The sequence below is a fragment of the Bos grunniens genome, chromosome 8 (assembly GCF_055505025.1).
Source record: "Bos grunniens cultivar Pamir isolate PY7600 chromosome 8, Bosgru_T2T1.0, whole genome shotgun sequence".
Taxonomy (NCBI): domain Eukaryota; kingdom Metazoa; phylum Chordata; class Mammalia; order Artiodactyla; family Bovidae; genus Bos; species Bos grunniens.
In genome coordinates, this window is record NC_141172.1 from 50,200,018 (window position 1) to 51,111,103 (window position 911,086).

Consider the following 911,086-nt stretch of genomic DNA (forward strand, 5'->3'; position numbering starts at 1 on the left):
GTAGTTCAAACCTGTGTTGTTCAAGGTTGTCCAATTGTATAATTATGTGGGGCTAGTGTTTTTCATTAAGAAGTGAATACACACACAATAAAACAGGCTCTGTGAAAGCAAGAATTAACCTAGTTTTCTTCTGCCTGGACAACTCTCCCTGTCACTCTTCCCTGCTTTCCTAGTCATCCTCAGGTTCCAGCTAAAGAACATGTCCTCTGAATAAGTCTTTTCTAGTCCTTTAAAGGTCAGATCCCATCTGCTATACATTTCACAGCATCATTTCCCTGAAATAACAGGAGAGCAAGGTGTTTGCACCTTGTCTTATCTGGCACATATGAGGTGTACACTGGATTTTGACTGATTAATTTATTAGCAAACACCCCAACAGGTGTTTGCTAATTTTAAAAGTATTTAAAAGCATACTAGAGTCTTTTAATATTGATTGTATTTTTGTCTTCTTAAGGTTAATAAAGGGTGAGCAGATACTCAGCCACATCAAAGGAGAGATCTAAAGTCTACATGGTGACCTGAGAAGAGAGCAATGCCTTTCAGCCTTATAATCTTAAGAACTGTTAACCAAATGATCACTTGAAGTTTTTGTTCTTGGCAACACCATGATGCTGCAGGAGACCTGAGTCCAAAGTTCACCTGTTTTATTTCAGGTCAGTTGAGCAAGAAGCAAGTGAGTATCATTGACCTAGCAACATACACCAATGGCTTCTCACACACACTAAAGGCTCTGGGGGTTTATTTGTTATCTCTATTTCTACTGACGTGGTCCTTTATAACAAGTGAACTAAGACATTTGTCTATGGCAATGGTTTTCAAATTATCACTGGGGAAGTATCACATTTTGAATTTCCAAATGATTGAGAAATACCTTTTTAAGGTTTCAGTAAAAAACAAATTGCTAATAATAGTAAACTAAAATAAACAAAGCACTTACCTAAGTTTTTATAGGTGAAAAAAATTTACTATGTCAAGTTGCTTAAAAATGTTTTAAACACTCTAAAATTTGCACTTTTCTTGTTTATCTTGGCAACCTTACCTACAGTCTACAACTGATATGTTGCTATTTGCAATTGCAGAAAAGTCTCAAGACACCAGTTCAGTTCACACATAATGTGTGTGGAGCTTCTAGCAAATTATCATCTCTCTTTCTCACCAAATGAGTCTTTAAAGGTCAGAAAGGCGGTATCAAAAGATATACTTTCTATTCATACACGACAATTTGAGAAGGTAACGGTCTTATTATAATTTGGGGTTCCACGTGAATAACATTTTTTCTATCAAATATTAAATATTAAAAATTCAGCAGAAACATGGAAGATACCTAAAAAGGAATATGAAATGAGTGAAACATTTTTTTTTTATTTGGCAGTGTTTTAAAACTCATTATGTACTTCAAAGTGTATACTTCCTTAAAAATGGGGCTCCCATTTCTATTACCCTGGAATTTAAATAAAAGAAGCAGGTGGAGTAAAGCACTATACCATATTTGCCGTCTGACAACAAATTTCAGATCATAAGGATGGTAAATGTGATGGTGTTAAAATGATTTTGTTAACTTGTGACCAGTATGACAAGACTTTCGTTTCATACTGTTTAGTTTTATAGACAAAATATACTACTGGGATGAAATCAGATTTCCCTTGACAATCTGTAGGAGAAGGAAGGATCTATAGGAGAACTACATTATCATAATTGTGAGATTAAACACACACACACACAGCATCCAAGTTATTCAGCACTGGGAGATTGTAAAACTTGATTATTACAAAGGTGGTTTGGCATATTAATTAAAAATAAGACTGACATTTGAAGCATATTTTAGATTTCATGGCAAACTTCATCATTCTAAATATAGTTTCAGATAATTATGACACATTGATGCTAAGCTATTTTAGAATTCAAAACATTTCCATCTTGGAATGGTTGCAGGAAATCAGGGTGTTTCATTAAGAGTGCAGAGAAAAGAGAGTGGATTTATGTACTGGGTCTCTTCATATTCTGCTTTTAGCTTTTGCTTTCTGTGCAGGTTAAGTTGATAGAGTTATGCAAGGTGATGGCATTTTGAGTGCAAATGGGATTTGACATTTTGAGTATAAATAAGAATGGTTTGTCTTCTTGGAATATCAGTCACTTTTCACCAGCAGTTAAAGTGAAACCCACAGAAATGTGGGGTTATTCATTTTCTTGTAAACACACCAAGGAATTTTATATTCAGTTACATTGCCATGAACATTATCTTTACCCCTTTCTTTTTCAATTTATCGCCTCATTACAGGATTGATAATGATATTTCTTCTAAATAACTATTATAGACATAGTTTTTTTCAACTATGGCTAGCAGGTGGAGATATAACTTTTATCTCCCCTTTCGGGGGCTTCTGCGGTGGCACTCTTACCCTTCCTAAAGTACATAAAACTTGAGAAACTACTATTCGTCCTCACTTTTTTTTCTCCTAGTGGTTTTATTGAAGTACAGAACAAACCATGTAAAATGCAATTTAGTTTTCTCTCTAATCCCAAAATATGAGGGGAGGAGTCAGGAGCAAACTTAGAAAGGAAGAATCAGATTTCTGAGCTGGAAGGAATGATTAAATAATGCCACCCAAGATGTCCCAGCTCCTTTTACAGATAAGGAAAATGAAGGACAGAAGTAATTTGAGTAAGCTTACCAACCTAGCTAATTATAGAACTGGCCATATAATACAGGTCAAAACAAATGACTTGGATGTGTCATTTCGCCATCCTGAGCTTCATTTTCTTCATTTGTAAAACCAAGCTGTTAGACAAGATAATATCCAAAGTCCCTTCCAGTGCCAGCATTTCAAGGATTGTGTTGTCAGACATTTGGGTTTAAGTCCTGACTTTGTCTCTTTAGTCCCTGTGTGATTAAGGGGAGGCTGCTTAAACTCTCTAAACCGCAGTTTCCTTGGTTATAACATAGGGGTTAAATAATTAAGTCAACACACATTTATTGAGTTTCTCTCTAGTGCTAGGCAATGAGGACACTGATGTGGGTGTGGCAGAAATGGTCCCTGCTCTTGTAGGGCATTCATCCATTAATCAATTCATTTGTTCAAAAAGCATTCTTGAATACCTACCATTTATTGGGCAGTTGGTAGGTGCTGTAGATACCTGGGGATTAGATGATATTCCTACAGTGAAGGCAGATGGCTAAAAAGTCTTAGCAGATAGCAATAGGTACTGTGATGGAAACAAATATGAAAGTGAGAGAAGGACAAGGCAGGACCTATGTCCTTTATAAGGAAGCCTTTCTTATAAAAGTAGTATTTATGCTGAATCTTTGTTTTATTATTATATTTTTAAATTGGAGAGAAGTTGCCTTACAGTATTGTGTTGGCTTCTGCTATACATCAACATGAATCAGCTTTAGATAGACATATGTCTCCTCCCTCTTGAACCTCCCTCTCACCTCCCACCTCATCCCAACCCCTCCAGGTTGTCACAGAGCACCAGGTTTGAGCTCCCTGTGTCATACAGCAAATTCCCACTGGCTATCTATTTTACATACATAATATATATGTTTCAATGCTACTCTCTCAATTAGTCCCTTCCTCCATTGTTACGCTGAATCCTGAAGGAGAAAAAGAAACTATGTAGCGTGAAAGAGAAGAACCTAAGTGTACCTGAGTAACAAAAAGAACATTAGTGTAACTGGTAGTAGTAAGATTAGATGACCATTGGAGAAACATTCAAAGGCTGGACATACAAAGACTTTATTTGAGATTGCTTATAGCCCTGGGATTTCTTTGGAAGGAATGATGCTAAAGCTGAAACTCCAGTACTTTGGCCACCTCATGCGAAGAGTTGACTCATTGGAAAAGACTCTGATGCTGGGAGGGATTGGGGGCAGGAGGAGAAGGGGACGACAGAGGATGAGATGGCTGGATGGCATCACTGACTCGATGGATGTGAGTCTGGGTGAAGTCCAGGAGTTGGTGATGGACAGGGGGGCCTGGCGTGCTGCGATTCATGGGGTCACAAAGAGACTGATCTGATCTGATTCTTCGGTTCAGTTCAGTTCAGTCACTCAGTCATGTCCAACTCTTTGCGACCCCATGGACCGCAACATGCCAGGCCTCCCTGTCCATCACCAACTCCTGGAGTTTACCCAAACTCATGTCCAGAGAGTCAGTGATGCCATCCAACCATTTCATCCTCCTTTGTCCCCTTCTCCTCCTGCCCTCAATCTTTCCCAGCATCAGAGTCTTTTCAAATGAGTCAGCCCTTTGCATCAGGTGGCCAAAGTATTAGAGTTTCAGCTTCAACATCAGTCCTTCCAATGAACACCCAGGACTAATCTCCTTTAGAATGGATTGGTTGGCTCTCCTTGCAGTCCAAGGGACTCTTAAGAGTCTTCTCCAACACCACAGTTCAAAAGCAGCAATTCTTTGGCGCTCAGCTTTCTTTATAGTCCAATTCTCACATTCATACATGACTACCAGAAAAACCATAGTCTTGACTAGATGGACCTTTGTTGACAAAATAATGTCTCTGCTTTTTGATATGCTGCCTAAGTTGGTCATAACTTTCCTTTCAAGGAGTAAGTGTCTTTTAATTTCATGGCTGCAATCACCATCTGCAGTGATTTTGGAGCCCCCCCAAAATAGTCAGACACTATTTTCCACTGTTACCCCATCTATTTGCCATTAAGTGATGGGAGGATGCCATGATCTTAGTTTCTGAATGTTGAGCTTTAAGCCAACTTTTTCACTCTCCTCTTTCACTTTCATCAAGAGGCTCTTTAGTTCTTCTTCACTTTCTTCCATAAGGGTGATCTGCATATCTGAGATTATTGATATTTCTCCTGGCAATCTTGATTCCAGTTTGTGCTTCATCCAGCCCAGCGTTTCTCTGCCTGTATTGCTTATTCTAAGTTCAGCTAAAAGCTACTGAAGACCTTCTGATAGTAATGGCAAGATAATGTACAGTCACGTCACCTAACATATTTAACATCTCTCTGTTTGATGGAGCATGGATTGATGGGTAGCAATGAAGGAGAGCAGACCAGGCAGTAGCAAGTTGCAGTAGTTCAGGCAAGAGATCATGGCATATGGCCCCAGTAGAGGCAGAGGAAGTGGGAAGATGCAACTGACAGTGGAAACGGTCTAAGATAGAGCAATCGGAATTTGCTAGTGAATTTCATATGACAATTTTAACAAATGGCCAAATTAAGGATGCTCCCTAGTGTTGGGGACATAAATTTAGGGATGAGAAGCAGGAGTTCCATTTTGGACATTCTGTATTGGAATGCTGCTGAAGAAAGAAAGTAGAGCTGTCAAGTCATCAGTAAGACATGAGTCTGAAGCTCACAGAAGAGCACTGGACTGGAGAAAAATAAGTGTAGGTATCATGAGGAAAGGCCACAAGAATAGATGAGATCACTAGAGAGAAGAGAGACAAAAATGCTTTAGTTCTTAACTTTAAGGACTCGTTTATTCGTCCATCATAAAAACAGATCCCCTATGAAAAACTGTCAAAAGCAGAGAGGGAAGAGGGCATAAAGACATTATGCTGTTAGAAGCTCCCAAAGAAGAACAGTTCATGAATGAGGGGACTCAGCAGTGTTGAAAATTGCTAAAGGATAATGGAGATGAGAGAAAAACATCTACAAAAACAGGCAAGTAATATTTGCTGGTCAGTTTGTAAAAAGAAGGTTGAGCTTCCTACTGGGGGAGAAATCCATTCTGCTGTGGGTTGAGCTGGGGTATGGGGGATGAGGGAGTGGAGACAGCACTTCTGAAAATTTGGGCTAAGAAGTGAACAAAAAATAAGTAATAACTTGAGACAAGTATGGCACCTGGAGTGTTTATTTTCCTTTTTGAAGATGGAGGTGTTGTACAGCATTGGTCTGCAGGTAATATTGGTTTGTGGATAGTAAACAGCTGGTGGAGAAGGAGTGGGCACAGTCATGGGACAGAAGTCGATGTTATGAAACATAAAAGAGGGAACTGGAAAAAGGAAAGTCCTTGAGAAGCAGAGGCAGGTTGGAGCTTGGAGCACAAGCAGGGGAGCTTAGTTCAGTGTTGATGATGGTGGTGGCTCTAAGGGGCTTTTCCTCGCCTCTGTACTGGCTCTGCCTGAGATGAGGCTGCAGTTGGAGAGAGGAGTCCTGGGAGTATAGAACAGCAGTGGGGTCACCACTTCTCAGTGGCTTCCTAATATAAAACAGCAAATTTAGGGGAAAACATTCTTGACAATAGAGACTTAATCACAGAGCTATCCTGGACAGGACAAAGAGGTTTGTAGGGACATTAGCAATGTACTGCCTGCTCCCCACACTTTGCCACCTAAAACTATTTCCTCTCTTGAGTGCAAAGTGGAGAAAATTTTGGCAACACCTAACATGACAGAGGAGCAGGGGAGCTCCACCAGGGACAGGGGAGCCTGGTGGGCTGCCGTCTATGGGGTCGCACAGAGTCAGACACGATTGAAGCGACTTAGCAGCAGCAGCAGCAGCAGCAACATGACTTCTCATGCATTTGCCTTTTTACAAAGCACTTCCCTACTGGAATTTTACCCAGAAGATACACTCTATAAATATGAAAAACAAAAATGAAAACACATGCAGAAGATTCACCACTGTGGCATTATTCATTTAAACCCAGTATTGGAAACATAAATGTTCATTCTTAACAGACTAATTGAATAAACTATGATACAGTCACATAGTGCTGTAACTATGCAGTTTTGCAGTTGTGGAATATAATGAAGTGATAAACAGTGATTTCTAGGATATATTGATAAGTGAAATATAATATGAATTGTATATATATATATATACATAATTTTTTGATAAGAAATTGCACCTGGAATATAAGCCAGAAAGAAATGAAAATGATTATGGGAGATGGGTAGGCATACAGGGATAGAAATGGGATAAAAGTAGTATCTTTTTGAAAATAATTTTTATTTAGTTGACTTCTTAATTATGTAAATGTTAACAATTTTCTAAATGGAAAGCAAAATAGATTTGGATAGATAAAGTGTTTCCAATTCTAATTTTTGTCAATTTTTATTATAAATCCCTTCCTTTTATTCCTTTTATGATAAATCCTTTCCTTTTATTCCTATATTTATTCTTTTTATCCCAGTGCCTCAGCTCTGACCCTAATTTTGTCAGTTTAAAGATACTGGGTCAGTATTGTCCTGCATTGTACTGATCCTGAGAGCAATTTGATTATGTCCAGCTTGCAGGCTGCCATTCACTGCCATATTTCACTGTAAGTTAGTGACATTGCTGTCTTAAAACACACTGTTAAGTAGCTCTTAATACTCTCTCTTAAGTGGGACTCGACCTCCTAGACCCAAAGTCAAGCAATGTCATGGTCCTTCTGCCTCAGGTTTTTGGGGCAACCTGTCAAAGTGACCCTTGGAAAAACTTTCAGCTATTAGAAGGACAGGTAATTTTCTTAATCTGGAAGACCTGTCTCCTTTTCCTGAGCACTGGAAACAGTGTGTCAATGTGACAGCCTCTTCACTCATTCCAGAAGTAATTTTATCAATTTGACACTGTGGCCTGGGGGGTTGGGGCTATGAGAGAGTAATAGGATTTAAACTCCAATTCTTTTCAGCTGCTGGCTAGGATTAGCAAATAGAGATAAATAGAACCCCTTTGCTATTTTTATGAATCACAGCTTTGATATAGGTTTAGATTTGAAACATCTGAAATTTCTCCAGAGATGACATATAAAAACTGCCAGTGGAAAGGTACAGAAAACTTATCTTTGGTTAAGGAATCTGGCTCAGTTTCTTTCCCAGACAGCATTTGGGAAAATGATCTCCATAAGGTTTTATTATTACTGATCACACTATACTCCTTCTTGGGCATTTGTCAACAAATTGCTCCAATAAAAGCACTTGTAATAAATCCCATGTGCCCTGTGGATTCATCGCCTTGTAGGTACAATCCTTCTTGGAGATTGCTGCTTGGTGGTTCAATGACTTTGCAATTTAAACAGTAACCAGTAGAAGGAAGAAAACAGCCTCATCTTCTCAAAGTAATGATTTAAAGCTACTATGCTGAAGACGTGAGAGTTTCACAGCTCTGTTGTTTCTGTCTTGTTTCTGTGTTCATTAGAGTGTGCTCAACTGAGGAGGGCATAGTTAGGTCTGAGAACGATCTCAAATAAAGCAACTGTGTTTATTCGCATTGGAGAAAAAAAGACATAGGGGACACATGCTTAAAATAGTCAAACATTAGAAGGAAATATCATTTAGAGGAAACAGGCTGATTGCATTTCCAACGAAGCTGAACTGTAAGCATTGATGAGAAGATACAGGGAGCAGGTTTGAATTTAATAGAAAAATAAAATTTCTAACAGTATCCAACAGTGGAACAGATTGCCCAGCACTAAAAACGTCCAGGTAGAAGCTAAATAAGTCTGTCAAGGCTATAATTTAATCTCCAACACCTCTGTCAATTTTAAGAGCCAATTCATTCATTCCACATTCATTTACTCATTCAAGTATTAATTATTATTGATGAACTGTCATGTAAACTAGGTTACTGCCTAGACATTGTAGAAACAATGATGCATAACAACAGATGTAGCACTTAATGTCAAAATCCGGTAGAGAGAGAGACAATGACTAAATAATCACATAAGTGCATGACGTTAAACTTGTGATGAGCGTCTTGAAGAGAAGGAATATGGTCCGATGAGGGCATAGGACAAAGGAAACTTCCTGAACTTAGTGGTGGTAGAGTGGGATTGTGAAGAAGGGCTTTCCTGCTGACATCATGTGCAAGTGGAAAGTTGGGAGATGAGTAAGAGTAATTCTGGTATGGAGGATAGGAAGACAAAGGAAAAGATTTCCAAGGAGAACAAACAGCATTTGAAAAATCTTGTGGAAGGAGAGATCATGGTATGTTTTTACCATTATTTCCTGGTGGTAAGAATGACCTGAAGCTCTTGTGAAGTATAGCATTTCTAGCCCTTCCCCTTAAAGTATTATCTAGTGGGCTTGGAAATTAATGTATTCAATAACTTGAATGGTTCCTATCATCAGAGAAGTCTCAGACCTGATGTTAGAGGAACTTTTGAAGGCAAGTGTGGCTGAAGCCTAAAGGTTACGGGGTTGTTGGATGAGAGCAGGACATGTCCATGTATTGGGCATTATCTTAAGAACAACAGGTAGATTTGTGGAATTGGTAACTGAAAACTGAGGGAAATCTTTCTGTTAGCTTCAGTTTTCTCTGTGATGGAAGGAAGAGAGATGGTTGGCCATACCCAGTAGTGGGAAGCTATCAGGCATCATCACAGTTTTGAGGAAAATGTAGACATGAGAGGGCCAGTTAGCTTAGAGAAACTGGTGGGATCGATGGGCAGTGTTGAGGGCTCGCTTGAGGTTAGTGATTATGGATTTATAGTGGTGAGTTTGCCCTGTTGTGTTTTTCTCCAGAAATTAATAAATGCCTAAGTGTTACCAGACAGAAAACCCAACAACAGGGTTGATTCCAAGTTAAAAGTGGCAAAATACAAAGATATAAAGGAATTCAGGGTATCAATGTATTTTTTAATAATTAACTTTTATTGAAATATAATTGATTTACAGTGTTTCAGGTTCAGTCAGTTCAGTTGCTCAGTCGTGTCTGACTCTTTGTGACCTCATGAATCGCAGCACACCAGGCCTCCCTGTCCATCACCAACTCCTAGAGTTCACTCAAACTCATGTCCTTGGAGTCTGTGATGTCATCCAGCCATCTCATCCTCTGTCATCCCCTTCTCCTCCAGCCCCCAATCCCTCCCAGCATCAGGGTCTTTTCAAATGAGTCAACTCTTCGCATGAGGTGGCCAAAGTACTGGAGCTTCAGCTTTAGCATCATTCCCTCCAAAGAACACCCAGGGCTGATCTCCTTCAGAATGAACTGGTTGGCTCTCCTTGCAGTCCAAGGGACTCTCAAGAGTCTTCTCCAACACCACAGTTCAAAAGCATCATTCTTCGGTGCTCAACTTTCTTTATAGTCCTACTCTCACATCCATACATGACTATTGGAAAAACCATAGCCTTGACTAGATGGACCTTTGTTGGCAAAGCAGTGTCTCTGCTTTTGAATATGCTATCTAGGTTGGTCATAACTTTCCTTCCAAGGAGTAAGTGTCTTTTAATTTCATGGCTACAATAACCATCTGCAGTGATTTTGGAGCCCCCAAAAATAAAGTCTGACACTGTTTCCACTGTTTCCCCATCTATTTTCCATGAAGTGATGGCACCAAATGCCATGATCTTAGTTTTCTGAATGTTGAGCATTAAGCCACCTTTTTCACTCTCCTCTTTTACTTTCATCAAGAGGCTTTTTAGTTTCTCTTCACTTTCTGCCATAAGGGTTGTGTCAGGTTACAGCCAAGTAATTTAGTTATGTTCTTTCACATTATTTTCTACTTCGGTTATTGTAAGATATTAACTATAGTTCCCTGTGCTTTGTAGTGGGTCCTTGTTGTTTATTTTATATACCATATTATGTATCTATTAATGTCAAGTTCCTAATTTATCCCTCCTATTCTCTTCCCTTTTGGTAACCATAGTTTTGTTTTCTGTGTCTGTGAAACTATTTCTATTTTGTAAGTTCATTTGTACTTTTTTTTTAGATTCCACATATAAATGATGTCATATGATATTCACCTTTTTCTGTTAGGTTTACTTCCTTTTGTATGGTAATCTCAAGGTCCATCTGTGTTGCTATAAATGACATTATTTCATTCTTCACTATGCCTGAGTAATATTCCATTGCATATGTGTACCACATCTTCTTTGTCCCTTCATCTGTTGATGGATGTCTAAGTTGCTTCCATGTCTTAGCTGTTATAAACAGTGGAACAATGAACATTGGAATGTATGCTCTTTTTGAATTCAAGTGTTCTCTGGATAAATGTCCTGGAGTAGAATGACTGGATCTTATGGTAGCTCTATTTTTAGTTTTTTAAGGAACCTCCATACTGTTCTCTATAATGGCTGTACCAATTTGTATTCCTACCAGCAGTGTAGGAAGGTTCTCTTTTCTCCACACCCACTCCAGCATTTATTATTTATAGACTTTTGGATAATGGCCATTTTGGTCAGTATGAATGAGAGTAATTTTGAAATGAATGATTATGGCATATAAACTGGATAAGGAAGGAAGTGAAGAAATTAAACAGGCTGAAGGATTGCTTAGCATATAGGGGTGAATATACCAGAGGTTCTGCTGAGTCCAAAGTGGAAATAGTTGAAAGTACAATGTCATAGTCAAAGGCATTTAATACAGCCAGGTTCATGATTTGGAGATGAACAGTCTTGTGTATTATGGGTGTGTATAACAGTCTTGTGTATAACAGTATTATGGGTTTGAGATAGATTTCTTAGGATTGAGTGGGGGAAAATTTTATTGGAAAAGAAGCAGCCACATATGTGAGAGAGAAAACCCTCTCATCTCTGCTACTATGATATAGGAAAATTAAGACTGAGGATTTTATTTCAAGACATGAACTGTTTTTGCTTCCACTCTGCTAGTCAATGTCAGGGTGGCTATAGGTCAGGAAACTGTTTGGATGATGATACTGTTTTAGATCATCATAAACCACAAAAACCTCAGGGATCAAGATAGCAATATCTCAGGGTTCAGAGTCAACAGAAGTCAGGAGGACATAAGTACCTGAGAACAAAACATGGCAAGTGGTCAGAAGGTGGTGGGGATGATTAGCAACTGGAAGACCTATAGGCACTGAGTAAGAAGCAAAAGGCTTGAAAAATAAGCAGAAAGCCAAGCAAAATTAGAAACTGAGGTGAAGGCAAGCTAGGTGAGAAAGCAGCACACCGGTAGTGAAGAGCCACCTGTTTTGACCCATCCTGAGTGTGTCATGTCATTCCTGTGACCCTGGTGCAAACTGATCTAGGACAAGCCTGGCCTGCAGGTGGTGGTAAATGAAGACGGCCAGTGGTAACAAAATGTCTGGTTGAAGCAAATGCTTGGAACACATGGTCCTTTGTCTTTGAAGATGGTCCTATTATACTTTAGACTCAAAATCGGGATTTTCAGCCAAAAAGAATTTCTATTTTCTTTTCTCTAATGTTAGCTCATTAGCCTAGTAGCCTATATAGCGGAGAAGGCGATGGCACCCCACTCCAGTACTCTTGCCTGGAAAATCCCGTGGACGGCAGAGCCTGGTAGGCTGCAGTCCATGGGGTCGCTAAGAGTCGGACACGACTGAGCAACTTCCCTTTCACTTTTCACTTTCATGCATTGGAGAAGGAAATGGCAACCCACTCCAGTATTCTTGCCTGGAGAATCCCAGGGACGGGGGAGCCTGGTGGGCTTCTGTCTATGGGGTCGCACAGAGTCGGACAAAACTGAAGTGACTTAGCAGCAGTAGCAGTAGCAGCAGCCTATATATGCGTTGGAAAATAGGATTGTAATGCTTCACAAGTCTAGAAATAACATTTCTTCAAAAATTCATCAGGTGGAGACTGAAAAATCTAGTGAACTTATCCCACTCTTGACCCAAATCCGTACATCTGAAGCTATAATGCTGCATTTTTAGATGATTCACCTTGAGGAAAAGGTGATGACAAAGGCTGATAAACTCTGCATTTGACCCAGACAAGAAAGTGACTAAGCCTCAGAAGCTCTTGCAGTAGATCATGTCTGCTGTGCCTCATCCTTTTTATAGGCCAAAGAGTCCCTGGAGCCAGTGGGGTGGGCCTACCCCAAGAGGCACCCCCTCTAAACCAGACTGATATCTGGGACTTTGGGATTCCTGTGTAAATGGCTTTGACCCAACTTTCAGAGCCTGGGTGAATCTGTTGTTTCAGTCTTTGCTCCTAAAGACAGGAAGGGCACCCCTGGTGGGTACACTCTAGCCTAAGTAGTGACCGAAGGACACTGTTTATGGAGGCTGTGGCTGGAGTTTATACACACCACCTGTGTGTCTACTTGGGAGAAAGTTTGGAAAGAAGCCAAGGATAGGAGGGAAGAAGGCCAAAAGCCACAGGCCTGGAGCCATGGGCCATCTTTCCCTGCCTTGCCATGTTCTCAGACTCTGAGAATTCCAAATTCAGACCTGGCCTTTCAGGGTTTTTTTGAAGTTCTGTTTGTCACAGAAGAAGAGTAGAACATGTTCTATTTAGCAGTCTGTTAGTTTGATGTATCCCTTTTAAATATTTAACTATTTAATTTAATTTAATTTAAATATTTAAATATTTAAACATATGTTACATGGGCCTTCAGTTTTATTCTTCCTAAACCCCAAATAATTGGGATAGACCTGGGTTGATGTGTGCAAATCACTCTAACTTTTTATAGTTCTCCAATAAGGCATTGTCTTATGCCCGTTTTTGTATTTGTCTCTCCTGGATGTTTTGCTCCTTAAATCATCTCCTATTTATCTTTAAATTTCCCAAAATATAGCTGCTCTTTGCTGGAGCAGCCTTGAAGAGATACCCCACAACCAAGGTAAGAGAAACCCCAGTAAGACAGTAGGCGCTGAGAGAGGGCATCATAGTGCAGACAGACTGAAACCACAATCACAGAAAACTAGCCAATCTGATCAGACTTAAATTGAAGAAAGTGGGGAAAACCACTAGACCATTCAGATATGACCTAAATCAAATCCCTTATGACTATACAGTAGAAGTGAGAAATAGATTTAAGGGACTAGATCTGATAGACAGAGTGCCTGATGAACTATGGATGGAGATTCCTGACACTATACAGGAGACAAGGATCAAGACCATCTCCAAGAAAAAGAAATGCAAAAAAGCAAAATGGCTGTCTGAGGAGGCCTTACAAATAGCTGTGAAAAGAAGGGAAGCGAAAAGCAAAGGAGAAAAGGAAAGGTATACCCATTTGAAAGCAGAGTTCCAAAGAATAGCATGGAGAGATAAGAAAGCCTTCCTCAGTGATCAGTGTAAAGAAATGGAGGAAAATAATAGAATGGGAAAGACTAGAGATCTCTTCAGGAAAATCAGGGATACCAAAGGAACATTTCATGCAAACATGGGCTCAATAAAGGACAGAAATGGTATGGACCTAACAAAAGCAGCAGATAAGAAAAGGTGGCAAGAATACACAGAAGAACTGAAAAAAAAAAAAAAAAAGATCTTCCCGATCACCAGATAATCACAATGGTGTGATCACTCACCTAGACCCAGACATCCTGGAATGTGAAGTCAAATGGGCCTTAGGAAGCATAACTACAAACAAAGCTAGTGGAGGTGATGGAATTCCAGTTGAGCTATTTCAAATCCTAAAATATGATGCTGTGAAAGTGCTGCACTCAATACACCAGCAGATTTGGGAAACTCAGTAGTGGCCATGGGACTGGAAAAGGTCACTTTTCATTCTAATCCCAAAGAAAGGCAATGCCAAAGAATGCTCAAACTACTGAAAAATTGCAGTCATCTCACACACTAGTAAAGAAATGCTCAAAATTCTCCAAGCCAGGCTTCAGCAATACGTGAACCGTGAACTTCCTGATGTTCAAGCTGGTTTTAGAAAAGGCAGAGGAACCAGAGATCCAATTGCCAACATCCGCTGGATCATGGAAAAAGCAAGAGAGTTCCAGAAAAACATATATTTCTGCTTTATTGACTATGCCAAAGCCGTTGACTGTGTGGATCACAGTAAACTGTGGAAAATTCTGAAAGAAATGGGAATACCAAAGCACCTGACCTGCCTCTTGAGAAACCTATATGCAGGTCAGGAAGCAACAGTTAGAACTGGACATGGAATGATAGACTGGTTCCAAACAGGCAAAGGAGTACATCAAGGCTATACATTGTCACCCTGCTTATTTAACTTACATGCAAAGTACATCACGAGGAACCCTGGGCTGGAGGAAGCACAAGCTGGAATCAAGATTGCCGGGAGAAATATCAATAACCTCAGAAACGCAGATGACAACACCCTTATGGCAGAAAGTGAAGAAGAACCTAAGAGCCTCTTGATAAAAGTGAAAGAGGAGAGTGAAAAGTTGGCTTAAAGCTCAACATTCAGAAAACCAAGATCATGGCAGCTGGTCCCATCACTTCATGGAAAATAGAGGGGGAAACAGTGGAAACAGTGTCTGACTTTATTTTTCTGGGCTCCAAAATCACTGCAGATGGTGATTGCAGCCATGAAATTAAAAGACACTTACTCCTTGGAAGGAAAGTTATGACCAACCTAGATAGCATATTCAAAAGCAGAGACTACTTTGCCAACAAAGGTCTGTCTAGTCAAGGCTATGGTTTTTCCAGTCATCACATATGGATGTGAGAGTTGGACTGTAAAGAAAGCTGAGCACAGAAGAACTGATGCTTTTGAACTGTGGTGTTGGAGAAGACTCTTGAGAGTCCCTTGGACTGCAAGGAGATCCAACCAGTCCATTCTAGAGGAGATCAGTCCTGGGTGTTCATTGGAAGGACTTATGTTGAAGATGAAACTTCAATACTTTGGCCACCTGATGTGAAGAACTGACTCATTTGAAAAAACCCTGATGCTGGGAAAGATTGAGGGCAGGAGGAGAAGGGGATGACAGAGGAATAGATGGTTGGAAGGCATCACTGACTCAATGGACATGAGTTTGAGTAAACTCCGGGAGTTGGTGGTGGACAGGGAGGCCTGGAATGTTGCATTCCATGGGGTTGCAAAGAGTTGGACATGACTGAATGACTGAACTGAAGTGAACACATAGCTATTGCCTCTTGGCACATAGTGTTTTCAATGTGGCTCAGTGCTCCATCCCCTTGTCCTGGAAACTGAAGATAGAGCTGCAATGTACATTGAGATTCTATGGTATAAAACAGAAATAAATGCAAAAATGCAGAACCCCAGAGATCAGGAATACTCTGAGAATAAAATGCTAGCTTTCTTGAAATTTTGTAGAACTTCCAGAGAAAATTTTGTATTTCCATGGATTGGGGAAGGAGTAGGAGTTCAAGAGTCATATCTAGAAGGTGAGGTATATTAACCATATCTTATACTTTCTGAATTTAGATGCTTTGACATCCCTCCTCACCTTGGAGGGACTGCCCCTCTCAGGGTATGCCAGTTCCTAAAGAGTAAACAATTCACCCATAAGTATACCTTTCAAATGCAAATCATAGTTTTCCTTTGCCCCTCTGTTTTCTGACCAACTTCCTTCTGTCTTCCTTCTGTGTCCTGCATGATGGGGTGTACTGTCTCTTCTTGGGATCTAGGAGTACACCATTCATCTTTCCTATGGTAGTGTCTCCTGATCTGTTGGCTTTACTGTATCAATAATAACAAAACATGGGACAGCTTGAACCTCCCCATTGCAGCCCTTTCTCTGCTTTCAGTACCTCTCCTGACTTCCCTCTGGTATGATACTTGTAACAATTTGTTTTTAAGGCTGCTGCCCAGACTCCTAGTAAAAATTGCTTCTAGCTTGTAAAGAGGATTGAAGTGAAGTTTGTCTGCAGAGAATTCACCTGGTTATCTAAATTTATTTTTAATTTATTAGTGCTATTTACTTATAAAAGTAATAAACATTATAAGAAAAAATTAGTACAGAAATTTCTAGAGTAAATGAGTTTAAAATATACATATAAAAACAAATGCAATATTTATTACATTATCACTGTACTTTAGGGTTCTTATTTGAAAGTAAAGAAGTCTATTCTTGCTAACTTAAAAGCAAAGCAATTTATTGGAAAAAAATTCAAGATATGATATCTATAAGTGGGGGACACAAAGAATGCCCACTTATGTCCTAAAGCATATTTCTTCCTTAAGGAAAATTGAATAAAATGTTGAAGAGCTAGGTAAAGGTATTTAGAAAGGACAGGAATCAGAGTCATTCTGTGCACTGTGGTAGCAGGAACCCCTGTTTTAAGTATGCAGCAGCTCTGTTGAGATTCAGACTCCCAGGGAAATGTCAGATTGCTTAGCTTGAGTCACAAGCCTTCCTCTTGGCTGGGGTACCTTGATTGACAAAGGGGAGAGATGGTCTCTAGATAAAACATTACCAGAAACTGAGGGAATGGATTTATACAAACTTCAGATGTTCACTATAATTTTTTTTATGTCAACTGAAAAAATGTAAGTTAAGTTTCATTTGGCAAAATGAGGGCCATAGCCTGGGAGACAGCATTTCAGATAGCTCTAAGAAACTGCTCCAAAGAGGAGGAAGGTTTATATGTGATTTTGGTAAAAGGGAATTAAATCATACAAACATACACTTTTTCAGAAGGTTACTGCTAGTCATGAGGAGCAGATGTCACTATGAAGGATTTTAGTGCTTTTCTAGATATGAGGTGATGCAAGAATTAGGCTCATAAAATCTAAAAATGTCTATCTAAAGACTCTTTCTGCTAGTTTTCCCCAGAACAGCGTGCCTTATTCCTGACCTCCACCCTGAACTCCTTTCAGGGGTGCTGAAGGTCAGCAACTGCAGCAGTTCATGATTCAGTCTTTGTAGAGGTAGATGAGTTCAGTTCAGCCGCTCAGTCAGGTCTGACTCTTTGTGACCCCATGAACCGCAGAACGCCAGGCCTCCCTGTCTATCACCAGCTCCTGGAGTTTACCCAAACTCATGTCCATTGAGTCGGTGAGGCCATCTAACCATCTCATTCTCTCTCGTCCATTTCTCTTCCTGCCTTCAATCTTTCCCAACATCAGGGTCTTTTCAAATGAGTCAGCTCTTCACATCAGAGGCATGTAGAGATAGATGCCAAGTGCCAATTTGTAGTTAGCACGCACATCTGTATGTCATGGGCCTTCATTTACAGCAGCACATATAGATCTACTTTTTAAATAAGATGCAGTGTTTTCTGAGTATGGATGAAGTATCCAGAGGACAAAACTTTTTCTGCGCAAAGAAGATTATCCTTGAGCTTCCTCTTATCAGATTAGATTAGCTGATTTCAAACCATTAAGGTTTTATTTGACTCCTTATTTTCATATGCTTTGCTGACCTCAAAGTCTCTAACGTGGCCCACACTGCTTAAACAGCATTGAAAGTTGACTCCTGTCCTAAAAACTACATTTTTATTTGGAGCCAACTTCTTGAAATAAAACTAAGTTTGCATCTGGGTGCATGGAGTGTCCATTTTGCATTCTAGGTACAGTTGCAAAGTGTTCAGTTTACAAACATGCAGCTGCTAGCTATTTCCGTAATAATAACTCCTATTTATTAACCATCTACCACGCACTGGGCACATTACCTACTTTATCTCTATTTTTATAGCCACCGCAGGAGCTAGGTGTTGCTAACCTCTGCTGCTGCTGCTGCTAAGTCGCTTCAGTCGTGTCTGACTCTGCGCGACCCCATAGACGGCAGCCCACCAGGCTCACCCGTCCCTGGGATTCTCCAGTCAAGAACACTGGAGTGGGTTGCCATTTCCTTCTCCAATGCATGAAAGTGAAAAGTGAAACTGAAGTTGCTCAGTCGTATCCGACTCTTTGCGACCCCATGGCCTGGAGCCTACCAGGCTCCTCCATCCATGGGATTTTCCAGGCAAGAGTATTGGAGTGGGGTGCCATTGCCTTCTCCGCTGCTAACCTCTAGAGACATACAATGTGAGGCTCAGCAGGTGTTAACTGTTTCCCCAAGGTCACGGAAGAGTGGAGCTTGAATTTGAAATCAGCTGCTGTGCATGGCGGAGAAGGCAATGGCACCCCACTCCAGTACTTTTGCCTGGAAAATCCCATGGACGGAGGAGCCTGGAAGGCTGTAGTCCATGGGGTCGCTAGAGTCGGACACGACTGAGCAACTTCACTTTCACTTTTCACTTTCATGCATTGGAGAAGAAAATGGCAACCCACTCCAGTCTTCTTGCTTGGAGAATCCCAGGGACGGGGAAGCCTGGTGGGCTGCCGTCTATGGGGTCGCACAGAGTCGGACACGACTGATGTGACTTAGCAGCAGCAGCAGCTGTGCATGGAAACCTACACTCAGCAGTTCAGTTCAAGCCCTTTCCCCAGATTCCTCTTAGTGTCTGTGGACATATCTACCTCCAAGGTTATACTGGAAATGCCTCTGAAAGTACAGATTATTTTTAATTCTTATTGTATATCCCACAGCAATCATCATGGTGCTTAACATAAAGTAGATACTCTTTCTCTCACTGACGTCTTCTCTATCTCTCCTTTCTCTTTACAAACACATGTGTGCATGCGCATACATACACATACAGATTATTGGGGGGAAATGAGTTTTTTAAGATGATAGATAGCTATTGAATCTTTTCATTTTCTGATGAGCCAATTTCTAAAGTTAATTACTCAGCCATCTCTTCTTGTAGCAACTGTCTAACTAAAAAGATTGAAAAGCTAAGTATCGCCTCTTTATAAAGCACAGGAAACCAAACTTTAAAATCTCTAAAGGAACTACAAATGCTCCTTCAATAGTTTATCCACTTTGTTCAGGCTCAGAGGGAGAATAAATGAGCCTAAAAAGTCTTGAAAGACAAAAACACTTAATAAGTACAGAAAGTAGATTTCACGGAGCCAGCAAAATTGTAATCTATGCAAATACAATAGGTTTGTGCAAATTAAAAATGAGGTTAGTGACCTTCAGCAGGAAGATAAGTGCTAGTAAAAGCCAAAACTTGAAAAAAAGCTGAAATACTCATGACTTCTCATCCTAGGATGAGAAGAAGAAAGGAAGGCACTGTCGTAGCGGTGGTGAGGAGCCAGGGGACAGAGGATCATCTGAGCAAAAATATCCATAGGAAATTAGTGTACTTAAATTTACTTGTACTTGTACTTAAATATACTTAAATTCTAACTTATAATGCAACTTTTTGTCTCTCTTAAATAAATTTGTTCTTTTTTTTAAGAGCCAAAGTTTGCCTAGGGAAATGGAAAATCGGAATTGAGGAAACTTTTTTTGTTTTTTGATGACTCAGACCCCAAATTTCTGATAGTAAGATGGGATTTGAATGTGTAAGGTAGAGAAACGGAGATTGAATTATCCAACTCTCCATCTGAATTTGTTATAAAGATGAATCAGTGATAAATCCTATAGAAGTAGGACCATTTTAGTATTTCAGGGGGCCATTGGTTGAATAGTTTTTGTTTATCTAATTTTGAGTTCATGTATGCATTTTAAAATACATATTTTTTTAATCCTGTAACTTAAATACCTGGTTTTCCTTGTTTATGGGAATTAAGATCATTTATCTTGGGTGGTTTTTTTTTTTTTTTTGGTGCAAAAGAAAAAAATAGCTTTATTGCTTTGCCAGGCAGAGGGCCACAGCAGGCTAATAATAATGCCGTCAGAACTGTGTGTACCAACCTGGAAGGGGTAATGAGGAGTTTTTAGTAATGGTTCAAAGAGTCTGTGATCAACTTGTGGATATTCATCTATTTGTTTGGTGGTGAAGTAAGTGGGAGTCAGCATCATCAAGCTCCTAGTTCTAGTCAGTCTGGGGTCTACATGCTTGTGGGCAGCATACAGTTAACTTCTCCTACCTGGTGGGGTTTCACTACCTGTGAATAGCACAAAGATATTGTTATGAGTTTCTCTGGAGGGGGCCCAGGACTCTGCCCCAAGGCTGCACTATTTATTGTTTTTTGATTGTTCCTTCCTTGTTTCTGCATCCCCTCACTTCTCTCTGCATCCTCTTACTTCCCTGGTCAGCAACTATTTGAACCTGCCCCTGGAACTCAGGGGAGGTCATGAAGGCAGCCTATTTCCTATAATCACGAAATGGGGGACACAGAAAGGCTTTTGTGCCTAGGAGACCCAGAGGGTCCTGCTCAGTTTCAACCCCTCCTTTTCTTTGGTACTTCTCAATCTTGAGGAGAACCAGTGTTGGACAAGAAGGGGAATAATCATTTTGAATAAAGATTAATCATAAACTCAGCAGAGGAACTCAGTTTTAGGGGGACTCAGTTTCAATGTCCCATTTTCTTTCAACCTTCCTCAAATTTTTTGGAGAATGGGGTGACAACCTCTCTGTCTACTTCTGCTGAGATGGGGCATTGCTTGCTTGCTCATTAGTCGCTCAGTCATGTCTGACTCTTCTGAGACCCCATAGATAACCCACCAGTCTCCTCTGTCCATGGGGAATTCTCCAGGCAAGAATATTGGAATGGGTTGCCATGCCCTCCTCCAGGGGATCTTCCCTACCCAGGGATCGAACCCAAGTCTCTCTCATTGCAGACTGATTCTTTACCTTCTGAGCCACCAGAGAAGCCCTGCCTCAATTTGGGAAACAGACACCTGAGTTCCAAGTCTTGGATCTGATTTTAATATGAAAGATGGCTTTCAAACTATCCTGTATGTAAAGACTCCCTGAGGAATTTCTTTAAACTGTGGATTCCCAGCCCCTCACTCCCACCTCAGTCTAAGTCACTTGGGTGGTAGTTTCATCCTGGACTCAGTGCTTTGAATATAATCCTAAGAGATTCAGATGTAGGATCCTAAAACTGTACTTAAAAAATATTGGTTTATGTAATAATGTCAATAATATGATTAATGAAACATCTAGATGTAAAGTATCTTTAAACAATCTTCCCGGGTGACTCAGTGGTAAAGAATTTGCCTGCCAATGCAGGAACTGCAAGAGCTACAGATTTGACCCCTGGGTTGAGAAGATCCCCTGGAGGAGGAAATGGCAACCCATTCCAGTATTCTTGCCTGGGAAATCCCATGGATAGAGGAGCCTGGCGGGCTACAATCCATTGGGTCTCAAAGAGTCAGACAAATTGGTATATTTTCCAATTCATTTTTGGTCTTTATAATTTGATTGTTAGATAGCCTATATTCATGGATATGGTAAAATAAAGCAGAGGATGTTCTAATACCATTTGATTATAACTCTCAGGGAGGAGTGATGGATCTTCAAACATAGTGCTCATGTTTGAATGGATATGAAGAACAAATCAAAGTAGGGTCAGGGAGCTGTAGCCCACCTCTCCTGAAAGGGGGAAAAGGAGGGCTCCAATTATATCCCTTTTGGTCTTTTTCACATTCTAAAGAAGGCTGAGTGCCAAAGAACTGATGCTTTTGAACTGTGGTGTTGGAGAAGACTCTCAAGAGTCCCTTGAACTTTCAAGGATATCAAACCAGTCAATCCTAAAGGAAATCAATCTTAAATATTCATTGGAAGGACTGATGCTGAAGCAGAAACTCCAATATATGGCCACCTAATACAAATAACTGACTCATTGGAAAAGACCCTGATGCTGGGAAGGATTGAAGGCAGGAGGAGAAAGGGATGACAGAGGATGAGATGGTTGGATGGCATCAACAACTCAATGGACATGAGTTTGAGCAAGCTCCAGGAGATGGTGAAGGGCAGGGAAGCCTGGTGTGCTATAGGTCATGGTGGGGTCTCAAAGAGTCAGACATGATTGAGTGACTGGACAACAGTGAACACTGACATGGTCAAATGATTCTCAGTGTTGGTAGAAATCTGGTTTTATTGGTAGACATTGCTTCAGTCTAGTAAGGAGAACATTTCTTGTCTATGTGAAGGTAGTCACAAATTTATAGGCAATGGCTGAGAAACAGTAGCATTACGTGGACAGAATTAATATTCAGAAATGGGATGTTAGGTTTATAAGATATACTCTGAGTAGGAGGAGCAGGGTATTATGTAGCAGACTAGGGCTTCATTTGAAATCCATGACTAGAAACCCAAAATGGTTACTCTCTGGCAATCCTGTTACAATCCTTTCACCAAGTATGACAAGCTTAATGAACAGACTTTCTTCCATAAGGATGAAGCAAGAAATCTCTTTACTTAGAAGAATGACCAAAATTTGCAAAGGTAAGTTCAAACCACAGAACGATTTTTATATTTTGGAAGAGAAGAAAGCCCTATGGATTCCTATAATTTTTACCATCCTTATAATGTGTTCATCCACTTAATAAAACTTTGTATTCTGTTCAGAAGGAATCTCTAGTGGGACTATTCCTCAACTTTAGTATGGATTTTTTATATGAAGTCAATGTAAATATGTCACTATAAATCAAAATTAACCTTCTAAGCCACTAATCAAAGTAAAAAATAATAATACTGTATAATTTAATGTAAATTATTTTATTTTGTTTTTTCATGGTGTATGATTCTTTTATTTATTTTGTTGAAGTATTGATTATTTTCACTGTGTTCATTTTTGCTGTTGATCAAAGTGCTTCTGTTATACATATATATTCTTTTCATTATGGTTTATCACAGGATATTGAATATTGTTCCCTGTGCTATGGAGTACCCACTCCAGTGTTCTTGCCTGGAGAATCCCAGGGACGGGGGCGCCTGGTGGGCTGCTGTCTATGGGGTCACACAGAGTCGGACATGACTGAAGCGACTTAGCAGCAGTGCTATGGAGTAGGACTCTGTTGTTTATCCATTCTATATACAATAGTTGGCATCTGTTGATCTCATATTCCCAATCCACCCCTCCCGGGTACCCCTCCCACTTGGCAACCATAAGTCTGTTTTCTAGTCTGTGAATCAGTTTTGTTTAGTAGATATGTTCATTTGTGTTGTATTTTAGATTCCATATAAAAGAAGTACCATACGGTATTTGTCTTTCTCTGACTTACTTTACTCAGCATTATAATCTTTAGGTCCATCCATGTTGCTGCAAATAGCATTATTTCATTCTTTTTATGGCTGAGTAGTATTCTACTATATATATGTACCACATCTTCTTTATCCATCCATCTATTGATGGACATTCAGGTTGCTTCCATGTTTTAGCTATTGTAAAATAGTGCTGTAACATATGTTGGGATGCATGTATTTTTTCAAATTATAGTTTTCTCTTGATATACACCCAGAAAGTGGGATTGTTGATCATTTGGCAACTCTATTTTTAGTTTTGGGGGGAACCTCCATACTGCTTTCCATAACAGGCACACCAATAAAATAATTTTAAATTAGGTAAAACCAGTTCACATGTAGTTCATAGTAGGTGAAATCAATGAGATATAAAATTAGAAACGGATAGATTCATTTGTTCAGCATTAATCAAACTAGTTTAAATTGAAAAAAAAAATTGGTCCAACTCATTTAAACTAACTCAAACTAGTTCTAACCAGTCTGCAAGATGATATTTTTAACCTTCTCAGTTACTTAACTACCTCATCTCTCACAAAATTTTCACTCAGTCAATCTTACCTGAAATCTTGCCCTTATCAGAAGTTGCATAAGCTCTGAAATTTCTGTTTCAAGTAATAAATCACTCTTGAATCATTGCAGTTTATTCTTCTGGTTGCTTCCTGTAGCTTCTTAACTATACCAGTTCTTGCCTCAGTGAGTTTTTGCTCCATAATTCTACTCCCTTTACACTCTTCATACTTCTGCTGTCTCTGTTTTCCTCCTCACTCAACTTGGATTCCATTCATAATCCATCATTGTAGTTGCTTCCTTGAAAATAACAATAGTTTACTTCTCACTCCCTTTTTATGTATTTGTACAGCAAAATTCTAAAATTGGTCAAATCAAATCATTCACTTCTTCTGTTCCTATTCTGGAGGAGCAGAATACATGGGGGAACTATCACAATGTAGCTGACTGGCTTCACTTGAAATCTATAATCAGTTCAGTTCAGTTCAGTCACTCAGTCGTGTCTGACTCTTTGCAACCCCATGGACTGCAACACACCAGGCCTCCCTATCCATCACCATCTCCCAGAGTCCACCCAAACCCATGTCCATTGAGTTAGTGATACCATCCAACCATCTCATCCTCTGTCGTCCCCTTCTCCTCCTGCCCTAATCTTTCCCAGCATCAGGGTCTTTTCCAATGAGTCAGCTCTTCGAATCAGGTGGCCAAAGTATTGGAGTTTCAGCTTCAACATCAGTCCTTCCAATGAATACTCAGGATGGATTGATCTCCTTTAGGATGGACTGGTTGGATCTCCTTGCAGTCCAAGGGACTCTCAAGAGTCTTCTCCAGCACCACAGTTCAAAAGAATCAATTCTTCAGCACTCAGCTTTCTTTATAGTCCAACTCTCACATCCATACATGACTACTGGAAAAACCATAGCCTTGACTAGATGTACCCCACCAGCTCCACCAATACCATGAAAAAATATGCACCAGCAGCCTTTTAAATTTAGAGTTCCTTCAACCTTAAAGACAAAAAATTCTTGGACAAAGATGCTATAAAAATATTCATATCTGACTCCCCTCTACGGTGACTACTTGTATCCTACAATAAACAGTACATATCCTAGGTCTGCTGGATCAACACCTTGATCTGGACTCTTTTCTTGTTCTCTTATTATGATCAGGTAAAAGCAAGGATCATGTGTCTGTAGCGCTACATTTTTTTTCCCTTGAGACTCCCTCTAAAGGCTCCCTTGGAGCACTACCTACCTTCTACTGTCTATGGGGAAGGCAGTAATATTATTTTGAATGAATATTATGAATGAATATTTTCATTCAAAACTCTGTCTTTCCTCAAAACTCCCTTTCCAGCAATCTTCCTCTAAGAGTTCTAGTGTGTGTATGCTTAGTCGTCTCTGACTCTTTGCGACCCCACAGGCTGTGGCCCACCGGGCTCCTCTGTCTATGGGATTATCCCATCAAGAATACTGGAGTGGGTTGCTATTTCCTTCTCTATAGGGTATAGAATGTGATGATTACTAGGCCATTTTGCTATGTTTTTGTAGATCCTTCATACAACCTGTCAGCTCTTGGGCTTTAACTGAAATTCTGAAAATATCACATTCAGAATTCTTTTACATCTGTAATTTCTTTCTTTTAGTCTTTGAGATGACTGTTTTATGGCTTCTTTCTCTTCATATCTGGCACTCATTTCTTTCATTTCCTCTCAGCTGTTGACTTTGTCTCACACTTTGTGAAAGAACAAATATTGTGATAAGGAAACTAAAGAGGCAGATGTAGCTATATTCTCTATTTTCCTTTTTGATTCCAATAATAGGTATTCCTTTCAACTAGAGTTTATTGTGGTGAAATTTCTGAGGTTATCAGACTTGAGGGCAAGAACTTGGGTAAAACTTGTCTTGGAAGACAAGAATCAAAGTGGAAATAAAGGAGAGAATAACTGGGGCTTGAAACCTGGCCACCAAAATTGAGAGGACACAACTATTTAAACACAGATTTTAGAAATACTCCTCTATTGTAATAGAATGGAATTAAGTACAGCTTTATTTTATTTTCAGTTTTCATAAACATATTAACACAAGCAAATGTTTGTTTATATCCTCAAATACACAAGGACTTTTATCTGTTGTTTTTTTCCAAGAACAAATAATAGTAGCCCTTAACTCAATGAGTTGGAACAAAAAGGAAAATTTATGTCATGTACAAGACATGTTGAGATAGGGTTATTTAACTAAGAGCTCAATGATGTCAGGAAAGTTTCGGGTTCTTTCCACGTGCTGCATTCTGTGGATGTTCGTTTTTTCCTCAGTTTAGCTTCTTGGTGGTTGTCTCAGTCCAAGCATCAAATTCCAACAAGTCAGTTTCAAAAGAAAGAAGAGGAAGGCAATCTTCCAAGAATCTCCTTTCATATCTCAATGGACAGAACTGGACCATAAGATATCCTTTAACCTAGTCACTGGCTAGAGATCATAGGATTACCATGACTCCTTAGAGTAATTAGGATTTACTCCTTGGTTGCTGCTGCTACTGCTAAGTCACTTCAGTCGTGTCCGACTCTGTGCGACCCCATAGACGGCAGCCCACCAGGCTCCCTGTCCCCTGGGATTCTCCAGGCAAGAACACTGGAGTGGGTTGCCATTTCCTTCTCCAATGCATGAAAGTTAAAAGTGAAAGTGAAGTAGCTCAGTCGTGTCAGACTCCTAGCGACCCCATGAACTGCAGCCCACCGGGCTCCTCCATCCATGGGATTTTCCAGGCAAGAGTACTGGAGTGGGGTGAGAGATGGTCAAATTCCCTGTGGAGTAGAAATCTGAATTCTGTTTGTAAGGAAAGAGGGGCGGACAGAACCATTGCAGGTTTATAATGAATGTAAAAAGCAATGTCAAATTCCCTCACCTCCTCTCTCATTCCTGCACAGTATTCAACAAATTCATTCTTTCAGCCGGTATTTATTGAGCATCTACAATCAGTCAATTGCTGTTCTAGGTACTGGGGACACAGTAAGAAAGTTCTTCAATTTTTACTTCTGGTGGTTACTCCATATGTCTAAATTGTGTACTTATGATACAGTTTCTTGATATATCAAAACTAGACATTGCCCATTGAGTTCCTGTCATGAATCATGAGAATTTAGCTATCTTGTATCACTACTGACATCCTCTATGTCACTCCTACTCTCATAGTCCCTCAGTGAATCTTCAAATAGGATTTTTAAAGCTGTTTCTTATTTCATAAATCACAGACAACCTCTCCCCCAACCCTCAACACTTAGCAAAAAGCACTTTAGCTACACAAATGTGAAATCTTTCTTCTATCTTTTCCTTTCTTGGAAAATATTTCAATGGCATTTTCAGTTGCTTTTATTTTCCACTTTTGGTGCCTTGGAGGTGGTTCTCTTTTTCATATTACTTCTCTCTCAGTCACAGACCTACAGAGAGTGAGACTTGATACTCAATTTCTTTGGGAATTCAGTAGCTGAGGGCAATGGCAAAATCTGAGAGAAGGCTCTCAGTTTATAGACAGTGTCTCTTGGTTCCCCAATTTGTAAGATAAGGTCACTTAGTCCTCCCTCCACGATCCTCATCCTCCTTTTACCTCTTAGTTTTTATCAGCTATTGGGTTGGCCAAAAAGTTTATTTAGGTGTTTCTGTAACACCTCACAGAAAAACTCAAACTTTTTGGCCAACCCAATATAATCTTTCTTTTAATATTGTCAATACTAAGAATATTTACATTTTATATCTTCTCCCTTGATTTACCCTTATTGACTCTAAAAGATGAAAATCAATACTATATTTTTTTAGAAGGCTTTTACATTTTTAATTTAAAAATTTCTAAACATATTTGTTATTATAGTGCTACCAAAGTATGGTACAGCAATCTGCATTTTAAATCTTTTAATCTCATTGTCATAATTAATTTTATAAATAAACAGTCGGTGTTAAGGTTAGGAAATAAGCTATGGTATTTTGTTTTAATTTTTAATAATTTATTGTGGTTTAATTTACATGCCATAAAATTCATTAACTTCAATATGAAACAATCAATGATTTGTGGTAAATTTAGAAAGTTGTGCAACAATATCATATTATGATTATGTAAATATTTTCTGTGCAGAGTCAAATAATGTGCCCAGATTACATTTTTTCCTCCATGAATCATACCAAACAAATAAATCCTGTCAGAAGTTAGATTGGATTTTTTTCTTTCTCTCTTTTAAAAAAAAAAGACACCAATTATCTTATATTATCAAGTTATTCCAAGCTTTTAACCACACTATAATTCAGAAATTCCCAACAACCTTTTGGTTTTTTATAAAGGCTTCATTTCATGGGTATGATTGATTACATCACTGGCCTTTACAACTGGTTCAACTTCCCAGCTCCTCTTTTCTTCCCAGATTTTGGAGGTGGAGGTGGGACTGAAATGATGGAGGTGGAGATGGGACGTTCAGTTGTGTCTGACTCTTTACGACCCCATGGACTGCAGCATGCCAGGCTTCCCTGTCTTTCACCATCTCCCCGAGTTTGCTCAAACTGAAAGTTCCAGCCCTCTACAAGGTTAGCTTTCCTGGACACCAGCCCCCATCCTAAAGTGGCTTCCCAAAATCAGTCCATTCACATAACAAGACACCTTTTTTGTTTTCATCACTTAGGAAGGGTTTTAGGAGCTCTGTGCTAGGAACAGGGAAGGAGGCCAAGTGTGTACTACTTTAAATCACAATATCACAAGTCTATCTTCAAATGACTTCCTAGAAATTATACTGGGAGACAAGCATTCTGAGTCCTCCATTTCTCTAAATATCTTTATTCTGCCTTCACACAGGATTGATAGTTTGGCTGAAGATAGTCTTCTCATAATTTTGACAACACTGCTTAGTTTTCTAGCATTCAGTAATTGATGAAAAACTGGTTCCACTATCCTATTTTCTGGTACATAACCTGAAAGCTTTTAGGGTCTTTGGTTTATCCTTGATCTTTTGAAATATCACAGTGGGGAGTCTGTAGAGCCATATCCATTCATTCAGTTGGGCACTCAAGGGACCTATTCATATAAATATCCATGTTCTTCTTTAGGTCCAGAAAATTTACTTCTGTTTTTCTGAAATTTTCCCTTCTGTTTTCTCTATTCTGTCTTCCTAAATTTTAAATCAGATCAATATCAGGCCTCCTCAATAAATCTTCACTTTCATCTTTCTTTACGCTTATATTTTTCTTTTCATGCTGTTCTTGGGGTTTAGTGAAGGACATAGTGAAGGACAGGGAAGCCTGGCGTACTGCAGTTCATGGGGTCGAAAAGAGTCGGACACGACTTAGTGAAAGAGCAACAATAATATTTTTCTGTTTCTTCATCTCTTTGTCCTATATTTTTGGAAGTTTCCTCAACTTTTACTCAAACATGGCTATTTAAACCCCAGAGCAAAGTCCTCCTTACTCTGAAATTTGGGGCTGTTCAAGTATAAAACCTGGTTCCTTATTGTTCAACCTAAAGCAAAACCTTCTAATTGGCAAACCCCACTCACATACAAATAACTTCTGCTCAGCCTTTCTATCACCTATTTTTCTTGTTTGTTTTTTAGATTTTCCTGAATGGTATTTTGATTATTTTTTAATGGTACTTTGATTATTTTTTAATTGAGCTATAGTTGGTGTATATGTTACAGGTGTACAGTGTAGTGATTCACAGTTTTTAAAAGATTATATTCCATTTATAGTTATTATAAAGTATTGGCTATATTGTCTGTATTGAACAATACGTCCTTGTAGCTTATTTTATACATAATAGTTTGTACCTCTTAACTCCCTACTCAAAAATTCCCCCTACCCCATTGGTAACCACTAGTTTGTTATCTATTTCTGTGAGTCTGCTGCTTTTCTGTTATATTCACTACTTTGTGGTATTATTTAGATTACACATAGAAGTGATATTGTATAGTATTTATCTTCCACTGTCTTATTTCACTAAGCATAATACCCTTCAACTCTATCCAGGTCACTGGCAATGGCAAAATTTCATTCTTTTTTTTTTTTTTTTAAGGCTGAGTAGTATCTTATTGGGAGAAGGCAATGGCACCCCACTCCAGTATCTTGCCTGGAAAATCCCAGAGGACCCTGGCCGGCTGCAGTCCATGGGGTCGCTAAGAGTCGGACACGACTGACTGCCTTCACTTTCACTTTTCACTTTCATGCATTGGAGGAGGAAATGGCAACCCACTCCAGTGTTCTTGCCTGGAGAATCCCAGGGACGGCGGGGCCTGGTGGGCTGCTGTCTATGGGGTCGCACAGAGTCGGACACGACTGAAGCAACTTAGCAGCAGCAGCAGCAGTATTCTATTGTGGAGAAGGCAATGGCACCCTACTCCAGTACTCTTGCCTGGAAAATCCCATGGGCAGAGGAGCCTGGAAGGCTGCAGTCCATGAGGTCGTTAAGAGTCAGACATGACTGAGCGACTTCACTTTCTCTTTTCACCTTCATGCATTGGAGAAGGAAATGGCAACCCACTCCAGTGTTCTTGCCTGGAGAATCCCAGGGATGGGGGAACCTGGTGGGCTGCCTTCTATGGGGTCACACAGAGTCGGACACGAGTGAAGCGACTTAGCAGCAGCAGCAGCAGCAGTATTCTATTGTGTGTGTGTATCTCAATACTGCATTTTCTTTTATCCATTCATCTGTGGATGGACTGTTAGGTTGTTTCCATATCTCAGCAATTGTAAATAATGCTTCTTTGAACACTGTGGTGCATGTATCTATCTGAAATAGTGGTTTTGGTTTTTTCAGCTATGTACCCAGGAGTGGAATTGCTGGGTTATATGGTAGTTCTATTTTTAGTTTTTTGTTTTTTGTTTTTTTGGCTGTGATGGGTCTTCATTGCTGTATGTGGGCTTTCTCTAGTTGTGGTGAGCAGGGGCTACTCTTTGTTGCGGTGTGCCAGCTTTTCACTGTGGTGGCTTCTCTTGTTGTGGAGCAGGGGCTGTAGGCATGCAGGCTTCAGGAGTTGTGGCATGCGGGCTCAGTAGTTGTGGCTTGTGGGCTCTAGAGCACTGGCTCAGCAGTTGTGCTACATGGGCCCAAATGCTCCATGGCATGTGGGATCTACCCAGACCAGGGACTGAACCTGTGCCCCTGTGTTCTGATGTGGACTCCTAACCACTGAACCACCAAGGAAGCTCTATTTTTAATTTTTTGAGAAACTTCCATACTGTTTTCCATAATGGCTGCACCAAGACTATAAAGAAAGCTGAGCACCGAAGAATTGATGCTTTTGAACTGTGGTGTTGGAGAAGACTACTGAGAGTCCCTTGGACTGCAAAGAGATCCAACCAGTCCATTCTGAAGGAGATCAGTCCTGGGTGTTCATTGGAAGGACTGATGTTGAAGCTGAAACTCCAATACTTTGGCCACCTGATGTGAAGAGATGACTCATTTGAAAAGACCCTGACACTGGGAAAGATTGAAGGCATGAGGAGAAGGGTACGACAGAGGATGAGATGGTTGGATGGCATCACCGACTCAATGGACATGAGTTTGGGTAAACTCCAGGAGTTGGTGATGGACAGGGAGGCCTGGAGTGCTGCAGTCCATGGGGTCACAAAAAGTCAGACACAACTGAGCAACTGAACTGAACTGAACTGAACCAACAGTATACTGGGATTCCTCTTTCTTATTTGTGTTCTTTTTGATGATAGCTGTTCTGACAGATTTGAGGTGATATTACATTGTTGTTTTGATTTGCATTTCCCTAATGATTAGTGCTGTTGAGCATCTTTTCATGTGACTGTTGGGCATCTGCATTTCATCTTTGAAAAAATGTCTATTCAAGTTTTCTGCCCATTTTTGGTTTGGGCTGTTTCTTTTGATATTGCATTGTGTGAGCTGTTTGCATACGTTGGATTTTAACCCCTTGTTGATTGTATCATTTGCAAGTATTTTTACCCCCATTTGATAGGCTGTTCTTTTTTTTTTTTTATTTCCTTTACTCAGCAAAAGCTCACCTATTCTTGACTGAGAAGAGATAATCAAGAATCATCAAGTATTCATAGAAAGCCTGTAACATGAAATGTAAATAAGCTGCTGCTGCTGCTAAGTCGCTTCAGTTGTGTCCGACTCTGTGCGACCCCATAGACGGCAGCCCACCAGGCCCTGCCGTCCCTGGGATTCTCCAGGCAACACTGGAGTGGGTTGCCATTTCCTCCTCCAATGCATGAAAGTGAAAAGTGAAAGTGAAGGCGCTCAGTCGTGTCTGACTCTGAGCGACCCCGTAGACTGCAGCCTACCAGGCTCCTCCGTCCATGGGATTTTTCCAGGCAAGAGTACTGGAGTGGGGTGCCATCGTCTTCTCCGTAAATAAGCTAACTAAAGTCAAACTATGGTAAACTATCAGAAGATTTGATTCCAATGAAAAGAGAGAGTTCTGAAATAAAAAGAACACAAAAATAAAAACTAGAAAAAGTTAATTTTTTTTTTGTAGGGGTTCAGAAGAGTCTTTAAGATGTGTCACTTTGGCATGTGAATTATTCTGAGAAAAAGAAAGAAAGGGAGACCCTGTGGGGTTAAGAGAAACTACTGCCCCTCCTTTAACTATCTAGAAGAATTTAAGTTGGAAATTTTTCCCAGAGAAAGAGCTATTACTAGAGGGATATTTTATCTGAGTGGACCCATCTATATGGCAGGGTAAGCTTCTAATTACCAAACATCTGCTCTTTTTATCATTCTGTTCTTGGAAGCCTCAGGCCCCTACTCCATTCCTTAGCTCAGGCTATCACAGAGACATAATTTTACCTTTCTGATTTTGATCCTCTCATGTGTATGGACTCTCAGACCCTCTCGTGTATGTAGGGTTCACATACATACAAAATTAATTTTTATTTTCTCCTGTTAATTTGGGTCTTGTCAACTTAATTCTTAGACAAGCCAGAAGAACATAAAAGTAGAGGAAAGTTTCTTCCATTCCAGCACTTTCTTGAAGAAATACCATTTTATTTAGCTTTACCTGGAGAAAGATAACAGGTAGCAGTTCATTGCATAGATTTTCAATATAATCTCCCCTTTTGCTGCACTTTTTCACTTTTGAATCCACAGCCTCTTTGGGATTTTTGCCTGACTCCCTCTTTGGCTGAAGTTCCCACTGAAAGTATAACTTCCTCTATTTGTTTCCACTGGTTTTTTTTCTTCAGACGGTTTTAAAAACTCTCATCCATTAGTGTCGCCCCACATCTATTTCCTTTGTTATTGGGAAAAATATTTTTATGTATCTCTGCCATCATTTTAAGGGATATCTGAGAGAAGACAATATGTGTTCCATTCAAGATCTTGTACAATGAAACAAATTTCAACTTTCAACTTTTTTGAAATATTTTTCATTTCATTTACTGGTTGAAGGTGCATATACTTCCCCAAAGAGACTGCCTAGTTATTAAGAATTGATTAAAATATTATAATATCAAATGTCCCATAAAGTTAATCATCTCCATCTATTAAATGCATCCTGAATTATGAAGTCATAAAGTTCATTTATATGGTTAATTCTGGTCAGTGTTGCTAGTTACTACTCCAACCAGTTTTAGCATGCCAACTAAGATTAGTCTAGGTGATGAGTGACCTTATTCAGCATGTACTTTACTCTTAAGAAAATTATAGCATAGAATATTCCTAAAAGGATTTTGTGAAAGAAATAAATATTTTTATATTGGGATGACTTTGCAGATTTCTGACAACGATAGACAGTGAGAAGGCTATTTCAACAATGTTAAATTTTTGTTTGTGAAACTTCTAAAAAGAGTTGAAAACTTGTTTTTGATAAATACCTCTTTTTATATTTTAAGTGTGCAATTGTATTTGTCAAAAGAGAGAACAAGTTTATTTAGAGATACACAATGTGTAGACAGAGGGCAGACCATCTCAGAAATTGAGAGTGACCTGTTAAAAGATTAAATAACTGCAAAAAGTACAAGTATTACATGTAAAATTAAACTATTACAACACTTTAAAAATTTATCCAGTAGAATCTAAATATAATATGAATTTGTACCTATTATCATCCATTTAAAAACACACGAGCAAGCTATCTTTAGTAGTATATTTTCATTACATTTCCCCCTCTGAATTTTATCCTAATGTAATATATATTTAGGTTTAACATCCTTTTTAAAAAATAACATTGTTTTTTTTTTTTTTTTTAATTTTTGGGCACTCTGCTCAGCATGCAGATTCTTGACTAGGGATCAAACCAGTACCCTTGGCAGTGAGAGTGCAGAGTCATAACCACTGAACCACCAGGGAATTCCCTGGCTGGAAAGTCTTTGATTGTCTTTATTGATTAATTCTATGTAAAAATGTATATGAAAGTAAATTGAAATAGCAACGTATTTCCTGCAACTCGATGGCTATAACGGTTAAATTTATTTTTATTGATTTATCATTATAATCATTAGTAACAGCCAGTTGCACTCATCTCCCATGCAAGTAAAGTAATGCTTAAAATTCTCTAAGCCAGGCTTCACTAATAGGTGAATGGTAAACTTCCAGATGTTCAAGCTGGTTTTAGGAAAGGCAGAGGAACCAGAGATCAAATTGCCAACATCCGCTGGATCATCAAAAAGCAAGAGAGTTCCAGAAAAACATCTACTTCTGCTTTATTGACTATGCCAAAGCCTTTGACTGTGTGGATTACAATAAACTGTGGAAAATTCTTCAAGAGATGGGAATACCAGACCACCTGACCTGCCTCTTGAGAAACCTCTATGCAGTTCAGGAAGCAACAGTTAGAACTGGACATGGAACAACAAACAGACTGGTTCCAAATAGGAAAAAGGATACGTCAAGGCTGTATATTGTAACCCTACTTATTTAACTTATACAGAGAGTACATCATGAGAAAAACTGGGCTGGAAGAAGCACAAGCTGGAATCAAGATTACCAGGAGAAATATCAATAACCTCAGATATGCAGATGACACCACCCTTATGGCAGAAAGTGAAGGAAAACTAAAGAGCCTCTTGATGAAAGTGAAAGAGGAGAGTGAAAAAGTTGGCTTAAATCTCAACATTCAGAAAACTAAGATCATGGCATCCGGTCCCATCACTTCATGGAAAATAGATGGGGAAACAGTGGCAGACTTTATTTCGGGGGGCTCCAAAATCACTGAAGATGGTGATTGCAGCCATGAAATTAAAAGATGTTTACTCCTTGGAAGGAAAGTTATGACCAACCTAGACAGCATATTAAAAAGCAGAGACATTACTTTGTCAACAAAGGTCTGTTTAGTCAGTTCAGTTCAGTTGCTCAGTCATGTCCGACTCTTTGAGACCCCATGAACCACAGATCGCCAGGCCTTCCTGTCCATCACCAACTCCCGGAGTCCACCCAAACCCATGTCCACTGAGTCTGTGATGCCATCCAACCATCTCATCCTCTGTTGTCCCCTTCTCCTCCTGTCTTCAATCTTTCCCAGCAGCAGGGTCTTTTCAAATGAATCAGCTCTTCACATCAGGTGGCCAAAGTAATGGAGTTTCAACTTCAAAATCAGTCCTTCCAATGAATACCCAGGACTGATTTCCTTTGGATGGGCTGGTTGGATCTCCTTGCAGTCCAGGGGACTCTCAAGAGTCTTCTCCAACACCACAGTTCAAAAACATCATATCTTCTGTGTTCACCTTTCTTTATAGTCCAATTCTCACATCCATATATGACTACTAGAAAAACCATAGCTTTGAGTAGACTGCATAGGGTATTGCTGAAGCCTGGCTTGGAGAATTTTGAGCATTACTTTACTAGCGTGTGAGATGAGTTCAATTGTGCGATAGTTTGAGCATTCTTTGGCATTGCCTTTCTTTGGGATTGGAATGAAAACTGACCTTTCCCAGTCCTGTGGCCATTACTGAGTTTTCCAAATTTGCTGGTTTATTGAGTGCAGCACTTTCACAGTATCATCTTCCAGGATTTGAAATAGCTCAACTGGAATTCCATCACCTCCACTAGCTTTGTTCATAGTGATGCTTCCTAAGGCCCACTTGACTTCACATTCCAGGATGTCTGGCTCTAGGTGACTGATCACACCATCGTGATTATCTGGGTCATGAAGATCTTTTTTGTACAGTTCTTCTGTGTATTCTTGGCATCTCTTCTTAGCTTTCCTGGTGGCTCAGACAGTAAAGCGTCTGCCTTCAATGCGGGAGACCCAGGTTCAATTCCTGGATCGGAAAGATCCCCTGGAGAAGGAAATGGCAATCCACTCCAGCACTCTTGCCTGGAAAATCCCATGGACGGAGGAGCCTCATAGGCTACAGTCCATGGGGTCGCAAAGAGTCGGACATGGCTGAGTGACTTCACTTTCACTTTCTGTGTATTCTTGGCACCTCTTCGTAATATCTTCTGCTTCTGTTAGGTCCCTACCATTTCTGTTCTTTATTGAGCCCATGCTTGCATGACATATTCCCTTGGTATCTCTAATTTTCTTGAAGAGATCTCAAGTCTTTCCAATTCTATTGTTTTCCTCTATTTCTTTGCATTGATCACTGAGGAAGGCTTTCTTATCTTTCCTTGCTATTCTTTGGAACTCTGCATTCAAATGGATATATCTTTCTTTTTCTTCTTTGCTTTTTGCTTCCCTTCTTTTCACAGGTTATTTGTAAGGCCTCCTCAGACAGCATTTTGCTTTTTTGCATTTCTTTTTCTTGGGGATGGTCTTGATTCCTCTCTCCTGTACAACGTAAGGAACCTCCGTCCATAGTTCATCAGGCACTCTGTCTGTCAATCTAGTCCCTTAAATCTATTTCTCATGTCCACTGTATAGTCATAAGGGATTTGAACTAGGTCATACCTGAATGGTCTAGTAGTTTTCCCTACTTTCTTCAATTTAAGTCTGAATTTGGCAATAAGGAGTTCATGATTTGAGCCACAGTCAGCTCCCAGTCTTGTTTTTGCTGACTCTATAGAGCTTCTCCATCTTTGGCTGCAAAGAATCAATCTGATTTTGGTGTTGACCATCTGGTGATGTCCATGTGTAGAGTCTTCTCTTGTGTTGTTGGAAGAGGGTGTTTGCTATGACCAGTACATTCTCTTGGCACAACGCTATTAGCCTTTGCCCTGCTTCATTCTGTACTCCAAGGCCAAATTAGCCTTTTAGTCAAGGGTATGGTTTTTTCCAGTGGTCATGTATGGATGTGAAAGTTGGACTATAAAGAAAGCTGAGTCCCGAAGAATTGATGCTTTTGAACTCTGGTGTTGGAGAAGACTCTTGAGAGTCCCTTGAACTGCAAAGAGATCCAACCAGTCCATCCTAAAAGAGATCAGTCCTGGGTATTCATTGGAAGGACTGATTTTGAAACTGAAACTCCCAATACTTTGGCCACCTGATGTGAAGACCTGATTCATTTGAAAAGGCACTGATGCTGGGAAAGATTGAGGGCAGGAGGAGAAGGGGACGACAGAGGATGAGATGATTGTATGGCATCACTGACTCAATGCACATGGGTTTGGGTGGACTCCGAGAGTTGGTGGTGGACAGGGAGGCCTGGCATGCTGCAGTTCATGGGATCGCAAAGAGTCGGACATGACTGAGTGACTGAACTGAACTGAACTGAACAGCCAGTTAACTCAAAACTGTATAAATGTATCATAAATTTTGAAATGTGTTAATTATAAAATGTGGAAGTGTATTGAAAATTAATCTTTTAATGAGATGGATAGAGCTATTTTTTAAAAATTCACATTGCCATGAATAAGTATTTCTCATTTCCAGAATGAGAAAAAGTTCAGTGTATTTTTTATTCTTGTTTTTACTTTTATAGATATAATCACTAATGGTTTACGTACACACACACACACACATGCCTATCACCTTTCTGTGCCGAAACAGCAGGCTTATATATTATCTGAAGATCTTGCAATCATAATAAATTACCATTGCCTTATAATAGTTTTGGAAGACTTTGAGTAAAGGTAGACTGACAGATTATTGTTTTGGGGACAGTGGCTTTTATTCCTTTTAAATACAACTTACAGTAAAACTCACAGGAAAATACAAGTTACATCTGTATAACTGAAATGAGAGTTCTGTCAAAAAAATTATACTTACCCTTACAATGTGAGATATTCCCTGATATTTTCTCTTCCGTCCTCTATTTTTCTTGTCTACTAAATACAGTGCTGGCCAAGAATCACCAAATTTATTTCACAACCCACTAATGAATAATGATCTGTAGTCTGAAAATCATTGCTATAGCTTAGTTCAGTTCAGTTACTCAGTTGTGTCCTACTCTTTGTGACCCCATGGACTGCAGCATGCCAGGCATCCCTGTCCATCACCAACTCCCGGAGTTTATTCAAACTCACATCCATTGAGTCGGTGATGTCTTCCAACCACCTCATCTCCTGTTGTCCCCTTCTCCTCCTACCTTCAATCTTTCCCAGTGTCAGGGTCTTTTCAAATGAGTCATTTCTTCACATCAGGTGGCCAAAGTACTGGAGTTTCAGGTTCAGCCTCAGTCCTTCCAATGAATATTCAGGAATATCTGTAGTCTGAAAATCTTTGCTATAAGGTCCTCTGAAAAACAACATTATGTCTTTGTATTAAATATTTATTTTTAAACAATCTTGTAAAGAAAAGCACTTATATTGAGTTCATCTCTGCTTAGGAAAACCAAGCTGTTCGTACACAAAGGGTAAAATCAAGATTCCTTTGGTGGCAGCCAACCCCAATTGTAGGCACTGTGCCTAGAATGAAGTAGTTTCTGAAATGCTACAGAATAGCAGTAAATAAGAAAAAAAAATCAGCTTAATAGAGAATCAAAGGCCTCATAAGTCAACCTTTTAGATGATGTAAGCCTTCTGTTCGGGGATGATAGAAAGGAGGGCTGAATGGGAGTGGAGGAGGCAGGGAGGCTGGGAAGGAGCAAGATTTGAGAGAACAGATGATGTAAGTGGAAAGTTACTGGATCCTCTTCACACAAATGATCTTCCCAACAGAGTGCTAGATTATCTGTGTTCCACACATCTTGTAACTGATAACTGTCCTCATTTGCCTTTTCTCTCTAAGAGAAGAAATGTGTGGAATTAAACAAAGGCATCAACTGCCTAAGAATGTGCTATTGGAGTTGGCTCGAGTCTGAGGATAATGAGAGAACAAACACATCATTAGGGTGCAATCCAAGCAACTCAAGAAAATGAACACAATAGCAAAGAGCTGTGGGAAGACTGGTGAAGACAAGAAATGCTTTTTTTTTTTTTCTTAAGGGAAAATATAAATTTCTAATTTTCCTATTACTCTAAGGAAATATTTTAAAGGGTTATTTTTACAATAAGTTAAAGTTAAAGACAAATGAAACAAAATATCTCTGAGTTACAGTGTTATCACTTCCAAATCAAATTACAAAACAAAAAATTAAACAAGATTTATTATACAGAAATGTGTTATGATTGAAAAAATACCCAGAATACCTAGGACTCTGAACACTTCAAACACCCGAAACTATCAATAGAGAATTTATTGGTGGGATTAATTAAGAAAAAAAAAAACATTGTCCTGAAATCTATCGGCAAACCAACTGAAATGACCTTCAGTGGATTCCCAAATGGAACTACCTGAGAGAGCTTTGAGAGCATCAGAAAACACAGTCCAACCCAGACCAATTAAATCAGTGTCTGGGAATGAGACCCAGGCATCAGCACTATTGAAAACTAATATGCAGCCAAAGTTGAGAACCACTGCTTTAGACCCTTCCTATTCAGTGTCTTCTGTGGACCAACAGTAAGATTATCCCCTGGGAACTTCTCAGATGTTCAGAGCCTCAAGTCTTTCACCAGACTTACTGAGTCAGAATCTGCAGTTTAACAAGATTCTCGGATGATTCTTATGCACATTAAATACTGAGAATCACAAATTTAAGATACACACTATTAAATTCTGCTGTTGACTGCTTCCTTAATACTGAACTGTTTCTTGAATGATGCTGATCTACATCATGGTATTTGGAGTGAGCCATGTGGCAGCCCTTGCCTTGTTTTACTACCTCTGACTTCTCTAATTACTCAGAGTTGGTGTCCTAATTCCTAAAACCGGAAAGGCCAATTCCTGTCTTGATGCTAATTGTAAATAGCCTTGACCCTTCTCGGGTGGGATCTGAATCTTGCTAGTATCCAGTGTCTTTTGCTGAAAACCATATCCAGGACAAAATCCTGTTTATTTATTTATTATTTAGATTAGGCATCTGAATTAACACTCAGACCTTGCTCCTGCCTTCCCCCCCTCATGGTTTTCTCTTTCAGTTTCTGTTGCTAATTCTATTTAGAACCCTCCTCTGAATCCAAAAGAGTGATTGTTAGGGCAACTGGCCTTCCTTGCTTACTCTGTTTTTCAAAAACGTGTCTAGAATGCTGAATCCATATGTACAACTGGATGATGATGCTACCCAATTGGTTCTGCTGGTACTGGCTTTTCCATGTATATGAACTTTCTGTGTCTTTTTGATTTTATTGGTCCACCAGGCTTCTGGAATGGACTGATGGCCATTAAAATAATTTCCAATATGACCTGGTCCCTTTGCTGTTCACCTGAAACTATCATATTGTTAATCAGCTATACTCCCATACAAAATAAAAAGTTTAAAATAAATAAAACGCAAGGGCTCATCCAACTTAGATTCACACAGACTTCTAGTCTGAAGAACTTTCTAGATTACTTTCTAGACTAGTCTAATCTAGCCTAGCCTATAAAAGGACATTTGGGTCCTGAGATTTAAACAAAGGCTTCTTAACAAGTTTCTGGTTAGAATGTATGTTCAAGAACAACAGTGTAAAATGGATAACCAACAAGGACTTACTGTATGGAACAAGACTCTGCTCAATATTCTGTAACAGCCTAATTAGGAAAGAATTTAAAAAAGAATGAAAGTGGAAGTATAAGTCACTCAGTCTTGTCTGACTCTTTGTGATTCCGTGGACTACAGCTCCTCAGGCTCCTCTCTCCAGGGAATTCTCCAGGCAAGAATACTGGAGTGGGTTGCCATTCCCTTCTCCAGGGGATCTTCCTGATCCAGGGATCAAACCTGGGTCTCATGCATTGCAGGCAAATTCTTTACTGTCTGAGCCACCAAGGAAACCTGTGCATGTATAACTGAATCATTTTGCCGTACACCTGAAACTGGCTCAACAGTGTTGATAAACTGTACTCCAATACAAAATAAAAAGTTAAGAAAAACAAACCAGAAAACAAACCAAAGAAAAACCAAAAAGAAATAACTTCTAGAGTAGAATTCTTCCTACATTCCTCTGAAGATAAGCTCTATACAGAAATCCTTCAGTCCCTAGCCCTGGAACTGAACTTGTATAAAGTCCCAGCTCTCGTCTTCCTTTCTTTCTACCTATATTTGGTTGTATATGAACCATAAAACTTCATGTCTCATATCCAACTGACTTCTAACATCGTGTATGTGGTAGATAGTCAATATATAGTCATCTCAGGTTCCTAAGACTTATTATAAGGAAACCACAGAAGGTTTCTGTGTATAGGGACAAAGAAGGAAAAAAAATAAAAGAAGAAATGCAAAAAGGAACCTTTACTCAACCATAAAAGTCTTTTTTACTTTGTTTCTGGTGAACCTCAACTTATTCCTGGACATATTGTTGGATGGTACTTGTGTAGACATACTCTGAGATCCTGGGGAAAACGTGTCTCCAAGCACTAGAAGTGAAAGCCTCAGAGGATTCTATGATGACTTATTCCTGTAGTAATAGACTGAATTTAGGGACGTGTGAAACTCTGGCTTGATGAAGAAGAATTGATTTCTGAAAAGTAAGATGTGAAATCCCTCCGAAAAAGAACATAAAGTTTCATATGGCATTCAGATCATAAGAACAAGATAAGTAGTTGGTTTAGAATCAGGAACTTTTAAACTGAACAGCTGTAACCCATTTGGGCAGTCGTGCAAAACAGAAAGTTGGCAGACCAGATAGTCTTTTCAGACATTAAACACAAGATGCTTGGGGCCAAAAATTGTGATTAAGAAATCAAATGTTTTCTTTTTCTCCTTCCAACCTGTTCTCAGACTGTGGAAAGTTATACGATTTTTCTTCTCTGACTCTCTGGTTGTAGTTATTGAGAACTCTCTATCTCTTCAGCCACTGGAGGTCAATTCACTTCAATTCGGTCCAGTCCAATGCAATCCAATCCAGTCTAATCCAGTTCAACTTCATCTGTCTTTCTTTGGGGGAGACCTGTAGAGTGAAAGAGGAGAGTGAAAAAGTTGGCTTAAAGCTCAACATTCAGAAAATGAAGACCATGGCATCTGGTCCCATCACTTCATGGGAAATAGATGGGGAAACAGTGGAAACAGTGTCAGACTTTATTTTGGGGGGCTCCAAAATCACTGCAGATGGTGATCGCAGCCATGGAATTAAAAGACACTTACTCCTTGGAAGAAAAGTTATGACCAACCTAGATAGCATATTGAAAAGCAGAGACATTACTTTGCCAACAAAGGTCCGGCTAGTCAAGGCTATGGTTTTTCCTGTGGTCATGTATGGATGCGAGAGTTGGACTGTGAAGAAAGCTGAGTGCTGAAGAATTGATGCTTTTGAACTGTGGTGTTGGAGAAGACTCCTGAGAGTCCCTTGGACTGCAAGCAGATTCAACCAGTCCATTCTGAAGGAGATCAGCCTTGGGATTTCTTTGGAAGGAATGATGCTAAAGCTGAAACTCCAGTACTTTGGCCACCTCATGCAAAGAGTTGACTCATTGGAAAAGACTCTGATGCTGAGAGTGACTGGGGGCAGGAGGAAAAGGGGATGACAGAAGATGAGATGGCTGGATGGCAAAACAACTCGATGGACGTGAGTGTGAGTGAACTCTGGGAGATAGTGATGGACAGGGAGGCCTGGCGTGCTGCAATTCATAGAGTCCCAAAGAGTCAGACACGACTGAGTGACTGAACTGAACTGAACTGTATACACATAAAGAATTTAAGTGCCACGAGGGCTGATATACCAGGTGGTGTGCAGCTCAGTTCATGAAATGTCTTGACTATGGTGCAATATCTGTACTGCTCTGCTTCCACTGAGGACCTAGAAATATGGTTTCTAGACACTTTTCTGCATCTTGGATTCTGTCTCCTCTGTATTTCCCATTTGTCATTTGCTTTTGGTTTTTCTAATTATTTGGTCCTGACCTGTTGCATTTGTGCCTAACAGGCATAATTGACATTCCAACTCCCTCCCGACTCTCCCCCTCTTTTTCCTGTGCCTGTCTGTCCCTCTGTCCTTCATTCCAATCTATCAGGCTTCATTTTCTTGTCCCACAGCTTGGCCTAGCAGAGACTACTTCCTTTCAAAGGGTTCCCTTTCAAGAACACATGCAGGAATATGCATGAGCATCTGGTGTGAGCCTTTTGTTCAAATTCAGCCCCCTAGTGAAATACAGAGACAGAGAGAGACCCTAAACAAAAGAGAAAGAGGCAAGATTAATGAGAACAAACATCAGAGAAATGCCTTCATGTCTAGAAAATGTTCAGAGCCTGCTTTGGCCACATTTGAACAGTTGTGTGTCTGGATTTCAGCCGCTTATTTTCTGGTGTACCTGGAATGGATCGAACTTCCAAGAGGCTTGGTGGCAGGATGTATGGGGGTATAGTGAAAAGGAGCTGCTGGCTTCTGACTCTCAGGAAAGGAGAGAAGTCAGAGCTTCTAGTGAGCACGCGAACACCAACAATAGTCATATTGGTTGTTAAAATATGGGAATGCTACTCTACTAATTGGTAAACAGCCTCTGCACACATCTTCCACCTATTCCTTTCTTTGCTCTGGCGGCCTGACTGCCCTCACAAGTTCTTCTCATGCATAAAACAACAAAGAGGCTCACACTTTAATTTGTGGATCCTGGGCTCACCCTCTGATTAAATGTTGTAGAAAAGAAAAAATATTCCTGGATGATAACTCTTGACTCTGGGAGAAATTGAATGTTTGGAGCTTCTTTAGGAACCAAAAGAAAGGAAATAATTTTTTAGGATCATCCTAGGAAGTACTGTGCTTTTAACACCTCCTGAGCCCTGAGGCTGCCTAGATTCATCCAAATCCTTTTGCTTCAACCATTCTCCTTATTGATTTGGTATTTGACTGTCTGATGACTTAGTCTTCCTTTTCCTCTGTCCCCCATCCATGGAGCAGGTTCCTTGGAGCCTGCTGTCTCCATTAAGCACTACTTGAAACTCTTTTTCTTCTTAGAATCATCTCGTCATTTTTTCTGGACAGGAACTGGTCGGTTCCAAATCTGATGAATAGTTTCTTCCCAAAAGTTCACTCCGTAACCCCATGCAGCCATGTGCCAACTTCTCTGCTGCTGCCACCAGAGGCAATCAGGTAGCAGTGAAGCCTAGAATCTCCTGCCATTATCCTCCCAGACAGCATCATGGTAGAAGAGAGAGGGAGCTATGGAATGAGATAGACCTGGGTTTGAATGCCAACTTCTCTTTACTAACCAAGTAACTTGAACAAATGACTGACTTTTATAAGGGTATATTTTCTTCTAAAAAATAAAGGTAGATATTACTTCCTAAGAATGAGAAGGAGGAATAAATGAAATGATGCTATTATTGTGATCTGTTATTTTCTTGGTCTGCACAGCATCTCTTTAGGGAACCACCCTTTCCTATTTTTATTCTACATGGTTTGGGAATAGGAATGCTCCCACTACACAGAGGACCAGAGTACTTGGCCACAGTGGTTGCTGCTGATATAGGAATATGACCCAAGTCTAGCCAATTAGTATCTTCCTTGAGAATTTATTGAAACAGTCTACAAAGAGGTAGGCTCCTTCCATGAGTACATTTTGAATAGGCAGTAGAAGGAAAAAAATTATCTTTTAAATTATTTGTATCCAATGTATTGTGTATTTTGAGGATAATGATTACAACAGGGTTCTTTCACTTGTCATCTAGAGTTTTCATATGCATAAAAGTTCCAACTCTACATATTTATTTCATATCTATATATGGTTTAGAGCATTAAAATAGTTCTCCATAAATGGTAGCTATTTTATTTAATCCTGAGATTAGCTTAAGAAAAAATGGAATTTTTTGGTTCATGTGTCATGGAGCTAAAATGGGGTGTTGAGGTAAAGGACTGGCCTTAGAGGCTCCAGGAAGTTTGAGAGTGTTACCTCTGCTTCCCTGATAGCCATTGGCTTTATGACCACTACTATAAATGAGTTATTAAATGGGAACAGGGACATGACCAGAGATAATTTTAGGTCTTCATAATTTCAGTTCAGTAACTCCTGAGGAAAGAGAAGACATCTTTTTCATTCAGTGTCTATGAAGTATGTTACAGTGTCTTTGAAGGCAACTTCCCCAAAGCAGAAGTTCCTAAAACTCAGGTTGGTCTGACTTGAATCACTTGACCATTGCTGAAACCATCTCTGAGATATATATGTATATGCATGAATGGATGAGTGTGTTGTGCTATGTAATTGACATTTTCACCAAAACCATTTGGATAGGGAGATAGCAATTCCTAAAAGAAAAGGAGATATAGCTACAAAAGAATGGTGCGAAGGAATGCTGAGTAAGCCGAAACAGTAAATGTCTGCTATGATAGCATCATCATTGCCTTCATTCTCACATTACTAATTACCATCATTATTATTCTTGCAGGAAGTGTATATGTAACAGTGATTCACTGTCAGACTGATATTCATAGGACCTTTGAAAGCAAAGAGAGAAGATGAGTGTAGTAAAAGGTCCTTCGACAAAATTGACCTGGCATCTCTGGCAACAGAATGTATGGATTGTATTTCCTTATTAAGAGGAAAAAGCTATAATTCCTAATTTATAGTAACAGATTGTCTATTTAAAATATTAGTGTCAGTAGGAGTTGAAAATAAGTTTTAGATATGCAGAAATTTTGTGGATCAAGTGTTCCTAGAAACAGTGTTCTCACCCAAAAGACACATCCCTATAATACGGCTCACTCCAGTACTCCTGCCTGGAAAATCCCATGGACGGAGGAGCCTGGTAGGCTGCAATCCATGGGGTCGCTGAGGGTCAGACACGACTGAGTGACTTCACATTCACTTTTTACTTTCATGCATTGGAGAAGGAAATGGCAACCCACTCCAGTGTTCTTGCCTGGAGAATCCCAGGGGGAGCCTGGTGGGCTGCCATCTATGGGGTCACACAGAGTCGAACACGACTGAAGTGAATTAGCAGCAGCAGTAGCAGCAGCAGTACTTTGTGGCTTTTTGATGAATATGAATTCAATGTGATTCTTGAACCAGGGGAGCAAAGGCAGTATCTTTTAATAGTTATTTCCTGCATGTCACAACTTTGGTAATAAGGTGCCAACAGGGATATTTGTTGGAAAAGGAAATGACAACCCACTCCAGTATTCTTCCTTGGAAAATCTCATGGACAGAGGAGCCTGGTGAGCTATAGTCCATGGGGTTGCAAAGAGTTGGACATGACTGAAGCGACTGAGTACACACACACACACACACACACAGGGATATTTACGGCTAAGGTTGGTTAGTCTTATTCCATGTACATTAGAAGACATGCTAAATCTATTTCCCTATTTTCTGCAGCAATGTTTATTTGACTTTATTCTGTAATTGACTTCATTAAAAATTAAGAAAAAGTAAAATATTCTCAGTATAGCATGTGAAGGTTGATGTGACAACCAGTTCTCTTAGTATATTGAGGATTTGGAAATTCGACAAATGCAGATGTATACTTAGGCAAATTCAAAAAGCACATTATAGAATTTCTACTTTATATAAATTAGAAAGTCATTTGGGGCTTTGTGGCTTTTGGTGATAAACTATATTAAATCAGCTTTGGAAGAAATAGAGTTTATGAATTCTAAATTGTATGCATTTGGGCCTTCATCATGTCATATTAACATGCTATCCTTCTTACCAGACATCTAGTACTTAGTAGCATTCATATTCCTTACTAAAAAAAATCTAATTTTTTCAAAGCAGAGTGACAACCAGTAACACTACCAGAATTATGTTCTGATTTCAGAAATGAAATAGATACTGCCCATTTGACACCCCTCTTGCCTATCTTTGTTTGACTCTGTGTTAGGATCACCAGACTTAGCAAATAAAAATCTAGGGTATCCAGTTAAATTTTAATTTCAGATAAACAATTTTAGTATAAGTATGCCCCACGCAATACTTGGGACATATTTATGATAAAAATTATTTGTAGATGTCCATCAGCAGATGAATGGATAAGAAAGCTGTGGTACATATACACAATGGAGTATTACTCAGCCATTAAAAAGAATACATTTGAATCAGTTCTAATGAGGTGGATGAAACTGGAGCCTATTATACAGAGTGAAGTAAGCCAGAAAGAAAAACATCAATACAGTATACTAACGCATATATATGGAATTTAGAAAGATGGTAACAATAACCCTGTGTACGAGACAGCAAAAGAGACACTGATGTATAGAACAGTGTTATGGACTCTGTTGGAGAGGAGAGGGTGGGAAGATTTGGGAGAATGGCATTGAAACATGTATAATATCATGTATGAAACGAGTTGCCAGTCCAGGTTCGATGCACGATACTGGATGCTTGGGGCTGGTGCATTGGGACGACCCAGAGGGATGATATGGGGAGGGAGGAGGGAGGAGGGTTCAGGACGGGGAACACATGTATACCTGTGGCGGATTCATTTCGATATTTGGCAAAAGTAATACAATATTGTAAAGTTTAAAAATAAAATAAAATTAAAAAAAATAATCAAGTTGACATATGTTGCCTTTATATTACTGAAATTCAAAAACTTAATTTATTTTAAAATATTTATCATTATTTTTCTTTCTACCATTTTTGTAGGTGTGCACTTATTAGCTCAGTGATTTCTGTTTTCTTTCATTTCTGTCATGTAAAAAAACAAAACGTCTTTGACTTGTAAATAGCTGCACCCATTGAATGTGTACAACTTGATGAGTTTGGGAATAAGAAAGCAAGGGAGGCATGGATAAATTGGGAGGTTGAAAATGACATGTACATACTACTATACATAAAATAAATAACTAAGAATGATCTATGATGTAGCACAGTGAACTGAACTCAATACTCTGTAGTGACCTATGTGGGGAAAGAATCTTGAAAAGAGTGGGTATATGTATGTGTCTAACAGATTCACTTTGCTGTGCACCTGAAACTAACACAATATTGTAAATCAATTGTATGTCAATAAAAATTTAAAATAAAAGCAATTAAAAAAATTATTTGTTGTGTATCTGAAACTCAAATCCAACTGGACATCCTAGATTTTTTTATTTGCTAAGTCTGTCAACCTTACCCAAAAATGCATTATCTGACTCCTCCATGATTGAGTGCCCTTCTATTATTTTTTATTGTCTTCCTGCTAAAATATGCACAAGGCAAAGGATCCCAAGCTCATTTTTCTAAGATATAAACCTGTAGGCAACCCTCATGGTCCATCTTAGCTTGCTAATATACCCAATAGAAGCATTAATCTGACTCAAAATTAGCCTTTATGGGAGGCAAATCTTTCCTGGTAGTCCCTCGAGGTTATAAAGCACATCACACAATATATCGTCTTAGAGAATGTCTCCTTTCCCAGTCTTTCTCCAAAGTCTTACTATGTGAGGAATTTTTTCCCACTCTCACTTTCTTTTCTCCCCAGCTTCTTTATCAAACTCCCCTCCATTATGTTCAGTTACTTGATCTTCCTCAGGCTTCAGCCATTTGCATTCACACTCATATCCCAGCAGATTGAAGGAGCTGTTATTCAGTCACCAAGTCGAGTCCAACTCTCTGAGACCCCACGAACTGCAGCACTCCATGCTTCCCTGTCCTTCATTATTGGAGAAAGGCAGAGGTCAAAAGAGGAAATGCCGTGGGTAAAAACTACTATAGATGAGATACTTGTAAATATCTTATTGACTTGGATTGAGTTGGATTAAATTTAATCTCCCTCTAACTTACCTTCCAAAACTAAGATGGTCTAACTTTCTTAAAATAGACCCCCCCTTAGCATTGTTTGCAATTATATTGTCCTTCAATGTTTTAAGTGATGACTTCTAGCATAAAAGATAAAATAAGAATGCCCTTTTCCTTCTTTTTTAGCTAGCAAGTTCATATCAGAAGCCCAGAAATTATTCCAGGCAGGCAGAATTCCATATTCTGCCCTCTCTCTGGATAAATTGAGCTTGTTTGCAGTAATTTCTCTGCATTTCCATACCCACACTTATTACAGCTGCCATCGTCCAGCAATATTTTTCCCCACTCATCATCATAACAGTTTATAAGTATTTGATGAGATTAAACAGAGCCAACCTAATTCTGTCACTTAAGCAGCCAAATTCATGAGCCCAGTCATCAATATATAGTGATACAATGTCCTGAAACCCATTCTTGCTGGCTATCATCTGTACAGTGTGTGGGTGGGTCATCCTGGTTTTAAGTTTTGGGGTCAGCTAGATAACCTATACAGCAAAGCAAGTGAATTGTGATATTAATAGTTGAATCAGCTGAACCACTGAGCCACCAGGCTATACAATAGTTGAATCACTTTGCTAAAATCTTCCCTTGAATTTTTAAAGTTTTATCTAATCAGTCCTTGGGAACAGTCAAGTGCATGCTTGAAAACAACTGTTTACCTTTTAACCTGCCCAGAATAAATAATGATTATTTCTTGGTATGGATAAAAAACTATTTGTTTACTTTATCTTGCTAACACTAGGACACCCACACCCCAACAACCACCAGGGAAATGTAGCTGGAAAAACATTTCTGAGAAAGAAAAATAACAATAACAACAATAATAATAATTTAAAATTAGCAATGCATGTTCAGTTGCTTCAGTCATGTCTGTTTGTGACCCTGTGGACTGCAGACTGCCAGGCTTCTCTGTCCATGAGATTCTCCAGGCAAGAATACTGAAGTGGGTTGCCATGCCCTCCTCCAAGGGATCTTCCCAACCCAGGGATTGAACCTTTGTTTCCTTCATCTCCTGCACTGCAGGCAGATTCTTTACCACTGAGTCACTGGGGAAGCCCATTATTAGCAATAGTATGTTCTATATTTCAAATTATCTGCCTGATGCATTTGTACAAAGACAGTTTCAAAGTGTGATTTTAAAAACTATTGTACCGGACTTCCCTGGTACTCCAGTGGTTAAGAATCTGCTCTGCAATGCAGGGGGTGTGGGTTTGATCCCTGCTCTGGGAACAAAGACCCCACATGCTGCAGAGCAACTAAGCCTATGTGCCACAAGTACTGAAGCCCTGGAATCACAACGAGAGAGTCCATGCGTCACAAGTAAAGATCCCACATGATGCAAGGACGATCCTGTGTGCCATGACTAAGACCCAACACAGCCAAATACATAAGTAAAATAATGTTTAAAAAATTAAAAATATTGTACTACTAAAAGCTTGATCATACACACTTGGAGGATAAAAAAAATGTTATTAACTATAACTAAAGCAGAAAGAAAGCTATCCTGCCTCTTTATATGCAGTTTCTCATTTTATAAATGATGTGCCTCTAACTTTGTAAGTGAAACAGGTAGTATGTACAGAGTGAAAAAACACCCAGTTGAAAAATTGTTAATTTAGCCCAGTGATATTTAAAAATATAGTATAGGGCCAAAAAACTAATGGTTTCATATTATTTCATGGACCCGTAGCATATTCTTGATCAACTGTTTTCCGGATGACTCACAACTGGCTCTCCTATAGCTAAAAATTACCTTTTAAGCTGGAACACATATTTGCATGATGCAAAGATATTATGCGACTCTGATTTTATCTTTCTAACATGTTCTAGATTAACTGATAGAATACTGAGCCATACATGGACTGTAGTGTTGGGGCTCACGTGCATATAAAAAAAGCATTAAGTCAAACATTTAAAAGCTGGATCCAAAAGAAAATGCACATATTGATTACAACTACGTAAAAGTATTATACACATTAGCAAAGAATAAAAATAGATTTGGAGGGTAATCATCTAAAGTTCACTAGGAGTGTGTGCATAAAGTTTGATTTATAATAGTTAAGAAAATACAAAGCATCCTAGAAGGAAAAGTGCCAAGGCAACACTAGCTTTAAAATAATGTTTTGTACTATTAAAACATGCATGTGTAGCCAAGATAATTTATTACTAGGGATGGATTAGAGATATAGTATTTTAGTCTTTAAAAAAAACAATAGCACAAGATTAATATTTTAAAAATTTACTTAGAAACAAAACACTAGTGGCCTCCAGGATACCCTGTGCCAATTTTCCCCTCTGAGCCATTTTTACAGACAACTTACAACCTCCCTAAATTATAGGTTTATGTGGAAAAATAGGGGGTTGTTGTATAATAAGGAAGCTGACAAATCTTTAACTCTAACAGTACTAGTTATTGCTACTGTAATTTATGCACAGATACTGATTCTAATTAAGTAATAGCAGAGGTTGCCTTTGAATTTATGAGGCTATAATCAGCTCCCTTGTGCTCAATAAATGCCACAGCTACAGTCTGTGGTGTTAATTTCACACTACAGTGGGAACTAGTGGTTGTTGCCAAATACACTCATAAGTCACAGGCAATTTGGATTATTACTGTAGTGTGTGCTGCATCAAGCAATGCACCACTCATAATCACTTTTTAAAGTCATTATTGAGTGTGTGTGTGTGATAAGTCTTCTGACATTGACAAGGCAGAGCACAGTAGCTTTTCTTTCCCGGAAATCATTTCCAGATAAAATAAATATGCTGAGTCCTCTGGAAAAATAATACTATAAGAAGCTCCCACTTCCTCAGCTCCCTAGCTATTTCTGATACATGAGAGCTGGGTACTTAGGATTTTTCCTATAAACTACCCTGTGTGTGATGTGCCCCAGAGGAGAGCACCTGATATGGGGTCACTTCCCTTTGGGAATTTCATGAATTCATGTGATAGGATTTCATTAGTGCCTGGAGCTGAACTTGCTGGCAGAACTGCATTCTGTTCTTTTCCAATTTCCTGAAGCTGGTTGTGAACTAGAGACTCTCACTATGAGCTTTAATGTTAGTTACTTTCCTCAAAACATCATGTAAGAAACGAGTTGCCAGTCCAGGTTCGATGCACGATACTGGATGCTTGGGGCTAGTGCACTGGGATGACCAAGAGGGATGGTATGGGGAGGGAGGAGGGAGGAGGGTTCAGGATGGGGAACACATGTATACCTGTGGCAGATTCATTTTGATATTTGGCAAAACTAATGCAATTATGTAAAGTTTAAAAATAAAATAAAATTAAAAAAAAAAAAACATCACAAAGAGGATGAGAAGTAAGCAAACCAGCACACATAAACACAGGATCTCCCTCTTTCTTTGTTTTACTTTCTCCCTTCTATTTTATCAGAGTTACTCTTGACAGTTGGGATTTATGAAGTTCCACCCAGGACTATGTCACATTCCACATCTTATGCCTAAATCCACAGCACTGGAGTGGCTCCTTATCGTCCAACAGTCAATGGGTCCAAATGCCAGCTGCCAACAGTAGGGGTCTTCTTTGTGACTGAGTACAGTTTGCATTAATCACAGGAACAGCATGTTCTGACTGGTGGCAGGGGCCAAGGTTTCTGTTTGGAATATGGTCGCATCATTTCCTGAGGAACCCAGCAGGCTTCAGCGCAATCAACAACACAACAGGAGAACCATGTTTTCCTTTAAGGGGCAAGCACAGAAGTCAGGCGGCTCCCCAGGCGACATTGTTTTAGACCTGCAAAAATCAAGATGCCAAGAGAGACTGAAAGTAGTCAAGGAGCTTCACTGTCCCATTGTATTCTTCCAAATAAAATGACACAAAATATTAAGTATTTCCAGTATGGCTTTTCATTATTTGCCAAGAGAAGATTCTTTAGACATCTGAAAGACTAGGACCCTGGAGTTGAAGCTGCTCCTTTGGTGATGGGCTATACAGAGCAGGGTGGCTTCAGCAACCTACAGCCAATATGCTGTGGAGATAATAGATAATCATTATAAAAGAATGTGTGTGTGTGTGTGTGTGTGTTCTGATCCTTCTTGTTAACTGACATTCCAGGGGCAGAAATTGTGGTCTCAAAGTGGCACATACTGGAGGAGGGCATGGCAACCCACTCCAGTACTCCTGCCTGGAGAAGCCCATGGACAGAGGAGGAACGTAGTCACAGAGTCAGACACGATGGAGGTGACTTAGCAGCAGTAGCGGCGGCACATAGTCACAACTTTTCTCCACTTAATTTGTGACACAGGAGGACAAGTCTCTCTTCCAGTGTTGCATGGACACATGCAACAAAAATTCAGGTCAGTTGCTTTATGAACAAAAAGGCTTTGGGAAGAAAAATTTCAATTTTATATTCTCCTCATTCTGTGCAGATGTGCAACTTAGCTTTTTGGAAGGGAAATGGAGACCTTTAATAAACTCTGCTTAATAACACAGTCATAGTCTGTTTGTGGTGGCCACAGAGGTCCCTTCTAGAAGGAAGCTCTTGAGAGCATTGTCAGCGCCTCTGTGTATGGGCAAATGGGGAGACTAGAGAAGGGCTGTTCCAGCCTGATACAGGACTCAGAGGAGCAGGATGTGCACAGGGGCTCCTCATCAGCCTGACCACAACTTTTCCAGAGCTGCCTTACGTCTGAGGCTCATTCTACTCAATCCGCCTTCCTTCCCTTTCCTTTTTTCACAGTTGTCAGACCTGTATCATCATTTGAATTCTCTCTGCTGTCTAGTCCTTTTGCCATACATGTCTCCAGATACCATCAAATGTCCACTGGTTGAGAACCACTGTTAGAAAGTGAGAACACATCCGTAAGGAGAGCAAAGCACTTGCTCCCTTGGGCTCCTGGGCACTTAGGTTCACTGAGCACTTTTTATATTTAACTGTCACTGTATAGCTATCGGTTTCTCCCACAAGATTACAAGCTCCTTTTAAGGAACTGTCTTTTGTATTCATTGTATTTTTCCAGTCTTCTTTTGGTTCTGTTTAAAGGGCGCTGACTTTTGTTGACTAAGGGAAGAGAGTGAAGGTAGCAGTAAGAGAGGGGCAGAGAGGGAAGGAGGACAAAAGCAAGTAGCTAGGCAGCCAAGGAGGCAGGAGAGAATGACTGCAAGGTCCACCTTTCCTCTGTTGACCAAAGAGGACTATGATGAGTTTATATACTTAAGCCTGTTCATTCCAAGTTCATTGCTTCCCATTTGGGCCTTCGTGCATTCTTTCTTTCCATATTTTTGTTTGTTAAGGAACCACTCATTTATTATACTCCAAGTGTTGAAATTCTCTTTGATTTTTGGACCTTCTCATGGTCTCGTCTGCCCACTTTGAGGCCGTTACCAGGCAACAGCTGGCAGCTTGTGGTCCCTCTCCAGTAGTTGACAGCAGTTAGCCATCAATAACGTGATCTCACATGCCAGGGCACCACTCCAGAGGGTGAGTACTTTTTGTTTTGGATTAACAAAAAAAAAAAATTCTGAACAATGCATGGTCCCAAATGGAAAGGTAGAGAGGAATGCGATCAATTAACTTGGATGATGTCATAATCCACGAGTGGCAGAAGGTTGGAATTCCAGCCCTTTCCTTGCTCAGCTCTTCTGGGGCGATTAGCTCTGTTCCAAGACCTTCAGCAGGCCATCGTGTTGTGTTTCTCTAACAATAAAATAGGCCTTGGAGACTTGGAAACGAGTTTGCTTATTAAAATTATTTAAAACTCAGACTAGCAGGAATGAGAACGATGCTGGTAGGCAGAGCAAAATCATACTAATGCCTGTGTTGGCTCATCTTGCTCTCAAAGCCTGCGTTCTTCTATACAGCAGATGTACATGTATTCAACAGAGAGGCAAAGGATCTTTCTGTCCAGGCGTGGCCCAAGTATCACAGCCAATGCTCGAAGTCCTCTTAACCCACACACTGACTCCTTCTAAATTTGTCCTCTAGACAGAGGTTTGCCAAGCTTAAAAATTTTTTTCTTTTAACTTTTTAGAGTTCTTAGTCTTTCATATTTTTCATAGCCTTCAGAACAGCTAAAAATATCCTTTGTCATCTATCTTTGACATTAAGTAACGCTTTGCCACTGTCAGCCAAATTGGAGTTTTATGGAATCCTAAATTTGTAAGGGATGAATAAATGATTAAACTCAGTAGTTCCCAAATTTTAGTGAATAAAACATTCACCATAGGAGCTTATTAGAAATTCAGATTTTAATAAGGTCCAGGAATTTGGAAATTTGGGGATAAAATATAAGTTTCCTACAGTAAAATCCATTCACTTAAAATGTACACTTTGATGAATTTTGGTAATTGTACACAGTTCTGTCACCTCCACTGCAATCACAGTAGAAAACAGTTGCATCACTCCCACAAAGTTGTGTTGTACCCCGTTTTGCAATCCATCTTTCTCCTCCCTTACCCACGGCCTCCAGGCAGCCCTCAGTCTGCTTTCTTTTCTGTAACTTTGCCTTTACTTCAATGTCATATAAATGTAATCACGTAGCATGGCACCTTTTGTGTTTAACTTTCTCCTTTAGTATAAAGTATCTGAGGCTCATCTGGAAAGGTTTTAAGTTTAAATCTAGAAACTCTAGATGATTCTGTGCAGGGAGTTTCACGGTCATAGGTTGAGAAGCACTCGTCTCTTCTGAACTTCATTTCATTGATGAGGAAACTGAGGTGTAAATGTAAGTGCATTGTCTGAAGTGAAATATACTGATAAGCCATTAGAATTCTGTCCTTGGAGAGACCTCCTTGAGTCAATTTTCCTTGACCTCCCTGTGATGAGAGATTGGGTCCCTGAGGAAGCACCTAAACAATCATATAAAGTACTCTCCTTATTTTGGATTCACTTGACCAATGATATGAGATCCAGTGTATGAAAGTCCTTTGGATTTTCTTCTGGGTTACAGGCATGTTATTGCAGGTTGTGAAAATCCTTTGGATTTTCTTCTGGGTTACAGGCATGTTATTGCAGGTTATGAAAATCCTTTGGCTTTTCTTCTGGGTTACAGGTTAGTTATTTCCAGGCCTTTCCTCAAATTAAGAAACATTTACTGAGAGACAGGTGATGTAACAAAATCTTTCACAAATGTATGTTCAAGAATGTACTCTTTAACATTCTTGATTATAGTGTTTGCTTTTGTACATGGTAAAATGTGATGAACGAGATCCCTAACTTGACATTAAGAAGCCTTCTCAGGTTCCTCTAAAGGAACTGTGTCTGACTGGCTGAATAGACTTCTTCCTCACCTGCCTATTCCATGCTTCCAGCTGGAAGCTGGTTGCATTGATCCTGTAGATCTGGCAGAACAAGGATTTCCCCCCACTTTTTTTTACTGGATCATGGTCACTTTGGGAGTTTAATGAAAGACCCAGAGCCTCTTGGGGGAAGATGATGTTGAGGGACACACAGGCAGGTGATGTGGGAACTAAGCAGAGGATCCAGAATCAGGCAAACCACAGTCAGGGAGTAGCCTGGAAGGTCCTTGTGGGACTGGTTATAGCTCCCGAGGGCACACTAAGAATGTCACAGCTGTAAAGTCATCCCTGCTGACTGAGTCCTATGATCTTCAGGCGTTCAGGTCTACCCCATGAAAACTACTGCTGCTGCTAAGTCGCTTCAGTCGTGTCCGACTCTGTGAAACCCCAGAGACGGCAGCCCAGCAGGCTCCCCCATCCCTGGGATTCTCCAGGCAAGAATGCTGGAATGGGTTGCCATTTCCTTCTCTAATGCATGAAAGTGAAAGTGAAGTCGCTCAGTCGTGTCCAACTCTTTGCGACCCCATGGACTGCAGCCCACCAGGCTCCTCCGTCCATAGGATTTTCCAGGCAAGAGTACTGGAGTGGGGTGCCACTGCCTTCTCCAATGAAAACTACACTCAAGCCTAATTTTATAGAGGAAGAAAATGAATTTCTAGAAAGACAGAAATCTGCCTGTAGCCAGTGCCTAGCTTAGTTATGCAGCCAGAATGGAACTCAGGACATTAAATCAGGTCAGTATACTCTATCACCCATCCTGTGCTGTCTCTACTATTTGCTCTTAAACTGAATGTAGGAGAATGATGTTGAGAAGCACATCAGCTAGTGACCATTTATAGGCAGAGCAAAAGTCTTCAAGGCCCTCACCATCTGATCATTTATCCACAGGACCATTTTAAAGGACTAATGATAGTTTACAAGGCTATTTTCCTTTTTTATTGTTTCTCTAAAAATTGGAAGTGAAACCAATGCCATAAAAATAAAATGAGTAATCTTCCTTCAAAAATTGCAAAAGAAGGGGGAAGCAACCAGAATATATCTTTTAAAGTAAGCAGACAATTCTAAAGATAATACTCTTGATTTTCATGCATAATATTCTTATACAAATGCTCAGTACTCTTGACTGAGCATTTGTAACTTATGGATCCTGGAATAGAGTGCTCAGTCTTTGTCTTGAAGAGATCTGTGATCTCCCATCACACCCCCAGGTTTGAGGTGAGATGGATGATCCTGGAATGACTAGCTTCTGTAATCCTTTTTCAGAACTCCTGAGAGCTAAAAAATGTGAATGCCAAGAAAATAAACAAACTGAAAGTGTGAATTATCTTTATAATTAAATTATACATTCATAAATATATATTTGTACATTGCAACAAAAATAAAAAACCTTGAAAGAATTTCTAAATAACACACAACACATGCTAAATGTATTTTAAAAGTTATCAAAGTAATCAAGTTCCTCCACTGTTCCTAGTCTCTGTCTGCTGAATCTCTCTCTCAGTGATTGGCTGTGATTGTGTTCTCCCTTCTACTTTGAGTTCTTTTCCTTCTGTTTTCACCTGCAAAACTCTAAATCAATTCAATTTTAAGCCTTACCTTCAGTACCTGCTACTATGACCTCCTAAGCTTGTTGTATTAAACATTAATTAAAACACATACCTTATTGTATTATAATGTTTGTTTCCCTGTTAGGTTATGGGACTGTCTTGCTCATCTTTGTGTTCCCTGCACCTAATGTAGTGCCTGGTAAGCAACTGATACTCAGTCCAGCTAGACAATAGAATTAGTGAATGCCAGCCGCCCCCCTCCCCCATTTCCTTCTTATTGCTGGGTCTACCAACCTCTAGTTCACTTTCCTATATTCATTGACAGTTTTACCATCTTGTATCTCTTATTCACTTCACTCCACTCCCTCAGCTCTTACTATGATCCTGAGAGACTTCTATGTGGTCAATATATCCATCTTTAATATTAAATCAAATGGAATTTTCATTTTGATTCTGCTTCATAAATTCATTTCCATGGTTCAAGAATGATTCTTCATTTTGCCAAAGTATTTCCCTACCAAAACATAAATTTCAATATACTGTCCTGTGATCTCAATTTTGTATCCTTCCACTTTTATTCTTTTATTCTTTCCCACTCAATGAGATTTCAAATATGTTAGGGCTTCCAGTTCATTTCTCTGATTATTTTGGGCCCACCCTGAAATATGATTCCTTGTTTGCTATGTCCAAATTTTATGATTAGTCACTTCATTTCTCACCTATAGCCTCACCTCCTTTCACCTTTCATTAATCCTATTCCAGAAATCTTTAGTCATATCAGCAGTGTAGTTACATCCTTCTCATAGTAGGACCACTGAATGTTGTTGGAGAATAATGCAACATGACTTTGTAAATTATTGCCAGTATGAATATTTGTATCCAATATGTCTTCCATGCTGCTCAAATTCTTAGGAAACCGATGATTTTTAAAGTCTTACTATTATGGGCGAGTTAACTTCCTATTTCAGGTACCTTTTCCACATAAGACCAGAGCCTCTTGGCCTTACCTTTTCCAACCATTAACTTTGCCCCAGATGCACTACAGTGATCTGCTCTACATGGGCTGTTTCCAAGTAGAGCTTCACCTACTATCTGCATGTGGGCACAGTAACTCACCTTCCGTCCTGGGGCTTCCCTGAGAAATTGCAAGGCACCCAGATATTAGAAAACTAGCAAAGTAGACTTGATGCTTTCTGGGGCAAAACTTTGACCAGTAGAGATAGGAGCTACTGGAAAAATTCTTCTCCATTCTTACTCCTTCCCTGGACTGTCCTGCAGTCTTTCACAAAGCTTTCTTCATATCTACCTCTGTTAAAAAGATCTACTTCACTTAAAAAAAAAAACACACAAGAGAATCTGGTAAGGCCATGGTTTTCAAAGTGTGGTTTGTGGTCCCCTGGGAATCCCTGAGACTCTCCCAGGGTGTCCATAAGAGCAAATATACTTTCATGATAACATTAAAGCATTATTTGTTTTTCTAACAAATTGACATTTGCACTAATGATGCAAAAGCAATAGTGGACAAACATCTTGATGCTTTAAAATGAATCAAGACAGTGACACTAAACTGGTGCTTGTTGGATTCTTCACTTCCTCCTGTTCACAGTAAAGAAAATTTCAAGATCCTTGAGAATGTCCTTTTCGAAATAATAAAAATTATTAGTTTTAAATCTCAGTCCTTCAGTGTAGGTCTTTTTAATAGTCTATGTGACCACATGAGAAGTAAACATAAAATACTGAAATATAGTTTTTATCTTCAGGAAGTTGTGTAATTATTGTGTAATTTGTCCTTTTGTATCTGTTAGGGGGCTTCTCTGGTGGCTCAAAGATAAAGAATCTGCCTGCAGTGCAGGAAACACAGGAGACATGGGTTTGATGCCTGGGTTGGGAAGATCCTCTGGGGGAGGAAATGGCAACCCATTCCAGTATTCTTGCTGGGAAAATTCCATGGACAGAGCAGCCTGGTGGGCTACAGTCCACAGAGTTGCAAAGAGTCAGACATGACTGAGGCAGCTTAGCACACACACACGCATGATTGTTTTAAGTGGCTGGTCTCTTAGCTTCAAACGCATTTTTAAAACCCAGCATTTGCACTCTCCTCCCATCATCATTAGTATTCTTGATGTCGTATCTTATGTCTGACTGTTTCATGTATCTCTTAACTACTTATTGTAGATACCGGTGATTTTACCGCTTTTGTCTTTTAGCCTCCCTACTAACTTTGTGTGTGGATGATCTCCTACCTTTACTATATGTTTGCCTTTGCCAGTGAGCTTTTTTCACTTTGTAATTGTCTTGTTTCTGGTTCTAGCCTTTTCTTTTCATCTGAAGAATTTCAGTTAGCATTTATTGTAAATCTGGTTGGGTGTTGAATTCTTTTAGATTTTGTTTGTCTGTAAAGCTTTTGATTTCTCCATCAAAATCTGAATGAGAGCTTTGTTGGGTAGGGTATTCTTGGTTGTAGGTTTTTCCCTTTAATCACCTTAAATATATCATGCCATGCATTTCTGGCTTGCAGAGTTTCTGCTGAAAAATCAGCTGATAGCTTTATGGGAGTTCCCTTGTTTGCTACTTGTTGCTTTTCCTTTCCTGCTTTTAATATTCTCTTTTCATCTTTAATTTTTTTCATTTGGGTTCATCTTGTATTGGATTCTGTGTGCTTCCTGGACAAATATTTTCTCACCCTGACTCTTCTCCTTCTTGAACCCCTATAATGCAAATAGTAGTCCACTTGATATTGTCCCAGAGGTCTCTTAAATTGTCCTTTTTTCTTATCATTCTTTTTTCTTTCTGTTCAGCAACAGAGCTTTCCATTACTCTGTCTTCCAGCTCACTGACTCATTCTTCTGAATCATTTAGTCTACTATTGATTCCTTCTAGTGTTTTTTTCATTTCAGTTATGTTATTCTTCATCTCTATTTGGTTGCTCTTTATATTTTCTAACTCTGTTAAAAACTTCTATCTTCTTGCTCTGTGCTTCTATTCTTCTCCCAAGTTTTGTGATCATCTGAACTCCTTCTCAAATAGATTGCCTATCTTCATATCACTTAGTTCTACTGGGATTTTATCTTGTCCTTCATCTGAAATATGTTCTTCTGCAGCCTCACTTCGTCTAAGTTTCTGTTTGCATGTTTATGCATGTGGTAGGTTAGTTACATTTCTTGACCTTGGAGAAGTAGCTTTCTGCAGGAGATGCTCTGTGTCCCAGCAATGTCTTCCCTTCTCATCACCCAAGTTTTAAGGTCTAGGGTTCCTAGACCCTTAGGGTTCCCCCTAAGAAGGCTGCGTGGGTCCTTCTGTTGTGGTGGGCTAACTATGTGGGCAGTCTGGTAGGCTTGGTTTGTCCCCAAGTCTGGTAGATGGTTGCCAGGCTCTGCCTTGTGTGTATGCTGCTGGCTGCTGTTTAATGGGGCCTAGTCATGAGGCGGCTGGCTGCATAACCCCAGGGGGATCTGGGGTTACCACTGACTCATTGATGGATAGAGTCAGGGTCCCAAAGACTCTGGAGCTGCTGCCCACCCACTGGCAGGTGAAGTGAGGTCTTGGGGTTAGTGCTGGCCTACTTGTGGACAGATCTGGGTCCTGGAACATGGGTGCAGGGCCCAGGTTATCCTAGAGCTCATTGGGAGGCTGGTTCATGGCACAGTTGGGTATGGGGTTCAGGGTATTTTGAAGCTTGTGTTGACCTGGTAGTGGACAGGGCCAGGGCCAGCTGGCCCCAGGGTAGGGTCTGGCTTGCTATCTGTGGACTTGGTCTGCAGGCTGTGGGATCATAGTTTTCTTGCTTTTGGTATCTTCCCCATGTTGATTGAGGCTGGTCTAGAGATTAGTGCAGGCTTCCTGGAGGGAGAGGTCACTGCCTGCCCACTGGTGATTGAACTGGGTCTCTGCCCTGAGGTGGGCAAGATTGTGCCTTGGGGAGTGTCTAGAGGTGGCTGAGTGCTCAAGAAGTCTTTAGGTAGTCTGTCTGATGTTGGATGGACCTATGTCCCTGTCCAGTTAGTTGTTTGGCCAGAGGCATTCCAGCACTGGTGCCTACAGGCTGTTGAGTGGGGCCAGGTCTTGGTGCTAATAAACCAAGATGCTCATTGCCACCAGTATAAGTGTTGACAAAGTAGAATGTTCCCAAATATGTCTGAAACCAGTGTTTGTTTCCCCAGGCTAAGCTGCAGTTGCCCCCCATCTCTCCAGGAGACTGTCTAAGACCAGCAGGTAGGTCTGGCCCAGGCTTCTATCAGATTATTGCTTTGGCCCTGGGTCCCAGTGCATGTGAGATTTTGTGTGTGCCCTTTAAAAGTGAAGTCTCTTTTTTCTCAGGCTTGAAACTCAACGTTGAAAAAAACTAAAATTATGGCATCCAGTCCCATTACTTTATGGCAAGTAGAAGGGTGAAAAGTTGAAGCAGTGATGGATTTTATTTTGGGGGGGGGGGGGTTCCAAAATCACTGCTGACAGTGACTGCAGCCATGAAATTAAAAGACACTTGCCCCTTGGAAGGAAAGCTATGACAAACCTAGATAGCGTATTAAAAAGCAGAGACATCACTTTGCTGACAAGGCCGGTATAATCAAAGCTACAGTCTTTCCAGTGGTCATGTACGGATGTGATAGTTGGACCATAAAAAAGGCTGAGCACTGAAAAATCGATGCTTTCTAATTGTGGTTCTGGAGAAGACTCTTGAGATCTCTTGGATTGGAAAGAGATCAAACTAGTCAACTCTAAAGGAAATCGACCCTAAATATTCATTGGAAGGACTGGTGCTGAAGTTAATGCTCCAATACTTTGGCCACCTATTTCAAAGAACCTCCTCACTGGAAAAGACTGTGATGCTGGGAAAGATTGAAGGCAAAAGAAGAAGGGGATGGCAGAAGATGAGATTAGATAGCATCACTGACTCAATGGACATAAATCTGAGCAAACTCCAGGAGATGGTAGAGGACAGAGGAGCCTGGTGAGCTACAGGCCATGGGGTCATAAAGAGTCAGACATGACTTATGACTGACCAACAATAAGTTTTTTCCCATAGTCTTTTGGGGCTCCCCAAATTAAGTCCTCCTGCACTCAAAGCCACTGGGAAGTTGGGGACTCAACTTCCCAGTGTAGGACACCCAGCCTGGAGAGCCTGATAAGGGATTCAGAACTCTCACTCCTGTGGGTGAACCTCTACATTACAATTGTTCTCTAGTTTGTGGGTTACCGACCCAGAAGTATGGGATTTGATTATATCTCCAGTCTTCCCCTTTAACCCGTCTCATTGTGGTTCCGTCCTTATGGAAAGAACCTTTGGTTGTAGATCTTTTCTGGTAAGTTCTGGTCTTTTCACTGATGGTTGTTCTTCAGATAGTTGTGATTTTGGTGTTCTCATTAGTGAAGATGAGCTCAGGGTCTTTCTGCTCCACCATCATGGTCACTCTCTGTTGTGCAGTTGTTGAACTGTAAGCTAGACTAGTTGCTGTTTGTGAAATGCCATTTTACTGGAATTAATGATGAACAGGCTGCACCAAGGAAGCCAGATGTAGACTTAAGTATTTGGCAAATATTTCCTAAAAGTGAGGGAGTGAGCTTGTCACAGAAAATGAGTGTATCTGTTGCTAATGGTAAAATTCAAGTTTACAGGTGAAAATTAGGATTTTGGAAAACATATCCACCTGTAAAATTTGAAAGCTTCCTCATATTTAAGGTTTTTCTGAGATTGACTGTGATATTAGCAATGTAATTTTAAAAAATATGTATTATGGGATGTGTCAACATTTGGAAGATCTGCATGACTTCATGAACCAATGTTTTCCCAATAACCAATGCCTGATGTTAGAAAGGCATGCATAAATAAAAGATCCTTTCAAAGTGAAAGACAGATCAATGAATTTATAATTTAATAGAGTATGTAAAGCTTATTGAAGTGGTTTTAGATCCCATATTGCAACTAACCTTTAAGAAGCTACAACTTGGCAAGTTTTGATACAGTATTAATAAGAATATACACAATTATCTGAAAAGGATATTAAAATACTCCTCCCTCTTCCAACTACATATCTCTGTGAGGTCACATTTTCTTCATATACTTCAACTAAAACAACATAAGTACAGGAGATTGAAGGTAGATATGGGAAACCAGCTGTCTTCTATTATGTCAGACATTTAAAAGATTTGTAAAAGTGCAAAACAACTCTACTTTTCTTACCAGTTTGTTATAAAAATACACTTTGTTAAAAGATAATTTTTTTTAAGTGCAAGTGAAATCATGACTTTCATACAGGCATAAAAATGAACACAGGTTAAAGATTTTACTCTACTTGCTAATTGGTAAGGAAATCAGGCAGATACTATAAACAGTTTGAAAAAATAAGTTAAATTCAAATTTATATGGAGTGAAGGTATATTAGTCAATTGTAAATGAAGGCAAAATGGGTTTTACAGTCTAAAGTTTATCAGACAGGATATAATTTGTAAGTCTATTAGTCATCTATAATTATAGAGTTATAAAATGGCTCATAAAAAAGGACAAGTTTAGAGTTTGGTAACCCGGAAAGGGTGTCTTCTACACAATACATAGTTTCACACTGAAATAAAATTTTCTCAACGAATTAATTTTTATGAAAAAAAATTAGTTGCGTTAACAAGAAATAGTATCATTCTGGATTAAAAACACTTTCCATTACCTGACTTTTTAAAGTTTAATGACTTCTACTCCATTTTCATGATCAGACCCTAAAACTTGTCATTACCAGGAACTCCTTCCCTCCATCCACATCTCACATTTCTTGACACAGTCACATGTTCCTTCTGTTCCCTCAATCTCACTATGTCTGCTTTCCAGTCTCTTTATGATCTCTGCTCCCTTTTTCCTTCAACTGTTCTCACATCATCTTCAGTCCCATCACGACTATAAAGCAAGTTTCCTAAGTCAGCCTCTTGTCAAAGTCTTCAATTCTCTGTCTTCCTTTCATCTCCTACATCCAACAAACTCCTAATTTTTTAGATCTCCAGTTGATTGCCTTTTCTGCCTCTACTCACAGGCTTCTCAGTGATACATATAAAGCTTGGTGCTCCTACAAATTCACCTTCTCTAATTCTGTGCAGTCTTCAAAGATGCCTTGAATTTATACATTTTATGAGTCATCTCTCTCCAGCTTTTTCCACACCTCGCAAGCCCACTCCGCCGCTCCTTTCTCCTCCTGTGCATCAGGAATCCATTTACCTCCTTCCTCATACACACACAATAAAAGGATGCCCTCTGGTGAGAACTCCCAACTTCCTGTCACTCCACCCCATGGCTGTATTCAAAAGTAGCTTTGCTTCCTCCTCTCAGATCACAGTGCCAGAGTCAGGAAGTGTCCTTTCTAAAGCTAATCCCTGTGCTTACAAGATGAAGCAGACAGGAGCTGCGCCCCTAGTTGAAGGACGAAGCCAAATTCCAGTGACCCCACAGAGAAGGACTCAGGAAAGAAATACCTCAGTCTCACTCACTTTCTGTCTTTTTCTCTTGCTCGTGCTTCCCATTGACTGAATCCAATTGGAAGGAAGAGAGTAAGGGAGCCCATTGATACAATCCATAAAAAATTTCAACCTCCCAGGACCCAGGGTAGAGGGGATATGGTGGAGAGTAGATCTAGAAGCCAAAAGAAAATGTCCTCCTTTTTCAGAGCTGGGAACCGAGAAGGATCTTTTAGCACTTTTTTACTCCATTGGAATATGATCTCCATGGCACACCCAGAGTTCCAGCCATTCAACGTGTCTGTGTGGCCATGGGAGGAGGGGCAGGCGGAGCAGATTGGAGTGGACTCGGACCCCTCTTCTGTATTCTGCTGTACATCAGGTCCTCTAGCTGGGAAAGAACTCAGCATTCTATCAGTAATGCCCCTAAGAGGGAGGCAGCAACCTCACACCTTTCCCCTCATGTGCCTGCTCAAATAGCACCCTGTGGTGGACATTCTGTGGCTACATCATATGTCCCTTTTCCTTAACTCCATTCTCAGTTTTTGGCGACATCTCCACTCCTCCACATGAAAAAATAACCCAGAGGACATCTCTCATGGTTTAGAAGACTCAAGCCAGGAGTTAAGAATTAATTACCTAAGGGCCCTTGTTGAGATCACCTCTTTCTGTCACCTGCAGTGGGGAGCTGGGCTGAATGCACAGCAGATGAGTTCAGAGAGAGGTATGATGACCATTTGCCATACTTTCCTATGTGGCTGACTTCATTCCTCCTAGCTCTTCCATACTTCAGATCACATTTAAACAAAGCCAACTGTTGTAGCAAGAAATTGCTTTTGATGTTAAGCATGTATTAGGCATAAAAGTTAATCTGTGTTCAGTCATTGTGTGTAAGAAATTAAACCAGAAGATTTTCCTAGGTCTGAGCCTTGTCGCAAATAAATATGTGCAAGCTATGTTAATGCCATGCTTAAACACACTGCAATAGAATGAGGAAGATGAATATCTGCCCTTCTTCTTTAGATTTGAGGGCAGATTGGATGGGTCTGTGCCAGAGCTATCCTGATCAAGACAGCAAACAAATCACCTTTGCTGAGATCAAACCTGATAATGGAAATGAAGTCGCCCAGCTAAAATGTGTTGAGCCTTACAACGGATTTGCTGATGCTCCTGTTTATTTAGGCAAATTACCCAACCCCGTGGTTCCTAGTCCACTGCACTTGCCGAGCCTCTACCTGCTATTTTTGAACCAGCGATTTATCACAATGAGAGTTTTATTTAAAAGGTACCCTCTGCTCTTCAGAGAACAAATATGAAAATCCGGTTTCTGAAGATATCAGAACCATTTATTTTTGAAGTTGGCAGCATCAGCTGTGAGCACTGCTTCAGGATGGATCTCTTCTGTGGAAGGAGGAGTTATGTATTTTTCAGAACAAGGTTTTCTCCTTTCATCCACAAGAAACAATGAAATATTAAATATGGTATAAAAAATTAAAGCATTTTGAAAGGGAAAGAGCAAGCAAATCACATACCCTTGACTGGCAACCACTGCAGGGAGCCTCCCTGACAATAGGGGAGAGAAAGTGGTTGGCACCAGGGCCCTCTGATCCTGGCCTCTGTTCCCCAGCTTCCTGCAGAGCAGGCTGCCCCATGCTGGGTGACAACACTGGCTTCTTCCTGGCCATAATGGGGAAAGGAACAGATGGGGCATCTTTGAGGTGGCTGTCCAAGCCCAGCCAAGACTCACTATTGGAACACTAGAACAAATAATTGAAAAGTGAGAAAGTCAACTGGCTAGCTCATCAACTGCTTCCTATTCACAAGTAGGAAGAGATGGCCTGGAATGAGAAAGAGTTGTTTAGGATTTGTAACTCAACCATTTATTTACTCACTACCTGATCTTGGAAAAATCACGTATGTCCTCAGAAGTCCATTTCCTTTTCAAGGAAAAGAGAGACAATATACATCACCTACCTGGAGGAATCGATTGCAATCACCAATGTAAAGCACCTGGACTAGAGTAGGAATTTACCACAGTCGTGGTAGCTGGCACTTACCCAGCACTGTTCCTTGCCAGGCTCTCTCTCAAGCTCTTTATAGTTTAGCTTATTTAATCCTACAACATCTGTATGATATAGATACAGAAGTTGTATAGATACAACTTTTTTTTTTTTAAATTATTTTAATTGGAGGATAATTACTTTACAATACTGTGATGATTTTGTTATACATCAGTAAAACTTAGTGATGGGTGTCCCCTCCATCCTGAACCCCCTTCCACCTCCCTCTGCACCCCATCCCTCCAGGTTGTCACAAAGCACAGACTTTGGGTGCCCTGTGTCATGCAGAAAACTCACACTGGTTATCTATTTTACATATGGTAATGTTTCAGGGCTGTTTTCTCAAATCATCCCATGCTGTCTTCTCAAATCATCCCATGCTGTCCTCCCAACAAGTCCAAAAATCTGTTCTTAGGTCTGTATCTCCTTTGCTGCCCAGTGTGTAGGATTGTTGTTACCATATTTCTAAATTTTGTATATATGTATTAATATACAGTATTTGTCTTCCTCTTTCTGACTTACTTCACTGTGTATAATACAGAGGTTCATCCATCTCATTAGAACTAACTCAAATGTATTCATTTTTACAGTTGAGTAATATTCCATTGTGTATATGTCCCACAACTCCCTTATCCATTTATCTGCCGATGGATATCTAGGTTACTTCCATGTCTTAGCTATTAAATAGTGCTGCAATGAACATTGGGGTACATATGTCTTTTTCAATTCTGGTTTCCTCAGAGTATATGCCCAGCACTGGGATTGCTATGTTATATGGTAGTTTTATTCCTAGTTTTTAAAGTAATCTCCATACTGTTCTCCATAGTGGTTGTATCAATTTGCATTCCCACCAACAGTGTAAGAGGGTTCCCTTTTCTCCATACCCTCTCCTGCATTTATTGTTTGTAGACTTTTTGATGATGGCCATTCTGAGTGGTGTGAGATGATATCTCATTGTGGTTTTGATCTGCATTTCTCTATTAATGAGTAATGTTGCACATCTTTTCAAATGTGTATTAGCCATCTGTATGTCTTCTTTGGAGAAATGTTTGTTTAGATCTTCTGCCCACTTTTTGATTGGGTTGTTCATTTTTTGGTATTGAACTGCATGAGCTGCTTATATATTTTGGAGATTAATTCTTTGTCAGTTGTTTCATTTGCTATTATTGTATCCCATTCTGAGGGCTGTCTTTCACTTTGCTTATAGTTTCCTTCATTGTGCAAAAGCTTTTAAGTTTAATTAGGTCCCATTTATTTATTTTTATTTTCATTACTCTGGGAGGTGGATCATAGAGGATCTTGCTGTGATTTATGTCAGAGTGTTCTCCCTATGTTTTCCTCTAAGAGTTTTATAGTTTCTGGTCTTACATTTAGGTCTTTAATCCATTTCAGTTTATTTTTGTGCATGATGTTAGAAGGTGTTCTAGTTTCATTCTTTTATGTGTAGGTGACCAGTTTTACCAGCACCCCATTAGATACAACTTAATCTCCATTTTACAGGTAAAGAAATTTAGGCACAGCAACTTTAAGTAACTTGCCCTAAAACATACATTTGCTTATAAGATACAAACCCAGGCAGTCTGATCATGGTTCTTAATCTCTAGACTTGTGCTCTTCACTTTAGAAGAACCTTATATGGATTAATGTTAATGTCCCCCTACCCATAGTAATGGGCTTCCCTGATGGCTCAGTGGTAAAGAATCCACCTGCCAATGCAGGAGACGTGGATTTGATCCCTGGGTCAGGAAGATTCCTGGAGAAGGAAATGGCAACCCACTCCAGTATTCTTACCTGGGAAATCCCATAGACAGAGGAGCCTGGCAGGCTACAGTCCATGGAGTGGCAAAGAGTCAGACAAAACTTGGCAGCTCAACAACAACAACAACCATAGTAACAGTGTGGATTTTCTATCCACAGAAATAAAATGGAATTTTGTTTCTGTTATTTTTGTTTAGACATGGCTGCCATGAATTTGAGAGAGCATCATAGGACTTTGCACTTCTTTTTTGCAGTGAATGGCCTCTCTTTTCACTGTTTAAGAAATCTAGTACATGTCAGGTTGAGACTATTCAGTTTAAGTCTATGATGTTCCAAGAGAAACCTACTGATTCAGTTACAATGATGTACAACAGACAAGTGACTGGTTATTTAGGTAGTTTTAATTTTCATCAGGTTGTCAGGGAATTGTGGAGATGGTATAAAGCTGGAGAATCCAGACCATCAAGATGCAATCCTAAAGTTATGATGTTGATGATAAACATAGACATCAATCGCCAATCAGTAGGCCCAACCAGTAATGCTGAATAAGTTGAAGTTGAACAGTTCTATGAAGACCTACAAGACCTTTTAGAACTAACACCCCAAAAAGGTGTCCTTTTCATTATAGGGGACTGGAATGCAAAAGTAGGAACTCAAGAAACACCTGGAGTAACACGCAAATTTGGCCTTGGAATATGGAATAAAGCAGGGCAAAGACTAATAGAGTTTTGCCAAGAAAATGCACTGGTCATAGCAAACACCCTCTTCCAACAACAAAGAGAAGACTCTACACGTGGACATCACCAGATGGTCAACACCGAAATCAGATTGATTATATTCTTTGCAGCCAAAGATGGAGAAGCTCTATACAGTCAACAAAAACAAGACCAAGAGCTAACTGTGGCTCAGATCATGAACTCCTTATTGCCAAATTCAGACTGAAATTGAAGAAAGTAGGGAAAACCACTAGACCATTCAGGTATGACCTAAATCAAATCCCTTATGATTATACAGTGCAAGTGAAACATAGATTTAAGGGACTAGATCTGATTGATAGAGTGTCTGATGAACTGCGGTCAGAGGTTCGTGACATTGTACAGGAGACAGGGATCAAGACCATCCCCATGGAAAAGAAATGTGAAAAAGCAAAATGGCTGTCTGGGGAGGCTTTACAAAGAGCTGTGAAAAGAAGAGAAGTGAAAATCAAAGGAGAAAAGGAAAGATATAAGCATCTGAATGCAGAGTTCCAAAGAATAGCAAGGAGAGATAAGAAAGCTTTCCTCAGTAATCAATGCAAAGAAATAGAGGAAAACAACAGAATGGGAAAGACTAGAGATCTCTTCAAGAAAACTAGAGATACCAAGGGAACATTTCATGCGAAGATGGGCTCAATAAAGGACAGAAATGGTATGGACCTAACAGAAGCAGAAGATATTAAGAAGAGGTGGCAGGAATACAGAGAAGAACTGTACAAAAAAGATCTTCATGACCAATATAATCACAATGGTGTGATCACTCACCTAGAGCCAAAAATCCTGGAATGTGAAGTCAAGTGGGCCTTAGAAAGCATCACTACGAACAAAGCTAGTGGAGGTGATGGAATTCCAGTTGAGCTATTTCAAATCCTGAAAGATGATGCTGTGAAAGTGCTGCACTCAATATGTCAGCAAATTTGGAAAACTCAGCAGTGGCCACAGGACTGGAAAAGGTCAGTTTTCATTCCAACCCCAAAGAAAGGCAATGCCAAAGAATGCTCAAACTACCGGACAATTGCACTCATCTCACATGCTAGTAAAGTAATGCTCAAAATTCTCCAAGCCAGGCTTCAGCAATATGTGAACCGTGAACTTCCTGATGTTCAAGCTGGTTTTAGAAAAGGCAGAAGAACCAGAGATCAAATTGCCAACATCCACTGGATCATGGAAAAAGCAAGAGAGTTCCAGAAAAACATCTATTTCTGTTTTATTGACTATGCCAAAGCCTTTGACTGTGTGGATCACAATAAACTGTGGAAAATTCTTCAAGAAATGGGAATACCAGAACACCTGACCTGCCTCTTGAGAAACCTATATGCAGGTCAGGAAGCAACACTTAGAACTGGACATGGAACAACAGACTGATTCCAAATAGGAAAAGGAGTACGTCAAGGCTGTATATTGTCACCCTGCTTATTTAACTTCTATGCAGAGTACATTATGAGAAACGCTGGGCTGGGAGAAACACAAGCTGGAATCAAGATTGCCGGGAGAAATATCAATAACCTCAGATATGCAGATGACACCACCCTTATGGCAGAAAGTGAAGAGGAACTAAAAAGCCTCTTGATGAAAGTGAAAGTGGAGAGTGAAAAAGTTGGCTTAAAGCTCAACATTCAGAAAACGAAGATCATGGCATCTGGTCCCATCACTTCATGGGAAATAGATGGGGAAACAGTGGAAACAGTGTCCGACTTATTTTGGGGGGCTCCAAAATCACTGCAGATGGTGACTGCAGCTATGAAATTAAAAGACACTTACTCCTTGGAAGAAAAGTTATGACCAACCTAGATAGCATATTGAAAAGCAGAGACATTACTTTGCCAACAAAGGTCCGGCTAGTCAAGGCTATGGTTTTTCCTGTGGTCATGTATGGATGTGAGAGTTGGATTGTGAGGAAAGCTGAGCGCCAAAGAATTGATGCTTTTGAACTGTGGTGTTGGAGAAGACTCTTGCGAGTCCCTTGGACTGCAAGAAGATCCAACCAGTCCCTTCTGAAGGAGATCACCCCTGGGTGTTCTTTGGAAGGAATGATGCTAAAGCTGAAACTCCAATACTTTGGCCACCTCATGCGAAGAGTTGACTCATTGGAAAAGACTCTGATGCTGGGAGGGATTAGGGGCAAGAGGAGAAGGGGGCGACAGAGGATGAGATGGCTGGATGGCATCACTGACTCGATGGACGTGAGTCTGAGTGAAGTCAGGGAGTTGGTGATGGACAGGGAGGCCTGGCATGCTGCGATTCATGGGGTCGCAAAGAGTGGGACACGACTGAGTGACTGAACTGAACTGAGGCTTTACTTAGCAAAAATGAGTCACTGTCAATTTTATATATGAAAACAAAAGGATACCATGTTAAATCAGGATCTTGGCCTGTCCTGATTTATATATTAGTCTTATTCTACATTAACTTATGTGTTTTTGTTAATGTGAGTATGAAAGTGAAGTCGCTCAGTTGTATCTGACTCTTTGCGACCCCGTGGACTGTAGCCTACCAGGCTCCTCCGTCCATGCGATTCTCCAGGCAAGAATACTGGAGTGGGTGTCATCAATAGACATTTTTATAACTGATTGAGTTTACCTCAAGTCAACTTCCCAGGTGGCCAATGCAGGAGTTGCAAGAGACATGGGTTCAATCCCTGATCAGGAAGATCCCCTGGAGTAGGAAATGGCAACCCACTCCAATATTCTTGCATGGAAAATTCCATGTCCAGAGGAGCCTGGTCAGCTACAGTCCAAGGGTTTGCAAAGAGTCAAACACAACTAAGCGACTTGGCATGCATGCACACTAGCACTGCATGTATTGTGCAGATTCTGATTTTATTAAAATAGAAAGTTGAACTGCAAAAAAAAAAAAAAGGACATGGGGAATATATTTCTTAAACAAATTTTACATTAATAGGAAAAACCATTTAAAAACCATTTAATGGAATGAAAGCCTCCTCTGTGATGGAAATGTTTGGGTTAATGTATGTGTTCAATAATTCAAGTTTTGGTATGGTGAGATTTCTAAATCTGAAATTATGTATGTGTGTGTAAATGTGTATATAATCAGCAACAATGACACAGAACATAACTCTGAGCCCCTAAAGGGCACTGAGGTTTGAGAATGGGGTTCCCATGGGCGCCATGTTTGGTTTTTCCTTAAGTATACACCTATAAGTTATTGGCAGTAATCCAACAGTAATCAGACACCATCTGTGATTTCCTCTCTGTTTAATATCAAAATCTCACCCAATATAAATACCCTCCTTCTTCCCATCACCATGCCTCTCTCTGCCTGCCCCAACCCCCACCACATCCTCCCAACAGACTTCAGGGCTGCATCTAATCAGTTTATTTCAGTGAAAGAGGCACACAAGTTACAAAATAATGGCAAGATGGATTTTCCAAATGTCTTAGTGTAAACCTTACAGTCATCTATCAGTAGTGATATGAGCATGAACTAAAGCATAAAAACATCAAATTCCTAAACTAGGTTTATCAGCAGTTCAGCCTGATAACAATTTTATGTTTCTAATTATAGCTGATGATGCAAACATCAGACTAACACTAAAAATACATAAGTTCAATGGTATTTGAGGGAGTATGAAGGGGATTTCTAACCACATATACTACAGCTTTCATAAGATCTGGACTTGAGCTAATGTGATCATTCAGATAATATATGCACTGGTAGTGTCTTATTTACATAAAAGAAGGAAAGAGATGGGATGGGGCTGGGACTTTATCAAAATGACTGCAAAGTAGGAGAGACTGAAATTCGTTTGCTGGACTTAAAACGAATTTGGGGTATAAGAATATGTGCATTTGGCACCCAACTCTTAGAAAATGCTTATAAATTCTTCTCTGTGACAAATACAATTTGTTTTCTTTAAATGTTGACTAGGTACACATTTTTCTGCTCAGTTGCAGTATCAACTGTGCACATATGTGTGAAGGAAAAGATAGTGCTTGGTGCTAAGTGATGGCTCCTTTGCCTTTCTCCTGGCAATGATGCAGCCAATGTACCTATTACTGCTTTTAGTCCCCTTTATTTTCTAGGCCCAAGGTAAGCTAAAGGAGAGAATTCACTCCAAACAAAGAATAAAATAGAAAGGAAGAACAGAGAGGATTTAAGTGTTCATTACCAATGAAGAAACAAGGCAAAGAAAGGTCGAAGACTTGCGTGAAATGTTCTGAATGTGGAAAGAGCCTGCAGAACGATCGAGTGGGCCTGTACTGTTGGGAAAGAAGGTCTTCATGGGGAGGGAGGCAATAAGAATAGGCCTGGATTGGTATAAATTAGGTAAAGGAAGACAGAGAAGTGGGAATGATCAGCAAGCACATGGAGATATGGAAAGATACTGCATATAGACTTGAGAAGTATCTCCACTGAAGGGTCACCTGATGCCTTAAAAAATGAGTTTGTTTTGGTAATATCTTTAACTATTATATTTAACATCTTATCTTGTTTTTCCTAAATAGATTAATGTACTTTGGGGAAAAAAAGGAAAGAATGTATATTCTAATTTAAGATACATTGAACATACATATTCACCTCCCCTCCTGTAGAGACTACATTGAAGTGAAGTCGCTCAGTCGTGTCCGACTCTTTGCGACACCATGGACTGTAGCCTACCAAGCTCCTCCATCCCTGGGATTCTCCAGGCAGGAATACTGGAGTGGGTTGCCATTTCCTTCTCCAGGAGATCTTCCCAACCCAGGGATCAAAGCCGGGTCTCCCGTATTGCAGGCAGATGCTTTACCATCTGAGCCACCAGGGAAGCTCTACATTGCAATGATAATAAAAGTTTTTAAAGGAGTGGAAAGAGTGTAGAGAGGAGGAAATGAGTAGATGAGGGACTTCAAGAAACTTGTAGACAATAGTAGTTGAAGTGGTTGAAGTATTTAGGCAGATGAAACAAGGGTAGAAAAACCATATCCTAGAATGTGCTATGATGGTCTGCAGTACAGAAGAGCACTCACCTGTCTGGATGGGCTAAAGACTTGGAGCCACAGGAATGATAAGAAAGACAGGGTAAACAACCTGTAAACAGGGGGAGGTTGTTTGAAAGTCTGTGTCTGGCAGCTCTGCTTGCTCCCTGACCACCATAGCAGAGCTGCAGGCCACCTGGCCATTGTCTCCAGGATCCTTCTCCAAAGATACTAAGCCAGGGAAAGCCATGACCTCTTTTGAGAGTGTTGACTGTTCAACCAAAAACATTCTTCCTTCTGGTCTTTGGATACCACTGAACTATCAGGGAGCTCCATACCTACTTACCATAAAGTTGGTCTTTCCACCTCCCCTTACCTTCTACACAGATCTTCCAAGAAGACCCCCAAGCAAGAAAAAAAAAATTTCTATTAAACAGAGAAGGAAACATACACCTTCATTATTATATTAATAATAATGTCTTCTCAGGAGGATCAAACATGAGGAAAACAAGTAGCCTGAAAGAGAAAGACTACAATTATCTGAGAAAATAGATATAATTCAGAAAATAGAGAGGGACTTGTTCAAAATCCTCTGGTATTCTCAAAGAGATGTTAGAAGCTATTGTATCCTAAAATCAAATCAAATTGTTATGAAACAGGAACACAGGATAAGTAAGAGTGCTTAGAAATGAAACATAATTGCTGTAAGATAAAGCAGACAGAAATCTATAAAACAAAGCAAAAGGACAAAGAAATTATTAGAAAATGAAAGCAAGAGACATTGCAGCTTAATTTAAAAAGTCCATCTTCTGACTCACTGAGGTTCAAGAACAGTAGATTTTAATAAAAGGAAGAGGTGAAAATTCTTTTAAAAATTAATAGAAAAATGACCCACAGATAAAGATAGACATGAGTATTCAAATTGAAAAGTCATACTGAGGGGCATATGGGATGAATACAAAAAGGACTCCTATCTGGAGACATCCTCATGGAACTTCAGAAAATGAAGGTTAAAGAAAAGTTCTTAAAACTTCCAGAGAAAATAAATTTAAACTTCAAAGGAGTGAGAATCAGACTGGCACAAGACTTCTTATCATTACCTGTGGATGTTAGAAGATAATGAGGAAAAGTTTTCAAAGTACTAAAGGAAGGTGGTTTTCAACCTAGATATTTTTCTTTTTTTAAATAGCTGAGGTATAGTACCCATGGTGAGATGCCCAGATCTTAAGTGTAGTGTATGTGTGCTAGGTTGCTTCAGTCACGTCCGACTCTTTGTGACCCTATGGACTGCAGCCTGTCAGGCTCTCCTGTCCACTGGATTCTCCAGGCAAGGGTACTAGAATGGGTTGCTGTGCCCTCCTCCAGGGGATATTCCTGACCCATAAATCAAACCTGCATATCTTATGTCTCCTGAATTAGCAGGCAGGTTCTTTACCACTAGCGCCACCTGGGAAGTCCAGGTGTAGAGCCTGATGAATAACCACCATCCAGCTCAAGATACAGCCTATTTCCTTCACCCCAGAAAGCTCCCTCGAGTCTTCTCTCAATCCATACGCATTACCTTCTCCCTCAAATAATCGATATTTGAATTCTAACCCTGTATATTTGTTTCTGAGCTTTCTATGATTTTAGTCATAGAGTATATACAGGTATGTGTAGCTTCTTTTGACTGATATAATTGTTTTAATAACGTCCAAGTTGTTGGGTGTGGTAGTGGTCATTCTTTTCTATTCCTGAGAAGTCTTCTATTGCATTATTATGGTATGGTTTCTTTCTCCATTCTCCTTTTGGTAGGCATGGAGTTGTTTCTACTTTGAAGCTATTTTGATTACAGCTACTGCAATCATTCTTACACAAGTTTTTGTGAATTGTTTGACAATTTCTTTTGGGTGGATTCGAATTGCTGGGTTGGTAATGTGTGTTTAATTTATTAGAAACTGCTATAAAGCATTTAAAAGAGTTTTACCCTCTGATAAGCAATGTATTCTGAAATTTCTGTTTATTTATTTCTATTATTATTTAATAATAATTATTAAAATTTTATTATTTTATATATATTTATTTATTTCTATTCAATGTATTCTGTAGTTTCTCTACATCTTAGCCAGTACTTGGTATTATAAATCTTTTTAACCTAAGCCATGTTGGTCAATGCAAAGTGATATCTCACTATGAGTTTCATTTGATTTTCCCAGATAAGCATTAATACGCAGCAATTTATCACATACGTTTAGCCATTTGGTTATTTTATTTTATTTTTTTAATTGAAGGATAATTGCTTAACAGAATTTTGTTGTTTTCTGTCAAACCTCAATAAGAATCAGCCATAGGTATACATATATCCCCTCCCTTTTGAAACTCCCTCCCATCTACCTCCCCATCCCACCCCTCTAGGTTGATACAGAGTCCCTGTTTGAGTTTCCTGAGACATACAGCAAATTCCTACTGGCTATCTATTTTACATATGGCAATGTAAATTTCCATGTTACTCTTCCATACATCTCACCCTCTGCTACCCTCTTCCCATGACCATAAGTCTATTCTCTATGTATGCTTCTCCATTGCTGCCCTGTAAATAAATTCTTCGGTACCATTTTTCTAGATTCCATATATATGTGTTAGAGTATGACATTTATCATCTCTCTCTCTGGCTCACTTCACTCTGTATGATAGGTTCTAGGTTCATCCACCTCATCAGAACAGAATCAAATACATTCCCTTTTATGGCTGAATAATAATCCATTGTGTATATATACCACTACTTCTTTATCCATTCATATGTCGATGGACATCGAGCTTGCTTCCATGTTCTTGCTATTCTAAATAGTGCTGCAATGAACAATGGGATACATCTGTCTTTTTCAATTTTGGTTTCCCCAGGGTATATGCCTAGGAGTGGAATTGCTGGGTCATATGCATCTGGTCCCATCACTTCATGGGAAATAGATGGGGAAACAGTGGAAACAGTGTCAGACTTTATTTTGGGGGGCTCCAAAATCACTGCAGATGGTGACTGCAGCCATGAAATTAAAAGACACGTACTCCTTGGAAGGAAAGTTATGACCAACCTAGATAGCATATTCAAAAGCAGAGACATTACTTTGCCAACAAAGGTCCATTTAGTCAAGGTTATGGTTTTTCCTGTGGTCATGTATGGATGTGAGAGTTGGACTGTGAAGAAGGCTGAGTGCCGAAGAATTGATGCTTTTGAACTGTGGTGTTGGAGAAGACTCTTGAGAGTCCCTTGGACTGCAAGGAGGTCCAACCAGTCCATTCTGAAGGAGATCATCCCTGGGATTTCTTTGGAAGGAATGATGCTGAAGCTGAAACTGCAGTACTTTGGCCACCTCATGCAAAGAGTTGACTCACTGGAAAAGACTCTGATGCTGGGAGGGATTGGGGGCAGGAGGAGAAGGGGACGACAGAGGATGAGATGGCTGGATGGCATCACTGACTCAATGGACATGAGTCTGAGTGAACTCCGGGAGTTGGTGATGGACAGGGAGGCCTGGTGTGCTGCGATTCATGGGGTCGCAAAGAGTCGGACACGACTGAGCGACTGATCTGATCTAATCTGATCTGATTTGATGTTGAATAATAGTGGTGAAAGTGGACACCCTTGTCTTGTTCCTGATCTTAGGGGGGATGCTTTCAGTTTTTTACCATTGAGAATAATGTTTGCTGTAGGCTTATCATATATGGCCTTTACTATGTTGAAGTGGGTTCCTTCTATGCCCATTTTTTGAAGAGTTTTAATCATAAATAGGTGTTGAATTTTTTCAGAGGCTTTCTCTGCATCTATTGATATGATCATTTGTTAATATGGTGTATCACAATGATTGATTTCTGTATAATTGAAGAATCCTTGCATCCCTGGAATAAACCCAACTTGATCATGGTATATGAGCTTTTTGATGTGTTGCTGAATTCTGTTTGCTAAAATTTTGTTGAGGATTTTTGCATCTATGTTCATCAGTGATATTGACCTGTAGTTTTATTTTTTGGTGTTGTCTTTGTCTGGTTTTGGTATCAGGGTGATGGTGGCCTTTTAGAATGAGTTTGGAAGTGTTCCTTCTACTGCAATTTTTTGAAAGAGTTTTAGAAGGATAGGCATTAGTTCTTCTCTAAATGTTTGATAGAATTCTCCTGTGAAGCCATCTGGTCCTGCACTTATGTTTTGGGGGAGATTTTTGACCACAGCTTCAATTTCAGTGCTTGTAATTGGGTTGTTCATAATTTCTATTTCTTCTTGGTTCAGTCTTGGAAGATTGAACTTTTCTAAGAATCTGTCCATTTCTTCCAGGTTATTCATTTTATTGCCAGATAGTTGTTCGTAATAGTCTCTTATAATCCTTTGTGTTTCTGCATTGTTTGTTGTAACCTCTCCTTTTTCATTTCCAATTTTGTTGATTTCTCTCTTTTATTCTTGATGGGTCTGGCCAAAGGTTTGTTAATTTTGTTTATCTTCTCAAAGAACCAGTTTTTAGTTTTATTAATCTTTATATTGTTTCTTTCATTTCTCTTTCATTTATTTCTGCTTGGATCTGTATTTCTTTCCTTCTACTAATTTAGGGGTTCTTTTGTTCTTCGTTTTCCAGTTGTTTTAGGTATAGAGTTAGGTTGTCTATTCGATTTTTCTCTTATTTCTTGAGGTAGGATTGTATTGTTATAAACTTCCCTCCTAGGACTGCTTTTGCTGCATCCCATAGGTTTTGACTTGTGTTTTCATCATCATTTGTTTCTAGAAATTTTTTGATTTCCCTTTTGATTTCTTTAGTAACCTGTTGGTTATTTAGAAACCTGTAGTTTAATCTTCATATGTTCGTGTTTCTTACAGTATTTTTCTTGTAATTGATATCTAGTCTCATAACATTGAGGTAGGAGAAGATGCTTGATATGATTCCAATTTACCAAATTTACTGGGGTTTGATTTTTGACCCAAGATGTGGTCTATCCTGGAGAATGTTCCATGTGCACTTGAGAAGGTGTATTCTTCTGCATTTGGATGGAATGTCCTGAAGATATCAATGAGATCCATCCCATCTAATGCATCATTTAAGACTTGTGTTTCCTTATTAATTTTGTTTTGATGATCTGTCCATTGGTATGAGTGGGGTCTTAAAGTCTCCTACAATTATTGTGTTACTGTCAATTTCTCTTTTTATGTCTGTTGGTGTTTCTCTTATGTATTGAGGTGCTCCTCTGTTGGGTTCATAGATATTTACAATTTTTATGTCTTCCTCTTGGATTGATCCCTTTATCATTATGTAGTCTCCTTCCTTATCTCTTGTAATTTTCTTCATTTTAAGGTCTATTTTGTGTGATATGAGGATTGCTACTCCAGCATTCTATTGCTTCCCATTTGCATGGAATATATTTTTCCATCCTCTCAGTTTCAGTATTTGTGTTTAGGTCTGAAGTGGGTTTCTTGTAGACAGCATATATATGGGTCTTGTTTTTTTTTTATCCATTCAGCCAATCTGTGTCTTTTGGTTGAAGCATTTAATCCATTTACATTTAAAGTAATTATTGATATATATGTTCCTATTACCATTTTATTAATTGTTTGGGGTTGATTTTGTAGATCTTTTTCCTTCTCTTGTATTTCTTGACTATATAAGTATTTAACATTTGTTGTAAAGCTGGTTTGGTGGTACTGAATTCTCTTAACTTTTGTTTGTCTGAAAAGCTTTTCATTTCTCCATCAATTCTGAATGAGATCCTTTCTGTGTCCAGTAATCTTGGTTGTAGATTTTTCCCTTTCAGTACTTTAAATGTATCCTGCCATTCCCTTCTGGGCTGCAGAGTTTCTGCTGAAAAATCAGCTGTTAAGCATATTGGGTTTCCTTTGTATGTTACTTGTTGCTTCTCCCTTGCTGCTTTTAATATTCTTTTTTTTGTGTTCAGTCTTTGTTAGTTTGATTAGTATGTGTCTTGGCATGTTTCTCTTTGGGTTTATCCTGTATGGGATTCTTTGTGCCTCTTGGACTTGATTGGCTATTTCCTTTTCCATGTTGGGGAAATTTTCAACTATAATCTCTTCAAAAAATGTCTCATACCCTTTCTTTTTCTTTTCTTCTTCTGGGACACCTATAATTCAAATGTTGGTGTGTTTGATATTGTCCCAGAGGTCTCTGAGACAATCCTCAGTTCTTTTCATTCTTTTTACTTTATTCTGATCTTCAGAAGTTATTTCCACCATTTTATCTTCCAGCTCACTGATTCGTTCTTCTGCTTCAGATATTCTGCTATTGATTCCTTCAAGAGTATTTTTAATTTCACTAATTGTGTTGTTTGCCTGTGTGCTTATTCTTTGATTCTCCTAGGTCTTTGTTAATTGATTTTTGCATTTACTCCGTTTTGTTTTCAAGATTTTTGATCATCTTTTCTACCATTATTCTGAATTCTTTTACAGGCAGTGTGCCTATTTCCTCTTCATTCATTTGGACTTCTGTGTTTCTAGTTTGTTCCTTCATTTGTGCAGTATTTCTCTGCCTTATTATTATTATTATTTCTTACTTATTGTGTTTGAGGTCCACTTTTCCCAGGCTTCAATGTTGAATTCTTTCTTCCTTTTGATTTCTGCCCTGCTATGATTTGTCCAGTGGTTTGTGTAAGCTTCATATAGTGTGAGATTTGTGCTGAGTTTTTGTTTGTTTGTTTTTTCTCTGGTGGGCAAGGCTGAGTGAGGTGGTAATCCTGTCTGCTGATGATTGGGTTTGTATTTTTGTTTTGTTTGTTGTTTAGATGAGGCGTCCTGCACAGGGTGCTACTAGTGGTTGGGTGATGCCAGGTCTTCTATTCTAGGGGTTTCCTTAGTGAGTTCTCACTATCTGATACTCCCTGGGTTAGTTCTCTGGTAGTCTAGGGTCTTGCAGTCAGTGCTCCCACTCCAAAAGCTCAGGGCTTGATCTCTGTTCAGGAATGAAGATTCCACAAATGGTTTGTTATGGCATTAAGTGAGATTAAAGCAAATATCCAAAAATGAGAAACCAAAGATGAACCCCAGGCAAATAGCCATACAAAATCAGGCAAATAATAATCAAAATAATGGAATATGCATATATACATATACACCCATGAACAAAGTCAAAGCAGTCCAACAAAAATAAATTACAATAGGTTGGCCAGGCTAACAAAGGAAATCAAAAATTATATTTACCCGTTAAGAACAAAACTAACTAAAGCACAAACTAGAAAACAAAACTAAAGCAAAGTGCCAAGTGGGGAATAAAGCAATGAAAACATAACTAAAAAAATATGTTGAGAGGAAAGGAAAGAAAGAAAAAGAAAGAATAGACATGCAGAGTTAGTGAAAGTGAAGTTGCTCAGTTGTGTCCAACTCTTTGAGACCCCACAGACTGTAGCCTACCAGGCTCTGCCGTCCATGGGATTTTCCAGGCAAGAATACTGGAGTGGGCTGTATTTCCTTCTCCAGCGGATCTTCCCAACCCAGGGATCGAACCCGGGTCTCCTGCACTGCAGACAGATGCTTTACCATCTGAGCCACCAGGGAAGCCCATAATAGAGGTAAATGAAGAAGATTTATATACATTAAAGATTAACTGCAAGGGCAAAAGAGCAGTAAGAAAGGCAAAGAAAAGAATAAATGTAGAAAAAATATAATAGATTTTAAAATTAAAAGTTTTTTAAAATTTTGAAACAGAAAAAGTAGAAGAAAAAAAGAAAAAAGGAACAAAAGCAAAAACTCCACAGAACTGCAAAAGCCCAACACAGATGCAGAGGTTTATAACAACAATAAAAAGTGTGACTGAATATGCACATATACATATACAACCATAAGCAAAATTAAATCAGTCCAACAAAAGTAAAGTACAATAGATTGACCCTGAGAACAAAGGACACCAAAAGCTATCTACCAGTGAAAAGTAACTAAAACACAAACTGGAAAACAAAACTAAAGCAAGGTGCCAATTGGGGAATAAAGCAATTAAAATAAAACTAACAAATATGTTGAGAGGAAAGGAAATAAAGGAAAGAAAGAATAAATATGCAAAGTTAAATAGAGGTAGATAAAGAAGATTTATATATATTAAAGATTTACTGCAAGGGGAAAAGAGTAGGAAAAGCAAGCAAAGGAATAAATGTAGAAAAATAATAATAGGTTTAAAAATTTAAAATAAGAGAAAAAGAAAACTCCCCAGATCTGCAAAAGCCCAACATAGAGGCAGGGGTTTATAACAACAAAAAATGACTAAGAAAAAAAAGAAAAAAAGCTTAAAAGCTTAATTAGATTTCATAGTATAAATAAAATTGACAACTAAAACAGAGGGGAGAGAAAAAGGAAAAAAATCCAAAAGAATCTACAGAACAAGTCAAAATAAAAGAATAATTGCTTTTTTTGAGTCATTGCTGTCAAAGTCCTTTCCCTTGCTGAGAGTCACGGTTAACCTCACCTCCCTAGGATGCCACATAACACCCTGCTGATCTCTGGACCTACTGTGGGGGCAGCTCAGATTCTAATCTGGTCCTACTCCTGTGTGTTCTTGCCTCCAATGTCCGCAGCTATCAAAGCTAGTGCGTTTTCTTTTGCGGGAGCTCTCAGTGACCTTTTATATATTCCATAGACACAGAGTCTGCCTAGTTGATCATGTGGATTGAATCTGCTGCTTGTACAGCTGGTGGGAAGGTTTGGGGTCTTCTTCCTTAGCCACACTGCCCCTGGGTTTCAATTGTGGTTTTATTTCCACCTCTGCATGTGGGTTGTCTACTGGGCTTTGCTCCTGAAGCTGCCCCGGAGGGCTTGCGTTTTCCCCTGTGAGGGCCAGGTGTGGAGGTGATGCAGCTGCTTGGGTCACAGGGCCTCTGGCAGCACCAGGTACTCAGGGGAGTTGGCAGCTAGGGCAGCAGGAAATATAGTGCTCTAGAAGGGTATGGCAACCAGTATTGGCCAATACACTCCAGTATTCTTGCCTGGACAACCCCCCTCCCTGACAGAGAAGCCTGGCAGGCCACAGTCTACAGAGTCAGATGCTACCAAAGAGACCCTGTGCGCACAGGCATAAGACTTTTTTTGCCTGTGGCAGCTCTGCCCCAGTGAGAGTTGAGCATGAAGATGGCACAGCTGCTTGGCTTGCAGGGACCCTGGTGGCATCAAGTGTGCAGGGACATGGACTGCCTCCACCGCAGGAGTTATTACCCTATCAGAGTCTCTTTTTGAGCCTCTTGTAGCTGGTGATCAGGATGCCTCTTTGGCCAGTCTTTCTCTGTAGCTCCGCCCATTCAAACAGTTAGAGGGCTCCCTTGCCTTGGATCCTTCTCTGTTGTTTGGCACCTCAGGCACATAGAGGGGCTGCCCTGACTGGGGTCCTACTCTGTTGTTCAGTGCCTCAGGCGTTTGATGGGCCTATTGTTCAGCTGCCAATGCTGGCGTGTGTGGGGGCGGAGAGAGGCTATGGTGATGGCTCTACACACTAAGCATGACTCAGCAGTATCGCCTTGCTTCCATGGCTGCCTGGCTTTCCTCCACAGGCATTTCCCACCACAATCTCCTCCCTCACAGCCCCTCAATCTGTTTCTCCGCAGTCAACTGCAGCCCTCGCCAGGGGATTGCTCCACAATCCCTAAACTCCAGCTCCTAGCTTCTGCAGTCCGGGGTATGTATGGCTGCGGCAAGGACGTCTGAATCTCATTCTGTTTAGGCTGCCACAGATTAGCTGTTTCACTTTCATCCTTAAATGTCCTCTGACTCAGACAGTTGCCCCAATGTGGTGATCGGAGCCCTGCTTCAGTTCCTCCACCTGTCCAGTCGTACTAACAGTCCAGTTTTCCACCCTAGTTCCTTCCTCTTCTTTTCCACTGGTCAGGTACTCCTGTCTGCTCTCAGCTGGTGTTCTGCATGCACTTCTGTGTCTGAAGGTGTGTTCCTGATATATCCACGGAGAGAGATTTACTCCGTGTCCACCTACTCTGCCATCTTGTTCTCTCCTCTATTTTCTTTTGCAAAGTTCCTATGCAGGTATTGGCCCATTTTTAAAAATTGGGTTGTTTAATTTTTCTTATTGACTTTTAGAAATTGTTCATAAATTCTAGATCCTGGCTTTTTTCAGGTATGTGTGTTGCAAATATTTTCTCCTAGTCTGTAGCTTGCCTTTTAAATTCTTTATTTATCCTACAATTCTGCACTTGGTCAAATTGTCCACTGAATATGAGAGTAAAAATAAAGACTTTTTTTAAGGTATACATGTCCCAGGATCTCCTAATAGCCTTTCTTAGTAAGCTATTTTGGGATATCCTCTAAGAAGACAGGGGTGAAAAATAAAAAGGAATAGATAAGATCCAAGAAACAGTAGATCCAAGAAGAAATGAGAATAAAAGCTATACAATAGGCTTAAGCAGCAATACTCCTGAGTGGAGCAGGAGAATGCAGAGATGAGGGAGTTCTGTGGGAAAAGATGAACTCCATACACTGAACAGCATGACTGATAGTCTAGATAATCCTGAGGATAAGGTGAAGGTGAATTATTCTTCTATGAATAAGAAAAGAGAAAGCAATTACTAACTTCAGGAAAAACAAAAATCTATGTAGGAAATTCTAGGTCAGATATTATGAAATAAAATGTGTCATGATTTTTTTTGGATGTGGGATGCCATGATTTTTAGCATTTAATTGATTTGTCATAAGAGTGGGAAATTTGTTTGATTTGAGTTATTAGGATATAAATATTTTCCTTTAAATTGCTCAGGGTTATGTCATTAGACCTTTTAGAAAAAATATATAATTCTAGCTTATTACTTGTCTTTGTAGTCATTCACATGTACATAGTTATGATAATGTAAATCTATTAATAGATTTTTGACTTTTAGAATCAACCTATTTACGTTTGAAAAACAGAATGGAAACATTAAAAATCCTGATAATGTGCAAAATATAAGTTCAGCTATAAAAGAATTGGGCACCATTAGCCTCATGTTTGGAGAAGGCAATGGCACCCTACTCCAGTACTCTTGCCTGGAAAATCCCATGGACGGAGGAGTCTGGTAGGCTGCAGACCATGGGGTCGTGAAGAGTCGGACACGACTGAGCGACTTGACTTTCACTTTTCCCTTTCATGCATTGGAGAAGGAAATGGCAACCCACTCCAGTGTTCTTGCCTGGAGAATCCCAGGGACGGGGGAGCCTGGTGGGCTTCCGTCTATGGGGTCGCACAGAGTCGGACATGACTGAAGCAACTTAGCAGCAGCAGCAGCAGCAGCCTCATGTTAAAAATAAGGAGTTAGTTGAACAATGAAAAGCCTGTGCCCTGTATTAGAGAGTAGACCATGCTAGCCGCAACTAGAGGAAGTCCTCGAGGAGCAATGAAGACCCAGTGCAGCCAAAAATAAATAGATGATAAAATTTTTAAGAAGATAAAGAGTTAGTTGAGACACTAATTAGGTGATGGAGCAGAAGTAGGAGACATAATGCAAGAATGTGAGTTCTTTGAGGACAAAGTTTTTTTTTTTTCAGTAGGAATATCTCTTTACTGTTGTATTTCTGGCACCTAGAACAATGCTCAACACATAATTTTCCCTTAACATAAATTTGTTGAGTAAAATGCATATTCAATGTAACAATTAGAAGAACAAAATATAAGCAGCCTGCTACTTGATTTCCACCTCTTAAGTCTTTCCTTAAGAAGGCCAATTTTGTGGTTCCTGATCTTGGCCTCACCCCTGGAAAGAATATTTCACATGTCTCTTAGTTTCTGTCACTGCAGCCCACTGTCCTTTCTATCTTAGGTTCTCGCATACAGCCCAGTTTAATTCAGGGTGGTTGGTAAGCAAAAGCTGGACAGATGTCACTGGCCTACTCCAGTTCTGTTTCCAATGAGTTCAGGGGCAGGATCCAGGGGCTGGAAATGTGCCCAGTGGCCAGCACAGGAGAATAGGGGCCTGCCATGTGTATGCAGGATGGAACGTACACTTCTAAGGCACTAATACTGAAAGGGTTTATATGACTGAATGAAACAAAGAAAACATCAGTTAAACCCATATCTTTGAGGGGCCAAACTATTTGCTGCCAAGAGTTAGGAAATGTATTAAATTGGATTGCCTTCAGTTTAGTTGCTCAGTCGTGTCCGACTTTTTGTGACCCCATGGACTGCAGCATGCCAGGCTTCCCTGTCCATCACCAACTCCCAGAGCTTGCAAAAGCTCATGTCCATCAAATTGCTGATGCCATCCAACCATCTTATCTTCTGTTATCCCCTTCTCCTGCCTTCAATCTTTCCCAATATCAGGGTTTTCCTAATGAGTCAGTTCTTCGCATCAGGTGGCCAAAGTTTCAACTTCAGCATCAGACCTTACAATGAATATTCAGGACTGACTTCCTTTAGGATTGACTAGTTTGATCTCCTTACAGTCCAAAGGACTCTCAAGAGTCTTCTCCAACACCACAGTTCAAAAGCATGAATTCAGTGCTCAGCCATCTTTATGGTCCAGCTCTCACATACATACATGACTACTAGAAAAACCATAGCTTTATACAAACCTTTGTTGACAAGTAATGTCTCTGCTTTTTAATATGCTGTCTAGGTTGATCATAGCTTTTCTTCCAAGGAGCAAGCATCTTTTAATTTCATGGCTGCAGTCACCATCTGCAGTGATTTTGGAGCACAAGAAAATAAAGTCTCTCACTGTTTCCATTGTTTCCCCATCTATTTGCCATGAAGTGATGGGAACAGATGCCATGATCTTAGTTTTTTTGAATGTTGAGTTTTAAACCAACTTTTTAACTCTCCTCGTTCATTTCATCAAGAGGCTCTTTAGTTCCTCTTTGCTTTCTGCCATAAGAGTGGTTTCATCTGCATGTTTGAGGTTATTGATGTTTCAAAATACAAATTTTTGATTTGTACACATTTTTGATTGCCTTAACAAAATACAGTAGACTGAGTGGCTTAAACAGCAGCATTCTCTGTTAAAAGAGAGCTCTTCTTTTAAGGGGTACCTGAACTGAACTGAACTGAATCCCACCTTGGGGGTCCCACACTCATGACCTCATCTAAACCTCCCAAAGGCATCAGCTCCAAATACTATCATCTTTGGAGGCTAGGACTTAAACACAGGACTTTTTAGAAGGACACAGATATTCAGGCCGTAACACCTAGTAAATTCAGTTTGATTTGGTTTTTGGTGCTCTCCATTTTCATTTTAACTTGAGAAAAGGGAGTTTGTTACACTGATCAATTTGGGACTTTAAGGACTAGATACATATGGACAAAACACTGGAAAGTGTCAGATGGGAAATGTAGTGTTTTGACAGGAAATCTTTAATTGCGATTTCCCTTCATTTATAGAAGAAAAAATAAATAGGATTTTTGAGCGGTTTTAAGACTTGATTGAGATCTGGATGATAATATGGTTAGAGAGAAAAATCAGAATCCACTTAAATCTCAACCAGTGTCTTCCTACAGTGTAACACTACTTCTCTCATTCTTGCCAGTGTTCGGCCATCTGTGGCCAGCAGTAAGGACTTTGATTTCTGTTGGCTAATTTTAAAAATCATGGCTTTTGCCATCTCTATCTAGAAAACTTTGAAAAATTATTTTTAGGAATAATTTTAAGGAATGGCTGAGATAAATGAGCATCAGTGAGAATGTTTAAAGATCATAATAAACTGGAATAAGAGGGAAACTTCCCTTGATGAGAGACACAATCCCATGAACAGTAAAAGGAACAAGAGGAAGTCTCCCACTGGAATTTATCTGGTATGAATATTGGATACATACATTGTTTCTTAAATCATTTTTAGTTTGGGGAGTCATTTAATAACATGCTACTACTTTTTAAATGTCTGGTTGAATCTAGTAAAATAACCATTTCATCAAGTCGTGTAAAAATTATTCATGTCGTCAAATGCATTATCTTTTTAAAATTTAACCTTTTTGGGTGAACCCAAAAAAAGCCCATATAAGAAGCAAAATAAAAGGTTTATATAGGGTATGCTTGTATATGCCTTAGGATTCTGGAAGAGTCTACAAGAAAAAGGTAACAAGAACTGCCTCTAGGAGGGGGAGTAGACTGGAGAGAACGTGGCGAGATCTGCATTTCAGCACAAACTTTTTGCAGCTTTTGAATTTTGTACCATGTGCATAAATTACCATTTAAAAGCTTTAAGCATAAAATTTGCTTTTAAAAAATAAAGGCATTTGAGTTTTTACAAGTTAAATTTGGAGAACACAAGGAGCTGTCTTGCTGCTGCTTGGAATACAATGTCCTGAAATATCCTGGCTGAATTTCTAGAGTCATTTTGTCTGAGTAGTTCAGAAGGAGGGCCATGGCCTCCATGGTCACTGTACTGTTTTGCTTTGTTATTTACTGTAGCTGTGACGAGGTGGTGTGCAGAGCCCCAGAAGAGAAGCCTGCACCTTAGTCACTGGCAAAGTGCTGACTTGAGAAGTTTTGTTCTCTGTCATGTTTTTTCAAAAAAACTGGCAGCATACTCCACTATCTTTTTTTTTTCTAAGTCCATACAAATGTCAAAATTGCATTCACATTTCCAGCTATAAAGTTAACATGACCAGCAAAAGGGAAACTGTCCGCTTCCAGGACTTGACTTTACTAGGGATTTTTCAAGCATGAAGTTTTTAATAAGCCCTCTGCATGCAGTATTTCATTTCCTTCAGACGAGACACTACCTCACGGCCTCCACACGGCCTCCCCTTGGCTCCCAGCAGCTGCTCTCTGTGTGTAACCTGCCCAGGGGGCTGTCCAGCCTCCTCCCATGGAACATGGCATGTTTCTAAAGAGATATGACAGTTAAAATTTTTTTAAAAGAGGTTTCTGTAGCTACTTCACTCTAAAATCATGAAGTTGCATGTTTATGCGGTTATGGAGAGTACTAGGGACCTGGGCAAAAGCCACCAGTGCTCCAGGGACTACAGGTTTTTTGAAGAATGCTGCTGGAGAGTTGTGAAGCTTTGGGACTTGCCACTCCTGGGATATCAAATATTTTCTCTTTCTTGATTTCCTTTTTTTGGACCCCCAGAACAACATTTTTTTTTTTTTTCTTCTTGGAACAAATATGGAATTTGGAGATGAACCTATAACCCTTTGGACATTAGTTTTTTATTAAGTGTTGGGTGGAGTAAGGTCAGCATTTCCAGAGACAACTCGCCAAGAAAGGTGGTAAATCAGCATTTTTACAATCTACTATGAGAGTTTGAAAAAGCAAGAACTTAAATGACACTACTGGGAATTACAGACTCTACTATAATTGAACACTGGGGCACATGCATATGGAAGGGAAGTTTTTATTTATTCTTCTAGTCATCTTTCCTCTGGTTGGTTGGGCTGGAACTGGGCTGTGTGCTGCCTGTGTAACATCCAGGACTGATGCTCTCAAATGTATCATCCATGGAGTGAGGTCAAAGGCTACCATTTATACCCCCACTGGTACTGCTTCTCACTGTTTGTTTGATGGGGAAGTGGAGGATGAGAAGAATTTAGAAGCCATGGAGAGATGGGCTCACTTGGGTGGGAACAATGAAGAAAATGTAGAGATGGTAGACCTAATACGCGAACTTTTATGTGTATTTTTGGCCTTTGCCAAAATATCAGGCTTGGCGTCCACTTGGGTGAGATCTAATTTTGGTTCTTTAAAATAAGCAACAAAATAGAAAGTTCAGGACATGGAGAACCTTAGCAGAGACCCTGTGACTATCCAGAGAGTTACCTACTTCTCTTTAATGGTTTATCTCTGCACTCCCAAGATTCTTTTCTTTGGTACTGTTATTTTCCTTTTATTTTTGATTGTCTAAGATGTAGGCCAACAACCTTTTTTAGAGGAAAGAGAGGATTTTATTTTTTCAGCAAACTCATGTTTGCTTCAAAGTGAGGGTGAGTAAGAACAGAGGCTTATATACTTATATTTTATATGCTTATATCTTTCTGGGGTGGGGAATGTGGAAGGCGAAATTGATTGGCAGTGCTGTCAAAAGCATATTGACTGTTTTTAATGTGGCTTCCCTGGGCAACATTAAACAAAAACAAAATCTTAGTGTGAATAGAAAAACTTCTCTAGGGGAATTTGTAAGCATCATGTGTTCTGTTTATTGCAACAGTGTAAAATTTATCTTTCTGAGAAAGGTACATGAAGATCTCCATGTGCTTTTACTTTAGTAAAAGAGATAACAGTTACAATTTGCAAATCCCATTTGTTTCCCAAAAGAAGGAAAAAAATCACTAATTTTACAGCAAGTATCCCATATTTCATGGAATATAATGTCACTGACTGCAAGAACCACCGTTATTTTACAGATTGCTGAATAAAGAAAAAATACTATCAATTAAATTTACATAACATTTTTCTCTCACTTAGAGTTTTATTTCCTTCTTATTGAATGAGCTGTTTAGGAGTTATTTAGACATAGATTATTATAATATAGAACTCAGACTTTTCTTAAAAAGAAAAACAAGCAAATTAAATTGGTTGAGATATTCCAAAAACTTCTTCACATTTAGATGTTGTCTCTTCTACAAACTTTTTCACTCAAAGCAGTAGATACTGTGATTTTCCACGTACTATTGCTACTGACCCGGGTCTTAGACTCTTTAATCAATAGAAATTGATAAAAGGTCAGATGAGAGATTCAGGCAAGGCTTTATTAGGATTAGGGCTGCAACACGGTGTGAAAACAAATGACAGGTGCCCTTGCTCACCCCCTAAGCAGCAGTGAGCTTTTCCTTGAATGGGGTGAGTGTAGGGGTGAGTCTGTAGGTTGAGTGGAGGGATGGCTCAGGTGGTCTTCCCACCCCCTTGGTGATGCTGCATGCAGGGATCATGTGCAGTACTCTGTTTTGCTCCCAACATATCAGAAGTGGCAGTTAGATTCTTGGTCTTTTTGCATCATGTTGTTCATAATTTGCCCTAACTGCCCATGCGTGCATTTGTGTTTAGCCCCTGATATGTGTGTGTGTTAGTCACTCAGTCGTGTCTGACTCTTTGCAACCCCATAGACTGTAGCCCTCCAGGCTCCTCTGTCCATGAAACTCTCGAGGCAAGAATACTGGAGTGGGTTGCCATTTCCTTCTCCAGGGGATCTTCCCAACCCAGGGATCAAATCCAGGTCTTCTGCATTGCAGGCAGAAATACTTTACCATCTGAGCTACAAGGGAAACCCTAGCCCTTAATAGCTTCTTTGTATTCTGTTGCTTGAGGAGATGTTTGTCCAGGTACAAGCACTGCAGCAAAGGGTTCCAGGTCCCAGGTCCCAGCCTGTCCCACTGTTATCTTCCGTTGTGTCAGGAGCGTTGGTGATGTCATATTTCTTTAAAACCATCCTTTGTCTTTTCCATGAATTCCTTCAAAACCACTGATACCCACCTCACTACTTTGGATGTGTTGTAACAACACATTGTGACAACCATATCCTGACTCTGCCCAAAGGGCCTAGGAGATGCCTCACTGTTGCAGAGAAGTAAAACATGCAGGAAAAAAAATCTGTGATGTAGAACTGACACCTCGCCCTACAAATTGGAGTTTGTTGGAGGTCTTCGGAGTACACATGATACTTTGGAAAGGACATGTAATGATCTTTTACATGTATATTCCATGATACCCCAGTCCAGTTGTAGGATTCATTCATTTATTCAACCATCCACCCATCCATCCATCTAGTACTCAGTCATACAATACATTTATTGAAGGCCCAGGCATAATGCTTGATACTGACAATACAATGATAATTAATATAGTAGGGTCCTGAACCTTAAGAAACTTGCAGAAAAATTCAGAAATAGACTTAAACACAATAGTTATAATATGATACTATTTGTGAAGCAACAGAAATACATGGCATCTGGTCCCATCAGTTCATGGCAAATAGATGGGGAGACAGTGGAAACAGTGTCGGACTTTATTTTTTGGGCTCCAAAATCACTGCAGATGGTGACTGCAGCCATGAAATTAAAAGACGCTTACTCCTTGGAAGGAAAATTATGACCAACCTAGATAGCATATTCAAAAGCAGAGGCATTACTTTTCCAACAAAGGTCCATCTAGTCAAGGCTATGGTTTTTCCTGTGGTCATGTACGGATGTGAGAGTTGGACTGTGAAGAAAGCTGAGCACCAAAGAATTGATGCTTTTGAACTGTGGTGTTGGAGAAGACTCTTGAGAGTCCCTTGGGCTGCAAGGAGATGCAACCAGTCCATCCTAAAGGAGATCAGTCCTGGGTGTTCATTGGAGGGACTGATGTTGAAGCTGAAACTCCAATACTTTGGCCACCTCATGTGAAGAGTTGACTCATTGGAAAAGACCCTGATGGAGGAGAAGGGGCCAACAGAGGATGAGATGGCTGGATGGCATCACTAATTCGATGGACATGGGTTTGGTTAGATTCTGGGAGTTTGGTGATGGACAGGGAGGCCTGGCGTGCTGCGATTCATGAGGTCACAAAGAGTCGGACATGACTGAGCGACTGAACTGAACTGAACTGTTACAAAAAAAATAAACAAACTTCTTTGCTAGGGAAGGCTGAACAGACCTAGACCTGCTGTTTAGATGGAGCAGGGATATTCCTGGTCCCCAAAATAGCCTCACACATTTCTTAGCCAAACTACACTCAAGCAGAGAGTGTTGTCAAATGAAAAGCACTGCTGTCCACCTCTGACTGCTGTTGGGTTGTTTCTGGTGTAAATGCCTATCACTCCATGGGCCTCTGAGGATTGGAGAGCTGTAGTCTTAGACAGGAGGTGTGCTGTAACTTCAGTAGCACACTAGTAGAAATTGGAGAGGAGGTTGGAAACATGTGGGCCAGAGCCAACAGGGCTAACCCAGGTGTGCTACTGGCCCCAAAGAAGCTAACACATAGTACACATGACACTAAACCAGGGCTGTGGTCAGCTTGGGGCTGACACTCAAGAGATGATCCTAACATTTCCTGGCAGGCAACACTGTTATGACTAGCCAGCTGGCAGTGTAGTCTTTGCAGTAAGATCCAATCAACTACTGCAATGGAAAAATAGGTTCTTCTGTTGAGCCAGGGAAGGAGTGACACTGCAGTTACAGAGGTCTCAACCTGGGGAAACTGGAACGTGCTTACGAGATCAGGGTAGAAGCCAGTCTTGGGAAATCACAGTAAGATTTAGAGAGAAATGTTGTTCAATGGGCCTCTGAACTCAATAGCTTACCCCAGGCACACAGACTTTATGCTGTAAGACTTATTCTACACTTTTTTCTTTGCATCCTTCCTCTTCCTTCCAGGGATAAGAGACCTCTAAGAGATTCCTTGACCTACTCAGGATTGGCCCAGAAAATTCCGTGGATAAACCAACAGGGAGAAGGCCTTTATCACAGCTAGTGGGGTATGACACCCACATTTTTCAGAGGGAATTGAGATTTCTAGGTGACAAAGAACTGCCAACATTTTTCCAGCTAGAGGGTGGTGAAGGTGACAGCCTTTGCCTTGAACACAAGCTTTCTGTTTCCAAAGTCCCTGAGGGGCATGTTGATAACCTAATAGGAATGGAGAGTCCTTCTCCCCTGGGCTTAGCCTCTGCACAAAGGAAAGCGATTCCTGCCCGTGCATCTTTTCCCCAGTTAGAGGACTCCAGAAGGAAATGTTAGTGGTTGCAACCAGATTTCCTAACCTGAGAGAAGGATTTCCTCTTTTTGTCCAAGCCTGACTTTCATTTGGTCACAGTTCACTAACGGGTGGGATCATCACATTGAGAGCAGACAAGCATCTTCTGCTCACAATGGCAGTTTTCTCAGAGCAGACCCTCAGCTCACACTTCTGCTTCCTGCATTCTTCCCTTGGGCCTTCTGTTCTCACACAGGAGGGCCACTTGGGCAGAACTCTTGACCCACCTTGCAGAGGCGGGCTCTACCAGGACCCTTTCTCCCCAGAAAGGCAAGGCCTCTTTTGTTTGCTCTCTTTCGTCTCATCTAACAGCTTCCTATCAGTTTGACAGCCCAGATAGTGGGGTCTGGGGAGCCTAGGCAGCTCAACAGTATGCATTGGTGATAACTACATGATTTTTTTTAAAACTTCTTTCTTGTTTCCTTATTACTGGCACTGGTGAGTGTGTTTTGAATTGACTTTCCAATGTGGTGGAAGTTACTAGGTGTTAAGAGACTGAGACTTACTTAAACCTTTTGGTCTTAGCCATGCTATAGAGCCTTTTCTAGAGGGGTCTTGATTGTTGAGTATTTTCTAAGATATTTGACCTTTCTCACTTCTGTGTTCTGTGTTTAATACTTTTAGCATATAACCTGGAGAACAAAAGAAGTGAGAAACAGGATTTGAGCCCTAAAACCCAAATTCCACCTTGAACCCACAACAACAGCTTTGATCCATGATCAGTGATAGGTACCAGTCAGTGATAGGTGCTCAGTAAATGTTTAATTTTATAGAGAAATCAAGTGCCTGTGCATCATTAGTGTGCTTCATCACAGAAAATATTTTCACATTTTCTAATCAATTAGTCCAAGGACCTTTTCTATCTTGTCCTAACAACTAAGAGCTGCCATTTAGCATATGCTAAATAAGTTTCCATATGAGGCAGTGACATTTCTAAATGAAGCCATAAACTATTATGAGTTATTTTCATTCACTAGAATTCAAGACAAACAGTGCATCTTATGCCTTTTGACAGCAATTGTTTGTTTGGAAGAATCTTTTCTAGGGTAATGCAGCATGAAAATAAAATTACTACAATCAGAAAGTTTTGCACACTAAAGAGGAGCAGACAATGTAGAACTGAAAGGAGGTAATGAGTCACACTGTAGGTTGGAACACAATTCCTAAAACACTTGTGAAATGCCAGCTAAAGAGACATTCAGCTAAGGGATAACCGTTTCATCTAATCAGAATTTTTGGCATGATATGAAATTATTTTCTATGATTAGTGCTTCCTACATGACAGAAGTATCCTTTATATCCAAAATTATATTAAAAATGATGCAAAGAGTCAACTCATTAGAAAAGGCCCTGATGCTGGGAAAGATTGAAGGCAGGAGCAGAAGGGGATGACAGAGGATGAGATGGTTAGATGGCATCATCGACTCAGTGGACACAAGTTTGAGCAAGCTCCTGAAGGACAGGGAAGCCTGGTATGCTCCAGTCCCCGGGGTCGCAAAGAGTTGGTCACAACCGAGCCACTGAACAACAAATATCAAAAATAAAAGCATTTAAAAAAAAGAAACAGAAATATTTCTTTCTGTGGCAGTGTCTTTCGAAGAGTGATAAAATATTTCTTTAATTTAAAATAATACTTTGAGTTAAAGTTTTAGAGCTAGAGAGAAAGATTTCTTCTGGTGATTTGCATTGTCTTCACAATGCAAAGTTGCTTAGCTAAATTTCTGTTTCTTAAGAATTGTGGATAGTTGAAATCTATGAAGAAATCACTTTTGGTTTTTGTCAAGGTGATAATCAGTAACTGATTCAACTCAATTCTTTTGGCCCATTATGTGATGTTGTATAAATCCAAAATTAAGAGAAAAGAGGTCAGACCTGTGAAATGGCCACTGAATATTTAACTGGTTAATCTCCTTTATGGTTTCGGATAAGTGAATTACATTTACTGAGCCTTAATTTTCTTATTTGTAGAATTAAGGGAGTAAATTAGAAGACCCTGTTGGAGGTCTCTCTGTTTTATTCCTCTTTCCTTACCTTCCTTTCACCACTTACTTTACTTGGGAAAAGAAGTCTGTATTTTATAATACTGCCAACCAGTTACAACTATTGCATTTACTCAGACATTTATTTCCAAACCTCTTATTTTATTGCTTCTATTTGTAGGAACAAAGAGATATAGACAAAATGCTTCATGTGTATGAAATAACTTCAGCTGGAGCCTTACTCATCTCTAACATGCTGTATGACTTTTAACAAGGAATCTGGCTTTAGCATTGTGTACAGGCTCCCCTGGTGGCTTAGTGGTAAAGAACCCACCTGCCAATGCAGGAAACACAGATTTGATCCCTAGATTGGGAAGATCCCCTCGAGAAGGAAATGACAACACACTCTAATATTCTTGTCTGGAGAATCCCATGGACAGTAAAGCCTGGTGGACTACAGTCCATAGAGTCTCAAAGACTTTGACATGACTGAAACGACTTAGCACATACAAGGGCTGATAACATGCCATTTGCACTACACCGTGGAGTAGAAAAAAGAAACCATGTATTATGGAAAATCCTATTAATTTTATCAGACAATGTTGTGCCAACAAGAAAACAATACAAAACTGAGTTCTCAGACTGTTTGGCTGGGTTTGCTTATCTGAATGTATATACTTTGAAATATCATTTCCAGGTTTATAGTTACTGCTGGAAAGCCTTCTAAGCAAGATGTATTTCTAGTTTGCACTAGAAATGTGGCCATCCTCTACACAGTCCCCCAGTGATCCTCGCCCACTCTGTTAAATAGGGTTGACCACTTATAACTAATAAGGTATTGTGTAAATGATGGCATGTGACTTCTGAGGGTAAATAATGAAAGACATATGGCTCCCACCTTGTATTCTTTGGAATTATATTCTTGGAAGGAAGTCAGCCACTGTGTCATGAAAACACTCCAGCAACTTTATATAAAATTACACGTGGTGAGGAATTGCTGCTTCCTGCCAATAGCCAGCTCCAACTTGCCAGTGATTGAATGAGCCATCTTGGAATCAGATCCTCCAATTTCAGTCCATCCTTCAGATGATTGCTCTTCCAATCATCATATTTACAGCAGCCATGAGACACCCTGATCCAGAACCACCCAGGGCCAGCTAAGCCACTCTGGAATTCTTGAACCACAAGAACTATGTTAACTAAATATTTAGAGTTGTTTTAAGCTGCCACTTTTGGGGGCTGCCACATCTTGGTGGCTCAGATGGTAAAGCTGCTTTATGAGGGTCACTTGTTACTCAGCAATAAATAACTAATATACAAATCAAAATGAAAGTGTAATGGCTTCTTACTCATGTGTAGGGAAGAAAATGTTATTTATTTTCTGTAACTCAATGTAATCTCCATTTTAAACTTCATGATATCTGATTATGGGAAAAAATAAACAACCCATTCTGAAGTAATTTAGTAACTTCAGATTTTAACACAGGTAATTCAGGATTTTTCCTCCCCATCTGGCTAGGAATCGCACCTATGATCAGTGGAAAATAACTTACCTGGTGTCATAGTATTAGAAGTACGGATGGAGCTCTTATCCCTTGTCTTTGCAAATGTCCTCAGTGCTCTCCATTAGAATATTAACGGCCAAACAGGTGATATATTATAAAAGTGGACTTTTCAGTATTCTTTCTAGGTCAAATGCTTTTCCCTGTTTTATCATCTCTGATATTTCATTACAATCCAAGGGAATTGTATAAGATACAGAAAAAAATGATAATGTCTCACCTTAAAATTCTATGGCTTATTGTGGCAGTAGAAGGCCAAAGTTAATTTGAATGTGTGAAAGTGAAAGTCGCTCAGTCGTGTCCAACTCTTTGCAACCCCATGGACTATACAGTCCATGGAATTCTCCAGGCCAGAATACTGGAGTGGGTAGAATTTCCCTTCTCCAGGAGATCTTCCCAACCTAGGGATCGAACCCAAGTCTCCCACATTGCAAGCAGATTCTTTACCAGCTGAGCCACAGGTGAAGTCCAAGAATAACTGGAGTGGGTAGCCTAGCCTTTCTGCAAGGAATCTTCCTGACCCAGGAATCGAACTGGGGTCTCCTGCATTGCAGGTGGATTCTTTACCAGCTGAGCTACCAGAGAAGTCCTTTGAAAGTCCTTTCCTTTTCTCTGTGTCATGAGTTATCCATGTAGTTTTAATACTTGAAAGCTCTCCTGGAAGGGCAGAAAGTGAAAGAAGCTACTTCAACATTGCTTGATTCTTTAAAGTGAATGATCATTTGGGGAGCTTTATACTGGATGCCTCAAACTGTCTTCAATATTTTAAGATAATTTTTTTTTTTTAACCTGCAACTCTTTGGAATAGCTGTCATGTCTCTCTCCTCCAGTCAGATAGAAGTGAGTGTGTTGAATAAATAACTAATAAAACATGTCAGTGATAGAATGTGGATTATTAGCCTTCTGGACTGGAGTTGCCATCTAGTGAATCACATACTTAGGGGCAAGATTCTTTAAAAGAAATTACCTATGACAGTCCATCAGGACAGATGCTGCAAGGTGGCATGTCCCGTCACATGGTATGCCTCAGAAATGAACAAAATCGACCCTTATGTTACCTCTCATTTGGTGTTTTTCCCTTTGTTTCTTAGCCTTTGTTTCAGTACTAGAATTTAAATGACTTTCCCCATGTTCTGTGTTCAGTGGTATCTCCAGGTTTAGGCTACCTCATCTAAGTAACAGCCTAAGACACATTCCTGCCATACAACTCTCCTTCTATTTTTATCATAGCAAAAGCAATCCTCTTGTTAGCCTCTATAATTCTCATATAAGCTGAAGGATAAAAATAGTACATTGGGCGGCCACTAGTAAGAGAAATTCTCTCCTTTTAGGAGATACAATTTCAAGACCCAATTGTTCTTTTGATTTTTCTTGCCATTTCTTAATCCCAGGGTCAGCGTTGCTTGTGAAACAACCTGAGTCCTTAGAATATATTACCATGCCGTCAGTAGATGTGTATTTATTTTTCTACCTTACATATTTTATTTGTTTTTTGGTTGCTTATCTATTTTGGAGTTGCTTTATCATTTTATAGTATTGATTTTTGATTCATTGCATGTCTTTTGGTATATGAAAGCAAGTCATAAAGGAATATCATAACACAGTACAAAAACTGATAACAGAACAATAATATGGAGTTCTGAAATAATGATTAAATCAAAGAAAGAAGAAGAAAGACTGGTGTGATAGTAAGCACTATAACCAAGGTCTTAAAATGAGATGATTCCTGTTGTAGTTCATGTATAAAATCAATTTGAGAAGCAAACATAAATTCTGATGTTTGAAGCAAGGTGAAAGGCAAGGTATATAAAGAGGACAGTGAGTGTAATTATTATAGTAACAAGTGACACACTGAATTGTAGGAACAGTCAATTACCTTGTCCCTTTGAATTTCCATTGCAGCATTAGGGACTCTCAGTGAAATGTATTCTTGGAGAGACAGGCTAGTCTATTTAAAGTCAAGAAATTCTACGCTGTGAATAAAAACATCTCATTCTCCAAAATAATTTTCACTTTTATACTTCAGAAGCTTAGAAATATTATCCTGCTTTGAAAATATTTTTATTCTCTGTTGGCCATTTCAGTATTATTTGGAGATCTGTGGACTTGCTGTGTTAGTGTCTATGATGGACTCTGTAATCAGAGACTTTCTTTATCTTCTAAACTATAGTCTTAAATGGACATTTTCCTAACATAGAAATGCACTTTGTTAACTCTCAGACAGGCAGTTTCTTAACATAGAAATGCACTCCGTCAACTCTTGTATGTTCATCATCAATATCAAAAGGATCTGCTAAGTGGCTATTAAGTATTTGTCATTACCATTGCTGTAGTGAACCAACAATACATTCTAACTGAAAAATACAGCCTGGTAAATTGTTGATAACCATATTACTTTTCTGTGTGAATATAGAAATAAAAAGCCTATGCAAAATACTATCAATCCAAAATCAGCAGCATATACATAAGCAATTGCATCACAGATATAACTAAGTTTATCTCAGGGATGCCAAGAGTGGTTTCACATTGGAAAATTATAAATGTAATTCATTATATTAATGAATTTTTTAAAAACCATATACCAATTCCATTTAAACAGAAAAATCACTTGATAAAATACAACACCCATTCAAATTAAAAATAATTTAGTAATCTATGAGTAGAAGAAAATATTTTATCTTGATAAATATTATTTTAAAATATCTAGAGAAAACTTTATTCTTAATGGAAAACCATTGAAAGTATTCTCTTTAATGATAAAATTAAGATAAGGTGCTCACTGTACTGCATACAGTTAACTTTTATTGAAGGCTCTTGTCAATTCCATAAGACACACACACATACACACACACACATAAACTAAAGGCATGGAGATTAGCAAGGGAGTAATAAAATGGTCATTATTTGAAGATTGCTGATTTATGTTATTTATTAGAATAAATAAGAGAATAAAGCAAATTGAACATAGATTAAATCAATATACCGACATTAATTTCATTTTAAAATACTAGCTAAACTTTGTTATTTTTAAAACTGCACAATATTTAAAATGACAATGAAAATATAAGAGCCTTGGAAGTAAATCTAACAAAAATTGTGCAGAATCTGTTTGGAGATATTATAAAACTTTATGAAGAAACATTAAAGAATACTTAAATTGTGAAATTTATCAGGTATACATATAGGAAGATCCACTATCATAAAGATTTTAATTCTTCCCAATATGATCTATAAATTTAATGCATTCCAGTAAAAAAACAAAACAGCCTCGATAGAATTTTTAGAGACATTCGAAAAGTTGCTTCTGAAACATATCAAAGAACAAAATGCTAAGAATAGACAATGGGATAGTCGGATATGTTCTGCCCACATCAATGTTTTTTAAAAAGCTTTACTCACTGTAACAGTGTGGTGTTGGTATGGTCTCTGTTAAAAACAGAAGAGGAAAGTCAATAAAATAGGCACATACATTTATCAATACATGATATATTACAGAGTTACTGTCTTATAATGTTGCTCAGACAATTAGTTATCTATGTGGGAAAAAATTAAATTATGTGCCTACCTCTTGCGATAATCCTGGATTAAAGGCTTATATGTGAAAGGCAAAACTTTAGAGCATTTACAAGAAATGACAGAAGAATATCTTTTTGACAGTGAAATAAGGAAAAAATTTCTTCAATCAAGAGGCACTAAACATCAAAGAAAAGATTAATGTTCGCTTATATTAAAATTAAGAACTTCTGTGTTTCATATAGTACAATATAAAAAGTGAAAAAACTAACCACCCTTCCCCAAAAAAAGGTAAGAAAATATTTGCAACAAATATAACAAGTATATAAGATCCATGTATTAAAAAATAAAGAAAAAGAACCAAATAGATAAAAGGATAAATGGTATGAATAGGTATTTCCAAGAAGAAACCTGGGGCTTCCCTGGTAGCTCAGCTGGTAAAGAATCCGCCTGCAATACGGGAGACCTGGGTTTGATCCCTGGGTTGGGAAGATTGCCTGGAGGAGGTTGAACAACCCACTCTAGTATTCTTGCCTTGAGAATCCCCATGGACAGAGGAGCCTGGTGAGCTACAGTCCATGGGGTTGCAAAGAGTTGGACATGACTGAGTGACTAAGCACGCACACACACACAGAAGAAATCTGAATGGCCAATAAACATTTGAGAAGGTACCCAGCCTCATTAACAACCAGGAAAATGTGAGTTGAGACCCCAGTCAAGTATTATTTTCCATCTATTAACTATCAAAAAGAAGTCCGAAATACCACGTGTTGACAAGAATATGGCTAAACAGATACTTTATGTACTACTTCTTATGCATGTGTGCTCAGTCGTTCCAGCTCTTTGCAGCCTCTGGGCTGTAGGCCACCAGGCTCCTCTATCCATAGGATTTCCCCAGCAAGAATACTGGAGTGGGTTTCTATTTCCTTCTCCAAAGGATCTTCCCGGCCCAGGAATCCAACCCACTTCTCCTGAGTCTCCTGCATTGCAGGAGGATTCTTTATCAGAAAGACACCAGGAAAGCCCCTTATGTATGCTAATAGAATATAAAGAAGCAAAAATTCTTTACAAAACAATGTGTCATTATCTGATAAAATAAATGTTTACAGGACCTGAAATCCAACAATTCTACTTCTAGTTATATTCTCAGAGAAACTCTTGCATGTGTGCACCATAATAGAATTAAAAGTGTGCTCATTGCAGCACAGTCTGTATTAGGATAAACTGGAACCATCCCAAGTGCCTGTCTATGGGACAATGGAATTAGGTCATATTCACACAATGAAATGTTATGCAACAAAATGGATGAATCTTAAAAACCCAATAGTAAAAAGACAGGATGTATCTTTATGAACATTGGGGTACAAGTATCTCTCCAAATAGTTTTTGTTCTTTTCAGACATATACCTAGGAGTGGAATTGCTGGATCATATGGCAGTTTATCAGGGCTTCCCTGGTGACTCAGATGGTAAAAAAATCTGCCTGAAATGTGGGAGACCCAGGTTCAATCCCAGGGTTGGGAAGATCCCCTGGAGAAATGAATGGCTACCCACTCCAGTATTCTTGCCTGGAGAATTCCATGGACAGAGGATCCTGGTGGGTATAGTCCATGGGGTTGCAAAGAGTTGGACACAACTGAGCAACTGAACACTTGAACAACACACACACATAGCAATTCTCTTTTTAGTTCTTTTGGGAAACCTCCATACTGTTCTCCATAGTGGTTGCACCAATTTACATTCCCACCAACAGTGTACAGAGGTTCCCTTTTCTCCATGCCCTTTCTCAAACTTGTTATTTGTGTTCATTTTGATGCTAGCCATTCTGGCAGGTATCAGGTAATATCACATTGTTGTTTTGATTTGCATTTCCCTGATGACTAGTGATGTTGAGCACCTTTTCATGTGCTTATTACATCTGTATTTCCTCTTCAGAAAAATATCTGTTCAGGTCTTCTGCCCATTTTTTAATCAGGTTTTTGTTCTTGTAATGTTGAGTTGTATGAGCTGTCCTGTATGTTTGATATTAACCCCATATTGGCCACATTATTTGCAAATATTTTCTCCGATTCAGTAGGTTGTTTTTTTATTTTGTCAATCCTTCCTTTTGCTGTACAAAAGCTTTTAAGTTTCAGTAGGTCCCATTCATTTATTTTTGTTTTTATTTCCTTTATTTTAGGAGATAAATCCAAAAAAATATTGCTATGAGACATTGGTGACCTAAAGGAGCAAGGAATGTGGCTATTTTGGCAGGGATCCTTCTAGACAAAGGTTGATCAAGAACAGGGTACATAGATTGATCATAAGTGTTGGCCTAAGCAACAGAATGAATGGAGGTGACATTTAATAAGATGAAGACAGGTTTGGCCAGATGAGTGGGACAGGAGTCTATGGGAAATTAACAGTTTGATTTTAGTTGTGTTTAGCTTGAGATGTTCTTTAAGCCTCCAAACTGAAGGGCTGAGTAAACAATTGGGTAGATGAGTCTAGAAGCCAAAGTGCATGTTGAGTTATATGGGACTGCAGGTCAAAGCACATATGCAATTATATTAAAAATAGGTAGCAATACAGGTTAAAATAATACTAAATATTCCTTCCTAACATAGTCCACTGATTTTGAAATGTAAAATAAATCACAAGAATAGTTTTATTCCTGAGCAATTTACTCTTTCAATTTGTGTCCAAGAAGAAAAGCTTCTGATTCAGAGCTGTGGTCTATCATCTTTCTACTGGCCATTTGAAACAGCAAAGCAGGGTCTCGTCAATAAGGCTCAGCTGAGCAGAGGTGAGGTCCTTTGTCTCATTAGTCTGGTGCTTGCTGGCCTGGTTGTGCACAGCATCATGCTGTACCCAGCATTTTTCAGGCATGAAGGCCATGCAGGTTGAAGAGCCACAGCTCCATTGAAGCCAGTGCTTTGACAAGCAGGTTTGCTCCTTCAGTGGGTTTTCAATGGAGGCAGTATAACAAGGAGGACATTCTACCAATTAGTGAATGATGATGGGCTGCAGGGCAAGCCATGCCAAGACTCAGCAGCAATTGTACCTAGAAACCAGAACATCCCATTTCCTCTTCCCCTTTGCCTCACATTCCTCAGATACCAATGTTTCATGTGGTTATAATTCCCCAGCAGCTCTCCCACAGCCCAGCAAGGCCTTCCTTCTTCCTCCTGTCTCTTGTGTCAACCATAGCTAACACTATGGTTGTGGGAGGGATCCACGGGTTTCAATTAGGCTCAGCATTGTGGTCTCTAGCCCAAATCTGCCCCCAAACAACAGTCAAAACTTGAGATCTTGGGACTCACTTAATTCAGAATATGGGATAGTCTAGTTCTTTGTATCTAGAAAGTGAGCATTATTTCTTCATGCCTCTTAAAGATCCAAAGATATATGTCTCAAATATTTGTAATCACAAGGATGTTTAAATATATGAGATCAATGATAAGTATGCATGACTCTTTTGGAATCAAGAAGCTATACATTCTGTCCAGTGTGCAGAATTTATAAATAAAACTCAGATGTAAACTGAGGTTTCCATGACCCTTGAAGATCTCAGAGTTGACTCAAACTCAAATCCTCCCATTCTATGACCAGTGACAGTCCAAAGCCTTCCTTCGTGATTTCAGTTAGTCCTAAAAAATTAAAATGCTTCTTGATCCCCTCTATCCTTTATGGTGTCGTTCAGTCGCTAAGTTGTGTCTGACTCTTTGTGACCCCATGGACTGCAGCGCACCATGCTTCCCTGTACTTCAATGTCCCCAGAGTTTGCTCAAACTCGTGTCCATTGAGGCAATGATGCCATCCAACCATCTTGTTACTCCCTTCTCCTCTTGCCCTCAGTCTTTCCCAACATCAAGTTCTTTTCTAATGAGTCAGCTCGTCACATCAGGTGGCCAAAGTATTGGAGCTTCAGATTCAGCATCAGTCCTTCTGGTGAATACTCAGGGTTGGTTTCCTTTAGGATTGACTGGTTTGATCTCCTTATAGTCCAAGGCCTCTCAAGAGTCTTCTCCAGCATCACAGTTTGAAAGCATCAATTCTTTCATTCTCTGCCTTCTTTATTGTTCAACTCTCACATCCATACATGATTATTATAACCCTTATATCTGTACCCATCTATGCTGTGTCTCCCTTCTCCCATATCCATCTATACTCCAAACTAAAACCTTATACTGATTTTCACACACAAAAAGACTCACTCCTGCATCTAGTGGGTTTGGTAACTTTCCTAGGAGTTTGAATGGGAACATGGAGGGGGTCCATGGTGCACTGTAGGACTTTGGTCGTCACTACAGCTTTATCCCTCTTCTCTTCTCCTTCTTCACCTCCAAGGTCACAGGCAGTCTTTACTATGTTCATAGCAAATTCTGGTTCTGACAAAAAGTATGGCCTCTCTGGACTCTCAGCAACTCCATTTACACAGTCCTTAATATAAATGCCTGCCTTTTACTGACTTTGAGTCTCACTGAACTCATTCATGATAGGTTCCCCAGAATGCTATGTTGATATGTAATCCTCAAATACAAACGGAGACCCAAGGAACACAGACACACATGTGTACATATCTCCTCTGCTCACACGTGCTCCCTGTTTCATCGGACTTTACTTACAAAGCACAAGTTCAAAGATAACAAGTTATATAAGAATATCAAGATGGCAACAGCAGCGCATTAAATAAAGTATGTGAAACCCTTCCGAGCATGGTGCTTGTAAGCCTGCACAAACTATATGCCCCCAAAGCAGACCTGAAAGTGGATCTTCCTGTTCAAGTCAAGTCTTCACATTTCTGCAGCCCTGACTGATATCTAATAGAACGTTATGTAATAACAAACCAGAAATGCTCAACTAAGCTTCTCCTGAATATCTGACCTGCAAGAACTGTGAGAGAGAATAAATATTTGTTACACAGGAGCAGATAATGGATATACAAGTCTCCGTAAAATGCATACTCATTGATTCTAATTCAGGGTCAGGTCATAAGCCAGGAATATGTATTTTAATAATAATCCCAACCATCAGGGAAGTACAAATCAAAACCACAATGAGATACCAATTCACAGCCACTAAGCTGGCTGTATTCAAAAAGATAGATAAAAACAAGTGTTGGCAAGGATGCATAGGAATTAGAATCTTCACACACTGCTGGTGGGATGGAAAATGGTGTAGCCACTTTGGGAACAGTCTGGAAGTTCCTCAAGTGTTGACATAGACTTGCCAGATGAGCCAGCAATTCCATTCCTAGGTGTGTACCAAGAGAACTGAAAACACATGTCTATAAAAAACATTGTGCACAAATGTTTATGGCAGCATTATTCATAATAGTCCCAACGTGAAAACAACCCAAATGTCTGTCAACTGATAAATGGATTTTTTTTTTAATGTGAAGCACAGTTCAGTTGTAGAAAGAAATGCAGTGCTTATACATGCTACAATGAAGATAAACCTTGAAAACATCTTGATAAATGAAAGAACTGAGTCACGAAAGGCCACATATTTTATAATACCATTTATATAAAATACACCAAATAAGCAAATCCATAGAGACAAAAAGTAGATTCGTTGTCGCCTAGAGATGAGGAGGCTGGAGGGAAAAGGAGAGTAACTCCTAATGGGTGCATGGTTTGTTCTGGAAATGATGGAAATCTCCACAATTGATTGTGTTGATGGTTGTGTAACTGTGAATATGGTAAGAATCATTGAATTGCACACTTTAAGCATGTGAAAAATGAATTATTTCTCAATAAAGCTGTTATACAAAATAATAATCCCCAGATGATTCTAATGCCAGCAGTCCAATTTTCATATTTTGAAATGTAAGTCTAGTCTTTTAAAGTTGATATTCATTTAAAATAAAAGCCAACTATAATAATTCTTATTCTTTTTTGTTGTGTTCACCACTTACACCTTCTTAGAGAGAAAATAGGACACAAGTGTAGAAAAACTGGGAATAAGACAGATCTTTAACTTCAGTCTGAAATTACTTTTAAACTACCTAGCTTTCTTGGCAAAGAACAAAAAGGATGACAGTAGCTGTAAGGATTGAAATGAACTCTTGAGAAGAGAACAAGTGTGTCAGTAAGACAAAAAAACATTAATAGTTCCTCTTTATAGGGTGTAAAGAGGAGCTTTAATTTCTCCACCAAGTGGCTTCTTTGCTTGTTCTCAAGACACTCTGGCTAGGCCTGGCCACCATGAGTGTCATTCATTTGGCTTTTTCTCTGAGGTTAGTTAGGGTCTCTTCTCTCAGCTGGGATGAGATGACAAGAAACAGGATAAACCTTATAATTTCAGTGAAAGCAGTTTTTAATTCTGATTTGGTGTCTATTGATGCCTAGCATTTTGCCTTTTCTCTATAGAGCTAACAGACACAGTAATTATTTAATTGCTCCAGCTCTATCTGTCATAGGCAGGGTTTGAGCTCTGCTGAAGCCGGGGTTGAACTTGCAGAAAGGAAAGGAAGAGGCTTTCTGTGCCCCAGAGCTTCTGTCTGGCAGTGTGCACAGTCCTCTAGTTCTCTTACAAAATGGGAAAGATCAAAACCTCCCTGATTTCCACCCTCTATTCCTTAACCATAAAATCTGAACTCTTTAAAAAAGTATGATCTTTTAAAAAATTTTGGCTTCTATATAATGTATAGAAACACTTACATGATAATAGATAGTAGATGAGTAGGTAAATTTCTCATATAACTCATTAACTGAGAGTCATTTGTTAGGAATTCTAAATATCTAAGATGACCAATATCATTTGAAAGACTATGAAGTAGAGCAGTAACTAGGGAGAAAAGCTGATTCTCATGATTGTACTAGTTATATCAAAGATTGATTATGGATTTTCTAAGTTTATAATAAATGCTACTGTATTCATGATTGAAATTTCATCTGAGAAGAAAACAACAAAAAAAAAACAACAGAAAAAAACTTTGATTTCAGTCCTGAGCACCTCCCAGGGAGGGACTCTGCATTGTTTGTGTGTGTACGAAAGTTGCTCAGTTGTATCCAACTCTTTGAGACTCCATGAACTATACAGTCCATGGAAGTCTCCAGGCCAGAATACTGGAGTGAGTAGCCTTTCCCCTTTCCAGGGCATCCTCCCAAACCAGGGATCGAACCCCGGTCTCCCACATTGCAGGCAGCTTCTTTACCAGCTGAGCCACCAGGGAATTGTTTATGCTTCCACTAAGCCCAAAGTTCAGCACAATGCCTGGAATATAGCTGGCGCTCAGTAAATGCTGGAGTTTAGATTTACCTTGATAGCTTCCCTACTTCCCTCTGGGCACCTCCCTCTTGCTTCCATCCATTCCAAATCAGGATTCTCCAAGTGTTGCAAGTCTTGCCTTGTGTGGCCTTGTCTCTGCATAACCTCCTCCATGTCAGGATACCTTATAACAGGGCCTCACTGCATTTCATTGAGCACTGTGTGCTATGAATCATGAGGCAGCAAAATCACTTTTTAGGAATGGCTAGAATTTACCAGTTTTTCAAACTCTCTTGCTGGGAGAGGGGTTATACCCATCCCCAAAGGGTTAAATCAGTTCCATCTAGCTGTAGAGCCGTTAATTTGAGGAGAATTCTTCAGTCTTCCTAGTTCTGCTTCAGGAAGCAAACTCTAGAGCTCATGAAATAGTCTAGTGGGTTGAGGAAGGGAGGAATAGTGGGGCTACAGAAAGTAAAGAGCCCCCACAAGCAGCGCACAAAACCCTGGAACATATCCTGTTCATTGGTAAGATCTGAGCCAAGAGCAATGCAGAGGACTATGGGATTACATATAGCCCAATATGGTGGACCTCCCAGTCAATCTATTAATTTTAGTTGCCTGCGAGCCTGCAGGATAAATTTTCTTCTTAAAGACCTCTTGTCCCTCATGAGGAGGATTCCACAAGTAGGCTTGTAATAGTTGAAATTTACAAAGGTAATGGAGAGCGAGTAACAGTTAGAGGCTGAAATAGAATTTGTCAGCTGCCACCTTTTCTCTCTGCATCAGTTTATTAATGAGATCCTCATTAGTCCTCATCAAATGGGAGAGACCTGGAGAGTGGCTGATTTTCTGGGATTCTCCTAAGTCTCTAAAACTGGAAAAATAAGTCACCACTTCCTTACTAGGGGAATCAAGTGGACTGACTGGAATGTTTAAAGTCATTTTTTTTTTTTTTCTTTTCAGGAAAACATAGGGCAAATTTGCCACATAGTTCTAGAGATATACTATTTAAATGAACAGGAAGAAATCAGCAGAGTTTAATTAAAAAAAAGAACAGCTTTGGTTTTAAAAACTTTTCAAAGAAAGCAAAAACCACAACAAAATATGTTTTTAGTACCATTAGTTCCTACAGGTAAAAGATAATGCAGTCTTTGTACAGATTTCCAAGTCATGCTTTGCACTGCATGAGGCTGGCTTCAGTGTATTCTTTGTTTATTTTCTCAGAAGCCCTTGTCTGTAGTCTTTTACCTGGACACTTGAAGAATTTACCTGATGTTGACTGTGGGAGTGATTCTTATGAAGCAAAACTGGAAATTTTAGACACAAAATGAATCTTGAAGGGCCAAGCTTCCCCTCCCTGAAGCTCGGCCTCCTCATTTATGAGACTGAAGAGCCATGCAGTATTACTAGGTGACCTTTGTATTCTAAGCCTAATGATGACGATAGAACTACGCCTATTAGTTTAACTTTCCCAATTCACCTTTAACTCCCATTTTATTCTTTCACTGGGGTACATTGTAGAGAATGTGGACTTCGAAGTCAGTAAACCTATGTTTAAATCCTCAGTTGGTTCTTTGCTAGCTGTATGACCACTAATGAGTTATATAATCTTTCTGAGATTCAAATCGCCTCTTCTGCAAAAAAGCAATACTAATAGGGGGTGAGGATTGAACAAAATGAGCTATATATGGTCATCTTGTAGCATCCTCAGGGGATTAGTTCCAGACCTGCCTCGGATACCAAATTCATGATGTTCAATTAACATATTTGTGATTCTGCATCCATGGATTCAACAAACCTTTACTGGTGTAGTCGCATGGTACTTATTGAAGAATATCTGTGCATAAGTGGACCCGAGAGCTCAAACTCATGTTTTTAAGAGTCAAGTATACTGTGTTGTGAACTGAATTCAACCTAAAATTCATATGTGAAAGTTCTAACCCCCTGTACCTCAGAGTGTAACCATGTTTGGAGATAAAAAGAGGTTAATAAGTTCAAATAGGGCTCTTGTGGTGGGACCTTAATCTGATATGACTAGTGTCCTTATACGAAGAGGAAGAGACACCAAGGAAAGGGCCATGAGGACACAGCAAGAAAACAGCCATCTGTCAGCCAGGGAGAGAGGCCCCAGAATGAAACAAATCTGTTAACACCTTGATACTGGACTTCGAGCTCCAGAACTGTGAGCTGTTCTGCTTTCTGTTGTCAGAGCCACCCAGTCTGTGCTATTCTGTTATGGCAGCCATAGCAAACTAATACAGCTTTTTTTACAGTAGCTGTGCCACAGTCCACTTTAAAACAAATAGTAGCAATTATTACCATCCAACAAACCTCAGTTGAGTGCCTACACTGTGCTGGCCCCCTAAGAGTGGAGAGCTAGAGAAGTAATGAAAAAAAAGGCAGACTTTCAAGAAGCTCATAGTCTACAGAAAGATCATACATTAGCAATTCATACATAATAGTACGATTAACACTATAATGAAAGAATGTTTTTGCTTTCCAATTTTCCTCCTTTACTGTGAAACTTCAATGTCATCCTTAATTTTATTAGAATATCCAGCCAGTCCTAATTACTTTTTTCTCATTTCTTCTTTTCCTATTCAACTCTACATGTGCCTGAAGGGATTTTCTTGTTTTCTGCTTGGGACCACCTGAATTCTCTATTCCGTACCTCCATCATTCCAATCTCTATTTGTCATTTTTAGACCCATCACTAACTCATTTACTGGTTTCTGAGAGTTATCTTCTCAGTCAATTCCAATTGTTCTAAATAGTATCTGTACCTTTCAGTGTGATATAGCTAAGCAGTGGCTTTCCTGGCTCCTCAATTACATTAGGTTTCCATGACAACCTTAGCTTCCATTGATAGTTTTAACTTCTTTAGCTCTGAATTCCAAGTTGTTCCCTGCCCTGCTTTCCTCATTACTGTACTTGAGCACAATATTTTACTGTGCATTGTTGTGTAATTCTTTTCTGCATGGTTTTCAGCCAAAGGTGTTTTGAATATGCAGGTGAGGTTGTTTTTAGACACAAAATTAATTTTATCTAGTGTGGGTCATTTAGATCCTTGACAACTGTTGACAGATGTGCAGGGATGTGCTGACTGAAATTGCCTACTCTTCAGCTTTTGTACCCTCACATGGTCACATTCACATTCAAAGATAATTGATGGGTGTGTCACAATGTTCATTAAAATTATGACCCATCTTGTCACTTAGAAAGGGCCTGACACATATCTAGGAACAAACCTCTGTTTTGAGTACTTTATGACGTTTCTATAAAGGAATTATTGTGGATTGAGAAGCCCAGAATGTCTCTCATTTCAGAAACATTTTTTCCCACTCTCTTTCTAAACTGTAGTATCAATTTTTAATTATTTCTCCTTCTGGGAAGTTGAGAATGATCTTTATTTAATGGTTTATTCAATGAGTCACATATGGATTCTGTAGCATTTTTGCCTCTTTGGTGTTTTCACATGTACTTTGTAGAATTAGTACCTAAAGATGTGGTGCAAATTGAAAAATCAAAAGAGCAACTGTGTCAATTTTAAGGATGAGTGGAGGAAAGCAACAACTGAAAAAACAACCAAGGGTCTTGAAGCATGTGCACGTTGTCAAGAAATGCAAAAGGCTCAGATGAATTCCATCCAACAGTCACACAAAAGCTGTGAACGGCTAGAGGGGAGAGGGAGCTGAAGAACTAAATCAAGGTTGACAAGAAAGGGGAATTGTCAGTGGAAAGTTCTCTTACAACTGCTGTTCATCACTTTTCATCTTAATAGGGGAACCATATGCTCTAGCCTTCTGGTGTCAACTACTGTGACCCTTTTCTCTCATTTGTCCTCATTCCAAGTGTCTACCATATTTCTCCATCTCTCTCTGTAGCCACCATGATACTCAGGCTTCTTATCTTCCCGTGGCTGCCTTCCTCCCTTTGCCTCTCAGCTTTCCTTGCACTTCCTCTGTAGTATCATTAACTGAGATAATGCTTAGTGCACTTAGAACAGTGCCTGGTACATAGCAAGTGTCATTAAAGTTACTGTTAGTCATCATCTCCAGCCTAACCATCAAAAACATTTCTTCTTTTATATTTTCCACATGATTGTGAATCTCGGTTAGTCCATACTCCAAACCCAAACTCTTGAGCTGAATATCTGAGGCTTACTGTTAATAGGCCTCATTGCACATTTAGAAATGTTTTACACATTTTGTAATTGTCACTACACATTTTGTCACAAAAAGTCAGACACGACTGGGTGACTGAACTGAACTGAACACATTTTTAAGGTCATCTTTCAGAGTTGTATCCCTTAACCCCATTAGATTAACATGTGGCTTCTGTTTAGGTATTAATTACCCCTGCTCTGGTAACATTTATGTTATCCTAGCTTTCATGCATTGGAGAAGGAAATGGCAACCCACTCCAGTGTTCTTGCCTGGAGAATCCCAGGGACGGGGGAGCCTGGTGGACTGCCGTCTATGGGGTTGCAGAGTCAGACACGACTGAAGTGACTTAGCAGCAGCTAACATTTATGCATCATCATTTTATTCCTCTATTTTATTGCTCTGTGCACACTATGTAGTAGGTATAATCACCCTAATTTTAAGAAATTTAGCCTTAGAGAAGTTAAGCAATGTATTAAAAATGACATAGCTAAGACGTGGTCTAACCAAAACTTGGACCCAGATCTACACAAACTGTTTAAACTTCCCCAGGTTTTCTTGACTAGTTTCAGTCTTCCTCTCTGCTAATCCTTTGAGGCCATAGTCTTATGTTGTCTTTTTTTTTTCCATGTTGGATGGTTTGCTATTCTTATTATAACCTCCTCAATCATGTAGTCCCTTATGTGGTGGAGACTGGTGTATCTTTCTTTTAATTGTCATAGTTGTCTGGATTAGCACTTGGGGTGGAGGGACATGACCCAATGATTAGTATTAGGCTTTCAGGTCTTTTTTTTCTGAACACTCAGCAAAAAGACTCCTACTAAACTCAATGACTAAGTGTGGGGTGAAAATGCTTAAGTGCTGAACCAAATTTTCTGTCTGGTGGAAATCACCAGTCATAGCTAAGTATGTTGCATTTTTACAGAGCATATAAAAATATGCTATAATTCATCTAGCTTCCCTGAATTATAGAACAACATGGGACTGGAGACCAGAAGGAAGGTCTTTATAATGCATTACCTTCCCATGACTGTTACAGGGAACAGTCAACTTCTTTGCAGATCTTGGTGAGAATGCAACTGAGGCTTCAGTACTAACTGGAGACTGTGAATTAAACAGCAGACCACTCAGGCATGGGCTTTGTTTCCTGCCATAAATTGAGCTTCTCCAAAATCTTACTTCTATGTAAATGTCACTAATCTAGGATATGCCAAAAATGTAACCTATAAGATGGGATATTCTATGTAGAGTTTGACTTGCTGTATTGTCAGCACAAGAAAGCAAATGCAAACTTGTGGGGTGAAGGTAATACATGCACGTGAATGTACTAAAGAGATTTTAGTTTCACACAAGGCTAAAGGGCAAACTTCACCCCTGCCACCTGAGCCAGGATTTCTAGCTTTGCTGATTTTGGTGCCCCCAGTATCCTATAGCAGGTCAGGAAAGACTGGCTGTGAGCTACTGGGAACAAGGCTCATTGCTCTGCTTCCTCCTCAAGGGACAGAAAGAATTCTCACCAGCTTTGCATCTACCAGGTATGTCCTTTAAAAGGAAGAAAGAAGAGGTCAAGAATAAGCATTAAATCATATTAAAGTCACACCCCTTTCAAAGTGCAGGTTCTGACTTGTGATGATTAACTCCACTGACGATCAATTTAAATGGACTCAACCAGACAGGAAAAGAGAATTTAGATGGGATCATTTAAACAGTAAAAATTTCAGGAGCTGCCATATGAATTTTAAAGGGAACTTGAATGCTTAATATCCTCAGAGCATTGCTTTGCTTTCTGCTGCTGTTGTCTTGGTCCTTTGGAAGATAAAGTGAATGCTTTGGTCATGTGTTCTAGTCCCTTAAAAGTTGGGTTTTATCTTTGTATTGCATACTGCTGTGAATGAAAATAAGGAAATCTATCTTGCTTTTGTGACTACAAATCAAGAAAAATTTTGGACTATGCATCTCATCAAGAAATATATATAATATATATTTATTATGCCAGCTGCTTCTAACCAGCTACCCTGGGTGCTTACCTTACCGTTCTCTTATAATGCTTTCTGTTCTCAGCTTTTAATTTTTTCCTTTTGTAGGCTTATGTGGGATCTCTTGTGTTATTGGAATGTTTCTTTTTGTGTTTATTTCTAAAGGATTCATAAGTAGTGTGTGAAGTAAAATCAGAATACTAATGCTACTTATTCTATTTTTACTCACTCATAATTTTCTTTTGGGCTGAGCCTTTGTATTTTGATCAATTTTTGCTTTCAAATTCTCAGCTAAATCTATTCATCTCTTTTGTGCATGAATAGCTCTCTAGTGGGAGATGTAGCTACATACTTGAGAAGGACGAAAGCTTTTAAACTTTCGGTACTTCATGGTTTCGTGATTATGAGTAGTCCTAGTGGATTTGTCAAATCCTAAGGAACTCTTGTAGGTTGTATATTGCATGGACTGTAGCTCACCACACTCCTCTGTCCATGGAATTCTCCAGGCAAAAATACTGGAGTGAATAGTCATTCCCTTCTCCAGGGAATCACCCCAACCCAGTGATTAAACCTGGGTCTCCCACATTGCAGGCAGATTCTTCACCATCTCAGCCGCCAGAGAAGCCCCATATTGTTTTTAGGACACTGATTTCAAGTGAAGATATACTTGATCATTTTAACTCACTGGCTTCAAACGGCACTATAAAAATTTCATCATGACCCACTTATGTTTGTAAAAGACTGTGACACACCGCATTTGGGCTCTTAAATTGACATCCTTATGACATTTTATATCACTATTGCCATCCTCCTAATTATTCTCCAAAACTAGTGTCTGTCGTTATTTGTTCTTTATTAAAGAAATACAGCAGAAAGTGAAGGAATTTTTATCAAACATCCCTTTTTTATTCAGCCAGCTTTTCCAAGGGTCATTTTCTCCCCCTGTGCTTTTGGTTGCTCTTCACTTCAACTCTGAACAGCACCAAACTGAAACAAGGTTTTCCAGGCTAAGAACCCATAACTCACAACCAGTTGTACACATCTCCTAGTCGGGAGACAAATCTGTGAGAGATGAATGGTCCAGCAGAAGGACAATTACCATTGAACAAAGGGAAGAGGGAACTAAAGAGTCGCTATTACGGTGGCATTACATATATTAAATGAAGCGAGCTGTCCTAGAAGCATAGATCTTCCCTGGCATTTCTCTTTGATGATTTATGATATGGTTACATTGAGTGTCCTTGTGGCCTCATATGCAGCAGGCTTGACTTTGATTTTTTTTTGAGCTTCATTTCATTCCACAGAGCACAATCAAAGAAAGCCAGAGAGGCATCTGTTCAATGCACTGTACTCCATTTAAGCTAGCTCCCTTCCTGTTGACAGAGAAGAGGGAATTGGACTGGCAAATTTTATCTGGTAGAACAATGATAAACAACACTAGACAGTTATTGCCTTTACTGGAATACTCCTTAACTCCCAATATCACATGATACTTTTTCTTTCACATGCTTTTTATCCACACTTACAGAAATCAGACAACTATAATCTTTTTTTAATTTCTTTCTCTCTTCAACTGAGCTAGATATTTTCAAATACATCATTCAGTTCAGCTCAGTTCAATCGCTCAGTCGTGTCCGACTCTGCAACCCCATGAATCGCAGCACACCAGGCCTCCCTGTCCATCACCAACTCCCGGAGTTCACTCAGACTCACATCCATCAAGTCAGTGATCCCATCCAGCCATCTCATCCTCTGTCGTCCCCTTCTCCTCCTGACCCCAATCCCTCCCAGCATCAAGGTCTTTTCCAATGAGTCAACTCTTCGCATGAGGTGGCCAAAGTATTGGAGTTTCAGCTTCAGCAATCAGTCCTTCCAATGAACACCCAGGACTGATCTCCTTTAGGATGGACTGGTTGGATCTCCTTGCAATCCAAGGGACTCTCAAGAGTCTTCTCCAACACCACAGTTCAAAAACATCAATTCTTCAGCGCTCAGCTTTCTTCACAGTCCAACTCTCACATCCATATGTGACCACTGGAAAAACCATAGCCTTGTCTAGACGGACTTTTGTTGGCAAAGTAATGTCTCTGCTTTTCAATATGCTATCTAGGTTGGTCATAACTTTCCTTCCAAGGAGTAAGTGTCTTTTAATTAGGGTTATTTAAATTTCAATATTCCTAAGAGGTAGATATAATCACTAAATTCACTACAGAAACTTACATATATCATATATGTAGTAACTGGTAAGATTAGAATTCAAGCTGGAGCTGTCAGGAATGAAACTCAAAAGTTATATACTTTCATTGCTGCTGCTAAGTCACTTCAGTCGTGTCCGCAGCCCACCAGGCTCCCCTGTCCCTGGGATTCTCCAGGAAAGAACACTGGAGTGGGTTGCCATTTCCTTCTCCAACGCATGAAAGTGAAAAGTGAAAGTGAAGTCGCTTAGTCGTGTCTGACTCTTAGCGACCCCATGGACTGCAGTCTACTAGGCTCCTCCATCCATGGGATTTTCCAGGCAAGAGTACTGGAGTGGGGTGCCATTGCATGATGCTAAAATCTTGCTGAATTTTCCTATTTCATATACACCATTAATGAAAAAGAAGATATTTTCTATACCAATAACTCATCTGGGGCACTCTACTTTTAAAAGCTCAAATCCAAATTATATTTTTGCATTCTGGTCCTTACACTCATTCTGTTCCCAACTGTAGGATTGTATTCAAGCACTAGGATAAAGGAGGTCATCTTAGGACAAAAAGAAAGGGACTGTGTTTATTTTAACTGATGTAGAAACATTTCATGTCCAATTATAAGCCACTATTGAAGCCAAAGGGGAAAAATAGTTATTGTTTTGATGGCTTACTGTGACATTATGAAGGAAATCATCAAATCACATGACTCACAAAGAAAATGGCATTCTTTTACCAGATGGACGGTAGCAGCATATAATCACAATTCTGAAATCAGATTTTTCTCTACTTTGGAATGAAATTATGGGTCTGAGTCACATTTGTTTTTAGTTTCATCTTACAACTTCAAAGATTCTAGTCAGCAGTTTAACATCTAAAGTTTATGAGTTTCTTTTTCACTGAGTAAAAGAGAACATTTTAATTTGTTTATTGACAGTACTAACCCCTCCAATTAGTGTTGTATTTGATACTTTAGTTGGATTTCCTTGTGTCTTAGACTGGACTCTTCCAGAAGCAGACTGGAGGAAGCATTTGAGCTCAGGTAGTTTATTTGGGAGGTGATCCCAAAACACACCAGTGGAGAGGTAGAGAAGTAAGACAGGGAAGGAAATAAAGCCAGTAAAGTATATGCTTAGGAAACAGTTATTACAGTGAGCAACCTGCAGAACCCTTCATGAACTATTTGTTACCAGTTAACAATGAGATAAATCCAAAAGATGATATCAAACATTTATATACACTTAAGCAAGTTGACATTGTCATGAAATACACATTAATTTTTTATGATATGTTACCAAAATATTGGCGAGAGACAAACAAAAACTGGTACCTCACAAATCTAAGAGAATTCATTGCCAACAGAACTTCAAGATAAGATGCTAAGAGAATTTCTTTAGTCTGAAGGGCAATGATATAAGAAAATGTGTATCTTTGAGAAGGAGTAAAGAATATTAGAGGGCTTCCCAGGTAGCTCAGTGGTAAAGAATTCGCCTTCCAATACAGGAGATGCAGGATCAATCCCTGAGTCAGGAAAATCCGCTGAAGAAAGAAATGGCAACAGACTCCAATATTATTGCCTGGGAAATTCCCATAGACAAAGGAGCCTGGCAGGCTATGGCCCACGGGGTCGGCCACAAAGAGTCAGACCTGACTTAGGGACTGAACAACATCAGTAAAGAAATGGTAACTATCTTGGTAAATGTAAAATATTGTTTGTATTTAATTTTAAAAAACAAATGGACGATTAAAAACAAAATAGAGCATTATCCTGTAATTTCAAAATGCATTTAATTTTAATATATATATCAATTATAGCACCAGGTTTGCCAAAATTGCCTATGTGATTTCAAAGTTTCTATGTATTAAGTAAAGTATTACAATGTTAACTTTATGTAGACTGTGAGAAGTTAAGGATGTATACTATTATTGCTGTAAAGACTACTAAAAAATACAGAGTTGCAACTCTGATAATAAGTACAATTTAAAGGATTTATTAATAATCTCATTTACTAATGTCCCCAAGGTCCATTCATGTTGTCACAAATAGAAGAATTTCCTTCTGTCTCATGGCTGATTTCCTCCTTTTTCATAAACCAGCTGTTGGTTTTAAAAGGAAAATTCATGTTGAAACTTTCTAAAAATTGAGAGCAGTATAGTAAAATGCCTAGAAAACCAGAGAAAAATATTCATTTAGTAATAATTTTGAAAGTTTTTTTAATAGCAGGATACATGTAATTCTATTTTGTTTTAGATATTTGTTTTGTTTTAGATATTTAGATATTTGCCCCAGATCTATAAAGTTTATTTATGAAGTCTTGTGAAGTATCCCCCAGAGCAGAATTTTTTAGACATGGGACTAAAAGAATTTCATGTTATCTATACATTTTTAATTTTATTTGAGGAAAATGGAGTTGAATAAATAGCTAATATTTTGAGGTGATAAAGTGGTTTCGAGAGAGTTTTCCTGTCTTTGCATTCTGATTTAAAAGGTTCTAAATATAAATCTTAACAACACTCCTGGACATCAGCATAAGAAAGATAAAGTGAGTGTCTTTATTTAGTAACTGCGGACCCACACTTTGAGTTAGAAAAACATCCTGATATACTGTAATTTATTTTGTAATTTTAAATTTAATATTAGATGCAAAATTAAAACCACATGTGCATAACATTCTGTTGTTCAGTTGCTCAGTTGTGTCCGACTCTTTGCGACCCCATGGACTGCAGCACGCCAGGCTTCCCCATCTTTCACCATCTCCCAGAGCTTGCTCGAACTCGTGTCCATTGAATTAGTGATGCCATCCAATCATCTCATTCTCTGTTGTCCCCTTCTCCTCCTGCCTTCAATCTTTCCCAACATCAGGGTCTTTTCTAATGAGTCAACTCTTTGCATCAGGTGGCCAAAGTATTGGAGCTTCAGCTTCAACATCAGTCCTTCTGATGAAAATTCAGAGTTGATTTCCTTTAGGGCTGACTGGTTTGATCTCCTCACAGTCCAATGGATTCTCAACAGTCTTCTCCAACACCACAGTTCAAAAGCATCAATTCTTCAGTGCTCAGCCATCTTTATGGTCCAACTCTCACATGCATATGACTACTGGAAAAACCATAGCTTTGACTAGATGGACCTTTGTTGGCAAAATAATGTCTCCGCTTTTTAATATGCTGTCTAGGTTGGTCACAGCTTTTCTTCCAAGGAGCAAGCGTCTTTTAATTTCATGGCTGCAGTGACTTTGGAGCCCCCCAAAATAAAGTCTGTCACTGTTTCCATTGTTCTCCCATCTATTTGCCATGAAGTGATGGAACTGGATGCCAGGATCTTAGTTTTTTGAATGTTGAGTTTTAAGCCAGCTTTTTAACCACATGTGCATCGTATTATGTATGTTTACACAATGGAAGCATAAGAAAGAACTTTCTTACGATATGAGGTGTCCAAATGTGGACATTGTTACAATTTACCAGCTGTTTAAGGGTATGAGAGAAGGTTGTAGGATTTTAGACCTCTGGGGGCTCACTCAAATTATAAAATTAAAAAACTAAATGACTATTAATTCCAAGTTTGCCTGACTCCAACATGGACATTTTCACCATTACACTGTGAATGTTTATTTCTCTGCTGCCTTCTATGTCCTCTGCCCCCAACACCTCTGTTCTTCATGTCTGGTTGTCTTTGTGGCTGGGAATATTTGATCATCTGTCCCTTGCTCTCCCTTTCATGTCTAGTGCTTTAAGTCTCCTGCTCAAGCCCCATGATGGACAAACAAATCCAGAAATGACCAGCAGAAGCAGCAGGAAGTAAGGGACGTAGGAGGGGAGCAGTAAATAGAAGTAGCCTCTTTTAACTTTAAAGGGTATTGGACTAATCAAAATGAGATTAGACAGGCTCCGGATGGAGCCCCAGGATCTCGTAACCACATATCGGTAGTTAGTGAAAAGGGAGGAGTCTGTCTCCCGCATGAAAGTAGTTGACTTCTGCAAGGTTTCTTCTGACTTTCCATTTGCCACCTTTGTACAGACACTGACAGCTCCCGTGCTGCTTCCTGGTTGTCCAGCCTTATTTACTGACAGAGTTTACACATCCTGTGTCCTGTTCCTTTATAATCCTTATGTCACATGTTAGCTATTTTGACAAACTGTCTTAGCAATGCATATGTATAGTTACGGTAGCATCCTTTCTCCAGAAACATGTTGGCCTCCCAGAAACAGGTCTTATTCTCCTCTCTGCTCTTTGGAGGTCAGGCCACTGAGGGAGGCATTTGGAAGCCCTCCGAGGAGCCTTGATTGCATTGCATAGGTAGTTGCTGCTCCTGCCTACTTTTAGGTACCAATTTGAGGAGTGTACACCTTCTCTGCCCACCGCTGCTTCTTTTGAACTGTCCCAAATAACAGTGCTGCCCAGTGGATGGGTGAGGGAAGGATCTGACTTGCCAAGGATGCCCTTTTCTAAGTGGTATTGACAGTGAGTGTGGTGGCGGAGAGGACCCATGAAGTATGTGTGCTTCCTAAGAACCGCAAAACACGGCTCTAACATCAGAGCACAGGCTCTAAAGCTGGTAAAGGCAAAGCCTAGATTGCAAACCAGACTTATCCACCTGGAGGTAGCAGCACATCTGGTTGCCCATACTATTGATTTATTTTCTCTATAACATTGGAAAAGCAGTAAGAGAAGGGTAGGAGGAGAGCAAGAGAGAATGAGTCTGGGAAGGGTCTTGGGAAAGCAAGAAAGGGTCATAAAAGTAGGAGAGAGAAGCTCTTGGATATTCAGATTTTTCAACAGATCAGTAACAAGCATTGTTTTAGACAGCAAATCTTGGGAACTAAATAGCCTGCTAGTAAGTAATATTGATTTTCAGCTTTACCAAAGAAACGGCATGCCCTCCAGTCCTCATCAGTGGTAAAGCCAGGAGCAGGTGAAGACCTCTGTCATCTTATCTACATGTGTGGGAGGTGGCAAAGCCACCAATGCAGGGCAGCAGTCCCCAGGACTTTGCAAGCATAGCCCCTCTGGTGTAAACAGGTTGGCTGTTTTCCCCTTATGTGCTAAGACAAAAATAAAACTACCTAACTCCCTCCTAGAGCCCCATGTCCAGCTGCCTGCCATTTATTAGTGGGAAAGACTGGGTAAGAAAAATGACTTGTGCTTCCTGTTTTGATCAAAATGGCCTGAATTTAGATTTTCAAGTTCAGTACTGTATAGTTACTTCCCTACAGAGAACTCTACTCCAGGCTCACTTCTCCCTCCCCTCCTGTCTGTCTTCTCTGTGTTTCAAATGAGGAGATAACACAGAAGCACCAGGAATGGATTTATGGGACTCACTATCACTATGACTTCAAGATGCAATTAATTTCTTGAAGCCCTGTGGTCACCTGGGAGCAGGAAAGGCTGGTCAGTGCTGAAGAACCATAACAACCTTGTTTCCTTTTTTTTTTTTTTTTTTATGGGACTGATGGAAACCTATTTCCTTAGCTTGGCCGAGGAGGATGTTGTTAACAACTAGGTTTCCCAATATGGATTCTGTCTGTATCAGGTCAATATTGTCCAAATATTGTTAAGGCCTCCAAACCTACTGATGGCCTTCAGTCTGACGATGACACTGCTGGCAGAGTCAGCTTGTGACTTTCAACCAGTTCACGAGTTGTGTGGAATCTGATTTCTACCTGTTTTCCTGCCCTCTCTCCTAATCCCATCACCAACCCTCTTCTCCACTACTCTGTTCACCAACCCTTAGACATGTTGGAGGCAGTCCTGGCAGCAAACAGTTGTTCACTGCTATCTAGGCTGCCTTTTTTATTCTCTTCTGTCTGTCTTTCTGCTTCTCTGTCTCTGATGCTGTCTCTCTCCCCCTCCTCCCTTCTCTCTGTGTGTCCTCTGCTTCTTTCTGTTGTATTTACTCTTTAGGTCTTAGCTTGATTCTGTCTTTCCCTGTGAAGCCTTTCTTTCCCTCCCCCTCTTTCCCTCTGTTTCCTCAGATGAGGTCCACATGCTCATAGCATCACTATGGAAGCTTTGTTAGAAGGGCAGATTCTCTGGCCCCGCTCCAGATCTGTGGAATCATATGCTGCAGTCTGATAGAACCCCAGGAAATTTGTATGAACATTAATTTTAAGAAACACTTATTGCCTAGTTCCAGTGGCATTTTATCAGCTGTTTCCCCAAATGGATCCCTAGGTCTTGAAGAGATGTGGGTTCTAACAATTTGCCATGCTCACAATGGCTAATGGTTCGCTGTCATACAGTCACTCAACAAACATGCAGTGAGGCACTGAGCTTGGCTTCAAGGATATTAATATAACAGGACAACATTCTTTTAAGTTTCCAGGTATATTTGTCCACCCAAGTTAAATTGACCTGGGGTTTCTACATCAGTTAAAATGGTCAGCTTTAGTGATGTATGAGAAAAGTGGATTCCTCTTTTGCTAGAAAATTAGAATATTTTCTGTGAGCATTGCAAGATGACCAGTTGGATTTTCTAAATTCCTTTATGTTCTCATTAGCACCTGAGGCTGGCTTAATCATGGAGCCCTTTTATAAGCTATGTGCTTAGTCACTCAGTCATATTCGACTCTTTGCGGCCCTATGGACTGTAGCTTGCCAGGCTCCTCTGTCCATGGGGATTCTCCAAGCAAGAATACTGGAGTGGGTCGCCATGTCCTCCTCCAGGGGATCTTCCCAACCCAGGGATCAAACCCAGAAAATTCCAGGTATAAGGTAAGGTAAAAGGACACTTCTAGTTCCTACCAGTCTCAATGAATTATGGGAAGAAAAAGTTGGAGGTAGCGAAACAGGTTGTGAGACATCTTGGCCTCAGTTCTATAGCAGGGAGGTGGTATAGATAAACCCAGGGGAAATCCAAGATCAGAGAGGCTTTTGTTCACTTCTCACTTGTGACCATGTAAGCAGGAGGGACCACAGTGTCACTTTGCCCTGCAGGATCAGGAACAAAATAGAAATCTTAGCCTTCCTTTAGGGAATCTGCCACTTCAGAGCTAAGGAGGGTTGCACTGAGCAAGTGGACATGAGGTCTAAAGGAAACAGGCCTTGAGGTACGTGAGCAGTGCACACAAAGAGGACACCCAAGGATAGGACTGAGGGATAAAAACCAATGAAAGATTTTAGTAGTCAAGCGTTGGTATATGTCTTAAAGTTAGACTAACTCTTTACCTAAAGTAGGAAGAATCCACAGGAAGTTTATAGGAGGAAACTCCCTGCTTTGTTGCTGGAGATTTTTATTCTGCACTTTGCCATCCTTGAGGAATAGAAACTGGTATTTCCAAATCCCTCCATTCGGGGTCATTGGTTTGGGCACTTGTCAATCACCTGAGGTGCTGGAATGGAAATTCAGTTACTATAATACCTCTCTAAGACCTTCCAGTGAAGGTCTGATCTAGTAAGAACTTAACAAGCATGAAAAATATATTTGGTCATTTGATGAAATATTTTTCTTTGTCCTTTTTAAAGATACAGTTAGTAGGCAGTAAGGTTTAACAATTAATATTCTGTTAAATTAAGAATGTCATAAACCAGAATAAATCTTATTTTAAAATGGATTATGCATGCATATAGAAAAAAATGAAATGAGTTAGATGTGGAATAAGAAAGAATGACATATTTTAAATGCAGCCCAAAATTTTGGTTTGTGGACAAAAATTCAGATGTCTGAAATGTTTTATACAAACTTGGCTTAGTTCCTAAGAGACACAGAAAATTCAGATAACTCATGTTTAGCTTCTGTAATGTTTGGGGAGGAACAAAGTCAACAGCAGATGCCTCGATGGTGTGCATGTGATGAAAGCTGAGTTACAAGTTCACAAGATGGCAATCTGTATACCTGAAATTAAACTGCTGAACCACATCAAAGTCAAAAACCAATAATCCTACAAAACTGAAAATAAATTGCTGATCCTTTATTATTTTCTCCTGAGAGACCCTATAACAAACCATTATTTTTTCCACCCATCTTCCCAATTTTTGCTCCTCTTATTTTCATAAATTAATAGAGGAACATCTCATTGGTGTCTAAACTAATTTGGTTTTGTGGTTGCATAGAAGATTAAATAGTCAACTAATATAAGAGTGATTTAAAGGCCATCCCATCCCCTTTTGTTTTCCTTGGTGAATCATTTGACAAGATGTCACCAAGGCAGCTCAGTTTAAAGAACAATATTAGTGTGGACACAAAACCAAGAAGCCCAGAGACCACTATCAGCCAAAGTGTGTCTGCTTTTCAAACAGCGAACACATCCATTTCTAACAGTTCCTAATTGTGTGTGACATGCTGATATGAGGTTTATTAATGGAAAAGGTGAATTTGACTGGCCTCCTAATATAATACACATAACCAATTATATAGAAATGTATTCAAACAACACTCCTGTTTTGTTGAGAATAGAAAAGGAAGAATGAAAATTAAAACTGGGGGATAAAGTACAGTGGGATAGTGAATAAGACAATGTCCTGAAACTAAAGAAAAGCATATGCAAATAAAGCAGTGACCGCCCCCCTTCCCCTCTCCTGCACTCCAAGCCATCAGGAGAGAATAGAGAAGATGGATAAGGGCTATTTCCACTCCAAGCCATCAGGAGAGAATAGAGAAGACAGATAAGGGCCATTTCCAATATCAGGATCTACTTGATGATTGAAAAAAAATAACAACAACCAATAATTATATTAAAAGAAAAGAAAATCACAGAATGACACCAGTTAACAAATTAAAGATCAATACTCTGACCCACTATATTATGGGATGTGTTAAATTTCAAAAAAGTACCTGACAATCTCTGATGTGGGTGGGGAATGGATATTCTTGCCAATAGATCTCAAGCATTTCAATGTGATGATTTAAACACCCTCAGTTTTGTTTATTTTATTCAGTTGAAGTATCAGAAACTCCAGCTCATCAATGCTGAAAATACAACTGGGTGTAGTGATGCTGAGTCACACAAACTAAACTCAAGGAGGCTTTTATAACATGTGCTGTGTTTTAGTCACTCAGTTATGTCACACTCTTTGCAACCCCATGGACTGTAGCCCACTAGGCTCCTCTGTCCATGGGTTTTTCCAGGCAAGAACACTGGAATGGGTTGCCATGCCCTCCTCCAGGGAATCTTCCCAACCCAGGGATCAAACCCAGATCTCCTGCATTGCAGGCAGATTCTTTACCATCTGAGCCACCAGGGAAGTCCTATTTATAACATAATGACAACTTCATATTTTACAAGGAACAACGTAACTCACACGAGGAGTAGATTATTCATCTTAACCTGGAGAGTCTATTTTCTTCCCACAGAAAAGTCATACAAAGAAGCAAATAAAATTCAAAAAGTTGCTTCACAAATATGGAATGAAAAAGTTTAATGTCACTAGAAATTTAGAGCCCAGTACATCTATATTCACAACAGGGATTAACTGCAAAGTAGATCTCTTCTTGCCAAGATGCTGTACTTTTTTAGACATTGCTATTCTGACTTTTTTCTTTTCTGAGTCTCTTTTGTCTCTATATTATTCCTGCTGACTTTCCTCCCTATCCTTCTGATTGATATATTCTTTCTTTAGATATGATAATAACATGAATGGGGATGTTACTTTTGTTGTCATCATTGTTAGTCTGTTCTTTAGACTATTATTATTTTTTGAAGTATGCTGAAGCAACTCACCACTCAAGTATGGTTTAGGGACCAGCAGCATGGGTGTCGCCTGGAAGCTTGTTCAGTTCAGTTTAGTTCAGTCGCTCAGTCGTATCTAGCTCTTTGCAACCCCATGGATGGTAGCATGCCAGGCTTCCCTGTCTATTACCAACTCCCTGAGCTTGCTCAAACTCATTTCCATCGAATCAGTGATGCCATCCAACCATCTCATCCTCTGTCGTCCCCTTCTCCTTCTGCCCTCAATCTTTCCTAGCATCATGGTTTTTTCAAATGAGTCAGTTCTTTGCATCAGGTGGCCGAAGTATTGGAGCTTCAGCTTCAATATCTGTCCTTCCAATGAATATTCAGAACTGATTTCCTTTACACTTGTCTGGTTGGATCTCCTTACAGTCCAAGGGACTCTCAACAGTCTTCTCCAACACCAATTCTTCAGTTCTCAGCTTTCTTTATGGTCCAACTCTCTCATCCATACATGACTACCAGAAAAATCATAGCTTTGACTAGACAGACCTTTGTCAGCAAACTATTGTCTCTGCTTTTTAATATGCTGTCTAGGTTGGTCATAGCTTTTCTTCCAAGGAACAAGCATCTTTTAATTTCATGGCTGCGTTCATCATCTGCAGTGATTTTGGAGCCCAAGAAAATAAAGTCTGTCACTGTTTCCACTGTTCCCCTTCTATTTGCCATGAAGTGATGGGACTGGATGCCATGATCTTAGTTTTTTGAATGTTCAGTTTTAAGTCAGCTTTTTCACTTTCCTCTTTCATCTTCATCAGGAGGCTTTTTAGTTCCTCTTTGCTCTCTGCCATAAGGGTGGTGTCATCTGCATATCTGAGGTTATTGATATTTCTCCCAGAAATCTTGAATCCAGCTTGTGCCTCATTCAGCCCAGGATTTTGTATGATGTACTCTGCATATGGGAGAAGGCAATGGCAACCCACTCCAGTACTCTTGCCTGGAAAATCCCATGGACGGAGGAGCCTGGTAGGCTGCAGTCCAGGGGTCACTAGGAGTCAGACACGACTGAGCGACTTCACTTTCATTTTCTTGCATTGGAGAAGGAAATGGCAACCCACTCCAGTATTCTTTCCTGGAGAATCCCAGGGTTGGAGGAGCCTGGTGGGCTACCGTCTATGGGGTCGCACAGTCAGACACGACTGAGGCAACTTAGCAGCAGCAGTAGCAGCAGCAACTCTGCATATAAGTTAAATAAGCTGGGTGACAGTATACAGCCTTGACATACTCCTTTCTCAGTTTGGAACCAGTCTGTTGTTACATGTCCATTTCTAACTGATGCTTCTTGACCTGCATACAAATTTCTCAGGAGGCAGGTAAGGTGGTCTGGTATTCCCATCTCTTTAAGAATTTTCCAGTTTGTTGTGATCCACACAGTCAAAGGCTTTGGTATAGTCAATAAAGCAGAAGTAGATGTTTTTCTGGAACTCTTTTGCTTTTTCTATGATCCAATGGATGTTGGCAATTTGCCTTTTCTAAATCCAGATTGAACATCTGGAAGTTTTTGGTTCATGTACTGTTGAAGCCTGGTTTGGAAAATGTTGAGCATTACTTTGCTAGCCTGTGAGATGAGTACAATTGTGTGGTAGTGTGAACATTCTTGGCATTGCCTTTCTTTGGGATTGGAATGAAAACTGACCTTTTCAGTCCTGTGGCTACTGCTGAGTTTTCCAAATTTGCTGGCATATTGAGTGCAGCACTTTCACAGCATCATCTTTTAGGTTTTGAAATAGCTCAGCTGGAATTTTATCATCTCCACTAGCTTTGTTTGTAGTGATGCTTCCTAAGGCCCACTTGACTTCACAGGATGTCTGGCTTTAGGTGAGTGATCACACCATCATGATTATCTGGGTCGTGAAGATCTTTTTTGTACAGTTCTTCTGTGTATTCTTGCTACTTTTTCTTAATATCTTCTGCTTCTGTTAGGTCCATACCATTTCTGTCCTTTGTTAGAGGCTTGTTAGAAATGCAAAATCTTGGGCCCTACCCCATACCCACTGAATCAGATTGTGTATTTTAATAAGATCATCAGGGATTTTGATGCACATTAAATTTTAGAATGAACTTCCCATCCCTACCTCTGCTTCCATCTCTGTCTTTCTGCTTTTGCCTTTACAGTTGGGTTAACTCCAATTCAATATGGAAAATAATCTCAAATATAAACTCTTTTCTATGCTGGCCCAGTGTGTTTTGAGTTTATATCTTAGTCTCAAGGAATACCTTCATGTCAGACTTTGGGGACTACTTTACTATTGTACCCATAGAAAAAAGCTCTCTGAAAACAGGGCCTGACATTGAACCCAATAGCCTCAATGGTGTACTTGGAAGAAGCAAGCGTACTTGAGACATAGCTCTACCATTGAGTGAATAAGCTAATTTCCAACTAAAATCTCCTTTGAGATAGTCAGGATTCTACCACTTGGAAGGTACAGAAAAGTGACGACAATGGCTTAGGTCAATAGGAGAATTGTTAGCTCTCAAAATGTCCAGGGTTGGGATTTGTGTCATCAATGATGCAGGAACCCAGAGCATCATGTTGCCAGGATCTTGCTCCCCACCGCTCATGCCGGTCTTACTCCCTCTGAGGATGGTTGTCAGCACTTAGAGATTCAGCCCCAGAGTAGCTTACAGACTGATTTGCAGGATATTGCAAGACAACTTCTGTTCCTGCTACTTGAAAGGCTAGGGTTCGGATATATTCCTGCTCAAAATTAGGATGGGGAACACATGTATACCGGTGGTGGATTCATTTTGATATTTGGCAAAACTAATACAATTATGTAAAGTTTAAAAATAAAATAAAATTAAAAAAAAAATTAACGAATTCATTTACTGCTAAAGCCAACTATGGAAAGCTGGGGAAGGCAATTATTAAGAAGCTTAAGAAGGAGAAGCAGCAGAAGGTAGGCAGGCTCAGTGGATTTGGGCTCCTTCCTCATCCTGTATTACCTCCAGGAACTGGAGGACCCGCCTGGTACTATCACAAGATTAGTGGCCGCCCAGAGAGACTGTCTCTTTTTCAATTAAGTGTTATCATCTTTACCTACTTCAGTTTATAATCTGTTCATTATTTAGGTTTATTTTTCCAGTGAGAGTCAAAATGCATATAAGCTAATCTGGCGCTTCTAAATTGCTTACAGTATATTTAAGATTGAAAGCAAAAAAGAATCCTTAACTTTATTCTAATCATCACATCATGGAACTTGCTCTATTGATGTTTGGGTGCGATTCCCAAAACATAATTTTTACATCTGTATGAAAACAAGAACAAACCACTTTGGGGGAGAAGCTTGTCAAGTTTAATCTTGTTTCATATTTGGAGTGATGTCTCATTTAGGGACTATGAACTTTATAGTGCTATTTCTCCATTAAAAAAAGCTTCATAAGGAATCATAATAAAAGCCCAAACTTTATGAATAAAATTAAAATCAATCATCCTTGGAAGGAATTACTTGGACTGCTTACTAATAAGAGCAAGTACAGAAAATGGATCCCACAGTGGCTAATGTTAATTTTTTTCTTCCTTTTTCTCCCCCTAATCAAATATAGCTTGCTTTTAAAAGTATTTGCCTAAGATTAAGACAGAAGTTTATACTCTGTGGTAGAGAAAAAAAACAACAACCTTGATTTGGGAAGATTGAACATTCCTTAATTTGCTGAACTGATGCTGTGCTTAGTCATTTTTATGATTGTCTGTCCTACAATAGGATATGAATTATTCAAGATAGAACTTAGAGACAATACAAGCATCAGCCTTTCATGAAGGACAGCAGTAGTGCATCTCAGTTGATCAAGACAGATGCTGGGAAAGGTCATCATTTGAATAGCACTTTTAAAAAATGATAGGAACACAGGGCCATTCATGGGAGCAGATTGTCCCATCAAAATAATACTGAAGATGACTTATTTCCATAGGTGTGGGCAGAATGTCAGGGAAATGAGAGAAAGCACGGTGCCTTGAAGCTGATGACACTGGAGCACCTTAACTACTGCTAGATACAAAAAGATGGGGATCTAGAGACAGAGCTAAGTATGGCCAGAATGAGGGTAGGCCAAGTGAGATGCTTAAGGTGCAAAATTGAAAGAGAAACCCTCAGGGTCCCTTCTCTGGCTCTGCCCCTTCACCCCTGCCACACTCCCATCCCAGTGGGCAAACATTAACCCTGAAGGTTTAATTTCCCTATAATTCTGGTTCTCTTACATCATTGCATATAGCCTTGAGGCAGAAAGTGGGAAGACTAGCAGAGGAAGCTTGTCATTTGTCACAGGATGCCACCACTGTAAGATGAGTCTGTGCCTGCTCACTAAAACAGCTCCTGCAGGCAAAGGTTAGCTGCAGGGACCTGACCCCAGGCCCCAAGGCTACACAGGACAAGTCCTAGGTGGAGGAGCACTGAGACACAGTCCCCAGTATCCTACTCATTTGCTTTGCTTTTGACTCTCCCACCCCCATCCCATCAAGTCCAGACCTTTATCACCTTGGAGACAGGATTATACACAATATTATGTCATGCATTTGAATATCTACTTTTCTAGTGGCAAAGATTAAAACCTTTTCTTTTAAGCTAATGTCTCTATCACAATTTATAACCTATATTTTGAAGCTCAAAAGCTGAGCATTGTATATTTATTTCTCCTTGTATTTCTGCTAAGACAACTCTAGCCTGAACTGGGGAATGTGGGGAAAAAAGAATTAGGGTAGCAGAATATGGCAGCAAAAAATATAGGTTAAAATTTCAAAACATAATCTGCCTGCCACCTCCCCCAACAACCCAGTATTGACTGGTAAAAATTATTCATTTTTGGATATCCCAGTCTTACCACAAGGCATTGCTTACTCAAGAGGATGATGGCTTGACCTTCTCAGTCTGTTCGCTTCCCAATAGCACCCTCCACCTCCTACCCCAGTGAAGGTCCTGATGTGATAAACTGATTCTGAAATTGTCCTAGTTGAGAATCTGGAGAAAGGAGAAAAGAGGAGCATGGAAAGAGGCATAGAAATAGAAGAATAGGAAGGGCTTGGGAGGAATCTCAAGTGAGGAAAGCAACCGTGGCATGTGAAGGCAGTGTTTAGGGCAGGAAAAAAAACATAGGAGCTTTAAACAAGTATTACAGGTGTTATATATATTTATCTGTTGGTGTTCAAGAGATATATAATAGACGAGTTATTTTTAAATTGCTTCTGATTACAAGGACCATCTTCTTTTAACTGTTGGCTTTTCTCTGGGACTGAAGCATGTGACTCACGTTAAATATCATTCATATCGTTCCCTGAAAACACGTCCCTGCCACTCTCTCCTTTCTCCATTCTTTCTCCTCCTAACCTCTCCCCTTCTTTCTCTCTCCTTATCAGCTGTATAAAGTGGGTTTATAGATTTATGGGCTATAAGGGCTGAGATATTATCCTACCCACAAGTTTAGACCACCGTGGTAATAAAAAGAAAATCATGATCTCAGATACTTGATCTTCAGTTTTTGGCTTTTGAATAATATTATATGTCATTTATTCTGTGCTGTATGTTACAGTCCTGATGTGCTCAGTTGCTCAGTCATGTCCAAGTCTTTGTGACCTCATGGATTGTATCCTGCCTGGCTTCTCTGTCTATGGAATTTTCCAGGCAAGAATACTGGAGTGGGTTGCCATTTCCCACTCCAGGGGAATCTTCCTGACCCAGAGATTGAACCCACGTCTCTTGCATCTCCTGCATTGGCAGACGGATTCTTTCTCACTGCACCACCTGGGAATCCCACAGTCCTAATGAGTGTTGCTAAATCTTTCTTGATTCCACTTCATTCTCTCTGTCATGAGCCCATAAGCTCTAAGGGCCTGATTTTGTCCTGAACTTGTCTCCAGCCCAGTATTGCAACCCTTCTCTTTTAGACTGCAGCCTTCATTTCTATCTGTATTCATTTCCTAGGTTGGCCTTAAAAGTCATTAAAAACTGGGTGATTTCAACAATAGAAACTTTTTCTTCCAAAGTTCTGGAGGCTAGAAATCTAAAATCAAGGTGCTAGCAGGGCCGTGCTCCCTCCGAAGGCTTTGGGGAAGAAACCTTCCTACCTCTTCCCAGCTTCTGGTCGGTGCCCGCAATCCTTGGTGTTCCCTGGCTTGTGGCTGCGTCACTCCATGCCTCCACCTGCACATGGCCTTCCCTCCTCTGTTGTGTCTCCTTTGTATGTATGTCTGTGTCTCTCCTGTTATAAGAACACCACTACAGTTGACCCTTGAACAATGTGGGAGCTAGGAGCACAGCCCTGTGCAGGTGAAAATCCACATATAACTTTACAGTCAACCTCTATATCCATGATTCTGCATTGATTCAACTTACAACAGATTGTGTAGTATTGTAGTATGTGTTTAGTGAAAAAAATCCATGTTCCTTTACACAAAGTTCAAACCTGTGTTGTTCATCAACTGTTATTGGATTTAGCGTCCACCACAATCCAGTATGAGCTTCCCAGGTAGTAGGGTAGTAAAGAATCCGCCTGCCAACGAGGAGATTCAGGAGACTCAGGTTCGATCTCTGGGCCAGGAAGATTCTCAGAGAAGGAAATGGCAACCCACACCAATATTCTTGTCTGGAGAATCCCGTGGACCGAGGAGCCTTCTGGGCTATAGTCTATGGGGTTGCAAAGAGTCAGACATGACTGAACAACTGAACATGCACACATGCACACACATAAATCCAGTATGACTTCATTTTAACTTTACTCATTACATCCAGGTTTCCAGGTGGATGTGAATTTGGGAGGGCACTATTCAAGCCAGCACACAATTGAAGGCAGTGCAACAGCATTTCCTCTCCACTTCACCCAAGGCATCACGCCTACCCAAGATTGCCAGTCGAGTCTGTGGCCAGGGCTAGACACTGGACTTGGATTTGCATCCCAACCCTGTGGGTTGCAGCTATGAAAATGCAACCCTGGGCATTCAGCTTGCTCTGACACTTCAGCTGTCCATTTTTCAGAAAGAAATTCACCCCATAGGCTGTCAGGACATGTTTTGGCATGGGAACAATTTGATTTGGTTGCAATGATGGGGTTTGAAGCTCACTGAGTGTAGGTAGCTATCCAGACAAGGCACATCAACTCGAATGCACAATCCAGTTTATCCTTTCACAAAACACTTCAGAGAACAGGGACAGATATTACTTTTACAATGTTTAAACATTTCTCTAGTGCCAATAAAGGCAGAGCCTAGTTCTTGAGAGTCACTTTGACTTATTGGCATCTTTCTGTTTTATGGGCTGCCTTGTAACGCAGATTTATGGAACTAGAATGAACTCCAAGTCAAAGCCACAAAGAGGAGGCCAGCAAAGGGCACAAGAAATTACCTCTTGCAATATGAATTCCTGAATTGGGAAATGCAAGTAAAATCCAAGTTTTGAAAATTAATTTAAAAATTGAAAAAATAGAACAATACACTTAGCATTTATTTATTAATATATATAAAGACTCATATCCTGTATCTATGGACTGTGGTCAGAGAGGACTTTAGTTGCTGTGAGACTCCTTGACCACTGAATATTATTACGGCCTGGTGTGGGGCCTGAATTATTGATACTCTGTGTCTATGGCTGCCTTGCAAAACCACTGGAAGGTTGAGATGCCCAGTATAATCTGTGCTGGGTGATAACTAAAACCAATCATTAGGAAGTAATTTTATAAAATTTAAGATATATATACACGTACTTGCATGCAAAGTTACTTCAATCATATCTGACTCTTTGTGACCCTATGGGCTGAAGCTCACCAGTTCCTCTGTCCATGGGATCTCCAGGCAAGAATACTGGAGTGGGTTGGCATTTCTTACGCCAGGGGATCTTCCTGACCCAGGGATCAAATCCACATCTCCTCCATTGGCAGGTGGGTTCTTTACCAGGTGGGCTTACCACTTGGGAAGCCCATATATATAATTTCCTAAAGGCCAAGAAGGTAATATAAATAAAAGAGGTTAGCTGGGCGAGGGCTGCAACCACTTAAGAGTGAGGTCTCTGCTACTAGAAGAAGCAGATACTTCAGTGACTGTTGCTCCCTTAGAAGGTGAATTTTAGTAACAATACAGCCAGACATTATAAAATTCTTTAAGGAAAACAAAACATCCCAACTTTAATGTAAATTCCTACTTTTAAAAAAATGTAGATGACTGGTTAAATTGTTTTGAAAACCCAATTCAAGTAAAATCATTGTTATCATCATCATCATCATCATCATGATTGAAGAAGCCTGGTTTCTGCAAGTATCCACTGATTTAAAGTTTCCACCACAAGATTAAAGAGAAAATACCTTTTTTTTTAGGGGAAAAAGAGATGAGGAAATTTCTATCCTCGGCCATATTTTTAACAATAGGTCTACATTTTTACATAAGGAGACTTGGGTTGTATTCACAACTCTGCTACCAGTAACTCAAAACCCTCCAGTAAGTTATTTTCTGGACATAAGTTTCCTAATGTGAGGCCAGATGACTTCTGAGTATTTCTGTTGCTCTCGTTTATTCTTTGATTTTTGTGATGAAGCACCTTGAAGGCAAACATTGTATTCGTTTTGTCCAGGGCACAGTGGCTGGCATGTGGTCAGCGCTCAGTGAGTATTGTTCAGTGCAGGACTAAATGCACGAGTGAGTGAATCAGTGTTATCCCCATTTTCAAGATGAGTAAACTGAGTCCCAAAGAGGTTAATAAACTGGAAAATTCTGAAAGAGATGGGAATACCAGACCACCTGACCTGCCTCCTGAGAAATCTTTATGCAGGTCAGGAAGCAACAGTTAGAACTGGACATGGAACAACAGACAGGTTCCAATTAGGAAAAGGAGTACATCAAGGCTGTATATTGTCACCCTGCTTATGTAACTTATATGCAGAGTACATCATGAGAAACACTGGGCTGAAAGAAGCACAAGCTAGAATCAAGATTGCCAGGAGAAATATCAATAGCCTCAGATATGCAGATGACACCACCCTTATGGCAGAAAATGAAGAACTAAAGAGCCTCTTGATGAAAGTGAAAGAGGAGAGTAAAAAAGTTGGCTTAAAACTCAACATTCAGAAAATGAAGATCCTGGCATCTAGTCCCATCACTTCATGGCAAATAGATGGGGGAACAGTGGAAACAGTGTCAGACTTTATTTTTCTGGGCTCCAAAATCACTGCAGATGGTGACTGCAGCCATGAAATTAAAAGACGCTTACTCCTTGGAAGGAAAGTTATAACCAACCTAGATAGCATATTCAAAAGCAGAGACATTACTCTGCCAACTAAGTTCCGTCTAGTCAAGGCTATGGTTTTTCCAGTGGTCATGTATGGATGTGAGAGTTGGACTGTGAACAAAGCCAAGCACCGAAGAATTGATGCTTTTGAACCGTGGTGTTGGAGAAGACTCTTGAGAGTCCCTTGGACTACAAGGAGATCCAACCAGTCCATCCTAAAGGAGATCAGTCCGGAGTGTTCATTGGAAGGACTGATGCTGAAGCTGAAACTCCAGTACTTTGGCCACCTAATGTGAAGACCTGACCCGTTTGAAAAGAGCCTGATGCTGGGAAAGATTGAAGGCCAGTTGAGAAGGGGACGACAGAGGATGAGATGGTTGGATTGCATCACTGACTCAATGGACATGAGTTTGGATAAACTCTGGGAATTGGTGATGGACAGGGATGCCCGGCGTCCTGCAGTCAATGGGGTCGCAAAAAGTCGGACATGACTGAGCAACTGATCTGAACTGAAAGAGGTTAAATGATGTATCTAAGTTTGTACTGTTAAAACAGGCAGAGACAGTATAGGGAACTTTGGTCTTTCTGCCCTTGAGGTAGTGACAGGTAAACACTGAACACGAATGAGGACATACCAACTTCAAACTCTCCCTAGATTATGTTGCCAGTCCAGCTGGGTCCAGTGCCTTGCTACTGGTCACTTCTCCCTGACCGTTTTTTTAAAAATTATCATTTACATTTCATAAAGTCACCCTAATTTTAGTGTACAGTTGGAAAGTTTTGAGAACACATAAAATCATATAACCACAACCAAAATCAAGATATAGAGAAGTTCCATCAAAATTACACATGTATTGGGTATACATAAAGTTGTCCTATGAGTGGTGTTTATTATTTTTCAGACATTTTCTTCTCTGTGTTTCATTTTGGACAGTTTCTATTCCTATATCTTTAAAATCACTGATATTTTCTTCTTCAGTACCTAGTGTATTTTAATTCCATTCTATATATTTTTCATCTCAGACTTCATGTTGTTCATACCCAGAAGTTCAATCTGGGTCTTTAAAAAATATCTTCCATAACTCTCCTTACTGTGCTTATGTTTTTCTCTACTGTCTTCAACCTATAAGTAACAGTCATAATAACTATTTTAATATACTTGGTCCTAATTCCATTGTCTTTGTTATTTAGGGGTCATTTTTGATGGGCTTCCCTGGTGGCTCAGAGGTTAAAGCATCTGCCTGCAATGCGGGAGACCTGGGTTCGATCCCTGGGTTGGAAAGATCCCCTGGAGAAGGAAATGGCAACCCACTCCAGTATTCTTGCCTGGGGAATCCTATGGACAGAGGAGCCTGGAGGGCTACAGTCCACAGGGTCGCAAAGAGTTGGACGCGACTTCACTCTTTCACTTTTCACTTTTTGATAAGTTGATTTTTCTATTCTTTGTGCATCATATTTTCCTGCTTCTTTTATGTCTGATAATTTTTGATTGGATGCCAGATGTCTTGAATTTTTCCTTGTTGGGAGCTGGCTTTTCTTTCAGTGAACTTTGTGCTGGGATCCAGGTAGGTTACTTGGAAATTCTAGGATCCTTTTAAGACCTTCTTTTTACTTTGTAAAGTGGGATTAGAGGGCCTTATTGTAGTGTTAACTTCGCCCCATGATGAAACAGCCCGTTGAGTCCTTGGCCCAGCCCCCATGGGCCTCAGGGTTTGCCTTCTTGTGGGCAGGAATAGGAACTATCCCAGGCCTGTGTGCGCCCTGGTGCTGTCTCCGCCTGCTCCTTTTCGGGTAGTTCACTCCCTGGCCTCGGCTAGTTCCTCCACACGTTTAAGAGGCGGTTAGTGTGCAGATCTCTGGAGCTCCTGCTCTGTGTACTTCTCTTCTCTCTGCTCTAGCTGCCTGGGCCTTCAAAAGCTCCCATCTCCGTCTCCCAAACTCAGGGAGACCTGGAGGACTTGCCTGGGTTTCCCTTTCCATGAGGAGGCCTGGGAGCACTCTGCAAGCAGTAAGTGGGGGTGACAGCAGACGTCTTCTTATTGTGTCCCCTCTCTCAAAGGCCATTACCCTGTACTGTTTGTTGTCAACTGCCTGAAAAAAAAATTTTTATCACTTATTTTCTGGTTGCCTATTTCTTTAAGAATGTGTTTTGGGGGAATATAAGTCCAGTTCTCACTGTACCACCTTGGCAGGAAGCAAGCCATTGGTCTCTCTGATTTCCTCTTGTTCAGTCACTCGTGAGGTGGCTCTTTCAATGTCTTCTTCTTTAGTCTCTTAACAATGCCTGATTCAGATTTCCTTCCTTGTCACGTTGTCTCTAGTTTGTAAGTAAATAGGCAATGGGAATAACTTTATTATTTTATTTCTAGTCAATAACCATGGCTAACTCACTTTTTCAATCTATCTCTGTTGCTTACAAATTGCTGCATCAGCCACTGCTTCAGTTTAGTATTGATTCCTGGCACAAACACCCCACTCCTGAGCTGCCAACCTGTCTGAGCTGTGTTCCCAGCATTTGAATTCACTCAAGACACCACCCCTAGTGTCTCCACTGTTCCATTCACCTCCAAGGTTTTTATGATGCTCATATTCATTCAAAAATTGTTGTGGAGCATCCACTAGTCTAGTCCTGTGTTGGACTGGGAGAGCAGTGGTGAACAGAGAAGCCATGGCTCCAGCCTTGATGAACTCATCACCTAATGGAGGGAATACATGTCAGTCAAATATTCATATTTGTGAGAATACAACTCAGGAGCTATGAAAACGATGGATAAATTTGTTTTTTAAACATTCTTTAGAAAACCATAGCTGAGTAGCAGATATAGAGGGGAAGAAGTGATTGGTTTGATATAAAAATAGTAATTGCTTCAGAATAACCTAAAATGGACATCAAGGTCCATATCCGTGGGGTCCTCAAGGCTTGTTTACAACAAGCTACGAGTGAGAGGAAGCAAGCCAGGAGCTACAGAAGACAGATCAGGTCAGAAACCCTACTGAGGGCACACCCTAGGGAGTAATCATACGGTAGTGAGGCAGCCAAACTCCATCCCACAGATGAGTTCATTTCAGTCTCACCCTCATCTCTGGGTGGAGCAGAATGAAACAAAAGGAAAACAGGCTCCTCTGAGACTCCATTACTATAGCCTTCAATCACCTGATATTGAGGCTTGAATTTAAATGTGAAGACCAAAGAGCTTGAGGCCAAAATTGTAATTTAAGGTGTTCCCAATAGTTCATAGGGAAAATTAATGCAAAGGACTATTTAGCATACAGCAAGATGATAAACTTCAGTCATAATAAAAATACACTGAGATAATACTTTGCAGCTACCAAATTGGTAAAAAAATACCAAAGTGTCTTATTTTCTATTGCTGGGAGGTTGCGGAGGAAGACATTTTCATTAACTACTAACGAGTCTTACAAAATGCTCTGACTTCCATGGAGGAGACTAGTAAAATCACATATACATCCACCCTTGCACACATGGGTCCTGTTTCTAAGGATCTGTCCCAACTATCTGCCAAAAAAAATCACAAGTTGATATCAGCAAGTGGCTAAAAATTGCAGCTCTATTTGTAACAGCAAAAATCTCAGAACAATGCAAATGCTCATAGAGCAGGAGATGAATAAATTACTATAATAAACTAAGAAGTTGATTATCAATAAAATACTCTGTTGTATACTGTTTGTGAGACATATTTCAGAAATAAAGGAACTTAAAATGATTGAAAGTAAAATGACAGAAAAATATATATAAAGCAAATGTAAACCACAAGAAGTGGAGAGGGGTAAAAAAGTTTATTTTAGACAAAATAGAGTTTGACAAGTTATTATAAGAGAGAAAGAAGATCAAAGCATATTAGTAAGTGGTAATTTCATCAGAAAGATATATTTCTAACTTTGTCTATACCTGTACTATAGCTTAGAAATATATAAAGCAAAACTTAACAGAACCCAAGAAGATATTGACAAATCCACTAGCTTAATAGATTTTTAAGATTTCTGATTGCTAGTCAAGGAGAGAAAAATCAAAAGGATTATAGCAGAGAGCTGCTGCTGCTGTTGCTAAGTCACTTCAGTCGTATCCAGCTCTGTGCGATCCCATAGACGGCAGCCCACCAGGCTCCCCCGTCCCTGGGATTCTCCAGGCAGGAACACTGGAGTGGGTTGCCATTTCCTTTACCAATGCATGAAAGTGAAAGTGAAGTTGCTCAGTCGTATCCGACTCTTCGCAACCCCATGGACTGCAGCCTACCAGGCTCCTCCGTCCTTGGGATTTTCCAGGCAAGAGCTACTTTCCTCCAATATCTGGGGTTATTTCCCTTTTTTTTTAAAAATGTACTTCACATCCAAAGGCTGTATTTCCCAACTTCCCTGACACCCAGGTGTAGTTCTGTGACCAAGTTCTTGCTAAAGGAAAAAATATGAAAGTGACAAGTACACGGTTTGGATCATGCCTTTTAAAGAAACTGGCTAGGCTGGAACTATGAAGGTAAGAGCTAGAGATGGACCAGGAGATGGAGGTCGTGTGTTGAGGAGGAAGAGCAACAGAACAAAAGGAATGTGGGCCCTGGACACTGTAAATGCTTGCATGGCTTGTATCCTAACTGCCGTGTAAGAGGGAAGTAGACCCCTCTCTATCTTAAGCACAGTTTTTGTGGATCTTTGATACAATAGCTGCTGCTGCTAAGTCACTTCAGTCGTGTCCGACTCTGTGCGACCCCATAGATGGCAGCCCACCAAGCTCCCCTGTCCCTGGGATTCTCCAGGCAAGAACACTGGAGTGGGTTGCCATTTCCTTCTCCAGCTACATCACAACAAATACAAAGTTAGTCCCTGGAGATAGAGCTACAGGAACAGAATCTGGGTGACATTTGCTTGGAAGACACCCTACAGGCTCCGAGAATGCAGTCAGGGCAAGCTGAAAATCTGGAGGCCTGCACAAATCACTTGGTAAATCTGTCTCCTCTGATGCTTTGGCAGGTCTTTCACATGCTGACACAGCCTTTCTTCTCAACTCCTTTATTTTGAATGACTTCAAGGTAGCTGCCAATAAGTTGAAGCAGAATAGGATTGGCAGAGCATGGAGATCATTAATAAAACTCCAGAAGTGAAGAACTGCTGAGATTAGTGCTTTTCAACCTTGTTCACTCAAGCACTCAAAATATACTTTAATATTTATGTAGACCATAGGGGTACATCAGTGAGGCTACTTATAGCCAGTGGTGACCAAGCTGCAGGCTCCAGTCATCCCAAGTAGAGCCCAAAAGGAACAATATCCTGGATGTATTTGTGACCTATTTGTGGCTACATAGTATGCCCAGTGCACCGCTTGAAGAGTTTGGTTTTACATGCGGTCTTAGGCTATGGCCACTCCAGCATGGAACCAACCAGAAGCAAGCCTAAGAAGCCTAAGGAAGTTTCAAGTCTAACTTAAAAGATCTGTCCTTGTTGACCTCTCAAAGTAGTTCTCAAGTCCCCAAGTCTGGAGAGGCTGGAAATGCCTGTAATAATACCATTGCCTGACAAAAGAGGTGCACCGTCTCACAGCCTCTTCAATGTGCCACCGGACAGGAAAGGGGCAGGAAAACTCCTTCTAATGGCAAATCCAGAGGACAAAGGATTCCTGCCAGACCTGAAATGACACTGCAACATGGGCTAAGCAAGAATCTGTCCCCACTGTCAGGACAGCAAATCTTCACATGCCAGTAGCGTTGAAATCTTCCTATGAAGGCATGATTCCTAGGTGTTGCTAAAATCCCCTTTTCTCAGTGAAGAGTTTTTATTGCCAAAATTCTATTCATACTCCACAACTGTGTAGGAGGCAGACAAGGGCGAGCATATAAACAGCCTACAGTCCTCTGCAGGACCCGACCTGGCTGGGTCGGGTCCTACAGAGGCAGGCCTAATGAAGTGACTAGGGCCTCTCCCAGCAATTCTGCACTTCTGCAGGGGATTACAGGGACAGATTGTTATCTAGGGAGGAAAGGTTGCATTATGTGTAGTGAGAAGTATACATTGGCATGGTGGATAGGCATACTAATTATCATAACAGCCCAGAATTGCTTATGCTCGGACTGCTTTGGGAGAAAAATATACTTCTCCCTTAAGTCACAGACTTGTTGGGCCTGTGCTATTAATATATCTTAACCACTGGCATATAGCTTAACTACTAGAGGGACAGAGCAGATTTGAAAGCACAACCAAAAAAGCCAAAGGAAACATGCATAAGCATAGTCCTAGAAGCTACTTTTAGAATTGTTAAAAAAAAGAAAAAGAAAAACTGAAACAATTCAAATATCCATCAAGAACAGAAAGGATAAATGTAATTTGTCAGACAGTAGAATATAAAATAGTGGAGGAAAAAAACCAGGAAGAAGCATGAGTCAACCATCATAAACATGATGTTTAATGAAAGAAAATCACAGAAAAATGCAGGCAGAATGATTCCATTTATGTAAACTTTTAAATGATACAAAACTAGAGACTTATTGTTTAGGTATACATTCATAGGTGGTATATTCGACTCTTTGCTACCCCATGGACTGGGGCTCTCCGGGCTCCTCCATCTATGGGATTTTCCAGGCAAGAATACTGGAGTGGGTTGCCATTTCCTTCTCCAGTCGATCTTCCCAACCCAGGGATTGAACCTGGGTCTCCCGCATTGTAGGCAGACACTTTACGGTCTGAGCCACGAGGGAAGTTCATATTCATTATGGTGGCTAATTTTATGTGTCAGTATGACTGGGCCACAAGATGCCCAGATTTTTGTTCAAATATTATTCTGGGTGTTTCAGTGAGGGTGTTCTTGGATGAGATTAAACTTTGAATCAGTAAAGCAGATTTCTCTTCCTAATGTGTGTTCAGTTCAGTTCAGTTCAGTCACTCAGTCGTGTCTGACTCTTCGCGACCCCATGAATTGCAGCATGCCAGGCCTCCCTGTCCATCACCAACTCCCGGAGTTCACCCCGACCCACGTCCGTTGAGTCAGTGATGCCATCCAGCCATCTCATCCTCTGCCGTCCCCTTCTCCTCCTGCCCTCAATCCCTCCCAGCATCAGAGTCTTATCCAGTGAGTCAGCTCTTTACATGAGGTGGCCAAAGTACTGGAGTTTCAGCTTCAGCATCATTCCCTCCAAAGAAATCCCAGGGCTGATCTCCTTCAGAATGGACTGGTTGGATCTCCTTGCAGTCCAAGGGATTCTCAAGAGTCTTCTCCAACACCACAGTTCAAAAGCATCAATTCTTTGGTGCTCAGCTTTCTTCACAGTCCAACTCTCACATCCATACATGACCACAGGAAAAACCATAGCCTTGACTAGACAGACCTTTGTTAGCAAAGTAATGTCTTTGCTTTTGAATAGGCTATCTAGGTTGATCATAACTTTCCTTCCAAGGAGTAAGCGTCTCTTAATTTCATGGCTGCAGTCACCATCTGCAGTGATTTTGGAGCCCAAAAAAATAAAGTCTGACACTGTTTCCACTGTTTCCCCATCTATTTCCCATGAAGTGATGGGACCAGATGCCATGATCTTCATTTTCTGAATGTTGAGCTTTAGGCCAACTTTTTCACTCTCCACTTTCACTTTCATCAAGAGGCTTTTTAGTTCCTCTTCACTTTCTGCCATAAGGGTGGTGTCATCTGCATATCTGAGGTTACTGATATTTCTCCCGGCAATCTTGATTCCAGCTTGTGCTTCTTCCAGTCCAGCATTTCTCATAACGTACTCTGCATATAAGTTAAATAAGCAGGGTGACAATATACAGCCTTGACGTACTCCTTTTCCTATTTGGAACCAGTCTGTTGATCCATGTCCAGTTCTAACTGTTGCTTCCTGACCTGCATAGAGGTTTCTCAAGAGGCAGATCAAGTGGTCTGGTATTCCCATCTCTTTCAGAATTTTCCACATTTTATTGTGATCCACACAGTTAAAGGCTTTGGCATAGTCAATAAAGCAGAAATAGATGTTTTTCTGGAACTCTCTTGCTTTTTCCATGATCCAACGGATGTTGGCAATTTGACCTCTGGTTCCTCTGCCTTTTCTAAAACCAGCTTGAATATCAGGAAGTTCATGGTTCACATATTGCTGAAGCCTGGCCTGGAGAATTTTGAGCATTGCTTTACTAGCATGTGAGATGAGTGCAATTGTGCGGTAGTTTGAGCATTCTTTGGCATTGCCTTTCTTTGGGATTGGAATGAAAACTGACCTTTTCCTGTCCTGTGGCCACTGCTGAGTTTTCCAAATTTGCTGGCATGTTGAGTGCTCTATGAAGACCTACAAGACCTTTTAGAACTAACACCTAAAAAAGATGTCCTTTTCATTATAGGAAACTGGAATGCAAAAGTAGGAAGTCAAGAAACACCTGGAGTAACAGGCAAATTTGGCCTTGGAATACGGAATGAAACAGGGCAAATACTAATAGAGTGTTGCCAAGAAAATGCACTGGTCATAGCAAACACCCTTTTCCAACAACACAAGAGAAGACTCTACACATGGACATCACCATATGGTCAACACCGAAATCAGATTGATTATATTCTTTGCAGCCAAAGATGGAGAAGCTCTATACAGTCAACAAAAACAAGACCAGGAGCTGACTGTGGCTCAGATCATGAACTCTTTATCACCAAATTAAGACTTAAATTGAAGAAAGTAGGGAAAACCACTAGACCATTCAGGTATGACCTAAATCAAATCCCTTATGATTATACAGTGGAAGTGAGAAATAGATTTAAGGGACTAGATCTGATAGATAGAGTGCCTGATGAACTATGGAATGAGGTTTGTGACATTGTACAGGAGCAGGGATCAAGACCATCCCCATGGAAAATAAATGCAAAAAAGCAAAATGGCTGTCTGAGGAGGCCTTACAAAGAGCTGTGAAAAGAAGAGAAGTGAAAAGCAAAGGAGAAAAGGAAAGATATAAGTATTTGAATGCAGAGTTCCAAAGAATAGCAAGAAGAGATAAGAAAGCCTTCTTCAGCGATCAATGCAAAGAAATAGAGGAAAACAACAGAATGGGAAAGACTAGAGATCTCTTCAAGAAAATTAGTGATACCAAGGGGACATTTCATGCAAAGATGGGCTCGATAAAGGACAGAATTGGTATGGACCTAACAGAAGCAGAAGATATTAAGAAGAGATGGCAAGAATACACAGAAGAACTATACAAACAAGATCTTCATGACCCAGATAATCACAATGATGTGATCACTGACCTAGAGCCAGACATCCTGGAATGTGAAGTCAAGTGGGCCTTAGAAAGCATCACTACGAACAAAGCTGGTGGAGGTGATGGAATTCCAGTTGAGCTATTTCAAATCCTAATGTGGACCTCATCTAATCAGTTGAAGGCCTGAGTAAAACAAAAAAGACTAACTCTCCCTCAGTATGCATGCTAAGTCACTTTAGTTGTGTCCAGTTTTTTGCAACCCTATGAACTGTAGCCTTCCAGGCTTATCTGTCCATGGGATCCTCCAGGCAAGAATACTGGAGTGGGTTGCCTTGCCCTCCTCCAGGGGATCTTGACAACCCAGGGATTGAACCTATCTCTCTCTGGCTTTAGCGGGTGGGTTCTTTACCACTAGCACCACCTAGGAAGCCCCAACTCTGTCTCTAGTAAGAGGAAATTGTATCTGTGTGATGATGTTTGAACTGGGATATTTGCTTTTTTCCTGCCTTTAGACTCAAACTGGAACGTTGGGTCTCAAACCTACTGGCCTTCAGGCAGGAACTACACCACTGGCCTTCAGCCTTGGACTAGAACTCCACCAAGCCTCTCCTGGGTCTTCAGGTCACCGACTCAGCCTGTGGATCTTGTGACTTGCCAGTGTCCATAATCCCATGAGCCATTTCGTTATAATAAATAATTTTCCCAGGCTTCCCTGGTGGTTCAGTGGTAAGGAATCTGTCTGCCAATGCAGGAGACACAGGTTCCATCCCTGATCTAGAAAGATCCTACATGCTGTGGAGCAACTGAGCCCATGTGCCACAATTATTGAGCCTGTGCTCTAGAGCCCAGGAACTGTAACCACTGAGCCCACGTGTCACAACTACTGAAGCCTGCTCACCCTAGAGCCTGTGCTTTACAACAAGAGAAGCCACTGCAATGAGAAGCCCACAGACCTCAACTAGAGGTAACCCCTGCTTGCCTCAACTAGAGAAAAGCCTGCACACAACAAAGACCCAGCACAGTCAAAAATCAATAAAAATTTTTTAATTCTTAAAATTTTTAAAAATTTAAATTTAAATGGTTTCTTATCCCTATAGAACCTTATACAACTGTTTGAAAGAACAAAGCAAGGATGATTAATAACAAATTGAAGGCAGTGGTCACATCTTTTAGGGACAGGGAGGAAAATCCATTCAGAAGGGGACACACAGGAGACTCTAGTATTCATGATGATGCTCTTTTGCTTCATCCAAAGTGGTGAACTTCATGGATGTTCACCATATTATTAGCCTTTCAAATGTATTTTTATCGTATATTCTTTTTATATGGCATGTTTCACAGAAAAAAAATGACAACAAATTGTTTTTTATTTAAAAAAGTTGCAACTTTGAGAGTGCTGAGAAAGAGGTGAAAATGTCCATGGGTACCTATAGAAGGTTGGTCAGGGGAGGCGTTACTGATTGTTCCTGTCAGGACTTCTGGTCTATAACTAACATTCATTTACTGATCGCATGAAGGACTTCCAAGTAAATACTTCTTTCTCAATATGCAATTGACAAAGGCAAGAAAAGGTCAGTCGCCTTTAAAAAGTGCCAGAGTCCAGAGCCCCTGGAAGCTCACTGGGATACCACTTTGTGCCCAGGCACACACTGAGATAATGTGACACCCACAAAGAGGCAGGTATTGGAAACACACCACTCCCCTAATTTGGTTCTATGCTTCATTGGTTAATTCCACTGGGATTATCTCAAAGAAGAAAACTCTTATTCCCTGAAAAACACAAATGGTCAAAAGAAAGCACACAGGAGATCGCTGAATTGAGTGTCAAGGGAAGTAAATTCAGTTCATTTGGTTTTGTTTTGTTTTTGTTTTTTTAAGTATATTAATGCAAAGAGATCCAACCATTCTGAAGGAGATCAGCCCTGGGATTTCTTTGGAAGGAATGATGCTAAAGCTGAAACTCCAGTACTTTGGCCACCTCATGTGAAGAGTTGACTCATTGGAAAAGACTCTGATGCTGGGAGGGATTGAGGGCAGGAGGAGAAGGGGACAACAGAGGATGAGATGGCTGGATGGCATCACTGACTCAATGGACGTGAGTTTGAGGGAACTCCAGGAGATGGTGATGGACAGGGAGGCCTGGCGTGCTGCGATTCATGGGGTTGCAAAGAGTCGGACACGACTGAGCGACTAAACTGAACTGAACTGAACTGAATGACTCATTCATGGAAAAGTTTAAAATCCCAAAAGCATTTATCATGCCACTGCGGAATGTGGAGCTGGATGCTCTAGTTTTAGCTGGATGCAAATTTTTCTTATACCTTACCTTGGAGTATGGAAACACCTACCCTTCATAGTGGAAGATGGTAGAAGGTGAATTTAACATGAAGAAATGTATTATGGACCAATCTATTTAAGTGAAAAACATCTTAGTAAAACAATAAAGAAAACAAGAAAAAGGCAATTGTGCTTTATGTGGCAATTGGAGTGGTTGTGTATATATATGTTCAGGGTTTTGAGAGTTGCTGAGACAGCAAAATAAGAGTATCTACCGTTTATTAAATGCCTGCTGGGCATGTTGGACACAGTGTCTCTTTTTTGTTGAAGTATAGTTGATTTACAATGTTGTGTCAGTTTCTGATTCAGTTATACATCTATATATTCTTTTTCATATTCTTTTCCATTATAGTTTATTATAAAACATTGAATGTAGTTCCCTGTGCTCTACAGTAAGACCTTGTTGTTACCTGTTTTATGTGTAGCAGTGTGTATATGCTGATCCCAAACTCCTAGTTTATCTCCTGCCCCTTTTCCCCTTTGATAACTGTAAGTTTGTTTTCTATGTTTGCTAGTTGTTTTTGTTTCATATATAAGTTCATTTGTATCATATTTTAGATTCCACACATAAGTGATGTCATATGGTATTTGTCTTTCTCTTTCTGCCTTTTGTCACTTAGAATGATAATCTCGAGATCCATCCATGTTACTGCAAATGGCATTATTTCATTTTTTTGTAACTGAGTAATATTCCGTTGTATATATGTACCACATCTGCTTTATCCATTCACCAGTCAGTGGACATTTAGACTGCTTTCATGCCTTATTTCTTATTAATAAGCTTATTATCCCCACTTGACAGGTTCAGCATCTCTCCTGGAGCTGAGAAACATCCTTGGATTGAAGCAGAAAGTACAGGAAGAGCTGCCAGCTCTTGCCCACCTTGGGGTGGAGCACTGAAGTGGTGTGATTCTGTCTTTCCTAACCTGGGTTAAAAAGGTAATGCCTGCTTATTCCTAAATAACTTGTCCAGCATCTTCAACAGTTTGAAGGGTGGGAAGTCTCCCTGTTCTTCCCTACTCCTTGTCTGCAATCCCTGTTGTTGCCTTTCCTCATACCCCTTCTTTCTGTGCTCCATCCTCCTCTGTTGGATCCTGCTTCTCCTTTGGGTCCTGGTGGAGGCTTCTTGCTCTGGTTTCCATTTGTCATTTCTCTGGACCATCCTTTACCTTCCAAATGGAGTTTTCTGCAAGCCCTTATATATGACCCTGGAAAGGATGGTCTAGGGTCAAGATTTTTGCTCCTTCCTCTCATTTCATTTGACAGTAATCTATTGAGAATAGCCCTAGAGATAAAATTCAAACTCCTTAACATGGTTTATGTAGCACAAAAATTCACTTAGATATCACTTTATTGTCTTATGTTAAGTATACTGTAAGAGGCTCAAAGAATGAAAAACTAAACATTCTTTCCACTTGTATCCTGGAAGGACAGCCAAGCCTCTGTCTCCTGGACTCCTTGTCCTAGTAATGTGCTTGTGCTTAGTCTCTCCATCATGTCTGACTCTTTGTGAGCCTTTAGACTGTAGACTGCCAGGCTCCTCTGTCCATGAGATTTTTCAGGAAGAATACTGGAATGGGTTGGTTGCCATTTTCCTCCTCCAGGGGATCTTCTTGACCCAGGGATCGAACCTGCATCTCCTGTGTCTTCCGCTCTGCAGGTGGATTCTTTACCTGCTGAGCCACTGGGGAAGCCCCAATGGAATAGTGAGGATTAATAATTCCTTTGTTTTTCCATAATATCACTAATGAATGCCTTTGTTTAGAAGGCCTAAGAAGGATAGAAAAAGATACTTTGATAAGGAAAATCATGTGACCCAGTCCTAGAGGGAGAACCAATTCTTCATTCCTGTGAAACCAGAAATACAGGTGAGTTGTGGGTTTCATGAGTGTGGGACCAGGACTCTGCTTATATTTTTGGCTGTAGTAGGTAGCAAGACCTCAGATATACATACATTCTGGGATGCTAGGCCTTAAGGCCTACATTTTGGAATCCATGGAAAATGGATGTCTCTGCACTGTTCATCATGGATGGAATGATGCTGCTGGCTTTCAGATGGAAGGAAGTTCCAGCCAGGATACACTGGAGCAGCAGATAGGATAGAGGAAACATTACAGGTTCTCATCAGCTTTTCTGGAATATGAATACTCCATAATTCCCAGAGGAAATGATCACAAAAAGGTAACTGAGAATAGATATCCCTTAATCCTCAGCAGAAGTAAATAGCCATTTGCTAAAATTAGAGATACATAACCTCTCCAGAGACTAGCACAAATTTATTTCTCCCCAGCATTGCTTTACCCCTTTAACAAATTGTGTTTTGCCTTACTCTAGTTAAAAGTCTTTCAATTTTAAAAATACACCATTAGTTCCTTTGCATCCAAAACTTTGTATTTGTCATTATATCTGCCTGAAATACTTCCATCTCCTGTCTTCCCACCCCAACACATATACACACCGTTAGGTGAACAGAAATTTGGAGTGGGACCATGTGACCCTAGGGTTGATGGTAAGCCTGCCTATTTTGATTCATTCATGTAGCTGACTGAGGATTTGTACTTGTTTAGTTTGGTCACTGCTAAATACAGTACAGAAAACTCACACAGAAAAATGCAGTTTGTGTGTAGCCCTGATTTAGAAAGGAACACGAGTGCTAGCAGAGTTAAAAGAGTCCTGCACAGAAATATGTTTCCAATCATCACTGAAAACACCAGGAACCTGAAGACTGTCACCTGCCTTCTATTATATATCTGATGCACTAGCAAAGGCCTTGAATTGTTGAGCTCTGGTTACAAATCCATGAAATAGTCTTCTCTAAGGAGGTGTTTACCTTTCTTTATATAACACTCATTATAAATTAATTCTCTCTGACAACTAACTAGGGAAATATTTGAATAGACAAAAATCATACTGTTCTAAGAAGTCACTGAAAGGTCTGTGTTCACTAAAAACAATTTTATTAAGGTTCAGGAGTGATTTGCAAACTAATGTTGTTTTGATGTGTCTAATACACAGTATAGTTGCTGAGTTTACCTACTGAATTAGTCCCTCTTGGTACACATTACATAGGGAGCAGTCTTGAAGAATGATAGTGAAATTGAACTTAGTTTCATGTTTTGATTGTCTATTATTATTACTTCCTCCCTTGAAAGACTTAAAAAAAAAAACAAAATTTGGGGGGAGTAGAATGAAAGCAAATATTAGTCTGCTGTGCAGACATATAAGTGTGAAAATAACACAAATGGTTCAAAGAAACCAAAGACAACTCTGCCCAGGGGGAGGTTTGTCCTCTTGTCAGAAGCCTATAGACTAGGTTTGCTACATTAAAATCAAATAATACAAATTTCAGTCCAGGAGATATTGAAAGTAGAATTATATGTCTGTGTTCCACACATAAAACATCAGCAAATAATTCAGTGGTTGCAGAACAGTTGTTTCTTTGGGTCAGGATTTTGCCAGCATGTTTTGCAGCTTTGCAATTCTCTTGAGCAAAGTGATAAAGGTGAGGAATGTCTATTTTGAATTAACTCCCGTTACAGCGAAGTGCCAGTTGATCCAAGCTCTTTCAGTCATGACAATTCAAATGTATCTCGTTCTTTTTATAAAAATCTGAGCAATACCTTCTTGAAAAGCAAAAACAGACAAGAAGTACACCTCCCTGGAGATAAAGGATGGATGAGAATCATTGAATGGATTTGTGAAATGTCCCTGTCAGACTGCACTGGACGCTCTGCTATTGCTCAATTGCATAGTTGCTCCCCAGCCTTCCTCTGTGTTCTCAACACCGATTCTGTCCAAAGCTGAGTCTTTGGAACTCACCCAAAAAGAAAAAGGCATGGCTTTTTATGTCTTCCTAAATCTATTTATGAAATAGCTGTGACCATTCTAAGTAGAATGTGAATATTACACTTTTGTGATAATACACTGAATCAGAAAATGATTCAAATGATGCCTGAAAGATCATCTTTACTGTAAGGAAATGCTGGCCATAGTAGGTGGCATAACCTGCCAGTTAGTCAGTAGAAGACCCTGAATTGCAACTTTGCATAATATATGATATAGAATAGCTATTCAATCAGTTTTAGCTGAATTTAATTGGATTGGAATATACTCTAGCTCATAATGCAACAAAGATGACATCACTTTACAGATGCTGAAGATAGCTCACAGTCATCTCTGGTTGAGAAGGAGAACTAACATTTCTTTAATTTATACTATGTGCCAAGCTTTATGCTAAGTGCTTTACATACATATTATTTTTACTGTTCAAACAGGTATATCTTTTGTCCTTCTTTTTGCTTCACACAAAGAAGCCAAGGATCAGGGAGATTAAGTAACCCAGCCAAAATTATCAAGCTATTGAATAAAAGAATAAGAAGTCCAACTTGGGACAATCTAACTCCACACCTTGTTTTTTTTTAAACCACTGTGCTATAACCAAGTATTTTTATTGGCCAAGAAAAAGAATTGAAGTGTCCATGGAAGGGCTCCAAGTGATGCCTGTCATGAAATACAGACTGTTGATACTAAGGGAGTTGAACTGAAAAATGCAGACAATAGTCTAATTTGATTTCTAATTCTGGTAACTTGGCAAACTAAACTATTCAGAAACTCTCATGTAACAACTACTTGGAGAGCTGGATGAATTATTTTCAAAGTTATATCTTTGAGGCACTTAGCAGGAAATCATATATACACATGTATGCTCATGCACACACATATCACACACACATACACACACATAAGAAACATACAGCTACAAGCAAAGATGAAGGATTTGTATTTGGAAAAGGAACCTTGTTGAAATTTAATTCTCATTCAAAATTACAAAACATATTTGAAAAACTCCACTTGTGTCAGTTATCAAGCACAATAAATAGCAGTTTAATGGCTCCCCAAACTTGGGATAATTGAACAATATTTTTTATACACAGACACACACACACGTTGTTGTTGTTGTTTAGTTGCTAAGTTGTGTCTAACTCTTTGTGATCCCATGGACTGTAGCCTGCCCAGCTCCTCTGTCCATAGGGTTTCCTAGCCAAGAATACTGGAGTGGGTTGCCATTTCCTTCTCCAAGGGATCTTCCCAACTCAGGGATCGAACATGAGTCTCCTGTATTGTCAGGCGGATTCTTTACCACTGAGCCACCTGGGAAGCCCCATATACATACATATATACACATAAATACATATATATATATATATATACATACACACACACATATACATGCATATATGTATAAGACACATATCTGAAATAATGTCAGAAATAGAACCCATTGGAAAATAACATGACACTGAAAAAAAAAACAGGCAGATGTCAAGAAAAGAAAAATCAAACTTGAATTTATAAAAATGAAAAATATAGCAATTTAAATTAAAACCTCAATCTATAAGCTAATTAGCAGATCAGACCTGGTGGCAGAGAGAACTGGTATGATTAAAGAGAAATCTGAGCAATTTTCCAGACAGTAGCTCAGAGATCTGAAGAAATGAAACAAATAAAAGGAGAGTCTAAGCGCCATTGAGGACACGGTGAGAAGATTAAACATTATCTAATAGGAGTTCAGAAGGAGAGAAAAGAAAACGGTTGTTGGCAATGTTCATTATAATACAATATTCAGTGATCAATGCCATTTGTAGAACAAGCAAAAGACACATCTTTTCAGGTGGAATGTGTGCAAGTCTCAGAGAGTTTATTTGGCCAAAGTTTTGACAGACTCTGTCTTCTATGCCAATATTCAAATCAATTGTCGAGTTATCTTTTGTAAGGCAATAAATAAAAAACACAGAAATCCAAGAAAAAGTCATTAATAAAATGTTTTTTCAACAAGTCCATTTACCTCTACTCAAAATAACTAATCATCAGATATTATTCTCGTTGTTTCTAAATATTACTTTTATAGTTTCATAACCTTCTGTGGTTGACATCTGTATCTTTAAATTGTTTCCTACTTTCATCCATGCAGAACTGCCATCATAGCAGTGACAGATCAAAAGAAGTTTGTCTTCGGTAAAGCTTTGTGGACATAATCCAGCTAGTGCTTTTCCCAGGAAGACCACACATTTCCGAGAAAAACTAACAAAATTCATAAACATTTACAAGCTTTCTAACCCCTCAATGAGCAGGTATAGATGGAAGGGAGGAAAACTCAAACAAGAGAAAACAGGTAAAGAAACCTAAGAAAAAACATCATTCAAAGAAAATACAAAGTAATATGGAAGAAATAAATTCAAGTGTACCATTAATCACCATAAATGCCAATGGGCTAAACTCACCAATTCAAAGACGGAGTCTCAGCTTGCTTTTTAAACAAGTAATGCTTTATTCTATTTAGAGAAGACATCTAAAAATGTAAGACGACAAAAAGAAAAAACAAAAGGATGGAAAACATAAACCAGCCAAATACTAAGCAAATGTTATTATAGTGAGTAATGCTTAATACCTCCAGTTGAACATGGCCTAAGGGCAAAGAGCATGTGGGCAGCAGCTAGCAGACACTAAGCATCAGAATTATCACATCAGTTTTCCTGGGATGTGAATATTTCATAATTCATGTACAATATGAGGAAGAAAAATAACCATTTTATTATTTTTTCAACTTATTTTTGAGTTGGAGCCTTATCTCATTTTTCAGTTTTCAAAATTTCTGTTTTCAAGTATACATATGTATATTATGTGCTGTAAATTTCCTACATATTGCTACATTCCATGAATATTAATATGCAGTGTTTTCATTGTTACTTCTAAAATTTCAAATTTCCATTATGATTTCTTCTTTTGAGAAGTGAGAATTTCAATCTTCAAATATGTGAGTGTGGCTTTCTTTTCACTTTAAATCATGTTTTATGTTTAGGTATAAAGAACAGATAATGACAACAGGGAAAAGTCCTTTTTGTGAAAATAATAATTCTGAGTAAAGTCTATTGGACTAGCTGAATCTTTTCTTAGATTTATTATATAAATATTTAAAAGGACATGAAAAGATGTGCAACTAAGCAACCTAGCTGTCATTTTTATATACTTCAAAATTATTTAAACAGATGTTTATTTTAATGTTTCACTAATTGCAGTGACATTATTGATGCCCTGCCCATGTCCCCTCAAAACACAAAAATTCTAGTATGGGCCATTAACTACAAGCAGCTAAGTGCTTCCGCTTGATCCATAGGTGAGAGGAAAGCTGAAAGTGCTAGGGATTTAAAGCCCTTGGGAGCAGCCCTTAATCACTGATGAATGAGAACCATAGTCTTCTTGCTCCCTGGGTGAAATAGCTTCTTAGTGGAAACCATGTTCTCTAGTATCTCTCAGAGTGCCCCAGTGGGACCAAGCTCCAGTAGCCTACCTGCTTTATAACACTTGAATTTCTTGACTTTCAATCTTTTCTTATCTCATTTCCCCATCCCTTGTTGCTGCTGCTGCTGCCGCTGCTAAGTCACTTCAGTTGTATCCAACTCTCTGCGACCCCATAGACGGTAGCTCACCAGGCTCCCCCGTCCCTGGGATTCTCCAGGCAAGAACACTGGAGTGGGTTGCCATTTCCTTCTCCACCCCTACCCCTTACTGGTGCTCCTAAGAAGCCAACCCAAGACACCAACTGACAGCTTTGAAGAATCCAGTGTTTCTGAAAGGAACAGACTTTGAGGATAGAAGCTTTGATGCATTGGGTTACCATCAGTGTCATTATTTGCTTTTATCACAGATTAGAGGAACTTTTGGAGAAGGAAATGGCAACCCACTCCAGTATTCTTGCCTGGAGAATCCCATGGATGGAGGAGTGTGGTGGGCTACAGTCCATGGGGTCGCTAAGAGTCGGACATGACTGAGCAACTTCACTTTCACTTTTCACTTTCATGCATTGGAGAAGGAAATGGCAACCCACTCCAGTGTTCTTGCCTGGAGAATCTCAGGGACGGGGGAGCCTGGTGGGCTGCCGTCTATGGGGTCACAGAGAGTCGGACATGACTGAAGCGACTTAGCAGCAGCAGCAGCAGAGGAACTTTTTAATATTTATGAAATAAAGAACTATAAGCAAATCAAGAAATGCATTTTATCCCAGCAGAGAGCTTATGATTCCTCATTCTACCTTTGGAAAACTTGAAACTCTTTTTAAAAATATATTTCTGTTGTTTATAAGGACCTAGTATAAGGAATTCTGTTAGACAGCCAGGACGGAGTAAGACAAGGACTTTTTATCCTAGAAATCATGGGTGACCAAAGAGTTAGTGGTTAGAATTCAGAGAATTCAACTTGGCCATAGACAGACAGATCTAGATAGACACAGATATAGATAGATATCTAAAGATATATCTATATTTTAACTTCAGTAACTTTTAACTGAAATTTAATACATCCTTCAATTGAGAGTGTAGGTAACAAACCACACAGTAGAATTGGCAATACCTGTCATTTTATGACCTGTAAAAATTCTTTTTTGTGTCACATTATAATAATTGTTGTAGACATCTTGAAATATTTACACTCATCACAACTTCAAAATTATGATAGTTATTACACCAGTTAATGGAGAAGGAAATGGCAACCCACTCCAGTATTCTTGCCTGGAGAATCCCATGGACAGAGGAGCCTGGCAGGCTACAGTCTGTGGGGTCGCAAGAGTCGGACATGACTGAGTGACTAAGCACAGCACAGCAGATGACACCACCCTTATGGCAGAAAGTGAAGAGGAACTAAAAAGCCTCTTGATGAAAGTGAAAGTAGAGAGTGAAAAAGTTGGCTTAAAGCTCAACATTCAGAAAACGAAGATCATGGCATCCGGTCCCACCACTTCATGGGAAATAGATGGGGAAACAGTGGAAACAGTGGCAGACTTTATTTTTCTGGGCTCCAAAATCACTACAGATGGTGACTGCAGCCATGAAATTAAAAGACGCTTACTCCTTGGAAGGAAAGTTATAACCAACCTAGACAGCATATTCAAAAGCAGAGATATTACTTTGCCAACAAAGGTTCGTCTAGTCAAGGCTATGGTTTTTCCTGTGGTCATGTATTGATGTGAGAGTTGGACTGTGAAGAAGGCTGAACGCCAAAGAATTGATGCTTTTGAACTGTGGTGTTGGAGAAGACTCTTGAGAGTCCCTTGGACTGCAAGGAGATCCAACCAGTCCATTCTGAAGGAAATCAGCCCTGGGTGTTCTTTGGAAGGAATGATGCTAAAGCTGAAGCTCCAGTACTTTGGCCACCTCATACGAAGAGTTGACTCTTTGGAAAAGACTCTGATGCTGGGAGGGATTGGGGGCAGGAGGAGAAGGGGAAGACAGAGGATGAGATGGCTGGATGCATCACTGACTCAATGGACATGAGTCTGAGTGAACTCCGGGAGTTGGTGATGGACAGGGAGGCCTGGCATGCTGCGATTCATGGGGTCGCAAAGAGTCGGACACGACTGAGCGACTGATCTGATCTAATAATATACAAATACATATAACAACTATATCTTTTAAAATATAACTCTTGAAAAATATATCACATCTTTTGGAATCCTGTTGTATTTTATTTTATTTTTTTGAGAAGGGATCCAGAGGTTTAATCAGACTGCTAGGGGTTCAAGGCATAGATAAGATTAAGAACACCTAATGGGCACTACTGGGCTTCCCAGGTGGTACTAGTGGTAAAGAATCTGCCTGCCAATGCAGGAGATGCCAGAGAGGTAGGTTCAGTCCTTGAGTGGGGAAGATTCCGTGGAGGAGGAAATGGCAGACCACTCCAGTGTTCTTGCCTGGAGAATTTCATGGATAGAGCAGCCAGGTAGGCTTCAGCCAATGGGGTCACAAAGAGCTGGACACGACTGAGCACACAGCACACAACAGGCACTATTACCCATTTCATATGTTAGGAGACTGAGACAAAGACAGCTTAATCAATTTGCTCAAGATCAGAGTTAATAAGGCACAATTCTAGGATAGGAACCCAGGTGATCTGGCTCCAGAGTTCACGCTTCTAACCAAGACCCTGTAGCTGCCTCTCTCAGAGCCTATGAAAGCTCCTCCACTAGACTATAGGCATGCCCCAATCCCCACCACTGTCATCTCAGCCACGCATGCGCGTTTCACCTAGCCGCTGCTGCTGCTGCTGCTAACTCGTGTCAGTCGTGTCCGACTCTGCGACCCCATAGACCGCAGCCCACCAGACGGAGAATCCCGTCCCTGGGATTCTCCAGGCAAGAACACTGGAGTGGGTTGCCATTTCCTTCTCCAATGCATGAAAGTGAAAAAATAAAGTGAAGTCGCTCAGTCGTGTCCGACTCCTAGCGACCCCATGGACTGCAGCCCACCAGGCCCCTCCGTCCATGGGATTTTCCAGGCAAGAGTACTGGAGTGGGTTGCCATTGCCTTCTCCGACCTAGCCGCTAGGTGCGCTCAATTAAACCCTCAATTGGCGTCTTTTTTCTACAGTCTTGCTGGTTCTAATCTTGGTCTACCTCTTCCAGCCTGTCTCCTGTGTTTTCCAGCCACACTGCTCTTTGAATTCTCTCTTCTTGCTAGAATGCTTTTCCAACCCTTCACTTCTTTTTCATCCTGTGACTTAGGCCTTCGTGTCTCTGCTGCACAGAGGGCTCCCACAGTGAATTTATCAAAGTAAGTTCTCTTCTTTGTTTACTTTGTATGTTAATCCTTTTTCAGTTCTGGATATTGCAAATATGTTCCCCAATTTGGGACTTATATTTTGGCTTCCTTAATAGAATCATTCAGTGAGGAATGTTCTTAATTTTAATGAGTCAAGTTTTCCTAGATAGTTTGTGCTTTTTGTTTCTGAAGCAGTCAGATTATGTACCTCCGAGGTCATTGGGATATACTTTTTTATTTCTTCCTAAAAGCTTTAAAGTTTTGCCATTCATATTTAAGCTTTTGAACATTTACAATTGACTTAGTTGAGTATTTAGGTTTTTTTTTTTTTCCATATGGAGCTGAAACAATTTTTTATAATCCTTTTGTTGTAGGATATTTTAATTACAGAATACTGTATTTCCTAATGATAGAATTTGGAGTGCTTAACAAAAAGAGAAGATCCTGATGATCTCTGTGTAGAAGTTGCTAGGATTTGTGGTGTGGAGGAATGAAGAAAGCATTTTTCTAGTTTATGCTAAGTATTTTCTAAAGAAAATTAAAACTGGCCAATTTTGCTTAAGTATTCAAATTTTAAATTCCTTAAGAAGGAAGAAATGGGATTATAGAATTGTCAGTCATCTCTATGTGTTTCCAATGCTATTTCTTAAGGTAGTCCTACCTAGCACTAGGTCCAGCAACTTGGCCCTTAACATTCAGCAAGTGAAACTTCTAGAAAACATGAGATCAGGGGGAATACTTATGCATACCTGTATGCATACTTAGGTGTCTTTGTGTGTTTGTGTTGGTATTTGCATGTTTGCATATGTATGAAGTAAGGGGAAAAGCACAGCGATGGTAGTGTGGCATTTCATCCTGAATAATGTGCCCTCCCCCAAATACAATGAAAGGTGACAGAGAGAGGAAGAGTCCTGGTAACAACACGGGCTGCAGTTGTTGCTTTTATAAACTCATTAGTTTAGCCAGTCACCTCTCTTACTCTTATCAGGTGTAGGAAAAAGAAGGGAAGCAGGAAGGAAGTGGGAAAATGGCAGAAACTTCTGCGGTGAGATTTGCGTATACAGCCTTAAAAATTTGTGAGTAATTCTTGGCACACAGCAAGACATGTCAGGGCCTGGACTGTGGACTTGGAATCCCTAAAGATGAATGAAAGGTCACAGCTGAACATCTGGAAAGATAACTGGTTCCTAAGAGTACATGATTATGACTGTAACTTCCCTACGGAAAGAGCAACAGCTTAAATTTTCTTTTTCCCCCTTAATTGGGCTTTAATCTGAAGATGGCACAGCAAGACTTTATACTTCAAAGGAAACACAGAGGGAAAAAAATCCTTTTCCAGACTTTTATAGAAGGATATTATATAAAATAAAACTGGATAATTGCCACTGATTCTCTTACTAGGGCACCCTAAGTACTGTGACTAGGTCTAATTTTCAATATATTTTTAGGACATAGTTAAGAGCTCAGATCCTGGAGCGAAATACCTAATCCTCCAGCCACAATTTATCACTTGTTTTTTCTTAAGTGACTGTATTTTTATGCCTAAATTCCTTTATCTGTACAAATGAGGAGAGAAAGTAAAAAATAGTATCTGCCTCATGGATTTCTTCTAAGGGTTAGATGAATAAATATGTATTAAATGCTTGGTCAGAGCCTGCTTGATAATATTATAGAATTGATAGACCCCACTATCCCAAATTTCCTGTAGCATCTCTGTGTAACCACAGTGTGCTTGCCAACACAGCAAACTGAGTTAATAAGAAATAAAATGCTCACTGGTTTGATTTTCTCATTGCTACTTTACCTCCAGGGAAGAAACTTGACATTTTGTTTCTCTAAAATGCCCCAGGATCTAGAGTTTGGTAGTTTGTGTTATTGTTCCCAATGCTTCCATGTTTCTCCCAGTGAGTAGTTTACTTCCCTGCCCATCAGCTTGGCCATGTGATGTGTTTTGGATGATATATTTTGAGCAGAGTTGATATATGCCACTCCCAAACAGAAACCTAAGGAGCATTTCATAATATGGTCTTGCTTTCTTCCCATGAGGGCAGTTATGGGCAGCTCCAACAACCTGAATCCACTAATGAAGAAGTTATGAATTAGAGTCATCTCCAGCTTGCAGCTGACATGAATATGGGCAGAAATAAACCTTTGTGTAAGGTTTAAATAAACCTTTATGAAAGTCTCTTAAGAGTTTATTTCTGCAGTATAACTTACATAAACGGATACAAGGGAGACAGAGAAGTGTTTTAGTTTGGGTAGTAGAGGCAGAAACTGTCAATCTGGGGGAGGGAGAAGTTGTCCAACACCAGAAAAGAGTATGTTTCCAGGGACCCACGCCTACTTTCCCTACCATGCTACTTTTCTGCCTAGAATAGAGGACTAATCTGAGAAAAACAAACAGCTTAATGCATTTAAGTGAGAAGAAATGTTAGTTATATGAGCTTCTAGCCTCCTCAAAAATGCTCTTGAATACACATCTTAAAGGGTTCAACCATGTTGACTTTTCTACGTGAGCAATCATAAGGACCAGCATAAATTTAGGGGCTTCCCTGGTGACTCAGATGGTAAAGGATCTGCCTCCAATGCAGGAGATCCAGGTTTGATCCCTGGGTTGGGAAGATCCTCTGGAGAAGGGAATGACTACCTACTCCAGTATTCTTGCCTGGATAATTCCGTGGACAGAGGAGCCTGGTGGTCCATGGGGCCACAAAAAGTTGGACACTGAGCCACCTGAGAAACCCTCTTTTACTATTAAATAATCCCAAGTTCTTTTATTCTGTATAAAGCATTAAACTATTTGCTGTGTAGATAAAGTTATTCCTGGTAAGACAAAATGTTAATAGCAGAGTGCCAATGCAGAATAAGCCCATTGGCAAAAGCCAGTTCCCATCAGCACAGAAACACACTACAATTTTTTCCAGGCTTTACTTCTCTGATCTTATTTTAAACTATGTTTGTGACCTTGTTTTGGCTAAAAGCCATAGTACCATTTCTCTAACTTTCCTTTCATTCAAATCTCCTTTAAAATTTTGTCTATTGTTATTTCCCATTCTTGTTTCTTTCTTAATTCCACTCCCATCTGGCTTTTACCTCTCACCTGACTCCACTCAAACTGTTCTTACCAAAAGTCACTGATGGTCTCCACATCCTTTAATGTCCTAAGGCAGGGGTCCTCAAACTCTGAATCATCCTAAAACCACTACTTCCCTAATTTGTGGGAAAAGTATCTTCTACAAAACCGGTCACTGGTGCCAAAAAGGTTGGGGACCGCTGTCTAAGGGACTCTCAGTCTTCATCTAATTTGATCATTAGATACATTTGGTATCTGATCACTCCTCCTGGAAACTCTTTTACTTGACTCTTTGATAGCACATTTCCTTGGTTTTCTTTGTGTGGGTTCCTCCTCTTCATCTCTTGCTATCGGAATTCTCCAAGCTTTAATCCTTAGATCTCTTCTCTCTCCTTTTGGTGATCTTATCTATAATAATTTCATATAACTTCTTTATGTTGATGTCCAAATATGTATATTCAACCTGGATTCTCCCCTGCCTCTAGACTCATATATTTAGTCACCTTCTGAAAGTGAAAGTTGCTCAGTCGTGTCTGACTCTTTGTGACCCCATGGACTATACAGTCCATGGAATTCTCCAGGCCAGAATACTAGAGTGGGTACCCTTTCCCTTCTCCAGTGGATCTTCCCGACCCAGGGATCGAACCCAGGTCTCCTGCATTGCAGGCAGATTCTTTACCAGATGAGCCACACGGGAAGCCCTCAGGATCTTCAATTAGAAGTCTTATACCATCTCACATTTATCCAAAATCAAAATTGGGGTCCTTATCCTAAAATTGCCCTCATCTGTATTCATTCTCATCTCAGAAAATGGAAATGCCCATTTTCCGTTCACTCAGACCAAATATCTTAAGGTTACTTCTGACTCCCCTCTATCTCACCCTGTATCTAAATCATCGGGAATTCTGGCGGCTACTTTTAAAATAGATTCAAGAATACAACCACTTTCCATCACCAGGGTGAGCCAGTCTACTATCATCTTTGGCTTAGTGTGTTATGGTAGCCTAACTTGTCTCCCTGCTTTCACATTTGCTCCTTGCTATGGTTGCTATCAACAAGACAGCCAGAGTAGTCCTGCTAAACCTGGCACAGATGACTTTGAAATTTCACAGTGGCTCCTTATTTCTTTCAGGATTTAATCCATGGTCTCTCACCTCTCTGACTACATTTCCTTACCTATTTGCTGTTTTTTAAACACATTAGGCACACTCTTGTTCAGGGCCTTTGCACAGACTGTTCCTGATGTTCAGAATGCCTTCCCACCCAATATCTGCCTGGCTTACTCCACATGTACCTCAAGTAATTGCTTAGATGTGTTCTCGCTGATGTCCAGTTGTTGTTTAGTCTCTCAGTCGTGTCTGATTCTTTGTGATCCGCCAGGCTTCTCTGTCCATGGGATTTCCCAGGCAAGAATACTGGAGTGGGTTGCTGTTTGCTTCTCCAGGGGATCTTCCCGACCCAGGGTTCAAACCCAGGTCTCTTGCGTTGGTAGGTGGATTCTGTACCACCTGAGAGGCCCATGTCCACGGGTCCTCATAAATACAGAAACCTCCATCTAAAACTGTAGCTCTTCCTGCCACTCCTGGTTTCCCTTATCCTTTCTCTTTTTATTTAGCCAGAGTACTTAGCCGGTTCTGACATACCATTCTTTGTCTTATTTATTATGTTTGTTTTTTGTTGTTTGTGTTCCTTTCTGAGAATGTGAGTGCAGGAAATTTTGTTACTTTTGTTTATCGAACACCAAGAGTAGTACCTGGTACATATCAGATGCTCAATAAATATTTATTGAGTGAATAAATAGATGAAAGAATGAAGTGCCGTACAAAGTGCTAGTGGTCACAGGCCAGAGCGAAAGCTCCATTCCGGTTTCACTGAGCTGTACTGAAGTGAGGTGGGTCCCTGTGGTTGTGTCAAGCATTGCATGATTCTGAAAGGGAGAACCTCCTTAAATTTTGCACCCTACCAACTTCCTTACTCATCTCACATAGCACTGGCCCTGGCCGACCCTGACAACATCTGTTTCTTTTTTTCAATTAATTCATTTATCTTGGCTGCACTGGTTCTTCACTGCTGCATGTGGCCTTTCTGTAGTTGTGGCAAGTGGAGGCTACTCTCTAGCTGCAGTGCTCAGGCTTCTCATTGCAGAGGCTTCTCTTGTTGCGGATCAGGGCTCTGGAGTGCAGGCTCAGTAGTCGCTGCTCACAGGCTTAGTTGTTCCACAGCATGTGGAATCTTCCCACACCAGTGATCAAACCCATGTCCCCTGCATTGGCAGGCAAACTCCCAGCCACTGGACCACCAGGGAAGTCCAACATCTGTTTCCTAACTGAATATTTCTGAATAAAGAAGACGATAAGGCAACAACAAAGTATATCTGAGTGAAATTTTAAATTTTGTCCCCCATAAATCCAGGCACATTTTTTTCCTTTTTTTCATTGAGTGCCCTACTGATCACAACAGAAAAAGGGTGGGGGAGGAACCGTTTTCTTCTCAGGAATGCAGGTATCTTCAGGAAGAGAACTGTGATTACCATATATTTTAAAGGTTATTTGAGTCTACTACAAAAAAAGTTGTGAAGTCATACATTAATCTTTGAAAAAACATTGTAATATAATCATTTACTGCTACCAGTTAGACTTAATATTTAACTCTAATTCAGTTCAGTTATTAGCATTTTCCTTGTCAAATATGCAAACATGGTTTAGTTATCTGGGAAATTCTTCCTAGGCTTTAAGAGTTCATATTCAGAAGACTTCTTGAGAGGCAGGAAGCTGCTGGAATGTCATTCACACATTCAGAAACCCTATGCTGCAGCTCTAACTGGCATAAACTCTTTAGTATTCAGATCATAATATTGCTGTTTGTTTAGATTTTGATATAGAATTCACAAAAAAGCCCCCCAAAAGGATTCATTTTATAACCCAGTACCTCAAATGTATCCAAAATGCTACTCCTTACTTCTTGGTTTAAAGATTTCCAAGGAGGAAAGGAACCATCCTAGATTTTTATTCATTCTTTTGCTTGTTTCCTGCTGTAGTAGCAATTGCAGAGATTTAGAACCTTAAAGAGAGGGCTTGCTCCTTAACCAAATTAGAAGTTGTTCTGACTGCTTTAATGTCGGATTTTATCATTTTGCTTTTCTTTAAGTCACAGACTGAAATTGACATTTAAAGTGCCACAGCATTATAATTAACATTAATTATAATGGCTATAGCCCAGGAGCCAGGAGGTGGTGTGGGGGGAAGCACAGTGGTCTATCTTCAGGACACTCTTGTTAAAAGTAACCTGTTACACTCCTTCCTCCCTTGTGGCTACAGTTCAGTTTAATTCAACACTGAGCAGAAGGGGACACCTCTAATGTGAAGAGCTGTGAGCTCCTTTTTCGAACCGCAGTCCCTCATTAATATGTAACCTAATCAGCTAAAAAATTAATCTTCCATGCTTTCTCTTGGCACTGCCTTTAACCACGCATGGAATATTTCTGTCCTTTGCAAGTGACACACCAGAGATGCAGGCTCTGAAAGAGACCGTGGGCAGTTGTTTTTGAAGTGTCTTTTTGGAGCAGGCCACAAAGAAAAATCCGGCAGGAGCATATGTTTGTAGATGCTTTTTATATCTCAAATGGAAAAAAAAAAGGACGAAGGCACTGTAGGGATTGCAATTTACATTTGGATTACTTATTTATATGTTAAACACAGACTCCCTGGGAGGAGTGTTGCTTTTAATGCAGGCCAAGATAGCCAACCTTAACCTGGTATTCCTTCCTTCTGCGCAGGCTTGGCCACTCATTCAACCAACTATCAAGCAAGGGGTTTGCCTCCTACCTAACTGAGTATTCCCAGGCTCCCCCAGACTTCTTCACTTTCTTAAGTGAGTGCTAATCTTACGCATTAAGGGTAAAATTTGCTTGGATATAAATTGCTCTGCCTCTTGCTAACGTCATAACTTCAGACACATAGTGTCATGACTCTAAATCTCAGTTTTGTCATCAGTAAAACAGGTAATGATAGCTCTTATCTCATATGGTTTGCTTGGGACCAAATCTGTGTAAGGCATCTGACTCAGTGCTTGGTATAGAGTACTTGTTACAAATACTACCCATTACTATTATTATTATATTTCTTATTGGCACCATAAAATAAATACCTCTCAGGTAATTTTCATAAAGAAAAATATAAAATTCGAGTACATCCTAAAGACTTCCCGGGTTCTGCCCAGTTTGAGCTCACCTGAAAGTAGACACTGAAGCCAAGATGTAGGTGGTACATGATCATAATGATGATTTTTATTCTTCAGTGTGTTAATGTGGTGTATCACATTGATTTCTTTGTCAATTTGTCAAGGATATTGAACCATTCCTGCGGCACTAGAATAAATTCCACTAGATCACAGTGTATGATCCTTTTAATGTATTGTTGAATTTGATTTGCTAATATTATGTTGAGGATGTTTATGTCGATGTTCATCAGTGAAACTAGACTGTAATATTCTTTTTTAAGGTGTCCTTGTTTGGCTTTGGTATCAGAATGATGCTGGCCTTGTAGAATGAATTTGGAAGCATTCCTTCTTTAATTTTTTGAAATAGTTTGAGAAGAATAGGTGATAATTCTTCTATAAAAGTTTGGTAGAATTCACTTGTGAAGCCTTTAGTCTGGAATTTTGTTTATTGAGAGTTTTTTCATGGCTGATTCAATTGATCTGTTCATATTTTCTATTTCTTCCTGATTCAGTCTTGGGAGATTGTATGTGTTTAGAAATTTATGGATTTCTGCTAGGTTGTCCAATTTATTTGTGTTTAATTATTTGTAGTAATCTGTTATGATCCTTTGTTTTTTGTGTGTGTGATGTCCGTTATAACATCTCTTTCATTTTTGGTTTTATTGTTTTAGGCCCTTTCTGGTTTTTTTTTGATGGCCCTAGCAAAAAGTTCATTGTTTTCTTTTATCTTTTCAAAGAGCTAGTTCTTAGTTTTATTGATCTTTCATATTGTTTTCTTAGTCTCTGTCCCATTTATTTCTGCTCTGATCTCTGTAATGTCTTTCCTTCTACCAGTTTGGGGTTTTGTGTGCTCTTCTTTCACTAGTTCTGTTAGGTGTCCGTTTGGTTTGTTGCTGTTTAGTTGCTAAGTTCTGTCTGACTCTTTTTGTCACCCCATGGACTGCAGCCCGCCAAGCTCCTCTGGGATTTTCCAGGCAAGAATACTGGAGTAGGTTGCCATTTCTTTCTCCAGGGAATCTTCCTGGCCCATGGATCAAACCTGCATCACCTGCATTAGCAGCCAGATTCTTTACCACTGAGCCACCAAGGAAGCTCTATATTTGGTTATTTATTTGCAGTTTTTCTTATTTCCTGAGGTAGACTTGTACTGCTATAAAATTTCCTCTTATAATACTATTTGCTGTGTCCCATAGAGTTTTGATTGTTGTGTTTGCACTTTCATTTGTCTTCCAAGTATTTCTTGATTATTTCTTTGCTTTCTTCAGTGACTCATTGGTTGTTTAGTAGCATACTGTCTAGACCCATATGTTTGTGGTTTTTTTTTTTTTTTTTTTCAGTTGTTTTTTCTTGTAGTTGATTTGTAGTCTCATAGTATTGTGGTCAGAAAAGATGCTTGACATGATTTTAATTTAGGTTTACCAAGGTTTATTTTGTGATGTAGTATATGATCTATCCTGGAGAATATTCCATGTGCACTTGAAAAAAATGTGTATTCTGCTGTTTTAGAGTGGAATATTTTCTCTGTCTCTGTCTCCCCCCAGTTACACAGAGAGAGAGAGAGAGAGAGAGAGAGAGAAAGAGAGAAAGTTCGTCTGCTTTAATGTGTCATTTAAGACCAGCATTTTGTTATTGGTTTTCAGTCTGGATGAAGCATTCATTGATGTAAGTGGGATGTTAAAGTCTCCTACTAGTATTGTATTACTGTCAATTTCTCCCTTTATGCTTGTTAATATTTTTGCTTTATATATTTAGATGCTCCTATGTTGGGTGCATATATTTGTACAATTGTACTTTTTGTTGGATCAATTCTTTCATCATTATATAATCTCCTTTTTTTGTATCTTGTTACAGTTATTGTTTTAGTCTGTTTTGTCTAAGTATTGCTATCACAGCTTTCCTTTATTCCCACTTGAATGGAGTACATTTTTCCATTTTTCATTGTCAACTTCTTAACTTTAATGTGAAGTGAATCTCTTGTGGCATCATATATACATTTTTAAATCCATTCAGCCATTCTATGTCTTTTGAGTTGAAGCATTTAGTCCTTTTTCACTTAAAATAATTACTGATGAGTATGTACCTATTTTTCAGTAATCATGTATGGATGTGAGAGTTGGACTATAAGGAAAGCTGAGTGCCAAAGAATTGATGCTTTTGAACTGTGGTGTTGGAAAAGACTCTTGAGAGTCCCTTGGACTGAAGGGATATCCAACCAGTCCATCCTAAAGGAGATCAGTCCTGAGTGTTCATTGGAAGGACTGATGCTGAAGCTGAAACTCCAATACTTTGGCCACCTGATATGAAGAGCTGACTCATTTGAAAAGACCCTGATGCTGGGAAAGATTGAAGGTGGGAGGAGAAGGGGATGATAGAGGATGAGATGGTTGGATGGCATCACTGACTCAATGGACATGAGTTTGGATAAACTCTGGGAGTTGGTGATGGACAGGGAGGCCTGGCGTGCTGTGGTTCATGGGGTTGCAAAGAGATGAACATGACTGAGTGACTAATCTGAACTGATGTACCTATTGCCATTTTGTTAACTGTTTTCTGGTTGATTTGTAGTTCTTTTATTTTTTCCTCTTCTCTTGTAATTTGATGATTGTCTTTACTTTTCCTAACATTATACTTAGTCTCAGGAGCCTAATGCACATGTAGGCCTGTTTCATTTTTCAGCTATTAATAACCAATAATGCCATTTCAAACTCCTATGCAGCTCTTTCCCTAGAGACACACCCAAAGTGCCCTGGTAAATGGGACCAGGAGAAATCCAGACAATATACTCAGGACCAACTCTTCTTCCATCAGCATGGGCCTTGTGATTAAATCTAGCTATTCAAATGAAACTTCCCCTTTCTAGATGATGAATTAAATATGAGAGTGGGATGGCCTGTTTTTAGATGTAAAAGCTATGCTGCTACTACAGCATCTTTCATTTGATTCTGCAGTTTTTTAAAAAGATGAAACATCTCTTATTAGTTGTAGCATAGAATTCTGGTGATGTCTCTTAAATGTATGGTCCCAGCTCAGAGACTCAGATATATACATGTATATATAAAGGTACCTGTTGAATATTCTACTTGGATATAATATGAGCCCCTCAAAATCACTGTCAACTTCCTAAAATATGCTTTTCTTCTATGTTTCCTACTCAAAATAGGAAATGCAATAATCACTTACTCAGTTCCTCAAGTCAGAAACTTTAACATTTTCCTTGGAGCTTCCCTTCCCCTTACTCCTATGTGTGATCACTCACCAAGTCAGGTGTTTCTATTGAATAAACCTACCTCTCTCCATCCCCACTGCTACTGTTCTATTCTACTCCATATCTCATTTCAACTATGAAAAAAGCTTTCTAATAAAACTCTAGACATTCCTTCTTTCAATCATTCTTCATATTATAGCCAGTATGATGCGTCTCAAACACACAAACCTAATCGTATCTCTCTATACTTCTTATAATACTTCAATGTCTAGAATGCTGATGATCTGGCATTGCTTATCTTTTAAGCCTCTTTTCAGCCCACTATCCCCCTGACAACCTGCTGTTTGTACACTAAATTTCTTTCAGTTCCATGAGTGATTCAGGCTCTGTTTCACTTATAGGATGTTGCACAAATATCTCCTCTACCTGGAGCATTCCCCCACCACTCTTCACCTGACAACTTCTATTCATCTTTGCTTCTCAGTTTAAATGGTAGTTGAAGTCTGGCACTCAGATTTGAGTAATTTCCTTTCCTGTGTACTCATAGCTCCTTTATTTATAGTTATCACTTTACTCTTCTTCAATTCCCAATAGATTATAAATCCTGGGAGAAAAGATCCTCAGTTTGCATCACCTTGTAAAACTAGCTTCTAGCACAGTACCTACTATGTGATCAGAGTTCAACAAATATTTGTTGAATAAATGAATAAATGAATTGTGGAGAGTCTTTATACACAGTTCATGACTCTCCTACTTCTATCATTATCAAATAAGCATCTAGGCAGTCAACAATAGAATCAAGTCAAGAGGTGCCCAGGATGGAAACTGAGTTTCTAAGTGTAGTTCTAGAATTTACAGTTCTGTAGTTATCTTTTCTTTTTACTTTTTCTCTTTCTTGATGGTATTTAAAGATAACTCTGTTTTTAATTATGTGCATAATCACTGTACATAAAATATTAATCCATTCACCCAAAATAATACTTGTTTTGTTTCTATACCGATTGCAATTGTGATCACACTGTGTTGTTTTTAAAAACATTATTTGTAAACAGCATTTTAATGAACCATGAGCTGAAGTAACTCATATTTTGATTCAGTTGTTAAAATTATCTCTAGGAATATTAAAGAAATTTTAACTGCAATTAATATGAGCTTGAATTTCCAAAGAAAAGTATTTTGCAGTATATTGCTCTCAGCTAGGATTTTTCCAAATGGATAGTTTCCCAAATTTTCTGATCAGGAATGCCCTGGCACTTTTTAAGGCATCAGAGTCTCAGATCCCATCTCTGTTGCTATAGAATCCTCACAGTGAAAGTGAAAGTTGCTCAGTCGTGTCTGACTCTGCAACCCAGAGTAGCTCACCAGGCTCCCCTGTCCATGGGATAGATTCTCCAGACAAAAATACTGGAGTGGATTGCCATGCCCTCCTCCAGGGGATCTTCCTGATCCAGGGATCGAACCTGCATCTCTTAGGTCTCTCCTGCTTTGGCAAACAGGTTCTTTACTACTAGCGCCACCTGGGAGCCCATCAAGGGATATGATATCTGTAGTGCCTTTGCTTGTGTCATGAGATGCTAGAGCAGTAGAACAAACATCAGGCTAGGAGTTACTGAGACAAGAAGTTTAGTCCTCACTAACTTTTCCCAAACTCTGAGACTGTAAGAAAGCTATTTAATGTCTCCAGGCCTCAAGTTTTCTTAACATAAAATGCTGATTCTTTTTCCTATGCTATTTACTCCAGAGGAATGTTGACCAAATTCAATGCCAAGATAAATATATATAACTGCTTTGAAATTTACACAGCCCTACACTGACTTAGGCTTGATTAGTATCAGAGGAAGGGTGCAAATTTATCATTTCTATGTGTATGGTTTAATCAATAGTATCACACTTTTGCTTCTTTCCAGTTACAAAGTTAAACCAATTCTAGGTGATTTTGAGTGAAATTTTAAATCAGACAGTGGCAAAGCTTTCTATTTAGATAAAGTCTCAGTTTTCTCTATCTTATGAAAATAACATTTTGGCTAATCACTGGAATCTGCAGGAGGAGCAACAGCTCATAAAGGCAGTGTTTAGAAGATGGTCAGAAACTGGCTTGCATGCAGTCAGGAAATTCTGTTTTTCACAGCTTTGATGTGGTTCTTTTCCCAACTCTCTCAAACAGCTTTTCCAATTTTTTGAAAGATTAACCATTTTAACTTAAAGACAGTCTTTTAAAATACTAGAATTATTTAATTATTTGATTAGTGTTTACAATTGTTTTCATATTTTTTATTTAATATACCAACATATTGACGAATAAAGCCATTCTTATAGTTCTGTTTTACTCATGATTGTTTCTCAAGTTCTTATGCATGAAAACTTGCTCTGGGATCCTAAAACTTGACTGACTCAATATCTATTCATGGTATTGAGTAAGCAAAAAAACATTTATCAAATATATCATATTATATAACATATAGGTTGGGGCAGGGGGGAGAAAGATTGAGATAAAAATAATACCCTGATTGACTCTTAGTTCTCGTGGATACAATACATCATAGTAGAAAGAACACAGGATTGAGAGTCAGATAGACAAGGTTTTGAAAGTGGAATCTGCCATTGCTAACTGCAATGATTTCAGGCAAGATGTCACATCTGTAAATATCAGTATTCTCATCTGTAAAATACGAATAATAGTGCCTTGCTGGTAGAGTTTGGAGAGAGAACATAGAGAAAGTACTGGCATGAAGTAGGTGATCACCAGAAAACACCTGGTTTATTTCTCCTGTCACTGGAGCGATAGTTGATGTCTTTCATTTACCCTCCACATTCTTTTCCTGTCATCAAGTGGCAACTTTCATTCAATTTTGCTGATGTGTTGACAAGGTAGATTTTTTTTTTTCCTATTTCACATTTCAAACTTTTGTTTGGTATCCCAGCCCATTGCTCAGCTGTGATTGCATTGCCCTTCAGTTTATAGGAGAAAGGAGTTATAATACAGGTTAAAGAATTTTAAAAATAATAATAAAAGTGTCTGAAGCATGAGCAAGAAGCAAATATCAATTAATACGGCCCAGTAGAAGTGAAAGTGAGGCTGGTGCTGAGAAATAGTCATTACCTCACTTCACAACATCACATTTGTTGAGGGCTTTTAGGTGTGTGGTACTGTTGCAACTGTTTTCAACACTCTATGTCATTTTTAACACTGCCCTCCTTCCATGTTCAGCACAACTGTCCCTTTAATTTTGCTTAGCTTGGTTCTTTCTATCTTCTACTTTCTTTCCTTGGTCTGAACATCCTTCTGTCTCTCCCCTCTTCCTACTCCATCTATTTAAATCCCATTCATCCTCCGAGGCTATGACTTCACTAACATCCTCAATGAGAATGTTCTGTCTGCTTGAAACCCACCAAGGCATTCCTTCCTCTGCATGCCTCAGTTTCCATATTTGTGAAATGGAGGTAATAATAGAACCCATCACATAGAAGGATCATGAAGACTCTACTACACTGTATATAAACTGCTTAGCAGAGTACCTGTCCTTTAAAAATGGAACTGTTCTATTATTGATATTTTATCATCACCTGTAGCATCATCATCGTAATCATTATTGCTTCTGAGTGTCCATAGTATTTTGCCTATGCTTTATATTTGATGTACGTTTTATTCTGCCTGATACTGGTGGAAGCTCCAGTGTGTTTCCTCCTGAGGAATGTACATTGCTTGCAGAGAGCAAGGCTCTTCCCTAACTGTAACCCCAGAGCCTTGCCCAGTGCCTGGTGAAGAGTGCAAATTTATGCTTCCTGGGGAGAAGTGGACAAATCCCTTGTTTCCAGAAAGAAAAATTTTAAGACATCCTTCTCTGTGGTTTCGGTTTAGCAGTTCTCATCATGAAAGCTGTCTCAAACATGCAGTGTGATTAAAAGAGGATTTTCTTTGTTGTCTTTTCTTTATTAAATGTTTAATGGTAAATTGGCATTTCCTTTTGCAAGGTAGTCCCCTGAAGCCAAGGGTTTAAGGGAAAAAATATGATTATGCAGATTATGCAGCTCAGGCCCCGGCTCTTATACCCGGGGCCTGAGCCTTGGGAGTTGGTAAGGCCCACTGGGAGGCTCAGTCAGGCATTGAGGTCCCTGGAAAGTCATGTAGCTCTGTACTGTGAGACTAGGAGCTTGATGCTGGGCTGAACAGTCTTGGAAAAAAAGGCTTGCCTCACCTCATTTCATTAAAACATCTCAGTCTTTGGAGTTTAAGTTATTTTTTAAAGTGATGGTGTTAGAGTAATATTTCATTACTAGATTGTATTTCTCTGTGCAAGCCTGGTTTACAGGGTTAGCAATTATAGTTTTATTACATGTAGGAGGAAGGGGCTGGATCATTCTATGCTGGCCACTTCTCTTAGGTTTGAAGATTGAAGGTGGCAGAAGAATCCATCTCTAGCTACAGGGATCTTGCTTCTATAGAGGCTACCAGTGGAGGACTCGCTCCCCTAGGGGTTTGCTGTGGAAGTGGAGGCTGATCTGTCTGCGTCTCAGGACTGCGTTCTTACATTTGGGAAGCTTTCTTCTTGTAGAGACTTCTAAAGATAAAGGCATTTTAAAAAATTGTACTTTTATGAATTGGAGTTTTGAAACCTTAATAGAAAAAAATGTAATCTCAAATTTTCAAGAAGTTGGGGGCTTGGATTTGCTCTTGAGGACAAATAGTTCTTTCTGAAAAGTCTATTTCTATTGACTTTTGGTGGTAAAAAGGAAAGCAAAGAAAAAAGAAAAGAATCAAATCCATTAAAATATCAAATTTATCTTATTTGTGGTAAGTTTGATCTCTAGATAGCACTTCTTTTAGGATTATTTTTTCCAAAATTGTAGATTAAGATTTCACTGCCTCTAAAAAATTGCTTTTAAAAATGTGTGTATGTGTATAATTTTCTCATTCAAGCAGTTATCCACACACAAATAGAATTAGAAACCAGAAAATGATAGAAAGAGTTCTGGGACATGATCTCATCTCATGCTGGTGAAAGATTTGATTACTGACACCCAACAAGAACCATGTCAAGGTTGTTAGTTGCAGCCATGGACTGAATCTCCTAGATATTGATGAAAATACTCTTAGTAGTTATTTGTGACTGACATAAAATCCTGAACAAGATTGTAGGGCAAAGCCAAGAGTAACTACCAACGATAGGGAATGCTTTTTTTTTTTTTTCAATGAAAGTATTGAGCATTGCAAAAGCCAATCATCTCAGAAGGTGAGGGATGTGGGATAGAAAGTGAAGATTCTGGGAAGCAGACCTGGAACAGGTGTCTGTGGCCTGTGATGCCACAGGGAGCAGGCATGGAGTTCATGTTCTCTTTTCTCTCTCTCTCTCTCCACCCTCACCCCCTCTGTTCAGGGAGTATGGCAGACTTTCTCCATGTGGAAGCAGGCTCAGAACTAGACTGTGACACATCCAGGGGATCATAAGGTAAGGAGTTGGGCCCTTGTGGCTATGAGATCAGTTATATCTAGTATTTGAGCTTGAGCATCTATGAAATGTAATTCCCTTTTGCTACACCCCAGTTTTCAGTAAAGTTCGCTAAAGGTTTTGGCCTGGTTTGGGCAGCATAGTATGGAACTAGCTGTGTCCATGTTTAGCATGTTGATGAAGACAAAGCGGTTTTCTTACCCTCACTTCCATTTCTTAATTCCATCTTTTCTGAAACCATTATTGTGGCTTCTGTTCAAGGAAAAATTGACATCTTGAAAATTCCTGAGGTGACTGGGAGCAAAATAATTGGTCTAGGGCCAAGGAATGAACAGTGATATGGAACCAATCATTGCTATGAAAACAACCTGTTTCCTAATCAGATGACAAGAAATCGTTACCAAATGGTTAAGAGAGAGATTTGCTCAGCTCAGTTTAGTCACTGAATTATATTATCTGAGATGTTTTATCTGGCTATCAAAGGACTCTGCCTTAATGCTTTGATTAGTGATTAACCAGACAACAGAGATAATTTCTATCATATGTGTTTTATACTAAAACCACCCTCAATAATTTTGATAGATTTATCACTATGTTTCTAGGAAAATGCTAAGAATTTTGTAAAGTAGGGTGATATGGTAGTAGATGAGAAAGAACATCCCTATTGTTTTAGAAAATGACTCAGTCCTATAGCTGAAAACAAAGAGGACTGAATGCCTCATGATTATTTGAGATAATTCCTCAAGTGTTGGCAATGAGAGATCATTTCACAGGTTTTATCAGGAGATGTCATTTCGCCAGAAAGAGCACTCCCACCACAACCACAGCCAACAACCCAGTCAGTATGCAGAATGGCTGGGGAGGTAAAACAGCTTTGGGAGAAAGTACAGTATCTCCTCTCTTCTTCTTCCCACAAAATGTGCAAGAATTCTCAGCAACCACTGCTCCCCACCCCCACCCCACATACATACACCATCTTGAAGATAAGGAAAAGGACATACAGGATAACTGAGTTTGAAGTTTGATAGTTGCTTCATGGAAGGAGTACATTCTTACTCTATGATGGTACGACTTCCTTACTAGTAAGACTGGTAACCATTCCCAGAGCAGTGCAAAGACCACTGCAGGGTGTGGAATGGTAGTATGGACAGAAAATGAGGAAGCAGTACTACCTGCCATAGTATTCTTGGGCTTCTATAACAAAATGCTGCCGACTGGTGACTTAAGCAACAAAAACATATTTTCTCACATTTTTGGAGTCCGAAAGTCCATGGTCAGGGTATCAGCAAGGTTGGTTTCTCCTGAGGTCTCTCTCCGTGGCTTACAGAGGACTACCTTCTTTCTGTGTCCTCACGTGGCCTTTCCTCCATGTATGTGCATCCCTGCTGTCTCTTCCTCTTCATAAAGCCCCACTCTCATGACCTCATTTAACTTTTACTTACTTCTGTTTACTGTGCTATGGAGGTTCTGAGTACCCTGTAGCCTCCAGGCTCATGAGCCCTCTATGGCTCCAATTCTGGAAGGAAAACAGATTTATCTTTTATACTTCTCAAGAACATAATTTTGGGAGGAGTGGTATGAAGGACTCGATTGTGTTCCCCACAATTCATACATTGAATCCTTAACCCTCACTGTGGCTGCATTTGGAGATAGGACCTGCCTCAAAATTTTATACTCGTACATTACATTTGGAATTTTAAATATATTTTTCTGCAGTGAATCTTTGGATATCATTAAATGAAAGTGCTGTTTATTTTCATTAAAGAGGATCAAGTAAATGTTTCATTTGGCGAATCTTTAGCTTTCAGTTACAGGTGTCTTCTTGTAAGAGAGGAGGTTCTTGGGCCACCTGAATCTGTCATCTACTAATGATTTCATGACATTCATGCATCTGGGTTATAACTAGGGCTTGATGGAAGAAGAAGAAGGACAGGGAGCAATGAAGTCACCTCACCCAGGTGCCAATATGGAACACCTCTCTGGCTAACATCAAATGGCAGATTATAAAGGGGGGTGAAAAACACTTATTTGGATTTGTCTGACCTCTCATATTCTTAAGAATCATAACCTCTAAGAAAAGAGACATCATAATAACAAAACCATAGTTTAAACAAAGTCATAGTAATAATTAGATTTTCAAGGTCATGCTGCCAGCCAAATGAAGAATTTGAAATGGATTTCAGACATCTGCCCAACGAGACTGATCATAATATCCTTGTTATTTACCTCCAAAAAATGTCCTGCTGTGATGAATGAAGAAAGTGATAGAAACATGGGACGAATCATCAGAGGTTAAAAAAAAGGTGTGGGGGGGAACATACAAGATAAAAATCCTTCCAAATGCGACTGTGACAAAAAGACATCTCTGCAAGTCAATCTATAAAGCGTCTGTGATAATTCAGAGAAATTATTTAGCACTCAGGAAAACATTACCATGGAATGATGGAGGGGTCTGGCAGGAGAAATTGTCAGAAGATGGGCATCAATCACAGTTAAGTGTGGCGTCTCTGCTGATTACGTGTACCCTGCAGTGAGCCTGCCAAAACAGATCTCTGACACGGCGATGACACACTGATAGGTGCCTGCGAGAGTGATTGATGCGGTGGCCGCTAGCATCTGGGATTAGAAGGAGCGGGTTGCCATCACTGAGTGTTTTGAATGCAGAGTAATGCTTTGTGATCCTGGCGTTACATCCTCGAAGCTCAGTGTACACAATGAGAAAGAAGTGACTCCCTGTGGATTGGCTTTCTATGTGTATGAGCCCATCCTCATTATTTGCTAGAGAAACCAAAGGTTTGAAATGCCCCAAGATTGGTCTGAAGTATCCCAAGAATCTGCAGAGAAACGCCTTTAGAATTTTTCTCATCAAAGCTTGTGTTCATTGCATTTTCCTCGTACTTTTTAATGAACCCAAGAATAACACCAACAGCAGCTACCACATTTTGAGGGTCATTTATACCCTGTATACTTTATGCCTTATTTCAGCTCTAACACTTGCCCTCAGTTCAGTTCAGTTCAGTTGCTCAGTCATGTCCGACTCTTTGTGACCCCATGAATTGCAGCACTTCAGGCCTCCCTGTCCATCACCAATTCCTGGAGTTCACTCAAACTCACGTCCATCGAGTCAGTGATGCCATCCAGCCATCTCATCCTCTGTTGTCCCCTTCTCCTCCTGCCCCCAATCCCTTCTAGCATCAGACACTTGCCCTACCAGGTGAATATTGCAAAGCCCTCTATATAACTGTGGGACTTGAGGTCCAGAGGAGTTATGTCCTTGGACTGAAGCCACCCAGCCTGTAAGTCACAGACATCCTGCTTAAGTTCAGGAATGTCGGGCTCCAGTGACTATTCTCTGCTCATTCTGTCGTATCCGTTCAGTTCAGTCGCTCAGTAGTGTCCGACTCTTTGCAACCCCATGGACTGAAGCACGACAGGCCTCCCTGTCCATCACCAACTCCCAGAGTTTACTCATACTCATGTCCATTGAGTTGGTGATGCCATCCAACCATCTCATCCTCTGTCATCCCCTTCTCCTCCCACCTTCAATCTTTCCCATCATCAGGGTCTTTTCAAATGAGTCACCTCTTCATATCAGGTGGCCAAAGTGTTGGAGTTTCAGCTTCAACATCCTTCCTTTCAATGAACACTCAGGACTGATCTCCTTTAGGATGGACTGGTTGGATCTCCTTGCAGTCCAAGGGACTCTCAAGAGTCTTCTCCAACGCCACAGTTCAAAAGAATCAATTCTTCGGCGCTCGAGAAGGCAATGGCACCCCACTCCAGTACTCTTGCCAGGAACATCCCATGGGCGGAGGAGCCTGGTAGGCTGCAGTCCTTGGGGTCGCTAAGAGTCGGACATGACTGAGCGACTTCACTTTCATTTTTCACTTTCATGCGTTGGAGAAGGAAATGGCAACCCATTCCAGTGTTCTTGCCTGGAGAATCCCAGGGACGGGGGAGCCTGGTGGGCTGCCGTCTATGGGGTAACACAGAGTCAGACATGACTGAAGTGACTTAGCAGTAGCAGCTTTCTTTATAGTCCAACTGTCACATCCATACATGACTACTGGAAAAACCATAGCCTTGACTAGACCTTTGTTGGCATCTGTCATATTACCATCTCCCAAAAAACAGCTTACATGGTACTAGACACTGGGTCTGTTAAGAGATTATATAACCACCACATGAGCAGTGGTGCCTTAGTTTTGAACTCATTGTTTAGAACAATTAGGTTTTCCATAGATAAGAAAACTCATAAATAATAGTTCAATTATAATAGTTCAGTTATAACTTCAGCCCTTCCATCATGAGGCCAAACTTAATCAGGCCCAGTCGAAGTCCTACATGTGCAAGAAAAGTAAGTAACTGACAGCTTGCATGCCTAGTAACTACCTATCAGATTTATCATGATCTAGATCACTGCTGCTGCTACTGCTAAGTCGCTTCAGTCGTGTCTGACTCTGTGCTATCCCAGAGATGGCAGCCCACCAGGCTCCCCCAACCCACACTAGAGTGGGTTGCCATTTCCTTCTCCAATGCATGAAAGTGAAAAGTGAAAGTGAAACTGCTCAGTTGTGTCCAACTCTTAGCGACCCCATGGACTGCAGCCTACCAGGCTCCTCCATCCATGGGATTTTCCAGGCAAGAGTACTGGAGTGGGGTGCCACTGCCTTCTCCAGATCTAGATCACTACTGTCCAATAAAAATAGAATGCAAGTCACAAATGCTAGTCCCATAATATAATTTAAAATTTTCTAGTAGCCACATTTTAAGAAGAAACAGATGAAATTTAATAATAGATTTTATTTAACCCAATAATTCAGAGGTTATCATTTCAAAGTGTGATCAATATATTAAGAAATGATATTATTTTTGGTACCATGTCTGAAATATGATGTATAGAATGTCTCAGTTTGGACCAGAAATGTTTCAAATGATTGATAGACACATACTGAACAGTGTAGTTTTTGACTTGGCTTAACTGACCCAATGCCTTGAATTCAGACCAGATGTCTTCTTTAGCTATTGATACATCTCTCTCAACTCTCTATCAACTGATTCATTTATACAATATTCATTTATAAGAGAATGTGAGGGAGCTGACATTCCTCTTAATATCATCAACCTCACCTACTGGTCTGTAAGTTCTTATCATCTCAAACTTTGAAACCTTGGCTTTGATCTGAAGTTCAGATCCCTTCCTCTTCTGTCTTCTGGAAATTCTGCATGGCCCTGAGAAAATTGTTCACTAGCTTTTCATTGAATTATCCTTTTCTGGTAATGTTCACAAATCATACATAGACAGCTTAACGGATTCTCACTCAGAATTCAGATCAGAAAATCCTGCTAACATCCCCAAAGCCCTCTTTCACCTTCTTATAGTCATCACCCCCTTCAAGATAACTACTATACTAATTTCTAACACAAAGATTAATTTCGCCCATATTTTTAAAAATTTATTTTAGTTTTGGCAGCACTGGGTCTGCATTGCTATGTAAAGGCTTTCTCTAGGTGTGAGGAGTAGAGGTTACTCTCTAGTTACAATGTGTGGGCTTCTCTTTGAGGTGGCTTCTCTTGTTGCAGAGCTTAGACTCGCATGCAGGCTTCAGTAATTGTGCATGGGCTTAATTACCCCCATGGCATCTGGAATCTTCCTGGACCAGGGCTTGAGCCTGTGCCGCCTACCTTGGCAGGTAGATTCTTAACCACTGGACCACTAGGAAAGAACAGTCTTGCGCATTTTTCGCATTACATAAGTAGACTCTTCTAGGGCTTACTCTTTTCTATCTGCTTGCTTTCAGCCCCGTTATGTGTGCACGAGTCATTGTGCTGTTGCGTGTAGTGTATGTGATTCCATTCTCACTGATGTGAAGTGTTCCACTGGATGACTGTATCACTGCCTATCCACCCACTCTACCATTGATAGATATTTGGGTTGTTCTAGTTTCTGACCATTACACGCCATGCTACTATGAACTTTTTTTTTTTAACATGTCTTCTGGTAGAAAAAAAAAAATGAGTGTATGTGTATGTAGAATTGCTAAGTCATAGTAGATTGTGCCTGTGGTAAGTAGAATAAAGCACCACCACCCCCCGCCCCCCGCCAAAGATATCAGGTCCTGCATCCTGGAACCTCTGAATTTTACCTTGTAAGAAAAAGGATCTTTGCTGATATGATTGTTAAGTATCTTGAGATGAGGGGAGGTTATCCTACAGGTCCTAAATGTAATGACATGTTTCCTTACAAGAGGGAGGCAGAAGGAGATGTCACACACACACACACAGGAAAAGGAGATGTGAAAACAGAAGCAGAGAACTGGCATGACGCCACCACAAGGCAAAGAATGGGTTGGACAAGGGAAAGACTGTTCTCTCCTAGAGCCTCCAGAGGGAGCACAACCCTGCCAGCACCTTGCTCCCAGCCCAGTGGTCCTGATTTCAGACGGCTGGCCTTCAGAACTGTGAGAGAATTAATTTGTGCTGTTTTAAGTCACCCAGTTTGTGATCATTTATTACAAGACATTAATAGTGCTAATTTGTTTTCCCAATTGACAGCTGTTTAAAAGAAAAATATCTTAGTTCTCAAATTACTAACAATATTAAAATGCAAAGTATAAACTCTAAACAGCAAGTTTCAAAAAGAAAAGTCTACTCTTGCCATTACCATGTTTAAAAGAAAACATCACCATCCAGAGGGCTCAGAAGAAAAACATACTCTAAAAATAATTTCCAGAAAGACACAGATGAAAATTTTGGTAAATTGTCTAGCACCCTTTGTAAAATACGAATAGATATAAACTCTATTAAAATAAAAATAAACTAAACTAGGTAAAGAGAATCCAAATTGCTGCATGTTAAAGAAAGTAGCACAGGGCTATGTGGGAACTCTCTGTACTATCTTCACATTTTTTCTGTAAATATAAAACTGTTCTAAAATAAAATGTTTAGGTAAAAAATCAGAAGAATAGTAAACACAGAATTCAAGATCAGGCTAACCTCCACTGAAGCCACTTTGTGGCTTCTCTTTGGCATATTTGAATGACCAGCATCACTACTCTTGCACTTTGGGACTGTTATTAAGTAAAATAAGGGTGACTTGGACACAAGCACTGAGATGCTGAGATAGTTGATCTGATATAGCCAAGTCAGCCACTAAGTGACTAACACACCAGATAGACGGAGCAAAGCAATGATTTCATGTCTTCGGCAGGATGAAGTGGGATGGCATGAGGTTTCATCACGATACTGAAAATGATGCACAAGTTAAAAGTAATGAATTGTGTATATCTGGAATTTTCCGTTTAATATTTTCAGACTGCTCTTGGCCACAGGTAACTGAAACCGCAGAAAGTGAAACTGAGGGGGAAGGAAGGGCTACTGTAGAGAAATGAAGAGCGTAGAGCCTGGAATGAAGGTACTGGCAGAAAATACTCTCTTGTATTGAGGGAGCAACTATACATTGAACAAGTTCACTCTAGGCAAAACTAATTAAGAGACCTACTTCCAGATACAGACAGGAAAAGGGACACAGTGTCTTACTGGTACTCAGACCAAATAAAAGAAGCCATTTCTAACAAAGAAGCAGTAATCAATTTACCACTGAATTCTTTTCTGTAACATTACATTCCACACAAATCATGGAATAACACTTGGAGTTCTAGGAGAAATACTATGGCCCAATGATTATATAATTTAAAAATGCCATCCTTATACAAAGGTAATAGAAAGACATTCTCAGGTATTAAAAATCCCAGGAAATAGGCTGTCCACATCCCCATCTTGGAAAATATATGTCTTACTTCAAGGAACTGAGATGAAGCAGTACTAAATACTCCAGGACTTGGAAAATCATAAAAGGGCTCAGCAATATTCATATTTAAAATATTTCAATAGTATTTTAATTCTGTTTTAAAATGGATTGGGGAAACAGAAGATAATTATGAAAAGATATATAATGTATAGAACTAATTTCACAAGTATTATCTAGATCTTAAAACTAACATATATACAAACACATATGTATCAGTGACTGCTAGGAAGCCTCCCTTCTGCCCACCTGATACACCGTTGACTAGAACCCTACTTGTCCCTCCCTGCCGGTACAGACAACCTCAGGAACATGACCTGCCCAAGAGACTGTAAGAAATGACCTTATTAAACTCCATTTTTTACCTGAGTCGCTTTGAACAGAAGCTCAACACTTGGAGGTTGTATTTCTTTACCTTGACCTTCATCTCCACCTGCAAATTCCTTGCTCTGATCCAATTTTCTATTCTCCCCACCTTCACAAAACCTTGCACTGTCTGCCAGTCCCGATATATTCAGCTCTTTTCTGAATGATTCTTTTAGCTTTTTAGTCTGAGACCTGATTCTCTCCTCTGCACGTTGTTTCCTGTCATCTGTCCCCACAGTAACTGTCTTCTCTTCACCACCTGTCAGGGCCACTAGAGTTAGGGCAGATATCCTCATTAGTACTCATTCCTTGAAGATGTTATAAGCTGGCTCCCTGTCACTTTTTCCAAAATTCAACCTGTCATGATCATTGGTAATATCGATATCAATATCTGTATAAATCAAGCCAATAGACTGTTCTTCAGTAAATGTTCTATCTCTGCCTTAGCTCATATGGTAACCATGAGATACAAGTGCTATTAAGCATTTGAAATATGACTGAGGAACTGCAACTGCAACTGAGGAACTGAAGTTTTACTTTCATTTAATTTTAATCAGTTTAAATAACCACATGTGCTAGTGGCTACATGTGGGCAGCACAGACACCAGCGAAAAGTTCAGTAGCCAGTACTGTCAGTTTTTCGTCCTGTTTTCTTCCAAGTAGCTTATCCTCGCTGCTACGCCATGTTTTACTAATAAGACAAAATACTGCCCTGATTTTCCACAGTTTATTGTGATCCAACCAGTCCATTCTGAAGGAGATCAGCCCTGGGATTTCTTTGGAAGGAATGATGCTAAAGCTGAAACTCCAGCACTTTGGCCACCTCATGCGAAGAGTTGACTCATTGGAAAAGACTCTGATGCTGGGAGGGATTGGGGGCAGGAGGAGAAGGGGATGACAGAGGATGAGATGGCTGCATGGCATCACTGACTCGATGGACGTGAGTCTGAGTGAACTCCGGGAGTTGGTGATGGACAGGGAGGCCTGGCGTGCTGCGATTCATGGGGTCGCAAAGAGTCGGACACGACCGAGCAACTGAACTGAACTGAACTGCCCTGATTAAATCAGCACTTAGGTGACTAAATGTAGCTGATGAAAAGCACACAATCATGCCAATCTGTCTCACTTTATATCTACCAGCTTCAAGAGGGCTTTTACCTCTCGCAGTTTTACTATATTTCTCTAGTCCATTCACTCTCACTCTCCTAGACAAATGTGCTATGTCCAATCAGACTCCTCTAACTCTGGACACCTCATCTCACTGTGTCTTCTCTGCCAAAGATTTGGTTCCCATTCCACTAAGAAAACAGAATTAATGAGCACAGAGTTTCTATAATGCTTCCCCTGATGCATCTCCCAGCCCACCTGCACCTGTCCCCAAATATTCTGCTTCTGTTTGTGTGGAAAGTGCAGTGGGTTCCAATCCCCTATAGCAATTAGGCCCCATATCTCCTGCATCATCAGTTTCTCCCTCTCTTCTACATATGCTCATAGTATGCAAACAAGCTACAATACCTCCCCATTAAAAAATAAAAGCTTTCTTTAACTTATTTGACTGATATTCCCCTTTAACTATAATCTCATTTCTCTCTTCTCCCTTACAGCAAGACATGGTGAAAAACTCTCTTCCTCACTCAGCATGATTAATCATCAGTATTAGTATAGTTACCACTCCTTCATGCTGAACTTTTAAAAAAATCTATATTTATTGATGGCTTTCAATGTTAATGGACTGAATGTTCCAGTCAACAGACATAGGGTGGATAACTGGATTTAAAAAAAAATAAGACACAGCTATAGGTTGCTTACCAGAGACTCACTTAAGAGCTAATGACACATAAAGACTGAAAGTTAGGGGATAGAAAAGCTATTTCGTGCAAATGGAAATGACAAGAAAGTGGAAGTAATAATACATCAGACAAAATAGTTTAATATTAATACAAAGTCTATTGTTGTTCAGTCGCTAAGTCATATCCAACTCTATGTGACCCCATGGACTGCAGCATGCCAGGCTCCTCTGTCCTCCACTATCTCCCCAAGCTTGCTCAAATTCATGTTCATTGAGTCAGTGATGCTGTCTAACCATCTCATCCTCTGCTATCCCCTATTCTTTTTGCCTTCAATCTTTTCTGGCACCAGAGTCATTTCCAATGAGTTGACTCTTTGCATCAGGTGGGCACAGTATTGGAGCTTCAGCTTCAGCATGAGCCCCTCCAGTGAATATGAAGGGTTGATTTCCTTTAGGATTGACTGGTTTGATCTCCTTGAAGCCCAGGGGACTCTCAAAAGTCTTCTCCAGCCCCACAATTCAATGGCATCAATGTTTTGGCACTCACCTTTCTTTATGGTCCACCTCTCATAGGCATTCATGACTACTGAAAAAACCATAGTGTTGACTCTATGGCAAAGTGATGTCTCTGCTTTTTAATATGCTATCTAGTTTTGTCATAGTTTTTCTTCCAAGGAGCAAGCGTCTTTTCATTTCATGGCTGCAGTCACTAACCATTGATTTTGGAGCCCAAGAAAAGAAAAGCTGTCACTGCTTCCACTTTTTCCCCTCTGTTTGCCATAAGTGATGGGACTGGATGCCATGATCTTCGTTTTTTGAATGTTGAGCTTTAAGCTAGCTTTTTCACTCTCCTCTTTCACACTCATCAAGAGGTTCTTTAGTTTCTCTTCACTTTCGGCCATTAGAGTGATATCATCTGCATACCTGAGGTTGTAGATATTTCTCCTGCAATTTTGATTCCAGTTTGTGTTTCATCCAGCTTGGCATTTTGCATGATGTACTCTTACATACGTTAAATAAACAAGGTGACAATATATAGCTTTGTTGTACTCCTTTCCCAGTTTTGAACCAGTCCATTGTTTCAGGTCCAGTTCTACCTGTTTCTTCTTGACTGGCATACAGGTTTCTCAGGAGGCAGGTAAGGTGACCTGGTATTCTCATCTATTTAAGAATTTTCCACAGTTTGTTGTGATCCACAAAGTCAAAGACTTTAGGGTAGTCAATGAAGCAGAAGTAGATGCTTTTCTGGAACTCCCTTGCTTTCTCCATGATCCAGTAAATGTTGGCAATTTGATCTCCAGTTCCTGTGCCTCTTCAAAATCCGTGTTATTCTCTGGAAATACATCTGGAAGTTCTTGGTTTATGATCTGCTGAAGCCTAGCTTGAAGATTTTGAGCATTACCTTCTAGCAAGTGAAATGAGCACAATTGTACAGTAGTTTGAACATTCTTTGGCATTGCTCTTCTTTGTTATTGGAATGAAAACTGGCCTCTTTCAGTCCTGTGGCCACTGCTGAATTTCCCAATTAGCTGACATATCGAGTGCAACACTTTAACAGCATTATCTTTTAAGATTTGAAATAGCTCAGCTGGAATTCCATTACCTCCACTAACTTTGTTTGTACTAATGCTTCCTAAGGCCCATTTAACTTCACACTCTGGGACGTCTGGCTCTAAATGAGTGATCACACTATTGTGGTTATCTGTGTCATTAAGACCTTTTTTGTATAGTTCTTCTGTGTTTTCTTCTCACTTCTTAATTTCTTCTGCTTCTTCTGGGTCCTTATGGTTTCTGTCCTTTATCATGCCCATTCTTGCATGAAATGTTCCTTGATATCTCCAATTTTCTTGAAGACATTTCTAGCTTTACCCACTCTATTGTTTTCCTCTATTTCTTTGCATTGTTTACTTAATAAGACTTTCTTATTTCTCCTTGCTATTCTCTGGAACCCTGCATTCAGTTGCGTATATCTTTCCCTTTCTCCCTTGCCTTTACTTTTCTTCTTTCCTCAGCAATTTATAAAGCCTTCTTAGACAACCACTTTGCCTTCTTGCATTTCTTTTCCTTTGGGATGGTGTGGGTCACTACCTCCTGTATAGTGTTATAAACTTTCATCCATAGTTCTTCAGGCACTCTGTCTACCAGATCTAGTCCTTTGAATCTACTTGTCACCTCCACTGTATAACCATAGGGGATTATAACAAAAGAGAGTATTATATAATGATAATGATAAAAGGATCAATATAAGAAGAGGCTATAGTACCCATTAACATAGATGCACCTAACATAGGCTGCTGCTGCTGCTAAGTCGCTTCAGTCGTGTCCGACTCTGTGCGACCCCTGAGATGGCAGCCCACCAGTCTCCCCCATCCCTGGGATTCTCCAGGCAAGAACACTGGAGTGGGTTGCCATTTCCTTCTCCAATGCATGAAAGTGAAAAGTAAAAGTGAAGTCGCTCAGTTGTGTCTGACTCTGAGCGACCCCATGGACTGCAGCCTACCAGGTTCCTCCGTCCGTGGGATTTTCCAGGCAAGAGTACTGGAGTGGGGTGCCATTGCCTTCTCCAATATAGGCAGACATTAATATATAAAGCAAATATTAACATACAGGAAAGGAGAAACTGATAATAATAAAATAACAGTAGGGAACTTTAACACTTCACTTATACCAATGGATAGATCATCCAGACAGAAAATCAATAAGGAAACAGTAGTCTTAAATGATATATTAGACCAGTTAGGTTAATACCTGTCTATTATATGACTTTTCTTCCAAAAACAGCAGAAAACACATCAAGTGCACATGAAACATTCTCTGGGATAGATCACATGCTGGGCTACAAAATAAGTCTCAACAAATCTAAGAGGATAGAAATTATATGAAGCATTTTTTCTGACTACCACAGGATGAAACTAGAAATCAACTACAGGAAGAAAAATGGGGGAAAAAACAAATACATGGAGACTAAACAACATGCTACTAAAGAGCAAATGGGTTGATGAAAAATTAAAGAGGAGATCAAAAAATATGTTGAGACAAATGAAAATAAAAGCACAATTTTCCAAAAACTATGAGGCCTTTAATTAGCATAGAGAATGTAGCCAATATTTGATAATAACTTTAAATGAAGTATAATCTATAAAAAATTAATCATGGTATTGAATACCTGAAACCAATGTAACATTGTAAATCAACCATATTTCAATTTAAAAATTAAAAAGAAAGTTTATATATGTTTATATATAGAATATTCAAAGAGAGAGAAGTAGTAGAAATTTTATGGTAAATTTTTTTACAACTAGAACGTCTATAAATGAAGACCATGGGCTTTGAAAATTAAAAAAATAAGGGGTTGAACAAAGAAGTCAGAAGAGATAAAGATATGAAAATTATGGAAAAGTATAGAGTAACTAATAACAAGCTTTAATATATATATGAGTTTCCAAAAAGAAAATAACTGGAGAGGGACTAGTGAAGATATAATATTATAACAAAGAAAGCTAGCTCACAGAAGAACATAATTTTTAGATGGAAAGCTACAGCAGATCCATAAAGCCAAATCCAAATCATAACAAAAACTATAAAATATAAAAGGGAAGACTCATAATAGCTATCAGAAGTAAAAGGCCCATTCTCTGAACAAATACAATAATCAGAAGAACAGCAGTCTTTCAATCAATATAAATAAAAGTCAGAAGTGCACAGAAGGTTCAGTTTCTCCATATAGTTACCAACACCTATTGTGCTTTTCTCTGTTATTAGTATAACCATTCTAGTGGATGTAAAGTGATATCTCATTGTAGTTTTGATTCACATTTCCCTAATGACATGATGTTGAATACCTTTTTCTGTGCTTATTAGGCCATTTTAATATCTTCTTTGGAAAAATATTTATTCAAATTATTGCCCACTTAAAAACATTTTTTTGGTGTGAACCATTTTCAAATCTTTATTGAATTTGTTACAACATTGCTTCTGTTTTGGCTCTGATGCATGTGGGATCTTAGCTCCCCAACCAGGGATCCAACCCATACCTCTTGCATTGGAAGTCAAAGTCAACCACTGGAAAACCACTGGAAAGCCAGGGAAGTCCCTGTTGCCCACTTTAACTAAATTATTTGTCTGTTTATTATTTACTTCTAAAAGTTACATATACAAGTCTCTCACCAGAGACATGGTTTGGTATGTGTGCTCCCATTCTGTGGGCTTTTCTTTTTACTTTCTTCTTGATATCATTTGAAGCACAAAGATTTCTAATTATAGTTTTAGTTGATTCCCTAGGATTTTCTTTTCTTTTTTTTTTTTTTTTTGAGAACATTTCTTTACTGTAACTTACAAAAAATAAATACAACTGTCTCTAATCTTTGTGAGCAATTTCTCTAAAAATCTAAAATCTGTAGGATACTTAAATTGTTCTTGGGCTAACCCTAGGATTTTCTAAATGCAGTGGGAGAAAAAAAGTCATGTCACCTACAGATAGAGAGAATTTGACTCCTTCCTTTCCAATCTGAAAGTTTTTATTTCTTTAGTTGCTTAATTGTTCTTATTAGAACTTCTAATACTATACAGTGTCGAATAAAAGTGGTAAGAATGGATGTACTTGTCTTGTTCTTCATTTTAGAGGGAACGCACTCAGTTTTTCACTATTAATTATGATATTAGTTTTAATTTTCATATATGATCTTCATGGTATTTATCAGGTTAAGGAAGTTCCTTTCTATTCCTAGTTTGGATTTTCTCAAATGCTTTTCTTGCTTCTATGTTATTTTTTCCTTTAGTCTAGTAATATGGTTTATTACATTGATTAATTTTTGTACATTAAGCCAACCTTACATTCCTGGGGTAAAGCTCATGTGATAATGGTGTACGATCCTTTTTATATGTTGCTGGATTCTTACCAAGATTTAGTTGCTTTTGTTGAGTGAATATTTCCTCACTTGTTTTATGTACTAAGACAATTTCCAAGGACTTAAAATTTTTATATATTTAAACTTTCAATAGTTAAATTGTTATTTTGCGAAGGATATGGTCCACCAAACTCTTTATTCTGTAATTGTGAAAGATTTCATTTCATTCTTTCCTACTGTCATATAGTATTACATTGTATAAATGATATACTAAAACATTGTTTTCTACTCTGTCTATATTTGATTTGTTTCCAGTTGTCTTAGTTATTATACATTTTCTGTTCATTATCTATTGAAATAAATGTGTAAGAGTTCTTTTTTTAAATTAATTTATTTTTTATTGAAGGATCATTGCTTTACAGAATTTTGCTGTTTTCTGTCAAACCTCAACATGAATCAGCCATAGGTATACATATATCCCCTCCCTTTTGACCCTCCCTCCCATCTCCCTCCCCATCCCACCCCTCTAGGTTGATATAGAGCCCCTGTTTGAGTTTCCTGAGACATATAGTAAATTCCTGTTGGCTATCTATTTTACATATGGTAATGTAAGTTTCCATGTTACTCTTTCCATGCATCTCACCCTCTCCTCCCCTCTCCCCATGTCCATAAGTCTATTTTCTATGTCTGTTTCTCCATTGTTGCCCTGTAAGTAAATTCTTCAGTACCATTTTTCTAGATTCCATATATACATGTTAGAATATGATATTTATCTTTCTCTCTCTGACTCACTTCACTCTGTATAATAGATTCTAGGTTCATCCACCTCATTGGAACTGACTCAAATGTGTTCGTTTTTGTGGCTGAGTAATATTCCATTGTATATATGTATCACAACTTCTTTATCCATTCATCTGTTGATGGACATCTAGGTTGCTTCCATATTCTAGCTATAGTAAATAGTGCTGCAATGAACAATGGAGTACATGTGTCTCTTTCAATTTTGGTTACCTCAGGATATATGCCTAGGAATGGAATTGCTGTATCATATGTTGGTTTTATTCCTAATTTTTAAGGAATCTCCATACCGTCTTCCATAGTGACTGTATCAATTTACATTCCCACAAACAATGCAAGAGTGTTCCCTTTTCTCCACACCCTTTCCAGCATTTATTGTTGTTGTTTTTTTTACTTTACAATATTGTATTGGTTTTGCCATACATCAACATGAATCCCCCAAGGGTGTACACGTGTTCCCCATCCTGAACCCCCTTCCCACCTCCCTCCCCATACCACCCCTCTGGGTCATCCCAGTGCACCAGCCCCAAGCATCCAATATCGTGCATCAAACCTAGACTGGTGATTCGTTTCACATATGATATTGTACATGTTTCAATGCCATTCTCCCAAATCATCCCACCCTCGCCCTTTCCCACAGAGTCCAAAAGACTTTTCTATACATCTGTGTCTCTTTTGCTGTCTCGTATACAGGGTTATCGTTACCATCTTTCTAAATTCCATATATATGCGTTAGCATACTGTATTGGTGTTTTTCTTTCTGGCTTACTTCACTCTGTATAAGAGGCTCCAGTTTCATCCACCTCATCAGAACTGATTCAAATGTATTCTTTTTAATGGCTGAGTAATACTCCATTGTGTATATGTACCACATCTTTCTTATCCATTCATCTGCCGATGGGCATCTAGGTTGCTTCCATATCCTAGTTATTATAAACAGTGCTGCGATGAACATTGGGGTACACGTGTCTCTTTCCCTTCTGGTTTCCTCAGTGTGTATGCCCAGCAGTGGGATTGTTGTGTCGTATGGCAGTTCTATTTCCAGTTTTTTAAGGAATCTCCACAGTGTTCTCCATAGTGGCTGTACTAGTTTTCATTCCCACCAACAGTGTAAGAGGGTTCCCTTTTCTCCACACTCTCTCCAGCATTTATCAGCATTTATTGTTTGTAGACTTTTTGATGAGGGCCGTCCTGACTGGTGTGAGGTGATATCTCATTGTAGTTTTGATTTGCATTTCTGTCCTGGCGTGCTGCAATTCATGGGGTCACAAAGAGTTGGACATGACTGAGCGACTGAACTGAACTGAATAATGAGTGATGTTGAGCATGTTTTCACGTGTTTGTTGGCCATCTGTATGTCTTCTTTGGCGAAATGTCTGTTTAGGTCTTTTCCACACTTTTTGATTGGGTTGTTTGTTTTTCTGGTATTGAGTTGTATGAGCTGCTTATATATTTTGGAAATTAATCCTTAGTTGTTTCACTTGCTGTTATTTTCTCCCATTCTAAAGGTTGTCTTTTCACCTTGCCTATAGTTTTATTTGCTGTGCAAAAGCTTTTAAGTTTAATCAAGTCCCACTTGCTTACTTTTGTTTTTATTTCCCTTACTGTAGTAGATGGGTCATAGAGGATTTTGCTTTGATTTAGGTCATCAAGTGTTCTGCCTATGTTTTCCTATAAGAGTTTTATAGTTTCTGGTCTTACATTTAGGTCTTTAATCCATTTTGAGTTTATCTTTATGTATGGTGTTAGGATGTGTTCTAATTTCATTCTTTTACATGTAGCTGTCCAGTTTTCCCAGTACCATTTGTTGAAGAGGCTGTCTTTGCCCCATTGTATATTCTTACCTCCTTTGCCAAAAATAAGGTACCCATAGGTGCATGGGTTTATTTCTGGGCTTTCTATCTTTTTCCATTGGTCTATATTTCTGTTTTTGTGCCAGTACCATACTGTCTTGATGACTGTAGCTTTGTAGTATAGTCCGAAGTCAGGAAGGTTGACTCCTCCAGCTCCATTCTTTCTTCTCAAGACTGCTTTGGCTATTCAGGGTCTTTTGTGTTTCCATATGAATTGTGAGATTTTTTCTTCTAGTTATGTGAAAAATGTCATTGGTAATTTGATAGGGATTGCATTGAATCTGTAGATTGCATTTGGTAGCATAGTCATTTTCACAATATTGACTCTTCCATGGACTAGCTCTCCATCTGTTTATGTGGTCTTTGATTTCTTTCATTAGTGTCCTATAATTTTCTGTGTACAGTTCTTTTGTCTCCTTAGGTAAGTTTATTCCTAGATATTTAATTCTTTTTGTTGCAATGGTGAATGGGATTGATTCCTTAATTTCTCTTTCTGACTTTTCATTTTTAGTATAGAGAAATGCAAGTGATTTCCTGTATTGATTTTGTATCCTGCAACTTTGCTAAATTCACTGATTAGCTCTAGTAATTTTCTTAGACTATCTTTAGGGTTTCCGTGTACAGTATCATGTCATCTGAAAACAGTGAGAGCTTCACTTCTTCTTTTCTGATCTTGATTCCTTTTATTTCTTTTTCTTCTCTAATAGCTGTAGCTGTGACTTCCAGAACTATGTTGAATAGTAGTGAAAGTGGACACCCTTGTCCTGTTGCTGATCTTAGGGGGAATGCTTTCAATTTTTCACCATTGAGAATAATGTTTGCTGTAGGCTTATCATATATGGCCTTTACTATGTTGAGGTAGGTTCCTTCTATGCCCACTTTTTTTTGAAGAGTTTTAATCATAAATGGGTGCTGAATCTTGTCAAAGGCTTTTTCTGCATCTATTGAGATGATCATATGATTTTTATCTTTCAATTTGTTAATATGGTATATCACATTGATTGATTTGCCTATATGGAAGAATCCTTGTATTCTTGGAATAAACCCAACTCGATCATGGTATATGAACTTTTTGATGTGTTGCTGACTTCTGTTTGCTAAAATTTTGTTGAGGATTTTTACATCTATGTTCATCAGTGATGTTGACCTACAGTTTTCTTTTTTTGTGTTGTCTTTGTCTGGTTATGTTATCAGAGTGATGGTAGCCTCATAGAATGAGTTTGGAAGTGTTCCTGTGCAGTTTTTTAAAAGAGTTTTAGAAACATAGGCATTAGCTCTTCTCCAAATGTTTGATAGAATTCTCCTGTGAGGCCATCTGGTTGGTCCTGGGCTTTTGTTTTTGAGGAGATTTTTGATCACAGTTTCAATTCAGTGCTTGTAATTCAGTGCTTGGGTTGTTCATAATTTCTATTTCTTCCTGGTTCAGTCTTGGAAGATAAGAATCTGTCCATTTCCTCCAGGTTATCCATTTTATTGCCATATAGCTGTTTATAATAGTCTCATAATCCTTTCTATTTCTTCATTGTCTGTTGTAACCTTGTAATCTCCTTTTTCATTTCTATTTTGTTGATTTGATTATTCTCTCTTTTATTCTTGATGAGTCTGGCTAAAGGTTTGTCAATTTTGTTTATCTTATCAAAGAAACTGCTTTTAGTTTATTCAGTTCAGTTCAATTCAGTCGCTCAGTCGTGTCCAACTCTTTGAGACCCCATGAATCGCAGCACGCCAGGCCTCCCTGTCCATCACCAACTCCCGGAGTTCACTCAGACTCACGTACATTGAGTCAGTGATACCATCCAGCCATCTCATCCTCTGTCATCCCCTTCTCCTCCTGCCCCCAATCCCTCCGAGCATCAGAGTCTTTTCCAATGAGTCAACTCTTCGCAGGAGGTGGCCAAAGTACTGGAGTTTCAGCTTTAGCATCATTCCTTCCAAAGAAATTCCAGGGCTGATCTCCTTCAGAATGGACTGGTTGGATCTCCTTGCAGTCCATGGGACTCTCAAGAGGCTTCTCCAACACCACAGTTCAAAAGCATCAATTCTTCAGCGCTCAGCTTTCTTCACAGTCCAACTCTCACATCCATACATGACCACAGGAAAAATATAGCCTTGACTAGATGGACCTTTGTTGGCAAAGTAACGTCTCTGCTTTTGAATATGCTATCTAGGTTGGTCATAACTTTCCTTCCAAGGAGAAAGCGTCTTTTAATTTCATGGCTGCAGTCACCATCTGCAGTGATTGTGGAGCCCAAAAAAATAAAGTCTGACACTGTTTCCACTGTTTCCCCATCTATTTCCCATGAAGTGATGGGACCAGATGCCATGATCTTCGTTTTCTGATGTTGAGTTTTAAGCCAACTTTGTCACTCTCCTCTTTCACCTTCATCAAGAGGCTTTTTAGTTCCTCTTCACTTTCTGCCATAAGGGTGGTGTCATCTGCATATCTGAGGTTATTGATATTTCTTCTGGCAATCTTGATTCCAGCTTGTGCTTCTTCCAGTCCAGCGTTTCTCATGATGTACTCTGCATATAAGTTAAATAAGCAGGGTGACAATATACAGCCTTGACGTACTCCTTTTCCTATTTGGAACCAGTATGTTGTTTCATGTCCAGTTCTAACTGTTGCTTCCTGACCTGCATACAAATTTCTCAAGAGGCAGGTCAGGTGGTCTGGTATTCCCATCTCTTTCAGAAGTTTCCGCAGTTTATTGTGATCCACACAGTCAAAGGCTTTGGCATAGTCAATAAAGCAGAAATACATATTTTTCTAGAACTCTCTTGCTTTTTCGATGATCCAGCAGATGTTGGCAATTTGACCTCTGGTTCCTCTGCCTTTTCTAAAACCAGCTTGAACATCAGGAAGTTTATGGTTCACGTATTGCTGAAGCCTGGCTTGGAGAATTTTGAGCATTACTTTACTAGCGTGTGAGATGAGTACAATTGTGCGATAGTTTGAGCATTCTTTGGCATTGCCTTTCTTTGGGATTGGAATGAAAACTGACCTTTTCCAGTCCTGTGGCCACTGGTGAGTTTTCCACATTTGCTGGCATATGGAGTGCAGCACTTTCACAGCGTCATCTTTCAGGATTTGAAATAGCTCAACTGGAATTCCATCACCTCCACTAGCTTTGTTCGTAGTGATGCTTTCTAAGGCCCACTTGACTTCACATTCCAGGATATCTGGTTCTAGTTGAGTGATCACGCCATCGTGATTATCTGGATCATGAAGATCTTTTTTGTACAGTTCTTCTGTGTATTCTTGCCATCTCTTCTTAATATCTTCTGCTTCTGTTAGGTCCATAGCAATTCTGTCCTTTATCGAGCCCATCTTTGCATGAAATGTTCCCTTGGTACTCTAATTTTCTTGAAGAGATCTCTAGTCTTTCCCATTCTGTTGTTTTCCTCTATTTCTTTGCATTGATCGCTGAAGAAGGCTTTCTTATCTCTTCTTGCTATTCTTTGGAACTCTGCATTCAGATGCTTATATCTTTCCTTTTCTCCTTTGCTTTTCGCTCTCTTCTTTTCACAGCTATTTGTAAGGCCTCCGCAGACAGCCAATTTACTTTTTTGCATTTCTTTTCCATGGGGATGGTCTTGATCCCTTTCTCCTATACAATGTCACAAACCTCCGTCCATAGTTCATCAGGCACTCTATCTATCAGATCTAGTCCCTTAAATCTATTTCTCACTTACACTGTATAATCATAAGGGATTTGATTTAGGTCATACCTGAATGGTCTAGTGGTTTTCCCTACTTTCTTCAATTTCAGTCTGAATTTGGCAATAAGGAGTTCATGATCTGAGCCACAGTCAGCTCCCGGTCTTGTTTTTGTTGACTGTATAGAGTTTCTCCATCTTTGGCTGCAAAGAATATAATCAATCTCATTTTGGTATTGACCATCTGGTGATGTCCATGTGTAGAGTGCTCTCTTGTGTTGTTGGAAGAGGGTGTCTGCTATGATCAGTGCATTTTCTTGGCAAACTCTATTAGTCTTTGCCCTGCTTCATTCTGTATTCCAAGGCCAAATTTGCCTGTTATCCAGGTGTTTCTTGACTTCCTACTTTTGCATTCCAGTCCCCTATAATGAAAAGGACATCTTTTTTGGGTGTTAGTTCTAAAAAGTCTTGTAGGTCTTCATAGAACCGTTCAACTTCAGCTTCTTCAGCATTACTGGTTGGGGCATAGACTTGGATTACTGTGATATTGAATGGTTTGCCTTGGAAACGAACAGAGATCATTCTGTCGTTTTTGAGATTGCATCCAACTACTGCATTTCGAACTCTTTTGTTGACCATAATGGCTAGTCCATTTCTTCTGAGGGATTCCTGCCCGCAGTAGTAGATATAATGGTCATCTGAGTTAAATTCACCCGTTCCAGTCCATTTTAGTTCACTGATTCTTAGAATGTCGACATTTACTCTTGCCATCTCTTGTTTGATCACTTCCAATTTGCCTTGATTCATGGACCTGACATTCCAGATTCCTATGCAATATTGCTCTTTACAGCATCGGACCTTGCTTCTATCACCAGTCACATCCACAGCTGGGTATCCTTTTTGCTTTGGCTCCATCCCTTCATTCTTTCTGGAGTTATTTCTCCACTGATCTTCAGTAGCATATTGGGCACCTACTGACCAAGGGAGTTCCTCTTTCAGTATCCTATCATTTTGCCTTTTCATACTGTTCATGGGGTTGTATTTACTGTTGTTTCCTTATTTCTGCTCAGATCTGTATGACTTCTTTCCTTCTACTAATGTTGGGGTTCTTTTGTTCTTCTTTTTCCAGTTGTTTTAGGTGTAAAGTTAGGCTGTATTTTCGATTTTTTTTCTTGTTTCTTGAGGTAGGATTGTATTGCTATAAACTTCCCTCTTAGGACTGCTTTTGCTTCATCCCACAGGTTTTGAGTATTTTTGTTTTCATTGTCATTTGTTTCTTGAAATTTTTTGGTTTCCCTTTTGATTTTTTTAGTAACCTGTTGGTTATTTAGATACCTGTAATTTAACCTCTATATGTTTGTGTTTCTTACAGTATTTTTCTTGTAATGGATATCTAGTCTGATAACATTGTGGTTGGAGAAGAAGCTTGATATGATTTCAATTTTTTAAAATTTACTGAGGTTTGATTTATGACCCAAGGTGTGGTCTATCCTGGAGAATGTTCCATACGCACTTGAGAAGGTGTATTCTTCTGCATTTGGATGGACTGTCCTGAAAATATCAATGAGATCCATCTCATCTAATGTATCATTTAAGACTTATGTTTCCTTATTAATTTACTATTTTGATGGTTTGTCCATTGGTGTGAATGGAGTGTTAAAGTCTCCTACTATTATTGTGCTACTGTCAGTTTCTCCTTTTATGTCTGCTAGTGTTTGTCTTAGGTATTGAGGTGCTCCTATGTTGGGTGCACAGATATTTACAATTGTTATGTCTTCCTTTTGGATTGATCCTTTGATAATTATGTAGTGTCCTTCCTTATCTCTAGTAATCTTCTTTATTTTAAGGTCTATTTGTCTGATATGAGAATTGCTACTCCAGCTTTTTTTTTGCTTCCCATTTGCATGGAATATATTTTTCCATCTTCTCACTTTCAGTCTATATGTATCTTGAGGTCTGAAGTGGCTTTCTTGTAGACAGCATATATATGGATCTTGTTTTTTTAATCCATTCAGCCAATCTGTGTCTTTTGATTGGAGAATTTAATCCATTTATATTTAAAGTAATTATTGATATATATGTTCCTATTGCAATTTTCTAATTGTTTGGGGTTGATTTTGTAGATCTTTTTTCTTATATTTCTTGAGTACATAAGTCCGTTTAACATTTGTTGTAAAGCTGGTTTGGTGGTAATGAATTCTCTTAACCATTGCTTGTCTACTGCTGCTGCTGCTGCTAAGTCGCTTCAGTCATGTCCAACTCTGTGCGACCCCATAGACGGCAGCCCACCAGGCTCATCTGTCTCTGGGATTCTCCAGGCAAGAACACTGGAATGGGTTGCCATTTCCTTCTCCAGTGCATGAAAGTGAAAAGTGAAAGTGAAGGCACTCAGTCGTGTCCAACTCTTTGAGACCCCATGGGCTGTAGCCTACCAGGCTCCTCTGTCCATGGGATTTTCCAGGCAAGAGTACTGGAGTAGGTTGCCATTGCCTTCTCCTTGTCTGAAAAGCTTTTTATTTCTCCATCAATTTTGAATGAGATCCTTCCTGGGTCCAGTAGTCTTGGTTATAGATTTTTCCCTTTCAGCACTTTAAATATATCCTACCATTCCCTTCTGGCCTGCATAGTTTCTGCTGAAAGATCAACTGTTAAGCATATGGGGTTTCCCTTGTATGTTACTTGTTGCTTCTCCCTTGCTGCTTTTAATATTCTTTCTTTGTGTTTAGTCTTTGTTTGATTAGTATGTGTCTTAGAGTGTTTCTCCTTGGGTTTATCCTGTATGGGACTCTTTGTCCCTCTTGGACTTGATTGACTATTTCCTTTTCCTTGGTGGGGAAATTTTCAACTATAATCTCTTCAAAGTTTTTCTCATACTCTTTCTTTTTCTCTTCTTCTTTTGGGACCCCTATAATTCAAATGTTGATGCATTTGATATGGTCCCAGAGTTCTCTGAGACTTTCCTCAGTTCTTTTCATTCTTTTCACTTTATTCTGTTCTTCAGAAAGTATTTCCACCATTTTATCTTCCAGCTCACTGATTCGTTCTTCTGCTTAAGATATTCTGCTACTGATTCCTCCTAGAGTATTTTTAATTTCAGTAATTGTGTTGTCTCTGTATGCTTTTCTTTAATTCTTCTAGGTCTTTGTTAATTGATTCTTACATTTTCTCCATTTTGTTTTCAAGGTTTTTTTTTTTTATCATCTTTTCTATCATTATTCTGAATTATTTTTCAGGTAATTTTCCTATTTTCTCTTCATTTATTTGAAATTCTGTTTCTAGTTTGTTCCTTCATTTGTGCAGTATTTCTCTGCCTTTTCATTTTCTTTTTTAAGTTATTGAGTTTGAGGTCTCTTTTCCCAGGCTTCAAGGAAGGTTGAATTCTTTCCTTGAAAAAGGTTGAATTCTTTCTTCCTTTTGGTTTCCTTCCCCCTAAGGTTGGTCCAGTGGTTTGTGTGAGCTTTGTATAGTTAGATTTTTGCTGAATTTTTGTTTGTTTGTTTTTCCTCTGACGGGCAAGGTTGAGTGAGATGGTACTTCTGTCTGCTGATGATTGGGTTTGTATTTTTTGTTTTGTTTGTTGTTTAGGTGAGACATCCTACACAGGGTGCTACTGGTGGTTGAGTGATGCAGGGTCTTGTATTCAAGTGGTTTCCTTTGTGTGAGTTCTCACTATTTTATACTCCTTAGGGTTAGTTCTCTGGTGGTCTAGGGTGTTGGAGTCAGTGCTCCCACTCCAAAGGCTCAGGGTTTAATCTCTGGTCAGGAATGAAGATTCCACAAGTGGTTTATTATGGCATTAAGGGAGAGTAAAGTAAATATCCAAAGATGAGAAACAAAAGATGAACCCCAGATGAGTAGCAATTACAAAATCAGGCAAATAGTAATTAAAATAATGAAATATACACATATATGTATATACCCATGAGCAAAGTGAAAACAGTCCAAAAAAATAAAGTACAGTAGATTGATCTGGTGAACAAAGGAAATCAAAAATTATATTTACCAATTAAGAACAAAAGTAACTTAAGCACAAACTGGAAAACAAAACTAAAGAAAAATGCCAACGGGGGAATAAAGCAATGAAAACTAACAAATATGTAGAGAGGAAAGGAGAAAAAGAAAAGAAAGAAAGAATATATAGGCAAAGTTAAATAGAGGTAGATAAAGGAGATTTATATATGTTAAAGATTAACTGCAAGGTGAAAAAAACAGTAGGAAAAGCAAACAAAAGAATAAATGTAGAAAAAATAATAATAGTTTTAAAAAGTTAAAAACTAAAGTTAAAAAAAGAGAGAGAAAAAGAGGAAAACTCCACAGAACTGCAAAGGCCCAACATAGAGGCAGAGGTTTATGACAAGAATAAAAAATGTGACTGAGGAAAAAGAAAAAAGAGAGAGAGAGAAAGAGAGAAAAAATCCAAAAGAATCTACAGAACATGTCAAAAAATAAGAATAATAAATGTTTTTCTTGAATCCCTGCTATCAGTGTCCTTTTGCATGCTAGGGATCACAGTCCACCTTACCTCTCTAGGATGCCCTCCAACACTACTGATCTCTGGACCTGCTGTGGGGGCAGCTCGGATTCTAATCTGGTCCTACTCCTGTGTGTTCTTGCCTCCAGTGTCCACAGCTATCAGAGCTAGTGTGTTTTCTTTTATGGGAGCTCTCAACGTCCTTTTATATATTCCATAGACATGGAGTCTGCTTAGTTGATCATGTGGATTTAATCTGCAGCTTGTATAACTAATGGGAAGGTTTTGGGTCTTCTTCCTTAGCCACACTGACCCTGGGTTTCAGTTATGGTTTTATTTCCTCCTCTACGTATGGGTCATCTGCTGGGGTTTAGCTCCTGAGGCTGCCCTGGAGGGTTTGGGTTTGCCCCTGTGAGGGCTTGATGTGGAAGTGGTGCAGCTGCTTGGGTCGCAGGGGTTCTGGCAGCACCAAGAGTTCTTTAGGATATATACACCCTTACTAGTTCTTGGGTATGTACAATTTCATTGGGTAATGTCATAGTACTCAACTGTAGGTTGTGGTAGTAAGAGTTCTTGACATTACTGATGTTCCCTGCTGCTGCTGCTGCTGCTAAGTCACTTCAGTCGTGTCCGACTCTGTGCAACCATGGAGACAGCAGCCCACCAGGCTCCCCTGTCCCTGGGATTCTCCAGGCAAGAACACTGGGGTGGTTGCCATTTCCTTCTCCAATGCATGAAAGTGAAAAGTGAAAGTGAAGTCACTCAGTCGTGTCCGACTTTTTGAGACTCCATGGACTTCAGCCCACCAGGCTCCTCCGTCCATGGGATTTGCCAGGCAAGAGTACTGGAGTGGGGTGCCATCGCCTTCTCCGACTGATCTTCCATATGAAATGGTATTCTGTTATAATTTTATTTTACATATATGAATACTACTGAAGTTAAGTATTTCTTTATACCTTTATTGTAATTAGCTTTCATTTCTGTTTTTATATCTACATACTCATAATTTATTTTTCTATTGGATTATTTGGGTTTATTGATTTGTGTTTTCCAGTTTGGAAGTCTCATTTAAGAAATCCTTTCCTACCCTAAAGTAACAAATATATGCTCACACATTTGCTTCTAAAATATAAGCTTTAACATTTGTCTTTCAAATTAAAATCCTTAAGCCATCCAGAAGTATTTTTTGAGCATGGTGTGAGTTAGGAATTAATTTCTTTTTTTGTTTGCTTGTTTATGTTTCTCTTTATGGATAGTCAATTTTCTTAGTATAAGCTATTCAATATCACTCTTTTACCCACTTATCATACCCGATTGGTGTATTTGTCTATCCTTAAACCAATATAATCGGAGAAGGCAATGGCACCGCATTCCAGTACTCTTGCCTGGAAAATCCCAGGGACAGGGGAGCCTGGTGGGCTGCAGTCCATGGGGTCACTAAGAGTCGGACATGACTGAGCAACTTCACTTTCACTTTTCACTTTCATGCATTGGAGAAGGAAATGGCAACCCACTCCATGTTCTTGCCTGGAGAATCCCAGGGACGGGGGAGCCTGGTGGGCTGCCGTCTATGGGGTCGCACAGAGTCAGACACGACTGAAGTGACTTAGCAGCAGTAAACCAATATAATACTATATGAATTATTATAACTTTTTAGTAAAGTCTTGATAATCTTGTAGGATAAGTTCCTCGGTCTGGTTCTTCTTTAAAATTTATTTAGCTATCCAAATGAGATTTTTATAAATTATAAAATCATGTTGTCATATTCCAAGAAAAATCCTTTTAAGTTATGATTCAAATTGCTTTGACTCTTTATATTAAAGTTTGGAATAATTGAATCTTCCTACATATGAATATGTTTCTCAACTAAGATATTAAAAATATAATTTAGTAAAGTTTAAAATTTTATTTGTCTGCATTTGGAAATATTTGTATTGTTTCTTCATAAACATTTTGCGTTTCTATTCTTTTTCCAACTTATATCTTTTTTAGTCCATTTTCTAACTCTGGTAAAAGTTAAGAATGTCATTGACTTTTACACACTGATCTTTTATCTATTAGCTTTGCTAAACTCCCTTATTGAGTCTACTAATCAGTCTGTTTTGGTTTTTTCAGTAAACAATTATGCCATCTAGCCTTCAATTCACTTTTCTTTTTCAGTCCTTATACATTTTATTTCTTTTTCTCTCTCTTCTGTTGTGTTCATATGAGGTTGTGATCTTTTTCATTCTTCTTCTTATTATTGTTTTGTATTCCCTTTTTTCTTGATTATTCTTATTAGATGTTAATCAGCCTTGCTGTACTTTTCCAAAAAAATCTATTCTTTTCAAATACCTATTAGCTGTGCTGATCTTCTTTAGTCTGTCTTCTCTACTTCATTAATTTATGCCCTTATATTTATTATCTTCTTTATTCTACTTTTTTGATGTTAGCTTTGTTGTTATTTCATAAGTTGAATACTTGGCTCATTAATTTTCAGCCTTTCTTATTTTCTAATGTAAGCATTTAAGACCAATAAATTTATTTTTAAGTTCTGCTGTAATAACATTCTTCAAATTGTAAGTGTTATTTTCATATTACTCACTTTTGATAATTTATTTTTATCTTCCATTGTGATTCATTTAAAAATTTTCTCATCACAACAAGGTGTTTAAAGTTGATTTGCCCTGAAAATCTTTTGCATTCAAAGAAAGCTATCTTTCTAATCACTCATCAAGGATAACCTTGTAGGAAATTAATTTCCTTTGCCCTTGAAGATCTCTGGTCTTCTCCTTCAGGGCTTCCCAGGTCATGCTAGTGGTAAAGAACCTACCTGCCAGTGCAGGAGATGTAAGAGACGTGGGTTCAATCCCTGGCTTGGGAAGATCCCTAGAGAAGAGGATGGCAATGGACTCCAGTGTTCTTGCCTGGAGAATCCTATGGATAGAGGAGCCTGGTAGCTACGGTCCATGGGGTCACAAACAGTTGGACACGACTGAAGCAACTTAGCACGCATGCATGCACTTCAGTGCTGCTTTCCTTGGCTTTTTCTGTCACTCATTGACTGGATGAAATTCACACACTACTCTACTTCTGGAGAGCATCTGTAACCAAATGTCTTGAGGTCCTCACACAGTCTCTGAACTTTCCTCCACTGGCCGTATCTCCATCACAGTCAAAGGTGACAGGCCAGAGCCCTGCCTAAAAATCCTTGGGCTTAATCCTGATGAGTTTCAACCTTAATGGACTGTACCTCCAATCATTTTATGTTTTGAAAAGTTTTTCATAGAGTTGTAATTTTGTCCATTCTCCTATCATGGCTCCCTGCCTTGGGTCCTAATTAGGTCAACCTAACTTGCCCCATGCTAGTTTCATAGATTGTTTGAAGTGCCCACTCACCCCTTTGCCTCCCCACTTCTCTACCTCTCTCTTATCCCTCCACACACATATACTTTTCAGTTTAGCTGATTTTCCATGGCTGCTCACTGGCCACATGCTTTCTGTGTCTCCATCTTTAACCTTGATCCTAAGTTTCCACACTTTGTTCCTCATGGTTCTCCATACCCACAGTCCTTTATTCTCTTATTCTTTGCCTTCATTTCTATTCCTTTATTATAAATGGAAACTAAATGCTATAATATTTTTAAATTTTAAATTGGAGGATAATTACTTTACAATATTGTGTTGGTTTCTGCCATACAGTAACATGAATCAGCCATAGGTATGCATATGTCCCCTCCCTCCACACTCCCACCCCATCCCAACCCTCTGGATTGTCACAGAGCACCAGATTTGGTTTCCCTGAATCATATAGTAAATGCTATTATCTTAACTTTAAAAAAAATTCTAGTTCTTATTATTAGGATATACTAAGCACTACTTCCCCACTCCAGTACTCTTGCCTGGAAAATCCCACGGACGGAGGAGCCTGGTGGGCTACAGTCCATGGGGTTGCTAAGAGTCAGACACAACTGAGCGACTTACTTTCACTTTTCACTTTCATGCATTGGAGAAGGAAATGGCAACCCACTCCTGTGTTCTTGCCTGGAGAATTCCAGGGACAAGGGACCCTGGTGGGCTGCCGTCTATGGGGTCGCACAGAGTTGGACACGACTGAAGCGACTTAGCAGCAGCAGCAAGCGCTACTTATGGAGAAGGCAATGGCAACCCATTCCAGTACTCTTGCCTGGAGAACCCCATGGACGGAGGAGCCTGGTGGGCTGCCGTCTATGGGGTCGCACAGAGTCGGACACGACTGAAGCGACTTAGCAGCAGCAGCAGCAGCAGCAAGCACTACTTAAGCAATTTAAAAATTGTAATTTAGCTAATATTTATTACTACTGAGGGATAGAGTCTATTATTATCACTGTCATTTTATAACTGCAGTAACAGAGGCAAAGAAGCTAAATAAAGCATTCAAGAAGAAACAGCTATTAAGTGGTGGCATTGAGGTTTGGACCCAGGTAGGCTGATTCTGATAACCCTGCTCTCAAGTGCTACTCCACCATGCCCTTGCAAAGCCCTGTCTTGCCAGTATTCAGAATTGTTCTCTTCCTTCCCTAAGCTCCCACTGAACCATCTTTGTCCTGCTGCCATGGCATTTAAAGGAGATTGACTTTCTTACATGTTAATTTAGTGTGTATCTCCTCCTCAAGGTTCTATGTTCCCCGGGGTAGAGAATGTTCTTGGTTTTTCCATTTGCAGAACTGACTACCGGGTTGTTCAGAGTAACCCTTTAAAAAGTACTTATTGAATAAGGAAGGTCTTTAATCAAGAGGCCACTCAGAATGCAGCAGTATAGGAGAAAGGGCAGAGAAACTTTGATCAGGAAAACTGAGTTAAAACTCAGGCTCTGGTGTTTGATGGCTATATGATCTTAGGCAAGTTACTTTGCTTTCTTGCCCTTGATTCTCTTAATAGAAATAGGAATAAAGTCATCTAATTCATATAACTTCATTGTTTGATACAACATACATTTTACATGAATTATTATATTCTTCATCTATTATTCCCCCTTTTTTAAACTACAGGTCCATGAGTCTCTCCATCTTTCCATCTTAATTCTATACAGCTCTGTCCTTTCACTTAGACTCACTTCTTCACCTTTTTCTCTTATAACCTCATTGTATGTATGTGCGTAAGTCCTTAAACTTTTGAGAAGTAGCAACTATTTCTGTGTTGCTCATTGTGCTATTGTCGCCTTGGTTAGGTGAGAAGCTAGATCTCTTCTGTCTTGGTAGCTGGTTAGAATTGGTCAAAGCAGGAACCTGGATGAGATTTGGGAGACAAATTGAAGCAGCAGTTATTATTCTCAATAAGTTTTTTCACATCAGACACTGTTTTGGAAGGATGCAGTGAAGCCCAGCAGTCCTAGCCTGTCTCCAGTCTACTTTGCTCCACATGCAGTCATTTCCTGCCCATGCTGGGCAGGCTGCTGAACAGAACGGCCCCAGATGCTCCATACAGAGGTGATGATGCTCCCCTTTCTCAGTGTCTCTTCAGCAACAGCATGTGCTCACCTTCTTGGATTTCCCTGCAAGCTCCAGATTGTTCACACACGCCAATGTCCAGGTGAACTGATTAGGGAGGGACTCAGTGTCTAATATCCCAACTGCCCCTTTCCAGACCTTTGTTTCCCCAGTTCCCCTCACATTTTAACAAAGTCTAGATATACATGCACTATCTCCAGCTTCTCTTGTGTGTGAGAGAGAGAGAAAAAAAAAGACAGAGAGAGAGACAGACCTGGCATAGAATAGGTACCCAATAAATGCTTGTTAAGTTAGTAAGTGAATATAAATATATATATTTATTTAATTCCCCTATAAGATTGTTTGACCCCTAAGATTGAGGAGTAGGTAATGGCTAACGGCTCTTTAAATATCTTTTACAATTCTAAACTAGTATTTGTTAATTTTCTAAATAACTATGGAAGATCAGAAATAATGATGAACCCTGATAAAGAGATAGAAGGGACAGTTTGTAGACTTTTATGCCACATAGTTGAGTTGCAAGAGAATACAGCTAAATACTATAAATTTAAATAAAAGCACAGGGTGACTCAGACCTTAAAAAAATGTAAATAAAAGCACAGGGTGACTCAGACCTTACAAAGCTACTGTGGATACGATTAAGCAAAACAATAATTATTATGAAAGATTTTCCTTTACATGCTTTTTCCAAATAATCTAGAAATAAAATTTATATGTGTTTCATATATAGATAGATTTCATGTCTTAAGAGTCAAATCATGTCCCCTTTTTCTTGTATCTTTCTACTTCCAGTGAATAACCAAGAAGAATGAAATCTGTAATAGGAAAATGTGGTACATTGATTGAATATTATACATGTTATAAATCTTTTGAAAATTCTACTTTAAGACTTCACTGTAGTCTTTCCTTTCCCTATTTTTTTCTTAACTGTAATCATACCCACCCAAACGTTTGATCCCTGAACAAGTGTGGTATGTTCGAGAGGTATACTTCATTAAGTGAGGATTTAACAGGGGCAGTGGTGTGTAATTTTTCTTTTTGAACTACATAGAAAAGAGAAAGCCAAAACCTATGGTAATGTGACATTTAAGTTGCAAATTCAAACTGGAAAAAAAAAAAAGGAAATGCAAAAGTTATGGTTGTCATAGCAATTCTAGCTAAACCTCAGTATACAAGTGTATTTCCTGAAACTCATTTACACTATAGAATCTTTTATGTTATATATTGCAGCATATATTTTAATGGTACATGGTTCACAATTCCTACTAGCATATGCATTTATATGAACACAAAACAAGCTCTTTTTTGTTTATGTGTTTTGCTATAGTAGTTCACATAGTAAAAGCTGAATCTAAAAATTGCTCCTAAAGTCATGCTAAAATTTTAAATTCTGGGTAGAGTTTGTTGGCTATGTCTTCCTTTCTCATCACCAGAACCCGGTGTTTGGAGTACTGCATTCAACAATATATAAGATGATCTCATTTGGCTTCATCAGTATTCACATCAAAGTCCTCTTGACTTGAAAATGGAGCATTAAAAATTGTACAGAATGCTGGATTCTTTAGTCCCAGTTGACTTCTTCATCATTTCTACGTCCCGCATTGCACATTGCATGCCAGGTGCCGTAAAGCTCTTTCAGCCTGGAAATCCTGATTTCTCCCAACTTAAAGACTTCTTTCTCAAAAAAAACAAAACAAAACAAAACAAAACACCCCGTCACTTCTCCAACCACTGTTCCACTATCCCCGGATGAGCACTTTTGAAATCTCATTTATTTTTGTAAGACAAGACAAAATTGAAGGATCCCTCAGGCAACGAATAATAGCATGTATATTGTATCTTTTTTTCCCCCACTAAAAGTTGTGTTTTACTTAGGGCAAAACTTGATAGAAAAGCCAAGATTTTTATGAATAACTTGAAGGCAAATTATTATAGCTCATACTTGTAGAGCTTCCAACCATCTCATCCAAGAAAGTATATAAATATGCAATTTTGGGTATGTTGTATCAAACAAATCTAAAAAGGAAAGGATTTTTCAATTTCCCTGTTATTTTTAAGCATCATTCCAGTTAAACATTCCCCTTTTCTAAAGGAAGACAGCAGGGTTGGGCGCTCTTAGCTTAAACCAAATCCAGCCAGCCTGTGGTTGACCTTGGCATCCTGTTTGTTCATATCACTTTTCTTTGTTACAGTGTTGTTGACTCATCTCTCTCCCAAGTAGAATTCAGGGTCCAGACCTCATCCTGTTCCTCTGTTTTGCACACCATTACATTCTACCACTTCCCAAAGTGAAGCACTGTACCTAGTACATGCAGATTTGTATCTGTGGAATGAGTTAATTAATGATTTATAGCCTACTAAGCCTCCGTCTCGCTGCCGGAGCAATAAAGGATGCTATTATTAAATTCAGGGTAGGCACTCAGTAAATTTTTGGTGAAGAAAAGGGGAAGGAAAGAGGGAAAGAACGCCTCTGGTAGAACTCTGAGGCAAGCTGAAAAGTTCTTTTAAGACATCGAGGAGAGGAATATTGCTCCAAAGGAAATCACAGATGTCAGCGACCACCAGCATGTTTGTTATTTTAAGAATGTAATATATTTGGCATTGGATTCTGAGTCTCTGTTGCCTTATACCAAAATATTCACAGAAACGTCTAAATAAAATGTTTGCCTGTGGAGGGTTTTGCAAATCTCAATCCATATTTGGCTGTCAGAACCCACTCAGATATTGAGAAATGTCGTTCTCTTGCATCCAGGTGTTTGGCTGCGTCAGAGCCATTCTGTTTTCATTTGCCCTGTGTTCTCACCTGGTAACACAGTCCACAGACTGAAAAAGCACACCAGACGGAGATCATGATGACTTCCCATTGTTCAAAAGAGCCTTGGGCAAAAAGTCACCATTGCATAAATGCTCTGCAAGCATTTGAAAATCAGGAGATAAGGACATATTAGAAAAATAGTTTTCACTTGGTATAGGACAGGGAGTCACGGTAGGACATGGAGATGGTGGGGAGGGGAGGGCAGTTTATTCTTCCTTTCAAAGGCATCCTTGTGTAGTTTTTGCTCCACTCCAAGTCTGTGATTAATACATTGGATACTTCCAATATTCCTCTGTGGTTCTTTGTTCTTTATAAGTATTAACTCATTTGATTCATACAACATTATTACAACTATCTCGTGATACTATTATTTGCTTAGATAATATCCATTTCCTTCCTTTCTTCCATGTAAATAATACCATAATTTTGTTGGGGGGACAGTGTGGCCAGTTAAATTAGTAAAATCCCCAACCTTCCTTACATGGTAAATATGATGCAGTTCTGCCCAATGAGATAGAATTTTGAAATAGACTTGCATCATCAAATAATAAGATAGAACAAACCAAGACAAGACTCTTGCTTTTTGTCTTTCTGTTTTCCCCTCTTTCACATTCTGCCTAAAACATGAATATCTGTAGGTGCGGAAACCATCCTGAGATCTTGAGAATAAAAGTTATGTATTTGTTCCATACATTAAGGATGATGACACAAAGCTAAGGAAAAAGTTTGATGGCCTCTTGGAGCCATTGTTGCAGCCCTGGACTGCCTACTCCTGACTTTTTGTTACCCTAGAAAAATAACTACTATTTGAATAAGCCATTGAACTCACCTTTGTTTTGTGCAGCTGAATCTAGTCTCCATTAATAGAGGTAGCTAAGTCACTTCAGTCGTGTCCGACTCTGTGTGACCCCATAGACGGCAGCCCACCAGGCTCTCCCGTCCCTGGGATTCTCCAGGCAAGCACACTGGAGTGGGTTGCCATTTCCTTCAATGCATGAAAGTGAAAAGTGAAAGTGAAGTCGCTCAGTCGTGTCCGACTGTTAGCGACCCCTTGGACTGCAGCCTACCAGGCTTCTCCATCCATGGGATTTTCCAGGCAAGAGTACTGGAGTGGGGTGCCATTGCCTTCTCTGACTAATAGAGGTACGGACTATTTAAATCCCTGTATTTCTAGTAAGGAAACAAGGCACAAAGAGATTTAGTACCTTGGCCATGTCTGCCAGGCAGGAAGTGGAGGGACTCGGATAAGTGCCCAAGCCAGTGGCTCCTGGACCTTTGCTTCCAGCATCCTGATCTGAATGTGCACCCTCTTTCCCTCCCTCTCTCTCTCAGTTTGGTTCCTACAGATCCTCAGGACCTTTGTACATTCTTCAAACCCTGGACCAGTTGTCCTACTTCCCTGATTCCAACAAAGAAAAAGACAAAGTCAGTGTCTACGACAGGCTTCCCAGGTTTCAGGCTTAAAATAGAGCTAATTCTTCCAGAAAGAAATTACTCATATTTTTTTCTCTGAGCAACACATGAAAGTTTTAAACACAATCTTAAACTAATAGGCTACAAATCTGTCTTGCAGTGGGCTCATGAGGAATAAACTGCAAACTAATGAAAACCTCTTTCATTTCCATGGGTTAAATCACTGTCTATCATTAAGACAGTAGTTCCAAGACGGCGCCTGGAGAGCTATGGCTTAGTCATCAATCTTCAGCCGTCATGCTCTCAATCTTTTCTCTCCTAGCAAAGTTTCAGTGGATGTGCATAGGCTTTGCTCTTGATATAAATTGTTTTAATTGCTTATTAAAATTGGAAATGTACAACCATGAGAAGAAAGAATACAAATGTTCTGTTAGGAGCCTCTCTTCTGGGAAATCGCCCAGCAAGTTGCGTGCCCATGGAGATCAAACTTTATCGAACAGAACACAGAGGGAGAAATGGACAGTACATCTAAGATCTGGAAATAGGATGAATCCACCCACTGACCTTAAGAAATATTCCAGAGAATGGTCATTTGGCTGTAGGAACAACAGCCTTTACACTGCAAATTACTTTTCTATTCAAATAGAAATTTTCTGAGCACTAGGATTAAATTCTAGATGATTTTGTCAAAAAGACCTTAGAGCAGCATTTCCCAGAGGGTATAATGATCCAATTTAGGAAATACTATGCTTTGTGGACATTTACAACGTATATTAGCATATCAAAGAATTTGAAAGTTTCTGTAATACAGTGACAGGTTGGGTATCATTCAATATACTTAAATACATTTGAGGGAAATGTTAACTTATGCAGAAATTCAGAACATCACATCTTTACCTTATCAGGTTAATGCTTACATGGACACTAATAATCCTCTTCCACTACCACCCCCCACCCCAGTCATAAAGCCCTTAGCTATGTGGGAAGTTTGAATTAATTATACATAGATGTCTCTTTTTGCAGATCTGTATTCACAAATCTGCCTATTTGCCAAAATTTACTTGTAACTCCCAAATCGATATTCATGGTGCTTTTGTGATCATTTGCAGACATATGTAGAGAGGCAAAAAAATTGTCTCTCATTGCGTGTGTTCACAACTGAGGGGAGAAAGGCAAGGCTCTGCCTTCTCGTTTCAGTTCACATACTGGAAACAAGTGGCTTTTTCACAATACGTTTAGTTCCACATTTTTTTTTTTTTTTTTTTTTGCTGATGAGTTGGCTGATTAAAATAGCCCCGTGTGCAGTGCTGAAGTGTGGCCTAGTGTTCCTAAGACCAAGAAGGCTGTGATGTGCCTACAGAGAAAATGTGTGTCATACATTCAGACATGAGTTATAGTGCTGATGGCCAATATATAAGCTTGTGTATGTGTGTGTGTGTGTGGCAATGGATTAATGCTGCTGCTGCTAAGTCGCTTCAGTCGTGTCCAACTCTGTGCAACCCCATAGACGGCAGCCCACCAGGCTCTCCCGTCCCTGGGATTCTCCAGGCAGACACTGGAGTGGGTTGCCATTTCCTTCTCCAATGCACGAAAGTCAAAAGTGAAAGTGAAGTCTCTCAGTCGTATCCGACCCTCAGCGACCCCATGGACTGCAGCCTACCAGGCTCCTCCGTCCATGGGATTTTCCAGGCAAGAGTACTGAAGTGGGGTGCCACTGCCTTCTCCGAATGGATCAATAATATATCTTAAATATGTGCTTGCTAAGTCGCTTCAGTCATGTCCAACTCTTTGTGATTCCATGGACTGTAGCTTGCCAGGCTCTTCTGTCCTTAGGATTCTCCAGGATTGCCATTTCCTACTCTAGGCTATCTTCCCAACCAGGGATCGAACACTCGTCTCTTTTGTCTCCTGCATCGGAAGATGTGTTCTTTGCCACTAGCACACCTGGGAAGCACATATCTTAAATAAGGTGTCCTTAAATAGCAACACGTGTAAAACAAGGCTAGTGTTGATTGATTGACAAAAGTGTGACCGGAGGCTCACACAGATCTAGCGCTGCCTTTCTCCTATGAGCAGTGTTTCAGTTTCTCAGTGTTCAGGACAACTTTATAGAACCTAACTACCACAAACAACAAGAATTGATTGTATTTTGTCAAATGTAATTTAAAAAATTTCTTCAATACATAAGAACAAGTAACTGATAAGAAAACTTTATATATGACGCTTCTCATCCTCAGGACATTTTTATATAAGATGAGCAGGGATAGAAACAAAAAAATATAAAACATTGACTGAGTATTTGCTCTGGTTCTAGGCACTGTTTTAAATCCTTTATATGAATTATTTAAAAAAATCCATAGAACAACCTGTGAAGCAGGAACAATTCCTTGTCCATATAGTACTGAGGAAACAGAGGGAAGCTTAGTGACCTGACCGCAGGCAGGCAGGACTCAGCAGAGTGGGGATTTAACCTGGGCTGCCTGCTGAGTCAGACTCGTCAACATGTGAACTCGGGCTGTGTGGAGAGGGGAAGGCAGCAAGATGCATTTTGATCCAGAACTCAGATGGAATGCATCCAAAACATTATGTTCAAAATGATACATGCCTGCTTGAGGGTGGTGAATAATACTGGAAATGTGTGAACTGAAGAGATTCCACTGGCAGCCATGGCATCGGATGCTGGAGGATACTCTGGTTAAAGATGTGCTCGCTATGTTTGGGCTCTGAAAGTTAAAGTACTTCGATTTGGGGCAGATTTAGATCAAACTAGCTCTGAAGCAATAGCAGGCCCTGTGGATGAAGGGCCACTGGCAAATTCTTCTTAATTGCTGCTACTGCTCTCCCTCAAACACTTGGCTGCAGGGAAGCTTGGTGGGAGACTCGTGGCAATCAGAGTGAGGGCAGAGGGGTAAAGAGTTAGGAGCAGAAAGACATGTGCCTTGGAGTTGAGGGTTGGGGAGAGGTGGATAAACATGGAGAAAGAAAAAACTTTCTGAAATACTGAAGCTTTTTATAGGTGATTTAGAATCCCTTTCTCTCCCACCCTAGCAACTTCTATCTCTTCTTCAGATTTTAACGAAAACCTATGTGCTGATTGTCTTCAGGTGTCATCAGCCGCCCAGCTCCATGGTTCTCCCTTCTCTGCTGGGCCTCTGCAGGCTGTGTTCACTTCCTGGCTGCTGCAGTTGCCCTTGACTGGGCTCAGCGAGTGCAGAGAGGGTGGGAGGAGAGAGGGCTCAGAGCAGTTCCTCTCTACCCCTAGGGTGACCAAGTCATCCCAATTTGCCTGGAACTTTACGGTTTTAGCAGAGTCCCCCATCCCGGGAAAACCTTCAGTTCCAGGCACACTGGTCCACCCAGCCACCCCACCTACTCCTCTCTGCTGGGGCACCATGTCTCTGAATGCCTGCATCCTTCCACGACCACAGCTCTTGTCAGGGGAACCTGCCTCCATGCTTCCCTGTATCATGTCTCTCTGGGTTCTAGTCATTGCATTTCCTTACTTCACCTTTTTGATCTGCAGCTGGAATCTAGGTGCCACACTCCCCTTTGTTCATTCCCTAAATCCTGCCCACACCCTCACCTTCCTTTCATGAACATTTCCATGTGAACTATCAAGAGTGAATTCTATTTCTGTCATCACAATGAATGAGGCTACTCTCATGACCCTATTCAGAAATCATATCCCATCTCCTTTCCATCCCCTCTAAGAGGCATCTCTCACACTGGATATGCCCCCTACCTTCTGCCTGGACATGGCAACATTTGTTTGCATGTTATCTCTTTGTGGGTAGAGACTGTGCCTGATACTCCTCTGTAGTCCTCCTGGCATTTAGTGCAGAGCTGGACACTATGTGCCCAGTCGCTGGTTGGGGAGTGGGTTTCTGCACTGCTGCTTTGACTCCTGCATCCCTCTTTATTTTGCAGATTTGACTTGGTTGAGATGTTTTCTTCCAAATCCCTAATGTGGCACCAAACAAAAATATGAATTAAATTTTAAAAGGCTCTACTGATTGTAGTGGAAAGAATAATGGTCCTCCAAAGGTTTCACATCCTAATCCCAACCTGTGAAAATGTTGGGCTTTGTAGCAGAGGAAAATTACGGTTGTTAATTAGGTGACCTTGAGATGGAGAGAGTATTCTGGATAACACAGGTGGGCCTAATGAGATCACATGGTCCTTCACAGTAAAAGAGAAGAGAAGCAGGAGAGGCAGTGTCGGAGGCAGAGTGAGGTTTGAAGATGCCACACTGCTGGCTTTGAAGATGAAGGAGGGGACCATGAGGCAAGAGATGTGGATGGCTTCTGGAAACTGGGAAAGCTAAGGAAACAGAGTCCTCTCCTCTGGAGCCTCCAGAAAGAAACCTGACTAGCCAACACCTTGACTTCAGCCCACTGAGACCTGTTTCAGACTTCTGACCTCCAGAACTGTAGGGTAATTGGTATTATTTTAAGCCACTAAGTTTACGGTGATTTGTTACAGGATCAGTGGAAAACTAAGAGTTGGGAACCAAAAAAGTAATTGTGTTCTTTTAATACAGATATTTGTTTGATTTCATAGCCAATTCTTGTAGAATTAAAAAAAAAAACACTAAACTTAGTCATTCAATTCTTGTATTCAGCTCTACAGTGTGATTTTTAGAAGTATAAATTCATAGTCTTTTTTTTGGTGGGGAGGGGGGAGTTTAGACACCTCTGATGAATGTTAGTGTTGGGTCATCACCTTTGTAGGAAGTTGTAAACTACCTGCTCCTGGTTTTCTGATCCACAGTGGCCACCTTGGATCTCTCTTGCAAACCTGTCCTCTTTGCCCTCTGTGGTTTGCCCTCCTGTAGCTCAGCCACAGTTAGTCAGTGAATTAATTCATTGGCTTACTCCATAAACCAGAGTTTCCAGACTGTGGGATGAAGTCCTGGTCATACTCAGTAAAGCTTAACAGCACACATGGTCCACTCATACTCACCTCCTCCATCCAAAGAAATTTTATCTTAGGCTGTCTGGCCAGAGATATTGCTAAACATCCTTCAAAAAACAATTATCTGCCCAAAATATCAGTGGTACTGAAGTTGAGAAACCCTGGTCTACATGGTTTACTACTTCCTCTGTTACCTACTTCATTCATCATTTTTTAAAAACAAACATTTGCTAAATAGCTACTGCACTCCGAACCCTATACAAGATTTGATTTTAGAGAACTTAGAGCCTTGTTGGGAAGGCATTCATATTAACTGTTGTAGTTAAGAGAGATGGTGTAATCACTAAAATATAAGCTCTATGAGGCCAGGGAGCTATTTTTTTTGACATAGCCCTTGTGAATTATCAACAAATACTTGTTATTTGAATCAGATACTTAATACGGAGAGAGATACACAGGAGTCTAGGGAACTCAGAACAGGTTTGGGTTGTCTTGAACTAAGAGGATCAGAATAAGCATCCTGAAGAAGAGTGTCCAGACAAAAGAGTGGGATGTGGTGGAGGAGGGGTAGGGATGGTCATGAGGGATAAAGAGAGGTGATTTCAGAGAATACAGTTTGGGTGTCATGATAAGACAAGATGCAGTCTCATTGTTACTGACCTTTTCACATATGTGTTCATGTCATATCTCCCGCTCCTGTTATAAGCACATTGAGAGTTGGGATTGTGTCTAATCCTTTAGCAGAGTATCTCCCTTCTGTTCATCTCCCTACTAGGGCCAGAGCAATGTCTTTCAAATAGCGGGTGCTTAATAAGTGATTGTTTATTAACCAGTATAATTCACTATAGGAGGAGATAATAGCACCTCTGAATACATTATGGTACATGTATATTTGCATATATACATGTGCCATATAGCTTATCCTATGAAATAGGTGAGTTCTGAAAAAATGTAAACTAAATTTTATAAATTTTAAATTCTAAGAAATAGCCTAAAAAGTAAAGAAATCATAATTTATTGGATAATGCACAATATTTTTGTGATGGTGAAATTTTTCCCAATGTCCTGGATCTGTTTTCTGTGTGTAATTTAGCTGTCTCGTGATTCCAGGACTACAAGCTTTAAGATGGAAAGGAAGCATGAGCAAAGCCTCAGTAGGCTGTGGGACAGTATTCAGCAGCCCAATCCATACCTGTACCTTGAGTTGCAGAAGGAAAGAAGGAGGCAAAGTTGAGCAAATAATGGTTGACAGTTTCTCACATTTGAAGAAAACTAACCCACCATTCCAAGAATCTCAATGAACCTAAGCAGGATAAGCACACACATACAAAACCTACCTACTATTAAAATCAAATTGTAGAAAGCCAGTAATAAAGAGTCTTGAGTATTCTGCTTTTAGCTGCTGGTCCTCCATTTTCTTTCATTTGTAAAATGGGTATAATATCTGTCTTGACTTTTTTTTTTTTTTAATAGCAGAGCAGGTGTGTAAAGAAAACAACATGTTTTTAAGACCCCCATGACACAGTGATTTTTTTAAAGTATTTATTTATTTATGTATTTACCTGTGCTGGATCTTAGTTGTGGCCCACAGAATCTTCCGTCTTTGCTGCAGCATCTTTGAGTTGTGGCACATGGACTCTGAGTTGTGGTGTGCGGGATCTAGTTCCCTGACCAGGAATCGAACCCAAGCCCCCTACATTGGGACTGAAGACTCTTAGCCACTGCACCACCTGAGAAGTCTCACCATGGTGATTCTTAACAAAGGCTCAGGAAGAGCCTGTATCTTAAGCTCAGCTTGGCCACTTAGGGAACCTCTAGCAGTTACTTAAGCTCTCTATACCTTGGTTTTCTCATTGGTAGGACAGGATTAAAACCGTCCTACCTATAGTGATGGCTCAGAGGGTAAAGCATCTGCCTGCAATGCGGGAGACCTGGGTTCGATCCCTGGGTCAGGAAGATCCCCTGGAGAAGGAAAAGGCAACCCACTCTGGTACTCTTGTCTGGAAAACCCCATGGACGGAGAAGCCTGGTAGGTTACAGTCCATAGGGTCGCAAAAAATCGGACATGATTGAGCGACTTCACTTTCACTTTCACCTGTAGTGATATGAGGGCTAAATGAGGTGATGGCTATTAGATATAATAGTGCCTGAAAATGGCTTAGTGTGCTAGCACTAAAATGATGTCCTTATCCCCAAGTTACATTTGTAATTTCTCAACCTGCAAACCCTGTTCCAGGCTCCTTGGGTAGAGAAAGTGCTGTGTCAAGAATAGAATCAAGCATCTACTTGTGGAGGGAAACTGCAAAACCAGGAAGAATCTAGTTTCAGTTAGGATCTCCTAAAAAAAATTATCTATTTCTGCGGAGAAGGCAGTGGCACCCCACTCCAGTACTGTTGCCTGGAAAATCCCATGGATGGAGGAACCTGGTAGGCTGCAGTCCATGGGGTCACGAAGAGTCGGACACGACTGCGACTTCACTTTCACTTTTCACTTTCATGCATTGGAGAAGAAAATGGCAACCCACTCCAGTGTTCTTGCCTGGAGAATCCCAGGGATGGGGGAGCCTGGTGAGCTGCCGTCTATGGGGTCACACAGAGTTGGACACGACTGAAGCAACTTAGCAGCAGCAGCAACCACCATATGTTTAAAAATAGAAGAGCCTTTTAATAAAAAAAGACTTCTCTTTTTTCCCCTAAAGAGTAGAAGAAGTTTTTTAAACTATAATCGTAATGCCAAAATAAAGAATAAAACACTGTCTCTGGAACTTTTATAATCACTTTTGTCCCTGCCAGCTCTTGTGAGCTTCAGAATTGTAGGTTTGATTTGCATTCTCAGTCAGTATTCATCCATTAGGGTAAAAAGTCCCACATAAACAAACACAGGGATAAAAGAGAATCAACATCGCTCTTTGCACAAGAAAAAATAATTGACAATTCACTCAAAGGAGATCTGTCCATCATTCTTTAACTAAGATCCATCTTGCTTTGTTTGATTTGGCATCTTAATAAAGCCATTTTATCTTAAAAAGACCAGGGTCTAATTCAGTAAGACCTTGGTTAGGGTGTCATTTTGAACTTGTGTCATTTCATATCGTCATGGGGCAAAGAGGTCTAGATCGACATCTTGCCTCCCGCTGATTTTATTTACAACATGGAGAAACTCTTCTTGGAGGAATGAAAGTAAGTGCATTATAGACAACATGTAAATGAGAGAGGATCAGTGCCTTTCCTGGTGAAATACAAATGACTTTACTTTCAAAAATGCCTGTTTGAAACTGACTGCTCATGACTGTATACAATTGACACTTGGAGTTATTCCATCTTCCCCTAAAGTATAGGCAAACTGTCTTAGTCAAGGTTCTTTTGGTTGCAAGTAATTGACAGCAACTGAAGTTTACTTGAGGGGGGAAAATGCACTTTTTGGAACGTTCCTAAGTTCCCTTACAGAATTCAGGAGGAACTGGGCTTGCCAAGTACCTGCAGCCAGAACCTGAAAGGGAATAGGGATCCAGTCATCTCTCTCCCAGCTCTTTGTCCCTGCTTCTCTGTGCATCTCTGTTCTTCTCTCTCTACTGAGAAGTTTTGGAGTTTTTTTTTTATTATACTTAATTTTTTCATTGAACTAGAGTGGATTTATAATGTTGTATTAGTTTCAGGAGTACAACAAAGTGATTCAACTGTGTGTGTATATGTATATATATATATATATAATTTTCAGGTTCTTTTCCATTATAGTTTGCTACAAAATATTGAGTATAGTTCTCTGTGCTATACAGTAGGTCCTTGTTGGTTATCTGTTTATTATAGTAGTGTGTAGCTGCTAATCCCAAACTCCTAATTTATTCCTCATTACCTTCTGCTTTGGTAACCATAAGTTTGTTTTCTATATCTGTGAATCTGTTTCTGTTTTTTAAGTAAGTTCATTTGTATCATATTTTAGATTTCACATGTAAGTAATATGATATTGAGGGCAGGAGGAGAAGGGGGCTACAGAGGATGAGATGGTTGGATGGTGTCACTGACTCAATAGACATAGATTTGAGCAAACTCTGGGAGATAGTGACAGGAAAGCCTGGCACGCTGCAGTCCATGGAGATCACAAAGAGTCAAACACGACTAAGTGACTGAACAACAAAAATATGATATTAATTTTTCTCTGACTTAATAATACACTTAGTATGATAATTTCTAAGTCCTTCTATGTTGCTGCAAATGGCATTATTTCATTCCTTTTTAAAGCTGATTAATACCCAATTGTATTTATGTACCACATTTTCTTTATCCACTCATCCATCGATGGACACTTAAGTTGCTTTCATGTCTTGGCTGCTGTAAATAGTGCTACTATGAACATTGAAGTGCATGTATCATTTCTAATTGGTTTTTGTCTTTTCTGGATATATGCCCAGGAATGGGCTTGCTGGATCACATGGTAACTCTGTTTTTAATTTGATGAGCCTCTATACTGTTATTTACTGTGCAGTTTTTCACCGTCTCCTTTCACAGGAGAAGGTGTCCAGCCTACAGCTCCCTCAGTTACATTCATTTAGTCATGTCCACAGGCTGAAATGAATGGGTTATCTGTGACTCCCAACTCTGAGTTCAGTTCAGTCACTCAGTTGTGTCCAACTCTTTGTGACCCCATGGACTGCAGCACTCCAGGCTTCCCTGTCCATCACCAACTCCCAGAGTTTGCTCAAACTCATGCCCATAGAGTCAGTAATGCCATCCAACCATCTCATCCTCTGTCATCCCCTTCTCCTGCCTTTAGTCTTCCCCAGCATCAGGGTCTTTTCCAATGAATGGGCTCTTTGAATCAGGTGACTAAAGGATTGGAGCTTCAGCTTCAACATCAGTCCTTCCAATGAATATTCAGGACTGATTTCCTTTAGGATGGACTGGTTGGATCTCCCTGTAGTCCAAGGGCCTTTCGAGAGTTACTCTGAGTTACTAGGAGCCAAACTTTCTCAATGAGCTCAGATGGGATGTCCTCTGGTGGTCTAACAGGCAGTCAGTGTGGGCACATAGTGTGGTAGATAGGACAACATGTGACACAGACACGGATATCTGCCTTCCATTTCTGTGAGGAGTTAGGGACCATTGACTGAAAAAAACAATACACAACCTAAAAGTTGAGAATTGTGTTTTATTTTGTGGACAAAACTGAGGACTTAAACCTCGGACATGGCCTGTCAGATAACTCTGAGGGACTGCTCCAAAGAGGTAAGGGAGGAGCCAGGATGCACAAGAGGTTTCACCACAAGGACCAGGTAGTTGGAACTTCAAAAGATCACTACTAAAGAAAACCAACCATCTCAAGTTAGTAAATTTAGCACTTTTCTGAGTATGGAAGACGCAAGAGTCTGGGCTCATTGAAATCATTCCCTTGATTAGCACCTTGGCTGCCTGGGGCCCATGTCCTGCTCTCTCCCATCCTGAGTCCCCTCAGGGTGCACCTCTGGGGGCAGCCGCAGTGGCCATGGCTTGGCAGCAGGCAGCCGTTTGTCTCCATCCTGAGTTCCCTCAGGGCTCACTGGGTTGGCTGCGGTGGCTTGATGGCTGCAACACCCTTTGTTTACTGATAGGGCAGCCAACATTTGTCACTCACAGGCAGTTTTCAGAGAGAAGGGGAATATTTAGCAAATATCTGCACAAACATTAAAAGACTTGCCTTTTTTTCTTTTACATAATAATGGCTATAAAAGATAATGTCTACTCAGTGAAGAATTTAACTCTTTTATTCTACCAAAATGCATGTAAGCAGATGGTCCCATGGTCAACACTGGTCCAGCCTGAGAGAGACCTTGGTGTGGAGAAACGTGACTTGAAAGAGGCCAGACCTACAATCATAAGGAAAACGCAGCTTGCTGTCTCAAGGTCTCCTGACACTTCTCTTCCATGACCTAACAACAGAGTTTTTATAGGATTCTTTCTGCAGTTAGTGGGAATTTGAGTTCAAACTTAAATATTAGCAAAGATAAAATTTTATCTAGAACTTTGCACTGTTTATTTTTTAAACCATTAAAATTTATAGCTGAGTTGAAGTTGGCTTAAAGTATAACAAAACATGGGTTATTCCCTTGAGATAATACTTTGGGAATATACAAAACAGTTGATAAAGCCTGAAGGCATTTTCCATCTTGATGTGCTGACTTGATGATGAATTTAAACCTTCACCACAGTCTTTATCAGAATGTTGTTATATATTTTTTGAAATTATGTATCATCTGCCTCCCTCCGATTTTTATCCCCAACTCATTCAGAATAAACTGCTTCTTCAATTTGTTTGTAACTTCCCAGTTTCCTATGATGGACTCCAGGTCTCACAAAGTAGCTTTTAGAAATCATTTATGTTAAAAAATAATCCATTTGTTTTAGAGACATAGGCTGAATTATATTAGGATAAAATTACATGATATGTGAGATTTGCCTTAAATCCTTCAGTAGAGAAAAACAATAAGGGTACTAATGAAGATAATGTGATAAGGTCTATGTAATCAGTGTATAAAGATGTGCTGTACTATTTTCTCTGATTTTGTGGATATTTAAAATTTTTAGCAATAGCAGCACATCTTAATAATACAAAACAACATGATCTAGTCCAGCCATTCTTCCGATGTTAGAATTTTTCCTTAATACTCCTGGCCATGTGTTTGTTGTTGAGCGTCTGCTTAAAAATCATAAGATCAGAACAGGGACTTAAGGTCCACAAGACTAGAATAGTTACAGTCTGGTTAAGAAAAAGTTTGCAGACCTCCATTCTAAAGGATGCAAGATGACAGTAAACAGATCTTCTAAGGCAGTCCACTCATCTTGGGAAAATTGTTGACTGTTTCACACTGTATTAACATTTATTTACCTGAATCAACTATTACATCACACTTCTATGACCAACACTGGCAAAAAAAAAAAAAAAATTGTCATGTCAACATTTTCAGAACTCTAGAAATTAGCCAAAGTGTTGTAACAATCCAGGGATAGTTTGAGAGAGACAGCCAAATATCAGGAAAAGCAACAAGCTTTGTGGCATTTTAACTTGCTCTATTCCCATTCCCCACTCCATGGTTTCACAGCAGCCTTGAAAACCAGCATGTCCACAATCACATGAAAACCAGCAACTCAGCAGCCTCTGGAAATGACAGAAAGGGGATGAAGATCCTCCAAAGCCCTTCTTCCAGAGAACTATCATTTGTTCTATCTAGCATTTCCCTGGAAAACCTCACTTGAATGGCTTGTCTTTATTTCAGAGCTCTACTCATTAATAGATTTTCCTCCAGTGGTATTTGCAGAAAAAAATGATATGTGTCAATAGTTTAATGATGAAACTGCCTGAGGTAGAGATAACAGTTGGGGCAAATGGTAAGCTGACAAAAATAGTTAAAAGCTGCAGGATGAGATATCTATAAAGAGGTTTTGAGAGCTCCCACATATTCTGGGGAATCTAGAAGACTACACATGTGTAGGGATGTGTGCATGCCCAGGGCTGTGTGTCTACTTAGGAAAGACCTGAGAAAGCCTTAAGTACACATATATATGGCTGACGGTGAGACCGTCTCAGTTATAAGTGAAGGAAAAGGCAGAGCGGCACCCTGAGCCCTGAAGGCACACAACACACACCCAGAACATCTCAGCAATGGCTGGAGACCTACTTGTTGCAGACATTTTAGGAAATCTCTGTCCATGCATTAGCTGACCACTAAAGCAACCCAGTAGAGATTTTGGTGGCTGCAAAGGACAATAACTAGTCTAGAAAAGTCACTAAACAGCGACATCAGCAACAACAATGGTAACAAACTCTGGGGAAGAAGAATTTCCAGAATTGCCACACTATGTTGTTAAAAATACCCATTTTCAACAACAAATTTTTAGACATACAGACTGTCAACTTAAAGGAAAAAAATGCACAATATGAGAGTGGTGGGTTTAACTTTTATTCTGGGGACCTTTCTAAGGACTACACCTTGGAAGACAACCTCTCAGTAGCTCTGAGGGAACCGCTCCCAGAGTTAGGGAGAAGGCAGTGTATGTATGATTTTTGGCTAGAGAATCCATGCTGACAAGCAAACATCTTGAATTAAAGATGGCTGCTAGTCACAAAGAATGGTTATCTCAAGTTAATGACTTTAGTTCTTGTGTATGTATATATGTATGTGCTGCGACTGGACTGGCTTCTTCTAATGGGCCACTGCTACTCTTACTATTCTGCTGTGGTCCAGGAAGTGATTCTCCCTTGTTGTATCTTCTCATATCTAGAGTCATACTCTTATAATCATTTAACTCTTATATAGAACAGTATATTTAGAGAATCTTTCAGGTCACTTAATCATCATTATTTTTGTTGAATGCTCAGTTACACATTAGGTAATATAAGAAACAACAATCTTGCAAAATAGGCAAAATACAAGTAATAGTTACATTAATAAGGTCATAAGTAAGAATTTAAGTCAAGAATTTCAGAAACAAACCATATCCTTAAAGGATCACTAAGGCTGGAAAGATGATCACTTAAAGCAGAAACCTGATATTTTTACTGTAGGTCATTAAATGAATTATATTCCTTAGTATGACTTAATCATTTCCAACATAAAGGGGGCCGTTAAATTTAAATAACTGGAGCTTGGTGTTACCTGTATAAATTCATCCCATAACTGAGGGGGAGTCCCTCCTGATAACTGGGAAGTTATGATTTTTGATTTTACCAAAATTTAGCTTATTGCTCTGAATAAGCTTCAGTAACTTTTAAAGAAAATTTATTTTTATGGCCAGGGTCAGAGAAAATATGATTGGCTGGCCAAATGAGAGAATCTCACCTAGTAATATCAATAGTGGTTTGAACAGAACTGTAACTCCCCTTTTCTAAAATAAATTTTCTAACAGTCATCTAATCAGAGGCTTGGAGAAGAGAAATCCACCAAGGTAAACCAGAAGTACCGAATGTAGGTAATTGACCACAAACTAACAAATTGAGTTAATTTAAAAAACCTGTATAGGGTCATGCCTATGATAGAAAAATATATGCTTTGTGTACAAAAGTCCAAGAAATCAAGAAAACATAAATAATCCTTCAGGTCAGGTCCAGCATCTTGGGACAGCTATCTATTAGTATTTCTGTTGTCATTTTGTTCCGGTGTGAGTGTTGTTGGTCCTCTGAGCATTGTTTTAAAGTAAGTTTGAAGTCCACAATTCTCTCTATAGATCAGTCAGGTGCAGGGGGCCTTTTAAGTTTGTTGATCAGTTGCTCAGTCATGTCCAGCTCTTTGTAATCCCATGGACTGCAGCATGCCAGGATTTCCTGTCCTTCACTGTCTCCTGGAGTTTGCTCAAATTCATGTCCATTGAATCAGTGATGCCACCCAACCATCTCATCCTCTGTCATCCCCCTGTCCTCCTGCCTTCAGTATTTCCTGCATCAGGGTCTTTTCCAATGAGCCAGCTCTTTGTATCAGGTGGCCACAAGTATTGGAGCTTTAGCATCAGTACTTCCAGTGAATATTCAGTGTTGATTTCCTTTAGAATTGACTGGTTTTATCTCCTTGCTGTCCTAGGGACTCTCAAGAGTCTTCTCCAGCATCACATTTTGAAGGGATTAATTCTTTGGTGCTCAGCCTTCTTTATGATACAGCTCTCACATTCGTACATGACTACTGGAAAAACCATAGCTTTGACTATACAGACCTTTGTATGAGCTAGTTAGGAGTACCAGTAAGGGCCCTTGGGGCTTCACCAATGGCTCAGCAGTAAAGAATCCACCTGCAATACAGGAAACACAGGAGACACAGGTTCAGCCCCAGCATTCTTGCCTGGAGAATCCCATGAACAGTGGAACCTGATGGGCTACGACCCACAGGATGGAAAATAGTCAGACATGACTGAATTGATGGAGCACACATGTGCAATAAGGGCCCTTCCATCTATGTAGGAGAGAATGCTTTATATGGGTCATTTTCAGCATATATAATCTGGTTGTAGGTCATGGGGCATCTAATCTTCATCCAAAGATAGAATACTATGATAAGCTTCAGAAACAAGCTTAGAATGTCCTTTTAATAATTTAATTAAACTTTTGCAATATCAAGGCTATGGTTTTTCCTGTGGTCATGTATGGATGTGAGAGTTGGACTGTGAAGAAGGCTGAGCGCCAAAGAATTGATGCTTTTCAACTGTGGTGTTGGAGAAGACTTTTGAGGGTCCCTTGGACTGCAAGGAGATCCAACCAGTCCATTCTGAAGGAGATCAGCCCTGGGATTTCTTTGGAAGGAATGATGCTGAGGCTGAAACTCCAGTACTTTGGCCACCTCATGTGAAGAGTTGACTCATTGGAAAGGACTCTGATGCTGGGAGGGATTGGGGGCAGGAGGAGAAGGGGATGACAGAGGATGAGGTGGCTGGATGGCATCGCTGACTCAATGGATGTCTCAATGAACTCTGGGAGTTGGTGTTGGACAGGGAGGCCTGGCATGCTGTGATTCATGGGGTCGCAAAGAGTCCAACATGACTGAGCGACTGATCTGATCTGATCTGAACATAGCAAAAAAGAGCTATCTAGGAAGTGAGTCTTAGGCAACAACTCAAAGACAATTAACAACACTAGAACTTCATATTCACAAAAGTATATTATTCAAAGATAGTTTTTCTCTAAAAATCACTTTCATTTTTAACAAAGATAGCCAAATTAAGATATTCTCAAAGCAAGTCCAAATGGTGGCCCATAAAACAAATCTTACTAAATTTTAAAGGATGGATAGCATAAAAAGCTTATTCTCCAATCACAGTAGAATAAAATTAGAACTCAAATAGAAGAATATTTGATATATTCACAAACATATGGACATTAAGCAACACACTCCCAATAATACATCAAAGAAATCATAAGGGGCATTTTGAAATATCTTGAGATGAATTAAAACTAAAACTCAACAAAACTTACAGGATACTCTAAAATAGTGTTTAGAGATTGCATTGAATCTATAAATTGCTTTGGGTAGTATACTCATTTTCACTATATTGATTCTTCCAATCCATGAACATGGTATATTTCTCCATCTATTAGTGTCCTCTTTGATTTCTTTCACTAGTGTTTTATAGTTTTCTATATATAGGTCTTTAGTTTCTTTAGGTAGATATATTCCTAAGTATTTTATTCTTTCCATTGCAATGGTGAATGGAATTGTTTCCTTAATTTCTCTTTCAGTTTTCTCATTATTAGTGTATAGTGGTCAACCACTTGTAAAAGAATGGAACTAGAACACTTTCTAACACCTTACACAAAAATAAACTCAAAATGGATTAAAGATCTAAACATAAGACCAGAAACTATAAAACTCCTAGAGGAGAACATAGGCAAAACACTCTCTGACATACATCACAGCAGGATCCTCTATGACCCACCTCCCAGAATATCAGAAATAAAAGCAAAAATAAACAAATGGGACCTAATTAAACTCAAAAGCTTCTGCACAACAAAGGAAACTATTAGCAAGGTGAAAAGGCAGCCTTCAGAGTGGGAGAAAATAATAGCAAATGAAGCAATGGACAAACAACTAATCTCAAAAATATACAAGCAACTCCTACAGCTCAACTCCAGAAAAATAAATGACCCAATCAAAAAATGGGCCAAAGAACTAAATAGACATTTCTCCAAAGAAGACATACAGATGGCTAACAAACACATGAAAAGATGCTCAACATCACTCATTATCAGAGAAATGCAAATCAAAACCACTATGAGATACCATTTCACACCAGTCAGAATGGCTACGATCCAAAAATCTACAAGCAATAAATGCTGGAGAGGGTGTGGAGAAAAGGGAACTCTCTTACACTGTTGGTGGGAATACAAACTAGTACTATGCCACTATGGAGAACAGTGTGGAGATTCCTTAAAAAACTGGAAATAGAACTGCCTTATGATCCAGCAATCCCACTGCTGGGCATACACACTGAGGAAACCAGAAGGGAAAGAGACACGTGTACCCCAATGTTCATCACAGCACTGTTTATAATAGCCAGGACATGGAAGCAACCTAGATGCCCATCAGCAGATGAATGGATAAGAAAGCAGTGGTACATATACACAATGGAGTATTACTCAGCCATTAAAAAGAATACATTTGAATCAGTTCTAATGAGATGGATAAAACTGGAACCTATTATACAGAGTGAAGTAAGCCAGAAAGAAAAACACCAATACAGTATACTAACACATATATATGGAATTTAGAAAGATGGTAACAATAACCCTGTGTACGAGACAGCAAAAGAGACACCGATGTATATATCAGTCTTATGGACTCTGTGGGAGAGGGAGAAGGTGGGGAGATTTGGGAGAATAGGAAAAAAAAATAAAATAGTGTTTAGAGAAAATTTTATACCTGTAAACACCTATATATTTTTAAAAGATATCAATAGCATTCTACCTGAAGAAACAAAGACTATTCTAAACACAAATTAACCAGAAGGAAGGAAATAATAGATTAGACTGGAAATTCATGAAACAGAATAGGAAAACAGTAGAGAATATTGACAAAGCAAAAATTTGTCTTCAGAAATATAAGCAAAATTAATATACCTTTAGTCTTATCAAGCAAAAAATTACACATTACTAAAACTAGAAGTGGAAGAAGGGACATCCCTATTATTTTACAGAAATAAGAATTATTATAAGGGAATACCAGTATGTGTGTGTGTGTGTCTCACACAATCAGGCTGACAAGTCCCAAGATCTGTAGTCATAATCTAGAGACCAAGAGATCGAGTGATATAATTCCGGTCCAAGTCTGAAGGCTTAAGAACCAGGAAAAGCAATGGTGTCCAAATTCTAGAACGTTCAAGACCCAGAAATAGCTATCGTTTCAGCGTGAGTCCAAAGGCAGGAAAGGATCAAAGCCATCAGGGAGGGTCAACCTTTCTGTTCTATTTTAAATTGGTTGATACTCAAAAAATGTTCTATAACAGCCTACACAATGGGAGAAAATGTTTGCAAATCATAAGGGGTTAATACTCCAAATATATAAGGAGCTCATACAACTGAATAGCAAAAAGACAAACAATCCAAATAAAAAATGGGCAGAAGAACTGAATAGACATTTCCCAAAGAAGACATGCAAATGGTCAACAGGTATTTGCAAAGGTCTTCAACATTACTAATCATCAGGGAACTGCAAATCAAAACCACTTAGATATCACCTCACACCTGTTGGAATGGCTATCATCAAAAAGATGAACGATAACAAGTGTTGGCAAGGATGTGGAGAAAAGGAGACCCTTGAGCACTGTTGGTGGGAATGTAATTTAATAAAGTCACTATGGAAAACAGTATGGCAGTTCCTCAAAAGCTTAAAATGAAACTACCGTACAGTCAATCAATTCCATTTCTGTTATTTATCTGAAGGAAATGAAAGCACTAAAGTTGGATGCATCTCCATGTTCATTGTGCAATAATACAATAGCCCCAACGTGGAAACAATCAAAGAGTCCATGCACACATACACACACACACCAGGGAATTTCACTCAGCTATGGGAAATAAGGGAACCCTGCCATTTGTGACACCATTCGATGGACCTTCAAGGCATTATGCTAAGTGAAATAAACCAAACAAAGACAAATACTACATGTTATCACCTGTATATGAATGCTTAAAAAAAAAAGTCAAACCCATCAAAACAGAATAGGAAAGTGGTTGCTTGGGGTGGAGGGGTAGGGGGAATAGGGAGAAGTTGATAAAAGAATAAAAATTTATGAATAAATTCTAAGGATCTAATGTAAAATGTGGCTATTACTGATAACACTGTTATATAATTGTAGCTTGGTAGCAGTAGAATTTAAATGTTCCCATTAAAAAAAAAGTGAGACGATGGGTGTGTTAACCAACTAGATGTTGAGAATCCTTCCCCAGTATGTATCAAATCACCATGTATCAAATCACCACAGTGTACAATTTAAATATCTTATAATTGTATTTGCCATTTACACACCAAAGCTGAAAAAAAAATCTCTACAAAGAGTTCAGTCCCATATGACTTCACTTGTAAATTTATGTTTGAAAAGAATGAACACTCACTTCCTCAAAAATCTAAACACAGAATTATCATATGACTGAGATTTTCCCATCCTATGTATATACTCATAGGAATTGAAGGGAAGAGCTCAAACAAATGCTTGTATGCCATTTGTTTATAGTGTTGTTTACAGTGGGCAAAAGGTAGAAATAACCCATGTCTCCATTGACAGATGAATACACAAAATGTGGTGGATGCATCCAAATGAAGCATTATTCAGCCTTTAAAGGAAATCATGTTCTGATACATGCTACAATATAAATGAATTGTGAAGATATTATCTATGTGAAATAAGCCATTCATAGTAATAAAATAATACAAGGAGGAAATATTTCCCAGCTCGTTCTACAAGGTGAGGGTTACCCTGGCACCCAAGCCAAAGAAATCACAAGAAAAGTACAGATCAATATTCCTTGCAAATATAGACATAAATCTCCTCAGAAAAACATGAGCAAACCAAATCCAGCAACACTGAAAAAGAGATAATCATATGGTTTTTATCTTTCAATTTGTTAATGTGGTGTATCACATTGATTGATTTGCAAATATTGAAGAATCCTCGCATCCCTGGGGTAAAGCCCACATGGTCATGATATATGATCTTTTTAATATGTTGTTGGATTCTGTTTGCTAGAATTTTGTCAAGGATTTTTGCATCTATGTTCATCAGTGTTATTGGCTTGTAATTTGTGTGTGTGTGTGTGTGTGGAATCTTTGACCGGTTTTGGTATTAGGGTGATGGTGGCCTCATAGAATGAGTTTGGGTTTACCTTTCTCTGCAATTTTCTGGAAGAGTTTGAGTAGGATAGGTATTAGCTCTGCTTTAAATTTTTGGTAGAATTCAGCTGTGAAGCCATCTGGTCCTGGGCTTTTGTTTGCTGGAAGATTTCTGATTACAGTTTCGATTTCTGTGCTTGTGATGGGTCTGTTAAGATTTTCTATTTCTTCCTGGTTCAGTTTTGGAAAATTATACTTTTCTAAGAATTTGTCCATTTCTTCCAAGTTGTCCATTTTATTGGCATATAGTTGCTGATAGTAGTCTCTTAGGATCCTTTGTATTTCTGTGTTGTCTGTGATTTCTCCATTTTCATTTCTTATTTTGTTGATTTGATTCTTCTTTCTTTCTTTTTTTGATGAGTCTGGCTAATGGTTTGTCTATTTTATTTACCTTCTCAAAGAACCAGCTTTTAGCTTTGTTGATTTTTGCTATAGTCTCCTTTGTTTTTTTGCATTTATTTCTGCCCTAATTTTTATGATTTCTTTCCTTCTACTAACCCTGGGGTTCTTAATTTCTTCTTTTTCTAGTTGCTTTAGGTTAGGTTATTTATTTTATTTTTCTCCTGTTTCTTGAGGTAAGCTTGTATTGCTATGAGCCTTCCCCTTAGCACTACTTTTACTGAATCCCATAGGTTTTGGGTTGTTGTGTTTTCATTTTAATTCATTTCTATGCATATTTTTATTTCTTTTTCGATTTCTTCTGTGATTTGTTGGTTATTCAGAAGAGTGTTGTTTAGCCTCCATATGTTTGTATTTTTAATAGTTTTTTTCCTATAGTTGACATCTAATCTTACCTCATTGTGATCAGAAAAGATGCTCTAGATGATTTCAAGTTTTTTGAATTACCAAGGCTAGATTTATGGCCCAGGATGTGATCTATCCTGGAGAAGGTTCCATGTGCACTTGAGAAAAAGGTGAAATTCATTATTTTGGGGTGAAATGTCAGAGGAACCTGGTAGGCTGCAGTCCATGGGGTTGCTAAGAGTAGGACACGACTGAGTGACTTTACTTTCACTTTTCACTTTCATGCATTGGAGAAGGAAATGGCAACCCACTCCAGTGTTCTTGCCTGGAGAATCCCAGGGATGGGGGAGCCTGGTGGGCTGCCGTCTCTGAGGTCGCACAAAGTCAGACATGACTGAAGCGACTTAGCAGCAGCAGCAGTCCTATAGATATCAATTAGGTCTAACTGGTCCATTTTATCATTTAAAGTTTGTGTTTCCTTGCTAATTTTCTGTTTAGTTGATCTATCCATAGGTGTGAGTGGGGTATTACAGTCTCCTACTATTATTGTGTTACTCTTAATTTCCCCTTTCATATGTGTTAGCATTTGCCTTACATATTGCTGTGCTCCTATGTTGGGTGCATATATATTTATAACTGTTATATCTTCTTCTTGGATTGATCCTTTGATCATTATGTAGTGTCCTTCTTTGTCTCTTTTCACAGCCTTTATTTCACAGTCTATTTTATCTGATATAAGTGTTGCTACTCCTGCTTTCTTTTGGTCTCCATTTGCATGAAATATCTTTTTCCAGCCCTTCACTTTCAGTCTGTATGTGTCCCTTGTTTTGAGGTGGGTCTCTTGTGGATAATAATATACTATCTAGGTTTGTCATAGCTTTTCTTTCAATGACCAAGCATCTTTTAACTTCATGACTGCAGTCACTGTCTGCAGTAATTTTGGAGCCCAAGAAAATAAAGTCTGTCACTGTTTCCAATTTTTCCCCTTCTCTTTGCCATGAAATGATGAAATCAGATGCCATGGTATTTGTGTTTTGAATGTTGAGTTTTTAAGCCAGCTTTTCCATTCTCCTGTTTCACTCTTACCAAGAGGCTCTTTAGATCTTCTTTGCTTTCTGCCATTAGAGTGGTATCATCTGTATATCTGAGGCTATAGATATTTCTCTCAGCAATCTTGATCCCAGCTTGTGATTCATCCAGCCTGGCATTTCATATGATGTATTCTGCATATAAGTTAAATAAGCAGGATAACAATATACAGACTTGATGTACTCCTTTCCTGATTTTGAACCAGTCCTTTGTTTCATGTTGGGTTCTGTTGCTTCTTGATCTGCATACAGGTTTCTCAGGAGACAGATAAGGTGATCTGGGATTCCCATCTCTTTAAGACTTTTCCACAGTTTGTTCCACACAGTCAAAGGCTTTAGCGTAGTCAATGAAGCAGAAGTAGATGCTTTTCTAGAATTACCTTGCTTTCTCTATGATCCAACTAATGTTGGCAATTTGATCTCTGGTTCCTCTATTTTTTCTAAACCCAGCCTTTACCTCTGGGATTGCTTCACATACTATTGAAGCCGGGCTTGAAGGATTTTGAGCATACCTTGCTAGCATGTGGAATGGGCACAATTGTACAGTAGTTTGAACATTCTTTGGCATTGCTCTTCTTTGGGATTGGAATGAAAATTGACCTTTCCAGTCCTCTGGTCACTGCTGAGTTTTCCAAATTTGCTGACATATTGAGTGCAGTGCTTTAACAGCATCATCTTTTAGGATTTGAAATAACTGCTGATATTCCATCATCTACACTAACTTTGCTTGTAGTAATGCTTCCTAAGGCCCGCTTGACTTCACACTCCAGGGTATCTGACGCTAGCTGAGTGGCCACACGATTATGGTTATCTGGGTCATTAAGACCTTTTGGGTATAGTTCTTCTGTATATTCTTTCCACCTCTTCTTAATATCTTCTGCTTCTGTTAGGTCTGTACTTTACATATCAGATCAGATCAGTCGCTCAGTCGTGTCCGACTCTTTGCGACCCCATGAATCGCAGCACACCAGGCCTCCCTGTCCATCACCAACTCCCGGAGTTCACCCAGACTCACGTCCATCGAGTCAGTGATGCCATCCAGCCATCTCATCCTCTGTCGTCCCTTTCTCCTCCTGCCCCCAATCCCTCCCAGCATCAGAGTCTTTGCCAATGAGTCAACTCTTCACATGAGGTGGCCAAAGTACTGGAGTTTCAGCTTTAGCATCATCCCTTCCAAAGAAATCCCAGGGCTGATCTCCGTCTGAATGGACTGGTTGGATCTCCTTGCAGTCCAAGGGACCCTCAAGAGTCTTCTCCAACACCACAGTTCAAAAGCATCAATTCTTCAGCACTCAGCCTTCTTCACAGTCCAACTCTCACATCCATACATGACCACAGGAAAAACCATAGCCTTGACTAGACGAACCTTTAAATCAACTTTTAATACCTGATGCTAAGTCAAAAAAGGCAGATGCAAAAGGTCACATATTGTATGACTCCATTTTTATGAAAAGTCCAAAGTAACCACATTCATAGACACAAAAAGTAAGCTAAAGGGTCAGGAGAGAGGAAGTTTGGGGCAAATGAGGAGACCATATATCATTTTATTTTGGGGGTGATGCACACATGCTAGAATTAGATGGTGCTGATGATTATACAACTTTCTGAACACACTAGAGACAAATATGCATTATTTACCATTCATTAAATTACAAACCCTGTCTCTGTACTGGGCATATCATTCTTCTCCCAGTAGGCAACTTTGTAGTTTAAGTGGCATATTTCAGTATTGGAAATTTGAGAACTCCTGGTCTGAATATACCCTCCAAGAAAAACACATTCCATAGGAGGTAGGAAAAAAGTATATCACTCACTTGGAAAGAATATTTATACAAAGACTAAGAAATTTTTCCTTCTTTAAGTCTATGAGAACTATTACGGAACTAATTCTAAAGAGACATGTTAAGGTTCAGGGCCCCTATGTACTGAGGCACATAGACATTATTCTTAGTACTTGAGAATTCTCATTTCCATATATAGCAAGCCTGGGAAATAAACACAGCTTTGATTGATTTTTCTAGGAAAAGAATGCAATATGGTATAAGCACATTTCTTGTTTTCCTTTTCCTAAAGAGAATGGTTCTGAGAAAACTGCAATAAGTTAGAGAGAATCCTGGGAGCTGCTTTTCAACTTCTCCTATGGGGAGCCCCAGGGCTCATTGGAATGGAGGGATTCCTGCAGCCTCCTACCTGTGCTCTTTGAGATATAAGCCATTTCTTTCAGTTTCTCCGGTAATTGCTTTTTCCACTACAAATTTAGCAGATAAGCCTTCTCCAGTGAATTGCCATGTAGCTCACTGAGATAAAAATTAAAAACTTTGGAAACAGTATTAGATCTTGAATGTAATATACCCCAAACAGAATCATTGATTTCTAACCTTCCCAAACCTGTTCTTCCCCTAGTTCTCTTCATCTCAGTAAATGGCATCACAAACCGTCTAATTACTTAGACTCAAAACCCAGGAGACTTCCTTATTTCTCCCTTCTTTTCACCTTCATCATCCAACCCATCATCAAGTCTTATTGGCTCTGTAACTCCAAAACATTGCTTTAACTCATTTCCTTCTCTCTAAACCCTCTGCTACTATCCAAGTCCAGCCATTATTTTCCCTAATGAGGACCACTGCATAGCCTCCTAACTGATCTTTTGTGCTCCACAGTCACCCAACCACAAGCCACTCTCTCCTGAGCTACTAGATTGGTCTCAGCAGGAAATTCACTCTCCTATACAAACCCATCTCCTGACAAGTATCCCACTGGATGTAAAGTAAAATCCAAGCCACTTACAAAGCTCTGTTCTCTCAGACCCCTACCTCCCCTACTGACCGCCTCCTATTCTTGCTCCACTCACTAGACCACAGTCTTCTTTTCCTCTAACAGGCCAAGTTCACCCCACTTCAGACAGTTGCATGTCTGAAACATTCTGGTCATTTAGGGACCCAGCTTAAGAATCACTGCTTCAGAGTATCTTGAGCGATGACTAATCTCATCTATTTCCCCTTACACCATTGTGTTTTAATCATAGTGCTTTATCTATGATTATCTAATGTGTTCTTTATTTAAAAATTTTTGTTCATATTTTTATCATTTCTGAAATATAAGCCCCACACAAGGTATATGCCCAGATGAGATTACTAAGGAGGATATTGAACATTTTGACAGTTTCTTCTGTCACCATGGAGACAGAGACTATTAATGTATTTAAAGCAGATTTGCCACTTAAAAGGTGTTGGGTCGCTAATAATAACATCCTAATATATTATTATAGTTGATATTATGATTAAGGAAATAGACTCAGCACATCCCTAAATTGCTGGCCACATGGTGAGCCTGCTATGACAAGAAAGCAGCTGGTGCCTGACAGAAAGCCCCATTCACTTGGTTGGGCCAGTCTGTAGTAGCATTGACCCAAATACAAAGGCTGAGTCCAGGATGAGCAACATACTACCGGAGACCAAGCATCTCAAAGTTCTTGCCAGACTGGGCTATGTCAGGCAAGTGTCTGTAGCAGCTTGCAGACCATGGTGTGGAGTGAGAGCAGTTCATGAAGTGTTGGCTGAGTACCTAGAATGCACCAGATACTGTGCTACACATGGAAATACAGACCTTGCTAAGACATAAGGCTGGTGATGCTGAATTATGGTTCATTTATTAAAACCAGTGCTCATCTCTTATCATTTTTGAAGGTTAATTTCAAAACACTTTAATAATTTTACAAACACTAATTCATTTATTCTGTATGAAATTTCTGTGGTTATTAAATATTATCATCCCCATTTTTTAAAAAATTGAGAAAGTTATGCTACAGAGGGATTAAGTGACTAGACCAAGGGGACATACCTGGGAAGTGGTAAGCCTTGCTCAATACCACCAGCATCTGCAGCTGACTCAATGCCCTGACTCTGGCCTGTGGACTCAAACTCTGCACCTCCCCATGGATCTGATCTTACTCCTCTTGAAGTTGATCTCCTTGACTTGATATACATCTAACTTCCTCCTCTGCTTGTTGCTTTTAACATCTCAACCCTCCCTTGATGGGAGTCTGAACCAACTCGTTCTCTGATTTATGAAATATCACCCCCCACACACACAACTCCCAAGTCCAAATTGTACAACAGAAGCTGCCTGTGGGCTATGAAGACTCTCCAGATGGATTGGTTGTTTTGGATTTATCAGTTCAACAAAAAACAGGGAAACTGTGATTCCCACACAGACATCTTGGGAAATGCATTCATATAGGAAACAAAGCCTCCACAACCACAGACAAGTATCTTGAGTCTCTACAAATAAGCTGCAATATAAATGCAAGACTGTTATATTTTCCAATGACTTAATTTGCCAAAGGGACACGAACAATGAACAACAGAGGTGAGAGCAGCACTCTAAATAGACAACACACTTTAAAATGTGGGCCTCTCGTGGGGAAGTTGTAATTGTCATTTTCAATTTTTTAACGCTCTTCCATCCCATTGCCCTCTAGTCTTTTTAATAAGGCATTTCTGTGTATGCATGGGTGTGCATATGTGTTTTCTTTTTACATCTGAAGGAAATGGCTATGTACAATTGTTTTTATTATAAATAGGAGACTCCATCCACTAGTGATTATGAGCTCCACAATGAGTCATAAATATTAAATTTTGCTTGGAGCTTTTGGCACTCTGCAATGTTGTTTTTCAGACAATGTGCATATAACCTGAGTTCTTACCAGTTTATGAACCAAAGGTTAAGACCACAGTGACAGTTCATCCCTAGGTGCTTCTGGATAATAACCTCTTACTTTCCAAAGGGCAAGCACTCAGAAAACTCCCTTTGCCCTTTATTACGTTTTGCTGAGAGGCCCAAAATAGGGGGGTTATTGATTCATGTGTAATTTTCCCTGTTGCCTGTCCCTCTGCTTGTCTTCATGTTCCAGCCAGACTCTTGCCATCCCTCTCTTCTGTTTTCTGATCGCGTGACCTCAAGCACACCCTGCATTCTCCTAGGGCTCCTTATGAGGAATCACTGACCTGACCTTTATTCCTGTGCCCTGGCATCCTGTACTGTCACTGCCACTGCTGCCACTGCCTGGAGCTCTGTAACTGTCTGACCATGAATCTTGATCACCACGTGTCACCTGCCATGATTCTCTCTGCTGCCCAGACTGTCAGACCACTCCTGTAGTGTTCCTGACTTGCTCTTCACCTCTGCACCTCATGTCTCCAGCTGACGGGTGAAACTGCTTGCTGCCTTATGTCTTGCTGTTTGGAAAGTAAGAGAAGGGGGTCTTTCAGTCATGTGAGCATCTGAATGCCAAGTTCTAGTTGTGTTATTTTTCATCCTTCTCTTACCCTAAATACTTAGGTATCCCCAAGGTGCCTCGGGGTGGTTCAAATATAGCCTCACTTCATACCTTGAACCAGTGACCTCCTCAACTCACACCATACTGTTAAGTCTGGTGCAGCCTGTAATCTGTGCCACCCAGTCATCTTCTGCAAGACATCCAACATACCCGTCTATGTCTGAACTCTAATCCAAGTTTTTTCCTCAGCCCCAAGGAAGTGTCACAGCATTTAGCACTGTGTTACTCCCATTGGCCAACTTGTGACTGAGTGAGTTGAAAGTGCACAAGGTTAAGAAATGGTTTTGATGGCAGGGACAAGGAAAGCTGGATCTGGAGTGGAGTAGCCAGTGCTGAGAGGCCAGAAAACAAGGAGACTCAGTGCTTACTCCACCAGGCCATGGAGGATATTGTAGAAACAACTAGACTGGGTATCAAACGGAAAACTGAAGGGCCAGACAACAGTAGGTCAAAAGCTTGGAAAGCCAAGAGACTATAATGGCCCAAGTGCAAAGCCAATTGGAGGTCTGAAGCCAACTCACGTGGTTGCACAGAGGATCTATCAAAAAAGGCAAGAAAATCCACACACGGGACTAGCATCAGGATAAGAACAGCAACAGCAGTATCAAGGCGGGTGTCTGGAGACAGAGGCAGTCACCTTCAGACTGAACCATCTCCAGTCCCTCGCTCAGTTGAAAGCTGATTGCAAGTCAGCATGGCCCAAAGACCTGAGGGGAATGATATCAGAAGATAGCAAAGGGCAGGAGAAAGGCAGTCATTTACTTTCTTTAGAATAACCATGACATCAAGGGGAATAGACAGCTCTGTGTGTGCATGTTACAGAAACTCCACAAGCTCATGAGCAGCTTAGGTTCTGGGAAGATCTTAAACCCCAGGGACTTCCTAAACTGTCCCAAAGTCTGCTTGTCTACACATCCAAAGACACTATGTCCATGGGACCGCTGATACCATCTGCTGGTGGTGAACAGGGTAGATAAAGTTTTTCCCTGGCTTGCCTCCTTAAAATTACAAAGTTGAAAATATCTAAATAGACATGCATCTTTATAACCAAAAGCAGAGAGTAGATGGACAAAAACCTTGCATGGAAAATGAGTAATTTGGGTCTTCTGTTCCTCCTAAAGCCCTCATCTGCCCAGACCACCATCATTCAGTCCTCTACATGCTGATTAAATTCAACAAGCATTTACCGAGGGCTCCTAGAGAGCCAGGGACAGTGTTAAGCATCAGGAGAGATAAAGAAGAATGTCAATGCCTACTTTTGAAGAGCTTTTAATTTAGTCAGGGAATCAGTCAACTAATGACAAATAATCATATCTTCCAGGTACCCCAGTAGGATATAAGAGTCTTGAAGGATGACTTGGTTTGCGAATTTGAGAAAAGGTCTGTCTGAGGAAGCAATTGAAACAATGCATGAAAAATGCAAGGACAGAGGCTTTGGATAAAGGTGGCTGATTGAGTACATGCATTTCATTTCACTCCCTTCTGAAACCCTCTAAAAGTTCACAGAGATTTTTAAGGCATATACTCACAAGAACAAAATAATATGGGAGAGGAGACAACAGTCACAAAACTCTGGAATCTGGGAAGCAAATAAGGAAAGTAAAGAATGCTAAATCCTAAGCTGGCAATGGGGAAGCCAAAAAGAAAACTGATTTATTCCACAGAATATACCAAAGTCTCCAAGACTAATTACCCCAGGTATCTCCAGCTGCTGCTGCTAAGTCGCTGCAGTCATGTCCGACTCTGTGCGACCCCATAGATGGCCACCCACCAGGCTCCTCTGTCCCTGGGATTCTCCAGGCAAGAATACCGGAATGGGTTGCCATTTCCTTCTCCAATGAATACATGCATACTAAGTCACTTATTTTGTGTCCGACTCTGTGCAACCCTATGGATAGCAGTCCACCAGGCTCCTCTGTCCATGGGATTCTCCAGGCAAGAATACTGGAGTGGGTTGCCATTTGCTTTTCCAGTATCTCCAGAAGTAGGCCTTACTGGTGGTGCTGAAAGCTAGAGATAAACCTGGTTAAGAAGGGTGAGGTCCTGACCCCTTTGCCCACTCTGTCCAGTTAAGGACTAACTCTTGCCCACCCTCTTCCTAGTAAACAGAAACCAGAGAATTTTTAACTAGAGGATACTAGAGATAGTCAAGGGTGAAAGTATGATATGTAAACAGGAGTAATGAATGAATATTATGTTGAAAAATCAAGCCGCCTTCTCTCAGTTAATTTCTAAAACACTGTCAGAGCGAAGGTCACTGCAGGATAGTAGTGAGGCACTGGAGGGCTTTTCTGTGAAAGCTTTCCAGTCCAAAGGAAATGAAGAGAGTGATATGGTACCTCTCTAGTCCTGTCCCCATACAGGGAGAGTCACACTGTACTAACCTCATATCCATGCTCAGAGTGCAGCCAGGCTATAGTGCTTCATTCTGAAAAAATGAGCACTCCAAGGTCTCTGCCCAAAGAAAGGAAAACACACGTCCTCACAAATATACTTGTGGGTATTCATAGCAACATTATTTACAGCAAAAGAAAAAGGGAAAACACAAATACCCATCAGTGAATGAATGGATAAATAAAATGTGGTATATGCATACAATGGAGCCGTATTCAGCAATAAACAGGAATGAAGTACTGATACATGCCAATGTGGGTGAACCTTGAAAACATTGTGCGAAGTGAGAGAAGCCAGTCACAGAAGGCCACATAATGTATAATTCCATTTATGTGAAATGTCCTGAATAGATAAATCCATAGAAACAAAGTAAATTAGAAGTTTTTAGGGACTGAGGGACATGGGAATAAGAAGTGACTGATAATGGGTACAGGGTTTCTTCCTGGGATGATATAAATGTTCTATTATTTGATAGTGGTGATGATTGTACAACTCTGTGAATAGACTAAAAACTACTAGATCATACCCTTTATAAGGGTACATTTGTAGAACATGAATTATGTCTCAAAAAAAACTACTATAATAAACACATCTGCATATCACATACGTGCACAAAACCAAAATCACCAGACATCTGAGGAAGGATGTAATACAGAACTGTCCATTGGAAATATAATGCAAGCTACATATATACTTTTAAATTTTCTAGTAGCCACATTAAAATTAGTAAAAATTTAAAGATTAATTTTCATAATATATTTTATTTACCCCTAATATCATTTCAACATGTAACAAATATAAAAATATTAATAATATATACTAAATATATCCTTTCTTTCATTCCAATTTCTCAAAATCCAGAGTGTTTGTTATACTTACAGTACATCTTAGTTTGAACTAACCCAATTTCAGTTACCCAATAATCCATATCGAAAATGAATAATCTGGACCAAAATAAACACAAAGGAAAACAAAAACCAAGTGTTTTTTTTTAGAGAAAACGAACTACAGGGAGAAAAAAATTTTAGAAATAAGCTATCTGAGAATTCCTTGGTCATCCAGAGGTTAGGACTTGATGCTCTCACTGCAAGGGGGCCTGGGTTCAATCCCTAAGGGGGAACTAAGATTCTGCAAGATAACCTGCACAACATAGCCAAAAAAGAGAAAGAAATAAGCTATTATTAATGTGCTCAGGGAATAAGAAAAGATTTGGACTCATTAACAAGAGCAGAATACTTAAAAAAAAAGAAAAGAACAGAGGACAAAATAAAGACTATTAGAAATTAAAAGTATGATAGCGGAAACTAAGAATTAAATAGAGGTGTTCAAAGATAAAATTAAGGAAATTTCCCTTGGAGTAGAGTGAAAGGACAGAGAACTAGAAAATGAGAAAACTAGTCACAGAGAAGTGAGAAAATAATCAAAGGAATAGTTGAGAAATATTTCCAGAACTAAAGAACTAGCTTCCTAATTGAAAAGATCCAGTGATTACCCAGAACAATAGATGAAAGGAGACTCACAATGAGACACATCAGCTGTGAAATTTTGGAACACTTGAAATTCAAAATGTTAGAGCTCTTTTTCCCTAGTGGCTCAGACAGTAAAGAATCTGCCTGAAATGCAGCAGACCTGGGTTCAATTCCTAGGTCAGAAAGATCCCCTGGCAAAGGGAATGATTATCCACTCCAGTATTCTTGCCTGAAAAATTCCATGGACAGAGGAGTCTGGCTGCTACAGAGTCAGACATGACTGAATAACTAACAACACTTTGAAATGAAAAGGAGATACTACAAGCTATCAAAAAGATAAAATAAAGGTCACAAATAAAAGACCAGGACTTCAGATGGTTTGGGGACTTCTCAACAGCAATGTTGGAAGCTAGAAGACAATGAATTGAGTTCAGTTCAGTCACTCAGTCATGTCTGACTCTTTGTGACCCCTTGAACCACAGCATGCTAGGCCTCCCTGTCTATCACCAACTCCCAGAGTTTACCCAAACTTATGAGTCAGTGATGCCATCTAACCATATCATCCTCTGTCGTCCCCTTCTCCTCTGGCCTTCAATCTTACCCAATATCAGGGTCTTTTCAAATGAGTCAGCTTTTCGCATCAGATGGCCAAAATACTGGAGTTTCAGCTTCAACATCAGTCCTTCCAATGAACGCCAAGGACCGATTTCCTTTAGGATGAACTGGTTGGACTCCTTGCAGTCCAAGGGACTCTCAAGAGTCTTCTCCAACACCACACTTCAAAAGCATCAATTCTTCTGCACCTGGCTTTCTTTATAGTCCAACTGTCACATCCACACCTGACTAGTGGAAAAACCATAGCCTTGACTAGACAGACATTTGTTGACCAAGTAATGTCTCTGCTTTTTAATATGCTATCTAGGTTGGTCATAACTTTCCTTCCAAGGAGTAAGCGTCTTTTAATTTCATGGCTGCAGTCACTATCTGCAGTGATTTGGGAGCCCAAAAAAGGATTTGGGGAATGATTTCCAACCCCGAATTCTATATATGTATATTTAATCATTCTATTTATTACTTGTGTGTGTGTGTTGTGCTTGGTTGTGTCCAACTCTTTGCAACCCCATTGACTGTAGCCCACCAGGCTCCTCTGTCCATGGAAATTTCCAGACAAGAATACTGGAGTGGGTTGCCATTTCCTCCTCCAGGGTATGTTCCCGACCCAGGGATCGAACCCACATCTCTTGAGTTCTTCTTCATTGGCAGGCAGATTCTTTACCACTGCACCACCTGGAAAGCCATTTATTGGTTGAGATTTAACCCTCAATTTATTAGTTGTCATTTAACCTTTGATTTTTTTAGGTGAGATTCGGGGTTAAATGACATTGCAAGTACACAGTGCCTCAAAAAACTTAACATACCTGCCTCTTTTTCTATCAGGCATCTGAAAGATGAGTGCTATCAAAATTAATTGGAAAATCAAATTTATGCATACTCATATATACAGTAAAAAGGAAGACTTAAAATTCAGAGAGCATGGTAAGGAGAAGTTTAAGAAAGACCCCAGAATAGCAAATGTATACCAGACAGAGAGAGAAATCTATCCAGATTAGAGCATGTGAAAAAGGTCCCATGAAAGTCATCTTTAACACGAAACTGGTAGAATAAGCAGTATATCTGAATATCTTGAGAAGGAATTTGAAGAACTAGTGGAGAGTTTGGGATGAATTAATGATAAACAATAAAAAAAATTAACAACACAATTACCAGTCCAAAACTTGCCCCCTCACCACCAAAAAAAAATATATCAAGTGGAACATAGATAAAATAAGAATGGCCATGAGATTGTGATTGTTGTAGTTGGGCACTGGGTACCTAGAAGTGTACCATGTATGTCTGAGTTTTTTTGTTTTTGATATTAGAGCAGGCAAATTTGGCCTTGGAGTACAAAATAAAGTTGGGGAAAGGCTAACAGAGTTTTGCCAAGAGAACTCACTGGTCATAGCAAACACCCTTTTCCAACAACATAAGAGAAGACTCTACACATGGACATCACCAGATGGTCAGTAGTAAAATCAGATTGATTATATTCTTTGCTTCTTCTTGCAGAAGCTCTATGCAGTCAGCAAAAACAAGACCAGGAGCTGACTGTGACTCTGATCATGAACTCCTTATTGCCAAATTCAGACTTAAATTGAAGAAAGCAGGAAAACCACTAGACCATCCAGGTACAACCTAAATCAAATCCCCTATACAGTAGAAGTGACAAATAGAGTCAAAGGATTAGATCTGACAGAGTGCCTGAAGAACTATGGATGGAGGTTCTTGACATAGTACAGGAGGCAGTGATCAAGACCATTCCCAAGAAAAAGCAATGCAAAAAGGCAAAATGGTTGACTGAGGAGGCCTTACAAATAGCTGAGAAAAGAAGAGAAGTGAAAGGCAAGGAGAAAAGGAAAGATACCCATTTGAATGCAGAGTTCCAAAGAATAGCACGGAGAGATAAGAAAGGCTTCCTCAGTGATCAATGCAAAAAAATAGAGGAAAACAATAGAATGGGAAAGACTAGAGATCTCTTCAAGAAAACTAGAGATACCAAGTTAACGTTTCAGGCAAAAATGGGCAGAATAAAGGAGGGACCTAACCAAAGCTTAAGATATTAAGAAGAAGTGGCAAGAATACAAAGAACTAAACAAAAAAGGTCTTCATGACCCAGATAACCATGATGTTGTGATCATTCACCTAGAACCAGACATTCTGGAATGGGAAGTCAAGTGGGCCTTAGGAAGCGTCACTATGAACAAAGCTAGTGGAGGTGATGGAATTCCAGTTGAGCTATTTCAAATCCTAAAAGATGATGCTGAGAAAGTGCTGCACTCAATATGCCAGCAAATTTGGAAAACTCAGCAGTGGCCACAGGACTGGAAAAAGTCAGTTTTCATCCCAATCCCAAAGAAAGGCAATGCCAAAGAACGCTCAAACTACCGTACAATTGCACTCATCTCACACACTAGCAAAGTAATGCTCAAAATTCTTCAAGCCAGGTTTCAACAGTACATGAACCATGATCTTCCAGATGTTCAAGCTGGATTTAGAAAAGGCAGAGGAACCAGAGATCAAATTGCCAACATCTGTTGGATCATTGAAGAAGCAAGAGAGTTCCAGAATAACATCTACTTCTGCTTTATTCACTATACCAAAGCCTTTGACTGTGTGGATCATAGCAAATACCAGACCACATTACCCGCCTCCTGAGAAATCTGTATACAGGTCAAGAAGCAACAGTTAGAACTGGACATGGAACAACAGACTTGTTCCAAATAGGGAAAGGTTGTATATTGTCACCCTGCTTATTTAACTTATTTGCAGAGTATATCACGTGAAATGCTGGGCTGGATGAATCACAAGCTGGAATCAAGATTTCTGGGAGAAATATCAATAACTTCAGATACATAGATGACACCACCCTTATGGCAGAAGGCAAAGAGGAACTAAAGAGCTTCTTGATGAAAGTGAAAGAGGAGAGTGAAAAAGTTGACTTAAAACTCTACATTCAGAAAACTAAGATCATGGCATCCATTCCCATCACTTCATGGCAAATAGATGGGGAAACAATGGAAACAGTGAAAGAGTATTTTCTTGGGCTCCAAAATCACTGCAGATGGTTACTGCTGCCATGGAATTAAAAGATGCTTGCTCCTTGGAAGAAAAGCTATGACCAACCAAGACTGCATATTAAAAAGCAGAGACATTACTTTGCCAACAAAAGTCCATATAGTCAAAGCTATGGTTTTCCCAATAGTCATGTATGGATGTGAGAGTTGATCTATAAAAAAAAGCTGAGTGTTGAAAAAGTGATGCTTTTGAACTATGGTGTTGGAGAAGACTGTTGAGAGTTCCTTGGACTGCAAGGAGATCCATCCAGTCTATCCTAAGGGAAATCAGTCCTGAATATTCATTGGAAAGACTGATGCTAAAGCAGAAACTCCAATACTTTGGCCACCTGATGTCAAGAACTGACTCATTGGAAAAGACCCTGATGCTGGGAAAGATTGAAGGCAGGAGGAGAAGGGGACAACAGAGAATGAGATAGTTGGATGGCATTACTTACTCTATGGACATGAGTTTGAGCAAGCTCCGGGAGTTGGTTATGGACAGGGACGCCTGGCATGTTGCAGGCCATGGGGTCTCAAAGAGTTGGACATGACTGAGTGACTGAAATGAACTGAAGTGAACTAATACTGTGTTCAGTAAACTACATGGCTCAGGTGTAAAACATTTATTAAACATAGTAATGTTGGTGTTGACTATTGATATGATCAAAATTATATAACCTTATTGGGAAGGGAAGAAAATGAAAAGCAGAAAGAGTGACTCATAAAAAGGAGCTAATTCTTAATCTTCAGGGTGGCGGTGGGGATAGGGTTCAATCAGTTGTCTTTAAACTTTAACTTGTTTAATGTCATTTGCTTGTTGTTCAGTTGCCCAGTCACGTCCAACTCTTTGAGAACCCTGTCCCTCACCATCTCCCGAAGTTAGCCCAAGTTTATGTTCATTGCATCAGTGATGTCTTCCAGACATCTCATCCTTTGACGCCCTCTTCTCCTTCTGCCCTCAGTCTTTCCCTGCATCAGGGGTTTTCCCAAAGAGTCAACTGTTCATATCAGATGACCAAAATACTAGAGTTTCATCATCAGCATCAGTCCTTCTAATGAGTATTCAGGGTTGATTTCCCTTAAGATTGACTGGTTTGATCTCTTTGCTGTCCAAAGGACTTTCAAGAATCTTTTCCAGCTTCACAGCTTTCTCTGTGATCCAATGAATGTTGGCAATTTGCTCTCTTGTTCCTCTTCCTTTTCTAAAACCCAGCTTGGACATCTGGAAGTCCTTGGTTCACATAATGCTGAAAACTAACATGCCAGATTTTGCTTGTTACTCTTGATCTATTCAGTGCCATTCCCTTGCAAACTAAATTTCTCAAACTCCCTTGCCAGTTAGCTCAGGGCTAGACTCAGTCAATGAAAGGCAGCAGAATCAAGAAAGAAGCTAGGGCTTCCCTCCTCCAATTTTCCTGTGCAGCTAGAAAGATCTCTGACAATGGCTGCCTCTTCTCCATGGTTTATCTCTCCCAAGCCAGACTAACACCTCTTTCCATGGCCCTAGCTCTCATATTGAGATTCTAAATCAGTAACAAATGATTTCGCCAATCATCCTTTTTAAAAGAATACATGAAAAAGCTTTAATTTACAAACTGAAAAATTTAATCATTGCTTTCTTTCCCCTTTGGGTTTTTCAAATTTTTATTCTACTTCCTTGACATGCTTTCATATAAATGTAATGTTGAGAGTCCTTTACTAATCATTGTACCAAACAAATGTAAATCAAAATCTATACATAAAATTTTCAAATTAGTTTAATTTCCTATGACCTTAAGTCTTAATGTGATCAAATTATTTCTGGAGTAAGTTGTCATTGCAATTATTATTGGTAAATATTTGATCTTAACTATTTTATAAAATTTAAAATAAAGTAATTAAAGTAATAAGTATATAATAAAGTAATAAGTATATACTTATTATATTATACTTATATAATAAAGTAATTAAAATATAGGAAGTAGAATTTTAGTGCAAGTGCCTTTCAATGAGATAGTTTTTTTTTCAATTAGTACATGCATCTATGGATGAAAATGGCTTATGGGTCATCACTGATTATCCATTAATTCTATAACTGTAAGCCCTGAGAAACCATGTGCACACAGTATGGTATGAATATTATTTTTTCTTTTAAAAATAAATGTCACTTGATGTTTTAAAATTCCTTCCTGGTTATAAACTGAAATCCACATAGTGCTGTATCATCTAATTTTTTTTAAGATAATATGTATGATGTATCAGTTGACAATTTAATTGGATTCTTCTTTGATTTTGTGGAATGTGAAGAATTGGAAGACAACTTGAATCACAAAAATTTTTTATGAGTTAGACATTTGAGTCATTAACTTTTTATATTTTAGGAAATATAGAAAGCTTAGAAAGTTGTTATTAATTATACTTGCTACTGTTCAATTTAAAGGCATCATGCTTAGCATAAGAAAGAATTGAGGAAGAGCATAATATTGTGAACCATAGTATACTTTGCAGTTGTATTATTTTCTTATAAAATACTATTATTTAATCATAATTAAGTATACATTCATCAAAACCCTAGACCTACAGATTTTGCTTATTCAGGTTATCAGAATTCTCTACCATATAACTTAGTTAGGAAAGCTGATCTTATTTTCTACCCATCAGCCATATAAATCTATTTTCCATCAAAAAAAGTCTGATTTGATTTTTTACTTGAAATAGCATATTATTATATACTTCAGAGAATATTTTTCTAGTACATGTAAAATAATAGACCACATCTTGCAAAATACATTATTAAAAATATTCAGGATTAAATTATTATAAATTAATATAATCAATACATCCATTCTACAATATGTTTTTAAGATAATAAATCAATACCCTGTTACTCATTTTCTACCTAATGAAAATGTAAAATGTTTCTAAGATTGTGTATTTATGAAGCAAGAAGTATGATTAAAAAGAAATGAAATTTAGTAAATATATTTTGATGCTTGGCTTTTAGGAGTAATAATTACATTTTAAATATCAGAAATAACTTTACATATTCATGAAACATTACAGTCAAACTTTACTTAGGTACTTAATGAAAAAGCATATTCTGCTAAAAATTGAATATTTGACTAGCATTTTTTGTTAATCCAAAATGAAAATACTAAATATTTTATAAAATGAAATATTTATTTTTCTTGAAATAATTATTTTGAAACATATTTTTGATAAAATAGTAATTACTCTTAAATGATACATCAGAATTTTAAAGTGATCACACACAAGTTTCATCCATGGGTTTTACCCACTGTGTCTGAAACATTCGGATAATACTGATAAATATCCTAGTTTTATTTATTTATTAAAAATTTTTTTGATCATACCACATGACATGCAGAATATTAGTTCCCCAACCAGGGATCCAACCCATGCTCCCTGCATTGGAAACATGAGTCTTAACCACTAGACTGCCAGGCAAGGCCTTATGTTATACTTAAAAGGATCTACCACACCAATCTATACCCAATATGCCAGCAAATTTGAAAACTCAACAGTGACCTCAGGACTGGAAAAGGTCAGTTTTCATTCCAATCCCAAAGAAGAGCAATGCCAAAGAATGTTCAAACTACAGTACAATTGCTCTCATTTCACATGCTAGCAAGGCAATGCTCAAAATCCTTCAATCTAAGCTTCAACAGTAGGTGAACTCAGGAATTCCATATATACAAGTGGGATTTAGAAAAGGCAGAGGAGCCAGAGATGAAGTTGCCACATCTGCTGGATCATAGAAAAAGCAAGAGATTTCCAGAAAAACATATACTTCTGATTCATTGATGATGCTAAAACCTTTGTGTGGATCACAACAAGCTGTGGAAAATTCTTAGAGATGGGAATACCAGATCACCTTACCTGCCTCCTGAGAAACCTGCATGCTGGTCAAGAAGCAACAGTTAGTACAGGACATGGAACAACAGACTTGTTCCAAATAGGGAAAGAAGTACATCAAGGCTGTATATTGTCACCTTGCTTATTTAACTCATATGCAGAGTATATCATGTGAAATATCGGGCTGGATGAAGCACAAGCTGGAATCTAGATTGTAGGGAGAAATATCAATAACTTCAGATATGCACATGACATCACCCTTATGGCAGAAAGCAAAGAACTAAAGAGCCTCTTGATGAAAGTGAAAGAGGAGAGTGAAAAAGCTGGCTTAAAACTCAGCATTCAAAAAACTAAGATCATGGCATCTGTCCCATCACTTCATGGCAAATAGATGGCGAAACCATGGAAACAGTGACAGAGTTTAATTTCTTGGGCTCCAAAATCACTGCAGATGGTGACTGCAGCCATGAAATTAAAAGATGCTTGCTCCTTGGAAGAAAAGCTACGACAAACCTAGACAGTGTATTAAAAATATAAAATGCAGAGACATTACTTTGCCAACAAAGATCCATATAGTCAAAACTATGGCTTTTCTAGTAGTTTTGTATGGATATGAGAGTTAGACCATAAAGAAGGCTGAGCGCTAAAGAATTAATGCTTTCCAAACTGTGGTGCTAGAGAAGACTCTTGAAAGTCCCTTGGACTGCAAGGAGATCAAACCAGTCTATCCTAAAGGGAATCAGTCCTGAATACTCATTGGAAAGACTGATGCTGAAGCTGGAGCTCCAATACTTTGGCCACCTGAAGTGAAGAGCGGACTCATTGGAAAAGACCCTGATGCTGGGAAAGATCGAGGGCAGGATGAGAAGGGGACAACAGAGGATGAGAGAGTGAAATGGCACCACCAACTCAATGGACGTGAGTCTGAGCAAGCTCCAGGAAATGGTGAAGGACAGGGAAGCTGGTGTGCTGCAGTCCATGGGGTCACAAATAGAGGGGCACAACTTAGCAACTAAACAACACCACCTATTTATACTGCTTCAGTTGTTGAAAGATGCTTTTTGTTCTCAGCTAGTTGTATGTGAGAATAAGTTTGCTGAGTAGCTGAAATGAATTTGTATTTTGATAATTTTTGAAACTGTTTCTGTTTTCAGTATTTTCTACTTTGCTTTGCTCTTGTGGGAACTTCTCTCAGTGTTATGAAGCCTCCATAGTCAGGGACTTAAATAAATCTGTCATTACTGACATACTGTATCACATATCTGAATTCTGAATATGCCAGCAAGAACAAACGTACCCACTTTCCAAGAATAAGCTTCACCCCAAACAGCAGTTCAGTATGTATAAGAAAGGCTGTCCTACCAGGTAATGGGGGCTCGATCCATCATTAACAAGCCTTCTCCTTTAGATGGCACTGTTGAGATTTCTACCTACCAGGAAAGATTTTTCAATGAATGAAAAGAAACACCTTTGTTTTGTCAACTGAGAGAAAAACTATTGTGACCTTAGACTCAGTTTCAACTACTAAACTTTCAGGAAGGTGCGTATATGAATGTTGAAAATCTAATTCTGTGCCTGAAAAACCCTTGGAAAATCTTTGTTTGGCCCAATTTGAGGAATGCTGCTGTTACTGCTAAGTCGCTTCAGTCGTGTCTGACTCTGTGCAACCCCATAGATGGCAGCCCACCAGGCTCCTCCATCCCTAGGATTTTCCAGGCAAGAATACTGGAGCGGGTTGCCATTTCCTTCTCCAATGCATGCATGCTTGCCTAATCCATTTTGTCCTTGCAGTGTTTAGATTCAGCTAATGGTCATCTGTGTGACTTTTGCGGTTTGTATGGGTGTGATATACTTATTAACTTGCCCAAGGATTCTTCTATGAGATCTCTATCCCAGAGGAACCTGGGAAGGTTTGAATCCAGAAATGACAGTGAATAGCTAGGTTTTCAGACTTGATCTAATCTATCTTCAAAGACCTGCTCCAGTCTCTACAGTGGTACAGGAAAGGGTGGGCCTTTTAAGCTCCTTTGGTCACAGCCACTTCCTGATTAGTGCATGAGCTGAAAAATTGACCATTGTGAAGTGCCAGGATAACACTTCCTGTGTAACACAATTAGCAAACCCTCAGGGGAGATCATTGCAATGCTTTAACCACATCTAGTTCACCAATCTGTGGATTTCATTTATATAATCAAAAAACATTATGTTTAATAGTGTTAGTGTAAGTTTTAATTATTTTGTAATCTTGATCATAATTTTCAAACAATCAGAATTTCATTAATGAAATATCCTATATTTTATGTCTTCAATATTAAAACAGGAATATTTAACATGTTTCCATTCATTCATTCAGCAAATATCTATTCAAAACTTGTGTGCCAGGCAATTATAGTAGGTAAAGTGGATGCAAAGATGAAAAAAGACAGGATTGTAGACTACAGAGGTGGAGAATAGATTAGTGGTTGCCAGGGGACACAGACAAGGGCAAGAAGGTACATGCCACTAAAAAGGGGTAACACAAGAGAGTTCCTCTGTGGTAATGGAACAGTTCTGAGTCCAAAGGTAGATGAAAAAAAGACGTTGACAAATTTTGTCTTAAAGGGCCAGAGAGTCAATATTTTAAGGAAGTTATGCTTGGAGAAACAATCAATATTAACAAGAAAAAGTGTTTGTCTTGTAGATGGTTCACTTTGAAAAACTTAAAGGACTACTTTTACAGCTATGACAGAACCTCCAGATCTGAATCTACTATTTTAGGATGAAACTGGAAGCCCTAGCAACAGAGCAAAGGGATATACAAGTTTACGGAGGAGAAAGAAAAGAAGGGAGAACAGAAAGAGGGTGATTTTCACATGCTCTGCAGAAGTGGACTCTGAAAAGACTGACACAGTAAGGAAAGCAATGATTTTACATTAGAGTTGGCAAAATATGACTCAGGGGCAAATATGACCCACTGCTTGCTTTTGTAACTAAAGTTTTTTTTGGAACACAGCTCCATCTGTTCATTTATGTATTGTCTATGCCTGTATTAGCACCACCACAGCAGAGTTAAGTACAGTTGGCTCTCAGGTATCTTAGGTATCTATAGGTTTGAATCCATATCCTTGGATTCAAACAACCTTGAATTGAAAATATCTTTTTTAAAAAATCCAGAAAGCTCTGAGAAGCAAAACTTGAATCTGCTGTGTACCAACAACTATCTGCATTGCATCTACATTTATTCAGTTCAGTTCAGTTGCTTGGTCATGTCCAACTCTTTGCAACCCCATGAGCTACAGCACGCCAGGCCTCCCTGTCCAACACCAATTCCCTGAGCCTACCCAAACTCATGTGCATTGAGTCAGTGATGCTATCCAACCATGTCATCCTCTGTCATCCCCTTTTCCTCCTGCCTTCAATCTTTCCCAGCATCAGGGTCTTTTCAAATGAGTCTGTTCTTCACATCAGGTGGCTAAAGTATTAGAGTTTCACCTTCAACATCAGACCTTCCAATGAACACCCAGGACTGATCTCCTTTAGGATGGACTGGTTGGATCTCCTTGCAGTCCAAGGGACTCAAGAGTCTTCAACACCACAGTTCAAAAGCATGAATTCTTCTGTGCAGCTTTCTTTATAGTCCAACTGTCACATCCATACATGACTACTGGAAAAACTGTAGCCTTGACTAGATGGACCTTTGTTGGCAAAGTAATATCTCTGCTTTTTAATATGCTGTTTAGGTTGGTCACTACTTTCCTTCCAAGGAGTAAGCGTCGTCTAATTTCATGGCTGTAGTCACCATCTGCAGTGATTTTGGAGCCCAAAAAAATAAAATCAGCCACTGTTGCCACTGTTTCCCCATCTATTTGCCACAAAGTGATGGGACCAGATGCCATGATCTTAGTTTTCTGAATGTTGAGCTTTAAGCCAACTTTTTCACTCTCCTCTTTCACTTTCATCAAGAGGCTCTTTAGTTCTTCTTCACTTTCTGCTATAAGGATAGTGTCATCTGCATATCTGAGGTTATTGATATTTCTCCGGGTAATCTTGATTCCAGCCTGTGCTTCTTCCAGCCCAGCGTTTCTCAAGATGTACTCTACATATAAGTTAAGTAAGCAGGGTGACAATATACAGCCTTGATGTACTCCTTTTCCTATTTGGAATAAGTCTGTTGTTCCATGTCCAGTTCTAACTGTTGCTTCCTGACCTGCATATAGGTTTCTCAAGAGGCAGGTCTGGTGGTCTGGTATTCCCATCTCTTTCAGAATTTTCCACAGTTTGTTGTGATCCACACAGTCAAAGGCTTTGGCATAGTCGATAAAGCAGAAATAGATGTTTTTCTGGAATTCTCTTGCCTTTTCCATGATCCAGCAGATGTTGGCAACTTGATCTCTGGTTCCTCTGCCTTTTCTAAAACTGGCTTGAATATCTGGATGTTCGCGGTTCATGTATTGCTGAAGCCTGGCTTGGAGAATTTTGAGCATTACTCTACTAGTGTGTGAGATGAGTACAATTGTGCAATAGTTTGAGCATTCTTTAGCATTGCCTTTCTTTGGGATTGGAATGAGAACTGACCTTTTCCAGTCCTATGGCCACTGCTGAGTTTTACAAATTTGCTGACATATGGAGTGCAGCACTTTCACAGCATCATCTTTTAGGATTTGAAATAGCTCAACTGGAATTCCATCACCTCCACTAGCTTTGTTCATAGTGATGCTTCCTAAGGCCCACTTGACTTCACGTTCCAGGATATCTGGCTCTGGGTCATGAAGATCTTTTGTGTACAGTTCTTCTGTGTATTCTTGTCACCTCTTCTTAATATCGTCTGCTTCTGTCAGGTCCATACCATTTCTGTCCTTTATCGAGCCCATCTTTGCATGAAATGTTCCCTTGGTATCTCTAATTTTCTTGAAGAGATCTCTAGTCTTTCCAATTCTATTGTTTTATTAGATATTATAAGTAATCCAGAGATGCTAAAGGATATGGAGGATGTGCTTAGATTACATGCAAATACCAAACTATCTTATATAAGGGACTTGAACATCCAAGAATTTTATTATCTACACGGTGTCCTGGAACTAATCCACCTAGGATACCAAGGGACCATTAATTGTAACTGAGACAATATGGTCCACAAAGCCTAAAATATTTACTGGACTTTACAAAAGTTTCCTGATCCTTGTTTTACATTGACTTTGGACTCTGTGGCTTTCTTTCTGTCATTGTGTTAATATTCCCTCTCAGGTATCATAAGCATAACTTGGGAGTTATTAATATATTGAGTTCATCATGCAGCAGAGTTCTCTACAGATGTTAACAAAATTTTGTGTAACTTCTATATTAAATAGAGAATGAAAAAATAAATCTATGATTTGATTGAAAAAAAGTAAGTTTTGAAAGAGAAAATGTAGCCTAAAGTCAAATAAAATATAAATACACTCACAAAATAAAATACATATTTTTGTATACTTATAGAACAGTGGTTATGATGGTGAGGGTATATGGCATTATCACTCTCTGATTTTCACATTTCTGTATTTATTTGGATTTGTGTAAAGGATGTTATTTGGTAATCAGAGGGGCGGAAAAGCTCCTGAGAAAATAAACAAGTAAGAACATAAAATATTGCCAGTCCAGTTAGATTCAAAAAAGAGGAGATTACTTCCAGTTAGTTGGAAGAAAGCAAACAGCATAATAAGATAATGCTAAATCCTAGAAGCAGTGTATTGGCAACAAGGTAACTGTGTGTGTTTGAATGGAAGGAGAAGGGTTGAGTGGGCAGAGATTCTATGCTGTAAGGCCAGAGGGGAAGGAATATCACTATAAAGTCACCCAAGGAAAACTAAAGAAAAATAAATTTCAAGATATGAGATTTTAAAATATTTTGAAGTATCAGGCAATTGTTATACAATATTGAACATGAGTAAAACTTGATAACTTTTTTTCATTAATTTCTGAAATAAAGATGGCAGCTTGTTCATTTTAATGAACTGAACTGGCTTCCAAGACAATGTGTACAACATTTAATGTAAGTGGTGACTTATTATTCTCTTGACTGTATTATCCTCCTCAATACCTCTCTGAGTATAGTTTCTTACAATGCCCATAACAGATTATGATTAAAGCCAAGAGACTTATTTCTTAAACCACTATTAATTTTTGTGTATGCTGCATTCACTTTTGTTGCCAATCTTAGCAAGCATTTTTTTCTATAAGAAAAACCTGTTCTTCTCTTTTATTAACCTATGAGAGTGTCTTTGAGATCAAAATTAGTTACTAAATTACTGTCATAAATCAAAATTTCAGTTAGTTACATTGATTACAATTGTCTTCAATGGGGAACTCTCCAGGTAACAACTGTCATTCAGTCAGTCAGTCAGTCAGTTCAGTCGCTCAGTCGTGTCCGACTCTTTGCGACCCCATGAATTACAGCACGCCAGGCCTCCCTGTCCATCACCAACTCTTGGAGTTCACTCAAACTCACGTCCATCGAGTCGGTGATGCCATCCAGCCATCTCGTCTTCTGTCGTCCCCTTCTCCTCCTGCCCCTAATCCCTCCCAGCATCAGGGTCTTTTCCAATGAGTCAACTCTTCACATGAGGTGGCCAAAGTATTGGAGTTTCAGCTTTAGCATCAGTCCTTCCAATGAACACCCAGGACTGATCTCCTTTAGGATGGACTGGTTGGATCTCCTTGCAGTCCAAGGGAGTCTCAAGAGTCTTCTCCAACACCACAGTTCAAAACCATCAATTCTTCAGCACTCGGCTTTCTTCACAGTCCAACTCTCACATCCATACATGACCACTGGAAAAACCATAGCCTTGACTAGATGGACCTTTGTTGGCAAAGTAATATCTCTGCTTTTTAATATGCCATCTAGGTTGGTCATAACTTTCCTTCCAAGGAGTAAGCATCTTTTAATTTCATGGCTGCAGTCACCGTCTGCAGATTTGGTCGTAAAAGGTTGTAACCTTGCACATATTTCCATGGCAATAAATTAACAGACTGAAAGTACTGAACTGATTAGTAATGTACGTAGAAAGAGACTATTCTATAAAAGAAAAAGTTATTTTAATCTAGGTGAATTTCTTGATTTTAGGTAATAATGATTTTTTTTTAAAATTTTTAACCACACTCCAATATAGCTTCAAGACTGGTAAGCTGTGAGCTTTGGAAATATATACAAATATATACATGTCAAACAGAATTTCTTAAATTTAAAGCAAGACTGACTAAAATTTAATATTACACTATATATATGAGAAAAAGTAGTAGAAGAGAAAGAAAATTAATTGGCCAATAAATCAGAAAATCTCTCCTAGTTGCATAATCTTAGGCAAAACACTTAATTTTCTAAACTTAAGTTTCTTACTGGAAAATGACTGGAAGATAGAGTCCTCATGCTTCCTCACATGTGTGAGGGCCAAGACAATAGTATATGTGGAAGTGCTATGCAAATGTCAAACTACTGACGTCACGTGTCAAGTTGTTTCTTTCTGTTACATTCACTGTGCTGAGTGATATTCAAAACAACTGTAGCAAAGAAAATTTCATACTATTTTGTAAAATACAGAAGCATAAGATTTCAGAGCTAGAAACCATCTTTGATATCATAGAGTTTGCTATCTTAACTATTTGAAAATATCCCCCCACTCTTTGCCTCTAAGACACCCTGTCTTGATGTTCTTCCTACTGTTCTGACCATTCTTCCTCAGGCTTCATTGCCTGCACATCCTCCAAGTTCAGGCTCTTTAATATTAGAGTTCCTCCAGGCTCATCTCTAGCCCCTCTTTTCTTATGTTATATTCTTTCCCTGAGCCCTCCCACCTACTTCCAGAGTTTCTGTCTCCACCAGTATGTAACTGTCCTCTAAGATTCTATTTCAAGTCACATCTCTCTCCAGTTCTACCAACTAGCCAGTTGTCTACTTGACACTTCTGTTGGAGGTTTCAATAAAATCTTTCTAAAACTGACCTCATATTCTGTTTTCTTTCCTGCCCCCCCAAACTTGGCCCTCTTCCAATGTGCTTACCTCAGCACATTTCATGCCCATGTAACCTGTTCCACAGATGAGAACCTTGGGTATCACTGTTATCATTTCTCTTTCTGTCACTTCCCATACCCAAGAATGTACTTCAGTCCTATAGATTTTGCCTTTAAAAAATATCTTAGGTCTATCTACATCTCTCCATCTAAATAACTAAATAATTTTGGGAAATATTGAGTTCAACAAAATCTATAGACAAAAATCTCTTACTTGTGAATGCCCCAGAGACTCTATTCAGTTAATATCTATTAAAAATCTCTTCACTTATCTGCTTTCCCCTGTTTTAGAAACTGGCATTTTGGGCCCCAAAGTGAGGGTATTTCCCTGGCATTTCCTTTAACAACTGTATGTAACTTTTAGCCTCTTACTCTGCCTATATACATAGATGACTATCTCTGGTCCAGGCCACCAACCACAGGGTCTTGGCTGGGACCCACTCAGTCCACATTGATGAGCCACCATAATTCCAAGTATCAGAAAGAAGGTATGGGAAGGGAACCTGCTATTTGTACCTTCCTCCTCAGAAGAACTTTGAACTTCTCATGTGAATTGGGCCATCTCTTCCTAGGACCAGCTTTGCGTCCCAAGGACCAAGAAGAGTGGGAGTATTGATCAAGTAAAAACAGTTTTAACACTGTAGTTTGTAAAACTGAGTGGGTACTTTGGTTCTGTTCTAAATAGTGAGGTCTGCCCCTGTGACCTGCTGTTTCTACCCTTCAACACGGGAGAGGCTGGCATTCTGTGTCTTCTTAAATCCTATTTAATCTCTGCCTTAACAGCTGTCTGGTTATTTGCCTCCAGGATTGTGAGGAGCCTTAAGTGAAGTAGAGGAGTTTGCATAGTTTGTGAAATGGAATAAGTGCTCCATAAAGAGGGACTATTATTATGACTGATTATTTTAATCTCCCTAATTACCTTTAAGCACCGTAAGGACAGGGACCAAGTCTTATGTTTCTTTGTATCCTCCTAGCAATTAGCATAGCGTCTGGCTCATAGTTGGCTTAATAAATATTTATTGAAGAAATGAGGTTGCTTACTTCATAGGGTTTTTTTTTGCCAATCGATGGCCTTATGTTCCTTGGATCCCATTCAGCTAAAGAAATCATTGTAATATGAAGTAAACATTTGTTATTCTTAATACAAATTTCCTCTGAAAAACCACCCTAAAGGATGCAGAAGAATCAGAGTTTGAAAATTCCTCAAGGTCCGTCTAGTCAAGGCTATAGTTTTTCCAGTAGTCATGTATGGATGTGAGAGTTGGACTATGAAGAAAGCTGAGCACCAAAGAATTGATGCTTTTGAATTACAGTGTTGGAGAAGACTCTTGAGAGTTCCATGGACTGCAAGGAGATCCAACCAGTCCATTCTAAAGGAGATTAGTCCTGGGTATTCTTTGGAAGGAATGATGCTAAAGCTGAAACTCCAGTACTTTGGCCACCTCATGCGAAGAGTTGACTCATTGGAAAAGACTCTGATGCTGGGAGGGATTGGGGGCAGGAGGAGAAGGGGACGACAGAAGACGAGATGGCTGGATGGCATCATCGACTCGATGGACGTGAGTTTCAGTGAACTCTGGGAGTTGGTGATGGACAGGGAGGCCTGGCGTTCTGCAATTCGTGGGATCGTGGAGAGTCGGACGCGACTGAGCTACTGAACTGAACTGATGGCTACTATCTTGGAAGAGCAATTCCAAAACTGAATCAGACAGCTTCTTAGAAAGCAACCTATTTGTCTACATTGTAACATAAACTTGAAGTTAGTGCCTGGATGGAGTTTCAGTGAAACAGTTTCAACTCCAGCCTCATCCAGAAGGGACTGGTACTTCTCCAGGCTACTTTTCCTTGCTAGTGAGTGATGCCTTGACTATAACGTGTCATCTGATTGGCATGAAAATCACAGTACAACTGTGGAGCCCAGGGCAAGCCTACTGTCAGCTAGCTCAGTTGTAAAGCTGGGAGTACAGGGACTGGGATGCCACAAGAGAAGTCTGATCCTTTGAAATAGGTTAGGGCTAGGAAACTCTCCTTCACTCTTTAAACCAGCACTATCCAGTAGAATATTTTACAATGATAGAAATGCTGTACATCTATGCTGTATGATAGAGTAGCCACTATCTACATGTGACTATTACAACTGAAGAACTGAACTTTTCATTTTATTTCATATTAATTAACTTTATTTATTTAAAAAAATTTTGAAGTATAGTTGATTTGCGATATTGTGTTGATTTCTTCCATAAAGCAAAATGATTCAGTTATACAGACATTTTTCATATTCTTTTCCATTATGGTTTATCACAGAATATTAAATATAGTTGTCTCTGATTTATCATAGAACCTTGCAGTTTATATATTCTCTATGTGATAGTTTGTATCTGCTAATTCCAAACTCCCAGTCCTTCCTTTCTCACTGCCCCCAGTGTGGCAACCACAAATCTGTACTCTGGATCTATGAGTCAGTTTCTGTTCTGTAGATGTGTTCATTTGTCTCATATTTTAGATTCTACATATAAGTGATACCATATGGTATTTGTCTTTCTTTCTCTGGCTTACTTTGCTTAATATAATAATCTCTAGGTCCAACCATGTTGTTACAAATGGCCTTATTTCATTATTTTTTATGGCTGAGTAATATTCCACCGGGAATATTCCATGGGACTTCCCAGGTGGTGCTATTGGTAAAGAACCTGCCTGCCAATGCAGGAGACTTAAGAGACACATGTTTGATCTCTGGGTTGGGAAGATCCCCTGGAGGAGGGCTTGGCAACCCACTCCAGTATTCTTGCCTGGAGAATTCCACAGATGGAGGAGCCTGGCAGGCTACAGTCCATTGGGTTGCAAAGAATCAGACACAACTGAAGTGGCATACAAATATTCCATTGTGCGTATATACTGCATCTTTAGTCATTCATCTGTTGATGGATATTTAGGTTAGCTCAGTATCCTGGCTTAGGTACAGAGTACATCATGAGAAATGCCGGGCTAGATGAAGCATAAGCTGGAATCAAGATTGCTGGGAGAAATGTCAAAAACCTCAGATATGCAGATGACACCACCCTTATGGCAAAAAGTGAAGAGACACTAAACAGCCTCTTGACGAAGGTGAAAGAGGAGAGTAAAAAAGCTGGCTTAAAGCTCGACATTCAAAAAACTAAGATCATGGCATCCAGTCCCATCACTTCGTGGCAAATAAATGGGGAAGCAATGGAAACAGTGACAGACTTTACTTTTCTTGGGCTCCAAAGTCACTGCAGATGGTGACTGCGGCCATGAAACTGAAAGATGCTTGCTCCTTGGAAGAAAAGCTATGACAAACCTAGACAGCATATTAAAAAGCAGAGACCTCACTTTGCCAACAAGGTCTGTATAGTCAAGGCTATGGTTTTTCCAGTAGTCATGTTTGGATGCAAGAGTTGGACGATAAAGAAGGCTGAGCACCAAAGAATTGACACTTTTGAACTGTGATGTTGGAGAAGATGCTTGAGAGTCCCTCAGACTGCAGAGAGATCAAACCAGTCAATCCTAAAGGAAATCAATCCTGAATATTCATTGGAAGGATTGATGCTGAAGCTAAAGTTGCAATACTTTGGCCACCTGATGCAAAGAGCCAATTCATTAGAAAAGACCCTGATGCTGGGAAAGATTGAAGGCAGGAGGAGAAGGGGACAACAGAGGACAAGATGGTTGTATGGCATATATAGCTTACATTATATTTCTATTGAGTAGTATTGATTTTGAGTCAACCCAGCTGAAAGTGGTCTAAGGCTTGCCTGAACTCTTACTGTGAATATTTGCACATAGCGTTGGGTACCAATATACCTGTGAGAAGGATGAGCCCTGAAAAATGTCTGCAGCAGGAGTTGTCAAGTGGAGCCTCTCTGAGAAAGAGATTTAATAAATGCCATCAAAAGACCCACATTTCATGAAGAAGTATATTCTTGCTGCAAAAGAACCCTCTCAGTCAAGTCTTTCCAGCTTGACTGGATTCCCTATAATCTCTGAAATGGAATCTTTCCTAATATCCCTTTCCCTAAGGCTAGACAGTTTCTTTGATCCATTGAAACATATATATATATATACACACACACATACATATTATCTTTATACTTGAAATATATGTATTCACACATGCAACTCACACAGATTGCATAGCCTTAATTTATAGACTATTTGGGAAAAAGCAAGCCTTAGGGAATACTTGACACTTCTTTCCTGCTTGCTTGTTCCTGTAAGAATCTACATACAATTTTGTCTTCTCTCTGGAGGTTTCAACTCCAATGAAAGGTCTTGTGACTGGAGATTATTAGATAAAAGAAAGGATCTCTGGGACTCCTGGTTTTTGAAGACAGCTTCATGTGTTACTCTCATTTGACAACATTGTATATTCATATATGTCTATAAACTGACTGGAGATACTACTGACAATGACCATTGTGCAGGAAGCAATGATCCAAGCCTTCTTACCACCTTTACTCATGCGCTTATGGGATAGATGATTCTTTTACCAGGGGCTACTAACATAATCTTTTCTTTAACCATGGGATTCTTGAGGTCTAAAGAACTACTTCAGTGACCAAGTTAATCATTTTGGAACATAGCACTCTATGAACATTTTCACATTTATGTGTTATGTCCAAAGAAGAACATATGCATTTACAGAAGGCAGTCACCAAACCAATTTCATTTACAAAGAGAGGTTAAGCATTCACACTCCTAACATGTTGATGTTAAGTGGACAAGGGCTGTGGGTCAAGTAGTGCTGTATCTCTAAATACACTGTCTAAATACAAAGAAATACTTTCCATTTTTCATCTTTGGAGGGAAGACTTCTCAAACTCAGATGCCAGTATAAACTACATAATATTTTCCAGTCCACATTATAAACATTTCCAGAAAGAGAGGACTTTCATAGTTATTACACTTATCTGTTGCTACAAATTGAATTGTGAGCACCTACTCCTAAATTCATATGTTGAAGCCCTAACAGCAATGCAGTGGTATTTGTAGATGGGATCTTTGGAAAGTAATTAGGGTTAGATGACATCATAAGGGTGGGATTCTTCACATGGCATGAGTGTCCATTTAAGAAAAGACCCAGAGAGAGTGTCATTTCCTATATTCATAAAGACCAGGTCATGGAAACATACAGAAAGATGGCAGCCAACTACAAGCCAGGAAGAGTCCTCCCCAGGAATTGAATTGGTCAGATCCCTGATATTGGACTTCCTAGCCTTAAAAACTGGAGAAAATAAGTTTCTATTGTTTAAGCCACTCAGCCAATGGAATCTTGTTGGTCTCTCCATCCTCTTCTTCTTGTTTCTATGAGTGGGTAATCGAGAGTTGGACTGTGAAGAAAGCTGAGTGCCAAAGAGTTGATGCTTTTGAACTGTGGTGTTGGAGAAGACTCTTTAGAGTCCCTTGGACTGCAAGGAGATCCAACCAGTCCATTCTGAAGGAGATCAGCCCTGGGTGTTCATTGAAAGGACTTATGCTGAAGCTGAAACTCCAATACTTTGGCCACCTCATGCGAAGAGTTGACTCATTGGAAAAGACCCTGATGCTGGGAGGGATTGGGGGCATGGGGAGAAGGGGACGACAGAGGATGAGATGGCTGGATGGCATCACCGACTCGATGGACATGAGTTTGGGTGAACTCCGGGAGTTGGTGATGGACAGGGAGACCTGGCATGCCGTGATTCATGGGGTCGCAAAGAGTTGGACACAACTGAGCGACTGAAGTGAACTGAACTGAATCATCATCTGTGTTTCCTTCTGCACTGTATCAGAAAGAGATTTCCATGACAAACCTTGCCAACCAAAGGAATTCCAAGAATATTCAGGCAAATGGCTACTTTTGCTCCTAAAGATTCTTGTCACTCTTTCTCCTGAAATCAAACTGTTAAGTAAATAAGAAAGCCTGAAAAAGAATCTATTTGTTGTTTTTTCTGCTGTAACAAACTACTACAAACTAACTACTTAAAACAACACAAATTTATTCTTACATGTCAGATGTCCAAAATTAGTTTTATAGGATTAAAGTCAAGGTGCTGGCACAGTTGGTTCCTTCTGGAGTCTGTTCCTTACCTATTTCAGCTTCTGGAGGTTGCCTGCATTCCTTGGTATTACTTATCTTTCCTGGGCTTGCAGCCACGTAACTCTAACCTCTCACTGCCATCATTACACCTCCTACTTCTGTAGTCAAACCTCCTCCGCCCACCTTTTATAAGGACACTTGTGACTACCTGGATCATTCAGGACAATCTCGCCATCACAAGATTAATCACATCTGCAAAATACCATTTGCCATATAAGGTAACATTCACAGATTCTGAGGACTAGGATCTGGATACTCTAGGCTTTCCTGGGGGCTCAGTGGTAAAAGACACACCCTCCAATGCATGAAAAATAAGGTTCAGTCCCTGGGTCAGGATTATCCCCTGGAGAAGGAAATGGCAACCCACCCTATCATCTTGTCTGGGAAAGCCCATGGATAGAGGAGCCTGGTGAGCTACAGTCTATGGGGTCACAAAAGCGTACGTCAGTCATATGTTAGAAACTAAACAACAACTCTCTGGGAGCCATTTTTCAGCTTGCCACAAATAAATACCACCCCAAAAATGTCACCAATTTAATGGATATTATTACATAGCTTCTAACTTCCCATTTAATGATACAGTTGTTGATCCATTTCTCTCTGTGCTATATAGAGAAGGTGGCAATTTGACAGAATTTGAAACTAGTGGCATGGACAGTTTCCAGAGCAAATGATATTTTTTCCAGGAGTAATCTAATTTTCTCATGTACTGGGGTTTAATTTTTCAACAACCAGGCAAGGTGGCAAAAGCTGTCATTCTTTCTCTTGCAAAATGCAACCAATTTTCCTCATTTGTGGGCGAAATGACTTTTTGTTAGTAAAAAGGTGCAAATTATCTTAATAAATTGGATAATTTTGCAGGTTGAGAAATGTCATGCCATTTGAGATGTTTTAGATATTCCTATGAGAATAACATTGACTCAGGCAAACTTTAGCAGATGACTAGGAAAGAAGGCTGAGACTGCCTGAATATAAAGTATACCCATGGCTTTGAACGTAACAGGCAAGCAATAAATATTTGCTTCATATAAAATGGGAGAAGTGTGTGACTCAGAAGTTTTCTAATGAATCTAGTCCTCTCATTTTATAGATGAAAAAAACCAAAGTGCAGAAAGTAGTCTAAGATCACAGACCTATAAAGGCCCCTTGGGTATTTTTAAACTTCTGGAAATGTGATATATGGTTAGATGTGCAACTATAGGAATGAGCAGGTTATTTTGCTGTTTAGAGATTTTGCCTGTAACAACCATCCCCCTTAGGTGCCTCCAGTGTAAGCTCTCTCACACACTTCTACCGTGTTATCACCTGCACTCTCCTCCTTCACATGTACCCTGACTCCTGTAGAGGAAAGGAGGGCAGGCAGCAGACAGACCATGGGGAGTGGAGGGAAGAGCAGCCTGGCCAAGGAGAGAGGCAGCCTGGTCAAGTCTGTCACAGGTCCTGGTCGGTACTTTCGATCAAGTGTGAACTTTGCCAATCAGCCACCTCCTTCTAAAAACAAGATCAGAGACACTTCTCTCTGTGATGGGCCCAGGTCTCATTTGCTGGTCTATAACGTCACTAACAAAAGCAGAGCCACAGACTTCTTCCCAAACCAGTGCTTTGCAGAGGCAATCTGCATTTCTTGAAGCTCCTGGTTTACTAATAAATGAAGAGCTCTGAAAGCAGAATCACAAAAATTATAGGATATCCTATAGGCTGACATCAAAGTAACAGCTTAATATTTTTAAAAGGGTTATAATATTCTTATTTTCATGGGATAACTATGGGATATATCTTATCTATACATATGTAATTAAAATATATAAGATATAATTGTAAGATTCTTAACTTCACAAGGTAACTATAGCATATATTACATAGGATATATTACATTACATGTAATATAATATAACGTTATAGTGAAGTTTTTGTTGACTTCAGGCAGTGTATTCTGGAAGAGAGACATTTATTTTATTTTACTTCATTTTATTGTTGTTCATTCTAAGTATTATTTTTATTTCTTTTAAAATTTTATTGGAGTATAGTTGATTTACAATGTATTAGCTTCAGGTGTACAACAAAGTGATTCAGTATATTCATTCTTTTCTAGATTCTTTTCTCATATAGGTTATCACAGAATATTGAGTAGAGTTCCCTGTACTGACAGAGGTCCTTGTTGGTTATCTATCTTATATATAGTAGTGTGTGTGCATTCATACCCAGCTCCTGATTTATCCTACTCTCCCCCCCACCCCCACATTCCCCCTTTGGTAACTGTAAGTTTGTTTTTGACATCTGTAAGTATGTTTCTGTTTTGTAAGTAAATTCATTTGTTTCTTTCTTTTCCTTTTTTTTTTTTTTTGATTAGACTCCATATATGAGTGATATCATATGATATTTGTCCTTCTCTGTCTGACTTATGTCACTTGGTGTGATAGTCTCCAGGTGCATCTATGTTGCTGAAAATGGCATTATTTCATTTTTTAATGGCTTAGTAATATTGTATATATGTACCACATCTTCTTTATCCATTTCTCTGGTAATGGACATTTCAGTTGCTTCCATGTCTTGGCTATTGTAAATAGTGCCTCAGTGAACACTGGGGTACATGTATCCTTTCTGATTATGGTTTTCTCCAGATATATGCCCATGGGAGTGGGTTTGCTAGATCATATGGTAGTTCTATTTTTAGTTTTTTAAGGAACCTCTGTACTCTTCCCCATAGTGGTTGTACCAATTTATATTCCCACCAACAGGGAAGAACGGTTCCTTTTTCTCCACACCCTCTTCAGCATTTATTGTTTGTAGACATTTTGATAATGGTCATTCTGGGTGGTATGAGGTGATATCTCATTGTAGTTTTGACTTGCACTTCTCTGATAATTAATGATGTTGAGAATCTTTTCATGTGCTTCTTGGCCATCTGTATGTCTTCTCTGAATAAATGTCTATTTAGATATTCTGCCCATTAAAAATTTTTATTTATTTTTAATTGGAGGATAATTGCTTTACAATATTATGTTGGCTTCTTTCATACATCAACAGGAATCAATCATAGATATACTTCTGTCCCCTCCCTTCTCGAACCTACCTCCAACCTCCTAACCCTTCTGCCCGTTTTTTGATTTATTTGTTGTGTTTTTTGTGTTTTTTTTTTTTAACATGGAGCTGCATGAACTGTTTGTATATTTTGGAGATGAATCCCTTTTTAGTCATTTGCAAATATTTCCTCCAATTCTGTGGGTTATCTTTTCATTTGTTTATGGTTTCCTTTGCTGTGCAGAAGCTTTTAAATTTAATAAGGGCCCATTTTTTTCAGTTTTGTTTTTATTTTCATTAGGAGGTGGATCAAAAACATATTGCTGTGATTTATGTCAAAGAGTGTTCTGCCAATGTCTTCCTCTGAAAGTTTTATAATGTCCAGTCTTACAGTTATGTTTTTGATCCATTTTGAGTTAATTTTTGTGTGTGGTGTTAAAGAGTATTCTAATTTCATTCTTTTACATGTTGCTGTTCAGTTTTCCTAGCACCACTTATTGAAGAAACTGTATTTTCCATGTTGTACATTCTTGCCTCCTTTATTTTAGATTAATTGACCAGAAGTGCATGAGTTTACTTCTGGGCTTTCTGTCCTGTTCCATTGACCTATATTTCTATTTTTATGCCAGCTGTTTTGGTACCACACTGACAGAGCATTAAAAAGTAGAGACTTTACTTTGCCAACAAAGGTCTGTATAATCAAATCTATAATTCTTCCAGTAGTCATGTATGAGTGTGACAGTTGGACCATAAAGAGGTTGAGTGCAGAAGAACTGATGCTTTTGAGCTGTGGTGTTGGAGAAGACTCTTGAGAGTCCCTTGGACTGCAGAAAGATCAAAGCAGTCAATCCTAAAGGAAATCAGCCCCGAATATTCATTGGAAGGACTGATGCTGAAGCTGAAACTCCAATACTTTGGCCACCTGATGCAAAGAGTTGACTCATTGGAAAAGACCCTGATACTGGGAAAGATCAAAGGTGGAAGGAGAAGGGTATGACAGAAGATGAGATGGTTGAATGGCATTACTGACTCAATGGACATGAGTTTGAGCAAGCTCCAGGAGTTGGTGATGGACAGGGAAGCCTGGTGTGCTGCTGTCCATGAGGTCACAAAGAGTCACGACACAACTGAGTGACCCAGCTGAACTGAACTGTTACTGTTTTGATGACTGTAATTTTGTAGTATAGTCTGAAGTCAGGGAACCTGATTACACCAGCTCCAGTTTTCTTTTTCAGGATTGCTTTGAGAATCCCATGGACAGAGGAGCCTGGTGGGCTGCAGTTCATGGGGTTGCAAAGAGTTGGACACAACTGAGCGACTTCACTTGGCTATTTGGGATATTTTTTGTTTCCATGTAAGATCTGGGATTTGTTTTTTTCTAGTTCTGTGAAAAGTGCCATTGGTAATTTGAGAGGGATTGCATTGAATCTGTAGATTGCTTTGGGCACTATATTCATTTCAACAATATTGATTCTTCTAATCCAAGAACATGGTATATCCTTCCGTCTATTTATGTCATGAATTTCTTTCATCAGTATCTTATAGTTTTCAGATTAGAGATCCATAGGTAGGTTTTAATGCTCAAAATTCTCCAAGCCAGGCTTCAACAGTACATGAACTGTAAACTTTCAGATGTTCAAGCTGGTTTTAGAAAAGGCAGAGGAACCAGAGATCAAATTGCCAACATCTGTTGGATTATTGAAAAAGCAAGAGAGTTCCAAAAAAACATCTATTTCTGCTTTATTGACTATGCCAAAACCTTTCACTGTATGGATCACCACAAACTGTGGAAAATTCTTAAAGAGAAGGGAATATCAGACCACCTGACCTGCCTCTTGAGAAATCTGTATGCAGGTCAGGAAGCAACAGTTGAAAGTGGACATGGAACAACAGATTGGTTCCAAACAGGAAACAGAGCACATCAAGGCTGTATATTGTCACCCTGATTATTTAACTTATATGCAGAGTACACCATAAGAAACGCTGGGCTGGATGAAGCACAAGCTGGTGTCAACTGCATATCTGAGGTTGTTGATATTACTCTTGGCAGTCTTGATTCCAGCTAGTCAAGGCTATGGTTTTTCCAGTAGTCATGTATGGATGTGAGAGTTGGGCTATAAAGAAGGCTGAGCACCAAAGAATTAATGCTTTTGAACTGTGGTGTTGGAGAAGACTCTTGAGAGTCCCTTGGACTGCAAGGAGATCCAATCAGTCCATCCTAAAGGAAATCAGTCCTGAATATTCATTGGAAGGACTGATGTTGAAGCTGAAACTCCAATACTTTGGCCACCTGATGCAAAGAGTTGACTTATTAGAACAAACTGTGATGTTGGGAAAGATTGAAGGCAGGAGGATAAGGGGACAACAGAGAATGAGATGGTTGGATGGCATCACTGACACAAAAAACATGAATTTTAGTAAACTCCTAGAGTTGGTGATAGACAGGGAGGCCTGTCATGCTGCAGTCCATGGGGTCATAAAGAGTCAGACACAAATGAGCAACTCAACTGAACTGAGGTAGGTTTATTCCATTCAAGAGACTGATATGTTGTGTCTACCAAAAAAGGAAATAAAAGGTCAGCATTGACCCCTACAAAATCAAAAGCAATGCAAGAACTACAACTTACCTTCTAACGTCAATGCAGTCAATTCATGTTGGAATCCAGTCAGTTTATAGTCAACTTACAGATCGTAATCATGCTAATAAGGAAAGTATGGGGGTGAGGTCAGAAAACCTGGGAGGGATGAGATGGAGGTGGAGTGAGAGATTGCTTGGCTCCACTAAGCTTTGTGAATTTAGACCAAACCAGTCTACCTCTCCTTCTTTCCTTACACATCTGTTAAAGGGAAATGAATAGGATCAAGTAGCTGAGTCACACTGCACATACTGAAGTATTCTGTAATGTGTTAAAAATGAATGTTAACCTCATTTTCCACTCACTGTAGTTGTAATTGTTTTAAATGTTGTTATTCTCTATGGAACTTTGTAACCTAAGCCTGGTATTCATATGATTTTTTTGGAATAAGATAAAGTTTAAAAATGTTTGAAGACATTATTTTTTATCCCTTAAGGTGAAGGGCCAACCATATAGGCTGCTATCCAGTGCAGTAGGAAGAGAGTGCAATTTGGGAGCTGAAAGGCTTTGGGTTCAAATCCTTGTTTTATCTGGTTAGGTAGCTCTAGACAACTCACCTTGAATCACAGCACCCATATTAGAGTGGCATTTTAAAGATTCATGAGGCAAGAAAGTATAAAATGCAGTCAGAACCTAGAAAATGTTTCTTTCCTTCCCTGCTTAAGAATTTGATCTCACCCTCAAAAAAGCACAAATGACTTAGGCAGCTTCTTAAAACAATCATAGGAAAGCAAACATGCGTTGCAACAGTGGCTTCAGAGCAGCATTCAGTGTGCTGAATGCAAGCTAGAATGATGAAGGATGAGAGATGTTATGGAGAACAGCATTAACAGCTTTCAAGAAGGCTTTTCCCTTTTGGACAAAGCACTCTATCTCCCTTAATTTAATTATGTGCAACTGTGACTCTCCTTTAAAATATGCAGTAAACAAATACCAGGTCCATTCTTTTAGAAGAAAAAGCTACACATCTCCAATATGGGGACTAAGAAAGATTTTTAAAGAAGTAGAAATACATTAAAAAAAAAAAAAAAGAATTAGGAGCTTTCCCTCTTCCCACACCAAATCATATCAAACAGTATTTGTTAAATGTAGAATGAATGAACCTAGCAGGCATTGCCAGCTAGTATGTATATTTCTTCTCAGATCTTTCAGATGATTCAAGGAAACGTTGTTATTGTTCAGTCGCTCATTTGTGTCTGACTCTGCGACCTCATGGACTGCAGCATGCCAGGCTTCCCTGTCCTTTATGATCTCCTGGAGCTTGCTGAAACTCATGTCTATTGAGTCGGTGATGCCATCCAACCATCTTGTCCTCTGTTGTCCCCTCTGTTGTCTCCTCCTGCCTTCAATCTTTCCCAACATCAGGGTCTTTTCTAATGAGTCACCTTTTCTAATTCAGTTCAGTTCAGTTCAGTCACTCAGTCCTATCTGACTCTTTGCAACCCCATGGACCACAGCATGACAGGCCTCCCTATCCATCACCAACTCCTGGAGTTTACTCACTCATGTCCATTGAGTCAGTGATGCCATCCAACCACCTGATCCTCTATTTTCCCCTTTTCCTCCTACCCTCAGTCTTTCACAGCATCAGGGTCTTTTCAAATGAATCAGCTCTTCTCATCAGGTGGCCAAAGTATTGGAGTTTCAGCTTCAATATTAGTCCTTCCAATAAACACCCAGGACTGATCTCCTTTAGGGTGGACTGGTTTGATCTCCTTGCAGTCCAAGGGACTCTCAAGAGTCTTCTCCAACACCACAGTTGAAAAGCATCAATTCTTCTGTGCAGCTTTCTTTATAGTCCAACTCTCACATCCATACATGACTACTGGAAAAACCATAGCCTTGACTAGACAGACCTTTGTTGGCAAAGTAACGTCTCTGCTTTTTAATGAGCTGTCTAGGTTAGTCATAGCTTTTCTTCCAAGGAGGAAGCATCTTTTAATTTCATGGCTGCAGTCACCATCTGCAATGATTTTGGAGCCCAAGAAAATAAAGTCTGTCACTGTTTCCATCTTTTCCCCATCTATTTGCCATGAGGTGATAGGACCAGATGCCATGATCTTAGTTTTTTGAATGTTGAGCTTTAAGTCAGCGTTTTCAGTCTCTTCTTTCACCTTCATCAAGAGGCTCTTTAGTTCCTCTTGGCTTTCTGCCATAAGGGTGGTGTCATCTGCATATCTAAGGTTATTGATATTTCTCCCAGCAATCTTTAATTCCAGCTTGTGTTTCATCCAGCCTGGAATTTCACATGATGTACTCTTCATATAAGGTAAATAAGCAGGGTGACAAGATACAGCCTTTTCATACTCCTTTCCCAATTTTGAACCGGTCTGTTGTTCCATGTCCTGTTATATCAGTTGCTTCTTGACCTGCATACAGGTTTCACAGGAGGCAGGTAAGGTGGTCTAGAATTCCCATCATTTTAAGAATTTTCCACAGTTTGTTGTGATCCACAGAGTCAAAGGCTTTAGAGTAGTCAATTAAGGAAATGTGAAACCAGGAAATGGAGTCAGGAGACCCAGGCGGTGGACATTGACATGTTATGTTTCACTGGGCCACAATTTTCTTAACCAGCCATGACAATAAGGACTCTCCAACTTGTAGATTCAAAGATAGGTAGATCCTGTTTTCATCATTCCCTTTAAAAATTCTCTCTTTGGAGGGTCCTTCTCATATCTTGCCTTGATTACACCCAAGGAAGTCTTATTCTATGATTTAAACTTTGGCTTGGAAAGGAATTACCATCTGGGAGACCTTGGAAAATTATGTAGTCCTTCTTAGTCTGTTTTATCACCTCTAATATAGCAAGAATAATATCACCTCTAATATAGGATCATAGGGTTCACAGAGGAAGTATAAGGTTTAATAAGTTAGTTAATATAAAGCCCTACCTGTGTTGTGCTTAGTCACTTAGTCATGTCCGGTCATGATATGCAACCCCATGGACTGTAGCCCACCAAGCTCCTCTGTCTATGAGGCTTCTCCAGGCTAGAATACCGGAGTGGGTTGCCATGCTCTCCTCCAGGGGATCTTCCCAACCCATGGATTCAACCCAGGTCTCCCACGTTGAAGGCAGACTCTTTACTGTCTGAGCCACCAGAGAAGCCCAAGCCCTACCTGATGCATGGCAAATAGTAAATAAATATTAGCTATTGTTAGTCGGACATGACTGAGTGACTGACCTGATCTGATAATTAGTATTGAGTTAGTTAAATCTGGCCTTGGAATACAGAATGAAACAGGGCAAAGGCTAATAGAGTTTTGCCAAGAGAATGCACTGGTCATAGCAAACACCCTCTTCCAACAACACAAGAGAAGACTCTACACATGGACGTCACCATATGGTCAATACCAAAATCAGATTGATTATATTCTTTATAGCCAAAGATGGAGAAGCTCTAAAGAGTCAGCAAAAATGACTGGGAGCTGACTGTGGCTCAGATCATGAACACCTGATTGCCAAATTCAGACTTAAATTGAAGAAAGTAGGGAAAACCACTAGACTATTCAGATATGACCTAAATCAAATCCCTTATGATTATACAGTGGAAGTGAGAAATAGATTTAAGGGACTAGATCTGATAGATAGAGTGCCTGATGAACTATGGACGGAGGTTCGTGACATTGTACAGGAGACAGGGATCAAGACCATCCCCATGGAAAATAAATGCTAAAAGCAAAATGGCTGTCTGGGGAGGCCTTACAAATAGCTGTGAAAAGAAGAGAAGCAAAAAGCAAAGGAGAAAAGGAAAGATATAAGCATCTGAATGCAGAGTTCCAAAGAATAGCAAGAAGAGATAAGAAAGCCTTCTTCAGCAATCAATGCAAAGAAATAGAGGAAAACAACAGAATGGGAAAGACTAGAGATCTCTTCAAGAAAATTAGAGATATGAAGGGAACATTTCATGCAAAGATGGGCTCGATAAAAGACAGAAATGATATGGACCTAACAGAAGCAGAAGACATTAAGAAGAGGTGGCAAGAATACACAGAAGAACTGTACAAAAAGGATCTTCACGACCCAGATAATCACCATGGTGTGATCACTCACCTAGAGCTAGACATCCTGGAATGTGAAGTCAAGTGGGCCTTAGAAAGCATCTCTATGAACAAAGCTAGTGGAGGGATGGAATTCCAGTTGAGCTATTTCAAATCCTGAAACATGATGCTGTGAAAGTGCTGCACTCAATATGCCAGCAAATTAGGAAAACTCAGCAGTGGCTACAGGACTGGAAAAGGTCAGTTTTCATTCCAACCCCAAAGAAAGGCAATGCCAAAGAATGCTCAAACTACCACACAATTGCACTCATCTCACACGCTAATAAAGTAATGCTCAAAATTCTCCAAGCCAGGCGTCAGCAATATGTGAACCGTGAACTTCCTCATGTTCAAGCTGGTTTTAGAAAAGGCAGAGGAACCAGAGATCAAGTTGCCAACATCTGCTGGATCATGGAAAAAGCAAGAGAGTTCCGGAAAAACACCTATTTCTGCTTTATTGACTATGCCAAAGCCTTTGACTGTGTGGATCACAATAAACTGTGGAAAATTCTGAAAGAGATGGGAATACCAGACCACCTGACCTGCCTCTTGAGAAACCTATATGCAGGTCAGGAAGCAACAGTTAGAAGTGGACATGGAACAACAGACTGGTTCCAAATAGGAAAAGGAGTACGTCAAAGCTGTATATTGTCACCCTGCTTATTTAACTTATATGCAGAGTACATCATGAGAAACGTTGGGCTGGAAGAAGCACAAGCTGGAATCAAGATTGCCGGGAGAAATATCAATAACCTCAGATATGCAGATGACACCACCCTTATGGCAGAAAGTGAAGAGGAACTCAAAAGCCTCTTGATGAAAGTGAAAGTGGAGAGTGAAAAAGTTGGCTTAAAGCTCAACATTCAGAAAACGAAGATCATGGCATCTGGTCCCATCATTTCATGGGAAATAGATGGGGAAACAGTGGAAACGGTGTCAGACTTTATTTTGGGGGGCTCGAAAATCACTGCAGAAGGTGACTGCAGCCATGAAATTAAAAGACGCTTACTCCTTGGAAGGAAAGTTATGACCAACCTAGATAGCATATTCGAAAGCAGAGACATTACTTTGCCAACAAAGGTCCATCTAGTCAAGACTATGGTTTTTCCTGTGGTCATGTATGGATGTGAGAGTTGGACTGTGAAGAAGGCTGAGCACCAAAGAATTGATGCTTTTGAACTGTGGTGTTGGAGAAGACTCTTGAGAGTCCCTTGGACTGCAAGGAGATCCAACCTGTCCATTCTAAAGGAGACAGTCCTTTAGAATCAGTCTGGGTGTTCTTTGAAAGGAATGATGCTAAAGCTGAAACTCCAGTACTTTGGCCACCTCATGCGAAGAGTTGACTCATTGGAAAAGACTCTGATGCTGGGAACAATTGGGGGCAGGAGGAGAAGGGGACAACAGAGGATGAGATGGCCAGATGGTATTACCAACTCGATGGACTCCAGGAGTTGGTGATGGACAGGGAGGTTTGGCATGCTGCAATTCATGGGGTTGCAAAGAGTCGGACACAACTGAGTGACTGGACTGAACTGATGATTAATATTATTTTCCAAAGTATTTCTTGTAATTTCTCTTTTCTTATGACTTTATTAATACTCTCACAGCTTGACCAATGTGTTAGGAATATGAGGTAACGTTTTTGTTTCTAACTTGAAAATAAAATATTTAAGTGTGTATTTGTTGAGCAAGGTTTCAGGAAATGTGTCTGTTACTTGTCACATTTGCCACCTTGATAGTTGAATTGGACCATATAAGAATGTATTTTGTACTACAGAGCACAGATGAGTGATCAGTTCTTTAGTATGTCAAGGTTCTATTTCTAACCTTAGTTTTTTCAGTGGTATCACAGGCATCTGAAGAAAGGCTATTGTTTCTCCCACAAAGTAAGGTGGCCCAGCACTATCTGTCAATGACTTTAGCTTTCCAGCTATAAGAAATCTGCTTTTACTGTTGCTGTAATAGACTTAAGGCCATGTGAAGTTGGCTTTGTTTTGAGTCTCAAAATGGTTCAAATGGATTTTTCTTTTGTCCCCCAAAAATTGCCAAACCAGAAAGTTTTCAACAATTCCCAGATTATTCTTTGTGGGGGCGGCAAGGGAAGGTAGTTTTCAGTCTATCTTTCTTTGGGGAAATTGGCAGATCAAAAAGGAGGTACCTGGTTTCTCTCTGCTTATTGGCCAAGAACTCTGATACTAGGTGGAATTGGATGTGCTGCATGATCCATTCTGCTTCCAAACTGCCAACCTTCAGAGGAAGGTCAACCTGAGCCTTTCCCAGACCCTCGAAGTTAGTCCCTCCTCCTTGATGCAGCCTTCTCTGTCTCATACTCAGTCTAGTCCTTACGTATTGTCTTTAATATTTGGTCTGCATTGCTTTTTAATTCCAACAACTAGTAAGCTGTAGATTGTGGGCTGTGTTGATCACCATGGGTAACACGATCATGTCTCTCCCCATGGTGACCAGCACAGCCCTGAACCTATAGTAAATGCTCAAGCTGATCTATTCTGACATCTCAGCTTACTGTTCAAAACTATGCCTTTTCTCAGCCCAACCCACATGTCTCCACCTGTGGAATCTCTGCTATGGTCTAGATGACAAACACTGTGAGGGAGTCAGGAGACACAAAAGACTCAAGTCAAGAAGATCCCCTGGAAGAGGGCATGGCAACTCACTCCAGTATTCAGTTCTTGCCTGGAGAATCCCATGGACAGAGGAGCCTGGAGGGCTACAGTCCCCAGGGTCACAAAGAGTCAGACATGACTGAAGTGATTTAGCACACAAGTGAGGGGGTTAGGGGCAGGCTTATTCAACATTGCAATCCCATAGCCCAGGACAGTGGTTGCTACAGCAGACATGCAATAAATAATTGTTAATTTGAATAGAATTCCCACCATTACCTTTACTTAAAGCTTGCCTTTCTCCTTCCAAAACACCACATTGAAAGGAAGTTTCAATCAAAAGTAAAGGAACTTTACTTTTTCTTTCATTTGTTTCTGCACTTCCAAGCGTGACAGAAATTTATCAGAATGTTAAGACTCAAGCCAACACTCTAGGTGAGGAGTAGGCAGACTATAGTGTCAAATTCCACCTGCCACTGGTCTTTTTAAATAAAGTTTTACAGAAACAAAGCCATGCCCATGAGTGTGTACCTATAGCTACTATTCTCCAGCGACTATGATGCAGTTGCAATCATATGGCCTATAAAGGAAAGGTCAAAAACCTTTCCTATCTGGCAATTCAGAGGAAAAGCTTGCCTTTTCCTTGCTTGCCTTGCTCATTTAAATTACAAAACCATAGTATCTCTTCTTGTGTATTAGTTATGAACAGGAAAAGAAGCCTTTAAAATTTCCCAGTAAAGAAAATAATAATATTTAATGATAGTTTTATGATAATGGCTATACATAACATACCTACATATATAAAACACATTTATAAATTCTTTTGTATATGTAGTCTCATTTGATTCTATTAACATTTAGAAGAGGTAGACAGGGAAATTATATCCTTGTTTTACAAATGAGGAAATAAACTACTTGCTGTGGGGGATAAATTGTTTTTAAAAATTTGATTTCCAGTTGGGTCTTTCCCTAATACCCAGTCACTGAACAAAAACAAAATAATAATAATTTCACCTTATAACCTTATTCCTCTTTTACCACTAAGCTGGTGCCTGAAAATGTCCAGCGTTGAGCCTTGAAGAACGTTGCTTCATAAAACTCCCCATGCTGGAGGCACCATGGTTCTAATACAGAGATAAGGTTTTACTGCATTTAAATTTTTCTGAGCCCCATATTCTGAAAGAGCACTGCCTTTGCTGCAGAAAATACTTGTAGCATAAAAACAGGGTTGTGAAGACCTTTGTTTCCCGGAGTAACATCTGCATCTCAATATTCTTCTATCGGGAGAATAAGTAGTGCTGTGTTCTTTCATGCGCTTCTATAAATGCACCCCAATTCAATATTTTGTTACAGAAGGTTTCTGACTTTTGGTCACTTCATAGGTTCCTGAAGGGAATCCAAGAGTCCCCACGCATGCATCCCTGTGGACTGGGGCCAGAGCAAAGTAATGACAAGTTTCATCGCAATCTCCTCTTCAGTAAATCCTGAAAGTTTGAATGTTCCCATTTCAGGCACTGTCATTCTGCCTAACTAGTTAATGGCTCCTACTGGTACCTTAACCAGGAAATTAGTTACTTAGCAGCAATTATATAGATCTGTAGATGTGTGTGTGCACGTGTGTGTGTGTGCGCGCATAATTAAGCCAACAAACAGAAGCTAAGCCATTTATTTTAGTAGGACTTTTATAAAGCACTCAGGCCAAAGGGAGGAAAATGAGAGATGGTATCTGGATAAAAAACAATGTAGACCAAGTCCAACAGTTGTAGTTACAGAGATGGAGGACTTTTGAGGGCAAAGGAGTCAGAAAGTTCAGAGCAGGGCTTCTCAAATTTCATCATGCATCTGAATCACTGGGAGGGCCTGTAATAAACAGATTGCTGGGCTCCGCCCAGTTTCTGATTTAGTTGGTGATGCTGATGCCGCTGGTCCAGTGATCACACTTGAGAACCATGCTGAACTCTGAGCCAGTATTTCTCCAACTGTGATGTGACTGTGAATCTCTTGGGGATCTTGTAAAATACAGATTCTGATTCAGCAATTCTGGAGGAAAGAGGGCTGAAGCCCTATGTATCCAACAAGCTCCCAGAGCTTGCCAGTTCAGTATATCTGGCCCGTGTACGTTTGATGTTGTGTACGATAAGGGATTCCAAACTGTTCTCTAGAACAGGAGACCTGTTTTACAAATGGAAGTAAGCTTCTGAAGTTGTTGTGAAGTTACAGCTTGCTTAAAGACTTTAAGTTTGCATCAAATATTTTTTCCTGAGTCTGATATCTATTTTTCTTGCTTTTCTTCCTCTTTCCTTTCTTTCTACCTTTCCTCTTTCAAACTCAAGCGTACTCTCTCATCTTTACCTGTTAGCTGTGAATGTGTTACAGAGCTAAGGAGAGCTTAGTATAGTGAAGACAGGTCTAAGGTTGGGTAACTTGCATTCTAGTTTGGGGTATGGTTCTGAAAGGTGTGGGGTGTTTAGCAGGTCATAGAATCTTTCTCAGCCTCAGGTTCCTCTACTTCAAAATGATGGGACTGTTCTAGATGATCTTTAAGATCCTTGAAGCTCACAAAGACTCTGCTGTGTTAAATGCAGTCAAAAGCACACCAAAAAGCTACAGTACATGTGCTGCCACCTTTGGGTGGAAAACATAACTTTAACTGGACCAGACAAAACTTTGAAATGAAAGATATTATACTGAGAGTCATGGCCTGCAGCCCCAATACCAATTAATGTTTCTTCCATATGATTGCAATTCATACTGACTTCCCTTTAACACAGAATTTCAGGTACAAACCAATATAAATTTGATTTTGATGTCTTTTGCCTTTTATATATATTGAAACTTCACAGCCTGATCATTGTTCTGTGAATTTTTTTTCATGTTATGAAATTAACATGGTTATAGAAAGTTTGAATTATGCTGGTTTATAATACATTCTAATTAAAATATTGATTATTAAGTAACTGACCAACCCCAGAAGTGCACAGTAGAGGAAAAGAACAAAAATGTCAGCTTTAGAGTATAATTAACCTGGATTTAAGTTTTTGACTATTCTATTTTCTAACTCTGTTTTTTGGCAAGTCATTTAACTTCTCTGTGTTTGTTGTTGAGCGATCAAAATTTTTACCTTGTAAAGTCTATGGCAAAGTTGCTGACACTTGTGAGTGTTTAGTATACTGGAGATATTAGCAAATGACCGCTGCAAGGTAGCCTGTGACGCTGAAAACCAAATGAGCTTTAAACCAGAACAATGTTTCATTCTTATCTGTTCCACTTATCAGTTTCATGACCTGGCACAATTCACTGAACCTTTTTGAGCCAGTTTCCCCATCTGTATAATGGAAACCAAGACCTTCTGGAACTGATTAAAGATTACATGATATTGCTCTGGACCAAATTTTGTCTGCCTCCACCCACTCCCTACCTCTAGTTCCTGTGTTTAAGCCCTTACCCCTGAGGTGACTGTGCTTGGAGGTAGAGTCTTTTTAAAACAATATTTATTTATTCATTTATTTATTTGGCTGCCCTGGGTTTGAGTTGCAGCAGGCAGAATCTTTGATCTTCTTTATGGTATGTGGGATCTTTAGTTGTGGGATGTGGGATCTTTAGTTGTGGGATGTGGGATCTTTAGTTGTGGGATATGGAAGCTTGTTCCCTGATCATGGATGGAACTCAGGCCTCCTGCATTGGGGGCATGGAGTCTGAGGTACTGGACCACCAGGGAACTCCCCGGAGTAAAGTTAAATTTTTAGTAGGTAAAGTTAAGTGAGGTCATAAAGTTGGGGCCCTGACCCAATAGGATTAGTGTCATTATAAGAAAAGGTAATAGAAAGCATGCTGTCTCTCTCTTGCTCTCTCTTTCCCTCCCTTTGCTCTGTGCATTTGCACCAAGGAAAAACCCCTATGAGCAGACAGGAGGCAGCCATATGCAACCCAAGGGGAAAACTTTCACCAGACATCAACCCTGCTCATGCATTGATTTTTTTATTTCCAGTCTCCAGAACGATGAGAAAATAAACTTCTGTTGCTTAAGCTAGCCAGTCTTTGGTATTCTGTTATGGTGGCCCAACATATCAGACTAATACAATATCATAATGAAATGTGTGCAAAACCCCACTAGGGCTTTAAAAACATTCTCTTTCTCCTTTACTTTTCTCCCCTACTCAAATAAAGAGAACATTAAAATGATTAGGAATTTAGCTCACTTCTGGACTAGCTTAGAATTAGCCCAAAGTATTTTCCTCACCACTAGAAACATACTTCTGCTAGCATACTTTCTTCCAAGTGCCACAGTGACATATAACTAGGTCCATTTTTCTGGCTTTCCCATTTGGAGACAACTGTGAAAGATAACAAGATCTGTGCAAGGCAAATAAAGTTGTACATCTTCACCACTGACACCTGCAGATGGCACCCCGAAAATAGGTGACAGCTAATAACGGGGATCCTGGCACGAAAGCAAGCTATCAGTGTGAATAATAAACTGTTCTTTGTTCCTCATCCCCAGAGTCTCATGTCTTCTACCGGAATCTATACTAGAGCAGGTTAACTTGTTAGCTTGTGTGTAGGGAAAATCTCAAACCCTAACAGTTCCTTGCACTTTTTTATGCCTAAGAAACCAAGATCTTGTTTACCTTTAAGTATACTTCAAATATCTCTTCTTCATAAAGATGTCCTGGTTGGTTTTTGCTTGTATCTGTAAAATAGGAATAATAATAATAATAATCATATTTACCTATTTGGTTGTTGTGCAGCTTAAATGAGCTGATGTACATAAGCATAAGTTACTTTCTACTTTGTATGCTTCTAATTTATTTTCGTATATTGTTCCTTCTTTTTACCTGTAGCTTCATTGGAAATAAATACTCTGGTGGGTTAATTTCAATGGTCCTCAAACACCTGGCACAAAGAAGACATCAACTGTAATTCATTCATTCATGCAAAAACATATATTGATCATCTGCTTTGATCACCAAGTACTCTTCTATCATGAGTGATATATCACGAACTGTTGACACTAAATAGGAACAGGGGAAAAATACTAACCTTAAATTTATTTTTTTCTCTTTTTAGAGATATAAAAAGCAGGATTTGGGAATTAGAATTTGAGAAAAGCACTTACTTACAGAATTTGAGCCAGAATAGGAAATTGCTCTATCAGATAATGCTCAAGATTATTGCATGTAATGCTTCCTTAAAACAATCTATTTTTCACCATTGTAGAGTATGGGTGGGGAAAAAAAGGTGATGTAATTTCAAGGGTTTTTTTCCACTGGTACACAATTTGTTGATTTAGGCGATCTCTGATTTTCTCGATTATTTGAAAATTCTATGTATTTGCAGTTTCCCTTATCCAAGCCTGTCTCCTACATAGTGTCTTTAGTTCTTTGCATGTGGAGCATGAAATCAGCTTTCTCCAGAAGACAAGTCTCCCGGTTCAGTTTGGTTGGGAGACTCCACCCATTGCCAGCTTTTGGCATCTGACACTGGTAGAAAAGGTCTCAGCATTGTAAGTGTAGGAAGGGTGGGGACATCTCAATGACCTCACTCTTTCATCGAATGAATGGGTTTCTCCTGATAATAACCAGTCTGAAACATGCCAGCTGGAAGGGTAGGGCCAACTTCTAAAAATCAGTAGCCCCACTGCCATCCATTCAATCATGCCCTCAGTCCCCTGAGAAAATCATTTTCCTAAACCATGGCTCAGCTGCTCTAAAACTACTCAAAATACATTGTCATCTCCTTGAGAGATGTCTGAAAAGATAGAAACATGTCATAATTTTAATCATATTTGCCACAATAAAAATAAGCATAGATACGTGTCAGAGGAGATAGGTTTTCTTCAGCCTTGACACAGCTCTGTATTAAAGAGACAACAGCAGATATTGCCTTTGCATCCTCTTGCTGGGATCCCTTTGCCAAATATAATTTTCTTCCTGTATTTATTTTTTACTGACTCAAACAGTACAAAACATAAGAAGCAGAAAACTCAACATTTTACAAGTGAAAAGTAGTAGAACAGCTACCCAGGGAGCCATGCGCCTTCTCATATCACGTGACCAAAGAAAAGCAAAGATGGCCTGAGTGTCGAGATCCTCATCTATTTTCTCATCCTGAGAATCGTGCTCACAAAAACTTCCAGGATTACGTTTCCAAACAAAGCCAACTTTTCCAACATGCCTGACGTGTAGAGATACTATTACCTGAATCAAGCTGAAATGTATTTGTTACATTTGCAGGAATAGAGTTTATTGGTATTATAGCACATCTGGTTCTGGACTTCAGACAGACTTTGGGGGTCAGAAGGTGTCACCTTTAAACTCAATAACTCTGCTCTCTTGTTAAACCAAAGAAATGCAAGGGGCCAGCAGAGTTCCCGTGTCAGCATTTTCAAGGAGTTGCATGATCTACCTCAGTGAACAGTTGGGCACACACATAAATTAGTCAGTAGCAAGGAGCTTCCCTGCAGTCACCAAGCTCTATTTGTTTTCCAAAAATAAAGGGCTAACTTTCTGTTAACAAAAAGGATGTGCTCTAGTGAAACACCTTTTTATTGACAGAAACCTGACAAATGAGTACAAAAATAACACAGCATAGGGTTGCATCCTAAAGCAAAATGATTTTTAGGTTATTAAAATCATCCCTTTATTTAGCTGGTTAATGAATATTCATCTACCGATTAACCCTTTCTGAAGGGTAATACAGGCTCTTCCAAATCTAGAAATTTCAGAATCAAATGGAAGCCCTTTTAAGGGGGCTTCCCAAGGTAAGGAAGGAGCTTCCCAAGATAGGGAAGGAGCTTGGGGATGTAGAGTGAGAAGCCCACCTATGCATCTCTCTGGGCCACCCCACCCCTGAGAATGTACGTGGGAGTGTCCCTCTAGGCTCAGAGGCCAAGTTTGTGGCCACCCTGTCTTTACCTGCTTTTCATTCCTATAGCTCCTTTCATTGTGAGCAAAGTCCTTCTTAACAGTTTGGAAAAAATGCAAATAGTTGTTTGATGGTTGCATGGGTGTTACTTTAAATGCAATCAGTTTGTCAGCCCACAAGTGATCAAGACATCTCCTTGGGTTGTCTTGGGTTAAGATTTTTCTTGGGTTAAGAGTGTTTCTAAAGCCAAACTCTAGAGTTTAATCACTAAATACCCTGGCCACATGATGTTGCATGCTCTGAACTTCGTTTTCCTTTCTACCAAAACATCTGCCCTCCCTCTAATGTAAAGAATGAAATAACGAGTGAGAGAACACTTTAGGGGCTGTCAAGTGTGCTGCACACACGGGGATGAGGACAGCGATAGTGATTACTACTAGCGTGTGGCTCCAGACGCTTTACCCCCTTGGAGCTCGGCACCCTCTTACAAGCTGTGTTTGTTTCCCCAACTCCTCACTCCATCAGAATGTAAGTTCCAGAAAAGCAAGCTCTTTATTTTGCTGTAGTATCCCCAGGTACCCAAGGAGTATTTGTTTAATAAACAGAAGAATGAATTAATGGTTCGTGTATGCTGCCAAGTATTTTGTGTGTGTTTGCTTATTATTAGATAACAATAGCATAAAGGAATTTCATTAGCCAAAATCCTAATGAATTCAGTTGAAAATTCAGTTGAAACACCGTGTGTGTGTGTGTGTGTGCGCGCGCGCGCACGTGCACGCGTGCGCGCACACGTGCATGCTACGTCACTTCAATCGTGTCCAACTCTGCAACCCTATGGATTATAGCTCGCCAGGCTCTTCTGTCGGTGGGATTCCCCAGGCAGTGTGTAACTCAATTTCTTTGAGTGCACTTTTCAAAAATTACTGTTTGTCATATTCTGTTTTTATTGGAGTAGAGCTATTATGTAATAGAAACTACATAAAACTAGAAATGGTGAGCAAAGACAAATGCTGTGTTCCCATCTATGGGGGAGAAGTCAGAGGCGAGAGGTGAGAGGTTTCTTACTTCTGAGGTGCAATGGCAGCAGCCATGGGCTGACGACTGTGTGCTTTGCCTCCAGGAAACACTACCTCCCTCTTCTCTCAGCAGACAAGTTGGGTGCTGGGTGTCCTCTGCCATTCTAACTTCTGCTGGATGAGGAGGGCTGTCTCTGTCAAGCTACTTAAGTAGGTGTTGTCACATGACCAAGAATAAAGAGGAAAAGGAAATAAATGGGGGTTGGGGTCATATAGATGGGACATCAGCTAGTGAGAAGAAAGAGATCAAAATGGGAAAAACTTAAATAACCTAGGAAACTAACAGAGTGGTCATGCATTCATTTAGGATATACTGAGCCCCTAATATCTGCATGACTCTGGGGGAGCAAAGGTGATCGCCCAAGTTGATGTTTTGGTGGAGACTTCATGTTGTCAAAGGAACAAACTGAATTGAAAGATGAGAACTTACTTTAGCTTGGTTTTCTCATATCAAACAAAGTTGCAGCTCTAACCGGGTATGGAAGGTTTAAACTATTATATATATTATATAAAAAACTATTATATAATAATAATTTTATCACTATAATTAGCTATATGTATGTGTGTATGCTCAGTCCCTCAGTCATGTCTGACTCTTTGCTACCTCATGGACTGTAGCCTGCAAGGCTCCTCTGCCCATGGAATTTTTCAGGCATAAATACTGGAGCAAGCTGCCATTCCCAACAGGGATTGAATCCGTTTATCTTGTGCTTCTTGCATTGACAGGCAGATTCTTTACCACTGAGCCACCTGGGAAGCCCAGCTACATGTATATATATACATTTTTTTGTTGTTCAGTTGCTCAGTTGTGTTCAACTCTTTCCAACCCAATGGACTGCAGCATGCCAAGCTTCCTTGTCCTCTTCGATTTCCCAGAGTTTGATCAAACTAATGTTCCTTGAGTTGATGATGCCATCCAACCATCTCATCCTCTGTTGCCCCCTTCTCTTCCTGCCTTCAATCTTTCCCAACATCAGGGTCTTTTCCAATGAGTTGGCTCTTCATGTCAGGTGGCCAAAGTATTGGAGATTCAGCTTCAGCATCAGTTCTTCCAATGAATATCCAGGGCTGATTTCTTTTAGGATTAACTGGTTTGATCTCCTTGCTGTCATATGTGTGTGTGTGTGTGTGTGTGTGTATCTTTATATAGTCAACTGGATAATTCCACCTTATTTTAATGTATTTAAGACTAAATTTCCTCCCAAATCTCCACCTCTCATCTCTCGGCCTTTGGATCTCTTTCTCACTCCGTCTTCCACAATGTTGTCAGAGCAATCATTCTAAAATGCAGATATTACTACATATTACTTACTTCTCTGCTCAAAGCCCCGAGTGGCTCACCTTGAATTTTAGGTTAACTTTCAATGGTAGTAGCAAGCAGGACCTTTCATTATATGGCCCCTGACAGCCTGTTGTAACTTAAAAAAAAAAAAAATTGTGGGTTGTTTTTTTTTTTTATTTAATTGGGGGAAATAGGTATACAATGTGTTGGTTTCTACCATACGACACTGCAAATCAGGCATAATTATATCACCTCCTGCTTGAGCCTGCCTCGCCTTATCTGCTGTCCTTTTTTCCCCTTCCCCTCCTTCTCTTCCCCAAAGCACACACATGCTCTTTGCTCTTTGATCCTTCCAAACTGATTTAGTTTGGTTCTCTGGAGGAGTCGTGCTATCTTATATTGGTGGGACTGAGCATATGCAGTTCCTGGGCCTGAAATATTCTCTGGTCTTTTTGTGTAACTCAGGTCAACTCAGGCTTGTATTCAAGGAGTCTGTGTGGTCACAGAGTCTTTGGAAATGTCCTCCAGTTTCTGGTAGAACTGTGTCCTAGAACTTACATGGCACCCTCGTCTGTTTTCCCCACCAGATAATGAACTCCTTGAGGGAATGAACCACGTTTCAGTCAAATTTCAATCACTAAGCCTGGGAAATTAATGCATTTAGAAATGAACAAATGTACAATAAAGAAACTTTCCTCGTTTATAGTTACCTATTAAAATCTAAGGAAAACTGTTTTGGCAGTTTTGTATAGTTGTGTACATAATGTAATTGGGGAAGCTGGGTGAAGGGTATTTGGGAATCCTTTGTACTATTTTTGCAGCATCCTGTGAGTCTTAAACTATTTGAAATATAAAGTATTTTTTTAATCTAAGGAAAAGAACACTCCATGTAGCAATTAATTTCCTATAAATTACTCAAAAATCAACATGCTTCTAAAAAATTAAAATCAGTTGTTCTATTTTCTCCTAAAGAAGAATGGATGGAGTCTTCCAAGAATTTCTTAGGAAAACGCAGAAGGCATATTTTGGTTATGTCTCCTTCTCCTCCCCTCCCCACTACCAGTGTTTTGTTCAAAGACAGCCTGTGATGCAAAAAGATTTCTCTCTCTTTTCATCTGAGAATAAGAACCAGGTTTAAAAAGTATGTGAACTCTAAACACTGATCATTGCAAAGTGCTGTGCAAACAGTTGACAGCAGCATGAATTCTGATGCTATCTAGAGGACGGGAGTATTTGCAATTTTTCTTTGTATCACTCGGTGTCTGGCCCAAGCACTGCATCAGAGTCCCTGGCCAGACTTTACTTTGGGTTTGAAAAGGTTTTCCTGGGATAACAGAGAAGGCACTCTGACTCTTTCAGGCTGGAAGCAGCAGGTCAGATTATACTTACGTAGTAATGGGCTGAAGTTCATCATCATTGTCTTAGCTTGGGCTGCTACAACAAATACCATAGAATGGGTAGTTGAAATCACAAACATTCCTTTCTCATAGTTCTGGAGGCTGGGAAATCCAAGATCAAGGTGCCTGCAGCTTCAATGTCTCGTAAAGGCCTGCTTCTTAGTTTGCAGTTGGCTGCCTTCTTGCTATCAGTCCTGAATATACATTGGAAGGAAAGATGCTGAAGCTGAAACTCCAATACTTTGGCCACCTGATGCAAAGAACTAACTCCTTGGAAAAGACTCTGATGCTGGGAAAGATTGAAGGTGGGAAGAGAAGGGCACGACAGAGGATGAGATGGTTGGATGGCATCACCAACTCAATAGAGATGAGTTTGGGTAAGCTCAAGGAGTTGGTGATGGACAGAGAGGCCTGGTGTGCTGCAGTCCCTGGGGTCACAAAGAGTCAGACACGACTGAGCGACTGAACTGAACTGAACTGGCTAAGCACTGGTACTTAGGTTGTTAGTATCATCCCAAAGGCTCCTACTGGCCCCCACTCTGCACATAGAGACGGGGTACATGCCTCTCCCACATGCTCCAACAGGACCAGGTACTTTCTCCTCTTATAGGATCTATAGCACATATGAATTGTGGTTACTGGCTTGCCTGTCTGTCTTCTCCACACAGCAGTGATTACATTTCTTGCGAGAAGGGCCTATACACTGTATCACTGATGCTCTCCAATTTGGAAATAAACACCTGTTGAGAAAACAAAATGTTGTGACAACAGGTAGGATTCAAGGGATCAGTCTCTTCTAAACCAATAATTCTGTGATCCTGAAATTTCCCATTGATTTTATATTTCCCACTGAATTAAAGGAAACTATTTTTGTTGGCAGTATGAAATCCAAAGTATACGTGAAACCAACAGAATGTTTAGCTAAAACAAAATCAAAGCCCAAATCAAAATAACCTCAGAATACTATGTAAATCTGTATTCTTTCTCAAGAAGTACCCTTTGCTGTTGGCAGTGTACAATGAGTGGTCAACCAGTCTGCTTCCCTGATGGCCTTGGATAATCACTTGTCGTTTCCCCATCTAGGATGATTCCACTCTTCAATATGATGAATAATCTCTGGCACTTTTTGGAAGAGGTAATTTCCCAAGCTGAGTATACCCTGCATTGCTAGTATATTTCTTTATCTCCCTCTTGAAGACGAAAGCTGCTTATGTGACATGCATCTCCACTGAACAGATGTTCCAGTTGGCTTTACATAAATGAGTCATTCCCCCAAATCAAGACTTGTTCCCACCAGTGCAGTTAATGAATCTACCAGTTAATCAACAAATGTTTATTGAAGAGCAGGCACTGTTCCAAGCACTGAGAATACAGCAGGGAACAACACAGAGAGCCCTGCCTTCAAGGAGCTCACACAGGTCAAGTGTGATTATAGCGATTGGCGGTAAACATACAAATAAAATTATAATTTATAAAATATATCCGAGGTAATAGCAAAAGGATTTCCTGCCTAAAGGAAATAACAGGGTTTTGCTTTGTTGAGTCACTGGCTCAGGGCCAGAAAAAGCGCTATTTGTAAGGATTATTATTGGAAAGAATTTGTTGTAATTAGGTAAAGCAAGTACTATTAACTCTGAGCTACAGGGATATGGAAATAGAGAACTTCCTTTGAAATGGCATTGGCAGCTCTGGGATTTTGCCTATGGGCCATGGTGGGATTTCACATAGAACTGTATTATGTGGCACAAAAGGAATTTTCCTCTTTCTCCTGTTTGTCTCCAAGGAACAATATGAGGTATTTAATGTATGTAATAAAGTAAAAACTTGACTAGTTGCAAGAAAATTGGGGCACGTTTGTTTTTCTGTCAGCCTGACTCAAGTCACTCATTAGTTGTCAATTCCATCATAGAACCAGAGGCACAACATGTGTGAGAATTTATCACAGAATCAGAAGATAGAACTGGTGTCTATTGTCAAGTCACTCTACTTCCTGCCACCCTCTGCAGTCTTTGACTTACCTATGTGCCCCCTGTACTGTTACTTACACACTGTTCTTCTTTATGTTGATTCATTCTTTTACTTCAAAAACAAATTTGATGTCATCTGGATAGAAGAACCAGTATAATTGCCGTAAATAGAACACAGCCCTGAAAATCAATACAATAAATCAAGTAATACTATTGTATTAGAGCTAGATAATGATGTCTGCTAAAGGCTCTGGTTTTTGAGGTCTTCTCTCTTTTTGTTAAAAAGAGAAGTTGACAACTGTTAGAGGGGTTTTTGAGACATTCCAGTATGAGAACGAGGTATCTCCTTGAGACTGTGAGGAGGGATGGCCGAGAACTGAAAAGGGAATAACATTTCTCAGTGTGTGATCTAGCATAATTATCATGCCCATGCATAAGTGAAAGTCACATACTGTTCTAGGGACGGAAGACTCTCTACACTTTGGGAAACACTGGACTAGATGGCTGATGCTGAATGGCACCACACTCTGAGACACACGCTTGGTCAGGGCATGAGGAGAGATGCCATTTGAAGCCCACCAAGAGTCAGCTAGTGCTTCCCCTTCTCCCAGCCCTAGCCAAAATATCACGTCCCATTTTCTGCCTTCCACCTGTTGGAGGCAAGTCAAATGACTTCAGCCTGGAAATCTCTCTTTAACAACACAGCAAAATAGAGGAAAGAAAAAAAGGTAGATCAGTTACAGAACTCGGATAAGGCGATGGCACCCCATTCCAGTACTCTTGCCTGGAAAATCCCATGGATGGAGGAGCTTGGTGGGCTGCAGTCCATGGGGTCTCGAAGAGTCAGACACGACTGAGAGACTTCACTTTCACTTTTCACTTTCATGAATTGAAGAAGGAAATGGCAACCCATTCCAACGTTCTTGCCTGGAAAATCCCAGGGACAGCGGAACCTGGTGGGCTGCCGTCTATGGGGTCGCACAGAGTCGGACACAACTGAAGCGACTTAGCAGCAGCAGCAGTTACAGAACTAGGCATCCAGGTGATCCAGGAGGAATGGAGGAAACTCTTAGCTCCTCAACCAAGTGTGTACCCACATGTCACCTGCTGTGCTGTGCTAAGTCACTTCAGTCATGTCCCACTCTTTGTGACCCTATGGACCATAGCCCTCCAGGCTCCTCTGTCCATGGGTTTCTCCAGGCAAGAGTACTGGAGGGGGCTGCTGTGCCCTCCTCCAGGGGATCTTCCCAACCCAGGGATCAAACCCTTGTCTCTTAGGTCTCCACTGGCAGGCAGATTCTTTACAACTAGTGCCATCTGGGAATCCCCAGATCACCTGACATCAGGGTATTTGAAAACATCTCTTAGGGAGACAGTATGTTGAATCTTGATGGAATATGTCTCTTTTCATGCAAATATTTGGAATCCTATAAACAGCTCCTCTTATCACCCTCTGTGCCAGTCTATTCCCTGCCAGAATTATTTGTTGTCATTTACACACCTTGAGTCCCGTATTTAATACACAGACACACAAAATTCTAATATAAGGTCAGGACACTCCCAAGACTTGCTGATTTGTGAAGAAGGAGAAAAGCACTAAAAGGGCCTGAAATTCTTAACAAAGCTGAGGAGGAAAGTTAGAACCATTCACCTTCATTAAATTTATAAATTCTCAATCTTTGTTTTTGTTTACTGTCCCCCATCAGTCTAACTAATCTACTTTTCTGCTTTGTTCAAGCAAGGAATTAGTCACAATTTAATCTAAGTTTTAAAATGTTAATGAGCCCTTGAACTTGTTTTAACTATTTACGAAAGACCATTTAGTTCGGGATGTTCAAATGTTATGGTTTACCCAAGTCTTTTCATTAAGACAATGCACAGAATTTCTATGATTTCAGAAAGAGAACTCCCTCTTGTGGCAAGAGCAGTTTTTGCAGCTAATTCTAGAGAATCTGAGTTTCTGATGCTAAAGAACTGGGTAAGATCTTAGAAATCCCCTTGTTTTACAGAGGAGGTAACTAAAACCCAAAGAGGACAAGAAGTAAGTTTTCAGTGTTTATATCTGGTTGGTGACTGAGCCAGATTCAGTACCCAGGGTTGCTGTCTACTAGTCAGTGCTATTTCTCTGTATTTAAGAAATCTCACTGATGTGATTTTTTCCCCCCAAGGTCCTGCTTTATGCTGCCACTGAAAGCAGAGCTGATAGAGATGTCCTCATGCTGAATAGGCAATGTTCTTTCCCACATGAAAGCTGATTCTCGGTGAGCTTTCCCTATGACACAATTAACCATTTCTCAACACTGGGCTGTAAGCTACATGCCTTACACCTGAGAGCAGTTTGGCCCAGAAGAAAGGATTCTGTTCATCTCTTTGGGGATAGCTGCCATCTAGCATCACTTAGATGCTGCTTCCTGTCTAATTCTCTTTCATAGGTTTTGGCTTATTGGGGCAATGCTATGCTGTGCTTAGTCTCTCAGTTGTGTCTGACTCTTTGCAACCCCATAGACAGTAGCCCTCCAGGCTCCTCTGTCCATGGGAATTCTCCAGGCAAGAAAACTGGAGTGGGTTGCCATGCCCTCCTCCAGGGGATCTTCCCAACCAGGGATCGAACCCAAATGGTACCCACAGTACTGAGATATAGAAGGACACACTGACAACTGGCTTCCTATAAAGAGTAAGAATTTTAAGTACTAGGAATGTGATGGAACTCTCTAAAGCCTTGCCCCTCAAAATGTGTTCTGTTATCCAGTAGCAGCAACAATTTCACCTTCCAGAAATACAGAATTGTGTTGTTAAAAAGCATAATCTGATTTAGTAGATCTAGGGGCTGAAATTCTGCGTTTCTCACAAGCTCTCAGGTGATGTCAATACTGCTGGTTCATAAACCACACATTAACAGGCAAGAGTAAATTTAAGTTACCAAATTGCACAGTTCTATTTGTTCTGTAACTGTTTATAACTTGAAGTTACTTATCAAAGTGAAGATAATTACAAGCTCTTAATCTCATAAGCTTGTGAAGGGAGCGACCACTGACACAGCCTAACAAATTGTGCTTCACTCCACATCGAGTTTAATCACCAAAGAGTAGAAAGAAAGACATTCATTCTTGGATTGCCAGAACACTTAGACTATTCAGGCTTCTTACCTCTAAGTCTATCATAGAACTTCAAATAGAGAGTTTCTGTTTAGAATATCACCCAAGTCCAGCAGATCCACATACTGAGCCTCTGCTATCTGTGAATAACTCAGTGGATTTCTATGAACCAAAAGATCTATTCCTAAAAAACTTTCCCATAGAAACATACATCTGTCTTTGGCTACTTTGACCATGAGGCAAGGAAAAGCCAGGAAGTGAGGGCATTTGGAAAAAGAACAAAGCAGCATCAGAGAGCCTTAAGGGATGCCTGGTTGGTGGGGCGGAGAGGGAGAGGGGGAGTATTAAAAAACAGAGACGTTATCTTGCCAACAAAGGTCTGTCTAGTCAAAGCTATGGTTTTTCCAGTAGTCATGTATGGATGTGAGAGTTGGACCATAAAGAAAGCTGACAGCCAAAGAATTGATGCTTGTGAACTGTGGTGTTGGAGAAGACTCTTGAGCATCCCTTGGACTGCAAGGCGATCAAACCAGTCAACCCTAAAAGAAATCCACCTGAATGTTCATTGGAAGGAATAATGCTGAAGCTGAATCTCCAATACTTTGGCCACCTGATGCAAAGAACTGACTCCTTGGAAAAGACCCTGATGCTGGGAAAGATTGAGGGCAGGAGGAGAAGGGCACGACAGAGGATGAGATGGTTGGATGGCATCATTGACTCAATGGACATGAGTTTGGGTAGACTCCAGGAGTTGGTGATGGACAGGGAGGCCTGACAGCGCTGCAGTCCCTGGGGTTGCAAACAGTCGGACACAACTGAGCAACTGAATCGAACTGAACTGAACTGGGGAACGAAGAAGCTGAACAGTCTAAAAAAATACCCCAATCGCCCAGTGATTCTGGTGACATCTGAGAAAAATAACACTGATGGTTGTTCGTGATTGCTTTGACTGATTTGTAGCATATAGATAAATGTTTCTCATAGTTGTAATATTTTGGGTACATTAATTATGCATCATAGCCTCAAGTTTCTCATCTGTTATGGCTAGTAGAAATGATGAGACTTTTGGAAAAGCAGCTCTAGTCCAGTTTGGAATTGATTTTATAAATAATCACTCTTAGCAAAGCAAATATGAAGATTTCATGTCCCTGCTTGATACAGATGGGTAAGTACTGAGCTCAAGCAGCATTCTAGTGAGCCTCCAATGTTAGTTTGGTCAGAAGCCCTGAGAAACAGCCTCTGAATTGGAGCTTTCCAGGAAGCTGGTTTACTGGGAAGCATGATGCAGAACCATACCTGTGAGGAAGCTGGTTTTTCCAGAAAGGATTGGCTAGAGGGAGAATTGATTTACAGTGCTCAGTAGATCCCATGGGGAACTCTGAAGGAGGGACACCATTCAGATAGGCCCCAGGTTGAAGCTAGGGGCCATGCATCTTTACCTGTGCAGTCATTGGATAGGGACAGCTCCTGGGAGGAGTGCAAGCTTGGATGAGGTGCTTCTTTGGGTTGAGGCAAGTCCCAGGCAGGAAACAGGTATGAAGGGCACCTACAGCTGTCAACAGTTTTAGAAAGAACACTCAGGGAATGAAAGCCTTTGTGTCTCCCCTCTCATAGAGGGGAACTATCTGGGTACCAAACCATAGCAGCCACTTCAGTGACCAATTGCACAATTTTCTCTTCCTGCTCCTCTATACCATTGACATCTTGGGGCTGCTGGCTTTCGGTTTGGGAGTATTTGTCTAACAAAGTAGAATCATCTGGGGCAACTTTAAAAAGTATGAACACCCAATATCTGCTCTCTGATTGAATTGATTTCAGTGTGCAGCCAGGCTTGATATCTCTCTATCTAATAGATCAGATAGTTATTCTTGAATCTGAAAGATGATAGTATCTCTTACTGTGTATGTGCAGCATCTCAGGATTCCATTTGGTGGGCATGAGCCAAGGTTCTGAGCTGAGAATTCCAGCAGCCACTGCTCCAAAGGGATTAATTAGAGATGTCAAATGCATTTAGGGGAATGAAACAGCCAACATAAACATATATACCACCACCTCAGTCATGCTGCTGCCTCCCGGGACTTTGCAGATGAGTTTTATTGGCTAGATTTTCAGTGTTTAGAGCTTATAGTTTGTTTCTTTTTCTTTTTCTAGCTTGTAGTTTGTTTCTCTTTCTTCTTATTTTTGGTTCAATGTCTGTCTTTGGGTCTTTGTATAAAAGAGACTTTATAGCTCTTACAGTCCCACCAGTTTGGGCTGAGGTACAGTAGTAGTTGCCTTTCAGAGAAGACCAAACTATCCATGAGCCTCGTTCAAATCATGTCCCCTAAAACATAATAGACATGTGATGTAAAATCAGAAGTTCCATCAAAGAGGCCCTTCTCTAAGATGCTGTCATTATAAAGTCACTCTTCTGATGCTGTGCTTTTATATGTTATGTTTTGTGTTTGTGTTGTGTGTATATATACATTTATTTGTATTATGGGAATTTTCAAATATAACAATGGAAATTTTCAAATAGAAATGTAGGAAGTATGACATATTCGATTCCTCTTTATTTATTACCTAGCTTCAATAGTTACTAGTATTGTGGCCAATTTTTCCAGTAATACCTATAATTTCTGCCACCCCCTTCTCCACTCCCACTCTAATAAAACCTGATGTGTTTTAGGCAAACCCCAGATATATCATTCCATTCACAGATAATTCAGAAGAGACATACTCTTTAGTCCCTATCAATATTACTAATTTATCAGCACATCTCCTGGTATTGATGTGAGCCATCAGTCTAGATCAAAGATAGAAGACTCCGGAATTATTCATTCAACAGACAGATTAAGCACCACCCTATTACATGCTTGTTACTTGGAACAGAAAATAGTACTGGAAACGGTATTTGCCTTCAGGAGCTTTAAGTTCTTTGTGTGTGGTGCGTATGTAGAGGAGTGTGTGGTGCGTATGTAGAGGAGTGTGTGGTGCGTATGTAGAGGAGTGTGTGGGGGGTGCGGGTAGGCAGGTATTTGGAGGGGGAGAAAGGAAAGAAATGCATAAAGTTGGCAACAGTGCAATTTGTGATTGTTGTAGACAGAGAGGCACAAGCTTTGGGAAGAGTTCTTTGCCAATATCTTGAGTGAATCTTTGAAGATTCATCACCAAATGATGACATGAAGGTTAAAAGATGTTCTGGGCAGTGGAAAAAACCATCTGAAACTCCCCACCTCTGCTGTCTGTTAAGTGCCTATCTGCCCAGCATTGAAATTGCTCTTTCCAGTTTTCCCAGAGGAGTCATTTAGCAGCACTTAGACACTTGCTCACCTTCAGATTCTTTTTCCAGACAGAACCTCCAAAATGAATCTAGTCACTAAAAGAGAACAAGTCTATTCATCTATGACTGCTTTGACAGCTTGTACCAGCATTTTTGCCTTGGATCTCCTGTTGTTTAGTCGCTAAATCATGTCTGACTCTTTGAGACCCCATGGACTATAGCCCGCTAGGCTACTCTGTCCATGGGATTCTCCAGGCAAGAATACTGTAGTGAGCTGCCATTCCCTTCTCCAGGGGATCTTCCTGACCTAGGTATCAGACCTGTATCTCCTGCATTGGCAGGTGGATTCTTTACCACTGAGCCACCAGGGAAGTCCCTGCATCCCCTGACCCACCTGGAGAAGTTCGGTCCAGCATGGAAGGAGATGTATATGGATCTGCGGGAATCAGAAGGCACCATCTACAGAGAGTGACTTTGTGCCATCCTTTCTCTGTGCTACCCACAAGGCTGTTGGATTTGAGTGTTTGCAGCATAAAATGAAAAAGTAGATAAATGATATAGCCAGGATGCTAACAAAATCAATTAAATCAACTCTGAAGGTTGAGTTGTTCTTTTCTCACATGTGTTCCATTGAAAAACTGTTAAAATGTTTGCAAGGAGAAATTGAAATACCACTTTAGAGCATTCAGAAGTGTTTTGTAATACATAGTTCATAGACCGTTCATAATATTCACTGCTAGTTCTTAGTAAGAAACTACTATATGAAGTAACATATTAAATCTCTTTTCAGAAATTATTTTATTGAATCTTCACTACAGATTTATGAAGTAGGCCCTAGAATTATACCCTTTACAGATAAAGATACACGCACACACACACACACACACAAAAACGGTTTAAGGAACTTTCCCAATATCCTACAAGTGCTAAGTCTGGTGTTTAAACCCAGGTCATCTGTAGTATTTACACCATGTAGTATAGCTTCATTTATAGAGTTTTTGATATTTTGTGACTTCCATGTATAGTCAGGCTATATCGTATGTTATTTTGAGACTATGAACCTTGCTTTGTGAAAATCATTGAACCAAGAAAATATGCCTCTATGCAGATGTCAGTACCGTATTATCTATAATCTATAACATACTCCCCCCAAGTCGTAAATTGCTTGTATTGTCCACAGTAGAATAATGGTTATATGTGTATGGGCTTCCTTGGTGGCTCAGATGGTAAAGAATCTGCCTGCAATGTAGGAGACCCTGGTTCAATCCCTGAGTTGGGAAGATCACCCTGGAGAAGGGAATGGCTACCCACTTCAGTTTTCTTGCCTGGAAAATTCCAGGGATAGAGGAGCCTGGTGTGCTACAGTACATGGGATCACAAAGAGTTGGACACAACTGAGCACCTAACACTTTTTCACTTTCATATGTGCGTCTATACAATGTGTGTGTGCGCAGTATATTCATCTGATACACTCTTTTGCAGCCATGAAAAGACATATTTAAAAAATAAATAGGGAAATGGAGTCTATTTGGAATATATAAATGAAAATGAAACATTAAATTAGGATAAAAAGTATATATGTATATGTACATATATTACTCATATACACATGTTTAATTTGCTTGCTGCTAAGTCACTTCAGTCATGTCCAACTCTGTGTGACCCCATAGATGGCAGCCCACTAGGCTCCCCCGTCCCTGGTATTCTCCAGGCAAGAACACTGGGGTGGGTTGCCATTTCCTTCTCCAATGCATGAAAATGAAAAGTGAAAGTGAAGTCGCTCAGTCATGTCCGACCCTCAGCGACCCCATGGACTGCAGCCCACCAGGCTCCTCCGTCCAGGGGATTTTCCAGGCAAGAGTACTGGAGTGGGGTGCCATTGCCTTAATTTGCTTAATGTATAATAAAAGAGAGAGAATGGAAGAGGAGAGAATAGAGGGGATTAAAAACAAAAGCCCAGATAATGATTAGAGGTTAAAAGTATTAGGGGAAATTATGAAATATTTTTATCTATTTTGTTTTCTGCAGTCATGTATACTCATCCAATCAAAAAAGAACTTTTTGTTTGTTTTTAAAGTACAGCTATCTTGAGCTTTGAGGAAATTAAACTTTTAGTTAAAGAATGCATAAGCTAACCATGCAGTTTTACAATTGTACTTGTTTCCAATGCTACTGCTATCCCATTTTATGTTGGGAGAAAGATTCAATGAAAACTATAGTTAAATACTGTGATGAATATTTCTAGTCTTATCTTTGAAAGTGAAAGTGAAAGTCGCTCAGTCATATCCAACCCTTTGTGATCCCATGGACTATACAGTCCATGGAATTCTCCAGGCCAGAATACTGGAGTGGGTAGCCATTCCCTTCTTCAGGGGATCTTCCCAACCCGGAGATCGAACCCAAGTCTCCCACACTGCAGGCGGATTCTTTACCAGATCTTTATCTCGACCCATTTCTAAATGCTTTTAACAGAAAAGAGGGATATACCTTTACTTATATCACCTTTCTTCAAGCCCCTGAAAATCTTTTTCTTCACTGGTATTTATCTGACACAGTAAGCAAAATGGTCATTTAGTCCATATTTGCAAGAGGATACATTAAGGAAAAAGATAATTAGAGTTTGCAAAATATTCTGTACTAAATAACCTACTGCAGTGTGGTGTTGCATAATTTTCTTCGATTCTACATGGAGTCATACATCTTTCATGAATACTGCATGCTCAGAGTTGTCTTTTCTTTAAATAATGAAGTAAAGAAATTAAATAATTAAAAATAAGTATTAAAACTTTAAGCCCAAAAGAGGGGAAGAATGAAACGAAAAACATGAACATTTTTAGAGAAAATGCTTGAACCCTTACTATATTTGATATTTAATGAGAAAATCCACATGATTGAGACCTAGAGGGAGAGGGGAAATGGCCATTCATTCTTTGTTAGAACAGGAAATTGGTGATTTTTGTTGATGGTCTCATTTGAGTAAGGCCTCTGGTGTTATTGATTAGATTGCAGAGTTTCAGGTAAATTTTAAATTACTTTATAGACCCATCAAGCATCCTTCACAATGGTTGAACTTATTGGAAACAAGCCTCTGTGCCCTGGTTACTGGAGAAGTCAAAAGCTGCATTTTGTGGATCATGTTAGCAGACTGGCAACCTTTATGGGGAAGGTTAATGATATTCCACTTTCCTGCCCCTGCCTGGTTTTCTCCATATGTTGAAGGCTAGGAGATTATTTTGAATGGATTTTAAATATCTCAGAGAACAGAGCACTTTCCCCTAATCTAATCAAGAGCTCAAATCCTCCTACTTTGCTCAGAAATTGACTTTAAATCTTAAGAGAAAACAGAGAGTCATAAAGATTTTCACTGGTTGAAGAGGAATTCCTTCATATTTTTCATCCTGAAGAGTTAGAGAACTTTGATTAAAAGCATTAAAAAACAAATTCTTAAAATTTTAAGGTCCCTAAGATTTGCACTGAGAAGTGTACCAAATATTAAAATCATATGATATTTTCATTCTATTTAAATTCAACCCCTAACTCATCTTTAAACATTTATCCCAAGCTCTATTTTCTCCATGAAAATTGTTGCCTAGACCACATCAGCAGATCTTCATCCCCTCACCTTCTTTCTTAGTGTCATCACTTAGCATTACAATTAGACACACTAAATAACAATATAACAATTCAAGAGTTTCACCAGATGGCTTTTTAGTCATTGATCATGGCCCTTAGTCCAGGGTTAATAAATAATAATTTTAAAGAGCTTGTTGACTATTCAACAATTAATGGATTAGGAAGCATCCAATCTAGCAGATTAAAAGGAGCTTTGAAGAGCTGTACAAAATGAAAGATATTTATAGACAAAAATGAGCAAGTAAAAGAAAGTTATATTAGACCAAAAAAAAAAAAAAGCAGATTGATTATTGCAGTTACTTTACAATAGGGAATGGGAGGGGCTTATCAGGTAGATTGCCTAACTGCTGTGATTAAGTGATTCCTGACTGACTGCTTTAAGAGTCCATTTCTGGGAAAGTCAAAACTGTGAAAGTAAAGTCTCAGTCTGTTGATGTGGGGCTTGGCATAAGGGACTCCATTTTGGGCCTGTTGTCTTTAATACTACTTTTGATTGACGGATGGATGGATGTAGTAATACTGGTAGTCAGAGAAGTAGATTTGGGGAACGCTATCAGAGTTGAGATAAGAGCTGATTCATTTACCATATTTATTGTCCCACTTCTCTTATTTAAATTACACATACCTAATCCCTGTAAAGTCTCTCTAATTCTTGGAGTCTGAGAGATCCAAAAGGATCTAAAGAAAACGCATTAATGCATCTAAGGAAAAAAATCTAAAATACATACAACTTTTATCCATGAAGATATTCTCTGTGGTATTATTTACAATGATGAAAAAATTGGAAACAATTTAAATGTCTTACAGTAGAGCTTAGTAAATTATGATACATCAACCCAATAGAATATGGTCATTAAAATGATAATTACAAAGACCACACAGACATTTTTATAGTATATATTATGTAAAAACTGCAGAATATAAAAGTATATGTGTGTTGTGTTTATAACTTAATAAATATATAGTTGATTTCATACCAGTACTAGGAGAGAGTACATAAATATGAAAATAGCTGTGTTTCAGTAGTGGACATATTATTAGATATTTTCTTTTTTTTATAAAATATTCTAAACATATTCTCTTATTTATTATTATTTATGAAGATCAGGGTGATGAAGGACAACATGTGATAAATAGACAAATTGACAGAAAACTTGGAACAAGGAAGAAAATGGGGATATAAGGTAAAGGAGTTAAATTTACTATAAAGGGAAGGAGATTTAGTTAATGCTGCCTCGCTCCTGATAAAGCTTACTGTGACATCTGCTACTTACCTGTATACTTTTGTGTGAAACTTTCTGTTGTTCTCAAAGTTCTACTGATAATTATGTGGAGTGTGTGTGTGTGTGTGTGTGTTATGGGAGAACACAGTTTTTAAAATGGCTCTATTGAGGTATAATTGATATAAGGAGAAAGTCCAACTTTAGAAACGTACCTGGGCCATCAAGTAAACAGCTGTGATAATTGGAGCACCTATAAAAGACGCCTGTAACTGAGAACCTTAAAACCATTCTTTATGGAGAGTGTCCATTGTAATGAGTTTCAACGAGATTTAACAATCGCTTCTCCTAAAACTAGTGGAGTTTCATCATATGGGCACACTGCAATTAATCACATTCCAAAGTTTGCAGGACCTGGAAACTTAGCAAATGAAAAGGAAAGCTCTGAATTCAATCAGAAAGGAGAAAAAGCACTTGAGGCACAATGAATCCCACATCTGCTTTCTTCCTAGAAACTTTTGAAAGCGTGTTGATTTGGATATTCATCTGGGGACAGAGCTGAGAAATGATTGGACTTCGAGGTGAAGAAAGATGAGGGGAGGGGTAGCTGCTACTTGATGACCGACTTGGAAATCCCTGAAGGAAGGCCCTTAGCTGTGAGTGCTCCAGTCTCTCTCCTCAACCAACAACACAAAAACTTTATAGTGAGTGACTTGGTAAATGCACAGGAATAGGATGGAAGTATATATTTTAGGGGCTTATCTTTGTAGAGACTTTGTTGCAACTCTGGTATGGTGGAATTAGCACAAACACAGAATTCAGAAAACCTGAGTTCCAGGCCAAGTCCTCTCACTCACTAGCTGTGTGCAGCTGAAAACATCATTTCAGCACTCTCTTTTCATATCTGTAAAGTAACCCTGATGGTTGTGACAGTGTTAAAGTAATGACGAAGTCTCCACTTATTTGGCTATCACTCCAAGGAGTAAATATAATAATAACCTGAAATTATGTTGAAAAGTCTAAAGAAATGCTCTCTCAGTGCTCTATCAGAAATAGTCCTCAAGAGCACTTGGGGTCATTATTTATCCAATCAAGGAGGCAGGGTTGACTTTCACCTTGGCTATAGAGATTTCAGTTTCCTCTCTTTACTTTGATCCAGATGTTTTCAGGGAATTTTACTTTGAATTTGTAGAATGGAAAAGTCCTGTTCCCACCGAGATTCCATTTGGCAGAGAGTTCATCATTAAACATACAGAAGGCATGACTAACACAGGAGAAATTGCAGCATTCCAGGCCCAATGTAAGTCAAAAGGCTATTGGATAATAGAATATTGATTAGATCATTTGTTTCAGAGTCATTAGTTTCCACACATAAATGAACCACTTCTGGAGCCTCACATCTTTCAAATCGTGAGACTCCATCTGCTCAACCTAGAGCTCACCTCCACACAACACAATTGGGCAGAAAAAGTATTTTCCAAAATGTCCAGGGTATTAAATGCAAAATCAATTCCACGTGCATCCAATTCTTTCGTCTAGTCAATGGTTTGGCCTTGAATATTTTGCTGACCTTTAGGTGATCAGCTTTATAGTTGTTAAGTTTTTCGTCTAACATCTAGCATCCAACCCCTTTGAGCCTAGAAATCTTCACTTCCACGATACCTTGGGATTTTTCCCTAATAATGCTTAGCCAAGCTTTATAGACTGTCACTAAGTTTTGCATTGCTGACATTTTCTGCAAAATTCTTTTCATTTTTCATTTCACTGCCAAAATGTCAACATGCAAATATCCTATGAGTTTGCCAACTTGTATCTGTATGGACACACGTGAAAAATGTACAACGAAGACTAGAATAAGAAATGATTAATGATACCAAATATATTGCCTATTCTTTCTGCACCAGATTTAATCTATGTTCACCTCTCATGGCTCACTATGCCACCAGATCTCAAAACAATGCTCTAATTATTTTTTAAATAAATGAAGAGCAGTACTAGAGAAGGATGTCCTTATCCATACTCTGATTACAATGCACAGTATTTTCATAAAACTTAGTCTCATCTTCACTCACAGAAGGCAGTGTTTAGCATTTATAAGCCTATTTATATTATAGCCTTATTTAGCACATCTATGAATCTGGTTCCCCTGTTCATATTTGGAGAAAATTGAAGAGAGAAGCCTTCCTCAGGGTCTCCAATGGTTTATGGAACTCTCAGTCCTTGATATTCTGGGAGAGCCAACTAAGTCATAGGACTTAAAAGGGTGGCACTGCCAGAGTTCAAATCATAGTCAGTTTTCCTTTTTTCAGTCAGTATCTGGTTTTACGCCATCACAGGAAACCTGTAAATAAAAAGCCAGGGAAATATTATACTTTTTAAAAATTGGAAAGCCCCAAAAAAGCTTCCTGGTGAATTGTATTTTCACTGCCTTTAGATAAAATTTTATCAATGAATTATTTGTAAGCATGGGATACCTTTTTGAAAACAGAACATTGCTGCCATTCTCTATACAGAACAGCAAACAATAGTAGCTGCTTATTGTCATGTTTAAACACTTTTTCTTCCAGGCAAACTATTGCAGTGAGGTTCAGCTCTGGAGTACCTTACTGAGAAATACTGTTACCATGTGTTTAAAGTACAACAAAAGATGAACCTTTTTTTCATGCATTCCTAAAATCTGAAGCGGGTGTAGGGAAGGATGGTAGGGAGCAGAAGCTTTACAATTGTTATGTAATAACTACACCCAGAATACACTATCAGAAGAATGAAATGACATCATGCATGTGGGTGCTGAGTGATCTAGAGACACCATTTCTGGAAATGGTGAAATGTAACAAGCATAAAGGATGTACTCACACCAGGTATCTGTGAAATAATTTTGTCTTAATTTAAATTTTTTTCATTTATTTATTTATTTTTGGCTATGCTGGGTCTTCATTGCTATGTGTGGCCTTTTTCTAGCAGTGGCTTACTCTCTAGTTACAGTGCTAAGGCTTCTTGTTGCAGTGGCTTCTTTTGTGGAACACAGGCTCTAGGTTATATGGGCTGGGCTTCAGAAGTTGTGGTGCCTGGGCTCAGTAGTTGTGGCCCATGGGCTTGCTTGTCCCACAGCATGTGGATCTTCCCAGACCAGGTATCAAATTGGTGTCCCCTGCAATTGCAAGGCGGATTCTTAACCACTCTACCACCAGGGAAGCCTGTTTGTCATAATTTATCTTGCTTCAGATAAACAAGTTAGTCTTCCCAGATATATTTTGAATTACAATGCATCATTTGGCATTACTGAATGAGATCTACACAGCCTAAACTCAAAAAATATTTTAATTTCAAGTGTCAGTTCAACTTGGTCTTTCTAAGCAAGATCAAGTTGAGTCAGTAGTTATTAAACCCCCGACTCTGAGAGGCTTAAGAGTCTTGGAGAAAGGGTGCAGTGGCATTACAAAATGTCTTGAAGAAAGGGTCCAATACCATTACAAAAAGAGCAAGACTTGACTCCTGGGGAAGGGCTGCTGCCATTGTCATAGGATTCGTTCCTTTTGGTGGGTGAGGCTCCAAGACCCAAGTTTATTGCTTTGATTTCTCCCACTTCTTCTCTACCTGCTTTTCCCTGAATTAGAGTCTAAGCTAGGGAGAGGAGAACATCGCATCCATTCACCATATCTATCCTGATGGGTATACTGCTCTGAGATGAGGGATAGAACAGACGGTTGGTGTCACTTCTTCACTTCACGGAAGGAGGTCACCCACAACCTTTATACTTCGCTTCTGACTGGAAAGCTTTCTGAGAACTAGCCTGTCGGTGTAGGATTTGAATGTCCACAGAGGAAGGCACTATGTCAATCTAAATCAACTGTAAGCAGCTCAAAGAAGGAGCTAAAGCTTCCCGAAATCTACAGCATATAAGTCACTTGTCTGTATCCCACTATTTAAATATTATAACAATAAAAGGAATATCAAGCCTTGAATTAACTTTTTTCCTGGGCTTATATGTGTCAAAGGTCATATTTTTAAATGGTGGTGGTTAAACATCCAAAGAATCTGAAATGTTAATTCAAGTTTCCATTCTTCTGATTGAATTTAACACAAATTTGCAAATTAGATTAGTGTTAATCCTTGGTTCATAGTGCACCATGTAGCCCTTCCTTTATTTATATTATTCACCTATTTCTTAACTTATTTTTCCATGATAGGATTAATGTCTTCCAAATTAGTTTTTTAACATGAAAGCCAATGTAATTAACTTTTTTTATTTTATATTGGAGTAGAGTTGATTATCCTGGCTTCCCAGGTGGTGCAGTGATAAAGAATCTGCCTGCCAATGCAGGAGACGTGGGTTTGATTCCTAGATCAAGAAGATCCCCTGGAGTAGGAAATGGCAACACGCTCCAGTATTCTTGCCTGGAAAATTCCATGAACAGAGCAGCCTGGCAGGCTACAGTCCATGGGACTGCAAAGTGTAAGACATGACTGAGCAACTGAGCAACACACAAAGACACAGTCGATTTACAGTGCTGTGTTAGTTCAGGTGTACAGCAGAGTGATTTCGTTATACATATTCATATCATCTATTCTTTTTCAGATTCTTCCCCCACATAGGGTAGAGTATTGGCCTCAGTTTTCTTCTCTATTATATAAAAAAGTTAGAGTCTACAATACCTAAGGTCTCTTTCAGTTTTGATATTCTGTGAATTAGATTAAGGCCTGAAATGTATTTGGCTCAGTGCCTGGCATATAACTAGTTCTTAATAAATGGTAGTAATAACTACCATTTATTATTATTATCATTATGAAATTTGACAAATTTTGACTGCCGATTCTGAATTTGATCGACTAGAAAAGTGATTAGAATCCCCATAAATTTACTGACTCCTCTACTGGACAGTGAAATTTCTAGGAACAGTTTTCCCTCTTGGCAGCTCCAAACTGCCCATTACCAATTTATCATTGATTCACAGAATCTCAGGTTGGAAGAGATCTTAAAGGTCATTTTCCAACAAAAGAGGTAGCAGAGGAAGAAATGAGATGTCTCAAAAGGCAGACTCCTCTCAGAATAATTCCCATTTGTAGAGTTTCAAGATGAGTCCCATGGAGTACTTTTTCACTTCTCCTTGTGCTAAAATGCCTGGGTTTCTCTTCATCTCATTTCACTGAATTTTTCTGTTAAGAGCTGTGAAGGACCTTGGCAGAGAGGCCAAACACTAGTGGGGCCTCATTATCAAGTAATATGTTGCTAAGTATCAGGCAGAGTAGAACTTAAAACTGCCAGGTTTCCTGCCATATGGCATGTTACAGAGGGAGAGAGGAGGGTCAGATAGTGAGTGCTACTCTTAGCATACAAAAAGGAAGCATTTGGGGAAGACTTGGATTTCAGCTTTTTTTCCAGTGTTAGTGCTGGTTGTACTCTGCTGCTGCTAAGTCACTTCAGTCGTGTCCGACTCTGCGCGACCCCATAGACGGCAGCCCACCAGGCTCCCCCGTCCCTGGGATTCTCCAAGCAAGAACACTGGAGTGGGTTGCCATTGCCTTCTCCGGTTGTACTCTAACCACTACTATTTCATTGGTACCTTGTTATTTTGGCTACTGAGGCATTGAAAATAGGGCTGAGTTGGATAACGAGCAGAGCTGAAGGTCATCAGAGAAGGTGATTTTCTTTTTTTGCTGCAGCTATTGATCCTTATTTGGAAGCTTCATTCTGGCCAACTGGCTCTAATCAAGGAAGCTAATGAGTTCATTAAGGTAGACCCCAAAGCAGGAAGCGGTGTGTGCTTGTACACCAGTAGGAAAGGGGCTTCTTCGATATTATTTAGGTTTGAGAATCCTACTCTCTGAGAAAACACACATAACTGAAGTGGAACATAACCATGAAAGCCATGGACAGCAAGATGAATGAATCTACATTCATACGCTTGATTTGACAGATGAATGGGGGCTCCAAGTCTTTATTTTTTTAAAACAGAGCTAGAGTTTTCCCTTCTAAGTATATATGCATCCAAATGGAAGAGTATACCCTATGAGTAAGCTAAATGCTGGCCCAGGGATTGGTTTACAAAGCAGAAAAGTGGTTTACCCATTTCCTACCTGCCTTTCCAATTCTCTCTCATGCTTGGTGCAGTGAATGCTGTGTGTGTGTGTGCCAGACAGGGCACACTCACAGAAGGCAAGGGTGTTAGTGGAAAGAAAAAGAGAAACACAACATGGAGAAAAAAATGTCAATGAGTAATTTGCCCCTCTTAGGAAACACCCTCCAGGCCTCAGGAGACTTGGTGCAGAAGTGGCTCCCCATTATCTTCAGAAGGTGAAGCCCAGAGGCAACACAACTTACAAAGAGCAGCATTTGGGGGCGGCCTTTGCTGTTCTAAACAATAATGGCACCAGAGTCCCAGAGAAACCTACAGCCCATGCTACAAACTCAAGTCCTGAAGTAGTTTATATTGTCCCCACAGTGGCCACCCTCCTCTGGGTCATTACCAGACAGGCTCTCAGTCCATCCAACAGCAAATGCCTTCCTTTCTTAAAGAAAGAAAGGCTGACTGGCATATATTGGATTTTGACTGAGGTCTTCCCATCCCATGTGAAACCCATCAGTTTTCTAGAGGAATAATCCAATGTCCTTATGAATAGATACAGGTGGTCTGGGTGGCAAATGGTATGGACCTAACAGAAGCAGAAGATATTAAGAAGAGATGGCAAGAACACACAGAAGAACTGTACAAAAAAGATCTTCACGACCCAGATAATCACAATGGTGTGATCACTGACCTAGAGCCAGACATCCTGGAATGTGAAGTCAAGTGGGCCTTAGAAAGCATCACTACGAACAAAGCTAGTGGAGGTGATGGAATTCCAGTTGAGCTATTTCAAATCCTGAAAGATGATGCTGTGAAAGTGCTGCATTCAATATGCCAGCAAATTTGGAAAACTCAGCAGTGGCCACAGGACTGGAAAAGGTCAGTTTTCATTCCAATCCCAAAGAAAGGCAATGCCAAAGAATGCTCAAACTATCGCACAATTGCACTCATCTCACACGCTAGTAAAGTAATGCTCAAAATTCTCCAAGCCAGGCTTCAGCAATATGTGAACCATGAACTTCCAGATGTTCAGGCTGGTTTTAGAAAAGGCAGAGGAACCAGAGATCAAATTGCCAGCATCCGCTGGATCATGGAAAAAGCAAGAGAGTTCCAGAAAAACATCTATTTCTGTTTTATTGACTATGCCAAAGCCTTTGACTGTGTGGATCACAATAAACTGGAAAATTCTGAGAGATGGGAATACCAGACCACCTGATCCGCCTCTTGAGAAATCTGTATGCAGGTCAGGAAGCAACAGTTAGAACTAGACATGGAACAACAGACTGGTTCCAAATAAGAAAAGGAGTATGTCAAGGCTGTATATTGTCACCCTGCTTATTTAACTTATATGCAGAGTACATCATGAGAAACGCTGGGCTGGAAGAAACACAAGCTGGAATCAAAATTGCTGGGAGAAATATCAATAACCTCAGATATGCAGATGACACCACCCTTATGGCAGAAAGTGAAGAGGAACTAAAAAGCCTCTTGATGAAAGTGAAAGTGGAGAGTGAAAAAGTTGGCTTAAAGCTCAACATTCAGAAAACGAAGATCATGGCATCTGGTCCCATCATTTCATGGGAAATAGATGCGGAAACAGTGGAAACAGTGTCAGACTTTATTTTGGGGGGCTCGAAAATCACTGCAGATGGTGATTGCAGCCATGAAATTAAAAGACGCTTACTCCTTGGAAGGAAAGTTATGACCAACCTAGATAGCATATTCAAAAGCAGAGACATTTCTTTGCCAACAAAGGTTCATCTAGTCAAGGCTATGGTTTTTCCTGTGGTCATGTATGGATGTGAGAGTTGGACTGTGAAGAAGGCTGAGCACCGAAGAATTGATGCTTTTGAACTGTGGTGTTGGAGAAGACTCTTGAGAGTCCCTTGGACTGCAAGGAGATCCAACCAGTCCATTCTGAAGGAGATCAGCCCTGGGATTTCTTTGGAAGGAATGATGCTAAAGCTGAAACTCCAGTACTTTGGCCACCTCATGCAAAGAGTTGACTCATTGGAAAACACTCTGATGCTAGGAGGGATTGGGGGCAGGAGGAGAAGGGGACGACAGAGGATGAGATGGCTGGATGGCATCACTGACTCGATGGACGTGAGTCTGAGTGAACTCCGGGAGTTGGTGATGGACAGGGAGGCCTGGCGTGCTGCGATTCATGGGGTCGCAAAGAGTAGGACGTGACTGAGCTACTGAACTGAACTAACAGTTTGTAAACTTTCTAGGCTCCAGGTTGAAGAGGGAACATGCAAAGGGGCTAGCCAGTAAGGAGGCTGTATCAGAACTCTAAAGCCCAAGCATAGTACTTATGCTTTACCACCTATAAACAACAGCAACAAACCACATCTAGGCTAGAGTTAGTCAGAGTCTGAAATGCACTAGTCCTCGTTGCCCCCCCATCTTCCCCTTCCTCCTCTTTCTCAGGTATCCAGCACAATGCCTGGCACATTCTAGGTGTTGAAAAGATATGTGTCTAACCAGTAAATAACTAAAATACATGCCTTTCTGCAAATGATTTAGTTCTTCTGATCTTCCACTTCTTCAGTAGAGTGGGAATAAAGCCATTTGGTGGGTTTATTTTCAAGATTAAATATTTAATATGGCATACTTTATACGATATGTAAAATCATAAAATGATATTTTTATGATTTTAACTATGAGTTTTATAAAATTTGCATGTTTTGATTCTGCAGCTTTGGTTCCGCTGAGGGGAGGAGGAAGAAAAGTGAAGCCCTAGGCAGATAAAAGAATCATTACTCAAAGTGTGATGTGTTAATTACCTTCAAATACAGTTAAGAAAGACAATGGGGGATGGGAAGAGGAGAGAGCAAGGGCGAAGGCAGGGGCGGGGGGCGGGGCGGGGAGCGGGTTAGAGGTATAGTGAATACTTCAAAGGTCAGTTGAATTATTTCATAAGGAGTGTATTTTCTTTTCACAAGAAGTCGTTCTGTGCCAGAAAAGGCGGGGAGGTTCTTCAGCAGAAGCGGGTAAATCCGAGCTTCTTCCTGCCTGCTGCAGTCACAGTGCAAGATACAGTAATGAAGGCGGCGCAGCCACACATTTATTTCATTCGAAATTCCTCTGTGGTCCTGTTTATATCGAACTCAACACTGTTACAGGGCCGTTCTTGGAAAAGTTGCAAAACTTTTCCCTTGGTGGAGAAAAAGAAGTTCTCATTAGACTCAGTGGAACGAATGAATGAAGTTATTCCCTTGGCCCATCCACTTTCATACCAAATAGTCACAGAAACATCTTTCCCCAATTCCGCGACTGGAATTTTACTCTCCCGTGGTGTTGCCTAGTATAGGAAGCACGGATTTCGAAAGTCAGCAGGCAACACACTCGGCTTTGGAATTGCCAGTGATTGGCTTTTGCAAGGGTCGATGCGCCTTACCGTCCTGTGTGGTAGCTTCTCCCGGGAGCAGATTTTGTGAAATAAACAGTTGTTGAAAAGGATGAAGAATTAATGAAGTGAAAATCTCGGGCTATTTGTTCGGCAATTGACACGCAAGTGACCTCCTTAAATACTTACTTGTTTAAGGAGGTTCAGAGCTAGGATGAATGAATCTTGGGGCCGCTTGACCAGAACCAGCTTGTAAATCTCTTTAGTCTTTCGGGAAGTGGCGGTAAATTAATACAAATCCAGAAGGGAGAGGAGAGAAGAGGGTAAAACCCCCACACCGGAGCTCTGCTCTCAGCCCTTTGGAAAGACTCGCTTTTGCGGCTCTGGACCCTGTAGGTTACAGCCCGAAGAACCCAGCGGCGCTAGGACCTGGTTGGCGCCTCACCGTGGCCGCTTTCGGGCGGGCGGAGGAGGGAGAGGAGGAGGGAGATGTGGAAAAGGAGGGGTATAGAGGGGGGCGGGGGGAGTCATTTATGCAGAGCAGGCGCTGCTGCCATTGCCACTTACACTCCCAGCGCGCTGCTCGGAGCCGGAGGGAGCGCGGGGAGCGAGCTAGCGAGCGCTCGGAGCCCGGGCCAGCAGAGGGGGCGCCCAGCCGCTGCCTGCACCGCCGCCTCCGCCGCGCTCGGGGGCCCCGGGAGGAGCGAGGGCGAGTCGGAGAGTCCGGGAGCCGAGCCCGGCGAGACCCAACTGCGGGAGGGCGCCCGCCCCACTCAGCCGCCTCCTGCGCCGGAGCCGGGGAGCGCCGGCCGACCGCCCCGCGGGCCGTAGAGCTGGAAGCACAGGTCCCCGGAGCCCCAGGGATGGTCTAGGAGTGGGTGCGAGGCTCGCTGCTCAGCTCCCTGCCGGGGCTCGCCGCCTCCTGTCGATCTCCCAGGGCTGCGAGCCGCGGCGGCCGGGGGCTGCGCGCTCGGGCGGCCCAGGCCGAAGAAGTTAGTTGTGCGCTCAGCTTAGAGAGCGGAGCAAGCGAGCGATCGAAGCAGCAGCCAAGCGCCGGGGCCATGGGCTGGGGGAGCCGCTGCTGCTGCCCGGGACGGCTGGACCTGCTCTGCGTACTGGCGCTGCTCGGGGGCTGCCTGCTCCCCGTGTGCCGGACGCGCGTCTACACCAACCACTGGGCAGTCAAAATCTCCGGCGGCTTCCCGGAGGCCAACCGCATAGCCAGCAAGTACGGATTCATCAACATAGGACAGGTAACCACTAGCTGGCCGGGTTCTCGGCCCTGAAGCTGCGAGGGCGGGGGAATGGGGGGAGTCCCCCACGACCTCGCGCTTGTCCCTTCCTCGTCTGTCCCCTCCCCCTCTTCCAGATGTGTTCTTGCAGCTGTTGCCTTAACTCTTCTGCGATGCTCTCTCTCTCCTCTTTCTCACTCACTCATACACACACACACACACACACACACACACACACACACTCGCTCTCCAAAGTTGCTACGATTTGTGTTTTGTTTACTTGTTTCTTGCAAATCAGGAGGGACAGGTAGGGTCTCTGGAAGGATCACGAGTGTACATAAGTAGTTTCAGACCCGACTGGACTTTTGCAGTGGAAAGTCGGGGAGCAGTGGACTCTTTTAGGGGTTAGAGGGTAAGCACGCCCCTGGTGCCGGCTCCCTGTGGTTTCTGAGAGCCCGGATAAGAGGGGAGGCAAAGAAGGGAAAGCCTTTCCTGCTCGGACCTGAATTTAGCCCTGAAAAGAAGTTTCCTCTTTTAGGAGCGAGAGAACCTCTGGTCACTCAGTGAAGGCGCCAGAGGCGTGGAGGGCTGGAGCTAGACTCGAGAAAGGAGAGAGAGGAGGCGGCCGGACCCGGCGTGAGCGAAGACTTGTGGGGAGACCTCCTGGCTTCCCCTCTCAAACTGGATAAGCGTGGGGGCTTCTAGATGGAGAGTCGGAGTGGGAGGTGTCAAACTTCCGAGACCACTGACCTGGTTCTGCTTTGGAAAACAGTGGGTCTTCCCTCTGGGAGTTACGTGCGGGACCCGGAGGCGGCGGTGGCGCGGGGTTTTCGTGAGGTGCTTTGGAAGGAGTTGCCCCGCTGGGGACTCAGAATTGAGGGATGTTATGGGAATGATTGGAAGCACTACAGATTTGGAGGTACCTCCGGGCTTGGCTTCCTCGCTCTCTTTCCTGCAAGAAATGGGTGGAAGGGGCAGTGGAAGCAGGTCCCAGAAAGTGCTCCCGCATCCTTACACCCCTCCCACTCGCTTCCCCTGGCCTGGCCCGAGGAGTGGCGCTGGTCTGACTCTGATGAGACTCTAATGGGAGAGGGAGGCGAGGGTGATAGAGGCGCCCTTACAGCAGACGCGCTGCTGGGACTGCTCTGGCTGCACGCGCCCCGCGTGCTCTGCCTGGATGAGGGGAGAGGAAGATGCCGGCTGGGGCCACTGGAGCAGAAGAGCACAGACTGTTGGTTTCTGATGCTATGGAACTCCATGGCCAGGAACATGTCCTCCAGCATGGGTACTCTGGGCTGCCTGGGGGACGCAACATCCAGAGCAGGCAGAGCTGCTGTTACTGCATCTAACAGGAGCATTGGGGCTTCGGAGGAGCAGGAGGGGGCCAGGTGGGGGGATCTTGCTGCTGTTTGAGGTGCCAGAGAGTGGACATATTCTGGAGAAACCAGTCTGGTGGAGGGCTGAGACCAAGGCAAGGCGCATGGTCTGTATTTCTCGTCCCCCGGTCTAACACATACCGGAAAGGAAGCCACAGCCAGCCAGATTTTTTTGTCTGAGTGCTTGTCATTTTCAGGAGAGTTTCATCCTAATGGCTTGTTGGGATTCTACCTGCTTCTTCTATCTTCTTCTTCTGGAAGAAAACATTAAGTCTATTCAAATCTTTTTTACATAAGCTTGAAGTTGGGGGGTGCTGCATGTGACCTGGGGAATTTAAAAGGAAAGGCTAATAATAAAAGTAGTCATGTTAATAATCTTTCCAGATGCATCTTTCAGGTTCAGCTAACACTGGGCATCTCCCATAAAAAAGGCATATTTGGAAGAATAGTTCTTGACCATACACTTACTTCATAATCCACAGAACAACCATTTTTGTTGGATATTACGTCACTTACAGCAACAGGGAAACCAATATTCTGGAGAAGTTACCCATACAGGTCACCTATCTAGACAGTACAAGGGTGTGAATCAGATCTAGGACTGTCTGGTCCAGGCCTACGCTTGCCTGTGAGGATGAAAGGAAGCGGAAGAAAGTAAACTCCCCATTTCCCTGAATTCTGATTTAGTGACTCAGTAGACGGAAAGCAAATGTCCAGGCTTAATACACAGATACTTAATTTCAACCGACCTGGACTTCTTGAACCTAAGCAGCTTCAGGAATTATGAAGTGGAAAGATCTGTATCAAAATAAACTCATTCAGTAGAACTTACACATTTGGAACCTGGCAGAATGGGGGAGAAGAAATTGTCACAGAACTCATTTTTGAATAACCAAACATTGCAGTATCCTGCAACCTTGCCTGACTTTTTACCAAGGGCTTTATAGTGAAGATCTGTGGATTTTCATTTAAAAGGTAATACTAAGAAAATTTACATTCAAGTAACACCAAATGTGGTTTATTGTGGTTTTTACAATGCCAATGAGGAAATTGAGAGCTTACAGGGGTGACAGAGGACTCCTTGAACTGATACCCTAACCAGTGTAAAAACAATTCTTACAGTGAAAAGCATTTCCTCTGTAGATCAAAGGGCTAAGTCTTGAAGGTGGTAAATTGAGTTCACACAAGCAATATCATTGCACTGTAAGGGCCATCCTTTTGTTGTCCTTTCTTTATATCAGTAAGCCAGCTGTTGTTCAGTTGAGGGCAGTAACTAATTTGCAAATGTCTCTAGAATGTGCCCCTGTTTTTAAGCATTTGGGCTTGGGGTCCCACCTCATGTGTCACAGATTGGAACTGAGGTCTTTTATTGTTTCTATAGTCATTTAATATCCTGGTAGTATTTTTGAGGTCTTTCTGAGTAATATTTTAGGTGAATAAGGTAGTGACTTTGTACCACAGTAACAATCTGATTTTGAATATCTGTTCAGTGTCATGTTTTGTGTAGCATCTTAGCATTTAAAAGCCACCACAGGTAAATTTCTGGCCTGGAGATTTCTACAGAAAACCTGGCCTAAACCTGGCCTGTCATCTTCAAGAAAGATAGTACGTGGAGAGTAACACAGGAGAAGTAAGCAAACAGGCAAAAAGAACATGCTTGACATCCTGGAAGGGAACAATAATGAAGCTTTTCTTGGCTTTGGTTCTAGAGATAGCAGTTGTTTGGGTAGGTTTTCACATAATGTTTGTATTTTGTGAATGGTTATGTCTCGAAACTCTAAAATGATGCTGTAACTAGTGGTAGTTTTCATGTCATTATATATCATATTTTGCTTGGCATTACCATCAGCTCTAGAAAGTCCTGCATTTCTTCCCCTATAAGACCCAACGCCAAGCAGTCTCAATATTTATCATAATGAGCACTGCTAAGCTGGCTGAGGGTAGGTACATCTGTCTGTTGGCCCACACGGGGGTGGAAAAAAGAGGCCTAGTTTTTAGCTAGCAGTGTAGTGGTGAGAGGATGAAAAAGACATGAAGGAATAAGACCCAACATAATGTTAATTGTGAACCTTTGTTTGGCTGCAGTCTACAAACCTGGAGGAATTAACTTCTGGGTATTCAAACCCAGAGAGAAGGTCCTCCATAAAGATTGTTTGCTCTGTGCACCAGCTGCATTTATCCATCTGTGAGGTGCTTTTAATCCTTGATTCCAAACTGAGATTACCAGATTACCACCCCCCCTGCCAAAAAAAAAAAAAAGTGTGACTTATGTTGAGCAAGATTCCAGAAAGATAAAGCCAGCTGAGAGTAATACTGGGGAGAATGTTTTACCTGGCAGTCCCATTGAGAGCAGAGACTTGGAAACTCTACAGATGCCATTTGCAAGGTCTAGGAAAGCAGGAAAGTCAGTGAACTTAATGGAGCCCCTGTTCCTTCATCTGTAAAAGAATAAATGAGATAATAGAGGGAGTCGGCTCTGTACTGCTCAGCACATAGTTAAGTAGCTTTGGAAGGTTTGTTGAATCTGGATCTGAAATAAGTGAGATTCAGACTTTATTTAGGTATGATAAAAGGAAGACATTTTTATAATGGAAAATGCAACACACTGAAGATCAGGAAAATATGTTTGATGACTGAGTCAAAAAAGCTAAATCAGAGCTCTATAGACACGGAAATGGGTTTTCCATTTCAACTAACAATTTGAAATAGTTTAAAATAGTTTTCTGCTGGGTTTTAAACAATTCTGGCTGATTTCCCATGGCAGTGCTCCCCTCCCTGGTTGATCTTTGCTATAATCCATTAAATAATGTAGGATAAGCTCACTGGGCATGGAAGAAAGGGAAAAAAAATAATCTGAAGACTGATTATTTTATAAAGCACCTTGCCTTGGTACATTATGAGAGATCATATATGAATTCCTATTTCACTTAATTCTGAATGTGGTTTGCATGAGAAAGGTGATAAGAACCATTTTCCAAATCAGCAGGACAGGATGCTTTAGCAGGAAGAACCTTCTTCAGCAATGTCCTGAAGGTCTCTCACTTTCTTGGTTAGTTTTGACCTGTGAATAATGTGGGAGGCTAAACAGTGGAGGGTGAGTGCCCAGTGCTTATGGATGGCATCAGAAATAGGGGACAGGGATAGTCTGGTGTGTTGTATGGGAGTGCACTGTGCTCCCCTAGTTATATCCTTGCTGCTGCTGCTGCTAAGTCGCTTCAGTCGTGTCTGACTCTGTGCGACCCCATTGATGGAAGCCCACCAGGCTCTCCTGTCCCTGGGATTCTCCAGGCAAGAATACTGGAGTGGGTTGCCATGTCCTTCTCCAATGCATGAAATGAAAAGTGAAAGGGAAGTCGCTCAGTCTTGTCCGACTCTTAGTGACCCCATGGACTACAGCCTACCAGGCTCCTCCGTCCATGGGATTTTCCAGGCAAGAGTACTGGAGTGGGGTGCCATTGCCTTCTCTGAGTTATATCCTTGGGCCTTTGTAAATGGATGTGGGAGTCCCAGAGTGATCCCTGTGTGATGCATCTGGCTTTGCACCCGGCAAGGACCTCGGCTCTGATTTCCACACCCAAGAACCTTAGCTCTGACCTCTGCTATCCACCCTCACATGTGTCGTTCTCATGAGTGGGAGAACCTTTCAGAAGAAAAAGCAGTTCAGAGCTCTTGGCCTGCTGATGGTGGGTCTGTTGCTTTAACCTCATAGGCTAGGAATGGCTGTATGTGGCCATTGGGATTTTCGGGGTCTATTTGAAATGAAACACTGCATTTTTGTGAGCCCCAAGGCAGTTGAATTTGCCTTATGACTATCTTTAATAAGTTTATATCCAGAGGTCCTAACCTTAAAGGTCAGCCAGAGAAGCAGGGTAGTGCGCTGGGAAAGTGTCCAGCCATGTCTGACTCTTTGGTTAAGGGAGGGAGTCCTGACCCAGAAACATCCCCTGGGCAGGGAGGGGTATTTGTGTTGTCGGTTCAAGTTATGCGAAGCAGTGTCTGGGTTTTCCCCAAGGCTGAAGTATCTGCAGACATCTCTGTGCCTCGGGATTTGATCACTTGTCTAATTCAGGTTGGATTAAATGACAAAGAAGCTGACTTTGACTTCCTGGGTAGTAAAAATGAACATGTATAGATGCTCATGTTATGAATATGCTATATATATGAATTTTTATTTTTATCAGGATTAAATTTGCACGTAGTTTAGGGTTGCAAAGGGTCAGACATGACTGAGAAACTGAACTGACTAGAGTGCAGTTGCGCGTGCAACATTCTCACTAGTTCAACAGGTTACATCTCTCCACCTAAGTGTACCAAGAAGGAACTATCCAGACCAATAAACTCTTCTATTTGAGTTAACCCTAGGAGGAAAAAGAGACTAGAAAGAAAACTAAACTAAGTCAGAAGGTTTGAGTGAAACTCTAGGGTTTTCCCTTTTATTTATCAACCTGACCCTCAAGTTGGGGACCTGAGCACCTGCCCCATCTACCTCTCAGGATTGCTGTGTTATCGAGTGCCCTAAGAACAAATATGAACATATAAATAAAGACAGACATAGGAAGTATTATATGATCTATAAGGGCTCCAAGGAGATGGAGGCTGCTCCAGAGGAAAAGTAAGAGAATGCAGGAGTTACTAGGAGTTTCTCTAGTGGAGCACTGGTGAATTTCCAGGTTCTCGTAATTGCCCCTGGGGATCTACTGGAAACAGAAATGGGGAGGAGTCAGTGTGGCATCTGACTCTCCCATTGTTGTTGTTCAGTCTCTCAGTCGTGTCCAACTCTTTGAGAGTTGACTGCAGCACGCTAGGCTTCCCTGTCCTCCGCCATCTCCCGGAACTTGCTCAAACTCATGTCCAATGAGTCAGTGATGCCATCCAACCATCTCATCCTCTGTCATCCCCTTCTCCTCCTGCCCTCAATCTTTCCCAGCATCAGGGTCTTTTCTAATGAGTTGGCTCTTCGCAACAGTTGGCCAAAGTATTGGAGCTTCAGAACCAGTCCTTCCAATGAATATTCAGGATTGATTTCCTTTAGGATTGACTGGTTTGATCTCCTTGCAGTCCAGGGACTCTCAAGAGTCTTCTCTAACACCACAGTTCAAAAGCATCAATTCTTCAGTGCTCAGCCTTCTTTATGGTCCAATTCTCACATCCACAGATGACTACTGGAAAAACCACAGCTTTGACTAGACGGGGCTTTGTTGGCAGTGTCTCTGCTTTTTAATACGCTGTCTAGGTTTATCATAGCTTTTCTTCCGAGGAACAAGTGTCTTTTAATTTCATGACAGCAGTCACCATCTACAGTGATTTTGGAGCCCAAGAAAATAAAGTCACTGTTTCCATTGTTTCCCCATCTATTTGCCATGAAGTGATGGGACCATATGCCATGATCTTCATTTTTTGAATGTTGAGTTTTAAGCCACCTTTTTCACTCTCCTCTTTCACCTTCAACAAGAGGCTCTTAATTATTCTTTGCTTTCTGCCATAACGGTGGTGTTATCTGCATATCTGAGGTTATTGATATTTCTCTCGGCAATCTTGTTTCCAGCTTGTGCTTCATCCAGCCCAGCATTTTGCATGGCAAGTCTCACATTTCCCCTGAGAGCCTTGGAGGGTGGTGTAGGGCTGGGACAGCTGACCAGAGCATCAAGCAGCCAGGGCTCCCCATCTCTTGGTTGAACAGTTTTGGTTTATAAGGCATATGCGATGTGGAGGTTGCGTGATTTTTTATTTTTATATAGACAATCAAACATAGTCTTTTAAGATAGACTCAAATATGAGTTATGTGTAGGAGAGTAGTGGAAATAAAACTGAAATACAGAGAGGCCCATAAAGAATACAGACGGGACTCTTTTGAGTACATGTGTGAAAAACCCAACTCATAGTGCTCAAATAAAACCGATAAACAGGCAGATAAGGGAGCAGGGAATCTGTTGGTTTAAACAGATTCACATGCCTTTATGTGAAGTTCTAAAGGCAGAAGCTGAAACTTTTTGCAGCCAAGCCTCATCTTATCTGTACTTTCTTCAAGGCAAAAACCTACCCTGACCTAAACTGACATCAATTAGGACATTAATGTGTTTGATTGCAGAAATCTATGACTGAGTTTGATTTTGAGGATGTTGTCCTTGATCCACATAGAGTGTATATTACATTCCACTGTACTTTTCTCATCTGAAGAATTATGAATTTCTGAAACACATATAGATTCAAGTTTCAGAAAAGTGATTGTGGGTCTATCCAGCTGAAAAGTCAGAAGCAGTACTAACATTGGATTCTTATCTGTTTCCCTGTATTTGCTTCATTTTCAGTTGGGCCCTTTCCATGAGCAGTAGAGCTCTTTTGATTCATAGTACCTCTCTCATGCAGTCTTGAAATTAACCCCTGAAAAAGATTTCAGTTCTTCCCCAATTGGGTCATATCCCTATTTTCAGGCCAGTCACTTTGTTTGTGGGGGTGGTGGTGTTTTGGTGAGTTAGCTTGGGTCACTTGTCCACCCTTGAAGTGAGGGAGATGTTGACATTGGGTGGGCACCCTACCAACTGAGGAAGGACAGTTTCCTAAAAGAAGAGAGGATGCCACCACTAGAATAAAGGAAAGGACATGTAGGACAAGAAAAATACCCACCACAAACCAGATTATATAAAGCCTGAAATGCCTAGGTTAGGGAGTTTCAACATGATCAAGGAAGATAAAGAATTACATTGAAGATCCCTGAGAAGGAGGCAACACCCTACTGATTCAAAACACATGAGAATCTACCATGTAATCCATACTATACTTTCTGCTGTCAGGGACCTAGGATGTTTTTATCCATAACCAGTACTAAGGAAGGCAAGTACTGATGGAGTCTCAGGCAGTGCAGTATGGTTCAGCCTTGCCTGGTGGGGAATTCGCTGGTAGCTGTGTGCATAATGAACTGGAGGAGGTAGAGAAGGTATTGTGTTGGGCAAAGTTATTGTTATAAACACAGAACTTGGGAAAACTGAAGGAACAGATTTGGAAGCTCTAGTATAGGTGGATTCAATGTGGCTCAGTAATCCAGTGGAAGGGAACGATGAGAAAGAGTGAGAAGATGAAGAGGAAAGAGTTTATAGCTTGGGGCCAGGAACATGGGGGTCATCTGTGGCATGAGGACAGCCTGCAGGAGCCTTTCGGGGAACGACTTGGGAGGTCCAGATGTAGTGTTGTCAGCAGGTAGAGAGTCATACAGATGGAAATGTACAGTAGCCAGGAGAGAATTTAGGGCAGGAGAGAAGTGAGGACTGCTGCTCGGCCATCTCAGTGTAAGTAAAGCTGTGAAAGGATGCAGGATGCTAAGATGTGAGGCAAACAAGATAGGAGGGCTGAGAATACAACCCGAAGGAATGTCTCCATGTAGAGGGCAAGGGATATAGGGAGTAGATGAAGAGGGTGGGGAGGCCCTGAAGACACAGTCATGAAGCCACGGAGGGCTACACTAGAGAGAATCTAGGTGATGAGAATTGAAACATGGTGCCCGTGCTCTTAACACCAGTGCCTGACCGAATAGTGAGGGGACGTTTCACTGCGCATCTGCCCTCCCTCCTACGTCATCTCCCTTCATCTCTTTCTCATCAATGTCCTGGAGTATTTAGGATCATAGGTATAGAACTAAAAGAGTTTGAATCCTAATACTGCCACTTCCTAGCTGAGGCACCCTAGGCAAGCATCTTAAAGATGCTTAAAGAGGCACCCATTTGTCTTACTTTCTTCATGTGTGAAAAAGATCTAATAGTATTTCCCTCCTAAAATTGCTGTGAGGATTAGTTAAAAGTAGTTAGAATGGTGCCTGGCACATATTACATACCCAGTGAATCTCAATTGTTTTATCTTGTTTTTATAAGCCAAGTTATGCTCAGTTTCTATATACTTACCATTATATCGTGAGGCTTTTCCAATGTTACTGAATACTTTTACACACACTTTAATGGCTGCATGATTGAAGGTACCATACTAAGTTGCAGTTAGTGTGACCATACACCAGTCAGTCCTAAAGGAAATTGGTCCTGAATATTCATTGGAAGGACTGATGCTGAAGCTGAAACTCCAATACTTTGACCACCCGATTCAAAGAACTGACTCATTTGAAAAGACCCTGATGTTGGGAAAGATTGAGGCAGGAGCAGAAGGGGATGACAGAGGATGAGATGGTTGGATTGCATCACCACCTCGAGGGACATGAGTTTGAGTAAGCTCCGGGAGTTGGTGATGGATAGGGAAGCCTGGCGTTCTGCAGTCCATGGGGTCGCAAAGAGTTGGATATGACTGAATGACTGGACTGAACTGAACTGATACCACAGTTTGCAAGGGAGAGCACTGGTTTATGCCTGTAGTAAATCAGTTTATCTCCATTCAGTATTTTTTTTTTTTAATATCCCCTTCACTTTCAAACATATCTGAGTTTGGCAGAGAAATGATATGGTCAGCCTGATTGAATGTGTGTGTTTGTGTGTGGGTGTGTAATTGCATATCTGTTCTTCCATTGGCTGGGAAAGCTGGGCTGTGCCTCATTCCTATTTGTGTCCCCAGCACCAAGCACAGTGGGTGGCATAGAAGCACAGTGGGCCCTTGGGGCAGCAAGCGTAATGGGTATACCTGGAGAGGCATGGATCTGGAAAGCGAGAGGAACATGGGTGCCTTGAGACTAAAGAGGAACGAGGGTGAATGGAAATACAGGGAGTTCACGTTGGGGAGGAAAGGAAGCGAGCGTGTGTGGACAATGGCCTGGATCTCATTATCAGTTCAGAGGTGAAGGCCACCGGCAGAGAGAGGGGGAACTGGGTGAAATTAGTGGCCCAGTGCTTCAGTGTTTGGGAACATTGTTAGGAAATTCTGATAAGAGATAATGACCAATGCCAGTGAGAAGAGTTGCCAAATAGCGATGGCAATAGCTGCTTTTATGTAGTTATTGCTCAGTAAGTAGTGGTTAACAGAAAGGGTGAGAAAATGAACCAGCCTCCATTGTTTTGTGCTTTTGTCACTAATACTCAGGAACCTGAGGTTGCTGCTGCTGCTAAGTCACTTCAGTCGTGTCCGACTCTGTGCGACCCCATAGACGGCAGCCCACCAGGCTCCCCCGTCCCTGGGATTCTCCAGGCAAGAACACTGGAGTGGGTTGCCATGTCCTTCTCCAATGCATGAAAGTGAAAAGTGAAAGTGAAGTTGCTCAGTCGTGTTCGACTCTTTTCGACCCCATGGACTGCAGCCTACCAGGCTCCTCCGTCCATGAGATTTTCCAGGCAAGAGTACTGGAGTGGGGTGCCAGTGCCTTCTCCGGAACCTGAGGTTAGATAAGGACAAAACAGGGAGTTAGAATGTGAGTTAGGGTGAGAGAGAAAGGAACAAGAGACTGTGGGAAGCTGGGGGTGATGGGGATGAATGGTTCTTGAATGCAAAGGATTCCATCTTTGAAATGATAGACCACAGTGTCCAGGCAGGGCCAAAATAGGACTGGTGAACCAAAGGCATAGGGCAGTTATAAAGGCTGTAGTTCAAAATGAAAATGGAAAGCCAGTTTGGTAAGAGGAATAGAGGTGGAAAGATGGAAGTCATCCCAGAGGGTAATTTTGTTTATATAGACTAGAACTGTTCTGCATAAAGATAAGGTCCAAGGTGGGATGACCAGGTAGAGAACAGGTGAAGGTCAGTGACTTGGATGGAATCAGGAAACTGTGAGACTGATATTAGCAGGGTTATCAGCTTGGTTAAGATAAGGTTTCCAAGTATTTCGTGCTGGTGTACCCACTAGGCAGATAAACATGAAGTCTGCCCCATACTTCAGTTCTCCTTTGGTAAATTTAGGTATTATCTCTACTTTACACATCTGTGCATTACTATTTGCACTGCAGGTCCTGTGTCAACTTAAGGGATAAAGACAGACACATGAGTGATTGCTTTCAACTCTCAAATGAACCTTTCCATATTTGATTTAAAAACTGGGGGGAAGGCGCCAAGATGGCGGAGGAGTAGGACGGGGAAAACACTTTCTCCCCCACAAATTCATCAAAAGAGCATTTAAACGCCGAGTAAATTCCACAAAACAACTTCTGAATGCCGGCAGAGGACATCAGGCACCCAGAAAAGCAACCCAACTCCTCGAAAGGAGGTAGGAAAAAATATTAAAGACAATAAAAGAGACAAAGAGGGAGGGACGGAGTTCCGTCCCGGGAAGGGAGTCTTAAAAAGAGAGAAGTTTCCAAACACCAGGAAACCTTCTCACTGCCGAATCCGTGCCGAGCTTTGGAAGCACAGAGGACAACATAACAGGGAGAAAAAATAAATAAACAATTAAAACTCGCAGATTGCGAGCCCTACGGTAACTCCTCCAGCGGAGAAGCAGCGCAGACGCCTGCATCCGCCATTAGTAAGCGGGGGCTGGGCAGGGAGGCGCGGCACGGGCTGCATCGCTTAGAGTAAGAATCTGGCCCGAATACCCTGAGCGCTATCTGAGCGAAATAATTTGGGCTAGCAAACCAGACTGTGGGATATCTACCATGCGAAAAGCCAGCCCTAACCTAAGACACCGCCAGCCCGCGTACGGAACAAAGGACTAAACAGAGGTAGCCGGCTGCAAACCTTCCCCCTCCGCTGACAGGCAGCCAGAGCCGGAAGGGGGCAATCGCAGCCCCAGAGAGACATTATCTATAAAACTGGCTTCTTTGCTAACTAAAACTTATTGGGGGTCTGGACGGTCAACATCTGCCTGAGAAGGTGCGCCGGTTTTACACCCAGATAACCAAGTGGCGGGGAGGCGATAAGTCGCAGCATTGGCGCTCGCCAAACACCTCATCACCTGAGCTGCACGGACCTGGGAAGAGCACAAAACGCAGCCCCAGCTGAGTCTGCGCCTCTGAGGACTACCTGAGTGCCTGAACCTGAGCGGCTTGGACCTGGGAGGTGCATGCAACCCAGGGCCAGCCTCGGATTGTTCCCGGCGGAACAACCTAGAGCCTGAGCAGTGTGGGCAGGGAGGCTACACGCGCCGTGAGCGGGGGCAGACCCAGTGTGGCTGAGGCACTGCAAGCGCACGCCAGTGTCATTTGTTAGCAGCATCCCTCCCTCCCTCCCCATAGCGCGACTGAACAAAGAGAAGAAATACAGCTCCACCCACCAGAACACCGACACAAGCTTCCCTAACCAGGAAACCTTGACAAGCCACCTCTACATACCCACACACAGCGAGGAAATGCTACAGTAAAGAGAACTCCACAAACTGCCAGAATACAGAAAGGACTCCCAAACTCAGCAATTTAAACAAGATGAAGAGACAGAGGAATACCCAGCAGATAAAGGAACAGGATAAATGCCCACCAAACCAAACAAAAGAGGAAGAGATAGGGAATCTACCTGATAAAGAATTCCAAATAATGATAGTGAAATTGATCCAAAATCTTGAAATTAAAATGGAATCACAGATAAATAGCCTGGAGACAAGGATTGAGAAGATGCAAGAAAGGTTTAACAAGGACCTAGAAGAAATAAAAAAGAGTCAATATATAATGAATAATGCAATAAATGAAATTAAAAACACTCTGGAGCCAACAAATAGTAGAATAACAGAGGCAGAAGATAGGATTAGTGAATTAGAAGATAGAATGGTAGAAATAAATGAATCAGAGAGGATAAAAGAAAAACGAATTAAAAGAAATGAGGACAATCTCAGAGACCTCCAGGACAATATTAAACGCTACAACATTCGAATCATAGGGGTTCCAGAAGAAGAAGACAAAAAGAAAGACCATGAGAAAATACTTGAGGAGATAATAGTTGAAAACTTCCCTAAAATGGGGAAGGAAATAATCACCCAAGTCCAAGAAACCCAGAGAGTCCCAAACAGGATAAACCCAAGGAGAAACACCCCAAGACACATATTAATCAAATTAACAAAGATCAAACACAAAGAACAAATATTAAAAGCAGCAAGGGAAAAACAACAAATAACACACAAGGGAATTCCCATAAGGATAACAGCTGATCGTTCAATAGAAACTCTTCAAGCCAGGAGGGAATGGCAAGACATACTTAAAATGATGAAAGAAAATAACCTACAGCCCAGATTATTGTACCCAGCAAGGATCTCATTCAAGTATGAAGGAGAAATCAAAAGCTTTTCAGACAAGCAAAAGCTGAGAGAATTCTGCACCACCAAACCAGCTCTCCAACAAATACTAAAGGATATTCTCTAGACAGGAAACACAAAAATGGTGTATAAACTCGAACCTAAAACAATAAAGTAAATGGCAACGGGATCATACTTATTAGTAATTACCTTAAACGTAAATGGGTTGAATGCCCCAACCAAAAGACAAAGACTGGCTGAATGGATACAAAAACAAGACCCCTACATATGTTGTCTACAAGAGACCCACCTCAAAACAGGGGACACATACAGACTGAAAGTGAAGGGCTGGAAAAAGATTTTCCATGCAAATTGGGACCAAAAGAAAGCAGGAGTCACAATACTCGTATCAGATAAATTAGACTTTAAAACAAAGGCTGTGAAAAGAGACAAAGAAGGTCACTACATAATGATCAAAGGATCAATCCAAGAAGAAGATATAATAATTATAAATATATATCCACCCAACATGGGAGCACCGCAGTATGTAAGACAAATCCTAACAAGTATGAAAGGAGAAATTAACAATAACACAATAATAGTGGGAGACTTTAATACCCCACTCACACTTATGGATAGATCAACTAAACAGAAAATTAACAAGGAAAAAAAAAAAAAAACATGTATCTATAAAGCTCACTAAAGCAAAGCACAGTAAAATGAGGTATGGCAATAAAAGGCATTAAATTTATCAAATAAAAAAATAAATAAATAAAGTGCTGAAAAATTAAAAAAAAAAAAAAAAAACTGAAGATTGTGTTGAGCACTGAATATGGAGGGAAGGTTGTAGACAAAGAATGTGAAGCCAGGAATAATATTTAAGGGTGATTTTAAAATGTTTTATACGATGCCACATTTTATGCTTGCCTTTACCTTTTAGTTGTCATGTACACTACTTTCCATTATAATAAATAATTATACCTATAATTTATTCACATCATGTGGTCTGCCCTTTACATAATTATATAGTATAATGAAACTATGTATCTTTTATGTATTCTTAGTTTAACTTTACTGCCTTATAAGAATATGGATGTATTTTGAAATGTGTTTTTAAACTTATTTATAATTTGCTCTCGTATAATGTATAATATTTTTAGATTGCTCTCTACAATCTTAGATTAATCTTGTTTGCATTTAATGTGAATCAGATTGTTAGGTTAGGGTTAGCATCATACAAGAAGCATGAATTTCTAGTTGAATGTTCTGTGCATTATGCGTGCATGCTCAGTTGTGTCCGACTCTGTGACCCCAAGGACTGTACCCCACGAGGCTCCTCTGTCCATGGGATTATCCCAGCAAGAATACCTGAGTGGGTTGCCATTTCTTGCTCCAGGAGATATTCCTAACCCAGGGATTGAACCCATGTCTCCTGTGGCTTTTGCATTGGCAGGCGGATTCTTTACTGCTGAGCCACTTGGGAAGCCCTGTCTGTGCATCATCTAAGGGGTTAATTCTGTCCTGGGCAAATTGCTTTGTGGATACCCTGCCATCATTGAAACTGGTTAAGATTTATTAAAAACAAGTCCTGCCCTGCTGCCTTTCCCAGTGTGCATGTATGTGTACACACACACAAATATATATCTCATATATATTTTCCCTGAGTACTTAAGGGCTGATATTTTTGTAATAAGTACTTAAGGCCTGGTATTTTTCTACTCTGAGAAGCTCTTACAGCTGTAAAAATATACCAGTTCTCTCCATATCAATGTTCCCAGGCTTGTACCTTGTTTTCACTAGTTGAAGTTTCTCAACCATAATAAAACTGGGCAGTGCTCACGAGTTTGAATGCAGTGCAGGCGGGGAAGACAGTTTCAGGACCTTTAATCTTGTAAGTGTATATCCGTAACTACAAGTTTAGAAGTTTGCCACTTACTCATCCTGGGCCTATTCTAGGTGCATTTAATGTTTTTTGGTTTTTTTTCCCCTGTATGTGTGTGGGACCCATTCATCAATTTCAGTTTTTCAAGAGAAAACTAAATTGTAGGCCATTTAAGATTTATTATAGCCTAGTTTCCAGCAAAACCTTTTCTCTTTATTTTTTTTTAACCTTGGGGTGTCTTTCTACTTGTTTGGTGCTCATGAGCCAGTTTACCAAATGCTGCATTGTTTGACTCACGATAGGATGATGTCATTGCTTCTGGGCTGGTTGGATGATGCTGAGAATCAGTAAACAAAACTCAGGGATGAAAACAGGTGACTTGAATTCTCCTCTAGGTCCTGCCCTGCCACAAATTTTCTACATTCTCATGAACTGGTTACAGGTTGTTGTTGTTGATTTTTTCCTGTCTTAAAGGATTAGTTTTATTCATTGTTTTATTTTAAAAATATTTATTGAAGGATACCATCGAGAAAATCAAAAGACAACCCACAGGATGGGAGAAAATATTTGCAAATCACATCTGATGGGACTTGTATCCAGAATATATAAGGAACACCTACACTCAATACTAAAAAACAAATACCCCAGTTAAAAATGGGCACAAAAGATGTGAATAGACACGTCTCCAATAAGCACATGAGAATATGCTCAGCATCATTAGTCATTAGGGAAATGCAAATCAAAACCACAATGAGATACTAATTCACATCATACTCAATTGGACTGCTATAATCAGAAAGACAGATAATCACAAGTGTTGGCAAGGATATGGAAAAATTGGAACTCTCATATGCTATTGGTAGAAATGCAAAGTGTTGCAACCACTGTGGGAAGACAATCTAGCAGTTTCTTAAAAGGTTAAATGTATTAGTAGACGTACCATATGATCCAACAATTCCACCCCTAAGTATACATTCAGGGGAAATGAAACATTTGTTCACACAAAAACTTATAGACAAAAGTCTATGGCAGCATTATTCACTGGAGCCAGAAAAATGGAAACAACCCAAATGTCTATCAACTGATGAATGGACAAACAAAATATAGTGTTTCCTTACATGGAATATTCTGCAATAAAAATGAATGAAGTACTAATACAGCTTCCTTGTTGGCTCATTGGGTAAAGAATCCATCTGCAATATAGGAAACACAGGAGACACAGGTTCGATCCCTGGACCTGGAAGATCCCCTGTAGTTGGAAATGGCAACCCACTCCAGTATTCTTGCATGGGAAACCCCATGGACAGAGAATCCTGGTGGGCTCCAGTCCATGGATTAGCAAGGAGTCTGATATGACTGAGTGACTAAGAACGAATACAGCTACAACGTGGATGAACCTTGAAAACATTTTCCCTGGCTAAGTGAAAAGAGCCAGTCACAAAAGGCCATGCATGTAGGATTCTGTTTATACGAAATGTCCAGAGTAGACAAATCTACAGAGAAAGAAAGTAGATTAGTGGTCATCTAGGACTGGAGCAGCGAGGAATTGGTGGTGGTGGGGTACTACTAATGGGTTTGGGGTTTCTTTTGGGGTGATGAAAATGTTCTAAAATTGAATGTGGTGATTTTTATACAGCTATATAACTGTACTAAAAATCATTGAATAGTATACTTTGATGAATGTATGGTATTTGAATTTTATCCCAATAAAGCTGCTAAAAAATAGTTATTGAGTACCTGTTGTTTAACAGCCATTTTAATAGTCCAGTCCCACTATATCTGTCTTTAGTAAGATGTCTGCTCACATGGGAGATGGCAGTGGCACCCCACTCCAGTACTCTTGCCTGGGAAATCCCATGGATGGAGGAGCCTGGTGGGCTACAGTCCATGGGGTCGCAAAGAGTCAGACATGGCTGAGCAACTTCACTTTGACTTTTCACTTTCATGCATTGGAGAAGGAAATGGCAACCCACTCCAGTGTTCTTGCCTGGAGAATCCCAGGGATGGGGAAGCCTGGTGGGCTGCCGTCTATGGGGTCGCACAGAGTCGGACATGACTGACGTGACTTAGCAGCAGCAGCTGCTCACATGGAGCTTATATTTAGTGGAAGGAGCCAACCTATGAGGCAGTTATGACATAAAATAATTTCAAATGATAAGTTGCTATTGGAAAGCAGAATACATTGGTAGAGTCTCAAGTGCCTGAGGATGGGAGGACTCCTTTAGATAGGCTAGTTAGGGAGCCTCATTAAGTAGGGAGCACTTGAGCAGAGATCTGAATAAGGAGCTGGCTATCTGGAGGTCTAGGGTGGGGTGAGGTCCACACAGAGGTGACAACAGTGCAAAGTCCCTAGAGGAACAGAAACCAGCTGGTGTAAATGAAGTCTAGTTACCAAGGATGAAGGGGTTGAGCTTGCGATTGAAGAGGATGGTCTTAAAGCTTAATTTTGATGATGCCATTTACCTGTTCAGAAGTCAACAGTAGCCCCCATTGACCTTCTGCATTTAAACAGATTCTTCGTCTGGGCTTTTAAAGGCTCCTATCTACTTTTCTCAAAATACTTTTCCCGTCCCTTTTTTTTTCCTTTGCTCTATCCCTTAACAAAGCCAAACTGGACTTCCCATTATTCCCCAGATCCTATACGCAATCCTTTCCTGTTTCTGTGCCAGTCTTTCCACCTGGAATATTCACCTGACTCCTTGCTCTTCTGGAAATTCTCTTCTTCAAGGTACATCTCAGATGTCACTTGCACAGTACCTCACTCTGGAAATACAGGTATAGGCATAGTCACTCTGATATTTCAGTTTGTTGACTCCAATTGTATTTTGCCCCAAATCCTAAGAGGCTGAGTGTAGTTAAGTTTTTCCTTCTTTTTTCTCCTTGTAAAAGGCTTAATTATTCTGTAGCACATAACATGGTGTTGGCTGTATGTAAATAATCATTAAATATTGATCAAATCCTAAAGTATATTATGAGCCAGTAATGTATATAAGATTAAATCTGAACGCTGGAGAAAAATGACAAAAAATTCTACTACCCAGTCAAAAGGGAAGGCTAACAGTGTATAGTAAATTCTATAGGGGAGTATTTAAAGGATATAAAGAAGACATCCAGGATTGATGAGTCATATGTGTGTGTGTATTCTAAAGTCCATGGATTCCTGGGAAATAGCCTAATCCTTATCTTTGGCTATTTCAGATCTTGGCATCGTCAACAGGGTTGTTCTTCCTGGCTTTAACTTCATGAGAATTCTTAGTGGGAGAGTCAGAGTACACAGTGAGACATCTTCCACCCCGAGAGCCAAGTCCCAGATCATCCTAGCACTGGGATGGCTTTTCCAAGGATCCCAGGGAACCCTGAGGGCTCTACTGTCTGTGCTCATCTCTCTGGGGGTAACAGTGCAAGCTTTGTGTCTTTCGGACTGGGAGGAATAACAGCACAGAGGGACCCCCAGTGATGGAATTGGTCAGTAGTAAGAGGAGGTTTCAGATGGCAGGCAAATTTTAGTCTGTGTGGAATCGTGGGAGTAGCAAAAATAAGCAGATTTGGTGCATGTGACAGATCTTAAAACTCTGTATAATATAAGCCAGAGAGTCTTGTGATAGTCAGAGGCCCATGGCTGGCCTACCTGGATCAGCCGTGGCGGAGCTTACCTGGATGGGCCATTTTGAAAGGCTGAAGTTCTCAAGTTAAATCTGCATGAGAGGAGGAATTAAGGCTCCAGGACAAACAGACATAAATTAAGCCCTGCAGCCAGTCCTTAAGGAGTAGCTTCAGAAATATCCTTGGAGATAGGAAATAAACTCAGGACAAATAGAGAAACTATCCATTGGGAGTTAGCTCCACTTAATTATGAATGGAATGCTCTCTTAGTTGGGTGACATGGCCAGAAGCCAGTCTCTCAATCAAGATGGGTCTCCCCATCTGACCTTTTCACTTTGATCAGATCTAAGCCTCAAATAACCAGATAGAGGAAGGTGAGTTATATTTTCTGGGTCAGATGAAAGGGAGATGGGAAAGCTGAGTGTTCTTGTGCTGTATACGGTTCTGAAGCGAGCTGTTCCTTTCTCTCCATTGCGATGGATCTGCTGTGCATGTGTGCTAAGTCGCTTCAGTCCTGTCTGGCTCTTTGTGACCTTTTGGACTGTAGCCTGCCAGGCTCCTCTGTCCATGGGATTCTTCAGGCAAGAATACTAGAGTGGGTTCCCATGCCCTCCTCCAGGGGATCTTCCTGACCCAGGGACCAAACCCATGTCTCTTATGTCTCTTGCATTGGGAGGTGGGGTCCCTACCAATAGTGCCACCTGAGAAGCCCCTGCTGTATGTTAGCCCCCTGTTACTTCTTGTGTGGACTATCGTACCAGTCCTGCCCTGTCCTTATGTCTTCCTATGCAAAACATGTCACGTAAGGCAGTTTAGTTTTTTCAGCAACCACTCTGGTCAAAGAGACTTCCTCTTTCTCCTCTGCTCTTGATCCCTCTTCCCACCTCCCCTTCCCCTTCCCACTCCCCTGCCCCGCACCCACCATCTATTCTAGATATCATTCAGCCTAAATCTTTTGCCGTTCTTTGTGCATGTACTGCCATGCCCTGCCTTCCTTCCCCTGATCATGTGGCTCCCACTGCGTGGACAGCCTCATGTCCAGTTCTTACTTGTTCAGCAAAGCCCTTCTCAGATGTCATTTCCTCAGATGAGACTGCCTGTGGATAAAACTTTTTTTGTTTAAACTCTTATTGAACTTGTAAGCTTCTTTTTCCTGGCATTTGACGTTTTCAGTTTGTATTCCATTTATTTGTCTATCTTCTTTCCTTTAATAGATATTAATCCCCCTAAAGACAGGATTTTCTGTCTGGTTCATCTTTGTATCACATATGGTACCTAGAAGAGTGTGCTCTGCCATTCAGAGGGCCTCGGAAAAATATTCTGAAATGGAGAAATGGTTGTGAGTAAGTGAAGGTGAAAAGGAAACAGAAACCATAGCATCATTAGTACTGGCCCCTGAATATTTTTGGTTCTCCTCCTCGCCATGTGATAGGATTGTATTTCCGCATTTGGGGTATGAGTGTGCTCCTCTAACTTCTGTGGGGCAATGAAATGTGAGCAGAAATGACACACACCCCCTCTTTAATTGTCAGTGCTCTCCATCTGCCCCACTGTGATCTGCAAGCTCCAGGTGCTGGGTGCTCCATTGGCCTGGGTCCTTGCGGGCCATGCTGAGCAGCGCTCCCAGCCAACGCACAATGGACATGCAACATGAGCTAGAAACACGCTTTTGTTGTTTTCAGTCACTGAGATTCATGGGTTCATTTGTTTCTGCTGGGGAACCTGGCCAGTTCCCACTAATACAAAAGTACAATAGTTTTCTCCTTAGCCTTGCACAGAGTATACGTGGAGATCTGTTATTGAAGAGGGAGAAAGATTATGTGATATTCTGGATAAGAACCCTGTGACTTAATAGGAAGACCTCAGGGATCTCAGGTATGCATTTTGCTTATTATGCAAGTGATAATTATATGTGTTAAAAAAATCAGAAACCAGATATTAGGTATTTCCAAATGTGTGTATAGGATTCTATTCCTTAGAGATTTGCATTTCTTGAAAGAAACCCTGAAGATCCCAGAGCTTAATTGCACCTCATTGCCTCTCTCCAGGCTTGCCAGCCGACTGGAGATTTGTTTCGTGAGTTCAGATATACATTCAAAAGACCAGGGAAAATTGAGGGTTATTTCCTTTTCCAAGGGGACAGAAACCATGTATTACAGTTTGTCTTATTTTTTTCCCATCAAATGAAGATAAATGTTAGCTTTGTACCTCAATTAATTGTTTAATAGCGAACCTGCTTTCTGCTTGCCAACTGTACTTGTTTGTTTGTGCCTTGGCTAAGGACCACACCATACTCTCAGATTATAACACCACTGCTACAGAATCCACTTAAATTTGCCGCTGCATTCCATGGGCCATCGTGTCTTCATTGTTAGTGAACTGGCCTCCCAAACGTGTGGCTATACATGTTCTTACTGATTTCTGTGAGGTGGACATAGTGGAGAACATCTGAGATTTAAAATGTTATGACCTGAATTTCCAACTGTTGACATGAATCCAAAGCAGCAGATTTTTCTTCTTTGGCAATACAGAATTGAAGCAACATGCAGTGATTTGGTTCGCCAATTTGTGAGCTGTTAAAAATCGGAATAACTTAGAATGAGGAGAGTAAGCGCTGCATAATGTGAAAAATATTCTAAAGGTCACATGGCTGTGCAGCCTTAGACAAGTTAAGCACCATGAAACTAGAACTATTTTGAATAAATTTGAAACTGCATGTGAATGAACATGTGGATATTTTTTTCACTGCTAAAATATTGTTACCAAAGAAGTCAAAATCTTATTTAGTTCACCCTAAATCTGAAAATCTGAAGAGACAAAGGTTCTAATGAACCCAAGGAGGCTCTGATTCTGCCTTTTAGTCCTGCAGCAATGGAGCCATTTCTGGACTTTTTTTTTTTTTTCCCCACTGTGGCTTTTTTTTTTTTCCTTTGCTATCACTCTGTCCTTCAACATACACTGCAAATATCTTAAAATATTTACCCAATACTAAGTACACTACTGAACTCTGGAAATGCAGCAGAGCACAAAAATCTCTACCTTCTTTGAACTTACAAGGGTTTACAAGCTTGCTTCAAAATAAATCACCCAAAACCCCTATGGCTTAACATGATAGTCGTTAACTACTATGGGGCTGTGAGTCGACTGTTAGATTCTTCAGCCATCTGTTGGGTCAAGTAGGGCCTGGCTGGTCTGGGATGGCTTCACTCATGTTCCAGTGGTTGGTCCTGGCTGCTGGCTTAGATTATGGGGGTAACTGGCCATGGATCTCTCATCTTCCAGCAAGCTGGTTGGGCTTCTTCCCATAGTGACAAGAAGGTATCTTAGTGGCCAGAGAGAAATCCTCAATGTGCAAGCTCTTCTCAAATTTTTGCTTGTGTCCCATATATAAACCTAGACAGTGTATTAAAAGCCAGAGACATTACTTTGCCAACGAAGGATCATCTAGTTAGAGCTGTGGTTTTTTCAGTACTCATGTATGGATATGAGAGTTGGACCATAAAGAAGGCTGAATGCTAAAGAATTGATGCTTTTGAGCTGTGGTGTTGGAGAAGACTTGAGAGTCCCTTGGACTTCAAGGAGATCAAACCAGTCAATCTTAAAGGAAATCAATCCTGAATATTCATTGGAAGGACTGATGCGGAAGCTCCAATACTTTGGCCACCTGTTGGGAAGAGATGCTGCTGCTAAGTCGCTTCAGTTGTGTCTGACTGTGCGACCCTATAGATGGCAGCCCACCAGGCTCTGGGATTCTCCAAGTAAGAATACTGGAGTGGGTTGCCATTTCCTTCTCCAATGTGTGCATGCATGCTGAGTCACTTCAGTTGTGTCCAACTCTGTGCGACCCTATGTACAGCAGCCCACCAGGCTCCTCTGACCACGGGATCTCTAGGCAAGAATACTGGAGTGGGTTGCCAGTGGGAAGAGATGACTCATTAGCAAAGACCCTGATACTGGATCTTTGCACTGGTCATAGCAAACACCCACTTCCAACAACACAAGAGAAGATTCTACACACGGACATCACCAGATGGTCAACACCAAAATATATTCTTTGCAATTATATTCTTTGCAGCCAAAGATGGAGAAGCTCTATACAGTCAGCAAAAACAAGACTGGGACCTGACTATGGCTCAGATCATTAACTCCTTATTGCCAAGTTCAAACTGAAATTGAAGAAAGTAGGGAAAACCACTAGACCATTCAGGTATGACCTAAATCAAATCCCTTACAGTTATACAGTGGAAGAGAGAAATAGATTTAAGGGACTAGATCTGATAGAGAGAGTGCCTGATGAACCACGGACAGAGGTTTGTGACATTGTACAGGAGATAGGAATCAAGACCATCCCCAAGAAAAAGAAATGCAAAAAAGCAAAATGGCTGTCTAGGGAGGCCTTACAAATAGCTGTGAAAAGAAGAGAAATGAAAAGCAAAGGAGAAAAGGAAAGATATAAGCATCTGAATGCAGAGTTCCAAAGAACAGCAAGAAGAGATAAGAAAGCCTTCCTCAGTGATCAGTGCAAAGAAATAGAGGAAAACAATAGAATGGGAAAGACGAGATCTCTTCAAGAAAATTAGAGATATGAAGGGAACATTTCATGCAAAGATGGGTTCAATAAAGGACAGAAATGGTATGGACCTAACAGAAGCAGAAGATATTAAGAAGAGGTGGCAAGAACACACAGAAGAACTGTACAAAAAAGATCTTCACGACCCAGATAATCACAATGGTGTGATCACTCACCTAGAGCCAGACATCATGGAATATAAAGTAAAGTGGGCCTTTGAAAGTGCCACTACAAACAAAGCTACTGGAGGTGATGGAATTCCAGTTGAGCTATTTCAAATCCTGAAAGATGATGCTGTGAAAGTGCTGCACTCAATATGCCAGCAAATTTGGAAAACTCAGCAGTGGCCACAGGACTGGAAAAGGTCAGTTTTCATTCCAAACCCAAAGAAAGGCAATGCCAAAGAATGCTCAGACTACCGTACAATTGCACTCATCTCACACGCTAGTAAAGTAATGCTCAAAATTCTCCAAGCCAGGCTTCAACAATACATGAATGGTGAACTTCCAAATGTTCAAGCTGATTTTAGAAAAGGCAGAGGAACCAGAGATCAAATTGCCAACATCCACTGGATCATGGAAAAAGCAGGAGAGTTCCAGAAAAACGTCTGTTTCTGCTTTATTGACTACGCTGGAAGTCTTTGACTGTGTGGATCACAATAGATTGTGGAAAATTCTGAAAAAGATGGGAATACCAGGCCACCTGACCTGCCTCTTGAGAAATCTGTATGCAGGTCAGGAAGCAACAGTTAGAAGTGGACATGGAACAACAGACTGGTTCCAAATTGGGAAAGGAGTACATCAACGCTGTATATTGTCACCCTGCTTATTTAACTTGTATGCAGAGTACATCATGAGAAACACTGGGCTGGATGAAGCACAAGCTGGAAACAAGATTGCCAGGAGAAATATCAATCAGATATGCAGATGACACCACCCTTATGGCAGAAAGCAAAGAAGAACTAAAGAGCCTCTTGATGAAAGTGAAAGAGGAGAGTGAAAAAGTTGGCTTAAAACTCAACATTCAGAAAACTAAGATCATGGCATCCAGTCCCATCATTTTGTGACAAATAGATGAGGAAACAGTGGAAACAGTGTCAGACTTTTATTTTTTTGCAGTCAAGAATCACTGCAGATGGTGATTGCAGCCATGAAATTAAAAGACACTTACTCTTGGAAGGAAAGTTATGACCAGCCTAGACAGCATATTAAAAAGCAGAGACATTACTTTGCCAGCCAAGGTCTGTCTAGTCAAGGCTATGGTTTTTCCAGTAGTCATATATGGATGTGAGAGTTGGAATATAAAGAAGGCTGAGCATCAATGAATTGATGCTTTTGGACTGTGGTGTTGGAGAAGACTCTTGAGAGTCCCTTGAACTGCAAGGAGATCCAACCAGTCCATCCTAAAGGAGATCAGTCCTGAGTGTTCATTGGGAGGACTGCTGTTGAAGCTGAGACTCCAATACTTTGGCCACCTGATGTGAAGAACTGACTCATTAGAAAAGACCCTGATGCTGGGAAAGACTGAAGGTGGAAGGAGAAGGGCTCGACAGAGGATGAGATGGTTGTATGACATCACTGACTCAATGGACATGAGTTTGGGTGAACTCCAGGAGTTGGTGATGGACAGGGAGGCCTGGCATGCTGCAGTCCATGGGGTCACAAAGAGTCAGACACAACTGAGCAACTGAACTGAACTGGTACTGGGGAAGATTGAAAGCAGGACGTGAAGGGGATGAGAGGAGATGGTTGGATGGCATCACTGACTCAATGGACATGAGTTTGAACAAGCTCTGCTAGATAGTGAAGGACAGGGAAGCCTGGTGTGCTGCAGTCCATGGGGTATCAGAGTCAGACAAGACTGAGTGACTGAGCAACAATAAAGTATATGAACATCTCCTAAGTCAAAGCAAGTCACATGACCAAGCCCAGCTTCAAGAGGCAGTGACGTAAACTTCACAGCTCCATAAGAAGAGAGGCAAAGAGTTTGTGGTCTGTTTTGCAGTCTATCACAGGAGACTGTTAATAAATAATTGAATGATGAACCAGAAGTGTGTCGACTGGTGGTAGATGCAGTGGATAGAAAGCAGGGAAGGGGAAATGTCTGGAACAGTTTTTCAGTTGTAAACAGGACGACTGGAGAAGGTTTCATGGAGGAGGTGACATGGGTAAAGATCTGAAGAAGGTGAGCTAAAGAAATGGACCTTCCAGAAATGTTGAGGAGACACATTCTAGTAGCGGAAGCAGCCAGTGTTGAGGCCCTGAACAGGAGAGAGCTTGATAGAATGGAGCAATGGTAAGATGTTAAGGGAACAAGTCAGGTAACAGAGGGGCTGGAGAGGCAGTGGGGATGGGAAAGAGAGGTGAGGGAGATTCTGTAGATCAGTGTTTCTCACATTTAAAAGAATATTTGAAGTACATTTGATTTATGGTGTTTCAGGTGTACATCAAAGTGATTCAGTTATGCATATGTATATTCTTTTTCAGATTCTTTTCACTGTAGGTTTTTACAAGGTATTGAATATACAGTTATCTGTGCTATGTAACAGTAGGACCTTGTTTATTTTATGACTTCTCACATTTTAATATGCACAGAGTCACTTGGGGAACTTTGTCAAAATGGAGATTCTGATTAGGTCAATGGGGCCAAAGTTTCTGTGGTTCTAACAAGCTCTCCAGCGACACCACTGCTACTGGTGCTGGGACCACACTTTGGCACAAGCCTTAGGTCTCTGTAGGCCATGCCCAGTAAGGACTGGGCTTTCTCTGAGGGAAGAGGAAGGCCATTTGATAGTTTTGAGCAGAGGTGTGACCTGGTCTCTGTTACATGCTGATTTATTAATTGTTTAGAATGTTGACATCCACAAAGTACAGGAGGTGGAAACATCGTGCCATCTGATGTGGAGTGGAACTTGGTCTGGATTTAGCCTGCTGAGACTTCAGTCATCTGAGTGGCCTTTCCTCTACAGGGCTGTTTTCTTCTTTGTTGGTGAACATGAAAGAGACCTGTCTCTGAACATCCTCTCCCCAACCCCACTCCCATATGGGATTTGCTCTAGAGTAAACTGGCTCCATCTCCTTGCAGTCACCCAAGTCTTGGTTAATAGAGCTGGGCTGGACTCAGCCTTTTTCTTTCCCCCAGCTTCAGGGACCCTGACTAAGTGGCCGTCAGCCCCTGGCTCACATTCCAGCCACCTGGGAGCCTTTAACGATAACTTCAGTGCTTCTGATGAACAGACCTTGAGTGGGGTGTGGGCATCAGTCGTCTTAAATGTGCAGCCGGGGTTGACAGCCACCACTGTGCTCAGTTCTTCCTCAGCACCTGATGGCCTGGCTGTGTCCCCAGCGCTCAGAGCTTCTCTCTCCCCGAGGAGGCCACCTGTCCTCTACTCTGGTCTCAGCCTTCTCTCTTTTCATTACCATCAAAACACTGGAATTATTAGCTTGTTTTCAACTCTGTTGCACTTTGACAATTTCAGCCTCAGTAGTCAAGTTTTGCTAAATTACAATCTGTTTGCTTTTGGAGTAGGGTGGGGGTCATCTTTGGATAGCTACACGTATATAAATATTTGTTGATGTTGAGGTTCACAGATTTCTGCTTTTTGTGTGCAATTTCTGTTTAAAGGCCCTGGCCACATAATAAATTGTTAAGTGAACTCCAGGATCTTTACCCAGTGGATGGAATACCAGGAGCATGGGCTGAAAATCATTTGGCTCCTGGTTTCATGTTTATGAAATATCGCCCAAGTTGCTTATAGATGTAGTTTCATACCCTGAATACAATGTCTGCTTACTTTCATCTCATGTCTCATTACTACATTTCACAATTTATAATAAGAACACTAGAAATGAATATACATTGTGCATTCTGGAACACTGGTGGACAGCAGATATATTTTTGTATTACACATAAGCACTTAAATAAATACGCTGCTTACTTAAACATTTCTTTATTTTACAATCCACCAGGCAGTGCAAAATATAGAAGGGGCCTGGAGTCTGTCTCAACCTTTGAGAAGTCCTTCTGAAAAAATTCCTTAGGAAAGTGCTTTTATCTTTTTCCTTTTCATCTAGTCTGTAAGTATATAGGTCTTATTTGAAGGTCTTATTCTTTAATGCCTTTTTGTTTTCTAATCAGAGTAGGAAGTAAAGAAAAATGAAAGGCCAGTGCAAAATATTATCTGAAACGTGTGTCACAAATTTGCTGTATCATCATCTACCCGAAATGACTTGTCTGTGCGTTATTAACTTGTAACAGATTTACACTAATTATTAACTCAACCAGATGGGTTTACTCAAGTGTTATCATAAAGGGCTTTGTGATGTGAGAGTATGATCAAGTTCCATAACATTTATTGCTTTGAGTTTTGCTGGATCCAGCATTCCATTAAGGCACCACCTTGTGCATTATCACATCAGATTTGGCTATTCCTTATTGGAAAGAAAGGGTGTGGAGGGGGGGTGTTTTAATTAATGGTAATTTGTCTTGAAAGACAAATGCCACTTTCAACAATCTGTGGCTTTGGAAGATTCCTAATAATGTCTCCTAAAATGTAAATGCCCCATTAGGTAGCAAGACTCATCGGGTTTCAGAGTTGCTAGCAGTTGTGTCACCTAGATCTTCGTTATAAAGATGAAGAAATCTGAGGCCTCAAGAGAAGAGGTATAGTTAGAGCAATGAATGGGCATTTAGCAGACCTGAGTTATAGTATCTTTAAGCTCTGATTTTAAAAGTGTCTCCTGAGAACTGTCTTATTAATAATAGAGAGAAGTTTTTCTGGCCATCTTAATCCTTTATAGGAAGGACATATATTTCTTTAATAAGTATTGCTAATAATTTTTGTATTTATCAAGACCTATGTTACTTTAGGAGATCTGTGAGTGGGGAAAATTTATCAAAGGCATTTGCATGGATAGGTTTGTAGTGTATGAAAAAGTATCTCTATTTTGGAGGCAATATTCTTTTCCCTATTTCTGTGAAAAATCTCACATCTATACCTTTTGTTGTTGAACTACCTTGAAAAGAAATGTTAGTGTTTTTTTTCTTCCTGATTTTGGTACATCGAAAGGTCATTTTTATGGCGGTGGCTGTTTAGTAATGAGGTAAATGATTGATCTAATGGCCGAAGCATGAACACCTTGCTTGATCTCTTGAACCAGAGAGCTGTTTTCTGGGGAAGGTCACAAGGCCCATTTTGGGAAAGGAAGGAGTAGTGGTCACTTTTACAAATAGGAATATGACCATGTTATCATGGGGGTGCTTGTTCCCATGACTGTAACCTGAACTCTGTTTTCCTTGGATTTGTTAATCTGTATGATGAGGGGTAAATTGTTGTAGCCATTACATTGAGCACATACACATTCCCTTTAAGGGTCTATGGAAGTTAGGCAGTAACTAAAATAACAAAATAGAGACATTTCAGCATATCACTGTAAGAATTCAAATTAATATGATACATTTGAGATATGGGAGTAAATGCTTGTGACTGTCCAAACCATTCTCCGCCCTGGTCTTTATCACTTTAGTTTATTGCAGCTTTAAACCTATTTCACAATTTAGCTACAAAAGGTTGGCATGTTTGAACTAAGAGGGAGGAAAACTTGTGAAGCCCTGTTTTTCTGCTAAATTGCCTGCCTCTATCTAAGTGATGCAAACATCGCAATCAGGCAATATCCAGTGTTTGGAGTATTAAAATAATTCATTGGTTAATTTTTAGTCTTGTGAACACCTCACAAAATTAATATATATTAAATTCCCTTCCTTTTTTTTTTTTAAATCCAGATATGAGGTATTTGTCCAGGTAAGTCTGTGTCTTCAGTTACTGCAAAAAACTGTAAACATGGCAATGATTCTTTTGGTAAAACACTGTATTGGGTTTATCTTTTATGTCAACAGTAAGTACTTAGGACTGACAGAAGGGAAATACTTACCTCCCAAGAACATTTTCTTAAACATCACTTTTGACTTTCTATTTTATAGATACAAACATTTACTTGGTAGGCATAATGGTTTTTTAAACCCTCATTTTGGGTTTATTTGACATGTATTTAAGATCAAACAAGCTGCTGAAATAAAGGTCAATGGACTTTTTATGTTAAGAAAAAAAAATTAAAACTTCAGCTGGCTCAGGAATTGCTGAGATAAAGATATTAATCCTAGAGTTAATCAGGTAGGAGTTGAAGCTTTAAAAATAATTGAAAATAGGGCTCCAAGCACAGATTATGATTTTTTTTAAAGTCTATTTAGGATTTATATTGAATAGTGAAACTACCCCTGAGCCTCGTGTCAGAAAAATCTTGTTTCTGTTACCACTCATAGTATACAGTTGGGTAAATTGCTGGATTTAACTGGGCTTCAGTTTTATTCTTTGGAAAACTGGGGTAATAATTCTTCACTTATTTCACAGTACTCATTCATTTATTCATTTTATAAATGCTTAATGGGCAACCACTCTGTGCCAGGTGCAGCCAATGGAGCAATATTTAAAAACAGTAAGAAAACAGTTTGATCAGATAGAGAGTAACTGAAGAAGATTAGAGAACACTTTCCAAGGAAGTGATATTTGAGTTAAGATGTACAAGATGAGAAGGAATTAGGCAATCGGAAATTGGGAAAAGGGAATGCTAATTCAAATGGGACCACAACTGCAAAGGTCCTGAGAAAGGTGGCCAGTGGGGTTGGCGCATAGTGAATGAAAGGGAAAAGTGTTACAAGATGACGATAGAAAGATACGTAGGAGCCAGATCTGGTAAGCCAGATCTCCTTGTGGGCCAGATTACCAATTTTTAATTTTATTATAAAAGTAACAGGAAGTAGTTGGCTAGTTTTACAAAGGAGCATGGTATTATCTTAATTACTCATGTAGAACAATGTAAAGATGGAAATTAATATTGCCATTTTCTGGGATAAAACAAGACAAAAACCTGATAAACTATTAATCCTGTTTACAGAAGTGCAGAATTCTTAAATTGGGCAATGGTGCTAAAACATGCAGATCATCCAAAACCCTGGCATTTAAAAAAAATTATATTGGAATATAGCTGATTAATAATGTCGTGATAGTTTCAGGTGAAGAGCGAAGGGATTTAGCCATACATACATGCGTATCCATTCTTCCCCAGACTCCCCTCCCATCCAAGCTACCACATAACATTGAGCAGAGTTCCCTGTGGTATACAATAGGTCCTTGTTGGTTATCCATTTTAAATATAGCAGTGTGTACATATCGATCCCAAACTCCCTAACTATCTCTTTCTCCCATTCTTCCCTTGTGGCAACCATAAGTTTGTTCTCTAAGTCTGTGAACACTGGTATTTCTTGCAAGTATTTTGGGCCAAGTTTATGCATGGATATGAGGGGCAACAGATCTACCTTGTTGGTATTTTGCTTAGACTGATGTTTAGATGTTGTTGCCTCTGAGTATTTATCCACAGGAGCTTCCCTGGTGGCTCAGATGGTAAAGAATCTTCCTGTAATACAGGAGTCCTGGATTTGATCCCTGGGTTGGGAAGATCCCCTGGAGAAGGGAATTTATCCACAGAACTAGGGGTCACCTGGGGACTGGCATTGGATTAAACACGTGCCCCCCATGATTGAAAGAGTAGGTATTCCATTTGTGCTCAGTCATGAAGTCCTAGCCCTTGGATATCATAGACTGGTAGTGTCAATAAAGAAGGACTCCAGAGGAGATACTGATAATGCAGATAAAGCCTTGTATATCTGATGGTATAATTATGATGATATTTGGGGCTACTTTATACATCTTCTCAGTGCTTGATAAACTCTCAGATGGATGAAAATAACATTTTTCTACTAAGACAGCTGTTGAAATATCAAAACAGTTTACTTGAAAAGAGGAAGAAAAACATGTTCTGATCTTTACGGCTTGAGATAGTTATTGAAAATTTAGAAATCATTATTGATCCTCTACACAGAAAGCAGAAACTAAGAAGATATAGTCCACATTAAGTAGAATATGGCAAGACCTAATGGTTATTGTGAGACAACTTTTAATTTTTAATATTTCAATTATTAGTACATATATCACTTGTGAAGTTTTAGTTCTGAAACTTTATTCACTTGGTTATGGAATGAACTGATCCATCACAGATAACTATACCTCTCTTAGTACTATGAACATTATTAATGTTTTTAATTATCTCCTAGAATTGAGTTTGCATAAAATTCTACTTGAAATCCAATTTTATTTTAAATATAGATTGGGCTCATAGCATTTTAAAAGGGCAAAGCCTATAATTAAAACCCTAAAACTATATAGATTGTATGGGAATATGGTGGGGGTAGGTTTGTACTTCACCTTGGCTGCACAGGTGAAGATAGCAACATACTCACGTCATTTTCTGGATGTTTTTTTCATCAGTCATTCATGATGGCCGTGTCCTCACTTCTTGAACTTAGAGTTGGCCAAGAGGGAAATGACTAGATTCCGATTCAGGTTGGGGCTGGGCACGGGAGTGTGCACTTCTGCTAAGCTCCTGGGAGCTGTCAATACTGCTGGTCTGATGCCTCTAATCCTGGGGCCATACTTTGAGAACCACCAATTTATAGATTTTTGCTTATTTTCAAGGCAGTTATGTTAGATGTCGTTAACAATATTTAGGAGACCGAGACATTTATGCTTTTTCATTTTTGTTTCAAAGTCACCAGCCATATTTTCATAGTTTACAGTAGCTTCATGTGACCCCATTTTTTAGCATAATCATGTATTTTGTTGTGACTCAGGTGGTCGTGTTCGTGGAAAATAGTCCTTTACTAAGAAATGTTGCAAGACCTCATTCTTTTGATGAAAAGAAAGCTTTACATATTGTGAATGGTTCTCAGGGTTTCTGTTTGTACTGTGTAATTCCAAATGTTGAAGTGGTTGCTATGGCTTTAGGGAAGCTCTTTAATTGAATAAAGCCAATTTGGTAATATATTTTAATCCAAACAACTCCTTAACTTTTTGCCTTTCCATTTACATCACCTTTCCAACTAATTCACTTTTATTCCCGGACCTTTCCCTATACACATTTTTGGGGATCAGGTTTATTTGAGGTATTATTTGCATATATTAAAAATCTCTGTATAGTTCTGTAGGTTTTGACAAATGCATATAGTCATGTGACCACCTTCAAAATAAAGGTACAGAACAATTCTGTCACCTGAAAAGAACTCTCTAGTGCTCCTTTGTAATCAGCCTCTTGCTGCTGCTGTGCTTAGTTGCTCAGTTCTATCAGACTCTTTGCAACCACATGGACTGCAGTCTACCAGGCTCCTCTGTCCATGGGGATTCTCCAGTCAAGAATACTGGAGTGGGTTGCCATGCCCTCCAGGGGATCTCCCCAACCCAGGGATCAAACCCAGGTCTCATGCATTGCAGGCGGATTCTTTACCATCTGAGCCACCAGGGAAGCCCAAGAATACTGGAGTGGGTATCCTGTCCCTTCTCCAGGGGATCCTTCTCCTGATCCAGGAATCGAACCAAAGTTTCCTGCATTGCAGACAGATTCTTTACCAGCTGAGCTACCAGGGAAGCCAATCAGTCTCTTGCTGCACCCCAATTCTTGGCAACCACTAATGTATTTTCTGGTCGATATTAACCTCTTCCACAATGTCATATTAGTGGAATATGCATTTTTATACAACATTTTGAACCTGGTTTCTTTGCCTTGTTATAACGCATGTGAGATTCATTCCTAATTAATTAATGAGTAAACACATTCCTTTTAATCATTGAGTGGTATTCCATTGTGGGTACACCAGTTTGTGTATTCATTCACCAGTTGTAGGACAAAGGGTTGTTTCCAGTTGTTGGTGATTATGAGTAAAGCTGCTGTAAATACTCATGTACAAGTTTTTGTATGAACGTAAGTTCTTATTTTTCTTGGAGAACATATTTAGGAGGGGGATTTTTGGGTCATATCATACATGAATATTTATTTTTATAGGAAACTGCCAAACAATTTTCCAAATATTCCCAACGCTATGTGACCTTCCATTTACCTGCATCCTCACCATCATTTGGTTTTGCTGTTTTTCTTTTATTTAATCCATTCTAATAGGGCGTCCCTTATAGCTCAGTTGGGAAAGAATCTGCCTGCAATTCAGGAGATCCAGGTTTGATTCCTGAGTCAGGAAGATCTCCTGGAGAAGGAAACGGCAACACACTCCAGTATTCTTGCCTGGAGAATCTTATGGACAGAGAAGCCTGGCGGGCTGTAATCCATGGGGTCAAAAGAGTCGGACACGACTTAGTGATTAAACCACCACCACCAATAGGTACGCATCTGTGACATCTTTAATACAAATGGCCAATAGCTGTGTCCAGTGGCAGAGCTTCAGGAGCTATAAAAATGGGACCCAACCTCACATCTGCTTAGATGGAGAACTGAACACCTGACTGGACACCTCTCCCACCTCTCATACACACAGATGCTATTGCTTATTCCCTGCTCTGGGTTCTGTGTTTAAGGTCACTTTCCTGCAAGTGTTAACACGGCCAGTCTCCAGGAAGGACCAAGATAGGGACAAAAGAACAGGGCATCTCTGAACAGCCATTAGAAAGAGACAGAGCTTCTCCTCCTAAGGTTTTTTAACTGAGGGTGATGAGACCATCAACTGTCTTAAGCACACATTGTTTCTGTCATGTATTCTTAATGCTCACAGCTTTTCCCTCAGAGTCTTCCCTTTTACGAATAAACTGTGTCATTTAAAATTCTGTAGAGCTCAACATAGCTTCTGTTTACCAGTATGATAAAATATAGGAAATTCTGAATCTGGTTATACTAAATACATTTTTCTAAAAATATTTTTTGGGGGGAAGATGGCTTTTGAAATAATTAAAAGGATGAATAAAAGAACAAAACATACCAGTTTACATTAGTGCTGAAATCAAATTGATTAGATACTTTCTCATTTAAACTTACTTTAATGAATTAGATAGGAATAATTGAGCAAGGATGATAGAATTCAGAGTAAATTGTCCTATTTCTTTCTTTTTTTTTTTAATTGTCCTATTTCTGCAGAATTAGATGAATAGATTAGAACAGTGGTTGTTCACCTGTAGAATCATTTAGAATGCTTTTTCAAAGAAAATACTCATGCCCTGGCTTTAACTCATATCCTTACATCAGAATCTCTGGGCTGAATGTAGAGGGAAACTAATATTTAGTATTTTTTCTTAGCCTCCATATAATTCTAATGTATAGCAAGGGTTGAGAGTCATTGAATATAAAGAGAAAATTTAGTGTTCCTGATGTAATTCTAGAAGTGTGGCCACCTATCAGAATGTGTTTGTTTCCACGTAGTATGTGGAAATGCTTTCAAGTTGCAAAGGTGATCAGTAATGAAAAGAATAATGTAGGCTGTGTGTGCTCTTTCTCTCTCAGCCTCTCTTGGACTCTCTACTTTGTGTGTGTGTGTGTGTTTATTTGTGTGATATGTGTATTACAAGCAGGTGGAATAGAAATATTAAACAATAATTTCTTGTAGTTTCTCCAGAAATTACTTACATATGGGTTTTTAAAAACTTTTTAAAAGAATAGCTAACTATAAACAGCAGTCATAAATGTTTTTATCTGAGGAATATAGTATGGTTCCTCAGTAATAATGTAATATATTACATTAAGGGCATAATTATTCATTTTGGGAAAAAATGGATAGAAGAAAGTAAAAGCCTAACACTATTTACAGTTCATTCTTACATAACTGTTACAAACATATTATACATTGAATGTGAAATCCCATTCTTTTGTATAATAGACTAATATAAAAAATTATTTCAGTGCTCTTGGGAGAAATATTCTGATTGAATAGACAAGATGTAAATTTCCAACTTGCAATTGACGCAATGCGGTTGTCTGAGTCAGGTCAGAATGTTACCTGCATCTTAACAGGGTCTTTGTTTTGTTCACTCTGTCTTCAGTATCTTTGGATCAGTGCTTGACCTAGAGTGTGTTCTCAGTAAAGAACCAGATGTTTAGGCATGCTGTGAATATATAGAGCAAAATATAGAAAATGACATTCTATATTCAACAGAAATGTAAATTTCTATCATTTACATTTAAGAAGTTAAAATATAGACTGGAGGAGAACCAAATAAAAAGGGCATCTGAGGATTTTTTAGTTGGCCAAGTGCATTCTGCTAAAAATATTTCAACTCTAAGCTACTTCTAGTAGCAGGACATCACCCAGGGAGGTCACAGGATCATGATTCCATTCTGGCTCCACCATACCTAGAATTGAGACGTGTTATGTTCTGGGCTCCAAGTTTTCTGGGGAGGCATAGCAGATGTTGGCATGTCTAGGGGAAGCAACTTTGCGACGGCTTGTCTCATGAGGGAAGAAATGGAAAAACTCAGATGTTCAGCCAAGAACAAGGAAGACCCAGTCGGGACGTGTTGGTTGTCTGGCACACGCAAGAAGGATGACCCTATGGGTTGCCATCACAAGCTAGAACCAGGAGTGAGGAGTGGATTTAGACTGATTATCTGGAATAACTTTGTAACAAAGGTGCTGCCCCAGAAAATGCAGTGCTCTGTGTATAAAGGAAGAAGAATAGATTCCTGCACTCAGTGGAGGAAAGGCAGATCAAAATTCTGTATAAGTCTTTTCCAACTGTGTTACTCTCTGATTTGTTTTGAGGCAGATCTCCTGTCCTGTGTGAATAGTGGGGTAGATTGTAGTTTTCTCACTTGAACCTGGGAAAATCTGGTGCTTACTGTATATTCTCTGTCTTACATTTCCCTGGTGAAATTGTCATACCTGTTTCTTGCTTGCTTGGTATTTGTAGTCAAGATGTTTTTGATCACCCACTTTTATGATGAACTATAGGGATATAGATTCTGCTATGCTGAGCTGATCAGATAGCTTTAGAATAAAATAATGAGGCCTCATCTTGGTGAGGGCAAAAGGATAGGATGAGGAGTGGATATTTGAGTGTGCACATTGAATCCAATGTGGTGATAGAAAAAACCCTTTGAATAAATTTTAAATAAAAAGCAAAGTGCTGTGACTAGAAAAAGCTTAGATTTTTTGAGATCAGACTCAGACATTTTCTCACTTGGGCTGTTTTCTTCTCCATAAAATTAGAATAATTCTCCTTCTTTTGCAGGGCTGTTGGAAAGATTGGGTATTATGTAGGAAAGCATCAGCAAGTGGTGGCTATTGTTGTTAGTAGTATTAATTACATAATGGCTTTGAACAAACAAGTGACTTACTCCTCTTTTGCTGGGCAAGTTGCTTTATCTTACTTTTCAGTTTGCTTGAAGATTAAGCAAGAGAGTGCTAACAGAGGTGCTGAGCAGAGTACAGGGCTGATACTCATCACTCTCTGGCTTCCCTGGTGGCTCAGATGGTAAAGCATCTGCCTGCAATGCAGGAGACCGGCATTCGATCCCTGGGTCGGGAAGATCTCCTTGAGAAGGAAATGGCAACCCACTCCAGTACTCTTCCCTGGAAAATTCCATGGACAGATGAGCCTGGTAGGCTATAGTCCATGGGGTTGCAAAGAGTCGGACATGGCTAAGTGACTTCACTTTCATAGCTACATAGAAATTGATAACTGAATACCCAGAGTCCTGAAAATTATGAAAAATAAACAAACTCCAAATACAAATAGTCTAGTTTCATTTTCTTTGCTTCTCATGCATGTCTACTGAGATACTAGTTATATATTGTATTAGTTTCTTATTGCTGCTGTATGTAACAAATGATCACAAACTTAATGGCTTAAAACAACATAAAATTATTACCTTTCAGTTCTTAAGGTCAGAGGTCCTAACCTAAAATGAGGATGTCATCAGAGTTGTCTTCCTTCTGGAGATTCTAGACAAGATGAGATTCTAGACTCATCTCCTTGTCTTTTCCTTCTAGAGGCCACTTGAATTCCTTGACTCATCTGTCACCCCTTCCTTCATCATCAGAGCCAGCAACATAGCATCTTCAAATCTCTAGGTCTCTCTCTTTGACCTCTTTTTCTTTCTCCCTGTCTCCCCATCTCTGATCTCTGTTTCCATCTCTCTCTCTCTGACCTGTGCTTCTGCCATAACCTCTCTGATTTTGCTACCTCCTTCTTATAAGAACCCTTGTGATCTCATTGGGCCTACCCAGATAATCCAGGATAATCTCCCCATCTCAAAACTCTTAATCACAGCTGCATTGTCCTTTTTCCCATAGAGGGTGACATAGCCACCGGTTCTGAGGATTAGGATATGAACATTTTTAGGGCACCATAATTGAGCCTGTCACATGTATGCATGTTTTAGAAAGTTTCTCTAAAATCATAGAGGTAATAGATTTTCACTTGAGTATCCTGATTTTTAAAAAATGATTGTAATGCTTTTGCTCTGATTTCATGTATTCTAATACAGTTGGTTCTCTGAAGATCTGAGTGATTGACTTGAAACTTCAAGTCTAAATAAGACATTTTTCATATCATTTTGTGGCACTTCATGGCCCAGTGAAATAGCATCCAAGGTGCTTGGTACCAGGTATTATACTAATTTAACTTAGAATGCCCCTTGAACTTCAAGGTGAAGGTGTGCCTTAAAGATACTTTCTCATCTACATGAAGACACTGTTGTAAGTGTCTTGGGGTCAGTGGTAGAATAGGAAATAGAGACCAGGCTTCCTGTCTGCATAGAGGACAGGGATGGGCTCTCATTACTCTCAGGGATGCTTTTCAACACTTTCTTTTCTGTATCTGCTCAAAGTAGACAGAAATGTCCCTAAAAACATCCCCTCTGCATACAACTCTTAGGAGCACCGTCTTATGGGTAATTGTTTTAAATTCACCCTTAGAAACCTTTTATTTTAAACATCTTTTAGAGTAGTTAACATTTGCCATGGAGTTAGGCTATCTGGAGTCAACCTGAGCTCGGCCCTTTCCTAACTGTGTGGCTCTAGGCAAGTTCTTAAATTTTGTGAGCTTCTACTTTTGTGCATATGAAATGGAAACCGTGATATCTACCTCATGCTGTTGTGAGGATACAGGGCAGTGATGCTGGGCAGTTCATTTGTACTTCATAAATATTAGCAGTTCATCAGATTTCTGAAGTTACTTGCCTTCTAATTTAACATTTAATGAATTCAACAGCCTTGTTATACATACCATTTTGGTTCAGTAATTCTAAGAGGTCATTGATTATGATAAAATAAGAGAGGGAAATATAAAGGCAGATTTTGGTGATCATGTGGTTGTTCATAATAAATTATTAACTTTTGAACATGTTTGCATATGATAATGTCATTCATTCATTCAACATTTAATAAGAGTAAAGTCTGTGTTATGTTATGTGTTAATGTTATATCACAGAAAGGATTATAAAGAGATTTCCAGGAAGCCTTCCATAAAGTTTAGAGACATGCTCACTGTTGCTTTGATTACCTCAAAAGCATGGGCCATTCATTCATTCAATTATTTATTGGGATACCTGACACTGCTAATAAGAGCTAGGGCTGATCCAGCAGTGAATAAAACAAAAATTCACATTCTCTGAAGCTAACATTCTGGTAGAGGAAGACCAACAATAAATGGGACAAATACAGAGAATATATAATGTTAAGAGGTGATAAGTGTGAAGGGGAAAATTAAATCAGGGAAGGGGCAATGGAGTATGCTGAAGAGGGAGATGATAATTTCAAGTGGAGTGGTCTCAGAAATCCTCCCTGTGAAGGGGGCATTTTAGCAAACATTTGAAAGAAGAGAAGATGTGAGTCATAGAGATTTCTAGAAGAGCATTTTTTGGCAGAGGAAAAGCAGGTGTAAAGGCTCTAAATTTGGAGAGTTCTTGGTGACTTTGGAGAAAGCGATCATGGCCACCCTCTCTTTGAGTCTCCTTTGAATGTTACAAAGTCTGGAGCACAGAAGGCAAATAATAACAATGGTTTGAATACTTTCAGGGAAGTACAAAGGAGTCACCACAGTCAACATTTTAATGAAGGGAAATCAGTGTACCCTGGCACTGCTTCTGGAGCTTTCTGTCTGAATGGAATTTAGCAAGCAGGAGTTTCAAACGTTAATTGTGGGTATTAGAAAGATGTTGACCTGCAAGAAGAATAATCTTACTGACTTGGTTTCTCCCCACCTCACCTGAGAGGATGGGAGAAAATCTGGACCGAAGAGCCCCATGTCACTGGGTTCTCGCATTTCCCAGTCTCTGAATCATTCTACAGATGGGAAAGAGAACCAGAAGTCATTAGAAGAGCTACAACTTTTGAATTCACCATTATTGAGGTATAATTTAAATATTCCCCAAGGCAGCCATTTTTAACTAAGATTAGATGAGCTTTGACAAACATACATACCCCGAGGTGTGCTGATAAACACTAAACAAGTGACTTTCAGAGAAAAAAAGAAACCTTAATTGTAACCTTTACCAATTTTTCCTGATGTGCTAAAAACTTCTGCCATTGTTGATGTCAGGTTATCCTGATGTGATGTCCCTGAAGAATGTGTTGGAAAAAGATGCATTTGGATTTTGCAAACCTTCATTGAGCTAGTTCCAGCGTGCAGGAGCACTTATCACTGATGGAATTACCACCACAGTCGTGATACAGAAATTCCCCAGACTCCGAAGTTTCTCTAGGCTTTCCCCAAGGTTATCACTGATCTGTTTGTTGTTGTGATAGAGTAACTGTCCTAGAATTTCTTATCAGTAGAATCATACAGTATGTACTCTTGGTGTCAGCATGCTGTTTTGACCTTCATCCGTGTTGCTGCATACATCATCAGAGGTTTGTTCCTTCTTATTGCGGGGCATTCCATTCTATAGATATACCATAGTTTATTTATCCATTCACCTGTTGATGGATATTTGCATTGTTTCCAGTTTGGGGCTGTTATTAAGAAAGCTGCTATAAACATCTGTGTGTACTATAAACAAACAAAAAAAAACCATTTTTTTGTCTGAAGATAGGTCTTCATTTCTTTTGTGTAAATACTATAAATGAAATAGCTGGATCAATAGGATGATATATGTTTCCTAAGAAATTACCACATGATTTTCCAAAGATGTTGAATCATTTTCTCCTCCCACTAGCAATGTATAAGAATTCTGATGCTTTGCAATCTCATTAAAAATTGATATTGTCTAAAAAAAAAAAATTGATATTGTCTGCCTTTTAAATTTTAGCCATTTTGGTATGTGTATAGTGCTGCTGTTATTTTAATTTTCATTTGAGCATCTTTTCACATGCTTAGTGGCCATTTGTATATCTTTTGTGAAATGTCTGTTCAAACTTCTGCTCATTAAAAAAAAAATCTAGTTGTTGACTAGTGGTAAAAAAAAAAAAAAAACTTATCAAAAAAGAGTACAGAATTTGGGGATATATGTAAGTTGGAGAGGATGGGAAGGAAAATAAGGCAGACAAGCAGCCTTAAAGAGCTGCCAGTTCATTGAGGGGCCCGTGATCTCGGCACTTCATAACCAAGGTGACCGACTCTCCCAGTTTGCCGGGGACTGATCCAATTTAAGCACTGAAGAGTCCTGTGTCCCTAGAAACATGTCTGTACTGAGCAAACGGCATGATTGGGCACCCTATAGAACTGTCTAGAAGAAATTTGCAAACTCTATGTGTGTAATGAGTATAAGTCATTAGGCTGGTGAGGGTTTTAGCTGCCAGCACAGGTAAGTCTGTTAGTAGTGAATGAATTCTGACAGGCCACAAGCTCCTCATCAGGGGTAAAGCCAGTGCATAATATAGTCTTCTGGCTTCCAGCTCTCTGCTCAGAAGTTAACAGCTCACCTGTGACATAGGAGTTTAGGAACACTGGAAAAGTTATCTCCTACTGACAGAACAAGAGGGGGAAAAAACCCTCTGATGATTCTTTTTTATCATTTTTTTTAATGATAAAAAAAGTGATTTTTTTTAAATTGCAAGCACTATGAACTCAGTTATTTGGCTTATGTTTGAATTTTCTGATCAAATTCACTTGTCCATGGAAGAACCAGGACAGTGTCTTACTAGTCATTTACACCTTAGTAAAAAGAATTTATAAAAAGCCTTTCCTAAGAACATAATCTAGTTTGAGTAAAAGTAGTGATAGGAAAATTCTGAGTGCAAGGATGAAGGGCTGCGACTAAGGAAGAAAAAGCACAAATGCTTGACAGAATTGAGAATGAGAGATGAATTTCATCGACTTAGTGTTGTGTATACAAGTTGTGTTGCTAGGCAAGGAATAGAGTAGCTATATAAAAGAGGAGTTTCAGAAGATCAAATGGGAAGGAATTATTCTCGTTCCTTTATGTGGTATTAAGGAAAAGTGTGCGCTTTGATCTGCTATTGATCATATACTTCATCTACTCCTTTAGTTCTTGATTTATTTATAAGATGTCCCAGTGTTAGTTATGTATTGTTCCTTGTTTTACCCCTTGTTGCTATTGCATAACATATAAACACAGTCATGTTTTCTTTTACATTACCCCAGAGGATCTAAATGAAATTCCTCCTTATAGATAATATTACTGCTGTGTTTTCATACACTGTCTTTCTTTTGAATCACTTCCAACATGTTATGACATTTTTCTTCTTAGTGTTTATTAAATGCCCTCCACATGCACAGTGCTGTTGAAAGAATATAAAAGACACAACTCTTGCCAATAAGAGACATATTATTAGATGAGAGGCATAATGATGCTTTTAGATGTTTTTATATATAGATATTATTTTTATATTTATCTTAAACATATAAGAAAGATATGAAAAAATTTAATACAGATTACTTTGTTTGGATGAGGTAGAATAATTGAACTAATGCACACTGTTCCTTAGCTCTTGGCTTGCCAAAAAATGTAGAGATGTCTCACCTACCACCTTCAGAACCATAATCCCAGCAGACTTGGGACTTCAGTTAGGGTAGATATAACCCCCCCCCCCTTTTTTTTTCTTTTTTGGGGGCCTTAATTTAATAGCTCTGTGATTCTCATCCTGAAGATTTTGAATCAGATATAGCTCTAACATCTGTAGCTTTAGCAATATAAGTATTCTGATTTTCACATTGTTCATTCAAGAGTCTTTTCCCTCCTGAGAACACACTGTGTGGTGAGCCATGTACCAGGAACTGGGAACAAACAGAGGCACCTGTACCTCATAGGAACTTACAGGCATGCAGGTGGGGACACAGCTATTCAAAGAATAATTGCACTAATCCAGCTATGACTAAAGGTATATAATCTTAGGACTCTGTAAGATGATGTAATTAAGAAAGCTGACCAGGTCTGGGAGTTTGCAGGCTTCCTTCTTGTGGTGAGACCTAAAGGGTAAGGAAGAGAAAGCAAGGTGGGGGCTGCTGGTAGGGAAGGGTGCAACAGGGAGAGGGTGTATATCGGCACCATATGGTCCAGGAACTGAAGGAATTGCCCGCAAATGTGACTTGACGTGAGGCAAGAGGGAGGCAGCACCCGATCCCATAGGCCCTGCAGGTCGAAGGTGGATCGTGCTCTTTACTCCATGAGTTTAGGTAAAGCACGTAGACTGCTTCCTGGTACAACATAAATGTTGATATGATATTATTATTATTTACTTTAAAAACTGTATTATTAAATAATATCAAATCTTACTATTTATTTTAAGAGCAAAGGGAAGCCATTCAGTGATTTGGAGCAGGGGTATGACATATGACATCCAAATGTACGTTTTATACCTAACTCGAGCCACTGTATAGAAAGACTGGAGAGAGGAGTTTGGTGCGAGCAGCTGTGAGAAGCCTAGAAACCAGGGTAGATCTTTAACAGACAGGATATCAGAGCAGACACTGTGGCTCATCTGTAGCCTGGAGCTTGGTTTTGCCTGTAGCCCATGACTTCAGAGGTACATAACTTGGAGGGTCTGTAAGTCACGTGAGATTGTATATGTGTAAAATTACTTTTTCAGAAGTTGTCGTCTATCCAATTTGGAATGTTCAGTGGAGCCAACTGCTGAATCCAGTGCTTGGTCTGTTTTGGAAGACATTCACTATTGACTATTAAATAGCTTGGAGAATTCATCAGGAAGGCCAAGTTTCAGAAGAGGGCCCCAAAGCCACTACAGAATGGGCCCCCACAGAACAGCTGCTTCTGCTTCAGTGAGGCAGCTGAGGAGGGAGGAAGCTACCCTATGATACCCCTGTGAAGTGTAGTGAAGTCGCTCAGTCGTGTCCAACTCTTTGCGACCCCATGGACTGTAGCCTACCAGGCTTCTCTGTCCATGGGATTTTCCAGGCACGAGTACTGGAGTGGGTTGCCATTACCTTCTCCAGGGGATCTTCCTGACCCAGGGATTGAACCCGGGTCTCCCACATTGCAGGCAGACGCTTTACCATCTGAGCCACCAGGGAAGCTCATGATACCCCTGTAGTTCTTCTCAAATCTCTTTCCCACTGACTGACAAAACAGAATGTGCAAATCAATGCCCAGAAAGCTAGCAAGCAGGTACTAAGACCTCTACCACCACTATCGTTAAGAAACATAAATGTCTCCAAGAGCATGCCTCACAATGCTATAGTCTGCCTTTTTTTTGGTAGAACCTTAATCACATTCAGAACTCTGGTTGCATAGAATTTAGCTCTGCAGTATAGGAAGACTCACTAGAAGGATGTTGGAATGTTTCTTGTGAACCCATCCATGAAACTTAACTAAATTCACCCCTACGTGAGACAGTCAATAAAGGTATACATTTTATCACCTCACAATACCAGCTGTGTGCATTTGGACACTACTAGAGCCTCAACACTCTCCTTTATCAAATTGGAGATAATGATATTTGTCTTCAAAAGCTCTTGGGGAGATGAAGTTAAATAACATGACATGACAGGCGTTCAGTAATTGAAGCATCAGCCAATCAGTGAACACCATTCGGCAACCTATAGAGCAGTGGTCCCCAACCTTGATGGCAACAGGGCCTGTTTGGTGGAAGACAATTTTTCCATGGACTAGGGGGTGGTGATGGTTTCAGGATGATTCAAGAGCATTGTATTTACCCTGCACTTTGTTTCTATTATTACATCAGCTCCCCCTCAGATCATCAGGCATTAGATCCCAAAGGTTGGGGACCCCTGCTATGGAGGAAATGGAATCCCTTAAAGATGGATATTAAATAAAGATTACTGCTAAAAAGACTTAATGGCCCCAATAGATGTGGCCCCCTGTATCAGTCCTATGGGATTGGATGAGCATATTTTCCCCTGGAAAAGTAGATGGGATTTGGTTGTGTACTGTTTCAGATATGTGTTTGTGTTAAGTTTAAAAAAATAATGCATCCACATAAATAATGAAAAGAAAATCCTTCTTCTTCAGTTTGTCAAGTTTCCTTCTTGAAATACCCCATGCATATGAACACACATGCCCTCTACATTCTTCCTTTTTCTCCTGAAAAAATTGGGTCATAATATATGCCTCTCTGCACTTATATTTATTTATTTACCCCCTCCCTTGAAGATCAATCCATTTCAGTTCATGTAGAACCAATCACCCATTGATGGCAGCCAGTTGTTTGGCTTCTTTTGCTTTTACAAAATTTGCTCTGTCGAACACCCATTCTTGTTCATAAGTGACTATTATATCTGTAGAATTAATTTTAAGACGTAGAAAGGCTAAGTCAAAGGTTAAGTACTGTGTATAATTTTACTGATATGACCAAATTACTCTCCAAACACTTGTACCAGAGCTTTACCGATCCTGTAGAAGCTGCATTTGTGCCTACATCTTGTCAACAGTGTATCATCAACCCTTTTGATTTTTGCCAGTGAAGTAAGGGAGGTGATACCAGAGTAGATCAAGAGGAATCCTGACCAAGAGACAGAGGTGAGGGATTAATTCGAAGATAAGAGGTGAGAGAAGGTAGGATTTAAATATAAATTTAGAAAGGAAACTCATAACCTTCTGCCACTTACTGTGTGACAGGCAGTGACCTGACAAGGCAATGCACCTGCTGTTATATTCGATCTTTATAGCCATGTGAACTCATAAACACTGTCATCCCCCTTTTCACTCTGATGCCCAATTTCTGTGCACTACACTTCCTGTGTCCTTATTTCACAGTTGAGGAAACTAAGGCCCAAAGAGGTTAAGTGATGTATCCCAGATTTCAGTGAAGTTAAGTCAAGATAAGGGTTCCACTTTCCAGCTCCATGTACACACTGCATTAGGTCAGGATTCTGGCCTGTACCATTGAAGCCACAAAGGATCTGAATATATTTTCAGGGTGTATTTCATCCATGGTTTAATAGTTGAGTTGAATTCAGTCGTTTCCTATAGTAGGAGAATTTCTGTAATAGTTGAGTGGACATGATCTTAAACACACTAATATTTTTCATGTTAGTAATAAATTCTTCCTCAGAGATTCTCTGTTCCTTTTCACAAAAACTACTATATTTACCCAAGGAGCATTCTTGACAGAAGCTCCATGAGATGAAAGCTCTAAGCTTCTTGGGATTTTAAGATTTTCTGATAAAGGATTAAGCAGCCCCTCCTGAATTCTACCCTTAGTCCTTTGGAATTTTAAAATTGGCCTGTAAATCCTTCTTAAAACACCCTTACAGACTGGGACTGGCAGCTGTGCCCTCTTCCTTATTGTTTTCTATTACTTCAGAGTTCAGGATCACTGAGATGATAAGTTTTAGCTAGATTTCCTCATTTCCCACTTGTTTGCAGAGTCCAGGATCTCTTCTGTGTATATCTGGGCAGTTTCCACTTGAATCAGAAGTGGGAGACTGCAGACATTCATATTTAATGAAGATAAAAAACATTCATTAAAGCATGAAGTCTCAGTGAGGAGATGACTGTTAAATGGCACAGAAATTTGGTAAATCATCCCTATTGGAAGGGTGGGACGATGTTTGAGAATGTGATGAAAAGATGGGAATAAAAATAAACCCTTTATCTGAAAAAAGTAAGCTGAGCCAATGACTTCTGTTTTTTTAAATTAAGAAGGCCTAACTTTGGAATTGTCCTAATTGGAAAATACCCTGATCATAGTCATTCTTTTACAGTAGAGCAGTGCTGTTCTAGCAGTGGAGAAATAGACCCTTAATATATTTGCCCAAAAGCAAGGAAATATAAGTGTTAAAGAATGGAATCTGAGAGCTGTAGTGATCTTAGACATGAACTAGCCTGAAGTCCAATTTTATAGACAATGAAACCGAGGCATAGTAAGTATATGCAATTTATTCAAGAAGACATTTTTGGTGACTGTAAGCCAAATCTAGAACCAAGCTCTCCTGCATTAGCTCGTTGCATGATTTAATGTCCATTATGTGATCCATATTTCATGATCTACTGAAAGAATATGCTTGTTTGGGATTGTGTTTTTTTTTAGAATGTACAGGGATTTATTTTTACAGCTATCCTAAACCTAATTGTTTTTAACTAAAGAAAGGGGTGCATAAATGAGAAGACTAATCTGTTAAAGAAATAGTTAAGATAAGGGCAATTAAGCTATTTTCACACAGGAAGCTTAGCTGATAAGACATACAATCTTTTGTTTTAGAAATTCTGCTTTTAGTTTTGCAACGCATGAATAAAGGCTATGTATTTATACTGTCTACTGAAGTCAGGAAACAAACTAAGTAGTGTTTTCTTTGCAAATGATAAACTGCTTAGGACTTGTTTCAAATTAATGATATAAGTAATCTAACAAGGTCTTTCATTGTACATTTATCAGAGCAAACAAAATGCAATGTGTTTTTATAACCAGATAGCTATTCGATTTTTTTTTTCTTTCCCACATTTGGATATAGATTGATATAGAATTACTTAAAATGCTGCATATAAATTAAACATTAAAAAGGAGATAGGGAGAGCCTAGCCTGCCCCATTATAATCTTTAGTTCTGCAGTCACTGCCTCAAGGACACTCATTTCATATCACATGTCTTTCTTTTGAAAAGTGATCACCAAGGTTCAAGTAACATTTAAGCGTGGCCAGCAACTGCATAATTTATGGTTTTTTTGTGTGTTTTTTTGGGTTTAGTGTTCTTATTTTAATGAAAAACAAGGAAAACAAAGATTTTTCATACATTAACTCTCTTTTGTTCCTTCCCTCCTACCTTTGCAGATCGGGGCCCTGAAGGATTACTACCACTTCTATCACAGCAGGACGATTAAAAGGTCAGTTCTCTCAAGCAGAGGAACCCACAGTTTCATTTCAATGGAACCAAAGGTAAGAAGAACCAGCTGGGTGGGGACCAAGAGATAGATCTTCTGCATTTTTCATTGGTAATCTCACACTAGGAGCTGGTAACTAGCACGAAGGCTTAAATTTCAAGAGCGATCGTACTATCCAGTATCATTGTTTCCTTTTCAGACCAAAAATAGGCGATGGTTTGATTTCTTATTGAAGTGCCTGTATCATCCTAGTTGTAGAACAGCCCAGGGCTATCAGAAGTAGGAGTTGTCATAGAGAAATGAAAAGGGTATATATGTGAGGGCAGATAAGGATGTATTCAGAAATAGTGAAGTGTTAAGGAGACTATACCTTCTGTGTATTTGCATATAAATCTGAAGTTCTATCTGAGCTCCATAGAGGGGTCTCTTCCAGAAGCTTCAGGTCACCGTGATCCTTGTAGTTTCAGTTGGCATTAATACAGCCAGTCCATTGGGAGCCCAAAGACCAGACCATGGCCTAGACCATGTCTGAGACAGGAGGAATTCTGAGCACAGAATGGATAGAAGCTGGCTACTTCTCTTGGGGGCTCATCAGAGACCTTTCTTACACGTTCTCTTGACCCCAATCCTCTTGGGCTGTACAGAAAGCATAATCCTAGGAGAAGCTAGGAGGAATCTGTGTCTATGTCTAGATTCTCCCAGTCCATGTTGGTGGCAGTTCAGCTTTGACATGAGAGATAGTAAGTGGTCGGGTTGTATTAGGGACAAAGAGGCTAGTTAACTGGCAACTAAAGCTCTGGGGATGCGTTAACTGTCTGTCCTTATTAAGTTGGAGGAAGGGATTGTCTCTGACAGAGAACCACTTGGCCTCCCAGATATGGTAAGTAAGGAGGAAGAGAGGACAGGGGTACCAACCTGGTCACCTGTGGGCTCATGTTTGCTGTTTACTCGTTAGGAAGCGTTGATTTTTCCTCGTTATGATTAGGGTTTACCGTATGAGCTCATTTTCAAATAAATTGGTCAGCAAGTCCCTACCAGTGAGCATAACAATTTCACCTCGAGATTCCTCGAAAATTATATTCCTTATTAAAGCAACAAGGTCCCTATTTGAATTAATATGCAAATCAGGTTTGCAGTTTGGAGTCCTGCCCTCGGTTATGTGCCACAGTTTGCCTTGTTTAATTTTTTTCTGGAATATTATCACACAGTGTTCATGATTGTAAAATTATATCTTGGTGGTTAGAAAAAACACTTTTGTCATAGGGCCCAATTTTCCATGGGTTAGAGGAACATCCCCTGATACTTAATACTCTGGCAGCCTGTGGATTATATAAATATATATATTTCCCCTTCATCTCTATTCAGAATTAAATGTTACTGGAAAAGCAATCTGTTAGGACGTTCTTGAATTAGCAAAGTTTTTGAAGCGGAGTCACGTTTTTCATCTGTTAACTTTTCCAAAGCTTTCTTGAACTTCAGTAATTTAAATGATTTTAATTTCAGACCTCATGTGCATAGCCAATGTGAATTTGAAAATCCGAGTACTAATTGGTTTGGGAGGTTAGAACAGAAGAAAACATAGAGCTGTTTCAATCCTTAATGTTTTCTTGGGGACGCTGTCTCCCCTTCCTATCTCAATGTATCAGATTGCACGTGCAGGACCCAACCGAGACCTTGGATGCTGAACACACAGTGCTCGATGTGTTCATCCTTCCCCACCCAGCGCAGAGAAGCAGGGCTGGTTCATGCCAGCCTCAGGGTACACACTCAGTTCCTCCTCCTCCTCCTCCTCAGCGCAAGGAACAGCCCAGGGTAGGACTGTACCTTCCTCCTCATTCTGACGCGCCTGCCCCTCTTTCCCACCCAGCTGTTTATACAAGACATGCCACAGCTCTACCAACTTTGCAGATGGAGGGCCCCAAATGGGCAATTGCCCACAGTTTTTTTCAGATATTTCTTAAAGTCCGATCATTCCTTCAACTGGTCATTTCTTGAGCCTCTGGGATATGCCAGCCCCCGTGTTAGGCTTTGAGGATTTGTGGCTAGGGTGGTCCCCTTAGCGAGCTTGCGGCAGCCTCCCACAGTAGCTTTCAGATATAGTTTTTTTTAATTACAAGATGTTACAGTGCTTCTCAGTGTTGGGGATGGAGGAGCAAAGGAGATGGGGTCTACTATATTCTTCCTCCTTCTCAGTTTCCTCCTCAAAAAGCTCAGGCCTGCTGAGGCTGTTTCCTTTTTAATTAAAAAAAAAAAAAAAAAAAAAACTTTATTACAGAGAAGTTGCAAAAGCATTATGAAGAATTCCTATGTTTGCTTTCCAGATTCCCCAAATGTTAACATTCTTTACATTTTATCATGCTTACTTGATCGTTTTCTCTCTCTCCTCTCTATACACACGCAGTCCCAGGTATGTATATAAGTTTCTTTTTGAAAATATGGGTGCAAATTGCAGACACAGTGCCCCTTTAAATACTTCACTGTGTATTTACTAAAACCATGGACATTTTTGACACATAACCAGATATACATTGGCTCACATTTTGGTAAAATCTGGATATTAACATCGATTCAGTATTACTATCTAATTTACAGATTTTATTCATATCTTGCCAGTTCTCCCTTTTCTGAGCCAGGAGCACATCAGTTGTCATGTTCCCCAAGCCCCCTCGGTATAAACACTGTCATACTTCATCTTCATCTTCTTTTTGTTTTCTTTTTCCTTCCTTTCCCTTGTCTTCCCCTCTCTTTTCTTTCACGATCTAGAACTTTTGCAGAGTACTGACCAATGGCAAATCTCTCAAGTTGGGCTTGTCTGGTTGTTTGAGATTAGATTCAGGCTTGGTAAGAACCCGAGAAGTGCTGTGTTCTTCCCAGTGTATCAGATCAGAGGTACATGACATTGATGTGTTTCATTTTCCTTGATTTTAACTTCGGTTACTTGATGAAGGTGGTGTCTGCCAGTTTTTTTTTTTTTTTAATTTTAAAAATAAAGTTTTCCTCCCACCTAATTAATAACTGTTTTGTGGGGAAAGACTTGGAGACTATGTAAATTTCTATTGGCTGACTTTATATTTTTTCACTCCCAGCAGACCTCATGGGGAGTATAAAGTGTCAGTGTGACTTGTTTTCTAGGCAGATCTCCTTTTCTTTAATCTTGGGTGTGTGTGTGGTGGGTGCTTTGTGTGCCAGAGTTGGAAGCACTTTTATGATTAGGGGATGGACCATGTGAAATGGCTTGGTGGAAAACATTGGTGATGCATGAAGTTATTTTTGTTCATCATCGTCTCCAGAATAGGAAAACACACATGGGTGAATTGCAAGGAATACATACACTCAACAGATCCTAGCTTTTACTTGCTGGAGTAAATTGCATGGCTCCTTCTTCTCCCTGCTATCGTTTTTACTTAGAGGGTTCTAAAGAAGGATATGCAAAAGTAGCAATGTTGTAAGAATAACCCGCTTGGTGCTAAGAAAATGCTGTGGTCAGTTGGGGCACATGAGTGCAGAGAACAAGAATAGACTGGATTCCCATATGTTAACAGTATGTTATGATTAGCTTTCAAATGACAGGGATCCACAGACTTCTAAGATAGCATCACTATACAATAATAACACAGTTCCCCGAAAAGTGTTGGTACAGTGTTACAGCAGTTGGAAGGGTGAGTCTCATAATGTTCTTGACTCATCAACTTTTCTCCAAGAGACCTAGGTTAAATTTGAGAAATAGCAGTCTTGAGTTAACATTCCCAGAAGCCTCTCATTAATCTGCTTAGAAATCTTTGCCAGCCCTTTGGCATTTTGGTCAAAGAGGGTGTTATCTACAGGAGCTCTTGGGAATAAAAGTTCTTTACAGCTCTTTAGCTGCCCATGCAGATACAGGCGGGGGCAGAGGAGATACTTTTCTTTCATTCTTCTCCTCCTTCCCCAGAACAGAAAGTCAGAATCCTACATTTCCCATTAGAGTAGGCTTTTAAAAACAAAAAATATAAACTGTTAGTGAGCCCCCATGACCTCTCCATGTATAGTTAATATACAAACACAACTTCTGCCTTTGCCCATTAGATTTTATCTTGAAGATATTGGCCTTTCAATCTCTTATCTTTTCTAATCCCTTTTCTGTCTTCAGATATAAAGATCAATTTTTAATCCAAATCTAGGAGAGTATTACCTTCTGCTCTGGTCTCAGGGATGAGCAATTTATCCTGTCTTAGTTTTTCCTAAAGTTCATCTTATCAACCCATGGTGTTGTATGGGTGTTGTATAGCTGTGTATCTCAAATACGGAAAAACTATTCACATTGTTTTATTTACTGTGCAGTCATAGGCTCCTTGGAGAAGGCAATGGCAGCCCACTCCAGTACTCTTGTCCGGAAAATCCCGTGGATGGAGGAGCCTGATAGGCTGTAGTCCATGGGGTCACAAAGAGTCAGACATGACTGAGCGACTTCACTTTCACTTTTCACTTTCATGCATTGGAGAAGGAAATGGCAACCCACTCCAGTGTTCTTGCCTGGAGACCCAGGGACGGGGCAGCCTGGTGGGCTGCCGTCTATGGGGTCGCACAGAGTTGGATACGACTGAAGCGACTTAGCAGCAGCAGCAGCAGCAGCATAGGCTCCTTAGAGTAAGACTTCTCTCTTTCTTATTCAATAGCTGGCATACCCTCCATCATATTCCTATGAGGATCATTTTCAGATCTGTTAAACATGCCCAATGACAGAAAGCTGAGTAATGGACAAGGCAAACATTTCTAAAATTGAAGAGATTTAATGTGTTGAGCTAAAATCTGCTTGCCTGTAACTTCTACCTGTAGGATCTACTTTTACCTAGATTTATACATAACAGCTCTTTATATATTTGGAGTGCATCACTTAGTCATATAGAACTGCAATTGGTCCTCTGTCGGTGTGGCCCAGAATTAAGTTCAAAGCTTTAGTTTACAGAGAAATTGCTCATTTGTTACATTTACACATAAGCCATTTCCTCTGAAGGGAATTTTAGAGCAGGGCATTCAAACTTTGTACAATGAGCTAAAGGAGTGTAGGAAAAAGACAAGAAGGGAGAATGAAGTAATTAGAGATACTTGGCAAGATCAGATGAAATCAAACCTGTGAAGGAAGAAAGGTAAGTTCAAATTCCTTGCTAATCCCAGTTGGCACCCGTTGTATCCAGGATTTGATTTTCAGATGATAGGAATTTTTCTTTTTGCCTCAAGGGTGAAGACCATGTGATGTCCCAGTTCATCTCATTACCCTCTTCCCCTCTTAGTGTCTATATGCTTGTTCTCTGGGTCTGTGTCTCTATTTCTGTTTTGCAGACAAGATCATCTATACCATTTTTCTAGATTCCACATATATGTATTAATATATGATATTTGTTTTGCTCTTTCTGACTTATTTCACTCTGTATGACAGTTTCTAGGTCCATCCACATCTTTGCAAATGATCCAATTTTATTCCTTCTTATGGCTGAGTAATATTCCATTGTGTGTGTGTTTGTGTATATATATGTGTGTGTGTATACACACACACACTATTGATACCATGTATAAACTAGATAGCTAATGAGAACCTACTGTATAGCTCAGGGAGCTGTACGCAGTGCTCTCTGGTGACCTAAATGGGAAGGAAATCCAGAAAAGAGGGGATGTATGTACACATGGCCTTGTGGCACTAGAGGTAAAGAACCCATTTGCCAATGCAGGAGACATAAGAGATGCAGGTTTGATCCCTGGATTGGGAAGATCCCCTAGACGAGGGCATGGCAACCCCCTCCAGTATCCTTGCCTGGAGAATCCATGGATTGTGGAGCCTGGTGGTCTACAGTCCATGGGGTTGCAGAGTTGGATGCAGTTGAGTGACTTAGCACTTTTGCACATGTATACATGTAGCTGATGCACTTTGCTGTACAGCAGAAATGAATACAACATTGTAAAGCAATTGTGCATGTGTATGTGCTATATTCCAATAAAAACTAATTTTTAAAAAGGCCATGTGATGGAGTAAAGTGAGAGTACAGGAGTACTTTGTTGTACATAGTGGTCATGTTCCTGAAAAGTTGTATACACCTATTTATCAGGCAAACCCCATTTCCCATGGATTCACTTTATAATTTCAGAATCAGTTTATCTTCACTGTAGATTGATATATCACTGATCTATGGAGACAACCAGTGCATTAGTTTACTCTTTTTCTTAACTCTGAAGCAAACCATTTATAAGTTGTTGGCACACACCTGATCTGCCCAGGGGACCTTTGAAAGTAAAGAAACCTTATTCAGTTAGAAATAGATGCTCAGGAATGTCTGCGCTGCATCTTGCCCTATTCCCAGGCATGAACCGCAGCTTTGCCTCTTCCACATTCCTTCTACCCTGAGTACAAGTGCTTCCTGTTCCGGCTGCTGCCCCACTTCCTCTCACCTCACGTGCCCTCATTGCAATTGGGGCTCCCCTGGACTGCTTTCTCTGGTAGGTTAGTTTTCTGCTCTCTGGTCTGAAATTGATGCTAACTTCATGATTTCACTTTGTTCTGTGAAGTGCAGTTTTATAACAACATTCCTGGGCTTGTGCTCAGTGACTGCATGGGCAGATTCTGGGTATGTTCATTTGGACGGAGGGGCTGTCTCCTCTGGGGCAGGAACCTGAGGCTGTGTGTTCTCAGCATGTGTCATAACCCTGATGACTGCACGCTTGCCTCACAGGATCTCACCAGTGAATGAAAGTAGTTACCAGATATCTTGAGAATGCCTTGTGTTCTTCTGGAAGAAGGGTAGACTTGGGTCTGATGATAAGCAGAGAGGATGTGGATGTAGTGCTCAACAGGCGTGTTGGGGGGCTCTCTTGTTCTGGATGACCTCCTTTAACCACCTTTCACCAGTTATGAAATGTGACTGCTATAGCAAAGTCCTGGCTTCAACTTTTGATAGCATTTCTGTGCCTTTGCAAATCCTATTAGACTGTGTAGACTCCTGGGAGAAGCATTTCAGCTGTAAGTTTGCAACCTGTGATGCAGGTATAATGGCAGGATGGCTGGGAGTATAGCAGAGACAGAGGAGTGTGTGGGTACAGATGCCACTAAGTCCTCCACCTTCCCTTCTTTTCTGTCTTGTTTTCACATCTCCTAGATGTCAGAATGATCAGAAACCAGAGAGTCAGATTGTACACTGCTAGGTTCTCTGATGGGAAAGTTTGGGTCATGACCCAAATCCCTTATAGACAGGAGTGAATTCAAAAAGTAGTTTTTTAAGCTACTTTGGAAAAGTTGCCAAATCTTGATTAGAGAGCACTTGGCAGCATTTCATTTCGAAAGTTATAAACTCATATGCCCACAGTGGATTGGAGATAAGAAAAAAGTATGATGGGCCAGATGGAAAATCAGTGGGCGTAGGACAGAGGGGAGAGCCCCTGCCATGTGTGCGGGAGTAGCCACTGCCCAGCAGCATCGTGTTGGCGAGCTGGCCTGGGCTTGCCACTTCAGAACCGGCAAGTCTGGACTTTCATAGGACATTTCTCAATTTGAAATGTTGGCCAATGATTTAAAAGTTTAAACATATGCATGGGGCCAACAAAAAAGCATCCGAAGGGCACCCCAGGTTGTCATCCCTGAGATGGGCAAGGTGGGAAGGCAGGCACCTTCATAATTTGGCCTCGGTCTTATCCTGACCTGAACGCTGGTTTCATTGTGTCAGTCACGCTCCTCTGGGTGGATCAAGCGTGATTTTTCTCTATGTCTTAGTCTCTAAACCAAAATATCAAGATTTTTAAGGATAAATAATAAGCTCAGGGCTCTTGAGTTTTGAGGAAGGGGCTGCTGCAGGTGAGGACACAGTGGTGGTGGTGTGGGGAATGTTCATTCCAGCTCTTCTTATGTTTTTGACCAGTTTTCCACTGACAACAGTCTCAACAGGAAATGAAGCCTGGAGGAAACAGGATAAGTTGAAGAAAAGAACAAACAAGAAATAAAGTAATGACCATGTAAAAAGAGGAAGAGGAATTAGATAGGACAGGCATAGGGTAGATTATGGAGAAACCAATGGCACCCCACTCCAGTACTCTTGCCTGGAAAATCCCATGGACGAAGGAGCCTGGTAGGCTGCAGTCCATGGGGTCGCTAAGAGTTGGACACAACTGAGCGACTTCACTTTCACGCATTGGAGAAGGAAATGGCAACGCACTCCAGTGTTCTTGCCTGGAGAATCCCAGGGACGGGGGAGCCTGGTGGGCTGCCATCTATGGGGTCGCACAGAGTCGGACATGACTGAAGCGATTTAGCAGCAGCAGGGTAGATTATGGATTTTTGCTGCTTCAGTCACTTGAAGGAAATGTCAGATGTAAAATCTTTATTACTTTCTTAGTTTATGTAGTATTTCTAAGGTATCAGCTTTTACAACAGGGGGTGATGAAATGAAAATGGAATGAAAACAACATTCTGAATTTCTAGATAGGTCTGGTCTTAGTTCAGGTTGCTTAGGACAAGATATCATAGACAAGGTAGCTTGTAAACAACAGAAATTTATTTCTTCTTGTCTTAGAGGCTGGGAAGTTTAAGGTGATGAACTTGATCAAGTTCAAGATCAAGGTGCTGGCAGATTTCGTGTCTGGCGAGAGCCCACTTCCTGGTTCATAGACAGTCATCCTCTTACTGTAATATCACCTGGCAGAAGAGGCAGGGGAGCACTCTGGGATCTCTTTTATAACAGCACTATCCCATTTATAGGAGCTCCACCCTCATGACCTAATTACCTTCCAAAGGCCAGACCTCTAGATGCCATCACGTTGAGTATTAGGTTTCAACATATGAATTTTGCAGAAACACAAACATTTGGTCTGTAACATGTCTTAAGAAGGGAACTTTAGAGCCACAGATTCTGTTGAACTCTTGGGCAAGTTAGGATATAATAAGTAAGCAATAAGCAAAAACAGCAAAAAAAACAACAAAAGCCAGCAACAACAACAAAACTCAAAGCTGTTTTATTTGTCTGACTTTGAAGAGAAACATACTGATTTATGTCTTTATTTTAATGAATGTGAGAGTAAATAAGAGATCCAACTAAAACATCACCATTGAAAAGGCATGATTTGTTAAAAAGCCCTTGTGAATTTTGTTTCTGTGCTCAATTCTACCAAATGTCAATCAATTCTATGACATAAAAAAGAGACAATATGGTACAGCATAAAGAACCTTTGGATCCTTATTCTTGCTCTGATCTCTGGGGAGTGAGCACTTAGTTTCCTCTGACCATTGATTCTCCCTTCATTTGAAGACTCATCATTGTTCATGCATGTACTCAGGGAAATATTGATGTATAGTACAGTATAACGATTTGTATATATAAGAAAAGATCAAAAGCATAGGTTAAATTCTTATAATAAAATAGTAAGTTCTCCATTAAAATGGTGTTATAAATCTATACATACTGGTAAGGAAAAATCTTGAAAATAATATGTAAAGTAAAAAAAAAAACGAAACTGTATAGAAGGGCCTATCCTGTTTATGTTTTATGTTTAAAAACAAACAAACAAAAAGACCTGTGTATATGTGTGTGCAGTTATATGCAGTATAGGTTTGGAAGGAAATACAAACACATAAAAATAACTCTTAATAATTACCTTTCCACACTGTATGACTTTTATAAAACTGTTTCTACTGACCCTGTCTTTGTTGATATCAACAATGTTTTGATATTTCATATCTGGTGAGTTAATTTCTTTTCTCATCTGCCTGTTTCTTTCACTTGATATGGGGATTGATCATTTGCTCCTTCTTGAAAAACAACTCTTTCTGGGTGGTTCTCCACCACCTCACCTATAAATTTTAGAGAGCTCAGGGCTCAGCTTTATGCTGGTGTCCTTGCTTCTAATTTGTATCTCCTTCTCTCACCTCCCTGACATCTCCAATTAGATATCTAGTAATCATCAAAACAATTATATGACATATACAATACTTTAAATTTCCATCCATCACCATGGCACTTTTCCTTTCAAGTAGATGGCACTGTAATTTATCTAGATATCCTAGCCAAAAATAGAGCAATCTATTCTTGATTCTCTCCCTTTTCCTCGTTTCCCCTCTTGGAACCAGTAAGAGATCCTGCTGGCTCCACCACTAAAATTTATCTTGAAGCTGTGAATCTGGGCTTTCCTCTCCTGCACTGCCACCAGCCTGGTTAACCCACCCTTGTCTTTGACTTGGACCACAGCAATTGCTTCCACTTCCACTCTTGTTCTTCTGCAGTCATTCTCCACAGAGAGTAAACTTCTTAAACTGTACAGAGATCAAGTCTTGTAAAGACTTTCCATGGACTTTGGAGTAAAATCCTTTTTCTTAATGATCTTTCAGGGCCATCATGATCTGGCCTCTTCCTACCTCCATGAGCTAGGCTTTGAAATGCCTCTTTCTTGTTTATCACTTGCAGTCACATTGACCTCTTTCTATAAACACCAAACTCTTTCCCTTTGGCTGGAACAAATTTCCTTTGGTCTTTGCACAAAGGTTTCTTCTCACCATTCACATATCAAAGCAAATGTCACCTACTTTGAAGGTCCTTCAGGAGTCATCCTTGCTAATATACATCCTTAAGCTCATCTGCCCAGCTCCTGTCTAGCTTTACATATTAATTTCCTCTTTGATACCTATCTGAATTTGAAATCACATTGTTTCTTTATTTGATTATTATGGGTTTTCCCTTCCAGGATAAGACTCAGTAAGAGTAGGAGCACCATCTAATTAACTGTAGTATACCCTTGACCTGGAGTAATATCTGGCACATCAGATCAGATCAGATCAGTCACTCAGTCGTGTCTGACTCTTTGCGACCCCATGAATCGCAGCACGCCAGGCCTCCCTGTCCATACCAACTCCCGGAGTTCACTGAGACTCACATCCATCGAGTCAATGATGCCATCCAGCCATCTCATCCTCTGTTGTCCCCTTCTCCTCCTGCTCCCAATCCCTCCCAGCATCAGAGTCTTTTCCAATGAGTCAGCTCTTCGCATGAGATGGCCAAAGTACTGGAGCTTCAGCTTTAGCATCATTCCATCCAAAGAACACCCAGGGCTGATCGCCTTCAGAATGGACTGGTTGGATCTCCTTGCAGTCCAAGGGACTCTCAAGAGTCTTCTCCAACACCACAGTTCAAAAGCATCAATTCTTCGGTGCTCAGCCTTCTTCACAGTCCAACTCTCACATCCATACATGACCACTGCAAAAACCATAGCTTTGACCAGACGGACCTTTGTTGGCAAAGTAATGTCTCTGCCTCTGAATATGCTGTCTAGGTTGGTCATAACTTTCCTTCCAAGGAGTAAGCGTCTTTTAATTTCATGGCTGCAATCACCATCTGCAGTGATTTTCGAGCCCCCAAAAATAAAGTCTGACACTGTTTCCACTGTTTCTCCATCTGTTTCCCATGAAGTGGTGGGACCAGATGCCATGATCTTTGTTTTCTGAATGTTGAGCTTTAAGCCAACTTTTTCACTCTCCACTTTCACTTTCATCAAGAGGCTTTTTAGTTCCTCTTCACTTTCTGCCATAAGGGTGGTGTCATCTGCATATCTGAGGTTATTGATATTTCTCCCGGCAATCTTGATTCCAGTTTGTGTTTCTTCCAGTCCAGCGTTTCTCATGATGTACTCTGCATATAAGTTAAATAAGCAGGGTGACAATATACAGCCTTGATGTACTCCTTTTCCTATTTGGAACCAGTCTGTTGTTCCATGTCCAGTTCTAACTGTTGCTTCCTAAGCTGCATACAAATTTCTCAAGAGGCAGATCAGGTGGTCTGGTATTCCCATCTCTTTCAGAATTTTCCACAGTTTGTTGTGATCCACACAGTCAAAGGCTTTGGCATAGTCAATAAAACAGAAATAGATGTTTTTCTGGAACTCTCTTGCTTTTTCTGTGATCCAGCGGATGTTGGCAATTTGATCTCTGGTTCCTCTGCCTTTTCTAAAACCAGCTTGAACATGAGGAAGTTCATGGTTCACATATTGCTGAAGCCTGGCTTGGAGAATTTTGAGCATTACTTTACTAGCGTGTGAGATGAGTGCAGTTCTGCGGTAGTTTGAGCATTCTTTGGCATTGCCTTTCTTTGGGATTGGAATGAAAACTGACCTTTTCCAGTCCTGTGGCCACTGCTGAGTTTTCCAAATCTGCTGGCATATTGAGTGCAGCACTTTCACAGCATCATCTTTCAGGATTTGGAATAGCTCAACTGGAATTCCGTCACCTCCACTAGCTTTGTTCATAGAGATGCTTTCTAAGGCCCACTTGACTTCACATTCCAGGAAGTCTGGCTCTAGGTGAGTGATCACACCATCGTGATTATCTGGGTCGTGAAGATCTTTTTTGTACAGTTCTTCTGTGTATTCTTGCCATCTCTTGTTAATATCTTCTGCTTCTGTTAGGTCCATACCATTTCTGTCCTTTATCGAGCTCATCTTTGCATGAAATATTCCTTTGGTATCTCTGATTTTCTTGAGGAGATCCCTAGTCTTTCCCATTCTGTTGTTTTCCTCTATTTCTTTGCATCTGGCACATAAGGACCATCAATAGGAGAATAAATGAATGAATAAATGATATTTACAAATTAACTTTTATAGGAAAATAAATGATGGAGGAAATAATAAACATAGGGGCTATAACTGTCTCTCAATTTGCTTAGAAATCATCATTTTATGGTGACATACACAGTCCTATCTCATTTTGGGGCAGCCAGTTGGAGAGACTGTTTCATAAAATGAAAGAAGTGTTGAATAGAGTTGAGATATTTGGATTCTGGTCTTAGCAATTCTCCTAGCTCAACTTGCTATTAGCAGGTCACTCCTCACTGGGCTTATTTCATTTGTAAAATCATGGAGCAGGTGATCTATTTTCTGACTTTAATTCCGAGCCATTAATTACCATCTTGAACCAATGTCACTTGTGATTTTGCTGTTGGTCCACATTGCCCATCACATGTTCCCTTTTCATCTTCCTGTTCTAATGTCTTTCCACACTTCCTCCTTCTCTTTCTCCCGGTACTTAGAATATTTCTTAGCACATTCAGCTCTCCCCCTGGACCCTGTTCTACCCGAAAGAGTGAATTTTGCAATTAGACTTGAGAATAATCTGGTTAGTCTTGAGACAGATGCAGACCTTACCTATTCAGCAATGCGTATGATAAATGAGGAACAGGTAACATTGCTTCTTTGTTTTCACAGTACCTGTCTCTCACTGATACGAAAGTATGATAAAAAGAATGGTAGTTATTATTACTGATGATCATGAATTCCAAAAGTCAGTTTTGTATAGCAAGACATAGTTAACACAAGTTCTTCTAAGGAATTTAATATTTTATGTGGTTTTTGGAGAAATAATACCTTCTGAACAGACAACAACAAGGGAACAAATTTTTAAAAGCTTGCCTTGGAAATTAGAAATATATTGGGAGGGTAGTGAGAATGGTAGGTAGGAAGTAGAAATAGAAGAGGCCCAAAATAAAATCAGATTGAATAAGGGTGGGCACAATTCATGGAAACTGTTGGTGGGATATAGATTCTTCTTTAATCTGTTGACAAAGCTAAACAAGTGTTTTCAGGTTCGAATTTTCAAGCCTAGGCAGTGATGCCACACCCCAGAAATAAAAAGGGCAAAGGGCGAGCAGAGTGAGCAGATGAAGGGCAGGACTGTGTCTTAGTGCAAATTTACTTGGCCCCAGATCAAGCTGTCAGCCTTTGCTCTAGAAAGAATGTTCCAGTAATGTCCCTGAAGATATGGACAAGCTTTGCAGACTTACTCTTTGGACCAGCAGGAAGCCCCTTTTCAGATCCATCTATTCACAAGACAATATAAGAAAGATGGAGACTCCATGGAGACTTGGGGGAAAAAATGGGGTCATTACCCAATACAGGGAAAACTGAATTCTCCCAGAAATGAGATAGCATGCGAGGACTGTCTGGGGTTCAGCCATTCTTTCATTTACTTTCTCCAGGTATAATTTTGAGAGCTTATCTTGTGCAAAATACTGGGCTAGACACCAGAGCTTTTTCCCTGTGGAGCTTACCCATGGAGCTTACCACCTAGTAAACCTAAAGTCCAGGCTGGAAGCCAGAAAACCCAGTTCTTAGCATTAGTTCCTATCCTCAAATACAATTCCAACAACACTGGAAAACTGAGACTTTTGAAAACATCAATTCATACTTCTTGGGTTTTGGTTTTGGTTTTTTGGCCACACTATGTGGCATGTCGGGTCCTAGTTCCATGCGGGACCCTTGTTACCTGACCAGGGCTCACACCTGTGCCCCCTACATTGGAAGCACAATGCCTTCACCACTGGACCACCAGGGAAGTTCCCCTTAATAAAGTTTTAAAAGCTTTTCACGAACACTTTCAAGTTTTTATTTATATTTAGGCTTCCAAGTAACAGAATATATTCTTAATACCAGCATGTCCCAAATATTGTATGGGCCATACTTCTATTAAAATAATATGTTTTCACCTGAAATGGAAAGTTAACTGAGCGTTCTCTGTTATTGTTTTGTATGTCTGACAATGCTAATTTATAGGCAAATTGTTTTGAGACTATAGTTATGAAAAAGCATACTGATACTGAGACATTAGTACATGTAACTACCGTAAGGCACAGCTAAGGGTAAAAATGGATCAAAATCACCTTCTACCATGACCACAGTAAGTCAGGAGATTTCCCATGTTTCCTATGTCATGAAGTGTTCGTTATCATTATATAAGAACCTGCTTAGAGTAACCATTATTTATTTACCATTTATGTATGTTGGGACATTTAGATTGATTCCCTAGCTTATAGTAATGCCATTAAAGTTCCCCTGTCCCCACCCATGATAATTGCTTCTTTGTTGTTTGGTAGAAAATCTCTTTCAGCCCCTAGTAAAACATTTTACAAACTGTCCTTGATTCCAAGAGACAAAGCCAATTTTCTCTGTGGCTGAGCTCTGTATACCTGACTCTGTGTGTGTGTGGCGGGGGGTCACTACAGCTAACCTGAAAGCAGCCACAACAAGGGCATTTGAAATGAAAGCATCTATTTATTAGCCTTCTGATCAGCTGTGCAGATTTGTAGGTTTTGTAGATTTTAAAGCAGTGTCATTGTAACAGTGCCCCTTCACAAGAGAAAGTTCCAACTCCTTAGACATGAGTTCTAACCAGTAGTTGTTATTAACTGATAGGAACGGGTTCGGAGAAGGCAGTGGCACCCCACTCCAGTGCTCTTGCCTGGAAAATCCCATGGATGGAGGAGCCTTGTGGGCTGCAGTCCATGGGGTCGCTAAGAGTCGGACACAACTGAGCGACTTCACTTTCACTTTTTACTTTCATGCATTGGAGAAGGAAATGGCAACCCACTCCAGTGTTCTTGCCTGGAGAATCCCAGGGATGGCGGAGCCTGGTGGGCTGCCGTCTATGGGGTCACACAGAGTCGGACACGACTGAAGCGACTTAGCAGCAGCAGCAGCAGTAGCAGCAGGAACAGGTTGGAAGTCCAGCCTGGAACAGAACCTGAGACTGCTAAATTACCCCTGAGAGGGCAAAGGCTCCTGTGTGGCTCTAAAGGAAGATAACAAGATGAATCATTAGTACAGAGAGCTGGACTTTTCCAATTCCTTGACTCGCCAGCTCCACCTTTGGGGGGCATTGCGATTATCTCACTGGGAATAAAATTTAGAGTGTTTCTCCCTTTTGCATCAGTTCTAACCTCCTGCATATGAGTTAATAACAGTGGTAGGGAAATTAGGAAGCCATTCTTTAAGAGTCAATTTTCTCTTATCAGAAGTGTAAGTAGAGCCCATGTTTAGCCTTATGTGTCTAATTCAAATTTATAGTTGAGCAAACTGTGAAGTGACAAGCACAGCTCTCCGCATTTGTGGCATAATTTACAAGTTTTGAATCTGATATGTTACATGACTAGACAGAATAGTCATGGGGAAAATGGTACCTAACAGCTTTTTAAGCTTGGATATGTTTTTATTAAATCCTTTAAAATCTTCACTGTGTTATGTATATATTTTAATTCTTTATAGTTGGTTTTCCCCATTTCATTATGATTTTCAGACATACAGCAAAATTAAAGAATTTAAAGTGATCACCATTATACTTGCTGTCTAGAGTCCACCATTAGCATTTACATGCTTTTTTATCTCCTATCTATGTACCTATCCATCTTGACTCATCTATTAGTCCATTTAATTTGCATATCTATGCACCTGTCTGTGATCATTTATCCATTTATCCGTCTGGTTTTTGATGTATTTAAAAATAAATTGCAAGCATCAGCCTATTCCCTTTCAAGTACTTCAGCATGCATGCCATTAATATATTTGCTTTCTGGTTTTTTTTTTTTTTTTAATGTAAACTTCATATACAGTGAAACTCACAAATGTTAAATGTATAGTCTCGGAGATCTGACAAATGCATACATATGTGCAGCCTAAAACCCTTTCAGGATATAGATTGTTCCCATCACCACCCAAGCCTCTTCCCCAGTCACTAGTCTCCCCCCGAAGAAAATCACTGTTTAATTTTTTCCTACCGTAAATTGATTTTTTTAAATTAAGGTCTAATTTACAGAGTAAAATTTGTCCTTTTTAGTGTATAGTTCTGTTAATTTTGATAAATGTAGACAGCTGTGTAACCACCACCACAATATATAGATCAGTCCCATCACCACTGGAAATTCTTCTGCATCGTTTGTAGTCATCCCCCTTCCTCCACATCCAGCTTCTGGCAACCACTGATCTGTTTTCCATCCCTATAGTTTGTAGTCTTTTGAGTCTGGATTCTTTCACCTAGTAGAATGCATTTGAGATTTCATGCACAAGGTTGTGTGTGTATCAGTGGTTTGTTCCTTTTTATTGCTGAAAGAAAAGTGTTAGTCACTCAGTCATGTCCAACTCTTTGGGATCCCATGGACTGTAGCCCACCAGACTCCTCTGTCCATGTAGTTCTCAAGGCAAGAATACTGGAATGTGTTGCCATTTCCTTCCCAAGGGGATATTCTCAATGCAGGGCTCAAACCCAGGTCTCCTACATTGCAAGCAAATTCTTTACCATCTGAGCCACCAGGGAAGCTCTTTTATTGTTGAGTAGTGTTCTATTGTGTGGCTAGACCACAGTTTATCCATTCACTGGTAGAAGGACATTTGGATCATATCAGATTTTGGCAAATATGTATAAAGCTGCTATACACCAAGTGTAATAGATTTTTAAGTCTGCTATGAGGTGGATTTGCCCTACTCAGGTTTTGGTGTTTATTTGTAAATCCCCAGTCCTCTATCAGACATGGGACAAATGCATAGTCAGGAGTTGCTAGAAGTGTGAATTATATGATCTGGAAAAAAAGTGTTTAGTTATTTCACTCATATGAAATTTGCAGCTTGTAAATCCAAGATGTCAGTATGTGTTACATGACATTTTTCATTTTGACTTTGGAAGCCTGAAAAAAAATATCATCAACTGTTTGAATTTCATAGTTTAAAGTGTCTGTCTTATGGGTGATTTTTTTCATGTGGGTTTGGAGCATTTTTCTCTCCTTGGCAGGACAAATATTTTGATTTTCTAGTCTTGTTTCAGAAGCAAGTATGTATAATTCACCCTGATGTACTGAGTACCAAGGGCAAAGATTTGATCGTAAAGGAGCAAGAAAAGTGAGATTGGGAAGAAAGGATATGGGAGAGGAGAGGGCTCCACAGAGCAGTAAGAATCACCAATAAATATTTCACTGGGTTGCTATGTGGCAGCGGTTACACCAGGTCAAGTTGCCTAACAGTAAGTCTGCTTGATGCCGGTTTTTAGTGAGCTGAGCGACTGATGAAGGGATGAATTTCACCAGAAGATTGTGCTTTTGTTTTGGTCAGACATCCAGTGCCAAATGTGAGAAGCTGCCAGGTGCCTACTGGGATGAAACCTGCTTGTCTCTTCTTGCTTCTTGCATTTTCTGTGAAAGCAGAAACAATTTGGTCGTTTTACTTACATGCGTGTGTGTGTGCATTCATAATAGAGTTGGAAATAGCAAAACAAAGAGCTTGCTTTGTTCATTTGCTCAATATTCACTAGAAACGTATTAAGCAGCTATCAAATCCCCACACTTTTGAAATTTTAAGTCAGAATAACCAGACCTTAGTAAAAGAAAAAAGATTTCTATGTAGTTTTGTCATTATTGTAAGAATTAAAGCAGAAGTGAAATTAGGCTTATTTGCCTCAGTAAAATCCTGTGGGGATGATAAGCTTCTCTCTTTTCTCTGAGCTAAGAATCAAGAAGGAAACAGTGATATAGAAAACTTTGGACTTAGCATTGCACCAAAAGGTGCTAAACGGATACACTTCAAATAGGAATAAAAGGACAGGAGGCCATCTGAATTAATAATTAATAAGATTAATAATTGGTAATTGTGTGACTAAACAGTACATGGAAACAGAGAAAACCAAGTGATTTTGAACATACTTGGAATTTTGTTTCTAGAAACAGGCATGTTCACCCCCCCGCCCCTCTGCCACCTGCCGCCTGTGTAGTTTGTCCATGATTTCTGAGACTGTCATCAGGGAAGCACTTTTTCTTTGTAGGTATATTATCGTTAAGATTAAGTTCATCAGTCATTGTAACACTCAAGGAACATCAATAATCTGTCTTTGTGTCTGTAGACCTGGATGCAGCTTCTGAATTTACAAGTGTACAAGTTTGCTAATGATCCTCCTGGGAGGGAGGGGAAGGCATCCTTGTCTAGCTCCCTCTCCTTCTTCTGCTCAAGAAAGCTCATGTCTCACCAGGAAGACTCTGTGGTACTTTATCCTTATTATAATGATAGCTGTGTTACAAAGTTATTGAGTTACAGTGCCATGGCATATTTCAAGATCAAATTTATTCATAATTGCAGCTGTTACAATGGCAATTTGTTACACTTAAAATGCTTGGCTCTCCAAACATCACTATTAAGGCGAGTGAAGAGGGAGTTTGGCTGCCTGGATCAAGTGGATTTAGACCTGAGGAAAACCAAAGGGAAATAAATACATACATATCCCATGGAAGCCTCCAACCACTCAAGTCCGCCGACAGACAGGAGCGTGGCCTGAAAAACTGCCTTACTGTTTCGCTGTAGGGCTTTCTCAACAGGAGACCAAGTCTGTGCAGCACTTGCCAGTGAGAAAGGAAAATGATAAAAATGCATGCTAAGACCTTCCTTACTAGTGGTGGCATACAGGCCTCTGTAATGCTGTCTGTTGACATTCTATCTAAACTATGAAACATCTTTCTTTTCTTGAATACACATCTTTCTCAAAAACTGTTTTGGAAATGTTTTCTAATTGACACTAAATATTGACTGCATCCTAATAAAAACTCCATTTGTGTGGATCACAGTCATGCAAAATAGATACTTTGAAAGAAAAATTAGCATTCATCAAGCCCCTACTATATGCTGAATCCCTGTGCTATGCAATTCATGAATGTTGTCATTTAATGTTTTAGACAAACTTTGGAAGAAGGGGCATTTCTTTCCAGGAGAAAGACTTAGAGAGGTTAGGTGGTTTTGTTAAAGCATGTGCTGTTTTCACTCCACCATGCTTACTCCTGCCTTTGACAAAGATAAAAAGCAGGAGGGTAAGAAATAGCAGTTAAGAAAGTTTAACATTACTTAGGCTGACAAATCAGCTTCCCTTCTCCCAACTCTTTAAATCCCTTCTCACCAACACTCTAGTCATTTCTCATGATTTAAGTAATTTTAAATAGCTTAAAACATTTGAACTTCAGTTTTAAACAGTAACTTCCAATTAATCCAGTTATACTTAACTGAAGTCAGGAAACTACTGTTATGTCTAAAAGTAAGAAAAAAAATCATCATCGTAAATACTGATAGCCTGCTTATTATGTGTCAGGCTCTGTAGTAGTAGCTCTGTATTAATATATACTAACTTGGTGCTTTGCAACTTTTTTTTTCTTGTTATTGTCCTCCTCAGGGGTGAAATTCAATTAACCTTATTAATTTGAATTTGAATTAACTTCAATTTTACTATAATGAGAAACATTAAGTTTTTTTAAACATTAAATAAGTAAGGAATAAGTTTTTGTCAGGCAGAATTGAGCTGAGAGCACCACAAACCATTCTAACGTCTAAGATCTTTTCACCCTCCAAAGATAGTCCTCTTGGTGAGAATACGTATACTAACTCCAATCATTTGATGCTAACCCAAAAGTGAGGTCAGCCCTAAGAGTGAGGTCCTGTGATTAGTCTACCCACTTTACAGATGAGAAAACAAAGACCTTGAGAGGTTAAGTAAATTGTTTAAGTAGCTAAAGTTTCCAGGCTGTACTGTCTTAACCGTTTTGTGCTGCATTGCTTCTGACTCTTTAGTCATTCATACCAGTGGATGCCTTTCTATAAATACATTTTACACTGTCTCAAACAGTAATCTTTGTTAGCAACATGGTTGAGTCTGTCTGAGTCTGTCCTGTTTGTTACCTCCTAGTTAACATACATTTGAGTTCTGGCCTTGGCATACTTTGTAAGTCTCAGCCTGAGCCCTTTACTCTGTCCCCTGTCTCAACACTTTATTATTTTATCAACTTTAATACCTACTACTGAACTCAGCAAGCAATCCATATATTCCAAAGTGCGTGCATGTCCTGAGTCACTTCCCAGATAATCTCCCATGGCAGCATAAATTCTGGGTGGGTGTTCAACATCTCATCACACTTTTGAAAATCTATTAATATCATTTAAGTGTTTCTTTGAAATAATTCTAGATTCATGGACAAAACAGTGAGTCAGATGTACCACCTTCTGTGAAACCTAAGAGATTAATAGAATGATTTGTATATAACTTAAGGTACAAACTAGACAGAAATATTGAAATGATAGCTGGAAGGCACTGCTGCCTGAAGATCAATTAGAGACAAAGATAAAATATTTTGGAACCTGGGCAGGATTATAAAACAGATGCAGTTTTTCCTTGGTGACTTGCCTCTCACTGAAGTCTTCTCTCTCCCCTGTATCTTTACATTTTTTGTTCTCAGCATCCTCAATATTCTCTTCCTCAGCAGTTCTGAGACTGACTCTCAAAGCCTTTAATTCACAACAAGTTATAAAAGACCAATAATTGCTTCAAGTATTATTCCTTCCCAGAGGATTTGCAATTTGGCAGAAATTGAAGCTTAGACGTTAAGGGTGACAATTTCAACTCAGGGTGAGGAAATTCACAGGAGGGCTTTACTGATGCCCTCCTGGAAGCCTCCCCAGATGGCTGTAGATTGCAGATTCACCCATAGACCTGTTTCTCAGGTTCCAAATAGAATTGAGTGTTGGTTTCATGCGATTTCCTAGGTATCCACCTTTTCCAAGATGTGAACTCCTTGCTAAGTGAAGCCCACCTTCTCCTGGCTATTGTGTCTTGTTATGAAACCATGTCTTGACTTGGTCCTGGGAAAAGGCTATGGGCCCAGTGATGAGTGAGATGGATTCGGCTCTTGGCTCCTCCCGGTGGCCGTGTGGGTGGTCTTGCTTGCCTTAGTTTCTCCATCTGTTTTAGTGGAAAGGATCTTAACATTGTAGGAGATCCCAGAACGGAATGTGCTGTGTAAACACAAGGCAATGTTGTTACAATAAATAGCAAATTAGTGACTCTAGCTTAAATTTCCTACACTTGAGGACTTGTGGGTGGACCAAAGAATCAGAAATTGTCACTAGGAAAAAAAAAATTTCCTTCCTCCTATTTTCTGACAAAAACAGAATTTGAGGATTTTGGCTACCATCTGTTGAGAGACTCAATTCTGCCTCTCCCAGTGGAAGGCTGGAAGGGGGGCTGCAGTGGAGTCTGCTGCTGCTGCTAAGTCGCTTCAGTCGTGTCTGACTCTGTGCGACCCCATAGACAGCAGCCCACCAGGCTCCCCCGTCCCTGGGATTCTCCAGGCAAGAACACTGGAGTGGGTTGCCATTTCCTTCTCCAATGCATGAAAGTGAAAAGTGAAAGTGAAGACGCTCAGTCATATCTGACTCTTAGTGACCCCATGGACTACAGCCTACCAGGCTCCTCCGTCCATGGGATTTCCCAGGCAAGAGTACTGGAGTGGGTTGCCATTGCCTTCTCCAGCAGTGGAGTCTAGCATTCTCTTAATGAGCTGGCTTGTTGCGATCTGCCTCAAGTGTTCTAACCTGTGTCTCTAGCTTTTCGGTTTTCTAATTTTTACAAATCTCATTTTTTTTTTTTAATTTAAAATATCCTGTTGAAATATGTTGCTGTATTAAGATTGACATTTCCTGTTAGGCGCAAAGAGCTGAGACTGTCTCGGTTGTGATAGTCTAGCTTCCTTATGGAGACAATCGTGCACGTATAGAAAGTGGTGCTTGCTGATGGTTGAATGGCATTACTGTTTTAGGTGATTCTGTTCTGAGAGATTCTGTGTCCATTTCACATCCCTCCCTCACCCCTCCAAGGATCCATAAGTGGGCACACAGATCCTCCTTTCTCACCTGAGAGTGATAGTTTAAGAAACAGAGAAAAGGACAGCAGCTTTCTGCCCTGAATCCCAGATCTTAAGATGTGTCCCATGCAGTGTGCCATCATTTACTGGGGGAAATGATATCTGTCTTGTCTATCTAACTAGTCGTCTTTAAGCTCCAATGACATTTGAAGATGCTTTGTAAACTTGAAAAGATCTGTAAAAGTGACACATTAGCCATAGCAAGTATAAGATTGAAATTGGGGTAAAACTAGCTAACTATTTATGATGCCTGGGTGAGAACGGCCCCTGAGTTTATTGGGCCAAGAAAAAACTCAGCCTTTGACCCAGTTCAGGCTCAACCATGGTCAGGACTTGACTTTTTGAGCTCCTGTCCCAGTTGGAATAGAGTGGAGTTCAGGAGTGGAGAATGAAGCAAGTTTATTAGGACATTCTGTGTATTCCACAGTGATTTGTCCAACCTGACTGTAAACAGCAGCTGGAAGACATTCTGCTGAGTCCCCATGTGTATCCATGGATTGTGCAGCTTGGAGTTCAGGGGAAAGGCTTGAACTGTAGAGGCTTAAAAAAAGCCAAAAAACTGTGTGCAGGAACAAAGCCACTACCTTTGCGAGAGTCATGAACTTAAAACACTTTGGGACTCAGTTTATTTATGTGGCAGGGTTGTTTTAGAGATTAATTGAGATAATGCACATGGAATTTTCTTTCCATGGAAGGCTGGGCCCTTGATTTGAAGTCAGAAAAAACATTTCTGTTTTTGTTCTTCATTGACAGTGAATATTTGGGCAAATGATTTTTAGCTCTATGAGCAAAGGTTTCCTTCTCTATGAAATGGAAATTATGATAAGAACTCATGTAAAGGTTACAGAGGTTGATTTATGCAGAAGACATGTTATAAAATTGAAAACAGTGTATTCATTCATTTATTCATTCAGTCAACACTACACATCTACTTTGAATTTTTGCCCATAAAGCGTTAGCAATCTAGAGGCAGACACAGAGAAACTGACAATTACAGCACAATGGAAGTGTGCCCGTGATGGAAGTGTGCCCATGGCATGGAGGGCACACTGAGGAAAAAAGTGTAATTATTTGAGGAATCTGAAATGTCTTCCCAGAGGAGTGGTGACCCATAAACCAAACTGTATGGAATAGAAGTTGGACTGCAGGCAAGAAAACTGACATGGGACAAGGGTTTCTAAAGGAGAAGACTGGCGAGGCTTTCTGGCCTGTGACAGGAAATGATGGTACATTGATTTTGGCTGGAGCTTAGGGGTGTATGTGGGCCAGGAGGCAGGTAAGATGGGAGGTACAGAGGAAGAGTCTGATAAGGAGGAACCCTAGGAACCGGGTCTTGATGTACTGCTTATGTCATACCCAAGCATGTAGGCTTCAGCTTGCTTATGTTGGAGTGTCATGTTCTACATGTGAGACTACAAAATAGCATGTACTTATTAAAAGAGGATGTTGCAGAGCTACCGTGAGCTGCACATGCAGTCTGATACTCCTCATTACTCCTTCCAAGATGAGAGAAGGATTTTCACTAACCCAATGAGCTTCTTACCTAAGCAGTCCATCACATCCCAGGGTGGCTGGGCTTGGGGCCAACTCTGAGGCTCTGGCAAAAGTAGAGATATTTGCCAGGTTAAGCTTAAGAAACCTTCTGAGGGTCAACTCACATTGGTCTCATCTGCAACAATAAACATCCAAGTTTAAAGAGCATTTACTGGGCACTACTGTGTACACGGCTCAGCACTGTGCTAGGTGCAAAGGAGAAATAAAGACAAGTAATGACAGTAGCTGCCTCTCATCAAGGCCTCGGTGTGGCTTTGGCATGGTTGTATGTACTCTACTTGGGTTAACTCCTTTAAACACTCCTCTGAGATGGTGGTGTAATCCCTTTTCCTCATAGCTCAGAATGAGCAGTGTTGCATATACACCTAGTCTGTAGAGGAGCTGGGCTCTCAGACTCAGGTGCTCAGGACCGAGAATCCATGCTCCAGTGCCTGCTTGTGGCATGTGATGGAGACAGATGTATACATGACTGAATGGAAGATGGAGACTTGAGAGTAAAGGAAATTGTAGGAAATAATGTAGACTAGAATTAGGTTCCATTTTCAACTGGGAAATGAAAATAAAATGTTTATTACAGGGTATTAAATAAAACATAAAAATTTAAAAAAAATCTTTCTTTTGCTTACATTTCTTGAATCATAAGTCAGAAGAATCAATCAGGGCAGATGTCAGATTCTAACAGGCTTATGAATTGAAGGAGAAATGAAAGAATGGGGAGGAATATTAGTTTGAAAGAACCAAAGATAAGGGAAACTCAACAGGCTAGACTTTGGAAGGAGTGAGAAGTCTGAGAAAGCTCTGTGGGCAGCTAATCATTGAAAGGAAGTAGGGGTGGGGGAAGCAAAGCCATAGAAACTGTCACAGAAAAAACTAATTTGTAATATTCAGGGAAGGCAAGGCACGTGGTCATGGGGAAAAAGCATGATTAAGGAGAGAGCAAAAGGATATTTGAAATACTGAAGATGCAAATTCAATCTTGTAGGTCTAAAGTCGAGTTTATTCGTTTTATTTTTCACAAGTTTGCCTTTGTTTATTACTCCCCCAAATCATGTGCGTGGAAGAGAGGAAGGACAGAGTGAGCATCAGGCATCCTCAGGACTCCCGCCGTGCTGTTTGCTTATATCTTAACAGCTGTTTGCCAAGTGCATGCTAGCACCTCAGATCTCCGCGAGGTTCCATGATGAATTCTAATCTTCCAGAATTTTGAGAGTGAAAAGGGGTGCAGATGACACCAGGATAACAGGCTTGAACTGCAGATGTCCTGGTCCAACGGGGACATCTGATCACTCTGTCCATGATGATTAAGGCGCTCCACAGGCTTAAGGTATTGACTGCCTTATAGATCAAACTGCAGTCTGCATCCAATCACAATGAAAAGTGGAATGGTGGCGTGCTGAAGGACTGGGTCAGGCAGCAAGTACCAGCAAGGACAGTTTCTTGCTAATCTAAGAGAAGAGCTCTGTCTTAGTCTCTGATTCCACCAGTTACTGTCACCCCAGCTGAACTGAGTCTTATGTAATTGGACTGAGCTGGAAGTTCAGGTTTCTGTTACTATGTAGCCTTATGTCCCTGGCAAGGCACAGATGGTGGGGCTGATGTACAGCTGCAGGGAAATGATTCAGGGGTGCACTGACTTGATACAAAGTGACTTAGCTCCAGAGAACATCCAAGAGATTTAGAGCTTTTTAGTCAACTAGTGGCATTTTCTTAACAGTTTAATTGAGCAATTGGTTGATATTTTAGAATTCATTCTCTCATTAAATCATTTAAATGAGTCTCCAAAATGGCAGCCACAGGTGGCCATTGTGTACTTGGCATGTAGCTAGTACAGTGGAGTGTGTGCTCAGTCCTGTCCAACTCTGCAACTCCATGGACTATAGCCTGCCAGGCTCCTCTGTTCAAGGGATTCCCTAGGCAAGAATACTGGAGTAGGTTGCCAAGCCTCTCTCCAGAAAATCTTCCCAACTCAGGGATCTAACCTACATCTCAAGTCTCTTGCATTTGCAAGCAGGTTCTTTACCACTAGCACGACCTGGGAAGCCCATAGCTACTACAGCTGTGGACCTCAATTTTTAAATGTACTCAATTAACTTTAAATTTTAAAACTTATCCTTGATCCAATTATTGGAAACTGGATTTAGGGATCTTTGATACAATTTGGATATGTGAATCTACTATTTCTACTGCCAATTTTATGGCATCTAAGTACAGACCAAGTATTACCAATGAAAATTTGATGTCCTAATTGAGATTTGTTGTAAGGGTAAAGTACATACCTGATTTTAGAGACTTAGGACCAGAAAACAGAATGTATCTCATTAGTATTTAAAATAGCTTGTTAATAATGTCTTATATTGCTTACATGATGAAATGAGAATATTTTGGAGTAGTGTTAAAAATTATTAAAATTCATTTCACCTGTTTATTTTTGCTTTTTAATGGGTGGGGCCTCTAGCAAATTTAAAACGATACACATGGTTGCTTTCTCCTTTTAATGGGTAGCTCTGATTCAGGTGTTGATTACCTGCAGTGTCTCCAGCTCAGAGCTTCCCACAAACAGGCTTGGAAGCAGTGAGGTTCCTGCCCTGGTAGAGCCTAGGGTCCCTGTACGGAGGGTGGAAAATAAACAGATACACACAAATAAGCAGCATGATTCAGATTGTGGTGCTGCAAAGCAGTTATGCAGGATGATGCTGGACTGATTGGTGGAGGGAGGCCACGTTTAGAGAGTGTGGTCGGGGAAAGCCTCCTGGGATAAAGGGATGAATTGGCCTGAGACCTTGGAGGATGAGGAATTGCTGGGGGGATCATAGAAGGTTTCTTGGAAGAGAAGATCTTTGAGCTGAGCCCTGAAGGGTGGGTAAACTGTGCTTCTTTAGTTCATTCAGAAAGACTTCTTGGGCTACTGGGTCAAAAGGAGGATGTAGAGAAAGCGCCTGGCTTGAGACCAGGCTTGGCAACTCGGAAGGCTCAGCTCCAGCTGGGCCAGGGGCCAGGCCATCAGCCAGCACATGAGAAAGTCTGTTGGCAGATTCACCCTCCTGCAGCCAGCGGGATGTTCAAGCTAGGAATGTGACAGGGTGGCCCTTCCATAAAACTCCAGACGCTTTCAGTTTTGACAGCCGCGTATTCACAGCAGAATATGCAGTAGATTTTTTTTTAATTATTTTTTTTAATTTTATTTTATTTAACTTTACAATATTGTATTGGTTTTGCCATATATCAAAATGAATCTGCCACAGGTATACATGTGTTCCCCATCCTGAACCCACCTCCCTCCTCCCTCCCCATACCATCCTTCTGGGTTGTCCCAGTGCACCAGCCCCAAGCATCCAGTATCGTGCATCGAACCTGGACTGGCGACTTGTTTCATATATGATATTATATGCAGTAGATTTTTAAACTGTGGTTTGTGCCTGGCTTGGTTGTTCTGCCTAACCTTGGAAAGGGGTGGAACGCACTGGGATTGATAGTTATTGTGCTCTGCTCTCTGAAGTCTCAGCAGAGATTGGGAAGTGGACTGAGAACCAGCATTTGTGATGGACACACATCATAGGCCCATCTGTATAGAATGGCTCTGTCAGCAGGTGCTGTGGAACTGGTAAGACATCACCCCCAACTGGGTAGATTAGACTGAAATGGAACCAACAAAAATGATGAGTGGTGGCAGAGTCCTCAGGGCTTCTCCAGGGACTCAACACTGGTCCTGTCTTGCTTCTTAAGAAACGGTGTGTGTAATAATCATGGGTTCTTGAGGCAGGTCTTGTCTTAATCCTGCCTTGCCAGTTCCTAGCTGTGAGAACATGGGCAGAAAGCTAAACCTATCAGAGTCCCAGCTTCTTCTTGGTTGATCACACCCTTTACATAATGCTAACTGACCTCCTAGGACTGTTATGGGGATTAAGCAATAAGATATATACATAGAGTCTCGCTTATAGAAAGTGCTTGATAAATTATAGCTGTTATTATTATTGGTATCATTTTCATTATTCCCTTTTTTCTTTCTTTTATTCATTTTAAATACCATATAACAGCAGAGTTAAAGGATCAGCTCAGGCCCATGGCTCACTGGTTAGTCTTTTGGGGATACTTTATCTGAAATCAAGAGATCACTACTATCACCACTCTGGGGGAAAATAACATAGTCTTGGCTCTCATGGGCTGCAGGCTCTGGCAAACCTATGGAAATCACAGCTTTCCTCTGACATTATTCTCACATTTCCAGTTCTCACAATTTACAGTGAAAATCTAAGGAGCTTTTGTGTCTAAAATAAGCAACTTGGAAGTAGAATTATAGGGAGGCATCTTCACCTGAATCATTTTGTTGGCAATGATTGCCCCGCTGCATTCTGACATTTAGTGTTCGTGAGGTTCTCAGCCAGTTCAGAGAGTCGTGGACTCCGTGCCAGGCAAGGAAGTACAGGTAGTATCAGAGTGTTTATTCAAGTTCATTGTAACTTTGGCTAAAGAATCATTGAATGATGACTTACAATGTAGTGGAAAAGCACCGACAGAGCTGTGGGTTTGCATCCCAGCTCTGCGTGGTCTCATGGGTAACCTTGACCTTTGCTTAGCTCTTTGAATCTCGGTTTCTTTATCTGGGAAATGGAGAGAACATCCAACCTTTTGTTGGAGATTAGAGACGGTCTAGGTAGAGTACCCGGAACTGATAGTGTGGTTCTTGGTGAGCGGAGCTGTTGGCACTGGTGGCTGAATTGTTCTGTCTCAAGAGAGCACGTTTACGTGTGGAGGGTTGAGATGGCTCAGGCCAGGACACTGGGAAAATGTAAATTCCACGCTTAGGTAGGTCATATCGTAACGGTAAAAGTTCTTTGGCCAGAATACAAACAAGTGAGTGTTCCAAGAGTTTCTTATATCACCATTTTTTCTTTCTTCTTCTTTTTTTAATTTTTACCTCAAGACAGTGAATATTTACATTGCTTGACTAATATGTTTGGAACTTTGAGAGTACTCTCAGAACTCTCTTCCTGACATCACAATGTACTTGAATACTTTTACACACACCTTGGCTTAGAATCAATGAAACAAAACTTGTGTTTACAACACAGTTGTAAAAAATGCCAACAGTGGGATGAGCTATGGGGTGGTCAGCTCAGCCTCACCAGAGAGAGGCTGCGTCCACCAAGCAAGGCTTCCTTCATGCCGGGGTTGTTTGTCCGTCGTATTTGATGGTTACTAGGTGTGTGTCGTGCGTGTTTTACATATGACGGAGGGAATAAAGTCCACAAATGCCAATGCATGAGTAATAACAGCATAATTTCAGTTTGATGAGTGTCATTATTAATTATTCATGGTTCATTTCCAATTCACATGTTAACTCCTCCCTTCATATCTGCTCTATATGTTTACAAGGCTATTTCCTTGTAGGCTCACATTTTTTCTTCAAACTTTGTGTTTTGTATTGGGTTATAGCTGATGAACAAACAATGTTGTGATAGTTTCAGGGGAACTGTGAAGGGACTCAGCTGCATACGAACATGTATCCATTCTCAAACTCCCCTCCTATCCAGGCTTAGGCTCACATTTTATTTGCTGTTTTATTTTATTTTATTTTTCCCTAGGCTCATATTTTAAGTCAGTTTATTTTCAAAATTTAGAAAGCCAAGTTTGTCCTAAATTGCACCTTTGTCTCTTCCTGCCCGTGTAGAGGGGTCATTATCTGTATTGATTCTGTTGCACGTAAAAGCCAAGTATCAAGTACTGGACTGTGTAATGGTGGTCAAAGGGCAGGCCTCAGAGGAGGAAGAAAGACCTTCCTTATCACAAATAAACTCTAACCTCATTTGGATTCAGGTTCCTCATTTGTAAAATGAAAGGTTTGAGCTAGATGATTTCTAAGATCCCTAGCCAAAAGGCCAAGGATCCATGGCCGAACATGAGTCTGCTAACTGATCATGCCATGGGCCTGGATCCCATGTTCATTGGTGACTTTTTGTGGTGAGGGTGTGTCCCCCTTTCTTAGGTGTATGAAGCAAAGACTAATCGATGCAGAAAGTTAGCTAGCTTTTTGCTTGTTTAGTCACTGATTCCAGAATAGGAAGGGATTCTTGGGGAGAACAACATCCTGCGCTCTGCACCTGCCACCCGAGGGCCACAGGTTCCCAGTCAGGAAGGAGACTCCAGCCTGTGAGCTGTGGTGAGCACATTAGCGAAAGGCAGCAGAGCGTGGATGACATGCCCAGTACAGTGTGCAGATGCACAAACAAGGAGCCCGTCCCTGCCCACAGGGGGTTTGCCCTGTAATGCCATCTTGACTGCTTTTGCCTCTCAGCCCCTGTATCAGTAAGTGCGTCTAGAAGTTAACTCCAGGGTTAATGCCTCAGATGCATATCAGCTTGTACTGAGGCAGGGCTGGAAGGGGCCCTGGAGGTAGGTCAGAGAAAGGAGAAATCTCTGCAGAAGTCCTGGCAAGAGTCAGTTTCAGTGGGCTGTTTATTGGCTAGGAACTGGCCAAAATGCCTCTCAGAGATTGCTTAGACTGGTGATTGGGAAATGAAAACTCTGACAGTTTCATCCTATTCTTGATGTAAGGTAGCTTGAGAGTGAAAAATGACTTCATGCTTGTTACCTGCAGTGCTTCCCTTGCCAATTCTTTTTTTAGTAGCCACTTACAAATAGAGTATTTATTGAATATTCCACCCCAAAAGAGACCAACTTACCACCCCAGCCTGTGGGAATGTGCTCTTGAAAAAAATCTCTCCTCTTGTTATATAGTCCTATGAACTTCAATTAAATTCAGTAACTCCATGTTTGAACCCCCAGAGTGTCCGGCTAGTATGTTAATAAACATATTTGACAGTTTGGTCTCAAGATGGTGAGGGGATTGGAAAGGTACTATTTTCTACAAATACATACTGCTATGTGCCTTGGCTCTCTGCAAGCCAAGGTAACCTAAATTAGATAGGTCAGCTCACTTGAGCAAGAATGTATAGGAAGTGTTGCTCTCTAGAATTAAATCTAGAGCCATTTAGTTTTGGAAAACTACTTCTGCCTCTTCATGGCTTCTGGTTCTCTCCACGCAGGGCACAGCCAGCCTCAGTAAACAGAGCGTCTAGGGGGAAGGAGGTGATCCATTCCTCTGGAGCCTCGCTGCCAATACAAGGTGATAGTTTTTAGCCAGGGCCTGGAAGGAGCCGTGATGTGCTTCAGATGTTCAGTTTTCACCACTCCTTTGGGTGAGGGTTCCTATTTTCTTTGTCGTTGGTCCACTTCACAAGACATAGTGTAGCAGGAAGAGTGTACTGCAGCTTTCTAAAGATGCCAACATAGAACATTTTAGAACAAGGGACCAAGGAGAATCCTCTTTTGCTAAGACCTACACGCCTTGGTGTTGTAATAACTGCACCTCCTGGGCTGTAATCTCCTAGAGGGCAGACCAGCCTGATCCTTAATTGCCAGCAATTAACTAAATTGTCTTGCCTACTCTGGGAAGTCAAAGGCCTGTGGGTGGATTCACTGATGAAACACCAATGCCTGGCCTCTGGTAGGTGCTCAGAAAAGAGGCCACCAACTGGGTTGATATGACAACTTATTAGCAAGGACCACCTGTGTCAAACAAACATGAGGTCAGTCTCAGGAACTAGGCCAGCTGAGTCAAGGCAAGTCTGTTAAAAGTTCTGTTTTATTCTTTCTGTGTTTACAGGCAAATTGATTCATTTAGCAATCACTTTCGGTAAGTCCTTTGTCAGCCAGGTAATCTGCTAAATGCCAAGGACACTGACATGAGAAGTACAGTCTCTTCCTTCTAGGAATGTAAGCTTTCATTGGGAAACCCAGCAAATCAATAGTTCAAAGGTTTGTAATAATGGTTGTAGTAGAGATAAACATAGGTTTCTCAGAATACACCAGAGGAGGAAAGACACCTTCACCAAGATGTTAGGATAAAAGAATTTATCCACTGGAGTCCTCTGCCAAGAGTTTGGAAGAGGAAAGAAATGAGGACCAAACGTTATAGAAATCCAACCAGGAAATTATTAGGGAGCTCAGTGAGAAAGATATGAGAGAATGAGGATCTGAGCTAGGGTGATGGCTGTGGAAATGCTGAAAAGTGGTCAGATCTGATCCATCAATGATGAGGAACATTTGATACAGTTTGTGGAATCTTTTTGTGACCTTCTTTATCGTGAGCTTATTTAATCATTTATATTATCTTAGAAGTCATCATATACCTTACTTCTTTTCTAAACTTTACTTTGGTAAACTCTAAGACATATGCGTTCATTAGAATTGTTCCTTGGAAGGTCTGGAAACCGTCTTGAATGGGGAAACATCGTGACTGCCCTCAGTGGAATTCTGGCATCAATGTAGCTTTCCTTGGTTCTAGTCTTCAATCCCAGGCTACTGCTGATTAGTCCATAAGGAAAAAACAGTTGGAAAGTTTGTGTGCACACACAAACAGAAAAAGAAAGAAAAAATCTTAATTCTCAGAGGTTAATGCAGATTGTCCTCACACTAGACAAAAAGTAGGTCTAAAAATTTTAGAGGTTCAGTGGAATTTTACTCACCAGGTGGTATCTCGGAACCGGTGAGGGTCTCTTTTCTGGTGTGAAATAAATACTTTATTCAAGAAATGGCCTACTGGGGAGGGTGGGGAGGAAGGGATATCCATTGGCCCTACTGTTTAACCCCACCTCCTTGGCCTTTGAGGTTACTCTCTGAATCCCTAAGGCCGGCTCACTCTCCTGGCCTAACCCCTTGAGCCTGTAGAGAGAGAAATTGAAACCAAAGAGGTAAGAAGGCTGGACTACAGATCTCCTGATTTCCAGTCCAGTGTGCCTGTATAAAACTTTGGCCTTCAGTGTCACATTCTGGTCTATGGGGACTGAACTCAAGCTTGCAGCCTTTGGGCTAATGAGAGCAGTGAACTCCTTGGTGGGCATAGTTGGGCACACCAGCACATTGCCATGGCTGCGTGGTGGGTAGTCTGGTGGCAGGAACTCTGCTAAGTATCTGACATGAATCACTTCCTTTAGTCTTCAGTTTCATTTGTCTGCCCCATTTCACATTCAGAGGTTAAGTAACTTGTCTGAGGTCAGCGTGCTTTGCAGTGGACAGGCAAGCATTCTCAAACACAGGTTGCCTGGACTTCAGAAACCTCACTTTTAATTAGTGACCATCATGTTTTCTTTTGTCTCATCTTGTCCGTTCAGTGTAGTTCAGAGGAGCTGGGTAACCAGGGATTTGGTTACAGTGAGTTAGTGGGTTTTAATTTTTGTTGTTGTTTTTTAATTTGGGAAATATTTAGACATTGAACTTCATGGACTCTAAGTTACAAGTCAGAAGGTGCCCTTGAGGGGAAAAAGGATTTCTTTCATCACTGCCAGGGCTGTGCTGAGAATTCTTTTACTGATTGATATTTCTATTTTTCATTCATCAGACAATTCTCTCCTGCCATTTGCAGACTGAGTGTCTTAACTGTCTTAAAATGCTTCCAGCTGAGTAATGGAGGACCTCTGCAACATTCCTTACATTGATGATAAAAACTCCAGCATTATGCCATTTCCTGTCTTATTTTCTTCTTTCTCTCACCTTTCACCCACTAAAACTTCTAATAAAGTGATCAGATTTGACTAATCTCCAGGCATAGAAATGTTATAATGACACAAAGGGGAAGAGAAAAGTATGTTCCCTCAACCCACTCCATCAGCTGAGAAGAGATTGCAGAAGGGAGCCACCGTGTTCTATAGAAAGAAACTTGGGCATAGATTTACTTGATCAGGATTCTTGTTTCAGGTGCCTTACAATTCTGTGACTTGATCAAGTCACTTAATCTCCTTGTGCCAGGTGCTCCCCACTGGGGAAAGGATGATCATGGGACAGTTTGATGGTGTTAAAGAAACAATAAGTAGATTTGATTTTGCACAAAACATGAAAAAATTCAGTTTTACTTTCAAAAGCAGTAACCAGTGAGTTCTTTACCCACTGGAAATCCAAGTACTGGAGAAAACCACCACTACCACCACCACCTATGTGATTTCTTCCTTTGCCCAGCAGCAGTGACCTCATTGGTATATTTTGAGCCTAAATCCAGAGGCTCTGATCTGAAAATGACAGAAGATCATTTCCCCTCCTCTTGCCAGAGACTGAGAACTCCTATCCTACGAGAATTTGTTTTTTGGCTTTCTCTAACACACTGGGGGCTGAAAAGTGACTGACCTACCTTTTATTCCTTTACTGAAAGAGTAATTAAAACAGTCATTCATTCTGTAAATCCTTTCGGGGTGCCTGCTCCAGACAAGGCATGGAATGGCTGCTATGGGGGCTGAGAAAGCCTGAGATGCTGCTTTCGGCCCCAAACCTTCATGAATTCTAGCTGTCATCTTTAAGCCTGTTGCTTTGCTTTTCTTCCTCTGCCTTCCCTCCCTAGATTCTGTGCTACCAAGTGTTATAATGAACCAAGTCTCTAGGAAGTAGACTCAGCAGGTGCTACAGTTTTGATGGCCCTTTCTCGTAGCCAAGACTCAGTGGGAACTATGGTCCAGGCCAGGCTCTCACTCCATTGCTGAGAGCCCGAATGTGCCAGAGTGGGACCCGTTGGAGGAGGAGAGTGGGGCATAGAATTGCTGACAGTGCTCGGGTGCAATAAGGGCCTCGCAACCCCATGAACACTGACACATCAGACTGGGTAAGCTATCCAAAAGACACAGCAGGGAAAAAGGAAGCTGGATGGGGGAGAGCTGCGGCTCCTGGGTCTTCCCACTGAACAAGTGTCAGATTTGATGACAGTGATGAGAACGTGCTTTCTCTCTCCTCCCCTGAGCCTCAGCCCCAGGGCTCCCATAATTGACTGTGGTGGGTATGAGTTACGAGTTCAGGGAGAGGGAGGCCCAGTGGAGTGACTTGGCACTCCTCCGCGGTGACACAGAAGCCGCCAGGAAGCTGGGAGCCAGGCACTGCCTGGCCTTCACGGAGGGTAGGCGGAAGCTCCGTTGGGTGCACTCACTCATCAGGCCCCGCTCCAGACTTTTATGTGCTCTGACCTGCAAGTTTGGTCAAGTACCACCTTGCTGGAAGCCTTGTCAGTGGTTTCTGAGGTGAAAGAACAGCAGTGAAATTGAGAAAACATTTGGTTTGCCTCAGGCAACTGGATTTAGGTGAGAAAATGCCAGTCCCATTCCCGTTGGCCCAGGGATTTTGGACCATATTTTTCCCGGAGGCTGAAAGGCATGCTTTTCCCCTATCCTGACCAGAGTAGCTGTTTGCTGAATATTTCAGAGGGTGATGATGGTGTTTAAGAGCTGCCGCAATTCCAGTGTTTTTGTTGCAAAACATCCCTGCCCTCCCTGCCAAATGTAAGGTTAGAGTTCAGGGAGAGAAAGGGAAAAGAGTGGAAACCCAAGTTAGACAATTTTCCCAAAGGCCTACCTTTCTCATTTCTCTCGACCTTCTGGGGACCCAGCAGTGGGGGGTCTTCATCCAGACCTCTCCTCATCAGAGATGTCCTACTGCTCACTGACTTAACCCATTTTGAGCTCATTTTAGGTTTAAAAATGTCAGGGAGCCTCAATAGAGCATAGAACACTTGTGCAGACTTCATGCATTCACTCCTGAAGTTGTACATTTATCTTTTGGTAACAGGAGGAAGAGAAGACACTGATTTTTAGCCCAACCCCATTTGATTCATAGTGCTCAAGCTTACCAACCTAACAAGCAGCAGTTTCTTGATTTCCAGGATTTGAGACCTTGACAATAAAGAGGTTTACAGATGCTGGAAAGATTAAAAACAGAAGCTACCAAAGTATTGAGAAGACCTCAAATTGAAAAAAGAATAAAATGGATGAAATTAAAACTTTGCGTACCCAATTCTGAATTTTTATGTACTCACCCCTCCCCCTCAGGTTTTTTCCACTGTGATCAACTCATAACATTAGGGTCCATGGAAATTAGAAACAAAAGCTATTGCCATTTATATTTAAATAGCTTAGAGAATAAGACAATGTGTGCAGTGGAGCTGAATAGTCACTGGAGAAGTGTTTCTTCTCGTATGACTACAACTTTCACAATCATTGCTCATGAGCTGTGGAATTAAGTGGTACATTATATAAAGAAGTAAGATGCTGACATACTTTTGATATTTAGCATATCACCCCATGTCCTCTGCTTGGAGAAATAATGAGAATGACTGCCCTTTCCTTTGCCAGCCTTTGCCTCTTTTTATATTAATCTCAGCTGAATTGAACAATTTCTCCACTCTGTAAAAAATAATGCTCGTCTTTGTATTCACTTAATATACAACTTGAGGGCATCCAATTTTTGCAAATACAGATCTGGGAATATCTTGAATGATTTATACACAGAGTTGCAGGATTGGTCAAAGAGAATCAGAATCTATTAAGTGATTAACACTTTGTTTTAAGGTAAAATTGTCATTTTGGTAGTTATCTAAAACTTCAGCTCTATTAAGGGCAGAATGAGGTGTAATTTTAAATGCTCAATGGATTTTATTAATTATCTTGCCTTGGCTTTCAAATTGCTTAGAGGACAATTATTCAAAAGACAAATACATGTAGAATGAAGTCATGCCATGATGTTTTTAATGCTGTGATAATCTTGATCCCAGAGTGAAGCTGGAGGGAATTTTGTGCTGTCCCAATTTAATCCCTGCCTTAAGATTGCATTTAATCAAAAGTGTAAATTTAACTCCAGGTGGCATGCAGACAGTAGAATTAGTTTTAGGTACTTTAGAATTCCATTTCCTTTTAATACTTTTAAGCAATCAAAATTGTTTTCGAATTTCCTCTCATTGCTTGCACTACTTGTCCTAAAGTTTAAAATAGAAGAACCTGAAACCCAGCATAAAAAATGTAAGATTCTTTGCCATTTAAGTATCTAGTGAATGTATATCACTGGCTTTTCTTTCTACCACCTCTAGTCCATGTGCTAGGTGCATCTATGTGCTTGCATACACAAACACACACTTTTCTTCTTCTTCTTCTTCTTTTTTTAATAAAAATTGAATTCTGTTTTTATGCACTGGAAAGCAATTTGGCATGCCCAGGAATAGGGAGTTATTTTTTTCCCAAAAGGACAAATTACACTGGTCTCAAAAGACAGATATCTTATATTTGAATCAAATAAAATGTGTCATGCCCTCAAGGGATTTTAAGAAAGTTTAGGAAGTGACATCTTCTGAAATTATCTTTCCTGGAAAGGTAAAGCAAAATATATATTGGGTTGGCCAAAAAGTTCATTCGAATTTTTCTTTAACTTTTTGGCCAACAACAATATGTTTTTATTGAACATAGGGGAAAATACTATTGCTTGTGGGTATTATTACTAGTGCCTAGGATGGGTGGTCTGGAGTTTAGAAGATAAGTTTTCCTTAAAGGAGTATGCCCCAGCTTGTTTTTTTCCTATCAGTTTGGCGCCTTTTCTCATTTTGCTTTGAGTTGGTTTAAATCATTTTCTTGTTCTTATATTCCCCCTCTGTAACTGCTTTTAAAACCATGCTTCTACTGTGTGCTTTGCTTGTGGACAAGTTGTTGACCATTTAAATATCGGAGATGCTCTTTATTAATCTGAGAGAATGCTTCCTTTAGCATTGTGGGAATCATTGACTTTATTTAACCCTGGGCCCTTGTAGTTTATGAAAGACTGCTAGTTTCTGCGATAATATTCCAGGTTCTTGTCCTGTGTCAACCACTACTTCATTCATGTATGTTTATCCATTTCAATTTAGACACTGTCTTTTGTTCCTTCCAAGAGTTAGACTGGTATTGTGGAAGAAATGGCCCCATCTCAGAAGATAAAAGTCTGTATAGCAAGAGATTTCAAGTCGGGGATTAAACCAAGAAGGGTTCCATGATACCTTAAAGTATGTAGAAAGAACCATCCTATTCATTGCTAGTAAAGTAAAAACTCTTGTGCTGTCATCTTCCTTTTGTTGAACTCTGAAATACCATATTACGTTTGATGGAGTTAAGCATATTCCCTTCTTAGCACTCTCTCCTGTTTAAAATTTCCTGCAATTTTTTTTAATAGCTAGACCTAAGTGAAAGTGAAGTCGCTCAGTCGTGTCTGACTCTTAGCGACCCCATGGACTGCAGCCTACCAGGCTCCTCCGTCCATGGGATTTTCCAGGCAAGAGTACTGGAGTGGGGTGCCATTGCCTTCTCCAATAAAACATACCTAATAGAAAATATATTAATTCAATGTAAAAATATTATCTACCCCTCTACACCTATTTATTGAGGGCCTATTGTCAAGCATTGCCCTTGATACTAGGAACACTAAAACTTAGTTTCTTTCTTTCAAGAAAGTGGGGAAAAAACATGCAATTCAAATTCAAGGTGTTAAATCCTGTATGAGCCTGCATGCATTTATATAGCACAATATATTTGGAGCTTCACAGCAATGTTGTCTACAGATGAGAATATAGAAAGTTAAGATGTACATGGTTTGCTCAAGGCAGCCAGGCTAGTGATTGGTGACATTCTATCAAGAACTCAGGCAGCATATGTTCCCAGTTCATTATTCTGCACTGCCTGTCTGTGACATAGTCTAGCCTAACTCTTGTCTGTTTGCTTGTATGAAGAATACATGCTAGATACTTTTACATATAGCTCCAGAAATACGCTCCTTGCTTTTTTAATATAAACTAATTTAATGTGAAATTGTTTTTCAAAATTTGTTCCAATATGCTATCCTTTTTTTCATGGAGTTGCAGAGGTGGTAATTGATATGTCCTAGATAGCTGGATTAACTATATCTGCTGTTTTCTAATACAGTGTTCCACACCTGCTGTTACACTGAATAGCATTTTATGCCCTTTGTTGTTGTTCAGTCGCTAAGTTGTATCTGACTCTCTGCAACCCCATGGCTGCAGTATGTCAGACTTCCCTGTCCTTCACTATCTCGCAGAGTTTGCTCAGACTCATGTCCATTGATTCGGTGATGCCATCCAACCATCTCATTCTCTGTCACCTCTTCTCCTGCCATCAGTCTTTCCCAGCATCAGAGTCTTTTCAATGAGTCAGCTTTGCACATCAGGTGGCCAAAGTATTGGAGTTTCAGCATTGGACCTTCCAATGAATATTCAGAGTTAATTTCGTTTAGGATTGACTGGTTTGATCTCTTTGCAGTCCAAGGGACTCTCAAGAGTCTTCTTCAGCACCACAGTTCAAAAGCATCAATTCTTCAGTGCTCAGCCTTCTTTGTGGTCCAACACACCCGTACATGACCATGGAAAAACCGTAGCTTTGACTATATGGACCTTTCTTGGCTACGTGATGTCTCTGCTCTTTAATATGCTGTCTAGCTTTGTCATAGCTTTTCTTCCAAGGAGCAAGTGTCTTTTATGTCATTACCCTTGTCTTATGCTTGAATGCTTCATACTTGGTTTCCTTTCTATCCTAGGAGTCATTTTATAATTTCTCCTCTATTTAGATGACATCGAACCTGTGGTTTTTATATCAGTATAGTTGAAAGAACAGAGTCTTCCTCAAAGCTCCTTACTGGACCAGTTTGTAGTGGCTAAAATCACAGGAGCATTGTCAAAATGGTGTTCTGCCCAAGGCCTCATGCTTTAGAGGGCCTTATGCTTTAGAGGCCTCGTTGAACATTTTTTTCAGCTGAGTTTTTGTCCCTATCAGCTGAGGAGTTGTTGGGGTCTAGGAAACATACCCACCCTGAACCTGTGTCTTCTTCTAGACCATTTTCCCTGGTAAGCTGGAGCCCAGAGTTAGTTGACCAGATGACTGGGAACCAGTTTGCATGATCTGTGTCAATTTCTTTCCTTATCCATCCACTGGAGGGTGAAATGCACTCCTGGTATACCCACCTCTAGGCCTCAAGGGATTGCCATGGGCATCTGTGGCCCATGGATAAGCCAAAATAGAGACGCATAGTGTTTTAGGACCTTTGCATTAGTTATTCACATCTTCCTTGAGACATTTATATGACTAACTTCTTATTCAGGATTCTGTTAAAATATCACATCTTTCAAAGACCTTTCTTGACTGTCTTACCTAAAATAGCTTCTTCCTCCATAATCACTCTGGACTACCTTATGTTATTTACTTTTTGCACCATTTAACATGAAAATCTATTACATAATCTTTTATTTATTTCCATTATTATGGCCTAACTTCAAGGAGAATGGAAAGCGCCTGAAGGCAGGAAATTGGTTATTTTGCTCACTGCCATTCTGTAGCATTCAAAACAATGTCTGCCACATAGTAGGCACTCAATATAATATTTTTGGTATGAAAGAAAAGGCCTTGAAGGTGGGGAATAAATTTTGCTGCTTTAATTGGATGTAACCATTTTCCTTTTTCCCTCTCACACATCATTTTACCAGGAATGGGGAGGGGAAAAAACAGACAACAGTCTAGGAAATTAAGTGTGCAAATAAGAGTGGAATAATTTGAGGGAATAAATATGACTCTAATTCTCTCAAAGTGAGTGATACAGTTACAAACATAATGCCATGAGTTTTTCACAAAACTAAATAAAGCATGATTAAATTAATGACACATTTAAAAATTTGGGATTCTCTTGGAGAAAGCCAGCTAATTATAGAGTTTTAGGACGGTTGAGGTTTTTTACTGTGGCCTGTGTTGTCTTCTTTTACCCTGTTCTAAACACATGTGCCGAGAAGGCAATGGCACCCCACTCCAGTACTCTTGCCTGGAAAATCTCATGGGCAGAGGAGCCTGGTAGGCTGCAGTCCATGGGGTCGAGAAGAGTCGGACACGACTGAGGGACTTCACTTTCACTTCTCACTTTCATGCATTGGAGAAGGAAATGGCAATCCACTCCAGTGTTCTTGCCTGGAGAATCCCAGGGACAGGGGAGCCTGGTGGGCTGCCGTCTATGGGGTCACACAGAGTCGGACATGACTAAAGTGACTTAGCAGTAGCAGTAAACATATGTGCAATGTTTATTTCACAACTTTCTTCTCAGTTACCTTTCAAAACTGTATGATTCCTCATAGTCCTGACCTGACGATTCTCTAATATAAGCTTCTGATGCATACAGTCATTAAATAGAATTCAATGTGCCTATCTCAAAGAAATCAAGTGAAAATTCTCCTGCAGATAAACAGTAATGCTTATTTTGTTACAAATATAGTTCTTTTAAATGGCAGAATTTGATTATGGTTTTTTCAACAAAAAGAGTGACTCACATCAAATAACAGTGTCAGTATTTAGTAACACCTTGATTATTTGTTAGTGACTAGATAGCCCTGGGTGTTCTTTGGAAGGACTGATGCTGAAGCTGAAATTCCAGTACTTTGGCCACCTCATGTGAAGAGTTGACTCATTGGAAAAGACTCTGATGCTGGGAGGGATTGGGGGGCAGGAGGAGAAGGGGATGACAGAGGATGAGATGGCTGGATGGCATCACCGACTCGATGGACGTGAGTTTGAGTGAACTCCGGGAGATGGTGATGGGGACAGGGAGGCATGGTGTGCTGCGATTCATGGGGTCGCAAAGAGTCGGACACGACTGAGTGACTGAACTGAACTGAGATAGAGGAAGATTTAAAGACTGTAGCATCCTTACCTGAATGCAGACTTTCACTGAATTCTCTCATTCTTTTCACTAATTAACTCTGATTTCTTAATCAATATTTGAGAAAACTTTGGGGATATGTTGGCTTCAGATTTTAAGGTTTAGAAGTAGCTTGTCAGTGCTAAATCGTCTCCATCAGTCCCTTATGTCCAAAGGAAAAAAGTGCATAGCCAATATTCCCTTAAGTAGGACTTTTTGTTTGTTTGTTTTCAAAGTCAGAAGAAAACTGAGGAGAGAAATCCCTTTGTGCTCCGTTTCCCTGTTTTGTCAAAGCTAATAAATATTGTGAAATATGGAAGCACACATATTTATTTCCTGGCATCTGCTTCATCGAGTCATAGAAGTAGTAATATAATTTACTGTATTCCTTTCTAAATATTCATCTTGCATCTGCACAGAATGACTTAAGGTCATCTGTCCATAGGAGCACCTGCCTCACCTCTGTATTGCATTTAACACGAACTTTTTATTTTCAGACAAATCAGAGATAGACCACACACACAGATAAATATTTCAAAGCCAGAAGAGAGAGAGTGGAGAACGTATTTAGTCTGTCTTCTATTATTATAGATAAAAGAGGCCCATAAAGATTTTACAAGGTCACACAGGTGGCTGGTAGAGAATCTGAGATTATAAACCAAGTTCCCCAAATTCCAACCCATCTTCTCTTATTTACCCATCTTTCTCTATATAGTCTGTGTTATAACATACATTAAAACCACCTAAGGTACTTTTTATATACAATGTTTATCATTATTGCTTTTAAAATATGTTCTAATTTAGGCATTTGTCACATTTGATATTATAGGGTTATATAATAGTAACCAATGGAACATGTTAAAGGAAATTTAAAATCATTTGTATATGTAACATACTTGCATAGGTCAAAAGTAACAAGATATTGAAGGGTCAGCAGTAAAAGGTTTCCCTCCTGTTCCTGGACCTCAACCCAACCACCTAGTTCAACCCCCACCCCCCAGCCCCCAAGCAGCCAAGAAAGCAGCCAGTGTTATCAGAGTTCTCTGTGTATAGCAATGACCTCAGAGAGGTGCAAAACTTGTATCTTTTATAGTCTGTGGTACTTTTCCTTTTTTTTTTTTTTTCATCTTAGGCTACATCATGGAGACTATTCTCTGTCAAGATACAAAGCCCATTTCATCATCTTTTATGGTTGCATTGTACTTCACTATGTTGGTGTGTTGTTATTTAGTTAATTAATCTCTATCAGTATATATTCAGGTTGTTTACTACTTCAGTTATTACTAGAAGTGCTTCAGTAAATAGCCTTGCATTTTGACATGTGTTAATAAAAATGGAGGAGAGCAGAAATTAATGTAACATTGTAAATGAACTATACTTAAATAAAATATTTTTTAAAATGTAAGGTAAATTTCTAAAAACTGAATGACATCTTAGGATTTCTGTAGGTCATGTCCAGTTACTCTCCACAGAGTTGGATAGATTTACATTCCTGTCCCATTATGTGAGGATGACTGTTTAACATTCCTCACTGGTAAAATGTCTTCAGTATTTAGAGTGTTTATATCCAAAAGGTGAGATGTGAAAAGCTTTACCTTGGTGTGGGTTTGATTTGCTTTTTTGTATTTATATTCATGAGGTTAGGCATCTTTTTATATGTTAAAGAAACTTGATTTATATTTTCAGCTATTATTGTATCATTCCCTTTACCTGTTTTCCTACTGCTTTTTCTCTTATTGAATGTAGGAACTCTTTACATCTAAGGGAAAGAGCATTTTCTCTATGGTTGTTGGTGCTGTTCAGTCAGTTGTGTCCGGCTCTTTGCGACCCCATGGACTACAGCAGGTCAGGCTTCCCTGTCCTTTACCGTCTCCTGGAGCTTGCTCAAACTCATGTCCATTGAGTCAGTGATGCCATTCAACCATCTCATCTTCTGTCATCCCCTTCTTTGCCTGCCTTCAATCTTTCCCAGCATCAGGATCTTTTCTAAAGAGTCAGCTCTTCCAAACAAGTGGCCAAAGTATTGGAGCTTCAGCTTCAGCATCAGTCTTTCCAATGAATATTCAGAGTTGATTTCCTTTAGGATTGGCTGGTTTGATCTCTTGCAATATCACGAGTCTTCTCCAGCACCACAGTTTAAAGGCATCAATTCTTTGATGATCAGCCTTCTTTATGGTCTAACTCTCACATCCATCTATGACTACTGAAAAACCATAGCTTTGATTAGACGGACCTTTGTCAGCAAACTAACATCTCTGCTGTTTAGTATGCTGTCTAGGTTTGTCATAGCTTTTCTTCCAAGGATCAAACGTCTTTTAATTTCATGGCTGCAGTCACCATCTGCAGTGATTTTGGAGCCCAAGAAAGTAAAGTCTGTTGCTGTTTCCACTGTTTCCCCATCTATTTGCCATGAAGTGATGGGACCAGATGCCATGATCTTCGTTTTTTGAATGTGGAGTTTTTCTGTGTGTGTGTGTGTGTTTTAATATTTAGTTTTGGCTGTGCTGGGTCTCATTGCTCTAGGTGCAGTGAACAGGGGTACTCTCTAGTTGTGATGCATGGGCTTTTACTTGTGGTGGCTTCTGCTGTTGTGGAGCACGGGCTCTAGGGCATGGGGGCTTCGGTAGTTGCAGCACATGGGCTCAGTAGTTGTGGTGATGAGCTTAGTTGCTCTTGGCAATTGGGATCTTCCCGAACAGGAATCAAACCCTCGTCTCCTGCATTGGTAGATGCAGTCTTTACCACCGAGCCACCAGGGAAGCCCAAATGTTGAGTTTTAGGTCAGCTTTTCACTCCTCTTTCACCTTCACCAAGAGGCTCTTTAGTTCCTCTTTGCTATATGTTTTTCTAATTTGTCTTTACCTTGTTTATGAAGTAATTTTTGCCATGCCATATTTATGATTTAGTTGAATTTATCAATTTTTCCAAATCACTTTTTTGATTTGTATTATACATAAACATCATTCACTCTCAGGTTATTTCTTAAAATCTCCTAAAAAAATCTGGGTTTCTTATGGTACTTTTATAGGTTTGTTTACTTTTAATATGATTCATTTGGAATTGATCCTAATGATTAAGATGTGGGAATGGTTTAAATCTTATTTTTCCCCCAGTTGTTTGGTGTTTCAACATCATTTATAAAGTACTCTGTTTTTCCCCATTGATTTGTGATAGCAACCTTATGACATAGTCTAGTCTTGCATATTTTCAGTTTGTTGACTTTCCATCCCATTCAATTGATACAGATATTTATGTCGGTATTTATTTCAGTCATTAGCTTTAATATCTAAAGAGAAGATTTTTCTCACTATGGGATGCATTTTTAAAGTGACACTACATATTTTTTCAGTTGAGGCATAATTGACTTTTAAAACTATAAAATTGTACATCATTGTGATTTGATATATTTGATCTATTGAAAGGATTTCTCCCTTCTAGTTATTTATAACTAACACATCCATCACTGCCCATATTTATCTTTTTTTTGTGAGAACATTTAAGTTCTACTCGCTATTAACAAATTTCTATTGTGCAATATAGTGTTATCAGCAATGGTCACCATATTTTCCTTAGATCCTCAGACCTTATTCATCTTACAACTGAAAGTTTATATCTTTTACCAGCTTCTCCCTATTTCCCCCATTACCCCCAGCCCCTGGCAGCCACTTTTTCTATATTTTTTATCAGTTTGACTTTTATTTAGATTCCACATGTAAATAATACATGCCATATTTGTCTTTCTTGTAATACCACCATTGATTTTCTGTTTCTGTTTTGTGATTAGCTATATAATGGGCTTCCCAGGTGGCACTAGTGGTAAAGAATCCACCTGCCAACGCAGGAGATGCAAGAGACATGGGTTTGATCCATGGGTCAGGAATAGAACCTGGAGTAGGAAATGGTACCCCACTCCAGTATTCTTGCCTGGAAAATTCCATGGACAGAGGAGCCAGGAGGGCTACAGTCCATGGGGTCGCAGAGTCGGACTTGACTGAGCACACACATACTGTCCATACTTAGATAATACAGATTCATAAGATAACATCCTTTTCTCTGATAGGTGACAGATTTCCTTCCTCATGTATATAGTATCAGAAAGTTGGTAAATTCCAAAATCATGAGATATGAGTTCAGCTGAGACTGTGTAGGTAGGCTTCCCATAATCATCCATTAGCGTGCTTCGCGTGGCATATCAAACTAACAAAAGCAAACATGTTTCACCAAAAATCCTGGAGTGGCAAATGTCCACTGTTCATGTGGACCACGTCAGCAGTAAGCTCTGCATAGAGGGAGGGAGTGCCTTTAACACCATGTACCACACATGTGGTGAAATTACTGGAGGCTACACTGATCAGGACTGAAGTTTTTTTTTTTTTAATTCTGACTTTAATGTAGATTCATAATATATAGGAAATAGAACATTTAGAAGTTAAACCAGTGAGGGAAAGCAAACTGTTTTCCTTTTTTCCTGGGCTGGCTGTAGTTTTATGAAAATAAATTTCTAAGTGGCTTTTCTTTGCGTTGGGCTTCTTGTCAAGAGGTGAAACCTGTATAACGCATTACATCTGAGTTTCTTTTTTTTTTTTAAGGTCTCAAGGACAGACATATGGATAGTAGTTTAAAAATATAAATATGGTCTTTCCAGTCATAGAAATCTTCTGCCCCAAGAGGTGCTTTTCCCGCTTTCCCAAAAATGTAGGGCTCAGGACTCATAAAGCACCAAAGCAAAATACATGGTATTTGACACTAAAAAAAAACCCAACTGTGCTTTTCTTGAGTTTTGCAGCCCTGTGATCAGGCAGTGTGACTTATAGTCAAATGTAGAGGCCAACTTGCTGTGTTACCTTCTAGCCACTGAATCCTGTAACTAAGCGTTTTTGTTTGGTAAAATTACAGAAGAGACGGTGCTTGGTGAGATATTTTGTTCTATTTTCATACCTATAGTTCATTTAGGAAAATGACTGTCACTTTTCTCACATACTTATCCTATTTATCCATTTCTCTGTGTGTGTATACATAAGGAGAAATACATACAGTGTCATTGTAGAGACAGCTATTCACCCCTACTCCACTGTAGACTTGTCCTGAGCTTGAGTCATTTCATTATTGGGTCCACACGAGATTTAATGTCTGATTTGTAAATAGACATTGGCAGTTCAGAATTTATGGAGGCTCTCTTAGGAAAGACCACCACCAATATAGGGTTAGTTTGAAAACCATTCTGTCCAAATGGATCTTACCAAGTGTTCAAATATGAACTAGTTCAATCTTGTTGGGGTAAATCCTATAGACAGTTATAAGAATTTATAACTGTTAAATTAATAAATAATAATTATATTAGTATAATACATAATAATAAATGTTATATATTATAAACATTTATAATAAATGTTATAATAAATGTCTTATAGACATTTATAAGAATTATAAATATTATTTGCATAGTCAAAATTTTCATGAATGATCTGTTTAGTATAGTGATAGATCCTGCATCAGATGTCATTTATGAAGATAACATTTTTATGAAGTGAAGAACTGTAGAATACTTGCTAAATATTCTTTGGTAAAATTAAGTCCTTCAGAGGCAAAGATTATTCTTAGTCATCTTTGTATTCCCAGCCCAGTGTCTGGTATTGAATAGGCACTTACTGCATATTGAATGAATAAATGAGTGAAAGAAACTCATTTCTTAGATTGTCTGAAATAGATTAAAATGTTTCCTTGAAATAGACAAAATACATGCATGCCCATGCTTGCTGCTCTACTTTAAGAAGGAAGTTGATTTTGTTCTGTGGTTTTGGAAACATGGTCACTTTGGAAATTAGTCTCTTCATTAAAAAAATTATACACATTTTTAATGACACATTAGTTTCAATGTGATTTCTGAATAGCAGTCTCTTGAAATAAAGCAAAAACAAAATCCCTGTTAGCTTGCCTTGGAACTATTGTTCAATACTTTAAAGAAATAATTTGTAATACCTTTTATTTGGGCTTCCCTAGTGGCTCAGATTGTAAAGAATCTGTCTGCAATACAGGAGACCTGGGTTCAGTCCCTGGGTCAGGAAGATCCCCTGGAGAAGAGAACAGCAATCCACTCCAGTATTCTTGCCTGGAAAACTTCTAGGGACAGAGGAGCCTACGGGGCTACAGCTCAAGGGGTTGCAAAGAATCATACACTGAGCAACTAACACAACACATCTTTTTTTATTTAGTGTATACACGTGTGTCTGTGTGTATGTGCATGTGTGTAAGTGATGTAGAATGATTCAGTGCCAGAGAGTCACTTGGTATAGATTAATTAAAACAGTAACAGAAAACTTTCATTTTCCAGAATATTATTTTCATTTATTGACTTTGTGCTCATAATTTTGCTTAAATAACCTATCAGAGAAGGTACTTATATGATGTTGAGCTGTTGATCCTAATCATAAATAGATCTTATATTTATTTGGGAGGCTATGTGATTGTTTGCCTTGTTAGTGATATAACTAAGAATTCACTATTTAAGTTCATCTTGCACACCAAATTGTTATTCAGTCACTAAGTCATGTCTGATCCTTTGCAACCCAATGGAATGTAGCCTGCCAGGCTTCTCTGTTCATGGAGTTTTTCAGGCAAGAATAATGGAGTGGGTTACTATTTCCTTCTCCAGGGGATCCTCCCAACCCAGAGATCGAACCTACATCTCCTGCATCTCCTGCATTAACAGGTGGAGTCTTTACCACTGAGCCACCAGGGAAGCCCTCCGATATTTTGTTGAATAATATTTTCCAATATGAGAATCATAGAAATTTATTAGTTGGGCTTTTGGCCCTAGTATCCCTGGGTTGGGAAGATCCCCTGGAGGAGGAAATGGCAACCAAATCCAGTGTTCTTGCCTGGAAAATCCCATGGACAGAGGCTGGTGGGCTACAGTCCATGGGGTCACAAAAGAATCAGACACAACTTAATGACTAAACAACAACAAACCTTGTTTATAGCCGTGCATTTTGAGCGTATTCATTTCTCCTTTAATATTTCTTCTCCTCCAGTAATCTTTGAAATAGGAAGGAAGTCATTATTGAATGGTATGGGTATAGAATCACAGTAGTGGACAATAACATCTCTGTCACTCTGTTTTTAATTCCTTTATGGAGAATACAGATAAATGGTGGAAGGAAGCATTTTAGAATAGTATGATTAAATTAGCTATGGAAAGAAGAAATCAACAAAAGAGAATTTAGGAACAAATTGTAGAATGCCACCTGGGCTGATATTACATTTGAGATGCTTTGTTCAAAATGAAATATGCTTATTTTTATGTTGCCATAATGATTTCCTATTTTTAAAAATACCCCCATTCATACCCATATCATTTAGGTTACAAATCTGTATCAAACTCAGAAGTTCCCTTATGTTTAAGCATAAGCTGAGGCTAAATGTTAAGACGTTTCTCAAACGTAGAGGTTTTGAATTTTGGAGCTGGCAGAGAACCTGTGACTCAGGAAATTGAGTGACGATTCCCACTTTATTCCAGAAACAGGCCTAGTAGAGCTTTGATTTTCTGATTACCCAAATAGTGCTTTTCCCACCACTCTGTTGTGGATAGACATTTTAAAAAAAATTTGTGATCCTAGAGCATTTGATCCCTGGATAGTTTGATGTGTAATCCTAGAACATTGAAAATTTTTATACAAAATTTGGCCTATGGGTCAAATCCAGCCTCCCATGTGTTTTTATTCACTGTTTTATTGGAACATCAGTTCAGTTGCTCAGTCATGTCCAACTCTTTGCGACCCCATGAACCACAGCATGTGAGGCCTCCCTGTCTATCACCAACTCCCAGAGTCCACCCAAACCCATGTCCATTGAGTCAGTGAGGCCATCAACCATCTCATCCTCTGTCGTCCCCTTCTCCTCCTGCCCTCAATCTTTCCCAGCGTCAGGGTCTTTTCAAATGAGTCAGCTCTTCGCATCAGGTGGCCAAAGTATTGGAGTTTTAGCTTCAAAATCAGTCCTACCAATGAACACCCAGGACTGATCTCCTTTAGGATGGGCTGGTTGGATCTCCTTGAAGTCCAAGGGACTCTCAAGAGTCTTCTCCAACACCACAGTTCAAAAGCATCAATTCTTCAGTGCTCAGCTTTCTTTATAGTCCAACTCTCATATCCATACATGACCACTGGAAATACCATAGCCTTGACTAGACAGACCTTTGTTGACAAAGTAATGTCTCTACTTTTTAATATGCTGTCTAGGTTGGTCATAACTTGCCTTCCAAGGAGTAAGCATCTTTTAACATAGTTACACCCATTTATTTATTTACTGTCTATGGTGCTACAATGGCAGAATGAGTAGTTATAGCAGAGATTGTATGACCTGCAGAGCTGAAGATATTTATTATCTGGACCTTCAGAGAAGAAGTTTGCCAGCCCTTAGGATGAATAAATCAGTTGTTTTTTTTTTTTTTTTAAATTTTATTTTATTTTTAAACTTTACATAATTGTATTAGTTTTGCCAAATATCAAAATGAATCCACCACAGGCATACATGTGTTCCCCATCCTGAACCCTCCTCCCTCCTCCCTCCCCACACCAAAAATATGGAACGCTTCACGAATTTGCGTGTCATCCTTGCGCAGGGGCCATGCTAATCTTCTCTGTATCGTTCCAATTTTAGTATATGTGCTGCCGAAGCGAGCACATAAATCAGTTTTTAAAACTAACACTATCAATTTAAAATAAATTGGGAGTTAAATGTGCTTTCTGAAAAAGCTTTAAGGGGTTGGCACATTGTTGAGAAATATGAATGATCTTTCATAAAAGAATGCAAAACCTATCTACCTTAAAAAATAGAACCAGGGTTTCTAGGGACTCTTGAAGCTCCTGGACTTAGGATTCTAGTCTTCAGAATGAAACCTGTGACTGACACAGGATGGGAACTGTCTCAGACTGTCATTGGATAGAACTTGAACATTCACCAAATGTCCTTCTTGGCAGGTGGAGTGGATCCAACAGCAAGTGGTAAAAAAACGGACCAAGAGGGATTATGACTTCAGCCGCGCCCAGTCCACTTACTTCAATGATCCCAAGTGGCCAAGCATGTGGTATATGGTGAGTTCTGCTGGCCAGGGCCTGTGGCATCCTGTTGTGTGTTGTTCAGCAATGTTGGGATGAGGAAGACAGAGAAACAGTGAGCAAGGACTTTTTCCTGTTTCAGGACCCGCCACTGGTGGGTTAATGGCCCGTGCTATTTTCTGGATCTTTTTTGAAGTTAACTCTCTGGTTCTAAGGAGAAAGAGAGAAATTCTGATCCTGAAGGTGTTTCTACTTGAGATCTTACTCTGTGTAGTAGTTTTGTAAGTTTGGGTCAGAAGATGGGAAAATAACATAAAGGGCAGACACCCTGAGACTTAGCAATAGTTGTGTTCACCTCTGGTACACATCAACTCTACTCTGAAACCAGTCTGGTTAATGAATACTGGCTCTTGGAAATCATTGAAATGACTCTGCTGGTAGGTAACAGATTCCTAACTTGAGTTATCTAAATGTACCTTCTCACTTTGGGTAACAATTTTTTAAAAACTAGACTAGGAAAAAAATAGTTGAAAAGTGTTTGACTTGTAGCTAGTTCAGTGGTTCAAGCCCACTGCAGTATTCTTGCCTGAAAAATCCCATGGACAGAGGAACTTACCTGGTGGACTACAGTCCAAAGTATCACAAAGAATCGTATGTGACTGAGCACGCACACAGTGGTTCAAGCAAAAACTTTCAGCAAGGGAAACTTAATGTGTTGGGAAGAATGATCTAGAAATTCACTTGATGTTGCCTCCTTTGAAAATGTACTTCTCTAACCTTAGGGTTTTATGTTTGTGATCCCTAAAAAATTGACTAGAATATGATACTTTATCATGAAATTTATATGTTATCAATTTGCTCTATAATCTGCAAAAAGACCTTAACTTTTTAAAAATTTTTTTGAAAATCTTTATTGTAAATTATTGCCAGAATTATTTCCCCCAGTCTACCTTGTTTTTTTGCAGTCCCTGACCCTGCTTCTCTATACATCCACTGCATTCCAAATACGTGGCTCATGCTTTTCTGCCTCCTTGCACTTCATTCCTTCCCAGAGTGGCCTTCTGTCCTGTCCCACCTCCTCAGGTCAGAATTCTGCATCGCTCAGAGCCCACACCTGAGGCTGACTGTTTCATGTCTCCCATGTCCTCGTCTGTCACGGTCCTTCCTCTGCTCTCCTGGGCCTGCTGTCTCTGCCATTCGTGACATCCTCCCCTTGGTGCTTTGTTTTATAGTTTTTATTGTAGTTTTAAATCTCCTCTGTTACTTTGTGTGTGGGGGTCACTTACATCCTCCCATCTGAGAATGTAGCCTAGCACCTAGCAACACTAGGAATCTGTGTTCATTTGGAGATGGGTGAATGTGGCTGGCATTTCTCCCAGTTTCCCTCCTCTTAGTCTTACCCAGAAGTGGAAAGTTGTGGAAAGATTCTGGACCCCAACCAGAGTTTTACACAGAAAACTCTTTCACGCATAAGGGGAAATAAAGGAGCCATGAAGCTAAGTTCAAAGGGAGATGAGACTCTCATCTACTCAAAGCATCATTTGAGTAGAAATCACCTGAGGGGACCCTGATACTGGGAAAGATTGAAGGCAAAAGGAGAAGGGGGCGGCAGAAGATGAGATGGTTGGATAGCATTACCAACTTAATAGACGAGTTTGAGCAAACTCTGGGAGATAGTGGAGGACAGGGGGGCCTGGCATGCTACAATCCGTGGGGTCACAAATAGTCAGACATGACTTAGTGACTAAACAACAATGAGGGGACAGTGAGACGCTTGCCAGCTTATTAGCCCCAAGACCAAGAAAGAATGAACCACAAGGGAAGGCATTAGAGGGAGTGTTAGCAGGAGCTCAGGAGCATTTGTCTATGCTGACAAGATGATAAGGATGTAATAGGATTAAGAAGTAGAATGGAAGCAACATACCCGTAACACCTCTCTTCTTAAGGCCCAGGGGCAGTGAGACCCTCTTTGACTTGCATTTCTTTTTTGCAAGAAAGAAACACATAGCTATCTGCACATGTCCTACTCAACAGTGCAGGTGGACAGCAGCTCCCCCTGACCCTCTCATCACTCCAGCAGGGCAGGTTGGGCTGTTGCAGGAGCCATGGTCAAGGTGACTCCAAAAATTTCAGTGTGTATAGGGGAAGATCTCCTTACACCTGAGAACCTCTGCCATTTCTTCAGAAATTCTCTTTTTGATGTGAGGAAAGGTTAAGAGGGAAGAGCTTTTGTTTGGCTCTTTAAAATACTGGATGTTTTTCAACACATACTTGACAGTAATAATTCAAATAGATCACGTTCATTGAGCACTTAGCACATGCTAAAGTATAAGGTGCTTATACTTTATTCTTATATTTTTCTAATGTAGTTTAAATAGAGATGTGTGTTTAATATTGGCCCTGTGTTATAAGAGTTAGGAATCCAAGGCTTATAAAATTTACATCACTTGCCTAAGATCACCCAACCTGAAAGTGATGAAACAGAGATGCCAAGCCAGGTAGGTTGATGGGAGTCCACAGGATGAACATGGCATCGTATCCCCACCCTTCTACTATTCACAAACAGCTGTAAGCGAGACACTACAGCTCTCCAGAAACTTCTAATCTGTCTATGGAGAAATGACTGAAGTTCAAGGAAGAGTCATGGGTGCCATGTAGGATGAGCAAAGTGTCTTGGGAGCAGCCAAAGCACTTCAAAGCTTCCTATTAAAGGCATACTTTTTCCTTAATGAAAGCAATGGGAAATTGATTACATACCTATGTTTATGTCAGTAGTAGTGACAGAATTGGAGTCAGAACTTCAGGTCTGCAAACATGGATTCAGTTCCCCATTACTTCGCTTATATGGCCATGATTGAATCACTTAAACTCTTGTCAACTAGAAAATAAGAGTCAGATCAGATCAGTTGCTCAGTCATGTCCGACTCTGCGACCCCATGAATCACAGCACACCAGGCCTCCCTGTCCATCACCAACTCCCGGAGTTCACTCAGACTCACGTCCATCGAGTAAGTGATGCCATCCAGCCATCTCATCCTCTGTCGTCCCCTTCTCCTCCTGCCCCCAATCCCTCCCAGCATCAGAGTCTTTTCCAATGAGTCAACTCTTCGCATGAGGTGGCCAAAGTACTGGAGTTTCAGCTTTAGCATCATTCCTTCCAAAGAACACCCAAGACTGATCTCCTTCAGAATGGACTGGTTGGATCTCCTTGCAGTCCAAGGGACTCTCAAGAGTCTTCTCCAACACCACAGTTCAAAAGCATCAATTCTTCAGCGCTCAGCCTATTCCACAGTCCAACTCTCGCATCCATACATGACCACGGGAAAAACCATAGCCTTGGCAAAGTAATGTCTCTGCTTTTGAATATGCTATCTAGGTTGGTCATAACTTTCCTTCCAAGGAGTAAGCGTCTTTTAATTTCATGGCTGCAGTCACCATCTACAGTGATTTTGGAGCCCAGAAAAATAAAGTCTGACACTGTTTCCACTGTTACCCCATCTATTTCCCATGAAGTGATGGGATCGGATGCCATGATCTTCATTTTCTGAATGTTGAGCTTAAAAGCCCACTTTTTCACTCTCCACTTTCACTTTCATCAAGAGGCTTTTTAGTTCCTCTTCACTTTCTGCCATAAGGGTGGTGTCATCTGCATATCTGAGGTTATTGATATTTCTCCCGGCAATCTTGATTCCAGTTTGTGTTTCTTCCAGTCCAGCGTTTCTCATGATGTACTCTGCATATAAGTTAAATAAGCAGGGTGACAATATACAGCCTTGACGTACTCCTTTTCCTATTTGGAACCAGTCTGTTGTTCCATGTCCAGTTCTAACTGTTGCTTCCTGACCTGCATACAAATTTCTCAAGAGGCAGAAAATAAGAGTACCTACCTCTTAAGTTGAGTTAGTGACTGCTATGTAACAAATCACAGAACTTAGTTTTTAAGACAGAGATCTCCTGAGTTCCTTGGGTCAGGCATGCAGAGAGGGCCCAGTGCTGATGACTCCTCTGTTCAGTGATGTCTGGGGCTTCAGTTGGAAGACTCAGAATTGTGACTGGAGTTGGAGGATCCACTGACGAGGTCACATGGCTGGTTCTTCTCCACCTGGGCCTCACTAGAGGGCTGCTTGAGTGGCCCCTTGACATGGCTCTGTCCTCCCCTAGGGCAAATGATTTAAGAGATTGTGTCAGAGGTGGTGATGTCTTTTTATGATCTAATCTCAGAAGTTACTTCTGTAATTTTCTGTTGACCACATGTTTGAACTCTAATTCAGTGTATGAGGGGACTACACAAGGGTGTGTGTACTAGGAGGCGAGAATGGTTAAGAAGCTGGTTACCATAATTAAATGAAATACTACGTGGGAAAGCTTTAGCACAGTGCCTGGCAGTAGAAGACTCTTTAAAGTAAATTATAATTGTTCTTCTTTTGAATTACAATACATGCTATCTTCCTTTTATCTGTTTTCATTGCTACAGTTGAAGAAGAGTATGATTATATGTGCAGTGGACATCCTTCAGAGGGCTCAGTGACATGTCATTGACACTGTTGAGACACAGTGCTGATTTCCTCCTTCCTTTTTCTGAGCCTGGGCCCTGCTGCAGTGTTTTTTGAGGGTTACTTGGCGAACCTCCATAGGGTCCTGCCTTCAGCTCGTTAGCCTAGGCCTGATCCTGTCAGTCTGTATTTATCACAGGAGAACAGAGATTAAAGAATGGCATGAAGTGTGCCTGAGTGTCTCTCTTAATTAATTTAAAAGCTTTACCCCTGTTGCTCCTCCCCTTGGAAACTGGTATGTGAAACCATTATGTCCAGCCTTGAGGCCTGGGCAGTATATTCAAGGAAAGGTGCATTTACAAGAGTTTGTTATGGAGACGATGGCTGGCTAATTACTCCTCTGACCTGGAACGCTGTGCTTGGGCTTCCAGGAGCTTGCAGGGTCCAGTCCTAGAAACAGAACTCGCTTCTCATTGTATTGACAGACTCCAGCATCTCCTGTTTGTGAGCATGGTGGCAAGTCCCGAGGATTTAGGAAAACATGATCTGTACTTCCTTCGAAGATCAGTAAGGCAGAAGAGGAATATATAAGTGCCAGTGAGTTTGCTGGACCAACAGTTCTGCCCTGAAAGTGTCTCTGGGATCATGTGCATACACCCAGCTCCCTGAGCTTTGGGTTCTAATTTTTGCTCATAGATTTGCTTCTTCTGTTAAAATGTCCTGAGTAGTAATGGATGCCCAAGCTTGGGTCCCCCTATAAGAGATTTTTATTTTTGGTATAGAGGAGGGCTCAGGCAGCAAGATTTCATAAGAATCCCCTGGTAAGTCTAATAGGCAGCCAGGAATCCTGAGTTATTTATTCACTGCCCACATCTGGGATAAATGCTCAATGAATGCTAATGAAATAAATAGACGAGTAAACTGAATATCAGTGATCATCTTCATAGTTGAGAAAATAATTGGCTGTGTCAAACATTTTGCCAAACTTTCATGTGTATTATATTATTGCCAGTATTCCAGTGAGTTGGGACCTATTATTGTCTTCATTTTAGGGCTTCCCAGGTGGCGCAAGAGGTGGAGAACCTGCCTGCCAGTGCAGGTAATGCAAGAGATGTGGGTTTGATCCCTGGGTTAAGAAGATCCCCTGGAGGAGGGCATGAAAACCCACTCCAGTATTCTTGGCTGGGAGAAACCCGTGGACAGAGGAGCCTGGAGGGCTACAGTCCACAGGGTTGCATAGAGTCAGACATAACTGAAGTGAGTTAGCACACACACATGCATTGTCTTCATTTTACACTGAAGAAATTACAGAAGAGACAAGTAACTTGTCCAGAGTCGCACTGTTTACCAGTGGGCAGATCCTGTTATTCGAACCCAGTCACTCTGACTTCAGAGGCTAGACTTCCAACTGTTGTGTCACTGGACTTCATATGAATGGCATCACAAATCACCTGAAAGGATTACTGCCCACCTCTCTCATGCCCCCCAGTGGAAATTTGGGAATTTGCATTTCTGACAAGCTAGTGCAGGTGATGAAATTTTAGTTGAGCTATAAAGCAGAGACATTACGTTGTCAACAAAGGTCTGTCTAGTCAAGGCTATGGTTTTTCCAGTAGTCATGCATGGATGTGAGAGTTGGACTATAAAGAAAGCTGAGCACCGAAAAATTGATGCTTTTGAACTGTGGTGTTGGGGAAGACTCTCAAGAGTCCCTTGGACTGCAAGAAGATCCAACCAGTACATCCTAAAGGAAATCAGTCTTGGGTGTTCATTGGAAGGACTGATGTTAAAGCTGAAACTCCAATACTTTGGCCACCTGGTGTGAAGAGCTGACTCATTTGAAAAGACCCTGATGCTGGGAAAGATTGAGGGCAGGAGGAGAAGGGGACAACAGAGTACAAGATGGTTGGATGGCATCACCGACTCAATGGTCATGGGTTTGGGTAAACTCCGGCAGTTGGTGATGGATAAGGAGGCCTGGTGTGCTGCGGTCATGGGGTTGCAAAGAGTTGGACACGACTGAGCAACTGAACTGAACTGAAATCCTAAAAGATGATGCTGTGAAAGGGCTGCACTCAATATGCCAGTAAATCTGGAAAACTCATCAGTGGCCACAGGACTGGAAAAGGTCAGTTTTCATTCCACTCCTAAAGAAAGGCAATGCCAAGGAATGTTTAAACTACCGCACAATTGTACTCATCTCACACACTAGCAAAGTAACACTCAAAACTCTCCAAGCCAGACTTCAACAGTACATGAACTGTGAACTTCCAGATGTTCAAGCTGGATTTAGAAAAGCCAGAGGAACCAGAGATCAAATTGCCAACATCTGCTGGATCATAGAAAAAGCAAGAGAGTTCCAGAAAAACATCGAACTCTGCTTTATTGACTATGCCAAACCCTTTGACTGTGTGGATCACAATAAACTGTGAAAAATTCTGAAAGAGATGGGAAAGCAGACCACCTGACCTGCCTCCTGAGAAATCTGTATGCAGGTCAAGAAGCAACAGTTAGAACTGGACATGGAACAACAGACTTGTTCCAAATCGGGAAAGGAGTACATCAAGGCTGTATATTGTCACCCTGTTTATTTAATTTATATGCAGAGTATATCATAAGAAACACTGGGCTGGAGGAAGCACAAGCTGGAATTAAGACTGATGGAAGAAATATCAATAACCTCAGACGTGCAGATGATACCACCCTTATGACAGAAAGCAAAGAAGAACTAAAGACCCTATTGATGAAAGTGAAAGAAAGTGAAAAAGTTGGCTTAAAACTCAACATCCAGAAAACTAAGATCATGACATCCAGTCCCATCACTTTATGGCAAATAGATGGGGAAACAGTGGAAACAATGAGAGACTTTGTTTTCTTGGGCTCCAAAATCACTGCAGATGGTGACTACAGCCATGAAATTAAAAGATTCTTGCTCCTTGAAAGAAATGCTATGACCAATCTAGACAGCATATTCAAAAGCAGAGACATTACTTTACCAACAATGGTCTGTCTAGTCAAGGCTATGGTTTTTCCAGTAGTCATGTATGGATGTGAGAGTCGGACTATAAAGAAAGCTGAGTGCCAAAGAATTGATGCTTTTGAACTGTGGTGTCGGAGAAGACTCTTGAGAGTCTTTTGGACTGCAAGGAGATCCAACCAGTCCATCCTAAAGGAAATCAGCCATGAATGTTCATTGGAAGGACTGATGCTGAAGCTGAAACTCTAATACTTTGGCCACCTGATGTGAAGAACTGACTCATTAGAAAGGACCCTGAGGCTGGGAAAGATTGAAGGCAGGAAGAGAAGGGGACAATAGAGTACAAGATGGTTGGATGGCTTTACCAACTCAATGGACACGAGTTTGAGTAGGCTTCAGAAGTTGGTGATGGACAGGGAAGCCTGGCGTGCTGCAGTCCATGGGGTCGCAAAGAGTTGGACATGGCTGAGCGACTGAACTGAACAAGTTCGCAATTGATGCTGATTTTATTTGACTCTCAGGACCACTTAGAGATATCCTTGCTCTAACATATTTTCACCACGGGGTTTATGTGAACACAGCTGGCCTCCACCTCCCCATTATCAGTTGGAGGAAGAAGAGCTTTCAAAAACTTAGAGACACTTTAAAGTATCAATTTAGCTTGTTTCTCTTGATCTTATACATTTTTCTTACTGACAAAATTTTCTATCTGGGAAGCCGACAGCTTTAATTAAAAAGATATTTTCACTTTACTGGCACTGATTGAGAAGTGCCCTTGCCTAAAACAGTCTTTCAAGATGTTCCACAGACAAAGGATATCTGATGGGAAAGATTGTGAAAATCTGACCAAGTCTGCATGAACTTGGTGTAATAGACATGTTTTTAACATACAAAGCTGGTATAATGGGCCATTTTGATCCCCTGAAAAAAATTCACTTTGGCTCTAGAAAGAGCATGGCTAAGTAAGATGCCCCTTCAAGGATCTGAGAAAGCCAATTGAGCAAATTCAGGGAGTTAAATATTTTTTGTTACAAAATACTTAAGACATACAGAAATTTGAAAGAGAACCATAAATGCCTGTCCACCCACCCCCAATCTGAAGAATAGAATGTTATCTATACCGTTGAAGTCCCTTGTGGGCCATGTCTTTATAGGATCTGTTGATCCCTTACACAGTTATGGCAGATGCCACATTTGAAATACAGGAGGAGATGGGAATTCTCCTTTGTTGGCAGGATGGTTCTCTTTATGGGAGAGATTATTCAATTTATAGTAGATTTTATATTTTCTGAAATCATCCTAAAGCATTTATACATGAAATTTGTACTCAGGCTATTGACAACGAGTCCCAAGAAGGCAACTTGGAAGTGAAACTTGGAGGAAGCTATAAGTTTAGCCAAATAGCTCTTTTATTCCTTTAGTCATGTAAATATTTTATTTCCTTAGAAACATGTTATAGCATTGTACAGTATTTCTTGTCTAACTGTTAAGAACTAATACTGATTTTGAAGAAGCCCATAGTGAAGTATTAAAAAAAAAAAAAGTTTTTTTTCCTGCCTTTTAGAAGGCAAGCTCAATTCCAAAGGGAAAAGTAAAGAAGGCCCTGTGAAATCTTGCTATTTGACTCTCAGACTGGAGTAGTTGAGTATGACTGGCATCCTTAACACATAATTTTTTGTGATGAATATTGGGTGGCCTACTTAATATGCATTTTTAAAGCCAGGATTTAACAAATGGGCTCACTTTTTGATGCACTACCTCAAATGTCATGAAAACTCTCTGGGTGGTTTTTTTTTTTTTAAGGGAAAAAAATCATATTTGTCGATCAGCGGAGTGAAAATTAACTGAGTTCGGCTGTGCGTGTGAGGCATATCTGCCAGAAACTATGAACTAGCTAGGATAGTAATTGTGAAAAATGATTGTAAGCCACATGGTTCGTTCTTAGCCAACTGGATGGTATTCAGTTCTCCAAGAGTGTGAGGCATTGCTGTTTCTGTGGTTGGCACACATTTTCCTAATGACTTATACTGTCATTTGACTCTAATAAAATCTGGTGGGGTTTGTGGCATTATTGTCCTGGCAGCTTGGAGATCATCCTTTTATGGCACCCCATTTAACTGTTTTAATTGAAAATGCAACATGGTGTAAATCTGCAGCCATGTGGTCCATCTTGACGCAAGCAGGAGGCCTTCTGAGAAAGGACGGACTCCAGCCAGGCAGCAAATGATTTCCTGGTAAGAACTACTGGGGGTTGAGATGTGGTTTTGGTGCACTGATGTTTTGCTTCAGACTAACTCTGTGTCCTGTGGAAAGGTATTTTAGCTCTCTCACCCTTAGCTCATCTGAACAAATGCGGAATCTAGACTAGATGCTTTCTGGAGGTCATTCCCGCTTGAACCTCCTCTAGGTCCACATGGCAAGTTGAACTAGAGATGGAATCTTAGGGAGACATATACCACCACATCCTGATTTCCAGCTCAGACCTACCCTGTTCCTGACTGCTGTACCCCATGCTTTTGTTTCATTACTGCTTCAATCTCAGCATGTCCCCATGTTGGGGTCCCTGAGACCACCCCCAGATTAGGTGATTCACTGGGAGGAGTCACATAATTCAGCAAAGAGTCATACAGCTATGATTTATTTCAGTGAAAGGATATAATGTGAAATCAGCAAAATTAAAAGCCACATGGGGCAAAGTCCAGGGGAAACAAGGCTGAAGCTTCCAAGAGACTTCTCTCAGTGGAGTAACACAGAAAGCACTTAACTCCTCCAGCATGAATTGTGCCGTGTGTGACATGCTGGCTGCCAGGGAGCTCGTGAGGGACTTGGTGCTCAGGGTTTTTACTGGGAGTTGGTCGTGTCGGTACTCAGGGCCTTCTATGTACCCAAATTCCATTCTCTCGGAGGCATTCAGCACAACCATATTGTTTGTGTAACCAGCTTAGACACAGTGAGACAGTTTTATGAAGGAATGGTGAAAACTCTCCCCAAACCCAAATTCCCAGATGCCCGCCAAGAGTATTTGGGCAGCCAAACACATGAATGGCTGAGTTGAAATTATGCTCCTCCTTTATTAGAACTTGTGTTCACTGAATGAATAAATTAACCCCAAAGAAAAATGCTCATAAGTGATAACTCCAAGAAAAAGCAAACTTGAATCCTAAGTGTAAGTCCATATTTATTTTACAGCCTGAAAAATCCCTTCATGAAGGATAATGGAATGACATGAAGTCATCATTATTATCATGAGTTAATTAGCAAGATCCAATTAGAGTTCTGCTATTGGTACCCTCAATGGACTAACCTCAACTGACTAGACAAACTGACCATGAGACGGTTGTGGTGGAAGTCAGTATATTAGACGTATTAGTGTTAGTCACTCAGTCATGTCTGACTCTTTGTGACCCCATGGACTGTAGCCCACCAGGCTCCTTTGTCCATGGAATTCCCCAGGCAAGAATTCTAGAGTGGGTAGGCATTCCCTTCTCTAGGGGATCTTCCCTATCCAGGGATCAAACCTGGGTCTCCTGCATTGCAGGAAGAGTCTTTACTATCTGAGTCACCAGGAAATACATTAGAGGTATTAAGTTAACCTATAATTAACTAGTCAAAGTACTTTTAGAAGAGGCTAGTGAAAAATCACTTCGGATAATATTCATTCTTGCCTCGGACAAATTATTACAACCTTTATTAATTTCCTTGAGCAAAATAGAACTTATTCCATACTGGTAGTTCATCTTCTCAGCTTTACTTAAAAGAGTAAAAGTATGTCCATAGTCTGGTCCTTTGGCCCTGACTCTAATATGATGAAGGTCTGTTAACAGAGTTGTTTTTATCAAGATTTTAGTAAGATTTTTCTTTAATTAGTAACTCATTTTCTGTTGGAGAGCTGATGGGATTGACCCTTGAGCTCACTTAATCTGTCCTTGTCTTCTTAACATGTTGATTCAAGTTCCTTTATCAAAGTTTCTCTGAATTCCTCATTTCTTATTTACTTCTCACCCTGTATTGGGATTAGTTCTAGTGATCAAGACACATTTTTTGGCTTATTTTTTATACATTTCTCTGCCAATAAGTAGGGTTCTCTTAGTAAGTACTTCATAAATATTTATAGATATAAAATGAGGAGAGAGTTGGTCATTTAGACATCTTCATTTTCCAGATTCACAGAACTGAGCTGGCTCTTCCTGAAAGATGATGGTACATATTCAAATATCCTGTGTTGAGAATTCAAATTCTAAAGTTGCCTGAGACAGCGACAGCTGGAATGCTGTTTTTTCCTTAATTTTGGTTGGCAGTGAGTTGACTGGGAAATTAATGGAGTAAAAGAAATAATTCTTAGCAATCCAATGATGAGAAGAATAAGAAAGGAGAAAACATCTAATTCGTCTGGGAAGGAGAAAGAAATAGTCATCTTTTATTGAATGCACTTCAGTGTGTTTTTTTTCCCCATTTTCTCAAATGTAAAAAAAATTCCTTTGTAGACTATCTCAGCCTTGGGTATGGGATTGTAGGCCAGTGATAGATAATCTGGTATGCAAATCACATGGGCACCAAGAACTGCACCATACCAGATGAGATGAAATTATACTGAGGCAAGTAGGATAAAACTTTAAGTTCCAGAAACAGGATTTGATTACTTAATTGAGTAGGTCAGAATCAGATTGGGTTCACAATGCAAGAATGCTATTCTTGGTGGTAGACAATGTGGACAAAGTACAAAATACATTCACTGATTATTCTTTCCTTGATTAAAAGGAGAAGAATCTGATAAGAAACCTAATTTCTTCCCTTACGTTAAGAAAAAAAAAAAAAAAACTATTCCATTTGGATGATAGCTATTCAGATATTTAGTACAACATTTATGGAATAATCTCAAAGACTGCTTGGAAGAAATGTAGCTTTGGAGGGCTTTCTTTTCTCTCTCAATTTTCTGGTGAGGTGAATTTTGTCTCTTGTAAAAGCCTCCCAGGATAGACATTCTGATCCAGACATACCAAATTAACATGTCTGAAGCAAAGAAAAGAAAATTATGCCCAGGTAACAAGACTGTGCTCTCCTAATGATCTCTTTGCATGGTTTCCTGAAGATTAGTTAAATTAGTGTCTTAAAACTTGATGTCTGGGTTTGTTACCTAGTGATAGAGAAACCATCCTTATGTTTTAGTGAACTTAAGTGCAGCATTAGTAGGTTAAACATAGCAGGTATACGTATTTTTTTAAATCATTCCTCTTCTGCTAAAATGTTTTATTTGACCATTCTCATGCCTGCTCTGTGGCCCAGACCCTTCCGCTTCACATCCATGAACTATACGGAAGCACCTAGAAACAGTGCTGTGTATGTTTCTGCAATTAGCACCTTGAATCAGGTGGTCTTTAAGAAAAAGAAATTAAAAAAAAAAAGAAAAAGAAACCCTCTCTTGTAGACCACCAGATTGGGATGGGCCTAAATAATAACTTCATTCAAGTCCTCAGCTCGTGCTCAGTGCCCACCTTGTGTATTTTAAGTTACCAGAAAAATACGCTACTTGGGCAGCCCTTTCTTTCCATAATGAACAGTTCAGTTCAAAAACACCTCCTTGCAGTTTATCAGAAACGTGGGTCCTTGTCACTCCACACACACCCGATGGTTTAGATTCCAGATTGAGGATTACATCTGATCTCACTTTCACCAGCTCTCACTACCGATACTCAGTTCAGTTCAGTCGCTCAGTCGTGTCCAACTCTTTGTGACTGCATGAATTGCAGCACGCCAGGCCTCCCTGTCTATCACCAACTCCCGGAGTTCACTCAGACTCACGTCCATCGAGTCAGTGATGCCATCCAGCCATCTCATCCTCTGTTGTCCCCTTCTCCTCTTGCCCCCAATCCCCCCCAGCATCAGAGTCTTTTCCAATGAGTCAACTCTTCGCATGAGGTGGCCAAAGTACTGGAGTTTCAGCTTCAGCATCATTCCTTCCAAAGAAATCTCCCTTGCAGCCCAAGGGACTCTCAAGAGTCTTCTCCAACACCACAGTTCAAAAGCATCAATTCTTCGGCTCTCAGCCTTCTTCACAGGCCAACTCTCACATCCACACATGACTACTGTAAAAACCATAGTCTTGACGAGACGGACCTTTGTTGGCAAAGTAATGTCTCTGCTTTTGAATATGCTATCTAGTTTGGTCATAACTACAGATATTACAGAAACTTTTTGAAATTTTGAAACAAAGTAGACATAAAATAGAATGAACACTCCTTTCCCATTACCAACTTCAAATAGTTACCAACTCAAGGCCAGTATTCATTCATTTATTGCCCCCCGCACTCTGATTATCTCAAGGCAAATCACACATTTTATTTCATTTCAGCCTTGAGTATTATAGTATTGGGTTGGTCAAAAAATTTGTTTTGGTTTTTCCATAACATATTACAGAAAAACCCAAATGAACATTCTAGTCAACCCAATATGTAGCTCTGTAAGGAAAAAAATTAACAAGAAAGCCATAATATAATTATCACATATAAAAAAAATTAATGATAGCTTCTTTATATTATCAAATATCCAGTACATTTTCAAATTTTCCCTATTGGCTCATAATCTTTTCTTTGTAATTTGAGTCAAGATCCAAATAAGTCTCATATGTTGATTGGTTGTATACCTCTTCAATCTCTTTTATCCTATAGATCTTTATTTTTTCCTTTGAAAATGTTCAGTTTAAGAATCTAGGTTATTTACAGCTTCATGTGGTCTAGATTTTACTAACTGCATTCTAGTCCCAATATCATCAATAAATTAGTAGGTAGTAAAAACTAGAGGTATGATCAGATTCAAGTTCAATTTTCATTTTGCTGAGTGTGTGACCACTTACTATCTAGTTGTTATGTGTATGCAGATATGTTGTATCAGGAGGTACAACAAATCTGCTTGTCACTCTGTGATATTACAAAGGATCTACCATTGTGTGAAAGTGAAAATCGCTCAGTCATGTCCAACTCTTTGCGATCCCATGGACTGTACAGTCTATGGAATTCTCTAGGCCAGAATACTGCAGTGGGTAGCTTTTCCCTCCTCCAAGGGATCTTCCCATCCCAGGTCTCCCATATTGCAGGCAGATTCTTTACCAGCTGAGCCACAAGGGAAGCCCAAGAATACTGGCGCGGGTAGCCTATCCCTTCTCCAGTGGATCCTGACCCAGGAATCATACCAGGGTATCCTGTGTTGCAGGCAGATTCTTTACCAACTGAGCTATGAGGGAAGCCCAAACTGGAGTGGGTTGCCATGCCCTTTCCAGGGTATCTTTCCAATCCAGGAATTGAACCTAGGTCTCCTGCATTGCAGGCGGATTGTTTACCATCTGAGCCATGAGGAAAGCCCAAGAATTCTGGAGTGGGTAGTCTATCCCTTTTCCAGGAGATCTTCCCAACCCAGGAATCAAACCAGGGTCTCCTGCGTTGCAGGTGGATTCTTTACCAGCTGAACTACAAGGGAAGCCCACCATTGTATAGATCCTTTAATTATTCATTGGGATTTGCAAAGTAGTAATCTTCTCTATCTGTGATTTCTTCTTCACTTACTGGCAGAAATACTTGAAGAAACTTTGCTGTACATTACTTGGTACAGTGAGGTACAGTCCCTGCAGGAACAATGTTTACTAGGGGTTACTTCTCTAGCATTCACTGAATGCTACCAATGAGTTTTTTTTCCACTTGCTTCATTACAAGTTCATGGATTTAAATATATTTGATGTATTTTATTTCATTGAAATTATAAATCTTATTCTTAAATTGACCCATCTTTGGTCAGTGAGAAATCATTCAATTTATCTCCTAAGTCTTTTGATATGACTTCAGCATTCTATTTTTCTGGCTTGACAAGCTATTCCATACTCTTGTCTATTTTCTGTTCCAGATATGGAATCAACCATTTCCCCAAGGACCCCCTAGTTCCCTTTTTTAAAAATTGATATTGAAAGACTACTATATGAATGCTGAGACTCTCATTACTATTGGGTTATTCTTCAGGCCTTTTTATGGAACAGAGTTGGAAATATGCATTTTACATATAAAATGCACAATGAATTTATATAGATATTTCCAGTTTAGAATAAATTCAGCAGAGTTATTTACCTTCATCAGTCTTATATCTGTAACTTTTTCCATGCTGAAAATCGCAGTAATGCCAACAGAATTCCTCCTTGGTTTTATCTCCCACTATATGCAACAGTAGCTCGGATTAACAGTACCTCAGATAAACAGATTAACCAGGACTATGGTCACTATAGACAATGAAAACTACACACATGTCACATGATCAGATTACTTGTTTGAAATTACTTTGAAATGTTTCTCTTTCTATGAAAAGTTTAAGTGACTCTTGTGGTGATCCAGAATCTTCTCAAGGTTAACCATCCTCAGTTCCTTAAAAATAAAATCCTTATATTACATGTTATGTGGTTTCAAGTCTATTCTACCATCATAGTTGCTGTTTTATCAGCATGTTGTAGTTTATTTCACATTCTGTGCTGTTGATGACAGATAAAAGACATTACAGAGATAAGCAGTCTTCTGGCTTGTGTAGGAAGATAGAGATGCAGAGGAGCCAAATCATCTGTGCTAGGAACCTGGAAATTCATATTCTGTTTTGGAGGAATGACATTAATGCTACTAGGTCTGTGCACAATAGCATATGATCATTTCTCCTACTGTGCCAGTTTAGAAAAGAATGTGTCAAACTTGCTGTTCTTTATTGATAAAAAAGATGAGATAAAACAGGACTAGAAACATTTCTAATTGTGAAAGTTTGTCCAAGAAAATGAAAGATTAAAGACATCTGTAATGATCAAACTGGATGCACTCTGGACACGTAAAAGAAATGTGCAGTGAGCAAATCATTTAAACTAGTTGTACACACTAATGAACATTGAATTAGTTCTATCCTCCCAGGACTTAAGAACTAGGAGTTACCACAGACTGCTCAATAAAAGCATTAATTCAACATGTAACAGGAGGGAAAATGTCAGAAAGCAACAGGGAATGTAATTCCCACAGAAAAAAAAGTAAATTGGTAATGATTTTATTTATTCAGCAACATGTATTGAGCTCCTCCTACATATCAGGCATAATTCAAACTGCTGGAGATACAAATATAAAAAGATTGTGTCATAGGCAAGCTAGGAAATAGCTAGCTTTCTGTAATATCTAACAGTGTGTTTAAGAATTTTGACGTTGAGTTATAATCTTTGGTTTGAGTACCTGGACTTTAAATTCCTAACATGAAAATTGAAGTGATATTGAAATTAAATGGTGATACATGACAGGATTTCTTGGCAGGCAAATGAATGATTTCCACACAGTTATTACAAAAATTATTTCCCATGGAACATTACTTCTAAGGATTGTTCATAGGCGTCTCCAAAGTCAAGTGATTTGGGACATGCTGATATGAACAGAATTTAAAAAGTTTTTTTTTTTTAATTGCTGGACTTTTCAGAGCCTTTATTATCTTTGTGAGTTGATAGGGGGGCTATAAATGGAAACTCATAGTTGATCTATTTGTCCAAGAGAATACATCTTTAAGTGAAATATTGTTTCAATTGACATTGAGTTGTAAGTGATCAGAAAATTCAGTCTGTGGAGGGAATTTATTGGCTCATGTAACTCCAGATGGGCATGCCAGACTTGATCCAGGAGGTACAGCAGGTCTCCACAAACCCAGTTCTTTCCACCACTCAGGGTAGCTCTGATCTCTCCAAATAGTGGTTTCTTTCTCAAACAAGCTTTCCATTCATGGTTGCAAGATAACAGCCGGCAGTAGTTTCTAGTTGAAATCTAACGGGTTAAAAAAAAATAGCCTTTCCTTTAGTATGCTGAGAAAAATCCTTGGGAGACTACACCTTTTCCATCTCTGCTCTCTTCCTTCCCTAGTCTATTCTTGTTTTCTGAACACTGAACCTCATCTGAACACTGAATACCTTTGGAATGAAGTGATTTCTAGGGAGAGTGTGTACTAAGAGGTAGTTGGAATCCATAGAACAGCATGAGGCTTGGGAATGGAGGTCACCCCACCTCAACAGAAATCCAGGGGTATGGCTGAGTATCCTTGTCACGCAGGTTCCTTGTCAGAGTGAGTGAAGACAGCTGTTGAGAAGCCCTCACCAGATAGCCTGAAGAAGAGGTAGTTGGCTCACTGCCTCAGCAAGGGTAACGTGCGGTGTCTAAGACCAGGGTAGTGGGTGATCTGTAGACGCTGGCTTGGCTTCCACTTGGCTCCTAGTGTGACTAGATGGCAACTGCCTCTTGCTGGATCCTCTTGAAGTCTGTCATTATGGCATGAGCTCTGTGCTGTATGCCCTTGGGAAACTAACATTTTGATTTTTTCTTTTTTAATTGTGCCAGAAATTTTTTCACCCCCAGTGTTTTGTTTTGATAAATTTGAAATCTATAGACACATGAAAAGAATAGCAGGAACACATACATTCCGTTCACCTGGATTTAGCCAAAATTAATATTTTGCCTCTTTGCACACACACAGTTTACCCCCTGAATATTGAAAGAAAATCACGGACAGTATAAAAATACACCTCTAAATATTGCAGGATGCCTCTCCTAAGAATGGTATTTTTCTATACAACCAAAGTACCATTCATACTTCTAAGAAAGTTAACAATGGTCTTATCCAGTTTACTGTCCATACTCAAACTTCCCCAGTGGTCACAAAAATATTTATAATAGATTTGTGTCTTTTGATTCAGAACCTAGAATCCTACATTGACATTTGTTCGATCTTTTTATCTCCTTTAATTTAGAAGAGTCTCCCTACTGGGTGGTGGGGTAGGGGGCAGGGGGAGAGTTGTGAGGAGTGGTTTTTCATGTTGATGATTTTGATGAGTCCAGGCTGGTAGTTTGTAAAATAACTCACTATTTTGGTTTGTTTGATGGTTTTTCAGGACTTTAGAGGGATTAAACATTTCTGGTGCAAGAACTACCCAGATGAGATTATACATTTTCAGTGATTCATATTAAGAGGTAGATTGTTAGAAGTCTCGTTTTTAGTGATGTTAATTTTTTCTCCTTGGTTGGTTGAGGTATCTACTAGATTTCTCCATTGTAAAGGAGAAATAATTAGCTTTCTAATTAATAAGAAATTGGGGATGTAATAGTTTGAGTCTCATGAATTATCTTGTTTCCTGTCAACTCTCCCCCAAGGTTTTGGCATCTATTGATGATGCTTACCTAAATTAATCATTAGATTAGTGATTACAAGACAATGATTGTCTAATTCTGCAATCCCTTCTTCACTTCTCTTATCTTTTAATACCATTATGAGCTCATGAATTCTTCTAAAATGTTATGATTCATTACTGACATTATTTGTTTTTTGATTCTTACATTGCCCCAAGTTTGGTGAGTGAGCAACTTTTCACATTGCCCCTGAGTCCTTTTGAGAAGACCGCAATCACTTTTTTAGTGCTTAGGGCCTCCTCAATGGCACAACAAAGTGTTCACCTTGTATTTTCTCTACCTCAGACCTAGAAATAATCAATTTCTCCAAGTAGATGGTTTCTTTTATTGAGGAATGATACTTAAAAGTCAGGATTCTGGTAGCAAGGGCATCCTTGGTTGTAGGTGCTATTTCAGTGGACAGTGACAAGGGTTGTATATCTATTAGTGTTACCTCCAATTCTAATCCCATAATATGCTGCTGTTCTTGAGTCGCTAAGTCATGTCTCTTTGCAACCCCATGGACTGCAGCCTGCCAGGCTTCCCTATCCTTCACCATCTCCTGGAGTTTGCTCAGATGCATGTCCATTGACTCAGTGATGCTATCTAACCATCTCATCTCCTGCCACCCTCTTCTCCTTTGGCCTTCCATCTTTCCCAGCATCAGGGCCTTTTCCAGTAAGTTGGCTCTTTGCACCAAGTGGCCAAAGTATCAGAGCTTCAGCTTCAATATCAGTCCTTCCAATGAATATTCAGGACTGATTTCCTTTAGGATTGACTAGTTTGAGCTCCTTGCAGTCCAAGGGAATATCAACACTGTACTCCAGCACCACAGTTTGAAGACATCAATTTTTTGGCACTCAACCTTCTTTATGGTCCAACTCTCACATCCACACATGACTACTGGAAAAACTGTAGCTTTGATTATATGGACCTTGGTCAGCAAAGTGATGTCTCTGCTTTTTAATAGACTGTTTAAGGTTTGTCATAGCTTTCCTTCCAAGGAGCAGGCATCTTTTAATTTGATGGCTGCAGTCACCATCCACATTGATTTTGGAGCCCAAGAAAATAAAATCAGTCACTGTTTCTACTTTTTCACCATCCATTTGCCATGAAGTGATGGGACCAGATGCCATGATCTTAGTTTTTTGAATGTTGAGTTTTAAGTCAGCTTTTTCACTCTCTTCTTTCACCCTCATCAAAAGGCTGTTTAGTTCTCTCTTTGCTTACTGCCAATAGAGTAGTATCATCTGTTTATCTGAAGTTGTTGCTATTTCTCTGGACCATCTTGATTCCAGGTTGTGAGTCTTCCAGCCTGATATTTCACATGATGTATTCTGCTGGAATTTTTCAGTTCATGTACTGCTGAAGCCTAGCTTGAAGGATTTTGAGCATAACCTTACTAGCATGTGAAATGAGTGCAATTGTATGGTAGTTTGTACCTTCTTTGGCACTGCCCGTCTTTAGGATTTGAATGAAAACTGTTCTTTTCCAGTCCTGTGGCCACTGCTGAGTTTTCCAGATTTGCTGAACATACTGAGTGCAACACTTTAACAGCATCATCTTTAAGAATTTGAAATAGCTCAGCTGGAATTGCATCATCTCCACTAGCCTTGTTTATAGTAATTCTTCCTAAGGTTCACTTGACTTCACACTCCAGGATGTCAGGCTTTAGGAGAGTGACCACATTATCGTGATTATCTGGGTCATTAAGACCTTTTTTATACAGTTCTGTGCATTCTTGTCATCTCTTTTTAATCTCTTCTGCTTCTAAGGATCTAAGGAATGTTAGGTCCTTACCATTTCTGTCCTATATCATGCCCATCCTTTCATGAAATGTTCCTTTGTTATCTCTAATTTTCTTGAAGAGATCTCTAATCTTTCCCATTCTATTGTTTTCCTCTACTTCTTTGCACTGTTCATTTAAGAAGACTTTCTTATCTCTTCTTGCTAGTCTCTGAAACTCTTCATTCATTTGGGTGTATCTTTCCCTTTCTCCCTTGCCTTTTGCTTCTCTTCTTTCCTCAGCTCTTTGTAAAGCTACCTCAGACAACCACTTTGCCTTCTTGCATTTCCTTTGCTTTAGGATGGTTTTGGTCATTGCCTCATGTACAGTGTTACGCACCTCCATCCATAGTTCTTCAGACACTGTCTACCAGAGCTCATTCCTTGACTCTATTCATAGCCTCCACTGTATAATCATAAGAGAATTTACTTAGGGCATACCTGAATGGCCTAGTGGTTTTCCCTGCTTTCTTCAATTTAAGCCTGAAATTTTGCAATAAGGAGTTCATGATCTGAGCCACAGTCAGCTCCCGGTCTTGTTTTTGCTAACTGTATAGAGCTTCTCCACCTTGGGCTGCAAAGAATATAATCAGTCTGATTTTGTTATTGACCATCTGGTGATGTCCGTGTGTAGAGTTATCTTTTGTGTTACTGAAAGAGGTGTTTGCTATGACTCGAGTGTTCTCTTGGCAAAACTCTGTTAGCCTTTGTCCTGCTTCATTTTGTATACCAAGACCAAACTTATCTGTTACTCCAGATATTGCTTGACTGCCTACTTTTGCATTCCAATCTCCTATGATGAAAAGTGCATCTTTTTTTTTTTTTTTTGGGTGTTATTTCTAAAAGATCTTGTAGGTCTTCATAGAACTGTTTAACTTTAGTTTCTTCGGCATCAATAGTTGAGGCATAGACTGGATTATTGTGATGTTGAATGGGTTGCCTTGGAAATGAACTGAGATCATTGTGTCATTTTTGAGATTGCTCCCAAGTACTGCATTTCGGATTCTTTTGTTGGCTATGAGGACTACTCTATTTCTTCTAAGGGATTCTTGTCCACAGTAGTAGATATAATAGTCATCTGAATTAAATTTGCCCATTCCCATCCATGTTAGTTCACTGATTCCTCCTCTTAGCCCATTTCATATTTCTCTACCCCCTCCCCCCACCAGCAGTGAGAACCATACTTCTCATCAATATCACTAATGTAGTACTGCACTTACAAAAATGTATTGGAATTACAATACCAGTACCACCACCATCCACAAACGTACTCCGGTGAAATTCAATATTTCTTTTTATTTTTAAAATGTATCCCTCTGAGGCAATACAGTCAGACTACTTGAATTGAAAGTTGCTTTAATAAATGCATTTTTCTTCTATGATTATGTCATTATCAATACACAGATTAGTTTGTTTCTGTCCTGTTCAGTTTTAGACCTCCCTCTCCCATCATTATATATTTAACTCTGTTATTTAATTTTATTTTGAAATATGTAAAACATATATATCAAAGTGAGATACATAAAATACTATAAATGCATTTTTTTATTTTTTGCCTTTATCACTTAATATACCCTGGAAATTACTCCTTGTTAGTTCATAGAGATCCTTATTCTTTGTTTACAGCTGTGTTCTGGTAGACTTACCATAATTTATTTGATTAGACATCAGTGAATGTACAGTTAGCTTGTTTTCAATGTTTTGTTTTTACAAATAACTTCTCATTGAATAACCTTGTGCTATGATTTTATGTTGTTGGAGGTGTATTTTTACAGTGAATTCCTATGTGTGGGATTGCTCAGTCACAAGGTAGATGCATATATATTTTTAATGTTAGACCCCCCTCTGTAGGGGCTAGGCCAGATATATTCCCATCAGCCACGCTCAAGAGGACCTGCCCCCTTCACCTTGTTTGTCAGTTGCTTCATTTTTGGCTAGTTTGATATGTGAGAAATTATATTTCTGTGTGTTTTAGCTGATGTCAGAATCACAATGCCTGCTTTTATATTATTGGCATTCAAATAACCCTTTATTCCTGGGCATTTGAATTACTGTATTTTAGGAGTTAGATTCTGCCTTGTGAGCCAGTTTTAATGCATTTTTTGGAGAGACTTAAGATCATTTACGTTTATAGATATAATAAAAAAGTCTCAATTTTGTCATGTTATTGTCACATTATGCTACATATATGATTTGTATTGTGTTACATTTACTGTGTTTCATTATGTGCTTGTTTTGGCTCTATTAAAATAATTTCTTCTGGCTTTTGGGAGGATTTATATCATTATTTGAGTGACCATTAAAAATAACTTAAATCCTCTCAGTTTCTGTGTTCTCACTTAGGCTTCTATATTTGATATATCAACTTTAAAACATATCCTTTAACTCTTACCTCACTATTCATTAGCTTATTCGGTTTTATCATTTCTATTTCTTTTCCCCGTCCATTTTATGTTCATTTTTCTTTGTCAGAACACATACCTTATACTTACCCTTCTTCCATCCTTGTTCCCACCTTTGCTTTTATTCTTAAACTTACAATTAAATATATATTTCATGTGCACTCTCAGTTATTTTGCAGGTCATATCTTGATTGGATAGGCTTCCCTGGTGGCTAAGTCAGTAAAGAATCTACCTGCAGTTCAGGAGACCTGGGTTCAATCTCTGGGTCAGAAAGATCCCCTGGAGAAGGAAATGGCAACTCACTCCAGTATTCTTGTCAGGGAAATCCCGTGGACAGAAGAGCCTGGAGGGCTACAGCTTATGGGGTCACAAGAGTCAGACACGACCTAGTGACTAAGCCACATCTTGATTGAATAAAGCACATTCTCTACCAGACTACCTAGGAGGGGCTTGCAATAGTGGTTTTCCCTGAGATCTTCCGATGTGAAGAACTGACTCATTTGAAAAGACCCTGATGCTGAGAATGATTGAAGGCAGGAGGAGAAGGGGACGAGAGTATAAGATGGTTGGATGGCATCACTGACTCAATGGACATGAGTAAGCTCCAGGAGTTGGTGATGGACAGGGAAGCCTGGAGTGCTGCAGTCCATGAGGTCACAAAGAGTCAGACACAACTGAGCAACTGAACTGAACTGAGATCTTAATTGTATTAATGTAATTGTAAAGCCTTGATACTTGAAGAATATCTTGGTTGATTTTTCTTTCCTTGAAAGTGACTCTTCTTTTTTTCCAATCAATTTTCTTTAACGAGTATTGTTAAAAATTAGATCTTTATGCCATTTTCTTTATTAGTTACTTGCTCTTGGGTCATTTTGACTTCTACTTTTCTTTGTCCTTTTCATGTATTTATGCCTTTTCTCAGTGTTCTTGATTATACTTTCAGTTGAATCAACTCTCTCAATTTTTAATTTCTACTTTATTTGCAAGATTAGTCAACTCTAGTTTCACATATATGTTTTCTGTCCATGTGTATTTTTAAATGTTTTATATGAGCTATAGTTTCATATCTACAGATTTTTATTTTAGTGTATTTCACTTTGCTTCAGGTGTTATGTTGCAGTTTTTTTCCTCTTGCATTTTTGAGCAGAATTTCTACAAACTGGAGTACTTAGATTCACTGTATATCATATTCTTGTAGAAATAGTGAATGAATATTTTTATACTGGTTTCCATTCACTTTGAAATGTTTTATTTTCTTAGCCCATTAGTAGCAGTTGTATATAGAAAGCTGTGGGAATTTGGATGACTTGTTAATAAGTTCCAGAGTTCAGTAGTGCTAGTATTTTGGTAAAGTTTATTTGTTTTGATCAATGTTTTTGGAAGGAGTTGAAGCAAGATGGTTTGTCTTGATTTTGTGATTTTCTTTTTATTTTGTTTCTTCTACTTTTCATCTCTTTCTTATATCCTTCTCTATCACCTCTTCAAGGAGTGTTCCTTTCAAGTTGCCCCCTCTCCCCAGAATCTCTGCTCCTTTGCACTACATGATTGTTTTATCTGTTCTATCACCACTGGGATTCTGCTCTCTTTATCTCTGCTCAGTCTTCACCTGACTTTTTTTTGCCCCATGTCATCTCCAGAGCTGCTTCTGAAGGATTTGTGTGTTTTTCTCCTGCTAATGTGTAACTTGAGGTTTGTTATAATTTTTTTCTCCCAGCTAACCTGATCTGCCTCTTGAGAAATTTGTATGCAGGTCAGGAAGCAACAGTTAGAACTGGACGTAGAACAACAGACTGGTTCCAAATAGGAAAAGGAGTACGTCAAGGCTGTATATTGTCACCCTGTTTATTTAAATTATATGCAGAGTACATCATGAGAAACTCTGGACTGGAAGAAACACAAGCTGGAATCAAGATTGCCAGGAGAAATATCAATAACCTCAGATATGCAGATGACACCACCCTTATGGCAGAAAGTGAAGAGGAACTAAAAAGCCTCTTGATGAAAGTGAAAGTGGAGAGTGAAAAAGTTGGCTTAAAGCTCAACATTCAGAAAACGAAGATCATGGCATCCGGTCCCACCACTTCATGGGAAATAGATGCGGAAACAGTGGAAACAGTGTCAGAGTTTATTTTGGGGGGCTCCAAAATCACTGCAGATGGTGACTGCAGCTATGAAATTAGAAGACAGTTACTCCTTGGAAGGAAGCTTATGACCAACCTAGATAGCATATTCAAAAGCAGAGACATTACTTTGCCAACAAAGGTTCGTCTACTCAAGGCTGTGGGTTTTCCTGTGGTCATGTATGGATGTGAGAGTTGGACTGTGAAGAAGGCTGAGCGCTGAAGAATTGATGCTTTTGAACTGTGGTGTTGGAGAAGACTCTTGAGAGTCCCTTGGACTGCAAGGAGATCCAACCAGTCCATTCTGAAAGAGATCAGCCCTGGGATTTCTTTGGAAGGAATGATGCTAAAGCTGAAACTCCAGTACTTTGGCCACCTCGTGCGAAGAGTTGACTCATTGGAAAAGACTCTGATGCTGGGAGGGATTGGGGACAAGAGGAGAAGGGGACGACAGAGGGTGAGATGGCTGGATGGCATCACTTACTCGATGGACGTGAGTCTGAGTGAACTCTGGGAGTTGGTGTTGGACGGGGAGGCCTGGCGTGCTGCGATTCATGGGGTCGCAAAGAGTCGGACATGACTGAGCGACTGATCTGATCTGACCTGATGATGTAGATATATTATCAGTATTTTAATATTTTTTCCTATTTGTTCTATATTTGTGTATGTGTGTGTTTTTTTTTTTTTTTTTGCAGAAATTGAGATTTAGGTGGTTTTCATTATCCTACTGGAGCCAGGATTAGATTCTTCAGAGTCTATGCTGGATATGAAGAACAGTGAACACTGCATATTTCCTTCTCTTTAAATCTCTACTATAGCAATCTTAATTCTTCCTTGAGAAACATAGATGCAGTTGGCTAAACTACAAGACAAATTATTATCATTTTATAAAGAAGTTGTTATTCTGTTGCCCAGTTGTATCCAGCTCTTTGCAACACTGCCAGGCCTCCCTGTCCCTCACCATCCCCTGGAGTTTGCTCAAGTTCATGTTCATTGCATCGGTGATGCCATCCAGCCATCTCCTCCTCTGATGCCATTTTCTCCTTCTGCCCTCAGTCTTTCTTAGCATAAGGGATTTTTCCAAGGAGTCACCTGTTCTCATCAGATGACCAAAATACTGTAACTTACGCTTCAGCATCAATCCTTCCAGTGAATATTCAGGGTTGATCTCCCTTAAGATTAACTGGCTTGATCTCCTTGCTGTCCAAGGGAATTTCAGGAGTCTTCTCCCACACCACAGTTTGAAGGTATCAATTCTTTGGAGTTCTGCCTTCTTTACAGTCCACCTCTGAGTGACCACTGGGAAGAACCATAGCCTTGACTACACGAACCTTTGTTGGCAGAGTAATGTCTCTGCTTTTCAACACACTGTCTAGGTTTGTCAATGCTTTCCTCCCAAGAAACAATAGTCTTCTAACTTCATGGCTGCAGTCATTGTCCACAGTGATTTTAGAGTCCAAGAAGAGGAAATCTGTCACTACTTCTACTTTTCCCCCTTCTATTTGCCATGCAGTAATGGGGCCGGATGCCATGATCTTAGATTTTTTAATATTTAGTCTTAAGCTGGCTCTTGCACTCTCCTCCTTCACCTTCATCAAGAAGCTCTTTAGTTCTTCTTCACTTGATAAAATTACCTTTTGTTAGATTAGTGGTACTAAGGATTGCCAGAGTTAGTAAATAAAAATACAAAGTGTCCAGTTAAATTTGAATTTCAGATAAACAATAAATAACTTTTTACTGTTTGTCAAGTAAACATCTAATACTAATATCGAGAGGCTTCTTCCTCTGTGAGGAAAAGCCTTTTTGTGACTTCTTCTTCCTTCCTTCGTTCCCAGTTGGGATACTGGTGAGGAATATACTAAGGGCAGTGGTGGCAATTATCTTGCAACCAAGAGGCACTTTCAGAGGACAGAGGTCAGCTAAGCATGGTGGCTGAGCAAATACAAAGAATCTGGTTCCTTGATGTCATTAAGCTACTGCACCAAACTGGAAATCCCTGCTTCCTGATTTCTTAAGTGATAATTAGCTTTGTGACTGTGGTTCACTGGGCTTTCTTTTTTGTAGCTAAAAACATCCCAGACTATCCCTTTCTCACTGAAAATTAACTTTAGGATTTATAGATGAACCCCATCTTTTTAAAGGCAGTTCGTTTTTTGCCTGTGTGCTCTCGTTAGTCTTTTGGATACAGTGATCTGTCACTTTGTAGTTCATCCCGTGCTTTCTTCCCTTTTACTGAAAGTAAGGTGCTGCTGAATGAATGGAAAGTGCGTAGGTGTTCCTGCCATGGTGGATGAGCAGCTCTTTGGATCTGTCCAACATGAAGTCTCCATCTTTCAACATCTTTCTCTACTTTTTTCTCTACTTTTTCCACTTTGGAAATTCCTATCCAAAGGTGTAAACATACCACTGTCAGATGTGGGAATGTTTTGGGCCATGGTTGTCTGTGAAGTATTTGTATTAGTTACTCGTAAAGAGCTTGCTAATTAGATAGGAAGGACTACAGATGCTTGGAAAACTATGTTCTAAAATATGTGTGTAGTCCTGTGAATGTGTCTGTGGAATGCTGAAACATTAGTGTTGGATTTAATTGTGTTAACATTAGTGCTTTCATTAGCGAATGGAAAACGATGTGACTTGTGTTACAAGAGTCCTATTCCAGTTTACCCTGAATATGCCATTATAAGGGCTACTATAAAGTTCAGCTGTGTTTGTATAGCTACTTTTCTGAAATTGTTGTTTTTCTTTAACAGAAGGAATTCTGTAGGATACTTTTAAAGCTAGTTGCTTGGTTAAATTCTTTAAAGGAGTCAACATTTTTTATTAATAAGGAAACGTTAGCAATTACGCTTACTAGTGTAGGATACAAATGACTTCAAATGACTTGGTTTTCTTACTCATTATACTTTAGGCTCTGGAGAGTCTCACCAGTCGAAGAGGCAATCTTCTCTGTAGGTTCCTTTATTGAGTAGCTAATCAAATGCATTATGGAATCCTAATCTTTTCTGAAGTATCTATACTTGTTACAGGAGAAGAAGCACTAGACATATTGGTCTGTCCAAGCAAAATGTTTCATTGTCCTTTCAAGCCACTTTGTAGATTTTATACTTGTTTATGTCTTCAAGTGGGCAATGAAAGCAAAGATGTCGGGGAGATTCCGATGATGATTTTTACTTAGTCTAGAAGGACCAATATTAAAGCAGGCTTTTTAGTAGCAATCTGAATTGATTTGGCTGATTGTCAGAGGTGAGATTTTTTTTTTTTTTTGCTTTGCCGCATAGATTTATTTTTCTGTAGACGCCTCACAGTAGTAGCATGTGTCACACTCTTTATTGTTGTAGGTTTGTCTTAGAAAATGTTTTGATTTTACTTTGTCTTTGAAATGTGATAATATTTTTTGTTTTACTTTTTAAACTTTAAATGATAATAGGCCTGAAATTTCAATTTTGCTCTAACTTGCTTTTCTAAGGCTAGGGTTTATTGTCTGATACCTATTAACTGTAAAATTGTAAAGAACTTAAGGTATAAATTGAATAACACATTTCACTTGTTGCTATCCAAGTGCTCTTTTTTATTTTCTTTATGTTGTTCAGTTGCTCAGTTGTGTCCAACTCTTTGCAACCCCATGGACTGCAGAACACCAGGCTTCCCTAATCCTTCACCATCTCCCGGAGCTTGCTCAAACTCATGTCTACTGAGTTGGTGATGCCATCCAACTGTTGCATCCTCTGTCGTCCCCTTCTCCTCCCACCTTCAATCTTTCCCAACATCAGGGTCTTTTCTAATGAGTCGACTTCTCACATCTATTACCATAATCTCTAATTATATTGTTTATCTCATTTGTCTATTATCTGTCTACTCTAACTTGAATGTAGACTTTTTGAAGTCCACACCATGTGTTTTCTCATTCCCTGATGTAAGCTCAGCATCTAGAAATCATTTAATTAGCATTGGAAAATTAAAAACAAACTAATAAAACATAAGTGAATGAATGAAATGTTTTGACAGTTAACCAATGTAGAGAAATGTTAATGGATCTGCCATTCATCTAGCTATTATGGGACAAAATCATTATATAATAGATAATATGTCCTTCAGAAGGACTTGCAGATAACTCAACTGGGACAAGTTTGAATTAATTACTGAATCTTACACAGAAGGTTGAAAATTCTCCAGCTGTTCATGTGAATGAATGAGCCATCTTAAACTTCCATGTCAGTCAAGCCTTCAGATGCATGTAGCCTCAGTGAACATCTGACTGCAGCAACATAGAGACCCCAAGGGAGAGCCACCCAGCTGAGCCCTGCCAACCCATTGAACTATGTGCCGTAATAATTTTTTCAGCCATTCAATTTTGGGATTATTGGTTTGTACTATACAGGAAAAAGAAAAAGTTAACAATATAAACCACATTTGTGGATACTAAGGAATTTCTCTCCAAGCAGTACAATTATTTTTTTATTCATTATAAATATCAGATCTCTTCTTTGATTCTATAAAAACATAAAGACTAGATTATATCTGAAGAATTAATGTCATCAGGAAAAAGGAAAGATTCATGGGTGCCCAAGTGGGCTATTGTATTGACAGGAAAGCAAAGGTGAACTCAAATTTTGTCTGTAACTAATCGTGATCATGTGAGCTTTGACCACCCTGCCTCTCGTGACATAATCACTTAATCACTTAATTTTAAGAATAAGAATTTTGACACACTGATAATATTACTCCCTCTTCTCAGTGTTTCTATACCACAATTATTATAGATTCCTTATAGAACTAATATATTTGAGATAATGACGTGTTAAACAGCATAGTGAAAATTCTTCCAAACCTTCAGGAAGTTGAGTCAGTAATCTCATATATCCAGAGAGAAGCAAACCTAAAATCTTAAAAGACTTTGAAATTCCATATCCATTAATTTATATATATAAGTCCAACAGACTAACATGCCTTTTTTGTCCTTTTCAAGTATCTACTTTCATCTTTCTTGAGGTGAAAATTAAGGAAACCACTATTTAAGACCAGATTTATGCTGCTCTCTATGTTAACTTTAAATACATAGAGAAACTGAAGTTTATGTTCTATTAGGAAAGTTCCAGTGGTTCTTCTGGAAAGGTATGAGCTGTCTAACAGCTCTGGACATCACTTGACTGTGCGTAGCTCCACTGTCATGCAGATTTGACCCTCTCTTCCTCTTCCATCCTTCTGTGTCCTCTCCCTTATACATATGTTTCATTTTTTGACTTGGTCTTGATTGAAAATATCCTTTCGAAGAATTGACTTAGGGGCGTGGAAGTGTTCATAAGCTCTGCAGGATCCTGGAAAGGTACACCTCCTTCAATAGAAATTTGGAAAAAAAGAACATTAAAATATAATAAGCCTTGGAAGGTAAACCTGCATGTGTTGTCTGTTTCCTTCACTGTCTATCCACTCTTGTCCCTCTGTCCATTCATCTGTCCATCCACCATCTAAGAGAAAATGATTATGTGGTCAAAACCTGATGGCAGAATGCTTGAAGGTTGGGAAATTCTGGAATAGGTTTATAGTAGTTCTTCATTATTTTTCTAACTGTAAAATGGATTTTTTTCCTTGCCTGAAAAATAGCTGCCTCTACTATTATGTTTCAGAAGAATATTGCCATTTATGAAACAATATAAATGAAGAAATATGACATATTAGGGTATTTGAAGATATCCCATATTTTCAAATGATATTCAGATTTTTCCTCCTTGACCTTAAAGGTCTCTAATATTATTTTTTTTAATGTTATCTGTCATTTCTTTTCGGAACTTCTGTGAAAACTTCTATTGAAAAATAGAAATAGCGGAGCAACTGAATTCTAAAGTCAGTTGCTAACCAACTATCTGAAGTATGCTGCATCCTACTCACTGTAAAGAAAAGGCAAAGTCCTCCAATCTATTGGCTTTTCTTCCTGAGATCTTGAAAAAAGAAGAGACAGGAGTTTCTGAGTAAGATTTCTACATAAAGGAGACAAGAGAGTAAGAGAGTTCTATGCAAGCAGAATTTTGTAAACTATGTAAAGAAGTTACATTTTAGAAATGAATGAGGTTTGTTATTTGCTAATGTTTGCATAATTATTAAATAATGCTGAGTCGCTTCTCAAATTCATTTTCTTGAACTCCAGTGTAGGAATTATTTCTTGGCTTTATAGACTCTTGAGGAAAACATTTCAATTGATATTATCCCTAAGCAAAGACAAATTACTAATTTACTAATTGCACAGTTTGGACAAAGAATAGTGTATTATGAATATTTGGTGCTTGATTCATAATCAGGAAAAGTCATTTGGTAACACCAAATGTCTCCTCAACTCATGGAAGAATTTACTGCATGACGTAGAAGAAAAATAGTATTAACATTAAGCCATTGACTGGATGCCAGAGAAGGGTCAAGAAGTGTTTACTTTGAAGCATCATACCCTGTACTGTTCCAGAGGAAACAGACTTGCATCCCCAAATTCTTCTCTGGCCAGGAGAATCTTCCAAACAGCCTGTAAGGGGATAATGGCTCATGTGTCACAGTGTTGCGTCTCTTCTGACATCTGCCAAGAGTGTTGAACATCATTAGCGGGGCATTAGTATACTCAGTACCCCCAAATGAATGTCCTTTTTTATTGGAATGTAGTTGTTAGCTTCTGCTGTACAACAATGTGAATCAGTCATATATATACACATGTCCCCTCCTCTTGAATCTCCCTCCCCCCACCCCATCCCACCCTTCTAGGTCATCATAGAGCACTGCGCTGAGCTCCCTATGCTATACTGCGGCTCCCACTAGCTAGCTATTTTACGCATGGTAGTGTACGTATGTCAATGCTACCATCTCAGTTCGTCCCACTCCCTCCTTTCCCCCATCCCTGAGTCCATAAATCTGTTCCCTCCATCTGCATTTCTATTCCTGCTCTGCAAATAGGTTCATCAGTACCATTTTTCTAGATTACATATATATGTGTTAATATATATTAATTTATCCCAAGGGCTTCCCTGGTGGCTCAGATGGTAAAGAATCCACCTTCAATGCAGGAGACCTGGGTTTGATCCCTGGGTTGGGAAGATCCCTTGGAGAAGGGATTCCAGCATTCTGGCCTGGAGAATTCCATGGACTGTATAGTCCATGGGGTCACAAAGAGTCGGACATGACTGAGCGACTTTCAGTTCCATATACAATATTTGTTTTTCTCTTTCTGACTTATTTCACTCTGTATGACAGGTTCTAGGTTCAGCCACATCATGGGTGACTCAATTTTGTTGCTTTTTATGAATGAGGAAATATTTCATTGATGGTCCTTTTTTCTTGTATAATTCCTGGTGAAGGCTTTAGTCCTTGCACATTTCCTATTATTTCTTGAATCTTTGGTATTTTTTAAATCTTTTGTTGGTAAAGTTGAATAACTAGATGCCCTATTATGGGCCATGAGCAAAAGAAAAGATTTCTAGATCTTATTTGAACCTTTTCTATTACCTCCATTTACGTGTTACCTATGTAAATTTTCTTCTGCATTTTATCTCAGAATTTACTTCTGCCTTCTCCATTGAATATCAATTTATAAATTGTTGAGCACTTTTACTAGGAACTCCAGAGGTTATTAAAATTTGTAATGACGACTTCATTACTACAAGAAGCTTGAAATTTCATTGAGAAGATAAAACCTATATAAAATTAGAAATTGCTGATATGAGGGCTGTGTGGGATGAGCAGGAAAGCACTGAGCTTCCTGTGAAGGGAATTAATCCCAGGGAACTTTGAATTTGCTTTCAAATTGTATATTTGATACATTAAGCATTCTTACTGTGCTTCCTCCTCAACTACAAAATCAATTCTTTTTTGCTTCTAGATAAGCTATCAATAGTTCACCTTGATTTGCTGATTTCTCACCCTTTCTTTCTGGCTTGGCTTAGTTTCCTCAGACTTATAACTTTATGTGTTAGTTGGTTTTTACTGTATAAAGACCACTCCCGAAATTTTGTAGTTTAAGGCAACAGCTGTTTGTTAGATTTATGATTCTGCATGTCTGAAATTGGAGCTGAATTTGACTCACAGATGCATCTGTGAGCCATTCTAGGTCAGCTGGGGGCTAACTTGTTTGGTGTGAGTTCAGCTGGGACAGTTTTATCTGTTCCATATAGTCTCCCGGCTGCTAGCAGGCTACCTTGGCTTGTACACATGGCAGCCAGGAAGAATGCAGGAAGTATGGAAATGGAGCACTGTTACTTCTGCTATACTCTTTTGGCCAAAGCAAGTCACCAGGCCCACCCAGAATCAAAAGGTGAAGAAAAACCCTCTTGCTTCATGAGGAATTCATGTGCTATAGGCACAGGGAATGGTGGAAATTGGGTCCGTGTTTGCTGTCAGCCACAGGTGGTGATGACCTTGAATTTGCTAAGACCGTCAAATGTATACACTATATATATATATATATATATATATATATATATATATGGCCCTTAGGGAATTTGCACTTTGAGGCAACAAATGGCACTAGACAGTGTGTGCTCATTGCCAGCTTGTGAAGCAGCTCAGAGGCCAAGATGTTCGTGCTTTATGGATGTGAAATAGATTTGAGGTGGGAAATGACAGCACGATGCCAATATTTTAGGAAGAATTCACTTGTGGATCTGGGCAGAAAGAAACTTTAGATCCACATATCCAATCACTATATAGGCTACTCCTGTTGGATGTTATTTAAATTTCCATGTCTCTAAAACTGAACTCACTATTTTCATTCTCCAGCCAAATTTTCCCCTCTTCCTGTGTTTCTTTTCTCAATAAGTGATCGTTTGCTCTGTAGTCCAAGCCAGATATTTGATCTTTCTTGATTCCTCTCTCTTCTCTCACCATATTCATTCACTGTTGTTATCAACAAATCTGTAGAATGCCTGAAAGTGAAAGTGAAGTCACTCAGTTGTATCCGACTCTTAGCGACCCCATGGACTGCAGCCTATCAGGCTCCTCCATCCATGGGGTTTTCCAGGCAAGAGTACTGGAGTGGAGTGCCATCGCCTTCTCCAGTCTTAGTGCTACCCAGCTCTTTAAGGCAGTGAGCTCTCTGGGGTTGGACAAATCAAGGTAGAAGGAGGATTACCACCGGCTGGGAATGTTGTCAAACGATTAAGAATTTGGATCACCTGATGTTTCAGGTTACTCCCCACTATTGTTTCTTTAGGCAAAACTTGCAATGGATACACATGTTGCCATGAAAACTCATGATTTTATGTAGAATGCGTGTTGTATATCAAATACTATGGTTTCTACGGTTCCACTAATCTAGACCTCTGTCATCTCTCAATCACTAGTTCTCTCTTCAGGTTTGGTCTCCATGCTTTCCTATATGTTCGGGAAGACCCATAATGACTTCTTAAAACTCAATCTGTTCTTTCGGTTGGTATATAATTATTGAACTTCTGTGTGTTAGACAATGCAAATACAGAAATAAACAAGGCAGAGTGACTGCCTTCATGGAGTTTACAATCCAGTGTGGGAGACAAACAGTAAAGATTCAAATCGATAGATAATGTGGTAGGCAGGAGTGCTATGAAGAAAGGGAAATCAGAGTCAAGGGCAGAGAGTGACACAGAATGCCATCTCAGATAGGTTTACTAGGAAGAGCCTCTCTTAGGAGGTGATATTGGGGCACAAGAGAGAGCCTCGCAGACTCTGAGGAAGAACATCCGCATGTGGGAGAATAGGAAGTGTCAAGGCCCTGAGGTGGGAGTAGGGCTGGAGAGGGAGAGGACAGTGTGGTAGAATGGAGTGAATGGGAATGAGAGGGATGGGTCAGAAGGTCAGGGAGACAGCTCCAGATCAGGTCACGAGCACTTTATAGGCTGTAGAATAGACAGGGAGTATATTGGAAGTGTGAGGTAAAGTCACTGGGAATTATTGGAATATTTATTGAGAATAACTCTGACACAGTTTATAAAGATCACTATTACCACTGTATGCAAAATAGACCTTAGAGGAATAAGAGATGATAGTAGCTAAAGTTGGTTTGTAGCCATGAAAATAGTGGGAAGAGGTCAGGTTCTATAGCTGTTGGGAAGGATTTGCTGATGGGTGTCTATAGAGGAGAGCAGCTGTAGATGCCATGCACTGTTGTAGGGGAGGCGAGAAGCCTGGGCCTGAGCAGCTTTGGAGAGGTCAGAGAGGGTGGAGATCAAGTGTTTTTCTTGAGAATTAAGTTTAAGATGCACTTTAGGCATCCAAAACATGTCCGTCCCTATCTTACAACTCTTGAATGGTCTTTTCATCAAATTATGATAAAGTTCAAAAATTAGGGGGGAAAAAAACATGGCTTGTAGGAACGTTTGCAGTCTGGCCTCTCCAGTTTCATCTCTCTCCATTTTTCTCATCTTCCCCCCACCTCTCACATCTGTATCCTTCAGCGGTACTGAATTTTTTTCCATTTTTTGAGCATTCCAGTCTCTCTCGGATTATTCTATACCCTCATAAAAAATAAACACATCCACTTTTTAAAAATTTATTTTTAATTGGAGGATAATTGCTTTACAAAGTCGTGCTGGTTTCTGCCACACAATGTGAAGTAGCCATAAGTATATACATGTTCCCTCCCTCTTGAACCTCCCTCCCTCCCTACTCCTCTAGATTGTCACAGAGCATCAGGTTGAGCTCTGTGAACACATTCTCCTTGTCCCTTGCTTGCCCTCTGGCTAGTCAACTCATATTTGGGGGCTTAAATGTCATTTTCTCTCAGAAGTGGTCTCAGCCTTCCCACACATTCCCCTGACTGGGTTCCATGTTCCCACAATACCCTGAGAACTCCTGTTACAATACTTGTGTTGTTTTTGGAAAAAAAAAAAGAAAGAAAAGTAAGCTCCTTGTTTGTCATACAAACTGGACTTCAAGGACTTGAGTGTAATAACGTTGCTTTGACCATATAGTGGCCAGAATGTAGTAGGGGATTGATAAAATTGTTTTAATGCCAGGAGGATAGATTGAAAATCTAAACTGAGTTAAAGATTAAAAGTAGTGGATCAGAACCAATGACCTGAACTGCAAGGTGCTGTGAAAATCAAAGGAAACAGGAGAGAAGGAGGTGTGGTTTAAGATCCAGATTTCCAGATCTGAAATCTGGATCTGGTTTTTTAATCTGAGCTATTTGAGAATAGTGAGAACCATAGCACATGCAGAGGACCATATATGTAAAGGTAAGCTCAGTCTTAGTGTTGCAAAAATATCCAGTAAGTTTCAGAGACTGGTTACCCTTTATCATCATGGTCAGGTAATGTAGCTGAAACCGGGTCTCCAAACAATAAGACAAGACATGTTGAAATTCCTTAAAGAAAACAAGATTTTTTTATTGCTGTTGTTGTTGGCTTATTGTTTTTACTTTCTTAAATGTTTTTAGTACTGAAAGTTTCTAATTAAAGATGTATCAGGCTTGGAAAGATTCAAAGAGGATCACAAAATTTACAAATGAGAGAAAGCTTGTCCACTAAACTAAATTCATAGATCATCCAGTTACCCTTTGGCTGCTCTGTGAAATTCATCTTCTTTTCTTCTAAAAGACTAATTTTTAAAGAGAAGTTTTAACTTCACAACAAATGGAGAGGAAAATACAGAGATTTCCCATATGCCGCCTACCCTGACACATACACAGCCTCCCTCAATATCAACATCTCCCTCTAGAGCGATACATTTGCTGCAGTTGATGAACCTGCATTGACACATCTTATATCCTAGATCTGTAGTTTACATTAAGATTAACTCTTCGTGGTGTTCATTCTGTGGGTTTAGACAAATGTACAGTGACGTGTATTCATCATTATAGTTTCATACAGAGCACTTCCACTGCACTAAAAATCCTTAGTGCTCTCCTGTTTGTCCCCTGATCCTCAGTCCCTATCAACCACTGATCTTTTTACTTCCTCCATAGTTTTGCCTTTTCCAGAATGCCATATAGTTGGAAACATACATTTTTTAGCCTTTTCAGATTGACTTCTTTTACTCAGTCATATGCATTTAAGTTTCCTCCCAGTCTTTTCATGGCTTGCTAGCTCATCTCTTTTTAAGCACCAAATAATATTTCATTTTCCATGGCACCACAGTTTATCTATCTATTCATCCTCAGACATCTTGGTTGCTGCCAAGTTTGGGCAATTATGAATAAAGCTGCTGTAGTATCCCTTTGCAGGTTTTTATGTGGAACTAAATTTTCGGCTACTTTAGGTAAATGCCAAGGAACACAGTTGCTGGATCCATATGGTTAAGAGTATATTTAGTTTTCTAAGAAACTTCCAAGCAATCTTCTGAAGTGACTATATGATTTTAATTTCTGCCAGCAATGAATGAGAGAGTTCCTGTTGCTCTACGTCTTCACCAACATTTGGTGGTGTCATATTCTGGATTTTAGCCATTCTAATAGGTGTTTTAATCTGCATTTCTCTGGTGACATATGATTTGGAACATCTTTTCATATGCTTATTTACTTTATGTGTATCATCTTTTTCAGTGAGGTGTCTATAAAGGTCCCTGGCTCATTTTTTAATTGACTTTTTTTTCTTCCCGTTGAGTTTGAGAGTACTTTGTACATTTCGAACAACAGTCCTTTTGCAACTATTTTTTCCTGTCCTATGGCTTGTCCTCTCCTTCTCTTGACATTGTCTTTCATGGAGCAGAAGTTTCCATCTCTTCAGTAATTTCTTTCATGCATTATGTCCTTAGTGTTGTATCTAAAAAGTCATCAACATACACAAGATCATCTAGATTTTTCTCCTATGTTATCTTCTAGGATTTCATTTTAGTTTTGCATTTCATATTAAAGTCTATGAGCTATTTTGAGTTAATTGTCACAAAAGATGTGATTCTTTTTTTAAATTTTATTTATTCATTTATTTGGATGTGGTGGGTCTTCGTTACTTCTCACAGGCTTTCTGTGTCTTCTGCAACAGTGGGCTACTCATTGTGGTGCCTTCTCTTGGAGAAGGCAATGGCAAACCACTCCAGTATTCTTGCCTGGAAAATCCCATGGATGGAGGAGCCTGGTAGGCTACAGTCCCTGGGGTCGCAAAGAATCGGACACGACTGAGCGACTTCACTCTCACTTTCTCTCGTTGCAGATCACCGCCTTATAGGGTGCCCAGGCTTCAGTAGTGACACATGGAATCTAGAACACGGGCTCAGTAGCACTTGGCGTGTGGGCTTAGTTGCTTCGTGGCATGTGGGATCTTCCCAGACCAGAGCTTGAACCCATGTCCCCTGCATTGGCAAGTGGATTCTTAACCCATGGACTGCCAGGGAAGTCCCCCCACTTTTGTTTTTTTGCATGTGGACGTCTAGTTGTTCCATCACCATTTGTTGAAGGGACTATCTTAGGTCCATTATATTGCCTTCACTCCTTTGTCAAAGATCTACTGACTATGCTGCCTCAGTTTTTTTGATTCTCATTTATGAGTGGAGTTTTAGGAGCTAGGTTTATTTTCATTATCCTCTATTTGGCATTTTTATACAACATTTCTTCTAATTTTTTTTATTAAAAAAATTTTTTTTTGGTATTAAGTGGGACACTCTTAAAATTTTGTGAGTGAGATATAATTTTCCACCAGTTAAATTGTGTTGGCCAAAAAGTTCATTTGGTCAACCCATATTATGTGTGCTTAGTCACTAAGTCATGTCCAGCTCTTTGCAACCCCATGGACTGTAGCCTGCCAGGCTCCTGTGTCCTTGGAATTCTCTAGGTCAGAATACTGGAGTGGGTAGCTGTTCTCTTCTCCAGGGGATCTTCCCAACCCAGGGTTGAATCCAGGTCTCCCACATTGCAGGCAGATTCTTTACTGTCTGAGCCACCAGGGAAGCCTCAACCCATATGATGGTAGATGTAATTCATGGTTCCAGCAGAGTTGGCATACTAGTATAAATATGTGAAGTAAAACATGATGATACATAGGGGGTCATTTGACCAATGTACTAGAAAATAGTTGGACACCATTCTCTCTTCCTACACCCCGTTTGTAATCTCCAACCACCAGCTGAGGCCCCAGCCACAAATAAAAACTATTCTGATCATCTTAGCTATCCTTACAAAGATCAATTGTCCTTTCAAGTTTGCCTAACCTAAATCTCAAAATAATGAAGAGGATCATCATTTCATAGTAATCTATTTCTCCTTAGAACATAGGACTGCTTGGTTTTGAATCCTAATTCTGCTATTGACCAGCTGTTTGACCTCTAGAAGGTTAAAGGCTGATTAAGTCCTGTGTTCTTTAGCTGTTAAAAGGAGATAATAAAAGTACCTCCCTCCAGCTGTTCTGAGTCTTACATAAAGCTAGTTCATATAAAGGGATTAGTACAATGCTTGGCTATGGTAAGAATCTAGATGTCAGTTCTATGTCCACTTAAAGGAGTAACGATTCTATTTTTTTCCATTTCTTAGAACCTTAGACTCCAGATTTTACAAAGAATTCCAGGCATATTACACCTTAATAAGTTAACTAGATATGTTTCTGAGTTTGTCTATAAAATAGATTTTTACATTTTAATTATTTTTATTGAAGTATAGTTGATTTACAATGTTGTGTTAGTTTCTGGTATTCAGAATATATATTTTCTTTTTTTCCGATTATTTTCCATTATAGATAATTATAAGACATTGAACATTGTGTCCTATGCTATCCAGTAGGACTTTGTTGTTTATCAATTTTATATAATTAGTGTGTATCTATTAATCCCAAGATCCTAATTTATCCCTCCCTTGCTTCCCCCATTTGGTAACCATAAATTTATTTCCTGGGTCTTTGAGTCTGTTTCTTAAAGCAGATATTTATATTTAATTCTACTCTTTTATTATCATTGTATAGTCAGAGATGCAGTCTTATGAACCACTGTATCAATGACAATGAACAACAGATGTTTTCAATGTTAACAGGCTATTGGCAGCATATAAATTGGCAGTTCATTAGAGACCTTAAGAACCTGGAAAAGTTTAAAAACAATGACACTGAGGGTTCCTCCCCACCCCCCAGTCTGAAGAAAATGATGGTGAGAGCATAACAAAGGTGTTTATTTTGGGTACAAACTGTTCTTTCATTGAGCAAGCACTGTGATATGTTTATAAAGACACAAGAGAAGTGGACACACCCAGAGTGGTTTATAAGCAAAATAGCTCATAGCCCTGGTATGGAAGAGGCTGTTTCTAGAACTCACAGAACAATCTCCCTAAAATTTCATTCCTGAAAAGAATAAAAGGTTTTACAGATAAGAACACTGAGAGACCATGTAGTAACCATTGTTTCTGCAGATATTTGCTGCTTTGTGTCCTTTCTAAATACTTTGTCATCTACGTGTAGACCATCATTGAAACACAAGACATTTTTCAAAGCTGAAGGTACCTAAATTTACTGTGAATATTTATTGTACCTATACAGCGCAAATATGTGTTTTTCATCTGCTTCAAATAAGCTGGAAGTTTCTGACCCATCCCTTTTTTGAATACCAGTCTGGGGACTGCATATGTGGTAACAGAATTCCAGAAACTAGTTTTATTAGTTCCTCCAGTTCTCAACATGGCGGACTGAGTATGAGGAAGTCATAGTTAATATGTGCTCCTTTGGCCTTTGGGTGATGCTCTAACATAGATTGCTGTCAAATAAATAGAGTCCAATTTAAAGACCATTTTGATCAGGCATTTAAGGAAATGATTAATTCCTTTTCACTTGGGCCATGTTGACTGGAATCGATATTCTCTTCAGTCTTTGCTCTTTGGGTATCTTGGGCATATGAAACAACATTAGAAACACGTTCAGAAGCCTGGACCACTTGAAATAGGTATTAAAAATCTAAAGGTCACATTCAGGTTAAAGGGTCCTGATTTAAGGGTCCACTAATCTTATGACTTGCAGAAACACCCCTGGCTCTCATTATCTTTTTTTCTTTGACATTTCAGCCACCTGCAATAGTAAATTATCCATATGAAAGTATCAATTGGATATTTCCCCTCCGGCCTCTTTCTCCTGTATCATGTTGGCAGATGAAAAGAAAAAGTGGTACAAAAATATTTAATGGTGAAGTCAGATTCAACAAAAGCAGAGGTGGAAGAAAGAAGCCTAATTGCTCCACTTTGAACACACATGTTTTCCATACACGGCTGGTTTTCTTCAATTTTCATAATTGCAATTTCAGGCAGCATCCTTCCACTCCAGGACGGTCATCCCATGTGTGGGTGACCCATTTCCTGTACACTTCCTTCCTCCGGCCCACTTCTTGGCTACATTAACATTACTTCATGTCACAAATGATACCACAGGTGGCCAGAACAGGTTTTGAAAAAGGAAAAAATGAAATAGAAACCTGTCAAAGTTGCTTTCTGTTAAATTAAAATATTTGATTAGGTGCGGCCCAAACTGTTGGCCAGAATGAGACTTCCGAAAAACATTGGCATTTTGGAAACCTGCACTATTTCTTTCGTGATCTATTAACCAAGCATTAGCTGGCTGGGCTATCTCTGACGAGGTCAGAGGAGCAAGTATTTGGCAGTTGTGAACTTGGATATAAAGTGAGAATATGCCCTCACTTTTGGGGTGTAATTGATCAGCTAATATTGACTGAAATCCTAGATTAGAATTGGTTTAATGCATAGTCTTCTAGGGGCTTACAGTCAAAGGAGACAAAATTTACATACACGTTTCAACAGTCAACCATAGTGAAGCAGAATTCAGTGTGTAGGGGTTAGATTGTGTAGAACAAAATATATGTATGTGTCTGTCTGTCTTCATTCCTAAGAGAAGAGATAGCCAACTAGGCTGAAGAATGAAGGAAAGCTTTTTGGGAAGAAGTTGTTCCCAAGCTGTACTCCAAAAACTGGGGAGCAAGGGGAGAATGGAATTCGGGTCAGTGTGTGCAGGGCCTCAAGTGCCAGAAGGAATCAAGAAAGTAACAGAAAGTTGCAAATGTTCATAAAATATATAAGCCTCTATTTTCAACAAAATTGATATTATCTGTGTTGAAAGATGGGTATACCATTTGTTAGAATGAATCCATAAAACTACTCAAGTGTGCTTATAATGTTCAACAAAAGGCAATCTCCTTTGGAGAATAAATTAACAAATTCGTGTCAGGAGATACTAGAGGTGTCTGCCACTTGTTACCATGTGACATTGAGGGATGAAATTTGGAAAGAGGTAAGCTTCCATTTTGTTGTTGTTCAGTCTCTGAGTCATGTCCGGCTGTTTGTCACCCCATGGACTGCAGGCTTCCCTGTCCTTCACTGTCTCCCAGAGTTTGCTCAAACTCATGTCCATTGAGTTGATGATGCCATTTCATCCTCTGTCGCCCCCTTCTCCTCCTGCCTTCAGTCTTTACCAGCATCAGAGTCTTTTCCAATGAGTTGGCTCTTCGCCTCAGGTGGCCAAAGTATTGGAGCTTCAGCGTTAGACCTTCCAGTGAATATTCAGGGTTGATTTCCTTTAGAATTGACTGGTTTGATCTTGCTGTCTAAGGGACTCTCAAGGACTTTCATTTAGGTTGTATTTAAAATAGAAGTCAAGTCATGGCTACAAAGCTCAGGAAGACCTGACTTCTGTTATCCCTTCTAACCTGCTACTTTCTGTGCCATTTCCCCTCACATCCACTAATCTTGCCTGGAAAATCCCATGGACGGAGGAGCTTGGCGAGCTGCAGTCCATGGGGTTACAAAGAGTTGGACACGGCTGAGCTACTAAGCACAAGCACTACCAAGATGAGCTCTGAGCTCTTGGGCAAGCCAGCTCTTTCTCTTCAGACATATCTCAACTCACATTTCACTTTCTCAAAAACTGGGGTCTTTTTTTGACCATCCTTCCGAGAGAGGTGTGTACTCAGTCCCCTCAGTATTGACTGCCATATTACCCTCTTCAATTCCTTTAAAACATAAGGAGTGCTACAAATAGTCTTCTTTGTTTTCTTTAGCACCTGGGTTTCCCATTTAGAGAGGTCACGAGGACAGGGGACCTCATTGTCCTTGTTCACTGCTATTCCCCCGCGTGCAATAAGCGCTCAGCAAAGTATGTGTTAGATGAATCCGTGTCAATGGGGTCGTCATTATTCCTCGAGCCTACAGAGCACGCGTTCTCCTCCCCTCCTGAAGTACTGAACGGTTACAAAGCCGGAGGAAGATAGTGAATGGTGTGGACCTGGGGTGGCTTGCGTTGCCATGGCAGTAGGCTAGAGTGGCACATCCCTTTTCCTTTGTTCCTCTAACTGAGCCTTAAGAACCTGGAAAACAATACCACTCAGAGGGATATTTCACAGAGATGGACTTTGAAGGAATAATTGTGTGGGTTGGATGAATGCTAGTCAATTATATTGGGAAGAACTGCTGGTTTAATTCATCTCTTGATGTGTTTGTATGTTGTAGCCATTGTGGAATGAAATCACTACGCATAATGAGCTAAGGTTCACTGGCTCTTCAGCCTGCCCTTCAAAGCCCTCACACACATTTTCCTGTGTCTGTCCCCCGTCTGGACTGTGCACTCCTCTTCCCTCCCTTCTCAAAGTAGTGCTGAATGACTCTGTTCACCCCCTGCAAATTATGGTGCAATGCTCATTGTTAATTTACTGAAAGAAGTTTGAGGAGATTGTTATTTTTTTCTCTTTTTGGGTTTCTCACAGCAGTGGCACACCTCTGGCTGACACTGTACAGAAGCTGCTGAGGTTTTTCTCATTTGTAGCCAGGCTTTACTAGGTGCCTGGTTAAGAAATTATAATGTTCTTCTGTTATCTAGTTTGGGTTTATAAATGAAATGCTACAAGGCCTTTTTTATGTGTCATTAATAAATGCTAACAATAAAATGGTGCACTCATTGCTCTGCTGTTGAGATACCTTATCGTGTTTTCCCAAAGGATCTAAGGCAGACCTGGCAGAAGAGATTTCTGTTTCTCTTGCCTTACCCACGTCTCTCCTTCCCCTCTTCCCCTGTTGTCATGTTGGAGATCTGTGCTTCTACTTGAACAGGCAATCCACCAAATTAATGTATTGTCTTAAGTAGGTAATTCTCGCATCTCCTCTCCGTTTTTGTAATCTGCAATGTCCAATTCTCCCTCTTCCTCCTTTAGCACTGCAGTGACAACACGCATCCCTGCCAGTCAGACATGAACATCGAAGGAGCCTGGAAGAGAGGCTACACGGGAAAGAACATCGTGGTCACTATCCTGGACGACGGCATCGAGAGGACCCATCCAGATCTGATGCAAAACTATGTGAGTGGTTACTGTGGTCACAATGCCTCCCTCCTGGGAAACAATGGAACTCACGTGAGGATGATCAAAATGGGGGAAAGCATGGAGCTTTCCCAGGTGGCTCAGGGGTAAATATTCCACCTGCCAATGCAGGAGATGCAGGTGCCATCCCTGGGTTAGGAAGATCCCCTAGAGAAGGAAATGGTAACCAACTCCAGTATTCTTGCCTGGGAAGTCCCATGGACAGAGGAGCCTGACAGTCCACAGTCCATCTACAGTCCACAGGGTCACAAAAGAGTCAGACACAACTTAGTGACTAAACAACAACAAAAGGAGGAAAGTCACTGAAAAATAGCTGTTATGTATTGCTCCCATCTTACAGAAGATTCTCTCAGAGGACAGGAATCAGGAGATAATGCTATCCACTTTCCTGTGCCTTTGATATTGTGATGACAAAAAGCAGGTGATAAGGTAGCAGAAACCCCAGCTGCTGCTGCCAACAGCTGCTCCTCTCAACAATTCATCCATGCAGCCAGATAACACTCCTACTTTCCTTTATGGAGAAAGTGTACTTATAACTCTTCTCAAGTTGTTCTGTGAGTCTCTTTCTCTCTCTGCCTCTACCCCTATTAAAGGACAATAATGATATTCTCCCCATAGTCCTCAGGAATCAGCCAATTCCCTTGTTTAAGAAAGAACCATGATTCCAGGACTCAGAACATATGGTAAGCCTGAGATCACAGAGCAAGTGAAAGGGCTGAGACTCAGTACTTTCACTGAAAACCACAGTCCTGTTGCCCAGTGCTCAGTGGACACAGGTCGGTTTCTGTCCCTGGGGTTTCTCAGTCCCCTTTACCTCTGTGATATTTCCTGCCTGTAAATAGGTCAGTGACCCTTCTGTCCCCTACTCTCCAAACATATCCTTTCCACCAGCTTCTCCCTAAGTTTGGTTCAGTTCAGTTCAGTTCAGTTCAGTCTCTTAGTCGTGTCTGACTCTTTGCGACCCTGTGAATTGCAGCACGCCAGGCCTCCCTGTCCATCACCATCTCCCGGAGTTCACTCAAACTCACGTCCATCGACTCAGTGATGCCATCCAGCCATCTCATCCTCTGTCGTCCCCTTCTCCTCTTGCCCCTAATCCCTCCCAGCATCAGAGTCTTTTCCAATGAGTCAACTCTTCGCATGAGGTGGCCAAAGTACTGGAGTTTCAGCTTTAGCATCATTCCTTCCAAAGAACACCCAGGGCTGATGTCCTTCAGAATGGACTGGTTGGATCTCCTTGCAGTCCAAGGGACTCTCAAGAGTCTTCTCCAACACCACAGTTCAAAAGCATCAATTCTTCGGCGCTCAGCTTTCTTCACAGTCCAACTCTCACATCCGTACATGACCAATGGAAAAACCATAGCCTTGACTAGACGGACCTTTGTTGGCAAAGTAATGTCTCTGCTTTTGAATATGCTATCTAGGCTGGTCATAACTTTCCTTCCAAGGAGTAAGTGTCTTTTAATTTCATGGCTGCAGTCACCATCTGCAGTGATTTTGGAGCCCCCCCAAAATAAACTCTGACACTGTTTCCACTGTTTCCCCATCTATTTCCCATGAAGTGATGGGACCAGATGCCATGATCTTCATTTTCTGAATGTTGAGTTTTAAGCCAACTTTTTCACTCTCCTCTTTCACTTTCATCAAGAGGCTCTTTAGTTCTTCTTCACTTTCTGCCATAAGGGTGGTGTCATCTGCATATCTGAGGTTATTGATATTTCTCCTGGCAATCTTGATTCCAGCTTGTGCTTCTTCCAGCCCAGCGTTTCTCATGATGTACTCTGCATAGAAGTTAAATAAGCAGGGTGACAGTATACATCCTTGACGTACTCCTTTTCCTATTTGGAACCAATCTCTTGTTCCATGTCCAGTTCTAACTGTTGCCTCCTGACCTGCATATAGGTTTCTCAAGAGGCAGTCAGGTGGTCTGGAAGTTTGGTTAGAAGTCCATAAGTATCTCCTAATATGCCATTCTCTGCTCCAAATGTGTGTTTCCTGATACCTCAGTGTTCTCCCTAAAATATTCATTTTGTTGCTGAAGAGCCTCCAGTGACTCCCTAGTATCTGCAGATGTAACTCTCTGATTGCTGTCAGGACCCTGCAGAAACTCCTGGTGGAGCCCACTCATACCAGTGCCTTCCACATTGCCTTCTGATCTCTTTCCTGTTGACGACTATTTCCACTAGAACACTGGTATTGCTGCAAACCCATCAAGACTTCAGTCACTTTTACCCATGTCCCTCTCTATACTTCATGACTTCTTTTAATTCCAAAACTTTGGTTGTGTGAGTTTCCCTATATTGTTTTCATGTTGTTATTGAAAAAAAAATGAAGTTGGTGATTTTCTATCAGCTTATGAATTTCCTTTCACAGCCTTGAAAAGACAAGCAGCTCTAAATCATGATGAAATCAGGACTCATATTGACCCTTAAGGAGGAAAGTCAGGGGCCAGGGTTTGCCCTGTGTTTACAGAAGAGCCCCACAGAAAATTCTAAGCTATAACTCAGAGGACTACACTTCCAGATTTTTTTCTTCTCTCCTATTGGGTTGGCCAAAAGTTTCCTCAAGTTTTCATGTAATATTGTATTGAAAAACCTGGAGGAACTTTTGGGTCAACCCAATATATCCAACCAGTCCATTCTGAAGGAGATCAGCCCTGGGATTTCTTTGGAAGGAATGATGCTAAAGCTGAAACTCCAGTACTTTGGCCACCTCATGCGAAGAGTTGACTCATTGGAAAAGACTCTGATGCTGGGAGGGATTGAGGGCAGGAGGAAAAGGGGACGACAGAGGATGAGATGGCTGGCAGGCATCACTGACTCAATGGACGTGAGTCTAGGTGAACTCCAGGAGTTGGTGATGGACAGGGAGGCCTGGCGTGCTGCGATTCATGGGGTCGCAAAGAGTCGGACACGACTGAGCAACTGAACTGAACTGAACTGAATATATTCATGGTCGTTAAAGGAGCAACGTCAGCAAGGCCAGCCTATCTCACTGTGCCCTGAGCTGGTGGGAGTCCTGAGAGAGGCTTGGCCCGTAGGTTCCCTAAACACATCAGTACAGAGGATTCGCCATTCTCACAGGCCTGCTGCTTTCTCTCCTCATTGCTCCTCAGTAACTGGTGGACACAGCAGCGGCCCTGAGGAGCCTTGTAGTGGATGCACTCAGAATGGACGTGGCCTTTTCTTTAAGGCTGAGATTCCAAGAAAAGAACATAATGTCCTCTTGAAATCTGCTATTTCTCTCTCTCTCTCTCTCTCTCTCTCTCTCTCTCTCTCTCTCACCGTTTATCTTCAGCCTGGGAAGGCTTGGTTTCTCCTCACAGTAGAATCAGTTTGTCTCTGTTGCCATCTCTCCTCTGCCCTCTCTCTCAAATACTGCTTCAACTTCACATGAAACCATTTAGGTAGAAATGTCCATATATTTTCTCCAGTGTTTCTTTCTCATTTGCTTAATATTACTTATTGCATGACCCTTAATCTCAGATTAGTTTTCCTTTTGTCAGATAAACCTGAAAAGATTCTTTTTATCTTTGCAGATAAGACACTTCCAAGTCACTTCCTAGACACATCAGAAACTACCACTGGCTCACACAGCCACCCCAATTCCTAACCTATGAAGACCTTCCTTCCCTCAGGGTCACCCAATATCACCTGATACTTTATCAACTTTAGCTTTTCGTCTCAGTATTCAATCCTGTTGCCCTTTTCATTTCAAAAATTCAGCCAAGAAACCTCACAAGTCAATTTCTACAATGAAATTTTGAAACAGTTTCTCCTAAATTAGATGATTTTCCCTAAGGTTGAAAAAGAGAGAGAGAGGAGGAACTGCAAATTCATTTAGTTCTCATTTGAACCAAACATTTGAGTGGCTGCCCTCACCCTGCCTCCAAGCACACACAGGTAAGCGTGGTCTTCACAGAACAGACTTTAGAACTTACAAAGGAACTTCAGTTCAGACTCCTCATTTACAGGGTAGACACTGAGGCCTGAACACTAAAATGAGTTAGCCCAGGTCATATAAAGAACAGAACTATGGCTGTCCATGATAAGAAAGACTTCTCACCATATGCAGTGCAGTTTTTATAGAGCATTCCTATTCTCCACTGCATTGAAATGCATCTGATTAAATACAAAGAGCCTTAACCTAAATGTGATTGCATTCTTTACCTTTTTTCATTTTTTTTCCTCCCTTGAAAGAAAATTCTCTAGAATTTACCTGTGCAGTTACAGGTACCCTTTTGGTTCTCCTAAGGTTAGAGCTGGTGAAAGTAGAGAAGAGCACATTGGATTGGATGGGATGCCTGGCTTCCAGTCTTCATTCCATAGGCAATTCATTTCACGCCTGTGGCCAAGTTACGTAACCTGTCCCAGGCCTCTGTTTTCTTATGAGTAAAATTAGATGATATCACCCTTCATGCTTGAATGAACACTAAGCTGGGCTGCTTTGTGTTTCTCTGTATGGGAAGCAGGACTTACTATCTTTATATGTCATGTGTATTTTACTTACTTCCCCCAAACATTTCAAACTCCCTGTACCTATAAGTTATTTTCAGAAACAAGAGTCTTTGATAAGAAAGCAGAAAGCAAAGAGCATTTACTTTTATTAAAACTGATAACAGAAATCATAAAGCATAAGAAAATTCAAAACATCTTAAATTAGTTCTGTCTACTGTGATATAAATTTGAATGATGGAATAATCCACTAATTTTTTTTTCTTAGAAATTTGAATATTTTTCAAAATTATTTAAAAAAGCAAATAAATGCAGCTTTGGTTTCAGAGAAACCTCTGTTTCATTTGAAACCTTGACATAAAGTAAAACTATTGTTTTAGTTGGGGCAAAAGCCCATTGGGTATAAATAAGAAGTCTTGAATTGTAGACCCTTTCATAGTAGATAAAACATCTGAAACCAGACAAATATTCCCTCATAGAGGTCATAAGATAACCTGATACAGTAGATTTCTAATACTCATCTTTAATAATCTTTGTCTCCAGAAATCTCTGAATTGTGATAATGTATTTGCACACTCAAGAAATGAAGTAAGCAATAGAGGGAGAGTCTATGAAGAATAAATCACTTTGCTTCTAGGTGGTCTAGTAATACTTTGCGGAGTAGGTGGTTTTGGGGTGAAGGGTCAATGCGAGGTATGGGGGAACAGTGCTAGAAGGATGGACTGAGCACATCTTTGGTCTGTAGAGAGTATTTCTTCACCTTTATGGGACAAAATATGACACTGATCATTATCGAACAAGGCATTCTGACGCCACTGGACCATGAGTGTTTTATTTAATCTAATTACTCTCTTGCAGAAATGTGTTTAAGGAGTCATGAGCCTTCAGGTCCATGGCTAATTAATGAACATCTGTATCCTTTCTCTCTCTCCTCTGTGGCCCAGGATGCTCTGGCAAGCTGTGACGTGAATGGGAATGACCTAGACCCTATGCCCCGTTACGACGCAAGCAATGAGAACAAGTAAGACGCCGGTGGGGTGGCTGGTGTGCGGCCCGTACAGAGCTTTGTTTTCTGCTCTTGCCAAGGGAAATCTTTCCTTGGAAATCTTTGGTAACAAATGATCCCTACTTTGCTGTAAGATAAACAAGTGTCTTTCTGCTAAAGTTTCTGGATATAAAACCGGGTGGTCCCCATGGTAAGAATGGTTGCAGAAAGAATCCAGGGGAATAACTTGAGGATGTGCCTGGGGAATATTGCTCCTCATGTGGTTACTGGCCTGTGACCCACTTGTTTAAGAATAGGGATGCTCAAGGGAGAGGCAAAACAAAGTGTCCCCTGGACTTTACTCTGTCCAGTTCAACATATTGAATTGAATGTTGTACCTGAAGTCTCTGCCAGGGCTTTCTGGTTTGCTTCTTTTTCCTGTCTTCTACTCTGCAGTAATTATATTCTTTACTAACATGCCTGCGATACCTATATGGCTTTTCATGTATGGAGCACATTATCACTCTTATTCTCCAAGGTAAGAGCCCATGTAGCCACATTTACACTTTCCAGTTAGTACGGTAGTTTTTGGAAAGCAAATGAAACGCACAATCATTTCTTGCTTATGATGACCCAGGTATTTTTCAAAGATTAGTAGAATGTTTCTAATCTCTAGATCACATTAAAATTTGGGCTTTTACTTCAAAGTTTTTTCAGGATAATATTGTGATTTAGATACTATCAGCTGAATTTTTACTTACCTATTTTTGTTTGGGATCACAAAAGTTATAAAGAGAGGTGTTTTGTTCATTTATTATGTACAGTTTCTACCCTGCATTTTTCCTAAGGGAAAATTTTCTCACCTGGTATTATTTGATTAAGTCGATAAATTTAGATAAAATCATGCAGCCTGGATAATTGTGACTATGCATGGGGTGTTCCCTTCCCTGTTCTTAACCATTTACAAAGAAGCCTTGAAAAAGTTACCGTGAAAAATATGCTATTTGATAATATTAGCAATTGAATCAATGTTATAAATCAGATTCGGTGGTGAAAGCATTAATATACAAATTGATGTAGATAGAATTTTCCAGAACTTTTGAAACAAAAGAAAGGGCCCTGAAGTAAACTGGATAGTTTTCCATCAAGCCTGGTCATTACTGTCTAGATTACACTGTTTAAAGTTATGATCAATAATTTGAGACAACGTGAGCTAATTTACTTAACCTAATTAGCAAACTAACATGAAACACTGAAAAAGAAACTTGAAGCTTCCATATTTAAAAGGTCACCTGTGATAAATTTCACTCTCTAGTGCAGTCTATTCTAGTGCAACATGCTGCTTCTGCTGCTGCTGCTAAGTCACGTCAGTCATGTCCGACTCTGTGCGACCCCATAGACGGCAGCCCACCAGGCTCCCCCGTCCCTGGGATTCTCCAGGCAAGAACACTGGAGTGGGTTGCCATTTCCTTCTCCAGTGCATGAAAGTGAAAAGTGAAAGTGAAGTCGCTCAGTCGTGTCCGACTCTCTGCGACCCCATGGACTGCAGCCTACCAGGCTCCTCCATCCATGGGATTTTCCAGGCAAGAGCACTGGAGTGGGGTGCCATTGCCTTCTCCCCTAGTGCAACATATACGCTCCTAAAAATACTCGCGCTCTGCAAAGTCTAAAACCACAGAGTAATAGGAAAATGTGGTTGGAGCTCACACTCAGAAACTTCATCAATGACATGCACAGAAAAATGGTAGGCACCTATTAAAAATAATAGCCCAGTTTTACTCATTTTAAGTGATTAAGAAATATATAAAACTAATCAATGTGGCACTTTATCTTATATAAAAACTCTCCCAGCAATCCTTAGATGTGAAGCAAAAAGAAAAAGGCCCAGATAGGTCAAGTGGACAAGGATTAAACAGGTAGTAAGAGATGGAGATGTTAGGAAGCAAAGAATCCAACTCAAGTGGTTTGTTTATAAGCTCTTGCTCTGTATATTATACACAAGGCTAAGTTCTTAAGGTAATGAAAAGGAAAATGATCCAAGTACCTTTCATTTCAATGAGTTGTGACTAGAGATAATTGGTTTCAATAACAGTAAGTTTGAGAGAATGAAAGATTGAATTATTGACCAAAATAGTTTGATAATACAGAGTGCTGAGCTGACCTTTGACATCTTGTCATAAAGAAGGCTAAAAAAAAAGTGTGTGCCAGTCTGGTACTTCAAAATGGAAAGAATATAATTCAGAGAGCTAGGTTGGGTTCAGAGTCCCTTTCCATCAGTTTTATACTTAATCTGTGGTCTTATCATTATGAAATTAAATTCTAACTAGTTTGTTTATAATTCTGTTGTGACACTGACTTCTTAAGCTGTACTGTTTTATTTTTATACAATTTATAGAAGTTATACTCCATTTACAGTTATTACAAAATATTTATTATGAAGTATTTCCTGTGTTATATAAAACATCTTTGTAGCTTATTTTACACCCAGTAGTTTGAACCTCCCACTCCCCCACCCCTATTCTGCCCCTCCTGTCACTTTATCTTGATTAAGACCTGAAATTGGCTTATAGAAGTGTGTGCCCATTGCATCTGCTTCTACTCACATGCTTGCCACTCTGTGTGCAAGAGAAAAAGAGGAAGAAAAAATGAGATAAAGATGAAAAATTTGAAGAAGAGAAAATAGGAAAATAATGAAATAGGCTGGGAGGAAGGAGTACGATTCACTAGAGTGGAGGATACCCTCCAGGATGGTCTTTGGAAGCATGGAAGCTTGCAAGTTATTATGAAGTGGAAGGAAGGTTATTCGAGGTCAGAGAGGAAACAACAGCATCAGATGTAGACACATTGTGTTCCTGAGGTGTGTAGTTCTGTGTGTTTCCTGTATTCCTACGGTGCTCATTGCAACTTGGTATGTTCTCTACATTCACCTAGAGTTTCTGATACAAAACTGTTCATAAACAAATGCAAATTTCACATTATATTCAGATCATTCTGTAATATGTCAATGTTATTGCAAATTTTTGTTTTGTTTTCAAGGCAAGCATTATAGTAGAACTGATTATACCATATCCATTGGCTAAAGTTATCTCATCAACATTTGTGTGTATAGAGAAAAGAGAAACAGGAAAGCTCGAGGAAAGTCAAGATGCAGTTAACACCCAAAGAATCCTTGTACATAGTGTGAAGGGACAGGGGTGCTGTAGGTGGGAACTGCAAGTGTGTAGTGCCCTGTAGCCAGTTCTGTCTGAATCTAGATGTGGTGAGTTTTGTATCAAAACTATTCTCCTAAGGTGAATCAGTCCTGTGACTAACGGTGCTGGCCACAAAGTGTGTATGTGAAGACAATTCTTTGAGTGTTGGCTTTGATGGCTTTTTTACTGGCTGTCTTTTAAAAACTGTATCCTTTGTGAGGACACCTTTCAAACGTGGTTGCTTGCCAAGACCTTTGCTCAAGAAGAGTAGCTATCTTCCTGGTCACACTGGTATATCCTAGTGTGTGCTGTTTTGACCCGTTCTAAGTAGTGCTCTTTCGTGTAATGTGGGTATGAGTGTTAGAGGACACAGGGATGTTCTGGATGTGTGCTTAGGTTTGTAGCCTTGACAGTGAAATATGACATTTTCCAGAGTGCAGCACCCGCACTCCTGCCTCTGTTTTATGAAAACCATCAGTCACCTGGGGCATCAGATGGCCCTATCAATCCATGCACATCCAAGACACATGTGTGCATGCTTGGTCGTGTCTGACTCTTTTGCAACCCCATGGACTGTAGCCCGTGAGGCTCCTTTGCCCGTGGAATTTTCTAGGCAGCGATACTGGAATGGGTTGTCATTTCTTATTCCAGGGGATCTTCCTGATCCAGGGATCGAACCCACGTCTCTTGTGTCTCCTACATTGGCAGGCATATTCTCTATCACTGCCCACTCGGGAAGCTCGCTGCTGCTGCTGCTAAGTCACTTTAGTCATGTCCGACTCTGTGCGAGCCCATAGACAGCAGCCCACCAGGCTACCCCGTCCCTGGGATTCTCGCGGCAAGAACACTGGAGTGGGTTGCCGTTGCTTTCTCCGGGGAAGCTCACTAGTGCTGCCCAATTTTTCTTGGCTAACCACAAGCATGTATTAGGTTGGCTAAACCCAAATGAACTTTTTGGCCAAATTTAGGCATTTTGGGTTAAAATATCATCTCTGTTCACTAGACCATAATTATAAATATAATTGATGGATCTGTCTTTTAAGAGTGGGTCCTTAGATAATTCTGTATTAGTAGAAGTCACTTGACATCAGAAAATAAAGAGTGGTTTGTAGTTCGAGACTTGACTTTTAGCTTTGGTTCACCCTAATAGCTTTATGGTCTTTCAGTTCAGTCTCTCAGCAAAGTTCAACTCTTTGTGACCTCATGAACCTCAGCACGCCAGGCCTCCCTGTCCATCACCAACTCCCGGAGTCCACCCAAACCCATGTCCATCGAGTTGGTGATGCCATCCAACCATCTCATCCTCTGCCATCCCCTTCTCCTCCTGCCCTCAATCTTTCCCAGCATCAGGGTCTTTTCAAATGAGTCAGCTCTTTGGATCAGGTGGCCAAAGTATTGGAATTTCAGCTTCAACATCAATCCTTCCAATGAACACCCAGGACTGATTTCCTTTAGGATGGACTGGTTGAATCTCCTTGCAGTCCAAGGGACTCTCAAGAGTCTTTTCTAAGACTTTAGGCTTAACTATTCTGAGCGTTAGTATTTTTAGAAATCTCTGAAATGGGCATAATAATACTTCCAAAGATTAGCAAGAAAATATGTAAAATAGCAGGCGTAGGGCTGACTATATAATAGGTACTAGATAATTATAACTTATTGTAATTATTCAGTTTCTACATCCAGTTCTCAATAAATAATCAGTTAAAATTATAATTGTCTCAAAATACATGTACATATGAACATTATAAATTTCAATTAAGACTTGGAAGCCTTTGTTTATTTCCATGGTTAGAGGTTTAGATGTGCTTTATGATTCTATTGGGGCTGGGAACCATGACTCATTTGGTAGACAGTAAATCTGCTTTTTTGAAAAAATAATATTTATTTATTTGGCTGTGCCGAGTCTTTTCTTCATTGCAGCGTGTGGAATCTTTAGTTGAGGCATGTGGGATCTAGCTCTCTGACCAGTGAATGAACCTGGGCTCCCTATATTGGGAGCACAGAATCTTAGCCACTTGACCACCAGTTAGGAGGAATGTTAATCTAGGGCAGTGCTACTCAGTGTGGTCTGTGGATGGGTGCAGGACCATGAACTATTTGCTGATGGTGAGCATTAGGTAGAGAGTTTGTGTGTGCATGCTCAGTCACTAAGTCATGTGTGACTCCTTTATGACCCCATGGATTGTAACCAGCCAGGCTCCCCTGTCCATGGAATTTCCCAGGCAAGAATACTGGAGTGGGTTGCCATTTCCTTTCCAGGGGATCATCCCAACCCAGGGATTGAACCCATATCTCCTGCATCTCCTGTGTTGACAAGCAGATTCTTTACCACTGAGTCACTTGGGACCACGGAAGTCACCAAATCTGCTTCTCTTTAATTCCATCCAATATTCCATTTCCCTTTACTCAATCACGGTGCCTTAAATTTAAAGTGAAGCTATGGTTTTTCCAGTAGTTATGTATGGATGTGAAAGTTGGACTATAAAGAAAGCTGAGCGCTGAAGAATTGATGCTTTTGAACTGTGGTGTTGGAGAAGACTCTTGAGAGTCCCTTGGACAGCAAGGAGATCAAACCAGTCCATCCTAAAGGATCCACTCAGTCCTGAATATTCACTGGAAGGACTAATGCTGAAGCTGAAACTCCAATACTTTGGCCACCTGATGCGAAGAACTGACTCATTTAAAAAGACCCTGATTCTGGAAAAGATTGAAGGTGGGAGAAGGGGACGACAGAGGATGAGATGGTTGGATGGCATCACTGACTCAATGGACATGAGTTTGAATAAACTGTGGGAGTTGATGATGGACAGGGAGGCCTCGTGTGCTGCAATCCATGGGAGTCGCAAAGAATCTGACACAACTGAGCAACTGAATTGAACTGAGTGAGGGGGAGGAATTTTTAAACATCACCTGAATGCAGTTGAAGCATATGTTGTGCAAGTACCTTCTCGTTTTACAATCTGACTGGTAGGCTGCAGAGAATATTTGGAATTATTTGACACCTAGCTGTGTGTGTTCATTCATTCAGTGGATAATGATTGAAACACTACCTGTTGAGTGGCTCTGTTACGTGCTTAGGGGATACAATGAGGCAGTAATCTAAGCTACTAACTAATTAGGAAATGACTTAGAATCTGTTACCTGAAGAGTTTTAGTCCTGTTGTGGGCTCTTCCTAACTGTGCTGTGGAGCCTGAGGGTGTGGAGGACTGACTGTACTGTGTCATTTTATGTAAAGGACTTGAGCATCCTTGGAGTTTGGTATCTGCAGGGAGTCCCTGTAACCAATGTCCAGAGGATACCAAGGGACGACTGTACTAACAGACAATGTACCCTCAAAACTATATGCAAATCATCTGTCTCAGATTTACCTGATTACATTTCTAGCACTGAAGCTTTGGGGTAAAGAAAATCACCTCTGAAGTAAAAAAAGTTATCAAAGTCCTTTTCTTATCATTTTTTTCAAGTCCCCAAACAGTGGTGTGTCAAACCTAAATAACAGATACTAACGAAATAGCATGGTTGAGAGAGACCATTAAACCTGTTCTCCCATTTCACTTTCCCTCCATTCATATTAACTTGCAGAATAAAGCTGACTGCATTGTTCTAGGCTTAAAATAGAAAATGCCTCCCTGTAAATGAAACAGTCTCCTGGCATTTCATGCCACTACTCCCATTTCTGATAAATGAATTATGGATGTCTGAGTTAGATTTTTCCTTCCCTAGGTTGCTTCTTTTTAAATGTTCCCTCTGCTGAAGAGTCATAGCAACATATTTAGTGGGAGATGAGACCACACGTTGAATCTTGAATATGTGCTTTGTGAGCCCAGAATCTAATTTCCTTTCAAAACAAACCAATGCATAAGTTAAAGACTCATTTTCCAAAAGGAATGGAGTTTTCATCTTTGTCCCGTATCTCTATTCCCAGGAAGGTTTAGCCAGGGTGGATGGAAGTACATTTCTTCTGGTTCTCTAGTGTCATTTTCACACATCATTTCTGGTTTTAAGAATGTCACCGTGTTGTGTGGCCTTTGCGTTCTCATCCCTGCAGATGAGGACTGTTGTCAGGAGATGGTATTCAAAAGCAGACCTGGTGAAGGTAGGCCGTGCTGTCTACCGTTACAGCAAGTATTTTATCTCGGCACTGGAGAGAAGACCACACTTGAAATCTACAATCTTAGCCTGTAGAAGCATCATTTCTTGATACCCAGGATTTAGCCACACATGTTCAGATAAAATTATCCTGTAGCTAAGTAGGTCAGACAAAAAGACCAAAAGAAGTGGGGCCATTAACAGAGGCTGATTGGTTTTTTTCCAAATATTTTTGAAAAATTTCCTCTCATCCTTTCACAGAATAACACTGTGATATACTCCTATGTAGGATTCTCTGGTAGCTCAGCTGGTAAAGAATCCACCTGCAATGCAGGAGGCCCCAGTTTGATTCCTGGATCAGGATGATCTGCTGGAGAAGGGATAAGCTACCCACTCAGTATTCTTGGGCTTCCCTGGTGCCTCAGCTGGTAAAGAATCTGCCTGCAATGCGGGAGACCTGGGTTCGATCTCTGGGCTGGGAAGATCCCTAGAGAAGGGAACAGCTACCCACTCCAGCATTCTGACCTGGAGAATTCCATGGACTGTACAGTCCATGGGGTTGCAAAGAGTCAGACACGACTAAGAAACTTTCACTTTCATACTTCTATATGGAGAAGGAAATGGCAACCCGTTCCAATATTCTTGCCTGGGAAAGCCCATGGACAGAGGAGACTGGTAGGCTACAGTCTATGGGGTCACAAAAGAGTCAGACATGACTTAGAAACTAAACAACAAAAATCACAACAATCCTACTATATACTTGATCAATGATTAGCACATGAATTTAAGTAAGTGAAGTTGCTCAGTTGTGTCCGACTGTTTGCAGCCCCATGGACTATAGCCTACCAGGCTCCTCCATCGATGGGATTTTCCAAGCAAGAATACTGAAGTGGGTTGCCATTTCCTTCTCCAGGAATTTATGTAAAGTTGACTACAAATGTACATACCAGAGTCCAAATGTGTTCAAAAGAGATGGTTGTGAAAAATAACCTTGATACTTTCCGTATACGTCTATAGATTTTTTTGTCCATGAGAGAACCTAAAACAAACATTGTATAAAATTTGTTTCTATCACATAGGTTCATGATGCAGTATGTTGAAATAAGTAACATTTGGGACCATCTTCTAGATTCTGGGAAGTGGTCCATGTCTGGGGCCTCACAGAAAACTGATTAACAGTAGGAAAAGTCTGCTCTCAGGCCAGAAGCCAGCCTTCCCATCCCTTCCCTCACCAGCCATTAGTCACAAGTCCTGACCATCCTCACCATTTAAGTCCCCCTCTTTATAGCTCTCCAAAGACCGATGCTCGTCTCCCCTGTCCGTCATCCACACTAGCCTTCTGTTAGTCTAATCCCTTCTTCTCACCTGCATCCTTGGAAAATCTCCTAGATGGTCTCCCTGTCTCCAGTCTCACCTCATCCTGCTGCTCAAGTGGTATTTTAGAACCAAAATAAGAATACTAAAAAATCTTTTAGATATTCAATCAAAGATAGTATTAGTCACTCAGTCACGTCCGACTCTTTGCGACCCCATGGACTGTGGCCCAGTAGGTTCCTCTGTCCGTGGAATTCTCCAAGCAAGAATACTGGAGTGGTTAGCCGTTCCTTTCTCCAGGGGATCTTCTTGACTCAGGGAATCTAACCAGGTGTCCCACTTTGCAGGCAGGTTCTTTACCATCTGAGCCGTCAGGGAGATTTAATACCTTGAAATTTTATTGAAATGCAAGATCCTTCCTGACCCGCCTCTTCCCTCATTATTAAGTCTGTTCTGCTTTGTGTGCCCACCCCTGCCCCCACTTTATCAACCCTGCAGGACTTGCACAGTTCCCTGAAGCGCCACACTCTTTCAGCCTTCCACCACCTGCATCCGTGTAATTCCTCCTTTCCCTTCCATTCGCATCACTTCTCCTGGGAAGCCTTCTCTCACCTCCTGCATCCGAGTTGGATGCCCTCCAGTGAATTTTCACAGCATCTGTGAACTTACTTCTTTTAGTGAATAAAACCTTTGCTATTGTAAATGGGGTCACACATACCAAGATAGGGAATAGAGAGGCAAAAACAGATTCTGAGGTGAGTTCCAATGTTTGGGATATGAAATGTCTGTTTGGTCCTACAAAAGTTGCAAAAGTATCAACCTTGACTGGCTCATCTAGATGAATTAGCAAAATGTATCCCAAAGTAGTAACTATTAAAGGGTGTTATATATAATGAACCTTGTGTTGGATAGTTTTTACCCTCCACCCAGAAAGCTGACCTCTGAGGACTGCATTAAGGGACTCCCTGGCCCTCTGGCTTTCCACTGGGTTTGGCCAGTGGAACATTCAAGCAAGACATCAGTGGGATGCAGAAGAGTAAAGAAAGGGTATTTACTTTCTGCTCCCTCCTTGCCGAGCCCTTGGGGGTTAGCTGTGTCCCAGATGATCATATTTCCCCTTAGGTGGCCCTAAGGCTGACTTCCCAGTGTTGCTAGTCTAGAATGTTGTATTCTTCCTCATTGATTTTCCCAAATCCTGTCTGCTTCTCTATATAAGTCCCTTGAATATACTTTTTAACAGTAAGATATAAGTCCCTGGAATAAATTTTTATACCCAATATTAAAGAGCTCAGATACCTCTAAGAAAGAAAATAACTATGCCTGTAAGAGTTGTCTTGGTGGCTGTTTATTTATTCTTTAATGAGAGCTGAGTAAATACAGAAAGTGGTTGTCTAACCTCAAATTCCTGTAAGCCTAACACCTGAAGTGTATTTCTTTAATAAGCTACAGTATGAATGATTCCAGGGCTCATGCTGCTGCTGCTGCTAAGTCGCTTCAGTCGTGTCCGACTCTGAACGACCCCATAGATGGCCACGCACCAGGCTCCCCCATTGCTGGGATTCTCCAGGAAAGAACACTGGAGTGGGTTGCCATTTCCTTCTCCAATGCATGAAAGTGAAAAGTGAAAGTGAAGTCACTCAGTCGTGTCCGACTCTTCAAGACCCCATGGACTGCAGCCCACCAGGCTCCTCTGTCCATGGGATTTTCCAGGCAAGAGTACTGGAGTGGGGTGACATTGCCTTCTCCAGGGCTCATAAGCATGATTAAATGGCACAGTTTTCAGGCCTTTGTTCCCTCTGTCGGTTTCAGTGTGTTCTCTTCAAGGACTTGGGGACATAGTTTCTTGGGGCTCACAGTACCAGTTCTGATAAAGGGTCTGATTGATGCTATAGGTTACAATGAAGTTTGGGTTTAATTTATGCTAAACAGTGCACTATTGACATGAATAATTGATAGTGGCTTCCATTTAAATTTCTTATTTAAAAAACAAACTCACAAATTCCTAAAGCCTCTAAAGCAGATGGAAATTGCAGTAAGAGAAAGACATAAGTATCCTTTTTAAATAATGGATTAAGCATTTGAGCAGGGTTTCCAGACAGGTATATTTATTTATCTTTCTCTTTTCATCTTCTCCTCTAACCTCCACCTTGGATCCTTCTATTTCTCTTGTTTCCTTATATCCAGAAATATGTACAGTTGAGAGCACAGAGACCTTGAGAGGTCAGTGCTAGCACTGTGTTATTTGTATTATTATTACAGAGAGGTGGACAAGGCGTCCAGCACCATTCATGTGTGATCAGCCAGTGTCCACAGGCTGAGCAGGAAACAAACTGAAGAGAAAAGCACTGTTGTTTTGTTTATTTCACTCCGTATATAGATCCCTGAAGAAAAATATGCTGAAAATATAATCAAACTGCAAACTAAGGGCTTATTTTAGTATTAAGATATTTTTAATATTTAGATATTGGTTGCTTTCTTATTCAAATAAAATGCCTTCTAAGATAAGGGACTGAAGTTAGAATTTTGTTTCTACAAGCTAGAAGAGATGTTATGATGTTTTTGTTTTAGCAATTCAGTTAATTACAGTAGAAGCCTGTTGTTCCAGTGTACTGAAGATAAATAAATGTTGTGTGTGTGTGTGTAATATCCATGTAGCTGTCCTTTTCCATTATAATCCTTAATAAAAGATAGAGAGGTAGAAAATATGTCTTAGATCAGGACATACATGCTGATTTCTCTTCTCATAAAATAGGTCACCAAAGAATGCAAGGTGATAGAAAGAAAACGGTCCTGATTTTGGGTGAGACCTGGTTAACAGTCTCCACCTTGCTGTTCATTTTGTGACTTTGGGGAGAAGCGTTCTTGGCAAAGCCTCCCCCTGCCACATCAATATCTTTGTGACCCTGTTTGACTTAAACAAAAACAAATAATCTATATGTCTGTGGGGTTGCTACTCAGCTGCATTTGAATGCAGTGTAAACAGCTGCTAATACAGTGAGCACGTCAGTGGGTCCTCTCATCTACTGCTCACAACAACCCACTGTCAGAGACAGAGACTGGAGAGGTGAATTAAAGTGGCTATTGTCACCATGTGGCAGAATCGCAATTTGAGCTCATTTGTTCCCATGCCATCTATTCACCTGCATAGTTAATTAACCTGTGGTCAAGTAGATGAGAAATTAATTCCTATGCTGATCACATGCTTCGGTAAGTTTACTACCTTGAAAGAACTGCGATTACCAGAATGCCTTACTGCTGTATTCAGGAAAGAACCAAGTGCTGGTGCTTAGAGCCTTGCTTCTCCAGAGAGAGGAGGTTGGTCCATAAAGATTGCCCACACCTTGCGTACCCATGACTTTGACCAAATAACAAAAAATCCTTTATTACAGAGAATGACTGTACAGGTCTGACCTCACAGTGGCATTTATTCTGTGGAAATCAATGAAGGCCACCCAAATGATACTCCGAAAAGCTTTATAGATTTTGGTTTTTCTTTTTAAAGGATGGCTTCAGCTATGGTCTGATCAGAGGGTGCCATGTGGAAGTTAGAGCTTGGGTCTCTGCTCTTAAATAATTCTACTAGTATATATTAATAGCTTTTAAATTTTTTGAATGATTATCAGGTTGGTCATATTGTTAATGTAAATAAATGTTTTGGTAAACTATATAAAATTGCCACAGATATGGATTCTGTTAATATTATTAAGGGTGATAAAAGAGTAATAAGATAAAGTTTTAGTCTGATTCTCAGGTGGCAGGTAGTTAATTTTCTCTGTATGGATATAGGGACTGTTTGAAGTTGGAATCACAAAACCTAAGAGACACTTTCCCAATGCTTTTACACGTAATTGACAGCCCTTGAGAGTGCTCTGGAAACGTGGGTTGTGAAAGAATCTCTTTAGGAGGAAGAAAATGAGACCAATAAGAGCCAGTGGGAATCAGAAACCTTCTCCTGCGTGGAGAAGGTTTAGGGTACAGAAGGTGTAGGGTCTTAAAGATGTGTCCTGCTTTGGAAAATTGTGAATTATCTTGCCTATAGAACACCTAAAATAACTTAAATAAATTGAGAAAAACAGTTGACTACTCGTGATTTTCCAGCAGATTTCCCTGAATTCCCACTTTCTCTGCCTCATGTTCTCATCACAAGCTGCCATCTCATGAATTTCAGAAAAGACTGACCTTTGCTAGAAGAGTTTACCTCTTCCATTCTTAGATATCCTTACACCATCTGCATATCATTTACATATGCTAGTAAATGCATTTAAATTTGCATGAATTGCAGATAAAGTACCTATGGCTAGATCCTGGGCTGAGAGTAGCTGACTACTAAAGATTTTGTATGACCTTTATGCTCTTGGTTGATTTTCCCTCTTTCTGAGGTTGAGTCTCACTCACTCACCTCCCTCATGCACCTGTCCTGATGACCAAATATAGACTTTTATTTTCTCCCCAACCCTCTAGCATCTCCCCTCCTCATATCACAGATCTCTCTCTTCCTCCAACCTCCCCCACCCCGCCCCCACCCCATTCTGGTTGCTTAACCTTCCCATAGGCTCTGGCATTGTATTGCCATTATGCAGAAGAATGCATTTGTCACTCACAATCTCCTGGTCTTGGCACCAGTTTATATAGTTTGTACTGGGTGAATCTGGCTAGACCTTGAGTGATTCAAGCAGTTTTAACTGTGACTTGTGTTGTTAATTTCATTGGCTGAAATTCACAATTTTCATACAATTGATACAATTTACATTCATACAACATTCATACAATTCATACAATTTAATTCCTTCCTAAAGGAACGACAGATCCCTTTCATGCTTCTCAAAGGAAAAAGGAATATTTGAAACAAAAACCCTTGATTATTTTTTTCTTTCTCTTATCCACCCATCTCACACATCATGTAAGTAGTGTTGTGGGAGACTGGATAATGGAGTATCTGAGAAAGAAGTGGAATTTGAATGGAAAAGAATTAGAGGTCTTGATTTGATTGAAATTTAATTCAAAGGGAACAAAAGGAGTCCCTAAGTGAAGGGCAGTCTCAGAAGTAGCTCCATGAACAACCATGCATTTGCCTCATCTCATCTGCACTTTGAAGTATTACCATTTACAGGACAATAGAGGCCCCAGTATTGATGCTTTTGAACTGTGGTGTTGGAGAAGACTCTTGAGAGTCCCTTGGACTGCAAGGAGATCCAACCAACCCATTCTGAAGGAGATCAGCCCTGGGATTTCTTTGGAAGGAATGATGCTAAAGCTGAAACTCCAGTACTTTGGCCACCTCATGCGAAAGGTTGACCCATTGGAAAAGACTGATGCTGGAAGGGATTGGGGGCAGGAGGAGAAGGGGACGACAGAGGATGAGATGGCTGGCAGGCATCACTTACTCGATGGACGTGAGTCTGAGTGAACTCCGGGAGTTGGTGATGGACAGGGAGGCATGGTGTGCTGCGATTCATGGGGTCGCAAAGAGTCGGACACGACTGAGCGACTGATCTGATCTGATCTGAGAGGCCCCAGTTATTGTGGCAGTAGTTGTCCCTAATACAGAGGTGCCATAGCAACTGTGGCTTAATTTTTCAGTGCACTGAATTTGTATCAAATTGCTCTACAGAGAGTAATGCTGGTGACATTATAATGGTAGAACCACATTCTACAACATGGAAGTATGGAGATGAGACCCATTTTGCTGGTGTTCATTCATGTTTAGGAGTGTTTATTCATATTTGTTGAAATGTTTGTAACTCAAATGCAAATCTGAGCAATTATTCAGGTATGCCATTACAAGTTATATAGATATTCTTTCTTTCAGATTTTATGATCGTATGTACTGTTTTTATATCAGTTGATGCCATTTATTATCATCCAATTTTCTAATAATGTTTCTATGAGCTTCTGTTAGAATCTCCATTGTAAAACTTATTTCAACTGGAAGGTCTACTAACCCTTGTTTAATTCATCTTGGTTGAAACAAAATACCCACAGCAACTTCATATCTGTTAATGTTCTTCCCTTGTTTCTTATTAGGGAAATGTTTTTTCTGATGCTCAGAAAATAGACTTTGTTAGAACAATGGTACTCATCTTAAATTCACATGTATTTAAATGCAGAAGCTTCTGAAATCTTTATGAATATAATACACATAGATTCCCCACACATGTATTTGTAGTAAGCCAGGACAATGTGAATGGAGGAGGGAGGCCCAAGTAACTGTTAGATAAGTTGCTAAATAAAATTGAATGATCCTTTTGTACACTGAGAGGATGTTTTGAGCCATACCCTCCAAAAGCTGTGCTGATACATGGACAAACACTACATGTTGTTCATACTTGAAAATTCACGGCTAAGTAATTATAATTTTTGAAGCCCAGTATATACAACCTGCTTATTTGGTTTTCCTGTGAACAGTTCTATAGCTTTGATGAGCTTGGTACATGATTTACGTGGGGGAGCAGGGAACAACTTTGTCCTGTAAAGAAACCTTGGCTGTTTTTCCCTTGGGCTATAAACTCAGCAAAGTCTAAATAGAGTTCATCAGGGTCAGTATATGTTTTCCAAGAGGGATAAGAAAAAAGAACAGATTTTCTGATTCCCTCACCTGGCATTAGTCCTTCCAAGACATTTCAGATTTCATCTTCTCAAATACAGAGGCACCATCTACCAAGGATAATAATTTATTTAGAACTTTACAGTTCACAAAGCATTTTTACATAATTCTCTGACTTGTAAAAATTCATATCAGATAGGTAGTAGGTGGTGTTTTGGGCCCCCAGTGTCTGCGTTGTTTTTTATGTGTAAGGAATGTTCTGTCTTTTGAATCTTGATGGAGAGCCAAGACTGCTCTCCAGTATAGTGGCTAGAATTGCCAGATTCAATAGTGACTTGCTCATCCTCCCCTGCTCTAGTCTTGGTCAGGGGCCATGTAGTCTAGATGCTAAAGATCAGTAGCACATGTGCAAGCTGGCGAAAGAAAAGGCCAAGTAAGCTCTCCCTCGCTTGTGTTCTTTCTGCGCAGCCCCTCTTTCTCCCAGCAGGTCCTTCCTCATAGAACAGCCAGGTGTTTTTCTTGATCCTTCGCCTCCATCTTGTTAATTCTGTGCTCCCAACCATTCTGATTCTCAGCTTCACAGTGGCTTTTGAACAAACTGCTTTTCTGCTCAACTCGGTTGCAGCAAAGAAACTGAAATGAAGTAACACTGGTGTCCCTGTTTTTCCAGGGGGGGAAAATACAATTCAAGGCAGGTTCACATAGCTTATGAAAGTGAATCTTCCAAATTTGTGCTCTTTGTATCACTTCATGCACTTTAATTTGGAACATGATACTAGGTGCTATTTTTGAATACAGTGTTGATAAATAATGAGCACTTTTAGTTCGTGGCAGTAATTGTAGTTATTTTTGAGAATCTAGTGCTTATATTATGACATATAGTTTCATTCAGAAAAGACCTTCTGAATACTTACTAGGAGAATAGCACTTAAAAATCGAACTAGTGATATACTTAGAGTATGTAGAAATTTAAGATTTAATCCACCGTTTAACTAATACAGTGATTGGTTACTAAACTGATACAGTAAAAACAAGCCATTAGGCAAGATGCAGTTTGGAGACATTTTGTTTTTTGTGTTTCATGGAAGCCTGGAGTCTGTTGATCAATCTTAATAGGCTCTCTGTCAGTCAGGAGGCTGTGTGGAATGGGTGTAGTTCCTTCTTCCTCAACTAAACCACTCTCCTTTTTAAAAACCTCATTAAAATCTATTTTACTGGTAGTTTTACTCCTAAAAGGAGAAGGCAATGGCAACCCACTCCAGTACTCTTGCCTGGAAAATCCCATGGGTGGATGAACCTGGTAGGCTGCAGTCCATGGGGTCGCTAAGAGTTGGACACGACTGAGCGATTTCTCTTTCACTTTTTCACTTTCATGCGTTGGAGAAGGAAATGGCAACCCACTCCAGTGTTCTTGCTTGAAGAATCCGAGGGACAGGGGAGCCTGGTGGGCTGCCATCTCTGGGGTCGCACAGAGTTGGACACGACTGAAGCGACTTAGCAGTAGCAGTTACTCCTAAAGGGCTTCCCTGGTGGCTCAGAGGTAAAGAATCCACCTGCCAATGCAGGAGACACAGGTTCGATCTCCCCTGGAGAAGGAAATGGCAAGCCACTCCAGTATTCTTGCCTGGGAAATCCCATGAACAGAGGAACCTGATGAGCTGCAGTCCATGGATTGGCAAAAGAGTGGGAACAACAACATTCCTCCTAAAATCAGATTTGAAATAAAGAGTTCTGTTTATACAGAACCAAATAAGCCATTGTAAATCAGTGCTACAGACCAGAGAAATAAGGTTTAGAAGAGCTGTCACTGGAGGTAGGTAGACATTATAGTGAAGTCTTCTGGAGCTGTGGCATTTGACCTGAGTCTTGAAAAATGACTGATGAGAGGGAATAATCATTACAAAGAGAATGTGTGGTGGCTGGAAGTGCCTTGGTATCAGTGAGCTCCTTGCAAGCTTTGAAATAAAAAGCATCTTCCTGTTTACCCATTTTGTTTTTTTCTTTTTTGTTAAGAGAAGTCATAAATTTCTTATTTTTCCTAGAGCCTCTTATCTAAATTACAAATCTGAACATGTTTTTACTCTTTCTTCAAGCCCTTTGTGACCAAGTCCAAACTCTTTAGATATATGCAAAGAATTCATAATGTGTCCTCTATTTTTAACTTATATTGCATTATACTCTAGTTTTAACTAAATTTTTTTTACAGCTCTCTGAAAACAGCATGCTTCATTTGTGTTGGACACTGGTGAATAATAGACATGCAATAAGTGATTATCATTCTGCCATGCTTTGTAGTTGTTAACTATAAGGTGTAATCTTGATATGCATTATAATTATTACTAATTTAACACAAATGAAAGCTGAGTTTCCCTATATCTCTGCTCTGTGGCAAGATCATTGCCCTTTTTTTTCCTTGAGAAAACCAGAGGAGGAAAAAAGACCATGAAATGTGGTGAAGAATTTAAAACCAGTGTCAGAAATAAAAGATTTAAATTTATTTTAATCCGTCCTTATTCTAATATTCTAAGTTATTGAGTAAATTGCCCTAACAGCCATTTTTGTTTCTATTGGTCTTTATCGTTCAGTTGCTAAGTCCTGTCCTACTTTTTGTGACCCCATTAACCCCAAGCATGCCAGGTTTCCCTATCTTTCACTATCTCCTGGAGTTTGCTCAGACTCATGTCCATTGAGTCAGTGATGCCATCCAACCATCTCATCCTGTCATCCCCTTCTCCTCCTGCCCTCAATCTTCTCCTGCCTTAAGTGACTATAAATAACTAACAGTTTCAGTAACAGGAGGAAATCTTCCCTTTATATGCATACTTGTTAGTGTTTTCCTTAGATAAAATTAAGGAGCTTCATTTCAACTCTGAATAGCAGAGTAAAATTTACATGGAAAGAAAATATTGCAAGTTATGTGGAACCATGTTCATTAATATCACTTGATCATTAATTCTTAGCCATCAGAAAAATTATAAATTAATTAAACTTTTATTTAAGTTTTTTTTTTTTTCTTTCAGATATTATGTCCTGGCTTTTCTTTAAACAGGGAGTTAAATCAAGTAGTATAAGCCTAAAAAATTGTTTTCACAGAGTAATTTTAGTATGAAATGGTAAAAATAGACTGTGTACATTTATTGCTGATTGATGGAACTTTTGAGGTAATTCCTTTAGAGATTTGAAATCTAGTGAAAATCTATCTTTCCATCTCATTACACTTAAATATCCTTCTTTTTATTGTGTTCTCATATATTAACTACAATGTTGATATTAAAAATTAAGGTCAAACTGCTTAAATATTTAGCATACCTTGGAAAGAAGCAAATCAGAAATAATTGGACCAACTTAAGGAACAGCTTCAGATTTAGAATTTAGCTGAAAAATTAAAAATAATAATCATACATGAGTTCTTCATACTCAAAAAATAATAATGATTGAGGTCAGACATTTCCAATTATGTTTATATTTTACTGATATGAGGAGATTAGAATTAATCTAGAGATTAGGAATTAAGACATGGTGATGTTTTTGAACTAGAAATACAAGCTGGAATTAGGGAATGGTGTCTGAGCAGTGTGACTGTGATTGTAAAAGTCTGACATGGGGAGACACGCTAAATGGTTATAGGAATAACTTGGGACAAATCTTTTTGCCACTGGGGGACTTAATTTTCTCTTATATATAAAATGGAGACAAAAATAGCTCCTTGAAGTTTGCTGTGAGAATTACAGATAATGCATTCTTAATGTTCAGGATACTATAGGCCCTACTAGCCCATGTGATAATGCAGGGTATTAGCACTGCTTTAGAGGTTTTATCATCAGGAACACTTAGCAATGTAGCTGTGAATGAAATGAATCACTGACACACTTTTCCTCCTATTTCTCCAGGGGAAATCACTTCTACCCAGTTTGGAATGTTTATATTCTAAAAGTGGAAACAGTGGGAGTGGTATATGGATTTTAGTGGGACCGGGGGAGGGTGCAAGTCAAATTCTCTTGGAAAAACTAAATGGATCCCAGAGCTTAAGGAGTTCATCTGCACTCTGTAACAATTGGTTGTTTCAAGAGGCTTTTCAAAGTCAGATTTTCATAGTCAAGTGTCAATAAAAATTGAATATCACTTCTGAATCTGTTCAAGAAAACTGATCAGAGTCAAGCCATTCTATGGAAATTACCACATTTCTTGCCTCATGCATTTGCTCAGAGGACATGGAAGAAGAGGAACATGGTCATAAATTTTGAAAGGCATTCTTGAAAGTGAAAGTGAAATGTGAAAGTGAAGTTGCTCAGTCGTGTCTGACTCTTTGCGACCCCATAGACTGTAGCCTACCAGGCTCCTCTGTCCATGGGATTTTCCAGGCAATAGTACTGGAGTGGGTTGCCTTAGGTTTACTTAATTGCTATAAGTTTATTTTGATTTTTAAAAAAAACCCTTAAAAGATCATTTAATTTTGCATTTTATTAAATGATTTATTTATTGGATTTACAGCAACCTTTCCTTCAAAGAATGACCCAAAAAACTCCTATGGATACAATCATTACTGTGATTATGAAAAGAATTATGACAAAACAGTGGTGAACACGCATCTCAGTGTGTTCCTAAGATTACAATATGCTCTCCATCCCAAGGCAAGAGAAAAGTTTTAAAACAGTGATTATTTCAACATTCTTGTTCAAAAATTTGATCTACCTTGTTTTCACCAGTTGGTGACTGGTTTCCATGGAAATGGAAATGGAATAAGCATTCCTCGTTTTAGATTCTCAGCTGCCCCATGCCAACTGAGAGCTGTAAATGCCATTTGGTTAACAGCAAGGATCCAGAATTCTTCCATTTTAAAGTGGCAGAGAGAGAGGAATAGAAAATGTTTGCCAAGTCATTTTGCTTTTCTCCCTTTGAAAAGGACACAGTTTTATGATTGTCTGAGCTATTGACTGATGGTTATCGAACACATACTATGCCCAAGAGTGCCTCTTCTGACTAATCTGTTTAAATCTCTTTTCCACCCTTCACAAAGTTTCTTACCTCATTGAGATTTAACTGGCCTGTGATTGCCTTCCTGGTTGTCCACCTGCTGTCCCAGTGATGGTCACTGAACAGAAAAATGTTGTCAGAAATGTTGGAAAGAGACAGTTTAGTGATTTCACTAAACTGAGTGATTTCACTAAACTTAGTGATTTCACTGAGTCTTGAAGGGGAAAAAAAAAATCTGTTGAAGAAGGGAGTACATGGGGGCAAGTTAGAAAATGATCACTCTTGAGAGAATGTTTGTTAATTTTGCCACAAAGATTTCCTATTTCTGAGATTGTCACCTCCAGTTGCTACATTTTCTAAAACTATTATGTAGGGAAGATAATGAAGAATACTATAAATAAATGCTTTAACCCCGAATATCTTTCTCAATATAGTTGTTTTCTTTTATCTTGGGTTTTTTTTTTTTTTTTTTTTTGAGTCTAAAGAGTTGAATAGATCTGAATGCTGGAAAAGAACCTAGTAGTAGCATTAACACATGCTGTTTTCTTTTATATTCTAAGATGTTTAGATACTAGACCAAGAAGTTCTTAAATATCACCCAGTGGAGTTCTATGAACTCACTTCTTGTGGGACATAAAGAGTGTCACAGTGTCTAATTTTAATAAAGAAAACCAGACATAATAACATCCAGCCACAGACCTTCCCTGTGTCTGTCAGTGTGGTCTCACACCTAAGCCAAAGCAAGTAATGTGTGAACTGAGGAAATAAGAACCTCACCCCAAACTTAAGAAACTGCATGACTGCTTCAAGGGAAATCTTACTGTTCCTGATCATACGATTTAGGGCCTGACATTTTCTATTATCACATTGTGTTCATGGGGGAGTAGCCTTCTCATGATTATTTTGGTGTAAACAGCTTGTGTATTCCAGTGACAAGAAAAAAGCACTTAGGCTATGGAAAGGGACTTCATAGAATATAGAGTGAAGGTCAAGATAACAAGCCAATTCTGGCATGGCAGTGACTCAAACTCTGTGACTGCTTCTGCACTCTCAAGAGAGGAGAGCAAGTTCCTTACTCTCTTACTTAATCAACAGCCTTCCTGGTTTAGAGAAGCTGTGCATGAGGGACTTATTACTGAAATAAATGGGTGTTGGGAGGAGAAAACATTAAAAATGAATCCCCTTAAATTGGGGCCAGAGTCTTGTAATGAACGATACAAATGGTGTTTTATTTTAAACAATAAAACTAAAATGATGAAAATACATGTAGTTTATTATCTAGCAGAACAGGCAGCTATAGCCATTCTTACATCAAACAAAAATGAATCATGTTTAAAGTTGTAGTTTTTATGTAATATTACGAAATTTGAATTTTAGTAGAGTAATAAACAGACTCAGTTTATAAAAATCTTTATCGGTTTTTCCAAGGGCCATTTGGAATCATTTTATTGACAAATCATTCTCATTTAAAGCCACTGTCACGTCGCCAGCCTTGTTCCAGTTTCACTAAATCTCGCTCTTCTGGATCCTCTTTCAACAAAAGCTTTCAGAGTGATTAAAGCTATTCTCGAATATTATTTTCATTGATTGTATGAAATCCTGTGTCTTTTGCAAGTTCATTAGGCAGTTGTTTGCTTGCTTTGCCTTGTATTGTTTGCCTTTTATATTTACGCAGAGATAAAAATTTCTAGCACTGAAAAGGGTGGGGCTGCTTGAGTCCACAGTGATTTTGTTAGAGGTAGGATCATTCGTGAATATCATTTTTACTTGCTTAGTTAGGAATCCTAATCATTATGATACCCAATTTAAAAAGAACCTGTGGGCAGTGATCCAAATAGCTTCAAAGGTGTACTTGTGAGCGTTCCTCTCAGAAAAAGTTTCAAGTCATCATGACTTTATTGGCTCTGCTGAGTGTGTGTGCGCCTGAAGATAGATACATGTTTTTTCACAAATTGATTATGCATTTGCTGTTGTGGAAACACTAGGACTTGATGTCAGGAGATCTGGTTTCAAGTTCTTTTGCAGTAAACTGGCTGGATTACCTTGGTGAAGTCACTTAGCCCATAGCAATCTCCATTTCCTTCGCTATAAGAGACATAAAAGTACATGCAGTGCAAGATTATCAGAGAGATCAAATTAAATTAAATTTATGAGAATTTAGGTGAAATTATCTAATAATAAATAAATGAACCTTACCGTTTGTTGATTTGATGTCTAAACTGCAAATTACATTAAGCATTCTTTCAAATGGAAATTAACCATTGGATATGAATGATACATAATAGCTATTGAGTTGATGAATTTATATTTAAAAATATTCAGTATTAGTATCAAATCATAGGAAGGGGAGATAGAAAACATAGAAGCATGTGTTTTTGGTTACCAAAAAGACATAAATGGCTATGGCTGTATTTACCCTGCATACCTAGAAACCAGAAATTTATCAAACTGTACAATGCAGGTAAATCTGTTAATTTTCTAGCTAAAAATATTTTTTACATTTTCAAAGGGTTAAAAAAAAAAAAAAAGGATATGTGACAGAGACTTCATGTGGCCCTATAAAGCCTGAGATATTTACTATTTGGCCCATTACAGAAAATGTTTGCCAACCCCTGCTCATAAACTCATGCAAATACCATCATAACAGAGACCCATTCCTTATGTTGTTTCTAAATGAAGTATTATTTCTGTGCTAAAATGCTGAACTGATAATTAGGAATTATGATAAATTATATGTTTTGGAGGGAGGCCTTCCTTAATTGTTGGTTTCATACCTCCATAATGTTGAGAACATTCCAATATGTAAGGAAATGATTCTGATGGACTCTACAGAGACAACCAAGAATAGCTGTCAATAAACAGAAGGGCTGGTAGGTGCTTGGCGGAGCTGAGCTGAAGTGAGGATCACCCAGTGAATAGAGGTGTTTGAGTTACTCATCTATACTTTAGGACCTCTTTCTCGAGTTCAGAGGGACCCTGGGACTAAGCGCCACCCAGCTCCTTAGACCTCGGGGCCACGGTTTACCTCCTGTATTGCAAACAATCGGGGTTCTATAATAGTCACCTATTTTAGATGATTATTCCCTGAAAAGTACAACTCACATCTTTAAAAGTGTTTTGACAGTTCATTCATGATATTGAAGCAGTTTCAAGCAAATTGAAGTCAAGTGTTTATAAGATCACATTTCTTCATCAGTCAATCGTTAACAGATTTTTGAGCAAAACAAATATTTTTAGCCTATTTCACAATGTATGTACCACTGAATGTATCACTGAAAGATATCTTTACCTGAATATTTTAGCTAAAGCAAATAGAAGCAGAATGTTAAATAGTTTACTGCTAAATGAACAGAGACTTGTGAATTATTACCTATTATTCAGGATTTCTAAGCCAACAGAATTCATTGAAAATACATTATATCATGGCTACTTTTCCCACTATTTGAATCCTTAGTGACTAATACATTCCGTAGGATGTATTAGGTACTCAATAAATATTTGCTGAATGAATGACACAGAAAAGTTAATTAATTATGAACCAGGACATGGGAGTTGTCTCAATACACACATTTAACTAGGTCATTATAATATTTATAAAATGAGAATTTACCTATATACAGGACCATGGGTAAAATTGAAGTATTCTCTGTGTAAGGTACATTCTAGCATCCTGGTCTCTTATTTTTGCTACTTTAGAAATATTTATATGAAGTGGTTTTCAGTATACATTTGTAGAAGAGAAGTATGTATGGAAAGAAATAGACCAGAAAAATCAAAATTATAATTTGATACAGGTCATTATTTCTTTCATTATCTTTATAGATCTTTTTCCAGTCTCCTGGTATACATACTCAATATATTCTTCATATTTCATGCTTTCATGAGTTCTAATTATGAAATTTTCTTATAATTATGAGGATGCAGAATTACAGGAAAAATCAGTTCAGGTGTAAGGAAGAGTTGTTTAGGCTGCATACCAAGCATTTTCATAAACACCAACCTGAAGTCAGAACTCTTGGAGCCGAAATTTCTGTAACACCTTATACATAAACCTTGATTAGTGTGTACCTCAATAATTGGTAATTATTTGCATACATCTTACAACACCCCTGTCAGTGATCTTAGTTCATTGGTTAGTTGAAATCACAGGACTCTTTAGGCCACAAGTGGTAATTAGATGGATAGAAATACATTTTAGTAAGACAGTATCGGCTACATTTCTTCAGGAGGAGTGCTCACCAGCTCCAGGACTATTTTTTACTCTTCCCCTGTCCCCCCACCATGACCCAAGTGACACCCAAGTGACACTGCTGGTGTGCTAGAAAGAAAAGCGTGAGAGTCCCTTTGCCCTAGAAGCCTCATGCTCTTAAGAACAGTATTTCTTGCAGTTACCTATGAACAGAGCTTCCGCGGCCACACAGGGAAGGTCACACTCAGTTTCCAGTGTCCTCTCTCAGAAGCCCAAAGCCACGACTCCTCACCATGTGTTTATTGCTCTGGCCACAGACCTCCCAGCTCATGGTCACTCACTAATTAAAGTTCAGTGTTTTGTTTTTTTGTTTTTTTTTTTTAACCATAAATGGTGTTGTTTGGTAGCTGACATTCCACCTTTTTCAGATACCAAGGGAAATAGAGCTAGAATCTTAAAGTGATTTTTCCATAGATAAAGAGAAAATCTTTTGTTAATCCTTTACTCAGACTTTTCCCCACCAAGACTGTGAGTGCCATAGCTTTGGATACTTCAACTCTATATGCCCCTTGTTAAGAAGATGTCTGGAACACAGGATGTAGATTATCTGGACTCGAGCAAGGGAGAAGGGACAAATGGAAGGAAGGAGGAAGGAAGAGCTTGGAGGGAGTAATATTGTTAACTAAAAGAATTCTTGGTAAGTACTTGAATAATTTTCAAAAAAATAAAAATAAAATAGCATTCCTGACAGAGTTCATTGCTTACCTAAAAAGTAACTTTACATTTCTCTGTGCTGGAACTGTAGGTAGTAATTATCCTAGTAAAGCAGACAGATGTCCAGTAGGAAAGATGGGCATCATGTTGTTCCTCCAGCTCCAGGGATGAGTTGGAGCCTCCAGATCCACATTTATGAACTTTCAAGAGAGGACACTTGACTCTCAGCTCACTAAAAACACATCTAAAAAGAATCAACAGAAATGACTAATTTCTGAATATTTGTAGTCAAGGGGTAAGGGAGATAATGTCTCAGGCCCCAATTCGTGGTGAAAAATATCAGAGTGTTCCCAAAGCTTTGACTACATGGAGTAAAATCTAGTTTGTGTAATTTTCAGAGACCGAACAGAACCCTCTGATAAGAGCTTAAGGAGCTGGAAGAGCAGTGCGATGGGCTCTTAATAGATCCAGTGGGGAAGGAATAGCATCACAGAATTACTAGGGGATATAGACAGGCATCGGAGAAGGCAATGGCACCCCACTCCAGTACTCTTGCCTGGAAAATCCCAGGGATGGGGGAGCCTGGTAGGCTGCCATCTATCAGGTCACACAGAGTCAGACACGACTGAAGTGGCTTAGCAGCAGCATAGACAGGCATGGCAATGTGAATTCATAGAAATAAGCTCAAGTAACGTGTGGATATCAGTAAATCAAAATATTAATCAGTAAAGCAAAAAAAAGTTGAAAAGCATGGTTGGGTAAATTTAGAATATCAACCAGGGAGCCAAGTAAAAGGGCCTAATTTAATCATCATGATTAATGAGTTTCATCAAAGGGATCTCTCGTACCCAGTGCTTTGACATTGTCGTTGATGTATAAGATAAGGGTAGGAAGAGAGGGAGGCTGATGAAAAGCCTACCTCTTGGTCAGCCACTATATACAAAAACATGTATAAAAATGCCTACTGTAGGTTTTTTTAAAAAATTGAAGTATTGTTGTTTTTGGACTTCCCAGGTGGCTCAGTGGTAAAGATTCTGCCTGCCAAGTGGGAGATGTGGGTTTGATCCCTGGGCTGGGAAGATTCCCTAGAGAAGGAAATGGCAACCCACTCCAATATTCTTGCATGGGAAATCCCATGGATCGGGAGCCTGGCGGGCTACAGTCTGTGGGATCACAAAAAAGTCAGACATGGCTTACTAACTAAACAACAAACAAACAATGGTTGATTTACCATGTTCTGTTAGTTTCAGATATACAGCAAAGTGACTCATACATAAACACACACACATACATACATACATATGTAGTGTTGGCCCCTGAGTTGTATCCAGCTCTTTGTAATCCCATGGACTATAGCCCACCAGCCTCTTTTGTCATGAAATTCTTCAGGCAAGAATGCTGGAGCAGCCATTCTCTTCTCAAGGAGATCCTCCTGACCCAGGGATCAAACCTGTGTCTCCTGCATTGCAAGCAGATTCTTTACAGTCTGAGCCACCAGAAAAGCCCACATATATATACACAAACAAGTTTTTACTCCATGCAGTGTGTCTGTGTTGCAAATTCTTTCCCCTTATAGATGATTACAAAATACTGAATATCGTTCCCTTTGCTATACAATAGGGTTATCTGTTATATATATAGAAGTGTGTGTGAGTTAAGCTGCTGTGGATTTTATTGTACTTCATCATTCCATACAATGTTATAGTTGGGAAAGCAACAGAAGTGAGGTAAAGAACTAGGTTTTCTAATAACCCAAGCTATTTACTCTTTCCTTTAAATGTGAGCTAGTATGTTTAACAGTTAATTTATTTAACAATGAATAAGTAATTTTCCTAGGCTGGGGAAGTTAAGGAGGAAGGAAAATGGCAGAGGTGAGAAAAAAATTCTAAAACAGTTTGACCACTTGAGATTTATTTATTTTCAGTATTTTAGGTTCTGACTGAAATCTTCTTGGATTACAGTCAATATTATAAATAACTGTACAAATTCTTCAAACCTACAATGATTTTTAAACTTCTTCAAACCTACAATGATTTTTAAACTTTAAAGTAATTATAAACTCACAGCAAGTTTAAGAAATAGTAGAGGTCCCCCATATCCTTCACCTGAATTCCCCCAGTGGTAGCAACATGTGTAATTATAGCAAAATATCAAAGCCAGGAAAATTACATTAATGCAATTTACACACATTATTCATATTTTTCAAGTTTTTAGGTGTATTCCTGTGTGTGTGTGTGTGTGAGATTGACAATAATTTTAACCATCCAAGAGAAATATTCTGTACCTTTTTAAAAAGACTTATTAGTCATTTGCATATTGTATTTCTGATGCTAATTCTTAGTAGTATTCTGTTACTACATAATGCTCTAATACAGTATTTTTTCATTTTCTTTCCTTGCCTGCAATGTATCTGTTAGGCTTTGGAGCAATTGATGAATGCTTTTATTAATCTCTTCAAATATTGTATATATTACTCCTGAGAGCCAAAAGGAGGATTCATAATGTGTGTTGCTAGGTATAAAAACTGTCATAATTTAAGTTCATGTTTAAATTTCTTTGAATATTAGGCTATCAAAAGGCCTGTGAATATGATCATATCTTATGTGCCCTTCACTGTCTTAATTCAGGCTACTCTAACAGAGTAGGCTGGGTGGCTTAGACAACAAACATTTATTTTTCACAGTTCTAGAGGCTGGGAATTCTGATATTAAGGTGCCGGCAGATTTGGCTTTTGGCTTGTAGATGGCTGCCTTCTTCCATGGCAGAGGAGAGAAGTCAGCTCTCTCGTGTCTTTTCCTATACAGGCACTCTTTCCATTATGAAACTACCATTCATCACCTAGTCGTGTCCACAAGGCCTCTGCTCCAAATATCATCACACTGGGATTAGGGTTTCCATATGTGGCTTGGGATAGGATGGACAGAAACATTCAATCCATAGCAGTTATTGTGAATGAATTTTCTTGAATTTCTTCCTAGTATATTAAAAAAATTTAGTATTATGGAAGCCCCAGCGACTATGTTTAACTGTCATCACATCAGAAACTGTTATCTTAATATTCTCACAAAAACGAATCATCAGAAAGTTGACTGTGTGGTTTTTTTCCTCCCTAAAAATTTTCATTTACCCTTCCACCCCTGCCCCCCACCTCCCTGCTGCCAACATGTTCCTTAAGCTTTTCGCTGGAGATGGAGTGAAAATCTATTTTCAGCTATTTCCCATTCTTCTGAAGTTTTCATTTTTAAGATTCTCAGCATTTGCTACTTATACCTCAAGTTGAATAATTTAGTTTGGAGATTCTATAAAATATATTGTCAAATATATTGTCATCAATACTAATAAGGAAGTAGTTGCCTCTGCCTCACAGAATAAGTAGGGTAGTGGCAAGGAAGTCAAGAAATCTTGGCCATCATTCAAATACTTAGGAATATGGGCCCCTGTGAGTCTTGCTGCAAGAGTAAAAAGCATTAATTTATCTGTGCCCAGGAGACCCAGATCTAGTCATTGCCCCATCACAGTTTATACCTACTAATCACTGTATGACTGACTACATTTCTCGCAATAAGAGTAGTAGTGTCTGTTTTGCTTATTTTGCAGAGTTGAAGTGAGAACCAGATGAGGTTAAAGTACTTTGAGAAGTGGAGAGGGTGATATAAACCAAGTGGTAATATCAAGAGCTACAAAACCAATCAGAAAGAAAAGCTCTGCGTGATATATTGGAGAATACCTCAAACATATCACTATTCTTGCTGTCCTGTCCCTTTCTAAGGGGGCTTTTGAAGTAAGCTCAGATGGAAGGTTTTCACTCAGATTTAAACAAAATCAAAACATGCCAAGGAGAATGGACACATCAGATGTCAAAGGGACTAGAAACAGTGGGGGCTGGAGCCTGGAGACAGAATCCATGAACAGCTGAAGATGTTTGTCCTAAGAAAGAACAGAAGTAGAAAGCAGTCTTTCTCCAACTTGCCATTGCTTGATTCCATACAAGTATAATTTCAAGCAATGTAGTGATCACTAACCGGAGACCTCTTGCATGTGTCCTGATGTTTCTGATTCATTGCTGAGCTTGTTCACGTCTTACCTTCAGATTCATGGTAAATCTCAAGTGAGTTAATATTTCCATCCCTACTAACTCATATGAAATTAAAAAAAGTTTATAAAGCAGTGTGACTAGAGTAGGAGAAAGCAAACAAAGGAGTGAAGGCAGTACTTTACTATGTAGCAGATGTAATGGACCCCAAAATTTATATTCTACCCTCACTTCACTTGCATGAGTTCACAGTATTATAGAAAGGAGTTAACAGGCACTCTCTGATCTGATTTTCCATCTTTTCGTTTCATATATGATATTATACATGTTTCAATGCCATTCTCCCAAATCATCCCACCCTCTTCCTCTCCCACAGAGTCCAAAAGACTATTTTATACATCTGTGTTTCTTTTGCTGTCTCACATACAGGGTTATAGTTACTATCTTTCTAAATTCTATATATATGCGTTAGTATACTGTACTGGTGTTTTTCTTTCTGGCTTACTTCACTCTGTATAATCGGCTCCAGTTTCATCCACCTCATTAGAACTGATTCAAATGTATTCTTTTTTTTTGTAGTTTATTTTTTTTAATTTTATTTTATTTTTAAACTTTACATAATTGTATTAGTTTTGCCAAATATCAAAATGAATCCGCCACAGGTATACACATGCTCCCCATCCTGAACCCTCCTCCCTCCTCCCTCCCCACACCATCCCTCTGGGTCGTCCCAGTGCACCAGCCCCAAGCATCCAGTATCGTACATCGAACCTGGACTGGCATGTCGTTTCATACATGATATTTTACATGTTTCAATGCCATTCTCCCAAATCTTCCCACCCTCTCCCTCTCCCACAGAGTCCATAAGACTGTTCTATACATCAGTGTCTCTTTTGCTGTCTCGTACACAGGGTTATTGTTACCATCTTTCTAAATTCCATATATATGTGTTAGTATACTGTATTGGTGTTTTTCCTTCTGGCTTACTTCACTCTGTATAATAGGCTCCAGTTTCATCCACCTCATTAGAACTGATTCAAATGTATTCTTTTTAATGGCTGAGTAATACTCCATTGTGTATCTGTACCACAGCTTTCTTATCCATTCATCTGCTGATGGGCATCTAGGTTGCTTCCATGTCCTGGCTATTATAAACAGTGCTGCGATGAACATTGGGGCACACGTGTCTCTTTCCCTTTTGGTTTCCTCAGTGTGTATGCCCAGCAGTGGGATTGCTGGGTCATAAAGCAGTTCTGTTTCCAGTTTTTTAAGGAATCTCCACACTGTTCTCCATAGTGGCTGTACTAGTTTGCATTCCCACCAACAGTGTAAGAGGGTTCCCTTTTCTCCACACCCTCTCCAGCATTTATTGCTTGTAGACTTTTGGATAGCAGCCATTCTAACTGGCGTGAAATGGTACCTCATTGTGGTTTTGATTTGCATTTCTCTGATAGTGAGTGATGTTGAGCATCTTTTCATGTGTTTGTTAGCCATCCGTATGTCTTCTTTGGAGAAATGTCTATGGGGTCACACAGAGTCAGACATGACTGAAGTGACTTAGCAGCAGCAGCAGCAGGGCAGACATAACCATATCCTTAAGGGATTCAGAGAACTGATGCATTTTTAATTCCTAGTTTCTCTGGATGTACTTTATTTTAGATGCTATTCAATTTGAGTCCTTGATTTATATATCCTTATAATTTACATAATTGGGTTATCTTTTAAAGGTCTCAGAAAATATGTTTCTTAGTAATATTGTGAACATATGTAAGAAAGTTAAACAGGTGACTCATTTTCTTTCCAAAGAACATTGTATGGGACTTGGATATTAAAATTTTTATTTAGGTACCATGTGCGTCCGAGCTTAATCTAATGAGTATTTTGTTTTCTAGACTAAAATCTACTAAGTCTTTCTTCTTATGCTAAAAATACTTTACATGCTCACACTCAATCATCTCTGAAGAAAACTACATCTGAAAAACCGTTTTGTTTGTTTTGTGACTTGCATATTTACTGACATCATGAATATACTTTTTTGTTGACCACCCTTTGTTGTTTGGGAGAAGGAAGAAATTGAGTCATGATCACATACTTGAATAGGTCATGATGATATATCCATTGTTCTATGATCTATTTAAAATTCATGTCAAAACAGAGTCTAACTAAGATATAAAAATAAAAAAGATGACTAGTACTTTACTTGGAATAATGATCATTGTCATCTGAAGAGTGGGCTGTTTAAATGTAGTTGAGCTGCAATTTGGACCCTCAATTACAGTATGCTGAAATACATGATTTAACTGATATTTAAAATATATGTGTCAGCAGTAGAGTATAACTTGCCTGTCTCCTCAAAATAGTCCACATATCATGATGTAGAGCCCTGTACAGAAGAAATGTTTTTATAAGGAGAATATTCACTGTGTTCTGCACTTACAAACATTCACTGTACATGAATGACGCACATAATATGTACAGGGCTTTTAGAAATACAGAACCAAGTCACTTCTATTGTTTTAGTAATATGGTAGAACAGATATTCAGTTAAATCTTTCCTCCCACAGTATATCTAAAAATCATGGGAAAATATTAAAGAACTTCTTAGTGCATGGTTGAGCTTATGGGGTGCTAGGGTATTTCTCTGAGAAACCTCAAATCTATAACTAGGTGGGCAACACCAGGCATTTCCCAGGATGACTAACCAATCCCAATCAGCCTGGAACTGAATTTTAAAAGTCCAGAGATAGCAGGAGACAAGGCTTTGGTCCAAAGGGCTGAGACCTGCATAAAATGGAATCCCTAAGTTACTGTCTTCAGTGCAATAAACACAGAAAAAGAAATCCTACATGGGAAGTGAAAGGATGTATTTGACTTTCTCTCCCTGGTTAATGGATGGGACAAAGGGATAAACAAATAACTACTTTTGAGAATAACTCACAGTTCTTAATGAGTTTTCCATACCATCCTCAAAGAATTCACAAAGAAAAAAGCCTAAATAGCACAGTCTTCTAAATGGACAGTTCACCAACTACATGGAGTAAACATTGCCATAAAGACAAGCCAGTAAAAAACACAAATAGTAGAAATAGATTCACCTACTTAGAATTATTATTTATATATAATTTATTTGTATCAATAAATAAATATTGAAAAGCATTTTTAAGAAAAATTGACTATCCAAATTAACCAAATTTGAAAAAAGAACTTCAAAAATAAAGTGTATAGTACCTGAAAAGAATAATTCAGTGAATGGATTAAATATCAGGTTAGTCATGGCTAAAGTCAGGATAAGTGAAATATAGAACTGAGCAAGTTACAGAGAAGACAGCCAAGAGAGCAATGTATGTGGGAAGCCTGAAGATGAGATAAAGATTTGAAAAGTGTGAAAAGGTCTAATGTATGCTTAATTGGGATTCTGATAAGAAGAACCATAGAATGATATAAAGGGATACATCAAGGTACTAGCTGAGACTTCTGAAAATTTAAATGTTAAACTATAGGTTTAGGAATTCCAAGAAAGAGGTTTTTAAAATCCACACATACAATATCTTAATGAACCTGCAGAATAGAAAAGGCAAAGATCTGAAAAGTCATCCAGATGGCTGACTTCTCACCAGAAAGAAGGGAAGCTAAAAAATGGTGGAATGGCATCTTTGAAGTGCTATTAGTCTAGAATTCTATACCCATTGAAAAAATGCTTCTCTACCTTTTGGCTAAGATTGAGTATAGTATCTGTTCTTACTATTTTAACTATATCCATTGAAATTAGTTTTTAAGAAGAGCAGTAAAGTAAAGTCATTTTCTGAGGCTATCAAAAGCCTCTCTGATGGGTAAATTTATAGAATGTTCTTCAGAAAGAAACCAGTGATCCCAGAAGGAAATAAGTGCTACAAAAGTAAACAAAGCAAGAAATGTAAGTCTAAACAAACATTGATTGTTCAAAGTAGAACAGTGATGGGTGATTTCTAGTGTTAAAAAAATATCCAGTGTGTAACTATAATTATGGGAGGATCAAGTCAAGAGCTGGATAATCAGACTTACAACATTCTGACATCTGTACTGTTTGGGAAAAGTTGAAAAAAATATCAGTAACTTTGTGATCTTAGGTACCCATGATCAAATATCTAGGATAAGCACTAAATAATAGAATGTATAATATCCAAACTAGTACAGGGGAAAAATACAGAAATGATTATGTGTATATGAATACTTAGATAATATAAATGGACTAACTCTTGAGTCAAAAATAAAGATTTCCAGGGTTTAAAAAAATTATATTCTATTTATGAGGTATAAATAATATAAACAGAATATTTGAAAGTAAAAGGATCAAGTGGTTTATAATTTAAGTACTAACAAGATATCTTTAATTTTATTTAAGAAACAGAAAGTGTTATTACATATACATAAACAATTTGTTTCACTAGAAAGATTTGATAGTTCCATTCTAAAGGCAATAAAAATGGATAGAACCACAAAGAATATTAACAAATCCACAAAATAATGAACAAGCTTGACATGATGGACTTATCTAGAATAATTGGAAAATATATATCTTTTCAACCACATAGAACATTTATAAAAATAGACCACATACTTCACCATTTTGTGCACTCACAAAATTCAAATGATTGCTTCATAAAAATTATTTTATCGTAAGTTAATGAAGTTATTGATTATAAAAAATATAACAGCTGCAAACATTCAAAAAATTTAAATCCTACTTCTTAATAACCCATGGGCCTAAGAATAAACCAGGGCAGAATTAAAAACAGATGTCCTTATGCTCCTGTAGAACTGCATTAATTAATAATAGACGCAATGTAGTATAAAAACAGTAAACCCATAAAGGGAATTTGACATTTGAATAAAAATAACCTACACCAGGAAGTAATATGCAACAAGAGGCTAATAAAAAATCATAGTAAATAATTGCTATGCTCAGGGGAAAATTAGTAGTTTAGCTTGGGGCTTCCAGAAGTATTTTTTGAAAAAGAGATCATTTTTTGTAATGATTAAAGTGGTATAACCCAGTATCAGGGGGCAAGATAATTATGAGTATATTAAGATTAAATATTGTGTGTGACAACCTAAAAATTCCATAAACAAGATTTTCATGTTCCAAATAAAACATTTGGAAACATATTTATAACAGATATGATGGAAAGGCAATGAGTGATTTGGGCAAAAAGCATGAAGAGGTTATTCACAAGGCAAGACATAGAAATAGCTAATAAATATTTGAAAAGATGCATAGCAACAAATGTAATCATAAGGGATAAAGAGGGAAATGACGATGAGATAATATTTTTCAACTCAGTTTGGCAAGGATGAAAAAGATTGAAAAACTTATATATAGGGCTTTATGTACACAGAGGTTTGTCTAGATATTTTCTCCATTCTCCCTATTATCATCCAACTTGGCTTATGGCCTATCTTTTCGTTTTGTCATGCATAACAACTTGGTATTTTGTAGTAATATTTATCAGTCTTGCCATTTTTATGAGGTTCGATTAAACCGCTTTCATCTTTTGTTGACATTATGACAGTATATTCTGTACTCTTTGATCCAGTAATTCCACTTCTAGAAATTTATCCCAAGATATTTAAAATGTATATACAAGCTACTATTTTTATATTTCATTAATACTAGCGAAAAATAGGTAAATTTCTAGGAATAAAATTATGATGCATGTGTGTGTATATGTACACACACATATATATAGGTATATGTATATAGGTTTATGCCATTTTATATAAATTTAAAAGATTGTAAAGAATAATTATAACCATTTAAATGATATATAGATTAATATTTACCTAGGAAGAATAGATGACATTCAGTTCAGTTCAGTTGCTCAGTCGTGTCCAACTCTTTGCGACCCCATGGACCGCAGCATGCCAGGCCTCCCTGAGTTCACTCAACTCATCACCAACTCCCAGAGTTCACTCAAACTCATGTGCATCAAGTTGGTGATGCCATGCAGCCCATCTCATCCTCTGTCGTCCCCTTCTCTTCCTGCCCCCAATCCCTCCCAGCATCAGGGTCTTTTCCAATGAGTCAACTCTTCGCGTGAGATGGCCAAAGTATTGGAGTTTCAGCCTCAGCATCAGTCCTTCCAATGAACACCCAGGACTGGTCTCCTTTAGGATGGACTGGTTGGATCTCCTTGCAGTCCAAGGGACTCTCAAGAGTCTTCTCCAACACCACAGTTCAAAAGCATCAATTCTTTGGCGCTCAGCTTTCTTCACAGTCCAACTCTCACATCCATACCTGACCACTGGAAAAACCATAGCCTTGACTAGATGGACCTTTGTTGGCAAAGTAATATCTCTGCTTTTGAATATGCTATCTAGGTTGGTCATAATTTTCCTTCCAAGGAGAAAGCGTCTTTTAATTTCATAGCTGCAATCACCATCTGCAGTGATTTTGGAGCCCCCAAAAATAAAGTCTAACACTGCTTCCACTGTTTCCCCATCTATTTACTAAGTGGTAAAAGCAGTATATCTCTTGTATAAACTGATGTGTACCTATCAGTTGTAAGCAGCAACTTGTTTATAGTTGCACAGACAATAGTTATATCCCATGATGACAGTATAGAATATACTGTAAAATAAATAGTACTAAAACAGAATTTGGGGTCCTGAGTTTTAGTCACTGTTGAGCTATTTTTGACAGACCTCTTTATATCGCAGGGCCTCCTTAACTCATTTCTCAAAATGTAGGAAAGAAGGTGAGCTTTGGATTTCATCATCATAGAACTACACCACAATGGTTGTCACCCCCTTCCTGCACCCAGGGCAGGCATTAATCATCAGTCTTCACCTTCTTTCTCTAGGCTCAACCATGCCTTAGAATTATTCTCAGCACACACTGTATTAGGCCACCATTTTTAAAGAGCTTGTCCTTTGCACTTGACACTTCTTTGCAATCCTTGAGTAAGATCTTAGAAGTCCTTTCAGCTAAATGACTTTTCTGATCAAAGAACTGTTATCGTGGTAAGAATTAACAATATCTTTCAGAAAATTTTTTTACTTTACTGTCAGTCACATCTTGAAAAAGCAGGAAAAAGGTGAAAACAAACAGGTGAAATAGGTTTTGATAATATATTGTATTGAGTATGATATTTTGACATGTAATTGATATGAAATAAGTGCTAATGCATTATTTTATGGTGTCTTTTCACTCAAGGTCTTTGAAATTCTGTGTGTATTTACAGCAGTCCCATTTTAGAAGATAAATTTTCATTGGAGATCCTTGATGTGTATCTAAATTTCCAGTCTACAAAGTACTTCTTATATTCACAATTCTTGAGTTTTCTAATAATTGAGTACTAGTTTTTAAATTTAACTAAAATTAATATGCAGTCACACTTGCCATATTTCAGGTATCCATTAGCCTATGCGGCTAGTGGTTACCATGTTGGATGTTGAAAGTTCAAAAAATACAAAGAAACATACAATTTGATTTTAGCCTTCAAGGAGATTTTCTAGTTGAGAAAGCAAGATATCAAAAAATAAGCATATAAAAATATAACCCAAAATAGAATATAATTAAGTGCTAAAATTTGCTGTGGACAGACTAAGTGCTACATGGGTAGGAAGTTCCAGAAATACCCACAGCTTGCTACATTCTTCACCACTTTGAGGTCTGAGTGGTGGCAAGGACTTGCTGAGGTTGGGAGAATGAGGTGTGTGTGTGTGTTCTCCCTACAGGCACGGGACCCGCTGTGCTGGAGAAGTGGCCGCCGCAGCAAACAACTCTCACTGTACAGTCGGCATTGCTTTCAACGCCAAGATCGGAGGTATGGGACCCAGACTCCTGTGGATGTAGAAATGAGCCAAGAGTTCTGCTAACTCGTTTTCCGAACCCTTTTTGAACTAAAGACAAGCATATGTTTGCATAACAGTGTTCAACTACTGCCAACAGCAAAATGACTGTGTTAACCTGTGTTATTAAAACAAAGACTTTGAAGCAGCCCCCTGAAGTGTTGCAAACACAGAAATCTTTCTTTAGATAAAAATGAAAGAAGCTTGTCCAATAGCAAAAATGGGGTCATTAGCATCTATATGTAACTGTAAAATTGATACCTAGGTCAGAAAGAACTAAAAAGATAAACACCAGGCCAGAATATCTCTACAGAAAAAAGCGTTTTGAAATTCTGTCAAACAGAAAATATTTTTTTTTCTTTTCCCTTAGGATTTACAAAAAGCTTCTTTTCATTTCAGTTTAAATAGTAAGATCTCCTTTTCAAAGAGTATAGTAATACTATTACCATTAGTAATTGCAAATTATAGATAGTATATATACACACACAAATTCAAATATACCTATACTTACCACAGGGACCTAACCCAAGCAGTATACATTCAGATATTAACAGAAGCAAGCTCTCACTTTCCCATGTACAATCATCTTTGTAAGTATAGCCTGGTGCCACAGCCACACACAAATGGGAGGAAAACATTGTAAGAGATGTGTAGATCCTGTTGGCTTTGGAAGTGTTCCCCTGGGTATCACCTGAAGAATTTCTTAAGATGAAGTTCCTGGAATTAGGCTGACATCCTCATTTCCAACATAATATTTGTCTCCACTGGTGAACATGAAAGTGTTAGTTGCTCAGTCATGTCCAAACCATGTCCAACCCTATGGACTGTAGCCCACCAGGCTCCTCTGTTCATGGAATTCTCGAGGCAAATATACTGGAGTTGGTTGCTGTTCCCTTCTTCAGGGGATCTTCCTAACCCAAGGATCGAAGCTGCACTACAGGCAGATTCTTTACCACCTGAGCCACCAGATCTAAAAAATAAAAATGATAGACCTTTCTAAAGTAAATGTAGACATCTTAAAACATGGAATAATTGAGGTATATGATAATGATGCTAAGAAAAGGTTTTCTGAGACTGTCTTGTATGTCAGTTGTCAGTAAATCCAACTTCTTTCTTCTCTTTATTTCACCTGGGTTTCTTAGAGTATGGCAGCTTATTAACCAGTAATTAGCTGTACTCTGAGAGCATCTGCTGTGTGTCAAGTGAAACGTTCCTAGAGGAGTTATGGAACGGAGACAGACGTCCTCTGAAGAATCGTGAGGGTGCTAGAGGCCCCTGCTCTCTCTTCAAGATAATCAGATAACTACAATGGCTGTCCAGTCAACCCTCCTTGCAGTCCAGCACACACACACTCATACATGTAGAAACATCCTCAGTATTAGTTGCTCAGTCGTGTCCAAGTTTTTGCAACCGCATGGACCGTAGCCTGCCTGGCTCCTCTGTCCATGGGATTCTCTTGGCAAAAATACTGGAGTGGGTTGCCATTTCCTCCTCCAGGGAGATACTCTCAGGTCCCTGTCATTACTCTTCAGAGCTAACCCAGCACTTCTGACCTTGAGGGAATGAAGGCATGAACTTCTGAACCTCACAGATAAGCTGCTCACCTAGCTGATAAGACCTCTAAAAAAATGAATGTATTGCAATGCCTGACAAATGTTCAGTCATCCTGAAAACAAGAAGCTTCCAAATTATAAATGTAACCCCTCCAGATCCAAGGCATGAAGTCTCGCACTTAAATGAAAAATAAGTAACCATTCATCTTTAAACTTGCAAAAATAAAATTCTTATCAATTTCTGGTCAGAAAATTAATATTACCCTGTAGATACAATTTTATCAAGCATGTTTTCATGGACTTCACATGAATTTCATGATGTAGAAACCAAATTCAGATGTGTAGACACTCCCATGTTTAGACATACTGGTTAGATTATTTCAGACCTCCCTGTAGTGGTGAAATAGTTCAGTTTTATGCTTTTAAATAGAAAGTAAGAATATGAAGTAGTTCGTCTTACTTGGTGAAAGCCATGCAGACGAGTTTTGAATATTCATGTCAAATCAAAACAAACTGATAGTTGCTGAGGACCCAGTGTGTGCAGAGCATCCTGCTGGGTAATTTTCTCCCACAGAATAAACTGCTGAAGACCGGTAATTTTTAAAGGGGTATGTTCAAAACCTTTGTTTTTCACATCATCTATTTTTCATGCACATGTGCTCAGTTGGGTCCAACTCTTTGTGATTGGATGGTCTGTGGCCCACCAGACTCCTCTGTCCATGGGATTTTCCAGGCAACAATACTGGAATGGGTTGCCATTTCCTCTCCCAAGGGATCTTCCTGACCCAGGGATCGAACCCCTGTCTCCCGTATCTCCTGTATTGGCAGGTGAATTCGTTACCACAGAGCCCTGGGAAACCTACCTGTTTATATATAATACATCTCCTTTAAAAATATGCAAGTCTAGAGGAAAAGATAGTCATGAGATATAGTAGCCAAAATCTTTAGGGATGCTTTGGGGAGATTTAAGGTTGAGTGGATGTTTATTTCTTCCCTTTTTTGGAAACAATATTAAAGGATAGTGTCAAGTCTGTCATGTAATTTTAAATGGTTTAGCTTAATATTTATATTTTTAGATGAAGAAAATGTGGCAAAATGTTAACAGTTGTTGAGCCCTGGTTATATCTGGGTTCATTGTCATTCTTTGTATTTTTCTATGTTTGTAATTTTAAGTTAAACATTTTTAAAAGCACAAAAAATATATATGTCCTTCAAGAATATTTTTATATTCCACCAGAATTCCTCAAGCCACATTGTCTCTAAAGCTGCCTGATTTAGAGTTTTGTTATTTAATCCTCATTTATTGGTAACCAATAAAACTTGAAATCCTACTAGATAACAACATTTTCCTAAGGAGTAAGTTTGGGCTATAAAGATACAATTTTAAAATACTATGATGTCTCAGTGATGGTATATAGCTTCAGCTGAAGGAAAGATATGTTTACTTAACAATTAGATGTTTCATTGCTATTGTGAGTCTATAAAAGTAAAAGAAGAAAGAAAGCTCTGACATAAAATTTATTTTTAAGATTTTAGTCTATTTTAGCAAATTAAGGTTAATAATAAATTCCTATCTGTCTGGTGGGAATACTTACATGAAGATTAATGACTAAACATTGCCAAAACCCTTTGAGAATTATTTGATGTGTTACATGCACAGAGGGCATTCTCATTTATTATTTTACTTAATAAATAACTTGGCAAAGAAGTAATATATTAAGTTCACATCAGTATTTCAGATTAGGAGATAATATTAAATATGGAGGAAATTGGAGCACTCTAACTTGGCAGCTCTCCAAATTTTCGAAGACTGCTTAGGTTAGAATGTTTTATACCAATTATGAGTACTAGGAACCTCATGAAGAAAAGTTTAGGGAAGATGGATTGCTTGAGGCTCTCTTTGTCAAGTACTCATTTAAGACAGGGATAAAGAGAAGGGAGAGAATGTGGAAACTTAGAAAAAGAGAACAATTGGTAAAGAAGTTTTGATCTTTTACATACAATGTAGTTTCCATTTAAAAATGCTGCAATTGAAATATATCTTGGTCTGTTTGGATAAAGCTTCTAATAGAGTTGCTTCTCCTTTCTGTCTTGAAGGAGTTCGAATGCTGGATGGAGATGTCACAGATATGGTTGAAGCAAAATCTGTTAGCTTCAATCCCCAGCATGTGCACATTTATAGTGCAAGCTGGGGTCCAGATGATGATGGCAAGACGGTGGATGGACCAGCGCCACTCACCCGGCAAGCCTTCGAAAATGGTGTTAGAATGGTAAGTTTTTTTTCATTTTAATTTTATTGGAGTATTGTTTATTTACAATGCTATGTTAGTTCCAGGTGTACAGCAAAGTGATTCAGCTATACATGTACATATATTCATTATTTTTTAGATTATTTTCTCATGTAAGTTATCCCAGAATACTGAGTAGAGTTCCCTGGTAACCATAGGTTGTTTTCAGTATCTATAAGTCTGTTTCTGTTTTGTCAATAAGCTCATTTGTTTCATTTTTTAAAAAATTAGATTCCACATATGAGTGAGATTATATGATATTTGTCTTTCTCTGACTTGTTTCATTTAGTATGATAATCTCCAGGTCTATCCCTGTTGTTGCAAATGGCATTATTTCATTTTTTCTGATGGTTCAGTAATATTCTATTATATATATGTGCCACATTTTCTTTATCCTTTCCTTTCTTGGTGGACATTTAACTTGTTTCTCTGTCTTGGCTCTAGTAAACAGTTCTGCAATGAATACTGGGATGCACATATCCTTTCAGATTATATTTTTCTCCAGATAGTTTTTCCCAGAAGTGGGATTGCTGGATCATATGGCAGTTCAGTATTTAGTTGTTTTGGGAACCTCCATGATCTCATCCACAGTGGTTGTGTCAATTTATATTCCCACCCACAGTGTGTGGGGTTCTCTCTTTTCCACACCTTCTCCATAATTTATTGTTTGTAGATCTTTTTAAAAATTAATTTATTTTTATTGAAGGATAATTGCTTTGCAGAATTTTTTTGTTTTCTCTCAAACCTCAACATGAATCAGCCATAGGTATACATATATCCCCTCCCTTTTGAAACTCCCTCCCATCTCCCTCCCCATCCCGCCCCTCTAGGTTGATACAGAGCCCCTATTTGGTTTCCTGAGCCATACAGCAAATTCCCATTGGCTATCTATTTTACATATGGTAATGTAAGTTTCCACTCTTTCCATACATCTCACCCTCTCCTCCCTTCTCCCGAAGTCCATAAGTCTATTCTCTATGTCTGTTTCTCCATTGCTGCCCTGGAAATAAATTCTTCAGTACCATTTTTCTAGATTTTATGATATTTATCTTTCTCTTTCTGACTTCACTCTGTGTAATAGGTCCTTGGTTCATCCACCTCATTAGAACTGACTCAAATCCATTCCTTTTTATGGCTGAGTAATATTCCATTGTGTATATGTACCACAACTTCTTTATCCATTCATCTGTCAGTGGACATTTAGGTTGCTTCCATGTTCTAGCTATTGTAAATAGTCCTGCAATGAACAATGGGATGCATGTATCTTTTTCAATTTTGGTTTCCTTAGGGTATATGCCTAGGAGTGGGATTGCTGGGTCATATGGTGGTTTATTCCTAGTTTTATTCATATGGTGAATTTCATATGGTCATATGGTGGTTTTATTCCCAGAAAAGGAAAGAAAATAGATATGCAAAGTTAAACAGAGATAGATAAAGATTTATATACATTAAAGATTAACTGCAAGGAGAAAAGAACAGTAGGAAAGGCAAACAAGGAATAAATGTAGACAAAATATAACAGGTTTAAAAAAGTTAAAATTATAAAGAAGAGAAAAGAAAAAAAGGAAGAAGAAAGAAAAGAAAAAAAAAAGGGAAAACTCCATAGAACTGCAAAAGCCCAACATAGAGGCAGAGGTTTATCACAAAAATAAAAAGTGTGACTGAATATACACATATACATATACACGCATAACCAAATCAAAACAGTCCAACAAAAATAAAGTACAGTAGATTGACCCAGTGAACAAAGGACACCAAAAATTATATCTACCAGTTAAGAACAAAACTAACTAAAAAAGCACAAAAGCACAAACTGGAGAACACAACTAAAGCAAGGTGCCAATTGGGGAATAAAGCAATGAAAATAAAACTAACAAATATGTTCAGAGGAAAGAAAGGAAGAATAGATATGCAAAGTTAAATAGAGGTAGATAAAGTACTTATATACATTAAAGATTAGCTGCAAGAGGAAAAGAACAGTAGGAAAAACAAATGAAGGGATAAGTGTAGGAAAAATAATAGATTTAAAAATATTAAAATTAAAATTAAAAAAAGAGTAAAGAAAAGAAAGGGAAAACCCCACAGAACTTCAAAAACCCAATGTAGAGGCAAAGGTTTATGACAATAATTAAAAATGTGACTGATAAAAAAAAAGCTCAAAAGCTTAATTAGATTGTATAATGCCATTAAAATTGACAACTACAACACAGGGGGAAAAAAAGGAAAGAAAAAAAAATATCCAAAAGAATCTACAGAACAAGTGAAGACATAGGAATAATAAATGTTTTTCTTGAGTCACTGCTGTCAGAGTCCTCTCCCTCGCTGGGAGTCACAGTCCATCTCACCTCCCTAGGATGCCCTCCAACACTGTGCTGATCTCTGGACCTGTTGTGGGGGCAGCTCAGACTCCAATCTGATCCTACTCCTGTGTGTTCTTGCCTCCAATGTCTACAGCTGTCAGAACTAGGGTGTTTTCTTTTGTGGGAGCTCTCAATGTCCTTTTATATATTCCATAGACACAGAGCCTGCCCAGTTGATCATATGGATTTAATCTGCAGCTTGTATACCTGGTGGGAAGGTTTGGGGTCTTCTTCCTTAGCCACACTGCCCCTAGATTTCAGTTGTGGTTTTATTTCTACCTTTGCATGTGGGTTGTCCACTGGGGTTTGCTCCTGAGGCTGCCTTGGAGGACTTGGGTTTGCCCCTATGAAGGCCAGGTGTGGAGGTGGTGCAGCTGCTTGGGTCACAGGGGTTCTGGCAGCACCAGGTACTCAGGGAAATTGGCGGCTAGGGAAGCAGGAAATATAGTGCTCTAGAAGGGTATGCATATTAAAAAGCAGAGACATTACTTTGCCAACAAAGGTCTGTCTAGTCAAGGCTATGGTTTTTCCAGTGGTCATGTATGGATGTGAGAGTTGGACTGTGAAGAAAGCTGAGTGCCGAAGAATTGATGCTTTTGAACTGTGGTATTGAAGACTCTTGAGAGTCCCTTGGACTGCAAGGAGATCCAACCAGTCCATCCTAAAGGAAATCAGTCCTGGGTATTCATTGGAAGCACTGATGTTGAAGCTGAAACTCCAATACTTTGGCCATCTGATGCGAAGAACTGACTCATTTGAAAAGACCCTGATGCTGGGAGAGATTGGGGGCAGGAGGAGAAGGGGACGACAGAGGATGAGATGGTTGGATGGCATCACCGACTCGATGGACATGGGTTTGGGTGGACTCTGGGAATTGGTGATGGGCAGGGAGGCCTGGCGTGCTGTGGTTCATGGGGTTGCAAAGAGTTGGACATGACTGAGCGACTGAGCTGAGAAGGGTATGGCAACCAGAATTGGCCAGTACGCTCCAGTATTCTTGCCTGGAGACCCCCCAACAGAGAAGACTGGCAGACCACAGTCTATGGGGATGCAAAATGTTGGACACAGCTGAAGCTACCCTGAACGTATAGATGCAAGATTTTTTTCCCTGTGGCAGCTCTGCTCCAGTGAGAGTTGTGCATGAAGGTGGTGCAGCTGCTTGGCTTGCGGGAACCCTGGCAATGCAAAGTGTTCAGGGACACAGACTGCCTCCGTCCCAGGAATTATGGCCCTATCTGAGTCTTTTTTTGAGCCTCTTGTACCTGGGGATCAGAAGGCCTCTTTGTCCAGTCTTCTCCGTAGCTGTGCCCATTCAGGCACTTAGAGCTTTCCCTTTCCTGGGGTCTTTCCCTGTTGTTCAGAGCCTCAGGCACATAGAGGGGCTCCCGTGGCTGGGATCCTACTCTGTAGATCGGTGCATCAGGCATTTAAAGATGTACCCTGGGTGGGGCCCTACTCTAGTTCAGTGCATCATGCATTTGATGGGCCAGCTTCTCAATTGTTCAGCTGCAGATGCTGGTGAGTCAGGAGAGAGGCTATGGTGATGACTCCACCCCCTATATGTGACTCAGCAGTATCGCCTTGCTTCCATGGCTGCCTGGCTTTCCTCCATAGGCATTTTGCACCACAGTCTCCTCCCTCACATCTCCTCAATCTGTCTCTCCACAGTTAACAGCAGTCCTTGCCCTGGGATTGCTCCACAATCCCTAAATTCCAGCTTCTAGCCGCTGTGCCTTCCAGAGGACCCACATCCCTGTCCAGGATATGTATGGCTGCGGCAACGCCTGTCTGATTCTCATTCCATTTACGCTGCCACAGATCAGCTGTTTCACTCTCAGCCTTAAATGTTTCTCCTCTGACTCAGACTGCTGCCCCAGTGTAGGGATCAGACCCCTGCTTCAGTTCCCCCACCCGCCAAGGGCAGGTCCAGTCCTACTAACACTCCTGTTTTTCCCCCTAGTTCCTTTGTCCTACTGAGTTTTGCATGGGTCTGTATATTCTTTTCCACTGGTCAAGTACTCCTGTCTGTTCTTAACTGGTGTTCTGCATGCACTTCTGTGTCTGAAAGCATATTCCTAATGTATCTGTGGAGAGAGATGTGCTCTGCATCTACCTACTCCTCTGCCATCTTGTTTTCCTGTTTGTAGACTTTTTAATGGTGGCATTGTGACTGGTATGAGGTGGTACCTCGTTCTCTGACAGTGATGTTGAGCATCTTTTGATATGCTTTTTGGCCATCTGTATGTCTTCTTTGGAGAAGTGTCTTTTTTAGATCTTCTGCTCATTTTTGGATTGGGTTGTTTGGGTTTTTTTGACATAGAGCTGCATGAGCTCTTTGTGTATTTTTAAAAGACCTCAGTTCAAACTGTGTTGCTTGGTGATCATGAAGCCACCTCTGAAATGGGTTTCCAGTTCTCCCAACTAGAGGAATGGATGGAGTTCTACGCTGAGTCAGTAGACAGGATTGTGTGTCTTATCTGTCCTGCAAATAAGCTAAGGGTTAAAGAGTTGCCTCTGATAAGAACAGAGGTATATTTGGATGCTTAGATTTGTTCAAGGGAAACATTTATTAATATGAATATTAGCATCATCATTGTTGTTGTTCAGTTGCTTAAGTTGTGTATGACTCGGTGACCCCATGGATTGCAGCACACCAGGCTCCCTTGTCCTTTTTTATCTACTGCAATTTGCTTGGGTTAATGTCTATTGAATCAGTGATGCCATCCAACTATCTCATCCTCTGTTGCCCCCTTCTACTTTTCCCCTCAATCCTTCCCAGCATCAGACTTGAGTCAGCTCTTTATATCAGGTGGCCAAAGTATTGGAGCTTCAGCTTCAGGATCAGTCCTTCCAATGAATATTCAGGGTTGATTTCCTTTAGGATTTACTGGTTTGATTTCTTTGCTGTCCAAGAGACTCTCAAGAGTCTTCTCCAGCACCACAGTTTGAAAGCCTCAATTCTTCAGCACTCAGCCTTCTTTATGGTCCAACCCTCCTATCGGTACATGATACTGCAAACACCATAGTTTTGACTATACAGACTGTTGTTGGTAAAATGATGTCTGCTTTTTCATACACTGTCTAGATTTGTCATAGCTTTTCTTCCAAGGAGCAAGGGTCTTGTAATACTGTGGCTGCAGTCACCATATGCAGTGATTCTGGAGCCCAAGAAAATAAAATCTGTCAGTGTTTCCACTGTTGCCCCATCTGCTTGCAATGAAGTGATGGGACAAGATGCTATAATCTTCATTTTTGAATGTTGAATTTTAAGGCAGTTTTTTGACTCTCCTCTTTGACTTTCATCAAGAGACTCTAATTTCTCTTCACTTTCTGCCATTAGAGTGGCATCATCTGAATATTTGAGGTTGATGATATTTCTCCTGGCAATCTTGATTCCAGCTTGTGAGTCATCCAGCTTGGCATTCTGCATGGTGTACTCTGCGTAAAAGTTAAATAAACGATGTGACAATATACAGTCTTGATGTACTCCTTTGCCTATTTTGAAACAGTCCATTGTTCCATGTATGGTTCTAACTTGTTGCTTTTTGACCTGCATACACGTTTCTCAGGAGGCAGGTAATTTGGTTGGTATTCCCATCTCTATAAGAATTTTTCACAGATTATTGAGATCCACACAGTCAAAGGCTTTAGCGTAGTCAATGAAGCAGAAGTAGATGTGTTTTTGGAATTCTCTTTCTTTCTCTATGATCCAGTAGATGTCAGCATCTTGATCTCTGGTTCCTCTGCCTTTTCTAAATCCATCTTGTACATCTGGTAGTTCTTGGTTCACATACTGCTGAAGCCTAGCTTGAAGGATTTTTAGCATAATATTGCTAGCATGTGAAATGAGTGCAATTGTGTGGTAGTTTGAACATTCTTTGGCATTGCCTTCCTTTGGGATTAGAATGAAAACTTTTTTCCAGTCCTGTGGCCACTGCTGAGTTTTCCATATTTGTTGGCATATTGAGTGCAGCACTTTCAAAGCATCATCTTTTAGGATTTGAAATAGCTCAGCTGGAATTCCGTCACCTCTGCTAGCCTTGTTAAGTAGCAATGCTTCCTAAGGCCCAGTTGACTTCACACTCCAGGATGACTGGCTCTAGGTGAGTGACCACACCATCGTGGTTATCTGGATCATTAAGACCTTTTTTGTATAGTTCTTCTGTGTATTCTTGCCATATCTTCTTAATATCTTCTGCTTCTGTTAGGTCCTTACCATTTCTCTTCTTTATTGTGCTTCTTTAATGTTCCCTGGTATCTCCAATTTTCTTGAAGAGATCTTTAGTCTTTCCCATTCAATTGTTTTCCTTTCTTTGTTTACATCGTTCACTTAGAGAGCTTTTTTATCTCATCTTACTATTCTTTGGAACTCTGCATTCAGTTGGGTGTATCTTTCCCTGTCTCCTTTGCCTTTCGTTTCTCTTCTTTTCTCAGCTATTTGTTAGGCCTCCTCAGACAACCACTTTGCCTTCTTGCATTTCTTTTTCTTGTGGATGGTTTTGGTCACCACCTCCTGTACAATGTTATGAACCTCTGTCCATAGTTCTTCAGGCACTGTATCAGATCTAATCACTTGGAATCAATTCATCACCTTCACAGTATAATCATATTGGATTTGACTTAGGTCATACCTGAATGGCCTAGTTGTTTTCCCTACTTTCTTCAATTTAAGCCTGAATTTTGCACTAAGGAGCCTTTGAGCCACAATCAGCATCAGGTCTTGTTTTTGCTGTCTGTGTAGTAGTACTCATCAATATGTTAATTTTTAATTTGGACAAATTCTTGAAACCATGATATTGAGAATTAGAGATGTTGAAACCCTCCAGGTGGTGTTGATGGATTGTCCCACAACACCCTTCTGTGCGTTTCCTTTGTGTAGTCCTCTCCCTCTATCCCAGGACAGAGCTTTACCTCTTTCCTAGAACAAAATTATTTTTATGCTCTTCCGACATTCCCTAACTGGACAGCTTAACTCATCATCATTTTCTTGATTTCACTAAAGAATTCACTGACCATGCCTCCCCTAATTCTAATGTAACTAGAACCATAAAATTTAATACAATATCTGTTTCAAATTATAGATCTTAAGAAATACTATCTTATTTAAATTAAATAAAGATTAAGGGATAGATACATGTAATATTCCATCAAAAGCAACTCCTTTCTCTTTCTCACTTGTGAATGGACCATTGGGTAACTTAAAGCATACATTTTTTTTATTATTTTAAAAAAATTATTGAAGTATAGTTGATAAATAATATTATATAAGTTGCAAGTATATAGTATAGTGGTTCACAGTTTTTAAAGGTTATACTCATTAATGGCTATTGCAAAACATTGGCTGTCTTCCCCATGTTGTGCAGTATATCCTTGTGGCTTATTTTATACTTAGTAGTTTGTACCTCTTAATTCCTTTCCCCTATATTGGCCCTCCCCTCTTCCCTCTCCTGACTGGTAACCACTAGTTTGTTCTCTATATGTGTGAGTTTAAAACACACATTTTAATCATGTTCATGTAGGCCATTGTTGACCTGGGCCTGACCTCTTTTTGCTTCCTCATCTCTGTTTACTTTTTTTGGAATTTCATCATTCACCACTCTTTTATTACTATTATTGAAATATATTTGATTTACCATATTGTGTTATTCGGGTGTACACCAAACTGATTCAACTACATATATATTTTTTAGTTTAATCTTCTATTATAGATTATTACAAGATATTGAACATAGTTTCCCATCAGTTCAGTTCAGTCACTCAGTCGTGTCCAACTCTTTGTGACCCCATGAATCAATCGCAGCATGCCAGGCCTCCCTGTCCATCACTAACTCCCGGAGTTCACTCAAACTCATGTCCATTGAGTCGGTGATGCCATCCAGCCATCTCATCCTCTGTCTTCCCATTCTCCTCCTGCCCCCAATCCCTCCCAGAATCAGAGTCTTTTCCAATGAGTCAACTCTTCGCATGAAGTGACCAAAGTATTGGAGTTTCAGCTTCAGCATCAGTCCTTCCAATGAACACCTAGGACTGGTCTCCTTTAGGATGGACTGGTTGGATCTCCTCGCAGTTCAAGGGACTCTCAAGAGTCTCCTCCAACACCAGAGTTCAAAAACATCAATTCTTCGGCGCTCAGCTTTCTTCACAGTCCAACTCTCACATCCATATATGATCACTGGGAATACCATAGCCTTGACTAGACGGACCTTTGTTGGCAAAGCAATATCTCTGCTTTTCAATATACTACCTGCTGCTGCTGCTGCTGCTGCTAAGTCACTTCAGTCGTTTCCAACTCTGTGCAACCCCATAGACAGAAGCCCACCAGGCTCCCCCGTCCCTGGGATTCTCCAGGCAAGAACACTGGAGTGGGTTGCCATTTCTTTCTCCAATGCGTGATAGTGAAAAGTGAAAGTGAAGTCGCTCAGTCGTGTCCGACTCCTAGCGACCCCATGGACTGCAGCCCACCAGGCCCCTCCGTCCATGGGATTTTCCAGGCAAGAGTACTGGAGTGGGTTGCCATTGCCTTCTCCAAATATACTACCTAGGTTGGTCATAACTTTCCTTCCACTGAGTAAGCGTCTTTTAATTTTATGGCTGCAATCACCATCTGCAGTGATTTTAGAGCCCCAAAAAATAAAGTCTGACACTGTTTCCACTGTTTCCCCATCTATTTCCCATGAAGTGATAGGACCAGATGCCATGATCTTCATTTTCTGAATGTTGAGCTTTAAGCCAACTTTTTCACTCTCCTCTTTGATTTTCATCAAGAGGCTTTTTAGTTCCTCTTCACTTTCTGCCATAAGGGTGGTGTCATCTGCATATCTGGTTATTGATATTTCTCCTGGCAATCTTGATTCCAGCTTGTGCTTCTTCCAGCCCAGCATTTCTCATGATGTACTCTGCATATAAGTTAAATAAGCAGCGTGACAATATACAGCCTTGATGTACTCCTTTTCCTATTTGGAACCAGTCTGTTGTTCCATGTCCAGTTCTAACTGTTGCTTCCTGACCTGCATATAGGTTTCTCAAGAGGCAGGTCAGGTGGTGCTATATAGTAAATCCTTATTGCTTACCTATTTTATGTATAGTAGTCTACTTCCCTGGTGGTAGAGTGGTAAAAAATCCACCTGCTAATGCAGAAGATGTGAGTTCAGTCCCTGGGTCAGGAAGGTCCCCTGGAGAAGGAAATGGCAACCCATTCCAGTATTGTTGCCTGGGAAATCCCATGGACAGAGCGGCTGGCGGGCTACAGTCCATGGGGTCACAGAAGAGTCAGATATGATTTAGCAACTAAACAACACCAGCAAGTCTATTTATCTCGTACTCCTGATTTATCCCTGCCCCTCCCTTTCCCCTTTGGTTACCATAGGTTTGTTTTCTGTGTCCGTGAAGCTTACTCCACTCTCAGTGCCCAGTAGCATATAGTGCTTTCTCTGCAGTATGTGGTCCTTCCCTCTTTCTGATGACCTACAGCTATACAGACAAATCCTATCTGACTATCGAACTGCAGCTAACCTGTTACCTCTTCCCAGAAGCCTTTTCACTGCCCAAACTAGAATTAAGAACATGTGATCTCTACTCTGTTTTCCCTGTACTTTGTATTCTTCCTGGTGGTTTGTATAGTTTTTGTCATATTTCGCTCTGTATCAGTTAGTTTTGCATGTATCTTTCTCACTAAAGAATAAGTTCTTGAAGAGCAGAGCTTGTACTCTATGTATCTTATGGGCTTTCCAAACCCATAAGAAAGAAAGTGAAGTGGCTCAGTTGTGTCCAACTCTGTGCGACCCCATGGACTGTAGCCTACCAGATTCTCCATCCATGGGATTTTCCAGGCAAGAATACTGGAGTGGGTTGCCATTTCCCATAAAGTACATTGAATTCTAGTGAATACTCAGCCAATGTTTGTTGAATCTAATTTAATCACTGAGAATTATGTTAACCATAGGGTTGTTATAAATCCAGCCCTAATTTGAAGCAGTGAAGTGCATGCAGTTAATGTTGCCGCTGGAATACAAATAATTATCATTCTTTCACCTTTGTGGGATTGATGTTAGGGTTTTAATCAGAAGACTGGACTAAGCCATTTCCTGGTTATTCTGAAACAGCCTGGAGGAAAAGCTTCTGTACTTGTTCTGTACGCACTTTCTACATGTAATTCAGGTTTGGTTCAGACTTTCCTAGGTCTGTCAATTTCCAGCTACATTAGAACCCTTTGAAACAATAGGATAATGTTCTAAGTTGTTACAAAGACTTTTCCTTTCAGTGTTGCCTAAACACTAAATAAATGTACTCTAAGTAATCTGGTGATATTATTACCAAAGCTCTGGACTGCACATTATCATTCTCTGTGTGTGTCATTAATGGAATGGTTATTCAAGTTAAATAAGTCATGTTTAGTTCATATTTCATTTTCAACTGTTTGTATCTAGCATTTAACACAATAAAGAACAATCTGAAATTTCTCATGAAAATGGATCTGCTTATGTCAGTAATGCACAAAGCCTCATGAATATGTCCATATATGGAGAGAATGTCCTGTATTCAGTAGCTATCACTGAATCACATGGTGTGGACCCATAGTTTTCAATTTTATTTTTGCTAGTGAATCTTTCATTCATTGAAAGTCTTAACTGGAAGTCTAATATAAAAAACAAACACGAATGTGGTATGTTGATTGAAGAAGAAAAGAGCTAAGATTATAAACAAGATGATCTGAGAAAACTAGCAAACATATAGGAAGATTATATTCAGAAATGAATAATTTGAAAAAAATATTCTATACTCATTACTTATAAAAGTAACCCATGCCTGTTACAATAAGCATTACTGTAACAATCAAATTGAAATCGATTTCCTATCCAACTAGAACATTATTGCTAAGAGTATGGGCTGTATCTTTCCATACTCTATCCACATTCATGTGCCAAATGGGGGTCATATGTCTATACATGTTGCTGTTTTCCCCTAACAGTGCAGCATGGGTATCCATCTGGGGCATTCCATAGGGTAGGACTCATTTATTTTCATTTTTTAAAATTTTTGGAGTATGGAAATCCCATAGTTTATTCTACTTTACATAGAGGATCTTTCAAGGTTTTAATCTGGAAAAACAAGAAGTTTAGTTTTAAAACAAACCATTTATTATACTTTTAGAGTTAAGATAGTAACAAAAGAATTCTTAAAAAATTATTCTAACTCTCAGCATTGCATATCTAATTATGGAAAGGCAGTGGTGACTCATTTAAATGTGATAAGATCATTTTTGGATCACAGCCATTCTGACTGGCGTGAAATGGTACCTCATTGTGGTTTTGATTTGCATTTCTCTGATAATGAGTGATGTTGAGCATCTTTTCATGTGTTTGTTAGCCATCTGTATGTCTTCTTTGGAGGAATGTCTATTTAGTTCTCTGGCCCACTTTTTGATGCTGGAAAGGGTATGGAGAAAAGGGAACCCTCTTACACTGTTGGTGGGAATGCAAACTAGTACAGCCACTGTGGAGAACAGTGTGGAGATTCCTTAAAAAACTGGAAATAGAACTGCCTTATGATCCAACAATCCCACTGCTGGGCATACACACTGAGGAAACCAGAAGGGAAAGAAACACGTGTACCCCAATGTTCATCGCAGCACTGTTTATAATATCCAGGACATGGAAGCAACCTAGATGTCCATCAGCAGATAAATGGATAAGAAAGCTGTGGCACATATAAATAATGGAGTATTACTCAGCCATTAAAAAGAATACATTTGAATCAGTTCTAATGAGGTGGATGAAACTGGAGCCTATTATACAGAGTGAAGTAAGCCAGAAAGAAAAACACCAATACAGTATACTAACGCATATATATGGAATTTAGAAAGATGGTAACGACAACCCTGTATGCGAGACAGCAAAAGAAACACAGATGTACTGAACAGCCTTTTGGACTCTGTGGGAGAGGGAGTGGGGGAGCTGATTTGGGAGAATGACATTAAAACATGTACAATATCATATAAGAAACGAATCACCAGTCCAGGTTCGATGCAGGGTACAGGAAGCTTGGGGCTGGTGCACTGGGACGACCCAGAGGGATGGTATGAGGAGGGAGGTGGGAGGAGGGTTCAGGATGGGGAACACGTGTACATCCATGGCGGTATACATGTTGATGTATGGCAAAACCAACACAATATTGTAAAGTAATTAGCCTCCAATTAAAATAAATAAAGTTTTTAAAAAATTTAAAAATGTGATAGGATCAGCATGAAAGGGTTTTCATGTGTTTAATACACATGGGGTTTGGGACTTAGGCTAGAGTTGAGTCTAGGATTTGTCATTTACTGCTCTCTGACCTTATTTACATCAAAGTACCTCTCTGCTTCCATTTCCTCATCTACAGTAGGGCAATAATGGCATTTACTTACAAAGATGTTATGAATACTAAGTGAGATGATAATGCATATAGAGCAATTGACACAATGCCTGGGACATAACAGGTGCTCAAGAAATACCATATATATGTTTTTCTTTTTTTTTCAGGAAGTAGATCTTGTCCTTCCATAAAACTTTGTATATATTCTCAATCCCTCCTTCTTCTCTCCCATACCATTTCCACACTGTGGAGTTCTAGATGATTCTGTTTAGTTACTTATAGTGGTATATTAAAATAATATGATAAAAGTCAGTATAGACTTTTTGAGGTCTGTAATGTCATTTATTTTGTTCTTCCTGTGTCTATACTCATCTTCAATTTTACTTGTCTTATAATAGCTCATCTTTAATTTCATTAAGATAGCCTATCAGTATACAGATTCATTTCAGTTATCTATGACTGTGGCTTGAATTATTTTCCAAGGGCTGTTTCTCTAAATATCTGTGACTATATAATTTATTACTTTGAAAGTCATATATTAGACAGTCTTTTCCAAGTAAAAGAACTCATTCTTTCTTCCATTATCAGGCATCAAATGAAATAGTAAATTTTATATTCTTTGAGATTATTTTAATTTGTGCTCTTTATATAACATTGTCAAATATATGGAAAATAATTGGATAATTACTTCATGTAAAATTATTAGAGAGCACAATAACAAAAGAAATAAGTGATATATTGGCTGAGTGATTTAAGGAATAAGGGAATAAATGAGTAATAAAATAATTTCTTCAAGGAACCAGTTGAAAGCCCATGTGGCAATTTAAAGTCGCTGTAACTTATTACAGTTTTACCTACATCATCTACAAAGTACAGAAATTGGAATTTCTTCTTTTTATTAAGCTTAGTGAACTTCCACACTGTAGATAAAAGAGAGAAGATGACATCTAAGTTTTTTATGTAATGCCTAAAAGTTTCCCCACACTATCAAGACTGTTGAGCTAAGGCTAAGAGTTATGAATGAAGTTAAACTGATGACTACGGGTGGGGGGCTGGGGAAGAATGTTTTAGTTAGGGAGGACAGCAAGTCATCTTTGAGGAGGAGGCAATATATGAATGGAGACCTACATGATAAGAAGCCAGTCAGGTCGATAAATATAAAAGGAATGTTCTCTGCAGAAGGGACAGCAAAAGCAAAAAAAGCACCCCGAATGGAGAATGATTAGGGTGTATTTCCATAACAGAATGTTTATTTGGGTGGTGGGAGCAACAGGAACAGATAGTACGCAGTAGGAGGCGGCCACAGATGTAGGCAGGAGGCAGCTCAGCAGGCCCTCCTAAACCATGGAGGGCATTTGCTTTTAAACCCATAGAGAAAGCCAGTGGAGGTTTTCAGCAGAGTAGCAGCCTGATGGAATACACAATTTGAAAACATCACTGCTGTGTAGAGAATGGACTGCAGGTGGGGTAAGGGATGGGAAGGCAAGAGAGGAAGGTTGAAATGGTCCAAGAAGGAGTTGTTAATGAGGTAGACTAGAATGACAGCAATACCAAGACATCTGGAGAGCCTGGTGGCAAGAGAGAGAAGACTAAGGATCAAGAAAGATTTTTCACAAAGGAAATAAATTTTGCTCAGGGAGTCCAGGTATTGATTGCATTCTTTACTTCTGCTTGCTAATCAAAAAATATAGCAAGTATTGAATTTCAAAGTGCTCTCTGTTTGTTTACTCTAAGTATTTGACCTGGTAAAATGGAACACTGTTTTCAAAGACTTTAACAAAATCAGAATTGATTCAATTTATCACCCCTTTAGAATTAATGTGCCAGAACTGCTTAAGAGAAACCATGTCACAGGTGACAACTTACTCTTTCTCTTAAAGATGTGAATAGCACTTTATTTGATGCTAAGGGGCCATAAAATTAAATGTAAGAATTAGAATTATATAATTTGGGCTGCATGAAAATAATAATAATAGTAATATATTTAACATTTGCCAGTCTATTATACTTTACACACTCTCCTAAGCCCTAAAATAGATAGCTTTTAATCTTCACAATAATCTCATAAGATATATATTCTTCTCAATTTTGTAGAACATAGCGTAGCTAAAGAAGTCAGAATGCAGGCTTTGATGAACTAATATTTTTGCTGTAAAGTGCTGCACTCAGTATGTCAGCAAATTTGGAAAACTTAGCAATGGCCACAGGACAGAGAAAGGTCAGTTCTCATTCCAATCCCAAAGAGGGGCAAATGCCAAAGAATGTACAAACTACCATACAGTTGCACTCATTTCACATGGTAGCAAAGTTATGTTCAAAATCCATCAAGATAGGCTTCAGCAGTCTGTGAACTGAGAACTTGCAGATAAACAAGCTGGGCTTAGAAAAGGCAGAGGAACCAGAGATGAAATTACCAACTGTCTTTGGATCATAGAGAAAGCCAGGGAATTCCAGAAAACATCTACTGCTCTTTCATTGACTGCACTAAAGCCTTTGACTCTGTGGATCACAACAAACTGTGGGAAATTCTTTAAGAGATGGGAATACCAGACCACCTTACCTGTCTCCTGAGGCACTTGTATGCAGGTCAAGAAGCAACAGTTAGAACTGAACATGCAACAGTGGACTGGTTCAAGAATGAAAAAGGAGAATGTCAAGGCTATGTATTGTCACCCTGCTTTTTAACTTATATGCAGAGTATATCACGCAAAATACCAGGCTGGATAAGTCACAAGCTGGACCCAAGATTGCTAGGAGAAATATCAACAACCTCAGATATGCAGATGATATCAGTGTACTGGCGGAAAGCTAAGAGGAGCTAAAGAGCCTCTTGCTGGGGGTGAAAGAGGAGAGTGAAAAAGCTGGCTTGAAACTGAACATTCAAAAAACTAAGATCATGGCATCCAGTCCCAACAGTTCATGGCAAACAGAAGGGGGAAAAGTGGAAACAATGACACATTTTATTTTCTTGGGCTCCAAAATCACTGTGGATGGTGACTGCAGCCATGAAATTAAAAGACGCTTGTTCCTTGGAAAGAAAGCTATGACAAACCTAGACAAAGTATTAAAAAGCAGAGACATGGCTTTGTTCCATGGACTCCAAGGAGATTAAACCAGTCAATCCTAAAGGAAATCAACCCTTAATGTTCATTGGAAGGATAGATGCTAAAGCTCCAATACTTTTGGCCACCTGATGCAAAGAGCTGAATCACTGGAAAAGACTCCAATGCTGGGAAAGATTGAAGGCAAAAGGAGAAGGGAGCGGCAGAGGATGAGATGGTTAGATAGCATTGCTGACTCAGACATGAATTTGAGCCAATTCTGGGAGATAGTAAAGGACAAGGAAGCCTGGCATGCTGCAGTTCATGGGGTCACAAAGAGTCAGATGCAACTTAGTGACTGAACAACAATAAAGAAGTTAGAATGTGGGCCTCAGCAAACTAATGTCTTTTTGTGTCATTTTTATACTGTTTGTTGCATCTAATCTTCTCCCTTCACCTGTGACCACATATTCAAGCTTTTCTCCTGTTACCATGGCAAATTAACTGCTCTTCTACCTTAGTCTGCTTCCTCTATTTCTTCACTAAACCCCATTCCTTCTCACCTCATCAGTGACATGGCTCAATTATCTTTTCTTTCATCTTCAGAACTTCTCTCTCAACTTTATTATTGCCATCCACATTCATTCATACTGCTAAAAGGAAAGAGGAAAAGCCATCTCTGGTCTCCTTGTGCACACGTGCGTGTTCAGTCACTCAGTTGTGTCCAACTCTGCGACCCATGTACTGTAGCCCATCAGGCTCCTCTGTCCATGGAATTCTACAGACAATAATACTGGAGTGGGTAGCAATTCCTTTCTTCAGGGGATCTTCCCAACCCAGAGATCAAACCCATGTCTCCTACACTGCAGGTGGATTCTTTACCATCTAAGCCACCAGGGAAACCCTTCCAATTACTCCCTTTTTTTTTCACTTTAAAGCAAAATTCCTTGAAACTGTAGTCCATACTTGCCCTCTACAATCTCATTTTTCCTGTTATCTGGGAAGCCATGGGATCTGGACTCTGCCCTATCCTTCCACTAAAGCTATTCTTGTCAAGTCAGTTCAGTCACTCAGTTGTGTCCGACTCTTTGCGACCCCATGGACTGCAGCATGCCAGGCCTCGTTGTCCATTACCAACTCCTGGAGTTTGCTCACACTCATGTCCATTGAGTCGGTGATGCCATCCAACCATCTTATCCTTTGTTGTCCCCTTCTCCACTTGCCTCCAATCTTTCCCAGCATCAGGGTCTTTTTAAATGAGTCACTTCTTCACATCAGGTGGCCAAAGTATTGGAGTTTCAGCTTCAACATCAGTCCTTCCAATGAATATTCAGGACGAATTTCCTTTAGGATGGACTGGTTGGATCTCTTTGCTGTCCAAGGGACTCTCAAGAGTCTTCTCCAACACCATAGTTCAAAAGCATCAATTCTTTGGTGCTCAACTTGCTTTATGGTCCAACTGTCACATCCATACATGAATAGTGGAAAAACCATAGCTTTGACTAGATGGACCTTTATCGACAAAGTAATGTGTCGACAAAGTAGTGTCTCTGCTTTTTAATATGCTTTCTAGGTTTGTTATAGTTTTTCTTCCAAGGAGCAAGCGTCTTTTAATTTCATGGCTGCACTCACCATCTGCAGTGATTTTGGAGCCTAAGAAATTAAAGTCTGTCACTGTTTCCATTTTTTCTCCATCTATTTGCCATGGAGTGATGGGACAATATGCCATGATCTTCGTTTTTTTAATGTTGAGGCAGCTTTTTCACTCTCCTTGTCAAGGTCACAGTTAAACCCAGTACTATTCCCTGAGTTCTTATCTAATGTCCTGACAAGGAGGCCTGCCTGGTTCTTTCTATCCACAGTATAACACACATGCACTCCAACCCATCAGAACCCCTTCGTGGCAATTTTTATTCTTCTTCCATGTAATAGATTTACTTACTGTGTTGATTGTCTCTTCCATAAAGATCCAGAGTTTGACTGTTTTGTTCTGTAGTGTATCTCAAGTACCCAAAACAGTGTCTTGCACTCAGTAGATGTTTAGTGAATGAATGTATGAATGACTTCCATGCCCACTTGCTGCATATATTGAGTTAATTTGCTTAAGGATAACACTTGAATTGCTTTTGGCTAATATTTTGGAAGTGAGTTATTATACATGCTATAGTCTAGTGATTACTGGACCCAGACTCTGCATTCAGACTCTCTAGTGAGTTCTGATACCTTGCCCTTTTCAAGTCAATTAGCCACTCTGAGTATCAGTTTGTTCCTCTATACAATGGAGCTAAATGCTAGTAATTACTTTGTAGAACTATTATGAGGATTATAGGATTAATGCCTGTAAACTACTCAGCAGAGTTCTGGAACATAAGAGTCTCTAAATTATGTTATGAATCTTAATCGTTATCATTAGTAAAATGGCAAGAGTAATAAAAGTAAAATACCAGTTAATCATGTGAAATATTATAAAAAGTTTTTATTGTTCCAAATTTCTGGGTTTAATCGGTTTCGTATTGCTGAATGATCCTTAGGGAAGGTAAATATATAATCCTGAGGTTGTTATTAGGAAATGACCAAAACAAATGGAAGAAAATGGGAGGATGTTTTCTAAAGCTTTTCCAAAAACCACTAATAAAATGCTAAAAAGGGGGACCAATAGAGGGATTTTGCTATCAAATACACTTAAGTAATACCACTTACTATATGCTTCCTTTATAAATTTAAAAGCATATTAAAAGCTTTGAGAAGTCTTCCAATAGAAAGGTTATGTTTGTTTATTTAATCAGCATTCTAAACTCTAACCACAAGGAAGGTTTTCTTTTCATGACCTCTTTTGACTTGCTATTAAATTTCATTTTGAATTCTTTAGAACTGCTTTGTGAAAATTCAACTAATCTTATTAGATATTTAGAGTCAGAATGTTAGAATGGAAATAATTTTAGTGATTGAGTTGCTTTTACCAACATTTATGTATGTGTTTACTTTATGTTACTGCCATTCACCCAATCTCCCTTCCTGAAACTTGTCATTTCCTCTTTCCTTCATTCTAGTCATGTAATAAGTCTTTCTTTCCTGTCCTACTTCTGAAAAGTCCGTGGAATCGGGCCTCTTGTCCTTAGAACCAACATTTCTCCTACAGGCTTTGGCAATAGCATGATTTTAAAACTTCCATCCTCCCAGCTTGAGCGTCAACTTTCAATTCAGCATGAACACCGAAGCTGAAGTACTTCTACATGTACATCTTTACATTTGTCCTTTGTTTATAGAACTCATCACTTCTCCCTGTGACCAACAAGGAGCATTCTAAGCTTCTTGCTGCTGCTGCTGCTAGCGACACAACTGTCGCTTCAGTCGTGTCTGACTCTGTGCGACCCCATGGACTGCAGCCCACCAGGCTCCGCCGTCCCTGGGATTCTCCAGGCAAGAACACTGGAGTGGGTTGCCATTTCCTTCTCCAGTGCATGGAAGTGGAAAGTGAAAGGGAAGTTGCTCAGTCGTGTCTGACTCTTAGCGACCCCATGGACTGCAGCCTACCAGGCTCCTCCATCCATGGGATTTTCCGGGCAAGAGTACTGGAGTGGGTGCCATTGCCTTCTCCCTCTAAGCTTCTTAGGAGGGCACATACGGTCTCTTTCAATTTTTGCAGGAGTCCCAGAATCAAAATCTTGAGAAAGGATAGTTTTTTAAAAATTTGCTCTCATTCAAATGGATACTATTTCACTTACCATGGGATCCTTTGATTTGGCTCCTTGGTATGACTGGCAAAGACTTCTCTCAGGGAAAACTCTTGGCTTCATCTGCCCAGACAGTTCTAAATAAGAAATGATTTTATAAAATGAGTGAGTTGATTGACAGTGTTTCAGGGATAGGTGACCCAAGATTTGTGTCAGAATAAGGAGCTAATTGCCTAAAGTTGTCTTCAATTGACTATTCATTTATTTCTTACTGTATTCAGGAAACACTCACTGGTGTTTTGGCTCCAAGCACTTTGCTAGGTGCTAGTGAAAGGTGAATAACAGTCAGGACTTGTCTTTGGGGAGCTCAGCATATAATGATGAATAAAAGTTCTAAATTGAGTGCCGACAGACTCTCAGATCTATTAAACAATAAGGACAGGATAAAAACACCTAATAAAACTTACTGCCTTGCAGTCATCTTTTTTGCTCTATTTGGGTTATTAAACTATAACAATACATTTGATATTCATCAGCAGGCATCTAATGCATTGACAGTTTTGCAATTTCCTGACAAATGTTTGTAATAATATCCTCTAGAAAACAAGCAAGAAAGCCTGGAATTAAATCTTTTTCTTTCCCCATAATCATAAAACCCTATACTGGGGTTCCCAATACTTCCCTGATTATTTTACTGAAGAACTGTTTCTTCATTGTTCACTATATATCAAGCACTGATTTGATATTTAGCTTAATCTTTCATCTGGAGAAACCATGTACTTCACTGTAGATATTGTAGAAGTATGACTTACAGTGTTTGCTTTGCCATTTTATCTACACAAGTATACTTTCAATACCAGGTTCTTCTTATTTGAGCTTTTTAGGCTTTGGGATTATCAATTAAAACACTGTAATGATTTCATACAGAACCAGTGTCGAGGATGAGGAACACAAGTAGGTGAAATCAGCCTCAGTGGTCTGTAGTCTCCCTGTTGGACCGGTGGCCTTCATCCCATCCTCACTCTGCTCTCAGGAGTCCAGAGGGAAACCAGGACATTTGATGAACACCTATTGGCGTATGTCAGGTTGTTGAGTCTCTTGTGACGTCTCTGATTAGTATATCTCCTTTCTATCATCAATTTTGTTTTCAATTCACTAGATTTTACAACTGATTGAATATTTGGAATACTAGCTGAAAGCACAAGCTTGCTTTATTATCACACACTGTCTCATTTACACACATGTGCACATGTGCACACACACACATTTCTTCACCCTTAAAGGAATATGTTCACCAGAACAGGAGAGAAGAGATATAATGAGCTTATACAATAAAGCAGTAATAATCACTCAGTTGTGTCTGACTCTTTGTGACCCCATGGAGTATACAGTCCATGGAATTCTCCAGGCCAGAATACTGGAGTGGGTAGCCGTTCCCTTCTACAGGAGATCTTCCAAATGCAGGGATTGAACCCAGGTCTCCTGCATTGCAAGTGGATTCTTTAGCAGCTGAGCCACCAGGGAAGCCCAATAATCATGATAAAATTAATCAATTCCTCTTGGAAAGGATATGTTTTTATCCAATACACACCCAGCTGTAGCAAACTTGGTACCAGTTTGCATTTTAATAAATGACAGATTGCTGTGAAATTAGTTGGCAAATGATGAAAAACTTTGAAATAAAATATGGGTAGGCAAAGATAGACAGGGGAGCTTTTTTTATATCGGTTCCACTTCAGGAAAATTGACTTTAACTGGAGTTTGTTTTAAAAAATCCTCCCCTAGAATTGAACTATGTCCTGATGGAATTCTGTGTTTTTAGAACATTAACAGAGCTAAGAAGTTACTTGCCAAATGAACCCAGAAGATCATTATCCATTTTAGAAACAAAGAAATATGTTTTCATAAATACATAGGTGGTTTCGCATTCTGTAGTTGAAAATTGTCTGGTATCTGAGTATCAGATTTGGATTGCTGTATCATTGTGAATTGTGCTGCATTTACATTGAAAGGAGCACATGTTTATCCTGCCTTGTATAATGCACATGTCTAGAATCTTTTGTCACCTTGTTTTTAGTTTAGAGATTTGTTATTAACACTGTGAGTAGTTTTTATTAACTTTTGCAAATTCCATTCTAATTCCCTTCATTCTTCTCGTGGATTAACCAGATATCAAGAACAGTCCTCTTTTCTTTTAGTTTGTTTTGTTCTATTTTTAGTGACTACTGGGCCGCCTGGGGAATAAATGAAGTCCTTATCACAGAAGTCATTCTAGTATAATCTGGATGTCTGTGTTATAGGGAAGATACAACATCATACAAGGATTAGCTTGGGTCAAGTTCAGGTTCATACCAATTCTGAGCTTCTGTGATTCTAAACATAGATTTGAGAAAGCTGATGGGGAGGACAGATACATCAGTTTCCTTCAACAAAACATGTCAGCAATCAGAAAAGACAGGCCACCATGCAACAAACAAGGATAAATTGAACTGAGTTGATAATATCAAATGATTTAGAAGTATATATGACTTCCACTGAAGACTTTTTTTTCACTTTCCCTGGGCCTGTGTTCCTCATCTTTAAGATGAAAACAACCAAATTTAATATTCAGGATTATAAACATTATTATGATTATTACCTCTGATGGCCTCTTGAGTTAGGCATAGAGATAATCCTCATGGAACCTCCCCCAGTTTATAGATTTGGAAACTAAGTCTTGGCAAAATAGGTAACCTGGCCATTAAGAAGCACGACTGTGAGTCAGACTCAAGCCACAAATCCGGTTCTCTTGGTGCCCATGTTCTGTGTGATGTCTGCTTTTATGAAACGCATCTCCTGGGCCTGTCTCTACATACCCAGCTCTCGGTGAACAGTAGCTTTAATTCTGGGTGTGAAAGTGAACACTGCAACAGGGATCTCTCTCTCCTCTGAACTCCTGGTGAATTTATCACTTAGGCAACTGATTTGCCATATCCTACACTTCAGTATATTGTCTCTTCCCTTCATCCCAGGATGCAGCCCAGGATGATGTAGAAAGTATTGGCTTTAACGTCACAAAGACCAGAGTTGAAACCTCAGTTTGGTTTCTCTCTAGAGTTCTGAAAAGTTACTAAGTTATCAGAGTTTACATTTCCCTGAGGCAGAGCTATGATGACACTCACTTTATGGCACCATCATGAAAACTGACTGAGGTCCCACATACACGCCTGTCAGACCAATTGCTGGTCTTCTCTCAAGAGGAAGGCCAACATTTGGTGCATCTTTAAGGACCCTAGAGTATCTTTCACAATCTTGTGAATAATATAGGTGTAATATCAGTCGTAATTTTTTTCAGAAGTGTGATTTGCTTTCATTTGAATCAGTATTTTATTATGGGAAGAAAATGTAAAAGACCGATGTACACCCTTTCAGAAATGTTATGAGCTGCCCCACAGAAGGTCAAAGTCATCGCTCATGGTGGGCTTCAGAGAAGGGCAGCTTTGCTCACCCCTTCAAAGCTGAACTGGGAGTTGGAACTAGCCAGCAGGAGATATTCACTTCTCCAGAGCTACCTGAGAGAAGGCGATCAGTTTTTCATTATTACCGGATCATCCTCTATCCTTCTTTCCAAATGCCTTTTCAAACATTTACAATAAATTCCTTTCATTGTTGTTGCTGAGTCGCGAAGTCATGTCCGAATCTTTGCAACTCCATGGACTGCAGCACGCCAGGCTCCCTCGTCTTCCACTATCTCCTGAAGTTTGCTCAAACTTGAGTTCATTGAGTCGATGATGCCATCCAACCATCTCATCCTCTGTCGTCCCCTTCTCCTTCTGCCCTCCATCTTCCCCAGCATCAGGGTCTTTACCAATAAGTCTGCTCTTCACATCAGGTGGCCTAAGTATTAGAGCTTCAGCTTCAGCATCAGTCCTTCCAATGAATATTCAACATTGATTTCCTTTTAAGATTGACTGGTTTGATCTTGTATTCCAAGGGACTCTTAAGAGGCTTTTCCAGCACCACAATTCCTGTTGATAATAAATGTTCTCATTCTCTGTGAAAGGACATTTTCAAGTTCTACTCCTTCAGTATAATTGAAAGGTGATGGTATCTTTCTGGGCAGTTTCAAAATAGAGAATTAATGTTAATATTGAAAATATCCTTTTCCATTTCATAAGTCTGGCTCTCCGCAAAGTCTGAGCATGACACTGCATTTGCTCTGTGATGACCCAGGATGGAGAAACCTGAAACCTTTGGGAGGTGTTTCTCTTTTTCCCTCAAAAGGGGAGTGCTGGGATGGTGAATGTAATCATTCTTGTGATTATTTCTGAGGGCAGAGATTCGCATGTACTTTTTCAGTTGCTTGGAATGAGAAACTGACAAACCCAAATTGCCTCCTCCTCCCCTACGACCAGTGTTAGCCTTCCCCAGGCCCTGAGAGAACCACTGGAACAGGGCTTAGAGCTTGCAGGACTGTGGAAGTGACCAGAAGTTGATATTGGTAATAAACCTGAGTATTACTTAGGCCTCTGTGAGTCAAATGAGGAAGACAGGAGCTGAGAAAAAAAAGGGGGGGCATTGATCAGTCTGAATTGACCATAGTTAAAACATGAAAGGCAGACAATTACTTGGAGATTATTGACTTGGTAAATGAGATAAAGAAGGAAAAGAAGGATTTGGGGGTTTGTTTCTGTTTTTTGTTTTTTTTTTCCTCTCCTCGAATGCACCATTGTTAAGCAGTGTTTCTGTAAACCATGTTGTTAAGCATTTTTAGCTATACCTAGTGTCAGTAAGAGTCAGTGCAGGACAGCACTGGTTGAGGTGGGACTGGATTACCTGGTCCTCGCCCTGCCACTGATTGGCTCTGCTCACTTTATTCCCTTAATTTCCTTATGTAGAAATGTAAAAATTTGCTGTATGAACCTTCTGTGTCCAGTTTTAAGTAATATTCGTAGCACATTCTTGGGCTCCACATTTTAATTATCTGGAGTTTTTAAATGTACAGAAAATCCACAGGTTAACAGGAATAGAATTCCTTGCTTGAAAGCATACTTATTTCCATTAGTGAACACACCTGGTTTTTATTTACTCCTAGATCTTCTATTATCCTTTCTCCCTGAAAGACTGATTTTCTTCTTCCAGTTAAAAATAAACAAGGTTAAATAAATCTACTCTGATGTCATACTATTCTTGGGACCCAAGGGTCACCCCATTGTGCACTTGGTGATAAAGTGCAGAAGCTGTATTGTGTGTTCAAGTCCTTGGTCAGCCCTTCGAAGAAAGGGCAGCTCTGGTAACAGGATTGATTCTATACGTCTTTGGTGAGCTGATGCTTTACAGAATTTATATTCTGGCAGATATGGTGAATAAGCAATTCAGTTTGTTTTGTTTTGGTTTTTTCTTTTATATGCACTTGGTAAATATAATAGTAGCTTTTTATCAGGAACCTGAGACTGGAAGAATTCTGTATTTGCAGCATTGATTGATTATTCTTTACGCTAGTCTTTGACTATATAACTATAAGCGTCCTTTTAGAAAACTGAGCTAAAGTCCCCTTGAGGTTCCCTGAACTCAATGCATCATGCTGCTCCTTCATGTACTCGAACACAAAGAATATGGTGGAAAGACCCTAAATGTAGATACTTAAGTAGAATTTAAAGTGGTGGCATTTTACCAGAAATGCAGTTCTCGTCACCAGTATCTGATACTACAGTCATCATCATCAGGCTTTCTGTTTCTTTGAAAGGAAAGTCAGCTGCGTGTGGTATGCTCAGGAATCATATAAAATGGATTTTCTTTTGTGCATGGTAAAATGTATATGATCACTAATAATTACATCTGTTGTTTAGTCGCTAAGTCATGCCGACTCTTTTGAGACTGCTGGGCTGTCCATGGGATTTTCCAGGCAAGAATACTGGAGTGGGTTGCCATTTCCTTCCCTAGGGGATCTTCCCCACCCAGGAATTGAACCCATGGTTCCCGCTTGGTCTCCTGCACTGCAGGCGGGTTCTTTACCACTGAGCTCAGGTTCAATTCCTGGGTGGGGAAGATCCCCTGCAACAGGAAATGGCAACCCACTCCAGTATTCTTGCCTGGAAAATCCTATGAACAGCCCAAGGGTCACAAAAGAGTTGGGCATGACTTAGCGACTAAGTGACTAAACAACAGCAACAATAACTGTATCTGATATTTTCAGTGTGTTATTAAAGAGCCAATAGGACATTTAAAAGTGCTTAATATATATGGCTTAGTGACCTATTATGTATACAGCAAATCAGAATATGGAAAACTGATGTGGGGCAGAAAAGATGGGTGAGGTTGAGATGGAGAGGAAGAGAACACAATGAAGTACTATCGATTGAGAAAAGGGAGAAAAGACAGAATTGCAGAGAAATAGGTTATCATTCACAAAAGCCTTCTTTAACTGCATTTGTATTTTCAGACTTTTTCTCTCATCAACCATTCTTTGATAGGCTAAGTAGCATAAAATGAGATTGGTAAAGACACTCCTACAGAGTGTTTTTTGTAAGTCAGTCTGTGAATATTTAGATGGTCCTTCCACCAAATCCAATTTCCTGCTACAGGAGCTGTTCTGAAAGTGCACACATGAAAGTGGGGATGGAAAGATTGAGAACAGCAGCAGGAGAAGGCTTTGGAGCCATGGAGGGCTGAACCCCTGCAGGTGCTGGTGGAGAACACTCTGTTGTTTGTTGGCTGCCTGGTGAAATTGTCTTTGAGAAGCTGTTGCTGTCCATTTTTAAGCTTTTTTAATCCTAGAGTTTTTGCTTGGAAACCAGTGGGTAACAGCCTGAGTCTTGCTGAGATAAATCACAATTAATGACAGTGTTATTTTGTTTTTTTGTCTGCAACTCATGGCATGTGGGATTTTAGTTCCTTGACCAGGGATCAAACCTGCACCCCTGGAGTGGAACAATACTGTCTTAGTCATTGGATCACCAGGGAAGTCTGACAGTTTTATTTTAAAATGCTTAGAGTCATTCCTCTGTTTGCCTTAATAATCCTGAGAACACGATAACTAAACATTCTGAACACAGAGCAGAATCAAGAGAAACCTGTATACTTTGTACATCGGGCGCTATACCATGATGAAGTAGATCATAAAATCAGTCCAGTGTGCTTATTTCCCAGGGGAGGATGCTGTGGCTGGCACAGGTAGTACCTCAGCATAGGATTGTTCCCAACAAAAGCAGCACTTAATCCCTAGATTCCTCACCGTCAGAGGCCACGTCTCCTTCTTTTACTCATTTAAAAACATCTCGTATATATCTGCCTCATTTACTTCCCTTGGGCATTTGTGGGGCTTGACCCACCTTATTCCCTGGGTCTTATTCCATCTCATATAATTAATTTCCCCATCCTCACCTTGCCCAGATTCACTGATTGAAGAAACAAGTCTTGGGCTTTAGTCTTTACCAAAGACATCTACTCGCGCATCTGTCCCATGACTATGTTCTCTTTGTGTCTTCCCAGAGAAGGCTTCCTCCCACCAAGTTACATCAATGTAGTCTCCGAGGCACCAAAAGCTGTGTTCTCCTGATTTGTTTTGAATTGTGGGTTAGATTTCTTTTCAGATAACATTTAAGAAAACTTCATTTTGATGTGACTCATTTGTCCTAGTGATGATCGTGACTCAAAGATTTATTAAGTATGACTTTAAAATGCAATATGTATGTATTTTAAATTCTGAAACAAGCATCTTCTTTGTTGTTGCTACTGTGTTGCCTTTACATCATGATTCTAAACCAAAACTAATTTTTCAGTGAACCTAGCTCTGTTAAGGAACAGGATTTATTTTGGAAATGTTTGTCAGAATACTTTTGAGCTTTCAAAAAGATGAAGTTCTCTCTTCATATCTTAGGTACTGAATAGTCATAGGCGTCCTTGTCTTTCTCCAGCCTCTTCCAACCTGAAACCCCTTCCTGGTGAATCATGGATGGAAGAGCTTCCGTAAAGGGAAGTCTTCTGCAGTCTGCTCTCACTGATGTGCAAAGATCAGAAAAGGGCAGGCAGCAGAGCACTGAGGGGCTTTGGTAAAATTGGGTATCAGGCTGTACTTGAAAAACATGGCCCTTCAGTGAGAGTTCCTCCTCCTCCAGTTGTTTTATTGTGTCTATGTCTCTTCTTGTCAACACATACAGATATGGAGGTTCTGATCAGACTTGTTAGTCTCCCTTTCCTGTCTCCATCCCACTCTCCTTACATTATAGTGTGCCCATTACTTAATATTACTCACGTTTTTATCTGTAAAAATGCATATCTAATTGGCTTGAAATTAACTGATAGATGTGAAAGCATCCAGCACAGTGTCCTGGCACGTCTTCTGTATTGCCGGAAGGCTCTGATCGTTTAGTCATGCTCCTGAAGAATGCAGCTGACCCTTGGACAACACAGGTCCACTTTGACATGGATGTTTTTTCAATAGTAAATACTATATGGTAAAGAGACCCCGATTTGATCCAGAAACACATACACAATTAGATACACAATGAAAGAGAATATTTAGCATTTGATCAAATGGGTCCTGCATGGATTTCACAGGATATTTTACTGTAAATTTACTATCTTTTGACTTGGCACTCATATTGGAGGACTTTTCTTTTTTTCTCTCTCATTCAGAGTTACCAGTTGTAATCATAATACTTTACCACAGTATAAAATAATGTTATTTCCTATACTTCGGGAAAATATGTCTCAATATATTTTTCTCTTTAAAATCTTCTGCCCACCTTCCTTTCTCCTTATATCCACATTAAGATTTAATACTTAAATTACTCTGAATTTCAGAGAAATGTCCAGATTTCTTTTTTACCCCATATGTTTTGGTTTTCCAAATATTGCACACTAATGAAAATTCCCTGTGCATCTGTAGTAAATAAACCTTTGAATTACTAATTGTTTCAGATTAGCCCCCTAGATCTTTAGCAGCTGTCTTTATGGCATTTTCAGCCCACAAATTCAGTCTGTTTATTTCTGGGACTTTAATCATCAGCCATACACACAGGCAGAGAGGTCTGGTTGCCTTGTAGACAAAGTGAGGGCAGCGTCTGAACGTGCTGTAGCCTGGGGGCGGGGAGGGGGGTCTACGCACCCTTTATCTCCTCCTCTCACCTGTGTCATTCACTGCCAGACTGCCAGCAGAGAATGCCACAGCCTGGGGGCCTGAAACAGCACAAATGGATGTTCTCACAGTCTGAAGGCTAGAAATCTGGAAGTCCATGATCAGGGTGCTGGCAGAGTTCGGTTCTAGGAATGCCTCTCTCCTCAGCTTGCAAACAGCTGCCTTCTTGCTGTGTTGTTAGGAGGTCTTTTCTCTGTTCACACACTTTGGTTGTCTCATCTTCTTAAAAGGACACCATCCTGTCATCCTGCCGACTCTTCTGACCTCATTTAACTTTAATTACCTCTTTAAAGGCTCTTGTTTCAAATACAGTCTCCTCAGGGGTTAGAACATCAACATATGAATTTGAGAGGACACAGTCCAGACCCTAGCACAGCTTAAAGAGGAAGCTACGTCTTCCAATAGACCCTCCAGCTCTCCTCTTCCCTTCTTTCCACAAGCTTCCTGCTCTGGGATACTGATCTCTATGGGCTCCAGGTCCTCTGGCTTCTGGTGGCGTCCAGCCAATGGGTACATTAGTGGAAAATGGGGGAGAGGGAGGAAAAGACGGGGTCTTGCTCAGTGCATAGTCCCCTGGGCTCCTTCCCTGCAGGACCAACATGGGCTGGCACATCCCTTGACCAGTTTTCAGCTCCATTTAACCCCACAGTCTCCAGTTTTTGTGACTCCCTCTCTATCTCGCTCCCTTCAGGCCCAGGGATGTGGTTGTGAGGTGACTACAGACTCCATACCCTCCTCCTCTGGAGTTTGTCTTTACCATGCTCAGCTGGATTTAAGCTTTGGGTCTGGCATTAGTGAGCATTTCTGAGTCCCAATTTGCTCATCCGTTAAAAAAAAAAAAAATGATACAGACTTGAATTGTGCAGAATTATTGTGTACAATAATAATAAAAAGCAGAGACATTACTCTGTCAACAAAGGTCTGTCTAGTCAAAGCTATGGTTTTTCCAGTAGTCATGTATGGGTGTGAGAGTTGGACTATAAAGAAAGCTGAGTGCCAGATAACTGATGCTTTTGAACTGTGGTGTTGGAGAAGACTCTTGAGAGTCCCTTGGACAGCAAAGAGATCCAACTAGTCCATCCTAAAGGAGATCAGTCCTGGGTGTTCATTGGAAGGACTGATGCTGAAGCTGAAACTTTGGCCACCTGATGCCAAGAACTGATCATTTGAAAAGACCCTGATGCTGGGAAAGATTGAAAGCAGGAGGAGAAGGGGACAACAGAGAATGAGATGGTTGGATGACATCACCAACTCGATGGACATGAGTTTGACTAAACTCTGGGAGTTGGTGATGAACAGGGAGCCCTGGAGTGCTGCAGTCCATGGAGTCGCAAAGTGTCGAATACGACTGAGTGACTGAACTGAACTGATTGTGTACAAACAGAAAAATGTTTGTACAGTGCTTGACTATAGAAAGCCTCTGTAAGTGTTAGCCTCTGTGGTTTTTAGGGCACAATGAACCTTCTATGTATAAAATTCCTGTTGATCATAAAACAGAAATTATCTCTTAAGAATTAGCCCTGGATTGTCAGTCTTAATGGAGAAATAAATGTATTTATTTCTGTTTATAAAAATCCTACATGGTCACAGTAGGATGGTATTAATAAAATAAAATTCCTTTCCAATCTTATTGAGCAGGAGAAATTCTATTACATTGTCACCTGATGGTAGCTTTAAACATATCACTGTATTGCACATTAACTTCATGGCATACACAAGCACATACACTTCTAAACTGAGATTGTACAAAATCATTTTGTATCCTACATTTGTAATGATATTACAACACAAAAGTATCTTCCAAATATTGTCTTACAAAATAGTTTTTTTTTTATTTTTTGAGTCACATAATAACAATGCTTTTTATTTTATTAGTTCTTTTAAATTGGAGTAAATCGAATATGTTTTTCAAGATGTTTTCGTTGACGTTTATACATAAGCACGCAGTCATAATTTTATATAGATATATAAATGTGATTGTGCCATATGTGCTTTTCCATCATTTTGTGGGTGTTAAGCCATCATCTGTTATGGGGCTCTTTAAACCAGGTAAGTTTTGGCATCATCTCAAGCATTCTGTTGACTGGTCAGGTAAATCTCCCACATGACCATGCTTTTTCCTGATGACAGAGCTCCTCAGTGTGTGATGGAAAGGACAGATGTTGGTGATGAAATGGGACTTTCTTCTTCTTCTCTGGCTGCAATGTAATGTATCTGAGATACAGATACGAGTCAGTCACCAGAGTTTCTCAATATTGCCGTCCATATCACAGTGAGGAGTAATTCCCTCCAGAGAATTAGAAGCATTGAACAAAATCCTTCATTTATGATATCTGGGTGATTTTTGCATCTTTCTCTATGTTTCATGAATATTTGGATGGGAAATTGAAGGATGGTAAACTGGGCCCAGCTGTCTAGTGGCAGTAACATCCAGAAGTCTCTCCCCCCTCTCTTCATGAATTTTTCCCATTCCTCTGTAGTCATATTGCATTTTTCCACATTGAAGGACAGAAAGAAATCTATGCTCAGGTCAAGTCAAATCCTGTCATAAATATTCTATTCCTTGAAAATTCAAGGTCAGGGAGAGTTTATCAAAGATACTCCAGATTCTTTGTTGTCTCTCTTTCTTTGGCTCTTTTTCTAGAAATTCCAGGATAACACACTAAATACTCTGAGACCAAAAGACTTGGGGCCTGGAAAGAAATTTAACCATCACTAGCTTTGTGACTTTGGTTCTCACTTCCTAATTACAAACTAGCTTCCCACGTGGCGCTAGTGGTAAAGAATCTGCCTGCCAGTGCAGGAAACATAAGAGATACAGGTTTGATCCCTGGCTTGGGAAGATGCCCTGGAGGAGGAAATGGCCACCCACTCCAATATTCTTGCCTAGGAAACCCCATGGACAGAGGAAGCAGGCAGGCTACAGTTCATGGAGTCACAAAGAGTCAGGCACAACTTAGAACACACTGTTGTATTCCTAACTACAAAATGATAGGTTTGGCCTAGGTTCCTCCAGCATGCCTTGTAGATTTGATATGGTAAAATTTCTGAAGGATTGAGCTATAACTGTTCTGAGAGATCTTCAATTTGGCTTATTTATCTCTTTTCTCTGGAAGATCTCATCTTATATAGAAAAATAATCACTACATCTATGTTCTTTGCTTGTTCTCCTTACTTATGTTATGACCCTAGGAAAGTCTTTGAGTTTATGCCAAGTTTTGTAAGAAAAACCAAAAACTTCTTGGATCTGGTTGAAGAAGATATCCACAAGCAAATATGTTTGGAAATTACAAGTCATGCCACCCTTTTAGGGCTTTGCAATGAATGGTCACTCACCTAAAGACTATGAAGTTCTGCAAAAAGGAAACCTGTTTAATTTGCTTAATTCAGTTTCCCAAAGATATTTGATCTTGAAATTCTTATATTTCTGGTAGCATCTATTAGCATCCTTCATAATTAATGTCCCTGCCATACATAGAGGAGACACAGCTCTAGAATGAAAGACATTGTCCCAAATTCTGCCCTTTATTGACAGTGTGATCTCAGAGTAAATACGTTACATTACTTCTGTACACCTCGCATTGCTAATATATCAAATGAGGGTACATAATAGCACCCACTTCATGTGGATGTAGATTTATAGGAATATCATATGACTATAAAATGTGACTAATAATATGCCACCTCTGAGGTCTGGCTGTCTGGGTTCAAATTTTGTCCTACCATTTACTGGCTTGTGACCTTAACATTATTTCTGTATCTCAATTCTTTATCTCAATGAGGGGGACAAACTTTGTACCATTCTCACAGTCACTGGAGGAATTCAGTCCAATTCATGTAAAATATTTAGAATGGTGCCTGGCCCACGGTAGGTATCTAGCAAATGTTAGCCCTTATTATTGTCATTGTTGGTGCTCTTGTTACTTCTAGGACTGTATCAGGTAAAGGGGATTATTTTTGTTTCTTTTTGTTTAGTTGGGATATAGTTGACATTAGTTTTAAGTATTCAACATTATTGATTCAATATTTGCATACAGTTGTGAAGTGATCAGCACAGTGAGTCTGGTTGACATCCATCACCATACATAGTTGCAGTATTTTTCTTTGTGATAAGAAATTTTAAGATATACTTTCTTAGCAACTTTCAAATGTGCAATATAATAGTATTAACTATAGTCATCAGGCTGTACATTGCATTTGGATTATTTTCATTAAAAGCAAGCCCTCTAACCTCAGAAAGCAGCTCAGATCCAGCATATTATTAATAGAGCATCATGTGCTGTGCTCAGTCATTTCAGTTATGTCCAACAGTTTGCAGCCTATGGACTGTAGCCAGCCAGGCTCTTCTGTCCATAGGATTCTTCAGGAAAAAATACTGGAGTGCCCACCCAGGGGATCTTCCTGACCCAGGAATTGAACCCATATCTCTGACGTCGCCTGTATTGCAGGCAGGTTCTTTATCCACTGAGCCACCTGGGAAGTATCATACCCCTCCTGCAAATGCTTGATTCTGCTGTGTTGATATTGATCTTGTCTTCATGCGGAATCTGTGACCTATTTCTGTTTGTGCGCAGGGGCGGAGAGGCCTCGGCTCGGTTTTTGTCTGGGCGTCAGGAAATGGTGGAAGGAGCAAAGACCACTGCTCCTGTGATGGCTACACCAACAGCATCTATACTATCTCCATCAGCAGCACAGCTGAAAGTGGAAAGAAGCCTTGGTACCTGGAAGAGTGTTCATCTACACTGGCCACAACCTACAGCAGTGGAGAGTCCTATGATAAGAAAATAGTATGTACCATTTGCTTCTCTGGCATGATTGGTTTATTTATCTTGAAACACAAAGGGAGAATGCATACATTTATATGCACAAGTAATATATGGAAATAGAATGTTAAATTAGCTAATTACTTCCCTGGTGGCTCAGACGGTAAAGAGTCTGCCTGCAATGTAGGAGACCCAGGTTCAATCCCTGGGTAAGGAAGACCCCCTGGAGAAGGAAATGGCAGCCCACTCCAGTATTCTTGCCTAGAAAATCCCATGGATGGAGGAGCCTGGCGGGCTATAGTACATGGGGTCTCAAAGAGTCAGATTCGACTGTGCGACTTCACTTTCACTTTCTTTCAACACAAGTATTTGTAAATGTAACCATTCTGTTACCAAGTCATTGAAAAGCCTTTCTGGGTCATTTACAATCCAGCATTGAATGTGGCCTTAGACATGATTAAGCCTCAGTTTTCTCAAAGACAAATGAGTGGACCACATTCACCCTGTGAGTTAGTGGTAGAGAAGAGACTGGGTGGAATTCTCAGCCCAGTTCCCTATTACTCTGTCCCCATACTGTCTTTGAATTTCAGTTTCAGATCTTTGGTTTCAAAGTAGATACAACGAATTCAGTGTGACCTAAACCTATATCAAAAGTGTTTCTCTAACACCAGCACAAAGTTTGCCTGAACAAAAAGCACAGTAATCCTGTGTGATCTGCTTACCAAGATGCCCTCCTTATTATGCAGATGGTAAAATAGTTAAGAGTTCATGTTTGCAGAACCAGCCTGCTTAGGTTTCATTGACTGTTGAACCGTTTGCTAGCTGGTACCTTTGGACAAATTACTTAATTTTTCTGTCTCAACATCCTTAACTGTCAAATGGGGACATTTGATAATATGTAGTTCACAAGGTTTATTTCAGTGATTATGAGGAAGTAGATAAAAAGTGCTTTGTACACTGATCCATTGGTACTCAAGAAAGATCTGACTTTGGGGATGTCCCCATTCAGTATAGCCGACTCTGAATTTCAGACACCTTTGCACTGTCTTCTTTTCCCGATCATGATTTTGCAAAATGTCTCAGGATTTGTCTTCTAAAGTGAAGCTGAGCTGCTATGTCTGAATCTTTTTAGCATTTAGCCAATACCCTGCTTTTAGATCCCAGGATTCATATAGGTTTGAGTCACTCTATGATGCTCCCTCTTGCTTTATACAGTGCTAGAAATAGAGGTGATAGGCTACTATGTCTACATGTAATTCTTCATCCATATCCATTTGGTTCCTCTTGATTCCTGATTATTATAGGCTTCATATTTGATTTCTCAGCTACCTTTGCCTATCCTCTTATTTTATTTATTTGTTTGGTTGAGTTGGGTCTTATTTGTGGCATGAAGGGTCTTCATTGCATCATACAGGATCTTTCCTTGTGGCACATGGACTCTTTAGTTGTGGCACACAGGCTCAGTAGTTGTGGCACACGGGTTCACTAGTTGTGGCACACGGGCTCACCAGTTGTGGCACACAGACTTAGTTTCCCCGTGGCATATGGGATCTCAGTTCCCCAATCAGGGATCAAGCCCACATCCCCTACATTACAAGGTGGGTTCTTAACCATGGGACAACCAGGGAGTCCCCTTTTACTATCTGCTTTAGTTACATTTTCAGATTGATTTAAATAAAAGCTGCCTACCAATATGGATATAATACATTCTTTCTCTAATACCTTCATAACAACTGGATTAAACATATTCATATAAATTCCCCTGAAAATACTTCCATCATTCATCAATAAACATATTCCACAATACAAAGTAAGATATGAAAGGAGAAAATACAGAGATGACAAGTTTTGAAATATCATGGCTTTTTTCATGGGAAATGATGCTCTATGATATTTTACCTTCATAATGGAAATGCTTTCATCTAGGAATATTTCTTTGGCTTCCAAATTTGCTTATCTTTCAGAACTCATTGGAGAAGGCAATGGCACCCCACTCCAGTACTCTTGCCTGGAAAATCCCATGGACAGAGGAGCCTGGTGGGCTGCAGTCCATGGGGTCGCTAAGAGTCGGACATGACTGAGCAACTTCCCTTTCACTTTTCACTTTCATGCATTGGAGAAGGAAATGGCAACCCACTCCAGTGTTCTTGCCTGGAGAATCCCAGGGACGGGGGAGCCTGGTGGGCTGCCGTCTATGGGGTCGCACAGAGTCGGACACGACTGAAGCGACTTAGCAGCAGCAGCAGCAGCAGAACTCGTGGTCAAGGCCCACTAATACTGAGTGGCATCTATCAGTTCTGCATCATGGAAATCCTGATGAAACTCTCTGGAATAAGAATTTTCTTCTCAAACTTCCAGAGTCTGAATGCATCTTAAGGTATCTCACCATTGCCTCAAAGTAAACATGCCTATCTAGTGCTATTATTTCCTGTGGGATGGTTGTGAGAAAGGTGTTTTTAAGTTCCATAAATACCTTCCTTTAGAGAAGCTTATAGTCCAGTGGGCAAAATATCCAGGAAGAAGGAAGGGTTGCCTGGATCCAGGTGGAAGAGCACAGTGCAGATAGAGGGACCTCGGAATCACTGCCCAGAGATCTACTGCTTACACTCGACCTCCTAGGGCCTTTCATCCATGTCTCCTGTGATTGTGTGGCAGCTGCTATGTCCCCGATTGACTGGGTGGTCATTTAGGATTCTCCCACGGATGGACAAATCAATCATTCTGTGATGAAAAATAGGGCTTGAGAGAAAAAACGGACACCATGAAATAATGTCAATATCCTTGATTCGGTCATATTTCACTTTTCCCTAGTTGCTACTGATATCAAGACCTTTACTGAGTCACTCAATGTATAAAGTTATCTATGTAACTTTTACTTGGCTCTACCTTCTGTTTAACCTCTCCCATTCTCATGGCAGCCATTTGTTAGTAATTCTTCTGTAACCAATTCTCAGAATCTCTTATTTTGCCTGAATCTTCAAATTACCCTTCATTGGACAGGAGTGCTGTAGCTGTTTCAAATTATAATCTCTAGCTGCAGACAGACCAGTCAGTGGCTAAGTAACTTTCCTGGAATCTTGGTTTCCTTATCTGTAAAATGGAGGTAAAGCCAGTACCAACCTCATGGATTTTCATGAAGATAACAAGATACTGAGCATAAGATATTTGCATAGCTCCTATGGCAGCAAGCCACCTAGTAAGTGGCTGGTATCCTTGTTCCGTAAGTCAGGGTAGCTTTCTGCATCATGGGAACTGAGGCTGGTCATTATTCCAGATGCTGTTAATGGAGGTGCTTCATTTTTCCGATCTGTAGAACCATGATCTGCTCCATCCACCCCGTAAAGAAAGGCGCTTTGAAGGTGAACAATGTTGACTAACAGTTTGAACATGAGTTGGCGGCAGCATCAGCCTTTGGGGGTCCAGCTGCCCCTTTCCCTTCTAGATGTCAGAATGACAGATAATCCAGCTCTGCACTTGGGGCCTGTTCTCCACCGGGCTTTGAAAAAGCTGCCTCTGGTCCCTCAGAGATGCCCGCATCCTGTTAGTGGCATCTGTGATTGAGTGTTACAGGAACAGTGTCTCCCTTTGTTCTGGGGCTCCCCTCCCCAGGCCATCCATTTCCTTTTGTAATTTGTACCTTCTCAAGAAGAGCACAGTTGTCATTCTTCATTCATAGAGCACCTTTGTGAGTTGAACTGAGGCAGCCGCTGAGGATCCAGGAGAGAGGAAAGGTCTCACTGCTTCTGGGAAAGCACTTTTGTTAAATAAATTTTACTTGTCTTTTTAATGGTGTTCAAGCAGGAGAACCTTGCCCCGAGTTTCAGAATGTAGCCCAGTCTCCATCCCTCGTTTTCCTGCCGTCACTATCGATACAGTTGTGGACCTTAGTATTCCACTCATGCTTTAATAGATTGAGATCAGTGTTGGCCTTGAACCTTACTACAGCAAGCGAAGCATCCAGAGTGTCAAGATTACTATGATAAGAAGCTCCCCTATAAGCTAAATAGAAATCAGTGGAAATGACTGGCTATTATGAAATAATGTTTTTCTTAATAACACCATATCCATTTTATTCCATGCTGGGCATATAGTACTTTTATAATTATATTGACATGTTGTAAATGTAACATTTTTTGCCCTTGTAATGTATACCTGGCAGCGTGCTGTGCACATTCAATGTACCATCTCTTTGTATCCTCAGAACCCTATGCAGGAAATCAGGTATTGTACCCATTTTACTGATGAGGAAAGTAAGAATTAAAAGAAACACAGCTAGTAAGTAGTAGAGTCTGAATTCCAACCAAATTTGGGTTGAACCCCCAGCCCACCTTGTGACCAACGTGCTGTCTTGTCCAGTCCAAGGATGTCCAGCATGGGGCTGTATGAAGGAATGGCGTTTTTCTTGCCTGTTTGAGGTTCATTCACAGTGATCCAAAAAATGAAAACGTTTGTGGAATATATAGGCATCCATTGTTTTGTACTCCTTGGCCCAGTATTTTTTTTAATATAGGAGGTAATCTTAATTTTTAAGTATAGTACATTTACTTTCATTTATATTCTTGGCAACAGTATATTCAAGTTTTATACACTCTGAATACAATGAACAATTTGTTCCTTTGTCCTTTATATCAGCGTTGTCCAGTAGAACTTTCTGCTGTAATGGAAAGGTTCTCCACTTGTGCTGCCAAACTGGTAGTCACCAGACATATGTTATTGTGAAATGTGGCCAGTCCAATGGAGGAACTTTAATTTTAATTTGTTATGTTTTAACTGATTTAAAATTAAATATCCACATGGGACTAGTGGTAATTACATCAAGCAGCATATTTTTATTTTTATGGCTCACTAATTTTGAATTTCATGCCTTTGACCTCTTCTTAATTGCCTCAGACAATCAGTCCTCTTGCAAAACACCTAAGCCCTTTGCCAGTCTGAGTTGCTAATTCCTATGGCCTGGCATTGAGCTCTCCAAAGTTACCATGCCTTTTGTGTGATTTCAAACCAGGACCCTCTTCTGTGAGACATGACATCTGGCAGGAATACTGTTTCTCCAGAAACCACTTTTTTTATGCCTCTTCTCAAATTTTTCTTCAGGAGGACTGTTCCTCCTCACCATCCCTTGAAAGAATGGTGTGACCCTCCCCTACACTCTCCTCTTTTATCCTGTTCAATTTTCTTTCTAGTGTCCTTAGAGCTACTTAATGTGATGTTACACATTTGCTTATTGACTATCCATTTTCCATACTAGACTGGAAACCACTTGAGGTTGAAGAGTTTATTTTGTACCTTCCCAGAACCTGAGCTCCATAAATGTTGAGGCATAACTGACTCTCAGACATTGGAAAAGGTAGAAGCATCGCAGGGGGTTCATATTGCGACAGGAGACAGGTGGGTATTCTCTCTCTTTCAGAGAATCTCCTTCTACTGGTAGAAAGGTTGGTGAAAGGCAAAGGGTATTTGACAATATATTTCACATAGGAAATTGCCTGCAGGAATCCTGCTACATAAAACTGTACATCCAACCGTTCTTAGTGTCAAGGAGCATTAAAGGTCCTGTCTTTATGTAACCCTTCACTACCTCCTGAATTTCTCCCAAGTTCTGTGTTAGAGATAAAGCTTTCCTCTTCCTCCAGTCATTCCATCATTAAATTATCTGCTTCTTTTGGAACTAGTTCAGCCTTTTACCTTTTTTTTTCTCTAGTAATTTATCACAGTGTTTGGAATATGGAGGCCATTGTATTCCTTCTCAGAGGGGTTTTGTGAGCCAAGGTTTAGAGAATGTATGCTCTGCTCAGCCCTCTTCTGATGTCATTTTATTCATTTGTGTTCATGTCAGACTTGCTGCCTGGGGTATCTCAGGGTTGGCCTGAAAGACCAATTCCACGTGGAGGAATTATCTTATTGCTTTTAATATTCCTAAGCAGCTACACATTTCCTTTTTGCAGAAAGTACCCTCTCTCACTACCCAATTATTTATTCAGAAGCAGTCATGACTATCATCTTTCTGTTTCTCCTTTTGATTTGGGAAATGTCATGATTTTTCATGAGTCAAAGCTAGCAAATCCAGATGTGTTTAGTTTGTATGGACATTTGATCCATATTCTCTCAAGAATGTTAAATAGAAGGGGGGGGAATTTATTCCTGAAAAGTTCTAATTTTGATTGTGGCCTGAGGGAGAATGGAGATATCCACCTGCTGACAGGGAAGGAGCCCTAGGGTGGTTCCCCTGAGATTGCCGGTGATAGTCTGAAACTGCCGCCTTTGCTCGGATTGGTGACTACACTCCATAGCTCAACTTTTTATTTTGCTGCCATTTCAGAATTTAATACTTCACCCCTTACTAGCTCTTTAGTGACTGCATGTCCTTGGGCTCATGAGTCTTTCTGAGCCTCCATTTCCTTAGTTAATAAATAGTATATCTCCCTTGTAGAGTTCTTGAGGGAATCAAAGGTAATTTTATATACACCGATGTGTGCATACACCTACACACCTGTTGTTCATTGCCCTCAGTCTCTGCACTTGCTGTGTGAGTCATTTTCAAAGCAGTGGATCTAGTGTTAGCAGTGCATCTAGTAAGAGGAAGGGTCTGCTTTAGCCCCAGAATTGTATATATACACATACACACATAATTTTTGTAGGCTGCTTATAAGTTTATATGAGTCTTATTTAGAAATCGATAAAAAAAATAACCTTGAAGTCTTTCCTAACAAGTGGGAGAGTTTAAAATATAGAACAAAATGAGTGTAAAGTAGCTTGACACTAGTAATTCAACGTAGCCAATACTGCACCTTTGCTCTGTACTCAGCACTGAACTGAACATTATAGAGATGCAAAAAAAAAAAAAAAAGATATAAGATGGCATCCTTCTTTAGTGATAGCAATCTCACATATATAAGCAAAACCTTACATTTGCACTCTACCGTTACAGATTCTCATTGCAGCATGGGAGTGGAATTTTGTGTGGCCTTGTCAGTCATGAATGAATTCTACACCAGTCTTTGTGACTTCAGTGAACACAGAAAGCTTTTAGCTGGTCTTCAGTTCCTTTTTATTTTGCTGGCTTAATAAATCAGCATCTCCTATTTTATTCATTAGCACATTTAAGACTTTGTTTCTGTCCTCGGAGCACATTTCTAATCTAAATCCAAATCGACACCAGAAATAAATTCAACCTAACAGACAGAATCATTTCATGTTTTAAAAATATCTCTTCAGCTGTTCTTTTAACAGATATGAGACAATATGGCACCTTCAAAATAAAACAGATCACAGGGTCTCAGGGAGATAGAAACTCTTAACTGTAGGGTTGCTATAAAGACTTGTCATTTATAGCCAGACTCAGTCTGAACTGAGATTCCCTGGAGAATTACATCAACAGGCTAGAATAAAAGATCCAATCAGCCCAAGTAATGAAATGTGAAATATTAGGAAATAAGAGCTTAGGATGAGAAAAAGGGATGGTTCTTCTCAGAGGGAGCCTGACTCAACCCGAACAATACCCACCCCTTCTCACCAGATCAGGACAACATCCCTAACTTTGCAGACTCCAAAAGCCATCTGCTACCCATCCTGGGACAGGCTGAAAATCTAATTTGCTGATCAAGACAGCTTTGATCTGGCATGGGGCCCGGTGTCATCTCCTGTTTCCTTCACTCTGATGGACAGAAATGATATTTTCTTGAGCAACATGAGAAGTTCTGTGGAGAAAAATTCTGTTTCTGATTTGGGTAGTGAATTTAGGGAATTTGGAGCATGCAAGATGCGCCAGCGGGACCAAAACCAAATTCTGAGACACTCTCTGAAATGGAATCGAAACTTAAAGTGCTTTGTTGTTCCGTTTTCACGTATCAAATCTCTGAACTCCCAGCCCCATGATGTGGGCTGACCCTTGAATGCAGCTTCTCCTTTAAATTACACTGTCAGAACTTGTATGTATGCATTGTGATTAATGGGGTTACCCCATGTGGTTCCAGTTTGGGCAACATCGTTTTTCTTCAAGATTGCTTCTTGGTGGTCTTTGCCTTTTCCTTCTAAAGATGGACATAAAAATATCCTGATACTGTGGCTTCTCTTAATGATGAAAACCCTGCCTTAGATCTTTCTGGTAATTTACACCTAAATATCTCCACCACTGACAGTAACTTCCTCTTGAAATGACCCAGCTGGAATTTTCACTTAAAGCAAGATGAGAAGGGAGTGAGGATGTTTTTGTTTCTTTTTTCTTCATTCCTTTTAACCTCCCTTCTTTCCATCACCTTCCTGTTCTAATCCCTTAACACCGCTACTCACTGCTCAAGTTTCATTTAGTGAAATTGATTGGGAGAAAAATATAAAAGCACGACAATGATGTTGTCGAATTCTACAAACCTATATTAATAGCATTTAACAGTAAATTGGTGTTTATATATAAAGGTACTGAGTAGCTTTTTATTTACATACATATCGTGTATGTCTGTGCCTGCTGACTCTATTTTGGATGGGGTATTTGGCAAATCCAACATTATAAAACTTTTATTGTTCACGTTTGAGATTGGCTGGAGGTGGTTATTTATTAGATTCAAAAACACTACATACACACACTTGGAGTGTTTATTCTGGATTCATTTCTGTGCATTGAAAGCGGTGCATTCTGGTGCAGCTGAAGAATAAGCAAAGTGAGCCAAGTGGGAAAACATCATGAAAAATCTTGAATTCAGGCACAAGTCATTGAAAAAAAATAGAACTTGGCAAAGGAATGTGGCCATGAGGGTGAGGTAAAATGAGAAGAATGCAGGCAAGGCCATCTCTCAACAGCAGTGTATCTAGAGACCTGGAAAAAGGCTGTGCCTGTGGTGTTTATGCACTGACTTAAGGACCAGGCCTTTGGAAAATAAGGCTGCAGATTCACCCATATATTCGAATGAGATAGAAATCACTTTTGGATAGTCCATCTGTCACACTTCTGGGTATATATCCAAAAGAATTGAAAACAGGATCTGGAAGAGACATTTACACACCCATGTTTATTGCAGCATTATTCACAGTAAGCAAGAGGTGGAAGCAACACATCCATTCATCTGTCATTTGCCCATTGACAGATAACTCAGTAAAGAAAATATACTATATAACACAATGGAGTAATACAGTGGAATATTATACAGCCTAAAAAGAAGGAAATCCTGCCATAGTCTACAACATGGATGAGCCTTGAGGACATTATTCTAAGTGAAATAAGCTAGTCACACACACGCACTCACACAAAAAATGCTGGGTAATTCCACTGACATGAGGTACCCAGAGCAGTGACAGGCATAGAAGCAGACAGTAGAATGGTGGTTGCCAGGGAGAGGGGTTGGGGAGTTGATTAATGGGTAGAAGTTCAGTCCTGCAAGATGAAAATGTCACAGGGCTCTAGAATTGCACAACAGTGTGCATGTTAGCAATACTGTAGTGTATGTTCTTAAAAATTATTAAAACAGTAAATCTGTGGGGTTTTTTTACCCACACCCCCCACAAAAAAAAATACCTTTTTAAAGTCAACAATTGAATATCTCGGAAGTTTCTTTTTTAATTTTTAAACATTTTATTATTGGCATATCATAGCTTTAAGGGCTTCCCAGGTGGTTCAGTGGTAAAGAATCCTCCTGACAATGCAGGAGACGTGGGTTCGATCCCTGGGTTAGTAAGATCCCCTGGAAAAGAAAATGGCAACCCACTCTAGTACTCTTTCCTGGAAAATCTCATAGACAGAGGAGCCTGAAGGGCTACAGTCCGTGGGGTCTCAAATAAGTCAGATGTAACTTGGAACTAGTGCTTTATAATGTTGTGTTGGTTTTTGCTGTACAGCAAAGTGAATCAGCTGTAAGTAACATATAACCCCTCCCTCTTCAGCCTCCCTCCCACCCTACCCCCAAACCACCCTCCTAGGTCATCACAGCACTGGACTGAGCTTCCTGTGCTATGCAGCAGCTTTCCACTAGCTATCTATTTTACACGTTAGTGTATATATTTTAATGCTTCTCTCCCAATTCATCCCACCCTCCTCTTCCCACATCATGTCCCCATATCCCTTCTCTACATCACATTTCTTTTCTTGCCCTGCAAACAGGTTCATCTGTACCATGTTGCTAGATTTCATGTCTATACTTTCAGTTCAGTCACTCGGTCGTGTCTGACTCTTTGTGACCCCATGGACTACAGCACGCCAGGCTTCCCTATCCATCACCAACTCCTGGAGCTTGCTCAAACTCATGTCCATTGAGTCGGTGATTCCATCCAACCATCTCATCCTCTGTCGTCCCCTTCTCCTCCTGCCTTCGATCTTTCCCAGCATCAGGGTCTTTCTAAATAAGTCAGTTCATTGCATCAGGTGGCCAAAGTATTGGAGCTTCAGCTTCAGCATCTGTCCTTCCAATGCATATTCAGGATTGATTTCCTTTAGGACTGACTGATTTGATCTCCTTGTAGTCCAAGAGACTCTCAAGAGTCTTCTCCAACACCATAGTTCAAAAGCATCAATTCTTCAGCACTCAGCTTACCTTATAGTCCAACTCTCACATCCATATATTATGCATTATGCATAATGTATACAGTATTTTTAATGTGTATGCATTAGTATATAGTATTTTTTTCTCTTTTTGACTTACTTCACTGTTATGACAGACTTTATTAGGTCCATCCACATCACTACAAATGACCCAATTTCATTCATTTTTGTGACTAAGTAGTATTCTATTGCATACATATACCACATCTTCTTGACCCATTCACCTGTCGATGAACATTTAGGTTCTTCTGTGTCCTGGCTATTGTAAATAGCTCTGCAGTGAACATTGGTGTACATGTGTCTCTTTGAATTGTGACTTTCTCAGAGTATATGCCAAGTAGTGGGATTGCTGACTTATATGGTAGTTCTAGTTTTAGATTTTTAAGGAACCTTCATATTCTCATAGTAGCAGCATCAATTTACCTTCCCACCAACAGTGCAAGAGGGTTTCTTAATGGAGAAACAGGTAGGGCTCTTTTTACCCAGATATCTCTTGAACATCCACAGTGTGGAGGCTCCATGGATGGCCGGCTAATCAAATCTGTGAATCTAGAAACAACTCTCGCTGCTTGCCAAACACACTGTCAGCCTCTTGCCCAGCAATCAGTTAGTCCAGAGAAGAGTACAAGACTCTTCTCTACTGCCACCATATCTATGTAGTTATCTATATTTTTGTTCTTTCTCCTACTTCTTTTGTATCAGCACCTCTCTAGGATGGGTAAGCTGGTAACATTGTGTGTGTGCGTTCTAACTCACTTCAGTCGTGTCCAACTCTGTGCGACTCTATGGACTGTAGCCCACCAGGCTTCTCTGTCCATGGAATTCTCCAGGCAAGAATACTGGAGTGGGTTGCCATTTCCTCCTCCAGGGTATCTTCCTGACCCAGGGATTGAACCTGTGTCTCTTAAGTCTCCTGTGTTGCCAGGCGGGTTCTTTACCACTATCGCCACCTTGGAAGCCCCAGCTGGTAATATTAGAGGTGTCAAAAGGCATTAGGAACAGACAGTGAGCACTGATGGTGTTGTGTGAAATGAAATCACCAAGATGTCCATCTCGTTTTATAACTGATAATTAGAGAGTCCCTTCAGACATCCTCACCCGACACCAAGGAAACTTTTAGGGGAGGATTCATTTCTAAGCAGTTATGCATTCGTTTCTTTTGGTGATGATCAAATTTCTTTCCGAATCAGCTTATCTGCATACTTCTCTTGAAGGATGCACCTTAGAAAAGCAGGGCTTTGTTTTCGCCGCCTCTGTCTCCCTGCACCTTTCTGCTGATCTTTCACCTGTTTTCCTTTCTTCTTAATTTTTCTTATAATTTTATTTGTTTGTTTATGGCTGTGCTGGGTCTTTATTCTGCGTGGGCTTTCCTCTAGTTGCAGTGAGCAGGGCTATCTCTAGTTTGAGCGCCCAGGCTTCTCATTATGGTGGCTTCTCTTGTTGGGGAGCACAGGCTCTCAGGTGCATGGGCTTCGGCCGTTGTGACAGAAGGACTCAGTAGTTGCAGCTCCCGGGCTCTAGAGCACAGGCTTAGTTTCTCTGCAGCATGTGGGATCTTCCCAGATCGGGGATGGAACCCATGTCTCCTGCATTGGCAGGCACATTCTTTACCACTGAGCCACCAGATATGTCCTCACTTCAGTTTTCTTATCTGTAAAATATGGGCAGTGTGCTTATCTTGATGCCTGAGAAAGCTTTACCAGTGTCTTTCAATAGCTGCGATGTGAGTCCTACTAAGTTCATCTCATAAGCCTTATACCTTCCCAACAGGAGGGCTGTTAGTCCCAAGGAGGGAGCGCAAAAATGGATTCTTATCAGGGAGGAAGGATTTTTAAATCTTAGCTGTTATAATGGTTTGCAAAATCTTTTACCCTGATGCTTCCTTTCGCTGGTTATGAAGAATCTGCATTTTATTTTTCTTCCTTCAGGAAATGATCATGAAACACAGGTTGAGAAATCCTGCCCTTGCTGATGGGCATGTTATTCAACCACAGCTAAAGTGAACTGGCTTCAAACCAAGAGGAGACAATGATCTGATTCTTACATTTTGGTTTTCAAAAAAATGGAAAGTGGCTAATCTCCTCTAGTGTTCAAGCATGTACTTAGGGCTGTTAATTTCACATCAATTATACTGGCTTCAACCTTGTTTTCAGTGTTTGTGTTAAATGTGTCAGGATTTAAATCTTGGTTCATCCGAGTCACATTTCTGTGTATCCTAAAAATCAGTCTGTAAGCAAATGTTCCTTCTAAAACAGAACAAATCTTTTGCTTGCACCTGCAGCTTTTCCAAAGTGATAGTTCTAGGAGGGCAAGAACAAGACCCTGTACTTTTATTCCTTACGCTGATCATGCTTAACTCAGTGTCTGGTGATTGGCTCAACATGTTTGATTATTTAAAATGTTGGAGTAATAAAAGTACATTGATATTAGCTAGAGCTGGGACCAGAGTGAGGCAAGTGAGGTGGCTAGGTGTAGATTTTAAGGATAAACTTGCACAACCTGTGTGTTTCTGGCCAAAGGCTCACCTTAGTCTTGACCCCAGTTGTAACACAAGTGGAATCCAATTTCCAGACCCTTCCCTTTGCAAAGTTGATTTACACAGGCAATTCTCTGGAAGTGATACGGTCACAGGAGCACAGGAACCAGGAATTTAAAACAACTATTTTAACACCCCTCCATTCCAGTTTTATGAGTACATTTCTTTCTACTTGCATGTGACTCACATTGACTCCAGAGCCCTAAATTTTCCACTTTTGTCTTCTAGATCACTACGGACCTGAGGCAGCGTTGTACGGACAACCACACAGGGACATCAGCCTCAGCCCCCATGGCTGCAGGCATCATCGCACTGGCCCTGGAAGCCAAGTAAGCCTTTACCTCCATTTGTCTCCACTGGTGACAGCCCCTCAGCTCAAGGACACTTTATCCCTTCGTTAGTATATAATCCCTAGCACAAGCCAGGATATAATCTTCACAATTCCACCTTTAAAACTTCAAAGAATAGGGCTTAACAAACGGTTCCCCTATATTAAGGGAAAAGGCAACTTTTGGGGTTATCTTCTTAAAAAATCAAACAGTGTAATTACTTTATTGTGGAGTCATAGTATAAGCTTGCCAGTTGGCTGCAACACTCTTCTTGCCTTGTTGAGGTTTTTATTCTAGTCTGGGAATGTTCTGTGAGTCTCAGAACACTTAGGTCTGCCTACTTCTGGGCCCTTTCCCTGCAGGTCAGCAATGCAGCTCAGATTCCATGACAATAGAATCATCACAGACTCACTCTGGAGAATAACGTATGTCAAGGGTCATATGATGGGAGCCCAGGAAGAAAGGCAACCCGCTTACCATAAAGCCCTGTTTAATGTAGTCAAATCTGGTGTTTCAAAGACCCCTTTGAAAGGCCCCCCCTCAGTTTATTTTAGGTTCTTGGATTAAATTTGTATGGTGGTAGTTTTCGTCTCTTCTTTCTCTAAGCACCAATAGTTTAGTTTGTCTTAACTCTTTGAAAAGCCAGTAGAGATCGACACTTTCTTATCCTCAATTTCAAAAGCCAAAATGCCCCCCAAACTGACAGTTGTTTTTGCAGATCTGACACCAAAACTCATTTGATGGCAAAGCTTGCCCTAAACTAATTTGAGGCTATTTACAGTTTTTCTTTATTGTGAAAATTCATACATTTCCCTGCAGAAACGTTAATGTATTTGATTACGAAGTGCTGGCTTGGACCTCACTGGAAGTTTTGGGTACTACATGCTAAGGACACCATACCTGAAAAAATCTTGAATTCCAAACACCTCTGGTCCAAGAATTTTGTAGAAGGGATTGTGAACCTGCACACTGAGGCCATCATACAAGAGGGTCATGACAAAAAAGAACTGAAGTAATGACGTTAAGTGTTTTTCCAAAAATAGCTTTGCACCACTGCCCTAGGGAGGACTGGAAAGATTCTTTCATCTAAATCTGATGTAGAACAATAGCAGGTGACAGGAAAAGAATATAAGAATCATGACGAGACTTGGGCATTAATAAGAACAGTACAGTTTCATTCTCAGTATGCAGATGACTTCCCAACATTTACAGCTGATTCTTTGTAAGGCAGTTGGGCCTCAATGTAATGTGGATTCAGTCAATTGCTAAGTCATGTGTAATTCCTTGGACTGAGACAGGCAGAAGAACACAGACTCGGGGGATGGTGCTCTATTAGCACATTTGAGCTGCTGTGACAAAATACCATAAGCTGAGTAGCTTATGAACAACACTTATTTCTCACAGCTCGAGAAGCTGGAACAGCCAAGCTCAAGGTGCCAGCAGATGCAGTGTCTGGCATGGACCCACTTCCCATTTGGCCTTACGTGGTAGAAGGAGAGGGCAAGGGAGATCTCTGACATCTCTTATAAGAGCACTGGTCCCATTCAAGAGGGCTCCTACATTGTCACCTGATCCCCTCCCAAAGGCCCCACCTCCTAATCCTATCACATTAGGTGTTAGGTGTCAACATATGGCTTTTGAGGGAACACGGATATTCAGACCACAGCAGGTACCATATCTTTAGGTGGCCTCCTGCCCCTTAGCATTGACATTGAATGTTTGGGTTTTTTGGACAGTGTTAGCTAAGTGTTAAATCATCTCAACGTATTATATCTTTTAAAGTGTTTAAAGTTTAGCAAGGAACTGGCACTTATCCTATTCTCACTTTATAACCTTTCTCTGGACTGTTGTGACAGCACATTAAGTGTATATGTTTCTAATTTGGTAACTAAATTGGCTTTTGAAGAATATATCATCTTCATTCTGAAATCTGGGTTGTTTCTCTGGAATATTTTTCTGTCCACAAAATACTGAAAGAAAATCAGGAATCCTTCCTGCATCTCCCTGTTCCCCTATACCCCCACCAAAAAGAGATAAATAATCTCAAACGTGGCAACCAAGTACTATAACTATGGCTATACAACCACATGCTACTTAGTTACTTAAAATATTACTATAACACTAATATTTTCAGCAATAATTCCTTTAACCGCTATTCAAGCTCAAATGAAAAATCCTTAATTTTATGCCTCAAAACAACACACTCAGTTGGATAAAGTTGCTTTGGGTCCAGGGAACACACTGGAAAGCTGCCTGTTTTCTTTTCCCTTGCATTTTGAGCAAATTTTGAGTATCTTTTTAAGATTGATTTTTGCCAAAACTGTGATAGGTGGAAGTTAAGTTCGTAAAATACAGCTTAGGTAGAAAATCCACTATATTTTAAGGTTTTTAATGGTCTAGTCCAATGATTTGGCCACGGTATATAGTAGACACCCTGATCATATGAGAAAGAATAAATCTTTCCATACATCTCCATCAGTTTGTTCTACAGGCCAATCTCTGCTTGTAAGTGAAGCTGAACGTTAGGGGAAAGAGGTCTGAGTACCTAAAGAGTGGGTCAAACATGGATAAACTAGCTTCAATAAGCAATAGGCCTCCCACAGGAGAAAAAGGATCTGAAGCTAAGAAATTGTAGCGAGGAACTCAGGTAACAGTGTACCGTGGTTGCAGTTCTAAAGCTAAGTTTAACCCTGGCAAGTGTACGTCACCCAATCACTCAGCCTCTACCACCAGTACTTCTTAGCAACACTTCAACACTGGTAATATTTTGAGATTCAGCCTTTACTATCACACGTTGAAGAGCCTGATAGTAGTTCCCCCTTATCCATGTTCCAAGACCCACAGTAGATGCCTTTAACTACAGATAGTACCAAGTCCTATAGTACTATGTTTTTCCCATAAGTACATACCTGTAACAAAGTTTAATTTATAGATTAGGCACAGTAAGAAGTGAACAACAATAAGTGAAAATAGAACAATTATAATAAAACACTGTACTAACAGTTATATGAGTGTGGTCTCTTTCAAAGTATCTTTTGGAACCGTAGAACTGTACTTACTTTTCTTGTGATGCTGTGAGATGATGAAATGCTTCCATGATGAGAGGAAGTGAAGTGAATGGCATAGACATTGTGATGTAGTGTTAGGTTACTGTTGCCCTTCTGATGGTGCATAAGAAGGAGGGTCATCCTTGGGTGATCTGGATCATCACGCCATGGTTGGGGATCCCAGGAGAGACGGAGCTGGACTGTATGAAATTTCATCACACTACTCAGAATGGTGTGCAATTTAAACTTATAAATTCTTTCTGAAATTTTCCACTTAATATTTTTGGACCAGGCTTGATGGGTAATTGAAACCACAGAAAGAGAAAACAATGATTGGGGTGGGGAGGTGGACCACTATACTCCCTTATAAAAGGAGGGAAGAGAGAGACCCAGAGCTGGGCAGAATTCTGGCCCAGAACTCTGGCCAACACTTCGGATACACACCGCCTGCTCAGGTCTGATGAGTCCCTGAATGAGGCTGAGTGTTCTGGTGAAAAACTGCAGTCATTGACTGCCAGTCCCCATTCAGCTGCATGTCTTAGCTCTTCCTGTCCGACGAGGAGAAATGCGTCATCTCTCACAGTGTCACTAGTTTCGAGTAGTATTCACTTGGGGAAAACTCTCACCTCCCAGCTTCCTTACAGCCTGCTTCCTTTACATCCGCAAGTGCTTGCCTGCATCAGCAGATTTGCCTGGATCAGTAGGATTATGGCTCTTACTCTGGATGCTACTCCAACCATTGACCCCTTTGCCTTCTGAGTCTTCTTGTTGCCCTAAGGTTGGAGCTTTTCTGAAAAATATTCTTGGGAAATTAAGGGAAGAGAAAATAAATATAAGACATAGAGACAAATAAGTTAAAAGTGTTCTGATCTCTTATCTGAATGCAAAAAAAAAGTTTGATCATTAACTCTGCTGTAATAGGATTTGTAGGCCATCCTTATCCTATAGGGTTTGTAAGAACATGTGTTGCAACAGTCTCCACTGTAACACACTGCTGGACACTGGTAAGAGTGCACCATTCCCCAGACTGAAAGGATTCTCAGATCCTCCAAAAAGCTGCCTCCCTTCCTTTTTTGCTCTGAGTCTGATCCTCTTTAAGCTCTACAGCCACCTCTGACAGTCTGATCATAACTTTACCTCTCTAATTACTAGGCAACTTCCCCCTGTTCCCAAGGATGCTCCCTGGGTGAAAGAAGCTCTAAATATTTTCCCTTCTAAAAATTATGAGCAATTTCAGAAGAAGAGAAATCACTGGTATCTTAAAGGAGAGAAAACTGTTTCTGTGTTGGGGTACCCTCATCACATATGTATTGATTCAGAGACTTACAATATTTCTCTAATTTGGATTTTGTGCATTGGGGAGTAGTTTTCTGTTTTTTTTTTTTTTTTCCGAGTGAATAGGGAATATGTAATCAGTGACTACAAATAAATTATCATTTGGGTCATCGCTACTTAAAACGATGTCTTTTTAAATAGTATAACTGAAAACATTTAAGTAAAATGTGTCCTGGAAGCAGGTTTCTTTATTTTTTATTGAAGTGTAGTTGATTTACAATTTTCTGTTAATTGCTGCTGTACAACAAAGTGGCTCAGTTTTATATATATATACATATGTATATACACACATTATTTTTGAAATATTATTTTCCATTATGGTTAATCATAGGATGCTGAACATAGTTGTTCTCTGTGCTGTACAGTAGGACCTTGTTTATCCACTCCATGTACAATGATTTAGGTTGGCTAACCCCAACCTCCCACTCATGCCTCCCCCACACCCCTCCACCTTGGCGACCACTAGTCTTTTCTCTGACTGTTGAGTCTGTCTCTGTTTCATGGACACAAGTTCCTTTGTGCCATGTTTTAGATTCCGCATGTAAGTGATATCATATGGTACTTGTCTTTCTCTTTCTGACTTGCTTCACTTAAGAATAATAATCTAGTTGTGTCAATGTCACTGCAAATGACTTTATTTCGTTCTTCTTTGTGACTGAGTAGTATTTCATTGTATATGTGTGTATACCACCTCTTCCTGATCCACTTATCTGTTAATGAATATTTAAGTTGTTTACATGTCTTAACTGTTGTGCATAGTGCTGCTCTGAACATAAAGGTATGTGTATCTTTTTGGTTTAGAGTTTTGTTTGGATATATGCCCAGGACTGAGATTGCTGGATCATATGGGCATTCTGTTTTTAGTTTTCTGAGGAACCTGGGAGCAGGTTTCTTAAATGAAGAAAGTAGTGAAACATGACTAATAGTTTTGAGTGAACAACCTAGAAAAACATCAAGTCACATTTGTAAGGTGCTTTGTATCTCAGTGCTAGTATATATTACCAGTATTCCAGACAAGTAGAAAGAAAAACTATGTTGCTAGCAAATGATGTTTTATATAAAATGGTTTATAAAATAGAGTTGAAATAACTGATATTCATAAAAACATAGTGTTCACAATCATAAACTCTGTTTTACTGAAAGTTTTCCTGCCTTGAGTCTGCAACTATTAGCAGAGGAAAGCCATTTTCGTAGAATGTTTTATATGTTAAATTATCAGCATTAGCTCAAGAAATTCAAAATATAAGTTCACCAAAGAAACCTTTTTGCCTTGAATTGCAAGTGGTCTCTCATTGGAAATTTGAATAATATGAACTTGGCAAACTAGAAATGTTGCACAGTGAATGGTAAATAAAAGGGACAGAGTTGGGTAGAAACATCTGAAATTATTTAGGACTGATACAAGGAATCTGCCATGAATTCTTGTTTTAAGTGACCTAAAGCCTTTTCCTCAGATTTCATATCTCAGGGACCAGAGGGAGAGTGCCCTTTGAGAACATATAATATATCTAGATCTAAATAAATAAATTGGGGTGGTACCTACTATTCTGTTCTACTCTGTATTCTATAATATGTTTTCCATTCTATACATATATCCAATATCTGCATGTATGTATTCTGTGTATACTAAAAATAGACCCGGTACATTGAATGTTAGCTCTCCTTGGTATCTGCTAATTCACTTCTTTCCTGTCTGACTTTTTGTGACCCTATGGATCATAGCTTGCCAGGCTCCTCTGTCCATGGGATTCTCCAGGCAAGAATACTGGAGTGGGTTGCTATGCCTTCCTCCAGAGGATCTTCGCAATCCAGGGTCTCTTATGTCTCCTGCATTGGCAGGCGGGTTCTTCACTACTAGAATCGCCTGGGAAGCTTGCTGCCCTTGGTATGCCACATATATGCATGCATACATACACACACATTCCTAGGTAGGCTCAGCTACTTTCTTTGTCTTATCTGTCTGTTCTCTCTTATTTAAATTGTCCTATGACCGTTGGTTTACAGAATATACCATATAGATATATCTAGAACAAGATAGTAGAATGTATATAGGAAGAATATACTTATCGATAACTTAGACAATTTCTATTCTTGTACAGAAGATGTTTTTGTATATATTAGCTTCCAACAAGGCTTAAATTCTTTGAGAGTAAAGATTGTGCCTTACAGTCTTTATTAATATATATGTAATCAATATCTATTGTATTTTAAGAATAATTTTTTAAAGCATCATGATAGGAGCTAAGTGAATTAGGCAGGGCATAATATAAATATTTGTAAAATATGTCATTTGTTTTCAGAGGATCTTTTAATCTCATTAGGGGTGCAAATGGACACTAACATTCATGTCTGAACAGTTTAAGAAAGTCATTGAAGTAGTTTTGGTGGAAGGGTGGTGGAGGGTGCAGGATTTGGATGAAAATCTATACCAGACTTGATCCAAATTGGAACCTTTGTGTCGTGACACCTTAAGTACAATGTTTTAAACAAGGTCAATTCTAAATAAACATTAAATATCCATGTATTTCAACCTTCTTGTTTTTTGTACAAAGGAAATGAAGTTAACGGAATTGCTCAATTTCATATATTTTTACTTTTCAGTTTCTCTCCTTGATACTGCCTAGCAACTTCTCCCATGCACTGTTCCAGTTCATCCTACCCAGTTTATTTATGATTCTTTACAACTGCGCTTAATCTGGGTAAAATAAAGGCATGATGTTATGCCCTCTTTTAGCTTCTAAAAGAAGTTCCTTTAGCTTAGATCTTCGGTGAAAGGGATAATGTGAGACATAGAAAGATCTACACGCAAAGAATTAAAGACGTGTTGGGCCACAGGATGATTCACACCATATGCTGTTGGTTTCAAAATACTATCCCCAACATTCTTTTCTTAGGTAATTAAACCTACCATCTGCATGTCTTATGAGCCCCAAATGTCCATCTGTATAAATTGTATGCAGTTCCCATTTATCAGCCACTTCTTGTCTGTTTTACCTTTCACTGTAATCTCTCCCTTACTCATGTATACTTCCAATGCAGGAAAAATATGGGCCACTGCCAAAAAAATTTGAAATGCAATTATTTTGAGAAGTTAATACATAAGACAATTGAAAGGGAGTCTGGAGTTTTTAACAAACAAGTTAAAGTAACTCATTGAGGGGTTCAAAGTTCTCAAACCAACCGTCTTGAAGGGAGACCACATAGGAAGTATGTGATGGGCATAAACATTTCTAAATATTGGAGTGAGCATCTTAGGCCTGATACCTTGTAAACTGTTCTTATCTTCTTTGTTTTGTTTTAATTAGAACCACATTTCAGGATAAAATGTTCCATTAACAATTCTCCCAAGGGCCACATTCAGCTATATGAAATGCTGCAGTGGGTGGAGAGCATGAATGCATTTGGTTATTGAGGTAAAATAACAGTGGATATACCAGTTCTTTCCTTTTAGGAGGGTTTTATTTATTTCAACGAGAACTTAGCACATGCACAGATAGTGAGTATACAGGCCTGTATGCCCAGGATCTGTGTAATTACAGGGTAAAGAAGGAGGTATTACACATGCCCTTCCTTTCACATACTCTTAATGTTTCTCATGTAGTGTTGTAGTTCTGGCATAGAACTGAGCTGAGATTTCTGGCATGAATGGCTGGGCTATATTCTGCAACAAGGGGACAGAAAATGAAAACGTAGTCAAGGAGGAGGGCTGAAAAAAAGGGGTTTGTGAGGTAAAAACAGCACATATTTCCATATGAGGCTGAGCAGACAGAAAAGGGATGTACTGCCCTGGGTTGTTCCCTATAGTGAAATAATTGTAACCAGACCCACAGAGCAGTTACCACGGGCCTTCTGCCAGGACTGTGCTTGAAAATAGCTTTGTTATGTCTACACACACACAGACAATACACTGTCCTCTAGCACTTTTCAAGTTCAAATATTGTAGAGCCAATTTTCATTGAACTCAACTTTGTAGCTTAACTGATGGTCAGTGGTTTAAAACAATGGACCTTTCAAAGTTATCCTTTACTGCTAGAAAGGTCCTGGTCATTAGGCTTAGTCACCTTGTATTCTCTTGAGATTTAGCCAGTGTTTTCCATCTCCTTCCTAAGATAAGGAAACTAAAAAACTTGATGGATGATTGAGTTGCTCAGAGACTCAACTGAGAACAGAGAAGCTCTCAGGTTATTATTATTCACTGAAAGTATGTTGCTCTTAATACTGTAATAATAAAGATTATTTCTTATAATAAAGGTTATTTCTTAATAATAGTTCTCAGTCTTGTTGCAATCCCCAGAGTTTTTCATATATAGCTGATCAAATGTCATTTGCAAGTGTCATATATAAAAATGTCTCAAGTTCTAAATATTCAAATTCTGATTTAACATAAGCAGTAATGCTGAAAGATCGGGGGTGGGAAAGGTCTTTACAGTGTCCTCTGGGATTTGACTGGTTTGATAGCACTGATACCATTATCTGTGATATGCGATCCTCTCCACCACCTTGACAGAAAACTGTCTGAAAGGACACTATATCTGAGAATTCTATAAGTAATGACACCACTCTGAAAAAATACACGTTAAGAAGTTTCTCCCAGTTTAAGTCCACACAAAAAAGAGGAGGTATAGAAGAAAGGAGTTCGGAAGGAAATTTCTCATTTTTCTTATCTCTGAAAGTTGTATAAAGGGACAGTGGGTATTGGTAACTCTACACAAGGACATCACCAGATGGCTAACACCAAAAGCAGATTGATATGTTCTTTGCAGCCAAAGACAGAGAAGCTCTGTACAGTCAGCAAAAACAAGACCAGGAGCTGACTGTGGCTCAGACCATGAACTCCTTATTGCCAAATTCAGACTTAAATTGAAGAAAGTAGGGAAAACCACTAGACCATTCAGGTATGACCTAAATCAAATCCCTTATGATTATACAGTGGAAGTGAGAAATAGATATAAGGGACTAGATCTGATAGAGTGCCTGATGAACTATGGATGGAGGTTCATGACATTGTACAGGAGACAGGGATCAAGATCATCCCCAAGAAAAAGAAATGCCAAAAAGCAAAATGGCTGTCTGAGAAGGCCTTATAAATAGCTGTGAAAAGAAGAGAAGTGAACAGTAAAGGAGAAAGGAAAGATATACCATTTGAATGCAGAGTTCCAAAGAATAGCAAGGAGAGAGAAGAAAGCCTTCCTCAGCTATCAATGCAAAAAAATAAAGGAAAACAATAGAATGGGAAAGACTAGAGATCTCTAAGAAAATTAGAGATACCAGAGGAACTTTTCATGCAAAGATGAGCACAATAAAGGATAGAAATGATATGGACCTAAGAGAAGCAGAAGATATTAAGACGAGGTGGCAAGAATACACAGAACTGTTCAAAAATGATCTTCATGATCCAGATAATCATGATGGTGTGATCACTCACCTAGAGCCAGACATGCTGGAATGTGAAGTCAAGTGGGCCTTAGAAAGCATCACTATGAACAAAGCTAGTGGAGGTGATGGAATTCCAGTGAGCTATTTCAAATCCAGAAAGATGATGCTGTGAAAGTGCTGCACTCAATATGCCAGCAAATCTGGAAAACTCAGCAGTGGCCACAGGACTGGAAAAGGTCAGTTTTCATTCCAATCCCAAAGAAAGGCAATGCCAAAGAATGCTCAAACTACCACACAATTGCACTCATCTCACATGCTAGTAAAGTAATGCTCAAAATTCTCCAAGCCAGGCTTCAGCAATACATGAACTGTGAACTTCCAGATGTTCAAGCTGGTTTTAGAAAAGGCAGAGGAACCAGAGATCAAGTTGCCAACATCTGCTGGATCATGGAAAAAGCAAGAGAGTTCCAGAAAAACATCTATTTCTGCTTTTTTGACTATGCCAAAGCCTTTGTCTGTGTGGATCACAATCAACTGTGGAAAATTCTGAAAGAGATGGGAATACCAAACCACCTGACCTGCCTCCTGAGATATCTGTATGCAGGTCAGGAAGCAACAGTTAGAACTGGATATGGAACAACAGACTTTTCCAAATAGGAAAAGGAGTACATCAAGGCTGTATATTATCACCCTGCTTATTTAACTTATATGCAGACTATATCATGAGAAACACTGGGCTGGATGAAGCACAAGCTTCAAGATTGCCAGGAGAAATATCAATAACTTCAGATATGCAGATGACACCACGCTTATGGCAGAAAGTGAAGAACTAAAAAGCCTCTTGATGAAAGTGAAAAAGGAGAGTGAAAAAGTTGGCTTAAAGCTCAACATTCAGAAAACTAAACATGTCATCCAGTCCCATCACTTCGTGGGAAATAGATGGGGAAACAGTAGAAACAGTGTCAGACTTTATTTTGTGGGGCTCCAAAATCACTGCAGATGGTGACTGCAGCCATGAAATTAAAAGACGCTTACTCCTTGGAAGGAAAGTTATGACCAACCAAGACAGCATATTCAAAAGCAGAGACATTACTTTGTCAACAAAGGTCCGTCTAGTCAAAGCTATGGTTTTTCCAGTAGTCATGTATGGATGTGAGAGTAGGACTATAGAGAAAGCTGAGCGCTGAGGAATTAATGCTTTTAACTGTGGTGTTGGAGATTCTCGAGAGTCCCTTGGACTGCAAGGAGATCAGTCCTGGGTGTTCATTGGAAGGACTGATGTTGAAGCTGAAACTCCAACACTTTGGCCACCTGATTCGAAGAGCTGACTCATTTGAAAAGACCTTGATACTGGGAAGGATTGAAGGCGGGAGGAGAATGGGACGACAGAGGATGAGATGGTTGGATGGCATCACCGACTTAATGGACATGAGTCCAAGTAAACTCCGGGAGTTGGTGCTGGATAACTCCTGGCATGCTGCTGTCCATGGGGTTGCAAAGAGTTGGACATGACTAAGCGGCTGAACTGAACTGAACATAGACCTTAGATGGAATCATTCATCCATTCATTCATTCAGCAAACATGTATTAATGGTCTGCTAGTTATCCGTTCCTATGCTAGGTGTTGTGAATTGATTGGTAGATTGACAGAGGTGGAACATTCATCCTATTTGGTGAGGCAGTCTATTAAAAAAAAAAAAAAGCAAATCATAAGCACTAAGAAAAACAGAGTAGGATAACAGAGAGTAGCAGGTATTTTTGCATACAGTGGTTAAGGACAGATCTCTGGGAGGAAGCAACATTGCAGCTGATTCCTAAAACAGGAGAAGAACCCTGTCTTGTAAAGAACTGGCCTGTGCATTTCAGGGAGAGGGAGGAGCCAGCTAGGAAGACCATGTGTTTAGAACAAGGTTTCTAGTTTTGAGTAGTAAGATCTATATGGCTAGTTTGAGGAGAGGGTTGGAAAAGTCCAGTTTACATATGGCATCATAGTAGGTAACCATGATAGAGATCTATGGAGTCTTCTAAGAAGGCAGACTTACTTCGATTAAATTTTTTAAAGATCATTCCAGATTCTCCTCAGAGAAGTCCTAGTGTGGGAACAAGACAGGTAAACCATTTTGGAAGTTAGAGCCATAGTTCAGGAGAGGTTAGGATAGCCTGGTCTAGGTGATGGTAATGCAGACAGAGAGAAGTGGATAGATCTGCTGTACATTTTGCAGGTACAGCAAACAGGGAATTAGATCATGTGTTTGGGGAAAGGAAAAATTCAAGTCTGAGTTCTAGTTTCTCAGCTGAGCTCTTGGGTGGATTACATACCGTTTATTGAAATAAATACCCTTTATTCCTCAAATAGGATCCTGAGAATTAGAAGAAGCAGAAATGCCCAATGGAATAAAATACCTAGGTTTACAGGTCTTGTGACAAGACCTGTAGCAAATTTCTCCTGCAATTACTGACTGTGCTTTGGTGTATCAGCTCCCTCAAAGTTTATTAATTAATCCTCAAGAAATACTTCACTGAGACCATGATGGCTATAAATGTCTAAGAAAATTTACATTTTAAAAAAGAGAAAGAAAATAAAGAGAATAGATTAATTTATATTATAAATTGCTCATCTGCTGCCATATTCTTTAATATAAGTAGAGTCTTAGTAACAAATTAATTTTTATGCATTTACACCATAAAATTGCTTAGCAAATCTACTGATGTATTATTGGGTTTATAAGAAGTATGTAAAATTCAGTATTTATATTTAGTCTCATGAGGGTTTGTGGATTATATTCATTGCCAGGAAATTTTTGTTCTTGATAGTGTCTATGGTAACACTCCAAATACTAGCAAATATAATTTAACTTGCTAGGAATAAAAGAAGCTGACTTTTTTCCAGGGTTCATTATAGTTTCACATCATAATCTGGTACTTAATCACTTTAATCACAGCATATTTCAGTACATTCTGCAAAATGACTTATTGTCATTATGGCTTCCTCAAATACCACTTTGTATTTGAAGTTTCTTAGCTCTATATTGAAACCCAGTTAAAATTCAAATCTATTTTTATACCAATTGTTCTTGGGCTGCATTTTGAATCAGTCTTGCCTATGCCCACATTGTCTTTACCTACAGTTTTTACTTCTCAGACATTTTGTGTCATTTTTTTCAGAAGAGCATACTTGTTCCTAGTGACACTAGCATCTAGTTTTTGTATTTAAGTGATAACTGCAGATGGTGACTGCAGCCATGAAATTAAAAGACGCTTACTCCTTGGAAGGAAACTTATGACCAACCTAGACAGCATATTAAAAAGCAGAGACATTACTTTGTCAACAAAGGTCCGTCTAGTCAAGGCTATGGTTTTTCCAGTGGTCATGTATGGATGTGAGAGTCGGACTATAAAGAAATCTGAGCGCCGAAGAATTGATGCTTTTGAACTGTGGTGTTGGAGAAGACTCTTGAGAGTCCCTTGGACTGGAAGGAGATCCAACCAGTCCATCCTAAAGGAGATCAGCCCTGGGTGTTCACTGGAAGGACTGGTGTTGAAGCTGAAACTCCAGCACTTTGGCTACCTGATGCAGAGAGCTGACTCATTTGAAAAGACTCTGATGCTGGGAAAGATTGAGGGCAGGAGGAGAAGGGGACGACAGACGATGAGATGGTTGGATGGCATCACCGACTCGATGGACATGGGTTTGGGTGGACTCCGGGAGTTGGTGATGGACAGGGAGGCCTGGCGTGCTGCAGTCCATGGGGTCGCAAAGGGTCAGACACAGTTGAGCGAGTGAACTGAACTGGTTTCAGCAGACTTTCTCTCTTTGTAAAGAATTTTAGTTTTAATACATTTTGCCATCATCAATATGAGAGACAAATAAATAAGAGAAATACACATGACTGATTAAAAGGTATGTCATTTCACTAACATATAAGATTTATTCATCCTGACATCCACAAGTCATTTGTGCATTTGATATGTCAAAAGTTCAAAGCAACAAGTTTGTAGTGAAATAAACTATGATACCTGAAATAAAGCATGCAAGAAAACAGAAAGACATTTTGTTTTTGGAAGATTAGTTCCTTATCATCTTGGATTAAATTTTCATTTCTCTCTTCATTCTGATTCTGAATCTTATTGAGTAACCATATGTGTGAGATGAAGTAAAGTTTTATGTTCTTTGCATATTATAGGGAAAAACCCCAGTATGCCTGCAAAAGTTGGTACTGCCATCATAACCAGTAAAGGTCATAGCACATCTGCCTGTGACATACTGTGTATAGGCAAAAGATTCTTCTTGCCACTGGCCCCAACTGAGTGTGAAAGTAGTGCATACAAATACAAGAAAATAAAATAAAAATAGCTGTCAGCTTTTATTGAATTCTTACTCTTTGCCAAACATTGTGCTCAGTATTGTCATTGGTCATCCCATTTAATCCTCAAAGCAGTGCTTGTAAGGTAGACAATATCACAGTATTTCAGATGTGGAAACTGAGGCCCAGAAACTTGCACAGGTAAGAAGTTGAACTCAAAGTAGTGTGACACCAGAGGCCACCATTACATTACATCATCTATCTATTTTAAGAGCCATAATAAGACATGATTTATAAATGGCTGCTTTGGAGTATAAGGGCTGAGACTATGGAGAAGGGTGATGAAATTTTGAACAAAGATGATTTAGGAAGGCTTTACAAAAGAAGAGGGACTTGATCTATACTTTGAAAAACATTTTTTTTTTTGTAGTGGATTCACAGTGTTGTGTTAATTCTGCTATACAGCTGAGTAATTAAGTTATATATGCATTTTTCATATTCTTTTCTATTATGGTTTGTCACAGGATATTAAGTATAGTTCCCAGTGCTATACAGTAGGAACCTGTTTATCTGAAGAAAGCTTTCTCAGCTTTAATGTGCATGTGAGTCATATGGAATCTTGTTTAAAAATGCAGATTTTGAAGTCCTCAAAATACTTTGGGTGATTCAATTGCAAGTGACCCATGGATCATAAGAACACCCCCACCTTACACTGTTGGTGGGAATGCAAACTAGTACAGCCACTATGGAGAACAGTGTGGAGATTCCTTAAAAAACTGGAAATAGAACTGCCTTATGATCCAGCAATCCCACTGCTGGGCATACACACTGAAGAAACCAGAAGGGAAAGAGACATGTGTACCCCAATGTTCATCGCAGCACTGTTTATAATAGCCAGGACATGGAAGCAACCTAGATGTCCATCAGCAGATGAATGGATAAGAAAGCTGTGGTACATATACACAATGGAGTATTACTCAGCCATTAAAAAGAATACATTTGAATCAGTTCTAATGAGGTGGATGAAACTGGAGCCTATTATATTGAGTGAAGTAAGCCAGAAGGACAAACACCAATACAGTATACTAACGCATATATGTGGAATTTAGAAAGATGGTAACGATAACCCTGTATACGAGACAACAAAAGAGACACTGATGTATAGAACAGGCTTATGGACTCTGTGGGAGAGGGAGAGGGTGGGAAGATTTGGGAGAATGGCATTGAAACATGTGAAATGTCATGTATGAAACGAGATGCCAGTCCAGGTTCAATGCACAATGCTGGATGCTTGGGGCTGGTGCACGGGGACGACCCAGAGGGATGGTATGGGGAGGGAGGAGGGAGGAGGGTTCAGGATGGGGAACACATAAAAAAAAAAAATAAAATAAAATAAAAATGCAGATTTTGAAGTCCTCAAAATACTTTGGGTGATTCAATTGCAAGTGACCCATGGATCATAAGAACACCCCCACCTGACTGTAAGCTCTCTTGAAACCGGGTATTCTGCTGTAGACCCAGCAAGAAAATCAGTGTCTGACACATGGTAGGCAATCAAATACTTGTATAATAAAGAAATGAAGGAAGGGAATGAAGGAAGCAGGCTAGGAGGAACCTCTCCCTTTGGTTTTTCAAAAGTATAGAAAGATACCTATTCAAGTAGGTGGAGTCAGTAGGGTGTAATGACAACAAGTTTAGCCTTAACTCTCTTTTTGTTGTTGTTTAGTCATGTCCAACTCTTTCTGACCCCATGGAGTGTAGTCCACTGAGTTCCTCTGTCCATGGGATTTCCCAGGCAAGAATACTGAATGGGTTGCCATTTCCTTCTCCAAGGGATCTTCTTGACCCAGGGATGGAACCCACATGTCCTGCATTGGCAGGTGGACTCTTTATCACTGAGCTACCTTGGAAGCCCCATTCTTAACTCTAAGTATTGATTAATTCATTTAAGAAAATTATTGTCGTTCAGTCCCTTAGTCATGTCTGATCCTGCAACCCCATGCAGTGCAACACACCAGGCTTTCCTGTCCTTCATTGTCTCCCAGAGTTTGCTCAGACTCATGTCCATTGAGTCAATGATACCATCCAACCATCTCATCCTCTGTCTCCCCCTTCTCAATCTTTCCCAGTATTAGGGTCTTTTCCAGTGAGTCAGCTCTTTGCATCAGGTGGAAAAGTATTGGAGCTTTAGCTTCAGCGTCAATCCTTCCAGTGAAAATTCTGGATTGATTTCCTTTAGGATTAACTGGTTTGATCTCCTTGCTGTCCAAGGGACTCTCAAGAGTCTTCTCCAGTACCACAGTTTGAAAGCATCAATTCTTTGGTGCTCAGCTTTCTTTATGGTCCAACTCTCACATACATACATGACTACTAAAAAACCATAGCTTAGACTATACATACCTTTGTCATTAAAGTAATATCTCTGCTTTTCAATATCTAGATTTGTCATAACTTTTCTTCCAAAGAGCAAGTGTCTTTTAATTTCATGGCTGCAGTCACCATCTGCAGTGATTGTGGACCCCAAGAAAATAAAATCTGTTACTGTTTCCATTTTTTCCCCATCTATTGGCCATGAAGTAGTGGGACTGGATGCCATGGTGATAGTTTTTGGAATGTTGAGTTTTAAGCCAGCTTTTTCACTCTTCTGTTACCCTCATCAAGAGACTCTTTAGTTCCTCTTCACTTTCTGCCATAATGGTGGTATCATCTGCATATCTGAGGTTATTGATATTTCTCCCAGCAATCTTGATTCCAACTACATCCAGCCCAGCAGTTCACATGATGTACTCTGCATATAAGTTAAATAAGCGGGGTGACAATATATAGCTTTGATGTAATCCTTTCCCAATTTTGAACCAGTTTATGGTTCCATGATTGGTTCTAACTGTTGCTTCTCAGGAAGCAGGTAAGGTGGTTTAGTATTCCCATCTCTTTAAGAATTTTCCACAGTTTGTTCTGATCCACACAGTCAAAGGCTTTAGTGTAGTCAATGAAGCAGATGTTTTTGTGGAATTCCCTTGCTTTTTCTATGACCCAATGGATGTTGCAATTTGATCTCTGGTTCCTCTGCCTTTTCTAAATCCAGCTTGAACATCTTGAAGTTCTTGGTTCATGTACTGTTGAAGTCTAGCCTGAAGGATTTTGAGCATTACCTTGCTAGCATGGGAAATGAGTGCAGTTGTGTAGTAGTATGAACATTCTTTGGCTTTGCCGTTCTTTGGGATTGGAATGAAAAGTGACCTTTTCCTGTCCTGTGGCCACTGCTGAGTTTTCCAAACTTGGCATATTGAGTGGAACACGTTAACAGCATCATCTCTTAGGATTTGAAATAGCTCACCTGGAAGTCTATCACTTCCACTAGCTTTGTTCGTGGTAATGCTTCCTAAGGTCCACTTGACTTCACACTCCAGGATATCTGGCTCTAAGTGAATGATTACATCATCATGGTTACCTGGTCATTAAGAACTTTTTTGTATAGTTCTTCTGTGTATTCTTGCCACCTCTTTTTAAATCTTCTGCTTCTCTGAGATCCATACCATTTCTGTCCTTTATTCTGCCCATCTTTGAATGAAGTGTTCACTGGTATCTCTAAATTACTTGAAGAAATCCCTAGTCCTTCCCATTCTATTATTTTCCTCTATTTCTTTGCATTGTTCACTTAAGAAGGCTTTCTTATCTCTCCTTGCTATTCTTTGGAACTCTGCATTGAATTCAGTATATCTTTCCTTTTCTCCTTTGCCTTTAGCTTCTCTTCATTTCTCAGCTATTTGTAAGGACTCCTCAGACAACCATTTTGCATTTTTGCATTTCTTTTTCTTGGGGATGGTCGTGATTACCACCTCCTATACAATGTCAAGAACCTCTGTCCATAGTTCTTCAGGCACTCTATCAGATCTAATCCCTTGAATCTATTTGTCACTTCCACTGTATAATCATAAGGAATTTGATTTAGGTCAAACCTGATTGGCCTAGTGATTTTACTTTCTTCAGTTTAAGACTGAATTTGGTAATAAAGAGTTCATGATCTGAGCCACAGTCAGCTCCTGATGTTGTTTTTGCTGACTGTACAGAGCTTCTCCATCTTTGGCTGCAAAGAATATAATCAATCTGATTTAGTATTGACCATCTGGTGAGGTCCATATATAGAGTCATCTCTTGTGTTGTTGGAAGAGGGTGTTTGCTATGACCATTGCATTCTCTTGGCAAAATTCTGTTAGCCTTTGCCCTGCTTCATTTTGTACTCCAAGGCCAAATTTCCCTGTTACTCCAGGTATCTCTTGACTTCCTACTATTACATTCCACTTCCCTATGATGAAAAGGACATCTTTTTTTGGTGTTAATTCTGAAAGGTCTTGTAGATTGTCATAGATCCATTTATTGACAAATTCCTTAGCTTCTTATCTTGCTCCCAACTCCTCCCTGCTCTCAGGAATTTTGCTCTATTGTTGATCTCATCTCTGTATTTAAAGTCCCTGTCTCTATCCTGAGTTTTTTCATCAGTATTTTAAATGTGTCCAAGCCTCTTCCATTTTTAAGGTCTTTCTCAACCTCTACCTTTCCCCTAATTATTATCTTGTTTTTCCTCACTTTGACAGCAAAAAAAAAAGAAGAAATGTTTATTGAGTCATACTTGTTACCATCATTTCTTTATTTTGAAATAAGCATTTTTTTCACATTCTGAAATTGTATTGCATCTTACAGTCATAGTTATAATCTTTAGCACCATAGTCACAATATGTGCCTGGTAATATGCTTGGAACTAGAAGATACCTATAAGCAAAACATGTATGTTCCATGCCAGAGATACCAGGCATGGTGGACCAGATTGAGTACAAGTGTATGGGATCCTTTGGACCTGGCTCCAGTAAAGCATGCATTCCATAGATTAAAGACAATTACACTAACATTAAGTGCTATGAAAGAAAAAATAAAACATAACACTGTGACAGAAAATAGACTAAGAGTAGAAAAAGATCAATAATAGCAAATAAAGATAAGGCAAGGCCATCAATGACAAGGGTACTTAAAGTGATCCAACTTATACCTGGGTTTTATGAGTTTTAATGAGTTACTGTTTAATTGCAAAATTAACTGGGTTTCACATTTTTCTTGCAATGGTGCTGCAGTCATGACCAAGAAGGCAACAGAAGGCCAAATAAAAGGGAGAAAAGCCTGTATGATCTATAACTTTTTAAAATTCCTACAACCAAACTTAAAAATATGCCTGTATATGAAGCTGGTGAGTATCACTTCAAAGATTACAATTGTTCATCCAGTCAGAAAGAATACAGCAAAACCTTAATATTTGTCTTTGATGTGTACCACCAGTACATCTGAAAAACTTGGTCCACAATTAAGGAATTTGGGGAAGAGAAAGGAGAATTTGAGTGAAATTTAAGATAGGCTTTCAGAAGAGGCTGCTTGTTATTTAGCTGTTGGAAACCTTTACAGCTGACTTGAAAGAATGTTGTAGAGAGCTTCCTGGAGAGAGCATGTTATGGAAGTGATCATATTAGTCACGCTGAATTTTTATTCATTGCTCTGAATTTTGGTGCCATTGGAGTTGACATCTCATAGCCTTGTTTTCCATAACAGATGTATTCAATTTTATAATTTTCATTGTGCTAAAACTCTCAATTACATGTGATACCATACCTGGAACATAAAATAATTGTTATCAGTTTGTGTGAGACATCATAACATTGGAAGGTTGCCCAGAGACCATCTGGTCTGTAGAGATGCTATTTAGTGAGAGTGTTTGAAGATCACTAGGCAAAGGAGAAGACTAATAATGTAAGGTAGCTTATTTTAAAAATAAAGTTGTGGGTTTTTTTATTTAAAAAATGTTTAAATGATTTATTAGGAAACTATATACTACTTTTATATAAAATTTTCTTAATTATGTGAAATAAGGCTACCTCTATTTGGCAAAATTAGAAGTTACCAATCATCCACTGATTCCTCTGCCACTAACTTCTTTGAAGCAAATAAATATTTAATATTGAAAGATCCTAGGAAGAGCAACACCATAGCCACTAATATTATCAGCAGCAGGACCATTTTTATAACTAGATTATCACTAAAAGAATACATACTCTTCATTAAAAAAAGAATCTAAATCTGCATGTTGCTTTCTTTTCAGATTTTGTTGTGTATTTTGTCATCTCTTCATTAGCTTTTTTACCATACTTTTTAACCAAGTAATGCTTTCTCTATTGTGCAATCAAGGAAGATTAAAGAAGATTTCAAGTTTTTGTGGGTTATGTCTTCTCCTGTTGGAAACTGGGTATTAGAAATTCCTAAATTGTAAGAATTAATATTCAAGTTGAATTTCAGAAATGTTTTTCATTATCACTCAGATGGGTAAGAATGCTGTGAATTCTCTATATATCACCTAATCTTTCATGTTATTAATACTTTTCTTACAGTTATCTACTCAATATATTACCCCCTGACCATAGTTATTACAAATATTTTATTGATTTGTGGTTTGCTTTCGAGGTTTCTTCATACTGTTTTGATGTAGAGAGTTTATATCTTTATTTTTTAGCTATTATTTAGTCAAATATTTGTGTTCTCTACAAGTTCTTCAGTTCATCACACCTCATCTTTTGGTACCTCCTGGAGAAGTTTCTGCATGCTGATGAAAGCTATGTATGCTTTCCCCCTAGAATAAGCCCAAACGTACATAGCAGGGGATTTGCTATTGCACAGGTTCATCCGTGTACCCCAGGTTAATAACTCTTAGGTTCGTCCTTTCCCATCTCAAAATCTATTAATTACCAATTTCTTTTTGCATATAGTGTTTTCTTGATGCAATTCAATGTTAAAATCTAATCAATTTTTTCATTTTTCAATGTTAGTATCTAATCAACTAGAGCTTATCTTGCTGTTCAGTGTGAGCACCTAGATTGAATTTTTATAGAGTTCTCCATTGACCCAGTGTCATTTGTTAAGTAATCTACCTCCTCCTAAAACGATTTGTTTTCCATTCAAATTGCTGCATTTATGAAGACCTGTTTTAGAGCTTCCTGTTCTATTATTCTGACAACTTTTTTGACATTATAGTATCACTTTACATATTTTTAAGTTTCACAAGTTCATAGCTGAATTACATCAACCTACAAAAATTTTCCAATAACCTTTTATTTTTACCCTATTTTTAAAAATTATTTATTTTTAATTAGAGGATAATATCTCTATAATATTGTGTTGATTTCTGCCACATATCAACATGAATCAGCTATAGGTATACACAGGTACCCTCCCTCTTGAACCTCCCTCCTACTTCCCACGCCATCCCTCCAGCCCTGTAGGTTCATAGAGCGTCAGATTTCAGCTCTGTGCATCATGCAGCAAATTCCCACCAGCTGTCTAATTTTACACATGAGAATGCACAGGTTTCAGTGCTACTCTCACAGTTCTTCACACCCTCTCCTTCCTTTCCTGTGTCCATCAGTCCATTCTCTATATCTACATCTCCATCACTGCCTTGCAGACAGTTCACAAGTACCATCTTTCTAGATTCCGTACATATGCGTTAAGACAGACAATATCTGTCTTTCTCTTTCTGACTTATTTCACTCTGTATAATAGGTTCTAGGTTCATCCACCTCTTTAGAAGTGACTCAAATGTGTTTCTTTTTGTGGTTGAGTAACATTCCATTGTGTATATATACCACAACTTTTTTATCCATTCATCTGTCAGTAAACATCTAGGTTGATTCCACGTCCTCAGTTCAGTTCAGTTGCTCAGTTGTATCCGACTCTTTGTGCCCCATGAACTCGTGTGCCCCATGAACCGCAGCACGGCAGGCCTCCCTGTCCATCAGCAACTCCCGGAGTCCACCCAAACCCATGTCCATTGAGTTGCTCATGACATCCAACCATCTCATCCTCTGTCGTCCCCTTCTCCTCCTGCCCTCAATCTTTCCCAGCATCAGGGTCTTTTCAAATGAGTCAGCTCTTCGCATGAGGTGGCCAAAGTATTGGAGTTTCAGCTTCAACATCAGTCCTACCAATGAACACCCAGGACTGATCTCCTTTAGGATGGACTGTTTGGATCTCCTTGCAGTCCAACGGACTCTCAAAGAGTCTTCTCTAACACCATAGTTCAAAAGCATCAATTCTTTGGCACTCAGCTTTCTTTACACTCCGACTCTCACATCCATACATGACCACTGGAAAAAACATAGCCTTGACTAGATGGACCTTTGTTGGCAAAGTAATGTCTCTGCTTTTGAATATGCTGTCTAGGTTGGTCATGATTTTCCTTCTAAGGAGTAAGCGTCTTTTAATTTCATGGCTACAGTCACCATCTGCAGTGATTTTGGAGCCCCAAAAAATAAAGTCTGATACTGTTTCCACTGTTTCCCCATCTATTAGCCATGAAGCAATGGGACCAGATGCCATGATCTTAGTTTTCTGAATGTTGAGCTTTAATCCAACTTTTTCGCTCTCCTCTTTCACTTTCATCAAGTGGCTCTCTAGTTCTTCTTTACTTTCTGCCATAAGAGTGGTGTCATCTGCATATCTGAGGTTATTGATATTTGTCCTGGCAATCTTATTTCCAGCTTGTGCTTCATCCAGCCCAGTGTTTCTCATGATGTACTCTGCTGCTGCTGCTGCTGCTAAGTCACTTCAGTCATGTGCGACTCTGTGTGACCCCATAGACGGAAGCCCACCAAGCTCCCCCATCCCTGGGATTCTCCAGGCAAGAACACTGGAGTGGGTTGCCATTTCCTTCTCCAATGCGTGAAAGTGAAAAGTGAAAGGGAAGTCGCTCAGTTGTATCCGACTCTTAGCAACCCCATGGACTATAGCCTACCAGGCTCCTCCATCCATGGGATTTTCCATGCAGGAGTACTGGAGTGGGGTGCCATCACCTTCTCCAGATGTACTCTGCATATAAGTTAAATAAGTAGGGTGACAATATACAGCCTTGACATACTCCTTTTCCTATTTGGAACCCATGTGTTGTTCCATGTCCAGTTCTAACTGTTGCTTCCTGACCTGCATACAGGTTTCTCAAGAGGCAGGTCAGGTGGTCTGGTATTCCCATCTTTTTCAGAATTTTCCACAGTTTATTGTGATCCACACAGTCAAAGGCTTTGGCATAGTCAATAAAGCAGAAATAGATGTTTTTCTGGAACTCTCTTGCTTTTTCCATGATCCAGCAGATGTTGGCAACTTGATCTCTGGTTCCTCTGCCTTTTCTAAAACCAGCTTGAACATCTGGAAGTTCACGGTTCATGTATTACTGAAGCCTGGCTTGGAGAATTTTGAGCATTACTTTACTAGCATGTGAGATGAGTGCAATTGTGTGGTAGTTTGAGCATTCTTTGGCATTGCCTTTCTTTGGGATTGGAATGAAAACTGACCTTTTCCAGTCCTGTGGCCACTGCTGAGTTTTCCAAATCTGCTGGCATATGGAGTGCAGCACTTTCATAGCATCATCTTTTAGGATTTGAAATAGCTCAACTGGAATTCCATCACCTCCACTAGCTTTGTTCGTAGTGATGCTTCCTAAGGCCCACTTGACTTCGCATTCCAGGATGTCTGGCTCAAGGTGAGTGATCACACCATCGTGATTATCTGGGTCGTGAAGATCATTTTTGTACAGTTCTTCTGTGTATTCTTGCCACCTCTTCTTAATATCTTCTGCTTCTCTTAGGTCCATACCATTTCTGTCCTTTATTGAGCCCATCTTTGCATGAAATGTTCCTTTGGTATCTCTAATTTTCTTGAAGAGATCTCTAGTCTTTCCCATTCTGTTGTTTTCCTCTATTTCTTTGCACTGATCACTGAGAAAGGCTTTCTTATCTCTCCTTGCTAATCTTTGGAACTCTGAATTCAAATGGGTATATCTTTCCTTTTCCATGTCCTAACTACTGTAAATAGTGCTGTAATGAACATTGTGGTACATGTGTCTTTTTCAGTTATGATTTCCTTAGGGTATATGCCCAGTAGTGGAATCGTTGGGCCATATGGTAGTTTTATTCCTCATTTTTTAAGGAATCTCCATACTGGTCTCCATAGTCTGTTTGTCACCCTACTTTTTGACCACTCTTACTCTGTTCATCTTTCCAGATAAAATTTAGCATCATTTTGCTATGTTCCAAAAATAATACCAGTGATAATTTATGAAAGTTATATGAAGCCTGATCTCTTTATAGAAATTGATTTTCCAAAGTTTTAGACTTGTCTTTAGTTCCATACTTTGAGAATTAGATATTTTTGGAATAGTAAGTATTTGTTTTTGCTATTAAGATAGGCTAGAGAAGGAAATGACAACCCACTCCATTATTCTTGCCTGGAAAATCATATGGATGGAGGAGCCTGGTAGGCTACAGTCCATGGGGTCACAAAGAGTCGGACACAACTGAACGACTTCACTTTCACTTTCGTTATGCCTTTAATTGATTGTTGCTTACAGAGCTATTATTTTTCTATGTTGCTTATCTCTTGCCTCTCTAATTACATTACACTGTAACTGATTACCTTGAGGTTGTTTTTTTTTTTTTTTTTTTCCAATACATAGCATCTGATAGTAATACTTAGCCCTGTTCTTTTAAGTATTTTTAATGTTTGTTCTTATTGTAAAAATTGGTCGCTGTAAGTTCAGTTTTGGAATCAGGTTGATTTCAGTTTCAAACCAGTCTCTACATCAGTTTTACCTGTGTAGCCTTGAATGAGTGAAAACTAAGTTTCTTAATCTACAGTTTTAGTTTCTTCATCTGAAACTTGAGTTAATAACCTAGAATCACCAGATTGTGACTGCTGCTGCTGCTAAGTCGCTTCAGTCGTGTCCAACTCTGTGCGACCCCAAAGACGGAAGCCCACCAGGCTCCCCCATCCCTGGGATTCTCCAGGCAAGAACACTGGAGTGGGTTGCCATTTCCTTCTCCAATGCATGAAAGTGAAAAGTGAAAGTGAAATTGTGTCTTACTCTTAGGGACCCCATGGATTGCAGCCCACCAGGCTCCTCCGTCCATGGGATTTTCCAGGCAAGAGTACTGGAGTGGGGTGCCATTGTTTTCTCCGAGATTGTGACTAGAATTAAATGAATTTAGGTATATGGAAGCTGATACCATGACAATATTTTTATTAGCTAACCATCTAAAATGTTAAATATCAAGAATGACAGTAGGTTTTCATGTCTTGGTCCTGATTTTCACTAGATTTTGGGGGGTAATTTTAGTTACCTTTTTTTTCACTTTTTATTGATGTTTGTTTGTGATAAGTCAGAAAAAGAAAGCAAATTGTATAGCAGCACAATGTTATAAAGATTTTGTTAAGAATAGAATTTGGATTTTTTTCTCAGTATCTGTTGAGATTAATATATAGTGTCTCATCTAGAATTGTTCATGTGACTTACTAGGATAATAGATTTCTTAATATATTTTATTCTTATATTCATGAATTAAATTTAGTTCTTTAATATGCTCTTGGTTTGGCTTTACAATATTTTATGCTTTTGTGTGTATTTTTCTTTGTAGAAATTTATAATTTTCTTTTAATGAATAATGTGTGTGTGTTCTTGTTAGCAGCTTGGTAATAATAATTGTGTACTTGCAGCAGATAAACAGAATCTTTTAAAGTATTCTTTTTTTTTTTTTCATTCCTGTTGTTAAAGGTAACACAGGTAATAAATGAAGAGCCAGGCTTCCTAACCCAGATTTATTTGACCTTGAAGCTGGCCTCTGTCTCTTCCAGTTTTTGATACCAAGCAATGTAAAATTCACAAGATAAATTGTGCAATTTTGCAATTTATTTTTTCCTCTGGAGACACTTAGGATTGCTGTCCTTATAAGTTTAAAGGAAATCATCTGGCTCTAAAGCCTCTTTGAAAGGCATGTCTCTGGTAAATTTTCTCAATTTTAATTTCTTCATTTATATTCTCCAGAGTGATGTCCATTTTATATGAGTTTTTAAAAATTTTAGCCAATGATATATATATAGATAGAGAATTATGTATATCGAGACTATCCCCTGGAGCAGGGCATGACATCCTACTCCGGCATTCTTGCCTGGAGAATCCTATAAACGGAGGAACCTGGTGGGCTACACTACAAAGGACTGCAAAGAGCTGGACACAACTGAAGGGACTGAGCGTGCATGCACACATGCTGCTGCTGCTGCTAAGTCGCTTCAGTCGTGTCCGACTCTGTGCGACCCCATAGACAGCAGCCCACCAGGCTCCCCCGGCCCTGGGATTCTCCAGGCAAGAACACTGGAGTGGGTTGCCATTTCCTTCTCCAATGCATGAAAGTGAAGTCGCTCAGTTGTGTCCAACTCTTAGCGACCCCATGGACTGTAGCCTACCAGGCTCCTCCATCCATGGGATTTTCCAGGCAAGAGTACTGGAGTGGGGTACCATTGCCTTCTCTGATGCACACATGCACACACACACACACACACACACATATATATATATGCGTGTGTGTGTGTGTATATATACATATAAAACTGTAATTCAATTGTATGTGATACCATTATATGTATGTATATATAGATAGATAGACAGACAGATTGTATATTGTCGACTGAAAAAGCACAGTCTAAAAGTTGAGAGTTAATGTTTTATTCAGTGGACAAAACTGAGGACATAAGCGCAGGACATAGCATCTCAGATAGCTCTGAAAGACTGCTCCAAAGAGGCAAGGTGGGGAGCCAGGATATAGGAGTTTTTGCAACAAAGACCAAGTAGTTGGAATATCAAACAATTATGACTAATTAAAGAAAATCAGATATTTCAAGTTAAGGAATTTAGTGCTTTTCTATATATGAGAAGATGCAAGAGTCTGGGCTCACTGAAATCATTCCTTTGATATTCCTTTGAAATCATTCCTTAGCTACCTGGGGGCAGAAAGGAGAGGGGATCAGCTGCAGTGTCTGTTGATGATGGACATTATGTTTCTGTCCTGAATTCTTCAGGGCTCACCATGGGGGTGGCAGTAATGTGATGGCTTGATGGCTGCAATATCCTTTGATTACTGATTTGTTGTTATTTAGTCATTTAGTCCTGTATGACTCTTTTGCTGCAGTATGGACCATAGCCTCCCAGGCTCCTCTGTCCATGGATTTCCCAGGCAAGAATACTAGAGTGGATTGCCATTTCCTTCTCCAGGGAATCTTCCCAACCCAGGGATTGAACCTGCATCTCCTGCATTGACAAGTGTATTATTTACCACTGAGCCACGAGAGAAGCCTGTGATTACTGACTGATATGGCAGGCAATATTTTTTGTTCACAACATTATTATATTTGTTGTTCAGTCACTAAGTCATGTTTGACTCTTTGTGACCACATCAACTACAGCATTCCAGGCTTCCCTGTCTTTCACTATTTCCCAAAGTTTGCTCAAACTCATGTCAATTAAGTCAGTGATGCCATCCAACCATCTCATCCTCTGTCGCCCTTTTCTCTTGCTCTCAATCTTTCCCAGCATCAGGGTTTTTCCCACTGAGTTGCTCTTTACATCAGGTGGCCAAAGTATTGGAGCTTCAGCTTCAGTCCTTCCAATGAATATTCAGTACTGATTTCCTTTAGGATTGACTGTTTTGATATTTTTGCTGTCCAGTGTCTTCTCTAGCACCACAATGCAAAAGCATCAATACTTCAGTGCTCAGCTTTCTTTATAGTCCAACTCTTACATCTGTGCGTGACTACTGGAAAAACCATAACTTTGACTAGATGGACCTTTGTCATCAAAATGATGTCTCTGCTTTTTAATACACTGTCTAGGTTTGTCATAGCTTTTCTTCCAAGGAGCAAGTGTCTTTTAATTTCATGGCTGCAGTTACTGTCCACAGTGATTTTGGAGCCCAAGAAAATAAAGTCTGTCACTGTTTCCACTTTTTCCCCATTTATTTGCCATGAACTGATGGGACTGGATGCCATGATCTTAGTTTTTTGAATGTTGAGTTTCAAGCCAGCTTTTTAACTCTTCTTTCACCCTCACCAAGAGACTCTTTAGTTCCTCGTCACTTTCTGCCATTAGAGTGGTATCATCTGCATATCTGAAGTTGTTGATATTTCTTCTGGCAATCTTGAGTCCAGCTTGTGAGCCATCAAACTCAGCATTTCACATGATGTACTCTTCATATTATGTTATACTTATGTATATGCTATAGTTAAAAGTTATGACCAACCTAGACAGCATATTAAAAAGTAGAGACATTACTTTGCCAACAGAGGTCTGTCTAGTCAAAGCTATGGTTTTTCCAGTAGTCATGTATGGATATGAGAGTTGGACTATAAAGAAAGCTGAGTGCCGAAGAATTGATGCTTTTGATCTGTGGTGTTGGAGAAGACTCTTGAGAGTCCCTTAGGCTGCAAGGAGATCCAACCAGCCCATCCTAAAGGAAATCAGTCCTGAATCTTCATTGGAAGGACTGACTTTTGCCACCTGATGCGAAGAACTGACTCATTTGAAAAGACCCTGATGCTGGGAAAGTTTGAAGGCAAGAGGAGAAGGGGATGACAGAGGATGAGATGGTTGGATGGCATCACTGACTCAATGGACATGAGTTTGAGTGAACTCTGGGAGTTGGTGATGGACAGGGAGGCCTGGCATGCTGTAGTCCATAGGATCTCAAAGAGTCAGACATGACTGAGTGACTGAACTGAACTCTGCATAGAAGTTAAATAAGCAGAGTGACAATATACAGCCTTGAGGTACTCCCTTTCCAATTTTGAACCAGCCCATTGTTCCATGTTGAATTTGAACCGTTGCTTCTTGTCTTGCATACAGAAAGCCATCTCCTTGCATCTTCCCCTTTGTCGTTGCATGTGGGTTATCTTTTTTGTTGTTTTCCAACATCCTCCTGTCAATGGTGTTCAGCAGCTAGTTCTGATTTTGGTGTTCTCACAATAGAAGATATTTATTATATAGTATCATTATATTAATATGCATATATATATTATTTTCTTTATTAGATGTTTGTGTTCTTGTTTTTTAAAAGGTCAGTTCTTAGATTTAGTTTTCAGTAATGCTGTTTTTCCTTTGTTCCATTTTTATTTTGTTGTTGTTTCTTGTTTTCCTTAAGATCACTCTTTGTTATTTTATGAATCTTACTGGATGAATCATGGTTCATTTATTTTTCCTTTTACATTAATACAATTTTTAGAAATGGACATTTACCTCTGAACATACTTTTAGCTGCATGTCATTATTTTCTAAGAATGTCTTCCTGTTTGATAGAATGACAGTTGAGAATAGTAGTGTTAATCGTTTAACAAACTGTTTCTGTTGAGATTTACTATTGACTGTTTTGTTTTTTTTTTCACTGCTTTGTGGTCAGATAATAAAGTCAGATAAGCAATGGCAGTGTTTTAAGAAGTATTGCTTTTTCATCAGGGCAGTTGTTGAGATGGCCTAGTGTATCTTCAGTTTTTCTTCCAAAACTCCTTAGGTGATCCACGAATTCTGACGTGTGTTGATATAAAATAGTAGTCACAACCTAGAAGTTGAGAGTTACATTTTATTTGGTGGGAGTCTCGGAGATACAGCTCTTAACATTTCCTGAAACATATTGTGTCCTTTTGGCTTCTCTTGGACATCTTTAATCAAGTGTGATTTTGATTCCTGATAGAGTCTGCCATAGGCCTTCAAAGATTGCAGTCTAAGAGACCTGGCTTCAAAGTCCCATTCTGGTTGTCACTGTTACGATTTTGAGAAAGATACTCAACTATTTGAAACCTCAATTCCTATAGGTTAGCCACAACATTTGGGTTTTTTAGTACCATCTGTAAAAATGGAGAGAGAAATGATACTGTCTACCTCGTGGAGTTGTTATGTATGCATTAAGTGAAGTAATGTATACAAAATACACAATAGAATATCTGATGAATAAATAGTAAAGACTAGTAGATGTCAGTCTTCAGAGGAAGACAAAGCTAGTATCCTGATGTAGGTTTCTGTTTTCTGTCTTTTGAATCTATCATTTTTTTCTGTCCTTGTCATCTCTGCACTATTTTCCTTAAAAAAAAAAAAAGCATTGTGGAAAATTCTTACATTCGTATACCACATCATTATTTCAGTTCTCCACATCAGCTCCCCAATATCCATACCTGTATCAAGTTGTTCCCTCCAATGCAAACTCTGCTTTTGCTAATACCACTTTATACTCTTTTGTAATCTTTCTCTCAGCTTCTGTTTTGACATCTCAGCTTGCTTTCTTGACTGATTGCTTTTTTCTGCACTATCTTTTCCATGGGCTCCATATTATTGTTTTTCTTCTACTACTTTCTTCTCTCTCTTCCTTTTCTTTCCTGTCCTTTGCAGTCTCCTCTTATGTTTCTTTTACCTTTAAATTTTTTCCTTCCTTACTTTCTTTGTTTCCATTCTTTGCTTAAAAAAAATTTTTTTTTCTCTATAAGAAACTCTGGCTTCAAAAAGGGTATTATGCTGAACTGCTCTGGCTAGCATCCAGGCATGGATCTAATCCAATCTGCCATTAAATTGTGGGATGAGGGACAAAATCCTCAGTCAGCTCTGAGATGCTGGCAGAGATCCATCCAAAGTAAGGATGCTGACAGAGCACAGGATCATTTCCTACCCCTGCTATCAAACTGGAGGCTTGCTAGCCAGTCTCTACAAGCATTGTTACGCTGACTCTACCCCTTGTGGCCCCTCATCCAGTACAAGACATGAAATAGGTCAGATCTAGAGCTCTGGAGTTAGACTGCCTGTAGCCAATTTCAGCTCTTGCTAACCATGTGACCCTGAACAGGACTGTTAAACTTTTTCTATTTGGATGCCTTTATTTCAGTAATAAAAATAGTACCTGTGAGAAAGAAATGAATAATAAATATTGAGTACTTTTCACAATGTTCCTGGTGCATAGTGAGTACTCAATAAATGCTGTCTAATATTCCATAGTTTTGGAGATACATATTTTAGGAATTTTATTTAGTAGATAAGTGTGGCTAGTACAACAGGATATCCTCAAGTCAAGATGTTAGTTCAGAAGCTCAAGGCTACCAAGGCCAAATCTGTGTTATCTCTTGACCTTCCCTTAATGACTGCTGCAGTGCCAGCCACCACGTCTGCATTCAGGTAAAAAGAGGGAGGAAAGAAAGGATGAGGATCAGGCATTGCCTGCAGCAGGAAAGCAGAGACTATCTCAGAAATGCTCAGTTGACTCCCACCTATGTTTTATTAGTCAGAGCTCTGTCTTTCCTCACTGGAAAGATTTTGGCATCCCACCATATAGAATAGAGGAAGCAATAAAAAAGAAAGTTGAAATTTATCCTTTATTTTCTGTCATAGTTTCTGGAAATTTGAAACACTGATAATAAAGACAGGAGAGATATCAGAGTTAGTACATGGACTGCCTTAAAATTTAAAAAGGAGTACTTGTATAGTAGGGAATTACCTACCTGATTTTTCAGTCCATTAATATCTTGGTTCTTTAATTTGGGAGACAGATAGGAAGACAGGGCTGAGGTTTGGGGAATTTGTTACTTTTTGTTCATCTACTTTCCTTTAGGTGACAAGTCAGCTTTGTTTTCTTAATGTGAAATATGGGAAAGTTAAAACATTATTTTTTTCAATCCAATCATGTCTGCCATAGTGTTATTTGAAATACCTCAAAATCAGTTTAATAGATTTCTGTTCATCTTAGTTGATCTTTTCCTTGGTGTGTGTGTGTAGCATGAAATTTTTGAAAAATATTTTCTGTTCCTATTGAAGTCTAATAATTAGAAAAGTTGTTAGGAGTTGACATAATAAACCAAGAGTGTCTAGAATAGAATAACATTTACTTAAAATTCTAGAATCCAAAATGCTTAGTAATTTTAAGTTTAAAATTAAAGCTGAATGTTGAAAGCCTCCATTTAAAAACATACTTTGTCAAAAAGCATATAAAAAATGATCATTTTAATTTTGTGTTTAACAGGAAAAAATAATGAGAGAGAAATTCTATAATTTAAAATAATAGTAATAACAGAGATGCAGTAGATATTTTTGCTGCCTGTCCATGGGTTCACCTGCTGGCTTTTGAGGTGAGAACTCTGCAAATCCTTAAACTGCATAGAAAAGCTTCAAAAACACTTCAGTCTGGCAGTTCAGTTAAGCGAATAAGTATGTTCAGTCTTCATTCTAACATCGGTACTTAAAAAGCACTAGGATATCAAATCAAAGAACATTTTTAACATTTTCTACAATGTCACATCAGTGTCCAGCCATCAAAAGAGATCTTTCCACAAATAGGATTCATTACAATCACAAGGGGTACAAGCAGTTCTTTCCCAACCAGTCAGCTTGCTGCCTCCAACATCATTTTTTAAAACCAGAACTTTTGTCACATCTTAGCATTATTATTCAGAGAAGGCAATGGCAACCCACTCCAGTACTCTTGCCTGGAAAGTCTCATGGATGGAGGAGCCTGGAAGGGTGCAGTCCATGGGGTCGCTAAGAGTCGGACACGACTGAGTAACTTCATTTTCACTTTTCACTTTCATGCATTGGAGAAGAAAATGGCAACCCACTCCAGTATTCTTGCCTGGAGAATCCCAGGGATGGGGGAGCCTGGTGGGCTGCCGTCTAGGGGGTCGCATAGAGTCGGACACGACTGAAGTGACTTAGCAGCAGCAGCATCATTATTTTGCTAAAAAGAAATATGTCAAGGTGTTGGAAATGGTATTTTGCTCAACTATTATAGCAACTAAAAACATAATACTAAAATTTAGGAGCATAGAGGAAAGTGTTAGTTGCTCAGTCATGTCCAACTCTTTGCAAACCCATGGATAGAGGAAAACAGCTTAATTGAATGGAAGTTCATCAAATGTTAGTATAAATTCAAAAAGTGGTCCTTCTAAATTTTTCTCTAACATAATAAGTTGTTCCTCTCAAATAATCATAATGACTACAGTTGTTGAGAGCCTGTTATATGCCAGGCTCTTCATATTCATTACTTCAAATTCTTGCAACCAAGAATTGAGGTGGTGAATTTGTTTCTGCATTTCGGGTGGGAAACTGAGTCCAGAAGGTTTTAGTAAATGATCTAGGGTGACAGACCTATTAAGCAGTAGGTCATCATTAACTACAAGTCTTTCTGACTCCAAAACACATGTGTCAACATTGAGATTGGTATAAATCTCATGTGGTTGGTATAAACATACCAATATTCAGATTGATATAAATCACATGTGATTGAAAGCTATGTTCATATTATTTTGAGAACAGATTTAAATGAGAAATACATAACGGGAGTCATAGTGTCTTCCAATGGGACAGGATCAATTAGCTTAGAATTAATGTATTTATTTATGCCCAGCGCTAGGTAGCCTACAACATTAGCAGGTAGGTAAGAGTGAGCTGTGTCCTCCAGCTTCTGTCCCAGACTAGAGTTTCTCCTAGCTTGACCAGGAAAAACTTAGGAAGGAAGCTTTCATACTAATATATTCTGTCTACTTCAACCAATTTCAAAGTTTGGTGACAAAAATGAGAATCATATTTAAATTCCCGATTGTGGTTGCATAGAGAGGACTCCCCCCCCACTTTTTTTTTAATTGAAGCATAGTTGATTAACAATGTTGTATTAGTTTCAGGTGTACAGCAAAGTGATTCGGTTATAATAGTGTGTGTATGTTAATCCCAAACTCCTAATTTATGCCCCCTCCCCATCCACGCCTTTGCCCTTTGGTAACCGTAAGTTTGTTTTCTATGTCTGTGGGTCTTTTTCTGTTTTGCAAGTTCATTTGCATCATTTTTTTTTAGATTCTTATATATGAGTGATATTATATGATATTTGTCTTTCTCTGTCTGACTTCACTTAGCATGATAATCTCTAGGTTCATCAGTATCACTGCAAAATGGCATTATTTATTTCATTTCTTTTTTATAGACATGTAATATTTCATTGTGTGTGTGTGTGTGTGTGTACACATATATACCTTGCCGGGGTCCAGCCCCGGTGGATCCAGGGAATTCGAAGCAGGGACAGTGTCGGCAAGGATCAGGAAACAATTGCTTAATTAAACATTAATTAAGGATATAAAGAGTGGTTAAATAAGGATAGCTCAGTGAGGAAATTCAGTGGAGAAAAGAGGCTGAAATACAGATAGCTCAGTGAGGAAATTTAGTGGAGAAAAGAGGCTAAATAATTCAGCCAGAAGGTGAGAGAAAGAATAACAAGGGGAGACCAAGTTTTGGTGAACAAGGCCCGCACTTTATTTTCCAAAGTAGTTTTTATACCTTAAGTTATGCATAGAGGATAATAGGGGAAGGGGTAGAATCATGCAGTAAGCCAGGCTTTCTTCTTGCAAACTTATCATATGTAAAAGTTTAGGTGATTTACATCATCTTCTGGCCCAGAGGCCTGTTAACATTTTAAGACCCTTTCTTCAGAAAACTTATTTTTTTCTAAAGGTGATTGATTAGCCAGGCGCCACCCTCTCAAAACATTAGATAAAGTTGCATTCCTACAGGGCAAAGGTGTGGTGGGCTATAACAAGAAAAAGAATTAACTCAAGGGTCCAAGGTTACAAACATTAAAGCTACTACTTATACCAATTATATTAATCAATACACTGCCAGGGACACAGCAGGTGAGGGATATGGAGACTTAGCAGCAAACATTGGCCCAAAAAGTGAAAAACCCTTCACCCATACAATTTGTAATCAATCGTTTAACTGCTCAAAGGAATCTGTATTCAGACAGTTTAGAACATCTCATGCCTCTCACAGTTGGGAGGCTCTGAGCAATCATATGTGGCCGAAAAAACCTATTCAGGCAGGCTAGAGGACTTCCAAAGGAGTTTGTAGGTTGAAACACTATCACACCCAGAAACTTTATTAACTGGAGCTGTAAGTTAACTCTTTTTTTCAGAGAGAGGTAGTGGGAGACAGCCCCCCCCCGTAAAGTTAGAGGTGTAGGTGAGAGCACAAAGCAGAAAGTAGGCAGACTCTGGTTTTGGGGGTAGATGCTCGAGAATTTCCAGGGGGACTCCTGAGGCTCGATCCCACCTTTGCGTATGCCAAGCCTCCTTCCTAATGACCTTTGCCACAGGTGGAGCTCTTCACGCCGTCTCCCGGCATCTCCCTCTTTTTTATTTCTTAAAACAGCCAGATGCAGCTCAGTCGCGAGCCTCTGAATATTCTGCAGAAGAATCCTGACAATACAAGGAAGAACGATTATGAGAAGCAAAATTAAAGCACCAGCAGCGACATAACAAAGGATATTAGACAGAATGTTTTTCCCTGAAATGAAGTTAGAGAAAGTGTGAAAAAAAGTCATTAGCTGCTCCAGCGGCAGTAAAATACAGTCGAGAGTGTTCCAGGGTCTGTATTTGATTATGAAGTTTCCCTAAGTCCAGGCCAATGTCAGAGCTGTTCCAAACACCTGAGATATGATTTTTGATTTTTTTTTAATTTATAATCTGTCTCGTTTATCTTTAAAGATGTCATGCATATCCACCGGTAATCAGCGTGGCATGACAGAGCCATTTTCACTTTTAAAGCCTGTAACTCAGTCTCAATATGCATTATTGCCTCTTCCAAGGCATTTATTCTCATCCTCCCTTGGACTGCAAGGAGATCCAACCAGTCCATTCTGAAGGAGATCAGCCCTGGGATTTCTTTGAAAGGAATGATGCTAAAGCTGAAACTCCAGTACTTTGGCCACCTCATGCGAAGAGTTGACTTATTGGAAAAGACTCTGATGCTGGGAGGGATCGGGGGCAGGAGAAGAAGGGGACGACAGAGGATGAGATGGTTAGATGGCATCACTGACTCGATGGACGTGAGTCTGAGTGAACTCCGGGAGTTGGTGATGGACAGGGAAGCCTGGCATGCTGCGATTCATGGGATCGCAAAGAGTCAGACACGACTGAGTGACTGATGATCTGATCTGATCTGAATTTCCTATTTATAGTTTCTTGTGTTGCTAAAGTTAAAGAGACATTTTTAGACATGGTATCAACAAATTGGGCAGTATGCACTTGTTGAGTCAATGATATTGCTGCCACAGTAACAGAAGTAATGGTGGTTATTAAAGCTGCTATTTCCAGGATAAGCAAGCCCACAAACCATTGCAATCGCATTAAATCCTGTAGTTGTTGTAATACAGCAAGACCAAAATTATCATATCAATAAGTGGTTACATCATAAGATAAGGTGGACGTTGTAACACTACAAAGGAGCAAACATTATATTGAGGGTTTAAATGAGAGCATGTATTGTTCACAAGTCCCTACATTGGGTCCACCAGTGAAAGTCATATGTACATTAAGTTTTCTAGAATCATTGGTAAAGAGAAAAACTTAAGGAGAGGGTAGACAAGCCAAAACAGAATAAGTAGAATTATTTTTTGGTTGGAATTCGTGCTGCAGCAGCCTTGTCAGTCTCGCCAGGATCTCAATGTTTATCTTGCCTCCCCTGTGGGCGGACCCCGCCCCCGCTCTCTCGCTGAACCAGCCTTGAGCTCAGCTGCAGCCAAGCGAGCGCAGACCAACGCTGGCGGGGCTACCGGCTGCGAGCGCTGTGCGCTGGGTCCTGGCAGCCAGGCTGGTCCAGCCCGCGGCTCCCAATGTGTGGCTATTCTGTGCAGAGGAGTGCCCCTCCTCTTTTGTGATCGAAGCAATGGGGGAACCGGGTGTCTGGGGGACTGCAACATGGCAAATCAGCCTGTCCCGGATCTAAATTGGAGAATCTGCATCCTGTGGAAAAATACAGGCACATCCTCGACCGCTAGTTAATAATGGGTCAGGACCCTTCCATTGTCTTGAGAGGAGGTCCTTCCATTTGACTAACGGTTTTGCATTCAGTTGCTCCGGGCATCAATGGCGAAGCATTGCAGTAGTTCCGGCTGAATCAGTATTTAAAATATTTATTACGGAAAGAGCATGTTGCAGGATTTGATGGGGAGAACTATATTTAAATTCTCCTTCCTTTAATTTTTTGAATTTGGATTTTTAGTAGCCTGTTCCAGGCGCCGCTTGCCCGGGTCCAGCCCCGGTGGATCCAGGAAATTTGAAGCAGGGACGGCGTCTGCGAAGATCAGGAAACAATTGCTTAATTAAACGTTAATTAAGGATATAAAGAGTGGTTAAATAAGGATAGCTCAGTGAGTAAATTCAGTGGAGAAAAGAGGCTGAAATACAGATAGCTCAGTGAGGAAATTTAGGAGAGAAAAGAGGCTGAATAATTCAGCCAGAAGGTGAGAAAAAGAACGAGGAGACCAAGTTTTGGTGAACAAGGCCCACACTTTATTTTCCAAAGTAGTTTTTATACCCTAAGTTATGCATAGAGGATAATGGGGGAAGGGGTAGAATCATGCAGTAAGCCAGGCTTTCTTCTTGCAAACTTATCATATGTAAAAGTTTAGGTGATTTACATCATCTTCTGGCCCAGAGGCCTGTTAACATTTTAAGACCCTTTCTTCAGAAAACTTATTTTTTTCTAAAGGTGATTAGTCAGGCGCCACCCTCTCAAAACATTAGATAAAGTTGCATTCCTACAGGGCAAAGGTGTGGTGGGCTATAACAAGAAAAAGAATTAACTCAAGGGTCCAAGGTTACAAACATTAAAGCTACTACTTATACCAATTATATTAATCAATACACTGCCAGGGACACAGCAGGTGAGGGATATGGAGACTTAGCAGCAAACATTGGCCCAACAAGTGAAAAACCCTTCACCCGTACAATTTGTAATCAATCGTTTAACTGCTCAAAGGAATCTGTATTTAGGCAGTTTAGAACATCTCATGCCTCTCACAGTTGGGAGGCTCTGAGCAATCTCATGTGGCCAAAAAAACCTATTCAGGCAGGCTAGAGGACTTCCAAAGGAGTTTGTAAGTTAAAACACTATCACACCCAGAAACTTTATTAACTGGAACTGTAAGTTAACTCTCTTTTTCAGAGAGAGGTAGTGGGGGACAGCCCCCCATAAAGTCAGAGGTGTAGGTGAGAGCACAAAGCAGAAAGTAGGCAGACTCTGGTTTTGGGGGTAGATGCTCGAAAATTTCCGGGGGGACTCCTGAGGCTCGATCCCACCTTTGCGCATGCCGAGCCTCCTTCCTTATGACCTTTGCCACAGGTGGAGCTCCTCACGCCGGCTCCCGACATTACCTTTTCTTTGGTCAGTGGACATTTAGGTTGCTTCCATGTTTTGGCTATTGTGACTAGTGCTGCTATGAACGTAGGGGTACATGTAGCTTTTTGAATTTGAGTTTTCTCCAGCTATATGTCCATGAGTGCACTTACTAGATCATATGGGAACTCTATTTTTAGTTTTTTAAGGAGTTTCCTTATTATTTTCCATAGTGGCTGTACCAATTTACATTCCCACCAACAGGGTAAGATGGTTCCTTTTTAGGAGAGAGGCCTTTAGAATGGCCAGAATTTGTGATCTCAGGGTAATATTTTCGGAGAAAATTGAGGGTACCACAGAGAAGGTGGGAAAGAAAGTTCCATGACTATGAATTGATTTCGGTGCATGTGATCTCAGCTTAGAGTACCTGTGCCTGACCTCTCATCAGATTTTATTCCATAAGCATTTACATAGCAAAGCACTTCAAGGAAATGATTATTGAGCTTACAAACAAAACATCATTTGTAAGGCTACAGGGAACTTAATCAATTTCTTTAAGGTGTAACGACAAATCCTACAGATAAGCCAGGACTTAAAATGGAAAGAAAGCACTTCAGTTTAAATGACAGAAATTTTCTTTGTAAATTAGGGGCTGTCTTAAATATGTTTAGACACCAAGTTTCCATACCTTTGGTTTAGACTAAATTCAGGGAATCAGTGAGTAGTTTCACAAAAGAGTAAAATAAAAATTTTACTTAGTTGATCTCACACGGGTTTTTTTGTTGTTGTTGTTATCTTTTCTGCTTTGGTTCACGTGTGGATGGATCAGAAGCAGGGGTCCAAGTGATACCAATACAAGTCATATTTCTAAATCTGGAGGTATTATTAACTGTGTTTTCTGTTACTACAACCCAACATTAGGCCTAGAACTTTTGAATAAATTTAGAACACAAAACAAATACATGCCCTTTAGTGATATACTCCTGCTCACAGTGGGACTCACCACCTGTTGATCCCCTTGGAGCCTTCATTACCTGACAAAAGAAGATTGGTGCCCTTTGTTGAAAGTTCTGTTGAATCATTGTTGGCACACATAGGCTGCAGTCAGAGTAATGTTTTTCCCAATCTCTGCATGCTTTAAACACTTCTGCCACATCTTAGTTATTCCAACTCACAATAAATCCTTTTGCATAATTGCTGGCTTATTTAGCATCTGTACAATGACATTCATTTTTGGCTACTTATTCCCATTTTTCTTTTACACACTCTTAGGAAACATAAAAAGAGACTGCTTTGGTCTCAGATTTCGGGTTGACTATTTAGTAAGTCAGATAATTGATGATGGTGGTTGCTCACGCTGTTTCCCTGTAGGTCTGGTCCACGTGCTCTCTCATCATTGCAATAGATGGACTCACTCTTGAGTTTAAAGAAGATTGTCCTGTTTAGGGGCTTCCCAGGTGGTACTAGTAGTAAAGAACCTGCATGCTAATGCAGGAGACATAAGAGATGCAGGTTCGATCCCTGCATTGGAAAGATCTCCTGGAAGAGGGCATGGCAACCGGTGCCAGCATTCTTTCCTGGAGAATCCCATGGACAGAGGAGCCTGGCGGGCTACAGTCCATGGGGTCGCAAAGAGTCAGATACTACTGAAGCAACTTAGCACACACATACATGTCCTATTTAGGAAACGGTTTTCATTATTTGCATTTGCTGTTGTTCCTCTTGTTGATCTAGTCTCTTTCTGTAATAAGATGTGCATTTGTTGTTCCTTTTATCAGTTGTCCTTAAACTGCCTCTAATGCTAGATCCATCTGGGGGTTTGAGGGAAAGGTGAGTTATTTTTTCTTTTTAATAAATGCAAGTGAATCGGTCATTCGGGATTTAAAATTCTTATTTTTAAGGACCACCAAGTACAGATTTATTCACATGTTTGCAGAATTATCTGGGAAACTCTTCGGGAGAGATTTTTTTGTTTTAATGCTAGCAGTTGCATTTAGACCACTCCAGTGTTCTTGCCTGGAGAATCCCAGGGACGGGGGAGCCTGGTGGGCTGCCATCTATGGGATCGCACAGAGTGGGACACAACTGAAGTGACTTAGCCAAAGCAACAATTGCACTTAGACGTCCAACTAGAAGCACTAGACAGAATGTCTCTCCTGGGATTTGTCCTACTTCTTCTAAACCTGTTGTTGGGTGCACGAAATGCTTTGAACAGCTCAGAACAAAAATGCAGCACAAGCACAAGGTAGTGATAGTGTTGTTCCTGATCCTGTTTTTGCAGCTGGCCACTGGAAGTGTTTGGGACGAGGTTCAGCCGAGGCTCCCTAACTGGGGAGGCGTTACCTAATCAGGCTTTAAACCACATCAAAGTGAGTGTGTGTCAGGCAAGGCGACCAGTTCATAACAAATGCTGAGGAATGATAGGATGTTATGACATCTAGGATAAAATATTATTTTAGAAACGGAATATGGCTTTTCCTAGCTCAGTATCTTTCTGTTCACCTTTGATAGAGTGTGCCAAAGTTCGGCCTTTGGAACCTGAAAACTCAATGAAGGCTCAAGAATCTCCTGAATTCTGTGGCAAATAAAACTTAGCCAACTGGGTTGAGATTGACAGAGTGGGCACAAAGTTGTGTGGCCATGAGGACAGGGTGTGCCATCTTTGGCTTCCTTACCCAGCTGTTAGAGAACCACCTGACAAACCACTGTGTGTACTTTGGTTTCAGCTTCACGGATCTTTCTGTAGATGGTGTTAAATAGCAATTGACTGCACACTCTGCAGCCGAGTGCAGCTGGTTGGAATTGTAGCTCTACCACAACCTACCTGTATGTATGTCCTTGAGTTACTATGTGGAACTCAGTCTCACTTTTGTCATCTGTGAAATGGGAATCAAAACTTTACCTCTATCATATGCTTTTTTAAGATTACACAGTACACGTACACATACAGCATTCAGTACCTGCCCCTGGCCAAGTGTTCAGTAAATGTTGGTTACTATTTTGAAGTCATCAAGTGATGCAAAATCCCTTATGGGGAAAGACGACATGTACAGGACTCCTCAGAAAATCATGTAGTCTTGAAAGGTCATCACTAGTTAGCCACATTTTGCAGACATTTATGCATGTGACCTTTATGTGTATATTGTTGGCCAAGGGTAATTGTTAATGATTCTAAGAAGAAACCCAAGGGGTATGTGGCATAACTCCTGGTGTTGTTTCTTTTTTTTTTTTTTTTTTATCCTGGTGGCTTACTATGAGATTGGTGGTCACTGGGCTCAGAGTTGAGACGTACCACTCTTTTTCTCCAGGTTGGTTAGACTTTGGGCTTTTTTGATTGTTATTTGCCCTAAAGCTTTTGAGGCTTTGGCTGTGAGAGGCATGCTGGTTGTCAGAGGCCAGTGGAGTGTGAGTCCAGGGTAATTGGCAGAATAGGGTAAGTTTCAGGGGGTCCTCTGTTACTGTCAGGTACTGTGGGTTCACTGTACAGGGCAGCCTGCTTTCACTCTGTATGTGGCTTATTCCATGTTTGATGACTTCTTCACTCCTACATCATCCCTGTGAGCATGAAACAAGTAGGTCATAAACTGTGACTCAGACTTTCTCATAAATAAGAGTTCTCTCAGGATACTAGTCACTTAACCTATGGCTATTTCCCGAGCTGATCAATTACCCTCCCAGGTAGGAACACCACTGCTTCAAAAACACATTGGTTTCCCATATTATCTTTCTCACTTCATTTTGGTGAAATTCAGGAAATTTTGAAATTAAATCATTTCTGAAGTTGTGCATTATCAAATGTCACAGTAAAATTATATGAATGCCTCCTTATTTCCACATGTAGTTTCAATTTCCTGAAGCTAATTTCTCCCTTCTAATTATGAGCACTCCAAGAAGAATTAGTTTTTGCAACTCAGCATGAGAGCAAGTAACTCTTATTTCTTCAGGCTGAGTTGAATGCAGGAGACTTCCTGAATGTGCCTGAATACAAGTGCCTAAGGTACAAGATAAGTGTTTCCTGTTCTATTATTATTATTCTATTTTTAATGCTAAGGGTCACTGGGGAAATGAGTTCCCAATGGTCAGAACTGCGTGTTTGGTATTTCTAAAGGAATGTTACCCTGGTGATAGGTATCAAGAAAACTTCAGTGATTTCTATTTTTTTTTTTTTTTTCCCCGGAAGGGTAACATTTACGTGAAAGTTTCAACTGTGTGTTAAATGTTATTTTAAAATTACAAGGTTGATTTAGACATATTTATCAAATCCAAGTGTACTTCTAGGTATCTGTTTGCTCATGAAAAAAATAAAAGCATACATGTTCACTTAAGTGGATTTTGCTTTCCCATAAATAATTGACTAGAATGTCTTTCCACACTGAACTTATTATTGTTCTTTTCGCCCCTCATCCAAGTAACTAGACTGGAAAAGGGAAAGGAGAGTAACATTTTAGGCAGAACCAAAACATCTTGAGAGTAGTGTTCAAAATTATCCACGGACTCATTCTTCTAATTTTCCTGACTGTAACGCATTGAATCTACCAAGGGTTTTTGTTGTTGTTGTTATTGTGTTTTTGTGGATTCAGTATTAGTTAGCTAAGAACCAAATATGCTAATTGTTTTAGAACCAGAACTCTTCTGCTTCCTGGGATCCGTCACACAACCTCCCTCCCTTTCTTGAGAGTTGTTGTACCTTGTCTGGTTCTGAAGTTGGCTGCTAACAAATATTGTATCAAAGCAAAAATAAGTCTGCTTTCATTGTTCTCATATCTTTAAAATTCATATGCCTGGGTTTTAATTCCTTAGTGTACATTCTTTTGTTAATGCAGTTATACAAAATAGTCAGGATCCTATCTTGTTCCCTATGGAAACCTTGGAAATGACAGTAATCTCTCTTATTTTTCATCTGAGAACATAGCAAAAAGGTATAAGAACTCTGTAGTACTTTTCTATCCCCATCTCCTTCATTTTCAGATCATAAATAGGAACTATGGCTATTAATTTTAGCAAAATGATGTACTGTCTACCACTTCTAATGCCTTATTATGCACCAGGAACTAGGTTAAATACTCGGCATGACAGCTGACTCTCGAACAACATAGATTTGAACTGCACAGTTCCGTTTATATGCAGATTTTTTTTCACTAATTGTGTACCACACAGCCTGCTGTTGGTTGGATATATGGATGCAGAACCCTGGGTATGGAGACCCAGCTATAAGTTATATTCAGACTTTTGACTGTTCAGGGACTGGTACCCCTAACCTCCACATTGTTCAAAGGGCAACCATACTTTGATTCAGTTGGTACAACAAAGTAAAGTAGATATTAGCATCCACATTCTAAGTGGGGAAACTGACTCTTTGAAAAGTCAGTTTCACATAGATAGAAAATGAAGGAGCCAGAAAATGGTCGCTGGGCCCCCTCTCATTAGGAGGCCACCCTCAAAAACATGGATGTGGTGAGTATGACAAGAAAATGTAGTATCAAGGGAAGCAGTGTGCAGTTTCATCACTGAAAGTTAGCTATAAAGATAGCGGGTTCTCTGTCTGCATGGAGACACACCAGAGTACATACGTGCCCGTATGAGGGGGTGCAGAGATCACCACCTGCCCCTGTCATACCTCAAGGGAGGTAGCAATCATTCTCTCTCCTCCCCCAAATGTTCTGACCCATCCTTTGCAAATATCCTTCTAAAATGAAAGTGGTAGACGAGAAGCAAAGAAAATAACCACACAAGCTTCATGATAAGTTGCCATATTTCCAAGTTAAGTATAAGAAAAAAGTCATAGCTCACATTCAAGATTGAATTGAATAAGTATCCTGGTTAGAATTTCTTGCAGGCAGTGAGTCAAATGCTGTCTAGAAAATAGCATGTTCTTTGAAAGAGAATGAAAGACTGTGAATTTATACTCGGATTTGTTTTCTGTGTGTTCATTAGTTTTGCAGCTCTCTGATGAAAGTATCTTCCATTCAGTAGTGTCTGTGATCTTCAGTGCCAGCAGCTGTTAGAAATAGATATTCAATAATTTAATAACTGTTTATTGCAAATTAAGATCACTCCCATAGGTGTCTGTGCCTTGGTGCCCAGTGTTGGGCTCTGTACCACATCCTCTTGCCTTCAGAACACTGAAAATGGAGACTCAGTTTCAGCTTAGACTGTTTTCATATCCCACACATCCATCCAGAATGGTTAACATTGCTAAGTTCTTTGTTAAATTACAGGTCTACTGCCTGGCTAAACAAGTGAACAAGCAATGTTCAAGAGCCCTTCGGTTTTGACTTTAGCTTGTTGTAATTTTCTACTGATGATGCAAGATTCTACACACAGGATGACAGGGCCAGAATCGGGAGCCTTTTTGAGGAAACTGAAAATCCTCACCCTTTTAAAACCTTACATCCACTAGTATCACATTATTTCTCAAATTAAAGGTTACATTTTCTGCCTCCCTAAGACTAATGTCACCTCTCCAAGTGGAAAACAAGAGCGGCATTTGGCATTCGTTTATCCCAAACCCAAATCGCTGACCCTTTGTTTTTAGTACTTTGCCCTTTTGCTTTTGCTTTTTTAACTTGCTTGTGACTCTCTGCTTCCCCCATCTTTTTTTTTGGTACAATGATTCTTACCTTGTCTTTCCCCAGTCCGTTTCTGACCTGGAGAGACGTGCAGCATGTTATTGTCAGGACTTCCCGTGCAGGACATTTGAACGCTAATGACTGGAAAACCAATGCTGCTGGTTTTAAGGGTGAGAACTTCTTTCATCTTCTGTCACAGGCAAAATATTTTTATTTTCCCCCATTTTAAATGGAGAGCAGGAAACAGAACCCCTCCACAGAAACTTTAAATTTTGTACTGACACAGGAAGAGGTTGATCTCTTAGTAAAAAAATTTAAAAATTTAAAAGGCAGATTCCTCTTTAAAAAAAATTAAAACAACATATTTATGGCAGATTTCCTTGGCTTCCCATATCATAGGTCAGATTTTTTAAAGGTAACCATCTCCCAAGTATTGTCGACCTATGAGGCTCCTTGTTAGCTTACTATTTGCTGTCCTTGATTATCTGAGTGATATTTGTAACAATGAATTTAAAAATTCCTTACCTTCTGGAGTGACTACTTCCGATTAATAACAGCTGGTATCTTTTGTTCCTTTGAGGGTAGCACTGTTAGTTGGTAGGCTATGCTTTCTATATATTTTGTTTTTGTTTTCCCCAAACTTCCACAAATAGGAAAACAGGCCTAATTCTATGACATTACTTTACATAAACTAATAATTCTTATGAAGCTTCATAATGCAGTCTTATGCAAGTGTACACAGGCTATAATAAGTGCTAACTATTTTTCCCATGGCTGATAAGGTTTATAGTTTCCTCAAACTATCTTCCTCAAACTATCTTACTTATTTTGTTTGTTGTCATCCATAACATATGCTATAATCAAAAGAAAATAATTATATAAAGTGGATGTCCTACAGTTTAGTGTCTTTACTCAGGTTTCAGATAACCTAGATTTTAAACCATTAATTTAAGTTATAACAAAGATTACTTTTTGTCATATCTGCAGAGTTACATTTATTCCCAAATAATATTTGTATCATTATATATCCCTATAGATGAAAAACAGTATTCCATAACAGAAGGAATAACTACTTACAAATTGCAGTTCTGGTCCTCAGATCACTGGTAATAAGCTGAATAATCCTGGGCAAGTCATTTAATTTTTCCAGGCCCTAACTTCCCCAACTTAGTTTAGAAGCTGAATATTAACTACAGAGAATATCTTATGTATGGTTTCCATATATCCATAGTATATTATACTCAATGTATATGAATATTCATGGTGAAAATGAAACGTGTAATTTTAAAAATTATTTGCAAGTAGCTTACTAGAGTCTCATGCTTTGCCCAAACCTTTCAATATGCCAGTTAACCAGTGCTATATAAAAGAGTTCTTTGACTAACATCTTGCCTGAAGACTTCACTTTTAGAAAAGATAAAGACTAGCCCTCTTCTTTTGAGTATTATCAAACACCTTTCCATGCTTGTAAACTATATAATGCAGCAGTGTTCAATGAGCTTTTAATCGAAAGCATTGTAAATACCAGTTGAGATCATATTTTCTGAAGCCCAAATCAAGACACAGTCCCAAAATAGTAAATGCTATGTGCAGCATAAAAAACATTTGAAAGTTCAGTTGTTCGAGAAAATCCAGGATGTAATTTGCCATGTGTATGCTTCCTTTTGATTAGCTTCCACATGCTTCCAACCCCTACTATAAATTCAGGCAGTCAAGGGGTTGAGTTTGGGGAGCAAGATGGGGTGGGGGAAGGGATGGAAACATAACCTTGGTTGGTTCAACACTGCAATGAACTTCTTAGTAGAAGGTTCATACACTAAGTACATTGACCTCCATGAAGTTGAGGAATCAACTTTAACCCAAATAAAAGTCTTAGTTTTACTTATTCCTTTTTGGCAACTTAAAAAGAGCAAATGGTTCTAATAAAAAACGCAACTCTTTTGAAAACCTCTGTTGGTTTTGGAGAGGGGGAAGCAGAGGCTTTAGACTGAATCTCACCAGATCCAAACCTGAGTCTGAAGGGGGCTATCCACTGCTTCTGGCAGGGGGCAAAGAGCGTTTTACTATTGCACGTGGCAATATTTAGTATAATATTTCACTCTTCTCTTAGATTACTGCCAAGAGTAACAATTAAAGTTCGCTTTTTCATAGATGAATTACCCTGAATGGTCTGGACTCCCAGCGGAATTGTTTTGTAATTTTGTTGATGGCAAGCCCCATATTTCATCTAAACATGATCATAATAAGAAGAATTTTTGACGTTTTCGTCCCTTCTCTAAGCATTCCCATCCCCTCCCTAGCATCCCACAAATAAAAGCGATGAAGCGATGAGGCTAGCAGGAGAGGAGTCGTGCTCTGGCAGGCAGGGGTTGGGGAATGCAGGTCACTAGGACTGGAGAAAGATGGGCTGACTTTATGGAATAAGAACTGAATGAACAAAAAATAGGGAAGGCTTGGAAAATGTTCATGCAATGAGAGCTCATATTTTAAATTAGGTCAGCCAGCTTTTGCAGGCCTTACTTAGTGGGAACACATGGCCAAGTGTTTCTCCTTAGGCAACAGAAGTTGCCTGCAAACAGAAGCCTGCAACCCTGGGTGTGCGCCCTTACCACTGGGCTTGGTCCTAATGCTGAGTGAGATGTAGGTACGAAACGAATCTGAAAACACCTGTGCTTCCCTGGGCTTGCTCCTATGGCCTCATGTTGAGTGATTTAACTTGTATGAAGAGTGGGGTGTTGGGGTTTTTTTTTTTTTTTTCAAATCACTAGAATTTCATAAACTGGTTGGCAGGTATTCTTCTGCAATGGGGCTGTCAGTATTAATGTCCAGATTTCCTCTTTCTCACCTGGTAAAGCAGACAGCTCAGTGTAACAACCAGTTAGGTTTGGGGGTCTCTCCATCAATAGTCTTGATAGTCTTAGTTCTCACTGATAACTTGGGAGAAGCCAGCACCCTACAGATCAGTCTTTCCCCAAACCCTGCCAAGTGCCTTTCATACAGCGTCCTTACATATCTTTGAACCTACCCACGTGTGGTCCATCTAAGTTAGAGAACAGACCTAGATGCTATCAGATCTAGACTGATGTGGGTCTCCGTTCAAGGCAGTTGATCCACTCTTACCTACATGTGTTATGGGCCTGGATTCCTGGCCCCTGGAAGGACATTCCTTCCAGAAGCAACTGCTGGCTTCCATTAACTGGCACGGACAGATTGCATTCAGGCAAGGAAGTTGCCTAGGGAGGACTGACTCCTCTGTGCATTTCTCTGAGAGCAGAGTTACAGATAAGCTGGATGCAGAGAACTTTCTTCCCCTTTCTCTGCACTCTCCTTACAGTGAGATCAATTTATAAACAGTCCTGTCATGAGATTCGTTCACAGTAAAGGCAGCCCCAAACCTGGAAGCCACTCATCAACATTTTTACGTTATGGTAGCTTAACTTTTAACAATGTTAACTGAACTAAAATGATTCTATCTTGCTGCTTCTTTATAATAACAATAATCTAATATAGATAAAATACCTTTTGTAGAAGATCTGTTTTTTAAAATAAACATAATTCAATGAATACATACCTATGAAAACTAACTGGATGTTATTTTGATATGTTCATCCTGTGAATAATCCAAGCTAAGTTTCAGATAATACCTTTTGATTTTAAACCTCTTCTAAGATAGTTTAATAATAAATGGAATAAATATGATGCATCTATCAAATAATCTGAGATTATGCATGAAAATAGGAAAGTATGTGCATGCAACCACATCACCAGATGTGTTATCTGCCACTAGAGAACTAAAATCCAAATTCCAGTATTTTTGCTACTGACCAACATTTGCAATGCCTGGAGACAACTTTGGCATTCAATTGTTTGTTTGGGAGTTTCTTTAGTATTTCTTTCTCCTTTTTTCCCTTTGCTCTTATGAAATGTCTTTTCTATTTTTTTCCTTTCTTTTTAATAACCCCCTCGTGCTCCTTAAAATGTGCAAATCAACCATAGAAGTGAGGGTTTTGCCATCTGGGTGACTTTCTTCAAGGAATTTAATTTACGTAGTCTCCTGATTTACTTATTCACAAATATTTCCTGCACACTGTCAGCAGGCCAGCCCAACACATGATGAAGCACACCCAAAGAGCAGAAGCAGAAGGAAATGTCCAGGTCCTATGACTTTGCCTCCTGTGATCTGGCTGCACTGTGATTTACCTACAGAAACAGAAGTTTACGCTGTACTTTTTTCTCCCTCCAGTCAAATCCAATCAGTCTTTCAGGTTCATGTTTATAAAAGTGTCAGTGACCCTTCTCTCACCATCTAAAAAGCAGCCCAGCCTGAGCAGCAGAAGGCAGCTAATGAAAGAATCTCTCCTGTGGCATGCCACATACATTTTGATGAGCTCTGTTTTTGCATAGAAGGTATATGGATCCTAGGGCCCTAGAGAGGGCCTGCTTGAGTTCTGCATTCTTCTAGAATCCATGGCTCAGAGCCTTTCAGGAAGAACCCCTCCCTCTTTCTGCTTTAATTTGAGGACCTACCTATTTCCTACCCATCTCTTCCCCCAGTCTCCTGGGCTGTGCTCACTGAATCTTTCCCCTGCATCCATAGCCTTGGTTTGCTGATGCAGCTATGAGAAGTCTAACTGAATGCATGCAACATCAATGCTGTAGTTTTTTTTCAAAGTGTCTGTATTTGGATATGATAACTTGATATTATACAGTTAAACTCTCTTAAATCTAGGAACAGGAATAGACGTCAGATAATAAATTAGGAACTTCTGTCATCTTTACTAGGCGAAAGAAAGAAAAAAATGTCATTGAAAATCAAAATGACAACTAAGTGAGCGAGGTTACCACGCCTTCCATTTCACTGCCCTCCCAGACTATGTAAGTCTCTTTTTTTCTACCAGCATGTTGCTGAAACCTCCCCATCCCCCACTGACTCTTTCTTTGACCACAACTAAACTACTAGATTTTTAAATTTTTATTTCTAACTGATTTCCCACTGTGGGGAAAACAATTGACAGTCTAACATGACTTCTTAGCCTCAGAGGCCCTTAACTTTTAATAACCTTTATTACTTTTAATTGCCATCATTTTATTTCCACTGGTAGGGCTGGTAATTTTAAGATGTTCCAATATATTTTTAATACCTACTTGTCTTGCTTTCAGTTTGTAACGCTTATTTAAAAAGAATTTAGAAGTGCTGAAACCATTAAGCATGCCATGTGTTGAATTGAAACTAAAGGTTTTGAAATGTGTGCGGCTATTTTTGCGTATATAAAGTGATATCTGATGTGTTACCATTTGAAAGAGTAAAGCTATATTGTTATCATATTATTTCACTGTACAAATAATATTTTATCTTTGCCACCTAGCATGCTGATGTGATGTTGGTAGCTATGATTAAAGTCCATAATGTACCGTAATTGGAAATGTGCACATCAAGTTTTCAAAAAAAGGTCAAAGTGAAATGTTATTCATCTGGTCAGTGTCAGAGGGGATATTTGAATCAGATGCTTGACTTTGGTCCCAATCCTGTTTTCAGAAATAAAACATTTAGTTCTTTTAAAATGCAGAGAGCTATATAAATACATTTGATCCTACCTAATAAAATTTGCTCCCTAGAAATGCTACCTGAGTTTCTTTCAAGATTCTGAGCTTTATTCCATTGTACTCTATGAACTCTATTTATTTAATATATTAATTTAAAACCTTTCATTTTGCATTTATTGATCATTGAATATATGAGCTTACCTTCTTGCTCATTTATTTAAAAAAAGATATGAATCACACATAATTTAGGGATTTTACTTTTATTCTTTTATCTCTCGGATGATATACCTAAATATCTACCTGGAAACAGCAATATAGGACCCCTGACAGCCATCTGCCTGGTCACTGCTCAATCTGGAGTCTTGCATTCACAGTGCTCACTTGCCCCATCAGAGTGTTCTATTCATACATACTAAATATGTGAGATTTAAAAATATTTTCTGCTAATGAAAATGCAAACAAAATGTTGTTTTCTCATTGCTGGTCTTTGAATGGTAGTGTTAGGTTTGTTAGACTTTGGGGGTAATTTTGTTTTATACCCCTGCACACAGAAGTTTTAAATGTATGTGGTTTCACACTTAAAATCCATCTTCAAAATAGAATTAAAATGATGGTTGTACTATATGACTGTTACCTCTTTACCAGATATAATTAGTTAATGAAGGGAATTATGTTTAGAGTAGTTTTGTGGTTTTGCCACAGTCTTAAGAACCTTATTTAGTAGAGAGTCTGTTATTGATATTTTCTTTGGCCTTTGAAGAAACCAATTAAAGTTTTTGTATCTTGGGTTTTTAGAATGTGGGTAACAAAATACCAAACATAATGAGAAGGCTGAGTTGAAGGAAAAGTGCTTTGAAATTGGAAAATATCAAACATAAAAAGAGTCTTAACAAAGATAAGACTCTTAAAGTGTATTTTCATATGTCACAGCTTTCTACTGAAAAATGAGGATAAAGATACAGAACTACGTTGTGAATTAGAATACTGTTTTGGGGGTGAAGTTAATTAAATTATATGAGTGAGCAAGACAAAATGCATTAAGGCTTTTGTAATGAAATTAGCACAATAGGTCTTCCTTTTTTTCCATAATTGCTTATCAATGACTATACTATAATCATATATAAACACAGCTCTACTGTCTTGCAAATTAATTTTAATGTTTAAATATCACCTTGACTTCAACCTACTAAACCTTGAAAATTTGTTTTAGCATAGGAACTAATGACAAATCTGAACAAATTGTAGTTATAAATGTCCTGTCAACTCTTTAGCCTTTAATGTACAGTATAAAAGCTACAAGCATAAAATTTGATTTTTTAACAATATGCAAAATTTGTGTACTTAAGAGAGAGTTGATGTCTCTCTTTGTGTTATCACCTGATGAAACTCAATTTTGCTAATTCTAATGAGACTGGACTTCCTTAGGTATTTTTAAAACTCTTCTTTCAGCAAATGAGTTTGGCTATCCTTCATGTTAACAAAGCTTAATATTTTGTGGTTACAACTGATATTTTAGAAAAAGATAAAAATCATCAAGCTGTAAACTTGGTAATTACAGGGAGTGATCAACCAGGGCCAGTGCTACTTCAGACCAAAAGTGTGCTGTTAACCATGTAGTAGGGAAATGGATTCATGTGAATCACTAATAATTGGATTCTGAATCCAGTTGTAAAATAAGATGCCTGAAAGACTTAAGCCAAGGCTGTCTTATCGGAAAACACTTACCTACATGTACATGCACATTCTCTTACAGAGATTTTTAAAATTCAACAGTGATTTTCTTATGTTATTTAAAACAAAAAAAAAACTCACTTATCATAGTAGTTTGGAGCATGGGCTCCAAAGTCAAATAACCTGGGATTGAATCCCAGCTTTATAAACAAATAAACAGTACATCTGGAAATCCACATACATTCTTAACTTTATTGGAGTGAGTTTACATATTATAAGAAGTACTATTTTAAATGTACAGATGTATACATCTATATAACCATCACCACAGCCAAGGTGTAAAACATTCCCATCACCCCAAAAAGTTCTTTTGCATTCTTTCTTATCCCCCGCCACCCCCTCAATCCTGCCCTGTGCAACCAGATATGTTTACTATTACTATAGATTAGATTGTCTTTGGTAGACTTTCATACAGATAGGATTATTTGAAACTGGCTTCTTTCTCTCCATATATTTTTTGAGGTTCATCCATATCATTAAGTATATGAGGGGTTTATTCTATTTATTACTGACCTGTATTCTATTGTAAGAATGTACCACAATTTGTATTATCATTCACTATTTCATAGATTATTTTCATTTTTATTTTTTATTGAGGTATATTTGATCTATAATATTATGCAAATACCAGGTATATGACAGTGATTCACAACTTTTAAAAGCTGTACTCCATTTATAGTTATAAAATATTGGCTATATTCCCTGTGTTGTACAATATAGCTTTTTTATTTTGTATATAGTATCTTACCTCTTCCTGTTTCCCTCTCCCCACTGATAGCTGTGAGTTTGTTCTCTGTATCTGTGCATCTGTTTCTTTTTTGTTACATCCACTAGTTTGTTTTAGTTTTTAAGTTCTACATATATGTGGTATCATACCGTATTTGTCTTTCTCTCTAACTTATTTTACTTGCATGATAGCCTCCTGGTCCATCCATGTTGTTGCAAATGCAAACTGTTATACTTTTTTATGGCTGAGTAGTGTTCTGTTGTGTATATATACCATGTCTACTTAATCTATTCATCTGTTGATGGACCCTTAGGTTACTTCCGTATTTTACCAATTATAAATAATGTCACTGTGAGCAGTGGGGTGCATGTACCTTTCCAAATTAGTGCTTTGGTTTCTTTGGATATGTACCCAAGGGTGGAATTACTGGATCATATGGTTCTAGTTTCAGTTTTTTTGAGAAACCTCCATACTCTGTAGTGGCTATGCCAATTTACATTTCCACTAACAGTGCACGAAGATTCCCCTTTCCATGGATAATTTTACTGTTTCTAATTTGGGGGTGTTGTGAGTAAAGCTGGTATGAATATTCATGGACAAGCCTCTGTGTGGACAAATTACAACTTTTTAAACTTTACACACTAGGCAAAAGACCTAATTTAAGGAGAGACTTTGAGGAGTAAGGGGATGGTCCAAAAGACTAACCAGATGTAAAGAACATTTCAGGCCAGGTATATAGCACATACTAAGACTCAATCAAGGAAAAGCTGGAAGACCATTCATCCTAGCTGCAGTGTGTGGCAAAGGGAAGAAGAAGGAAAACAGTATCATATACAGAGTTGAGCACAGCTCTTCCTTCTTGGTAGACACTCAGGGAACTTGATCATCTACATGTTATGCATCTTTCTCATATGGCATTTAATATTGAATTAATAAATGGTTAATATTGTTAGAATTTTGTATGATAAAAATGGAGCATGCATTATATATATGCATACACACACACACACACACACACAGAATGTAGCTTAGGAATGAAACTAGCTCCACTCTCCCTTGCAAATATGTCTTTCACTACTATAGTCACGTATTTCTTGTAATTCTGTCCCGCTCTCTGTAGCCTATTTTATCTGATTTGGGTTCTTGTTTCCATTTGCCAAGATTTTAGTTGATGGTTCTGGATGAAGGATTAATTTCCTTATTTGTGTTCTCTGCTTTTCTGGAAGACTACTTGGATTTCAAGAAACAATAGGTAGAGTCAGAAGTTTTGAAAAAAAGCATAATCTGCTGATCCTGAGTGATTTGAGTTAATGGTATGTATATAACCTAGATGAGAGGCATACATGAGTATAAAGAGACTGTTGAACTCTCAGTCTGAGAGCTACTCCTGGGAACCAAAACTTGTATGAAATAGTTTATAAAGCAGTTATTTTAAATAGATGCATTATTTTTTCTTCGTATCTCTTGGAGGATTTGGGGATTAAAACTGGAGGAAACAGCTGTGCTAAAAGCATTGGTCAGGATAAGGGAGGAGAAAGAGAGCCCAGTATGCAAAAAGGGTAGGTATCATGTGATGAGTGAAGTAATTTAAAAGAAACTGAGAACAAAGCTACCTGAATCTTAGAGTAAAAAGTTCTTATTTGATTTGAAAAACATTTTGGAGCCACTGCAGTGATTTGAGAAAGTGAGCTGGATAACAGTAATGACTTTCAAGAAAGTCAATTCCAGTTGCTTTGATGTCAAAGTTTTCTTTTTTAAGCTGATTGTGTAAATCCATGGGTCGTATGATATGTGCTACAAAATGACACGGATAGAAGAAACTGACTTGCTAAAATGGGTGAAAATGCTCTTGCAATGATGTTTTCTCTCATCTTAGCATGCAATTGTATATTCCTCACCTCAAAGGTTGTGACATTCAGTGGAATTTTTCATCATCTCTTGGTCTCCTTCTAAGAGGAGAGTTACAGAGGTGGTATATATAATCATCTTTGCTAAATTCTTTTTCTTTAAGTGAAGACAAAGAAATGCTTTTGGAAATGGCTCTTTAATAAACCCAGGGCAAAGGGTGTGGTGAAGAGATTGCTTCTTGAAAAGTGTCAGGCCAGAACCTGTACTTTAAGAAGACTTCACAAATTTCCTTCAAACCAGTCTTTTTGTTGCTTATTATTGTTCACCATGAACTTCAGAAAGCCACTTAACTTCCAATATTTGAATTATTTGCACATACAGCTTTGGTCTTTGAATTTGCCATGTCAGTTTGCAGACATTTAAAGAAAGCGAGTGACACAATTCCGGTTAGCTTCTGGAGTCGCTGTGAGTCTCTTGCAGGTAGAGTGAAAGATTCATTTACAGTTTATAAGTAACTTTTTCCCTTTCTTAAGTTTTACATCAGTATTCTTTTTCTTAGCGTGAAGCAAACTTAGAATCATCGAATCATCTGTAGTCCTAGGAAGCTGCATAAATTTTTTGAACCTGCCAGAGGCGACAGCATCTATGCTTTCTTAATATACTGTATGGGATGGTTTTGTCTGGAAATCCTTTGCTTCTCTTTATATGTTTTGCTCTCAGAATTGTCTTTAGAACCAAGGTAAAAGATATGTGTCCAGCTTTGTTCCAGAGTTCAGTATTGTGCATCTTACAAGCCTAAAATTTGCACTAAATTCCAACTATATATGATTAAACAATCAGAGGATATACCTAAAAATGCATGAAATGTCTATGATTACATGTTAGGGTGTACCATAGTTTTTTGCACAGATTATTTAACTGAACTAGGGAATCAGATAAGGAAATTGAGTGGAGACAAATCTAGCCTATGATTGACTCAACAAGTCATGTGCCCCAGAGTGGGATGTTGTTGTTTACTTGCTAAGGTGTGTCTGACTCTTTTGTGATCCCAGGAGTTGTATCCCACCAGGCTCCTCTCTCCATGGGATTCTCCAGGCAAGAATACTGGAGTGGGTTTTCACTTCCTTCTCCAGGAGACCTTTCTGACCCAGGGATCAAGCCTGTGTCTCGTGCATCGACAGGTGGATCCTTTACCACTGAGCCAAGAGGAAAGCCCCCAGAGTGGGATGATGTTCCCTTAAAGCAAGAGGCATCTAATTCACATGGGTCCCATATAGGCAACCATGTCGCATGGAATTTGGTTGTAATTTCTCCCACAATTGTCAAAAAGGCCTAGGTATCTTTTAAAAGGTATCTTTCCAGAGATGGTTTTGATCATTTTAACCTTCATCTATTGGTTCAAGCTTGACATTCACAGGACCTTCATTTGCAAAGTTATTGCAGTCAGATAGAGTTTTCCAGTATCTTTTTCATCATCCCCAGCTTCTAGACATAGTTTGATGTAAAATCTTAGAATTTTGAGTGAATGAGTTTAAGCACAAATCTAGTTTTCTCTTCTTATTCTTTCTCTATTCTGCCTGATTTTTTGACCAAAAATAATTGAAGCTTCATGCATTCAAATATATGCTTATTTCACGTGGAGTCAGTAGGAGATTCTTATGTGGAGTGATTAAAAATTGACATATGCAGGATACATGAGCACAGGCATAAGGCAGTGGTGAAAAAGCTATATGAGATGCTTTCATGATTATTAACAAGCTGTCTTGTGAAGGTACTCCCAACAGACCTTCTTTTCTACAAAGGAATAGAGCTTTAAATGTGAGAGAGAGAGAGAGATGTGATTGAGGTGCACAGGAGGAACTCTGTCATTGAAATTAGTCCTTGCCTATCAGTTTTGGACTCTGGCATCAGCTTTCCCAGAACAGACTACGGCACCAATTCCCTGTCCCCCGGGAGGGACAGGAGGCTCTAACTTGCTATGACCACACTGAGACCATGCCAAATGGGCAGTGCTCCAGCTGTGAAAATCGGTTCAAGATCAATGTACATGCTGTGCCATGCTAAGTTGCTTCAGTTGTGTCTGACTCTGTGAGACCCTGTGGACTCCCCCCCAGACTCTGTCCGTGGGGTTCTCCAGGCAAAAATACTGGAGTGGATTGCCATGCCCTCCTCCAGAGGATCTTCCTGACCCAAGGATTGAACCCATATCTCTTAAGTCTCCTGCATTGGCAGGCGGATTCTTTACCACTTTTGCTGCATAGGAAGCCCTCAAGATCAATAAGATAAGCCAAATGAACGAAAGGAAACATTGTTCCTCTCTTTTTAAACTTTAGTAAAGATGGTTTTGCCTATCCTTTTTTTCTACCCATGGAGATCTTTATATTCATGCTAGTGTATAATATAAATATAAATATTTATATTTATAAATACAATATATTGTATTGTATTATATTGTATTTATTGTATTTTTATTGTACATATATTGTACATATTGTACATATATTATATTGTACATTGTATTATATTTATAATACAATAATATATTGTATTATATTGTATTTATAAATACAATATAAACCAGACCCAAGGATTCAAAAAGAAATCCTGAAAATTAATCCCTCCCTAGTTTTATGCATAACTTCCTAGGGCCACTGCATCTAGGAAGGTACAGTTACACACACCAGGCGATCACTTTGTGGAATCCATCTGAATACATCTTCTGTGACATAAATAGATCCAGACTTTTTTTTGTCTTAGAATCTCAATTCAACTCTTTACACATGTTCACATCTTGCTAGCCTTAGGCATTTGAAAGCAATTAAACTTCCATCACACATCCCAGTAATAGTTTCAACAGGCTTCATTTTATGATGTTCTACCAGAAGCCATGGTACACCCTGAAGTTTCCAGAGTCATCTTTGAAAGAGCCAAAAAAAGAGGGTATTGTGATCACTGCTGGATGTTAACAAATGGGAAGCTGCTCTTTGCTACCCAGTGCCATCTGTCCATCTGTGCATGCCTAGTTAGCTGTAATAAAAAAAATGGCCTCAGCATGAATATAAAATAAAGTAACTTTGCCATATTAATAATATTTTCTCAGTCAGGGAAAACTCCTGATAGAAATGACTGAAGAAGGTCATTTCTCAGCAAGAATAAGGGCTCTGGGCCAGTTAACTTTTCTTCCAAACTTCACATATATCTTTTTCTGCACATACTATTTTAATGAGTTTTGAAGAAGAGAGCAGTTTTTAATGCGGTTGATTTGCAGAAAGCAGAGAGGATAAAATGTTCCAGTGTTCATTTGTGATGCATAGATAAATCCCAAAATGCCCCCCCTACCTTTGCTGTCTTATTCTGAGAATTCTATTTGAGTACTTTCGTTGAAAGAAATACTATGTGTCTTTTGTATAGTGGTGATCACTGAGTATGTGTATAATAGATGAAGATTTTGAATACTTGGGATCAAGTCCCAGTGAGTTTAAGACAGTTTTTTTGTTTTTTTTTTTTTAATACTAAGTTCATGAGACTTAGTATTTTCAACTGTAAATTGTGAATAATACTATCTGGCTAATAGGACTATTTTAAAGATTTCATTAGCTAATGTATTAAAAAGGTGCATGTATGAGATATGTTTACCACCCATACAAAACTTCTGGACCTCTTCTTTTGGGAAGCATACTTGAAACATGCTTGATAAGTGCACTTCAGTTATAGAGGCAGTAGGGTTAAGAGATAGCTACCTCACTGCATTTACTATTTTCAACATTGTGATTGACCATGATTTTATATCTCAATCAAACAGTGATTCTATCCTAACAATGCAGAGAACTTAACTCTTCAAGTGATGTGCATCCAAAGAAGAAAATATCTACACAAACCTGTGCTTGAACAACGAGGGATCTGCATCTATAGATTAATTAGGAGAACTTTATCATCTAAAAGTAATTTTGTAAGAGAAGCAAAAACATTTCTGGTAGGTAGCCCACATGAAAAGATATTGGCATGATCTTCTGTGTAAGCAGCTTACTTCTGGCACTTCTGGCGTGAGGGCAGGATATTTGTAAACCATGCCTGCAGAGACTCAAGCCCTATGCTGGAGATATAAGCCTAATTAACCAGGCTTTATCACTGGTAAACTAGGTTTCTAGGAAAGATACTAAGTGTAGTAGCTTCAAGAAGTGACTCTGAAAGTGGGGTCCCTGAACCAACAATATCAGCATCACCCAGGAACTTGGTAGAAATGCAAATCTGAGCCTTGCCTTGAAACTACTAATTGGTGAGGTTGCACAATGAGTGCCCTAACAAGTCCTCTGGGTGATGCACATGTAGATTTTGGAAACACCGGCCCAAGTTATACACTGTATGTAATGAATTAATTTCTCTCCTAGTCAAATTTGAGTGTTGCTAATTGAAATAGTATCCTCAGAAGAAATGAAAAAAATTTCTCTCCAATAATTTTTTTCTGTAGCTTGGATAAAGAATCCCATGTATGAAAGATGCTCTATAAAAAATCTCATCTCTTGTCAGTCTCTTACTGCATGCGTGTACTCCCAGCTGCACGCATTCTCCTTTTGGTCAATTGGATGATCACATTCTCTTTTCAAACTTCAGGGGGGAGGGGGAACTTTTACATTATCGTCCTGTGTTAGTTCTGTGCTTCCTTACACAATTAAAAATTCCCAACAAGTAGTCTGATTTAGGGGCTTCCCTAGTGGCTCAGATAGTCAGGAGTCCACCTGCCATGCAGGAGACCAGGATTCGATCTCTGTTTGGGAAGATCCCTTCGAGAAGGGACTGGCAACCCACTCCAATACTCTTGCCTGGAGAATCCCATGGACATATAGTCCATGGGATCGCAAAGATCGGACACAACTGAGTGACTAACACATCAGTCTGATTTAGCTGCTTCCGTTTCCTTACTCTGCAGTCTTTTAATTCTCCTGCAGTCTTGTTTCCACTTCCGCCTTTGAAGTGCAGTTACTCTTTAAGATGTTCAACCATTTCGTGCTTGCCAGATCAGAAGGATCCTTGTTTTTCTCCAGGGTTTCATACTTTTGATCTACACAGTCCAGAACTACTTTTCCTTACCTTTCGTGCTGCAGAGATACAGCCCCGTTCTTCTCTGATATTCTCCTGAGTCCTTTCTCTCCCTTTCCCTGGGCCATTCCCTAAGGACTGTTGCTTTGAGAGCTCTAGAGGGAGAACACCTTTGCTCTCTTTCCTTCTCCACTCCTCTCTGCCTTCTTCCTTTCCTCCCTTTCACATTCTCTTAATTCCACATTCACATCCCTGCCTTCCATTCAATGACAAGGATCACCTCCTGACTAATGATTCCCAGTTCTACCATCTTCCACATTGACTTAATCCATTACCAACCTAGAATCTCTGCACAGGGCTCTCCTGTGTCATTTAAAACTCAGAACTTCCAAAATAGAACTATCAGTCATCTTTTATAAAGCAATTTCTCCCCCAAGGTTACCTCTATCCTCAGGGAATATCCTTCTCTAGATCACCCCATTCACTCTGATCCTGTTCACTCTGACTGAGCATCCTACAGTGTGAGATGTGAAATTTCTTTGCGCCTTTCTTATGTGATTTCTTATTTCATTCACCTCTTGCATAACCCTCTTTATGGTCTCCCATGCCTGCACCATTGAAATAACTAGTTCCCTGCCTCAGTCCTTCTGCTATTTCATACCCCACACATCAATGCCAGATCAGTCTTTCTAAAATATTAATTAAATAAATGATGTCATTTTTTGATTGCTGGCTACTTCATTACCTGCAGATTAAATCCATTCATGGGATTCCAGGCCCACATAGCTTTCTTGAGGAAGGCACCATTCCAAATATCCCTGTCTCATAATTTACTCCATGAATTACACCTCTATGAATCCAAATCTTAATCCAGGACATAAGAACCATCTCAAGTATTATTTCTTTTAAGAGAATATGCAGTCTTCTATAATGGCCTATTTTTGTGAGTTTTACAGAAATGTCCTTATTATTGTTCGTTATTTGAGTTTTATCTAAATGAAAAGGAATTTTCACGAGAAGCCTTACATAGCACTTGAAACTTACAAAGATAAGTGTTGGCTTTCTTCCCAATCAGAAGGCGGTATTCCTAGCTGCAAGGAATAAGCTCTTCTGTGTATCACTCTTTGGGGTTTGCCACCCATCATATCAACAGTAGGTGATGGCATCATATCAGGTGAGCCATGGATGTTTGGTGTAGTTGGATAAAATAATCATATCTTTGCAACCTCTATTAACTACTGAGTATGAAAATATACTAACCAGGCCTTGGAGGTCGTGGCTGTCCCACACGAAAATATAAACATCAGTCAGATTTTCTATGCCTTTATGCAAATTTAAGGAAAAGGCAAACATAAACGAAAGGTAAATGAAGCATTATCTATAAATAATATGTGAATAATTCAAAAATATGAATTTTTGACTGCTGGCTCATTAAGATCCCAGTCTGGTAATTGTTTGTCCAGGTTATATGACAAGAAGATCTAGGCTGGGGAGCTGACATATGGTCAATCTAATCTTCAATTAGCTTTCACCCAAAAACCCTTGTGGAACATTTTTTATTTTGTTCTCATCTCTGTCTAAACAATCATAGTTTCCTAAAAACAAGCCCAGTTGTGATCTATATATGCCTAGGAATACATGGCTAAGTTTCCCCAAGATAGTAAAATAGTTTTCCTACCTCCAGTCAAGAAATACTAGTCAAGCACCTTAAACAAATTACTTTCCTATTATAGTCACTTTGGAAGCAAACAAAGGAAGAATGGCCAGAGAAGAAGAAGAAATAATTTGACATGTTTATCTTTTCTTAAATCCCCTTAAGAGAAGGCAGGCATATCTTCTTAACTCTGTAAATTTTAAAAGATAACAGTAAATATGTATCTTCAGTTCAGTTCAGATCAGTCGCTCAATCATGTCCGACTCTTTGCGACCCCATGAATCGCAGCACTCCAGGCCCCCCTGTCCATCACCTAAAACTCCTGGGGTTCACTCAAACTCACGTCCATTGAGTCGGTGATGCCATATAGCCATCTCATCCTCTGTCGTCCCCTTCTCCTCTTGCCCCCAATCCCTCCCAGCATCAGAGTCTTTTCCAGTGAGTCAACTCTTCACATGAGGTGGCCAAAGTACTGGAGTTTCAGCTTTAGCATCATTCCTTCCAAAGAACATCCAGGGCTGATCTCCTTTAGAATGGACTGGTTGGATCTCCTTGCAGTCCAAGGGACTCTCAAGAGTCTTCTCCAACACCACAGTTCAAAAGCATCAATTCTTTGGCACTCAGCTTTCTTCACAGTCCAACTCTCTCATCCATACATGACCACTGGAAAAACCATAGCCTTGACTAGACGGACCTTTGTTGGCAAAGTAATGTCTCTGCTTTTGAATATGCTATCTAGGTTGGTCATAACTTTTCTTCCAAGGAGTAAGTGTCTTTTAATTTCATGGCTGCAGTCATCATCTGCAGTGATTTTGGAGCCCAAAAAAGTAAAGTCTGACACTGTTTCCACTGTTTCCCCATCTATTACCCATGAAGTGATGGGACCAGATGCCATGATCTTCGTTTTCTGAATGTTGAGCCTTAAGCCAACTTTTTCACTCTCCTCTTTCACTTTCATCAAGAGGCTTTTTAGTTCCTCTTCACTTTCTGCCATAAGGGTGGTGTCATCTGCATATCTGAGGTTATTGATATTTCTCCCGACAATCTTGATTCCAGCTTGTGCTTTTCCATTCCGGCGTTTCTCATGATGTACTCTGCATAGAAGTTAAATAAGCAGGGTGACAGTATATAGCCTTGATGTACTCCTTTTCCTATTTGGAACCAGTCTGTTGTTCCATGTCCAGTTCTGAGTGTTGCTTCCTGACCTGCATATAGGTTTCTCAAGAGGCAGGTCAGGTGGTCTGGTATTCCCATTTCTTTCAGAATTTTCCACAGTTTATTGTGATCCACACAGTCAAAGGCTTTGGCATAGTCAATAAAGCAGAAATAGATGTTTTTCTGGAACTCTCTTGCTTTTTCCATGATCCAGCGGATGTTGGCAATTTGATCTCTGGTTCCTCTGCCTTTTCTAAAACCAGCTTGAACATCTGGAATTTCACGGTTCACATATTGCTGAAGCCTGGCTTGGAGAATTTTGAGCATTACTTTACTAGCGTATGCATATATAATAAATTGTGTGCATATGCACCAAGTATAATGAAGTACATTGTACATGGAGGAGAAAAACTCAGCAGTGGTTTCCTAAACTCTTTTTACTTCATCTCTGTAATGATGAGCCTGCCTGACTACCTACAGCTGCTGACCAAACATATCCCAAGGGGTGCTTTGAAGTGCAGACCCCGCAGACAGCCAAGTATCAGTGTCTGGAAACCTTCCACATGCAATTCCTTGATAGTGCTGGTGATGGCTGGCATCTTTGGATCTGGCTGCAGTTGTTAGTAGAGCCTACAATTTTAGGAAAAGCAAAGGAAAACTAAAAACAAACCATGCAAAGTAAGGCAATAAGGCAGGTGCTGGATGTGGGGTTTTTCCTGCCCCCGGGGAGTCTGCATTTTGCAGGAGGAGGCAGAAGAAAGCACTGCAGTTCTAGTTCTGATTTCTCTAAGAAGCTTATGTGCTTTTCATGCTGAAATTTAAAGGATACATAATAAAGAGATAGATATCTGAGAAAGAGAGTAAGAAAAGGGAAGAAAAGGCTAATTCTGCAAGCATCCTGTTTTCATTTGTCAAGATGTTTGGGTGTAGAAATGCTGACATAGACGGAAGAGTATTACTTCTGCTTCTTCATGCTTATGAATCTTACATTTTATGTTTTCCTATTTAGCTGTTTACTTCTACTTTAAAAGAAGCAGTACTTAAGCATTTACATTATTCATGTGCAATGGGGTGTGTTTCACGCCCTCTGCCTGGTTTGATTAGTAGGTGCGGGAGGTGCAGGGTCCCTGGTGGGAGCAGTTATTTCAGAACAGGTGGTTCAGCACATTGAGGATCAAAGAACCCAAAGGTGCGAGGACTCCAGCAGCCGCAGGAGCTCTTTGATCTCAGTGGAAGTTTCAACCCCACCCTGCAGATCTGCAGCCCCCCTCAAGCCAGTAATTTGCATTTGCCTAACTATCTCTCAGCCTGGTGGCTTTCCCCTTAGGTAGAAGAACAGCAGCCTGACTGATGGCAGAAGACACCCCACAGTCATGGTTGGCATCCAGTTCCCCCACAGTCCACTCTCTCCCCCTTACTTCCGGCCACATAGACTGCTAATGCCCATGCCCTGCCGACCACTGTCCCCACATGCCAGCGCTGCCATGTTACTCACTGCGCCAAAGAACGGTACACAGACCTGATGATTCTTTAATCAGGAGGCTCCATTCTGGCCCCAGCTTCTGGCTCCACCTCGCTGAATCTGACGAGAGCTCCAAAGCCCAGTCCAGATATCACCTTCCCCTCTATGTCATCTTCCGGACTCCAAATTTCAGCTAACATTCATTGAGTACTTTCTATAGAGCAGGCTCTCTTGGAAGCTTTTTATACATTATCTTTTTTTTTTAACTGATTTCTTTTCTTGACTTTTGAAGTCTTTTGTACACACTTACAGTGATTACACAGTTACCACTTTTGTTTCTTAGTGAAATCATAGAGCTATTCTTATCTCATCCCCTGGCAGTCTGAGAACTCACAGCATTTTCTGTTTCTTTCAGAGCCTCATTGTGTTGACCGTAGTAGGTGCTCTAAACTGCACAAGTGATATCATAATTAATGGGATAAATTCTTAGCTTATATCAGTGAAGTGTATTGAAACTGTCCCTTTCTAACAATTGAGTAATCGAACCTAATTTATCAACCACACTTTATATTTTGATGATTGAATACGTCTCAACAAATACAAAGTTCAGAATTCCTGTACAGCTGCTTCCCAGTTACTAGGCTATTGATAGGAAAAGACCTGAAAGTTCAGCGCCACTCCATGCTCCCTCAGTTCCACGTGTGGTGGCCACTCACCTGGTTTGCCCATGAGTAAGGAGTTTCTCCAGGACATAGGAATTCTGTGCTCAAACCAGGACAACGTTGGGTAAACCTAGACATTTAGTCAAACTAGTCATAAGAAATGATTTCCCCAATGGAAGAAATTGACTGTACTTTTATACTAAATGCTCAGGAATGGATAGCAGTTACTTAGTGGTATTTTTTGCAGTCACAGGCAAAATTTTAAATCTCTCATAGCCATTTTTGTTGTTGTTTGCCCTTCTGGTTGCTACATAGCATTCTCTGTATATCTGACAGCTGGTAGCAAAAAGCCTTATTACTTCAGGGAGCTCAAAAAAGTTAAAGAACAAACAAACTTGTTCCAATCAATTCCTTTACTATATTAGACAGGGCTTTACTAATAGCCATTTAGAGTTATCATTAAATAGCCAATCAGTGTGATATTTCTTTTTAAAGGGTTTAAAATAGCTGGCATCAATAAGGATATATCAAATTCCCTGGTTATAACTTCCTGTGCCCCAAAATTTCAATTTTTCTTTGCCTACTAAGTTCTCTAACTTTTCTTTAGAACTGACTTTTTTAGGTCTTATAGCTAGTACTGCTGTCTAAATCAACTGTATCTGCTTTTGAACTATGCAATTATTTACTTGTGTATTTAATGACTAGCTCCTCTTGGCACTTCTAGTCTCATTAGAAAATGAAAATATACCTCCCAGGAACATCATCTATCTTCCTCTCTTTGCTTGTCCACCTAACAGTCCAAGCAGGGAAGCCTTTGGATTACTTGGAATAAAAGCTAGTTATACTTCTGGCACAAGGCAGCTCCACATTTTGGAACTTCTCTGCATAAACAGTCATGCCACCTAATGGAACAAATATACTAGTAAGCGAGTTTTTCAAATTCCTTTTATTAAGTTTGTTCAACCACATTCTTCAAAGAGTTAGATTTAGTTTCTGAAATACCTATCATAGCTATGCTTCAAGATATTTAGTCTGTATACATGCTTTATTCCCTCATTGTCTTTCTAAATACTGAATCCATAGAATTTTGCGTTTGGCACAGTGCCTGCATGGAGAGATTCCACTTGATCATCATAAAATTATTTTCAGGCTCAGGTCATGGCATGAGAAATGTGCATAGATAAAACTATTTTAGTTACAGAATGGTCATATCACAACCAATTGTTTGCATGGCATATTATATACAGGTAATTGTAAAATTTTTGAAAGTGGGAATATTGGCTCTACACTAGGATACATTTTTAGTTATTAATGATGAGTTTATAGGAGTCTGTAACAAAATGAACAGGCCTCCTAATTCCCCCTTACAATTCTCCTGGAAACATTTTATGCCACTTGGTGAATTAAATACAGTTTCTCAGATCAGTTACATTCATTTACTTCACAAATACATTTGGAACTTCTTCCTAAGCCAGAGGCCCTGCAGTCACTGAAGAGAAATCATACCCCGTGTGGCATAGTAACAATGGTAACAGTGTGATGAGCGAGATGTGACTCAAATGGTCACCAAAACAGAAACAAGCAAACAAAATAAAACACATGTTCTGAATTTATAAGTTAATTTTAGAATGTGAAACTTCATGTCATATAAAAAAAATTATTACATGTCACTTATATCTCATAAAACTACTAGAGCTTTCAAACCATTTAATGGCTATTTTCCCTGTTAACACCATGTTTTGAAGGAGTTTATCTGCCCAACACATTTATTGTGTAATTATTTTCTCTTTAGTATTTACCAAAAACCAAACAAATAACTGCCATTCAGAAGAGAGTTGATACATTGCTGGCATTGCCCCCCTCCTCCCAAAAAAAGAAAAAATAAATTTATTTCATTTTTTTTTCCTTCAGCTGTGTATCATGATTGTGGACAGATTCTCAATTTCAGTATATTAAAATATTTTAAAATGCTGCAAGTCTCCATTAGAGATTTGGTGGCCTTCACTGATCTAGTCTAATTTCCTTGTTTATTAATATTCTAGTAATAAAAATTTTTTTTCTGTTGACTCGCCATTCTGTAGTTTAACGGGAGCTACTCAGCCTTTGTTCTGAACACCTCCTTTGAGTATTACATGAACAGACCTTGTCTCTGGAGGGTAGGAATTGAGTCGGAAAAGGAAACAATTTACAGCCTTCATAAAGACTCAAGGTGCTTTTCTACTTAACTCAAGTGGTTGTTTAACAGCCATGAAGTGTTTGTTGTATTTGACAGCTCTGCGTGTTAATTTATTCTAAAGGTTGTTAAGTTGACAATTATTGGGGGTAGGGAGGTGGGGAAGGGCAGTGTGCAAAGCTGAGCTGGGGCCGAAACACCCATTTTGCAGACTATTCAAAATCCTTACCCTCCCCAAACCCACCCCCTCACCCTCTTCCCCGCCCCCTTCATATCAATCAAATCTCTCATCTTATTTCCCTGAACTGAGATTAAATTATAAATTATACTGGTTTAAAATCACTTGACACTGGCTTGGAGATATTTGGGTACCATGAAGAGTTAGCCTCGCATTGTGTCTTCATCAATAATTTCAATTCCTCCAGGGCAAGAAAATACCTTTGAATATCCATGGTGAAATGATATAGACTGTGGTTAAGTGATAAGTGACAACATAGGATTTCAGTGAACTTTAACAAAAGAGCTCCACAATTTGGTTTCCTTAATCCCAAATTTGACATTTCTCCTCTATTATATGTGTGTTACTCTGTATCTCTTCAAATTAAGGAGGCAAGCTTGCCTCATGTAATATTATGTAACTAAATCTAAATAGACTTGTTAATAACAGTTACCAATTTGTGATGAGGTTATTGATGAGTTTTAATTATTCTTTTCTGGATGTATTTACAAGTTTTTACAATGAACATACATTATTTTTTAATTAAGAAAAATATTTATAATAAAAGTTGCAAAAGTACCTGTATAAAAATTCTACATATATCTTTGCCATAGCAGAGTAAAGTAGGACTTTGTGTTTAAAGATATAAAAGAGTTTAATGCAAGGTGGAGATTTTATGTATTCAACTGGGATTTTAAAGTATTTTTAGAAAGAGTTGCAAATGTAGCTATCACTGTATCATCATTAAGTTTTCCTATATATAGGTAAAGTTTCTGAGAAAGTTAGGTCAAATTTAGCTTTAGATAAATAGATATTCTCACTGAGAACTAAAAGTTTACAACATCCGAGGATAAGAAGGTGTCAGGAAAGTTTAGAAGCCTCCAAATATTTCATGCATAAACTTTAATAAATTTTTCATATGCTAGAGGAAAGGTAATGATTTATGTCTTCTAGGATTTTCAACCAAAAAACTAGATATGTCAGAAAATTGGTATTTCTTGCATGGTAGTTTTGACTGCACTAAGAGAAGTTGTGTACACTTCTCTTTAAACCTACTAATTATTTTATCTTACAAATGGAATGGTGTTATCACTTGAATACAAGTGGTTAACAGTGGAGCCTGGTAGTAAATCTTTGTGGGTTAGAATTTGGCTCAACCACTGAACTGCTAGTCAGTCTCAGCCAAATTTCTTTCTCCTCATCCATGAGTGATAATAGTAATAGCACTAACATCTTAAGATTGTTAGGAGGATTAAATGTAAAAATATGGACTAATACTTGCCATGTAATAACAATTCATAAATGGTAGTTCTGTTACTAGTTACAATACATATTCAGTGAACAATATGCATTCATCTTATTTTCTTCTTTTGATTATTTACTTGTTTTATTTGTTTTTTAATTGTTACTAGAAGGAAAGCTTGGCTCCCATTGGGTTGTGTCTGGCTTTTCTACAGAGTGAAAGTATACGTCAACATATATAGCATAGGTTGCTACCAACCATGGTAAAGCTGACCAACTTCTTGCCTTCTGTAGTGAGCCATCTCTATGGATTTGGACTGATGGATGCAGAAGCCATGGTGATGGAGGCGGAGAAGTGGACCACTGTTCCCCAGCAGCACGTGTGTGTGGAGAGCACAGACCGACAAATCAAGTAATGTTTGCTGCAAGCAGACAGCATGACCATTCCCTAAAAGAGAGCTGGCCTATGCAGATGTCTCGAGACAGCCCTGTGTTGCACATGAAAACTAGTAGTTTGTGTAGTTTTTTTCTAACGTGATTATAAAATCTTAATAGAATGTCTAAGACCCTAAACTGTTAAATCCGTCCTAGTATAACCTGCCATGCTCTACTCCAGAGGATCTTTTCAACCTAAGGATAGTACCCAGGTCTCCCACATTGCAGGTAGATTTTTCACCATCTGAGCCACCAGGAAAGCCCGCTAGTATAAGCCAAGAATCCTTAAAAGAAAAGCATATTTTATAAGGGGATGGGAGAACCGTTACAGGTGGATGTTCTTCAAGTTTCTACTCTGTAAGTATTTCTGTCTGGTGGTAGAAGTATCTCCCATAAGTTGGTATACCCCCAAAACTCGACCTTATGTTCTGGAAATTTAGTTGCTTACCATGTAGTTCTCTGAGAGTGATGCAGGATGCACAGTAAATGAGATTGCACTTTACTCAGATTCCAGGGCCCAGTGTCCTGTTTCAGTCACACAAACCTGGAGGCTGTGCAACAGGATTTACCAAGTGATGGTGAAGTCTCTCCTAGGCACTGAATTTGAAGAATTAGGATTTATGCACCCCACTCCAGTAAAATCCCATGGATGGAGGAGCCTGGTGGGCTGCGGTCCATGGGGTCGCGAAGAGTCGGACACGACTGAGCAACTTTGCTTTCACTTTTCACTTTCACGCATTGGAGAAAGAAATGGCAACCCACTCCAGTGTTCTTGCCTGGAGAATCCCAGGGACGAGGGAGCCTGGTGGGCTGCCGTCTATGGGGTTGCACAGAGTCGGACACAACTGAAGCGACTTAGCAGCAGCAGCAGCATAATGATTTTATTAGTATTTTGCTTTTGGCTTTCTTTTTATACAGAGTTAGCTCAGAAAAATACTTATGAACTTTGGTTTGTAATAAGAACAAAGCCATTATAATTCTTGAGGAAACTGTTAGGAAGCAGAAACAAATGGACTAAATTTTTTCTCATTCTACCCATTTGTGGCAAAGAATATGAAAAAAATAAATAAAGGAGTAAAAAGTTAACCAGTATTTATTGAGTTCTTAGCAACTTAAAGTGTGTTTTCTTCTTAAAACTTGATAACAACATGGGTTTTATTCCCTTTTGACAAATGAAGAAATGAGATCAAATGGAATAATTGTTTATTTCTACACATATTTCATTTACCAATTCAGCATCTATTTTTCTTTCATTTATTGGATAGCAAGAATGGGACTGGTGGCACATGCAGCTGGGAGGAGTCCAGATCTCCTCCTGCATGTGCTGCATCTCTGCGCCCTTTCTGCCAGATGCCCAGGACCCTCAGAGCCCAGTGAAGTAGCTCAGACACAGCTGACCAGAGGCACCCAGAGCCACGTCAGAACTTTGAGCAAGCCCTGGTGACAGTGACCAGCTGTCACCCACCAGTCTTCCCAGCCGAACTTCAAGATGCTAAGCCTGAAGCTTCTGAGGCTGTTCAGCATGGAACATATGCCCCAGAGATCAAGCCCTGAGCCTTTGGAATAGGAGCACTGACTTTAAGACTAGGGAGTATCAAAGAGTGAGAACTCATACAAAGGAAACCACTGGAATACAAGACCCGGCATCACCCAACCACCAGTAGCACCCTGTGCAGGACGCCTCATCTAAACAACAAACAAAACAAAAATACAAACCCAATCATCAGCAGACAGGATTACCACCTCACTCAGCCTTGCCCATCAGAGGAAAAACAAACAAACAAAAAAAAACTCTGCACAAATCTTACCCTATACAAAGCTCACACCAACCACTGGACCAATTTTAGGAGAACAGAAACCAAAAGAAAGAAAGAATTCAACCTTCATCAAGGAAAGAATTCAAATTTCCTTGAAGCCTGGGAAAGGAGACCTCAAACACAATAACTTAAAAAAAAATAATGGAAAGGCAGAGAAATACTGCACAAATGAAGGAACAAACTAGAAACACAGAAGTCTAAATAAATGAAGAGGAAATAGGGAAACTACCTGAAAAAGAATTCAGAATAATGATAGTAAAGAGGATCAAAAACCTTGAAAACAAAATGGAGAAAATGCAAGAATCATTTAACAAAAACCTAGAAGAATTAAAAAATAAACATATAGAGACAACACAATTACTGAAATTAAAAATACTCTAGAAGGAATCAATAGCAGAATATCTGAAGCAGAAGAACAAATCAATGAACTGGAAGATAAATTGGTGGAAATAACTTCTGAAGAACAGAATAAAGTAAAAAGAATGAAAAGATCTGAGAACAGTCTCAGAGACCTCTGGGACCATATCAAACACACCAACATTCGAATTATAGGGGTCCCAGAAGAAGAAGATAAAAAGAAAGGGTATGAGAAAATTTTAGAAGTGATTATAGTTGAAAATTTCCCCAACATGGAAAAGGAAATAGTCAATCAAGTCCAAGAGGCACAAAGAGTCCCATACAGATAAATCCAAGGAGAAACACGCCAAGACACATACTAATCAAACTGACAAGGATTAAACACAAAGAAAGATTATTAAAAGCAGCAAGGAAGAAACAACAAGTAACATACAAGGGAAACTGCGTATGCTTAACAGCTGATCTTTCAGCAAAAACTCTGCAGGCCAGAAGGGAATGGTAGGATATATTTAAAGTACTGAAAGGGGAAAATCTACAACCAAGATTACTGGACCCAGCAAGGATCTCATTCAAAAATGATGGAGAAATAAAAAGCTTTTCAGACAAGCAAAAGTTAAGAGAATTCAGTACCACCAAACCAGCTTTACAACAAATGTTAAATGAACTTATATGGTCAAGAAATACAACAGAAAAAAAGATCTACAAAATCCCCAAACAATTAAGAAAATGGCAATAGGAACATATATATCAATAATTACTTTAAATATAAATGGATTAAATGCTCCAACCAAAAGATACAGACGAGCTGAATGGATACAAAAACAAGACCCATATATATGCTGTCTACAAGAAAGCCACTTCAGACCTCAAGACACACATAGACGGAAAGTGAGAGGATGGAAAAATATATTCTATGCAAATGGGAAGCAAAAGAAAGCTGGAGTAGCAATCCTCATATCAGACCAAATAGACCTTAAAATAAAGAAGATTACAAGAGATAAGGAAGGACACTACATAATGATCAAGGGGTCAATCTAAGAGGAAGACATAACAATTGTAAATATCTGTGCACCCAACATAGGAGCACCTCAATACATAAGAGAAACACTAACAGACATAAAAGGAGAAATTGACAGTAACACAATAATAGTAGGAGACTTTAACACCCCACTCACACCAATGGACAGGTCATCAAAACAGAAAATTAATAAGGAAACACAAGTCTTAAATGATACATTAGATGAGATGGATCTCATTGATATCTTCAGGACATTCCATCCAAATGCAGAAGAATACACCTTCTTTTCAAGTGCACATGGAACATTCTCCAGGATAGACCATATCTTGGGTCACAAATCAAACCTCAGTAAATTTAAGAAAACTGAAATTGTACCAACTATCTTCTCTGACCACAATGCTATAAGACTAGATATCAATTACAAGAATAAAAGTGTATGAAACAGCAACATATGGAGATTAAACAACACGTTTCTAAATAACCAACAGGTTACTGAAGAAATCAAAAGGAAATCAAAACATTTCTAGAAACAAAATGAAAAGACGACAACTCAAAACCTATGGGGTGCAGCAAAAGCAGTTCTACGAGGGACGTTTATAGCAATACAGTTCTAGAAACTCAAGAAACAAAAAGAAACATCAAGTAGACAACCTAACTTTACAACTAAAACAACTGGAAAAAGAAGAACTAAAAACAAACAAACAAATAAACAAAATTAGTAGAAGGAAAGAAATCATAAAGATCCAAGCAGAAATAAATGAAAAAGAAACAATAGTAAAGATTAATAAAACTAAAAGCTGGTTCTTTGAGAAAATAAACAAAATTGACAAACCTTTAGCCAGACTCATCAAGAAAAAGAGAGAAGAATTAAATCCACAAAATTGGAAATGAAAAAGGAGAGGTTACGACAGTGCAAAAATACAAAGGATTATAAGAGACTGTTATGTACAACTATATGGCAATAAAACAGATAACCTGGAAGAAGTGGACAGATTCTTAGAAAAGTTCAGTCTTCCAAGACTGAACCAGGAAGAAATAGAAATTATGAACAACCCAATTACAAGCACTGAAATTAAAGCTGTGATTTAAAAAACTCCCAAAAAACAAAAGCCCAGGGCCAGATGGCTTCACAGGAGACTTCTATCAAACATTTAGAGAAGAAATAATGCCTATCCTTCTAAAACTCTTTCAAAAATTGCAGAGGAAGGAACGCTTCCAAACTCATTCCGTGAAGCCACCATCACCCTGATACCAAAACCAGACAAAGACAACACAAAAAAAGAAAACTACAGGCCAATATCATAGTATATTGACCTGTAGCATATTGTATCTGATGAGCATAGATACAAAAATCCTCAACAAAATTTTAGCAAACAGAATTCAGCAACATATCAAAAAGTTCATATACCATGATCAAGTTGGGTTTATTTCCAGGATGCAAGGATTCTTCAATATATGCAAATCATCCAATGTGTTACCCCATATTAAACAAATTGAACGATAAAAACCATATGATCATCTCAATAGATGTCAAAAAAGCCTTTGACAAAATTCAGCACCCATTTATGATGAAAACTCTTCAAAAAATGGGCATAGAAGGAGCCTACATCAACATAGTAAAGGTCATATATGATAAGCCTACAGCAAACATTATTCTCAATGGTGAAAAACTGAAAGCATTCCCCCTAAGATCAGGAACAAGACAAAGATGTCCACTTTCACCACTATTATTCAACATAGTTCTGGAAGTCCTAGCTACAGCAATCAGAGAAGAAAAAGAAATAAGTAGAATCCAGATTGGAAATGAAGAAGTAACACTCTCACTGTTTGCAGATAACATGATACTGTTCATAGAAAACCCTAAAGATAGTATCAGAAAATGACTAGAGCTAATCAGTGAATTTAGCAAAGTTGCAGGATACAAAATCAATACACAGAATAAACTTACCTAAGGAGACAAAAGAACTGTACACAGAAAATTATAAGACACTAATGAAAGAAATCTAAGACCACATAAACAGATGGGTAGGTATTCCATGTTCCTGGGTAGGAAGAATCAATATTGTGAAATTGACTATACTACCAAATGCAATCTCCAGATGTAATGTGACCCATATCAAATTACCGAGGGCATTTTTCACAGAACTAGAACAAAAAATTTCACAATTCATATGGAAACACAAAAGATCCCAAATAGCCAAAGCAGTCTTGAGAAAGAAGAATGGACCTGGAGGAATCAACCTTCCTGACTTCATATTATACTACAAAGCTATAGTCATCAAGACAGTTTGGTACTGGCACAAAAACAGAAATATAGACCAATGTAACAAGATAGAAAGCCCAGAAATAAACCCATGCACCTATGGGTACCTTATTTTTGACAAAGGAGGCACAAATATACAAGGTGGCAAAGACAGCCTCTTCAATAAATGGTGCTGGGAAAACTAGACAATTACATGTAAAAAAATGAAATTAGAACACTTCCTAATACCATACACAAAGATAAACTCAAAATGGATTAAAGACCTAAATGTAAAACCAGAAACTATAAAACTCTTAGAGGAAAACATAGGCAGAATACTCGATGACCTAAATCAAAGCAAGATCTTCTATGACCCACCTCCTGCTGCTGCTGCTGCTAAGTCGCTTCAGTCGTGTCCAACTCTGTGAGACCCCAATGACGGCAGCCCACCAGGCTCCCCCATCCCTGGGATTCTCCAGGCAAGAACACTGGAGTGGGTTGCCATTTCCTTCTCCAATGCATGAAAGTGAAAAGTGAAAGTGAAGTCACTCAGTCGTGTCCAACTCTTAGCGATCCCATGGACTGCAGCCTACCAGGCTCCTCCGTCCATGGGATTTTCCAGGCAAGAGTAGAGTAATGGAAATAAAAACAAAAGTAAACAAGTGGGACCTGATTAAACTTAAAAGCTTTTGCACAGCAAAGGAAACTATAAGCAAGGTGAAAAGACAATCCTGAGAAAGGGAGGAAATAATAGCAAATGAAACAACTGACAAAGGATTAATTTCCAAAATATACAAGCAGCTCATACAACTCAATACCAGAAATACAAACAACCCAATCAAAAAGTGGAAAAAAGACCTAACAGACATTTCTCCAAAGAAGATATACAGATGGCTAACAAACACATGAAAAGATGCTCAACATCGCTCATTATTAGAGAAAAGCAAATCAAAACTACAATGAGATATCACTTTACACCAGTCAGAATGGCCATCATCAAAAAGGCTACAGCAATAAATCCTGAAGAGGGTGTGGAGAAAATGGAACTCTCTTGCACTGTTGGTGGGAATGTAAATTGATACAGCCACTATGGAAGACTGTATGGAGATTCCTTTAAAAACTAGGCATAAAACCACCATATGACCCAGAAATCCCACTCCTAGGCATATACCCTGGGGAAACCAAAATTGAAAGAGACATGTATCCCATTGTTCATTGCAGCACTATTTACAATAGCTAGAACATGGAAGCAACCTAGATGTCCATTGACAGATGAATGGATAAAGAAGGTCTGGTACATATACACAATGGAATATTACTCAGCCATAAAAAGGAATGTATTTGAGTCAGTTCTAATGAAGTGGATGAACCTAGAACCTATTATACAGAGTGAAGTGAGTCAGAAAGAGAAAGATAGATACTATATTCTAATGCATATATACATTAGAATATATGCATATATACAGAATCTAGAAAAATGGTACTGAAGAATTTATTTACAGGGAAACATTGGAGAAAAAGACATAGAGAATAGTCATATGGACATGGGGAGAGGGGAGGAGAGGGTGAGATGTATGGAAAGAGTAACATGGAAACTTATATTACCATGTGTAAAATAGATAGCCAATGGGAATTTGCTGTATGGCTCAGGAAATCAAACACGGACTCTGTATCAACCTAGAGGGGTGGAATGGTGAGGGAGATGGAAGGGAGTTTCAAAAGGGAGGGGTAATGTATGGATGTGAGAGTTGGACTGTGAAGAAGGCTGAGCACCGAAGAATTGATGCTTTTGAACTGTGGTGTTGGAGAAGACTCTTGAGAGTCCCTTGGACTGCAAGGAGATCCAACCAGTCCATTCTGAAGGAGATTAGCCCTGTGATTTCTTTAGAAGGAATGATGCTAAAGCTGAAACTCCAGTACTTTGGCCACCTCATGCGAAGAGTTGACTCATTGGAAAAGACTCTGATGCTGGGAGGGATTGGGGGCAGGAAGAGAAGGGGACAACAGAGGATGAGATGGCTGGATGGCATCACTGACTCGATGGACATGAGTCTCAGTGAACTCCGGGAGTTGGTGATGGACAGGGAGGCCTGGCATGCTGCGATTCATGGGGTCGCAAAGAGTCGGACACAACTGAGCAACTGATCTGATCTGATGGTTGATTCATGTTGAGGTTTGACAGAAAACAGCAAAATTCTTTAAAGCAATTATCCTTCAATACAATATAAATTTAAAAAAAAGAATGGGGCTAGATATTAGGGATAGAAACAGGAATAAGAAATTCTTCCACATTTATGGAGCTTACAGTCTATTGGGGAAGTCAAACCAAAACAATAAAATAAATAGATAATTACAAGTTATAATAAGTGAAATAAAAAGGGTAGAAAATGAAAGGTAGGGAACATGATTTTCCTATGGTTCAATGATGTGCTTAGAGAGTGAAATTTAAGCTTTGATCATGAAAGAAGAAGAGTCAGCCATAGGAACAGCAATAAAAAGGCACTAGAGGCAGAGTAGCATATGTAATGTCCCTGAGCTGGGAAACTTGAATTATCCCAGAACTCAAACCAGTGCTGGTGTGGCTGGAACCCAGTATTCAGAGGGCAGAGAGGTACAGGAGGGAGTTTGGGAAGAAGACAGGACCTTGTAGGCAAGAAGAAGAGTGGGCTCTTCTTAGTTTATAGAGCAAGAAAATAGTAGACCAGTGATTTGAACCAAGGTCATAGTAGTCCTCAAGTACCCTATACTGGTGGTACACAAAGTGGATTCCATAGATCAGCAACATCACTGTCACTGGAGAACTTGTTGGAAATGCTCATTCGTGACCCACCCCAGGAACTCCAGTTCCAGAGCCTAGGAATCTGTTTTAACAAGATCAATATCCACTACCTTCATGAAGATCAGAGACACCTTAAATTCCCCATTCCTCTCATTTAACATCTTTCTCACAGTCCAAGCAGGATTACTCCTTTAAGCAACCTAACCATTTGCGTGAGGGGCTGGTCCTTTAGTAAGCAGCACCCACTGCTTATCTTACATCATGTAGTCCTGCCAGGCCTGCAGGTTCACTCAATTGAGCTCTGCTGTGCACTTTGCTCAAACTTCTTCTCTCTGTTGCAGGACGATTCGCCCCAACAGTGCAGTGCGCTCCATCTACAAAGCTTCGGGCTGCTCCGACAACCCCAACCATCACGTCAACTACCTGGAGCATGTAGTTGTGCGTATCACCATCACCCACCCCAGGAGGGGAGACCTGGCCATCTACCTGACCTCGCCCTCAGGAACCAGGTCCCAGCTTTTGGCCAACAGGTACAGTCATGGCCCCTGACCAGCAGTGTGCACTCAGCTACTCATTAAGCTGGAAAAAGAATGAAGAATCAGCAGTTCTTTTTTTTTTCACTTTTTATGAAGTTGAAGATTGTGCATGTACAAATATTATAAAATCATGATTTTTTATACAGTTTTTAAATATTATTTTCCATTAACAGTTTTTACAAAATATGGACTATATTCCCTGTGTGGTACAATACATCCATGAGCCTGTCTTATACCCAATAATTTGTACCTCCCACTCCCCCACCTATATATTACCACTCCCAACCCCATCCACTAATTTTTTCTCTATATCTGTCTGCTACTTTTTTGTTATATTCACTTTATTGTAGTTTTAAATTCCACATGTAAGATATACAGTGTTTGTCTTTCTCTGACTTATTTCACTTAGTATAATGCTCTCCAAGTTCATCCATGTTGCTGCAAATGACAAAAATTGTTTTTATGCCTGAGTAGTATTCCATGTATATATGTATGTATGTGTGTATCTATATAGAGATGTATGTATATATACACATATGTGCTCACTCGTAGCTTACTCTTTGCAACCCCGTGAACTGTAGCCCACCAGACTCCTCTGTCCATAGAATTCTCCAGGCAAGAATATTGGAGGGGGTTGCCATTTCCTTCTCCAATATACACACACACACACACACACACACACACACAAACACACTTATACCACAGTTTCTTTATTCATTCATCTTGCGACGGACACTTAGGTTGCTTCCATATCTCAGCTGTTGTAAATAATTTGCTATGCACATTGGGGTCTACTTATCTTCTTGAATAACAACATGATTAAAAAATAGGCAGAAGAACTGAATAGACATTTTTCCAAAGAGGAAATGTAGATGGCCAACAGGTACGTGAAAAGATGCTCAACATCACTAATCATCAGGAGAAATGCAAATCGAAACCACAATGAGTTATCACCTCACACCTGTCAGAATTGCTATCATCAAAAAGAATACAAACAAAATGTTGGGAAGGATGTGGGGTAAAAGAAATTCTTGTACACTGTTGGTGGGAATCTCAATTGGTGCCCCAACTGGAAAACAATAGGGAAGGTCTTCAAAAAACTAAAAATAGAACTACCATATGACCTAGCAATTCCACTCCTGGGTGTAGATTTTTAAAAAAAAAGAAAATTAAAAATACAGCTGTTCTTTAATTTCTTACTACCCTAAGAACTTCAGTGAGGGGTGCCACTTAGATGTCATGATGAGATGGTCATAGCTCTCACTGCCCACACATAAACAGAGTAATGAGCTGCCTAGAATCTATTGGCATGAAACAGTGTAACACTTAAGATGTGTGTAATATTAAAAGGATGCCACAGAAAAGTTAAAGGCCACCTGTTGTTCTTTATCCTATAAAAGAAATGCAGAACACTGACTCTTCAGGCCTCTGAGATGGTCTTCCTGGCCCCTAAATGTCTGCTGGCATTTGTTGCAGGTAAACTGAATGCTTTTGCCTGAGCACTTTCCAAAGTTAAAGGAAATTCTATTTGTTTTAAAAAAGATTTTGGCATATTTTTTTCTACAAAGATTCAGTTAGTAAATGTTTCAAGCTTTGCAGGTCATGTGTCTGTTACCACTCCTCAACTCTGCCATTAGAGTGCAAAAGTCATTGTAAACAACATAGATGAATGTGCATGGCTGTGTTCCAATAAAACTTTATTTATACAAACAGGCCAAGGACCGGATTTAGTTTGAGGGCTGGCAATAGTTTCCTAACCACTATTTAAAGGTTGGCCCTTTAGTCTTTATTGGCCAAGGGAACACTCACTTTCTCTTTGTAGCCTCTTCCATTCTCTCTGCTGCTAAGTCACTTCAGTCGTGTCTGACTCTGTGCGACCCCATAGATGTCAGCCCACCAGCCTCCTCCGTCCCTGGGATTCTCCGGGCAAGAACATTGGAGTGGGTTGCCATTTCCTTCTCCAGTGCATGAAAGTGAAAAGTGAAAGTGAAGTCGCTCAGTTGTGTCCAACTCTTAGTGACCCCATGGACCGAAGCCTACCAGACTCCTCCATCCATGGGATTTTCCAGGCAAGAGTACTGGTGTGGGGTGCCATTGCCTTCTCTGCCATTCTCTCTACTCCCTTCAAACATTTCTCCAGCAGATAATTATATTTCCAGGACCCTGCTGAAAGGCCAGAATGTTCTAGCACAAGTCTTCTTTTGCTCCATTGGCTTTTTGAGTGGTTGGGATCATGGGTGGGGGATACTTGTCAGCAAGTGGGACCAGATGGGGAAAGGCCAGGTTTTCTTATACACCCCATTCCCATTATGGTTCCAAACTCCAAGCCACAGTGAGAAGCCTAAAAGTTTCTTTAATCTGATGTTTTTCTCCAAGAGGAACATTGAATAGGAGCAAAAACCTTACTGTCAGAGGCCTATACAGTCCAAATGAAAGTCAAACTTTTATGTCGACAGGGCCGCCTGTCCACATGCCAGGTGTCTGCGGCCGTGGTGATCTCTGGTAGGACACTGACAACAGCCCAGACAAGCTGGGGGGCCACGTCCAATGCAGGCCTGCAGGGCCGAGTGTGAGACTGAGGAACTCTCAGTGGCTTTTCAAAATCTCCAAATTCATCTGTTGTAGGACAGTTAGAAAGAGAGAAAGCAAGAGCATGTCTAGAGTCTCTCATTGCATTTTATTTCTGTTCTTGGAAGTCTTCTTGTGTTCGTCCCTAAAACCTAACACCTTTCATTAGAGCATGAGGTAACCTGGGCTTCATATTCTATTAAGTGAAACTTTGCCAGGATCAGTATATGCAGCTGTGAGAAACTGAAGGATGCTTTGGCATCCAGTCGCTGCATACGCCCTCCTCCCTGTGCAGTCAGGGATCTCAGCTGCTGCCAGGTCTTGCTACTACCTGCCTGAAGCTTCTCTTCAGCAAGCAAGGCCTTCAGATGCACAATTCTATGATTAAAGGAGATCATGCCAGCTGTTGTTACCGAAGCCAGGGAAGACCTTGTTCTTGATTTCTTTTCTTTTCTTGACTGCTGTTCATGTGCATTGCATTTGGAGTACCCAGGTGACCCCAGTGAAATACAAAGGTTGGCTTCACACATGTGTAACTCTTCTCCCTGGAGCCCCCTCCATGTAGAAAAATTACCCACAGTTGTTTGCTTGGAAAACTCAGTCCCTTCAGCCTTTCTGGGATCTTCTGCATATTTCAATATTTCTTGTTGGCTTCCCTGGAAATGACATCAGTGAGGAAACTTGTGAGCAGAGGAGCAAAAGATTCCAAGACAGGCATTTGGTGAATTACAGTGTCACTGGCTCCAGTTCCTCGTGAATTCTTCAACAGCAGGCATCCGCTTTGCTCTTTGCAAAGTGCTGAACCCCAAAGTGCTGCCTGACTTGTGTCAAAGAAAAGTAACAGGCATTTCCAATGCGCGGTGACCCATCTTATGGTTCACTTTAGTCTGTCCCATAGGGACCCCCTGGGAATAAGGTCTGCATGCAGAGTACATCCTCTTGGTCCGGAGCATTTCTTAAAGTGCTGCTCTTTTGTCGATCTTCCATCTCAGCGCTGAAAATAAGTAGCCACCCCCCAAAAAAATGGCAGACAAAATGGAGTGGAGAGAGGGGACTGGAGATAAGGGATGTAAAAGGATGTTATGAATTCATTGGCCCACAGTTCCCCAAAACACTGCTATGAACGTCTGACCTTTTAAATGTAAAACAGCCGCACTTGGTCCCCAAACCAGTCTGGCCACCTTCCAGGGCCTGGCTCCCCCGTCCTTGTTGTACTTGACGCTAGTAGAATCCCTCCTACTGAGGTAGCTAAGGCAAGATGGTTTCTTTAGGTATTGTTTTCCTTCTGGCATATTCCAAAACTTTATTTTTATGAGGAAATCTCTCTTCAGAACTTCCCAGTCTCTGACCTCCTGGCAAAGAGAAATCTGTGTCCTCTCTCCTTGGCCCTGTTTCAAAGCACACTCCCAGGATTGGGATCTGAGGGCAAGAAGCATCAACACGGGATGGGCAGGTGGTGAGGGGAAGGTCTGCTTTGCTCCTGGTGGCCTTCAAGTTGGCCTGCTGGCCTGGGCACTATACCTGTCCTCAAGGAAAAGGTGACCAGGTCAGGGTTTAGAAGGAATTTGTATGTCAGAGATTTTTTTAATTTTTGTAAATTGAAGTATAGTTGATTCACAATGTTGTGTTAATTTCTGCTGTACGGAACAGTGATTCAGTTATATATATACACACACACATATGTACACATTCTTCTTTATATCCTTTTCCATTATGTTTTAGCATAGGATATTGCATATAGTTCCTTATGCGACACAGTAGGACTTTGTTGTTTATCCATTCCATATGTAATAGTTTGCGTCTGCTAATCCCAACTCCCCAGTCCCCCTCTCCACTGGGCAGTCTATGTCTGTTTCTGTTTCGTAGATAGGTTCATTTATGACATATTTTAGACTCTACATATAAGTGATATCATACGGTATTTGCCTTTCTCGTTGTGACTTGACTTCACTTAGTATGATAATCTCTAGGTCCATCCATGTTGTTGCAAATGACAGTATTTTGTTCTGGAGTGGACTGCCATTTCCTTCTCCAGGGGATCTTCCCAAGCCAGGGATTGAACCCGGGTCTCCCGCATTGTAGACAGACGCTTTACCATCTGAGCCACCAGGGAAGTCATTTTTGTGACTTGACTTCACTTAGTATGATAATCTCTAGGTCCATCCACGTTGCTGCAAATGACATCATTTTGTTCTTCTTCATGGCTGACTAGGGTTCCACTGTGTATATGTACCACATCTTCTTGATTCATTCATCTGTCAATGGACATACAGGTTTTTTCCATGACTTGGCAATGGTGGGTAGTGGTGCTACAAACATAGGGATGTGCATGATCTTTCTGAATTATAGTTTTTTTCTGGATATAATTATAGTTTTTTCCAGGCATGGAATTGCTAGATCATATGGTAATTGTATTTTTAGTTTCAGGAACCTCCATACTGTTTTCCACAGTGGCTGCACCAACTTGCATTCCCAGCAATAGTGTAGAAGGGTTCCCTTTCCTCCACACACTCTGTAGCATTTATTATTCTAGACTTTTTAATGATGGCCATTCTGAGTGATGTGAGGTGATACCTCATTGTTGTTTTGCTTTGCATTTCTCTGTTAGTGATGTTAAGCATCTTTTCATCTGCCTTTGTAGATGCCATTGGCCATCTGTATGTCTTCTTTGGAGGAATGTCTATTTAGGTCTTCTACCCATTTTTTAGTTGGGTTGTTTTTTGTTGTTGTTGTCGTCGTTGAATTTATGAGCTGTTAACATATTTTGGAAATTAAGCCCTTTTGGTCACATGATTCACAAATATTTTCTCCCATTCTGTAGGTTGTCTTTTCATTTTGTTTATGGTTTCCTTTGCTGTGCAAAAGCTTGTAAATTTGATTAGGTCCAATTTGTTTATTTTTATTTCTGCTGCCATGGGAGACTGACCTAAGAAAACATTGGTATGGTTTATGTCAGAGAATGTTTTGCCTGTGTTCTCTTCTAGGAATTTTATGACGTCACATCTTATGTGTAAGTCTTTAGGCCATTTTGAGTTTATTTTTGTGTATGATGAGAGGGTGTGTTATAACTTCATTGATTTTTACATGCAGTTGTCCAGCTTTCCCAACCCCACTTGCTGAAGAGATTTTTTCCATTGTATATTTTTGCCTCTTTTGTCAAAGATTAATTGACTGTAGATGTGTGGGCTTATTTTTGGGCTCTCTAGTCTGTTGATACATATGTCTGTTTTTGTGCCCACACTACACTGTTTTGATTACTGTAGCTTTGTAGTATTGTCTGAAGTCTGGAAGGGTTATGCCTTCTGCCTTGATCTTTTTCCTTAGGACTGCTTTGGCATTTCAGGGCCTTTTATGGTTCCATATAAATTTTAGGATTATTTGTTCTGGTTCTGTGAAAAAAATGTCATGGGTAATTTGATAGAAAGTGTTAGTCATTCAGTTGTGTCTGAGTCTTTGCAGACCCATGGACTGTAGCCCACCAGGCTCCTCTGTCCATGGAATTCTCCAGGCAAAAATACTGAAGTGAGTAGCCATTCCATTCTCCAGGGGAATCTTCCCAACTCAGGGTTCAAACCCAGGTCTCCTGCATTGCAGGCAGATTCTTTACTGTCTGAGCCACCATTTGATTGGGACCATATAAAACCTGTAGATTGCTTTGGAGAATATGGTCATTTTAACAATATTAATTCTTCTAATCCAAAAGGTGGGATATCTTTCTATTTCTTTGACTCATCTTCAATTTCCTTTATTAATGTTTTATAATTTTCAGTATTTAAGTCTTTTACCTTCTTGGTCAAGTTTATTCCTAGTATTTTATTTGTGTGTCAGAGATTATTATTGAGGACAATAAATAGTTCCCCTATTAGACACTCATCTTTCTTTCAGGAAAGTCAGTATTTCTGAGGAGGACCGTGTAAAACAAAGAACACTGTGCAGTTAAAAGACAGGAATTCTGCAAGGCTTAAAACACAAAGCTTTCCTCGTGGGGTCATCTGAGATGAAGAGTTAGAGCTCTGGTGGCAGAGTCATCCCTATTTGACCTCTCCTGTTTCTCCATGAGGCATGACCCTTGACAGTGGACTGGGCATTGGCCTCTGTGAGAAGGAAGGATACTGAGGTCCAGCTCAGACTCAGAATCCACGGCTCACTCCGTGTCATCTCCCCTTAATGATGACACGCATCTCCCCTTAACTAGACATGTAGAACAGGAGAATGAGCTAGGAAGGAAGCTGAGGGGACAACAACCCTCCCCCCCCTATTACCTTCATTTTGGTATTGACAAAACCTGTGTTCTAGTCTTAGGACCAGAAAATGCTATCCTTAACTGTCAATTCCAAAAACAAAGGGGCCACAGTTAGCATTCTGAAAGTCCTTATTTTCCTCGACATTTCAGGAAGGAGTGTCTTCAGTGTTGCTCAGCCCTTCACCATGGGAATTCCTCAGGAACAGATTTTTTTTGCAGTCGCTGAACATGTTGCCCATGTGGGCCGTCTGGAGCCCCTCAGTGCCTCCCCATGCTGGCTGCTGGGCACTTGCTAGAGCTCCTGTGGAGAACATCTGTTCCAGGAAGCAGGGTTTACCCGAGCATCTGCAGGTGCTGAGCCCTGGAAGGCACTCGGCAGCCTTCACAGCTAGTCCAACTCGAGCTGCGTGCCCCATCAGCCCAGCAGGCAAGCCCCGGCACCACCCTTAGCAGGTCAGGTGGAGGATTTAGTGGGTAAACAGAGCCATCCTTGAGTGGACAGTTAGTGCTTTCTCTCCCCTTTGTTTTCTCCTGCCCTCCCACCCTTCCACTCCTCCTCTTGGCCTGTCTACCCAGCCTAACAAAGAATCAAACCAAATAATCAGCACAAATGCTTTACTTCTGGGGAGACCATGGGGATCTGGCATAGGTAGGGGACCTAGGTGGGCTTAGATCCCTTTATGATAGATAGAAGAGCAACTATATTTCATCATTGTTGCAGTGAGCTTCTTTTTATTTTTTAAAGTTATTTTTAATTGGAGGATAATTGCTTTACAATGTTGTGTTGATCTCTGCTGTACAACAGTGTGAGTCAGCCATGTGCATACATATATGCCCTCCTTCCTGAGCCTCCTTCCCACCACCCCCATCCCACCGCTCTAGGTCATCACAGAGCACTGAGCTGGGCTCCCTGTGCTGCACAGCTGCTTCCCACTAGCCATCTCTTTCACACATGGTAGCGTACGTATGTCAGTGCTCCTCTCTCAATTCATCCCACTTCCCACCCTCCCCTTCCCCCACTGTGTCCACAGTCCATTCCTAAAGCAACTTTGGATGTTACCCCTTATATGACCACATGTTCAACTTCTGCCTACAAATTTTCCAACAGAAAGCCTGTCCCATCACATTCTTCCTTCAACTGCATGTGTCAGAATTATAAAAACCTTGCTTTTTTTCTTCCCTAAATACCCGCATACTGTCTTCAACTCATTGAGTTTTAGACTTAGTTTAGCTTTATTGGCTCTCTGTTCTAGATTTTGGCCTCTGACTGAAAGCTGAAACTTTGCCTCTCTTTCTAAATTTGACTACAGATGTGTATCTCTGGTTCTAATTATGGTCTTAAGTGGAAAGAAGGTATACTTTCTCATCTGTACAACCTATAGTTTCTGTAATTAACTGTGTTTAACTGTCGTGTTTCTACCTGAATATTTTTGTCACTGCCCAAGTGTTCAATGACAGACTACTGACATTTTGCAAAGTCATGCTATATAAATGCAGGTATGACTTGCCAAAATTACACTTTTGCTGTGGAAGTTTCACGTTATACAAGGCCTCACCATGAGAAAAAGCTTCTTTCTTTATTCAAAAGACAGTATAGCCTTTGGAGTTATAGCTGGGGTGGTCTTGATGTCACCCCTTTTTATGTTCAACTTCGGAAAAGTGATTTTTTTCATCTAGAAAACAGATGTAGTTGTATCTGCCTCGCAAGTGTGTTACAAGTAGTAAATAAGGTAATACAGTAAGCTCCTAGTATAGTAAGCACTTGGAAGTGCTAACCCTTACTCACACGGTACTTTTCAAAACACCTTGCAAATGACTATCACACAGAGAAGACTGGCTCCTTCTCCCACAGAGGCTGATTCTAAAGGTCTGGGAGAGGCCCATGGATCTGCATTTCTCATAAGCTCACAGGTGACGCTGAAGCTTCCTGGCCTGCCGCAGAGCACATTTTTAAATAGCACCGATTTAAAAGATCACCCAACTTTTTCAAACACGTTCTTCTTATTTTCATGTCACTAAAAGACTTGTGAGCAATATGCTGCTGGGTGCTGTGAAAGTCACTTACAAAGGCATTTATAATGTAAACCAGATATTTAGATAAAGCCTACTATTAAAGAATAAATCTTCAAGACGATTAAGTGAGTACTTATTTACAGGTACTTATCATGTACCCACAAGGATCAATGCCTTTGGGGGTTGGTAGGTTAGTGATAGTGAACATGTTGAAAGTTCATTTTGAAACTCGTGTTTTCAGGTATTCCAAACTTCTAGAACCAGTACCTTTCTCTCAACATTTCTTAAAGAAATGATTTAGGAGAGAGCAAAAAACTTAATAATGTGTTTTAAATACCCTATTTCATAAGCAAATAATTTAAAACTTACAAAAGACAAACATCTAAAGAAAATCAAAAGTTCGGTTTCAACTGAGCCAAATGAGTGCTTTACGCATTCTATCAGCTTTATGTTAAATTGTGATGAAGCACTAAATAAAGAAAACAAAAAGAAAAAAGAGAACCTCCCAAAATATTCGATTAATGTCTAATTCTGTAGTGAACACAAATACCGTCTAGGAAGTTGTGGATAATTCTGAAATTAATATCCATTTACATTTGGGAAATAATAATATAACACATAGCTGTCAATAGCTATAAAATGTCTTATTATTTAGTTGCCATAACATCATAGAAGCATGTGGTAGCCCTGACACTTTGACTGACTCTTTAAGTGAAAGGGGAGGAAAAAAGCTTACAGTAATTATATGAGTTATTTCCTGAGTTAAGTAACCCTCAAAAGGATGTACTACATTTAATGGCAGTCCTTTCTACCAGGTTTTATCCAAGCAATTTATTTGAAAACCGCTCACAGGGATAGGGCTGTGGGGCACCCTTTTAATAACTGGCTACATAATTTGTGCCACCGCATGCATATATCATTTCAGTGAGCACACGATTATGAAGTCAATTGACAGAACAAGGTTTCACTGCAATAGGAGATATGGACACGGGCATGGAGTTAATCTACTCCAGCTTTCAGCACACTGGCCTTGCTTTATTAACATCTGATCCACACTAATAATGCTGACATGTGTCTGTTTTCTTCACTGTTGGCAGAGCACAGACATTCAGACAGAGCACTGGACCTCTTAGCTGATAAACAACCGCACAATTAGAATCTCTATAGTGGTGTCCAATGGTTTGACACTTGGTTTGAGCAAGTATATTCTTTGCAACATGAATCTCATCTGCTAACTACGTTACCTTTTGTTATATGCAGACAACATAAGGTTTTTAAACAGTACAGTACTAAAGATAGGGAATAGATTAAGTATTGAATTGGAATAAAAATAAAAGTGTGGGATTAGAAAAGTCAATGCCCAGCTAGTTGAAACAACAACAATCAGTGTCTATTTCTCTCCTCATCAACTCTTTTAGCAAAATGCAGTGATCGTGTTTGGCTGCATTTTAATTCCTCTCCTCAACTTGTATGTCCACATGAAATTAATGAGCATTCCAGCCCTGCATAAAATGAAGAGACCAGGGTGGGAACCATTTAGCCAGAGAGACAAAGCCCGTTTATATTTGGGCTTTAAGACACTTTTGTGAGTAGTGAATTATGGATAGTTCTTCTGGGTACTAGTTTACATTTAATTTTCATTCCAAATGTGATTTTAAAATGATTGATCGCAGTGGAATGATTTTCAAAGTTGGAGAGGAAAGGGTGTAAGGGAAAAAAACATAGGGTCTGCTAATCCAGCAGTCAAATAACTGACCCGTGAGTAATTAAGAGTTGGCTGAGGTTGTGGAAACAAGACTGCCCCTCATGTGATGGCAGCCTCAAGTCTCCTTTGTAGTTTCTGGACCTGAGGCAGTGAGCCAAGTGTTCTGTCTAAACTGTTTGGGAATTGCTTTTAAGTTCAGCACTCTTGGAAAGGTATTCCGTGACAAGTTGTTGTTTCAGTGCCCTCAAATGGCACAACAGCCTCAATGAACTGGAACCTAAATTAGAACTGAAAAGGGCTGAGAAGTGGTTCTAGACCAATTTTCTGCCTCCATCCATTTCTGTGTCAACATGTTCGCTTCAGTAATGTCTCTCTGGCAGGAGGGGTTATTTGAAAACATTCCTTCTTCTCTACCTCTGTGTCTCCATTGCAGCCAACACACACTTTCTGGGTTTTGCATGAAGGACTCAATATGTAAGTCAGTTGTTTAATGGCCCAGCAATTTCTTCCTGGCCAAGTCCAGTTTCAAGCGTTAACTTGTGAAACAAGCCCTACAATGATAGTGCATGCACTGTAGGATCTCCTGGATGTGTGTACCACCCATGATCTATTGAAGATCATTTACAATGGAAAGACACTCATGTAAGGAGCCACCATTTCCATCTCTGTTAGCATGAGGGAAAGCTGCCCAATCCAACATGGTCCTCATTGAAATGCCACACCCCTCTGTTCAGAAGTAGCCTTTTACAGATAGTGTACAGATATTCTACAAAAAAAAGACAAGACCTCCTTCATTATGAATGGAGGCAGTGATTTTCAAAATTTATATGAAAAAGTCACAAAACATGTATGAATACTCCAAAGATCTGTAATGTTTTCTATTAAAGAGATCTGTTCAACTTTAACTCAGCCTTCTCAATTTTCTGGACATGGGACACTGAGAATGCTGCTAAAATACTTTTTTCTTCTTTCAAGAGCTCAGGAACCTGTAACAGGTGATTTTCCTGTTTATTGTTCTTCTCCAAGTGTCAGCCACTTACCTTACACAGTCCCTATTTACACCATCCAACCCTTCTGTTTGAGAAGCCAGCTGGTATTTTAGAGGGAGCCTCAAACACATTTATATAACACACATACAAAAAAAAATCAGAGTCATTATGTATTAGTTACAATGAGATTAAAGTGGTTTTGTTTTTAGAACAGCATATTTTTCCCCCAATGGGAATAGCCACACAGAAGTTCACATTGGAGCCACCAGTTTCCTTGGTGAACATGAAATTAAAGCAAGGAGAGTTGACTGAATGTCACAAATAGCTATCAACATCCAGTTGTCATGACCTGTGTATTTATCTGCTCTGAAGGATAGATAATATCCTAGTAACTGGATATGGTTCGAGCAGAAAAAGATTTCATACAGGGAATTAGGAACTTAGAAAATTATTGGACAGACTGGAAGGACAGAATCTAGGCTGCAGTTCCAGGCATGACTTCCTGAACTGGATAATATTAATGGGCATGGTCTTTTCATTTAGGGGTAATTTCCATATAATTCACTTTCAATGTAAATAATTGAGGAAGTTTTGATAAATATATACTTGCATAACTATACATTAGTTTCAAGATATAAAACTGTTCTTCCACTCCCAAAACTTCCATCATGCCCCTGCCTCCTCCCTCCTGGCCCATGGCAACCACTGATCTGTTTCTGTTTAAGTAGTGTTTTCTATAATGTCATATGAAATTGAATCAGATAGTACATAATCTTTTGTGTCTGACTTTTTCCACTTAGCTTATTGCCTTTGAAATTCATTCATGTTGTTGCAGTTATTAATCATTCAAATTGGTATTACTAGGTAGTGTTTCCTTGTATGAATATAGCATAATTTATTTACCCATTTACCAGATGATGGACACCTGAGTTGCTGATAGTTTTTGACCATTATGAATGATGCTGCTGTGAACATTCATGTGGAGTTCTTTATGTGGACACATGTCTTTACTCCTCTTGGGGGGATAGCTTAGTCATATGGTAAGAACTATCTAACTGTTGTTAAGAGCAGCTGCACCATTTTACATATCTATCAGCAGTGTAAGCAAGCTTCAGTTGCTCCACATCTCCAACTCATGGTACTACCAGGCTTGTGGGTAGAGTTTTAGCCTTGGTTCCCTGATACCCACGTCATTATCCCTCCCAGATTTGTTACTGCTTGGCAAGTCCCATGCCTGTTTCCCAATAATTATGTGTGTGTATGTACTTGTGTGTGTGTATTTGGATCTACTAATCAGTGATGCCTAGGATGAAGACAATCTCCAGTGCTGAACTGAACATGTGATGGATACAGAGAGGTCTTTGATCATGGTCTTGACTGGATCCTCGCTAAATTTTAAACAACACACAAAAGCAATGTTTTATGGCTCTCTCTCAGGCTTTTTGATCATTCCATGGAAGGATTTAAAAATTGGGAATTCATGACCATTCATTGCTGGGGAGAACGAGCTGCTGGTGACTGGATCCTGGAAGTTTATGACACTCCCTCTCAGCTGAGGAACTTCAAGACTCCAGGTAAGAACTCTCTTTCTATAATTTGATTTATTGTACAGAAAAACGGTGTATATTCTGGCCAATAAATGTGTTTCCCATTCATATATCAACCTTATCCTTTATCATGTAATTCTACGCCTCGAGTTGTCCTCCTGTACTCCAATTCTTGAGATTACCATTAGAAAAGTAATAATTTAGGATAAGAATTCAAGAAAAGACCTTTAAATATAAAGACAAGATAAAACATGACAGCTATTGATTGATATTTCAGAATTATGAGCCATGTCTCTAACCACCTTCCATTACTTTATCAAAAAACAAGCCAGCCTTGTCCCCGTGCAATGGGTTAAATCACATAGTTATAAGAGCAGACAGGTTTCCTTCGATATCTTTTTTCTGAGTTTGCTTTAAATTTAATTTTCAGCGCAGACAAGACCTTGAGCTTGGCCTATGCCAGCTAAACTGGTTGCCACCTAAAAAAATGAGTGATAGCACTCTGCCCTGCATGAGACCAAGAGCTAAGTAAAGAGAAAGCTTTCCTGATATGTAAAACACGGTAATGATGTCAACAGAATTCTTTTCAGGTCATCTCAGGCTGTGTTGCCACACATGGCCTGTTTCCCTCTTCCTGCTAGTGTATGAACCTTATTTGTAACATAAAATAAGGAAAAGTACAAATGCAGCGTGAGATGGGAGACTGAACAGTTTTTTGCAGCACCCTGTGTTCAGTATCAGTAATCCAAGTCTATGCCCCAACCAGTAATGCTGAAGAAGCTGAAGTTGAATATTTCTATGAAGACCTACAATACCTTCTAGAACTAACACCCAAAAAAGATGTCCTTTTCATTACAGGGACTGGAATGCAAAAGTAGGAAGTCAAGAGATACCTGGAGTAACAGGCAAATTTGGCCTTGCAGTACAAAACGAAGCAGGGCAAAGGCTAACAGAGTTGTGCTTAGAGAACACACTGGTCATAGCAAACACCCTTTTCCAACAACACAAGAGAAGACTCTACACATGGACCTCACCAGATGGTCAATACCAAATCAGATTGATTATATTCTTTGCAGCCAAAGATAGAGAAGCTCTATACAGTCAGCAAAAACACCACCAGGAGCTGACTGTGGCTCAGACCAGGAACTCCTTATTGCAAAATTCAAACTTAAATTGAAGAAAGTAGGGAAAACCACTAGGCCATTCAGGTATGACCTAAATCAAATCCCTTATGATTATATGATGGAAGTGACAAATAGATTCAAGGCATTAGATCTGATAGACAGAGTGCCTGAAGAACTATGGATTAAGGTTTGTGACATTGCACAGGAGGCAGTGTTCAAGACCATCCCCAAGAAAAAGAAATGCAAAAAGGCAAAATGGTCTGAGGAGGCCTTACAAATAGCTGAGAAAAGAAAAGAAGCAAAAGGCAAAGGAGAAAAGGAAAGATACACCCATTTGAATGCAGAGTTCCAAAGAAGAGCAAGGAGAGATAAGAAAGCCTTCCTCAGTGATCAACACAAAGAAATAGAGGAAAACAATAGACTGGAAAAGACTAGAGATCTCTTCAAGAAAATTAGAGATACCAAGGGAACATTTCATGCAAAGATGGGCACAATAAAGGACAGAAATGGTATGGACCTAACAGAAGCAGAAGATATTAAGAGGTGGTAAGAATACACAGAAGAACTATACAAAAAAGATCTTCATGACCCAGATAATCACAATAGTGTGATTACTCACCTTGGGCCAGACATCCTGTAATGTGAAGTCAAGTGGGCCTTAGGAAGCATCACTACAAACAAAGCTAGTGAGGTGATGGAATCCCAGTTGAGCTATTTCAAATCCTAAAAGATGATGCTGTGAAAGTGCTGCACTCCATATGCCAGCAAATTTGGAAAACTCAGCAGTGGCCACAGGACTGGAAAGGTCAGTTTTCATTCCAATCCCAAAGAAAGGCAATGCCAAAGAATGCTCAAATTACTGCACAATTGCACTCATCTCACATGCTAGTAAAGTAATGCTCAAAATTCTCCAAGCCAGGCTTCAGCAATACATGAACTGTGAACTTCCAGATGTTCAAGCTGGTTTTAGAAAAGGCAGAGGAACCAGAGATCAAGTTGCCAACATCTGCTGGATCATGGAAAAAGCAAGCAAGTTCCAGAAAAACATCAAATTCTGTTTTATTGACTGCACCAAAGCTTTTGACTGTGTGGACACAACAAACTGTGGAAAATTCTTAAAGAGATGGGAATACTAGACCACCTGACCTGCCTCCTGCAAAACCTGTAAGCAGGTCAAGAGGCAACAGTTAGAACTGGACATGGAACAACAGACTGGTTCCAAATCAGGAAGGAGTACGTCAAGGCTGTATATTGTCACCCTGCTTGTTTAACTTACATGCAGAGTACATCATGAGAAATACCAGGCTGGATGAAGCACAAACTGGGCTCAAGATTGCCAGAAGAAATATCAATAACCTCAGATATGCAGATGATACCACCCTTATGGCAGAAAGCAAAGAAATAAAGAGCTTCTTGATAAAAGTGAAAGAAGAGAGTGAAAAAGATGGCTTAAAACTCAACATTCAGAAAGCTAAGATCATGGCATCTGGTCTCATCACTTCATGGCAAATAGATGGGAAACAATAGAAACAGTGAGAGACTTTATTTTCTTGGGCTCCAAAATCACTGCAGATGATGACTGCAGCCATGAAATTAATAGACGCTTTTTGCTCCTTGGAAGAAAAGCTATGACCAACCAAGACAACATACTAAAAAGCAGAGACATTACTTTACCAACAAAGGTCCGTGTAGTCAATGCTATGGTTTTTCCAGTAGTCATGTGTGGATGTGAGAGTTAGACTGTAAAGAAAGCTGAACACCAAAGAATTGATGCTTTTGAATTGTGGTATTGGAGAAGACTCTAGAGAGTCCCCTGGACTGCAAAGAGATCCAACCAGTCTATCCTAAAGGAAATCAGTCCTGAATATTCATTAGAAGGACTGATGCTGAAGCTGAAACTCTAATACTTTGGCTACCTGATACTAAGAACTGACTTATTTGAAAAGACCCTGATGCTGGGAAAGATTGAAGGTGGGAGGAGAAGGGGACGACAGAGGATGAGATGGTTGGATGGCATCACCAACTCAATGGACATGAGTTTGTGTAACCTCTGGGAATTGGTGATAGACAGGGAAGCCTGGCGTGTGCAGTCCATGGGATCATAGAGTCAGACATGACTGAGTGACTGAACTTTTTGCCTGTGGCGGAGCCCTGAGTAGTACTTGCCTAGTAACAAATGCTCTCTTTGTTTGATAACTACCCCAGTTCCCACCCAGCCGTGGCCACATCTTCCATCATCTAATAAGTTGTTGCCTCTTAATCCTTTGTCTAGTCCATCTGCAGAAGAACAAGGCTTGAGGGCCGTTATAGGACTGGTGTACAATTCTAAGTCCTCTTTTGATCAGAATAGATTAACCCAAACATTCTGTAGTTAACTGTAATGGTATGTATCATTTGGATACTGTGGGTTGTATTGGGCAAAAGAAACAAACAGTAAAGTGAAAAGTGAAGCATACATTTTTTTAATTGTTTTTAATTTCTTATTTATTTTACTGTGTTGGATCTTAGTGGAGTATGCAGGATCTTTAGTTGCAGCACGTGGAATCAAATCCAGGCCCCCTGCATTGAGAGCACAGAGTCAGCCACTGGACCCCCAAGGAAGTCCCCCTGCTGCATACATTTGCCACACTTTTGCCCACCAGTCAGGGGAAGTCACTCATTCTGAGAGGTCCATTTTTAGGGCACACGGTGTAGCCATCTCTTTCCCTTTATTCCATGATGTGGTTCATCTGTGTTGTCACAGTGGTCCCAGACTCAGGGGAATCAAAACCATCATGGTAGCAAGGTCACAATGAATCAGGGTAAAAGTTTTGTGAAAGCATATCAGCCCCGCACACCTCCAGCAGCCACCATATATGTAATAATTGCCAAGGTCTTACTCAGAAACCAGATTTTTGTCAACAAGGCAGGGTTGACAGAAAACATCTGAATAAACTAGATCCTAGTTACTGGAAAGCTTTCACTTGTTCCTAATCTCAGTTCCCAGGACCTTCCCCTCTCCTTCCTCTTCTCTTCAAACCATGCCTCTTGCTCATGCCATGGAGATGCACTATGCCAAGGCACTCAGGGGCAATAGCAGGCATGGTAGCTGGACTGGGCTGCCCTGACCAAAGGGCAGCTCCCACTAGATCCATCAGCATGTGTCACTCTTACGTCTCAGGAGATCTAAGCGAAATAAACACTGTCTAGATGTGGCAGTTGTGTGCCAAGAAAGGTGCAGCCTACAGACATAAGGGGTGCACTATCTACTGAGGATTTGAGACAGTTATATATAAAAGTAACTCTTTAATATCACCATTCTAATGCATCTCAGTGATAAAATGCTCCTCCCCACAAGCAGACTGCCCCTAGGGGCACACTGATGACAGACCTGGGGTTTGCATTCATGTGTGTGAGGCTACTAATCTCTCTCTCTGCCCTCAAGGAGTTCAGAGTCTATCCAGAGTTTATTGTGATTGTCATGTCGTGTCGTGAAGTCACTCAGTCATGTCCGATTCTTTGCCACCTCAGGGACTGTAGCCTACCAGGCTCCTCCCTCCATGGGATTCTCCAGGCAAGAGTACTGGAGTGGGTTGCCATTTCCTTCTCCAGGGAATCTTCCCAACCCAGGGATTGAACCCAGGTCTCCTACATTCCAGGCAGACGCTTTAACCTCTGAGCCACCAGGGAAGCCCCCTACTGTGATTATCTGTGTTAAAAGGTCTCTGCAGTAGCTCTGATCTAGAGTTGTCTATTTCGTATCATTGACTTCTCCTTATACTGTTTAAATGTTTAACAGCAGTCACCTCCAGTCATCTTAAGAGATGCTCCTTTGTGCCAGAAGAGATACCCTAATGCTATATAACCTGGGGTCAGAAGGCTTTAATAGAAACACATAGTCTTCAGGTATCCTTTCTTCAAGTAACCTTTCAGGTCAGGATTAGACACAATTTTGAAAAGGGACTTTCACTTTTTTCTGTTTCTGTCATTGTTACTATGGCATACAGTCCTCCAATTAATGCGGGATTTCTTTAGTAATTCAATTGCAGATGTAGAATCTTCTAGCCCAATTAAATAGTTGAATCATTTCCAAAATATATGTACATATATATATGTATATATATGTATATGTATATATATTTATATTTATATATATATATGGCTCCAAACTTGAGTTTATTTATTATTTCTTCCCACTTGTTAATTATTAAAACATAATAAGGTTTTTGGAGGATTTTTTTCTTATTCTTGTTCCATTGCATATTAAATCTATCTTTGATTTTTACCTTGGGCAGATTGCATTTGAGTGTTAGCAAACAGAATGGATTTTCTCTTATTCTGCATGTATACTGCTATTTCTTCACAAGATATTGCCATTTCCACTGCAAAACCTCTAGAGATTTACCATCATTGCTTTTTCTTTAATAAAGTTGGGAGGGCGAAAAAAAAAAAAAAAAGAAATTAGCAAATGGAAAAAGTAGTAGGGGAGGAAAAAATTGACAGCCCAAATATGGCAGCATTTGATGTGAATTGTGGCAGAGATCCTAAGGAAATAAAATTACATAATAAGTGAAAAATAAAAAGATAAATTGCCCGGCAAGGGTGTCCCCAGAGGGCTTATGATGTACTTCAGAAATGGCACCAGGGGAAATAATCAGTTATGAGTCAGCACTCTCTAAACACTTACAAGGGTAAATTTTTAGATCCAAGATGATCTTAAGTTAAATGGACCAGGTTTTAGAGTGACTGATGGATGGGGTTTCCCATACTGTCTTTGTATCATGTGCTCCAGTTATGCACTTGAGAGAAGCCATAAGGAAAAGAGGTTCTCTTTTTGCATTGCCACCTAAAGGCAGTCAGATAGGTCATTAATTTCAGGTAGTCATTCATTTCTTGACGGCACTTAATGTCTACGACTTGAAATCCTGAGACTGAATAACACCCTAATTATGATTAGCATAGTTATTAACAAGTGAGTCCAAAGAAAAGCTGGCAGAGGGCAAACCAAGTATAAACCAGCCTGCTGGCCCAGTGCACATGTCAGAAAACAATGAATGTGGCCCAGAATACATTTTTAAACCTCATATGCTTATACTCCTAGAAACGACCAGGAAGACAGAATTATATAACAGTTTAAGAATGTAAGATTTGGATACAGAATTTTTTTTAATTGAGGGGTAATTGACATATTAGTTTTAGTTGTACAATTGTACAATTTTATATTTGTATATACTACAAAACAATAACCACAATAAGTCTAGTAAACATCCATCACCTCACATAATTTTTTTCCTGTGATGAGACCTTTTAAGATACACTGTTTAACGACTTAGTTGTATACAATACACTATTATTAAACATACTCACCAATCTGTACATTATACCCCCAGGACTTAATAATGTTTTACTGGATGTTTGTACCATTTGATCCCCTTCATCTATTACATCCACTCATACACACCTCCTGCCTCTAGCAACCACCAATCTGTTCTGTGTATCTATGTGTTCAATCTTCTACTTTTTAAAATTTTTTAAGACTCCACATATCAGAGATCATATAGTATCTGTCATTTTCTATCTGACTTCACTTAGCAAGGTCCATTCATGTTTTCCCAAGTGGAAAGATTCCGTTTTATGGCCAAATATTATCTATATACATTTATATGAGTATGTGTCTATGTGTGTGTGTGTGTATCCATTCATCCATCATCGGACATGTGGGCTGCCTTCTTTTTTAGGCTATCTAAATAATGCTGCAGTGAACATGTGGGTACATAGAACTTTTAAGAGTGTTTTTTTTTTTTTTTTTCCAGAAGTGGAATTTCTGGACCACATGGTAGATCTATTTTTAATTTTTTGAGGAAATGCCATAATTTTTCCAGAATGGCTGAAAATTCACATTCCCACCAACAGGGCATAAAGATTCCCTTTTCTCCACTTCCTCACCAATATTTGCTATTTCTTGTCTTTTTGATAATAGCCATTCTAACAGGTGTAAAATAATAGCTCATTGTGGTTTTAATTTGCATTTCTTGGATGATTAGTGATGTTGAGCACCTCTTCATGCTGGCCATCTGTATGTACTCTTTTGAAAAATGTTTATTTAGATCCTCTTCCCATGTTTTAATCAGATTGCTTTTCTGCTGTTGAGTTGTATGAGATCTTTATATGTTTTGGATATTTGCCGCTTATCAGATATATGATTTGCAAATGTTTTCCACAAGTTACATTCTCATTTAATTGATGATTTCCTTTGCTGTGCAGAAGCTCTATAGTTTGATATCGCTCCATGTGTTAATTTTTGTATTTGTTCCCTTTGCTTTTGTTGTCAAATACAAAAACCATTCCCAAGATCAGTGTCAAGGAGTGTGCCACTGGTTTTCTTCTAGAAGTGTTATGGTTTCAGGTCTTACATTCAGATCTTTAAGCCATTACAAGTTAGTTTTTGTGCGTGGTGTTAGCGGTCCAGTTTTTCTAACACCGTTTGTTGAAGACTGCCTTTTCTCTATTGCATCAATATATTCTTGGCTAGTCTGTCATAAATTGACTATATACATGCGCATCTCTGTTTCATTCATTTATCTGTTTTTATGTCAATACCATTACTATTTGATTATTTGTAATATGGTTTGAAATCAGAGAGCGTGATAACTCCAGCTGTGTTCTTTCTCAAGATTGCTTTGGCTATTTTGGGTCTTTGGGGTCCATAAAAATTTTAGGATTCTTTGTTCTATTTCTGTGAAAAATGCCTTTGGAATTTTCCTAAGGATTACATTGAATCTGTAGATTGCTTTAGGTAGTAGGGACATTTTTATAATATTCCTATAATTCATGAACATGGAATATCTTTCCATTTATTCATGTCAATTTATTTCATCAATTTCTTACAGTTTCCAATGTACACATATTTCACCTTCTTGGTTATATTTATTCCTAGGTATTGTGTTCTTTTGATGCAGTTGTAAATAGGATTGCTTTCTCTGATAATTTGTCATTTGTATAAAGAAATGCAACAGATTTTTGTACATTAATTTTGTATCTTGAAACTTCTTTGACTTTGTTGCTTAGTTCTAAGTTTTTTGGTAGCATCTTTAGGGGTTTCTATATGTAATATGTTATCTGCAAATGTTTTACTTCTTCCTTTATAACTTATATGCCTTTTCTTTCTTTTTCTTGCCTACATCCTTGTTCCTGATCTTTACTATGTTGACAAATGTTCCCTCTATAACCACTTTGTTGAAAGTCTTTTTCATAAATGGATGTTGAATTCTGTCAATGCTTTTTTGCGTCCATTGAGCTAATTATGAGTTTTAAGCCTTCATTTTGTTACTGTGGAAAATGAGAGTGATTGATTCTCAGATGTTGAAACAAGCTTTCATCCCTGAAATACCATTTGATTATGATGTATTATCCTTCTAAGGTACTGATGTATTCAGTTTGCTAATATTTTGTTAAGGATTTTTGCATCTATGTTTACATCTGGTTTTGATATCAGAGTAACATGTATGCTCAATTCAGTCACATCCTATTCTTTGTGACCACATGGACTATAGCCCTTCAGGCTCCTCTGGCCATAGAATTTTTCAGGCAAGAATATTGGAGTGGATTGCCATTTTCTACTCCAGGGAATCTTCCCAACCCAATGATCAAACCCTTGGCAGGCAGATTCTTTACCACTGTGCCCCCTGGAAACCCATCAGAGTAATAATACTGACTTCATAAAATGAGTTTTGAAGTATTCCTTCCTCTCCTATTTTTTGGAAGAATTTGAGAAGGATCGGGCTCCCCAGGTGGTGCTAGTGGTAAGAACTTGCCTGCCAATGCAGGAGACCTAAGAGACACAGGTTCGATCCCTGAGTTGGGAAGATCCATGGGAGGAGAGCATGGCAACCCACAACAGTATTCTTGCCTGGTGAATCCCATGGATAGAGGAGATTGGCAGGCTACAGTCCATAGGGTCACACAGAGTTAGACATGATTAAATCAACTTTGCATGCACGCACAAGAAGGATTGGTAATAATTTTTATTAAACTGTTCGGTAGAATCCACTAGTGAAGTGTCTAATCCTGGACATACCTTTGTTAGGAAGTTCTTGATTACTGATTCAATCTCCTTACAATAATTGGTCTATTCAGATTTCAATTTCTTCATGATTCAGTCTTAGTCGAATATATATTTCTAGGAATTCATTCATTTCTTGTAGGTCTTCCAGTTTGTTAGTATATAATTGCTGATAGTAGTCTTATGAGCCCTTATTTTGTATTAATTAAGATGTCTCCTTTTTAATTTCTGGTTTGAGGCTTTCTCTCTTCTTCTTTGTGAATCTGCCAATTGATAAATTGGTTTATCAATTTTATTCATAGTCTTAGAGGATGTGTGAACCTAAGCCCCACTAACCAGCAGAGCCAGCAACCTAGAGGTGTCCCCTGGGTGCCAGCTGAGGGTACAAGCCCTTTCTTTTGGTACCAACAAGATGGAGAGGCCAAGGGAGAACATACAGATGGCTCCCATGAGCCTCCATCTTTGGAGAGTATTCAGTAGGTCCTCATCTGTATGTTAAATTACATGTCTGCCCCTCAGCCAGTGCTTTAAGATAAGCAAATAAGCCTATTTCCCAGAAAGTCTGGGTGCTATGCAGTCAACCGCCTTTGTTCAATACCCAAGGGTGAGAGCCCACGCTGGTGAACTCTTTAGTGGACCCAAGCCCCACTGGCTTTCAGAGCTACATGGTCTGGGGGCTCAAGTGCAGGTCTTAAAAGTTGTGATACCCAATGTAGGGATCAAACTTTTCACTCCTTGAGGGAGAAGCTGGGGCCACTCAGCTGCCTTTTTTTTTTTTTTTTTTTCTGGAGGAAACTGTCCCATGTGTGGCTGTAGAGTCACTGAGTGTATGAGAAGCAGTGAGTTCAGGACCTTCCTATATTACTCTTAAATCAGAACCCCCAAATGGGTTTTAATATCAGTCTGTCCTCTTACTGCTTTGGGGAACTTTATCAGCCTCTGTGCCTCTGTCTTCTCATCTTTATAGTGAAAATATCTATTTACCCCCACTTGTGACCACTGAATAGAATAAAATGTACTTAGCATAAAGTAAGTACTTATAAAAAATAAGCATCAATTTGATGGGGATAATAGATGCTAACAGATAAATTATCAGATATCTGAAGTTCATCACTCTCTGGACTGTGACAGAGCCCAACCCCAACCTTACCTAGATTCTCTGTATTATGCCAAGATAAGAAGGAGATCTAAGGTGTGTGGGCATGGGGGGGAAGTATCCTGCCTTCCTGCCAGCATATTTCCATGTTTTTAATGATTCTGTCTTAATCACTTTTACTTAAGATTCATATTAAAAAGAACTACAGTAAGTCAGGGAAACTACAGTAAGTCAGCAAAACATGTTTTGCATTAAAGATTTTAGTTTTATAAAGCTGAGAAATGAATGACTAAGGATTAGGCAAATGTTCCTTGAGAGCCTGCCATCCAAAGGAGGAAAAGCACTTCCCTCGTGCCCCAAGGTGCCCATGGCAGGGAAATGCTCCGACAGTACCACCCAGTAGAACATGCTGCCAGCAGTGGAAATGTTTCCTATAGCTGTGCTGTCCACCGTAGTGCCACTAGTCATATATGGTTACTGAGCACTTGAAATGTGGTCTGACTGAAGAACTGAGGTTTAAATTGTAGTTACACAGAAACAGCCAAATGGGTCGAGTGACTGTCACTGGACAGCACAGGTCTATCAGTTAATATAGTGATATATTCTTAAGACTGACTGAGCCCTTGAATTGGGTGAAACAAAGTAGTTGTTATAATCTTTTTATTTTTGATAAACAAGTCAGAGAATGTCGATCCTGCTTTTAATGTAAATAAGACCTTTATACCTAGAAAAAGAAAGCCTTCTGTAAGATTCTAGGATTCTCTTAAATACTCATAATTTGACATTCAGCCCTTGATCCAGCAATCTGAGATGGTTGTTTCTTACCAAAAAAAGAGCTGATTAAATTAGGATGTATGCTGCAATTGTTACTCAGGAAATACATGGTATGTGACTTATTCAATAGTTAATTCTGCAAGCAGTGGAAAATGCATTTCTAGCCCTGTATGTGATGCAGTGATTCATATGAATCTGTTTCCCGCAGTTCTATTTTTCTACCGCTTTTTCTTCAGTTAGAAGGAATGAAAGAAATTGTAAAGCTCAAGAGAGAATGTTTGCTCATGACATACTTTTATTATTGTTTCCCAAGGTAAATTGAAAGAATGGTCTCTGGTCCTCTACGGCACCTCTGTGCAGCCATACTCACCCACCAATGAGTTCCCTAAAGTGGAACGTGTCCGGTATAGCCGAGTCGAAGACCCGACCGACGACTACGGGACGGAGGATTATGCAGGTGAGCTGGCTTCCAGTGAGAAGGCAGGCTGAGGAAAAAAAACTCACGCGTCATTCCCCCAAGGAGACACACTTCTACTCATATTGTGATCTATTTTAATCCATCTTCCTTTCTATCCCTTAAACATATTTGTATGTGTACATTCATATATTCAAATATCAATGTTTTTTTCTTCAAAACTAAAATCACACTGTATATAGAACATTCATATCCTTTTTTCCCATTAAAGGTATTATTAAGAGCATATTTCCCTGTTGTCAAATATCCCTAGAACACATATTTAAAAGACAGCATAATCATCCATCCTGTGATTGTATTATATTTAATCCATAATCTGAGATATGTAGTTTGCTTTACATTTTACACTATTTTAAATAAGAGCTTAATGAATATCATTATCAGTTTTTGACTATATCATCTTTGACTGTTTCTTTAGAATAGAGTTCTAAGAATTACTGCATCAAAGGGAATCGTCAGTTTTAGGGCTTAGATATGTTGCTTTCCAGACAACATGTACCAGTCTACACCATGACCAGTGCACGAATGTTACTGCCCTCATTCCTGCCAGCCTTGAGTGGAAAGAAAAAAGCAAAAGAACAGATTTAAATTTTTATAGCTCTGACTCCTGGTAAATCTAAATATTTAGTAAAGCAAACCATTTTTTCCTTTGTAGTTCTCTGAATTGTGTCTTTTACTCACTTGTCAATTCAAAGTGGCAGCATTTTTCTTATTTATAAAAACTCTTTGTATGCTATTGACTCTCACATTGTCTCATATTTGCTGGAAACCATTTCTCTGTTATCACCTGCTTCCAAAATGCAGTTTTTGTTTGGAGGGCAGTTTATAGTTTCATATAACATTTATAATTTCTTTTATACAGAATGTTTATTCTTTAAAAATAAATATCCATATTTTTATAATCTGGTTTTACATTTGGCCATTAACTCATCTAGAACTTACTTTCATTTATAATATACAGTGTAAAGTGAAGTTCTGTTTTTATCCTCCAAACAGACTAATGACTGAGTTGTCATCCCTACTTTTACTGTTTCCTTTATAACAGCACAGTAATTTCTTATACCAGGGTCTCTTCTGGTACCACTTTTTCTGGTTTATCAATCTAATAATACTTAATCCAGTAGCACCCACGCTATATTTTAATATGCTGAATATCTACTTATTCTCATAGCAATTCTTAAGTCCCTCTTTAAAAATCTCATTGAAATTTAGTTTGAATTTACATGCAATCTCATGGGAAGAATTCTTTTTACAATTTACAGTCTTTCCATCCAAAACAGACTTTTTTACTGAAATCCTTTAATTTTATGACGTGTTTTTCTTGGTAGTATTATTTCTACATATTTTGGGTCTAGTTACTACTGTAATGGAAAATATTCCATATTTTCTAACTACTGTATTCTGGTATCAGAGATATCTATTGGCTAGTGTATGTTTATCTTACATCTGACCATTTCACTTACCTTTATTTGTGTATTTTAGAGTTGCTTTTCTGGAGCAGTTAGGTACTATAGCCATATCCTCTGCAAATTATCTTGTCTCTTTCCCAGTGCGTTTCTGAGTCCTGTCTTATTGTATTGTTTACCACTTCCAGCAGCATGCAGTTCTTCTGGGATATAACACTTAACAAAAAAGGCTTTCCCTAATGAAGAACTGTTTTTAAATAGCAGTTGATTGTACCTTTAGACTGGAACCATCTTGTCTTCCTGCAGCTAAGCTCTCTGAGATTCTTTTTCATTAATCACTTTAACAGAGTATTTGAAATATGCATTTGGTTCCTTTTATTCTGAACAGGTAGTATCCCAGTGTCAATAGAGAATTCAGACCAATTGAACTAACCAGAGCTAGATTGTGTTCAACTTTTGCTTTGCGTTTATAATATTACTGTTCATGTTACAACCAGCAAACCATTTATTTTGTCTTCTCTGATAGGAGAAAGTATATTTAAAAACATGAATGGAGCATAATAATAATATATTACTATGTGTCTTATGGTATGTTTCCCATTCAATTTTTGGTAATCTTAAAATTCTAAACAGTTATATACATTTTGTGGTTTTTCTCACTGCATCTCCAAAATGTCCACATTGGCACTTGTGAGAAAACAAAGACAATTATTTCATTATGACCCAGCAACCTAAAATGCTAAACTGCATCTGGGATAGTTTAGGATTATGAAAGAAACAGCACAGCATGTGACCCTGCCATACAGAGTCCTTTGGCACATATCAAGAATAAATGGTTTGGGGTTTTTGGTTTTTTTTTAATTGTAGTAATCATCTGGTGAAAATTTAGGGCCACCCAATAACTCCTTTTCTTTGGAGCTGTGATTTTCACTTTCATTAAGAAGTCAGCCTTTGAGAGGGTCAGATGGCATTCTCATAACCAGGTCCCTGTACTGTTTCATTGAATTCCAGGCACGGTGGGACCCACAGCTGGCTGAACTTCAACTCTTAGGCAGCAGAAGCACTCTCTCCTCATGGACTGCAGTAGTCAGCTAAAATGTTGCAAGTTGCAATAGCTGTGGAACTTAATTTCAAGATCAATGTTAAGGCTTTTGGGAAAATAGAGATAAACAGTGTCAAATGACTCTTATGATTAAGCAGAAATATACATCAAGTCTAGCATTTTAAAATGACTCATTTCTATTCAGAGCCAAAGGTCATGACTTACCCCTAAGTCGGAGACCTGAACTAAGAAGCAGGACCTCTGTTGACCCCAACTCTCCTAGGGAGATCAACTAGACAAGCCACTATAACTCTTGGAAAATCATTTTTATCTGTAAAATGAGAGTGTATGGCTACTAGATTTTTCTCCAGGTCATTCCTCCCCTACTTCTACCATTTTATGTTTCAATTTAGTAACTGTAGAACATAGTCCTACAGTGACTAAAGGAAAACAAATTTCAACAAAAGTAAGACCTTTTGATTAAAATAAGTGTGGCTCAAGACAATTCTGGTACCCTTGATTGACTTTTTGTGCATTTCATGTACCATGTAAATCGCTGGTTAAAATCATGAGTTTTCATTGGGAAATAGCTTGAAGATTATGAGACCAAATGTCTCAAACTACAGAAAACAAAAAAAAGGAGTCAAAGAAGTAAGTTATCTATAACTAGCCCATGTCATTAGAAAATCTCTTTTCATCAATCACAAAATAGCTCTTTTTAGCATTTTTTTTCCTGCCTGTGCATTCTTTCTAGTTCTTCACCAAAGAATATACAGCAAGAGAGATGAGGAACATTCATCCTTGGTCTGGAATTCTTTAAGCTTGCTTGCATCTTTTAAAACTTATGTATAGTTTTCTTTTGTTGAGTTGCCCATTGGCCTATGGGTAGGATGCAATTTTAAATCTATTATCTGTGCCTGAAGTACCTGCTTTGTAATCCAAGACGAGATGCTGATAAAATTGTGCCAGACCCCATAATGATGTTTCTTTCTGGCTCTAGAATCTCAGAGGTACTCAGTGGCTTTAATGACCTTGGATGAGAGAGGCAGTCTGGTCAGGACATTGAATAACAGCCCTCTTTTCTTTTCTGCTAACAGCATAAAATTCTCATTTTTCTATAAATCCAGCATTTTAATTATTATGCATATTTAATTGCAATCAGTTTTTTTTTTTTTTTTTTTTTAGTTGCTGCAGTGGTTTTTTTTCTTTGAATTCTGGGTTGTCATTTCCCACAAAGCAACTATACATGTACTTTGAAGACAAGGTCCTGACTAGGAGTTACATGCTTGATACTTAGGTAATTGAGGTTCCCCCCCCCCGCCCCATAAAAGCAAGAATTTATCTCGGCTTATAGCCACATTAAACATTATTCCATCTCACTGCATTAGAAACTCTTAAGGAAAACTCTCACTGCATAAGGGGGAGAAAAAGCCTATTTTTATCCCAAATTCAAGTTAACACTTACTTGCTTAAAATCACTTTTTCCAAGTGTTATTCTGATTTCTTTTGGAGGCCCCTGTGACCCCGAGTGCAGTGAGGTGGGCTGTGATGGGCCAGGACCCGACCACTGCAATGACTGTTTGCACTACTACTACAAGCTGAAAAATAACACCAGGTAAGAGAGATGCCCCATCAGGATACCTGAAGCGCGCTCCCTGGTGGTAGTTCCTGGGAGCTCCCACAGTTCACCAGCGGCAGGGTGTTCCATGGTCTCCCACCAGAACCAAAGTCCAGATGCTGCTGCACAGGCCCCTACACCTCGCTGCATCATTTGAATAGTGAAACTGATACTGAATTACAAAACACCCGATTTTGATCTACAATTTTTTGATCTACAAACTGATACTGAATTACAAAACAACCCGATTTTGATCTAGGCTAGGAAACTGCAGAGGTCTTTTCTCACATTTCAAAGGATGATGGGGAGGGACTAGTTATGCACATGCCTGATCTGCCCTTCTAGACCTTTCCATCCCACTGATGTTTGATGCCCCACAGCTGCACTTTCCCTCCAGGAAATGGATGATTTTCTGAATTCCTCAAAGTGTAAGCTTTCCATGTGGCAAAGCTACTGGTCCCTGTGCATCCTCACTACTCTGCTCTGGACAGTAAGGTGGGCCTGCTTGAACCCATGCTTCTGAGCCCCTGGCTTCTGCCTCGAGCGGATATGTATCCACAGGGAAGGCTGTGGAACACACTGCTCATCAGAAGCTATGTTCTTCCAGGCTGTTTCCCACATCCCTAACACCTCTCCCTCCTGTTTCAGAAGGAAACTCACTCTAGGAAGCCGACCTGGTATCCACACTCCAGTCACCCAGGAGGGTCCTATTCCTGTCACATCCATGCTGGAATTTCAGTTCCTTAAAGGGAATATAAAGCAAAAATTAAATTTAAAAAGAATTTTTAATTAAAAATAAATTTCTTAAAAGGAAAAGTCCTTGGCTACCCCAGCCCCTCTCATTATCTCCTAGACTGGCAAATGCCTGACATTTAATTAGTACTCAGTAAGTACTTGTTGGAGAAGGCAATGGCACCCCACTCCAGTACTCTTGCCTGGAAAATCCCACGGACGGAGGAGCCTGGTAGGCTGCAGTCCATGGGGTCGCTAAGAGTCGGACACGACTGAGCGACTTCACTTTCACTTTTCACTTTCATGCATTGGAGAAGGCAATGGCAACCCACTCCAGTGTTCTTGCCTGGAGAATCCCAGAGACGGGGGAGCCTGGTGGGCTGCCATCTATGGGGTCGCACAGAGTCAGACACGACTGAAGCGACTTAGCAGCAGCAGCAAGTACTTGTTAAATGAATAAATAAAGCCCAGATCTTCAGTTATGGGCAAACAAAGAAGTTTTTTTTGTTTTTTTTTTTTATCATAAACAGCATTAAATTTTCAAATACATTTTTTTTTCTTGGCTATGCCACACAGCTTGCAGGATCTCAGTACCCCAACCAGGGACTGAACCCAAGCCGCATCAGTGAAAGCCCAGAATCCTAACCACTAAGCCAGTAGGGAACTCCCTAAATATATTAATTTAGACAATAGCATACACATCCCAGAATTCATATAACAATACACAACAATAGAAACTAATCCTTTATATAGGGATTTTTGCATAAAATCATGGTTCACATGTCTTCTCTTCAACCCAACAGACAACCTTCCTGTTGAGACTCAGTTTCTAACCATCATCCCCTTTAAAGAGCTAGACCCGAACTGGAAGATGGTTTGGACCAAGACATTCCTTGCTTGGTGGACTTGGTATTATGTAACTGCAGTGCTATGTCAGCACCCTACATACGAGAAGGCTTTAACCAACAGAATTTGGCCCTTTGGATGTGGTATTACCATCACAGTTTAAAAAGGATTTTGAGAATGAGGACAGCTGTGTGCTCAGCACCTTACTCACTCAGGACTGAATCTCTGGTGACACTGCTCTTCTTTATCATCCCACAACGCAGAATCTGTGTCTCCAGCTGCCCTCCTGGCCACTATCACGCTGATAAGAAGCGATGCAGAAAGTGTGCCCCCAACTGCGACTCCTGCTTTGGAAGCCACGGGGACCAGTGCCTGTCCTGTAAATATGGATACTTCCTGAATGAAGAAACCAACAGCTGTGTCACTCACTGCCCTGATGGATCATATCAGGACACCAGTGAGTTGATTCCCAAATTTGGTTTTTAGAGAGGAAATATAAGGTTTTCACTTGAACGACCTTGGGAGGGATAGTCCTCATGAAATCTAGGCCTTTCTTAATATCAAAAAAGAGCTAGTCAGTTTTTAGGAGAACACTAGAATATTTTGTAAAAATGAATTTTAGAAAATTTTGCAAAAAATATTTTGTGTAAAAATGCCTGTAACTAACTCCTTCAAGGGGTGCTCTGCCTCACCCTCAGGTTCACTGACTTGCTAGGAGGACCCACAAGACTCAGTATATAATTGTACTCAAGAACTCATGGTTATAACTTACTATAGTAAAGAGATACAAAGTAGAATCAGCAAAGGGGAAAGGCATGCGGGACAGTCTGGAGGAAACCAGGTGCAAGTTTCCAAGAGTTTTCTTCCAATGGAGTGACACAGGATACATCCCATCCCCATCAAAAATCTGTGATTATGTGTGAATGTCAGCTACCAGGGAACCTCCCTAGAGTTTCAGCACCCAGAGGTGTAACTGGGATCTGGTCATGAAAGCTCCTCTGATGGCTCAGTGGTAAAGAATCCACTTGCCAATGCAGGAGACATGGGTCCAATCCCTGGGTTTTGAAGATCCCCTGGCAATCCACTCCAGTATTCTTACCTGGGAAATCCCATGGACAGAGTTGCCTGGCGGGCTGCAGTCCATGGGGTCTCAAAAGAGTCAGACCTGACTTAATGACTGAACAAAAACATGAAGGCACCCTGTGCCTGTACCATACCAAAATTCCAGACTCTGCAAAGGAAAGCACGTATTCAATACAAACCATATTGTTTCTACGAACAGTTTAGGCACCATGAGCCACTCTAGTCAAGGTAGTGGGAAACTTCATGAAATCCAACTTTCCAAATGTCAGCCATGGGCCAACCTTACAAGGATAACAGCCAGGCCTGTTTTTTTCTGCACATTAAGCAAAGGAAACAGACTTTTATGATATCAGTAAGGTGTAAATAGACACTGGAAATTTATCAGAGTTATTTAACCCATCAATAAAGGAACCTAAAGGTGATAAGTGGGTTCAAAGACTATCAGGTATCACAGTCCACCAGGAAAGGCAAATGAACTCCATTTGCTGAGTTAGAGAAAAAACTGAATAAATTTCATACATGGGAATACAATTAGAATTTTGGAGGGTTATTTTTTCAAATGGGCAGAACTCACTTGCAACTTTTATCAAACAAAAATTTATAAATTAACATGTAACTTCACAGAATGTGGGCTCTAATCAAATGTCATTAGTGAACAGATAAGGCACACTCCCTAGAGAATCCAGTAATCCTCAGGCACACCTCTTTTTAGAGAGTGCTCTATTATAGCTCTGGTAAGGACTGCAGGAATTTTTTGCTTTATTTCTGAGCCCTGGATAATTTATCAGAATGAGAGTGTCACACCACAGTATGACAGTGAAATTTCTTGTTTCTACCCAACTTAAGAAAAAAGAAAACCCAACTTTAAAGGAACAAGAGTTGTTTTTTTTTTTCAAAAGCAGCAAAAATTTTAAAGTGGATACCCTTGCTCCTTAAGCAGTTTTTTATTCAAACACAGGCAGCACTTCTCTATGAGGGAGATGGGGCTTTTGACTTAGCCTTAGAGCAATGGGGAGGGGTTACGGCTGTAGTTTTTATTTTCCCTCAAGTTTGGAACATGATCTGCAACTTGATGGAAAAAGGAGAAAAAGAATGTGGAGCAGACCTAAGGGCTCAGAAGTAAGTAGTATTCCTTGAAGGAAAAATTCAACATTCTGTCAAGAAGGCTGAATCTTGGAAAAGACACCCAGCCCCACGGAGTGGTTGTGAGCCAGCTCTTCTCCCATCATGTGCCCTGAGGGGGGCACGTCTGAGCCACCACCACTGCCAAGAACCCCAGGACTGGGCAGACCCTATATCAAGAGAATGACGACGAGCACACGCTGAGGAACGAGGCAACAGGCACCAGTACTAAAGCAGCCCCTGCACCAAATACGTTAAACCCATACAAGCTACACATGAACTCCCCCACACAGCCCTCCAAGACCACATAGGTCATTCTTTCTCCTAAACTTACAAGGTAAGAGAAGGACAAAGAAGAAGAGAGGAACCACTCCCAGTTAAAAGACCAAGAGAACTCCCCCGGAAGAAAATGAAACAGACCTCTTCAGCCTAACAGACACCAGGTTTTGAAAGAAGATAATGAAAAAACTGAAGGAGCTAAGAAAGGCTGTTGACAGAAATGCAGAATGCTGTAAAAAGGAACTAGAAACTATACAGAAAAATTACAAAAATTCATTTACAGAGATGAAAGCTGAGCTAATGGAAATGAACAGAAGAATGAATAAGTGATCTGGAAGACTGGATTATTTCCATTATCCTATCAGGACAGCAGACAGAAAGCCAAATGGAAAAAAAAAAAAAACTAGAAACAATATAAGAGATATATGGGATAGTATAAAACATGCCAATGTAAACATGATAGGGATTCCAGAAGGGGAAGAAAAAGAAAAGGGGATAGAAAATGCATTTTAAGAAATTATGGCAGAAAACTTCCCAAACGTAAAGGAAACAGGTATCAAGGTACAGGAAGCACAGAGAATTCAAAATACGAAAAAACCCAAACAGATCTACACCAAAACATATTATAATAAAAATGGCAAAATTTAAAGAGAGGATTCTAAAAGCAACAAGAGAAAATCAGAGTTAATGACAAGAAAACCCCCATAAGGCTATCAGCTCATTTCTCTACAGAAATGTTGCAGGCTAGGAGGGAGTGGCAAGATATAGTCAAAGTCCTGAAAGGGAAAAACCTGCAACCTAGGATACTCTACCCAGCAAGATTACCATTTAGAATAGAGAGATAAAGAATTTCTCAGATAAAAATCAAAAGAATACAACAATACTAAACCTATCCTAGGACTTCCCTGGTGGCTCAGACAGTAAAGTGTCTGCCTACAATATGGGAGACCCAGTTTCAATCCCTGGGTGGGGAAGATCTTCTGGAGAAGGAAATGGCAACCCACTCCAGTATCCTTGCCTGGAAAATCCCATGGATGGAGGAGCCTGGTAGGCTACAGTCCACGGGGTCGCAAAGAGTTGGACACGACTGAGCGACTTCACTTTCACTTTCAAACCTATCCTAAAGGAAATATTAAGGTCTTCTCCAAATAGAAAAGAAATAATCTATAGGTAAGAGAAAATCACAGTTGGAAAGTAAAGTGATAGTTTCTCAGTCGTGTCTGACTCTGTGATCCCATGGACTATACAGTCTATGGAATTCTCTAGGCCAGAATACTGGAGTGGGTAGCCTTTCCCTTCTCCAGGAAACCAGAAACCCAGGTCTCCTGCATTGCAGGTGGATTCTTTACCAGCTGAGCCAACAGGGAAGCCCATGAATACTGGAGTGGGTAGCCTTTCCCTTCTCCAGCAGATCTTTCCAACCCAGGAATCAAACCAGGGTATCCTGCATTGCAGGTGGATTCTTTATCAACTGAGCTATCAGGAAAAAAACCAGGGCAGCCATTTTGCACACAAACTGATAAGCCAGTACATAAATTTAAAATTAAATCAAAAAATTTCTATGAAAGTAACGATAATTACAATGAATACGAAAAGGATGAACATGATCGTTTTGCTGAAAGTTTTACCTCATTTTCAGTTAGAAGGATTAGTTAACAAAAGCAACCACTCATTGCACACACAATGAACAATTTTAATATTTTAATAGGGGATTATTTGACTTAGTTTCAATTATATAGTCATTAAAAGAAATAGAAGCAACAGAGAAGTAACAACATACATTATCACCAAATTGGGCCAACAACCTACATCTAGACTTGAATAGTTCTTTAAAGTCCTGAATGACAGCAATCTGGAGTCCCAGTTGGGAAACGGTCCCAGGAAGTGTATACACTCCACAGGTTAAGACTTGAAATTGCAGTTTTGAGAGCTCCTGCTTATAATCCCAGGCCAAAAACTGATATATTCATCACTTTGTATGCAAAACAGCAGCCCTGGTTTTTTCCTTTAACTTTTACAATACTATTTGTTTCTCCTTGTGAGTCATAAGACTTCTTAGACCCTGGAGAGCAGAGGGGGCTGGCCAGGCCCTCAACGGCTTAAGAAAAGTTCAAGACCCACTAAACTTTCTTATGTAAAGTGCCCCTTAACTTTCCAGCAACAAGTGGTGTACTTATAGGCAGGCACATAGTCCTGGCAGGGTCAGAAGTCAGAGGCCTGCTCTCCTGCTTCTGAAGCCTGAACAAGACTACCTCTATTTTAGTTTCCCTAACAATGAAGATATAAAAGAGGACATCAAAGTTATAAAATGTGGAGAAGAGTAAGAACGTGTAGATTTTTCACTTCTCCTAGAATGTGTTTAAGCCTATATGACTACCAGTCTAAGGCAAGTAGATATAGGAATGGGTTAACATAATTGAAAAACAGGATAACCACAAATCAAAAACATACAATAGATTCACAGAAACCAAAGAGAAGAGAACATTAAGTATAATACAAAAGAAAATCAAACCACAACAACAACAAAAAAAGATAAAGTGACAAAGAAGAAATTTAAAATCAATGAGAAAGCAAGGTTTAAAATGGTGATAAATACATATCTATCAATAATTACCTTAAATGTCAATGGTCTAAATGCTCTAATCAAAATACACAGAGTGACAACTTGATTAAAAAAATACAAGAGCCTACAATATGCTGCTTATGAGAGACCCATTTTTAGGGCAAAGCACACACAAAGATTGAAAGTGAGGGGATGGAAAAAGATATTTCATGCAGATGCAAATGAAAAGAAAGCAGGGGTCATAATACTCTCATTAGACGAAATAAACTTTAAAACAAAGGCCACAAAGAAAAATAAAGAAGGATACTATATACACATCAACAAATTAAAGAATAAAAACCATATGATCATCTCAATAGATGCAGAAACAGCTTCTGACAAAATTCAACATCCATTTACGATAAAAATTCTCCAGAAAGTAAGCATTGAGAGAATATACGTCAACATAATAAAGGCCATATGTGACAGACCTACAGCTAACTCAACAGTGAAAAGCTGAAAGCATTTTCCCTTAGATCAGGAACAAGACAAGTAGGTCCGCTTTTATTCAACGTAGTTTTGGAAGTCCTAACCATGGCAATCGAAAAAGAAAAGGAAGTAAAAGAAGTGGAAAAGAAATAAAACTGTCACTGTTTGCAAATGACATGATACTACACATAGAAAATCCTAAAGATGCTACCAGAAAACCACTGGAACTCATCAATAAATTCAGGGAGTTGCAGGATACAGAATTAGTACACAGAGATTTGTTGCATTTCTATATATTAACAACAAAAATCAGAAAGTAAAATTAAGAAAACAATCCTATTTACCATCATATCAAAAACAATAAAATACCTAGGAGTTCTTGGACTGCAAGGAGATCCAACCAGTCCATTCTGAAGGAGATCAGCCCTGGGATTTCTTCGGAGGGAATGATGCTAAAGCTGAAACTCCAGTACTTTGGCCACCTCATGCGAAGAGTTGACTCATTGGAAAAGACTCTGATGCTGGGAGGGACTGGGGGCAGGAGGAGAAGGGGACAACAGAGGATTAGATAGACGGCTGGATGGCATCACTGACTCGATGGACGTGAGTCTGAGTGAACTCCGGGAGTTGGTGATGGACAGGGAGGCCTGGCCTGCTGCAATCTGTGGGGTCGCAAAGAGTCCGACACGACTGAGCAACTGAACTGAACTGAAACCTAAGGAAAGTACACTATAAACTATAAGACACTGATGAAAGAAATCAAAGATGACAAACAGACTGAAATATACCATGTTCTTGGATTGGAAGAATCAATATTGTCAAAATGACTGTACTACCCAAGGCAAGCTACAGATTCAGTCAAATTACCAATGGCATTTTGCACAGAACTAGAACAAAAAAAATCGTAAGATTTGTTTAGAGATACAGAAGACCCTGAATAGCCAAAGCAATCTTGAGAAAGGAAAACGGAGCTGGAGGAATCAGGCTTCTTGACTTAAGACTATATAACAAATCTATAGTCATCAAAACAGTGTAATACTGACACAAAAACAGAAATATAGATCAATGGAAGAGGATAAAAAGCCCAGAAATAAACCCACATATCTATGGCCAATTAATCTACAAAAAAGGAGGCAAGACTATACAATGGACAAAAGACTTTTCAATAAATGGTGCTGGGAATACTGGACAGCTATATGTAAAAAATAAAAACAAACCAAAAAAATGAAATCAGAACATTCTTTAACACGATGCACAAAAATAAACTCAAAATGGATTAAAGACCTTAATGTAAGACTGAGTACTATTAATATAAAACTCCTAGAGGAAAACATAGAACATTCCTGGCATAAATCACAGCAATATCTTTTCTGATCCATCTCCCAGATGAAAGTAAAAACCAACAAATGTTACCTAATTAAACTCAAAAGCGCTTGCACAGTGAAGGAAACCTAAACAAAATGAAAAGACAGCTCACAGAATGGTAAAAAAAAAAAAAAAAAAAAAATGCAACCAGAAAGGGATTAGTCTCCAAAATTTACAAATGGGCAGGAGACCTAAATAGACACTTCTCCAAAGAAGATATACAGATGGCCAAGGAGCACATAAAAAGGTGTTTAACATCACTACTGGAGAAATACAAATCAAGACTACAAAGACATATCACCTCACACCAGTCAGAATGGCCATGATCAAAAAATCTATAGACAATAAATGCTGCAGAGGGTGTGGAGAAAAGGGAACTCTCCTACATTGTTGGTGGGAATGTAAATTGGTAGAGCCTCTATGGAGAACAGAATGGCGGTTCCTTAAAAAACTAAAAATACAGCTACCATATGATCCAGCAATCCTACTCTTGTGCATATATTCATAGAAAAACATGGTTTGAGAGAGTACATGCCACCCCAATGTTCACTACAATACTGTTTACAATAATCAAGATATGGAAGAAACCTAAATGTCAATCAAAAGATGAATGGATAAAGAAGATGTGCTACATATAAACAATGGAATATCCCTCAGTCATTTAAAGGAATGAGAATACGATTTGCACCAACATGGATAGACCTGGGGATTATCATACTAAGTGAAGCAAGACAAAGACAAATATCATATGATATCATTTATATGCAGAATCTAGAAGAAATGATACAAATGAACTTATTTACAAAACATAAACAGACTCACAGACTTAAAGAATGAATGTATGGTTACCAGAGGGAAGGGTGAAGGGCAGAGATAGATTGGGAGTTTGGGATTGACTGTACATACTACCATTTTAAAATAGATAACCAACAAGCACAGGGAATTCTGCTCAATATTCTGTAATAACCTAAGTGGGAAAAGAACTTGAAAAAGAATAGATACATGTATATGTATAACTGAATCACTTTGTTGTATACCTGAAACTAACACATTATGAACCAACTTCAATATTGTGTTCCAATATAAGATAATTTTTTTAAAAAGCTTCCTTACTGTTTAAAAAAAAATCTCAAATAAACACACTTTTATCTCCCACTTAATAAAATTAGAAAAAGAAAAATAGGAACTTCCCTGGAGGCACTGTGGATGGGAGTCCCCCTGCCAATGCAGAGGACACAGGTTCGATTCCTGGGCCGGATGGATTCCACAGGCCGTGGAGCAACTAGGCCCATGCACCACAACTCCTGAGCCTGTGTACTGCAACTACTGCTGAATCCCATGTGCCTAAGTCTATGTTCTGCAACAAGAGAAGCTCCACAATAAGAAACCCGCACACCACACTAAAGAGGAGCATCCACTTACTGCAACTAGAGAAAGCCCACACAAAGCAACAAAGACCCAGCACAGCCAAAAATAATATTTTTTTTAAAAAAAAGAAAAAGAACAAGCAAAATCTAAAGTCAGCAAAGGAAGGAATAAAGATCAGAGAAGAAATAAAAGATTTTTTTAAAAAAATAGAAAAAAGTCAATAAAACCAAGAGCTAGTTATTTGAAAGTATAAACAGGATTGACAAACCTCAGACCAGGCTCATCAAAAAGAAAAGAGAGATAATCCAAATAAAATAAATGAAAAAGGAAACATAACAACTGATAGAGAAATTCAAAAAACCATAAGGGAATGCTATAAACACTTATATGCCAACAAATTTGACAATCCAGAAGAAGTGGACAAATTTCTGGAAACAAACATCCTACTAAAATTGAATTAAAAAGAAAGATAATTTGAAAAGACCAATCACTAGAACTGAAATAGAATCTAATTTAAAAACTCTCAACAATGTATGGCTACCAATGGAAGGATGAGGGGAGTGGGATGAATTAGGAGATTGGGATTAACATATATATGCTGCTATGTATAAAATAGATAACTAATGAGTACTTACTGCATACCACGGGGAACTCTACTCAATGCTCTAAATGGTGACCTAAATGGGAAGGAAATTCAAAAAGAGGGGATATATGCATACATATAGCTGATTCACTTTGCTGTATAGCAGAAACTAACACTACATTGTAAAGCAACTATACTCTAATAAAAATTAATTTTAAAAAATTGAGTAACCACTGGAGTAAAAAAAAAAAAATACCTCTCTACAAACAAAAGTCTAGAACCAGATGACTTTACAGGTGAATTCTACTGAACATACAAAGAGGAACTTATACTGATCCTTCTCAAGCTCTTCCAGAAAACTGAAGAGGAGGGAACACTCTCAAAGCCATTCTTTGAAGCTATCACCTTGATACCAAAACCAGACAAAGATACCACCAGAAAAGAAATTTACAAACCAGTATCTTTGGTGAATATAGATGCAAAAATTCTCAACAAAATATTAGCAACTGAATCTAACAACACATAAAAAAAATCATATACCACGACCAGTGGGATTCTTCTGAAGTTCACAAGGATGGTTCCACATATGCAAATCAATCAGTGTGATACACCAAATAAGCAAAAGACAAAAACACATGATCATCTGGATAGATGCAGAAAAAGCATCTCACAAAATTCAACATCCATTCATGATAAAAACCCTTACCAAAGTAGGTACAGAGAGAACATATCTCAACACAATAAAAGCTACTTAATGACAAACCCACAGCCAATATAATACTAAAAAGCTGAACGCCTTCCTGCTAAATTCAGAAACAAGACAAGGATGCCTACTCTTACCTTTTCTAGTCAACATACTAGGAAGTCCTAGTCACACCAATCACACAAGAAATAAAAGGCATTCAAGTTGGAAAGGAAGAAGTAAAATTGTCCTTATATGCAGATGATGATACTATATGTATATAAAACCCCGAAGACTTCACACAAAAACTACTTGAACTGATGAATGAATTCAGCAAGGTAGCAGGATATAAGATTAACATACAGAAATCAGTTCCACTTCTTTATACCAACAATGAAATAAGAAAGGGAATGTAAAAAAAAGAACTTTTTAAAATTGCACCCCCAAAATAAAAGACTTAGGATTAAACCTGACCAAGGAGGTGAAAGACTTATTTGCTGAGAACTATAAAACGTTAATAAAGGGAACCAAAGATGATTCAAAGAAACGAAAGATACCTCATGCTCTTGGGTTGGAATAATTAATATTGTTAAAATGGGCATACTTACCAAAGCAATCTATATAGGTTTAATGTGATCCCTAAATTACCAAAGGTCCAATACTTTGACCACCTGATGTGAACAGCTGACTCATTGGAAAAGACCCTGATGCTGGGAAAGATTGAGGGCAAAAGGAGAAGGGGGCGACAAAGGATGAGATGGTTGGATGGCATCATCGACTCAATGGACATGAATTTGAGTAAACTCTGGGAGATAGTGAAGAACAGGAAAGCCTGGTGTGCTGCAGTCCATGGGGTCACACAGAGTCAGACATGACTGAGCTACTGAACAACAAATCAAGTTACCATAACATTAGGTCTCCTGCACTGCAGATAGATTCTTTACCAACTGAGCTACCAGGGAAGCCCAGAACTAGAACAGATAATCCTAAAATTCATATGGAACCATAAAAGACCCAGAATTGCCAAAACAATCCTGAAGAAAAACAAATCAAGAAGTATAACCCTCCAGACTTCAGACAATACTACAAAGCTACAGTAATCAAAACATTATGATATTGCCACCAAAACAGACATATGGATCAACAGAACAGAATAGAGATCCCAGAAATAAACCCACACACCTATCATCAGTTAATCTTCAGAGGAAACACATATATTCAGTGGAATGAAACAATCTCTTCAGCAAGTGGTGTTGGGAAAGTTGGACAGTCACATGTAAACCAATGAAATTAGAATACTCCATTACATCATACACAAAAATAAACTCAAAACGGCTTGAAGACTCAAACATAAGGTGTAATACCATAAAGCTCCTAGAAGAGAGCCCAGGCAAAACATTCTCTGACATAAATCATACCACTGTTTCCTTAGGCTCCCAAGACAATAGAAATAAAAACAAAAATAAACAAGACCTAATCAAATTTACAAGCTTTTGCACAGCAAAGGAAACCATAAACAAAATGAAAAAACAACATACAGAATGGGAGAAAATACCTACAAATGATCTGACCAACAAGGGATTAATTTCCAAAATATACAAACAGTTTGTACAACTCAACAACAACAACAAAAAATCCAACTGAAAAATAGGCAAAAGACCTAAATACACATTTCTCCAAAGAAGAAATACAGATAGCCAACAGACATATAAAAAGATGTTCAACACGGCTAGTTATAAGAGAAATGCAAGTCAAAACTACAGTGAGGTACACCTCACAATGGTCAGAATAACCATCATTAAAAACTTTGCAAAAGAAATGCTGGAGAGGATGTGGAGAAAAGAGAACCCTCCTACACTGTTGGTAGGAATGTGAGTTGATGAGCCACTGTGGAAAACATTATAGAGGTTCCTTATAAAACTAAAAATACAACTATCATATGATCCAGCAATCCCACTCCTGGGCATATATCCGGACAAAAGTGTAATTCAAAAAGATACATATACCCCTATGTTAATAGCACTATTCACAACAGCAAAGACATGGAAACAACCTAAATGTCCATTGACAGATGAATGGATAAAGAAGATTTGATGTGTATAAACACACACACACACGCATGCGCACACACACAATGGAACAGTTCTCAGCCATAGAAACAAATGAAATAATGCCATTTGTAGCAACATGAATGCAACTAAAGATTATCATACTAAGTGAAGTAAGTCAGAAAGAGAAAGATAAATACCATATTATAACACTTACATGTGGAATCTAAAATAAGACGCAAATGAACTTATTTACGAAACAAACAGAATCATGGACAAAGAGAACAGACTGGTGGTTGCCAAGGAGGAAGGGGCTGGAGAAGAGATAGACTGAGAGTTTGAGGTTAGTAGATGTAAGCTTTTATGCACAGAATGGATAAACAACAAGGTCGTACTGAATAGCACACAGAACTATATTGAATATCTTAAGATAAACCACAGTGGAAAAAGAAACTTTAAAAAGAATGTGTATAAAATGTATAATTGAATCACTATGTGTGCAGCAGTAATAAACATTGTAAATCAACTATACTTAAAAAAAGTTTTAAAGTAGTATTCCTTGAGGAAAAAAATCAAAATTCTATCAAGAAGACTGAGCCTTGGAAAAGAAATCTAGGTGGTACTGGATAGGAAAATGATAATTGAGACAATCAGTTCTTTTGCCAGAGCCTGGAAGGTTGATAATTAAAGAAGGCTATTTAAACAATTACTTCACTGATAAACCTGAAGAAGGGAAAGGCTACCCATTCCAGTATCTGGCCTAGAGAATTCCATGGACTGCATAGTCCATGGGGTTGCAGAGAGTCACAGATGATTGAGCAATTTTCAGTTCACTCACTGATACAAGTGGTCTGTGCATCTCTCTCCTTCTAGGCAATTGCCTTTTGTTTTAATTTCCTCCTTTAATAAGTCCATTTACATATAGCATAGTGATATGTATGTGACTAGCAATAATTACTGCCAACATATCTACAGTTCCCTTGAATAAGGTCATTAACTCCTCAAGAGCAGCTCAGCGGTAGTCATCATTGTAATATTTAGTTAACAAATGAACAGAGATTGTGAACTTGTCCACTAGCAATGCTAAGAGCAGAATGCCACGCTAGGTCCTCTGGCTTCAGGTCCTATGTCATGTCCAGCATTCTCGATGACCCTAAGATGGGGAGCTCATAGACGGTGAAGAACTTTGTATTTCATGCTGAGGAGCTCAGAATTCTGAAAGGAGTTAGACCTCTAGGAGGTCCTTAGAGGGATCCGGTGAAGCAGTGCTTCTCTGGATCCCTGAAGAACACCAGCGTTTAGAGAGCAGACAGAGAAGCCTATGGACAAAGCCTCATTCAGTTCTATATATACCTGAAGTTAGGATCTACCGGTATCTCAGAGAAGGGATCAAAGTCTCCAGGAAAATGTCACCTGAGGTAAAAGGCCTTACTTAATATAACATCACCATTCTCCACTACAGGACAGTAACGTACTTGCCATCCCCCCACCCCTCTGCCTCAATGCTCGGTATTAAACAAGAAAGCCAGTATTCACAGTGTATTTGTTCATTCAAATGTTTTTGTTCTCCAGAAATGTAAGTGTTGTCTGAAATATAGTAACATTTATATTGATTCCACAGTTCTATAAACTTTAATAAAACAACGCAAGAAATAATCAGCCCTTACCTTGCAATCTTAAAAGCAGGTTGCCCTTTTCAGTGTAGTTCATCGGAGTAGTCATTAAAGCTGTGAGCATGAGGTCTACCGTTCCGTTCTTCCGCTGCTAGTGTTGCCTCTCTGTACTTACTACTGATGTGCCCCAGCTTTATAAGTGAGATTTGCACAATTGCAAGTTAGGAAACTCTGCTTGGGAAAGAGAATAGGAAGAAGACAAAACCAATAAACTATTTAAGAATTAAGTGGGCTGTTGCTTTCTTGTCTACAAATTGGTAGATATTACTAAGGTATTTCGCAATGCTCTATATTCCTACCTGTATTTGATTTGATGAGAAGTGAGAGCAAATGTTGAGTCTGGGGCTTTTCCTACAATTTCCTACTCAAGGCCGTGTATACTATAGCATACATTAGCAAACATTAGAACATATGCTTTTATGAAATCCAGCTGACCAGCTGCTTTATAACCTTGTTCCTTTTTTTTTTTTTAACAGAGAAAAGTCTTTGCCGGAAATGCAATGAAAACTGCAAGACATGTACTGAATCTGACAACTGTACAGAATGCAGGGAGGGGTTAAGGTAAGAGAGTGAAAGATTTCACCAAGTAACATAGCCCAAGGACTTCTCAATAAATTTGAAAAAAAGTAAATAGGTAGTTCTCTTATAAGTCACCCTTGGTTTGACTCCCATTCAGACACTTGATTGCTATTTGCATTATCTCTATCATTTTATGTGAAAAATTGGATGCTACCTTGGCTTCAGAAGGTTTATAAGCCAAATAAAATTCTCTTTAGAAAAGATGGCTCAACTATAAGTAAATAAATGGCCATTTGAGAGGCTTTCTTTGGGCTTTTTGACCGACAGTGTATCAGTCAAGGATTACTGTGTAGGTAACATCAATGAATTATATTTAATCCCCCTGATTCATTCCTCTGATGGTCGAAACTATTCCCTTATCTTTATTATTTCTCTCCATATAGCCAATCATTGTCTTATCTTAAGCACCTCAGGCTGGTTCCATTATGCTGTGGTATGCACATAGATTTAATACCAGGGGATGTCATCCTTGAATGGATGAGACTTGCTCATTGCTAAAGCCAGACAGTTGATAGATTCTTTGAGAGAATCAAAGTGAAGTAGATATTCTTGATATGCTTAAAGAAGGTCAGATCATCCCATGCTGAGTGAGGGGCTGGACTCTGGCTTTATTACATAAAACTAGAATTCTGCTCCATTCCATCCCTTTTAAGAGTTCCCTGATGGCTCAGAGGGTAAAGCATCTGCCTGCAATGCAGGAGACCTGGGTTTGATCCCTGGGCTGGGAAGATCCCCTGGAGAAGGCAATGGCAACCCACTTCAGTATTCTTGCTTGAGAATCCCATGGATGGAGAAGCCTGGTAGGCTACAGTCCACCGGGTCGCAAAGAGTCAGACACAACTGAGCGACTTCACTTAGTACCTCTATTTCCACTTTTGATCAAAGGCACAATAATCAGGGTTCAGGCAGTCTAGGCAGGCAGTCCTTTACATTAATTAATAGGGGAACATCATTTTTATTTTGATTGATTATTTGTGGCTTTCTCTCTTGCCCCATAAATGCATTCAGTGTCCATTTGTTTTGTACCTTTCATCTCAAGACTTCAGTTTTGATAAATATCAGTCCAGTCAGCATCCTACTACTTTTTGGAGAAGGAGCAGACTGTTATAATTTTTTAAAAAGGAAGATAAATGTGGGCTTAAATCTTTCTCTGCCATTTATCAGCTGTGTGATCTTGGTCAAGTCCATTCACTCCTCTGAGCTTCAGTTTTCTCATCTATAAAAGGGTGGTACTAACCTCAAAATTGGTGGATTATGATAAGGATTAATTGTGATAACATCTATAAAGCACTTATTCCAATATCTGACACTGAATTGGCCCATGAAAAATAAACGATCAAGATTATTTTCTATATTTCTTAGGGAACATTTTATAGAGTAAAAAATGTTCTCTAATAGAAATAAGAGCCATATATATTAATTTTAAATACCTGAGTAGCCACATTAAAAGGAGTAAAAAGATACAGGTGAAATTTATTTTAATGAAATCTTTAACCAAATATATCCAAAATATTATTTCAACATGTAATCAATATAAGACAATATGAAAGATAATCAATGAGATATTCTATATTTTGTTTGTAGTGCCCAGTCTTCGAAATCTGGTGTGTATTTCACCCTTAAAGCATATCTCAATTAAGATAGTAATTTTGGGGGAAATACTTGATCTGTATATAGGTTTTATAAAAATTTAGTTGAAGTAGATTTTAGATAACCAAGTTGTTCCGCACTTATTTAAAAGTTTTCTGATAACTGAATCAAGTGCCAATTTGTAAGATTGAGAGGGAAATGAACAAAAATAAAATGTTAAATTCTGTGCCTTGGCCACGCTAGCCACATTTCAAGTGCTCTCGAGCCTGCAGGTGCTAAAGCATATGGGACGGCACACATCTAACTCAGCTGGCTCACCCCAGCATGAACCCAGGACCGGGTCGGCTTACCGTGCCACCCCTGGAGTCTGGACGCGGCAGAGTGCACCAGGGCTCCCAGTGGTGCTCTGCTGCACGCCCCACTTAGTGCATTCCCTCCTCACACACGGCACCCTCTGTCTCCAGCTGCGCAAGTGCCAGCCTCAGAAGCAGTTTCCTTTGTTAGAAAAACAAGGCAGCTTTAAAAAAAACAACAACTTTGATAAGTTTATCAGAGGTCCCATTTCCTCCCACAAACAGATTCATGTGATGCACTGTCCCTTTTTCCAGCTCTACCAAAAGGAAAGGGATTTTCTTTTATTGGCTTTTTAAATGACACCTCTCTGGCCAGAAGAGAAGATCTATGAATGAAATACACTTTCTGTCTTCTTGAGGCTCCCTGTGTTTTTCTTAGGAGCTTCTAGGGTTGACCATTTTGCCTCAAAAGACCTGTAAATTTTTAAATAGTGGCTAAGCAAACAGAAAAATATCTATGCATAAAATACTAGAAGGATATGAATTAAAATGTGAACAGGACTGTCTGGGATTCTTTTTCATCTACTTTTGTTTTGTTCTTTCCAAATTACTTTAAAGAGAAAAATAAATATATAAAAATACTTATATACATATAAAAAATAAAGGGAAAACTAAATGTTAGTTTTTAATAGTATGATCCATATACAAAGCACAGTCAAGTAACATGTGAATTGCAGCAATGTAGAGAAATGTATTTTCTATAAGAACACAGAAAGCATTTGACCCTGTTGCTTAGACACCCATTTTCTAGAACTGTCTACTGGGTGACATGGGATTATGGTAACAGTCTCACTACTGAGTTATTCCATGAGTAGTGTTTGTATATTAAATGCTGTAAATTTTAGACATTTGTTTTTAAGCATCAATCTGTAGGCTATGAAAAACCTTACAGGTGTTAAAAAATTAGAAGAAAAAAATACACATTCCTCATTCGACATTCTAGCAACATATTAGGTAATGCCTAAGAGTGCTATTTAGATAAAACATAGCACAGATAACACCTAAAAATACTAAATGATAGTGTAACTAAGAAAAGTTGAGATGTTTGGTGAAGCAGCAATATAAGTAAATAATTTTGCCAAATATTTCATTAGAGTTTAAAATTAATAAATAAAGCAATAGAAGCAAATGTATGTTAGGATTCTCTTGCTTTGGTCCAAGAGAAGAACTAAAATCAGAAACACTTAAAATTTTAAAAAGGCTATTCATGGGATTTTGAGCTGAAGGTTGGGCAGGATAGTTGTACCCTTCTCTTCAGGTGTAATCATTTTACCACGTATTCCTACAACATATACAGTAACAGAACAACATTTAACATTTACAGTAACAACAGTTACTCCACCACATTTATTGTGGAGTAGGTCTAGCAGATCTGGGATTGGTAGGCATATTGTTAGGGAACGTGATTGTTTTGGTTCATAAAATACTTTTAAAAACCTCCAGGTTATAAAATGTTGAGTAAAGAAAAAATGTGTCAGCCAGCCTAATAATTTAAGAGGAATGTCCTCCAAACTTGTAGCACATGTATAGGCTACAGACTTATTACAGGCACAGAGAAGCATTCTAGGCATCGGGAGGAGAAAAACAGAGGGTACAGGGGCTATTTCTCCTGCTCTGAAGTTCTCCCAAATCCACTGACCTCTGGGGGAAACTGTATGCGTTACATATGGCCTTGGGGAGTCATGACCTCTTTGCCTGACCACAGCCGTCTGTGTTTCCAGCCTGCAGGGGTCCCGGTGTGCCATCACCTGTGAGGACGGATGGTACTTCAACGGCCAAGACTGCCAGCCCTGCCACCGCTCCTGCGCCACCTGTGCTGGTACCTCCTCCCCCACTCCTCTTATTTATTCCTCTAGCTCTGGTTTGGCTTTCATTTGTCTTTATCCATCAGTCATGCACACCCCCTTGGTAATTTTTTTAATTAGACTTACTTTTCTAGCTTTACTGAGGCATAACTGACAAAAATTATATACTTTAAGATGTACGTGTGATGTTTTGATATATATAATACAAGGTAATTAACATATTCATCACCTCACATAGTTTGTGTGTGATGAGAACACTTAAGATCAACTCTCTTAGTTGAGTTTTGAGTATACAATACAGTATAGTATTGTATAGTACTGTACAATAGTATATAGTATATACTATTGAATATACTATTGTATATACTGTATACAATACTATATACTATACAATACTATTGTATAGTATTGTATAGTTACCATGGCGTACGTTAGATTTCCAGAACTTATTCATCCTGCATAACTGAAACTGCACCCATGGATCCAGGTCTCATTTCCCCACCCCAGGTCCTTGACAGCTCCTCTTCTACTTCTGCTTTCATAAGTTTGACTTCTTTTTTAAATTCCACATTTACGTGAGATCATGAGGTATTTGTCTTTTCTTATCTGGGTTCGATTTTAAATGTAACAGTAGTACTCAAACTTCTGTGTTGAAGATACATTCCAAGGAGGCCAAGGGTAGATGCAAGATGTGTGCAGGCAACCTCTTGATAATTTTAGTGTAAATGCTGGAGAAGTATGGCTCTCTCCTGACAATCATCATGCGGTCTCAAAAGTCAGTAATCAGCAGCCTAACCTCACTGAAAACTTAAAACGTCCCAGTGATACCTCCTTTGCTTTCAAAAGAGGTTTGATGTTTTTTGGCAAATGGGTTCAATCTAAAACTGAAGCCTTTTCCCCCAGAGAACATAAGGAAAAGTACAAATGTTACAGTTCTCAAAATTGCCACCTATTAATGCCATTTTCACCAATTATGCAAAAAGCAGCCCGCTGTGCAACCTTTTCTGAGGCTTTGTTTCTGTTTCCTGCATTTGTCTTGCTTTTAAGGAGCGGGCGCTGATGGGTGTATTAACTGCACAGGAGGCTACTTCATGGAGGAGCGGAGATGCGTGCAGAGCTGTAGTATCAGCTACTACTTTGACCACTCTTCAGAAAATGGATACAAATCCTGCAAAAAGTAAGTGGATTCCCCTCCCCCCATTTAAGCTCCAGTGTTTGGCAACTGGGTTCCTTATTTGACTGCCTTCATTAACAATATGAAACATACAATTATTAATGAAAAATAAGGTGCAAACATTTACCTATGGACACCTACACTCTGCAGCTTTAAACCCAACTGATTTTTGTGTGTGTGCCTCAGGAGCACTTTAAAACCTCTAAAGTTGTATTTCTGTTTCAAGTGCATGCTCTCTCCTCTTTAAAATCGGTCTACCTGCTAGGTTTTCTTTAATGTTGTCAATTAAAGCAGTTCATTTAAGAAAATATTTTTGTGGCATCTTCAAAGGGAGAATTAAATTTAAGATGTTAAGAGATTGACAGTAAACACATCTTTTCCTTCACCTGATGTGTGAAAGGATGATACATCGTACATTCTCCCCATAGATGTGACGCCAGCTGTTTGACATGCAATGGTCCAGGGATCAAGAACTGTACAAGCTGTCCCAGTGGGTATCTCTTAGACTTAGGAATGTGTCAGATGGGGGCCATCTGCAAGGACGGTGAGTACAACTACTTATTTTGATCTTCGGAGAACCATGTGATCCTTCCATGTTAAGGTCTAATATATATTTCCACTTGAAAATATTAACTATCAAGCATGTCTCAGATAGGACATGCTGATGTCTTGTTGGTGTTCCTTGAACTTATACCCTCAATGGGTTTAGTTTTCTGGTTGTTTTAACTGCAAAAAGAACTAAAGCATCCATTTATGAAGATGGCACTAGTTAATTTTTATTAATTAGTAAACCTTGTTCTTGAAAACTTCTTAGAGCTTTGGGTTCAGAGCAAAATTCAGCAGAAAGTAAAGAAAATTCCCATTTATCCTCCGACCACACTGACCATACATACACACACACATACACACATACTCACCATCAGTATCCCTCACCAGAGTGATATGTTTGTTACAGTTGATGAGCCAACACTGACAAATCATTGTCACCAAAATCTACAGTTTACATTAGAGTCCACTTTTGGTGTTCTATGAGTTTGGACAAATGTACAAAGACAAGTATCCACCACTGTAATATCATTCAGATCACCCTTCACTACCCTGAAAATCCTCTGTGCTCTGCCTATCCCTTCCTTCTTCCCTCCCTCTGGAAACCACTAATTTTTTTTTCACTGTCATCACAGATTTGATTTTTCCAGAGTGACATATAGTTGGAATTATACAAACACTAACTAGAAAAGGCTACATATTGTATTGTTTTCCAATCTTCCCTCATATGTACTTTTTGCTAGATTTTTAAAATACCACATAGAGTTTTGTACCTTGCTTTCTGCTCTAAGCAATAGATAAATGCTACTCTGTGTTTTTACAAAATCTTCAGAAACTTCACTTCTAATAACAGCTTAGCAGTCTATCTTGTGGATATGCCACAGTTTACTGCCACTCTCCTCTCATTTGGATTGTTTGTAATTGTGATATGTAAATAACAATCAAATGGCATCTGAATCTTTTATTAAGCTGTGATAGATAGGCATCTATCTAATGATAAAACAATTACAGATTGGTTCTAATGCTAATATTGGTCCATTTTTCTTTTCATTGCACCAGTAGTTCTCAACCAAAAGGCCAGGACCCCACACCTTCCCCCAATATTCATTTAAATTGCTCTTGGGGTAAGGCACCGATAGCTTTAGAAGCTTCTGAAGTGTTTTTAATGTGCAGCCATTCCCTCTGATAATTTGGCAAATGCCAAGTTCTCTCATTTTCTAGCTTCCGCCATTCCCCTATCCATAAAATGAATGAATTTAAATTATTCCAACCCCAGTCTCTTGTGAGCTTTGACTCTAGATATAATTCATGCAGAGAGGACTCTTAAATTTGTGCCTAGACTTTATGCACATGTGCACCTCAACAATGTAGAAATAAAATGTTTGAACCATCATTGTTCTAAACATCTTGGATTGTTAGGGAAATAGGAAAATAAAAAATGATGCATTTGGAACAGTTTTCCCTGATAAAAGTCATTTCCCTGGGTTTAATCTTTGTGTTCCTTTGAATGGTTCTTCTTCTGGAAATTTCACAAGAGGCAGAAGAGTGCTATGGCCGGGAGAATGCAGATTCAGAAGTCAGACGCATCATTCTTATCTAGACTCCAGACCTTGGACAGGTTAGGAGTTTTTTGGGCCTCACTGCCCTCATCTATGAAAATAAAAAGGATAATGCTGTTGCCGTCATATGGTTATCTGATAACTTTCCATTAGGAATCTCAAACAACAAAGATATCTGAGCACGTGATGGCACCAATAGGGAAATCATTTATGCTCTCATATCCACAGAGCATCTAAGTGACTTTGTGTCTTCATAGCTCTTCTAATGTATGGATTGACCTGGCAGGGACAGGCAGACCTGCTCAGGCTCTGCATTCAGACTTTCCATGGCCAGGGCTAATTCATACCACACAACACTCAGGTAAGAAGACTGGGAGTGACAGCACCCCAGATACCATGTAAGTATTACTCTCTAGTTATCAGCCAGTGATCCTTACCCTCATGTTAAAAGCTGATCCCCCTCTATCTGAATATGATCAGAATTTTTGTAAGTTAGTAACTGAAAAACCAAGGAAGATTTTTAAGCCATTGACCCAAAAGATGCACTATAACTTGAGAGGTTCACCCATAGTACTTGGTAACAGGCATTTCAAGGTTTATGATCTTTAACTGCTTTCCCTCAACCGTGGTAAGCATGGGATCATTTATGCCAGTGGAACTTTGGTAAAAGTGGAGTGTCAGGATTGTGGGCAAAAGTAGAAAATGAAGACTCATGATTTGTGATGAGTCCATTTTCAGGTAGGTTAAAGAATGAGATCATTGACAGCTCACTAGGCTTTTAAAATCACATGGCAATCACCATGCGCTGTTAGGGATGTGTTATTATTTTCTTCCAACTGTCATATTTCAGTGATTCTAAGACATACTTTTTTAGTATATTTTAATAGCTCTGGAATCAGATGCGACTTATAATTTGTGGCAGCTTACAACTGCTTTGATCCACAGGTTGATGTGATATAGTTGTCATCGCCTGTGACTTAGTCACAGATATATCTAGTCAACTGAGGCACATGATCACTCCTACTTATGTGGCATTTAATTGCACTTCCTAATAGCTTCAAAAAGTTAAACTATGTCTCAATATTCAAAGGAAGAGTTATTACATAAGCCCAGGAAAAAAAACAGCATGTTATGCAAATATTTTAATAAGCATAAAACTAATATGCTAATTGACAAAAGGTTATTGTGTCACCATTTAATAAGAATTTTTCTTGGCGGTACTTAAAAAAGTGGTGTATGTGAAATCCAGTGTCTTAGACTCAATGAAATATAGTGTCAATGACTGTGTATGCTCTGCTGTAGGTAATTCCAGAAAGAAAAATCCTTGCTTGTATTATTATTGATTTCTAATTTATTCTTTTTCTAATCTTTTTTCCTTTTCATAAATGGATACCAATCACATTTACCGCTGGACTGCAAAACAATGCTTCTTGAAAAACAATCCTGTTGACTGAAATCACTTTGGGTGGACCAAATTTTCCTCCTGTTGACTGCTCCCGAGTGATCTCTTCCAATCCCCCCAATCTGCCTCTCTGGCCAATCACAACCTTCTTCCATGTGTGTCCATCATGCTGCTCTCGTCCTCAACTCCCCCGTCTCTTGCTGAATTCCTGGAAAAGCAACGGAAGAGTCCTGGGCGGAAGGAGGCTTCTGTATGCTAGTGAAAAAGAACAATCTGTGCCAACGGAAGGTTCTTCAACAACTGTGCTGCAAAACATGTACATTCCAAGGCTGAGCTGCCATCCTAGATTTCTTTGTTCCTGTAGACTTATAGATTACTCCATATTATTATTAAAAAGAAAAAAACAAGCAAAAAAAAAAAAAAGCAAGCCACCTCTCTCTTTCTTGCTCTCTTTTTCTCTCTCGCTCCAATTTGTGCAGGGAGATGGTGAACTGTTTTGTCAGAACTTAAATGGAAAAAGAAAGAAACCTACAACAAGCCTACCTTTTATAACTGGGTGTTTAGTGCTAAACAGCCAGAACCACAGAGACAGTATTGTATGACCAAAGCATCTGATGCCAAAATTTGACGTTAAAGTAATGATTTGATTTCCTGCCCTGTTTTTGAAGGTCCATTTTGGTTTTTTTTTTTTCTTTTTCCTTTTGCATTTACTTGCTTGCTTCCCTCTTTGAGATGCCTAAAAATCCCTTTCAAAAACATCACAAGAGCAGACATAGATCAAAATGAAACAGAAAGCTCTTGCATCCATCATTTTTCATGCCTGAGTCCACTGTTGGGGGAAATGGCAGAAAACTGGACCTAAGGGCATTAAGAACATCCCACAGAGTTGTGTTCAGTGTCATTTGTCTTGGTTTTTCACAGCTGGCCATTGATACTTTCCACACATAATTTACTTCATGCATTATGTGCTGGTTTTAGCATTATGCCCACTTGATAAGTCTGCTCCACTGGTTTCATCAGATAGACTTGCTGCTACTGGCTTTTCCATGGTAGATTCGGTTATTTTACATACAGCTGGTCAAATGGGATTGCTCTGCATAGTCAAATTGGTGATGGACAGAATGCAAAGATTCACAGAATAGCTGAGACTGATCCAGCTCCCCCCAAATCCAGAGTGTTCACTCGTAAACCCTGCACATGCTCTTGGTGCTATTCAGCCATTACCCCATAGCATTTTTTTAAGGCCATCAGAAATTCCATGTGTTGTAGTGGAAAGTGTTTTCGATATGATGAAGGAAATTTCTTCCTAAAGTCAAAAGTTTCTAAAAGGTCCTGTATTTTTTAAGAAATGGAATTTATTTAAATAATATTTAAGCCTGTGCCCAAGTTGGCGGGGTAACATTTTTCAATGGTGCTTATTAGAAGTGTTTTTCATCTTATCATTTTAAGAAAATAAAACTGGAAATGGAATATGGGCAGCATGATTGTACCCTCCTGGTTCTGTTCTTTCCCCACTCCTCTGTCTCTCTATAACCATGCTGATACACCTGTCCACTGAATGTCAATGAGACCATCTGTTTTCCTGGAAATATATTCGCTGGTTTCCTATGAGTCCCCAAACACATCCTGGAATCTAGCAGACTGACTTATGTGAATACTCTTTGGATCAGTGGTCAGAAATGAGGAAGCTTGATAGATCTTATTATAACTCTTGAGTTTCTCTATTTAGGAGAGCAGAGACTAATATCAAGTTTCTTCATGTTTCATATCAAAGCTCCATTGGTGACCTCATTTGCTTTCAGAGTGACCAGCCATCATGCAGGCTTTAGGCTTCGGACAGCCTCACTTCCAAGATAAGAGGAGGAATGATATAGGTTATCCTGGGAAATGGATGCTAACTAAGGTCCCCATCCAAGAAGCAAGCTAGTAAAAAGGCCTAACTTGAAATTTTGTATTCCAAGACATCAAAGTTAACGTTTAACCCAAGGTAAATAATGAGTACAAAGTCTAATGACCCTTTTAATAGCACTGCAGTGATACTAAGTCATATAATGATTCATATATAACTAGGGGATCAACTGATTTTGTTGAGTAATTTTTCCTCTTCGTAACACTGCAGGCCCTTCTGACCTGAAGAAAGCAAGTTAGTCCTGGGTCTGGCATGTAGAGTCTTAACATTTAAAGTCGCAGTCTCTTAAGTGGACAAAAGTGAGAGCCTAAAGCAAGGTCAAGTAGATGGTGAAACCAGATCTGCCTGCAGAAGAATCCATTTAACTGAACCCGCCCATAATATTTGAGGCACAGAGTTACTATGAAGGGAAAAATAAAAATGATGTCTGTGTTCTTAGACAAATAACCATCAATCTGACAGTCAAAACCATTGGGGTCCACCAACATGTGTTCCATTTCTCACTGACCATGCAGGCGCACATTGTGGAAATACTGGTTTAACTACTAGTGGTTACTGCCTCGTTTATCTACAGAATATTATTAACTAGAACATAATGCTTTCAAAGTTTAAGTTAATGTTATATATTATGTATAAATATATATATTCATAATGAGATATATGTAATGGATAGTACAAAGTTTGGAGACTTAACAAATACTCTAACCTAGAGCCAGAAGTCCTATTTTCTGTTTTCTTTTGTCTTTTCATTAGTGATCCATTGTTAAATCCAAATTCACTTTTACTGAAAAATACTGTACATGTGTAAAATGTTCAGTTGTTTTTTTGTAAAATATAGTAGAATGGTTGTAATTGATACTGGCCAAAATCAATGTTATTCCATATTTTATTTTTTCTATTAAATTAACCTAAGTTCCTGTTTATTTGATCTGTTCATAACCATGTGCAAACATCTCTGAAAGGGTGAGGTCATGAGAAACTTGTGTTTCCATACAGAAGCTGAATATGGAAGAAAGGGTGGAGGTGAATGGAGCATATACATAAGATTGGGAAGAAAGGGTGAACAGAGGTGGGAACTGAAAAAAGGAGACTGTAACAGCGGTAGAAGAAAGGAACAGTTTAGGTTTGGTCATGAATGACTGTTGAATCCCATTTTTAGTACGCAGCTTGTGAAAAAATCTACAGAAGCTTGGTGCAGTTGCTACTGCATTGTACAGACACAATGTCCAGTGAAAGCCATCTGGACATGCTCTTTCCCTGGCTTCCCCCAGGGCATGGACTACTGCACACCTGCCTGTGGGTGTATGAAATGGTGGGGACCATGGTGCTGGGCACAAAGAGGTGGGGAGTGTGAAAGACATTATAGAAGATGGCCTTATTCGGTTGGCTGATACCCTGTGCATCATTATCCCTGGCTGTATCATATCCCTGGGGCTGTATCCCTGGATGGTAGAAGATGACTCTAAAACTAGTCTCTAGTACATGCTACAGGGTAGAACTGTATAGTTAGCAAATAAACAACCATGGATCATAGACCTTTGTGAACCCTGCTTGTGATAGTCACTAGCCCTGAAGGTTCAATGCCCTGCCTTTTGCAAAAAAAAAGAAATGAGAAATCAACAGAAGTGACACACATATTGAGCTCTGATTAGGTTTAAAGATTTGGGGATACAAAAAGGTATAAGAGCTTCTGTTGCCATGAAGTCCCATTACGAAGATGGGGAGAAACTAATTTTATTGACCATTTACTATGTGCTGTACAATATGGGAATACAGTGTGTGTGTGTGTAGATATATTGGGTTGGCCAAAAAGTTCATTCAGGTTTCCCCTAAGATGGTACAGAAAAGCCTGAAAGAGCTTTTTGGCCAACCCAATAAATATACTCTTCTAAGTCTCACAAAAATTCTAGAACAGAAGTACATGTAGTATCCTCTGTTTATAAATGAGAAAGCTGAGGCATATGGACTTGAAATAAATTGATTGGGATTGCATAACCAGACTCAGAATAATAAAAATAAAATTCAACAATAAGACCATTAATCCTAAGGAGTGACTTCTAAATCTCAGATGAGTAAGTTAAGTTCAGACAGGTAGAAATCCTTTTGAATTGGATTAGTCAGGTGTTTCTTAGAGCAGTTTAGACTTGTACTGGATCTTGGAGGATGGCTGAGGCTTAACTAAGCAGATGAAACTAAAGCAGGAGGAGCATTACCAGCAAATCTGCTGCCCAAGAGTTGTTCAGGGAAGCAAGTCGATTGTTCTAATGATTTTAACTAATTACCCCATTGCTACAAAAAACAGTAATTCAAGATGTGATGGATCAGTCAAGAAGAATCAACATTTTTACATTTTCCATAAGATGGATAGTGTGCCCATTCCTTTCATTTCCATACCCTTGGAAGACCTTGCTATTCAGTAATATCCATCCCTGGACTGATCAGCACTCTCTCACCTTTCAGCCAGTATTAGAGCTCCATCATCATGCTACTCATCTCTTCTATCAGACTCCTCATTTCCACACAGCAGTCTACTCTTCATTTTGAGGAAGTTGCAAACTGAGTGCTTCACAGAGAAGGAAAAGTAACTGTTGTAGTAACTGCTAAGTTAAAATTTCTCCATCAAGTGATCAACACTATAGGCACATCTGAGTATGTAAGTATTTAACATCCCCCTCATGTAGAAAAAATATGCAGCTGAAATGTAAGTGGTCATGCCTTCTTAACTGCTTTCATATGATCATTCAGCTTCACACAAGGGGCAGTGACAGACAGCAATTTGACAATTAGAGAAAACTGGAGGAATTTTCTAATACAAAATGGGAGGGGAACACAAAGTCCAGCTGCAGTTCGACCTCACCTGTCCCCAGCTGGGCCTGGGCTCCAAACTCAGTATGTGTCAATGACAAAGTATAAACCATTTCTCTTCCCTGGTTGATGGCCATTTCCAAAATTATTTTTGTTAAAACCCATAAAATCTGAAATTCTTGGCGGAATATTTTGGAGCCACTGACAAATTTAGCAAGGCATAGCCAAGATGGACTTAATTTCACTATGGCTCATTGGAGCAATTTGGCAATAGCATTGGCGCTATAAACCATAAAATCATGTCTCCTCTTCATCATGAGAGGCAAAGATCTGGCCCAAAGTCAATTCTTGGGCAAGAAGGATACAGCTGTACAGCATCATTGAGTCTCCTAGGGCAAGTTTGGGACCTGGGAACTCCAGCCATTCCTTCCTACCTTCTTCCTATAAGAGACTTAGAAAGATGTTTAACTGTCTTATTGCTGAAGGATTTTCTTGCAAGATTTCTTCTCTAAAGGGCCACTGTTGAGTCCCTCACCACAATAATTGTTGCAGCTCTTGGCTTTTTCCAGGTCAGATGTCAGGCAACAAAAGATATTTTGCATCTCCACTTCTAGAAATTTACAGAAACATTCCCTGAGGTCGGAATTGTAAGACACTTTTTAGAAAAGAATATACTACAAGAATACAGTGTTTTTAAGCCGGCAGAGTTTTACTACAATGGCTTTATTTAATTTTGCCCCCACAAAAATCAGAGCGACCTACAGAAACTAACTTTCTGTTGCAAGATTCACAACTATCAAGGGTATGGATTAAAATCAAGCCCAGAACATCAACTTTCTGTACAACACTGCCTCCCTTTTATCAGTGCCAAGGAGAAAACAAGTCCATATTACATACATTGCAAGACAGGGGTAAGAGCCTTTTCCCAAGTGTGGATAGAAAGCACACTATATTCCTGGACTTGGCTTTTTCTCCTTATTAATCCAAGTGAATTGCTTCCGTAAACAATCTTTGAGTTTCTGTCTATATACCAAGCACTGAGGTCCTTCGTGCCCTCTTCAAGCTTATGGTCTAGTGGTAAACAAACCAGAATACATGGTTATAATATGAAGCTACTGAAAGGCCTTTTAAAAAGCATCACAATATTGCTGGGAGTCGAAAAGAGCAAGCACACTCACTCTACCAATTAAGGGTTAAATGTACCACGGCTCACACGATAAGCTTTCCAAGGGCATCCAAAAATAACATGAAGCATTCAAAACAGATTTGCCTTTAAAATGTGCAAAATCAAATGATATTTTAATTAAATATCTACAAAATGCAACATATCAAACTAGTCAACTACAGCTCAACACTTAAGGAATCACATAATTAATGTGGGATAAAGGTGAATTTTAATGTTTGATATGATGTGGTACTCGCAGAGACAGGAGAACCTAGGATCTGTTGGGTTTCTAATTTAACCCTGCAGAGGAGGGACAAATTCACTCCTCATGTAGGGGGAGGATATATTTATACATAATTCTGATGTCTTCCCTCAAGATTCCCACCTGTAGATCCAAAAAGCTACCTGCCATTTCCCTTCAGATGGCTAACAGGCATCTCAAAATTAACATGTCCAAAATAGACTTTAGACTTGCTAATCCCCTAAACATTATCATAGATTGTCTCCCATCTCAGCATATGGTATTAAAATACATCTAAAAATCTATCCATCCACCAGTTGCTCAAACCTAAACCCTAGGATTTCTCTTTTTGCTACCCTCAAACCCAATCTGTTGGCAAGATCCCACTGACCTCCATGATATATCTCTAAGTGACTTCTCCCCACTCCGTAGCTGTAATTCTGGATCAAAACACCATCCTCTCTACCCTAAACTACTGCAGAGCCTCCTAATCAGGCTCTCTGCTTCTCCCCCCATCCATGCTCCACGCAGATGGCAGAGTGCCATTATAAACACAAAATCTGATTTCACCTCTCCCTATTCACTCAGAATAAAATCTGAACTCCTTACCTGAGACCTTTCTGATATCTTCTCATGCTCCCTTGTTCATATTCTAATCATACCAACCTTCATTTTGTTCTCCAAACAAAACTAGCGTATTTGTGCATCCGGAACCCTGCTCTTCACATGGCTGATATCTTCTCATCCTACAGATCTTAGTTCAAAAACAGCTTTCTCAGAAGCAGCTCCTTCATTCACCCCACACCTGCCCACCTTTTTGGTCTAGCACCACAAACATGACATTGTACAGTTCATTGCCTTGTTTATTGTCAGTCTCTCCCTCAGCACCACAGGAGCTGAGGTTTTTCCGTCTTGTCCACAGTGGACAAGATGTCTAACACAGTGCCTTGGAAGTGTCTAACATAGTGTCTTGCTTAGTAAATATTTGTGGAATGAATGAATAAGAAGATTTCAGTGAGAAGTTACATTAGATATGAGTCTTGAAAGATAAGCAGAAATTTGTAAGTCAAAGAAGGTGAGGATGTCCGAGAAGGATTCTTGAGAGAGAGAACTGGTACAAAGGGACAAAACCATCAAAGGGCTTGTGGACTGAGAGGCAGAGAGTGGGCAAGGTGAGCAAGTGAAGGAAGGGAATGGGAAGACCCCAGAGTTCAACTCACAAAGGGCCTAGGATGGGCTACTGCCCTCTTCAACCTCTTTATTTTTTGAATCATCAGCCTTTCTTTTCAGAGAGGCTAACTGACTTACTTAAGGACCCCATGAAGTCAACTTGTGGCCTCCTGCCAACAAATGCAGGAAGCATTCATTCAGGCAGAATGCTGAGAAGGCTGTATTTGCTTCAGTACCCACGGGATTGATGGCTGCATTGAGCCAACTAAATCAAAGGACAGGGTACTAAGCAGAGCTCAACTATTAGATTAGCTCACATGAGAGGAGGCAGCCTGTAGCTTCTCTTCACTGGGATGTCCATGGCTAGAGCAAGAAATCTGGCAAAGCCTGTTTGCAAGACTAGGGGACAAGGACTGGCTCAGAATCCTCTTTTCCTTCTAAAAGAAAACCCTTTGTCCTCTAAACTGTCATTACCAGAGAAGACTAAAAGGAAAGAATTAACAACATGTGAGGAACTACCCTTCATAACAACAGAACAACAGAAAGAGTAACTCCCATATATGGAATGCTTCCTATGTACTAAGTACTGTGCTCAATTCTTCATATGAGCTATCTCATTCAATATTGCCAATAGCCTGATTTTATTCTCTCTACAAATGAGAATGCAGATGAGGTAAATGCTTTAAGCACCCCAGTGGTTAAATAGAAGATCTGGGAATTAATTTAAATCCAGATGATCTGATATCAAAGTCTCCAAGAAAAATATAAGAGCCAAGGAAGTTGTCTGTTGAAACAAGCTTCAGGCTGTGATCATGAAGCTTACATCAGGATTATATAGGTCACCTGACAATGTCTGGTCCAAGGTCCATGCTGTCTCTTGTGACTAGAGCAATCTCTACCCAGGACTACTGAGCATGGCCACATAGTGTTTTGTGGGATCAAGCTAGGAGTGTATTTCAATATCACTATGAGAATTAGTAGTGACCAATGGGCCATGTGGGCAAAGGAAATCAGATATGACCTAAAGGAAATGAGGCAGTGACTAATAAGAAATGAGCACATGATGTCCCTTTCATGCTAATTTATCCTTGTCTTGGAAGTCATCATTTGCATTCTCTAGCCTCAATGACGGAGAAGGCAATGGCACCCCACTCCAGTACTCTTGCCTGGAGAATCCCATGGACGGAGGAGCCTGATAGGCTGCAGTCCATGGGGTTGCTAAGAGTCGGACACGACTGAGCGACTTCACTTTCATTTTTCACTTTCATGTGTTGGAGAAGGAAAAGGCAACCCACTCCAGTGTTCTTGCCTGGAGAATCCAGGGACGGGGGAGCCTGGTGAGATGCTGTCTATAGGGTCGCACAGAGTTGGACACGACTGAAGCAACTTAGCAGCAGCAGCAGCCTCAATGAAATGAAGAAGAAACAGAACAGAGATACAGGGAACACAGAAACATTACAGTGCTGAAAACCATCACAAAATACAAATTCCATGAGCTCCTTTGACAAATCCATTTAAAAAAATTCTTTCCAGGTGAGATTCAACAGGATTTTCTTGACACAAATCCATAACTGTTGCAACATAATAAAATCTAAACTATCAAGAAAATGTAAGTTTTATTATGTACAGAATTGTAATCTTTAACTGACTTGTATCATTAGAAACAAGGAGAGATAAGAAAGCCTTCCTCAGTGATCAATGCAAAGAAATAGCGAAAACAATAGAATGGGAAAGACTAGAGATCTCTTCAAGAAGATTAGAGATCCAAAGGGAACTTTTCATGCAAAAATGGGCAGAGTAAAGGACAGAAATGGTATGGACCTAACAGAAGCAGAAGATATTAAGAAGAGGTGGAAAGAATACACAAAAGAACTATACAAAAAAGATCTTCACAACCCAGATAATCACGATAGTGTGATCACTGACCTAGAGCCAGACATCCTGGAATGTGAAGTCAAGTGGGCCTTAGGAAGCATCACTAAGAACAAAGCTAGTGGAGGTGATGGAATTCCAGTTGAGCTATTTCAAATCCTAAAAGATGATGCTGTGAAAGTGCTGCACTCAATATGCCAGCAAATTTGGAAAACTCAGCAGTGGCCATAGGACTGGAAAAGGTCAGTTTTCATTCCAATCCCAAAGAAAGGCAATGCCAAAGAATGTTCAAACTACCGCACAATTGCACTCATCTCATACGCTAGCAAAGTAATGCTCAAAATTCTCCAAGCCAGGCTTCAACAGTACGTGAACCATGAAACTCCAGATGTTCAAGTTGGATTTAGAAAAGGCAGAGGAACCAGAGACCAAATTGCCAACATCCGCTGGATCATCGAAAAAGCAAGAGAGTTCAAGAAAAGCATCTTCTGCTTTACTGACTATGCCAAAGTTTTTGACTGTGTGGATCACAACAAACTGTGGGAAATTCTTCAAGAGATGGGAATACCAGACCACCTGACCTGCCTTCTGAGAAATCTATATGCAGGTCAGGAAGCAACAGTTAGAACTGGACATGGAAAAACAGACTTGTTCCAAATTGGAAAATGAGTACATCAAGGCTGTATAGCCACCCTGCTTATTTAACTTACATGCAGAGTACACCATGAGAAACGCTGGACTGGATGAAGCACTAACTGGAATCAAGACTGCCAGGAGAAATATCAATAACCTCAGATATGCAGATGACACCACACTTATGACAGAAGTTGAAGAACTAAAGAGCCTCTTGATGAAAGTGAAAGAGGAGAGTGAAAATGTTGGCTTAAAACTCAACATTCAGAAAACTAAGATCATGGCATCTGGTCCCATCACTTCATGGCAAATAGATGCAGAAAACGGTGGAAACAGTGACAGACTTTATTTTGGGGGGCTCCAAAATCACTGCAGATGGTGATTGCAGCCATGAAATTAAAAGACGCTTGCTCCTTGGAAGAAAAGTTATGACCAACCTAGATAGCACATTAAATAGCTGAAACATTACTTTGCCAACATAGGTCCATCTAGTCAAAGCTATGGTTTTTCCAGTAGTCGTGTATGGACATGAGAATTGGACTATAAAGAAAGCTGAGCACTGAAGAATTGATGTTTTTGAACTGTGGTGTTGGAAAAGACTCTTGACAGTCTCTTGGACTGCAAGGAGATCCAATTAGTCCATCCTAAAGGAAATTAGTCCTGAATATTCATTGGAAGGACTGATGCTGAAGCTGAAACTCCAATACTTTGGCCACCTGATGCGAAGAACTGACTCACTGGAAAAGACCCTGATGCTGGGAAAGATTGAAAGTGGGAGAAGGGGACAGTAGAGGATAAGATGGTTGGATGGCATCAGACTCAATGGACATGAATTTGAGTAAACTCCAGGAGCTGGTGATGGACAGGGAGGCCTGGCATGCTGCAGTCCATGGCGTTGCAAAGTGTCAGACATGACTGAGTGACTGAACAGAACTGAAATGAACTGAATCATCTTGATCATCTTCCCTTGAGCAGTCCCATATCTGATCCGTCAGCACGTCAAGACAGTTCTACCTCCAAAACATATTTTGGATCCATTTTCTGTCCTTCACCTGCCACCATCCTTGTCAACATCACCTTGGGTCACGCTGCTTCCCATCTCCCTACTGAACGCACCCCTTATGTCCATGCTCCACATGTCCTCATCTTCTTCCCCTAATCTCTACACAGAGTAGATTAGGCCAGAGTGCTATTTCTCTAAATTCAAAGCTCACATGAGATTCAACTGTTTAAATCCCTCTGTGGCTTCCCATTTCACCTAAGATAAAGCTGAAATTCCTTTCCATGGTAATCAGGCTATGGTCAATCTGACCACTCCATGTCTCTAACCTCATCTCATGCCATTCTCTCCCTCCCTTCATATTTTGCAGCAACACTAACTTTCCCTGACTCCTCTACTCTGCCTTGACCCTATAACTTTCCCATATGACATTCCCCCTACTCTAATACTATTCCACCCCTAATTATCTACACCCAGCTAAATCTTATTATCTGGATCTCAGTTTAAATGACACTTCATTTCCTGATCCTTACAGACAAGATTAGATCTCTTTACTATGGTTTCGTGGAAGCCTCTACTTTCATATCAATTATACTATTAATATGTATTTAGTTGTAGGAATATTTGATGTATGTATTCTCAGTACAAAGTCTGTTCCATGGGGACAAAGTCTGTAAATGTCTTACATCTCACGTGTTAGTGTTAGTTGCTCAGTCATGTCCAACTCTTTGTGACTCCATGGACTGTAGCCTGCCAGGCTTCTCTGTCCATGGAATTCTCCAGGCAAGAATACTGGCATGGGGTGCCATTTCCTTCTCCAGAGGATATTTCCTACCAAGGGATCAAACCTGGGTTTCCCAAACTGTAGGCAGATTCTTTACCACCTGAGCCATGAGGGAAGCTTACATCTCACGACTCTAGCAAAATGTGTCTCATAGACACTTGATAACTCTTTGATCAGTAGATAAGTTAATAAATGAATAATTAAGTAAATAACTGAATAAATGACAGGGAAGAAATAGCCCTGGCCCAGACATCAGTACAACTAAATTCTAATCTTGATTCCATATAATTTGAGTATAGCCCCTTATGCGTCCACCCCAGTTTCCACTGAGATGTGTCCACCCATCTACAGCATCATACCATCATAACCTTTTAAGCCCATGTATTCAATGTAAGGGAAAATCCCAGTGATAGAGATTCTATCACTAGCCCTAAAACTCACCATACACAAAACCTTTATCACAAACTCACTAAAGCTAATGTTTTGGGATCTTCCCACTAAAAGTGTATAGCTGGTAGTTAGTGTGGTGGCAGAGTTATAAAGTGTCCCCCCAAAATTACCATCCATTCATTACTGTGAAGACATTTTACAGATGGAATACTATCAACTGACTTTAAAATATGGAGATGATTCCTGAATTATCCATATGGGCCCAAGGTATACATCAGAGGGATGCAGTAGAAGGAGGCAGAGAAGCCATGAGGCAGAAGAGGGGATCACAGAGAGAGATTCAAGACAAGAGAAGGATTTGTCCCACAGTAACTGGCTTTGAAGAAGCAAGAAGGGGGCCATGTGCCAAGAAATGCATGCAGTCTCTAGAAACTGAGAACTGTCCCCAACTTACAGGTTGTTAAGTAAATAGAGACCTCAGTTCTGAACTTCTGTCATCAACCTGAATAAACTTGGAGCAGATTCATTCCCAGAGCCTCCAGAAAGAATGTAGCCTATGACACATTAATTCCAACCTTGTAAAAATAGGAGCAGAGAAGCAGCTGAGCCATACTGAAACCAGACTACTAACCTACAGAATGATGAGAAGATAAATGTTTTGTTGAGCCACAAAGGTAATGGTTACTTGTTACAACAGCAATGGAAAACTAATGCATATTAGCTTATTTTCATAACTGTGACCTGAAGAGCAGGCTTCTAATTAAATACATATATAAGGGCCTACTCTAATCTTCTGAAGAGATGAAAAGTGGATGCTATCTTTTCACTTTCCCTCTGCATGCTACAAACCAGTATCTCCCCAAGAGGAGCTTTTATGTCTGGTTCCCCAGTTTTTGTGGCTGCAACCCAAGGGATACTTCTTGATTACCTAGCTCTGGTGGCCAGCAAAGCTTGCATTCCTGGGTCCTATGGAATTGCAACCAACAGTTTGTGACTGACCACCATCTCAAGGGAACCTGTGCAGAGAAGACTGAAATGTACCCCTAGTCTCTTTGTGAAAGAAGTCTATCTGCTTACTTGGAGCTTTGGGCCTGATAGCAGGCTTCTGGTTTGGCACCCTCTACAGTTCTACTAAAATGCACTCCTGGGACAGAAGCCAGTGGATGACATCTTTGTATTCCCCTTCCATCTCACTTCAGGTGGTTGGTATCTCCCAGAAAGGATCTTGTACACTTGTCTAGCACACTGATTTTTGTGACTACCTTGCAGGGGACACTTCTAGATCACCTGGCTCTGGCAGCCAGCAGGATTTATACTTGTGGTCTCACAGAACTCTATGTGTTTGTACACCTTAAAAGCTGCTGCCTGTGGGTCCGGCTTCCAGTCAACCTGAATCTAGGTGCTGACTGAGATCTTCCCCTTTGGGACATTGAAAGTTTTTAGCACAGTTCAACTACTGGGACCCACTAAAATAAAATCATGAAGATTTGAGAAACAACCAAGATCTAAGACAGGGTTGAATGACAAGGTTCATCCCCTACACAAAGTTACTCCTTCAAGAATGAGAAAAGTGGCTGTTTAATCTTATGCATAGAAACTAACACAAAGAGTCAAGGAAAATGAAAAAACAGAGGAAAATGTTCCAAATGAAAGAACAAGGAATAAACCTCAGAAAAAGTCCTTAATGAGATGAAGGTAAATGATTGACCTGATAAAGAGTTCAAAATAATGGTCATAAATATGCTCACTAAACTTGGAGGAAAATGGATGCACACAGTGAGAACTTCAACAAAGAAAGAAAGCATAAGACTACCAAACACAAGTCATGGAGCTGAAGAATACAACTTAACTGAAAAATACAAAAGAGGGGGTACCACAGCAGACAAGACGGAGCAGGAGAAAAGGCCAGTGAGCTCAAAGACAGGGCAGTGGGACTCATCCAAACAAAGAATCAAAAAAAGAAAGAGTGCAAAAAAAAGTGGAGATAGCTTAAAAGACCCATGAGACACCATCAAGCTGATCGCTATTCACATTATAAGGGCCCCAGGAGGAGAAGACAAAGAGAAAAAAGAGCAGAAGATGTATTTGCAGAAATAATGACTGAAAACTCCTGTAACCTTGGGAAAGAGACATTCAGATTCAGGAAGTCCAGAGAGTTCCAATCCAGATGAATCCAAATAGACACCTACACCAAGATACATGAAAATTAAATAATCAAAAATTAAAGACAAGGAGATAAAAGCAGCTTGTTATATAAAGGGAATCCCTATAAGATCATCAGCAGCTTCTTAGCAGAAACTTTGTGGACTAGAAGGGACTGGCATGTACTAGCCAAAGTCCTGAAAGGAAAAAACTTCCAATCAAAAATACTCTATCCAGAAAAGCTGTCATTCAGAATTGAAGGAGAGTTTTCCAGACAACATAAAGGAGTTGATCACCTCTAAACTGGCCTTATAAGAAGTGTTAAAAGGACTTCTTTAGGCTGAAAAGAAAGAGTACTAGTTAGTAACAGGAAAACCTAACCTCACTGGTAAAGATAAATATACAGTAAAATTTAGAATAATCAACTGTTGTAAAGATGGTGAATTAATCACTTATAAAGTTAGTAAGAAGGCTAAAAGACAAAAGTAAAAAAAAAAAAAAAAAAACTATAACTAAAATAGTAAAGGGATACACAGGATAAAAAGATGTAAATTGTGACATCAAAACAAATCGTTGGGAGGGAGTAAAAATGTAAAACTTTAGAATACATTAAAATGTAAGTTATTATCAATTTAAAATAGACAGTTATAACTTCAGGCTTCTCTGGTGGCTCAGTTGGTAAAGAATCTGCCTGCAATGCAGGAGACCCAAGTTGGATCCCTGGGTCAGGAAGATCCCCTGGAAAAGGAATGGCAACCCACTCCAGTACTCCCTTGCCTGGAGAATTCCATAAACAGAGGAGCTGGGCAGGTTATAGTCCATGCGATTGCAAAGAGTCGGACACGACTGCATGACTTTCACTTTTTCACTTTCATAAGTATAACTTATTATAGGTAAGTTTCATGGAAGCCATCATGAAAGCAAAAATCTATAGCAGGACACAAAAGATTTAAAATAAGAAAAAAGGAAGGCAACCATACCACTATTGAAAATCATCAAATTACAAAGAGAGCAAACGAAGAAACAGAGAAACTACAAAAGAGCCAAAAAGCAACTAACAGAATTGCAAAAGTACATACCTATTAATAATTACTTTAAATGTATGTGGACTAAATTCTGTCAAAAGACAGAATGACTGAATGGATTTAAAAACTGAGACCCATCTATATGCTGCCTATATGAGATTCCCCTCAGTTGTAAAAGTGCACAAAGACTGAAAGTGAAGGAATTGAAAAAGATATTCTATGCAAATGGAAACCAAAGAAAGCCAGGGTAGCTATACTTGAGAATAAACAGACTTTTTTTTTTTTTTTGGCCATGCAACATGGTATTCAGGATCTTAGTTCCCTGACCAGAATTGAACCCAGGTCCAGTAATGAAACCCAAGCCCTCACCACTGGACTATGAGGGAATTCACAAGATTAAATAGACTGTAAAACAAAGAATATAATAAGAGATAAAGATGAGCATTGCATAATAATAAAGGGATTAATCCAACAAGAGGATATATCATTTTAAATATTTATGCACCCAACACAGGAATACCTAAATATACAGAGCAAATATTAAAGATCTAAAGAGAGAAAATAGATCATAACACAATAATAGTATGGGACTTTAATACCTCACTTATATCAATGTATAGGTCATCAAGACAGGAAAACAATAAGGAAACACTGGTATTAAACACCACATTAGGCCAGATGGACTTAACGGATACACAGAACATTTCATCAAAAACAAAACAAAACCCAGAATACACATTCTTCTCAAGCATACATGGAACATTCCCCAGGACAAATCATGTGGTAGGCCACAAAATTAGTCTTAAATAGTTAAGACTGAAATCATATCAAGTATCATTTTCAATCATAATGGTATAAAACTAGAAACCAATTATAAGAAGAAAACTGGAAAATTTACAAATATATAGAGATTGAACAACATGCTGCTGAAAATCAATGGGTCAAAAAAGAAAGCAAGAGAGAAATTTTTAAACATACCTTGAGACAAATGAAAATGGAAACACAACATACCAAAACTTATGGGATGCCATAAAAGCAGTTCTTGGAAAGTTGTTCATAATGATAAATGCCTTCATCAAGAAACAGAAAAATCTCAGATGACCTAACTTTACACCTCAAAGCACTAAGAAGAACAAACAAAGCCCAAAGTTAATAGAAGAAAGAAAACAAAGATTCAAGCAGAAATAAATGAAATAGAAATTAAAAGTACAGTGAAAAGGATCAATAAGAGCTTTTTTTAAAAGAAAAAATTGACTTTTAGACTCACCAAGGAAAAGGGAGGACTCAACATCAGAAATTAAAGAAGGTCTTACAACTGATATCACAGACATACAGAGAACAATAAGAGACAATTGTAAACAATTACATGCCAACAAGTTGGACAACCTAGAAGAAATGGATAAGTTTCTGGAAACACACAACCTAGCATTACCAAATCATGAAGAAACAGAAAATACGAGATCAATTACTATTAAAGAGATTGAGTCAGTAATCAAAAACCTTCCTACCAAGAAAACTCTAGGCCCATATGACTTCACTGGTGAATTCTAACAAACATTAAAAGAAAAATTAATACAATACTTCTCAAACACTTCCAAAAAAACAGAAAAAGAGGGAACACTTCCAAATTAATTTTATGAGACCAGCATCACCCTGATACCAAAACCAGACAAGGATATCACAAGAAAAGAAAATTACAGGCTAATATTCCTAATAAAATAAATGCAAAGGTCCTCAATAAAATATTAGCAAACTGAATTCAATAATACATTGAAAGCATAATGCACCATGATCGAGAAAGATTTATTCCAGGAATGCAAAGATGTGTCAACATCCACAAAGCTATCAATTTAAGTCACTACATCAACAAAGTGAAAGTTGCTCAGTCGTGTCCAACTCTTTGCGAGCCCATGGACTATACAGTCCAAGGAATTCTCTAGGCCATAATATTGGAGTGGGTAGCCTTTAATATCATACACAATGATGAAAGCTGAAAGAATTTCCTCTAAGATTGGGATGCCCACTCTTGCCACATAGCACTGGAAATTCTAGCCAGAGAATCAGGCAAAAAAAAGGAGTAAAAAGCATTCAAATTGGAAAGGAAGAAGTAAACTGTCACTATTTGCAGATGGTGTATATAGAAAACTCTACAGACTCTATCAAAAAATGGTTAAAACTAACAAGCAAATTTAGTAAAGTTGCAAGATACAAAATCAATATTCAAAAATTTGTTCCATCTCTTTAATAAGGAACAATCAGAAAGAGAAACTGAGAAAATAATCCCATTTACAACTGCATCAAAAAGAATAAAATACTTAGTAATAAATTTAACCAAGGATATGGGAGACCTGTACACTGAAAACTCATGGAAAAGAAATTGAAGAAGACTAGTAAATGGAAAGATATTCAGTATCATGAAAAAACTAATTATTTTTTAAATGTCCATACTAACCAAAGCAATCTACAGATTCAATGCAATCCCCAAAGTTACAATAGCAATTTTCACAGAAACAGAACAAACAATCCTAAAATTTGTAGGAGCCACCAAAGACCCCAACTAGTAAAGGAATCTTGAGAAATAGCAACAAAGCTAGATGCATATCATTCTCTCATTTCAAATTATATCACAAAACTATAATAATCAAAACACTATGGTGGTATCACCATAAAACCAGACACACAGATCAGTGGAACAGAACGGAGAGCTTAGAACTAGACCCATTCATATATGGTCAACTATAACAAAGAAGCCAAGGATATACAACAGTCTTTTCAGGTGATGGTTTGGGTAAACTGGGCTGCACAAAAGAATGAAACTGGACCACTATCTAATACCATACACAAACCTCACTTAAAATGTATAGAAGATTTGAACATAAGGTATGAAACCATAAAACTACCAGAAGAGAGCATAGGTGGTAAGCTCCTTGTCATCTGTCTTGGTGATAATTTTTTAGTCAGGTAGCAAAAACAAGTAGAACTACATCAAACTAAATAGATCTGCAAGGCTAAGAAAACCATCAACAAAATTAAAAAGGAACCTTCTGCAAAATCATATATCTGATAAGTTAATATCCAAAATATATAAAGAACTCACACAACTGTACAGCAAAAAAAAAAAAAAAAACACAATCTGATTAAAAATGAGCAGAAGATCTGAAAAAACATTTTCCCAAAGAAGACATACAGACAGTCAACAAGCACATCAAAAGGTGCTCAACATCACTAACTATCAGGGATATGAAAGTCAAAACCACAATGAGATATCACCTCACCCCTGTTAGAATGGCAATTTTTATCAAAAAGACAAGAAATTATGAATGTTGGTGAGAATACAGACAATGGGGAACCCTAGTACACTGTTGGAGACAATGTAAATGAATGCAGCCATTATGAATAACAGTATCAGATCAGATCAGTTGCTCAGTCGTGTCTGACTCTTTGCGACCCCATGAATCGCAGCACGCCAGCCCCCCCGTCCATCACCAACTCCCGGAGTTCACTGAGACTCATGTCCATCGAGTCAGTGATGCCATCCAGCCATCTCATCCTCTGTCGTCCCCTTCTCCTCCTGCCCCCAATCCCTCCCAGCATCAGAGTCTTTTCCAATGAGTCAACTCTTCGCATGAGGTGGCCACAGTACTGGAGTTTCAGCTTTAGCATCATTCCTTCCAAAGAAATCCCAGGGCTGATCTCCTTCACAATGGACTGGTTGGATCTCCTTGCAGTACAAGGGACTCTCAAGAGTCTTCTCCAACACCACAGTTCAAAAGCATCAATTCTTCAGCGCTCAGCCTTCTTCACAGTCCAACTCTCACATCCATACATGACCACAGGAAAAACCATAGCCTTGACTAGACGGACCTTTGTTGGCAAAGTAATGTCTCTGCTTTTGAATATGCTATCTAGGTTGGTCATAACTTTCCTTCCAAGGAGTAAGTGTCTATTAATTTCATGGCTGCAGTCACCATCTGCAGAGATTTTGGAGTCCAGAAAAATAAAGTCTGACACTGAATAACAGTATAGAGCTGTCTTAAGAAATTAAAAATAGAATTATCATAGGATCCTGTCCATGGGGTCACAAAGAGTCAGACACGACTGAATGACTAACAGTTTCACTTTCCATCATATGATCCAGCAATTCCACTTCTGGGCATATAACTGAAGGAAATGAAATCACTACCTCAAAGACATATGTGGAGCCCCGTGTTAATTGCAGCATTATTTACAGTAGTCAACATATGGAAACAACTTAAGTACCCACTGAGGGATGAAAGGATAAAAACTATGAGGTATTATTCACCCATAAAAAGGAAGAAAATCTTGCCATTTGCCAATAACATGAATGGACCTTGAGGGCACTATGTGAAATAAGTCAGACAAAGAAAGACAAAACTGTATGACCTCATTTATATGTAGAATCTTTATATATATATATATATATATATATATATATATATGTATGTATGTATGTATACATACACACAGATTATATACAGAGAACAGATCAGTGATTGCCAGAAGTTGGCCAGGGACGGGGGTGGGGGGCGGAGTTGTGAAACAGGTTAACAGAGTCAAAAGGTACAAATTTCCAGTTATAAGATATATGTTACGGCAATGTCATGTACAGTGTGGCGACTATAGTTAATAATACTGTATTGCATATTTGAAAGTTGCTAAGAAAACAGATCTTAGATTACTTTTCAGTATATAGAAATATGAAATCATTATGTCATATACTTGAAACTAATGTTCAATGTCAATTATACCTCAAAAATAGAATACTTTACATTAAAAAAAAAGAAAAACTAATACAATTAGAATAAAACCATGCAACAAGAATATATATTTTTGCAAAATTCTCAGATAATCTATAAACACAGAGCTTAAAATGCACTGCCACAGATGGACACTTCTTTCCAGAGTGTGAGAAGTGTACCCTTGATTTATTGAGAGTCACTTCTACAAACTTCATAGTGTTAAAGGATGCACACTGAGGAATTAGGCAGCTGGTCCTTGACTCACCATTAATCATCAGAAATGAGGCGAGTTAACAGCAGTTTAGGTTAAACAGACAACTAGATGGCAGCTAGAACCCCAGTCTGATCAGGGAGCCTGATCCCCAGTCTGATCAGGGAGCCTGAAAGACTCAGCTATTTGAGCTGTGAATTGGAAATTTGTTTACAGGCTCCCAACACTGGGTCTCAGCAGTTGATGCAGCAACAAAGTCTGTCCATAGCTACTTTAACAATCCAGTCAGTTCACCAGTAAGCTCTGCCTTGATAGCATTTGTACTCACGGAGATAAAGGACTCTGTCCTTGTGACCATTTTCCACATCTGTCCTCTTAAATGAGTTCCATGATCAGTTACATTTTTGGCAAACAGGCAAGTGAAAGACTTATCCTTCTCTAATTCCCTTACTACAGTTTCAAAATTATCACCGGCTTACTGATAACCTACTTTAGGTCAGGCACAGCACTGGGGCCTTCTGTGTTCATTACTTGGCAACTCAGTGCAGTTGTCCCCATTTCAAGGTGAGGAATCAGAAGATTCGAGTGGCTGATTGCTCTCTCAAAGACATGTAATTAGCCAGGTCTTCTGTTCCTAGTCCAGTGCTTTTTCCAACAGCTACCCCTATCTGTTCCTCTTCTTTCCACATCCCAGCCTTCCAAAGTCCTCCTATTCAGATGGCATATCTTCTACCACCTCCACCCACTTATGCATATTTCAGTAGTTACTAGGTTGAACCTTATATAGGATACTATTAAATCCCCAAGCATTACTAAGCTATGAGCCATGCCATACAAGGGCACCCAAGACAGATGGGTCATAGTGAAGAGTTCTGACACAACATGGTCCATTGGAAGAGGAAAATGGCAACTCACTCCAGTAGTCTTGTCTGGAGAGCCCCATGAACAGTATGAAAAGGCAAAAAGATATGACATTGGAAGATGAGCCCTCACAGGTCAGAAGGTGTCCAATATGCTACTGGGGAAGAGCAGAGGGCAATAACTAATAACTCCAGAAAGAATGAAGTGGCTGGGCCAAAGTAGAAACAATGCTCAGTTGTGGCTGCATCTGGTGGTGAAAGTAAAGTCTGATGCTGTAAAGAACAATATTACATAGGAATCTGGAATGTTAGGTCCATGAATCAAGGTAAATTGGATGTAGTCAAGCAGGAGATGGCAAGACTGAACACTGACATCTTAGGAATAAGTGAATGAAAATGGACAGGAATGGGCAAATTTAATTCAGATGACCATTATATCTACTACTGTGGGCAAGAATCCCTTAGAAGAAATGGAGTAGCCCTCATAGTCAACAAAAGACTCCAAAGTGCAGTACTTGGGGCACAATCTCAAATATGACAGAATGATCTCGGCTTGTTTCCAAGGCAAATCATTCAACATCACAATAATCCAAGTTTATACCCCAACCACTGATGCTGAAGAAGCTGAAATTGACCCACAACACCTAGAACTAACACCAAAAAAAAAAAAAAGAACTAACACCAAAAAAAAAAAAAGTCCTTTTCATCATAGGGGATTGGGATACAAAAGTAGGAGTCAAGAGATACCCTGAGTAACAGGCAAGTTTGGCCTTGGAGTACAAATGAAGCAGAGCAAAGACTAACAGAGTTTTGTCAAGAGAACACACTAATCAAGGCAAACACCCTTTTACAACAACACAAGAGATGACTCTACATGTGGACATCACCAGATGCTCAATACCGGAATCAGACTGGTTATGTTTTTTGCAGACAAAGATGGAGCAGCTCTACACAGTCAGCAAAAACAGGACCTGGAGCTGACTGCAGCTCAGATCATCAGCTCCTTACTGCAAAATTCAGGCTTAAACTGAAGAAAGGAAGGGAAACCACTAGGCCTTTTGGGTATGATGTAAATCAAATCTCTTATGATTAAACAGTGGAGGTGATGAAGAGACTCAAGGGATTAAATTGGGAAGACAGAGTGCTTGAAGAATTAGGACAGAGGTTCAGAACATTGTACAGGAGGCAGTGATCAAAACCATCCCAAAGCAAAAGAAATGCAAGAAGGCAAAGTGGTTGTCTGAGGAGGCTTTACAAACAGCTGAGAAAAGAGAAGTGAAAGGTAAGGGACAAAGGAAAAGATATACCTAAGTGAATGCAGAGCTGCAGAGAACAGCAAGGAGAGATAAGAAGGCCTTCCTCAATGAACACTGCAAAGAAATAGAGGAAAACAAAAGAATGGAAAAGACTAGAGATCTCTTGAAGAAAATTAGAGAGATGAAGGCAACGTTTCATACAAGGATGGGCACAATAAAGGACAAACAGTAAGGACCTAATAGAAGCAGAAGAGATTAAGAAGAGATGGCAAGAATACACAGAAGAACTATATGAAAAAGATCTTAATGATTCGGATACATGATGTGGTCATTCACCTATAACCAGACATCCTAGACTGTGAAGTCAAGTGGGCCACAGGAAGCATCACTACAAACAAAGCTAGTGGAGGTGATGGAATTCCAGCTGAACTATTTCAAATCCTAAAGATGATGCTGTTAACATCCTGCACTCAATACGCCAGCAAATTTGAGAACTCAGCAATGGCCATGGAACTGGAAAAGGTCAGTTTTCATTCCAATCCCAAGGGAGGGAAATGCCAAAGAATGTTCAAACTACCATACAATTGTGCTCATTTCACATGCTAGCAAGGTAACGCTCAAAATCTTTCAAGCTAGATTTTAGCAGTACAGAAACAGAGAACTTCCAGATTTGCAAGCTGGGTTCCGAAGAGGTAGAGGAGCCAGACATCAAGTTGCCAACATCTGTGGGATCACAGAAAAAGAAAGGGGATTCCAGAAAAACATCTACTTCTGCTTCATTGACTACGCTAAAGCCTTTGACTGTGTGGATCACAACAAGCTGTGGAAAATTCTTAAAGAGATGGGAATACCAGACCACCTTACCTGTCTTCTGAGAAACCTGTATGCAGGTCAAGAGGCAACAGTTAGAACTGGACATGGAACAATGGACTGGTTCAAAATTGGGAAAGGAGTGTATCAAGGCTGCATATTGTCACCCTGCTTATTTAACTTACATGCAGAGTACATCATGAGAAATGCCAAGCTGGATGAATCGCAAGCTGGAATCAAGACTGCCAGAAGAAATATCAACAACTTTATATGTGCAGATGATACCACGTTAATGGCAGAAAGTGAAAAGGAACCAAAGAGCCTCTTGATAAGGGTGAAAGAAGAGAGTGAAAAATCTTGAAACTCAACATTAAAAAAATAAGATCATGGCATCTGGTCCCAGCACTTCATGGCAAACAGAAGGGGAAAAAGTGGAAGCAATGACAGACTTTATTTTCTTGGGCACCAAAAATATCACAGTGACAGCAGCCATGAAATTAAAAAGACACTTGCTCCTTGGAAGGAAAACTATGTCAAACCTAGACAGCATATTAAAAAGCAGAGACATCACTTTGCTGACAAATGTTCATAAGTCAAATCTATGCTTTTTCCAGTAGTCATGTACAGATGTGAGAGTCAGACCATAAAGCAGGCTGAGCGCCGAAGAATTGATGCCTTTGAACTGTGGTGCCAGAGAAGACTCTTGAGAATCCCTTGGACTGCCAAGAGATCAAACCACTCAATCCTAAAGGAAATAAACCTTGAATAAGTCACTGGAAGAACTGATGCTGAAGCTCCAATAATTTGGCCACCTGATATGAAGACTCGACTCCCTGGAAAAGACCCTGATGCTGGGAAAGACTGAGAGCAGGAGAAGGAGGTAACAGAGGATGAGATGGTTAGACAGCATCACCGACTCTATGGCATGAATCTGAGCAAACTCCAGGAGATAGTGGAGGATAGAGAAGCCTGGTGTGCTGCAGTCCATGAGGTCACAAAGAACCAGACATGACTAAGCAACTGAACAACAATCCATCTCTAAATAAGTTCCAATACATCCTTTTCAGGATACGGATAGTTTAATATCATAATTACAATCACAGAATATGAAGGAAAGATGCCAGGATTCACACCTTGGCTCTGTTACTTACTAGGTATGAGATCTTAGTAAAAACCCACTTAATCTCTTGTGTCTCTGCCTCCCCATTTATAAAAAGAGGATAATCATCATCTCTCTCCCCCTAGAGGTGTTATTAGTTATTGTGAGGATTGAAACACTTAAAATGGTTAAAGCACTTGTGCTTATATATATTAGACAAAATATGTGTTGGTTGTTATTTTTGCCTGAGCCAGAAACTTTGGATACATCCTTGATACCTCTTGCCTACATCTGACCCATCTCTAAACCTAGTTAACTTACCTCCTGACTACCTCCTGAGTCTGTCCTCTTCCCTCCATTTCTACCACTACCACATAAGGTTAGCTACCAAGATCATTTGCCAAAAGCAATCTGCAAACTATTCTCCCACATCCTCTCCAGTTGTTGCTTTATAAAGAAACCTAAGTGACATTTAAAATATTCAAATCTTGCTGAAACTTTCTGATTTTTAGGTATATTAGGGGTCTTTCAAGATCCCGAAAGTTCTGCCCCCCACCCCAATTTCTTCTCTCTCTCTCTCCCTGTCTCAATGTCTCCCTGTCTCCCCACCTTTCACTCTGGCCTCCTTTCAGCTCCTCATGCTGGCCAGTCTTCCCCTGATGTGGAATCTTTTCAGATGTGTCTCCCACTCCCCTCCTCCATGTCCAACTACCTCCTCCGTCAGCACTGCTGCAGCCACAGTTTCACACTTGCCTTTGTGATTATTTGACTGACAGCTGTCTACCATTCCAGAACCCAGCTGCTTTCTGAAAGCAGGAAATGCATTTACCTTTCCTCACCATTGCATCTCTGTACTTAGCACTGTCACTGGCATATAATATTTTGCTCAATAAACTTTGTTTTAATTAGTGAACGAAAACACTGGCACAACTGTACAGGCAGGACCAGTAAGGGCTGATGTGTCTCATGGATTCACTCCTGCTTGGAGGGAAGGAGGGTGAGGATTAAATTTTGTTAGCTTCAAAACTTCAAGTCAGAGAAGGAAATGGCAACCCACTCCAGTTGTCTTGCCTGGGAAATCCCATGGACAGAGGAGCCTCGTGGGCTCCAGTCCATGGGGTCTCAAAGAGTCAGACAAAACTAAGGAAGTAGCAGGTGCTCACGAGGCCCCAGAGCTTTTGATGACAGAGCCAGAACTGTGGTTGAGAACTCCTAGCTCCCAGGCATCTTGATCCTCACTTCGCTCACCAGATATGAGTATGGGAAACTAGAATCTAAAATATGCCTGAGGGCTTTCCTAGTGGCTCAGTGGTAAAGAATCCCCACCTGCCAATGCAGGGGATGCGACTTCCATCCGTGGTCTGGGAAGATCCCACATGGCACAGAGCAGCTAAGCCTGCTCATCACAACCACTGAGCCGGTGCTCTAGAGCCTGGGAGCCGCAACTACTGAAGTCCGTGGGCACTAGAGTCCATGCTCTGGAACAAGAGAAACGACCACAGTGAGAAGACTACATACAACTAGAAAGTAGTCCCTGCTTGCCACAGCTAGAGAAAAGCCCACACAGCAAGGAAGGGCCTGCACAGCCATAGCAAATAAAATCATCAAACAAACAAACAAACTTCAAGTCATTGGCTGGATAACTTGAGTAAATGCAACCTTTGCCTGCATGTCACAAACTATGTTTGAGGCAGCTGAGCCAGCACAAGACGTGCAGCCAGAAGTTGGTTTAGCAAAGGTATCATCTCAAAATATGCTGTGCTTAGTCACTCACTCGTGTCCGACTCTCTGTGACCCCATGGACTAGGGCCCGCCAGGCTCCTCTGTCCGTGGGAATTCTCCAGGCAAGAATACTGGAGTGGGTTGCCATGCCCTCCTCCACGGGATCTTCCTGACCCAGAAATCAAACTGGGGTTTCCTGCATTGCAGGCAGATTCTTTACCAGCTGAGCTACCAGGGAATCCCACCATCTCAAAATACACAGGTCTTAAGGGTTACATAAAAAACAGAAGCTGAAAAATAGACTTTCCACATTCTCACTACTTGAAACCTATTATTTCTTTAGGGACGACTCTCTAGAAAGATCTTAACCCCACCAAAAAAAAAAAAAAATACATGGTAGTTTGCTACTATCTCACTACTATGTGGGACCTTATTTCCTTCCCAGCTCTGTGGGAGTAAAACGCCATGATCCAGACCTGTAAAGCAAAGACCCACCCATGCTGTTCCCACAGAATACAGTGTGAGGAAGTGGCCAGACATTTGCAGACCACAGAGGGCTTCTTAGGGTCAGCAATTTTCCATTTGATATCTATGTCAGAAAGGAAGACGACTAATAGATATATCATTTGGGAAAGTTCAAGCTCACTAAGCTCTTCTTTCCTTTTTCTTGCAAACATCATTTTACCTTCTTTTTATTTTTTAAATTATGAAGTATGATAACACATTTACAGGAGACTTTGCAAATACAGAACAAAATTACATATAGTCTTACTATACATTGCAATTATTTTTAAGTAGATAAATTAAGATTTTTAGCTGGAGTTTTAATACCAAACTCTCAAAAAATAATAGAATAGATAGAAAAGTAGGATACAGTAGGCCTGAAAAGTGCTATGTACCAATTCAACATAATTAAGACTTATACAATTTTTACATAATATCAGGGTACAAATTCTATTCAACTTCCCATAGAATATAAACCAGGAGACACTGGAACATATCCAGAGACATAAAACAAGGGGCAAAAATTTCACGGTCTAAAGGTATTTAAAATACAGAGCCTGTTGTCTTACTGTGGGATTATGTTAGACGTCAATATCAAAAGATATTTGAAAATAACCTACATATTTTCAAGTGCAATGTGACATTTACCAAGAGAGAACTTCGACTTAGCCATTGAAAGCCTCAATAAAGTTAAAAGACTGAAAAAGACAGAGTGTGATTGAAGAGAAGCATTTCAAAATGAGCAATTAATATCAAAATGAGAGATTAATATCAAAGACACTTTAAAAACATCAGGTATTTGGAAATTAAATGTCTATTTTTAAATGATAGGTGTATCTAAGAAGCCATAACAAGAAAAATTAGAAAACATTGGCAACAGAGTAAAATGAAGAGAATTTATCAGAATTTGTTGCATGCAGCTGAAGCTGCTAGATGCAATTAAATGCAATGCCGAATCTTGAATAAGGTATGAAAACAAATAATGGACACCAGCATAAGATTTTGTGAAATTTGAAAAAAATATGTACTTTAGTTAATAATACTGTATCACATCTTCAATTCCTGTTTTGTTTGTTTGTTTGTTTGTTTTTTACAACACATGGTATTTCTTTATATTCTCAGAATTGGATTACAAGTTTCAAGCCTCATTCAAAAACAATTTTTTTAATCACTAAGCTAATAAGCTTTCTAGACTTTTAGCAGTAATACTAGATGCCAGAATAAATAGAACTATATCAAAGTTTTGAGTGAATATAAATTAGAATTCTAGTATTCTATTCATACTCAGACAAACAAGTGGAACCAAAATGTCAAAATTTTTAGCTAGGCAAAAATTCATAAGTTTTTAAAATATGTATTACATTATACACATACATATACCATTCACATATGGTGCTCAGTTATATCCAACTCTTTGCAACTCTTTGTACTGTAGTTTGCCAGGCTCCTCTGTCCATGGGATTTTTCAGGCAAGAATACTGAAGTGGGTTGCCATTTCCTCCTCTAGGGGATCTTCCCAACCCAGGGATCAAACCTATGTCTCCTGCATGACAGGCAGATTCTTTACTGCTGAGCCATTGGGGAAGCCCCCAATTTATATATATATACAAAAACTTTTCTACTACACTTGATAAAGGCCTGAGAAAGAATAAAGAGAGAGAGAGAGAAATTGGAAACATAAACTAAATGAAATAGGCAAGCTCACTAAATTCTTCATGAAACTGGGAGAATATGAAGGTCAGGCTTCCTCCAGAATCTAATTCAGGCCCTGCCCCATTCTGTGACATGTGTTCTCTGGGCTTCTGATCATTATAGTTTGGACTTTCGGTTTCATAAGCTCTAAGAACACAGGAGTCACATCTAGTGCTGAGAATTCCGGATGCAAGTAGGTGCTTTAAAAATGCTGATAATGATGTCAACAGAAGCAACATCACTCTCTTGGTGTTGTCTTAGGGTAATTATATCTGTATCTAAAGGTTACAGAGGGCTTCCCCGGTGGCTCAGATGGTAAAGAATCTGCCTGCAAAGTGGGAGACTGGGGTTCGATCCCTGGGTCAGGATAATCCCCTGGAGAAAGGAATGTCAACCGACTCCAGTATTCTTGCCTGGAGAATCCCATGGACAGAGGAGGCTGGTGGGCTACAGTCCATGCAGTCACAGAGAATTGGACATGACTGAGCAACTACACTTTCACTTTCACAACGGTTACTCTCCAGGCAGTAAACAGAATTGCTGACTCTGTGCTGGATCCCCCCTCTTCTCTCTTATATCCACTACCGAAAGACTTTACATCAATCTCTACAACAGTCTGGAATACCCTTGTACCGTGCACACTGGCCACTTTCTTCCGCTTGTGCTAAATACTAACTCAGAGTAGCAAGCAAGATGGTGATTGTCCTTCCAAAAGACTCGAAGAAGAACAGCAGGGAGCACCTGTTCTCAAACTTGAACAGATATCAGAATCACCTGAAGAGCTTGTTCAAACACAGATTACTGCTGCCCCACCCCAGGGTCTCTGATTCAGTAGCTTTAAGGTGGAAGCTGAGAATTAACATCTCTAATAATGTAATAATAATGTTTCTAATAATGTAATAACCAGGTGATGCTGATGCTGCTAGTCCCACCCTGAGAACCACTGGCACTGATGATAGTCACAGACCCAGTCATTAGACCAGAGAGATCTAGATTCAAGTCCCAGCTTGACCATTTATCGTGTAACCATGGATGCATTACTGAATCCCTCTAATCCTCACTTTCTTCATCTATTAAAAAAAAAAAAAAAAAAGAGGAATAATAGTACCAGATAATAATAACACAAGATAATGTATGGTGATAGACAAGGGTGCATACAAACCACCCCCTTCCTCTACAGAGAAGGAACCCCTTTCCCTATGCCATGCTCTGCCCTCCCTCAAGGATACAGGATGCTCTCTGTGACTGTCCCTGGCAGGGCTGCTGTGGGACATTTGGGTGGTGGGCAGGGCACAGTGAATTCAGCCTCCACCTGCCTCTGTCCAGAAGCATCCTGTCTACAAGGAGGGAGAACCAGGCAACTGTCTTGACACTTCTGCAAGATCAGTATCCCACATGGCTTGCTTCCCTGAGACTGACAGGTTATTAATTCATCCCCAACCACACAGCACTAATGGGGAACTCCAGAGTTTGGACAACACATCATCAGACTCTTCTACCACCGACGTGCCCTTGGAATTTTGGTTTATCCCTTTCCTATGGCTGCTATAACAAATGACCACAACTTGGTAACTTAAAACATACACATTCATTCTTATTAGCATTTATCTAACATTAATTAATTAAACTATTCATTTGCTCACCTTTTCACTAAATATTAATACTATGTGCCAAGTACTGTCTAGACACAGGGAATATAATGAATGAGGAACCCTGCCTTTACAGCTTTTACACTGCAATGGTAGCTCAGTCAGTAAAGAATCTGCCTGCAGTACTGGAGACCAGGGTTCAATCCTGGAGTCAGGAAGATCCCCTTGGAGAAGGAAATGGCAACCCACTCCAGTATTCTTGCCTGCAAAATCCCATGGACAGAGGAGCCTGGTGGGCTACAGTCCATGGGTCACAACAGTCAGACATGATTTAGTGACTAAACCACCACCAGAAACAGATAAATGCTAGAGAGAAAGTAACCTAACCTAGCAACATAGACTATGAAGAAAAAAAAAAAAAATAACAGAGAGGAAATACTATCCATGCATATAGTAGAGTGAGTTGTCAGTCCTCTGGGCAGGAGGTTAGGAGTGGAAGGACAGAGTTGGAGAAAGGGGCTCGGAAGTGCCAGGAGTTTCTCTGGCCTAGAGTCTTGGGTTCAATAAGCTGGGGAGCAGATAGAGAGACGAGCTAACGGTGCAGACCAGGGCCTAGCTGTGAATGGCCCCAAGTGCCCTGTAAAGGATCTAGACAGCATCATGTGCTCTGGAGAGCCACTGAAAAGTTTAAGCAGCCCTTCCTCAATATCCCATCCCCCAACAGCAACCAGGGCTCCAAGCAGGAAATCATGGATGCTTTGGCCGCCTTTTCCACATCTAAGTATCAAACTTGGCAGACTTCGCTGTGAAGTGGTACTGGTTTCTTTAAGCACCTCCTGCCTTTTCTTCCTCATTGAGACCCTTTGTGATTTATACTTTAAGAATTTTACTTTTAGAGCCTCCTCATATAGTGAGCCATCATCTCCCTTAGACTCCCTGTCAATTTCATTTTTAAAGTACTTTCTCTTAAAAATACTGTTAAACCCCCTGGATCACATTTAACCCCCTACTCTTTATGGTTCTTTTTATGAGGTTGTCCAAAAGATAGATCTACTATATTAACTATTAGTGCCTTAGGTAGCTCACAGTAATTCTGAATGCTCAGGCAGTTATTCTTTTTTCCAGCCCTGGTGGTTTCTCTGAAAAGTGGGTTGATGAAAACTGTGATGTGAATTTATTTGGGAATACCTGATTGCCTGGATGTGGGGTCCCTGTCTGCTTCATCCCTCCACTTTACCTCCTGAAACATAACACTCCTACTTAGCATGCTTTTGTCAACCAGTATCATTCTCTCTGTGAACTTCAATAAATTGGCAGTACATTTCTGTGCTGGAAAGACATTTTGCATTAAAAATTGGACTCACAGCGGGCAATCTGCCTGGGGACCACATGTCTAGGAAAGCAGTCATTTTTAACTACGGATATTACAAGTCTAGATAGAATAGGGCTAGTGTATTCTGAAGTGCAACTGTCTAGCCTACTGGAAGCAAAATTACTGTACTGCATGTTGGTAATTAACCTTGTCAACTAACTTTCGGAACAATTCCAGCTTAATGCCTACACTCACATCTTGGGTTCTATAGCTGTTGTTTCTGGATCTCATTATATTCCATTTGCAACCTGCATCCCTTGCCAGCACTCCCCAATTTGCTTGCCCTATTTGCCTTGTTTTCCCTGTAGCATTGATTAGCTTCTAATTAGACAAAGTTTACTAGCTCATTGTACTTGTGGTTTACTCTCTACCTCCTGTGTTTGAACTAGGGCAGAGACTTGTGTCTAGCCCACCACTGTGTCCCAAATCCCTGGAAGCGTGCCTGGCATGCAGTAGGTGATCAAAAATTATGTTAAATGAATGAATGCATACATTTCCAGGGAGCTATCTACTACCAGGTGACTTTGGGGCATTCCTGACTCCAAATAGATTATTTACCAAAATGTTTTGACAACTTTCATTGTTTAGTCACTGAGTCGTGTTCGACTCTGTGTGACCCCATGGAGCTCTAGAATTTTAATATGTGAGCTAAGTTGAATGTCACTATCAACAGCCTTCTGGTATCAAGTCCTTTGCCAACCAAGAAAAAGCACAGCTTCTATCATCTCTGGGTATTGTTTTGCCTTTATTTCTCTCTACAGTTTTCCCAAATGATTATTTCTTTTCCCCTCAGCAGAGCTGAATATGGACACGCAACAGGCAAATTGAGTGATTTGGGGCAAACTGTGTAAACTCTCATTTTCAGCTTTTTCATCTGTAAAAACGGGATCTCCTAGATGAATATCAGCTTGCCTGATAGTTAACTGATGAAACTTTCTTGAGAAATATAGACTTTTCAAAGTGCTAGCTCTCCTGAACACAAATCATATCAAACTCATGCTCTCACCTTACCAGGCACTTAGCCAGATTGATTAGCATTGATTATAAGGACACTGCTCACTGCACCTTCCACAAGCATAGCCTCTGCCAGTGTGATGCGCCTTTAACCTACTAATGCTAGTTCACTTACCTGAGACTCATCACTGATTGAAAAGCATGTTATAGGATGGGCACGAAGCACAAGGAAGCATCTGAAATCACTATGATAAGAGCCCTTTGTAACAGCTGACCTTCCTTCCACATGGGTTTTATATTTGAATGTCTACAGATGTTTGACTTTTCTGCCAAACAGCCATCCAGCCAAGCACAGGATGGCCCCTCCACCGGAATGTAGGTGATGACATTTCTTTCACGTCTTGGCATCTAAACATGACACTCTATCTGGTAATAATGCACTGAGCGCCTGATTGCTTATGGCATGGCTCTTGGCGGAATGGGCTGTGAACGCCTGCACTATAGTTTACTCCATCAACTCTTGTTATACGTGCGTCGGATAGGGAACACAGCTGCTCACTGTTGAGCAGACCCAGAAAACAACCACTGTCAAAATCCTGCCTGGGCATCTGTATAAACACACAGCACCATCCCGGGAGCTGTGCATTTTCAAAACACGTGCCAGTTCATCCCAACCAGCTTTCCTCACATTCTCAGGCCCTATCAATGCTACCACCACTTCTTTAATCCCTAAAGCTCAAGTCCATGGATTTGATTTCTTGTTCTCAGCTCGTCTCCTGTGTGCTGGAGCCATCATTTACCAACAATCAGTAATTGTATTTATTCAAAGCTTATTATATGTCAGGCAGACTCCATGCTAAGTGCTTTTGAGTCGTTTATCAAATAGTTGTCACAACAACTCTATACAGTAGGGCTATTTGTATTCCATTTTGCAGCTATGGAAATGAAGTTAGAAGTAGAGCCCCAGATCACACACAGAAAGCGGTAAAGTCAGAATATGGATCCAACTTTGTCCGTCACTAAACTGTACTGTATTCCCTCCTGTGGAGCATTAATCATCATATCTTCCCCTTCTTTATAAGGCATTTTGAAGTTTCCAAAACACTGTCACAAAGCATAGCACTTGATCCTCCAAATAAACTAGAGAACCAGGCAGGATATGTTTTATCCCCACTGTCACAGAAGTAACTAAAGCTCAGCAATTACCTATTTACTCGAAGCCACATGTGCCTGAGTCTTGGACTCAAATCTGATTCTTTTCACTATTCTCATAAATATGTTTTTTCTTTTCATAGTAGTTATTTCTTCTTTGGAAATGACTGATATGTGAAATTTACTCAGAAGCCATTTTGGCCTACTAACTACAAAGACATTTCTGACAGGATTTTCCAAAAATGGAGAAGAATGAGTTCTCCCTTTTCGTTTTCATTCAAACACTGGGCAGTCACTGGACTGGAAACCACTGAGACGATTAAGCCTGATCCATAAGGGACGGGGAGTAGTGAGAGTAGATAAGCTCCAAAATCCCCCTCTCCCTGAGAGCCTGTGACTCTGTTTCCTCAAACCACCTTATCGTCATGATTTGGGCTGCAACAGCTCCAACTCCCTCATTCCAGGATTTCTGAGGCAACTTCAGAGCTGACTTTTCAGACTGTGCCCCCCAGTTCAGTCAGTCTCCCCTGAACAGGGTGATCGTCCACCAAAGTTATTCTCATCAGTGACACTATGCCTAGATCTCCCACAGCTCACTTTGGCCAACCCCACGCATCTGATACACCTCTGTCTGATGTTCCATGATCTGTATCCTCTCTCCAAACTCAGTTTTTGCTTCAGTCCATCCAAACATTTTCCTGAGTCACAGAGACATGCCTCATCCAGTCTCCCAATCCTTTGCTTTCTAAGTGTTCCCCTCCCGAAATATGCTCCATTTCCCCTATATTTTTCAGGCCCAAGTCACTGATTTCAGTACAACAAACAAATATTTATTGAATTTCTCCCCCCAAAACACAAAACAAGTCTAGGAACTATCTTCTACTGATGCGGTAAAGCCACGAGGACCCAAAACTAAACAAGAAATGGCCCTGTCTTCAGGGAGGGGTACGATGAGAACCGGATGCCCTGGGCAACCATTAAGTTTTGAACACTTGAGTCTATACAACTTAGCAACTGAACAGCAGCAGCAGCATAGCTCATTCATGCTGCTGTACAGCAGAAACGAGCACAATATTGAAAAGCTATTATACTCCAACTTAAAAATAAATGAAAAAAAAAAAAAAGAATAGTGCAGGTTGCACAACTGAGGTGCCTAGGATTGCGGAACTTATCCCCATACACACACACACACAAACACCCCACCAGTTATTCGAATTTCCGGTATTGTGGAAGAGGCGCATGAGAAGTGAGCAGGGCCTGGGATAAATACCATCTCCACTGTCTTCTGGGGAAAGGAGTGCTGCAAAACCAGGATTAAAGAAGCAGAGTTTGGAATCTAACCTCTTAGGTTTAAGTCCCAGCTCTGCCACCAGCTGGGTGACTGTAATAGGTCACTTCATATCTCATTGACTCAACTTTCTCAACAGAAAAATTAGGATCATTTTTAAAAAACAAAATACCAGCTGTACACAGAGTCCTCCTTTCCCCATGGGATTATTATAAGGACTGATTTAATACATGCCAAGTGCTCAGGACAATTCCAAGCATTCGGCCATTAGTGAGTAAGTGTGAGCTATTTGGATTATCACTAATTAAGTGATCTTTGACAGATTAAATTTCCTGAGCCTCAGTTTCCTCATCTTCAAAATGAGAGCAGTGCTTACATCTACAAGTTGGCTCTGAGAATTAAATGTGGAACCATCGAGAAAGCACCCAGCAGCTATCCCAGAAAAGGTCCCCTTATACCTGATCCATGACCTGGACTTCTAATCCCCAAAACACACGTGTCATCCTTCTCCTGTCCCTGTTCCTCTTAGCAGTTCTGCCTGCCCATCATTCATGCTACCATAGTGAGCACTTGTATTTATCCCATAGAAAATGCTGGCCTCTTACAAATTCATATTTAGGAAATTACAACCTAAATTACACTCGATGATTGCATAACCAAAAGTTCCCGAGCCCACAGGCAGCTCTTCCACAGCCCATCCCTGCCCATTTTGGTGAACAGTGAGTGGCAGAGAGAGAAACCGGCCCTCTCCTGCTCTGGGAGGACTAGGGGCCTCAGGCACATTGCACCGTGTAAAATCTGGTTAAGATAAATATTAAGAGCAGCCTTGAAAGGAAAAAGGAGTCAAAGCAGGTCAGACAGCCGCCAGAGGAAGTTTGAAAAGGGGAGGAGAGCCTGACTCATCAGCTCTGCCTGTGGGGATCTCAGGGAATTTATAGGGAGTGCCAGGCTTCTGGAGTCCTGGATGACGAGCCCCACCTCTCCGCCTGCTGGCTGCAGACCTGGGGCCAGGGGCTGGTCCCAGAGGGCACAGGACCCCCTACCATGGGGTCTGTTCCCCAACAGTGATGCTGAAGAGCCCCTCCCCTAGCCGGGACAATGATGTAAGTAAAGCAGGAAGATGCAGTGGCCCCTGGGGAGATGCTAAGGGTCTGCTTTGAGGTGGGCTTGGCTGTGAAGAATGGCGGTCAGGCCCAGGGGAGAAGTTCCAGCACATGTGCAAGTTTACACAGGAGAGAGCCCTGGGATTCACAGCTAGGACAGCTGGTTCCAACATATACAAGCACTTCACCTGTTCCAGCCTCTCTCCTCTCTCAGTGAGGAAAGGCCAGTGCATGGTCATCCAGGGGCTCAATGGGAAAGAGAGGAATCCTGAAGAGTGGAGAGGGAGGCTAGGGCATTCTATGGTGGTGCCAAGTGAGCTTCTAGTCCTGGATCCCATGCTCTGGGCAGAGCCTAAAGCTCTAATCAGATACAAACCATGCAGAAGGAGGCTGGTGGGCAGGGACACACCTGAGACTCTTCCCTCTGACACCCAGGGAGTCTGAGGCCCCTTGCCTCACAACACGAACTCCCCCACCCATCCCCCTGGCCACACACGGAGCACACAACACTCATAACCTACAACACCGCCCCCACTTCCACTGTCGTCTGCTTATGTGTGCCAGCGTCACTGAGACAGAGAGGGAACACTGTAATCTGTCCCAATGACAGCCAAGGAAAGAAGCTAGGGCCTGTCCTGGGCCTCTCACCTAAAGGAGAAGCGGGCTGTCCAAGAGCAGTGCCCACCCCAGCATGCGGCGCAGAATCCCACGCTCTGTGCCTGACTTAGTGAGACTCCACTTGGAAAAAGCCTCGTGTGCCTTCCCAAACTTCTACCTCAGCAGGCTGAGAAGGGCATAGTCACGGCCTCAGAAGTTTCCACAGCTAAATTCAGGGAAAGCTGCTGCTCTGATAGAGGGAGGCTGGCTCCAAGGGGCTGCTAATTATGTATGAAGATGACCTTGCCTTCATGAGGTACGTGAGGTGTGCAAGTTGTATCTTGCAGCTGAATTGCTTTGAGAAGGGAATGTTCTAGTTATACAGGTTGCTAATTTCAGTTGCCTCATTGCCACGGGCCTATGCAGGCAATACGTTCAAGTCCCCTCAAGGGTAGTGAAGAAGGCACAACTTGGGATCTAGTGAGACCAGGATATATGAGTGATGGTCAGAGAATTAACATTTTGATGCTTAAATTCCCAATTAAGTTGATAGCTCCTACCCTGGCTCACACAGTAAAGAATGTGCCTGCAATGCAGACTCGAGTTCAATCTCTGGGTCAAGAAGATCCCCTGGAGAAAAGAGTGGCTACCTACTCCAGTATTCTTCCCTGGAGAAGGCCATGGACAGAGGAGCCAGGCAGGCTACAGTCCATGGGGTCGCAAAGAGTCGGACACAACTGAGCGACTAACACTTTCACTTCACCCTACCTTATTAATTTGACATTTAATGAGATAACACACCAAAGTACATGATAACTGCAGCTACCATTCTTTTATCCACTATGCAAGGCACTTTCAGGTCCGTTTTCTCATTTGATCCCCACCACATTCTGTGAGAAAGAAAATATTATCCACAATACACAGTACACAGAAGAGGAATGTCAGGGAAATATGTGACTTGATTAATGTCAGGCAGCTGGAGAAGGAAGCCAAAATCAAACCCAGGTGGTGGGGATAACTCTGAAATTTGTGCATTTACCCAAGACAATTATTCCTCCTAGGCTGGCACTCCACTGTAGGCACAAGGCAGACTTTGGTTCCCTGTCTTATTTCCATACTTGAGTCTTTTCAAAAGCACAATCTGGTTACTCTCAACAAAACATATGGCAGCCTGACTCATCAAATGCTTCCCTGGTCACTAAGGGACTGAGGTGTGCTGGGTGCCATGCTCCACTCAGACCTGTCACTAGGCAAACCAAACCATCTCTTAGAAGGCAGCATCCCCTGCCTGAGGATGGGGAGAGTTAATGATGACCCAATGAAAGACTAAGTTGTCAATTACCAGCTCAGGTGCAGATAGAGCCCTAGGCCTTGGAAGGCAACTTCTTTCTCTTTCCAGGAGCTTCTCTTTCTCTTAATTAGCAATTAGTCTGCAACTTAGAGTTAGCAGGCAGGGCTTGCAGAAAGGCTAAGGAAGGGAGAGGAAATATTAAGGAAGGAAAAGGAAAGATTAAGGAAGGGAGAGGAAAGATTAAGAGAGGAAGAGGAAAGACAAAGACAGTACGCTGGATGTGTTACTGCAGAGCAAGATTAGAAGGATAATTTGAGGATGTTCCTTCCCAGGGGCACTGGCATTGGGGAAGGGACAGTAGTGGTGCCTTGATGGGCTTAAGAGCATGGGTTTGGGCTTTTATGTTCATCTTATTTTTTAATTTTTAAAAAATTTTTATATAATTTTTAAAGGTGACTTTGCATTTACAGCTATTACAAAATATTGGCTATAGTCCCCATGTTGTAAAATACATCCTTGAGCCTATCTTGCATCCAGTAGTTTGTAACACCCACTCTCCCACCACTGTACTGCCCCTCCCGCTTCCACTGGTAACCACTAGTTTGCTCTCTGTATCCATGAGTCTGTTTCTTTTTTGTTATAGTCACTAGTTTAGATTCCACATACAAGAGATATCATACAGTACTTGTCTTTCTGACTTATTTCACTTAGTATAATAACCTCCTGGTCCATCCATGTTGTTGAAAATGGTAAAATTTTATTCTTTTTTAAGGAATAGTAGTAGTGTTTTATACACACACACATATATATCCCATGTATCCAATCATCTGTTGATGGACACTTAGGTTACTTCCATATCTTGGCAATTGTAAACAATGCTGCTATGAACACTGGGCTGCACTATCTATTCACATTGGCATTTAGGGGTTTTTTTGGATAGGTACTCGGGAGTGAAATTGCAGGGTCATATGGTAATCCTATTTTTCAGCTTTTTGAGAAACTTCCATACTGTTTTCCACAATGGCTGCACCAACTTATGTTTAAAAAAAAAAAAAAAAAAAGAAAGAGCAAGTTTTTTAACCAATAAAATAACCAACAACCAATAAAAGTGGTTATTTAGGGAGGCTCTCTGGGTCACTCTAGCAAAGAAAGTGGATGATAACAAGTCTCATCTTGTGCTTGTGTTCAGGACTCCCACCATCACAGAACACATTTAGATTGTATTAGATCCTTGGGAAAGACTTTGGGTTCAACCAATTCATGGGCTAGTTTAGTTCAAAAGTGTCAGGAAAGCTCTGTGGGCCACAGCCCTGATAGTTTCACCTGCCATCTTCATCGGGTCTGAGGTGCAGGGAAATGATACAGTCCTCAAGGCCTCACAGCGCCCATGATCACTCTCGGGCTTATAGGAAGCTCTAGTCAGCAACCTCTCCTCTCAGGTCACTGGTTGTCTCAACAAGCGTCACCCAAGCGTGACCTGCCCCAGGAAATCAGCCATGTTTTCCAAAAGGTAAACAAGTCATTCTCCCAAATTATGGTCCCTTACTTCCAGCACTGGGTACTGAACCTCACATAACCCCTTACCATGAACATATCCGAATCTGTACGGTTTCTCCCATGAGTGGTCTCTCTGGTACAAACGATGGGAACACTGAACACTGGGGGATAAAACCTTACCTCCGAGGAAGAGAGGGATGGAGTGCCCAGAAGAACCTGCAGTGAGCCTAGGTTCGCTTACAGGGAGAGCAGATAGCATTACAGCAGTTTGTACCCCTCCAATGGGTGAAAAAATGGCTCCTACCCACTGAACCCTGCTTGTGGGAAAGTGCTCACAGTTTCCCTCATCCACAGATTTAACAATAGGCTCTGTACATTTATTTTGTTTAATTACAGATAATAATCATACTCATGCCTCTTGTGTTCTCTTGTGCCTGATTCTAGAATCAACTGTTCAGTGTCTTTAATTTCAGCTTCCCTGACTAAGACTTAAGAGTGATTTTTCACTAACATAAAGGCTATGCAAAATTCTCTTAATTGAGAAAAAGATATACAGGAACCAGTCGATCTATACTAAATTTTCATATAAATTGAGGGACCAGAGAAAGGTTACTATAATTCTGATTGTAAGCTATTTCTTAGGAGGTAGTTTATTTTGGTTTTGGACAGCAGTTAAGTGTAGAAAAATCCCTTTGCAGAGCTCCAATCAATTATTTTATTCATTTTTTAAAAAGTGGGGGTTTCCCTTAAAAGCTTCTATCCTAGTGGACAGAATAAGCTGTCTGTAAGATCTCTATTCAATAAACAGAATTGTCTTTTAATAAATGGTGGCTATTGTATCAGAGAAAATAAATGTGGAGGGCATATTCAGTCACTGAGTAAATCTGCTTAGTGCACCATGCCTGCTCAAAGTTCATTTGTTTACACAGTGAATTCCTTTTTGATACCCTTACCTCATCAAGTGGTTTAGAGCAGGCATGTGCTCCGTTCTTTCTCTTCATAAATAGCAAAGCTACTTGGAACTCCAAAAGTGGAAATGAATTTGTACCAGGGAAATCTTGCAGAAAGAGCATGGGCACAGACACATCTGAGTCACAACCCAACACTGTGACTGACCTAGTTGAATGAATTTATGCAAATTTTTCAACCCTCTGAGCCTCAGTTTCTCATTTATAAAACAAACTATTGTTTGCCTTAAACATTATTGGCTTAGAACACTATTTCTAACATGGTAGGTGTCAGTGAATGGGAGTTTGTGTGATTGCTACATCACCACTCTATTCAGGTATGTTGGCCAAGACTTCACACTGGATAAATTTTTTTTAGGTTCTCACTAGTTATCTATTTTATATAATACAAAGCAGTGTATATATGTCAATCCAAATTTCCTAATTCATCCCATCCATCCCCTTCCCCACTTGGTATCTGGATATTTGTTCTCTACATCTGTGTCTCTATTTCTGCTTTGCAAACAAGTTCATCTGTATCATTTTTCTAGATTCTACACATAAGTGGTATTATATGATGCTTGTTTTTCCCTTTCTGATTTCACTCTGTATGACAGTCTTTAGGTCTATCCATGTCTCTGCAAATGAAACAGTTGTCATTCCTTTTCATAGCTGAGTAATATTCCATTGTATATATGTACCACATCTTCTTTATCCATTCCTCTGTTGATGGACATTTAGGTTGCTTCAATGACCTGGAAGCAACCTAAATGCCCTGGACTATTTACCTATTGTAAGTAGTGCTGCAATGAACACTGGGGTGCATACACTGGATACATTTTTTTTTAAAGAAGCCTGTGGTCAGGGTCCAAACAACAACAGTGGAAAAACTCAAAGGATCAACTCTTGATTCCTTACTCTTCATTCAGCATGCAGGTAGAGGGAAACAACATTTGCAGTGTGTTAGATCCACACTTTATGATCTATCCTTTTTGCAGGAGTGCCAGGATATGTGGGGGGTGGGTGCCAGACTAGCCTTTCAGAGCATCTGCACAAACCACACAGAACACTAGCGCCTGAAAATGAAAATGCAATGAGATCAGCAAAGATAAGTTTCATCAATTAGAAAAGCCTGTGGAGGAGTAAAAGCGGGAATCATTGGCAGGACAGGAGAGAGCAGCAGCAGCCCCAGACACCTCCAGGCTGTGGAAACACCTCTCCTTTGAGTCGCTTGATGTTCACTCTATCTTTGTAAATCCTAATGCAAAGGAAACAGTGTGCCAGCTGCCAGCTTTCTCCACTGTCACAAGCTTTATCCACTTCCTCACTTATCTCCATGAGTATAAGAGGTCTCCCAAGACTCTGAAACAAACTAGCTCTCCAAGATGGCTGGTGCTTTTCAAATGCATCTCCACAGGCTGATAATTCTGAGATTTTGGTTAAAATTAAGTATTGCCCTGCTAAGAAATAAACTCATTGTGTAGACTTCGTGTGTATGGCAAAATGTATATAATATAAAATTTACCATTTTAATAACCAACAAAGACCCACTGTATAGCACAGGGAACTCTGCTCCAGGTTATGTGGCAGCCTGGACAGGGAGGGAAGTTTCAGGGAGAATGGATACATGTATCTGTATGGCTGAGTCCCTTCACTGTCCACCTGAAACTATCACAACATTGTTAATTGGCTATGCCCCAATACAAAATGAAAAGTTTAAAAATAAAATTTACCTTTTTAACCATTATTAATGTATAGACCTACAACATTAATTACTATGCACACTGTAGTGCAACCCTTACCACCAAGGATACATCACAAGAATTTTTCATATTCCCCAGCTGAAATTCTGTACCCTTTAGGGAGTTAACTCCCCCATTCTATTTCCCCAGCTCCTGGCAACCTCCCTTTTACTTTCTGTTTCTCTGAAGTTGATGACTCTAGGTACCTTGCATAAATGGAATCATATGATATTTGTCCTTTTGTGACTGATATATTTCACTTAGCATATGTCTTCAAGGTTCATCCATGTTGTAGCATGTATAAGAAATTTCCTTCCTTTTTAAGGATGAATAATTGTGTAGACTTTTAAGTGAAGATATTACAGTCTCAGTTGATGGCCTCATATTTTGAGTCTTGCTATAAAACTCCACACTTAACGAGGCCTTAAAACCTGAACTATTTCATTAGTATATAACTTACAACTAGTTGAAAGTATTACTGAGCATATTTATTTAAGCTAGTGAAACACAATAAATATATAGATTTTTTTCATGAAAACTATCTTCACACAGTGGTTTCTTAAGTTGGAAACTAGTTACTGACATCCCTGCAGAGAAATAGTAGTATTTGATTAGCACTTCTGGTTGTAGAGACATTCAGGAAGGTCACATTCTATGGTTTCTGGTATCTGAGTGCTAAGGCACTTAAACAGAGGTCTACAGATAATTCAGGTACCCCAAGAGAGAAAGCTGAGTGCAGAAGAACTGATGCTTTTGAACTGTGGTGTTGGAGAAGACTCTTGAGAGTCCGTTGGACTGCAAGGAGATCCAACCAGTCCATCCTAAAGGAGATCAGTCCTGGGTGTTCATTGGAGGGACAGATGTTGAAGCTGAAACTCCAATACTTTGGCCACCTGATGCAGAGAACTGACTCATTTGAAAAGACCCTAATGCTGGGTAAGATCGAGGGCAGAAGAAGAAGGGGACGACAGAGGATGGCATCACCAACACAATGGACATGGGTTTGGGTGGACTCCAGGAGTTGGTGATGGACAGGGAGGCCTGGCGTACTGCGGTTCATTAGGTTGCAAGGAGTCAGACATGACTGAGCAACTGAACTGAACTGAACTGAACTGAAGTTTGCTCACTGAAATAACTGGATCAAAAACGAAATGACTGATTTCTTATCCCAGTGTCCCTCCTGATTTTCTCTAATTAATCACCCTTGATAAAAAGTTGTTTTAAACTCACATTATAATCTACTTATATGTTTAATTTACTGAGTTTATATATTTGCTTAAATATTACAATAAATGTGGCTCTAATCATTAAAGAAATATTACAAGGTACAAAAGAAATCATAGCATTTCCACGGGAGACATGAAGCTCTTCTGGCCCATGTAAGCCTAAAAGATATTATCATGTGAGTCTCGACCAAATTTAGTATCTGTGGAGGATGTAATCAATGTTCACCTATTCTGGATGATTTCATAAAGTTTATTTATAACTTAGACTTGTTGAAACAAACACATTCCGCAATGTCATCAACAGGTAGAACGGGCAGACTAAGCCTCTTTTACAAGTATTAATTTTTAAGCTGTGTCTGCAGAGACATCATTCCCAACCAGGAAACCCTACTGTCTCAGTGTCCTTTGAATTATTAGAAGATGAGAAAGAAACTAAAAGGAGAATGAAAATTTTTCTGATGACAGAAGAAAGATAATTTGGACATGATAATAATGAATGAAGACACCAGAAGGAAGAGCCTATAGGATGAGGTGGAGAACAAAAATACTGACCCCTGAAGTCTGTGCTAAAAGTGATTTTTCCTAAGAATTTTGTATATCACGCCTGTCATAAACATTCAGCTTCATTGTGCAATGAAGACAGATGACAAGAATTTATTGTTCCAACAATCAAAAAAAAAAAAAAAGTACGTTGTTGGAATCTGGGATTTTTTTTTTTTTTTTGGTTTCAAATGTGCAGTGGAACTTTTGTGCCTCCAAGGGCTTGGGGTAGTAGTTTATGTAACTAATCAGACATCTACATAAATATGAGAAATGGGGCAGGTTCCTCTCTTCTCATCTGTTCCAAAGCCAGAACTTGCTCTCAAGTTAAGAGGTGTGCAGACAGGAGAGAGATGAACAGTTTAGCTGTCCTATGCTGACTCTTACATAATATGAGGTTTTCTCCATTTAGTTTCCAAATGGTAGGAGGGAAAAGGCTTAAAGAGTCACTTATTAGGGAAGAAAAATGCTTGGGAAGGTTTTAAGTTGGGGAGAACTTTTACAGATCAGAGGATGAAGACGTGAAGAAAACATTAAAGAAAGACTGGTGGGGAAATACCCTGAGGAAAGACTAAAAGCATTAGATGGAGAGTTGACAATGGCCAGGAAAAAAAAAATTAACTTCCTCAAAGACAGGGGACAAGTGAACAGTCAATAACACAGGAATTTTGACATTGAAAAAGAAAATAAAAAAAGATGCCGGGGATACTCAGTATCTTAACAGCAAATTAGGTAGTGACGTCACATTCTGAGAAACAGTGGAGATAAAATGGGTGGGACTTGGGTCTTGGAAAGGTTGGCCTAGTCCAAATAAGGAATGCAAGAGGGAACTAGACAGATGAATGAAAAAGATGACCAAGTGGCCTAGGGCTCCACCTACGGTAAGCTAGATTCATAGTGGGGCATAAGAAGGTTGTGTTTGGAGTGTGTACTTGAAATCTCACTCGAGATGGGGCAATTCCAAGTGATGATTATATCTAAGTTGGCATTCTGTGAACACCAACAGAGGCCATAATAGGTGAGCAGATCAAGAAGTAGAAGTCCAAGCTGTCAGTGCCACCTACTGGCTTACGGAAGCCAAAGAGGAGGCAAATCAGATACAGAGTAGAATTTAAAATTTTCACAGTAATAACTGGATAACTCTTGCTTGACCTAGCCATGCATCACCTGTAATTACAAAGGAGATTCTGGGTATAGATACGGGATAACTCTCAGAACCAGCTAAGTAGCATTCGATTTAGCAGAGCAAGGTGTACTTAGTTTAAAATCCTACCCTAGCACTGCCTCTGATATATCATGGAGGTTAAGGTAGATGGATACTAGGAGCTGGGAGACCCACATCACTGTGTCAGTTCCTACATGCATGCGTGCCAAGGCAAAGGGATGGTCTTTGCCTCTAGGTCTAGCAGAGTCTAGCATATGCCCTTGCTTTTTTGTTTAAGACTTTAACCTAGACTGTCCAAAAAGTCAAAGGCATGTGGCCAGCATTTGTATTATAACTATTTCTTTACAAATCATTCTACCGCAAAATCTTTGCAAACCCAAGAAAAGGGCCTCTTAAAATGTGTGTATCTAAATCTCACCGAGTACCTGGCACACAGAAGTTCAAAAAATATCCATGGAATGAATGAATGAGTGAGCTGTGTTCTCCATGATCCTACATTTCTCTAGAATACACTTTCTTTGGGTTTAGGAGTCTCTGTGACTGTCTCCCATTCCTGTTGCACTCAGCACATATCTTTTGAAAGACACATAGCTGTCATCTAACTCTAAACACAGATCATTTTCATTGGCCGTGCAGGCATGATCTGCTTCTTCCTACCTGGTCCACCCTGGGTCCTCCTCTGCTCTTTATCCTGCTGATGCCTGGGCTGAAAATCACACTGCTCAACTGACTGTGCCTCCCTCAGCAAAAATGGAAGAGATTTCAGCAAGGGTAATAACAAAGAGGTGAAATGGGGGAGTCTGAGTAAATAAAAAGAAGCCTGCAGAAATACAATGCCTGTATTGTAATTGAGTGAGACAGCCCCATCTTGAAACCACCACTCCTACTAGACAGAAATCCCAGCTTTTTCTGCCTCAGGATGCTGATTACCAAAAGTACAACTAGTCCATTCTAACACTTTTGCGTGAATTAGTAAAGGGTGCTGCTCCCTACAGAGGCAGAGGCTGCCCACACCAGAGTGCCTGGCTTGGTGAGATGAACCTGGGGGGAGCAGTGGTTTTCCGCTTCAACTAGATTTGGGCTTTTAGCGCAGTGAACAACCTCTGCGTTCTTTGCCCTCTCTGGTTCCTCACTCTTTAGGGGCTAGGACTTCTGGGAGTCACTCCTGGGCTAAGAACCATAGTCCCATTCTAAAAATTATACTTTTCTGGTCCACATTGCATCCTGGCAATGAAGAAAAGAATCCAAGATATGCAGGGTGGGCCACTGTTAGATTCTTGCTCTGCTCTGAGTATATATTCTTCCCCATTAATTAACAAAACCAATAGACTTAGTCTCTGTAAAAGGCTTTTTCTGCTATGTAAAGGCAAATTCTAGTTGCCTCTTCATTTTCACTTCTGTGCTTTAGTGCTAGCAAGTGGAAGATTTATGTAAGTAAGGTCTGCCTTACCCAATTCTGCTAGTTCAGTAAAGCTATGGGGAAAGGCAGAGGGGTGGACTTCACTCCCCTCCTCATCAGTAAAGTTCAAGTTTCCAGGGCTTTTTGCAAGACAACTGCAATAAATCAGGCTGTGAACCTTGGAGTTTGAGTTAGACCATTTGACTTAACCAGGGGCAAGTCTTGCCCCATCCCTCTTCTGGCTGGCTGGATCTCAAACCGACAATGCAACAGGCTTACAGGGCTGTGAAAGTTGGAAGTGAGGTAGAGGGGCAAGAGAAGGTTGTGACTCGACTGAAATCTGAAACTATATTTCCTGGGTGTAATCAGTTTCCACATCATACAAAGTGGGTCTTTGGATATGACTGAGACATTTTTCCACTTTTTTTTTTCTTTTTAAGACAATGACAATGTAGTGTGGATAAAGGGTTGAATTCAATGAATGGAGACCCATTATTGGATTATCACCAGCAATAAAGCTGGCTTCTCTCCACTGCCTTTGCCATGTGAAAAAATTTTTAAATGTCCCCAAGTGTGTTAAACTTTTATGAAACGTTCATGTGGGAAGGCCTCATATGGGTTTTTCCTTGGGAAAGATGAACTTCTCTGGCTATCTCCTTATTGTTACTCTCTCAGGGTGAGATGCAGCTCACATCTGTCCAATGTCAGCCAAGATTCAATTGGCATTTCTGGCTAGTAATCACAATCAACCCCTCACCCTGGAGCAGTGGGACAAGATCTGGGCAGGTCATGCCTGTGGCTTGACCTCAACCAGGATTATAACCGGGGTCTCTGTGGGCCAGGAGCCCTCAGGTTTTAACAGGAAAGTTAGTAGGAACTCAGTAAGGGGGTCCTGTAGGACACCCCACCCCAGCCTCTTTCTACTTATATAACACATATAACACTTATATAACACATCTATAACACATGTTGACTAGATTCAGAATAATGTCACTGCCTCGTAACTTTCTGACGTTCTAACTTCTGGGACCCGTGGGAAAGTAATAGTTGTAACTATAAAGGAAATCAACTCTTAATATTCATTGGAAGGACTGGTGCTGAAGTTGAAGCTCCAATACTTTGGCCACCTGATGTGAAGAGCTGACTCATTGGGAAAGACTCTGATACTGGGAAAGATAGAAGGCAGGAGGAGAAGGGGACAACAGAGGATGAGACAGTTGGATGGCATCACTGACTCAATGGACATGAGTTTGAGCAAACTCAGGGAGATAGTGAAGGACAGGGAAGCCTGGCATGCTCCAGTTCACAGTGTTGCCAAGAGTCGGACGTGACTTAGCAACTGAACAACAGCAACGTAAGTCAGGATTTAGGACTGGTTGCTGAGTCATTCAATGTCTCTTCTCTCTGAATTGTCTCCACTGTTTTTTCATAGCCACAGAGGGATCTGGTTGCTCTCATGTAGAAATAAGATAAACAGCTAGATTTTGTTCCCCAGGAGAATACATCGATGAGCATGGCCACTGCCAGATCTGCGAAGCCTCGTGTATCCAGTGCCAAGGACCAACCCAGGAAGACTGCACAGGCTGCCCTGTCACGAGGTGAGCGACCTTTCTCAGTAGCTCCTGGGGTTGCAAGCTCATGAGAGGCAGGATGGAGGAAGAGGTACTTACCACCTGGAGGCACCCCTTGAGCATACAAAAAAAAAGAATCAGATTCCTTCCCCTGACATAGAAAACCACCGTGGTCTGGCCACAGCTCACTTCTGTTGCATCCTCTTGCCATGATACCCCATAACCACCATAAGAATAGGTTCCCTGGACACTAGATAAGCCTTCTGATCAATGAAGGTGGTGATGGCTTTGATGCCTAGAATCTCATCCCTTTCTGCACACCCATCCTTCAACCATCATCTCCATCTGCTGATAAAATATCTACTCACATTTCTAGAGTCAATTCAAGGGTGAACTGTTCTATGAAAGCATTTGTTACCTCTTTCCAATAGAATTAAACCTCACCTTTATGTCCCCTATACTCTGTACAAACTTCCATAATTGCACTTGTGACATTTTAAGACACTGATTCACAAATCTATTTGTTAGACTGTAAGCCCCTTAAAATACTCATCTTTGTACCTCAATTATCTATCACAGTGCTAAGAAAATAGTAGGCACTCAGTCAATGTTTGATAACTGAACGAATGAGGAAATAGCAAATCTCTGAATGGGACAAGCATCTTTGCTAATCACTGAGAATCTCTAGTGAAGAGAGTTGGGAGCACACTGTATTTTTTAATCAATATTCCTCTATTAATAAATTCTAGTATGTAATATTTGTTGGTCTCATCACTGCTCTGATAAATGCAAAGGAAGCAGGGTCTCTCCCAAGATCAATATAATGAGGCTGCTCCAGTGGCAAGTAAATCTCTAGCATGGACATCCCCTCTGCCATGCACAAGAGTTATTTCTTCTTCTTTTCCAATTTGGATTCCTTTTATTTCTTTTTCTGCTCTGATTGCTGTGGCCAAAACTTCCAAAACTATGTTGAATAGTAATGGTGAAAGTGGGCACCCTTGTCTTGTTCCTGACTTTAGAGGAAATGTTTTCAATTTTTCACCATTGAGGATAATGTTTGCTGTGGGTTTGTCATATATAGCTTTTATTATGTTGAGGTATGTTCCTTCTATTCCTGCTTTCTGGAGAGTTTTTATCATAAATGGATGTTGAATTTTGTCAAAGGCTTTCTCTGCATCTATTGAGATAATCATATGACTTTAATTTTTCAATTTGTTAATGTGGTGTATTACATTGATTGATTTGCGGATATTGAAGAATCCTTGCATCCCTGGGATAAAGCCTACTTGGTCATGGTGTATGATCTTTTTAATGTGTTGTTGGATTCTGATTGCTAGAATTTTGTTAAGGATTTTTGCATCTATGTTCATCAGTGATATTGGCCTGTAGTTTTCTTTTTTTGTGGCATCTTTGTCAGGTTTTGGTATTAGGGTGATGGTGGCCTCATAGAATGAGTTTGGAAGTTTACATGATCCTCTACATAGAAAACCCTAAAGAATCCACCAGAAAATTACTAGAACTAATCAATGAATATAGTAAAGTTGCAGGATATAAAATCAACACACAGAAATCCCGTCATCAAGACAGTATGGTACTGGCACAAAGACAGAACTATAGATCAATGGAACAAAATAGAAAGCCCAGGGATAAATCCACACACATATGGACACCTTATCTTTGACAAAGGAGGCAAGAATATACAATGGATTAAAGACAGTCTCTTCAACAAGTGGTGCTGGGAAAACTGGTCAACCACTTGTAAAAGAATGAAACTAGAACACTTTCTAATACCATGCACAAAAATAAACTCAAAATGGATTAAAGATCTAAACGTAAGACCAGAAACTATAAAACTCCTAGAGGAAAACATAGGCAAAACACTCTCTGACATACATCACAGCAGGATCCTCTATGACCCACCTCCAAGAATATTGGAAATAAAAGCAAAAATAAACAAATGGGACCTAATTAAACTTAAAAGCTTCTGCACAACAAAGGAAACTATAAGCAAGGTGAAAAGACAGCCTTCAGAATGGGAGAAAATAATAGCAAATGAAGCAATGGACAAACAACTAATCTCAAAAATATACAAGCAACTCCTACAGCTCAATTCCAGAAAAATAAATGACCCAATCAAAAAATGGGCCAAAGAACTAAATAGACATTTCTCCAAAGAAGACATACAGATGGCTAACGAACACATGAAAAGATGCTCAACATCACTCATTATCAGAGAAATGCAAATCAAAACCACAATGAGGTATCATCTCACACCGGTCAGAATGGCTGGGATCCAAAAGTCTACAAGCAATAAATGCTGGAGAGGGTGTGGAGAAAAGGGAACCCTCTTACACTGTTGGTGGGAATGCAAACTAATACAGCCACTATGGAAAACAGTGTGGAGATTCCTTTAAAACCTGGAAATAGAACTGCCTTATGATCCAGCAATCCCACTGAGGAAACCAGAATTGAAAGAGACACGTGTACCCCAATCTTCATCACAGCACTGTTTATAATAGCCAGGACATGGAAGCAACCTAGATGTCCATCAGCAGATGAATGGATAAGAAAGCTGTGGTACATATACACAATGGAGTATTACTCGGCCATTAAAAAGAATACATTTGAATCAGTTCTAATGAGGTGGATGAAACTGGAGCCTATTATACAGAGTGAAGTAAGCCAGAAAGAAAAACACCATTATAGTATACTAACGCATATATATGGAATTTAAAAAGATGGTAACAATAACCCTGTATACGAGACAGCAAAAGAGACACTGATGTATAGAACAGTCTTATGGACTCTGTGGGAAAGGGAGAGGGTGGGATGATTTGGGAGAATGGCATTGAAACATGTATAATATCATATATGAAACGAGTTGCCAGTCCAGGTTCGATGCACGATACTGGATGCTTGGGGCTGGTGCACTGGGATGACCCAGAGGGATGGTATGGGGAGGGAGGAGGGTGGAGGGTTCAGGATGGGGAACACATGTATACCTGTGGTGGATTCATTTTGACATATGGCAAAACCAATACAATATTGTAAAGTTAAAAAATAAAATAAAATAAAAATTAAAATTTAAAAAAAAGTTATTTCATCTAATTCTTTATCTGGATCTAATACCCTGAGCATGAACTGTTGTGTCTTTGTCTCTTTATTCTCTAGTGATCAGCACACAGTAATAAATCAATAAATATATGTTTTACCAAACCTGATAAAGTATATAACTAACATCATGAGCTTGGCTCTCCAAATAACTCCCTCAGAAAGAAGAAAAGAAAGAAAGAGGGAGGGAGGGAGGGAGGGAGGGAAAGAAGGAGAGAGGGAGGGAGGGAAAGAAAGAAAAGGGGGAGAAAGAAAGAAAGAAAGGAGGGAAGGAGGTAAAGAAGGAAACAAAAGAAGTGTCTTACTAGGAATTCTTAATGCTGTGATAACATTTTCTAAATGTCTCTTTAAGATACCTATGACTCTTGAATTTGTGTTAAGTCAGCTTTGAGGCATATTATTAGACACAGACACCATTTTGGAAATACATTCTGTTTCTCCTGTTTCTCCTTTAAGTCCTCACCATATCAACAATCAAACCCTACACCATGTTTGGACATCTTTGAACTAAGGGAACTTGTTAGTATTTGTTTAATAAGGCAGCTACCATCATCCAGTGTACACTGCAGAAGTCATGACTGTCCCAGGCTCACCAGGAGTGAAAAAAAGTTCAACTACCATCAATGGCCATTTTTAAAAGTCTAAGCTCATTGGTACAAGATCAGAGGTCTCCTGGGCCATGTGGATAGTCTGGCTTCAGCAGCCCATGGTTTAGCTTTTGAAGACAGAAAAGCAAGTGTGTAGATCTCAGAAACTATTTTGAAAAATATAGTCATTGACTTGTTTGTTCTCAAAAGGGCAGCAAGGTATTTTCTTTAGGTGTTCTCCAAAGTATTTCCTTTACTGGAATCAGGTCTATTCAAGGCAATCTTCAGCACCTGCTTTATGTCCAGTTTTGAGTTAGGTGCAAACTCCATTTTTTTTTTAATAGGTGACTTGGGGGTGGTGGGTCAAAGTCAAGGGCTGATGCACTCAGGGACCAGAACACTGGGACAGCTTTTACACCCTAGGCCTGAAGCAAAACCTGTAGCCTTAGAAGAAAAGAGGCTTGATAGAAACTGGAGCTGGAGGGGACATAACCACTCCAGAAACATGCAAGGAGGAACCTACGCTGTGGCTCCAGAAGGAATAATTACCATAACCTCTCTCCTCCCATCCTCAGATCTCCTGCTGGTGTTTCCTTTCTTTGTCTGAAACATCTGAATCCCAAAGGAAAACACCACCTACAAGTGAGGAAAGTGAGCTTAGGAATGCAGTCTCTAGTGGGCACTAGTAGGCACAGCAGGCCAGAGACTGGCAGAAAATGGACATGGGGTAGCAGTAAGGTGGGGCAAACGGGACAAACAGGACTAAAGGGCCCTCTGGGTTTCTTTCTAATCTTACGCTTTGGGAGGATCTGTAGTACTGACAGAATAAAGGTCATCCCTAAAGGAGTTTTTATCTGGGAAAGAAATGTTAACTTAGAGGTTTTCCTAATATGAGAGAGAAGAAAATCAGTGGGAATGTAGGTGAAATAAGATTGCGCATGTGCTGATAATTGGTGAAGCTGAAAGATGAGTACCTGAGTGGTGGTGGGGGTGGTGGTTTCTGTTATGTATTGTTTATTTTACATGTTTAAGTTTTTCCATAATAAAAATTTTTTAAATCATTTAACTCTGAAGTTGTTTTACAGGAAATTGAAAAGCCCTTTCTTTATCTTCTAGTTTTCCCTTTGGTGGTGGTGGCGGTTTAGTCACTTGTTGAGTCTGACTTTTGTGACCCCAGGGACCATACACAGCCCACCAGGATCCTCTGTCCATGGGATTTCCCAGGCAAGAATACTGGACTGGGTTGCCATTACATTTTCTACAAACCTTTGGGTTTATTTTGCTCCTTCGAGATGATTTAAAACGTGGGGTACAGTCTTTGTCATGGCTATATAACATGTATCAGGTTGGCCAAAATGTTTGTTTGGGTTTTTCCATAATATCGTACGGAAAAATCCGAATGAACTTTCTGCCCAATTCAATCGCTCTATAATGTCATGGTCCTCACTGCCCAAGATAATTTCCCAACCCAGTCCTGAGGAATTGCAGAGCCCATGAACTAATTAAAAACATGTAAAAGTTTTCTGACCCACCCTCAAATGTTTTATTTGATCTGTTTCGAGAACTCAGGGGGAAAAAACCCTTTTGTCAGATTTAATTCTGTTACAACATTACCAAGAAATTACAGTAAATACTCTTGTGACGGTTTTAGTTAGGCAAACCAACAGTCAACAGGGAGGTCCAGCTAACCCTAACTTGCATCTTTTCTGTTTCAGTTCACTTCTCTCTCTCTCTCTCTCTCTCTCTACACACACACACACTGGGGTCTCTGGAAAATTTAGTGCCAATGTTGAGAACTTCACCTCCAGCAGCTCTTCCAGCATTTGGTTTTACACCTTCTTCCTTTCCATGAGGCCTGTGGGACTCAGAATGGTTCACTGCTAATGAAAGGGCCAAGAGCATATGTGACCTGGGGACAGTAGGGCTTCCCCAAGTACAGATAAGCTTGCTTGGGTATCTCAGAAATCCACAAACTGGATGACTGGTGTCCCAGAGATGGCTGGAGTTGGCTTTAAAGAAAATTGTCATCAGCCCCATGAAGCCCAGACTAAGATAATCTCTTTTCCTCCACTAGGGGAGATCTGTTGGTATCTGTGGGAATCTGTGTCACTTGAGATGGGACTTTTCTTCAAGTTCCTTAACAATTTTTCTTAAGGAAGTTGGGGTGGGGGAGTTTGCAGGAGATGATGTAATTCCGTCCTTCACTCAAACACAACTAGTTTCCTTATCATTCAATCTTTATAAAGAATTATGTTCTTACAAAAACTGTGTATGTCACGTGTGCTTTCTTCAAGGTAGGGATAGAGGGAGGTGGCTTAAAGCACAATTATTTGCTTAGGGCTGTCTTAAACTCAGGCTCTCAAGTAAATGCAGACAGCCCTTCCCCTACATCAACATGGCAGCACTACACACTTTGCTTCACTGCCACACCCACTCAAGTTTCTGAACGGTTTTAAAAGGTTCCAACCATTGACAGTATTAGATCACTCTCTCAAGAGAAATAATTGCCCCCAAAGCCAATCTGTCATCTCTTCCCACAACAAATAAAACGATGATGTGCTTTCCATCTTTTTCTTAATTTAGCAAGAAAATGAACCTTCACAAATAAACATGCCCCATTCTCCTTCTTAGTGAAGAACAGAGTAGTTCACTTGTTTAAAAACCTCAGAAAGCTCTTATATAGTTTTTTCATAAAGGGAGGTTTTTCTCATGTTTCTTTTTTTTTAACTAGCCACATCCAAATTATTCCTTGACAAATCCTCTAGCTCAGAGACCACAGCCAGGGTGGGGTCAGGATTTCCCAGCTAGCATTAGTGCCATCAGCTGAACGTCTGGCGTAAGAGCACAGGCTTCCCATTCCAGGTTGTGGTGCGGGAGATCTATTCTGACGTGGACAGCCAGATGTGTGTGCGTGTCTTTTTTAGGGCTGGGACTCCACACACTGCAGTGGCCAAAAGTATTATTCACGCCATTGTGCTGGGTAGGGTGACCAGAACCTGAGGGGCTGAGGATCCAAGAACAAGGCGACCTTCTTGTGTGGTTGGCCTGAATTCCATTCTGTTTCCAAGCAGATGCAAATGACACAGACTTTCAGGGATGAGGTGGAAGATTGCAAGCAACACATACTCAGGATGCCTTGTCCCCACCCCGGTTTCCACCAAACCCAGGATTGAAATGCCAGTCCTCCATGTAGGGCTGATTCCAGCTATGGAAACAGAAGAAGTCTGACAAACCAATGCCACCCCAGGAATGAGCTGTGACATCGTTCTGGGTGGAGAGAGGAAGAACCCCTAGCAGTGTTTGCAGGCCTTCAGCTCTCCCAGACATGGATACCAGCATCACGCCCCCCGGGGAGCACGTTGTGTGCTACTACTCGGTCACCCTCAGGACTGACACAGTAACCACTGCTCTAAGGAAGATCTCTGAGACACTGGTTTGCACCACCTATATGACTTAGGTAGGAGTCATTTAGCAAGTTCCACAGTAACCTAGACCACCAGTTTTTTGAGAAGTTTTCAAAGTAAATTCCCTAGACCAGCACCATGAGTACAATCCAAGAACTTGTCAAAAATGCAGATTCTTGGCTCTCTCCCCCAAGGCACGACTGAATCTGAAACTCTGGGGTTGGAGCTCCCCAGCTCACTTCATCCATTTACATTATTCATCCGACTTGCACTTAGACATTGTGTATTTTTTTCTGAGCAAAATCTTAGACACTGTGTATTTTTTTTTTCTGAGCAAAATTCTTGGATACAATTTACTTCATCACATGGGATTACTTTGCAAGGGAAAGAAGAAAGAAAACTTTGAAAATATTAACCATGACATTATGATATATATATATACTGCATTGTATAAAACCAAAGGTTTTAGAAGCCCACATACTAACTTATCTGTGGTGCCCTTGTAGGTGATGGCAAACATGGTCAGAAAATAGAGACTGTGGTACCCTATACACCAGGAAACACTTGCAAAAATGACACCCCAAATCAGAGTTCATTGATTACTCGCCATATGTGTACGTCAAGTTTATAAGTAGCACCTAAACTACAGGATGGTGCTTCTTCAAGAGCCCTTGGACTTGACGTTTCCTTGCAAAGTGTGGGCACACTGATAACTAAAGAAAGATACTTTCTCCAAAGCCTCTGGATTCAAAGACCACTAAAGTGCCTTGAAAGTTCAAAGACCCCCATCTCAGTGTTGACTAGGTTTGGCTAGAGCCTACCATGCAGGTTTAATCCCCAGGGCACTGGTTAATTTATTTGAAACCAGAATCAAGATTACATCCACAGCCGGTTCCTGGCATGCCTGCTGTTGGGTCCAAATCTTTGGCCAAGGATGGGTACGTGACTAATGCTCCCCATGTTCTAAGATGATCAGTCCCAGGCATCACCCTTGTTTCTGGAACAATGAAACCAAGTCTGTGCAGAAAAACACAAACACCACATGTTCTAATACTTAATGCCATCCCACAAAGCCACCCTTACAAACTAAACGTCTGCTTGCCTCTAGGGTTTTGGATGATGGCCGCTGTGTTTTGAACTGCTCCTTGGGCAAATTTGAATTCAGGAACCAATGTCATCCATGTCACTTCACCTGCCAAGAATGCCAAGGAGATGAGCCTTCCAACTGTACCTCCTGTGGAGTAGGTAAGGGGGTCTGGTTGCTCATTTCTTCCCCTTTCTTCAACTTGCTCTCCCACTGGACATTACTTTGTTTGACTCAGAAGCCTCATCTCTGGGGAAGAGGCAGGAGAGATTAGACAGCTGTTCATTAAAGAATATGTACAACCTTGAAGTGTCTGCATATTGTCAGAACATAAGTTCACAATGCTAGAGACACAGACCTGCTTCCCCTGAGGAGGTGAGAGGGAAGCTAAGAGATGTTTTTCCAGAGAAGGAGAAAGTAAGGGCATGCAAACATGATGACAGGCACGAGCTAGACAGCAAAGCTAAGCTTCACTGAAGTGAAAGTGAAAAGCTAGGAAATTAAGACAGACACATTCAGTCTTCAGGAGAAACAGCCTAAGAGAGGTTGTGTCAGGGTCCCTGCAGCCCTGAGTGACACCATTTAGAAGCTATCAGAGCCCTGTGGGATGGCAGGGTAATCTTTTCCAAACACAAATATGACCTTTACTGTCCCAGACCTTCACAATTCTAAAGTTTCTGCTGTCAATAAATTATATTCTATGATCACTCTGGTCCTCTGCAGTTTGACCCTTGACTGCTCTCTAGCCTCCCTACATACTCTGTCCCCAAATTTGACTTCATGAGGGGCTGATTTCTATTTTATATAATTAAATTTACTTATCTTTAATTGAAGGATAATTGCTTTACAATACTGTGTTGGTTTCTGCCAAACATCAGTATAAATCAGCCATAGGTATATCTATGTCCCCTCCCTCCTTGAACCTCCCTCCCAACTTCTTCCCCACTCTAGGTTGTTACAGAGCTCTGGTTCGAGTTCCCCGAGTCATACAACAAATTCCCACTGGCTACCTATTTTACATATGTTAATGAATATGTTTCCATGTTACTCTCTCCATTCATTCCACTTTCTCCTTCCTCCCACTCCCCATATCCATAAGTCTGTTCTCTATGTCTGAGTCTCCACCGCTGTCCTTCAAATAGGTTCAGGGACTGATTTATATTTTATTTGCCCTACACTTTAAAAATTTGAATGAAATTGGGAAATTAAAAAATTTTTTTCTCTTGAAAACCTGGAAGATTTGGCAACGCTGTGTCTTCTGGTGCTCAAATGATTGACTAGAGACCTCCAGGCTGCTCTCCATTTGCCATAGTCCCCACATAGTCCCCACATAGTCCCCTCCCAGCTGTCTCACTGATCCTGAGGCCGTCAGTTACCATCATCACGACATTTACATGGTTTTACTGGTGGGAAAGAATTATTTAGCTTTATTCTTGCTTGTCATAAAACAAAGAAAAATGAAGAATAAATCAATAGTATCATGCATTTGCAGAAAAATGAGGGAAAACACATATCTTTGTGTAAATTAAAATGATTTCTTTGTGTTTGTAAACAAAGTATATCTGTCCAATTTTACCTCTACCCTGCTTATTCTGTTTCCTTCCTCACCTATAAGATGGTGATCATGGCTGCCTCCTTTAGGATTATTATGAAAATGAAATGAGATAAAATAATAAAGCACTTAGAACAAGGTGAACTGCACAGGAAGCACACAAAAAATATTAATAATGATTATTATTACTACTACTGTTATTGTTTGTACCCGCTTACTTCTATGGGCATTTCAGTCTCTAGCTGAGTTAGGTTTATGTACAGCAGAAATTAAACACAACTTTTTTGTTTTTTTTAACATTTGTTAATATCACCACTGATCTCATCAGAAAAGTTTTTGAGGACTGAAGAACTGTCAGGCTCAAAAGTGCATACAATAAACCCAACATTTAAATCAACTAGACTTCAATAAAAAATTTTTAAATGTATTGTGCCACTCCTGTGTATAAGTTACTCTACATCGGTGCCTTGGAAGATACAGTAAATGATAGCATGATACTCACATTCAAGTTAACAATCTAACAAACAGGTTTGTCCTCGTGTATTATAAAATGAGAAGATATTAGATAAAGACTGAATGAATGGCAGTAACCCTACCACATGTCACTAATTTCAGCTGTAGTGAGCAAAAGAGGCTTCCTGAAGAGGGGATGGTTGGGCAGATTCTGATTAGCAGGGTTTTCTGCCTGTTAAGAGTGCTATATCCCAAGTCCATGTATTAGGGCAGCTAATCCATGATGCAGTGCTACAGAAGATAGATGATGGAATGGATGCAGTTCTGTATCAAGAGGCTTTATTCAAAGGCTGAAATTCCTCTGTCTAGGGAGCCCCATCCACACACACAAGCCTCTCCCAACTCTTTGCAGAAACTTCACCTCTTGCTGAATTGTAACTTTGTTAAAGTTAGGTCTGAATCCTTTTGGAAAGGCAGAAGGCTAGCTCTATTGGTGAAAATTCACTCTAGACTCTCACCCCAGTTTATCCTCTACTAAACTGAACCCTAAGCTAAATTCTACCAATTATACAGTAGCTGCAGTAAGCAAAATGTTGAAGTAAACTTTATAAAGCTTATTTTCAGAGTCCTCAGCCTTTCCTTCTTCCTTCCCAGCAATCCTGTTCCCATCCTGCCTGCAACCTTCAACCTTCTTTACCTCTGGCAAACATCCAATGACTTCACATTGGTCCACCCTCCCTTCTAACAGAATCAGCTGCCAAGAAATACTCTGAAAACAATTAATTACTCTTCAGTATAAATGAAAGCCAACCTGAACCTCTCTGGGAGTTCTTTGCTTTTTAACTTTTGTCTCACATTGCCACACGAAAGGATTTGGCACCTAACAAAAATATCAGCCCTTCTACTATCAGAACCAACTTCTCCTACATATCATTACAGGAACTTAAATTCTGAGATTCTGGGCAAGTAGCCAAAATTTTATGTATGATATGCAAATCACTGAGGTATCCAAATTATCACCCAAGGCTAAGTGAGCTGCCATGCTGTCAAGCTATTAGAAATATGATCAAATCTTGGCATAATCCTGACCCAAGCAGGTGGGGAAAGCCTGCCATTTTTAAGGTGCCTAAGTGACTTCCTTTTGCACAGTCCATGTATTTTAAACAAGACCCTTTAAATATCTGTCCTTTAAGCCCAAAGTATAATACCCAAAGGGGTTCAAATAACAAAGCCATATCTGAACAACCAAAATGGAATTGAATAACATTTCTTCTAATATCTGAAATCATCATCATTCATTTTTAAGATTTTTGATCCAGTTGGATATGTTTGAAAAACAGGAATGTTGATAAATATGAATTCACTCACTCATTCATTCAATCATTCAATAAATATATATTTAAAACTCATAACCATATGCCAAGCTGTTCCCAAGCCTCCGGATCCTGAGTTGACATCAAGGGAAGGTGTAGGGGGTGGACAGGAGGGTGGAGGATAGGGTGGGCTTGCCACTGCTAGCCTTCACATCTTACTACCTATGTGTGGGAAGGCTGGCACTCTGTAAAGCAGGATCTTTTCTCAATGAGTCATGGTGGACTGAAAAGAACACAGCTTGGAAAGTTGACCTTTGTGTGGTCTCTTGAGATTCCAGGTCCCACCAGATTAGGATTCTGTGCTCCAAACCTTGATCTGTAGCTGCAGAATCACCAAAGGCATGCTGCATCCTCCCAAACACTCCCTTCCTTTAGAGGATAATGTTCTTCCAGGTCTAACTTGGAAACTGCAAACACTTTTCTTTTTTAACTACCTCTTTGGAGGCTCTCTTTATATTCCTTGACCTATAAGGACCAGCAGACTTCTGGCATGAAAATGCCATCAGATAAAAAGGGCGCTTCAGAGTTCATAATTCAACGGTGTGGTTTTTAAATTGTATTTCAAATAGGACTTTAATTAAATAAGAAAATTATGTTAAATCTTTTTAAAGTGTCTAGCTTACAGGTTAAAGAAACACCTGATTGTTGGCAAATTTATGTGGTTCAATTTAATATTATTCTGACTTTTGGATTTTGCACTTGTAACATGAGGTCAGCACTATCTTTAGAAATCTGGCAGCCTTGCTTCTCGAAGGTCAATGGTTCAGGATCTTCATGTGGTAGACCACATGATGAGCAAGCTCTAGACCCAGTTGTTTTAGGGAACACAGGTATTTCAAAACTAGAAGCACATGGGAGACCTGATTCACGGAAGACAGATGCCCTGGGCACATGCAGCACAAGTGAAAACTCCAGGAGGCCGGGGGTGGGAGGCAGAGGATTTCAGGTGCATCTACATTAATCGTGTGCATTTAAGTGTGTGATTAGAACTGATTAGAATCCTTTTGCATTGATCATGATAGTTTGCATCCATTTCTCCAGTGGCAACATTAGATTGGCAACAGTATGAAAAGGCAAAATGATATGATACTGAAAGAGGAACTCCCCAGGCCAGTAGGTGCCTAATATGCTACTGGAGATCAGTGGAGAAATAACTCCAGAAAGAATGAAGGGATGGAGCCAAAGCAAAAACAATTCCCAGTTGTGGATGTGACTGGTGATAGAAGCAAGGTCCGATGCTGTAAAGAGCAATATTGCATAGGAACCTGGAACGTCAGGTCCATGAATCAAGGCAAATTGGAAGTGATCAAACAGGAGATGGCAAGAGTGAACGTTGACATTCTAGGAATCAGCAAACTAAAATGGACTGGAATGGGTGATTTTTAACTCAGATGACCATTATATCTACTACTGCAGGCAGGAATCCCTTAGAAGAAATGGAGTAGCCATCATGGTCAACAAAAGAGTCTGAAATGCAGTACTTGGATGCAATCTCAAAAACGACAGAATGATCTCTGTTTGTTTCCAAGGCAAACCATTCAATATCACAGTAATCCAAGTCAATGCCCCAACCAGTAATGCTGAAGAAGCTGAAGTTGAAAGGTTCTATGAAGACCTACAAGATCTTTTAGAACTAACACCCAAAAAAGATGTCCTTTTCATTATAGGGGACTGGAATGTAAAAGTAGGAAGTCAAGAAACACCTGGAGTAACAGGCAAATTTGGCCTTGGAATACAGAATGAAGCAGGGCAAAGGCTAATAGAGTTTCGCCAAGAGAACACATTGGTCATAGCAAACACCCTTTTCCAACAACACAAGAGAAGACTTTACACATGGACATCATCAGATGGTCAACAACGAAATCAGATTGATTATATTCTTTGCAGCCAAAGATGGAGAAGCTCCATACATTCAACAAAAACAAGACCAGGAGCTGACTGTGGCTCAGATCATGAACTCCTTATTGCCAAATTCAGACTGAAATTGAAGAAAGTAGAGAAAACCACTAGACCATTCAGGTATGACCTAAATCAAATCCCTTATGATCATACAGTGGAAGTGAGAAATAGATTTAAGGGACTAGATCTGATAGATAGAGTACCTGATGAACTATGGACTGAGGTTCGTGACACTGTACAGGTGACAAGTATGAAGACCATCCCCAAGAAAAAGAAATGCAAAAAAGCAAAATGGCTGTCTGGGGAGGCCTTACAAATAGCTGTGAAAAAAAGAGAAATGAAAAGCAAAGGAGAAAAGGAAAGATATAAGCATCTGAACGCAGAGTTCCAAAGAATAGCAGGAAGAGATAAGAAAGCCTTCCTCAGCTATCAATGCAAAGAAATAGAGGAAAACAATAGAATGGGAAAGACTAGAGATCTCTTCAAGAAAATTAGAGATACCAAGGGAACATTTCATGCAAAGATGGGCTCGATAAAGGACAGAAATGGTATGGACCTAACAGAAGCAGAAGATATTAGGAAGAGGTGGCAAGAATACACCGAAGAAGTGTACAAAAAAGAGCTTCACAACCCAGATAATCATGATGGTGTGATCACTCACCTAGAGCCAGACATCCTGGAATGTGAAGTCAAGTGGACCTTAGAAAGCATCACTATGATCAAAGTTAGTGGAGGTGATGGAACTCCAGTTGAGCTATTTCAACTCCTGAAAGATGATGCTGTGAAAGTGCTGCACTCCATATGCCAGCAAATTTGGAAAACTCAGCAGTGGCCACAGGACTGGAAAAGGTCAGTTTTCATTCCAATCCCAAAGAAAGGCAATGCCAAAGAATGTTCAAACTACCGCACAATTGCATTCATCTCACACGCTAGTAAAGTAATGCTCAAAATTCTCCAAGCCAGGCTTCAGCAATACGTGAACTGTGAACTTCCAGATGTTCTAGCTGGTTTTAGAAAAGGCAGAGGAACAAGAGATCAAATTGCCAACGTCCGCTGGATCATCAAAAAGCAAGAGAGTTCCAGAAAAACATCTATTTCTGCTTTAATGACTATGCCAAAGCCTTTGACTGTGTGGATCACAATCAACTGTGGAAAATTCTGAAAGAGATGGGAATACCAGACCACCTGACCTGCCTCTTGAGAAACCTGTCTACAGGTCAGGAAGCAACAGTTAGAACTGGACATGGGACAACAGACTGGTTCCAAATAGGGAAAGGAGTATGTCAAGGCTGTATATTGTCACCCTGCTTATTTAACTTCTATGCAGAGTACATCATGAGAAACTTTGGGCTGGAAGAAGCACAAGCTGGAATCAAGATTGCCGGGAGAAATATCAATAACCTCAGATATGCAGATGACACCACCCTTATGCCAGAAAATGAAGAGGAACTAAAAAGCCTCTTGATGAAAGTGAAAGAGTGAAAAAGCTGGCTTAAAGCTCAACATTCAGAAAATGAAGATGATGGCATCCAGTCCCACCACTTCATGGGAAATAGATGGGGAAACAGTGGAAACAGTGTCAGACTTTATTTTTCTGGGCTCCAAAATCACTGCAGATGGTGACTGCAGCCATGAAATTAAAAGACGCTTACTCCTTGGAAGGAAAGTTATGACCAATCTAGACAGCATATTCAAAAGCAGAGACATTACTTTGCCAACAAAGGTCCATCTAGTCAAGGCTATGGTTTTTCCAGTAGTCATGGATGGACGTGAGAGTGGAACTATGAAGAAAGCTGAGCACAGAAGAATTGATGCTTTTGAACTGTGGTGTTGGAGAAGACTCTTGAGAGTCCCTTGGACTGCAAGGAGATCCAACCAGTCCATTCTAAAGGAGATCAGCCCTGGGTGTTCTTTGGAAGGAATGGTGCTAAAGCTGAAACTCCAGTACTTTGGCCACCTCATGCAAAGAGTTGACTCACTGGAAAAGCCCCTGATGCTGGGAGGGATTGGGGGCAGGAGGAGAAGGGGACGGCAGAGGATGAGATGGCTGGATGGCATCACCAACTCAATGGGCATGAGTTTGAGTGAACTCCAGGAGTTGGTGATGGACAGGGAGGCCTGGCGTGCTGCAATTAATGGGGTCACAAAGAGTTGGACACGACTGAGCGACTGAACTGAACTGAACTGAACATTGGATTCTCCACAGGAGAAAATTCCCAGTCTCATACTGGGGGTACTGTTGATTCTTTCCTTGTAGAGTCCAATGTTGACAGGACTTCCAGAAATTCGTGCAAAGGAGTCAAAGAGGGGTGTTTGTTTGAGAGCTTCAGTAGGCTGTCAATACAGGAGTTGGTAGTTGTGCAAAAATTCAGTCCTTAGACAATTAAGACAAGCATGTGATTTTGATAACAGAATTCAAAATCATTCTAAAAGATTGCACTATCATAGAAATGCATCAAGCACTTGTTTATTCTCATGGGATCTTTATAGTCACCAACTCTGAGAGCTTCCACTGATACCAAAAGGAGTTCAAGGAAATCTTTTCAACTAAAAGTTCAAAGATACTGCATTTTTCATTCAATCCATTCTTATCTCCTTGATCTGCTGGGAGTAAAAGCACTTGGTCACATCATTTAAACAAAATGTCTTCAGCTATTGTTATCTTCATAGCTAATTTTGTACATTTTCCCTCTTTTCATTTTGCGCCTTTCTCTTTAGATAAGCATGGCCAAGAGCGGTTCCTGTACTGGGGGGAGTGTCGAGAGAGCTGCCCCCCAGGCTACTACCCTGAGGAGGGCCACACCTGTCAGCCCTGCCCAGACAACTGTGAGCTCTGTCACAGCACACACGTCTGCACACGATGTGTGCGCGGCTACTTCATGGTGCCCTCCAATCACACCTGCCAGAAGTTAGAATGTGGACAAGGTAAAGCTGCCTTGGAGCCAATGCAGGCAAAAAGGGCTGTACCCTGGATGCCCCAGAGACTTGAATATCTACCTGGTGCAATGGTCGCACCTGGATGATTTCTCACGACTCTACACCCCAAGTGGGGACAGTGATACCTACCCTGCTCTCTTTCCCCAAGCGTTTGCTTAGACACAATCCAAGGACTAAGGAATGCAGCTAATCACATACATAGAAGGTGAACTCCAGTGGAGGGTATATGGGAAAGGTATAATGGAGAGAAAATCAGATTAGAATTCAAATGCCCGTCAACAATTTTCTCCTTCCCAATCACTAGTTATGAGACCCTGGGCAAAATCAATCTAACTTCTCCATGCCTTGGTTTCTTCATTTGTAAGAGGGAGAGCATAGCATGCTCTGTGCTGCTTGCTGGCAGGAGCCAGTGAGAGTCAGCCTACTTAAAATGACCTGGAAATATAAAAATGATCTGGGAATATATGTGTTACTGTTATTGTTCAATTCCTATTTACACTGCAAGAAGGGAATTAAAAAACAGTACATTTTTTGCTCTTGTTCATGTAAAATGCTGCAGACTTTCTCTGCTGTATAAGAATTATGCCTGGTCTGGTGCTGAAGGAGCTTTAGCACATTTCTAGAATAATGAAGACCTCTCTCTTTTTCCTTCTTAATGCTTACTAAGGTTGTGTGTGTGTGCTAAGTCACTTCAGTCATGTCCAACTCTTTGCAACCCTATGGACTGTACCCCACTAGGCTCCTCTGTTCATGGGATTTTCCAAGCAAGAATACTGGAGTGGGCTGCCATGCTCTCCTCCAGAGGATCTTCCCAACCCAGGGATCAAACCTGCGTCTTTTAAGTCTACTGCATTGCAAGGCGGGTTCTTTACCACTAGTGTCATCTGGGAAGTCCTACTAAGGTAGTATAGAATTTAAAACTTTTTAAAAAGTATTTACGACAACAGACATAAGGAGACAGAGCTTCATCATTTTATATACCCAACCACATTTTCAAAACAGAACTTACTTCTTTAATAGATATAGCACACCAACTTGACTTCAAAATTAGTTGCATGGCATACAGTCTAACTCTATTCTATTTATACCCGATCAAGCTAATCCAATCTACTAAATATTAAATTAATAGAAGGAGATAAAAAATGTGGGTGACATACTTATCTCCAAAGCATGGTTTGGGGTTTCCTAACTGCTCTACAATTTGCTTGAAAATAAGCTACACACCAACATATTTTTATAGCAATTATTTGTGTTTCCACTCAGTGAAAGTGAAGTGAAATTGTGCTTTTTTATTTCTCTTTATACTGTGTAGGTGAAATCCAAGACCCAGACTATGAAGAATGTGTGTCTTGTGAAGAAGGGTGTCTGGGATGCAGCCTAGGTATGTCATCTTCTCTTTTGCTTAGAGTTGAAACAACTGTGTCCTTCACACATCCTCTCCTGTCACCCCTTCAACAGGGACTCTTGTCATTGTTGTCATCATCAATATCCATTATGTAGGTTAACTCTGACACAAACGTGGTTACCGGGAGAGATACTCCCTTTTGAGGCAATGGATAGGTCCCTTGTCTTCATGAAACTCAACTTTAGGAAAGGACAATCACACAAGAAGGAAGTAGCATTTAGAGTCAAGAGATTTAAAGACAAAATAATAATTTTTTAGAAAGCAAAAACAGATCTAAACTAAGTAATGAAAGTATTAAAATCTAAAAGATGAGCAATTCCCAGTGTTTCTTATGAAGAGACAAGAGGTGGTCTTTCCTGCAGGGAGCAAGGATAAATGTTTTGACAGTCTTGATTTCACTTTTTTGCCCATTTCAGACCATATTTGCCCATTCCCAGCTCATTTGCTCATTTTCCCAGCTAAATTTTGTGGTCTCTTTCTACACCTTTGCTATCATGTGTTGTGTGTCCATGCTGACATCTTTATGCATCATGGGCAGAGGGGTGTGTGCCTGTGTGTGAGTATGTTTGTGTGTGTGTGTACATGCATGTGCGTGTGTGTAAAATCTCAAACCTATGATTTTGACTCTTAATGTTTAAAGGGATGGATGAATGTGTGTGGACTTATTTAGGATCAATGAGAATCTTGGCATGGGGGTGGGAACAGTGACAATCATGCATTGTACCCACCCCTCCCCTAGTTGATTCAGTTAAAGATGAAACTGAGCCATCTTCCCTGGGAAACAAATTCCACAGAAGACCCTAGCCATCTAGAGACTCAAAATCCAAAAGAATCAATCTGGAAAAAAAAAAAGAGATACCTTAGATAGTTTGATTCACTTTACAAAGTGCTGTTAAAAGACTACATTCACCCCTTTAAGAAACTTTAATTGTCTACTGTGTGCAGAGTGTTGGCCATGGCAGAGGGAATTCAAAGGCAGCATGACTGATTCTGCTGTAAGGACCCCTCTGGCTGCTGTAAGTGGCGCACCTGGAACCATGTCTTTTCCAAGTCAACCTGCCAGAGTAGAGAGAGCTACACAGTGCAGTAGGACTACAGGACAGGGAGGCATAGAGTGACGCAGAACAATCTGCTAATTTCTAATTTGAAAATTTCTCTTAATTTATAAAATCTCTAAATGTTGGACCTTGTTTATTTTTGGACTGCCTGAGCTGAAATCAATCATCTTATTTCTGAAGCTTTCATTAATCTTTCCAACTGAATTCTTTTTTCTCATCTTTCCTTGTTTGCAGGCCAATGATCATACCTTTTACTGATGATTTGTGTAATATCTGGTGTGTACATATCTTTCTGCTCAGAGAGTAAACTATCAATACTTGCAAACAAACTCTGTGACTTATATACTCTGCTCCCACTAGAACCAGCAGCTTGTCTAAGGTATAATAAAAGCACAATAAATGTGCAAACCCTTGAGAGTTTCCCAAATTTAAAACAGAGATGCATGGCTCAGAACACAAAGGGATTTAGATATATTTTCTCTAGTCAAATTGTGTTCTTGGGCCTTTCTTCAGGCTGAAAACAGTATTTTACATAATACCATTTTATTCTAAGAGGATTTAATGCCAAATTCTTTGTTTTTCTAACCAATACCTTAAATGAAAATTTTAAATAAGATAAATCTACATAAGTGTCCTACATTATATCTCTTCATTAATTGAGAGGATGAGCAAATAGAATCATTTTTACACTTGACACTTAACTATAACCTAAGATTTGGGGCCCAAACTCACATTACCATTGACTTAATTATTGATTTTAGTCAAATTGTATAAGATCTCTTTACTTCCTTATCTTATCAGTAAAATAGAGGTTAATGTGCCTTTATCTTGGCTCAGAAATGGATGATGAAAACTGATTAATATCTGCTTACTAAAATAGTGGTAGTTCATACTCTTGGGGGGAAATATACATGAATTTGAAAATTTTTAAGTAACTGCAAAAAGAAAAAAAAAAAAGACTATTTAAACTAAGTACCAATTAAGGGGATAAATATATGTACCAAGTGAATTTAGCAAAGCAGGAAACCCCCAGGTACCCAAGTGATTAAGGAAGGCTTCCAAGAAAATGGGACTTGACTTGTCTTAAGAGTTTCCATGGAATTAAGACAGATAAAAGAACAGGGTTGCACCATGGAGGGGCTTTAGAACTAGACAACTGCAAGAAAAAAGGTTTGGAGGGAAGAATTTCTGCCATGGATTAGACACTGAGTGTACTAATTTTGCAGAAGGAACGTAAGACTATAAATACAAGGGAATAAGCAAAGAGAAGTTTAGAGAAGTGGATGAAAACCATAACTTGAATTCTGGACTCATAAGTTTAAAAGTATTCTGTGGCTAAAAGGGAATACTTGAAGGTTCTTACAGGGGAAAAAATGCTTTTTAAAGAGGTGTTTTAAGATTAATTTTGTAACTACGATAATTATTAATATGTTCAGGGTAGCTGACAGGGAGTGAGGCTGTAGGCCGAGAAACCAGCTAGATGACTATTTCAGAATTCTGGGTACGAAGTAACAGGAACCAGAAAATTATGAAGAGAGAGACAGGTTTTAAAAATCACATGAAACAAATGGCCCTTAAGCATAAGAAAAGATGCTTCGGTCATTATGTGGGAAATGCAAATTAAAACTACTGTAACATACTATTTCTCACCTATCAGATTGGCAAGATTTCAAAAGCTTATAACACTGTACATGCAAGGCTATAAGAAAGCAGTCTTACTTGTGACTGATGGTACAACTACTGTTGAAGAACAGCTGGAAGTACATAACACAATCATATATGAATTTATCCCTTGACCCCACGACACTGCTTCTAGGAATCTGTCCTGAGGATATGCATCCACAAACTCAAAACAGCATATTCGCAATGTTATTCACTGTGGTATTATTTGTGGTATAGTGTTAGTCACTCAGAAGTACCTGACTTTGAGACTCCATGAATTGTAGCCCACCAAGTTCCTCCATTGATAGAATTCTCCAGGCAAGAATAACAGAGTGGGTTGCCATTCTTTTCTCCAGGGGATCTTCCTGACCCAAGGATCAAACCTGAGTCTCCTGCATTGCAGGCAAATTCTTTACCATTTGAGCCACCAGGGAAGCCTACATTTGTGGTATAAACATTTTATAAACTATTTTAAATGGCATAAATGCCTTTTTGTGGAAGAAATTCATTGAATCAACTAAAGGATACATACTAATGGAAACTGAATGAACTAATGGACACTGAATCAACTAAATGACATATACTCTTTTATGCACCCATAAAAGAGCAAACACTATATGAACTGATAGTGATTTTATGATATACTGTTAAGTGGAAGGCAAAGTACAAAAGAACGTACATAGCATGCCATCTTTTTGGTAAGATAAGGCGGTTAAATAAGATATTTGTGTATATATATACATTTTTTTGGAGAAGGAAATGGAAACCCACTCCAGTGTTCATGCCTGGAGAACCCCATGGATGGAGAACGTGGTGGGCTGCAGCCCATGGGCTCACACAGAGTTGGACATGACTGAGGCGACTTAGTAGTAGTAGTATACATTTTTACTTAGTTTAAAATAAGAAACACAGAAAAGATAAATCAGAAACCAATGAAAATGCTTGTGCGTGTGTATGCTCAGTCATGTCCATTTCTTTGTGATCCCATGATGGTAGCCCCCAGGCTCCTCTGTCCATGGAATTTTCCAGGCAAGAATACTGGATTGGGTTGCCATTTCCCACGCCAGGGGATCTTCCTGACCCAGGGATCCAACCATATCTCTTGTACCTCCTGCATTAGCAGGCAGATTCTTTACTATTCCATCACCTGAGAAGCCATGAAAATGCTTACCCATAGAGAAAAGGGTAAAGGGAATGGGAGTGAGACTTCTCTAAGTATACCTTTTTACATGCTCTTGATTTGAACCGTGTTACGTATTCATACAAATGACATAGTAATTAGTGTGAATGGGTTCCCACTGGCCAATTTGGGACAATTTGAACATAAAAAAAATGATGATAAAGAATTTCAATTCAATTAATAAAAATCCAGGGGTTTCCCTGGTGGCTCAGTGGTAAAGAATCTGCCTGCCAATGCAGGAGACACGGGGTTCAATCCCTGGTCCAGGAAGATCCCACATGCTGCAGAGCAGCTAAGCCTGTACACCACAACTACTGAGCCTGTGCTGACGTCCACATGCCCTGGAGCCCGTGCTCCACAACAAGAGAAGCCGCTGCAATAAGAAGCCCACACCACAACTAGAGAAAAGCTCAAGCAGCAACGAAGACCCAGTACAGCCAAAAATAAATAAATAAAAATCCATCCATCAAGAATGGTATTTTAAAAACAGCAATGAAGAGAAGGGAGGACAAAAATTGAATAAAGCAGAAAGCTCTTCTTTACAGTAAATTTTTACCTGGTATATATGCGAGAAAGTAATTAGAAAATTATCATTTTACACCCCCTACTGTACTGACTCAAGGGAGAACCATCAGTGGATGCTAAAGTTACTAGGTGGAAAATTGTTCTCAAACAGAATAATCACACAGATTCAAAGTACTTCCATAACTACTAGTTAATCATAATAGAGAGATTTGCTGGTTACCAACTTAACCCAGCTATTGCACTAAACATCACCATCGTTGGTTCCATATAACCTAACACCATGCGTCTCCTGATATGATACATTAATAAGTACACAATATAACCTAGTAGACCCGATAAAAGTGTCTAGACCAACGATTCTCAGCTAGAGGTGACTGTGACCCCAGGGGACGTTTGTCAATGTTTTGAGACACTTTCAATTTTCATGACTAAGGAGCTAGGAATGAAATGCCATCATATTTACAACTTATTTTCAAATGGTTAAGGGGAAAAAAAGGATCGAGGTGAAGCATACAAAATTGTTTTTTGTACTATTTCAGGCTTTCTGCAGACATGAAAAAATATTTTAAAGTTGGGGGGGAAGAAAGCACTTCATGCTCTGTCAGCCTAGAAGCAACATCTCAGTAGCAGCAAGCACACCTCATGCCCAGATCTTGATTCCTAACACCGTTCTTCAATAAAAGTTACCAGGGCTCCTTGGAGAATTGGCTGATTCTAGGACTGGGACAGGAAATACACAAGATGAGGGGCAGCCTCTTGTAGTGACAGAAGGTAAGAACGCACTCAAAGAAAAACCCCACCATGATGGGGTGGGATGAGGAGACACCTGAAAGAGCTCCCAGTAGCTGAAGCAGGAAAATAAATAAAGTCATATTAGCTTATAGCCTAAAGCATAAAATAAGAATCCAAGGGACTTCCCTGGTGGTCCAGTGGTTAAGACACTGCGCTTCCAGTGTAGGGTGTGTGGGCTTGATTCCTGGCTGGGGAACTGAGATCCCACATGCCTCGAGGCATCAGATCAGATCAGATCAGTCGCTCAGTCGTGTCTGACTCTTTGCAACCCCATGAATCGCAGCACGCCAGGCCTCCCTGTCCATCACCAACTCCTGGAGTTCACTCAGACTCACGTCCATCGAGTCAGTGATGCCATCCAGCCATCTCATCCTCTGCTGTCCCCTTCTCCTCCTGCCCCCAATCCCTCCCAGCATCAGAGTCTTTTCCAATGAGTCAACTCTTCGCACAAGGTGGCCAAAGTACTGGAGTTTCAGCTTTAGCATCATTCCTTCCAAAGAAATCCCAGGGCTGATCTCCTTCAGAATGGACTGGTTGGATCTCCTTGCAGTCCAAGGGACTCTCAAGAGTCTTCTCCAACACCACAGTTCAAAAGCATCAATTGTTCCGCGCTCAGCCTTCTTCACAGTCCAACTCTCACATCCATACATGACCACAGGAAAAACCATAGCCTTGACTAGATGAACCTTTGTTGGCAAAGTAATGACTCTGCTTTTGAATATGCTATCTAGATTGGTCATAACTTTCCTTCCAAGGAGTAAGTGTCTTTTAATTTCATGGCTGCAGTCACCATCTGCAGTGATTTTGGAGCCCAGAAAAATAAAGTCTGACACTGTTTCCACTGTTTCCCCATCTATTTCCCATGAAGTGGTGGGACTGGATGCCATCATCTTCGTTTTCTGAATGTTGAGCTTTAAGCCAACTTTTTCACTCCCCACTTTCACTTTCATCAAGAGGCTTTTTAGTTCCTCTTCACTTTCTGCCATAAGGGTGGTGTCATCTGCATATCTGAGGTTATTGATATTTCTCCCGGCAATCTTGATTCCAGCTTGTGTTTCTTCCAGTCCAGCGTTTCTCATGATGTACTCTGTATAGACGTTAAATAAACAGGGTGACAATATACAGCCTTGACGAACTCCTTTTCCTATTTGGAACCAGTCTGTTGTCCCATGTCCAGTTCTAACTGTTGCTTCCTGACCTGCATACAAATTTCTCAAGAGACAGATCAGGTGGTCTGGTATTCCCATCTCTTTCAGAATTTTCCACAGTTGATTGTGATCCACACAGTCAAAGGCTTTGGCATAGTCAATAAAGCAGAAATAGATGTTTTTCTGGAACTCTCTTGCTTTTTGATGATCCAGTGGATGTTGGCAATTTGATCTCTGGTTCCTCTGCCTTTCTAAAACCCGCTTGAACATCAGGAAGTTCATGGTTCACATATTGCTGAAGCCTGGCTTGGAGAATTTTGAGCATTACTTTACTAGCGTGTGAGAAGCCAAAAAAATTAAATTAAAGAAATAGGAATCCTTGAGATCGTAAGATACAAATAAATAAATGGTAGAATAAATAAGTAAATGAAAGAAAGGAGACACACCTTAAGTGCAAAAGAATTCCAAATAACTACCTAGGACTCCTCCCTCTAACCCTAACCCTAACCCTAACCCTAACTCCCTACTTCTAAAGTGTAGGTCACATGTAGTGATTTCTCTCCAGGAGGGAAGCATGAAAGGGAGGAAGAGAGAAGAGCCTCACAGTGCAGGAAACTGACAAGTTCTACCTTACCTATATGATCAAGGTCAACATCAGCAGTGGCATATCAGATTAATAGGCAGGTACCCTTGATGTAATAATATCAGAATGGCACTTTGCCTCTGCAGTTTTCCATGCGAAAACCCTTGTGTGTGTATGTGCTTAGTCATTCAGTCGTGTCCAACTCTTTGTGACTCCATGGACTGTAGCCCACCAGGCTCCTCTGTCCATGGGGATTCTCCAGGCAAGAATACTGGAGTGGGTTGCCATGCCCTCCTCCAGCGTCCCAACCCAAGGATCGAACCCAGGTCTCCTGCATTGTAGGCAGATTCTTTACCATCTGAGCCACCAGGGAAGCCCATGTATACTGGAATGAGTAGCCTATCCCTTCTCCAGAAGATCTTTCTGACCCAGGAATTGAACCGGGGTCTCCTGCATTGCAGGAGGATTCTTCACCAGCTGAGTCACCAGGGATGCCCCTTCAAAACTCATAAGGGCAGTCTAATCATGAGGAAAACATCAAACAAATCTCAATAATGGGATATTTCATGAAATACCTGATTAGTACTCCTCAACATTGTTAAGGTGGTAAAACAAAGTCTGGGAAACTGTCATAGTCAAGGGGAGCCTAAGGAAACATGAGAGCTAAATATAATATGGTATCCTAGATGGGATCCTGGGACAGAAAAAGACAATAGGTAAAAACTCGGGAAATATGAATCTATTATGGATTTCAGTTAATAATCTCATCGTCTTCATCATAAAGGGCATAAGGTACTATCCAGGGTGTTGGAAATATTCTCTGTCTTGACTGTCAGGGGTGATTACATGACTGTATGTTTGTCAAAATTCATAGAACTGCACACTTGAAAGGGGCAAATGTTACACAATAAAAATTGTATTTCAATACATGCGACTTAGAAAGAAAAGGATAACATTACAATGGGCCTACTAAGGCCCCTCTTTCCCATTTCCACATAGTAAAACCATGACAGTCAACTAATTACTAGCATTTATTGAACACTTATTTGTATTCTAAGAAGCAAGTGTAATTATCATTCTCACTCTTCAGATGAGGAGATTAAGCTCAGAACAGTTAAGCAACTTATGCAAGGTAACAGGGCTGGTGACCATAGGACCAGGACTTGATACTGGATAGCTCAAGATCAAAAGCCGTGCGCTTTACAACCACTATCTCCGTACCATCTAACGTGCTTTCCTTCTGATTCTATAGCAAAGAGTCTTACGCTTTATGGAATTATAAAAAGATTTTTTAAAAATCCTTATATCTGCCCCTTTCCTCAGTTCTACACACAGTAGTGATTCTTTGTTTGGCTACAACTTTATGCAGATGCCATAACCAAATTTACTGAATCATGAAACTATTCATAATAGTCATGTACATTAATCTTGGATCCCAGTTCACCTGAGGCTGTTAGCCTTCAGGACCTGCATCTGGAATGTTCTGAGGTGGGGTAGAGAAGACAGTACAATCCTTCAGAGTAAGTGGCACATTTTTGTTTAGCCCTGGATTCCTCTCTGTGACTTGACATCCCTTCAGTTCATTCAGTTTCACAGTAATTCTCTTGGTTTCTGGAAAGTAGGCCCATCACAAGAGACAACCCTCTCTTCTCCATGTGAAGATGACATGTGCTCTCTCCCCCAACCCATGTTTAATTCAAGCTTCAGATCTAGGAATTACGAGAACCAACCTCACTTCCTTCTGCTACTCTATTTTCTATTAAGGAGTGAGATCTTGTTCATAGAGGAAATAGTATCAAAACATTTGAGACATGACACTCACATTTTAGTTTTCCAATGGAGCAGACATACAGGGTTTTTCAAATTAAACATCATGGTCACAGATCACTCTTTGAATTTTATCCAGATCTCCCTTTGGACCTTTTCCACAAAGTCTCAGGGGAACAAGAACAGTGTCAAACAGTTTTGGTGCCTTTCAAAGAAAAGGCTTTGCAGAATAAAATGTATACCAGGTTGGTGTCTCCTTGTGTATTTCCTCTTGTGTATTTCCTCTCCCAGTCCTAGAATCAGCCAATTCTCCAAGGAGCCCTGGAAACTTTTATTGAAGAACGGTGTTAGGAATCAAGATCTGGGCACTAGGTGTGCTTGTTGCTACTGAGATGTTGCTTCTAGGCTGACAGAGCATGAAGTGTTTTTTTCCCCCCCAACTTTAAAATTGGAAAGAAGTTGCTGACGGTAAAAGTGAAACAAAGGGCCTTCTAGTGACCTATTGCATTACTCTCTGTCTGACCAGCCTTAGTGCGTGACCCGGGTGGTGTACTACTATCATTTTCCATGGATATGTGGGGAGGGGCAGTTCAAAACGCCTCTTTTCTTTAAAAGGCCAACACAAGCCATCTTCAGAGAAAGGACTGGAATCTAAAAGCACTGTCATCAGTTCGCTGAAGAAAAGAGAAACGAGCAAGCTCCATTAGACAGTGCAGACAGTACTGCCTTAAAGTGTGTGTGTATATATTTACCATTTATTAGAGCCTCCTTCTCCCCTCACTTTCTAAGTGCTACCTTATTTCAAAGGCGGTGGGTTAGAGGGAAAGAAACCTTAAGAAAAGAGAACCCACTGTTGAAAGAATTTGCATAAGTTTTGCAGTTTCATGGTTCCTTATTCATCTTAGCTTTCTTGATGAATTCACTTAGCAAATATTTATTGCATACTTTTGTGCTTTCCCATTATTTATTCCACAAACAATTGGACTGTTTAACCTAATATTTATCTAGCGTCATCATTCATTCACCAGGCCCTCCTCTGAACACTTAATGTAGATGATGTGTTTTCACATCTATAATCCAGTGGTTTTTACAGATAGAGAAACTGAGGATTAAAGAATTGCCAAAACTTGATCGATTTTATGCATATGGGAAGTGAAAGAGGAGTTAAGCTGTCAGTTTCAAGCAATCTTGTACATAACTTTGCTTACTCTTTTTCACAGAGGAAGCAGTTGGCTTTAAAACTGTTTGTCCTAAGTATACACTATGATAGGCAAGGTTGTGCTGTGACAACAGATGAACCCCAAATCTCAAGAACTTAAGTTAATAAACAATGAAGAGTTTATTTCTCACTCATGCTACATCTCCATCATGGGTCAGCTGAGAACTCTGCTCTTCATGGTCCTTAGTCCAGGCCCCAGGATGATGGAGCAGTCATTAATTATCTTGTTGTGGCAGAAGCAACGTACTGGGTTGGCCAAAAAGTTTTAAGATAATATGGAAAATCCTAAATGAACTTTGTGGCCAACCTGATACAATGGCTCTTAAAGGTTTCCCCAGGATTAACACTTGTAATTCCTGCTCACATATTTTTTGGTCAAAGCAAGTCATATGGTTCTGCCTGAGCCTGCAGACTGGGGGAGTTGCAATCTTGCCAGTTGCCCACAAAAGAGAAACTAATACTGTGAATACCCTAAGGACATTCTCACAAGATAATGACTAAGATTGTTACTGTATATGCTGAGGTCTCACCTCATATATTTGTGCATGAAACAGCCCCAAACCTGCACCCCATCTGTGTCACTGATTTCTCTCTTCTGCAGCTCTGAATCTTACCCAAGATAACTGCCCACTATCTACCTTGGCAGTGTCTGACTTTTTCCTTCTTTCAAGGAAAAACTCTTCTGAAATAGGTGCTATTTTTTTTTTTAACTGATGGAGTTTTCCAAAGTATTCTACTATCTCACTTCTCTCTGATCCCTTGGCAACAGAAGAGTCAAAAAGAGCACCCATGATAAATGACATGATAGGTAAACTGTCAGCTGAAAGGACCTTGATCTTTCTCTACCTTGCACTTTTAAATCCCTGTTATGAGAATAATAAGATGCTGGTATCTCTTGCCTTCATCTGCTGCCCAAGAAATGTGCCATATGAGACCAACCTTGGAAATCTGGACAACTTCTCTCCATTTGTTGGAATTTAGTTCAAGAAACATTTACTGAGCACCTATATTTGGCTAAGCCTGGGGATATAGTGTTACCGTTAGTCACTCAGTCATGTCCAACTCTTTGTAACCCCATGGACTGCAGCCCACCATGCACAAGTGAAAAATATGCTCTCTGCTCTCAAAGGGCTCATGTGGAAATGGAAGGCTTGGTGATTCTCGGGCCTGGGTCCTTCTGAGAATCACCCGGGGTGGTGGGGGGAGGTGGTGGGAATGGAAAAATGTGGTGCTGAGACCCATTTCCAAGGTCTCTGATTTCATTGGTCTTGAGTGAGGCTCAGACACCCATATTTTTTTAAAACTCTTGGACTGATTCTAATGTGAAATCAGAATTAATTTAAGATTAGAATATAAAAAGATAACTTCACTATCATATTTAAAACACTTTGTTGAGGACAGAAGCTAAAGCAGAGTCGGATACAGTCTATCAACTACAACTTATAGTCCATTCCATATGGGGTGCTCAGCTAGGTAGGCACTTTACAAACATGATCTCTACTCCCCAATACAATCCTCTCTGTTCAAAATCCTTATCCCCGCTTTACAGATGAGAAAACCAAGGCCCAGAGAGTATGCAACTTGCCCAAATTCACATAAGTAGCAAGTTTCAGAACCAAATTTAAACTTAGGACTCTCTGGCTCCAAACCAACAGAATATTCAAATATATGCTCTTTTTCCAGAGCAGATTGCACTCATACATCATTCTCCTAAAGAATGTAAATGAAGGTTGTTAAGTCAATCTGCCATATTTGTTTCTCTCTGGGCTATATTCTCATGCTAAATTAGTTGTGTTTCCTGAAGTTTCCCCCTTCCCCTCCTACATTCATGTTCACATTCTTATGGCAATGAGGGAGAAGAAAATAGTGGGAAGGTATCCTAAGTTCAATGCTAGAGCAACTAGCTCATCATTGGCTCTTTACACTATTTTCCCCCAGAGCCGGGTATAATCAAAGTTCCTCCTACTTGTTGTGTAAGTGACCTGTGAAGTCAAGCTGCAAGCCAAGGCTGTCTGAATCACGTATGCTTGCAGAGAAGAGCTGAGCCAATTACTTCCAAAACAAACCTAGTTAAACAAAAGCACAGAGTGTGGCTGAGCACAACACACAGGCCGGAGGGGTTCAGAAGGCTGGCTGCCATTTCTGAAAGCACCATGGCGTCTGCAACATTAAACTGCCAGGAGTTAGGGGCAAAGAACACTTGGGCTGGATGGGGATGGATTTCACTTTAACAGAGCTCTCTAGAAAACAATGAGAGGACTTCTTCTGTATTGGAAACACAAACTGGAAAAATGTTGCCACATTAATTTTTGTAGTGAAAGGTATTTCTGACTATTGATATCAGAAATCCCTCAGTAACCAAGAGTTCAGCTTACATCTATCTGCTAATTTTAAAACAAAAGTAAAAGTGAGACCACCAGTAGTGACTGGAATCTTGGATGGTTAGATCTTACTTGATTTTGTGGGATTGTGGAAAATGGAGTCTATAATCATAGCATCTGTCTCCATCCTTCCCCTACCACAAATGAAAATCTTTGTGGTACACTTTTCATTTCCTAACTCCATCCTGTTTCGTAAAGGAAAACATACATAAGTTGCCTTCCTTCTACCTTTTAATACAGCCCTAGAGATTATAATGAAAACTAGAAAAATGATCATATCTTGGACTCCCTAAGGGAGTGAAACCAAGAGGCTCTATTATTAACACCAAAATAAAATGCTATTTGCTTTCTCTCCATTTCCATACTTTTTCTTTCCTATCATCTCTGCTATCATCAAGAGGTCTGTTGCTATACCTGAGGCCGTATGTCTAACTTGCGTGGCATCATGTCATAAGCACTTAGCATAGTGTTTATCACCAGGAAGGTACTCAGTAAATACCTGTGATTTTTGTGCCTACCAGGAGCTGTCCTCTTCTGACCCCCAGGGCTCCATCTCCCAGGACCACTGCTACAGTGCCATTTCACAGTCCTTTGCCAGATGGTAAGAAGAGCTTTAAGCTCCACTGGCAGGGGAGGAAAAAAATTAATTGAAGTCACAGAGCAGACACCAGAATCGAGAGAAGTTGAATGTGGGTGACGCAGGAGCATCTGCATGTTGATACCCAGCTGCTCCACAGGCAGATCTCCAGCTAAGACTCAGGCCAACAATGAGTGTCAGTAAATTGCCTCTGCACCTCCTGGGTCTGAAATTCCAGCCTTCCAACAGTCAACAGGAGGGTAATTTGGTAGGAGTCCAGATTCATCCTTTCCATGAAGTCTCCCTGCAACTCCCACCAGAGGAACCTTGGCTGCAGCCTGACACGCAGCCTTAGCTCAGCATCCAGCACAGTGGGCCAGCCCAGGGCACAAACAGCAGAATGGGGACAAAATGGCCAAGGAAGCCAGAGACAGCCGGGGGCGCAGGGACAGGGCCCAGGCAGCACAGACCCTCATTTCCCACCCCTTGGCCAAGTACCCAAAGTTGAAGTACTAGAAGGCAGGGGATAACCATGCCAACATCTCCAAACATTAGTCGTGTCCTCACTGGTGCTGTTATCAGGTCAATCAAACCTTTTTTCCTCCCACCAGTGCCTATAGCCATCTGTAGCTGCCAACTTGTTTTTCAAATATTTTCCATTAAGACAGTGTGTTTTGTCTATAAACTATCTACCCCTAGATGAGACAACTAGATAATGTTTTGTTATGAACTAAGCAAGCAACCCAGGGATATTTCCCTCCCAGCCCCTTCCTTGTTCCATGTCCACCCGGAACTGGGAGGCCCATGAGAGCACTGGGAGAGGAGCATTTCTGCCTGTGAAGTCCCCATCCAATCAGCTCATCGGGATCAGAGCAAATCCTAGGATACACATGGCATTACCTCCAGACTAACGCCAAAACATGTAAACTGATCTGGAGACGCAAAAGGTGGAATATTCGACCGGAAAAGTTTCTCAATCTCTCCAATCTCTAATTTGGACCAGAAAGAACTGACAGCTTGATTTATCATCATGATGGAACTTAATGCCCTAAAATAATTGCTAGAAACCTGGATGCTCCACTAGAAAAATAAATCAACCTAAAAATGTAGTCTCCGTATGTAGTCCCCAACATTTCAGGATGACATCGAGCCATTGGGTGAGGTCTGGAGGTGAGTGTAAAAAGAGAAAAGAGGTCGTTCAGAAGGTGTGTTTATTGGAAAGCCTAGTACAAGCATGCCCACACCAATTGTAAAAGTGCAGATTTATTATGTTTAGCAGAAATGCAGTCTGTACATCTGAAATATTATCCAAATGACCTGGCTTCAACTTAAAAATCTTCTATGAATTGAAACAAGTGAATTAGGGAGGCTATTGCCTTTAGCACTGAAGGGTCTGTGGGAGGTGAGTCAAGAACCATTTATAGTAGTGATAAAATACTATATTTAAGGCTATAAAAATTTGGCATAAAAGGTCTCAGTTCAGAAGTAAAATTGTTTTATGTGTTCAGCAAAAGAGCAACTGCAAAGTTTTACAAATGGGAAGCTTGACCTACTGAGATTTCAAAACATAAAATCTGTCAATTATTTCTGGGGACTGGGTATCATAATTACCCCCCCTTGAATGTTAAAATGGAAATCAGAACCATGAAATCAGTAACTGCTTACCCTGACCACGGCACACATGGCTAACGACAATTACCCAGAGCCATTGTCTGACTGGCACATTATGTGCCCAGTGTGCATTACTGGGATGGGCCACCTGGGAACTTAGCAAGAAATCAGGAAAAAGCATTGGAACCCTGTCCAGTGAACAGAAACCTCATCTGATAGGGTGTAACACTTCTGCTCAGCCAAGAAGCCAGGGATCCTGCACTGGGGATTCTAAGACTGATTCAAGTTAGAATTAGTAGAAAACGCTGGGCAACTGACAGATGTGTTTTTAAATCCAAAGAGCCTTACTAATTTTAGCCTCCTCCAGGACTCTGACCTCAACACTACCTCGCTCCCCTCATCCTCACTCTCCAGCTACACTGGGGGCTCCTGCTCATGATTGTTTCTGGCCTATTCTTGATCCCAGGCCCTGCCTGAGCTGTGGTTTCTTCCACTGGAATACTTTAGATATTAACCTGGCTGGTTCCTTCCTGTCATCACATCTCAGTTTAAACATCACCTCTAAGAGGCTTCCCTTCAGCACTCAACCTAAAGCCAGCCTTTCTTTCTGTCTCTCTCTCGCTCTTTCTCTTTCTCCTTCCTGCCCCCACTCCTCACCTCCATTCTCATCCTCAACAAACACACATACGCACATCAATTACCTTTTTTCAATGCTGGCAGATCACATGCAATGATCTCTTATTTCAATTTTGTATGCAGTTTTAAAACTTGTTTGCTGTATTTCTTCATTAACACGTAACTGCCAGTCAGGCAGGCAGGGACGTTATTTTCTTTGCTGTCCTTTCATCAGTTTCTGAATCCTGCCCACCCTGAGTAGATGCTCAATCCACAGTTTTAGAACAAACAGACAAGCAGATTCCTAACAAGCAAACCTATGGTACAGGTTTGAAAGGGCCCTTGTGGGGAGTGGAAGAGCCGAACTCCAGCCCCAGAGCACGCTGTGCCAGCCAAGTTACTACACACTTGTCTATGGGCCTCACGTGCTTGTGTGGAAGCAGAGACTGGACTGTGAGTGGTCAGCCTCCTATTCTGTGAAGCCTTTCTCTCCCCCACTGTCCACTTCTCCCAATTTAGCCAGAGCAGCTTTGCTTTCCTCTTTTTTTATGGATTTGATTTTTCATAAGTTTCCATTTGATGAAGGATTCTGCTGCTAAAATAAAAATGTTAATCCTCCAGATTAGATAAACCCTTCGGCTTGAAATTAATCCAGGCTCAGCCTCTTTAGCAGTTGTCTGATTCTGGGAAAAGCATTTAACTTCTCTAAACTTCAGTATCATTGTACATACTGGGGGCAATTTCGGTACCTGCCTGGCAGCATTGCTGGGAGTCAATCCCTCTTTCGGGGAGTAACAGCTCCCCGAAAGATATCCACACCCTAATCCCTGAATCCCACGAATATGTTGCCTTCTGCAGCAAAAGGGACTTTGAAGATGTGATTAATGTGGAAGATTTTAAGATGGGGATATTATCCTAGATTATCCATATGGGCAAAACCTAAGCACATGAGTCCTTAAAAGTGGAGAACCTTTCTATCTACAGTCAGAGAGAAATAAGAGAGAAGGGGAGAGCCGTCACTGCTGGCTCTGAAGCTAGTTGAAGCCCCCCACCACCGCTCAAGCCGAGGGATGTAGGTGGTCTCTCAAAGCTGGATACAACCCTCAAAGATAGCCAGTAAGGAGATGGATCTCAGTCCTACAACTGTGAAGAACTGAATTCTGCCAACGACACAGATGAGTAAGGAATTGGATTCTCTATGTAGAGCCCCCAGAAAGGAGCCAGCCCTGCCACAACTCTGATTTTAGCTGAGACCCGTATCAGCTTTTAACCCACAGAGCAGTAAAATAATCAGTCTGTAATGTTTTCAGCTGGCTATGGTAATGTGTTACAACAGCAATAGAAACCTAATACACCATTTAAAATACATAATTAAGTACTTCGCATATGGTAAGGGCTCAATAAATACTGCCATTTCTTATAGATATTATTAATGGCATAATTACTAATATTGTTTTATCTCTTCCTGCCTGGATGTTGAGCTCTGAATTCTGAAACCCCTTGTCCTGCCTCTCTTGGAACATCATCTTTGTAGCTGTTGTAGAGGAACTGTTTACCAGTTTCAGGGGCTGAGTGGTGTGCTGGATTACAGCTCAAGGAAATTTCTTGAGATGCAAGAATACAACAGTGCAAATTAACACCACTAAAGAGGGGCAGACGGATGGATGGATGCTGTATATTTCTGGATAGGATGGCTTGAGAGGGACACCACATGACTTATGCAACAGTTTGGCTGAGAACGTTTAACCTGAGTCTAACCAATAAGAAATATTAGGCAAAAGCAAAATGAGAAACATGCTATTAAAAAGGAACTGCTGCCTTTCAAAAATGTGTCACAAAGGACAAAGAAGACCGAGGAGTTGCTCCAGATTATGAAAGAGACAAGCAACTAAATGCAATGTGTAATTCCAGAACAGATCCCCATTGGACATGACAGTCAACTGAAAAAAAGTGGAATATAGAGGGTAGATCAGTGTATTTATCACTGATAAATTTCTTGAAGTTAATGACTATACTGTGGTTATATAAAAGAATGTATTTATTCTTAAGAAATATACACTGAAATATTTAGAGATAAGGGCCACAATGTATGCATTGTATTTTCAGTAGTTCAGGGGAAAATATATGTAACCATTCCCTTCTCCAGGGGATCTTCCCAACCCAGGGACTGAACTTGGGTCTCTCACATTGTGCGCAGATTCGTAACTGTCTGAGCCACCAAGGAAACCCGTGTATACATACATGCAAACACACACATATGTTTCTAAAGTATATGTATATTTTTAAGGTATATGTATATACATATACATAAAACCAAGTGAGTAAATTATACAGCAATCAGAGTGTAAACAACAGATAAATCTGAGTAAAGGATAAATGGTTTTAGTCTTGCAACTTTTTTGTAAGTTTGAAATTACAGGCATATCCTGGAAATGTTGTGGGTTTAGTTCTAGATCGCCACAGTAAAGCACATAGCACAAAAAAGCAACTTAACAAAATCTGTTTCTCTTCACCCAGTGCAAATGCTACGTTTACACTACACTGAAGTCTATTGAGTATACAATGGTATATCTAAAAAACAATATAAGTACCTTAATTTCAAAACACATTATAACTACAAAATGCTAACCTTCATCCAAGCTTTCAGCAAGTCATAATCTTTTGCTGGTAGAGGGTCTTATTTCAACGTTAATGGAAGCTGACTGATTAGGGTGGTGATTGCTGCAAGTTGGGATGGCTTTGGCAGTTTCTTAAAATTAGACAACAGTAAAGTCTGCCACATCGATTGACTCTTCCTTTCACAAATGATTTTTCTGAAGCAGGCAATGCCATCAATGTGTTGATGGCATTTTAACACAGTAACACTTTTTGCAAAATTGGAGTCAATCCTCTAAAACCCTGCCACTGCTTTATCAACTAAGTTTATGTAATATTCTAAATCTTTTGCTGTCATTTCAACAGTCTTCATAGCATCTCTATCAGGAGTAGATTCCATTTCAAGAAACTACTTTCTTTGCTCATCCATAAAAAGCAACTCTTCATGTGTTCAAATTTCATTATGAGATTGCAGCAAATCAGCCACATCTTCAGACTCTACCTTGAGTTCTAGTTCTCTTGCTATTTATACCAAGTCACTTCGGTCACATCTGACTCTTTGCAACCCTATGGACTGTAGCCTGCCAGGCTCCTCTGTCCACAGGAGAACCCAGGCAAGAATACTGGAGTGGGTTGCCACGCCCTCCCCCAGGCTATCTTCCTGACCCAGGGATCAAACCCATGTCTCCTGCATTGCAGGAAGATTCTTAACCACTGAGCCACCTGGGAAGCCCTATCCTCCACTGAAGTCTTGAACCCCTCAAAGTCATTCATAAAGGTTGAAATCAATTTCTTCCAAACTCCTGTAAGTGCTGATATTTTGACCTCTTCCCATGAATCACAAGTGTTCTTAATGGCATGTAAAATGGTGAATCCTATACAGAAAGTTTTCAATTGACTTTTCCAATTAATTTTACCCTGATCCTCAGAGGAATCACTATCTATGGCAGCAACAGCCTTATGAGATTTCTTAAATAATAAGACTTGAAACTCAAAATGACTCCCTGATCAATGGGGTGCTGTAAGGATGTTGTGTTATCAAGAAAGAAAACAGCATTAATCTTATTGAACATCTCCATCAGAGCTCTTTAGTGACGAGATACATTGTCTGTGAATACTAATACTCTTTTTTGTGATCAGATTTCAACAGTGGCCTTAAGATACTCAGACAGTAAAGAATTCACCTGCATTGCTGGAGACCTGGGTTCAATTTCTGGGTTAGGAAGACCCCCCTGGAGGAGGGCATGGCAACCTACTCCAGTATTCTTGCCTGGAGAATCCCCATGGAAAGAGAAGCCTGGTGGGCTACATTCCATGGGGTCACAAAGAGTCAGACATGACTGAGCAGCTAAGCACAGCAAGCCATGTTGTAAATACATGTGCTGTCATCCAGGCTTTGTTGTTCCATTTTATAGAGAACAAGCAGAATAGAGTTAGCATAATTCTTAAGGCCCCTAAAATTCTCAAAATGGTAAATGAGTATTGGCTTCAACTTCGAGTCACCAATTACATTAGCCCATAACAAGAGAGTCAGCCTGTCCTTGACACTCTGAAGCCAGGCAGTGACATCTCTTCTAGCTATGAAAGTCCTAAATGGTACCATCCAACAGAAGTCTGGTTTGTCTACATTGAAAATCTGTTGTTTAATGAAGCCACCTTCATAAATGGTCTTAATTAAACCTGGATAACTTGCTGCCACTTCTATGTCAACACTTGCTGTTTCACTTTGCACTTTTATGTTATAAAGATGGCTTCTGAAACTTCATGAATCAACCTATGCTAGTTTCAACATTTTCTCTCTGTAGCTTCCTCACCTCTCTCAGCCTTTGTAGAACTGAAGAGACTTAGGGCCTTGTTCTGGATTAGGCTTTGGCTTAAGGGAAATTTTTGACTGGTTTTCTCTTCTATCCAGGCCATTCAACCTTTCTCCACATTAGCAATAAGGCTGTTTCACTTTATCACTTGTGTGCTCACTGGTGTAGCACTCTTTATTTCCTGCAAGGACTTTTCCTTTGCATTCACATCTTGGCTGACTAGTTGGCACAAGAAGCCTAGCTTTCAGCCTACCTCAGCTTTTGACCTGCATTCTTCACTAAGCATAATCACTTCTAACTTCTGATTTAAAGTGAAAGACGTGCAACTCTTGCTTTCACTTGAACACTTAGAGGCCACTGTAGGATTATTTGTTGTGTTGTTGGTCAGCTGCTCAGTCACGTCTGACTCTTTGCAACCCCAATTGGCCTAATTTCAATACTGTGTCTCAGGAAACAGGGAGAAACATACAATAATAAAGAAAAAGCTGGAAATAGTGTGAGAATTACCAAAATATGACACAGAGACATGAAGCGAGCAAATGCTGTTGGGACAATGATGCCAACAGTCTTGCTCAATACAGGGTTGCCACAACCTTCCATTTGTAAAATACGCAATATCTGTGAAGTGCAATGAAATGAGGTAAGCCTGTAAAATGTTAAAAGAAAAGCAATCCCAGTTTGCAAAACTGTAAAGGGAAGGAATGAGTAGCTCTTGGCATCCATTAAAGGCAAACCACATGTTTTCTACTGATTTGTCTTTCCATCAGATACCCTATCTCATCATGCCTGTCCATGTTCCAGGCATTTAGAATGTACAGCTTCCCAAACCAGCATCGAGACACAAAATTTTCTCAAACTTTCCATTATATGTATTAAACATAAGTCTTAGAGAAAACACAATTTTCAAATAATCCACTAGTTTTAGACACCATAGTTCTTAGTCCCTGAAGTGCTTGCCACCTGCTTAGAAATATCCATACAGAAGACTAAATGCACTGCCTCAAAAAGGTGGCACAGCTGTCAGCCAAAATGTTAAACGAATGAAATAATCAGTTCATCATAAAAAATAATTACATGTATTTACTGCACATAGACAGAATTATTGACAACAATGCACCTACAGAAGGGATCATGGTGGGCTGGATAAATCACAGGTGCCTCCAAATAATTCTAAATGTTTGCCCATTTAATTCTCATTGCATTATAAGCCCTTTCATCTTTGACAGTGTTGGTAAAGAATGTCGGTGTTTGGGGTGGTGTGCTATGGAGACTGAATCCTCTTCCCTTCTATTCACACACCAAAATATATGAGGTTTTGAGCCTTCTGCGGTCAAGCCAGCCCCACTTCCCTCAGTGCCAAGTTTCTTTAGAAAACACTGGAGATTCCTAAAATGTATCAAAGCTTTGGAAAATTGCTCTCATAACTGACAAGAAACACAAATGCGCTCAGGCACCCACGTGTGCATCCATCATTTGACAACATCTTATTCAAAACTGTCTCAAGACCCAGGAATGAAAATAGCAATGGCTCTCCTACCAGGTCGGTGGCTTCTCTCAAAGTGAAGAAAGAAACGCTGAGCATCTCATCCATGTCATTTGTGACCATTAGAAAGACTGAAGGATGCTCTTCCATTTAATCCCTTTGGACTAACAACACAGCCCATCTGGAGCATAAAAACCCCAAGCCTAGAGAAAAGAGACAGCACAGATGAGCAGTTTCCACACACTTTCTCCATTCAGAGGTGCTAATAAGGAAAAATGCCGAATTACTATGATTGCCCGTGACTTGAAAATAGCTTATCACCTGCCAATATGAATGAAGGCTCCTGGAGGGCTGAGGAACAGCAGAAAGAATAATGGCCTTAGAGACAGAATCCTTATGGTTCCTGAGAGGAATCTCAGCTGACTGCAAAGGGGCCTGCCTTATAAAACAGAGCTCTTTTTGAAAACTTGTCCTGGGGTGTTCCCATGCCATGGAGAAAGAAAATAGAAGAGCATTCACAGAATAATCAGGCCCATAAAATACGAAATGAAGGGAAGACACTGCCAGCAATTACCTCAAAGAATCCTACAAGATAGACAGCCAATCAAAGATATTTCATGGTGGGGCCAAGCTCTCTGCAAATTCGACAGACAATTGTTAGCCTGCTCTCTACTTCATGTGTTATTGTGTAGAATTAATGACACTGTGAAATCCCTCTTGTTTTCAGACCTAAGTGCCACCGGAATTCTGTTAGAGCAGTCACATGAGATTCATTAAGAAGAGTTTGGCTTTGTAGAGATTGGGCATTCGGCTATTTCACAGAATGTTTTCTCTGTCATCACAAAGCCCCTGTGTTAGGGCTACTGTGGCTCCGCAGTCCCGCATCTCCATCCTTGCAAGGCCCCGCAAGCCGTCATATCTCAGGGTGGCTTGCCTCATTAGCAGGTGCTATGTTTTTATTTTTATTATGATAATGGATTCATTTCCCCATGGACTGTTTGGACTAAGTATAGCCATAGCCTGAGTTCTCTTTTATGGTCAACTTTTCATTTTATTTACTGCAGCACCAAAACAACTAGGATTTGTTTATTAATCTTTGTTGTCTTTGGGAATGGCTACAAGGAGAAAGGGCTCTCAAAAACCTGAAGAGTATTACCTTTTCATTCAGTAATTCATTGCCCACCCTCACAAAACCTATATACGTGCTGTGGGTACATTCATATGCACACACATGTGTGCTTGGGGAACACCCCCCCATACACCACAGACACATCAGTGTTCTAACATGTGATTGGGGGTGCAGAGACTAACTCTGTGCTGGAAACAGGACATGTGCCCTTCACGAACAGGTGGGGAAGCAAATACATAAAAATGTTTCTGCTCTTTCAGTACCTTCTCTAGATAAATCACAGTGCTGCTTCTAACTTTCTTTCCACTTTTTTCTAATCCTAGTCCTCACCTCAATCCAGTACACTTAAGAAGCCCTGAAAAACTACCACTTTTGGAGAATGTGCTCAGAGGGTCTCTCCCGTCTCACCCCACCCATCCCATACATATACACATGCACACGCTCAGCTCCAGTACTTTGTTCCTCTACAACCGCAAAAAAATGCCATTCTTACTCTAAATAACATGCAGAGTGTTATTCAAAAAGCTCACGCTGACAAGATTTGTTATAGCATTGCCAGTTGCAGTTGATCATGTGTGTGGATGTGTGTAGTTCTTAAAGAGCCATAGTTTCAAGTGTGTATCTCCTGTGAACTCCGTTCTACCCGAGAAACACTATAAAATGTACTTTTGATCATCAAAGAACTTGAAGCCCTGGGCTAGTGGTCAGTAAATCTACATTGAAAGCTCAAACTGACACTAATTAGCTTCTTGCTTAGGTCAAGTCCTGAAAAGTGTAGGTTTCAGTTTTTTTAATCTGTACAAAAGGGGGGGTGGGGGTGGAAACCAAACAAGATCAAGGGCCTAACTTCAAATCCCTGCAGGTGCCAGGCAGGAACCACGGTTGGGTTGGCCAGCTGGGGAGCTCAGGCCTAGGGCCAGGGGTCCAACAGTTCAGATGAGTCATTTGCTGCTCAGCTATCTGTTGTTGCAGGTAGAACCTGAGTGTAATCCAGACTGTCATGAGAAATCTTTTGATTTCTTTAGACATAATAGAGGTCAACCCTGTGCTGGTCCACCAAACATTTCTGCAAACCAGACTCCAGTTAAGCAGCTTCTGAACTACCTGCCCTCCAAGGTCCTCTGGCCCCATTTTGTATAATGTTTAGAGTCATCCAGGAACTGGCATGCAAACTGAGTATTCAGAAGAATGTATGGACATTGGGGAACCCAGTCACTGAATCCCTCAGATCACTGAACAATGATGAGCTATGGTCATCGCTCACTCAACACTGTTTCAGCAGGTCCAAGTGTTTGTGATGAAAATCAATATGGGATTGATGACTTTTGACAAGGAGGAGGGGCTTAAAAGGAACATTAAAGGAAACAAAACTCCACTTTTAACTGTACATGTACTTGTGGCTGATAGTCTACACAAGGAAGAGGAAGTAGGTCTCTATATAATCTACCACACAACTCTAGAGACTCAGCAAAACCTCCCAGGGCTGTAAGAAATCAAAGCACAGAAGTACAGAAAAAAGGAGCAATCGAAACATACCCAGTACTCCACAGAAGCCATCAAATACCACGAGAGAGAAAATGTGTAGTGACGAAGAAGACCTTGAACACAGAAAAACTCGCAGATCAAGGGAAACATTTTTGAAGAAAACTATTTCCAAATTCTGTGAAGTTTTCAAAAGGTAAAGTAAGAAGCAAAGGCTCCAAACCTAGGGGGAAGGATAGATTCTCTGGCTGGTGCCACCTGATTAACGAGCAGAAAGTGATCCAGTTGCTATAGTGACTTGAAGATACACAAAAGAAAACATCACTTCTTTAAAATATTCCTGATGATGAATAGGCAGAGTCTTTCAAAATATCTTCTTAGAAATGAAAGAGGCTCCTTTTTGGTTTTTTTTTTTTAAGAGCCTATCACAGAGGATGGTGCTTAGATTTTTTTTTTTTCCTCTAGATAACAGAACTTGTTTACACAAGCTCTAGTTTGCTTACACAAACGAGCAATTTGGGCAAAAAGTAATGACCAGAAAATATGTCTGTTGGAGAGTAAATTTTGTTTTTCAGCAGTTTTGTTTCTGTTTAGGCAGCAAGGGAGAACAACGTATGTTGTCTTGTTTTTTCTTTTTTTCTAACGATATATTTAGCTGGAGAATTTCCGTGGACGCTGAGGTTGTGAAGTGCACCTAAACAGAGTCAGGAAATGAAAGGTTATGCTTTCTGTAACCTTCTCTTACCTGAATAGAGAGGTAATAAAACATATGATTTAGGGGAGACTGCACACCCAGTCCCTCTGCCTTCTCCAGCTTGGCTCCCGCAGCCCTGGACACTTATTTCAGGATCCAAAGGATTGTTCTGTTTTGCTCCAGGCAGTTTAACTTTGGCACAGTATCCTGAATAGATTGGAGATTCCAAGCAAAGTCTGGACATGAAAACTGCAATGATGAAATATCCTGGGGACCCCTTCTGCAGAGGGAGGAAGGCTCTTAGTTACACGATGCGGGTAGACTTAGTGCAAAGTCCAGCTGAATGTCCCAAGGCTGTGCCTGGACAGACATTCATTAGCTGACAATGTGATGTGGGCTTTTAATAATGGATAGACGAATCAGCAGTCTTGAATAGCACAGTAAGCCTGCATATTAAGATCTTTTAGAGTGAGTGTGGGAATATTTTTAAACAAGGATATGTAATCTTAAATAGAGGCAGTGTGGAAGAGATAGAAAAGTCACTTGGAATTCATAGGAACAGAAGTTTCCAAGTCTTCATTTGTTCTGTATGATCTTGAACAAGTGGCTGAGATTCCTTGGGGCTCAGTTTACTCATCCTTAAAATGAAGGGCTTGATATGTATAACTATGGCTGATTCATGTTGATGTTTGATAGAAAACAACAAAATTCTGTAAAGCAATTATCCTTCAATTAAAAGAAATAAATTTCTAAAAAATAAAAAAATTGGAAAAAAAATAGGGGCTTGGACCACCTTCAGTTTAGCCAATATATCAAGCACCTTCTATATGTCATCAGCTCCCACCTGTGTCAACGACCCCTACTCCTGAGTATATGGTTCCAAATAGAGTACCACTCAGCTGCTCAAGCCCAAATTCCCAGAAACTATTATTTCTCCTCCTCTTTCTGGGCTTTATTACAAATACTTCTCTCCACAATTCAGAACCAGGTGAGCATTAAGATTTGGTGGGGGGGTGGAATACAGAAACAGATCAAAGTGGAGAATACATGTTAGATCCATAAAAAGTGAGCCTCCTAACACTCCGCCACCCCCATTAAACTTCCCATCTCAAGCATGCTGAGTCCCTTCTCCCAAACTCCTCAATCACGTAAGACAGAGCATTCCTCTTCCTCTTATAAAGAAACAGGTGAATTACCAAGAAGAACTAGTAGCGATCTTTCCAATATTTGAAAAAGGAAGGCAGAAACACAGAGGAAAAATGACGGCCACTAAACACTATTATCACTGCATTCATTTCCAAGGGCTGCTATAACAAAGAATTACAAATTGAACTGGCTTAAAACAACAGAAATCTATGTTTCTCACAGTTTTGGAAGCTGGAAATCCAAAATCATGGAGTCAGCGTAAGTGACTCCTTTTGGAGGCTCCAAGGGAGGTTCTTTCCTCACCTCTTCCTGGCTTCTGGTGGTTTCTAGTCATCCTTGCCTTCCTTGGCTTACAACTACATTACTCTAATCTCTTCCTTCGTGATCTCATTAACATCTTCCTTCTGAAACTGTATGTCTGTCTTCACATGCCTTGTTATATAAATATAAATCACTGGATTTAGGGGCTACTCTAATCTAGTGTGTGACCCCTAAATCCAATGACTGGGGCCACCCTAATTTACTGTGAGGCTTCCTTGGTGGCTCAGATGGTAAAGAACCTGCCTACAAAGCAGGAGACTCAGGTTCGATCCCTGCGTTGGGAAGATCCCCCAGAGAAGGGAAAGCCAACCCACTCCAGTATTCTAGACTGGAGAATTCCATGGACAGAGGAGCCTGGTGGGCTACATTCCATGGGGTTGCAAGGAGTCGGATAGGATTGAGCGACCTACAAGTAGAAACTCATCTTAATTTTGTTATATCTGCAAAGAATTTATTTCCAAGTAAGGTCACATTCACAGGCACCAGGGGTTAGCATGTGAACACATTGTTTGGGGGACATAATTCAACCCAAAGAGTCACCAAGTCATTTCTACTTTCTAAACGTTGTTCACCCTGTCCACATCAACCCACATCCAGTACTATAGTTCAGGTCATAAACATAGTTCATCTGGATACTGCAATAGTCTTTTTAACTGGTCTCCCTAATTCTAATCTTTTTCTATTCTTTCACTTCTGAATTTCATGCTCTATCCTGCAAAATGGCATGCTTTCTAAAACTTAAACCTGTTGTGACAACTGCCTACAAATCTAAAATGATTTCCTACAGCTCTGTGTAAAACCTGTATTCCTGAGCATGACATAAAAACTTCGTAATTTAGCCACTGGTTTCTTCCATCTTCTCTCTCCTATCTCTTCATGCTTACTTGAGTCCTAACATCTACTCTACAGGTGCTACCTCAAATTCTTTGGAAACCACTTTTGTACTTTTCCCATTCTTTAATTTAAAAACCTGTATGTTTTTAAGGTGAGGGCATCTATGCTGTATTCTAACAAGGTTTTTGCCACTCTCTCTATGGTTTCTTCAAGGAGAATCTCATGAACCCATTTACTAAAGGAATTATCTCCATAAATTCAGCTCTTATCTACCTCCAGGCTTTTCCACATTAAAAAGTTTCCACCCTCTCCCCCCCTCAAACTCACTTTTCAGATCTCATCTAAGCTTCCACTTCCTCTAGGAACCCCCCACCACACACACACACACACACACACTCTTTTTTCTTCATAAATTGTTCACAATTCTGTTAGTAACACTGATCACATAGCATTCTACAATATCTTTTTACTTGCTGCATTGATCCATAGACCATAAGCTCCATATTGTATCAGGAATTAGTCATCATTGTAGCCACAGCATATAGTAGAACCCAAAATATACTTGCAAAAGGGATAAATTAATGCTGGGCATAACACTAGGGACTAGGGTTGCAGAGATGAGTAAGATATATTCCCTGAATATGGCAGATCATTAATAATTCACAACACCCCCACTGGATAAGAGTGACAGCATAAACACAAAATTCACTGGAAACTCAGAAAAAGACTCATTCTTTTGGAAGAAGCAGAGTATTCAAAAGAAACAAACAAAAATCCCTCATATTCTTCTAACATTTAAGCTGGGCTTTGAGCCTAAGTTCTCCTCTGGCTCTTATATTTTATTATTCCAAGTCTTTCATCACAATTTCAGAGAACTTCCTGCAACTCTTTTAGTGTCTTTCTGAAATGACTGATATTCTTTCATACACCAAAATTTCACATCTGCTTCTCAAGGTATTTTCCTTCTCTTTATTAAGTCTCTTGATTCTTCTCCACAGTCTAAAAGCTGTTCATTTTCTTGATTATTCTATTTTAGTATAATAGGTCTTCTTTCAGATCAAAGATATAATTATATGTTTATGCTGTTTCTTGGGACTAATGCCTAGTTCAGTTCAGTTGCTCAGTCATGTCCGATTCTTTGCCGCCAAGTGAATTGCAGCACATCAGGCCTCCCTGTCCATCACCTACTCCCAGAGTTCACTCAGACTCACATCCATCGAGTGGGTGATGCCATCCAGCCATCTCATCCTCTGTCACCCCCTTCTCCTCATGCCCCCAATCCCTCCCAGCACCAGAATCTTTTCCAATGAGTCATCTCTTCACATGAGGTGGCCAAAGTACTGGAGTTTCAGCTTTAGCATCATCCTTCCAAAGAACACCGAGGACTGATCTCCTTTAGAATGGACTGGTTGGATCTCCTTGCAGTCCAAGGGACTCTCAAGAGTGTTCTCCAACACCACAGTTCAAAAGCATCAATTCTTCAGCGCTCAGCTTTACTTTATAGTCCGACTCTCACATCCACACATGACTACTGGAAAAACCATAGCCTTGACTAGACAGACCTTTGTGGGCAAAGTAATGTCTCCACTTTTTAATATGCTGTCTAGGTTGGTCATAACTTTTCTTCCAAGGAGTAAGCGTCTTTTAATTTCATGGCTGTAATCACCATCTGCAGTGATTTTGGAGTCCCCCAAAAATAAAGTCTGACACTGTTTCCACTGTTTCCCCATCTATTTCCCATGAAGTGGTGGGACCAGATGCCATGATCTTCGTTTTCTGAATGTTGAGCTTTAAGCCAACTTTTTCACTCCCCACTTTCACTTTCATCAAGAGGCTTTTTAGTTCCTCTTCACTTTCTGCCATAAGGGTGGTGTCATCTGCATATCTGAGGTTATTGATATTTCTCCCGGCAATCTTGATTCCAGCTTGTGTTTCTTCCAGCCCAGCCTAGTTATCTTTTAACAACTCTGGAAAATTCTTAGGTATTCTGTTCTCTTTGAACATTGCCTCTTTCACATTCTATCATCTCTTTTTGGAACTTTAACATATATTAGACCTTCTCATTTTAACCTCCACTATCTCTCATTGCTCTTTCCTGTTTGCTTTTTTGTCTATCTGGACTGAATTTTCTTTCGTTGTATTTGTGTTTGAGTTTACTAGTTTTCTGCCTCTTGTGCCTAATCTACTTAATCTATCCATTGAGTTTTAAATTTGAATTTTTATGTCTTTCACTTACAGAGTTTACATATGGTTATTTTCAACTGTTTGGTTACTTTTCTACTCTCAAAATGCTCTTTCATTTCTCTGAAATATTAAATTTTTATTTTTATGTCAGATAATTTCAAGATCTGTAGTCTCTGTGGGTCTGATTCTGCTGTCTATTATTTCTGCTGACTTGCATTCAGAGCATCTGATTTCCTTATGGCTCATGTTTTTAAACTGTGACCACTCTCCTTTAATGTCAGAATATTTCTATTTTTTTTTAACCAACTCAACATAATTGAGATTTATACCATTTTCACACAACAGTAGAGTACAAATTCTATTCAAGTTCCCATACACTATAAACCAGGAGACACGGAAACATATTCAGGGACACAAAACAAAGTGCAAAAATGTCATGGTCTAAAGGTACTGAAATCATACAGAGTCTATTCTCTTACCACTATGGAATTACATTAGAAATCAATGTCAAAAGATGTTTGAGCTATACGCCAATACAAAATGTTTTTGATATTAAAAAATTAAAATTAAAAAAGAAAACATACTACAGGTGCTGGTGGTAATAAAAATGTTATACTAAAATGTAAAAAAAAAAAAGGTATCTTGAAAACAACCCACATATTTTCAAGTGCAATGGGACATTTACCAAGAGAGTTCTTTGACTTAGCACTAAAAGCCTCAATAAAGTTAAAAAACTGAAAAAACACAAAGGGTAATTGCAGAAAAGAAAGAATTTAAATGAGAAATTAATATCAAAATGAGAGATTAACATCAAGGATGAATGTGAGAATACTTTGAGATCTGGGTTAAGATTACATTTCTCTAGAGAGGATTCGCATTTGCCTCTACCAATTGCTTTGGGATACTACCTACCTGGGTCTAGTTTAAGTTTTCCTTATGAGATACTTTAGAACACACAGATAACATGAATTCTGGTTAAAAACCTATGTAAGAGCCAATGTAAGATGCAACATAATTAAAAACCCACGTAAGATCAAATTCCCAGAAGAGGTTTGTTGTCGTCGTTGTTTTAATCTACCCAATGCCAAATACAGGACCAGGATGGTTTGGTTCTTGTTCGGTGGTTGTTGCCCTCTTCTCCAGGCAACTTTATTTTTTAATTCAGCCTTACACTGAAACTGTAGTCCTTAGGTTCTCATTTTAGTCTTATATTTTATCTGGCAACCCTAACAATAATAAGAATACTCTGAATTTTTCCATTCAAAATGAGAAAGAAAAGCCTATTTAAAGGAGAAGAGAGGAGAATCACAACTTAGTTTCTTTCAGGCCCTAAACAAATATTTCTGTGGTGCTCTAGTTTAAAGGTTTTTACATCTGTTTTACATTTTACTACATCATGATGTCTTCTCTAGCCAGCTTTGTTACTTGCTGTCCTCTCACCAGATTGCAAGCTCCCTGAGAGCAGAGGTTGCCTTTCTTATCTGCATATACTCTGTACAACATGAAAAGCAGTGCATGGGTTGCTTTCAGTTAAGTGTTTATTGCTCCTAAGTTATTTCATTGCTGAATTCTCCTCCTTTTCCCTCCATCCAGGTGCTCCAGCAAGAGTCAGGGAGTCATCTGACTTTCTTATCTCTCACATCTTACATCTATTCTCAATTTTATCTTCTCAATTTCTCTTAAATCTGACTTTTCTTCATGACTGCACCTATAGTATTCAGTTCAGTTCAGTTGCTCAGTTGTGTCCGACTCTTTGCGACTCCATGAATCGCAGCACGCCAGGCCTCCCTGTCCATCACCAACTCCCGGAGTTCACTCAAACTCACATCCATCGAGTCGGTGATGCCATCCAGCCATCTCATCTCTGTCGTCCCCTTCTCCTCCTGCCCCCAATCCCTCCAAGCATCAGAGTCTTTTCCAATGAGTCAACTCTTCGCATGAGGTGGCCAAAGTACTGGAGTTTTAGTGTATCCCTAATCATTTTTCCTCTACTATATTTCTTAAAAGGGTGTTTCTCAATGTGTTACATGCAACAGTAGTTTTGCTATCTATAATTTAATAAAGGCAATCATGTCTATAGTAAAAATAAGTTATTTTTAAATACAGCACCTCATGTCTTCCCATGACTCTTAGATTAGAATGCAAACCTGTTACCTTGGTCTATAAGACTATATTTCATCTGGTCCTGCCCTGGACCCTGGCCTCATATCCCGACTCTCTCCCTTTCTCTTTATTCTCTTCAGCCCCACTGGCCTTCCTGACATTCCATAAACAGATCACACTTTCTTGGTCTCTGTCTAGAACATTCTACCCTCAGAACTACACAGGGCTAACTCTGTGTTATCATTCTAATCTCTATTCAAATGTCAGTTCTTGAAAGGCTGTTTCCCAACTAGCCTAAGTTAAAGCCTCCCTTCTCCATTATAGTCTCATCACTTCTAACCCTTTATCTGAATATATTATTTATGTTTTTCTTCTTCATTCAATGCCTATTTCTGGAGTATCTGCTATGTGTCAGGCAATGCTGTTGGTATTAAGGTACAGAAAAATAAAAACCAAACAAAACATGGAGCCTGAATTTTAGTGGCTACTTAACACATTTATTGAAAATATGTATTTTTTATTTAGATTCTAAAAATTATCTAATTTTTCTTTTATCATCTGTCTTCCCCCTAAAATGTAAGTCCTAGAATGAATGAATAAGTGAAAGAACCTACAGCTGTAGAGAGCAATCCTCACATGAACTCAGCTGTGTATATGCAGCCATCACTTTTACCTGCTAGTTGGTTTAGAGAAGGATGAAAATCCATAAACAGCTTGACTATTATGCTATTCCATTGTTGGAATCAGGAGACCTGGTAAAGACTAAAATCCAACATAGAATAGAGCCCTCTTTAGCCAACATTTGTAGACAATGATTTGGATGATTTATTCATGTCTCTTCTACTACTGTGTCCCTCCAGTGGGTTGTGCCCCACTGTCAGCTGCACTACTTGCATTACTGCCAATTCAAATATTTATTCATTGTCCTTGGACACCATTGAGGACAAAATGATTGAAAATCATCAACAGTCCCCCTAACCAAATACTTTGTATCCCAGCACCACTGAACCTTCCAGAAAAATCTTCTGCTTTGACAAAGCTGTCAGAGGGTCCATTTCATATTTGAGTGTTCACTATTTGAAGCAATTATAAGTGCAAAGTATATTTGAATTATGTACTTTCTAGTGCTATTTGGGGCTTATAATTAGTTGCACTCTTTTGGCATATAAATCCCTTAACCCAGTTCATTTTCCTGGAGTGGGGTGAGGAACGTCACTGACTTGCCTACAGATTTGTACAGCACTGTGCGGTAATGAAGTACATATTTACTCTCAGAGAATATGCATTATTGACAATGTGCTTAATTATTTCCATAAACAATTTAAGTACTGGCTGCTTATAATGCTATCTGTTTCCTCAAAGGAAGCAGCAGTGCACCTCAGTAGGAGGTGACATCCTACTGATGCTCCGAGAAGGCTGCAGCTGCTCATAAAGAGGTGGTTTTAAAATGGCTGGCCCAAGGGACAGCCCTAGTCCACTCAGGGAGTCTGAGACAGAGCCAAGAACAACCCCATTTCCTAGTCAACTACCTTCTTTACAGAGTCCTATCAGAAAAACAATTCATATTAAAAGTGAATTTTTACAAAGGAGTTTGTACAAACATCTGCCACTGTTTTAACTGCACCCCATGGAAGAACGTCAGTCCTCTCCCAGTGATGTAGAATTAGAGAATGCTGAGAAGCAAAATGGAAAGATGAAAGAACAGAAGTGGGCAGGAAAGGGACAAAAAATGAAGAGCAGAACCAAAGGGCCAGCTTCCTCAGGGGAGATCTGTGGGCAGAGAGTGTTTCCAGACACATGGCCCAAAGGACGCCAGAGACTCATAACCTAAGCACTTTCTTTCTTCCCGTAATAGCATTTCTGATTCTAACAAATTCCATGACACACATTTATTAGGAAAATAGAAACATAGACAGACACACAAATGAAATCACAGATGACTACTATTAACATTTTAGCTTTTTCTTCTGATTTTTTATAAAGTTGTATCTATACATACATATAGATGGATAGATTATGCATGTACTAGATATGGATTATCATCCTATTTCACCTAGCCTATCATGAAAATGTTTTCATATCTCTAAACACTCACGAAAAACAGAATTTGAATGGTTTTGTACTAGCCCATCTTATACAAATGTGCCATATTTTTTTAACTTGTTCCCAACAGAAGAACTTTTAGGCTGTCTTTTGCAGGGACATGAGACCTAGTTATTTTCATCTAGAGAAATAAATTTGTGTACTAAATCTATAGAGGGTGGTGGAAAGGTAGAGAAAGTGGCACCCAGCCCCATCATTAAAGCATGCTCATTCATATCTGTATTTTCAACTTTTCTTTCAACCCAAAAGTGCTAGATGAACAAGTTGATTAGAATTATATAGTCTGTCTATAAATAGGGGCTGGAAGTCAAGAGCAGGCAGTCCTTAGACATATGCATACGAGTGAACCCATTGGAAAGCCATTCCTTTCAATTATAACTTTAAGGAACCAAATGTAAGACACATTTTGGGGAGTTTAATATATGAATTCATTAGCTCAGATACAGCTTTTGGTTAGGTGGGCCTGAGTGAGCAGTCTCTAAAGTATGCAAGACAATCCATTAGGGCTATATAAAAATACAGAATTTGTATTCAAAATTATGTTATCCTCTTAAATCTTCTACTTTGGCATGCCCTTCTAACATATGTAAAATATTCATGCACCAGTACATATAAATAATTTAGACAGACATATATGCATTGCAGGCACATGCTAATTTTTTTAAACATTTCAAAAAATATGGAGACTACTGCTTTTGATTTGTGTTGTTATGGAGCTTTGGAAAGTTATTGGGACTAGAAACCTATAAAATATGGGGGGAGCATCAGTTTGGTCTAATGCTCTGCCTGAATGTAGGAGGCACTGGGAAGGCAGGTAAAGCCCCAGATTTTCTCAAGCCTAGGATATAGGTGACTGGACCCAAGAAGGTGACTGAGTCCAAAAGTTGGAACCATCTGAGAAAAGCAAGCAAGCATCTGGGGTATGTTGAATTACAATGAGGTGGGCACTGTTTTATGGCATCTTTACGGACATGGTCTAAGAGGCCACAGTAGAAGGACCCTAATGAATCTAGGACACCCAAGAAGAGACTGAGGTTTAGGAGCCTCCCAAGACTGCAAGTTTAACACACCCATTAGTCTAGAATCCTATGCAGTAACCTAGTAGGTCTTTGCAGTGATGGGACAGGGGCCAGATAGGTTTCAATAGCCAGTAGAAGATAGAGGCCTGGCTAGCATAGGGTGTGGATAAAAGTCCTAGGAGCCTGAAAATGAATTTTGAGAAAAACAACCATAACTAAGTTGGGAGCACCTTGACATTAACTTTTCCCTACAGTTCTGCAGAGAGTCAATTCTGCCTAAACAATCTCTATAACTCCTGGCTAATTCTGGCATATCTAGATATTACATGATATTAATAAAAGGCTATTCTTAGGATACCAAGTTTCCTCTGCCTCCCTCAGATGAAAAATAAACACACAATAAGAAACAAGTTTAGAAAAAGCAAACTAGAATCATTTTAACTTGTATGTATTTTTAATTATGTGGCTCAAAGTTTATGTAAACCATAAAAATAAATTATTTTTCTCTGGACATTTTTAAATGTTCAGCTCCATCTCAAGTTTAAAATACCCCTTTTCCAATATAGTTGGTAATTAAGAACTACTAACTCCTGATGTGGCCTGATCCACCCAACTCAATGGTAAAGGCTATAGGTATTACTGAGAATGTAATAAAATGGCAGAGAATGTAAGCTGACCACTGAAGGTGGCGCTGACAGCAGAAGTCAATGTCTCCACAAGGACAGTGCACTCATGCTGGGCTCCAGCCCTGCTGGTCTCCAAGGAAACTATGGAAAAGGGACGCAGAGAATCACGAAGCTCTCTCCAGACAGAGTGGACACTGTAGTCCTATCCGTCCCAGCCCATCCTGTAAAAATGAGACAATAAAACAAATTTTTGCAAGAAGGGACGTCTTGACAAGGCATCTGCTCACACATTCTCCTTAGCTGGGATGTAAGCAGCTGAAAGTCAGTGGCTGTTTCTGAAGATTTTTTTCCAAAAGTAGAAGGCTCTCACTGTGATCTGTCTGAATTTGCCCCATCTCTTCTCAAAATATGCTCTCTCAGCTCAAGTTTGACGAGATCAAATAACCAGATCTATTTAAATACCCTACTCTGGACGACACCTTCCAAGACAGTTAACAATTCTAGCTTGTTTAGACTCTTCAACCACCACCCCAACACACACACACACACACACAAAGTCAGGAAAATGTCTCTTTCTTCCTTAAGCCCTCCTTACCATCCAAATGCCAACTTGATTTAGAGTCAACTTCCAGGTTTGGGATTGTTACCTTACCTTAATCCCATAGCAGCTGCCTCCCAGTGGTCAAGCTAAATCCATTTAGGTTATGTCTGACTTGTGAATCTTCTGGGGTAGAAAATTTTTTCTCAACAATTCTTATGCTTTAGAACTGGTAATAATGAGCAAGACTAATGGGCATTCATAAGCTGTTATAAGACAGAGTTCTTGTTCTATGCATTATTCATTTATGCAAACTGTTGTAAGGGTACCAAATTCACTATGCAACTGGGCTGGAAAAGTCCCTAGACTGGAGATTACATTGGTATGCACATTTCTGAGGCTTGATTCTGTTTCACATTTTCAACAGTGACTTGCTTAAGGGAGCAGGGAGCAAACTCATTAAGTTCCTAGATGGGAGGGATGGCCAGAACATTAGAGAACAGGATTAGAATTTCCTCAGCCCTTGCCAAATTAGCAAAACTGTCAGAGTCAAATATGTTCACTGAGGACAGGCAGGGAAGAGGAAAGCTGCCCAAATGCAAGCCGAGTAGTAGCAATTTCTTTAAGAGGACTAAAAAGAATGCAGATGTAAACACAGACTCATAGTGGGAAATAAACTTACCCAATATAACCATTAGTGCTCACTGGGACTTTTGCACCCTCTTAAAAAGGACTCAGATCCCCAGTCAATGGATTGTAGAAGCATAAAGCCCACTCCTGAGAATTCCACAAATTCCAGTGAGCTTTTCCTTTCCATGATGACACAATTCGCCTGGTTTATGGTTCACTTTACTGTCCTGCTCTGGTCACCCTACAGCAAACCATGCTGACCCAGACACAAAAACTATTTCCCTCCCATTAGCAAATCATGGCCTCCTGCAGAAGGGCCTGGCTATCTCCTTGATTGTCTTGGCTCTTGTTTAATCATTCTGATTAAACTTGTATCCCAAGTGGCTTAACAAGATATTTTCCTAAATATAGACAGCTCTTTAGAGGAACTCTGGGACAAGCTGTTAAGATAATAATGTTTGCATCCATGTTATCTAACAGAGGTGAGCATGACCAAGTCATAAGCCAACAGTGCTACAGCCAAGGGCCAGCACATGTAAAGTGACAGACAGTAAATACTTTCTAACTCTGTTTCAACCACTCTGAGGCTATGGCATGGAAGAATTCACACACAATATGCAAACAAAAGGGGCCCACCCGAGTAGGCCATAGATTGCCTACTCCTGCTAGACTTAGCTTCAGAATATTTGACTTTGGGGGAGGCTTAGCAACAGTCTTATCTAACGGAATCATTTTATACCTGCAGAAATCAGCACCCAGAAAGTAGAGTGATACTTATGCAAGTTCATAAAACAGTTGAGCCAGGGTGAAAACTTCAAATTAAACACAGGTAGCCCAGTTCCTAGGCCAGTGCCCTCTCCATGGTATCATCACTAGACTGTTTCCAGAAGGTTCTAGGGATCCCTGCTTACATGGTAGAACCTCTTCTAGAAATTTTTCCACTAATTTTTGGCACATGTATTAGTCACAGTATGCGTGATACACAGCAGTGTTTAGGAGGAGCCAAGATGAAAGTCTGACTCAGATGAAGTTGACTCTGCCATCAAGGAGCAGACTTCTCAAGAACCAGAATAAAGCCTAAATTAGATTAGAAAGGAAAACCAAGCAGAAAGTTCAAAGGACATAATTTTATTGGGTTGGCCCAAAAGTTTGTTTGGGTTTTTCTATAACATCTCAAATGAACTTTTGGGCCAATCCAATATTTAGTTTAAATAAAGTTAGTTCAGTTCAGTTCAGTCACTCAGTTGTGTCCAACTCTTCACGACCCCATGAATCGCAGCACACCAGGCCTCCCTGTCCATCACCAATTCCTGGAGTTTACTCAAACTCATGTCCACCAAGTCAGTGATGCCATCCAGCCATCTCATCCTCTGTCATCCCCTTCTCCTCCTGACCCCAATCTCTCCCAGCATCAGGGTCTTTTCCAATGAGTCAACTCTTCACATGAGGTGGCCAAAGTATTGGAGTTTCAGCTTCAGCATCAGTCCTTCCAAAGAACACCCAGGACTGATCTCCTTTAGGATGGACTGGTTGGATCTCCTTGTAGTCCAAGGAGTCTTCTCCAACACCACAGTTCAAAAGCATCAATTCTTCGGTGCGAGCTTTCTTCACAGTCCAACTCTCACATTCATACATGACTACTGGAAAAACCACAGCCTTGACTAGATGGACATAAATCCTCATATACCAAGATGCACATTTCAGAAAGGAGCAACTGTTTTCTATCTCCTTTTAGAATGAAAAGAGCAAACTTAGAGTATAAGTTAGATCACAGAAAGAACTTACTGGAAGTAACTCTGTCACTCACAAGAACTTCAGGCCAGAGAAAGTCACCAAATTGTCTTAATAACTGGACCTTGGAGTTGGGATCTTCCAGGGAGGGACAGGTGAGAGAAACAGTCTAAGTCAGTGATTCGCAAAGTCCTTTCTTTCTCATTAAGTCACCTGAAAGTTGTAGGAAAGAGTCCTCTGAGCCAACAGGGACACAATGAATCACTGTACTTAATGCGAACAGGACAGTTTCTTTAAGAGGGCAATGAAGAGCAGAACAAAAGGATATACTGTACTAGAAAAATAAATAAATACTTACCCAGATTTCAAAGAAGCCTCCCAGATGAGATTCCCTCACATTGCCATTAAGGGGTAACTCAATTAAAATCCCCCATTCAGGTCGGAAGCTTGCAGTCCCTTCCAAATGTGTGTGTGAACACACCAGAAGCCTTTACCTAGGTTGTGGTCAGGAGCTTCTTTATGTAGATCATTCATGAGCAACAATTTGAAGACCCAGTAGCTTGGACCTATTCCTTCTTGAAAGTCAGGGCCAAGTTTTTATGAGAACTCTTATTTTACTAGCTTTAATAAAGATAAATCATAGTGTACATCTTGTTACTAATTTAAAAATGGTGCAATCTACTGAAACATCATTTCTAGACAGTACATTTTGTGAAACCATCCCATAAGTATGTGTTTCAAGCCACAATTTTTCTAAAACTCAGTTTTTCAAATGATGAACTCGATGGTTATTATTTTGATTATTATAATTTTTTTCCAGATGATCCAGGAACCTGCACATCATGCGCTACAGGGTACTACATGTAAGTCTGGTCTTTTTTTTTTTTTTTCCATGGCACTAACTTTTTCTACAGTTTAAGCATTACTGACTTAATCTTAAATCCAGTGATTAAAGCAAAGAGGCCCTGCAGCCTGAAGCAACTCTCTCTTGTCAGGCTATTAATGAACAATTCTTGGATTTAGCAATAAGAGCCCAGCTGTTTTCTTGCCTCGAAAGGAGGCCCTCTCTCTCTTGGTCCTGGAAGTCACCCAGCGTGACACTGGTGTCTAGGAATCTTGCCATGGGTTACCAAGATTCAGACCTTGCTGTTTATGGACAGACTTTAATAATACACTCGACCCCAAGCAAGTTGTTTCCAAATGTCTGCGTGGAGACCTCGTTCTAAAGGACAGACAGTCCAGGATGAAGCCAGGTGTTTGTTAAGCTCTTAATCCCCCTACAGGCAATGAGAGATGAAGACCACTAGGTTAAATGAAATGCAGATAACCATCACCCCCAAAGTTCTCTGCTACAAATCCACAAATCAAGGATGTTATGTCTCAGTATCACCTCCCCCTCCTATTCTTGTCAGCCTTCCAGGATACATTGGTGCCTATCTTGGAAGAAAAACTAAGAAAAGAAGGGAGACAAGGCTCTTTGGGGTGGTCTATGTTTGGGTCGCCTCCACTTTGGTGGGCTGACTCCTTCTGTCACCACCTGGCCTTTCTCCTCCATCAGATTCCAAGAACTCAAAATGTGGTGGCGGGTAGAAAGAGGTTAAAAGGGGTGAGGACAATGGGAGAGAAGGGAAACCCAACAAGCTGAGACATACTAAAAATAATCTATTAACCTCAGCATTACTTAAACTTATGGTTTTAATTCAACTTTTCCAGAATTGCCTAGTATTCTCTACATTGACTATGTCTCTACATCCTCCTGATTGAATGATTTAAATTACTGTCCCATTTAAATAGGAGTCTAGACTTGATTATTGTAAGGTAGACCAGATGACACTCAATGAGCAGCCAGTCTTTTGTCAGCACATTCATAGCTGGCATGTGGTCCACCACATGAACCCACAGCAGACATGAAGAGCAGAAATGCAAGCATTTCTTGACAAGGTCACATGGTTGAAGCTACAAAATGTTCCTCTAGGAGCCAAGAAAGGAGAACTCAGACTCAAATAAAAAAAATAGCAACCATGCAGAAGGAGGTGGGTAATTCTCTTTGTCCCTATTACAGCTCTGCATCCCTCCACCTTGGGTCTTGCCTGGTGGCTCAGATGGTAAAGAATCCACCTGCGATGCAGGAGACACGGGTGTGACCCCTGGGTAGGGAAGATCCCCTGAAGCAAATAGCAACCCATTCCAGTATTCTTTCCTGGGAAGAATTTCATGGACAGAGGAGTCTAGAGGGTTTCAGTCCATGGCGTCACAAAACAGTTGGACACAACTTAGTGACTAAACAACAACCAACACCCCTCCAGCCTAGCTCTACCCTGTCTGCCTTCTTCACTTTGATACCAGAACACACCCCTTCATCTGCACCTACATCCTCTGTCACCTGAGAGCCGTTTCCTCTGTTGGACTTTGGAGCCCACCTCTCCACTTCAGCATTGCGCACTAATGAACACATTTCATAAAACCCCCTGAAAAACAAATACACTGAAAGAACATGGCCAGCATCACTAAGCATAAAACATCAGACATTTGTTTCCAGAAATACATATTATAGCTTTATGATATGCAGTCATACAGCTAATTAAACATTGCACAATAGATGTTGTTAAGGAAGAAATACAAAGCTTCCCTGTGATATCTTTTTGACAGTGTGAGGGCAAAGGTCAACTTCATTCCACTCCCCCTTCAAATGAACCTCAATGGAGTCTGAATTACAATGTTTTACCATAGAACAAGAATAAGAAATGATCTATATAAAATGATAAACACAGAAAAGCTTGGGTAATACCAATAATCTGGTAATAGACATCATGGACTCATGAGACTACTTGAACTCAACACTGACTTGTTTCAGGCCTGGGGAGTGCCAGGCGGCAAAAGCACACAAGTTGTTCAAACAGACCTTAGGTAGAATCCCAGTCCCCCTCTTACCTATGTGATTTACCTATGTAATTTTAAGGGAATTACAGTTCCCTTATTTGGAAATTAAAGATATGTAACAGCTACCATATGGGGATTGTGCAGAGGTTTAAGTGAGCTAATACCTGACACATAATCAGTACTCCATGAATAAATATACCCTTCTCCTTCTTCCTAGGCCCCTCCCTGAAGTCCCAATAAAGGGCACTTGAAGTTTAGAGGAAGGTGATTAATCACACACACACAAACACCAGACCAAGTTTTCTCCCTTGAACCCAAATATGGACACCTGTTGAAAACAATGTGTAATACAGAGAGAGAGATAAATTAGAAGTATGGCATTAACATACACAAATTACTGTATATAGGGGCTTCCCAGCTGGTACTAGTGGTAAAGAATCTGCCTGCCAATGCAGGAGATGCAAGAGACACAATTCTGATCCCTGGGTCGGAAGATCTCCTATAGAAGGAAGTGGCAACCCACTCCAGTATTCTTGCCTGGAGAACCCATGGACAGAGGAGCCTGGCGGGCTACAGTCCTGTGGGGCTGCAAAGAGTCAGACATGACTGAGGGACTGGACACACACACACACTACTATATATAAAAGAGAAAACAAGGACCTACTCTATAGCAAAGGGAACTCTACTCAACATCTTATAATAACCTATAATGAAAAGGAAGCTTAAAAAGAATATAAATATAAAACTGAATCTAAAGGAGAAGATACACATGTGTGTGTATATATATATATATGTATATTATGTATACGTACATTCAATATATATGTATATATGTACACATACATGTACACATGTATATACATATATGTGTATGCATGTATGTGCATATTCAGTATATGTGTACATATATGTGTGTATGTGTGTACATATATGTGCATATATGTGTGTATATGTATATTCAGTATATATATATATCACTTTGCTCTACACTTGAAACACAATATAGTAAATTAATAGACCTCAATTTAAAAATGATGTGCAATATATGTATAAAATAAATAATTTACAAGAATGCACTGTACACATGGGAAATATAGCTAATATTTTATAACTATAAATGTAATATAATCTTTAAAAATTATGAATCACTACATGATACACTTGAAATATATAATATTGTACATCAACTATTCCTCAATAAAAAATTTAATGATATACAATATTTGAAAATTGCTAAGAAAATAGATCCTGAATGTTCCTATCATTAGAAAAATAATTCTGTAACTATGATAACAGATGTTAACTAGACTTGCTGTGGTGGTCATTTTGCAATATATACAAATACTGAATTATTATGTTGTATACCTGGAATTAATTTAATGTGTATGTCACTTATATTTTAAGTTATTAAGGGAGAAAAGATTATAACTTCAAAAGAAATGATGTGTAGACACATAAGGAGATTAAATTATGGTGATAAAGAGAAATATTAATATGTTAACATAGCTCACAGAAGAAACTACATCTTATCTCCCCAGGTTCAAAGACCACTGTTATAAAACCTGTCCTGAGAAGACCTACAGGGAAGAATTTGAATGCAAGGCGTGTGATACCAACTGTGGCAACTGTGACCAGAATGAGTGTTACTGGTGTGAAGAGGGCTTCTTCCTCTTGGGTAAGCCTGAAAATAGTTGCTCAGTCGCGTCCAACTCTTTGCGACCCTATGGATGGTAGCCTGCCATGCTCCTATGTCCATGGAATTCTCCAGGCAAAAATACTGGAGTGGGTTGCCATTCCCTTCTCCAGGGGATCTTCCCAACCCAGAAATCGAACCCCGGTCTCCTGCATTGCAGGCAGATTCTTTACCCTCTGAGCCACCAGGGAAGCCCCAAGCTTGAAAACAGGCATGGTACAAAGTGAGAACAAGGCTCCAGAACTATTCAGAAACACGAGAGCTCGTCGGATAGGTTTTAGAGTCTTCTTATGCCTCTTGTCCAAGGAGGAATTTTACTTTGGTTTGAAAATAATCGTTAGTCAGGATGCTTCCTTCTGCTTTTATTAGTGAAGCATATTTCCTACTTCACTAATTACTCTCAAGCATCTCCAAGCTGACAGAAAGCAGAGTGAGTGGAGGGGAGGGACAGACACTGAAGAGAAATAAATGCTTTGGAACTGAAGTCACCTGGAACATTCAGAACATGACTCTTTCCTTGAGACTTTATTCATGTTCTATATTCCCTGCACTGTAAAAGTTAAATAAGATCTTTTAGTCTTAGATTTAAGTCAGTTCATTGACTATGATGGAAATGAATGGTTGGGAAGGAAATACACTGTGAGTCTTCCATTGGGAGAGACAGTGGGGCAGACACAGTGACCTTCAGGGGTTCTGTATGTGTGGAGATCCTTTTATCTGCAATTTTTCAAGGTCTTGAGAACATAAAAGTTTTTATGCTCCCAACCCTTGATAGCCAACTTAAATTTTCAGTTGAAAGAGGACTTAAAGTGTTGGATTTATTAAGACACGATTCTTGGGTTGGAATATGCGAATGTCATCACGGTTTCTTTAAAGATTAAAAAATGTTCCTCAGCCTCCCTTTGGCCTGTTTAGAACTTGGCCCTGCTCAGAGCACCCGGCTCAGCCAGCCAGGCTTCCACTTCAGGCTTCCTGTCTTATATTCTCACGTAGGGGGCAGCTGTGTGAGGAACTGTGGCCCTGGCTTCTACGGTGACCCAGAGATGGGAGACTGTGAGCCCTGCCACCAAGCCTGCGAAACCTGCACCGGCCTTGGCCACAATCAGTGCAGCAGCTGCCGAGAAGGCCTACAGCTGCTGCGGGGGACATGTGTGCGTCACGACCAGACCCAGGAGGAAGGCAGCTTCTGGAATGGTATGTGCCCCCCAAGAGGGATCGCAGGTGTCCAGCTGTCTCCTCCCCCTCCCCTCACTCCAAACCCTTGCTTTCAGGATACCCAAGAGATGCAGGCTAGGCAGTGAAACAAAAGTGTGGTATCCCGGAGCCTCTGTGATACTAACCACAGGAAAGGGCAGGAGGGTGTGGCTGGCATTTGGTCAGGAGCTGCTGCTGTTTAGTTGCTCAGTCGTGTCTGATTCTTTGCGGCCCCAAGGATTGTAGCCCACAGGCTCCTCTGTGGGATTTCCCAGGCAAGAATACTGGAGTGGGTTGCCATTTCTTCCCCCAGGGGATCTTCCCCATCCAGGGATCAAACCCACGTCTCCTGAATTGCAGGCAGATTCTTTACCACTGAGTCACCTGGGAAGCCCTTGGTCAGAAGGGAAACACCAAAGGGCAACTGACAACTGATCTGGCCACTTGTGTTTCTAGCTGGGTGGAGTGGGCTGCAGAGCACACAGAGAAAGAGAAATGACTACCATTTTCTCAAAGATTTCAGAATAGCTTCGATGACATTCATATATCTCTTTATAAAAAAGAGGAAAGAAAATCACTAGTGGGACAGCCTGTCTGGTTAGACAAGGCAGTGCTTAGTCAGTAAGTCATGTCTGACTCTTTGAGACTCCATGGGCTGTATCCCACCAGGCTCCTTTGTCCATGGAATTTTCCAGGCAAGAATATTGGAGTGGGTTGCTATTTCCTACTTGAGGGAATTTTCCTGACCCAGGAATCAAACCCAGGTCTCTTGTATCTACTGCACTGCCAGGTGGATTCCTTATCACTGTGCCACCTGAGAAGCCTCGAGACAAAAAAGAATCACTGTAAAGCATGGGAACTTCAGCTAAAATGGCTTGTCTTTCTGGCTGGATTATTAGAACTTGCCATCATTCAAGTTTACCTTTTAAAATTTACCCTCTCTAGTTGCAGATGTGGGAAGCAGGTGGGCTTGAAAGGGGGCAGGAGGGAGAAAACGTGTGGGAGCTTGGAGTCTAACAGTAAATACCTACATGTATTCATTCCCACCTGAGTCTTCAGAAGTGGCCGCCAGACCCTAAAGCCTTGGTCACGGGCTTCCTGGTAAGGTAATTACAACCTTGCAGTGGCCTCTCCATGTCTGAGGTGGTTAAAAAACAAAATCCTCCTCCTGCTGGAAAAATCTGACTCACACTCCATGCAGAGACGCCGATGAAAACAAGAGATGCTCTCTGTCTTGATTTCAAGGCAAGGATTTGTTTAAAAAGGTCATTTCAGTGCAGAAGCAGCAGCAGCTGAAAGCAGGTCTGCTTGGGATGAGTCTTGTAAGAGCTGAAGGGAGGGATGATCTGGGGCAGGAGAAAAGCCTCTTGCTAAGTCTCAGAGGAAGGATGTCCACAGCTGCTGTCTACAATGACAGTGTCGCCTACGTGACTTAACGCAAGAAGCAGCTCAGACACCATCACAAACCCAGCAGCCAAAGGCCACCAAGAATGCGGGCTGATTTCAGAGACAGAGCTGGAAAGAAAATCATTCATTCCAGATTGGGATATCTTCCATGAATTATAGCTGAACCAAAATGCTGAAAACGAGTTTGTCTGGCATGCAGGCATTTAAGAGGCAGTGCAAGCCAAGAGGAAAATAGTCTGTGCTGTGTTTCTAGCTCAGAACATCTGTATTTTATCTGGCGTCCAGATGATGAAAAGGTTCAGGGAGCCAAGAGCCAGAGCAGACTCGATTCCCCAAATGATTACACATCCCTTTCAACTGGACTACGCACTCTGCAAGCAGAAATCAAGACTTCACTGCTCCCCACTTTGCGAGGCACCATATCTACCCCTCTTCCTTTTCTACTATCAAAATGCAATATCTGTGAAGAGAGAAAGGAATTAGTCCATTTGAGGAGATAGCTCTAATGAGGGATTCACAAAGCAGATGAGACTGTTTCTCGTGGCCAAACAAGAGCAATGAAGTCAATGACATAGCAGAACTTTTCCACACCTACAATTCAGGGAATAATACATGCATGCAGACTATGAACAATGAGAAAAAAACTGTGTCTTCACTGAGCAAGGTGAGGCCACAGCTCAGCTCCCCCGGAATGGTTTAGGCACCACTGAAATGGACGGTAAATGGCAACATACTCCACAAGGCCCTGAGTGTATTTAAACCAATGCCTACATTTTTCCTCCTGAATTTTTTTTCCTTAAGAAACTAAGGCTGAGGTTGTAATAGGAAAGTAGAGGATTCCAGAGAACAAGCACTATTAGCTGCACCTTTAAGATGATAGAAAGAAGACTGCAGTCATCCTTGGTCAACTCAGAGGGAGCCCAAACCAGAGTGCTCATGAGACAATGGAGCCATCCAGCTGGTACCAGTAGGTGTTGTGTTGTTTTTGTTGTTTCAAACACAGACTCAGATACACGTAGGACAGAGCAGATGGGACAAATTCAATCCCATTTCTTCACCCACACTACTGCCAGTGGAAACAATAAGATCATGCTTATATCCAAAAGCTAAAACCACCCCATTGTCTATGTCAGCATGTGTTGGAGAAACAACGCCTTGAAATAAAAATCCAACTAGAGTCCACTGGACTTCTCTTTTAATAAGGTGGCTCCTCATAATGAGAGTGCTGATGATGACAGGTCATCATCCTTTGTCAAAGCCCTTTGAGGGCTTCCCTGGTGGTCCAGTGCTTAAGAATGCACCTTGCAAAGCAAGGGATACCTGTTCGATCCCTGGTCCAGGAAGATCCCACAATCCCACATGCTGCACAACAACTAAATGCTGTGAGCCACATGCTGTGACTACTGAAGCCCATGTGCCTAGAGCCTGTGCTCGACACGAGAGAAGCCACCGCAATGAGAAGTCTGGTCACTACAACGAAGAGTAGCCCCTGCTCAGCCCAATAGAGAATGCCCATGTGCAGCAACGAAGACCCATCACAGCCCCCACCCCAAAAAAAGTTAAATAAATAAGTCTTTAAAAAAAAATTACCAACTGAGCAGGAATGCCTCCTACCCTGGTTCAAGATGGAGATTTACCTACACATCAGACCACAGCTGGAAAATCCTAAGCCAAGACTAAGTCATCTTCAAAGGTTCTTCCTACCACCAAAAAGTCCCTGCACAAAAGCACAGATCATCCCCAGATTGCCTGTCTCAGTCACTAATATATTTGTGAGGACTGTCTAGTCCAATGTCCCTGTGTGGCAATGACCAATGTCAAACAGACTGCTGCCAATGGCATCAGCAGGGCCTCAGGCACCATGCAGACCCACTGTCAGTGGAAATGCTCAGGTGTGGCAGGCCATGGGCTTTGAAAGAAAACGGTAGCTTCTGCTGGTTTCCTAAAACCATTGTTGGGAGTGGAAACAGTTTATTACTGTTAAATCATCTGGGTTTTCTTAAATGGTTTCCCCCCTGGTGGTGCTGGAAAGTCCTCAGAATAATTCCTGCACATTTCCCCTACCCACCTATTTCCATCATTGATTAAAACCATGTTTGTAGCAGGTTCCAATTACTTATTCTGATGGTAGTCTAATCTACAAAGCGCAGACATGGTAAATTAAATTTTTATCTTTGACCACATCCTAACAATTTATCACTGGTCTGTCTTTTGATTTTAATTCCTATGCTCTAAGAAAGACTGAAATCCCGGAGTCAGTTACAAACCCTGGAAGCCACACATGTGTGAAAAAAAAAATTCTCAACAGTGGGGAGATATGTTACTTCATAGTAAGTGAACTTCAGATAATTAAAAAAAAAAAAAACATAAAAATCTGATTTTTTTTTTTAGAAGAACTTTGTGTATAGTTGCCTCACTTACAACTGAGGACACAATATTTACTTAACTAATCAATCATAATTCAGAGTGCAGAAAATCATGGCTGGGCAGCCAAGTGAACTTCTGGCCTAGTGATATGAAGGAGCCATGTGTATCCGCTTACACTGATTATTAAACATCCAGGAATTTTATGAGTGGATTATTAAACAATTGGCAGCTTGAAATCAGCTATGGCAGGAATATTTACACCACTGAAATTGGTAAACATGACAAATCAAGTCTTTGTTGCTGTTTTGTTTTCCAAAGAACCATTTTACCAGTACATCACTGCTTTGACCTCTACCAAACTATTTTGAAACTAAATGAATTACTAAAACATCTAAGGAAGATAGAGTTTAGAATTCAGCACACCCGAATTCAATTCCCGGCTCTATTCTTTATCAGCTCTGTGACCTTGAGCAAGATATTCCTCCTCTCCGAGCCTCAAGTTTTCTCAGCGATAAAATGAGAACATGAAATGTCTCATACAATGTTATTTTGAGAATTACACGGAAGAATGCATATGAAACCCCCAACACATAGTATGGCGCAAAAAAGGTTAATCTATTCTCTAACCCTTTAACCTAATCCAGTTTCACCCACGAAACCCTAGTTTACTTTAAAAACTGCCTTCTTGAGCTTATGAAATAAAGCAATTTGGAAGCCTAAGGAGTAATACATGTCTGTTTAAAAAAAAAGACAGAGTCCCAGAAAGAAGGGCAAATGATAGTCAGCTGGGATGCCTAATAGCCAAGTTGAGTCCTGACTTAACCAAGAATGTGTACAAAGATGTTGACAGCAGTTTTATTTATAACCTAAAAAAAAGGAGAGAGCAATCTAAAAATGTAATGAAGAAAAACATTAAGTGAATTAAGATTCATAAATATTTTTACAAAGAATTTTCATGGCAAAAGAATATTCCTATAAGCTTCATTACACTAATGAAAAATTTAAGATCAGTAATATATATGTAAAAGATGTCAATGATTACATATATATACACATATGTAATTATACTCATGGCATTCAATAGAAAGATGGGAAATCTAAATGCCAAAGTATACACAGCAGACATTTCTGAGTGGTAAGATTAAGGGGCAAACTATCTTCTTCATCCTTTTTGCATTAAAAAAATAAAACATTTCTTTTTTTTTAATAAAAAAAGTAGCTGTGTCCACTGCAAGCCCATCTTTGGTGAAGAGCCTGCTCCAGGATCGACGAAGGCGGAAGGTTCAAATCAAAAGAGGTAATAGGGAAATAGGGAGGAGAAGATGATCAAGCATACCAGCAGAGTCTCTGTGATGTAAAAACTAACCCAAGAAATCAGGCAGTGAGGAACAAGCAGGGATGCAGAAGTTGTGAGAAAAATGGAGAGAGGATGGGACCTCCGATTAAAACATAAGTGGGTATCCAAAGGGAAAGACTGGCAGGAATTTCAGCAGTGGAGACTTCAAGAACATGTAAGGACATCCCTGAGGCACAAAGTGGTTATTCTTGAGAAAAGTTATCAAGAAAAGCCTGTGTCCTTGCAGGTCTTTAAGAAAAGCAACTTTTGCCTTCCTAGTCACTGCAGCCTTGTTTGAAATAACAAAGGTTGGAAAAAACTAAACAGCTACCAACAAGAATATAAAAATGAAAGATGACATGGCCACACAGTGGGATACTATGGAGCCACCAAAAAGAATGAGAGTCTTTATATACTGATAAACAATGGTCTCCAAAATACAGAACTACAAAAAAAAAAAAAAAGCAACATGATAAACACTGCGAATAGTCTGTATAAAAAGGGTGGAGGGGGGTGGTAAGAGAGACTTCACAGTATATACCTTGTCTATATTGTGAACCTGTGAGTATTGCTTATTTAACCTAAAACATTTAAGAAGAACCCATACTTTATTAGTCATATTTGAAGGATATACATTATATTTTCTTGGGCAAGGTGACTTTTTTGTTTTTGCAGGGAAGGGGGTGAGGTCCTGTTCAGTCTAAAATTTCTGGAGTAGGAAAAAGAGAAACTGATCAAAGTCAAAAATTTTACTTGTTGAGATCGAATCTTTTCTGATAAAAGAGGTCTTGCTGGGGATCTTTATCCATTGCCCAAGCCTGACTGCTAACGGTGTGTGCAGAGCACCCTCTAGTTGAGATGTGAGGACATTACAGAATTTTATACCAAGTGTATTGGAGTGATACATCGAGCTACCAGAACGTGAGATATGTATGTGTAATTATAAACGTATGTATACTATGTGTAAATATTTACATTATATTTTTTAAATGTAAGAAAATTAATTAAAATGGCTAGCTTTTAAAATATAACATTTTAGCACAAAAGTGATAAAATCAAAACAAAATCAACCCATGGCCTGGATGTATAAAGATCTTCAAGGTGCTCAATATCAGATGAATATTTAGTTATTATTCCTTGAATAACTGCTCTCATCAAGTAAGCATCTTTTTCTCCCAGCTTAATTGAGATGTAACTGACATACAACATTATATAGGTTTATCATGTATAAAATGACGACTTGACACGTGTATACTGCAAAATGATTACAATAACGTTAGTTAACACACCCATCATCATCACTTTTGTGAAAATCCAGGGACTAGCATTGCTCTGCACTGGCTAGCTGAACTCTTAACAGAACTCCCCAGCAGAGTACATTTTAATTGGTCTACTAGAAAACCAGTACAAAATTTTCTTTCACAGTTGGAAAGAAATTGCCACTCAGCATGGCAGCATGGACAATCATTTATGTCCACAGACCTCTATCTCTGGCTATCTATTGCCTACTTACCTATCGAGCTTTCTCTGCAGCAAGGCTCAGCAGTGTATTGACTGGGAGTGCTATCAGAGGAATCAAGTACTGGCTCCTGGTGCCACTCCAAGTGTGGAACAGAAGAAAGCGAATGGGAAATAAAACAGAAGCCTGAGAAATGGGGTGGGATGATAACAAACGAAGAAATGAAGCAGAAGGAACCACCATTTACTGAGCCACCGTGTGCACACTTTACACGTTATCTTACTCAGGTTTCACGAGAGTCCTGTAAAGAATCACTTGCTCTCATTTTAGAGATGTGGAAAGCATTGTAAGACTGGAAGAGTTTAACTACTGTATCCATGGTTACCCTACCCAGAAAAAGCACACCTGGGATCTGAAGACAGGTGTGACTAGACTCTGCCAGGCTCTCAGGAAGAGAAGGAAGGAAGAGACAGGCGAGAGAGGAAGAAGGGAGAGAGGAAGACAGGGAGGAAAGAGGAAAAACGGGGAGGAAGGAAGGGAGGGGAATGGTAAGATGCCAACAATAATCACTGACTGAACTTCAGGGCCATTTGTGTGACATATTCTGAGCTAGAACTTCTTTTTCTAAATTTCCCCTGTATGAGTCATGCTAATTCCTGAGCAATTACTGGAATTTAGTCAAGATCTCTGTGTGTACTGAGTGAGTGACGTCACTGAGGCTGTTTTCTTTGTTACACAACTATCCCATTGAGTTGCTGCTGTCTTCCTGACAAAACCTGCCCAGCGAATGGTTGCGGGGGAAGAAAGGAGAAGCAGCTCGCATGTTTCTCAGATTAATGGCTTATTAACCTGGGATGACCTTCCTGTCACTGACCAGCCAGCAAGCTCTCTGATGGCTACTGATGTTTAATGATGATTTTGGACAAATTTAAAAGATCAATTTAGGCTGCATCCCACAGTGGCTACTATGAAGAACAGAGAGACCCAAACACTGACCAGTTTATGAAATCTGGTCCTAAAGAACACACACACACACACACAAAAAGAGGGGGCACAATGAATTCTCAGTTATCATCCTGGAGTAAAGAAAAGTGATCATCAAAGAATCTTGGAGAAATAAGTGATTACCTTTGACACAGAAACTCCAGCACACATACATACAACCACACGTTTACAAAATATAAAATAAGTAACATCTGTTAGTTCAAATATCTCCCTATATTTAAGGCTATCCTGTCACTGGAAATTTGCAAAGAAAGTCTTGACATCAATTGTCAATGAAGGAGTAAGGAAAATAAAATTAATGAAGTCCACTTGGCAGGCAATGGGTGGTGCCAACATTTAACTACTATCAAATTGAAGGGTCTATTTAGGGTGAAAAGGGAAACAAGATTACTCATGAGATTTTCCCAACAATGCTATGCACCTGTTCAAAAGAGGCAGACTTCTTGTTTCTCTCCTTATACAGACCTTTTGAGAAGACACCAGTCGTGCCATTCTTCTTGTAAAACCTGCCATGGATCGGCAACCCTGTGCACTTCATGTCCAAAAGGTCAGTGTGGCATGTTACAGGAGGAAGCAGTGGCCAAGCCAATTCAGTTATTTGTCAGCATCTCATGGTATAGTCCCATCGCATGTTGCTGTCACAGTAGGAACTCTGGAGAAACACAGGGACCCAAACACTGCCCTATAATAAAAACTAGTTTTCAAGGGACCAGAACAAAAAAGAAAAGAAATGGTTCTTATCCAAAGCACGATTAAGTTAGTGATTAATTTGGCCACAGAGTTTGCTAGGGTCTCTGGCTGCCCGACATTTCTAGAGGTTCCGTTGTTCTTTTAAAGTGCATTGGTGGATGTTCATCGCAGCACTGTTTATAATAGCCAGGACATGGAAGCAACCTAGATGTCCATCAGCAGATGAATGGATAAGAAAGCTGTGGTACATATACACAATGGAGTATTACTCAGCCATTAAAAAGAATTCATTTGAATCAGTTCTAATGAGGTGGATGAAACTGGAGCCTATTATACAGAGTGAAGTAAGCCAGAAGGAAAAACACCAATACAGTATACTAACACATATATATGGAATTTAGAAAGATGATAACAATAACCCTGTGTACGAGACAGCAAAAGAGACACTGATGTATAGAACAGTCTTATGGACTCTGTGGGAGAGGGAGAGGGTGGGAAGATTTGGGAGAATGGCATTGAAACATGTAAAATATCATGTATGAAACGAGATGCCAGTCCAGGTTCGATGCACGATACTAGATGCTTGGGGCTGGTGCACTGGGACAACCCAGAGGGATGGTATGGGGAGGGAGGAGGGAGGAGGGTTCAGGATGGGGAGCACATGTATACCGGTGATGGATTCATTTTGATATTTGGCAAAACTAGTACAATTATGTAAAGTTTTAAAATAAAATAAAATTTAAAAAAATAAATAAATAAAGTGCATTGGTGGGCTGCAGTCCATGGTGTCACTAGGAATCGGACACGACTGAGCGACTTCACTTTCTCTTTTCACTTTCATGCATTGGAGAAGGAAATGGCAACCCACTCCAGTGTTCTTGCCTGGAGAATCCCAGGGATGGGGGAGCCTGGTATGCTGCCATCTCTGGGGTCACACAGAGTCGGACACGACTGAAGGGACTTAGCATAGCATAGCATAGCTGAAAGAAAAGAACTAAGGTAGAGAATCTACAAGGGGATGAAGTGTCTATCTGGTATTTTTCTTTATTTTTGGTACTGAATTTAGGGGAGGGGAAAAAAGCACAACAGCAGCTCAACAAATTAACGGCTTCATCATCTATAAAATCAAGTCAGAAACAACTCCCCTGAATTAAGGTGACAGTTTATCAATATGGCACATTAGAAACTAAGAATATTATACTCCCATTAAAGTGATCATTATGTTAGAATGTGCAATCTGCCACAATTCTACTTCTACAATATATAAAAGTCAACAACAAAAAAAAACCTGACAATTTTCTTGGAATTTTGGAGTTCAGAGTGATTTCTGGGTTGTTTTAATGATGGTGCATCTTATTTTTTTCAATTAAAACTAAATAGATGGACTGTCCATTAAAGGTGCAGTTGGGTGGAAGGGTTGCTACTGTGTCAGTGACCCAACAGATATGCTTTGAGATGCAGAGCAGACTCCATTGAACTGTGTATACACAACTGCCTCACACAAGGAAGACAGAGGTCTTAATAGACAGATCTCTTGGGCAAAGGGAAGCCCCATGGTAACCTGCAGCAATACCAATAGGAAAGTCAAAGAAACAAGCCAAAAGTCTTCTGTTGTCAATTTCCTTTCTAGAGTTTTAACTCATCCTAGAAGACTTCAGTTCAGTTCAGTTGCTCAGTCGTGTCCGACTCTTTGCAACCCCATGAATCACAGCACATCAGGCCTTCCTGTCCATCACCAACTCCCGGAATTCACTCAAACTCATGTCCACCGAGTTGGTGATGCCATCCATCCATCTCATCCTCTGTCGTCCCCTTCTCCTCCTGCCCCCAATCCCTCCCAGCATCAAAGTCTTTTCCAATGAGTCAACTCTTTGCATTAGGTGGCCAAAGTATTGGAGTTTCAGCATTAGTATCATTCCTTTCAAAGAAATCCCAGGGCTGATCTCCTTCACAATGTACTGGTTGGATTTCCTTGCAGTCCAAGGGACTCTCAAGAGTCTTCTCCAACACCACAGTTCAAAAGTATCAATTCTTCGGCGCTCAGCCTTCTTCACAGTCCAACTCTCACATCCATACACGACCACAGGAAAAACCATAGCCTTGACTAGATGGACCTTTGTTGGCAAACTAATATCTCTGCTTTTCAACATGCTATTTAGGTTGGTCATAACTTTCCTTCCAAGGAGTAAGCGTCTTTTAATTTCATGGCTGCAATCACCATCTGCATCACTAAAGATGTTTTGGTAATCCTGAAATAAGTGTTCCGGATACTTGGGTCTTTGTTGTTGATGTTTAGTTGCTAAATTGTATCTGACCCCATGGACTATAGCCCGCCAGGTTCATCTGTTCATGAGATTTTCCAGGCAAGATACTGGAGTGGGTTGTCATTTCCTTCTCTAGAGGATCTTCCCAACCCAGAGATCAAACCTGGATCTCCTGAGCAGTTAAAAAAGCTGTTGGGAGTGTCAATTCTCTGCTTGGGTGCGTGTACTGTTAGAGGAGACACCTGACGATCATCTGACCTGTCTTCTTCCCTGGGACTCCAGGCACCTATCTGCTGGCTCAGACCTGCGTTCCATCCTGTCCCCAAGGCACGTGGCCCTCGGTGAGGAGCGGCAGCTGCGAGAACTGCACAGAGGACTGCGCCTCTTGCTCTGAAGTCAATCTTTGCCAAAAGTGCCAAACGCGGCCAGACCGCCCCCTCTTCCTCCACCAAGGCAGGTGCTCCACCAGGTGCCCTGAGTAAGTTTTCCTCTTCCTTTCGCTTGCTACTCTGTGTTCCTTCTCCTGCAACACTGGGGGCAATTCCTCCCTATTCACCAAAGACCTCTTCTCTTGCCTAGTTAGAGCACCTATGTCCTCCTCCCTGCCTAACTGGCTGACATCACTCTCAGCCACAGCAGCCAAAGCTTACTTAAGACCAGATGCATGCTTCTCCCTTCTGACCACAAGATGTATATATTTTTACTCTTATGAAAATATGTTCTTTATTTTACCTTGTATTTATGATCAAATAGTTGTCAGGGTTTTTGTTTTTTTTTTCCCATGACAAAAGTGAGGTTGTGATAAGCTGTGGAAGGCACGAACCTCTTCTACATGTTGAAAGAGAGGTATGAATCACAGATAATAAATAGAGAGCAATGCCTGCTTAGTTATTTATTGATTCCTCATGGCTTCCTCTGTCCCCTGGTTTACAATTCCTTTACTCTTCCTATCAATGGTCCTGGCTCCAAGATTTACCTAAATGGGAAGTGGGAATAGCAAGTGGAAAAGTTCATCAGGAAAATTTCAGTAACAAGAAACAAAGATGTCAAAGGGCCTGGCACAAAATATGGTGTTTATTTATGCATATGATACAAAGTTTGGAAGTGTAGCATTTATTATTTTGGTGGCCAATGCTTCATTAGAAACCCACAATCTTTCCATTGTGCTCTCGTATCTTCCATAGCTTGTCCTCCCCAGAGTTCATGTTGCCTGCCCATCCCCAACATCATCATCCCAAGCTGCAATAACCAGAGACAGAAAAGGGTGCCTTTCTTCTTGTTTATCTCTTTTTAAGAGGAAACAAAACTTCCTCAGACTTCCCTTCACATCTCATCAGCCAGAATGCATCACTAACACCTTCCTAAACTGATCCCTGGCAAGGAGAATGGAAATATAAGGACTGACGTAGGCTGAACGAGATTCGCCCCTGAAAACCCACAAAAATCACAACACTAACAGCCAGGAAGAGTGGAGAGAGGGAGGCAAGAAATGGGTTTGAGGAAGCAGCCAACATCTAAAGGAACTAGAAATTTTATTTGCCTGCTGCAAATAAAAACAACTCCTGTTTTCTAATGACCTGTTTATATCCATTACTGAGACTGATCCTATAGCATACAAATATAAGTCAAGGAACTGACCCTCAAGAAGCATCCAATCTATCATAGAAGGCAAACATATACAATTCAATTCTACAGATACCTATTGGGTGTTAAGAATTGATACTAGAAGCTAAGATAAAGTCAAGTGAAGGGAGTCTGAGTTTGCAACAGGCTTATAATCCAGTAGGGAAGGTTTACATCAATCAATGTCATACTTCTCAGGTCCTTAATACACAAACAGCTAAGAGATTCCAAGGGAAAAGAAACCATTTAAAAACAGATACTTACTGAGATCTTGCAATATCTAGGCACTGTGCTAAGAGTTTCAAATGCACCATCCCCTTTATTTTTTTTTCAATAAATACAGTACTACATAATCCACAGTTGGCCAAACCCACAGATGCAGAACCACAGATATAAAGGGCTAACTATGGGACTTGAGCATCCATGGATTTTGGCACTCACGTCAGGTCCTGGACCAATCTCCTACAGATATGGAGGGACACTATACCATTATCTCCCTCACTTCACAGATGAAAAAAAGGGTGGCATGCCCTAAGTCACACTGCTAATACATGGCACGGTCAGGATTTCAAACCAAATCTCTCTAGCACTGAAATCCATGTGCTTAACCACTACACAATGTCACCTTCTTGTTCAACCAGGGTTTCTTTTTTCCTTGTAACAGCTTTGTTGAGATATAACTCACATGCCACACCATTTACCCACATAAAGTATACAATTCAATGATTTTTAGTATAGTGAGAGACTTGTGCAACTATCACCACAATTGATTTTAAAATCTTTCCATCACCCCCAAAAGAAAACTCTGTACCCTTTCAGCAGTTATTCCTAATTTCCCACAACCCTAAGCAACCACTAATTTACCTTGTCTCTAGAGACTTGCCTATTGAACATTTTATATAAATAATACAGATTGTGACTTTTTGTAACTTTTTGTAACTTTGTGACTTATTTTATTCAGCATAATATTTTCAAGTTGCCTCCCCAGTTGGGTATTTTAAAAGAGGCTTAATAGTGAAAGGGTCAGGGTAATAAAACCCAGCAGGGAGAAGAGATTTTTATCCTCCAAATGCACACACATGGATACATGGCAGCCTTTTTCCTTTTTTTGAGCAACAGGGATGCTATTAAACTGACCTGAAAATCCTGCAGACTATGAAATCACAAGTATGTGTTTTCCTGTCTTGAGTAGGGTGGTCTGATTACCATGGGATTCCCCCATTTTTATGTTTATCAAAAAAACAGGGGAGATAAAGTCTTAGGGACATATAATACCCAGCTTGGCTTGGCAGCTTTGTTTCTCTTTGTGAAAAATTGCCTGTTTGGATGTAATCCATGGCCACACCATGAAAAGATTGCTGCACTAAAACATGGTTCTTTTTAATAAAAGCAATTAGGCCCTTCCAACACTGAAGTTTCTCTCCTTTTATCAGTTGAGGGTCAGAAGAAGTAGAAGTCAAGTACAATGAGCATCCTATGACTATCTCAAGTGGTGAGAGTTTATGAATTTCAAAAGGGGTGGATATGAGATTCAGAAGTACCAATGGCAATGCTTTTGACCAAGGTATTTGGAAAGTGTCAGTTGCTCAGTTACGTCTAACTCTTTAAAACCCCAAAGACTGTAGCCCGCCAGTCTCCTCTGTCAGTGGGATTTTCCAGGCAAGAATACTGAAGTGGGTAGCCATTCCCTTCTCCATGGAATCCTCCTGGCTCAGGGATCGAATCTGGGTCTCCCGCATTGCAAGCAGATTCTTTACCATCTGAGCCACCAGGGAAGCCCTAAGGTATTGGGAGGGCCTCTACAAATTTTGCCAACTGAGTCTTAATAATGTCATTAGTGCATTAGATTAAACCAGAGGATTGAGGGTAGTTAAGCAAGTGAAAAGTTGTAAAACTGGCCATACAGTGCAGACCTAAGTACATGGCCAATAAAATAGGTTCCTCAATCACAATAAGTTCCAGGTAAAGATAATCTTTTCTAAAGGGATTAATTTTAGTCACAGAAAAGGCAGTAGCCTGCCTGCAAGGGAAGGCTTCAATCCAGTGTGAAAACATACAGACCATGGCTAAAGCTTATTTACATCCATTAGACAGAGGAAATTTTATGTAATCCATTTGCCAGACCTCAAGTGGTCTGGGCAGTTTAAAATGTCGGGGAACAGTAGGAAGAGGCTTCCCTGGGTTGTAGTTTGGATAAGCAGGACAAGTAAGGTAAATATTTTTTGTGGCCTTGTTAATGTTTCCCCATTAATACTGATTCATGAAGTTTATCATTTCGTCACAGACTGAAGGTTTAATGCATGTAACCAGCGGTGGGGAGTGGGAGTTTCAGAATCTCCAGTAGGACTGGCTTGTTATACAGCCCAAATGAGAGTTTTCTCTTTTTATCCAACTAACAACTGTTGAATTTCCAAACCTGTTTTTCTTTTTCTGAGGCCAGCTGTTGTACCTTTCTAGCCAGTTTTTCTAAATCATTTGGAAAAAGATATTATAAAATATCATTTGGCTGCAACTGGTCCCTTTAAGAGCAGGATTCCTTGCAAAAATATCAACAAGATGGTTTCCCTTAGCTTCCAGAGAGTCAAGTGAGAAGCCCCCAAACCATAATAGCTAAAGTGATGGGCAAAAAGTATATTCACTAATTCTTACACATAAGGGGCATTTTAAGTTTTATTTCTATTGCTTCCACAATATTTCAAAACCACGAGTTACTCTAAAAGCAATTTAAATAGTGGCAGTTTTGTCCTTGGCTAAAGTACAAACCTGTAAAAGAGCATATGATTCAGCCTGTTCAGTTAAAGTAGCCATAGCTAAAGACGCTGCCTCAACAATATCAAAAGGAGTGGTACTAACATACCCGGTACACTATTTACTATTGTCACCTTGTTAAATGAGACCATCAGTAAACCATGAGAAGTCAGTGCTGCCCAGTGGAGTCTCCTGTAGATCAGTACGAGGAATCAGAAGGTGGTCATCAGCACTAAGCAGAGGTGAGCTACTTCATGGGCGACAGAAGGGAGAAGAGTAGTCGGGTTACGGTTATTCTAACATAAAGGAATTAGGTGAGGAGCAGTTAACAAAAAGACTTCATAGAAACTGTCTGGCTGAGAAATGAATGTGATGAGAATTCAGGAGTATCTCTACTACACGAGGAACAAAAATGGCTAAAGGGGATTCCACAGCAATTTCCTCAGTGGCCTCAACTGAAAGGGTAGTGGCTATAATGACTCTAAGGCAAGAGGGGTATCCCCATTCCACAGGGTCCAGTTGCTGGCTACAAGTACCCTACGGGGTCAGAGGTGGTCCCCGTGTTCTAGGTGTTAACTCCAAGGGCATTCCCCACCTTTTCATATGCAAAAACTGTATATGTCATTAAACCTTTAGAGCCTTTTAAAAATATTTTAACTGTTACATTTTAAACTGTTTTTAAATTAAAACCGTATTAAATGGGATAAAAAGCATTTTCTACTCTAACAAAAAAAAGAGAACAAAAATTAGGAGATAAAATAGAAAATCAGAAGATGACTAAACTATATACAAATTAAAAAGTTGTTTTCAAACACCCTAAATTCACAAGGATAATACCTACCTCTTTCATTTAATTTTTTTTAAACCTGATTTTTTTTTTTTTTAAGCGCCTTCCCCAGGAAATCTGATGAATTCATTTTAGTTGACAACAGCCATAGTCCTTCCATTTTCAGCCCTAATTCTTGACTGCCAGGTGTGAATCAACTCCCTAGTTGGAAAGCTTGTCTAGTGGCTCCCTCTTCTCCCCATAGGGGCTTCTACGCAGATAACGATACCTGTGAGCACTGCAGCTCTTCCTGCAGAACTTGTGAAGGAAATGCCACCAACTGTCAGTCCTGCGAAAGAGGCCTTGTCCTAGACCAGGGGGTGTGCCGGGAAACCTGCCCTGAGAGGCATGTGGCCATGGAAGGGGTGTGCAAGCGCTGCCCAGAGATGTGTCAGGACTGCATCCATGAGAAAACATGCAAAGGTACCTGGGAGCCTCACAGGGGAGAGCGTGGGGGCCCACTACCTAAGAGTGGGATGTCCAACAAGATCTGGGGAAACCATCTCCATACCTTTACTGAAACTGACCTCTATGGGGGTCACCGAGAAAACTGAGGGTGACATAAAGCCTTTCCATGATGGATTCTGCAAATTAAGACAGACAAGAGCCCATTTTTTATAAGATTTCTCCCACACACATGTCCTGGGCAGTTAGGGTGTGACAAGCACTGTCCCAAGTGCTAGAGATACAGATAAGAACCCAAAGTTTCTGCTGCTCTGATCACAAAATTTCATAGGAGAGACTAATATTAACAAAACACAGAGGTGGCTGGAGAATTTCAACTGTTATAAAAGATACAAAAGTAAGGATCAGGCAACTGTAAGACTCGGAGAGTAGCCCTCTGGCTAGGAACTTTCCCTGAGATTATCTCCTGAGAAAGGCTGTCTAATTTCCTCTACAGAATAAGACAGATTCATTTAAATGTTCCATCTGTCCAACCCAAAGGATTTGGTGTTACCTAAGTGATTTCTGGAATTCCCCCACGAATAAGAGAATAGGCACAAAAAAACTAACAATGCATTCTTCATATGGATTAACCATGTATATTTCATTAGTTTACCCTATCAGTGAATGGAAAATTAACTATTCCACTAATTCTGAAACTGCTTTCTGTATTAAATAGAACCAGAAGTGTTCAATAGAAGTTTAAAAATCTGTTAATGCTTTCTGGGCTTTCAGAACAATACATCCAGCATCTCAGCCCTGACTCAACTTCCCTGTGGTTTTTTGCAATCCAAACGGCAGATCGCTTCAGGATTTGAACCCAGGACCATCTAACTGGGCCACCATAAGTGGTCTCCTTTCCCAAGGCAGGGCTTGTGAGATAAGAATGACATGCCCTGGGAGAGGGGGTGGGTGGGTGGGTGGGTGGGTGGGTGTGTGGGTGTGTGTGTTCAGCCATATCTGATTTTTGAAACCCCATGGACTGTAGCCCACCAGGCTCTTCTGTCCATGGGATTCTCCAGGCAAAGATACTGGAGCAGTTTACCATTTCCTTCTCCAGGAAATCTTTCTGACCCAGATATTGAACCCATGTATCTCCTGTGTCTCCTGCATTGGCAGGCAAATTCTTGGCCACTTGCATCACCTGGGAAGCCCCTGGGAGGATGGGGGTGAGGCAAATGTACCCCGGAGTCAAATGGGTCAAAGTGGTAGGGGATGGGCTAGCCCACTGCAGAACAAATAAATTCCTTCTGCTGCTTCCCCCTCCCCCAGAGTGCATGCCTGAGTTCTTCCTGCACAAGGACGCATGCCACCAGTCCTGTCCCAGCCACTTCTACGCAGACGGGCGCCACTGTGTCTCCTGCCATGAAGACTGTCTGGAGTGCAGTGGTCCCTGGGCGGATGACTGTGACCTCTGTGCCGAGGCGTCCTTGGTTCTCTACGATGGGCAGTGTTTAGATGAGTGTCCAGAAGGAACTTACTTGGAAAAAGAGACTAAGGTCTGCAAAGGTAAAGATTTCGGGGTGTGTGGCCAAGCACCACATCCCAGGGAACCCACGAGGATGATGGGTTTCTACTGAGAGAAAGCAGGTCTGAGGTTTGTACAGTTCCAGCCCCAGAGCTGCAATCTCAACACTATACCTGCTCTAGTTTATTATTTATTTTTAAATGAATCATTCCTTAGCTTCATGATGTAACTTATTAGCACTGAATAATGTTGACCTGATCAAAAGGGATTCTCGGGTGAAGATTTACAACAGAGATGCTGAGCCTTTGAAAGTCATCCAAATTATAGAAAATTTTTCTTAAAATGTTAATTCATTAGAGGATCATAGCAGTGTAAGGAAAGCTGTGCCACAGAGGGTTTTCTCCATGCTTTTTGTCTCCCTAAAGCCCCCTCCCCCTCATCATCACCTGCAGGCAGCCTCTACTGCCTGGGGTCCTCTATTCCACATCCCATTTGGCATTTCAACCCCTGTAGATTCAAGAAAGGATCTGTTATTAATTATGCCTCCTTATATTTTAACTAGGCATGAATTCTTTGCTTCCTATTAGTTGTCAGGAAATAGAAAAATTAATTAAATATACTGTCCACCACTAGAGGAATTCTAAAGCAAGTAAGAGAAGCATTCTGATTGAAAGGACTTTCCTTTTCCCCCCAGTTTTATTATTGAGATATAATTGACATATATATCCTTGTATAAGTTTAAGGTGTATGATGGGATGATTTGATATATGTATATATTGATAAATGGTGACCACAATAAGGTCGACCAGCTAATACAGCCATAGTTTTGTTTTTGTTTGTTTGTTTGTTTCCGGTAAGAACACTTAAGCTCTACTCTTAGCAACTTTCAAGTATACAATATACTATTGTTAACTACAATCACAGGATTCACTGCAATGAGGCAGTTAGTGGTAATTTAGTTCCTCGAAAGAAGTGAAAGTGTTAGTCGCTCAGCCCAGTCCAACTCTTTGTGACCCCACTGACCCCAGCACACTCCTCTGTCCATGGAATTCTTCAGGCAAGAATACTGGAGTGAGTTGCCATTTCCTTCTCCAGGAGAGCTTCTCAACCCAAGGATCAAATCTGGGTCCTCTGCATTGCAGGCAGATTCTCTATCATCTGAGCCACCAGGGAATCAGCTTAGCTCCTTATGTTGCCACTAAGCAAATCCAGACACAGGCCCCCTAACCACAGTGAGAGCTAGAGGATGAACTCACGTGGCAGGAGAACCTCGTGGCCACCCACATCCTAGAACGTATTCAGGAAATGTGTCTGGTCAAACGTGAAGATACAGTACGTTCCTACAGTCTTTCTGATCTAACCTTACGATCTGGATATACCTTTCTGTGTGTTTTACGTAAAGCCCTATTTAGTGACAATGTTCCCCCCATTTGTGAAAGCACATGAAGATGAGCAGCTGTACCTGTGTAGCTAACCTTATCGTGGTCACTACTTTGCAATATATGCATATATCAAATCATCACATTGTACACCTTAAACGTACACAATGCTGTATGTTCTTTTTATCTCTATAAACCTGAAGGAAAGGGGCTGGGAGCGAGCACATGAGGAGGCTGCAAACCTATGGGTCAGTTTCCACAAGAAGGTTAAGGACTCAGCCAGAGGCCACCTGCCTGCAGGCCATCCTGCCTGCACTAGGGTAGGAACTGAGGATCGACTGGGCCTTTCCCTGGTGTTCAATAATAAAAGTAATCTGCCATATAGATAACTTTACAAGTTTTGAGTACATGTTCTTAATCTTCCTGATTTAATTTTCTTATTGAAAAAGCCCTCTGGTTCTCATCCCTGGTTGCCCATTAGAACCACCAGAGGAGCTTTAAAAAATACAGATGACTGAACTCAGGCCAGCTCAGCTATTGGGAATTAACCTGTTATATTCCAGGCTCTCTAATGGGCACTCTGGTTTTCAAAATGACTATAAAAGAGGTTTATGTCTTTTTTTAATCAAGAGGTATTTACAATACACATTGGCAATTTTTATGTTAGTAATAAGCTCAAACTACTGGGAGGTCAGCAGAGGACCACAGAGGAGGAGTTACAGTGGTGAGAGCCCACATACTAGTGTGTGACTTTGCTAGCACAGAACTGCTGGTTATTATCATGCTGCAGTTTGTGTAATTACGGTAGCTCTTACTAACATCTCTGAGGTGGCTGCTGCAAGAAGGGACTGCCTGGGGATTGCAGAGAAAGTGAACCAGACATTTTTTTTCTCGTCTTGCAACAAGAATGCTCCACCCTAGAGCCCAACTCCTGGCCCCACACCCTTGACACAGAGCCCTAGAAATCTCTGAGCAAGGACAGCGAGCACACTTTTCAAGGAACTGATTCCCTCGAGGGGTGACCTGACTCTCTCTCTCTCGTGTGCTGTCCCCATCCCACCTGCAGACTGTCAAAAGTCCTGCCGCACCTGCTCGTCCTCGGGGGCCTGCACGACGTGTCAGGAAGGCCTGAGGGTGAACAACCACGGGGGCTGTGTGCCTCACACCGAATGCGCTGCCACGGAGTACTGGGACAAGGAGGCACAGGCATGTGAGGCCTGTCATGCCAAGTGCCTCCACTGCACGGGGCCCTCAGAGTTCCAGTGTCAGACCTGCCTGCGCAACAGCCTCCTGCTCAGTGAGTAACTTCTCCTCAGAGGAGAGCTTGTCTTCCCCTCCATCTGGGAGACTACCTTGTACAATGCCTGGTGCCCTGCAGGAATTGGTGTCTTTTTTTTTTTTTTTTCTTTTCTTTTTCAATTTTTCACACTGTATTTGGAAATTTTGACACCTACAGAAAAGATGCAAGAGGGAGAATAGTACAAAGAGCTCTGCACACGTGCCCTGTACCAACTGACCCCCACTGGCCTTACATATGCTTCCTCTCACTCACTCACCTCCCTATAGAAAACATTTGAGGACTTCAGTCTTCCTTATCCATCTGTCTTAGCTCCTCTTTCATATATCTCAGTAAACCTTCTTCCCAGCAGTTGCGGCTTCTTGAGACCATTCCAGATCTCGTCTCATCCCAATGCCAAAACTTTTCTAATTATCCCCAATATAGAGTGTTACCAGAGACCACCTCAGGTGCCTTCATACAGACAGAAGCTATCTTATCACTGTATCTCTAACTAGAAATATAAATTAGACTAGGACCGAGATTTCAGTACTTGTGGTCCCCGCCAAAGCTGGATGCAGGATGTCAAAGACCTGGTCTTCTCGTATTCTCCCACCCTGCCCCTTACCGCCACCCCATCAAGGTCAGGCTACTTATAAACTAGATAACTCCTCTGGAGGCTGTGGTAGTCTGAATAAGGCTCTCCCTAAAAATGTACATGACCTAATCCTCAGACCCCGTGAATATGTTACTTTACATGGCAAAAAATATTTGCAGATGTGATTAATTAATTTAATAGGACTATTCTGTATTATCACAAGGGTCCTTTTAAGAGGGAGGCAGGACAAAACAGAGTCAGTAGTTGAAGTCTATGTGATGTCAGACCATTGGAATATTGAGAAGAAACTGGAGGAGAAGGCTACAAGCCAAGGCATGCAGATGACCTTTAGAAGCTAGAAAAAGCAAAGAAACAGATCTTCCCTCAGAGTCTCTAAAAGGAACACAATCCCCTAGACCCACGTTAGACTTCTGACTTCCAGAATAATAAATTTGCACTATTCTAAGCCTACACATTTGTGGTAAGAGGAACCTAATACACAGGTGCTTCAACTTAGGGGTATTCAGGCCTCCCCCCGAGTTAATTAGATAACATTAGCTAGACAATAAACCACTGTCAACATCCATCTTTAACAGAATAGCCACTGAACCAAAACTGGCATTGTGCTGGGTGCTGGAAAAGCAGAGATGAATGACATGACCGCTGTCCCTAAGCAGCTCAGAGTCTCCCAGGACAGAGTTTGGGTGGATCGACAGCACTAACAGCAACTCTAATATCATTTAGGGGGTTTTTGTTGTTGTTCCCACCAGTGCCTGTGCAAATGCTGATTGAAGTTACAGAGACACACGGGCTTCTGGTCTAGAGGTTTGTGACCAGTGGCTCATATTAACAAGGCAGGAGAGCCTGGCTTCTGTTCTATGAGGTTAAGCAGAAGCCAGGGAAGAAGGTGCCTCTAAGACTGCATGTTAAACTGTGAAGCCAGAAAATCTCATGTTTTAACTTTATCAGGAATCCACCCTTGCCTTCCACCCCCTAAATATTGTCAAGGAAGGTGAAAAGGCAAGAATCAAGACTCCACCAGGATGGGTGGAGGAAAGACTGGGGTTATGTGGGGCTGAACAACAAAGCTCCAACTCATCTTGCTGAGCAGAGGATTCATGGTTAGAATCTAATTCTTTAAATACATGGGCAGAAAGAGAGTCTCACTGCCCAGAGAACTTTGTGTCTCAATGGTAATATTGTATGTCTGTCCTCCTACCACTGAGGAAACAAAGTTTAAAATTCATTTTAATTCACTTGTATTTCAAGAGTCACACTGTCTGGACAGCACAGCAAAGCTGACGGTAAAATCTCATAGTTTAGGCTAAAAATAGTTGAAATTGTAAGAACTTGTCATCGCACTGACCCTGCACTTTGTTTTCTTGAATGGAGCCCTGATTCCTGCCATCCCAGCACCCCTGCCCCAAATGTTCTCCCTATCCTTGGAGGCCCTTAACTTCCTCCTGCACACTCTGACAGACAGTGGTTTCTGTCCTGCCCACCACAGTCCATCCACTCTGACCTCTGTTTTTCCTCAACTCCTAATGACCTTATGGTTGATACTTGGACATTCATCTTAGCTCCTTGGATACTCATCAGTCCACAGGGTCACTGTCTCATTCCTCCTGCATCCCCTCTCATCACCCCCAACCCCGGTAAACAGTGGGGAGCATATAGAGCTTTGGAAGACCCATGTCATACTTGACATCAGGTCAGACTCTTTCCTCCCTTGGCAGACACAACCTGCGTGCAGGACTGCCCCGAAGGCTACTACGCTGATGAGGACAGCCACCGGTGTGCCTCCTGCCACAGCTCTTGTAGGACATGTGAAGGACGACACAGCATGCAATGCCTCTCCTGCCAGCCAGGCTGGTTCCAGCTGGGACAGGAGTGCCTGACCCAGTGCAGAGAAGGGTAAGATGCTCAACGCACTAGCCCATAATCACTCCAGATTTCACTGTTAGCAAACCCATTCTGCGAATGAGGAAGCTAAATCCTGGAACACTTAGATAGCCAGACTGAAGTCTTACTGCCAGTAAGAAACAAAGATGAGAGTCCAACCCAAATGTAATTGCTCTCTAGAGGATTTCAGCCAGTTCACAGTCATGGAAGAGTAAACAGGAAAGGCAGAGGGACCCAATGAGATAACACACAGAGTCAGACTGTCAAGTCAGACCCACATGCCAAACATCACCAATTGGAAGGACACAATAATTACAAGGCAGAGGTGATTCTTCTCTTAGAGAAGCCCATGACCATGAAAGTAGGTTCTTTCTCTTCTGGATCTGTTCTGATCATATTTAATACATGAGGTCTAAGCAATGGATGTGGAGCATTGATTTTTATAAAGGGCACAATTTCCATTAAATATCTCCACTTTTACCCCACTAATTCTCCCCACTTTTACCCCACTAATTCTCCAACTGCCATGCCCCCATTAATCCACAAATTGCAGGTTTAGCTACCATAAGCAACCTAGATACACAGATGTGTCCTTTTAAAAGCATCTCGCAGATAAGAGCTCTCCATCCTATGCTTATTCTGCTAGGAAACACTGAGTGTGTTTATCAGAAGGTCTAGTAACCAGCACATTTGGAAGAGGACTTGACTGGGTCATCTCTTCTGCCACCAGGCATCCCCAGAAAAGATAAAGACTGATTACAGGTCTGTTGTTAACTCTTCCTTCCCAGTCAGTAACCTAAAGCATTGAGAGTTTCCAGACCCAAATTACAGGGCTATAATCTTGGACTTTCCCCAAATGCTCTTGACCAAATGTGCACATCCTTATCTTCAGTTCTTTGTCTTGTGTTTTGATTCACCTCATTCATTCAACACATGCTTAATATAGAGTTAAGGTGAGTAGTACAAAGACTTTGTAAGAGCCTATTCTTCTTATATATCTCTTTCCCAGAAAATTATAAGCTCCTGGAAGAAAAACACATCTTATTTTTCACACAAGTTTCTACAACACTCAGCACAGAGCCACACACATTAGCAGCTCTCAAAAAACACCAGTCACATAAATCAATAAAGAAAGGTTCCTGCCAGACTAGAGAGGGAATGGGGTGGCCTGGCTCAGCCCTTCATCTTTATCTTAGTAAGTGCTTGAAAAATCTGGATCCCATATAAAGAATCTCCATCTTCCTCAAATCAAATCATTAGATACTCTTATGCAGACACACACACACACAAAAATAATCTAAAAAGATTGCAGAACATGCAATTAAGAAAACAATTACTCCATAGTAAGTGAAGTTCCCTTTTGGAAGTGAGGCACAGGTTGCCATAAATCCCTTAAATGGGGAATAAATAGGGTATTAATTAGATATAAGTGGCTATTTTATTGATATAGTTCCTTTCGTAAAATCACTCATCCACATGCATAAACTTTGTGTGTTAAATCCCCTTGGGAAGACAGGTGTATACTCTTCTGTACCCTGACCCCATGCACATCATTATTTTGGTATTTAACCTCAGAACATTTTTAAGGCCCAGTTACTGTTTGTACTTATGCATGAGATCCTCTTCCAGGCTATGAGGTTCAAGTGATTTCGTAGTCACCTCATGCCAAAAAAAGGGCATCCCTGATGACTCAGACAGTAAAGAATCTGCCTGCAATGCAAGAGACCCAGGTTCAGTCCCTGGATTAGGAAGATTCCCTGGAGAAGGGAATGGCAATCCACTCCAGTATTCTTGCCTGGAGAATTCCATGGATAGAGGAGCCTGACTGATTACAGTCCATGAAGTCTCAAAGAGTCGGACTTGACTGAGCAACTGAACGACAACTTGGTGTGATCTGTGCTAGGTCCTTCCACGTGTGTCATCTAACGTAATCCCCACAGATATCAGGGAGGGATTGTAATGTTCAATTTATGGATAAGAAAATGAGACTCAAGAGATGTATTAGTATAATTGGTAATGAATCTAATAAGTAGATTCTAAAAGCACTCAGTTTGTAACCATGATTTTTCCCACCACACCCAACCTCTGAGCAAGCTTAGTACTGATCCTTTGCTTCTCTCCTTGGTTCAGATATTATGCAGAAAACTCCACAGGACAGTGCAAGAGGTGCCACAGGAGCTGCAAGGCCTGCCAGGGCCCGCAGCCCACAGACTGCCTGTCCTGCGATCCATTCTTCTTTCTGCTCCGCTCCAAAGGACAGTGCCATCGCACCTGTCCAGAGCATTACTACATGGAGCCAAGCACCCAGACCTGTGAGAGATGCCACCCGACCTGTGATAAATGCAAAGGTAAGGACCCATCTAATCATGTTGCACATGTGAATGGAAAAATGCAAAGTTTTTCTTTCTGCTTTTTCCTTCTCTCCTTTCATCACCTTTGGAGGTTCCTCTTGCTTGCCAACCTCATAGCCGATCCTAAGATCAGCACCCGATGCTCTCTTTCAGCTTCTGTGCATTAGCCCTCTACCCCTAACTGCTCCTGCACCACACTGCTGCCTCATCAGATCCTCCCATCCTTCAAGGCCCAGATACAGACATCATCCCCTACAGCAAGTGTTTTCCACCTACTGCCTTCCTTCTCTGCCTGACTAACTTGGAATCTGCCAGGCAGAATTAATTTCATTATTTCAACAATTATGTTGGCCTAAAATTGTTCCAAGCTCCATCTTATTCTCCAGAGACCTACTTGTCTGTCTCAGAGATTCTTAAAATCAACATGTCCCAGAGTAAATACAATCTGGGTTTCCTCTGATATTCACTCCTTCTGTTAATGGATCCACTGTCCAACAAATTGCCCAGGTCTGATATCTTGAAGTTATCTTTCATTTGCCTCCTGTACACTCACATACCCTCCAACAGTGGTAAACTTCAAGGCCTATTTATTCTCCCCACTAAACATTTCTCTGTTCAGATTTCTTTCTCAATTCCTACTATCCTGATTCTTTATTCTTAGCATCTTAGATAATTTTCTGAAATAGTCGGCACACTACCCCAACTCTGGTCTTGCTACTCCATACCCAGGTCATCCTGAACAATAAGTAATCCCAGAGCAATCTTTCTAAAATTTAATTTCACTCATTTTTCTCCATAGTCTGACACAGAATATTATGGTGAATTCCTCTCAACATTTAAGAAATAAATACCTCCTATGATGTTTTTTTCTTAAAATATATTAGATTAATATTGACAGCTGATAGGATACATTCCAATCATCTTGGCTATAACTTGCTCTTTTTCTATATAAATTTTATAATCAGTCACATATCATTTAAAGAACCCCTTGGATATTAATGCATTGCACTGAAATCCATCTTTACAATCTGGAGTCATCATGTTTATGAACATGGTATAGCAACCAGTCCATTCTGAAGGAGATCAGCCCTGGGATTTCTTTGGAAGGAATGATGCTAAAGCTGAAACTCCAGTACTTTGGCCACCTCATGAGAAGAGTTGACTCATTGGAAAAGACTCTGATGCTGGGAGGGGTTGGGGGCAGGAGGAGAAGGGGACGACAGAGGATGAGATGGCTGGATGGCATCACTGACTCAATGAACATGAGGCTAAGTGAACTCCGGGAGATGGTGATGGACAGGGAGGCCTGGCGTGCTGTGATTCATGGGGTCGCAAAGAGTCGGACACGACTGAGCAGCTTCACTTTAACTTTTCACTTTCATGCATTGGAGAAGGAAATGGCAACCCACTCCAGTGTTCTTGCCTGGAGAATCCCAGGGACGGGGGAGCCTGGTGGGCTGCTGTCTATGGGGTTGCACAGAGTTGGACACGACTGAAGCGACTTAGCAGTAGCAGGAGCAACTGAACTGACTGACTGATAGCTATCTCTCCAATCTACACACTCACTCTTTTTCCTGATACTTTAAATAAATGTTTTCTATCTTTAAAAAGTAACTGAATTCTTTGCTCAGTCAGTCCTCTTAGTTTATGGTCTCAACTCTCCTTCCATATACCTTGAACCTGGAACCACCCAGAACCACTCAGCAGCCACCAAATAGATCATCACTTTAATGCCTCCATGACTTTTATCTGTGCATTTCTTCCTCCTGGAGAACAACACTATTAACTCTCAAGTTAAAGACCCAGTTTGAATGTCATCTTATCTGTGAAGCTTTACTTAGTCTTCCCAGAAATCTTTCTTCTTCCTAATTTTACAGTCACAGCTGTTTTTACATTACATTTCAATTAAACATGTCTGTCTCGCTTACTAATTGTAAGACCCTCAAAGCAAGGACTGGACCACATTCATTTTGTAGCCCCTATTTCTAGTCTAGAGTATCATACATAATAAGTTTTCATTAAGTGTTTTCCAAATGGATGAATGAATAGAAAACAAATAAATTCTAATGTCTTTTTCCAAATCAAAAAATGTCAGGCACTCTGTGACCAACCAGTCCTCTGTTAAGCTCTCAGACTTATTTTTCTACCTGACTGATAGTGTAAGGACGTCTCTCTGCTAATAAGACTCTCCATTGATTTCAGGGTAGAATCTTAGTAGCTTTGCATAGGAAGTTCTTCATAATGAGACTCTGCTCATAGTCACCTCTTATCCCTCCTCCTCCTCCACCACCATCCTCTTGCTGCTGCTGCTGCTAAGTCGCTTCAGTCTTCAGTTGCATAGCAACCCCATGGACTGCAGCCTACCAGGCTCCTCCGTCCCTGGGATTCTCCAGGCAAGAACACTGGAGTGGGTTGCCATTTCCTTATCCAATGCATGAAAGTGAAAAGTGAAAGTGAAGTTGCTCAGTTGTGTCTGACTCTTAGCGATCCCATGGACTGCAGCCCACCAGGCTCCTCTGTCCATGAGATTTTCCAGGCAAGAGTACTGGAGTGGGATGCCATTGCCTTCTCCGACCATCCTCTTATCCAAACACGATTATTTACTGTAAACCTGAGCCAACCATGCTGCTTCTCCTTCTGGGGTACTTCTCCAGCCTGTTTTGTCTGGCTACCTCTTTTCCGCCCATTAGAGTCAGCATTGTCTCTAGAAAGCCTCCTGTAACCTGTCTCCACTTATCTGTGTTTGATAAGTACACTACAATCATTCACCTTTTTATTTATGCAACACTCATCGAGCACTATGACCCAGATAATGCCAATACAACTGTGAACAGGAAAAACAGGTTCCCTGCGGTCAAAAGGGCATATTTTATAATTGATTGCTTACTTTTTTGTCTCTCTTCCTCTAGACTGAGATCCTCAAATGCACACAGTAATGTGTCTTGCTTACCTTGGCTTCTCTAGCACTTGGCACGGTCAAGGGAACGGGTGGCAGTGGCAGTGAGTTACTTCAAGGGCTCCTGCAGGCAATGGTGGGGACCTCAAGCCAGGGCTGCAGAGGTCTGGTTAGCAGGCAGAGCCCCACACCTGCCCAAGGCCCAGGTTATGGTAGCAGCTACAAATGTCAGTTTAGTCAAGGCTATGGTTTTTCCAGTGGTCATGTATGGATGTGAAAGTTGGACTGTGAAGAAAGCTGAGCACCAAGGAATTGATGCTTTTGAACTGCGGTGTTGGAGAAGACTCTTGAGAGTCCCTTGGACTGCAAGGAGATCCAACCAGTCCATTCTAAAGGAGATCAGTCCTGGGTGTTCTTTGGAAGGAATGATGCTAAAGCTGAAACTCCAATACTTTGGCCACCTGATGGGAAGAGTTGACTCATTGGAAAAGACTGATGCTGGGAGGGATTAGGGGCAGGAGGAGAAGGGGACGACAGAGGATGAGATGGCTGGATGGCATCACCGATTCGATGGACATGAGTTTGAGTGAACTCCGGGAGTTGGTGATGGACAGGGAGGCCTGGAGTGCTGCAATTCATGGGGTCGCAAAGAGTCGGACACGACTGAGCAACTGAACTGAACTGACCGCAGTCCTCAACACACCTAAGGCAGTGGAGCTCTGCGCTCTGTACAATCTCTACCTCAATCCATCATGACCATCAGCGTCCCCCCACCCCTCCCAACACCCCCCCCCCGCCCCCCGCAGCTAAGGCAGGCAAGAAGGCCATCTCCAACCGGGAAGTGATGGAAAAGCTAGAGGGCATGGCGCACGCCCGGCTTTCCAAGAGCACCACATGCCTCCTCCACTTCAAGGGTGAGGTGGAGACAAGAATAGTCAGTTCTTTCCTCACCTGCCTCCAGGGCAAGACCGTTCAGCTCAGCAGCTTCGCCGACGTCCTTAAGGTGAGCACTGCTGAGTTCAAAATGGATTTCACCACCCGCCACGACTGGGACTCCTTCTCCTGTGATGGAAGGAGTGAAGGAAACGCTGCCGCGAGAGGCTGAACACGATTCACGTGGCAGCGAGGGCAGCCCAGAAAACGGCTCCTCCTGAAGGAGTACGGCTCGGAGAAGCTGGGCGAGGAGGTTCTGCTCGAGGAGTCTAAGTCTGAGGAAACACGACAGGTGACCCAGGCTAGGAGGAGATGACCGACCAGGAACTTCCACACCTTCAGTCTGGGGGACACTGGACCTTTGAGGTCCAGCACGATGGATCTTCTTCCAAGCTGCGGGCGCCTTGCGCAGGGTGACGCTCACGTACACAGGCGAGGCTTACAAAGCCATGGTTTGCGGCCTCCAGGTTTCTTTTGATTAGACCAAACACCTGAGTGATGCCTCAATTAAGAACTGGTTCCTCAAGCGGCAGAAGTTTCTGCAGCTGAAACAGCAGAGAGCAGAAGAGCACCAGAGAGGCAGAGGCACAGGAGGAGCAGAGCAAAGGAAAACAGGAAAAACTAGAGAACTAGAGGAACTGGAGAGAAAGCAGAGAAGCTTCCACATGAGGGAACTAAAGCAGAAGGGCTGGGAATTCCATCAGAATCTTTCTAGAAGCTGCAAGTAAAGGAGCAAAATGCTGCGAGGAAAAAACAAAAAAACACACACAGAGAAAGGAAACCACAGCAGGTCAGGAGGAACCTGCAGCCCATAATGCTAATTGTGGGGCGGCTGAGCCAGGCCAAGGTACTGCCCCGCGTGGCGCCCACGATCTCTATCTCCAGCGTGGGACCGCCTCTTCCAGCTAAGATGTAACCTGTGGGGTTTTTTTGAAACTCCCAGCCACGACCTCCCTCCTCCTTCGCTGGTTGCCAACGTAACACCCCACCCCCCACCCCTCAATTGTCTTAACACGAAGTGGGGGAAAACTTGGTGAGAGGGCTCAATACAGTTTTTGTATTGTTTTAAAGTAACTCTAAGTAACATAAACATTACATTACTCATAGCTGCTGCTGCTGCTAAGTCGCTTCAGTCATGTCCGACTCTGTGCGACCCCACAGACGGAAGCCCACCAGCCTCCCCTGTCCCTAGGATTCTCCAGGCAAGAACACTGGAGTGGGTTGCCATTTCCTTCTCCAACGCATGAAAGTGAAAAGTGAAAGGGAAGTCGCTCAGTCGTGTCCGACTCTTAGCGACCCCAAGGACTGCAGCCTACCAGGCTCCGCCATCCATGGGATTTTCCAGGCAAGAGTACTGGAGTGGGGTGCCATCACCTTCTCTGTTATTCATAGCTAGAAAGTGCTTATAGGCTAGTGGACAACCTCAACTATCCTAGGAGTGGTCATGTGCTTTTCATAGTAGTCCTAGAATTTCTTTTATGTATCTCACAGCATGGTGTGTCACCTCTGATCAATAGAAAGATAATCTAAGGCAGATATATCTTAGTTTTTTTCATAGTCACATTCTTAAAAATGAACAAATAAAAATAATAATATATTAACCAACATATAAAAATATTTAACATATTGTCAATATGAAAATTATTTAGATTACACTTTCTTTTTTTTGTACTGAGTCCCAAAATCTGATGTTTATTTTACATTTACACACAACTCAAATTGGAGTAGCTACATTACAAGTGTTCAGTAGTCACTGTATAACTGCTGCTGCTGCTAAGTCACTTCACTTGTGTCCGACTCTGTGAGACCCCATGGACGGCAGCCTACCAGGCTCCTCTGTCCCTGGGAATCTCCAGGCAAGAATACTGGAGTGGGTTGCCATTTCCTTCTCCAACTGTATGGCTAGGAGTTACCATATTGGACAGCTCATTTCTAATTTAGAACAGCGGTTGCAGATTGTATTTTAGCAGTAGGCCATCTTCTTCAGATGAAACCTTTGGCTGAATCCTATTATGTAAATAATCAGGGCTGCTGCTGCTGCTCAGATTGAAGCAGAACAGGATATCAGAGCCCCATCTGATGCCCCATTTGTCCCCTCCCAAGCACTTCCAGGCAGTTCTTGAGGTAGCTCCATAAATCCATAGCATACAGTGGTATCCATTCACTCATCTACAATTGATTTTAATCTTTCAAAGAATTACCTTCCAAACAAACTGTATTTAACTAATCATTAATTTGCATTCTTTTTTTTTTCCATTTCAGAGGCATGTATAATTGCTGCTCAGAACTTTTTTTTTTTTTTTTAAGTTAATGGTCTTTTTATTGGGAAAAAAAAAAAAAAAAGACTAGCATTTACAACCTGGAATGGACGTGAATTGTGAATCCTTGAACAGCAGTGTTGATGGTTGTGCTGAGGTCCACAGCCACAGCCGACTCTGCCCACTCCAAGTCACGGTTCCGAAGGTTTTAAAAACAGGGAGTCCAAAGATGCTCCCTTGATAAAAGTTTCTCTTTAAAAATTTGTATGAATGGTGATAGCCTGACACCCATTCCACTCAGCACAACGCGGACAACGCCGCAGACACAGACGGGCGCACCGCCAGCGCGTCACGGTCGCCAGGGGGCGGTAGAGAGGCCCGCCCTGCAGCAGGGGCGCTCCGCCTGGACAGTTACCCACGCGGCATCCTGAGGCGAACCAATTTTAAACGCCTTTTTTTTTTTTTTTTAATAGGGAATAACTTTTTACTAATTATTAATACTCAATGCATAATTTCAATGGAATTTTAAGCAATTACAGTTCAACTCCATGTAGTATCAACTTTTCTTCTCTTCTGAGTCTTGTACCAATTTCATCTTTTCTTTTAACTCCTTCTGATCTCTGTAATACTGTTCAAATTGTTAGTGTAAATTGTAGCCGGTTTACTGAGAAGAGGCGTTTAAAATTGGTTTGCTCAGAACTTTTAATCAGGATCAGATAACAAACAAGAGATTACAGTGAATTAGGGGTGAAGTGGGAGAGTAGTGGGAACTTTGCGTTGTCATTGGCCCTGTGATAGTAAATATTGACCTTCTATGAGGTTTTTTGGAAAGTTGAAGGTAGTACCTCTGATGCCACTGTTACTAGATATGAGGGGCTTTCATTCCATCTAGGATTGCCAGATAAAATACTGTATTTTAATTTCCTACCTATAAAAACAAGTCCCAACTCCCTAGTTCAGTGCAGTGCTACTTGGGGGAGGAGAAACATTTGTTAATAGTTTCTAATCAGGATCAGGCAACCATCATTAGGTAAGTTAATGTCTCTTAACATCAGTCAATCAAAACAGGGCAGCACCAGCTTTTTAAGAATTTTGTAGGGATTGGAAAAATTTTTAGTAATGTCAGCACAGTTTGAAAAAACTATAAATTTTTTTACTTGGATTTGGGATTTCCTGAGTGAATTAATGGTGATGGTTGGGAGCATTCCCAGGCTCAAAAATTCACCAATACCTTCAGATAATGGAATACTAGCCAGTATTAAAGAGAGAGGAGCTATCAAGCCATAAAAAGATACAGAGGAAACTTAAATACCTATAAGTGGAAGAGGCAGCTCTGAAAAAGCTTCCTACTGTATGACTTCAACTATGTGACATTGTGGAAATGGTGTGGTTTCGAGGGGGTGGCGGGGGCAGGGGGTGTGGGATAGGGAGAGATGAATAGGCAGAGCACAGAGGATTTTTCAGTTCAGTTCAGTTCAGTTTAGTCAAAGCTCAGCCATGTCCGACTCTTGGCGACCCCATGAATCGCAACACACCAGGCCTCCCTGTCCATCACCAACTCCCAGAGTTCACCGAGACTCACGTCCATCGAGTCGGTGATGCCATCCAGCCATCTCATCCTCTGTCGTCCCCTTCTCCTCCTGCCCCCAATCCCTCCCAGCATCAAAGTCTTTTCCAATGAGTCAACTCTTTGCATGAGGTGGCCACAGTACTGGAGTTTCAGCTTTAGCATCATTCCTTCCAAAGAACACCCAGGGCTGATCTCCTTTAGAATGGACTGGTTGGATCTCCTTGCGAGGATTTTTAGGGTAGTGAAAATATTCTGTATGATACTAAAATGATGGATACATGTAATTATACCCTTGTTCAAACCCATAGAATATTCAACACAAAGAGGGAACCCCAACATAAACTACAGACTTAGGGTGATTATAATATGTCAAAGAAGGTTTATCTTTGTTTAAAAAAAAAATTCAATTCTGGTGAGTTATGTTAATGGGGAAGGCTATGCATGTGTGAAGGCAGGAGGTATACAGGAAATCCTTGTACCTCTCTGTCAAAGATTTTGTTGTAAACCTAAAACTGCTCTAAATGAATAATAATAGTAAAGTCTTAAAGATAAAGTTCATCAACACAACCTCCCTAAGATTGTATTCCAGGGATGACAGGGCACAGCTGGGTGAATCGTAAAGCCACCCTGAGTGTTTGTGCCTCCCCTCCTGTATTTGACATGAACCCCGAGTATTCCTGGTCAATGCCTTCTATCTTTGATATTCATTTCTTCTGCCATCCTTTCTTCACCTACCACACACATCCTTTGCTGGTTAATGAATCTTTGTGCTGCCTTCTGATTTTGCAATATAGAGATTACAAAATTTGGGGACAAGTTTTCTCCTGGGTTGTAAACTGGGTGAAAAAACAAAGGATGAATTCTTTCCTTCTTAAAGTATTAGCTGTCATACTAAGAAATGAGGGTGCATAAAGGGTCCAGGGAAAATTTCCCACCCTAAATAAGTAACTTACCAAGTAAATTGTGTTTCATTCACATTTGACTGCCCAATAATATTAGGCTGTTACAAAATACTTAAAAGAACTAAAGGCGTTGGGGAAGGACAACCTACTAAGGACCAGTATGTATCTTTTATGCACCAGGTTTCTTTATAATTAGCTCTTTCCTTGCCTTCATGCATTTCACTTTGTATTTATCCTCCACACAAAATTGTTTTAAATAAAAATCCAGGCTGGTTAACCAAAGCTTCCTAACTCTCTCAAGCTGCCTCTCTCTTCCAGTGTGGAATGACACCACAGACAGACCCTGGGGTGGCTCTGCATTATTGAATTCATCCCATGGGGGTCAGTCCAAGGGAGAGCAGATGGTGAGCTGTTCTGAATTTTAGGGAAATACCAAAGCTGTCTTTATAGGTCCCAAGTTTCTTACAGATCCTTCAAAGCAATGATAAATGAAAGGTGTTAAACTTGAAAAAAAAAATAGAAAACATTCTGGAAATTAACAAACTACCTTTTGCAAAAGACACAGAGTACCCTAAGTATGCAGATTTTGTAACAAATCAGTGTAGGCGATGAAAATGGAGTCCTGGCTTGTCACCCAGAAGTGACAGGTAGTACCTTTGGGAATTTCCCAGAATCCAAACCAAATTTCTCCTGGCCTCCTGGGTAAATGTAAGCAAACTTACAACCCAAATTTTGTAATCTAACCTTTTACACCCTTTCCCCCACTCTGTTAATTTCTCCTACCTTTAATTTCTCTTCATAAAGGAAAAAACCCCACAGTTTTGTATTTTAAAATTGGAGTAAAACACTGAAGATGTATTTTAGAAAACTGGCGAGGGGGAAGGAAAGAGGTAGGAGAAGATTGATTCTTTCATCAGAGACCACAGTTGTGTTCAGAACATGTAGGAAATTCTGTGTGAGGCTGGAGGGAATATAGAAATAGAATGGCTTTGAATTTCTATCATTATAGGCAGCCCCCAATCTAAGAAGTTTGGTAATAAAGATATATTATCTGAGCTGTTGTTCAGAAGTCAGAATTCATTTTTTCATAAAAACATTATAAATGATAGTTCATAGATCAGATATGAAAAGTAGATTGAAATCCATAGTGAATTTAAGATGAGGACTCAAGGTTCTACTTCAAGTTCAACTAACCACCCTTTACAATATTTTTCTAATGGAAAGATCTATAGATCACGTTCCAGCTCATGGTATCAGGCACATTCCATGCCTCATCTATCTCCCTGCTCCTGCTTCTCTTTCTAACACAGTGAACTAAAGCTCAGCTCTCCTGTTCCCAAACTCTCTCCAGAAGTTATCCCTTGCTAATTACATAGAAAGAAATGCTTGGGTTAGTCATTCTTTCAGTCTCTGAATTAGGAGAGAACTGTATTACCTCCACAGGCAGCAGACTTCCTCTACTTGGTTCATGTGTGAAGGCAAGTAGTATGATCAAAGAGCACTGCACTGTCCGTCAACAAACCTGGTCTAACTCTTGGCTCAACCATTCTCCATATAACCTTGAGTGATGAATTCATGTGTCTGGGCATTAGTTTACATTTATTTAAAAATTAAATAAATAGGATGTCAAATTTATGAGAAGAGAGTTGACTGCTTTCTAGAGAATTTCAAAGGAACCTATCATGACAATGTTCAAAATTAAGAACTACTGGACAAAATGATCTGCTAAATTCTTTTAGCCCTAGCATTTTAAATTGCAAGTCTGGTGTTGTATCTTAATTAGGAACTGCCCATTCGTGATTTACTCATAAAGTTTTGGAGCCCTCCAAATCATTCTCATCCTCTCTACTAGTTAAACAATAAGCAGAATGATAAAAAATTATTACAAAATTTCTACATGATTTGTCATTCTCTGAAAATCTTTCCTTTTGCTGTAATAAAATATCTGTCATCTCCTAACCCATAATTTTCCAAACTGAGAGTTTATGTTGATTAGACTAACTGGATAATTTTTAGGTCTTTACTTGATATCTCATAGAATTTGTTTTTCCATATCCTCAATCAATTCACCTTTCTACTTCAAGTTATTTGACATGTTCCTTGCTCCTGTTTCAGATCCAAGACAGAGGGTAAAATCTAAGGTCAGTCTCATAACTTGGAATCTTTTTTTTTTTTTTTTTTTTCAGGAAAAGGAGCATTGAACTGCTTATCCTGTGTGTGGAGTTACCACCTGGCGGGAGGACTCTGTACCTCGGACTGTCTTGTGGGGGAGTACAGAGTGGGAGAGGTACAGAGCTGGGTGTGGTATGCCTTCAACCGTTGCTGCAGAGGGACGTGAGCTAGTTTCTGCTTGTCATTTTGGGCAAAGTCCAAAAAAATCATAAAATTGCTACACACACTATAGCTCAGGTTTAATATTTGTAAATCTTCTACCATTGCATTGTGGAATAATGGTACTACCCATCTGTAGCCTTAATTCCAATCAAAGGAGCTGAAAAGACCTGAGAGAAATAATGGGAAGTTATTTAATGAGGACAATATATTGCTCACAACCCTAGAAGTTTCAGGTCTACACAGGAATATTATGCCAGAACTAAGAATTGTCTTCTCTTTTCCCCCTCTGCTGACTAACCTGAAACATCTGAAGAATGTTAGAACTACACAACCCATGTTGGTCCTTCACCTCCTCCCTTCACAGACTATCGAGAGAGAGATGTTTCACTTGCTAGCCTAGGAACCATGGATTCCGAGGCTTTTTTTTTTTTTTTACTGAAGAATAATTGCTTTACAGAATTTTGCTGTTTTCTGTCAACCTCAACATGAATCAGCCATAGGTATACCTGAGTCCACTAACTTCATGATTGTGTTTCCAAACTTTAGAAATTAAGTAAATGGTAAAACTCACATGACCCAGCATATTCACATATGCCACTGTCTTTAAATTGAGATAAGAGTCCTGAGTACACTTTGGAAAAACTGAGAATCTCAGAGGTTAAATATAGTACACTGATAAAGATTATACAACTACTAAAAAACAAAGTTGGGATTAAACCCAGGGGTTCTGACTCCTAATCCAGGATTTGATGAAATCTCAGCTGAGAAAGCATCTTATCAACACCTGGAACTTGCCAAACAGTGGCAATTTCCATTCCTTCTTTTTCTGCATTCCAAAGTGCAGAAGTGAAATAAGAAGTTATGTTCCCTCGTCCACATTTTCAGCACCAGTGAAACGAAGCAGCCTATTGGGAGGGAAATCACTTTATCTAATCTCTCAAGAATCTTTCCACTGATATTTCACTGTGTTAGCTAAACAGTCACAATTTATATTATCCTAGGGTAGAGGCTGTGAAAAAAAAAGGGAAGCGAAAAGCAAAGGAGAAAAGGAAAGATATACCCATTTGAATGCAGAGTTTCAAAGAATAGCAAGGAGAGATAAGCCTTCCTCAGCAATCAATGCAAAGAAAACAATAGAATGGGAAAGACTAGGGATCTCTTCAAGAAAATTAGAGATACCAAGGGAACATTTTATGCAAAGATGGGCTCAATAAAGGACAGAAATGGTAGGGACCTAACAGAAGCAGACGATATTAAGAAGAGGTGGCAAGAATACAGAGAAGAACTGTACAAAAAAGATCTTCATGACCCAGATAATCACGATGGTGTGATCACTCACCTAGAGCCTGACATCCTGAAGTGTGAAATCAAGTAGGCCTTAGGAAACATCACTACAAACAAAGCTAGCGGAGGTGATGGAATTCCAGTTGAGCTATTTCAAATCCTAAAAGATGATGCTGTGAAAGTGCTGCACTCAATATGCCAGCAAATTTGGAAAACTCAGCAGTGGCCACAGGACTGGAAAAGGTCAGTTTTCATTCCAATCCCAAAGAAAGGCAATGCCAAAGAATGCTCAAACTACTGCACAATTGCACTCATCTCACACACTAGCTAAGTAATGCTTAAAATTCTCCAAGCCAGGCTTCAGCAATACATGAGCCGTGAACTTCCAGATGTTCAAGCTGGTTTTAGAAAAGTCAGAGGAACCAGAGATCAAATTGCCAACATCCACTGGATCATCGAAAAAGCAAGAGAGTTCCAGAAAAACAACTATTTCTGCTTTATTGACTATGCCAAAGCCTTTGACTGTCTGGATCACAATAAACTATGGAAAATTCTGAAAGAGATGGCAATACCAGACCATCTGATCTGCCTCTTGAGAAACCTATATGCAGGTCAGGAAGCAACAGTTAGAACTGGACATGGAACAACAGAGTGGTTCCAAATAAGAAAAGGAGTACATCAAGGCTGTATGTTGTCACCCTGCTTATTTAATTTATATGCAGAGTACATCATGAGAAACGCTGGGCTGGATCAAGCACAAGCTGGAATCAAGATTGCCAGGAGAAATATCAATAACCTCAGATATGCAGATGACACCACCCTTATGGCAGAAAGTGAAGAAGAACTAAAGAGCCTCTTGATGAAAGTGAAAGAGGAGAGTGAAAAAGTTGGCTTAAAGCTCAACATTCAGAAAACGAAGATCATGGCATCTGGTCCCATCATTTCATGGGAAATAGATGGGGAAACAGTGGAAACAGTGTCAGACTTTATTTTTCCCAGCTCCAAAATCACTGCAGATAGTGATTGCAACCATGAAATGAAAAGACGCTTACTCCTTGGAAGGAAAGTTATGACCAGCCTAGACAGCATATTAAAAAGCAGAGACATTACTTTGCCAACAAAGGTCTGTCTAGTCAAGGCTATGGTTTTTCCAGTGGTCATGTATGCATGTGAGAGTTGGACTATAAAGAAAGCTGAATGCAGAAGAATTGACGCTTTTGAACTGTGGTGTTGGAGAAGACTCTTGCAAGTCCCTTGGACTGCAAGAAGATCCAACCAGTCCATCCTAAAGGAGATGAGTCCTGGGTGTTCATTGGAAGGACTGATGTTGAAGCTGAAACTCCCATACTTTGGCCACCCGATGTGACTCACTGGAAAACACTCTGATGCTGGGAAAGACTGAAGGCAAGAGGAGAAGGGGACGACAGAGGATGAGATGGTGGGATGGCATCACCGACTCAATGGACATGGGTTTGGGTGGACTCCAGGAGTTGGTGATGGACAGGGAGGCCTGGCATTCTGCGGTTCATGGGGTCACAAAGAGTCAGACACGACTGAGTGGCTGAACTGAACTGAGGGCAGAGGCACACAAGAATCTTAATAGCCACAGATGCAGGGCAGATCATGTAAATGAGTGAAGAGTACTGGGTCAAAAAAAAAAAAAACCTGCAAACTTGACCATAGGCAGAATATGACATTTCATCTATGTGTTGGTGACATCGGAGCACATTGTGAGGATTGTATCCAATAGGAGAGCATAAAAAGGGGCCACTGCCACTCAACTCCATCTGTGATATGGGAGTGATGAATCCAGTGTTGATAAGTCTGATAGTTTTGAAAGAGAAACTCAGAACTGACTTATGTGTGAAATATCCCAATTTTGAAATGTAGGCAATGAGTTCAAATTTTTTTAAACCATGAAATCCAATTGAGTACGGGCCAAACAAAACTTGTCCCTGACCAGGTACAGCACATGGCGGTCAGGGACCTGAGCTATTCTAGAAGCTTGTTCTCTCACTATTATTACCAGCAGATCTCAGAGGAGAAGGTCAACATTGGCTCCACCGAGTGCAGACAGCTGGTTCTGTTTTCACCCAGAGGAGTTAAAATGGACCCAGAACAAATCACCTTTCTGCTATCCCCAACCTGCTTCCTTCCTTTATCCAGAGAAGAGGGAACCCCCATCTGGGAACTCTCTGTGCCTTGTTAATTTCTCCACACTTAAAATGAATCTGATTGTTCTTAACAGGGGGAGAAATTTAACTGTGAAAAGTGCCACGAGAGCTGCATAGAATGCAAGGGACCTGGCACCAGGAACTGTACCGTGTGTCCTGCCAACCTGGTGCTGCACATGGACGACAGCCGCTGCCTGCGTTGCTGCAGTGCCTCCGATCCCACCGATGCCCAGGAGTGCTGTGACTGCCATGACACCGAAGGTAAGGGGAGGGGAAGAGTTTTGCAGAACCAGAGGAAGGACATGTCTTCAGGATGCTCACAGGAGCATGAGGGAGAGAGGGATGGGACGTTTCAGGGGATCAATAGAGCTACCTTTTTTCCTAATGACTTTTTAAGTGTATTTTTTAATTGAAGTATAGTTGATTTATAATGTTAGTTTCTGGTGTACAGCAAAGTGATTCAGTTGTATATATGCGTGTCTGCATCCTCAGTTGCTTCAGTCGTGTCCAACTCTTTGCGTGGACTGTAGCCCACCAGACTCCTCTGTCCATGGGATTTTCCAGGCAAGAATACTAGAACAGGTTACCATGCCTTCCTCCAGGAGATCATTCTGACCCAGGGATTGAACCTATGTCTCCTGCATTGCAGGCAGATTCTTTACCACTGAGCCATGGGGGGAAGATACATATATATAATATATAGTCTTTCATATTTTGCTAGTATGGTTTATTATAAGATAAAGCTACCTTTTTATTGAACGCTTACTATATGTCTAGTATATTTGGAACTTTCTGTCCACTATTTAAGTAGATATTATCAATCCCATTTTACTGATGAGAAGACTTGGGTTCAAAGGGTTTGATTAGTGTGCCCAAGTGTTTCCCTGGTGGCTCCGATGGTAAAGAATATGTCTGCAATGAAGGAGATCTCGGTTTGATCCCTGGGTTGAGAAGATCCCCCTGAAGGAGGGAATGGCAGCCCACTCCAGTATTCTTGCCTGGAGAATTCCGTGGGCAGAGGACTCCATACCAATGTTAAGAGGCTCATGTGAAATTAGAATATGGATCATTTGGACTCAAAGCCAGCATTCTCTCCACTCCTGTGCTGCCTCCCAGATTCAAACTCAAGCTGGTCTAAAGTTTCATCTTTATAAATTTATAAACTTTATTCCTTTTTTTTTTTTTTTGGTTTTTCCTTTCTTAGGAAAAAAGGAAAAGAATCATCTATCACAGAAACTGATGCCAATATTATCTTGATTCTGTTGAAAAATCATTCTGTGGAAGTCAGTTCAAATCCAGGGCTCCCATTAGAGACTTAAGACATTTTATAAACGAATTTTTATTGAAGGCTTTCTTACAAAACCCAATTTACCAATTCCAACCCCCCAACTGTCTCCCCACCCCAACCCCACTTGTACAGATACTTGGTTATCATTGGCTACAAGGTTAGAAAGGCCCCAAATGGAGTGATATCATCTAAAAAGAAAAATATAAATTCTTATTTATTTATTTTAATTGGAGGCTAATTACTTTACAATATTGCAGTGGTTTTTGCCATACATTGACATGAATCAGCCATGGGTTTACATGTGTTCCCCATCCTGAACCACCCCCCAACCTCCCTCCCCATCCCATCCCTCTGGGTCATCCCAGTGTACCAACCCTGAGCACCCTGTCTCATGCATCAAACCTGGACTGGCAATCTGTTTCACATATGATAATATACATGTTGCAATGCTATTCTCTCAGATCATCCCACCCTTGCCTTCTCCTACAGAGTCCAAAAGACTGTTCTATACATCTGTGTCTCTTTTGCTGTCTCGCATATAGGGTTATCATTACCATCTTTCTAAATTCCATATATATGCGTTAGTGTACTCTGTTGGTGTTTTTCCTTCTGGCTTACTTCACTTTGTATAATAGGCTCCAGTTTCATCCACCTCATTAGAACTGATTCAAATTTATTCTTTTTAATGGCTGAGTAATATTCCATTGTGTATATGTACCACAGCTTTCTTATCCATTTGTCTGCCAATGGATATCTAGGTTGCTTCCATGTCCTGGCTATTGTAAACAGTGCTGCGATGAACATTAGGGTACATGCGTCTCTTTCAATTCTGGTTTCCTTGGTGTATATGCCCAGCAGTGGGATTGCTGGGTCGTATGGCAGTTCTATTTCCAGTTTTTTAAGGAATCTCTACACTGTTCTCCATAGTGGCTGTACTAGTTTGCATTTCCAACAGTGTAAGATGGTCCCCTTTCCTCCACACCCTCTCCAGCATTTATTGTTTGTAGACTTTTGGATAGCAGCCATTCTGACCGGCGTGAGATGATACCTCATTGTAGTTTTGATTTGCATTTCTCTGATAATGAGTGATGTTGAGCATCTTTTCATATGTTTGTTATCCATCTGTATGTCATCTTTGACAAAATGTCTGTTTAGTTCTTTGGCCCATTGTTTGATTGGGTCATTTATTTTTCTGGAATTAAGCTGCAGGAGTTGCTTGTATATTTTTGAGATTAATTCTTTGTCAGTTACTTCGTTTGCTATTATTTTCTCCCATTCTGAAGGCTGTCTTTTCACTTTGCTTATACTTTCATTCGTTGTGCAAAAGGTTTTAAGTTTAATTAGGTCCCATTTGTTTATTTTTGCTTTTATTTCCATTACTCTGGGAGGTAGGTCATAGAGGATCCTGCTGTGATGTATGTCGGAGAGTGTTTTGCCTATGTTTTCCTCTAGGAGTTTTATAGTTTCTGGTGTTACGTTTAGATCTTTAATCCATTTTAGGTTTATTTTTGTGTATGGTGTTAGAAAGTGTTCTAGTTTCATTCTTTTACAAGTGGTTGACCAGTTTTCCCAGCACCACTTGTTAAAGAGATTGTCTTTTCTCCATTGTATATTCTAGCCTCCTTTGTCAAAGATAAGGTGTCCATAGGTACATGGATTTATCTCTGGGTTTTCTATTTTGTTCCATTGATCTATATTTCTGTCTTTGTGCCAGTACCATACTGTCTTGATGACTGTAGCTTTACAGTATAGCCTGAAGTCAGGCAGGTTGATTCCTCCAGTTCCATTCTTCTAAAAAGAAAAAAATAAATTCTAAAAACATTCTATAGTGCAAAAGCATATCATTTCTTTGGGGTTCAGCTACATCATGGCTTGACCAAAAAAAAGAGACATCATATTTATGGGAGCCTGTCCATTTATTTAAAAAGTAAATCCCAGACCCCAAAACACTACTAGCCTTTTCTGTTTTATTTTTTATCAACCTTTTCACTTACTTCTAAATATCCTCTTTCCAAAAACTAATTATTTCCTCCTTTCAGCAATCCTGCCTCCCAGAGCAGCTGGTTTCCCCAGCTATTCACACGCATCCACCTTCAGGGTCTGATTGCCTAATATTCATGCTGTGTCAGCTAAGAATAACAACCCTCATTACATTGATGGCTTTAAATGAAACCAGAAGTGTGTGCGTGTTGGATATAGAGTTTCAGCAAGCCTTTTACAACTAAGAACTACTTATTCAGCTTTCATGGGCTTTCTGTAGCTCTTGAAGATTAAATACTCAAAAGACTAAATACTCTTGATTACCTGCTCATTCTTTACTGAGACACTCTGCTCCTTCAAAGAAGAACCCATATCACAGAGGCTGACCCAACTCTCCAGACCTAAGACTGGAGGATAGTAAGACAGGATTGCATATGATGCCCTATTAATTGAAAGAACCTCACAAGGTCTTTTATTGAGTCTCCTGTCTCAGACAGCATTTATCACAAAGTACCACATACAGAGGGCTTCCCAGGTGGCTCCAGTGGTAAAGAATCTGCTTGCCAATGCAGGAGACACAAGAGACATGGGCTCAATCCCTAGGCCAGAAGATCCCCTGGAGGAGGGCATGGTAACCCACTCCAGGATTCTTGCCTGGAGAATGCCATGGACACAGGAGCCTGGCAGGCTATGATCCATAAGGTCACAAAGCGAAACACGACTTAGCATGCACACACCACACACAGATTGCAGTCCTTATTGCTTATTGCTTATCCTTCCCTCTAATGCTTTAATATTTCCTCCAGGGGAAAAATTCTGTTCTAGTATATTAATGACAAAAGTGGTCATGATAGTATCATTACTGTAGGAGATGAAATTCTGTTTGATGGGCAAAATCCCACAAGGATGAAAGTTAGGATAAAATAAAATTTAAAAACTTGCTTATCACTAACAAAAAGAGAAGGAAAGAAGCACAGAGTGGTGATGAGTCACACCTAATTGGCTAATATATATTAAGCAAAAGTAATTGACCCTAAAATAACTGCCACAATATTGTATTCATTAAGCTAGTGTACATAATGTACCTAGAATCTCATAAAACATCCTGAGGGCAGAACTAGTTGGTTCAAAAAATATTTATGGAAAATGAACTGTTGTATTTCAACTTGTACATCCAGTAAAGCCTGCTAGTTTTTCTCTCTAGTTCTTTCATACTCTCACACTCCCATTTGGTGGGTTAAAGAATAGAAAAAAATATTAGGTAAATCATACCACTTGAATAAATGAGTGAAAATAAGTTCATCACTGAGTTATGAAACTGTTTTGGTTGCTCCATGTTCTCAATTAAGTCATCAAAACCAAGAATGATAAACGAGATAGAGGCAGAGCTCTCAGCTTCGGAAATCTTAGTTATGATAGAAGAAATCTATCTCTCAATTTGGCAGTCAGAATTTAAAGATGAGGGAAAAAAAAAATTTAAAGATGGTAGTTTTCTTCCTGCCAGATAAGGTCCACAGGATGTCAGAAAGTAAAACAACAACAACAAAAAAACACATTGCCGGTGTTTTGCCCTACTGTCTCCAGACAGTAGCCTGAAGTAAGGATTCCTGGGTTTGAATTCTGATCACTCCACAAACAACTTCTAAGCTCTAATGATGTGATAATTCACTTTCTCTCTGTGGGTCTCAGTTTCCTCAATTATCAAGTAACAGAATGACCTGTGATTTCTATGGCCCCACACAGCAATAAGTCAATGGTTTTATAAAGAATCTGTTCCTGTCTTTGAATGATGGGACAATCCTGTTGAATCAGGTTTAAATGTAAACCTGATTTAAAGCTGGGGAAAAGACTCAGTCTTAGAAAAAGCTAAAGTTGAAACAGAAATAGAGCATTTAACAATAACTGAAACCTGGTCCAAAATGGAATATTTCTCTCAAGAAGGAAACAGAAGAATCGATTTGGTAACGTTGGACACTTGATAACTGATCCATGAGGTATGGGTATGACGGGGGACTCCCTTTGGTCCTCAGACTGACTTTCACCCTAAAAGAGTTTGTTGGTATCATCTGGGATAGGCTGAAACTCTCCTGGAGCCCACACAGCAATTCTGTAGAGGGATATGCTCTCTAAGGAAATCAAAGACAGTGGTTCTACTATTTTAGATTCAAAAGATAAAGGTGAAACCCTTTACTTCAGAAACTAATTTTCTCCATTCCATTTCTTCTCTTCCACCCTTCCCCTCTGTCCTCTTCCTTTGGGATCATCTTCCAACAGATGAGTGTATCCTTCGAGCAAGTACGGTGGAGCCTGCAGGTGAGCGTTCCAAGACAGCCCTGTTGATCACTTCCTCCATTATGCTGGTGCTTCTGCTTGGGGCAGCTGTGATTGTCTGGAGGAAATCTCGGAGCAGAGCCAAGTCAACAGGAAAAGCTGGCTATGCAAAGCTGGCTGAACCTAGCGTGTCTTACTCCTCCTATAAGAGCAGCCATCGTGAGAGCTTTGAAGAGGATCAAGTGATTGAGTACAGAGACCGGGACTATGATGAGGATGATGATGATGACATTGTCTACATGGGCCAAGATGGCACTGTCTACCGGAAATTTAAATATGGGCTGTTGGATGATGACAATGAAGATGACCTGGAATACGATGATGAGAGCTACTCCTACCAGTAAACAGAGGCCATGCCCACCCCACCACATTGCACTCATGGGCATGCATGTGAGCATTACAAAGTTGGATTTTATCCCAACATACCAGGCTGACGTGAGGGTGCTTGTCTTCTTAACCAAGAGTCCAGCTAGAGTATATGAGGATGCTGAAATATTTTGTTCTTCTTTTGGATAGTTAAACTCAATTAACCATAATTATTCAACCATGACTGAGGGACAAGGATAAAATTCAGAGTAATTGTTCTCAAAACAATATCTCAAGACACAAAACATAGGAAGTTTAAAAAAAAAAAAAAGTGAAATTTTTGTGCAAACTGTTTCATGTGATTAAAAAAAAAGAAATAGACCTATAGAAATTCTGTTTCTCAGCTGCATTGTAGAGATATTTGCTACCTTTTCGATTTCTGATATTTCTGTAATTGATTTGGGGGGATGAGGAGACAAAAGAACTGTTTGTCTTAGGGGATTTTCCTCCCCTTTTAGTTCTCTTGGGCAGAGATTTGTTCCTTAAGGGACCACTAAAGAAAGTTCTCCTCCTCATGCCATTTATACCAATTATTCCAGCTCACCCCTGAGTAATAGAGGCCACCTCTGCTGAGGCTGATCAGGATCTATTTATAGACAGGAGGAAAGACATGAGAGGTTGCTTCATTGCCAAGAAGCATGTGTCCTCCATGCCCTGGTTCCTCTGCAGTAGTCCATAGTCATGATGATTCTAGAGCAAGCTCAGGCAGGAGATTGGTGGCAGCAAGCCCAGGAGGAAAGACATCACTGTTTCTGAGAATGTCAGTCTTACACTCTCATGATTTTTCTAAGGGTGTTTCTGGTTAGAAACATCAGCTAAAACATCAAGTAATGAAAGAAAATTGGTAATGTTAACCTAACATAAAATGGGATAAAATGACAAAAACTTGAAATACTCTTTTTAAAAAAAGGCTTTAGTTACTAAATTAAAGAGCTTTTATGAACAGCCCATCACAGAACTGTGGGCTCTTCACAGAAAAAGTTAGGATGGAGTCTAACATGGAAATTTCCAACATCCTGCTCACCAGCTTAATCCAGCTGCGGATCAGCCTTCCAACACTCTTCATGTCTATGATTTCTGTTTCTAGACATCCTAGGCATCCCTTTTTCCATCCTCCTGTCCAGTACACTCTTGGATTTGTGCACACAGGACAGTTTTTCTGCAGGCAATAGAGGGAAGAGCTCCTACTAAGTGAAATTAAGTAAGCAGGGTTTTATGGATTTCCTTGTCAAAACAGAAGTGATAGGCAGTCTTGGGAGTGAACCACCAGAAAGAGATATTTTCAGATAATGAGGACAATCACACACACACACAAAATGTATTTCACACTATGCGCTAGGTACTGAGCTAGATAATTCCTTTTAAAAACTCACCCCGTTTAATATCACTGTAACTTCTTGAGGTTGGTACCATTATTACTCTTTTTTTAAATAGGAAAGCCAAAGCTTATGAAAAGTTAAATAGCCCAAGGTCACAGAAAGCTTATCAAGATTTAAGAAAAAAAGGATGACTCTAAAGTGTGTGTTCCTAAAAACTATGCTACACTGACACGAAGTAGAAAAAGAAGCCTCCTAAATCTAATAAAGGCCTATCTTACTTTATGATATGGCAATGCTATTATCTTTGCTGAATGTGTACATTTTCTTTTTTTAAAAAAACATATCACTGACACAGGAAATCTTTGTAAAGAAGTCTTCGGTTTACTGAAGGCCTCTGTGTTTCTTTAAGGGAAAGCTCTTAAAACAAAGATTGGCAAACTTTCTCTGAAAAGAGCCAGATCCTAAATACTCTAGGATCTTTGTGCAACTATCAGCTCTGCCATTGTGGCATGCGTGCAGCCAACCCACAACAAATGGGTGGGCTGTGCACCAAGAAAACTGTATTTATGGGCACTGAAATTTGGGTTTAAGATAATTTTCACATATCATAAAATAGTATTCTTCTTTTGATTTTTTTCCTCAATCACTTAAAAATGTGAAAAACCATTCTTGCCTCAAGGCAATACAGAAACAGGTAATGGGCCAGATTTGGTCAAGAGACTGTAATTTGTTGACAGAAATTCCTAAGAGACCATGTATATCACAGACACATACGATATGCTCCAAAAAATTTTGATCATTTAAAATCACCCCCTGAAAACCTATTTGAACCCTTTATGGATCCTTTTGCAAATCTTAAAAACAAATAGAAATACATATAAGATAGCCATCTCATCATGGAGAATGAAATGGCAATCCACTCCAGGATTCTTGCCCAGGAAATCTCATGGACAGAGGAACCTGGTGGACTACAGTCAGTGGGGTTGCAAAGAGTCAGACACGACTGAGTGACTGAGCATGCACACACCAGCCATTTTATCAATGGAAGAATTCTTCATCTCTTGTTGTGTAATTGGAGTGTAGCCTATGGAAATAAGTGATTTTGTTTATATTGTGTTGTGCGTCTTCCTGATAATTCAAAACTCTGATAAACTGAGTCTGACATTTCTTTGTGTAGCTTGGAAATCGTTTCCCAAGAAAATTCTGTCTTTAGGATACACAATTAAGCATTAAATGAGGTCAAGATGACCTTGAAAACTAAGAAAAATTGTGTCATTACTCCATGTGATCCGAAAAATAAGGCTCAAACTGTACATGGGTACTTTGACATCTTTCCTTCTTTGTTCACAGTTAGGCCATATTATTCTCAGACTTCTTCTGAATATTCCACTAACAACTATCTAAAGACATAAATATGTAGTTGTAAAACAAAGTCACCTTTTGGTCTTCTGTTTGCTAATAACTTGGAAATACTGAGAATCCTCATAGACTGGAAATACACCAAGAAACTGGGCAAGAGCTTGGAAAGTTCTAGTTCATGGAAAGTAATTTTAAAATTTAAAATGAATCAAAACCAGATAATGCTATAGCAGCTAGCTGATTAATGAATTACCTCTGAGGAGATCAGTCCTGGATGTACATTGGAAGGACTGATGTTGAAGCTGAAACTCCAATACTTTGGCCACCTGATGCGAAGAGCTGACTCATTTGAAAAGACCCTGATGCTGGGAAAGATTGACGGCAGGAGGAGAAGGGGACGACAGAGGATGAGATGGCTGGATAGCATCACCAACTCAATGGACATGGGTTTGGGTGGACTCCGGGAGTTGGAGATGGACAGGGAGGCCTGGCGTGCTGCGGTTCATGGGGTCGCAAAGAGTCGGACACGACTGAGCGACTGAACTGAACTGACTTTTTATGTGATTAGTATTATGCTTTACCAAGTAAGAGTACAAAGCAATGAAAGTGCTTCTTTCCCCTCCCTTTTATCTTTCTACTTCTAATGACTGAGTTAGTCATATCAATGATAAACCTTCTTAAAAATCAAATCCAATCTGTCAGTCGCATCATCACTGACTCAGTTAGGCTCTTAGTCTCTCTCATCTGGACCTTTACTATATAACTTCTCCTGACTTATTACTGAACTTCAGTCTCTTTCACCCTATTTATCTACCCTGCTATCAGTGATCATTTCTAAGTTCTATCAGATCATCGCATTGGGCTCACCATCACCTACCTTGATTATAACATTCAGAATTTTGCAAGATGTGACAACTGTCTGTATCTCAAATCTTAACATCCAGCAGTTCTTGGCCCCTCCTCATTTCCTAGCTTCTCTGCTGCTAAGTCGCTTCAGTCATGTCCGACTCTGTGCAACACCATAGACGGCAGCCCACCAGGCTCCCCCGTCCCTGGGATTCTCCAGGCAAGAACACTGGAGTGGGTTGCCATTTCCTTCTCCAATGCATGAAAGTGAAAAGTGAAAGGGAAGTCGCTCAGTCGTGTCTGACTCTTAGCGACCCCATGGACTGCAGCCTACTGGGCTCCTCCGTCCATGGGATTTTCCAGGCAAGGGTACTGGAGTGGGGTGCCATTGCCTTTTCCTCCTAGCTTCTCTACTTACACTCAATAGTACTGAATTGCTTCTAAGGTCTCTAGGGTATATCTTGTTATCTCATGTCCTTGGGCATACATTGTTCACTCTCCTTGGAATATTCTACCCCCACCCCTACTTTGACTTAGGAAATTTCTAACCATTCTTTAAAAATCATATTCCCTTATAACCTCTCTTGGGAGCCCTTCCCTGACCTTCTTGAAGAAGGTTAATCAGTTTATCACTTCTCTGCTACCTAGATCGGAGAAGGCAATAGCACCCCACTCCAGTACTCTTGCAAGGAAAATCCCATGGATGGAGGAGCCTGGTGGGCTACAGTCCATGGGGTCGCTAAGAGTTGGACACATCTGAGCAACTTCACTTTCACTTTTCACTTTCATGCATTCGAGAAGGAAATGGCAACCCACTCCACTGTTCTTGCCTTGAGAATCCCAGGGACGGGGAACCTGGTGGGCTGCGGTCTATGGGGTCGCACAGAGTCAGATATGACTGAAGCGACTTAGCAGCAGCAGCAACAGCTATGTGCAAACAGTAGTGTGCTTTCATATCATACTCTGTTATAACTGTTTCATTCACATCTATATCTACTAAGAGGCAGGGTACATCTATTTACTAAGAGACTGGGTACTTCTTGAGGCAACTACGATTTCCTTTCCAGAACCTAGCACAGTGTCCAGCATTTGATAAACAACCAAGAAATATTGATGGAATTGAATATTAAGAAGACAGGACTCATAAATATGAAGTAATCAGGCGATGATATAGGCATATATTATGCAGTCCATTCCTAGTCTTGAGTGTAAATGATAAGGCAGGTGGTGCAGGTGCTTCTGTCAGTTAAATACGAGAAGTATGAGATAAACACAAATTAGACCTTGTTAGGGATGGCTTCATGGGAAAAGGACTCATGCTTGGATTTGATTTGAAAAAGAAAAGAGGATGCAGAGTGTATTCCTCAAGGAAGGCAGTGGAGTTAGTAAGTTGCTGACCTGGCTTTTACAATAATTATAATGTTTATTCACTGTGTATTAAGAATTTACCACATTCTAGGCACTGTTTTGGAAATAACAGTGAGTGAAATCAATCAAATCTTGGACTTTAGGAATTTTCAGTCTAGTGGGGGAGAAATAAATAATAACACAACTACCATTTTTGATGCCTTCTATGTGCCAGCCACAGTTTTGGGCCCTTTTCTCATATGACCTCATTGAATCATTACAGCACAAATGCTGTAGAGTAGGAATGTGCTCCCTCTTTACAGATGAGTGCCATCAGACAGGGTGTGAGTGGTCCAACTGGCAGGTGAACCTAAAACTTCAGTCCATCTTCCTTCTGCTGTACCACCCTACTTCTAAGGGAAGAAAGAATATGGGCTTTGTCAGTAATCCCTGGATTTCATTTGGGGATTTTTTTTTTTTTTTAGCTATATGGAATTTGAATTATCAGAAAGTGATGCCAGGGAAGCACCCATGGGATCCTACAGTTCAGGTGCCTAATTTCACCTAGAGGCATAGTGTTGAGGGGTAATGAGGAAAAGAATTTTAGGTAATTATGCACATAAACTGTGTATAAGTCAAATTATTTAAAAGTATTCATGAGAAAATAAAATACAATTTCAAAAGATAAAAGGTATTCATGAGAGATTCTACCATATAAAAGAAAAAAAAATTCAAACATTAAGAATTTCCAAACATGGAAATCAGAAGGGCATCAAGTGGGGAAAGAAGACTGCTATTTAGAGAAACTGGAGATAAAGATTTTAGGTGCTGAACACAAACACTTGACATTGGAGTAGACCTTTTAAGATCTGTTCAGAGTTAAGGAGGTATACTTCAGAGCTCATGAAAAAGAAGCTGTTTAGGGTACTACCCAGTTGAAGACTGAAGTTCAGATGCCATCAACTGAAATAAAGAGTAGCCTGCAATTTACACTGAAATGTAAGAACTGTAAATAGATTGTGTTTCCAAAGGAAATATATTAATTTTATCAGTGAATGCTTGGCATACACTCTGGGTCTAATTAATCACCACACAGAAACAACATCTGATACTGAAGAAGTGAGAGAAAAATTTGAGGCTGTATTTGGAATTTCACTTTTAAAGCCTCCTATGTCTACCTTGGGAGAGTGAAAAAGCTGGCTTAAAACTCAACATTCAGAAAACTAAGATCATGGCATTTGGTCCCATCACTTCATGGTAAATAGGTAGGGAAATAACAGAAACAGTGACAGACTTTATTTTTTTGGGCTCCAAAATCACTGCAGATGGTGATTGCAGCCATGAAATTATAAGACATTCCTTGGAAGAAAAGCTATAACAAACCTAGACAACATATTAAAAACCAGAGACATTACTTTGCCAACAAAGGTCCATCTAGTCAAAGCTATGGTTTTTCCAGTAGTCATGAATGGATGTAAGATAAAGAAAGCTGAGTGCCAAAGAATTGATGCTTTTGAACTGTGGTGTTGGAGAAGACTCTCAAGAGTCCCTTGGACAGCAAGATCAAACCAGTCAATCCTAAAGTAAATAAACCTGAATATTCATTGGAAGGACTGATGCTAAAGCTGAAGCTCCAATATTTTGGCCACCTGATGTGAAGAACTGACTCATTGGAAAAGACCCTGATACTGGGAAAGACTAAGGGCAGGAAGAGAAGGGGACAAAGGATGAGATGATTGGATGGCATCACAGACTCGATGGACATGAGTTTGAATGAGCTGTGGGAGTTGTTGATGGAAAAGGAAGCCTGTTTTAAAAAGTTATAAGGTAAAGAAAGAGTTGAGGATTGAAGTCTGTTTTACTCACTTATGCAGTCTTGGTTACCAACACTAGGTAGAAAGGCCATTCATTTATTTACAGGAATGAAAATCATTGCATGTGAGTGCCTTTGGAGCTAAGGGTAGAAGCTAGAACAAGGTCTGCAGCCATGCTTAACTGTAAAGAAGGCTTGAAAACAAGTTTTTGGTATAAGGATATGAGATTACCATGACGAGGTTAGTACAATCATGACTAATCTTCTAGGGCTTTGCCACCAGAATGAAAGTTTTCCATCATCCAGAAAGAGGAGGGTAGGAGAGAGTAGCTGTTAGGTAGCCTGATAAGAAGGCCTTTCTAACAAAAGTGTTCATTGATAAGAACTGATCCTAGCCAGCAAGGGAAATGATATAAGCCTTGCTAAAATATTAAGTGAAAAAGAAATATGTTTGTACAACAGAGAATTATAACTAATACTGGAGCAGAACCAGATTGAGGTCAGGAGCATTAGCATCCCTCTGACTAAGTTATTGTTATCCAAGAAGGCTCTTTGTTGTCCAGGAGGGTGATTCTGGACCTGATAAGCTGATCCTTGAACAATCTGGGTTGGAATTGCCTGGGCTCACTTACAAGCAGATGTTTTTCAACAGTAAATACTATAGTACTGCTGTGTTTGGTTGAATCCTCAGATGCGCAGGAACCACAGACCTGGAGGACCAACTGTAAATTACACCCTAATGTTCTTTAAGGGTCAACTATCAATTCTGCCATATCCTTTAGGCTTTTAGTTTTAAATGATAGAAAAGTCAACCCAAACTGGCCTAAAAAGGAATTTATGGGCTCATTTAATCAAAAAGGTCTAGGGCTAAGGGTGAAATCAGTACTGCTGGAAATGGGGCTTAGACAATGGCATCAGGTACAGGTTTCTTTCCATCTCTTGCCTGTCTTTTGCTATATTGGCTCCCTCCTCCTTGGAAGTCTCCCTCACATTGACAGAATGAGGGCCTGAAATATCAGACCTGGTCCACTTCCAGTAGGAAAAAGATCCTACCTCCGATCACATCTCAGGAAAACTTCTGTGCTATCTCATTGGCTCAGAAAAGGCATTTGCTAGTTTCCAGGTATAAATACTCCACCTGTGGCCAATTTCAAGCTTCAAATGTAATGTCAATTAATGTGCATTTGGAAGAAATTCTTAAAGATCAACATTCAGAAAACTAAGATCATGGCATCCAGTCCCATCACTTCATGGGAAATAGATGGGGAAACAGTGGAAATAGTGTCAGACTTTATTTTTTTGGGCTCCAAAATCACTGCAGATGGTGATTGCAGCCATGAAATTAAAAGATGCTTACTCCTTAGAAGGAAAGTTATGACCAACCTAGACAGCATATTGAAAAGCAGAGACATTACTTTGCCAACAAAGGTCCATCTAGTCAAGGCTATGGTTTTTTCAGTGGTCATGTATGGATGTGAGAGTTGGACTATAAAGAAAGCTCAGCACCAAAGAATTGATGATTTTGGACTGTGGTGTTGAAGACTCTTGAGAGTCCCTTGGACTGCAAGGAGATCCAACCAGTCCTTCCTAAAGGAAATCAGTCCTGGGTGTTCATTGAAAGGACTGATGCTGAGGCTGAAACTCCAATACTTTGGCCACCTGATGTGAAGAGCTGACTCATTGGAAAAGACCCTGATGCTGGGAAAGATTGAGGGCAGGAGGAGAAGGGGATGACAGAGGATGAGATGGTTGGATGGCATCATCGACTCAATGAACATGGGTTTGGGTGGACTCTGGGAGTTGGTGATGGACAGGGAGGCCTGGCGTGCTGCAGTTCATGGGGTTGCAAAGAGTCGGACACGACTGAGTGACTGAACTGAACTGAACTGGAAGAAGTGTAAAGAGGGGAAGCATTATACAGCATTTCTATTGCACAGATGCATCAGATTCAATAACCTCAAGAACACAGCTAATAGTAGAATGTAAAATAATTAGGAAGTTATCAGGTTTGCTTATTTTTAGCTGAGTTTTTAATACAGCTTTAGTAGAAAGTCTTATGACTTAATTTTTTTAGTCATAGCTGAGTCTGAGTATTAACGAGATTCCTGACAAATTAACAACTGGGTTTCTAATCTGGGACAAGACAGCTTCAGCATTCCACTCTTCTGCTCTTTTTTAGGTAGAATCTTTTCTATGATTTTTTTTTCTTTCTCTCAATAATAAATATCTCATCAAGAATTTTCTTTTTTTTCCCACAAGTTCCCCCACTCTAATATTCTCAGAAGACAAAAAAATAGTAATAATAGTGATAGTATAACTGTTACTATTATGCTCATTTCCACCAGCAATCAAAGAAGAGCAAATGTAATCAATAATGTCACAGCAAAAACTGTTTTAATTATAGCATATAATTCTGAAGTTCTGCCCACTGCCAGAGATAGTGACATGGACAATTTCATGTATTACTTGGTGTAGGGTATGCCAATATATCATTTTTTTATTCCTGAATCACAAACTGCCACAAATTTAGCATCTTAAGATAACATTCAGGACTTCCCTGGTGGTCTGGAGATTAAGAATCCACTTGCAGTGATTAAAAGCGCAGGATGCATGGGTTCAATTCCTGGTCTGGGAGGATCCCATCTGCTATGGAGCAACTAAGCCCACTCACCCTAGAGCCTGTGCTCTGTAACAAGAGAAACCTTTACAATGAGAAGCCCATGCACTGCAACTAGAGAATAGCCCCCACTGGCTGCAGCTGGAAAAAAAAAAAAAAAAACCTGTGTGCAGCAGCGAAGACCCAGCACAGCCAAAAATAAATAAATAATTTTTTAAATTAGCATCCATTTATTATCTCATAATGTTATAAGTCAGAAGTCCAGGTGGGCTTGACTGGGTTCTCTGCCTGAGTCTAACAAGGTCAAAACCAAGGTGTCAGCCAGGCTGGCTCTTACCTGGAGGCTCTGGAAAAAAACTGTTTTCCCAGGTACTCAGATTGCTGACAGAATCCAGTTTCTTGTGGCTCTAGAATTGAGGTTCCTGCTTTCTTTTCTGGCTGTAGGCCAGAGGTCACTCGGCTCCAGAGGTAACTCTCGGGGCTCATGCATGCCCTCACAGTGTGGCCCTCTTCAAAGCCAACATCCATGCATTGAATGTTTCTCATGCTCTGAATCTGATGATCCCTCTGATTACCAGCTGGAGAAAACCTTGCATTTAAAAGGCTCCTATGATTCCTCATGGAGAAGGCGATGGCACCCCACTCCAGTACTTTTGCCTGGAAAATCCTATGGATGGAGGAGCCTGGCTGGCTGCAGTCCATGGGGTCGCTGGGAGTCGGATACGACTGAGTGACTTCACTTTCACTTTTCACTTCCATGCATTAGAGAAGGAAATGGCAACCCACTCCAGTGTTCTTGCCTGGAGAGTCCCAGGGATGGGGGAACCTGATGGGCTGCCATCTATGGGGTCGCACAGAGTCGGACACGACTGAAGCGACTTAGCAGCAGCAGCAGCATGATTCCTCAATTGGGCCCACCTGGAGAACCTCCCTTTGGCTTTAGTGTAACATAATCACAGGCATGATAGCTCATTGTATTCACTGGGGATTAGAGCGAGAAATCTTGAGCCTTGAGGTGTTATTTTAGGACTCCTCTTACTATAACAAATAAAATTCTTTTACAAATCAATCTAACAAAATATGTTAGTCATTTCGATGTGTGTTCTATTTGAATTCACCAATTCCCTGCTAGGAAATATTATAAACAGAACCAAAGCATTAAAAAATCATCGTTGTTTATAATTTAAAACTACTTTACAGAATTGCCAACATTCGCTGGATCATAGAAAAAGCAAGAGAGTTCCAGAAAAATATCTATTTCTGCTTTATTGACTATGCCAAAGCCTTTGACTGTGTGGATCACAAGAAACTGTGGAAAATTCTGAAAGAGATGGGGATCCCAGACCACCTGACCTGCCTCTTGAGAAACCTGTATGCAGGTCAGGAAGTAACAGTTAAAACTGGACATGGAACAACAGACTGGTTCCAAATAGGAAAAGGAAAGGAATACGTCAAGGCTGTATATTGTCACCCTGCTTATTTAACTTTTATGCAGAGTACATCATGGGAAACACTGGGCTGGATGAAGCACAAGCTGGAATCAAGATTGCTGGGAGAAATATCAATAACTTCAGATATGCAGATGACACCACCCTTATGGCAGAAAATGAAGAAAAACTAAAAAGCCTCTTGATGAAAGTGAAAGAGGAGAGTGAAAAAGTTGGCTTAAAGCTCAACATTCAGAAAACAAAGATCATGAGCATCTAATCCCATCACTTCATGGCAAATAGATGGGGAAAGAGTGGCTGACTATTTTTCTGGGCTCCAGAATCACTGCAGATGGTGACTGCAGCCATGAAATTAAAAGACGCTTACTCCTTGGAAGGAAAGTTATGACCAACCTAGACAGCATATTGAAAAGCAGAGACATTACTTTGCCAACAAAGGTCCGTCTAGTCAAGGCTATGTTTTTTCCAGTGGTCATGTATGGATGTGAGAGTTGGACTGTGAAGAAAGCTGAGCGCCGAAGAATTGATGCTTTTGAACTGTGGTATTGGATAAGACTCTTGAGAGTCCCTTGGACCGCAAGGAGATCCAACCAATGCATCCTAAAAGAGATCAGTTCTGGGTGTTCATTGGAAGGACTGATGCTGAAGCTGAAACTCCAATATTTTGGCCACCTGATGCGAAGAGCTGACTCATTGGAAAAGACCCTGATGCTGGGAAAGATTGAGGGCAGGAGGAGAAGGGGATGACAGAGGATGAGATGGTTAGATGGCATCACCGACTAAATGGACATGAATTTGGGTGAACTCTGGGAGTTGGTGATGGACAGGGAGGCCTGGCGCACTGAGGTTCATGGGGTCACAAAGAGTCAGACATGACTGAGTAACTGAACTGAAGTTTACAAAGACTATACAAAATACCCTATAATAGTTACATATAATAAGCAAGATATAGAAATTCATGTATACTACCATTCATGTGTATTTCTGAAATTAAAAAGCTATGTGGATTATGCAAGCTGAATTGTAAAAACCAAAGATAAACAACATTATCTGTCCCCAAAGAGCTTAATACTGAGGTGGAAAAACAAATTCATGTACAAATAACCACAAAATGAGGGAGAATGAAAGCAGTACAATAATTCCAGGGGGAAAAAAACCACAACAAAACCATTGGAACACAGAGACTGTTAGATAAAGCAAATCAATGCACCTAAAACCTTTCTGGGGAGAAATACCGAGGAAACACTCATTCTTCGCTAAAGTGATATGTTCTGGTTAAAGGGCCATATACATATTTCATAACTGGCCAAATGGTTGACCTTAATGAAACCTGTTTCTCCTCACACAACTTATCATTATCTACAAAGCAACTAGCAGAAGAGTTTCTTAATAGAAGCCCTATTTATACTGTGACTGTCCAAGAGAAGCCGTGTTTCTACAATAAAACCCTCCTTTCTCCCCAAGTCTTAAAAACCTCAAATGTTAAGGTTTTAGCTACAAAGCCACAGGTGATCTTAGTCATGTGCTGAGAACATTGGAAAAGGAAAGACAGCAGGAATTTAGACCCTCTCTAGGTCACTTTCACTTTGAATCCATGTAGAAAAACCCTTAGATACAGGATTGGAACATGGCCTGAGAAGAAAGTCAGGAAAGCAGGCTCATCTGAACTGTGGAGGAGAAAACTCAGGAAAGCCTCCTTTGCCCCAAAGGGCTGAGCTGAGGATGAACATGTAGGTATGACACTGCTCCACTCAGCCAGTTCCCAGCGGCTGGACTTCAGACATCAGGTTGGAGGAGGAGCTGTGCAAACAGGACAGGCAAGCAGGAGATCACCAAGTCAGACAACTCAGTGGAAGTAGAACTCTCGTCTGGGTGCTGCAAGATTGTCAAAAGGTGGTGGTTGGCCTGGGTTCCAGAGTCCCCGGTCTCAGGCCGGCAGCCTTATAAAGATGGCTTCGGAAGTATTTTCTTTATGGATCTGTTCCTGAAACAAAAGAACACAGAAACCTAATCAAATTGCAAATCAAGAAGTGACTGGGCAACGATAGAATTGACAAAGGCCAGACTTTGTGATACTTATCGCTAGGCTGTAAGGGATCAGAAGGGATCTTTGTGACGGATGCTCCAGGATTATCTAAGAACAATGTCTCTCTCTCCCCTTCCCTCTCTTTTGAACTGGGATTGAAATTTTTATTCCCCATGATCCCTTTGGCCAAACTCCATGAGTCCTTTACTGCCTTTGCAACATGCTTTGCAGCACAGCTGTATAGCTGTATAACATGTGGATAATTTCTCTGTCCTGTTTTTCTGTTGATTTTCAATTTTAAACAGCTGTTTGCTGTTTCCCAATTTCATCCGTTGTAGGTGGATTTCTGTTGGCCTTAAATAGACCTGCCTGTGAACACTTGCACATGAGCATTAAAGGAGATAAGACTTGTGAATATCTATGGTAAACCCTCCGGTGCTATACCAGTGTTATTTCCCCTGTTCACCTGTAGTCCATCCTAGGCAGGCATGCCACTAAGACTGTGGAAACTGAGAAATCAAACAATATTCTTGGGGAATTCCCTGGTGGTCCAGTGGTTAAGATCGCTATTTCCATTTCAGGGTGCCATGGGTTAGATCCCTGATTGGGGAACTAAGATCCCACAAGTGCGCTTGAAAGAAAGAAACCCAAAAAAACAAAACAGAAAAACAAGTTTCTCAGGCCAACCATTTGAGTGTGCTTCCTCAGAAAAACTAAGTGGGTCAGTCAGAGGCAGCTATGTAAGTTGTGGGACCCAGAATAAAAATGGAGAATTTCAAGATGGCAGCAGCAGAACATTGAAACTAAGCCTGGGGCCCTTGCAAGCATCAGGCCCTGTTCATCTTCCCAGGTAGCACAGCCATGAAGCTAAACATGACTTCAGTATAGTCAAAGCAATGTGAGGTGTGCAAAATGCATCCACTAATGCAAATGGGTCCAAGTATTTAGACACCAAAGGTGGTGACTCTGGGAAAGTGGATGAGAAGGTTGTTAAGATCTACAAAACATGTAGCTGTAAAGACAACATTAAGGAAGAGTTCAAGATATTGGAAGAGGAAGGATTTCTTTTCAGGATGAAAAGCTAAATCGAAAGACAACTGATCTTCCAGTCAGGATAACTTCATTTCCACCGTAGCTCTATGAGATGCTGAGTGAGTCTTTGGAGATGATGTCACAGGCTGTGCTTTGTATATTGTAAGCTTGTAAACTGCGAAACAAAGTGTAAACTTTTACCATTGCCATTTTTAAGGGTAGCTCTTGGTCCTTTTAGAAAAGACAGACACACATTCTGAGTTGGTTGCCACCTAGATGCAGCTGTATACTCCTTCCAAGGCAACAGATAGAGAGGATTTTGCGTGTGTGCTAAGTCGCTTTAGTCGTGTCTGACTCTTTGCGACCCCATGAACTAGCCCTCCAGGCTCCACTGTCCATGGGGATTCTTCAGGCAAGAATATTGGAGTGGGTTGCCATGCCCTCCTCCAGGGCATCTTCCCAACCCAGGGATTGAACCTGTGTCTCTAATGTCTCTTGCATTGACAGGTGGGTTCTTTACCACTAGCGTCACCTAGGAAGCCCCAGGAAGGACTTTATAGTCTCCCAAATCAGCCTCTCCCTCCATCTCTCTCCCTCTTTTTTTCTAGTTTCCACTGCCTCTGAGCTAAAAAGAAAAGCAAACCACCCTATCAGTTTGTTAATTTTATGTGTAACCTGCGTGGACGTCTTTGCGCTGCTCAAAGGGCAGTCAGGGCGGGAAGAAGGGCTGGACATAGTTACCCAGCCTGACCTTCCTTGGGTTGTGACATTAGAGCTCTGTTTACCTAGTTGAAGTGCTGGGAATGTTGGAATGGAGGGAGGAGACTACGTGGATGATTCAGGAGGCTACAGCAGCTCTTATTTCCTGCTGACTTGTCAGCTGTTTTGAGTGGCAAAGAGAGATGAAATTTGTAAACTTCTCTGTCATGTGGCTTCATCTGTTCCCTCTCTCATTTCTTTTCTGAAAACCTTTTCCAATAAACACAGTGAAGTAGACAACAGAGGATGTCTAGGAGAGCAAACTCATGTCTCCTCAAGGGTAGATTTTTGGCATCCACAGAAAAGTCTCCAGTGCTGCTGTTCTTTGCTCCACATCTTGAAGGTACTGGAAAAAATAAAGGGATGTGATGCTCCCTTATTTACTGCATCTGGGTGAGGTAGAAAGTTCGTGATTCCTGTCACAGAATACGTTCAACATACGGGCTTCGCAGGAGGCACTAGTGGTAAAGAACCCACCTGCCAATGCAGGAACGTAAAAGACACAGGTTCAATCCCTGGGTGGGGAAGATCCTCTGGAGGAGGGCATGGCAACCCACTCCAGTATTCTTGTTTGGAGAATCCCATGGACAGAGGAGCCTGGTGGGGCTGCGGTCCATAGGGTGACAAATAGTCAGACATGACTGAGGCAGCTTAGCGCATACACACACATATATCTACTGTGGACCAAAAATATACCAGGCACCACATGGGGCTGATGGAGATCAAGTCAAATAACGTGCAATTTCTTTGGGAAACTGTATGTTCCTCAAAAACTGTCTTATTCCACTTTGTATCCTTAATGCACAACAGAGTTCTAAAACGCAGTAATTGCTCTATAAATATTTGTGGAGGTCCTCTGTGCTCACAGAAGTTGTTGTCTTTAGTGAACAATACTAGACACTCTGCATATAATCTATAAAAGAGTTTTCAGTGTCCTTAAAGTTACAATGTTATCTTTGGCCAGAGGAGAAAATAACCACTTTACAACAATAATTAGCATTTATCAAGTAAACACTTTTTAAGGTACTGTGGGAACCACTACTCAGGGATCAACTTGTTTAATCCTTTTGTCATAATAACCTGATGAGGTAAGTGCTTTTGTTATCCTTATTTTACGGGTAAGACTCTAAACCAAAAAAAAGGTAAAATAACTTGCCCAAGTTTGAATAGAAACTGGCTCCACAGGCCTTGTTTCTAATCTCCAAAACTGCAGCTGCCTAATCCTTCCAGAACCAAGCACAAGAAGAGCAAATTAAAACAGGGGCTTTGGAATGTCTTTTGACTATGATCCACAATTAAAAAAAATTTTTTATACCAATACCTGTATAAAACTGAAGCAAAAGTTTCAAGAAAAGATACTTACACAAATTACATTTTTCCCATCATATTCTAATTTTTTTTTTGAAGCTTACTACCATCAATTAATTTGATTTCACAATGCATAGCTTTAAAAACCCTGGGTGAGGGAAAAGAATTCAAGATTACCTGGCTAACTGAGCTTGCTGTACTTAAAATGGATTCTCTGAAATTTCTCTATTGGGAAATATATCCAAATATACTGCAATGTTTGTCATGCATCCAAGCCCCTTTTAGGCCCCGTGGAGCCTGAGCCTGAGGAAGGAAGGAAATCCTTCCTCTGCTCATCTTCTGTGTTACATCAGTGCTCCAGGCTGCCATCTTGGGTAGAGTCTCATTTAGATTTGGTTCCAACCGACAAAGGTCCATATAGTCAGAGCTATGGTTTTTCCAGTAGTCATGGACAGATGTGAGAGCTGGACCATAAAGAAGGCTGAGTTATGAAGAACCGATGCTTTTGAATTGTGGTGCTGGAGAAGATTCTTGAGAGTCTGTTGGACAGCAAGGAGGTCAAACCAGTCAATCCTCAAGGGAATCAACCCTGAATATTCACTGGAAGGACTAATGCTGAAGCTGAAGCTCCAATACTTTGGCTGCCTGAGGTCAAGAGCCAACTCACTGGAAAAGAGTGGGCTGGGAAAGACTGAGGGAAGGAGGAGAAAAGGGCAACAGAGGATGAGGTGGTTGGATGGCACCACCGACTCAATGGATATGAGCTTGAGTAAGCTCTGGGAGATAGTGAAGGACAGGGAAGCCTGGCGTGCTGCGGTCCCTGGGATCACAGAGTCGGACATGACTGAGCAACTGAACACAAAAACCAGCCACATCTGCATTTCTGGTCCATGGGAAGCAGGCACCTTTGCCCCTTACCCTCTCCCCTCCATTGAGGAAGAAAGTGCCCCCTTCTCTCTGCCCTGTTGGCTAAGGCCAATCCAGCTACAGCTTCTCATACATACAATTTTTATGTCCCACTTCCTAACTGAGGGCCCACAGGCTCTCCATTGGATACACTTGAAGGGGCTACAGACAGAGTACACTGCTATTTATCTCCAAAGGAACATTCCCTCTTCCCCTCTTCAACTCCACTCCCCCGTAAGTAGAAGACGGGTGGTGGGCAGAACAGTTTCACATTCTTTTAGCATGGCCTAGATTTCCTAGGATTTAGTATTGAAATATGGGAGATTTAGCATCATCTATTACAGAGATTTTCTGCTTGGCAAGCTCTTCTAAAAGCAAGATGAAAAGAAAGGCTTCATATTCACATCATTTTACAGATGGATGGGCTATGGGTAAGTGGAGGGAAAGGAAGAGAATTATCAGAGGCTTGGCGTCTGGGATAAGCAGAGTCTGGGGATTACTAGGGAACATGAGCTTGCCATGGAGGGTCCATATGTGATGGAATGAAGACTTATGTGTTTGTGAACTTTCTGCCTTTTTACTACCTCAACTAAAAGGTTGATCTCAGCATTGCTAGTTCTATCCTGTGTCTAAAACACTCCAGCTAGTAGAGGAAAGAGACAAGCAAAGACTAAGCTGCCATGTCGTGCAAAAACTCAAACTCACAGGGAGCTCAGCTCAGTGCTCTGTGACGACTTACAGGAGTGGGATGGGAGTGGAGGTGGGAGGGAGGCTCAAGAGGGAGGGGATAGATATATACATATAGCTGATTCAGGGGCTTCCCCAATAGCTCAGCAGTAAAGAATCTGCCAGCAATGCAGTAGACCCAGGAGATGCAGGTTGGATGCCTGAGTTGGGAAGATACCATGGAGGAGGAAATGGCAACCTACTCCAGGATTATTGCCTGAAAAACCCCATGGACAAAGGAGCCTGGTGGGCTCCAAACAGTCACAGAGAGTCAGATAGAACTGAATGACTAAGTATGAGCATGGTAGTTGATTCATGATGTGGTACCGCAGAAACTGACATAACATTGTAAGGCAATTGTACTCCAATTTAAAAAATAACTTTTTAAAAATAAAGCTGCTAACGGATGGGCCTGGGGATTGTGCTCACCTACCACTCCACCATCCATCGCTCCCAGACTCCCATATACTCAACTCCTCCAGGACTGGGAGGCTAAGCCTGAGTCTACTAAGACTTATTCCCACCTGTAATGGGTGATGACCTGGGTTCCACACTCAGCTCTGAAATCTTCTGCCAACGCAGTTCAAGTGGGTGTGAGTTTACTTTTGACTTCCAATTTCTTCATCTGAAGTGTAGTTACAGTAACACCTAGCAGGATGCCTCAGACTTCTTGTGAGGAACAATGAAGTGATGTGAGTTAAGATACATCGAAACTCCTGGGGGTACAATCACTGTAGTTTACCACTGGGCAATAGATGAGATGGAGAGAACGTAACCACTCCCATCTGAATCTCTACAGAGGAACGTGGGGACCTTACTCTTCTTTTGAATGTTCAGTGTGTGCTTAGTTATCTATGCTTGACTTTTAAAAGTATATTCTTACAAAGAACATGATCTCCTTCGTGTAGTTAAATTGTTGCAGTGATATTTCACATTAGCCATACCTTTGCAAGACTGTTTGAAAAAAAATGAAGAAAATAAACTTTCAAAAGGGGCAGAGAATCCAAGATAACACTTCCTTCTATCTTCTAAAACTTCAAAAAAGTATTCAAACCAAAGCAATAGGAAACAACAGAGAATAGGCCTAGCTGGTTAGACGAAGAGCTAGGGGGAAATCCTGTTTTTGGAATATGGTGGAAATCTCAGAGTATTAGTATTACATTTTGTCAGATTCAGGAGATAGATGTGAGGAAAAAAAAAAAAAAAACACCACTTCATTTGACAGACATACTGTCATGGATGGGAAGCCTTTAATTCATTTGAAATATAAGCAAATCTGTAAGCAAAACAACTCCCTGGACAATGGTAGAAAATATTTTGAAGCTCAAAGAGGCCTAAAAGAGACCTGAGATTAACCTGGAATTCCCATGTGTGACTCCTAGTTAGAAGCAGGTATTTTGTTTACATGGAACCAAGGCAGAACCTACACCAGGGAATCCTCTCGAAGCCCCAGAAGGAGTGACTCACCTAGGATTTATATCCATCTGCTTCCAGAAAAGTGCTTGCAGTGCTGTCTTTTACACAAATGAAATTGTTGACATGGAAATCGAGGACGTGAACCCTGAGGGAGAAGGGTGTGAGTAGGTTAATCCATCCAAGCAGAAGTTAACTATTTCTTAGCAATGGAGGCCTTTAATCAACCGTAGTTTCCACCAGACAGTTGAGAGTGCTGCCTTAAAATAAGGAGAGCAGAAAGGGGCAGAGGTCCCCTGGCTTGCCCATTGCCCAGGGTACTTCCACTAGGCTCTGCAGCTCTTTGGAGAACATTTTGAAAATTAGGGTTCTAGACAATTATAGGTACTGTGATTGAACACTAGCCCTGGGCTAGCAGCCTGCAAATCAGGATAAAAAGGGAGATACTGTGGATCACTTTTCCTTCTTTCAATAAAACAAAAGTTTTCATCAGTATCTCTGAAACATTCTAATTTAATATAAAGAATGCTGTTCAGAGTGGCTGAAGGAGAGGATGGATGGCATATACTAAGATCATTTCCTTCAGAATTAGATAACAGTAGTGGATATTTGTCTTTTTTTTTTTTTAATGCCCAGTATCAGAAGCTTCCCAGGTGGCGCTGCTGGTAAAGAACCTGCCTGCCAAAGCAGGAGATGCAGGTTCAATCCCTGGGTTGGGAAGATTCCTGGAGAAGGGCAAGGCAACCCACTCCAGTATTCTTGCCTGGAGAATTCCATGGACAGAGGAGCCTGACAAGCTACAGTCCACGGGGTTGCAAAGAGTTGGACATGACTGAGCACACACAGGCACAGCATCAGAACCCCTTCTGATAAATATATATATATATGATAAATATATTAGGGAATTTATTTCCCACTGTGTGAGGCTTGCTAGCAAAGTTCCTCAGAGAAGCTGAAATAGCCAGTACTGTTTTCCAGCCCGTTTTGCAGCTAACACACGGGCACGCGGCCGAAGCTCGGCCTATCTGATCCTAACATATAACCATTGGTTTCTAGGGCAACAGAGCCAGGTAGCAGTGTGGAGGGCATGGGTCTGCTGGCGTTTGATGGGAAGTTGTGACCTCCCTACTCAGCAGCAGTGGCACTGCCCTCAGTGAACGAGCTCTTTGTGGTCATTCTGGCCCTGCTTTGAGGTTACCTTTGCTCAGAGGTCCCCTTTTCCCACCCAGTTTCCAGCTTTCCCATCTGTTCCCTGAACTACCCATCATCCTTCCAATAAATTCCTTTCCAGCCTAAATCAGCCAGAATCCATTTGCTACTTACAAACAGATTCCCAGCTGAGATGGTAACTGTGAGGCTGTCTGCTATGGGAAATATAAAAGATGGAACAGTGCTGTGCTTAGTTGCTCACTTGTGTCCAACTCTTTGTGACCCCATGGACTGTGGCTCGCCAGGCTCTTCTGTCCTTGGGGATTCTCCAGGTAAGAATGCTGGAGTATTCTTGCCTGCAGGGGATTGCCATGCAAGGGATCTTCCCAACCCAGGTCTTTAGCAATACAGGAGAATTCTTTACCCTCTAAGCCACCAGGGCCTGTTCAAACTCAACCTCTGCTATCCCAGAGTAGAGAGTCTGTGGCCAAAATGCAGAGAGACACAAAAGAATTAAATTAGGTTTGCATTACCAAACAACTTAGGTTTTAGAAATTTAAAGATAAGTTTTCTGGGACTTCCCGATGGTCCAGTGGTTAAGATCCCACACTTCCACTGCAAATGTCGCTGGTCAGGGAACCAAGATCCTGCAAGCCATGTGGCCAAAAAATTTTTTGGGTCCTTTTGACCTCTGTATCCGCCTTTTGGCCATGCTTGCTGACTTTACAACCTAACTTCTTCCTAAGATGAGGCTCCACTCTGCACAGCAATGGTAAGCACACAAGACTCTTAAATGTACAGGGACTAGCAACAACCCCTTTCCTGCACACCCCTCGGCAGCTATGCCCTCCCTATTGTCCAGAGTAACTAGTACTGGTTTGGAGCATTAACCTTAATAACTTCTATTAAGACTAATACCCTAGGGGTCATTTCATGTGTGCGTGTGTGCTTGCTTAGTCGCTCAGTCATCTCTGACTCCTTGCAACCCCATAGACTGTAGCCCACCAGGTTCCTCTGTCCCTGCGATTCTCCAGGCATCAATACTGGAGAGGGTAGCCATTCCCTTCTCCAGGGGATCTTCCTGACCCTGGGATCAAACACTGGCCTCCTGCATTGCAGGTGGATTCTTTACAGTCTGAGCCACCAGGGAAGCCCTGGGGCATTTCATACCTAGTTCCAAACAGAAATGTTACAGATGATGCCTTTGTATCTTCTTTGCTCTCAATTCAACTGCTCACACCTGTTTCCATTAGAGATAGAGAAAAGAGAAGAAGAGAAGGGGGAAGACAGAGGCGGGAGAGGAGGAGAGCCTGAACAAGAGGTAGAGGAAGAAGGGGAGAGGGGAGGGAAGAGGTCATCTACTTTGTTTCACATCAGGGTTTCTGGCTTAGTTTGTTCAGGCTACTCTGCAAAATATCATAGACGGGATGACTCAGGGACAACAGAAATTTATTTCTCACAGTTCTGAAGTCTGGAAGTCTGAGATCATAGAGCCAGTATGGTCCAGTCCTCCTGTGAGACCCTCTTCCAGTTTGCAGACTGTCCACTTCTCATTATATCCTCACATAGTGGAAAGACAGTGAGAGAGCTCACTGGGGTCTTTTTTCCTTTTTTTAGGGGGGGGCGGTTGCAATGGGTCTTCCTTATTGCATGTGGGCTTTCTCTGTGACGAATAGGGGCTACTCTGCAATTGCAGTGTGGAGGCTTCTCTTTGCAGTGGCTTCTCTTGTTGCAGAGCATGGATCAGCTCAAGAGCACAAGCTCAATAGCTGAGGCAATGTGAAATCTTCCCAGACCACGGATTTACGTTAATCTGTGTTCTTATTTGCCAGTATAATTTAACTACAGTGATATGCAGTTTTTGATCTAAAAAATAACATTTTGCATCACAATCCACCAAACATACACACATATATAATATATAGACATATATAAAACTGAAACAAAAGTTTTGCCAAAAACATCTACCCTGCATATTAATTTTTTGAGGCCCCTCCCTGTTTTTTAAGCAGTAGTTGGATACGACTGAGCGATTTCACTTTCACTTTTTACTTTCATGCATTGGAGAAGGAAATGGCAACCCACTCCAGTGTTCTTGCCTGGAGAATCCCAGGGACGGGGGAGCCTGATGGGCTGCCGTCTATGGGGTCGCACAGAGTCGGACATGACTGAAATGACTTAGCACTTAGCATAGGTTTACAACAAAATTGACAGGAAGGAACAGAAATTCCCCATATACTCCCTTCCCTCACATGCGTAGCCATTATCAACAGAGTGGTACTTTTTTTTTTAAACTGAGGATGAACTGCATTAACACATCAAAGCTTAGGTCATTGATCTTTCTTTTCTTTGTACTTAAAGCTGTAATATTTTGATAGCATTAGTTACATCCTATAAACTTTTGTACGTTGCATACCATCATTCAACATAGCTCTCCACTGTTATTTTTAAAATACTGATTTTTCTCCATTATGTTGTGTTGTGTTCATTCACCAATCCTTAGAAATGTTGAGATGTTTTATATATCTTGTACAACAGCTGCAGCTGAGGTCATCACCTGACAATTTTGATAATACAGTCACTTCCCAAGACCCATCAAGTTTCTGCACAGCCTGAACAGATGCGAACCTCTCGCCTGCGCTGGGTTTTTCACTGCGGCACGCAGGCTTCTCCAGGGGCAGTATGCACACCCGGTAGTTGTGGCACTTGAGCTTAGTTGCAGTACGTGGGATCTTGGTTCACTGACCAAGGATCAGACCTGGGCCCCCTGCATGGGGATCACAGATCTTATTCACTGGACCACCAAGAAGTCCTCAGAAGATAGGAGACTTTATCTTGAATCTTTCTGTATTTTTAATGATGGCACTTTGCAATTTCCTAAGATATAGCAGATGTGGTTTACTATTCCAACTTCTACTTGGCCCTTGTTATGGTCAGGGCATCAAAATGGGGATTCTTTCAGTGGTCAGGTATGTATGTCTATCCCAAAATCATACTCAGGAACAGGGGAGGTAAGCAGACTGTAGGTCCAAGGGCTGAGTTACTTGTGACACAAGCTTGGGCTCAACCTCCATGTATGACTTGACCCAAAAGGAAGCCAACTTCAAAGAAATGTTAAGTCCCAGCCACATCACAAAGAGCACGAGAGGTGAATTTGGAGTGTACATACAATATATGAGAGCAGTCAGACTCAGATCTCATAGCTCAGTATCTATGCTGTACTTAAGCTGTCTGCTGAGCTTTAAATTTCAATTATTTTTTCATCAATATAAATTGTTTTGACAATTCTTAAATCTGCCTGGTTTTTAATAGAACTTTATTTCCCCATTTTTGACACTCTTCTTTAACAATGATTTCAAGTTCAGTATCTGATAATCCCTATATCCATCATCTTTGTAGAGCTTATTTTGTAACTTTGTTTTTGCAAACTCTTGCTTATGATGGCATCTCTTTCTACAAGGTAGATTTCTTTCCTAGTTCAGTCCCTGAAGGTCAGATTGCTTCTCCTCTACCAGCCCCTGTCCATTTTCCAAGGAAGAGAACAGGAAAAGGCTAGCACTTTCACCAGGGAAAGCGGAGCTGTCCTCATAAATTCCAAGTAGACTACTGCTTACATCTCCCTGATCAGAACCACGTAAACAGCCCTAACTGCAAGCCTTTAAGCCTCCATAATTGACAGCACTGGTGATGAAGTGTTCAAAGAGCATCTGTGAATTTCTGCATATAGTAGAGATAGGCAAGAGTCCCAATTCACTGCTGTGGGGTTGATGGCAAGTCATGAGGGTTACAGAACTGTTCTGAAGCAGAAGATATGGAAAGATACTCAGACCTACTTGAGTGCGTGTATGTTCAGTCGTGTCAGACTTTCCAACCCCACAGACTGTAGCCCACCAGGCTCCTCTGTCCATGGGATTTTCTAGGCAAGAATACTGGAGTGGGTTGCCATTTCCTCTTCCAGGGGATTTCTCCAACCCAGGATCGAACTCATGTCTCCTGCACTGCAGGTAGATCCTTTACTGCTGAGCCATCAGGGAAGCATCCAGACCTACTTACAGGGCCCCTTAAAGGCAAGGCCTCTGGTTGTAGAACCACTGCTGCTCACCAGGTTCTCCCTGTAACTGTTGCCTGTAACTCACTATTCAGGGCTTCTAACCACCTTACAGTAACCAATAACCATCAACCAACAAATCAGGAATTCACACAGACAAACCAAAAGATTCAAACTGACACAGAGAAAAAGAAGACACATCACTTGGTCAAGATTTATTTCAAGGCCTGAAAACATTGACTAATCGAAAAAGGCCCTACTGCAATTTCTTATAATGTATAAATACTTAATATAAAACTTAAAAAAAATGTAGACACTATTAACTAACTTCTAAACCACACACTATATGATTTTCAAAAGCTAGTTATTTAACAAGACGTAAGGTGACAATATCAAACAATTTTTACACTTAATGAAGACATAACCAGCAGCAAGCTATTCAAACACAAATGTTTTTACACTTTCCATGTTGTTTTTAACTGTGTTTCAAAGAGCCACTGATAATTGAGGCTTCTTTCAAGTATAGGATTCCTAACATTAAATTACATCTCCTAAGTATTTCTATAGAGAAATGAAAAAGACACAGACTACATTGTTTGCCATAAATTCATACATTAAAATGAAAAACAACCCAACTGCTTTTATGCATGCTTCCCCCTTCTCCAACATTAGCTTTAGATGTTTCTGTAAATATTATATAAACAGCTTTGTTCCAATCAGTTCTCTCATTTATACAGATTAGGAGAAAATGATTTTATGATGAGTTATCTTTAAAATTACCATTTAGATACTCTGCCCCCAATCCCCTCCCCAAATTTGGTGTTATAGTGGACAATATTACAATGTGCTACAAAAACCAAAACAATCTGTAGTCTCAATTTCCTAAATATCCCAAATATCTGTTTTTGTTCTGCCGATATAAACAGAAGTCTTAAGTGGCTAAGAATCATTTCCTAGTAGTCAGCAAGAGGAAGAAATGCATAGCATGAATATTATTTAACTGAAACTTTATTATTTATGCCTTCCTCCCAACCACAAGCACTCTTTAGCCCTAAATTACATTGTGTGCACACAACTACAACAGTTTGTATTTGCTCAGGAACATAAAATCACATTAAAAATAAGTAACTTTCTACTTCACAGTTCAGTTGGCTCTTAAATTAAGTTTTTTTCTCTGGCAGGGGCGGAAATAAGTATCTTACGTTAGGAAACTGATATATATAAATGAACAGCTGTGTGTTCATTTAAACTTTGAGAAAACCTAAAGATGAAGTTTTGGGGTGTTTTTTTCTTAAATACAAGAGATATGCAGCTTCACCACTGTTCATATAGTGAAGGGGTGGAATGGCAGATACAGATGCAGATGAAACTCTACATTTTGTAAATGGAAAAACTGATGTTGACCATTGTTTACAGGAAACAAAGGTTAAAGAAAAATGTTGAAGAATACCTACTCCTAAAAAGAGAGAAGTGCTATACAACACAAAAATGAGACCTAGAGATATGAAAAAGACCCATTTTACTGTTTTAAAAGAAAAACAAACAAATAAAAGGCAGGGAGTCTAGACCAATTAGAACTGAGGCAGCTGCAATGAAAAATGGAACACAGTACAATGATTTGAGGCCTTAAAGGAAATGACTAATTAAAATGAAATTTCACCAGTCTTCATGTCTTTAATAATACATAAATGCCCAAAATATAAAAAATATGAAGTCTGGATTTTCCCCTTAGGTTTATAATGAACTGTCAAACCTCTGCTTAATACAGTTACTTTTATAAGCTTTCTGATGAGCAGAGCATGCTATACAAGTACACGCATGCTAGAATTTTACCATGAGAATTACTGTTCTCATCTCAAACTAATGACCTGCCTGTTAACCATATTTATACATATTTCATTTCCATTATAAGATACTTAAGACCTTTCTAGTGGTATATTTTAATCAACATATTACATAAAAATCTTGATTTTTTTAAAATAAACTTTTTTAGTACTGTGACATGATGGGTTTAATTGAACAGTTGGAACATAATATGGTAATTACATTGCACTATTTAAATTAATTCACAGCTGTAGGAAAATGTTTTTTAAAATATAACCAAGATGAGACTGCAGAGTTATGAGCAGTAAAATATTAGAAAACAGTGAATGAATAAATAAGATGATTTTTCCATCAGTGGCCATTCATTATCTTGCTTTTAGGAACCTGGAAGAATTTGTCTTCTTTGAGTTTCAAATGTTCTGGTAAATCTAGTCGTTTCTTAGCTTCTTCGATATCACCTTGAATTGCTGAAATAAGTGCCTCTGCGGAGAGAATATACCAGGTAAAGATAATGAAAAACTGCTGCTGTGCTTTTTATTACTTCTTTGTTCAGCTTCTCCTTAAATCTCAGAAGCTGGCAGTATCCCTGGCACAGGGTAGGTGCCCAGTAATGTTTGTTTCATCCTTTCTTCTAGACTTAAGTAAAAGTCAATGGTACATAAAGGATGTCCCTAATCGTCTTGCAATTACTTAGAGAAAGGCATTAGCAAAAAGGTACAAGTCACATACTAAATGAAACAAACACTATCAGTTCTCTTCAATATTTACACTTGTAAAAGAAACTCTACATTAGAATTAAAACTATCACACTACAATAAGATACTCAGCACCAATTAGTTTAAATGTTCTGATTTACTGTTTCTTACACTTCAAGTACTGCTAAGCACCCATTATTCACAATATTAATTCTTACTTGTTCTTAAAATACAAAAGGAAATATATTTCACTAACTTCATACTGTTGGAGAGAGAGAGAGTCAGTTTGAATCTAGGCTGCATCACTTACTGTTACCCCAGGCAAACTACTTAACCTTTCTAACAATTTCCTCACCTGCAAAATAAACTAAATAATACTTCATGCGGTCGTTGTGGGGATAAAGTGAGTTGATTCATGTAAGGCTCTTAAAACAAGGCCTGGCATATTACATGCTCAAATACAATCTGTCCTGCCGTGATTATTATTAGGAGAAGCAGTAAAAGGGGCTGCAGCAATATCTAAGAAGATCTAAAAAAGAACTTACCTAAAGAATCAAAGTTCTTTTCTGGTCTGAGGTAGCCAACAATGGCCACTTTGAGGATTTCCCCATAGAAGTCCTCTTTGAAAGTATGCATGATATGAGTTTCCTACAGTTAAAAGATGTTAAAATTGAATGTATCTTTATTTTTACGGTGGGGTCACTGAAACAATCAACCTTCCTTAAATTTTTAAAGACAGGTTAAAATATACATGCAGTTTTTTCTAAACTCTTCCATTGCTCCTGTTCTTGACCCTGACCTTACAGGTAAACACTATAACTGAGTAAGGTAGATGCTATCTCACAAATCCGGTGTGATTTGCTGTTTTTAGAAAAAGTTAACACGCAACAAAGTAAGACTCTTAAGGCAAAAAAACTGAGCAAATACATCAAAGAGGTAATGAACAAAGAAACTCTTTCTCAAAAGACACCATTCCATTAATGAAATTAAAAAAAAAAAAGCAACACAGTAGACATTTGTCATACATAGTTCCAACAAAAGAACTGGATCCAGAATATATTAAGAACTTTCAGTCAGTAAGACAGACAATCCCATTTTTTAAAAAAGGAGTAAAGACTTCAACAGGTACATCATGTACATCTGTTATCAGCAAAGAAAAGGAAAAAGAAAAAATCTAAAATGAATCTCCTACCAATGGAAAACTAAGTTTCTCCTAACTGCAGAAGGCACTCCTTAACTGACTCTGTAATAACAGTTCTGTTATCTGAGTAGCTAAATAAGAAAAATTAGTCATGGGATAGCCTCCCCTTCCTTTCATTTCCTCCCTCACTCCACAGAAAAATATTTTGTATTCTTTCATCAATTCTTTTCTTTATCTATGCCAACACACCCTTAATCCTGAAAAATAAGAGGACCATTGAGCATAACGTTAAGTAGTCCTGGACCACTTCTGCTGCTTACGCCAGTACTTTTTCAGCTAGCTTTCCAACTGTGACAGATTTCTATAAACCCTTCAAAGAGAAATTTAGATGACCAAAAGATTCAGCCATATCTAGAAGATTATGCACTAAAGCTGTGTAAATTTGATGATAAGAACAGGAGAATATGTATAACCTCAAAGGGGGCTGAAAGATGAGAAAAAGCATCATTCTGCAATTTTATCAGAAAGCACCATTCATAGAGTGAGCAGTTCCACCTTAACAGGGTGCGTGCATGCTCAGTCGCTGAAGTCATGTCCGACTCTTTGCGACCCCATGGACTATAGCCTGCCATTCTCCTCTGTCCAAGGGATTATCCAGGCAAGAATACTGGAGTGGGTTGCCATTTCCTTCTCCAGGGAATCTTCCCAACTCAGGGATTGAACCTGGGTCTCCTGCATTGCAGGCAGATTCTTTACCACTGTGCCTCCTGGGAAGCCCTAACAGAGTGAGCAATAATTAAAGGGTAAATGACCTACATTAACTGTGGCAAACTCAACTTTATTTCACTTTTATTTCTAATAAAGGTAAATAGACAGGCAGTTATAAAATTTAATTATTGTAGTTTGGTTTGTGATTCCACTTTCTATTTTCTCTGTAATTTATAAAATTAATCTATGTTATTGGGTACACAATGACATAATCTGTGAGTTTTGGTATACTACCAATTTGGTATAAATTCAAAATGGATTTTTATAACTTTAGGATGTTAAATGCAGTCCCCATGGTATACACAAAGAAAATATCTATAGAAAATACACAGAAGGAAATAAGAAGGGATCAACACGTGTTACTACAAAAAAAAATCAGCTAAAACAAGGCCGTAATCGAAGAACCAATGGACAAAAAAGCTGGAAGGCATATTAAAAAAAACAAGTAAAATAGCAAAAGTCCCTCCTTACTAGTAATTATTTGAAATGTAAATGGATTAAACTCTCCAACCAAAAGTCAGAGATTAGCAGCCTAGTTAAAAATATACAAAATCCAACTATACCTTATAAGAGACTCACTTTGGATCCAAAGACACAAACAGCTTGAAAGTGAAAGGATGGAAAAGTTATTCCATTCAAATAGTAACTAAATACTTCACTTTTAAACCCTTCAGATACACTGCCAAAATTCTAGAATCTGGATTACTGTTGTGATCACCACTGATGAGTTCTACCTGTGTATTATTCCAAATCATCATCTCATCCTCATTTATGGAGTGAAATACAATTCTTACCATGGATTTTTTAGTATTCTTGTAGTATGGGTTCCATCCTATGCTCACCACCATCTTATGGACATCTCCATTTCCAACACTGGCCCAACCATAATAAATGCCAGTAGATATATCAGCTGGAAGATTATCTACTACTTGTTCAGGAAAGTTAGCTAAACAATAGAAGAAAATATGCTGTTTAGAGTTTCATATTCAATATTTATAAGTCACATGAAAGCCTAGTCTAAATCATCAAACAAGATTCCTAGGACTCTAAGACTATTAATACCATCATTTCATACTCTGGCTAGGATTTCTTTCTCTTCTTCATACCAACTGGTTAGGAAAAAAGTACCATATTATAAGTGTATAAGGTACCAGGTTATATAAGTGTATCAAAAAATGTAAAGTCTCACAGTAGGAGAAGAAAACAAATACAGGAACAGCTGGATTTTTAGCCCTGGTCTTTCTTAAAGAGGCTCAGAATCTCTTGAGAAGATTCTTATTTTTTGAAATACACATGCCTAGGCCCCAAGCTCAAAGACTACTTTAACAGGCCTAAAGGCAGCCCGGGAATGTACTTTTAAGGATGATTAAGCATACCTTCAGGTCCTAACTACGAAAACTAAGGTAGAAAGATCAAAATGATACCTGGTTCTCATTCAAGTGCCTGTGTCGTCATTTGGACACAATTTACTAACGTATTTAAAGAAAGAAAACCATATTGCTGGCTTAAGAATTTAGCCTATCTGGCCCACATTACATTTTCTAAAGGGGAAAACAGGCGCCACGCCTGGCGGCTTGATCACAGCTGGACTGGGAGGCGGGAAAGGGGGATCCTGAAACTCAGCTTCAGCTTTCTGAGGTCACCACACCACAAGCCGGGTGAGCTCTGAGCCACGAGCAAGGACGCGCTCCATCAGCCCGACCAAAGGTCTTCTGCCTCAACAAAGGGGTACCTGGGTGGAGGAAAGTGTCATCCCTGCCCGTAGTCCCACGACCCAGCTTGGAGCTCCCCCGGCTGATGTCCCAGCTCCGCTCCCAGGTGACCCAGCCAAGGGCGGGTCGGGGACTCCGCGCTCTCCCGCGCTCACCTGTAGGGATGCCCAACTGCTTGGAGCCGCGGCCGAAGCCCCGCACCACTTGGCCGCGGCAGAAGTATGGCAGCTGCCTCATGACGCCGTCCGCTTCAGGTTCGGGCTGCGGCCCCGACCGCGAGTCCGGCGGGGCCGCCGTGGAGGCGGTGCCCTGACCCCCGGACCAGCCGGGAGACACGTGAGGGAGCTCGGCCGGCCCGCCGGGCGGGCGAGCGGAAGGGTGCCCAACGGCCGAGCGGTGCGGACTACACGCCGCCGCGAGAGTCTCACGCCCGCTGACCCAACAGAAGGTACCGGACGACTCAGAGGCTGCGTCTGGGCTCCGGGAAGCCGGCGACTGCGGAAGTAAGTACGGGTGTGGGCGGGGAGCGCGGCAGAGGCGGGCCTGCGCCGGAGGCACCCCAGCTCACCGAGTGCCCCGGGCCTGCGCACACTGTTCCGGCAGAGCGCCCCTGCGCCCGTTCGGCTTCCGTAGCCCCGCCCCCAGCCGTAGATGGGGAATGGCTGCTTTGCCCTTCCTCGGGTGTATCCCTGGCGTTGGGATCTGAGGCAGAGACACGTTTTTTTCAGCCTCAGGGCTGTGAAAAGCACTATTCTCGGACACTCCTAAGTGTTTCTTCCCCCCTTTTCCTTTTCATTATGATTTGACGCCAAAGAGAAACTTTCTTTAGCGCTTTGACAACTGCTAGATTGCTCTTCATCAATCAGTCGCTCTTTAAACACTTTATAAACCTCAAAGATTTCAACTCGGAAATCACCTCTTCATTGGGGTTTTCACGACTACCTACCGGAAGTGATCCTCTTCTCTAGACCACTTGTCCACGATCTGAAGTTACCCTGGTGGCTCAGACGGTAAAGCGTCTGTCTACAATGAGGTTCCATCAGCATGGAGACCTGGGTTCCATCCCTGGGTGGGGAAAATAAGCTCGAGAAGGAAAAGGCAATCCACTTCAGTACTATTGCCTGGAATCTCATGGACAGAGGAGCCTGGTAGGCTACAGTCCATGGGGTCCCAAAGAGTCGGACACGACTGAGCGACTTCAATTCACTTCACTTCACTTCTTCAAGCTCCAGGGAGCGTGCCCTGATCTGTAAACCTGCAATCCCAGAGACTAGCGGAAGGTTACAGCGATGCAATTTTTTTGATAAGGACAGGGCTGTCTACCCACTCTCCCTCTTGATCTCCTGGTCTCTCTGAGGAACTTTAAAAGCTTGATAAAGACTTGATCTCTACCGAACTGCAATTTTCTGGGCCTTCAGACTCTTGGAACTATAAACATTACCTCTGGAAATCGTTTCTGGGTTGCTCACAAGACACATCCTCTTATTCTTGAGATAGAAGTTTTAATTGTTCTCTTACTTTTCTCTACAAACGTGTATGAAATTCTGTCCAAACTTTATATAGTCATCATTTTACTTTCAGTTCAGTTCAGTCGCTCAGTCGTGTCCGACTCTTTGCGACCCCATGAATCACAGCACGCCAGGCCTCCCTGTCCATCACCAACTCCCAGAGTTCACTCAGACTCACGTCCATCGAGTCAGTGATGCCATCCAGCCATCTCATCCTCTGTCATGCCCTTCTCCTCCTGCCCCCAATCCCTCCCAGCATCAGAGTCTTTTCCAATGAGTCAACTCTTCGCGTGAGGTGGCCAAAGTACTGGAGTTTCAGCTTTAGCATCATTCCTTCCAAAGAAATCCCAGGGCTGATCTCCTTCAGAATGGACTGGTTGGATCTCCTTGCAGTCCAAGGGACTCTCAAGAGTCTTCTCCAACACCAAAGTTCAAACTCATCAATTGTTCTGCGCTCAGCCTTCTTCACAGTCCAACTCTCACATCCATACATGACCACTGGAAAAACCATAGCCTTGACTAGACACCTTTGTTGACAAAGTAATGTCTCTGCTTTTGAATACGCTATCTAGGTTGGTCCTAACTTTCCTTCCAAGGAGTAAGGGTCTTTTAATTTCATGGCTGCAGTCACCATCTGCAGTGATTTTGGAGTCCCAAAAAATAAAATCTGACACTGTTTCCACTGTTTCCCCATCTATTACCCATGAAGTGATGGGACCGGATGCCATGATCTTCATTTTCTGAATGTTGAGCTTTAAGCCAACCTTTTCACTCCCCACTTTCACTTTGATCAAGAGGCTTTTTAGTTCCTCTTCACTTTCTGCGATAGGGTGGTGTCATCTGCATATCTGAGGTTATTGATATTTCTCCTGGCAATCTTGATTCCAACTTCTTCCAGTCCAGCGTTTCTCATCATGTACTCTGCATATAAGTTAAGTAAGCAGGGTGACAATATGCTTACCCTGTGTTCCAATTATCTTCTCCCTATATTGGTACTGAGAAATGGGTTATTGCCCGCCAAATCAGTAAACAAAGTATGTCACATCATTAGAGATTATAGCCCTCCAAAGTGAGCTGGTGAGCCCTGAGGGAACTCTGGAAGGAAAGAATGCCTGCTATCTAGTAACCATCAGACTGTAGCCACTACCTACTGGTGAGCGCTGACCGAATGCAGGATGTGAAACTATAGGATATTGGCCCCAGATAGCTGAGGTGCTTATCAAAGGAATGATTTCAGTGAGCCCAGACTCTTGCATAGTCTCATACATAGAAAAGCACTGAATTTATGAACTTGAGATACCTGGTTTTCCTTAATTAACAATAATCTTTTGACCTTTGGAGTAACTGCCCTTTGTTGCAAAACTTCTGTATAACCTTGACTCCCCCACCCCTCACTTCCACAGAGCAGTTCTCTCAAGGTTACTTGAGATGCTGCCTTTTGGGCTTGAAGTCCTAAAAACTCCCACCAAACATAACATAACTCAAGTTTTAGGTTGAATATTCTTTAAGTTGACAGTACCAAAGGGGTCTTTGTTGGTATCACTGTTTTATTTACCAACACTAGCATAGCACCTGTGTTGTTGTTCAGTCACTCAGTTGTGTCTGACTCTTTGTGACTCTGTGGACTGCAGCATGCTAGGCTTCCCTGTCCTTCACCATGTTCCGGAGTTTGCTTAAACTCATGTCCATTGAGTCAATAATGCCATTCAAACATCTCGTCCTCTGTTGTCCCTTTCTCCTCTTCCTGCATAGCACCTGCTTTATAACAAACATTTTGTAAGTATCTGCAGAAGGAATGAATTAATGAGCCCAGTGTTCACCAAGCACAATACAGGGTGCTTGGGGAACAAAAGTGTCTGAGACAAAGACAGCCCTCAGAAGACTCAGTTTAGTGGGGGAGACCTATTGGGAAGCCTGATAACATAGCATTCTATGCTGTAAATAGGCCAATGAAGTCCTGATAAAGTGCTTGGAAAGTAGCTAGTGGGAGAAGCCTGCACATAAAAGGCATTTTGTGCAGTTAATGGTGAAGTGTGTAGGAGCTAGAGCTAGATAAGCCAGGGTTTGAATGCAGGCTCTGCCTCATTTAATTGCTGGGTGACTTTGGGCAAAACCCTCTGTCTGAGTCTCAGTGTTCTTATCAACTAAATGGGAATATTAATAATTTTGTGGGTTTTAAGTGAGATAATGTGTGCACTGCACTTAACAAACTATGTTAACAACAACTGCCTGGCCTAACAGCAACAATGGCAGGAGCATCTTTATCAGTGATACACTAAATAAGAAAAGCCTAGATAGTTGCACAGCAGCTCATGCAACTCAATACCAGAAAAACAAACAACCCAATCAAAAAGTGGGCAGAAGACCTAAGCAGACATTTCTCCAAAGAAGACATACAAATGGCTAATAAACACATGAAAGGATACTCAACATCACTCATTATCAGAGAAATGCAAGTCAAAGCTACAATGAAATATCACCTCATGTCTGTCAAAGTGGCCATCACCAAAACACCTGCAAACAATAAATGCAGGAGAGGGTGTGGAGAAAAGGGACTCCTCCTGCACTGTTGGTGGGAATGTAAATTGATATAGCCACTATGGAAGACAGTGTGGAGATTCCTTTAAAAACTAGAAATAAAACTACCATATACCCCAACAATTCCACTACTGGGCATGCAACCTGAGAAAACCATAATTGAAAAAGATACATGTAGCCCAATGTTCATTGCAGCACTAGTTACAATAGCTAGGACCTGGAGGCAACCTAGGTGTCCATCAACAGATGAATGGATAAATATGAATGGTACATATATACAATGCAATATTCAATTCAGATCAGTCACTCAGTCATGTCCGACTCTTTGTGACCCCATGAACTGCAGCACGCCAGGCCTCCCTGTCCATTGCCAACTCATGGAGTTCACCCAAACCCATGTCCATTGAGTTGGTGTTGCCATCCAACCGTCTCATTCTCTGTCGTCCCCTTCTCCTCCTGCCCTCAATCTTTCCCAGAATCAAGGTCTTTTCTAATGAGTCAGCTCTTCGCATCAGGTAGCCAAAATATTGGAGTTTCAGCTTCAGCATCAGTCCTTCCAATGAATATTCAGGACTCATTTCCTTTAGGATGGACTGGTTGGATCTCCTTGCAGTCCAAGGGACTCTCAAGAGTCTTCTCCAACACCACAGTTCAAAAGCATCAATTCTTTTGCACTCAGCTTTCTTTATAGTCCAACTCTCACATCCATACATGGCCACTGGAAAAACCATAGCCTTGACTAGACGGACCTTTGTTGGCAAAGTAATGTCTCTGCTTTTCAATGTGCTATGTAGGTTGGTCATAACTTTCCTTTCAAGGAGTAAGTGTCTCTTAATTTCCTGGCTGCAATCACCATCTGCAGTGATTTTGGAGCCCAGAAAAATAAAGTCTGACACTGTTTCCCCATCTATTTGCCATGAAGTGATGGGACCAGATGCCATGATCTTAGTTTTCTGAATGTTGAGCTTTAAGCCAACTTTTTAACTTTCCTCTTTCACCTTCATCAAGAGCCTCTTTAGTTCTTCTTCACTTTCTGCCATAAGGGTGGTGTCATCTACATATCTGAGGTTATTGATATTTTTCCTCAACCATAAAAGAATACATTTGAGTCAGTTCTAATAAGGTAGATTAACCTAGAGCCTAGTATACAGAATACAGTAAGTCAGAAAGAGGAAAACAAATATGGTATATTAGCACATATATATGGAATCTAGAAAGATGGTACTGATGAACAAATCTGCAGGGCGGCAATGGAGATACAGACATAGAGAACAGATTTATGGACACAGTCAGAGAAGGACAGGGTGGGACAAATGGAGAGAGTAGTATGGAAACAGATACATTCAGTTCAGTTCAGTCGCTCAGTCGTGTCCGACTCTTTGCGACCCCGTGAATCGCAGCACGCCAGACCTCCCTGTCCATCACCAACTCCTGGAGTTCACTCAAACTCACATCCATTGAGTCGGTGATGCAATCCAGCTATCTCATCCTCTGTCGTCCCCTTTTCCTCCTGCCCCCAATCCCTCCCAGCATCAGGGGCTTTTACAATGAGATACATTACCATATGTAAAATAGATAGCCAGTGGGAATTTGCTGTATGACTCCAAAAACTCAAACTGGGGCTCTGTGACTACTAGAGTGATAGGATGGGATGGAACGTGGGCGAGAAGTTCAGAAGGGAGGGGACATATGTATGCCTATGGCTGGTTCTTATTGATGCATTGTAGAAACCAGCACAATGTAGTAAGGCAATTATCCTTCAGTTAAAAATAAATTAATTAAAAAAAAAAGAAAAGCCTAGAGATCAGAGCCTGGGAAAGGATATATGATGGGTCCTACTCCTTCAACATTACAAGAAGTGTGACAATTAAATGAAGTAGAATAATTAAATGAGTCGGGATAAATGAGGAGGAGTGGTCTTAATGAAATGGGTAATAAGTACTTCTGACAGTATTTCACGTAACCCTCATATCAGCTTTGGAGTAAAGCATTAACCCCAATTTAAAAAGAGGGAAAGGGAGACTTGGAGAATTTCTAAGATGCGGCATTTGGGCTCCAGTTTTTTAAACTGTGTGTTGACATGTCAATTACTATGCCTAAATACTGTGTTATCAGCACAGGATATGAAAAGCAAAAGCCTAACTCTTCTACTGCTACTCAATAGCCCTCAATGGCTCCCTGGTACAACAGAATAAAATAGCCTTTCAAGGGTCCCCTTCAATTTACCATCTGGATTTTATCTCTAAGGACTCCCCTCAAGTACTTTATAGACTAGTCTAGTCAGAGACACCCCCCTACACACACACACACCCCACTTCAGTGGCCAAAGAATATGCTTGAAACAATTCTGGTGATTATTCTGTAGCCTAAAGCAGTGATCCCCAACCTTTTAGGCACCAGGGACTGGTTTTGTGGAAGAAACGTTTTCCACAGACCAGGGATGGGGGATGGTTTCAGGATGATTCAAGCACATAACACTTACTGTGCACTTTATTTCTATTATCATTACATAAGCTCCACCTCAGATCATCAGGCAATAGATCACGGATGCTGGGGACCCCTGACCTAATGGATTTATTGCTTTTCCCACTCCTTTATAAAAATATGCTATAGCATTTTCAGATGTAAATCTAGAGTGTGTATGTCGGTGTGTCTTTATGAAGCTCCAAACTTTTAGCCAAAGAAATGTTAGAAATATGCTTTTCGATTTGCCCTATGAGCTCCACTGGCAGCATCATTGCCTCTGCAGTAGGCAAAGAGCATACTTCTCTGCTGTTGAGTTTACTTTCAACAGGAAGAGAGAGCACAGTGGGGAATCAAGCGGGAGCAGAACTAGAGAGACTTGTGAAGGAAAAAGAGAGGGCCCACCATAATTAAACAATGAACAATTAAAAAGTGAATTTAAAGAACTCTTAAAACTCAACAATAAGAAAACAACCCAGTTTTTAAAAATGGACAAATAGTCTGGACAGAACCTCACCAAAGAATCTATAAAGATGTCAAGTACATATTTGAAAACATGCAACATCATATGTCATTAATGAATTACAAATTAAAACAACAATGAGATACCACTACCTATTAGAATGGCTAAAACCCCAACACAGACAATACTAAATGCTGACAAGGTTGTGGAACTTCAGGAACTTTCATTCATTGCTGCCAGGAATGCAAAATGGTACAGCCAGTTTGGAAGACAGTTCGGCAGTTTCCTACAAAGGTGAACATAATCTTCCTGTATGATCCAACGGTTTTGGTATTTATCCAATGAGCTGAAAACTTATATCCACACAAACCCTGCACATTTATGTTTATATGTTTATAGTAGCTTCATTCAGAATTGCAAAACTTAGAAGTATAAAAAATTAAACAAAAACCTCAAATAGAGTTGGAAGACCATAAGGGGGAACTCTTTATCTCTGGGCAGATAGCAGAGCTCAACTGGAAGAAGACTCCTTCCCTGGCAAGAACTCAGCCAAAAAAAAGCCATAGACTCTTTATTTGCTATATAGGCTTCCTTGGTGGCTTGCACGGTAAAGAATCTGTCTGCAATGCAGGAGACCCAGTTGGATCCCTGAGTAGGGAAGATCCCCTGGAGAAGGGAATGGCAACCCACTCCAGTATTCTTGCCTGGAGAATTTCATGGACAGGGGAGTCTGGTAAGCTACAGTCCATGTGGTTGCAAAGAGTTGGACATGACTGAGTGACTAACACTTTCATTTTTCCAAAATTCCTTTTCCTCTCTATAAAAGCATTCTTCTTCCCTTTCTATGTAGGGGACTTGTACATGATTTACAATGGTTGCTAACACCAAATACAATTCTCTGCTAATCCCAAATAGACCCATCTTTGCTGGAGAAATATCTAGTAGTCTATTCATTTCAAGTCAACATTTTTGTGACTAGTAGGAGACCACAAAAGACTTTTGATGGGGTCTTCTCTGGTCATCCAGTGGTTAAGAATCTGCCTGCCAAATACAGGGGACACAGGTTCAATCCCTGGTCTGGGAAGATCCCACATGCCACAGGGCAACTAACCCCAGGCATCACAACTCCTGAGTCTGTGCTATAGAGCCCTTGAACTCAGCTACTGAGCTTGTGTGCAGCAGAGCTGAAGCCTGTGTGTCCTAGAGCCTGTGCTGTGCAAAAAGAGACACCTTCACACCAAAACGAAGAGTAGCCCAGGCCACAACTAGAGAAAGCCTGCGCACAGCAAGGAAGACCCAATGCAGCCAAAGAAAAAAAGACTCCTGATAGCTCTGGGGCTGGTGAGCACGCAGTTCTGATGACCACAATTGAGCCACTGCCACTCACCGCTTTCTCACAGGCCCTAGAGTTGAAGGTTTTTCTCCTGGATCTGAGTTTGCGCCCTCTTTGCTTTACTCAGGTTTTACCTCTCCAGGTTTTACTCAGAATATAGTCAAAGGTTTCTCTGTTCTGGTTAGGGCCTTGTTCTATATTGGAGTATTCATTCGGCACTTTGCTCTGATTTTGCGATCAGACTGATTCACTGAAACTGGCTAGTCCTGGCCATTCATCGAAATCAGGGGTTGTTTCTCTGAAACTGTTTCTGAAGAATGGCCAGGATTTTTCAGATTTGACCTATTCCTTTGGAATGGCTGTCTTTTGGAGACGGCTGAAAAAAAGTCTCTGGCCTGGCTCCCACCAAACCAACCTGTCTTCTTAAAACTGGCTGGGGTTAGCTTACAAGCTGTTTAAATTGAGCCATTTGTGCTGTAAGTTGCTTAAGCCATTTGAGAATTGTCCTTTGTTCTAAAGGGAAAATCTCTAGGATGGGGGTTTCCAGTTATGTAAGTATTTTGAGGGCAGCCACACATAGGGACTCAGGCCAATTTTATGTTTAAAATCCATGGCCCTTCTTCATGCATATTTCTAACTAAATGGGCCAATATGACCAAAGGCAATTTAGAGTATCAGTGACCACTATAGGGAATTTTTGAAATCTCCAAACTTAATTTTCTTAAAATTGAACTGGAGTACAATAACTCAAAAATCTCCAGAGTTCAGTGGAACGTTTATTTAAAAGCATCCCAACATCATCAGTAAACTAAAATTACTCTCTGCAAAATAAGATTTTAGGACCACTTCTGCCTTCACTTCTATGCCAGCTACCTCTCCACTCTACCCTCAAATCCCCCATACTGATTCTCTTGTCAAATTTCTCCTTTTCTCTGAAACTCTCCTACCCCTTTACCCCCAGAACTCCCATGTATACAGGAGTTATCCATGTTAGTAAACTTCTGTTTGTTTTTCTCATTTTAATCTGCCTTTTATTACAGAGGGGTCTCTGCCAAGAACCTGAATGTAAACAAAAAATTATTATTCTCCTCTATACCTGTTGATGTGCTATAGTGAATTTATTATAATCAGGTGTTGGGCTGCCTCCAACAGGCCTGCAAGCCCTGTATTTGCCCAGCTTCAAGACCAAAGAAAGAGCCTGGAATCAGCCTCAGAGACTCAATGGTTTAATGGATGGGGAAAACTTGCATGACTGAAGCAAGGTCCTGGAGTGGCCAGCACCCCAGCCTTCACTCCTTTTAGGGAGAGGGAGGTTACCAGTTATAGGGGAACTGATAACAGTTGGCTCATTGTTTACCAGGGAAACCAGCAGTGGGCATGCCCCTCACTGCCCCTTTGATCTCCTAGTGGAGATATTCAACCTAAAGCTATTAATAAAATAATCACTGGCCTGAGCCTGGGTGTAAAAAGGCCCGTCACGTGAGTAGGGTATATGTGAAGCAGGTACTGGTTGAGCAGGAAATGTACAGAGACCAAGAGAACAGCCATCTTGAGTGCCCTGATCATACATAAAGGGGCTGGCTGAGGTGTAAATGTCTTCAGAATGCCATTTTTGAAAACAGACGTGTAAGATCTCACATGAAACCCCAATATAAAAGAGAAATGAGGCAAAAAAAAAAAAAATGCATCACCACCTTGTATATTGTAGTTTAAATGTAGAAAATTCACTTTCTATAGTATCAGTTCAGTTCAGTCTCTCAGGCCTGTCCGACTCTGCGACCCCATGGACTGCAGCATGCCAAGCTTCCCTGTCCACCACTAACTTCTGGAGTTTACTCAAACTCATGTCCATTGAGTCGATGATGCCATCCAACCATCTCATTCTCTGTCGTCTGCTTCTCCCCCCACCCTCAATCTTTCCCAGCAGCCGGGTCTTTTCAAATGAATCAGCTCTTCGCATCAGTGGCCAAAGTATTTAGAGTTTCAGCTTCACCATCAGTCCTTCTGTTGAATATTCAGGACTGATTTCCTTTAGGATGGATGGGTTTGATCTCCTTGCAGTCCAAGGGACTCTCAAGAGTCTTCTGCAACACCACAGTTCAAAAGCATCAATTCTTCAGTGCTCAGCTTTCTTTATAGTCCAACTCTCACATCCATACATGACTACTGGAAAAACCATAGCCTTGACTAGATGGACTTTTGTTGGCAAAGTAATGTCTCTGCTTTTGAATATGCTATCTAGGTTGGTCATAACTTTCCTACCAAGGAGTACGTATCTTTTAATTTCATGGCTGCAATCACCATCTGCAATGATTTTGGAGCCCCCAAAAATAAAGTTTGTCACTGTTCCCACTGTTTCCCCATCTATTTGCCATGAAGTGATGGGACCGGATGCCATGATCTTAGTTTTCTGAATGTTGAGCTTTAAGCCAACTTTTTCACTCTCCTCTTTCACTTTCATCAAGTGGCTCTTTAGTTCCTCACTTTCTGCCATAAGGGTGGTGTCATCTGCATATCTGAGGTTATTGATATTTCTCCCGGCAATCTTGATTCCAGCTTATGCTTCATCCAGCCCAGGGTTTCCCATGATGTACTCTGCATATAAGTTAAATAAGCAGGGTGACAATATACAGCCTTGACGTACTCCTTTTCCTATTTGGAACCAGTCTGTTGTTCCATGTCCAGTTCTAACTATTATTTCCTGACCTGCATAGAGATTTCTCAAGAGGCAAGTCAGGTGGTCTGGTATTCCCATCTCTTTCAGAATTTTCCACAGTTTATTATGATTCACACAGTCAAAGGCTTTGGCATAGTCAATAAAGCAGAAATAGATGTTTTTCTGGAACTCTCTTGCTTTTTGATGATCCAATGGATGTTGGAAATTTGATCTCTGTTTCCTCTGCCTTTTCTAAAACCAGCTTGAACATCTGGAATTTCACGGTTCACGTATTATTGAAGCCTGGCTTGGAGAATTTTGAGGATTACTTTGCTAGCGTGTAACATGAGTACAATTGTGCAGTAGTTTGAGCATTGTCTTTCTTTGGGGTTGGAATGAAAACTGATTATTTTCCAGTCCCGTGGCCACTGCTGAGTTTTCCAAATTTGCTGGCTTATGGAGTGCAGCACTTTCACAGCATCGTCTTTCAGGGTTTGAAATAACTCAACTGGAATTCCATCACCTCTGCTAGCTTTGTTCGTAGTGATGCTTTCTAAGGCCCACTTGACTTCACATTCCAGGATGTCTGGCTCTAGGTCAGTGATCACACCATCGTGATATCTGGGTCGTGAAGATCTTTTTTGTACAGTTCTTCTGTGTATTCTTGCCACCGCTTCTTAATATCTCTACTTCTGTTAGGTCCATACCATTTCTGTCCTTTATTGAGCCCATCTTTGCATGAAATGTTCCCTTGGTATCTCTAAAATTTTTTTGAAGAGATCTCTGGTCTTTCCCATTCTGTTGTTTTCCTCTATTTCTTTGCAATGATCGCTGAGGAAGGCTTTCTTTTCTCTCCTTGCTATTCTTTGGAACTCTGCATTCAATGGGTATATCTTTCCTTTTCTCCTTTGCTTTTTGCTTCTCTTTTTTTCACAGCTATTTGTAAGGCCTCCTCAGACAGCCATTTTGCTTTTTTGCATTTCTTTTTCTTGGGGATGGTCTTAATCCCTGTCTCCTGTAAAATGTCACAAACCTCTGTTCATAGTTCATCAGGCACTCTGTCTATCAGATCTAGTCCCTTAAATCTATTTATCACTTCCACTGTACAATTGTAAGGGATTTGATTTAGGTCATACCTGAATGGTCTAGTGGTTTTCCCTACTTTCTTCAATTTAAGTCAATTTGGCAATAAAGAGTTTATGATCTGTGCCACAGTCAATGCTGGGTCTTGTTTTTGCTGACTGTATAGAACTTCTCCATCTTTGGCTGCAAAGAGTATAATCAATCTGATTTTGGTGTTGACCATCTGGTGATGTCCATGTGTAGAGTCCTCTCTTGTGTTGTTGGAAGAGGGTGTTTGCTATGTCCAGTGAGTTCTCTTGACAAAACTCTATTACCCTTTGCCCTGCTTCATTCTATACTCCAAGGCCAAATTTGCCTGTTAATCCAGGTGTTTCTTGACTTCCTACTTTTGCATTCCAGTCCCCTATAATGAAAAGAACATCTGTTTTAGGTGTTAGTTCTAAAAGGTCTTGTGGGTTTTCATAGAACCATTCAACTTCAGCTTCTTCAGCGTTACTGGTCAGGGCATAGACTTGGATTGCTGTGATATTGAATGGTTTGCCTTGGAAATGAACAGAGATCATTCTGTCATTTTTGAGATTGCACCCAAGTACTGCATTTCACACTCTTTTGTTGACTGTGATGGCTACTCTGTTTCTTCTAAGGGATTCTTGCCCACAGTAGTAGATATAATGGTCATCTGAGTTAAATTCACCCTTTCCAGTCCATTTTAGTTCACTGATTCCTAAAATATCAACGTTCACTCTTGCCATCTCCTATTTGACCACTTTTATATTGTAAGTTTTTTCAATGAGGAAACATTAATGCATTAACAATCTCTAATACCTCCAAATTTGGTTCATATTACTGTATACATTTTTATAACATACTACTTCCAGAAAGTATCAATATATTATAAGAAAAATATTGTATGAACTAAGTTCATAAAATATATATTTATAATGAAACTAAAACACACAGCTTGAAATTTACTAATCTTGTCTAACAGTATTATTTTGCAGAAAAGGAGACAGACTGAGAGCCTGAAACTTGCTAAATCCAGAAGAACATGAAGAATCTCTAGAATTCTGGGGAGCCATCCACCTCTGATGGTTGTGGACCTAAGATCACCCTTTCTGAGTTTTCCCACGAACAATTATTGCTTATATAATTGGAAAAAGCATAAAAATACAATGTTAAATTCTCATCATGGGGAAAAAAAAAAATCCTACAATCGTTCCATTCCATGTGCATCCACAAGGTGGCACATTACCACTTTGTTTTTTATTATTTCTCTGATACTTACAATTAGAAATGCCAGCAGAAAATCAAAAGTGAAGTAATCGTGTTCATTTCAGACACTACTAGTCACAGGAGAATTCTACCCTCAGCAGAAGACTTTGACTTACTCACTGTCCCCTGCACTTGGATTTGGTTCTTTGTTAAGGAAGGATCCTTGAACTCTCCTCAATCATGAGAGTATTTGAGAATCAATTGTTCTAATTTGAAAAGTTTATAAGTTTTGAAGCTCCATCTGAATTCATTAAGAAGAATAACATGGAAGAGAAGCCAGAATTATTCAACAGAAGAATACAGACTTCTTTCCCATTTAAAAAAATGTTTTAAATTATATATTTGATGTGACTATGATATAGGAGAAAATGAAATTGTTAGTTGCTCAATCATGTCTGAATCTTTGCAACCCACGGACTGTAGCTCACCAGGCTCCTCAGTCCATGGAATTCTTCAGGCAAGAATACTGGAGTGGGTTGCCAAGCCTTCTTCCAGGGGATCTTCTGGACCCAGGGATCGAACCCATGTCTCCTGCACTGCAGGCAGATTCTTTACCATCTGAGCCATCAGAGAAGCCCTGGGGTAAAAGAGATGCTAAAATTTCTGAAAAGAAAGGTAAGAAAAAATTTCCAGGACACTGGAATATTTTCAGAATAATTAGTAAATACTTCTCAGATTGTGGAGATAAATTTTCACTTCTTTTCAGAAAACTTCCTTTTTATTTCTGCAGCACAGATTGTGGGATCTTAGTTCTCTGTAGCCCTGGCAGTGGAAGCATGGAATCCTAATTCCACTGGACCTCCAGGGAATTCCTAGAAAACTTCCTTTTTTAAGGCAGGATTTACTCATCATAAAAATGGACATTCTCTCTTCAATGAGAGCCCCCTATCTTGATTTCTCTCAACTTCATGATACCTTCACCATGTGACAATCAAGTTAAAAATATCAATGTTATGAAACCTAATTACATATTTAATTATTTCAGTTTGTCTCTAAAATTACTAGTGTTTCCTTTTACACAATTAAGATATGAAATTCCTAAATCTGCCTATGAAATTTCTAAATCTGCCATTTTTTTCTTCCCAGTATGAAACATTTCTACACAGAAAAGTTCTCTAATTCACCATGTTGTTTTCATCATGGACAGCTATACTTTGAAGACAAAAAAAGTATACATACGCAGGGTGATTCAGATTGAAAAGTGGTCACCAGTTGAATAAAAGATAGCATGGTAGTTTTTAAATGTTCACAAATTCTTTGCCACTCCTTCCACGGAGAGGCAGAACCCATTTCCCCTCCCTTTTAAACTGGCCTGAATCTGTAATTTTGACAAGTAGAATTAGGTAGAAGTGATGCTCTGTAACTTCACAGAACAGACCCAAAGAGATCTACAGCATTCACTTCACATGCTTTGAATGTTCTCTTAGAAGCTAACCATATCAAAAGTACAGCCACCTTGCCAGTGAGAGAGCTGTATGAAGAGAGACCTTAATATGTCATGGACATTTCAGCCACAACTGAGATCCCAGAAGAAGAAATATACAGTTGAGCCCCAGTCAACCCAAGGAATCATGGAAAGTAAAAAAATTGGGACTTGTTGATGCTTAGTGGTTGACTCTGCGCTTCCAATGCATGCGGTGTAGACTTGATTCTGGTCAGGGACCTAAGATCCCATATGTGTTGGTGTGGCCATAAACAAATAATTTTTTTAAAAGTGTTTTGTCATTAAGTTTTGGGTAATTTGTTCTGCAGGAATAGATAGCCTAACCAGCTAGTGAACTCTGTTTTGCCAGCATTTTTTTTTCTTTTAGTTAGACTTTAATTTTAAGACTTTTTTTTTTTTTTTGGTTTCAGTTTCATAGCAAATTTGAGCAGTTTTCATATATCCCTGATTCCCTGTGTGCACAGCTTCCCCCCAATCAACCTCCCTCACCAGAGTGGTCCAGTTCTTAAAATGGATGAACGTGCACTGACATAATTTTCACACAAAGTTCATGTTGCTTTCAGGTTCACTCTTGGTATTTTCCATTCTGTGCTTTTTCACAAATGTGTAATGATGTGTTGTCTACCATTTCACTGTCATACAGAATAGTTTCACTGCCCAAAATCCTCTGTGCTCTATCTATTCATTCCTCCCTATATTGTGCTTCCTAGCAACTGATCTTTTTAAACAACATTTTTTTAATTTATTTATTTTTGGCTGTGCTGGCTTTTTGTTTCTGTGTGCAGACTTTCTCTAGCTGCAGCAAGCAGCGGGGTGTTCTCTAGTTCCTGTGCACCGGCTTCTCACTGTGGTGGCTTCTCTTGTCACAGAGCAAAGGGGCTCTAGAGTATGGGCTCAGTAGTTGGGGCACATAGGCTTAGTGGCCCCGTGGTATGTGGAATCTTCCCAGAACAGGAATCGAATCCAAGTCCCCTGCATTGGCAGATAGATTCTTAACCAATGGACCACCAGGGAAGTCTGCAATTGATTTTTTTTTTTTATAATCTCCATGGCTTGCCTTTTCCAGATGTCATATAGTTGAAATTATATAGTATGCAGTCTCTTTGCTGCTGCTGCTAAGTCGCTTCAGTCGTATCCGACTCTGTGCGACCCCAGAGACAGTAGCCCACCAGGCTCCCCCGTCCCTGGGATTCTCCAGGCAAGAACACTGGAATGGGTTGCCATTTCCTTCTCCAATGCATGAAAGTGAGAAGTGAAAGTGAAGTCGCTCAGTCGTGTCTGACTCTTAGCGACCCCATGGACTGCAGCCCACCAGGCTCCTCCATCCATGGGATTTTCCAGGCAAGAGTACTGGAGTGGGGTGCCATTTTCTTCTCCGATGCAGTCTCTTTAGATTACTGTAAACTCTTTCCTCACCTGTCACTCTGCCTCTCATTGAATGCTTTCTGTGTCAAGACAGAAGAACCCATGCTCTACTGAGTCCTGAGATGTGTTCTGTGGTTCCAAAATCACATTTTCCTTTTGTTTATAGGAATACTGGACCATGAAAGGTAATTTAGGTTCTGGTCTGGCATGCAAATAGTTTAGAAGTCACCACTCCATTTGACCAACAAGTAAAAATGTGAACAAACTGAAAAATAAACAAGTCTTCTTAGATCTGTCAGAAAACTGAGTTCACAGGACAAATGACTGCTCCCCAAAATGGAAAGAGGAATTAGGGAGATACAACTCAGTGGATCAGAAACCTCCATGGAATTATTGCCAGGGTAGGAAAATCTGAGCTGTAATTGGTGAATTGCTGGATGTTCAATGCTTAAAGGACTTCTCTGGTGGCTCAGACAGTAAAGCGTCTGTCTACAATGTGGGAGACCCGGGTTCGATCCCTGGGTTGGGAAGATCCCCTGGAGAAGGAAATGGCAATCTACTCCAGTACTATTGCCTGGAAAATCCCATGGACAGAGGAGCTTGGTAGGCTACAGTCCGTGGGACCGCAAAGAATCGGACACAACTGAGCGACTTTACTTCTTCTTCTTCACTTCAATACTTACCAGTCTGCCTGGAGCTCTACCAGGAAGGTGCTCACAGTAAATATCAGAGAAAATATCCTTGGGCTTTCAGCAGGGTGAGGGGAAAGTAACCATTTCAAATACAACATAGCATTTCATTCTTCTGAAGAAAGTCTGCCCTTCAGAGAAACTACTTTATCAAAGGCCTAACTTACTGAGTTTTATCAGAGTCTAACTGACCTGAGTGAAAGAAAATACTCAGCTCCATCCCCCTCCAGACATCCTGTCCCACCTAAGGTTGGGAAAAAACTAAGAGGCACCTGTGTAGGTCACATGCCATTGGTACTGGCTCATCAAAAGACCAGAGACCTAAGCATAGGACTTCCCCTTCCCCGCAGTTTGCCATCACATCAGTAAAGGCTCATTTAAGTTGCTGTTTAGCCACTAAATCATGTCTGACTCTTTTGCAACCCCATGGACTATAGCTGCCAGGCTCCTCTGACCATGGTATTTCCCAGGCAAGAAGACTGGAGTGGGTTGCCATTTACTTCTTCAGGGATTCTGCCTGACCCAGGGATCGGACCCACATCTCCTGCATTGGCAGGTGGGTTCTTTACCACTGAGCTACCTGGGAAGCCCAAAGGCTCATTTATAGCAGTTTTTAAAATTCAGTGTACCAAACTTAACTTTCAACAAAAAACTTGCAAGGTATACTAAAGGGCAAAAAACACAGTTGGAAGAACTAGACCAAGCATCAGAACCGGACCCAGATAAAGCAGAGATGTTAGAATTATCTCACTGTGAATCTATCAATAAAACAACTACCATTCATACGCTAGGGGCTCTAATATAAAAAGTAGACAGCATGCAAGAATAGGCAGGCAATGTAAGCAGACAGATGGAAATTCTGAAAATAAAAAGAAATGCTAGAGCTCAAAAAAAAACAAACAAACAAAAAAAGACTGTAACAGAAATAAAGAATGCCTTTGATGGGCTGAGGGAAGAATTTCTGTGCTTGAAGATATGCGGAAGCTTCAAAAACTGAGAAGTAAAGAGAAAAAAGCCTGAAAAAATTGGAACAGAACATCCAAGACAAGTGAGACAACTAAAAAGGTGTAATATGTGCCTAATGAGGCTAACAGGAGGAGAAGAAAGAAAGGAACAGAAGAACACATGAAGCAATCATGATTGAGAATTTCCCCCCATTAATGTTAGACACCAAACCACAGACCCAGGAAGCTGAGACCATCAGGCAAAGTAAACGTCAAAAGAACTAGGTCATGTTCAAGTTGCAGAAAATCAAAGACAAAGAAGAAATTTCAAAGAAGCCAGAGGGAAAAACATCTTACCCATAGAGGAGAAAAAATAAAAATTACATCCCACTTCTCAGAGGCATACAACCTGGAAGGGAGTGAAATGAAATATTTAAAGTGCTGAGAGAAAAAAGTCCACTAATCAATTAATTGAGTGATTAAACTGAGGTTGCAGGATACATGGTACATATACAAAAACAGTAGAATTTGAAACAAAAAACACATTACCCTTTATATTAGTATCACCAAAAATAAAAGACTTAGATATAGATCCAACAAAATATGTTAACTCAAAATGAGCTATAGACCTAAATGTAAGAAAGCAAAACCATAAAATTCCTGTAAGATGACGGAGGAGAAAATCTAAATGACCTTGCATATGGTGATGACTTTAACACAGCACCAAAGATGTGATTCATAAAACATACAATTGATAAGCTGCTGCTGCTATTGCTGCTAAGTCACTTCAGTCGTGTCCGACTCTGTGCGACCCTATAGACGGCAGCCCACTAGGCTCCTCTGTCCCTGGGGTTCTCCAGGCAAGAACACTGGAGTGGGTTGCCATTTCCTTCTCCAATGCATGAAAGTGAAAAGTGAAAGTAAAGTCGCTCAGTCGTGCCCGACTCTTAGCGACCTCATGGACTGCAGCCTACCAGGCTCCTCCGTCAATAGGGTTTTCCAGGCAAGAGTACTGGAGTGGGTTGCCATTGCCTTCTCCAATTGATAAGCTAGACCATTAAAATTTAAAACTTCTGTTCTTTGAAAGACATTGTCAAGAGAATAAGGAGGCAAGCCACAGACTAGGAGAAAATATTTGCTAAAGATGTAACTGATAGAGGACTATTACCTAAAACAAACAAAGAGTTCAAAGTCAACAATAAGTAAATTAACAGTGTCTTTAAAAATGGGCAAAAGATCAAAATGGATACATCATCAAAGATATATACAGGTGGCAAAGAAGCACATAAAAAGATGCTCACTTCATATGTCAGCAGGGAAATGCGGATTAAGGTAAATAATGAGATATTATCACACAACGGTTAGTATGGCCAAACTCCAGAACACTGATAACATCAAATGCTGCTGGGGATGGAGAGCAACAGGACTTTGTTTTTCATCGCTTGTGGGAATGAAAATGGTACAGCCACTTTGAAAACAGTTTGTCAGTTTCTTACAAAACTAAATATACTTCTACCATGTGATTCAGCAATCACACTCCTTGGTATTTACTCCAAAGGAGTTCAAAATTTGTTTCCATACAGAAAATAGCACATGGATGTTATAGCATCTTTATTCATAATAGCCAAAATTTGGAAGCAACCAAGGTGTCCTTCAGTAGGAAAATGGATAAATTAACTATGGTACATCCAGACAATGGAATACAGTACAGCATTAAAAAAAAAAAAAAAGCTATCAAGTCATAAGAATACATAGAGGAAACTTCAATGCATATTACTAAATGAAAGAAACTGTATTAGTTTTGGATAGTTGTGAGAGATACAAGCAAGAGGGTAAGGGAATGCTGCACTGAGAGCTTAGTGGGCTACATTTTTGTAATCAAAGGAAGAGTGGGGAGGGAAGAAAGCCACCTTCTTCCTCTCTCTTGAGTAGACGCTAAGCTTCTGTCATCAGTTCTTCCTCCATGTTGGGCAGGGGAGTTTTTGACCCTATGTGGCCCAACCAGAACTGTCATGATGCTACGGAAATAAGCAAAAAGGCAGTTCAGTTCAGTTCAGTCGCTCAGTCGTGTCTGACTCTTTGCGACCCCATGAATCGCAGCACGCCAGGCCTCCCTGTCCATCACCAACTCCTGGAGTTCACTCAGACTCACGTTCATCGAGTCAGTGATGCCATCCAGCCATCTCATCCTCTGTCATCCCCTTCTCCTCCTGCCCCCAATCCCTCCCAGCATCAGAGTCTTTTCCAATGAGGCAACTCTTCGCACAAGGTGGTCAAAGTACTAGAGTTTCAGCTTTAGCATCATTCCTTCCAAAGAACACCCAGGGCTGATCTTTAGAATGGACTGGTTGGATCTCCTTGCAGTCCAAGGGACTCTCAAGAGTCTTCTCCAACACCACAGTTCAAAAGCATCAATTCTTTGGTGCTCAGCTTTCTTCACAGTCCAACTGTCACATCCATACATGACCACTGGAAAAACCATAGCCTTGACTAGACAAACCTTTGTTGGCAAAGTAATGTCTCTGCTTTTGAATATGCTATCTAGGTTGGTCATAACTTTCCTTCCAAGGAGTAAGCGTCTTTTAATTTCATGGCTGCAATCACCATCTGCAGTGATTTTGGAGTCCCAAAAAATAAAGTCTGACACTGTTTCCACTGTTTCCCCATCAATTTCCCTTGAAGTGATGGGACCAGATGCCATGATCTTCGTTTTCTGAATGTTGAGCTTTAAGCCAACTTTTTCACTCTCCTCTTTCACCTTCATCAAGAGGCTTTTGAGTTCCTCTTCACTTTGCCATAAGGGTGGTGTCATCTGCATATCTGAGGTTACTGATATTTCTCCCGGCAATCTTGATTCCAGCTTGTGCTTCTTCCAGCCCAGCATTTCTCATGATGTACTCTGCATAAAAGTTAAATAAGCAGGGTGACAATACACAGCCTTGGTGTACTCCGTTCCCTATCTGGAACCAGTCTGTTGTTCTATGTCCAGTTCTAACTGTTGCTTCCTGACCTGCATACAGGTTTCTCAAGAGGCAGGTCAGGTGGTCTGGTATTCCCATCTCTTTCAGAATTTTTCACAGTTTATTGTGATACACATAGTCAAAGGCTTTGGCATAGCCAATAAAGCAGAAATAGATGTTTTTCTGGAACTCTCTTGCTTTTTTGATGAGGCAGTAACATACACTAGAATGTAGTAAGTCATGTCAGGTTTCAGTGTCACCTTTTCCCTATATTTCTGTTTCATACATGTGGAAAAAGCTGCTAAAGAATCACCTGATGTGAAGAACTGACTCAGTGGAAAACCCTGATGCTGTGAAAGATTGAAGGCAGGAGGAGAAGGGATCGACAGAGGATGAGGTGGTTGGATGGCATCACCAACTCAAAGGACATGAATCTGAGCAATCTCCAGGAGTTGGTGAAGAACAAGGAAGCCTGGCGTGATGCAGCCCATGGGGTCGCAAAGAGTCAAATATGACTGAATGACTGAACTGAACTGAACCGAAAGGATCACTAACTTGCTGACTCCAATGGGTATGTATCATTTCACCACTGTTCTATGGTTTGGGGCATGTCTCATGCTACCGTTGCATGGTTTTGTTGTTAAGCAAATCTGCTTGGTTTTGTTGCTAGGCAAGCCTGTTTGGTTTTGTTGTTAAGTAAGGGTAATTTCTTGGGTGATCATTAACATACTAGGGCTCCCATATTTTTTCTCTCTGATCCCCTAGGGAGATTAACTGTTTAATCACCTACTTCCTCCCTTTCCTCTGTTCTCATCAGTTGGTGGCTAAAGTAGTGTTAATCAGATAATAAGACTGTGTTGAATACTAACATCACTGTGCAAGGCAGTGCAGGAAAGAGAGTACTAAATATACATTATAGAAAGTATCTCTTAAAGATTTCATCATCTACTTTTCCTTCAGCTCTAGCCAGTATAATTGTGATGCTGATGTGAAAAAAAGTTTTATCAAAGCCTTGTCTAGTTCTTCTTGCCCCATCTTTCATTCCAAAACACAGAGTAATCTGTTGTAGTAGATGGGACCAAAGATGATCAGGTAAGAAAAATTCTACGTGGGTCTGGGAATGACAACACATGTGTTTAAAATCATGGTTTAAAAATAGAGTATAGGGAGGAGGGAGGATTTATGAGTAGGTTTATTTGAAGATGGCTATTGCAGTCCTCTAGGAAGCCACCACTTTCAAAGAGAAGCGATACACTACTGATATTATGTAAATAGATGACTGATGGGAGCATACTGCACAGTGCAGGAAACTCTCCTTAATGCACTGCGGTGCCCTAAACGGAAGAAAACAAAAGGAAGGGGATATATTTACTTGTACAGCTGATTCATTTTCCTATGCAGTAGAAGCTAACACAAGAGTGTAAAGCAACTATACCACAGTAGAAATTAATTTATAATAATAAAAATACCAAAGGGAATGGGGTGGTGGCAGTAAGAAGCCTTAAGTTAGTTCTGGAGTTTGTTAATGCATGACTGAACAAATCACTGAACTAAGAATGTGTCCTGTGTTAGCTGCTGAGCGTTCATCCAGGAACAGGAAAATAAAGCCTGTTGAATTAATGTCAAATGGACAAGAGGAAGAAAATATAAAGTTTAATCACACCCCTGTGTAACCAAGGTGTCACATACATACATAATGCTTAGGTATGTATAGAATTCCTTACTCAAGAAGCTGATTGTCCTGCGAACCTGAGGTCGGGGTGGGGAGGAGTTAATAGAGGTGGGAAAGAGAATGTTCACTCAACATGTGTTTCTTATCAAAGCTAATTTTAAAAACTACTTTAAAAATGTTATCATTAAAAATAAGCTATGTTAAGAATGTATTTAAATATATAATACATGAAAGTAAACATTCTGTAATATAAAATTTTGCCCACTGTTACAGAGTTTTGTGTGAGTTCCTCAAACTGTTTGCTCTTTATGTTACAGCTAATATCGCAGGGTAGGTTGTTATCAGGTAAACAATGAAGTGATAGCTAATTCTTTTAGTTTCTACTTTGCAGTCAATAAAAAATTTACTTGTTTTAAAAAATATCAATGCTGCATTGTCCAGAAAAAATGTAACAGGTTTATTTATAATTGTTATAAAGTTGAACTGCTAAAACTTATTCACTGAAACATTTTAGAAGTTTTTCATTTGTTTTTTTAATTAATTTTTATTGGATAGTTGTTCTCTATGTTGTGTTAGTTTCGGCTGTACAGCAAAGTAAACCAGCTGTGTATATATATTTATATATATATATATATATACACACACATATATTCCCTTATTTTTGGATTTCCTTCCCATTTGGGTTACTACAGAGCACTGAGTAGAGTTGCCTGACCTATACAGGAACTTCTCGTTAATTATCTATTTAATAATTCCATGGACTGTATAGTCCATGAGGTCGCAGAGAGTTGGACATGGCTGAGCGACTTTTACTTCTTCTTCTTCTTTCAATAGTGTATATATATGTCAATCCCAATCTCCCAATTCACCCCAATCCCTCATATATGGATCAGGACCCACAAAATGCAGGCTACCCCAGTGGCCTGGCCCATGTTACAGATCAAAACCTAAGTCAGTCTGCACTTTATGGGAAACTCCAATCAAGGAGATCTAACATCCCCCAGTCACAATCGTCCAGCTCAGCTTATCCTAGAAAATAAGACCTGCCAGCCTTGCAAGGAAATCCCAGATCTCCTAGCCACTCATGTCCACTTCCGCATTGTCTCTATGAACGTTCTATAAAATTTGCTCTGGCTCAAAATCCATCCAGAAGCATTCTACTGTTTATGAGGCACTGTATTCCCCACAATCCATGGATTATTTTCCCTTGAATAAAATCATCAACCTCATTACTAAATTGTGCTGTTTTTGTCATTTGACAGAAGTGAGCTAAGCTTTTTGAATGAAATTGAAAGAGTGCTATATTTAGCAAAACAATATTGCACAGATCAGTGCACCAATTCCAATGTTTTTCTACTTTATAGTTAGGAAAGCTCTGATTTGAAAATACTCATTACATTATTACTAGATGCTTAGTTGAGAACTTGATCCTTCTTATCTCATTTGGTTCCATCAAGCTGTTCTCATTCCTCTCTAGGCATATAATGTGAGTCACTGGTTCCAAAATAAAAACTCTAATCCATAGGAAAATTGCATTAGCTTCCCTGTGTTACTGGAATGAATAAGAACTCCCTATTAAATCTGATATCTTAAAAAACATGCTAAATAATGATATCAAAAGGTCATTTTGATGTAAAATTTATTTATATTATAAAAAGTTTACTTCTCTGAATTTATGAAGTTTACTACAAACATGAGAAGAATGTGGTTAAATTTCTCTTATAGCCTTTGGGCTTTTCTTAGAAGGTCAAGCAGTTTTTAATGAAATGGAAATATTGGTTTTGAAAAGAAATAGTAGAAGGTAACTCTAACAGTATTTGAGTGGGGAAAATAGATATGAAAGATAATTTAATAGTTGTGCTTTAGAAAAGTATTTCTCTTCATCCTCCTCAAGACAAAGGACAAACAGAAAAAAACTTAAAAGATTTTGCATTTATCTTTTTATGTGATTTCCTATGTTCTGCCCTCAAATCAAGTTTATTCAGTGTTTTGAACTCTGTTGTCAAGCTTACCCTTTGCATCTTGGTAATTAATAGTAAGAACTGGAGCAAACAGCCACGCCCTTGCATTTAACTGAAGCAAGCCTTGCAGGGCTTGTTTTCTGTTTGTTTGCACTCAAAGGTATAACTTTTTTTTAAGTGTTGAAGACAATGAGAATGCTTTTTTTTATGATACTTAGCAGTTTAGAAGCTATGAACCACATTTGGTCACAAATTTGTCTTTTATCTGCTTTATATCTAAACAATGATATAAGAAACAATTTTCTTTGGAATCAATTATAAAGTTATTTAGAAGTTCCTCAAATTATTTGCCTCGATAAGTACTAGTAAAATACAAGGAATCCTCCCTTGACTCCCCCTCTTCAGACTCTAAGACAAGGATCATAATTTAGGAAGACAGCACAAGAAGCATACGGATGAAAAATGTCACCTCGGCAGCAGAGAAAGAAGCATGACAGATATTTGACAAAATGCGTCATCATTTTTTTTACCCATTTCAGTGTTTTTCAGAGTGTACTTTTCTGGCAACTAATTGAATCTCAGCAAGATTATAGCAAATCTCACTCTCTCTTCACCTGTATGATGGCTTTATTAGTTCGTGTGCAGATGGTATAATCTCAGTAAACCCCCTCTCTCCATTCTCTGTGCAGAATCCCTTACGGCCCCACCGCGATCTTCATCAGCTTATTTACATGATTATTGGCAGAGTTATTATCTACATATTTGTTGAATGAATGAAAGAAAAAAGAAATTGTTTAAAATGTAAATCAATTTTTTCTATCTGGAGCAGTGGTACATCCTATTGTTACACTCTGGCTTGCATTTATTCCAAATGTAATTGGGCCCTAACATAAAAATTACTGTTTAAAAATAACTTCAAAGAGAACTCATTTAAATATATTATACACGCACAACATATAGAATTGAAAAGGTACAAATATATGATATAGAATGAGAAGTAAATTCCCACTACTGCCACCTCTCCCGGTCTTGCCTCTAACCACAAAGTTTTCCTCTTTCCAGGTCACCACAGTAACCCATTTCAAAACCTTTATGAATAAAAGAATGGCTAGATTTGTTCCCCAAAATGACATGTCCCTTGCAGTTCTGCAACAAGAAAGAAATGGAGAATATCACAGATGCTTTTCATGCCTCCATGGGTGAGAATTCTACAACTCTTCTAAGAATGGCATACACTATAATACAGTTGAGTGAAATCCATAGAAGTGAGTCAATGTGATGCTATTGTTAACCTTTCCAGTGTGGAATGGGCAAGGAGTTTATTGAGACAGAATACTGTTTTGATTTCTGAAATAATTCAAACATTGGCTTTTGCTCAAATCGGACAGAATTGGTTCATAGTTAAATTTACCTTATTAGAACTATGTTTTTACATTTTTCTATCTACCTTGCATTCACTACTACGTGGTAGAGATTTCAAAGAGTGGTTTACCTTTGAATAAAAGGTGATAGCGTTGACTGTTTAAACATTTTCTGAACTGTGATACTTTCTAAGGAGACACCAAGGCTGGGGGAAGAATTGAAGAGTGTGTTTTCCCCTAGTGAAATGGATATTCATCCTCACTGATAGAAAAAAAAAAATCAGTCTTTATTCTCTTGTTGACTGTTATGAGAAATCTTCAGTAATTCAATACTTAGAGTTCCTTCTTTTTTTTGAAAGCTAAACCGAACCTATAAATGGAAGCATTTGTACACTGATCTCAGTAACATAGAACTAGGAGATGAACAGTAGCTTATCTCTTTGTGTACCCTGTTCAAAATGAAAAGGAAAGAAGTTATGTATTGACATCAGGGCAAACATGATTCCTTTACTCCACCTCAGGCAACAGTAAAAATGAAATCAGTCAACCTACAACTAAAATCAACAAACAGATACCTTTTTCCAGAACTTCCACTGGAAAAAGCATATTGAACCACCACGTAAGTTTATATGTAAAACATTACCAAAAGGCTAAGAAAAGGCAGTTAAGTTCGGCTCAGTTCAGTCGCTCAGTCGTGTCTGACTCTCTGCGACCCCATGAATCGCAGAACGCCAGGCCTCCCTGTCCATCACCAACTCCCGGAGTTCACCCAGACTCACGTCCATTGAGTCAGTGATGCCATCCAGCCATCTCATCCTCTGTCGTCCCCCTCTCCTCCTGCCCCCAATCCCTCCCAGCATCAGAGTCTTTTCCAATGAGTCAGCTCTTTGCATGAGGTAGCCAAAATACTGGAGTTTCAGCTTCAGCATCATTCCCACCAAAGAAATCCCAGGGCTGATCTCCTTCAGAATGGACAGGTTGGATCTCCTTGCAGTCCAAGGGACTCTCCAAGGTCTTCTCCAACACCACAGTTCAAAACCATCAATTCTTTGGCACTCAGCTTTCTTCACAGTCCAACTCTCACATCCATACATGACCACTGGAAAAACCATAGCCTTGACTAGACGGACCTTTGCTGGCAAAGTAATGTCTCCACTTTTTAATATGCTATCTAGGTTGGTCATAACTTTTCTTCCAAGGAGTAAGCGTCTTTTAATTTCATGGCTGCAGTCACCATCTGCAGTGATTTTGGAGCCCAAAAAAATAAAGTCTGACACTGTTTCCACTGTTTCCCCATCTATTACCCATGAAGTGATGGGACCAGATGCCATGATCTTTGTTTTCTGAATGTTGAGTTTTAAGCCCACTTTTTCACTCTCCTCTTTCACCTTCATCAAGAGGCTTTTTAGTTCCTCTTCACTTTCTGCCATAAGGGTGGTATTATCTGCATATCTGAGGTTACTGATATTTCTCCTGGCAATCTTGATTCCAGCTTGTGCTTCCTCCAGCCCAGCATTTCTCATGATGTACTCTGCATATAAGTTAAATAAGCAGGGTGACAATATACAGCCTTGATGTACTCCTTTTCCTATTTGGAACCAGCCTGTTGTTTCATGTCCAGTTCTAACTGTTGCTTCCTGACCTGCATACAAATTTCTCAAGAGGCAGATCAGGTGGTCTGGTATTCCCATCTCTTTCAGAATTTTCCACAGTTGATTGTGACCCACACAGTCAAAGGCTTTGACATAGTCAATAAAGCAGAAATAGATGTTTTTCTGGAACTCTCTTGCTTTTTCCATGATCCAGCGGATGTTGGCAATTTGGTCTCTGGTTCCTCTGTCTTTTCTAAATCCAGCTTGAACATCTGGAAGTTCACGGTTCACGTATTGCTGAAGCCTGGCTTGGAGAATTTTGAGCATTACTTTACTAGCGTGTGAGATGAGTGCAATTGTACGGTAGTTTGAGCAGTCTTTGGCATTGCCTTTCTTTGGGATTGGAATGAAAACTGACCTTTTCCAGTCCTGTGGCCACTGCTGAGTTTTCCAAACTTGCTGGCTTATTGAGTGCAGCACTTTCACAGCATCATCTTCTAGGATTTGAAAGAGCTCAACTGGAATTCCATTACCTCCACTAGCTTTGTTCTTAGCGATGCTTTCTAAGGCCCACTTGACTTCACATTCCACGATGTCTGGCTCTAGGTCAGTGATCACACCATCGTGATTATCTGGGTTGTGAAGATCTTTTTTGTACAGTTCTTCTGTGTATTCTTGCCACCTCTTCTTAATATCTTCTGCTTCTGTTAGGTCCCTACCATTTCTGTCCTTTATTGAGCCCATCTTTGCATGAAATGTTCCCTTGGTATCTCTAATTTTCTTGAAGAGATCTCTAGTCTTTCCCATTCTGTTGTTTTCCTCTATTTCTTTGCATTGATCGCTGAGAAAGGCTTTCTTAGCTCTTCTTGCTATTCTTTGGAACTCTGCATTCAGATGCTTATATCTTTCGTTTCCTCCTTCGCTTTTCACTTCTCTTCTTTTCACAGCTATCCCTTATGATTATACAGTGGAAGTGAGAAATAGATTTAAGGGACTAGATCTGATAGATAGAGTGACTGATGAATTATGGACTGAGGTTCGTGACATTGTACAAGAGACAGGGATCAAGACCATCCCCATGGAAAAGAAATGCAAAAAAGCAAAATGGCTGTCTGGGGAGGCCTTACAAATAGCTGTGAAAAGAAGAGAGGCGAAAAGAAGAGACAGTAGTTTTTTTTTTTTTATTTTGCTTTTAAAATACTTAATATTTACCAAAAATAAAGACTACCAAGTTTAGGCAAATGGCTATTCTAGGAAAAATTTTAGTTCTACATTTCATAATGCACCCTAAATGAATTGCATCTGGATTAAATACTTACATGTAAAAAATGCTTAAGTGTTTATATGTAAAAAACAAACCATAAAAGTAATGTAAATTATAGGTAAAATTTATCTATGAATTACAAGTAAAAGTTTTTTAATGTGTGTTAAATATATAGTCTTCTCTCCATAGCTGCAGTTTCTGTATCCATGGAGTTAACTGCAGATTGAAAATATTCAGAAAAAAAAATCTTAAAATTTCTAAAAAGCAGAACTTGAACTTGCCCTTTGCTAGCAACTGTATGCTATGCATTTACATTATATTTACAACTATTTACATGTAATTTGGGCTTCCCAGGTGGTGCTAGTGGTAAAGAACCCACCTGCCAATGCGAGACATAAGACATTCAGGTTCTATCCCTAAGTTGGGAAGATTCCCTAGAGAAGGGCATAGCAGCCCACTCCAGTATTCTTGCCTGGAGAATCCTATGGACAGCAGAGGATGGTGGGCTAAGGTCCATTGGGTCGCAAAGAGTAGGACATGACTAAAGTGACTTAGCACTCATGCATATGTAATTTACATTTTGTTAGTTATTATAAGTAATTTAGAGATGATTTTAAAGATATGGGAGGATGTGCAAAGGTTATATGCAAATATTATGATATTTTACATAAAAAAGGTGAACTTCCTTAGATTTTGAGATTCCCACCACCACCACCATTCTTGAGAAATGGTATTCTAAGTGAACGCCAAGGAAAAACTGTATAAAGATGAAGCTTTTGGTACTCTTAATGCAGAAAACTATAAAAGAAAAGACTGTTTCATTTGACTACATAAAACTTCTGAATGGGAACAAAATTCTTCTACCTGGAAACAAAATCCTGTCAAATAACCGATGAAAAACTGGGAAAAAATATAGTTGAAAAAACTTTCTAGGCATGAGGTACCATGTCTGCAAGCTGAAACTTAAATAATTTTTCTGTCCTTGTAAATGTTCTGCCTAAAATGACTAGTCAACCACTCTGGTTGTTATTTATTTAGTTCCTTATTCCTTCTCAGTCCAAACTAGATTGACTGTGTGACTCCTGCCAATCAGTTATTTTCCATTTTTCCTCTTTCTTCTTAATTCTTTATACTAAAAAGGCTCCTGTCTTCTGCACCGTCTTGCAGTTCTTTAAATGGAGACCATCCACTTCAGGAAATATTAAATAAAGTTTGTTTGTATCACCTAAATTGTCTTCTCTAATCATTTTTTTAAACAACATGCAACTTTTGTGACAAGTAGTTTAATATATAATAAATTCTTATAAATGAATAAGCAAAAGTTCCTGTTCAGTTCAGTTCAGTCGCTCAGTCATGTCCGACTCTTTGCGACCCTATGAATTGCAGCACGCCAGGCCTCCTTGTCCATCACCAACTCCCGGATTTCACTCAGACTCACGTCCATCAAGTCGGTGATGCCATCCAGCCATCTCATCCTCTGTCGTCCCCTTTTCCTCCTGCCCCAAATCCCTCCCAGCATCAGAGACTTTTCCAATGAGTCAACTCTTTGCATGAGGTGGCCAAAGTACTGGAGTTTCAGCTTTAGCATCATCCTTCCAAAGAACACCCAGGACTGATCTCCTTTAGAATGGACTGGTTGGATCTCCTTGCAGTCCAAGGGACTCTCAAGAGTCTTCTCCAACACCACAGTTCAAAACCATCAATTCTTTGGCACTCAGCTTTCTTCACAGTCCAACTGTCACATCCATACATGGCCACAGGAAAAACCATAGCCTTGACTAGACGGATCTTTGTTGGCAAAGTAACGTCTCTGCTTTTCAATATGCTATCTAGGTTGGTCATAACTTTTCTTCCAAGGAGTAAGCGTCTTTTAATTTCATGGCTGCAGTCACCATCTGCAGTGATTTTGGAGCCCAAAAAAATAAAGTCTGACACTATTTCCACTGTTTCCCCATCTATTTCCTATGAAGTGATGGGACCAGATGCCATGATCTTTGTTTTCTGAATGTTGAGTTTTAAGCCAACTTTTTCACTCTCCACTTTCACTTTCATCAAGAGGCTTTTTAGTTCCTCTTCCCTTTCTGCCATAAGGGTGGTGTTCCTGTAAGAAGATGCAATAAAAGGACAAAGGACACAAGTATAAAAATTTTCAATAGAACAATTCAGTTGGTTACTGAATCTATGAAAAAACATTCACTATCTGTTATGGACTGAATTGTGTTATCCCCAAAGTCATGTATGGATGACCTAAGCCTCAATACTCCAGAATATGACTATTTGGAGAAAAAGTCTTTAGAAAGATAATTATGTTAAAATGATGTTGTCAGGTACTTCTCTGCTGGTCCAGCGGTTAAGAATCCACCTTGCAATGCAGGGGACATGGGTTTGGTCCCTGGTTGAGGAACTTAGATCCCACATGCCGCGGAGCAACTCAGCCCATGCACCACAGCTACTGACCTTGTATGCCCCAACTCAATACAGCCAAACAAAAAAAAAATTTTTTAAACGATGTTGTTAGAGTAAGCCTTCATCCAATGAGACTGATATCCTTATATGACAAAATTTGAACAGAGACACACATGTAAGGAAGATCACGTGAAGACACAGGGAGAAGACAGCCATCTATAAGAGGAGGGAGGCCTCAGAAGAAACCAACCACGCTAACACTTCTATCTCAGACTTCCAGCCTCCAGAATTGTGAGAAAATACATTTCTGTTGTATAAACCACCTAGTCTGTGGTACTTTGTTGTGGCAGCCCTATCATATTTTTTTTATTGGAATATAATTTCATCACACAGTTGTGTTAGTTTCCGCTACACAACATGGTGAATCAGTCACATATATACATACACCGCCCCCTCTTGAGTCCTTCCCCCACCCGTCTAGGTCATGACGGAGCGCCAAGCTGAGCTCCCTGTGCTGCGCAGCAGCTTCCACTAGCTGTCCATACGCAGGATAGTGTGTGAATGCCCATGCTGCTCTGTCAGTTCGTCCTACCTCTCCTTCCCCCATTGCATTCACTAGTCCATGCTCTCTGTCTGCATCTCTATTCCTGCCCTGCAAATAGTTTTGTCTGTACCATTTTTCTAGATACCAGAGGGTGTGGAGAAAAGGGAATCCCTTTACATTGCTGGTGGGAATGTAAATTGGTATAGCCACTGTGGAGAACATAACGGAGATTCCTTAAAAAACTAAACATTGAACTACCATATGACCCAGCAATCTCACTATTGGGTATATACCCTAAGAAAACCATAACTCAAAAAGACACATGTAACCCAAATTTCATTGCAGTGCTATTTCCAATAGCCAGGACATGGAAGCCACCTAGATGTCCATTGACAGATGAATGGATAAAGATGTGGCACATACATACAATGGAATATTACCCAGCCACAAAGAAGAATGAAATTGAGTCTGTGTTTTAGTGATATGGATGAACCTAGTGCCTGTCATACAGAGTGAAGTAAGTCAGAAGGAGGGAAATAACTTCTCATTTAAAATATTTTGGTAAAATCCCAAACAGAACTAACACCAACTGGGTGTACAACAATTTAGTTCTGACACTAACCACACAGAGTAACATCAGACTCCACAAATTAAAGACTTTGTGGTTCACAAGACAGCCATCATTTCAGATGCCAGCCCTAAGTAAGGTCCCTAAGCCACCTATACTTCTGATCTATTGTCTGTAGACTTAGGAGTTCCCATGACTCACTTAGGTTCAATAATTCACTAGACTGACTCATAAAACTCAGGAAAGTGCTATACTTATTTTTATAGTTTTATTATAAAGGGTGCACACAGAGTGAGGTCTGGGAGGGAACACCAAGATCCTTGCCCTCTTCTTGGAGAAACAGGCATGTCACCCTCTCTGCACATCAATGTGCATCTATTCACCAAATACGAAGCTCCAATCACCTTCCATGTCTAGAATTTTTATTCGGATTTCAATACGGAGGCATGACTGGTTTAGTCATTGCCTACATAAGTGAACTCAATCTGCAGCCATCTATAAGCTTCAGGAGGTTGGGCCAGTATCAATACAAATCATCTCTTTAGCATAACAAAGATACCTTTTCCCTGAGAAAATTCCAAGGTTTTTAGAAGCTCTGTGCCAGAAACCTGAGATGAAGACCCAATAAATTATTTATTATGAAACATAAAATATAGTACATCAGTCCAAAAAATATGTGAGCAATGACAATTAAAATGGTCTATTGAAAATACTGGGCTTCCCAACTGGCACAATGGTGAAGAATCCACCTGCCAATGCAGGTGGTGCACGAGACTCGGGTTCAATCCCTGGGTTGGGAAAATCCCCTGGAGAAGGAAATGGCAACCCACTCCAGTATTCTTGCCTGGGAAATCCCATGGACGGAGGAGCCTGATGAGCTACACTCCATGGGATCATGAACAGCTGGACACAATTGAGGGACTACACACACACACACACACACACACACACATACACACACACACACACACACACACACATTGAAAACACCAGCAATTGAATTTAGAAATGTTTACTATCTAGTTAGTTTAGTATTACCAGACAGGATGATTTGAGATAAATTTGGAACAACACAGGGTTCTGGCCCTTCTATATTCTAGTGGCTGTGACTATTAAGTAAGTCTTCAGTTTCCAGGCTTTCAGTAAAATTCCTTTCACCTGGAACTTCTCTGGTGGTTCAGTGGTTAAGAATCTACCTTGTAATGTAGGGGATGTGGGGAACTAAGATCCTACATGCCACAGGGCAACTAAGCCTGTGTACCACAACAAAATATCCAGCATGCCAGGACTAAGACCTGCTAAAGTCAAATAAATAAATATATTTTTAAAAAACTCCTTACATCTCTCAATTGTTGTGAAGGGCCTCTGAGCTCATGTCTCTGAAAGAATCTGTAGAGTAACATCAAAACAATGATTATAATCGTGTGATTCAGAGGTTAAGACTCTACTCTTCCAATGTGGGGGACATGAGTTCAATCCATGATTGAGGAAGTTCCATATGCCAGAAATAAATTAACAAATAAAACAGCTATAATGTCAGGGGATAAGCTGGGCAAGGAGTTTTCTGAGCCATAGGTCAGGGTCATGGTCATGACGCATTGGTTTAGAGTTCGGCCTTAAGAAAAGTATATTAGCCAGCTTGGGATGCCATGGCAAGATACTACCGACTAGGTGACTTAACAGAAATCTATATCCTCACAGTTCTGGAGGCTAGGTGTCCAAGATCAAGGTCATGGCAGGGTTGGTTTCTGGTGAGATCTCTGTTTCTGGATTGTAGACAGCTATTTTCTTACTGTGTTCTCACATGATCTTTCCTCTGTGTATATACTTTCCTGGGAAAGCATATTTACTTTATGAAGGTAAACTGATTAGTCTAGAGTTCCAATTAATGGATTTTCAGGAAGTTCTTAGAACAAATAATAATCTTCTTTTGCGTTTCATCTTTCTAAGAGTTTCCTGGAATAGGAACGTCAAATAAAGTTGTGTATGTGTAGACAGGAAGTTATTTCAGTGTCTCAAAAGAAACCTATTTTAACATCTTTTAAAACGATACTGATGAATCTATTTGTAGGGCAGGAATAGAGACACAGAGTGGAGAACAGACTTGTGGACTCAGAGCGGGAAGGAGAGGGTGAGATGAACTGGGAGAGGAGCACTGACATGCATACATTACCATGCATGAAATAACTAGCTAGTGGGAAGCTGCCGTATAGCACAGGGAAGTCAACTTGGTGCTCTGTGATGACCTAGAGGGGCGGGATTGTAGGGTGGGAGGAAGGCTCAGGAGGGAGGGGATGTATGTATACTTATAGCTGATTCGTGTTGTTGTACATCAGAAATGAACACAACATTGTAAAGCAATTATACTCCAAATAAAAAATAATTTTAAAAACTTCCTTCAATCCAGTGTTTCCCCAACTCAACTTTATCACTCTCCTCTCATAAAACCCGTTAAAATGTCAAGAAACAGATCATAATAAATACTTTACTAGGAAATAAATTTCTATGAGAGCATGAGGAACCAGAGGTTCTCAAAGGGTGGTCCCCAGACCAGCAGTGTCAGCATCACCTGAGAACTTGTTAGAAATGTCCTTATCTACTAAATCAGAAACTCTGGGGGTGGAGTAGCAATCTGTGTTTTAATCCACCCTCCTTGGGACTCTGATGCATTGCTAGGGTTTGAAAACCACTGCCTCCTTATAACCCTTCTTTTTATTTTTCTGCCCAGTGCAGAACGGAGACAGGTGGGTGCCTTAGCAGACTAATACCTTTGAGTCCTTCCAGGAGACAGGCTTTAAATATTTGTCTGCATGTTCTTAGTAGAGATGGGAGCAAACCACTTTTTTGTAAAAGGTGACAGCCTGTTTCTTTATATTGTGACTCATACTCTGATCTTCTCTTGTCTTTTGTGAGATCTTTGAAAACAGCATTCTCTCTGCACTAGGACTAGTGCATTAGTGAGGAAAATGAAACATACTCAAGATGTTAGAGGAGAGCCCCAGAAGAGGGGCTGAGTAGCGTGGTATCAGGGTTTTGCTTTTGAAAAAATTAATTCTGGGGACTTCCCTGGTGCCAGTGGTTAACAATCCACCTTGCAGTGCTGGGGACCTGGGTTTGATCCCTGAGCGGGAAGCAAAGATCCCACACGCTACAAGGCGACTAAGCCCGTGCACCACAACGAAGACCCAACACAGCCAAATAAATAAAAAACATTTTTAAAAAGCTAATTCTGCCCACGTTCCCCAACACGCCTCCATCTCCTCCCGTCCCCTACTTGAGATAGCTCTTCTCCCATACCTCTCTTCTTGGCTTGGCAGCTTTTGGGCGGTCTTTCTCTTCTAGTTCCTGGCCCCATGCATTCTCTTTGACATTTTCTTCTAAGTTCAGTTCAATGCCCATAAAAGTTTCAAAAGTCTCTATCCCACACCCACCTGCAAGCTAATACTATCTTCAAGGAAACTGGAGGAACTATATTAAGACCAAAAGCTTTGTTTGCCTTGTGAACAAAGAGCTCCCTCAGCTCCCAGGCTTCACCAAAGCTGTCCTGAGCAAGGGTGACATCACTTGATGTTTCCCTACATTGGCAGAGAAAACCTGAATTAAAACCATATCATGTTTCCATGATATGGTTTGTTCCAGTCAGACTCCAGAGTCTCCTTTTACATGGCTGTTCCAACCTGGGTGAGGCCCCCTTAGTGTGGATCGGGTCCTGCCCCCACTGTTCGGCCTCCCTCCTGGTTACAGGGAGCCAAGCCCAGTGAGCAGAATGAAGGTTGTATCCACAGGGTGTCACTGAGGGACTCTGTCTAACAAGTGCACATCTGAAAGAGGTCAGTTTATAGCTTCTGGGGTGCAGTGTTATCTGCTTTCAGACTTAATTGCACATTAGAATCACCTGGGGAGCATTATCGCTATTGACACCCTGGCCATACTCTACATCAGTTAAATCAGAATCTTTGGTACAGACCTAGGCACCAGAAAACTCCCTGAGTAATTCCAAAATGCAGCCAGTTTGAGAGCCACTGGACCAGACTGTGTACACAATCATATACTACCCTAAGACATTATAACCATCTTGTTCAAAGCACTTCACATAGCTAAATTAGTTATACTGTCGTCACTTGCTGTTTCACAGATGGGAAATTTGATACATAAAAGGAAAATGTGACTCAAAAGGAGGGCCACAAATGAACTGTTACAGGGGTTATAGAAATGTCACTGCTGTCATCAAGGACTGAGACTTGGTAAATGCTGTATTAGTCTTTGAGGTTTCCAGAGACCAAAAAGAGTTTGGAGAATCTATCAATAAATGAAGGAGGCAGGCAATTTGAATGGAATCATCATGCATTAATTTCTGAATTAAGCTTTTCTGTGTGAGAAACCAGAACCCTGAAGAAGTAAAGTGATCATGAATTTTTAAAATTAACAGTATGGTTTTGGTTTTAATATTAAATCTGACTAAGAACTGTGGGAAATGCTCACGTGTGGTCAGAATCAACATCAAAATACTTTAACTGTGTTCCATAGCAATTCATACCATGTGTTTCTGGAGATACTTCTCTTCATCAGCTCTGGCTCAAAACAAATGTCAAAAATATCAGACCAAAGGACTTGTCAGGCCATGGAATCCATGTCCTGGATGGTTACAGAATATTTAAATTACAGTGGGGGAAAAAAATGAGAGGAAAGAAGTTGATAGGGACAGAGCTTTTATTCTGAAAATTAGAGTTTTAAATTTCATTTCTTTTCTTTTTTTTTGTCCTCAGCAGGCAGATCTTAATTCCTCAACCAGGAATTGAACCCATGCCCTGCAGCAGTGGAAATGTGGAGTCTTAACTAGTGGACTGTCAGGGGAAGTCCCTAGTTTCATATTTTTAATAATCCTTTTCTCTGATTGAGTGCTGGTTATAAATTACTAATCTCATCATTAGCATCTAGTGTGAAAGTCGTTCAGTCTGTGTCCGACTCTCTGCAACCTCATGGACTGTGGCCTGTCAGGCTCCTCTGTCCATGGGATTCTCCAGGCAAGAATACTGCAGTGGGTAGCCATTCCCTTCTCCAGGGGATCCTCCCAGCTCGACCTCATCATAACCAGTAGCTGAATCAGTCAAAAGAAGGGCCAGGATTACTTTCAGCAGAACTGCGTTTCAGCTGCTTCTGTCACTTTTCTATTTTGCTTTCCAGAAATGAACGATTTCTGCACTGGGATGAGCAGAGCAGAAAACATCACTGGAAAGGAGAAGCCCTTTGATTTTGGATTATCAGAGTGGAAAACTCCATCAACCTCCCTGAAGATTTGTCTCACCTGGAGATTATATAGAATATCCTGCAACTATGAATATGTGAATGGAAGGTCAACATTCTCCTAGAGGACTTGTTACAGAAGAGTTCCCCCACCAGCCTGCAGATGAGACCTGAAATTCTTCTACCATAAATTCAAACTTTAGAATAAAATGCCATCCCTCTCATGGATGATCTTGAGAGTTCCACAGTGACCATTATCTTCCCCTTTTTCTTGACAGATAAAGCAGAGGATGCCCAGTTAAATCTGAATTTCAAATAAATAATGAATAATGTTTGGTATAAATATGTCCCCAATATTATATCCCTATGCTAAAAAAAAAAACCACATTTTTTTCACAGAAAATAAAATTTAACAAGGCATCCTGTATATTTATTTATTAAACCTGGAACCCTTCTGCTAACCAAATGGAAATTCTCTTTCTGGCAGCAGTATGCCCATCAGCAGACATTAGGTCATGATTGGTCTAAAGTAATCATTTCCTCATTTTCCCAGACTTTCTTGCAGCTGGGGGTATAGTGCCCTGGTCATTGAGACATTAAGGGAAGTCTGTACATATGTGCAGGATATGGTTTGAAAAGACTTTTTTTTTTTTGCAAAAGTGACTAGTGGTTCCATCTTTGCTCTGTTTCTCCTTCTTGACTTAAATGTGGATATGGTACTGAGAAGGGCTTCCCCAGTGGCTCAGTGGTAAAGAATCCACCTGCCAATGCAGGAGATGTGGGTTCAGTCCCTGGGTTGGGAAGATCCCCTGGAGAAGGAAATGGTGACCCACTTCAGTATTCTTGCCTGGGAAATTCCATGGACAGAGGAGCCTGGCGGGCTATATAGCCCACGGGGTCGTAAAAGAGCCAGACATGACTTAGCGACCAAAAACAATTCCTTTCATCTTCCCTTGCTTGGAACAGTAATGCAACTAATTGAGACATTATGCTATTGACTTGTGAAATTATCGTAATTTCCACATTGGACCTGTGTTAAATAAAACATTAAGAAAGACAATCTCATATAACCTGCTGCCTCTCCCTGCCTGCACCCCCTCCCCCAAACAAGACAGTGAGGTCATAATAAAGGACTGTAGGGACAAAAGAGAAGAGATCTGAAGCCTGTCTTGAGGCTTCGCAGTGTTAAAAGGCCTGGAAGATGAAGGGAGATGAAAAAGAACCAGCAGGCTTAGAAGGAGTGACAGGAGGAAGAGAGCATTCAGCGCCCAGCTGAAGAAAGCTTTTCAAGGACAAAGTGATGATTTGCCTGAAATGCTGCCAAGATGACGAATAAGATGAGTTCAGATAAATGCCTGGTGGATAACGTGGAGTTGAATTTGACAAGAGTGATGTCCCTGGGGACACAGGAGGAAACCCTGGATTAGAGAGGATTTAACAGACATGAACAATCAGGTTCTTCCAGAAACTCCCTTTGCCATGCTCAAAGGGAGGTTTATGTCCCCAGCCCCTCTGTTCTGTTCTAGAACTCCCATCTAGAATCCTGCACAAGGGAAGGTATAGAATAACGACAGCTTCCTGACTGGTCACTGGGAGGATGAAATGATGGTCTGCTTTCTGTAAGGCAGGGTGGGTAAACTAATGCAAAGGGTGCCACACCCAATCATGTATGTGTTGTCTTGGGTAGAGACAAGAGAGCCCATGGTGCTTTAAATATTTACTAGCTCTCTGTCCTTTTCCAGAAAAGTTTGCCATGCTTTGTTGGAAATAGGGAGAGAGAGAGAATGAATTAAGGCAGTGAGTAAACGATGAAAGGGTTTAAGAAAAGGTTTTTGTTTTGTTTTGCTTTAAAAAAGAATGAAATAGGACTTCCCTCATGGTCTCAATTCAGTTGCTCAGTCGTGTCTGACTCTTTGCAAACCCATGGACTGCAGAACTCCAACTTTACTGTCCACCACCAACTCCCAGAACTTACTTAAAATCATGTCCATTGAGTCAGTGATGCCATCCAATCATCTCATCCTCTGTTGTCCTGTTCTCCTCCCGCCTTCTATCCTTCCCAGCAGCAGGGTCTTTTCCATGCAGTCAGCTCTTCTCATCAGGTGGCCAAAGGATTGGAATTTCAGCTTCAGCATCAGTCCTTTCAATGAATATTTAGGGCTGATTTGCTTTAGGACTGGCTGGTTTGATCTCCTTGCAGTCCAAGGGACTCTCAAGAGTCTTCTCCAGCACCACATTTCAAAAGCATCAATTCTTTGGTGCTCAGCTTTCTTTATAGTCCAACTCTCATATCCATACATAACTACTAGAAAAACCATAACTTTGACTAGATGGACCTTTGTCTGCAAAGTAATGTCTCTGCTTTTTTTTTTTTTTTTGTCTCTGCTTTTTAATATGCAATCTAGGTTGGTCATAGCTTTTCTTTCAAGTAGCAAGCATCTTAATTTTATGGCTACAGTCACGAGCTGCAGTGATTTTTGGAGCCCAGAAAAATAAAGTCTGTCACTGCTTCCATTTGCCATGAAGTGATGGGACCAGAAGCCATGATATTAGTGTTTTGAATGCTGAGCTTTAAGCCAGCTTTTTTACTCTCCTCTTTCACTTTCATCAAGAGTGCTCTTTAGTTCCTTTTCACTTTCTGCCATAAGGGTGGTGTCATCTGCGTATCTGAGATTATTGATATTTTCCCCAGCAATCTTGATTCCAGCTTGTGCTTCATCCAGCCTGGCATTTCACATGATGTACTCAGCATATAAGTTAAATAATCAGGGTGACAATATACATCCTTGATGTACTCCTTTCCTGATTTGGAACCAGTCTGTTATTCCATGTCCTGTTCTAATTGTTGCTTCTTGACCTGCATTCAGATTTCTCAAGAGGCAGGTAAGGTGGTCTGGTATTCCCAGCTCTTGAAGAATTTTCCACAGTTTGTTGTGATCCACACTGTCAAAGGCTTTGGGATAGTAAGTAAAGCAGAAGTAGCTGTTTTTCTGGAATTCTCTTGCTTTTTCTATGATCCAACAGATGTTGGCAATTTGATCTCTGGTTCCTCTGCCTTTTCTAAAACCAGCTTGAACATCTGGCAGTTTATGGTTCACGTACTGCTGAAGCCTGGCTTGGAGGATTTTGAGCATTACTTTGCTAGCATGTGACATGAGTGCAATTGTGTGTTAGTTTGAACATTCTTTGGCATTGCCTTTCTTTGGGATTGGAATAAAAACTGACCTTTTCCAGTCCTGTGGCCACTGCTGAGTTTTCCAAATTTGCTGGCATAAGTGCAGCACTTTCACAGCGTCATCTTTTAAGATTTGAAATAGCTCAACTGGAATTCCATCCCCTCCACTAGCTTTGTTCATAGTGATGCTTCCTAAGGACCACTTGACTTCCCTGGTGGTCTAATGGTTAAGAATCTGCCTGCCAACTCAGGGGACATGGGTTCAGTCCCTGGTTCGGGAAGATCCCACATGCCAAGGGGCAACTAGGCCCAAGAACTACAACTACCGTGTCTGCAAGCCCTAGAGCCCAAACTCTGCAACAAGAGAAGCCTCTGCAGTGAGAAGCCTGAACACCGCAACCCAAGAGTAGCCCCCGCTGGCCACAACTAGAGATAGCCCAAGTGCAGCAACGAAGACCCAGCAGAGCCAAAATAAATAAATAAAAGTTCAGTTCAGTTCAGTCATTCAGTCGTGTCCGACTCTTTGTGACCCCATGAATCTCAGCACGCCAGGCCTCCCTGTCCCAGAGTTCACCCAGACCCACGTCCATCGAGTCAGTGATGCCATCCAGCCATCTCATCCTCTGTCGTCCCCCTCTCCTCCTGCCCCCAATCCCTCCCAGCATCAGAGTCTTTTCCAATGAGTCAACTCTTCGCATGAGGTGGCCAAAGTACTGGAGTTTCAGCTTCAGCATCATTCCCTCCAAAGAAATCCCAGGGCTGATCTCCTTCAGAATGGACTGGTTGGATCTCCTTGCAGTCCAAGGGACTCTCAAGAGTCTTCTCCAACACTACAGTTGAAAAGCATCAATTCTGCAGTGCTCAGCCTTCTTCACAGTCCAACTCTCACATCCATACATGACCACAGGAAAAACCATAGCCTTGACTAGACGGATCTTTGTTGGCAAAGTAATGTCTCTGCTTTTGAATATGCTATCTATGTTGGTCATAACTTTCCTTCCAAGGAGTAAGCGTCTTTTAATTTCATGGCTGCAGAATAAATAAAAGAAGAATGAAATAACATTTGTGTATGCTGAAAAGATTCAGGAGAAAGAATAAAAATTGATGTTGCAGAAAAAAAAATTCCTGGGTGGCGTTCTCAAGTATTACGGAAGGATAGGGATCAGGTGCTCAAGCAGAAGAGTTGGCCTTGGTAGCACTAGAGACTTATATGTCTTTCATTGTTATTCTATGAAAAGATGTGCAGTCTCACACACGTGAGGAAGCATTCTCCAGGGCAATCACATGGCTCACCTGATTTGTTTCCTGTTTCGAGAGAATCACTGTCCTGTGCTGCCCAATGCCCAATTTCTTAAAACCATTATTTCAAAAATAATTTTGATATATTTTGTACGATTTCTTATTTGCTTCAGATGGGAAGTGTTAGAACACAAAACCCAACTGAGTAAGTTTTAAAACTTTTGTTGGCTTTATTCAATATTCTAGAAATAGGATTCCAATCTAGCAGATAAGAAAGGAGCTCCAAGGAGCTGTACAAAATGAGAGACTTTCATAGGAGACAGGAACAAGGAAGTTATACTAGGCAAAAAAAAATTCAAATTGGTTATTGCAATGTTACTTTCCCTCTAGGGGATGGCAGAGACCAATGAGGCAGATTGGCTAACTAACACTGAACAGGTGATTCCTGTTTGATTAGTTGAAATTTCTGTTTCTGGGAGAGCAAAAATTATAGTTAAGCCTTGGTTTGGTGACATGGAGCTTAATATAAGTGATTCCATTTTGAGCCTATTGTCTTGTTTTTAACAGCATGTAAATCAGCTCCCTCCTTCCATTTCTAGTTGAATTATATCAAGCCCTTTATTTTAGATAAAATTAGCTAGCTGTAGTGAATTTTCCAAGTTTATTATATTCAATACACATAAAAACTGAAGTTGCTTTTCCTCATATTTCTCAACTATTTTATGTTTACACATCTGGCTTTGCATACTACCAGCAGAGGGCACTTCAGTCATATTTCAACCACTTACAAGTCAGAATTAAACAAATTTATCTTTGGGATGTTCCCGCTAATATAGAAAGAGAACTCTAGTCCTCAGCTTAAAATCCTCTGTGAGCCTACCTGGCTCTTCTGTTTCCCTTAGCATGTCAGCCCACTCTTCCTGGTGTCCAGGCTGTGCTTAGTCGCTCAGTTGTGTCTGACTCTTCGCAAACCCATGGACTATACAGTCCATGGAATTCTCCAGGCCAGAATACTGGAGTGGGTAGCCTTTCCCTTCTCCAGGGGATCTTCCCAACCCAGAGACAGAACCCAGTTCTCCCGCATTGCAGGTGGATTTGGATTCCTTACCAACTGAGCCACCAGGGAAACCCGAGCCACCAGGGAAGCATAATGTTAATTTGTTTTTCCTCCACTGCCTCCAACCCTTCCCCTTCCTTTGCTGCTGCTGCTGCTAAGTCACTTCAGTCGTGGTCGACTCCGTGTGACCCCACAGACGGCAGCCCACCAGGCTGCCCCTTCCCTGGGATTCTCCAGGCAAGAATACTGGAGTGGGTTGCCATTTCCTTCTCCAATGTATGAAAGGAAAAGTGAAAGTGAAGTCACTGTCGTATCTGACTCTTAGCAACCCCATGGACTGCAGCCTACCAGGCTCCTCCGTCCAAGGGAGTTTCCAGGCAAGAGTACTGGAGTGGGTTGCCATTGCCTTCTCTGTTTGCTGTACTAACGCTTCCTAAATGTGAAACTTCCTCGAAGCTTCTCTTAAGTACTCTTGTCCCTTCCTAGGTGACTTCTAGATGGGAAACAGATGAAGTCCAGGTATATTTCTAGGAGCCTAGAGAGCCTCTGTTCTTTGAGATTCATCATCATTGCAAACGCAGTGTGTCCTGCTCAACAAATCTCTCTCTTTTCTCCTTATACCTTCTAGTTTTCTTAAACAGATTAAAAAAAAATCAGTATTATTGAAGTATAGTTAATATATGAAGAGGAGCTTTCACTTTTCACTCTCATGCACTGGAGAAGGAAATAGCAACCCACTCCAGTGTTCTTGCCTGGAGAATCCCAGGGACAGAGGAGCCTGGTAGGCTGCCATCTCTGGGATCGCACAGAGTTGGACAGGACTGAAGGGACTTAGCAGCAGCAGCAGCAGCAGCAGAATATGCCACCCCTAGATATACCTCTCTGGCATAAGGATTATCTTGGGTTGGTTATTTTTAAGAAACAAGAGACACAGGTGAAGTTCTGAGAACAGAATAGAAGCCACCCTATTGTATGGGATATTTACAAGGGGAATCTCCATTTGAAGGGGTGTCTTCCTCACCGTACCAGGAATAGGAGGATGACTAAAGCTCTAGAAATTCTAGAAACTACTGTTCTTTAAAAATAACCAGTTTACAATAATCAATATGCATAATTTGGGGTAGTATATTTTGTTTCTCATCAGTACTACTTTCAAAACTTTAAAGAAGTTTCACAGTTCAAAAGCTAAATTAATAGATTGCTCCACATCTTATTGAACCAGTCTGTCTTGATAGTAAGTCTACTCAGTTAAAGAGTTGTGTCTCATTACAGGAGGTGAATGATGCTCCTTCCAGGTCTGTATTACATGAATCAGGATTTAATAAGAAGCATTTCTATGGAAGGCTTCCCTGGTGGCTCAGCAGTAAAAGAATCCTCATGCCAACGTAGGAGATGTAGGTTCGATCCCTGGGTCAGGAAGAAGCCCTGGAGAAGGACATGGGAACCCACTCCAGTATTCTTGTCTGGGAAATCCCATGAACAGAGGAGCATAGCAGGCTATAGTTTGTGGGGTCACCAAGAGTCAGACCATGACTGAGCAACTAAGCACACACGAATCCACAAACATGTGCTACTGAAACATAATTTTTCCCTCTAAAATCACCTAAGTTGGGCTTCTCTGCTGGCTCAGTAGTAAAGAATCTGCCTGCCAATGCAGGAGATGTGAGTTCAATCCCTGGGTTGGAAAGATCTCTGGGAGAAGGAAATGGCAACCCACTCCAGTATTCTTACCATACTAAAACCTGAAGTTCTAAAAATGTAGAGATCTTTTGGTTTCCATCTTAGGTGGAAATGCACTAATCTTTCAATTCCTCTCTAAATTTAATAGGATCTTCTGAAGGTGGAGATAAAAGGGCTTCATAAATCAGAAGATCTGCTGCTGGTCAGGATACGTGAATGCATTGCCATGGAGGTCCAGGATACATCAGCAAAGGACATTTCATAGGAAGGTCTGAAGTTGGCAGAGCCTCATAGAGCCCTGCAGAGTAGGGGGAATTTTAAGAGACAGCAAGGGAGCCCTCCTGCCTGTACCAGGTGCTTCTGCTAAATTCAATTCCTAATTTTTGGCATTTTTATGAGTAACCTGTATACTCAGGGTCTAGAGATTACCTGCCATGCTCTCCATAAATCTTATAGGGAAAAAGAAGCTAAAGCAGGTAGATGGGTCTGGATTTTTAGAAGGGGAATTTACATTGGATGTAGATATTAATTCTGTCCTTTCTTCTTGTTAAGGGACATAATTTCTGTCCCTTCTTCTTAGGGGAGTCCTTGTGGCTAGCATTATATTTCCCTGTCTTCTTTTCAATTTGGTATTTCCATAGGTATCCACTTTTCTCTGTTGCGTGTTTCCATTGTGTCTGACTCTTTGCAAGCCTAGCCTGGACCATAGACTGCCAGGCTGCTCTGCCCGTGGGAGTCTCCAGGCAAGAATACTGGAACGGGCTGCTGTGCCCTCTACCATTTTCTCTCTTAAACATAGCCAATTCAAGGGATCCATCACGTAGCCACTGACAAGTTGTATCTAATATTAGCCTCAATAGCAACTCAAACAAATGATCCTTTTTATGGTTTAACCAAGGCTGCAAGAGGTAGTCCATAAGAAAGTACAAAAGATGCAGAAGATCCACTCCCTAAGAAAGATCTAGCTGCAGATGGGGTGCGATCCATATTTCTGTCCAGTTAAATCAGTAAAAACAGTGTTGCCTGGCATGCTGAGAATTCTCATTCTCTGCATACTTGTCTCAGAGGTCCTGGGATCCCTCAGTTGCAGCAACCCTGCAGTGGGCAGAGTCCCATCTGCATTGCCACCTGTAGAGGTAGAAAAGTTGTTCCTTCCTCCCTTCTAGATTCTTTGGCTGGTCTAACAATTAAATTAATACAAGACAGGTTAATAGAAAATCAAGCAAAAGTTTAATAATGTGTATACTGACTCAGTGACTGAGCACATACCTCCTTATATACATGCCAGAAACCCAGGAAAACTGAGTAACTCTCTGAAATGGCTAAAACTGCCATCTGAAATACCATAGGCAGCTAAGACAAAAGATGATAGTGGTGTGGAGTCAGTCATGGGAGGTTACCAGGAAAAGCACAGAAAACAAGTATAAGATTGTTATGTAGATTTAAGTCCTCATCTTCTCATTGACAAGAGTTTTCTAGAAATTTGGATATCCTTCTCTTCCTGGTACAGAGAGGAAGACACCCTTTACAAATGAAGATTTCCCTTATAAATGTAAATATTTCTTATAGAAGGGCAACTGCCACTCAGTTTTCAGAGCTTCACCTGTGTCTGCTTTTATAGAAAAAATAACCAGATTAAAATAATCAATATGCCAACAAGGCATACCTTGGGGTGGTATATTTTGTATCCCTTCAGATTTAAGAAGAGTGAATATTAATCATGGCTGAGCAACCCAGAGGCAATCATGAACCTCTTCAGCAAGGCAAGACAGGGACTAAGAAATAATTTCTTGAGGTCTCTTATTGGTTTTGTTCCTGCCAAATCAGTTGAACCATGTGTAGAGAGATAGTAGCATAAGTCAGGCTCTAAAAAGAGATATACTTACAATGAAAAAAAGACATGTTAACGGTCTAAGAGATCTTTAGATTATGAAAGAACTGGTCATTGTTTCTGAAAACAAAAATGTCAGTGGCCTTAGCAGTGTTATCTATGATCTTGATTGCCTCTCACAGAAGGGCATGTATGACATGAGCATTATTTTGTCGGACTTCTGGTGGCCCAACCAGGGGCTTGTGTGGGAAGACTCCAGCCAGTGTATGCATGGTCTGTGGTGACGACGAGTCTTTCAGGGATGTATAAAGTTACTGGGTTTCAGTTCAGTTCAGTTCAGTCCCTCAGTCGTGTCCGACTCTTTGCGACCCCATGAATCGCAGCACGCCAGGCCTCCCTGTCCATCACCAACTCCCGGAGTTCACTCAGACTTACATCCATCTAGTCAGTGATGCCATCCAACCATCTCATCCTCTGTCGTCCCCTTTTCCTCCTGCCCCCAATCCCTCCCAGCATCAGAGTCTTTTCCAATGAGTCAACTCTTCGCATGAGGTGGCCAAAGTATTGGAGTTTCAGCTTCAGCATCAGTCCTTCCAAAGAACATCCAGGGCTGATCTTTAGAATGGACTGGTTGGATCTCCTTGCAGTCCAAGGGACTCTCAAGAGTCTTCTCCAACGCCACAGTTCAAAAGCATCAATTCTTTGGTGCTCAGCTTTCTTTATAGTCCAACTCTCACATCCATATATGACCACTGGAAAAACCATAACCTTGGCTAGACGGACCTTTGTTGGCAAAGTAATGTCTCTGCTTTTGAATATGCTATCTAGGTTGGTCCTAACTTTCCTTCCAAGGGGTAAGAGTCTTTTAATTTCATGGTTGCAATCACCATCTGCAGTGATTTTGGAGCCCCAAAAAATAAAGTCTGACACTGTTTCCATTGTTTCCCCATCTATTTCCCATGAAGGGATGGGACCAGGTGCCATGATCTTCGTTTTCTGAATGTTGAGCTTTAAGCCAACTTTTTCACTCTCCTCTTTCACTTTCATCAAGAGACTCTTTAGTTCCTCTTCACTTTCTGCCATAAGGGTGGTATTATCTGCATATCTGAGGTTATTGATATTTCTCCAGGCAATCTTGATTCTAGCTTGTGCTTCTTCCAGTCCAGCGTTTCTCATGATGTACTCTGCATATAAGTTAAATAAGCAGGGTGACAGTATACAGCCTTGATGTACTCCTTTTCCTGTTTGGAACCAGTCTGTTGTTCCATGTCCAGTTCTAACTGTTGCTTCCTGACCTGCATATAGGTTTCTCAAGAGGCAGGTCAGGTGATCTGGTATTCCCATCTCTTTCAGAATTTTCCACAGTTTATTGTGGAAGTCAAAGGCTTTGGCATAGTCATTATGCAGAAATAGATGTTTTTCTGGAACTCTCTTGCTTTTTCCATGATCCAGCGGATGTTGGCAATTTGAACTCTGGTTCCTCTGCCTTTTCTAAATCCAGCTTAAACATCTGGAAGTTCACGGTTCACATATTGCTGAAGCCTGGCTTGGAGAATTTTAAGCACTACTTTACTAGCATGTGAGATGCACTCCAAGCCAGTGCAATTGTGCGGTAGTTTGAGCATTCTTTGGCATTGCCTTTCTTTGGGACTGGAATGAAAACTGACCTTTTCCAGTCCTGTGGCCACTGCTGAGTTTTCCAGATTTGCTGGCATATTGAGTGCAGCACTTTCACAGCATCATCTTTCAGGATTTGAAATAGCTCAACTGGAATTCCATCACCACCACTAGCTTTGTTTGTAGTGATGCTTTCTAAGGCCCACTTGACTTCACATTCCAGGATGTCTGGCTCTAGGTCAGTGATCATACCATTGTGATTATCTGGGTCGTGAAGATCTTTTTTGTACAGTTATTCTGTGTATTCTTGCCACCTCTTCCTAATATCTTCTGCTTCTGTTAGGTCCATACCATTTCTGTCCTTTATCGAGCCCATCTTTGCATGAAATGTTCCCTTGGTATCTCTAATTTTCTTGAAGAGATCTCTAGTCTTTCCCATTCTGTTGTTTTCCTCTCTTTCTTTGCATTGATCGCTGAGGAAGGCTTTCTTATCTTCAGTTCCCACCATTTCCTCAGATCCTGGAGAAAAAGTCCAGCTATGAGGCAACCCTTAGACAACCCAAAAGGTTGTTATGCAGATTTAAGTCCCCATGCTGTTAAAGTGCTGCACTCAATATGCCAGCAAATTTGGAAAACTCAGCCGTGGTCACAGGACTGGAAAATGTCAGTTTTCATTCCGTTCCAAAGAAGGGCAATGCTGAAGAAAGTTCAAACTAATGCACAATTGCACTCATCTCACATGCTAGCAAAGTAATGCTCAAAATTCTCCAAGCCAGGTTTCAACAGTATGTAAACCAAGAACTTCCAGATGTTCAAGCTGGATTTAGAAAAGGCAGATGAACCAGAGATCAAATTGCCAACATCTGTTGGATCATAGAAAAAGCAAGAGAATTCCAGAAAACATCTACTTCTGCTTCATTGACTAGGCTAAAGCCTTTGATTGTGTGGATCACAACAAACTGGAAAATTCAAGAGCTGGGAATACCAGACCACCTTACCTGCCTCCTGCAAAACCTATATGCAGGTCAAAAGGCAACAGTTAGAACCAGATATGGAACAATAGACTGGTTCAAAACTAGGAAAGGAGTACAGCAAGGTTGTATATTGTCATTACTCTGCTTATTTAACTTACATGCTGAGTACATCATGCAAAATGCTGAGCTGGATGAAGCACAACCTGGAATCAAGATTGCCGGGAGAAATATCAATAACCTCAGATATGCAGATGACACCACTCTCATGGCAGAAAGCAACAAGGAACTAGTCTCTTGATGTTGATGAAGATGAAAGAGGAGAGCAAAGATCAACATTCAAAGATCTGAGATCATGGCAGTCCCATCACTTCATGGCAAATAGATGGGGAAACAATGGAAACAGTGACAGACTATTTTCTTGGGCACCAAAATCACTGCAGATGGTGACTGCAGCCATGAAATTGAAAGACACTTGCTCCTTGGAAGAAAAGTTATGACAAATCTAAAAAGCAGAGATACTATTTTGCCTACAAAGGTCTGTCTAGTCAAACCTATGGTTTTTCCAGTAGTCATGTATGGATGTAAGAGTTGGACTGTAAAGAAAGGTGAGCACCAAAGAATTGATGCTTTTGAACTGTGGTGTTGGAGAAGACTCTTGAGAGTCCCTTGGACTGCAAGGAGATCCAACCAGTCCATCCTAAAGGAAATCAGCCCTGAATATTCAACAGAAGGACTGATGGTGAAGCTGAAACTCCAATACTTTGGCCACCTGATGTGAAGAGCCAACTCATTAGAAAAGACCCTGCTGCTGGGAAAGATTGAAGGCAGGAGGAGAAGGGGACAACAAACGATGAGATGGTTGGATGGCATCAGCAACTCAATGGACATGAGTTTGAGCAAGCTCTAGGAGATGGTGAAGGACAGGAAAGCCTGCCATGCTGCAATCGATGGGGTTGCAAAGAGTTGCACATGACTGAGTGGCTGAAAAACAACAACAAGGCAGAGTCCTGATAACAGTCTGGGCAGTCAGGTTTTAGTTCTTGGTCAAGAGGGAGGGGAGAAAAAAGGAAACATTAGTCTGGAAGCTGTAACCAGATGTTGCATGAAACTGGAAGAATTGAAAATTTGCAAGGGCTGACAATTTTTACTAGGTGACAGGATCTAGTCCAAGTCACAGGTAAGGAATGTAATTGGCTTTTCCATAGCAATAAAGAAACAAATGAAATTCCTACCTGACGAATGAGTTTGCACATCCATCAGTGACCTGCAATTTACAAAGACATGCAAAATAGCTCAAAAGCAATGAATAGAACCAGAATTTGATCACTCCAGAGGATGTGATTTTATTTTCTATGAAACATGAAATTTCTATGTTCATTCCTCTTTTGATGAAAAATAGCCTTAAAGAAAGATTATTCTTTATCACAAAATAAGACTGGCCTCATTAAGATTAACCTGATAATTTACATGGGTGCAGCAAGAATGCTAATTTGACATATAAACCTTTTAAAGTTTGCTTTACTGGAATTTTTTCATAGGGAATTTCAGGTTGGACTTGTACAGACATCTGAAGGTTAGGAACCCAACTCATGAACTTGCCATCACATTTCACCTGCAGTATCTATGGATTTGCGTAAATCCCTCTTCTCTCTATGTCCCTAGGCTTCCCTCGTTGCTCAGACAGTAAAGCGTCTGCCTACAATGCAGGAGACCTGGGTTTGATCCCTGGGTCAGGAAGATCCTCTGGAGAAGGAAATGGCAACCCACTCCAGTACTCTTGCCTGGAAAATCCCATGGACGAAGGAGCCTGGTAGGCTACATTCTATGGGGTCACAAAGAGTTGGACATGACTGAGCGACTGAGTGATTTCACTTTCTCTATGTCCCCAAATTTTTCTAAGATTCCTGGACCTCTCAAAGTGACCTTTCTTGCCCACCTGTAAGGCTGGAAACCTGTAAGGCAGGTACCAGGCCAGTTTTTCTAAAGGGGCTTAGTAAGCCTTGGCTCTAGAATAAAGTCAACATTAGCTTCTTGAAAGTGAATAAAAGTAAGTGAGCATAATTCTCAAATTTGACATTCCAGCCAAAGCCTTGGTTTTATCATATCCTATTAACAAAGAGGAGAGAGTCTTACTGAGCCTATACAAATAATTATATTGTCATGAAAATAAGAATGTTCAATAAGAGATTCTTAATTCTGAGGGAGAAAGCAGGGAAAAGAAAGATAAACTTCTTTCTTTTTCTAAATTTTATTTTTATATATTTACTTAATATTTTGGCCATGCTGCATGGCATGTGGGATTTTAGTTTCCTGACCAGGGATCAAATCCCTGTCCCCTGCATTGGCAGTGTGTAGACTTAACCATTAGAGCACCAGAAAAGTCCCTAAATTTCATTTCTGTTTATAAAAATGTAGTCTACTAAATTGTTATGAGTTAGAGATAGCTTAAGGGAAAAGAGAAAGAGGTTCTGTATATCCAGAAAAAATAGAATATTGGGGAATCAGTAATATTTTAAATAAAACTCAGAATCATCTTTTATCAGATCTTCATTCAGTCTTAAGTAATTAATGTTCTGATTGATCTTGGTTTGCAATCTCATGAATGCATCTGCTTCTCTAGAGTTCTGGAAATCTCGACTCATTCCACTAGTATATCCTCAAAGGCACTTAAATGATACCATTGGAAGTCTGTGCACAGGATTGCTCAGTTGGCAGAGTTCTTTTCCCTGGGTCTCTGGGATAGTCCTTCTCTGCAGAAGACAAAACACTCTGACCTGTAGCTGATTTGTAGGCACGTTTAAAGAAGCATCAAAGTAAAACAAAAAGAACTATCTGTAGATGATGAAACACTTAGAATGACCAGGGTTAACTTATACCTGGTAATTTTCAAAAGTGGAAGATCTGATGAGAATTCATGACAAAAATAATGCAAGAAGCAAGAAAATTTGTTTATGTGGCAATGCAAGAATGAAGTCAATCCAAAAATCAAAGGGGTTTTACCTGAAAATAGGGTTTGCCTCTTGGTGGATGTGGAGCCAAAAGACACAATCAAGCCCAAGAGCAGAAGGAAGGATTTATTACTTGCAACAAGTAAGGAGAAAACCCGAGGATGTTTCCCAAAGAAGTGTCTCCCTGAACGGCAAAAGCAGGAGGGCTTCCCTGGTGGCTCAGTGGTAAAGAATCCACCTGCCAATGCCAGAGACATGGGTTCGACCTCTGATCTGGGAAGATCCCACATGCCGTGCAGTAACTAAGCCCATGCACCACAACTATTGAGCCTGTGCTGTGGAGCCCGGAAGCCTCAGCTACTGAGCCCATGTGCTTCAACTACTGAACTCCACGTGCCCTAGAGCCTGTGCTCCCCAACAAGAGGAGCCACCACAATGAGAAACCCTCACACAGCAGCTAGAGGGTAGGCCCCAATCATTACATCTAGAGAAATGCCTGCCCATCAACCAAGACCCAGCACAACCAAAAATAAATTTTTAAAAAATTGGGAAAGTTTTAAGTTAAGGGTACATGCATATTCATGAAGGGTCTTGAACACAGGAGAATTCGGCATAGAGTGGGGTAAAGGTTGACAGAGTCCAGGCTCCAGTTGATTGAGATCTAGGAGAGTCAGTGAAGTCAACGATAACATTTCTTAGGTTCCAGTTAGCCCTTAGTGTTCCAGGGTGTTGGGTTCCACAGAACTCCTCAAGAATGTCTTTCAGACTAATCTTTACCTTCAAAAAAGAACTGGGAGTCTTTACAACTGATACATTATCTTCGATATGTCAAGAGAGCTATGTCTGGTTCTCTTCTTCCAGGGGACCTATATGCTATCTGCCTGCAGTAGCAATAGAAGATTTTAAAAGTAAATATAGGAGGTAACATGGCTCTAAAGAACCATGGCTCTTTCAAAAGTGAATCAACTTTGTTTTTCTTTTACATAATCAAGAACATGATAAAGTCAACCCAAGGCACAGGAAGTTACTATGATAAGATCTAAAATGTTTATCTTCTAGGCAAAATTACTTTCCCTTTCTTAAAAAAAATATATCCTGTAGACCTTACATACAAAGTTGTCTCTTTCTGGTAGTATTCCTCCAAGTAGAGTCTCACCCACTGTTATGGGCTGAATTCAGTTCAGTTCAGTTGCTCAGTCGTGTCCGATTCTTTGCGACCCCATGAATTGCAGCATGCCAGGCCTCCCTGTCCATCACCAACTCCCGGAGTTTACCCAAACTCATGTCCATTGAGTTGGTGATGCCATCTAACCATCTCATCCTCTGTTGTCCCCTTCTCCTCCTGCCTTCAATCTTTCCCAACATCAGGGTCTTTTCAAATGAGTCAGCTCTTCATATCAGGTGGCCAAAATATTGGAGATTCAGCTTAAACATCAGTCCTTCCAATGAACACCCAGGACTGATTTCCTTTAGGATGGACTGGTTGGATCTCCTTGCAGTCCAAGGGACTCTCAAGAGTCTTCTCCAACACCACAGTTCAAAAGCATCAGTTCTTTGGTGCTCAGCTTTCTTTATAGTCCAACTGTCACATCCATACATGACTACTGGAAAAACCATAGCCTTGACTAGATGG

The 911,086-nt window shown here is 40.0% G+C and overlaps 2 protein-coding genes, 2 long non-coding RNA genes, 1 other non-coding gene and 1 pseudogene across 11 annotated transcripts; 3 read left to right on the top strand and 3 right to left on the bottom strand.

The window, feature by feature from the left end:
• Window positions 1–307,559: 307,559 nt before the first annotated feature.
• Window positions 307,560–829,932, top strand: PCSK5 (proprotein convertase subtilisin/kexin type 5). 5 transcript variants are annotated; one of them, XM_086415560.1, is made up of 37 exons: window positions 307,576–308,286; window positions 355,802–355,906; window positions 406,376–406,489; window positions 450,495–450,638; window positions 456,058–456,134; window positions 492,864–492,952; window positions 496,628–496,800; window positions 529,936–530,148; window positions 543,414–543,514; window positions 588,252–588,355; window positions 611,932–612,049; window positions 620,627–620,815; window positions 633,777–633,913; window positions 645,235–645,378; window positions 649,357–649,459; window positions 651,304–651,497; window positions 664,751–664,835; window positions 668,518–668,615; window positions 669,649–669,778; window positions 670,204–670,319; window positions 720,690–720,792; window positions 728,976–729,112; window positions 736,947–737,153; window positions 738,478–738,546; window positions 776,941–776,983; window positions 780,539–780,675; window positions 781,687–781,887; window positions 789,925–790,008; window positions 792,698–792,893; window positions 797,818–798,035; window positions 799,329–799,565; window positions 801,970–802,200; window positions 804,514–804,691; window positions 806,810–807,027; window positions 817,776–817,876; window positions 821,456–821,642; window positions 826,924–829,932. In XM_086415560.1, the coding sequence occupies exons 1-37, from the start codon at window positions 308,095–308,097 to the stop codon at window positions 827,322–827,324; spliced, it is 5,574 nt and encodes a 1,857-aa protein (XP_086271686.1). In that variant the 5' UTR covers window positions 307,576–308,094; the 3' UTR covers window positions 827,325–829,932. The 5 variants fall into 5 exon arrangements, with proteins under 5 accessions (XP_086271690.1, XP_086271686.1, XP_086271687.1 ...); XM_086415561.1 differs by lacking the exon at window positions 789,925–790,008; XM_086415562.1 differs by lacking the exon at window positions 736,947–737,153.
• On the bottom strand, window positions 405,973–406,079 carry LOC147367053 (U6 spliceosomal RNA). Its single transcript, XR_015132193.1, has one exon. It is a non-coding gene; the product is annotated as a U6 spliceosomal RNA (small nuclear RNA).
• On the top strand, window positions 488,841–488,970 carry LOC147367054 (U2 spliceosomal RNA; annotated as a pseudogene).
• LOC147367055 (uncharacterized) lies at window positions 773,040–811,615 on the bottom strand. Of its 3 annotated transcripts, XR_015169755.1 has the most exons (4): window positions 810,878–811,615; window positions 809,981–810,050; window positions 789,927–790,113; window positions 773,040–773,442 (listed from the first exon to the last, which is right to left on the bottom strand). It is a non-coding gene; the product is annotated as an uncharacterized LOC147367055 (long non-coding RNA). The 3 variants fall into 3 exon arrangements; XR_015169754.1 differs by lacking the exon at window positions 809,981–810,050; XR_015169756.1 differs by lacking the exon at window positions 809,981–810,050 and having other exon boundaries at window positions 789,927–790,138.
• Window positions 829,933–853,447: 23,515 nt separating the features above from the next.
• On the bottom strand, window positions 853,448–858,077 carry RFK (riboflavin kinase). The gene is made up of 4 exons (XM_086415565.1): window positions 857,758–858,077; window positions 856,685–856,836; window positions 854,527–854,629; window positions 853,448–853,768 (listed from the first exon to the last, which is right to left on the bottom strand). Exons 1-4 carry the CDS (start codon window positions 857,837–857,839, stop codon window positions 853,638–853,640), a joined length of 468 nt encoding a protein of 155 aa, XP_086271691.1. The 5' UTR covers window positions 857,840–858,077; the 3' UTR covers window positions 853,448–853,637.
• A 12,557-nt stretch (window positions 858,078–870,634) lies between these two features.
• On the top strand, window positions 870,635–881,229 carry LOC147367057 (uncharacterized). Its single transcript, XR_015169757.1, has 2 exons — window positions 870,635–871,533; window positions 878,619–881,229. It is a non-coding gene; the product is annotated as an uncharacterized LOC147367057 (long non-coding RNA).
• The last annotated feature ends 29,857 nt before the right edge of the window (window positions 881,230–911,086 follow it).

What these genes read in the sequence shown, in the direction of transcription:
- RFK (XM_086415565.1), bottom strand. Translation starts at nt 857,839, where the DNA reads ATGAGGCAGCTGCCATACTTCTGCCGCGGCCAAGTGGTGCGGGGCTTC. An exon ending in GCAGTTGGGCATCCCTACAG is followed by an intron (nt 856,837 to 857,757) that starts GTGAGCGCGGGA and finishes TCTATTGTTTAG; the next exon opens with CTAACTTTCCTGAACAAGTA. An exon ending in AAAGAACTTTGATTCTTTAG is followed by an intron (nt 853,769 to 854,526) that starts GTAAGTTCTTTT and finishes TTCTCTCCGCAG; the next exon opens with AGGCACTTATTTCAGCAATT.
- PCSK5 (XM_086415560.1), top strand. Translation starts at nt 308,095, where the DNA reads ATGGGCTGGGGGAGCCGCTGCTGCTGCCCGGGACGGCTGGACCTGCTC. An exon ending in AGAGGGCTTCTTCCTCTTGG is followed by an intron (nt 780,676 to 781,686) that starts GTAAGCCTGAAA and finishes ATTCTCACGTAG; the next exon opens with GGGGCAGCTGTGTGAGGAAC. An exon ending in GGAAGGCAGCTTCTGGAATG is followed by an intron (nt 781,888 to 789,924) that starts GTATGTGCCCCC and finishes CTCCTTATACAG; the next exon opens with ACCTTTTGAGAAGACACCAG.